The 1,153,433-nt window shown below is 34.3% G+C and overlaps 4 protein-coding genes and 1 long non-coding RNA gene across 7 annotated transcripts; 2 read left to right on the forward strand and 3 right to left on the reverse strand.

The window, feature by feature from the left end:
• Nucleotides 1-20,637: 20,637 nt before the first annotated feature.
• Nucleotides 20,638-91,617, forward strand: TARBP1 (TAR (HIV-1) RNA binding protein 1). The gene is made up of 30 exons (XM_051993587.1): nucleotides 20,638-21,770; nucleotides 23,321-23,418; nucleotides 24,935-25,004; nucleotides 26,460-26,608; nucleotides 27,709-27,761; nucleotides 29,365-29,462; nucleotides 32,303-32,438; nucleotides 34,508-34,604; nucleotides 35,761-35,850; nucleotides 42,881-43,016; nucleotides 48,753-48,852; nucleotides 50,153-50,325; nucleotides 53,588-53,685; nucleotides 54,042-54,203; nucleotides 57,062-57,243; nucleotides 57,547-57,808; nucleotides 57,892-58,080; nucleotides 58,552-58,751; nucleotides 58,939-59,010; nucleotides 60,880-61,000; nucleotides 65,407-65,517; nucleotides 69,877-70,026; nucleotides 71,407-71,493; nucleotides 77,914-78,110; nucleotides 81,350-81,431; nucleotides 82,899-83,070; nucleotides 86,235-86,426; nucleotides 90,280-90,404; nucleotides 90,793-90,929; nucleotides 91,284-91,617. The coding sequence occupies exons 1-30, from the start codon at nucleotides 20,726-20,728 to the stop codon at nucleotides 91,447-91,449; spliced, it is 4,950 nt and encodes a 1,649-aa protein (XP_051849547.1). The 5' UTR covers nucleotides 20,638-20,725; the 3' UTR covers nucleotides 91,450-91,617.
• Nucleotides 91,618-93,003: 1,386 nt separating this feature from the next.
• On the reverse strand, nucleotides 93,004-99,188 carry LOC127559647 (cytochrome c oxidase assembly factor 6 homolog). Its single transcript, XM_051993586.1, has 3 exons — nucleotides 98,593-99,188; nucleotides 97,185-97,336; nucleotides 93,004-93,328 (listed from the first exon to the last, which is right to left on the reverse strand). Exons 2-3 carry the CDS (start codon nucleotides 97,326-97,328, stop codon nucleotides 93,233-93,235), a joined length of 240 nt encoding a protein of 79 aa, XP_051849546.1. The 5' UTR covers nucleotides 97,329-97,336; nucleotides 98,593-99,188; the 3' UTR covers nucleotides 93,004-93,232.
• Nucleotides 99,189-156,431: 57,243 nt separating this feature from the next.
• On the reverse strand, nucleotides 156,432-676,740 carry SLC35F3 (solute carrier family 35 member F3). Of its 2 annotated transcripts, XM_051993588.1 has the most exons (8): nucleotides 676,306-676,740; nucleotides 675,524-675,753; nucleotides 291,583-291,907; nucleotides 190,826-191,045; nucleotides 175,110-175,235; nucleotides 170,276-170,468; nucleotides 169,005-169,094; nucleotides 156,432-160,814 (listed from the first exon to the last, which is right to left on the reverse strand). In XM_051993588.1, the coding sequence occupies exons 1-8, from the start codon at nucleotides 676,356-676,358 to the stop codon at nucleotides 160,579-160,581; spliced, it is 1,473 nt and encodes a 490-aa protein (XP_051849548.1). In that variant the 5' UTR covers nucleotides 676,359-676,740; the 3' UTR covers nucleotides 156,432-160,578. The 2 variants fall into 2 exon arrangements, with proteins under 2 accessions (XP_051849548.1, XP_051849549.1); XM_051993589.1 differs by lacking the exons at nucleotides 675,524-675,753; nucleotides 676,306-676,740 and adding an exon at nucleotides 313,874-314,236.
• On the forward strand, nucleotides 389,460-469,938 carry LOC127559650 (uncharacterized). Of its 2 annotated transcripts, none has more exons than XR_007953177.1 (4): nucleotides 389,460-390,173; nucleotides 390,645-390,797; nucleotides 404,161-404,232; nucleotides 469,215-469,938. It is a non-coding gene; the product is annotated as an uncharacterized LOC127559650 (long non-coding RNA). The 2 variants fall into 2 exon arrangements; XR_007953178.1 differs by lacking the exon at nucleotides 389,460-390,173 and adding an exon at nucleotides 390,187-390,518.
• A 242,188-nt stretch (nucleotides 676,741-918,928) lies between the features above and the next one.
• Nucleotides 918,929-989,751, reverse strand: KCNK1 (potassium two pore domain channel subfamily K member 1). The gene is made up of 3 exons (XM_051993592.1): nucleotides 988,150-989,751; nucleotides 926,166-926,561; nucleotides 918,929-922,536 (listed from the first exon to the last, which is right to left on the reverse strand). The coding sequence occupies exons 1-3, from the start codon at nucleotides 988,502-988,504 to the stop codon at nucleotides 922,277-922,279; spliced, it is 1,011 nt and encodes a 336-aa protein (XP_051849552.1). The 5' UTR covers nucleotides 988,505-989,751; the 3' UTR covers nucleotides 918,929-922,276.
• Nucleotides 989,752-1,153,433: the final 163,682 nt, after the last annotated feature.

Genomic DNA, 1,153,433 nt, shown 5'->3' on the forward strand with positions numbered 1-1,153,433 from the left:
CACATATCTAGGTTCTCCTGCCAATCAAATTACAAAGCCACCATACCTTATCTCCTCTGACTCTTGTCCATGTCCTCTAGTAAATCATCTTCAAAGGGATCCATCCAACATATTGAGCATATCTTTTAATATTGGGCAGACATGGGGCGGAGCCAAGATGTCAGAGAAGATACACCTTTCTTTCTGACCTTGTCCTACTACCCTCACACTAATTACAAAATCTAGCCTCTGAATTAGCTCTGGACTGGCAGAACCCATAGATATTGGAAGTGCAACAAATTATCAGCAGAAGATAATTTTGAAAATCACCAGAAAAGGTCTGTTTTGGTTGGGCATGGGAGGACGTGACCAGGGGCAGGATGCCAGCACACACTGTGCAGACCCAGAGCGGTGTGTGGTCTCAGCGGAGTGGTGCAGACTCCATGGCAGAGAGACTATGGGGAGGAATCTACCACAATGTTGGCTACTTTGCCCTGGTTACAAGCCAGTAGATCAGCAGAGAAGTTATAGAACATCCAACACAAACACTAAAGGTAAATAGAGAACCCTGAAGCACCAGAGTCTCAAGTAAATGAAGAAAATAATTCACTAAAAATCAGAACTGAACAAATGGAAATGAATGACTTGGTAAGACAGCAAGAATCAGTCAAGCAAAACCACACACACAAAAAAAATGAAAGAATAGAAAAAAATATAAAATTCCTACTTGGAAAAACAACTGACCTGGAAAATAGATCTAGGAGAGACAATGTAAGAATTATTGGACTCCCTGAAAACCATGATGAAAAAAGAGCCTAGACATTATTTTTCAGGAAACCATCAAAGAGAACTGCTCTGATGTCATAGAATCAGAAGGTGAAATAGCCATTGGAAGAATTCACCAAACACCACCTGAAAGAGACCCCAAAATTAAAACTCCAAGGAATGTCATGGCTTAATTTCAGAACTATTGGACCAATGAAAAAATATTACAAGCAGCCAGAAAAAAAAACAAAACAACAATTCAAATACTGAGGAGCCACAATAAGGATTACTCAGGATCTAGCAGCTTCCACTTTAAAGGATCGAAGGGCCTGGAATATGATATTCCAGAAAACAAAGGAACTTGGAATGCAGCCAAGAATAAACTACCCCAATAAAATGAGCATTTTCTTCCAGGGAAGAAGATAGTCATTCAATAAACAGGTGAATTCCATTTATTTCTAATGAAAAGACCAGAGTTAAACAAAAAAAAAATTTAACCTCCAAATATAGGACTCAAGAGAAGCATAAAAGGTAAAAAGAACTCTTGAGAACTGTATTTCTGTTATGGATGAGTATGTGTAAAATTTGGTTTTACTGTTATAATATTAAAAAGGAACTATGGTGGAAAGGGCATTGTACTGGAAAAAGGGGAAAGTGAAAGTAAAATGAAGGAAAATACATCTCAGGAAGAAGCAGAGGAAATCTATTATATTTGAGGGAAAGAAGAGAGGGGGATGAACATTGTGGGAATCTTACTCTCATCAGATTTGGCTCAAAGAGAAAATATTAGACATATTTGATTTACAGTGAAACTTCTTTCACCTTAATGAAAAGTGGGAGGGGAAAGCTGAAAAGAGAAGGGGTAGGTTAACTAGAAGGGAATACAAAAATAGTAGGGGAAAAGTATAAGAAAGCAGGAGGGACTCTAAAGGGGGAGGGATTCTAAATGGGGAGGGCAGCTTGAAGCAAGGGGTGCTCATAAATTAAATACTGGGGAGAGGGGAAAGGGGAAAAGGAAAGAGAAAAGTATAATCTGCGGATAATAAGATGGCAGGAAATACAGAATTAGTAGTTTTAACCCATAAAGCAGAAGTGGTTAGCAGACTGAATTAAAAGCCAGAATCTTACAATATGTTGTTTACAAGAAACACATTTAAAGCAGAGTGATACATAGAGAGTAAAAGTAAAAGGCTGGAGCAGAATCTATTATGCTACAGATGAAGTAAAAAAAAAGTAGGGGTAGCCATCCTGATCATAGATCAAGCAAAAGTAAAAATTGATCTAATTAAAAAAGATAAGGAAGGGAACTATATCTTGCTAAAAGGTACCATAAATAATGAAACAATATCAGTATTAAATATATATATATATATATATATATATATATATATATATATGCACCAAGTGGTATAGCACGGAAATTCCTAAAGGAGAAGTTAAGAGAAGCTGCAAGAAAAAAGAGACAGCAAAACTATAATAGTGGGAGTTCTCAACCTTGCTCTCTCAGAACTAGATAAATCAAACCACAAAAAAAAAAAAAAAGAAGTTAAAGAGGTAAATAGAATACTAGAAAAGTTAGGTATGATAGATCTTTGGAGAAAATTGAATGGAGACAGAAAGGAGTACACTTTCTTCTCGGCAGTCTATGGAACCTATACAAAAAATGACCATATATTAGGACATAAAGACCTCAAAACAAATGCAGAAAGGCAGAAATAGTAAATGTATTTTTTTCAGATCATGATGCAATAAAAATTACATTCAATAAAGAGCCAGGGGAAAATAGACCAAAAAGTAATTGGAAACTAAGTAATCTCATCCTAAAGAATGACTGGGTGAAACAGCAAATCATAGACACAATTAATAATTTCATCCAAGAGAATGACAATAATAAGATAACATACCAAAATGTGTGGGATGCAACCAAAGCGGTAATAAGGGGAAACTTTATATCTCTAAAGGCTTACTTGCATAAAATAGAGAAATAAAAAATCAGTGAATTGGGCTTGCAGCTAAAAAAGCTAGAAAAAGAACAGATTAAAACCCTCCAATCAAATACCAAACTTGAAATTCTAATAATAAAAGGAGAAATTAATAATAATGAAAGTTTAAAAACTATTGAATTAATAAATAAAACTAAGACTTGGCTTTATGAAAAAACCAATAAAATAGATAACTGGTAAATCTGATTAGAAAAAGGAAAGAGGAAAATCAAATTGTTAGTCTTAAAAATGAAAAGGGGGAGATTTCTACCAATGAAGAGGAAATTAGAGCAATAATAAGGAGTTACTTTGTCCAACTTTATGCCAACAAATTTGATAACCTAAGTGAAATGGATGACTACCTCCAAAAATAGGCTTCCCAGATTAACAGAGGAGGAAGTAAATTGCTTAAATAGTCCCATTTCAGAAAAAAGAAATAGAACAAGCTATTAATCAACTCCCTAAGAAAAAATCCCCAGGACCAGATGGATTTATATGTAAATTCTACCAAATATTTAAGGAACAATTAACTCCAATACTATATAAACTATTTGAAAAAATAGGGAATGAAGGACTCCTACAAATTTTTTTTATGACACAGACATAGTATTGATACCTAAACCAGGTAGGACAAAAACAGAGAAAGAAAATTATAGACCAATTTCCCTACTGAATATTGATGCAAAAATCTTAAATAAAATATTAGCAAAAAAGATTACAGAAAATCATCCCGAGGATAATACACCATAACTAAGTAGGATTTATACCAGGAATCCAAGGTTGGTTCAATATTAGGAAAACTATTAGCATAATTGACGATATCAATAATCAAATTAACAAAAACTATAGGATCATCTCAATAGATACAGAAAAAGCATTTGACAAAATCCAACACCCGTTCCTATTAAAAACACTAGTAAGTATAGGAATAAATGGACTTTTCCTAAAATAGTCAGTAGCATCTATTTAAAACCATCAATAAACATCATATATAATGGGGATAAACTGGAATCATTGCCCACTATTACCATTACTATTCAATATTGTATTAGAAATGCTAGCTTTGGTAATTAGAGATGAAAAAGAGATTAAAGGAATTAGAGTAGGTAATGAGGAAATCAAATGATCACTCTTTGCTCATGATATGATGGTATACTTAGAGTACCCCAGAGAATCAACTAAAAAGCTGTTAGAAATAATCCAAAACTATCGATAATATAAAATATTTGGGAATCTATCTGCCAAGGGATAGTCACAGTTATTTTAAATGGAATTTTTTTTGTATTTCTTGCTGATGGATTTTGTTAGTGATGAGAAAAAATGCTAATGATTTATGCAGATTTATTTTGTATCCTGCAACTTTGCTAAAGCTTTGGATGATTTCTAACAGCTTTTTATGAGGGGGGAAGGAGGGGAAAAGTTGGAACAGAAGGTTTTGCAATGGTCAATGCTGAAAAATTGCCCATGCATGGTTTGTAAATAAAAAGCTATAATAATAAAAAAAAATTTGGAACAGAAGGTTTTGCAAGAATAAATGTTGAAAATTATCTATGCATACATTTTGAAAATAAAAAAAAACTTTTTAAAAAATAAATTTCACTTTTGCCAGAAGAAAATTAAAAAAAATAAAGAAAACTATAACAAAAAAAAAATTGTGCAGACACTTGCCATCCACACACTTGCTCTATAACCAGACTTCCTCACTGTCTGTATCTCTTTTTCAATTTCCTTTTCCTATCTTCTGTATGATTGATGAGAATAAATTTGTTTCAACAGCCATGATGGTGGCTGAAGCAGGCTGTGTGTAGCATTTAGAGCTTGGTCAGAAAGCAATGATGCCAAGATCATCCACTATATCCTGAACCATCGCAGATTTTCTTGACTTTTTTCTTACTACTGGACTTTGATGAATTAGGAATACAGTAAGGCTGATGTCTTTGTGTAATTTTGCCTCATCTAAATCCAATTCACTGGTGATGTTATTGGTCCTCTTCAAAAATTAAGAATGAACAACAACAATATTTTGTAAATATTTTCTTAATACTCTCTTTTAAAAAAATCACTATTACTATGTTCCCACTTTTATCCTCCCTTCTCCCCCCAAAAAAATCATATACTATTATAATAAATAGGTATAGTCAAGCAGGGCACCTAGGTGGCATAGTGGTTAATGTTCAGGGTCTAGAATCAGGAATACTCATCTTTCTGAGTTTAAATCTGAACTTAGATTGTTTGATCCTGGGCAAGTCACTTAATGCTATTTGTCTCAGTTTCCTCATCTGTAAAATGAGCTGGAAAAAGAATAGTAATCCATTCCAGTATCTTTGCCAAGAAAACCCCAAAAGGATCATGAATATCACTAGACATAGTTTAAAAATGACTGAATAACAACATAATCAAGCAGAACATAGCTATGCAATGACAATGTAGAAAATGTACTTTCCTCCTCTAGAGCTCTAGATTATTACCTTTTTGTCAAGAGTTGGGAATTATGTATTGGTCTTCTGGAATTTTGGTTGTTCTTTATATTGATCAAAATCATTAATTCTTTCAAAGTTATTTTCCTTTTCAATATTGCAGTTATAATATAAATTGCTTCCCTGATTCTACTTACTATATTTTGCACCACTTCATATGCCTTCCCAGGCTTTTTGGAATGTATCCCTTTGCTAGTTTCCTACAGTGCAAAAAAAGGTTCCATTAGCTTTCTATACCATGATTTATTCAGTTATTTCCTAACTGGCAGGGATCTCCATTCTTTCCATTTCTTTGCTACAGCAAAAACAAAAAAACAAAAAAAAAACAGCTATTGATATTTTTGTATATATAGATTCTTTTCCCCTTTCTTTGATTTCTTTGGTATATAAACCAAGTAGTGATATCACTGGGTCAAAGAGAATAAACAATTTAGTGAATTTTTCCATGTAGTTTTAAGTTGTCCAGAATTGCTACAGTCTAACAACAGTGTGCTAGGACAGCTGTCTTTCTATTGATACTCTAACAATTGTTATCTTCTTTTTTTTGGTCATCTTTGCCAATATAATGTCTTTATTATTTACATGTGTGTATATGTGTGTATACATAGTTGGATCTGGAGAATGTGTATGTATATGTATATATGTACACACACACACACACACATACATACATACACATTATCTAGATTCAGTCATGGCCAAGAAGCCATGTCCCCTGAGAGAAAGAACATATCTGACATGAAGTGTGACACAAATGGCTTGTGGCAGCTATCATCTTTAAGACTCCACCTCCTGATGGGACTGAATGGAGCCTGGATGAACCATCACCATGTGCTGCTGAATGTCTTCCCTCTTTGGCCCCTCACCTAGGACCAACCTCATCTGTCTCTATGGTGGAACATTTAGAGAATCAACATTGGGGAGCTAGGTGACCTGGAGTCAGGAAGACCTGAGTTGAAATCTGGCCTTAAGAAACTGGAAATTGAGTAGATGCCTATCAATTGGAGAATGGCTGAATAAATTGTGGTATAAGAATATTATGGAATATTATTGTTGGGTAAGAAATGACGAGCAGACACCCAGAGAAAGAACACTGGGAAATGAATATAAACTGCTTGCATTTTTGTTTTTCTTCCCGGGTTATTTATACCTTCTGAATTCAATTCTCCCTGTGCAACAAGAGAACTGTTCAGTTCTGCACACATATATTGTATCCAGGATATACTGTAACCTATTCAACATGTAAAGGACTGCTTGCCATCTGGGGGAGGGGGTGGAGGGAGGGAGGGGAAAAATCGGAACAGAAATGAATGCAAGGGATAATGCTGTAAAAAATTACCCTGGCATGCGTTCTATCAATGAAAAGATATTAAAAAAAAAAAAAAGAAGAAATGAAGAGCAGGATGATTTCAGAGAGACTTGGAGAGACTTACATGAACTGAAGCTGAGTGAAATGAGCAGGACCAGAAGATCATTGTATACTTCAACAACAATACTATATGATGATGAATTCTGATGGACGTGGCCATCTCCAGCAATGAGATGAACCAAATCAGTTCCAATAGAGCAATAATGAATTGAACCAGCTACACCCAACGAAAGAACTCTGGGAAATGAGTGTGAACCACTACATAAAATTCCCAATTCCTCTATTTTTATCTGCCTGCATTTTTTATTTCCTTCACAGGTTAATTGTACATTATTTCAAAGTCCGATTCTTCTTGTGCAGCAAAATAACTGTATGGACATGTATATTTATTTTGTATTTAATATATACTTTAACATATTTAACATGTATTGGTCATCCTGCCATCTGGGGGTGGGGGTGGGGGGAAGGAGAGGGAAAATTGGAACAAAAGGTTTTGCAATTGTCAATGCTGAAAAATTACTCATGCATATATCTTGTAAATAAAAAAAGCTATAATAAAAAAATTTTAAAAAGAATTCTGGTCTTAGATAGTTACTTATTGATGTGATTCAGTCCTGTTTACCTGAATTTCCTTGTCTGTAAAATGAGCTGGAGAAGGAATTGACAAACTACTTTAATGCCAAGAAAAGCCAAAATGGGGTCATGAAGAGTTAGACATGACTAAAAATGACACAACAGCAAAAAATAAGTCCTATAGTCCATTTCCCAACTCTGTACTTTTAGAAAGATCACCCTGCCTGCCTGAAATACATGTCCTCTTTACTTACCTCCTTACCATACCTCTAAGATTTCCTAGTTTCTTTCAAAGTTTAGCTCATTCCAACTTCTGCATGAAGCCTTTACTACATTTTCCCCTCCTCAGATGCTTGTATCTTCTTTGTCCATTACTTCATATTCATTTTATAAAGATTTCTACATGTCCATGTCTCCTCCTGGGGAGCTAACTCTGCATAAACTCTTGGAAAGCTGGGACTGTTTTGCTTCTGTCTTTGTATGATCAATTCCTGGCAGAGTGTCTGTTAAATAAATATGTCTTGATTGATTCCTGATTCCAAGGCAGGTAATAATGAAACCCTGTGTGGTTTAAACAAGAATGAGATTGAGCACTGCCCCTTTGTGCTGAAACTTCTAAATAAAATGGTTGGTACTATTTAATACCTCCATAAAGATATGGTCTCATTGATGTGGGTCCTTCCCTCAATGATGCTACTATAACATCTAGCCTGCTGAAAATCTTAAGGGCAAATGTACACTATGGCAACTAGGCATCTTGAGAATGTAATATTCTTTCCCCTCCTCTCCCTCCTGCCTCCCCAATTCTCCAGCCCAAGAGAAGAAATGCTACCACTACTTGGTTTATACATCAAAGAAATCAAAGAAAGGAGAAAAGAATCCATATGTACAAAAATATCATTAGCTGTGCCTTTTGCTGTAGCAAAGAAATGGGGACGATGGACATTCCCATCAGTTAGGAAACACTGAACACATCATGTTATAGAAACTTAATGGAATATATTTACACTGTATTACTAGATTTGGGAATTAAGGATGAGAGAGGGAGTTTGAGCAGAAGAGGGGGTGAGACTGGGGCTGCAAGAAACGAAGAAAGTAATAGGAACTGAGTTATAGAGTTAGAGAAGCAGAGTAGAGTTTGTCCAGTGGGAATATAGAATAATCAAAGTCACCCTGGGATGGCTAATTATCATCCATGTCAAAAGCAATGTAATTGGAGAAAGGGTTTGAGTGGTAATGATTTTCCCATCCCTAACCCCTCTTTAGTTGTAAAAGAACACTGCTAAGGGATTATCTATCTCCTTTTCCCTTCCCTGAATCTTGTCTCTATCTATTTAGACAGAAATGAAAAACAAAACAAAACACTGAACCTTTGTGTCCTAATTTTTTGTTTCCTCCACAGCTGATGATAATTAATAAATTTGAGTCTCTTTAAAAATGGGTTTGTTTCCTTTGTCTGGGAGTACGTTGTTACTTTGGGTTAGAAAGTGCATAGAGGAATAGCACTAGGGGGTTTACATTTTATAGACTAGAACTCTGTAGTTCTGGCATGGAAAATTAAAAGATTCCTGGGGACAATCAAATCATAGTTTAGTTTTATAAATGACCCTATAACTCTCTCAAACAGAGCTCTTAAATCTTGGACTCCAGACTCACTTAAATTTCTCCAAAATAACAAACACATTGGAATTATGGTATTTCTGAGGGTGTGGTGTTCAATCTGTAGAGTGTACAACTTTATACAAATAGAGGAGAAGCTTGGAGAGAATTGGTTAGAAAGTCCTGCCTCTTAGCTAGCCCAGTAGCATTGGTTTAAGAGAATTACAACTCCACCCCTTTCTGGTTGGAAAGGGAAAATGAAGGGGACCCAGACTCCTCTGGACACCTAGGGTTACCAGACAGCCTCTTCATGATATCTCTTACACCATGGGAAATGTTGTTTTAAAATATTAAACTAGGCAAGTTTAATATTTAAGATATCCATCATCATGGTACCAGGGAATTTCTTTGGTTTGGATTTCCTTTATGGTACCCAATGAAAACCTATTGGCTAAGCTGTTAAAACAGTCCCTGTGGAATATGGTTAGAGGGCTCTAAGTAGAAGAATGTGCTACTTTTCAGATTTTGCTTAGCAAGCTGCTTCTGAAGTATATTCTTAGCCCCTTAGAGGTTTCATGTTAAGGACCTCAGCTATGTATTTGCTATATATAAAACCTTTTTGCCAGCGGTTCCAATGGCATTAATGGGCCAGGTTACCTTTGGGCCTGTCATATTTTACAACTGTTTTGAGCCCCAGTCCTAGACATTTGGAAAAGTCTTCTAATTAGATGTTCTATCTTCCACCTACCTGACAGTGTGATGGTCATAATATATCAATAAATAAATCATTAAACATTTATTAGGCACCCACTATGTGTAAAATGCTGTGCCAGGTACTAGGGATGCAAACACAAAAGCAAGACAAGGGATGGTAGGAGATGGGTGAGGATGGGGAGAAAGAAGTCACTAACAGCTGCTGGATCAGAATATAAGGAGTAGGCAGAAAAGCCTCAGGGTGAAGGTGTCCCTTGAGCTGAATATTGAAGGAAATCAGGAATTCCAAAGGCAGAAACTCCTCACCCCTAGTTGTGGGTGACAGGCAGTACAAAGGCATGGTGACAAGAGATGATGGTTCACACATGAGGAAAAGCAAGAAAGTTAGTATGACTGGACCCAATAACGTGTGCAAAAAAGTTTGAAAGGTAGATGACAGCCTGATTATGCAGAACTTCAAATTGAAAATGTAGGCATTTGTCTTTAATTTAAATGGCTATAGAGAACCACTGGTGACAAGAAAAAGTAGTAGAACATATAATTTAGGAATATTATTTTGAAATATGGTTGCAAATGGGGAGACAGTTAAGGAAGGAGAGCAGTTAGAGTCTATTGCAGAGGTTCAGGAATTATGGGTCTGGACTATAGTGGAAGCTGCTTGAGTGGAGACAGAGAAATTCTGTGGAACTAGAAATGATAAGATTTGGCAACTGATTTGACATATGAAATGAATAAAAATGAGAAGCTAAGGATGATGTCAAGGTTGCAAATCTAGATAAATGGAAGGATGGTGGTATCCTCAACAGAAATAGGAAAACTTGGAAGAAAGGTAATGTATGGAGGAGGATGGTTCAATGGTGAAAAAATGACTTCTGAGATGCCTATAGGATATTCATTTCAAATGTCCAAAATGCAGTCGGTGGAACTCAGGAGAAATCCTATTATCTCTGTGCTTTGTTTGTACTTAATCAAAACTGAAGGTTGGAAGGAGCAAAGACAATGGAATCTAAATGTAACGTTGAAACGTAAAGGGGAAAGCATAGGAAGATGTCCAATGAACTGCATAAAACTCAAATATTATATGGGAAATGTTAACTTGGGTGATCATCATAAATAAAAATAAAAGTCCAAAACTGAGGGAGGTCACCCCTGAACCAGCAATGATTACTGAATAGGAGAAGCTAGACTACTCCCATCTCCTACTCAGAGATGACAACCTCATACCTAAGGGTTTCAGAAAATCAAAGGCTTCTGCCAGTCCAAAGCTAATGGTCATTTCCTTAGTTGAAAAAGAGCATTGTAATCTTCTAGCTGACAAATAAAAATTCAGTAACACTTAGCCAAACCAGTGGCTGAAAGTGGTAATGAACAACCTTACCCATCAAAGAGCAAGGACAGAATGTCCATTGAACCATTTGTCAAAGATGCTGTATGCTATGCAGAGCCCAATGACTGAGCAAATTTCATAAAAGCCACTTATATTTTCATTCAAGGTCACTGAAACCTTATTTCTATCTCCATGTCCTTTGTTACTTTATAATGTCAGTTTGGTATTTCTTCCCCAGGTCCTCCTCAATACTGGCCTGAAAGCTAAAAATCTCCTTTAATTGTTTTCCACTTCACCCTTCCTATGTGAGTAGGACTATTTAATTCACATTGCAAGCTGTGTCTGCCTCTGACAAGTAGGTATGTAGGCCCTTGTGGGCCAGCCTCCAGCTCTCTCAAGTCAGCCTGAGGGACCTGTCCAGAGACTGAATTGGCCTACATATTTAATTGCTTTCTCTTTTGGAAAAAGCATTGGATTTAAAGTCTGGAAACCTTGGTTGAAATCCCTGCTATGATACTTCATGAGCTGTGTGACCATGGGCATGTCTTTTTATTTCTTTGAGTTTTAGTTTCCTCTCTAAAATGGGAATAACGATCCTTATATTATTTACTTTATAGAACTATTGTAAAGAGGGTCCTTAAATCAGTAATTGTTATTTCTAAATCACTAATTATTATTATTATTATTATTATTATTATTATTATTATTACACATCAAGCAAATTTAGGGCAGTTTGAGTGAATTCTGTGCCATAAGCACTAGAGTGGCCAGAATGGTTTATGGATACTCACACAGCCAAATGTAATGTAAGAAGTTATAGAGTGATGATTAGCAAATCATTCAGGAAGAGAGTTACGGGTATCTTCCACCACCTTTATCATTCCATGGGATGACATCCAAGTTGGTAGATAAGCAGTGGAACTTACATTTCAATGGAAGGTAAGAACATACTGGTGGGGCTAGCTTTAATAGTTTTCCGTAAGACAATGGGTCCAAAAAACATGAACCAGTAACTACAGTGGGGTTTCTGAGAATTAACTAGCAAGAACTATTTAGGATGAGCAAGGTGCAATTACTGTGCCACGTCAGCAAGCTTGTGGGAGCTTTTCACCAGCCAAATCTAATTAGAACTGGGTATGGTTAAGCCTTAAGCATATCAGCATTGTGTAACCCGAGGCAGACCTGAGAGAAAGGGTATTCAGGCTACTTAATGGGGTCAGCTTTCACTTTCTTTCCTGACTGTGATTTTACATAGAAGGCAGAAAATATGGAAAAGCTAATTGATTTAACAATATTTTCATCTTCTGCCCAGAGACATAATAAGTAATGTTAGATATAGTCTCAGTCTTTATTTTAGTAATATTTAGTTATATGATTAATAAGGGAACAGGTTCTCAGCCTTCTGCATACATCTTCCATTAGCAGTCTTTTTGTAGTGTAATTCTCCATCTGTTTTGTAACACACCTAGAAGAAAAGAAAAAAACAACAAAGGAGTGATTTTTGTCCTTGTGAAATGAGGGGATTGACCAATAAGAGCTTGGTCCTTAGAGCATTATTAGATTTGCTTTTATTAATGAATTTTATAGAATATGCACATATATTTATTCCCCTGTTCCATTCCAATATGTGGAAATTTGGGGGAGCTACTGTCTGGCCATGAGAGAGTGAGAGGTTGATACTGAGGGATGATGAGTTTTTTGGTTGCTGAAGAACAGATAATTCTTAAGTTGCAGAAGTGGAAAAGAGTGTATATACAAAAGGATTAATTTACTTCTCTAAGTGTCCTTTTTTTCTTATTTTTCTTCCTGGAAGCAAGTAAAGTAGAATTGCTATGAGTTGTTGGTAGGGAGATTGAGTAGCAGCCCTTCTGCCACTGGTCATCATTAGTGCATGAGCACGAATTGCCTGTTTTTCTTGTGTTTATTCTTCTGTGATCTTAGATGAATGAGCATTTAAAAAGAAGTGTCCAGGAGACTAGAAGAACCATCAAATTTATCACACCATCTCACCATCCCACGAGCAACAGGAATGGTAGCAGAACCAGCTGCTAAAGCAATGTTGGCCAATGATAAAAGTGTGTCTGTCGATGGAGATGGAAAAAGATCTCCTTCTCTCTGTCTCTTGGCTCCCTTGAATTCTTTAAACTCTCAGCTAAAGACCATATTCTACAAAAAGCCTTTCCTGTTCTTAATGCTGACTTCCCTCTGAAGCAATCTCCAATTTCTCCCACACATTTGTGCACAGTTGTCTGCACATTGTCTTCCCCATTAGATTATGAGAACCTTGAGAGTAATTTTGGGTTTTTTGCCCTCATTTGTGTCAGCAGCCCTTAGCATAGAACCTGGTATGTAGAAAGCACTAAATAAATGCTTGTTGACTTAAGTTGCTTTCCTCCTACTTTTCACTAGAGATGTATGTGACACAATAAAATAGATACCTACTGGGCATATGCAGCAGAATTGTTTTTTGGTCACTTTTGTGCATTTATTTGTTTGAAAATAAAATTTCCCTTCTGTGATGTTCTTAAATAGAAATCTGCTATAAAGAAGCTTGGTGACATCATTAGTGCATAGTGGCAGGTCTGGAGTAACCAAGATTCATCTTCCTGAGTTTAAATCTGGCTTCAGACACTTACTAGCTCTGTGACCTGGGCAAGTCAAAACCTCCCAACTAATGTGGGGAGGATTAACGAGATAATATTTGTAAAGTCCCCGGAATATAGTAGGTGCTTTGTTAATGTTAGCTCTAATAATGATGAGGATGTCACTTTGGCTTTTTTTTGTAAGGATGGACAAATAATTTCACCTCTTGTTTCCTTTCCTGGATAGTGAAGGGATTGCACTAGATGAGCTCTAATGTCCCTTCAAGCTCTTAAGAGGCAGCAAGTTGAAAATAGAGCCATCCATTTATAGCTGAAAGAGATCTTAGAGGTTATCATGAGTTCCCTCCCCTCCTCCCCACATATGCTTTTCATTATATTATGTTAGAATAAACACTTAATTTGTAAGTGTGCTACTTCTAATCTATGTGATTTTGGCCAAACCACAACCTCTCTGGATCTTTCCTCATCTATAAAGTGATGAGTTTGGACAAGATGATTTCAGTCACCTTGGATCTGAAAGCTTAAATCAGTTTGTCTATTTTTTTCTTATGTGATCCTCTCTGTTGCTTGTTTAGTCATAAATTCTTTCTCTATCCATAGGTATAAATGGCAATTTCTTCCTTAGTGTTCTATTTTGCTTTATGATGTAAATGAATCTCGATGTGTTATATCTAGATCATGTATCTATTTGGAACTTATCTTGGTATATGGTGTCAAATGCTAGTCTAAATCTGATTTCTTCCAAATAGCTGTCTAGTTTGTTTTCATCAGTGGTCTGTCAAATAGTCTTTCTCAGAGAAACTAGGGTCTTTGGGTTTATCAAACACTATGCTACAGTGTTTAGTTGCTTTTGAAAAGTATGTACTTCATCTATTTTACTGATCAACTTTTTAAAAAATCAGTACCAAATCATTTTAATGATTATTGCTTTGGAATACAGTTTGAGACTTGTACTGATAAAATCCTTTCTTTTCCATTAAAAAAAAAAGACTACACTTGAGATTCTTGATTTTTTGTTCCTTTATATGAAATTCTTTATTATTTTTTCTGACTATGAACTATTGCTTTGATGATTTTATTGATAGAACACTGAAAGGGTAAATAAATTTATACAGTATTATCATTTTGGATCAACTGGCAAAAAACAATTGAGAGTTCTATAATGACTATATTTTTGCAGAATATACTATAGTTGGCTTGAAATAGTTCATAGTGAATCTTGGTAGATATACTCTTCAATATATTATAGTTTCTGTAGTTATTTTGATGAATTTCTCTTTCTTCCTTCTGTGTTTTGTTGCTAATACTCAGAAATGTTGATGATTTATGTAGATTTACTTTATCTCCTGCAGATTTGTTAAAGTTATTACTTCAATTAATTTTACCTGACTTTCTAGAATTCTCTAAATGTTCCATCACAAATTAATAATTTCATTTCTTCTTGATTTATGCCTATCCTCTCAATTTATTTTTCCTATCTTATTGCTAAAGATAGTATATCTAATATTAAATAGTGGTGTTGATATGGACACCCATATTTTACTCCTGATATTATTGGAAAGGCATCTATCTTCTCCACTATATATATGTTTTTTTGGATGAATATTATTTACTACATTAAGAAAAAGATCATTTATTCCAAAGATTTCTAGAGCTTTAATCAAAATGAGTGTTGGATTTTGGATCTTGTCAAAAGTCTTTTTGACATCTATTGACATCTTATGTTTTTGTTACTTATGTAATTAATATGGTTTATTACATTATAGTTTTAGGTTGAAGCAACCATGAATTACTAATGTAAACCAAATCTGGACATAATGTACAATCTTTCAAATAAATTATTGTTTTATTTTAAGGGTTTGCATCAATATTTATTAGGATATTATTCTAGACTTCTTTCCCACTTTGATTATTCCTGGCTCTGCTATTAAAGACTGTATTTATATCCCAGAAAGTATAGAAGATACCTTCTTTTCTTATTAGTGTAAATAGTTTTTGTAGTATTGGAATTAATTGTTCTTTGATATATGATAGAATTTGTTTGCCAATCCTGGTCCTAGAAAACAGATGAAGAGATAGATAAGAATTATAGATCTATATGAAAACCATGAATTAAAAAAAAGTCTGGATACCATATTTCAAGCAGCAGCTATACAGTGATTGTGAGTGGGAGAGGAATAGTGGCAAAGAAAGAATTACTATCAATAAGAAAATAAGGTCACTGGAAACAATATCCTATTCAATGTTTTCACATATTGTACTTAGTAGAAGTAAAATGTGAAATGGTTAATTAGCAACCTTGCAAAGACACTATTTGGGTTCCATTGAGGCATGAATATTTGCCTTTCAATTGATTGTATTAGTAGTGAGTAGTAAGTTACTGGATTCTTTTCTAATGATTCTTTATGGTGCAACATTCCTTTTTTGTGGGTAGTTTTTTTTTTAACGTATATGGAAATAAACTGACTTCTGTATATTAAACCCCCCGAAAATTCCTGGTTTTTGTCTGCATACCCTCCTCAATTTGTAATTTATTTCATGAGAACCCATATGGCAAAAATTTCAACTTTTAAGTCTTAATATTTCAAAGAGATAATTTTTCCTTAATTTTTAAATGATTTCATTTCTCATATTAGTTTTATACATAAGTCAATTATCTTGAGAAATGTTTGCCCTATCATGAAGCATGTCTATTAGAGGATACAAAGATCCTGCTCTCATGTCTTGCATTCTCAAAGATTTTATCACTAAAATGCAAACTCTGCTAGGTTTCCCAGCAGATTTTCAGAGAAAGATTTTAAATATTGTTCCACCAATTTGCTGCTCCCAGGGACACAGGTATAGGAAATGAGTAAAGTCCTTTGGAAAATACAGACTACTGTCCAGGCTATTATGAACTTCAGCATCAGTAGATTGATTGCAGTTGATGAATTATTTGATCATGGAAATCCATTTGTATAATATAGTGCTTTAAAACCTTTTTTTGGATATGTGAAGTCCTTTTGAATGGGTTTTCATGTCCGGAACACAAGCCTTCCATTAATCTCCTATAGGATTTCCTAATTAATCTTCCTTCTACATCAGTCTGATCATTTCCTTTTTTATTAGCTCTCTAGACTTTATGGAATAAAGTGCAAAATTCATTTAAAATCTGCCATAATTTGATAATTCCCTGACTTTCTAAAATTATTCCACAATGTATATTCTATGCTTCAGCCAAACAGAACAATTCTGTCCTAAAAGCCTACTTTGTGCTTTCCTATTTCTGTGCCTTGGCTCACACGTTTTCTAGAATATTTTTCTTCACCCTATCCACACCTGTTGAATTATTACTCTACTAAAACTCAACTCAAAAAAAAAATCATTCTCCACAAACTTTCTTAATCATATTGTTGGTAATTACCTCTTGGTATTTGAAAATCAAGAAGTCTTTTGTTTTATACTTCTTTAAAGTACTTAGCTTGCATTGCAGATTTTTGGGGGCATCATGTAAAAATCTACTTGACCTAAGACTCAGGGATATCCCTTCCCACTCAAATGAGTGTCCCAGTTCCAGATTCAGACCAGCTTACCACAATCCCAGAGTAGAATTCTGGAGACTATCATTACAAAGTTCAAGTTTAATTCATGTTGAGGGTCTTTCCCTAAAGGGATTAACAGAGATCTCTTTTAGAAAGTTACTCCATGTACAGAATTTACAAAGTATAGGAAAGCTATTTATTTTTTCTCCAACAAAAATAATGTTTAAAACACAAGAGACTAATCTATGTATACTGACAATGACTTAAAGCATGACATAAGTATTAAAAGTATGTAAAGAAATATCATTTTCAATTTCTGAGTAGTTCATTCAGTATCCAGATGTGTTGGTCTCTTCCTCCTCATCTTTGCCTTTTGGTTCCTTAGTTTTCAGTTCCCTAGGTGAGCTACTAAGTAGTCTCTATATCTGTAGGGGTTTTTATCACCTCCACGCCAACGTGGAGTGTCCAAAAAGGAGAGACTCAAAGGGTTCCCAACATTGAACACACACAGTTACTTGTGCTGCAAAATGGCCAATTCTCTTTCAGTCAGTCTCTAATTGAGAATCAAGAGTATACAAAGGAGCCAATTAGAAGTTTCTGGTTATGTCTTTTGTTTACCAGAAAGTAACAGGGTACATGTGTCACTAGAAAGGGTCTCAGATCTAAGACGGCACACATCCAGAGGAAATACAGGAGCCATACGTACAGGGTCCCTGGCTTCTGAGGAAGGATTGCTATACTCAGATTGCTCAGTAAGACTGTTAGTTCCCTAAGGCTCAGTATAATCTCATCTAAGCTTTGTCTTACTCTCAACACCTAGCAAAACTGAAAAGATTTCTGTCACAGGTTCTTTCAATGATGAATCAGGCACAAATTATACCTACACAAATACTGTAATTTCTTTTTAAGAAACTCTATAGCTTGAAGAAAATCTATCTGTTTAGAAATAATAGCTGGAAGGGAAATGGACCTTAAAGGGAATAATTTAACTCTCTCATTTTTAACTACTAATATTCAACCAGGGGTTTCTAAGAATGTCTAGACTTATTCATTGAGGTGGATGATAGTGAATTATCAGGCCACAGGGACCTAGCAATATCCACCACATATGGAGGCTCTTGGTCCCTGGCTCAGAGGACCAAGCATATTATTTAGAGATTCCAGATTTTAGTCTGAAAAATGGAATTAGAAGTAGGGGTGGAATGTTTTCTGAAGTAGCTGGCTGGACATTTTGTTTTTGCATTTACCATAAAGCTTATGTACTGTCAAAGGTCTTTTACACATTTATTTATTTTTATTTTATTCACTCTGAACTTAATGCCAAAACTTCCTTTACTTCCCATACAAAAAGTGGAACCGAAAAAAAGAATTTGTGTTTTACATATTTTAGATAGATAAAGCATTTATTAAGTGCTTATTAGGTGCCAGGTTCTGTGCTAAGCACAGAGAAAACAAATACAGGCTATTCTGCCATAACAAGACATATGGGTTTCCTAAAAGCACTTCGATATGAAAAATTGTGCAATAAAAGCCAGAAGGCTTATGGGAATATAATAATAGCTAATATTTATATAGTGCTTGCTATGTGCCAGGCACTGTGCTCAGCACTTTGCAGTTATTATCTCATTTGATCCTCATAACAACTCTGGCAGGGAGGTGCTATTATTATTTCTACTTTACAGATGAGGAAAGTAAGGTTAAATAACTAGCTCAGAGTCATAAAGTAATGTTTGATACCATATTTGAACTGCAGAATTTCTTGTCTTTAAATAAAAGATAGAAATTGGCCAAAAACTGAGAGCACCAATTTAAATGTTAAATGATTAAGAAATATATAAATGTTCCTCTGGATGCTGCCAGGTCTGTGCCTCAGAACTGTGTGAGCAAGTTGGGCAAGTCACAAGGTGGAGTCTCAGGAGGCTATGGAAGCAAGGAGGTGAGGGTAGTGCAGAAACCCACAGCCCCACTGCACCAGAAGATGACAAAATATAGTGCTTTACCATGACAACTATCTGAAATTTGCTGGTGGAAGTGGAAATTAGAAAGATTGTTACCTGTGATAATAATGATAATAACAATAACTAACATTTGTGTAACTTACAAGTGGACCAGGCACTGTGCTAAGCACTTTAAATTATCTCATTTGATCCCTATAATCCTGGGAGATAGATCCATTATAACTCCATTTTTCATTGAGAAAACTGAGGGAAACAGAGTTGTTAAAGACTTGCCCAGAGAAATACAGCTAGTCAGCATCTGAGGTCAAATTTGAATTAGGGTGATTCTTGGTGCTGCGCGCTATCCACTGAACCACCTAGTTGCCCAAATTATTATGAAGTGGTACATTTTTCTGCATTCTCAATATTCTCTTATAAGAAATTGTACAGAAGGAAACTCGAAATTCAAGTTATGCTTAAAATGTTCCCTAACATAATTGTGTTGGAACAAATTTTTATCTTTGAAAAATACCATAGCAGAACTTACTGTACAAGCTTAAAAAGAAAATTCCCTACTCTTGAGGAATTCTAACAGGGCACACACATAAAAGGAAGCTGAGAGAGAGGGGGCAATGGTCCTCACTGAGGCAAGGCAGCAAAATCCATATAGATATATACACATAGCTCTACATGTTGATAGGTAACTATCCAATTCTGCCTCTTAGACAAGTACGGAGTATTCAAACTCTACCAATATAGAGTCTTATAGAAATGATATTTGAACCAATAGTTGCATATATTTTAATATTCTTAGACTTTCAATAGTGTAGCAATTTATGTAGAACCAATATTGAATTGTGACAGGGAAATCTGGGAAGTTATTCTTGCCACTAACTTGTGCCTTCTTCAGCAATCACAAGATCATGGAATGACAGATGTAGAGTTGGGTGTTCAGAGAAGGGATTTGAACTCAGACCCTATCTCCCACACCACTGCTGCTGCTTCTTTCTGTAAGTTTATTAAACAGAAAGAACACAGTGCCTGGTACACTTGTAAGTTATACAAATGTTAATTATTGTTATTATTTTCTATTATTATTATCTTCTATTATTATCTATTATCACAGGTTACCACCTTTCTAATTTCCACTTCCACCAGCAAATTTCAGATAGTTGTCATGGTAAAGCATTATGTTTTGTCATCTTTCTGGATACCACCAGCTAGGTGGTATCTCGAAGGGAGATCTTGGGTAATTACTTGTTTTACTCAGTTTCCTCAACTGTAAAATAGGACCAGAATACCTCTCCGTCAAAAGATTAGAAGGGACTAATGAGATATTTGTAACGATGTTAACAGACAAGAGGCACTTAATAAATGCTTATTCTCTTCCTTTTCGTCTTCGCCAAACTAACTTCGCCATTCATAATATTGCAGTTTACAGAGTTAAGCAGTACAAATCTTTCTTTTAGAAAAGTTAATTTAAAAGTGATTAAATGACTGTATTTATTACTTATCCATTTGAAACTGGTATGTAACTTTCTAATTCAAGACTAGGACTCATAACCTGTGATCAAACGTGTTTCCTTGTAGCGCTAATATTTTGAGATTCTGTTTCAAAGTTCGAGTTTAGGTGGGGATTCTGAATCCTGATTTAGTTTTTTGGTTGGAGAAAAGGGCACAAAATGCATGCAAAGGGTCCTGGCAAAAGCAACCGCACGCCCAAGGTCAGGAGGAGCAAGGCCCCTCCCTCTTTGGGTCCCAGGCGCGTGCCCTGACCTAGGACCCCTGGGAGCGCGCGCGCACGTACGCACGCGGCGCTGAGGAGACCTAGGGAAGTAGAGCGGTCGCGGCGGCTGCGAGCCGGGAACGCGCGTTTCCAATGGAGGGTGTCTTAGCCGAAGCGCTGCTCTCCCAGAGCCAGGACCCCCGCGCCCTGCTCCGGGCGCTCTGTGTCTGGGACACACCGACCCCGGCGGAGCGAGTTGAAACGTTACGGTTTCTTCTCCAGCGTCTAGAAGAGGAGCAGGAGGACAGTGGCGGCGCGAGCGCACGTCCCGCGTCTCTGTTGATGCAGGAGGCGGTGCGAGAGGTCGCAGAGGAGCACCTTGTGCCTCTGCTTCGGGGCCTGCGGGCCGGCCGGGCGGGGACGCCGGATGGGGAATCCTCGGCGCCTCGCGACCGCCGACGCCGCGTGGTGAGGGCCGCATGCGGGGCCCTGCGCGCGTGCACCAGCCTGTCCGGGGGCCCCCATCTGGCCGTCGGACTTGTGTACGAGGCGCTCGGTGACCTGCTCGCCCTAAGACCCACGTCGGGCCCAGAGGAGGAGGAAAAGGAGGAGGAGGAGGCCCGAGCAGTTCTGGGGGAGCGCGGCGGGCTGGGTGCCGAGGAGGCCGTGGAGGTGCTGGTGGCCGTGGGCCCCTGCCTGAGGCCTATCGAGGACAGAGCATTGCTGGAACGCGTGGCCCGGACGGCCTTGGCGGTGGCGCTGGGGGACGAAGACGATGAGGACTCCGGTGCCCAGGAAGGGGCGGCGGCGCTGGTGGCCGGGAGGTTACTGCCGGCACTGGGTCGAAGCAGTGCTGTCGCACTCCGAGCGTTGTGGGAGGGGCTCCTGCCCCGGGAGGAGGAGGAGCCGGAGCCAAGGGGGTTGGGCCCGGCGCCCCGCGTCGCCAGGCTGCTGCTAGTACTAAGTGCCCTGGCGGACAGGCTGCTGCCCACCCCGGGTGTGGGCGGAGTTCGGGGCGCCCCCGAGGAGGTGGTGCCCGATCCTCGGCGCAGCCCTAGCTTCTGGAGGGTGGTGCAGGCTGGCCTAGTGCACCCTGACGGGCTGAGCCGCAAGAGAGCCCGTTATCTGCTGCAGAGGGCGCTGGAGACTTCCGCGGGGCTGGGGGCCGAGTGCTGCAGTGGGGCCCGCGATGCAAACGGTACTTGCCTCACCGCACAAACAGACCCCAAACTGGGGGGTGGGGGGGTGGGACATGGGGGCTCCTCGATTTCCCCACTCTCCCTGCCTCTTTCTTTTTGGATTCCTACCCAATTTTCTCCTCCCGATGCAGATCATCAATTAAATATCTTAAGCAGCTGTTGGGGAAGGAGCATGGTGAAGTGACTTGCCTAGGATCACACAGTTTATATGTCAGAAACAGACCATACTGCCGCTTTATAAATTTAAAGATGCATTAATAGGCTGCATATCAATTTAATGGAATATTTCCATTTGAAATGGCTAGCATGTGTTAGAAGTGGTTCTCTACATTAAGCTACCCAGCATTAACTGAGATTTCATCACCTCTTATCCTCCCTTCACAAGATCTGAACTCTTAGGCCATTTTTCCCTTCTGAATATGACCTAATAGATCGATGACTTTACTTTTGGGAACACCCAATGTGTTTTCAAATTTGCTGTAAACAGTGGAATTCGTAGGATTCTTTTTCTGTGCGAAATGAAGGGCAACAAAGGTGTGTATAATAAAAATCTGCAGAATATAACACAATAGAACTTTTATTGCAATGATGAAGCCAAATTTAAAGATATTAAATCTGATGGACTATTTTCTTTTTTAGTCTTTTTTGGGATCTCCATCACATTAAAGGACTTTTTCCTTGTTTAATTTCTTTTGAGATAGAAGTATCCTTAACCTCATTTCATGATACTCCAAGTTACCAATGGAATTATTTCTGGTGATTCTCTTGGGAGCATTATTGCCCAGAGATTTAGAGGATGTAAGAGGCTGCTAGATAATATCACTAACAAACATATCAAAGGAAACAGTTTAATAACAGAGTCAATGAGAATGATTCAGTAGATTTTATTTATTATTAATTTGCATCAGAATTTCTACTTTCTAGGTAGTATTTGGCATATGATTGTGAGCAATGTGCTCTCCTGTTTGAAAGGAGTAAATGCAAGCAGTAGGAGAAATATTCTTTCCAAAGAGTAATAACTTCCCAGATTTTGTTACAGCTAGTGGTAGTCAGGAAAAGCTTGCTTGGTCATAAATGTACTATAAATTGCAAACAGGGTTTTTGAGAAATAAATAATGGGCATTTGGAGGGGACCTTTGGTGCAGTTGTAAATGTAGTATATCAGTTATCAATTGCTGTTAGGATTAAAAAACTTCCTTACAAAACTTTTTTTTTTTTTTTAATCAGATCACATTATTTTTTACTAACTGTCCACATACTTAGCTGACAAGATTACTAATCAAACTTATAGTTATAAGCTGTTGAGAAAATTGTTAGAATGATGTAGGTCTTGACTTAATTTATTAATTATTCTTAATTGCTTCATAAATTCTTTTTAGACAAGTCTTCCTCTGTTATTGAACTTTTGAATATGGGTTTGCATTAGATTTTCACACACTGGAAAGCATTATTTTCATAATGCTAATGATATTGTTATATGAAGTACCATCATTAACAAATATTTTGAAGTTAGTAATAGATGAAAATGACTGTCTTTTTATTATATTAGAACCAAGTCTGTTTTGGTGGTTGGATAAGAAAAAAGAAGAACTCTTGAAGTTTTGGGAAAATTATATTTTAATAATGGAAACTCTGGAAGGAAATCAGGTAAATAATTTAATGATTTTTATCACTATTGGGTTTTTGGAACCAGTTCCATAATATAGCGAAATGAATTCTTAAGGTTTTCAACATTCAAGATTGAAAGTGCAAAATTTGGCTTTGGTTTAGCATGATAAAGTACAGATAGGTATATCTCACTTCTTGATAGAAACATGTCCCTAAAAAGCTAATATTTTAAAAGATGAAATTATCTTTCTTTGACTTAACATTTTAATTATGAAAATGTGTATCTCTCCTTCCTCTTGCCTTTTCTCTTTTCCCTCCCTGAACACTTTCCTTGTTTTTTTTTTTTCTTTTTGTAATTGAACATCAGTTTCCACTGGTTCCTAAAAATTTAATTGTTAGATTCTTGGCCTCTCCAAATGAATAATCTATACACAAATAATTGAATGTACCAGGGGAATACTTAGTTCAAAGAAACCAGCCATAGCTTAAATTATTAAATGAATCATTTATCCATTTTGTTATTTTGATTTTTTTTTTAATACCAATATTTCTTAGAAGTCACAGTATATCTAATAGCATTATTTTACATGCATTCAGGTAATTTGTTAAGTGCTGATGAAAGCATCAGTTCTATGGACTATCTAAAAAACCGTAAGTTAAAATAGTTTATAGTTGGCTTTGGAAATGCATTTCACATACACATATTTAAATAGTATTAGGAAATGCTATAGTGGAAAGAACACTGAATTGAAATCTGGGTTCCTTTCCTAGTTTTCCAACTCAATGTCCATGATCTCTGGGTTATGTAGTTTAACTTTGGGGCCTTAGTTTCCTCAAATGTAAAATGAATTAGATTCTCTAGTTTTTACATTGTATGATTTTAGGAATTCCCAGCAGTGTAAAATAGTGATTTAGGGAGCTTGATTCTCCTGTGTTCATGAGTCAGAGGTTGTGAAGATAAAATTACACAGAAAGAAGACTGCACTAAAATTTAGGAGTTTGGGATGTTAGGCCTGATTTTGTTGCTCATGGTGATCCTGGGAAAATATAGGAATCTGCCTCAGTTTTCTCACCTTTAAAATGGGTGTAAGGCCTATTCTGCCTTTCGCTAGCCAGATGAGCTTGAACATATCACTTGATCTTTCTGATTGCCTATCAATAAAATGAGGGTCTTAGACTAGATGACTAACTTTGAGGGCTCTTCCAGTTGTAAATCTGAATCTATTATGTCTATCTACATCACAGTGCTATTGGCAATCAGAGATCAAATTGAGAATGAAGGTAGTTTATGTAAAAGCTCATTAACACAGAATAGCATATAAAATCTGTATGTTGTTTTTATTCTAAAGCACACATCAGATTTGGTCTTCATAATTATATTTTTCTGATTGAACCTGTATGCTACATAAAAGAAGCTACATGTTTATAACATTTAAATTCTTAAGTTTTCCAATATGATGCCAAGATGTAATATTGTTGTTATGAGACTATACCTAAATCAGTTTTTGGATGTGATTTTTCCTCAATTACAAAACTTTTTGTCTTTATATTTCAGATACATGTTATAAAACCTGTCTTACCAAAGCTAAACAGTTTATTTGACTATGCAATTTCAGAGGAAAAAGGTAATGGTTTCCCTTTTCAAGAAGGTGATTTATTCCTAAGTTTTAAAAAAATTTAAAAAATTACTTTTGTTACATCCCTTCATTATTCCTTTAAAACATCTGGTTTTGCCTCAGTAATTGTGAGTTAGTTTTTAGGATCTTTAGAAACATTTTACTTGAACAAATATATAAAAAGTATGTTAGTACACTATAGTTAGAGGGGTGCACATAAGAATGAGTCAGGGTCCCTGCTTCTATTGCGCTGACAATAACAGAAGATAGATAATTATTCCTGATTACCACATAGCTGGGATTTCTTAGTCAGGAATAGAGAATTCCAAGGTAAATCTAAAGTAGAAATGTTGGGCCTTAACTATTGCCAGCCAGTATTGTAGGATGGTTTTTTAATGAAGAATGTATAGAAATATGCTTAAGTTATTCTTACTGAAGTCTTATGAGACATTTTTACAAAATTGGAGTTCACATCAATGTAATAAGCAAACATAAGTTAACAGTATTTTGTATTCATATGAATGATTAAGTACTATATTATAGTGTTTACATATGAGAATTAACTTGGGTTAGATGGGTTTTAGTACCTGTCTCAGATAATTACAATTTTAATAGGTTGACCCTTTAGGAATTGAGTCTTATTCAGCTTATTGCAGTAATTTTCTGATGCATTGGGATTTTCACAGACCATAAGAATCTATGGTCCCACCTGGGGCTAGAATTTAATTGAATCCTGGTGTGACTTCACTTAGCTATCTAGTATTAAAATGGTACGCTTAGTATTATGTTTTGCCCACAGCTCTTGGAATATGAAATCAAATGGCTTTGAATGATTTTTAAAAATTATTGCTGCCAAATTATTTTAAAAGCTTCCTCATGTAGATTGCAGATAATGAACTAATTTACTTATAATATGGTGTGAATTGATGTTGAAAAATTGGTTTTATAAAAGAATTAAAGGATAAAAATATTCATTTCTGAAGAACCAGAAATGTGTGTGTGTGTGTGTATAAAACAGATTGTCAAGACAAATTCTCATTCAGATTTCCTCATCTGTAAAATGGGGGTAATAATTTTAATATATCTATTTCACAAGGTTGTTATTTGGTTGGCATGTACTTTATAAAATATAAAACATTCTATAGATATGAGATACTGAATTTTGAAAATGTTTACTGTTAATTCTAAACTTACACTTCTTCAAAGCAGTGAAATTCTTTGGTAGGCATTCCCCAAGTATTATATAGTTATGTCTGCAATGTAAGACTGGCTGCCTTCAGTTAATAATGAAAATTTGAGGGTACTTGATAATTAAACTTTATCAAATGGCATTCAATAACTGACTCACTTCCTATGGTATTCTACCCTTTAGTGATCAGTGTAATAATGTTAAAATTTTTGTGTATTTTAACTTAATATCTGATAATTTGTACCAAAGGCAAAATTGGGCTTTTGTTTTGACAGTATGTTGGCTTCTTCATCCATCCTGGCATATGTGCATTTATAAAAGAATGTTTGAAAGTGAAAACAAAAGCTTGACCAAAGAAGGCATTATACACTTTTTGGAGCTTTGTGAAACAAAGGGCCTTCCTGGTGCACCAGGATTTTCTGAGGTAATGTATTCTGTCCCCACTACTTGAAGACCAAAACACATCTATTGTACTTTTTTATCCTTAAAGAATTACTAGAACACCATTATTGCATGACTTGTTTCATGATTTTAGGGAAAACAAATTACGCCCTTCTAAACATAGCTACTACCTATAGGAAAAGACAATTGATAGCAAGATAGCTTCTAAAATAGATGTTAGTCTTATCTACCATTATAAAAAGGTTTTATTGTATTAATAATATAGAGGATATACATATATCCTAATATACATCATTTTATGACAATAAGTTTTATTAGTAATATTATACCTATGATTCAAAACAACTAATAGCTATTACTTTTTCCTTAAATGTAGCCATTTTAAGTGTTTTGGGCCATAATCATCCTAAATAATAATTACATTTTTTAGTAATTACATGTAACAAATTATGCAAATAGAGACTTTGACACAAAACTGAGTTTATAAGTGTTAAAGATACATTTGTAAACTTTCTCGTTTTAGAAAACTTATTGCTTATGGAAAGTACTGATGTTTTGCTTTACCATAAGTTTGCTCCACCCTTTCATTTATCTAACATGATATTTTTAGAAATGCTGTGTTACTAATCTCATTAAATCTATGATCTGTTTGTGAATTTACCACCTTAACCAATGTCCAGCAAAATTTCAGAGATGTAATTTAACATTTTTTTCCTTTAACTTCCAGGTAAGGGGCTTGAATCTCCTCTTGAGCACCTTATTCTCTTTTTCTGTCACTGCCTTTATTCCAGCATGTTACTACTTCAGGTTCCTTTCCTGCTTCTTGAACGAGCATATGAACCCTCTTCTCAGTATCCCAAACTATTATATCAGGTGGGCAAATAGCTCTACTGACTATCATTCTGGCAGAATTTATCTGCTTAAAAAGCACATCATTGTGTTCCAGCTTCTGTTAACCATGGAGTCAAACTTTAGTGTGAGAGAGATCTGTTTTGTTTATGGCAATTCTTCCTTCTTCCTGTGTAGCATGAATACTTATCAAAGTGAGCCTAGTTATTTACTGGATTTCAAAATTATAACTACAAATTAATATCAACATATGTCTCTTTTTTTTCTTTTCAGTTTATTATTGGACCATTAATGGAAGCCCTTTCAGAAAGTTCTTTGTATGGCAGGTAAATCTTCTAATACTTAATTATGATGTATAATAATAAAGCCAAGAATGTATTTGTCATAGTTTGGTACAATGCCAGATATCTTGTGGGGTGCCTGACTTTAAATTGATGTTTAGTTTTAATATGGACATAAATCTTCCCTTACTTTCTTTTCTTGATCTAATTCTTTTATTAATTTTCCCCCTTTTAATTAAAAATAAATAAGACCCAAATTTTTCTCTCTGTTATTTCTTTTTTCCTTTTTTTGCCATTCTTCTCCCTTTTTTAGTATGTGTCTCCCTCCATCTTTATTTACCCCACCCTATATCCCCATCACTTTTTTGGTTTTTAGAAGTTACATCATCATCAGCCCCCCACATATCAATGATTTTGGCTCTCACTTGGGTCTGGCTTTGTTGAAGGTGAAGGCTCTGGTCAGCCTCCCACTATCAGGGAGAAATACTCCTGATCTGGAATAAGAGGAGATTGTGAGTAGTTTCTAAATTTTTTGTATTCCTGAATTCTGTTTTCAACTTTTAAAAGTAATTTTCTTTGTAAATATTGATAATTTTTTTAATAATTAGGTTAAATGAATGTTATTTCAGGATTTTATGTGCTAAATTATTTTAATATTTAGCCTAATGTAATGACTATATAAAGAGTATAGCAGTCTTAATGTGTCAATTATTTTGTAGTTTTCAAATAACTCATTACTCTTGAATAGTTTGCTGTAGCAATTAGACAGCTGGAGAGCAGTAAAACCAATGAAGATACTTAATGTTTTCTATAAGGTTTGGAAAACATTTATTATGGCATGCTTTTAGATTCTAGTGGTCTAATGTGTTCAATTAACAGATAATGTTGATGGGAGAATCAAATAGTAGGAAAAATGACTAGTAAATATTAACAACTAAGTGTTTTAGCAGAAATAATTTATTGTTGATATCTGTCATGGCCATAAATATTATTCTATTCTCTCTAGCAAGACAGAAATTTTTGATGATGATATTTTGGCAACAAATGTACTTCCCTACTTGTTTGCATTGTCATCCACAGCTTAGTATAGTGCCTAGCACATAATAGGTGCTTAATAAATGTTTATTAGATTGGATTGCTCTAATTGGTGTGGATATCTTTCTAATTTTGCAAGTAATAATTTGTCCATACCTTTTCATACTGTGACCTTTTTTCCATTTGTTCTCTGCTTTCTTCCTTGGGTCTTTTACTGTTCTTTGTAGAGTATTGTACCTGGATTGCCTACATTTCATAAATCATTCTGCTATACAGATCTGCCTCCTTTTCCATTCTTACATCTGGAAGATATCTTCTATATGTTGAACATTTATATATATTCTTAATTAAGAAGTTATTTAAGATAGTATATCATTGGCCATAATTATGTAATATCTTAGGCCATATCCAGTGTCAAAAGGTAGAGTATAAGATCCTGAGTCTATAATTAAGAAATCTTGATCCACCTCTAAGTGGATATGTAATCAAGAAAACAAACTTTAATTTTATTTAATCCATGAAAGATGTGTACCACAGTGCATTTAGATGAACTGCAGTATTGTGTTTTATGAAGAAATCATTTTAACATCTTTTTTTTCCCCTTCTATTGTAGGTCCCCAGGCCACAAGATAGGAAGCTGTTCCCCTTTGGGAATGAAATTACAGACATTTTTAGCTACTTACCTTTCCCTCCTTTCAGAAGATGTAAAGAGTACGTTTTAACAGAGTGTTTTATTCTATCAACATAATATTTTTCCTAATTTTTTTAACATGTGAATTATTCTCATTTCTAATAATTCAAGCATTTATTAGATCTATTTACAAGGCATTCTAGACTAGCTCTTGGATATATGCTATTGAATATATGCTAGCTGTTGGGGAGGTGGAAGGGAAAGGAAACAGTGACAGTATTAGTAAATACAACTTAGTTTGAGGACCAGTCAAGTAGTAGGCTCAGTAAAGCTTTTATGCATGAAATAGTACCTGAACTCAGCCTTGAAAAAAATTGAGGATGTGAAGTGCTGTAGATGAGTAGAGAGTACATTTTAGGTATGTGGGACAAATTGCATAACAGATGAGGAGATGTGAAAGAAAGACTGAATTTTGAGAATTAGCTACTAGTTATTTGGCTGAAACATGGCTTATGTGAAGGGAATATGAAATAAGGCTAGAAAGTCAGGCTGGAGCCAGATTGTGGAGGTTTTTTAAATGCTAGGCTAAAGAATTTATATTTTATTTTTGGGACATGAAACTACCAAAGATTTTTGCCAAGACGTAACATGGTCAAACCCATATTTTAGGAATGTTAATTTGAAAATTCTATGAAGGATGGATTGGGGTGGGGAAAGGCTTGCTAGGAGGCTAGTTTAATGTTCCATCTTAGAGATTGTAAGGACTTGTATGTAATAGGATTGTGGCTATTTGAATTGAGAGAAGGATGTGATATAGAGGTATGATTGACAAGATAGGGATCTAATTCAGTATACAGTGTGAGAGCAATAAAGGGTTAAGAGATGTCTATGTAGATAACTGAAAAAAAAATGATTCCCTCAAATTTTGGAGGATAGCTAATTTTAGTAGGAAAACAATGAAATAATATTGTTTCAGGAGTGAAAAATTGCTCTCTTGCTCTTTAGGGATATCCTTTTTCTGTCAAAATTATAGAGGTATCTTATATTGTAATTCACTAAGAATGACTGCAGTTATGTACAATACTTCCATGTATTAATGAAAGACTTCTAAAGCTAGCTAACTTTTCAGGCCATGTGCCATTTAATTTTTAGAATGAAGGAGGTTAAGGAAAGAATCTGGGCTGAGGAATTTTTTGAAACTAAAATGTTTAAGTTGGCTTAGCACAAGAACCCTTTGTATTCTATCTTTCATATTGACATATGAGGCATCCTTTAATTTTTATTTCTAATAAAATTAATCATTGGTACAGTAGTCTCTTTCTAGAACCAAATTTAGATAGAGATATTAGACTTACTATATGTAACAGCTAATGAATTGGAAATGTCCAAGGTGATTTTCAGTCCAAGAGGTTAGGAAGATAAAGTTTACAGAGTTGACAGGGAGGTGATATCCTGTTAAAAGAAGCCAAGGCTTGACATTAGGATTCTTTGGCTTTATTTTCACTTTATTCTTTATAATTAGTATGAGAATTAAATGAGATAATATTTGTAAAGCTATTTGCAAAAATTAAAGCACTGCATAAAAGCAAGCACTTAGTTGAATGGCTCTGGTCATGTCATATATAGAACTTGCCAGGAAAATGGAGCAGAAAGAACAGTGAGGAGAAATTGAGTTCCCTAGTGTTGAGGTGCGATGTTGATATTGTAATGTAGTGTAGCACTTTGTGGCATGAACTTTTGATTTAAATAACTTTTGATCCTGGTTTTCTAAGAAAATCATAATAGGATAGCTTTGGAGGGAAAAGTTGCCAAAGGTAAAATCAATGAGTAAGTTGTATTAACTGAAACAAATACAAATACTTAAAAGTATAGGTGGGTAAAATATATTCAGTATCTATGTCCAGATGGATGAGAAGGAGACTTTAAATAATATTTGTTTCTGTGCCATTTTCAGTGGCTTTTTTACATAAATATAATTTGTGTCTTTATGAAATCATGAATTAAATAGTAATTTGACACCTATTTACTAAGTGCCATATATATCAAAGCTATGTGCTAAGCAGTGGGATTTACAAAATTTAAATTTTTGCTCTCATGACGTTTTATAGCTTAGCAGGGAGGGGAGTGGTGGTGGGGGGAATAACTAGTATAAAATAATATACAACAACTTAAGAGAAGCATAAAATACTTGCTATGTGAGATTAATAGGGGAAAATATCATTATTACTTAGGGGGAACAGGTATAAGTATAAGGTGAATTTTAATGAATGAATAGGAATTCAACAGACTGAGAAGAAATATGTTCTCCTTTTCCCCATAAGATTGATGAATAATTGAAATGTAAAACTATGAATATTAGATGTTGTCAGTATTTGGTAATTATACAATACTGTGTGTGTGTGTGTATGTGTGTGTGTGAAGACATATATATGATTATATACAGATACTTTTCTAATTTATTTTAATATATGTAATATTTTCATTTCTTCAATTTCTGGAATGAAAAGTTCTCAGTTTACTTCATCAAAGAAAGTATTGTTTTTCCCAGTTGATTTTTTGATTTGTTTATTCATGAACCTTTGGAGAAGGATATAGGCTGGATCATTTTTCTCAACTTTTTCTATCTTTTGGTATTGAACTTTGTAACATTTATAGAGGTTAATATGATATGTAACTACATTTTTTTCTATATGGTTATTGGGTATACAGAGTACTTAAACATGGTTACTGGATTTGCCTTTGTAAAGTAATAATATGAGAAATATAATTTGAATTACTTTAAAATTTTGTAATTTTGACATAAATCCCAAATTAGTTTTATTCTGGAATTAACTTTAATAAAGCAGAATACTAAATTTTGCTAGTGAATGGGAAAAATAAATTAGAAATCTTATTTTCTATTAATTTTTTTTCCTTTTAGGTAGTTTTCTATTGAAATTCATTAAGAAGATGACAAGTAGGCACTGGTGTGCTGTTCCCATTTTATTCCTGTCTAGGGCTCTAGCACATATCCCACGCTGTAAAGTACTCGGGATAGAAGGCCTTCTTGCTCTCAGGTAATCAATTATATTCAGTGAACATATATCATATGTACTGGGACATTGTGAAGATTTCCTTCAATTTGTTGAGCTTTCTTCACAAATTAAATGTTTCAATTTTCTGTTGGAAAATTGGATCCTATGGGACCATTACCATTTGTTTTCACATCTGTATTTTATTTGGCCCCGAAGAAAACAAAACAAAACAAAAAACTGTAATGTAAAGCTGAGTATTCTGGATATGCTTTTTTCCATGTATGACTAATATAAATAATGTAGTAAAGATCTTTAGATTTCTAAAGAACTTTAAAAAGAACTAGTGACTTTTGCATATTAGTATTTGAGTAAAATAGTACATAGTATAATAAAAGGTTTGCAAAATGCCCTCCATGAATTGTTTCATTTTGCCCTCACAATACTCCTCTGACGTACATATCATATTTTATAGATGAGGAATGTGAAACTTAAGAAATGTTAAGTGGTTAGACTTCCTTTCCCATCCCTTCCATCTTCTGGTCCTGTAATCTGGATCCCTCCAGATGATAACATTCTGTTGTTACACTTTCCAATACTGAATATACTTTGTCTCATACTGCCCAGCTGACGGGGTAGCAAAGGAGGAGGGGAATTATAATACCGCTTGCTCTCTGTTGCTGCTTTCAGACTTTCCCTCTACCTTTTTCACTAAGCAATCTCTCCTTTGAGTTTCACACTCAACACATTTATTGCCCTAATCAGATCCTAGTGGCTATTATTGTAGTGACAGTATTCTCCCTTCTTTCTTAGTGAATTCAGTCTTTTTAAGAAAGTGTTTCTGCCTTCATAACGTCCTGCCATAATCCATATCTCAAATACTCAACACTTCCTAATTCATCAAACTACTTAGTTCCTATGACCTTTTCCTCTATTCCATCCAAGCTACACATAGTCATGCACCCACAAATATTCTTCTTCCTTATTCATAAACTCTGAAATTCCTTCATCTGATCTTATTTTTTATTATTCTATCATTCCCTTTTTTTATAATTCTATCCTATTCTCTATTATTACATTTCCCTTCCACACCTCTTTTTCCCAGGCCATCACTCCTGGATTAGCTATCTCTTCCCTTTCTTGTCTCAACTCTTTAGTGAACCATCCCAATTTTACATTGTTATTCATTCTCAAATTCCCTGCCCTGTCCTTTTTTTTAAAAAAGAACTTTCCTGATGTCATGGTCTTTAAGAATGAAGGACAAACCACTGCGTGTCTCCTAAAGCTCTTTTCTGGCCTGGCGCCCTTCTTTTATCTGAATGTTATCTCTCTTCAGATAATTCCCATATCCATGTATCTAGCTTCAGTCTTTCTTTGATTCCAGTCCATCTTAAATTTGATGTCCCATAGACATTTCAAACAAACCAAGTCTAAAACAGGACTCATTTATCTTTCTTCCCAACTTCTCTATTAACATCATCTTTCTAGTCACCCTGGCCCACTAATTTGGAGATGGGATTTAGACTTAACTCTTTGTTTCAAGGCCAGTATACCTTTTACTGTATCTTACTGAAATTCTGGGTCAAACAGTTAATTATAAAATTTTAATTTAAATATGAAAATAAGAAAGATAACAGTCAACCTAATTCTGTGGAGTAAATGCTGCCTCCAGGTCAGTCAGGGAAATTGTAGTCAAGAGGATCTGATTTCAAATCCTGTCTCTTTTGTTTAGCATTTGATCTTGGACAAGTTGCTTAACTATCCCAGACCTGAATTTCCTCATCTATAAAATTAAAGAATTGGTTTAGATTGGCCATTTATATAACTATATATATAAAACTAACTATAATGTAACTAACTCCATAAAATCTGTGATCTATGAAATTACTTGATAATTTTGCTTATGTAAATATCAGTTTCTAGGTAATAAAGAATAAGTTTTTAGTTTGGAAGTAAGCTTTGGTGGTAGAAATCGTCATTAAAAATCATAGGGATAAAACAGTCTTACTGATGGCTTCAGCATAAGAAATGAGAGATGAAATATACATTTTTTTAAAAGATTGTTTTATATAGTTATGTAAATGTGGATACTTTAAGAGACTGTTTGGTTGTAGGGATATTCTTCAGTGTACTATGATCACACATCAGATTCTGTTAAGGGGAGCAGCTCAGTGCTATCTTCTTCAGACAGCTATGAATTTGATAGATGTGGTAAGTTCTTTACTCATTCAGTATTTCAGTTAAAAAGCCTTTTAAAATCCAGTTGTTACTATATGAATGAATAAATTTAAAAAACAAACTCATATTTTTAGATCTCTTGTTCTGTTTGAATTTTTCTCAAAATTTTTTTTTAATATCCCTGAAGAAGAAATATGGTTGCCTTTGTTGCAATGGAAAGATCCAGAGAGAAGGACTTACAGTATCTGGCTCCCCTGCATTTGGTTAAATTAAAAATGGAAGCAGAACTACTTTAATAAGAGTGGTATTTTTTATCACCTTTCTCTGTCATTTAAAGGAATATAATTTCACCCCGAAGGAATAGAAAGACCTAGAAGAATACTTTTTTAAATCATTTAACATTAGAATGAACAAAGTAAATAGAAAAGAACAGTACCTTTGTGATTAAAAATGATGGTTGTAGAAACAGTATCATTAGTTAGAACTTTGGGTATGATGTTTTACAAGTGGTAACTACATTTTTAAGGGAAATAAGTTAATAGAATAAACCCTTCTAATCTATTTGCAAATATATTGGCTTTTCCTCCTAATAATATGTAAAAATTATTTATTGTTTAGATTGAAATGGGAAATCTAATTTTAAAGAAGTTGTTTCCTATTTTTAGACTTAAGAGTAGTGCTGTATTTTAAATTCTAGTGTACTTGAATTTTTAAAAAATTTATTCATTCATTTATTTATTTTTAATATACATTGCTTTATGAATCATGTTGGGAAAGGAAAATCAAAACAAAAGGGAAAAACTGTGAGAGAAAAAACAAAACAAAACAAAAAATAAGTGAACATAGCATGTGTTAATTTACATTAGATCTCCATAGTTCTTTTTCTGGATGCAGTTGGCATTTTCTATTCAAAGTCTATTGGAATTGCCTTGGATATACTTGATTTTTTTTAATACAGCTTTTTATTTACAAGATATATGCATGGGTAATTTTTTTCAACATTGACAATTGCCAAACCTTTTGTTCAAAATTTTTCCCTCCTTCCCCCCCATTCTCTCCCCCAGATGGCAGGTAGACCAATACATGTTAAATATGTTAAAGCATATACTTGATTTTTAAAAAAGAGTAATTTTCTTATTAACACTATTTCAATCTTTTTGGTTAAAGATTTTCTTTCATATTTCTCCAGGAAAAGGTCTCATTTTCAGATGTCTCAAATTTTCTTATGTCTTTGAGGCAAGAGGAGTCCTTAGGCAGAGGTACTATATTGTGGACAGAGGTAAGACTTGAAAATAATTGATTTGGTCTTTGGGATTATACAAGAATTGATATGTAATAATTTCTTTCTACCCAGTTGTACAAAATGTAATGATTGTTTTGGTAGGTATAATTAGAATAGAACTCTGTTCTATTATTCATAGTCTTCCCTAAGTAGTTAAAGCTACAGATTCTTACAGAGGAACAGAGGAGAATATTTGGCATAGAGGCATATTTACAAGAAGAGGCAGTAGTTGTGAGCAATTCTCTGGTTACTTGATTATGTATAACCTAGATATGATGGAAAATGTTAGATTCAAAGGAAGATGGAAATTGCAGAGAAAAAACTCCAGATAGGAATACTCAGAGGGGACATATATTTCCTTAGATTAAAGGAAAGTCATCCATGATTGTTAATTATAGTTGTGGATTTGGGAAAATATCTTGGGGGTAGAGGAAAAGGAAAGGAGCAATCTATAAGGTTGCTTAGGATCTATAGGCTTAGAAATGGAATTAAGTTGTCTTGAGCTATTTAGTAGCTCTTTTATTCTGAATTTTCTTTTTGCTATTTTAATTCAATTAAATAAATATTTAAGTGCCTACTATATACTAAGTATACAAAGTTAAACAAAACATAGATAGCAGTTTCAAGGAGTTTGCTTATCATTTAATTAGAAGTTTATAAACTAGTTACATGTTTCAAAGAAATTTTGTAACATATTTTGAACTTGTTGAATGTAACTTGTGCCAAGTAATCATTTGGGAGAAAATGAGAGATCCATGGAACTGAAAAGAAAACAAACAGTAGAATAAATTTATTCATATAAAAGTCAGCTTTTGAAGACCTTAAAAAAAGAAGTTTGGCACCTACTTCACTCTCAAATTCAAAGAACAGTGGAACTTATTTGAAGACTTGAATCTCCCAGGAGGAGAGAGAATAAATTTCACATTTATTTCCAGATATAAACTCTTTGTTAAGTTCCTATTCTGTGTTCTGTTTTTTAAATATGGAGGTTACAAAAGAAGTATTGAGGATACTAAAATTGAATTGGGGAAACAACCTAAGTCTTGAAACAATTATGGAGCATGGTAGATAGTACTCAAATGGATAAATGGCAAAATGTAGACTATAAGTGGAATAGGAATTAAGAGAAGAAAGGCCATTGATTTTAGGTTAGCAAACATTCTGGAGAAAATTGGGACTTGTTTGGGATTATCCTTGAAAAATAAGGGGAATTTAGATATATGGAAAGGATGAGGGAAGTTATTAGACTTAATACCACAGTAGAATGAACAAAGGTGACAGCAGGAAGGAATGAGCAGGATCTAAAAATTGATTGAACTGGTTTCTCTTTGAGCACTTCCATTAAGGGCATTTCAGATCCTGTCTTAGACACTTAGTAGCCTTGTGACAGTGAGCAAGTAATTCTCAGCTTCAGTTTTTATAAAAGGGGGGATAATAGTACCTAACAGAGTTGCTGTGAGGATCAAATGAGGTAACATGAAAAGCACTTTGCAAACCTGAAAGTGCTATGTAAATGCTATTGCTGAGCATATTGATAAGAGGAGACCAGAATATTGAAAGACTTAAAAGCCTGAACTTGAAGCTTAGACTTGTTAAGATAGCCAGTGGACAGACACTGATTAGTGTGTGGTGGTGTGCAGCAGAGGGGTCAGACATGAGGCCTGTGAACTATGTTTCCTATAATACTCCCAAGTGTGACCTAAACCACTAAAGCTTTATTGAGATATTAAATAAGATAAAAATATAATAAAACATAGATGATATGTGGTTTTCCACATCACTACGCAGCTTGCAGGGATACTTAGGTGTGGCTTAGTGACCTGCGTTTGTGTTTGAGTTTGAAACCAGTGGTATACAGACTGATTTAAATAGTGAAGAGATGAAATTTAGAGAAAACAGCCAGTTCAAGGACATGAAATAATGATATGCCATTGAAGCATGGATTGTTATAAGTGGTATATCAGAGCTTGCCTGTGGAAAAGAGATAAAGACCTGCATAAACAATAATATGAAAGCTACAGGATAATTAGTTTGTTAGTTTGGCTAGTTTGGAAAAAAGTGTGAATACAGAAAGACTCAGCTTTTGGTTGATTCCATCATGTCATCTGCTGCTCAAAATGTGTTGCTTGTAGCTTTATATGCTTTTCCTCAGAAGCTTCCCCAAACAGAATCGAGACATTCTGGATTTTCACTGCTGCAGATTTTGCTGATTAGTTCATTCTACAGTGCCTCAAAAGCATTTCAGTTTTATCAGCTCATTTGCTCATTCATCAGTAGTAACATCTGAATCATCAGTTGTAGCCTTTTGCTGTACTAGTTCTTTATTGCCATCTAGTGATAAAAGCACACCATTGCCTTTTATGCTCTGGCTTCCTACTAGTGAGGAAAGAAAAGAAAAGAAATGCTATTGTTATTATTGGATTTTCAAATGTAATTTTTTTAGGCATGTAAAATCCCTCAAAATCTACCTAAGGGAATTTTTCAAATAGTTAAAATTTAGTTATTAGAGGGCTAATTAAAACTTTCTATAATGGATGGAAATATTTCTAAAATAGTCCTTAAATGCTTCTCTATTATAAGAGTAGATTATTGATTCATGATCATTATTAAATAATTCTTATTTTTTTCTTTATTGTATTGTTATATAGTTCTTTAATGTTGTGATGACCTGGAGTTTAGAAGAGTTAATTTTACATTAAATGGCTTAGATTGTCATTTTCTTTTCTTTTCTTTTTTTTTTTTTTTACTTCCTAGGACTTTAAAATTATTTTTCTGTTTCTTCCTTCAGTGTCAAACTGTCCTAATGCCTGCTTATAATATTATTCTCCATTCCTTTGTTCACTTTAATCTTTTTGATCTGTTAGTGATTTACTGTGTATGACAGCAGATATCAAATTTATTAAAACTGCTTTTAAAGATAAAAACTTTGAATGAGTGCCAGAAACTCTCTCTCAGTTCAAGAGAAAGATAACTCTTTTGAGTTATCTGTTTTAGTTCTTTTTTGTTTTCTTTTTGTTTTTTTTTTGTTTTTTTTTTTTTTGCTGAGGTAATCGGGGTTAAGTGACTTGCCAGGGTCATACAACTAGGAAGTGTTGTGTCTGAGATCAGATTTGAACTCAGGTCCTTTTTGACTTCAGGGCTGGTGCTCTATCCACTGCGCCACCTAGCTGCCCCAATTTCTTTTATATATATATATTTAATATAACTTTTTTAAAGTTTCTATTTATAACCCAGAGATTTAAGGCTATGGAATAAGTAACCTTTAGATAAATGAGGGATTATCGTATATGAATGAAGCTAATTATTGGTATGTATTTTAAAAAGGAAATCACTTTTAAATTGTATTTATATTATCTATGACAAACTTTATTCTTCAAAATGCAGTTTAAAAAAATCCCAAACAGTTCATTTTTAATCTTGTTTTAGTAAGGCTTAAATCAGAAGAGTAGCCCTAACATGAAATTTTGGCTTATAGTGGGTACAAAATTAGCATTATTTTGAAAAGATCTACTTTGTACTTATTTCTTTTATATATAAGTATCTTTCCTTTGAAATAGTGGTTATCAAAAATTGTTTTAACATATTATCTGAAACTTGGAAAAGGTGATTTGTAGTAGATGCTGCTAAATCTTCTTATTTGTAGGTGAACTCTGCTTGAAATTGAAGAAACTCATTCACTGCCTCTTATCCCACCCTGAAGTCTACAGTGTTCTTGAGGAAGCAAAGGAAAAAAGGAAGAAGGAAATCTGAAAGAACTTAGAGAAAGTTAAAAAGCCAGGAAAATGTAGGGTTGATTCTAGAGGAAAAAATGTAGAAGGCCTGAGAATACTAACAGAAATGACTGAAGAAACCCTTGAAATCTCATGAAATTTTTCTTTTTTTGTATTATTTTTTTCTCTATCTGTATTTCCTTATAGGATCTTTGTATGAAAATTCACACATTAGGAATTTTATATTATATCAAGGGAATAGAAGAAAGGCAGGAAAAGAAAGGAAATTACATTTTCTTCCCTCAGGAGAACTAGATATTGGGAGTTTAGGAAAAGGGGAAGGGTGATAAAAAAACAATTGAGGATACCAGTACCTTCTTATTGGGAAAATGAGTATGGGGGTGTTATATTATTGATAATATATAAATATATTGTCAAAAGCAAATAATAAAAATTGATATTAGATTAGTATTCATTCCCACAAGTGTCCTAAAAGATATTAAATAAGAACTACAAATTTAAAAAAGTAAATGTATTAGAATATATTTGACAAGGAGAAATGGTGGCCAAAGGCAACACTAGTTTATGACATAAACTTGTTCATAAATCTTATGAAGGCTGATCTCATCTCAGAAAGAAAAGAGATAGTGAACAGTGGAACCATTTTAAAGAAAGTTTACCAAGAAATCCAACTAAGTATTCATTCCAGGGGCACTTAAAGATGAAAATGGTAAGAGGATAACAAATAGAAAAAAAAAATAGAAAAGATCTCTAAAGATTATTATAATAAAACGTTTAATCATCGAGGACAATAGCTCTATCATGTTTGGACCCTGGGATTACACTCTTCCATTTGCCTATAGGAGAGTTCGAAATGGCATTGAAGAGAACAACGATGGTGGTTTAGCAGACAGATTGAACAAAGTGTTCTTAGAAGAGAATTGTGCTGGAGAAGAAAAGGTTGTGAAAGTAGTAGCAATGGTCCACATTTTTGTCATTTTTCAAATGATTGAAAGGGAATGAATGATCCTCATCTATGTCTTATACAATTCTAAAGAGACAAATGTGACAAAGTGGGAAAAACAGTGAGTTTAGAGTTAGAAGACTTGTGTTCAAATCCTTCTACATGACAAATTACTTCTGGACTTCCTAAAAATTTGCACATATGGACATTTTTAGGGTTTGCAATTATTATCTAATTTGATCCTTACAATTACCTGGGAAGTAGGTGCTATTATCATCATGCCCGTTTTATAGATGAGGAAACTGATGCATGGGAATAATTTGCCCAGCATAATACAGCTAGTGACACAACTATCTGAGGCAGGATTTGAACTCAGTTCTTCCTGAATCCAAGCCCGGATACTCTGTTCATTGTTCTAACTCTTTGTGCCTCAATTTCTTCATCCATAAAATGAAAGATTTAGTGAACTAGACCCCTTGTGATCTTATTGTGTTTTATTATATATATATTTTTATATATATATATATATATATATTTTTTTTTTAATTATGAAAAAGCAATTGATTCAGTGGAGCAAAATACTCCTCTAAAAGCCCTTTTGTAACAGAATCATTTATAATTACTTGAAAGGCACAGCAACAGTTATAACTGGTTCAGTGATGCTCTTATTATAAAAATGAGTTGGTCACCCCACCATGATGAAGTTCCAGTTGCAGAAGATTTCTCAAGGGGTGAAAACATCTTCCAAATATACCTGTTGGTAGATAACTACTAGTTGCATGAAACTGTGTTGCAGAGACTTCTGGAAGAGATCTGTAACTACTAAAAAGACTTTAATATGGTCATGCTCATGGGAAAAACCAAATAGGTGAAGAATGTCTATTGTCCAGATTTTGACATGCATTGGATGTCCACAGACAGTAGCATATAGATCTTGTCTTTTATTTATATATATATATCTGGAATAGATGCAGCAGATGGAAAAGATGGAGTTATTTCATAATATTTAACTATTTTGTACATATATAGTTAATAAATAACTTTATGTTGTGTATATTTTTATGTGTACTTGTCTCCTTTAGGATGTAAACTAATTTCAAGTATGAATCATTTGCTTCTTTGTACATGAATCTCTAGTTCTTGCTTAGCACATTATCACACATTAACAGTACTTAATAAATACATAGTGATTGCTTGATGGTTAAGATGGTTAAGAAGCAAAGCTTCTTAAACTGGATCGGGACCCTATGTAGGATCTCAATAACTGAATGTGGGAGACATGCAATTATGATTTATTATCAGCAAATGTTTGATTTGTATATCTATTTTATATAAATATTCAGTGTTTATGTTTGTGCAACCTAGGGTTGCATTTAAAAGGAACCTTATAAAGATTGGGGGTGGAAAAAATAGAATACTTTAGATAGAGTATTGTAGTGAAAGTCCTAGACGAGAGTCTCTGGAGGGTTCCTTTGTAGATTTGGCTAAGATTTTTCCCTCTAGTCTTATTTGTGAAAGATACCTGCTTCTCTTTTAATTGTTTTATTGTATGGCATTTACTATTTGAGCTATGTATTTCTTTTTCATATTGTAGTATAGTATCTGTTAGACTCCATTCTTAGTAAATATTCTTTAAAATTATATTTAGTAAATTAGTGTGCATTTGTCATGTTTCTTAAATATGTAATTTTTGAAATTTAGATTTTCCTTATTTAATGAAAATCATGAGAAGCAGTCTTACAATCAGACCTGAGTTCAGTTCTCATCTGGGACTCAATCTGACGGAGTGACCCAGGGTGAATTAACTATCTTCTGAATACCTCGCTAAAATTATAAACTGCAGAAAAGGAGATGATCTGCATTTGCAGAGAGAGTTTCTTTATTGGGAGTTTTCTGTACCAATGAAGTCACAGGTCTAGATTATAAAAATTTTTTTCATCCCAGACTGAATTCTTCTGATTCTCTTTTGAATTCATCTGAGTATAGAGGTTACTGAAAGCTATCTAGTGGAGTATAAGTTCTGGCAGGCCCTGCCAATCTGGGAAGGCTTTGGTTATGAACTATTGAAGAGGAACTGTTTGTCATTTGACAAGCTGAGTTTAGTTCTGAGCATCTCATCTCATCCCTGAGAAGCCTGCCATGATGTTTGATAAATATTTTTGGGCATTGCAACAATATAAGAAGGCTAGCTAAAGTATTTAGAGGTTATGATTTGCATTAATGGTCCCATGTAGTGAAACTCCTGATTCTAAGAGGTATTAAAGCCATTATTTTCTTGATAGAGATTAGAGGGCATATTTTATCTATCTGTTTATATATATATGAAATAATTAAAATTTTTTCCATATCTTAGCTCTGTGACTGGTTACGGGTTAATGAGAACTACTTTGGAGAAATCTCCAGCTGCATTGGTTTTTCTGGCAGGTGTTCCTTAAATATATATGTACAGAACCTGGTGCAAGATTATATTAAGTCACCTTCCTTGGAAGGTAAGTTGGACATAATTTTTTGTAGATGAGTATAATGAAAATATTTTCAGAAGACATTAAACCATCTCTGCAAGTGAAATTTGGACTTAACATAGTTGCTAACTCATTGGTAGCAGTTACTTATTTCAGTTCAATATGGAAGTCAAATGTCAGTATTTGATTGATCTATGGTTGATTGCATAATGGTTCCCATCACTGCTAGACTCTTCATTTTCAGAAGGGCATTTTCTGAGAACTAGACAGCACTATATTATATGTCTGTTTACCACTCTGGCCATTTTTCTATATTCCTTAAATGTCTGAAAGAGAAAGGTATTTGTTAAAAGGAGCTCTCCTTTGCTTCCCATTGTGCATGTGAATGATTTTAAAATGACATATATTTGATTGCAAAAATAGATTTGAGAATTAACTACTTTGGGGAATATAAGCTTTTTTATTTGTACAGATGATCCCTTGTATATCAAAGTGTTAACAGTTTTGTTTATAAACTTAAAAGGCAGCATTATTTCTCTTTAATCTCTCTTGAGCTAATATCCAGAAAAGAATAATTAGCAGATTCATTAATTAGGATTAAATAGGGTTGGTTAGCTTAAAGAAGAGAAGGAAGTTTCCTAATTTCACATAATTAGAGGACTGTTGTTATTTGTAAGAAGTATTTGGCTTATTGGTATGTCTTCAGAAGTCCTGACTAGGACCAGTATGATGGAAGCTACTAGGAAGAGGAAGTACATTTTGGCTGAGGGATAAAGAACTTCCTAATAGTCAGAACTGTTAAAAAATGATATGAGCTACCTCATGAGATCATCTTTCATTACTGAGGGATTAAAATATAGCCAGAATTCTCACTTGCCAGGGATGTTGTAGAGCAGGAAGTCCTTCATCTTTTTTGTGTCATTGACTCCTTGGAAATCTGGTAAAAAGTCTGTGCATTCCTTCTTCTCAGAATCATGTTTTTTAAATGAATAGAATAAAATATATAAGATTACAAAGGAAACCAAATTTTAGTGAAAATAATTTTTTATCCCACTCAAGTTTACAGACCTTCTGAAATCTATCCACACATCCGTGGATCTCGGGTTAAGAGAATAGAAGGAATTCATGCACAACGTGAGGAGTAGATTTTTAAAGTGGTTTTTAGGATTCCTTCCGTCTTTCAAGATTCTATGCATTCTGTTTGCTTTTCTGTTTTCAAGGCTATTTTATTTGTTTTAAATAAGGTATTCTTTCATTAAGAGAATTACTTCATTACTATCAAGAATAAGTTATAATTTGCATGAATTTTACATTTTGATTTCTCACCTCTTGTATTTGCCTGCACTGTCACAGATCATACTATAGTTTCATATATTGATATTGCCAATTAAAGGGTTTCTGCTAACATGATTATCCTTTATGAATAGTATCATGCTTTCTTTCTTGCTGGAATAGTTGTACAATATTCTGGGTGTTAGTAAGTTCTGTGCATCTGTTAGATTATTTTCCTTACACTTAAAATAAATGGATTTTAGTATATGTTCTATTTAACATAGCTTAAATAGCTTAAATTTATAGTGTGCTTGTAATGTGTACCATACACTTTCAAATCTAATTAAATATGTAAACTTAATATATAAGATTATTTTTAGAAACAAAATTTGTTCCTTAAAAATTTTAGGAGTTGATATCTTGATGTATGAATAGTGACTGATGGAAATCAGCTTTAATAATTTAAACTCTTGCTAGTTTGAAAGAAAAGAGAACAAATGCCATGTGTAAGAACTGAGAGGCAGTGTGGGATGATAAATTGAGAGCTGGACTTACAGCCAAGAAGACCTAGCATCAAGTCTCAACTTGACAGAGTCCTGATTGTGTTAACATAGGCACCTGATCTCTCCTAAGTTGTCTAAGCTTTAATTAACACTGTTAAGTTGTTGGAAAGATGTTGACTTGCATTTGTAGGGGGAATTTTTTCATTTGTTAATTCCCCATACAAATGAAATCACAGCCCCAGTCCCCTGTATTGACAATTATACATGAACCAGAACTTGAATGGTTTTGACCAAAAATTCTTGCAAAACTTGGGAATACAAAAATTAAATGTAGGTTATACAGCCCAGAGCAGAGTTAGATTGAGGTTTTGAGAATGAAAAGATATACTATTCTAAAGTTGATTTTGGATTGATAAATTCATCAAGCTAAAGCATCACCATGCTAATTGCTGCATCTAAAATAACTTTTGTTCTGATTTCTCAAAGCGGCCATTGCAGAGAAACTGTAAGTTAAGACCGTGTCTGTGTCAGCAGTAAGTAACAGACCTTTTTTTTTTTAAACACCAGATGCTTGATATCTCTTATTTTTCTATTATGAATTATTGAACACCCCCCTAAAAAATGTAAATTGTATCACATGTAACTCTGTTTGAAAAAGTTCATAACAAATTCAGTATGAGGAACATATCTTTTTCCAAAATTGTTCTTGAAGTTAGTTAATCACAATAACTTTAGAAAACTTATGTGGGGGTTCCTGCTACATAGATCAAAATAGATGCTATTTTTGAAGATCCTTTTCTTGGATTCTACAAATAAAGTCAAAGAATGCCTTCGACATCTGCCTTTAATCATACAAAAAATACTCTGGAAATGAATAGATATAAAGTTTTATCTGAGCTTGGATTAATTAAGTATAATTACTTTTGAGTAGCCTATTTTGTACAAAACGTAGTCAGCATATTAGACAAAATATTTTGATCAAAGATTACACTGTACCTACTTGAAAAAGGATTATTAATCCAAAGAAATCAATTAACATTGAAGTATATCTTATGACAGCTATAAACCCAGTTATTAGGATTCTGTAATTAGATATTATACATTTTTGAATAATGTCTCTCATTGTTAAAATCCTTTTTAGAGTGTTTTGGAACTTCTATTTATTCCATACCTCTTCCCTTTTTCTCCCCCCCAAAAAGTTTTAGAATTTGAATTGTTGGTTTAACAGGCCCAGTTATTCTTTATTATTCTTTATCTTTGCGAACATTATCAAGTGTTTAATAATTTTGTATTTCTGCAGTCTGTTTAAAAAACTACCAAAATATTGATTTTTAGACTTGTTTAGTCTCTAAAATAATTGGAACCACTCATGTTTTTAAGGGATGTGACTAACAACTGTTCTTCCTCCTTCATGAATTTCCTTTATTCATGATCTAAAGTGGAGAAATAGGATTCAGAACTTTAGGGGAACTTTGCTACCTAGTTTTGACTCCTATGTTTTGTAGATGAAGAAACAGATTGGAATATTAAATGCTTACATAAAGTTAGAACTTAAATCCAGTGAATGATTGAAAAAAGTGGAAAAAAAATTGAAAAGTTATAGTGTTCTAAATATTGGAGATACATAAAGAAAAGTGAGATGACCTTTACCTGTTAGGATTTGTCTTAATAGGGAGAGGCACTACATAGAGGAGGATTCATCTGTAGGAAAGATAGAGGGAAAAGTCCAATGGTTCTAGCAAGGCAGATGGTAATGCCTTTTATTTAATATTATTTCCATTAATGAAATCATATCTGCTTCTGATATTGAACCATTTGATGTGCTAAAGACCTATACTTTGAACTAATACGATATATTTTGTACCCCTTTTATCATTTTTATTAGTCCCTCTTATGCCATAATTTATATACATTATTAAATTACACATAAATGGATAGTAAAGTAAATCCTGGAGCTAAGACTCATCCAGATTTGACTTCCAAATCTAGTATTCTTTTTCCTAAACCATGCCACCTCTTTCATATATTTCTTTTCCAGACTACTCCATTATTTGCTGAACATGTTTTATATTTCTTCTCTCCATACTTAAGTCATTTCTTGCTTATCAGGCTTTATTTAAGTCTTACCTATCCATTATCAGCTCAAATGCTACCTTCTCCATGAAAACTTCTTTGATGTCTGCCCTCTCCAGAAGGGATCTGAGAAATGACAATGAAATTGCTGTTTGATTAAATGCTTACTATATGCAATGTACTGTATTTGGTTATTCACCTACTTTTTTACTGTAAGCTAGAATGTAAGTGTCTTGAGGTTTAGTATTATGTCTTAAAACTCTTTGATTTTTTTTAGCTCAGTATCTTGAAAACAGTAGATTCTTAGAAAATATACTGGTGTGGTGCAGCCCTTGAGAGTGCTGTAGCAGAGACCCCGGTACTTTTCAAGAAGCCACAGGCCACTTATCACCTTAGAAAGATAGCTTTTGGGGGTGTGGCATAACCTTGGAGAATGGGTGGGAAAGAAAGGGACTTGAGCCTAATAACTTCATTCTGCTAAGTTACCCTCCCAGATGTCTGGAGCTGCTCTCTTGTACCTGGACCCAAACAATGAATACTCTTTAGTATCAAGAACCCTGTGGTTGAGCGACTCTCCCTTCTCCTGAGCAGAAACCACATAATGCGGATTCGAGTTCCTGCTCCTCTAAGACCCTCAATAACTTCTTAATTCTCTAGACTCTGCCCTTGCTATCTCACTACCTTCCTGCCTCTGACTTTTAAGTAGTGTTTTTTCACCCTCAGCCCCTGCAAGGTCTTTGGTTAGCCTGTGGTGTCTTTCACAAAATAAAGTACTTCTTTTCCTTTTGAGAACACCTTTGTGAGTTTTTCATATTCAGAACCATTCTCCCAACCTAATGTTTCATCATTACCAAATTTTTAAAATCAGTTTTTATTGATATTTGTTTTTATATCATCTAGATTTTTCCATGTATCTTCTCTCTTCTATTCCCAGGGAGCCATTCCTTATAACAAATGATTTTTTTTTTAAAAGAAAAAAGAGGAAAAGAGACATAGGAGGAAAAAATCAATACATCAAAAATAAAATCTGACACTATATTCAACGTTCTATATTTATAGACCCATAAAGTTTTACAAAGAGTGAAGGAATTATCTTCTCATCTCTCTTTTGGGGTCATAATTGTTCTTTATTTTCAAAATATTTTTAGTTGTTTTCTAATGATTCTTTTCATTTACATTATTGTCATGCATATTATTTTTCTGGCTTTGCTTACTTCACTTTATGTTAATTCATGTACTTCTTTCCTTGCTTCCTTTTATTCAGTATGCTCATCATTTCTTATAATCAAATAGCATTTATTGTGTTTCTGCCATGTGTCAGGCATCGTTTTAAGTTCTGGAAGTACAAAGAAAAGTCTGTCCTTTCTTTCTCTTCACCCTCAAAGAACTCCTCCCTCAAAAAAAAAAACAAAAAACAAAACTCCAACAACAAAAAACCCAGTTCCTGGCCTTAAGGAATTCACAATCTAATGGAAGAGACTGCATGCAGACAACTACAGTTAATTCCAAATTACTTCCCAGAATTGTTGTACTAATTATATAATGTTTAATTAACTCTGAGGGCAGGGGCTTTCTTGTACTTAGACTAAGTGCTGTGCATAACTGGAGTAAGTGGTATGAAATTTTTATAATTGAATTATACGCTGACCATTTTTAGTCTTAAATGTATTTGGTATATTTAGGGAATAATTTATTCAGATTCTTTTAAAAAATGGAAATTCTGCTATGTTTAATTTCAATTACCTTTAATTCTTTTCTAGTTTCACTTTAGTATTACCTAGGACTATGATATTTACTGTTTATGAAAAATGGTCATATTTCATGTCAGTAAGTTAGCCAAAGAACTGAATAATAATTAAATGATTCACATATGAACTTGATTCTAAGGCCTTACAAGTTCTAAATATTGTTTAAGCAGGAGGAAATTGCTTTATGCCTGATTGGCATGAAGCTAAACTTGTTGCTGTGATGATCCTGCTTGCTGCAGATGTGGAGGAAATGAAAAATAAATATAGGTAAGTGTGTTGCTTTAAAAAGAAAGCTAATCAGATCTGTGGTTCCATTCAGATGATTGGGTGCAGAGGTTTACTCATTAGGTTTACTGATGGCATCATGAGTGGGATGACTAGCATCTTGGTCTGCCTATTAAGAAAATGTTCAAAAATAATCAAAGTGATTTTGAAGATTAGCAAATTAGTCAATTTATGGAAGAAGAAAAGCTGGGTACCAAAACAACAGATTTTAATCTGTTTAATAAGGGCTTAAAAACTCATACTTTGTATACATGCAAATCCCCAAAATTAACTAATAACACGGCTAAAATTTTCCCCTCCTGAAAATTTTGTGTTTTTACAATTTTTTGACCCTTACACAAATAGAAGGGATTATCTTATACTTTATATGTGTTGTAGAAAATATGAACAGATCAAACTATATTGCTCTGAAATTGCAAAGTGTTTTTTCTTGGTGACTTTATAAATCAGGAACTGGGAAATTGTGGCCTGTGGGCCATACCAGGCCATGAGTTAAAAAATGCTTTTTTTTTTTTTTTTTTTTTTTTTTTTACATTTAAAAAAAGAAAAATAAGGTTGTGTTTTAAAATGTAAAAATCATTGTTAGCATATTGATTATACAGAAGCAAGTAGCAGATTGAATCTGATAGTCTGTGATATAGAACTCTATATTAGCTAAGTTTTTTGTTTTTTTTGGCTAAAAGTAGTTTAAGTTAAAAAAAAATAAACATTTAATATATTTATTATTCCTGATCCATGGTGTCATTTTGACTAAAGTGTTTTGTAAACTTTGAAATGCAATGTAAATTAAAATTTTTATGATTATTATATTATTGGTCATAGGCATATTTGAGAAATAAATAAAGAAGTATATGTTTTTGAGCTGCTCTGTTCTCAGATTTTGTTTAATATATATGATTTATCAACATTCTATCTCACAAAAGTTTTCTTTATAGGAAAAAAATAACAAATTTGAAACTATTTTCCAAAGAAAATTAACTTCAGGTTTCTTTTGTATTTTGTACTTATTTGGAAGTGAGTATAATATATACTTAACTATGCTTTTCTTCTAAAGTGAATATTATTAAACTCATGGGAGAAAATATGATTAAAATGGGCAAGTAGAAAGACCAAAGTATGCTAAGGTATGAAGAACACACTCATAAACTAAATTCTGAGGCTAATTTATAACATAGATTAATATTTAGCAATTTTAGGGAAGTAGTTCCCTAAGTCATAGACTGAATGGAATTTGTCTTAGCTTGAAACATTTGTTTTGTGATTTTTTTTAAAAAATGTATAGTGAGAAGAAGAAAACACAGAATGAATTAAAGGCTTTCTTGCATCCTTTTATGGATGTCCTCATGAAGCTTGGCACAAATGCTTACATACCCTTGCTGAAAACTGACAAATGCTTACAGTTGTTACTGAAGTTATTACAGACTTGTTCATCGAAAGGTTCCCTAACACAAGATGGTAAGTGATATATTGTTAGTTTTATACTTGGGCTGTTTATCATTTGGATTTAAGGAATAAAAGGAAATAAAAAATGTTATCTTTAAGTATTTTAGTATTTGAGTGGGGACAATATATCTGTATTACATTATGTGTTACAGCATAGGGAAAAACATCTGTAACTAAAGAGTTAAGTTCTAAATGCGTAAATGGGGAAAACAGAGAAACAAACAAAGGAAAGAAGCATTTGTGAAGCATTTGCTGTGTTGTGCACTCTGCTAAGTGTGTGTGGTTCAGAAACAAATTGAATAGCTCTGCCCTCCCAGAGTTTACATTCTGATGGGGGAAGATGCCCATAAAGTAGAGTCAAGATTGAGAATAGCCAGGAATGGTAAGCTGACTAAGATAAGAGGAGAGTTCCGTTATCAGGGTCCCTCATCCCACTGACAGAGTTGCGATCAGGTGAAGAGAGCAAGAGGAAGCCCAGAATGTAAATGGCATTTTTGGGAAAATGAGTTACAAAGTTGTTTCAGGGTCACACAGTTTCAGGGTCAGTTACTAGGTGTCTGAGGTACAATTTGAATCCAGATTTTCTGCCACATTGCATTTTTTAGCTAGTGAAAAAAAATTAGCTAGTAAAAAACTTTAGAGAACTGTAATTTCTTTTCCAAATAATTGAATTATCATTATCATTTACAAAATTGTTAAACAATATCAATTTTTTTAATGAGATAGTATTTGTTTTGGTATTTGTTGACAGATACCCAAATTCTTTTCATCATTTTCCCTCTCCTCTTTTCTGTATCTATATCTTTCTTAATAGGCTATGCTGGGTACTTTCCACCTCTGCCACTTTTACCTGTCTCATTCTTTTGAATAAGGTTTATACTTATTAGAGCCATATTTCTTTCACCAAGTCATAATATAATTAACTGAGGTAAAATCTGTTTCCTTGTATTAGAATCTCTGTTTTACTTACTGCCTATTCTTGCATATTTGTATATAGTTACTTAAGGTCAGTTATTTTATTGGCGACTTGTCTCTTGGATTTGGAACAGGTATAATATACCTCTTTATAAAGCTAGTGTTTTTGGTAAAAACACCTATATCCATGTTAAATGAAGCTTATTTTTGCCATATACAATATATTTTAGGACTTGATTAGACCTGATTTGTATATCCAATTCTGTGTAATGAGAAACCTTGTTAAATATTTATAGCAGTACTTGTAGAAGTAAAGAGCTCAGGAAAATGGGTGCTCATTGGGGAATGGCTGAACAAATGACATATGAGTAGACTGGAATGTTATTGTTCCATAAGAAATGATGAATGTGAATAATTCAGAGAAATTTGGAAAGCATAGTGAAGTAAATAGAACAAGAAAGCAGTTTGCCTGATAGACACAGTAATGTGAAGAAAAATAACAACAGAAAGGTTTAGAATTCTGATCAGTGCAGTGACTAGGGCCTTCAGCATATTGAAGCAGCTCCCCTGCCTCATCAGACAAGTTGTGGAATAGAGCTATGGGTCATATGCTGTTACACATGGCCAATGGGTTGATTGATTTTGCTTAATTAAACTTCATTAGAAGGCATGGTTATGTTCTTGTTGTAAGGAAGGCATCATTGAGAAGTCTAGTGATGTAAGAAGAGAATATCAGTGAGGCAAATTCAACAAAAACACTTTTGTCAGAGTTTTTTCTATTAGAAAATACCCCAATTTTTAGACAACATGTTTACTGTTTTGAGAGAAAGCATTACAACTCCTCTAATTCTCTCAATGCTAACGTGAAAGTAACATGGCATCCTCTAGTTGAAGTAATGGTTTCACTACTTGGAACCACTGTACCTCACTAATCTCCTCAGTCTGTTGTTGAATCTGGCAGAATGAATTTGTTTTATGCATCTTTTTTTTTTTTGCATGTTTTATGCTAAGAATTTGTTGTATACATCTCTTTGCTTTCTTGGATTATTCTTACTTATGTTCTCAGTTTCAGTATTACCTCTTTTGGTCATCTGACATTGGAACCTGACCCAAACAATTATCTTGCATTTAATTTAAGAAGGGAATTACATGCTTTTTTGTATTCACTAATAGTATAAAGATTTGACTGCTGCTATTACAGAACAGTTTTTTAGGTATATAACATGACTATTAAAGACTGAGATTGAGCCCATAAGCCTACCACAAAATTCACATTCCTTGTTTTATGCTGTCTGTGTATACTTTATTTAAATGGTTTCTTTTTCCTTGTTATTCTCTTGTGCACTGTGGGGAATATGACAATCCTTGTCCCTAACTTTTTTTGTTAAAGAAATCTAAGTTGTCATGTATAAATGAAGGAAAATAACGTTACTCAGCTCTTCTAAAAGAATTAAGAGTGTCATGCCAAATTTGTATTTGTATTCCAAATCTTTCAGTTTTTCTAACTGTAAAGCAGTTACTTGCTAAATAGTTAAATAAATCATTTTTATTAAATTCTTAATGTAGGAAAGTTAACACATCAAAGGTTATGTAGTATAGGTAACATGTCCGTAAGTAACTTTCTATTGCAGTGTTACAGTAAAAGAGAGCTTGTGTAAGGAAAGGGGTGGTAATGGTGGAAAGAACGAGAGCAACTATGTTCTCTCTGTCTTGCATCTCTCATAATAAATTAGACCAGTCCTATGTGATTAGAAATACCTAAGTAACTGAGAGTATTTATACATATGACAATTAACATGCATAGAATATTTAAAAATTTAATGTCATATAGACAAGAAAATGAAGAAGAAATTAATGTCATATTTCCTGTCAATATTTGAGTGATGAGTAGGGACCTTAAATTAATATTCTTTTATTAAAGAAATTGTTTCCCTCTATCTATTAGCTTGTGACTTTTTCACACTGAAGGTTCATTATGAACTATTATTGTTTTTATACAAAACGATGTGCCCAGTATTAGTTTTTGTAAATTTTGAGATCACATCTAAAGTCCTGCCTTCTGCAGAAGGTCTTTCTCACTCCTCCTTTTACTTAGCGCTCTCTAATGCTTTTTCCAATTTATCCTGTATATATCTTGTTTGTATATAGTTTTGTTGTGTATTGTCTCTCCACTATTAGACTGTGAACATCCTGAGAGCTTGGCCTTTTTTTTTTTTTTTTTTTTTTAAATCCCTAGTACTTTAGTACAGTACCTGGTCCATGGTAGATGCTTGATAAATGCTTTTTTTGTCTTGCTTGTAATATTTTTGAGTTGTATTTCTGATATTTCTGAAATAATGCACTTTTTCTTTTGGTACAGATGGCGTACTAATTCTTCTTCAGAATTCTGTCGTATCCGCTACAGAAAGTATTTTTGAGTTTATTGTTAGAAGGTTAACTTCCAGTGAATTAAGTACTGTAAGTATTTAATGGAATAGCTTAACAGTTGAGTTGTTAAATTCAAATATTATGTATCATTTTTTCTCTTGAATAAATCTGCTTAAAAGGAGTCTTTTTACACATAAGAACTTGTGTGATGCTGGCTATCCAACTCTTTTGCTAGATGATTATTGGCTCTTTCATGCTTCCCCAATTATCCATTTGTGAGTATATTTTCTGTGTTTGTAAAAAATGAAAAATTTCATCTTTGGTTATGATTCCTGATTTTTGATATATAATCCATTTGTGAAGGATCATTGAATCTTGATTTTTAAATGTAATTTTTTCTTAGAGATATTTTAATAACAATTATACATATTTTTTATTTGTCTTAGGTTTCAGATCTAGAACGTTGTCACTTATACTTAACAACATTATCTGCACTTGTGAATTTACATGGGAAAACTGGGTGGAAAAATAATAACTCCATTTGGAGATTCATTTCTGTTTTAAAAAATGCTTCCATTCTGCACCTGCAAGACATGAGTAGTGAAAAGGTAATTTTTCTAACAGTGTAATTTTTTTTGGTGAATCTATTGTAGCTAACAAAGAATATTATTTGATCTAACTTTAGTAATCAATTCATCAGTAAACATTTATTAAGCAACACCTATGTTTGAGGCAATGTGCTAACTACTAAAGATATAAAAATAAAAATGAAAGTCTCTGATCTTCTTCCTTTGAAGAATACATGTATGTAAATAAGCAAAAAAAAATATATTAAATACAATGTAAATTTTCTTTTGTGAAAAAGGGCAGTAGAACTAGGAAGAAAGTGGTATGTCAGATGAATTTTTAAAGACACAAGGAATTTTAGGAAGTGGTAGTCAGTCCATTCCAGGCATGGAGAACAGCTTAATTAAAAGACACCAAAATGTAAGCTATAGTCTCATGTGAGAAGAACAACAAAAAAATCCATTTGGATGAAATATAAATAAAGTATGTTAGCTTTGGAAAGGTGGGTTGGAGATACCTTTGTGAAAGACTCTTAAGAGCTTGCTTTTGATCTTAGAGGAAATAGGGAGCCCAATGAAGGTTATTAAGTAGGGTAGTGATGTAATCTGACGTGCTTTAAGAAAATCATTTTGCAAACTGAGGTGTGACTGCAAAATGGTAAGATTGAAATTACAGATCACTTGTAATGGACTGATTCCATTTTGATAGGCATCAGTTTCTCCAACTGTATAAAAGGAAGATTGGACTATTTGACTTTGAAAGTCTCTTCTATCTCTAAATCTATAATCCTGTGACCCTACCTTATAATAACACAAGAATGTAGTCTTGTGAAAAAGAGCATGACTGAGTTAAAAGGAGAACGAAGATATGTAGTAATTTCTAGGTTCAGATCTAGGTAGAATAAGCTAAGTATCATAAGAAATAAAACTTGGAATAAGGAAGTCTGGAATTCAAAGCCTGCCTAGGACTAGCTATGTGACCTGGGCAAGTCACTTAATCTTTATATGCCTCAGTTTCCTCATCTGTAAAATGGGAAAAGTAACACTTTTCCCAGAGTTGTTGTGATGATCAACTGATAAAATAATTGTAAAGTGCTTTACAAACCTTAAATTGCTATATAAATGCTACTTGCTGCTATTATTATCATTAGTAGGAACAAAACTTCATTGTATTTATTTTTTACATGTCAAATGAGGACAGTGCTTTTAGCCTGACTTCCCAGGGCTGTAGTAATGATGAAATGACAGCAGATGGAAAAGTCCTGTGAACAACTCCAAGACTGTAATAAAGACATTGTTCTAATTTATCCAGAATTTTCACTCAGGAACAGTGGCACCAAGACCTTGTGTATGTTTTGCTTCAAGCATCTTCTTTGAATCCTCAGTTACTTGTTTGGATCCATTCATCCTTGGACTTCTGAAGACCACTAAGATCAAAGAATCATAGGAAGAGATTGAGAAAGGACCTTTAATGTCATTTTATCTAAACCCTCTCATTTTATAGATGATAAAACTGAGATTCAGAGAAATCTTTAAGTGACTTAAGATAGGTACTAAGTGGCAGAACCTGGGAATTGAACCTGGATTTTGTGTCTCCAAATGTGGCATTCTTTCCAGTATTCCATATATTTTGATGATATGGGAAAACATGTTAATTTAAAAAATTATATTGTTTCAAAAAAAATTTTTTTATATATCTAATAGGTGTAAATATAAAGCAAAGTTCCCATAATTATGTAATAAAATAACTACTACTTGAAAATTATTGTAATTTTATAGTGGTATACAATATCAAAATAGTCTATATAGATGCCAGTTATTTTGTATTCCCCCTTTGGGGTAGAGGAAATTTGAAAAACATTTCCTTCAGATGGTATCATAGACATGACCAATTGGCAACTTATGAGACATTTGAGTCTTCCTAGTAATATTTCCTTCTGCCTCTCTTTTCAGGGCTGTCACATGCTTCCATGACCAATGCTTCTTAAAATGAATGTGTGGTCACCCAAACTTCTAGATTACAGATTATAATTCATAATGATATATACAAGTCAGTCAGCAAGCATTTATTAAATGCTTACTTAAATAATTACCTATTAAACACCAGGCATTGTATAATGCACTGAGAGTAACAAGAAAGAAACATTATCCCTTCCCTTAAGGAGCTTACTTTATAATGTAGGAGAAAACATTTAAGACACTGTACACAATAAAAATAACTAGGAACATAGAATAGAAACACACACACACATATAGCACACAATATGCAGTTAGCTAGAAAATAATTTTAGAGGGAAAGTACAAGAATCACAATTGACAGAGAATATGGATAAGAGTGGACAGAAGTAAAAGAGTTTCTTGTAAACATGTTGGAAGCTTAAGAGTGTTAGACAGCAGGTGCATATATTTGGATATAGTGTAGAGATGTGAAATGGGCAGCATTAGAGGCAGAGTACCAGATCTTATTTCAGATCCTTAATAGCTGTATAACCGTGAGCAAGTCATTTAACATAATAGCTTGTGAGAATCTTGATGTGGATTAAATAAGACAATATTTTTAAAGTGTTTTGCAAACCTTTAGACACTATATATATGTTAGCTAATACTATTAAATAATATTGACTTAAATTACTCATGGCAGAGAATAGGATTTTATTCCTAATTGTAATACTTGTTAAATGATTTGGGGCAATGTGGTTAAGGCACTATGCATTGTTTTATACAATACAGGGCACATTTATCAGAGTTGTTTTCTGTAGTCAAGAAAAGTGACACATATCTTTTGCTTTTCTCCAGAGAGTACAAGTAGAAGTGGATAAAAATTAAAGAGAAATTGATTAATTATTGACTTAAAGATAAAATGGATTGTGTTACAATATATATGTATTTTTCTTTGTCAGGAACCAAAACTTAATGAACAGATTCAGAAAGTGGTTAGTATGGAGTGTTTGGCAGTGATTTGTGGTATGCTTGCTCAAAAGTCAGATCTTGATTTCTTAGATGTTGGAAGTTTGGAAAAATATATTTCATCTTTTCACCTCAATCAGATAGTAAGAAAGCCACTTACTGAAGAACAAAACAGGTTTGTACATCCTTTCTATCTTAAGATCTTATTCTTGTGTTTCAGTAATTGAATTAGATACTTATTTTACCCAGTCCTGCTTATGTCATTTTGGTTTGACTATGTGTAGTTGTATTTATTTTAGACAGCAATGATATTAGCAGATTTTCTTTCTGTTAATTGATAATAAATGAGTTTCTTCAATTTTGATAATTCTCTTATAGTGAGGGGAAATTGATGGTATTGATGTTCTGTATATGCAAAGAAAATAAATTTTGTCATAAATAAGTATAGCTAATAATAGTATTTTTTTTTTGGTTACAGTTTATTTGAAGAATCATCCTCTTCCCAGGGATGGGGGAGAGTAGTTGCCCAGTATATTCATGATCAGTGGCTCTGCCTCTCTTTCCTATTAAATAAATATTATATTCTTATGCCAACCACAAAGGATGAGATGCTGGAACCCATTCTGCAAGTTGTTCCAAAGCCAGTAGTCATTTTGCAATCTGCATTAGAAGCTCTTAATATTCTTCCTTCTGATCAGGTTTTACCAGTATTTCATTGCATGAAAATATTGGTTCCTAAGGTAAGTGATAAGACATGTGAATTTAATAGGAATAATTATAAAAAATATGAAATTAAGTGATCTCTCTCTCTCTCTCTCTCTAGCTTCTTTGTTCCTCTGAATCACTATGCATTGAGTCTTTTGATACGGCTTGGAAAATTATATATTCTTTGAGCAACACGCAACTGATATTCTGGTCTAATTTAAAAGCTTTTGTCCAATTTGTCTTTGATATCAGAGTTCTAACTGTTGCTGCCAGAATCAAGGGCCAATCATACTCAAAAATAAAGGAGGTAAATTTTTTCTTAAAGCATTTATTATATTATCTTCAAAGGTGTGAATGTAAGAAAGATAACTAACCAGCATAGTATAATGGGCTTTATATGATTAAAAATGAAATCTAAACCTGAGTAAGCCATGGCATTTTCTATTTATGAGATTATTCATTTTTTTTCCTTTTTTGGGGAGGGAATTTTTCTTTGGTGATTTCTAGGTGATTATCACTACTTTAAAAAAAAAAAAACACACCCCAAAATTAAGGAATCGAAGTGATTTTGTTAGTACTGTGATTTTTTGATGGTTTTTTTTGGAATTGTCTTTAGGCATTGAGTAGATTTATTTATAGACTTAATATTGGTTATATTGCAATTTATACTAAAGAGTTTAGTTAGAAGTTGTTCATGTAATAGTTTATAGAATGACTGATTTCTCTGAAAGTAAAAATGCAAGTAAGTAAATTGACTTCCATTTTCTTTTCATTCTAGATCATATATAAGATAATTGAAATGTCCACAACAAAGACTGGGGTCTTCAATGTATTAATAAGTTATTGCTGTCAGTCTTGGATAGTTCCTACATCCAATGATTTGACTCTGTCCCAGGATCCATTCTCAAGTGCTAGAGATTATATTGAACTTATTATTGAGGGCTGCATCTTTGGAACTGTATTTAGGCGAGATCAGAGGTAAAAAGGCACATGTTTTTATACTATCATATTTACATTAAATATTTAAGTGGGTGGGATTATATGTGCCAACTACTTTACATTACTTTTCTTTGTTTTGAAGCTACTAAGAAAAATAAAAGCTGTTAGATTTGGAATTATTTTGTACTTTAATGTTTTGTCTTTTTTTTTTTTTTTTTTTGTTAAGGCTTATACAGGATGTACAAGCCTTCATAGAAAATCTTGGATGTGAATGTGCAGCAAATATTGTCACAGAAAAGTAAGTATGTTTAACATTTTTCCTTGTGTTTACATAAATGGGAAATTGTTTCTTTATTATTATAAAAAGATAAACTTTGTTAAATAGGGGAGTACTTACTAGTTAGAAAGCAGTTAGATTATATTCAATTTACATTTATTAAGCATTGGCTACCTGTAAAGAACAATGTTGTTTAAACTAGCTTTCAAAAAACACATTTTAATATGCTATTTTTGAAAACTTTTTCTTGGTGCTATTATGTAAAAATTCAATAATATAACCTTTGCACTAAAAGAACCAAAGGAAAAAACAAAAAAGATACAGATTTTTGAGCCCTGTAGAATATACTAAAATGATATATCCTTTAGATTTTCTTTGTAACAAAAATTTACAGATGTCATAGCTAACTAATTATCATATCAAATAAAACAATTACTGTGAAACATTTTAAAAGTTTTTATTTTGATTTTACCCGATTTCTCTTATCTATTCTGTAAATTCAGGCTTGTGAAAATTTTCATTATAGTGTTTTTCACATTTTATGACTAATTAGTCTCTTAAATTTCTGACCTGTGCTTTTTTACATGATTTTTTCAAATTTATTTTGTTCCCTAAAAGAGAGTAGTAATATTGTTATTATTCACTTTGATTTCTGTTTGTGATAATTCATAATGGATTTCACCATTATTCCTTTTTTTAGTAAAAGCCAAAGTTATAGTCATTAAAACATATTATTTTGAAAATTTTCCCAGGTGCATTATAAGAGTATCTGTCATTCATGGAGTTAAATTTATCCACTTTCTTTTTTTAAGAGTTTGTGCTTTAAATGAGAGAGAGTCTAACAGGGATTCTTAACCTTCTAGGAGTCTGTGGATAGATTTAAGGGAGCCCATGAACTTGCATGGGGGAACAAATTTCATCTTTATTTTAATAACCTCTAACTTAATTTTAGAATTTCCGTCAATTAGAAATTAAAAACTAAAACCGAGCAGCTTTTTTTCTGAGAAAGATTCTATAGGTTTTACTTGACTGCTAGATCCATGACTTAAAAAAAAAGTTAAGAGCCCTTGTGGTTTCTACTGTAGCATGTGTAAAAATATCCAGTTAACTTAAAATGATATTCTCATTCATATTAGAACAGTAAGAAATGTGGAAATTCATTAAATTAATTGCTGATCATTTTTGGTTTATATTTAGCTCTGCTTTTCCTAGTTTTTCAAATAGAAAGGAGTCCAAGAATAGAGACTCCCTTTTTCAGATGTACCTTGTATTTTTTAATATAGAAAAACTCCAGTCATTCTGATACTTTATATTTATTTATTCTAATTGTTAGCACTCCAGTCATTCTGATACTTTATATTTATTTATTCTAATTGTTACTTGAAAAAAGAAATATTTGTAATTTTACATACATACATTCTGCTTTTATAAGATTTTATTATTTGGCTATGGTATCAGATGTGCTTTCCTTATTATATGAAGAACAATAGAGTATGAATGTTGAATAAGAACAAGTGTCAAGGTAGATTTGTGGTGATCCATTCATATTTTCTGAAGAGTTTCTCCAATTGAAAAAAAATTTGATTTTTAAAAAAAATCTTCAATGTTAAGTAATAATCTAATAATAAGTAATTCATTTAATTAAATATGAGACTTTTAATAAAGTTTGTTTCATGAGAGTTTTTGATCTTTTTATTATTTTATTATTGATTTAAAGATATAGTAAACTTGAATTGACTTTATATTATATTTTTTTATCCTTATCCTTATCAGAAGCTAAAACTTTGTTTTGTTTTGGTTTGGTTTTAAAGTGATTTTGATAAAATGGTTTCATTTGTTTATTGGACTTTCAAGATATATTGAGTATTCTCCAATATATATGTTTTCCAGTACTAACAGAGATGACCATTATGTGAGAGTTTGCGCTATCAAATTCCTTTGTTTATTGGATGGATCAAATATTTCCCACAAGATGTTTATAGAAGATCTTGCAATCAAGCTACTAGATAAAGTAAAAGTTTTACTTCATTTTACATTTTAGATTAGTTTAAAAAATTGTTTTTATTAAAGATCTAGCAATATAATGGTATATTAACCTAACAGGTTCAGTCAGCAAGTACATTATTCTTTTATACGAGCAGAAAATATGTTTTGGTAATTCCAGAAGAAATTTAAGTTTGGCAAAATTGTTTTACTGAACCTAACTTTATATTTAAAAAAACAAACAGAATAAATATAAAAATATTGTTATAAGCCCCTGGATTGTGAATTTTCAAAATAACTGTCAGGATTTGCTTCTGCATAAATTCTTTCTGATATCTTACATGTTGGAAATTTCCCATTTCCATTAAAATAAAAAGTGTAGTAAAGTAGGAAAACTTCTTGAAACTGCTCAGCTCAGGGTGCTTTGAGAATAAGTAGAAGATTTTTGTGAGGAATCACCAAGCTGGCTTCCATTTTCACCGTTTAAGGATTATTGGACAGAGATGAGGTTTTTGGGTCCTGTGGTTTTGAATTCTCCATTGCTCAGTGAGGTAAATTCTACTAATGATCTAGTATTGACTTGTTTTTATGAAGAGAGAGTAATTTAATATTCTATAATTCTGACAGCATAGGAAATCTGAAATGTCTAAGAAACTCCTAATTTGGTTCTCTTTTGGTAGGAATTCAGAAAGAACTAAAAGTAGTAGTTCAGCTTAGTAGGATTAAATCCTTGCTATGTGTCAGTCATTGGACTAGATGTTGAGGATGAATGTACAAAAATGTCTCTGGCCTCAACAAATATATACTAATGGGGGAGAAGGGAAAATGTTCAGTGCATAGATAAATAAATAGAAAGAAGAAAAAAGCAAAGTAAGTTTGAGATGTGGGGATGATAGGGGTTTTATGAAAGGAACCATGTATGAGATGGCTTTTGATCTATACTTGGAAAGGGGGAACTACCAAGGGATCTTAATAGGTGGAGATTAGGAAAAAGAGAATTCCCAGATATAGGAATAATCTGTAAAGGCAAGAATTAGAATATTATCTTTGGGCAAAAAATTGGTAGACCAGGTTGTACAGAACATGGTACGAATGTAAAGGGAGTACCTCCTTTGCATCTTATGTGTCCATCATTATTTTTTTTTATTACTAAAATAGCCATTGCCATAATGTAGTTCCTTCTCTTGCAATGGTCTCTGCCTTGGTCTCTTCACCTCAAGTCACATTTAGGCTTGAAGTCGGGAAAAACTTCCTGACTGCTGTGCACAAGAGGAACTGGCAATTTTGAGAGAGAGAGCGGAAGGTGTTAAAACATATCCTGGACAGTAACTTGTTGGAGAGATTGTAGTGGGCATTTTTGAATAGCTGCAATAGTATAAAGGTCCTGTTTAGCTCTTAGATTCTGTGAAGTATCTATCTACTCCAATCTGTTTTCCACAGAGTTGCCAAAGTTATTTTTGTGAAGTATAGATCTTTACTTAATTACTTTATTACGAAGTTAACTACAGTGGCTTTTTCCCAAGATAAAATAGGAATTCCTCTGTTTGGCTTTTTTTAAGCCTGCACTGTGTGGTTCTACTAGGTTTTCCCATATTCGTTATGTATTACTCTCTTTCCCATACTTTTTGGTACAGCTAAATTGTTTTTTTTCTTTTCTTTGCAATTAGCATTCTCTCTTCTGTCTTGTTTCTTTTGCATGGGTTATCCCCAATGCTAGAATGTACTCCTTCACCCAGAGAATCCATTTCCTTCAAAACTCAGGCTAAGTGCCACCTTCTACATGAAGCTTATCCTGATCTTCCAGCAACAAGTACCCTTTCTTAAAGCATTTTGTGGGGCTTCACTGTTAAAAGTAAAGCATTTTATTTTTGTCTTTGTATTTGTAGTGCCAATGTGTGACATATAGTAGGTACTTAATAAATACTAGTTTAATGATTGTATAATATGAATTTAACTGGAATGATAGGCAAGAATGAGAAGGACTTTAAGTGTCAAAGGAATTTGCTCCTGATGCTTCTAGGATTCATTTTCTTGATCCAGGAAGTAACATGGTCAGAACTATTCTAGGATTATCAGTTTGGCAGTATGTCAGAATGAATTGAAGAATGGAAATATTGAAAGAAAAGAGATCGATTAGTTGGCTTTTACAGTATTTTAATTTAGAGATATTAAGTGGTAGCCATATAGATAGAAAAGAAAGGATAACACAGAAGTAGAACAGGATTTAGTGAGGGAGAAGGAAGAATTGAGGATAATTTCAAGATTGCTAACCTGTGTGACTGCAAAAATAGTAATACTTGAACAAATATAGGAAGTTACATTGCATAATAACCCAGATTATCAGAAATACTGTATTGTACATTTGGGTTTTAGTTTTCATAAAATAAACTAAAAAACAAGACAAAAAACTGAAAGCACATCAAAGTATTTTTTTTTGGTAGCCATTGGCTTGATGGATAAATTTGAGTGTGATAGTGGAGAGGGGGATTGTGTGTCTATCCCTCCTTTCCTTCTTCTGTTTTTCTTTTGACACCCAACTTCTCTGTATTTCTAAGTAAAAAGGGCATGCATGGTTCTTTATAATGTGCCTGTTCTAAATTTGTGGAGGAAGATAGCTAGTTCCCCAAAACTATTGTGTCCATTTCTTTTGAAAACACAAGGAAATCTTCAACATCTATATGTAGAACACCTGATGGGGAAGTATAAAATATGGTTTTTTGCTCTTAAGTAATTTTTATCAAACAAGCATATATTAAGAACTTGATATGATTAGATTACTTGTCATCTAAGGGAGGGGGTGGGAGGAAGGAGGGTAAAATTTGGAACACAAGGTTTTGTAAGGGTCATTGTCAAAAAATTATCCATGCATATGTTTTGAAAATAAAAGGCTTTAATTTAAAAAAAAAAAAAAGACTAGGCATTGTATTAAGCAGCAGTTTAAACATTTGACATAGTTGACAGAATGCTAGGCCTGGAATCAGGAAAACCTGAGTTCAAATATACCCTTATATACTTCACAGCTGGGTGACTCCGGGTGAATCACTTAACCCTGTTTTCTTCAGTTTCTCATCTATAAAATGATCTGGAGAAGAAAATGGCAAACCACTCCAGTATCTTTGCCAAGAAAACCCTAAATGGTGCCATGAAGAATTAGACATGTCCAAAAAACAATAGAGCAATATCATTATCCTAAACATTGGCAAAGAAAGGCAAAATCACAATTCTTGACATCAAGGAACTCACTTTCTATTAGAGGAGACAATATGTAAATAGTTAAGCACATAAGATATGTCCAGTATAAGTAGGAGAAAATCTCAGGAGTTCACTAGCAGTGAGAGAAAAAGAGGTTTCAGGCATGGAAAAGCAAAGGCCTCTTTCTGATGGCAAATATTTGTACTGATTCTTGAAAGAAGAGAAGTATTTAACAAGATTTGAAAAGAGCATTACAAACTGGTGACAATAAGAATAGTCAGTATTCTTGAGTTAAAAACTCAAGTGAAACAGCCATATGTGATAAGAGTTTTGAGTTCAGACTGAGTCTCTTCCCATTTCTATTTCTATCTATATATATCTATATGTGTATCTCCTTTCCTTGTGTCCTTTCCATGCATATTACATCTTTCTTTTCATCTCATTAAAAATTTTTATTATTATTTTTTATTTTTATACCACTCCATATATTTTGTCCTTCTGTTTTTCTCTCTTTTTAATCTTTTTCCCCATCTGTGATATGTGTGTGTTTTTCCTTTACTACCTCTTTTCCCTTTGCACACCTTACATCATTTGTGCCTGGATCTAGAGTAGTAGTTTTAAAAAAAAAATCACTAGACAGAAAGAGTAGTTGGGAATTTGCCCCAAATTTGTTTTGTGATCTTGACAGAGGTTTTTTTAATTAAACTTTTCTGAACTTGATTTTCATCTAAAATGAAGTTTGATTAAATGATCCTAAAAGTTTTTTTTCATTATGTTCTCATTCTTTTCCCTTTAATTATCTAAAATATGGAATTCTTTAAAGACGTGACTTGAAAGTAATTTATTCATATTCAACAAAAGAAATTTCATTTCTTTGTTTATTCCTTCAAAAATTCAGAAGCAGTTTACTTTTTGAAAAATGAAAAAAAAGAAAGTCCTAGTTAGTTGCTTTTTTTGTTTTTTTGTTTTGGGTTTTTTTTTTTTATTTTATTCTCATTTGATTTTTTTTTTTTTTTTAATATCTTCTTACTCCTTCCCCTCAACTCCCCTCTTTCCTTTTTGGGGTAGTTGTATATGAATTTATTTTCAAGATGTGGTGATAGACTTGTGGGTTTAGGGTTTCACTGTTACCAATTTATGCTGTACAAAATTGCATTTGTAACTTCTTTTAGCTTTGATCATAAACCATATAAGTGCTTTTAAAATTTAGTGTTATAACATGAAAACTGAATTTCTTTTCAGGATGAACTGGTATCCAAGTCTAGAACACGCTATTATATAAATTCTTTGCAACACAGAGTAAAAAATAGAATGTGGCAGACTCTCCTTGTACTCTTCCCCAAATTCGACCAGGTATAACTTTCATCATATATATCATAATTTACATTTTTAATTAAGAGGTTGTTCTGTTAAAAATGATTTATACTTTTAAGTGAGATTAAGTTTAGGCATTTAAATCAAGTTTCATAATTAAAATTAAGTAGAAGATTGATTTTATGAAGTTACTGACCTAATCACTTTGTTCCTATGGTAAGTTTCATAGAATTAGCTTGATAAATGGACTAAATATCACAACCAGAATCCCATTTATAGTTTATTATCTGGTAATAACATCCTTCAATAAAATACAAATGTAAGCACAGAGAAAAATAAAAATAAAAATATATATATATATATTAGAAATTAGGTTTGAAACACAAAAAGAAAAAAAACTATATCTAGATTGCTTGATACTTTATTTCAGAAAGAGAATGACATGGGACATGTGGACAAGATAAATATTGAATTAAATTATTCTATACCATGCCTCTCCATTAATATTTCTTAACACACAGGAAATCCAGTTATTAATAATGAGAGTCATTTCAAAATTAGTATCTTTGCCTATTAGCTTTTGTAGTTAAAGCAAAGATAAAATACAATTTCAAATTAGATGAAAGAATAATGAGAAGTTAGTAAACATTTGCAATAGGTTGATGCTGACATTTTGAAAACACTTGTCAATGTTAGAAGGGGAGGAAAATGGAAAAAGCCATTAATAATGACTTTAATTTATCATTCTTTCCTGTAAAAATATAGCTGATATAAAGCAGTCACCTCAAAAGAGAAAGCAAAAGAAACTAGACACTATTTGAGTCAGTATAAACTCTATCTTTTTGCCAAGCAGAATTATCAAACAGGATACAGACTTATTTGTATAATACCTAGTATTATACTCCTTCCTAGAAGGAGGGTTGATTATCATGTGAGAGCCATTTAGACCCAGAGAGAATATTGGGAACTGAGTGTGGATTCCAATATAGCATTTTCATTTTTTTTTTTTTTTGTTGTGGTTTGCTTAAATTTCATTTTTGTTCTTATTTTTTCTTGTCTTTGATCTGATTCTTCTTGTGCAGCAAGATAATTGTATAAATACATATACCTATATTGGATTTACATATATTTTTACCATGTTCAAGATAATATTGTATTATTTGCCTATTCCAATGCGGGGGGGAGAGGGGGGAGCGAGAATTGGAACACAAGGTTTTGGAAGGATCATGCATATGTTTTGAAAATAAAAAGCTTCAATTTAAAAAAAAAAAAGATTATACTGTTATGGATAGCATTTTTGCCTCATCAAACTAGAAAGCTGTCAAAACAAAAACATCTATAGAAAGCTTGGTATGAAACTTAACTCAGCCACATTTTTTCAGAAATACTTTGTTTGGAAAGCACAAATAGGAAGTGTAACATTTTTTGTGTTTCTGTAACTAATATCAGTAAAGGTTCCAAATATGATAATTCCATTAAGCTTTTGAGTCCTCTGTGTTATTTTATGGATTTTAAAATGACAATTAAAAAGAAATTTGTAAGAGCAGCTAGTTTAGACACAGTAAGGCAGCCTTCTGGAAGCAATGTAATCTTGAAGGTATTGAGGGGTTATTTTATAAACTCACTTAGGAGAGAGAAAATCACAGACAAAAGATTTTACAAGATGATGTTGGAAGGAAAAATCAGACAAAACAATGAATAAGATCATAGGCAAGTATATTGTCAACAATATACCCATTTGCTTTTTAGAAATAAAATCTTTATGATAATAATATAAAATATATTGAGGGTATTATATATTAAAGTATAAGAAAGAAATAATCAGACTTTCAGAATCAATTTTCTATAGCAAGCCACAAGTTATTAGTCACAAAAATCCCTGAAAGGTAAAGCGAATGTGTGATTCCACTATATTTGTTAATGAGCAAAAATGCATTTGATTTGAGAGTTCAAAATGCTATCTCATCCTCCAACAAATAGCTTCTCATGCATTAGTCAAATGAACCAGAGAAATTACTCCGTTCAAGGATTTTTTTAGCATCAGCTATAAGAGGTGAACAGGCTCTCTTGAGGTGTTCACTTTTTCAATGGAATATATCTTAGGCAAGGTCCAAAGGAAAAAGGGATTACCTATACATGGCAAGATAACCCAGATGTACTTTGTGGACAATACTGTGTTTGTCAAATCAAGCCCCCAAACATTACAGCTTCTTCTTAGTGGGATACATATTTACTCAAGAGATTAGTCTAATTCATCAAGACGAACTTAAGTGAATATGGATAAAAAATGTCTTGTTCAGACTACAAAGTGGATGACTAGTCTATTGAGTCCCAGATATATCAGTATCTGTAACTGTCACTTGCATCTGAATAGTTAATTGGGTCCAGAACACAAGTCCAGAATAAGGCGTATTTAATTTGGGAAATTGTGTATGACTTTCAACAATCCCAAACTGTTCCTTGGCACAAAAAGCCAACTTATTCCCTCCCCCCAAAAAAGTTTTATTAATGATTCTAGAGCCAGTGTCCCAAAGTTCAACTTAACTTGTACCTATTGGGCACAGGCAAGTTTACCAAAAATATACACACACACACACACACACACACACACACATATGTACGTTTGTATATATATTCTTATTTATTTCTGTTGGGGAAATCTATATAAGAAGTAAAATCATGGTGTAAGTGCTGTAGACAAGAGATGGGTAACCTGAATTCTATACTTAATATCCACAAAATGTAAAGATACTTAGAGTGCAGCTTCTAGTATTTTGTAGAGGAGTTCTGGGAGAAAATAGAAAAAAGTCATAAACGATGTAGGTATAGATGAGTTGTTATCTGAATAGATGGAGAAGATAGCTACATTGGTAAGAACATAGATTCATTTAAGTAGTAAAATATTCATGTATTCCTTGCATAAAAATTCGTTTGAGCAAATATTTAATGAACTGAAATATTGTGAAGTAGACTTCTAGGTCATGTAACCACCAAAATAGAGTATTAGATACTTTCACGGATCCTTTTGACCTCTCAAATTTGGAATTATATTTAAGAGATAAAGCAGTTTTAGCTTTCTCTAAGACATCAAGAGTTCTAACTAGGTCATAATCTTTGTTTACTCAAAGGATGTATTGAGCTTTTTTTAAACCTTAACATTCTCACTCACTAACTCCTTCCCCTACCAGCCTCATAGGGCTATACAAGCTGATGATGGTCTTGCAAAAAATTAAACTCTGCGCTCCCTCTTTCCCCCTTCCTATCCTTGATACAGAAAATTAAAAGGCAGTCTTGCTTTAGGAGGTTTGCAGTATGGCAGTGGTCTGTGCTGCTGCAAAGCTCAGCCAGAGAACTGAAAAAGAAAGAGAACTAGGTCAGGATGCCAATTTGTATGTGGCTTATCACTTAAACAGAGGGAAAGGACTCAATATCCAGCTGGGGCCATCTCTGTCCTCTTGGAAGTCACATGGAGAGTGAATTATAAATTACCCAGTGAGGGAGGATATTAGAATAGATTTAAGGGTGTTTGGGGGTAATAATTATCAAAGAAGAAGCATCAGAAAGTGAAATAAGAAAAAAAGTATAAAACTCAAAGACCTTGAATATAGACAGATGGAACAAAGAGGAGGATGAGAATATCAGAATGGAATATGACCTCCAGATCAGTTAAACAAACTTCTTTGCATAAATATTGCAAGTCAGAGGAAAATAAGTCAATACCTTATAAAGTAGAGAAAAGGCAAGAGAACATTGAACTTATGTGCCCAAGCATGTTCCCAAATGGTTTAAAAGAGAAGTAAGAATTGTGAAAGAAGAATTGATGGCCCACAAAACAGAAATAATTGACAAAAAAACTTGAATATATTTTTTTACAAAAGAAATGAGAGAACAGTTGAATGGGAAAGACATAGAAGTGAAGAATGATTTGGGAACAGAAAAGCAAAATATCAATAACCTTATAACAAAGGTTGCAAGAAAGATGAACAAACACAAGGTGCTCTGACATCAAGTACTGTTCAGTTGGGAATAATGTAAGTCACCTTTTGAACTTGATTACATTGGAAAAATCAGCTTTTAGTGTGTAGTTGATTTTAGTAATTCTGTGACTTCTAAAATTAATGACATTAAAACAAAGGGGCTGAGACAGTTATATAAAAACGAGCTAAAACAAAGAAAAAATACATAATTATAATATTTAGGATTGATGGCTATTTGGATTGGTGAGTTTCTTTATCCATTGTTTAGTTTTTGGGTTTATTTTTGCTAAATATTTTAGAAAAATTCATGAAAAGTTAATAAAATTAAGATTTTAAAAAGATTTGCTTAAATGTTTAATGTGCAAAAAATTATTTTTCCTTGGGAAAATAACTGATACTAAATTTTTTTTTTTTTACTTAGAACTTCCTGGATCAGATTATTGACAGGATATTTGAAGCAGGATTTGTCAATAACCAAGCATCTATAAAATATTTTATAGAATGGATTATTATATTGATTCTTCATAAATTTCCTCAGTTTCTTCCAAAGTTCTGGAATTGCTTTTGCTATGTAAGTCAATGAAAGTTTTCATATTTTCTTTAGAAAAGTTTCACTCACCTAGTGGATTTATGTTTCATATTTCATAATAAAATATTTGATGAACTCAGCTTTGAATTTGATGTACTACTTAATGAATAAATGAATGGAAATTGTGAAAAAGAGAATAATAAGAGAGTTAGCCTACTGTTACCATTTAGTTAAAACAAAACAAAAATTTGAAACAGCTTTTATAAATATTAACTAGTAATCAGAGTAGTTTAGGTACTGTTTCTATATCTGCATCTGTATATCTGCATAGACACAAATAATTTATATATGCACATATCAAGCAATTGTTATTGTTATTATGTTATTGTGATTTGTTATTATGACATATTTAAATCATGGAATCCATTTCTATAAAGATGAGAGAGAGTCAGTGTCCCAGCCCTTCTTACAGTCATGAAATCTAACTCCCAGTCCCACCTCTGACATATGCTAGTGCTACGATGATGGAAACTTTTCACATTGGTATAGCTACTTTCTAGGTCTCTGAGTTGTATACTTAGTGATTTGCACTGTTATAATTAGTTTTCACATTGGGAATGACTTGTATTTAATAACTTGTAGAGTTAGACTCCCTCATGTACAAAGATGAATTTTAGAATTTGTGATTGAAGAATTCCTAGGAAAATAGTGAAAAGTTTTCCCAAAATATCTGCCTTATGCTTATCATGACTTTTTTTTTGTGTTGATAAGAGTATCAACTGGAGTCCCTCCAGTCTATAATTATGCCAAAATAGAGCAACTTTCTAATGTTAGCTTATTTGTAGTCATCCCCTTTCAATCCATACTACAAACTATCACCATAGTCTTCTTCATCTTTTAAAAATACATTTTTATATCTCTTTACTGTCTTCAGGTATTTAATAACTACCTCCTCCACTATGTCCCATAAAGGTCATTTGACATTGTAGAGCAATCAAGTCATTCTGTAGTCTCAATCAAATAGAACTTTACATTTTCCTCCACTGGAATCTGCTTTTTGCGGTTATTCTTTAAGAGTAGACAACTCTGCACCTTTGCCACCAAGCCAAACTCTATCTTTGTTTCATTGTCTAATTTAAGTAACTTTTCTTTTGTGAAATTTTCTCAAGTCCACTCTAGTCCATAGTGATTTAGCATTCTCTTGTTGACTTTATTTGACAGCATTCCTTTGTACACTACTTATATTGTGACTTTTGTATTATTATTTTTAAATTTTCATGATCTTATAATCTTGTCTCCTTGATAAATATGAATTTCTTAAGGTTAGGGATCATGTCATAAATTTAATTATTTTTATACTTCACAATACCTTGTATTGAACAAACACTGTTCAATGCTAATTGGTCGATTCCTTTTTTCTAGGGGGAAGAAAAACTCAAAATGAGTATTTGTACATTTTTATCAGTTTTATCACATTTGGATATCATTATTCAGAATATATCTGAGATGGTAAGTTTAAAATGTTTAAGGTTAAAAATAGAGATTTTTTATGTGGAGATTATTTTTTGAACAATTATAATTTCTTTGAAGTATAGAATAGTTAATATTTTAATTTTAACACTTTCTTTACTTTTTTTTATTATAGCTTTTTATTTACAGGTTATATGCATGGGTAATTTTATAGCATTGACAATTGCCATATCTTTTGTTCTAATTTTCTCCCTCCTTTCCCCCACCCCTTCCCTTACTTGGCAGGTTGACCAATACATGTTAAATATGTTAAAGTATAAATTAAATACAATATAACTATACATATCCAAATAGTTATTTTGCTGTACAAAAAGAATTGGACTTTGAAATAGTGTACAATTAGCCTGTGAAAGAAATCAAAAATGCAGGCGTACAAAAATAGAAGGATTGGGAATTCTATGTAGTGGTTCATAGTCATCTCCCAGAGTTCTTTCACTGGGTATAGCTGGTTCAATTCATTACTGCTGTATTGGAACTGATTTGGTTCATTTCATTGCTGAAGAAGGCCACGTCCTTCAGAATTGATCATCATATAGTATATAATGATCTCCTGGTCCTGCTCATTTCGCTCAGCATCAGTTCATGTATGTCTCTCCAGGCCTTTCTGAAATCATCCTAACACCTTCTTTACTACAAAAAATTGATTATTACTTCCCACTTCTCAAGAAAAAGATAAAAATCTGAATTTGTAGATAAAGGAAGTTACTTGTAGATTACAGACCATTTAAAGTTGTTTTTATTTTCAATCCAAATTTTGCCTCTTACTGCTCTCTGTCATCCATTGAGAAGGCAGGAAATATACTATATATGTAAAGTGATATAAAACCTATGTACACATTAGTCATGCAAGAAAAAAAAGAAAAGAGGAAAAAATGTACTTTGGTATACATGCTGAGTCCATCATTTATCTAGCTGAAGATGAATAGCTTCCTTAATTTCATCCTAAGTTCTTGGAGTTTTAGGGAATCATTACACTGATCAGAGTTACTAAGTCTGTCATAGTTATTATCTTTTACTGTTACTGTATGTATTGTCCTGGTTCTGTTCATCTTTCTTTGCTTGTGTTCATGTAAGTCTTCCCAGATTCTTTTGCATTCATCCCCTTTGTCATTTGTTATAGCACAATAATATTGTATCACATTCATATATGACAAGTTGTTCAGCCAATCCCCTACTTATGAGTGTCTCTTCAGTTTCTAATTCTTTGCTACCACAAAAGACCCACTATAAATATTTTTGTTTATATGGGTTCTTTTCATTTTTAAAAAAATCTCTTTGAGAAATAAATCTAGTAGCTGTTTTGATTTGTCAAAAGGTATGCATAGTTTTATAGCTTTTTGGGCATAGTTACAGATTGTATAGACTAGTTTACAACTCCACTAACAGTGCTTTAGTGTACCTATTTTGCCATTTTTCCTTCTAGTATTTGACATTTTTCTTTTCTGTCCTGTTAGTCAAACTGATGAGTATGAAGTGGTACCTCAGGATTGTTTTAATTGTCATTTCTCTAATTATTGGTTTAGAGCATTTTTTCAGATGACTACTGATAGCTTTCTTCTTTAGAAAACTGCCTGTTCATATCCTTTGACCATTTATCAATTGAGGAATGGCTCCTATTTTTATTAATTTGACTTAGTTCTCTGCATAGTTGAAAAATGATACCTCTATCAGAGAAACTTGCTGTAAATTTCCCTTCTCAGTTCCTCCCTTTATTCCCCATTTTCTGCTTTTCTTCTTATTTTGGTTGCATTGATTTTCATTTGTGTAAAACTTTTAAAATTTTATATAATCAAAATTATCTATTTCCCCTCCTGTGAACCTCTCTATCTCTTGTTTGTTCATGAATGCTTCTCCTATCTTTAGGTCTAATAATTTCCTACAGCTTCCCCTAATTTACTTTTATGAGATCACTTTTATGTTGGAATACTGTATCTAATTTGAACTTATTTTGGTAAAGTGAGAGGTTATCTAGGCCTAGTTTCTTCCAGTCTATTTTCCACTTATCCCAACAGTTTTTGTTAGTGAGTTCTTGCTAGCTGGGATCTTTGGGTTTATAAAATACTAGACTACTGTGGGCACTACTGAGGGCAGCTAGATGGCAGAGTGGTGATCACTGGGCTTGGAATCAGGAACACTCATCTTCCTGAATTCAAATTTGCCAGAGATGGAGAGAGAAGGTGGGGGAAGGAGAAGAGCTGCAATTTAGGCTGAATTTCTAAGTAGTAGCAAACTATTAAGGTTTTAGAATAATATTGGGATGAAAATAGTGTTTTACAATGTTCATTTTGTTAGGAACGATTAGAGGCAGGGAGATCCAACTACAAGTCAATTGAGACACAAAACATATAAATATAGATTAGTAGTGGTGAGAACATTAAGGGCATAATGAATCTGAGAGTGTGGAACAAGGGAAAGCCCATTGACCCTGGAATCAGAGGGCCTATATTCCAGTCCTTACTGGTTTTTGTTTTTTTGTCTGACCTTAGTTAGGTTGCTTACTTCTTTAGGCTTTCATGACTTCATTTATGAGAACAAATGTCTATCTGGAAAGGCTGGAGGCCCATCTTAACTCCTTTGTATTATGCATGGGTAATAAGGTCTTGGGTGGCTAATTGGCATAGTTAATTCTCAGGCAGAAGAATTTGTTGTAGCTCTAAAGCAAATGCTCTTAGATCTTGTTATCCTCTTTCATTTTCCAGATGAGGAAACAAGCCCCAAATATGAATTGACTTGCTCACAAATATATAGGTAATGCATAGCAGATTAAGGATTTGAATTTCATTCCTTTGATTCCAAGTCTAAGGGTTCTTTCCATTAAAAATCAAATATTCCTTTTTTACATGCCTTTCATATATTTGAAAGGTGTTCTTTTTTAAGGGGGTTTTGAATATTTATCTTAAATATCTTTTAGGATGGTATCTTGGGATCCAAAGAAGGCAAAAATATGCAGTATTTTAAGATTTACGTATATTTTGATACTCTTCATTGCAGAAGCATTTTCTTTCTTTCTTTTGAGAACAGAGAAATGTGCTTAATGGTAATCATTTTCTTTTCAAAAATGTTTCATACATGCCTACTAAAATCAACCAAATATTTTTGCACTCAGATAGAAAAAAAATTTTTTTAATTAGTTCCAGAAATTGAGAGTAATGTTATTTTAATTTTCAAGGAATGCGGACAAAATTTAATCATTCTATTATTTAAAAATTACGAAATTGGTATTGTAGTAGACTGATTTTCATTGTTACTTGTTGCAATAAATGACTTTAATTACTATCAGCCAATATAAGAACAACTCCTAGATCTACATTATCACCTTAAAATGAACACATCAGAGAGTTGACTATCTTTTTCTTTTAATCTTATCCTTTTCTCTTTAATTTCTGTCTTGCGCAATTTGTCCTATCGATTCTTCCACTATTAAAAAAAAATTCTCAATTTTGCTAATTTGTTTTTCTTCCTATTGACCCATTCCAAATCCCTTTTTTATTGTTTGTGTCTAGACCACTGTCATTCCTTTTGCTGCCTACTTGGACTCTGTGTAGCAGGTATCACCTCCAAAATTAGACCATACCCTAAACAAATAATCATCTTCCTCTAAAGTCACTTTGTTCCATCAGAACTTTTTCTTCTATCCTATCCTATCTCTTAGTTTTCAAAACTAACCTCATTTAACTACTAAGTATTTTAGTTGTTCTTTCCATTCTTTGTCTTATGGTCTTCCTTTTAGCCAAGCAATTATACTTATCATTTCCCTTTCTCATTTTGTTGTTTCCCATGTATATTATACATAATTGATCATGGTATCATTAATTTCTTACTTTTTATTCTTATAAATTTGAATTCTTGTATTCTTTGCTCTTTTGGTAGTTCATATATATCTTATTTATCCTAAAGATAGATATCCTATCTTTTATCCTTTGCTTTCCTTCTTATATCTGTCATTTTCCCATGATCTCTGTAAATTTTCAGCTATTCTCCAAGTCTCATTGCAACTAGTTGGTTTTTTTTTTTTGTTGTTTATACATATCAAATCATTTTAAGGAATGCGGACAAAGTATATTGCTAATTGTTTTGGTATATGTCTGATAGTGAGGATACAGTGATTCTTGATAAATATTGATGACTGGCTCAATAAAGGAACCTCATGCCATTTTAAAGGTGCCACAACCTTGCTGACCAAATGATTTAAGTCCTTTACTATGACAATCTTGTCTATAGATTCTCCCAAATTTAATTATTAAGCAACTTAACTTTGACCCTAAGGATAGATCTGTCTATATGCCAATTAAGATTTCCACCTGCCAGGAATATTTGAATAGCCAATTTAGTAAGTAACAATAACAACTACACACACACACTCATTTAAAAATTTGGGCTTTTGTGGTTTTCGCATGTACATAAAGCAAGCTACCTCTGTCTAACATTCTTTTTAATATTCTGAAATAATAATCCTTGTGATTTGAGAATAAGGAAAACCCAATTAGTATCTTAATGGGGATTTTTGGTTTTATATAGGAAAGTGAGTATGACCTAGTGAATAGGATACCTCATCTGACATGCAGAACTTAGTGGATAAGATACTTATCCACTCCTTCCTTAAGATCTATGATCTGTGTCTGACATCTCCTTCTTTAAAATCTGTGGTCCAAATTGGTCTTCTCTATATTTTTCATTATGATATTCTTACCTCCCATTTTTAATTGTGTACTGCTTATCTTCTCCATTATAATGGAAATTCCTTTTGTGACTAGGTGTTTAATTCTTTGTATTTTTATTCCTAATGTTTATTGCAGTGCTTGGTATAAAATAGGCATTTATAAATGCATATGATCGATCAAGATTCTGATTGTTCAGTATCATTTTTACTATGGAGTCATTGAGTCATCAATAAAAGACAGTTAGCTTTTTACATTTCAGTTCCCTTGCCAGACCTGCTACTGTCCTCATAGGGATGTTGAAATATAAATACAAAATATTGAGCAGTTGATGTAGGAAAATACTGTACCAGATACTAAGAAAGAGACATAATTTAGACAAAACTGTCCCTTCCTTCAAGCATTCTATTATTTAAATGCTTTTAATTTATCTGGCATAAGATCTTTATAAAGCCTGTTACTGTGATATTTTTGTAGTGGAAAGATAGATCCCCTTGTCTAGAATAGTGTTAAAGATACATAGTAAAAATTTGTTTTTTAATTTAATTTTCCAAGTGGCCATTTTGCTTTTTCTTACAAACTGGAATTTTTTTTTTTTTTACAAGGTTAATAGCAATAGTATCAGTTTCTGTAAAGGGGAAATAATCTTTGAGTTTCCTGAAAAAGAATTAAAAAAAGCTAAACTGCCTTGCTATTTTCTTTATACATCTTAATTTCCTACCACTTTCTTAGTGCTGAGTCCTAGTTGATTAAAGAAGAAACAATAGCTAAAAAAATCTATAATGAGGAAAACAGTAGCTCTTTAAGTGGAGTCTGACTTTGTAAATACTTGCAATTTTTGTAAACACTTGGATAGCTCTTAAAGGATATTTCAACTTGTAGATAGAGAAAAGGTGATAGGAATATTTGGAGCTAAACTTTAACATATACTTTATTTTCTATTTTAATGTCAAGCCTGTGCTACTAATTCATTTTGTGACCTTTGACAAATCATCATAATTCTTTGGGCTTTATCTGTAGAATGAAGGGACCTTACTTTATTAGGTGAACTTTTAAGATTGTGTTCATGATTTTAAGGTATATCAGTTAATCATTAAGCATTTATTAAGCTCCTAAAATGTGCCAGAACTTGTGATAAGTTCTGGGGATACAAAGAAAGGAAAATACAATCCTTGCCCTAGAGGAGCTCATAGTCATTATGCAGGAGACAGCAGGTAAACAACTATGAATAGGCATACTGTATCCATGATAAAGAGGAAATAATCAAGAATGAAGGCCATAGAATTTAATTTAAATTAACCTTAATACTAAAATGTTTTTTTTTAAAGTATTAAATAGCCATGGAGTTGTTGATTTTTTTTTTCTCTGAAGATGCAAATGTAAAAATACATAATCTAAAAAATAATGGTTGCATAGATTTGTCAAATTTTCTGGGTACTTATACAAAATATATTATGATAATGATTACTATTTATATTTACCTAACTCGTATTCATTGTAGACTTTTGAGATAGGTGGTGTGTTATTCCCATTTTAATGATAAGGAAACAGAGGCATTGAAAGGTTAAGTGACTTGACTTTCATTCAGCCGCTAAACACTAAACCCAGATCCTCTTATTCCAAGTCTTGTTCCCCTTTTACTAATATGGAATCTCCACCATTTATTAACTTTTTTTGCTCAGGTGATAACAGATAATGATTTGTGTCTAAATTTGAAGATTCTCTTTGTCCTTTCTTTTAGAAACCTGTTCTGAAACAAGCTCTTACTATCATACTTCAGTGGTGTTTCAACCATAATTTTAGTGTTCGACTCTATGCCTTATTAGCTCTTAAGAAAATCTGGGCTATGTGTAAAACTTTGCATATAGAAGAGTTTGATGCTTTGACTGCTGTTATAGAATCCAGTCTTCATCAAGTAGAAAACATGCATGGAGCAGGGTATGTAAAATTTTATAATTAGTACTTTTGTTTATGTCTCTTGTGATTGAGATATATGTGTGTGTGTGTATATATATATATATATACACACACGATGATAATATTGGTTCTCTAATATGTTTGACAAATTGCAGCCATTTCTGTTTTCTTTATCTTTGTGTTTGATGGACTATGGAGATATTACAACAACTTAGTAAATTCTAATTCATCCAGTTTAACTGTCATTTTATTTATATTGAGCCTGATTTTTAAACTTTTGTTAATTTTATATTTCTAAACCTTTTATCCTTTGTATCGCTTTTTCTATATTTTCAGAAAGAATTACTGTGGAATTTATACAAAAATAATAACCAATTTCAACTTTTTTCACAAAATACCATTAAGTAGGTCTAGAACTTTAGGAGTTAGACTAAGAAACTGTTAGTAACTTTGGAGAGATCAGTTTTAACTCAAGAATGAAATCAGAGAACAGACTCCAGAGAAGAATAAAAGGAAGGAAGTACCTCTCAAAGGCATCTTACACAAGGGATTTAGCCACAAAAGAGAAAAGAGAGCTGGGGACAATAGCCATTAGCTATTGGGAAGTTTGGACTGAATGAGGATGAGGAAAACAAAGGCATATTTATAGACAGTTAGGAAGTATTTAGTAGACAGATCAAAAATAATTAAGAGAAGAGTAAATCTGCTTAAGATGGTTGGCATAGTATGTTTTTACTTTTGCACGTGGAAAGGTTGGGCTTGGCACTGAGAAGAGCCAGCTTTCACATGTCACAATGAATATGTGACAGAAGACAATTGAGTGATATCTGAAATAAGGAAAAGGGGAGAAGATAATACTTTTTTTTTTTTTGTAAAGGAACATCTTTATCTTTTCCTCAACAAGAAAAATGTGAATGTGTTCAATTTTTGAATAAAATATGAATTAAGTTTCTTAACTGAGTCAGGGATGGGAGAGTTCTGAGAGGTTTGTGGAGAATTGAAAAAGTTTGGAAGAACTCTTGTGATGGAAGGAATAGTAAATTAAGGCAGTATAAAAGGACTTCCTTGCTGCAGTGAGGGCCTAATTTTTATAACATAAATTTGTAATGGACTTTTTCAGCATGGTTTAATCTTTTTCCAGCTTCATGCAGCAGCACATGCACAGGAGCAAATGAGCAGGTGATGAGAATTCAAGGAGTCAATCAGTGGTACTGAACTCATTGTACTTTGACCATATTATCTTAGCATTCTATAGAAATGCTTTCACTAATTTTGTTTTTAAAAAAAAGGCATTTGAACACTATTTCTGCCTTTTATAAAATTTTGCTTGAAACAATAACCATTATCAGTCCCCAGTTTCCCTTTTGTCACTTCATAACGCATTTAATTTAGTACCACAAAACATTTGTCCTTTAAGACAAACTTCTTAGCTCACCTTATCACCCAAGACTTGATAAATTAAATTATTTCCCTTTAGCTACTGGGAAATAGTAAATTTAGTAATAATTGCAATAATTTATCATTTATATTACCTGCCAAAATCTATTTCTTTGAACTCTTCATTTGCGTTTATTTAATTTTTCTTTTAATTGATTTGTTTATATTTTGTTAAGCTTTCTTAAATTTTTTGAGGGGAAGTGAGCCTATAAATCTTAAATAAATAATTTGCTTAAAATCCCCCTAACAAGCAAATCAGAGATCTTAGAAAATGGTCTCTTGCAAATAGTCTTCATTATTTCAGCATTTTTTTTTATTTCATCAACTAGTCCATATTTAGAACTCAAAAGAAACAAATAATTGCTCCATATAATTTCAATTTTCTTTAATAAGAAACTTATAGCGGACAATTAGTCATCTTTATGTACACAAAAGACAGTACAAATATCTAAAATTCTTGGTTTTCCAAGTATAATCAACTAATCTAAGTACTAATAAAGTAGGATCTTTGCAATGTTTTGGTGTTTTTTTTTTTTAATATGTAATTATTAGTTGTTTGTTTTTAAACTATCTGATATGATGCAAAGAAGAGTACTAATTTAGAGTCAAAGGATCCAGGTACCAAATTTGTTTCTGTCCCTTAAGTTATCTGCATGGCTTTGAAAAGTTACTTCATAACAATTCTTCTCATTTGTGAAATGAAGATTTGGCTAATTGACCCCTAAATCCTTTCCTGCTTAAAAATCTGTGATCCATTCGTTTTCTCTCACTCTTACTTAAAATGTATTTTGTGGAAACTGTTGAACTTATTTTCATGTAGATTTAGAGAAACTTTATGTAATAAGGTCAATTAGGTCTGAGATAAGTAGATTAATCTAAAAGTTGACTTGTACAAATTCTATTTGTCCAAAATTTCCATAATTTTTCTTTCTCATTGGTGGTGAGGATAGGATTTGAAGATAAGTGAGAGCATTTGAGGTAGCTGGACTTTTCCATCTTGAATCACAGGGGGGAAAAAAAAAGTTGAGCATTAGTGATAAAACAGCATTTTAATTTTGTGTTTATTTTCCAGTTTGCAAGAATATAAGACATATTCAAATTATTAGTCATATTACTAATAATCATAGTAAGTATGTAGTAAAGTATATAGTAAGTAAAGATCATAGTAAGTATGCAGCTATCTTGACTTCTCAAAACTGCCATTTTTATTCTCATTCTTGAGACCTATTCACCTGACAATTAAATGGAATAAATGTTCCTTGATTCTCTTCAAACATGTGACATTGAGTGCCCAGTAAAATTATTCAGTTTATCACTTCCAGATATATCAGCTAGAACCTCTCCTGCTCTTTTAAAATGTTGCCTTCCCTATTCTTGTGAAATTGTTTCTTCTAATAGTAGGTGTTTGTTTTTTTTTTTTTAACCCTTTTTTGACTCTTGCTCATTTTAATTGGAGATAGGCCCGAGGATTGTTAAAGAAGGTGACTCATTTTTGAATTTGAAAATGGAATTTCATTTTATTGTTCTTATTTTCTTTTCAGTGGTATAAGATTGAGTAAAATATATTTAAAGGGTTTTTTTTAATTGTCTTGAAGAAATATTCTTACTCAAAAGTTAGAATGGCAAAGTTTCAGTTCCCTTCTAAAATATGTAGTAGTTCTTGAAGGTTTATCTATTTGATTTTTTTTCTCCTAGAATTGTAAAACTCAACTATCTCTCACAGTATCATACACACACACACACACACACACACACACACACACACACACACTCTTTTTTAATTCTCAGGATATATACTTTTTTTTTTTTTTTTTAATTCTCAGGAATGCTAAAAAAAATTGGCAAAGAATTCAAGAGCATTTCTTTTTTGCAACATTTCATCCACTTAAGGATTATAGTCTAGAGGTAAGTATAAAATATTTTAAGTTTTATTTGCTATGCTTTTAACATTAACACTTTCTTTTGTTATAATTATGGAAGGGAAATAATTAGGTTAAAATGTTTTTTACAAGCATCATTTTTTGATTTTTAAATTTCTGTTAATTTTATTTCTTGTCATTTTGTAGATGACTTGCTTGTACTTCACTCTTTGGTAGTGAAAATTGGCTAGTCATTTTTCAATTTTTGTTTCTTAGTATTTGGCTTGTAAACATTGGAAGAGAATATTCAACTCTAAACAGAAATCTGTTCTTGAAAACTACTTCTCTGTTTCTGTTTGGCTGAAATTCTGTAGCAATTTCTAGAGTAAAAATTCTGTAGCAAATTATTTGTTAGCAGTGGAATTTTATTTATACTATTTAAAAACAGAAAACAAAAATCCCAGCATTTTTCTTGAAAACAAACAAATGACAACACAGTACAAACACCAGAAAATGATATAAATTACATGACTTTTCTCATTTTAAGAACTATAATACTTCAGTTTTGAATTTTAAACCTTTGATTTTTCCTTTAAATAATTTAGAAGAATCTATAACATTAAATATCTTAACTTTTAGGTATTTAATAAATTTGTTAATGTACATTATATATTGTTTGTCCGTATTCTAAAATTCACTAATATGTGCTGTGTATGGTATGTACTTTGGATTTTAATTACTGTAAATATTGGCCCAGTGTTAATTGTAATAAAAATAGAAAGCATTTGTTAAAAACAAAAACAAACCAACAACATTCCCTGCTCTATGTTCTTTCATTCACAGTGCTTTGACATATTTTTGAAGGATGTGCATTATGGTCTTTTGTTAACATTCTTCTGGCCTGATTGGATTAACACCTTGTTTATCTTCTTTGATCCTTTTCTTCTACGATCTCATGTTTGTTTGTTTTTTTCCTTTCCATTCCTTAAATAAATTATGTGAGTTAAATATCTGTATGATTAGTACTATTAGATTTCAAGCTATAAAAATGATTCTCTTCCTCAATGTCCTGCCTACCCCCACCCCTACCCCCCAAAAAAGAGAGAGAAGGATGTGATGGATGAGAAAATGAATTATGGTATAAGACTTGGTGAAGAAAGAGCTTGAAACTAATTGCTTAATTGTAGCTTTTATATTTACTTGCATTAGGCACTTTAGAAATTAAGAAGGAAGTTTATGGTATGGTCCTTATCTTCAAGTAATTTATGATCTATTTACAGAGCACAAGACAAATACAGAAAACAATTAGAGAATTAATAAGGCTAAGACAGTATATGCCTTGTGAGTGTGTTTGGGAACCTACACTTATAGCTTGAAGTTAATTAGAGCTAATTAAATTAGAATTAGATTAGAATTTAAATTGACTATGTAGAAATTCGCAGAACTCTTGTTATACCTTCCATTTGTTTGCTTAAAGAATGGAATTAAAATTTGTGAACAATTGTCTTTTCAGACCATATTTTATACCCTTCCACGCCTTTCAGAACTTGTTGAAGATGAGTGGATCTCCATTGGTAAATTCATAAAATTCACTGATATTCCAATAGATTCAGCATATCAATGGTATCTTTCTGAAACTGAACTTGGTGAACTAAAACCAGGTGACTGGTCTCAGCAAGATATAGGTAAATGTAATTATTTTGATCTTTTTGCTGTTATTTTGACTCCATGTTACTGATTTATTAATAAATGTACCTAAGTTGTTTTTTAACCTCACTATATCAATCAATTTTGGTCTTCTATTTAGAGAAAAGTTATTTAAAGTCTATATGAATTTTAGTAAATAGGGAATCTATAATGTCACAACCTGTAAGTAGAATTCCTCAATGTTCATTCAGTTAAATCCATTGACTTTTCTTTGAAAAATTGTTATAATTTGACATTCATTAAGGGCGTATAACATGATACAGTATTTAAGATAGGTTTGGGCACAATTCCTACAATACTATTCAAATTACATAGACAGTGAAACAGAACAAAAAGTTCACAGGAATGTGCAAAAGGAAAAAGATACTAGAATGTATTATAAAACATATATGTGTGTATACATATATATGTACATAGGTATATAACATACTCACATGTATGTGTGTAAGGTATATATGTGTGTGTGTAAACTTTGTAATTATGAAAATGCTATATAAAGGTAATTTAAAATTCATTTCTGTGGGCTGCTGTCTAAAAGAAGGAGCAAACTAAATGAATTACCTCCTGAAGACTTTTCTAGCTTTACTTCTTTATTCTAACCTTGCAGTGGCTAGAATATTATTATAGGACAAATTAAAGACAATATATAAGTTTTGCTTTAATAAAATCTACGCATAAAAATTTGATTTTAACATATGCAGTTGATTATTTCTATTTCAAAGGATTCTTTACTCATCAAACAGATTAACTAAGTATGTGTAAAATAATAATTTATGAGAATTTTTTATAGGACATATTAATTAAAGTACACTTATACTTAGAAACATATTAAATTAGTGTTAAAAATACAATTCTGATAGACTTTGTTGTTACCTTTTGGTTTAATATCATCTATATCTCCCATTGTGCCTTCTCTTTCCCTTCTCAGCGTCCTGTCCCTTATAATGAAAAATTTTAAAAAGAGGGGAAATTTTAACTTAAAAATGAAAGAACAAAACACATTTTAAAATATATTTTTATTTTATTAAATATTTTTCAATGTATAAAAAATTTTAACAGAATTCAGCTGTACTTTTTCTGGAGAGTCCTTTGAAATTGTCTTGTATCATTGTCCTGACCTGGGTAGCTAAGTCACAGTTGGTGACTTCTTATTATTAATATTATATATGCTCTTATTTTGTACAGTGTTTTGCAGGTTCTTCTGTTCACTTATCTTTGCAGTCAGTTTATATATAAGTCTGGCCAGGTTTTTCTGAAACCACCTTGACCATAATTTCTTACCAGCACAGTGGTATTCATACCATCACAGTCATATGCCACAACTTGTTCATCCATTCCTCAATTGATGAACATCTCCTTGATTTCCATTTCTTTGTAAGCTGCTATGTTTTGTAAAAATGGGTCTTTTTTTTTCTCTCTCTCTCTTTTTTAATCTCATTGCAATACAGATGTAGTTGTGGTATTGCAGATCAAAGGATATACACAATTTGATACACCTTTGGACGTAGTTCCAAATTGTTCTCCAGGATGCTTTGACCAGTTTAAAACTCCAGCAATTAACAAAAGACATTGAAGAAGTTTGACATTATTGTTAGTGTTCCATACCCATGTTCCCTCCCTTCTTTGCCAAGAACAGATAAAGTTGGCTTCTTCATTCTTTTGAGCTAAGCTTGATCATTATAATTTCACAGCTTTCTATTTCATTTATCTTGTTATTATTTCCTATTTTTGTTGTGATTATTGTGTATGGTTTTTCTGCTTATTTTACTTGTCTCAATTCATACGATATATACTCTTGTTTCTCTGCATTTCTCATTTCATTTTTTTTTAAATAACATAGTAGTATTTCATTGTATATATCTTACTTATCTTGTTTAGTCATTCCCCTTAGAGTACCTACTCTGTTTCCAATTCCTTGCTTTTGCATTAGTTTCTATTTTGGTATGTATAACTAACTCTGGGTCAAAGGGTATGAATTTTTTAATTGTTTTCTGTACATAAAGTTTTCCAGACCATTTTCTAGTTTCCCAGAAATTCTTGTCAATTAGAAAGGTCCTTCTTAGGTAATTTGTTTTCTAGCTTATCACATACTGAGATATTAAGTTAAATTATTTTTTATTCTTAATTTTTATTATTAATCCTTTTTAAAAAGCAGTACCAAATATGTTATTGATTACTGATTAATAAAATAGTTTGAGGTCTGGAAGTGATATTACCCCTTCATTTCTCCTTTTAAAGATTATTTTCTTTTATCTTCTTATTCCTCCAAATATTTTGTTATTATTTTATCTAATTATGGAGTATACCTATGTTAATTTTACTGGCATAGCACTAAATATATAGATCAATTTAGGAAGTGATATCATTGATTACCTCCAATAACCTCCAGTTATTTAAGTGAATTTCTTTAAGGAATAAGTTGTGATTGTATTCATACAAGTATTGAATGTAGTCTATTAAATTAACTCACATTTTGTGGTTTTCATATTTTTCGAATGGAACTTTTCAGTTATTCCCTTTTGTTGATATATAGAAATGTTCATTTTTGTGGATTTATTTTTATTACGTTAATGAAGCTATTGTTTTAGTTAGTTTCTTTCCTAATTCCCTGGGATTTCCTAAGTAAACCATAATATAATTAGAAATCTCTAGACCTTTTATTTCTCTTGTAATTTTTTGATATCATTCATAATTCTAGAACGGTATCAAGGTAATGGGGAAAAAAGCATTCTTGCTTTATTTCTATATTTATTGAGAAAGCTTTTAGTATTTTTCCAATGCATATAAGATAAAGCCTTCTGTTTTAGATACTTTTTATCATATTAAAATATATCTTCCCATGAGTATGCATTGTAGGTTTTTTAGTATAAATGTATCTTGTTAAAGGCTTTTTCAAATGCATTGTGTTGATCTAATCATGTAGTTTTTGTATTTCTCAAAATATAATTGTATTGTTTCTCTCATTTTGAACCTTCCTTGCATCCCCAATATAAATCTATCTTGATCAGATCTAGTGAATGATTTTCAAAAAATAAATTGCTGCAACTTTTTTGGCCAGGATTTTATTTCAAAATTTTCAATTAGTATTAATAATATTAGTTCAGACAATTATTTTGGATCACCTTGATTTTTTTTCTCCCAGGTTCCAACTCAGTTGAAGGAGACAGCCAATTAGAATGGATTGATGTTCAAAAGAAGGTAATCCCTTGGAAAAATAATGTTCCTGATTTAGAACTTGATTTGGTATTTCAAGATCGTGCTGCCAAACTTGGAAAATCCATTAGCAGATTAATTGTAGTCGCTTCACTCATTGATAAGCCAACCAATTTAGGAGGTAATATCATAGTTTTATCATTGGTTTCTTGACTCTCATCCTTGACTTTTTTTTTACTAACTTATAAAATTTTTACTGGCTTTTGTTACACTTACCAATATTATAAGATGATACATTTGATGTCTTTATGCTATACTTAATATTATATTGATGATATCTGCCCTTTGAAAGAAAGGAAAAGATCCAGAGTAATCCCTTAATTCATTAATTCTTGTATATTTTTGTTTTGTCTATATTAAAATGTTTATCCTTGTCTGTTAAAAACATTTTCAAGTCACACGTATAAGTGATTGTAAAAGTAAAAAGACCATGTGGCATGGTTGAACCTAAACAAGGAAATGTTTGTGGCTTAAGGTGAAAACACAGAAGCTATCAATCAATTATAGGGCGAGGAGGTAAAGATACAGAGTGGTGCTGGATGTATGCAGTTCACAGCAGGGAGAAGGAAGGGAAGTTATTATTATTCCCTTATATCCCTTTTTAGCTATTTTGGTACAACATGGCAAATATAGAAATATGTTTAACATATTTGCATATATAAGGCAATAAATGCCACTTCCTGCTCTTTGCCTTTATCCTCGTCATCCTCCTCCAAAACAATTACTGTTGCTTCTACAACAGTCAATATCTCCATAACTAGTGCAACAGGTTGACACACTCGTGCTAGAAGTCAGCATATTCAAAACAGCAGTCATATGCTGACACATGACATGCACATTAGGATAGCCTGCACACTAGGGTGACTACTGACATAATAGTGAAACAAAAAAGGTCATAGTTTTATGGTCATTAGCATGGGAAAGGCCTTAGGTACTGCTTGTTTTTCCCCATTATGCCTCAGATGTGAAAGTCAGGAAGGTGTCACTTATTAAAAGTTGCATGGTAGAAGGAAGTTATCACATGCAAATTTTAGAAAAGAGAATTTTATTTAAAACAGAAAGCTTGTTAGTACAAAGACTAGTTCTAAGGACGATAAAGCATACTCAATATATCTAAAAGAGAATTCATTACCTTTTCCCCTATACCACCCTCCTTTTAATTTTCCTATTTCTGTTGAATATACCACCATCCTTCCAGTCACATAAATTCAGAATTTACAAGTCATTTTTGAATCTCCATTCACTCACTTTTATATTTTTATTTAATTTACATATATACATATATATATGTTATATTTATATTCATCAAGTCAGTAGTCTTTTCTCTTCACTATTACAGCATCTCCTATCCAAGACACCAGAACTACTCTAGTCTAGGCCTTTACCATCTCTCACCTGGATTCATGCAAAAGTTTCCTGATTGATCTAGCTGCTTCAAATCTGCTCTCTCTACAATCCTCCATTCATTTGTTAAATTGATATATTTTAGAGAACAAGTCCCACCTTGTGACTCCTCTGTTCAGCAAACTTCAGTGGCTCCCCATTTCTTTTTTTGTTTAAAATGGAATCTCTTGTTTGGCACATAAAACCCTTCATAATCCACTTCTTTTCCCCAGACTGATTACACAATACTTGCCCACACACACTTCTGTTGAGTCACAATATCCTGTTGATCATTTCCAATATATATATGAGATCTCATGTTCTGGCTTTGAGGTGCTTTTACATGAGTTTTTCATGCCTAAAATGTTGTTCCTCCTCAACTCTGCATTTGGGGGTCATAGATTTTCTTTTAGGCTTATTCCATGTGCATCTCCATCTTTCGTGATTCTTTATGTTGTTATAGTCTTTCCTCTCCCTAGCACAGGATGTTTATTTTGTCTCTGTACTTACTCCTTCCCCCTTTACCTCCCCAATTGAATGTTAGCTCCCATAAGGGTAGGGGCAGTTTTGCTTTTCTGTTTGTATCCTAGTATTTTGCATAGTACCTGGCATTATAGTAGACACTAAAAACATGATGATTGAAAAATTGGTAGGGTTATGGTGATTTTTTTGAGGCCACCATAATATAACACATAGTATTTCTCAATTTATCTTTCCCTGCTAATTATAAATAGTATCTTCAGTCTCTGAAAATCAGTAAAAGGAATATTGTAATTTCATTTCCTTCTTGTGATAGTATAATTTAATTAGAAACTTTTTCTTCCCCATTTGAATCCTTGTTTTTCACAAGTCACAGCTTTAAAAATATTCATCAATCTAACTTCTCCACTAAAGTTCTCGTCCTGCTATAAAAATACTACAACATTCTCAAGTACTATGCTAGTAGAATGATGGTCCCACTAAGCTTGAAAGACTTCAGACAAGCAGCTAGTGATCAATCAGTTGATCTGCCAAGATCTGTGTTAGGCACTAGAGATCTGAATGAAAAGAATGAAACTCCTATTAACAGTGAGTGGAGCTGAGTTCATATTAAATATATCCAGCAAAAATAAAGTTAAAGTACTTAAAAATAAAGCAGTTTGGGAGGGAGGAAACTACCATTTTTCTTCCTCCTTTTCTTAACAGTTCCCTTCAAAAGACAGCAAGCAATACAATATAGATTAGATACATGCAAATATTTTAAACATATTTCTATATTTGCCATGTTGTACCAAAATAGCTAAAAAGGGAATAAAACTACGAGAAAGAAATCAATATAAATGGACTTTTTTTTTCTTGAGGCAATTGGGGTTAAGTGACTTGCCCAGAGTCACACAGCTAGGAAGTATTAAGTATAGATTGACTACTGACATAATAGTGAAACAAAAAAGGTGATAGTTTTATGGTCATTAGCAAGGGAAAGGCCTTAGGTACTGCTTGTTTAAAAATATTCATCAATCTAACTTCAGTGTTACTGAACTTCAGGCTGGTCCTCCTGACTTCAGGGCTGGTGCTCTAATCAGTGTGCCACCTAGCTGCCCCTACCTGAAAAAGAAGACATCTTATATCTTAAAAGAAGACAGTAACTCGGTGAGGTTGGAAGGCAGACAGTGCAAAGGCAAGGTGAGAGTTTGTGTGTATTTAGTGAGGAGAAGAAAGAAGGCTGGTTTTACTGTATTGCAGAGTGTCTAGAAAGTAATGTCCAGTAAGGGTGGAGAAAGAAAAAGAAGTTAACATTTCATTCTAGTGGCATAGAAAGCCCTTGGAGTTGACTAAGAAGGGCATCATCTTGTCAGATCTGTGGTTAAGAAAAATCACTGACAGCAATGGATAGGATGAATTGGAAAGATGAAAGACTTAAGATATGGAGATCAATTAGACTTTAGATGAGAGATGAGGATGACCTATACTCAGGGTAGCTGTAGGAATAGAGAAGAGTTTGGATGTAAGAAAATGTTATGAAGGTAGAAATAAGAACTGGCAAGTCATTGGTCATGAAAGGTGCTGGAGAGTGAGAAGTCCTAATTAATGCTGAGATCCAGAAGCTGATACATTAGGTGATGTGATAGAAATAGTCAAGTTTAGAAGAAGAGATGGTTTAAAGGGAAAGATAGTGTCCAGTTTTTAGACATGTTAACTTGAATTGTATTTGCTAAGATTAGAGGCTCATCACCAACTTGCCTGTGGGGTGACATTTCTTTGGGCCACAGCAAATTTCAGAGGCTACCTTCTAATATAGTTATGATTGAGTAGCCATCTGTATTATTAAGAGGCATTATCCATATAGGCAAATTACAAATTAATAAAAGTTTTGAAGTAAGCCATTTTGTGTAAACTTAGTATTATAAAAATACATAATTTTTAACATTTTTTTTTACTTTTTTTAAATTAATGAATGCTTTTTATTTTCAAAACATGCATGGATAATTTTCCAACATTGACCCTTGCAAAACCTTGTGTTCCAAATTTCACCCCCACCCTCTTTCCCTCACCCATTCCCCTAGTTGGCAAGTAATCCAATATATAACATTATTTTTAATTTGATTTTATAGGTTTGTGCCGGACCTGTGAAATATTTGGGGCCTCAGCTCTAGTAGTAGGTAGCCTTCATTGTATCAATGATAAGCAGTTTCAATATCTCAGTGTCTCTGCAGAACAGTGGCTTCCTCTGGTGGAGGTGAGTAAAAAAGTAATTTACTATGTAATTATCTTATTTGGAAATGTTCTGTAGAGTTCTTGTCTTTTTAAAATAGCATTTCTGTGGCAATTTTACAGTAAGCCATTTGTAAAATACTCTATAACAGGTAGTCACTACCTCTTCCCTCATTTGTGGTTGTTATTAGCATAATGTGGCTTTATTGAAGTGAACCAGTTATCTCAATTTAAGTCAATCTTAATGTAGAGCTATTCATTTTTACATATTCTTCCAGTGTGTGGTAGCCTTTTTGTCTTGAGAATTTTATATATTAAAACTTGTTTCTTGAAATTTTTCTGTTACTAATTTTTGAGATGAGCTGTGGTAAAATTTTCTAATATCTGAATTCATCTAAAAAAATTTTTTTTAGGTAAAACCACTTCAGCTTGTTGATTATTTACAGAAGAAGAAAACAGAAGGCTATACTACCATAGGTGTGGAACAAACTGCTAGAAGTTCAGATTTAACAGAATATTGTTTTCCTGAGAAATCTTTGCTTTTACTGGGGTAATTTCCTTTTGTTAAAAACTTACTTTTTTTCAAAAAGTTGAATAAATTAATATATACCTTAAGGACAATGCTTTTCTGTGATGCCATATGGCATTCACTTTTAGATCTATTCTAGAGAGGAAGTCTTCCTCATCGACTAATGCTTATATGCTTGTAGAAAGGGTTTTCCCTCCTAATTATTTCACAAATTGTTTACTTTGTGTGGAATGTGACTTTGGGATCACCTACATTTTATATAAGCATTTGTATCCTTTTATTACTTTCCTTGAATGCCCATATTAAAATCTAGTATTATCCTAATTTCATTTTGACCAAATGAAAAGCTGTCTTTGTTCCTTTTCTCCTCATCAGAAATGAACGTGAGGGAATCCCAGCAAACCTGATTCAGCATTTGGATGTGTGTGTGGAAATTCCTCAACATGGCATCATACGCTCCCTTAATGTTCATGTGAGTGGAGCTTTACTAATTTGGGAGTATACTAGGCAACAGATGATCAAACAAAGAGATATAAAGTAATTATAAAAAGCGAAGTTTTGTGCCTTATCTGAATTTTATGGTGCTACTGAGATATATTTTTAAACTCTATATGCACTTACGGAATAGGCTAAATAAGGAAATTTTGTATTTTTTGTGATATATTTATTTTAATGATTTAAAATATTAAATATAACTTGTAATAAGCAATTTTGGGTCCTATGTTTATTCTTTAATAAAAATCGTAGATCTATCATTCATATTTCAAGAAAGCTCAGACATGTTCAGAGCCCTGTTCTAGGAAAGTGGGTGATTGACAGAGCACTATTACACTGATGTCATTTATAGAGATAGCAAAAATATAAAACACATAATTACCTCTATCAGAGGGATTGGAAAACATCTCTATAAAGTCTCAAGAGTAGTAGTCAGTGATCAGGATTGATAGGAAGTTTTATTCCTTAAATCAAAATTCAATGAGAATATATGGAGAGGTAGAGTTGAATTGCAACATAGTTGATGGGAAGCTTTGATTTTTTTTTTTTAAACAAGGCAGTTGGGGTTAAGGGTCACACAGCTAATAAATGTTAATTGTCTAATTTGAACTCACATTTGAACTTAGGTCCTCCTCCTGACTCCAAGGCCAATACTCTATCCACTGTGCCATCTAGTTGCCCATTACATAGAAAGCTTTGTGGAATCTTTATAGCTTGTTTCTTCACATAAATTAGCTAATGTGATTGAGTCAGAGAACCTGGGTTCAAATTCGAACAATTCTGGACCTCTTTTCCTTCATTTGTGAAATGAAAGATTTGGACTAGATTACTTAAAGTCCCTTTAACTTCTAGTTCTCTAATCATTTGATTTTATAATAGCCCTGAAAGATTTTCTAGATAAAGAAACATGGCTTCAGAGAAGATAGCCTTCTGATGCCTAGTGTTTTCTGTTATGCTTAAAAAAAAAGTTTTAAAAAATGAATGTTAAAAATTATTTTTACATGTAATTGGGAAAAAATTAAAATTCTATTTTTAAAAGGGATTATGGAAAAAAGGTATAATTTCATTTATAAAATATAGTGTCCAGTTATTCTTTTATAAGTGCTTCTGAAAACAAAGAGTAAGAAGTACATAAATCAAGAGAGTAAGTTTGTTGATAATCTTTTCCCTTAAGCTTATCGTGACAATCATTAAACATTTGTTTCAAAAATACATAAATATAGCAGTCATGAAACTAGAAATAAAAACAATGTGAACCCAGGCTAAGATCTCTTAATTTACATTTTCTTAAAAGAGAGACTATATTATTTATAAATTAACTGTTTATCAACTGTCAAATAGCAAAATACTTAAATTTTACTCTGACATAAACCGTCCCCTTGAAATTTTACATTGTATCATATCTTAGAATGTCTGCTTTCAAGTTTTTTCATCATTCAAGTAAAATATTGATGCCATATGTAAACTTAAAAGCAATAATTCTAAAAATACTTATTTCATCAAAATCCAAATATAGTTGACATCTAAAAGAAAAAAAAAACTTCTGTTTATTTACTTTGTATTATGAAAATGAACAATAAAACACACATCACAATATAAATTAAGTGTTCTATGTCACTTTATTCAAGTTATTCCCTGGATAAATTAAATATTCTAACCCAACAAGATTCTTGATCATTTCCAGTAATGTTGAGAGCGGGAGAACTGTGTTGACAATGAGTCTGAGCAAATGCCGTACTTCATAATTCAGGCAATCTGGTATTCAAAGAAATATTTATCAATGTCCACAAAGAAGTCTTGTAAGTTTGTTTGTTAGTTTTAACAAAGAACTATGATGTTGCTGTTCTTTCTGAAGGTTCAAATTGTCCAGCCTCAAATTTTTCTTTGAACTTTAAGTAATCTCTTCTTTTATCAAAATGTTTAATCTATTAAAGAGAAAACAAAATTAAGGGAGTCAAAGTAAAAAGGACACTGCATCATGGCAAAGTGAGCAAAGGTTTAAAAGCAGTCAATAAATTAAATCATTATCTGAACAGCATGTCATAGAATCAAGATTTAGAGCTAAAACAAGCTTAGTAATGCTAAATCGGTATAAGTTGATGGAAAAGTTTTCCTAAAAATATTAAGATTTCATTAGAAAGGATAAAAATGTTTAAGCTTAAGCCAGCCCACAACAAGGAAGAGTTATTTATAAATAAGTATAACTTTAAAAAGTTAATAAGGGGCAATAGATGGCACAGTAGATAGATCGCCAGCCCTGAAGTCAAGAGCACCTGAGTTCAAATTCGACCTCAGACACTTAAATGCTTCTCAGCTATGTGACTCTAGGCAAGTCACTTAACCTCCATTGCCTCCACCAAAAAAAAAAAAAGTAGTACAGTAGGGTTGGTAACCAAGAGTCTTTCTAGAAGGTGCTTGAATACCTTAAGAATATGTTTCTACTCTTAAAAAACAATATAAGAAAACCTTAATGAATATGATTATAATGATTTTAATAATCAATTCAAAGTTACTATATCCAAATAAAATCTAATTTTATATACACGATCTACTAACAAAATGAAGCACAAATGTCATCTTTACAACTTTATGCTTACTATTGCTAATAAAATTATTAATTTAAAAATGATTTTTGAGTTGCCTTTTACAAACTAAAATGACTATGTCAAATCATTAGTATGAATACATTAAATAAATTATTTTATACAAAAAGTACTTCATTTTGTAGAAGCTTCGTCATGATGTAGATGTGACTTTGGGCTCCTGAAGATTATATAACAGTGAAAATTTGGCAAGACTTTCCAAGTTATAAAAAGCTACCAGTGGAAAAAAGCTGTGGCAGGCCTTCCCATTGTATGAAAGGCTTTAAACGTGAGTGTAGGGAAGGGACTTAAAAAGCTATAAATTTATTTACATCTGAGATACCATTTGTTCAGTAATATAATAATCCTACTAAGCCACTAAGAAATGAGAAATTGGAATTCTGAGAACTATAACAACTAGAATAAACACAATGGCTACACTGATATAAACAAAACCCAAAGGAAGCCAAACTGATAACTAATGACCAGCCTTGATCCCAGAGAACAGGTGATGAAGTACATGTAATTCTACCTCAGTAAAGAAAAGAGACCACAGTTACAGAATGTTGTATATATCATAATTTGTCAATTAGTTTTGTTTTAACAAATGCCTTTGATTACATAGGAGGGTATATTGGGAAATTATTTGGATGATGATAATACTATTTATATAGTGCTTTAAAGTTTGTAAAACATTTGGCGCTTATTTTAAAATATCCTTACAACAGGCCTGGGAGGTATAGAAGCTATGATTATTCCCATATTACAGATCAGGAAAGTGAGCCAGAGAGGTTAAATGACTTATCTAGGTTGACACAGCTAATACGTGTCTGAGGCCAGATTTGAATTCAGGTTTATCTACTGGGCCATCTAGCTACTTATAAAAAAAACCAAAGGGCATCAAAACTTTTTTTTTTAATTTTACATTTTTTTAAATTAACACTTTTTACTTTCAAAACATATGCATTCACCCTTGCAAAACCTTGTGTTTCAAATTCCCCCACCTCTCTTCCCATCCCCTCCTTTCGATGGCAAGTAATCTAATATCTGTTAAACATGTGTAATTCTTCTATAAGTATTTCCACAAATATGCTGCACAAGAAAAATCACATCAAAAAGGGAAAAAATGAAGAAGAAAACAATGCAAGCAAACAACAAAAAGAATGAAAATGCTATGTTGTGATCCACACTCAATTCCCACAATCCTCTCTCTGGGTGCAGATGGCTCTCTTCATCAGAAGATTATTGGAACTGGCCTGAATCATGTTGTTATCAACAATTTCTAAAAAAAGTATTACAAAAAGCCATAACATAAGTTAGCTTTATAATGGAAAAATCACTGGACTGAGAACCCAGGAGTATCTGGGATTATCACAAAGTTAATGAGTGACTTTGGACAAGCTCTTGAGCCTTCTGAGCTTGAGCTTCTGTATTAAAGTAAGGAGCCTGCACTGATGACATCTTGCTAACTTCTCCCAGAGTAAAATACTAGATGGCTTTAATAGGCATTGGGGCTGGATGAAGAAACTTTTATGGAATAATGCAGATTGGTACTTTTTCTAGACTTAAGAGCTGCTTATGGTACTGTGACTTTTTAAGATTAATACAGCCTAGTCTAGGTCAAAGGTAGGACTTGAAATAAGGATATCCTGGCTCTAAAAACTATGTTTTACAAATTAGGCAAATACTTATATACTGACTTTCATTGCTGCATTTTTACACTCTCTTCCTGAAATGTCCCTTTATTTTTTAGGTTTCATGCAAAATGCATTTATTTACAATTTGATCTTTAAAATCTTACTCAGTTCTAACATGAGGTAAAGTGAGCAAAGTACAAATAAAGCTAATTGTGCTTATCCTATTCAACACAATAAAACCAAGAGTAAATAACACAACAAAAAGGCAGCCAAAAAGCATTTACTGAATTCCTATTACCCAGGAGTAAAAGGTAAAAACTGAAATAGCTCTTGCCACAAGGAAGATTACTCTCTGTTCAAGGAAGACAACATGGAAACACATGAGTATCTCTAAAATATAAAATAAAAAATAAATACAAACTAATTTTGGGAAGATAGGTATTAAGAGTTGGGGTATAGGGAGGGTCAGGAACGGGTCTCAGGTAGTATTTGAGCTCAGCACTGAAAAAATTTGAGCTTTTAAGGAGCTTTTTACATTCTAAGGGGAAGAGAATAATGTGTGCAAATGAACAGCAAAAATGTCAGGAAACAGGACCAAAGATTGAGAAAAGAATACGATTAGGAAGGTTCATTGGAACCAGCCTGTAAAGGGCTTTAAATGTCAGAGGAATTTATTTGTTTCCAAGATAATAGAGAACTAATGAAATTAGGAAGAGAAGAGTGATTAGGTCAGACCTAGGCTTTAGGAATAATACTTTGGTGATTGTATGGAACCAAGACTGGGAAAGCGAGATCAATTAATTAGGAGATTATAGCAATAGTTCAAGTGAGAAGTGATGAAGGTCTGGAGCAGAGGTGGAGACAGATGAGGAGGTTTTATCTTAGATAACACAGAGATAACATTTCCCAGCATCAAGTACCTCTTGTTATTTTTGTCTACTTCCAGAGTTCTCTCTCTTAACCTTTTCCCTCTGCCTCACGTGGGCAAGCAAGAATAATTTTACAATTGGCTTCAATAGTAATACTTAAAAATTTTATGTTTTTCTGACATAGACTATATAACCTTGAAGAAAATTATGGAGAAGACTGCTGATTTATAAAAAATAAAACACCTGGCTTATTCATTAGATAATCACGGCATATGCTTAAGTGTGGTTCTAGTTTGGAATTATGCTCAAATAAAAATGTTTGAAATGTATTTTGTAAAATTCTAAGTACTATATAAATGTCAGCTATTGTTAAGTGGTAATCAAGAACTATGAAGAACTTATCAACCTATTAATAGAATCACAAATTTAGAGCTGAATTTCCATTCAGAAGTGATATAATCCATTCTCAGAAGTGATATAATTCAATCTCATTTTATGGATGAGGTAATTAAGGCTGAGAAGTAGATTTGTCTAGAGTCACAAAGTAACAAAACTTGAGATGTGAATCATGATCTTTTGAATAGACACTGCGCTAAGCTTTTCCCTCTACCACAAAATGCTTTATTTCAGGAACATGAACAACAATATATTCAGACATTTTTAAAAAGATAAGTAAATGCTAGCATTACTTACCCACTGCTGGGGGCAGCTTGATTCGAAAATGCTTCTTAATTTTTTACACTTAGAGGCATCATCGGTATTTTCATCCAAGCACTTCCAGTAGTCATCGCGAGCTCCCCAACAAACTTGCCTTTCTTTCATGGATGGCGCTGACATTTTTACTTCTATCATAGAAAAAAAGGACCATTGCTTGAAGAGACCATCTCCTCCTTTATTGTTTAAAAAAAGGCAGATTCCTAATAGAATCTTACTGCCTAAAGAGGTAACAAGGAGCCAGAGTGCACTGAACTGGCTTTAAGTCCAATCTGTAGTTTCACCAATCGTATATTAGTGTCTTTTTTCATGACTTTTTCAGAATTGACTATTTCCTTCTTTTGTTATCTTTGAAAATTTGCTGGCTATAAGGTGAAACATCAGTGTTATTTTGATTTGCATGTTTCTTATTACTAATCTGAAGCAATTTTTCATGCATTTGCTAATAGTTTGTAGTTTGGGAGTTTTAGGGGAGAATTTCTTGTTCATATCCTGTGGCCATTTATCCTTGAAAGAAATACTTTATCCTATAAATTTGTATTAAGGAGTGTGAACTTGAACTTGGTTAAATTTATACATTTTATCTCATTTAATATAACCCTCTGATATAGGGGATATGACTTCTCATTTTATAGATGAGGAAGAAAGATAAGTAAATTATTAGGGTGGAAGGATTAGAGATAATAATAAAGGCAAAGTACAGGTGAAGTATGAGGTATAAGGAGCTAAAATAAGGCACTTTACAATTACTATCTCATTTAATCCCCTCAACAATCCCTATGGAGGCAATAGGAGATAATGTGATTTGCCCAGGGTCATAATGCTAAAGTGTCCGAGGCCCCCCCTTCCTTCCTCTGAGTAACCAGCCCACCCCGATAATAACGAGCATTTTCATAGTGCTTTACACATTTTATCTCATTGGATACAACCCTCTGACGCAGGGACTATGGTTATTCCCATTTTATAGATGGGGAAAAAGAGAGTATGAGTGTATGAAAATTAGGATCTGAACTTGGGTTTGCCAGACTCAAGTCCAACCTTCTAAGGGGAGATGTATCCTTAACGGTTTAAAGTGTGTACAACTTTTGACATCTCTCGTGACCCCAGAGTTCACGAGGATACAGGAAGAAACCCGCCACTTCCTACACCTCCTGCTTCCGCCCGCTGACTCCGCCCCCAGCAGCGAGAGTGCAGTCGGTGCCCGGGAAGCGGCTTTCCCTACGTGATAACACGACTGTGAGGACGGCCCGACACTCCGCTGGCCGAAAAGCGGTTACAACTCCGCCGTTTCCCTCGGGGAGAGAAGCCTTCTCTCTAAAAACAGAGTCTGTACACGCCTGGGGACTATCACCACAATCAGGAAATCCTTACAAGAACAGTGCCTTACCTGCTTGGAGGCGAACACCTGCTTCTCACGGCGTGACTCCTTTGAGCCACCGTCTCGCTAGGCGGAGAGGGCGGGATTTCTATGTGTACTCCCCTTCTCTTTTTGCGAATGATTTCCGTCTGTGGCCGGAAGCTGCTGGTCTGGAGGCTGAGTTGGTAGACCTCAGCCCGGATGTTACGGAGAAAAATAGCCTTAGTGTTTACAATTCGTGACGTGTCTGATGGTCTTAACGTAGTGACCCCTCCCCCCTCATCTTCACCTACTCCCGGCTGTGATTTCCCTTCTGTTTTCTACTTCCGCCCGAGACAGGATATCTTAACTGACTTTGTTTTCTCGGTTCTTTCCATGCCTCTGAGCTAAGATTGTGGCCCCCATACGGGGTTGGGGATGTGGTAGGGGCAGGCTTTAGGGAGGAATTTTGTGTAAGGTGAAAGTGTTTTAGGAAACTAAATAAAATCGTCTGGGAAAGGATTGTGCTTTTAGCAAGTGACCTTATGAATTAATCACAAAGTCATAGCATTTAGAAATTTTGGTTAATGTATCTGATTTCTAATATCACAAATAGGCTAACCATGACATAGTCACTTGTGAACTGTCCTTTATTCATGTGTAAAATGGGGGAGGGGGAGCTTAATCCCCCTTTCAGAAACAAGTTTACCAACCTTAAAAAGAAGCAGCATGAGGGCTGGACCTTTTTATTTTCTTTGTATAGCAAACTCCCTCTACTAATCAGCTTCCTTTAAAAAAAATTAATAGTATTTTACTTTTCCAATTTCATGTAAAGATTCATTTTTGTAGAACTTTGACTTCCAAATATTTTTCCTCCCTTTCTCTCTTGCCTCCTTTCTTTCCAAGACAGCATGTAATCCAATATAGGTTATGCATGCACTATCAATTTAAGTATATTTCCATATTGATCATTTTGTGAAAGAAAAAAGAAAATAGAATACTTCCATCTACATTTAGTCTCCATAGTAAGTAATCTCTTTGGATGTGGATGGCATTTTCCATCCCAAATCTGTTGGAATTGTCTTGGATCACTATTGCTGAGAAGAACTATGTCTATCATAGTTGATCATCACAGTCTTGTTATTTTGTAAATGTTCTTCTGGTTCTGCTCATTTCACTCATGTCTTTCCAAGCTTTTCTAAAATCAGCCAGCTCATCATTTCTTATAGAACAATAGTATTCTATTACTTTCATATATCACAACTTATTCAGCCATTCCCCAATTCATGGATATCCGCTCAATTTCCAATTCCTTGCCATCACAAAGAGTTGCTATAAACATTTTTGCACATTTGGGTTCTTTTCTTTTATCGTTTCCTTAGGCATTGTTTCAAATTATAAAGCCCAGCTTCTTAAATTGTGATTCATGAACCTATAAGGGCTGTAATAACTGAATGTGGGGATTGTAAAATTATGATTTGTTATCAGTAAATATTTGTGTACCTCTTTTTTATTCTTATATATCTACATAACAGACACACATTTTACCAAGAACTCTATAGACTCACTGATAAAGTCAGGAAAAATTTTATTCACTATATTGCAAGAATTGATATCTGTCCTGTCCTGAACACCCCTATAAAAGTGCCAAGATATACATTTTTGTATTCTATGCCAAAATGCAAGTCCCTTCCCCGACTCCTTATTGACTGGAGACTAGAGAGGTTATAACCTATCTTGAGTGCCTAATTCCTCTGCTTGAGCATGAGTCCACACTCCAGATCTTTTGGCATTTACCTTAATTAATTATTTCCCTGTAAATGATAATATTGGCAGTCACTCTTTACTTTAATTCCCCACTTTCATTGAGTCATTCACTTCCATTTGTTTAATTCTAATTTTTAGTGAATTATTTTCTTCAGTTAGCTTTTTTTTTTTTTTAAACCTCTTTTTGCATTTGACCAATTGAACCTTTAAATGAGTTGTTTTGTTCCTTTTTTCCCCCCATTTCACCAATTCTGTTTTTTAGGGAGTTGTTTTCTTTTTCCATTTTGCCAAATCTATTTTTTAAGGAGCTGTATTTTTCCATTTTGGCAAATCTATCTTTTAAGGAGTTTTCTTCAGACAATTTCTGTGTTTCCTTTTCCAAACTCTCCAACAAAGCTCTCATTTCCTTTCTCCATTTTTCTTTTCTCTTAAGGTATCTGAAGCACATAAACATTATTCAATTTAGTTCTTTAGGGCTTATTTGTAATTTTTTATATTAAACACTGGCAGATTTTCAGGGTTTTTAATGTGATGCTAGCCACCACCACACTTATATTCTTCAGTATAGGAAATGTCATCAATTCAGTTTATTAACACAGATGGACTTTTGACTTTATAGTGTTATTAGAACCACTTGCTAAGTGTGGTTCTATAAGAACCACTTTTATACCATGTCCAAAGGTGGCAATTTATTAAGCATCAGTGTGTTGTAAATATAACTGCTATTTTGAATGTTTTTCTTTCTGTGTTTGCTAAGAAGATAAAATGTAGTTTAACTATGTTGGATATTTTTATGGACTGAATTAAACAACAAACACTAGGTATGTACTATGTTGAAAAGGCATTGTACTAGATTAGACAAAAAATACAACAATGAAAAAAAGATTGTTTGCCGTAATGGATCTCACATTCTTCTGATGTTGGAGGAGGTACAGAATTTATATGGATGAATGAATATTAAGTTACTTGAAGATAATAATGCCTTGGCATTATTTTCTACTCTTTATTCTTCTTTCCCTAACATGGCCAAATCTTGCTATTTCTACATCCACAACATCTCTCATATCTGATTCCTTCTCCCTGCTCACAAAACAATCACTTTAGTGCAGGTCCTCAGCACCTTTCACCTAGATTATTGAAATGGATTGGTTTCTTTGTTTCAAATATTTTACAATTTTAATCCATTTTAGATATTGCTGCCAAAGTGATTCTCCCTAAGTGATGATCTAACTATGTCACTAGTTAATGTAAATGCCAGTAAATGCCACTTGCTTTCTGCTGCCTTTAGGATAAAATATAAACTCTTTAGTTTTTAGATTCCTGTACAACCTGGCCCCAACTGATTCTTACCAGCCTCATTGGACACTATTTTCCCTTCTTGTACTCTTTGATACAGAAAAATTGGCCTTCTCTCTGATCTTCACTCATGATAGTCCATCTCCCATCTCCATGTGTTTAAGATGTAACTCAGAAACCATCTTCTACATGAAGCTTTTCCTTCTTGCTATAACTGCTGGAGTCAGCCCTCTCACAAACTACCTTAATTTTATGACTACTTTTATTAAATTTTTGGTTTTATTATATAATATTAAATATATATATAATACATATATAATATTTTATTATATAATATTTAGATGTATTGAAATTCTCTCTGTTCTCTCTGTTAGAATATAAGTTCATTATGAATAGAGCTTATTTCATAATGCTGTTCCATCCTATTTTTCCATCTTCATTACTCCTCCTCATTTGCTCTTTGATCCAACCAAACTACTTTTCTCTCTTTTTTTCGAATAAGACATTCCAACTTGAGATTTCAGTGTCTTTTTACTGTTGGTTCCCATGGTGAAATCCACTCCCTCCTCATTTCTTCCTCATTTTTTTTTTTTTTTGTTCTTTTTGTTCTTTCAAGATGTTGCACATTACCTTATACATGAAGTCTTTCCTGATCTCCTCAAATGCTAGTGACCTTCTCAATCAGTCTTGTATTTATTCTTTCTCTTTATTCAGCATATACATGCATAAGTCTTAGTTATCCCTTTCTCCTTAAAATGTAAGTCCCCTGACAATAAGGATTGCTCCATTTATTGTAATTGTTTGCTTAGTGCCTAGTGTGTGACACATACTTAATAAATACTTAATACTTAATAAATATTTAATAAATGTTTTTTGGTTGATTGGAAAAGTGAAAGAGTAGGGAAAATTGGGGAATTTGGGAAGACCTTCCTGAACCTTGAATTCACCTGAGTTGAACTTTGAAGGAGGATAAAGATTTTGAGAGCTATAAAAGAGGAGTCAGAGTATAAATCAGGCATGGAAGATGGTTTGTATAAGTACTCAGAAGTCCTAGATGGAATGTTGTGTAATCCACTAGCCACATTGTTGGCTAGAATGTAGACTGTATGAAAGAAATACAGGCATAAAGGAAGATTGATGCCAGATTATTAAGGGCCTTAAATGTCAAGGAAAATAATCTTTTTTTATTAATTAAAGGCAATAGGGAAACACTGAAGAATTTTTAGCCAGGGAGTGAATTGGTCAGAAAAATAAGCAGATTATTTTTGCACCACTGTGAAGATGTTTTCTGTGGACTAATGGTATCAACTCCTAAATTTCTGCAGATCTATTAAATGAAATGTATAATCACTCAAAACATTTTGTCCCCCAACCAAATGAGTGAAGCATCCCTGTTGTCTATACTACATCATACAATTGGTTGGTTGACAGCCCATAAAGTCATTCAATTAATGAATATATTTTTGAAGCCAATGTAGGTGATTAATGGATTAGCTTTAGAATTGAAAGGAAAAAGCAGGTTAGATTGTATAGTATTGGGGGAACTATGTAGTGTTTTTAATAACACCAGGTTTTTTTTTTACTATAACAACCTTATTTTTAACAATATTTTTGGGGAGAGCCTTTGTGGATGTGAATCATTGAATACTTTAATCTCCAAAGAATCAAAATCATTTTTCATCCAAAAGACAATAGTGGTTATAAATAGCTGCATCACATTTCCAGGAAATAATTATGCATAAGAAGTAGAGTGAAAGATTAACAAAGACTTGTATGACCAGAAAAGTAAAAAGGCTGGTCATTTGCCAAAGGTGGGAGTTGACAAATGGCTCAATTTTGTACTCAATTTGGTAGCCACATAATGCAAAGATGTAGAGGAAGGCTCCCGGAATATTGTGTACCATCTTTAAAAGATTTATAGGAGGATATGGATAAAAGTCACAGAGTATAAGAAGACATATTGAAAGAAATATCGATGAAATCACAAATTTTTCTAAATAGAAAAGTATTGGAGATGGAATAAACTGGGAATAAGAAGACCAATTATGTTATTATAATGGTAATGAGAGATGATGGGAGAGATGAAGTGAAAATAGATGCAAGATATAATGCTAACGTGGAATTAATTAGTCTTGATAAGCAACTGGATTGAAACACTGGGACCACCAAAACTTGGAAAAAAAATACATTATAAAAAAGTCCTTATGATTGGGGATATTATGATGTACATTGAAAAATATAAGGAATAGATAAAGAATGTTAGCAAAACTTTTCAGAAGCTCTTTCAAGCATAGTCAATGACTCCTGAACCTGAAATCTCCTAAACCTGAAATCTTTTAGCTTTGGTAAAAGCATCTCTTCGTAAATTGTACTCAACAACTTATAATCTTATGGGTCTTTATTTAAAAGTAAAAAGCATAAATGTGGGTGACCTAATGAATAAAGAACTTTGCTTGTAATCAGGAAGATTAGAGTTAAAATCTAGCATCAGACACTTACCTGTATGTCATTTATCTTCTTTCAACTTCATTTTTTTATATTTGGAAAGTAAGAATAATAATAGTCCCTACATTACAGAGTTATGAGAATCAAATGAGATAACCTAAAAACCACTCTGCAAAACTTAAAACACAATATAAATATTAACTATTAAACATTATAGAAGTAGGACATATAAATCATATTGTGGTACATTTTTACTCAAAATATGCAAATCATTTTTCATCAGAATAAGAACTGGTTTAAATTAAGATCACTTTTGCAAAAAGAACATCTTTTTTTGATACTTTTTGTTTTGATAGCACATTCATTTTTGAACATATTCTGTCCTTCCTTGATCATTCCTTGTAAAAGATTTAAAATAAAGAGGACAGAGGGGAGTAGGAGAAGAAGTTGAGCAAAAATACCCAATATATCAAAGGAGAACAATATTATAGTAATTCTCCATACCTGTATTCTCCCCACTTCTGCAAAGAATGGGGAGGTATCTGCTTTGCTCTTTTCTGGGGGCAAAACTTAGTCATTAATAGTACGCAGAACACAGTTTCTTTTTGAGTATTTTCAGTTTATGATGCTATAGAAATTATGTACCTTGTACTTCCAGTTCTATGTCACTCTGTGTCAATTCATATCAATTCCTATGTTTTTGAAATGATTAAAACTGATTTTGTATCATTTTCTTACTGGTCCTATTTATAATTAATTGATTTTGTTTTGTAACTCATTAAGTTATGGTTCTCTGTCTCTGAACTTGGTTCAGAGTTTCAGTTGGCCTATAAAGGATTGATTGGAGAAGATATTGATTTGGTATTTTATGTTGTTTTTTAATTCTAGTCTGTATTTTACTTCCTTTACTTATTTTATTCCTTTGGTAAGTGATTCTATTCTGTAACTATATGTCATATTCTGTGTGGTAGACTCAATCCTTTTTTTTTTGTCTCTATGTTAAGCAGCTTATAAATTCGAAAGTTCAGCCTCTTTCTCTATAGATGGATATATAAGCTAGCTTTCCCATGAACATGGCTAATTAAGAAACTGAGCATGCGAACAGTCATCTCAGTAACACCTGTAAATTGGGCCGGTCAGGAGAGGTTTGTTGCTTCATATAATTTCAGACTCTGAGAAGCTTAACGATATCTGTGTACCATGCTTAAGAACCAAACCAAGTTGACCTTGCCTATTCTAAGTACCATCCTTATAAATTCAAGTGACTTTATCTTATGCACAAGTGCCTTTAAGTCTGGTGCTCCTGCCCAGTTTATACCTTCAGATGCAGCCGGTCCATAAACTCACAGAAACATTTTTTAGAGAAAGCGGAATAGGTCTGATGCTCACGTGTGTTATATTTCCTTTCCTTAATGTAACCATAATTTCCTAAATTCATGATAACCAGTCTCATAACCAGTGATGTGATTTTTTTGTTCTGTTCTGTGTTCTATGATTATTCCATCCTCAAATGAAGTATTACATCCTCAAATTGAGGTCTCTTTGGCTACTCAAGGGGCCAAGAGATTTATTTTATTGTTAGGCAGGGTTTCCATTAATAACTTTTCTCAGAGAAAACCTGTTTTGATTTATTCTTTTACAACAATTTTTTTATATTCATCTTTTTTTAAATCTTTGTCAAAATATATGCAAAATTAGTTTTCAACATCTATCCTTGCAAAACTTTGTGTTCCAGTTTTTTTTCCCCAACCTTCTCTCTTCCTCCTTCCCTAGACAGCATATAATCCAATATAGGTTATACATGTACAATTCTTCTAAACATATTTCCACATATGTCATGCTGTGTAAGAAAAATCAGATCAAAAAGGAAAAAAAGAGAGAAAGAAAAAAACAAGCAAACAACAACAATAAAGGAAAAAATACTATTTTGATGGTTATTGGAAATCAGGTATAAAATATCTGATTTCCTTGGGAGTATATGTCTAGCAATGGGACTCTGCAACAAAGAGTACGGGAATTTTGTTTTGAGATGATTTTTGTTGCTTTCTTTTTAAGATTAAAAATTCATATATATGAATATGTATATTCATAATATAAATGTTTGTAAATATAAAATAAAATTATTAATAATAAATAAATATTAGAATTAAAATTTCAATTTTATATTAAAACTTGTATTAAAATTTTATATCAATTTTTTTCTAGCCCCCTCTCCAAGAGCCAACCTATATAACAATATTTTTAAAGAAGAGAAAGAAGTCAACAAAACTAAAAAAAAATCAAAAAAGTCTAGAAATATGTACAATCTGTCATATCAGTGGATGACTCACCTCTACAGAACAGTAGGGTGGAGCTATTTTTTTTTTAATAGACAAGTAAATTCTTTGTAATCTTGCAACTTTGCAACTTTGTTTTATGGTTTCTCTTTCCATTTATATTGTTGCAATTATTGTGTATATATTTTTTCCGGGGGGGGGGGTCTATTTACTCTGTATATTAAGTTGTATAAATATTTCCATGCTTCTCTGTACATCATATTCATCATTTTTTTTTAACACAGTAAGTTCCATTATACTCAAGTGCCACAATTTGTTTACCATTCTCTCAGTTTCTATACATCTGTTTTGATTCTAATTCTTTGCTGTCATAAAAGATGCTGCTATTAACGTTTTGATATATATGAAGACTTCTGGTCAACAATATCCTTGGGCTATAATCAGAATAGTGGAACTCTGGATTAAAGAGTATGTACATTTTAGTAATTTTTTTGTTTGTTTGAGCATCATTTCAGATTGCTTTCCAGAATAGATTGAACAATTCATAGCTCAACCCAATAGTGTATTGGTAAGTCTTTTTCTACAACTCTATCAAAATTATTTTTTTCTTTTGTCATTTTTGATAGTTTGCTGAGTGTGTTTGTTGATTTGTGTTTTTCTTATTAGTAATTTGTACAAACTTGCATGCATTTGCTAATGGTTCTTTTGAGAATTGCTTTTTAATATACTTTGATCACATGCATTAGAGTTTGACTATCTTATAAATTTGTATCTATAATTTATTTTGAATATCAGATCCTTTTAGAGATACTTGATACCAAGATTTTCTCCAGTTAATAGTCATGTTAGCTGTGTATTCACTGTTTGAGAAATTCAAATATGTTGAAGAACAGTGCCACTGGATCACAGTGTAGAAGTACAAGAGAGTAAAGTATATAAAAAGACTGGAACAATAGGAAAGGACCAGGTTATGAAGGGCTTTAAAAGCCAAACAGGATTTTATATTTGATCAATTAGATTAGAAGCCACTGAAATTTGTTAAGAAGGGGATAACATGACTAAATATATATCTAGTAATCTATTCATAAGGATTTCTCTTTCACTTTCTCTTCCTTCCTTCTCTTCCCCATATCACATGTAGTGTCCTTACTCCTAAGACAGGCTAAACTCTCTACTTATTCATGTGATCCCAGCTATCTCATCTTGAAAAGCTTGCCATGTGATCTTCACTCCTTTACTTATTTTTAATACCTCTCTCTACTGACTCACTTCCCACTGCTTACAAACATGTCTATGTCTTTCTCGTGAAAAACACAAAACAAAATAACACCAACCTTCACGTGATTCTTTTATCCCCACTATTATTGTAGTTAAATCCTTGAAAAGGGTTTCCATAAGAGACGCTCCCACTTTGTCTCTTTATTTTGTTCTTTAACCTTTATAATCTGACTTCTCTTAGTTGCCAGATCCAATGGCATGATCCTCATTTTCATAATCCTCAATTTTTTTTGACAACCTTTTATCACTGTTGATAACTCTCTCCTTAATACTTCATTCTGACTAGGTTTTCAGGGCATCACTCTTGGTTTTCATCTTACCTAGTTGACATTTCCTTTTCTCTCAGTCTCCTTTGTTGGATCCTCTTCCAGATCACACTCTCTAGGTGTCCTTCAGAGTTCTTAATAATAATAATAATAATAATCTGGCATTTATATAGTACTTCAAGCTTTTTAAAGCATATTGCAAATATTATCTCATTTTATCCTCACAACAACCCTGGAAAAAAGGTGCTACCATTATCTTCACTTTGTAAAGTAAGAAACTGAGACAGAAAGAAATTAAATAACTTGCCTAGGATCATGTAAATAGGAAGTGTCTGAGACTAGATTTGAACTCAGCTCTTTCTGCCTCAAGTTCCAGTGGTTTATCCACTATATCACCTACTATGTTTATAATAGGTCATTTTATAGAACATTTTTACCACTTCATATTCTCCAGTGATTTTTGATAGTATTTCCCCCCCATAGATACAGTGTGTCCTATATGTGTTAGTGCAGTTTTAATCTTAAACTTCACTAAGATTTTTGGGATATCCCCTACTTAAGAGCATTATAAGATAACCAAAAATCTCATGAAATAATGTTTCTTATTGCCTTTGTCTTTTATGCACAATATAACCAATTTCATTATGAAATCGCGTTCTTAATTTCACTATAATTTGTTTTGTTTCATTTATAAAGAGAATGTAAAAATTGATGATACAATTGTTCCTGTTGTCTGTCCACTTGGTTATTGGATGAGGATTTTACATTTAGATTTTCAAGAGCCGAGTTAAAATTTATAAATGGTTCAACAATATAGTTTTTAATATCCTGGTATATTTGTAGTAATTTCTTTTATATCTTGGATAGTAGATATTGATCTTTTCATTTTCATTTTATATAGTTATTTGTTCGTACAAAAATTATCACTATGAATAACATGATAAAAGGAAACCATCCTGTCTTAAACCTCCTTGTAATATATGCCTAGCAATTGAATTTTTCTAAGTGGACTGGTGATAGGAGTTTTCATCTATATTTTATGTGGTAGTTTTTTTTTTTTTTAATTTGTTTGGAGTAGGGTTGATAAAGATCTTATGTGATAAACCAATCTCTTTGAGAAACACATATCCCTCTTACTATACATTTTTACCTCATCCCTTTTTTATTTGGAAAGCTTTTATGCTAAAAATTCAGCTTCATGATTTATTCAATTGATCTTCATTGGTTAATCTGGCATCTTCCTATGTGTGATATCAGAGATTTAGCAGATTTTTCTGCTAGAGTCCCCACCCTCTCTCTGTAAATCCTATGGCCTTCAACTGCTTTACTAAGTGGATGTTGCAAAGAGGACAGAACCTATATGTTGTCACATAAAAAAACTAGGACATGTAGGTGGCCTCTCATAACTCTATCAGTATCTTTCTTCCTGTTATAGTCTGAATGCTGCTGCTGTAATGAGAGGATTGATAGTCAGATATATCCTTTGCCCTGAAACTCTCTGTCTTTGTTCCTCTTCTCTTATACCATAGAAGTATCTAGTTAGGACTTATGTTTTCTTGCAGGAGTTAAAATATACCTGTAATAAAGGCTTATTCTTAGTGTAACCTAGGGTTAACTATTTGCCTAAAACTCAAGCTATTGCCTAAGGTGAGGCGAAGAGGTGACATGAGAGAGCTTTGGAGAAATTTTTTTTTTCCTTCTCCTTTCTTGCCTAGAGATAGAGGGAAAGACAAAGAGAAAGAGAAAGAGAGATTCAATCAAACTCAAGAATAAATTCTCTGATTTCTCTAGAAAATTAGGCCTACTGGAAATCAGGGACAAGTAGAAGTACCAACTCTTTTACATGTCTACTTCCCAAACTATTTTACAACTGAAGAGAAACAAAATAATCTCTCTCTTCTCCCAAGCTATTGTAACCAATTCCACTCTTCAAGCAAGGATGTTGTAATGAATCAGTATCCTCTTCACCAATGAAAATAATCTTCTACAAATGATCCAGTCCCTGGGAACCTACACAAACATGCATCAGTATGCACACATAAACACACAAACACAAGTATTTATTTTTTAATTTTTTTCTTTTTAAATTTTGAGCCCCAAATTCTCTTCCTTTCTCTACTCTTCTCTGAACAATAAGCTAGCAAGTAATATATCAATTATTCATGTGAAATCATGTAAAACATGTTTTCACTTTGGTCATATTGCAAAAGAAAAAAAAGCAAAAAAAAAGTGAGAAATTATGCTTCAATTTGTGCTCAGAATTTATCAGTTTTTCTCTGGAGATGAATAGCATTTTTTTTTTTAAATCTTGAGTCCTTTGGAATTGTCTTAGATCATTATATTGCTCAGAATAGCCTAGTCTTTCGCAGTTGATCATCATTACAACATTGCTGTTATTGTGCATAATTATTTCTCAGTTCTCACTTCACTTTGCATTGTTCAAAAAGGTTTTGCCATGTTTTCTTGAAATCATGCCCTTCCTCATTTCCTTTAAAACTGTAGTACTCCATCACAATTGCATGCTACACTTTGTTCAATCATTCCCAGATTGTTGTTTCCCCTCAATTTCCAATCCTTTGCCACCATAAAAAGAACTAACACAAATATTTTTATACATAAACATCCTTCTCCTTTGACCTCTTTGGAATCTGGTAGTGCTGTTAGTGGGTCAAAATATAACCACAATTTTATAGTCTTTTTTGCCTAATTATTTATTATTCTCCAGCATGGGCTGGACTAGTTTACTACTCCAAAAACATTTTTTTCCCTCATCTTCTCTAGTATTTGTTATTTCTGCAAGTGTGAATTGGTACTTCAGAGTTATTTTGAGTTTGCATTTCTCTAATCAATAGTGATTTAGAACATTATTTTTACATGATTACAGATAATTTTGATTTTTTCTTCTGAAAAACTACCTATTTATATCTTTTGACCATTTAACAATTGGAGAAGAGCTGTTATTTTGAAAAATTTGACTCTGTTTTTTATATAATTGGGACATGGGACTTTTATCAGAGAAATTGCTATAATTTTTTTATATTTATTGCCTATAGTATTTTTTAACAATGTCATTTCCTTGATTCTTTCTTTTAATTAGTTCCATTTTCATTTTTCCCTTTTTTTACTTCAGCTGAAGCATATTAGATTCTTTTCTATTCCTGTATTTTAATTTTGTATTTATCTTTCTGTTTCAATTTTGTCTTTTTTAAGTAATATATTGTTGGAAACTAGTTTCTAATCCATTCGGCTGTCTACTTCCATTTTATGGATGAGCTCATCCCATTCCCATTCATAGTTATGATTACTGACTCCATTCTATTTTCTTCTATTTATTCCTTTTATGATGTCCTTTCTCAAAAGTCTATTTTGATTCTAACCACTGCTTCCTTTTAACCCTTTCTTTTATTCTCCCTTCCCCATTCCTTTCTTATTTTCTTATTGAGGAAGATAGATTGCTACATATAACTCTCTCTCCCCCTTTCTTTATCTCCCTCTCTTTATGTGTATGTGTGTGTCTATATATGTTTCCCCTTCTTTGAAGCAATTCCAGTGAATGATGTTCAAGCATAATATCCCCCCCATTTCCCTCTTCACTGTAAAAGTTCTTCCCTCTTTTATGTAAGAAAATTTCTTTTCTTCTACCTCTTCCTTATCCCTTCTTCCAGTGCATTCCTCTTTTTCACCTTCATTTTTTTCTTTTTTGACCATCATTCCTACATAATTGACTCACAGCTGTCCTTTTTCTATGTAAATTACTTTTTTGTTTTGACATTTGGGGTTAAGTGACTTGCCTAAGACCACACAGCTAGGAAGTATTAAGTGTCTGAGGTCAGATTTGAACTCAGGTCCTCCTGACTTCAGGGCTGGAACTCCATCCACTGTGCCACTTATCTGCCTCGATGTAAATTATTTTTAACTGTCCTAGTTATAATGAAGTTTTTAGGAGTTATGATTTCTCTTCATATTTACCTTTTTCATTCTTCTTTTCAATTTTGTGTTTGAATATCAGATTTTCTGTTCACCTCTGGTCTTTTCATCAGGAGTGCTTGAAAATCATTCTTTATTTAAATTTCCATTTTTCCCCCGAAAAATTATACTGAGTTGTGTTGGATAGATTATTTTGGGGTTGAATTTTTAGCTCCTTTTTATTCTGGAATATCATATTCTAAGCCCTTTGCTCCTTTAATACACAAGCCCCTAAATTTTGTGTGATCTTGAATGTGGCTCTATAATATTGAATTATAGCTTTCTGGATGTTTACATTATTTTCTCCTTGACCTGGAAGCTCTGGAATTTAGTTGTAATATTCCATGGAGTTTTCATTTTAGTATTTCTTTTAAGAGGTGATCACTATATACTGCAACATATCCAACATATAAAGGACTGCTTGCCATCTAGGGGAGGGGGTGGAGGGAGGGAGGGAAAAAAAAATCGGAACAGAAACGAGTGTCAATATAAAGTAATTATTAAATAAAAATTAAAAAAAAAGAAAAAAAGAAAAAGAAAAAAAGATGATGAAAGACCAGACAGTGCTGAACTAGAAAAAAAAAAAAAAAGAGGTGATCACTAGATTCATTCAATGTCTGTTTTTTCTTCTGGATCTAAGCTATCTGGGTAGTTTTTGTTTATACTTTCTTGAAATATGTCTAGACTTTTTTTTTTAACCATGGTAGTCTAATATTTCTGAAGTCATCTCTCCTTGGTCTATTGTCCAAGTCATTTGTTTTTCTGTTGAAATATTTCACATTTTCTTCTATTTTTTCAGCCTTTTAACTTTGATTTTTTTGTTTCTTGATGTCTCATGGAGTCATTAACTTCTTGCCCAATTCTAATTTTTAAGTAATTATTTTCTTCAGTGAACTTTTGTTCTTTTTCTTCATTTGGCTTATTCTCCTTTTTAAGGAGTTATTTTATTGTTTGAATTTTTGTGCCATTAGGTCAATTTTTTTTTTCAAAGTGTTATTTTCTTCAGCATTTTTTTTGAGTCTCTCTTACCAAGCAATTGTCTCTTTTCATAATTTTCTTGTATTGCTCTTATTTCTTTTCTTAATTTTTCCTCAACTGCTCTTACCTACAAAACAAAACTTTTCCAGGAATTCTTGTTAGGCTTGAGTTCAATTAGCATTTGTCTTTGAGGCTTTGCTTCTAGATATTATAATATTATTCTGTTTTTTTGAGTCTCATTCTTGATTTTTCCTTCCATTGTAGTAGTTTTCATGGTCAAATTCTTTTTAGTCATTTGCTCATTTTTTTTTTAACCAAACCTATTGACTTTCAGCTTCATATTAAAGTAGAGCTCTACTCACATGGGGATAGAGTATAATTGTTCCAAGCTTCAGGCTTTTTTTGGTGCTGTTTTCTGAGCTAGTTCTGGGGGTCTGAAAGTTTCTAGTGTTTCAAAAAATGATGTGACCTGGGAAAAGGTGTGGTCACTACTTTTCTGGAAGGGTGATTTTATTCCTGTAGCCACATCATCAGCACACCTCTTGGCCCTAGAACTGTGACCAGATCTTCTGCTCTCCTATAGCCATAAATCCTAGCATTTTTTTTTTCTGCCTTGGAACTGAGATCAGAGCCCCTGCTCCCTAGTGACTGACAAGATGACAGGATCTTTTATCTACTTTGGAAGTAGGATACAGTACTACATATAGGAAATCTCTACCCATTGGGTAGCAGTGGGTCATCTGTAATCTCTTTTTGACCAGTTGTCTAATTCCCTTATTACCTATGGGCTGGGAGGTCCCAAATTTGCTATTGCTATCCTATACTGCCTCTGCATGTATATACTCTGGAGAGACCTCCATCTCTGTATCACAGACTTCTCCTGACCTCTTAAGTTTTCTTAGGATGGGAAAAATGTCTTCCCTCTGATCTTTTTTGGCCTTTGCTGCTCCAAGATTTATTTGAAGCTTTATTTTAAAGTTTGGAGGAGAATGTTGAGAGAATTCAGTTGCCATCTTGGCTCTGCCCCTAAGTTTCTTTGGCTCTAGGTTATATTTGTCTCACTATTTGATCGGCATTTTTTTGTCAAAGCAGTTGTAACAAACCAGAATGATCTATTTCCTCAAATGTGCTTCTTTTGTCATTCTTCTTTATTTAGTATTCCCCAAGTCCCAATAGTCATATACTTTACTATAATGAAAACACAATTTCTGTCCTCAGAAAACTTGAATTTTCTAAGGACAAGAATGAAAACAGATATATCTTTAACCAAACTTCTTTATTGTCTAAGTATTTGGTAGTATTTCAACCCTGACAATATGCCTGGGCCAAGGATTAGCAACTTTTCAGAGGTGATGCACTACATTTCTTTTTTCCTCTCAAGATTGGGCATAGCCTTTACTAGAAAACTCATTTCTCTTCTCCAGAAGCTGTTTTGGAGTTCCTGGTCCAGTCTGTCAGCATGGTTGGTAATAACATAATTGATAGAGCCATCAAATTAATGGTAGCCACAATGATTGAAAGTGGGTAAAAGAAGTGAGTGGGACCTCTTGGCAATGTGTACTACAGGGAATCACACCTTAATCAGTTAACATGTTAGGAACAAAGATTAAATATGTACAAACCGGGCAATTAGATGGTGCAGTGGATAGAGCATTGGCTTTGGAGTCAGGAAGACTTGAGTTCAAATGTAGCCTCAGATACTTAATACTTCTTAGCTGTGTGTCAAGTCACTTAACTTCAATTGGCTCACCAAAAAAATGTGTATAACTATTTGAGAGCAAGAGAGTACTACCTAGGAAAGAGGTAGAACACAGGAATAAAGAAGCATTTAAAAAAAAAACGTGAGTGAACCACAAAGGAAAAAAAAATCTATTACAATGTTTAATGTTTGCTGAATCAATGCAGAATTTAAAAAAATATATAACTAGGTGTCTATGTTCTCCTTATGAGATCCTGCAGAAGATGGGCAAATAAAAAAATGTGGGTCCTCTAAGGTAATTAAAAACATACTGTGTTTTTATACAAAGAAGATGTAAATCTCCTTCCCAGACTATGTTTGGAGAAGAGAGGAGGTGAGGATAAGTCAATGTGAAGAATAGAAAACATTCTGTACTGGGTGTTGTTATCCAAAGGAGGTATACTGTGGGGGTGTTCTCTGGACTGAACTATGCAGCTCTAAGAACTGTGGTAGTGGGTTGGGCCAGACACCCATTAGCAATTAAAACTGATGTGTTGTTGTTTTTCTGTTGCTGCCCACAGACTGTGCTATTTATAATATGTGCAATATTACAAGGCAGTTGTCATAGACACCTACATAGAAACTCAAATAGGAAAAAAGACTCCTTTGACTTGCATTACATAGCATTTTCCTGGCTTTTCTCATATCTCTGAGTATTCCTTTTCTGTCAACATTTCTAGATTACAGAATAATAAAATTGAAAAGGATTTCAAAGGTCATCTAATGTGAAACTTCTTAAGTTGTGGGACATGACCCCATGTGGAGTCATGTAAGTGAATGTAGAGGTTGTGAAATTATCATTGATTATCAGTAAATGTTTGATTTGTATACCTATTATATATACCTATATACCTGGGGTCAAATAAAAATTTCTCAGCCAAAAAGGACTCATGAATGGAAAAGTTTTAAGAAGGTGAACAGGAATCCCTTCTGCGATATTTCTAAGAAGTCATCATCCAACTGTATTTGCCAGAAACCTTTTCCTTATACCAAATATTTCATTATGCTTGCTTTGCTTTTGGTACCTGTTGCTCTCAATTTTTTATCCCCTGGGCCAATCAGAACAATCTAAACACTTCCAAGAATGCTTTTAGAAGCATCTAAGTGATGTAGTGGATAGAGCTCTGGGGCTAGAACACAGGAAGAACTGAGTTCCAATCTGGGTCAAGGCACTTAATAGGTATATGAACCTTGACAAGTCCTTCAGCCTGTGTTTGCCTCAGTTTTCTCATCTGCAAAATGGAGATAACCATCACTACCACCCCCGAGTTGTTGTGAGTAGCAAATGTGTAGTGTTTATGCCATAGCCTGGCACATAGTAGGTGTTGTATAAATGTTTATTCTCTTCCCAAGTAATGTGGCAAGGTCATCAGATTTGCAGATGATAAAAAACCTTATAGGGGTAACTAACAATTTAAATGATGCAATTAAGATTCAAAAAGATCTTTGCAATCTAAAATATTAAACTAAATCTAGTAAGATGAAGTGTCGTAGGGATAAATTTTTATACTTGGGTTCCCCACATCAATTTCATAAGTATAGGAACTGAAGAGAACTGTGGTCTACAAGATCTGACAATGAAGGTTAGGAGAGAGATGGGATGATAATTTGAGGAAGTGTTTTTTGTTGTTTTTTTAGTATAGAGGAGACCTGAGCATGCTTGCTGGCTGAGATAAAGGAGTTACCAGAGTGTGAGTGAAGAAAGAGAGATACAAATAGAAATATGGAAAATATGTTAGAGTATATATGGGAGGAATAAAATGATACTCTGGCTTTCATGTGACCAGTGCAGAATCATGTGGGACTGTTATTTACCCTGGGCAGCTAAATAGTGCAGCAACTAGAACTCCAGGTGTGGGGTCAGTAATTCTTGAGTTCAAATACGGTCTCAGATACTTATTAGCTATTTGACCTTGGGTAAATCACTTCCCTCTGTTCACCTCAGTTCGTTCATTTGCAAAATGAGTTGGAGAAAGAAATGGCAAAACATTTTAGTATCTCTGCTAAGAAAACCTCAAATGGTCACAAGGAGACAAGACTGAAATGACTGAAAAGCTAAATTATTTTTCCTGATATGGACACATTAATACAGGATAAGATGTTTAAATCTTTTCTTTTGTAGTCCCCAATATTAGCTTATTTTTAGCTTTTAGGGCAACTCAGGCTTCTTGTGACCTGTTTTTTAGTTGTCATCCTCCCCAGGCCTCCTAACTGATTTCCTAATGCATAGGTCTGATCATGTCACTGCCCTACTTGATAAATAACAATTCAAATATAAATTCTTCAATTTAGCTTTTAGCTAAAAAATCTATCCTGATCATACTTTTACATCCTTATTTTGCATTATTATGATGCATGAACTCTTTAATTCAATCAAACTGGTCATCTTGTTTTTCCCTTGAATGTTTTCTCTATATCTGTCTGTCTCCCATGCCTGGCATTATATTCCCTCCTTCTATCTACTTCCCCGTTTAGAATATAAGTGCTTTCATTTGGGGGTCTATTTCACCATTGGTTTTTTTGCTTTGGAGTCTAATGGTGGCCTGGCAATGGGCAGTCAATAAAAGCTTGGAAAGAAAAATGCTTGCAAGTGGAAAACTTTTCTAAAGACTTTTTTGTTTTAAGTACATTGTTGTAAATAACTGAAACTTTCTTGGTTGATAGGATCTTTTACTGCTTCCAAGTAATTCAGGTGACTAATTATCATAGTAAAATACTATAATTGTTAAAAAAAAAAAAAACTCAGAAAAACAAAAAAACAAACTTTATATTGATTCTAGGCTATAACTTGAAAGTTATCTTTTATTAATTTTAGATTATCTTCATAATCTAAATACAGAATTAATGTTTATTCCTGTTAGATTTTGAATTATTTGTATTGCCCCATTGTTTATTGAATTTTATTTTGTTTTTTCTATTTTGATTCTGTTATCTAACACATAGTTAAACCTAAAAAACTAACATCACACTATGGAGATATTCAGTTTAAGTCAAGTTTCATTTAATATTAAACTTCAAATGAAAGGAATCTTTGTTCCTGATGAATTAGTCCATTGAACTTTTCTTTGGGGCTTCTACATCTTTGTCCCTCTTTACCATGACTGTATTTAGAGAAATAATTTTCAAAAATTTGGGAAAACTATTTTAGCAAACTATTTGACTATAAGATGCCCTAGGTCAGTATAAACTATCTTAATCCTTGATTATAGTAATGATCTGAAGGATTCATACATGAAAAAATTGTGTTTATTAGATTTTTAAAAAATTAGAAGGAATAAAGGATTAAGTACTTAAGTATCATGACTTTTTTCTGAAGAGACTTCAACTTGAAAAAAAATCTCATATTTTGTAATCTAATGGTGCCAGCATGAGCCCTCAGTTGCCTAGGCAATAGAGCTGGTTTCCATAGAAACCCATAGGGATGTAGCACTGAAGAACCTCAAATTTTAATGGTATAAAGAGAGTCATTTAAGAGATGCTGAAGCTTGATATAAAATGAACATTCCCTGGTGTGATATTTGGCCTTTTATAGTCATATTTGTATGTCTCTTTACCTCTTCTTTCATCCATGCAAAAAAGGCCAGAACACTAAATGTTGCATTAAATCATCAGTCTGTCTAATGTTCTTTGTACTGTGTAGAATTCCAATGTCTTTCATAGTGACTGTCTATTCCTTACTACACAAAAAAGAAAGCTGATTAAAAAAAAATAATCATTCTTTAATAAATCCAATTATATTTAATACTTTTTCAACTTCTTATCAAATATGGTAGGATTACATCCTAGTGTGGAGATGATTAATATTATCATGTTTCCCAGCACTTGTGATTGACAATGTAATTAGGAACCTGGGTCTCACTTTTAGTATATACTTTGTAGTTTTTTTTTTCCTTTCCTTTCCTTTCCTTTTTTTTTTTTTTTTAAGTAAGAATTCCCCATATCTCTATGAAAGCTTAGAATAGTATTAAATGCCCTCTAGGTACTTAAAAATATTTGTTGATTAAATTATTTGTGAATTGTACCTTGTATTGATAATTATTCCAATATGATGCAATTCAATTCATTTCCAATTGATAAGTATTTATTGAGTACTTATATGTATCAGATACTATGGATAAACAAAGACAAAGAAGTGAGGGAGGAGGAAAAAGGGTCCTTGGCTCAAGAGACTGATATTCCATTATTGTATTTCACTAGTTAGTGAAAATAAAGGTAAATTTTTTTCCATGCAGTTTCATGGACCCCACTGAAATCTATTTATGGACCTTTTGGAGGGAAGTTATCTCTGGTTTAATACTAATTGAGAGCAATTTAGATACATTCTCTCATTTGAGGCTTTTAAAAGTTTTCAATATGTTTATTTTTATGTTACAAAAATTTGTAAACTACCACTGTTTAAAAATTAAAACAAGTAAAACCAAAAATATCAACATGCAACTGAAAGTGCTTGCAATATTCTACATATGTAAAATCCTCCTTTATCTTTCTATTAGAAAAAATCAAACCAAATCAAATTTTTTGTTAAGAAAAATTTTCCCTCCCTCTCCTTTCATCTTATTAAAAAAAAAAAAAAGAAAGAAACCAAATTCCTTGTAACATATACATAAATTAATACAAACTTCCTCTGTGTCTGTATATAATATGTATGTATAAGCCTATTATCTCTAGCCTGTTATCTCTAGATAAGGTTAAAAAGAGATCTAGGCCTATGATTTTATCACTTTAGGAAACTCTCAGTGTATTCTACTTATGCAGATCAGGAACCTGGCACTTGTCTGTGGTCATATAGCTATTATTACCAGAAGTACTTGAACTCAGACCTTCCTGATAGCTATCCATCTATCCATTACTGTGTGCTGCTCCTCATTTTAAAATATAGTATAACTGAAAGATGTAATAATTGAAAATGAGGAATTTAAAACAATAGCATGATTGTCTACCAAGGAAATCTTAGATCAGTACTGACAAATTTAACTGAAATAATGAATTATTTTAGTGAAAAAGCAGCATCCATGTTAAAACCACAAAAATCACTTATCTTTCTATATACTCAAAGAAACCATTAGAGAAACATCACTCATAAAAATGATAAATTATATTAAATATTTTGGCATTTACTTATCAAAATATTCAAAAGAATAATACAAAGATAACTTCAAAATAATCTCAATAGAAATCATGAAATAAATAAATGGAAGGATATTTTCCTACTTCTACTAAGGTTAAGGAAAATATGGTAAAAATGCCAATATTTTACAAGCTAATTTACAAATTCAGTACAATAGCAATCAAAACATCAGTGGATTACTTCATAGAATTATCAAATGTTATAATAAAATTAATATAGGAAATTAAAATATGAAAAATTATGAAAAAGAAAACTGCCAAAGGACATAAAAGTACTATTTCTTATAATGTACTTTAAATAAATAAATATAAAAACTGGTTCTGGAAAAAGAATAGAAAAATTGATCAACAGAAGAATGGAAGACACATAAATAGAATTCAATATATTTAAAAGGTTAGTATTTGATAAAAATATACTTCAAAAACAATGAATTGTAGAATTGATATTCTATAAAAACTACTAACAAAACTGAACATTTGTATTGCAAAAATTTGTTTGGAACCCATACAGTACTTTCTGATGGGACTAGTGATGTAACATTTTAAAAGATCATTAAAAACTAAGACACAGAAACAATACATTTATTTCATCTATAAATAGGGAAAGCTTTTAAAATAAATTGGTTGAAAACAAAAATCAGTCAAGATAATTATATTCTTGCCAAAGGAAAAATTAGTTTAAAATATAATTCCATAGTAGAAGATTCTGATCAATATCACCACATAAAACAGGAAGGGAATTTGGAAGGATAAACAAAGCAATATGCATAATACTTAATGACAAAAAGGAGCAACAAACTGATGAGAAAAGGAAATAATTTGTAAACTCTTTTCACCATCAAGGTTAGCGGAGAAACCACATTTGAAATCTACCTCATCTATAAAAAGATGTATAGGGCAAGAAGCAAGACTTGAAAAAAAAAATGACTTTTTACCACCAAAAAAAAAAATGATTCAGAGAATACCAATAACTACAGACCCATATATTTCTCCCCTCTTTCTTTTTTCCTTTTAATTACAAAATTTTTATGAGAATTATGTACATATGCATTAAGAAAATTATTGATAAAAATTTGAAAAGGGAATAAGGTTTTTGGCAAATAATGTTCCACAACAGATCTTATTTCTACAATTGTCTATGAGCTATAGAAAATGCAAGATTCCATTGTGTTGACTATTTGTTGATCATAGGACACTGTGAGAATCAAATAAAATAATATTTGTAAAGCATCTGGCCCTTAATAAGTGCATATTTAATTTTTTTTTACTTAGTTGAGCAAAACACTGCCTTAAAAGGCTTCCCCTTCAACAAGGTGTCTCTGCTATACATGTCAAAAATCATGCAAGATCCTTTGAAGTTTGTAATGACAAATAACTTTGTTTGATGACCCTCTTATTGTTAATATCAAATAGCATAAAACAATATATATATGCATGCCAAAGGTATTGTCTGATATGGAAAATGTCCAACACAGTCCTAGTCAAAGACATTATTTATTAATGGGGAAGCAAATTCCACATACTATTTTGATTGCATCGAGCCTAGAGCAATGAACTCCTTAACGAGTCCCATTTATTGCTTTTCAATTGATTTTCAGTTGTATCTAACTCCTTGTGATCTCATTTGTTTTTGGGTTATTTTTTTGACAAAAATACTAGAATGATTCAATTAATTTTACAATTGAGAAAATTGAAGCAAACAGAGGTAAAGGACTTATTCAAAGTCATACAGCTAATAAGTATCTTTTGACTTAGCAATACTTTTGCTAGGACTCCCCAAAATAGTATTAAAAAGAAAAAAGTCTCAGGCCTTACAAATATATTCAAAGCTACTCTATTCATAGTAGCAAAAAATTAAAAATTAGATCTATGTCCAACAACTGAAGAATATTTAAATTATAGTATATTAATGTAATGGAACATAATGATGCATGTAAAAATGATAACTATAGTACCTAAAAAATATGGAAAGAATCATGTGATGTAATAGATAATTAAATCAGTAGACTCAGAATAATATATGTGCTGATTATAATGATATCTCATAGCAAATAACAAAAGCTCCTCAATGGCAGGAATTATTTCATTTTTATCTTTGTATTTTTGGTACAATATTCAATACTGGAATATAGTATATATGTAAAAATATGTGCTGATTGGTCTTTTAAAGAGAAAGAAGGTGAAAAAAGGAGAGACATGAGTCAAACATAACAAAATTCGGGACTGGCCGAGAATGTAAGAGAATGTACAACAAAAGTTGCTTTCTGTTTCTGCATGTTAGTTGATTATTAACTTAATATGCCTGGGATTTCATGTAAAATTTTGCTTCTTGTTTTTATGCTTTTCTGATTACTGTTTTGGCAGTTATTAATATGTATGATAAAAAATGTAAAGATAGCATTGTTCAAATGTAGTAATGGTTCATTTTCCTTTATGCTTGACCTATTTTAATACAGAGCTTTATTTTTGATAAATGTAGCAGAGAAGGCATGGCTAAAAATCTGTAATAGCTTGAGAAAGAGGTCCACATAGTTTGGACCATATAATCAAGGTACTACCATCTGATGGCAGCCTATTCAAATTGTTCAGGTTTTGTAAGAAATAAAACTATAAATGTAAAGATATAATGTACTAACAAATGTTATATTCTTGTTCCTTCATTAATAAGACAAAGATTATTATTCTTTGCTAATTAACTTTAAAAAATTAATTTTGCTTTGGCAGCAAATGTTTGCAATATGAAGTCCATAATAACATTTTAAAACTGTCAAATAGTTTCAAAATTGTGACAGATTTTAATTTCACATACTTGTTGCAGAAACATTTGTAGTTTTTTAATCAAATAATTTCATAACAATAATCCAATCCTTTTAAAACATTTCCAACTATAACTTCTTATCTGCCAGTCAGTGAAAGTTGCCATGGAGATACAGAATGCAGAAAGCACCTAGGGCAAATGAATAGACTTTTACTCAGAGGTCACAGAAACTGTGGCTCTGAAATGTGATATTGAGAACCCTGGGAAAGCAATACAGATACACACAGGCTACTTATTGAAGCAAATGAAAAGTAAATTGTTAAAGTTGTAGTGTTGGGTACATCATTGTTATTATTTTTTCCAAAACCAACTGCCTTCCTAGCTAATATTTTTGTGTACTGGGACTCCAAGATTGCTGTTGTAGCCTGGGGTGATGGAAAGCTGTGAACAGTACGATTGGAAGCAGTTATGAAATGGGTCAGCAAATCTCACATATGCGTGCACACACACACACATGCTCACATACAGAGACTACACAACTCAGCCAAATCCTCTAAGTATGGCAAAAATATTAATTTGCTGCATGCCATAGACATGTCAGCTTGTTTAGAATTAGTTGATCTTCATGTGGCCTCTGTAAAAGAAAAATAAATAGTGCTTATCTTTCTTTCTCTTTCCAGAGAACCCAATAGGTTCTGTACTGTCTGAGGCTGGAGAACTGTTAAATGGTATAGGTTTACAGTATCATAGTGAGTTAGAAATTATCACAGGACTATTTAAAGTTAGAAGAAACCTAGAGGTTTTTATTATCAGATTCAATCCTGTCATTTTTTAAACAGAAAAATTGAAGTCCAACATGAACTGATTTACTTGGGGGTCACATAGCTAGTTAGTGGTGCAGCCAAAAATCAAAACTAAGTAATCAGTTTCAAATCCAGTGTTCTTTCCTATTTATAAGAACCAAAAGGTAAAAGAACTTTTTGGGAAATGTTGCATGCAAAGCATAACTTGGAATCTATATAATTGATAGAGATATTTTGATTATTTTAAAAGACATTAAAAAACCTATAGTTATCTGCCTTTAGGAGGCTCAATGTGGTATTATTGTTCAGCCTTTTTTGGTCCATTTCAGTTCCTGTAGTTTGTATGCTTCAATACTTTAAGGTGGCGTTAATGTTTTCATAGTAATAAAGAATTATTTTTAAAGCCTATTGGTTGCTGTTGTTGTTTTTGCTGCTTTCTAGTATTATGGATCATCATGAAAAATAATTGTGGACTACATATGTGTGCTCTAGAGCTTCAGCTTTCCAACTTATACTCTTAAAGAGAAATTGAGTTTCTAGAACTTGGCTTCATCTTTGCTTCAGAATTCTAGGAGTATCTCTTAAGGAGTCAGGAGCCAATTCTCTAATGCCTGTGGCTCTTGGGTGCTTCCCCAAGATTATAATTTGAGAATAATTTAGTCATCCAATCTATGTGATCAATATAAATCAATGTAAAAAAAGCTTTTAGAAAGGAGTGTTCATTAAGGAGGTACAGTAAGAATTGTTTTTATAAAATATTCCTGCAAAAGTCTGTGATGCTTTCTCTCATAATTATATATTTACATAAATAGGCCAGGTAAAACTGGACTTAATCTTGAAGAGCACACATGTCCAAGGGGTAACTAACATTTTCCTTTTTTTTTTTTTTCTTTTTCTTTCTTTCTTTCTTTCTTTCTTTCTTTCTTTCTTTCTTTCTTTCTTTCTTTCTTTCTTTCTTTTTTTTTTTGCTGAGGCAATTGGAGTTAAGTGACTTGCCCAGGGTCATACAGATTGGAAGTTGTAAGAGTCTGAAGCCAGATTTGAACTCAGGTTCTCCTAACTTCAGGGCTAGTACACTATCCACTGCACCACCTACCTGCCCAGTAACTAACAATTTCTAGTTGTTACAAGTTTTTTTTCTTCCATCTGCAAAGTATTCAAAAAGTTCTTTACCCATATTGTATTCTCCCAAAAGAAGCAAATAACTTAAAACCCACCTATAATTAGAACCTCCAAGAAATAAAAAATAACAACCTTAGTTTCTCTACAAAAGTAAATAGTATTCTTTGAAGAAATGATTCCAGAGTTAAAAGATAAAAGAAATGAGCATCATGGAGGAAAACTTAGAAAGGGATCAACAGCCTAATAGAAGTCTAAAACCTTATCCTAATAATAAATGGCCTATAAATTAAAATGAAGCAAATAGAAACAACTAGGAGAAAATAAGAATTCTTAAAGAATGAGAAAATAAAGGAAAATATAAGATATTTCATTTAAAAATATAACTAAGCTAGAAAAAAGATCAAAAAAAATTTAAAAATATAAGATTATCTGAAATCTATGACCAAAAAAATATTGTGGCTAGATATCATATTTCAATAAACCATCAAAATAAATTGTTGAGATATACTAAAACAAGAGGACATTATGAAAAATAAAAGAATACAATTTCCTGAAAGAAATTCCTAAAATAAATGTCATTGTCAAAATCCAGACCTTCCCACCCATGCTATAAACAACTAAAAAAGATTTTAAATATTGATGAATCATAGTCAGGATCAAACGGGTAGACAACATGTAAACAGGTAAATTACAACCAAACACAGAAGAGCAGGCTTCATTTTACTGTCACTTTAACTCATAAAAAGAGAGCAGATGTACACACAGAATTTAGTATAGGAAAACATTCAAATTAATAAATTAATACAATATGTATATGAAAGAGAGAGAGAGAGAGAGAGAGAGAGAGAGAGAGAGAGAGAGAGAAAGAAGAGGAGAGGAGAAAGAAAAAAAGAGAAAGGAGAGGAGAGAGAGAGAAAAAAGAGAGAGAAAGAGAAAAGTACATTCTTGGAGAGATTAGTCATAATTGCAGCTAAAGCAGCTAGAATTTATAGAGCTTTCAAGTTTTTCATAATACTTTTCATGTTATCTCATAAACAAAGTAAACCTTAACTTCCATAAGTAATAGTGAAGAAAAGCTTAAAGAAAAATGGAAAAGGTAACAACTTGAAATAAACAAGAAGTAAGGAGTATGATGAAAAAAATTATAGGAAAACAGGATGGAATGAAGCAAAAATTAATTATTAAAACTGCAAATGTCAATGGGATGAACATACCCACAAAATAGAACATGTTAGAAAAGGAGTAGGAAGCAAAATCTAATGATTTGTTATTTATAAGAAATGTATTTGAAACATAGCACTTATATAGAGTTTAAGTAAGAATGTGGAATAATATCTATTGTGTCTTTGCTAAAAACAACAAAAAAGGGGTGGGATGAAACTTCCTTTATTTCACAATATTCCCTCTGACATGCTCTATATTCTAGTCCATCTGACCTAAATAAGTTCCATAATCTCTCACAAGAGCTTGCCCTAACCATCTGCCCAAGCAAAACAGAATGGATGAAAAATGCTTATTGTCTAGACTATTATGTACAGTAGAGTAGACAATCTATAGAGTTCATATTTCAGGGCAGATGTTGCAAATGGACAGTGAATCAAGTCCAAACTAAATAAGAAGAGGAAAGTGGGAGGAATAACATTTGGGAAATTGTGGAAGGCTTTTATCTCAAGCTTTTCATTGAAACAAAAGTCTACCTCTTTTTTAAAAACATCTATTTTTCCAGTAATACTATATGGGCTGCAATTTATGGAAAACAGAGTCTCTGAAAAATTAATATTGTGAGACAGCCAAAGGGCAATGGTGACTGTGAATATGCTTCAACATATTGTTAATGAAAATTAATCAAGAAATAATATAAAGTATTTCATCAGAGAGGTGTACGCTTACTTGGAAAAGGAAGTGAGATAGTCAGGTATAGAGGATGAGGGATAAACAATTTCATCCTCCAAGAGATCTAGAGGAAAGTACCATTATAATGGGTAAATATCCATGGGGGATTTGAGGGAAGACATGGACAGGATAAAGGTAGAAAATGCATGGATGGGTTGTGATATACATTATTGAAGAAAGTGCCTATAGTGATGAGATTAAAGATCAGAGTATAAAAATGTGTATAAGTCTGTGTGTTTGTCTGTATTTAAACTAGCTCACTTTTATCTAGTACTGTAAAATTTATACATCTCTAGGATCTTGGACTCTGGGACTTATTGTCATCTTCTGTAAAATGATGGATCGAGGATAATTTCAATATTCTCTTCTAATGCAAAATCCTATGATTCTATCTGCAAGTAGAGTTAACACAGATTTACTTTATATTTAACTGGCTCTTAAGCCATATGTAAGTATTCATTGGCCCTCGGCAGCTCCCTTGAGAAAGAAACAGTATTTAGTTTAGCTTAAGTTAAATATCTGTCCTGGATGGATATGATCTGGGCTGCAGTTATACTGAACATATTGTCCATCAGGGGGCATACACAGACTGGTAACAAACTCAGGATCCTAAGCTTTAGAGGAATGATTCTGATATCACTGCTTCTTTAATGGGTAAATCCTTTCTAAGATCTTATTCCTGTTATTACAAATAGGTTTCCTTTTGTATTGTACTATAGTGCCTCTGTAAGCTGGCTTCTCCAGATTAGGTAAGTTCGTTTTTGCACACATGATTATAACCAGTTGGAACTAATTACTATTTGATGTTTTCCAAGAAAAAAATTTTGTATAAGGTCTAGTGGAAAAATGCTTTAGACTACTATTGAGGAAATCCAGTATGTGCCACTATGTAGTCTTGGGACAAAATATTTCACCTTCTTTCATGTACAAAAGGGGTCCAGTGAGATTAGGAGGTTTTAGCCTTTTTATTTTTTCTGTCATAGCAGAATAGTGAAACCTATGGCCCTCTTTTCAGAATAACATCATTAAATAATTGAAGAAAATGCAAAATTTTAGATAGCAGTAGTGAAAAGAAGTAATTTTCACAGATCCTCTGAAATCAATCCATAGACTTTCCTTGTATACTCAGAACTTAGGTTAAGAAGTCTTGGACTAGATTTTCTCCAAAGTTCCTTCTGGATTTGAATCTATTATTCTAGAGGGACTTTGTTTAAATTAACAAGTGTTCCTTCAGTTCAGGCTGAGACTGAAGCTGGGCTGTATTGAGAGCCAGAGAAACTTTGGTCCACACCCCTCATATTGATTGTTCACTCACTAAAGCTTGAACCTGCATCTTAGCACAGAGGCAAATGAAACTGCATGTACCAATATTATTGATCATTGTAATTTTCTTGTTGCTATCTTTAGAATTTCAGTCTTCATTGCATGATTTCATTTAATTAAAGATAGTCAAAATTGATTATGTCCAACAAGATAAGGAAAGGATCATCTTTGCTGAAGTCTGTTTGAAAAAATTCCTAAAGACATTCTTAGGAAGAACAGGAAAATGCCAAGGGAATTTTATGGGATAAAGTCTTTTATGCTGATATTATTCTTCTCTGCTAAGTCTTCCTTAATATGCACTGGAATTTTCAGAATTAGTTTCTTGACATCATTGAAGTAAAAAAGAAACTGGTGACAATCATTATAATCCTCCCTTTGGAGCATGGTTTTGGAATATAAAATATTTACAGCCAACATCCATTATTAATTCTCATCTTCATAGAGGTATCAATACAATAAATAATTCTGCTAGTTTCCTCAAAGGGTCAGAAAGGTCCTATTTTGGGTTTTGATTTCTCCACTCCACCATGCCCCTAACTTTTCATCAAAAATCCACACTGTACTCTTGCTATCAGGTGCTGAACTATGAACAGAGGTGACCTCTTAATTGATCTTTCTGTGTTTGTTCTGCCTGTTATTTGCCTGATCGATGTGATAACATTTCCAAATTTAAAACAGCTCTGTTTGAATTCCATTAGCTAATTGTGCATCTATGTTGGAGTCCATGTACAGATCTTAAGGGACTATTACTAAAAAGGGCTTTCTGGTTTGTAAAGGATCATAGATTAAGAGTAAAAAACTACCTTAGAGGTTAATTAGTTAATTAACCCCTTCATTTTATCATTTTACAAATGAAACTTAAGGTTCAGAAAGGTTAAGGAATTTTTGCTTAGTCACTTGGTTAGTGAGAGTTACAGAGGGGATTTAAACTATGTTTTCTTAACTTTAGGTTCAGAATTCAAACCACTGTAACAAATTGCCAAGAATTCAGATCTTTGCTCACTCTCTCTACTCTTCCATTAAAGTGTCACCTTCTTTAAGTGTTTATATTACAAACACTGTTTATGGTCTATTGGCCTTCTGGAAAGGCCTTATTGTTGTCTATTATGTAGATTCATTGTTAAGGATTTTTTAATATTCACTTTGAATATTTACATACATATTATGTATATATTATGGATATGTACACACATGGAATATATGTGTATACACACATGTATTATTTGTGGTAAAAAGTCATTGTTTAAGAAGATGCTAAACAAGTGAAAAGATAACCTTAAAGGATCATAATTATTCCAATTAGAACTGGAAAGGAACCTTAGAGATTATCCAGTATTAACCGCCTCATTTTGCAGATGAAAAAAAAACTGAACCCAAGAAAAGTGAAGTAATTATCTAAGAGAACTTATTAGTAACTTCTACTAGACTAGAAAAATAAAGTTGAACCTGGTATCTAGAAAGATGAGAAAATAATCAATAACAAGAAAAACTAAGCAGAATGAATGGGAGAGAAGAAGAGTATGGGGATAAGACAATCAAACCCAAAAATGGTGGCGTTCAGACAGAGTTGACTAAATACAGTTAGCTGTTTCCTCATTGGTAAGAGCTTGCTAAGGAGCTACACTTATTTAGTTCATATTTCCACAGTTCTCTGTGGTTCATAAAACACTTGCTTTTCAATTTCCCTATAAGGGAAGTAGCAGAAATGTTACCAAGGCAGGGTAACTGGGCCTTTCCCTCAGTGTTCAAAATTTAGAGGACAGCATTTGTATTCCCTTAGCAGAGTAGAAACAATAGAACATCATGCTTCATTAGCAAGAATAATTGATTAAAATGAGAAGTTCTTAGATGGTGATCTAGGGTATGTTTCTCTCTCATATGTACTGCTCTTTTCCCCAGCTTTCAAACAATTGCTTCCTTAGCAGTGAGCCACAAGTCTTTTGATGTCATCTTTTCTGACAAAATGTGTTGTCCCATGTCCTAAGTGTTCCCTCAGATGACAAAACTCAGACCCAATGTCAGTTGATTTGCCCAAGTTCATATAGTTAAGAATTCTGTTGTCTGTCTGACTACTTCTTAGTCTCCTTTGCATTTCTAGACCTCTAAGCATGAGTTTTTTTTGAGGTCATCTTCTCTTCTTTCTCTATATTCTCTCTTTAGTGATTTTATCTCATAAACTCTAAAAGAAGAGATTGTTTTCATTTAAAACACTACTCTCCGGTTTCTTTTGAGGACACAGCATGATCCATTCAATCACTAGTTTGTCATCTTATAACCATCCTTAACCCTTCCCTTTTACTTTCTTCTTAGAACCATTCAATTATCAAGTCATGGAATTTCTACCTATATTGCATCTAGGAATATACCACCTTCTCTTTGCTAACATTGCCATCATCTTAGTTCAAGCTCTTCACTGCTTTTCCTGATTCTACGTAGCCTATTTCATTAATCACACAAATGCCAAAATCACACAAACCCCACTTCCTAAGGCACAACTCTGAGTGTGTTATTTCCCTGTCATTTAAAACAGCTCAGTTCAAATTCCATTAGCTAATTGTGCATCTATAATGGAGTCCATGTACAGATCTTGAGGGATTATTACTAAAAAGGACGTTCTGGTTTGTAAAGGATCATAGATTAAGAGTAAAAAAAATACATTACAAGCTCCAGTGGCTCCCTACTGCATCTAGATTAAAATACAAATTATTTGGTTTGCAGTGCAAAGCTCTTTATAACGTGGGTCCCAGCTAAATTGTCAGCATCATATCACATTACTCCTCTTCATGTATTTCTGTTTCAGACAAGGTGGACTATTACTTGCACCTGTAACATAACATTCTATTTCCTACCTTTATGTATTTACTTAAATCATACTCAAGATCCTTTTATTCCTTCAAGGTTCAACAAAAGAACCAACACTTTTGTTGCCTTTCTTGACTTTTTTGTGCTAATGATGTCTCTTTCCCCAACTTACTTTTTATTTACTTATATGTATATATGCTATATCCTCCCAGTAAAACATAGACTTCTAGGAAAGGAAATAGTTTAGTTTTTGTCTTTGTACCTTGAAAATACTAGATGTTTTGTAAATGTTTGGGAAATTGACTTAAAGTGAGAGATCTAGAACTCGAATTCCAAGTTTAGTGGTTTTTCCATTTAAACAACATTAGGGGAAGAGTTAAATGATGCAGTGAATAGAGCTGTTGCCTCTGGAGGCAGGAAAATCCAACCTCAGATACTTACTAGCTGTGTGATCCTGGACAAATCACACAATCCGCATTGTCTTTAACCTCACCCCCTCACAAAACAAAAACCAATGCTAAGTAGAGATAGAGAACTCCCAGGACTGCTTAAGTTTGGGATACTGGGCAATGAAATCTCTTATGAAATATAATTTGGGCAGGGCTGAAGTTTGTAGCTATATTTTGTACCTATATTTTGTTTATGTCTATAACTTGGACAAATTCTTTAAACTATAATAGTTTCTTATATTTTAAATAAAAACTGTCCAGAATTTATTATAGATAACTGACTGATTCTCTATTGCTTTGCTTTTCCTATCATACCATTCTGTGAGAGTATTGTGGCACCTGCTGTTTGTAATCCCAACCACATTAACTCTCATCATCATTTGCATTGGAAAACATTTCATTCCTTTGTAGTGAGCTAAAGCATACGTGTGTGTTTACATGAGTGAACATGTTCTGGTTACCACTCCAAAATGAAGACATAATAGAGCTAGAGAAGTTACAGACATGGGCAACTAAAATGATACAGGGGATTAAAGTGTTGTCATAAGACAACAAAAAGAGAAGAAATGCTTTATTTGAAAAGATACTTGGAAGATGGATTTTCAGTTGATAGATTCATTAAGGGGATGGAAGATGTGAAGAAAAAGTTCAATATTGTTGTCTGACCTGTCAAATACAACTTATATTAACATGTTTCTCAATCTTTGAATATCCACTGGCCTCACTGCTTCTTTTCATTCAGGTGAGGGACATCAGATTTAGTAGAGAGTTTTTTCTTCATAGGTAAAATGATGATAATAATATTGAGGCTATGTACCACATAGGGGATGTTGTGAGGAAGTACACACTTCAAAGTGCTATGAGTGTGAGTTGTTTTTTAGGCCATGCAAGATACTATGTTCCATGCTGTTGGTATAAAAAAAGATAATCATGGTCTTTTCTCTCAAGAATCCAGCTGAGGAAACAAGATATAATAATGTTCAAAATTTTTAAAAATATCATGAAGTAAATAGTGATTCAAGATGACAAACTAAAAGCTATATTTGGTTGTGTCAAATGCATAAGAGATGTTATAAAAGACCTTCCATGGGGGACAGTTACAAGATCTCAACCAACAACATGTTAACAAAGATTCTAATAAATGTCTGAGTCACTCATATTTGTTTTCAAAGATAGATTTATGATAATAATTTAGAATCAAGTCATTGCCAATAGAAATTACAAAATGATTGTCTTTAAGAAACCTGAAGTTATTGATTAATGAAGATTTAGCAGGAAAATGGTAGAATTTGTGCAGCATGTCACTACTAGTTGCAAAAATTTAGCATCTACAATTACGTAGAAAGACATAACTGGATAGCCAAAATTATAGGCTCACAGTGCTTCAAAAGCTAACAACTGACACATAACTAAAGTTTCAAGTGTGTTTTTCTTGTTCCCTCAGTGAGATGATAACTCTTTGAGAACAGGCTTCCCTTATTCTTTCTTTAGACCTTCTACACTTAACATTCCATAGATTAAAAAAATAAAATTTAATTTTAATTTTCAGTGAAGAAACATTTATTCTCTCTTCTTCCCATAATCCCCTTTGAGGGGAGGGGAAAAAAAGAAAAAAAAAAGATGGCTCTATGTGTATATCTATCTATATTCTTTAATTTGAAGTTTTAGGAAGAGTCACATGAAGATTCAATCATTTAAAATATGTGCTATTTTTGATGAGGTGACTTTTATTTCCAGTAACTAATATTCCAAGGCATTAAATGATCACAAATATTTTAAGAAGGTCTGTTTCCTAGACCTTTTCTTTTTCAATTTAAAACTAATTAAAAAGAAAAAGATAGTGCAGCTGTTGATTAGAATTCCACTAAGAAATCAGAACTGTCACAATTGGGAGAGAGAACACTTCTGACCAAAAAACCAATAAAATTCAGTACAGTACAAATTACCTTCTTCCCTCATTTCAGATTCTAGCTTCCTGATAAAAACTCATGGACTCATCAGTTCAAAGAATTTGGCTGGGTAATATATAAAGCAAATTTAATAAAGAACAGCCTCTTATTATAGAAGAAACTTACAAAGTAAAATAGCATAGACTCATATAATTAATGAGGATACAGTATAGAGGTAGATAGAAGGGAGAAATATGTAGAATAGAAATCAAAAGATGAATCAAATATGGAGTTGAAATAAAAACAATAAATGTTTATTAAATGACTACTGCATTCAAGGCAGTGTTGTGGGATATTAATGTACTTTGATTCTGCTGCTCTGCTTGATTTCAGTTCTATGGAATAGATAAGGATAAGTTAATCACTTCTAAACTCACCACCTTGCTGCTAACTCAAATTCTGTTTGACTCCACCTTTTTCAGTCCTCTCCCTTCTGATTGGAGGGCTGGAGGTGAGAGTAACAAACTTCTCCCAATATCTTCCTTTACACAGGATAGAAATTGGAATCAGCTCACTCCATTTTGCTCCTGCTGCTCTGCCTGGTTTCAAGTTCTGAGAACAAAATGCTTTTTCCAGAATAAGCTCATCATATACTGTGACATATTTAACGTGTATAGGACTACTTGCCATCTGGGGGAGGGGGTAGAGGGAGGGAGGGGAAAAATCGGAACAGAAGTGAGTCAAGGGATAATGTTGTAAAAAATTACCCTGGCATGGGTTCTGTCAATAAAGTTATTAAAACAAAACAAAACAAAAAAAACAGAATAAGCTCATCACTCGAAAACTTATTGTCATGCTGCTAACTAAACCCCAGATTGACACCATGTACTTTAATTTTCTCTCCCTTCTGACTGGAGAACTGGAAGGTAGAATACTAAATTTCTCCCAATTCCTTTCTTTATAGAAGGCAATAACTGAATTCTCAATTCACTCTATTTTGCATCTACTACTCCACTTGGTTTCAGCTTCTCAGAATAATTTGCACCTGCACTGGGTAGTTCCTGGTGTCCTATTCCCCATTCCCATTCATCACTTTCCTGCCTCTTTTTGTGTGTTGTCTCCCTCTTCAGACTGAAGTTCTTTGAGGACAGGGACTGTCTTTTTTTTTTTTTTTTAAATTAATTGTATCCCCAGTACTTAGCACAGTTCCTGGCACACAGTAGGCATTTAATACATATTAATTCTTTGGATTGGAAAATGACCCTTCTTTTTTATTGGCAATGGGAATGGTCTATTATTACTTTGAGTGTGAAGTGTTTTGGTTTTTTTTTTTCCCCATTGTGAAAAAGTATTATAAAATGTCTTAAATGGGGAAGAATTTCAGGAAGGAAAAAGGATCATCTGGATGAGAAGTTTGGGAGGACATGAAATAATTTAAATGTGTTCTACTACTACTATGCTGGCAAATATTAAAATAATGCAGCTTGGCCATTCCTACTCATTAACATTCCCCATTCATAGGTCAAGGTGTTTGCTATAAAAGGACATTACACAAACATGGGAGAAACTTTCAATAAATGAGTAAAGTATAGTGTTGGACAAGTTCACTGGATATTATTTAAAGAGTCTATTTGGGAATTGCTGTGCCTCCCAAGAGGACTGTAAGAACTCACTTCCTCAATGACCCAGTAAAGTCATTTGGTCTGTGTAGTCTATGAAGTACCTGGCTTTGAGATCTAATAGATTCAAAACCAATACTTCTTTGGAAGGGGGCAAACTGGAGTCCAGGAGAACTATGCAAGGATTTTAATTGAATCCTTTCTGTGTGAGGAGACCAGCCTGGACTCATGAGCATCTACTTCTCAATGTCACACAAGCTATAAACTCCTTGTTTAATGCTTAGGTTTTCCTGCAAGCCTGTTCTTTTGTTTTGGTAGCTTTCCAACATCACTCAAGCAATTTCATGAGATAAGCACACATGCACATATTTTTCCTTTCTGAGTTTCTAAAAATGTTTTTAGGGTTTATGGAGAAGTCTTCTGGCTATTCTGGAAATCAGAAACCTGTAAGAATCAGTAAGAATCAACTAAAACAATGAGTCATGCTAGAAAGAGGAAAATAAAGAATTGAGAGAAATGAAGACAATTTTTCTTTGTATCCCCAACACTTAAAAATTTGTTGACTCAACTTTCCTGCCATAATCATTCTTTGGACTCAAGTCTAGTCAATTATCTTAGCTTTATGGGAAGCTGGAGGAATTTCTCAAATAGAAATTTAGTGAAAGGTCTAAATAATCAAGAAGAAATTGCTAAGAGCTCTCTCTGTGCCAAGCACTGTGGAGCAAGCCTACCAAAAATGAATGGAATTTTGTAAGTATAATGAACATTTAAAAAGGAAGAGAAGTTTGATTTTATGGGTGCCATTATCGAGAATAAATATGGGATTCCCTTATTTTGTGCTTTTATAATGCATTGCAGCTATACTTTCATATGTTCATTAAAAAGTATCATATTGTATACGCAAATATGGCATATTGAATAGGGGTGCTGGGCTTTGAGAGTGGACACCTGGGTTTGAATTCTGTCTTTGATATAGTGATATGCACATAAACAAAATCATTTAATCTCTCTTATCCTCAGTTACCTTATCCATAAAAGGGAAATAATAATATCTAGCATTCATATAACAGTACAACATGACAGGTACTATCATAAGCACTTTACAAATATTATTTCACTTGATCCTCACATTTGGGTAGTAGGTACTATTATTAACTCCCTCTTTCAGCTGAGGAAACTGAGACACAGGTTATGAGATTTATCCAAGGTCATACAGCTAGTTAAGTATTTGAGTCTGGAACTCAAGTCTAGCAGTCAATCTTCGGTGACACCTAGCTGACCCTAAATTATGATACGACAATCAACAAAATAATACCATCAAGCCCTGATTTAAAGTTTGCCAATTTCTCAGGTTCACATTGAAAATTTGACAATTGACTTTCCTCAATCAATTCCAGGTGGCCTTGTTTTGCATTTGGGACTCTATGATCAGCTCTCTTAAGATTACTTTGTATACTTATATATATACAATATACATATATTGTACATATATTATATATAATATACATATATACATATCTACTTAAATGTATATATGTTGTATACTTCTCTGATGTCTATAATCTCCTTAAATTTAAGAAATGTTTCAATTTTTATCTTTAGCACTTAGAAGGGAGGAAACAATTAGGGTGGGTGTACAATAGTGAGAATCTTGACACATAGTAGATATTTGCTTAATTGAACTGAAATGAATCAAGAAATATTCCAGGAAGGATAGATGAGGGAAGGAGGTAGTAGTATGAGTATTAAGGCAGAATTGAGTGCTTTGTCAGCACTTAAGACTGTGTAACTTTTATTTTGCTATTTTGTACACTTTTATATTTTTCTCTGGTGATTAACAATAAAAAAAAAAAACTTAGTCAAAGTAAAAGCAATAAAAAGTGAAAAAAGGATTGTGTGTTTTTAGTTCAGAGAGAAAGCATAGAATTTAAGGAGTAGCTAGAAGAGGGGAGTCCAGAACTAAAAGAAATTACAGTGAAATAAAACCATAGAAATGTCAGTGAGTCCAATGCTAGATCTTAAAGGAGTATGAAAAGAATGAGGCAGGAAGGAAATAATCAGGGAATATGTACAGCAGTGAGAGAATGAGTTGTAGAGGTGTAAGGAGAGTGGGAAATTGTTGCAGCTATTAATTGCTCTTTGATCTGAGACAGACTGGTTTGCAAGCAGTGTGAGTGTTCATCCTGCTCACAGTGATATTGTCAAGAAGGACAAAGCAGGAATGGGAGATTTAATCAAGTTTGTTTTGTTTGTTTGTTTGTTTTGTTATTACATCTAGCTTATTTCTTTTTGTAAAGAGATCTCCTGGAGGTAGATGGGAGGTGTACTTTTAGAGACCCAAGAGATGAAGCTCCTAAATGGGAGATACAGTTTTGTGAGGGAGGAGAAAACTGGTAAATGTATCCCTGAGGATACAGAATGCTAAAATTCTGGAAGAGCTAAGTAGCAACTAGACACATTGTTACTGCTTTGTAGTAATTTGCTACTTTTATATTTTATTTTGTTGTTCAGTTGTTTCTGACTGTGACTTCATTTGAAGTTTTTGATTTGTTTTTGTTTTTGTTTTTTGGCGAAGATACTGGGATTTGCTATTTCCTTATACCAGCACGTTTTTCCAATGAGGAAACTGAGGCAAAGAGGATTAAAAGACTTGCCCAGGGTCTGGGACTGGATTTGAACTCAGGTCTTTCTGACTCCAAGCCTAACACTCTAGGGAAATGATGTCTTATCTAGAGGAATTTTATTTAGGCAAATCTCATCCAGAGAATTACAATTCAAGTTCTTAGTGTGTAATGAGAAAGATATACATCTTAAATTTTTAGAATCAACATGGTGATAAAAGTTTTAAGCTTTTGCCCACTTCTAAATGGAGAAAGTAAAGGTGGGAAATATTGGCCTCATTATAGAATATTTCTTTGTAGGATGCATTGAAAGAAAATTACCCAAAGAAATATAGTAAAATTTCCATTAAATGGGTCTTCACTAATTCAAAACTACACTTGTTTTGAACCAGGGTTGGACTATTTTGTCTTTGAAAATAGGTTTACAAAGCAAACAAAATGTGTAAATAAAGATGGAAAAGAGGATTATTTATTTTGCTGAAAGAACAAGCCATTTCCAAGCTCTTAGCAAAGATCATTTACATTCAAATGATAATTGCATAGTGAAGAGATGGTGTCTAGATTTATTACTCCTGACCCACAGCTTCTTGGCCCAGGGACTCTGGAATCATAAATGGTTGGTTTCTCTCTTTCTGGCTTATTGTCCCAATGAGGAGTTCTTCAAGAAAATATATAAAATAAAGCTCATGTATACCTTATGCTAAGGTTTCCTCAAATGTACATGTCATGATTCCCAATTCCCACAAATGTACAACACTGGTACTGGGGATGCAGCAGTCTTTCACCAAATGAAATTTCTAAATTTGTTTCAGTTTCTTCAACTGAAAAATGGAGGATGACAACACCTACCTCACAGGGTTGTGATGAGGATCAAATGAGATAATGTTTATAAAAAGTGCTAAGCATAGTATATTTTTACATGGGATCATAGATTTAGATAAGGATGGAATTTCAGAAGTCATCAAGGTCACTTCCTTCATTTTACAGATAATGAAAATAAGGGCCAGGGAGACTGACTTGCCCAGTATCACCCAGCCAGTTAAGAATCTGAGGTAGGATTTGAATCTAGGGCTTACTGACTCCAAGCCCAGTGTCTTATCCATGATGTCCTACTGCTGGGGTATTGAGAAAGATAAGGTTGGAAAACTAGGTTAGGTATAGATTATGGACAGTTTTGAAGGACAGGCTAAATAGACTGAACTTCATTTAGTAGAAAGTGAGGAATCATGGAATGGTTTAGAAGAGGCAAGGGATATTATTAGATTAATTGATCACAGAGTTTTAGAACTGGGAGAGTTCTAGTAATCATTAAATCCAATCTCTAGGTGATCTTCAAAATCCTTTCTGTAATCCCAACAACAACAACAACAAATAGCACTTCACAATCTAGTGTCTTCACACTTCCCCATCATCTCTAATTAGACTATAGTCAACTCGGGCAATCTTTTTAAAAGGATCTATTCAGTACTCAGTGGACAATGAACAATGGTGCCTAAAGGATTAGGGCAATCTCATCTAATGCAAGGATTTGCTGAATGACTACAGGGATTTATTTCTAAAAGAAGAAAAGAAGAAAAATGAAGAATGAAATTTCTAAATGAAGAAATAAAAAGGGAAAATTTTTAAACTAAATTAGTAATGGTTTTTAACATAGGAGATATAATATTTTCTTTCACAATATACATATGTTAAAAATAAAATAGAAAGTAAATATAAAGAAACTTGGGAGAGAGAAAAGGGATAAAAAGTATCTTAGGAAGTGGTACCTGAGTTTAGTCTTAAAGTATGCTAAGAAATTTAAAAAGGAAGGTGGGAGAAAACATTTCAACTATAGGGGAGCAGCCTGAGCAAAGGCATGGAATTGTGATTTATATAGGGAGTGTCAGGGAAACCAGTTTGCCTAGAATTCAAGGGCACATGAAATATTTCCAAAAAGATAATCCTAAGTTTTTTGTTTTGTTTTGTTTTGTTTTTGTTTTTGTTTTGCTTTTTGCTGAGGCAATTGGGGTTAAGTGACTTGCCCACGGTCATACAGCTAGGAAGTGTTAGGTGGCTGAGGCCAGATTTGAACTCAGCTCCTCCTGATTTCAGGACTGGTACTCTATCCATTGCACCAACTAGCTGCTCCCTGAGCAAGAATTTGAACTTTCAATGCCAGGCAAATGAATTTGTATCTTATTGTAGGAACAATGGGAGGGGGCGTGTTTGCTTCTTTAACAGAATTAAAAAAAAAAAAAACTATGATTTAGGGTGATTATTCTAGATATTTTGTAAAGGATGGATTGGCAAGAAGAGGAACTAGTTATAGTCTAATTAGCTGGCTATGGCTATATTCAAGGTCTGATATGATAAAGATTATGAGAGTGAAGAAAAGAGGACAGGTGTTAGATATATGGAGGTTTAGACAGGAAGATTTGGTAACTGATTATATATGTGAGTTGGGTGAGGGTGATTGAAGATGAGTATAAATGTGAGTTATAAATTTATAAATTGTATTCTCTCAAACCTGGGAGAATGGAAGAATTTTGAGATTTTCAGTAGAAATCTGGATATTTTAGGAGAGTTTGGGGTAGATTTAAGGAAAGGTTAAGAAAAGGGAGGAGAAGAGGGAAACAGAGGGACAGGAAAAGAAGAAAAGGGAGGGAGAGGGAAACAGAGAGGGAAAGAGAAGGACAGGAGAGGAGGAGAGAGAGTGAGGAGAAGGAAAGGCAGAGGAAGAAAAAATGTAGAGAAAGAAGAAGGCACATGACAAAGTCTTAAGAGCACAACCATATTTAAGAATCAGGACTTTGATAATGATACTGTATTAGTAACAAAGGAGTCAGGCAAGTAGTAGGAAAACTAGGGGAACAGTAACAGAAAATCAAAGGAGGAGAGGATATCCAAGAAAAAAAAAAAGTTTGTCAACATTGTCAAAAACTACAGAGAGGACAAGAAGATTGAGGACCAAGAAAAGACCATTGGAACTAGCAGCAAAGAGATAACCACTTTAGTGAGAGCAGTTTCAGCTCAGTGGTAGGACCTGATGGTATCTTGCAAGGGATTGAGAAGTAAGTGGAAGGAATGAAGGTAGAATACTTTTTCTAGATGTTAGGCAAGATCAAATGAAAAATTTTCTCAGGATAGGGGAGATTTGGAAATGTTTGTTTAGGTAGTAGATAAGGAGTTATATTTATGGAGGACACAGAGATCAAGAACTACTAAGGGAAAAAAATTCTTTTTTACAAAGTTCTAAGAAAACTCACAAGTTATAGGTTATATGGAATTTTTTTTTCCTTTTTGTGTAGGGGTTAGAGCTTATAGACTGTGTAACACATTACTAAGGACTATTAGCTTTGGTATATTATAGAATATGTCAATCTTACCTCTGGTCTTCCAAGTAGTGACAAGCCCACCTTGGGCTACCAAGGAAGGCCCATACAGAAGCAAGTCAATTTAGAATAAAGTAACAAAAAAGATTGAAATAATAATAATAGCCAGCATTTATATAATAATTTAAGGTTTGCAAAGTATGTGTATATATATACTCATTAGATTTAGAAGGGATAGAAGTAATTTCCCTTGGAAGGAATCTATCATAATGACAAGTTGGAATTGTCCTGGATAGAGGTGGCATCTGGTTGGAAGGTTTTATAACAAAAAGAACAAACAAGAAATTCTTTTAATGGGGAAGGAAATAAAGACCTAGTAGAATAGAAAAAGCATTGGACTGGCATTCAGAAAACTTAAGAGTAGAGCTCCAACTCTACTATGATTGTGTGCCTCCATTAGAAGGAAAATATATGTGTCTTTTTATTGGTTCCATCAATGTCTCAGAGCCAAGCATGCCTGAATTGATTCCATGTATTTTTATATCAACATTGAAAACAACTTTTGCTTTGAATTATAGTAGCTAAAAATACCTCATGGAATCTAGGCTTGTTGGGCCAGTTGGAAAAGATCCATTGCAGAAGATCTTGAGGGACTCCTAGATTTCGGGAGCTAGAAGAAATTTCAGAGACAATTTACTTCAAACTTCTTAAATTTTATAAAGAATGAGAAATTGGCATCTTTACCTAGCAGTGACTTCTAACAGTTAAACTTTCTTCTTGTTTCTTACCCTTTTAGTCAAATAATTAATTTAATCATCTAAAAGGAAGCATTTCAATTCCGCAGGGAATTTAGTAGCTAAAGAAATTTGGAAGAGAATCTTTTGAAAATTGCACAATTCTCTTTATCTGCTTTGTTTTGTAAATTTCCATATTAATGGATTGAGTTTCCTTAACTAAGGCCCCAAATTTTTTTAAGCTTGTCCTAGAAATTTGTGTTTTAGGAAGCTGCTCATATTCTTCTTGGCCACCCTTCTTAATATATTTCACCCTTCTAGTTCATGAGTTCTTGAGAAAAGAAATATTTTTAAAAGTGCTTTTCTGGCATCTAAATTTCATCTAAACCCTGGAATCAAAGGGTTGATAGAAGGCAAAAATATATTCTTAAACTTCTGGAAACATCCAGCAAGATCCCTTGCTTTAAGTAATGCCTAGAATTCACCAGATCACAATCTTATGGAATGGAGGCAATTAGAAAATTGAACTGTATGGTCTGTGATATTTTAGACAATGCTGAAATGCTTAGCTTTAACTGAGAGCACAGAGGTATAGGCATGACTAGGACTATGCAGCATAATCATATGACACAGAGGGAATCCTTCGTATACATTTCAAATATTTATAGGCATGTGGGGAAACCACTGTATTACCTATGCTCCAGAGATACATTCACTTTGGATGTTTTTTGAAAATGAAGTGGGGAATTATAAGAGTTGAGAAAAGGAAAATTCCTTTAAAAGTAGGTTGTGTTAGGAATTAATTTTTAAAATTATTTAGATCAGGAAAAAAATCTTGGTGATGATTTTGTATGAAGAACTTGGGTGATGGAGAAACTAGCTGCCAAGAGAAACTATTGGGGAAGAGTCTTCAAAATAATACCATGTAAGATACAAAATTCTTGACCTTCTGAGGTATATGGGTAAGAATTTCAGTGCTTAAAGGTTTGGCAATTGTCAGTGCTGTAAAACTACCCATACATATAACTTGTAAATAAAAAGCTATTAAAATAAATAAATAAATAAATGAAAGAATTTCAGTGCTTGTATAATTTGTTTTCCTAATATGCTTCTTTTTTTTAAAAAAAAATAAGTTAAATTAATTTGGAGGGTTGTATTAAAATCATTTCTGGATACCTACCTACCCCAAACAAAATAAAATATATTGTAACAAAGAAAAGAAGTTAGGTAAAGCCAATTGACCTTTGATAAATGCCCAATTCTCTTCATTAATGATTAGGCTCTTCTTTGCAGGATATTTTTTGGGGGGGTTTACAATGTGATTTCCTTTGACTTTTGAACTGATATTCTAAATGTTTCTTTGATTTCTTACAAATAAGGAACAATTCTACATTATTTTAATGAGTTTTCTTTGGAATTTGAAAAGCTATTTTCATAGATGACTAAAGAGTTTCTTGTTTGATGTAAATTGGAAGTTTGTTCATTAAGTTTCTTAGGAAAACTTAAGGTTTCTCTTAAGATCTCATTTCCACGGTGAGTTCTCACCTTAAGAATAACTTAAGGTGTTTTATGTTTGCTTTCAGTTTCACTATATTGCCTTTCCCTATTTTTTTTTTCTGGGCAATTTTCATGTATAATTTCTTGAATTATTTTGGTCAACATTTTCCCCCCACATGGAATTAGAAAAAGGGTTCAGAAGAGCAATAAAGGAAATAAAGAAATAAAAAAAGAAGAAAAAAAGAACATCACATTAGTGATGTCAAGGAAATTGCTTGGTTAAATCTAACAAATAGAGAATTTAGAAAAAAAAATTAAGGAACTCCTAAAAAGAGTTGATTATTTGGCACTAGTTTTAGAGCATCAGCCCTGAAGTCAGGAGGACCTAAGTACAAATCTGGTCTCAGACACTTAACACTTCCTAGCTGTGTGATCCTAGACAAGTCACTTAGCCGCAATTGTCTTACCACCTGTAATGTAGCTCTGTACCTGATACAAGAATTCTTATAAGGTGTTGACTCAGTGGAATTGATAAGACAATGGTTATCTAGTTTAGCATGGTGATTAATAGTTCTCTAATTCAGTATGATTGATTTAATCTTACAACAAATAATGGTTCCTTAGTGATATGATGATTGGTTTATACTCAGTATAGTGCATATAAACTGGGACAAATTCAGACAGACACAGACTCAGAAGGGGACTGGAATAGACTGGGGGAAGACAGTGGCTGGAGGCTGTGCATAAGATCTGGGACTGAGACTGTTGTGCCACATTCCCCTTTTGATATCCTTGTTGGAATCCTTACTAACTGCTAAGTAATTAGAGTTGATCTAATCTTACAAGAAGTTGTTTTGGCCAGAACCTGAAACAAGGTACTAAGTAGAACTAATCAAGACAAGGCTTGTGTTCCCACCTTTACTCATTGGACTCCACAAGTATGCTAGCTTCACAAAGTACACTTTCTAACTTCAAGAGAGTTCACACCTCCCTTAAAGTCATTGGGCCAGAGAGCACTATGGGAGAAAACCCATAATCCCATTCTCTCAGAAGAGGCAGATAAAAAGCCAGCGATGAAGGATCTATGGCAGAATACATTTTTTCCTCTTGGCTGGCTGATCGCGCTAGACTCGAGAGAAACGACTCTGCTGCAGAGAACACTTTTGACGGACTTCAGTGGAGCTACGCCAGAAGCCCTCTCTCCGCGGCAAATTGGTGCCTGGGCCCCCCAGAAGGAGATAAGAGAGATCTTCCATCTCTGTTGGAGGCAGAAGAAGGCAGAGGCAGAGGCTGAAGGACAGAACCTTTGGATTTGGAGACATCCGAAGGGTTCTAAGCCTCTAAACCGGCTGTCCTCTGAGAACAAACTCCAACATTTGAACTCTAACATTTGGCGCCCAAGCGTGGGAACCAAGGACCCTACTTTCACAAGAAGTCTCCAGTGACCAGGAACTGAGTGAGTACAACCTTTTTTGGCTGAAATGGGACAGATCCTAGGTAAAGATTCTCCATCCCCCACCCCAACCCCCCCAACCCCAGACCCACCCAGGAGTGGTGCTATAGAAAGCCTGCTTAAGCTGATAGAAGATCAAGGGCTACTTGTAACTTGGGGACAAGCAGCTAGACTTCTGGCTACATTAAAACGCACCTCCCCTTGGCTCTTAGAGGAAGAGAAAATCTCTCTAAAAAACTGGGCATTGGTTGGTCAACAGCTCTCCGCATATTACAATGAAAATGGTCCTCGTTCAGTTTCCATTGAAGTATTCTTTTTATATAATACGATACAGATGGCCTTAAAATACCGTACTTGTTCTAGGAAAAAAGGAAAAAACTCTAGGAATAGCCAAAAGGGGAAGCCTGAGATAAAGGAGGAAGACAAAGAACAGATTAATGGCCATATCCCCACAGGGCAGGGAGACTTAAGTGAGGCTCAAGGGTGGGGTGAATCTGAGGCAGCCTCAGCCCCACCTGAGGAGCAGGTAATTGACTTTCCTTCATCAACTCCACCCTCCTGGATGGAAGGAGGAGGGGTAGTGGGGGGGGCAGTGACAGCAACAGCACCTCCCCCCCAGCATCCAGCACCTCCCCCCCAGTATCCAGCACCTCCCCCCCAGTATCCAGCACCTCCTCCCCAGCATCCAGCACCTCCCCCCCGGCATCCAGCACCTCCCCCCCAGCATCCAGCTGCTCCTTTGACTAGATTGCAAAAGGGACTAATTAAGGCCAGAGAAGAAGGGAAAAATGTAGCAGAATTTCAACACCACATTTTTCCTGTAATTCAACAGTTTAATTCTTCAGGTCAAGAAAGTAGAAGATACTCACCTTTTGATATAGAAATCCTCAAAGACCTGAAAAAAGCTTGCACTCTTTATGGGGCTACATCAGCTTATGTTAAGATGCTATTGCAAAATTTGTCTTTTGAAATCTTGACCCCTAATGACTGGAAATCGATAGCAAAAATATGCCTAGAACCTGGACAGAACTACTTGTGGCTTTCTGAATATAGTGAGCTCTGTAGGATACAAGCCCAACAAAATATTCAAAGTGGAGTTCATACTGCAATCACCTGTGACCTACTAACAGGTACAGGTCCTTATGCAGATGTCACAGCACAAATTAGTTATTCTGTAGCAGCATATCAGCAAATTGCTGATAATGCTATCAAAGCGTGGGCTTCCCTCCACAATAAAGACGACAAAGGGGGGCCTTCACAAAAATAACACAAGGGCCAAATGAACCCTTCGCTGACTTTGTGGGACGCTTACAGACAGCTATCATAAGAACAAATGGAGAAAATGCAATAACAGACATTTTGATAAGGCAACTTGCTAAGGAAAATGCTAATGAGGTTTGCAGAAGAATTATACTAGGACTGCGCAAGGATGCTCCTTTAGAGGAACTCATAAGACGCTGTGCCACAGTGGGCACAGGTGCCTTTTATAGCCAGGCTATGATGCAGACTTCCCAAAATCCAAACATGAGAAGACAGAGTCCCTCTTGGCAAGGGACTTCCAGAGAGACTCGTAGATGCTTTCAGTGTGGAAAAGTAGGACATCTGAAAGCTCAATGTTGGTATAGAGATAGAATGGGAAGACAAGGTGGGAGAACAAGACCCCAAACCCCATGTCCAAAATGCAACAGAGGCTTCCATTGGGCCTCAGAATGCAGACAGATTCAGGGAAACGGGATGAGGGGCCCAGCCCCAGGGCCCAAGGCAAAAAACACTTGGGGCATGATGGCAGCCAATGGTGCACCCAGAGAGTGCCTAGAAGTCCAGTACCCAGACATGACCAATCAACCAGAAAGCCATATGATGGGAGAAGGGGATTACACAGTCAACCAGCCAGGAAGCAACCTGATGGCAGAAGGGAATTACAATTGGGGAGAATAGAGCTGTATGCAGCTGGGACAACTGAGATACCCCCTGGAGAGGTGAAATCTGTTCCTCTCCAGCCTATGGATCCCTTACCTCCAGGCACAGTAGGCTTGACCATTTCACCTTCTTGTATGTACAAAACAGTGTCCATCCACACACTGATGTGGGAAACTGGGGAATGTGTAGATAATATCCCAGTCACTAATACAGGTAGTCAATGTGTGACTTATCACCCAGGAGACGTAGTAGCATCAGGGTTACTCATACAGAATCCTAATAAGCAGCCTCGTGATAGTCACCCAGGTTCTGACTCCAGACCACAAAAACCAGAAATATATTGGACAGCAGCAGTAACGGCTGACCGACCTATGCTCACTATCTATATAAATGGCCGACCATTGGAAGGATTGGTAGACACAGGTGCGGATCGTACAGTTATTAGAGGTGCCAGTTGGCCCAGTCACTGGCCAAAGATTAAAGCAGATACCTATATGTCTGGAGTAGGAGGATCAATAGCAGCTGAAGTTAGTGCTGCCCCTATGAGATGGACTTTTGAAGGCAAAACAGGAGTTTTTACTCCTTTTATAGTTGAAAAAATCCCCATCAATCTGTGGGGAAGAGACGTTTTACAACAATTGGGGTTAAAAATGAGTACTTCGGTTTTTTAAGCAGGGCTGCTGTTGAAGGCCTGCCAACACTTTCACCTATTCCTATCCAATGGAAAACTGATACACCAGTGTGGATAGAACAGTGGCCCTTAAGTAGCGATAAAATTCAGGCCTTATTAGATATAGTACAGGAGCAGCTTGAACAAGGGCATTTACAACCTTCTCTAAGTCCTTGGAATTCCCCAGTGTTCGTTGTAAAAAAGAAATCAGGAAAATGGAGGCTGCTCACTGACTTAAGAAAAGTGAACGAACAGATGGAAACTATGGGAACTCTTCAGCCTGGACTTCCATCTCCTACTCAGCTTCCTAGAGAATGGCCTCTTTGGGTTATAGACATCAAGGATTGTTTCTATTCCATTCCTCTGGATAAGGAGGATATGAAGAGATTTGCCTTTTCGGTGCCCAGTGTCAATTTAGCTGAGCCTTATAAAAGATATGAATGGACGGTTTTGCCACAGGGTATGAAGAACAGCCCCACTATGTGTCAAATGTATGTTGCTGCTGCTCTTGCTCCAATAAGAAAAGCATTTCCAAAAGTTATGCTATTACACTATATGGATGATATATTGGGATGTGCATCGGAGGAACAAATTCTAGAAGCATGTCTACAAAAAACCATAGAAACACTAAGATACTACAAACTTCATATCGCTACAGAAAAAATTCAAAGACATGCTCCTTTTCAATATTTAGGATATGAAATATATCCTAAGGCACTTACACTACAAAAACTGTCTTTAAGAACAGAGAGGTTGAACACCTTAAATGATTTCCAAAAATTAATAGGAGATATCCAATGGATGCGTCCAGTATTAGGTTTAACTACCAATAAATTGCAACCCCTATATGACATTTTAAGGGGAGACACTGCTTTAAATTCACCACGCCGGCTTACAAAAGAAGCTCAAGAGACCTTGAGAGAAGTTGAACTGGCTTTATCCAATGTAGTTGAGAGAGTAACTCAAAAACCCTTGGAAATATCGGTTTTTGCTACGAAAGAAGCACCCACAGCAGTCCTTCATCAAGGAGACAATGTGATAGAGTGGGTGAACCTCCCAGCACAACCAGAACAAAGCCTTACGCCTTACCCAGTGCTTGTGGCTAGAATTCTATTAAAGGCCATTAAGCGAGCAGTACAATTATCTGGGACAAGACCTGACAAGATATATACCTTCTACACAAATGCACAAATTAATGTATGCTGTGAAACCATCCCAGAGTGGCAGATTTTATTGGCCATGGCTCCAAATTTTGCACATGGATCTCCATTAAAGATAACCAGACTACTGCATAATTGGCAATGGATTTTTGAGGAGAAGGTTTCTAAGGTTCCTCTTGAAGGACCAACCATTTTTACAGACGCAGCCAAACAAAATATTTGTGCTGTATACTCTCATGATCTAACTGTAAAAAGAGTAGTCAGAACTCCTTTTCAGTCCACTCAGCAGAACGAATTATATGCGATCATGCTAGCTCTCACTTATTACCCAGGCGACATAAATATAATATCTGATTCAGCCTATTCAGTAGGTGTGGTACAAAGAATTGCCACAGCCCAAATAAAATTTGCAGCTTCTAATATATATCAGCTCTTTAAGGAACTTCAAGAGCAAGTGAGAAAGCATCCAGGAAAGATTTATATCCTGCATGTCCATTCACATAGTGGACTTCCAGGTCCTATTTTTGATGGAAATTCAAAGGCAGATAGCCTTTTAACTATGTTGGCCAGTACGCCTTTATTTCAGGAGGCCCAGGAATCCCATTCTAAATACCATCAGGCTGCTCGAGCTTTGCGTTTACAGTTTGGGATTACAAAAGAAGAAGCTAGGAGCATAGTGAAAAGCTGTACAGCTTGCCTTCCCTTCCACGCTCCTACACTGCCTCCAGGGAAGAACCCTCGTGGTTTGAGACCCAATGAAATCTGGCAAATGGATGTGACTCATTATAAATCTTTTGGTCGTCTGTCTTTTATCCACGTTGTGGTAGACACCTTTTCAGGATTCACTTTTGCCATACCAGCAGCAAAAGAGACAGCCCGAGTGGTCACTGAATTCCTCATTCAAGCATTCGCAATTATGGGTGTGCCACAAGAAATAAAAACAGATAATGGACCGGCATATACCTCCAAACATTTTGAACACTTTTGTGCACAGTATAAGATTCTACACACTACTGGCATACCCTTCAATCCTCAAGGTCAAGCAATAGTAGAAAGAAGAAACAGAGACATTAAGACACTCCTCCAAAAACAAAAGAAAGGAGGAGCCACGGGTAACCCTAGAGAACTTCTAAATTTAGTTCTCTATACCATTAATTTTTTAATCTTTGATAAAGATGCACTGGCTCCAGCAGACAGGTTTTATAACCCACCAGAAGAGCAGTGTCCAGTGCGAGCAGCTCCACTATCTTTAGATAATCGCCAGGTGATGTGGAGAGACCCAGAAAGTGGTGAATGGAAGGGACCAGATAGACTAACTGCTTGGGGGAGAGGATTTGCTTGCATCTCTACAGGTGGAGAAGGAATCAGATGGGTGCCTACGAGCCGCATTCGCCTTGTCCATCGCAGAAAGATGGAGCAGACCCTTGAAACAAAGGAGAAGACCCAAGAAATATCGGGTGGTTCTGTTGCTGATTGTGCTCATAAGAATTATTAGATTCCTGGCACATGAACTAATGGACAATGGAATCCTATTGGACTGTTTCTAGGACTTATGGACATGTGTAAATTTTCAGATTGATTCTTGTTATTTGTTACATTACTACTAGCCTGTGTTATATTGCTATGTGCTCATGTAAATTATGTATAATGCCTCCCATATTGATGGATTTATGTATACCATGTATATCTGTTACAAAGTTCTGGCCCATATTGATGGATTTATGTGTACCCCCTCAGAAACCCCCTATGTTTTAAAACAAAAGAAAGGGGGAGATGTTGGAATCCTTACTAACTGCTAAGTAATTAGAGTTGATCTAATCTTACAAGAAATTGTTTTGGCCAGAACCTGAAACAAGGTACTAAGTAGAACTAATCAAGACAAGGCTTGTGTTCCCACCTTTACTCATTGGACTCCACAAGTATGCTAGCTTCACAAAGTACACTTTCTAACTTCAAGAGAGTTCACACCTCCCTTAAAGTCATTGGGCCAGAGAGCACTATGGGAGAAAACCCATAATCCCATTCTCTCAGAAGAGGCAGATAAAAAGCCAGCGATGAAGGATCTATGGCAGAATACATTTTTTCCTCTTGGCTGGCTGATCGCGCTAGACTCGAGAGAAACGACTCTGCTGCAGAGAACACTTTTGACGGACTTCAGTGGAGCTACGCCAGAAGCCCTCTCTCCGCGGCAAATTGGTGCCTGGGCCCCCCAGAAGGAGATAAGAGAGATCTTCCATCTCTGTTGGAGGCAGAAGAAGGCAGAGGCAGAGGCTGAAGGACAGAACCTTTGGATTTGGAGACATCCGAAGGGTTCTAAGCCTCTAAACCGGCTGTCCTCTGAGAACAAACTCCAACATTTGAACTCTAACAATCCTGACCTACTTTTCCCATTGTCCTATTTAGTTACTCTATCTCAGGTTATAACCTTTCCCTCTTAATGTTTGATGAGATAAAGGTCTACCTCAGTTGCTCTACCCCCTGTTATGCCACAGTTCTCTTTAACTGTCCTGACTCAGTTTCCCTGCACTAGTTTCCAAGATATTTCACTGACATCTTTATCTCTGTGTATTCAGACATCCTGTTTCTGGTTTTTTTGGGGGGGTTTACAATGTGATTTCCTTTGACTTTTGAACTGATATTCTAAATGTTTCTTTGATTTCTTACAAATAAGGAACAATTCTACATTATTTTAATGAGTTTTCTTTGGAATTTGAAAAGCTATTTTCATAGATGACTAAAGAGTTTCTTGTTTGATGTAAATTGGAAGTTTGTTCATTAAGTTTCTTAGGAAAACTTAAGGTTTCTCTTAAGATCTCATTTCCACGGTGAGTTCTCACCTTAAGAATAACTTAAGGTGTTTTATGTTTGCTTTCAGTTTCACTATATTGCCTTTCCCTATTTTTTTTTTCTGGGCAATTTTCATGTATAATTTCTTGAATTATTTTGGTCAACATTTTCCCCCCACATGGAATTAGAAAAAGGGTTCAGAAGAGCAATAAAGGAAATAAAGAAATAAAAAAAGAAGAAAAAAAGAACATCACATTAGTGATGTCAAGGAAATTGCTTGGTTAAATCTAACAAATAGAGAATTTAGAAAAAAAAATTAAGGAACTCCTAAAAAGAGTTGATTATTTGGCACTAGTTTTAGAGCATCAGCCCTGAAGTCAGGAGGACCTAAGTACAAATCTGGTCTCAGACACTTAACACTTCCTAGCTGTGTGATCCTAGACAAGTCACTTAGCCGCAATTGTCTTACCACCTGTAATGTAGCTCTGTACCTGATACAAGAATTCTTATAAGGTGTTGACTCAGTGGAATTGATAAGACAATGGTTATCTAGTTTAGCATGGTGATTAATAGTTCTCTAATTCAGTATGATTGATTTAATCTTACAACAAATAATGGTTCCTTAGTGATATGATGATTGGTTTATACTCAGTATAGTGCATATAAACTGGGACAAATTCAGACAGACACAGACTCAGAAGGGGACTGGAATAGACTGGGGGAAGACAGTGGCTGGAGGCTGTGCATAAGATCTGGGACTGAGACTGTTGTGCCACATTCCCCTTTTGATATCCTGACCTAGTTTTCCCATTGTCCTATTTAGTTACTCTATCTCAGGTTATAACCTTTCCCTCTTAATGTTTGATGAGATAAAGGTCTACCTCAGTTGCTCTACCCCCTGTTATGCCACAGTTCTCTTTAACTGTCCTGACTCAGTTTCCCTGCACTAGTTTCCCTTGTCTCAGTTTCTATTATCTGTTCTGTGTCAATCCCCTAAGCTGTAAATCCCCTTCTGGTCCATTAAGACTGAGGACCAATTATTCTAAGGTTATAAATTGTTAGTACAAGCAAGATAAACAAGAGAGTAGACCTCCTGACTCTTTTCTGTCCTCAATAATTTACAATATCCCTCTAAAATATTTCCAAGATATTTCACTGACATCTTTATCTCTGTGTATTCAGACATCCTGTTTCTGGTTTTTTTGGGGGGGTTTATTGCCTCCCCCATCCTGGCAGAAGTTTTTCCCACTCTTCTCACCTCTTCCTTTGTTCAGAGAAAAGGTACTTAAAGGTTTGAGATTCTCCATTCATTGCTGGAGGCTGGAGGCTGGCGGCTGGCAGCTGTATGCTGGATGCTGGATTCTTTGGTATGACAGTCTCCTCCAGCCTTGGGACCAACATGGATTCCTTGGTCCCAGTATATCTTTATACTCTCAGTATATCTCTGTCTGATTGGATAATTTGAGATGAGAGTCCTGTCCAGTCAATTTTAGTCTCCCATTAATAAAATATTAAAAACTCTCTAATCTCTCTCCTGCCTCAGTTTCTCCAGCATTACACCCCAAACCCCAGACTATAATCATTCCCTCTTAAATGGTTGATGAGATAAAGGTTTTATATCTTTAGGTTATGGGCATTCCTTCTTAATGTTTGACAGGATAAGGGTTTATCCATTTTAGATGTCATTAGAATATCAGTCACCTTTCCAGTACCTCCCTCCATTGTGTCATCCTGGGTGCCTCCCCCAATAGGTTGCCCCTATCCAGATATCTTCCCCATTATGTCATTGTTCTTGTTATCCTATAAAAAAGCTTGCCCTTTGATACTTAGGGCTGGACTCCTTGAGATGATAGTCTCATCCAGCCCAGTAAATCTCTTTCCATTTAATAAACTATTGAGTTGGTCTCCTAATCTCTGTCTTGCTCAGTTTCTCCAGCATTACAAGTCAGACTTCAAGATAGAGATCATTGTGGTGGTCCTCCTGCCTCTCCCACAGAAACCAAGACATATTCCAGAGGACCTCAAGAAAGCTAGCCGAGCCCCAGGCAAAGAGACAAGACTTTAAAGGAGATAATAAAGAATTTGGACTTTATCCCTGGCTATTCTTGTGGTGATTACTCAGCTGAAGTGAAGGCTGGTCTAGAGACCTTCAGAAAATCAACCAAGACACTCCAGCCACCACCACCAAAAAACCATGAAGAAGTAAAAATAATTGAATAAAATCCAAAGCTATGACTAGAGATAAAGGTAAAAGCTCCATGAAGCAAGAATGCTGAATTAAAAGATATATTTTTGAGATAATGTAAATATTATAAGGCTTTCAGGAAAAAAAAGATGAAAAAATTCTAACTACAGTAATTCAAGAAATTATGTAAGACAATTACCCAGAAATATTAGACATAGACACTATAGTGGTTTGCTTGTCCTTCTTTCTCAACGAGGAGCAAAATGACATCGCTATGTTAGAGTCAAGTTACAGTGTGTCCAACTCCAACTGCAGACCAATGAGTTCCGAATGCTTTACCACACACAAATAGTCCCTATGAACATTTGGGGTGGATTCTCTAACTGTGCATATCATGTTTCTTATGAGGTAATTCAATTCTGCTTTGCTCATAAAGCACAGCGTCTTTGCTGATGATGGCATACCATGCTGGGCAGTGCTGTGCTAGTGTATTCCATGTCATACAATCGGTTCTAAAGTTCTTAAGAGAGATGTTGATAGTGTCTTTGCTTTTTCTGACCACCTTGTGAGTGCTTGTCCTGTGTGGGTTCTTCATAAAATAATCCTTTTTGGCAAGTGTACATTTGGCATCTGAACAATGTGGCCAGCTCAAAAGAGTTGTGGGAATCCTTGGTAGTTTAATTCAAGAAAGAACTTTAGGGTCTGGTATCTTATGCCAGGTAATCCTCAGAATCTTCCTAAAATAATTCAAATGGAAGCAATTTGGTTTGCTAGCACGGTGCTCATATACTATCCAGATTTCCTTGGAATACCACGAGGTCAACACAACTCTGTAGACCTTCAGTTTGGTAGTCAGTCTAATACATCTCCTCTCCCACACTTTCCTTCAAAGTCTTCCAAACACTGAGCTATAGTTAAATGATGGAATACTCCAATCTACAATCAAAATTAGATTTGTAGATGACAAACATCAAAATAGGATTGACATTCTGCAAATTACCCACTGTAATTTTATGCCAGTCATATAGGAAACACAAAGATAGCAGACAACACATATGAGTGTTGTCCTGTTACCCACAAAATATTTAAAGGCCTACTTATTTACAATGTTTTGGGTGGATTTTCTATCAAAAGATTTGAGAGTGTGAAAAGACACCGAAAAGTTATGCTCCGCATAGATGGAGGCAATATTCATAACAATGAGATATCAGACTGAAAAGAACTTTTTTTCAAAGGTTGGTATAGCTGTGTCCCCCAAATAATATTTTGTCTACCAGTGCTTCTACCTTAATTACTACCTTCTTTCAGATCCTAGTGGAAACAGCCCAGGTTTCAGAGCCTGAGAACTGGGAACTGAGGTGCCTCTGAGACCACTAGTCCTATTTCCAGCATACCCCACATAGACAGTTTTGACAGCAGCAGCCTCTGTGGAGATCTGACCTGTCAGTTAGCTCTGCAGCAGAAATGGTAGCTTCTGCCTCCTTAGTAACTACAACTACTGGATCTCCCCCCCCCCCCCAATCCCTCCCGACCAAAAGTTTTAGCTACAAAAATCCTTAGCATAAGAAATTGATCAATATAAATTTTGTCAACTAGAATCATATAAACAAAGATGCATTATGATGTGCTTTAGCCCTGAACTCTGAGGAACACTATGCCTTTCCATCTGATTTGTAGCTGATACCATCTATATGTGTTGTCTCCCTCTTTAAGATTGTGAGTTCATTGAGATTAGGGATAGGAGGATCCAAAGTGGCAGGAACTCAGCTGAGCTTCCCTAACATTCCTCTCCAAACAAGTTTAAAATAATACCTCCAACAGAATTCTGGGTTGTTGGAGCCCACAAAAAGTTGAGATGAGACATTTTTCTAGCCTAAGGCAACTTAGGAGATTGGTAGGAGAGCTCTGTGACTATATGACAAGTCTTAGAGACAGCTGTCACTGCGGAGCTTTAGGAGCCCACAGATGGTAATGGGTGACACCATTGATCAGAAAGAGGTTACAATGGACCATTTACTGGTCTTGGATACACGACCCTAGTGAATTGTCCATATGCAACTCCAGATTGAACTCCATACTTCTAGTGGAGAGTATAGTGTATGTAGTCACTCACAAAGGAGTAGGGGCCCTGGTCTCATTTCCAAGGCTGAAGGAGAAAATAGAACAATAGTTACAGGGCCAAAAGAAGTATTTGTGGACAACCTGAAAGCCATGATCAAAGAAAGAGGCTGGAAATCATATTTCAAGAAATTATCAAAGAAAACTGCCTTGATATCCTAGAACCATAGAGTAAAATAGAAATTGAAAGAATCCATCCACTGAGTACCTCCTAAAAGAGACCCCCACAAATGAAAATTCCCAAGGAATATTATAGCCAAATTCTAGAGTTCCCATGTTAAGGAGAAAATATTGCAAGCAACTAGAAAGAAATAATTCAAATATCATGGATACAAACAAAATAAGCGTCATACAAGCTTCATGATCCCCTTTGGGGTTTTCTCAGCAAAGATACAAGAGTGGTTTTCCATTTCCTTATCCATAACATTTTATAGATGAGGAAACTGAGGCAAATAGCATTAATTGAATTGGTCAGGGTCACACAGCTAGCAAATATTTGAGATCAGCGTTGAACTCAGGTCTTCCTGACTCCTGGACTGGCACTTAGTTGCCCCTAAAACATGACTTATTGGTTCTTAAGGAGAAGAACTTCTTCACGCAGTTTCTGAAGGAATCAATGAGGATAAAGAGCCATCATATTAAAGTGATTAAATGCTAATTTCTCTTATCTCAGGTACTCACTTTGCAAGAAATGGAAAGGCCCATCAACATATTCTGAAGACGTCAATCTGGGTTAAAACCCCAGGATCTCTCCAGGTTCTTCCTAAGTGGAAAGAAGAGTTATTTGCTTACTTTACACAAGGAGAGGAAATTTTAAAAAAAATTGGATTTTGTATTAAAAAACCCAGGCTTGAGACTTGGCTCTTCTTGCCAGCTACAAGGCTTTCAGGGACAATCACTTAGTTTCTTGAGCTTTAGATTCCTGTATGACATAGGGGTAATGCTCCTTATACTACCTTTCTGGAAGAGGAAAGTGACTTGGAATGAATATTTTTAAAAATTCATGGACTTCAGGGTAAGAATCCTATTCTAGTACACTGTGAATATGAGATTATAAGTATCTTAAAGGAAGTGACAGGCATGAAAGAGTTCCATAAATGATATTTAATATAAATTACTTCACAACTTCTTTCTTACCATACCATGATTTAATGATACATCAAGATTTATCTACAGTTATCTGTACAGTTTATCTACAGTTAGTACAACCACTAGGTGTCACTGTGAAACATAAGGTCTCTGCTTACCTCCCTACCATCTCCAATCAGAAAGAATTGGAGCAAAAAGTTCTCCATCTCTACCTCATTGTTCCAGAAAACAAACCAAAACAAAACACCCAAATTCCCAGGCCCCCCAGATGTTGGACAGAAGAGGCATGGTGAACTACTCAGAAGACTAAGTGATTAGTCCTCAAAATTTGCCCAGGGAACCTTACACAATGGTAATTTATGCCTTACTCTATCATGGTTTCAAGACACTTGAATTCTGCTTTTAAAATGTGGTGTCTGTATTTATGTTAGTAAACATATGCTCATATCTGACATTTGGATTTATTCTTGGGTTCCTGATTTCACTGAAAATGAAGCATTCATTCTTTGAAGGTGTCTCCTTTTGCAATGAGTATGAATTCTGAACCATATTTCTGGAAAACATTGAAATTTATTTTATTAGGTGAAGGATACAAGAAAGTCTACTTTGAATTAGAGAAAAAATCCCACATAAACCATTCCGAATCACTGTGGTTCTAAAATCACCTTGGTTTGAATTAAAGGGCAGAATATAGATAACTATAATTAAAAAATAAAACTTAGGAATTTAGATTTTTTATAACTTGGACAGGTACCATTATGAAGAAAGAGTCTGAGGCATAAAATGAATAATAAATCTTTGCTGAGAGAATGACAAAGAGATAATGTTAGTCTTTAAAATTACTTAAAAGAATCTGCTTTTTTGGCCCCTTACAATGCTTACTATACTTTTTCTTTAGCAAGAATTAATTTTTCTAATTATAAACCCCTTTCCCAAGGAACTCTGCCAATGTGATATTATTTGGATTTTATTACTTGTGAGTCATAAAACATCATTTATTTTTAAAAAATATTCTAGTGGAGCAGCTAGGTGGTGTAGTGAATAGAGCACTACTAGCCCTGAAGTTAGGAGGACCTGAGTTCAAATATGAGCTCAGGAATTTAATACTTCATAGCTGCTTGACCCTGGGCAAGTCACTTAACCCCAATTACCTCAGGGGAAAAAAGTATTCTATAGTCTGGACTTTTTCTACTTGATATAGGCTCTTCTTCTATGTAGTTCCAATGCAGGTAAATAGCCATCACATTTCTCAGTTGAACATTAGGAATTTCAATGGATGAAGACACTAAGAGTGAGATTTAATAACTTGTCAAGTTGGTGGCTATGGTGAATCTCAGATTAGTTTTCTATTCTGTTTTCTGGTTTTTCAATTCTTCCTAAAAAACCAAAAACTTCAGCAGTGAACAAGTTGAGGTTCCAGCTGTCAAAGAAGATCCTTGAAGATAGTAGTAAATCAGGATAGTGGAACCAGTCATCAATAATCATTGTCTGTATCATCATTAACAACAATAAACATTTATTAGGAGATTACTAACTATACTAGGCATGGGTGATACAAAACCAAAATGAAACTGTCCTTGCTCTGTAAAGGCTCACATTCTATTGAGGAAATGACATAAGCACAAATAAGTCTGTATGAAATAAATACAAGTTAATTTTGGTGGGAAGGCACTAGCAGTAGAGGACATCAGGCAAGGCTCTTGTAGAAGTAATATTTAAATGGAATTTTGAAGAAAACCAGGGATTCTCAAAGGCAGTGCTGAGAAGAAAGGGCATTCCAAGTCTAGGGTCAGCTTTTGCAAAGGCTTAATGATGAAAGATGGAGTGTGATGTGTGAGAAACAGCAAGAAGGCTAAAATGGCTCAGTTTTATAATGAAAGAGTAATGTACAATTAAATTAAGTAAATTGGGCAGGAATAGAAGGCTGAAGCCAGATTGTGCTGGGCTTCAACTTCCATAAAGAGTAGTCTGTCTTTTATTACAGGGGTAAGAAGGAGCCATTGCATATTGAACCAGGGATTCACAGAATTAAATCTACACTATTGACATTCATTTTAGCAGTTGTGTGGAAAATGAATTGGAGAAGGGAGATATTGAAAGCAGGGATCTGTTAAGAAGTCACTATAGTATTCTACATGATGTGGAATGATAGAAAAGGAATTTTTACTCCCAATAAATGGATCATTCACATCAATCCCCTCCATATCCAACTGACCTGATCCTATCACGTAGGAGAGAGAGAAAGGGAATTTCCAAATAAGTTGGAAATTGCATTCTACATGGAGAAAAATTTATTTTATTATAATGGGCATATGCATGCTATGTAACATAAATTAGAACTTCACTGTTGCTTGATAGTCCTTTTACTCCATAGTGAATTTCTCATAAGGATTATTTCAAATCTTTCTGATTCTCATAATAGAGAATTTTAATTTCTTTTTGTCTGAAGGAAATGCCCTTTGAAACATTTAAAGTCTGAATTTCTTACCTATTCTCCTCCCTTCATAGTCAGAAAAAGACTTTGTATCATTCTTTACTAAAATTTTGGGGGCTAGAAGATGTGAATATCCTCAATATCTCTACTCTAGTCTTTAAAACATCTCTTTATAATGCTCTCCTTTGCTCTTGTCTCAGCAGTGTTCAGGGGCCTCATTGAATGCTCATGTACCTAGAAGTTATTTTGATTTTTAAAGGAAATTGAGATTGCCTCAAACCAAATCTTTCTTTTCTTTTTTTTTTTGTCAGCTATCTTCCCAAGCATCTGAAGAATATAAACATTTCTTCAGATATAAAGAAATTGAAACTCATTATTTTATAACAAACATTTATCCCATGCCTTGGTGGAGAAGTGATCAAAGGTTGGCAGTTCCTATTGGTTTTCTCTTGTTTTAGATTACAATGAGTCCTGGAGATTAAATGAGTTATAATTTGAAGAAACAAGATACATTTAACTTGTCTATGTCCTCTTTATAGAGGACACCAGAGTTCTTATGACAAGCACAGATTCATTATGTCATGAAAAAGAATTTAGAGAGTTTTACCCATTTAAAATTCTCATCTTTCATAATCTCATGTTTTAAAGCAAGCATAAAAATTCAAAGCTATAGTCTAGAAGTCTTGAATGATCTGGTTTAAGAGAATTGGATTTTACAGTTTTTTAAAAATCAGACAGAGCTGACAGATATGTAGTATATTTGACTCATGGGATGTCTTTTTGATCCCCAATGCAGTGAAAGAGAGGGAATTTTCTGGGGGAGAGGTATGAATATGTATTTGTGTACATGAAATTATGAGAGAAAGAGAGCTATAGAAAATATTTAATCTAGGACCATAAAAAAGAAACTTTACAAATGGAATGACGAATAAAAAGAGTGGGTCACTAACTTTTTCCAATTTTTTCTTTTATTCATCTGTTTAACCAAACAGGTAATGGACTCTGAGTATTAATTTGCTAAAAAGTTCAATTCATGAATGCCCCTTTTCCCATGAAACAAAGAACTCCATGGTTACAGAATGCACCATTGGGTTATGACAACATTTCAAAATAATGTTTCCATTTCATATGTAACAATGTAAACTTCAAAAATAGTAAACTATAACCCCACCCCTTTTCTTCTTTACAGATCTATCACGGATAGAATTTTCTGGTAGACCTAAATTATATAAGTAAACAGCCTGTTGCTTAAAAGTTTCATAAAAAGGTTTACATTTTCAGTAAATCATTTTTAAAATATCTGACCATGAAGTCAAAGCAACCAGCAATTCACCTTCTCTTAGTCTACCTTTTAATCATATTATACATCACAAACAGTGTTCCTATATTTATATATATATATATGTACATATATAACTGGTCATCAGCTTTGTGGTTTTATATATTTATATGTGTATTTATAATAGAATTTATTTTTAAAGATCCCTACATCTACATTATAAGATGGTGCCTGGTGACTTATAATGTCACGTGGCTGCACAAAGGTAAAGATGAAAATTCTTTAGAAGGCACTGTAAGTTCTTTTGCATGATCTTAAATGGACACATGCAGAAAAAGACCAGCTGAGGCTCTGATAGCTTTCTTTCACAATTTCCCTCATGCAGAGCCTTTCTTTTCTAAACTGACTTCTCTTTCCAGACCAGACACAGCTGATAGTCCAACTCATATCATCCTTCCTATTTTCTCTTCCCCACATCCTATATTCCAACCAAAACAAACTTTCAATTTTCTTTTGGTTCATTGAAACTCCATAAAATTAAGAGTAGAGCTCTGGTATAAAACAAAGTATGACTTATTCTAGCTTAAAAAAAAAGTCACAGTGTGTAATGTAATATATTCAGTTGCTAAGATTCAAAATGGCTGTCCCGGCTTGTCGTGAAAACCAGTTGCTCAAACAATCGATACAAAGATAATCTTAATGTTACATTCATTTTAAAAGAGCTGAGAGGTTCTTGTTTTTTTTTTTTTTTTTTTCCCTTTTTCTTTTTTCCTCCATATGCAAGTGGTATTCTTAAGTGAAAGGTCTGATGTGAAAAAAAGTGCAAGCAAATTGGACATGCCCTTAAATACCGGGTGACTTACTTTAAGATACCAAAACTGTACACTTATGTACACCACATTGGACATATGTGCCCTTTTGCAAGATAAGACCTTTGAACCTTAAATAAGATGTTTGTTACCACTACCTCATGAGCGAGTGACATTAACGCGCAAAGGATGGGCGGGTTCTTCTATGTTTGGTCTGCAGTCCAGAACCTATGTCTCCATTGCCTTCGGCTGTCTCCTCCTTCTTCCTTACTTTGAGGCGCATGAGCAATTTGATCAACCATACATCCCATTCTTCTGGTAATAGCAGTAGGAGAAAGCCCAGGCCAATGATAACGATGGCGATGACCCGAACTCCATTGAAGACAATTTGGCTTGTGTAGTGATCTACCACTGCATGAAATAATGAACTCTGGTTAGTTATTAAGTGATATTAACAACAAAGGCACCACATGGGGTAGAGTAAGATACCCTTTCCCATTTAATTTGGCAAAGATGATAATGGAGGTGGATTCTTACCTTTTTTGACAGTCTTGAGCCTATGTCCTCTTTTTGCCTAATTAATGTCTACCAAAGGCTATCAGAACAGTGGTTTTCAAATGCTTCTGCTTCGGGACACATTTATATTCACAAAACTTACTGAAGATCCCAAAGAGCTTTTGTTTATAATGGCTATATCTGTTGATATTTGCTATATTAGAAATTAAAATTGAGATAGTAAACTATTTATTAATCCATTTAAAACAATAATAAACCGAAAACATGCTAACATAAATAACATTTTGTTTTTGTGAAAAGCAAACATATTTTCCAAAACAAAAGAAAACAAGATAATGAAAAAAGTTGTATGGCTTTACATTAAAAACAAAAAATCTCTTTAATGTTTGGCTAGGTAGCAGATGGTTGGATTCCTATATCTGTCTCTGTATTCAATCTGCTGTAATATATTCTCTTTGCAGAAGTATATGAAGAAAATCCAGCCTCATACAAATTTGTAGCTGGAAAAGGGAAGAGTATTTTACTAAGTAAATAATGCTTAAGTTTTACTTTGAAAACAGTTTGATTTCATGAACCCCCAAAGGAGCTTGGAGACTCTTAGAAAGCCACATTTAGAGAATCATTATTTGAGAGGATTTTTTCAGTATGTATTTTGTTAGTGTTGATTAAGGCAACCTCTACTAAACTTTGTTTAAAATAGCAAGATCTTTTTTTTGTCACAAACCCTTACATTTATGTGTTTACAATTTTACTCACAAAAATTATACCTGAACCTAAGGCTAAATAGTTATTTTTGTGGAAAAGATGAAGCAAGGCCCAGGAAGTTTAGATTTAGTCAATTTAATACTGGAAGAACTGGAAGAGAATTTTAAAATCCCTTTTAAAAATAAATAAAATAGGTTCATTTTTGGCCCAAAGGCACTGGCTAACTATCATGTCCTAAGGGTCATTATCATTGATTAACTTTTTTGTAAGCCATGGGGAGTAAGGCCCTTTGAAGGCTTACATTGAAGATGGATAGTACAAAATGAGGAACTAGTTTTAACAGCCTATAAAATTCAAGATCCACATTTTTTCAATAAGCCAATGATTAGATCTCTATGATGCACTGTCCCCATTCCCACCCCTTGAGTATTTTTTATTCCATATAACCTTAGGAATATACTGTTCTAGCTGAGCAATTTTAGTTTTCTCATCTGTAAAATGAGGATAATAATAGCATCTACCTCTCTGGGTTGTTGTGAGGATCAAATGAAATAATATTTGTAAAGCTGTTAGCATAGTATTTGGCATATAATAGTTGTTATGCTTATATTAGCTATATTATTATTATTATTATTATTATTCTATGCAATCTTATTGTTTTTTTTTTCAAAAAATTATAAGCTCCTTGAAGGCAGAGACTGTGCAACCTTTTATTTTTGTATTCCTAGGCCTTAGCATAGAGTAAGTACTTTACAAATGTTTATTGGATTAGATAAAAGATGATGCAAGTGAATATTGCACTGGACAGGAAGTCAGGAAGACCTGAGTTCAAATACAGTCTCACACACTTTCTAGTTGAGTAACCATGGCCATATCATTTAACTTCTAATTGTCTCAGTTTTCTTATCTGTAAAATTGGAATAATAATAGCACTTTTATCTCAGGGTTGTTGTGAAAATCAAATTAGACAATATTTAAAAAAGAATTAGAGCAGTAACTAGCATGGAGTAAGTCCTTCAGTCAAAGAGTTTGTTATCTTTGTTATCACATCTGAGATTTTCTTGGCAAAAATACTGGGTTGATTTGCCATGTCCTTCTTCAGATCATTTTACAGATGAGGAGATTGAGGCAATCAGGGTAAAGTGACTTGCTCAGGGTCACACAGTAAATGTCTGAAGTCAGATTTGAACTAAAGAAGATGAGTCTTCTTGACTCTAGGCCCAGCACTTTATCCACTGTGCCACCTAGCTGCCCCCACATTAAGTACTATCTAATTGTATTGTATTGCATTGTGTTGTATTGTATGTACTTGTTATTACTTCACAGTCTTTTTACTTGATCAACTCTCATTAATTCTCTATCAAATGTTCCCCCATAACTATTGTTAATGTCTTCCATTTTGCAAAAACTTTTAACCTTTCCTACAATCCTCACCTATTTTATTATGATTTTTGAGGCCACAGTAGACAAATTTCCTCATTTCCAATCCTATAGACTTAACTACTTTTTGGTATCTTGACTCTCTTCTCTTCTTTTTTACTGTATCAAAAGGTGACTCCATGCTCTGTTTCCTCTAGCATATTCCCATAATGCATTCTCTATTCTAGCCAAAATGGCCTATTTGATGTTTTCTATCCACAATATTAACTGTCCCCATGCTTGGAATCATCTTCCTCATTTCCTCTTCCTCTTAGAATTCCTAGCTTCCTTCACTCATGCCATTTCCTACAATTGCCTTTCCTGGTTCCTCAGTTCTTAAGACATTCCCTTACAATTACTTTACATTTTTATGCATGTTTTTAAAAACTTCTCTCTGTATTTGTTATTTTATATATTTATATTTGTAATAGGATCATATTTATATATGTATATTTTATTTATAATAAATATTTATAAAATAAGTAAATTTATGGCAGGGGCTGTTTTATTTTGGTTTTTGTAAACTTAGTGCCTAGCACAGTGCATGGCACAAAAGAAAGTTTGTTGGATTGAATGGGCTGGCCTCAGTCTAGCATGTTTTATTTTTAGTTGTTGCTGTTCATTCTTCATTCTCTCCCTTCACTTGATCCTTCCTTTCTGTCAACAAAAATAATTAGGTCTTCATTATCCTAAAAACAATCACAGACATAAAGGTATACATACTCCAAAACCAACATGTCCTTTAACTTGATATCTTACTGAATTACCATTTTTTCTCTTTTTTTCCCCAATTTGATGAAGTTTAGAATACACTTGATTTTTCCATTTCCTGACCACCTACTTATTCCTCATTCCCTTTTTAGCTATCATCTTCTTTCATAATTCTACCAAAATCATGCTCTGCCAGCCCATCCAGTATGCTAAAGATATTTTACTGCCAAATAAAATAGCTTTTTGTGAGTCTTCACTCTCCCACAGTCCCTTGCAGTATCTGACTGTTGACCTCAATTTCCTCCTCAATATCCTCCCTCTTCTTCTCATTGACACTTTAAAATTTCCCTCTATATTTTTGCTCCCTCTCTGTGTCAGTACTTTTCAGACTGCACTCCTGAGTCTCTATACTTTCTACTATACCCCAGAAGCTTCTGTACCTGGAAGCTTCACTTCATTCAAGGATTTCTCATATTAAGAGTGCCTTCAGCTCCTTGTGACTTCTCTCTTCTAGTTGTTTGGTTCTTTCTAGAACTTTATTTTCAGGAGGACTTGCAGGTCAGCAATATCTTCAATTCTCTCTAGGTTCCTTTTCCATAATCCTAAAATGGGTACTTTCATTTCCCCATTTTTTCCCCTACCTACATTTTCAATTTTTTTTTATGTGTTGTCTACCCTATTTGAATATAAGCTTCTTGAGAGTTTCTCTGAGTTACATTTTCCTCACCACTGACTTATGAGCTAGATAATCTCAATATTCCTTTTTATCACTATAGTCTCATGCCAATAAATATTATATATTTAATATAATATAATGGTTCTCTCTGGGAGCAGGTTTCTCAGGGAGGTTTCTGGAGGCAGCCTTAGTATCAGTTCAGATCAATAACCACCCCAAATGCAGCCAGGAGTTAAAAGTTCAGATCTTTTATTGCTTCTTCCAAAATAGCCTGGTTAGTTTTCTTAGAGGCCTATCTCTCTCCTTGGTTCTAAGAGCTCCCTCTGAATGTCTCTAAATCCAAAGGTTTTTCCTTCAGCCTCCAGCCAGCACAAAGGTGGAAAATGGAATGAATCTGACTCCACCTCATAGAGTGGGGTTGTGGGCTTCCTCCCAGAGTGCTCCTTGCTGACTCCTGGCAATTTTCCGAACTAACTAACTTGAAGCTCTAAGAGATTCTTTATATATGATCTCCCAAAGGTTGATTCCTCCTCTGAGGGAGTGGGATTATGGGGTCTGAGAGTGGGATTATGGGGTCTGAGAGTGGGATTATGGGTTTCTGACTTGTGAATCTCATACTGAATACTAATTTGTGAATCTCCCAAAAGTGTGAACTCCAGTGAGTACTTAAATATATTAGTGAGCTAGAGAATTTGCTAAGTACCATACTAAATTAGGCAACTGACTTATCACTTTGTAAGGATTTTAATAGGTATAATGTGTAGATGAAGGTTCAAAAATATAGATGTTGAAAGCAATTTTAAAATTAATCTCAGGAGCAGCTAGGTGGCGCAGTGAATAGAGCACCAGCCCTGAAGTCAGGAGGATCTGAGTTCAAAATCAGGTTTCAAATGCTTAACACTTTCTAGCTGTGTGACCCTGGGCAAGTCACTTACCCCCAATTGCCTCAGCAGGGGAAAAAAATTCATCTCAGCAGAGAATCTTGTCTCCTACTTGCATGATAGAGTTGAGCTAATACATCCTGGATTCTTTGTTCTCCCTTTCTCCATATTTCAAACCGTTTCTATGCTATCCCCATTCTTTTCTACCTTTGCTATAGACTGAGAATAAAATGATGTTTTTCTTTTCTAAAACAAATCCTTTTACTTATTTGCAGGATCCTACCCCCTTATACTTCCTCTGCAAAATTTCCTCCTTTCTTGCTCTCATTCTTAATCTCTTCTTTCCACTGGCTCCTTTCTCAGAGTTTATAAACATGTCCACATATCCTTCAAAGATGAAAAAAGTTGCTTTTTTGACTTTGTCATACTTCCAAGTTATTTTCCTATATATCTTCTTCTTTTCACATCCAAATTCTTGGAAGGGGTTGCTTATGTTCATTTAATTCATTTATTTCCTTCCTTTCCTACTCCTCAGTTTCTTACAATCAAGCTTCTAAACTCACCACTCAACTTGGACTGTTCTCTAGGGTTACCAGTGATCTATTAACTGTTAAATCTCATGGCCTTTACTCAGTCAATTCTCATTCTACTTGATTTCTGTATTGCTTTTTAAACCATTGGCCAATACTTGTTCCTGGATATCTTATTCTTCCTTGCCAAAATGACACTGTTCTCCTGCATGTCCGATTTCATCTTTGGCATGAGCTGTTAAACCCAGATGTTCTCCAAAACTAAATTCAATACATTTCCTCCTTCCCATTTCATCTCAAGTTATCTCTTCTTTAAACTTAGCCCCCTCTCCTTTTCTGTTGTTGAAGGCACCAATGATTTCACCATTCAGGTGGCATATTTTATGAGACACTTGATGGGATAAGAACTTGTTAACCCTAGGGTGATAAATTTTTTAATGATACCAGAGAGTTGGAGAAAATCCACGGCTGATTGAGAAGTTCCAGGTGCCTTGCCTGGGCAGAAGAAGAGCTTTTTATTGCTGGGAGGTAGGGAGGGTAAGTGAATCAAAGAAAACTGGGGAAAAACCCAGCTCTGAATCATACTGATGCAAGTGCTGACGTGATCAGCCTCACCCTGTATGCACTTCTCTGTAGATCCTTAAAGTCTGGGAATAGGCAAGATAGCAGGTAATACAGGGAACTCATATGTGAGGCTGGAATGAGCATAGAAACCCTCAAATTGGGAATAAAAGAGCAGCTAGGAGATGAAAAAATCCTTCTCAAAGGAGAAAGCAAATCGTCATTTGTGTTTGAATCAAAAGTCAGTGTGGAAAAAGGCCAAGTGGTATAGGGGATTGAGAGCTCACTTCTGAGTCAGGAAAACCTGGAATCAAACCCTGTCTCTGATGCATAACATATAATATCTATATGCCTCTGGGAAAAGTCACCTCTAAGTGGCCCAGGAAATTATCTAAGACTATAAATTGCAGAGAAAGTGCCAGCGATAGTTTTTCATTGGTTTAGGCCAAAAAAAAAAAAAAAAGCCATTATGAGATAGTGATTTTTAAATTCAAGAGAGAACTAGATTTATTTTTCCAGTTGTGTTATTTGCTAGTTATATGATCATGGACAAATTATTTCTGATCTCTGAACTTCAGTTACTTCAAAATGGAGATTTGTGCAGACATTTTCACTACCTATCACACAAAACTGTTATAAGGAAACACATTGTAAATTATGACAAGATAAAAAAATATGAACTAATATCTCTTTGCACATGTGTTAGCAGGAAGGATCATGTTGGGGTGATGGGAAATAAGACTTCATATGTAATTATAGCAAATAGGTATATAGATATAGATGTATCTATTTGATTGAGAGACATAAAATGAGAAAAATATTTTGATTAGAGCTGATTTCTTCTTGAATTTACATTGTATATGTTTGCATTTATTTCACTATATAAGGTTTTATCTCTTTCTTCAGGAACTTTCCTCCTCCCCCTGAAATATAATTTATTTGAGGGCAGGAACTATTTTTCCTTCTGATCTTTAGAGCTCTATGCTTAGCACATAGTCGGTAATAACTAAATATTTGTTAAATTAAATTGTAATGTGAAATTTGTAAGCACCTTGAGGGCAGGAACTGGGCCTTTTTTTAGTTTTATATCCCCATTATCTAATATAGTATCTGGAGAATAATCATTATTGTACTGTACACAGCCAGTAAGTGTTAAAGTGTCTGAGGTTGAATTTGAAGTCAGATTCTCCTGACTTTAGAGATGGTACTCAATCCACTGTGCCATCTAGTTGCCTCATTTATTAAAGTTTTTAAAATTGCTTTTGATTTGAACTACAGTTAGAAATGAAAAGGGGTTTTTAAAAAAGTACTCTAGTTTGTTAATTATATTTCTTTCATAAGTATATACCATATTTTCTTTTATTATTCTACTGCTTCCTTCCCTCACCTTAAGAAAAACATCAGTCCACCTAGAGAAGTTAAAAAAAATTAGTAATGGCATTTCTTCTAGGTTTGCAATGAAAGATTTGAGATTAGATTCCATCCTGGATCATCAAATCATGAACCTTTTTGAGATTTAGTTTCTCTTTTTTAATATAAGGAATACATTATTTTTCCTGACTGACTCAAGAATCAGAAGGAAAGGAAAAAAGGGAAGGAAATAAGCAATTATTAAGCACCTTCTGTTAGCTAAGTTTCTGAATTCTATCTAATCTGATCTCAGAAACTTCCTAACTATGTGACCCTGGGTAAGTCACTTATTCTCATTTCCCTCAGTTTTCTCCATCTATAAAATAAGCTCAAGAAAGAAATGGTGAACCATTCCAGTTTCTCTGCCAAGAAAACTCCAAATGAGGTCATGAAGAGTCAAACAATTGAACAGCAACAAAGTACCTTCTTTGTGCTAGATACCATACTGGGTATTTTATTATTATTATCTCATTTGATCCTCAGAATAGTCTTAGAAGGCAGGTGATATTATTATACCTATTTTTACTGGAAGACACTGAGGCAGACAGAAGTTAAAGGATTTGTCCAGGATCACACCCTTAGTAAGTTTCTAAGGCCAGAAGTGAACTCAAGTCTTCCTGATTTGAGGTTCAGAATTCCAGACATTGTGCCATCTAATTTTACCAGTATTATATAAGCTTCTTCAGTGCAGAGACTGTCTTAGCACATAGTAAGTGCTTAATGAATGTTTATTAAGCTCAATTTCATTTTATTGTCATTAATTAATTAAGTTTATTGAACTCAATTTTAAGCTCAAATTTAGCTTTAATTTTAAATTCAAATTTAATTTCTAGTTTAAAGAATAGTGAGAATTCCAGATTTGATATAAAGGCTTTGTTATTTTAGAAAGATGCATGACTTTAACTGTTGGTTTGCATAGCACAAATCATAGTTATTAGAAACCTCTTTATAAAAAGCTTTCTAGTTGCCAGGTGCCTCAAGCTTCATTCCTACTTTGGGAAATCAAGCAAAATAAATGACAGAAGTGAAAACTTTCCAATCTAATTAAAGTATTAAATGCGTAACAAACATAGATTTAACAAAAACTCCAAATATCCCTACTATTCCATGGACAAAAATTACAATCTATTACCAGATGTAATAGTGTTTTTTTTTTTAAATGAGAGATGTATAGAAAACTTTGTAATCTTACCTGCATTCACAGGTACACTTAGTACAACTCCAAGTGACATCAAAGTGGGATATGTAACAGCAATTCCAAAATTTAATACAATATTGAATGCTACAAAAAGAACAGAAAGCTATTCAGTCGCATATATTGACAGCATTTGGACAATAATAATGATGACAAGACCATATTTCACTGGTGCTTCTTCCAACCTTATTGGTAATAGTAGCATGGCAGTTGGGGGAAGGTTGGGCCTTTTTCTTCTGATCTACAGAATAGGAGCAGAGAGAATCTGGTGTTTAGATCTCTATGACTACAGTTGTATTGCTTAACTGCTGCTATTTTATTCTAAATAAGTGACTAGATTAATAAAATTAGAACCTTCCTTAACAGGAGTTACAAATTTTGGGACAAATCAATGATATGAGTATATCATATATCTTCTTCTATTCCTTATAATCCTTCTTTTCTCCTCCTTCCCCTCTCTCTCAATTTCCATTTTATATAGATAAGTCAGATTAAATAATTAGTTTACAAACTGTAATCACTATTAAGGGTAATCTTGAAGGAGAAAATAAATCACAAAAGGACAGTCTCAGGGATAGTTTCATTTACTACTTTGTAGTGATATGAGATTATGATGACTCAAGGCTTTTTTATATTTTAGCATCAGCTGATGAAGCTACATCTTTCTTCTCTAGTGTCTGCCTGAGTCATTGCCAAGACCCTAATTATTGTAGGGTCTCCCATGTGGTAGTCCCCTAAATTGGGGACATAGGATAATTGTCTTGATTTTTCATATGCTAGAAATGGCTCTGAGTTATCTAATTGTTGGATATTTACATTCAAAGAGAGTGGCAGATATGAGCCTTGTTGTAGTGGCTATATTTTTCTTTAGAATCCCTAGCTGCTCACAGCTGCTTGGTTATAAGAAGAGATCAGAGTTCAAGATGATCTAAGCAGATATTTTCTTTTGATCTACACAGTTTTCCTTAAATACTGTGAGAAATTGTGAGGGTATCTATAAAGAGTATTTGCTTTCTTTCTTTCTTTTTTTGAGAGGCAATTGGAATTAAGTGACTTGCCCAAGTTCACACAACTAGGAAGTGTTAAGTGTCTGAGGCCACATTTGAACTCAGGTCCTCTTGACTCCAGGGCTGGTGTGTTACCAGCTGTCTTCTAGCATATTTTTTCTAATGAGGCTACAGTATTTTAAAAAGACTTATATGTGTGGTAGGTATAGATATTGTCTATCATTGTTTTCAAGGGCTCTTAGTATGACTATAGTCACTTACTCAATAAGAGAACTGAGAATCCACAAAGGTTTCCCCATGGAATGTCATCGAAAGAGTTCCAATATTCCACTTTGGTGAAGTAAAGAATGATAGGAATACAGGTGATGAAAAGGATATTGAATACACCCAATATGGACAAAAAAAGGGCCGCTTCTCCAAATTTAGCACTGCCTAGGAGAAGTTTGAACAAAACCTGCAAGACAGAAAAGCAATGAGCAAAAGATGGCTATATTTTCCCCAAATTAGAATTTGTTTATAATGAGCAGAGTCCCTGTAAGCCAGCTATGAAGGTAAAACTCCTTCCTAGGACCCATCAGGAAAAAGGCACTACGCCCCACCATCAACACCCAAAGCCGATATTCTATTTAAACTACTTCCTGCATGTGTCAAAAATTTTCTTTTTTTTTTTTAATTTTCAATTTGTATGCTATCCCAGTATTAAATTTTTTTGTAAAATGAAAAAATTTTTCTAAAAATATATTACATTATATTAATGTTACTAGACACACTTATATATAGAACAAAAACTATATATATATATATATATATATATATATATATATATATATATAGAGAGAGAGAGAGAGAGAGAGAGAGAGAGAGAGAGAGAGAACATTTGTGAAGCTCAATAAATGATATATAAAATGATAGGACTGATCCCCATCGTAAAAACTTACCATTTCACTAGGTTTTTGCTATGACAGATGTTTTAGAGGCCATGACTTGACCCATGGTATTTAAATTCACTTAGGTCTCTGATAAGTTTCATTGTAAAAGAGTGCTACTGCCATTGTCACCTCTATCTACTGACTTCCTTTGAAACTCAGTTCAAATCCCACTTTTTAAGATTTTTTCTAATTTTCTCACTTGTCAGTGCCTTCTGGTTGAGATTACTATCTATCTGCTCTGTATTTAATTTGCATATACAAAATTATTTCCATATGGTTTTCCCCACTAGAATCTGAGCTCCTTAAGGGTAAAGATCATGTTTTTGCTTTTCTTTGTATCCCCAGCTCTTAGAAAAGTACTTGGCATATATTAAATGCTTCAGAAATACTTCTTCATGAACTCTTTGTATGTGTTTGTGTATTATAGTTCCTAAAAACAAATGGCTTTTAGTGTTTGAAATTGTGGGATGAGGGTCCTTTTGAGTTATTTTTTCATAGCTTAGCGATCCAACCTTGAGGATCTCAAGAAATGATAGAACTGACATAGATAAAAACAAGTATATGAATCAAATCTCCCTTATTTCAAGGGATCCCTTATAGACAGTTACAGTTTGAAAATAAGTGCTATGGCTTTAACATCCTTTAACAAAGTAGTGTCATTCATTTCTGTATAATGGCTTTGAGAGCTCATTTTTCTTGCTCCCCACCCCAACTGAATATCCTTGTGGTATTTTGAAGAAAGGCATAATCATCCAGTCTCTTATAACTATTCATTTCCCTGTCCTTTTCTTCCCCTATCCTCCCACCATTTATGTTATCGAAAGGTCAGCATTGACCATTCTAGAACAATTTGAGTGCTTATTTTGGGGAGAGGGGCTCTTGTTTTCTCCTCATCCTGTTGTCCTCTCATTTCAGGTTATTGCACTATTCTTTTATGTCTTTTGTATTCAGGGAAAAGATAGGCGTGAAAGTGACATTCACACATTAAAATTTTTTCTCCTCTTAGCCATTCCGGTCAAAGAAATGGTTAGAGAGATGGCATATACTGGAGATCAAAGCCAAATTTGTAGCTTCACTATGGATTCCATTTCTCAGTATTTTGGGTTGATGATTTTTATTAATGCATAGAGACAATGGAGAGATAGAGCCTTTCTGATTTTTCTTCATCTTGCCAATGATTCTAAAGCAGTTGTATACATTTTGAAGAATTTTAAGGTGTGTGTGTGTGTGTGTGTGTGTGTATTGGGGATGTGAGGGATTGGAGATTGAGGTGACAGAAAGGAAGGAATGAGATCCAGCCTCATTTCTCCAATTACTTGCTAGACATCTCCATCTGGATTGTCTCACTAGCACCTTAAACTCAGCATGTATAATATTGAACTCATCATGAATGGATGAACTTTTTTTTTTAATAATTATAACTTTTTATTGATAGAATCATGCCAGGGTAATTTTTTACAACATTATCCCTTGCACTCACTTCTGTTTTGATTTTTCCTCTCCCCCCTTCACCCCCTCCCCCAGATGGCAAGCAGTCCTATACATGTTAAATATGCCACAGTATATCCTAGATACAATATATGTGTGCAGACCCGAACAGTTCTCTTGTTGCACAGGAAGAATTAGATTCAGAAGGTAAAAATAACCCGGGAAGAAAAACAAAAATGCAAACAGTTTACATGAATGGATGAATTGAAAAGCATTTATTAATCACTTACTATACCAATCAATTCCATCCCAACATGGCCTTTCTGCCAACTTTTCTTCTTCTCTTCATGGTACCTTATTGCCTTCCTAGTCCCTCGTCTTGAAACCTAAAAATGATCTTTAATTCTTTTTCCATCACTGTCCCCTCCCCCCCCCCCATTCAACCATTTGCTAACTTTGTGGATCTTTTCAAAATTTCTCTCATATTAATCTCCTACTCTCTTCACTTATAGAGTTGCTACTTTTGTTTAGATTCTCGTCACTTCTTGCTGGAACTAGTATAATCATTTCTTAACACTCTACTTGACAAGGATCTGTCCTCCTTTCCAGTCTATTCTTCAGTCTACTGATAAAATGTTATTCTTACTGCATAAATCTGATCTTGTTACTACTCTGTTCAGAGAAGGTCAATCTCTCCCTGTTCCTCAGAGAATAAAATGCAAATCCCTTAACTTTCCCTAATTTTACGCAAACTTACCTTTCCAGGTCCATTTCATATTGTTTTCCCTCACAAGCTCTATAATCCATCTCAGTTGAACTACTGTTCTCTAATTTTGCCTTGTACATTCCCATTTGTGTACATTTGCCCTCTCTTCGCATCTCTACCTCAGTCTCAGAGAAAAAAAAATGGCTTTCTTTGTCAAGGCAGACTTCTCCATTTGTGCCCAAGAGCCAGTCACTTCCTGTCTCTTCTGGCACCTCCTCCCATTTATAATTCCTTTTTTCTTTCCATATTCAAGCTTTCCTTATTGTTTAATTATTCCTTCATGCTGCCTAAAAACATGATCAGTTAAATCTTCTCCTTAAAAAAAACCCTAACCTTTATTTGACCCTGTTATTCCCCTAACTTGCATTCTATAACTGTTCTCTTTCACTGCCAAACTTAGAATGAATCATTTATGCTCACTCATTTGATGTCTTCAAAACCCACCTTGTTGTTGTTCATATGTTTCAGTCGTGTCTGACTCTTCATGACTGTTTTGTTTCTCTCATTGTATTCTTAGCATTCAGCACAGTGCCTCATATGTAGCAAGAACTTAAATAACCATTGAATTAAGTGTCTGTTGAATTGAAATCCTTTTCTTTTTGCAAGGTCTAGATCTATCTGCATGGTACTGTGCTAAATCCTGGGAATACAGTGAAGGCCAAATTTTCAGTTCCCGTCCTTAAGGAGCTCACATTTTAATATGGAAGACAGCATGTAAACATAATCATGTATAATGAAGATATATAAAGAGTAGATGCAAAGTAATCCTAGAGGAAAAATACTGGGGAGAGATGGGGGATACAGGGAAAAATCTCCTGTCAAGGACAGGATTTATAGTTGTCTTGAAGAAAATCAGAGAAGCCAGTGGGAGAAGGTTAAAAATACCTCTGTGACTCCTTCTCTAAATACTATCCCCTCCCAATCCCAGGTAAAAGAACTATCTCCTTTCTCACAGAGCATACTTTGTATCTCCTATGCTCTTATAATATCCTGCCTTACATTAATTTTTTTTTACGTGGGTCTATTGAATCCTCCAAATTCCAACATGCCACAAAAAGACTATTATTGGTCTTCCTTTAAAGCAGGGGCAATACAAATTATTTTTCTTTTTATCTTTAGTACTTAATTCATTCCTTTGTATATAAAACATATAGTTAATAATAATTAATGAATTTAAACAAATTAAATTATCTTTAGTACTGATAAGGCAAACTATTGCAGACCTGATATTTAAATGCAGTTTTCTTCCTTTGAAGAAGGAACAATTTTAATCTACCAAGGATCAAAAAGTCTTAATTCTGAAGCCAATTTCCTCCTTCTACCCTGCCCCTCACTGTAACCTGTAGTCAATAAACCTTTGCCACAAAGATGAGTAAAAGCTGGGAATAAGAGTTATAAAATGTGTTGAATACCAATGGTAACAAACATCATGGAAGAAAGAGTTTAAATGGTATTGCACCACTCATTTTTACTAGAATTAGAATGGAGAAATCCAGTGTAATCATATACTAAGTTCAGTGTGATCATAAACTGAATCCCTTTAGTCTCTGTGTCTTCTTTCAGTTTCTTGACAAACCATTGGACAAGCTAATCTGATTTAGCTACTTCTGGGTCCCAAACATTTTTGTCCTTTGCTACACATAAAATGCTTCATTTGAAAAAAAAAATGAGAGGAAAAGCAAACAATGACTACGTGTACCCTGGTGTTGTCCACAGTGAGAGCATATCTTTGCGTGGAATTTACAAGCAACTCTCATGCTCATCTCCAGGACTATCAAAAGCAAAGTCATATTCCTTTGTGGTCTACTTTCAAGAGGAATAGATGCCATGCAAGGTTCCTTCCACTAGTAAGAACTAGGGAGGATAAAATTTGAGGTGAAACTAAGGCCTTATCTTTATCACCTAGGCCACAACTATTCTTGTCAAGGACTGCTGGGATAAATCCAAGAGACTATGCTCTACATGTATTTACCTTATAAAGAGCAGACATTGAAGCTGACCCCACCACCAATGCTATTCCTATCACAGAGTGGTTATGGAATCCATCTGCATAAGTCATCATCACGATCCCGGCAATTGCAAGAATGGCAGCCACAATCTGGACAGGAGAAAGTAAATTAGTGGTCAGAGAGGCACTGTGGAATCACATGGGTCAATTCAGGATTGACAATGGTAGTAGTGAATGTGTATATTATAGTGGAAAGGGCACCAAAATTAAGAGTTAAGAGTTCTGAGTTCTAGTCCTTATCCTACCAATTACCAGACATAATCTTGCTCAGAATACTTAACATCTCTGGGATTCAATTTCTTCATCTGTAAAAGGAGGGTAATGATATTTATATTATTTACTTCACAGGGTATAGGATCCTACACAAAATGGTTGATCAAATGATAGATATTAAATAATTTGAAAAATTAAAACAATAAACAAATGAAAGAAATTATTGTTGCTGTGGTGGTTGTTATTATTCTTTAAATAGTAAAGGAGAAATTTGAACTTCAATTCTAGACTTACTAGGTGGAGGAAATACCCAAAAAGTCCATTTCATTGATTATCAAATTAAAAACCAAGTTTCAATGAGTGTTTACTATCCAAGAAAAAACAAAGATTGATCTTTAATAGTGTGGCTTTTGAGAATGGAGCAGTAGGTATGTGATATTGACGGTAAATTTACAGACCATGATAATTTTGTCATGATAAAATCTGCCTAATAATTATAGCATTTTGCAATTATCTACATATTTCTCCTAAAGGATTCAGCAGACCTTAGGATACCTCATTTATCTTCTTCATATTACAGGGATGAGATGAAGAAGAAGGAGACATATGTATGGTTTCCATTTTATAGGACCTTGGGGCACAAAGCATAGGGTTGCTTTGTTGTTCCAAACTAATCAGTGGTGCATCCAGGGCTATGGTTCTGGATGAAGTGCTTTCTGCTTTTCCCTTCTGTTATTATATGATTTTATAGGCATCCCAGAATGAGTGATATTTTGGAGAAGAAAGTCATCTTGCTAAAACCCAAGAAGGTCAACCAGTTGATAAGAACATTTTCCAACCTGACAGAAGGTATCCAAAGCTTGTAATGATAAAAACAAACAAACAAACAAACAAAAAAACAAATGACAGAGAATAATCTGTGGCTATGTATATGAAGAACTATGCAGATTTAATTTAGTCAGTGTGGTACCAAAAATGCATTTAATAGGTATGAGATTTTTTTTTTTTTGGTGTTTGCATTTCTTACTAGTTTTTTCCTTTTATAGATTTTTTTTTTTAGCTAACAAAATTGTGAAAAAAATCAGAACTAAATGATTTAGAGTCTCTTGTTACACTTTCTATTGTCAACCATAATCATTTGTGTAGACTGATTTACTTTAGAGGAATAGTGAATGTCATTAATCTTTGTCAGAATTTGTGAATTACACATTCTTGTCCAAAAGGAAGTCAGTCACTCAATATTTTAACATAATCATAGTTTCCATGGAAAGATAGAACCTACCTTAAGTCTACAAATGGTTCCCAATTAATGGTTATTCTAATTAAGATATTCTAATTGTCATTCCTAGATTAGGACTACTTTCTTTAGTTAGGGATAATACTTCACATATATTGCAGATTCAATGGCTAATTATTTTCTGTCTATTCATTTATTTTCTATATACTTATAATCTATTTAATCTATCTAAAATCTATCATCTATCTAACTATCTATCTATCTATCTATCCACACAGAGAAAAACAGAAACAATATGGCAGCAAGACAAGAAAATAGCATGTATGCTTAATAGGCACTGAGTTTTGCAAATGGTTAGTGAACAGAGTGGAGCAGAGGATGTTTTGGCTATTTGGTGGTTCCTTCTTTAGAGAATATAAGATACTGCTTAGGCTTCATTGATTAGATTAGGAATCAGTGATGGAAAATCACCAGAAAGGCCATATCGAAAAATACCACTACTGCTAATAAAAGAAAATTTAAAATGTCCCATTTTAGGTAGTTTGGTTTATGTCAAATATTTTTCTAGATCTTTTCAAACATGTGTCAGAAGTTAGAATAAATGAGACAATTCCATTGTGTGAGAGCTTCATTTAAAGATTGTTGAGGACTATGAAGTCAACTGAGCCTAAATTAACTTTGCCAGAACCAATGTCCTTCTCTAGTACTTCATCATGAAACAGAAGTAGATTTAGGTTCTTGAGATTCCTTCAGTTCTTCCCAAGCTAGAAAGGCTGCAAGTTTGGGCCCCAGTGATTTGCTGTCTGATCTCTCAGAATCACTCTATATAAGTTTGGGAGGCTCATCACCAGACTGATCAAAACAAAGTGATTAATATTTTTAGTTGTGACCATTCAGAGAGAACATATCCTGAACCTCAGAGAGAGGGGCTGCAATCTAAAAGTGTTGGGAGTATGCACATGTTGGTAAAATAGCAGATTCTTGAAGTATAGATTTTAAGCAAAGACTTTCCAGGCTGATTTCCAGTAGCTGTCTTTCCCCATATTTAAAAAAAAATCAATTAAATATTAAAATTTTAAAAGTCTATGTGTGTTCAGGGTAGTGAGATGAGTTCTAGTGAAAGGTGTTAGATGGATTGCTCTGGAGGTTGTTGTTCTTTTTGCGAGCCAAGGAAAAGCAGCTCCATAAAACAACTTTACAATACCCTTTTAACTCAGGCCCTTTGGGTACAGGCTGGCAAGACATTCCCCCAGGAGAGAGATGGTAATTCACTTATTGAACACTTCAGGTTTTCCCACCAGTTGCAAAAGAACATCAACCATGGGCCAAAGAAACAATTGATTGGGACATAAGCCATTTGCTGAGTATTCCATCTCCTCCTGTCTGTAGTTCAAGTTAGCCTATTTGGAACATTGTGACTCTCCAGGCAACAATGTAGTGTTTACACATAAATTAAATAATTCAACTCATTAAATGAAATGGAAACTTTAGGAGATAATGTAACCTAGCTCAATGGAAACCTCAATTCTCTTCTGTTTTTTTCTTTTCTTTTATTATGGTATCTTTTTTTTTAAGCCTCCTCCCTCACCCCCCACTTTAGCATTTTTTAACCAATATGGGCAGGACATTTGTAAGCACAGCCATCTAACTTTTAACCTTGCCTCCTCCCCTTCCCTCCTTTCCCCACCACCCCAACTCCATTACCCTCATTGTACATCACTGAACTATTCCAAAGCAAGGTTTTCGGGAGATGTGGTGATTTAGCTTGCCAGCTCCACGCTTCCATGTAACAATGGCACCTAGATCAAGAGAGATGAGAGCTGTCATCTGTACTCTGACTATGAAAGAATTAACTTGCAACAGGAAGAAAGACCAAGGAGTGAGGCCAGTCAGCAGTCAGGGGAAGGTGGCAATCTTTTCCTGTTATCTCACTTAATAGCAGTGACCTGCTGTTTGATTTGGCAAAAACTTCAAGCTCCTAGCACTAGCTCTCTATAATTCTAATCATGTAAGAAACGTAATCCGTGTAAGGAAACTCTTAAAGGGGTTTGAGAGAGGAAGTAGTCTGTCACAAAATTTAATTGTTCAAAGTCTTGCTAAAAGAGTTTTGAACTTGTAATCTGAAAATTTAGGATGAACTAACTCTGCCACTTAGGGCTTGTAGCAGATTGCTTAATGCCATTGAGGATCAGTTTTTTCACTTATAAAATAGGGATAAATATATTTGTTCTAGGGATAGTTCGGTGGTGCAATTACCAGGCCTAAAGTCAGGAAGACATCTTTCTGAGTTAAAATCTGACTTTAGATACTAACTAGTTATGTGACTGTGGGTAATACACTTAACTCTGTTTGCTTCAGTTTCCTCATCTATAAAATGATCTTGAAAAGGAAATGGCAAATCACTCCAGTATCTTTACCAAAAAATTCCAAATGGGGTGCTCAATTTTAAAATTCTTTAAACTTCCAACATTAGTTCGACATGACCAAATAACAACAAATACTTGTACTGCCTTTCTCATAAGATTATTGTGTCAAGGGACTTCCGGGTAAGATGGCGGAGAGGAGGCTCACAGTTGCATAAGCTCCGCGCTTTCTCTCACTATCCACTTCATTACAAGCCTCTGAATCAATGCTTGACTGAAAAAAACCCACAAATAGTTACCAAGAGAAGCCATCCTTGAGATCCGCCAAGAAAGGTCTGTCTTTACTGGAGGGCTGGGGCGGTTTTAGATCGGGCACAGGCTGAGGGCAGCGGCAGTGAGAGCACGGGAGCAGACTGGAGAGGGGGTGGAGAGTGATCGTAGCCGTTTCTGCGGGGAGAGCTTCGCTACAGGTTTGGATAATTTCCTCCGGCAGCAAGTCAACAGCCCAGCAGAAAAGCTAAAAACACCGGGGCTGAAGAATACAACCGCAAACAGCTGAAGTCTCTCAGGACCTGGCCCCCCCCCCTTCCCCCCCTCAGTGACTCAGCACGCTCTGGGATCTCAGAGCGCAGGCGCAGCACAGTCCTGCTAGTGCCTCACTGCTGCCACCTGCAGTCTGTAGAGGAAGCTCGATAACACACCCAGCCCCTCCCCCAAAGAAAGACTCCAGTTTTTTTCTGTTTTTCTTTGGTAGTTTATCTCTGATTAATAGACAGAATGAGCAAGAAGCTGAAGAGGACTTTAACCCTTGACAGCTTCTATACAGATAGAGAGCAGACTCTAAATCCTGAGGAGACTAAAAACAGGCAGTCCCCAGGTGATTCCCCAAAGGAGGAGATCGGCTGTTCCTCAGCACAGATGAACCTCATAGAAGTGATTAAAAAGGCTCTCACAAGGGAGCTAGAAGAAAAATGGGAAAAGAGTCTGGAGAAAGTTAAAGAGAGAGTGGATAAAGAAGTAAAATCCTTGAAAAATAGGATTAGTGAACTGGAAACAGAAAACAGCTCTCTAAAAAACAAAATTGGCGAAATGGAAAAAAATTCCACAGAACAAAAGAACTCAATTGGACAATTAGAAAAAGATTTTAAAAAAGTGAGTGAAGAGAATACTTCACTGAAAATCAGAATTGAACAAGTGGAATTGAATGACTCGAGGAGACAAGAAGAATCAGTCAAGCAAATCCAAAAAAATCAAACAATGGAGAAAAATGTGAAATACCTTCTGGGGAAGACAACAGACCTGGAAAACAGATCCAGGAGAGACAATCTGAGAATCATTGGACTCCCAGAAAAACATGATGAAAAAAAAGCCTGGACACTGTCTTCCAGGAAATTATCAAAGAGAACTGCCCAGAAGTCATAGGAACAGAGGAAAAAATAAACATTGAAAGGATTCATCGATCACCCACTGAAAGGGATCCTAAAATCAAAACACCAAGGAATATAGTGGCCAAATGCCAGAACCCTCAGGTGAAAGAAAAAATATTGCAAGCGGCTAGAAAAACCCAATTCAAGTATCAAGGAGCCACAATAAGGATCACCCAGGATCTGGCAGCATCCACATTAAAAGATCGAAGGGCCTGGAATATGATATTCCGAAAGGCTAAGGAACTTGGTATGCAACCAAAAATAACTTACCCAGCGAGAATGAGCATCTTTTTCCAGGGAAGAAGATGGACATTCAACGAAGTAAGCGAATTTCATCTATTTCTGATGAAAAAACCAGAACTTAACAAAAAGTTTGATCTACAAATATAGAACTCAAGAGAAATCTAAAAAGGTAAAGATTAATCTTGGGAACTATATTTTGACTATATAGATGTATAAAGAATACATGTATACCTTGTTCTAGAAATTGATGTGGAAAGGACATTGTACCAGAAAAAGGGTAAAGTGGGGGTAGTACATCTCATGAAGAGGCATAGGAAACCTATTATATCTGAGAGAAAGAATGGAGGGGGATGAATATAGTGGGTATCTTACTGCCTTCAGAATTGGCTTTAAGTGAAAAATCTTAAGACATATTCAATCTATGGTGAAACTTCTCCCATCTCATTGAAAAGTGAGAAGGGAAAAGTGGAAAGGGAAGGAATAAGCTAAGGGGAAGGGAATACGGGAACTGGGAGGGAAAGGGGTAAGATAGGGGGAGGAACTCTAAGGAGGGGGGAGGGATACTAAAAAGGGAGGGCTGTGAGAAGCAAGGGGTGCTCACAAGCTTAATACTTGGAAGGGGGGGAAAGGGGAAAGAAGGGAGGAAAGCATAAACCGGGGTTAACAAGATGGCAAGTAATACAGAATTGGTCATTCTAACCATAAACGTGAACGGGGTAAACTCCCCCATAAAGAGAAAGCGGTTAGCAGAATGGATTAAAAGCCAGAATCCTACAATATGTTGTTTACAGGAAACACACCTGAAGCGGGGAGATACATGCAGGTTAAAGGTAAAAGGTTGGAGCAAAATCTACTATGCTTCAGGTGAAGTCAAAAAAGCAGGGGTAGCCATCCTGATCTCAGATCAAGCTAAAGCAAAAATTGACCTAATTAAAAGAGATAAGGAAGGACACTATATCTTGCTAAAGGGTAGCATGGATAATGAAGCACTATCTATATTAAACATATATGCACCAAGTGGGGTAGCATCTAAATTCTTAAAAGAGAAACTAAGAGAGCTGCAAGAAGAAATAGACAGTAAAACTATAATAGTGGGAGATCTTAACCTTGCACTCTCAGAATTAGATAAATCAAACCAGAAAATAAATAAGAAAGAAGTCAAAGAGGTAAACAGAATACTAGAAAAGCTAGATATGATAGATCTCTGGAGAAAATGTAATGGAGACAGAAAGGAATACACTTTCTTTTCAGCAGTTCATGGAACCTATACAAAAATTGACCATATATTAGGACATAAAAACCTCAAACTCAAATGTAGTAAGGCAGAAATAGTAAATGCATCCTTTTCAGACCACGATGCAATGAAAATTACATTCAACAAAAAAGCAGGGGGAAGTAGACCAAAAAATAATTGGAAACTAAATAATCTCATACTAAAGAATGATTGGGTAAAACAGCAAATCATAGACATAATTAATAACTTCACCCAAGAAAACGATAATAATGAGACATCATACCAAAATGTATGGGATGCAGCCAAAGCGGTAATAAGGGGAAATTTCATATCTCTAGAGGCCTATTTGTATAAAATAGAGAAAGAGAAGGTCAATGAATTGGGTTTGCAATTAAAAATGCTAGAAAAGGAACAAATTAAAAACCCCCAGTCAAACACTAAACTTGAAATTCTAAAAGTAAAAGGTGAGATCAATAAAATTGAAAGTAAAAAAACTATTGAATTGATTAATAAAACTAAGAGTTGGTTCTATGAAAAAACCAACAAAATAGACAAACCCTTAGTAAATCTGATTAAAAAAAGGAAAGAGGAAAATCAAATTGTTAGTCTTAAAAATGAAAAGGGAGAACTCACCACTAACGAAGAGGAAATTAGAGCAATAATTAGGAGTTACTTTGCCCAACTTTATGCCAATAAATTCGACAACTTAAATGAAATAGAAAAATACCTCCAAAAATACAGCTTGCCCAAACTAACAGAGGAAGAAGTAAATATCCTAAACAGTCCCATCTCAGAAAAAGAAATAGAACAAACTATCAATCAACTCCCTAAGAAAAAATCCCCAGGACCAGATGGATTTACATGTGAATTCTACCAAACATTTAAAGAACAATTAACTCCAATGTTATATAAACTATTTGAAAAAATAGGGATTGAAGGAGTCCTACCAAACTCCTTTTATGACACAGATATGGTACTGATACCTAAACCAGGTAGGCTGAAAACAGAGAAAGAAAATTATAGACCAATCTCCCTAATGAATATTGATGCTAAAATCTTAAATAAAATATTAGCAAAAAGATTACAGAAAATTGTCACCAGGATAATACACTATGACCAAGTAGGATTTATACCAGGAATGCAGGGCTGGTTCAATATTAGGAAAACTATTAACATAATTGACTATATCAATAACCAAACAAACAAAAACCACATGATCATCTCAATAGATGCAGAAAAAGCATTTGATAAAATCCAACATCCATTCCTAATAAAAACACTTGAGAGCATAGGAATAAATGGACTTTTCCTTAAAATAGTCAGGAGCATATATTTAAAACCATCAGTAAGCATCATATGCAATGGGGAAAAACTGGAACCTTTCCCAGTAAGATCTGGAGTGAAGCAAGGTTGCCCACTATCACCATTATTATTTAATATCGTATTAGAAACACTAGCCTCGGCAATAAGAGTCGAGAAAGATATAAAAGGAATTAGAGTAGGCAATGAGGAAACCAAACTATCACTCTTTGCAGATGATATGATGGTATACCTAGAGAACCCCAGAGATTCTACCAAAAAGCTATTGGAAATAATTCATAATTTTAGCAAAGTAGCTGGCTACAAAATAAATCCCCATAAATCCTCAGCATTTTTATACATCACCAACAAAACCCAACAGCAAGAGATACAAAGAGAAATTCCATTCAGAATAACTGTTGATACCATAAAATATTTGGGAATCTATCTACCAAAGGAAAGTCAGGAATTATATGAGCAAAATTATAAAAAAGTCTCCACACAAATAAAGTCAGACTTAAATAATTGGAAAAAATATTAAGTGCTCTTGGATCGGCCGAGCGAACATAATAAAGATGACAATACTCCCTAAACTAATCTATTTATTTAGTGCTATACCAATCAGACTTCCAAGAAAATATTTTATTGATCTAGAAAAAATAACAACAAAATTCATATGGAACAATAAAAAGTCGAGAATCTCAAGGGAATTAATGAAAAAAAAATCAAATGAAGGTGGCCTAGCTGTACCTGATCTAAAATTATATTATAAAGCAGCAGTCACCAAAACCATTTGGTATTGGCTAAGAAATAGATTAGTGGATCAGTGGAAAAGGCTAGGCTCACAAGACAGAATAGTCAACTATAGCAATCTAGTGTTTGACAAACCCAAAGCCCCTAACTTCTGGGAAAAGAATTCATTATTTGATAAAAACTGCTGGGATAATTGGAAATTAGTATGGCAGAAATTAGGCATGGACCCACACTTAACACCATATACCAAGATAAGATCAAAATGGGTCTATGACCTAGGCATAAAGAACGAGACTATAAATAAATTAGAGGAACATAGAATAGTTTATCTCTCAGACTTGTGGAGGAGAAAGAAATTTGTGACCAAAGATGAACTAGAGACCATTACTGATCACAGAATAGAAAATTTCGATTACATCAAATTAAAAAGCCTTTGTACAAATAAAACTAATGCAAACAAGATTAGAAGGGAAGCGACAAACTGGGAAAACATTTTCACAGTTAAAGGTTCTGATAAAGGCCTCATTTCCAAAATATATAGAGAACTGACTCAAATTTATAAGAAATCAAGCCATTCTCCAATTGATAAATGGTCAAAGGATATGAACAGACAATTTTCAGAGGATGAGATTGAAACTATTACCACTCATATGAAAGAGTGTTCCAAATCATTATTGATCAGAGAAATGCAAATTAAGACAACTCTGAGATACCACTACACACCTGTCAGATTGGCTAAGATGACAGGAAAAAATAATGATGAATGTTGGAGGGGATGCGGGAAAACTGGGACACTAATGCATTGTTGGTGGAGTTGTGAACGAATCCAACCATTCTGGAGAGCAATCTGGAATTATGCCCAAAAAATTATCAAAATGTGCATATCCTTTGATCCAGCAGTGTTTCTATTGGGCTTATATCCCAAAGAAATACTAAAGAAGGGAAAGGGACCTGTATGTGCCAAAATGTTTGTAGCAGCCCTGTTTGTAGTGGCTAGAAACTGGAAAATGAATGGATGCCCATCAATTGGAGAATGGCTGGGTAAATTGTGGTATATGAATGTTATGGAATATTATTGTTCTGTAAGAAATGACCAGCAGGATGAATACAGAGAGGCTTGGAGAGACCTACATGAACTGATGCTAAGTGAAATGAGCAGAACCAGGAAATCATTATACACTTCGACAACGATATTGTATGAGGACATATTTTGATGGAAGTGGATTTCTTTGACAAAGAGACCTGAGTTTCAATTGATAAATGACGGACAAAAGCAGCTACACCCAAAGAAAGAACACTGGGAAACGAATGTGAACTATCTGCATTTTTGTTTCTCTTCCCGGATTATTTATACTTCTGAATCCAATTCTCCCTATGCAACAAGAGAACTGTTCGGTTCTGCAAACATATATTGTATCTAGGATATACTGCAACATATCCAACATATAAAGGACTGCTTGCCATCTAGGGGAGGGGGTGGAGGGAGGGAGGGGAAAAAAAATCGGAACAGAAATGAGTGTGAATATAATGTAATTATTAAAAAAAAAAAAAAAAAAAAAAAAAAGATTATTGTGTCAATAAAAGAATGTGCATTGACATTATTTTGTAAAATCTTTGACAACTAAATTTATTAAATAATTTTTTGGTTAAGGCTCTAAACTTCTCACCCTTCATAGATCATAGGATCAGTGATGTTGGAGCTGGAAGGAAACTTAGAGGTGGTCATCAAATGGAATCTCCTCATTGTATGGATGACCTAACCAAGTCCTAGATAATTAGGTTACCTGTCCAAGTGCAAATATACACATTTTGTGAGTGAGAGTTGCCATTTAAATCTAGGTCCTTTGCTGCTAAATCAATTGGGTGGTTTTTTATTCTGATCCATATTTTCAAAATATTTAGATTTCTCTTTCAAGCCATATGTTTTTATTTTTATTATCATTTACCAGTAGCAAGTTATTTTGAATGAGGATGAGATCAATTTGTCTTTAAAATTCTACTTTATCTCTGAATTTTAGTTTTTTCCCTGAGGAAAAAAAAATTTTTTTTTATAGAATTAACTTTTTAGAGCCAGGTGTTATATTGTAATGGAAAGGGAACTGAATGTGGAGTAAGAAGTCCTGAGTACAATTTCTTGCTCTGCCATTAACTATCTTTGTGATCTTGAACCAACCACTTCATTTCTTGGAACCCCATTTTCCTCCTCTATAAATTGAAGATAATAATATTTATGCTTTGGTTATTAAGCAGTTTCAGTGACTTTGTGATTCAATTTTGGGGTTTTTCTTGGCAGAGATACTGGAGTGGTTTGCCATTTCCTTCTCTAGCTTAATTTATAGGTGAGGAAACTGAGGCAGACAAGGTTAAGTGATTTGCCCAGCTAGTAAGTGTCTGAGACTAGATTTGAACTCATTAAAATGAATCTTCTTGATTCTAAGCCCAGTATTCTATTTCCTATGCCATCTAGATGGCCTAGTACCTGTGCTGCCTATCTTGAAAGATACTTGTGAATCTAAGCTTGTTGAAGAGAAGGGCTATTTCTTTTTTTTTTTTTTTTCTCATTATAGCTACAGTGCCTAGCAAAGGGCCTGGAATATGGTAGGTTTTCAAAAGAAGTATACTGAACTGAATTAAAGAATAAATGGAACAATATATACAAAGCACTTCATAAACTGTAAAGGCCACATATTTCTATGACATTTACTATTATGATTTAATTTAATTCCTCATTTTGTAGCTGAAGAAAATGAAGTCCAGAGAAATTAGATAAATTATTTGAAGTCAATTAAGTGGCAAGACTGGGAATGGAACCCAGATCTTCTTGATTCCTGTCTTACCAGTATATCATGATACTGTCCATATTTAGCTTTAAATTTCCAACATTAGCAACTCTCTGACTCATCAATTTCTTCTAGGCAAAAGGAGCTCTCAATGAACCTAAAAGGTCCAAATTAACACATACCGAGAGCTGGAAGCCAAAATGACAACAAAACTGAAGATTCAAATGCTAAAAGGAAGAGAGAGGGATTCAGGTTTTTTTGTTTTGTTTGTTTTTTTGACTTGGATTGTTCTAGAAAGATACCCTTGCAACCTGTCTTACTCTGATGCCATAAGTAACTGGGACTTCTCAAATATTTTAAGATAAATTCGCTGCTTTTTGTGGCTTGGGAGGAAATATTATGGAAAGCACAATGGAGTCAGAAGAACTGGGTTAAAAATTTTAGCTCTGTTATTTAATATTTGAGTGACCTTGGAAAACTCAGTCTTTCTGCATCACAGAGTCCTCTTATACAAAATCAAGGAGTTGGATAAAGTAATCTCAGGGGTCTCTTGCAGCTCTCTATCTAATGATTTTTCTCCTTTCTGGAATAAAAAATTCTTAAGATGCCTTGACATTTAGTATGGGGATGGAGTTTTATAATTGTTTTAATAATGCAGAAGCAAGAATATTATTGATAATCTATCCCCTAATCACTCTCCCATTTGATTGTGAGCAAAAGCAAAAAGAAAAAAGAGAAAATACTATGTTGAGCCAGACAATTGTATATATGTGTATATGTGTGTATTTTTTCCTTTTCTCCCCTCCTACTATCCTTCTACTCCCAACAATTCTAGAAGATCACCCTCTCATTTTTATATATAGAAGCAGCTTTTGTTTTCTTTATAATAAGAAAATAGGCACTGTAGTATCTTGGGAGGACTACTGGATGTGGCATTAGGAGACTAGGAATTCTAGCTCAGCCAAAACTAGTGTAGTAAGTACAGTAAGAACTAGTATAATGTTGGATAAATTACTTCAAAGACCCACATATATATATATATATATATATATATATATATATATATATATATATATATATATATATACATATATATATGTTATACCTTGGATTTGGAGTCTAGCTGACTTTGAATTTTAGTGGGATCTTTATTAAGGCAGACAATATGGGGTAACATGGAAAGAGACTTGGATTTAGGAAGACCTTCCTCAGACACAAACTAGCTATGAGAACACTTAATTTTCTATGCCTCAGTTTCCTTACTTCTTAAATTCATGGGATAGGAATCGATAGCCTCTAAGAAACCTTCTAGTCCTCAATCTATAATTCCAGGATCTTCCTCAAACTTGGTCTCTTCCTTTGAAAATGAGAGATAACACTCTTATTTCTTGTTCTAAGACTGCAAAAGAAGACATTCAGATTCAGAAGCATTATGGATTGTTTTGGGCCCCTGAGGTCAGCACTTAAATAATGGTGCAGTGTTTTAGTAGACATCTAAGACAATCCTGACAACAACCACAGCTTATGAGACTTCAGTGCCAAGTTATGCAGCTAGATAGATTACATACTTTTAAGTGTACACATCTCTTGCTGGTATATCTTGCATATGAACACGTTTTCAACAAGCTTTTCTGTTTAGAGGCACTGGGGGTAAATTTAAATTCCCAAATTAACACCAAGTCTCTCCACATACTGTGGATTAAAAACAAATCCTCCCCCCATATCCCACTGAAGACTAAAAATAAAACCCAGTGGTTGACTCATGTCCCCACTGCGGTTAACATAACCAGGTGGGTGTGAATCACTGATTAGGATGATGTAACTTGCTTTAGTGTACTAAGAGAGAAGGACAGCACAAAGTTTGCAGTTGGCCCTTCCCAGTGTTATTTGCTTGGGGAGTTACTTCAAGGTCACTCAGTACCCATTAGTAATCTCTTAACTCCCTAGAATGCCAACTGGGTAAGTGGGAGTTCTGCAATAATTTTGCAGAACGGATTCAATGGAGAAATACTTAAATGACAAGCTTGAAAGTTCAGTCAGCAGCTGATAGGTACTAAATAGTGTAGTTAAGTTAGATTTCTAGAAAATGGAACTTAATTTAAATTATATATACATATACATGTATATATAGAGATATATAGATATTTGTGTATATATAATTTATGTCTATTTATATCTTTTTGTTTTGCATGGCGTGAGACAGTGATCTTTCCAGCCAGATTACTAGAGCATGTAGAGGTCTAACTAATTTTCCCTTCCACCAGAAAGTCTGTGGTGCTATTTTCTACAATTGAGGCAAAGTTTAAAAGCTTTTCAAGGTTAAAATCTTGGTTTAAGTTTGGAAAAGATCTCTGAGCTTACTCAGTTCAATTCCTGTTCTTATTCAGGATTCCCCTCTATGTCATCTCTGATGGTTGGTTATCTAGCCTCTGCTTGAAGACCTAATGTCTCAGGAAACTCACTACCTTATGAGATTGTTGGTTCTATTTTTGGATGGCTCTAATTGTTAATAGATCTGTTTCTCTATCATTTCTATCCATTGATCTTAGTTTAGGGGTTCTTAATCTGGATCTGTGAATTAAAAAAAAAATATTTTGATCATTTTATTTCAATGTAACTGTTTTCCTTTGTAATCAATGTATTTTATTTTATACATTTAAAAATTTAAGGATCTAGATGTCGGCTAAGGTAGGCAAGAGCATTGGACTTAGTCAACATAACTAAGTTCAAGTTCTGCTTCAGATATTTACCAGAATATGGTAATATTTTTTGTGGTTTTGTGTAATTTCTCAATTATAAAATGGAAATAATAAAAACACCTCCCTCTTAGCATTATTGTGAGGATCAAATGAAATATGTACAGTACTTTGTAAACCTTAAAATGCTATATAAACGCTTATTATTACTATGACTATTTTAATGAAGAGTTTGCAGGCTTTACTACACTGACATAAAATGTCTAAGATACAAAAAAAAAAAAACTTTAAGAATTCTTTCCTAGTTCTAACTCTTGGGGATAAGCATAATATCTAATCACCATTCTGCATCTCAATCCTTCAAATGTGTAAAGAAAGCTGTCATGTCTTTCTTCTTTTCCCCAAGTCTTTCTCTTTTTCAGATTCTACATTCATATCAGTCAATGTGGATATGACATTTTCTTTCAAGTCTCCTCATTGCCACAATCAGCTTTGGATGTGTTCTAGCTTGCTAATGTTGCTCCTGATTGAACAAAATATTCCCGATGTCATCTAATACAGAACAGTTGGGGTACAATATATCTATCAATGCACTCTCAGCTTGCATTAGATTTTTGTTGTTTTGGCTATTACAACACATTGCTAACTCATATCAAACTTGTATTCCATGAAAATCCCTGGTCTTTTTTCAGTGAAAAAAAGATGTCTATTCATATATGCTAATATTTAATTATACACTAGATATATTTCTCATAACTATTTATTATAAAATTGTTTTTTCAATAAACTGGTTTGTAATTAATTTTTAGAGTCCTGGCTTTTAGAATATATATAATCATTTTTGGGACTTTATATCTCTTAACTGGGTTTGGTGGAGTGGAGAGAGAAAGTGGAACATCAGAATCAGACTTCCATTAAGGTGATCACTTTTGTAGGACCTGTAAATACAACTCAGGTTGGAACAACATGGAATATGAGCTAACAAGGTCTCAATTTCGTTGAAAAAAGGATTGTTTTTCAGGGAGCCAGAGTCCAGTGATTCCTAATCAAAAATGAATAAGCAAATGTTGATCAATAGTCTTGCAAGGCACAGAGAAGCAAGTTATTGATCTTGTTACACACTAGGCCAGCCAGCTGCTTGTGAAGCAGGTAAATAAGCAATGATGGTGGGTGACTGTTCCCTTGCCTGGTATTGGTGCAGTGCTGGATACAGTCACAATTCAATGGTTGAGATGCTTGAAATGAAATGCTTGTCTATATGGTTTGCAAGCGAGGAGATTTTCAAGGTGCACCAGGCATTTGAATTCTTTGCCCTTTCTTCATAAGAGAAAAAATGGTTAGTAGTCCCACTTGTGGTCCAGCCATGGGAGCTAAGCAAGACAGTGGGCAGACTTTTGGCTGATGCTGTCAAATGAGGGAAGGAAACAGAACTTACCCTCACTCCCATGAACCTGTCTCTGAGAACGATCCACGAGAGCAAGAACACAAAGGCTTTGTTGCAGCAGAACAACACGGAGACATCTGTAGTATTTATTTTCTTTATTGCATGTAAGTATAGGTAGTTTGTGAGTGTCCAAAGAACGCCAAAGGGAGCTGCCTTGGTAAAAAACACCTTCACTGTCAAGCCATTATCTCCAAAAAATCGACAGCATTCTCTAAAACAATGGGAGAGAGGCAGAAAGTTATTACATGTCTGGATTGGAAACCAACACTCCTCTATCCCCACTCTCATTTTCTTCTTTTCCATAGATGATACCTTCTTCTTTAAGCTGGTTGACCTACTATGTCAGTCCTTGGCAAATTACTGTCACATTAACATGCTTGAGTCAATGGTTATTATTTTTTTCTATTCACAGAGAGCCTTGAATATATAGTTTAAATAGAAGTAAATCATATAATGTTGTGGCTGCAGAGGGGTGCCCTTAGGGATCATTAAGCTCAACTCCTCATTTACCCATGAAGAAACTGAGAGTGACTTTGATCAGGGCATATAGCTAGTATGTGGCAAAATTAAAACCCAAAGCTGGATTTTCTTACCATCCAGTGCACCTTCCAATGTATTACTTTAAATGCTGGAATTATCTGAACAGATTGCCCAAGTCATAACAACATCATCATCAATAATAACAGTAATGGTAATAAGAAATATTAACATTGTGCCTCAAAGTTTACAAACTGGTTTACATATATATTTTACATTGTATTTACATATTATATTATACATTACATATATGTTTTTGATAGGCTATAGTGAATAGAATACTGAATCTGAAGTTAGGAAGACCTGAGTTTAAATATGACTTTAGATACTTACTAGCTATGTCTTCCTTGGCAAGTCACAACCTCTGACTACCTCAGTTTCCTTATCTGTGAAATGGTAATGATAAATCTATCATCCAGGGTTGTTGTGAGAATCAAATGAGATAACATATATAAAGTCCTTGCAAACTTTAATGAGCTATGTAAATGCTATTATTAATTATTATTAATTTCTTACTTGAATCTTATAACCCTATGATGAAGATACTATTATTATTCACGTTTTACAGAAGAAGAAACTGAAGCACATAGAGCTCAAATAATATACCCAAGGTCATACAAGAAATACGTGCCTGAGGCTGATAGAGATGTCAGATACAAGTTCAGTATGTAATCAATTATTTTATTTTGTTTCTAATGAAAGAGGTAATGTGGCCAGAAATGGTAGTGCTTGAGTAGTTAGCAAAATGCTTTTCTTTTCATGAGGGATTTTTGCATCTGATTCCTTTTTGAAACCATATCTCTCTGGAGTGTTTATCTTATAGAAACTTGCCTTGTGACTATGTGAGGGTGTGTCTCATGGAATTCTGTTATATTTGGTGAAATTTACATATAAGTTTTGTTGCAATGTGGCTGCTCCCATGTCCATGGGCCATTAGCAAGAAGACAGATATCTCAGAGGATGTCTTTCCATACCTTCATCACCATCATAACAAATGTTTGAAGAGCAAGGTTTAGAAATAAATGTTATGAAAACAGAATGGAAGAAGAGAGTGATATAAGTGGGTGTTAGAGTTCCATTTTATAGAGAAGAATTATTTAAGTTTGGGAAAACGAAAACTCATGATGTTAGAAAGCAAACTTCCATGGCCAGGAGGAGCACTTTTGCAACAGAGCATGATGATATTAGCTATAATAAAAACATAGTAGGGAAAGGCATGACCAGGAGAAAATAGCTATTTTGATTTGCCTTTGGGGAAATTAGGATTATGGGTTTTTAATTTTTTAGTTTTTTGGGTTTTTTGATGGGAAGAGGAAGGAACACAGGAGTATGTTAGAATGTTCATTTACCAGGATAATGGTACAGGCTCACAAATGGTCAGAAGTTTAGCTATATGTTGCTGATTGACTGAGGGATAGCAAAAGATAGCAGTTTAAGAGCTTTTCGGGACATTTAATTTAATTGCTATATTGCAGAAGAACAGATAAATGAAGAGGGCACAGGAAGAACCATTCCTAGAGCAGAACAAACATACTCAGGAGCTGAGTGTGGCTCAAGATATTATGTAAGAATGTGGTAAAGTGGAACATGGAAACATGAGTCAAAACCAAAGCCTTTGGGAACTCAGTTGGTGTCAAACAAATCTTTGTAGCTGCTGTCAATCTAAAATGCCATCTGCCTCCCTGCGTTACTAAACTATGGGTAACTGAGAGCAGAAACACAAAATGCACTAAACTAACACGAGGAAGAGTCTAAGGTTTTATTAAGCTACACATTGTGTGATATATTTTAATCAATATTTCCAAATTATTCCAAATTACTAGATTCCACCTGATCACTCACATGTTCAAGGTCCTTCATTACTGGACAAAAAGCACTTTAACCACTGTTAACTCATTTGATGCTTACAATGAGATACAGCAGCATAGGTGTCATCCTCATTTTGCAGATGGAAAAAATAACTTTGAGAGACTAAATGACTCTTGGAAGCTAGTAAATGACAGATTCATCTAGTTCAGGGATATTTCCACTATACTGTGCTCAAATTATTTGCCATGACCTCCTAACTGGTCTTTTTGCATCAAATCTTTCCCTAATTGTGGAACATAGGATAGAATTCTATGTTTGGCGTTGGGAAGTTCTAAGTTCAAATTTGGCTTCAGATATTTTTAGCTATGTCACCATGGACAAGTTATTTAACCTATCTGGCTCATTTTCCTCAAGTACAAAATGGGAATAAAATAGCACCTATCTCCTAAAATTGTTGTGAAGGTTAAATGAGAAAATATTTTTACTGTGCCTGATACAGAGAAGTTGCTTAATAAATGTTTATTTCATTTGTTCCTTCTTTCCTATTCTAGTTCATCTTCAAATCAATCAATAAGCATTTATTTGGACCTACTATGTGCCAGGAAGGGCACATAGATGGTGAAGTAGATAAGAGTGTTGGTCCTGAAACCAGAAGACTAGTTGTCCTGAGTTCAAATCTAGTCTTTGATATTTGTTACTGTGTGAGCTTGGGCAAGTCAGTTAACCCTATTTGCCTTAGTTTTCTCATCTATAAAATGACCTGGAGAAGGACATGGAAAACTAATCCAATATCTTTGCCATGAAAACCCATATGGGGTCACAAAGAATTGGACACAACTGAAATGGCTTAACAACAAAACAACAATGTGCCAGGCACATTGGGCATACAAAAGGAGGAAGAAGACAGTCCTTTCCCTCAAGGAGTTCACAATCTTTTTAAAATGTATATTTATTCATTTTTTTGAACTTAAATACTAAGACACAAAAAAGGGGAACATTTCCATGGATATAGAAAAAAAAAAAGAATTCAATATAGAGCCATATATTTCCATTTCACACTGTTTATTTATTTATTTTGGAAAAACGATGTAATAAATACTAGAAATCATTTTCAAAACTATGCTGCTTTTCTGTGCTTCCTTCCAAGTTTTCTTTTGTTCTCTGTGTACTTTTTTTCTCCCTCCCTCCTTACCCTACCCTAAAGAAAGGTTACCATTAGACAATAATGTGTGTGTGTGTGTGTGTGTGTGTGTGTGTGTGTGTGTGTTTCTACTGATTTATCGTTCTTTCTCTGGACATGAATAGTATTTTCCTTCATAGGTTCTTTGTAATTTGAATATGTATAATACTCAAAATAACTTAGCTGTCCAAAGTTGTTCTTAGAACAATATTGCTGTTACTGTGCACAAGATTCACTTGGTTCTGCTTATTTCACTCCTCATTATTTTATATAAGGCTTTCTATGTTTTTTCCTAAAATCAACCCGCTCATCATTTCTTATAGCACAATAATATTCCATCACAACACAATCTAATGTAATCAATCTTTCATACTTCTGCCAAAGTGATTTTTCTTAAGGGTAGATCTTGACAGTGATCATGATACTTTCCAATTCAGTAAATTCCTTTCTTAACTTGCCCCTAACTTCATTTTCTAGCCTTGATGTGCTTTACACTTTGCTTTGTTTTTCCATCTAGCCAAACTGGGCTTCTTTTGGTTCCTCATCCATAATGTTCCATTTCCTGTTTCATGTCACATGCCTGCAATGCAGTCCTTTCTTGCTCCTCTGTTTTTACTTTTTTAAAGATATGCCTCAAGAACTATCTTCTCCATGAAGTCCATCAGTCTCATGTCCTAGCCTATCTCAGTGATACTCATGAGGTCTAATTAACTTCCTTGCATTAAGAACTATATAGTCAATTTAGCTTAATATCAAGTTCATTTGTATATGGTCATCAAAGGCTTTATATATTTTGATTGCCTTCTTTCTTGGATCTTACATCTTATGAATTATTGGGTTCCTACACTGCTCTTCTTCCTGTATTATATCTTAAGCTGGTATATCTGACTTAATGGTCATTTCTGATTTGATTGGAAACTTACATATTGTTGTTTCAAATAATAGTTTTTCATTTTTCCAAATACATGCAAAGATAGTTCTCAACATTTATCTTTGCAAAACCTTGTGTTCCAAATTTTTCTTCCTCCCTTCCTCCTTCCCCTTCCCCTAGACAGCAAGCAATCCAATACAGATTAAACATGTGCAATTTTTCTAAACATTTTCCATATTCATGCTATGTAAAAAAAAATCAGATCAAAAGGGAAAAAAGAAAACACGAGAAAGAAAAAAACAAACAAGAAAACAAACAACAACAATAAATAATTTCGAGAGATGAATTGTGGAAATTAATAAGTGACAGAGTAAGAACTTAAACTCATCCAGTTCAGGTATATTTCTGTAGTTCTCTCTCTGGATGTGGATGGCGCTTTTCATTACAAATCAATTGGAATTGCCTTGAATCACCCCATTGTTGAAAAGTCAAGTCCATCACAGTTGATTATCATATAATCTTGTTGTTGCTATGTACAATGTTCTCTTAATTCTACTCACTTCACTTAGAATCAGTTCATATAAGCCTTTTCAGGTTTTTCTAAAATAAGCCTGCTTGTCATTTCACAAAGAACAATGATATTCGCATACCATAACTTATTCAGCCATTGCCCAACTGATGGACATCTACATCTATTTCCTTGCCATTAAAAAAGGGGCTGTTACAAATATTTTGCACATGTGGGTCCTTTTCCCTTTTTTATGACCTTTTTGGGATACAGACCCAATAGAGACACTGCTGGATCAAAGGGTATCCACAGTTCATCAAACTTTTGAGCATAGTTTCAACTTGCTCTCCAGAATTGTTGGTTCAGTTCACAAATCTACCAACAACGTATAAATGTCCCAGTTTTCCTATATCCTCTCTAGTATTTATTATTATCTTTTGTTGTCATCTTAGCCAATCTGAGAGGTATGAAGTGGTACTTCAGAGTTTATACACTGGTTCAATGCACTTTATCTGTAGTCCAGATATATCCACAGATCTGGTTTTGAAATCCAAATCTTATTCTAAGATACAATCTTTTCTTTCTTTTTTTCTTTAAGTTGTGTTTGCCTAATAACTGCTAGATGGCACAGTGGATAAAGTTCTGGGTCTGGAATAAAGAAAGATCCACGTTCAAATCTGGACTCATATACTTATTAACTATGTGATCTAAGGAAGTCACTTAACCTTCTTAAGTTTCCTCATCTGTAAAATGAGCTGGAGAAAAAAAATGGCAAACCATTTTAGTATCTTTGTCAAGAAAACCCCAAATGTTATCATGGAGAATTGAATGCAACTGAATGACAATAACAACCATAGGAAAAATTATTCCATATCTCTAGTGATAAAAGAAATGTAAATGAAGACAACTCTGTAGTTTTATCTCACACTCTGCAGAGTGGCAAACTTGACAAAAGATGGGAGTGTCAATATTTAAAGAACGGTAGAAAGGCAGGTACACTTCTGGTGAAACTATAAATCATTTTCAAATTCGGATTCCTATTCCTTTACTCCCAATACTGTTACTAGCCATATTTCTTTAGTTCAAAGAAAGAAAAGAAAAGTACAATATATATCAAAATCTTTAGAGCAGCACTTTTTTAATAGTAGAAAAGAATTGGAGACAAAGTTGATGTTCATCAATTGGTGCTAAAGAATGCTAAAGAAATTGTGGTACCTGAATATAATGGAATATTAATAAGTTGTAAAGAAATGTCAGATATGAAGAATATAGGAGTATGGGAAGACAGATGAACTTGTGTACAGTGAAATGGGAAGATCCAAAAAAGCTACCTATATGTATGTACATATATATGAACAAATGCACACATATACACAAAACATATATATGTATAATGACTAAAATCATATAAATGGAAAAGAACAGCAATGAAAACAATAAAACTTTAAATTGTAGTTTGGCCCCCAAAGGAAAAAAAAAACCCATGAGAATGCTCCTCTCTTTTTTCTCTGCAGATCTGGGGACTATGGAAGTGGGACATAGTATACATTGGCAGAGAACCTATGATATATCTGTTAGCTTTACCAGTTTGGCTCCCCACCTCCCTTATTTTTATTTTTTATTCTTTATTATAAGGGATGACTCTTTTGATGTATATGTCTATGAGTTTATGAAGATATATTGGTAAGTGAAATTGGCAAATGAATTGGTAAATATGAAGGTAAATATTGGTAATTGGTAAAAGATGATGGAAAAACAAAAGATTTCAATTTATTTTTTTTAAATCCAGCAGACAGCAGTTTTCTTCTAGTATGGCATTGTGAGAATGCTACTAAGGTTCAGAGACAGAAGATCCAAGTTTAAGTTCTCATTCTAAAACCTTCCTAGTTGTGTGATTCCTAGGAAGAGAGTTAATTATTTAGTTTCCTTCTCTATATAGTAAACTAAGAAGAGCTAAGAATCAGGGTTCATATCCTGTCTCTAATTCATATTTCCTGCATCACTTTTTAGGTCAGTATAGAATAAATAATTTGCTAGTTTCCTAATCTCTCAAGTGATAAGATTAGATCAGATGACTTCTGAGGTCTTTTCTAGATCTAAATTTATGATATAATCTTTTGATTCTACTTGCATTTATTACTTTGCATTTACAACCTAGAGTAGTTGGAAAGAAAGGAATTTATTAAATTTCAAGTACTATGTAAATAAATTATTATTATTCATTGTTGTTGTTCAGTTGTTTCAATCATGTCCAATTATTTGTGACCCATTTGGGATTTTCTTGGCAGAGATATTGGAGTAGTTTGCTATTTCCTTTTCCGACTCATTTTACAAATGAAGAAACAGAGGCAAATAGAGTTAAATGACTTGCCCAGGATCACAAAGCTAGTAAGTGTCTGAGACCAGATTTGACCTCAGGAAGAGGAGTCTTCCTGATTCCAAGTCCAATGTTCTATCTACCTAGCTGCATTTTTTTATTATTATCATTCCAAATCTTCCTTTTTCTTCTGAAAACTTTTTCACATAAATTTCTAGTAGGAAAGAAAATATCACTGGCTTATATAAGGACTTCCATTTTGTATCCTTGATTCTGTAATCCCTAGAGAGGTTTTCTCAGCCCTCCTAGAAGTAGCATTTGTTCCTAGACATTAGTCACCAGAAGTAAATACTGTTTGTCAGTCTTGGAGGCTGTCATATCCTGATATAGAGCTTGGGAAGATAGCCTATTTCTTGATTATTCTGATTTGAATGACATATGGTTGTTTTGCTTCTCTCAGCAGTGAGCTGCCTTCCCATAGATTTGTCTCTCTCTCCCTCTCTCTGTCTCTCTCTCTGTCTCTCTCTCTCTCTCTCTCTCTCTCTCTCTCTCTCTCTCTCTCTCTCTCTTTTTGAGATTAGCATTCTGCTGACAGATTATCATCATCCTTCATATGGCATCATCAAATCCCTTTTGGCCACTGAGTCAGCTAAGAAGATGACTAAAGATAAGATTACCTAGCTTTTCATTGGAACCACTAAGGATAACAAACATCAGATCAAATAGTCTGACATAAAAGTCGTATAAAACTTCTGTGACCAAGGTTAACATACCAATGTTTCCTCAAAAAGAGAAGAAAGCCTGCATTGACTTGTACCAGACTTTAGTGCTTTAGATGGTTCAAAAAATGGAATTATCAAATCTCTGTTCATATAGCCCATTTCACAAACATATATTTCCTGCTTCATATTAGGGGCAGGAATGGGAATAGGGTGCAAGCTTCAATATGTCTACTGCTTTATCATTGGATTTTAGTCAACATCCTCTGTCACCATAGGGCCCATGGTATTTTTGAGAAACCTTTGCTTCCAAGGGACTCAGAAGGTAGCTGATCGAGGAAAAGCTAATTTACAAAGTTTTGAAAAATTGAAAAACTTGTCTGTCTAATAATTATCCCCAGATAATAGAGGGGGATCTGCAAAAACTATTTACTATAATTACCTTTTGTCCATAGGAAAATTGATTGTATTTTCTAAGGAGGAGGTATGAAGAAATGATAGACACTTACCTAAGTAAACATGGAGCAAAAGTTCAAGTGTTGTATATTTTCTGAATCAATTACAGGCACTGAACAGAGTTAACTCTCCTTTCCCCCTAAAACTTCTAGAGAGATTTCTGATAAACAGATTCAATCCATGGAGATGATAAACTGATTTTTTTTTTTGCCAGCTTGAATAGAGAAAACAAGTATATAATTATCTCAATGGTCAGTCCATTTCACCTACTAGTTCAGGTATAGGAGCAGAGAGAGTTCCATAGTCAAGGAAACTATGGAATTGGAGTGATTTAAATGATAAAGTGGATAGAGTGTTAGACCAAAAGTCAGGATTCTAAATGCAGTCTCAGACACTTGATAACTATGTTAATATTGGGCAGATTTTTTATTCTTTTGCCTGCCTCAGTAGTTTCTTCATCTGAAACATGGCAATAATCAAAGCAACTACTTCCTAGGGTTGTTGTGAGGATCAATTAAGAAATTTTAAAGTGCTTTGCATACCTTTGAGTATTACATAATACTATTTTTTATTGCTATTTTGTTCTTTTGTGTCTGACTCTTTGTGATCCCATTTGGCCTTTTTTTTTTTTTTTTTTTTTTTGCAAAGATACTAGGGTGGTTTGCCTTTTCCAGGTCATTTTATAGATGAGGAATTGAGGCAAACAGGGTAAAGTAACTTGCCCTAGGGTCAGATTTGAACTCATGAAGATGAATCTTCCTGATTTCAAGCCCAGTACTCTATCCATTGTACTACTTGGCTGTTGTCATCGTTGTCGTCATCTTCTTCTTTATTATTGTTATTATTATTATTATTATTGTTATTGTTATTATTATTGTTATTGTTAGTTATATCAGACCAATCACTAGTATAAGGTAAACATGAAGGTATAGTTAACTACATGTGTGGGAGACAATATCAGAGTCTGTTTAAGTATTCTTTGTTTCTCATTATATGTTCATTATAGTACATGATGATGATTGCATGCATATAGGAGGATGCTCATTAATTATTTGACTATGTTTTGTGTGTATACCCTAGTGATGTCTGATTGTTAATTACCTTATATATTCACTAATGCTTATAGTTAAGCTATTGTTTTTATATAGATCTATTAATAGTGTTGTTTTGCCTTGTTAGTTATTCATGATTTACTTTGTAAAATTATGGTTGTCATATCTTATAGATATACACATATTTTTGATTGATGTATGTATTAGATCTGTATGTATTTAATCATGCTATCACTGAGGTATCTTATCAAATGATTTTCAGTGTAGTGTCATGTCAATTGTGTGCAATCTTAATGGGTATTTTTTTTTTTTTTTTGGTTTCAGCAGAACCATAAGTGGTTACCTGGGATTCCAGAAAATCACCTTGTTGTTTTAAAGTACTGATTTTTGTATGTAGACACTACAGCTATGGATTTTAAGCTTATCCTGGCTGATTTTAATAAAGATTTGCAAAATTACAGTCCAGGAAAGGAATGTAACCTAGATTTCCAGTCAAATCTGTAGTATTTTTCATGGAGGCTATCCTAATTGATAGAAAGAATACTTATTTGACACTGTGTGTGAGAGGTAGAATTGGTAAGAGAATTTTGGAGAGAAGAGACATTCTTTATTTCTCCTTTAAGAGAGGACATTCATTGTAATAGATTTTATGTATGATCAACTCAAGGGAGGAGAAAGAGAAAGATTTTCTTGCAAATATTTAAGAAAAAACCATCATCTCAATATATTTCTTTTACTTAAGCTTATTTCCCTAGAAACTTTGAAGAATTTCCCCTTAGATAAGATCTCAACTCTTCCACTTAAAGAGCTCACTTACTCTTGGTTGTATTTTCTGGTATATTATAATCTATAGAACTTTTATAAATTCTTCTTGATACCTTGTTATTCATTATTTGTGATAATCTTTTGCATTTGGTAGGAAGGAATCAAGGCAGATATCTAAGTGAAATAGATGGAATGCTGGCCTAGAATCTGGAAGAACTTATTCAAATCTAGTCTCAAACAATTACTGGTTGTGTGATTCTGGGCAAATCACTTAACTGTTGTTTGTTTCAGTTTCTTCTATTATAAAATGAGAATAAAAAAAAGAACCTATTTTGCAAGATTAATAAGAAAATCAAATGAGATATTTGTTTTAAAACTATTTTATAGCAACAAAAGACTTTATTGACACAAAAGTGGACAGATCATATTTTGAGAGAGTTCGGCAATTAGAAAGTTTGAGAGAGCTTTATATTTGAAAATCTGAGACTTTGGTCAGCTGGCTATGTGTAGAGAACAAGGTACAGATAAGGGAAGAGTCAGGATGTCTTTTCATTCTGGTAAGGAGATGGAATGTTTTAGCAAGGTATTATGAGATCAGAAGGGTATTTGCAGGAGACAAATAAGGAGAAACAATTGAGAGGTTTTATTACTCCATATTCCTTAGATAAATGTAGTTTTGAGTAGACCCTGGGCTCTGACTCATCATCTTCCCCCTTTCTGTCTCTTGGGGAGAGGAAATTCTGGGGACATTATGCCTATGTAGACATAATTCCTACATATAAATAGAGAAATCATATATATACACACATATGTATGTATGAACACAGACACATATCTAGATATATGTACATAAATGATGTCCCCAAAGTCTTAGTACAGCTTTAAGCTTTAAAATTGCACCAAGACTTTTGTGATAGTATATCAGGGGAATATAGCCTATGCAACCATCCTAAATTGTTGACCACCTATATTAACCAGGGACAGATATCAAATGAGATATTTGTAAAGCCCTTAGAATAGAGACTGGCACATATTCGATACTTAATAAATAATAATTTTCTTCCCTATCCCTCCCTCCCACCATTTAAGAAATATTGGCCAGAGAAGTGGTGTTATGAACCTAAGATTCACACTCTTAGACCAACAATATCAAGAGAGGTAGATGGTTATAATTCTAGTTTAGTACCATCCATTCTTAAAAGAGAACAGAGTAACCAAATTCATAGCCCCTTCTCATGCTTTTCTCTACAAAAATTAGCCTTATTTAGAAAAGGATGAGCAATATTCCAAAGACATCTATGTCTATCTATGCTTTCTCTTGACCTACCTATCTATCTAGTGTCCTCCTTGGAGATATACCCCCTTGGAGGCACACATCTTATGTGGTCAATGCACATCTTAGCTTTATCAACTCTTTACATAATCACAGTGACAACACTCCTGAAATGCAAACTCATTTCTCCTATCATTTCCCACACTGAACCTCCTCACAATCTAGTTTGGGGAGACAGCTTTGGTGAAAGCATGACTTAAAATGCACTTATTTGGGGTAGAGTGATGTTTTGCTAGAATGATAGGTTTTAATATAATCAATGGACTAGAAAAAGATAATATCTTGTGAGCCAAGATTTTGGAGTGGAAATAGCCATTCCTCTCCCAACAGCCCCCTCTAAAGAACTTTAAAATACTACTTCAAATTGAATTCTGGAGTGACAAAACCAACAAAAGGTCAAGGCAAAACATTTTTTCCAGCTCTAGATAACTTAGGAAATTAGCAGGAGAGGTCTGAAACACTGGGACCTAACCTGGAATACACACTATTGTAGCACCAATGGTGGAGGCAGGTGCAGTAGCAGCAGCATTCAAAACTCAAGCCAGAGATGAATAGGGGGTTGGAAAACTGGTAAGAAAGAAATTACAGGGAACCCTTTGCTGGTACTAAATTGACTACTAAGTTCTGTTTGTAACTCTATTGCTCATATGCAGTTTTTGGGTTGCAATTCCAGAGTCAAAAGAATGCTAGCTCTAGTGTCTTCAGGACAGCAGCTGCCTTTCCTGGGTAAAGATCAGAGCACAGATCAGGAGAGCAGTAACTATATCTCTCCTTACAATTCTGAAACAAAACAAACTTTTGAGAAGATACAGGGTAAAAAAAGAAAGAAGAGAATAAACAGAAAAAAATAGAAGGAAATTCAGTTAGTAATCATAACTGTGAATATGAATGGGATAAATTCACCCATAAACCAGAAGATAGCAAAATGGATTAGAAACCAGAATTTAACAATATGTTGTTCATAAGACAATACTTGAAACATAAAGATACATATACAGATGTAGAATTAGGGGCTGATGCAGAATCTGTTATGCTTCAGGTGAAGTAAAAAAAAAAGCAGAGGTAGCAAAGATAATCTAAACACAATGAAAACAAAAATTGACCTAATTAAAAAAGAATAGGGACATTACACTTTGTTAAAATGTATTATAGACAATGAAGTAATATCAAAAATTTTTATAGCAAGTTTCTTTGAAAAAGACATCATTTCTCAAATATAAAAGAAACTGAATCAGATATATGAAAATTAGCTCCATTCTCCACTTGATAAATGGTCAAAGAATATGAACAGACACTTCAGAAAAATCCATCTCTATCTAATCAAAGCTAACTATAGTCATATGAAAAAATTCTCTGAATCACTAAGAGAATAATGCAAATTAAAACCACTCTGAGGTACCATGTTACATCTATTAGAAATGACTAATGCTAGAGAAAATGTAGGGGGAAAGGTACATAAGTGAACTGTTGGAGTTGTGAATTGGTACAATTTTTCTGAAAAACAATTTAGAATAATTCCCCAAAGACTATAAAACTGTGCATACCCTTTGACTCAGCAATACCACCACTAGATCTGTAGCCCATAGAGATCAAAGAAAAAGGAAAAGGACTTGTATGTAAAAAAAAAAAAAAAATTATAGCAGCTCTTTTTATGGTAATAAAGAATTGGAAATCTGGGGGGAGTCCATCAGCTGGGGAATAATTGAATAAATTCTGGCATATAATTTCAGTGCAATACTATTATCATTATGACTAAGGTGAATTTATACCAAGGATGCAAGGATGGTTCAACATTAGGAAAATAATTAAAACAATTTGTATTAAAGACAAGTGCAGTCATCTATAATGCAGTATGCTGGGAATGGATATCAAAAAGGATATTTCTCAAATTAATTTTTATAAATATACCTGTTTCAAATGACAGAAAATTCAGGAGATTTAGGTTTAAGAGTAAGGCATGGACCACCCAAGACCTTATATGAGATAAATTAAGCCCTATCAACTAACCTAGGAAAGGATAAAGCATAAAAGTAGAACTATAAATCAATGTAATTAATACATTTCAGTTCCAAAATTTGAAATAAAATCATGTCAAACAGACTACTGTCAAACAATTTTTTCATAGTACTTAGGTATCTATTTTGTTTTGCAATGAAGATGACTAAGCCTCCTGCAGATAATAACACATAAGGTCATAGATCTAGAGCTGAAAAAGACCTTGAAACACAGCTTAGTCCAGCTTTTTCATTTATTGAGGAAATAGAGGCCCATGTGCCTTCCCTAGGTGACACAGATAATAAATATTAAAATCAGGATTTCAGTAGTAAGTCTTTTGCATCCAGAGGTGAGACAGGACATAATTTTTAAGCCTTGACTAGGGAGGACTAAGTTTACTTGCTTTGGAAAGAAAACAAAGTCTTTGCTCCTTTTTCTTTGCTCTGAGTTTTGTGCTCTGATGCTAGACTTTTTTTTTTTGTGGGTGTGTGTGGTGCCTATGGCTTAAATGTCTCATATAGTTATATCTAAACACAATTAAAGGAATACAAATCTTTAGATTAGTGGATCAATAAATAGATATTTATAGATTAATTATGTACAAAGCACATTGTAGATGCTTTAATCCCTCTCCACAGGGAGTATTTAATCTAATAATACTAATGTGCAGAGATGGCAATAGACACTACAAAATTCTTCATCGGGAATGGGCTGGACTAAATGGTCTCTGAGGTCCATGCCAACTTCTGAATGAAATTCTGTGGTTTACATTCTTATAAATGGATATTAGTTGAGTGATATATAAAGAAAGTAGTAAAATGAATTTAGAAGAATAAATTTTAGATTAGGCTTTCCCTTGGGGACAAACTTAAATTGCATTTATAAAAAAAAAAAACAACAAAATTATGACCTAGAAACATCAGTATAATCACAATAATAATTCATATGAATATAGTACTTTAGAATATACAAGCTTTTTTTCCTCTAAACAACTCTTGAGGTAGGCAGTACATATATTATTTTTATCAGCATAAGATATAAAATTAAAGACATAAATTATGCTTATACTTTCTTTTGATTTTTTTAAGGACTAGAGGTACTTACTATAAAATATAGCAGATGTCTATATTTTGATATGCAAAAGAATGAAATGGAATTTGTAGTTTCTTGGCTCAAAAGCAATTAAGAGGAATGAGGAAATGGAAAAAGTCATAAAATGAGTATTTAAAGACAAATAAATCAGCTAGAAGCTGTGATAAGAAAGAAATGGAAATTAGGATCTGAATAATCAAAACAGCAAGAACTATTATCTAGAAGTAGAGAAAGGAAATCAGGATATCTACCAGCAGTGATAGTAAGCAGCATACACTCTAGTATTCTTTCAGATCCAATGAGGAGGCAGAATCTTATTTACAAGCCTGATTGAACATCCTAAGAAAAATAGATTTTCTGGGAGAGGCAGAATGGATTTGGCAGACAACACAATCATGAGTCAAGAATGGAAATAGATATTATTTACAAGGACAATTCATCATCATCATCATCATCACCTTCAATCAATCAATCACTCCATCAATTACCAAGTATTTTATTAGATATTTAATATTAAACACTTTGTGCTAGGTATTGTGCTTAATGCAAAGGAATACAAAGAAAGGCAAAAACCAATTCCCGTCCTCAAATAGTTTATGTTCAAAAGAGAGAGATGCTACATGTAAAAAAGTAATCTATATAAAAGACCAGCATTAAATTACTGTAGAGGGAAAGACTTCTAAACTAATTTTAAAACAATTTTTAAAATATAATCTGCATATATATATATTTTTTCCTCTCTTTCCTTTTCCTTCTTTAAAGCAAAGCAAAAATAAAAGCAAAACCTTATAATAAATATGCATAGACAAGAAAAACAAATTCATCAATTGGCTGTATCTAAAACAAATTTCATTTTGAATGCTGGGTCTGTCACTTTGGTCAGGAGTTTTGGATGTTCTGGAATTGATCAGCATTCTCAAGTTTTTCAAAATTGTTTAGCTTTATAATGTTGTCATTATTATATAAATTGTTGTCCTCGTACTGCTAACTTAATTCTGCAGACAAGTTTTCCCAAGATTTTCTGAACCAATCCCTTTTATAATTTCTTATAAAGTTACATTTTCCTTAATTCAAATGCCATGAGTTGTTTAATTATTTCTTAATTGATGGGCTGATGGCTCCTTAGTTTCCAGGATTTTTTTTTGCCACCACAAAAAGTTGGTATAAATATTTTGGTGCATATATTTTTTTTTTGGGTGATATAAACCTCATGACTCAGAGAATATGTAAAATTTTGTGATTTGAGGCATAGTTCTAAATAGCTTTACAGAATGACTGAACAAATTCACAGTTCTATCAACAATGCATTAGTTCTTCCATTTAGTTTTACATGGATCCATGTATCCAAGGATATTCTGCAAAATCAGAGGATTGTTAAGGATTTAGAATTATAAAGGACTTCACAAGTTATCTAATATGATCTACTGACTTAATAGATAATAAAAATGAGTTCAGATGAAGTAAAATGACTTGCCCAAATTCACACAGGTAGAGAGGAGACAAAGTCCAGATTTAATCTAGGTTTTTCTTATTCCAAATCAGTGTTATTTCTATTGTATCATATTTGCTTTAAATATTGGTCTTAGCTCTGAGCCTTAGTAAGTTATTTAGAAATGCATCAAGAATGGACTTACATGAACCTTATCCCGTGTTTTAGCATGAGGCACAGAAGAGGCTTAACAAATGGATATTGGTCTTTATTCAATATCTTTAAATGTAAATAATCCATGTATATATGTTACAGGAGTTTGTCAAATATGGGGGGAAATGGCTAGGTTTTGATTGTGGTAAATGCCTATGGAAGCCCAGAAGCCAAATCTCATAGCTGTAACAAATGTGTTTGTATGTTGTTGCTTAGAAACCAACCATTTCCCCAATAGATTGTTGTTTTTTTTTTTTATAATCACACAAATAATGTATGTGGAAGACAGCTTTCTAATTCCAAATTGAGCTTTTCTACCAAGTCATATTGCATTATAATAAAATTTGATAAGCACAAAGACAAATTCAGAAAAATAGAGAATAAATTCCTACTGCTGTTATCCTATTGACATTTATATCTTATAAATGGTCAAAGGATATAAACAGGCAATTTTCAGATGAAGAAATTAAAACCATTTCTAGTCATAAGAAAAGGTGCTCTAAATCATTATTGATCAAAGAAATGCAAATTAAGATAACTCTGAGGTACTACTACATACTTCTCAGACTGGCTAAAATGACAGGAAAATATAATGGCGAATGTTAGAGGGGATGTGGGAAAACTGGGACACTTGTACATTGTTGGTGGAGTTGTGAACTGATTCAACCATTCTGGAAAGCAATTTGGAACTATGTCCAAAGGGCTATCAAACTGTGCATACCCTTTGATGCAGCAGTGCTTCTATTGGTCTTATATCCTAAAGAGATCATAAAGGAGGAAAAAGGACCCACATGTGCAAAAATGTTTGTGGCAGCCCTTTTAAAAATTTTTTATTTTTTTTTTTGTAGTGGCAAAAAACTGAAAACTGAAAGGATGCTCATTAGTTGGAGAATGGCTGAACAAGTTATGGTATATGAATGTTATGGAATATTATTGTTCTATAAGAAATGATAAGCAGGATGATATCAGAATGATCTGGAGAGACTTACATGAACTAATGCTAAGTGAAATGAGCAGAACCAGGAGATCATTATACACAGGAACAGCAAGATTATACGATGATCAATTCTGATGGACATGGTTCTCTCCAACAGTGAGGTGATTCAGACCAATTCCAATAGTCTTGTGATGAAGAAAGCCATCTGCATCCAGAGAGAGGATAGTGGAAACTGAATGTGGTTCACAACATAATATTTTCATTCTTTTTGTTGTTGTGTTTGCTTGCATTTTGTTTTCTTTCTTATTTTTTTTTTCCTTTTTGATCTGATTTTTCTTGTGCAGCATGATATTTGTGGAAATATGTATAGAGGAATTGTACATGTTTAACATATATTGGATCACTTGCCAACTGAGGAAGGGGGTAGGGAAAGGGAAAGAAAAATTGGAGCACAGGGTTTTGTAGGGGTGAATGTCAAAAATTATTTATCTATATATATAGTGAAATAAAAAGCCATAATTAAAAAAAAAGAAATTTATATCTTATTGTTATTTCTCCAAATATAAAAAATAAATAGCTTAGATATAAAGGTTTTGTTGGGAGATTTTCATAAAATCACAGAATCAGTGAATTTTCAAGCTAAAAAGTGCCTATCTAATTCTCTCCACATCTCCACTATATTTGAAAGAGGCCATACACCCTTTTCTAGAAAAAAGACCAGATGAGAAAAGATTGAGGTGACATACTGATTAGAGAAACTGGGTTTACAAGATATCCCATTTGCTTAATTTGGGTACCTAGAATGAAGGGGAGAATCAAAATAAGACAATTTCAGGTGAAAACTAAGGAGAAATATTTTAAGAATCATTGGAATTAACAAAAAATATATCTAGACACTATATTTTAAGAAATCTTAAATGAAAACTGCCCAGATCTATTAGAACTGGGACAAAATAAATGAACTCTACTCTTAATTGGGATAAACAAAGGCGCATTAAACACAGGTAGCAACACAAGTTGGTGTAGAAATACATCAAAGTTAAAAGGAAAATAGGAGGAACTAAAGAATATTAGGAGGATAATTATAGAAAGAGAATGGTAGGGAATTGAGAGAATAGTCAAAGGCAAAACAGATTCCTCATCTTAAAGAGGAAATTAAAAGGTGAGAAAAAAAAGGAAAGAATTATAATATAAGAAGAATAAGGGGTGCCATATTTCTTATTAGACAATTGGGGAGTGGATGAACAACTCACATGTATATATGATTGTAATGTAATGCTATTAACTAAATCAGAAAAAGTATTAAAGAGACAGTTTTGAAGAATCATGGGCAGGAGCACAATTAAGTGAACAAAACCAAAAGAACAAATTATTAAAAAAAAAAAAAAAAAAGAACAAATTATCCAAGGACAGCAACACTCTAAAGAAAAACAATTTTGAAAGATGTAATAAATCTCATCAAAATTGTGGCCAGCTAAAGCAAATGACAAACCATGTTGCCAGGGAGCTAAGATAACACATAGAAGATGGCTAATGAGAAAGGTGATGGATACAAGTTATTGAGACGCATATTTTTGAATCTGGTCACTATATGGATTCATTTTGTTTGACTATGGCAATTTGTTATGATGGTAGCTTTCTCTTTTTTCTTTAGGTTAATTGTAAGGGGAATAAAGGAAATTGGAGGAGGGTTGGTGATAGTGATTCTAAAACAAAAAAAAGTGGGCCAATGAAATAATTTTTAAAATTCACAAAACAGGAAAGAAGGAAGTTCGAAAGGAAGAACAGACTTGCATTTTTGAAAGTAATATGCAGAATTTATTATATACTTTTAAAAAAGGAATTGATGTAAAATGGAGATTCTGTTTATATAGATAGAAACATCTCTTTGTGTTCTCTGTGTGCAGAGATTCTCTTTTTTGATGAATCTAAAAATCTAAAATTAATTATACCTTTTAGTCAGAGATACTGCATTTATGTTGTGAAGTTATAGAAGCCAGAGTTTTGGTTACATATAAGAATGTTCTCACAATGGAATAGGTTGTCCCCCAAGCTAGTGAAAGTGCTTTCATTGAGAGAGTTCAGACAGAGAATGGGTTTGCTGGGGACATTATACATATGATATGTTTACTGGATGGCTGACTAGACTAGGTTATTTCTAAGACTCCTTATAAACTGAAGATTCTATGAGATTTTATGAATGGAAGGGAAAACTGCCAATGGCTAGGATCTGAGACCAACTCTAGATGGTTTTCCTTAGCAATGTTTGGAAAATTATTTTAACTTTTTGTCCAAAACTGTTTCTCATCTGTGTAATGAAGTTGGTACTTCTAATCCTTTGATCTTCTATTGATTTGATTATGGGAGTAACTTGAAAGTAATAAATGCTAACATTTATATAGGCTTTAATATTTACAAAGCACTTTACACAGATCTCATTTCATTCTCACAACAATCTTAAGTGAGTTAATAAGATATTTATTATGTGCTTATTATGGGTCTGGCATTATGCTAAGTGCTGGGGGAACAAAGAAAAGCAAAAATGGACACTGACCTCTAGGAACTTACATTCTAATGTGAGGACAGTATGTAAGCTATGAAATATAAATATAATATAATATAACATGTTATAGATAGACATAGATATACATATATATCTACATATAGATATATATCTTAAATGGAGGAAATCTGAAAAGGGGAATAGCATTAGCTGTTGGGAGACTAGAAAAGATCTATAGAAGGTAGTATTTTAGTTGAATCTTGAAAGAAGCTAGGGAAACTCAGAGGTATAACTGAGGAAGCAACTCATTCTAGGTACCTGAGACAGCCAGAATAAAGGCAATAATGAGTAGATGGAAGGTACTAGAATTAAGAGGAATCATGCAAGGCTTCTTGAAGAAGATGGGATTTTAGTGGAGACTTGAAGGAAGTCAGAGAAAGTAGGAGATGGAGATGAGGAGGAAAAGAATGTGGAAATGAGGAGGGACTTCCCAGGTGTGGGGGATAACCCCACCCTTTATACATGAGAAAATGAGACCCAGAGAAGTTAAATAACTTGTCCAGCAATAAACACTTAATAAGTGAGATGGGATTTGAAATTAGGTTTTTCAGATTCCAAGCATTTTGCTATATTGAGCTCTTTGATGGTTAACTTTTTCTTGAAGGAAAATTCTATTAACTAAGTTTATTTTAAGTTGATGTGTTCATTTTGTATATATTAAGATCTATAGACAGAAAGCCCATCTGCAAATTGTCAGGCAGGACTTACCCACAGACAAAGAAAGGCTCAATTTATGAGTTAATTAAGAACAAACAAGCTAGTGTGTTTTTATTAACTTGAAAAACTATAGTTATTTGGTTTCTGTTATTAGTACTGAAAGTGTCTGGGGTTTAATTTCTTTCTTTTTAAAAACCTCTATAAATCAATAAAAGAGATTTTTATAAACTAACTTCATTAATCAAGTTTTCCTCTGGAAGTTGACAGGTTTTCATCTGATTGGAAGAAAAAATGCTTAATATTAATGCTCAATCTGGTTAAGTGGAAAATTTTTACCATACTCAGAGTAAGCAAGCTTCAGTTCTGCAGACCGAAATAAAGCTGAGAAATTCAGAAGCAATCAGATTGGTTTAGGGTCACTGATTTATCAAAGGTGCATCCACAGAAAAAATGAGTATACAGATAAGCCTCCTAGACTGAAATGATGCTTGTAAGGGAAGACCATCTTTATTTAAGGGAGATACCTTAAAACTATCACTAGAAGCAGTGTGAAAAGGTAGATAGAGCCAATCTTACAGCTATAAAGACTTGTACTTCAGCTAAATTGTACAACCCCTGGCACAAACTTGCTGGGAGATCCTAGAAAAATCACTTCATCTCTAAATGTTCTAAGCAGCTCTTTGAGACTATAAGGTATTGAGAAGGTGCCAACATGTATTGGTAGAAGGAGTTTCTTTACCAGAAAATTCCCCATACTAATGAAATAACACATCTAGTCCTTATCCTGTTCCTGGTACTAGTCATACAGATGTATGCATAGGACTTTTTAGTACAAGAAGGTAGTGTCATGATTGCAGAAAGACAAGAACTTAGAAAGTTGTATCCAGCTATTTCTCTTCCTTAGCTGTAACAATACTACTAATGTTACTGATACCAATAGCTGGCATTTATGTAGCACTTTAAGAGTTACAAAACACTCTAAATATCTCATCTTATCCTTCCAACAATCCAGGGAAGTAAGTGCTATTATTATCTCCATTTTACTGGTGACGTATTATTACTTCCTTTTACTTGGGAAACTGAGACAGACACATTAAGTGACTTGAGATATTAAGTGTTTGAGGCTGGATTTGAATACAGGCCTGCCTGACTCCAAATTCAATACTTAATACATTGAATGTCTAGATGCCTGAGATCTAAGGATGTATGTATTTTCATTTGTCTATATTGGGGATTAGTTTGTTTGCAGGTATTTTACCAGACTTCATTTAATTTAGTCCCTTCAGTTGTAAGAGATCTCTTCTTACCTCTTTGTCAAGCTCTGTGCCAGGCAATGGAAATACAAATATAAAAGTGAAATAATCTTTACTTCCAAATAGCTTTTGTTCTTTTTTTAAATTCAATTTTATTTAAAATTATTTTTATGATTAAAATTATATGATCATATATAATTAATTTTTTTAATTTAATAAATATATTCTATTCCTCTCTTCTCATTCATCTACTTGCTCCTTTTTCAAAAGAAAAGCCTTATAACAAATAGCATAATCAAGAAAAACAAATTCCTATTTTGACCATGTCATATATATGTGTGTATATATACACATCATACACATATATAAATAAGTCTATACCCTAAGTCCATTTCATTTCTATTAGGAGATAGGTTTGTTTTTTGGAAATGGTTTGCTATTTTGTTGATTAGCATTTTCAAGCCTTTCAAAATTGATTACCTTTATAATATTATTGTATAAATTTTTAATCTCTGCATCAGTTCATAAAAGTCTTCCAAGATTTCTCTGAAACCCTTTTTAAAAAAAATCATTTCTTACAACATGATAGTATTACATCGTATTTCTATGCTATAATTTGTTTGCCATTTCCCATTTGATAGACTTCCCTATAATTTCTAGTTCTTTGTCACTACAAAGAATTATTGTAAAAGTATAGTTCTACAAGTAGTATCACTAGGTCAAAAAGTATACACAGAAAAAAAAAGTATACATGATTCATTAACTTTTGGGACATAGATCCAGACTGGCTTCCAGAACATCTGGATCAAGTTTCAGCATGAAACTTACATCCTAATGTCTGTAAGATATTTGGTCTTGAGATAGAAGCCTGAGACCCTCTATTCTGGCTAAAGCATTTCTATTTTCACCTTGAATCACTACATCTAGCCACTGCAATACTTTTCTCTCATTCTTTAGCTGCATTCTACATCTCAATTCTCCCAGCTTTCAATGTTTGTGGTTCATGTCCTGGCCTCTTTTTGAGACTCTCCTTCATCTGTTCAATGTTTCTGATACTTTTGGCTACATACAAAGTGCTATAGACAACTCCTGCTGTGAGACAATGGCATAAATTATATAATTCTATGTAACTTTATCAAGGCAAGAAATTATTTTCATCTGTATGAGCTGGGTGGTGAGATAGCCGACATACCCTCTGAAAGACTCCCATCTTTATGGAGAATCTAGGACTTGAAGCGTTATTATAGTCAATGTGTATGATTTATTTTGCTAAATAATCATTAACACTTGTAATGGTTGAGAAGTCAGTATCAGGCACAAGAAAAACATTTCCTTAAGGTATCCTTGCCCTTGTTGGAGATACATTATCTACATTTGGTCTTTCTTTGATTGATGGAGTAATTTGGAAGAAAAGACAGATATGGGCTGGCAATGCAATCAAGTATTGTACTTTAGAAATATAATGACCATCCCAAGTAGAATCAAACACTTCATCCAAATGTACTGAGAGCATTGGACACTGGAGCTACTTAATGGATGTCGGCTGTCCCACTCTATCACACATTAGAAGCTATCAGCACTTTCTTATTTTTAGTAGGCCCTTTCACTCTAGATGTAGGAGACAGGACCTTTGCATTATCACATCAGTCCATAAAGACTTGTTTTATGGGAGGAAGACATTGTGTTTTGGATATTTATTTTCATTTTAACATACTTTCTCTCTTTGACTTAAAAAGCATCAAAATTGTTTGTTTCCCATGAGAAAGGTTGGAGAATGAAAGCTTCCTTGTCTTTGTTCTATATATATCTCCAACAACAAGATATAACAGGGACTCCCAAATAGGTCAGCAGAGATCTCCAGTATAGAAGTTTTTGAGTTTTGAAAGTGACCTTAGCCACATTTTGGAAGAATAATGTCCTTTTTTTTTTGTTTTTAAGTTATGGAACAAAGTTAGCATTTCCATAATATAGTATGATAAAAAAAAATGAAGCAATAGAAAGCATAATAGAAAGGGGCATTTGATGTGAGGCAGAGAATCTAGTTTTAGTCTCTGTTTTGCTAATTATTAACTATCTGACTTTGGGCTCAGTTTCCTCATCTGTGAAAGATTTGATCTAAATCACTTGCAACTCAACTTAACAAACATTTATTATGTATCTTCTGTGTATAAGAGAGGCAGTATGGTGTAGTGGATAGAGAGCTGGACTTTGGCTCAAAAACTGGGTTCATATCCTGCCTCTGATTCATCCTGATTATGTGACCTGGGCAAGTTCCTTAAATTCTAAGCTGATTGTTCTCAGAAGAGGTGCCAATATTCATTGGTAGAGGGAGTTTAATAATGAGGGTTCCCTATATTGCTGGAATAAAAAAATCAAACATAGCGATACCACAAACAAACCCATCCTTGCTTTCAAGGAGCTCATATCACATAAGTAAGGATAAAATATGCACACATAATATAGACAAAACTATTTAAAGGATGAGAAAATGCTAATAACTGTAAGAATTTGGGAAATTATTGTGTAGATGATGACACCCAGTTATATTTTGAAGGAAGTGAGCCTAGAAAGGAATATTTTCTAGTCATGCCAGACCACTCATAATAAAGCATGGGGGTGGGAGATGGAATGTAGAGGGAACAATTTGTAGGGCAGTTTCACTGGAATGGAGGGTGTGTATAAAGGAATCACTAGCAATGTAATACACTGGCAAGATAGACAGAAACCAGATTGTGATGGGTTTTTATTTTCTGGTTAAGTATTATATATTTTACTCTAGTGGTAGCTGGAAGCAACCAGTGATTTTTGAATGGGGAGGAAGTGTTATGGTCAGTTTTTTGTTTTAGGAATATTAATTTGGCAGATATGAATGGGGGCTGTTTAATTTAAACAGCCTGAAGGCAGAGTGACTCATTAGGAATCTCTAGCAATAATCCATATGAGCAATGGTAAAGTCATGAGTTAGGGAAGGAGGTAAATGTACAAAGAAGAGGGGTTGCTAGAGTTGTGAAGAAAAGATGGACAAAACTTGACAGTTGATCGACTATAAGAGTTGAACAAAAGGGTAGAATGGAAGATAATTTAAAATTTGAAAACCTTGGTGTCTAGAAGAATGGTAATACTAATAGTACACAATGAAAAAGGTTTGGAAGAGGGATGTTTTGTGGAAAACATGAGTTCCCATTAGACCAAGTTGAATTTTATACAGAGAAATCCAATAGGAAATTGGTACAATTTCAAGATCACAAGAGAGATTAAGACTAGATATATAGATTTGAAAGATAGAGGTAGTTATTGAACCCACTGGAGCTGATAAGATCACCAAGTGGTATAGTGAGGAGATGCATAGATTTTTTTTCTAATTATCTTCTTCTGGACCAATGAGAGATTAAGATTTAGCATTTATATAAAATTCTTTTAGTAGTTCTTTCCTACTTTACCAGTTATAAGACACATTAAATGTTATTTATGCTTTCAAATTTAATATGGGCCACTGCTTCCCCCATCCCTGACTTGCAATGAGGAATGAAGATTTTGATGGAAAGAAAAGAATTTAAGACCCAAACAGTTTCTCTATGTTGCCAGTGGATACAAAATTAAACTTCATTTACAATTTTACACTGAAGTACTCTAAGCATAGCTTATAGACTTATGACAATTTGGCAACTTTTATTAATAGTCTTTAAACCGCAAAAGTCATAAAGGGTTTTTAAGAAGAACTAAATACATAATGATTTATGTCTGGAACACTTAATTAAGCTCTACAAAATTCTAGACTTTATGTAGCAATCTCAATTTCTTAATAACTGTAATTTTCTAATGGAGATTAATCCTCTTTGAAACTGTATGTTTCTTTACTTTATTCTACATTTTACTTAAGGCAACTTTATAAATGTGAGGGGGCAGTCTACATTGTCATTCGCAATTGGGATCCAAGAGTCAGGATAATAGTAACTAGAAGGGATCTCAGAAATCACTTGATTCAGCTTCCTCATTAGCCACCAAGGAACCAGAGACCCAAGAGGTAAAATAAGTTATACAAAGATACCTAACTAATAAATAACAAAATTGGGGTCAAATTTGAATTTTTTCCTCTAAAGTCAAGGTCCTTTTCCCTAAATCACACTGCTACCCATTTATGAAGCACAAAAGACCTGCCATAATCATCAGGCCAAGTAGGTAAACCATTTTTTCAGTAAATAAAGTTTTTAATTTAGATTAATCCTCTACTTTTATTCTTCCTACATCCTGATCCCTAAAATTCATTTGGTTGTAGTCTTGTTTATCCTATTTCTTTATTTCTTTCATTCAGTATTTTCTCTAAGCTCAGGTCCTTTAAACTTGGATTGTTGCAATAGTCTCCTAATTAATTTCCCTACCTCCTAATTATTTTCCTTACCTGCTCAATGCACTTCATTTATTTGTGTTATTAGTCAGAGAAGGCAGAAAAACATACAGTCGAGGTATTAGGGGCTACTGATAGCTAATTAGATGAGAAGAGAAGGTAGCTAGGAAATTTCATTTGAATTGTAGCATATAGAACTGGGAGGAGCCTCAGAGATCATCTTGTCATCAGATAATGACTTTGAGATCCAGAAAGATAAGGTCACATGTCTTACATCACAAAAGTGCTAAATGCCAAGGTTCTAATTTAATCCCAGGTTCTCTGACTCCAAATCTAGAGTTCTTCAGACTTTCAAAGGAAAAAACAGGATCTACTTGTCTAAAATTATGAACGGTTATAGGTAGTTCTACTGAAAAAAACATAAATAAGGAAACTCCTTTGGAGTTAATTTGTATTTGAGCCTACATTTTATTTAAGGCAATCATTGTTAATGGATTAACATGAATTAATCTAATAAATTTCCCACTCCTTTAGCTACCCAATTAATAGTTTTGGCTCTTATCATCTCCATAGACCAATCTGGGGGCTCCCAAGAACTCTGGTCAGGAGCTACTGGGGAGATGATGGTAAGTTTAAAAATACATTGTGTCTTTTCCATGTCTTTATACAAGGGTCTGCATACTTTTCCTCAGACTGTTGGAGGGCCGGACTATAGTAAAAACAAAAATTTTGTTTTGTGGGCCTTTAAATAAAGAAACTTCTAGCCCTGGATGAGGGGGATAATCATCCTCAGCTGCCGCATCTAGCCTGCGGGCCATAGTTTGAGGACCCCTGCAGTGCATTCTATTTTCTATTATAACATTTGGGGCAGTGTGGTATAGTGTCTATCTCTTCTAAAACTATATTTTGCAACCCCATATGGGGTCTCATGATCTAATGTGAAATTATGAAATATGAAATCATGATTTAACAGTAAATATTTGATTTATATAATTTTATGTATTTATGTACTCAGAGTCATGTAAAAATTTCTTGGCAAAAAGGGATCATGAGTGGAAAAGATTTAAGAAGCCCTAGAGAAAGTTTCTCAGTCAGAAGGAATTGGCTTTAAATCCCAAGTCTGTCTTTTATTTCTGGGTGGCTCTGGGCAAATCTCAACTTTTCAGTGCCACAGGCAACTCTCTAAGATTATAAATTGCAGAGAGTTGATGACTTGCTCTCGTAGAGGAAATTTCATCATCAAGCATTCACTAGTAAAATTTTAAGCCCAGCTCAAAATAGTTTATTTCTTCTACGTAATTAAAAAGTTCCTTGAGGACAGGGAAGACACTGATTAAACTAAAGAACATCAGTAGTGGGTGAACAAGATGGGCTATGATGGCCATGGTGAAGATCAGCTGAAGATGCTGGTCCAACTGAAATCTTTTAGGATTAAAAATCTAAAGATTCAAGGGACCTTAGTCCCTTGGATATTGAAACAGCTTCTTCATTTTACAAATAAGGAGGCCTGGGGAAGTTAAATACTTTGCTCAAGATCTTGTCAGAAGAAAAAATAGGACAATACAAACAAAAAAATCAGGCCATGATTTCATACTCAATCCTCTTTCCATTGAGCTACAGTGCTACTCATTAGTAGTATCTCTGCTTGTATATTGCAGAAGAGATTCTTGATTAGGAACTGTTGTTGCTTAGGTTTTTTTCAGTCATGTCTGACTCTATGTGACCCAATTTGAGGCTTTCTTAGCAAAGATACTAGAGTGAATTGTCATTTCCTTTTCCAACTCATTTTACAAATAGGGAAACTGAAGCAAACAGTATTAAGCTGGTAAGTATCTGAGACCAGATTTGAATTCAGGAAGATGACTTGACTCTAGGCCTGATACTCTATTGCGCTACCCCATGGTCAAGGATGGATTGTAACAGATGACCTGTTAAGTCCCTTTCAAATGAAAAATTCTATGATTTTGTGAATATCATATATGAGGATGTTTAATTTCCTTACCTAAAGATTTACAAACTACTTGAAGCCAGGTGTGTACATTTAAATATCCTCCAGGACAGGCGCTCGCGGGCTCTCTCTCTCTCTCTCTCTCTCTCTCTCTCTCTCTTTCTCTCTTTCTATATATATATATATTATATATATATATATATATATATATAATATATATATATATATATATATATATATATATATATATATAAATTAATGAATGACGTGTATGATTTTAGGAAGGTTGTAAATTGTTCTGAATATAAGCTGATTACTGAAAATATATTCTACTCTTGTAAGTCAGATTCTGGTTACCCTGAAGACTATTGCCTTTCAAATGTTTTGCTGTTATTTTGTTACTTTGAGTTACACAATCTATCTAAGCTCACTGTGGTTAACATTATTTAGAACAAAAGGATCAATTAAACTTACTTTTAAACCCTAAATGCTACATTACAGTCCTCTGTGTCCTCTAGACAGTGACAGATATACCTTAAATATACTAATTAGCAAGTTAGCAATGGGATGTGTTACTATTTTTTTAAATTATTCATGGAAAAATCCATTAGATGGACATAAAAACACCATTTCTTTGTGCTTTTAAATGACTTCTCATGGCTATATTAGGAGAAATGTAATTTGAGAAGCATGACTTGTTTAAATCAGGCATCACTGAATTTGGGATGTGTTTGTTTGTAGAGACTTATTCAAAACTATACAATAATTATATTCCTCTGAAGGAGATTTAGATGGCTGGTTGACATAGTGATCTCACTCCTTTGAGAACTGTGCATTTAGGAATATCAATTAAATATTGAAGTACTGCTACTCAATATGTCTTCAGGCCTGAAAATGGAGGTAGCAAGATGAAAATCAATGAATTAGGATGCAGCCTAAAAGCCTGCAAAAAAAAAAAAGCTAAATAGTATTTTTGATTGGCAGAAAGCCTATTCTTCACCTTTAATTCTTTTGAAGAAGCACTGGATATGGTTTTGAATGGACTTTAAAAGACACTCAATGCCATCCTATACCTGGTAATCTATTCTAGACAAAAAGATGTCCATTATTTTCTCCTAGAGCCCTAGAGGAGGGTTTCTCCCACACTGGATATAATTTGGGAAAGTGAATTTCAAAGAATGATTTAAAAAATAGCTCAGAGAAAGGATCAGGAGAGCAAAAATTTGATCAATGGAAGTCAGCTCAAAAGGCATGGGATGATCTCAAGTATTAAATTCTGATGAATAAACCAAATGAAAAGCATAAAAATAGTTGTCTAAGAAGATAAATATGATTGCACAAAGTATTCATCAATTATCCTAGATTTTAAAATGACATGTAGAGAAGATAGAAATATTAAAGAGAAACTTAAGTATGGTATGATCTTATAAAAAAAAAACATTGTCATTAATTCTTAAATTTAGAAAGAAATGATTATGGTGATGCTTTTCCTTCTCAAATTTTATTTTAATTTATTGATACTTTTTGTTTTTATATAGGGGGAGGGAGAAGGGAATAAACATGAACATATAGTGCCTAGTATGTTCCAGATACTATGCTAAGAACTTTACAAATATCTCATTTGATCCTCACAACAACCTTGCGATATGGGTACTGTTATTATTCCCATTTTACAATTGAAGAAACTGTTGCAAATAGGGGTTAAGTGACTTGCCAATAATCACACAGCCAGTCAATTTTTGTGCCCATTTTTGAATTGAAGTCTTCTTGACTCCAGGTTCACTGCACCAACTAGTTCAGACTTTGTAACAAAGATTTTTTAAAAAGAGAATCCAAATTGTTTAAAACAAAACAAAACAAAAACTAACAATATTTCTGAGAGTGCATAGATATAGCATATCTATAGTTCTCCCATCTCAACAATGAAATGAGGAAATATTTTCTCAACTCTGTTCTGGCATGTATTATAATTATCCAACATCTTGTTTTTTCTTTCTCTTTCTATCTCCATGGTTGGGTGATGGATTTTAAGGACAAAACAAACAAATAAACAAAAAACCTTTGAAAAAATCAATGCTGTAATAAGGGTAAGATCAAAGGAGAGATAAAATTACAACTTGAGGGGGTGGATGGACCAATGACAATGAATAGAGGAGAAGCAGAGTCATACAACCCTCATTTATATTTTACCTTTTTTTCTCTATCAAAGATAATGATCTTTGGACTGGAAACAATAAAACCAAAATGTGTAACAAGAAATAAATAACTGAGTTGGTTTAAGGACACAAAGCTACCCTCAGTAAGTTGACATTATTAGGCTCTGACAGACTTGTAGGTCACCTTAAGGTATTTAAAGAATCTGTAGCTGAGCATGGATATGGATCTCACTGCCATGTGCTTCTGCTATAAGGTATCATTACTTCTGGAAGTAAGGAATGAGAACTCTCCTCTCCAACCTTGCTATAAATTACAAGTAAGGGAAAGTAAGCATGAGATGAGAGAGAAGAATCTTAAAGGGGGCGGATGGAACAAAGACAATATTTGGGGTGACTTTTATGAATGAATCTATCCCATGGGTCTCCATCAATATCCATTATCTGAAGGTAACCCAAGTTATTAGAGGTCAACCAAAGAAGTTAATTGAGTTTTGAAGAGAGGTTCATATCCCTCAGCAATTTGCCAGTATGTCTTGCTCAAAGGTGACTTTCTGACAAAGATCCACATTCTGTAATCTCTTCTTTGGCACCCATAAAATTGATCAGGTGTTCTTCTGATCATTCCTGCTATAAAAAAGAGCACTTTCATTTGAAAGAGCAAAAATTTGAATTTTCATCAGCAGGCCTTTTCCATTACTGTACTAAGCATGCAATATTTGAACTTAATTCTATTTGCTCTAAAAACCAATCTATCCATGAGGAACTTAACAAATTGTAATACCAGGATGAGTATATTCATTGAACAGTTCTCAAAGTTTCAGTAACTTGAGAGTAAAGCTGACTCTCCAGCTTTACCTCTCCACTGTAATTGTCAGACAATCAAAAATATCCTTAATCTAATTATACCGTAACCATTATCTGGTTCTATTCCATCTCTTCCCTTTTTCAGGAGTGTTCCTTTAGTTCAGAGAACTATGATTTTCAGATTTCTAGAGCATTATTTGCTATTCTTCTCTCTGCAGACTTCCTAATAAGAATACTGGCACATTGGGTACATTCATTTAATGACTCCATAGAAAGGCTAAAAGGGAGCAATTTGTTACTTTAATTATAGTCCCTTATCTACATTGCTAATGTGCTTAGGCATCAAAAACTGAAGAGAGAAAGGATAATGTGGAGATGAAGTTATGCTGGTCTGCAAAAAAGAAGTCCATTTGCTATTTAATGTGGCGGTGAGCATCCCTATAATTGAAAATGAAAGATTCAATAGAGAGGAGCTTTTGCAATTGAAATTCAATGAATTCTGTTTAGGAAATGAAACTATAAATGGTAGCTATAGATGGGCATTTGAAGAAAGGTAAATTCATTCTCTCTCTCTCTCTCTCTCTCTCTCTCTCTCTCTCTCTTCTCTCTCTCTCTCTCTCTCTCTCTCTCTCTCTCTTTGTGTGTGTGTGTGTGTGTGTGTGTGTGTGTGTGTGTGTGTTTCTGTGTCTCTGTTTCTGTGTCTGTGTTTCTGTGTTTGTCTGTCTCCTTCCCTCCCTCTCTGTCTCTTTCTCTCCTTGTGAAGGAAGACTGAAAATCAAACGGTATAAGAGGCATGGAAAAGATAATTGGAGAAGTACTGATTTAAGGTCTTAGTGAGTTCTTTGAAAAAGACTATTTGTTAATTAAAGGAAGATGAGAATAAAGGTGCAATTTTCCCCCCTACCCAAGTACATGGATTCTCACAAATCTCTCCACAGACCATTTGAGAATTCGTGTACTTAAGATTTAAGACTCTCTCATTTAGAGTAATATATTAATGTGGTCTGGATTCCTCAGGTCATAGACACATGAATTTGAGGCAACTACTAATTATTGCCTAAGGTAAGATTTGAATTCCAAATCCAATGTCCTATTAATTATATCATTCTGCCACCTATTTTACTTTAATAAACTGGCCTCTGTTTGTGGAAAGAAGAACCCAGTACCATTTTGATTCAGTCATTCATTTAAAGACACATTTCCTGAACATTTATTACATAAAAGGAACTGTAGGGAGTTGTTCGTAATTGTGCTCTTCCTAGGGATTAATATTTTAGGTCTCCCTGGTACTGGCTGGTTGAAACTGTTATTGTTTGAGATAATATCAAATATGAAGCAAACTGAACAACAACTCACTTACTGTGTGCATCAGATTATAATGCACTTTTTTCATGACTCATGAGATAGATAATTTAATTGGTTGTCCTTAGAGGAATTGAGGTACAATGATGTTTGGTGTATTGGGAAGACTACTTGCTAAGTACATCACTTTATTTAATAAAGAAAAGTTATTTTGGCCTCATTATTTGAGATAAAATGAAATGATCAACTTCAGCATCAAACTATTCATCATTTGATAGAAAACAACTGCTTAATTGTTCTAGAAATACACAAAGGTTTTCAGCCTGAGAGACAAAAAATTGAAGTTCCACTACATAATTTAATGGTGTTTTTCTATACTGCAGAGAATCAAATCATCACATTAACAATTTTAACTGTGAAAATTGAGTAAATTGTTCACTTTAGCCCACCTAAGCGACAAGGTTATAAACCCCAAATTAAAGCAATACAACATGTAAAAGTGTATGTGGAATCAGAAATTGGTACTCAAGTACGGTTAGTGAGGGATTTTAGTGTAAAGGCCTTAAGTAAACCTGATATAAAACTAGGAACTAAGAAAAAAATACTTATTTACTTTTTCATGTAGATTTGTAAAGCTGAAAGGAACTTTAGAATCCTCATTATACAGAAGAAGAAAGTAAAGCTCAGAAAGTTTGATGATTTGCCCAAAGTCACAGAGAAGATAAACAACAAACTTAAATCCAAGTCTTTTGATTTCAAGTTCAATTGAAATCTTTTATAAAGCAACTTCCCTAGTGTATTTAAAATGATTTAGCTCCAGAAAATTAATTTTCACTAAATTAAAAAAAAAAAAAAAAGAAACGTGTTACATAAAATGGAGTATACCTGTAATGGTCTTTTGTTGTGGAGATAGAGAGGCTGTCTTTTGTCAAATCTTCTCATTCCAAATGAAGGGTTTATTCTCCCCTGGTTTGTGCTACTAAGAGCTAAGTCCATGAGATATCTCATTCAGGTGAGAAAAAAGGTTGTTGTACTATGGGAAGATTGCGATGGATGTGCCCAGGTATTGATTATTGTCTTATGATCATTTATATTATATTTTGTAGCATAAAAAGTAGTGGGCTCCATCAAGAAGGTCTGAGTTCAAATCCAGCCATAAACACTAATTAAATGGGATATGACCCAGGGATGTTAATTCACTTAACCTTTCTGTGCCTCAGTTTTTTTTTTCCCTCAAATATAAAATGGGGGAAATAACTAATTTATCTAACTTTTAAGGTTGTGAAAATCAAAGTGCTTTGTAAACCTTAGCTATGTATGAATTGATTCTTATTGTTATGGAACTTAGCTTTATTTATACCTAACAGATATAATTTTTCTTTACACACTGGAGGAAAGATCCACTAAGGAACTGTCATAGAGCTGCAAGAACCAGCAAAGTGAAGATGGGAAAATTGTAATTAATGGGCTGTGGAGAGCAGAATGTTCCTCCTCTTCTTCTGAGGGATCATTGTAGAAAGAAATAGTGGATCACAGAAGGAATAGAAAACACCACCAACAAAATCAAAAACAAGAAAGCATATAATTCTAAATAAAGGGGTAGCTAGGTGGTACAGTGGATGGAGCACTGGATTTGGAATCAAGAAGACTCATTCTCATGAGTTCAAATCTATTCTCGGATATTTACTACATTTACTAGTATCTCTGGGCAAATCACTTAACCCTCTCTATCTCAGTTTCCCCCACTGTAAAATTAGCTGGAGAAGGAAATGGCAAATCATTTTAGTATTTATAACACTGTAGCATGCTGTTCTTAGGAAGAGTTAAGGGATTTCCCCAACATTGTGCTATAGTCAGTAAATAAGGGAAGAAACTCTGACACTTAACTGAATTCTTCCCACTCCTTACTCTTAAACTAACATATATCTATATCTCTATTACTCTATCTCTGTATCTAAACCATCTCTATTTACATCTATATCTGTCTTTATATATGCTTTTGTCCAAGCTAATGAAATAACAAATATCAGACTTGAGAATTATCTTTGAGATGCTGTTTTTGAATTTCAGTTTCATAAATTTCAGAGCCATTGCGTCTTTCCCTAATATTAAGAATGAAACAAAGACCTAGTTAGTTTCACCTAACAGAAATTGCATTTACCTAACTTGTTTGGCTCAAAATTAGCCCCAAATAATTTCTTCCTTTTTCTCCTCCACTTTAGACATTTTCTGAGTGTCTTCTGTGAATATCACATTATTCGAGGTGCTACAGTAATGCCCTCTTTAATTTCTCACATCTCCATCAGCTCCAGCTGCTACATTTCTTTTTCTGGCATTTATTTGAATATCCTGTCAAGGGTTTCTTAGAGAGCTAAATGGAGTGACCCAGATCTTTTTCTTCTAATCTGTCAGAGATAGAATATCTTGTCCCCAAAGATGAGTGAGAAATCCTTTTCATTACAATGAACTCCCAAAACAACAATGACAAAAAGCATTTTCCCTTGTCTTACTCAATAAGTGAAAAATTACTCTATTCAATAATAATAAATATTCAGCTTGGACTGGGAGGTGAGTTGAGGAGTAAGCTGAATCCCCTAAAGCCTTGTGGCATCAACATTTACAGATTACTCTGCTGGGGAAGCTAGATGGAGCAGGCACTAGTGTAGTGGCATAAAGTCATAAAGACCTGAGTTCAGATCTGATTCCAGAGACTTTTTAACTGTGATCCTGGAAAAGTCCTATTTGCCTCAGCTTCCCCAATTGTAAAATAGGATAATAATAGTACCAACCGGATTCAGGATTCTTGTGAGAATTAAAGACACAATATTTGTAAATCATGAAATAAAATTTATGGTGTATTTACCATGTGGAAGTCATTGTCTTTATCACAAATATTATTTTGTTTTATTTTATTCATTATTCATTATTTCATTCTCATACTAACCATAGGAGGTAAGTGATATTTTTATCATCCCTATTTTATAGATGAGGAAATTGAAGCAGACAGAGGTTGTGATTGCCCAAGTAAGTGTTTGAGGCCAAGTTTAAATTTGGGTCTTCCTGACCCCAGGCTCAGTGCTCTATCTACTAAGCCACCTACCTGATACAGATAGTTCACCTGGTCAGCAGATTTATGCAATTTAGTGGGTAGATTTCTCTGGCATTTAAGATAATTTTAAACTTTTAATTTAACTAAAATTACTTGCTAATACTTCTGTTAAGACTGCCCTTAATATCTTCCTTCCCACTTAAATAACAGAATTACAATAGCTCAGAAAATGTCAAATAATTACTACCTAACTTGAAACAAAAAGAATGTGCATTTTGGTATTCTTCTCATTGTTAAATGTAGCACATAAGATCACTGAAGAAAATACTGGTGAAAACTTGGTATCCTACTTTACTGTTCTCTGAACTCTTTGTGGCACACTTTGGAGGTATCATAACAAATATTCATACAGTGTCCCTGAGACCAGTGATATACCGGTGAAATGCTTAACAACTGACTCCAAAATGTACACCCTTGACACATTTTTAAGTTTAAAAGTTTAAATATATTATTAAAGTTTTCTCCATCATTTATTTAAGTCCATAAATCAACAAAATAATAAAACAAGTTCTGATTTGTACCTTGGATTTATGAGATCTAAATACTCATACTGAAAATTTGACAATCAACTTAAGAGTAAGTTCCACTATACTCTTGCCTGGGGAGTGTATGTATGTATGTATGTATGTGTGCGTGTGTTTGTATCTATCCAGAATTTTCTTTCCAAAATATAAAACTGAAGCATAGAATAGTTAAACAATGTTTCTATTAGACTGAAGGTTCCTAAGTGATAAGGACTGTGACTAATTTCTTTTTTTAACTCCAGTGCCTAGCACAGGACCCTGTCCATAGCAGGTCTCTAATCAATTACTTATTTGAATTTCTAAGCTTAGCAAACTTCATGAAAGATTGATAGTTCAGATTAGCAGGCATCTTGAAGTTAATTTAATCCAATCCCCTCATTTTACATATTATATAATTGAGGTTCAGGGATGGATTGTTCAAGTCATACAATAAATAAGATGATAGAATTAGAAATTACAAGGAAATTTGATTCCTTATAATTTCTCTCAATCCTCCCCCCCCCCATATAATTGTTGAAAAGAAACAACATTGTTCTAAATACTCATTAGAAAACAGTGAATAAATATAATAAGGGTATTGAATGTAATTTTTAAAATATGGAGTAAGATTAATCAATTCAAGCTAAAACTTCAAGAAAATCGAGTAAAATGTTAAAAGAAAGACATATTGAAGTAGTAGCTAAGAAACATTAGTATCAAGTTAAGAAGATAAGAAAGTCCAAGAAATACAATCAAATTTATAATGCCAGAATTCAGAGATAAACCAACATCTAAACAAAACCCTGAAGGGTAAGAAAAAGAACTGGATGTTGCTCAAAAATCCCTCAAGAGTTAAAAGAAGAACAAAATGTAGTTTAAAAAATGCCAGGAAGAAATGATGACAAAGCCGAACAAAAAAGAAAATTGAAGAGAATTTGAAAATATTCATGGAAAATCTAAAAGTGTAATTTAGAAGATGAGAGGCAGAAAGCATGTGAAATAGAAAAAGTGGCTAGACAATTACTCAGTAAAATTATTGAGAAGCCATCGAGATAAAAGTGATGAATCTTCAGGACAGATCAAAGAGAAGATACTTTAGAATCACTGGGTTCCTGGAAAGTACTGAAGAATAAAATAACTTTGTCACCATATTTCAGGAAATTGTACAAGAAAATTTCCCAGATCTAAGTCAATCCAAGCAATCTTCTGAAAATAGAAACAGGTTATAAAAGCTCACAAAGAGAAACTAAATATTCAAGTCACTGAAGCATCACATCCTTAGATTTCAAAACTATAATGATAAAGGGGAAAAAAAACACAAGGAAAAATCAACTGCTATAAAGAAAATGTTATGTAGTATGTATATATATATGTGTGTACATGAATATATACATATGTGAGTGCACACACACACACACAGAACAACCAGACTCACAAAATTTTTCTGTAAAATCAGAAATGACCAAAGAATAAGGGATGTGATATATATTAAATTTAAAAACATGGAAACTGGATCTAAGAAACGGTTTCTGATCAAATCTAAGCATTCTGTTTGAGAACAAAAGATGGACATTTAAAAACCCCTAAGAACTGAGAAGGGTATCTAGATGATGCAGTGAGTGCCGGAACCAGAATCAGAAAGATTCATCTTCTGAGCTCAATCTGGCATCAGACACTTAGTAGCTGTGTGATCCTGGGCAAGTTACTTAACCATATTTGTCTCAATTTCCTCATATGTAAAATGAGCAGGAGAAGCAAATAGCAAATCACTCTAGTATCTTTACCAAGAAAACCCCAAATAGATTGGTGAAGAACAGAAACAACTAAATAAGACTTTAGAGAATGAATAGAAGGGGGAAAAAAAATTACTTCAAAAAGAATTCTAGGAACTGAGCTAGATACATCTCTAGTGATTAAAGTTTAGAAACACATACACACATATAGATAGATGCAAATATATAGATATAGGTGTGTATCTATATGTATTTCTATCAACTCATGATTAGTTGTTGTTTTAGTGTATATCATCCTTCTAGATGAGGAAACTGAGAATCAGAAAAATTAAAAGACTTGCCCAAAGTCATTAACTAATGAATTCTGGAGATGAAATTCAAATCTAGGATCATAAGTTTATAGAGTTAGAGCTAAAATGGAACTTAGGAATTATCCACACTAACTTTCTTTTTAAAGATGAGGAAACTGAGGCTCAGAGAAGCTAAGTAATTTGTTTAAAGTTACACAGTACTAGAGCAAGGATTAGAAATGATTGTCACTGATTTCAAACCCAGCACTTTCTACTCTACTGCATTGTTTTCGATGAATAGACTGGCTGTGGTGAGCTTTTTCTTCTCAAAACGCAGCCAGGTGATAAAAGTTCAGTTCTTTTATTATTTCCAATATAGCCCGGTTAGCTTAGAGGCCTATCTCTCTGCTTGGTTCCAAGAGCTCTCTCCAAATGTCTTTAAATCCAAAGGTCTGGTCCTTCAGCCTCTGCCTCTGCTTTCTTCAGCCTCCAGCCAGCTCCAGTCTTCATGTCATTCCGGTGAAATCTCGACTTGTAGCGTCTTCCTCTCTAGAACCTCTTCGACTGGCCCATTGGCCTATTTATGCTCCTTCCAGAGAGAGGGATTATGGGTTTTCTCCCATAGTGCTCTCTGGCCCAAAGAGCTTCAAGGGAGGTATGAACTCATTGAACTCCAATGAGTAAAGGTGTGAACACAAGCCTTGTATTGATTAGTTCTACTTAGTACCTAGTTTCAGGTTCTGGCCAAAACATCTTCTTGTAAGATTAGATCAACTCTAATTACTTAGCAGTTAGTAAGGATTCCAACAACTGGCTGGGTAAGAATTTAGATTAAGTGTAGTTTCAAATATTTAATGTTTCATAAATAAATTTATCATTTTAATGCAATATAGACTGAAATACCAGTGAGTTATTGTACAGAAAGAGAAAAAAACCTGTTAAAAGTACATACAAAATCAAATGAACAAGAAACTGGAAAAAAAATGAAATGGAACTTTCCCTTTCAATTTTCTAAATATGTTTTATTCAACATATGTTACTTGGTAATTGTTAAAACTTGTCTAGTGCAGGATTTAAGAAAAATAAGAGAAAGCATAATGTAACAGAACAGAGAACACAGAATCAGAAACAAAATATATCAGAAACTAGCACTTGATAAACCCAATTTTGTAAAATATTGAATGAAGAAATCACTATCTAATACAATTTGTCAGAAAAACTAGATAATGGCATGAATCAAATGAATTTAGATCCACGCTTCATACCCTATAGTACAATAAACCTTAATTAGATTAATGATTAACCATTAAACAAATCATTAAATATTTCAAGAATAAGAATAATGTATTTATTTTAATTGTGGACCAAAAGAAAAAAAATGATCTAGCAAGAAATTATTGGGTTTTAAAAATTTAGTTATTTTTAATACATGTTGCTTTATGAATTATTTTGGGAGAGAAAAATCAGAGCAAAAAGGAAAAACCATGGGAGAGATAAAAAAAAAAACAGAAAAAAGAAGTGAACATAGTATGTATTGATTTACATTTATTTTCTTTAGTTCTTTTTCTGGATATAGATGGCATTTTCTGTCCAAAGTTTACTGGGATTTCTTTAGATCACTGAACCACTGAGAAGAACCAAGACTTTCATAGTTAATCATTGCACAAGCAAGAAATTATTGTTAACAAATAGATTTGATTAGAAATGATTTTTTAAACAACAAAAGCCAATGTATTCAAAATAAGAAAAAATAAATCTATTGGGGAAACCAAGTAGTAAATTTATCTGACAACAGTATGACATCTAAAATATGTAGGGAATATTTATAAGAATATTATTAATTTCCCAATGTATAGTTTAATATAATTTGATTTTTTGAAGAAGATGCAAATTAAAATATTTTGAAGGTGCTATATAATGCCTATCAAGTAGAAAACAATTAAAAATAATAGACTTTTATGTTGGGTATGTTGTGAAAAAACTGACAGTATTACATAAATCATGTTGCTATAGTGGTGCAGGTAATACCTTGTACTCTTTCTAGATTGCATTATAAAATAAGAATTTAAAAAATTAATCATAATTTTTGATTCAGTGATTTTAGTATCAAGACTATTTGCTAGTATCCTAAGGATTACAAGGGTAATAAAAAAGATCTCTATAAAATCATCAAAGGCTATTTTATTTGTAATAACAAAATACCTGGAAAAACTTAGATGTGCAAAGATTGGAAAATGATTGAATATATTATGTCATAGCAATATGATAAAATTGTTTTCCATAAGAAATGAATAATATGAAAAATACAAGAAAATATAGAAATATCCATATAAAATAATAATGATAATAATAACTGTTAATTTATAGTACTTTTAAGGTTTACAAAGTGTTTTACCTATAGTATCTCATATAAACCTGATAACAACACTGTGAGATAGATAATACCAATACCATTATCTCCAGTTTACAGATGAGGAAACTGAGACTCACATAGATTAGGTAAAAGCTGAATTCGAATAAAATACACACTGATTATAACTATGTAAATATATAAACAGCAACATAAATTTATAAGAATATAAATAGAAAAAATCATGCTGGGAACTTCAGGCAAATAAATTAGCAACCATATTTACTTAATTTTAAGTTTTTTCTTTAAACAAAATTGAAATAGCTTAGAGTTTATGGCATTATTTGAGATTGTTTTTCTTTTTCTTAGAGATAGTGTGGAATACCATCTGAAGAACTTGTGTCAATTAATTTCTTAGGGCATCAGGTGGCTCTTAATAGAGCTATAAGTTATTATAACTCTAAGTTATCGGGAACATGCTCTTATATTGGTAGGTTAAGCTCCTCCATAATCTACAACCTCTTTCCCCCCCCACTCACTGGTGAAATCTTCTTCAGGAGTAAACACAGTATTTAAAAATTTCCACCATCACCCTTCATCTAAACTTAATACTGTTTGGTGTAGCTTGCCCCAGGCACAAAATTAACTATTATTATACCCTATCAGGAATATAATGTGAAACAGTAGCACTAGGTACTCTTCTTTATTTAAGATTTTGAATTTTTAAAAATTTTGTATATATAATCAAGATTTACTACTAGTGTTTTTCATCTTTAGATTAGGAAATAGAAATATATATACAGAAATTACACTAGTTGCTAAAGAATTAAAATCTTAGAATGCTGCTTTTTCAAATGCAGAGGAAAAATTTTCTCTAAAATATAAAGAACCTTAAAGGTCCAAAAATCAGACTGGATGAGAGACAATAAGTGATATGAAGAAATAAGCTGAATGAAAAAGTCTCAAGGACATTTTTCTATTAACCAGTTTACACAATGAAATTGTCCTAGGATTAGATGATTTTGTTTGAATTACTGAAATGTCCACTACTCTCATTAGTATACATATGTGTGTATACATGCACACACACACACACACACATACACACACACACATATATACTCAACATATATTATATTTGATATATACTATTATATATAGTTCTTTCTTTTAAAAATTTTAATAGTGTTTTATTTTTCTAAATACATGTAAAGATAGTTTTCAACATACATTTTTGTAAAACTTTGTGTTCTAAATTTTTCTCCCTCAATATGATGCTATTTGAGTGGTCTAGATTCCTGGTGGTCTAGAGGTTAGTGGCTATAAGATAGTTGTTAAGAATGCCCTTTAAATAGGCCACAGGTTCTAGAAGTGAAAGAACTTACTCATTCCTGAATTATTAATTGCAAAATGAAAGTTTATTGTTAGACAGAAATCAGTTTACCAAGAGACTGACTTCTAGAGTGGCAGATCTATTGGAAAACGAAGTTTTACACTGAGAGAATGCAGTTCTCAGTGGACATAAAGTCCTGGCAGCTAAGGGAGCCAAGAAGATTCATCTGCAAAAGACCTTCATTGAAGGAAGCTATTATATTGGATCTTAGTGGGGGCTGGGACAGCCCAAGCAGGTCAGACCCAGTGGGGCTGGGACAGCCAGGATCTCCTATTTGAATTAACAACACTTCAAAGGAGTGCTTTTTGACCAGGATTTCTAATTGAATCAAAGGCCCTGGCATCCTGGAAAGATAACTTATCTGGGGAGAATATGGCTTCCCCAGGAATGGATGAGATTCTGAAAGGGATTACAGATCAATAGAAAATACAGTTTCTTAAAGGGACCACAACCTGCTTCACTTCCTTTACTTCCTCCCTTCCCAAGACAGCAAACAATCTAATATATATTAAATATGTGCAATCCTTTTGAACATGTTTTCACATTTCTCATGTTGTGTAAGAAAAATCAGACCAAAAGGAAAAAGAAACATGAGAAAGAAAAAAAAGAAACAAAGAAAAAGGTGAAAATACTAAAATTTTATCCGCATTCAATTTCCATAGTTTTCTTTCTGGATTCGATTGGCAAGTCTATAGGAATTGCCTTGAATCACTCCATTATTGAAAAGAGCCAAGTCCATTACAATTGATCATCACATAATTTTATTGTTACTATGTACAATGGTCTCTTGGTTCTGCTCACTTAGTGAATATATGTGTCAAATATTATTGTACACTTCAGCTCCCTATGGTATCTCCCCTTTCTGAAGTCAGAGACTCTATTGTCTAACCATTCTTTCAGCAATTGAACAGATGCTACCTTGTGACATTTTGGATAGTTTTCTAATTTGTATACTTCACTTAGTTTTGCATAGATGTATGTTTTGTCCCTCTAGTTCACTTTTAAGTTTCCTTAAATCAAAGACCTAGTCATTTGTTGTTGTTACCAGCACACCTAGGATGATGGAATAGAATCACAAAGACAGAGATGAGAAAATTTGCAGGAGGAGAGAAAGGTTAATCATGACAAATGCAACAAGAAGTTGGAAAAGAATGAGGTTGAGAAAAGACCATTAGATTTGACAACTAAGAGATTGACACTAATTTTGGAGAGAGCAATTTCAGTTTAGTGATGAAGTACTAAGCCAAACTGTGAAGGGTTGAGGAGTGAATAAAAATAGGAAAAACACAAGGTAGTAAATAGAGACTCCCTCCCCCTCTTTCCTTTATTCTTTCCTTCTAGTTAGGAGAGACTTGAAAACTAGAAAAGTAACTAGTAGGGAGAAGTTAAAGATTATAGAGTAAGTATATGACTGATATAGTCTGTTGGAGAAGATGAGAAAGGGTGGTCTTGGAAAGGAGAATTGCTACATTATTGCCAGAAGCTGGCATAAAGGAAAGGGATTGGGAAATTATTTCTAGGAACTTTGAGATGAAGAAAATAGAAGAGGGAATCTTCTTTTATTTGACCTCCATTTCCCAAGTAAAACAAAAGGCAAGGGGCTCAACTGAGTGGGAGATGGACGGGAATGGGTGTGGGACTCGGAGAGGAGAATATTCTCCCTCACTTGAAGAGCCAAGTAAAAGGATTACTCCCCTTCCCCCAAAAAACAACACAAAAAAACCTAACTGAATGTAATGAATAATAGGTAATTATCCATTAATCCAATAATCATTTAAGAAATAGCAGCTATCAAAAAGCCTTATGGTAGGCCTTAAGGGAAGATAACTAAGACATGATCCCTAATCTTATTTTTTTTTCCTACAGTATAAAAGTTGCCAGGGGATTATGTCTGTAAAAGAATAATTACCTATTAAAGTTGTTAATCTTGCCAAGAACCTTATTTTAATATTCAAATGAATTTCATTAAAAGAAACAAAAAGATAGACTGCATGGCGAACAAGATATAAATGCATTATTGATGTATCTTTTAATCATTTAAACTCAATAGTGTCCTGCAGTTTCCTTTATTATTATTGGGATGTTAAGCATTTGGTTCTATTAAGCATCTTTGGGAAAGAGAACATAGCATAAAAGAGAGAGAATTGTCCATGACAGGACATGAAGAACTGCTTAGTTTCAAGACCTATCTCTAAAAGATATTCACTATTTGGTCTTGGGGAAGATATAATTTCTTAGTATCTCATCCAACTCTCTATGATAGATTTTTTTTTTTTTTAAACTAGAGTCCAAGAGATCTGTGGGTTGATTTGTGAGGGTTCATAAATTTGAATGGCAAAAAATTACATCTTCATTTTTCACTAACTTCTAAATGAAATTTATTATTTCCTTTAATTTTGAATGAAAGCAATAAACATTGTAATAAGAATGAGTCAGTAGACTCATTGTCAGAGGGATTCAGGACATACAAAAAATGTAATGAGTCTCTGGCCTAAGAGTATACTTTAGAGCAAATATTGGCTGGCATTGATTGAGTATATTGGGGGTTTTCTGTGCCAGTCAAATTATAGTTCTGATTTAAAAAAAAGACTATTTAGACATTATTTGCTCAGAAATCATCCTGATATAGCTACTTCCCCAGAATCATTTATGGGATGGAGTGGGGCACTACAAGTTATTATATTTTCCCTCTCCAGAACCTAAAGAGATTTGGGAAGGAGAAATGCTACCTTAATGCCAGAAATTGGCATAAAGGAAAGAGAATACATTACATGTAATAATACATGACAAATATAACATTATGCAAGATAAATACAGAGCAATGTTAAATGGGAGGCATTACTGAGAGGGGGAAAGGGAAGGATCATTTCAGAAAAGCCTACCTCTGAAAATAGATACTTAACAAAAACATCAACAAAAAAATTCCCACTACTCTCTGGGATTATAAAACATAAGGAATCTTAGGAAGCTATGATAATCTATTTCTTTCAAATATGTTCCATTCAAATAAATAAAACTCATATCTAATCTTTAGCCATTCATTGCCTCATCATTCTTAGTTCTTCTGGGATACACTCATGACTGAGCCACTCTTTTTATTTTATTTTTTTTAGTTTGAGAACTCTTGCTCCATTTGCTATCCTGTGATAGCCAATTGAATCTAATAATTCACAAGAGACAGTATGGCAACAAGAAGGAAAATAACAGTACATATGGTCTCAAGTATTTATGGAGAATATGAACAATATGTTGAATATAGGTAATGAAAAAAAATGAGGTCAAAATGATCCCATTGAGAATTAATGGGAGGTGACAAAACTGTTGGAAAACAATTATGGAATGTTGTGTCTTGTTCAGAGTGAATGGGTACATTAAAAAGGTGATAGAAGAGCATTTATGTAAAGAAGATAAATTTCTATGTGGAAATCCAAGAATATGATGAGGGTAGGGGGAAGCATGGCAAAGGGAATTTGGATGGAGATCGAAGGATCAAGAAAGAGAAGCAGTGTAATGAAAGGGCTTGGGTTATTTAGCCTAGAGAAGACAAGATTTGGGGATGGTCATGATTGCCAAAGAGGCAGATTGACCTAGAGAGCCTGTAATAGAGTTTGGACAACCTGAGTTGAAGTTTCAACACAAACTAACTCTATGACTTCGAGTGAGCCACTTAAGAGGCCCTAGACACTTCTCTAAGACTATAAATGGAAGAAAAAAATGCCAATCTACATTGGTAAAGGAAATTTCTTTTGGGGGACTCTATGTCAGTGGAAATACATGTTGGAATCCTTACTAACTGCTAAGTAATTAGAGTTGATCTAATCTTACAAGAAGATGTTTTGGGCAGAACCTGAAACAAGGTACTAAGTAGAACTACCCATAATCCCTCTCTCTGGAAGGAGCATAAATAGGCCAATGGGCCAGTCGGAGAGTGCTCTAGAGAGTGAAGACGCTACAAGTCGAGATTTCAGCGGCGGAATGACATGAAGAGTTGGAGCTGGCTGGAGGCTGAAGAAAGCAGAAGCAGAGGCTGAAGGACCAGACCTTTGGATTTGGTGACATTCGGAGAGAGCTCTTGGAACCAAGCAGAGAGATAGGCCTCTAAGCTAACCGGGCTATATTGGAAATAATAAAAGATCTGAACTTTTATCACCTGGCTGCGTTTTGAGAAGAAAAAGCTCACCACATTTTGGCGCCCTGAACGTGGGACAAACAGACCCCTCAGTGGATTTCAGTGGAAAAGCTCAGATCCTGATTCAAGTGGAAAAGCCTCTGATCCTGATCCAGTGGAAAAAACTTCAACCCAGAAATTAGGGTGAGTGCAACAAAGAAATTTTGTTAGAAGAGTTAAAGTAGAATTTCAGCTAAGATGGGACAGATATTTAGAAAACAGCCTGTTTATGTTCAAGGAAAATGTTAGAGAGCATTGTCAAAGTTATGGAAAGCCAAGGTTTAATTATAAGTTTACAGCAAATCACTGAACTTTTACAAACTGTAAAGGACATATGTCCTTGTTTCTCTCTTGATAAGGAATTAGATCTAAATGAATGGAAATTGGTTGGAGAGGATCTTTGTCAATTCTATGATAAAAATGGGCCTAACTCAATAATTAATACATATAATGTAATACAATTGGCTATAAGAAGTTATTTAAGTGATAGAATGATGAAAAGGAAAGTACAGGAGGAAGTGCCAACTTTACTAGGTGAAAAGGAGGACAAATCAGATGAGAATGGAGTTAATTACAATTCTGAGTATGATACTTCACAGAAGGAGGAATTAGGTGATTCCACATCTCATGACCCTCCCCCCGCAATTAACCCTTCATGGGTAGAACAAGGGGGAGGGAGAGAGACAGAAACACAGTCAGCTTCTCCTGTAAAGCAGAATTTGACAAGATTAGAAAAAGGGTTGGACTTCCGGTTAAGATGGCGGAGAGGAGGCTCACAGCTGCATAAGCTCCACGCTTTCTCTCACTATCCATTTCATTACAAGCCTCTGAATCAATGCTTGACTGAAAAAAACCCACAAATAGTTACCAAGAGAAGCCATCCTTGAGATCCGCCAAGAAAGGTCTGTCTTTACTGGAGGGCTGGGGCGGTTTTAGATCGGGCGCAGGCGGCGGGCAGCGGCAGTGAGGGCACAGGAGCAGACTGGAGAGGGGGTGGAGAGTGATCGTAGCCGTCTCTGCGGGGAGAGCTTCGCTACAGGTTTGGATACTTTCCTCCGGCAGCAAGTCAACAGCCCAGCAGAGAAGCTAAAAACACCGGGGCTGAAGAATACAACCCCAAACAGCTGGAGTCTCTCAGGACCTGGCCGCCTCCCCCTTCCCCTCCCTCAGTGACTCAGCACGCTTTGGGATCTCAGAGCGCAGGCACAGCACAGTCCTGCTAGTGCCTCACTGCTGCCCCCTGCAGTCTGTAGAGGAAGCTCGATAACACACCCAGCCCCCCCCCCCCCCCCAAAGAAAGACTCCAGTTTTTTCTGTTTTTCTTTGGTAGTTTGTCTCTGATTAATAGACAGAATGAGCAAGAAGCTGAAGAGGACTTTAACCCTTGACAGCTTCTACACAGATAGAGAGCAGACTCTAAATCCTGAGGAGACTAAAAACAGGCAGTCCCCAGGTGAATCCCCAAAGGAGGAGATTGTCTGTTCCTCAGCACAGATGAACCTCATAGAAGTGATTAAAAAGGCTCTCACAAGGGAGCTAGAAGAAAAATGGGGAAAGCAGAGTGAGGCTTGGGAAAAGGAGAGGGAGGCTTGGCAAAAGAGCCTGGAGAAAGTTAAAGAGAGAGTGGATAAAGAAGTAAAATCCTTGAAAAATAGGATTAGTGAACTGGAAACAGAAAACAGCTCTCTAAAAAACAAAATTGGCGAAATGGAAAAAAATTCCACAGAACAAAAGAACTCAATTGGACAATTAGAGAAAGATTTTAAAAAAGTGAGTGAAGAGACTACTTCACTGAAAATCAGAATTGAACAAGTGGAATTGAATGACTCGAGGAGACAAGAAGAATCAGTCAAGCAAATCCAAAAAAATCAAACAATGGAGAAAAATGTGAAATACCTTCTGGGGAAGACAACAGACCTGGAAAACAGATCCAGGAGAGACAATCTGAGAATCATTGGACTCCCAGAAAAACATGATGAAAAAAAGAGCCTGGACACTGTCTTCCAGGAAATTATCAAAGAGAACTGCCCAGAAGTCATAGGAACAGAGGAAAAAATAAACATTGAAAGGATTCATCGATCACCCACTGAAAGGGATCCTAAACTCAAAACACCAAGGAATATAGTGGCCAAATGCCAGAACCCTCAGATGAAAGAAAAAATATTGCAAGCGGCTAGAAAAACCCAATTCAAGTATCAAGGAGCCACAATAAGGATCACCCAGGATCTGGCAGCATCCACATTAAAAGATCGAAGGGCCTGGAATATGATATTCTGAAAGGCTAAGGAAATTGGTATGCAACCAAAAATAACTTACCCAGCGAGAATGAGCATCTTTTTCCAGGGAAGAAGATGGACATTCAACGAAGTAAGCGAATTTCATCTTTTTCTGATGAAAAAACCAGAACTTAACAAAAAGTTTGATCTACAAATATAGAACTCAAGAGAAATCTAAAAAGGTAAAGATTAATCTTGGGAACTATATTTTGACTATATAGATGTATAAAGAATACATGTATACCTTGTTCTAGAAATTGATGTGGAAAGGACATTGTACCAGAAAAAGGGTAAAGTGGGGGTAGTACATCTCATGAAGAGGCATAGGAAACCTATTATATCTGAGAGAAAGAATGGAGGGGGATGAATATAGTGGATATCTTACTGCCTTCAGAATTGGCTTTAAGTGAAAAATCTTAAGACATATTCAATCTATGGTGAAACTTCTCCCATCTCATTGAAAAGTGAGAAGGGAAAAGTGGAAAGGGAAGGAATAAGCTAAGCGGAAGGGAATACGGGAACTGGGAGGGAAAGGGGTAAGATAGGGGGAGGAACTCTAAGGCGGGGGGAGGGACACTAAAAAGGGAGGGCTGTGAGAAGCAAGGGGTGCTCACAAGCTTAATACTTGGAAGGGGGGGAAAGGGGAAAGAAGGGAGGAAAGCATAAACCAGGGTTAACAAGATGGCAAGTAATACAGAATTGGTCATTCTAACCATAAACGTGAACGGGGTAAACTCCCCCATAAAGAGGAAGCGGTTAGCAGAATGGATTAAAAGCCAGAATCCTACAATATGTTGTTTACAGAAACACACCTGAAGCGGGGAGATACATGCAGGTTAAAGGTAAAAGGTTGGAGCAAAATCTATTATGCTTCAGGTGAAGTCAAAAAAGCAGGGGTAGCCATCCTGATCTCAGATCAAGCTAAAGCAAAAATTGACCTAATTAAAAGAGATAAGGAAGGACACTATATCTTGCTAAAGGGTAGCATGGATAATGAAGCACTATCTATATTAAACATATATGCACCAAGTGGGGTAGCATCTAAATTCTTAAAAGAGAAACTAAGAGAGCTGCAAAAAGAAATAGACAGTAAAACTATAATAGTGGGAGATCTTAACCTTGCACTCTCAGAATTAGATAAATCAAACCACAAAATAAATAAGAAAGAAGTCAAAGAGGTAAATAGAATACTAGAAAAGTTAGATATGATAGATCTCTGGAGAAAATGTAATGGAGACAGAAAGGAATACACTTTCTTTTCAGCAGTTCATGGAACCTATACAAAAATTGACCATATATTAGGACATAAAAACCTCAAACTCAAATGTAGTAAGGCAGAAATAGTAAATGCATCCTTTTCAGACCACGATGCAATGAAAATTATATTCAACAAAAAAGCAGGGGGAAGTAGACCAAAAAATAATTGGAAACTAAATAATCTCATACTAAAGAATGATTGGGTGAAACAGCAAATCATAGACATAATTAATAACTTCACCCAAGAAAATGATAATAATGAGACATCATACCAAAATGTATGGGATGCAGCCAAAGCGGTAATAAGGGGAAATTTCATATCTCTAGAGGCCTATTTGTATAAAATAGAGAAAGAGAAGGTCAATGAATTGGGTTTGCAATTAAAAATGCTAGAAAAGGAACAAATTAAAAACCCCCAGTCAAACACTAAACTTGAAATTCTAAAAGTAAAAGGTGAGATCAATAAAATTGAAAGTAAAAAAAACTATTGAATTGATTAATAAAACTAAGAGTTGGTTCTATGAAAAAACCAACAAAATAGACAAACCCTTAGTAAATCTGATTAAAAAAAGGAAAGAGGAAAATCAAATTGTTAGTCTTAAAAATGAAAAGGGAGAACTCACCACTAATGAAGAGGAAATTAGAGCAATAATTAGGAGTTACTTTGCCCAACTTTATGCCAATAAATTCGACAACTTAAATGAAATAGAAGAATACCTCCAAAAATACAGCTTGCCCAAACTAACAGAGGAAGAAGTAAATATCCTAAACAGTCCCATCTCAGAAAAAGAAATAGAACAAACTATCAATCAACTCTCTAAGAAAAAAACCCCAGGACCAGATGGATTTACATGTGAATTCTATCAAACATTTAAAGAACAATTAACTCCAATGCTAAATAAACTATTTGAAAAAATAGGGATTGAAGGAGTCCTACGAAACTCCTTTTATGGCACAGACGTGGTACTGATACCTAAACCAGGTAAGCTGAAAACAGAGAAAGAAAATTATAGACCAATCTCCCTAATGAATATTGATGCTAAAATCTTAAATAAAATATTAGCAAAAAGATTACAGAAAATTGTCACCAGGATAATACACTATGACCAAGTAGGATTTATACCAGGAATGCAGGGCTGGTTCAATATTAGGAAAACTATTAGCATAATTGACTATATCAATAACCAAACAAACAAAAACCACATGATCATCTCAATAGATGCAGAAAAAGCATTTGATAAAATCCAACATCCATTCCTAATAAAAACACTTGAGAGCATAGGAATAAATGGACTTTTCCTTAAAATAGTCAGGAGCATATATTTAAAACCATCAGTAAGCATCATATGCAATGGGGAAAAACTGGAACCTTTCCCAGTAAGATCTGGAGTGAAGCAAGGTTGCCCACTATCACCATTATTATTTAATATCGTATTAGAAACACTAGCCTCGGCAATAAGAGTCGAGAAAGATATAAAAGGAATTAGAGTAGGCAATGAGGAAACCAAACTATCACTCTTTGCAGATGATATGATGGTATACCTAGAGAACCCCAGAGATTCTACCAAAAAGCTATTGGAAATAATTCATAATTTTAGCAAAGTAGCTGGCTACAAAATAAATCCCCATAAATCCTCAGCATTTTTATACATCACCAACAAAACCCAACAGCAAGAGATACAAAGAGAAATTCCATTCAGAATAACTGTTGATACCATAAAATATTTGGGAATCTATCTACCAAAGGAAAGTCAGAAATTATATGAGCAAAATTATAAAAAAGTCTCCACACAAATAAAGTCAGACTTAAATAATTGGAAAAATATTAAGTGCTCTTGGATCGGCCGAGCGAACATAATAAAGATGACAATACTCCCTAAACTAATCTATTTATTTAGTGCTATACCAATCAGACTTCCAAGAAAATATTTTATTGATCTAGAAAAAATAACAACAAAATTCATATGGAACAATAAAAAGTCGAGAATCTCAAGGGAATTAATGAAAAAAAAATCAAATGAAGGTGGCCTAGCTGTACCTGATCTAAAATTATATTATAAAGCAGCAGTCACCAAAACCATTTGGTATTGGCTAAGAAATAGATTAGTGGATCAGTGGAAAAGGCTAGGCTCACAAGACAGAATAGTCAATTATAGCAATCTAGTGTTTGACAAACCCAAAGCCCCTAACTTCTGGGAAAAGAATTCATTATTTGATAAAAACTGCTGGGATAATTGGAAATTAGTATGGCAGAAATTAGGCACGGACCCACACTTAACACCATATACCAAGATAAGATCAAAATGGGTCTATGACCTAGGCATAAAGAACGAGACTATAAATAAATTAGAGGAACATAGAATAGTTTATCTCTCAGACTTGTGGAGGAGAAAGAAATTTGTGACCAAAGATGAACTAGAGACCATTACTGATCACAGAATAGAAAATTTCGATTACATCAAATTAAAAAGCTTTTGTACTAATAAAACTAATGCAAACAAGATTAGAAGGGAAGCAACAAACTGGGAAAACATTTTCACAGTTAAAGGTTCTGATAAAGGCCTCATTTCCAAAATATATAGAGAACTGACTCAAATTTATAAGAAATCAAGCCATTCTCCAATTGATAAATGGTCAAAGGATATGAACAGACAATTTTCAGAGGATGAGATTGAAACTATTACCACTCATATGAAAGAGTGTTCCAAATCATTATTGATCAGAGAAATGCAAATTAAGACAACTCTGAGATACCACTACACACCTGTCAGATTGGCTAAGATGACAGGAAAAAATAATGATGAATGTTGGAGGGGATGCGGGAAAACTGGGACACTAATGCATTGTTGGTGGAGTTGTGAACGAATCCAACCATTCTGGAGAGCAATCTGGAATTATGCCCAAAAAATTATCAAATTGTGCATACCCTTTGATCCAGCTGTGTTTCTATTGGGCTTATATCCCAAAGAAATACTAAAGAAGGGAAAGGGACCTGTATGTGCCAAAATGTTTGTAGCAGCCCTGTTTGTAGTGGCTAGAAACTGGAAAATGAATGGATGCCCATCAATTGGAGAATGGCTGGGTAAATTGTGGTATATGAATGTTATGGAATATTATTGTTCTGTAAGAAATGACCAGCAGGATGAATACAGAGAGGACTGGCGAGACTTACATGAACTGATGCTAAGTGAAATGAGCAGAACCAGGAGATCATTATACACTTCGACAACGATATTGTATGAGGACATATTTTGATGGAAGTGGATTTCTTTGACAAAGAGACCTGAGTTTCAATTGATAAATGACGGACAAAAGCAGCTACACCCAAAGAAAGAACACTGGGAAACGAATGTAAACTATCTGCATTTTTGTTTTTCTTCCCGGATTATTTATACCTTCTGAATCCAATTCTCCCTACGCAACAAGAGAAATGTTCGGTTCTGCAAACATATATTGTATCTAGGATATACTGCAACATATCCAACATATAAAGGACTGCTTGCCATCTAGGGGAGGGGGTGGAGGGAGGGAGGGGGAAAAAATCGGAACAGAAACGAGTATCAATATAATGTAATTATTAAATAAAAAATTTAAATAAAAAAAAAGATGTAAAAAAAAAAAGATTAGAAAAAGCATTAATTAAAGCAAAAAATGAAGGAGAAGATATATCTGATTTTATAAATGCATATCCTGTGATTGAAGAGCTCAACTCCTCAGGTCAAAAAGAGATAAAATACACTCCTTTTAATTTGGGAAAAATTAAAGATTTGAAAAAGGGTTGCACTCTTTATGGGGCTACATCATCTTATGTGAAGATGTTTCTGGATAATTTGTCTTATGAAATCTTAACCCCGAATGACTGGAAATCCATCACTAAAACTTGTCTAGAACCGGGACAAAATTTATTGTGGCTTTCGGAGTTTCGTGAATTATGTAGGATTCAAGCCCAACACAATAGGCAAACAGGAGCTATTGTACAAGTTGCTTTTGACCAACTAACTGGAGAAGGTCAGTATGCAGAGAGTTCAGAACAGATTTATTATCCCATAACAGTGTATGAGCAAATTTCTAAGGCTGCAATAAAAGCTTGGAATTCTCTCCCTGGACAGAAAGATGGAAATAATGTTTTCACAAAAATAGAGCAAGGTCCCAATGAACCTTTTGCAGATTTTGTGGGACGTCTGCAAACAGCTGTAATAAGAACCATTGGAGATAATGCTGCCACAGAAATAATGACTAGACATTTGGCTAAGGAAAATGCCAATGAGGTTTGCAAGAGAATTATATGGGGGCTAGACAAAAATGCTTCTTTAGAGGAAATCATAAGACGCTGTGCCACAGTGGGCACAAATGCTTATTATGCCCAGACTATGATGAACATGGAAAGACAAGGTCCTTCTTGGCAGAGGAATTCTAGAGAAACTCGTCGATGTTTTCATTGCGGAAAAGTTGGACATTTGAGAGCTCATTGTAGATATGGAGATAGAGTGAGAAGACAGGGTGAGAGAAAACCCCAAACCCCATGTACAAAATGTAACCGAGGCTTTCATTGGGCCTCTAAATGTATATTGACCCAGAGGAATGAGAGGCAGGGCCCAGCTCTAAAGTATCAATCAAAGGACAGATGGGGCATGATAGCAGCTGAGGTTACACCCAGAAAGACTTTAGAAATTCAGAACTCTGATGTCATCAACCAACAGAAAAGCAATCAGGATTACAGTTGGGAAGAATACAGGCCTTTTAAGACAACAAGACAATATCCAATGCAAACAACTCCAATATAATTACCAGATGATGAGGAGAAATCCCAAACTTGGTAAATAGAAGGGAATTAGATTAACTGCTTGGGGAAGAGGATCTGCTTATATTTCCACAGATGGAGAAAGAATCAAATGGCTGACAAGGAGACTGTTAAAAAAGACTTTTAAAATCTTCAGGAATCTTTGAATTTCCTAACACAAGATGAAACTGTTTTAGTTCTTGAAAAACCAGCAAGAATCATTGGGTTCCCTGAGATGAAAAATTGTTGATGAGACTTTTTGCAGTACTTCAGAGCTTACAGGAATTATTAGATTCCTGGCACATGAACTAATGGACAATGGATTGCTTATGGACTATTTCTAGGACTTATGGACATGTGTAAATTTTCAGGTTGATTTATGTTGTTACATTACTACTAGCCTGTGTTATATTGCTATGTGCTTATGTAAATTATGTATAATGCCTCCCATATTGATGGATTTATGTATACCATGTATATCGGTTACAAAGTTCTGGCCCATATTGATGGATTTATGTGTACCCCCTCAGAAACCCCCTATGTTTTAAAACAAAAGAAAGGGGGAGATGTTGGAATCCTTACTAACTGCTAAGTAATTAGAGTTGATCTAATCTTACAAGAAGATGTTTTGGGCAGAACCTGAAACAAGGTACTAAGTAGAACTACCCATAATCCCTCTCTCTGGAAGGAGCATAAATAGGCCAATGGGCCAGTCGGAGAGTGCTCTAGAGAGTGAAGACGCTACAAGTCGAGATTTCAGCGGCGGAATGACATGAAGAGTTGGAGCTGGCTGGAGGCTGAAGAAAGCAGAAGCAGAGGCTGAAGGACCAGACCTTTGGATTTGGTGACATTCGGAGAGAGCTCTTGGAACCAAGCAGAGAGATAGGCCTCTAAGCTAACCGGGCTATATTGGAAATAATAAAAGATCTGAACTTTTATCACCTGGCTGCATTTTGAGAAGAAAAAGCTCACCACAAATACAGACCTAGATCCCCTCAAAATGATAATCATCCTCCAATATTTGAAAGTCTGTCACATCAAGATATAAGACTTATTTCAATTGGCCCTAAAAGTAGAACTAGAGTCCATAGGTGTTTAAATCCACTTAGCCACTGAGATCCCTTCCAAGTCTAAATTCTTTGAATCTATGGGTTTCTATAGCATCGATGAATAGAATTCACTAGGAGGAATATTTGTGCTTAAAATAAGGAAGAATATCCAAAAAATTAGAGAAGGGTAAAAGTGGACTGGGCTACCTTGAGTTCATGAACTTTACAGCACTAGAATTCTTCAAGAGAACGACCATTTTAATGGGATGTTTTAGAAAGGATTCTTGATTCAGACATGGGTTGGACCAAATGATCATGGTGCTGCTTTCCAACTCTGAGACAATATGATTTTATAATAGAAAAACCAGACATATGTTAAAAAGAAAAATTGCTCTCCTCCTTTTTCCCTCCCATTACTTAAGGATCAACTTCATCAAAAAAAAAAAAAAATCCCTTAGAATTATAGAATACAGAATACTGTTTTAGAAGAAAGATATAAGCAAAGGAGTACGCTGACACTTCCTGAAAAATGCTGAACCTTTTTAGGCTCTTGCCTCTTCTTAGACAAGTCAGGCTTTTTGGAAACCAGCCAGGGCTCATGTGATGGATAAGATGGATGCTGCTCAGCCTGCAGGATGTGGAGCAACATTTTAGTGCTAAGGACAGCTGCCATATTCTTCCACTTCAATGTAAGCTATTAGAGGAAGTCAATAGTAATGAATGCTTCAAAGGAAATTGATTATTGGGTTTCAGAAGGTGCTGTACTCATTTAAGAAAAGCATAACATGCTTTAATCCAAATGAAAAGCTACAGAAATAAAATGAGTGAAGTTCACTTAAAGGAAAACTGGCAAGGAATAACAAGATGATCAGATGTTTATGTTCTGTTTAGCTATAAGTCATTGATAGTGTTGACCAAATTATTCATTGTGACAAATTAGGAAAATAGAGATAAATGGCAAAGGAACAGTGGATAGGATATTGGATTGTAAAGAGGAGGAAACCCAGGTCCTAGTTCAGTCTTGATAATAGCCTTGGAACAATAGGCAAATTTATTCAATTTTCTGTGTCCCAGTGTTTTCAGTAGTTAAATGGGCAGATTTGGACCATGATTTCTAAGATCTCTCTCAGTAATAAAAATTTATTTCCACAAAAAACTTGTGATAAAGACCAGAGTATGAACTCTAGGTGCCAATATGGGTCCCCTCAGCATAAGGATTTGCAAAGAATACTTTAAACTCACAAAACCTCAGAGCAGAAATGAATCTTAGAGATTGTGTATTCTAACACTCTCCTATAATAGCAGCAGCAGCAGCAGCAGCAGCAGCAGAATTTTACAGTTGAGTACAGAGATTTTAAAAATTGCAAAGCAGGTCACAGGATTCTAGTAAAATGGAGTAAGGCAAGAAATTACTTGGCTTTCTGAAATTCTCCCATAAATAATTTAAAATAATGCTCAAGGTGAACTTTAGAGTTGTGGAAATAATTAAAAGTTCACATAAATCCTAAGGCAACTTGTCCAGCTTAAGGCAATTAGAATAGAAGTGACTCCTCCCTTCCAGCCAGCTTGTGCTGGACTGGAGATTTGGCCAAAGACGAATACAGTTACTTGGGGCAGATACAGTCTAGAATCAATAAAGCTTGGAGCAGCTGTGTTAACAGCAGCCTTAGCTTCAGGAACTTTCACTCCACTGATGCTATAGGGATTAGATGGCTGATCAGGAGAAGATTGTAGGGTCCTCTGCTGGTACTAGATGTCACTCAGGAGCACTGACCAGATGCAGTCCTAGACTGTGGCTTTAGGTGAGGAGGAATGGGTACATACAAGTCTATGTGAGGAGTGGAGGCTCTGATGGCTATGCTCACTTGCAGGAGCAAGAAGTTCCTGGTTTCATTTTCAGGACAGAGGAGTGAGTTGAAGCTTGCAACTATGGGAAGGATTATAGGGAGTGGATGCCTTTTGAGATTAGCCCCACCTCCCCCAGTAGTGTTCAGAAAACCACAGTAGGGAAAACATGAAATTTGAGATATTATAACCCATTACTTGAGATGAAAACTCAACTAACACAAAGTTAATAGCCAAAAAATAAACTGCCAAAAAAAAAAAAAAGTAAGAGAGAAGTCAAGGAGATGAATAGAATCATAGATATCTAGAGATAATTAAATGAGAATAGAAATGGCAAATGGTATCTTTATAAAAATTGACCATACATTAAAAGCATAAAACTTTATAGTTAAATGCAGAAAAGTTGAAATATTAAATGCATCCTTTTCAGATCACAATGCAATAAAATTATATTTTAAAAGAGACATGATGAAGATTAATTGGAGACTAAATAATACAATCTTAATGAATGAGTGGGTTAATAATGAACAAGTCATAGAAACAATAAATAATTTTATTAAAGTGAATGATAATAATGAAAAAATATACTAAAACCTGTAGGATTTAGCAAAAAACAGTTATCAAGTGAAAATGTATATCTCTATATGTTTACATCAATAAAAGAGAAAGAGCAGATCAATGGATTGAGTCTGGAGTCAGAAAATTGAGTTCAGATCTGGCACCAGATATTTACTAGCTGTGTTATCTGGGCAAGTCATTTAACATCTATTTACCTCAGCTTCCTCATTTGTTAAATGGGGATAATAATAACATCTACTAGAGCTGTTTTGTGGACCAAATAAGGTAATAATTATTAAGTTATTAGCAGAGTATCCGGCATATTGTAAATGCTATATAAGTGATAGCTATTATTATTGTAATTGTTATAGAATAATTAATCACAAGACCATAGGTTTATGGCTAAAAAGGACCTTACAGCACAGGAACTTGACCCCCTTCATTTTATATATAAGGAAACTGAGAAAAAGTGAAGTAGGATGACTAAGGCAGAATTTGAACTTGGGTTTACATTACTACAGGTCTAGTGTTCTAGTCACTTTCATAAGATGCTCTCATTGAGGACTATGGGAACTAAATGGGAATCACAACATAATATTCTTTATCTTTGTTGCTGTTATTGTTTGCTTGCTTTTTGTTTTCTTTCTCATTTAAAAATTTTTTTTGATCTGATTTTTCTTGTGCAGCATGATAAATGTGGAAATATTTAGAAAAATTGCCCATGTTTAACCTATATTTACTGCTCTCTAGGGGAGGGGGAAAGGGAAGAGAGAAGGAGAAAAATTAGGAACACACGATTTTGTGAGGCTGAATGTTGAAAACTATTTTTGCATATATTTTGAAAAATAAAAAGCTATTATTATTACTATAAAATGCTTCACATTCACCATTGTGTTCTGGACTGTAAAAGAGAATCTTCATTTTAAGCTTGGCTTTTGCCCTTTTTGTTCTTTCTTGCTTGCTTGGAGAACAGACCAGACAGGAGGAAAACTAAAGAGTAGATTTGTACCCCTAGATTCCTTCCCATCCTAGATGTTGCTGATGACTGTTTAAGGGCATAAGCTACACATACTGCCATCTGCACATGAGAGTTCTTAGGCTCTGAATCCTGGGACCTAGCTCTGGAGAAGCAGTTAAGAAGCATACATATTCCAGGACACACAGCCTGAGAAGAGAGGAATCATATAATCTGTAGCAAGAATTCTTGATTTTAGTGTCAGGGAGAGAAAATTTCTAAGATCCAGTATCATCCTCTGAGAAAGAGAAGACCCCAGCAAATAGATTTCTAAAGAAATAATGGGACTTCCTGAATAATTCTAGCCTTGGAGTTAACTCATGAGAATACTATATGAGGTTTTCAGGATCTAGCCTTTTAGCAGTATAATATTGAAGGGAAGTCCTACCATTTAACCCTGGTCTATGCAATAACTCAGTCACAAGTGACACATAAAATATTATGTCTTGAGTTTCATCACACTTTTGTGCCACAGGTAATATAAACATTTCTTCATCTTACAAAGGAAGAACAGGCTTGTTGAGAGCTATTTACTTTGCCCAGGTAGCTGACTGTGTTAGAATGTTAGAAGCAAGAATTCAGAATGTTAGAAGAATGTTACAATGTTAGAAGCAAGATTTGATACCAGGGCCTCCAGATGTCAAGCCAAATCTTTAGTATTCCTTGTCATCTTGTCTCTTCTGAGAGAGACTTTCGAGAATCATTTAATAGTTGAAGAAACTGGATGGTAGTCATGGATCTATGCTGATCTTATGCTAGTGACTCAGCTCTCAGAAAGGTCCCTAGGAACTCCTGCTGCTTAAAATGAGGCAAGATTGGAAGGGAAAGAAATATAGACTTTTGAAAAGAGGAGCAGGGAATGTGAGAAGAACAGCTAGAATTACCATGTAAATCAAAGCTGGTATATTTTTCTGTTGCAAAACAAATTAAAATGGCAATGTCTTAGTCCCATCAGTGAGGCAGCTAGGTGGTACAGTGAATAGAGTGCTGGGCCTGAAGTTAGAGAGACTCATCTTCTTGAGTAAGTCACTTGACCCTGTTTGCCTTGAAATGGACAGGACAAATCCCTTCTTCCCGCCTCGGGCCAGCAGAAGAAAGTTTGCTTAGTTAGATTGGGGATTTGTTTTGTATTTCAAAAGACCGGGTCAACAATACCCTTAAGGTTATCTGTTCCAGGTGGGTGGTGCTCAGGCGGTGTTCAAGATTGATCTAATACTTGCTCCCACCCTCCTGTTGTAAAATGCTAATCACAGATTCCAATGTAACAGAAAAACGTTTATAAAAGCTGTCCTTAGTGCTGTGAAGTGATGGAATTTTGACCATTCCGTCCCGAGCTCGGTACCAAATAAATCCTAAATCTTCCTCATTGCAGCTGTCTTGAATTTTATTGCCTGGGCCATTTCAGCCTCAGTTTTCTGTTATGATAGATGTGTATGCAAGGACCATTTTTTTTTTTTTCATTAATGAAGGGAAAATTGAGGATGAGAAAAGATCAATGACTTTTTAAAGTCCTTCAGCTAGCTAGGCAACTGTGGGCCAGATTTCATTAATCAATGGATCTATACTTCTGATTTCTAGTCGTTAGCTCTTCTGGAAAAAAATATTGCATAAAGTAGGCAGTTAATAAATGTTTATGCAATCTATATTGAATAAATGGATACTGTACAAACTCTAATTCTAGTTTTATAGGTCTGATTTTTTAGGTCTCTATTATAACAAGATAATAACAATCAGAAGATAAAATACCAGAGATAGTAAAAAAAAATATAGCATAGTACAGTGGAAAGAATATTAGATTTGAAGGCCTAAGACCCATGCTGAAAATATGAGAAATCTATATTAGAATTGTCCCTTTTGAACTTCAGCTAAATTGAAGGCTGTTAGGGGCAAGGACAAACTTGAAGAGATGTAACCTTGAGTTCCTTTCAGGTATGATTCAATTGTGCACCTCATTAAAAATGTAAGACTTTGTAAAACTCATTTGCATGCGAAAAGTCAAGAGGAAAACCTAGCAGGGCTACCATAGGGCACAGAGTAAGGCCCATCATTCTCCTATCCCAGTATCCCCCACCGTCCCTCAGCCATTTATTTGCATACACCAAAGGAGAACATCAGAATTTGAAAAACTGAGAAATCATGAACTCCAGAGCTTGCTGCTGATTGGGCAAATGATAACTACCTGATAGCTAGATCTAAAACTTTAGGAAATGGGGAATATAGCTTTCCATTGAGCAGGAAGAGCAGGGAATTCAGTAAATTAACTTATCCAATAAAAACACTACTCTGTGAGAAGCAAGTTTAATTGAATGACAGAACCATTCAGGCTAGGAGCAATATAATCTAGGAACTAAGCAATTTATCACAGCATGAGCATGCTCAGTAATGGATTTCTTAAGGACTTAAGAGGACTTAAGATTTTGAATGCTATATTTCTAGAGAGAGGAAAGGAATTCTAGATCTAATAGTAGCAGAGGATATGAACTATTCTTTGTCACATATAAAACCTTCATATTTGTCTTACTTCTAATGTACTTCAAGTCTGTACTCACTTTCTCCATGGATGCTATGTGTATTTATAGGATAGAGTACCCCAGATGTATGGGGAACAATGTTTGGTAAATATATTTTTTTGCCATGCCATTTGAGTGAATGCTTTTGAGGAAAGTTAACACTAATCTACAGGTGTTTGTTAATGGCATGTACATTGGTGAGGGCTCATATATTAGAGTAGTGGGGTTACAGAAGAAACAAAATTTGCAAGTGTGAACACAGTTTTGGGGAAAAGCCCAGAAAGATTATGACTTAAATTACATCAATTCACCTTTTTAGTTTCTTCATTGATAAAATGAGGTGATTGGCCAAATGATTTTTATAATCCCTTCCAACTCTAAATCTATAATTCTATTTTCTAATGCCACTGGGTCAGGGAATAGAACAACCTGGAGAAATAAAATCTAGGATTTCATTTATTAACTGTGTCTGTCAGAAATCTGAGCTGATCTTATTCTCTATTAGTCACCCAAAGAAAAGGTTAACAACATCAACCACATCAAAATGACTAATAAAATCATTTTATGATCTAGTTTTCACCTGGTTGGCAACCAACCTGAATTCAACCTTTCAACAACTAAAACACCCACACCTGGCTGAGATATTCATTATAACTATTAACAACTCAATGTTTAAGTGTTATCTAAAGCTTTTGTGGTACTATAAAAATCAGTCCTGGAAAAGTATTTTAAATATTTTACAGCCTTTGACATCTTCTTTTAATAATGACTAAATAATTTCAGTGAATGATATTTCATATTGGAATATTCATTATCTAAAAAAAAGAAAAAAAAAAACTTATGTTTTTGGGTCTGTTAGATCAGTTACCTTTTTATCCCAACCAAGAACACACATCAACAAGGTAAAAATAAGGTTATCACTAGGAATTGCAATATTAAGAATGCTTTAGATGGTACATTGTGAGGCCAATCAGTAGATTATTACTCTATATTCTCTTCTCTTTTTTTCTATCCATAAAATCCATTGCCCTCTGTTTTTAGGAGGATTAGGATTATTGTATTTTTTCTATTTTTCCAAAATAATAAAAATTAAAAAAAAACAGATTTTATATAGTGCTTTTAAAGTTTGCTATTTTACAGATGTGATCTCATTTGATACTCACAAAAACCCTGGGATGAATAAACTGAGGCACTGAGAGATTAAGTGACTTGCCTAGCACTTAACTAGCAGCTAGCATCTGAAACAGTATTTGAATTTAGGTCTTCCAAACTCTAAGCCCAGCACTCTATGTATTGTGCCACCTTGATGCCTTCAAAATTTTTTTCAACTAAAATATAAAAGACTCAGAAGGAGTAAAAATATATGTCATTGTTCATGATGAATCTTGTTTGTGGCCTTCAATAATTGAAGTATTGGAGAAAAGAAAATCCTTTGCTTGGATTTAAAGCATACACTGTCAGTTTTCAGGACTGCTTGGAATTGCCAGGCAGACAAGCAATGAATATGGAAGCACTGTAAATCAACGTATGGCTGGCTTCATTTGTATGGGATCCATCTAGCTCATGATCTGCTTACAAATACAAACCCAGAGTAGATTGTATGTATTATTGTTTTATTGCATAAGTTTCTAAATGAAAATCAGAAGCCATCCCTTTATTCTTCTGCCCAGATATTTTTTCTTTTTTACCTCAGTTTGAAAAGGGCATCAATCATGATTAGAATGCCTTGGCACTGTTCACTTGATCAGAATGTTCAATGAGCTTTGTAGGCTATATTACTAGTTTCTCCATGAGTTCTGCAGGTTAAGGGTGAAATGAATGTCATTCACACAGGAGGCATTTAGAATTTGAAAGTATTTTGCTTCCACAGAGCATTACCATGAAACATTTGAGTAAACAAATACTTATTTATTTTTATTAGTGAGTCACATTGTGCCCAAAGTCATTATGCACAAAGTAAACCACCTGAAAAGGTAATTAATCAAGTGCCTGAAAGGTAAATTTGCCCAGGACAATCTGTACAAAGAATAAGCAGCTTGAATACTTTTTCTAGGAGTGATAATGTAAAGGGAAGGATACCCAAATCCTCACTGACCACAAATACTGTCTTCCCAAGCTAGAGTATCTGAAATTCACAGTATTATCAGAAACTTCTTTAAGTATTAAAAAGCATAGAATCACATACTACAAGTGATGGAAAAGAATTTAGGGATAATTTAGTTCAACTCCTTTATTTTACAAGTTATGAAACTAACGCTCAAAGCGGTTATAAGTCTTGGCAGCTAACTATTGGTATTGTTAAATAGTAAATAATATACCTTTGTCTTTATATCTAAATCTATCTATCTCCCCCCCCCCCCTTCTCATCACAAAAATGTTCTATAGATTATTTGCTTCATCCACTAGATCCCATTGCTAGTAATGTAGTGGTTGCTAGTTTTGTTATGTTCATTGTAATGTGAGAAGAACATTGATTGGTAAGGGAAGAGGAAAGTTCAAAACCAAGACCTCCAATAAGCAGTGTCAAATGGTGGATGTTGGTTAGGCAAAGAGCTTAGGAAGCCAGTAGGTGTCCTTATTGGAAGCTTTGTAACTAGGGAAAAGACAGAAAGTGTTGGGACTATAGTGGTACCAAAGAAAGACTTTTTCTCTTTCAAAAGAGGATATTTTTATATATTCTTTTGCTCAGCACATAATTTAGCCTGCTGGCCTCTATGATCCCAGCACCTTGTATTCCTTCCCTCCATTTATCCTTACTTTGCACATCACCTTTTGGGAAGAAACCTAATGTTCACATTCAAAGAGCCAAAGACCCAGAAGAGACTCAAATTCAAATTGGGGATAATTTTGATGGACAGAAATGATTATCTTCTAAAGCTTCTGCCAAATTAAATCTGGAAATATTTATAAATCTAGTAGTCCCAACTTTTTAAAGCAGAAATTTCAGAGGAAAAAGACAGAAAATAAGATTCTTTATAATATTGCTTGGAAAGCAGTAAAATAAGTGCAGTGGATCAAGGGAATATTGCTATCAGGAACCATAATGTTTACTAAGCTATAATTGCAACATGTTCTCCCTGTGTACTACATATTGGTGTTGTCATTAATCTAAAAAGTGTGTCAGATGTTTCTCTAAACTAGAAGCTTATCGAGTGGTACACAATACTGTGGTCTTATGCAGAGATTCTTACCTGAAAACTCCTATATTTTTGTCCAGTGACATGGGAGAGCATTGAGCCTCTAACTTCTTGTTTTGATGGGAGCATAGGTACTATCTCCCTGCAGATCTGCTCTTTACTGAGTTAATCAGTATGTTCAGTTACTATCCATAAAGTACAATAAGAATACATCTAGTATAAGTGTTATTTTTTTCTTCATTTTTGAAAAGGACCATTGATATCATGGATAATGTCTTCACTTGTGCATGAGTTGGTTTTCATTGTGGCAGAACTATACAAAGACATTAGCATTTTTTTTTTATTCTAGAGACATTAAAGTCCAGTGACAAGACAAAAGTCTGGGTGATGGTCCAGAATGTGGATGACCTTGATATCCTCAAAATCGGATCTTGCTCTAAACTCTTCCTAGTCCCTGCTTCCTTTTTAGCCATTGGAATGAATTGTTCTCATCTGCCCCTGGCACCAGGGGAAATCATTACTTTGATGTAGACATCCTCATAATTTGCCTATTGGTTTGAAAGTTGTCAGTTACCCTCAATCTACTGACCTAGTTTGATACATGTCATATATATATATGGATTTACAGAATCTGATTTTTCCTGATTCTTGTGTCTAACTAGTAATAGATTCAGCATTTATAGAAGTAGATAAATTGCCAATAGCAGTGAGAATTCCCAGCTAATGAATACAAAGCGGTGGTTAAATGTTTAATAGTATTCATGAATACCCAGGGGTGTTATGAGATGCAAATGAGAAAATGGATGTAAAACACTTTGTAAACTTTAAAGTATTATATAAATGCTTATTATTATTATTAGCCTGCAGTCCTCAGGCTTCCATTGTGGTGGTGACTTCATTTCTTGAGTTTTTTATTGCACTCATATTGAGTTCAAACAATGTTGATAAAAATAATACAGGAGTGTGCTTATTTAACAACAGGAGTCTCAAAAAAAAAAAAACTAAAACAAAACAAAAGGAGTATTATCATCTATATAAAACCAAGAGCAAGCATTTTGTATAGGGAGGATAAACTAGTAGCCTTCCCAATAAGATTAGGGGTGAAGAAAGGATATCCATTATCCTATTTTTTAATATTGTATTAGAAATGCTAGTTATTGGAATGAGACATGAAAAAAAAATTGAAAGAACAAAAATAAGCAATGAGGAAACTAAACTATTAGTCTTTGCAGATGATATGATGGTAGATTTAAAGAATTATAAAGAATCAACTGAAAAAACTACTTTAAACAATAATTTTATCAAATTTGCAGGATATAAAATACACCTATTAAAATCATCAGCATTTCTATATATTACCAACAAAACTTAATAGGAAGAAATATTTAAAACATTTAAATTTAATTTTAATTTAAAACATTTAAAACAACTGTGGACAATATAAAATATTTGCAAGTGTTCTTGCCAAAGCAAATCCAGGGACTATACAATCACAATTATAAAATACTTTTCACATAAATAAAAACATCTAACAAAATCAATTACTCATGGGTAGGTCAAGACAGCATAATAAAAATGACAATTCTACCAAAATTAATATACTTATTCAGTGACATGACAGTCAAATTACCAAATAATTATTATTGTAGTGCTGGAAAAATTCATAAAATTTGGTTGGAAGAACAAAAACTCAAGAATATCAAAGGTATCAATGAAAAATACATGGAGGAAGGTGAACTAGCAGTACTTGATCTCAGATTGTATTATAAAGTGGAAAAGTCCCTGATGTTGGGAGAAATTGAAGGCAAAAGGATGTAGAGGATGACATAGTGTTATGGAAATAGCAAACATGAGATTAGACAGACTATAGGAGACAGAACAGCCTGACATGATATGATCCATGAGATCATGATGAGTCAGACATGACAAAGTGAATAACAACATACCATGAAAACAAACAGGTACTGGTAGAGTGGTAGATCAATGGAATACATTAGGTACATAATACATAGTAATAAGTAGAAATCTGTTGATTGGTAAACCCAAAGATCTAAATTATGGGGACAAGAATTCATCATTTAACAAAAATTGCTGGAAAAACTAGAAATAGTTTGGCAGAAAATCTTTATAGACCAGGGTAGCTAGGATACACAATGAACAGAACACTGGATCTGGGATCAGGAAAACCTGGCTTCACACACTTATTAGCTGTGTGACTCTGGGCAAGTTTGCCTCTGACCCTGTTTGCCTCAGTTTCTTCATCTGTAAGATAAGCTGGAGAAGAAAATGGTAAACCATTCAAGGTTCTTTGCTAAGAAAATCCCAAATGAGGTCTCAAAGAGTAGGACATAACTGAAAAATGTCTAAACAAAAAGAAAGCAGCACCTCACACTGTATGCCAAGATAAGATAATTTATTTAGACATAAAGGGAGATATCATAAGTAAGGTAGGAGAACTTGGGAAAATGTACTTGTTAGATCTATGGACAAGGGAAGAATTTATGATCAAACAAGAGATAGAGAAGATTATGGGCAGTAAAGTGGATAGTTTTGATTCCATGACATCAAAGAAGTTTTGCACAAAGAAAATAATCTAATAAAAATTGACAGAAAAACAGGAAACTGAGAAAAGCAAGTTTCTCATCTATAATATAAATATTCACATATATATATACACTTGTATATATGTATATGTACAACCTATTATAGTATATACATATTTTATATGTACATATATAATGTGTGTTTATATCTTTATACATATCTATATACAAATATATATGCATATACCTATGTACAAATATACATACATATATGTATCTATAACTGCAAAAAGATAGCAAGATGTGACAAGAATTAAACAAAAGATAATAGATTGTTTTTGGAAAACTACCCATTTCTAGTTATCCTTAAATTATTGAAACAAAACACCATTATTTTAATGTTGCTGTTTAGCTTCAAGTTATGAAATAACATAGTCAATGAAGAAATGAAATGAAAATGAGCATCAGCCAGGGGGCTTTATAGCCATATAGCCAGGTCCCAGTCTTCATACTGTATACTCTTTTCTTTCCAGTTTCTCTTAATTCTAAAAGTTCAGAGCTGAGTCGCATAGGAAGCAGTTGTAGCTGCTCTTGTGTTGCCATGATTTGTTTGTCAAGATGGGGTAGAATACATAAAAGCAGTCTCAATATTCTCAGACATTCAGAGATAATGCATCTCTTGGTTTTCTCACTATCTGGAACAAAACCACAGTATGTATCCTTCTAGAAATTCTCTTTTCTTCTAAATAATTATAATTCCCCCTCCCCACTTGACATCATGTTCTTATTAATGTTTTTTAATTTCATTTATTATTTCACTTATTCCAACTTGTATTGTTTTCCTCTCTCTTTTTATATCAGTATTCCCTTCCAGCTCTCCACTTACCAGGCTTCCTTTCAAAGAACCCTAGTGGGTGTATCATTATCATCATTATTATTACCACTAATAATAAATTGCACCTGTGAATTTTTTCTGTAGGGGACACTCATTGGTGTCTATCAATGAAGAGCAACCTGATCTGAAGTTTATAATTGCAGTGAATTGCTTGGGGCACTGAGAGGTTAAGTTACCTGCTCAGGGTCACTCTGATGAAATGTCAGAGGCAAGATTCCCAGGAACCAGATTTTTTTGACCCTGAGTTGAACCTGATCTTCCTGATTTTAAAACTGACTTTCTATTTGCTATTCTCTGGATTTCTCACTGAGTCTTTATAGAAGAAAATGTTGGGATTTATAACAACTTTCACCTCTAGAAGGAATGCACTTACCGTCATAGGTCACAATGTAAGAAGGAAAAATGAAATGGTCTGCCCTGATTGTATCAATCAATTAAAAAGCATTTATTAGGGATCTCTATGTTACAGATGCTAAGGATACAAATACAAAGAGAGGAGAGAGGGGGGGAGATTGAGGGGAGAAAGAGAGAGGGGGGGAGGGAGAGAAAGAGAGAGAGAGAGAGAGAGAGAGAGAGAGAGAGAGAGACAGAGAGAGACAGAGAGAGAGAGAGAGAGAGAGAGAGAGAGAGAGAAAGAGAGAGAGAGAGAGAGAAGAGAGAGAGAGAGAGAGAGAGAGACAGAAAGAGAGAGAGAGAGAGACAGAAAGAGAGAGAGAGACAGAGAGACACAGAGAGACACAGAGAGAGAGAGAGAGAGAGAGAGAGACACACACACACACACACAGAGAGAGAGAGAGAGACAGAGAGAGAGAGAGAGAGACAGAGAGAGAGAGAGAAAGAAAGGCACAGAGAAGAACAGCTTGCAGAATAGTATCAATAGAAAATGACTATGGCTGATGACATTTTGATACTGTACTTAGCTAAGTTAAATGTTTATCAGAATGGACTGAATAAATACTCACTTCTGTTCTCTCTCATTAAAGTTGAATTCAATTAGTTGATGGTAGTTGGGAAGTAATTAGCTCATTATAAAACTGTACAGGGAAATGCTGTTGTTTAAGGCTTAATATACTACATTGGGGGAAAGAAGGTCATGTATCTCTCTTTGTTTTACTTATTTATTTTTTTAAATTGTATTTATTTTATTTTGAACTTAAGAAATATAATAAACATTTCAATAATATAATAGAGTAGAAAAAGATGACTTGCACATGAGAGTATAAGGAAATGATGAGCTAAATGAGTTTAGAAAAACATAGACTTGCATGAAAAAATGAAGAGTAAAATGAGTCGAATCAAGATAATGTTGCATACAGTATCTTTCTATCCATGGAATGAATGGATAGAGTACCAGCCCTGAAGTCAGGAGGACCTGAGTTCAAATCTGTCCTCAGACACTTAACAATTCCTAGCTGTGTGATCCTGGGCAAGTCACTTAACCCCAATTGCCTCAGCAAAAAAAAAAAAGGAATGAAAACTGCAATGAGAACTGAATTTACAACTAAAAAGGAACACACAAATCAATTTCTTACCCAATGTGGAATCTTGTATATAATATCAAGCAATCAATAAGCATTTATTAAGCACCTAATGTGCGCCAAGCACTATGCTAGAGTCTGGAGGATACACAGAAAAGATAAAAGTATCATTGCTTCCAAGAATATAGGGCAGCTATAGTAGGGAACACTGGGCCTGGAGTCAAGAAAACTTGAGTCTGAACCTGGCCTGAGACACTCACTATCTGATCCTAGGCAAATCATTTAATCCTGTTTGCCTTAGTTTCCTCATCTATCAAATAAGCTGGAGAAGGGAATGGTAGATCATTCTTGTATATTTGCCAAGAAAACCCAAACAAAAAGTTGGACATAACTAAAAAATGACTGAATACCATCTTCAATAAATTTATCCTTGACAGAAATTTATTCAATCTCTGCTCTTACACTTTAAATGACAGAGAGCTTGTTACTTGAGGAGGAAGCTTGTCATATTGTCAGTTCTAATTGCTGGATAGCTTTTCCACATATTGAGCCAAAATCTTTTGACCTATATTTTCTTTCTTCTACATAAAATCCCTTCAGATATTTGTAACATCTGTCATGTCTTCAAGTTTCTTTTTTCTTTGAAGTAAAATAAATCTCCTTAGTTCTTGCAAATAGAGCCATGTAGGCTATGGTTTTTAAGACCCTCACCATTCTCAATATTTTCTTCTGGATACTTTCTATTGTGCCAATTTCCTCTTAAAATATAGTACCCATAAGTGGACCTGGTTTTTCATATTTGGTCTGACAAATGTAGAGTATTATTGTAATCCGTAGATTCTAGATACATAGGTTTTTTAAACAGTTGAACTCATTAAAGCGCTCCTTGCAAAATTACATTGGTTTCTTTAGCTGTCTCTCCTTTCAATTCAATGCAATTTTTAGTTATTCTTCAGTAGTTTTCAGTTATGTTTGGCTCTTCGTGACCCCATTTGGAATTTCTCTTGGCAAAAATACTGGAGAAGTTTGCCATTTCCTTCTCCAGCTCATTTAACAAATGAGGAAACTGAGGCAAATGGGGTTAAATGATTTGTTCAAGATCACACAGCTTATGAATATCTGAGGCTAGATCTGAATTTAGGAAGAGGAGCCTTCCTGATTCCAGGCCCAGCAATTTATCCACTGAGTCAACTAGCTATCTCCAATACATTTTTACAAACATTTATGAAACGCTTCCAATAAGCTAGGTATTAGGGATAGGAAGAAAAGGACCTTTACCTTGAAAGAAGAAACAATATGCATAGATTATTTATAATTTGCTATTAAGACTTCTCTCATTTTAGAGCTCTCTATCTCTCTTATGCCAAATTCTGTTCTCTATAAAAAAATCTGCTTTTGGAAAGGCTCAGCAATATATTTATGTTAAACATCCCCTTCACTCATAAGTTATAAGGGTAACAAAGAAAAGATGGACAGTCATGAACACAATATCTTCTGTTATTATATATACTTTCTTGAAATGGAAATTTATTGTTATATATTTTGAATCCTTCCTGATGTTCTGCTGGGCACATGACAATTTTTTTTTCTTTCTTTTTCTATTTTGTTTTTTCTTATTTTGCACTGAAGTTTTAAATAAATAAACACATTTAAAAATAAGAATTTACAAGGGAATACTGAAATGTTCTCCTAAGGTTTTCTTGTCACATCTCCATCACTAACCAGTTCTTTGTTGGTCACAATTTGTTTTGGAGTAGCAGCTTCCCTCATTCTTCCTCCCCTTTATGATGAAATAGTCAAGAAAGCAAGTCATGACATTATTATATGCACTTACTTTCTACAGAATGAGAATCTGAGTCAATATCAGGTTAGGTCACTGATTGCTATTGTATTTTAACCTATGTTTTAAAAAGCATGAGGAAAGCATCTAAGTCTTCATCTGAATAGTTGTACAGTTGGTAGATTATTTCTACATTATTGTCATTTTTGTTTCTTTTCACTCATTATGAAAATTTTCATTACCATGCATGTATCCTTAGCTTCATGGATTGCCACACAGACATAGATTTTTAAAATATATAACCGTATTATATCTGTTCCCCTTTTATACTATGTTTATTTTGAATAGGGAAACTCTTCCACTATTTTATTTGAGATATGTATTTCTTTCTACACATTCTTAATTATCTCTATGGAATTAGATATTTTCTTTTATGTTAAAATGCCAAATCCATTTTGCTTATTAACTATTATCTATATACACATATATACCAATACATATTTCTAATATCTATATAGCTATATGTGGCAGTAATATATGGAATATAATCAACTCTAAAAGAATTAAGAATAAAATTACAAAGAGGATGAAAAGAGACGTATTTGGGATTGGTGTGTAAATAGCTTGCAATTTATAAGTAATGAGAAGCTCTGAAGAAGAGCAGGACTCAAAGATATCACCAAGGAAATACATGAGGGAAAGAGAAGATGGACTAGACTTGTAGTGAGGGCAAGGGATGACAAATGGACAACTAAATTGCTCCATTGATATCTTGGCAATGCCTTAAGAAAGTGAAGAATAGCCTTATGATGAATAGACACCTAGTTGTGAACTTCTGAGAGGACAAGGATAAGAATCACAGACTGGGCAAACTTGGATGAATGGTGATCAGTTTTGTTGGGGAAAGAAAAAGAGGAAGAGAAGAGAAGGAAAGAAGTAGGAAAGAAGGAAGAAAGAAGGAAAGAGACAGAGACAGATAGAAACAGACATGAAAAGGTTGTGGGGGAGGGAGGAAGAGAGGGAAAGAGAGAGACAGAGAGAGAGAGAGAAAGAGAAAGAGAGGGAAAGAGAGAGAGAAAGAGAGAGAGAGAAACAAAGAGGGAGAGAGAAAGAGAGAGAGAGGGAGAGAGACACACAGAAACAGAAAGAGAGAGAGAGAGAGAGGGAGGGAGGGAGAGAGAGAAAGATTATGGGAAGGAAAGAGGGAAGAACAGAGAGAAAGAGACAGAAACAGAGAGACACACACACACAGAGACAGAGAAAGGAAACAGAGAAAGGTTGTGGAGGGGGGGGGGGGAGGAGGAAGAGGGGAAAGAGACCGAGGAATTGAGAGACAGAGATCGAGAGACACAGAGACACAGAGTCACTGACACATACACAAAGAGATAAGAAAGACAGAATGTCTACATACTGGCATTTATACAACTGAGACCATCTGGTCTAGTACAATAATCAGGATAATACAATTGATTCTTAAGGGCAAAAAACCAGTAACTTCAGCCAATAGTTCTGAGAGATGTACCTATATTTCTCTTCTGTCATGATTTCCTGCAACCGTAACATTACATAGAGAAGGAGAAAGAGACCTGGCATGCCTTTTTACAAGAGAGCAGGGTTATTGGGTGAAAGGGATTATTGGGATGAGATTTTCCTCCATAATTTTCCCTTTGTACTTATGTTTCCCATATGTTGTATTGTTAGGGTTCCTCTTGAGTCATTCACATTAGGTAATGTTTGTGTTATCAGTCAGTCAGCCAATAAGAATTTATTAAACACTTACTTTGTATGAGAGATATTATGCAAAGTACTGTCTATACAAAAACCCCCAACAAATATAAGCCCTGCCCTCAAGGAGCTATTATTGAAATGAATATTCAATATGCAATATGCAAGTAACTATATAGTGCTTACCGTGTGCCAGTCACTGTGCTAAAGGATTTACAATTATTTTCTTACTTGATCCTCACAGCAACCCTAGGAGGAAAGTGCTGTTTTTTACAGATAAGGAAACTGAGGCAAACAGAAATTAAGTGACTTAACAGGATCATATAGCTAGGAAATATCTGAAGTCAAAATCTGAATTCAGGTCTTCTTTATTGCAAACAATATGCATTCAAAATGTATACAGGATAAATTGGAGACAAAGAAAGATGGACATCTTTCACTACTGCTGACCACTCTTCTTTTACTACATATTCTCTCTTTTTATCAGAGAGCTCCCATTCTCTTGATTCTTGACCCTACTTTCCAAGATCCCTTCCTTATCTTTTTTAAAGATTTCTTATCCTCTTCCTGATTCTGTGGGCTTTCCAGGAGAATCTATTCTTTGGTCTTCTTATCTTTTCTCTTAATGTTGTTTTCCTTGGTGATCTTATTTACTATCATTGCTTAAATTCTGACCTCGACAGATAACTTTCAGATTCATATTTCCAATCCTTGTTTCCATTCTGAGCTCTAGACTGGCATCTCTAACTGTCTTCAATTATCCAGGCACTCACTGAAGTCCTTTCTGCCAAAAGCTGATAAATTATTGACTTGCCTTAATAATTTCATGGTTGAAAAGGTTCAATGAAGGGACAATGAAATCTGTTATTCTGAAACTAATTCTCAATCACCAAAGAGGAATATATTGTCAAAATAAAAAAAAAATTATAGCAATTTGGGGGGCAAGTGACCATTACAGCAATCATCATAAAAAAAAAGGGGAAAATTGAGCATAGTCTGATGTATGCTATGGATTTGGGGAGGAACACCTGCAAAAGGTTCAGGACCTTCAGTTGCTGAAAAAGAAGAGGAAGCTCTCAAGAATGGGTAGACACAAATGCAGATGACTGATAAGAAGGGAAAAGGGAATTTTCCTTAATGATTAATACAACTATGCACTGAAAATCATGAACGAAGTTGATTTTAAAGACTTAGAAAATGGAAATGAGGATGAAGAACCAAGACAAAAGAACATGCTTGATAATGTTTGGGGTAAGAAGCTCAGGGAAAGAATGGGACCACTACTTAGTCTAGATAGGATCAAATAATGGTGTATACTGAGAAGGAAAAAAAAAATTGTTCTACTCTTAATTTACTTCTTTTTCTTCTATGAAATAGGATTAGCTTTTGACTTGGAAGGATAGAATAACAAAAGCTTAATAGAAAATTGAAAGTCAAGACAAGTCGGAGGTGATACAAGTGGATTTAGCATCCTTCAAGGATTTCAAGACAGGAAGTCTAGATTAAGTGCATCTCAGGATATTCAAAGAACTGGGAGATGTGATTAGTGGGCTAATATTGGTGGTTTTTAAAAGGCTATAGAGATGAGAGGTGGGCAAACTTTGAGATCATGTGACTAGCAAAATGGTGGATGAATCAATTCCTCTAAACCACTTCAGACTTCCACAAAAAGGAATTATGTACTAGATGTAACGTAATTATAGTTAAATCCACAGAAAGAAGCCAGAACCCTGACAAAGTAAAATCTTTATGAAGTAACAATAAAGAACTCCAGTTGTTAAGCACTAACTCAGCAATCTCTTCCCAGGAGCCTCTGCCTCCTATAATAGGACAAGAAGCTTACTTCCAGGTTTGTTCAGGGACTCATTATAGGATCCTCTGATACTGCAGAACTCAAATAGAAATTCCTCCCCTCCCCTAATCCTGAAAAAAGCTTCAGACACTCACTCTGCCAGTCACAAGATAAGATAGAGGAGGAAGAAGGCACTGAAAATAGTACATTTTGACTTGAGTCTAGCCTTGGGTAAGGCCTCTAAGACTACAGAGACTCTGCTTTGAATCCTTCCTCTACTCTAAAAATGTTGATTTTATTTAAAACAACAGAAGAAAAGAAGAAGGGAGGAAGAGTTCAGGATGTGATATCAATGTTGGTGGCTTTGTACCCTTAGGAAACACTCAGAGAAGGGAGCAAGTTCATGAACCTAATAGCTTCCAAACTGAGGAGGCTGAGGAAACTTTACAGCCCAGTCCTGGGTGTCTTTGCATTGGAAAAGAGTGAGGGGTTGGAATGTAAATGACAAAAGAATACAAACAACATTGAAACATCAAAAATTATTTCAAGAATAAAAAAATCTGCATATAAGCCTAGGATACATGCTAATAAATATAAAAGATTTTAAAACCAGGAAGGATGAGTAAATCACAGCAAATAAGATGGTAGATTAATATTTCCCCTCCTCCAACCACTTCAACTTTCCACAAAGAAATTATATGTTAGAGAGAGTAAATCCTTAGAGAAAATACAAATTCTTTTAACAAATAATACAGCAGAAATACAAGTGAATCAATTCCTGATGAAACCCAGAATCTTGTAGACTTTGAATGTAGTATGTAAAAATTATAAGAAGCCCTTGAGAAAAGCAAAATCCAAATAAAGACGGAATTAGGAATGAACCCAGCTCAGAGTTTAGAGGTCTCAGTGTAAAAATTTTAAAACTCAGTTATCAGACTAGGAAAAATTGAACAGATGATGGGATTATTCTCTCTAAAAAAGTAAAAAGGGATGAAAAGATTTGGGACATAAAATGAATGAAGTGGAGAAAAATCTCTCTATTCATTATACTACATAGCCTCTTCCAGAGAACATCTGGTATTTCAGCAAGCATCTGACAAAACCATTGATGCTATTCTTAAGAACAAGTTGAAGAGACAGGCTTGATAGTAGCATTATGCAGTCACTATGTCACTTTGGAACTGGTTAATAACTGGGAGCAAAAAGAAGTCATTAATGAATCAATGTCAATGTCAACCTAGGAAGAGGAATACTCCAGAAATCCATCTTTAGCCTTATGTTATTTAATATTTTTTCCAATAACTTTGTTGTTTTTGTTGTTCAGTTTTGAAGTTGTATCCAACTCTGTCACTTTCATTTAGAATTTTCTTGGCAAAGGTACTGAGATTTGTTTACTATTTCCTTCTCCAACTCATTTTGCATATGAGAAAATTGAGACAGAGGATTATTAAGTAATTTGCCCTAGCTAGTAAATGTCAGAAAATGGATTTGAATTCTGGTCTTCCCTGATTCCAGGCCCAGTGTTTTATTGATTGCACTACTTAGCTGCTTTGTATCTGGGACTTAAATGAAGGCATAGATGGTAGATTACATGAAATAAAGAGATAATTAGGATCCACAAAAATCTCTCAACAGTATGCATTGATGGGCCAAATCCAATAAAATAAAATTGAATTGGAATAAATGTAAAATTATATACTTATATTCAAAAAATTGACTCAACAAATTGACAAGAAGTGTCGGTGGGGAAAGCATGCCCAGGAAGCAGTTCAATCTGACAAAAATTATTGGGCATAGATTCTTAATCTAGGCTCCATGGACTTTAAGAAAATATTTTAATTAATGTATTTTAATATAATTGATTTTTTTTTGTCACCCTATGCATTTTATCTTAGGCATTTAAAACATTATTCTGAAAAGGAAGCTATAGCATTCAAAGGAATCCATGACACACATGACAACATAAAGTTAAGAACTCTGACCTGGGAATTTTTATAAACTGCCAATTTAGGGAACCCCAATCTCCATTGCTAATTCTTTTTTTTTTTTTAATTTTTTATTTAATAATTACTTTATATTGACACTCGTTTCTGTTCCGATTTTTTTTCCCCTCCCTCCCTCCACCCCCTCCCCTAGATGGCAAGCAGTCCTTTATATGTTGGATATGTTGCAGTATATCCTAGATACAATATATGTTTGCAGAACCGAACAGTTCTCTTGTTGCTTAGGGAGAATTGGATTCAGAAGGTATAAATAACCCGGGAAGAAAAACAAAAATGCAGATAGTTTACATTTGTTTCCCAGTGTTCTTTCTTTGGGTGTAGCTGCTTTTGTCCGTCATTTATCAATTGAAACTCAGGTCTCTTTGTCAAAGAAATCCACTTCCATCAAAATATGTCCTCATACAACATCGTTGTCGAAGTGTATAATGATCTCCTGGTTCTGCTCATTTCACTTAGCATCAGTTCATGTAAGTCTCGCCAGTCCTCTCTGTATTCATCCTGCTGGTCATTTCTTACAGAACAATAATATTCCATAACATTCATATACCACAATTTACCCAGCCATTCTCCAATTGATGGGCATCCATTCATTTTCCAGTTTCTAGCCACTACAAACAGGGCTGCTACAAACATTTTGGCACATACAGGTCCCTTTCCCTTCTTTAGTATTTCTTTGGGATATAAGCCCAATAGAAACACTGCTGGATCAAAGGGTATGCACAATTTGATAATTTTTTGGGCATAATTCCAGATTGCTCTCCAGAATGGTTGGATTCGTTCACAACTCCACCAACATCTCCATTGCTAATTCAAGCTACATTGAGAGAAGTAGAATATACAGTGAAAGAAAGGTGATGGTTTATGAGTCATAGAATATGGAATAATTTCATTCAATTCTTTGTTACTGTATTTTAGGAACTACATTGACAAGATACGTTATATTCAGCTTTTCAGCAATGAGATGATTCAAGCCAATTCTAAAAGAATTATGATGAAGAGAGCCATTTACATCCAGAGAAAGGATTATGGGGGTTGAATGTGTATCATGACAGAGTATTTTTGCCTTTGTTGTTGCTGTTGTTTGCTTAGTTGTTTTTTCTTAATCTTTTTTTTTCCTTTTTGATCTGATTTTTCTTGTGCAGCATGATAAATGTGGAAATATGTTTAAAAGAATTGTACATGTTTAACCTATATTGGATTGCTTGCTATCTGGGGGAGGAGGGAAGTGGGAAAGGAGGGAGAAAAATTTGGAACACAGAGTTTTGCAAGGATGAATGTTAAAAACTATCTTTGTATGTATATTGAAAAATAAAAAGCTATAATATAAAAAGAGTATATCCAGAGAAAAGCAATCAAGTTAGAGAAAGCCTCAGCAATCATAACATTTGAGGAATGATTGAAGATTTGAGGAGTATTGAGAAGAAAAATCTTGGGAGGGCATGATCACGGTCTTCAGGAATTTAAAGAACTATTACATGGAAGAGGGATTTTTGTTTATTTTTCTTTGTTCTCCTTGACTCCAAGAGCAATGGGAATGCAATGGGAATTAACCAAGGACATATTTTAATTTAACAAAAGGAAAAACAATTAGAATTGTCCCAGAGTGTAATAGATTGTGTGCATCAGTAGGATGAAGAGTTCCTTCTCACCAGAGGCTCTCAAATGGAAACTATATAGTCATAGAAATGATTTTTTTTTCAGGTCCAAGATAGACCAGGTGACTTCTTAGATACTGTGATTCTGATAACACCACACACTTTCTTCAATTAATCTTCACACAACATGATTTCATATCCTCTCATCTGGGTTGTAGTACCATAGAGAGCTGGAACAGAACTCAGATACTACCTAATTTAACTCATTTTACAGATGAGGAACATAAGATCCAGAAAGGTCAAGTAATTTGCCTAAGATGGAATAGGGAGTAAGAGTCACAGGTAAGATTTGAAATAAAGACCAATTTCTTTCCATTGTATTGAAGTCTCTGTTGAAGTCTACTCTAAGGTAGTGGTGTCAAGCTCAAATTCAACCCGGAGCCACTAAACCACCCATAAGGATCCTTGCAGCACATATAGTGACTTTGAAAACTATGTAGTAACATTTCCTATTACATAATTTTAATAGCTGCAACAAAATAAATGAAAATACAATAGAACATTGAAAATATAATAGATATTATACAATCTATTATACAATCATACAATGTTACTAATGTTACTAAATCAGAAAGCCATTTTCAACATTCCATTGTATTTTCATTTATTTTATTGCATCTTTTACAATTATGTAACAGTATAATTACATAAGTTTTTTTACATCTATTATCCATTATATAACAACAATATTATTTTATAGCAATGAAGTTGTGTTTTTGTCACTTCTGCTTGGGAGTGTCCACATCATCTTTAAAATAAGCATCCCCACAGAAGTATGTCTCAAGCCTTTTTATCTTCTCTTCTAGCAAGAAGGATCTTGTGTTTGTACTGCATATAACTGAGTCTTAGAGAGCAGCTAGGTGGTGCAGTGGATAGAGCTGGACCTAGAGTCAGAAGGACCAGTGTTCAAATCTGGCCTCAAACACTAGCTCTGTGATCACATAATCCTGTTTACCTCAGTTTCTCATTTGTAAAATGAATTGGAGAAGGAAGTGGTAAACCACTTCAGTACCTTTGCCAAGAAGAACTGAATGGGATCAGGGATAATTGAAATAACAACAGCTGAGTCTCAGACATATAGGACACATAGGAAAGTCTGAACTCAAATCTCCCTGTGTGATCTTGGGAAAAATCACCTAATTCCTGATTCTCTTAAATTTCTCAACCATAAAATGGGTATATCAATAGCAACTACCTCAAGGGGTAATTATGAGCATTAAAAGAGATAATATTTGTAAAGGACTTAGCACACTGCCTAGCACATAGTTGGTACTATATAAGTGGTACCTATTCTTATTCTTATCTGTTCTACAACCATTAAGCACTCAAAAGAACCTGTCAAAAGAATTTCTTTTCTTTTCTTTTCTTTTTTCTTTTCTTTTTTTGCTTGTGAAGAATTTTAGTATAAATTGTAAGACTTGGAAGATGCTAGCACAAAGCCACCCAGCATGATGTTCTTACATCAAAGAATGCACTGTGTGGTATGAGCAAAGCAGAATTATAATCATAGAAAGAAAACATTAAATGTGCAAATCTAGAGACATCTCAATTGCAAATATTCAAATAAACTATTTCTGCCCAATTTGTGGAAGAACTTTCCAAGCTTATATAGGACTGATCATCCACAGTGGAACATACCATACTTTGACCTCAACATCATAATGTCATTGGTCCTCTGCAAGTCTGAAAGACCAACAATATTCATTGCTTAAATTATTTCCAATATTCTCTTTTCCATTATCCAGGTTTTTTAGAGTAATGGTGATTTCCTGGCTTTCTTTCTTCCCCTTTTCCACTGGCTTTCAAATTGTTTACACATTCCCCATGTTAAAACAGCTAGTTTTGTACCCATTAGTGCTTCTTTTAGTTTACAAAAGAATTTCTTAGTAGAATCTCTCAGAATGTCTCTGCTTTTCTGGTCTAATTTGATAAATAGTATCTTGCTGATCAACCTTTTCATTTATCATCCATTTTGCCACTTCTGGAAGTATTTTGCTATTTGTAACTTACATGATTACTTATGTCTGTCTTTTATAAATGATGGATTTCATAGTTCTTGAGTGCATGAAAGTACATGGCCATCAATCACCAGGGGGCTAGTAATCTCAAATATCAATGTGTTCAGGAGCCATTGAATGATAATAATTAATATATATATATATATATATATATATATATATATATATATATATATATATACACACACACACACACACACACACACACACACACACACACTAATCAGCAGGAGGAAAGATTTTAAGACATTAAGTAAATAGCTTGACTATTTTTTCTTAATTGTAGGTATTTACAATAGTTATTTTTTTTCCTTTAGTGCTCAATGATTTATTATCAGTTTTATTATGTATTTCTCCTAAACCAGGTGAAAATTTTATCCTCTGTATTTCAGATATGGAAAATAGAACAGAGAGAAAGCTTGACTTGCCTGTACCACACCCAGAGTTAGTTGCAGATTTAGGAACAATACAATGTATTACACTGAAAATTTAGCTGGCTCCTTACTTCCTTCCCTGTGACAAGCTGCCAATGCCAGAAACCATTTAAGTCAGAAAAATTTCATCCTCATAGAAGGCAACTCATGACAAAGTTCTCTTGTATATGCAGCTGCAAGGAATGTTTTCAACTTATGCAATTTCTCTCTTTGAGATGGAATGAAAAAGAAAAGAATAGCTTTCTATGGGTATTCAGGACTCCATGGCAGCCTAGAATGCATGCAAGACTTTAATGATTTGAAATCCACAAGTCAAACCAAAACAAACTCTTCCTTTCTCATGGCAGATATGTGATGCAGTTCTAGAATCTGATGGCTAACCAATTTAAAACTCGAATGGACATTTCTTGAGGTTTTTCCTTGAAATTCCCTTTCAGTTGGCTGCTTCCTTACCACTGAGCCTTTCCAATGGTGGATGAAACTGTCCACTTCAGTACCAAAAAGACAAAGACCAAACAATTGTAAAATAATTTTCATAATTAAATTCACTTGCTAGAAAAAAAAGTTTTACAATTCTAAACCATTTAAAGAGTCTTCAAAAAATTTCCCTTGCATATGGTCAAAACATCCCTCCTCTCAGCACACTGGACAACTCTGTAAGGCCAGAAATGATAGATGAGTTGTCAATCTGCCCTTCTGATCATTAAAAAATAGACTTTTAATTATCTGGAATGATTTAGGAATACTTTTATTTCTATGTTGGCATTTCTGACTCTAGATTTAGTGCCCTACTGATGATGCTACTTTCTGGTGATAGCATCTTGACATCTGATAGATGATAGTTTAATGTTTTACAGTTTACATAATACTGTTTTCAAAGAGGGTCCTAGAACTGTCTTTAATGCAGATTGGAAATCACAATTTCAGATTACAAAGATCTAGGGAAGACGAAAAAGGAACAATACCCTTTTTGTCATACCCTAGGAATAGTTTTTTCCCTGTCTTATGCTTACATGCATATTCTCTAGGATAGTCATATTGTAAGATCTAACCTTTGCCCATATTGCACAGGAGAAAGACCTTTTCAGGTCCCTCAAGCAGGTATCTACAGTCAGTCATTTTCCTTGAAAACTTTTATCAGACCTTAAAAAGCAGTGACTTAAAAAATAACCAATCAGCATTATTCTTAATAATGAAATATTAGTAGCATCTTTCCCACCCATTCTGAATCTGGCATGTTTAAACTAATTCTTTCATCAATTTACTTCTATCGTCTCCCTGGAGAAACTTGGAACAAAATAATACAGCTCTAATTGTACTTTTCCTGCAATGAGGGAGCTTTAATTTCCAGGGCTTTTAATTTATTTTAGTTTCCAAATTAATAATATGTGCATGATTGAGAGTAACTCATTAAATTTAAGTGTCATGTAGTAGCCTCTTAGAGGAAAAAGTACGAAGTGATCCTGATGTACTCCTAAATGTTACATTAGGCTCATAAATCATATTTGTTATCTCTCTGCTTATAGCAGAAAATAGCTGAGGAGGTAAACTTAATTACTATAATTCTATTTCAACAAAGGCCACTCTCCTCCAGGAAGCCCAAGAATAGAATGTTCCACAAACAGATCAGACCTGACAGTTTTTCTGACCAATCAGAACCTTTTGTGTGGTTCTACTGGAAAACACAGGGTTTAGCCTTAGAATCAATAATTTTTATATATAACCAAGTTGCTTCCAAAGCAATTATGCAGGTTCTGAGTCTCAGAAACCCATCAACATAGTCTGATTCATTTTCAGAGGATAATCACCTAGATTAACGGGAACACTCCTGAGATCCGCAGAGAGCCTGATCTGGAGACTCACTAATGCTTACTAGGATAAGCACCATATCCCTGCTGGAATCAGAGGTGGTTATCCTGGAGGGCATTGCAGGATTAATGGGAAGAAGGACTTCAGTTATACTTTAATAATAAAAAAGTATGTTATAAAATACAAAGAATTATGGAAATGTTCAGTATTGTTTCTCTGGTAACATGTCTATGGGTGATCTTTGACAACAGACTAGTCAATTAGTAAACATTGATTAAAAACTGATTATGTGTTGGGCACAGCACCAGAGATAAAAATATAAAAATCAAACAGTCTCCCCCTTCAAGAAATTTACAGTTCTGTGGGAGAAATGATATGTCTACATATTATAGTACAAATAAGAAAATACAAAGTAATTTTGGTTGGGGTTGAGAGATACATGAGAATTTACATTTGAAGGAAGCCAAGGATTCCACAGTGTCCAAATGAGAAGGGAAGGCATTCCAAGAAGAGAGGATCAACTGCACAAAGGTACAGAGACCAGAGAGGTAGTGCCACGTATGAAGAATAGCAAGGTTGGTCTGGCTGAATTCTAGTTTATACAAGGGAATAAAATAAAATGCATTTGGTAATGTAAGGTGGAGCAAGATTGTGAAAGGCTTTAAAATCTTTGCCTCAAGTGACTATGGATATGAAGGGCATTTGTCCTAGTTTTGTTTTAAAAATAAGGTATCTATACAGTAAAACATAATGATGAATGTTGGAGGGGATGTGGGAAAACTGGGACACTGATGCATTGTTGGTGGAGTTGTGAACAGATCCAATCATTCTGGAGAGCAATCTGGAATTATGCCCCAAAAGTTATCAAATTGTACATACCCTTTGATCCAGCAGTGTTACTTCTGGGCTTACATCCCAAAGAGATCTTAAAGGAGGACAAGGGACCCATATGAGCAAAAATGTTTGTGGCAGCCCTGTTTGTAGTAGCAAGAAAATGGAAACTGAGTGGATGCCCATCCAATGGAGAATGGTTGAATAAGTTATGGTATATGAATATTATGGAATATTTTGTTCTGTAAGTGAAATGAGCAGAACCAGGAGATCATTGTATGCAGAAATAACAAGAATATATGATGATCAGTTCTAATGGATGTGGCTCTCTTCCACAATGAGATGATTCAAACCAAAGTGATGAAAAGAGCCATCTATACCCAAAGAGAGGACTGTGGGAGGTGAGTGTGGTTCATAATATAGCACACTCACTCTTTCTGTTGTTGTTTGCTTGCATTTTATTTTCTTTCTCAGTTTTTTTCCTTCTTGATCTGATTTTCCTTGTGCAGCAAGATAACTGTATAAATATGTACACATATATTGGATTTAACATATATTTTAAACATATTTAACATGTATTGGACTATCTGTCATCTAGAGGAAGGGGTGGGGAAAAGGAGGGGATAATTGGAAAAGAAGGCTTTGCAAGAGTCAGTGTTGAAAAATTACCCATGCATATGTTTTGTAAATAAAAAGCTTTAATAAAAAATAAAATAAAATAAAAATGAATGAAAATGAAATAAAATAAAATAAGGTATCTGTCAACTATCAACCAACTATCCAGAAGATAAATGATAAACTCTGCTACCCATATCTTGTTGGAGAGCTGGTGAAATTCAAGATGTACAATAAGACATACATTTTTAGAAATGCTCAATTTATGAATTTGTGGACAATGTATTTTTGTTATAAAGTTTTTTTTTTCCTTTTTAATGGGGGGAGGGGACTGGAAGGGAAAGAAAATAAATGTTCATTAATTGAAAAATAAAATTAAATTGAGAAAACATAAATGAATTGTTATAAAGCTTCCTGGAATATCTGTAGCTCACAGAATTACAAATCTTATTGAAGAAGCAGTAGTTCAACACATAGCTGAATGGAAATCCCCTACACATTGAGCTTGTGGTTCACTAATAATCATAGTTCTTTTTCAGACCAACTGCTGTTAATAATTTTCTTAACTACACTACTGTATAGGGCTTTATATTTATTCCTATAAAGCTTATTCTTGTTAGATGTAGACCCCATATGGGGCTGTGACCCACAGGTAGATTCTCATCCAACAGCTTCATTTTATAAATTAAAAAATTGAAGCCCAGATAGACTGTGTCCTTTCCATGTTATCATACAGGCATAAACCGAATACTCCTAACTTTGAAGAAATGGATTATGCTGATTTAACTATTGCTGTTGTTTAGTTGTGTTCCACTCTCTATGACTTCATTTAGAGTTTTCTTGGCAAAGATTCTGGAGTGGTTTGCCATATACTTCTCCAGCTCATTTCACAGATGAGGAAACGGAGGCAAGCAGGCTGCCCAGGGTCATACAAATGTGAAGAAAGATTTGAATCAAGTCTTTGCTGACTTCAGGTCTAGTGTTCTATCTATTTCACTATCTAGCTGCCTCTGACTTAATCATGGTAAAGTTAAAGTCATATTAATATTAAATTAACAACATTAAAGCTTGAAGTGATATTAGAGGCCATCTAAGACAACACTTTCATTAGAAAGAGAAAGAAACTGAAGTTCAAAAAGGTACAAATTCAGAATTAATGCATTACTGAGCTAAAATGAGACCCTATTTGGACTCTTAGAACTTCTCACTACATCGTCCTTTTTCAAGTGCTTTCCAATATGAGAAAAGTCATTATAATGCATAGTAGAAAGAAGAGAAGCCCAGTTACATATAAGTGTTCTATGAAACAAATGCAAAGAAGAAAACATAGTTGCTTGGGAAGCATGTCCTGACCTTCTAGAAAGATCAACTTTTGAAAACTGTTTTAATTTTCAAAAACAAACATTAAGAAGATTTGACAACATTTTGCTTTCAAGATAAATGAGTCATCTCATGTTCCTGTCTAGCTTTCAGCTTAACTTCTAGAATAAAGTGACAGTGGTATGTACCACACAAGCTCCCTACTCTCCTGCCCTCTGCCAAAACTTGCCTTAATTCTCTCCCCTTCCAAGAAATATAACATGATTAGTAGTTATGGAAAGAATGCCTGATATTCATTATAAGGATTTTGCTTCTATTTTATTTGAGGGGAGCAGAAAAGTGGGGTGAGATAAAGAAAAAAAATAAATGCTTGATAATTGAAAAAATAAATACAATAAAAAAAAAAGAATGCCTTCTCAACCTAACATTAGCACCACCCTAATTACACATCTCATTTCCAGGAAAACAAAAAAAACTAAAGGAATAAGTTTCTTGGGGTATGACTTGTCTACTTTTGCTAAGAACCAAAAAAAATAAAATAAAATCAAACAACAAACCTTATTCTCCTTAGAGAGCAGGAATCATTGCTTTTTGTGTTCTTAATAGAAAGCCTATCACACTACAGATACTTATATTCTGGGTCCAATAAACATGTTCAAGAAACTCTTTCTACTATTCTTATACTCCATGCTTTTATTCTGGCTCCTCTTATTCAAGTTTAGGCTAGCTCACATCCTTAGCAAAGATTCAGTAACCACTTTTGGGGAATCAGAGTGCCATAGAATTTGAGATTTAGAAGGAACCTAAATGATCACCTTGTCTAACCTGTATCCAAAGGCAATTTCTACCTCTCAAGTGAAAATTTCCTAATAGAAGGAAGCCATCCCATTTCAATGTAACCCATTCTACTTTTGGTTATTTCTTAACTATTATAAAAATTTTCTAGATATCACCCATTGCTCCTGATTGTATTAGAATAAGACTAATATTTCTTATATATAGTCAAGTCTTTTTTGTGGGGCTTTGGCTCTAGAAAATAATGCAAAAGTAAAAAATGAGAATTTTGATACATTGAATCTAAGGGAAATAGGAGGTTAGGTTCCCATGACCACCAAAAAATTGAAATCTTTCACTTGATATTGCTGAAAACATGTTTTTCTATATACAATTCTTTATACAAAACATGAATTCTGATAATACACACTTTTTCTAACACAGTGACCATGAAACAACCCATAAAATGCAGTTCATAAAATGAAATTAGTAACATTTCCCCACTAATAATTCCCTAGAATTCTATGACCTTTTGTGCTAACATCTCAATAAAAAACATTGATTCCAGACAATATTCACTTTTCATATCATGTGAAATCTATAGTACTATTTATTTCAATAAGTTGTATAATTTTTATAATTGTCTATTATATAACTGTGTATTTTTATAATTGTATATTGTTGTATATAGTTGAATAAATTTACAATTTATAATTGCATATTGTCAATGCTTTTAAAACTGTATCTTACTTTCTACTATATCAGATGGTAGTGTGAAGGTATTATATTGTACATTATATTGCTAGGAAATCTTTACCTTGGTTGCCTTCTAAAAATCAAAGGAGAAATTGTTGGTACTTCAGTAACTGCTATTGGAAGACCCTGAGATTGGAGACATCTTAATATTGCCTCTAACACTTTGTCTTTCATGGCTGGGAAATGGCATGGAGATCCTGAAGTGTCTCATCGTGTGACATCACAGTGAAAGTGAGCTGATATTTAATCTTGAGGTTGCAAACCAGGATGGGATCAGTAGCTTCAAAGTTTCTAGTTAGATGGTCAAAGAGACCTACAGTGGCTGCAGACTTTCTGGCACTAAGTTTATCTTTTCTCACTGAGACTTTGTACTTGGATTTAGAGTCTGAAAATCTTACACTTTCCATATTGCAACACAAATCTTGAGTTTTAAAGTCAAACAATGAAAATTTGCAATGTATGCATGGAGAATGCTTAACAATTGTAGAGTGAACAAGATCAGTAAAATGCCTAGTAGGATACCAGCTACTCTACAAACCTGCATGAATCATAACCTCTTATTTTTTCTCTACTGTGTATAGCTGCAGAAATGCCTGGTTGCCAGTGTGAAAAATGAATATCTAGGTACTTATAAAATCATGCAAATGCTTGAAGTCAAGAAAGTTAAATGCCTAAATGTTGAGAACTGAATATATTTAAGACTTTATAACTGTATCTAAAGACTTAAGATACTTGAAGATAGCAATCAGGTCCCTGTATCTTCTCTTCTCCAGACTAGACATCCTCAGTTCCTTCAAATAGTCCTCACATATCAGAGACTCAATCCCACTCACCATACTGGTTGCCTTGCTGGGTGAGAAAAAGAAGAGGAGGTTCTCCATTTTATCAATACTCTCTTTAAACCATTGGTTCCAAATTGAATATAACACCCTTTTTTAAATTCTTGCAAGGGCAGAAGACAGAAGCATTACTATCTCTTTATTCCTAGATGCTATATTTCTTTTAACATAGCCCTGAAAACTGCTTTAAAATATATATATATATTTGTGTGTATATATATCTATATCTATATCTATCTATCTATCTATCTATCTATCTATCTATCTATCTATCTATATATATATATATACATACATACACATATCTCAATGGCACTAAATGGCTGCTGAGATCCCTTCCAACTTCGAAACTATCTAATTTATGTACTTCTATGACTTTGGCAATATATGTCATTCTATTTATTTTAGTTTTCTCATCTGATTGAAACTTGGCACACTTTCTTCATTGGATATTTTATTTATTGAAATAAACAAAAACAATGATAGCTGTGAGAAAACTAAGAAAGGCAGTCCTTACCATGGACACCTTAGAATCAGCCAGAGTCAGGAAAAGCAAAAGTCCTTAGTCTTTATTCTTGGTCTTTAGAGGTAGGATTGAATTGAATGGAAGCAGAATCGCCTCAACCTTCCTTCTTTGTCTCCTGCCCAGAGTGACCCTGGCTAGTCTTACTCCATCCCCTAATCCCTTCTACAATTCTCTGTATACATCAATTATCGAGCCAGCACAGGATTGTGGGAAGGGCCATTTTCCAAGTATATGCTTATACAGTATTGTCCAATCGGTAATTAGCCTTAAGTGCTCAGTTGTCTGGACCTCAGTGCGTGAATTCTAGAGTTTCAGCCCTCTACAGAGATGGATGATTTACATAGGACTATACAGGAATTTAAAGATTTTGAGGTTGATAGCTGGCAAATACTAATAACTTTTTGACATCTAAAACATTTGTATTTTGCCTATCTTGGCTGTTTCTGACAGAAATATGAATTTTGTTTCACAGAGGTGAGTCATTTCACATAAAGAAACTCTGCTTTGAGGCAGGAGTCAGTCAGAAACTGAAGACAGAAGATTGAAAAGGCAGAGGAAGAGAGAAGAAATTGGATTTTTTTTGATTGAAAGGAGATAAGCCCAGCTAAGTCCATCCTAATAACTGGTTCATAGAAAAAACAGCTAATTGGAGAGCTAAGAAAAAAGTTTAGAAGTCACATTACTTCCCTATTCAGCTGATTGGAAGAAAAACTGCTGCTGAGAGCTGATTGGATGAAGACTCATCAGCTGCCAAGCAGGTTGAGAAAAAAGGAGGCTTTTCAGCCTTTTTTTTTTTTTTAAACACATAAGACTTTTTGTTTATTTCTTTATGTTGGCAATCACATGGTATACTTGAATGGATCTGTGATTTGATTAATTTCCAGATTTCCATCAGAGATGTAACCCATCATGCCTAACCAGCCTGTATAATTCTTTTTATCCCATAGTAAATCCCAGTGAATACTAATGCTATCTGCCTATCATTCCTCACTAAGGGAACAAAGCCCATCTCTTCCTGTCCTATTTTCTGATGACACTTTTTACTCTTGTAATTTTTCAGATTTCATATTGTCTATATATTACAGTTTCCTTTTTGTATCTTACTTGCTATTGCCCTCTGTGTGATGCTTATGTTTAATTTTTCAAATGCAGTGATATTCCAAGTTGTAGTTGTCCTTCATTTTTGAAAGTCTAAAGACATAATGGATGATTCCAAATATTACTGTCTTAATCTACCTTTTTTTTGTTGTTGTTGTTATTTGTTTGTTGCTTTTTTTTTTTTTTTGCTAATGAAAGAGGAACAAACCATCAAGAATTTGTCTGTTTTTATTGCCACCTCTAGTTTAAGAGCATGCTTGAATAGCTTTGCAAATCTCTAACTTAGAGGAACTGCTTTTGACTAAAATAACATAATTCTGTATACCAAAGGATCTGTTCGAATATACAAATCAGTAGGGAAGATGTGGTTTTTTTTAATGCCATCCAGCAGGTGACTTTTAGTGCCAGCTATTCTCTAAGAAGACCAAGGACATGGTATAGACCAGAGTTGTCCCTATACACAGAGGTTTCCTTATTCATATGTCTCTGTTACATTTCTGTAAGTTTGTGAGTGTCCTTTTGGTGAGAGAGAATGACCCATATTTATGGGTGGACTATAATGTTGTGATTAGTTTTTACATTATATTTAATATGATTAAGACTAAGTGGTGCCATCATGGCTGATTCATTCAAGTGGAAATCATACCTTTAGGGGGTTGGAAACTGCAGTTGTAAGTAATAAATATATAGTTTTCTTTACCACATTTACAAGTAGGACACTAAAACTAAGTGGTGTGTTAGTGAGTGGCCACTCTTATCTAGGAAAACTCCAACTTGCCAGCAAATTGATGCTATTCTTAAGGAAAGTTAGATAAGAGAAAGAGAGAGAGAAAAGTCACCCTAAAAAGAACAGATACCTGTTCATGTTCAACCTGCATTCAACATAAGACATTTATAGTAAGCATCTTCAGACTCTGTGATTCTAGGATTCTATTGATTGATTTAAAGGTAGTATTTGAATGAGGTACTCATATCATTATGCTGTGGAGAAAGTAATGGATTTGAAATTGGACTGCTTGTTACCTCTGAGAATTTAGGTAAATTATTCAGCCTCTCAGTTACCTCATCTGTAAAGTGAAGGAAACCCTGGGTATGGTGTCACATGCCTATCTATAATCTCTGCTACTGTAGAGAGAGACTGAAATGGTTGGATTTCTTGATCTTGGGAGTTCTGAGCTACAGTGGGGGAGGCTGTTTAAGTGCCCACACTAAGTCTAGCAGCTGTGTGGTGAATTTCCCAGAGAAAAAGTGTGGGTATGTAGAGGAGTTGGGCAGAAATAAGACCAGGCTAAGGAGGGACAAATTAGACCAGGTTAGAAATGGAGTAAGTCAAAGCTTCCATGACGATTAATATCTGTGGCATATTTAGCCCGGGCAAGATAGGAAGACCTAGTCTTTAAAATAAAATTAAATGAAAGCATCAGAGTAGGTGGCTTCTAAAGTCCCTCCCAGCTCCAAAGATACAATGGTATAAAAAGGTGATTTTTGAAATTTCATTGCAAACTGGATGATATGACTGAATTATTTTTAACTCTCTGGGAGTTGTGTAAAACCTCAAGCAACGAACTCTAATAGCTAGGGATTCAGGAGTGGGGAGTATTGTTTATTTCCTTTATCCTTACTTTACACCACCCCTCTTTTTCTCTGTCCCTCAATATATACTCCGTTTTTTATAATCCCAACATGTCCATTTTCTTTGATCGTATCATTCTTTGATCACTCTGTCTTCTACTGCCTATCTAAAACTGATGCATTTTTTTAAGGCTAAACTTACATCTGTTTTAGGCTTCACGAACAAGTCTATTTTACAATCACCATTTCTTCCACTAGACTCATCTTGCTGTTGTTGCTGTTTGTCTTTTGTTCTCCAAGAGGACCATGACATCAAGAGGAGATGCCATGATATGCAAATGAATTGGATTTAAATGAATGAGGGAGGGCTGTGCAATGTCATCTGCCTCATTTTCCCCTTCAGTGACCAGATATAGTTCAGGATGACTGGAGATGTCCCTGGAAGAAATAGGAGATCTCAGCTTTTTTAAGCTAAGATCTTCCAATGGGCCTCAAGTTTGACTGAGATCACACCCATTCAATGATTAAGACTAGGTAGCAATTGAGGCAAAGAAGCCCTTCTTTGACCTAATTTTAAAAAATTTGCTGCATGACTTGCCATCTTGTTTTGGATGTTGAAAATATTCAAAGAAGTGCTGGAGCTTTTATCTATATATGTGACTAGCTTTCTTGGTTGAAGTCAAAACCAGGGCACTCAGCAACAAAGCAAACTGTATTGATACTAATTATCATTAGCTGAATAGCTGTCACTGTTACAACACCATTAATGTACTAAAATTCAAAGAAATGGCAATATAAACAATATAACAGTGCTAGAACAGAAGCTTTACATAGACTGAAAATTGTAAGATTAAAAATGATGATTCATCTCCGCTTTTCCTATGGGGTGGAACATCAGCATTAGAATTATCTGAGGATGGAATTTAGAAAGATTCCAAACAACTTGCTGCCCTATAGAGTTGGTCCAAATAAACAATCACTGAAGTTGAGACTATGCAACGATGAATAATTCTGCCTCATTTTGGAGAAAGTCTAAACTTAGTTACTTGGGGAGTATTTTGGGGGTGTCTGTGGGGGTGTGCAGTCTTTTATTCTATTTTACTGTATCAAATCAGCAGCTGTCTACTGGTTTTGAGGAAAAACACAAGTTATATTTACTATTAATATCAACACAGGCCAATGGCACTAAAGACAGAGCCAAGCAAGCAGCATCTGGGGGCCATTTGATAAATGTATACTGATAAAAGCATCTCGAAGTAAATAAATAATGCTCTGTGTTTGATTTTTTAAACTGAAATATCAGTTTATGTTTCTAACTGAATCTTAAGCGGGACTGGAATTTCCAAAGGAATTATCAAAATAATCTTCTACTCTCCTACATATCACACATATCTCATTTCTCTCCCATATCTTTTATTGGAGATGCTGAACACCATTGTAATTTTCTTCATTTCAGACTCAGGGCATTAACTGAATGTTGTACTGTCTTCATACCATTTGTTTGCTTCTTATATATGGATGACTTTTCTCTGGTTATAGAATTCCTTGAGAGCAGTGATTTCTTTTGTTTTCTTTTTTATCCATTCATTTGTTTGTTTCTATGAGACATTTGGGGTTAGGTGACTTGCCCTGGGTCATACAGATAATAAATATTAAATGTCTGAGGTCAAATTTGAATTCACATTCTTTGGACTCCAGGGCCAATGCTCTGTTTCTTTATTTTTAACTCCTCAGTGAATAAAAGACCTGACCTCAGAGTCAGGAAGATGTGGGTTCAAATCCTTTCTTTACACATACTGCCTGTGTGACCTTGGATAAGTTACTTGATTTAGTCCTTTCTAGGATTATAAATTGTAAAGAAGATACTAACCTACATCATAGAGAGGTTACTCTGTACTAGAAATCAAAGCTATCATCATATTTCACATATAGTAAAAAGTGGTTGTTGATTGGTTGATTGAAGGGGTCAGGGCATATATGTCTATCCTTTTCTTAGCCCTGAATATGATAAAATACTTCTGGCTTAAGACTATTTCTGTATTACCATCATTATTTACCATCATGTAGGAAACCTTAAGGAAACATTTAAGAGATCCTTTAAAACTTCAGCACCTAAATATAAACTGTGACTGTCTTCCTAAGTTGTCCATTATAGAGAATCATAACAATCAACATGACCTAAAGACCTAATGAGAGATGAAGATATGACAACTGGCAAGTAGTTTTGCTTGTTGGCTTGGAAGTTGCTTAAAATTAAGTCAACTTGAACCCCCCAAATCTAGACTTGGTTCTCTTAAGCCAAAAATAAACTTGAAAATAAAAGATGAACTGAACATTAGAAATTCTCCAGATATGCCTGAACTCAACAGTTTCAGTGCAGTGGAAACCATAGTCAATTATGGTGGTTCTATGAAGTGAGTTCAGTAACCTGGGCATTGATCTAGCCTCATCCCCAGATTCAAAGTCCCCTTGGGTCATCTCAGTGGTTTGGAGAAGAACCATGGGTTAGAGGAAGTATCAATGGATCCACAATAAGAAGACAGGATTTTAATTCCAATTTTTTAAAATGACTATCTTTGCAATCATTTGATCATAGTTTCCACATTGATAAAAACAATAGGGTTGGAGTAGACAATTTCCAATTTACATTAATTCTCTAAAGTCTAAGTTTCTCTGTTTGATGTTGGAGAATATCTGAGGGGGTAGAGAGCCTAGAGAGCCAGGAAGATTCACAGTCTGAAAGAATCTGTTGGACTCAAAATGAATGGATGGCATGACTCATTTTACCAAGGTAACCTCTTAATTTCTGGAGTAGTTCTGTATAGAAAGTAGACTTTTGAGTAATATTCTAGAGTAATTTACAGGAAATTACCTGATGAAATTATGTATTGTAGGGTTCAGAAATAAGGGTTTGAAATGGATTTATTACCCCTAGTTCCAAACCAGTTTGAGGTTTTTATGACAGGAAGACTGGTACGTCTTAAGGGAGGCAAAAGGAAATGAAATGTCACATTTCCACTTGTTTGGGCTGATTGAGTTGTGATTTGCCATTTGTCATAGTACCTGGACTAAAATGCACCAAAATTTTCCCAGCAGATTTTCTCATGTTTTGGAGACAGAGGGAAAAGAAATGGAAATGTTTCACTGATATAAAGGTTTGCTGCAGGCTGGGAATCCTCTATGTTGACAGTTTAAAGCAAGAAACTTGACATTAGTAATATTTCACATTTTTGCTCCACAACTTGCTGGCTTTTGTTGATGAACTAAAAAACTATCAAGAGTTTTAGAAATTAGGAATAGTTACTCCTACTCTTACCATCATCACCACCACCACCACCACCACCACTATAACAACAACAACAACAACTACTACTACTACTACTACTACTACTACTACTACTACTACTACTACTACTACTACTACTACTTATTCAGGATCACAGAGAATCTGAAGCAGATTTTTTTGATTAGAAATCCAGTGCTCTCTCTATTACACTGCTAATAGGAATTATACAATGAGCAGGATCTAGAACTTCATAGTGGGAGGAGACTGGCTTAGATTATAATTTGGAAATGCTTTAATGTTCTCTATTATTCCAAACCTTTTGCTATCAACAAGAGCATTTAAAAAATACAAATACCTCTTTAAAGAGGATATATGGAGATAAATAATGGAACATGCTGATCTTAGAGAATGAAAATTACAAACAATCCCAAAAGCAATAAAAAGTTACAGGAATGAGCATAGATTGCACCATGATGCCAAAGGATATGCTTTTGCAGCCAAGACCAGAAAAAAAAAATTGGTTAGGCATTGTTGGAATCCTTACAAAGTGTTACTCATTAGAGTTGATAGAGATAATAATTATCTAATTTAGCATGGTTCAGTATGATTGATCTGATCCTCTGAGGAGATGTTATGGGCCAAGGTATTAAGTGGAACTGATGAGACAATGTTTAAATTTAGTTTAGCATTGATTTAATCATACAACAAATAATGGTTTCCCAGTGATATAAGGATCGGTGTGTACTCAGTGAACAGCATATAAGGAAGAAGCTCTCAGGGCCAAAGAGCACTCTGGGAGCTACAGAAGTCCACTCTCGGAGGTGGAGTCAGATTTATTCCATCTTCCACCTTTGTGCTGGCAGGAGGCTGAAGAAAGTAGAGGCAAAGGACAAGCTGCAAGAGCTCTTAGAACCAAGGAGAGAGATAGGTTTCTATTAAAGCTAACCTGGCCCAAGGAAAGAGACAAGACTTGGAAGGAGAAAGTAAACGTTTGGATTTTATCAGCTGGCTGCATTTGGAGTAATTATTACTTGGGACTGAAACTAAGGCTGCCTCTAGAAAACCTCCCCAAGAAACCTGCTCCCAGAGAACCATTATATTAAAGAAGAGAACACCACAAGGCGTGTTGCAAGAGAGGCAGCAGATGGATAATACAAGTGGCATGTGGTGTCCCTGAGATATTAAAAGAAGGAAGAGTGGTCTTCGACTAGTAGATCAATTTGATATTAATGAAAAGCATGGACACATGTCACATGGATTAGGAAGGGTTACAATATCCATCAGCTGAAAAGATAGTTTCTCGGGCCAGCTAGATGATGCAAAGGATAGAGCACCAGCCCTGAAATCAGGAGGACCTGAATTCAAATCTGGTCTCAGATACTTAACATTGGGAAAGTCACTTAGTCCCAATTGCCACAACAACAACAACAACAACAAAAACAAAAGTTGGTTTTCCTAATGAAATCACAGCTCTGCTAAAGTAACAAAACATTTTTTTGCAAGTAATTTTGCAAGTAGATGGTACTTAATAAATGATTGATCAACTGAATTATGTGTCAGACATAAATAATCTATAAATCTCCTTATTAATATTTTAGGGACATTAAAATGCATAAGAACTTCTGAATCCCAACTTATAAAGCAACCTACCATATGTATTTTGTTTCTATTGTCACTCAGAGCAATTAAATAGATCTTTGTTAAAGATCTACAAGGAGCAAAGTACTTAAATACAAAAGCAAAATAAGTCTCCAATTAAAAGTAGTTTACAAAATTTTGAAGAGGCAAAATATAATGATGATGATGATGATGATAATTATAATTAACATTTACATAGTGTTTTGAGGTTTGCAAAATGTTTTCACAAATTTGATCCTCACAACAATATTATGAAGAAGGCTCTATTATTAGCCCTATTTTACAGATGAGGCAATTGAGGCAGAGAAAAATTAAGTGACTTACCCAGGGTCACACTGCTAGTGTATGAGACTGGATTTGGATTCAGATACTGACTAAAAATCCATCCTTCTATTTATTGTACTATCTACCTGCCTCAAAACACATACAGAATAATACAGAACAATTTTAAGAGGGGCTGAGCTCTGACAATGGGGGTATCAGTAAGGAACTAGTGTGGGAGGTGGATCTGAACTAGGTTCTGAAAGAAACTTGGGAAATATTTACTTAAGTTTAAAATAAGAACTATTTAAAAAAAACAGCAGTGATCCAGGTGTTGACAATAGTCATTATTAGAAACACTTTCACTTTTACCTCTTTTGTTCAGGGCCAGTGCTAAATGGGGCAGTTAGATAGCTCCCTGGGCTTAGAATCAGAAAGAACTAAGTTCAAATCTAGCCTCAGGAACAGCACAACTAACTTACCCTCTCTTTGCCTCAGTTTATTCAAATTGAAAAATGGGGACATACATGATTTTCAGGGAGTCCCAAAGAGAAGTAACATTGGTAGCAGCATTATCTGCTCCATTCAGGAATCTCAAAACATTTTAAAAAATTAAAAAGGAGTTTCTCTTTCTGAGATAATTTGGGGAATACATCTTAGAATTGAATTCAGGGAAGTAAAAGCATTTCATGTACAACCTCAATTTTTTTCCTCCCAAAACATCTCTTTCAGCAATATCAATATGATCTTTTAAAATATTACTAATCACAATAATGCCTAATGAATGTGAAACACCAAATTATGGAATCCTAAGTATCTCTGTATACTGTGGTATCATACATGTCACAAAGCTAGCATAAAAATCTGTGATAAAGATAGGGAACAAAGAGGGCTGATAGTCCTGGAATCTACTGTCATTGGGAATGTGTTAAAGATGGAACAATACATACATATATACATAATACATAAAAGGAATGGGATAAAGGGAAATAATGATAAGAAAGCAAAAGGATAGAGTGGGGAGGGGGGAAGATAAGAAAGGGATACCTTCATTTGGTGGGTTAAATAATAGAATGGCAAGGGAATGGGGAGAAGTAAAGTAGATGTGTCAGGAGGACAGGAATGGGGTGAGGGGTAGAAGCAAAGGAGAAGAGTGAGGAAGAATAAGAATAGGGTGAGAAGGATAATGAGGAAATTAAGAAAGAGGAAAATAAACAAGTAATTATAGCTTAAAATGTGAATTGGGTGAATTCATCCATGAAATGGAAACAGATAATGGATTAAAAATTTGAACTCAAGAATATGTTGCTTTCAGGAAATGCTATAAAAATAAGAGATACACACAAACATTAAAAAAAAATCAGGAGTAGAATTTGGTATGTAAAAAAAAGGCAGGGTTATTGATCATGATCTCAGACAAAATTAAAGCTAAACAGACTCAATCAAGGGAGAAAACTAGAGAAACTACACCAAATGCCAGCCATATTAATCAATATTGTTTTAGATGATTTAAAATTACTAGACAGTATGAGGTTGGAATGGAATGATAAGTAGAATTTAGAAACATAAGGAAAGACTTGGACTTATGAAGGAAGATGTTATCCATCTTCAAAGAAACAGAAAACAGTGTGGAAATGTTTAGAAAGGTCTTACATATATGCGTATGATAATTATCAATATCTATATATCTATGTATAATATATGTATGATGTGTATATATATGTGTGTGTGGGTATAAATGTGTATGTATATGTATACATACAAATATATCCTCACTTAATTGTAATCTTCTTTGATGGGGATGATGATGAGGAAAAAGTAAAGTAAAAAATACATAACTGAGAACAAAAGTAAACCCACAAAGAAAAAGAAAATGGACTCTGAACACAAGGTGTAGTTTTATTATATTTACTTTCTTGAAATGAAAATTTATTGCTTTGTATTTTGAATCCTTTCATGTGCTGCTGTATACATGGCAATGTTTTTTTCTTTTCTTATTTTGTATTTATGATTTAAATAAAATAAAAATCCCCAATGCAACACTAAACAGGAATTATTTATAAAATTAAAAATAAGATTCTTGAGTGTAAGAAAACCATTGAAGTAATAAATAAAACAGAGATGATTTTATATAAAAATCCAATAAAATAGATGAACCATTGGTTAATATTATTTAAAAAAGAGAGAAGACCAAGTCACTAATATTAAAAATTGTTAAGGACCATGCCTAAGTGAAGGGGCAGGTCAATTCTCTGAGAGCCTTCAGAGCTGTGAATCATAACATCTGAAGGAGTTGCAAAGCAGCCTTTACTAACAGAAATTCCTTGTGGATTTGGAATAAAATAAATTGGAGGCAAGAGGGAAGAGGAGAGAGGTCAGAGAATAGCAACTGTCTCTCAGTCTCTTTGTATCATCATCATCCTCTCACATGAAGAGATCCATTCTACAGATCTGAGTTAGACCTCCAGCAGCCACTGGCAGGTGGCTTCCATATCACAACAAAAAATGAAAAGGTTGAATATACAACTAATGAAAATGAAATCAAAGCAATTACAAGGAGTTATTTTGTCTAGTTATATGCAGCTAAATTTAACAATTTAAATGAAATGGAATGATAGGGATGAAATACTACTAACTACCAGAAATGATGAGCTAGTTGATTTTAGAAAAATAAGGAAAGACTTGAATGAAGACTTGAATTTCAAAGAATGAAATGAACAGAATCGAGAGAACACTGTACACAGGAAAAACAAAATACTTTTAAGAACTACTTTGAATGGCTAAGTCAATTTAAGTATAATATATACTCAAATCACCTACCTATGAAGATGCTATCTACATACAGAGAAAGAACTGACAAATAGCTGCATAACAAGTTTTTGTTTCCTACCTACCTACCTATCTATCTAGAGACACAGATATCCATACACACACACACACACACACACACACACACACACACATGCATGTTTGAGTTTAATGGTACCCTTCTCTAGGGTAGGATGAGGAGGGAAGGGAAAAAAAGTACATAGCAGAGAACATAAGAAAATTTGGAAGCATAGAAAAACAGGATAGTTTTGAAAATGATGTATAGTTTTTATTGTATAGTTTTTTCAAGTAAAAAAAGTGTGAAAGGAAAATTAATAGTTTCCTGTTGAATCCTTTCTTCATATTGTTTTTATGAAATTTATACAATTTATATAACAGTAACACTGTAGAAACAACTTTGTAAAATCGAAGAACTCTGATCAATGCAAATAGTTTAAATAACTAAACAAAACAAAACATATTTAAACAAGGTAATGCAAGCTAATGCAAGCCACTTTGTACTTTAAATACATATCCTGAAAGGAGTTGATGCTTGTAAGTAGTCAAATGAGAATTACTATTTTGTTTTGTACTTTTTACTCAAATCGAATCTTTGATTCAGTTTTTATATGGAGGGGAAGAAGTGCTTCTGGTCTCTGATGTCTGGTTTCTTTAGATTATATGCTTTTGATAAACTGTTTCAATGAAATCAAAAGGAGAAAACATCAAAGAAGTTTAGAAGCTGTTTAGTTTTCACAGCACCAGAACAATTAAATATAATATGATTTGGAGAGAAAAAATAATTCCATTTCCATTTTCAAGAAAATCTCATGAAAACTTTATGGAAAGAAAACATTACTGCCATAGTGTGTATATAGCCCCAGACACCAAAGGCCAACAATGATCCAACCATGACATTTTTTTTTCACCTTTCCTGGGTTCTTTGTGGGATTCAGCCAAGATGAAGTGTGGAAGAACCTTTGAGGCTGATTTCAGAGCTTGAAGCAAAGGAGAGCAAGAATGTCTTATGGGAAGATGATAATTCTGATTCTCCACAGCCTAGGTTCTTTTCATTCCACCATTTCAAACCAGTGTGATGCTCTTTTCTTGCCTCTCCGTGATCCATCCCAAAAAAGGTATTGGAGAATGTCCAAGAGAACTTGGATAAAGGTCAAATTATGGCAAATTTGTCTTACAAGGGAATTTTGAAGTTATGTTCCTATGACTTCACAGGATTATAGCTATAGTACCACAGGAAGCCTCACAGGCCATTCAATCTGCCTTTCCTCCCCCAATTTACTAAGAGGGAAACTAAGGCACAGTGAATTTACATGATTTGCCCAGGACCACAGAAGTTGTAAGTATCAAAGATAGAATTTGAATCCAGGTCCTCTGTCTCCAGAGCAGGTATTCTGAAAAAAACCAACTCTGTACTCAGGGTAATAAAGTCCTAAGTTTGAATCCTGACTGGAGTCAAAATAAGCTACTTATATTTATTGTATTTATTCATTATTATAAATTATATTACATAACTGTATATATTATATGTAATATATTATAAATATTGTATTTTTATATATTTATAACTGTGATCTTGGACAAAGCACATAATCTATCTTAACCTTTTCAAGGTGGGGATAATGATAGTGCCAATTCACAATGTCTTTGTGAAGATCAAATCAGATTGTAAATATTTATGTGTCAATATATTTTGCTATATATCACTTTGCAAATCTTAATGGGCTATATAAGTGATAGTTTTTACTATTTTTAATAGTCAGCTAGCTTCTGATGCAATCCTTGTGAGAAGATCAAGTGAGCTAGGATATAATAAGCCCTTTGCAAACCTTAGACTATATATAAATATTATCATCATTAGCATAATTTTCATTTTTATTATTTACCATTAATGAACCCAAACCTTTCCCTCTTACAGAGAGTAAGCAGCAAATTCAGATGTAACACCAAGGAGAAAATAGTTCTCCCATCATCAGCTCTTAAAGATGAGTACCAGTTCTTATTCAGTCCCCTAAAAGCGCAAGATCGTGAAAAGGGTTAGATCATGAAGTCCTTCTTACCTGTATCTTTGTTTTAAAGACTGTTTCTCTGCAGATTTGCAAACATGCCCGATGTAGTATAAAGGAAAGAATAAAAAGTTCCAGTTGGTGGCAAACCATGTCAGGGTAAAAGGGGCATCAAATTTCTTGAAGGTCAGCTTAGCGAGTTGTGTGGAACCTGCCCATGAAGAACAGATGCACAAAACCACTGCCACACCCCAGAAAAACTTCTTGAGCTGCTCTCTAGAGCATTTCCAACAGCAATGGCTGGCTCTCCCTCCAGTCTCCACTCCAGCTGGCATTTGAGTCTCTGTTGGGGCTGGAGAGTCCCGAGGGCGCTCATCCCCTGGAGAGAGGTGAAAAAATGAAGTGAAGGTTAATAGGGATCTGTGGATAGCACCTGGGTCACTCTTCTCTCAAGACTTTCTATCTCCATAAAGTTGGGAATGGAATAGGCTGGGGGTTGAGCAAGTGCCTATAAGCTAGAATTCATTTGCAAAAGGGTGCTGGTGATGGATGCTATGAGAACAGAAATGCTTGACCAATGTCATGTTCCCTTGTATTCAGAACACACACACATTAACTATCAATTATTGATCCATGTATCTTCATATATGTTATTTAAGGAAGCTGCAATAAAGATCCACATTTTGCCTAAATATACCTAATTAGCAAAAAATCACACTTTTCAACTGATCTAACAAGTCTCCTATACAAACAGACCCCCCAGAAGTTCCCTTCATTGTATTTCTTCTTTAAAAACACAGTATTATAAACCTAATCAGTTTGTTTTTAGAGCAAAAGTTTCTAACCTTTTTTGGATCATGGATCCCTTTGGTAATCTGAGGAAGACTATGGATTCTTTTTTTTAAAGAATAATGTTTTTGAATTGATAAATAATATATTTTGCTCTTGTTCAGTTGTTTTCAGTTATCTGACTTTGTAAACCCGATTGGAGTTTTCTTGGCTAAGATGCTAGAATGGTTTGCCACTCTTCCAGTTCATTTTACAAATAAGAAAACTGAGACAAACAGGGTTAGGGACTTTCCCAAAGTTATATCGTTAATAAGTGTCTGAGCGGAGATCATTATATACCTCAACAACGATACTGTTTAAGGATGTATTCTGATGGAAGTGGATCTCTTCAATAAAGAGAGTTTTAATTGATCAAAGATGGACAGAAGCAGCTACACCCAAAGAAAGAACACTGGGAAATGAATATAAACTGCTTGCATTTTTGTTTTTCTTCCCGGGTTATTTATGCCTTCTGAATTCAATTCTCCTTGTGCAACAAGAAAACTGTTTGGTTCTGCACACATATATTGTATCTAGGATATACTGTAACCTATTCAACATGTAAAGGACTGCTTGCCATCTGGGGGAGAGGGTAGAGGGAGGGAGGGGAAAAATCGGAACAGAAGTGAATGCAAGGGATAATGCTGTAAAAAATTACCCTGGCCTGGGTTCTATCAATAAAAAGTTATTAAAAAAATAAGTGTCTGAGCTCAGACTTAAACTCAGGGAGATGAATCTTCCTGACTCTAGATCTGACACTCTGTCCCCTGTGTTATTTAGGTATCCCAAATGAAATACGTACAATTAGAATAAAATCTATTATTTTGAAATAAAGATGCAGTTTCCCTCCCATTCAAGTTCAAAATCTCTCTGAAATCTATTCATGAAACACTTGAATTAAGAACTTTTGTTTAAAGGGGTTCTTGTCTCTAGGAAAGAAGATAAACATTAATCCATGGTACCAATCTGGCTCTCAAAATTTGGCATTGATTCACGTGCTATTCAATCAGGTTACAGGAAGGTGAAAATTGAACAATTTCTCTATTACTACTTTTCATTCATGCTGAAGATTTAAATAGCATTATTGCTTTATTCATGGCAATTTTTTAAAAATTCATTTATCATCTTTACAACTGTCCCAGGTTCGCCACCTAAGCATTGTCCTGGAACTGCTGGAAAATAACTAAAAAAAGTTCCATATGTATCTGATTTCTTTGTATGGAATTGGTAATAGTTATATTGGCAGTAGTTATATTCATACAAATACAACCTTCTACTTCTAGTAAAGCATTAAGTGAAAAACATAGTATCAAAATTCAGTTTTGCAAATCCTGTTTTCTGGATTACTTGCATTACTCAAAGACTTTTTATTATTATTGCTGTTGAGGGTTTATCGATTTCTTTGCTTGTAGCTTAAATATTCTTCCAAGTCTACCTATTTAATCAGCCTTAGGGAAGGGCTGATATAGAGCAGTATTTTGAACAATTCAGGTTGGTGTTTGGAGTGGATTAAAAAAACAACAAATTGCATTTTAGGTCCTCTTAAGTCATACCTTCACTGTATGGGATTTGTTCATTGCCTTGGAACAAAAGACCAGATTCTAAGGCAGAGCTACTTTCAGGTATAAACTCAAAATACTGCATAATTTGTTTATAGATTACCTATACTTTGGATTATCCAGTCTCCACTTCTCTCAGCATATATAAATAAAAGTATGGTGATTTAGTTGGGTAAAAACACCCTTTGCTATATTGTTTTACATAGGGATAAATGGGCATTTTTATGATGCCAGTTTTGTTGTTAAAAATCTATATATGAGCCATAATTGGAGGGAGCAAAAATCAATGTATAAATAAAAGACTATTTTATGGTACAAACATGAATAAGAATGCATTTTTGCTGAACTTGAAAAAAATCTACGGCTAGAGTAAGTGTGTTTCTTGGTTTAGCTGCCTTATATTTTTAGAAGTAAAATGTATGGACAATTTCTATTATGATCTAATAAATTTATAACAACAAAAGTGATTGATTCTGTGGAGGCATCTAAATGAAGACAGTGGGCATTAAATAATTTAATTTGCTGTTATTAAAATGTTTAGCTTATAGAAGTTATTCTCTAGTGGGCATTTTTCTAGTCATTTTACCAAAAGAAATATTAAAAACACACAAATGCTAACTGTAAAGAAATTCATAGCTAAAATGAACACTCTATCCTTTTAAAATAATAATAAGTAAGTAGATTAGATTCTCATGAAAAGAGTCAAAGGAAAACAAGCAAATACAGCCCACCCCAACCATTCTCCAGGGATAGAACTTAACTCCAGTCCTAAGTACTTATTATCAGATTTATAGATGACAGGAAGCTGGAAGCAGTGACCCAAATTCTGGATGTGAAAATAGGAATTGTGTTCATTTGTGGATAACACATCTTTGGAACGATAATAACAAGCTGGACTGTGTCCACAGGAGGATAACCTTAATAGTAAAGAGAATGAAGATAATTTCATAGGAGGAACAGTCAAAAGAAAGAAAAGGAAGAAAGGATGCTTATCCTGGAGAGCATGACTTTTGGGTCAATTAGAAAGACTATAGTTATCTTCAAGCAACTTATGGAAGAGAGGTTAGCCCCAGATGCAAATAAGTGGATGTTAAAAAGAAATTAAAGAGGATGCTAAAGATATTTGAACTCAGATCTACATATTAAGTACTCTATAATAATATATTACAGATATTTATATATAATATATAATACTATATTATTTATATGTGATATTATAAATCACATAAAAGTATATATATGATATATTATAGAAGATACAAACTATATTATAAATTATAAATCCTAACAATTAGACCAAATCTAAAATGGAAAGAGCTGCTGTAGGAAGTTGAGGAGTCTTTCTCATTACAGTTTTTAAAAAAATTAATTTATGAAATAACACTAGCTTTTCCATTAAACAGTAGAAAAGAAAAAGAAGATTGCACATAAAACTTGACATTTCTTAAAAATATATAGCTGTTATTGTCTAACTTTTTTTTTCTTTTCCTTTTTTTTTCTGTTCCCCCCCACACCCCATTACCACTGGACAGATGAAGGATGAATGGCTACTTATTGGATATCTCACAGAAATACTCTTGTTTTAGATACAGAGTAGATTAGATGGCCTCCAGTTTCTTCCTCTGGGACACAAGTTTCCATGAATCAAAAAAAAAAAAATTTAAGCAAGTTGCAATGATGGACAACTCTAAGGACACAAAATTTAATCATCCTACAATTAGGTTCAAATAACTAACTACAATTACATAATGGAGAACAGGGTACAGGTCCTTGATCAGTGTCTTTCATGTAGATGAATATCTATGAATAAAGTCCCTGACTTCAAAGGAATATAATCAGATCCTACATTCAACTTTATCTTATCTACTCAAGAAGGTGCCCAAAGTTCATTGACCTTAGCGTGAAGTTTCTAGCTCCCTTTGTCCATGTGAGTATCAGATCCCATGATTCTAATACTTTGGTGTTAGAACTGATGAGTTAACTGAGCCTAGTTGGTTGCCTGGAATTCAATTATAATGAATTCACTTGCCTAGATACAGGCAATCAGGGAAGGAGATGGTATAAGTCTTATTCCTTCCTTATGAGTGTTTATCTATGCATATCACATAAAATTCAATTAACTTTGTAATTATCTTAAAATGGGATGAGGATTTTCTTTTCCTTTTTTCCCTTTGAAATACCAAACCTAACCAACAAAAAAGGTATGCATGGTTAGATAATAGTTTATATTAGATAATAGTCCATGTGAAAAGAGCCATTTAGCAGATTTCAAGTTTAAAGGTTAGCTGTGATATGGCAGGGGAAAAAAAAAAAAAAAAACCTAATGTGATCTTAGGTTTCCTGAAATGTTTTCTTTCCTTTTTGTTTCCTTTTTGATCTGATTTTTCTTGTGCTGCAAGATAATTTTACAAATATGAATATATATATATAGGATTTAACATATATTTTTAATATGTTTAATATATACTGGATTACTTGTCATCTAGAGGAGAGGGTGGGGGGGGGGAAATTTGGAACACAAGGTTTTGCAAGGGTCAATATTGAAAAATTATCCATGCATCTATTTTGAAAATAAAAAGATTTAATAATAATACAAAAGAAAGTGCAGGAAGAGGGAAGGATTAGATCCTGCTATATCCAACTTTTCTTAAGCTGCATTTTGGATACTGTATTTAGTATTGGAGACAATATTTTATGAAGGATCATGGCAAATTGGAATATATCCAGGAGAGGGAAAAAAGGATGGGTGGGCCAAGTGAAAAATCTGCAGACTGAAAATTCAAGAAAGAGGGGTAAAGGAGGGAGAAGGAAACATTTAATGGAGTGGGGGAGTTGGAGGGAAAAGGAGGGGAAATGGGAAATGATACATTTGCCAGACAGTCATTTGCAAGTTTTTGAAGGATTGTCATATGAAGTGGAACTGGAATTCATGTTTTTGGCGGCATAAGACTCACCTAGGAATAAGAGGTAGAGGTTACAGAGAAGCAAATTTGACCTTGGTGGCAGGGGAAAAAGCCTGACAATTACAATTATTTGAAAGTGGGATAGATATGTGGAATTCCACATCTCTGGATGTCTATAAGCAAAAGTTGATGACCACTTTTTATGAATGTTGTGGAGGAGATTGCTGTTTCAGGTATAGTATGGAATAGATCAGAGATAACAAATTCAAATAAAAATGAGGGCCCCTAAATGGCACATTTGTATTTGTATTTACGTTGTTAACTATTACCCAATTACATTTTAATGTGATTAGAGCTCAAGATGGTTGCATGTTTGATACCTCTGTCCTACATAATTTTGTAAGGTCTTTCTGAAGATTTTACAAGATTTTATGAACTCTCAGATTTTACAAAATTATGTCTCCTCTCCTCACCAGATTATAAGTTTCTTGAGAGCAGGGTGTTAATTTCATTATCTAAGATATGAACATGACATAAACTAATAATTTATCACAAATTATTAGTTCATATTTTGTTATATACTAAATTACATAATATATTTTATATATTACATATAATTTAAATATAGTATAGCTATATAAATTAGGGGAAAAAAAGAAATTGAAGGAAGTAAAACAGGTAATGAGAAAACAAAGCTCCCTCTTTGTAGATGATATGATGGCATACTCAGAGAACAGGTAACTTGAAATAATAATCTATGTTAGCAAAGATACAGGATGCATAATAAACTCGTATAATCAACATTTCTATACCTATATTACCAACAAAGCCCAGCAGCAAGAGATGGAAAGAGAAACTCCATTTAAAATAAATGTAGAAAATATAAAATACTTGGGAGTTTAAATGCCAAAACAAATTTAGGAACTATATGAATGCAATTACAAAACACTTTTTGTACAAATAAAGTCAGACCTAAACAATTGGAAAAATATTAATTGCTCATAGGTAGGCAAATAACAATTCTATTAAATACATTTATTTATTCAGTACATGACAATTAAGCTATTAAAATTATTTCATAGAGTTAGAACAAATAATATTGGAGAACAAATAAAAATGGAGTTAAAACAAATAATAAATACAATTTATCTGGAAGGACAAAAGAACAAGAATTTTTAAGGAATTAATGAAAATAAATGTGAAAAAGATGGCTTAGCCATCCGAGATATCAAACCATATATCAAAACTCTTTGCCATTGATGAAGAAATAAGAGTGTTGGGGCAGTTAGGTGGTGCAGTGGATAGACTACCATTCCTGAAGTCAGGAAGACCTGAGTTCAAATCTGGTTTTAAATACTTAACACTTCCTAGCTTTGTGACTTTAGCAAGTCACTTAACCCCAATTGCCTCAGCCAAAAAAAAAAAAAAAGTGTTGAATCAGTGGAATACATTGAATATAGAGGACACAGAAAACAATGACTGCAGTAATCTATTGGAGGGATAAATCTCCAAACCCTAGTTTTGGGGATAAGAACTAACTATTTCACAAAAATGCTGGCAAAACTCAAAAAGAGTATGACAGAAACTAGGGATAGACCAACATTTTATACCATATACCAAGATAAGGTCAAAATGGTCACATGATTTAGATATAAAGGCTGATACCATAAACAAATTAGAAAAGAATAGTATACCTGTCAGATCTATGGAGAAGGTAAAGATGAATAATTCTGATTATATTAAATTAAAAAGTTTTTGCACAAACAGAACCAAGATGCAACCAAGATGAGAAGGAAAGCAGAAAGGTGGGAAATAATTTTCATAGCAAGCATCTCCAATAAAGGATTGATTTCTCAAATATGTAGAGAAATTGGTAAAATGTATGAGTCATTCCCCAATTGATAAGTGGTCAAAGAATCTGAACAGGCAATTTTCAGATTAGAAAATAAAAAAATGGTCATATGAATAAAATGTTCTAAGCTGCTATTAAGTAGGGAAATAAAATTAAAACAATTCTGAGGCATGGCCTCATATTTATCAGATTGGTTAAGGTGGCAGGAAAAGAAAATGATAAATATTGGAAGGGATGTGAGAAAATTGGGACACTAATGCATTGTTGATGGAGTTGTAAACTGATCCAACCTCTCTGGAGAGCATTTTGGAACTATGCTCAAAGTTGTATGTGCATACTCTTTGATCCAGCTATACTACTACTAAGACTGTATTCCAAAGACATTCAAAAAAAAGGGGGAAAGGATCTATTTTCACAAAAATAAATCTATGGCAGTTCTTTTTGTAATGGCAAAGAATTAGAAACTGAAGTTGTCCAACAATGGGGACATTGGCTAAACAAGTTGTGGTATATGACATTGATGGGAGGCTATTGCTTTAAGAAATCATGGGCAGAATGATTTCAGGGAAATCTGAAGACTTACATGAACTGATAGTGAGGTGAACAGAACTAGGAGAACATTGTACATAGCAACATAAAAATTGTAGCATAATAAACTAAGAATGACTTAGCTCTTTTCAGAAATACAGTGATCCAAGATAATTTCAAAGAATTCACATCCAGAGAAAGAATAAATGGAAGGCAGATTTAAGTATACTATTTTATTTTCTTTATTTTTTCGTGGTTTTTCCCCCTTTGGGCCTGTGTCTCCTTTTAAAATAGATTAATATGGAAATATGTTTTGCATAATTACATATGATGTATAACATATCATTGCTTACTGTCTCAGAAAAGGGAGAGGGGAGTGGAGAAGGGAGAAAATTTGAAACTCAAAATTCCAAAAAAGTAAATGTTAAAAATTATCTGTATATATCATTGTGAAAAATAAAATATTTAAAATAAAAAAAAAAGTGGAATGAGTCCCAATGCAGAAGTACCTGTGAGCTATCATCTCAAAAATTTTTCATCACTTCGATAATAAATGTGGTTCCAGAGCTTCTCCTGCTTGACCATTAGAAAGATTTAGAAATGAGACATTTTTCCCCCCACTCTTTTCCCTCTTCCTCCATTTTCACCCATCTGTCAGGAACTGCCAAATAGATTGATATTTTCTTTGTTACTGTTGCAGAGCTTGACAATCTAGCCTGATTCCTCAGTATTTCTGTATTTTTGAGCTATAGTTTGATGAGGTCATAATTTTCTTCCTACACTCTTACTCTAAGATACCTCATATGCATCCCAATCAACCCCATTGGACTAATGTTCCTATTCCTCTATTTCCTTCCCTGACATTGTGCCCATTGGACCTCTTGTTCTATCTTTAACACATTATCCTTCATGTTAGACATGTATTCTGGAAATTACTTTGCATATATATTATACTTTTTTATATTTTTATGTGTTGTTTCCCCCATGAGAATGTAAGCTTTATGAAGGCCTCGACTGCTTCATTTCATGTTGGCATTGCCAGTACCTAGAATGGTGCCTGGGACATAGGAGGTATTTCATGCCCATGGAATGGAGGTGGATTCAGCAAAAATCTATTTAAGTATTTATTTTGCACTAGGCACTGAATTTTTTTTTTATTTGTTTGGGGGGGGGGGGGAAGAAGAACTGATTTCAACATCATAGGTATCTCCCAGTATTGAAACTTTCCTCCACCAAAGCAGATAAACAACTTGCTTGTTACTTGTAGTTTTAGAGAGTTTCTTGGGAACATCAATATATTAAGTGACCTGCCAGTGGTCATTTGTTTGTATGAGAAGTAGAACTTGACTCTGATCTTCCCCAATTTAAGGCTGATCCTTGATTTAGTATACTATGCTGCTTCTCAGTATGAAGATTCAAAAAATGAACACAAGATACTTGTTTTCAAGCACTTTATGTTATATTGGGAAGAGCAAAATTAAAAAGGTGAATAAAAAAGCAAAACTAACATAATTTGAGAAGGAAAAGGAAAGACTTTTTAGAGACTGTGGCATTTCAGATGAGCCTTGAAGGAAGCTAAGATTTTTAATCAATCAACAAACATTTATTAAACACTTACTATATATTATGCACTGTATTAGTGCTGGAGATCCAAAAATAGGACAAAAGACAATCCTTGTCCTCAAGGAGATTATGATCTAATGGGGGAGACAATGTACAAACAAAGCAAGCCATATACAGACTAAAAAGAAGATGATCAATAAAAAGTAAGTATGGAATTAAGAGGGATTGAGAATTGCTTCCTACAGAAGATAGAACTTTTAATGGAACTTGAATGTGGGGAAGTCAGTATTTATATTAGAGAAGGAAAGTGTTCTAGGCATGAAGTATAGCCAGAGAATGAGAACCAGAGAATCTCTAAGCCCCAAGCTGAAAGATGGAAACAACCAAGAGGTTACTGTTAATGGATGTAAGAGTACATATGTTAGAGTAAGGTACAAAAAATCCTGGAAAGATATAGGAAAATAGTTTATGAGGGTTTTGAATGCCAAAGAGAACATGTTGTATTTGTTCTTAAAGGCAATAGGGAGCCAGTGAAGTGTATTGATTAGTAACTTATTAAAAGGTAGAGATGAGGCATTATTTTATTATAGGCATGGAACTTGGCTATGAGTACAAGAAAACAGAGAAGAAAATAGACATGTGTGCACTAGACTCAGGAAATCCCCATAACCTCTTCTTGCCTCCCTACCTCTGAATATTGACATTGGGTAAGAAGGGTATCTTTTAAGAAGACTGAATCAAGGAGAAGAGGCAATACCCTGATTCTTTTGTTTCCAGAGGCTGGTTTCTGTTGGAGGATTTCCATGTATCTGGGATGTGGCCCCAAAAAAACCTTTTAGTCTGAAACTCCAATTGCGAAAGAGAATGAAAAGTGGCATTTCGATTTGAATGGAATTTGACTCCTTTTTTTAATTTGGAAAAGAGTTTTCAAAAGTGAATCTTGGCTATGAGAAAGAAATGAGACGTCATGGTTTGCTTTGAAAACATGTATTTTGGTGCTTAGTAAGGTGACAATAGTTGAATTTACTACACTGGATATATCACTGATTTTGTTCATCTAATTCTTTTGAACCTTAGTTTCTTCATTGTTAAAGGATTAGATGAGCTCTATATTTCTTTCTAGGAGTCTGACTTGAATAAAGTTGCATAAATTAGAATTGCTTTTGTTGTAAAGCAAGTCTATAAGGTCTCAAGTAGAGCTAGGAAGAAAAAGGGAAGCTGTTTTTATCACATTACATGATATTACATTAGTATATTACATGATAAAAGCACTTCTTATTTATGAAGTTCTCTGGTGAGTTCTCTCTCAGCCAGAACAGTTCTTCAAAGCCTGAGAAAGATACTTGACTTCCTTTTACATGAAGTCCACTAAGGCTTGCCTGAGGTTCCCCAGTGAACCAAGATTAAAGCTAGAATTAGAATTCAAAATTCTGATCCTAGAAGCCTTGGTTAAATCTGCTGGATATACTGAATCAGCAAAAAGCCACTTTTGTATTGTTCTTTCTTTCTTTTTTAATCTCCCAAGGGATACCTGAACGACTTTCAAATGTTCAAATAGCATGCTTTCATTCATCAATATTAAGACAACTTTATGTGTAGCATGTGCTGAAAGATATGGATTATTGGCCCATGAAAAACTGAATGGATGTGGATTAAACTTTAAATTATGCTGAAAGAGTCAGGGGACCATATCTTGAGGGAAAAAAATTGATTACTGTATCTTGATGGCTAGACTGAATAATAATTTTAGCTTTAAATTAAAGGAATTAAAAAAAAAAAAACTCTGCTTGCTATTCACATAGTAGGTATTCATTAAATTTTGCCTGCTGTTATAGGAACTAAAACACATACACAGACACACATACACACGTACACACGCACACAGAGGTGTGTGTGTGGTGGAGTACCCAATCTTCAAGTTAAATTTCAAAGCTGGAATTAGCCTGAAGATTTGACCTACAAATCATAGTCTGGGCTCTTCGAAACCTAAAAGCGTTTGAGTATTTTGGGATGCATTTACAAAAATGGGAATTGAGATGAAAGTCTACATGGACTTCCTATATGGAGAGCAGATTTCTGGCAGCTGCTTCATTCCTGCAATCAACAAGTTGCTAAGGGGTTGCATGCCCAGTCAATCTTCTTGGAATAGATGTGCTTCAATCAAGACCTTTTCAGAAAGCAGAAGGGATCATACCCCACAGGAACATCACAGCTGCTAGCTACTGCTCAGTGGTTTTCTGTTCAAACTGAGTAGGCACACCAGTTAGAACTAGAACAAAGATCTGAGATAAACAAGCTAAGAAGAGAATAAGACAGAATGATAACTGATTGAAGGAGATTTGCAATGTATCCTTGATTTCAAATCCTATTTCAGAAAGTTAGTAGCTGTGTGAGTCTGTAAGTCACTCAACATGTCTAAATTTGTTTTCTCAAATGTAAAATAATGGAATTGGACTCAATGACCTCTAAGTTATAACTGAATTCACGATCTATGGAGGTGCAGTAGGGGATACACTCCTGACTTTCAAGTCAGGAGACCTAAAATCAAAATTTCTCTCAGATGTGTATTAGTTCTGTTGTTATGCCATAGTTCTCTTTTATTGTCCTGACTCAGTTTCTCTAATTATCCTGACCCAGTCCTGATTCAGTTTCTCTGCTTCACTTTATAATAATCAGCTCAAAGCTCAGTCCTACAAAACCTCCCTTCCCTCTTTATCAGAATATTTGATAAGGATAAAAGATCTTGTTTTAGAATATCAGAATGCCTCTCCCCATCCCAAGCTACCAGAATGTCAGATAACATCTTATCAAGATGCTTCTCCCCATGTCAGGGATGCCTACCTCTATTATATCATCCCTCTCCAAAGGCTCATCCCACCCTGTCAGAGTCCCATTCCCGCTCTCAATATCCTGACTCCTCCCCTGCCTTGGTATACCCCCTGAGTATGAGCCATGTGTATATAGGTCATTGAGAACTCACATTGTTTGCTGGATTCTTGGAGACGATAGTCTTATTCAGCCCTGGGACAAATCATGATTCCATTTGGTCACAATGAATCTCTCCCATTTAATAAATTATTAAATACTCTCTAATCTCTATCTTGCCTCAGTTTCTCTGGCACTACATTGTGAATAGCAATTGGTTTTGGTTCTGGCCAGAAACTTTGAAGATCTTGTCCTTTTAGCATGATATTTTGTGATGGTAAATTAGGTTATTTTTTTCCCTCAATTCTTATCAAGCATTTACTCATTGAATGGGCATTGACTCAGACAGACTGAGACTTGGGAAAGGCCTTAATATAGTAAGCCATGGTCACCCACTGCATCCTGGGCCATCACCTCTTATCTTGACTTTGATGACTCTGAAGGAGGAAGTGAGGCTGATGACTTTGTGCAACTCTGCCTCTCTTAAATCCAATCAATGAGTAAATCAAGACATTATCCTTGTGATGTCATTGGTTCTCTTTGAGAATGAAGGATGAACAGCAATGATCCTGGATGAAACATTTCACATCTACTTGCCTCATTTTCCTCATTTGTAAACTGAAGACAATATTAGAACCTTCCTCCCAGGATTTTTGTGATAAGAAAAATGCTGACTTCAAAAGCATTCTTCCTTCCCCAAATCTCTTGCCTCCAATTGATACAGGAACTGAGCATCCATAAGGATGTGTTGAGCTTTTTTTCTTAAAAGGGGATTGGCTTTTATATCTTATGACAAACATCATTTCATAAACTGCTAACTAGCACTTAAGAATGAGTATTTCTTACAGAGTTGGTGGTACTATAAACCATTCATAATTAGTGCAAGTCACAAACAAAACTGGTTAGGAGGAAAAAGTTTTTGCTAGTACCTTTCTTGTACCCAGGCTTTTTTCTATGAAGTCATTTCAATCAATCAAGAAATATTTAGTAAGTCCCTCCCATGCTTTGAGCTAGGAGTTGAGAATACAAAGACAAAAAGAAAGAAACAGTCCTTATATTCAAGTAATTTACATTTTGTGGTGAGAGACAACATGTTCTTACTTAAGGATAAAAAATAAATACATAAATATGATTTTTGACAAGGAGTGGTTAGGAGCAAAAATGGTCATCAGGGAAGTCCTCATGAAGAAGCTGGCACTTGAGTTGAGCTTGAAAGGAAATTAGATATTGTAAGAGGAAAAGGAGGTGAGGAGGGCAGAGGGGCATCCTTTTCCAAAAGAGGATGAGAGAAGTGTCAGTTTGGTTAGATTGCAGAATACAGGAAGGGACATAGCATATAACAAAGTTGGAAAGGTAGGTTGGGATGGATCTGGTTGTGAAAGGGCTTAAATGTCAAATATTTCAGGTGTTCACTGTTCTTATTCTCTCCCATCACTGACTCCTGGTGTGGACCTAACATAGTAATGGCCATGTGTTTGAATAGTACTCCATATTCTTGATCTTGCCCAATTCTAATTCCTTTTCTCTAATTATGGGCAGTTAGCTGACATAATAGATAGAGTGCAGGGTCTGTGGTCAGGAATTAAAATACAGCTTTAGATACATACTAGTTGTGTGACCCTGAACAAGCTACTTAACCTCTGCTTGCCTCAGTTTCCTGAACCATTAAAATGGGGACAAAAATAGTATCTATGCGTCAAGATTGTTGTGAATGAAATAATAGTTGAAATGAAATTTGTAATATAATGAAAATTATAATGAAATAAAATAATCGTAAAAAGCTTAACATAATGCCTGGCAATAGTAAGCAGTATATGAATGTTAACTATTGTTATTCTAAGAACTTTTCTGAACTGTATCCCTTTACCTCACCAGCTTGCTCTCAGATGTAAGACAAAAAGCATTAATTAGGCAAACCAATCTTGACAAAGATACAAAGAAAAAAAATAATCTTTTTATTCCTAATCTTGGATAGGGTCTTCCCTTTGAGGATAGGGTCTTTTCATATGTCAATATGAAAAGGATTTCAAATTTAAGATGTTATAAAATCTTCAACTTCATAAGCTCAATACTCATGGGGATTTTTCTGTTCTCTGCTTCTTTTCCTGGCATTTTTTTTATTAACTAGATATTACTATATTCCAATTGAGGTAGCTAAAGAATGAATCTAATGGTAGAAACTCCAAGTTTGGCAAGAAGTCAGAGGAGGAGATATTTTGAGCCCAAGGTGCCTATAAGTGGTGTTTCTAACATTATTGCAAGAGGTATCATAGAGCAGTGACTAAATGATGGTGAATAGTGTTCCTCAGGGCTGGGTCCAAATCCTGTCTCTTACATATACTTGCTATTTGCCTTTGGATAAGCCATGCTGCAGGCAACTTTTTAAGACTAAGTTGCAATGAAGGCATCTGTTTTATTGGAAGAGAAAGTCTTTATACTCAGATATTCTCAATGAAATTTATGTGTCCAGGTCTTATGCTTATTTACAATCATACCACACAGAAGATTGCCAATTAAGATGACAGAAGTAGGGCTGACTCTGCTAATACCACAGGAAGGAAAAGTAGCCAATATTATCAAGATAGGATACATCCATGAGAGTAACAATAACAGACATGCTGCCCTCCCTTGGAACTGAGATGTAACAATCTTACTGGGGCAAAAACTTCGGGAAGAGTTTGAAAAACAGTCGTAAATAGTAATAGATCCTGCAAAAGTGTATACAACTTCAAACCAAAGGTCAACCCTTCCTTGAGAATGTTTGGTGTCATAACTAATTTAATTATGAACAATTATTGCTTCTTAATACAGGAATGGATGCTTAGTGGGAGTTTTGGGGGAGAAGTATCAGATTTGGAATCTCATTGGTAGAAAGGCAGCTAGCATTATGGAGAGAGTGATACCACTGGAGTCAGGAAGACTTGAATTCAAATCTAGCCTCAGACACTTATGAGTTGTATGGCAGTGGGCGAGTCACTTAAATCAGTTTTCTCAAATATAAAATGGGTATAATAATAGTGTAGACTTTGCTGGGTTATTGTGAGCTCAAACAAGTTATTTGTAAAAAATACTTAGCACAATGCCTGGAACAGAGTAGAAGCTATATAAATGTTTATTCTCTTCCCTTAGGCAGGGAACTCCCAATGTAGATTGGTTCCTGTAATTTATAGCTTTTGAGAGTTGTCTCTAATGGCAACTTGCCCAGAGTTAAATAGCCAGTGTATGTGAGTGATGGGATCGAGTCTAGTATTCCTGATTAGGAGGCCAGTTCCCTATTCACTACACCATATTACCTCATTATTTATATTTTTTAAACTTAATGTAAATGAGAGATTTTAAATATTGATGATCTAGGTATCTACTGGTTTTGTAAAAACCTTTCTCTCCCACTCTCAGGATCACAGAACATCCAAGACTTGGAAGCCAAGAGTGAGAAATGGCAACAATCACCTCATCTATTCTCTTTTGAGTCATTCATATCTTTATTCTGATCACCCACTTAGAAATGAAGATTTCATTTCTAAATTTGTTTCCTATGGTCCACACAATGGTGCCTTCATGATGCATATTGGGAGACTCATTACACAGTCTAATAAATAGTCCTTGTAAGTTGAATTCTCTCTCTGTAGCCTTGTCTCTCATCCAAACAGAAACACCACAATATGGGAACTACCTAGCATCAAGCATCCAAGGCAAAACAAAATGATTCACTGCTTCCAAAACAAGCACACAAAATGCAAATTATTAAAAAATAGAACTAAAGCCAAACTCAACATGAAATGCTAAAAAGAGAGACTCATAAATAAAGAATGTATGTGGGTAATGAGTTTATTATAGAGAAGAATATGTAGGATCTTTTTTTTTTCCTTTTTCTTCTAATAGGCTTAAGACATTGAGAAATGGGTCCTGATCTGCTAAGAGGAAAGGGATTAGATCTCTTTTCTTTCATGTTAAAGGGAAGGAAAGAAGGAAATATTTAAGTTTTTATTAAGCACCCATCTTATCTCACTTGATCTTCACAACAACCCTGGGAAATAGATGCAGTTATCATTCCCATTTTACCTTTGAGTAAATTGAGGCTGGGAAATGTTAAGACTTTCCCAGTGTCACACAATAAGCATTTAAAACCATATTCAAGCTCTTGTCTTCTTGACTTCAGGCCCAATGTTCTATCTACTGCAGCTGTCTCTATGTAGCACTCTGTGCACAGAAAGTATATTTAATCCAAAATAATACCTTACTTATTTTATCTCAGTACATCAAGCAGAATTTGGTAAAAACAGCTACTATATTGAAATATGATTCAAGAAATCAGTTCACATGTGGGGATTCTTGCTGGGCTATAAGTTTATCAATTACAATGGGAGACATTATAGAAATCTAAATAGTACCATGTAAAGATTACTTAAAAACAAATATATTAGTGATAAAGAAAACCCATGGAGCATGAGCAATGCTGAATTGATACCCCTCTTCACTTTCAGGAACATGTGTACTTAGAATTAATGAATTTCAGAATGATGAAGCAGTCCCTTAGTCCCCATGACTGGCCATAGGGGAAGAGGGGTCTTCATCATTAAAGAAGATTCACCATTTAACCAAGAAGAGCCACCTAGTCATAGGCTTAAAAGGAAGAAATGATTTCTACTTTTTCTTTCTTCTATATTCTGAATATGTTGCTTGGAATTCTCTCTGAAGCTTCTTGTCCTAGAGTAAAGAGCGTCTCTTCTGAACCCTTGTAGCAATGACAATTGCTTTCACGTGGCATTGAGCACATGTATAGCTTAACTGAGCATAAGCCTGAATAGCAAGGCTCTGTATGTTCCTTCTGTCTTATATTTCTTTTCCTCATTATAGGCAAGAGGATGGGTTCAAGCCATGAAATGGTTTGCACAAAGACAAAAGCCTTAAGGGAGTTTTTTAGAGAATGCAGGGTTATGGGGAACGTGAAATATCAGTTCAGCTGGACACATTTTTGTTTTAAGCATTGACTTCTCAGAAGAGTATAATAGGAGTTATGAGTTACTACTTCCTATTTTAAGTCTTTGTTGTTTTGAAACTTTTTGGTTTTAAACATTTTGGTTGTAGAGAGAATAAAGAGCAGTCCCATATCGAACCTTTGTGTAATGATAATGGTTACCTTTCTAATACCTTTTGGAGAGACCCTAGGCATGAACCAATCCTAAGCTTTGTTTAATTAATTGTCTTCATGGTTCTGCTCTGGGGTTGGGGTATGATGAGCCAGAAACAATAAGAAAGAATCTGACTCCTTTCTTTATGAGATTACTTTATCTCAAGATAAAATGCATGGTCTGCATGTAAACTCAGAGATGGGACATGTTAGTGGAAGAAAGTTCCTAGTCTCCTGAACAATCAGCAGGTCTGTTAAATAAACATTTTAATTCATTAACACTTGAAGGACTAGGCACATCAATTGACACTCAAATTTCATCATAATTTTCCTTTAAAAATAATAATTTTGAATCTATACATTTTTTTTGCCTTATTGATTAAAAAATGCTCTGTGTCAATTTATACAGCTTGATCTTTCAAGATATTCTTACATTTCAATCCTTCTAGTAAGGAAAAGCTTGAGGGTGTTCCCCAATGGGAACAACTCCACTGTTGGTACCTCACTCACCACTCAAGTGTTTGTTGCACAGCGCATCTACAGCCATACTGCTCAGCTCAGGCCTGTTTAATAACTCCATGTCCAGCCTCATTCCCAGCTTGTCTCAGGATTTGAAGTACCTGTTCACAAAGTGGGGGAGAGGAGGCCACATTTCATAACCTCAGGCCTTATATGGATCTAAGCATTAGAGCAGGTGAATAATATCAATAGTTGACATTTATAGAATATCCTAAGATTTGGAAAGAATGATACATACACTATCTCATTTGAACATTGCAACAACCTTGTAAGGTAGAACATCCAGGTGGTATTATTCCAATTTTACAAATTAATAAACTGAGGCTAGGAAGAGATCAAGTCAATTGCCAATAGTCACTCTGCTAAGTGTCAAAAGTGAGATTCGAGATCAGGTTTTTCTGACTCTAAGGCCAGTACTTTACCTGTTAGGGTAGGTGTTCTTAACCTTGTATAGATCATAGACTCCTTTGATGGCAGTCAGGTGAAGGTGATGAACCCCTTCTCTAAATCATGCTTTTAAATACAGGCATGACATACATGGGATTATAAATCAAAACAATTCTATTGAAATACAGTTTATATATATATATAAAATATATGTATATACATACATATATTTTATATATATATATAAAACTATTGCATTTACATGTATACATATATACATACTATGTGCATATATATATATATATATATATAGATATTTCAACATAATTGTTTCAAACATACTATGTGGGATATATATTTTATATTATTTATATATACAATATAGTCATGTTATTTATACACACGTATATCTATATGACATAGCATCATGGATTTTGATTTATGGACCACTGTATTAAACTATGTCATTTCACCAAGGTGTAATTAAAAGAACAGTAGAGCTAGTCCTACATATGGGGCAAAAGTAGAAGGTTCTTTACAGGATATAATTTCAGGAGTTTGGGAAGCCTTTCTCTTCCAATATTTCCCTTATTTATTCACTGATAACTCAAAATTACGTTAAAAAAGCTACCTATAAGAGATAATAAACGAATTAATTTACACTAAGGTCTAAATCACTGACAACAGATTCTGAGGACAGATTTTATAGAGACAGATGGTAACAGATTTAAAAAAAAAAGCTTTGGGTACCTGAGTATGTTGGAGGTGGTGGGGTGGGGAATAGGAAAAGGGTCATAAAAGGCAAACTTCATTTACTTCATAATTTTACATAGTGCTGGGCTAGCAGAATAAACATGATAGATATTCTTTACGTGGGGCAAAGAAAAGGTTGGCTATCTATGTCAGACAGTACTAAGCTCTTTCACTTAGACCAGGATCACTGCCACATAGAATTTTAATTCAGTTCAATTAAATAAACATTTATCAAGCACTACTGTTGTCAGAGCAATTTCTGTCTTTGCCATCTTATCATGTGTTCTTTCACCACCTACAAACCTTCTGCTTTTCTACCTCTTGCTCTGGGAATGGTCATCAAATTGATGCTACCATCAATTATTTCTAAAATGGACTTGATAATTAACTGATTTATGGTTTTGTTCACCAACTCTACTCCCCAGAGCCAAAGTCCATTCTCTAGCTATAATCTCCATTTAATTTTAGCCTTCCATCACTACAAGAATGTAAGATTCTTGGGGGTTTATACTGTATTTTATATATGTATCCTAAGCATTAAGTATAATGTTTGACACGATAGTAATTAATAGAGACTTATTTAATTAAATGGAGTCTCTGCTATCATGAAGCTTACAGCCTAGTAGAGTGGACTCAAATTAAAATATACTGCTCCACACAAGATAATACCTGCATTGCATGGGCACATGGACCTTTGTTTCAGACAAAGCAGTTCTATCCTTTCCTTATTCCTGTGTGACTAGAGGTTAGTCACTTGTTCTTTATGTAGGCAGGAAAAATCAATTTTTCAAGGACATAAAATTACCAGAAATAGGAAGGAGGCTTTCATTGCACTTGAGCAATACTCTGAGTATTTGGTGTCACAGGTAAGCTAATGGGGAGCATTATATTTTCCACTGAGAATCATCTGTAAAAAATTCATTGAATATATATTAAGCAGTTTTAGGAGTTCTTGGAAGTGGCAGTTCTATAAGTGGTAGACAGAAGAGAGACTACTGAAGCATATGGTAATGAGGATTAGGAGCATGTAGGCACCCTTCTTGGCTGAGTGGTATATCTACTCTGGTTATGTAATTTCATTGCTCAACATCTTCCAGAGAGGGGACTCCCTACTTTCCTGCCATGAAACAGAAATACTTTGGAAATAAAATTGTTTGTTCTCATCAGTGGCAATGATTCATAGAGATATGAAGACTGGGGCAGGGCAGCCTAAGAGTTGGATTAATTAGAATTTACGGTTACCTCACATAATTTTAATGAGTTAATTTTGGATCTTGGATGGAAACAGAAAGAGAGCATTGACAATCTGGAACCAGGATAGTGAGAGAACTATAGACATGTTACATTCAACTTATTTCAATAAGCATGCCTTGATATGAGGATCATTTGGAGGAAGTAGAGCTATTTAGACTGAAGATGAGAAAAATCAGTAGATCATGATAGCCTTTTTGAAAAAAAAAAGAAAAGAAAAGCATTCTAAGTGCTTTCATGATCAAGAGAAATCAGATTGGTTCTATTTGGCTCCAGAGAGCAGAATTAACAGTAAATGGATAAAACCTACAGAAAAGTATTCTTAGATTTAATTAAGGAATAAACTTTCTAACAATTAGAGCTGTCAAAAAGTGGATTAGTATGCCTTGGAAAGTGCCCAATACCCTTCAATGGAATTATTTAAACACAGATTGGATGATGACTTGTCAGGGATATTGTAGAGCAGAATTTCTGTTCAGGTAGATATTGAATTAGATCACTTCCAATGTCCCTTTCATCTCCAAGACTATGATTCTTTCTGACTGGTCTTGTGCCAAGTGTTTTTCGGGGGCTTGTAGCAACTTTATATCTATTATATCTGAAACTGACTGAGAAAGCATCTTTTTTTTTTTTTTTTTTTAACTGCTTTTATGAGGCTCCTTGGAGGAAATTGGAGGTCGGGGGAAACAATTTACTAGCTTCTTGGCTAGTGGTTTGCAATATCATGAATACTAAAGTTTCTAAATGGAAGTTTCCTCTCTAGGCCTGCCTACACGATGCAGAGTAGATTGCAAAGAATAAGGGAAATCTCTGTGAAATTGGTGCTGGTGATTGGTGTCAGTATGGGAATAAAAATTGAATTGTTGCTTATGGGAGAGAGAAAGAAGAGGATATCTGTCAACCTTCCCATGTGAAGGAGTTCTGATTCATGAAGAGTTAATTATAGTTGTATCTTGTAGGAGACAGCCCATTTCCTTGTAAGATCAAAAAGTGGAAGGAGTTAAAGAAACCAAACTGGTATTTGACTACATTTAGTCCTGTCCTTCTCCACATGAAGGCAATTCTTTCCCCTCACTTTAGCAAAATTAGAGAGGAATCTGAATGAGACACATCTCTTCAGGGATTCAGAGGACGCTTTCCTTGCTGTTCCTCCCTCTCCTCCTTCATATACACATGCCCAGTGCTGTGAAGAACTGCTGCATTTCATACGTGAAGGCCAATACTGTGACAGTGTCATGTAACAAAGGATCTCCCGTTAGCCTGATGCACATAGAGGATGCTGAGGAATTCAGGAGCAGGGGGAAGATTTTTTGAGAATTCATCCCTGTGGCTTCAGAGAAAGAGGCCACGAAAGCAGAGCAGCCTCTGAGATAGCATAGAAAATTCAACTTGGAGAGAAGCCAGTTACACTCATTGCCTTGCCCATTCCTGCAGAGTTTAGCATCTGTTGGGAATGACACCAGTGTAGACAAAATTTCCCAACCATCTGATTTCACTGCAGTATCTCTGTCATCCCAACCCCCAATACCGTCCTGGTCTGCCACAGCGTGGATGCTTAAAACTTCATGGCAACTTAAGGGGGAAAGTTCTCTCAGGGATTACCTGCCATCTGGTAGGCAGCTGTCCCAAGGCAGGTAGGGGCAGGTCAGCTTGCTAGAGGGGTGCAAGAACTAGGGGGACAACAAGACAGAGCCAGATGGGCTAGGTCTGAACCAAGGATTTCCCTTCCTGTAATCCCAGTAGAAAGTCAAGTATCTGCAGTTTAGCCTGCACTCCAGAGGCCAACACTCCTCCAAAATCACTGCAGCAAATCGGCTGCTCCTGAAGTCTGAGTGCGGGGGAGCCTTGGGGCGGCAGCAGCAACAGCAGCAGCTGGTGCCAACTGATCCACCCCACACAGTCCCACGCATTGCACTGCAGACTCAGGTCTCCGTCAATGGAGCAGATTTTTACATTCCCACCTGCTCCCAGGGAACCTAAGGGAGGCATGGCTCAGGCCACAGTGGGCCAGGTCTGGCTGAATGAGATATAGCATCTCCTCACTGAAGACTCCCCGAATGTCTGCGGACGACTTAAGAGCTTCCATCTCCCTGAACTCTTCCCTTCTCCCCTCCCCCCCCACAGGGCAGTGGGATACATGCATTACCTTCCACTTTGGTTAGAGTAAGGACCGGACTGTTGCAAGCGCTGAGAGGGGCTACCCTGGCTGAATGTTTCTTCATGATGAGCCCGTCTGCCTGCAGGAGCTCTTCAGCTGATTGCCTACATCCTGGAGCCGGCTGCAGCAGGAGTCCCTCTCCTTTCCCTATTTTCAACACAACCACTCCTTCTTATAGAAGTGTGAGTGTGGGAGCTTCTTGCGTGTTTCGTGTTTCTATCTCTTCTCTCTCCCTTTCTTTTCTCTCCTCTTTTCTCCTCTTCTCTCTCTGTCTTTCTCTTTCTCCCTTTCTCTCTCTCCTTTCTTTTCTTCTTTTTCTCTTCTCTTTTCTCCCTTCTCTCTCTCTCTCTCTCTCTCTCTCTCTCTCTCTCTCTCTCTCTCTCTCTCTCTCTCTCTCTCTCTCCCTCTCCCTCTCCCTCTCCCTCTCCCTCTCCCTCTCTCCCCTCTTCTCTCTCCCCCTTTGTTTCTCTCTCCCCCTCTCCCTCCCTCTTCTCCCTCTCTTCTCTTTCGTCCCTCTGCTGCCTGTTTTGGATACCCTGACTATTCTCGCTGCAGCAACAGCACAGCAGCTCCTCCTTGGGCTCTCACACACGTACACACTCACACATACCACACACACTCACACAATATCCTACTTTGAGGTTGCCATAAACCACAACGTCACAGGCAAATTCTCTCTTCACTTCAACCCCACAGCCTCACCTGCTCCACCCTAGGCATTTAGGAGTAAAGATATATCCAATGACCCTGAAGCTCTGGGTTCTGCAGATGGAGGAGGAAGCCACCTTACAGGGGCGGGAGCATTCCCCACCCCACCCCTGCCTCCATCTGTACAACAGAGTGGCAGCTTCTTAAGAGCTCCCAGAACAATTTTCAAAGGGGATCAGCTCACCAATGGGATGGTGGTGGACACCTACTATTTATAATATTTAAACCAAATGATTTTGCTGTTGCTGTTCATAGATAGTAGCTAGATTAGTTAGACAGACAGACAGACAGATAGATAGATAGATAGGGATTCAACTTGGAATTGATAGAATTAACAATATTTCAGGCAAATTCCTGAAATAATATCTCACAGGGGAACACAAAGGAAATGAAGCAGTAGGTCCACAGGACTTTCTTTAGTACCAAGAGTTTATATTATCATTTTTTATTCTATAGAAAGTTGTCTTCCAGAAATTCAAGGGCAAAAAGAAATTAGAGAACCAAGAAGCAGAAATGCGCATTGCTCCCTAAAGTCCTTCCTATCCAAGGAGTCTCACTTCCTTTGTGAAGCTTACTCAGGATAGAGTTTCCTATTATAATTACTTGCCAAGGGGCTTGTGGATAAGAAAGATGTTGGGCTTTTGTGGGACAGACATTGTGACCAATAGCATCCATTCAGAAGTCTTCAAGCTGCTAGCCAATGAAGATTTACAAACTGCTAGAAGCTGTAATGGATAGACCACAGGACTTGGAATCAAAATGTCTCATCTCAGACATTTATTAGCTGAGTGACTCTCAGTAAGTGACTTAACTAACTTCCTGAGTCTCAGTTTCCTTCTCTGTAAAATAAGGCTAGAAAGAATCTATCTCACAGAATTATTATGAGGACCAAATAAGTTAATATGTGTAAGACTTTATAAGACTTAAGGAGCTATATAAATGCTAGCCATTTTTAGATGGCAATGATTTTATTATTACATCAACATCATAGATAAGTATTGAGGGCCCAGATTATACATGAATTCAGGAAGTTCCAAAAGTTCTAGTAAGTTGAAAGCTCTTAAAGCTTAAAGTTGAAAAAAATCCAACTATTCTCATCACCTTGTTTCACTTTTAACCTGTTAAAGCTTAAAACTTCATTAAGACTCCCAAGGCAGCCAGTACAGTGGTCACAAAGTGTTTAACTTTCATCCCAGCATTCTAGGAGGTGAGTAAGAGATGCTATTGCTTCCCAAGTTCTTCAAATGTTGTTTCATTAATTCTCACGTCTAGGGAGGTGGAAGGCTCAGGTATTTAGGAACCTATTATAGAGATGTAATCACTAAGTATAGATTGGCCATGGGATTTGGACAAGGTCAAGCAGTGTGGCCTGTGGCAGCAGAAGGAATAATAATGATGTCCTCCCTAACCCCTTTCAGGTTCCCAGAAGCTTTGTTGTTTCTTTGAGCCTTTTTATCAGGACCTAAAGGAAGCAATCTTTTACCAAAAAAGGATGCTTTTCAGACCTTTCTTCTACCTAGAGCCCCTGAACTATTCCTTTTTGAAACCCAGTATATATATTACCCATAATTCTTCTGAGGATTTGTTTTGCTTTACAATTTCCATAGCTACACCAACTTAGCATGTGCCAATATTTCCATTAAAATCAGAATTTTTAATTTAGTTATCACCCTGAAGTGCATTTCAACTCAATTCTAACCCAAATCACTAATAGGTGTGTGTGAAAACATTGAAATGAAAAATCATTTTTTCTAAAAAGGAATAATATTTTCAGGTTGGCCATGGGAGTCTTTTTTAAATTCCAGAAATGTAAGAAAACAGCTTTTAATTTTCATTCAATATAATTGTCAAGTTTATTTTCTTGTCCTTAAAAAATTAAAGACAAAGTAAAATTAAATAAAAATTAATTTATATCAAACATATGGAAACTGATTTCCTCTATGGGAGCATTTGGTTTCCAATAATATTCAATGAAGTATTTTTTAAATAGTTTTTTTTTATTGATATCTTCTTTGGTTCCATAGACTAAAGTTCTTCTTATATATGTCCTTCCCCCACTTCTTCTTGGAATATGTCATTTCTAATTTTACCTTTACCAATAATTATTATGTAAGGTGTGTAGGATATTCCATTAAATAATAGGTAAGCAGTTCTACCTTTCTACTATGATGGATACAAGAGCTCTTCAGTATTAATACTTCTAACTGATCAGGTACAAATTCTCCATACCTTCCATTATATATGACTCTTACCCTCTTCTTTTTGTAAAATCTCTATAAAGTATTTACCAAATGCACTGATCCTTTTTACTTAGGGTGGGCACTAGTATACAATAAGGCCTATCTCTTAATCTCCATTTCTGTTATATAAGCAGTTGACATTTTCTGTTCATACATATCTTTGATTACATGTATTGACTTATAATAAACATTTTTATGTTTCTCCATTTTATGATATTTAGGTGTCCTTTCTTTGCTTCTGGTGCTGTGAAAAGAAAATTAACTGCATTTGGAATTCAGAGGCTACCGTTCAAATACTGGCTTTATCATCGCTGCAACTTTATGGAGGTCACTTGACCTGTGTATGGCCTTGGCCACTATGAAGCTTGGCTTTTTCATATGCGAGATGAGGACTGGAAGAAATGGTTGCTAAGGTTCTTTCCAGTTTTAAATGAGGCAATTACATGGCACAATACATAGAGCTCTGGACTTTGAGTAAGGAAGTTCAGCATTCAAAGTCATCCTCAGAAAGTAACTAGTTGTGTGATTGTGGATAAGTTATTTCAACTATAAATGGGGATAATAATAGCACCTGGTTCTTAGAGTTGTTGGGATAATGATGATATGATAATAATGATGAGATAATTTTCATAAAGCACTTAGCAAAGTGCTTGGTACATAGTAGGTATTTAATGCTTGTTTCATTCCTTAAAATTTATGATCCATTGAATACAGAGAGGACTGGCGAGACTTACATGAACTGATGCTGAGTGAAATGAGCAGAACCAGGAGATCATTATATACCTCAACAACGATACTGTTTGAGGATGTATTCTGATGGAAGTGGATCTCTTCGATAAAGAGAGCTAATTCAGTTTCAATTGATCAAAGATGGGCAGAAGCAGCTACACCCAAAGAAAGAACACTGGGAAATGAATGTAAACTGCTTGCATTTTTGTTTTTCTTCCCGGATTATTTATGCCTTCTGAATCCAATTCTCCCTGTGCAACAAGAAAACTGTTTGGTTCTGCACACATATATTGTATCCAGAATATATTGTAACCTATTCAACATGCAAAGGATTGCTTGCCATCTAGGGGAGGGGGTGGAGGGAGGGAGGGAGGGGAAAAATCGGAACAGAAGTGAATGCAAGGGATAATGCTGTAAAAAATTACCCTGGCATGGGTTCTGTCAATAAAAAGTTATTTAAAAAATTATGATCCATTATATTGACAAAGAAACTACTACTGATCTAATGCTATCTCCCCAAATTTGAGTATTTTTTTTATCATTGTATATATTGATGATAACAAGCCATACACACCCTCACATCTGGGTCCTATTGTGACAGGCTCAACAAGCATCTGTACTTAATAGATAATTAAGCAGGGTAAGGAATGAAGCCAGAGGCCATGGAACATTTTTTTTTTTCCTGGAGGAAACTAACTTATCCTTTTAGAGTTTGAACTCATAATCTTGACCACAATAGAACAGTTCACCAACCAACTGAGCCAATCAACTGCAAAGTCTTGGAAAACTGCCAGGCTAGCAGCATTGTAGCAAAGCATGCTCCTCCAGGAACACTGTTGGACTGAAAATGAATAGAGAATAAAAGACAGCAGGGTATCCAAAGAGATGGGAAACTGAAACATAGCAGCTACAGGGAAGGTGGATTGTAGGAATGCTGTCAAATACCTTGTGACACAGTTTCAACTGCTGTCAGACAAGGCGGGACAGAGGAGAAATTGTACTAGGCTGAGACACCACATTTGTTTTTAGTAGTTCCAGATAGGATAGATCTTTTCAAGTCAGTCTCTTAAGGACTTGATACAACATTGTGTTGTATCACACAATGTTTAACAATTCTGCCTGCTTAATACAGTTTCTTATATATCACAGACAATATCACACTTCACAAATAGTTAACACGAACAGGAAACAAAAGGTGGCTTCATAGAGATACTTTATTAAGCAAGACTGATGATTGTGCTATTCAACTATAATTTCACACCAGTATGGCAACCATTAGATTTAGTTTTTATGCTCATAAGCTAACAACAATCTATCATCTACATAGAGTTATCCAGAAAAAACATTATTGTGAATCAGATTTTACAGATGGTAATAATATAATTAGCATAGCAATTTCCCCCAAAAACAAGTTAAATACATGAACTAAGAGGAACATATATTGTATAGTCAAATAAAAGTATCATACCTCATCCCTGTTGGAATGAAATAAACACGAAAACTTCTTATTTCAACACTTTTATAGGAAGAAGAATAACTATTTTGTTGATAATGATTCAAAAGCTAAAATAGAAGAAATTAAGTAACAAGTTAAGGAAAAACAATGATAAAATAGGAAAAAAGGATGCTTATTTCCAGTTCTTCATTACCTTCCAACTGTTGGCCCATGTCTTATAAGCTTCTCTCCATCAGTTTGCCTTTAAATTACCCTAAAACATGGAGCCCTTAAGTTGACAAAGCTGTTATGATTTTCATAATGAGGGGATGAGATCTTCACTTCAAGCCATTTGTTTCACAGAATTCTTCAAGCTAATGATAATAGGGGATGCCTCTGGACTACAGTAGAAAGACCTCAGTACTGGGAGGGAAAAGGTCCAATTCTAATCTTGGCTCTATTACTCATTAGCAAAGTGACTTTGGGGAAATCACTCAAACTCTGTGCTTGTTTTATCACATGGATAAATTTTTTAAAAATTAAGTACTTATAATGTGTCCAGCACTGTGTAAATTCTTGAGAATACAAATGAATGCTTGCTGATTGAATAGTTGATCGATCTATAAAATAATAGCATTACACATCCAGAGACAGAACTATAGTGTTGGAACACAGATCAAAACATTATTGTTACAATTTTTCTTTTACATACTTTTTCCTCTTTTGTTATGATTCTTCTTTCACACGAAGATTAAAGTGGAAATATGCTTAATATGCTATATCAGATTGCTTGGTCTTTTGGGGAGAGAGGAGGAGAGGGCAAGAGGGAGAAAAATAATGGGAATCAAAATCTTATAAAAGTAAATGTTGAAAACTATCTTTACATGTAATTAGAAAAAATATTAAATGGAGGAAAAATGAGGGGGTTAGATGAAAAAATTTCAATGCTTTCAGCTCTGATATTCAGTAGTTTTGTGAATCTGATTGTATAAATGGTAATATGCAATGATCATAAAGAAAAACTGACCACATATAATGTTTGGATGTTCTTTATTTCCTTGGCTATCTCTTGGTTCTCTTACTACACATCTCTGACTGTTCCTTTTCTCTTTGCTAGATCATTATCCCTTAATTATGGGTGTTTTCTAAGGCTCTGTTCTGAATCCTCTTTTCTACTTTGTCTTTATATCCTTCTCTCTCATTAAACTCTTAACGATTCAATTATCTTTCCTATACAGGTAACTCCAAAATCCATATATTCAGCTTTAATATCTCTCCTAAGTGAGCCAGTTCCAAATGAACCGAGGGGTTCTTAGAGGTAGAAGTGAAGAGAGAAAGAGAAAAGAGAGTGAAAGAGACAGAGACAGACAAAAAGAAAAAGAGAGACAGAGACACAGACAGGCAGACAATCAGAGAGAAAGGAGAGACAGAGAGACAGAGAGGCAGACAGAAAGACAGAGAAAGAGAGACAGACAGAGAAAGTGATAGAGGGAGAGACAAACACAGAGAAAGAAAACAACAGACCGAGAGAAGTGTATGAATGGATGTTAGAGGTTTAAAGGTTGAATGTGGTGACAATGCCTTATCAAAATGGTCTCTTTTTCTATTTTTTCCTCATTTTTTTTTTGGGGGGGGGATGACAAAGCAATAAGGACTTGCCTAAGATTACACAGCTAGTAAATGTTAAGTGTCTGAGGTCACATTTGAACTCAGGTCCTCTTGACTTCAGGGCCAGTACTTCTGCGCCATCTAGCTGCCCCTTCTCACAGCTGTTGAATTCTGAGTAACATAATTCCTAGAATATCAGTTTTTATAGATTCCTCATTTTTGCAACTAGTAGATCTAGACCTTGTCATCTTATCAATATACTCATAGTCCTAAGTTCCTGACCATTTTATATTTTAATATCTTAAAGCTAGAGCTATTCTTTTAGACAGTCAAAATATTGCAAAATGGTTCAAGATGATAAACCTAAGAATCCTTTAGAAACTTATTTCACAATAGTGAATTTAATTGAATTGAAATGGTCACAATTTACACAAACCATGAAACCAAAAGTCATGCTACTTTTTCAATTCTATTCAGCTCACCAAAATATATGTCATATAAATATATAGATATGGCTCACAGACAGTCCTGGATAGATGTTCCTGAAGTTTGACTTACCTCTAAAAGAGACCGATATTTCTGATCTGAAGGGAACAGGAGATATAAGTCCTGGTCCTTCATTTGAAAGCCATTTGACCTCTCTGAGCCTGTTTCCTCGTTTGTGAATGAGTGTGTGTAAACTAAGTTATTTCTATGGACTCTCCTAGTTTTTAAAGATTTCAGTTTCAGTTGAGAAGAAGGGGTAGAATTGGGATTTAAGCAATAGACATACTTCAGACCTGGATAACTAAGAGAAGTAGGAATATGAATTATGATCTAGTATCAATGAAATTTTCACAAAAAAGAAAATGATTTAGACAATCAACGGCAGCAGCATCAAAACAATTGACATTTATAAAGTGTTTTAAGATTTGCAATGTGTTTTGCATACATTATTTTATACTCTCTTCCCTGAGGGAAGTGAGAATACCTGGGTTGAAATATTGCCTTGGTTGCCAAGATGTGTGTGGGTGATGAGACCCCTAATTAGATTTCATTTTCCTCATCTGTAAAATGTGGGGGTTGGATCTCTATGTTGTCTTCCAGCTCTAAATTTGTGATCATTGTTAGATCTACAACCATAATCCTCTTGCTTTAATAGAAATTTCCCCTGAAGGCATCGTGTGACATTTCCCTCTTCCAGGAACCTTCTTCCCTTCCCTGTCACCCCTCTTCATCAATGATCACTCGTTTCCTCTTTAAATTTCCTTTTAAAATTCCAATTCTGAACCCTCTGTTCAACTGAAATTGTTGACTCATTAAGTGTCATGAGGGATTTCCTAATTGTCAAAGTCAATGTTTTATTTCCCTGTCTTTATTATTTTTTTTCTTTCTCTGAATCATTTGAAATATGACTTCCTTCACTTTCTTGAGATTCTCTTTTCTTTTACATTCCAGTTTGGCATGGTATCCTAATTTTGAACTTCTACTCTCTCACCTTTGACAGCTAATGTTCCTTCTTCAACTTAAATGTAGAAGTTCCCTAAGATTTAACTTCAAAAAAAAAAAAGAGAGAAGGATTTCTCTTCTAAAGATTTCTCCTTGTTTTGTCTATTTAGATTTTTTTTAATTGTTGTTTTTAAGAGAGGCAACCATCTTTAAGAAATTTAGTGGAAAGAAGCAACCTATGCGGTTGAATAGAGATAAAACTCCTGGATGTAAATCTCAAAGTCAACTTTTATTTCCATTTGAGATGTTTTTGAATGATTCATAAAGAAGTTACCAGGCAAAAGGTAATAAAGGTGAGAGCTTTAACAGGTAGGCCTTTGTTGAAAGAAATTAAAAGCAATCTCTTTTTAACTTGAGTTGGGAGACTTCTCTGAGATTAGAAAAGAATATTGAGATGGCAGGTATCACATTTTTAAAGTAGTCAAGAAGAAGCTTGAAGAAATGATAATCAGCTAATAACTAAAGCTAATTCAGGGGCAGCCTCACAGGTGAGTCAAAATTTTAGTTAAGTTTCGTTTGATAACAGCATGGTTTTGACAATTAATTCTATGTGATTTTCTCTCAATTCCACTTTTCAAGCTGTGATTTTTTTTGAAGTTTCAAAATGTGTGTTAATTACTTCCACTTATATTTACTACCATTACTTGGAAATCAGCATGTTTAAAAGTGAACTGTTTATCTTTCTTTGTCTCACAAATAAACTCTTTTGATAGTCCCTTTTTTTCCCCATTGTTAATAGCATCAATATTTCCTAAGTTTACTAGTCATGAAACTTTGGTGATTTCTGAATTAGAATTCTTTTTCAACTCCCATATTGAAGTAGTCACTATATATTGTCAAATTTTCTTTTATGAAATTATCTATATTCATCCTTTCTTTTTGGTCCCATAGTGTTAAGGATCTTATCATGAAAAGCTTACACCAATAACTGATTTCTCTACTTCTGTGCTTTTTTCATTTTGATTCATCCTTCACATTTTTGCCAGCTAAGCTTTCCTGAAACATTGTTGGAGTTGTCATTACTTTGTTGAAAACCTTCAGCTGCTCTATAACATCTATAAAATAAAATCCAAACCTGTTATGTCTCCAGTCCTATCTTCTACTAACTAGGAGAACCTCCTTTGTGCCAGACAGACATTGTGCTAGGTACTTTAAAAATATAGTCTTGAATCTCACAATAATTCTAGGATGTAGGGATTATAATTATCCCATTTTGTAGCTCAGGAGACTGAGACAGGCAAATCATGACTACATTTGAACTCAGGTCTTCTTGGCTTAAGGCCCAACACTCTATCAACTACACACATATCTGCCATTATTTTAATACTTTTAAGATTTATAGAACATTTCCTTTACAAAGATTTTATTTCTCTAAAACACAGTTTAACTAAAGAAACTAAAGGTTCCTAAATAGGTTAAGTGACTAGTCTCCGGTATTGCATATCAGATAAGTGTCAGACAGATTTGAATTTCCCATGTCTGGAGTATTTTTTTTTAATTCTTTTTTTGTTTTTAAACTGCATTACACTGTCTTCCATTCTGTTTTTCTTAATACCAAGATTATATTATAGACAACTGACCTAATCACTTTCCTTTGAATGTATCATTTACCTTCCCATATCTGAGAAGGAAAAAAAAAGTTTATTGATTTAAAAAAAATTTAACCCTCCATTTCTACTCATTAATAATAGTGTACACATGATGGAGGAAAGTTAAAAATAACAGATCAGAGCTTATGTTACTAAACATTGCTGTTATCAAACGAATTTTAACTAAATTTTTGACTCACCTTTGAGTATGCCTCAGAAATTAGCCATGATTAATGGCTGATTATCATTTCTCCAAACTTCTTTCAGAATGTTTTAAAAAATGAACGGCATAGTTACCACCTCAATATTCTTTTCTTATCTTAGAGATGTCTTCTAATTCTGGAGTCAAAAAGAGGTTGCTTTTAATTTCTTTCAATAAAAGCCTACCTGTTAGAGCTTTCCCCCTTTCTTATCTTCTGCTTGCTAACTTCTTTATGGCTCATTCAAAAGACACCTTAAATAGAAATAAAAATTGACTTTGAGATTTACATACCAAAAGTTTTAGTTCTATTTTACATTCTAGCCCCTACCTATTATTATGTTGTTTCTTTCCACTAAATTTCTTAAAGGTAGTTGCTTCTTTTAAAAACAAACAAAATCAGAAAAATTTAAATAGGGAAAACAATGAGAAAGGTTTTTGATGTTGTTCAGCTGTTTTTCTGCTGTGTCCAACTCTTTGTAACGCATTTTGGGATTTTCTTGGCAAAGATACTAGAATGATTTGCTATTTCCTTCTCTAGCTCATTTGACAGATGAAGAAACTGAGGCAAACAGGGTTAAGTGACTTGGCCAGGGTCACACAGTTAGTAAATGTCTCAAGCCATATTTGAACTCTGATAAATGTTCCAGATTCTAAGCCCTTCTTTCTATCTACTGGGCCACTTTTTTTTTTTTTAATCACATATTGGATATTTTGGTTTCAAAGTACAGTCTGTAAACTGAAAAAAGTTTTCAGAAATGTTTCCTTTCTCCATAATACAATTGTTCTTCAGAATTAAAAGAAGGAAGGGGTCTTAAGGCTTATCTGACCAAACTTCTCATTTTACTAATGAGAAAAATGAGTCTTAGACACATGGAAAGATTTGCCCAATTACATCATAAATAGTGAGTGGAACAGGATTCAAACTCAGTTCTTCTGTCAGCAAATGCAGCATTGTTTCCACTATACAACCTTGTCTTTCCATGTCCCACTTACCAAAAAGTCAGAGAATTGTTTCAGAATAAATTCTCATCTTCCTGTCTCAAACAGCTATGTTACCATCGACCTGCTATTTCCTACATACCAGACCTGAACCTTTTCACCATGGACATGCAGATTCATGTCTGAGGAAGTTAATTCACTCATCACTGGTGATCCTCTCCTAGAGCCCCAACCCATCTGATTGGGGACTGAGTCTAAACTAGACTGATTAAGACACTTATCAACTATTGCTCCTAGAACCAAACCCATGCTTAATCTTTTCATCCTATTTGGCTATTTAGCCACACATCTTTTATTTGTCTACTACTCTGCTTCTCCCTGTCTAGATTAGTATCCTTAATACCAGATTTTGACCATCTCTTGCTATGGGCACAGTAATCAAATCTGAAATGTTATTTCTGGAAAGAGTACATTAAATGACGACCTTATGCATCAACTTATCATCTCTGTGACCTCTAGGACAAGATGTTCTTCCTTGACCTTTATATGTGTTCTCCTACCCTATAAGAATATAAGCTCTTTGAGAGTAGGGGCTGTCTCTTAAAATTTGTAGGATTAGCACTTAACAAAGTCTGGTCTGTAAAAAGTGGTTACATATATTTTTCATTCATTCACAAGGGCAGACTTTACCTGAAAGCATTAATGTTAATACTTTCCTGTCAAAAGGATCACTGTGAAAGAATTTCATTTAATGTTTCTCTTTATAGGGGAATAGGTTAAGGATCATTTGGTGCCATCTCAAATATGCCATTAGGCTCATAGCCTTCAAAGAAACTATTAAAATAATTCATGTCAAAAGAGGATTGAGGTGATGGGTTCATAGTCACCAAATCAATTTTTCATGTTTTCTATAAATTATCGTGCAACTTTTATAAGGTGACCCAAAGCCAAGAAGCTTAGAAATTTTATGTTGGCATCAATTCCTCTGAAATGCTTTATTCCTCATTACTAATTCCTCTTAATTTCTGCCTTTGTGGATTAATTGTGGTTGGGGAATGGACAGGGATGTTTAATTACTACTCTTTGTAATATACATTAGATGATGATGAATGGGTGGGTTTTGTAATTTTAGCATTATATTCTGCAAAAACAAAATAAGACTAAGTTAAGAAAATAAATAGCAGAAAGCACACAATGCATTTTTTGAGTAAAGTTAAGGGAAGAAGAGCTGGGGATCTTAAAGAATTGCAAGTTGAATACAAGTCAATGATGGCAGCCCCAAATAATAATGCTATCTTATTCTGCATTAAGAGAGGCAAAGTACCAAGGTCTACAGTTATGATAGTCTTGCTTGATCAGGTCATATCAAGGTTATTGGGTTCAATTCTGAATACCACATTTTGGGGATAATAAACAACTGGAGAATTCAAAGTTGGAGGGAGTAAGAACATACCATTTAAAGAATGGCTGAAAGAACTAGGGATGTTTAATGTGAAGAAGAGAATACTTAGGAGGCACATGATAACCATCCTCCAGTATGTAGAGGAGGATTTAATTTTATTACTTGGCCCCTGAGGGCAAGAACTAGGAGATATGTGTGGCAGACAGGTGAACTCTAGGCTCTGTGTGCAGAAAAACTTCTTAAGCATTAAAACTACTCCAAAGTGGGATGGGCTGTAGCTTCCAAGTTCAATGAGTCAAGTTTTCTGCTCTGATTATGACAAACCAGCCTCAATTGATAAATAGATGATAGATTGGTAGAGCGATAATAGACAATGATAGATAATAGATAGAATATTTGTTAAGCACCTATGTGCCTGGCACTGTACTAAGTGCTGCTTCATTTCTTCCAAATAAAGTCAGTGCTCTCTCACATCCCCACAACCCCAGTGACTAGATTTCCTAACCACAAACCCCAGAAGCTGGGTTCTTGCTGCTAAAACTTATTTCTTTGTTTCCCAACTAGCTGTCCATCATTTGTCTCTTTCTCCATCAATTGTTGTGTCCCTCCCTACATCAACATCCTTAGTGTCGTTCTTGCATTGTGCTTGGTACTTACTTGGCTTATGTGATTCATCTTGTTCATTGCCTTTGAATTGATCTCTCAGAATCAGATTCATATTTTGGACTCCTGTATACCAGATTAGGCAAAGTCTTCTGGCTTTTCTTCTCTGTTTAGAACTCTAGCCTCTGCTCTACCCTCTGGGACTGACTAGAATTAAATTTTTGATCTTTCTCCCTTAGGTGCCACCTGAGCCATAGCTATGATAGGACATCATGACTAGGTTATAGAAAAACATGAGTTCAAGAGATTGATACACAAATAGAGATAGGATTTTGTTGTCATAGACAAGTGGTCAGCTTTAATAGAAGTCTTGGGGAAACAAAATAGTAGCTCCCAGTGACTGAATATTAATTGAATTATTTGGCAAACTGAGCTTCTCAGAAATTTCTCTTCTCTAGCTATTATTCCTCCATCTGTAAAATGAAAATTAGATTAAATTTGATAAAGAACTTACCAAATGCTTATTATGTAATAAGTATTGTTTTAAATTTTGGGTATACAAATATAAACAAAAAAGAAAGACCTTGCTTGGAGAACTTACATTTAGAGAAAATAATAATTTTTAAAAGGAACTCAGAAAATCAGGAGTTGAAGCTGTCTAGAAGAAAGAATGGATGGCATGGATACTTCCTCAAATGGAGATTCCAGAGAGGAACTAACCAATTGGAGGACAAAGCTTCAGGAGTGGAGGTATCTCCATTTGGCTGTATGTGGCAAAGCAGTATGGTCAATCAGGAACTGAGCTGGGTTAGAAGGGGAAAAGATTAGAGTAGATATTTTCTAAGTCTTAGTTCAGCTTTAATGTTCTATTTTATGAAATTTTTAAGCCTATATATGAGTATTGCAACTGACTCACAGAAGATTCTGTAAGAACTTAACCTTTCACGAATATCTTCTACTCAAATTCCTGGCAAGATCCTACTTTAATTTAAGGCACAATCAGAGCAAAAACACATAAAAACCTTTACTGAATCCATTTAACTAAAAGACAAAATACCCGAAATGAACCCAAGGTTTTCAATATTCAAAGCACAGACAACTTCGGTTTATTTACTGTTCTGCAATATCAACATAGTCCCACAGTTCTTTACAGTAATAAATAGTACAATGATGACTACTACTACAACAACCCCCCAAGACAAAAATCAAAGAAACAAGCAAAAATCCAAACCCAACATATTGTTTTGATGGTTAGCAAGGTATGAAAAGACCACAAATCACTCGAACAACTAACAAATGGATTTTTAAAGCAACAAACAAATTTTTACCACCTAGAAGCTTTTACCATCATACAGCATTTGTATTTTCAATAGGAGAGAAAATGTTCCAAAATGAACATAATGATCTCAAAGAAATTGGTCCTCAGGCTCTGGACAGCTCACTTTCTACATCTGGAAGGAATAATTCATTAAGTCTTCACATGCTTTCAAGTACAAATAACTGCACAAGATAACAAACCAAATTTTTCAGTCTTTCCCAAGTGTTGAATGATTAGATTATTCTTTCATCATGCTACACATAAAACTTCTGTTTTCCAGATGTGTCTACTCATAGTCTCTTTTCTGTTTCTTCCCCCTCTCTCTTTCTCTCTCTCCTTCTGCTTTCTTTAGGAGAGGGTTATATCTGGAATAAATGTAAATTATTCAGGACAGGAGAGTGTTAAGGTGGGTGGGTTCGGAATGCCTAAAAGCAAATAACCACTTGGATATTAGTTGATTGAACTCCAGGAGATATGTTTGTCTCTTTCTCATGGGACCTTCATAGACCCTAAGCCACAGGACCTGGCCAGCTGCTAGAAACTGCATTCTATTAGAACACAGAATCACATCTGTTCAAAGTGAAGTGTTGCCAAGAACACAGAAGCTGAGGGTGGGGATGCTGCCTTCAACATTCCTGTCTGTGTAGCAGGGGATGCCAAACATGTCCAGGCTGCTAACTTTTTTCATCCTGAGCCAACTGGTCCATTCTTGTGCTTAGCAACCAACAAAATGGGGGTGAGTTGTGGAAACAGCTATCAAGACAAGTGCCAATTGCATTTAGGTAGCTCTGTGAGATCAGGGAGTCAGGATTGACTTAGTATTTAATTGGTTGAGAAGGGAAAAAGGCATTTGGAGTTTTCTTGACAAAGATCATTTTCTTTTCCAACTCATTTTGCAAATGAGGAAACTGAGGCAAACAGGGTTAAATGTCTTGCCCAGTGTTACACAGTAAGTGTCTGAGGCCAGATTTGAATCAGTAAGATGAGGTTTTTTTTCTTTCTATTGACTCGAAACCATCCAGCTTCTCAAAAATTTTCCTAAAATGTGGCTTGCCCAGAACTATATGAAGTATTGTGGTCTGATGAGGGAAGAATATAATATGTCTATTTTATCACTTCTTTTGTATATTGTTTCTATTCACTGGAGTATGATTTTAGAATGTCATGTATTTTTGGAATACTAATCAGGAAGATTCATTTTCCTGAGGTCAAATCTGGCTTCAAACACTTACTAGCTGTGTGATCCTGGTTCAGCCATTTAATCCTATTTGTCTTAATTTCCTCATCTGTAAAATGAGTAGGAAAAGGAAATAATAAATCATTCTAGTATCTTTGCCAAGAAAACCCCAATTGGGGTCATAAAGAATGGGACATGATTGGAATGAATGAACAACAAAGATTGTAGATCCATTGACATAAAATGCTTACAATTTGATATATGAACAATCTTCAAACCTGTTCCAGTCTCAAATAGATTATCTAACAAATGGTCATATCGAGACTGGCTTTACCATTACTATTCATTACTATTGACTGACTGAAGTAAAAAAAAAAAAGTCCAAATTTAGAGCCTGACTAGCATGATAGAGCCATGTCTGTCTCTGGACCATTGACCCTTTTCCAAGGTGGTTTTGGGGAACAAAAACAGCTACCATAAAAGACCCAAAGTAGATGGAAACTAGTTAAATGAGGAATATGCTCAGTATCTCCAATATTTCTCATTTCTTAACTTTTGATTCAATACTGATCATCAACCTTGAAACTCTGTTCCTGCTAATTATTTTCCTCATTATCTCAGCCATTTTGATTTTATCCCTTTGAAGAAACTTTGATACTGATCTATCCTTTGATTTATTCTTGCAGAGGTTCCAATTTCAACTCTGCTCGCTACTTCTAGGCACACACTACCTATTTCCCAGATGGATTTTTAACCTACTCACTCTTCCTGGGCTATTTTGGGAATCATCTAATATACTGATCCCCTTTACCTCCAGATTATCATTTGTGTTAAGTAGAATAATGAGAACATGTAAAGGATCTCTGATTTTGTTGGTGTAGAGAGTGATCTTGATATGTGAATCAAAAGTACCTCAAAAGTAGGTTACAGTCTTGTTTCATTTATTTTTCATTCTCCAAGAGAAGCATGACATCAGGAAGGTGATTCCATCAAAAAGAGCCTTCTGTTTCCAGTGGCAAAACATCGATCAAGATAATTGGAGATAAACCAATTTACAAATTGGTAGATAAATCCTGGGGAGTTTGCTTGAGGCAATCAGTGATTATATTTGTCTTGCCCAAGGTCACATAGGAAATGTAAGGGACAAGATCTGAAGCCAGGACTCCCAGACTCCAAATCCCACAATCTATCTTCCTTTGTTACTAGAGTAATAAATTTACTTTCCATTGGCAACTTCCTTTTTTCCCTCTTGCTCCTTTCTTTGCAGTCTTGGTCAAAGTTTGTTGAGAACAGGATTTTGGATCCAAAGTAAGAGAACAGAATCATTGCTATGTGATTTGGAAAATGTTACCTATTGATGTTCTGCATGATTCATTTTTTTATTTTTAAAACTATTTATTTAATTTTCACTTTTTAAAGCTTTTTTTTTAAAGCTTATTAGCTTTTTGAGTTCCAAGTCTCTCTTAGTTCCTCTTCCATTCACTAAAGAGGCAAGCAATTTATTATCAATTATACATATGAAATCATGCATAATGTTTCCATGTCAGCCATTTTGCCAAAAAAGCAAGAAAAATAAAGTGAGAAAATTATACTTCAATTTGCACTCAAGAGTTCATCAATTCCTTCAGATGAAAGACAACATTTTTCATTAAAGAATATCAGAATCGTCTTAGATCTCTTTTGATTAGAATAGCCAAGTTTTTCATAATTGATCATCATTACAATATTGCTGTTTGAAACCAAAAGATTTTACTCACTTCACCCTTCATAAGTTCATATAGGTCTTTCTAGGTTTTTCTGAAACCATCTCCCTTATTCATTTCTTATAGCACAATACTGTTCCATCACAATCATAATACTACATCTTGTTTGTACATTCTCCAATCAATCAGCATTTCCTCAGTTCCCAATTCTTTGCCATCACAAAAGATCTAATATCATTTTTTAACATGTAGATCTTTTTTTCTTTTTCCTTGATCTGTTTGATATATAGAGCTTGTAGTGGTATTGCAAGATCAGAGAGTATTCAGTTTTATAGCCTTATGGGCACAGTTCTAAATTGTTTGCAACACTTCACAACTCTACCAACAATGCATTAGTGTCCCAATTTTCACACATATTTTCTAACATTTATCATTTTCATTTTCTGCTATAATAACCCTTTTTAAAAAATAAATTTTACAGTGACATTTTCCTTTATTCTCTCTGTCTCTCTGTCTCCCTCTCTCTCTCTCTTTCTGTTTCTGCCTCTCTTTTTTCAACCTCCTCCTCCTTCAAAATCCATTTTGCTTCTGAGTACTATCTATCCTTCCTTTTAAAATTTCCTTACCTTTTTGTTATCAATTTCTCCTCCTACTATTAGGTAAAATATATTTCTATATTTCTATACCCAAATGAGAGATGAGAGAGAGAGAAAGAGAGAGAGAGAAAGAGAGAGAGAGAAGAGAGAGAGAGAGAGAGAGAGAGAGAGAGAATTTTTCTTTCTTTGAACCAAATTTGATAAGAGTGAGATTCAAGTGTTTTCCATCACCCCTCCCATTTCCTCCACCACTCTTTCTTGCACACCTAAAAGCTCTTTCTTGCACACCTCTTTTATTCGAGAGGTGTTTTCTTCATTTTTCTTCTCCCTTACTCCTTTTCTTAGCACATCCCTCTTTCTCCTTAAATTTTTGTTGAGATCATCTCCAAACAGTCAACTCACACCCATGCACTCTGTCTTTATATGTATCCCTTCTAACTGCCTTAAAAATGATAAAATCTTAGGAGATACATATATTATCTTCCCATACATGGATGTAAAGAGTTTAACCTTATTGAATGTTATGTGATTTCTTTTTCTTGTTTACCTTTTTAATGCTTCTCTTGAGTCTTGTATTTGAATGTCAAATTTTCTATTGAGCTCACAATTTTTCATCAGAAATACTTGAAAGTCCTCAATTTCATTACATATCCATATTTCCCCCCTGAAGAATTATACACAGTTTTTTGGATAGGTTCTTGGTTGTAATCATAGCTTCTTTGCCTTCTGGAGTATTATATGTCAAGTTCTCTGCTCCTTTAACATGAAAGCTGCTAAATCTTTTGTGATCTTGACTATTCATTGTGTTTGAATTGTTTCTTTCTGGATACTTGCAATATTTCCTCCTTGACTTGAGAGATCTATAATATGGCTATAATATTCCTGAGAGTTTTCATTTTGGGATCCTTTTCAGGAAATGATCAGTAATTCTTTCAAATTCTAATTTTTCTCTCTAGTTTTAGGATGCCAAGGAAATTTTCCTTGATCATTTCTTCAAAAATGATATCTAGCCTCTTTTTTTGATCCTGGTTTTCAGATAGTTCAATAATTCTTATTTTTTTTTCTCCTGGATCTATTTTCCAGTCAGTTATTTTTATAATGAGAAATTTTACTTTTTCTTTTTTCTTTTTGGTTTTTTTCTTCTTTTGACTTTGTTTTATTATTTCTTAATGTCTTAGAAAAGTCATTAACTTCCATTTGTCCCATTGAAAAAAGCCCAGAACTGTAACCAGGACTCTCATTCTCCTACAGTCCCAGGTGCTAATGCTCTTTTCTGCCTTAGAACTGAGACCAGGGTCCCTAACCCATAGTGACTGACCACAAGTACACCTCTCTGTCCTAGAATTGTGACTCAGAGAATTACACTAGAATTGCCTAACAATTCCTAGTCCTGCTCCCTGTGTCAATTTAGGGTCCCCTATAATATCTTTTTGACTAGGTGTCTGATCCCCTTCCATCTCTGAAAGCTTGTGAAGCTGCATTACCTCCCAGGCATGCTACTGGTACTGCTTCCATTCTCTGCCCTGCAATGACAATTTTCTTTTTCTGGCCTCTTAAGTTCTCTTAGATTAGAAAAATGTCTGGCTTTGGAACTCCAGAATTCAATTCCAATTGTTATTTTAAAATAATTTGGATGGAAATGTCAAGAAAATTTGACTGGATTGTTGCCATCATCATCTTGCCTCCACCCTCTTCTGTATTATTTGCTAACCATAGTTAGCCTAAAGTAAAATTTTTTCTACCCTTTTGGTTCAATGCATATACAATGCAATACCCAAATACAAATATACTCCCCTATATCTATATCTATCTCAGTGATACTTATGAAATCAACAATAGAATGTTCTGACACTACATTGATTTTTGGCCACAACTCAACTTCATGCTATAACCAACTCTTGATTGGATAACATTAATGGCCTCCTAATTAGCCACCCTGATTCAACTATCTACCTGTTGTAATTCATCCTTCCCACTGATGCCAAGTAATATTCCTAACATAGAGGTCTACTCAGCTGGATACAACTGAGAGCTGATTGTTAAATTTTTAGTGTGAGAATTTATAACTCATAAACTAGCAAATGCTACTGATTGATTGGTTTTTTATTGTTTGGACTTAAGAAAGTGATGGAGAAAATTAGGGAGCACTATGCCCACAACTATTCATAATAGACAAAAATAAACCAGAGACTTGCATGTAGATCTTGACTGATTACCACATGAAGTTTGTGACCGAGGATTGTTGGATGATCCTGACATAAGGTTTTCAGAATATTATGTATGTCCAAAGTTACTTAAGCATTTATTCAATAATATGAGAGGTTAGGCAAATGTACAACCATAGATTTGTTGGTACTTGTAATCAAAGGTTTAGGCATATAGACTCTCTTTTGCTCCACTGTATCATCCTAGTGTAGCAGAATTATTGACTGGTGAATGCCATGACTATTCCCCAACAAAAAGAAACCAATGTGCCATGAATGTGGAGTTAGCAGAGTGCATAACTAAGTGAAGTGCTACAAAAGAATGAAAGAGCTAGTGAATTCCCAAAGTGTCTGTCAACAAAATCTGAAGAGTGTTCAGTGCCCATATTCTTAGAATCAAAGACTTTCAAACTGCAATGGAGTTTAGAGATCATCTAGACAAACTTCCTTATCATTCAGTTCCCATTTTAATTTTCAAATTTCACAATCTTTGGATTCAATGTATTAAAAGTCAAGAATATTTTAAACTGTTGAAGACATGCAAAAATATGATTTAATTTTCTTTTAGGATTTGCTCTTTGAGAAACATTTCTATATTTAGAACAGGGATTCTTAATTTGGGGTCCATAAACTTTATTTTTCAGATTTGCTATGTAGATGTCAATATGGGCAACTAAGTGACAGAATTGATAGAATGCTGGGCCTGGAGTTATGAAGAAGTACCATCTTTTGACATGTAGCTTTTCTTGAATCTTCCTCATCTGCAGTTGCTAGTGAATTTTCCACAAAATGGCTGTGCATTCATTTTGCATATATCTATATGTGCATATGTTATCTCTTTGTTAAAATATAAACTTTCTGAAGGAAGATAAATTTTGTCTTTGAAAACATAAAAAACAAAGTGTTACATATTTAATTTTTTTCTTTCATTTACCATCTCGTAGCCTTTAAAAATTAAAAAAAAATTTAAGTGTTTACTATGTGCTTCTAATAATTCATTCCCATAAACAGAAATATCAACATTTGAACATTTTCTAAAATACTTTTTATTAGATATAATAAAAAGAATAGAAGTCATATACTTCATACTAATTCATGCTTGAATTTGTTTGGTTTGAGCATGAATGTAATGAATTGGGATTACTACTTGCTTTCCATCTTTGTGAAAAGCAAGTAGAAAACTTTTCATTAATTCTTGTTTTAGATGAAAAGATAGATCAGATTGCTATGGTTTGGATTGAGCTGGGCCTGGGGTGGCTCACTAAGGACAAGAGCCAAGTTTAGCATTTGTCACTTGTAGCACTCTAATTCACTCCAAACATCTGGCTGTTAGGCCAATCAATTAAAATCCCAGTTGCCAATGAGAACTTAATATGGGCTGACATAGAATATTCATCAGTAGAAAGATTCTGATTTTGTATTTTTGTATCCTGAGACACAAAAATGACCATACCTTTAAAAAACTGTGTCAATAACTTCATATCTGATATTTACAAAACTTTTTACCTCACTCACAAATTCAGAAGCATTATTTCAATCAGTAATAAATTGAAAAAAGTAATCCATAGAGGAATCAAATGAACAGGCCTCGTAATTGCTTGGTGATAGTTGAAAAAGAATCACCTATGGGTTGGAGCTAAGATGGCAAAGAAAAGGTAGGGATTCATTGGACTTCTTTCCTAAATCTCTCCAAAAACCTTTATATAATGCCTCAAAAATTCTGGATAAAAGGATAGGGCAAAAAATTTTCCAGTCCAAGACAATCTAGAAGGTTGACAGGAAAGGTTTTGGGGTGCCAGGATGAAAGTGGAGCTCAATCTAGCACAGGATATGCCCAGAAAACTAATAGTCCTTGGAAGCAATTAATCAGTGGTGGCATTGGTGGTTTCTGGACCTTTGAGCTAGCATATGGTAAAAGGTCAGACAACTGATCAAAAAAGAACCTTCCTGGTTCTATTGTTTCAGGGCCTTCTTGAAGTGCTATTTTTGGTTGCCTAAAGATGAACATGGAACAGTTAGTCACTACCCTCAGTACATGCCAGATCCCACCACTAGAATCCCAACTCAGCACCAGGTAAACTACCAGATTCCTATAGCCTCCAGCACTACCAGCTACCTTCCAACTTATTCTCTCAGCATAGTAGCAGACATGAGGGTAAGAATTAATCAAACAAACCAAAAAGAATAAAAAATGGAAGGAAATGTAAAATACCTAATGGGAAAATTAACTTTGAAAATATATTTAGTAGAGACAATATCAGAATTGTTGGACAATCTGTACAGCATCTTTTAAGAAATTATCAAGGAAAATTGTACTAATGTCCTAGAACACAAGGCAAAATAGGCATTGAAAGAATCTACTGATCACCTCAGGAAAGAGATCCCAAAATAAAAACTCCAAGAAACATTATGACCAGATTCTAGAGCTCTCAGGTCAAGGAAAAAATACTCCAAGAAACCATTTAAATATTGAGGAGGCACAATCAGGATGATATAGGATTTGGCACCTGCAACAAAAAAGGATTGGAGGTCATGGAATATGATATTTTGGAAGACAAATGAAATAGGGCTGCAACCAAGAATCACTTGCCTGGCAATATTAAACATAATATATCAAGGTAAAAACAATCCTTTGATGAAATAGAAGGATTTCAACTTTTCATAAGAAGAGCAGAACTAAACCTATAATATGACCTACAATATCAAGACCCACAAGAACCATAAACCATGTTTGCATTCCTACAGAGTAAGATGATACTTGTAATTAAAAAAAATGTATCACTAATAGAACTAGAAAGAATATACATAGACAGAAAGGTATAAAGTGAATTTGAAAAAATGAGAAAGATGTGTATAAAAGGAAGGGAGAGGCATAATGGGGAAAATTGTTCCATATAAAAAGGCCCTAAAGACCTGGTATAATAGCGAGGAATATGGGAGGGTGGGAAATGAGCGTTGCTTGAAACATTTTCTCATTAAAAATATTATTTTTTTTAATATTAACTCAAAGAGAGAATATTATGTAAAATCAATTGAATATGAAAACCTATCTTTCCCAAAAGGAAAGTAGGAAAGGAGGAGATTAAGTAAAGGGATGGAGGAGAAATGAGGAGTTAGAGAAAGAGGGAAGATCAGAGAGGTGACAGAAGCAAAACATTGGTGAAGAGAGAAGGAAGAAAGGGGACAAAAGGGAGTAAAAATAAGATGGAGTGAAACATACAGGGAGTAGTCATAACTGTGAATGTAAAAATTAGAAGAGCCAGGAATAGTCTATCTATCAGATTTATGAGGAGAGGAAGAATTCATGATTGAAGAAGAGATAGAGAGCATTACAAAATACAAAATAAATAATTTTTATTGTATTAAATCAAAAAAAGGTTTTGTTTGTACAAAAATGCAACCAAGATTAGAAGGAAAGCAGAAAGATGGCAAATGATATCTATAATGTGTCTCTGATAAAGGTCCTGATTCTCAAATATATAGAGAATTGAATCAAATTTATAAGAATATAAACCATTTCCCAATTGATAAGTGGTCAAAGGATATGAATTGACAGTTTTCAAAAAAGAAATCAAAGCTATCTATAGGTACATCAAATGTTGTAAACGACTTTTGATCAAAGAAATGCAAATTAAAATAACTCTGTGATATCACCTCATGCCTATCAGATTGGCTCATGTGACAAAAATGATAAAAGAGGATTAGGGAAAATTGAAGTATGAATGCATTATTGGTGGAGAATAAAATAATCATTCTAAAGAGGAATTTGAAATTATGTCCAAAGGGTAACCAAACTATGCATATTCTTTGATCCATCAATACCATTACTAGGTCTATGTCCTAGAGAGATCATTAAAAAGGGAGAAGGACCTACATGTGCAAAAATATTTATATTATAGCCCTTTTTGAAATAGCAAAATGTAGAAAACAGAAGGGATGCCCATCAATTAGGAAATGGCTGAACAAGCTGTGGCATATGAATGTAACAGAATACCATTGTGCAATAAGAAATGACAAACAGGCAGATTTCAAAAAAAAACTGTAAAGGCTTGTACTAATTGATGCAAAGGGAAATGAGCCGAACCCAGGAAAACATTGTGCATGATAACAGCAACATTGTCTAATGATCAACTTCAAATGAGTCAACTTTTTTCAGCAACACAATGATACAAAGTATAAAGGACTGATGAAGAAAAATACTATCCATAATCATATAAAGAAGTGATGGACTCTGAATGCAGATCAAAGCATACCTTTTCACTTATTTTATTATTTCTCATGGTTTCTCCCCCTTTTGATCTTTTTTTGTGACTAACATGGAAATATGTTTTATATGATAGCATATTTATAAACTATGTTCATTGCCTATCATCTTCAGAAGATTGGGAAAGAAGGGAGGATTGAAGACAAATTTGTAACTCAAAAAAGTTTTTTAAAATTAATGCTAAAATATGTAAGAGGGGAAAATATAAAATACTATTAACCTAGAACAAAATAATATACCATTCTAGACTGGCCTGGTCAGTCCTGGGCTAATGGGAAAAAATAATATAATGGGACAATCAATTTATTTATTTATTTTTAATTGTCTCAGTTTAAAATTTTTTTTAATGTCTTTTATTTCCAAGTACATGCAAAGATAGTTTTCAACATTCACCTTCGCAAAACCTTGTGTTCCAAATTTTTCTTCCTCTCTTCCTTTTTACTTCCTTCTCTAACAGCAAGTAATCCAATATAGGTTAAATATGTGTAATTCAATTTCCATATATATCATGCTTCACAAGTAAAATCAGATCAAAAAGGAAAAAAAAATGAGAAAAGAAAAAAACAAGCAAGCAACAAAAAAGTGAAATACTATGTTGTGATCCACATTTAGTCCATATAGTTCTCTCTTTGGATGCAAATGGCTCTCTCCATCAAAAGTCTATTGGAATTGGTCTGAATCACCTCATTGTTGAAAAGAACTAAGTCCATTGCAGTTGATCATCACATAATTTTGTTGAGGTATACAATATTCTTTTGGTTCTACTTATTTCACTTAGCATCAGTTCATGAAAGTCTCTTCAGGTCTTTCTGAAATCAGCTTGCTGATCATTTATTATAGAATAGCAATATTCCATATGCCATAAATTATTCAACCATTCCCCAATTTGGGCATTCATGCAGTTTCCAGTTCCTTGCTACTAGAAAAAGAGGCTACTACAAACATTTTTACACATGTGAGTCCTTTTCCCTTTTTATGATCTCATTAGGATACAGACTCAGTAGAGACACTGCTGGATGAAATGATATGCACAGTTTGATAGCTCTTTGGGTGGAATAATTATTTAAAAAATAAGATTAAGGAGTGAGAAAGAGGAACGCACTGGGGAAAGGGAGAAATAGAATGGAATAAATTATCTGACATAAATGAGGCACAAAAGAATTTTTATAATGAAGGCAGAGATGGTAGAGAGAGAGCATGAGAGAAAGTGAGCAAGAGAAAAAAACAGAGTGAGAGACAGAAAGAGACACACACAGAGACAAATATAGAGAAAGAAAAAAATAGGGGGGGAGAGAAAGAGAGAGAGAGAGAGAGAGAGAGAGAGAGAGAGAGAGAGAGAGAGAGAGAGAGAGAGAGAGTTATTTAGTTATATTATAGATTCAAGTGCTCCTTAAGTGAATTTTCCTAACTTTATGCATTTAGATTCTATTCCTAGAAATTCAATTACAATCTGGTAAGCATTTACTAAGTGCCTATTAGAAGCTAAACAAAGACATGGAATCCCAAATGAACACATTCACTGCTCTCAAGGAACTTACATTCTACTAGAAAGACAGGCTATAAAACATTTAGCAGTTCTTATATACTGTGATATTTGTCCTCATGACATTCTATATATGACCCCACATAATCAGAATTTTCTGAAAATGGGTCTATTCTTCAAAGAGGGCACATGTACATGCTAATAATTAATGTAATGATTGCCCAAAATCCTTCATGTATTTAATTTTCCTCTTTTGAGCAAAAAGGCTGGAGGAACCAGCCTGGATATGTAAATGACTAATGTCAAGCAACACATAGACACACAGCTTGTGGCAGACATGAGAAAATTGTCTTCTTCCTTCTCAGAATGCACCCAGGCATCTCGAATTGGGATTCATCAGTTAAACCATCTGGCAAAAATCTCACATTGCGCCCCTGGGTATGTCACTTAGCTTCTCATCTGCAAATATATCCTTCCCGTGTGCATATTTACAGTAGACACAGGTGAGGAAGGTTAAAGGTTGGAAGAAGTTCCAGCAGTTAGATGATGATTACATCTGTATTTTATATAGCTTGTCAAAAGAGTAAATCTATACAATCACTGTCAAGAACTAAAAAACAAGAAAAAAATTTACACACAACACAGCTGCTCCTATTTTCCTATTCCATCTTTCAACAGGGCAGATGGATTATTGCTGTAAACATCCTCACCTTACAACCTGAAACATTTCTTTTCAAATTTGTTTTTCCTTGAACAAGTGATATTGACTCAAGGTCAAAGAATCCTTTGATTTTCACTGTTAAAATCAGTGATAAGAGTCTGAATCAGTCAGGAGAAAACACTTATTCTGTGCTTTTGTGGAGAAGGGATTCTATGAAGTATTCAACAATTATTGATTGCTTCTATGATTTATTGTTTCATCCATTCATTCTTTAGAATTACATTATTTAGTTTCAATTAATTTTTGGTCTGTTTTCCCTGGCCCTTTATTACATGTAATTTTTATGATGTAATGATCTGAAAAAGATGCATTTATTATTTCTGACTTTGTGCATTTGATTTTTGAGGGTTTTATGCCCTAATACACGGTGAATTTTTGTGTAGGTTCCATGTACTGTCAAGAAAAATGCATATTCCTTTCTGTCCCCAGTTAGTTTTTTCCAAAGGTCTATCATACCTAACTTTTCTAAAATTAGATTTACCTCTGCTTTAAATGTGTTTCTTGTACACAACATATTGCAGGATTCTGGCTTTTCCAGCATTCTTTCTACTACTTGAATAACATGAAGAAGATTATTAAATCAGTGAAGAGAAACTTTCTTTGTATTCACTTGTGGGTAATCGTTGCCTTCTCCTTTTCTCCTTTTCCCCTATATAAAAGTAGCTGGAGGATGGATTTTTTTCCCTTTCTTAGCTTGTTTCTTTTACAGACTTAAATCAATTACATGTAGGACTTGTTTTTTTTTGAGAGGTAATTGGAATTGAGTAACTAGCTGAGTATCACACAGCCAGCATTTTGAAATGTCTGAGGTTGGATTTGAACTCCGATTTTCCTAACTCCAGTTCAATATTCTAGTTATTGTGCTGCCTAGCTGCCCTTCTTTCTTAGTTTCTACTTCAGTGTTGTGCCCTATGGAACTAATGGAAAAACATCAGCATGAATAAAGAATATTTGGAACCAATAGTAATGAAGGGTCCAAACAGAATTATACAGGGAGAAGAAGTCAATGAGATGGGGTAGGAATCATTCTGTAGCTGAGGGGCCTAGAAAGAGAGGAAGGGAAGAAGGAAAGGGAATGGTAATTTATATAACCAAGGAATTTTACAGTGCCTTACAAATATTAATTCATTTGATCTTTACAACAACCCTATGGGATTAGTGCTGATACCCTTAGATTATAGCTGAAGAAACTGAGGCAAGCAAGATCACATAGCTAGTATGTGTTTCAGACTGAATTGGAACTCAAGTCTCTCTGACTTCAGGGCCTGCCTTCTATCCACTCTATCACCTTACTGCCTTAGGAGTCAATGGGATGATTTATAAATAGAGTGATGATGAAATCTTATGTCTGTGAGATTTTTGAAATTTTATTTAGGATGTTTTGTAGAAATCAGAAAGGAAAAACAGTCAAGAGGGAAGAGTAGATAATGTTTGTGGCAAATTCATACTCAGGTCATTACATTTCATTTGCTTAACTTCCCTTAATAGTTCAACTGATCTCCCTCTTCTCTATTTCATAGATTTAGTATAATGATTAAGTATCTTCATTCTTGTTCTCTTTCTTTCCCTTTTTGCCATCCTTAGTAGCTTGTGAGACCAGTTATTCCATGGCATTTTGTATGGCCTTATTTTTGGGGTCCACACCTGGCAAATTCTCTAGAATATTCTGTAGGAACTCAGGGTCTCGTATTACATTGTAATCATCCTCCTCTTTGCCAAGTTCAGATGTATCCATGGCTGAGCTGACATTATGGTGCCAAAGTCAGGAAGCCACTCCAACCATACTCTTGTTGACTCATGGTCATCAATTTTATGTAAATTATAGTAAAATTTATATAAATTCTTATTAATATATTTTGTTTTTATTTCACATTATTTCCCATTTTAGCACTCTCCCTTTCTTCTTCAAGAAATAAATACATTATAACAATGAATAAGACAGGAAAAATTAAAGTTTTCAGTAATATTTTAGGAAGATTAACCACTATATATATAAAAATGGACATTGCCTTTAGTGTTCTACACCCATAGTCTTCTATGTCTGCAAACAAGTGAGATGAGGAGATAATAACATATCCTTCACATGGTTGTTGTGAAGTTCAAATTAGATAACATTTGTAAAGTCTTAGCAGAGTGTTTGGTACAGAGTAGGAACTGAATGTTTGTCTACTCCCATTCCCTTCTACTATAATTTTACTCTAAGGTTTCATCATGACATCAAGATATTCCTAGATTCTGCTGGTAGACTTCAAACTCTGACAGTTTTTGCCTTGATTTGAGGACCAACTGAAGTAAACTCTGTTATTCAGCTGGGTCTGATTCTTTGCAACCCCATTTTGGCTTTTTTTGGCAAAGACACTGGAGTACTTTGACATTTTCTTCTCCGACTCATTTTATAGATGAGGAACTGAGGCAAATAGGTTAATTCATTTGTCCAGCTTCACACATCTAGAAAGTGTCTGAAACTCAATTTGAACTCATGTACACAAGCTTTCCTTATTTCAAGCCCAGTCCTCAATCCTATGCACCATCTAGATGCCCCATGAACTAAGCTCAGATAGACTCATTACCAGGCTTATTAGTGGGTCAAAAGTTGATGAAATTTCCTGCACAATACCATCCAAGACCATTTAGTACAATGTAGAAGGGTCATAATCTTGGTACATGGATGCAGTAGTCATACTGATAAAAATCAGAGAGGTCTAGATAGACTATAATAGGTAATATCTGGCCTGTGAGTTGTATAAGGCCTTCTAAATCATTTGGTCTGACTCTGCCAAGGTAACCATGAGTGATGAGGAGCTGCTTGAGTTTTTAAGTTTATAATTTTGTATGGGCTCATGAATGATGTTATAAGTATCCAAATGGCCCTTAGCAAAAAATAAGTTTCACCACCCCTAGACTATAAGACAGGTTAAGGATGGTCCTATTTTTCCTTATTGTATTCTCTATATGTAGTAAAGTACTTTTCACATAATAGATACATCATAAATATTTGTCAATTAGAATACCAAACTCAATCTGGAGCTCCTAATAGGTAGAATATATATAATGCATTCCTCCCTGGATCCCCATTCACAATTTAAAAAGAAGACAGCTTGAAGAAAAGGGCAAATTTAAGACTGACACAGACTGTAATCTTATCTTCTAGCTATTCCACTCTTTGACTAGGAGCTAACATATCAGGAAAGAAATGGGGCAATAACTGAAAACTCATTATAATGACAGGAACTAGGAATGTTGGAACATGTGGAGGCCAGGATGTGCTGAAGCAAAAAGATGAATCACTTACCCTAAAGCAAAGAAAGAACTGCAGGTGCTGGAGAAGTGGTCAAAGATTCTTTTTTTTGGCTCCCATTCCTTTTCCTTAGGAAAAAGGGGTTGGGCCCCCTAAGGGAGACATGTGGGCACTTGTATCAAGAGCACTACTTTGCTCTACTGAATTTTTTTTTTACCACTGCTCCCCTGTCAAGTCCTTTCTTGACAACCCTTACACAATGGTGGGGCCAGATTAGGATCTTTGCTGCTTTATGGGGTGATGGAAAACTTTAGACCAAGGATTTAATTCAATATGTTAAAATTTTTTATTTTAGACTTTTAAATCTCCAGTTCCTAGAATAGTGCCACACACAAAGAGGATGATTAATTGAATACTTGTTGATAGATTCACCACCAGATAATTGATGGAATTCTGGAAGGGACCTAAAAGGCTATGTCATCTAACCCCTTTATTGTACATGTAAGGAATTTGGAGCCTAGTGAGATTAGGTGACGTGCCTAAAATAATAGTAATAATGATCAGATATGGAATTTGAATGTAGATCCTTTGACTCCCGAGACAGTACTCTTTGCACTATACCATGCTGCTTTATTGGAGTCCTGCCAATCCTTTATTGCTTATCAGGTCATTAGAACTTTCTATTTAGGTCCCAAGAAGTGACTGGAAAACTAGAAATCATCAAATCCTACCTCTGACTTTCTGGATTGCATTAATAATCCATAAGGAAAACTTAAAAAAAAGAAAAAAGCAACATACACATTCCTTTGCTCTCAGATTATCTTATGATAGAGATGGAAAAATATGGAGATCTACTTTTAATTAAAATATTTTCTTTCCTCCAGTATAATGCAATCTCCTTGAGGACAGATGCTGATATATTTTTTGTCTTTGTATACCCAGGACATAACAGCATGTTTTAGATATTGTTGGTATTTAATAAATGTTTCTTGAATTTAATATTCTCTCTATTTTCTTGTGGGTTACTTACTGGCCTTGTAACTTGTTAAGGAGGGCAGCTAGGTGATATAATAGATAGAGTGATGGGCTTGGTGTCACGATTACTCATCTTTGTGTTCAAATCTGGCCTCAAACACTTACTATGCTATTCTGGGCAAATCATTTAACCTTGTTTGCCTCAGTTTCCTCCTCTGTAAAATAAAATGAGAAAAGAAATGACAAGTCACCAGTATCTTTGCCAAAAAAATACAAAATGGGCCTAGAAAGAATCTTATATGTCTTAAATAACTGAACAACTTGTTAAGAATGCCTTTCCCAATTGACTGTGAACTTCTGGAAGGCAGGAATTGTTTTTACCCTTCTTTATTTCTCTGTCACTTAGCATAAAGTCTGGCACATAATAAGTACTTAATAAATGCTTGTTTTACTGACTGACAGAGTCCAGGGATTTTTGAAGGCACCAACATGAATAACCGATATGAACATCTGTGTCATAATGTCATGGCAGAAATTAGATTCCAGCACAGAATGGTTTCCAGGAAGTTGATCAGTTGATAGAAAAGATTCATGCTACAATTAGTCTAGTCTAGTCTAAGTTCACAAGTATCACTGGAGGGTAGGTATGACTGATAGAAGAGACAAGGAAGCTCTGTATTCCATTGTTAAAAGTAAGAAATTATAGTTGAATAGATTTGTTTGCAGAATGTCTTAAGTGTTTAATTTCAGTTTTATACTTAACAAAAGTACTATATGGGCGAATGAAGTACAATTTCTCATTTAGACTATGCTAATTTTATTATATATATATTAGATATTGGGACTTGTTTTTATACCCTGAAGATCAGGAGCAGGTCAGGCTGTACTAGCCTGTTGAAAGCTTTCCATTGGAAATTAATGGTAAAATAGCAGAATTATTATTTCCCTTCTAGGGAACATAAATACATACTTCCATAGCTAAAAACTGTCTGGCTATGCATTTGGCTAGGAGGCAGTTTAGGAGTGGGATGGAAGAAAGTAGATAATGTTGAACATACCCAGAGACCATCCTGAAAAGTTGCTGCTGCCATTATGTTCCCTTCTACCTTGCCCTTTCTCCATCCCAATATTGGTTTGAGGAAAGAATTCTTTTCTTAATCTGGGAATCATCTTTTCTTGAAGATCCAAAAGTGCATGTGATTAAATAATATTTTATGAAGCTTTACTATATAGGGTGGGCTGATTTTTTTCTAAGGTTCTATCTCATAAAGGTTAGTAGATTAGTTCTTTTCCTAAAGTGGTATTGAGATTGTCTTCAAAAGCTGATTTGCTAAAGGAATTGGCTCAAGTTGTTGATGTGACTTCTTGTTCAGCTTAGTAGAAAAGTCCACTCAGATATTCAGAACTCTGAAGCCAAGGAATGACTAACATTGAAAGGGATATGCAGCTGAATCAATATGGTATTTTCACCAAATATCCTTATTGAATGTCCTTTCTAGGTTATGGTGAAATAAACTTCCTTTTGTTAATTACTGAATGACCTACAAGTGCATAATTTTGTTCCAGAATAAGATCTAAACTACCAGGGGTGATACTGAGTCAGACTCAGTCTATAATGACATGGGGAATAGCATAAAAGCTACACACTGCTTGTACCATTCTAAAAGTAGAAGGAAATATTAAGACTATTTTGCCATACTAAGTAACAAGGAGCACTTGGCACCAACACCAAAGCCTTGGGGTTTTTTGTTTTGTTTTGCTTTGTTTTTTATTTTTGAGGCCAAGAACAGAATTCAGAAAACAACATATGCAATGATTACCAAGGTAAATAAAATAATGGTAAAAGGCAATAAAACTCAGATTTTAATGATCTTTGTGAGTTGCAGAGTTAATGATATATAACACACTTTTCTTCTCTCAGTAGGGAGGTGAGAGATTACAGATGTGGAACATGGTATATGCTGTCCAACATGAGCATCTTTGTTAAAATTTTTAAAAATTTCTTTGAGACAATTCAGTCCAGGAGTGTAAGAGAAAGTGAGTTTGGTATAAAAACAAAGACATCAATAAAACAAACAAATAACGGAAACAATAATTATTTATATCCATACAACCAGAATGTTGGTGTGCTTTCAAAAATACTTGGACTCTGTCAAACAATTGTAGAACTAGTATGCAAGAGTTGGGCCAATATTATTTAAGATAACCATTTTAAAGAACGTATTACTGACATGAAAAATAGTCTAAAGCAAGTCATAACAAAAGAACTCTGACCACAAACAATTAACTGGTTGGTTTGCTTGCCATCTCTGTGAAGCATTCATTGAGCAGCTGCAGAGGAGAGCATTAGCAATGATCAGTGGCACTATAGAACAGCTTGCTAAGGGCATCCCTGCTGTGCTTCTTTTAATCTCTTCTTCTGTGGTGACCTCCTATCAAGTGCTACCCTCTGTGGAACAGCACCCAATCCTTGTGAAAAATACATCAATTTGTTAAAAATCCACTATCCTCTAGCTGTGGAAATCAAAATCAGCAAGGATTCTATGTGTTCCACAAAATGCCAAAATGGGGTTGAAAAAAATAATTATGGGTTTAAATAGAACAAACTCACCTTAATATGTTAATAATATGGCAAACACATTTTAAGAGCTTATGCAGTATTCCAGTATTGCTGAAATTCAATAGTCACTCAAAAATAGTGGTGACTAATGGCTATTTTATCAGTAAACTTCGTTTATAATAATGCTGGCAATAAATTTGATACATCTTTCTATGCTCTTAAACTGTTTCCACCCAAGCTCCTACCAGGGCAAATTACAAGGCATATTTTTGTCTTTTTTAAAGGCTCCAAGAGAGGTTAAGACTCCAGCAACAAAAACAGATTTTATACTATGTTTGTGGATAAAATGAAAATATATAGTTTGGTAAGGGTACTACTAGATATATTTAAAACTGGCTAAATGATAATACAACATGAAGGGATTAATATTAACTGGGAGGAAAGTTTCTAGTATAGTGTTCCCAGAATCTGTGTTTGGTCCAATTTATTCCAGAGGCAGTTAGGTGCCTTTATTTTCACTGTTTGCATTAATTTTATCATCTATGAAATGGAAAGGATATTAATAACACCTATTTCAGGTTACTATGTAGTTCAAATGAGATAGATGGGAGGTACTTTTCAAATCTTAAAGAGCAATGTTAATGTTATATACATGTGTATATCATACGTGGCTACACATGCTATTATCATTCAACCTTTTGTGAGGAATGTAGAAGACCCTTATTCTACACACTTTTAAAATATTAACTTGGAGACATTAAATATGTATGTATGTATATGTCTTATACTCATAAAATCTGTAGCTATGATAGAAATGTTAAGAATAGCAAAAGCACTATAACAGAATTAGAACCCCCAAAAGATTTGCACATCCTTTTCCATCAGGCTGCTTTCCTAGTTTTTATGAATCTCATTATTCTACAAGATCATATAAACTCTGAAGCTCATACCCTCTTAATATGCCCTAAAATACCAAGATCCCTCCCTTCTTCTCTCTGATGGGAGACAGTGGAGGAGATTTATAAAAAATCATGATCCCACCATGGTGCAATACCAGTCAGCTAGAAGCTTTGGCATTAACATTCCATCCTGTGTTCTCAGAGCAACAATAACTGCCAAAAGTCATCTTTTCACTTCCTGGAACATCAAGTTGCCTTTGGTCTGGTAAGACCTGTGTTTGATAGATGTGCTGAAATCCATGAATCTATTGGGAATCATATATACTGTCTTTTAAAAAAGCATCAGAGAAGACCATCATTTAGACTTGTTCTTAAGCATTTTCAGACCAAAATAGTCTCCGTTATGGTTTATTGAGTAAAGATTCAGCTTAAAAAGCATTTATCAAACACCTTTAAGCTCTAGCCCTCAAATAAGGTCTTAAAAAGCATCTGTCCAAGTGTGTGAATAGAGTAAAAGACATTTTTTTTTTGAGAAAAAATATTGGTCCTATCTGTAGTCACCCTTAGTGCTTGATTTTATGTAAGAAGGGTTTCTAAGTATGAGCAGAAATTAGTTTATACTTTTTAAAAAAAATACCATAATCTTAACTCTACCTCTCCTAGAGAGAACTGTGGTTCTCAAAAACTATGGTTTTTGGCTAGATGAGCCATGAGACTTGCACAGGCCATGCCCTCTGCTGCAGTTTGCTGTGGCTTGGCATCAGAAATGTCACAAAAGCAGTGCTATTATTTAGACTCACTGCAGGGGTCCTCAAACTTTTAAAATAGGGGGCCAGTTCACTGTCCCTCAGACTGTTGGAGGGCCGGACTATAGTAAAAACAAAAACTTTGTTTTGTGGGCCTTTAAATAAAGAAACTTCATAGCCCTGGGTGAGGGGGATAAACATCCTTAGCTGCTGCATCTAGCCGGCAGGCCATAGTTTGAGGACCCCTGATAGAGACTCTTGGAGAAATTAAAAAAAGAGTAACATAAGGAAGTCAATGTAAGAAACAACCTTCAAGGTTTTATTGAAGGCCTGAGTAACAAAACGTTCCTTTGAAGAATACTTTCATGTTCTCTATAAAATTATGGTTGAAGACACTGCCCTTCATCTTGCCAAAACGTCCCCTGTATAATTTCATAGTATATTTCTCTTAGAATTTGGTAGCAAAAAGTTTTTCACTCTACATGAACAAGCATGCTTTGTCATTTTAGATTAGAGACTATATAACCTGATGTTCCCCTTTGCCTATGCTACCAGGAAGCTCACATCTCATATGCAGTAGTGTATTTACTTTTGCTAAATATAGAATTTTTAAAAGCACTGGTTTCGAAGCCAAAAGACAAGGACACGAGCTCTGAGCTATTTACTGTGTAACTTTTATTTACTGTCTTTGAGGCTCAATTTCTTCATCTGTCAAATGAACATGATAATACTTACCTAAATGCTATTTTTTTTTGATAAGAATCAAATGAGATGTATGTGACAATTCTTATGGTGGTTAAAGAATAATAAAAAACTGATTAAAAACTAATGACAAGAAAAGGACTAATCCAATGTTAGAATAGATGGGAAGGGCAAAGGCGCTTCAATTAAATGTACACTTAGGTAGCTATATGTTCAGATTGTATAATTTTAGAATGGGCCATATTTGGGCAATGAGGAGAATTGAGATGAGAAGAAAAATTGGGGTCTTTTATCTTAGAAATAAAAAAAAATGAATTCCACCAGACACCTTAAATGTGTCTAGATATTAAGAGGCACATGATCATGTGAAGAATCAGTGGAATCCAAAATATGATGAGCCAAAGAATGAACTGAGTCAATGCCTTATAGGCACAGAGAGAAAATTAACAGAACTGAGGTAAATTTCAATAGGGATGTATAAATTGCAGTAAACAACACTTGTGAAGTTTATAGCATTTGGGAAAGAATGTAGAATGAGTACCTCATGGACATGAAAGAATAAGGGAAGTAGGTTTAATACACAAAAGATAGCTAAAGCAGCTATTGGCTCAGAAGAAAGAGGGGGGACCTAGAGTTAGAAGGTGAGTTCAAATCCAGCATTAGACATAGATGTGTCTATGTGTGACAGAGGGCAAGACATTGGACCTAAATTTCTTTAATTAAAAAATGGGGAAAACAATAGCCATTGTGAGGATCAAGTGAGATAATACTTATAAAATGTTTTGCATAGAGTCTGGCACATAGTAGGTGCCAAATAAGTGTTTTTATTTTTCGTCCCTATTCCCTTGTTAGGAGTGAGAAAAGATTTAGACTATCCATTTCTAACAAGCCTATCCCCAATTTCTTTTACTTAGTTCATTAAAGCATTTAGATACATCCCAGTTTGTTCTAATTTTTGCTGTAATCTATGCCAGCTTGGGGTGGGAAAGGGAGTTGGGAATAAACAAAGTAATTTGTACATAAAGTACTACGTAAGTATAAAACTCTATTTTTTATTCTAGTTACTCAGTATAGCCCTTGCACTAGATTATATCTATTTTTTAATGGCCAGTCTTAGCTGAACATAGAAAAACTCATCATAAAATGAATAAGACTAAAGGAGTCAAACCCTTGTGGCTATAACACTTCAGAGTGGCTTGAATCTATTAAAATGTAATTGGGAAATATTTACCATAATTAAAAAATACAGTAGAACATAGATAATATTAATAAACATTTTTCTAAATCTACTATGGGCCTATAGAGATTCTCACAAATAGTTTAATGATCCTGTTTCTAGTTGAGTTTGACAGACTTGAGTAAGACAACAGGAAGCGTTTATTAAACTTCTACTTTAAGCTGGGCACAAGTAAGTAGACTCATAATTATTGCCCCGAAGGGACTTATATTCTAAAAGAGGAAGACAACATAAAAGGAAGCTCGAGGAAGTAGGGAAAGTATTTTATAGAAAATCTGCAAAGTCAAGGAATAGAGCCTGGAGAGAAATGAGACATGGCTGATCTGGGTGGTCTCTTTGAATAGAAGTTCTGGGGAGAACCATCTAATTAGAGAAAGAAGTCATAGGAATGGATGGTACTTCCACTATGAATTGTACTTTCAGATTGGAAGGAGATTAAAGAAAAAGAGACTTCTGGAGAAAGACAGAAAAATTCAGTTGTGTACCCTGAAGAAAAATGAGTCATCAGTGGGTTGGAAATCAGGTGATAAATTTTTTAGCCATGTAAACCAATGAACAATGAAAAATATAAAAAATGGTCACCAGTCCTTTGAGGTTCCTTTCAATTCCACAGTGGGAAAGTAGCAAAGAAGGTGGAGAAGTCTAAGAATCAAACTGTTTTGAGATACAACAAAAATGTTAATTTAGTAGTTGGATCTCTAAATGTGAAATCATTGTCCAGCATTCAATGAGTGGGCATGTTACTGATGGAGTTGAATCATATAAAATTTGACATTTTTGCTATAAATGAGATCTGAAGATATAAGGAAACTAGCTAAATGGATGCATGACTCACAGGTACTCCTTGGAGAGACATACAAAGGATTTGGCAGAGTTGGTTTGTTATCATGTGTCTAAAAAACATCAAGAAACATTTCACAGAAGGTTTTGCCATTCAGTGCTATGGTGCTTATCATGAGCAATTGCAAAAAAAAAAAAAAAAAAAAAAGATCACCATGAAGATAATTACAACTTATGTACCAATATTTACTTCAGAGGATGAACAGATAAATTCCAAAAAGAACTGAATAATACTCTCCAAATTCAACTAACATGTACTTTTACAAGCTCATTGTGAAAATATACATAAAGATGATAAAAATAATAAAAACATATTTCATGTTTAAGAAAATGAGAAGCCAAGAGCTTATAAATTATCAATAATTCTTATGTTTACATACTAAGAAGACTTTCTTCAATAAGAGAATCAGGAAATATTATCCATAGTGAGGGCCAAATAACATCACAGAGATTGAAACTGGTTTTATTTTTGTAGGAAATGACTAGTTACCAACATGGGAATCATTCCTGAATCAGCTGATTTTAATCAGACTACTAACTTTTTCGGATTCAGATAAAAAGTAGTAACAGCTTAACATAAAAAGTGAAGACATGCTGTATAATTGAGGAAACTCCAACTGGACCTATTTTCAAAAGCTTGGAAATGATAAGAGGAGAAATATATTCACACAGATTATTATCATTTCATAAGGTGGCAAAACCAATGTATTCTGCCAGAATAAGGAGTCCAAAAGAGGCAAGAAAATATTCCATCAGCAGATATTTGTCAAAGAGAGATATAGCACCAGAGTTCAATACCAGCTTAAATAAAATAAACTTGTTGACAAGATTATAAGGAGAATGATGATATCAGATAAAGATTAGTGGAGGAAAAGCAAATTTACAGAAAACTTATCAAGATCAAAAATCATTACAAGGGCATTTAAGGGAGAAACTATGGTGGTTTAATGCCTTGATGAGAAGAGGAAATTATTCTTCAAGATTTCTATTTTTCTCAACTTGGAAAGACTTAAATTAACTGATACAAAGTAAACTTCACCAGAAGAAGCAGTATGTTTACACAGTAACAGCAATATTGTAATGATGATCAACTGTGAAAAACTTAGCTACTTTGATCATTGCAATTAATGATCCAAGACAATCTCAAGGGTATTCTGATGGGGGAAAAAATGCTATTCAGTTCTATAGAGAGAACTGATTAACTCAGTATGAACTGAAATAGATTTTTTTTCCACTTTATTTTTCTTGTAACATGGCTAATATGGAAATATATTTTGAATGATTTCATATATATACATATATATATAATTTATATTATATTGCTTGTCTTCTCAATAGGTAGGAAGAGAGCTATAGGGAGGAAGAGAATTTAAAATTCAAATTTTAAAAAAATAATAAAATAAACAAGTAATAATTTTTTTAAAAAATTCTATTTTTTCTTGATTAATAAGAGTGGAACTACTACGTGTGATGAATTAGAAAGTTAAAATATCAATAACAAAAACAAATAGGAAGAACAGCTAAACTAGTTAAAGGTAATTCATGCTGGAGATGATGCAATTTTGGGGTCATTGAAGGATTGATTCTCAAGATATCTAAAAGAGGAGAGGATAAAAAATTCTTGAGAAAAGTCATGGACTTTATTTTTTACTCAAGTCAATCAAATAACATTGCATTCCATAAATTTTTTAATAAAAATAAAACATACTATTATCATCTCTGTTGAAGATAAAAAAAAGGCAAATTTTAGCAAATGATATGCTATAGTAGACTACATGTAGAAGATAGTATGATTGACTGAAAAGTATAAAGAATATACTATGCTTATTATTTGTTGAGTTGAAAAACCATCTGATTTGGTAGACCAAAGGGCCACCATAAGTGCTGTCCTCAAAAATAGTTTCTCCTATGTATATGGTAAATGATACAAGATTCCTTGAAAGATGAACTATAGCAACACTTTTATTTGAAAATCTTCTGATTATTAATATCAAGTAAAGTATAAAATAGGGACATAGGTAGGAAAGTCAGATATTTAACATAAAGGATGTCTGACACCAAGTACAAAAGGAAGAAGAATTTACTAAAGATGGATTTTTCTATGCTAAGGATATTGTAGAAGAGATCCACAATCATTCAAAATTATTCTGCTTATCTATCTCCCTGAAAACTAGTAGACTGAGTATCCTTACTGTCCAGAAGACAATATGTATGTGAATGAACAAACAATGGAACTGGTTCATCAGTATGCTTAGCTAGGATAGAAACTGAAAATAGACAATGAACTGTATCTATAATTTACAGGAAGAAAGCAAACCAGTTTGACTTTTAAAATTTGCTGAGAATTTTTAATAACACTAATTTTCTCCTAGATAAAAATATATGTCTATACATATTTTTTTTAAAAAAATGGCATTCTTCCAGTGAATGATGAAATTATTCAGTATCCAAAGAATTAAAGGGTAGGTCATCCAAAGGGAAATGGAGAGGCACATGTTGAATAAGGGTGCTGAAACAACCCACAAAAGTAAGATGATATGACATAAATAACATCATCAGAGAAAGGAATGACTGAAAAAAGAGATTGCCTATAAAAATGAGAAATAATTAGTGGAAAGGCTATGTCCAAGATAATTGTGTGAGTGGATACATACAGCCCCATTCCCCCTCACCTACTCCAGCCAACATCTGAAATTTACACTAGTCTCAATAATGGTCAAGAAACCCAATGAAAAATTTGAGAAAGGGACTTCTTCCATCACAATCACACACACCACACACACACACACACACACACACACACACACACACACACAAACACACAGTCAGTAGCCTACCGACAAAAAAGAACACCAAAGAAGTCAGGAATAGAATAAGTATGTTTAGCCATAGCCTTTAAGACTGATGAGAGAAAAGCTAGAAATATCTGTGGACTGTAGGTAGCAAGAGCTCCCTGAGAAAGCTCCAGTATGGTGGTAAAATAATAGTAAGGCCTTTGGAATACTAGGAAAGCAGCAACCACCAGTGCACTTGCAGAGCTCAGCTTGGTACATTTCAGGAGCTTACCCCCCTGTTTTTATTCTATTTTGCTATTACTTTTTTCTATTTTATCTCTGTAAATTAGCTCAAATATTTTAAACAAGCAAGGATCATATAAAGCACAATAAAAAGTTGAAAGTTGAAGCAAATAAAACAGCAAGATTGAGTGGCCATTTTCAGTTAGGATGGATTCAATACTCTGTTCATCAACTACCGGTAATAAAAGACTAAATAATTATATCTTCAATTTTTTAATTTCCTTTGTATAATTTGGAAGATGGAAAGTTATCATAGACTAAATGTTTTTTAAAATTACTATTTATAGTTTCTAAAATTTTCTCATTCTATAATATTGGAGTTAACAAATTAAATATCACAGGCTATCTGATGGCAGAGAGAGATAGTAATTTAAAAAAAATCTAATCTCTGAAAAATATATCTTAGAATATAGGCATCTAGGTGACCTGGTATGGGCAATTAAGTGGTGCATTGATTAGAGCATTGGATAGACTTATCCTCATGAGTTCAAGTCTGGCCTCAAACATTTGGCTATGTGATCTTGGGCAAGTAATTTTAAAAAACAGCTTTTCATTTTCAAAATACATGCAAAGATAGTTTTTAGCATTCACTCTTGTAAAACCTGGTGTCATAGATTTCTTTCCCTTCCTTCCTTCCACCCCCACTTCTAGATAGCAAGGGAGGGGAAAAGTCGGAACAGAAGTGAGTGCAAGGGATAATGTTGTAAAAAACTACCCTGGCATGGGTTCTGTAAATAAAAAGTTATTTAAAAAAAAGTTATCATGGGGGGATGGAGAAATTAAGCAACTTGACTAATCATACAGTATACATCAGAGGTAGCATTTGAACTCAGGTTTTGCTGACTTCACAGCTAATCCTTTATCTATTTTTCAATATTTCCCTTTTATACAGAATAATCCAACAATCATTTAGCATATATTAAGTGCCTAATAATAATAAAGACAATAACAATAGGTAGCTTTTATATAATAGTTTAGTGTTTGCAAAGTGCTTTAAATTAGGGGAGGGAGAAGGCAATAATTTCACAAAATAATTAGAGCATTTGAATAATTTGTATAAGGTTGAGTCAAAGACATGATGGAAGAAATCAAAGATTCCCATCTCTTTTGGGTTTGACCTAATTAGAATGTATTTGGGACTTTCCAACAGTGGGAAGGAATTCTCTAGGCAAAGTATGAGAATCCCACCCAGGGACTTTGGCTTTAATTTGATGACTGTAAAGTTGTTTGCTGAGCCCTGCTCTCTCTTCCAACTCTCAGCCTCAATCAACAAGGGAAGAATATAAATCTAGAATATTTATGTCAGTTACTATGATCATAATTAATAATAGAGTGGAGAAAAGCAGAGAAATAGGGAATAGAATTCTCCAATGACATTATGTGTAGTCCAAGATGCAGGCAAGCTGGTATTTTTTTTTTAATCAAAATTGGTTTTGTTTGCTTTTTATTTATTTATGTTAACCCATAGAAAATCAATGCAACCACAAGTCCTCAATATTTTAGATTTCAGTGGTGTCAATAAAATGAAAGGAATCTTTGCTCTTTTTTTGGTTGTTTTTGTTTATTAAAAGTCATTAATCTCTAAAAAACCATGAGTTTCTTTATTGTCATGAAGAATTGTATTCTACTACTTCAATTGGCCTTATTTACTGGATGTGCCATGGTATTAATAATTTCTATTCTAGAGCATTTATCTCAGAAAAATTTCCATTAATTTTATGGAGGTCAGATCCACCCTCACAGTGTCCATCTTCAGTTCTGCTGTTCAATTGTGTCCCATTTTTTGTGACTCCATGGACCATACACAGCAGAATTTTCTATCTGCCACTAAATCTTCAGATCTGTCCAAGTTCATGTTCATTGTTTTCATGACACTATCAATAGGTAATACTTACATTTCTTAAGACACACAATGCATCTGGGGACCAGTTATGTATATATGAGATATCTTTTCAATTTTATATTCTTCTCTTCTACTACTAGCTAAAGTAGGGGGAAAACACTGGCAGATTAGTATCTAAAAGTCCTGAATTAGCAGTAAGGAAGATAAGTGGATTATGAAAATAAGATTATATAATGTATATGAAATTAATCTCTTCAGGCAATATATTGACTCAGAAAATCACAAATTAATATTATCTGTATTTAATTTAATTTGTTAAATATATCCCAATTACATTTTAATCTGGTCAGGGCTGTTCTCTAGAATAGGTGTTGCTGGTTGCTTATAGGAAGTTTAGAGTTTGACACTTCTGTCCTAGACAACTCTTTGAGTAGATAAATGCAGATCAATTATCTGTATTGAATTTACTCATGTAGAACTCCAGAGGTCCATCTCTCTCTCCTTTTTTCCACTCCTCTTAAAAAAAAACACAAAACTGCCAAATACTACCTCCATACAAGTTATTAGTAATGATAATTAATACTAGTTTATGGACATGTACCTGAAAAATGGTAGGTATGCTTGGATTTATAAACATTTGATACATAGTAATCAAATTAAAACAAACTACAAATACTCATTTTACAAAAAAAGAATGTTGCAGGCTAGGTTTGATTCCGACTGGTTCAGAATTAGAACACAATAACACAATCATTCACATCTAAGAGTTAACTAAAAGAGAAAGGAAAGGATATTCAGTAAGCAAACAGCATTGATTCAATTGAATGCTTCCTCTGCCTCTTTGATGGCCTTGTTGGTGTGCTAGTCAACCCGGAGGCAGGTAAGTCCTGTCTCCTCCTGAGTGTTTGAGGTGTTTTCCAGAGATCTAGGTTAATAATCCTAGACTTAGTTCCCTAAACCAAGTAAGATTCAAGAACAATCTCAACATTTTTAAAGATAAAACTACTCTGCACTCAATTAGATACTGTTCGAATCTCAAGAAGGTACCATGGGTAAAATGGAATGACTGGCCTGGCCAGTTATTGTCAATATGTCCCTAGACAAGTCATTTAAACTCTCCAGGTCTCAGGTAGAAAATCATAAAATTTCTGTAAAATTGAAAAATTAGAATAGGTGATTTCTAAGTGCCTTTCCATATTCAAGTCATATTGCTATATTTCTTGGATTTCAGAATCCCATGTCCTAGCCTAAGTACAGTCTTTTTATAGGTAAAATGGACTGCCCAGACCACCTCACTGATTACATCAATAATACTGGACTTTCATTTAAAATGCCTCCACATTCTACAGAAAAAAAAAGATATACCTTCACTTTTACAGTATATGGCAAGAATCACCCCAAGTTTAAGGAAGAGAAAATGAAACAGATAATAGTCATATGACTTATTCCAGGTTATATTTTATATTCCAGTTAATATTAGTCCTCGGAATAAACTATTTAGTACAAAATCTCTTGAGAACATTAACTCTCTAAAGATTCTAGGAGAGATCAAGATTGGTGTTACTGATGACCTAATTAATTTTTACTTCTATACTCGGACTAATTGAAATGATCAAGGTCACAAGGCTCATGGTAGACAGATCAGAAGCAAAGATGAGAAACTATATACATCTTGGTTTGTGAGGGTATATTCTCATTTCACTTTAAGGGAATGTCATTAATTGTGTGATTAACATCAAAAAGAAAGTCCCAATCAACTTTACCTAATGAGTGCCGAATGTTTACTACAGGAAACCTTATTATCTCTCTTGTACAGATGAAAGAAGCAAGTTTCAGAGAGGTGAAATAAAGCCCTACATACAATCTAGGAAGTTTATGAATCAAGATAGGAAACTTGAGATAGTAAATGTAAATTACTTTGTAAATCTTAAAATGTTAGCTAGAAGGAGCTCTTATTTTTGCTTTTCTCATCTTACATTTAATGGAGTTCAGAAAGAAATAGTTCTGAGACAAATCACTGTCTTATCTTCAGAGCCTTAAGTTTAATATTTGGTAGACTATTGTGTGGATGGATCAAATTATTGCTTTTTGTAATTGAATAAAAGTATAGAGATATAATTCTTTTATTTCCCCTTGCTCTTTCAGCTTTTTTTTTATGTGTTGTCTACCCCTTTAGAATATAAACTCTTTGAAGGCAAAGATTATCTTTTTGCTTGTATTAGTATTCTGAGGGCTTAGTACAACTTTTGGAACACAGTATGTGCTTGATAAAGTGATTGATTGAATAAAGGTCACTGAATTTCCAGAAGAGTTCTAGGAACAGATAGGAATGATAGGTTCCTGATTCTGTTTTTATGTTATTTTGATTTCTTAATAGTTCTTTACATTTTGAGAATTCTTTATACCAGGTAGATTAGAGGTTATGAGCATTTGACATTGTGACATATATTAAAGATACTGCCAAATTTTTATTTATTTGAAACAAGATATAGCACTCAGGACTATATCTGAGTGATCAATTTTGTTTGTAATAATGCTCTGGTTCAAGTATAGCTAAATAGTTGAATTTTTAAGACTATTTTGTAGTGTGTATTTGTAGTATAGGGGGATATATATGTATATATATTATATATATACATATACATATATGTATATATGTATATGTATATATGGATTGCTTCTAAAACCCATAGCATTGTATTTTGACTATTACCAGTGGAGGGAAAGTTTCATTGTTAGATGTTGATTTGAATATGACTATAAAGTAATAGAAAGGCAGCATGAAGAGCATATATAGACAACTTCAGAATTAGAACTATATGGGTTTTAATTTTACCTCTTGCATGTTCTGCCTATAGCCATGGGGAAAATCACTAAATTTCTCAATGCTTCATGTAATTTCTTAGAATTTGAGTTATAGAGAAGGTCTTGATCTCTAATGAAAAAGAAAATTTCCTTGTTGAAAGTACATTATACCACTAAAATCAGATTTGTTCTACAAAACAAAATAAAATGATAAAGTAATTATTTTTCTGAGGACCTCATAATCTACTTTCTCTCAATTTCAGTAACCTGGTCCTTTCCCTTATACCTTCTCTCCTTATGTCATGTTCAGTGGCCTCACCCACATTTCATTCCTGTAGATGTTTGCTCCCAAATAGCTATTATACTTCCCAAAGAGGTGCTCAGTTGATTAAATTGAAGTGTTTTCAACTTCTAATAGTACTGTATATTGTAAAAAGTGGCCCTGGAAAGTTAGAGTAGGGTGGAAAGCCCACCAAAATGTACCCCTTTCCTAAAATAATAATAATGTACATTTCTATGTTAAAACAATAGCTCTGAAATTTGCAAAATGCTTCCCTTGCCTTCCTTGAAAATCTTCTGAGGGAGGTAGTACAAGTATTACTATCACTATTTTTTCAGAAAGAAAACTCAAACTGTGAGATAGTCAATGACTTTCCCTAAATATCTGAAGTAGGATTTTAAACCTGTTTTTTCTGATTCCAAGTATTGTGCTGTCTCTACTAATGCTATACTATCTTTGGGTCTTCAAAATCCCAAAGAATCTTTAGAATTTTAGGCATTGTGACAGGTGATGAGGAAGGTATTTGAGGATGGAAATTTTTTTTAATGTGATCTGGAAATTATATCCTGTAGGAAATATGAGGCTACTTTAAATCCCTATTTGTTAACCATCTAATATGTAGGCATATCAATCTTTAATGAAGTATTGAGATATGATTTTAAAATCCTAAACCCATTTCAAATAAACTACTTGCCAAAAAATAAACAAACCAAAACACAAAGAATCTAATTTTTCAATAGGACTTTTTTAGACAGAAGGATATAAATTCTATTTCTTCATTCTATTATCAAAAATTTGGATTTCTTTGGTTTTTACATGAAAATGGGAGGAATCAAACACATTTATCTCTTAAGTAGAAAGGTCATTAATGAGTATTAGTAATAAAAATTATTTTATTCATTTTTGGCCCTAAAAATAACTTTAAGACATTTGAATTGTCTCAAGATCATCATCTAGTATCAAGTTCTTTGCTCTTGATAAGAACCAGTTTGCCACTTCAAAAGAAATGTGTACATTAGTTCTTCCAATGCTGATTGTAGTCAGCAAAATTTTGTCATGCAGAACTGCAACATATGGCACCAAGTCACTAATAACTTTAAAAAAAGTCTTTGCCTTTGAGCTCTTTACAACCTATTTGATGAGATGTGAAAGAAAGTTCTGGGATGCTTGAAGAAAAATGGTTTCTAACAAGTTGAAATGAATAAGTTAGCTAGAAAATATATAAGGAAACGGTGACCAGATTTACAATTACTTGATATCCAGGGTAGTATCAATGTTTGTAAGGGAAAAAATGACTAATGCAAACCAAGCAGAAATTTTTTCCTATTGGTTAACAAAGTATAGCATATTGTTGATTACTGTAAAATTTTTAGAGACACCAAGAGTTAATAACAGAAATCTGTGTGGAGGTAGAAGAGCAGTTGTTCACTTATGGTACTGATATTATGTTTCCCTGATAAAGTACCATTCCCATAAAGTTCTGCCTCCTTTTGGCTTCTAGTTTATCTACCCATATTAAATAAAAAATATGAAATCAGGACAAAGGAGAAATAGCCTTTGCCCCTCAACCCACTACCGTAGTGCTGCTGATTTTTCTGTCTACCCTGTTTAAATTGTACTCATGTAATCCAGGCCTTGCAGTCTAGAATCCTGACTGCAGTAGGTTAGCCTATATGAATATGGCTTCTGAACCCTACTACCTAAACTCTGTGTTTCTATACGTATATGTGTTTCTTAGATACTTTGCATGAAATACATTTCTTTATCTCCTAATCTCTTTGTCTTTCTTGCTACCATCATCACTTTAAATTGCTTGCTTTCATTTTATCTAGTCTTAAATGAAAGATGTTTAGTGGAAAGGAACCAGTAAAGATCAAGGAATGCTAATTTGCTTTTGAACAGCTCAAACTATTAGAGGGTTTTTTACTTAAACTGCAAAATTACCAATAGACTACATTCAACTTATCAGTCACACCAGCTTGAAACTTATTTAGCACTGTATTAATTCTCATCTTCTAAATTCCAAGTTAAACTTGATGATGTGTTAGATATTTCCTCACTGCTTAATAAAATTGCAACTTCTCATCAATCAATTAATTAATTGCTTATTATATAGTTTATTATATATTCTTTTTAAAAAAGGAGAAAGCTTTTTCCCCATAAAAACTTGCTAATATTTTACACCAAAATCTCTCATCTTCTAGGATTAACTCAATATTAAAGTTACAAACTGTAATTTATTATCAGTAACAACAAAGTTATAAATAATTTATAACACTCTAGTTAGGAGAAAGATCATAGCCAGAGGCTTCTCTAACCATCACAGCAATTGTAGATGGCTGAGTAACTGATAGCTCTTTGCTTCTGAAAACAGTTTCCTACCATTTAATTCTCTTAAACTATGAAACAAAATCTCTTTTCAAGACTTTCATTATTCTTCTTATAAAATAAAGATTTACAGTTCTATAAAGAAAGGCCTCTGCATCTTAGTTCTTTTTTTTTTCTCCAGCTTCTCTCCAAGCCTGTGAACAAAACAGTTTTTAGTTTCTTTCATCATTTTCACTGTCAGTTTGGAGAGCCTATTGATAATTGTTATTTCTACAACATTCCTGTTATCTCTTAAAGCTATAATAACAATAACTGTAGTCTCTTCAGGAGGGGCTTTTAAACCAGATGTGATACTTATATTGAACCTAATTCTATCTATACTTTTTTTGTTTTTTGCTCCTAGTTCTAGCTTCTGGGGCTAAGCATAACAAATCTTCATCATTATTCAAAATATTATAAGACAGTTATGTTCCTCCTGTTTCCTCATTTCCACACTAACCATTTCCGGTTACCTCAAATCATTCCTAAATGGAATAGATTCCAATTTCCCTGATTACCTTGACTACTTTTCTCTGGGAACTACATCTATAAGTACCTTTCCTTGTCTTGTTGCCACCCAAATGCAACATAACATGAAAAGGTTGGAAAGTGTGCCTGTGAATTCTAATTGGAACACTTTTCATTCTCCATTTTTTCCCCATGTTGAAAGCTGGTGTGTGGGTCAAGAAAGAATTATCCTCCTAGCCTGTGCACTCACAAAGGACAGTTTTTCTCCTTGTTTATGTTATTGATACTCAAGCAATAATTTATGATGATAGAATTTTGGAAAATGATGAAACTTAATTGCTGTATCTCTTCCAGAGGAGGGAAAAACTGGTTTAAAAATTGATCAAATCTGACAAAAATGAATATTTTTTCTTAAAGCATATTGCTATGATAACCTTGATTAAATAGGGATTTGGAAAAAAATTGATAAGGGGGGACACGAAATGTGAAAGTTTGTAACCAATTGTAACCATGGTGACCACTCCACATAAGGATCTATTTTTGTGGCTGAGAAAATTCTGTCATTCTAGTGAGATTTTTTAAAAAAACTTTTTATTGACAGAACCCATGCCAGGGTAACTTTTTACAGCATTATTCCTTGCATTCACTTCTGTTCTGATTTTCCCCCTCTCTCCCTCCACCCCCTCCTTGAGATGGCAAGCAGTCCTTTACATGTTAAATAGGTTACAGTATATCCTAGATACTATATATGTGTGCAGAACTGAACAGTTCTCTTGTTGCACAGGGAGATTTGGATTCAGAAGGTATAAATAACCGGGGAAGAAAAACAAAAATGCAAGCAGTTTATATTCATTTCCCCGTGTTCTTTCTTTGGGTGTAGCTGTTTCTGTCTATCCTTGATCAATTGAAACTGAATTAGCTCTCTTTATCAAAGAGATCCACTTCCATCAGAATACATCCTCCTACAGTATCGATGTTGAGGTATATAATGATCTCCTGGTTCTGCTCATTTCACTCAGCATCAGATCATGTAAGTCTCGCCAGTCCTCTCTGTATTCATCCTGCTGATCATTCCTTACAGAACAATAATATTCCATAATGTTCATATAACACAATTTACTCAACCATTCTCCAATTGATGGGCATCCGTTCATTTTCCAGCTTCTAGCCACTACAAACAGGGCTGCCACAAACATTTTGGCACATACGGGTCCCTTTCCCTTCTTTAGTATCTCTTTGGGGTATAAGCCCAGTAGAAACACTGCTGGATCAAAGGGTATGCACAGTTTGATAACTTTTTGAGTATCATTTAAATTGCTCTCCAGAATGGCTGGATGTGTTCAGAATTCCACCAACAATGTATCAGTGTCCCTGTTTTCCCACATCCCCTCCAACATTCCACATTGTCTTTCCCTGTCATTCTAGCCAATCTGACAGGTGTGTAGTGGTATCTCAGAGTTGTCTTAATTTGCATTTCTCTGATTAATAATGATTTGGAACATATTCTCATATGGCTATAAATAGTTTTAATTTCTTCATCTGAGAATTGTCTGTTCATATGCTTTGTCCATTTATCAATTGGAGAATGGCTTGATTTCTTATAAATTAGAGTCAGTTCTCTATATATTTTGGAAATGAGGCCTTTATCAGAACCTTTGAATGTAGAAATGTTTTCCCAGTTTATTGTTTCCCTTCTAATCTTGTCTGCATTTGTTTTGTTTGTACAAAAACTTTTCAATTTGATATAATCAAAATTTTTTATTTTGTAGTCAATAGTGATCTCTAGTTCTTCTTTGGTCATAAATTCTTCCCTCTTCCACAGGTCTGAGAGGTAAACTATCCTATGCTCTTCCAATTTATTTATAATCTCATTCTTTATGCCTAAGTCATGAACCCATTTTGACCTTATCTTGGTGTACGATGTTAAGTGTGGGTCAATGCCTAGTTTCTGCCATACTAATTTCCAATTTTCCCAGCAATTTTTGTCAAATACTGTGTTCTTATCCCCAAAACTGGGGTCTTTGGGTTTGTCAAACACTAGATTGTTAAAGTTATTGGCTGTTTTGTCCTTTGAACCTAACCTAGTCTATTTCTTAGCCAATACCAGATGGTTTTAGTAACTGCTGCTTTATAATATAATTTTAGATCTGGTACAGCTAGGCCACCTTCATTTAATTTTTTTTCATTAATTCCCTTGAAATTCTTGACCTTTTGTTTTTCCATATGAACTTTGTTGTTATTTTTTCTAGGTCATCGAAATAGTTTTTTGGGAGTCTGATTGGTATAGTGCTAAATAAATAGATTAGTTTAGGTAGTATGGTCATCTTTATTATATTTGCTCACCCAATCCAAGAGCATTTAATATTTTTCCAGTTGGTTAGATCAGACTTAATTTGTGTGGAAAGTGTTTTGTAGTTTTGCTCATAAAGTTTCTGATTTTCCCTTGGCAGATAGATTCCTAAATATTTTATACAATCAGTAGTTACTTTAAATGGAATTTCTTTTTGTAACTCTAACTGTTGGGTTTTGTTAGTGATATATAAAAATGTTGATGACTTATGTGGGTTTATTTTGTATCCTGCAACTTTGCCTAGTGAGACTTTTGAACAAAAGTAGGTAAACTAAAGACAAAGCTTTCTTATTTATTTATTTTAGGGGTTTAAGGTAGCAGGATATAGGGGGTGGATTTCATTGGTGGAGGAGATTCAAGATCAAGGAATTTTCTTAGTATAGATAATCACTTGTGCTATTACTTGCATCTTATTGAATTTGCTAGAGAAGGAGTAATAAGATGTTAAGCGACTTGCTGAGAATTACAAGACCAACATAAATCAGAAATAAAATTTTAACTCATCTTTTCCTGGCTGACAGGTCAGTTCATTATTTACTATGCCATACTACTAACTAGGGAGTGCTGTGAATAAAGTCCTGGACTTGGAATCAGAAATGCTTGAGTTCAAATGTGGCCATACTAATTAGCTATTGCTATTTGTTCTCAAAGAGAAATATGACATCAAAGAGGTGATGCCAAGACATGCAAGTGAGGGAGGGCTGTGCAAGATCACCTGCCTCACTGTTTCCTCCAGAATTGTTCACAACAACCCATCAAAGTAACATTATATTTAGTATGAATATTAGATGTATTGTTATCTTCATTTTACTGGTGAACAAGAGACTTGGAAATTTGGGTCATGAGAAAAGTTTAATTTGTAGCAGAGAAGTGATAATTTTCTAGTTCATTTAACTTTAGTGCCGCATTGTCAATTTTTTTGCAGACTATATGATGATGTATTTAGAGTACTCTGCTTTGTTGTTTAGACATTTCAGTCATGTTCAATCCTTTGTGATCCCATTTGGAATTTCTTAGCAAAGATACTGGAGTGCCTCGCCATTTCTTTTTCCAAAGTGATCCATTTTATCTTTCATAATGTTCTCTAGTTCTTTTTTGGTCATAAATTCTTCCCTTTTCCAAAGATGTGATAGGCAAATTATCCCTTGTTCTCCTAATTTGTTTATGGTATCATCTTTTATGCCCAAATTATGTATCCATTTTGACCTTACTTTGGTATAGGGTGTGAGATGTAGCCCTATGAAGAGTTTCTGGCATATTAACAAATCTTTTTTGTTTGCTTTATGGTTTTTTTTAAGGCAATTGGAGTTAAATTACTTGCCAAGGTCATACAGCTAGTTAGTACTAAAAGTCTGAGGCTGAATTTCAATTTAGGTTCTCCTGACTTCATGGCTAGTGCTAGATGTGCCATCTAGTTGCCATACCATTTCTTTTTCCAGAGGATCCATTTTGTTAGAAAAGCCTGGTCTAAGTAACTTGTACACAGTGCATACAAATAGAAAGATATAGCAAAAAGACGTAGAAAGAGAAATTCCCTTTAAAAATAGCTACCTAATATATAAAATATTTGGTAATCTATATGTATCCATATATGTATTTATACATAGTACACATACTTGTATACATAGTATACAAGTAGAAAAAAAATTAACTGTTTGTGGATAGGTTGAGCCAACAGAACAAAAATGACAATATTATCTAAATTAGCCTACTTATTCAGGACTATATCAAACAAACCATAAAAATAACTTTTATCTAGATAAAACAATAACAATAAAATTTGTGTGGAGAAAAGAAAAAAATCAGAGATGTTGGAAATGAAGGAAGTCTATTAGTACCTTGGTACTGGAGAAAAGAAGAGAAAGAGTGGAAAAGAAGAGAAAGAGTGTGTGTGTGACAGAGGAGGTGGGGGGGGGGAGAGAGAGAGAGAGAGAGAGAGAGAGAGAGAGAGAGAGAGAGAGAGAAAGAGAAAGAGAAAGAGAATAGATTAGGTACCAGTATCAAACAGGTACATGGCTCAGATATAAAAAGTCCCATCAAAAACAAATTAGATGAATAAGTATAAGGAAAGAATACAAAGATCATTTGATTTATTTGTTGTATGAATAATAGAAGAGTTCATAATTAAACAAATGATAGGATCACACAAGATCATTTCATCAACTTTTTTATATAAAATTTAAATGTTTTTGTACAAATACATCTAATGTAGTAAATATTAATATAGAAGTAACCATGAAAATGTTTTTCCAAAACTTTTCCAAAAATTTCTTTGATAAAGATCTCATTTCTGACATATATGCATACTTATATATGTATACATACATAAATATTTGTATATATATAATAATTTAAATGCATAAGATACATTGTCAAAAGATATGAACAAGTAGTTTTCAAAGAAAGAAATACATTATTGACAATCATATGGAAAAAATGTTCCAAATCACTATTAGAAAAATGTAAATTAAATCAATTTTGAGGTTTCATCTCATACCTGTCAGTCTAACAAAGATACAAAAGCAGAATTGACAGATTTTGGAGAAGCTATGGGGTAGACAGGTATTGTGTTGTTGGTGAAGATGCTTTTTATTCTGGAAAGCAGTTTGAAACTAGATTGGGAAACAATTCATAGCAAAAGGGAAAGGATCTGTATGCATACAAATATTTTTAGTAATTGTTTTTTTTGGGGGATAGCAAAACTGGAAAAGAAGAGGCTTGTAGGAATAACTAAAGAAATTGTGGTATATGAATATAATGGAATATCCCTGTTATATAAGAAAAGATGAAATAGATAAGTTCTAAGGAAGCTGAAAAGGTCTCTATGAATCAATGCAGAATAAAATAAGCAGAATTTGGAGAGATAACTAACAATATTTAATGACTGAACAGTTGAAAGAATTGGCTTTGATGATCGATAATATGCCTTTTTATCATGAGAAATCAGCCAATTTCTCTGGTTCTGATTTTTAGCTCATGTTGTAGTTTTCTCATTTGCATTTTATTTTCCAAAGTGCCTTGATATTAAAAAGATGGTACTATTAACAGCAGAAATTAATATCTAATCAATGGAGAGGTAAGTATTTACCACTATAAAATTAGTATACTGGCTTTCTGATTTACAAATCAGTCTCCTGTGTTTAGTGTGAACCAGTTCACCAGGCTCTGGGTAAATGATAATATAGAGTTTCAGAATCTTCAAAACTCCAGAGCAGAGCCTGGACTGTGCTATTCTTCCACAAAGGAACCTTCATCCTGTGAGACCAAATCTGAAACACTTCTCTGGCCTTATCTATTTTTTCACTTTTATACTAGAGAATGGATGGTTACACTTGTGGCAACCCATAATACTTGATAAAGGTTGAATAGTTCTTCTAAAGGGATTCCTTATTTCAGAGGTATTGAATATAAATAAAATCCAATTATTTTAAGCTTCTGGCAATGTTGTATAGGGTGATGGTCATGATGGAGGGAAAACTGCTTAGGGCTAGTAGTCCTTAAATCTGTTATTTTTTTTTATAATAAATAATAACAATATTAGTTACCATTTTATAGCACCCATTCTTGAATAGATACTATGTCACGCACTTTACGAATATTATATCATCCCATCCTCACAATAACTTTGGGAATAACAGTTGAGAAAACTAAAGCAAAAAGAGAGTAAGTGACTGCTAATTCCTTCTAAAATGGGAATGTTCCCTACAGGACTCTAATAAACCCTTATGTAGTATGTACAATGTCAAAAGAATGAGAGGAAGGACCATTTTTCCTCGAGCGCATGTGGGCATCCTAAGGGAATTTTGAGGAAGACATTGATAATAGTTGCAAAGCATGGGTAGGCACAGATGGGTTATGATCTATGGGTTACATGCATTCCTGGAGGTGCTTTACACAGTAATTGCTTTGGGGTGCTATGTGCAGAGGAAAATGTTTGGGGGTGGGGAAGATAACGAAAAGTTTGCCAAAGATTTGGAAGGTTCTTACCTTATAGAGGTACACTGATGGGGGTGTATAATACACTATATGTATGTATGTATATATGTGTGTGTGTGTGTGTGTGTGTGTGTGTGTGTGTATTTATTTATACAAACACTGTATGCAATTGTGATAAAAGAAGATACATGATTAGAACTAAAATCTATTTGAAATGCTTTGTCTGCTTGGGCTATTGGCCAACCTGACATACTGTTCTGTCTCCTTACATCATCTCCTATGAAGTCACTGGGCACGCTTAATGTCTGAACAATAGATACCTCTGCAAAGCAAGAAGATAGAATCAAATGGACATCTTCTTTGACCTATGTCTTGAAATACTATACCAAGGCACTTTTGTCTCTCATTTAATTTCATTTGGCTATGAAGGCCACAAATTAATTCTCTGAAGAGTTTGGATGGTATTTGGACAGTTTCCCAACAGCTTTGCCTTCTGAAGGTCACATTGGATAAGGCTTATCCCTCTTTCTGGTCTTGAAGAACATATATAATATCTTTAAATATGGTCATAGGGCTTTCTACTGGGGGATCTCAAAAACTGATAAATACCCCTCTACAATGGAGTAGTCTTAGTAGACCTAAAGTCTTGACAAGGAAAAGAGGATTTAGTGCTTTTCTGCATGGAGCTGAGGTTTAATTAAATCAATGTGTACTAATTTAAATTTAACAGACCAAGTGTATTTTTCCTCTGGAAATTCCTATGGCAGCAAAGTCTTTAACAATTCATTAAGCATTTATTAAACACCTACTACGATGCCAGGTACTATACAAAGGAAGACAAATACCAATTTTTGTTCTCAAAGAATTCATGGTCTAATGGAGCAGGCAAATACATAAACAACTATATACAAACAAGATGTGTACAAGCTAAATGGGGGATGACCAACAGGGAAAGCATTAGAATCAAGAAAGCTTAGAAAAGATTTCTCATTCTCTTCTATTTACTCTTCAGGATTAAAAGAATGGGTCGTTGCAGAATCTTAAAGTTTAAAGGTATTTCAGAAGTCAACTAGCTTAATTTCTTAGCATCAATCTCCTTTAGGAATCTTCCACAAATGACTATTAAACATTTGAACACCTAGAGTGATAAGAATTCATTCTCTCATAGGTGCAGATCCTTGTAATGGGCCGAGGCTTGAGTTGATGCACTGAGGTCCCAAGCACATGAGGCTAAATAGTAATTGGACCATACTCTATTAATATATAAGCTTGGAGAAAGAATGGCCCCCGCCCGCTCTTTGTGCAAGTCCTGATGTGTTGTATAGGAAATGACGATTTTGGTGGGTGGAGGCAGGGGAGTGGAAAAGCTCCTTTTCCTTCTGGCCAGTTCAAATTGTTAGGCTATTCTTATAAGACTCAGAGGAATCTCTGTTAAGACAGCCAAAGAATGAATTTACAAATTACATTAAAGTCCCTCATTGTGCTCTTGGTCAACAAGGACCATTTTAATTTGCCCAGACATCCAGAGTGGAAATCTCCTCCAGAGTAAGCCACATGAAAATAATTTGATATGACAGAGGTGATAGAAAATAGCTACTTAGTATAATCCCTGCACAAACACTTGCTGTAATGGCTTTGTGGAAGGAAGTACATGTTTCCCTTAATGTTTTCTGAATACACAGCTGTGCCCATTCAGGTGATCTAGAGCCCTGATCTACTATGTGCAGAATCTGCTTTTGTTTTAGTTAATATGCCATTGGAGAGACTATGTTGTTGTATATTTTGGACTTGATCAAATGAAGTTCCAAGGAAAATGATCAGGGCTTGTGAGATGACCAGGATTTAGGAAATGCACAAAAAGGGAGGCAAGAATCCATTGAAATCTCAGGTAGTAGTTGGAAGAATGCTTGAATGGTCCAAAAAGTATTGATTGACATATTTTCTCCAATTGGAAGTGAGTAAAAAGTTATTCTATGTTACGTAGAGATAGCTGGGCAATCTTAAATTCTAGGGTGGGACTTCTCCTTAAAGAATGGAATAGATTACTACAAGCAAATTCCTGGCATGGGTTGCAAATTGCCAAGAAACCTCATAAAGAGGCATGAACCAAAGTTGTCTTTTAAACATTTTCAGAAGGGAAAGAAATAAGGGTTCAAGTAGATATTAGGAGAGGAAGATTCTAAGAGAAAATATCTAAGGGTAGATTAGTGTGCAGGTTTAATTATGGTTATATTAAAAGAAGATATTTGAAGAATTTTGGAGAAATATAAGGGTCTAAGTCTCTGTTTTCACTGGAGTGTTTATCTGCTTAATTTCTTCAGTGTGAATGTCAACAGTGATTCAGACAGAGTTCCTGTTAGGACAGATATTCAAGCAGCTGTCCTAGGGTGAAGTTATAGGAAGGGGATGTGTCTATCATTGTCTGGATAAGGTTGGACAACAGGGCAGCATCCCCTTTCAGTTCACTATAGCACCATATAATGTTAGGACTGAAAGACTTTTAGGGAAGAATGTTTAGCATTGTATCTAATCTCCTTAAGCCTTAGTTCTCTCATCAGGAAAATGGGGAGTATGATAATATTTGCAGGACTTATTTCAATGGTCTGTTTAGAAAGTGCTTTATGAACCTTAGAATGATAAAGAGGAAGGAAACAAACATTTATAAAGCACCTACTATATGTAAGGTGCTGTGCTAAGTGCTTTATTTCATTTTATCCTAATAACAACTCTGGGAGGTAGGTGGTCTTATTATTCTTACTTTATAATTGAGGAATTCAATGCAGACAAAGATTATATAACTTACTCTGGGTCACAGAGCTCCTTAGTGTTGGAGGTCACATTTGAACTCAGGTCTGCCTGATTTCAGGGCAAACTCTTTATACACTATGCCACCTTATTGTTTGCCTTCATTTTCGAAGAAGACCAGTGACATCATGAGATGATTTCTTGACTTATATGCATAAATTGGTTTTCAGTAAGTCAGAGTTGCACAGAGCCATAAAACTCAATCTCCCTTCCAGAGTCATCAAATGGCAAAACAAAAGTCACAACAATTGGTGATGGCCTTGGATGCAGTTAATGTCTCTGGTTCTTCAATGTCTGACCAGGTTTTAAACACTCCAGCTTACCTGTTTCAACCACCTTCATGGCATTGGAAAAAAAAAAAAAAGTTTTCATCTAGTCATTCCTCTAGGGGAAGTCTTCACATGCTCCCTTCTCTTTCTCCCAATGGGTCTGAGACTCTTTGGTTATTCCCCAAAGGGGTTTAGCCCATCTGCTGAGACAATTTACTGGTGGTTTAGCTTCTGTGCATGCTAAAGCTTCTTGGAGACACAGGTGAGGGAAAAATGCCAGGTAGACCCCAAAAGTGGAAGAAAAACCCTGAAAAGGACTTGGCAAGCCCTCATACCAATGGTAGTAGTTTTCTCTGAACACTCCATACATTCTCCTATGTCACTTATATGTAGCGTAGATATGTATGAATATCTATCTATATCTATCTATCTATCTATCTATCTCTCTGTTTCTGTTTCCGTCTCTGAGTTTCCCTGTATTTCTCTTCTTAGACTTAAGATTCTATCAATTTCGGGAGTTTTCACTGAAAAACTTCCTTGACAATTTCAGACTTATTATGCCTATTTTGCAGTATGCAATCTTAGAGAATTGCTATGGCCACTGGACAGTTGTGACTTGTTCCAGGTCATATAACTAGTGGCTACTAATAAATGCTATATGCCAGGCACTGTGCTAAGTGCTGGGGATACAAAGAAAAAGCAAAAACAGTCCCTGATTTCAGGAAATTCACATTCTAATGGAGGAGATGCCATGTAGAAAAATAGGCACAATCAAGATCTATATGAGTGGCTGAAAAGGCATAGCACTAGCAACTTGAGGTGGTAGGGTGATGGGGTGGTAGGGAGCTTCCCTTTCAGTCAGGATGGGACTTGACCTCAGTTCTCCATATCTCTAGGCCAGTTCTTTATCCACTATGCCATCTCATTTCTCTGAGTGCTCTATGTTGGACATTACTATTATTATTAGACTATTGCCCTTTTTGCATCATTACACAGATGAAGAAAAAGACCTAGAGAGGTTAAATGATTGGCCCAGATTCACTTAGTGGGTGATAGACCTGCCCAGATCCAAGTCTTCTGATTTCTGGTTCAGTCCTCTTTCCATTTACTGGCTAGAATGATAAGCAGAGATGGTGGGGAAGAAGTATTTATTCCACATCTGTGTGTTTGCTTTGGTTTCAAAGGAGCTAGGCTGTGTCAAATCCTTTTAGAGGTTTTCTTATCAAGGTAGCTCATTTTCCTTCAAATAAATAGACCTGGAGCCTTCAGAACTATAAACAGGATGGTGTGCAGCTGAACTCTCAGCCCTAAGACTGTGGCTGTTAAAAGGATGCTGTACGTGCTTGCTCCTTTTCACCCCTCCCATTCCAGTCATGATTACTGGCAGTCAGTCAGCGGACAGTTCAATGGTATTTGTGTCCACTATGCCAACAGCCATTAACAGTGTCTGCTGTAAATAACTCTGACTTCTCTGGCAAGGAAGTCCTGTCCCGCTCGGAACACCTACTTAGAGAAGGGCCACTGCTGCATTAGGGCTGCAACAGTCACAGCATATTTAATGGGAGGGTTTGAGCCTGGGCCCCACTCTACCCTCACATTAATAATCCCTGGGAAACAGGAGGAAGGGCTCCAGAGGATAATGGAGAGATCACTGTCTCCATATACTACTGCATGTTGTGACCTGCCTTGGTCAGCACAGAGCTGAAGGGCGCATCTATTATCATTGCAACCCACTGGATAAATGACTACTGGACAGTCACGAGAACTCTATGAACAGGATAAGTATGGTTTAGAGAGATTGGGAAGAAATGAACCAAATCCTAAATCCTTACCCCATAGAACTAGTAGAGAGAGGTGACAGTCACTTTTCATTATTGAGAAGTGGTTTGTGGGTGCTATCATTGATTTATATACAGTATGAGTCAAGCAAATGAAATTTTCACTTATGGAAATGAAAATCTGGCCTTGGACAAACTATATTCTAGTTTGATGGGCAGAAAAGAGAATTAAGTTTTGCCATATCTCTGATATGGACTAGCTTTACGACCATAGAGAAATTGGCCTGATCTCTTTGTCTTACTTTTTTAATCTACAAAGTGGGGCTAGTAAATATGTCCTCATGGGGTTGTTAAGAGGATTTTGAAAAATGAGAAAATAAATATAAAAAGTAATTGATCTAATTGATTCTTCTTCTTTGAACTTTATTTAAATTTGTCATGTTTCAAGTAAGATTCTAGTAGTAGTTATTTAGGTAGACCCTAAGTAATTTTAGCACAGTGCTTGGAACCTGGTAAACACTATATAAAATGCTAGCTTTTGTTATTGTTACCACTCCTTTTCTCAAGGTGTTCTGTATGTGGCTTAGAATCTTCCTCTCTTTATTATTTCCTGTCCTTATACTAAAAGACTTCCATAACATGATTATGTCTTCTCAAACACTGGATCTACTTAATTTCTAAGCTCCTCAGTCTCATGGTCCTGTCCTTTATCCTATCTCAGCAAGACATAGGAGGCTCCAAGATCTGATTTCATATTACTCTCAAGTGTTCCATTTCAATGATCAAAACTCTGAAGTACCTTTATCTGATCATTACATCTTATTACTCCATTTCTTCCCATCCCGCAACTTTCCGAAACTTATTTTTTTCAAGGGTATTTCAATACTACTATGCTTCAGTATTCTCCCAGGCTATCTCCTCTATTCTAACCTTTTCTTCCTTCCCATTCTTGAACAAATAGTTAAATAATTTAACTCTATACTGTCTTCTGTTCCAAAATACCTTGTTTTCTTGTCCTAGAATTTTCATCTCTTGCCAAATCCTTTGCTTGGGATTACTTCCACCATCTACCTCCTTTGTCCCTATTACTGAATAGAACTAGAAAAAATCATGCAAACAAGCCAACTTGGTTCACTAGAAATGTGTCAATTAGTCTTAACTGAAAGCTCATCCTTACTTTTATGCTTTTCTAATTAAGATTCTAATGAATTATCCAAAGATTGTATTTCAAACTTTTTTTTCTTTCCAAGATTTTTATATTTTCTCATCTTTCTGTCCAATAACTTTTCCCCCTACCTATCCCCAGCAAAGGATCTCACTTCATTCTTTACCTAGAAAACAGGAACATTTATTGTGATTGCTCCCTTGTTTCCCTACAAGTCAAAGTCCCTTGATATAATCCCATTTTCTCTCTTTCTTTATTCCAGTTTTTAATGAAAAGAGGATACTTCTCTTTACCAAGAGCAACCTTTGATCCTATCCCTGCTTGAATTCTCTAGCAGATTGCTCTTACTATCATTTTCACCACATTCTAAGCCTTTCAAAATTTCCCTTTCAACCTGGCTCCTTTTCTACAGATTGCAGACATTCCCATGTCTTTCCCATCCTGAGAAATCTAACTAGATTCTACTATGTCTTCCAAGTATCGTTCTATATCTTCCCTCAGTTTCTTAGGCAAACCCCCTGACAAAACCATTTACCTCTATCCTCTCTACCTTCTCTAGATTCCTAAATTTTGGCAATCTGACTTTCAATATCATCATTAACTATGCTCTCTACAAAAAAGTTCTTTTGAAAGTAAAAAATGTCAAATCAGAGGGCCTTTTCTTAATAAATGTAGGTGATACAATGGATAGAATGCTGGATCTGGAATCAGGAAAGCTAAGTTCCAGAAGTTTCTCTTCATGGATTCTCTCTCTTCTGGATTTTTGTGGCATCATTATCTTTTGGTTGCTTTCCTGTCTGACTGCTCCTTCTTAGTCTCATTATCTATATCATTCTGCCTCACCAGAGGTGAATCCCAAGACTCTGAAATGAGATTTCTTCTGTTCTTTTTACATTCTTTTACTTGGTGACTTTATCAGTTTTCATATGTCTAATAGCAGTCTTAGTCATACAGATAACTCCCAAATCTATATATTCAGTTATACACACACACATACATGTATATATATATATAGATATATCCACATATCCATATATATCCAACATATCCAAAATAGAACTCTATATTTCTCCCCAAGTACCCAAACTTATTCAGTAAGCCCAATAGAGTGTAAAACTTCACGAGGGCATGGACCTTTTTGACTTTTGTCTATGTATTCTCAGCACATAACACATGATAGCATTCAATGATTCCTCATTGAATGATTATTAATTGTAATAATATGTAGAATCTTAAGGTTTTCATAATTACATATTCCACTTTTATCATTACAACAGCTTTGAAATAAGGTATCATCTCCATTTCTGAAATGAGAAAACTGAAATTGACAGAGACAAAGTAAATTATCCAGAATCAGATGGTTAATAAGTGTTGGAAGTGGGATTTGAACTTTTGTCTTCCTGACTTCAATATTATTAGTATCCACTATACAATGCTGACTCTCAATAATAATGGACAAATACAGAAAGCTGAGTATGGGTTACAAAGAAAGAAAGATGCAACTGGATACCATTTTCTTTTATAAAATCCCTTTCTTATTACCTTGACATCTATAACTTAGTGGCATAAATTTTTATAATTTTAACTCAATATTAATTCGTATTTCTTGCTCATATGGACATTACATAGTGGACATTCTATCTTGGCAGCAGAAAAAGATCAATATAAAACATAGGCCTGATATGGCCTGAAAGAGGCTGAGAAAGCCTCTTTCTATAGGGATAAGAAACTGGGAAGTATCCAATTATTTACAAAATAGATAAACAACCCAGATTGAATTTGATCAGAATTCTTATCACTGCTTATCTCTCCCATTCTAAGTAGACAACTTTATAATAACAATCATAATTACTAGCATTTAATAGGGAAGCTAGATGGCATAGCAGAAAGAGCACCAGATCTGGTGTCAGAAAGACTCATCTTCCTGAGTTCAAATCTGGCCTCAGATATGTGTTAACTGTGTGGCTGTGGGTAAGTCACTTTACTCTGTTTCCTCATCTGTAAAATGAGTTGGAGAAGGAAATGGCCAATCACTCAGTATTTTTGCCAGGAAAATTCTTAATGGGATCACGAAGAGTCAGACTGGAAAATGGATGAACACACACACACTCAGCATTTATTAGCACCTATTACATTCCTGGAATTGTGCAAAGTATTTTACAAATATTATCTTGTTGCTTTTTCACAATAACTCTACAATTGATAATATTATTTTCCCTTAATTTATACATGAAGAAATTAAGGCAAATCGAAGTTTGTAAGTACCTGAGCTGGAATTCACATCTTCCTGACTCAAGACCTAGCACTTTATCTAGTGTATCACCTAGTTGCTACCTTACTTAAATATAGTCAATCCTCAACATTCATGAATTTAACTTTCCAGACTTAAGCATTTTCATGATTTTGTTAGAAAATTCATTTTCACTTATGTGTTGGCAGTTGTACACATTAAGGGTTATGTGCTGTAGGGAAAAAAGTACTATGTAGAAAAGTTTGCAGAGAAGCTGGTATCCTACTAGATACTTCACTGCTCTTATTCATTCTGTGGTAGCAAAGAGCTTACTGGATATTCATTGCATATTTTCAGTACCTTTAAAATTAAAATTCAAGTTTTGTGGTGCAATTATGTCCACAAAAGTACAGAGTAGGTCCCTTGAGTTCTAAAACCAAACTTGCAAAGTCAGTGATTCAGCTTGGTGAAAAAATAAAGGTATTAAAAACAACAACAACAACAAAAAAAAACCTTCCTGCTGAAATGTCTGCAGCTACTGTTGGCCACAAGTTTAGTATTAATAAATCAATAAATTGTATTCACATAAAGAAGGAAAGTATTTATAGTACCATAGATTTTATATGCTATGAAAAGTGAATGTCATCTGAAATCAATGTGGTTTTTTTTTCCATTGAGGAATTAACACAAAAGGTTAAAGAATTCTAGGAAATTACTAGTGAGAAAATGTTTTGTATCTTATTAATTTTACTTTGTGTACTGCATTTGATGAGTTATTTCATGGTTACTGTGTTAAGAGTAAGGTTACATTTTATCAGAATAATTTTTTTTTAAAATAAAGAATTACATGAAAAAAGTATAATTTCAGAAATCTTTAACAAAAGATTGCTATTTTTTTGGTGCTTGCATACCTAATTTCATATTTCCCATGGGTTCAATGTATCAACATTCACATTTTTTACTTTTGGGCTATTTTCTAGGAAAATTATGGTCTAGAAAGTTGATGATTGACTGTATTATGTTTAAGCTGCTGCTCTTCAAAGACCTTTCTAACTTTGTTACCATAGTATATGGTGCTTCATAATCTCTTTCTCATTTTTTTTCTTGGTAGTTACCAATACCAGTGACAGAGAATAACTAATAAATATCTATTCTTTCATGGTGTAACCTTTAATTCTAGTGCTTTTATAATCAATTCTTGATTATAAGTTATCAACTGTGTACTAAATTTTTTGTGTTGTTTTTAATTCTCAGTGGCTTTCCCTTGATGCCTAGCAGACCCAAAAGTTTTCCAGTCTGTAATTACTTAATGAATGTCAAACTATTTTTAACAGTAACTATGCAAACTAGTATGTAGTATGTAATGTAACTATGAAATGTATTTTCCTTCTATCTATGAGATTTTTGACTCTTAAGAAAATTCTCTTGAAAAACTGAAACTTTTTCTGTTAATTATTTAATCAATTAATCAACAAATATTTCTCAAGTGGCTACTATGTACCAAACATTGTATTAGGAGTTATGAAGGCAGAATTTAAAACAATTCTTGCTCTCTAGAAGGTTGCTAGCAGCAAAAGGAACAACATTTACATATTTAGTAGAATAACAAAAATACTTGTTATTTTATGGAACTTCCTTATGAGAAAGTTCTCTCCACCACTGTAGGTCAGTATATTATCTGCAATTTGTAATCTTATGGTTGTTTAAAATTTAATCCCTAAGTAGAAGTTATAATAGTTTCCTGGGGCAATGAAGCCAATAGGTGTCAGAGGTAGTACCTGCATATATTCTTCTGGTTCTAAGACCCACTAACCATATGCTTTTCAGCCTCTAATCCATAATTTGTAAAGGGAAGAAATTAGCAGTGAGAAGATTCAAGAAGAGTATAGCCTCATGTAGAAGGCAATATTTGAGCTGAGATCTGAAGGAAATTAGGATTTTTAAAGTTGGGGGGTATATTCTAGACATAGGAGACAACTTGTGAGTATTTGAAGGAAGACAGGGGATGAAATGCCATGTGTGAAGAACAAAAGATGGCAGGTACGGTTTGGATTAAAGTATGCATGAAGGGAGTGATAAATGTGTGTGTATGTCTATATATGTATTATATCTGCATTTTATATATATGTGTATATATATATAATATAGGTTATATATTTACATAATATTCAAAGAGTCTTTTTGAAACTTTTTTATGCACATGAAGACTTTATGAACACCCTATTCTATTCAATCAACATTTATTTAGCTCTTTTTGATACACCATAAGGAAATTCCATGAAAAAACAAGAACAGACCTTATTTTCTCCTACATATATAAATGTTGTCTACATTCCACCAAAAAGCTGAAAGGTAGGTTGGAGTCAAGTGTGAAAGGGTTTAAATGATAAATAAGTTTGGTTTTAATCTGAGAAGCAATAGGGAGCCATTTGAGTTTATAGAGCAGGGGACTAACATGGTCAGAACAATATTAGTTTTATCATATTAGTAGCCCCGATAAGAAAGACCAGAGAGGAGAGACTTGAAGCAGAGAGAATGTCTGAACTAGAGCTATAGTTCATTGTATTCACAAACATATAAGAATAAAGTTACTTCTCTATAGGGTGAGTCAGCATGGTATTTAGCTGGGGCTCCTAATATATTTCCATGTATTGAATCCCTTGATGGTCTGGTGAAACCCATGGACCTCTTCTCAGAAAAGTATTTTTATATAAAGTAAAATACATAGGATAACAAAGGAAATCAATTAAATTTAATACAATCATGAAAATATTTTAAAAAAATAAATTAAAAAAATTCTGGGTTCAGGACCTCTGGATCTATGGGCTGGATATTCTGGATTATATTCTTGCCCTAGACATACATTGTCTGTAAAACCCTGGATAAGTGTGACCTGGAGCAACTACTTTAATCTTCTTAGTACTCAGTTGCCTCTTCTGTAAAATGAGAGGGATTGGTGCTACAATTCTACATATATGAAACTAAGTCACTGAACCTTTCATTGCTTCCAGGAAACACTATAAACTTAAAAGTTTCCAAAGAGAATTTCTAGTCTGCGTTGGTGGAGGGAGTTTATATACTAGGTAGTCCTATGAACTCAAAGTCCTCCCTTCTCTTCTCATAAAATGGTGAAATTTTAAGGCTGACTATAAGAACTTCAATTTATTGTTTATTCTTTAGGGACGTTGATGAATATTTAAGCTCAGCTTTCCAAAAACAATTTTTGTTTTGAGCTTAATCTCATAAAAAAGCATAATACATATGATCCTTAATTACAATACTTGCTTAGTAGATTGTTAATGCTCTAAAGAAGTTGAGTAATGAGAGATTATGTCCCTATAAGTTAGCTTATCTCTATATATAGTTCGTATATATTTTCAAAGTATCAAAACATATCATTTGCACTCTTGAGATTCTTCAGAATGCATTGAACAGAAATTTACAAATAAGTACAATTGAAAACATATCCATCTGATTCAGGGCTTTTTAAAACAATAGCGTTTCACTTTAAAAACACATGCAGAGATAGTCCTCAATACCCACCCCTGCAAAAACCTGTGCCCCAAACTCCAATCCATCTCCTCCCCACCCCAAGACATCAAGCAATCCAATATATTTCAAATATGTGCAGTTCTTCTACACCTCCCCACATCCATCATGCTGCACAAGAAAAAAAACAGACCAAAAAGGAAAAAAAAATGAGAAAGAAAAAAAAGCAAGCAAACAACATCAAAAAGGTGAAAACACCATGCTGTGATTCACATTCTGTCCCCACAATCTTCTTCCTGGATACAGATGGCTCTCCCCACCACAAATCCACTAGAACTGGCCTGAATCACCTCATTGCTAAAAAGAGCCATGTCCATCAGAGCTGACCATTATATACTGATTTAAAAATCTATAAACATTTTTGAGACTAGTTCAACCTCTTCCCATATCTCCACCTCTTCTCCACAAATACTCTATATCTAAATATTTTGGTATATGGAGCTATATCCAGAAGCTAGATATATAGAGGAGAGACTAAAGCACTGAAGTGAAATTGTGTAGCAGAAGGGCAATTTTTTCATTTGAGATGAAAATAATCCTGCTGATAGAGTGCTGGATAAAAAAGAATTGCCTTAGAGTTAAGAAGAGAGGGATATCCGGGCTTCAGTCCTCTATTCCTTTGACACACACTAGCTTTGTGACTTTGGAGGAGCCATCTAATTTTGCATTGTTCTCAAGCAACTGTCTGAGCCTACAAGTACCAGAGGAGCTGGCAATCTGCATTGATGAAGTTCATTTCCTTAATGAGAGTTCTGTGCAACCATCAAATGTGTAGTCTAGACCAAAAAATCAAACTAAACCAAAAAATCTACATAGTTATGAAGGCTAGAGTTATCAATCCCAAAGAGAAAAGTGTTGTAATTCTTGATGAGAAGTCAAAAATACAGAGCTATCTGGGTGGATATTGCTCTCTAAGGTGCTTAGGGGCTAAATAAGAAGAAGCTTTTTGATGATCTGTAAATTTATGGATGCAGAGAGAAGATTAAAGAGATCTGGAGGGGAGAAATTAGGAAGACTGGCTTGAGATTGTAGGTTCAGCAAAGGGGAGTTTAGGCATAGCACTTAAAATATTTAAAAGAATGGGATTTTAGAGGGCTATGTCCAGAGGTTATCATATTTGCTTGGCTTCAGGTAACTGTTTGAAGAAAACCTAACTTGAAAACAAATCAAGTACATCTGAGCTCTAATGACACTTTGGCTTTGTCATATACACTCTCACTATACCTTTAGGATTTCTGGGCCTTCCCATCAATCTTAAAGTCAAATATTTCTTTATGGGATATCTCTCCTAATTAGAGCATCAACTCCTTAAGAGCAAAGATCATGTCAAATTTCCTATTTGTATTCTAAGCATGTAACACATTGCTCAGCACAGAGTTGTTCTCTTTATTTTAAAGAGAACGAATGATATCCTGGGTGATGCACTGGATTTAAGTAAGACAGAGTTGTATGAAGTCATCAGCCTCATTTGCTCTTCTGGAGTCATCAAAGTCCAATGGCAGGTAAAATTGGGATGCAGTGAATGACCTTTGATATCTGAACTTCTCAGCCATTTTCAATCACTTTTATGGCTATTGGAACAAATTGTTTTCATTTATGTGTTGAGAGAAGTTTTTGCTCTTGGGGTAGACAGCTTTCTGACTAACAGATTTGAGGTCTATCTACCCTCAAAGTGTTTTAGCCTGTCTTCTGAGATGGTTTTACTGAGGTATGGCTGCTGTCCATTCTACAGCTTCTTGGAACCACAGGTGAGAGTAGAGTGATGTTGACACCAAAAGTGGAGAAGCAGTTCTCATACCAGAAGTGCTGATCCTCCCTGAACACCCCATATAGGCACATATTAATTGTGTAATAAGTGTTCTTTTTTAATTCTTAGGAATTAAGAGAAAGAGAGAGAGAAAACTCAGATATGGGGATAGAGGCAGAGCTAAAAGCAAAAAGGGACAGGGATACCATAGGTCAGGTCTGAAGTCTCTTTGAGAAAGCCTGCTGACTTCAAAAGTTAGAAGAGAGACTGTTAGTGCTCTAAATTAGTGTAACATGAGAGATTATGTCCCTGTAAATTACCTTATCTCTATATAGTTTCTATATGCTTTCAAAATATCAAAACATATTATTTATACTCTGATATTTCTTCACACTAGAGCAAAAATAGTCATGTACTTGAATGGACTTTGCATGTGCAATAAAAATAGTGGGGAAAGGATATAGCTTGAGAACAAAGAGAGGGAAAGAATGGCTATGAATTTTTTGGGCTCTTTCTGTGGAGAAGAAATACATTCCTTCCCCCAGTCTGCTTGGAGGTTCTAGATTGTAGTAGTAGAAAATTACCTGATCCAGCTTGTCATACAAACCTTTTGGGGTTGCCTTCTGTTTGGGGGCTTCCCAAGAGGTGTCAATTTCATTTTAGAGACTTTCAGTTTCCCTTATCAATCAAGTGAGAAAATAATGTTAGACATTCTGAAAACTCTCAAGTGCTACATAGTAATAATGATGGTGATGATGATCATGATTATGATCATATATTAGCTCCATCGTAGAGTTGAGCCAAATAAATCACTTAGAGTTTAAATAATTTTTTTTTCAAAAATCTGAATAACAGAATTGGCGTTGGAACATTCTCCCCATATGGTTCAATTCAGACACACTCAAAGGAATCATATTTTGTTCTGGAGCTGTCCTGGATAACTGTTTCCAGAATGGAAAGAGTCTATATTTGGTACAATCTTGCTAGAAGACATTGAAGGGCAGCCAAGAGCTAGGGCCAGGTGGGTGGCAGTTAATGCTGGGCTTGGGTGAGTCTGTCTAGGGCCATTTTGGAAGTGTGGGGAGGAGTTCTGATAAGGACAACTAAGTGGTTCAGTGGATAGAATGTTGGACATGAAGTCTGGAATATTTGGGCATAAATTCTAGCTCAGACACAGTAGTTTTCTGATCCTCATCACTTCATTTTTCTCAGTCTCATGTTTCTCATCAGCAAAATGGGAATAACAGCACCTACCTCCCATGATTGTTGTGAAGATCAAATGAGATAATATATGGAGGGCTATATAAATGATAGCTATGATGATGATAATGACTGATGATGATGATGATGATTGATGATGATATTGTCCCCAAGAGCCAAAGAATGGAATAGAGAGATAACCTAAAAGGACAAAGCAAGAATTTAAACTGGACAGGAGCTGGCTAGAAATGCTATTGAGTGTCTTATTTTATCTTGGCTATAGTCTTTTTCTCTATTACTCCATCATTCATAATGACCTAATTATGTAGTCTTATTGATGTACAAGTCATTTTTCTGATCACAAACCTTTAGTGGTAGTTTCTCATGACCTACCAAATAAAATACAAAGTGTTTAGGTTGACATTAAAAGCTTTTACATGATCTCCAAACTAAATTTTTTTGTTTTATTTTTCTCTATTCTCCTTCATATACTCACAATATAATCATATTGAACCACCCCATGGTTCCTCCAATTTCATTCTGTGCCTTTTTTTGGCTCTATATATTTGAAGTCCCAGTACTCAAGATCTTCATCTGCATTTCTGCCCATTTAAACCCATCACTTCCTTCAAGGCCCAGCTCATGTGGAAATTTCTGTAAAGCCTTCCCTGAACCCTCTAAATAGAAATGACACCTACTATGTAAAAATCTCTTATGCCATTTTCCCATATTCCTCAGAGTGTTTTATCTAGATTTCGCTTTTGCCCTTATCTTCTTATGTATATTATAATCATGAGTACATAGCTTTCTCCATTTTAGATAATATGCTCTTTGGGATTACTGCTTTTGAATTCCTTGCACTCACTATAATTGCTATTTATTGCTAATAATGATTGCTATTAACACCTATTATATTAATTAATCAAGAAATATTAAGTTCATACTGTGCACCAGGCACAACTAAGTGCTGGAGATATAAGAAAGTGGGAAAAGACAGTCCTTGCCTTCAAGGATCTTACAGTCTAATGGGGGAGATAGCATGCAAACAAGTATATACAGGATAAGCAAGGGATGATTAACATAGAAAGACACTAGAATTAAGAGGGGTTGAGTTGTTCAAAAATTTGAATATCATACTTTACTTTTGCATTATATGAATTTGTGTCCATATCTCTTCCTTTATTTAGTCAACCAAGTAATAAGCATTTATTAAGGGCACTTTAGATTATTTGGAGAGTGTTAGCTACTTTAAGATAAAGATTATGTCATTTTTTATCTTTGTATTCCCAATACATTCAGCAGCATGTTGTACATGGCAGGTGCTTCATAATTGTTTGAGCTAGATTGAATCAGCTTAAAAAGCCCAAGATGCGTGACAGGAAGAGAAGAATAGAAAATTAGTGTTAGTGATAGATAATATCAGCTGAGGTCTAAGTTCCAACCAAGGGTGAACATGGCCAATATTCCTCTCATGTTATAGAAAACAGAGGGGAAATTATCCATGGTAAATTGCATATACACTACATATAACCAAAGTGAGTGGCTAAATGATTGTGCCTCTAATACATAGAGTCTGGGGAATATCTCATTGATTCTTTCATTACCCATGCTCTATGAATGCTGGATCAGTAATGGTATCTGCCATTCTCTTGCTCCTTATCTTTCCTTGTCTAGGAAAGACAAGAATCTATCATGGGATCCCTGGGGTGTATGTCAGGAAACCATCCCCCCTCCCGAATCTGTGCCTTCTGCTGCTGTGATGTTATACCTGACAGGAAAAAAAAAATGTGAGACCTGACAGAAAAACTACACAGAGCATCCTGAAACAGATTTCCCCCCTTCCCTCTCTTTATCCAAAGCATTGGAAAATGCTTTCAGTTTATGTTCCTGATGCCCACCCGTTAGATAAAGACATGTCAATTTCTGTGGGAGGTAGTTTTTTTCCCTCCTTTGTCAGATATTACTGTTGGTTTACCAGAGTGCTTTGCTAATGTGCAGATCTGAACATGCACATACTCTTCAGTCTGAAGGAGGAAGGGAAAGGTTCAGATAGTGGGTGTCATGTTGAGATTAGGGCTGCTGGAGCAGTGCAGGTTGATGGGGGCTGGAATTGGAGTCTGTCTAGACTGAAGAGACTTGACAGATAATTCAGGTAAGTACAGAGGGAACAGATTGGTATGATGGATGGTGGCAAATAAGATATAAGCTCTAAGACAGACAGTGAAAGTATCAATCAGAGTTAAACAGCAGAGATCAGGGATTTAGATTAAGAGACTAGAAAAGGCATGTACTGGGGGCCCAGCAACATGGTTTCATAATAATCAACCAGTCAGTCAATAAACATTTATTGAGTTTCTACTAGGTATTATTCACTGTTCTGAGTTCTGAAAATACCCCCCCCCCAAAAAAAAAGAGGTAAAAGACAAACCTTGTCCTCAAAGAGCTCACAATCTAATGGAATAAAGATAAAGGAAGTTAGACTGTTGATTTTGAGCAAAAAGTACTATCTTTTGGCTTTCAGATTTTCTTATCAAGCTTAGAATTGGTCTCAGAGTGTAAGAAACTCTGTGATCACACATGGGAGCAAGTAGATAGACTTGGCTAGAATAGAGAAGTAGTAGCCCAGGAAATCAGGCAATTTGTAATTGATTCTGCTGAAAACAGAAAACAAATCTGCTGCTAGATAATCGATAAGCCATTTACAGAACATTTATCTTCCTACCACTATAATAGCTGCTACAAGAGATACAGGAGAAAAAAAAGCAAGACAATGTCCCTGCCTTTAAGAAGCTTACCATCAGTTTGAGGAGACTGATATACTTGTGAAATAATTAGAAAAACAATCACTTACTTCACTATGTGACAAAAGCTTTGCAACAAAATGATTATTAGCTTTAGGCAAAACATCACTACATCTATGATCAAATTTGCCTGCAGAAATAATATCTATTGAACCAAATTCACTTTTAATGCCCAAACATTAAGTGCTTACTTATGTATGAGAGTAGAGCAATATGGTATAGTGAATAGTGAACCAACCTTTGGAACTCTCCACTGACTCGTACTGGTTATGTGACCCTGGGAAAAATACTTAACCCTTTAGTCCTCCCAGAGAACTGACTAATACTGTAATTTGCAGAAGAGCTGCAGAGCTGCATTGATAGAGATGAGTTTACAACACTGGGTCTGGTGTCAGGAAGATCTGAGTTCAAATCTTGCCTCAGACACTAGCTGATTGATCTTGAGCAAGTCTCTTTAATTTCTGTTTGTCTTAGTTTCCTTATCTGTAAAATAGGGCTAATAATATTAGCATCCTCCTTCCAGGATTGTTATGAGGAGCAAATGAGATAAGATCTGTCAATTTACTTGGTAGTGCCTGGCACAAAATAGATGCTACATAAATGTTTATTCCCTTTCCCAATGAAATCATAGGACTGGACATCTCCCTTCAATAATCCTTTCTTCCCTCTTTTTCCTCCTTACCCCTCCTCCTGGCTGCAAAGTACACTACACAAGTCAGGAACTAGGGAAAAAGAAGGCAAAAATGAAATAATCTCTGTTCTCAAGGAGCTTACATTTTATAAGAAAAAAAACAAGAAATTTGTTTCTTTCTTCTTACAGCCTTCTTCTCTATAATAATAAAGGAAATAAATCAACTCTATGAGTGTAGGGATTGACATCTCTGAATCCTAATACTTAACTCTTCGTAAGTAAAAGTTAAGAATGGAAAGGATGCTGGGCTGGGAACCAGAAGATCTGTGTTCTAACCAGTCAGGCAGTCAATAAATCTCTACTGTAAAGTACCTGTCATGTAGGTACTGACATACACTAGGTGCTAAGGATAAAAAGAAAGGCAAAAACCAAAACAAAAACATGCCCAGTTTCTTGTTTTCAAGGAATTCCTAGGCTAATGGAAAAGATATTATGTAAACATGTGAATGATACTGAGGTCCCTTCTTGCTCAAAAAGTCTCTTAATTTACAAAAATCTCTAAGAATGTATATGGTCCCAGTTTTAATGTAGTTTAGTTATATTATTCTCTAATGACAATGTACTTCATGTCTGTAGCATTCTCTAAAGATAACGTAATTCATTTCTTGAGGAAGTCATGGCATTTCCTCTCCCCACCCCCCCCAAGCTGGTTCAAAATGATTTCCATTCAAATAACCAACTACTCTAGGCTATCCATGCTTATCTGTCCTTGGTGACTCTTGTGTAATGACTATTTAAAAGTTCCGATGTATGACTGCAAAAATGACCTAAGTTTCATTTAGTTTTTGTCTTTAGAATTAGAAAGGGACCTCTGTTTCTAATTTCAAAAGGACTACTTTAGGTGATATGAAGATGAATTTTGCTCAGAGCCTCCCCAAAAGAGCAAATCTCTATCAGAGAGAGGCTCCATGAAATGCTGGAGCTTCCTCCCCACCTATGCATGGTGAGCACTCATTTTGCTGTGTGGGCACAGAAATATCATCCTAGGTCCCTTTTCCCAGCTGGAACAGATGAGGAAGTCTAAACTACCAGTTAACCTATCTAACAATACCAAGTATGGCCGAATTGATCTAACATTCTCATCCAATGCGTCCTGGCATGGAGATAAGCTGTCTTTCTAGATCACATTGCTTTCCAATTTGGTTTTGCTAAAAAATAACATCTGTGTCTCAGTGTTCAGGTCCACCTCGGTAGGTGCTGAAATCTAGAGTACAAAATGATTACTCCATATTTCACTTCATCAAAGTTTTGATGGAAGAAACCTTATGAGTAGTAGTCAGTTCAGAAGCCTGAGGAACCAAAATGATGGACCAGGTATTTTTAAAAACAAAATAAACAAAAAACAATTAGTATCTGACATAAATGCAATCTCCCTAATGCATTTGCCTTTCATCTCTCTGAGTTTAGGATGTTTTGTTCTAAAAAAAAAAAAACCTCAACAAATAAACAAACAAAAAAACAAAGCAAAAAGTTAGACCTTTGGACTTCTAAAGAAGGAATTCTTCATCAATACACTAAAATTTATAAACTTAGAGAATTCCTTGTTACACAGAATGGTTAAATGACTTGTCCAAGGTCACACAGGCAATCTTTCTCAGGGCAATTCCCATCTTGCCCTTCATAATCTGAGGGCCAGGTCTCCCTCCATTATACCATAATGTATAACATGATGAAAACACTGCTTCCTCTCTATTGTATTTACATCCTTTGAATTGATTTAAAGAATAAATAATAACTTTGAAATCCCTAGATATCCTTTTGGCTTTGCATAAATGGGAAAAAGAGACTAAGCAGAGATCAGTTTCTACAGCAGGTTTTGTAATTTTCTTTTTCCATTTACCATCGAAATGCAAGAGCATTTGTATCTGAAAATTCACAGAATGATGAAGTTAAATCAACTTTGAAGGCATGGGGGAGGGGAAATATTGAAAAGACTTAAGAGTTTTTACTTAAATTGGCTTACTTGTCTCTAACTTAATGCTTGCTGGAGTGACCCACAAGTCAATTCTTCTCCCTGCTTTCGCAAGCTCAGTCTTTCTAATGAATTTAGAAGAGAAACAGACTTCCTAGCATTTGAGAGATTTGGTCTATTCCTTTTGATTTTCCTTTTACCAGTCATGATCCTGGAACTACATGGTATGCTAGGCAGGAATAGCTAGTATTTGCAGTGGGGTGAAAACCTCTCAATTGCTAACTCCCTTTACTTTAGGTAGACACACAGTATGAAATATACATAACAGCAGTGTCTCTTATCTACATGAGGAAAAGACTATTTCAGATGAAATTTGATTTTCAAAAATAATTCTTGGGATTTTTTTTTATGCCTAAACTCTGGATAACTAGCACTGCAAACCCAAACGAGTGTCTCTCCAAGCAACCAATTAGAATAACCCCCAATCAAAGGCAGAACAAACTAGTACATTTTCGGACTCTGTTCTTTAATGACAAAAACTTGATTAATAGCTGTGTCCTTGTCTGGTGTTACAATTAATATGACTGAGTAGGATTTATCATCATCATTATCATTATCATTATCATCATCATCATCATCATTATTATCTTTTTTTTCAGAAACCCAGTTCAGCCATTGTTACTTCTGCAGTTAATTTCTGGAAAAAAGAAGATGAAATCTATAAATCTAAATTACAATATCTTCTCACAGCTTGTCAGGGGGAAAATGTTTCCCCTGTTGTGTACAATTACAAATGTCCTTGGCCGTGACAGAAGTATGAACAATAACCTGAGACAATATTTTTTAGAGAGCAATGATAAACCTCCCTACCTGATGCTCCATTCAGATTGGAGAGTTCTTTCTTCATTCCTGCTAACTGTGATTTGTCAGCAATAGTTAGGCAACCCTGTACTCTTTCTGTACTCTGCCAAACAAGAAAGAAAAAAAACAACAACAACAACAAAAAGCCTTGACATCTATATTTAAGGATTGCGCTCTGCAGAAGCAGCGGAGCTTCTGATTCTAATTACTACGCCTGGGATGACTACAAGGTGGAAAATAGCATACTGCTTGGCTGCAGCTCGCCAAAGTAGCACACCGGGAGTACATTTCTATGGTTGGGATCCCTTTCCCACAATCTCTACTGCAGGGCAAATTCTTCTGGCGTGCATGGCTGCATTCTAATTAGCTTATACATTGGGGGAAGGGGGGACGCATATCGTCATTTTAAAAGTGGAAAATATTACTCTTATTCTTGGGATTGGGAGAAGAAAGCTGGCAGAGTTTCCGAAAGAGCCCTTTCCTCCCGAGAATGGCACAGACGGAGGGGAGCGAGTGGCAACCGACTTAATCATTCTCAGGGAAAGGTGGTGAGTGGTGCTGCAAAAGGGAAATTCACTGGCGTGGGGGAAGGTAGCGACGAGCTGGCAGGAAATCAAAGTTTAGTTTGAGGGGTTGTTCGGGGGAGGCAGGGAGAACCCTGTCCAATTCTGATGATGAAGTTAAAAATAAGCTCACTTGGTAGAGAAGGGGCTACAGGAAAAGAGTGGGAGGGAGAGAGAGATCGGGCTGGATCGCATTTGGAAAATTATGCAGTACTTTCAATGATCCTGAGCTACTTGCTACTGCAAAAGTGCATTACTTTAACACCAGCATCTCCACAATGATGCTTATGGCTGTGAATCTCAGAAGAATTGAAATGACAAGATTCCGAGGTGAGACGAAAAGAAATACAGTGGGAATGAGTCTTGGTTATTGTTCATTTGGGTTGGATTCTTCGTGACCCCATTTGGGGTTTCCTTGGTGAAGAAACTGGAGTAATTTGTCATTTCCTTCTCCAGCGCATTGTACAGATGAGGAAACTGCGGCAATAAGGGTTAAATGACTTGCTCAGAATCACACAGTAGTAAGTGTATGAGGCCAGATTTGAAATCACCAAGCTGAATCTTCCTGACTCCAGGAACTCCATCCACTGTGTCACCTAGTTGCTCAAGGTATGAGCAGGGGGCTGCATGTTGCCAAGAATGACTTGCAAATGAGCAGTGATTTAATAAAAAGAAAACGAGATCAGTCAGAACATATGTGGACTGAAGTAATGTATCATATCATGCATCCAGTCGGTTATTTAGACAGAAAAACCAAAGTAGTAAAGTATTACCCTTTTCTCTGCCTCCCACAAAAGTATATAAAGAATAAGAGGAAACTTTTCAGTCCATTTGGTAGAACCTCCAGGTAGGGTTTAGGGGAAAGCATAGACAAGAAATCTGTATGTTTAAAGTTATGCTTTAAGCTATACTTAAAGTTATACTAGATTTCTAAATTCTTAATTAGATCAATGTATCACCTTCCCTTGATGCCTCATTAATCCTTTCCATCTTGGTGTGTGTGTGTATGTGTGTGTGTGTGTGTGTGTGTGTGTGTGTATTTGGTTTTCTTTTTAGTTCTCCTTCCTTCCTTCCTTCCTTTCTTCCTTCCTTCCTTTTTTAAAAGTGTTTTTCCCCATTCCTATCTTTGCATCTTCTTCTGCCTTTGGAGCTTCCTCTTATTTGCCATGCCTTCCTATCCCAAAGCCGTAATTCCTCATTATCACAGAATGATATGGTTGGGATGAGATACAATTCTGTTGGTAAAAAAAACAGTTGGGATATGATTCTGAAATAGCAATATTCCTTTTTAAAAAATACTCAGCAGCCTAGGAAATGGATTATAGTTATAAAGTGTAAATAGTAGTTAAAATTGGAAACCAAAAGACATCTTCAGATTTGTACAATATAGAATGAAGTGATGGTCAGCAGTCAACACTTTCTGACTTGGCACTGGGTTTGGCACTGTGGAGAGTCAGAGACAGAAGCAGAAAACTTTCAGTATTCACAATTTGTCGTTTGCAATTTTGCAAATTCATGGTATTCAGAACCAACTCACAATCTCTTTTTCTACAGGGCAATGATGCTTTGACATTGAATTTTCATGATGATATTTTCATGATTTTAATTATTTATTAATTTCATTAATTTATTATTTCACTAATAGAAAAATAAATGATAGGGCCACAAATATGTGAGAGGTTAAGAAAGAGAAAAAAAAGTCTTTGTTTATATTATGAAAAGCTGCATGGAACAGTGAATAGAGACTTGCCTTCAGATAAGGAAGATTTGGATTCAGGTTTCATCTTAGCACATGCTGGCTATGACTTTGGGCAAGCCACTTAATTTTGCTTTAGAAAACTAAGACTATAAGTACGGAAAAGTAGCCAACCTACTTTAGTAGAGAGAGCTTCCACATTTAGGAGTTCCTTAATACAAAGAAATCACAGGACTGATTCCTATCACTCATTCAATTGGAAGCTCCTTGAAGGCCAAAATTATCTTTTTGCTTGAATTTCTATTCCTAAAGTTCAGTAAGTGCTTAATAACTGTCTGTTGTTTTGCCTTGCAATATTTATATTTTTTATATTTTATCTGTTTGTAAATATAGCTATAAATATCAATATGGATATAGATATAAATACATACATATGCATACTCTATAGAATTCATGAATTTTCTTAAGGAAAGGATAGCAAAGGCAATACTACAAGACTGATATAGTCTCTGGCCTTTAAGGGCATATATATATAAATGTGATGACTATATATATATTATATATATATATATACATATACATATATATAATATATACACACACACACACACACACACACACACACATACATATATATAAATGTGATGACTGCGTTAGTACTCTGGATACCTTAGAATCAGCTGGAGTCAGGATAAGCAAAAATCCTTGGTCTTTATTCTTGGTCTTTAGAGGTAGGATTGAATTGGATGGACACAGAATTTCCACCACCTCCTTCTTCCTGGTCTACCACCAAAGTGACCCTGGCTCATCTTACTCCACCCCCTAGTCCCTCCTACAATTCTCTGTATACACCAATTATGGAGCCAGCACAGGATAGTGGGAAGGGCCATTTTCCAAGCATATGCTTATAGAATATTGTCCAATCAGTAATTATCCTTAAGTGCTCAGTTATCTGGACCTCAGTGCATAAACTCAAGAGTTTCAGCGCTCTCTCTCTCTCTCTCTCTCTCTCTCTCTCTCTCTCTCTCTCTCTCTATATATATATATATATATATGGATAATTTGTCAACAACAATGACAAACCTGATAATAACTTTATGCCTATGGATATAGCTATAGAAGGGAATCTAAAACCAATTAAGTGATCAGAAATTGGGTGTATTTAATCAAGGAAAACTTCAAGGAGGAAGTATATTTTAAGTAGTCATGAGAAAAATTAAGGCTGTCTTTTGTGAACAAGGAAGAGACAATTGAGAGAAATGAAGAGAAACATTTAAGGCATATGTAAAAAAATAGGTTGCTGGATATTTCATCCTGAATGTAGACATCTTAAATTCTTCTTCGCTGAGGCAATTGGAGGTGTCTTGCTCAGGGTCACATAGCTAGGAAATGTTAAGTGTCTGAGATCAGATTTGAACTCAGGTCCTCCTGATTTCAGGGCTGGTGCTCTATCTACTGTACCACCTAGCTGCTTCAGCATCTTAAAATCAATTTGACCAAAACTGAACTCATTTTCTCCTCAATCCTTCCTCTTTTGTAAACTTTTCTACAACTATTGAAGGTACTACCATCCTTCTACTCATTTAGGTATTCAAGCTCAGTTCATACATTCTTTCTCTCACTCTACATATCCAATTAGTTGCCAAATCTTGTAATTTCTTTCTGCACAATATCTTATGCATATATCCCTTATCTCCATTTATACCACTATTACTATTATTTAATCCTTATCACCTCTTGCCTGGATTACTTCAATAACCACCTAATTGATCCTTGCCAGAAGTCTCTCCCCACTCTAATCCATTTTCCACATAATTTTCAAACTGATTTTTGTAAAGCCTGTGTCTGGACGTACTTTCCATCTATTCTGTATTTATATAATATGTTTTGATTTATAGGCATCATCATCAACTCTTCCATTAAACTGTAAATTCTTTGAGGGCAGTCACTGCTTCCCCTTTACCTTTTATTCCCAGGACTTAGCACTGTGCTTGAGATAAATACTTATCGACTGACTAACCAACTATGAGCAACAGATATAAGGAAGTTATATAGAGGGAGAGGACATCAGGTTTACTTATGAAGAGCACTGATATTCAATCAAAAAAGACAGCAGGACAGAGTGGGGAAAAGTTGGTTTCCTTTCTTGTATTTGTACACTCCCTACCCAAATTTGCATTTATTTTGCAGATATTCTGCTTTTATTTATGGTTCTATATTTTGTCTTCATTGTTAGAATATAGTCTCTTTATTTTTGGCTCTATAACTCCAGACTTTATCATAGTGTCTGATACACAGAAGGTACCTAGTAAATACTTATTGATCCATCAATTGATCTGTAGTCAGAGATTTTAGGTTTCAAATTCTTACTTGAAGTCACATCTACTTTCTGAGTCTGTTTGCTCATCTGTAAAGTGAAGAGGCTAGATCTGAGGATCCCTCAATCTCTTTTCAGCTACATATAAGGGGCAAGGAGAAGAGAAAGAAAGGGAACAAACTTACTATATGCATAGCATTGTGGTAAGCAATTTACAAATGTGCTCTCATTTGATACTCACCACAACATTGCGAATTCACCATGTTTATTTTTGTTGTAGTTGATATTTTTTATTAATATTATTATTGTCATCTTATAGTTGAGGAAACTGAGACAGAGGTCAAGTGATTTGTCCTGAGTCACAGCTAGTAAGATCAAATTTGAACTCAGATCTTCCTAACCTTAGATCCAGCTCTCTCCCCACTGGCCCATCCAGTTTTCTCTAATGAGATAGGAATCAGTGAAAATTTTTATGAGTGGATTAACATTAATTCAGTTCAAACAGCATTTATTAAACATCTCTCAAAGTGCATAAAGGGATAAAAGATGAAAAGCCACATTTTCTGAAGGTGCTTAGGCAATTTAGAAATCAGTCAGTCAGTCAATTAACATTTATAATGTGTTTACTATTTGTAGAAATTATGTTAATTGCTTGGTATGCAAAGAGAGGCAAAAGTATGATCCTTGCTCTCAAAGAGATCACATTCTATTTGGAGAGACAATATGTAAAGAACTATAGCTATATAAGAGAGTTTGTGTGTGTATGTGTGTGTGTTAGTGGAAAATAATCTCACAGGAAAAGTATGCAGAGGGACATTGAAATGCCTCCTGTAGAAAATAGGAGTTGAACTGAGTCTTGAAGGAAGATAGAGAAGCCAGGAGGCAGAGATGAGAACATGAGATATAAATATATGGTAGCATGAGATAAGGGCAAGTTAGAAATGTAATAAAGATCTATATAAATATTTGAGGAAGGCTAGCTTCATAGAGGGGTCAAGACCTTCTAGCACCTTTTTTCAAAGGAAGACAATGACTTCAGCGGCTGGAAATAAGAATGAAGGCCATTCCAGGCAAGCAGGACATGTAGGGGAAAGTACAGGATGAAATTAGGAACAAGTCAGTGGTCCAGCTTGACAGGAACATGGAATATGTAGAGGAAAATAATGTGAAAAAGGCAGATCTGAGCCAAATTGCATAGGGCCATAAATACTAGGAATAAGGAATCTGTGTTTTATTCTATCAACTATAACAAACTCCTAGAGAATTGTTTTATACATCAAGTCTTCAAAAATATATTGATTTTGTATATGACCCTATGCTCTCTGCATCTTGTCCCAGAGCACTCTTATGAACTCCCCAGAAATTCAAGACATGGTTCTAACTACTTGCAAAGGGAGAAAATAATAGGCAACCCGTTGAGTTGGTCCATCAAAACATCTCTTGGAAACTAACTACTTATTGGATATTTCCAAATGACTGTCTTGGAGATATATAAGGAATATGTCTAATGTCAAACTTATTATCTATCTGTCTAAACCATCTCCTTTTCAAAACTTCCCCATTTTTGACCAAGGCACCCTCATCCTTCCCATCTCCTGGGTTTGTAAACAACTTCCTTGGATTCCTCACTCTCCTTCACTCCACACATTTAAGAAATTTTCAGATTTTGCTTTTTCTTTATTCACAACATCCTTTGTTATTCAAACTCTTCTCTATTCACACAGTTATCACTCTCACCTTATTCAGGCCCTCTTCACCTCTTACCTGGATTATTTCAACATGCTCCTAATTATTCTCTCCCGCTCAAATCTCTCCCTGTTCTAATTGATCCTAAAAACAAACAAACAAACAAATCCATTTAGGTGTTTCTATTTTGCCTAAAGTAGAAGAGCAGCAGCCTTTTATTGGGTCACCTTTATTGTTGCTGCTGATTTTAGAAGCCTTTATTTCATATGTGAACTGGTTTGCCCTTCCTTAGCAGCCTGGTAACTCCCTCATTCCCAGACTCTTTGGGGCTCACAGTATTAGTGCTGGCTCACACATCTCTGAGATAGGTTTTAGCTCTCCTATAGCTCAGAACTCCCAAAATCAAGCAATTCATCAGCCCCAACCTCTCTACTAGCTGGTACTATAGGAATGCATCACCATGCTAGCCATTCTACTCCATTTTACACACTGCTGCCAAAGTAATTTTCCTTAAGGACAGATCTGACCACGTGACTCATGCACTCAATCAACACCACTGGTTTCCTGTTGCTCCTAAAATAAAAAAATAAACTCTGCACTTTAGCTTTCGAAGCCCTATACAACCGGGTCTCAAGCTAATTTTCTAGTTCATTGGATATTACTCCTTTATCCATATTCTAGGATCCAAACAAACAAGCCTCTTTTCTTACTTTAATATGTTGCTCATACATGATGTTCTTTATGAAGCCTTTTCTGCTCTCTCCCACCAACTTCTAATGCTCTTCCACACCCACTACCTTTTATTTAACTACCTTGCATATATTTCTGTTTATTCACTTTGTATTTATCCTGTAAATATTTTTATTTGAACTTTTAGTATCTCTTATTTAAATAAACTCACAAACAGGGATTGTTACATATTTTATATTTGTATCTACAGTTCCTAGTGGAGTGCCTGGCACACAGTAGGTACTTAATAAATACTCGTTGATTGATTGGTTGACTGATATTGCAGGTAGAAAATAAGCTAGGTCCATGATTGATTAGAAAGAGATTTAGCCAGATCACATTTGAGGAACTGCAATATTGATAATAGTTGTTTATAGATCTAAAAAGTTGGCTGGCATAAACCATTTCTTTCAATATTGATATTTCTCAGTGATGGTACATGAATACAAATTGTAGAATATGCCATTTCAGAAGACTTAAAACTAAAAGTAAAGCAAATGAAAATGGGAAAATATGTCATAAGAATAAATACTTTGTAATATTTTCCTAATTATGATATGTAAACAACAACAGTAACTAGCATATATATATAGCAACTACTATGTTAGAAATATATATATATATGTAATTATATTTTAATACAACTGTTCAGAGAGGTAGGTGCTATTATTATTTTTCAGTTGCATCTGACTTGTCAAAATGCTATTGGGGTTTTCTTGGCAAAGATACTGCAGTGAAGCTTCCTTACCATGAGTTCTCTTCAACAGAAAAATTACAGGTTCTAAATACCATTAACAATCACAAAAGCAAACAACAATGTCAAGCAGTAGCAAATTCTGATGTATTTTGATTTTAGTCCTGGAGAACCGATAAGGAAACATAGATTTATTTATGCATTAGAGAAGCAGTGATTACTGACATGGCATATGATATATACGTAATTGATATAATAACTGGCTTTGTTTAAATGTTTTCCTTTTTTACAAGGAAGAGATCAATGGATAGGAATGAGTGATATTAAACAAAAGTGATGGACATCTGAAAACAAGAGGCAACAATAAGGTGTTTTTTTTTTTAAATTAATCATTACTCTAAGCAGCTTTTTTCTTTTCAATAAGAAAACAACAACAACAACCCAACAACAGCTTTCAGAGGACATCAATCATAAAATGGCCCAAACATTTCATCATATCTATTATTTCTAATTTATTCAAGATAAAATTCCTGGACTTGAATAAGAATAAGGAATACATTCCTTATTTAGCATTCAAAATCAAATAAAAATCATTCAAAATACAGTGAAAAGTTTGGAATGCTTTATTATCTTTATTTTGGTGTTTATAATAGTCTCTCTTTGGACTTATCCTGAATTTGACTTTGAACACAATCTAGTACATTGTAAATTTGTGAATATTGCCAAAACTTACAAATGGAAGAAGGGAAATAAGCATCTGTTAAATAACTATTATGTTTCAGGCACTGTGATAAGTACTTTACCAATATTATCTTAATTGATCCTCACATAAACATTGGGAGGTAATAGCTATTAATATTTTTGAGTGATTATATCTATATACACATATAAATATACACATAAATAGTTATATTATTTGTATATGTTTATATAATATTTTATTTCACTGCTGAGGAAACAAGCAGACAGTGGTTGTATCTTGTCGAGGAGCACACAGCTAGTAAGTGTCTGAGTTTATATTTGAATTCAAGTCTTCTTGACTCCAGGACCAGTTCTCTCTCTACTGCATCACCTAGCAGGCCTCTAATATGTCCAGGGTTAACACACTCTTTTAAAAGCATTCTCTGCCTTCCTGGAAAGTACCTTAATAATTCTAGGATACATATCATTAGCTTTTTAAATGCTTCCTTACTACTTATCCCTATCTGACCCTTTTTATCATTCTGACTTAATTTTTGAATTTTATTAAAAGTAGCTAACTGAACTCTCTTTCCCCTTCAACCTTAGGAAAAGAAGCAGCCAAGAGTAAGTTAAGGAAGATTAGGTATCTTCTTTTCCCCACTCTCTTGATGAAGGATAGGGAGGAAGAAATTCCTTGAATTGTACTGAGATGAAATGACTTTTTCTTGGAAATTATAAGATAGAGAAACAGGTTCATTTCCCTGATGTGACCCAAGAACTATGGGCCAACAAAGATTTTAAAGCAGGGGAATACGGTATGCATTAATAAGATGATTTCCCTCCAGATATATGGAAGATGGATTGGAGAAGGAAGAGAATAGAATCAGGGAGGTCAATTAGTTATTAGAACAATCTAGGTGAGAGCTGATGTGGTCCTAATCAAATATACAATAAGATGATTCTTACTGTTGTGTGTAAAATATAATGAACAAAGTAGAGCTTAGACTAACAGTGGTTGGATTGTTGAGCCTGAAATTGAGAAATTCATCTTCCTGATGAATCTAGCCTCAAAAACTTACTAGATTTGTCACTTAACAAGCCACTTAAGCCTATTTTCTTCAGTTCCTCACCTGTAAATGAGCTGGAGAATGAAATGGAACACCATTTTAATCTCAAGAAAACATCAAAAGGGGTCACAAATAGTTGGACTCACTGAAACCATTGGACAACAAGAAAAGAGTTTAGAAGGGCTCTAAGCAGTTCCATTGTGTTTCTTACAGCTGTCAAGATGAAGAGCAAGGGACAAATCCAAGAGCTGTGGAAGAACATAGCTATTAAACATTTGGCACCCTTGTGTAATTGACTGAGTCAGGAGTAGGCTTCACTTCAAGAACAGCCTAGATAGCCACTTGTTACCTACGTTGCAGAAGTAATTGTTGCTTAGTTATGTGTTGGGTGTAATACCTTTTGGAGTTCCTTCCAAATCTTAATTTCCATAATTCTGTAAATAATCATGATATAGAATCAATCTCTGTGTAGATCTAAAGGCCAGATTTTAGTCCAACCACACGCCCAATGGAAAAATTTTTTTTTACAACATTCCTTGAAGGTTCTGCTCCAAGGTGTATGTTCATCAGTAGATAGCTAATATTTAAATATCTCTTTAAGATTAACAAAGGGCTTTCCATAAATTATTTCATTTGAATATAATAACAACTCTGTAAGTACTATAATTAAAGGATAATTTCCATTTCACAGATAAGGGAACTGAGGCTAAGTGATTGCCAAGAGCCACAAAGCCAGTTCACAAGTAGGATTTGAACTCCAGGTCCATTGCTTTTTGTGTTATACAAAGGAATACAGTTTTAGGTAGGAAGTTAACTTGAATGACCTCTAAGATCTTTTGAAGTTTTAAAAATTCTATGATTCTTTTTCACAAGGTGATAGATAGCTAGATCACATATGGCATTATGCAGTCAAGTGTTAGTTTTTTAAAATACATTTTCCTAGGAAACTATTAACACAACTGACAAAGGTGATGGATGATACATACCATACATATCATGTGTGTATGAATTTATGAAAGATAGCATAGCTTAGTGATTAATTTAGCTTAGAATAAGGAAGGCTTGGGTTCTATATAAGATACATTTGGCTTTGGGAACCTGGGCAAGTCACTGAAAATCTCACTGGTCTCAAAAACCACTATAAGACTAGTTGAAAAGGAGTACCAATCTGCACAGGGAGAGAGAATTTTCTCTATACTATTGAAATCTCAGGTCTGGACCAAAATGGATCAATACATATTGATGAATTATATATTGATTAGAGAGCTTTCACAAAAGAAGTGTGTGATTCTTTAAACCTGTAACTATCATAATATATGCATATACATTAAGTGTATGACATGTGAGTTTGTATGTACATTATGGCATTCTTAATTATGATGAGAATTATGAGGAAATTTTGGGAAGATGAAAGAGAAAGTTAGAAATTTACAGGCTCTCCAAATTTTCTCCACAGAAAGAAAAACACCATACAATGAACATAGAACATCAAAAAAAAAATAGCAAAGTAGTTGTCCTCCTAAAACAACTTGAAAAGATCTCAGAAAAGACAGCACCTTCAGGGGCCAAGGTTTGATCTGAATGAAGTATAGATACCTTTAGGCCAATTCTGTTGAATTAACAAATAGCAGCAGGCTCGTTGGGAAGGAGACTAAATTTCAAGAAATTCACCTCAGCTTTCACTTCACTCTCTATCTCAAGAATTTTCTCCTCAAGAACTTTTATTTCACAAACACAAACACAAACTCTAAGGAAGACCAGAAAGTTAAGTGTAGGAAGATGGAAGGACCCCCTGCTGTTTCTGGAAGCCAGGCCTACTTTTACTGATTGGAAATGATCCCAGGCTGCAGCTGTGGGCGGGGAGAAGTGAAAATACACCAGGTGAGTGCTGTATCACAGGGATCAAAAACATATTCTGAACAAGGAAGAGTATTAGGGCAAAAAAAATTAGCTTTATATGCTAACTGGATAAGAATTAAAATAAGGGCTGTGTCTTCAGGCATTGTAGGTGGAGGGAAGGTGGTTTGATGGATTTTGTGTAATTTCTTTGACTAAATTATGGACTAACTGAAATTCTGGTTTGGTGGAGTCCAAAGAGAAGTGATGCAGACTAGAGTTCCTCTATCTGTCCCTTATATAAAATGTTTATTGATTTCTGCTCTAAGGATAGTGCATTGTGCTTTATGGCTTAGGGGAGTCTGTGGGGCAAAAAAGGGCCAGCTCCTTATCAGTAAAGCTACCCAGCCATAACCCTCCTTTAGTTCTTCACTAATTGCTCTAGAACATATCAATTTGTTTCCCAAATAGCATCTTTTCTGATTTAACTTGTATTGACACTCATCAGAATTAAGATTAATTTTTTTTTTTAACTTCAGGAGTGAAGGGAGGATGAAGAATGGAATTTATCTGACATCCCCTTTTATAGCCATTAATTTAGGAATAGTTTATAGTTCTATCATGAAAGATAATGTTTTACTAGCTCAAATAAAATCTTGATTTATCATGAGAAATATCACAAAAATACTGAGTATAGCTTATGTCTTGCTGAGAAATAAAAAGGACATTTAAATTTCTTGTCTAGGATTATAATTAATATTGACTCATTATTATTGTTCAGTCATTTTCAATCATGTATGACTCTTTGTAGCCCCATATGGGCTTTTTTATTTTCCTTATTTCTTTTTTTTTTTTGCAAAAATAGTAGGTGGTTTGCCATTTCCTTTTCCAGTTCATTTTATAGATGAGGAAAGAGGCAAACTGGGTTAAGTGACTTACCTAGGATCACACAATCTAGGAAGTGTCTGAGGTGAAATTTGAATGTAGGATGAGTCTCCTTGATTTCAGGCCCAGCTCTCTATTTACTGGGCCACCTAATTGCCCTGAACTCTTATTATTATGTAGTAATAATTAAAAAAAATAAGGAAATATCTATTCAAAATAAAAACCAATTATGATTGACAATAAAAAAATGTAAATAATAACCTGAGGGATTTATTTATGCTTCTTTTTTATTTGTAATGGTAATATATTTCAAGTGTAATTCACATTGTATTAATTACCAAAGTTAAAACTTTAGCTGTGACATTTCCATATTCATAACCACAGTGGACATTTAGACAAATTCAGGATGAATATATACTAATTTTCCATTTGGAAAAATATTGGGACTGAAGAAAGAATTTGACTGGGAGATGAAAAGGAGAATAACAATTCTGAAATTCTACATGGGAAAAAGTGGTGAGATAACTCAGGAAATTATAGGATTAATACACGTAAAAGGCATGGAACTGAAAAAAAGTACAATAGTCATCATTTAGGTCTTTCATACTCAAAATATTTTCATCTGTGTTATGACCTACTTAAAAAAAGATTGACTTCACCACTTTCTTTCTTTTTTTCTAGTCAAGCTAGGTTTGTCCAGAGATGAGAAAGCTCCCAGATGAGCAGTTTTTATTCATGTATTATTCAGTATATGACCATATTTTCTCACTGGGATCCCTGTTCTTCCCATTATTTTAGCTTTACATTTGAATTTTGAGATAAGGATAACATTACTAAAGCATTTCAATCCATGAGGGCAGTGTTCTTTAGACAGTCATTGTTTCCACAACTATACCTAATGCTGATGTGATAGGTGCTCAATAAATATTTGTGGAATTGAATTGAAGAGATATAACATTCTTGTTATATAATTAAACATGATATAACATTCTAATGTTATCTAGAGACCTAATCTTGAGGTATCCCTTTGTAACACTCTGGAGTGAAAATTGATATTGGAAAGATTTAAAAAGCAATAAAATAAACCTAGATCTCCCTAAAAAAATGTAGTGAAATAGTCCAATAGTTCCAATGAGGAAAAATTTACCATACCGTTTCCTTTAAAAGAAAATGGATTTTAAAAAGAAGATAAAATATACTTTTAAGTTCAAGTCACTTCTTTTCTTGTCTTTAGTTTCCTTTTTGTAAAATGAATAAGCTATACTGGATGATCACTAATAACATCTCTCTTTATTCTTCCCTCTCTCCTTTCCTCCCTCTTTCCATTCCTCTCTCTCTTTCTTTCCCCTGTCTCCCCGTCTGTCTGCCTATCTTTGTCTCTCTGTTGGTGTGTATGTCTCTGTCTGTTTCTTCTCTGTATCTCTCTCTCTCTGCTTATCTATCTCTCTGTTTATCCTATCTATCCATCCATCCATCTACCTACCTATTTACCTACCTACCTACCCATCTACTCATCATCTAAAGAATCAGTGTAGTATAATGGATAGAGAGCTGAGTTTGGAAATAGCAAGACCCAGATTCAAGTTTTGTCTCTGATACACTTTAGATTTGTGACCCTGGGAAATTGTTTAACCTCATGTTGTTAATCCATGCAACTCTCTAAGACTTAAATTGTTAAGTTTCCTCACTGAGAGTGCCTTATATCAACAAAATCATAGATTTGGGACCAAATGGGGGAAGAGATTAAGTTATTACCTTTGTTCATTATTTTAAAAAATTTTATCAGTGGTAAACATGGAATGAAAGAAAGAAAAGTAATAGTATTAAAAAAAAAAAAAAACCCTTCCTTACCCTTAACCTGCTTACTTAAAAGAAAAATCAGATTTTATGAAGATTAAGTTATTTCTTCTTCCAGTATAATTTCATGTTGGCTTAGATATAATACTTAAATGGTGACTATTAGTTGAAATTAAGAACCATTATTTCCCATGTCACTCAATAAAGGAAGAGAAACCAAGGAGTTCAAATATCTGATTTATGGAAGATGAGTTCCATGTAACAATGCCAAACAAGTTAAACTATGTTGCCCCATAAATAACTTTAAAGCTAACAAGTTGCAACAAGGAAGGAAAAGTTGAAAAAGTCATTTCATTGTATTGTGGGGCTGCAAGTCATAAAATAATGGGGAGTGAACCAAAAAATGTCAACAAAATATGTCCATTGAAAGGTAATTACATTTTGGTTTGGGGTTGGATGAGTGACTTAGTTTTGTATTGTTTTGTAACAGCAGTGTTGCTTTCTATGCTGAAATCTAATGAAAATAACTCTACATGTCTAAAACACAAAAATAATCAGAGTTTACTGTTCCATCATGATGACAGGTCCTGGTATGGGGATTTCCCAGAGGTGAATTCTGGAGGAGGACTTGTCCTGAAGGAAGAAGAATTATGAAGGTAATTGGGAGGTTTTTAGAATAGGAAAGAACAGAGGGAAAATTTGGAAGGATTTACAGAAGTTGAAGGAAAATCAATTTTCAGAGATGGATTCAGGAAGGAAGAGAAGGGCTATAAGAATAGGAACAGAAAGAAGGAAAAGCAGAGGAAATGGAGTTGAAAATTAAAAAAAAAACAGGATAAGCTTATAGGAAGAAAAGGAAGTTAAGTGTGTTTCTTATATTGCAAAAAAAGTGAGGAAGTACTGTCTAAGGGAGTAGACCACAAATAACAAAAACAACAATGAACCAAAGCTCTTGCTTCCAGAAAACATGGGAAAGAAAGAAGAACTCTCCAGTTTTAAGTAGAATGTTCAATCTTCCATCATCTTTTGGCTTTATTTTTGCCAAAATTCAGAACAAATATTTCTTCTTCTAGGTAGAGGGCCTCAGAGAATATTTCCCCACCCTTCAGGTCATTTGGCAACAAAGTGAGGAAGAGAAACTGAGATAGCTATTTATCAACTTGATAAAAACAAAGGGAAGATGAAAAAGAACATTCCAAGATTTATCAGACCACAAGCTACAATCCATTTCTGGTGATGCACTTAGATGCCAAATAATAGTACAAGAAAGAACTTAGAAAATGTTGCTAAAGGCTGCCATGTTCATTTTTGGAAGAAACTGAAAAACTTAGGAGCTTTAATGGTATTTTTACTGATATCAGTCAAAGGCAGGAGATCTAGGAAAAGCAAGAATTTGAAGAAGCAAGTAGGTGGTTAAGAAAGTGGTATCTGAGAATGAAGAGGGGACCGCAAAACTCTGAAAATCCTTAAAGGAGAAAATCTCCTTCAGCTCTGTCTCAGTGAGGGACTCCACCCTAAGGACAAACAGTTTCATTTTTGTTATCTGGGTGGGGTTGGCTCAGTCCTGAAACTCATTGAATTCAATTCAAATTCTAGCCCTAGCTGAAACCCAGTGAGGAGCCAATTTGGGACTCCACCCATGGGCACCCTTTAGCTAAATCTCTCATTATATAAAAGAGCCTAACTAAAATCCTCTTTTTGCAGAGGTTCCAAATATGCCATACTATGCTATACTTGGCATACCAAAGGCTTCTGCCCACTGAAATACTGTTTCCAGTGCTACCCTCTCTTTACCTTCATCTATTTCCCTAACTAGACTTTAATTTTACTTCCAATCCCCATAATAAATCTCTTTTATCCATCTAGGTTTTCGGGTCTGTAAATTCCTTTATAGAGAACTTCTGTGCCACTGAAGGGAGTCCCCAAAACTCTCTACCCTTGTGCCAAATCCAAAGGGGTTGCATAGGGAGCTCCATTTGACTTCCTGAACCCCACACCTGCCACTAGACCTCATTTAACTCCCTAACCACCAGAAACCCTAATTTCATTTGGGTTCCCCAAATCTAAACCTCATCAAGAATGGGATTTGGATTTCTGAATCATGACTTAAAATAAAGAAGTTATGGGCAACTGACCAGGGATGAAATATAGTTAGAGAGAGCTGTTTTAGTCTATAATCTTACAATTCTAATAAAAGCATCATTGTGAGGTAGGGGAAAAAAAAACTTTTTATGCATATCCAATATCTTAGATACCATAAAAAGTAGCAATAAAATAGAAAGGAGAAGAACAGTAATGTAGAAAGGAGAATAGCAGAAGAGATGCAGATCTGCAGGAGAGATGAATTTCAAAGAAAGAGATAGCAATAAAATTCATGGCTTCAGCAATCTATGCAGTAGTGAAGAAAGCGTATGTAATATGTAATGACAAGTAGAGATATAATGAACTTGGAAACTTTTTTGGGAATGACAGCTCTATTTTAGTATTGATAATACTAAATTTGTACTAAATAATGGGGAGGGCAGATCTGCACTTTGGGAAGATCAATTTGACAGTTGATTCAAGAATGGACTGCAATGGGGACAGACTTTAGACAGGGGGACCAAACAATAGACTGTTGAAATAGTATAGGAATGAGGTGATGAGGCCTTGAACCAGAGTGGTAAGAGTGTTTGAGGAGACATATTTCACATGTGAGTGAGATTGCAAAGGTAAAAGTGAAGAGGTTTTAGCAACAGATTGGATGTAAGAGATTGAGAGAAAGTGAAGAGTCAAAGATGATATTTAGGTTGCAAACGTGAGTGAAGAGGAAGTTGGTAATATTCTTGGCAATGGGAGGGAAATTAAGAAAGAAGAGTTTGAGGAGAAAAGTAATGAGTTCCTTTTTAGACAGGTTGAGAAAATAGAGGCCATCTTCTCAAATATTCCATACTTCATATCTACTCTATTCAATATCCACAACACTCCATGAACTGGATTTCTTGTTTCTGTTCCTTTTTTTCCTATGTAGGCTTGTTTTCATATCTTCAATTAGTACCTTTATGTAAATAATATCCAAATTTATCTATCTGTCCAATCTTTTATGTTTCTTTCCAAAATTCATCCTACCCTCTATCCTCCTAAATTTATTCTTTTTTTTTTTTTTGGCCCAAGATACAATTATCTTTTAAGTTACATATGTTCATGAACTCAGGGTTATATTATGTTCTTTATTCTTTATTATCTCTCAAATCCGATCAGTTGCCAAACCTTGTCAATTTTACTTCCACAACATATCTTGCATTCATTCTCTTATAAAGAAATCCCCTTTATCACCTCTCCCCTGGGCTATTGCAATAGCTTCTTAATTCATCTGGTCTCCCTATTCACAGGCCCTCCTATCTCTAATTCATCTCTTACACATATGTCAAATTAACAACCTCCCAAGATATAGGTCTGACCACAACTCTTCTAGATGAAGATGAGGTCTGCCCTGGACAGGCCATAGCTAGAACATTTTGTACAATTCCTGCTTTCTGAAAAATATTGATCATCTTGGAAACATTCAGGAAAGGATAACAAGTCTTTTTATTCATCAGTTACAAACAATACACATGCCTTTCAACTACAGGAAAAATTCTAATCATTCATTTATGATTACTTGGATGAATATTTGTTTATAATTTTAAAAGAAGGGAAAAAAAGAAGGATGAGCACTAGGCTCATCCCCAAATGGAATAATTTCCTCAGGAAGTAGTATGTCCTATCTAATTGGGGGTCTTTGAGTAAAAGATGACCACCTGTTGGGTATATTGTAGATGATATTTTTATCTGATTGAGTGAGATGATCATTTAGATCCTCCCAACCCTGAGATTTATGTGATTGAATAAATAAGAAGTTGTAGCAATGTGGAAACAATGTTTGGTAGAATTCAGGAAGTCTGACCCAGAATTAACCCAACTAAGGAGTTTTTCCTTAGTTGACATTTTGAACTTTGAAGCTACAAAACTTTGGCAATTCTAGGCAGATAGCAACAATCCTGTTTCCAATAAACTATTCTCAGAAGAAAAAATTTCAAGCTTCCTCTGGAGTTATTAGATCCACCCTTCTAAGAGGATTTAGGTCAGACTTCAATTGCCATTAGATTCAAGATTTAACTTTCATTTATGTCCTTTACAGCTTGCAATTAAAACCAATACTGGCAACTATGAAGGATTGTACTCCCAAGGGAAAGGATTTTTTTGTATTACTTTCAAGGTCTTTCCAGTCTTGTGTTTCTCTAAAGTAATAAGGACCATTGGGAAGAGCTAAAGCCAAGGGCTAAATGCACCCCAGAGAAATTAATTCAGAAGACTCTTAGAACTTTAAACTATTGGCTTCTGTAAAAAGAGAAGCTATCTGTGTGAAGTTTGAGGAGGTGGTGGTTATTTCCATCAAAAAGGCAGCTGGAAGCACAGTAAATAAAGCTTTGATCATAGAGTCAGGAAAACCTGATTTCAAATCCAGACTCAGATATTTGGACAGGTGTGATCTTAGGTAAGTCATTTAACTTTTCTCAGTATCAATTTCCTCAATTATAAAATGGATATAACAACAGCACCTAATTTGCAGGAATGTGTAGCTACGTGGTGCCATGGATAAGGTGCTAGACCTGGAATTAGGAAGATTCACCTCAGTGGGACACTGAGCAAGTTACTTAACTCTATTAGTCTTAGTTTCCTTATTTGTAAAATGAACTGGAGAAAGGAAATGGAAAATTACTCTTAAGTCTTTGCTAAGAAAACCCCCAATGATATCACAAAGAACTGAACACTACTGAAATGAATGAAACAACAGAAAACAAGGGCAAATTACTCTACTATCTTTGCCAAGAAAGTGACAAAGCAAATGTGTTCACAAAGACTTGGATATGATTAAAAATTACTGAATAACCTTGCAGTAAGCCTAAAATGAGATATTTATAAAAATTGCATAGCATAATGGCTGGTACATAATAGGTACTACATAAATACTTATTCCCATTCATCTCTGCTTCTTCCATCAAGGGGAAATCAGGAAGCAATTTGTTAAGTAAAAGCATATTAGTACACAAATTTGAAGTAGAAATCAGGTAGTGAAGCATTAGTATTATTATAAGTCATGGCAGGGAGAAATTGACTGACAGCTTTTTTCTGTCAGTAAATGAACTCCGAATACAAATAATCTCCTACTTAAAATATAGCATAGGCAACAGATCAAAGTGAAGGATAGGTAGTTAGTATATTCAGATTACTTTGAAAGTAGGGAAAAGGCTTGCTAAGTTATGGTTGGTCTGGGAGATGGGAAGAGAATGACATTTTCCCTCTGTGGTTAATGTAATAGGGGAATGGAAAATATCAAAAACAAGAACATGATGTGGAGTGTGTGATCATTGTACTCTGAAATAGAGACTGAGTTAAAGATGGAACTCTTTGTTCCAAGAGAAAAAAATGCAAAACTCTCTAACTGCTATCCAGCTTCATAAAGGACATGCAATTAAACCATGTACAGACTAGTCTTAATAAGTGGTTAGTCAAGAAATTTATCAATTTTTCAAAGTGAGCAGAGAAATGTGAAATTGAGGTTCTTCCTTGTGTATACTCAGTGATTCCACTGAGTATAAAGCCTTGCTAGCAGCAAGCTGACTAATCTAAGATGAATGATTGTATCTGGAAAGATACCCTATCATTCCTCCTTATTTGTCACTCTGTCCAATGAGAATTGAGTATTTGGGATGACATATAGCCTTTATTAATTAGAAGCATATGTCCATTGTATGTCTAATTGGAATTTTAATGGGTATGATACAATAAAAAGCAAGTTTCTTGCTGTTAGCTGTAGTAGCTGTAAGTGGCCAATCTCTGATGCAGGAAAAAAGAAGTGTCAAAACTGTTAGAGATGTTATGCCTTCTCGTTGTTGAGGACTCTATATTATTATCATTTAAGACAGGGGCATTACTTTAGAAATGAACATAAAGCTGGATAAAACATCTCAGACCACCTGATTGAAAAATATCCAGAGGATGTTATCCTGCAGATTGTCCAGGAATTATGAAAGAAACAAGCAGAATCTTTCTATGAGAATGATAAGATAGTAACTTAGAGTGGAATTCTTGACTTTGGGCATGGAGCATCATGGACAGTGGAAAACTGATTATACATCAGGGAAGTGATGGGATTCCTCTGATTGTCTCTAAAGTCAGATGAACTAGGTATGGATTCTGTCTCATATGACATATATGACCTGGGACAAGGCACCTTACTTCTCTGAGTCTCAATTTCCTTATCTACATAATGAGGTATTTGGACTATATGGTCTTTGGGGTACCTTCCAGTTTTATATTTACAATCTTTTGGTGTTAAGACAGGAATTCTAAGACACATTTTTAGGTGTAGGGGAAATCCTATATGACTACCTGCATCCTACCTAAGACCAGGTTAATCTAAAAAGAGAATTCCAGTCTTTCTGCTACAAACAGTACACTTGCCTTTCAACTACATGAAAAACAAATTTTAATCATTCACTTGTGACTACTTAACGAATGTTTGTTTATAATATGTAAAAAAAAAAGGTCAATCAAGCATTTGATTTCAACAGAAGGAAACAACAATCAGGAAAACAAAAAGGACAGAAACACATTATTGCTCTCTTTCATAATAGAATGAAAAGGAATTGGTCCTAAGAAAAACTGTTAATTCCCCTATCTCACAGTTACACTGATATCTTGCATCCCATTTGACATTGAAACCATCTTTAGGTTTAAAATAAATTGATCATTTTTATTTTCCAAAGTGAATCCTGCCTTTATTTGTATGTTTCTTCCCTTGTGGGCCACTTTAGTTGTTAACAACAACAGAACACGTTTTAAAATGATGTCAGAATAATTAAAGAGATATGAGGTAAAGAGTTAGAATATCCTAATTTCATGAAGAGTGTCTAAAGACATTTTAATTTTTGTTAAGTGCTTTGACCAGTCTTTGAGAAGGACTAGAAAGGAGGAAATTAGTTGTCTGGCTAGAGCAGTTTCAGTCTTTGGGTTCTGTCCCATAATTTAGAAGTAAAATTCCTGCTAAAGAAGATGAAGATACAGTGGAAGGGGAAAGAGAGGGAAGAAACAATTATCCTTTAAACATCTATTATGTGCTAATCATTTTACAAATATTATCTCATTTGATTGTCACAACCACCACATGAGGTAGATGCTATTACTTTCCCCATTTTACAGATGAGGAAAAAGACAGACAGAAGTTAATTGAATTGCAGGGTCACACAGGTAGTAAGTGGGTGAAAGTAGAGTTGAATTTAGGTCTTCCTTATTCCAAATCCACTCTCCATCCTTTAGTCACCTAGCTTGCCTCTTCCTTGGGGAAGAGAAAAATTATATATGTAAATATGATATTAAAATTAGAGCAATTGAAAGCAACTAAAATGTTACAAAATTTTCAGAAGTGGGTGGGGAGAACATAGGTATTTCTACTTTACCAGCATTATTCTTAGTATACTTTCCCCTGCTAAAACTTAAAAAAAAAATTCCAGTAACTCATAGGTCATTTGCTGAAAGTGAACACAAATCAATGGGGTACAGTAGATGAATATTTTGTTCAACAGTTTGTTGTTGTTATTAATTATTAAGTTATTTTAGTTGTGTCTTACTCTTTGTGAACCCATTTGGGGTTTTCTTGGTAAAGATACTGAAATGATTTGCCATTTTTCCAGCTCATTTTACAGATGAGGAAACTGAGGCAATTAGGGTTAAATGAATTGATCAGAGTCACAGAGCTAGTAAGTATCTGAGGCTATTATTAATAATGGTATTTTTAAAAGTTTATAAATAGCACAATCTATTTGTTCTTTTTCCTACAAGAAGTTCATTTTGTAGAAAAGAAAACTAAGAGATTTGTAAACAGTCACCCTCCTTTTACAGATGTCTTTGCCTCCTACTTGACTGAGAATTTGAAGCCAGATCACAATAAATTCCTTCTTTATCCCCATTTCACATTTCAGAATCCCTCACTATGGTTCCTCATTCACTTTTCTTTGAAGAACTGGCATTTCTTGCCAAGATCAATTTCTCTACTTGTCCCTTTGATCTGTCTCCTTGCCATGTCTTTTGAGAGACTGTCCCTTTGATCATAGTCATGGTCTTAAACTCTTTCTGTTTCTCTCTCTTCTACTCCACCCAAATCCCTTCCTCCCACACCTCCATATTCATATTGAATCTCTTCCTATCATTTCCTTTTCTTCTGATGGCAAGTACTTCCAAGTCCCTCCCAAGATAAAAAAGTCCTTATCTTTTTTAGGGGGAACAGCCATTATATATACTTGGCATCTCTACTATCCCATAACTGTTGGGTTCTAAGCCTACCCTTGACTTGGACTAATCACCTTAAGGTTTCAAGTAACCTTTTAAGTATTAAGCCCAATATCCTTTTCTCAGTTTTCATAATCCTTGTTCTTTCTGTATTTTTTGGATAATCTCTTACATAATCTCTCCTCTTTTGATTTTTCTGACACTACATTCTGTGTATCACCTCCTTCTTGTCTGATGGTACCTTTTTTGTTTTTTGTCTTTTATTGTATCATCAACACATATTTTAGTACAGTGCCTGACATAGTAGATGCTTAATACTGATTGATTAATCATCATGTATTTCATTCTCTGTAAGCACAAATCCTTCTTCAAGGTTTGTTCTATCTTCTCTTTTCTCTATATTGTCCCTTTTGGTACTGTCATTCATTTTCATGAGTTTAGTAATTATCTTTTTACAAATGACTACCACCTCTTTATTAAAGGAAGTGATATAGCAGATAAATGGCCAGCTTCTGGATCAGGAAGACTTGGATTCCTATGTTCATGGTACTCAGATTGGTCATGTGGCTTTAGAATCTACCTTAGAGGGAACCTAGCTATCTTGCATAGATAGATTCTAAGTCATCTATGGATGAAAACATTAGACAGATTAGGAATTTATTAAATGGCCTGATTGAATATTGTTGTCTCTTCTCAACCTCATAGTCTGTGAAAACTTAAGACAATTATCATGTTTCCCTTTTTTTTCTTTTATAGGATATACTGAATAAACTGCTTTAAATATGATTGAAACAGGACAGAATATAGCAGAACTTTCACCATCTTATTCCTGGAAGCTCTTAGTACAGGGCAAGATTTCAGTATTTCTTTGGTCTTTCAAATCATTCTGCTGACTCATATTAAGTTCACAAACCATGAAAACTTCTGAGATCATAAGATCAAAACTTTAAAGACAGAAATAATCTCAGAGAACTTTGAGTACAACTCTCATTTTACAAATGAAAGAATAGGTACAGAAAGAGAAAGTGAGTTCCCCATAGTCACACAACCAGTGATTGAGACAAGATTTCAATTTGGGTCCTCTCAACAGCATTTATAGGTAAACTTCTATCCTTCCCCAAAAGTGGTACCCAGGACTAGACCCAATTTTCCAGATATGGTCTGACCAGAGCAGAGGATCTATTTCAATGATACTTTCTAGGGCAGAAGGATGACATATTGGACATAATGAGGTCAGGAAGATTCATTTTCCTGAGCTTAATTCTGACCTGAGACACTTACTAGCTATGTGAACTTGGGCAAATCAGTTAATCCTGTTGGCCTTAGTTTCTTAATTTGTAAAATGAACTGGAGAAGAAAATAACAAAGCACTCTAGTATCTTTACTTGTCAGGCATAATTGTCCTATCCACTCTGAGCAGTGTTCATAACTCTTGTTTATTTTCTTTTCTAAAACAGCACACATCTCTTTTACCCAACACACATTTGTAGTAGACACTTGAAATCAAGACAGTGTATAGAAACATGCAACATGTTTTAATATGAATTTATATATTTATAGAATTATATTTATATTTATTTATAGAAGCTAAGTAGGTAGCTTTGGGTTGAAGAATATAAAAAGAAAAATAAAACATAGTGCCTATTCTTAAGGAGGGTAAGACAGAATATATTCACTAGGAAAGATTTATAGGATTAGAATTCAATTTAATTAAGCAAATGTTTATTCACTGCCTAAGACATATAAGGCATTGTGCCAGAAGTGTTTTGTTGTTGCTGTTGTTGTTTTGTTTTTGGACAATTCCCTCTGATTTAATTGATGTGAAGAAAACTTGATATGCAAAAATTTAAGTGTACAAATTCCTTCTACTGATGCAGATTGGTGACCTCTCTTATGCTTAAAATCTCTGTGTTCTGAAACCTTCAGAGATTAAATGATTTGTCCATAATCACACAACCAGAATGGGTCAGAAGCAGGTCTTGAACCCAGTTATTCCTTCCTAACTCCAAGGTCAGCTTTCTTATCTGTTTCTTCTCATTCTTAAAGTGAGAACTAGAATATTAGAGCTAATTATATCTGGCCATGGAACAATATTTAGATTGCTTATTAGCTTGTCATCAGAGGAAAATTCCTAGGCTTGCTATTTAAATTTGCATTTCTCTGGACTTTGTCCTTTTAAGTTGTAACTTTTTTTTTTTTTTTTTTTTTTGGTGATTATGAAAGTCCAGTGGAACAGTTTAATTTACAAATCATATCAACCTTAATTACAACTCAAACAGATCAAAGACAGAACATAAATTAACCTGTGGTACCCAGATGTTTTAATGGGAAAAGCCCTTTTTCCTCCCTGGATGAATCAGCCCTGGGATTCTTTCTGTTTTTTTTTTTTTTTTTTTTTTTTTATCCTTCATTCTTGAAGAGGATCATGACATCAGGAAGATGTCATGACTTGAAAGTGAGTTTGATTTAAATGAAGAAGGATTGTGCAAAGTTACCAGCTTCACTTTCTCCTCTGGAGCCATCTGGGTCCAATGGCAAGATATAGATCATGATTACTGGAGATGGCTTCCGGAATTCTCTCTGAAATGGCATAAAGCTATATTTGAGATATGGAAGAATAGTTGAAATGCTTAGAGGCACTGGCTTTTACTTATCATTCTGTCTATTTGGATGAGGACATTTTTGTTTCTTATTTGAGTTCTTCTGAGTATGTAATACACCAATGAAAAAGGGAAAAAAAGATTTACTTATGTTTAGTTATATAGGTCTCTGTCTGACTCCCTTATAAATGAATCTTCAACATGTAGATGAAGGATGCTATTAATTGTTAGGCAATTGGAAAAATGAAGCATTCGTAAGATAATTTTTTGAGTATTCAGCCATATACAACTTTATGATATAGGCCACAGTTAGGCTGAGGGAGAGGAAAGAACAAATATTATTCTGTGACCCAGAATAGCCTAAACTTCTTGGAATAATTAATAGAACATTTTTATTCTAAAGAAAAAGTCATCTAAGGATGATCTGATAGATGGGCGTGCAAAGGTTTGGATATTCTTGGGACCAAATTACTGTGTTTTACACTGTTAATCCAAATGTCACAGTTATGCCATCATAGTCACTTGAAATATCCTCAAACAGCAGGGAGGCACACTACCATGCTCTGATGCTATTTATAATCTGTAATGTCCCATAGGAATGAAAATGCCAGTGTTGTAAAGATACAACGTGCATATTGGACCTTAGAGGAGTGTAGTTTCAATTCAATAAATATTTATTAAGTCCAAGTGTTCTGTGCTGTACTTTCCTCCCTTTCATCTCCTTTCCTCCCTCTCCCTTCCCTTTTTCTCTTTTCTTCTTCTCCCCTTCTTTCCCTTCTCCTTCTTTTTTCCTTTTCTCCTCTCTTCTCTAATCCCCTCTCTTTTCTTTGTATATAGCTTACTTTGTATATAACTACTTACATGTCTTCTCCATTGGACCATAAGTTCCCTGAAGACAAGACTGTCTTTTGCCTATTTTTTATATCCTTAGTATTTAATTGTTCTTGACACATAGTAGGCACTTAGTAAGTATTTATTGATTGATTGGTAAGCTAGTATGGATAATTAGCCACACAAGTTAAGACAATAGAAGGCAACTTTGAACTTCATTTCATTTAGACCCTTGATAACTACTTTGATTTCCTGGAAAAAAAAAAGTAGGGTACCCAAAATTAGAAGCATCTTTAAGTTAAAAAAAAACAACTTATTAACTATAATACCCAATCCTGAGTAATACACAAATCCCTACAAGGCTTGACAAAATTCAAATTAACCCACATCAGAGGAGCCTTGAAGTGAAGATGAGTCAATAACACCCAATCACAGCCACAGAACCTAAAAGTACCTTTAATAATTTTGGCAAACCACTAGAATGACAATGATGAGAAAATTAGGTGGGAGATACTTTGAGTCAAGAAGGGTTGGGGTTCAAATCCCATTCAGAAATTTCCTAGGTGTTTAACTCTGGGCAAATAACTTAACCTCTTTCCTCAGTTTTCTCATCTGTAAAATAGAAATAACAATAGTATCTATGTCACAGAGTAACAAGATAACAAGTAACTTGATATATATAAAGTTCTTTGCAAATTTTCAAGTTATATATAAATATTTTTTATTAATGTGGATGAGAATTGCCATTTAAGGGAATGGTATTACAGCATCATATGATCTGAGAGTTGGAAGGGACCCCAGAGGCTATCTAGTTTAACTCTTATTTGAATAAGACTCCCTTCTTCTTTGTCTTTCCAAAGTGATCACTAAGCAGCACAAGCTTGAAGATGTCCACTAGTGTAATCACACATACTTGTTTAGTGATTTCTTCATAAAAATTCCATGAGATAGGTAGTCCAAATGTTATTATTCTTGTTTTACAGAGAAGGAAAAGAAGCTGAAGGTTATGTGACTTGTCCAGTGTCATTTAGATATTAAGTGGATAAGGCAGGGTTTGAAACTAGTTCTTCTGACTCCCAGGCCAATACTCTATTTATTATGCAACACTGCCTTCTATTAGGACACAAGGAAGTCATTCCACTTTTAGACATTTCTAATTATAAGTCTGTGAGAGGCAATATGGAATAGTGAATAGATGGGTGGTACAAGAATCTAATTCTGATTCTAACCTCATCCTATTTGTGTGATTAATGGACAAATATTTTGGTGTCTTTGTGTTCTAGGTCATTTTCTAATACTACACTTATAGGTAGTGATCAATTTGCATCAATGCAGGGAATTTTTATATATATAGGAGTTTGATACAAAGGCAAAATCATAGATTCTGACCAAATGAATTTTTAAAAATTTCTTTTTCTTAACTTTAATTGTAGTCTGTCTCCCTAAAACTTACATTCATTTAGCTCTGTCTTGAAGGACTAGTTAGAACAAGTCGAATTGTCCTCTTCTATATGGAACTGTCCAAATGCTTCAGAAGAGGTACAGCCTATGATCTCCCTAAGTCTTTTCTTCTCTAGGCTAAACATTTCTAGTTGCTTTGACAGTTCCTCATAATGTTTTATTTGCAACATTTTCATCATCCTTTTTGTTCTCTTCAGCATGCTACAGTTTGTTATTTTTTCCTTTAAATATTAACCTTAGCCTTCTCTTAGTTTTCCTTTAAATGCTGTGCCCAAAGCAGTGGGACTATCTAATACTTTCCTTATTTTGGATCACATCTTTCTATTACTGAAGCCTAAAACCTTGCTAGCTTTTTGTCTCCTTTTTTTCCCTAACATTGACATATTCTGAGCTTCCAACACACTAAATCCTCTGGTTTATTCTCCACTCCACCTCCCACCCAGGAATATTTATTTAACTATGCTTCTTCTGTCCTACTCTTTATTTAGGCAGTTGATTTTTAAACCCAAGCAGAAGAATTCAGTTTTGTTTAATTTGATTCACTTCCTTGTTCTAGCCTGCCCATTTTTGTTTGTTTTTGTATCTTGATTCCATTACCTATAATATAATAATTCCATTATTCATTTGCCTAGTTTAGTGCCAGATATCAGGGAAGCTAAGTGATGTAGTAAATAGGGTGCTGAGCCTAGAGTCAGGAAGATTCCTCTTCTTCCTGAGTTTGAATCTAGCCATAGATTTTTCTTTTATTAGCTTGCTTGACCGTGGTCAAGCCATTGAATCCTATTTGTCTCAGTTTTCTCATCTGTAAAATGATCTGGAGAGAAAAAATGGCAAATCACTCCAGCGTCTTTGCCAATCCCAAATGGGATCATGAAGAGTCAGATATGACTGAAAAAATAATTGAATAACCACAGCTCCATAACACCTGAAAATTTGCAATGATTGTTTACCAATTGCTGGTGACACTCCAAGACTGCATAAAAATACCTAAGTGACATTTTAAAACATGATCTAAAAAAAAGAAAAAAATCCCTTTAACTTGTAATTTTTGTGTTTTGGGTAAATTAATTGAGCTAGATTAAGTGTGTTGAGGAAGGAGAGGGAAAGCATGATACAGAAGACAGTACAGCCATGGCTGCACTCAAAACAGTCAGTTAGTAAATCAAAAAACATATATATGTTTATAATTGCATATATTTCACCTATATTGGAATACTTGCTGTCTAGAGGAAGGGTGTGGGGAGAAGGAAGGGAGAAAAATTTGAAACACAAGGTTTTGCAAGGATGAATGTTGAAAACTATCTTTGCATGTATTTTGAAAACAAAAAGCTATTTTTAAAATAAAAAAAAACATATTAAGCACTCATTATATGTTAGGAATTACTCTAAAGTCTGGGGGGAAATAAACAAAAGAGGGGAAAAGCAGCAAAATTCTTGACTTTAGGAAGTTCACATTCTAATGGGAGAGACAATGCAAATAATTATGAATAGGTCAGATATAATATGTATAAATGGAAGGTATTCCATTTATTTTCTATTCTGTTGTGTTCCATTCTATTAGCAGCTAGTGTTATCAGGAGAGTTCTTTTGCAAGAGGTGAGATTTAATGAAAACTTGAAGGAAGGCAGAGAAGCTAGGAGGTAGAAATAAAAAAGGAGAGCACTTCAGGTGTGGGGGAAAAACACAAAGGAAATAATGTCAAGTTCGAGGAACAGCAAATAGGCCAAGTTAGCTGGATCATAGAGAGGGTGAAGGGGTGGGGGAGTAAAGTAATAGATTAGAAAGATAGGAAGAACATAAGTAATGAAGGAGTTTTAAAATGTGTGAGTATTTCTTGGAGACAAAAGGGAGCCACTGGAATTTATTGAGTAGAGATGGGACAAGATTCACTCTTTCATTCCTCTTTAAACTCTCCTGAATTTACAGACTTCATTCTCCATTATGATCCAGTATCCTTTACACTTTGGAAGATCATCTCGCCCCTGTGGCCCTTTCCCCTTGACTGGTTATTTTAAAAATTTCTATTTTGAAGAATTTAGCTAGACTAGACTTGTTCATTCCTTTGTTCCTTTGTGCCTTTGGATTACTGTGCCATTTGGGTGAACTATGATTCCTTCAAAGTTATGATAATCCATAATTCATAGCCATATGGTATTGCTGGAAAAAATATTGGTGTTAAAAGATGGATTTTTGTTTCAGAGAGGAGTTTGAAATCATTAAATAATTCCCAAGTAAAATTGGATCCACTCTCTCTTTTGCCCAGGCCTTTGTACAGTTGATTGACAAAAGTCTATGAGATGCCCAACTGCACATCTATCTATTCAGTAGGCATTTTGCATTGACTTGACTTTTTCTGTACAGATCACAGATTAATAGGTATTTTTATGTAAAAAATACAGTATTATTCATATATAGGGGCATTAAGAAGACTTCATTATTTAAAGAGAATCTCTCTTTCATTTGGACTTAACATAAGAAATCTTCTACATCTATAGAAAATACATTTGATGAGCATATACTTTCTTGTTTTATTAAATGCTTTCCATTTATGGGCAGAGGGTTGTAAAACAAAGTTATTTCTCTGGCTGAATCTTTCAAGTACTAGTGTATGATCTTAATATATGCAAAGGATAGTCTTGGAGGAGAACTGTTACAGTAATATTTTGCTTTACCAAATCAAATCTTTTTTTATAGTCAACAAATAATAAGCACAGTAGAATCTTGTTTTATTTGCACATTTTAGTAAATCATATGCATGTAAAGATGTGGGCTACAGAGATTGTCCTTTTTTTTTGTAGAAACTTAACTGTTCACTTGAGAAGGAAGATACATATACATTATTTTTATAAAGATTTTATAGAGATGAAAAAGTAGACACATGGCAGTTTTTAATGTCATCTCATTTTTTTTCACAAGTAAATCTGTAATTTTCCCTAATAGTTCAGTATCTTCTCTTTCAGATAAATTGAGAATATACCTTTATATCCTAAAAAAGATATTATTTCCTTTATAGGTCTCATCATAATAAATCTGTTTTGGTCCAGCTTTGTTTTTATAAAAATCAAGTCTATTTCTTTATGCAACAGATCAAGTACTGAATCCAAATAAGGTGGCTCCATTAGAGTGGTAGATTAAGCAGTTTATTGTAGAAATCTTAACAGATCCTTTCCATATTTTGCCTGTTGTTCTCCCTCCAATTTTATGCTTAAATAAATCATGTTAATTGGTTTTCATGTCAAGTTTTCTTAAATTTATTTTCTCTCCATCATTTTTGCTATTTTATGAGGTAATTATTTCATAATCTTCTATTATTCTCTTCTATAATATCTTTCAAATAAATCTCCATTTAAAATGAATGTTGTCCTTGGCTATTATATCTCTGTTAGTCAAGGAGAGCAAATGTCTATTAGTTGCGGTGTTTTCTAAGATCTTTTGGTTTCCTTATTGTACATAAAACAATATAAACTATCACTATTGTGCTGTAGATTTCCATGAACAATAGTTATTGTCCATGATAACAAATATTCCTTCATACATTTCTCATTTTTCCTCAACATCAATACCTCATTTAAATAGGTAATTATGGAATTAATAATTCATTCTTTCATTTCTTCATTTCACATCTTCTTATTTCTTCCCTCTGAGTTTGATTGATTATTTTTCCTTTAACAAATCAATGGTCTGTCTCTACACAGACAGTTGATATGAAAATTCCTCCTACATAGGTAAGCATTTATTTCCTATCTATTGAGTCAATTTTAATTTATTTTGAGTAAAAACATTTTGTGTTTCTTATGTCTAGTTTCTGTTGACTCTTTTTAAAAGAAAGATTTCTCAACATATAGAGTTAGTCTGTAAGTATTCAGTAATTTTTAAATTTTATTTTCTAAATCACATCTCTTATGATAGTTTTCACTGTCATCTCTATGTCAACCTTTGCATGAAATTAATAAGTATTAAAATAAAAATGCTTTGGTTTAATTTAGAAGGTGCTACTGAGTTTTTCTTCTTATTTCTTTGCCTACTCACCCTTAACAACATATCCTGGGGTAGAATTTGTAGTTTTAATAATGCTAAATTTGGAATAGGAGGATTTATATTAGAATTTCAACTGTTACTTACTATTTATGTAACTTTGACCAAAAAAAAGTTACACATCTAGGGACCTCAATTTTCTCATCTATAAATGGTCATTAAAGTTCATGGGAAAGTTCATTAAAGAAAGGGTTGTCAAGGGTCTAGAAAAGAAAGAGATTGTTTTAAAAAGCTAGTAGAAGACAAGTAGAATGACCACCAAACTTGCAAGTGATACAAAAATGAGGGCAATAGATGACAATAGATGAGTGAGCCAGGATCTACAAAATTCTCTACAGGATTGAAATTGGGCTAATTTAGTAGCAGAAAATGTAAAGTCATGCTTGGCTACAAAAATACCAACTTCATAACTATAACATAGAAGATAACATGATTAGAAAGTAGTTTGAAAAAGATTGTGGTGTTTTGGTATGTTGGGAACTTAATATGACTCAGTTGTATATTGTGGCAGCCAAAAAAAATCTAATTAAATCTTAGGCTATACATTAAGAGGAATAATTTCCAGGAAGAAAAGAAGGGGTAGTTCCAATATACTTTCATCAGACCTCATTTAGAACACTGTGGTTAATTCTGGGTGCCATAGTTTAAGAAGGTTATTGATAAGAGTATGTATAAAGGAAGGAAACCAGGTAACAGGGCCTTGAGTTCCTATTACATGAGAATCATACTAAACAACTGGACACTTGTTTAACTGAACAACTGGAAGATATGATAGTTATATTGTTAGATTTGATACATTTTATTCTAGAGGGTAGAATCCTGACTGATGGGTAGAAATATTAAAGAGCCAAATTTAGGCTTGATTTCAGAAGAAACTTTCTAATCTTTAGAGCAATTCAAAGTGGAATGAGCTATTTGAAAATATAAACCGCTCTCCTTTTGTGGGAGTGTTCTAGGACAAGCCAGATGACTATTTGCAGAATATGTTTACAATGGAGATTTCTTTTGTATATGGGTAAGACCAGATGGTTGCTGAGCTCTCATACTCAAATGCTCAGAATTTGTGATTCTACCTCTTCCAGTTCCGGATCTATGATGTTTATCTTTCTCTCTACCCATGTGCATCATGAACAAAGCAATATTGAGTTTGTCTTAAGAGAATGATCTTTCTTCATGCTTTTGAGTATATGATGAAATTAAGTCTATAGGATTCCTTTATTTCTAGTTCCAAGGAGAAACCATTGTTTCTTTTAGTTATCACTTCTGTATTGTCTTTTGGTTTTATAGTAGAACAGTCATATTGATATAATTTAATTAAATTAGACATATATTCCTTTACTGATCACCCAATAAGTTTAGATAATGTTGATAACTGGCACCAACATTGTGATTCTTATTACCCTCTACTTTCTTTCCAACAATTTACCATCTTCATTGGGGAAGAAGAAAGGTATCAGTCACACAGGGCTGACTCATTTGACAATTTTGTTGTTGTTTATTAGATGAATTGCATTGGTGAGATAATTAATTAACCATCAGCCAGTCTACTGGTAATGAGTCTCATTGTACTTGTGTTTAGACCTGGACAAGACACATCTTTCGCTGGGACTATACTCAATCCTTTCCATAATGGTAGGGCTGCTAAGAGCTTATTCTCCACTTGCATAACATTAGAGAAGTCAGATTCAACTCTACACTATGATGGGCCCTTGAAACAGGATCTTTGTGGAGGTAGGCATTAAAATTGTTATTTGACAGATGAAGAAATTGAAGCTCAGAGGGCAGGATCCTTGAGTCAGTGATTGTTTCATTTTTGTCTTTGTATTTCTAGTGCCTAAAACATGACCTTTTATATAATAGATTTTAAAAAAAAATTTGTTGAATTGAATTTGTGAGATTAAGTACTTTATACACTATCACATACATGGTAAATACTAGAGGCAAGATTTAAACTTTGATTCCAAGTTCCAGCTGTCTAACAAATATTCTGAAACTGTTCACTTCAATCCACCACTGCCACTCAGACCTACCGTTGTATGTAACACTTTTCTGGAGATCTTGTATTGTTGCCATTCATATCCCTGACAGCATCATTTAATTAAAAACACAATCACATGTATATACCTATCTGTATATATACACACACATATATACATACATATGTGTGTGTCTATATGTGCATATTGAGTGCCAGTTTATGCTCTGCTCTATGGTGCTCTGATCTGCACCATAGAGGATAGGATAGTAGTATAAAATAACTTCCTCCTGAATCACTGCCAAAATTATGGTTACTAGTATTAAGAATCTTAGATATGGAGATGATACCACTCTGATGGAAGAGACTGAAGAAGAATTAAGAAGTCTCTTCATGCACATGAAAGAAGAGAGTCTAAAAGATGGCTTGAAGTTTAACATTAAAAAACAAAAAAAAAGCTACTATCATGGCAACTGGGTCCCATCATTTCTTAGCAAATGGAGGGAAAAGAAATGAAAGAAATGTCAAATTTTATATTCTGGGGCTCAAAGATCACTAAGATAGATATCAGCAACCATGAAATTAAAACAAGTTTGCTCCTTGGAAGGAAAGCTAAGGTAAGTCTGTTAATACACTGAAAGGCAGACACATCACCTTGTTGACAAAGTTCCATATAGTCAAAGCTATATGTTTTTTGTTTAGTCATGATATATGATTGTAAGAGTTGTACAAGAAGAAAAGCTGAGTATTGAAGAACCATTACTTTTGAATTATGGTGCTGTAGAAGACCTTTAGTTAGTTTAGTTTAGTTCTTTAGATATCAAGGAAATCAGCTTAATTAATACTTGAAGACATTAATCCAGAAATTAATTAATTGACCCAGGACAAATACTGAAACTGAAGTTTAAACACTTTGGCCACATAATGAAAAAAAAAACAATAGAATTCACTGAAGAAGACCCTGATTTTGGGAAAGAGTGAAGGCTGGAGAAGGAGATAACAAAGGATGAGATGGATAGATAGTGTCATGGAATCAATGAAAAGGATCTTGGAACAGATTTAGGGATCATGAAAAGGGCCTTACATACTAAGATTCATGGAAAATGAAGAGTGAGACACAATTTAATGACTGAACAACAATGTAAGAAATAGTCTTTGCTTTCAAGTACCTTGCACTCTTGTAACAGGTGGCAGGACAGCAAACTCATCTAGGCAAGATAGGACCACATCTTTTACCTGCCATGTTTTCTCATAGCTTGAATCTATACTCTACCTTGCTACCTTGGTTGGTATTCACTTGGCTGCTTCATCCCTAGTTATAGCATTGTTAACCCATCCCACCCCACCATCCTACCAATGGCAGGGCAATTCTTTTGGGGAGGGGAATACAAGTCTTTAATTTCATAGTAATGTGTCTATCATATTTATCTTTTTACCCTATCTATTCTTCTAAAATGATAAGCACTTATGTGGGTTGTGATACTTAGAACCAGTCCTTATGGCAACAATTATTCCAGTGTTTTCTGGGAATGTGTTCCCATACGTAATGATCTAGAAAAGAAATATTTATACTTCTACTGGATTCCACTGACTTTCTTTCACATACAATTTTTCTTATGTAAATGAAAGATTTACTCGATTGTTTGTTTGGGGTTTCAAATACCAGATAAGATGTTTTTCTTGTTCATGGCCAGATAGCTACAAATCTTTTCACATTTATCCCTGGAAAGCTCATTTGCACTATTCCCCTGGAATACCTTTGGACATAGAAGCCCTTTTCTCAAATACCACATAGCTTTCACTTGTCAAGCCTGTGTTAGAGGATCAAAGATCTCAATGTCTACCCATTTAAGATTGCCTCAGGCTCCCCAGCCTTGAGGGAATAAGTTCTTTTCTTATAGTGTATTTTCAGGCTGGAAAATTTGAGTTTAAGATTTGTAATTCCCTACAAAGTTTGGATATTGCTAATGGGTTCCAACTGCTTCTATTTTGTTGGATTTCTTGGTTTAACTTTTTTTCTTTTTTATGCCCTCTGGTAGCTTATGCCCTACTTCCCTAGATAATATTCCAAGAACAAAACTGATAAGTTGATGTGAGGCTATGATGTCAATTTTATTGCTTTTTTTTTTCTGGTCCAGAAGAGGAATAACACATTTTACTTAGTGCAATACCCCTTCTTTGTAAAGATATCTTTCTTTCATTACTGATCACCATGTCTTTTTTTCTTTCGTGGGAAACATGAAGTGACCCAGTAAATAGAGTAGGTAGAAATCTAGATGTGGAGTTCAAAAAACCCTGAAAATCAGATACTTACTGGTGCTGTGATGTTTGGCAAGTCAAGTGAACCCTGTTAATTTCAGTGTTCTCATCTATACAATGGGAATATGTTGTGAGTTCAAATGTTGGGTTCTTGTTCTTCTCAAAATATTATAAAAGTTCTCTCTGGGTGCCTTCCCTGGAATCAGGATTTTGTCGGTCCCTGTTCGGGTGCCAAAATGTGGTGATCTTCTTTCCAAATGCAGCCAGGTGATAAAAGTTCAGATCTTTTATCATCTCCAATATAGCCCGGTTAGCTTAGAGCCCTTTGAATATCTCCAAATCCAAAGGTTCTGTCCTTCAGCCTCTGCCTCTGCTTTCTTCTGCCTCCAATCAGCACAGAGATAGAATGAATCTCTTGTTTCCTTCACTTGGGGCTCGGCTAGCTTTCTGGTGAGTCTTTCAGACCAGCTTGGTCTCAGTGGGGGGCGTGCAGGAGCCCAGCCACCTACCACAATGGTGTGAGATGAAGATGAATCTGGTTGTCCACTGAACTCTCGACTCATAGCTTCTTCCTCTGAAAACTTCTTTGACTGGCCCATTGAAGCTCTATTTATGCTCCTTCAAGAGAGGGATTGTGGGTTTTCTCCCATAGTGCTCTCTGGCCCAAAGAGCTTCAAGGGAGGTGTGAACTCATAAAGTTACAAAGTTTACTTTGTGAAACTCCCATACTTGTTAACTCCAATGAGTAAAGGTGTGAACACAAGCCTTGTATTAATTAGTTCTACTTAGTACCTTGTTTCAGGTTCTGGCCCAAAACATCTTCTTGTAAGATTAGATCAACTCTAATTAGTTAGCAGTTTGTAAGGATTCCAACAGGAATAATAATAGTACCTACATCACAGGGTTGCTGTAAGGATTAAATGGAATTAATATATGTAAAACATTTTTAAGCTTAAAGTGCTATGTAAATACTATCTATAATTATTATTAGTATAATCCCATTCATTATTTTTCTCAGATATAACAAGTGGGAATTATTGAGTTTTTCATGGATTAATAGAATTTTATAGGTGTAAGGCACCTTTAAAAATTATCAATAACAGGATTCTAAATTTGATCTGTGGATAGATTTCAGAAAATCTGTGACTTGAGAATGGGAAAAAAATCACATCTTTGTTTTCACTAATTTTAAACTTAATATTTACTTCACTTTCACTTATTTACATATATTATTTTGAAAAGAAGCCCATAGACTAAACTAGTTAATCAACTAAGACAAAGAATAATTAAGAAACTCTGATCTAATCCAACCCCCAAAAAAGTAACAGATGAAGAAAGTGAGGGTCTGAGAAGTTAAATACCTTGTCTAAGGTAACATGGATAGTGAAAAGAGAAATCTAGGTATATTCCCCAGGAATATGGCTCCCATGTCAGTGAACTTCTCACTCTGTTTAATTTGGTGATAAGCTTGATAATGTGATGATGTCTCCTAAATGAGGAGAATTGGTTTGTCTCCTGTCCAGCCATAGAGATGTACCAGATCTATAGAATATGACTAAATAATTAAAATATGATGGATAACAGGAAAAAGTAAAGCCTTTTTTGCCACAGAAAGTTGTGATAATCAAGCCAAACTATTTGTTTTCAATCTGAACAAAATGGAATTGGTTAATTAAAGGAAGAGATTTAGTTTTAAAATTCAGTTTAGTTTTTCCCAGTACAGAGAAATTAAATAGCAACTATGAACCTGGCACTTTGTGAAGTACTGGAGATATCAGAACAAAATATGCGATAGTTTCTTATGTCAAGAAGCTTACATTTGATATGAGAAGATTATATATACACACAAAGCCAATCTCAAGGTCATCTGTTGCCTCCACGTTGTTATCTTTGTTTGCTTCCATATTGGTGGGAGAACCAAAATACCATATTATTCCCATTGCTTCGTCCGGTGTCTGGCACATAATAGGTTTTGATTGGTTAATTGAGCCATGCAGAAGCTAAATGTGGCTGCAATGTAGAATGCACTCAGAACTTATGTTGTGGAATAAATGGTGTCCAAATATTTGACTCTTAGATAAATATATATTCAATAGATTCAAATAAAAATAAAGAAATATTACATTAGAAAACTAATCACTCAATTTATATTATTTGTAATTTCAGATGTAAGAGTAAAATTAAGATTGTGGGATTAGAACATAAGCAACTAAATTTCCAGTTCATTTGTTTTAGAGTATTGCATAGATGATTTAATCAAGAAGCTAGATCCTCCCCTATTTCTGTTATCCAGGTCAGTAGGGTTGTCATGGCAGGACACTGAAAATGAGGGAACATTATTCCAAACTACTCTGGATCCCCTTCATTCTGCCACTGCTGAAATTCTCTCCAGAGGCATTGATTACATCGACTACTATAGTTCTTTCTAGAAGAATGAATTTAATCCTTTAAAATGAGAGCAAATGGGGGACATAGATCCAACTTTTGAAGAATAAATAAATTGCATTTATATAAGAAAAACAAAAATACCTCTTTGCATTTATAGTGTTTTATATTTTTTAAATCACTTCTACACTGTAGTGAGCTCCCTGAAAGAAGTGACTTTTTTTTTGGCCTTTCTTAATGTTTAATACTGTCTCATACATAGTAGCTATTTAACATTTGCTTTTTGTCTTCATTTGTTCTGTATCTCTTTTGATCCTCATGATCAAAAGATCATTAAGTAGATCAAACAGTTATTATTCTCATTTCATAAATGAGGAACAGAGACACAGAGGCAAAATGAGGAAAGTAGTCTGGACTCAAGTCTAAAGTTCTGGATTCAAATCTTATTACTTAGTCTTTAATTGAGTTTTTCCTCATCTGTAAAATGGGGAGGTTGGCTTAGATGATCTTTAGGATTCCTTCTAACCCTTAACCCAGTGATTCTCTAATCCTCTGGTTTGTCCAAGATCCCCCAACTATTGAGTGACAGAACTGGTTCAAGGAATTAATGCTGACTCCTAAATCAAATTTTTTGGTCATACTTTTTGTTTCCTTCTATCAAGGTAAAGCTGAAGTATCTCAGAGGGAACATACCTGCTCCCATACCATGTTTTAATTTTTTTTTTAAATTTAGCTTTTCAATATTTCACAGATCTGATTTTGATAATACATAACTCAAATGAAAAAAAAAGTTTCAGAAAAAACTGCCAACATTCAAACTAAGAAGCTGCTGACGCTTCTTTTTCAGACAGGAATGAAAAATTACCCTTTTCAATAGCCCAAATGGAAGAAATGTAATTAAACCAATGCCTCTTGGAAGTTATATATTTAATCTATTTCAGCTAACAAAAAGGGACATCAGTTGCTGTTCTGGACCTTCTTATCAAAGATTCCGGTAGTGCTTATCATGTTGTGGTATAACCTCTTGGCATGTTGGCATCTTGGCATAGGTGACTTTATGTGGAAGTCATCATTTGTGTGGATTTGCTATAAAATATCATCACCAAAGCCTGTCAGTTCCCATCTTATACAAGTATTATGGATTTAGATTATTTTCTTGAGAATTTTGTAGAGATAGGCAAGTAGATTTATGTTTTGTAGGCAATAATGTTTTCTTGATGCTCCCTCCCCCCTTTTTGGTGGTAAGGGAGAACCTGGATTTGTTTCAGTAATGCAGGAACTCATCTCAGGAACAATGAAGGATCAAATGACTTGGCCATGATCACTCAGCTAATACATGTCAAGGACAGATTTTCCCGAAGTCCGTACTAGGGCCCTAACCATTGTGTTATAAGCCTATGGATTTTTTAAAGGTTAAATAACTTTAATTACTTTAAAATTTAAATTTTGAGCTTCCTGTTAATAGCAAATTTGAGACATTCAGTGATATTTGCTAAGTACCTACTGTAATGAGCTAGATACTGGAGTAATTTTTTAAAAGTTCCTACCCTTGAGGAGATTGTATACTTGATTTTCTGTGCTACAGTGGAAACCACTGGTATTGCTAATGCAGAAACAGATCATTTATTCTGTAGCACTAACCCACCATCAGATTTTCCCATAATTCTAAGGAACATCTCAAACTGTACTACACCTTTTTTGGGATGAAGAAAGAATATCACCTCATCCGCATAAAGTCAATAAATGAGATCACAGATTTAGCACTAAACCTTAGAGACCACTGAGTTTGAATTCCTTGTTTTTGCTTGTTATTCAGTTATATCTCACTTTTTTGACCCTATTTGAGGCTTTCTTGGCAGAGATAAGGGAATGATTTGTCATGTCCTTCTCCAATTCATTTTTAGACAAGGAAACTTAGTTATACAAGTTTAAGTACCTTGGCCAGAGTCACAAAAATAGTAAGAGTCTGAGGCCAAATTTGAACTCACAAAGGTGAGTCTTCCTGATTCCAGGTCCAGCCCTGTATCATTTCTATCATCCACCCCTCCCTTCCTTATCTTACAAATAGAGAAACTGTGGTACAGAGAAGTTAAGTAATATATCCAGGGTCACATATATAATAAATGTTTAAGATAACATTTGAATTTATGTCTTTTCAACTTCAAGTGTAATGACTATAGCAGGAACATTCTCAATATTTATAATCAGTGACTGGATACTGGGATTCTTAATAATAAAGGAAAAGAAAGTAACCTTAGAAGTCTAGATGAAATCTTATTTTTGTGGGTTCCTAAAAACATATATTATTCAAATGCAGTTGTGGAATTTTTCTCCCTTTTAACAAGATTTTTGGGTCTTATTTGTGCCTGAAAGAAATCTCACATGCTTTGGTGGATTTCAAATAAGTGAACAAGCAAATTAATAGGCTCCATTCCCTGAAAATCCAACCAAGGGAACTAAATCTGAGTACATGTGAGATTCAATCTTATTTGCACAAATAGAATTTTTATGAGAAGCATGCTTTCTGCATTTTACTCACCTCCCCCCCCCCACTTTCCTTACCTGCAATCTAATTTCTTTTTTACCTATTGTATTGATAGACAGTATACTTGTAAATTTTTTGGTTCTCAGCTGCTACTAGGGAGAACTGTACATCCTCCCCTCTCATCCTACTCCCCCAATCCATTTTATGCATAGTCTAGAATAAACATACATTCTGTTTTCACAAGAGAACCTTATTATTATTACTTATTATTTGTTGAGCATCAACAGTACACTTATAAAAAGGAACAAGGGCCTAGTTCTAATTTGGGCTGACTAATAAGTGCCTGGCTCCCAGGAACCCACAGGCATCTGCCAAATGCCTTCTAGCTTTGCATCTATTAAAAGCCATTATCTCCCCCACCTTCTCCACCCCAGACTCCTCTCCAAAATGAGAAAGAGACGAAGGGGATGATGTCATAGCATTTCGCAGGACTATAGAATCATAGATTAGAGCTGGAGAGGAAACTTAAGAAGTCTTCTAGTCCAATCCTCCCATTTAACAGATGAGGAAACTGAAGCCCAGATAGATGAATTATTTGCTCAGACTTGTAGTGGTAATAAATTGCAAACTTGGGATTTGAGCCCTAATCTTCTGACTTAAATTCTAGCATTTTTTAGGATGCTTTTTGTATGTGTATAATGTGTGTGTGTGACATATGCAGAATTCACAAATGTCTTGTTCAGTTCAGTTATTTTTCTGTCATGTCTGACTCTGTGTGAAGCCTTTGGAGTTTTCTTGCCAGAGATACTGCAATTGTTTATCATTTCCTTCTCCAATTCATTTTATAGATAAGGAAACTGAGGCAAACAGGATAAAATGACTTGCCAAGGCTCACACAGGTAGTAAATATCTGAGGCTAGATTTGAATTAAATAAGATGAGTTTTCATAACTCCAGGCATGTTACCCATGCATGTTACTCTATCCATTTCACCACTTATCTATTCTGCATATTTAGGTATGCATGTTTATATGTAGATATGTGTGTTTATAGATGTGTGGATAAATTCTTATAATTAGTTGCAAAATCTTATCATTTTTATTTCCCTATCTCTAGTTAAGTCCTCATTATTTCTTGCCTGGATTATTGCTACAGTCTCCTATTTTTCCTGCTTCTTCAAGCCTCACCTCACTTCTACCCACCCTCCACACAGCTGCCAATGTGATTGTATTAAAACACAGATCTGCCTATGTAATTTCCTAATGCCATGAACTCAAGTACTTCTCTCTTGTCTCTAAGAAAAAGAAAATACCTCTGTTTGGCATTTAAAGCTGATCACAGTCTGTCCCCTTTCTACCTTTTCAGTCTTTTTACATATTACCCCTCCCTCCTGTCCACCCCCACACCCTTTCTGTACTGCCATATTAGCCCATTTTCTGTTCTGCATGTAAGAACTCCATCTCTTTTTTTATATCCTTACGCTAGCTGTGCTCTGGAATTCCACCCCCCCCATCTTTGTCGCCCAGAATTCTTGAATTCTTTTAAGATAACTAAGGCACACTTTCTATAAAAAGCATTTCTTAATGCTTCCATCCATTAGGGTACTTCATTCCAATACTATTTTTTGTTATATGTTACTTGGAATAGTATAGGCCCTTATTATCTGTTGATTGAGTGAATTGGCCAGAGGGCAAAACTAATAATAATGGATGGAAATTGAAAAAAAGTAAACTTAGGTTTAATAAAAGGAAAAAGTCCTTGACAATTAAAGCTAGCCAAAAGTTGAATAGTGTTTCTTAGAAGGTGATGGATTCCCTTGTATCATAAGTCTGTAAGAATAGTGGATGATCACTTGCTGAAAATGTTATTAAGAGGATTCTTATTCAATGGAGGTTGGACTTTATGTTCCTTTCAATTTTAAAATTCTGTGGTTCTTTAATTTTGTTTTCCAATAAATATATTCCTATGTTATAGAGAACTCAAATAGGGCAAGCACACATGTGGTGGTCAGAAAAAAAATGATACAAGGACATTCCCTAAAGTTGTCAAGAATTTTAGAATTAATTGCATGGCATGAGAGATACTAGTACAGGCCCATCCAGTCTGGTGTGCCCTCATCAGAGAAGTTGCTGTACTCTTTGGGAAAAGCTGAATAGAAGTAGATCAAAAGAAACATGAGATATACAAAGTTATAGAATCCATCCCAAATGTTCATATGGACTATTTGTGACACACCTGTGGTAGAGCATTTTGAACTCGTATTAGTCTGATTAGCCACAGTTGAATACATTATAACTTGACTCTAACATAGTTATGTCATTTTGGTCCTCTTTGAGAACAAAGAACAATCACCAACCAACCAACCAATCATTAAGGGGATTCTTGTTTAATACAGGTTGGATTATATGACCTTTAATGTTCTTTTCAATTTGGAGATCCAATGATTCTTTAATTCTGCTTTTCAATAATTTTTCCTATGTATATAAACATTTCATCTTCTAAATGACCAGCAGGATGATTTCAGAAAGGCCTGGAGAGACTTACATGAACTGATACTGAGTGAAATGAGCAGGACCAGGAGATCATTATATCCTTCAACAACAATACTACATGATGATCAATTCTGATGGACATGGCCATCTGCAGCAATGAGATGAACCAAATCAGTTCCAATAGAGCAGTAATGAATTGAACTAGCTATACCCAGCGAAAGAATTCTGGGAGATGACTATGAACCATTACATAGAATTCCCAATCCCTATATTTTTGTTTGCCTGCATTTTTGATTTCCTTCACAGGCTAATAGCACACTATTTTGAAGTCTGATTCTTCTTGTACAGCAAAATAACTGTTAGGACATGTATACTTATATTGTATTTACTTTATACTTTAACATATTTAACAGGTCAACCTGCCAACATGGGGAGGAGATAGGGAGAAGTAGGGGAAAAATTGGAACAAAAAGTTTGGCAATTGTCAATGCTGTAAAATCATCCATGCATATAACTTGTAAATAAAAAGCTATAATAAAAATAAATAAATAAAACATTTCATCTTCTTTATTTTGCATATTTTAATTTCAGAAAAAATAAACATACAGCCCACAATAAAAATATGCTACTCCCCAGATTAAGAAAGGGAAAACAGCTTCCCTACATATATATCCAAATTGTTCTCCAGAATTGTGGAGATTCAGAAGGAAGAAAATAATCCCTTGAAAAGTAGAATTGGGTAAGGGGAAGCCAGTAAAGTTACAAGAGGCCAAGAAATAATAAAACAAATATAAGAATGAAAAATAGAAGAGAATGTGACATCTCATAAGAAAAATAACTTATTGAGAGAACTGATTAAGAAAAGAGAACATGAAAATAATCAGATTACCTGAAAGCTACAATCAAAAAAAGAATGTTGATACAATAATGTAAGAAATATCGAAAGAATATTATCCTGAACTGTTAGAACAAGAAGAAAAGTAGAAACAGAAAAAACCCACCAACTCTTTCAGGAAGGAAACCTTACAGGAATATCATATCCAAATTCTGAAACTCCTGGATCAAGGAAAAAATATTATGAGCAACAAGAAAAACAATAATTTAAATATGATGGGGCCACAATTATAATCACATAAAACATAGGAATGGCCACATTAAAGACCACAGATCTTGGAACACTATATTTCAAAAAGCAAAAGAGCTGAGTGGGAGGCTAAAAACAACATACTCGACAAAGTTGAACATAATCCTGAATTTTTTTTAAAAAAAGGCTATTTAATGACTTGCCAGAATATCAGACTTTTGTTTCAAAAATACCTGAACTTAATAGAAAATTTGACATACAAGATCCAAGAAATATATAAACACTGAAGACTAATTACAAGAAGCTTGAGGACAAACTGTTTATATTTTATATGTGGAAATATAAACAGTATGTCCAAGACTGTCATTAGTAATTGAGTAGTTTAATAGAAAGATTGTGGTAGATCTGAACATGATGTCATTCTAAAAAGTAAAACAATGTAAGAAAAGGTAAATAGGATATTTATTTTATTCAAAGGAGGTGAGAGAGGAAGAACTGACATAGAGGGATTAAATGGGAGAGGAAGGCTGGTAGCTCTGGAATCCCACTCTCCTCTGGAGAGTATTAAAGAGGAAATAATACATATACACATTCCCTTCCTACCTTCTTTTCTTCTTCCTTCCCTCTTTGTCTCTCCCTCCCTCTCTGTCTCTGTCTTATAAATTTAGAAAGAAATAAGAGGATGAGAGAATAGGATAAAAGGGATGGGGTAAGAGGATAAGGAGAGGGATCCTTGGGGGGATAGTTTAAGTTATAAGAGTACAAGATAGCAGATAAAAGTAAATTTATTGTTCTATATTTTTAATCCTGTCTCATGTTCTGTTAATGCACCTGGCAATTTTTTTCCTTTCCTGTTTTCTATTTAAGTTTAAAATACATTTTACAAAAGGAATTCAAAGGATAGGATGCATAAGAATGTTTTGAAAAAACCTCAACACTTTCAATTGGGGAGTAGCCAAACAAGTTGTGGTATATAATTGTAATGGGATACTATTGTGTTATAAGTATTGAGGAGAGGATGATCTCAGAAAAACTTGGAAAGACTTATGTGAACTGATATAGCGTGAAATGAGTAGAACCAGAAAAACACTGCACACGGTTATGGTGATACTGTACAATGAACAACTGTGAATGACTAAGCTTTTCTCAGCAATATGATGATCTAAGACAATTCCAAAAGGCTCATGATGAAAAATGGTACTCACATCCAGAGAAAGGACCAATGGAGTATGAATGCAAATAGAAGCATACTAATTTTTTTTTACATTTTTGTATTTAAAAACATTTTTAGCCTGTGTTTTCTTTTATAACATGACTAATACTTACATATGTTTTCATAATTGTACATATATAACCTGTATCAAACTGCTTACTGTCTCAGAGAGGTGGAAGGACAGGACGAGAGGGAGACAATTTGGAAGTGAAAATTTAAAATGTTAAACCAAATGTCAAAATTTAATTTTACATGTAATTGGGGGAAATAAGCTATTTATTAAAAACAAACAAAAATAAAAATACTTAGTATATGGATCTAGATAATATTATAAAAGTAAATTATACTAATTTTCAAAAATCTTACAGTGAACACTTAAATTCTTCCACCTTTTAAATATTCTCTTTTGGGACTTGAGACCCCAAAAGATTTGCATTTACAGGCAATTTTATACAAATCACTAAATTACCTTAAATCTAAGTTTCTTGATCTATAAATGGGATGCTCACATATAAATTTCTTACATCTCAGGGTAGCTATGTAAATTAACAAAAATAATGAATGTGAAAGTTCTTTTTAAACACAAATTACTATTTGAGTGAAGGGCAAAGAGGTTCTAATCCATTACTGAAAAAAGGAGTTTGGTGGAGTTGTTTTTGTTTATGCCTGAAGCTGTTATTAGCCAGAATATTTATAAAGAAAAAGTAGTGTGGAAAATTTGGTAGCATGAACATATCCCCTTATAATTCTATGAGCATAGGACAATTGCTTATCAAAAAAGAGAGGCAAATAGGTCTCTGAATGTAGTAAAGAAGTTGTGGTTACAGTTCCTAGGTGGTCTTCCCTTCTTTTTCTTTCCAAGTGTGTTCTATTAGTATGGCAGCCGTTGTGAACAGATTCAGGAAAATAGAGTGTTTTCTTCCCAGGTATCTTGTCTGCCTGGGGTCAGTTTAGTACACTGACTCAGAATCTTGGCACAAGTAACATAATTGAGGAGAAGTCTGCAGTGAATAGATCCTGTCAGATTGAATAGATGATGAATACTTATTAAGCCCTGACTGAGGGCTTCTTGCCATCAGGTTATCCTTGGCAGGGGCTCATAGACTATGACATATCTTTAAATAGATGTAAACAGAATTTTAATTCATGCAATTGTTCCTTATTCTTTTCTTTTTACATACATCATAAAACTAGAATTCACTAATTAACTGCATTATGTTGATTTAACCTAAACAATTTCTTAAGGTGCAAAACAGTGAAAAAGTTTATCTTATACATTGAGGAGTTTCAACATTAATAAACTGACTTATTCGATATCAAAGAATTAGATAGGAAATTGCCAACTTCCTGAGTACATATCTAACATCTGTTTATATATTTGTCTAATATAATGTTAGAGAGCTAATGATTTGGATTTTAGCCATCAATCATACATGTAAGTGACTTTTAAGAAGTATTTTTTGGTTAAATAGTTATTGCATTTTAGATAAGAGTATAATTTCTTTGTATCTGTGAGCTACATGTTTTCTTTATAAAATAATCTTCAAAAATCCACTCTGTATTAAAATGACCTCTTAAATAAATTCAAACACCTCAATATTTTCAATGTTAACTTTTTATTATGGTAGTAATTTTGTGCCAGAATATATGTGAATAGCCCTATTTAAATAGTCTTCTTGTATCCATTTTATTCCTGTGGTTTTATTCTTTTTATCTCTTTGAAAAATGGACTAGTACCATTATAAGAAATGGTTTTATTTACAATGTATCAGTGTAATGTATCAGTGAAATGATCAAGGATTAGAAAAACTACAACAATAACTAAGGAATAAGGCCTTGTGTTTGTGTTGCAGAAAAAATACTTACAAAAGAAACACAGTGTCAGTCTATGTTCAGGGATTGTATAACTCAGTGGGATCCAGACTGAAATCATACCTCTCTTAAACAGTTTTCAGTGTGCTATAGTTTGTGGCTTTAAATTTTGAAACTATAAAATCAAGATGTAAAACTAAGGAACTAGCTCATGTAATCTATATTTTAAAAATGCATTTATTGCTCTTCTTTCTTTTTATATCTCCCATAGTTCTCTAAGGATCTCTTAGCTGTATTTTCTCTCAAAAAGCCATCCCACACAACAAAGAATATCTTAAAAGAAGAAAAAGAAAAAAAAAAAAGGAAAAAAAATCCCAGCAAAACCAGTGGATATACTGACTATACCAATGGTTACAAAATACAATGTATATACCAAAGGATATACTGTTTGAGAATATGTGCAGTGTCCCTACCCAAGAAACTCTCGTTTTTGTAAAAGGGGAAGATGTGTCTTTTCAGAAATGCCTTTTCTTCAGGACTACACTTCTCTGTGATTCTGCAAAATTCACCTTTGTGATTGTTCTTTTCATTTACATTCTTGTAATTATCATATACCCATGTTTACTTCATTGTGTATCAGTTCATGTAAGTTTTTAAAATACCTCTTTAGATTGTCTATTCATCGTTTCTTACAGCACAGGAATATTCTATTACATCTATATACCATAATTGTTTTTACTATTTTCCTCTCTTCCTCCTTCCCTCTCTTCCTCTCTCCCTCCCTCCCTCCTTTTCTCTCCTTCCTCCCTTCCTCTCTCCTTTTCTCCCCTCCCTCCCTTCTTTCCTCCTTCCTTCTCTCCTTTCCTTCCTTTCCTTCCCTCCTTTCTCTCTCCCTCCCTCCCTTCTTTCCTCCTTCCTTCTCTCCTTTCCTTCCTTTCCTTCCCTCCTTTCTCTCTCCCTCCCTTCCTTCCTTCCTTCTTCCTTCCTTCCTTCCTTCCTTCCTTCCTTCCTTCCTTCCTTCTTTATTTCCTTCTTTCCTTCCTTCTTTATTTCCTTCCTCTCTCCTTCCCTCCCTTCTTCCTTTCCTTCCTTCTTTCTTTCCTTTTTACAAAGCACTTTAAATATTTTTGTCATTTGACCCTAATCAGGATCCTATGAAGAATGTGATATTATTTCTAGTTTACAGATGTACTTGAGGATGATGAATGGTGATTTATCCAGAGTCACATAGCTAGCAAGTATTTGAGGCAGTCTTTAAATACAGGTATTCCTGATTCCATGACTTTATCCAAAAACAGATGATGAAAGAATGGCCTAATTGTATAAGTTTAAGTTGTGGTGATTTTGTGATCTGGGGCTTTCTGGGAACACAGGCCAAACTTATGCTAGAAGGAGAAAAACAGGAAGGGGACATCCTGAAGAAGCACTACAGTGGAGGGGAACTTGCTGGCCCCGATACTGATCCCAGCTACTACCCAACGGCCATACACTAGGAGTTGTCAGTCCAGTGTCTCAACCCAGCTTAGCAGGGAGCCAATAATATTGGGGTAGAAATAGAGGGGCTGAATTTCCTCTACTGCTTTTCCCCAAGTGTAGTCCCATGTAATCAACTTCCCCTAGAACAAGCAGCAAAGGCCAGTGAACAAAGTGCTGAGCTCAAGCATATGTGATCCTAGCCAAATGATGCCATCTCCGGGTGTCAGTTTCTTCATCTATAAAATGGGCAGAAATGGGGTCTCCTCTCCAATCTCCTAAGTTTTATAGAAATTTTCTTCTTATCTTCAAGAAAGTTTCTCCTTTTGAAAAGGAATTATAGATCCTTTTAACTCTGGCAGAAAGTGACTGTATTCCCCCACCCCCCTTTTGCCTTTCAAAAATACCTGAACTTAATAGAAAATTTGACATACAAGATCCAAGAAATATATAAACACTGAAGACTAATTACAAGAAGCTTGAGGACAAACTGTTTATATTTTATATGTGGAAATATAAACAGTATGTCCAAGACTGTCATTAGTAATTGAGTAGTTTAATAGAAAGATTGTGGTAGATCTGAACATGATGTCATTCTAAAAAGTAAAACAATGTAAGAAAAGGTAAATAGGATATTTATTTTATTCAAAGGAGGTGAGAGAGGAAGAACTGACATAGAGGGATTAAATGGGAGAGGAAGGCTGGTAGCTCTGGAATCCCACTCTCCTCTGGAGAGTATTAAAGAGGAAATAATACATATACACATTCCCTTCCTCCCTTCTTTTCTTCTTCCTTCCCTCTTTGTCTCTCCCTCCCTCTCTGTCTCTGTCTTATAAATTTAGAAAGAAATAAGAGGATGAGAGAATAGGATAAAAGGGATGGGGTAAGAGGATAAGGAGAGGGATCCGTGGGGGGATAGTTTAAGTTATAAGAGTACAAGATAGCAGATAAAAGTAAATTTATTGTTCTATATTTTTAATCCTGTCTCATGCACCTGGCAATTTTTTTCCTTTCCTGTTTTCTATTTAAGTTTAAAATACATTTTACAAAAGGAATTCAAAGGATAGGATGCATAAGAATGTTTTGAAAAAACCTCAACACTTTCAATTGGGGAGTAGCCAAACAAGTTGTGGTATATAATTGTAATAGGGATACTATTGTGTTATAAGTATTGAGGAGAGGATGATCTCAGAAAAACTTGGAAAGACTTATGTGAACTGATATAGCGTGAAATGAGTAGAACCAGAAAAACACTGCACACAGTTATGGTGATACTGTACAATGAACAACTGTGAATGACTAAGCTTTTCTCAGCAATATAATGATCTAAGACAATTCCAAAAGGCCCATGATGAAAAATGGTACTCACATCCAGAGAAAGGACCAATGGAGTATGAATGCAAATAGAAGCATACTAATTTTTTTTTTACATTTTTGTATTTAAAAACATTTTTAGCCTGTGTTTTCTTTTATAACATGACTAATACTTACATATGTTTTCATAATTTTACATATATAACCTGTATCAAACTGCTTACTGTCTCAGAGAGGTGGAAGGACAGGACGAGAGGGAGACAATTTGGAAGTGAAAATTTAAAATGTTAAACCAAATGTCAAAATTTAATTTTACATGTAATTGGGGGAAATAAGCTATTTATTAAAAACAAACAAAAATAAAAATACTTAGTATATGGATCTAGATAATATTATAAAAGTAAATTATACTAATTTTCAAAAATCTTACAGTGAACACTTAAATTCTTCCACCTTTTAAATATTCTCTTTTGGGACTTGAGACCCCAAAAGATTTGCATTTACAGGCAATTTTATACAAATCACTAAATTACCTTAAATCTAAGTTTCTTGATCTATAAATGGGATGCTCACATATAAATTTCTTACATCTCAGGGTAGCTATGTAAATTAACAAAAATAATGAATGTGAAAGTTCTTTTTAAACACAAATTACTATTTGAGTGAAGGGCAAAGAGGTTCTAATCCATTACTGAAAAAAGGAGTTTGGTGGAGTTGTTTTTGTTTATGCCTGAAGCTGTTATTAGCCAGAATATTTATAAAGAAAAAGTAGTGTGGAAAATTTGGTAGCATGAACATATCCCCTTATAATTCTATGAGCATAGGACAATTGCTTATCAAAAAAGAGAGGCAAATAGGTCTCTGAATGTAGTAAAGAAGTTGTGGTTACAGTTCCTAGGTGGTCTTCCCTTCTTTTTCTTTCCAAGTGTCTTCTATTAGTATGGCAGCCATTGTGAACAGATTCAGGAAAATAGAGTGTTTTCTTCCCAGGTATCTTGTCTGCCTGGGGTCAGTTTAGTACACTGACTCAGAATCTTGGCACAAGTAACATAATTGAGGAGAAGTCTGCAGTGAATAGATCCTGTCAGATTGAATAGATGATGAATACTTATTAAGCCCTGACTGAGGGCTTCTTGCCATCAGGTTATCCTTGGCAGGGGCTCATAGACTATGACATATCTTTAAATAGATGTAAACAGAATTTTAATTCATGCAATTGTTCCTTATTCTTTTCTTTTTACATACATCATAAAACTAGAATTCACTAATTAACTGCATTATGTTGATTTAACCTAAACAATTTCTTAAGGTGCAAAACAGTGAAAAAGTTTATCTTATACATTGAGGAGTTTCAACATTAATAAACTGACTTATTCGATATCAAATAATTAGATAGGAAATTGCCAACTTCCTGAGTACATATCTAACATCTGTTTATATATTTGTCTAATATAATGTTAGAGAGCTAATGATTTGGATTTTAGCCATCAATCATACATGTAAGTGACTTTTAAGAAGTATTTTTTGGTAAAATAGTTATTGCATTTTAGATAAGAGTATAATTTCTTTGTATCTGTGAGCTACATGTTTTCTTTATAAAATAATCTTCAAAAATCCACTCTCTATTAAAATGACCTCTTAAATAAATTCAAACACCTCAATATTTTCAATGTTAACTTTTTATTATGGTAGTAATTTTGTGCCAGAATATATGTGAATAGCCCTATTTAAATAGTCTTCTTGTATCCATTTTATTCCTGTGGTTTTATTCTTTTTATCTCTTTGAAAAATGGACTAGTACCATTATAAGAAATGGTTTTATTTACAATGTATCAGTGTAATGTATCAGTGAAATGATCAAGGATTAGAAAAACTACAACAATAACTAAGGAATAAGGCCTTGTGCTTGTGTTGCAGAAAAAATACTTACAAAAGAAACACAGTGTCAGTCTATGTTCAGGGATTGTATAACTCAGTGGGATCCAGACTGAAATCATACCTCTCTTAAACAGTTTTCAGTGTGCTATAGTTTGTGGCTTTAAATTTTGAAACTATAAAATCAAGATGTAAAACTAAGGAACTGGCTCATGTAATCTATATTTTAAAAATGCATTTATTGCTCTTCTTTCTTTTTATATCTCCCATAGTTCTCTAAGGATCTCTTAGCTGTATTTTCTCTCAAAAAGCCATCCCACACAACAAAGAATATCTTAAAAGAAGAAAAAGAAAAAAAAAAAAGGAAAAAAAATCCCCAGCAAAACCAGTGGATATACTGACTATACCAATGGTTACAAAATACAATGTATATACCAAAGGATATACTGTTTGAGAATATGTGCAGTGTCCCTACCCAAGAAACTCTCGTTTTTGTAAAAGGGGAAGATGTGTCTTTTCAGAAATGCCTTTTCTTCAGGACTACACTTCTCTGTGATTCTGCAAAATTCACCTTTGTGATTGTTCTTTTCATTTACATTCTTGTAATTATCATATACCCATGTTTACTTCATTGTGTATCAGTTCATGTAAGTTTTTAAAATACCTCTTTAGATTGTCTATTCATCGTTTCTTACAGCACAGGAATATTCTATTACATCTATATACCATAATTGTTTTTACCATTTTCCTCTCTTCCTCTTTCCCTCTCTTCCTCTCTCCCTCCCTCCCTCCCTCCTTTTCTCCCCTTCCTCCCTTCCTCTTTCCTTTTCTCCCCTCCCTCCCTTCTTTCCTCCTTCCTTCTCTCCTTTCCTTCCTTCCTTCCCTCCCTTTCTCTCTCCCTCCCTTCCTTCCTTTCCTCTCTCCCTTCCTTCCTTCCTTCCTTCCTTCTTTCCTTCCTTCCTTCCTTCCTTCCTTCCTTCCTTCCTTCCTTCCTTCTTTCCTTCCTTCCTTCCTTCCTTCCTCCTTCCTTCCTTCCTTCCTTCCTTCCTTCCTTCCTTCTTTATTTCCTTCTTTATTTCCTTCCTCTCTCCTTCCCTCCCTTCTTCCTTTCCTTCCTTCTTTCTTTCCTTTTTACAAAGCACTTTAAATATTTTTGTCATTTGACCCTAATCAGGATCCTATGAAGAATGTGATATTATTTCTAGTTTACAGATGTACTTGAGGATGATGAATGGTGATTTATCCAGAGTCACATAGCTAGCAAGTATTTGAGGCAGTCTTTAAATACAGGTATTCCTGATTCCATGACTTTATCCAAAAACAGATGATGAAAGAATGGCCTAATTGTATAAGTTTAAGTTGTGGTGATTTTGTGATCTGGGGCTTTCTGGGAACACAGGCCAAACTTATGCTAGAAGGAGAAAAACAGGAAGGGGACATCCTGAAGAAGCACTACAGTGGAGGGGAACTTGCTGGCCCCGATACTGATCCCAGCTACTACCCAACGGCCATACACTAGGAGTTGTCAGTCCAGTGTCTCAACCCAGCTTAGCAGGGAGCCAATAATATTGGGGTAGAAATAGAGGGGCTGAATTTCCTCTACTGCTTTTCCCCAGGTGTAGTCCCATGTAATCAACTTCCCCTAGAACAAGCAGCAAAGGCCAGTGAACAAAGTGCTGAGCTCAAGCATATGTGATCCTAGCCAAATGATGCCATCTCCGGGTGTCAGTTTCTTCATCTATAAAATGGGCAGAAATGGGGTCTCCTCTCCAATCTCCTAAGTTTTATAGAAATTTTCTTCTTATCTTCAAGAAAGTTTCTCCTTTTGAAAAGGAATTATAGATCCTTTTAACTCTGGCAGAAAGTGACTGTATTCCCCCACCCCCCTTTTGCCTTTTAGAAGTAGTTGATGGCACAGTGGATGGAAAATAGGGCCTTGAGTCATCAGTCACTTCCTAGCTGTATGATCCTAGGTAAGTCATTCTGATTTCTGCCTGCCTCAGAATTCTCAAACATAAAAATGGGATAATAACAGCACTGACCTCTTGGGGGTTTTTTGTGAGGATCAAATGGAATATTTGTACAAACACTTAGTACAATGCCTGGCAGGCACTAGAGAAATGTTCATTTCTTTCCCTTTGCAGGATGGTGAAGGATAGAGGTGGAGAAGACCTGTGACCTTATTCAATAGAAGGAACAAGGCCATATAAAATATAATGTCTTCTACTTCCTAAACACCCCATTTCTCACTGTCTCACTAAAACCTTGACTGGTTTCTAGAGAATTAGAAGAGGCTCCAGAAATGAAGCTACAGGCTACTCTAAGGATGCTTCTGTTATTAAAACCACCCACTCACTTTCCACCTCCCCCAACTACCCTACTCTCCCAAACATTATCAGGGAAGTTCAGTATAAAGAAAAACAGAGGACTTATCTCCCCTATGTCCACGAAAACTACTTCTATAAATATTTTGTTATATATGGATTGAAACATCTAGGAGTTAACTCTTTACATTAAAGGAAATAGACATTTTAGCACTTCATTTGCATAATACCAAATTGCTTTTTTCTAAAATGTTTGTGCTGATTCATAGCTTGAACAATAATGTCATCCACATCCTACCAACAATGACCATTTTTGGGGGTCATCTTTGCCAATTTGCTGAGTATGAAATAAAACTTATGGATTTTTATTTTTATTTATTTTAATCATGTGAAGTCTGCTTTCATATGAATTCTTCTTTTGAGAATTGTTTGTTGATATTCTTTGACCACTCATCTATTTTGTCATTCATTTGTATTATGCACACACATACATATATGTATGTATATATGCATATCTCTCTCTGTGCATATTATTTATATATCTTAGATACCATTTTTCCCTCAGGAATATGATATTAAGTATTTCCCTATTCAATTGCTTTCTTTATTATCCTAGATGAATTAGTTTTGTTTGTGCAGAAATTATTTAATTTCATATAATTAAAATTATCTGTGACATCTTTTGTGATTGCCTCTATCTTTGTTTGGTTAATAATACACCTCTTAACAGGTAGTAAAGTGGTATAGTGGATAGAATGCTGAGCCTATTATTAGGAAGAAATAAGTTCAAATTTGGCCTCAGATATTAATTGTGTGATACTGAGCAAATCACTAAACATTTTCCTTCAGTTTGCTCATCTTTGAAATGTACTAGGTAAGGAAATGGCAAATCATTTCTGTTCTTTGCCAAGAAAACTCCAAATGACTGAAATGACTGAACCCTAACAACAAATATCTCTTAATCATAGTTGTGAAAGCTATATGAGTTACTTCTTTTCTAATTTTGAGTTAAGCCAACATTTATTTTTAATTTATTGTGGGATATGACATGAAATATTAGTGTGATCCTGATTTTTTCCAAACCAGTTTTCTAAGAATCTTCTGAAATGCAGTTTTTCCTAAGCAATTTCTGTTTTGGTGTTTACTTTATACTGCATTGAGAGGCACAATTTCCAGAATAGCCTCAGATATTGTCAGGAGAAACTCATCAGTTTAATCTATGTGTATGTATACAGTTTGTATGAATCTAGGCTGTATGTATATTGTATGAAAACAATGCACACACACAATTTGAGTCTCACATCAGCTCATTGAGATTCAGTTCAAGGGCTCATTCTCTGTGCATTCTTCCTTGATCCCATTAGCTGCTAGTGATCTTTTCTTCCTCAAATTATCTTCATATGCCATTACCTACAGATGAAATTTATATCTTTGAAAACAGAATGCTTACATTATTGTTTTCCTTGTCCATAATATTTAGCATAATATCTTGTATTAAGTAATATGTACAAAATAAATGTTGACTTGAACTCAAATGAATTATATTATTAGACACTTTTCTATGTGAATGTTAAATCTTTCTTAATAAATCAAAATTTCAAGGATAGACACTATATTTTATGCCTCTTGGCATTATGCCTTATGGTATTTAGGAAAATTCTTTATGCATAATAGACAACGTTCCTCTTTTTTTTAAATTTTGAGGTTATAACTATGATATATAATAAATTCAAAATACACAGAGAATATACATATACCCCCTATACATAGTAATATGTACATAAGTACATATATATGTGTGTGTGTAAATATATATTTATAAATAATATTTTTTAAATAAATAAATAAATTATATATATATAAAACCAATTCAGAACACATGAAGGGAATACATATATGTACATATGTATGTATGTACATATATACACATTTGTACACATACAAAATAGATATATTTGTGTGTATGGTTTCATGCACACACATATAATACATATATAGTATACATGTATACACATATGCATATACATGTACAAATAAGATTGTGGAACCTGCAGGAAAGGAGACCCTTTACCTTAGCCATGATCTTGCTGTTGTTAGGTTATTTTCCAATCATGCCCAACTCTTTATGATCCCATTTGAGGTTTTCTTGGTAAAGACACTGGAGTGGTTCAACATTTCCTTCTTATTTTACAGTGAGAAAACTAGGACAAGCAGGGCAAGAGACTTGCCCAAAGTCATATGAGGTTCTCTTGACTCTTTTCTTCATTGAACCATCAACTGTCCCACAATACTAGTCATATAATCATTAGCAAATCACAACCTCAGTTTCCTAACCTGCAAATGAGGAAAATAACACCTGTCTCACATATATAAAATGTTTTGTAAACCTTAAAACATTATATAAACTGTAACTATTACTATCACTATCTGTCTTTTCCTAAAAATCTAATTTTTAGTCTTAAGAGAATTGCCTGGGATGCTGAGTTTAATAATCACTTAGTTAGTATGTGTCAGTGGTGGGACTTGAAACCATACTTCAAGGTCACTCAGCCTTTTATCTATTGAATCAGGCTACCTCTCTCTTAATGATATGCATAGTCATGATTCTGCATCAACTACAAATGGTTAAGTGTTTCTCATAAATGACTATAATTAGGGCTAATTTTACTCAGTAAAACTAAGCTTTTAGTTTTCTCTCTTTTCTTTGTTAGTTCTATGATACCCCAAAACAGCAATTTCTTCTGATACCACATTCAGTTGAGATATAATCATGAAAACTGAAACATAAATTCATTAAAAGATGAGAATTCTTAAATTTAGCTGCATCTGTGATAACCAGGACTCCATTTGTCTTCCTTTCAGGACAATTAGCACTTCTCCAATAGAATATCTTTAAAACTTTCTATATATGTTTCAGTGGGTTTGAATCTAAATACAAAAATATTTCTTTCTGTCATCAGAGATATATTTATTTTGTGGCTCTACAGTGTCTATATTACATTATATAATTATATAATTTTTCACTCTGAGTGCTTTACTACCCTGGCAAGAGGTGACTGTCATGTGTCACCATAGGTCATCTGGAATCGTGATTGGTCATTGCACTAGGCAGAGTTTTTAGTCTTTCAAAGCTCTATTGTTATTATATAAATATCTCATTCTGGTTCTACCTCATTTCACTCTTTCAGTTCATATGAGTTTCCCTAGGTTTCTCTGAAACTACATATTTCTTAATTTTTTATATTTGATTTATTTAACATTTTCCTCCAGTTACATTAAAAATAAATTTGATTACATTTGTTTTTAAATTTTAGAGTCCTAGTTTCTCTCTTATCCACACCCACAATTAAGAAACTACATGTGAAATTATGTAAACATTTCTATAAAAGTCAAATGGTGAAAGAAAACATAAACCTCTCACCCTAATGAAAATTAAAAAAAAAAAACCTCAAGAAAAATTAAGTTTAAAATAGAGGGAAAAAAGAGAGAATGCTTCAATTTCTACTCAGACAAAATCAGTTCCTTCTCTGGGTATGGATAGGATTTTTATCCTGAGTCCTTTAGAGTCATTGATGATTGTTATTACTGAAAATAGCAAAGTCATTTATAGGTGGTTATCCCAGAACATTGCTATTGCTTTGTATGAAATACATTTCTCTTTGCTTGAGTTCATGGAGTTGTTTTTTTTTTTTCCAGTTGTTTTTTTTTTTTTCCTGAAACCATCCTGCTCATCATAGAATAATAATATTCCATCTTAAACACACACCACATTTTATTGAACATTCCCCAATTGATGGGTATCTCTGCAATTTCCTTTTTTTTTTTTTTGCTGAGAAAAGAGCTGTTAAGAATATATTTTTTTTTGTATATAGAGGTCATTTGCTTTTTTTTTTTTAAATCTCTTTTGGTATTCATGGCTAGTAGTGGTATTGCTAAGTCAAAGGATATACATGAATTGATATGCCTTTAGGCACAGATCATATCTTTTGATCATTTAGCTATTGGGGCATGGCTCTTTTTATTGACAGTCCATATACATGGGTATTTTTTTTTTTTTTTTTTACAACATTATCCCTTGCACTCACTTCTGTTCCAACTTTTCCCTTCCCTCCCTCCATACCCTCCCCTAGATGGCAGGAAGTCTTATACATGTTAAATATGTTATAGTATATCCTAGATACAATATGTGTGTGTAGAACCAAACAGTTCTCTTGTTGCACGGGAACAATTGGCTTCAGAAGGTAAAAATAACCTGAGAAGAAAAATAAAAATGCAAACAGTTCACACTCATTTCCTAATATTCCTTCTCTGGGTGTAGCTGGTTCTGTCTATCATTGATGAATTGGAACTGAATTAGATCTTCTCTTTGTTGAAGATATCCCCTTCCATCAGAGTACATCCTCATACAGTGTATAATGATCTCTTGGTTCTGCTCATTTCACTCAGCATCAGTTCATGTAAGTCTCTCCAAGCCTTTCTGTATTCATCCTGCTGGTCATTTCTTACAGAACAATAATATTCCATAACATTCATATACCACAATTTACCCAACCATTCCCTTCTTTAGTATCTCTTTGGGATATAAGCCCAGTAGTAACACTGCTAGATCAAAGAGTATTATACACAGATTGATAACTTTTGGGGCATAATTCCAGATTGCTCTCCAGGATGGCCGGATTTGTTCATAACTCTTCCAACAATGCATCAGTGTCCCAGTTTTCCCACATCCTCTCCAATATTCATCATTATTTTTTCCTGTCATCTTAGCCAATCTGACAGGTGTACACTCATATTTCAGAGTTGTCTTTATTTGCATTTCTCTGATCAATAGTGATTTGGAACACTCATATGAGTGGAAATAGTTTCAATTTTATCATCTGAAAATTGTCTGTTCAAATCCTTTGACCATTTATTAATTGGAGAATGGCTTGATTTCTTATAGAGTCAATTCTCTATATATTTTGGAAATGAGGCCTTTATCAGAACCTTTAACTATAAAAATGGTTTCCCAGTTTGTTGCTTCCTTTCTAATTGTGTCTGCATTAGTTTTGTTTGTACAAAGGCCTTTTAATTTGATATAATCAAAATTTTCTATTTTGTGATCAGTAATGATGTCTAGTTCATCTTTGGTCACGAATTCCTTCTTCCTCCATAAGTATGAGAGGTAAACTATCCTATGTTCTTCTAATTTATTTATCATCTCGTTCATTATGCCTAAATGATGGACCCATTTTGATCTTATCTTAGTGTACAGTGTTAAGTGTGGGTCCATGCCTAATTTCTGCCATACTTATTTCCAGTTTTCCCAGCAGTTTTTGTCAACTAATGAATTCTTATCCCAAAAGTTGGGCTCTTTGGGTTTGTCAAACACTAGATTGCTTTAATTATTGACTATTTTGTCCTGTGAACCTAACCTATTCCACTGATCAACTAGTCTATTTCTTAGCCAATACCAAATGGTTTTGGTAACTGCTGCTTTATAATATAGTTTTAGATCAGATACAGCTAGGCCACCTTCATTTGATTTCTTTTCATTAATTCCCTTGAAATTCTCTACCTTTTGTTCTTCCATGTAAATTTTGTTGTTATTTTTTCTAGGTCATTAAAATAGTTTCTTCGGAGTCTGATTGGTATAGTACTAAATAAATAGATTAGTTTAGGGAGTACTGTCATCTTTATTATATTCTTTTGGCCTATCCAAGAGCACTTAATATTTTTCCAATTATTTAAGTCTGACTTTATTTGTGTGCAAAGTGTTTTGTAATTTTGCTCATATAATTCCTAACTTTCCTTTGGTAGATAGATTCCCAAATGTTTTATGCTGTCGACAGTTATTTTGAACAGAACTTCTCTTTGTATCTCTTGCTGTTGGATTTTGTTGATAATATATAAAAATGCTGAGAATTTATGGGGATTTATTTTGTATCCTGCAACTTTGCTAAAGTTATGAACGATTTCTAATAGCTTTTTAGTAGAATCTCTGGGGTTCTCTAAGTATACCATCATATCATCTGCAAAGAGTGATAGTTTGATTTCCTCATTGTCTACTCAAATTCCTTTAATATCTTTCTCGACTCTTATTGCTGAGGCTAGCGTTTCTAATACAATATTGAATAATAATGGTGATAGTGGGCAACCTTGCTTCACTTCAGATCTTACTGGGAAAGGTTCCAGTTTATCCCCATTACATATGATGCTTACTGATGGTTTTAAATATATGCTCCTGACTATTTTAAGGAAAAGTCCACTTATTCGTATACTCTCAAGTGTTTTTATTAGGAATGAATGTTGGATTTTATCAAATGCTTTTTCTGCATCTATTGAGATGATCATATGGTTTTTGTTTGGTTGGTTATTGATATAGTTGGTTATGCTAATAGTTTTCCTAATGTTGAATCAGCCCTACATTCCTAGTATAAATCCTACTTGGTCATAGTGTATTATTCTGAGAATCATTTTCTGTAATCTTTTTGCTAATATTTTATATAAGATTTTAGCATCAATATTCATTAGGGAGATGGGTCTATAATTTTCTTTCTCTGTTTTCAATAAACTACCTGGTTTAGGTATCAGTACCATGTTTGTGTCATAAAAGGAATTTGGTAGGACTCCTTCAATCCCTATTTTTTGAAATTGTTTATATAACATTGGAGTTAATTATTCTTTAAATGTTTGGTAGAATTCACATGTAAATCCATCTGGTCCTGGGGATTTTTTCTTAGGGAGTTGATTAATAGCTTGTTCCATTTCTTTTTCTAAGATGGGACTGTTTAACCAATTTACTTCTTCCTCTGTTAATCTGGGCAAGCTATATTTTTGGAGGTATTCTTCCATTTCATTTAAGTTATCGAATTTATTGGCATAAAGCTGGGCAAAGAACTTCCTAATTATTGCTCTAATTTCCTCTTCATTAGTGGTGAGTTCTCCCTTTTCATTTTTAAGACTAACAATTTGATTTTCCTCTTTCCTTTCTTTAATTAGATTTACTTAAGAGTTTATATATTTTGTTAGTTTTATTAATTATTGGAATTATTAATTAATTCAATAGTTTTTTTATTTTCAATTTTATTAATCTCTCCTTTTGTTTTTAGAATTTCAAGTTTAATGTTTGACTGGTTTTTTTTTTTTAATTTGTTCCTTTTCTAGCATTTGTAGTTGCAAGCCCAATTCATTGACCTTCTCTTTCTCTATTTTATGCAAGTAGGCCTGTAGAGGTATAAAATTTCCCTTTTTACTGCTTTGGCTGCATCCCACACATTTTGGTATGATGTCTCATTATTGTCATTTTTTGGGTGAAGTTATTAATTATATCTATGATTTGCTGTAGGTTCTGCTCCAGCCTTTTACTTTTACTCTGAATGTATTGCCCTGCTTCAAGTGTTTCCTGTAAACAACATATTGTAGCATTCTGGCTTTTAATTTAGTCTATTAACCGCTTCCTGTTTATGGGGGTGTTTACCCCATTCACATTTATGATTAAAATGACCAATTCTGTATAACTTGCCATCTTGTTAACCCCTGCTTAGGCTTTTCTCCTTTCCTTCCACCTTACCCCCCTCCCTAATATTAAACTTGTGAGTACCACTTGCTTCTTATAGCCCTCATTTTTAGAATCCCTCCCCCCACCTTAGAGTTCCTCTCCCTATCTTACCCCCTTTCCTCACAATTTCTGTATTCCCTTCTGCTTAGCTTACTCTTTTCCTTTTCACTTTTCCCCTCCCACTTTTCAATGAGGTGGGAGAAGTTTCACCATAAATCAAATATGTCTAATATTTTTCTCTTTAAGCCAATTCTGATGGCAATAAGATACCCACTATATTCATCCCTCTCCATTCTTTCTCTCAGATATAATAGGTTTCCTTTGCCTCTTCATGAGATGTAGTATCCCCACTTTACCCTTTTCTGTGTACAATTTCCTTTCCACTCTCTAGTTTCTAGAACAAAGTATATATGTGTTGTTTATATATCTTTATAACATAAATATAGTTCCCAAGATTTCATTTTATCTTTTTTAGGTTTCTCTTGAGTTCTATATTTGTAGATCAAACATTTTGTTTAGTTGTGGTTTTTCATCAAAAATAGATGAAATTCACTTATTTCATTGAATGTCTATCTTCTTCCCTGGAAAAAAAAATGCTCATTTTGGCTGGATAAGTTATTTTTGGCTGCATACCAAGTTCCTTAGCCTTTTGGAATATCATATTCCAGGCCCTTTGATCCTTTAATGTGGATGCTGCTAGATCCTGAGTAATCCTTATTGTGGCTCCTCTACATTTGAATTGATTCTTTTCTAGTAGCTTGCAATATTTTTTCCTTCATCTGATAGTGCTGGAATTTGGCCATCATATTTCTTGGAGTTTTGATTGTAGGATCCCTTTTAATAGGTGATCAATGAATTTTTTCATGTCTATTTTACCCTCTATTTCTATTACATCTGGGCAGTTGATAATTTCCTGGAAAATAGTGTACAGGCTCTTTTTTTAATCATATTTTTCAGGAAGTAGATGAAGTATCTAGTATGGAATCAAGAATACCTGAGTTCAAATTTGATTTCAGACACTTGCTAGCTGTGTGATCTTGGGCAAGTCACTTAATTATGTGTGCCTCAGAGCATCTGAAAAATGAGCTGAAGAAGGAAATGACAAACTACTCCAGGACCTTTGCCAAAAAATTTTCAAGTGGAACAATGTCTACTGTGTGCCAGGTTCTGTGCGAATCCTTTTTTAACCTCACAAAAGCCCTGGAGAGTAGGTTCTATTATTATTCCCATTTTACAGTTAAGGAAACTGAGTCAAAGTTTAAATACTTGCCCAGGATAACAGGGCTATTAATTATCTGAGACTAGCTTTGAACTCAGGTCTTCATAAATCTAGACCTTGCATACTATGCATTCAGTAACATTCTACATTTTACACATTTTTAAAAATTATGAAGACAAGGTGACCAACAAGCCAGATTAAAATTGGTCTATTATTTCATGAGGCCAGTATTCTTTGACCTAAGTTAGCAATGATTCCAGTTATTACTTTCATGCCATGAAACCAAAATTTCCTTATTTTGGTAGAATCACACATAGTTAACTATCACAGAATCTCAGAGTACAGAAAACAGAAGTCATGTAGTCCAATCAATATATGAACCCTTTTTGACAACAGCTCTAGCATCATATAGTTTTTGTTTTAAGATCTCTTTTAAGACAGTTCATTTCCTCCTAAGGAATCCCTTTCCACTTTTGGACAGTCTATTAGTTAGGGCAACTAAGCAGTGTCTTGGATAGTGTTGGGCCTGGAGTCAGAAAGACCTAGATTTAAATATGATCTCAGATACTAGTTTTGTAATACTGGGCAAGTCACTCAATCCTATTTGCTTCAGTTTCCTCATTTGTAAAATGGGTATAACTCTTGCCTCCTAGAGTTGCCATGAGGAAAAAATGAGTAGGTCAAAGAACCAATCATAGAAACAATCAGAATTATAATCAAAGATAATGACAACATTGAGATAACACACTAAAATTTGTGGGATGCAGACAAAGAAAAGCTTAATTGAAAAAGCATATCTCTAAATGCTTACATCAATAAAAGAGAGAAAGAATCGATCCATGAAATGGATATGCAATTAAAAAAAAACTAGAAAAAGAACAACAAAAAAACTAGAAAAAGAACACCAAAATAGAAATCCTGAAAATCAAAAGAGAGATGAATAAAACTGGAAGTTAAAAAAACCCCATATTACACTAATAAATAAAACTAAGAACTGTTTATGGGGGGGGGGGTGAACCTACTATAAAGCAGCGATCTATTGGTTAATCTGATAAAAAATAGAAATACAAATTATTAATATCAAAATGATAAAAAATGATAAAAGATACCACAAATGAAAATGAAATTAAAACAATTATTAGGACATGTTATATCAAAATATATGCCAATATACCTGACAATATTAGTGAAATTAATAAATATTTAGAAAAAATAAAAGCTACCAGATTAACAAAATATTTATAATAATAATAAATAACCTTGTATGAGAAAAAAAGAAATTGAACAAGCTATAACATTATTCTCCATGAAAAAATCTCCAGGATTATTTAAGTGAATTTCTTTAAACTATCTGAAAAAAAATAGATTAATAAGAAGTCCTACCAAATTCATTTTATCAAAATATTGTTTTCATCTTTAAACTAGATTGAGCAAAAAGAGAGAGAAAAATCTATAGACCAATTTCTTTAATGAGTATTGATGAAATAAATTGTAAAGAAAATACTAGTAAGAAGATTATAGTTATATATTACAAAGATCATACACTGATACAAAGTAAAATTAGCAGAACTATGAGAATATTGCACATAACAACAGCAATATTATTATGCTGAGCAACTGTGAAAAACTTAGCTATATTGTTCAATACAATGATCCAAGACAATCCTAAAGAAATCATGATAAAAAATGAGATTCATCTCTAAAGAGAGAAATGATGAATTCTTAGTGCAAATTGAAGCATAATTTAAAAAATCTTTTTACTTGCTTTTTTTGGGGGAAAATGATAATAGGGAAATATATCATGATAATAGGGAAACATGTATAATAGATATATTGCTTGTCTTCCAAATGAGGGAGGATATGGAGGGAAGAACAAGAATTTGAAACTCAAAATGTTAAAAAGTAATAATTTCAATAAAAATCTAGTTCAGTGTTCTAGTTTATCAATGTCTTAGATCCCCACTATCATCCAGAGTGATAGTTATCCTTTACAACTTTATTCTAGTCAAAATATTTTTGGATCCTGAATATAGATTATGTGTGATAGACACAATCTATACCCTTCCCCCTCTATTTTTATGTTACCTGTAATTTGGATAAGGATAACTATCGTTTTATTCAAATCATTGAAAAAGATGTTAAATAGTAAAGGAATCAAACACAGACCATTAGAACTCCTTATAAATTGATGATAAATGTGGTATAATGGCTAGAGTGCCAAACCTGCAATAGAGAAGTTCAAGTCTATCCCTCAGACAGTCTGGAATGTATGACTCTGGGCACCCTTAACCTTTTTCTTAGCTTCCTAATTTGTAAAAATGATAATAACAGCACCTACCTTCCTATAATTGTGAGAATCAAATGAAATGTGTAATTTTAAAGTACATTGCACAGTGGCTGACATATGATAAGGTCTATATAAATGTTAGCTATTAGTAATGTCTATTTGAATCTGAGCATTCAACTGTCTCCCAATCATCTTATTGTACTATCATTTAACCCACATTTCCCCAAATTTTCCATAAAAATGGCAGAAGGACTTTATCAACTACATTGTTAAAATCTAGATACAGTATATCTATTAGATCTATTACATAAGTGGTGTGTCAAAAAAGGAATTAAGGTTAATATAGCAAAATCTGTTCTTGATGGAGCCATTTGGATTCCATTATGATCACCACTTCCTTTTCTATAACTTCCTTAATCATTTCTTTAATATTTTATTCTGGAATTTTGACAAGAATTGAAGCCATGCTTATTCAGTTACATAATTAGCCGAATTCATTCTCTTCTCCTTTTTGAAAATCAGGATAATATATGTCATTTTCTTCTGGGCTATTTCTTCTATTCTTTATAAACTTTCAAAGGTAACTGATAGTAACTTAGCAGTCATGGTTGTCAGTATTCTCAGTACTCAGGGATATAGGTGAATTGAATCATCAAGATCAAGTAGATGATCTATTATGCACATATTTATCTTGGATATCAACACATATTAAATAGTTGTATTTTGTCCTTTCTAGTCTAAATGTTATTATTCTCTGCAGAAAAAAATAGGAGAAATAAAATTTAATCTACTCTACCTTCTCTTTTTGATGCGTATTCTTCATTAGATTCATCATAAATAAAAGTCTTATCCCATTTTCAATTCTCCCTCTTTTCCCCAATACATTTAAAATGCCACCGAATTTTATTTGTTGCCATTACCTATCCTCATAAAACTTAGCTCACTCTGAACTTTATTTATTATCATATTATTATGCCAATCTACTGAATGCATTCCCTATCTTACTTCTATCTTTATGAATATTTTTCAAACTTAAGTTGGTGAATGAGCTCCTAATATATTCATATAAGTCTCACTCATTTTTTCTCCTTTATTTTGCTATTGAGAGCTTTGTATCTCTTTTGGATTAAAGTTTTAGGTATGGGGAATCTTTTTTTTTGTCATGGGTTATTTGGAGATTTATAACATTATATATGGGACATACAAAATTATCAACTTATAGAACTCAAGCAATGGGCAGTTATTGTACCTAGTTTTCAGCTCATTATTCTCTGTAGTTACTTTAGCAAGTGATTTCATGGCTCTTATAAGACCTGCGGGCTGACAATCCCCACCCCTGGGCTTCAGGATCCTTCCTCCAAATCTTCAGAAATCTCTTCTTTCAAAAGCTTATATTCACAAACACTAAGATGAAACGATTATTTCTTTCCCTATTTGCCTAAGACAAGAGTCTCATCATTTCCAATAAAGAAGCAAGTTTCTCTGTTGGTGAAAAACAAATTGAGATAGACTTTTCACATCATTGATTATTCCACTAATGATGAAATTATCATTAAGGCAAGTAAAACAACAATGATAACATGTTTCTCTGCTCTTGGCAGAAGGAGCATTAGATATAGGGATAACTAAAGTCATTCACTGCAACATAGCTCTGTGCTCATTTTTTATTTGTTTCTTAAATTTTCACCTGATATCTAGCATATTTCACTTACAATATCATTTTTATTTTAGCTTACATTGATCTCAACCCAAATAATTTTCTAACACATTCCTTGCATGCAAATTCTGGACTTACTCATATTTAGATATTTTCCTATTACACAATCATGCTAAATACATCCTCTTCCTTTTATCCAGTCTGTGTCATTTCAAAAAAGTTTACTTTAAATGTCATATTCCCACCATGGATTTCATAATAACAAGTTTGAGTAACACCTATGTAGTCATGTTTGCTTTCTTATATTGATATTTTTAACTGATAATATTTTTTGTATATATTCACAGATATTTAAAGCCATAAGTCTTACTAATGATTCCTTTCTTGAACTTTATGCTTTGTGAAATTCTGTTTGTCATTATTGTACTACTTCTGATAGTTTTGCTATTTTTTATGGTATTTAACTTAGTGATATACTATATCTAGATAGTTTCTTTTTTCTTCTCCCCTTTCAGTTTAGAACATTTCAATAGGCACACTCTATTGTCACATATGTGTTCTGAACTTGACCTCCAGACATTTCCCAGGACATAAAACTTCAAGAAATAATCACTGGGCCTAGAAATACTGCTGCTATAAGTACCAATGTCTGCAATTTTAGATTCTAGGAATCTCTGCCTTAATCCTGAATCTTTATGTCCTACCTAAGCCACATATATTTTCCTACAAGGGAGCCTCAATATATTAGATCCAGATATTGGGATGACATGGACATGGACAGGCTGAAAACCTGTTAAAAAGTGTCTATAAACTTGATAGCTAGGTGGCTTAGCTATTGAGTGTTAGGCCTGGAGTCAGGAAGATCCAACTTCCCATCCAGCCTCAGACACTTACTAATTGTGTGATTCTGTTTAAGTTACTTAACCCTTTTTATCTCAGTTTCTTCATCTAGAAAATGAACTAGAGAAGAAAATGGTAAGAAGTTATAGGATCTTTGCCAAGAAAACCCCAAATGGGGTCAAAAAGTATTGGACATGACCAACAAGTAAACACCAACAGATTTAAAGGGGAAGCTTGGAGTATCTGTAAACTTGAAATAGAAGCAACTGTAGTATAAGAGATAAGAGCCTGCCCCAGGGTTAGGAAGACCCAGAACATAAGTTTATTGAGTGAGTTTTGCCAACCCACCTATTCTCTTAGTTCTCTAGGAAATTTCAAAGTGATGAATTGTAGAGAAAATGTTAGCACTTTCCTCATCCAGGAGTTCCACTAATGAACTCACAGGTCTGTTTTTTTCCTAAAATTAAGGAAATTGAGGGAGGTCAGGAGTGTTGACAGTATGGCATAAATTGGGCATAGAATACATTCTTCAGTTCTCATATTGAGACTTTTCTACTCTTTCTAACTGCCCATTTGACATCCTAACACTTATTCTTGCTATATTTTGCTCTTTTTTGTAAACAACAGACCAAGTAGATCAGGCTTTTGAGACACAATAAGGAATAGAGGATTCTAGAAGAAGAGTCTGGAATAGGATTGTCTCTGCTGTAGTGAAAGATAAGGGATTATTCATTTAATAGTCATAAATTCCAATTAAGCATGACTGGGGCTAAGATTGTGTAGCTTAACAGGATGAATAAATTTGCTGCCTCCACAAATTGAATTCAATAAATATTTATTAATCATCTAATTGTGTAGAATTTTTTTTTCTAAATGCTGGAGAAGATACAAAACTTTAGATGAGACTTGGTCCCTGAACCTTGAGTGATTTGGTACAAATATCATTCAAGATAATATATAAGTACATTAGAGAGATAAAAATAGTGTTGGGAAGAAGAAAGCATCATTATTTAGGAAAGCCTTCCTGGGTAAGTAAAATGAGAGCTGAATTTTGGGGATGAGTAGGAATTCAACAGTTGAAAATGACATTGAAAAATAGGATATTCCAGATATAAGAATAAATAAAGTAACGGAGGTAGGAAAAATCACAGGGTGTACTTGAAGAGAAGTAAGCAAGTAGTAGTAGTAAGTAAGAAGAGTAGTTTTTTGGAACATAGTGTATAAGGAGGGGAACACAGGAAACAAGGCTAGAAAAGTAACATAATACTATGCTGCTATCCAACTTTCATATACAAAGCAATTGGTACTTTATTGGAAGATTTTCAGGAGTCATTGTTTTTGAGTAGAGAAAATGAATGAAGGCAGATTGATTTAGTGTTTGCACAAAGTATTGATTAGTAGAAAGGGAGAAAATGGAGGCAGGGAGATCTATTAGAAGAGTACTGCAAAAACCCAAATTTTCCTATTTTCAATCCAATTGTCATCCAATGATGTATTCTTATGTCACCATGAACCAATTTCATTGTCTTTTTTGTTTTATGTACAAGTTTGATTTCCCATACTCATAATAATGGTAGATATTTATGTACAATTTATACATATTTTCTTATTTGGTCCTCACAACATGAGAATTAGGTTTTGCAAATATTCTTGTCCCCATTTTACAAAAGAGGAAAGTAAGATTTGATCATAATCACAGGTCTCATAAGGGTGAGTGTTAAATCTGGAATCCTGTTCTTCTGCGTTCTGTTTTGAAGCCCAGTACTTTTTCCAATATATTTTACCTCAATTCACTTCATGAGATTGAAAAGTCTTTTTTTCTTATACAATTATGCAATTATAATTTTATCTGTAATCTCATAAATGTAAGTATTCTTTCCATTAGATACAATCCATCCAAACTTTGTGTACAATCCTCGTCCACATTCTTTGATAGATCCTACACAAAGGAGTTTTCATTGAATAGTTAGATTGGTTGGTGGTGTTTCTTTAGATATTTTTAAATTTTGTGGATATTAACACAGCACTCAGGCTATCCATCTGTTGCTCATGCCACACAACAATGAGCTAATATGTGAGCAGCATGCACAACAACATTTCGAAGTAAATGGGGAAGCTATTATTGTTCTCATTGTTTCAGATGAAGAGACTGAGACTTGAGGAGATTAAATATTGTGGCCAGGATCATATAGCTAATAAGTATCTTAAGCAGAATTCAAAATAAGTTGCCACTTTTAAAGAGACTATATCATTTTCTAAAAACAATCCAGCCTCCTTTCTTCTAATTAGATTCTAGACTCAAACCAGTATCGATCTGAGATTGGTATACATTGACAATGGCTCAATGGAATTGACACTAAATGGTATATCATAATCTGGATTTGGAAATTTTTCATCATTTTGTTGATTCCATCAGCACAATATTATCTGTTAACAAGAACACCTGGAGGAGTTCACAAATTATAGGGAATCCCTGTTCTACCTTGATTTGATGTAGGGGAATTTCTATGACAAGAGCATACACCTCTGTTGAGTGTATGTATTGATATTCTGGGTCTAGGCTGATTTGTCATTCAGTTGCGTTTGATATTATATGACTTCAGGGACTTTGTTTATGATGGAATGATTTGCTATTTTCCTTCTCTAGCATGTTCTTATTTTACAGATTAGGAACTAAGACACATAGAGCTTAAGTTGAAGGCCACATAGCTAATAAGTATCTTAAGTGGATTTGAATCCAGATTTTCTTGATTCCAGACCTAGTGTTTTATCACCTGTACCATTTAGTTGCTCAAACCTGATAAGTAAGGGTTAATAAGTATGATAGACTAAGATTAGTAATTATTTCAAGGGACTGAATAATGTTATTTCTGTTGTTGCAGTTATACATATGACCTTAACAGGCTCAAGCCTCTCCCATGTCCAGTAAATCCTCCAATTAGCTGTTAAAGTAATTATCCAAAAATAGTGTATGATTTTGTTACATGTTTGCTCAGTACTATTCAGGCTCCCTATTACCTCCTGAATCAATATGAAATTCCCCTTTTGGCTTTTAAAGACCTTCATGGCCTAGTCTCTCCTACCTTTGTGATTTTCGGACACCTTGCTCCTTTCCGGGTACTCTATGATGAATTGGTATTCTCTATGAAGAATACCGGTATTCTTGATATTTCTTGCACATGACACTTCATCTCTTCTTCTATACATTTTCACTGGCTGTATCCTATGCTGGGGATATGTTCCCTCCTCATCTCCACCTCTACCTCTTGGCTCTGTTGGCTTATTTTATGTCTCACCCAAAATCTCACCTTCTGTAAGAAGCCCTTAACAGTCCCTTTAAAACGTCCCTTGCCTTTAAGATTACCACCAAGTTATTCTGTCTACAGTGTCCCAAAAGTCTTAGTGTAGTTTCAGTAACAATAGCTGAAAACTACAGTAACAAGAATAATTAAAATAACTAACAATTATCTTCTAGCACTTATATGTGCTATGTGCTAGGCTCTGTAATAAGCACTATACAAATAGGATTTCATTTCATCCTCATAACCAACTTGGGTGGTAGATGCTATTATAACCATTTCACAGATGAGGAAAATGAGGCAAAGTTAAGTGACATGCTTAAGGTTGCACAGTTAGTTAATAAGTGTCTAAGACCAGATTTGAGAGTCTTTCTGACCCTATATGCAGCATTCTATCTACTGTGCCACCTAAGACTTTAGAGATACCCTGTATATTTTGCAGGTATATATTGGTTTGAAGATTATCTCCCCCATTAGAATGTGAGCTCCCTGAGGACAGAGATTATTTTTCCTTTCTTTTATCCCCAGTGCTTAGCTCAATGCCTGGCATATAGCACTTAATATAACACTATAATATAGCATATGTATTACTTAAGCATGTATAATATAGCATATATGTGAGATTTAGTGCAGAGACTTCTCTGGTTGTAATGATTACAACAGGAAGTGCAATATAGAAATGAATGAACTAAGAAGCATTTATCAAGTAATTAAACTAGGTATAAGGAAAGCTTTATATTAAGCTTTACTTATACAAGGTATACAAGGAGAAGAAAAAAAAACAATCTTTACTTTCAAGGAGTCCATGTTTTAATAGGGGAAGATAAAACATCTAGGAGGATTCACAAGTCAGTTGGGAAATATTAGTGGTCATTATGGTATAGCAGTTAAACTGCATAGTGATGCATCTTTTTAAATGTCATTTCCATTGATAAGCCCACATAAAGTCTGACGTTAAGTCACACGACAGTACCAAAAACTTTAGTGTTGAGAATTTTCTTATTTTTTGTTTTCAAAAGCTATGGCTACTGAGGAGGCAAGGATTGTAGCACCTGTAGAGTTATGGTTGACAATTCATACAGGAATTGGGCTGGTGGTTGGGAGTGAGTGTGTATCTCTAGATTGGCAGACATTGGTTGTTGGTGGCAGACATTGGTTGTTGGTGGTGTTGGTGGGGATGTTGACCCCTTCTCTATAAGCATTATCTGTTTGTAAGGGCTCAGCCTGGATGCCAGGCTGGTAGTCTGGAGAGAATCACTATTTCTGGGACTTTAACACATAGAATTCTTATTATGTCTGTGAGAGTCTGGGGGAAGGTGATTATGCTTTATTCCACATAGTGCCTGCCACCTCCCTGCATTTCCCTAGGAATACCTTGATGTTCCCTCTGAGCTGGCTTACTTACCTTATTGATGGCACCTGGTGTTAGTGATAGAAAGATTGGTGGGCCTTTTCTCTCCAAAAGTTGACCTTCTTAATGAATGTTGACAAATTTTTCTTTTATTAAATGTATCTTTGTTATTCCCCTGCCAGTTTTATCTATGATTTCTCTTGGGATGATGTGGCTCATTTGGCTCTTATAGCACATTGTGTAAACTTATTTACATTTCCCCCACTCTCCACTATTTAATGAGCTAATATTACTTGTAATCTTCCCTGTAAATGTTTTAGAAATGAGTTTGTATTCAACTCATGTTGCCCTTAAATATCATGTCTTTCTGCTTTGCAGAAAGAACAAGTATTTGCTTGTTAAGGTAATTTCTGGACATATTTGGCCCCTTTATTTGTAGAACTATTTACATTAGCTAAGCTTTTGTATTTTCCAATGTTGGGGCATCAAGAGCCTATTTGAACAGGACAAGCTGGAGCTGTTTCAATTGTTTGCAGTATTTTATTTTTAGACTTTCTTCTAATTTGAGGTGAATTTGACATTGTTGGGCCTAGTCAATAGTTAGATTACATAACAAACAACTGATCCAGGTAGAGTTTCCTTCCACTTAAGTAACAAATCATTTCCTGCCCAATATAATACACTTAATTTCACTTTTATTTGTGATTTTTTCTTTTTTTTTTTAAATAATAGCTTTCTATTTTCAAAATATACGCAAAGCTAGATTTCAATATTCACCCTTGCAAAACTTTGTGTTTTACATTTTTCTCCTTCTCCACACCTCCCCGCCACAGCAAGAAATCCAACTTATGATAAACACCCTCAATTCTTCTATACATATTTCCACATTTATCATGCTGCACAAGAAAAGCCAGATCAAAAAAGAAAAAAAAAAGAAAAAGAAAAAAGCAAGCAAACAAGAAGAAAAATGAAAATGCCATATTGTGATCCCTACTCAGTCCCCACAATCTTCTCTGGAGATCTGATGGTCTCTCCATCACAAAATCATTGGAATTGACCTGAATCACCTTGACGTTGAAAAGAGCCATGTTCATCAGAATTGATCATCGTATACATACGATGTTGCCGTGTACAATGATCAACTGGTTCTGCTCAGTTAACTTCACTTAGTTCATATAAGTCTCTCCAGGCCTCTCTTTAAATCATCTTCCTGATCATTTCTTATAGAATAATAAAATTCCATAACATTTATATACCAAAATTTATTCAGCCATTCCCCAATTGATGGGCATCCATTCAGTTTGTCAATTGTGATACTTTTTGATACTTTATATGCCCAGTGCTTTCTGACTGTCTTCTGGAAATAATATTCACAATACAGAAATAGAAGAAGTAGCTAGGGGACAGTGTAAAGTTGTAATCAGGCAGATCTGAGTTTGAATCTTGCCTACACTAGCAGTGTAAATCTGCTCAAATCATTTAACCATCTATTTGCCCTAGTTTCCTTATCTATAAACTTTCTAGCATTGCTATGAGGATGAGATATTATGTAAAAAGTATCTTGTGAATACTGAAACAACATATGTGAAATTTATTTTTATTATTATTATTATTATTTAAGTGTGTGGTTAGAGTACTGGGCTTAGAGTCAGGAAAATCTAATCCAGTTTCAGACACTTCCTAGATGTGACCATTGGCAAGTCACTTAGCCCTGTTTGCCTTCAGTTTCTTCATTTGAAAAATGAACTAGAGAAGAAAATGACAAACCACTCCAGAATCTTTGCAAAGAAAACCCTGAATGGGGTCATAAAGAGTCAGACACAATTAAAAGACCAGAATATTATAATTATTAGTATTTATGCTTCTAGCTAGATCCAAATTATTATAAATAATTTATCTTATGTAGTCATCACACATTATTTGAATTTTATTGACTTTGCTGACTTTAAGAGCCAAGTAAAATCCCTCTTCTAGAGAAAGCCTCCAGCCCCTCAATTTCAGTGCCTTCCCTCTGTTACTTATTTCCTATTTATCCAACATATAATTCACTTCATATACATTTGTTTGCTTATTGGTCTCCCTTGTTAGATCGTGAGCTCCTTGCATCCAGGAAAGCTCCTTACTTCTTTTTGTGTCCTTAGGATTTAGAGTAGTGGGTGGCAAATAATAGACATTTGATAAGTGTTTTTTTTTTTTAATTTATAGAGTGATGTAAAAATGTGGTGACTTGTTCCTGCCAATAGAAATATATAGTAAAAATTTGAATATGATCCATTATGCACACTAATCTGGACCTAGCTGTAGATTTTAGCCCTTAATTTAATTTATTTTTTTTTATTTTCATCACCTTGATTTTGACACTTCTAAGTTGTCTTTATTTTATAGTTTTTTAATGTAATTTTTGCCATTTTTCCTTGTATTTACCTTTTCTTGACATCACCAAACATCAAAAAATTCTCTGTAATAGATGTTGTAATGTCATCTACAATTATATCAAATTGGCATTTTTGCTTACACTCATATTTTCTTTTCTTTTAAAATAAATGTATTTATTTTCAACATTCATTTTTTAAAGGAATATTTGAGTTTAGAATTATCCTCCTCTGTCCTGTGCCTCCCTTCCCCATTGAGAAGACAATAAATATATTAATTATACATGTAAAATCATAAAAACATATTTCATATTAGTCATGTTGCAAAAAATCAAGAAAAACTTCAAAAATGAAAAATTGTACTTCAGTCAGAGCTTATCAGTTCTTTCTTTTGAGGTGAAAAACATTTTAAATCACGAGTCTTTTGGAATTGTCTTGAATCATTGTATTGATCAGAGTAGCTAACTATTTTATACTTGATCATGTATTATGTACAGTGATTTCCTGCTTCTGCTCACTTTACTTTGCATCAATTCATGTAAATGTTATCAGTTTTTTCTGAAATCATCCTACTCATAATTTCTTATGGTAAAGTATTCCATCAAAATCACATACTTTTTTAGCCATTCCCTAACTAATGTCACCTTCTTTAACTTCCAATTCTTGATTACCACAAAAACATTGTTTTACACACACCCATACACACATACACACACACACACACACATACACAGACACTTTTGTACATATAGGTTCTCTTCCTTTTTTTCTTTGATATTTTTGGAATTTAGACCTACTAGTGATATTTCTGGGTCAAAGGTAAGCACAATTTGATAGTCCTCTGAGCATACTTCCAAATTGTTTTTCTGTTTGGTTCGATCAGTCCATAGCTCCAGCAAAAATGGATTAGTGTTTGTATTTTTCCATATTTCCTCCAGCATTAGTTAACATGATAACAAAGGAAAAAAAACAAATCTATAGGGTACAAGGTGATATTTCAGAGTGGTTTTCATTTGCATTTCTCTAATTCTTTGTGATTTAAGGTATTTTTTCACATGATTTTTTTCATATAGCTTTGATTTGTTCTTTTGAAGACTGCTTGTTCATATTCTTTGACCATTTATTACTTGAAGGAATGACTCTTATTTTTGTTAATTTGATGTGATTTCTCATATATGTGAGAAATAAGGCCTTTATGAAAAAGAAACTCGCTATAAATTCAATCCTCACCCAAATTTCCTGCTTTCCCTACAATTTTCACGCATTGTTTTTTTTTGTGTAAAAATTTTGATTCAATGCAGTTAAAATTATCCACTTTACTTCTCATGATTGGATTCTTCCTTTATCTATAGAACTGACAAGTAACATTTTCCATGCTTCTCTAATTTGCTTGTATTATGTGCCCATTTTGATCTTATCTTAGCATATATGTATATATGTATATATACATATATGCTAAAATACCAACATTTACCACTATATGTATATATAGTGGTAAATGTTGGTCTATACTTAGTTTCTGATAAATTGCTCTTCTGCTTTTCAAGCAATTTTTATGAACTACTGAGATCCTGCCCTCAAAGCTTGGATCTTTTGGTTTATCAAATACCAGATTATTATAGCCATTTACTGCTGGACCTAATCTATTCCACTGATCCATCACTCTCTTTGTAGTTAGTAATAGATTGTTCTGATGATTACCATTTGTAATATAATTTGAAAACTGATACTGCTAGGCTTTTCTTTACTATATTCATGATGTTTATGATGAATATTGCAGTATGATAAGTATCCCAAGAAATGATGCTTCTTGTTGGATACTCAGTCAATCTAACGCGACTAATTTCTTTGCCTCTCCAAGGGAAACCTGTGATAAATCTTTCTATTGAACTTAAACTTGCTTTTGTCTCCTGGTTTTATTCGTATTAAGAATGTCAATATTAATATAAGTTAGTACTAATATTATGTTAACTTGTTCTTTGACATTGAACAAAGATCTCTTTAAAATTTAGCTTATCTTCAGTTGCCAATATTTGTAGATAGTCTAAGAATTATGATTCCTAGCACCTGATTTCTGTTATCCTACTATTGTCACATATTCATGGAAGCAAGAGGGGCTTCAAAAATCAAATAATATTTTAAAATTTGTCAGTTTCATGGATTACCATTGTCAAATAATTCTGGTCTGATGAAGCTAATTTTTTCAATCACAAAATATGATATTATAACAGCCTGGACTGAGAAGCAACCTAATATAATTTCAAAAGAACACTATCTCTGTCAGTAATAACTGGTGTGTCCTAAAGAGAGTTGTCTTAATTTCCTCCTTTGTAAAAACATAAGGAGTTTTAAATCAGAATATTTGATGTGGGAATTATATTAGATATAAGTCAATCTAATTTTTAACAGCTCATATTTGTATTAGTGCTTTAAAGTTTATAAAATACTTTCCTCCCAATAACATTGTGAGTTAAATAGTATAATTATTCTTACATTCATTTACAGAAATTGAGAATCAGGAAATTTCAGTGATTTTCCTCTGATTTCACAGCTGGTAATTATTGGGTCCAGACCAACTGACTCCTACTAACTCTAATTTCTGCATATTTTTCATTATACCATCAATAGTAGTACTATTACACTGGGGAAGATTCAAATTATTATGTACTTTATGATTTTATTCAATGCAGTTGAATTAAAAAATCCATCAGTCATTTATTATTAGCAAAACATTTTATTGTCACTGGAAATACAAAGATGACAAGGAAACAATATTTTCTACTAGGGGGCTTTTGCAGAGAATGCACATACATCCTCAAGCTTTATTAGGTATTAACTGAAATAGACATTGGTCCCATTTAGACACAGCACTAGAAAAACTAGGGCAAGACCCTTTTCAGCTATTTAGTATAAAGGATGTGTTTAGTGACTTTTATCACCAAGAAAATAAGATAATCTACTGGCAACAGCCCCCCCCCCCCAAAAAAAAATCCAAAACTGGTCAGCAATCTCAATATAACATTTCATGCTTTATAGGACTCTTACATTACATCCAATTTAACCATAAAGTAAATATCTATGAAACAAATTCTATTATCCCCTGTCTTCCATTATAAAGCCAGAGCTAAACTCATCCAGAAAATCTGCTAGTAAACCTGTATTGAAAAAACCAATGTAAACAAACAGGCCATAATTGGAGTTGTGTCCAGAGTTCTGTGATCACATCTTTCTTGATATTCTCCTGAATTCTCCTGAACTTCCATGTATTTTTAAATTCTTGCCTTCACTTGGTAAGAGGATTTTTTTCCCCATTGCAACCATGCCCCCCCCCCCCATCCCACAATTCCTCATTTGCAGCTTCTAATATTTAGCTCTCTTTTATTTGGTGAAGGGTTTTAGAGAACTTGGCTATAATATCATGATTTCATCAATACTTGTCCTGATTTCCCCATAGTATCATAGAGACCTGAAGAGCTTTTGAATCTGAGGCTTTGTATTTCACAGAGAAAATTACCTCCTTGCATGATCAGTTCTATTAAGTTTGAAATACTTCCTAGCAGGATGGTGTAATGAAAAGTATCCTATCTTATCTTTTTCTCAACTATATGTATTTGTTAACAAAGGAAGACTGTGTGTGTGTGTGTGTGTGTGTGTGTGTATGTGTATGTATGTGTGTGTGTGTGTGTGTGTGTGCACATGCTGCATGCACAATGGGGAATGGGATTTGTGATGACCAGAAAGGAATTGTAGAGATGTTAAAAAAAAAAAGAAGATAAGAAAGAAAAGAGCTTCAATGAAACATTTTAATAATACACTGAACTTAAAAAGGGGATTATATACAAAAGAGTAAGTATTAGTACTAGTTTCAATTTAACAAATATAAAAACCTATTATATATAAGCCACAATTTCATACACAACAATATTTTTCTCTTTTTTATATGGAAATGCTTGTTTTTGGTAATGATTAACAAGTTCATATTTACACATAGAGAGACATAGATATATGAATGTCTGTGTTTCTATATACATACTTGCACTCATATATATATGTGTGTGTGTGTGTGTGTGTGTGTGTGTATGTGTGTGTATGTGTGCACAAGTGTGTAGTGGGGGCAGGATTTGTGAGAATGACCAGAGAGGAATTGTTGTGATTAGAAAAAAAGAAGAAGAAAAATGAAAAAAGCTTCAATGTAACATTTCAGTAATACGCTGAAGAAACCAGAACTTAAAAGAGGGTAATATACAAAAGAGGAAGTATTAGTACTACTATTTCCAGTTTAATATATACAAAACCTATTATACCTAAGAGTAATAATTTCATATGCAACAAAATTTTTCTCTTTTGTATATAGAAGTGCTTATTTTTGTTGATGATGGACAAGTTCATATTTACAAAAAGATATAGATATATGTTTATATGTCTGTATTTATTTACACACACACACATATATACATGTGTGTATATAGGTCTGTTTGCATATATATGTATGTGTGTGTGCACACAAACGTGCAGTGGGGGAGGCAGAATTTGTGAGGATGCACAGAGAGGAATTATAGTGATGTTAAAAAACGAAGAAAAGAAATAAAAGAGTTCTAATGAAACATTTTGATAATACACTGAAAAGAGACAAACTTAAAAGGGACAATATGCAAAAGAAGTATCAAAACTATTTCCAATTTAATATGTACAAAAACCTATTATATATGTCATAATTTTACATGCAACAATATTTTTCTCTTTTATATAGAAGTACATATTTTTGTTAATAATTAACAAGTTCATATTTACACAGACATAGATACATGTATGTCTAAGTTTATAATACACATATATACTTTATAAATACATACATGTGTTTATATATAGATATGTGTGTATAGATATGTGTATATGCTTAAACAAAGAACATTGTGTTTAGTGTTAGAAGACCTGAGTTTGAATCTGGGCTTTGGTTCTTATTATTTGTTGATCCAGAAAAATTGCTTAGGCTGATTTAGCTTCTCTTTTCTTCATCCAAAGAATGTTGTTAAAGTTCCCGTTTATTTTTAAAATCCTATGACCCTGTAACTTTGCTTTCAATGATGAATATTTGCATGTTCACATAATATTTCCAATGCGTAATTCTTGTCTTTTTTATTTTTAGGTTACTTCATGAATGCTAGATGAAAGACAGCAGCTATTTTACTACAAGCATTATTAAAAACAACAGTTATACGCAGTACAGTGATTCTCCTGAGTGTAGGGATGGTAAGACCAAAAGTGGATGCTATTTCTTCTTCTTCCCCCCTCCCCCACAAAAAAATCCAGAAGTGACATTTTCTTAATAAAATGGAAGAGCTCATCAATTTTAGATCCTGAATTTCACAGATAAGAAGTTCATGGGACCATGGATATGGAATTAAAAATGAATATTTCAAATCACTTATTCTAACTCCCTCATTTTTTGAGGCCCACAGAGGTGGCTAGCTCAAGTTCAAAGAAAAAACCAAACAGCAGATTTGAGATTCATATTCAATTCCATTCAACATTTTTTTCAAGGGAGAAAAAAAAAAAAACAACTGCTTTCTTTCCTTCCTAGAAAAAAGAGGTTAAATAATATATAAAGCGCACTCCAAATTTTAGTTCAATTTTAAGTTACTGCAATAAAACTTTTTAAAAAGCAATGCCTCTTTGTGAAATATATCTCTTTTAATGATTAATTGTTTAAGTTAAAGTACTTTAAGGAAGTAGGGAATATTGGGTATTAACTTGTCTGTGAAGACATTGTATGCTTCTAATAGACTATTTATTGAGAGGAGGGATTGTTTATATCTGTATCCCCAGTGCCTTACATTTGGTGGATGTATAATAAATACTTGTTGATTAATTGATTTCCTTTTGCTTCCAGAATCTGTATTTATTGAAAGTGCTTGTGGAGTTTGGGTGTGTATTTGGGACTTCAAATCTTAAGAGTGAAAGATAGATGATACTCAGAGAATGGGTTTGATCCAGGAGAACAATTGGAAGCCAGTAGCTATAGGAAAGTCAGAGTATCCAGAATATCATGATTCACAAAGCACAAACTAAAAGTCAGAGCAAAACAAGTCAAAACCAGGAAGATAAACTAAAAATTATGAAATAAATATTTTGTTGTTGTTGAATTATATCTGACTGTGACTTCATTGGGGGTTTTTGTGTAAAGATACTGGCATAGTTTGTTATTTTCTTCCCTAGATCATTTTACAGATGAGGAAACTGAGGCAAACAGGGTTAATGATCTGCCCAGGATTATACAGCTAGTATCTGAGAATGAATTTAAACTCAGGCAGATAATAAATCTTCCCGATCCCTAGCCCAGTGCCCTTACCAACTGTGTCACCTAGCTGCCCAGAACACATGTATACTTTGATTTATGATAAGCAGTGGGAGCCCAAGTGCCAGCCAGGCATTGAGGAACCCAGAGTATATAGACAAAGACAGAATGGATCACCAGATATCTGGGTAGATAATTGGTGACCAATACCATAAAAATAAAAGGAGCAAGAGAAAAGGAAACAATGCATTGCATTTAAGGTGGCAGTACCAAGCTGACCTTGATTGAGTTAAGATCTGCCTTAAATAGTACATCTTTATTATAAATGCTTTCTTGGATATTTATGGGATCTGTGACAGATTATAAGTGAGAATAGATAGATGAGTTGATCTGGTGGGAAACAGGGGTGAGGGGAAAGCCTACTTATATATTTAATGTCTCATTCATAATCTTCCTTCACTTTATTTTCCAGATTATATGTAAATATTTAATTGCATACAATATAAAACAGCATTCTCTCTTTTATATAGATACATATGGATGTATATATATACACACATATATATGTATATATATATATATATATATATACATATGCATAATTGTATGTGTATTTGTATATCCATCAGACTAAAGTATACTGTAAAAATTAGATCTCTCTTCAAAGCTTATAACTCTACCTGCTTCAAAAAATTGTCATGAAACAAAGGAGAGTATATTCAGAATGTGTTCCTCTAGCACCATCTTGTGTCTAAAATATTATATAGCACTATCACTACAATCTACAGTAAATTCTTTCTGCCCTTTAATCTTTGTTTCCTTCCTCTTATTCTCCCAAATAAATGCTATTTAGCTGTGATCTTTTCTCTAATATTTTAACATCTTGAGAATTTTCAAACACATTAAAGCTGTTCTATCTACATCCTAGTCAAATAGGCATGCAGACTCTTTTAATTATTTAATATAAATACAAGCAAGGAAATTTATAATCCTCCTCAAATCAAAGTAAGAGAAAAAAATACAACCAGCCATGTAGCTTAAATATGCTATCAAATGACATCTGATTATTCTCCTTAAGCCAGCAGTTCGACTTGCCAGGTGAGCATCTTGCAGAAACACTGATTTTATTAAAGACATATCAGTATCATATGTATTATATAACCCAAATTGCTTCCTTTCCTGACACTTGAAGTGCCAAAGAATCTTTTTTAATATTCTAGGGTTTAAGCTTTCACAGAAGTTCAAATCCATATTTTCAATATTGTTTTCCTTTGAGATTTAAAAAAGATGCTAAATTTATTTCTTTGACTAATGAGTAGGCATTATGGAGCCTTATAAATAATTATAATTAATTATAAATGTCCACTTCAAGTTGGAAGACCTGGATAATACTTCCACATTGCCTAACCTGCTGATAATGAGGAATATACCATTCCTTACTAAATTTACAGAGAATGTCATTTAATGCAAAGCATCTGCCCGAAGGGCTATTAAACTAGGCATATCTTTTGATCCAGCAATAGTGCTATTAGTTCTGCACCCCAAAGACATCAAAAATATGTACAAAAATGTTTATAGCAACTCTTTTTGTGGTAGCAAAGAACTGAAAATTGAGAGGATGTCCATCAATTGGGAAATGGCTGAACAAGCTATAAGAAATGATGAGTGGGATGGTTTCAGAATAAAACCTGGGAATACTTGTATAAACTGATGCAAAGTGAAATGAGCTGAAACATGAGAACACCATGTGTGTAGTAACAGTAATATTATAATAATAGTTATCTGTGAAAGACATATTTTCTCTGAGCAACACAGTAATCCATGATAATTCCAGAGGATTTATAATGAAAAATGAAATCCCTCCAGAGGTAGAACTGATGAACTCTGAGTAAAAATTGAACATTTTTCCTACTTTATTTTTCTTGCTCCCTTTACCTCACAACATGGCTAATGTGGTTCTGTATCACTTCATATGTGAATGAGTATTATATTGCTTGACTTCTCAATGGGACAGGAAGGGGATAAAACAGAAAATAAAAATTGAATAGAAATAAAAATTTGGGGAGAAATAAATTTAGAAATAATTTATTTAAACTGATTTTAGAAAAGAGTAAAAAAGTATACTTTTATTTATTGATGTTGCCTCTTCTCTTTGCTGATCTTTTGAAAATTTCAGTTTTTCCTATGGGCTAAGAGACAATAATACAAAGAATAACTATATTTAGAGTATAATAGAAAGTATAATCAGAGTATAGCCATGTGGTATCATTAAAAACGTCCTGAATTTGGAACCAAGGAACTTGGTTTCATATCTTATATATATTTCTATATTTTAGATGAGATAAATGGAAAAAAGGGAACAGGAAGGTTGATAATGCTGTTTTACTTGGGACAGCTGAGACATTAACAGAAATTTATCCTTGATCATTATAAACTTTGTGTATAATCCTTTCCCAATGGGATTAAAATTGGCAAATATTGTGACTCTTGTTTCCCTACTTCAAATACTTATCATTTCCCATTCATTGTAGTGCTAAAATAAAAATGGATTCTACTGTTCTTTAAACTTGCTTTTTAATGACCTTTTCAGGGTACATGGGCAAAGAACCAGCCACTTCTCTAAAATTGCTATTCGGTAATTTTTCAGTAATGTTCAATTCTTCATGATCCCATTTGGGGTTTTCTATGCAAAGATACTGGAGTCATTTCACATTTCCTTCTTCAAAATCAAAACATTGCTTATCTCCTGAAACTTACTTTTTTCTTTGTTTTTGATAGAATTAAGCCATGTATTATGCTGTTTTCCTAGGATAATTACTAGTATTCCGAATATCTTAGATTTTTTTTAGAATCTTTTGCGTATAAGTTTTCCTGTTGTGTTTCTAATGAACTCCAAACTAACTAAATAAAAAAGTAAAAAAGTATGTTTCTACTCAAATAATAGGTATCTGACCTGCAGTACTGTCTGATGTCAGCAGAGGGAGCACAAATCATTGTTGGTGATCCTGAAATCATTATGAGATTTTATATATTAAATATATACGTATAGATACACACATTATCATTCCTTATGATTACAAATCACATTGATTCATAAAAATTCTCAGCTTTGCAATATAACTTACAATATAGGCACAGAATACATATAAAAACAAAAGAAAATTTTGGTAAAGGACTCCAATAGAGCTGATATTTTCCTAGTGCAAGCTGGTTATCGGCTTCATATTAGAAATTGTATAGAAGATTACTTAACTTGTGGAGGCTTCCTACTTGTGACCATTGTGAAAGTCATTTTCTTGGATGGTTCCATCTCTTCATCGGACTATTTAGAGCTCAAAAGATCTTAGAAATCATATGGAAACCATCCTAATTTTTAGATTAAAAAAAAAAGGTCCAAAGTTTGAAACCAGATCCTTTGATTCCATCTAGTCACTCATTGTACTTTATCTCCTTCCCTCTCCCATTCAGCAGATTGATTATTTTGTGAAGGCAAACTAGGCCATTGTTTTCCTTCAGTTCTTACCTAGCATCTACCTAACTTCTGAGGGTATTGCCTCAGACAAACTGAGACCTGAGAAAGATCTTAATTTCAAAAAAGCCAAGTTCTCCCACTACATCGAAGGCTGTTGCCAGTCATCCTGACCTATGTCTTGTTGCTGGATTCTGATGGCTCTGGAGGAAAAACTGAAGCTGGTACCTTTACATAGCCCTTGCTCACTTATTACTTACAAGTCAAGATACTGCTTTCCTGATGTCATTTGTCCTCTTTGAGAATGAAAGATAAACAACAATTAGGTTTATGAATGTAAACAGGTCACAGTGAGGGGATGGAAGTGAAACAGTATATAAAGACATAGTCACTGACCAGGAGCTTGTCCAGTAATTCCACTGGCATTCTTTTTAATAGGACCAACACATATGTTTTATATCTGTGAAAATAATGATCTTTATAATTATCATATGTAATAAATATACTAATAATTTAGATTTTTTTTAAGTTACAATTTTCCCAGTGGATTGTAATTTGAGGGTCAGAGTTTAAGAATACAGCTTGAAATGATTGATCAGTTCTTGACAACATACTTCTCTGTGTTAAGTGAAGTAAATCAAAAGTTGCAGAACCTGTTCCCATCACAGAACTCTCGTCCTGTCCCCTAACAAGTTATATCCCTAAGATTTGAAATGATCACTGAAGGACTTTTGCCATGGAACAGGAGAATGAATAACCATATTGTCCTGCACTCGTAGGTTTGTCATGGGAAATCACGCAGGTCCTGAAAATGTTTGTATTGTAATCTATCCTCTCCCTCCCTTCCCACTTATGATTTGTGTATAACATCTCTGATTTTACTGTCACAGGGAGCTATTCTGCCCAGGTGAACTTGTAGTTTGCAAATTGAATGTACGTAAAATGGTTGACTGTCTAGTTTGTTTTTTGAAATGCATATTACATTTAATTATTACTAAGTTACTTTGCTATTTTGTGCCTCTTCAATTTCCTTTTGCTTTTTTTTTTGGGGGGGTATCATTTAAATGTTTCATTTATGCTTTTAATTTCTTTTATTTTTTAAAAATCTCTATCACTACCTACTTATTCACTCCCACCAGATATTGTTCAGTCATTTCAGTCATTTCCTGCCTTTCTTGTTTTAATTTGGATTTTCTTGGCAAAGATATTGGAATGATTTTCATTTCTTCCTTCAGTTAATTTTACCATTGTGGAAACTGAGGCAAACAGAATTAAGTGTCTTGCCTAGCATAGCCCAACTAGCAAATATTTGAAACTATATTTATATTCAGATGTTCTTGACTCAGGTCAGGTATTCTATCCATTGTGCCATCTAATTCTCTAAATCATATCTTCCTCCAAAAGACACCTACTATTATATGTCTCATTCACTCTTTATATTTTTCTATATACCTTTAGGGTATATGCAGTAGAGGAATTTCTGGGTAAAACAAATTTAAAAGACACTACTTTAGTGACTTTTTAACCTAGCTACTCTATAGTTATATCTTTAATTTTTATAGTTTCTCTCTCCTACTCTATATTCCAGCCAAAATTAACTGCTTGATTTTCCTCAGAAACATGTTGTATTTTTCCAGCTTCCATGGTTGTTTTTGAACTTTCCTTCCTTGCGTGGCCTGTTGAATTACCACTTAGCCTTTAAACTTCAACACAACACAACCCAACTTCTTCATGAAATCTGTCCCTATATACCCAGTAAGTAATAATTATTTACCTTCACACCATTATCATGTAACTTTTAGGTATTTAATGTGTATTAATTTGCATTATGATTATTTGGATATCATATCCCTTGGTTAGACTACAAGCTGCATGTAAACTTTGTGTTTCTCTCAGTCCTCAGAAGAGTACTCAGCACATAGGAGATAATTAAATTGTATTAAAAATTATTAAGCATTCTCTTAACTATTTATCACAAAATTATGGCACTTTTAAAGCCAGAAGGGGTGTGGGAGATCACTCAAGTCAATCCGTTCATTTTACTATTTCTCCATCTGTAAAAACGAGGGAATTAAATTCACAGATTTAAAAGGTCCTTTCCAGGTCTCAAAATTCTATGATTCTAAACAAGTAGCTCTCTAGCTGAGGGCACTGCTCTACTCTCAAGGGAAGGGAGGCTCTATTCTAGTATTCTATGAGAAATTTAATTTATTTACACCAGAACCAATTTGTGCATAAAGAGAACAGCAGTTTTATATCTATAAAAAGTTGTGCCTAGGTTAATATTACAGTTTTCATATTGTGGACAGAACAGAATTCAATGAAATGAATATTTTTTTCCTCCTCCTGAGATTTCTGACAGACATTTCAAATCCTGACACAAACAATCAGGGGATTGTGAAGCCATCTGCCACTCAACATTAAAAGTCAAAAAAGGACTAGAATAATTTAAGTTTTTATAAGTCTGGCAATCACTAGTAAGAATCACTTCAGGGAGATTTATAACTGGACTTGAAACTAAGCATCTAATTGGAAAAAATCAATGGCTAGAATCTTAAAGGGTGGCTTGGGATTTCACTCCCCTCTTACTTTGTTAAAAAAAAAAAGAATTGATTTTTTTCCCACATAAACATATGGTGTTTTATTAAAGAGGAATCAGATTTTTTAATTAAAGAATAAGGACAGTAGGAAAATAATTTCCAGTAACTTGTTTCAGTAAATAACGGCAATTTAAACCAATTTTCCCCAGTGAGTTTATGCTTATTATACACATAATTTATGTCTAGAAAATAAGAGACAGAGCCACAGAAACCACTGATCACAAATAGTTCAGTCAAGCAGCAACCAAGAAATTAATCAGACTTTCAGAGAAAGAAAAGGAAATGACCTAGTAAATTGGATCGTACTTTATAAGACTCATTTCCAGGCTTTTATCTTATGCTTCATACCTCACAGAGCCATCTCACTGAACATAAAATTTTTGGTGATACAAGGTGATGTGAGAACTCTAGTGGTGTGTCCCAAAGTTATAATAAACATCTTGATAAAAACAAACGGATGGTAGACTTATAAAAGTTTTGCATTAAATAGGCTCATTCTCAATGCCAGAAATGGAATTTTAAAGAAAAAGCTTTTAAAACTAGAATTATGGAATTTAATAGGAATAATTTTAAAATCAAGATGAGGTGACAAAAATGAAGGGGGAAACATTACAAAATAATAGTTCATGGGGAAAAGAACTAGAGATTTTAGTGTCCCACAAGCTCAATATTTTTCAACAGATATAGCTAATACTTCCCCCCTCCATGTGGGATCCACACCTATGATTTCATGTAGGAAGATATTGGTATGAATTCACCCCCTACTAATTAAGATGGGCAAGTCATGTGCAAATTAGAACGGTGTGGAGTTGCTCTGGTAATGTTAATTAATTTCAATGGTTCTATAGGTTTACTGCCACATAATATATATTAGGGGTAGGTCTTCCAGACTCCAAAGACACTTCCCTGTCACTCCGACTCTCCAATATGTTTTAGGCAGTAACAAAAAAAAATATCCAAAGCCAGAGAGGTTCTAAGAGGATTAAATTCTTCCCTGGCAAGAGTATATTTTGAATATTGTCGTAAGTTCTGACTAACCCATTTTAGGAAGTACATTAGGAACTACTATAGAAGTTTCTAGTCAGTCAAGACAGAATATTGGACCTGGAGTCAGGAAGACCAAGTTCAAATCTGCCTTCTGATATTTGCCAGGTGTGTGATTCTAGTTAAGTCTCAAACTTTCAACTGCCTCCTCAGTTTGCTCATTTTTAAAATAGGAAAAATAATAAAAATTGTCCTCCAGGATAAAATGATATGTTAGTTGTAATTTGTTTTATAAACTTTATAAGCTTTAAAGTGTTATATAAATGCTAGCTATTATTATTGTTGTTGCTGTTATTACATGTGAACAGGCAAGTTTGGGCTTGATATAAATAAGGCAAAACTTCCCAAAATGTAGAACTGTCCAAGAGCATGATGGGCTGCTGTGAAAGTTAATAAGTTCCTCATTTCAGGAAGCTAAACAATTACTTGTAAGAAAATCATGAAGGGGACTCAGGTCAAGAACTGGACTAGATGATCATTACAATTTCTACCAACTTGGAGCTGTGAACTGATTCAACTGGTCTGGGGAGCAATTTGGAACTCCCAAAGGGCTATAAAACTGTGCATATTTTTTGATCTAGCAATGTCCCTACTAGGTTTGTATTCCAAAGAGATCCTAAAAATGGGAAAGGGACTCACATGTGCAAAAATATTTGTAGCAGCCTTTTTTATAATGGTAAAGAACTGGAAATTGAGTGAATGCCCATCAGTTAGGAAAGGTTGAATAATATGCTATATGAATATAATGGAATATTATTCTATAAGAAATGATCAGCGGGATGATTTCAGAAAAACCTTCCAAGATTTACATGAACTGATGCTAAGTGAAGTGACTAGAACCAAGAGAACATTGAAAACAGCAGCAAGATTATATGATGATCAACTGCAATGAATTTGCCTCTTTTCAATAATGAGGTAATTCAATTCCAATGGACTTGGGATGGAAAGAACAATCCACATATAATGAGAGAATTTTAAAGACTAAATATGGATCAAAGCATAATATTTTCATCTTATGTTGTTGTTTGTTTGTTCTTTCTCATTTTTTTTAAACCTTTTGACCTGATATTTCTTGCACAGCATGATGAATATGTTAAACACATTTAACTTATAATGGATTGCTTGCTTTCTAAGGGAGAGTGGTGATAAGAAAAGAGAGAGAACAATTGAAACACAAGGTTTTGCAAAGGTGGATGTTGAAAACTATTTTTGCATGTGTTTGGAAAATTAAAAATCTATTTAAAATAAAATTTAATAAAACAATCTCTACCAACGTTAGGATTCTGTGATCTAGGATTATATATATATATATAATATATACTATATATTATAATAAAGAATAAGTAAATATTTGATAATAATAAATAATTTGATAATAAATAATAAATAAATATGAGAATAAAGCATGGATACTGCAAGACTTGGTATATATATATTTATTCTCAAGAAAAAACTATATTCAAATGTTATGGAATATTATTGTTCTATAAGAAATGATCAGCAGGATGATTTTAGAGAGATCTGGATAGACTTACAAGAACTGATGATGAGTGAAATGAGCAGGACCAGAAGATCATTGTATATGGCAACAACAAGATTATATGATGATTAATTCTGATGGATGTGACTTTTTCCAACAATGAAATGATTGAGACTAGTTTCAATGATCTTGTGATTAAGAGAATCATCTACACTTAGAGGAGTGTGGATCACAACATAACATTCTCACTCTTTTTGTTGTTGTTTACTTGCATTTGTTTTCTTACTTTCTTTCCTTTTTGTCTGATTTTTCTCATGCAGCAAGATAATGTATAAATGTTTGCACATATTGGATTTAACATATATTTTAACATGTATAACATATATTGGATTTCTTGCCATCTAGGGGAGTGGGTAGGAAAAGAGGAAAATTTGAAACACAAGGATATGCAAAGATCAATGTTGAAAAATTATCCATGAATATGTTTTGAAAATAAAAAGCTTAAAAAAAAAGAAATAACCATATTCAGAAAATCACGAAACTAAGAACATGATTCCCAAACCTAATATGCCTCAACCCTTATCTTTGGGTTCTACACTTTTACCCTTTGAGGGAAGTCCTTCAAGTTGGATGAAACTGATTGGGATCAAAACTTCAGAAATTACTAAGGCAACATTAAAGGAACAGTATTTTTGAGCTGGGGTGGGAAATTATCAAAGTTAACAGAATGAGATGACATTGCAAAATCCTTTTCATGGGATTTATATCAAGTCACTGCTTTGTTTTCATAGTCATCATCATCATCACTATTAGCATTTAAATAGCCCTTTAAAGTTTGCAAAGTGTTTTATAATTAGTATCTTGTTTGACCCTTGTAAGAACATAGAGAGGTAGATATTATTACTATACCCATTTTATAGATGAGGAAACAGGCTAAGGGCCTTTCCTAAACTCTCACAGTAGAATGTATCTCAGGTACATTTGAATTCAAGTCCTGACTCCATATCAAACATTCTTTTCACTGTATAGCCTAGCTGCATACCCTGAATAAAGTGGTAGGTAAAATTCTGCCTCAGTGCCAAAGTTGTGCTTGTCTTTCACACCCAAATCTAACCTTATTCTGTACTTAATGTTCATGTGTTTTTCATGACTCCCAGATGGTTTCTCATAGTGAGATTTCCCTTTATATTTCCATTGCATAAATTTAATCAGTGGATAGATAATACTGATGATCTATCACAGTTTTCTGTAAGTCTAGTCTATTTATTTGTATTTCTTCTCTATTTCCATACTACTCCTTATCCCCATTTTACCACTTTGTAGCTTTTATTCTAGCCATGAGCAGATCTATTAGCTTGTTTGACCATCTGTGAATGTTTCCTGCCAAATATTTTTTTTCAGTAAACTAGATTTAGCTCTTGTTGTTTTGGAAGTTTTCTAGTAGAAAACCAGTGTGTACTTCAGCTTGACCTCTGTGTTTGTTTAATAGGTCTTTATATAAAGAAGAAGAGACAACAAGAAAGAAACTGTGACATGATTAATGGCAATATGCTGTTGGGATAAGATGACATTCTAGATTGCCAAAGTCTCTCTTTCTCTGGTTTTCTCATCAGCCTTCAAGCAATGTGTGAAAGTGTTCACATTAACATATCTTTCTAAGCCTGGCAGTGAGAATATTATTTCTATTTCACAAATCAAGGAACTATAGGATTGAGGGAGCTAGATGGCACATTGAATAGAGCTCTGGATCTGGAGTCAGAAGGACCCGAGTTCAAATATGGCCCCAGACACTAATTAGTGACCTTTGGCAACTCACTCAAACTCTGCCTCAGATAGTATTATTAATCATGATAACTATTGATGATGTTGTTATTAATATTGCTGTGCTGACAAGGACATTGGAGACCACTTAGTTCAGTCCCCTCATTTTATTTATAAAGAAAATGGAACTCAAACTGGTTGTCTTGTCCCTATATCAGACTGTTATTAAATATATAATCTGGCTATTGTGAACCCTATGCCTTAGACAACTCTAAGTTTTAAATCCTAAAAAGCATTGTTTCTCCAGAAACTCTTTAAGGACAGGTTTCTCATTTCTTTTTTATATAAATGAAAACAAGGTCTCAAGGTAGACTATAGAGCTGATTTTCAACTTAGGTGACTTTCTTGATGCCAAGTAGGAATATGACAGGTGCTGAAGAATGTTATCCAGTTCTCGGCAGAAAAGGGATGCACTTCATGTGTAGAATGAGATATACATCTAATTTCTTTTTGAGTTGTAGGAGTTGGAAAGAGAACAAATCAGTGTTTATTAATAAGAAGAAAAAGAAATTATAGTTATTCTTTTCACATTGTGACTTTCACCATCATGGTTATGAAATATTGTGGGTCAGTATAAGAAATTAAATGGGATTTTGGAGGAAGTTTTGATGAAGCTACAGATGAGATATGAAGGCCAGCAAATGATATACAACCTATGAACAAATATTTAACTTAAATTTTTACCATATCATACTATAAACAACCCATAAAAGAAAAAAAAATTAATTTTAATTTAGACTTCTTTGATATTAAGGAAGGGCCAAAAAACTTTATGCAGATTTTCTAGATTGCAAGAACACTGTGCCCTGTGATGCAGAAAGTATAACTAATAGTCACTATTTAATAGATATTTTAATAATCACTATTTAATAGATATTCTGCTTTCAGAATAAAAAGAAAGATGAAACCCTTGTCCTGATAATATAACCCAGCATAAAGGTGAATAAGAGTTACAAAAATCTTGAAAATGACTACTGGCACTGGTAGAATTTTCTAAGAGGGTGTAGAGAATATCCAAGAATGTTCCCTCCCAACGAAGCATCTTGGAAACCAAATGTGGCTGCTACATGCATCTTTATTTTTCTACCATATAAAGACAAAAATATTCTCACTTGGTCCTAAGCCTTTCCAGAACTGAATTTTAGATATTCTTGAGTGTGAGGCAGAACTCTATTTTATCCATAGACAAAGACTTCTCCCACCTCTACTCCCCATATACTGGACTTTTTGTATTGTTCTGGAACAGACAAGATTAGTCTATAATCAATTCTTAAGAATGAAGAATATTGGTTTTAGCTCCTCTTCTTACTATGGCTTAAGCTATCTATCTTTGTGATGTATTACTTGTTCTGATGGTAAAGAACGTGTGTACATGTGCTCTCAATCACAGCTTGGTTTGTATACTTTTATCCAAAACCACAACTCAGGCTGAGGTCAGTGCTATATCATTTCCCATCCATTAAGCCTATAGATGCTGCCAATTAACATCAATTTTTTTGGGGGGAGGGCATATTCCAATTCTTAGCACAAGTGATCTCCTCTATGTGCCAGTAAGTATCTGTGGATAAATATTTTTTCAATTCTTCCTTTCCTGTCTGAGGCTTCAATTTTACTTCTATTCTTTGGGTAACTAAGATCAAATTATGCGAGTGTTTTTGAGCTGATGGTATGGCAAGTTCTCACAGTTTCTTATCACCTGAAAATATCCACAGTTCTATATACTTCACCCCTCAATCTTCAACCTATTGCATAAATCTTTGGAATCAGCAGAAAACTTAATAAGGGGACCTAGAAATCATTTGAGATCCTTTCTGCAAAGATCTATTTCCATCATTGCTCATTGGACCATTTTTTTTGAGTGAGGTGAGAAGCAATATGTATAAGTGATTAATGCAAAGCAGTTTAAGAATCATTTTATTTATAGTCTCTTTTAACCCCCCCACAACTGCTAGCACCATCCCTCCTAAACCATTTTTGTATATATTATATTGTTCTCTTTATATCTACTCTGTATATACTTCTAAATGTACTTGTCTCTCATTAAAATGTAAGTTTCTTGAGGATAGGGATTCTTTGTTCTTTGTATTTGTATCCCTAACACTTAGCACAGTGACACATACGGTGTAGATATTCATTAAATACTTGTTGAGTTATTGGTGGATGCAAATTAGGGAAATGCATATTCTGTGCTTTGTATATTACATTACTCTGTAGCATAATGATAAGGGTGGTGAGGAGAATCTGAGTTTTCTGATTTTATTTGGGTTTAGATAAGTAGTTTTCACAGTGTAATCCAGATACTCTTTCAGGGGGTCCATGAGATCAAAATTATTTTTGTAATATTACTAAAACATCTTAATTTTTAACATGGTAAATATGGATATAAATTGCTTAAAGAAAAAATCTCAGGGGTTTCTCAATAATCATTGAGTGTAATGGGGTTCTGGTTTCAGAATACAGGTTTCTCTTCACTCTTGCTCCCCTCTAGCAATTTGCTCTGTTTCCTGATCCCTAAGCAACCAGCATGTATTTTATGAATGGCCTATGTTCCAGAAATTTATTTACAAGCCAGCTTGAATCCATAAACAGATTTTTCAAAAGAAGGAATCTAATACATAGCAGGCAGGTCTTTAGGCAAGCTACTGTTGTATCATAAACTCCAAGAGGAGGGGTACCAGGTCTTAATCATGCTTAATTAGCCCATAGCATAGTATTTTATACCATGGTAGGCAATTAAAGATAACTGAATCATTGCTAATGTTTACATATCATCATAGTGTGCAAAACACTTTATATCAGCTATTTCATTTGATCATAATAATCTTCTAAGATAGGTTTGATTAGTATCACCATTTTACAGATGAGGACACTGAGGCTTAGAGAGGTCAAGTGACTTCCATAGGGTTAAAGCACCAAGTAGTTGCTAAAGCAGAAACTGAATTCAGGTTTTACCTTCAAGGTCAGAACTCTATGTTTTCTGCCTACAAAGTCCTCAAAGCCTATTCAATCCTACTTCATTTCTTCCTTTATGGTTTGAGTCATAATGTTATAGCTTTGCTTTGTTATCAGCAGGAGAAATTAAACAGTCCTGGTTTATTTTTCTTCAAGTTTTGATTAGTTATTACTCAAACACAGGGCTACTCCAGCTTTTCAGAGATGTGAAAAGAATCAGTAGTGAAAAGAATTATGAGGTCTCAGAAGTGCCCCATTAATCCTGAAAAATCAGAAGCAGGATATGTACTTACTATGAAAGACCAAAAAAAATTTCCCAGGGTTTGGGTAATGAAAGAATAGAGTTGGTGGAGATAGGAATCCCAGAAGAAATGGACTGGAGTATTGATATTGTGTCAAGCACTTTGTTAAGCTCTGATGATATAAAAAAGGGCAAAACAAAAGAAACAAAAAGAGTCCCTGCTCTAAAAAAACTTTATAGTTTATTGGAAGGAGATAATATATAAACAACTATGAACAAACACAATATAGACAGTATAAATTAGAGAGGATCTTTGGGGGAAGACATCACAATGTTACCATCTAAAATTTTCTAGGCCTTCTCCCTCCCTCTGTTTCAAACATTTTTCTTGCAAAGATTATCTTACATTGATTTTATATGCATCTTGAATGTATTTATATATGCACATGCTGTCCTTTACTCCTCCCTTGTAAACCAAGTTTCTAGAATAATGTGTCTCATATAGCTGGTACTTAATAAACACTTGTTGATTTATGATAGACTGTTCAACAATAGGATATATATGTTTCACAAATAATTAAATAGAGAAACATGTTAGGAAACTGAAGTCACCTGGAAAACCCAAGAAAGATTTGTTTCTATGCTTCTTCATATCACTTCATCTCACTAGATTAAAGTAGTTCTCTGATCGCTGTTAGAGTGTTAGAGAAATAACACTAGACTTTAAAACAATAATGCCATTTGCCATTATAAAACAGTGACATAAAAGACTAAGGGGGGGAGGGATCACTTTTCTTTCTGAGTAGTTTACTTAGCTATTTATGAATAGCACTTATTATGATTTATATTTACTTGATCAAGAACTGTGGTTTTCAAATGTCTGATCATTATGAGTATTTTAGGAGTCAGTGGCCTCTACTTCATTTTTACTAGCAATAATGACCATGCATTACATTGAGTAATTTTTTCCCACATGGATTCCCAAGCACTTTACTTGCCTCTATCTAGAATTTTAATGTTATATATAGAGCTATGCACTTAGCAAACATTACCCTCACTAAGTGGTTTCCACATTTACAATCACTAGCCCATACCAACCTCAAGGCTTCCATTCTACATTTTGTCCCATATTTCTATACTCTGTTCCTTCCTGTGTGAAGGAGATGTTATTTATGAATATAAGCATGACGGAAAAGACTGATGAAATATGGCTACTACACATATGCATTCATCCAGAATTCTCTTTGATTTTCAGCTATAGCTCTTATTGAAGAATATTAGGCAATTTGTGTTTCAGCTTCTCATACTCCTCCATGTTTTTCACCAGTAGAATCACTTCATTGCTGTCTATAATAGTTGCTTCTTGCTCCGATATGATCGCTTCTATGACTGTGCTAGCTTCACTGTGGGAGGATGTAGGTTTATATGTTTCTCCCTGTATTTGCTGTATCAGCTCACCATATAAAAATCTGGTTCTGTTTTAAGGAGTTGTGAATTCACTAGTGTAAACTCTCCCTCTAACTGTGCAAATCATGACCATCAATGACTTGGAAGATAATTTTCAAAAGTAGTTATGGTTATAAAATTCATAACTCTTGCCTCCGCTTAATGATATATATACTATAACTGCATTATGTGCTAATCCCTGCATTGGACTCTTCCCACTAGAAATCTGTAACATTTGAAAGGATGAGTGAGGGTGAGGATTCTGGGAAGACGGTGGAGTAGGTTGGTAAATTTCAAGCTTCCTCACTTGCCCCCACAAATAGAACAAATTTGTGCCTCTGGGGGAACATAGACTGATGAAAAATCAAGAAGACTTGGGGGAGAACAGCGATTCTCCTGATAGAAGAAAGATCCCAGGCTAGGGATTTAGCTGTCTGAAGAGCAAATACCCCTGGGCTAGCTCCCCAGAAACATCATGGGGACCCCATGAGCTAGTTAAGTGTGGCTGAAGTCTCAGCAGGAACCACAGAGACTTTCACCACTGTGACTATTTGTTGAGTTGGGGGGACTTGAGTGAACCTCAGCTGATTAGGAATACCAGGCCCAGTTGTGTTGTTGGGAAGTGACCCTGGACTAGAAGGAACTTGCTGGCACTTGCAGGGGGGTGGAAGTCTTGGTTTGGGATTCCTGGTCAGAGGAGAGAGCTGCAGAAAAGCTTGAGGCACCATTCTCTACCCTATAATTAGAGGTGCTTACACTAATATCTTTCTTTAAATGAACTGGAACAGAAGAAAGAACTCCACCATTGAAATATATTATGGGAACAAGGAAGACTGGGATTCATCTTCTGAGGAGGACACTTTAGTTAAAAAAAAAAAAAAGCTTCTACCCCAAAAAGTAATGTGAAAGTCTCCCTACATAAAAAGAATTTAAAGAACTCAAAAAAGAATTTAAAAATCAAATGATGGATATTGAGGAAAAACTAAAGAAAAAATTAAAACCATCAGAGAAAAACAAGATTATGAAAAAAGTTAACCAATTACAAGGTACAGTCTCAAAGATGAAAATAATACTTTGAAAATTAAAATTGGGCAAGGGGAAGCCAGCAAAGCTATGAGACCGAGAAATAACAAAACAGATTATAAAAATGAGAAAAATAGAACAGAATGTGAAACATCTTATAAGAAAAATGACATATCTAGAGAACAGATCAAGAAGATAAAATGTAATAATAATTGGACTGTCAAAAAGTTGTGACCAAAAAGAGAACCTTGATACAACAATGCAGGAAATAATCCAAGAAAATTATCCTGGAGTAATAGAACTTTAAGGGAAAGTAGAAACAGAAAAATCCATCAATTACCACCTCAAAGAGATCTTTTGTGGAAGCACACAGAAATATTATTGCCAAATTTTGAAACCTGGTGCTCAAAGATCACCATAAAGATAAAAGATCAAAGATCAAATTTTCAATAAATAAGAAAACAATTCTAATACAATGGAGCTACAATTAGAATTATACAAGATACAATACCAACAATCAAAAGAACTAGGTCTGTGCCAAAAATATATAACCAGCAAAATTATTTATAATTTTCAATGAACAAAAAATGGATATTCAATGAACTTGCAGATTTTCTGGACTTTTATCAACCAAACCTGAACTTAACAGAAAATTTAAATTGGAAATGTATACTATATGTTTAAGATTCACATTAACAATAGGATAGCTCAAAAGAAAGAGTGGCAGAGTTAAGGTAAAAATAGTAATCATGTTATACAAATGAGGTGCAAAGGAAAAATAGAGGCATTAAAGAGGGGAGGAAGGGCTTGTAGTTCTGAAAACTTACTCACATTGGAAACCGATTCAATAGGCAACACTACATAAATATCAAGAAGGGTATAACATCCTCCAAAATCTATAAAGAAATAAGGGGAGAGAGATGTGTGGATGGGGAAGCAAAGAATGAGGAAGAAGACAAGGAAGGGAATCCTTAGGTTGGAGGAGGTTAAGTAATATCAAGGCAAGTTAGGAAGCAGAATTTAATTAAAGAGTCATTAGGAATAGGAAAGATGTGTGTGTATGTGTGAGTGTATGTTTGTATCTTTATATGTATGTGTATATATCTATATCTATCTATCTATATTCTTAACTGTAACTTGCTTAGGATGGTGGAGGGGATAAAAGAGGAAAAAAAATAAAGTAAATAAAGTCCGAAGCAGAGAATCAAACAACATTTTTCAAGGAGATAAAGAAAAAATGAACATTCATTAATACACACACACACACACACACACACACACTTTCTTGATCTTGTAATTTGTTGTTACATATTTTGAATCTTCCCTGATGCTCTGTTGGGCACATAACAATGTTCTTTTTGCTTTGTTTTATTTGTTTTGTATTCCTTTTCTGGTTTTATTTTTTTTCTTACTTTGTTTTTTCAAATAAAATAAATAAATAAATAAATACAGCCAAAAAAAGAATGAGTTAAAGTAAGAAATGAAGAACAAATGTGGAGCACCAGGAAAGATATTAGGGTTTGAGCTTGGCCCTTTGTAACTCAGATGTTTAGAGGAAGCATAGCACCTGCCCTCCTCCCTTTTTTCCTTCTCATAGTCCTTTAAATCCCTCCCTTCCTCTTTCCATCCTTCCCTCCCTCCTCCCTTCCTTCCTTCTCTCTATCCCTCCCTCATTTCTTCCTTCTTTTACTCCTTTCTTCCCTCCCCTTCTCTTCCTTCCTTCTTGTCCTTCCTTCCTTTATTCCTTGCTTCTCTTGCTTCCTCTCTCCCTCCTTTCCTTCCTACCTACCTTCCTTCCTATACCTTCCTATCTGTCTTTCTTTCTTCCTCCCTATCTATATATTCATTCATTAAGCATCCCATTTAGTATCTGGTACAAATAGTTATTGATTGATTGATAGGGCTTAAGAGTTAAAATCTACTTCACTCAAAGAGAAGATGAGAAGAAACATCATATGATAAAATGGAAACAATCCCATATCTAGAACCTGGCTTCAAATCTCTTTTTCCAAGCTTACAATCTATGTAACTAGCTATGGGCAAGTTACAGCCTCGCTGACATCAGTTTTCTCACTTTTAAGATGAAGGGGTCCAACAAGATGGCCTCTGAGCTGTCTTCCAGATGTAGATTGATGAAGCTATGGTATGTGTTTCTAAGGCATGTCACACAGAATTCAAATGCTACAATGACTTCCACAAAGGATCAACCTTGAGCTAGAAGGAACCTTAGAGGTCAACTAGTCCAATCCTATCATTTTAGAAATGAAAAAATGTCAACAAAGTTCACACAAGTAGTAATCATCAGAGGGGCAGCTAGGTAGTACAGTGGACGGTGCTGGGCCTAGAGTCAGGAAGACTTGAGTTCAAATTTGGCCTCAGATACCTGACTAGCCATGGGCATCTCATTAATGCTATTTGCCTCAGTTTCCTCATATGTAAAATGAACTGGAGAACTAAATTACAAACTGCTCCAGTATCTTTGTTAAGAAAACTGCAAGTAAAGTCATGAAGAATCAGGCACTACTGAAAAAGCTGATCAACAATCACCATAACAAAGTATCAGGGATAGGATTTGAAGTTGAGCCCAGATTTTCTGATTCCAAAGACAAGGTATTTACAATTACCATTTTGTGTCACCTCTGGCGAATAGAGATGTCTCTGTTTTTAAGTTGAAGATTTAAAAGTTTCAAAGCCTAATTTCAGAAAGGCCTAGAAAAATTTACATGAACTGATGCTCAGTGAAGTGAGCAGAACTGAGATAACAATGCAGACAATAACAACATTATGTGATGGACTTGGCTCTTTTCAACAATGAGGTGATTCAAAGCAATTCCAATAAACTTGGGATGGAAAGAGCCATTCACATCCAGAGAGAGAGAACTACGGACTGAAAGTGGATCAAAGCATGATATTTTCAGGTATTTGTTGCTTGTTTTTTTTTTTTTTCCTTTCTTTCCCACTTTGATCTGATTTTTCTTGTACAACATGATGAATATGGAAAAATGTTTAGGACAATTCTACGCGTTTAATCTATATTGAATTGCTTGCTTTCTGGGGGAGCTGAGGGAGGAGGAGGAAGAGAGAGAACAATTTGGAATACAAGGTTTTGCAAAGATGAATGTTGAAAACCATCTTTCCATGTATTTGGGAAAATAAAATATTATTTAAAAGATTCAAAGTCTAAGTGACAAAGAAACCAGATTAAGCAATGAAATTAGAGAAAGTGCTCTAGGAAGTTCTGTGGTATAACTATAGAATTAAAAAAATTCTTAATAGTAAAAGAAAAAAAAGACTTAATTATTTCCCTTCCTCCTCCCCCTCCTTCTCTCTCTCTCTCTCTCTCTCTCTCTCTCTCTCTCTCTCTCTCTCTCTCTCTCTCTCTGTGTGTGTGTGTGTGTAGATATATTCAGGTATACTTGTTAATATCTTCTGATCCCTCAAGAGACAAATTAGAAGAATGAACTAAAATGGATAGAAGGTAGAATTGGAGAAGAGAAATGTAATATGTATGCAGATTATTTGTGAACAAGATGTAAAAAAAGGTGCTAAAATCTGTTTGCTTAAATGTAAGCCATATGTTATGCCTACAGCAAATAAAATTTTGACTTGAAACAAGTTTCTTCTCTATTCAGACATACAAACATGAGCAAAACAATGAACTTTAGGGGGGAAAAGTGTCTAGTGCTCAGGAAAGAAATGGAAGTGGTATTACATGGATTTCAGTTTAGACTTGAATCAAGGATAAATATTTTTCCCAGAATTGAGAAAAATTTTCAATAAAGTGGCCTTGCTTTTCTAAGAAAGAGTAATAAACAAAATCTTTCTGAACAGCAACTTAGACATATGTAGAAACACTAATTCCTCTAAAGCAAACCAGAATCAGGCTTAGACCAAATCAAGAAACCATTTTGGACTTGTAATAGTTTTTTTTATTTCATACTCAATCTCAAAAATTCAATTTCCTGGAGCAGCTGTTTGAAGGTTAACATTTTAATTCAGTTACACACATTTATCAACCAGTTGGACTCTAAAGTTGATAGAGAAAAATAATCTCATATTCCTTAATTATCTTTAAAAAAATTGCCGTAAGGACAATTTTTACTATATGAAATCCTTAGGTAGTTAGGGATTCTGTACAAAATGCTAGACATACAGTCAGTCATTAAGACCTGAGTTCAAATCGCCTCATACACATGCTAACTGATCTTGGAAAAGTTGTTTAAGTTCTCAATAACTTACTTTCCTTATCTGGAAAATTGGAATAATAAAATAGCTATCTTTTAAAGCTATTGCAAGAATTAAATGAGATAGCATTGTAAAGTGCTGTGTAAATCTTAATAAAGTTCTCTATAAATGCCAGCTATTATTATCACTTGAAATGACAAAATCACATTGAGGATAATGGCAAAACTTCAGAGGCAAAAGCAATCTCCTGTTTGATATTATGAAAATCACATCTGAGACAATGATTTTATTTTGCCCTCTAAGTTACCTTTAACTTTTCTCAACAAACTCAGGTCCTGGTTATAACAATGCTTTCCCCCCTTCACTTTCTAGGTGGTCTGTCTCCCAGTTAGCTCTGGCTAAAAAAGGCTGTCTTTAGCCAATATCTTGAATTTAGCAAAAACATCTTAACAGCTGCATCTCTACTATCTTTTTACCCTATCCTTGGCACTGTTCAAGTTTTATTTTGCTAATTCTAATCCAAAAATTTTTTCTGGAGTATGCAAGAAAGGAGTGCCATATTAGATTCTGGTTTCTAAATCTTGGAAATTTACAAGTAACCCATGAAATCAATATCCCTGTAGCACAATTCTGTAGAGGATTCATCCACAAATAACAATTTATTGAACCCTTATTGATTAATCAACAAGGCATGAGACATTTTGAGGATATAACATGAATATATGGCATGAGACATGCCTTCAGAATTTATTCTCTAGTGGGTGGTGGAAGAGGATACAATATGTATGGGGAGTTAACAAAACATATACAAAGGAAACAATTGAAGAAAAAGTGCCAGAGACTAAGAAGAAAGCATCATGAAACTAGAGAGAGTAAATATAGAAAAATTCTATGCACATGAACTAACAGCAATAAAAGGAAAAGACATGATCAGAGTAGAAGGAAGTCAGCAGTGGAAAAATCAGAGTTAAGTGAATTTTGAGATTAAAGAGGGAAAGTTACCACATACTGCAAATATGTGTAGGCAGTGTCACGTAATCAAAGACTTAGATGTGGAACAGACTTCAGAGTTCTTTCTAGATCAGTCTTCTCATTTTATAAGTAAGGAAACTCAAGCAAAAGGAGAGTAAGGAGACAGCTAGTTGAAATATGATTGAAAAGGGAGAGTATCCCCTTTTCTAGATATCTAGATATCTAGATTTCTAGATAATAATATCTAGATATTATTAAAGCACGTATTTGGTGTCTGAAAAATAGTAAGGATTATATAAAACTAGCTATTACTGTTGCTTGCATTAAGGTTACATAGTCAAGGTGGTGGGACAAAGTTATGATGGTAAAGGCAAGGATTTACCTGAGCTCTATCTCACACCCCTCCAAATACTTTTAAATTACTATGCTAAGCAAATTCTGGAAAGTCAGAGCCTTCAAAGAGATTGAGTGAAAAGATTTTCAAGCCCAGGACAGAATGGAAAGTCATTAGATAAGGTCTGTCAAAAAACACAATGTGGAGTGCAGTCTGGGGAAGGCTGAGCTAGCTCTTGCCCAAGCAAACCAGGAACAGGCATTGGAAGCCTGACTGAATCAGCAGTAGGTTTGGTGGCTTTTAGAGTTCTTGGTCCATGGAAGAAAGGAGATAAAACAACTGGCCAGAAGTAGATTACAGGAGTCCTTTTGCTAGCACTGAGGCAGGACTTTGTTGTTTTGCCCATATTTGGATCCTGGTCACAGTTCTGGGCAGTCCTAGGGCAAGAAGAAACATCAGCACACTCAGAACCTCCTCACAATTTCAAGGCAGAAAAGAGTGGTTGTGGTCACTCACAGACCAGAGCACAGTCCAGAAGGGTAGTAAACACATCTCTCCTTAGATTGTACCACTTTGTGGGAACTGAAACATACAAATCCTTAGAAGTACCTCTGAAAACAGCTACACAAAACCCCTGAAACCCAAGGAAGCACACTTTCACTATGGAAGCAGAACTCTAATAAAGAGTTAAAAGTCAAGTATCAGGGTGGCAAAATGAGCAAAGAACAGAAAAAAATTTTGGCCACAGAAAGTTACTATGGCATCAAGGAAATAAAAACACACACTCAGAAGAAGATAACAAAATCAAAGCTCCTATATCCAAAGCTTCCAAAAAAAAAAAAAAAAGAAAAAGGTCTCAAGTGATGGAAGAGTTAAAAAAGGATTTTGAAAAATCAAATAAGAGAGGTAGAGGAAAAGTTGAAGAGATAATGAAAAGATGGAAAATCATGAAAAACAAGTCAACAGCTTGATAAAGGAGACACACAAAAATACTCAAGAAAATACCAGACCAGGTCAAAAGGTAAAGGAAGCTAATGAGGAGAAGGATATTTTAAAAAGCAAAACTGACCAAATTGGAAAAGAAAATGCACTGAATAAAATAATTACTATAAAAATAGAATTTGATAAATGGAAAAAGAGGAATAAAAGCTCACTGAAAAAAGTAATCCCTTAAAAATAGAATTTAGCAAATGGAAGCTAGTGGCTTTATGAGAAATCAAGAAATGATAAAACAAATTATCTCACTGGAAAGATAACTGTTTGGGAAATACAGAATAAAAAAGAGACTAAATATCATCTTTCAAAAATTATTAAGGAAAAGTATCCTGATAGTCTAGAACCAGAGAGGAAAGTAGAAATTGAAAGAATCTACCAATCACATCCTGAAAGAGATCCTCAGATAAAAACTCCCAGAAATATAAAAGCCAATTTTCAGAGCACCTAGGTTAAGGAGAAAATATTGTAGAAAAAAATTCATATATCTTGCAGCCACAGTCAGATTAACAAAAGACTTAGCATCTTCTATATTAAATAATTTGAGGATTTGGAATATGGTATTCTGGAGGAAAAGAGAGATAGGATTACAGCCAAAAATCATTTATCCAGCAAATTTGAGTATAATTCTTCAGGGGAAAAGGTGGTTATTTAATGAAATAGCGGATTTTCAAGCATTCTTGATGAAAAGACTAGAATTGAATAGAAAATATTTGCCTACAAAGGTAAACAGGAAAAACAAATCATAAGAACTTAGTAAGGTCTAAATGTTTACATTCCTATATGGGAAGATGATATTTGTAACTCATAACAACTTTTTCATTATTAAAGTAGTTAGAAGGAGTATATATAGACAGAGCACACACAAGTTGAATGTGAAGGAATGACATCTGAAAAATAAAATTAAGAGGTGAGAAAATGATGTCTTGGGAGTAAGAGAAAAGAAGAAACAAAATGGCATAAATTATCTACCATAAAAGAGGCAAGATAAATCTTTTGTAGCTTTATAGAGGGGAATAGAAGAGATATAAGAGGGAGTGTGAGTGTACCTTACTCTCATCAGAATTGAGTCAAAGAGGAAATAACAAATATTCCCAATTGAGATAGAAGTCTGTCTTATACTACAGTAGAGTAGAAAGGGAAGGAGAAAAGGATGATGGTGATAGAAGGGAGGGGAGATAGGGAAAGGCCATAATCTGAAGCAAAATACCTTTGAGGGAGGAAGATAGTGAAAGGAAAGAATAAAATGAGAAGTACAATTAACAAGATAATTTTTTAATTGAAATTTCTCTAATAAAACCCTTATTTCTCAAACATATTGAAAACTGAGTCAAATTTATTAAAATTTATTTAAAAAAACATTCCCCAAATGATAAATGATCAAAAGATAAGTACAATTTTCATATTAAGTGATAATAGCTATGTATAATCATATGGAAATATGTTCTAACTCACTATCAATTGGAGAAATGTGAATTAAGACAATTCTAAAGTATTATCACATAGCTATTCGATTGACTAATAGGATAAAAAAGTTAAATGACAATGCTTGGATAAGATGTGGGGAAAATGAGACATTAATGCACTGTTGGTAGAGCTGTGAAGTGATTTGACCATTCTATAGAGCAATTTGGAATCATGCCCAAATGGCAATAAAACCATGCATAACCATTGACCTAACAATATCATTAGTAGATCTATATCCCAAAAGAGATAAAAAGGAAAAGGACCTATATTTATAATTTTTTTTCTGTGAGCAATGAATTGGAAATCGAGGGGATGCCCATCAATTATGGAATGGATGAGTAAATTGTGGCATATAATTATGATGGAATAATTACAGTGCTATATGAAATGATGAAGATGATGCTCTCAGAAAAACCTGGAAAGATTTCCATGAGCTGATACAAAAGGAAATGGATCATGTAACAGCAATAGGGCAAGATGATTAGCTGTGAATGACATGACTATTATCATCAATACAAGACAACTCTGAAGGTCTTTTGATGAAAAATGCTACCTATACTCAGAGAAAGTACTGATGATTTAAAAATATACATTGAAGAATACTTTTCAAAATTTTTCCTTATTTTTCTTGAGGGTTTTTTATGATCTATATTTTCTTTCACAATATGACTATTAGAGAAATGTTTTGCATGACCACACATATATAACCTATATTGAATAGCTTGCATTCTCAATATGGGGTGTGGGAAGGAAGGAAGGGAAAGAATCTGGAACTCAAAGTTTTAAAAATAAATGTTATTTTTTTACATATAATTGAGGGATTAAATATATATATATATATTATGTATATATATAGAGAGAGAGAGAGAGATAGATAGATAGATAGATAGATATAGATGTATATATATATAGTCATTAAGGTTACATAGCCAATAAATACCATAGGCAGTATTGGAAGACCTAGATTATTCCCGTGTCAGTCATTTTTTCTACTGTACTATGTAAGACCTCCCAAGTAACATAGAATGGCCAGGAAACACATAATAAAACAAAAGTATCAGTTATTGTGTTTTGTTATTTCTCCCAGACCACCTTTTTGAGACTAGCCACTTAAGAATATCATATGGTGGTATGTATCTGAATATAACACAAAGAAAATATCTCCACACTGGGCAGTACTATGAGTAAATATCCAAGGAATCTTCTAACACTATTATAATAACTTGATCTTCTCTTAGAGGGATGAGAGTAGGATTAAGAGAATCAAACTCATCTAAATACTCACTGGCTATTTTGACTTCCCTGCCACCATTAAGTCCATTGCCAATAAGTGTGTGTGTGTGTATGTGTGTGTGTGTGTGTGTGTGTGTATGTGTGTTCTTGCCTCAAGTTTCTTTACTGAGTTACAAAAGTCATTTTTCTGTTTATTTTGTTTTTGCTGAGGCATTTGGGGTTAAATGACTTGCTCAGGTTCATGCAGCTAGGGGGTAGTAAGTGTCTGCATCCATATTTGAACTCGGGTCTTCTTGACTTCGAGGCCAATGCTCTATCCATTGTGCCACATAACTGACCTAGAGTAATTTTGTTAAAGTACATTTTGACTATGCTACTTTCCCCTTTCTCCATTTTATAAACACTAGTAATTGTAAGAATATCTCCAGGATCAAATGAAATCCTCTCTTTGACAATGAAAGCCCTTTATAATCTGTCTCCTTCCTACTTTTTCTATCATCTTGCATTTTACTCCCTTCCCCACAGGTTACAATACAGATATACTGGTCTCATTTTTTTTTAAGTTTTCACATAGTTATACACACATATATATATATATATATATAGATAGATAGATAGACAGATATAGATAGATATAGATGTATATATATATAGTCATTAAGGTTACATAGCCAATAAATACCATAGGCAGTATTGGAAGACCTAGATTATTCCCGTGTCAGTCATTTTTTCTACTGTACTATGTAAGACCTCCCAAGTAACATAGAATGGCCAGGAAACACATAATAAAACAAAAGTATCAGTTATTGTGTTTTGTTATTTCTCCCAGACCACCTTTTTGAGACTAGCCACTTAAGAATATCATATGGTGGTATATATCTGAATATAACACGAAGAAAATATCTCCACACTGGGCAGTACTATGAGTAAATATCCAAGGAATCTTCTAACACTATTATAATAACTTGATCTTCTCTTAGAGGGATGGGAGTAGGATTAAGAGAATCAAACTCATCTAAATACTCACTGGCTATTTTGACTTCCCTGCCACCATTAAGTCCATTGCTAATAAGTGTGTGTGTGTGTGTGTGTGTGTGTGTGTGTGTGTGTGTGTGTGTGTTCTTGCCTCAAGTTTCTTTACTGAGTTACAAGAGTCATTTTTCTGTTTATTTTGTTTTTGCTGAGGCATTTGGGGTTAAATGACTTGCTCAGGTTCATGCAGCTAGGGGGTAGTAAGTGTCTGCATCCATATTTGAACTCGGGTCTTCTTGACTTCGAGGCCAATGCTCTATCCATTGTGCCACATAATTGACCTAGAGTAATTTTGTTAAAGTACATTTTGACTATGCTACTTTCCCCTTTCTCCATTTTATAAACACTAGTAATTGTAAGAATATCTCCAGGATCAAATGAAATCCTCTCTTTGACAATGAAAGCCCTTTATAATCTGTCTCCTTCCTACTTTTTCTATCATCTTGCATTTTACTCCCTTCCCCACAGGTTACAATACAGATATACTGGTCTCATTTTTTTTAAGTTTTCACATAGTTATACACACACACATATATAATATACACATATTCATATAGTTATATATTCACACACACAAGCACACACACACACACACACACACATATCCTGACTCTGTACCAACAATTTTATAATTTTTTATCCAGCTTTTATTCACTGATTATTGAAAACAAGCCAAGGTTAAAGGAAAGTCAGGAAGCTCATAACAGTCCTTTTGATTCACTAGCTTTTTGCTGCATGGAAAGGAAATTTCATTTTTTGCCAATATGTTCTTTGGGCTTAAATGTCAGTGAGAAGCTGTACTCTGGACCATTCTTTGCCAAATTCAGGGAAGGCACTGAACCTCCAAGCACCAAATGGGTGAAGGTTCAGCTTCTAGATTTTAATTGCTCCAGTAGCCTGTTACTGCCATGTAAAATTGTAGTATATAACTACTGCATAAGGCAAAAAAAGAAAGCTACTTTTTTATGATTAATGTCTCAGTGAAATCATATTTGGTCATAGTTGCAATGTTAGAAACTCTGATGTTTTTAATGAGAATTAATTATAACTGAAAAAGATACTATATTCTATTCAATACCACATGTTATTTTTTCATTGAACCATTGTTAGATACAATGAAAAGATTATTTACTTAGTAATACTGTATTGGTTCAAATAGAAAGACCAAATTTTAAGCCATCAGACTAACAAGATTCGTGATTAATTTAATAGTTCCTTGGTTTCAAAGCTCATGATTCTGAGTATCATTATAGAAACTGAATTTACAGGAAAGCATATCTTTTAGTAAGAAAGTGTCTGAATCATACAAAACCTCATAGTCACCTTTCACTCATCCTTCTCTTTCATCTTCTTGAAATTAGTTGTCATGCTCATTTGTTGCTGTTCAATAAACCCACACAAATTATCATCATTTCAACATATTACCAATAAAACCAACAAGAAGAGACATAAAGAGAAATTTCAATCAAAATAACTGCAGACAGGTCTGATAATCATTAATTTTAGGCAAAGTCAAACATAAAAATTCAATTAAGAGAGAAATCTATATTACATGTCAGCTATTAACATTGTTTGAGATACATATTTACATAGAGGTAAATGTGTATATACATATATATGTCTGTGTGTTTGAGTATATGTGGATATGTATATATGTAGGTGTGTGTATATATATATATATATTATATATATGTATATGTGTATATGTGTATGTATATATATACACGCATATAAATTAAATATACCTGTGCTTAACTGTAGAATATTTGGGGGAAGTGGGAGCAATAAAAGGGGAAAAATATTTTTTTAGTGCATAGCAGAGAGCAAAAGAATAACCTACAAAGAAGAAAAGATGAATGTAATCTCTTCTAATATTATATATAATTTCTTAAAATGGAAATTTATTGTTATATATTTTGAATCCTCCATGATGTTCTGCTGAGCACATGACAATATTTTGTTTTATTTTTTATTTTCTTTTTTCTATCTTTTTCTGTTCTGTTTTTTTCCTCATTTTTAATTAGTTCAATAAAAAATAACTGGCAAAAAATGAAAAAAAAATAATTGCGAACAGTTTAAAATACTCAGAAATTTACCCATCAAGATAAAACCAGGAATTCTATGAACAAAACTACAAAAATTTTCTCACACAGCTAAAGACAGATATAAACAATTGTAAAAATATTAATGGTTCATGGATAGACTGAATAAATTTAACAAAAATGTTAACATTGCCTAAATTAATTTATTTTTTCACTGCCACATCAGACTACCTTTTGGTATAGAACTTAAAAATGATAGCAAAATTAATTTAGAGGACAGAAAGGTCAAGAACATAAAGGGAATCAACAAAAATAAGTCAAGAAAAGCCAGATTCCAAACTATAGTATAAAATGATAATCATCAAAATGGGGTACTGAGTAAAAAAATAAAATGATCAATCAATGCAATAGATTAGGTGCATACTAAAGTAAATGACCACACTAATTAATGTTTGATACATTTAAAGATCTGAGATTTCAGGGTAAGAACTCATTATTTGCCAAAAAAAAAAAACTTGGAAAACTGGAAAGCTTGGGCATAAACTAAGAATAGACAAGTATTCCATATAATATACCAAGATAGTGTCAAAAATGGTAAATGATTTTTGGGGCAGCTAAGTGGTACAGTGGACAGTCGAGCCTGGAGTCATGAAGATTCATCTTCCTTAGTTCAAAATATAGCCTCACATAATTAGTAGCTGTATGACTTTGGGCAAGGGCTTGCCTTAGCTGTTCATCTGTAAAATAAACTGGAGAAGAAAATGGAAAACCATTCCAGTACCTTTACCTAGAAAACCACAAATGGGATAACAAATAACAAACAACTGAACAATAAAAAACAGAGTGATATCATTTTGTTATGCTTACATATTTATATAATTATCTTGCTACACAAGCAAAATCAAATCAGACCAGAAAAAAAAAGGAAAAAGAAAGCAAAATGCAAGAAAACAGCAAAAAAGAGTGAAAATGTTATGTTGTGAAACACACTCAGTTCCCACAGTCCTCTCTCTGGAGGTGCAGATGGCTCTCTTCATCACAAGATCATTGGAACTGGTCTAAATCATCTCATTGTTGAAGAAAGCCATGTCCATCAGAACTGATCATCATATAACCTTGTTGTTACAGTATACAATGATCTTCTGGTTCTGCCCATTTCACTCAGCATCAGTTCATGTAAGTCTCTCCTAGTCTCTCTGGAAACATCCTGCTGATTATTTCTTGGAGAATTATAATATTCTATAACATTCATAGACCATAACTTACTCATTCTCCAACTGGTAGGTATCCACTCAGTTTCCAGTTTTTTGCAACTACAAAAAGGGCTGTCACAAATACTTTTGCATATGTGGGTCCTTTTCCCTCCTTTAAGATCTCTTTGGGATATAAGACTATTAGAAACACTGCTGAATCAAAAGGTATGTACAGTTTGATGGCTTTTTCAGCATAGTTCCAAAATGCTCTCCAGAATGGTTGGTGAATGCACAGTTCCACCTATAATGTTTCAGTGTCCCAGTTTTCCCACATCCCCTTCAACATTTGTCATTATCTTTTCCTGTCATTTTAGCCAATCTGAGAGTTGTATTGTGGCATCTCAAAGTTGTCTTAATTTGCATTTCTCTGATCAATAGTGATTTGGAGCACCTTTTCACATGATCAGAAATGGTTTCAATTTCTTCATCTGAAAACTGTTCATATCCTCTGATGATTTATCGATTGGAAAATGGCTTGCATTCTTATAAATCTAAGTCAATTTTCTACATAATTTTAGAAATTAGGTTTTTATCAGAACCCTTGAACATAAAAATGTTTTTTTCCAGTTTATTGCTTTCCTTCTACTCTTGTCTGCATTAGTTTTGTTTATACAAAACTTTTAAACTTAATAGAATCAAAATTATCTATTTTGTGATCAATAATGATTTCCAGTTCTTCTTTGGTTACAAATTGCTTCCTCCTACATAGATCTGAGAGCTAAACTATTCTGTTCTAATTTATTTATAATATCACTCTTTATATCTAGATCATGAACCTATTTCGACCTTATCTTGGTATACAGTGTTAGGTGAAGGTCAATGCCTACTTTCTACCATACTAGTTTCCATTTTTTCCAGCAGTTTTTGTCAAATAGTGAGTTCTTATCCCAAAAGCTGGGGTCTTTGGGTTTGTCAAAAACCAGATTACTATAGTCATTGACTATTTTTTCCTGTGAACCTAAATCTATTCCACTGATTGACTGCTCTATTTCTTAGTACTACCATTTCTTACCAAATGGTTTTGATGACTACTGCTTATAATATAGTTTTATATCTGTGGTACAGCTAGTCTATCTTCATTTGCATTTTTTTTCACTAATTCCTTTAAAATTCTTGACCTTTTGTTTTTTCACATGAACTTTGTTATTATTTTTTCTAGATCTGTAAAATTATTTCTTTGGAGTTTAATTGGGATAGCACTACTAATTCTACTAAATAAGTAGATTAATTAGGTAGTATTGTCATTTTTGTTATATTAACTCAGCCTACCCAAGAGCACTTGACATTTTTCCGATTGTTTAGATCTGACATTATTTGTGTGGAAAGTATTTTGTGTTCATATAGTTCCTGACTTTGCTTGTCAGGTAGAATCCCTAATATTTTATAACATCAACAGTTATTTCAAATGGAATTTCTCTTTGTATCTTTTGCTGCTGGATTTTGTTGGTAATATATAAAAATACTGATGATTTCTGTGGGTTTATATTATATCCTGAAACTGCTAGAGTTGTAGATTTTTTGTAGTAGTTTTTAGTTGATACTCTAGGTTTGTCTAAGTATACTGTCATATCTTCTGCAGAGAGTGATAATTTGGTTTCCTCATTACCTAGTTTAATTCCTTTAATCTATTTTTCTCTTATTGCCAAAACTAACATTTCTAATACAATATTGAATAGTAATATGATAGTGGGCAGCCTTGTTTCACTCCTGATGTTATTGGGAATGTTTCTAGTTTATCCTCATTACACATGATGCTTGCTGATGTTTTTAACAGATGCTACTGATAATTTTAAGGAAAAGTTCATTTATTCCTATATTCTCTAGTATTTTTGATAGGAATGGGTGTTGATTTTATCAAATGCTTTTTCTGTTCTATTGAGATAATCATATGATATTTTTTAGTTTGGTTATTTGGTATAGTCAATATTATGTTAATAGTTTTTTTTAATATTGAACCAGACCTGCATTTCTGGTATAACTCCTACTTGCTCATGGTGTATTATCCTGGGGATGATTTTATGTAATCTCTTTGCTAATATTTTATTTAAGATTTTTGCATCAATATTCATTAGGTAAATTGGTCTACAATTTTCTTTCTGTTTTCTTCCTACCTGCTGTAGTTATCAGTACCATGTCTGTGTCATAAAAGTAATTTGGCAGGAGTCCTTCTTTCCCTATTTTTTCAAATATTTTGTAAGGTATTGGAGTTAATTGTTCTTTAAATTTTTGGTAGAATTTGTATGTAGATCCTTCTGGCCCTGGAAATTTTTTTTTAGGAAGTTGATTAATAGCTTGTTCTTATTCTTTTTTTCTAAAATGAGACTAAGTAATTTATTTCCTCTTCTGTTAATCTGGGAAATCTATATTTTTGTAGGTATTCCTCCATTTCACTTAGGTTATCAAATTTATTGACAAAGTTGGGCAAAATAACTCCTAATTTTTGGTATATTTTCCCTGGAATTTTATGGAATGTAATTTTTATTGCATCATGAGCTGAAAAAAATTGATTTAGTACTTCTGCCTTTCTGCTTTTTATTTTGAGGTCTTTATGCCCTAACATATAGTCAATTTTTGCATCGATTCCATGAACCACTGCAAAAAAAGTAAACTCCTTTCTGTCTCCATTCAATTTTTTCCCCAAAGAACTATCACACCTAACTTTTGTATTAGTCTATTTACCTCCTTAATTTCTTTCTTATTTATTTTGTAGTTCTATCTATCTAGTTGTAAGAGAGCGAGGTTGTGATCCTCCACTATTATAGTTTTGCCATCTATTTCTTCTCAAAGCTCTCAACTTCTCCTTTAGGAATTTAGGTGCTATAGTATTTGGTACATGTCTTTAGTATTGATATTACTTCATTATCTATGATAGGTAGCCTTTAGCAAGATATAGTTTCCTTATCTCTTTTAATTAGATCTGTTTTTGCTTTTGCTTGATCTGAGATCAGGATGACTACCCCTGCTTTTTTTTTTTTTTTTTTTTTTTGCTTCACCTGAAGCATAATAGATTCTGCTCCAACCTTTTACCTTTATCCTGTATGTATTGCTCTGCTTTAAATGTGTTTCTTGTAAACAACATATTGTAGGATTCTGGCTTTTAATCCTGTTTGCTATCCACTTCTATTTTATGGGAGAGTTCATCCCAGTCACTTTCACAGTTAAAATGACTAATTCTGTATTTCCCACAATCTTATTTACCCCAAATTATGTTTTTTTTTCCTTTCCCCCTTTTCCTCCTCCCTAGTATTTTGCTCCTGACCACCACTTCTCTCACGCATCCCTCCCCCTTTATAGACCCTCTCCTTTCTTATACTTTTCCCCTATTATTTCTGTTTTCCCTCCTATTAACCTCGCCTTTCTTTTTCCCTTTCCTTTCCTACTTCCCTAAGGTGACCAAGTTTCTCTGTGAAACTAAATATGTTTAGTATTCTCTTTTTGTGCCAAATCTGATGAGAATAATATTCACATAATGTTCATCCCCCCTAAAAGGGTAATATAATAATGGGCATGGAGGAAAAGAGGAGTAGACAATGAGAATATTTTTTAAATGTTTTGATAACTGCATTTCAATATAATTGACTCTTTAGTCTTGAGAATTTTATTTTATATATTTGAAAAATGCTGAAAAGTAGATCATGAGCTTCATCAAACTACTGCCAAAAAAATTGGAATATGAAATCTTGCAAAAATGAGTGTTGGAAATTATCTTTATGTATATTTGAAAAAATAAAATTCTATTGAGGAAGATTTTTTTTAAACCTCTCTTTTCTTAAAAAAAGAGAAAAAAACAATAATATCATGGGGGGTGTTTAAAGAGTAGGTAAAAAAGACATCCTTTTTTTCTACTTGACCACAGAATGTACTAACTTCTTAGATTCAGAGAGGTAGCTGGAAATCTTTAAAACTGGTGAAAGATTTTTCTTCCTTGTTCTGGCATTTGAGAGTGGATGCAAAAATAATGAAATATCTATTCTCTACTTTTGGCACTTTAGCACAGTGCCTGGCACATAACACATGTTTAGTGAAAATATGTTGATTAACTAATTGAAAATCCAGCTAATTATTCTTTATCTTAGATGAGCACTTGTAACCTATACAAGTCCATGGCTATGAATAAATTCAAAATGGTTAAAAATAACCAGTCATCAGGCACTCTGCAATTACCAATCAAATATAATCAAGCTGAAAACTATACTTTGTATATATACACATATATACAAATTAATCCTCCCCTAGGGGCAAAAAAAGTTTCTTTTTTTAAAACCTTGATGTAGTACTAATACTATATTTGTCAACTGGCCCTATATCTTATTTATGTTCTGTTCCTGCTCCTCCTTATTACCTTCCATCCTTCCATTCATCTATCTAGTAGTCAAGCTTCAAAACTGAGAATCAGAATTCTCTCTCTCTCTCTCTCTCTCTCTCTCTCTCTCTCTCTCTCTCTCTCTCTCTCTTTTGCTGAGGCAATTGGGGTTAAATAAGTTGCCTAGAGTCACGCAATTAGAAGTGTTAAATGTCTGAGGCCAGATTTGAACTTGGGTCCTCCTGACTTCAGAACTGGTACTCTATCCACTACGCCATCTAGTTGTCCCCAGAAACAAGTCTTAATAAAAGCTCTTCAGAGATCAAAACTATTCAATAGTTTCTAACCCTTGGAATCTAGAACAATATACGTTTGGTTTCTCCTTCACTCTAGACTCCCAGAACAGTGGAGTATCAACTTGGTACAGTGGAAATGGTTCTGGATAAGAAAACAGTGCATCATGATATGGCATATACTTAATAATTCCTTCTTGAAGTGAATTGAAATAGAAAAGCTGGGTTCTATTCCTCTGTCGCAACTTAACGCTTTTAATACCAGACTACTTATCCAAAATGAACTCAATTCAAATAGGCATAGATGCAGTGCAGAGGCACTTTATTGATAGATTCCACATTTGTCTTTCAATAGCTGAAGAAAGACATGGTACATCCTATTAGTTCAGAACCATAGACAGCTCCGGCTGACTAGTTTTACATATAAGTGACCAAAGAATAGAGAACAAAGAGGTTTGAAGCAAGGCTCCCAATCTAAAGTATGATTGTGCATCCTGAAAGATGAAGTGATAATGTTCAGCTTTCTATTTGATTGTGAAATCTAGATCTAATATTAATAGTACCAAGAACTGACATTTATGGTTTTTAAAGTTTTATAAATAGCTTTACATATATTGCCTCAGTTAATTCTTATATTTAATCTGTGAGACAAGTGCTACAGATATTTGTCTTCCAGATGAAGAAACTGAGGCTCAGTGGAGTTGACTAATTTGTTCAAAGTCACGTAGCTAGTATATTTGAAACAATATTTGAACTTAGATTTTCCTAATTTCCTTTCCTAGGCAATACTATTTTTAAGCTATACATTAGGAAAGCATTGTGAGAATCCTCTGTGAGTCATCATTAACCTTAATTGGCAAGACAGAGTTATCCCTATTGTAATCCTGCTCACCAACACTGATGTTCACAGTTACACAAGACAAGTACGAATAATGAGATTCAGCTCACTTACTGAAGGCATAGTCAAGTTGTAGATACAGATATGCATATGTATTTGCTGCTGCAAAACAACATAGGTGATATTTTTCAAAACTAAAACTGACGTTCAGTTTTGAGCATTACATTTTAAGAAAGATATTGATAAACTGGAGAGTATACATAGAAAGACAGTGAGGATAATGAAAGTCTGAAATTCATGCCATTGAATATTGGATGAATGAATTGTGGATATTTAGTCAGGAAAAGAGATGTGAAAGAGGGGGCATGTATTGTAGCTGCCTTCAAGTTTTTGTTCTGTTTGTCTCTACATGAAAAGTAGTAGTAATATGTATAAGGTTCCAAGAGACAAATTTAGGCTTGAATTAGGGAAAACTTAATAACTAGAGCTACCTGAAAGTAAAATAGGCTACCTAAAGAGGTAGTAAATTTCTTTTCAATAGAAGACTTTGATCAAAAGTCACATGCATTTAGATTATTTCTATATAAACATAGAACAGGTTCTGAACTGGATTGTACTATAGAAAATATGTTCTGTATGTAAATAAGTTCTCTTTTCTAGACAATGAAGCTTATATTTTCCAGGATTCCTAAATTATTATTATTCAATAATTCAGGATTATTATTCAAGTACAAAGCATGTATGATCCTGATCAATTTCTGAGACATCAAACAAATATATTTGAAAGCATAATAAGCACAGGGCAGAAGAAATTTAGCAGAGGATATAATAGGTTATACTGTTATCACAAATGAAGGCATAATCTCTTGGTAGTAGATATTCATTACAACCTTACATAATAGGAAATTCTAGGTAGAACAATACCTTGATTGATTTCATGGATACTATGGTCCTGAGGAATATGACATGGCTTTTGCACATTATGAAGTCAGCATTAGTTTATGTTGCTGTACTTATGTGATTGCATGTAAGACACAGACAATTGCTCTTGGCTGGGCGAGTTGTGAAAAATTAAGCAGACATAACTCAAGTAGGAATGGGTAGAAAATAGATTCTATTGTATACATTTCTGGAGGCAGAATTATCTGAGAGAATGCTGAGATGATAAAAAGTCACTTCTCTCAGCTTCCTCATTAGAAAAATTATACTTTTAATTATAATATTTATTTTCTCATTGTTAACCAGTAAGTGCTGATTTTCACCCTCAGGGGCAACCACATTTTTTCAAAAGTATTTAAACATTCAGCAATCTCTATGTGGGGTCTTCGGTTATCAAGAGAAAGCAATTATCTAAATTTATCGATTATTTGCAAGCATTTCAACCCAAAATCTCCAACCTCCCTTCCCTTATTAATCCCCAGCAATAGCTACATATCCTCAAAACATCTCTATTTTTCCTGAGGGTATCATCATCTTTAAGCTCATTCAGGTTCATAAAAATCAGATTTATTTTTGACCCTCCTCCCTACCTTATGTCTCCACATCCAAATTGTCAAAAATTCAGGTCAATTCTACCTCTAATTTTTATATTCATTACTTTTTCTCCATTTATCATAGCTTTTAGCCTACTTCAGGCTTTTATTCATCTTTGTTGGACTATTTCAATGTCTTTCTGTTTCCTCTCAAATCTGTCCTTCATAAAGCTATTAAAATGATATTAAAGCACAGATATTATCATTCATTCATTTGAACAAATACAAACTTCTAAGTCATATCTAAAACTCTCTACCTTTTAATTCTAACCTACCTTTTAAGATTTATTTCAATATTATTCCCTTTCACATTGACATTGCTGTTCCCTAAACTGAACTTCTCAACTCTAAGATGCAAGTCTTTCTGTGAGTTGCTCCCTCTAATCCCTATACCCTCAATCTAGCATGTACTTCTTTCTAGCCTCAACCTTCAACAGAATATGTTTTCCTTCAAGACTCAATTTGAGTGCTTTCTCTTTTGATGAAATCTTTTTCAGGTTGTTAGGGATCCCCTCTTCAAATTATCTTATATTACATATCCATTTATAGTGTTAAATTCAGAAAGAATAAAAGCTGCATGAGGATAAGTCCTTTTGTTGCTGTTGTTGTTTTTACCCACACATAGTGCCTGGCCCACAATAGATATTTAAATAAACACTGAACTAAATAAATCTCTGTTTCTTTATAATACTTTATTTGGGCATATGCCTGGGTTTGCCAGGTGGTTATCTTTTATAATTCATCTCTTTCAAAGATTTATTTAAAAAAAAAGAAAGGGAAAGAAATAAAAGGAACAACACCTTACCATGTTTCTTAGATTGCAAATGCTAGCCAATTCCAGCAATGTACTTTTGGGATGGTTCCATCCACCTAGAGCTGCAGAGACTGATGCCTAATTGGTAACTTTGGCACAAGTGGCTGATAAGCAGTAGGACAAGGCACATAAGTGCAAACAAACCTTCGAAGACAAAAATTATGTTGTGAATGCTCTGTTCTTTCCTCTGCCTACACACCCCAGTTTCTCCTTTGGAACAATTATGACCAACATTTTTTAAATGGTTTATTATAAACCTAATCATTTATTTCTGAAATGTTAGATACACCTGTTCATAAAGATATTTCAGTTATTTGTTCCATATCCATTGTTTATTCTCTTTCTACTCAAAATTTAATCATAAGCTTTTACTTACCAAGGTCAGTATAGCTAGCTATTTTGACCAAAATGGATAAAAAGAATACAACAGTTGATTTTGGAACAAAAGATAAAATGAGTGCAAGATTCCTGAAATGGATTCCAGTGTTTATTCAGTATTTTATAATACAAATATTTGAATATAGTTATTAGTTCTGCTTCACAATCATCCCTAAGAAGGAAACAATTAATTTCATGCTACAAAAATGGAAGATGAATATCAAGGACATTAAGTTCTAATTGTACAGAACACTTAACATGGTATGTTGAAGGTATAGGTACATATGGTAAATGTCAGGAATACTCTTTTGGAGAATATATAATGTAATGGGAGATTCATGACATGATAAAATTTATAGTTCACTAGAATTGGATTTAGGAAGATTTGAGTTCAAATTCTACTCCAACTGTTTATTGCTATGATCCTGGGCAACTCATTGAATCACTTAATAAATATTTATTAATTTATTGATTTCTTAATTTTCTCATTCAGAAAATGAGGATATTGGACTCAGTCTTCAAGGTATTGAATTAATGATTCTATGAATATAAATCCAAGATCCCATGAAAACAAGGAAATAATTGCTAATATAATGATAAGAAATATATAAAATAAGTAGCTAAGTCCTTGTGACCCATCTGGACTAAAAAGAATATAGCAAAGTCCAAAGATTCTATAAGAAGTCCTGTTTCCTTTTAAATCTTATGGCAATGATTCAGTGATATACTGGAATCATAGAATAGTGAATTAATTGGTCACAAGATAACAATTAGTCTCAGTACTTTATAATTACAAGTTGATCAGCTTGATGTTAATTCCTAGTAAAATTCTTGAGTACATTAAGAAATAACTTTGTTAAACATCCTTTTGATAATACATTGTCCAAAAGGAGATATGATCACTTGAAGCCAAAACATATTCATTAAGAATAGTTCTAGCTAAACTTACGTTTATATTAATCTTCACATTTAAATTAGTATTTAAAAAAGTATTAACTTTTTTGACTGGGTTACTAGAATGGTAGGTTAGGAAAATTCCACAGATATGGATCATCTTACATTTAAAAAGTACTTATTTCTCATGATAGAAAGGTAACATGGCGTAAGAGAATGCTGGATCTGGAGAACAGGGGTTTTAATCCTTCCTCAAAAACATCAGTTGTGTTATCTTCAACAGTCAATTAGCCAAAATGAATCTCACTTTCCTCTTTTGTAAAGATATTAGATTCATTGATTTCTGATGTCCTTTATAACTCCAAATGTGATACTATTATCTTTCTCAAAAAAGTTAAAATATTCAAGTTATAGTATTTATACAGTAGTATAATTAGATTGAGTTGAAATTTAATGAATGACTAATCCCAAAGAATAGGTTTAGAGACAGGGTGAAATTAAATTTTACTGGCTTGGGGAACTTAAACTTTACCAATGTTGTTTGGTATCTTGTTCATAACTTATAGTCTTTGAGAGTTGTCTATAGCAGGGTATCTTAAATTTTTTCCACTAAATCTTTGGTAATGAATCCAAATTGTTCTTGAGAGTGGTTGGATGGTGATCTCTGATCATGGTTTCCAGATTGCTCAAATAATTATTAGTTTATTTCTCCTCAGACTATTTCCTAGATCAGTTGTTTTTCTGATAGAATAGTTCGGTTTTTCTACTTTTTTCCATGCGTTTGACTGTTAATTGCAAATTGATTTTTCCTGGGGTCATTAGCATTCATTTTAAAGCAATGATTTTCTTTAATAATTTTTATTCCCTTTCTATCATTTGGCCAATTTTATTTTTAAGATGTTATTTATATCAATATTTTTTCCTGTGCCTCTTTCATGAGCTGATAATTATATTTTCATATTTTCCTTCCATTGCTCTCATTTTTTTCACAAATTTTTCTCTATGGGATAGCTAGGTGGTACAGTAGATAGAGTACCAGTCCTGAAATCAGGAGGATCCAAGTTAAAATCTGATTTCAGACACTTAACACTTCCTAGCTGTGTGACCCTAGGAAAGTCACTTAACCCAAATGATTCAGCAAAAAAATATTATTTATTTAATTTTTAAAACAAGTGTTCAACTCTTCTATGAACACTTGTTGAGCTTGTGTCCAATGTGCTACCTCGTCCCTCTCTGATGTTTTGTTTATAAATGTTTTGACATTGTCTTCTTCTGAGTTCATTTTCCCTGTCACCATGGTAGCTTATATAATAAGATTCTTTGGGGGTTTTGCTCATTTTTTCAGCTCATTTTTTGACTTTGAACTTTATCTTAAAATTGGGTTCTATTCCCAGAGTGGTTGGGCACTATACCAAACTTTACACTTATTCATGCTGCTGTTTTCTGAGATAGTTCTGGGAGTTTTAAAGTTTTTAGTGCTTCCAAAATGGCGTGATCACAGGAAAAGCTTGGGTCATACTCCAAAAAAAACGAGGAGTCTATGTATATGGATAATCAATGAGAAGCCCACATGTTCTTTTGGTATTATGCAATAACAACGCCTTCCAGAACAAGGAGTAGCTATACCCCCTACACCACAGAGTGAATTTGTAGAAATATGGGGTTATATATTATTCAGGAATGGCTGCAGGGAGGCACAGTGGATAGAGTCCCAGAACTGAAGTCAGACTCATTTTACTGAATTCAAATCTGGCCCTAGACACTAGCTGTATGACTTTAATCAAGTCACTTAATTTTTCTCACCTGAAAATGAGCTGGAGATAGAAATGCTAAGTTACCTCAGTGTCTTTGTGACCTCATTTGTTTTTTGGGTTTTTTTGTCAAAGAGTTGGAACCTATTGGTACAATTAAATAATAATAAAGCAGGCAAGGAGTTGTGATATGAATCATTGGAGGGAATTCAAACATGAGTGAGATCAAGAATCCACTGAAATGCTGGAGGTAGAAATAATGGGAATTTGTGATTCCACTTCAGAATAGGATCATACAGTTTAAAGTTAGTCTTTTTTAAAGTCCCATAGAAACATGACTCTTAAGGTTGACCATTGCTATATACCCTTTAGGATTTCACCTACAACAATCTCAGCTACAAACACAATTAATTTCTCTCAAGCTGGATGATTATAATGCAGGTGAAGAATAAAAATAAAACCAACCAGCCCCCCCAAAATTTTTCAGATCTCAATTCAAGGGCTTAATCTTTTCTATATAGAAAGAAATTCAAGTTGTTATTTGCTCTAAGGATCTGAATCACTTTATAAATAACAGACTTCTTTTTTCTTTCTGCACAGATCTGTGAATTCTCTCTGCAAATACAAATATGCAACCAATCCATATCATAGCTTCTGAATTGCCTAGAACACTGAAAAATTACATAATTTGTGCAGGATCACAAAATTTGTCAGAGTTGAAATTGGAATTTATGCCTTCCTGAATCTGAAGCCAACTATATAATGTCATTCTTAGTCTCCTGTTCATATCACTTCATATAAAATAAAATGATTAATAACTAGCATTTTGAATTTTTAAAGTCCCTTTTAAATTCCATGCAAGCTATATGTAGACATATACATGTGGATACACACATACACAACTTTAAAAAGTCATTGATTTTCATCTTTGCCCTAAGAAAGCAATATTTTATTGTGAGTAGTAAACTTAAGACTATTCATTTTAAGGCATCAATACTTTTGAGAGTTGGGAAATGAAAAAGGAGGCAAAGGAGGTGATAAGATTGAAAGGAGTAAAATATTAGTAAAATTAATATGTGGTCTGGGAAATCATTTACAAATTTTTTTTCAATATACTTTTCCTAACTGCCCATGATTGTAAGGATTTGAAGATGATGAAAAGCAACAGTTACAGGGATAACAGATTCTAAACATGGTAGTATTTAAAATCTAGAAAGGTATTATTGCCTATAAGATTCTTTCTTGACACATTCCTGATTGTAGTCTCTCGCATGTAGCAATCATCCCTTAACATGATGAGATTGTCAAGACTGCATTTTCCATGCTCTCGTTATTTGGCTTTAATATATAATCCAGAGAAATTACTGCTTTGAAAGTTTCCATGGGGGAAAAAAACAAAAAAGCAAAATTGGCAGGTAATGTCTTAGAGGATATAGTTTTTGATCTGCAGTCAGGAAGATATGAGTTCATATCCCACTTCAGACATTTAATAGCTATATGATTCCAGGCTAATCACTTAACCTCTCTCAGTCTCAGTTTTTGCATCTGTAAAATGGGAATACCAATAGCACCTGCCTTAGAGGGTTGCTGTGAGTGTCATGTGAGTCAATATATTTCAATGTTGTTTGTTCTTTGTTTTCAAACAAAACCTTGGGCATGAATTGAGTTTATGTTTTAAATGTTTTGTGAAGTTTAAAGTGTTTTATGTGTGCTAGTTTTTTTTTCCCATTTTCCAAATGGGTTTTTGATTTAGACATAAAGAGTGATACTATAAGCAAATTAGAAGAACAAAGGATATTTTACTTCTCATATCTGAGGAGAAAAAAAGAATTTGTGGTCAAAGAGAATTAGATACATTATGAGATGCAAAATGGATAATTTTAATTACTTTAAGTTAAAAAAAATTGTACAAAGAAAACTAATGCAGACAAGATTAGAAGGGAAGCGGAAAACTGGGAACATTTTTTTTATTACATCCACGGGTTCTAATAAAGGGCTCATTCACTCAATGAGAGAATTTACTCGAATCTATAAAAATACAAGCCATTCAACAATTGATAAATTGTCAAAAGATATGAACAGATAATTTTCAGATGAAGAAATTAAAACCATTTCTAGTCATATGAAAAAATGCTCTAAATCACTATTTATTAGAGAAATGCAAATTAAGACAGCTCTGAAGTACCACTACCCATCTCTCAGATTGGCTAAGATGATAGGAAAAAATAATGATGAATGTTGGAGGGGATGTGGGAAAACTGGGACACATATATTGTTAATGGAGTTGTGAACTAATCAAACAGTTCTAGAGAGCAATATGGAACTATGCACAAAGGGTTATGAAAATGTACATCCAGTAGTATCTTCATTGGGCCTGTATCCCAAAAAGATTACAAAAAAGTGATTATGACCTAGATGAGCAAAAATGTTTGTAGCAACCCTTTTTGTAGTGGCAATGAACTAGAAATTGAGTGGATGCTCATCAATTGGAGAATAGCTGAATAAGTTATGGTCTGTGAATGTTATAGAATATTATTGTTCTATTAAAAAAAAACAATCAGTAGGATGGTTTTAGAGAGGTCTGGAGAGACTTACATGAACTGATGCCGAGTGAAGGAATAGAATCAAGAGAGCATTGTATCCAGGAACAAGAAGATTATGCAAAGATGAATTCTAAAGAACTTGGCTCTTTTTAGCAATGAAGTGATTCAAGCCAATTCCTTTGGACTTGTGATGGAGAAAGCCATCTGCATCCAGAGAGAGGATTGTGTGGGGGGGTAGGAATCACAACATCGTATTTTCACTTTTTTATTGTAATTTGTTTGCTTTTTGTTTTCTTTATTTTTTCTGATTTTTTTTTTTGTACAGCATGATAATTGTACAAATATGTATAGAGGAAATGCACATGTTTAGCATATGGTGGATTATTTGCCCAGAAGGAGGGAAGTGGGGAAGGGAGAAAAAATTAAGTGCAGGGTTTTGCAAGGTTGAAATCTATGCATATTTTGACAATAAAAAAGCTAAAAACAATAACAGAGTGGTTTCTAGGTATTCCTCCACTTTCCCTGTAGACTTTTCTATACAGGTGTGGTTTTGCCTCTTTTCTTTCTCATAGTTCAAAAGTTACCTAAACTTAGAGAATGCCGTTTTGTAAAAGATCATAGGTTTTATATAGTTTAGCTAATTTTAGAGTTGAGGAAACTGAGGTCCAGAGAGGTAGTCACTTGTCCAAGATCATACAGCAGTTCAATGGTCGATCCAATACAATTTGCTATTTGGGTTAGGAGGCCAAAGGGTGGAAGACTGGGGAAAATGAGTAGATCGAACAAGAAAAATTGGCTTTAGGTGAAGTTTTCTTTCCTGGAGAAAGTACAAATGTCTACACAGCATTGAGTTTCCATCACTTGGAAAGAAATTGTCTGAACAAGAGACTAAATACATTGGGCAGATTGTCAGGATCTTTTCTCCTAAAGAAAGGAGAAACACCTTGTTTTAAAGTTGCCTGAGAAAAACCTAACAATACTTGCTCAGTGACAGGATATAGATAGTAACAGTGGATATTTACCTTGTGCTTTGAGGTTCATAAAGTAACTTCACATGCATTAGCTCATCAGAGCTTCACAACAATCCTGGGAAGTATATGTCACAGTATTATTTCCATCTGAGAGATGGTGAAACTGAAGGTCATATAGGTAAAGTGATTTGCTCATGGTCACAGCTAGTAAATATATGGAGTAATGTTGAATCTGTCTTCTTGACTCCAAGTCAAGAAATCTATATATTGCAGTGTTGTCTCCTCTCTGGAGATCATCTTTACTTAAGCTGCAAAGGATGGTTCAGCAAAGAATGGTTTTCTAGAGAAGTTGGGGTAATAGTAAGATGATGTGAAAGAAGACAGGGAATTTGCAGTCAATTAGCTAAATAAAAGAAATTATTAAATATCTACTCTATACCAGGCATAATAGTAGGGAAAGAGAGCATTAGGAAACATAAGAAATATACTATTATCATTCAAAGGTAAATACTTCATAGTGGAACAGTCTGATTTTGCAGTAAATTTTGTTGACTAAAGAAGATGCTTTGCAAAGAAACTTATGCAAATGAAGGATAAGAGACATTTCCAAATACATAGAGGTCAAAGTAGATGGATAGTTAGATTTCAAAATAGGAAAAGTAATTGATTAATCTCCATTGTAATGCTCAATAATAAAATGCTCAATAATAAAGAGTAATTAATAAGAAGTTACAAGAATTCAAATTAATTTTTCTATGAGGTTTCATTCTACTTCAACCAATTGGCAATTATGAGGAAAAAGTGGAAAGTGCCTCTATTGTAGAAGCATGGAAAGACAAGGACATTAATATTTTGTTGTTAAAGTAAAGAACTTGGTCCAGTCATTCTGAAAAACAATTTAAAATTATGTAAGAAGAGTCCCCAAACTGTGATCTTACTTTTTTTTTTAATTATTAAAGCCTTTTAAGTTTCAAAAGATATGCATGGATACTTTTTTAACATTAACCCTTGCAAAATCTTGTGTTCTAATTTTCCCCCTTCCCCCCATGCTCTCCCCAAGATAACAAGTAATCCAATATATGTAAAACATGGTAAAAATATGTTAAAACCAATAGATGCATACATATTTATGTAATTATCTTGCTGCATAAGAAAAATCAAATCAAAAAGAAAAAAGTGAGAAAGAATAAAAAATGCAAGTGAACAATAACATAAAAAGTGAAAATGCTATGTTGTGATCCACATTCAGTTCCTATAGTTCTCTTTTGGGTGTAGATGGCTCTCTTTATCACAAGATCATTGGAACTTGTAAAGTCTGGACTAGTTCTCTGGAGGCCTCAGAATCAGCCAGAGTCAGGATAAGCAAAAGTCCTTGGTCTTTAGGGAGAGAAGTAAAGGAGATGGACAAAACTGGCAGGAGTTTTGCCAAGGATCCTTCCTTTATTCTAGAGTCCAGAATCTCCATACTTTTCTCCTTCTTGTCCTGAGGCCAAGTAAAGTTCTCTTGCCTCTCTCACTCCACCCCCTAATCCTTATCTACAATTTTTTAAATCCCAAGCATTGAGCTAGCATTAACTGTGAAAAGAGAAATCCCAAATATGCTAATAGAGTTATTGTCCAATAGGTAATTAGCCTTAAGTGCTCAGTTGTCTGATTCAAGCACACCTTTTCAGAGTTTCAACCCTTTACAGGAACTGGTCTGAATCATCTCATTGTTGAAAAGAGCCATTCCATCAGAATTGATCATAGTATAAATTTGTTGTTGCTGTGTACAACAATCTCCTGGTTCTGCTCATTTCACTTAATATCAGTTTATGAAAGTCTCTCTAGGTCTCTCTGAAATCATCCTGCTGTTTGTTTCTTATTCAATAATTATATTCAATGACATTCATATACCATAATTTATTCAGCCATTCCCCAACTGATGGGCATACATTCAGTTTCCAGTTTCTTGCCACTACAAAAAGGGCTGCCACAAATATTTTTGCACATGTGGGTCCCTTTTCCCTTTTTTATGATCTCTTTGGGATACAAGCCCAGTAGAGATACTAATGGATCAAAGGGTATGCACAATTTGATAGCCCTTTGGGCATAGTTCCAAATTGCTCTCCAGATTGGTTGGATGTGATCTTACTTTTGTGATTCAGCAATTTTTAAGTTGTCTCTGACTTTTTGTGACCTAATCTGAAGTTTTCTGAACAAACATACTCAAATTATTTGTCATTTCCTTCAACAGTTCATTTTATAGATGAGGAAACTGAGACAAATAAGGGTAAGTGACTTGCCCAGAGTTACATAACTAGTTAATATCTGGAAAGATGAATATTCTTGACTTTCACTTCACCCAATGTGCCACATAGTTGCCCATATAGTCTTACTACTGGGCTCGCATTATATATGAAAATATTTGTAACACTTTTTGTGATATCAAAAAAGCAAAGGGAATATCCATCAATTAAGTTAAGCAGAAATAATACTGTAATAATGGAAGAAACAATAAATACAAGAGATTTAGATCCAAAATCAGGAGAAACCTTGAGACCTTAAACGATTTGATGAATCTCTCCAATTAAATTGATTATATTACAGGACTTGGACTTTTGTTAAAAGAAATCTTTCAAGGAGACAGACATGTGATTTAGCACCTACAGCAATTCTTGTGATTGGTTCCCAGTGATTAGAACTACCTCCAAAATGTTTGGTGGCTGAGATTTGGGAAATGGGCAAGATTCTTATCAAAAAGGTGCCCCTTTCTAGTAAATTTCTAGAAGTGTATTGCAAAAAAAAAATTCCCTTTAAAAATAAATTTCTTGGGCTTTTACTCTCTTAAACCTCTCCTGGGAATTCAAAAAGAGGAAGAAGTGAAAAATGAGAAGCTATGGAACACAAATAGATTAAGAGTAGGAGATCCTGTCCATTTTCTTCCACCTTCTGTTTTTTCCACATAGTTTTTTGTAAATTCCCAAGAGATCAGGAGTTCCTGGAATAAGAACTTGGACACTGGCCTCTTAGATTGAGAAGCTTCCATTAACAACATGTACCTTAGAAAAGAAAGAATACTACTAATGTGACATCCAATATGGAACTGTACCATAAAATTCTTGGAAGATATGGATCTTGCCATCGTTCCTTATTTCTTGAAGTTATTCATATGATGCAAGGGGGGAGATGAATCATCCCTCAAAGTCTCTATACATTTTAGCGGGAATCAAAACGACTCTTTGAGTGCTTTAATTTTTTCTTGGGCTCCTTTGAGTCATTTTTGTTCTATGAATTTTTTGTTGAAAATGAAATAAATTCCATCAATATCCATATTATATATTGAGAACTCATATGGGGTTTGAAGATCCACACTTGAAAGAAACTAGAATAAGCAAACTTTACAAAAGAGAGGAACTGATCTTTCAAATTTAGTCTCTTAAGATTAAGCCTGGTGACAAAGAACTGGACATTGGTGAGATGCCCATCAGTTGGGAAATGGTTAATCAAACTGTGGTATATCTATGTAATGGACTATTATTGTGTTATAAAAATTGATGAGTAGGCAGATTTCTGAAAAGATGTATATGAACTGATGCTGAGTGAAGTAAACAGAACCAGCAGAACATTGTACCCAGCAATAGCAACATTGTGCAGTGATCAACTTTGATAGATTTGGCTCTTCTCAGCAATACAATGATCTAAGGCAATTTGAAAAGACTCATGATGGAAAATGCTATCCACATCCAGAGAAAGATTTAAGGAGTCTGAATGTAAATTGAAATTTTTTTCACTTTTTTGGTTGTTTTTGCTTTTTCCTTTTGTTTTTATTCCTTTCATATAATGACTAATGTGGGAAAATGTTTAAAATTATTTACATGTATAGCCTATATCAGATTGTTAGTCATCTTGGGGAGAAGGAAAAGGAGAGAAGAAAAACATATTTGAAACTCAAAATATTATAAAGTGAGTGTTGAAAACTATTTACAAATAATTGGAAAAAATAAAATATTATTAAGTGGAACAAAAGGAGATTGAACCTAGGTTGTGTCAGCTGTTGGAGGGTGAAAGAGAATTGGGTCACACAAAAAAGGATGGGAAGATTTAAATAAACCAATATAGAATGAAGCAAATTGAGGAGTATGATACACATGATAAGAATAAGTAAAAACAACATCAAATGACATTTGAACTCATATAACAGATGAGCAAACATCTCCGTCCTCTTACTAGATGACAGAGCCTAATGCAGTAGAATTTTGCATAAGATAACATAAGTGGTCATTTTATTGGCTGGTTTGGCTTAACTATTTTTCTCTGTTACAAAGTAGAGTTCCTTGTGGGCTGGAGATAAGCTGGGAAATGATTGCATTATGAGAACCAAAAAGAATAAAATAAAACTTAAAAAAAGAAGTATTGCCCGTGGGAAATGTCATCCCATGAATGCACAGTTATAGCACTGCTTCTCTCTTTATTAAAGGTAGTCCTTCCTAGTAACACTTTTTAAATACTCCACACTACTTTCAATCACTTCATTTTATATCCACAGCAGGATTCATCATGGTTAGCAGCTGCAACCTTTTTAGGCAGCATATGTTGTTAGTGGAAGAAGACTCCTAAACCATTATTATTTTTCCTTAAGTGAGAATTCTCTGAGCCTTTAATGTTCCTGCCAAACTTAATGATTTCATCACCTTGACAATAAATTAAAAGTGCATGAACATAACCAGGGTGCCACTTGGAGATAAATGTCATGTATCACTATGGTTCTTAGCTTTTCATTTTTACTCCAAAACAGAAATCCAACAGGGAATTATTAGAATCGTTACCTTCCTACTCTGCCTCCTACATGCCAAATTCTGCCCACTGGTACACGTTATTAAAAGCAGTCTCTTTTCACTTTACTATCATAGAAGTATGTTTAGTTTTGCAACTCCAAATATGTCCATTAAAGGAAAGTCTGTTGAGAGATTTCAATTATACTTCCTGTTTTATATAGGAGTCTTGATGAGACACTTAAACTCCTGATTATAATGCTCCATCTATTTCCCCAGTGAATTGATGACTAATTAGTACTTTTAAAATTGGGCATTTGGGTGGTACAGTGGATAGAGTTACAGGCCCTAGCCCTCTATAGAGTCAGGGAGATCTGAGTTGAAATCTAGCCTTAGACACTAAGTACCTGTGTGATCCTGGGCAAGTCACTTAACTACGTTTTTCTCAGTTACCTCACCTGTAAAACTTTGAGCTGGAGAATGAAATGACCAACTACTCTAGTATTTTTGCCACAAAACCCCAAAATGGGGTCATACAGAATTAGACATGACTGAAATGTTTCAACAACAACAAATTTTAAGTAACATATATTGATTCTCCTTTATAAGCACTTCATTATATTTTCATGTCTGCTACCAATTATGTACCTAAGCTTGGAAAAGTCATTGCCTTTTGGAGTCTCCCTCATCTAGAAGTGGTGTTGAACCAGGTGACTTTGTAAAGTACATATTCCTTTCCATTTTTTCCAATTTAGCAATTATTAATAGAAAAACAAAATGTGAGGATAATTTTGTTGTGTGATCAGAAGGCAGAATACTAGACATTATATCTGGTCTTAGAAAACTTAAAACTCTCCAAAAATAAAAGTTTTGTGGAAAGTAACCAGTTGTCTTCATAAAATGAAACAATAAAGAGACTAACAAGGTAAAAATCTGATAAATTAATATCCAAGAAAGCTAATCCTACTTCAGCACCATCACACTTCTTCCAAACTTCATCAGCTTTCAATTCTTAGAAAGATGGCACAAATCTGACCCATGGTTCTATGCTCTAAGATCTCCTCTACAATTTTCTCACTACTCCTTCAGGCTCTCCCCAAATGTCCCTGTTCCCATCCCACCACTCTGTTGCAAACAGTAGCAGGTCTCAACTCTGCTTACTTCTTTAGGAAGGGAGGAAGATCTAGGAAAGCAGAAATATAATCTGATATCAGCATCATTTACAACAGCATTCAATCAAAGAATCAAAGAACAACAAAGAACAGCAGGAGTAGAGCAAGGTGGGTGTGTGTGTGTGTGTGTGTGTGTGTGTGTGTGTGTGTGTGTGCTGGGTCCCAAAGAGTCACTTAGGGCAATGCAATGAAAAAGGAATTCCCTAACATGAGAAGAGAATATGAAAGTTTTGAAGTCATCCCTCCAGGAATCCATTATCTAAGTAGAAGATGTCAGAAAATGAACAATAGAAAAATACAATGAAAAATCTAAAATTATCAAAGATTTAAGGAACAAAAAAGATGAAAAACCTTAAGAACAAATAGATAAATAAAGATAGCCACCAAGACATCTAAATTAATCAGTCAGTCAACAGGTATTTATTAACCTGCTTTGTGCTAGGCACTATGTTAAACACTGTTGATAGAAAAAAAGGTGAAACATACCAAAAACAACCCCTCCCCCCAAAAACCAAAAAACAGAAAATCATATCCAACACGTAAACCCAGTTCCTGCTCTTAAGTGATGAGGGAAGAAAATGTGGGGGGAAATTATGCCACAAGCTATATGCAGGATAAATTAGAAATAATACCTGATGGAAGGTATTAATATTAAGAGAGATAAGGAAAGGACTCGAAGAAAGGGGGATTTAAAGAACTGGGATTTAAAGAAATTCATGGAGGGCAGGATACAAATATGAGGAAGGAAAGAGTTCTACACATGGAAGATCGGAAGAGAGAAAATGTTCAGAGTTCAGAAATGGAATATTTTGTGAAAGAACAGCAGAGAGGTCAGTGTCATTGACTCACACAGCACACAAAAGAGGGAATAGGAAGACCCTTAGAAGAGTACAAAAGGGCTTTGATTGCCAAACAGAGGATTTTCTATATGATTCTGGAGGCAATAAGAAGGCAATAAATTTTATTAAATGAATAGTAAATGAGACGCTAAAATCTGAACTTTAAAAAGATCAATTTCTGAGTGGAAGTTAGATTGGAGTAGACAATGAGTTGAAATAGGGAGAACAAGAAACAAGCTTTAGAAATAGTTTAAGTGTAAGGTAATGAGGACTTGTAGTAGGATGGAAGCAGTGTCAGAGGAGGAAAGCAAGGATCATAGGAAAGATGTTTTGGAAGAAAATAGTCAGGATGAGACAAATATTAGATTTGAGTGGGATAAGAGTGAGAATTTAGGGTGAAAATCTGTTTTCAACATGTCAAATTTATAATATTTATGGTACATTTAGTCTGAGATTTCTATTATGTGGTTGGAGATGTGAAATTGGACATCAGCAAAGATTAGAGTTGAAAAAAATATTTGTGGAAGCCATCATCATAGCATTTGAATTCAGGTAAGCTGGATATCAATTACCAAGTGGAATAACATTGAGGGAAAAGAGAAGGTCCAGGACAAATTTGAGGAGAGACATTCATAATGAGCCCAAAACAAAGAAAATTGAGTAAACATCTGATGAGAAAGAAGACCCTGTGTATTCTCAAATGAACATAGAATAAAAAAATCATGTTCTTGAATACATTAGGAGACAGAAAAGAATGATGAAAGCAGAATTTAAAGTCTGTATAGTAGAAATAACTGGAAGGATAGAAAAAGGAACCTTAATTCATAGATGTAAGTCTTTCCAAAGAAGTAAAAGAAAAAAAAACTGATTGGGAATACAAATATATTAAAGGGAAATATAATCTGAAAGAGAGAATGAAAATGCAATTGATTAAAAGAAAATGCCATCTCTATGTAAGGGTTTGACAGTGTCATACAAGGATTGAAGGAAGTGGCAATATTTCAGCCATTTAGTAAAGGCAGCTTGTTCTGTAGGACAACTCAGATAGTTATCTGAGTAATCTGAGAAAATTTGAAGATCTACTATAAGGAAAAATGATTGGCTTTATTCACCTTGGTCCCATGGGGCACTTTTAAACTATGGGATAGTTTTGTGGGCAGATTTAGGCTAGGATTAAAGTACTATAGAAGTAGCAAGTGGCACAATGGGTAGAGCCTTGGACTTAGAATCAAAAGCCTTGAATTCAAATCTGGTCTTAAACACTTATATTTGTGTGACTAAGCAAATTGCTATTCTATTTGCCTTAGTTTTCTCATCTGCAAAGTGGAGATAATAAACATCCCTACTTCTTTGGGTTATTATGAATATAAAATGATACAGATTTGTAAAATGCTTAGTTCAGAGCCAGGCATATAGCATTCACTTAAAAATGCTTGTTAAAAATTTTTAAAACTTCTGATTTTCAATTTTTTAGCAGAAAATACTATTGATGAGGGAGAGAATAAGATTTATGGAGAAGAACTGAGACAAAAGAAGGGAATTAACAAGTATCATATCTCTGCCTCTGACTGTAGCACAGATTTCATAACAGATTTTAGCACTTAACCAAATATTTAAACTGATGTGAATTGAACTGAAGGCTAAGGGAACTGAAGGTTGAAAGGAGTTTGGTGGGAAGGAAGATACTGAGATTTGGTTATACTTTGAAATTATTCTGGCTATAGGAAAAGTGGAAAGCATACTACACAAATCCCTCCAAATTCAGCTAGCAGGTAGGATTCATGAAAATTGTGATAACCAAATTCAAACAGGCAAGCTGTTTATCAGTCTTTATTGAGAAAGAAATTGGAACATTTGGCAATGCTCTAATAAACATTCTTTGTGTCAACTACTACATTGAGCCAGGACAGAGGCCAACCATTCTAGCTAATGATTTCCAACTTTGGAGGAATTGTCAACATTTTATCACCATTTATTGTCTATGAGGAATCGACTTTTCTTCATTTCTACTTGGACCCTCAATAGCACTCAAAACTAAAATAGAAGCATATATTTGCACTATAAATAGAAATGAAGTTTAAGTTTTGGGAACTTTTAAGGAATTCATCAGCACCTCAATTCAATTTAAATAGCACTTATTAAATGTCTATTATATAGAAAGTCCCACGTAAGGCTAAGGGAACTACAAATATAAATAAGGCGTGGTGTTCATATTTCTGATATTTATATTTGGGAGGGGGTAGAGGGTCAAAGACTCCTCTAGATAGAGTTAGAATAATGCAATTAAGTTGGGGTGGCACAATGGATAGACTGCTAGCTGGTCTCCGACCCTTGCTATCTGTGTGACCCATGGCAAACCATTCTGGTATTTTTGCAAGAAAATCCTAAATTGGGTCATATACAAATCAGACATGATTGAAATGGTGAACAATCAAACTATAATTACTTCATGTATGGATTTGGGTAAGTCACTTAAACCTTTGGGACCGCATGTTCCCCAAATAACCTCTGAAGTGCCTCCCTTTGGACATCTGAGCCTATGGATCTTTCTCCATACAAACTTGGGCTGAAATAAACACATGAAAACATAATCTGTCTGTCTCATGACTCCTTGTGGCACAGTTCAACTTGTCCCATTAGTTCAGAATCCTGGGTATCAGCAGCAGCATAAAACTTTAGAAAGAATTGAATTATTTTCATTGGAGTCCTTCACATAAATCAGAGCCTAAAAACAATTATTTCTACTCAGATACATTGTCATAAGCATTCCTATTCATAATTCAAGCAACTGCACTCTCATTAGCTAAGCAATTCTTTTTTGGTGGGGTGCCATAAATTTAGTTTTTCAGAAAATAATGAAACTTTATTGACTAAAGATAGAGGAATCTTTTAATTTCCATAAATTATATGGCTGTTCTAGAATTTTAAAAAGGTAAAAGGATAGTCAAGGCAATTCCTAAAATCTTAATGAGCAATATATGGCAGGGAGGCATGGAATCACGAAGAGACACTTGGAGAGAAAATCAGAAGTTATGCAGTCTCAAGATTCAGTAATATCTTTTATTCAGAAGTCTAAATATTTTAAATCAGCCATCCTTGCTCTCCTCCCCTCCTCTCCTCCCCCTCCCCCCCAAATCTGCTCAGTCAGTAAAAAATTGTTCTAACTCTCCTGGAGATCTGCCCAGCACACAATGACAATTAAATATTCCTACAGTGAATATTTATCATTTATTATCATAATTGGATTCTTGGCATTAGTTCTTTTAGTAAACTGATTACTTAATTTTGTCCCAAGGATACTATATTACCTCCACAGGTAGTAAAAAATAGCAGAAAAAACTGAAAAACTTCAAGTCAAACTTCAGGATCAAATACAAAATGCTCTGGGCTTTCCAAGTCCTTTATAACTTAGACCTCTCTTTCCTTTCCAATCTCCTTATGCCTTACCACACATATGCTCTTTGATGTAGTGACTCTGGCCTCATGGCTGTTCTATAAATTAGACACACTTTCTGGTTCCAGACATTCTCTCTGGCTGTCTCTCTCTTCATCTTTCCCTACTGATCCCTGACTTCCTTTAAACTCCAGGTAAAATTTCATCTTCTATAGGAAACCTTTCCCAAGCATTCTTAATTCTACTGCCTCATGTCTTTAAATTATTTCCTATTTATTCTGTTTGTAGCTTATTTGTATATGTTTGGTTTTTCATGGGATTGCAAAATTCTTGAGAACAGAGATAATTTTTTGACTCTTTTTGTATCCTAGAACTTAGCACAATGACTTTTTTGTGATGAGCACTTGGAATATATTAATTAATTGACATAAAAAAGTTAATAAAGGCTTATTATATACCAGAGATGTGCTAGACATAGGGAATACAAATATGTAAACAAAAAGAAAGATGCTATGAATTTAGTCCCCAGTAGGTTAAAAAGAAAATTGTAAGAGACATAATTTCCATTAAACACTTCTTAAGAATGTAACCCAGGGTCCTAAACATTTCCCTCTCAGAATCAGACAAATCTAACCACAAAATAAGAAAGAAAAACTAGGAAGGTTAATGGATATGATAGACCTCTGGAGAAAATTGAATAGAGACAGAAAGGAAGACACCTTTTTTTTTTCCTCAATGGTACATGACACCTACACAAAAATTGACCATGTATTAGGGCATAAATATCTCACAATTAAATGCAGAAAAGCTAAAATAGTAAATGCTTCCTTTTTAGACCACAATGCAATAAAAATCATATTCAATAAAAGGCCAAGGAAAGATAGACTAACATCCAATTGGAAATTACATAATCTAATTCTAAAGAAAAAGTGGATCAAACAACAAATAGAAACAATCCATAATTTCATCTGAGAACGACAATAATGAGACAATATACCAAAACCTATGGGATGCAGTCAAAGCAGTTCTTAGGGGAAATTTTATATCTCTAAATAGCTACATGAATGAAACAGAGAAAGAAGAGATCAATAAATTGGGCATGTAGGTAAAAAAGCTAGAAAAATAACAAATTAAAAACCCCCAATTAAATACCAAATTAGAAAGTCTGAAACTCAAAGGAGAGTAATAAAGTTGAAACTAAGACAACTATTGAACTAATAAATAAAACTAAGATTTGATTTTTTGGAAAAACAACAAAATAAACAAATCTTTGGTTAATTTGAGTAGAAAAAGAAAAAAAAAAACAAAAAACCAAATCACCAACATCAAAAATGAAAAGGGTGCACTTACCATCAATGAAAAAGAAATCAAAGCAATAATTAGGAAGTAGTCCAACTGTATAGCAGCAAATCCCACAAACTAACCAAAGTGGATGAATATTTACAAAAATATAAACTGGCCAGATTAACAGAAGAGGAAACACATTACCTAAATAGTCCCATTTTAGAAAAAAAAGAAATTGAACAAGCCTTTAATGAACTCCCTAAGAAAAAAATCACCAAGGCCAGATAGATTCACAAGTGAATTCTACCAAACATTTAAAGAACAATTAATTCCAATACTGTGTAAATTATGTGGAAAAACAGGTAAAGAAGGAATCCTGCCAAATTCCTTCTATGACACAAATATCCTACTCATGCCTAAACCAGGAAGAGCCAAAACAGAGAAAGAAAATAACAGATCAATCTCCTAATGAATATTGATGCAAAAAAATTTAAATAAAATATCAGCAAAGAGATTATAGCAACTTATCAGCATGATAATACTTGCAGCTAAGTGGCATTCATACTAGGAGTGCAGAGCTAGTTCAATATCAGGAAAATTATTGCCATAATCTAATATATCCATAACAAAAGTAACAGAAATCATATGATCATCTCAATAAATGCAGAAAAAGTTTGTGACAAAATACAGCATCCATTCCTATTATACTAGGGAGCATAAGGATAAAGGAACCTTTCCTTAAAATAATTAGCAGTATCTATTTAAAAACCAACAGCAAACATTATTTGTAAAGGAGAGAAGTTGTATGCATTCTCAATAAGATCACGGGTAAAAGAAGGAGGCCTATTATTGCTAGTATTATTCAACACCATACTAGAAATGTTGGCTTTAGCAATAGGAAAAGAAAAAGAAATTAAAGGAACTAGAATAGGCAATGAAGAAATAAAATTGTCACTCTTTGAAGATGATATGATGATATATTTAGCAAATCCTAGAAAATCATCCCAAAACCTACTGGAAACAATTTACAATTTTAGCAAAGTTGCAGAATATAAAATAAACCCACACAAATCATCAGCATTTCTGACAAAGCTCATTAGCAAGAGACAGAAAGAGAAATTCCAATTAAAATAACTATAGACAAAATAAAATATCTCATTGTCTACCTGCCAAGACAAACACAAGAACTACATGAACACAATTATTAAAAAAAAAAAAAAAACAAAACAAAACTTCTCACACAAATAATTTCAGATCTAAAAATTGAAAAAATAACAATTGCTTATGGGTAGACTGAGCTAATATAATAAAAATGACAATTCTGCCTAAATTGATCTATTTATTCAGGACTCTACCAATCAAACTGCCAACAATTATTTTATAGACCTAGAAAAAAATAACAAAATTCATCTGGAAGAACAAAAGGTCAAGAATATCAAGGGAATTAATGGAAAATAAAATACAAAGGATGGTGGCTTAGCAGGACCAAACTTAAAACTTAGGAATTTGTACAATTAATATTGCTGCACAAGAAAAAAATCAGAACAGGAAAAAATGAGAAAACAAATAAAATGCAAGCAAACAACAACAAAAAAAGAGTGAAAATGCTAAATTGTGGACCACATTCATTTCCTACCCTCCTCTCTATGGGTGTGGATGACTCTCTTCATCTTCATCATTGGAACAAGATCATTGGAACTGGTCTGAATCATCTCATTGTTGAAGAGAGCAATGTCCATCAGAATTGATCATCATATAATCTCCTAACAATAATCTCCTAATTCTGTTCATTTCACTCAGCATTAGTTCATGCAAGTCTCTCCAGGCCTCTTTGAAATCATCTTGCTCATTGTTTCTTATAGAACAATAATATTCCATAACATTTATATACCACAACTTATTCAACCATTCTCCAATTGATGGGCATCCACTCAGTTTCCAGTTTCTTGCCACTACCATAAGGACTGCCACAAGCATTTTTACACATGTGGATCCTTTTCCCTCCTTTAAGATCTCTTTGGGATATAAGCCCAGTAGAAACATTGCTGGGTCAAAGGGTATGCACAGTTTGATAACTCTTTGGGCATAGTTCTAAATTGCTCTCCAGAATGTTTGGATCCATTTACAATCCCACCAACAATGTATCAGTGTCCCAGTTTTTCCACATCCCCTCCAATATTTGTCATTATCTTTTCCTGTCATCTTGGCCGATTTAAAACCTCCAATTTTAAAGCCATCTGTAGTCATGTAAAAAAAAAATGTTCTATAATACTATTGATTAGAGAAATGCAAATTAAAACAACCCTGAGCAAAATGTTTGTAGCAGCCCTGTTTGTAGTGGCTAGAAACTGGAAAATGAATGGATGCCCATTAATTGGAGAATGGCTGGGTAAATTGTGGTATATGAATGTTATGGAATATTATTGTTCTGTAAGAAATGACCAGCAGGATGAATACAGAGAGGACTGGCGAGACTTACATGAACTGATGCTAAGTGAAATAAGCAGAACCAGGAGATCATTATACACTTCGACAACGATATTGTATGAGGACATATTTTGATGGAAGTGGATTTCTTTGACAAAGAGACCTGAGTTTCAATTGATAAATGACGGACAAAAGCAGCTACACCCAAAGAAAGAACACTGGGAAACGAATGTGAACTATCTGCACTTTTGTTTTTCTTTCCGGGTTATTTATACCTTCTGAATCCAATTCTCCCTATGCAACAAGAGAACTGTTCGGTTCTGCAAACATATATTGTATCTAGGATATACTGCAACATATCCAACATATAAAGGACTGCTTGCCATCTAGGGGAGGGGGTGGAGGGAGGGAAAAAAAATCGGAACAGAAACGAGTGTCAATATAAAGTAATTATTAAATAAAAATTAAAAAAAAAAAACCAACCCTGAGCAACCATCTCACATCCCTGATTGGTTAAGATAACAGAAACAGATAATTAATGTTGGGAGGGATGTGGAAAAACTGGAACACTAATGAATTGTTGGTGGAGTTATGAAATGATCCAACCCATTCTGGAGAGCATCTGGTACTATGCCCAAAGGGCAAATAGTGCATACTCTTTGACCCAGTAGTGCCACTACTGAGTCTGTATCCCAGAAAAGGGAAAATGACCCATATGTTAGGGACTAGGGACCTTCCTCTCTCCACATCAGCTTGGGCAGGGTGGGACCCAGGGAAATAAAAGGAGCATTGCCCTGAGGTGGGAGATTGTACTTTGAAGGAATTATAGGAACTTTTAATAAGTTCCTTGAGGTAGTGAGGGGTATGTCCTCTTGCTAGATCTCCTCCTTGATGCAACATCACTCTACACACCTCCTTCCTCTGGTTCCATCTATGGCAGTGCTGAGTGGGCTGGGCACAGATAATCTGGGAAGAGAGGAACCATAAATAGACAGCTCTGAACAGAACTTGTACTGTTGTTTCCTGCTACCTCCACTGAGAGGATGGTTGAATAAAGACAGTTAGCACCTCCCGATTGGATCATCTCCATTTTTATCTGGGTAGGCTCCGAAGACTGGTATGTATGGCTCTGACAGCCTAGAATAATGTGCCCAGACAGTCCAGCACACTCATATGTGCAAAAATGTTTGTAGCAACTCTTTTTGTAGTAACAAAAATTGGAAAATGAGTAAAGGTCTGGGAATGGCTGAATAAGCGGTGATATATGAAGGGAATGGAATATTATATTTCCACAAAAAATGATGAATAAGCTGATTTTAGAAAGACCTGAAAAGATTTACAAGAACTGATGCTGAGTGAAACAAGCACAATCAGAAATACATTGTATACTTTTACAGCAAGAATATGTGAGGATCAACTATGAAAGTCTCGCTTCTTCTCAATGGTTCAGTGACCCAAAGTAATCCCAATACACTTTGGATAGAAAATGTCATCTGCATCCAGAAAAAGAACTATGGAGATTGAAAGCAAATCAACACATGCTATGTTTATTTCTTTTTTCTGTTTTTTTTTTCTTTCCCATGGTTTTTCCCTTTTGTTCTGATTTTCTCTCCCAGCATGATTCATATTTCATAAGGCAATGTGTCTTAAAATAAATAAATTATTTTTTTTAAAAAAGAATGTAATCCAGGTTGTTATTCATGGTACTGTTTAGACTTGACTCTTACCTGGTAGATAGAATAAAATCTTGCTACCTGGCTTTGGAGAGAAGAGACCTTCTTCATTCCTTCATCAAGAGAGGTATACACAATTTACATAGTCTTTTACGAATCCAAAAAGATCTGACATAAATTCTCTCTTTTTCAAACTTCTCTTACCAGAACCTACTCTCTGATAGGCCATTACCATGGAATCATCACTCTTTCTATGAAATTAGGACTCATGACTAAGGAGCAATTTATAAGATACTCAGGCTCAAAACCTGGTTACACTCATTGTAACGACAATAAATAATAACAATGGTTAATGATGATCTGCAGAGTTAAAGATCACAACAGATTCATGTTCTCTTCACATAATGGCTTATCTTCTTGATACTAACATTTTATTCATATTATCATATTACAATAAGACATAGAACTTCACTGAAAAGCTGAACTTGAGAGAGGGATGGGAAGGAATTATGGTAGTGTCTGTTTAAGTGGAAAGAAGGAGTGGATGAGAGAGATGTTTGAAAATGGAAACAATCAGGACTTGGCTACTGATAGGATGTCGGGGGTGAAAGAAGTGAGGAAAAATTAAGCTAAATTCAAGGCTCTGAACCCAAGTGACTAGAAGAATAGTTTTATCCTTGATAAAGATATGTATGGAAATTAGGGGGAGGTAAGAATAGTTTGGGTTCAGAAATGATGGGATGATAACATGCTTTTACACATGGTGAGCTTGAGATGCTTAAGGGACATTCAGATAGTAGCCCAAAACAATTAATTATGTAAAATTGTACTCAGATAAGAAACGGGGTTATTTGGAACTAGATTTGGGACTCATATTGGTAGAGATGATACTTGAACATATAGGAGCTCATAAGAACACTACAGAAGAATGTGGAAGATAAAAGATAGTTATCCCAAGACATAATGGTATATACCCAATCAAAAGGAGTAAAATGATTCAGCAAAGATTTTGAGAAGGAGACATAGGGCAAATAAGAGGAGAAACAGAAGAGTAGATTGTCATAAAAACCTACACAAGGATGCTTAAGAGAAAGGGGTAGTCAACAGAGTCACAGAGGTGATGGCACATTGAGGGAAACATTGTCAATGGGCTTCTAATTAATGATTAATAATATATTAACATAATATAATATTGTAATAATATAATATAATAATAATTCTCTCCAAAAATCGTGAAGAGAAGAGATTGAGTTGAATTCAGGGATATGAAACTTAATTTCAAGAGGACTGAGAAGTGAATGAGAGAAATAGACAAGGAGACCATGGAAAACAGTTTCATCTAGATGTTGACATGAAATGGAGAACATTGGGAAGGGATATTCCAGTAAAGTAAAAAGTTTGTTTTATTTTTCAAAAAAGGTTGAAAGCTTAAATTTTCCAAAAAGGAAGGAATCAGTGAATAAAGGACATTAAAGATAATTAAAGGAAAGGAGATAAAAGGACAATATAGAAAAGGAGCATATGATATCAAGATTGGCTTTGGCAAAAAGTTACTTTTTTTTTAAAGAATGGATCATAATTGCACATGTTTAACCTATATTAAATTGTTTGTTGTCTGGGGAGGAGGGAGAGAGGAAAAGAGGGAGAGAGGAAGGGACGGAGAAATATCTGGAACACAAGGTTTTGTAAAGGTGCATGTTGAAAACTATCTTTGCATATATTTGGAAAAATAAAAAGCTATTATAAAAAAGATTGGATCATGGATTATTGATTAATGTATCAAGAAATGGAAGAGACTTCTGATACCATCCTAATCCAACACTTTCATTTTATAAAGGAGACTAAATCAAATAAAAAGAAAATTGCAAAGAAGCCATTATTAGTTCCATTTTACAGGTGAGCCAGTTGAGAAGCAAATAAATTTTTTAAATGCAGCAAAGTCAGGACTACAATCTAGGTATCCTATCTTGAGTATGATTTTCTTTCTACTATATGATTTGGAGTCTGTTATACATGTCTTTAATATGGAAGAATCGCTCCCTGAATTACTCTTTTCCTCTTACTATTGTAAATTCCCAGATATATAATAGATATATAAAGATACCTGGGCCAACACTTTTGTTTTACATTGAAAGAAACTAAGGCTTAGAAAAATTAAGTGGTACACCAAAGGGCAACTGATTAGTAAGTGGATTTAATGCCTGATCCAGGATTTTTTCAATAAACTCAGAATTGTTTCCCAACTCATTTTTAAACATATGCAAAAAACACACTTTAAAGTCAAATATACATATATGTACACCAATGGAACTATAGGCTCCATTTTTATTTTATTTTAAATAGTCCATGCTAGGGACTTGTGATTAAAACTTAAAAACTGACTTACTTATAGGTTAGTAAATGAATGAATATGCAAATAAATGCACCCTGTATTTAAGAAACTCAAAATTTAAAAAAATTCAAGTTTATATAACAGATACATTATTTTCTTAAGAATTAAAGACATGGTACAATTCTTTTCCGTAAACACTCCCCCAGTGTGTTCAATTATTTGTTTACAGATTACTGATTTCATGAACCAGGGAAGCTTGAAGACTACATTTTTAAAAGCTACCATAAGGTGAAGTAGAATTAGGAAGGAAAAAAATATCTCTGTGATTACAATTTCTGCCAGTGATAAAGTGATTTGGTCTGTAAAAATATGATTTATCTTTAGTTTTTAGGAATACTTTATGTCATGAAAACCTTCATTTTATCAGTATAGACCAAATTCAAGATAATGATATTTATAATTCTTGTCTTATCTATCTTCAAAGCTCAAAATGTAAAAAATTCATGGTATCACACCACATTATCTACCCTGATTAAAAATGATGCTAAAAAACCTGGAATAACTAATTTCTTCCTACAAGGTTGTAGGAGATGCTGTTCAGAGGATCTGAGATATAAATGTGGAGACAAAAGGGAACCATATGATAGGAAACTTCTGTTTTCTCTTCAAATGATAAAAGAATTGGTGTAGCTTACAAAGATTTGGAATTGATGCTGTAGGAATTGTGACAAGGAGTCACCTAGTTAGGAAAGGGTTAGAAGATTACCACGCGGCAGAGAAGAACCAGTAGAGATTAGACTTGGAATCTATGTGTCCTCTTCTCCATCATTGAATAGATCTCTTTGTTTTAATGCATCTCCTGATATTAATGGTCAGAGAGTTATCAAACAGGATGACATAAAACAAGACGTTTGCTATCATATCATTCTTTCATTGTTCAGTCATTTTTCAGTTATATCTGACTCTTCATGAATCCATTTGGAGTTTTCTTGGTAAAGATATTGAAGTGTCTCACCATTTCCTTCTCCTCAATTTACAGATGAGGAAACTGAGGCAAAGAGAGTTGAGTGAGTTACCTAGAGTCTTGGGTCAGATTTGATTGACTCCAGCCTGATGTTCTATCCCCTGTGCCATCCAATTGTTTTCTCCCCCATATCATTTTATATAATCTCCTAATTGGTCTCCCTGCCCCAAGTCTCTCCCTTCTGTATCTATTCTCTGGAGATGTAGCTTTCAAATTTATATTCTTAACATACAATTCTGGAAACTCCAGGAGATTCTACTTCTTTCTAGGATAAAATATCAAATCCTTTATTTGACATTTAAATCCCTTCACAACCTTGCTGTGGCTTACATTTCTAGGCTTACTGTTTTTCACTATTTCACACATACTATGTTCTATACAGACTAACCTCTTTGCTCTTCCCTGTACGTGACATTTCATCTCCTATTTCTACCTTCACAAAAACTATCTCCTATGCTTAATGTTTATTTCAAGGTTTGCCTCAAAGGACACCTCCTAAATAAAACCTGAGGGACAGTGAGGTCACACCATAGTGTCCCTATCTGGTGGGCTTAGAATCAGGAAGATTCATTTTCTTGAGTTCAAATTTGGCCTCAAAAACTTACTAGGTGTGTGACACTAAGCAAGACACTTAACTCTGCCTCAGTTTCCTCATCTCATAAAATGAGCTGAAGAAGGAAATGGGAAACCAGTCCAGTATCTTTGCCAAATAGATTCCTAATGGGACCAACAAAAAGCCAAACATAACTACAATAGACTGAATAACAAAATAATAAAAAATAATAGCTTGCATTTATATAGGGCTGCAGGTTTGCAAAGCAAAGCACTGAATATATATTATCTCATTTTATCTTCATGACAATCTTGAGGGAGTAGGTGCTACTATTATCGTCCCCATTTTACAGATGAGGAAACTCAGGTACATCAAAATGAAGTGACTTGCCCAGGTTTCACAGTTTTGTCTAAGAAGAGATTTGAACTCACTTCTTCCTAAGTACAGATCTAAAAGTCTAAATATTATGCCTCCAGTATTCATGATATACAATTATATAGATTTATAGGTAGTTAAAAGTATGCCCTGTACATCTTTCTCCAGAACATTTTTTTCATCATATTCCCCTATTTCCACCAGGGCATTCAAGTTATTTGAATATCACAGTATAGTCTGCTTTAATTTGGAGGACCTTACAGAATTATTCATAAAATTCCTTAGATCTTTATTATCCTTTATTATCTACAATAGACATTTATGCATAAATGAAGATTATTTTCATGTTGGTCTTTTTAAATAAATACCTAACCCAAAGATTGCAATATAAAATGAACAAATGTCCCATGAAACAATGTTTCCTGTTGCCTTTAGACAAATGATAAAACTAATGAACTTAACTTATCACTCCAAGGAAAACCTGTGAATTTTCAATTTAGCTACTATTTCCTTTGTCTTTTGTTTGGATTTATGATGAGAATATCAAGATTGATTCACTTCTACTCAGACTCCTTGATCATTCATCTATTTAGATTATTTCCAGCTAAGTTAATATAATCCATATAATATATACAGATATTGGGTCTAATATACCTAGATTTTGTGGCTCAAATATACTCTGGCTCTAGTTTGCAGAAGATCACACAGAAAGAGGGCTAATTTTTCATTTTCCTTTGTTTCATGAAGTCAAGGCTACAAGGGCCAACCAACCTCTCTTTGTTTTTAGCTTGGCTGAGGCTAGTAAAGCAGCTATAGTAGTTAGTCATAGGGATTATATTTGATATCTTTGCTGCATCTTGAAATCAGCTGTAGCCTTCACTCTTCTGGAATAATCTCCACAAACCCAGGGTTACTGCTGTGCCATGCTGAGGCAGCTGATGAGGCTTTTGTTAAAGTTCTCCCTCATTTCTCTGATTCTATCATATTAACCAGATCCTTGATTTGTGCCCCTTGTCTCCAATATGCTCCTACTCAGAGCCCTGGGAAGTTCTTTTAGCAGAGTCCCAGAATATGTCAACATGTGGAATGAGATGACAGGATTCAGAGTGACTAGTTTTTAAAATCATTTCTCAGGCATAAATATGACACTTTGGAAGGCTTATTAACTTTTCCAGACATTAAATAATTCTAAGGTAAGGGCTCAATTTAGAATTCAGAGAGTCCTTGAATCTGAGTGAAATAATTTACCTATTTTCTTTCACTCACCTCTAATTGAAATTTAGCATTTTCTTCAATTATTAAAAACAAAAACAAAAAAAGAATAATATTATTCTTTAAAGGTGCCCACAGATTGCCAGAGAAGTCCATAACACAGAGACAAGATTAAAAATTCTTGCCATATAGTTAATTTGTATACTATTATGATTTTTTTCTTGTTCTAGATCTCTAATTTCATCAAAGTAGGCAGCTTCTTGGTGAGGAAACACCCTCTACCTGGCAGATCAGTGGATGTTCTAGAGCTCGTTGCCATAGATCTGGAATGGGGACTGTCCAGCCCATCAGCTGCATAAGACCCACAAAATCATTTGGCGTGACCCTGCCAAGACAACTGCAGGCAGTGATGAGCTGAAAGCTAGGTACAACAACTTCTCACTGTTTGAGTTCTACAAGCTAATAATTTTGCATTGGCCAGAAATGATCTTATAAATATCCAAATGGCCCTTGGCAGAAAAAAAAAGGTCTCTATTTCTGGCTTATAGCAAAGCTTCTTAAATGGTGGGACATAACTTCATTTGGGTTGATCAATTGGCTGTTAGGTTCATGAAAAATTTGGCAACAGTAAAATGTACCAAATATTCCACCTAGAGTTAATTCTTTATGTAAAATAAACAAGCACAGGCATCTCAGTAAGATCTTTTCATCTTAATGTTTTCAGCTTTAATAAATGATAAAATTATATGCATACTAAAGATTTTTAAAATAAATTTCTTTATGATTTATTATTAGTAAATGTTTAATTTTTATACTTATTTTATATACCTATATACCCAGGGTGGCATAAAAGTTTTTGGGTGAAAAGCAGTCACAAGTGGAAAAAATTTAAGAAACTCTGCTATAGAGAATTAGCCCTGGCACTGAGAGTCAAGTGATTTGTCTAGGGACATACAACCAGCATATGTCAGAAGGGAGATTTGGAATCAGGCCTCCTTGTCATTGGGCCAACTCTTTATCTATTATAGTATGTGGCTTCTCTCCTACTAATACACACTGAGAAATTGCTTTGTAACTTTATTCTTTTGTTTTTATGGGGTTTCAGAGGCAACTGGGAGGAAATGACTTAACTTTTGGTCATGCAGCTAGTAAGTGCCCGAGGCTAGATTTGAACTCTGATCCTTCTGAGAAGGGTCAGTACTCTACCTAGTATCATTTAGCTGTCCCAAGTACATTGTAACTTAAAGGGGATCCTGACTGTTTTTAGTAGAAAGCTAATAAAATTATTTAAAAATTGGTAAGAGAATATTCATTGAATAAAAATAATGGTAGTAATAATATTAATGAAATAATGAATGGCTTTCATATAGTGCTTTAAGATTTGCAAAATACTTTACATATGTTAACTCATTTAATATTTACAGCAATCCTGTAAGGTAGGTACTATTACTAACCCCATTTTATAGATGACTAAACAAGCACAAAAGTAAGTGATGTGTAAAGTCACTCAGTTAAGGAGTGTCTAAAGTAGGGCTGAAGTTCAAGTCTACCTGATTCTAATTTCTGTTCTCTAGTCAGCAAACTACCTCTTTTATAGACATTTCAATATGGAGCAAAAACTAGTTTGATTAGATGACATTAACTGTCAAAAGAACAATTAAATAAAACATTTATTATACCCCTGAAAAGAATATGAAGGTACAATTTTTGATTTTTTATATTTATGGGAGTAGAATCATATGACTTAATGAATTAGTATATCAAAGAAATAAAAATGATAGTTAAGAAAAGGAACATAATTTTCATTTTTAGCAGGGTTCATTTATGTATAAAGATTGATACTGTATGGTATCATAGAAAAACTATTGAGTGTGGAGTCAGAGTTATTGGGCTTTAGACTTTGGCTCTGCGATTTACTATTTTATATAACTTTAAACAAATGACTTGCCCTCTCCAGTCTCACTTTCTTCATCTGTGAAATGAAGAGGTTACCTTAGATCCTAGCTTCTTAAACTGGGATTTCAGACCCCATATAAGTTTTGTAATTAAATAAGGGGATTGCAAAATTATGATTTATTGTCAATAAATGTTTGATTTGTAGAACTATCTACTATATAATTGGCTTACATGAAAATTTCTCAGGTGAAAAGGTTTAAGAAGATGTTTTTAAGTTGACTTTGAATATTCCTTCCAGCTTTAGAGCCGACTTTGTTTTCATTCCCCACCATTACTTTCTTCAACAGCACAGGAGGCATATGAGTAGATAACGAGCAAAGAAAAATGGTGACACACAATAAGAAAATATAAGAAAGGAAGGAAAAGTGAGAAAACATTCTCAATTTTCTTCCTCAGCTCTTTTGGAGTCTAAAATTGCTAAGGAAATGAGCATGTACATAGCAGTAGTTCCCTAATGTCCTTTTAGTGGTTTCTCATTTTACTTTATCCTCCCCTATAATAACTCTTGGATGGATTAGTTCCCCTAATGCCTCACACTTCAGGTGGTTCAAAATAAAATTAGTTACTATCTAAACCAAAAGGTTTCCCAAGCTAATTTATACTTAGGAAAGGAAAGATTCTAAAACAGTAACTTGTTATTTTGTGTCAGAGAACTATGGATACCTTTTCAGAATAATGTTTTTAACTTTAAAATAAAATACAAAGGAGTACAAAGGAAATCAATTATACTGAAATACAGTTATCACATACACACACACACACACACACACACACACATATATATATATATGTATATATACATACACATACACTCATATATATATGTATATATAAATTTTCAGTTCTAGAGTACAGTGGATTGGGTTAAAAGATAGCAAGCCCATCAAAACCCCTCTCATTTCTTTCAGGATAATCTGTACAAAAGCTATACATTTAGGAACACTGTGACTGGTTGAATCTCTGATGAAGTAATAGAAGCTTTAATGATACAGAGAACACATTCCCAAGTATCCAAGTCCCTGTGTATTATTGTGACTGAGATTTGTTTTGGCATGAGCTACCAAAGTAGATAAATCAAATATCATATTTAATTTTATTTGATAGCATACACTAAAGTCCAGTATAATTAATTAGCAAGAAATTAAAGACAGTTATTAAAGCTTATTAAAGAGACAGAAACTGTGTATGAGATTGAGTGAAGCCTAAACTGAGTGGTAAGTCCTTGTGAACCATGGGATATAGGACAGTATTACAGAATTGCCAAAATCTAGATGATGAAAACAATTAGATCGCTGCTTACCTCCTCAAAATCAATACCCATTTTTAAAAATGCTTATTTAGGTATGGAGTATGTGTTGCACATAATGTGCTAAGTGATGAGTGTGAGATATTTTTTAAAAGTTTATCATCTTTCATAGAAAACATAAGAATCTGACTTTTAAAAGCTAGAAGGAACTTTATTGGTTTTCTTGTCAGAAGGTAACAAATTTAGAGCTAAAAGGAATCTTAATCTGTGACCCAGGGAAATTGTGACTTGCCCAAAGTCACACAAGTAGAGAATGTCCAACGCAAGGTCCTTTGACAATTCCTCTGATTCAGAGCTTGTAAATGCCAGTCCACTCCTAGAGTCCACACAACGGAACCTAACTCCACTGGCTTCTCCCCAGTGGACATTGCCACTGTGCCATGGTCTCTCCCCTATTTGCTGGTTCCTCCCAGACCTTCCATTTCAAGAAGGCTTCCTAGGCAGCATGTTTTCATTTCTCTCCATACTGCATTCCTGACTCTTCCTAGATTTTTTTCTACAAGCCCTGCCCCATTCTCCTTTAAGCTTACTTTTGTGTTATGTCTTTTCTCATTACATTTTCTCTTTGTCATAGGAACTGTCTTTCTGCTTGTACTGTATTTGTATTCCCAGCACTAAATAAGGTACCTGACACAAATACTTGTTGATTTGATTTGACTGTATATATGCACTATTTAAGTACTAGACAGCCTAAAAGGGGAGTGAGACAGAAGGAAAAAGTATCAAGATCAGACAATCTGCAGACTCCCCTTTAAATAAAGGATCAATCTAAAAGTTCCTAGCTTGATATTAAAAAGACAATTAGCCCTTTAATTTGACCCAAACTTTTGGATAACTGCATCAAATCTCTAATAGACATTCCTCCACTACCATTTTTAGCTTTTTATACAAGTTCCTTTGTGAAATACTGATTTTTAAAAATCATCAAGCTCACAGAAACTTTCATATTTTAATAAAACAATAGTATGTGAAGTCCTTGACTACTAAAGGTTACTAAGAAGATTAGGAACAAATGGCAGGCCGATGCATTAAAACCATAAAAGCAGCATTCCTATGCCAATCATGAAGAAATTTGACTTTTACTATTTTAAAGGCTGAGATTTTCAGATGCATAATGTGAAATGACAAGAGTTTTAGAGATTAAGACCACTTCTGCAGTAACTGTGGAATTTCAAGTTCTCATAGTTATCAAAAGAATACCTACTCTCCATTTGTTTCAGGGAAGAGAATTAATCTCCTGCCCTGGTACCTCTAGGATCAAGAAAGTTAGGTGATTTGCTTAAGGTTGCATAATAAGTGATGGTATGAGAAATGATTCATTTCAACTCCATACTCTATTCCAATCAGTATTGATCAGTTTTATATTTTACATAAATCATTTGGGGTAGATATGTTCTTATAGTGGGTCTCAAACTATAATGTAACATTCACTACTTGTTTACTGAGTTGTAAGACTCAATTGAGCAACTACAAGAATGCTGACAAAGATATCTCCATCATGTTTTGCTCAGATTCCATGTTCAAAGTCAGCATGGGTAGGATGCTTTCATTCTTTAGGAAACATCCCAACTTACTTTTGGATCTCTGGATCATTCTCTTTTGTCTAAATTGAGCAGGTAACTACTTTATGACTATTTACTCATGGAAATGTCCCATGCTACATCCAACTTGTGACTCCTCCACTGATATTTTTGGCTCTCAAGAACAAAGTCTATCAATTAATGAGATTTTGTATTTAAACACACCTCTTTTGCATAATTGGGTGTCAGTCAAACCCTATGAAAACAAAATTCCAGAATGAAAGTGATATCTCAGATCTTGAGAATAATCTGATGTTCACTTGTCTAAAGAGGACCATGAACCCTTTAATAAAGTGCCATTGGCTCAGAACTCTACCTCAATCTTTTTTCTTTTCTTTCTTTTTTTTTTTTTTTTTTTTAGTAGATTGGACAAATTTAATCTCCACAATGCTTAGGTGGCACTGGGACACAGGTCTCTTGATTGCCATTCCATTATTTTTTCTACTACATTTAATTATGCATGAAATATGCAAAACAAAGTATGTGAAGGGAAATAAGAAAGGGCATAAACCTTTCTTAACTTGGTCTTGATAAGGGAGCAGGTTGCTAGCGCTTTTATCACAGGACAATTTATTTCAAGTTTGTTTAACTTATTAATTTGACAAAGATTCAGTGAATGGTCATGTCTCATGACTATGTGATCAAGATTGTGCCCTTGAGATGGAAACTCAGCTCTCAATTTATAATAATTTCCACTTTAGGTGTGTTATTATGCAATTTTAAAAGTATAAATGAATAATCAAATCCAATTATATTTCTTTCTTTTTACCCTTGTGACTCCCATCCCATAAAAAAAAATAATAAGAGTGAACTGAAATCTTAATCAGGAAGCTTGAGCCAGGAAGTTAATACCCAAGATGGATTGCAAACTGTACCTTTTTATTACCTGAAACTATCAGAGTTGTACCAAATTAGCTTTTTGCAAATCTTCAATTTAAATTTGCAACACTCTAGAGTATGACTTGATAACAGTGTGTGGGAATCTAAAAATAATAAGCAAAGCAATCTGTGGAAATTTTAAAATAAAATATAACACATTGATAGCTAAATTATGTGGCTAAAGCAATGCTATAATATCAAATGAAATAATAGTTTAATCTTGATATTATGCTAAAATAAAAAGGTTAAAAATAAATACAGGTCTTACTGCTATGTTAGACAATCATTTGAGTTATTAAATTATTATTATTAAACTATCATTTAAACAACTGCATTATTATTAAGCCATTATTTTAATTATGATCCAGTATTAAGCTATTGAAGTTAAATGGCACTTTGACTTATGGGACATTGTTTTTAGATGTGTGAATACTATTATGGGAAGAACTTACATATTTTTTGCCATGGGAAATTCAAGCACTGATGAAAATTATGAGCCTTTATATACTTTGCCATCTTAGAGAATTGCATTTCAAAAAGATTAAGTGACTCATTTCATTGATACAGCAAATGAGTCAGTGGTAGGATGTGAACCCAGCTCTTTCTGATTCCAACTCCTGCATTCTTTCATTATATCACATTATATAATATCCATATGTGGACATGTCTCTTCAATATATGGCATATTTACACATAGATCATGTCATATATGTGTATACACACACACACACACATATATATATATATAATACCATTTGAATATAGTATATATTTTTCCACTTATAGATGATACATACTCACTATTATTTAATTTGTTTCTTAGATAATAGATATGGTATTTATTTTATTCCCTATTCCATTGTTAATTAAATATTCAATAACTCTTATTTTATTGTTAAATTTTAAAAAGTAGAAATATCTACCCTATAGTCCATACTATAAAGATAAAAAAACCTCATTGATTGTGACCTATGCACCCAAGTAGAATGGGGCGGTATGGCTAAAACAATAATATTATAACAAATAAAATATTGTTTAATTTCCATTATTTATGTTTCAGCTAATTGTGCTAATATGAAAGAGTTAAATACAGGATATCCCAAAGGTCCTAGACCATAACACAGAGAATGACAGATTGGAAAAATATAATGCTAAATTAGTTTATGGAGTAGTATCTCACAATAACTCGATTTGGTCATTGTCTGGGTCTTCATTGACTCATTAAACATAAATACCAGTCATTTCTGCTTTGGTCTTCCCCTCCCAGATTCATTCATTAAATTATTTATTTATTTATTCAGATTTTTTTTTTTTTTGAACTACACTACAGTAGATTCTTGCCTCAATTGCTACCCAGTCTTTTTTCCTTCTTTCCTTTTCTTTTTTTTTTTAATTCTTATTTTTAATATATATTGCTTTATGAATCATGTTGAAAGAGAAAAAAAATCAGAGCAAAAAGAAAAGAAAAAACATGGGAGAAAGAAAAAGAAAAAAAAAAAAGAATTGAACAGAGCATGTTTTGATTTACATTCAATCTCCATAGTTTTTTTTCTGGATATAGATGTCATTTTCTAACCAAAGTCTATTGAAATTGTTTTGGATTACTGAATCACTGAGAAGAATATAATCTTTCATAATTGATTACAGCACATTCTTGCTATTATTATGTACAATATATTTCTGGTTCTGCTTGTTTTGTTCGGCAATCAGTTCATGTAAATCTTTCTGAGCCTTTCTAAAATGAGCTTGTTGATCATTTTTATAGAACAATAATATTCCATTATCTTCATATGCCACAACTTATTCAGCCATTCCTTAATTGATGGGCCTCTCTTCATTTTCCAATTCTTTGCTACCACAAAAAGAGCTGTTACAAACATTTTTACACATAAGGGTACTTCCCCCTTTTTTCATGATTTCCTTGGGATACAGATCCAGTAGGGTACTGCTAGATCAAAGGGTATTCACAGCTTGATAGTCCTTTGGGCACAGATCTAGATTGCTCTCCAGAATAGTTGGATCATTTCACAACTCCATCAACAATCATTAATATCCCAGTTTTCCCACATCCCCTCCAAAATTTATCATTATCTTTTCTTGTCATTTTGGTCAATCTGAGAGGTGTAAAGTGGTAGCTGAGAATTGTTTTAATTTGCATTTTTCTAATCAATAGTGATTTAGAGCATTTTTTCATATATTATAGATGGCTTTAAAATTGTTCATATCCTTTGACCATTTATCAATTAGGGAATGACTTATATTTTTATAAATTTGACATGATCCTTTATATATTTTAGAAATGAGACCTTAATCAGAAACACTGGCTATAAAGATTTTTCCCAATTTTGTATTTCCCTTTTAATCTTGTTTCTGTTGGGTTTGTTTATGCAAAAACTCTTTAATGTAATAAAAGTTGTTCATTTTGCATTTTATAATGCTCTTGAGTTTTTCTTTGGTTATACATTCCTCCTTTCTTCAAAGATCTGATAGGCAAATTGTAGAGGGCTGGAAATCTGAAAAGATGTACTTGAGTCTAAGTCAGCATGGTGCTTATACTTAAGCACCTACTTAATGTGAGATAATGGTTCTCTATGGTGATTTAATGGATGCATGCTATAGTGATATAATTGTATTGAGGCATTTAAGGGAGTCTCAAAAACAGAAGGCTCTCTCAGCCACAGCTCTCAAAGAATACTTCAAGCTCTAGACTTCAGATGCCAGACTCCATCTTTGATCAGCCTCATGGTAGCTGTCCTGCCTCTTTCACTCCTGATCCTGAGGTCCTCCAGAGAGCTAGCCCAGATATTACAATAAATTATCCCTTGCTCTCCTAATTTGTTTATGATGTCATCCTTTATGCCCAAATCATGTCCTCATTATGACCTTATTTTGGTATGGGATATGAGATGTAGGTCTATGCCATATTTTTGACTTAATAGTTTTCTATTTTCCCTGCGATTTTTGTTAAACAATAAGTTGTTATTCCAAAAGCTAGAGTCTGGGAGCTTATCAAATGCTAGATTATTGTGTCAAGTATATCTAATCTATCCCACCCATCTACCATTCTATTTCTTAAGTACCAAATAGTTCTGATGACTACTGCTTTATAATACAATTTTAAATTTGGTATTGCTAAGCAACCATCCTTTGTATCTTTTTTAAATCAATTCCCTTGATATTCTTGACCTTCTGTTCTTCCAGATGAATTTTGTTATTATTTTTTCTAGTTCTATAAATTTTTGGCAGTTTGATTGGTATGTCACTGAGCAAGTGGATCAATTTAGGCAGAATTATCATTTTTATTAGCTCAGCCTACTCATAAGCAAATGATATATATTTTTTTCAATTGTTTAGATCTGACTTTATGTGTGTGAGAAGCATTTTGTAATTGGGTTCACATAGTTCTTGAATTTGTCTTGGCAGATAGACCTCCAAGTATTTTATTTTGTCTATATTTATTTTAAATGGAATTTCTCTTTCTATCTCTTGCTGATGGGCTTTGTCAGTAATATGCAGAAATGCTGATGATTTGTACAGGTTTATTTTATATTTTTCTAGGATTCTTTAAGAATATTATCGTATCATCTTCAAAGAATGATAATTTTATTTCCTCATTGCCTATTCCAATTCTTTAAATTTATTTTTCTTTTCTTATTGCTAAAGCCATCATTTCTAGTACAATGTTGAATAATAGTGATGATAATGAGCATCTTTATTTCACCTATGAGATTACTGAGAATGCATGCAACTCATATTTTGATTTTTTTTCTTTCCTTTTTCTAATCAAATTACCCAAAGATTTATCTATTTTGTTGTTGTTGTTTTTTTTTATATATATATAAAACTCATAGTTTTCTTTTAGTTTCAATTTTATTAATCTCTCCTTTGCATTTCAGAATTTTTAATTTGGTATTTAATTGGGGGGTTTTAATTTGTTCTTTTTCTAGTTTTTTTATTTTCATGCCCAATTCATTGATATCCTCTTTCTCTATTTTATTCATGTAGCTATTTAGAGATATAAAATTTCACCTAGGAACTGCTTTGACTGCATCCCATAGGATCTGGTATATTGTCTCATAATTGTCATTCTGTCAGAAATTATAGATTCTTTCTGTGTTTTGTTATTTGGACACACTCATTTTTTAGAATTAGATTATTTAATTTCCAAATGGTTTTTAGTCTCTCTTTCCCTGCCCTTTTATTGAATATAATTTTATTGCATTGTGGTCTAAAAAAGAAGCATTTATTATTTCTGCCTTTCTGCTTTTGATTGTGAAGTTTTTATGCCCTAATACATGGTCAATTTTTGTGTAGGTGCAATGTACTGCTGAGAAAAAGTTGTATTCCTTTCTGATCTTATTCAAATTTTTCTAGAGACCTAATCATATTTAGGTTTTCTAAGATTCTACTAATCTCCTTAGTCTCTTTCTGGTTTATTTTGTGGTTAGATTTGTCTGATTCTAAGAGGGGAAGGTTAAAATGCCCCATTGGAATAGTTTTGATGTCTATTTCTTCCTATAATTTGCTTAAAATCTTCTCTAGGCATTTGGTTGCTCTACCATTGGTACATATACATTTAGTATTGTTACTCTTTTGTGGTTTATAGCATCCTTTATCAAGATGTATTTTCCCTTCTTATTTCTTTTAATAAGACCTATTTTTACTTTTGCTTTATCTGAGATCATAATTGCTACCCCTACTTTTTTTCTTTTACTTCAGCTGAAGCATAATAAATTCTGTTCCAGACTTCTTTTGCCTTTCTTCTGTATGTGTTTCTCTATGTCAAATGTGTTTCTTGTAAACAGCTTATTGTAAGATTCTGTTTTTTTTTTTTAATTCACTGTGCTATTTGCTTCTACTTTATGGGAGGGTTCATTCCATTCACATCTACAGTTATGATTACCAGCTTTATATTTCCCTCCATTTTATGTTATCCCTTATATATATGTTTAGTTTTTTTTTTTGCCCACCCTATATACTACCTTATTTTCTATCATCCCTTTCCCCTTCTCTTACCATTTTTCTTAATGTTTCTGCCCTCCCTTCTATCCTGCCTCTCCATTTTATTTCCTCTTTATCCTCCTACTTCTTTATAGGTTCAGATAAATTTCTATGTCCAGCTGAATGATTACCTTATTCCCTCTTAAAGCCAAAACTGATGAGATCAAGTTTCAGGCAATGCTCATCTTCTTCCCTTCTTTCCCTTGATTGTAATAGGTCTTTTGTACCTCTTTATGTGATCTAATTTGTTCCATTATTTCTCCCCTTTCCTCTTGATTTATGTCTTGTCACTAGACCCAGATGACTCTGGAAGGGAAAGTAAGGTAGGTCACCTTGCACAGCCTTCCTTCACTTAAATCCAATTCACTGCATGTCATGGTATCACCTCCCTGATGTCATGGAATGAAGGACAAAAAATAACAAATTCCATCTCAGACACTAGTTGTATTACCTTGAACAAATTACTTTACCCTTATGCACCTTAGTTTCAACATCTGTGAAATGGGGAGTTAGATTCAATGAGCACTAAGATTCCTTTTATCCCTATCTATATCTATAATCATAGGACCATTGGCTAACTCTTTTGCAAGTACCACTTTTTTTCTTAAAAAAACTTTAAAAAAATTTTATTTAGTATTTTATTTTCTCCCATTACACATATGTAAAACAGGTTTTTTTTAAACATTATTTTTAAATTTTGAGTTCCAGATTTTTCCTCTTCTTCTATCCCATACCCATTTTTTTCTGTTTTAGTAACATGGCCTATTCAGGCTTAGTTAGTACTCTTTAGAACCAGAATGAGATGTGTAATACCCCAAGACTAAGAGCTGTCAGACTTGTTCTTCTAAGGAATGTCTAAATCCAACAATGCTCTACTGCTACCCTATCTATGATTTTTTGGGGAACGACAGAAGTCCTAGAAAGCCCATTTGCATTTATATCCAAATCCAACCTCCAGGGGAATTTTCCTAAGCTTGATGCCAACAAGGGAGAAAAGTTGCTCTAGTTATCCTGGGAACTGTGGTGCATCATATAGACTGGTTAGGAAATTCAGTCACCAATGAATTGTTGGTGGAGTTGTGAACTGATCATTCCATACCACAATTTGAAACTTAACTTAAAGGAGTATCAAACTGTGCATATTCATTGATACATATTAATGGCAGTAATACCACTACTAGTTGTATCCCAAAGAGATCAAAGCAATAGGACCTAAATGTACAAAAAAATATTTATAGAAGCTCTTTTTGTTGTGGCAAAGAATTGGAAATTTATGGATTTCTCATTACTTGGGGAATGGATGAGTAAGTGACATCTGATTGTAATGTAATACTATTAATTTATAAAAAATGATTAGCAGGCTAATTAAAAACCAAACCAAACCTGGGAGAGAGGACTTATATGAACTTATACAAAGTAAAGTGAGTAGAACTAGAACAGCATGTACAGTAACAGTAATATTATAATGATGATTAAAGGTCAATGATTTAACTATTCTGATCAATACAGTGACCTAAGATAATTCCAGAAGATTTTTGATGAAAAATTCTACTTCCAGAAAAAGAACTGGTAGAATCTGAGTGCAGATTAAAACATAATTTTTTTTGACTTTCTATATTTTTCTGTATTTTTCCTGGCTTTTTTTTTTTTTTTTTGCTACATGGCTAATATCTAAGTGTTTTGCATTATTTCACACACACACACACACACACACACACACACACACATAATTAATATTATGTTTCTTGCATTCTTAATGGGTATGAGAGGAGGCTTGAGGGCTAAACATAATTCAGAACTTAAAATTTTTTTAAATGTTAAAAATAAATAATAATAATAATAAAAGTTGGGACCATAAGAACCAAGGCAATATTGAGGACAAAAGACATTAGTAGACAGAAAAGTAATGAGTTACTCTTAAAGAGAACCTGGACATTGGTCAAGATGGAGTCAGGGATCAGAGCCAGAGAAATAGCTTTGGGGCACACAACTTTAAAAGATCTAAAAGAGAAAGTAGACAAGTATCCAAAATAATAGACAGGAAGCCCCAAGAATGCTTTGACAGGAAATTATTAGAACACTTTCTATAATGAGAGGAGCCAATTCTAGATTAGGATATCTAGGAGCAACTAGTGGTGGGAATGGGTAACTCACTTGAGCAAACATGTTAAATATGTTATTCTGGCTGAAAGAGAAAATGTGGTATTGGGCATAAGGGCAGATCTTGACAGATTCTCAGTTACCATTAAATCACATTATTCTCCCATAATTGCATGATTCATACCAATGCATTACTGGAACTCATGCCATATTTTTAAAAAATCTTCTCTCAGAACCAGATTTTCATATGTAGAAATCTAAAAGGTACCCCAGAGGCCATCTAGTCCAACTGCTTCATTTTATAGATGAGAAAATTGAAGCCTAGAGAGGAAGACTATTTGAAATGGAATTAGATCCCTGGTTCTCTGACTTCAGAATCGGTCCTCTTTCTACTGTACTCTGAAACTTTGTAAAGGGCAATAGTATATTCTCAGAGGTATTCATGGAAGAGGACATGCAGAATGAGAATAAAGGTTTTGTTCTGTGCTAGAGCTCATCTGGAAGAAGAAATGGGGAGAATTCTAAAGTAGAGACTATGTAGAACAAGAAATGCTTGGTGAGAAAAAGCATCTCTTTTGTGACTTTCCTTGACTTACTGGCACAAATTTGGTACAAAATGTTCAACCACTGAAGGCTTTTCTTTCTTTTCTTTTCTTTTTTCCCCCTTTTCCCCACTTGTCTAAATCAGTGTTAGATGATGATGGTGGTAGAACACTTCCATCAAAGTTATCAATTATCTGAGGAGTGAGACTTATGTTCTCTTCCTTGATTTTTACTGAACTTGGATATATTTTAAGACTGCCATGACACAATTTAAAGCACAAGATGATCCTAACTTTTAAAAAGCAATATAATTGTATAGTTAGTAGCTATTAGACTCCATTCATCTCACTCTTATGTACCTTCTTTAAAAAAAAGAACATTCCAGTATACAAAATGTTTTTTCTTCAAAATTAAAAGACCCATTTGCTATTTCTAGACCTGCATTCTGACCTTCCTATATCTTTCTGTCATTATGATTTAAGAACATTTCCCTCCTTAATTATGCTACATTAATAAAAACAGCCTTTTTCAATTTATTCACTAACTGGACAAATAGTTAAGTGCTTACCACATTAGAGTATTATACTAAATTCTGTGGATTAAAAGATAAAAATAAAACAATATGTTTTCTTGATAACTATTTTACTTAGGGGAGGTTGATACAAATGCTAATATGTAAGGAGGGCTGGTCAAACAGCAGTTCTAGATACAAAGCTTGGTAAAAATTAAAGAGGAAACGAACAGTGTTCTGACTCAAGGGAATCAGGAAGGCACTCCTGAGTGGAGTGATGAATGAATATAGGTATTCTGAAGAGGGAGGATGAGGAAAGAGCAAATACATATTAGGCAGGAAGACAGACCACAAAAGTGCAGAAGAAAGAAATGGCTTGCTCTATTTCAATAGTTCAATTTGAATGAACAGAACATGTGAGGAGTGATGTAAAATAAGACTGGAAACATATGAGAGTTAGATTTTGAAAAATTAAATTACAGAAAGAGGAGTTTGCATTTTACTCTAAAATAGAGGTAGTAGGGAGCTAATGTATATTGACTAGGATAGTGATATGAGCAAATCTGTGACTTAGGAACACTGATGTGTTCATTGGTTCATTGGTGTGAAGCATGAGTCATGGAGGGGAAACAGGAAATAGGGAAAGAAATAAAGATAATTTTGTAACAAGTAAGTAATGATGAGGTCCTGAATTAATATAATAACCATCTGAGTGAAGAGAAGGGGATCATTGCAAAAGATGTTAGAAAGATAGAATTAATAAGAATTGACTACTAATTGATTGGGAGTGCTTGAGACACAATGAAGAGTCAAGAATGACTTCAAGATTTTGACTAAGTGACTGGAAGTGACAGGAAGAATGGGGCTGGTTGCAACAAAAATGGAGATATTTGGAGTAAAGTTTAAGGGGGCAAGATGCTGAGTTCTATTTTGAACATGGTGAGTTAAAGATGCCTATGAGACATCCAGATGGAAATCTTTAGCAGACATCTAGAGATAGTGGGCAGGAGTTCATGAGAGAAGGGCTGAAAGAGGATGAAATAACTAAGATAGCGAGGAGAACAGTCAAGACAGGACTTTGGGGGAGACCAAAGGTTAGAAGAGAAAGGAAGAAGAATGAATTAATAAAAGAAATTGGAATGATCATGAAGCTGAGAGGATAACTCAATAAAGCAGAAGTCAATAGGGAAGAGGAAATTCTGGAAGAGAGACTATATAAAGATATGATGAGGAATGAGACAAAGTCTCTAGATTGAACAATCAAGAGATCATTTGTAATCTCTGAGAAAACCATAGATTGGTGGGATCAGAAGTTAGACTTCAAGGGATTGAGAACTGAGTCAGCAGGTAAAAAGAAAGTAGAGACAAAGCATATTGTTGTTATCAAAAAATCATAGTTTCTATATGCAATAACCTCTTTCTCTGTAAATTGAGAAAAGTGATTGAAAAAATAATCATGTACTAGAGAAGTCTGTGATGGTGGACAGTGGAGCCAGAGTCAGAATGTCCCAGCAGTGATAGATGGTTCTGAAAACATGGTCCTTGTTCTGCCATTTTGCTGCAGGGACAGCTATCTCCAATGACAATAATTGCAGGAATGGTTTTAGCCAACTGCAGATGGGCTTATGTGTTTCCTAATGGGTTTCTGAATTCTGGACCCCAAAGGGCTTGGTAGAAACATTTTTGCAGCTAACAATGGGAGTGAGAAGGAAATGCAAATTTTAGCATTCCAGTTGTACCTATTTAATAGGATCTGTTTCATTTAAAGCAAAGGATGGATATAATTAGAGGCAGTAGTAGTTTCCATGGAAAATGGATTTTTCCTAGCATGGTACTGGGATGAAAGATGCTGTTGATGGCAATTGGTTCAGTCACAGAGAAAGTTGGCTATTATAGCAGAATGGGCATTCTAATTTATCTCAGACTTTTCAAACAAGCAAAATCAGTTTTGATTATTCATCATGAGAGAAGATTTGAACCTCTGTATGAAGATGGATGAGACTGGATAAAGAAAAGTATGCTGTAGAAACTGAATGGAAAGAAGAAAACAACACAGGAGAAGAGTAGAAATTAAAGGAGAAGGTGGGGGACAATTTTTAAGCATTTTTAAAATGACAGTTGGTACTAAAGAACTACTAGTTGGAAACTCCTTGTTAAGTGGTTAAGTTCCTCTTTCACAGTGATAATGAATATGTGAGATTTCAGGATCCCATATTATCCTTGCAACATAGTCAAAAACAATATTGCTTGAGATATGAGTCACACATATCTTCCATAGACATAATCGTATTGAGGAGGAAAAAAAATAAAGCTCTTGAACTTTGAGTGTCACCAGAAATCTTAAATCAATAACATACTATTCTTTACAATGGAGAGTATGGGTAGAATAGAAATCATTTGTAAATTTCAGCATTATAGTCATATTATATCATAATGAAGCATAATGTATGGACATCTAAATTTAGCTCCACACCCATCACACCGCCCAAAAAAATCTTTCATAAAGATTTCTAGCAGTAATATAAGTCCAATCACCTCAATTTATCAATGAGGAAACTGAGGTGCAGGGTGGCTAAGTGACTTGCTAAACAAAACTAAGTAATACAAATAGCTAATGGCAAATTCAGGGCTCCTAATTCTCAATTAATGCATTTTCTCCTATTATATTATAATTTTATGGTACTCCCAAGGTTCCCTTAAATATAGTATAATTCAGTTTAAAATATTGGGTTGAAGATTATTTGAAATGAATTCACTTTTCTTCCTTCTTTCTGAAATACCTTGAAATCATCACTCACTATCTTCTTTCTTTACTCCCAGTAGTGAAGAACATGTAGTCCTTTCCTTGCCAAAGTCACCCTCTCTAATTTGTTTTCTAATCCATTTCTTCTCACCAGCTTCAGCAGATTACACCAACAGGGTGGAGTTGTGAAATGATCCAACCATTCTGGAGAGCAATCTGGAACTATACCCAAAGAGGTAGAAAACTGTACATACCCTTTGACCCAGCAGTGTTATTACTGAGTCTGTATTCCAAGGGAATCATAAAGGAGGGAGAAGGACCCACATCTGTAAAAATGTTTGTAGCAGTTCTTTTTGTGGTAGCATATAATTGGAAAGTGAATAGATGCCCATCAATTGGGGGATGGTTGAACAAATTATAGTATATGAAGATAATAGAATCTTATTTTCTATAAAAAATGATGCACAAGATGTTTAGAAAGATCTGGAAAGATTTACATGAACTGATGCTGAGAGAAATAAGAAGAACCAGGAATACGTTGTACACAATAATAGCAAGAATGTGCTATGATCAACTTTGGAAAACTTGCTTCTTCTCAGTAGTTCAGTGATGCAAAGCAATTCCAATAGACTTTGGGCAGAAAATGCCAACTGCATCCAAAAAAAGAACTAAGGAGACTGAATATCAATCAACACGTGCTATGTTCACCTCTTTCTGTTTTTTTATCTTTCTCTCATGGTTTTTTTCCTTTTGCTATGATGTTTCTCTCCCAACATGATTCATAAAGCAATGTTTGTTTAAAAAAGAAAAAAAAAAAGATTACACCAACAGCCATTTTCCCATTTCTAATCTCTACTGTCTCTGATCTTCTTAATTGCTTTTATACACACCCAAATGTTCTCTATTCTAAACAACAATAACAATGACAACTCAGACTATCTCCTTTAGCTATCCTTCATATTCCTTTCCACAGCCAAACTCCTTGAAATAGTTACTTACATTTGATGTCTTCCCTTTTCTCTTATTTTTTCACTATGCTTGCAATCTAGCTTCCACTTTGATCATCACCTGAAATTGCTCTCTCTAAAATTACTATTGATCTTTTAAAATTGTCTACTCTGATGGCTTCTCCTTCTTGACCTCTGAAGCATATGACAGACAATACTGACTATCCATGATCTCATGGATACCATGTCCTCTTCATATGGGGAGATTATAGTGCTATTTTTCTCCAATGTGTCTGTGCTTCTTCTATTTCCTTTCATCTCCCACATCACAACCCCTTAATTAGTGATATAACTTAAAACTTTTTTGTTGGCCCACTTGTATTATATTTATACAGTCTCATATTTGGTGACCCCATCAGCTCCTATGGACCTAGTTAACATCTTTATGAAGATGACCACCAATTTTACATATCTGGCCTTACTCTCTCTCTTGAGCTCTAATTATCATGAAATACTTTTTGGATATTTAAAACTGGGTGTTCCATAAGCATCTCAAACTTCATATGTGCAAACTAGAACTAAGTATCTTTCTCCTAAGTACTAACCCCTTCTTCAACTTCCCTATTTATGTCAAGAACAACACCTCTTGCTTTCCTCTCCATTGCCCAGATTCAAAACCTTAGTCATCTTTTGATTCCTCACTCAGTTGGTATAAACAATCAGTTGCCTTTCTAGCCCACAACATTTCTCACATTTCCCTCCTTCTCACTTACATAGTTATCACACAAGTTCAATGGCCTTGTTAGCTCACACCTAGACTATTACACCAGTTCCCAATTCCCAAATCTCTCTATTACAATCCGTCCTCCACACAACAGTCAAAATAATTTGTCTACAGGACAAGTCTAACTTTGTTAACCCCCTATTCATCAAACTCCAATAGTTTCCTATTACCACTTGGATCAAATATAAATTCTGTTTGGTTTTTAAAGCACTTCACAATATTTTAAAACACTTGACAACATTTCTTCTAGATTTCTTTAGCCAAAATGGTCATCTTGCAGTTTCTTATATGTACTCCATCTCCTCTCTCTGTATCTTTGAACTAATTGATTGTCACCCATGCTTAGAATCAACTCCCTTCTTACCTTACCTCATGAAATACAAGTACTTGGTTTCCTTCAAGAAAAGTCAAGCACAATTCCTGCATAGGCCTTTTTTACTCTCCCCATCTGTACATACAAAGTATATGTGAGTATGTGGCACATACTCACATGTATGTATTTGACATATTAGAATTAGATCCTTTTATACTATAAGATCCTAGAGGCCAGGGATTGCTTCAACTGTGTTTATATCTCTGCCACTAACAATACCTGTCACATAGTAGGTGCTGTATAGTTGTTTGTTGATTATTAGCTATTGAAAATATTAATTCATATAGAACTTTTCAGGATAGCATCTATTATGTAAAGCAAAGTGTACCTGCAGTTCCATCTATTATTATTATCAATACTAACTACACATATCCTTATTGTTCCAGGAAAATATTTTGGTCCACTAACCCACATTTGTGAAGGGCATACAACTGTCATCTCTCAAAAACATTTCAGTACATCTAAGTTCTTGTGGCTAAGCAAGGATCATTGAGGTCATTCAAACTGTATAATGAAGAATTCATTCTACCAACAGAAATATCTCTAGGAAGCTACAAGTCTGAGACAAGTCATCCTTCTCTGAAGTTTTTATATAGCTAATATCTAGCTAAAATGAATAATCATCAACCATGATTCTGGAAAGCCAATGATTGCTACCACCTTCTGACAGATTAAGGATAGAGTCAATCCATAGAATGTGGCATATGTTTTTGATTATAACTAAAAATATGTTTTCTATAATAAATAAAAAAGTTTAAGAAACAGTTTCTGGTTATTAACCATTTCAGCAATTATCCTAGAATTTCATTAATAAAAGTATCAATGATACTATTGAATACTGAAGACCAGTCATGATAGTGGGCTCACAGTTCATATACACTTGGGAAAGAAGGTTTTCCTGAGGGTGGCCAGCAATTCTGGTTAATAAGTAAGGAGAAAGATGGATTTGTTCAAAATATATGAACAGACAATTTTTAGATGACAAAATTAAAGCCATTTTTAGTCATATAAAAATGTTCTAAATCACTATTGATTAGAGAAATACAAATTAAAACATCTCTCATGTACCAATTCACAGCTCTCAGATTGACTAAAATGACAGGAAAATATAAAGATAAATGCAGGAGGAAATATTGTTGGTGGAGTTATGAATTGATTCAACCATTCTGGAGAACAAATTGGAACTATGCCCAAAGGACTATAAAACTGTGCATACCTTTGATCCAGAAGTGCCATTACTCTAAGAGATCATAAAAAAGGAAAAGGGATCCACATGTTCAAAAATATTTGTGGCAACCCTTTTTGTAGTGACAAGGAATTGGAAAATGAGATGACTATCAATTGGGGAATGGCTGAATAAGTTGTGGTATATGAAGGTAATGGAAAACAAAAATGATGAACAAACTGATTTGAGAAAGTCCTGGAAAGCTTTATATGAACTGATGGTGAGCAAAACAAGTAGAACCAGAAATATATTGTACAGAATAAAAGCAAGATTGTGTAATGACCAAGTATGAAAGACATGGTTCTTCTCAGTGGTTCAGTGATCCAAAGCAATCCCAATAGACTTTGGACAGAAAATACCACCTGCATCCAGAAAAAGAACTAAGGAGACTGAATGTGAATCAACACAGGCTATATTCACTCATTTTTTTCTGTTTATTTTTCTCTTCCATGTTTTTTTTTTTCTTTTGCTCTGATTTCTCTCCCCCAACATGATTCATAAAGCAATATATATTAAAATAAATAATTTTTTTAAAATTAGAGGTTAGAGGATATAAGATTGATCATGTCATTTACTCCCAATCATCCCAACCTCAGGAAAATCTAGGCTAAGAATCCATCCCTGCACTCAAGTCTGAACAGAAGACAGTGGACCAAAAATTTCACCTTAGAATAAATTTCTTATAAGGTTTGGTAGAGTAACAATATCTGGCCTGAGGAGAACGTTAATTCCATTTGCTATCATTATTCCTGTATTCCAGGGGCTGAACATTAAAATGAGGACTTTAGAAAAAAAGAGAAGCTCTGGATCTCCCTGAATCTTTGATTATTAATAAGCATTTCTCTCATTTCTATATAGATTTGCTACTAAAGTTCTGTTCTTCTTTTCCTTCTTAATGGGGTGAGTGAATGAAGTGGGAGAAAGAGAAAAATAAATGTTTAACTGTAAAAAAAATTTAAAAAAAAAAACCATCTGGTAAAATAGGCATTAGGGACAACCTTTAACAGGGGAAAAAAGTGATGAGTCAGCAGTCTGATGGGTTATTTATTAAAAGGGAAAGGTAAGAAGGTGACAGAGCAGAAGCTGGAAGATCACTTAGTTCACCAATCTCATTTTCCAAATGAGGAAACTGAGGCCCAGAGAGGTAAAGTGATTTGACTAAGGTGAACTTTGGGCAGCTAACTGGTACAGTGCATTGAGAACTGAAGCTGGGATCAGGACGCGAGTTAAAATCTGCTCTCAGACACTTATTAGCTATGTGTTACTGGACAATCACAGCTCTGTTTGCTTCAGTTTTCTCATCTGTAAAATGATCTGGAGAATTAAATGGTAAACCACTCTGTTTCCTTTGCCAGGGAAACCCCAAATGGGATCATGGAGAATTGGACATGACTGAAAATGACTAAACAAACAGGTGAGTTTCAAAGCATTTGGGGCCCCAGCTGAAAGCCCTCCTTGGCACCTATATTTTTGATTCATTTCTTAGTCTTAGTATACAAGGTCCAATGAGAAGGATAGCATGACAAACTCAGAGTGAACAATGTTCTCCCTGAGCCCTAAATGGTCCTTCCTCATGGGAAATTTTTATTTCCCAGATCCTCAGATGTCTTTTGATGGCTAAGAGACCACTTGATAAATAGTACCCTGGAAAAGTGAACTACAAAGCCATCCTTTTTACAATACAGTGTAGACTAATGTGGCAGAAGTCTGTGCTCAGCTCATACCTTTAGGCACAGGCTAAACTTGTTTAATTTAAAGGAAAGAAATTATGCCATAAGATAAGATTCTGTGGAGCTGAAAGGATTCATGCTAATTAAAATGTCTTAAAGCTAAAGCACGTATGTGTCCCATGAAAGAGAGATAACCAACTTTTAAAAGAAAATGTCATTGATACTAGCTTTCCTTAACCTAACCCCTGTGCCCTCAGCTCCAGTCATCACAGAAAGCAGCTTTAATAATGTACTGTGCCAAATTTTCCTGGGATGTTTCACTTCCAGAATATTAAGAACTTTAGAAAAAATAACCTACATCTCCCAGGCATTTTATCCAGATAGTTAAATCCAAAGAGAGCATTTTGTTAAGATGAAAACTGAAAGATAATATATTGAAGAACTCTTTTAGAAGTAAAGAAATAACTTTGAGCACAATAAACACTTCAAAGTCAGCAGCCTATAGGAAGCACAACATCATAGGTTAGATAATAAACACCAAAACGCCATGCTATATACCCGGCACTTTGCACCAGATACCATGCACCAAAATGATTTCTCTACAATGCAGGTCAGATCACTTCGATTTCCCATTACCCCAACTCAAAGTCCAGAGCTCTTTGCCTGCAGGATTAAAGACACAAAACTGTTTAGCATTTAAATTGCTTAATAACCTAGCCCCCATCACCTTTCTCACCTTCCTCTTCAATCCAGTGTCACTGACTCTTAATTACTCCATAAACAAGATACTCCACCTCTCAGCTCTGGATATTTTTTCCAGTTCTTCCCTATGCCTGGAATTCTCTCCCTCCTCATATTTGCTTACTGATTTATCTGGTATCCTTAAATCCCAATTAAAAATCTTTCTACAGAAAACTTTTCCCAATCCATCCTAATTCCAATGTTAATTATGTCTTTTTCATTCTCTCTCTATATATTATATAGTTTGCTTATACATATTTGTTTATTGTCTCCCCCATCATATTGGGACCTTCTTGAAGGGATAGTTTTTTAATCTTTTTTTTTTATAACCCTGGCATTTAGTACAGTGCCTGACATAAAATAGGTACTTAATAAATCTTTATTGATTGATGCTGAAATAATTATATAAGAATTTCAAAAATCAAATCTGTTGTTTCAAAGTGTAGAGAACTTTTAATGAGGAAGTGCTCTCTAATAGGACAGATTATCAACTTATGAACATGGTATCAGAGTGTTGTCTGGGATCCTGAAAAATTAAATGTCTTGTCCCCTATTTTCAGGGACTTCAAGTTTGAAAATGTATTCCCATTTTACGTAGAGAAATAAGAAGATGAAGAGCTTCATGTATTGCACTCATGGTTGGGAGAGTCTTGGGGGACTTTCTAACAGGGAAAAAGTCATATTTATCCCATGGATTGTTATGAGGATCAAATCAGAGAATACAAAGGACTCTGTAAATCTTAAAACGCCATATACAAATGTTCACATTTGGACCAGAAAACAATCATACCTGGGTATTCTATAAATTTTTTTCTCGGTGTTATGTTTTTCTTTCTCAATTTGATTGTGAAGAAATTTAGAAGAAAATAACTTATTGAAACTAAAAATCTGACTCTTTGTTCTGCATTCAATTTCTCCACTTGGCATTACATGAAAAAAAAAATGACAATAATTCCCTCAATTCTTTGATTCTTGCTACTACACACAGGAAGAGCAATAAGCAGTTAAATGTGATGAAATGACTAATCTCCCCAAAGACACCATGAAGACCCAATAATAATAAAAATTCACATTTCTATTATGTCTTATAAATATTCTATATTAATTTTTTCATTTTAAGCTCCTGTGAGAAAATATATGGAAAGGAACCCTCAAATCTTTATGTCATATATACATATACATATACGTATATATATATATATATATATATATATACATACATGTGTGTATATATATACACATATATAAGCAAGCAATTATTAATTCTCTAAACAAACCTGTGAGATTGGTAGAATAAGTATTAGGATATCCATTTTATAGAGAGTCACACTAAAATTACCACAGGCCTTATAATCTAAAATCAGTGTTCTTTCTCTTATATTATACTGGACTTCATGATGATAAAAAAGAAGAGAAAACAGTGACCGTTTTGTGAAGTTTAGAGAAAAGTAGGATGCAATTGATTCAAATAACATCTAAAGTGCTTTATAAATCTTAAAGTGACATATAAATGCTACCTGGTGCTATTACTACAATTACTATTCATTAATCTCTTAGAGGAGGTAAAATCCAAAGTCACTTGTAAATGCAGCAAGAACAACTGTCTTTAAGAATAAGTCATATAATCAGAGGTTCTTAGAGCAGGAATATACCCTTCAAGGTTAAGGAGCGAAATGGGGTGCTAGTGAAGGGGATCCTGACTATACCTTTTAATTGGGAAGTAGAAAGCAGAAGAGATTTTCTCATATTTCAATTCACTTATCAGGGTAAGGCATCTTCAAAGCTAGGAGATGAGAGGAAATTATTTAGGCTCTAGGTTTTGGTTAGCTAGGTAGTACAGTAAATAAAGGGACAGGCCAAAAGTCAAGAAGAGTGATTTTTATGAATTCAAATCTGGCCTCAAACACTTATTAGTTATATGGCCCTGGGCAAGTCACTTCACCCTGTCTGTCTCAGTTTCTGTATCTTAAAATAAGCAAAAGAAAATGTCAAATCACATTAGTATTTTTGGCCAGAAAAATCACAAAGGAGCTAATAAAGAATCAGGCTTGGCTGAAAATCAACCAAAAAAATAGAATCTGGAGTCAGAAGAAATGGATCTAAATTTTGGCTATGTAATTTATGGCCTACATGACTTTGAGTAAGACACAAAACTCTGCAAATTGGCTTCCTCATCTGTATAATGAGGAGTTAATGACTAAATGATTTTCAAGTTTCCATTGAGCCCTAGATCCATGGTTCTATGATCCTCCAGTTATAAATAAGAGCTTGAGAACAAGATTCTGAGATAGAGTATCCTGGGCAAATTTATAATCAAATTTATAATTAATGTCAAGGCTACATTCATAGGAGGTAAGAGGTATTATAAAGAGATGGCCTAATACTATATAACTAATTGGTACTTAAGACCATGATTAAAGTATAAGAATCTTTAGATTTGCAAAAAATTTTATCCTAGTCATCTATTATAGTACATCTGTCTCTTTTTTGTGCATTTCTCTAGAGATATTCTGTGGTAACCATTCATTTGAATTATGAAGAAATGGGCATGTTTTCAAAGAGAGATTTCTATAAGAAATGAGTTTCTCTATTGCCTTGAATCAGGAACAAGGACTTTCCCCTTTTCTACTTTTTCATCCAGAAATCAACCAGTATAGAAATCTTTCTTAAAATTGTAGCAAGACCAGGATCTAATTGGATAATAAAAGAAATTCTAAGTTTGGGTTAATGGATGTACTCCTGCTCTTTGTGTTTATTTAGAAAGAGCTGGGGAAGTTTTGATTTCTTTCTTTTACTCCCTTTTGCCAAATTAGATTTATGTGGAAATTGATTTATTTTTGATTAAGATTTGGGTGACTAATGACACATACCCTCCCTTTAATATAGCCTAGCTCTAATTGTATTAATCAGAGCAAGTTCATTGGAACACCTACTCTTTGAAGATCATATAAACTGTGAGCCCATGGCTATTAGGGGTCTTTGGTCTCACAGAAAAAAGCCAAATTGATATTCTTTTACTTATGAACCTTCTGGCCTTATTAATAAAATGATTAAATTATTCAGAAATTATATGTTCCAGGTATTTTTAATTGTCATACTTTCTGCTCTAGAATTCTACCTATGGTAGAAATCCTGAAGTCTTTCCTTTTGCATAAGTGCTGGATCATGGTTATATCAATTAAAAAAAGATACACACAATATAGGAAGCTGACATCAAAGTATGATGTCATGAAGAAGATAGGGAAGCTGGTGAAATATATCATCTAATCTGATATCCCTACCAATGCAGCTTGGTTCAGAATGGCAGAGCAGAGAGAGTGATAGACTGGAACCTGCAAGACTTGGTTTCCAATCTAGTTGTTGCTCCTGTATTATCATCTATAATTGATTTAATTTCTCTGAGTCTCAGTTTCCTCATATATTAAATGGGGAAGATAATTCTGTGGATTTAAATATGAATGCATATAAAGTTCTTCATGAGCCTTAAAATATTATTATAATTTTTATTATAAGAATTCCTTTGAAAATATTCTTGGCAGATGACTACTCTGTTTCTATTTGGAAATGACCAGTTACAGGAAGCTCATTACTTTATGAGATAACTTGGCTCATTTCATATAATTATAGTTGTTAGAAAGCTTCTTCTTAACTTAAACAGAAATCTGCTTTTCCTAGAGCTTCTATGCAATATTATCTTTTAGAACTACACAGAATAAATCTACTTTTTTGTCCCTATGTGACTGGCTTCTAGATTTTTTTGATGGAATTTTTACTTTCTTTTTTTTTTATCTTTAATATTGGTTTTGTTTTTTTATTATAACTTTTTATTGACAGAAAATATGCACAGGTAACTTTTTACATTATTCCTTGCACTCATTTCTGTTCTGACTTTCCCCTTCCCTCCCAGACTTCTAGATCTTTGAAAATGTGCCTCTTAGGTCAACCCTGTCAGTGAGTTAAAGGAATATCTGACACCGCAGGCATGTGAAGCCATATCTTGGCAGAATGGGCAGTTGCAGCAGGTGCTGTGGCACTTTGACCTTAGTCAGAAATTGACAATTCCAAGATCATTCTTGTCACTGGACTTTCATGACTCAGGAATAGTGAAACACAACTCTGTCTCATTTAAATCAATTCACACACAAATTAAAACATCACCCATGATGCCAGTGGTCCTTTTCAAAAATGAAGGGCAAATGACAACTGTACACATTAATCATCCTCAGTTGCTTCAGTCTCTCCTCATATCAGATGGTTTCTGGACCCCTCAATACCTGGTAAGAAATATGATACTACCATCCTTCTCCTTAGGTCAAGGCTCATTGAAATATATAAACAATTCCAAGTTCATACTCTTGACACCTTAGTGATTAATGAAACAAGGAAAAAGTAGATGGAAGAAGCAGGTTTGGATGTGTGAAAACTTAGAGAAAAGTAAGGTAGGAGAAGAGAGGTAAAAAATTATTGTAATACTATTTATAATTATAATTGAACTATTTTCATGAGATTGAATAAGACAGCTATAAAGATGTCTGAAATGATAGATGAGTCATATTTCTAAAATATAATTAATCTGTGCATCAGAATAAGGGAGTGGTAGCTTAGTCTAAAAACTGATCTTTCCATTCTAGGTTATTTTTTTTTTTAAATAAATCTTTTTTCCTCCCATGCTCTGAGGACCACAATCTATTTTAGCATCTGAGTTATAATCAGGGTGCTGCTAATCTCTCAAATATGGCCTGGGGCAAAGGCAAACATGTTTAGTCAAACACTCTCCATTCTTAAACCTGCTCATCCCTGGCCATAGTCTAATTTAAGCCTTTTGGAGGCAGCCATTATCAAACATCTAGTTGTTATCTCTTGAATTATAGATGTAAATGATGAATGTAATTTCTCTCTCTTCATAACAGCATATGATCAATATAGCAAATAAAATATTTTAAGAGAAAAAAGAAGACTAAGACCCATTCTCAAATGACACACAAGTCTGTATGTTGGGAATGCCTGAAGGCAAAAAGAAAAGGGGATGTCAGAGTATGAAATGGATAGATAGTGTCCTGGAAACAATGAACACGAACATAGACTTCAAAAGATAGTGAAATATAGAAGGACATGGTTTGTGGAAAATAGTAGATAAGTATAATATAGGAGAAGAGAAGAGACTGGTTTGCTATGGTCCATTGGGTCATGAAGAGTTGGACATGACTGAATAAAAACAATCAACAAAAATACGGTCAAGATAAACCATATCAATAAGAATTATATGCGTATAATCTTTACAAGAAAATGGATTTCAAATATAGATGCTTAATTTCCCCTTCCAACAAAGTCACATAAGTGAATTTACATGAGTTATTCAGAAGATTTAGTCCTAGAGACATTTTTAACTCCTAAAGCTCTCAGATTGTAATACTCAGGGTACCAAGAAAGGAAACGAGTACTTAGAGTCATATTGGATTTGATGTCAGGATGACCTGGGTTAAAATCCTGCCTCTAATCTAATTAGAATAGAACTTGTACAAGGTTATTTCACTTAACAAAGGCTATTTCCTCATCTATAAAATGACAATATTAACTTTAGTACTTATCACACAAGGGCATAGTGAGAATTAAATGAGAGGAAGGAGGAAAAGTGCCATATAAATGTCAGCTATCATTAAGAATGTCATTGTCTGGAATTGTAATTATTGGCAAACAAGTTTATCTTCCCTGATAGACTGTAAAATTTTTGAGGTGAGGAAGTATATCCCATACATGTCACACATACCTTGTACTATGTCTTGGAACATGGTTCTTCACAAATTAAAAATACTTAAATATTTGTTGTGTTCAGTTTAATATGATCCAAAAAAATATTTATCAAGTACATGCAAGGCATTGTATTAAGGGACTTTTCTTCTCCCATAGAATGTTTCTCATTGTAAGTAGGGATAGTTTCATTCTTTGTACCTTATCTTCAGCATCCAGAAAATACCAGATATCTAGTTGATGTTTAATAAATAATGGCTTATTCATTGACAGATTTATATACAGGCAAAAAATGAAATAGTCCCTGCCCTCATGTAAATTACATTCTACTGGGAGAAACATGTACAGATAAGTAAATCTAAGGCAATCTGAGGAAGAAGGGAGCTCACTATCATATGGGAGGAATTAGGAATAGCCTCATGGAAGCCAATCTTAGCACCTGAGTTGTGCCTCGAAGGAAGCAGCACAGATGAAGTTTGTATACATTCCAGGCATGGGAATAGCAGATATGACTAGACAAATGAGGGAATGAGTGAAAGAATATGCTTTTGAAAGGCATAAATATAGGAAAACTACTCCCTTCCTGTTCTTACCTTATCTTTCTCCTGTTACACTGACTGCAGAGAATTTGTGGTTGGTCTTCCTAGAAAACTAATCAGAAAATGCATGGCATGTCTCTCTGCCTCTCTTTTTCTAAAAGGGAACCTAGGGATGGAATGAATAAACTGGAGAGAGTAGACTGAGAATAAAGTTGGGGAAAATGTCTTTCTGAACTCATCTGATTATTTTAATTAAGATACAAGGGAGTGAAATAACATACATCTGCGTATTCACAATCTGTATACTATTCATTCCAGCCTCTTCTTTGCCAGCATTCTTGTATGCTTTAAGATTTGGTGTTTTATATATATATATATATATATATATATATATATATATATATATATATATATATATATATATATATATATTTGGTGTTTTATATATATATAAATATAAAATATTAGTAATACACACACACAATTAGCTTATTGAGTTGGTATGATATGCTAGAAGTATTGAAAACTGTATGGCAAATCCCTAAATTGGAAGGGAATCCAAAAATCATATCAGTTATTCAAGTAAAAAGAATTTGCCTTGATTTGTGATAGGCTGTGTCTGGGTCTGCCTGCTTCAAGTTTCTCCCAATTCCAATTCATTCTCCTTTCAACCACTAAAATGATTTTCCTAAAATCCAAGTCCAATTACCACTGAATACATTCCAGTGATTTTCTATTGCCTTCAGGATTAAATACAAAATTCTCTATTTGGCATAAGCTAATCCCTTCCTACTTTTTCAGTTCCAACACGTACTTTTTGATCCAGTGACACTGGCCTCTAGGCTGTTTCAAGAACAAAACACTCCATCACTTGGATATGGTGATTTTTATCTGGCCTTCCCTCATATTTGAAATTCTCTCTCTCTTCTCAGTTCTGATTATTGATCTCCCTTGTTTCCTTTAAGTCCTAACTAATATGCCATCTTCTACAGAAAACATTTCCTAAACCCTCTTAATTCCAGTGATTTTCTTTTTTTTTTATCCCCCCTCCTTTCATCCTATATATAGTTTGCTTTGTATATATTTGTTTGTATGTTGTTTCCTTAATTAGATTGTAAGATCCTTAAGGGCAAGGATAATCTTTTTTTTTTCTTTTCTTTTTTTTTATCTTTAGTCCTTAGCACAGTGCTTGGCACATTTTAATCATAATGAAAAAAATTTCTCTAAGAGAAAGGCATGTATTGTTCTTTGTATATGAAGATAGAGCCATTGAACAACTGCTGGTTGAATCTGTTTTATATGTCTCCAGTGATGGTGATGAATTTGACACAGTCTTCTAAGAAGTTTCTCATGCAACTGACTTATAGCATCTTTGTGCCACAGTTAGCTATATTATAGCCTATAGTTGATGAAACACAGAAAAACTAATTTGACATCAATCTGCCTTTCCAAACTTATTTCACCCATCACCCCTTCAAATCCTCTCCATTCTAGCTAAACTAGAATATTAAAAGTTCCCCATTAACATCTTAATTGACTATACTTTATATAGGTTATCCCTATACTTGGAACACCTCTTATTGCCCTCTCCTGAAATTCTTTACTTTATTCAAGACTTAAATTGGTTCCCATCTTTTCCATAAGACTTTTCTTGAGTTCCCCAACAGAAAGTAAACTTTTCCTCCTTGAATCTCCCTAGAGCACTTGCATTCTTCCCCCAAATTTTTGTCATATCCTAATAATATTATGACGATGTAGATGCTAGAATCATAGATTTGGAGTTGGGTGAGAACTCAGAGATCACCTCATCTAACCTTCTAAGGAAACAAAGGCCCACAGAGGTTAATTTATCCAAAATCTTAAGACTAATAACTGTTAGAGTTGAGAATCAGACACAGGTTTCCTGAATACAAATCTAATACTCTTTCTATTAGGCCACAGTTACTGTATACTGCCAATAGAATTCAAGCTTCTTGAAAGCAGGAAGCTATGTCATTTTTCACGAAGCATAATGCTTCATTTATATAACTCAAATGTTCCAATAAATTTATGATCTCATCAATGGGGATTTTCCTCCAGGGATGAAAATCATAAGCTATCTGTCCCCATTTATCCTGTATGATTTGATATATTCTATAAATTTACCATATAAATTCACAATGTTGATCTGTCCAATATACCTCTGGGCTCTTCCTTATTTCTTTTGATATTGAAGAGATATCAATGAAGCATGCAGGCTGGTAATTGGTTTTCCCTTGTTCTCATTATGTGACTGACCTATTTTTATTTTGGGGCATATATTCTCTGATGACATTATTTACAGTACTTTTCCTGCATACTTGTTTGCAATCCTTTGTCACATTCTCAAACCCATTATGAACCCACCTTTTTAATGTCTTGTGAATCCTTTGGAGACTGTGGAATTCCATGTATGACATCCATGTACATCACCATAAGAATATTATTATTATTATTGAAAAGATGGCCTTTTTCCAAAGGGAAGCCTATGCAATTTCCCAAAGACAATCCAGTCTATTCTCCTTCTAATGTTTACTACTGGCTACAATGCTGTCTTGTTGAATTGGTACATATAAGATTGAAACCCAGATATAATGCTTTAAAAACAATAATTATATACTTTCTTCCTCTCTCAGCATATAAGTACTTTTTGTGTATCCACAGAGTAAGCTGACTAGGGGTAGCTGACCATCATAAGAACAAGCAGATCTCCACATGGGTTCAGTTTAAAAGAAATATGAGAAACTATCTGGAATGCTCAACTATACTGTGCTATAGACTGGATACAAAATAGCAAGAGTAAGATCTGGGAGACTTACAGGAAAAAAAGGGAGTGGTTATAACTTCTTCAGCAAAAAATCTGGTAGATTATGGACTTGGAATAATAATTGATTAATACTGGTTAATTTAGTTTCAATTTTTTTCCTTCTATGGTGAGTTATGGAATTATAGATTCAGAAATAAAAGAAATCTCAAAGAACATTTAGTCCAGGTAGTCTTAACCTGATGACCATGAACTTATTTTTTGGGAAACGGGGGAATTGTTATATTATTAATAATGCTGCATTACAATTAGCCAAAGGAGTATATAACCCCCAAAGGGGATACAAGTAAAGGTTAAGAAAACTAAACCCTTCACTTTATATATATGAGGAAACTGAAACTTGAGGAGACCACGTGATTTCCAAAGGTCAAAGAGGCCATCCACACTGGGCAGGATTTTTTTTTTTTTAAGGGGAACTTGCTAAATATAACATAAAGACAATGTGCATTAATAAATCTTATTTATAAATAATAATAAAAGTAGGTGATAGGAAAAGAAATAGAGATAGTTTAATTGAAAAAATTGAGGAATAATACAGAACAGAAATTTGAGGAAAATAAGCAAAGTACAAGTACCAAACTAAATTCTATGAAGCTAACATTACAAAGATCACAAACCATTATTTTGACAAGCAGAGTTGGTAAGTGAGTTTTCTTTCAATCACTAAAACTGACCCAGGCACTAAGCTGTGAAAAAGAATTTCAGACAGGAGCCTTACATGCAGTATCTGCCATAATGACTTGAAGGAGCTGGGGGAAATACTCTTTAAGCCATGAGTCAGATGCTTAATAAATGTGTATCGAGTGATTGATTGAGTTGGAAAGGTTGGAAACCTTACTTGGAAGAAAGGTGCAATGGAAGAGTACACTGAATTTCAAGCAATGAAACCAGCTCTGGAACTTGCCTTGTGATCCAAGGCAAGTCCCTTAACCTGCAGGAGCATTTGTAAAATGATAATGGGAAATATTAGCAGAATGATGCTGATCCTGAATCTTCTAATCTTCTTTGATTTTCCCATACCTGAACACACACACACACACACACACACACACACACACACACAACTTGGGAGGTCAGAGATAAATGCATATTCTGGAAAAGTGGCAGCCATGCTAATAAAAGGCCAATAAAAGGAATTGGAGGGTCTAGACTTGCTGGGGAGTGCTGAATCAGTGAACCCTGTCACAGCATGAATGGCTATGGTTCTACTACCCTCGTTAAGGTAGAAGAAAATAGCTTCAGGATATATCCCAGTACCTAGACCATCCACAGAGTTAATGAGTCATATTTGCAAAATTGTAAGCACTAAAAAGTGTTCCTGAAGCTATCAACCAGCCACAATTAACTTCAATTTTCATGGATAGCTTATCATCTCCATCACTTTAGAGAGATAATAAATTGGACAGGCTTAATATGTGGGGGGAGGGAGAGAGGTAGTAAATATTCTTGGGCCCATAAAAACACCAAGTTAATTTAGACAGTACTAAGTGACATGGACACTTTGTCTATTTCGACTTGGGAAACTGGAGAGTACTCTGTATTCTCAATCTTGCAACCTTCAGCCTCCAATTTTGGTTATTTTTATTACTGACAAAAAGCCTGACAGAGTTGGCATGAGTAGGAAATTACTGGGACATACATTAAATGCTCCCCAGAGGCTGGGGCAGGAAATGAGTTCTGATTTATTTGGAGTGGTCAAAAAGGCAAGCCACAATTTTAGACTGACATAAACAAAATAAAAGAAAATTCTGGTTTATAAGAGGCCAGTGTCACTCAGAATTAACCTACCAGGCAATTTTATAGCAGTCACAAGGAATCACAGGGTTGGCATTTGAATCAATTTGAACATGGAATAAATACCTAACAATTACATAAGAAAATTAAGTCCCACAAGTAATTACAGTTACTTGGAGTAGGTGTTGACAGAACATTGAAGTAGTTCACATGACATAGTTCAAATACAGGGAAAATAAATTGATATTAATTCTCATCTACAGAATTTCCTTTTTCCTTTGTAATAACTGACATTTATGGATCTCACTCCAAACTCATAATAATCCAGTGAAGTACGACAATCCCATTTTACAGATGAGAAAATTTAGTATTCAGAGAAGATAAACTACTTACTTAAGGTCATAAAATATTAAGCAGTAGAAGAAGAATTAAAACTTGAGTTTCTCCTGACTTTAGAACCATCAAACTTCTCATTATATTACACTGTCTGTCTTTGAAATGGTAATTCTATATTCCCATTCATATATTCACATCTAGGTTTAGCATCTAAGTGACACAGATAGATCACTGGACCTGGATCAGAGACATCAGAATTCAAATTCTGCCTTAGATGCTTACTGTGTGACTCTGGGGAGGTGGCTGTCTGATTCAGTTTTCCTCATCTGTAAAATGGGGGTAACCCCTATAGTTGTGAGGATAAACTGGATTAATATTTATAAAGTACTTTGCAAATCTTAAAGCACTACATAAAAACTAGCTATTTTTATTTGGATATAGAAGGGGGATCTTCAGAGCCATTGAATTCAACTGTGGCTTATATAGGTAAGAGTCAGAGGCAGGATCTGAAGCCAAGTTATCCTAAATCCAGATCTCTTTCCATAATGCATGTTGCCTCTGTTAAAAACTACACTAACATTGCTCAATCATTGAATGATCTCACTTAAGCATCTATGAAAGAAGAGACACTGGAGCAGAAATATACAGAATATAATGCCATCATAAAACCAAGAAAACCACATAGAGATCTATGGACAAACAGCTGTGAACAAGCATTTAAAGACTTCAACATTTGTCTCATAATGCATCACAGACCCATACTGTATGTATGTATTGTATGTCCTGTATGTAGATCCCAGACTGAAAGATTGGTTTGTAATTCTGTGCTGAGATTGATGGTCACATGCCACATTTGCTAGCAGAGGATAATCAACAGTGAGACCAATTTATTGCTCTGTTTACAAATGGGGAGCTCCTGGTTTTGAAATGAGTGGTAACTGAGAAATCAAAAGATTGTGTGTATGAATACTCCATAGTCTAAACTCTTTTTTTCACTCTGGATAAACATGTAATTAATTCAAATCTTGGCAATATTAAGCAAAGATAAGGTAAAGGGCAAAGTCTTTTATTTATAGTTTTATTGTAAACATATGCTGCTTGCCATGAATAATGTTGTTGAGTTCTATGGGTGACATTCTTGAACTGATTTTCTCCATAAACTGGAAAAATTAAGATTCAGTCTAAAAGTCTAAAAAAAAATCATCTTGTAGGTCCTCCATTGCAGAGCACTGTCATCTTTTTAATACTGATATTTCTCCAGTGATGCCATATGGCAGAGTATGATGTAAATCATAATCTCTGAAGGGTCAAAATTTCAGGTAAGCCAAAGAAGGACACATGAGAGGTCACATTACATTATCAGTGATCTCACGAGGAAGAAGTGATATAAAAGATATTCTTCATGAAATGTGTGGAAATGAAAGGAGATAGACTGATAATATATTTAAAGCTGAAATAGGCCCTAAAGGCCATCTAATATGAACTGGGGACCAGAAAGATACAGCAATTTTTTCCAAGGCTATACAAACAGAACTGAGATTTGGGTGTTTTTTTACTGTAATTACAGAGTAAGAGATAACAAATGGACCACTCAAATACTTTTGATATCTGTGGAATTTTAAATTACCTGGAAGAATACTTGTTAGAGTTACTATGAAGGTTTTAATGAAGACATGGCTAAGATTGAACATGAGCCAGCATGAGAAGGTGGGCTGAAATCTGTACCATGGTAGGGAATGATGAAGGAATATTAGTATTATGTTGTATCATTTAATAATCAGTATTACTTTACAATCCTATCCCCCATTTTATCACTCCTAGCACCCCCCCCTCCATCTGCCAGCACTAGTTCCATAATCAGTTTTAAGTGGGACCTTTGATTCTGTTTACCTGTAAACAGTGAACCAGGTTGTGCTGTGCCTCTCCTCGGAGGATGATTCTTCTTTCCTCTGTCCTTGTAGCTAATGGGTAATTTAGTCTCTAGCTAAGGGGTTGCAGGGAGAGTAGAGTTGGGAGCCTGAAGGAAGATCTTGATTGGAGTTGTTCTGATTTTCTAGCCAAGTTTACTAGAGGCAGCTGAGTCTCATAAAGCAATTAGCATTCCTTAATTGTCAGAGTGTTATCAACCACACCTGAAAACCAGCCAGATTTTTCCCAGATGCAGTTAATTGTAAGGCCTTAAAAAAAACTTTTATTTATTTATTTATTTTACTACTCCCCCAAGCACACTTGGGAATCTCAACAAATATGGTCTTTTTAATTCCCTTAGGTGGTATCACTGACCCATTGAGGGGGAATCGTATGAGCCATTTTATTAATAGTTATGTGCATCACTATTAAACTATTATTTTGCATGGAAAACTTTCCTCAGTTTATCTTTGTTGAATTTTTACTTTCACAAGTAATTAAAAACAAGATATCATAGATCCACTGTCTTCCCTCCTAAACCTACTCCTTTTCAAATTCATCCATTTCTTTAGAAGTAGAAATTTTAGAAACTTATACTTACTAAAATATTTAGGGTCAATACCACGTTTTGCAATAAGACACTTCTAATTTTTGTAATTGTTAGTGTTCTCTTCCTCTTTATCATTATGGTATATATACTTATCTGCTGTTATTTATATTATCCAGAAGAACTGTCATTTCCTTGAGGGAAAGGGTCATTTTTCTGTTTTTCATTTTATCTATGTATTTCCAGCCTTAATATAATAATAATGCCTTGCATCAAGTAGGTACTTAATAAAAGCTTGGTAGATTGGATTATAAGTAATGTCCATTTACAAAAAGAGGTTTATAAAACTAATAATTCATAGGGATATTTAGGCTTGTATTGGAGTGACAATATAACTTTATTTTGAAGAATAAGGGATAGTAGAAAGGATGTAATCACATTCAAGCTTCATGAAAATAATGGGATAACTAAAGATCTTTGATGAATTGAAAGATGGAGTATTTGGAGAGGCAGCATGGCACAGTGGGAAAAACATTGCACTTGGTATTGAGAGAGCAAAAGGTTCAAATCCCATGTTTCACAAGTATTAGTTATAGAATCAAGGAAAAATTACTGAGATTTTCAGAAATCAATTTCTTAATCCATAAAATGGCAATATGAATACATGTGTAATATCTAGCTCACATAGTTATTGTGAGTAAAATTTGAAATAATATATGCAAAATGCTTCATCAATCTTAAATCCCTACATACAAATCAACTATTAGAAGGGGACATTGGGAGAAATTGTATGGTATATATAAAGAAAGAAAGGAAAAAGATTCTAAACAACTAAATTTCCAAAATGTCTAAGTAGACTCATTAGGTGTACCTGTTGATGGAATCCTAGGATGATGTTTAATATATAAGATGAAGAAAAAAGTTGTTCATTCTTTTTTTTTTTCCTTTCCTTTTCTTTTTAATGCTTTATTTTTAGTTCCAAATTCTCTGCCTCTCTTAGCCCCTTCCCCAAAATTTGAGAAGGAAATAAATATGATATCCATTATACAAATGAGTCACAAAAACATTTACACATTAGCCACATTGTGTGTGTGTGTGTGTGTGTGTGTGTGTGTGTGTGTGTATGTGAAGAACAATTAACTAAAAAGATTATGTTTCAATCTGTACTCAAAGGTGCTCAGTTTTTCTGATGGAGGTAGATAGCATTTTTCATTATCAGTCCTTTGGAAAATCATTCATTGTATTATAGATCAAAGTAACTATATGCTTCACAGTTGACTATTGCTCTAATTACTATATACAATATTCATTTCACTTTGTATCAGTTCATATTAGTCTTCTCAGTTTTTTTCTGAAACTACTCTTTTGTCATTTCGTAATGAATAATTATATTACAATCATACGCCACAATTTGTTCAGCTATTCTCAACTGATATCTAACCCCTCAAACTCCAATTTTTGACAACACAAAAAGAGGTGCTATAAATATTTTTATACCTAAATATCCTTTTCTTTTTCCTTTCATATTGTTAAATTGTAGAGCTAATAGCAGTATTGCTGGGTAAAATTGCATAAGTTTTTAAGGCCTTTTGTCATAGTCCCAAACTGTTCTTCAGAATGGCTGAACCAGTTGATAACTCTACCATCAGTGCATTAATGTACCTATTTTCCACTTCCTCTCCAGTATTACTCATTTCCCTTTTTTGATCATGTTAGCCAATCTGATGCATATAATGTATTCCCTAATTTTTTTTTCATTTAAATTTCTCTGGTAATTAGTAATTTAGAGCATTTTATAGGACTATTGATAGATTTGATCTCTTCATCTGAAAATTGTTCATATCATTTGATCATTTATAAGATGTTTATTCTTAACTTATAGCAATAAAACTGGTGAAATGTTAAACTGCCCAAATGCTAGAGCCATGTAACTTCATTATCTCAGAGAGTAAAAAAGATAGTAGACAACTCAGTGGAAATCATAATCTATGTTTTTCATTCTTGAGCCTGGATAGGAGAGCAGGAAAATCCCACTTTTCCACACCTTCTTGGTCACTAAGGGACACTTTTCAAGGCCCTATAGAAACAAGATCAACAGTGTATTCTTATATTCCTCAAGGAGTCCAGTCCAGGGTTAGGAATAGAGCATCCTCCTCCATAGCTCAGGATTGTGGAGAACCCAAAGCTCAGAGGGCAGATGACTTTGCCTTCTACAGACTTTTGGAAGCTTAGAGAATGTGCAGGCAGAAGTACAACATGGTTAGGAAGTATGACCAAATTCCCTCCAGTCTCTAGGGACAATTTAAAATTACACAATTTTAAATGGATATAGACATGTTTTCATTTCACTTGTACTTAGTTGAGAGAATATAAATCAAAAAGGATATTGGGGAGGAGAGCACAACAAGGGAAAGATACTTAGTGGGTATGAGCAGACAATAGTGTATTACCAATGATGGCTTGCATACAAGCCATGGAGAGTTTATTCAAGTTTCATTTGATTTTATGGAAAGGTAAAGGAGTAAGCATTTATGAAGCACCTACTATGTACTAGATACTATGCTAAGCACTTTGTAAATATTATCAATAAAGGGAGTAACCACAGCAGGGGAGATCACAGACTCATTTAAGTATGGAAGAAATGAGTTTTCAAAGAATTCTGAAAAAAAAGTCACTGAAATTCAGGAAATTGATTGACTACTTATATGGAGTAATATAGATAATGTTCTTGACTTACATGAGAATTTGAGCTAGAGGAGTGCTATGGTCATTTCTACCTTTAAGATTCTAAGTTATGAACAATAGAGGCCCTATAATATAATGCCATGCTTTTCAGCTGCAGTGGCTTATAGGGCAAAATCTGCAGTAGTAAATACATTCACTTTGAAGATTGACTAGTTCCTGACTATTAATGATACTCTGCACCACAAAAGAATATGGCACATAGAAGCTTGGTAAGTAGCCCTTTTAGATATGCTATCATTAATCGGAACTAGAGAACTTGCAACAGCTACAAGAAACTTTTAGGTTAGAAATACTGAAGAACTTATTTCTTCCTTAAGATCTTTAATTAAATTCTGTAATAGACTACTGGGAGAAATATAATTTCAGAGGGCTAGATTAGTTGACTTTTTGAGTTTCTCCCCTCTTCTCTGTCAGCCCTAGGAGCTGAGAATTCTATTGGAAGGTAAAGAGTTTAGGGAAAAATTGACATCAGTTTTTTTTTTTTTTTAATGAAAAGCTTCTAATAGATAAGTAAGAATTTTTTTTCATTTGTTTCTCTTTGCATTTTTCCCTTCCTTCTAATAATATAGTACATAAATACTCTTACATTCCACAAGAGAACCAAAAAAGATTAATTACTTTAGCTAAACATCCCTTAAATAGATTATTGTTTATTTAATGCATGTGATTAATAGGTTTTTTAAGCATATTGAAAATATCTTAAATTAACTACCCATGAAAAGTAAAGAACTTAAAAAGAGAAATAGGTAAAAAAAAAAGGAAAGAAATTGGTGTAGTATAGTCTCATATAGTAAGTGTATAAAACAAGAACACAGTAAAAAATATGTATTTTTAACCAAATGCAAACTTTTCCTTATTACACAAATGACAACCCTTAGGGATCTAGTAAAACCAGTCAGAAAATGTATTTCCCTCTCATAACTAACTCTAGGAATAGAGGGAGAGCTTAAATATGACCTACTTTTTCCCCATTTCCCTATGATCTCTTCATGCAATACACTGACTGGTTTTAAACTGATTCTTTATGGTTACTTTCCTTTAGTTCATAAAACAAAAACATACAAACTTCAAATAACTTCTCACTCTATTTAACTATGTGAATATTTACAAATCCTGCTTATAAAATATAAGGTTCTTCAAGGGACTAAAAAACTACAAAACTACATTCTTTTGGCTTCATAACTGAGGACCTAGAACAATGCTTTGCATATAATAAGTACTTAATGAATATTTGCTGAAGTGATTTAAATTGAATCATTTGGCTAGAGGTGGTTGTTAACGGTCTTGGGAGGGCATGGGGCAGTGAACTAACTAAAGAAGAAAATGTAAAGAAAAAAGGGAGGGTTAAGACCAAAATTTGAAGGACAGATACCTTAGAGAGTAGAGAAAAGAAGCCAGTAAATGAAAAATGAGGAGAGGTTAGAAAATAATAAGATTTCTGAGTCAGGTGACTAACATGATGGAGGCCTAGTCATTTTTTCTGATTCCTATGATCTCCCAAACTTCTCTAAAATCAGGATTATATGTAAGAGATAAGCCAGTTTCAGCTATCTCCCCAATTTAGAGAGTAAAAAAATTGTAAGGAGAATAAAACACGTTCACACACACACACACACACACACATACACGAACTAATGAGAAAGAAGACATACTAATTCTTAATATTGTCACTCAGCACCCTGTGTCCCACTATTTACAGGGCTCTGCCAAGGCTGCACAATCCAGAGGTTTGCAAAAGAACTCAACTCTCCCCATAACTTCCCAATGACCTAGAAAACCAAAAGTCAGATACTTCCTTGGATTGAGACTACAATACTTTCTAATGTGTAATGCCGGAGAAACTGAGGCAAGTAGAGATTAGTTTTTAATTTTAATGTGGAGAGTTTAAGCTAGCTGAATGAATGGGACTAAAGTCCAAATCATTCAGTATAGATAAATAGTGTCAGAGAGCTTATATAGGGTTTTAGTTTATTAGGATTTGCAAAAAGAACACAATGTAATGCCCATAGAAACTGAGGCAAGATAGAAATTAGAGAGTATTTAATATTTTATTTGAGGAGAGATTGTGCTGGGGGCAAAACAGGATCCATGTTGCCCCCAGGACTGAAAATGGACTCTCCTCTCAAAGCATTCAGCAACAAATAAAGAATTCCAGGAATTCTTTATAGGAGTCCAGTGATCGGGAGAGACAAAGACAAAGGAGTAGAACATTGGTGAGTGGACTATAAATTCTGTTCTGACAGATTGGGGGTAAATTCTTTATAACTTGGGAGGATCTAGGAGCCAGGATGTCTGGTTCAGAGGGTCTCACCTAGGTATCTGAGATGAGCCAGGTATATTTTTATGGCTCTTATGGAATGCTAATGGTCAGGGCTCCCAACCCTAATTTGTATCAGTTCTAATGGTCAGGAAGGGGGGTTGAAACCAGGGAGACTGAGGCTGAATAATTCAAGGAACTGAATATAACAATTCAAGGAAACTTGAGGCAGAACAATTCAGGGAAAGTGAGGCAGAACAATTAAAGGAAACTGTGGCATAACATAATAACCTGAGTATACAGTCTTACAGGGGAAACAAAGGCAGATTGGGTCAAGGACACTGGGTGACCAGACAAACCGTAATTCCAGGAAAGGATCATAACTTAATCCTGATAGGATAGGAGGTCAAGATAAGAAGGTAGAGGACAGGAGACAATGAAGCATGGGTCAATACTCAAAAACAGGGGGAATTACCTTAGCAAGGATCGAGATAATGCACTTGGACATCTATGACACAATGATATGTGAAGGGGAGATCGGAGATACAAGGTTTTTCCTGGATTCTTTTTAAAACTCAATTTTCCTAGTCCTAATTGCAAGGAAGGAGTTGGCTATGGCTATCCAGGATTCAACATAAGAAGTAGTACTCAGTAATAATAGAAACAGAATAGTAATAGAGAAAACTGGAGCAGGATGCCAAAGTATGTGTGTATTCTCTAATATTGCCTGAAAGAAATAAAAAGCTAAGCATCCAGTGGGGGCCATTTTGTGCCCCCAGTACAAATTCACATTAAACCAGTTTTCATTTTTATCCCATTGTGGGGTTAAAAACTAAAACTGGTGAAATATGAATTTCCTGAAGGAGGAGGTTGAGATAGTTTTAAGATTTAGCCCTTAGGATTACTACTATGAAATGAACAATCAGAAAATGAGTAATAGGGGAATATGAGAGGAAAAAAGATTGAAATTCAGAGGGAAGACTATTATAAAAGAGATTATGGTCTCCAGATCAATTAAAAGTGTCCAGACTTTTATAAATAAACATTGTAAGATAAAGGTAAGTGAACAAACACCTGATGAGGAAGAAGACTTTATGAATTTCTGAGAGATCATGCACTTACAGTGAGATTTTCCTAATCAATTTAAAACAGGGCTTCTTAAACTTTTTCCACTTTTGAACCTTTTGCCCAAGAAATTTTTACAACTTGAGTATATAGGTATATAAAATACTTATACAAGTCAAACATTTACTGATAATAAATCATAACTTTGTGACCCCTATATTCAGTTATGATACCCCATATAGGGTCAGGAACCATAGTTTAAGAAGTTGGATTTAAAACATAAATAAAAATTATGAAAGAAAAATTTATGGCCTTCACAGAAAAAATAGTTGGCAGAATAGAAAAAACTTGAATCTATAGCTGTAAGGCTAATCAAATAAACAAACAGAAAGCACAACTGATAGGGAATACAAATAAAGGAAAGGAAAGAATAAATTTTGGGGGGATGAATGAAAAAAGATAGCAGTCATGGTTTCCATACAATTAAAACTCCCGGATTGCTAAGGTAGAATTCATAGATCCAATTTAAGAATTATGTCTCCTAGAATAGCTGGATTAGTAAAAAAAAAAAAAAAAAAAAAAGAAGAAGAAGAAGAAGAAGAAGAAGAAGAAGAAGAAGAAAGAGAGAGAGAGAGAAAGAAAGAAAGAAAGAAAGAAAGAAAGAAAGAAAGAAAGAAAGAAAGAAAGAAGGAAGGAAGGAAGGAAGGAAGGAAGGAAGGAAGGAAGGAAGGAAGGAAGGAAGGAAGGAAGGAAGAAAACATAACAGAAGAAATAATACAATAAAACTTCCCAGAACTTCTGAAAAGAGAAAACAAAGTTCCATTAAAAAGGAACACATCAGTTGCCTCTAGAAATAACCATCCAAATAACAACAACAAAAACCCTATGCTGCAAATTCCAAGACACATAGGGTTGAATTTAATAATTACAAGACAAGAAATAACAGAAAAAAGATCTTCCAATATGAAAGTAAGTAATTTCAAATGACATTAGATTACTCTATACCCACCAGAAACTTCAGGATGGAATGGAATAAAATGCTTTAAAGAGAAGCATTGAAAAAAGATTTCAAGATGTAAACCAAGATGATAATTCCTTCAAATCTGAGTCTAATAATTACTGGAAATATATGGCCATTCAATTAATAAAAAAGAATTCTTAGAAAATCTGAACTGAATAAATAATTTTATATATACCCCATGGAATAGAAAAATTTTTTAATTTTTTTTATTTAAAATATTTTATTGAAGTTTTTTTTTAATTTTCAAAACATATGCAAGGATAATTTTTCAACATTGACTCTTGAAAAACCTTGTTATTCCAATTCCTCTCCTTCCCCCACCCCTTTCCTAGATGGCAAGCAGTCCTTTATATGTTGGATATGTTGCAGTATATCCTAGATACAATATATGTTTGCAGAACCGAACAGTTCTCTTGTTGCGTAGGGAGAATTGGATTCAGAAGGTATAAATAATCGGGAAGAGAAACAAAAATGCAGATAGTTCACATTCGTTTCCCAGTGTTCTTTCTTTGGGTGTAGCTGCTTTTGTCCGTCATTTATCAATTGAAACTCAGGTCTCTTTGTCAAAGAAATCCACTTCCATCAAAATATGTCCTCATACAATATCGTTGTCGAAGTGTATAATGATCTCCTGGTTCTGCTCATTTCACTTAGCATCAGTTCATGTAGGTCTCTCCAAGCCTCTCTGTATTCATCCTGCTGGTCATTTCTTACAGAACAATAATATTCCATAACATTCATATACCACAATTTACCCAGCCATTCTCCAATTGATGGGCATCCATTCATTTTCCAGTTTCTAGCCACTACAAACAGGGCTGCTACAAACATTTTGGCACATACAGGTCCCTTTCCCTTCTTTAGTATTTCTTTGGGATATAAGCCCAATAGAAACACTGCTGGATCAAAGGATATGCACATTTTGATAATTTTTTGGGCATAATTCCAGATTGCTCTCCAGAATGGTTGGATTCGTTCACAACTCCACCAACAATGCATTAGTGTCCCAGTTTTCCCGCATCCCCTCCAACATTCATCATTATTTTTTCCTGTCATCTTAGCCAATCTGACAGGTGTGTAGTGGTATCTCAGAGTTGTCTTAATTTGCATTTCTCTGATCAATAATGATTTGGAACACTCTTTCATATGAGTGGTAATAGTTTCAATCTCATCCTCTGAAAATTGTCTGTTCATATCCTTTGACCATTTATCAATTGGAGAATGGCTTGATTTCTTATAAATTTGAGTCAGTTCTCTATATATTTTGGAAATGAGGCCTTTATCAGAACCTTTAACTGTGAAAATGTTTTCCCAGTTTGTTGCTTCCCTTCTAATCTTGTTTGCATTAGTTTTATTTGTACAAAGGCTTTTTAATTTGATGTAATCGAAATTTTCTATTCTGTGATCAGTAATGGTCTCTAGTTCATCTTTGGTCACAAATTTCTTTCTCCTCCACAAGTCTGAGAGATAAACTATTCTATGTTCCTCTAATTTATTTATAGTCTCGTTCTTTATGCCTAGGTCATAGACCCATTTTGATCTTATCTTGGTATATGGTGTTAAGTGTGGGTCCATGCCTAATTTCTGCCATACTAATTTCCAATTATCCCAGCAGTTTTTATCAAATATTGAATTCTTTTCCCAGAAGTTAGGGGCTTTGGGTTTGTCAAACACTAGATTGCTATAGTTGACTATTCTGTCTTGTGAGCCTAGCCTTTTCCACTGATCCACTAATCTATTTCTTAGCCAATACCAAATGGTTTTGGTGACTGCTGCTTTATAATATAATTTTAGATCAGGTACAGCTAGGCCACCTTCATTTGATTTTTTTTTCATTAATTCCCTTGAGATTCTTGACTTTTTATTGTTCCATATGAATTTTGTTGTTATTTTTTCTAGATCAATAAAATATTTTCTTGGAAGTCTGATTGGTATAGCACTAAATAAATAGATTAGTTTAGGGAGTATTGTCATCTTTATTATGTTCGCTCGGCCGATCCAAGAGCACTTAATATTTTTCCAATTATTTAAGTCTGACTTTATTTGTGTGGAGACTTTTTTATAATTTTGCTCATATAATTCCTGACTTTCCTTTGGTAGATAGATTCCCAAATATTTTATGGTATCAACAGTTATTCTGAATGGAATTTCTCTTTGTATCTCTTGCTGTTGGGTTTTGTTGGTGATGTATAAAAATGCTGAGGATTTATGGGGATTTATTTTGTAGCCAGCTACTTTGCTAAAATGATGAATTATTTCCAATAGCTTTTTGGTAGAATCTCTGGGGTTCTCTAGGTATACCATCATATCATCTGCAAAGAGTGATAGTTTGGTTTCCTCATTGCCTACTCTAATTCCTTTTATATCTTTCTCGACTCTATTGCCGAGGCTAGTGTTTCTAATACGATATTAAATAATAATGGTGATAGTGGGCAACCTTGCTTCACTCCAGATCTTACTGGGAAAGGTTCCAGTTTTTCCCCATTGCATATGATGCTTACTGATGGTTTTAAATATATGCTCCTGACTATTTTAAGGAAAAGTCCATTTATTCCTATGCTCTCAAGTGTTTTTATTAGGAATGGATGTTGGATTTTATCAAATGCTTTTTCTGCATCTATTGAGATGATCATGTGGTTTTTGTTTGTTTGGTTATTGATATAGTCAATTATGTTAATAGTTTTCCTAATATTGAACCAGCCCTGCATTCCTGGTATAAATCCTACTTGGTCATAGTGTATTATCCTGGTGACAATTTTCTGTAATCTTTTTGCTAATATTTTATTTAAGATTTTAGCATCAATATTCATTAGGGAGATTGGTCTATAATTTTCTTTCTCTGTTTTCAGCCTACCTGGTTTAGGTATCAGTACCATATCTGTGTCATAAAAGGAGTTTGGTAGGACTCCTTCAATCCCTATTTTTTCAAATAGTTTATATAACATTGGAGTTAATTGTTCTTTAAATGTTTGGTAGAATTCACATGTAAATCCATCTGGTCCTGGGGATTTTTTCTTAGGGAGTTGATTGATAGTTTGTTCTATTTCTTTTTCTGAGATGGGACTGTTTAGGATATTTACTTCTTCCTCTGTTAGTTTGGGCAAGCTGTATTTTTGGAGGTATTTTTCTATTTCATTTAAGTTGTCGAATTTATTGGCATAAAGTTGGGCAAAGTAACTCCTAATTATTGCTCTAATTTCCTCTTCGTTAGTGGTGAGTTCTCCCTTTTCATTTTTAAGACTAACAATTTGATTTTCCTCTTTCCTTTTTTTAATCAGATTTACTAAGGGTTTGTCTATTTTGTTGGTTTTTTCATAGAACCAACTCTTAGTTTTATTAATCAATTCAATAGTTTTTTTACTTTCAATTTTATTGATCTCACCTTTTACTTTTAGAATTTCAAGTTTAGTGTTTGACTGGGGGTTTTTAATTTGTTCCTTTTCTAGCATTTTTAATTGCAAACCCAATTCATTGACCTTCTCTTTCTCTATTTTATACAAATAGGCCTCTAGAGATATGAAATTTCCCCTTATTACCGCTTTGGCTGCATCCCATACATTTTGGTATGATGTCTCATTATTATCGTTTTCTTGGGTGAAGTTATTAATTATGTCTATGATTTGCTGTTTTACCCAATCATTCTTTAGTATGAGATTATTTAGTTTCCAATTATTTTTTGGTCTACTTCCCCCTGCTTTTTTGTTGAATGTAATTTTCATTGCATCGTGGTCTGAAAAGGATGCATTTACTATTTCTGCCTTACTACATTTGAGTTTGAGGTTTTTATGTCCTAATATATGGTCAATTTTTGTATAGGTTCCATGAACTGCTGAAAAGAAAGTGTATTCCCTTCTGTCTCCATTACATTTTCTCCAGAGATCTATCATATCTAGCTTTTCTAGTATTCTGTTTACCTCTTTGACTTCTTTCTTATTTATTTTCTGGTTTGATTTATCTAATTCTGAGAGTGCAAGGTTAAGATCTCCCATTATTATAGTTTTACTGTCTATTTCTTCTTGCAGCTCTCTTAGTTTCTCTTTTAAGAATTTAGATGCTACCCCACTTGGTGCATATATGTTTAATATAGATAGTGCTTCATTATCCATGCTACCCTTTAGCAAGATATAGTGTCCTTCCTTATCTCTTTTAATTAGGTCAATTTTTGCTTTAGCTTGATCTGAGATCAGGATGGCTACCCCTGCTTTTTTGACTTCACCTGAAGCATAGTAGATTTTGCTCCAACCTTTTACCTTTAACCTGCATGTATCTCCCCGCTTCAGGTGTGTTTCCTGTAAACAACATATTGTAGGATTCTGGCTTTTAATCCATTCTGCTAACCGCTTCCTCTTTATGGGGGAGTTTACCCCGTTCACGTTTATGGTTAGAATGACCAATTCTGTATTACTTGCCATCTTGTTAACCCCGGTTTATGCTTTCCTCCCTTCTTTCCCCTTTCCCCCCCTTCCAAGTATTAAGCTTGTGAGCACCCCTTGCTTCTCACAGCCCTCCCTTTTTAGTGTCCCTCCCCCGCCTTAGAGTTCCTCCCCCTATCTTACCCCTTTCCCTCCCAGTTCCCGTATTCCCTTCCGCTTAGCTTATTCCTTCCCTTTCCACTTTTCCCTTCTCACTTTTCAATGAGATGGGAGAAGTTTCACCATAGATTGAATATGTCTTAAGATTTTTCACTTAAAGCCAATTCTGAAGGCAGTAAGATACCCACTATATTCATCCCCCTCCATTCTTTCTCTCAGATATAATAGGTTTCCTATGCCTCTTCATGAGATGTACTACCCCCACTTTACCCTTTTTCTGGTACAATGTCCTTTCCACATCAATTTCTAGAACAAGGTATACATGTATTCTTTATACATCTATATAGTCAAAATATAGTTCCCAAGATTAATCTTTACCTTTTTAGATTTCTCTTGAGTTCTATATTTGTAGATCAAACTTTTTGTTAAGTTCTGGTTTTTTCATCAGAAATAGATGAAATTCGCTTACTTCGTTGAATGTCCATCTTCTTCCCTGGAAAAAGATGCTCATTCTTGCTGGGTAAGTTATTTTTGGTTGCATACCAAGTTCCTTAGCCTTTCGGAATATCATATTCCAGGCCCTTCGATCTTTTAATGTGGATGCTGCCAGATCCTGGGTGATCCTTATTGTGGCTCCTTGATACTTGAATTGGGTTTTTCTAGCCGCTTGCAATATTTTTTCTTTCACCTGAGGGTTCTGGCATTTGGCCACTATATTCCTTGGTGTTTTGATTTTAGGATCCCTTTCAGTGGGTGATCGATGAATCCTTTCAATGTTTATTTTTTCCTCTGTTCCTATGACTTCTGGGCAGTTCTCTTTGATGATTTCCTGGAAGACAGTGTCCAGGCTCTTTTTTTCATCATGTTTTTCTGGGAGTCCAATGATTCTCAGATTGTCTCTCCTGGATCTGTTTTCCAGGTCTGTTGTCTTCCCCAGAAGGTATTTCACATTTTTCTCCATTGTTTGATTTTTTTGGATTTGCTTGACTGATTCTTCTTGTCTCCTCGAGTCATTTAATTCCACTTGTTCAATTCTGATTTTCAGTGAAGTATTCTCTTCACTCACTTTTTTAAAATCTTTCTCTAATTGTCCAATTGAGTTCTTTTGTTCTGTGGAATTTTTTTCCATTTCGCCAATTTTGTTTTTTAGAGAGCTGTTTTCTGTTTCCAGTTCACTAATCCTATTTTTCAAGGATTTTACTTCTTTATCCACTCTCTCTTTAACTGACTTCTCCAGGCTCTTTTCCCATTTTTCTTCTAGCTCCCTTGTGAGAGCCTTTTTAATCACTTCTATGAGGTTCATCTGTGCTGAGGAACAGATGATTTCCTCCTTTGGGGAATCACCTGGGGACTGCCTGTTTTTAGTCTCCTCAGGATTTAGAGTCTGCTCTCTATCTGTATAGAAGCTGTCAAGGGTTAAAGTCCTCTTCAGCTTCTTGCTCATTCTGTCTATTAATCAGAGATAAACTACCAAAGAAAAACAGAAAAAACTGGAGTCTTTCTTTGGGGGAGGGGCTGGGTGTGTTATCGAGCTTCCTCTACAGACTGCAGGGGGCAGCAGTGAGGCACTAGCAGGACTGTGCTGCGCCTGCGCTCTGAGATCCCAAAGCGTGCTGAGTCACTGAGGGGGGGAAGGGGGGGGGCCAGGTCCTGAGAGAGTCCAGCTGTTTGCGGTTGTGTTCTTCAGCCCCGGTGTTTTTAGCTTCTCTGCTGGGCTGCTGACTTGCTGCAGGTTCCAAACCTGTAGCGAAGCTCTCCCCGCAGAGACAGCTACGATCACTCCCCACCCCCTCTCAGCTCTGCTCCCGTGCTCTCACTGCCGCTGCCCTCAGCCTGCGCCCGATCTAAAACCGCCCCAGCCCTCCAGTAAAGACAGACCTTTCTTGGCGGATCTCAAGGATGGCTTCTCTTGGTAACTATTTGTGGGTTTTTTTCAGTCAAGCATTGATTCAGAGGCTTGTAATGAAGTGGATAGTGAGAGAAAGCGCGGAGCTTATGCAACTGTGAGCCTCCTCTCCGCCATCTTAACCGGAAGTCCCCCGAATAGAAAAATTTTTAATTTTTTTTATTTAAAATATTTTATTGAAGTTTTTTTTAATTTTCAAAACATATGCAAGGATAATTTTTCAACATTGACTCTTGAAAAACCTTGTTATTCCAATTCCTCTCCTTCCCCCACCCCTTTCCTAGATGGCATATAATCTGTGTTAAACATAGTAAAAACATGTTAAATCCAATATAGGTATACCTATTTATAGAATTATCTTGCTGTACAAGAAAAAAGCATATCAAAAAATAAAAACAAATAAGAAAAAAAAATTCAAGCAAACCACAACAAAAAGAATGAAAATGCTATTTTGTGATCCACCCTCAGTTCCCAAAATCCTCTCTCTGGATGTAGATGGCTTTCATCATCACAAGACAACTGGAACTGGCCTGAATCATCTCATAAATAATAGAAATACAAAAAAGGTAACAACTATAGCAACCAAGGACAACAACAACCAAAAAATAACAAGAGATCATTAAAAGTTTTCTTTCTAAAAGTACACAAGACAACAGGGGTAAAAATCTAAATCAGATGGGAGTGATGATGGATAAATAAGCCTGAAATGTTATGGTCTAAACCTCAGAACATCCCACCTGTAGTGGACCTAAAGGAGAGAGAGAGAGAGAGAGAGAGAAAGGAATATGTGATATACCCTAATAAAGTCAAAGATTAACAATGAAGGGGAATTAACTTCTATGGCCTTCCAGGAAGTAGGGAATATAAAACAGTGAGCAAGGAGACAAAAAGAAGGACAAAACAAGAAAGGGAGGGGGAAATTTTGATTTCATTTATGAAAGGGCATAAGTCTGATGAGTGTATCCATAAAAGAAGAAACTCTATAAAAAGAGATGAAAACCTTCTAGTGGTTATAATCCACAGGGATTTGTGGTTTAGACAGAAAACTCAAAACTGCTCCAAGAGAAGCAGAACCAGAGATCTTCAGGGGGCAATTGACATGCATGAGAGTGTTAAGGTATGGGCCTCAGGAAGAGACTGCGTGTGTGTTGATCGTTATGGCAATGGTTAACTAAACAATTAGGAATATAGGAAAATCCCTACGGTGGGGCAACATTCTTTCTATTGCCTGTGGAAAGTGATATTTCTAAGAGTGAGATCCAAAAGAATAAGAGATTAGATAAGTTTTACGAGGCAATGTGATAAAAATCATTTAGAAGCATAAATCCAAAATAAGTATTCTTGAAACTTTGATTCCATGAGGTATACGTGTATAGACTAAAGAAGGACTGAACATATATGTCCTGAGTCAAAGAATAAAAAATCAAGACTAGACAGAAAGAAAAAATAAATAATGAATAAAATGAAAGAAAAAAAAATTAGATAAAGTCAACAATCAATAGATATCATATCTACTACTTGCCAAGCACTGTGTTTAGTATCAAGGATACAAATATTTAAAAAAAGGATAGTTCCTGCTGTCAAGATGCTTAGAATCTAATGGAGGAAGACAAAATACAAAAAGTTGTAAAAGTACCTGAGGTAGGGATATGATAGAGAGAGATGTCTCAAAGTAGTGAAACCAAGTGAGAAATAAAATATTTGACCTGAACTCTCCCCTTAAATGGAGTCCATGGCTTCATCTTTCAATTAGAGAGGCAGAAGATAGATAGAGTACCGAGGTTGATGAGATAGGATGATGAGTTTATTCCAGGAATGACCTTTCTGTTGCATGGTGAAAGGTGAAAAAAATGAAATAAAAAAGTTGAAGGAAAGGGAATTTCACATGACTGAAGGGAAGAATTAAATAACTAGATTAAAAATAAGAAAGAAAAAACTACTAGTAAATTAAATAAAACTAGGGGATAGGGTAATTCTTGGGATGTTAGAACTTATAGGTAAAGGGAAGAAAACCAGTGAGAATAAGGTTTCCTTCATGTAGACTAAAATGAAATAAGTGAAGATGCAATGTACTATGTTTATATAAGAAGAGGGAAAAAAATCCCAATTTGGGAGGGAAATGCTATTAGAAATAGAGAAAAATATAAATTTAATTCTCATAACTTTACTTTTAAAATTTAAACTTAAATGCAAAATAGAAAATAGAAAAAAAGAAAAATAGTTGCTATATGTACAGCAGAATGTAAGAAAGAGAAATTTTAAATATAAAACAATACATTTTCATTTCAAAAAAGCCTATATAATAAATATTATACATTGTATTCAATAGATATCCATCTTTTCTTTGCTGCTTTGTGAGTTTTTTTTTTTTTGTTTTGTTTTCTGTTGTGTTTAATTTTTCTGGGCATGATATTTTTGATTACAACGCCAATTCTTTTGCTCTTTGATATATAGTGTTCCAAGACTACACTCTTTTAATGTAGCTGCTATTAGGTCTTGTGTGATTCTAATTGTGACTGCCATAATTAATGTTTTTTCTTATTACTTGTAATATTTTCTTCTTGACCTGGGGGTTTGGGAATTTGGCTATCATGTTCCTGTAGGATTTCCTCATAATGTCCTTTAAGTGGTGATCAGTGGATTTCCTCCTACCACAGCCCCCATTTGTAGTTTTCCCTCATGTTCTAGCACTTTATGACAATTAAAAATATTTCTTGTATTATTGTATCAAGATTCTTTTTTTGATTGTAGCTTTCATGTAGTCTTATTATTCTTATGTTTTTTTCTTGTTGATTTATTCTCCATATCTGTTGTTTTTCTTATGAGATGTCGCACATTCTCTTTTATTTTTTTTTACTTTTTATATTTTGTTTTATTATTTCTTGGTTTCTTATAATTTTACCAGCATCTCCTTGTCCAATGCTAATTTTCTAGGTGTCATTTTCTTCCTTAAGTTTTTGGATCTCCTTTTCTATTTGGTTAATTTTCTTTTCATAGTCTTTTTGTTTTTCTTGGAGGTTCTTATTATTTTTTAAAAATATTTCTTAATCTCTCTCATTTGATTTTCAGTCTTCTTTGAGTTTTGTGAATTCTTTTTGGATAGATAAACATTTGGTGTTACTCTTTTGTGTATGAGACTTTAAAAAAAAATTCTGTATGTTCCTCTGAAGACAATCCCCAGTCATCTCTATCTACATAGCAATTTTCTGTAGTTGAATTATTTGTCCTTTGCCTGCTCATTTCTTTTTTTTTTCTCTTTTTTGTTTTAATAATAGCCTTTTATTTTCAAAATATATGCAAAGATAGTTTTCAACATTCACCCTTGCAAAACTTTATCTTCCATTTTTTTTACCCTCCCTTCCCCTACTCTACTCTATTCTCTAGATAGCAAGTAAATCCAATATATGTCAATCTTTTCTTTAAAATTTATAGTCACTTTTAGTATAATCACCTCTAGTCCTGGGATATAGAGAATGGTGCCTCTAGTCTCAGGTTCTCCTTCAGTTCTCTCCTCTGGATGGCATCCCTTTTTACCTAGGGCCATGGTTTCAGTAGCACATCTGTGCTTATTAGAAAGGGTTCCCAATTTTCCCTGACTCAGATGCCACACTCCTTACACTGTCCAAGGTGTGAAAATTCCTGTGGCTGGGGCTGAGGCTACCTCCAAATTCAGCCAGTCTTTGTGCTTGCTGCTTGTTGTTTTCATATTACTTTAGAAGTGAATGAATTTAAAAATCCAATAAAATAAAAAAGAATGACATTGTATTAAACAAAGCAAAACTCCAGCCCCTCACTATCTATTGTTTATAATATAGACATCTGAAAAATACACACAAAGAATAAAAATAAAGGGTTGAGGAAGAAATTGCTATGCTGAATCAGGGAAATCCAAAAATAAAGCAGGAGTTGCAATCATGCTATCTGACAGAGCAAAACATCCATAATATAAAGGGATAAGAAGGAAAATACGTTATATTGAAAAGAACAATACTCAACAAATTAATATTAACTTAAATGCTTTAAATATCTTAGCATCTAGCCAGTGTATTTTTTTTCTTACACCTTATGGTTCCGGTTCTGGTTAACCATAATTCATCATCACATAAATTTGATCATTCTTTCTGGTTAGAGAGTAACATTCTACTTCCCTATGTCCCATTCAACATCCTTCTAGCTTTCTGAACCAAAGTATTATGCATTGGCCATCACTTCCCTATTTGTGTTTTTACTCTTATTATATATAAAAATTATATATATATGCATATATATATATGCATATATATATATACACACATGTATGTATGTAACTTGAAAGCTGAGATTATCTTTGTTGTGGTTTTTGTATTTCCAATACTTTAAGTTAGTACTCAATAAATACTTTTCAATTTATTCATGCTTTTTCTATCACGGATGAACAAATTCAGTTGAATCCCCTTATAGAAACTGGTATGTTTATTATTATAGTTTTTTATTTACAAAACATATGCATGGGTAATTTTTAAACACTGACCCTTGCCAGTTCTGTTCCAGATTTTCCCTCCTTCTCCTCCCCTCCTCCCCTAGATGGTAGGTAGTCCAATACATGTTAAATATGTTAAATTATATGTCAAATCCAATATATGTATACATATTTATACAGTTATCTTGCTGCACAAGAAAAATTGGATCTAGAAAGAAAGAAAGAAAAACCTGAGAAGGAAAACAAAAATGAAAGTAAATAACAACAGAAAGAGTGGAAATGCTATGTTGTATTCTACCCTCATTTCCCATAGTTCTCTCTTTGGGTATAGCTGATTGTCTTCATTACTGAACAGTTGGAACTGGTTTGAATCATCTCATTGCTGAGGAGAACCACAACCATCAGAATAATCATCATATAGTCTTGGTATTGCCGAGTATAATGATCTCCTGGTTCTGCTCGCTTCACTTAGCATCAGTTCATGTAAGTCTTTCCAAGCCTCTCTGAACTCATCCTGCTGGTCATTTCTTACAGAACAATAATATTCCATAACATTCATATACCACAACTTATTCAGCCATTCCTCAATTAATGGGCATCTATTCAGTTTCCAGTTCCTTGCCACTACAAAAAGGGCTGCCACAAACATTTTTGCACATGTGGGTCCCTTTCCCTTCTTTAAGATCTTTTTGGGATATAAGCTCAATAGTAACACTGCATAGTTCCAACTTGCTCTCCAGAATGGTTGGATTCATTCACAATTCCACCAACTATGTATCAGTGTCCCAGTTTTCCCACATCCCCTCCAACATTCTGCATTATCTTTCCCTGAAATTCTAGCGAATCTGGCAGGTGTGTAGTGGTATCTCAGAGTTGTCTTAATTTGCGTTTCTCTGATATGATTTGGAGCCCCTTTTCATATGACTAGAAATAGTTTCACTTTCTTCATCTGAAAATTGTCTGTTCATGTCCTTTGACCATTTATCATTTGGAGAATAGCTTGAGTTTTTATAAATTTGAGTCAATTCTCTATATATTTTGGAAATGAGGCCTTTATCAGAACCTTTGAATGTAAAAATGTTTTCCCTGTTAATTGCTTCCCTTCTAATCTTGTTTGCATTAGTTCTGTGCAAAAACTTTTAAACTTAATATAATCAAAATTTTTTTTATTTTGTGATCAATAATGATCTCTAATTCTTCTTCGATCACAAATTCCTTCTTCCTCCATAGATTTGAGAGGTAAACTATCCCATGTTCTTCTAATTTATTTATAATCTCAGAAAGTGGAATTGAGGACAGTTTTGAAACATACATTGTAAAATGTTGTCATAAGAAAAGTAAAAGTAACCCATTCTTCATGTTAAATATAGAGGATGTTGTTTGACACCTAACAGAATGAAAGTTGCATAAGAATATTTAGCTAGAATTTATAGTATAGGTTAGTTTCAGCATTGCCATATATAGAATCTAGGAGTTTCTTTAGAAGGAAAATTATTTTATCCCAATGTCTGAAATAATTGGGCCAAATCTTTGGTCCAAGCTTTCATTTTCAGCAAGCTGAGGTATACAGATCACTCTGTTATCATTTTACCACCTCTCTTCCCATTTTAAGTTTATTTTCTCTCCTCTTCCTCTGCTACATTAAAGGATAAGACCTTGTTGAGAATAATTTCACAATCATAGTCACCATCTAGCAGAAACAAGATAGCCGCCATAGATGACAATTACAAGAACAACAGTCTGAGATGATACAAACTGAACCTAAATAAAGGAATTATCTCCCACAAATAACACATTCATTATGCTCTGCCCAGATAACTTCTAAACATGTTTAAGAATTTTGGGTTAATCTATAAATTTGGTAAACAAATAATTCACTTCTCCACACAAAAATTACAATCAACTTGATTTTCTTCCCAAGACTACTATCACTAACTGGGAACTCAAACCATCCCAAGCTTCTGTTTTATCTGCATCATCCAGCATAAAGGTTACCTAACAGTTGCTTTTGCAGTCTAATAAAAAAGCAATGGCATTCACTGTACAAAGCAATGGCTTTTAAAAATAATCTCTCTGACTTGATAAATAGTATCCTAGTTTTCTGATTAATTCTATTCAGTAGTCATTACAGGGTTATGTACCTCAGGGTGCTTAAGAAATAAGGGATTGATTTTTTAAAATTGTTTTGGCCTAAATAGCCAAATATCTCTTACTACCTTCTTACAATTAGAAACAAAGAAAGCTTCAAAGATTATGTTGTTAAGCCTTTCCAAAGGTGGGTTACATTGTTATAAATATCAGAACTAAAAGCAAAGCAGTTATCTACTATATGACATGCATGATGATTTCACAATCAAAATGAGAAATTCTCTTTTTTCTGTCTATTTTCCCCTTGTCAGAATGAAGATGTAGTTGCAGGTCATAGCTAGTGTGGATATTCATTCAAAATAATTTTGATATCTACAGGCTAGGGTCAGTATCTTGAGATTATAAATTAAGAATTGGAGAAGATGTTAGATGTCACCTAGTCTGACCTCATTTTATGGATAATAGAGCAAAGACTCAGAGAGATTTAGTGATTTGTCCAAGATCACATTGCCAAGGTTTAAGATATTTTTATCATGTGGATGAAGAAGAATGGAAGCTTAAAAACCCAATAAACAAACACAATTCAAACATACAAAACAGGTAAATTTAGGGGATTTGGACTTTAAAAAATTATGCATGAGAAAGTGTGATAAAATTTACAAATTGTTTAGTACCTGGCAGAGTAAGTGTTGTATAAATGTGACATATATGTATATACACACACACACACACACACACACATATATATGCTGTGTGTAGGTTTGTATGTATTTATACATATATATGCATAAATGTTACATAGGTATATGCATATGTATAAATGTGTCTCTCTGTGTGATATAACAGAAACTGGTTAATGAGGGCAAGACCCTTGAAATATGTGCTACCTAGCATTAAAACACATGGAGGTTCAGTGAGGCTGATTTTTAAAATGCATAATATGATAAAGAAACCTTTTAAAATTAGAAGCATGCCTTGGTATACTAAAACTTTTCCTGGTTGTGATAAAATGGTCTCTTTCTTCCTTGATGGCCAAGGGAGTTAAGAATTACTCCAGTAGGGAGAGAAGCAGCAGATGCTGTGCTAGGTGACTTGTCTTCCCACTGCACTTCCATGTGGCTGTAAACACATTTCCATTTCTATATCTTTTATCCTTGTGTTCATTATTTCCTAATCTTAAATGACTATGAATTAGAAGGAATAAACAGCCCAGATTATAAACTTGTGAACTTTGAAATATCAGAAAAAGCCATTGGTGGTTCACCAGCTGGAGTTCAGAGTGGAGTTTTCAGATGGTTGCAGCAACTAAAGCTTGGTGAAAAGCCAATCCTGAGGAGTGACCTACTTGTCCCAGACCAGCAGTGAATCAACACAGCAACATATATACTGTATTCTTCAAGCAAAGGAGTGACTCATTTATTGGCTATGGCCCAATGAGGAGTGAACTTGGTGGAGAGGAAAGTTTTGTAACAACTGCTTTTGGTCTTAACCCATTCTCCTGGAGAGTTAGTATGGATATAGGAAAAGTGTACAGGGGGAAATGTTTGAACTTCAGTTCTTATTATATTTCCTCAATACATATTTTGTAAAAATTGTTATTGGTACAATAGTCATTTGTTGGATGTTATTTGGAATATATTCACTAAGAATAATTTGAGGGGAATGGGGCTATGTCAAATGGAGATTCTTAAGATACAATATTAGATAAATAATCCTATACAAGTCCAAGGGATCTGACTCACCTGTTGGAGTGTGAATTGAAAGAATAAGTCCTAAGTTTTATTGTTATGTCCGTTTTTACATCACCTACATTTTCCCATGCATCTTTCTTTTCTCTCCATTCTAGAAAGTCAGTCACTCTTGATAACAAAGAACAAAATAGAAGAAGAAAGAAAATTATAGTATATATTGAAACCATCTGACCTAGAATGCAATGTTCTATATCCATAAAGGCAGCTAGATGGTACAATGGATAGAGTACTTGGCCTGAGTTTAAATAAAGCATTAGATACTTAAAATTGTGTGATTTTAGGCAAGTCATTTAGCTTGTTTGTCTCAGTTTCTACATCTGTAAAATAGGGCTCATAATAGTATCTATCTCCCAGGGTTGTTGTAAGGACCAAATACGATAATAATTGAAAAATTATTAGCACAGTATCTGACCATAGTAAGTATTATATAAACATTAACTATTATTATTATTACTTGTATATACCAGAAATTTTGAGCCATATCCTAATCAAAAGGGATCTATTCGTATCCAGTTCTTTGCTACTTCAAAAATACCATAAAATATTTTGGTGCATATAAGTGTATATAATTCTTTCTCTTTGTCATTGATCTTCCTGAGGAATATAGTTAGCTGTGGGATCTCTGAATATATTTGTTTTAATCACTCCTCTTATTTAATTCTAGAAATTGCATTCCAAAATGATTGGAATAATTTAGAGCTCCACCAGCAATGTAATGTAGACCTATCTTTCTATCCTCCAACATTAACTATCCCCTCCCTTTTTAACAAATAGTAAATTTCCCAATACATACACATTCATGAAGCTCAGAGAGAAATGCTTTTAACTAGGCAACCAGAAACAGATGCTACTGTCCCTGCCTTGAAGGACCTTTGATTGCAGGTTCCAAAAAGAATCCAGAATTACCCCACAGCGTTTATCTGCAGAGCAGCAATAAGACTCATCAGACCTGCTGGGAGCCTGATAACACCAGAGCAGATGGAAAGAGGAAAGGAGGACCTAATGAGATCACAGTTCACAGCAAATGTCACTATAAAAAAGGGGACAAAGAGAGATGATAAAAGGGATTCAATTAGACGGACATAAAATAACAACATTGGTTATTTATTCTAGGATTCTCCCTAACTCCTGTAAAGATTAAATGTTCTGAATGCTTGCAAGACCTTTATTTTCTCTAAATCATAAGTCATCATTCTGAGTACCTAAAGTGAGTGATTAGGAAGTCACCCGGCAGTAAGTACTAAACAGGTACCCTGGTGACTTGAATGAGTGACTATGGCCTCCCTAAAGAGTCAGAAAATGAAAATATGGAGAAGTAAAGTGATTGAACACTATCACCTGCTGATCAGTAGCAAACCAGGCCTAAGAAGAACACTCTATAAGTTAAACTTGAATATCTCCAGAGAAAAGGGAAAAACTGCAGATATAGCTGAGATGATTTTGGAGGGCCAAATCACTGATTGCATTTCACAGGGGAGGGTTTGGTTTTTTGTTTTTTTTTTTTTGACCTAAAAGATTTTTTTTTAGCTTTTTATTTTTAAAATACATGCATAGATAGCTCTCAACATTCATCCCTGCAAAACTATGTTTCAAACTTTAAAACTTTTTTTTTGCTTGAAAAACACATTTCTTTTATTCTTTTTTTTTTTTTAATTTTGTAATAACTTTTTATTGACAGAACCCATGCCAGGGTAATTTTTTTTTTTTTACAACATTATCCCTTGCACTCATGGACCTATTTTGATCTTATCCCTTCTGAATTCAATTCTCCCTGTGCAACAAGAAAACTGTTTGGTTCTGCACACATATATTGTATCTAGGATATACTGTAACCTATTCAACATGTAAAGGACTGCTTGTCATCTGAGGGAGGGGGTGGAGGGAGGGAAGGGAAAAATCGGAACAGAAGTGAATTCAAGGGATAATGCTGTAAAAAATTACCCTGGCATGGATTCTGTCAATAAGTTATTATCTTAGTATACGGTGTTAAGTGTGGGTCCATGCCTAATTTCTGCCATACTAATTTCCATTTATCCCAGCAGTTTTTATCAAATAATGAATTCTTATCCCAATAGTTAGGATCTTTGGGTTTGTCAAACACTAGATTGCTATAAATGACTATTCTGTCCTGTGAACCTAACCTATTCCACTGATCAACTAATCTATTTCTTAGCCAATACCAAATGGTTTTGGTGACTGCTGCTTTATAATATAATTTTAGATCAAGTACAGCTAGGCCACCTTCATTTGACTTTTTTTTTCATTAATTCCCTTGAGATTCTCGACTTTTTATGGTTCCATGTGAATTTTGTTGTTATTTCTTCTACATCATTAAAATATTTTCTTGGAAGTCTGATTGGTATAGCACTAAATAAATAGATAGATAGATTAGTTTAGGGAATATTATCATCTTTATTATATTCAGTTGGCCTATCCAAGAGCACTAAATATTTTTCCAATTATTTAAGTCTGACTTTATTTGTGTGGAAAGATTTTTATAATTTTGCTCATATAATTCCTGACTTTACTTTGGTAGATAGATTCCCAAATATTTTATGCTGTCAACAGTTATTTTGAATAGAATTTCTCTTTGTATCTCTTGCTGTTGGATTTTGTTGGTGATGTATAAAAATGCTAAGGATTTATGGGGATTTATTTTGTATCCTGCTACTTTGCTAAAATTATGAATTATTTCTAATAGCTTTTTAGTAGAACCTCTGGGGTTTTCTAGGTATATCATCATATCATCTGCAAAGAGTTATAGTTTGGTTTCCTCATTGCCTATTCTAATTCCTTTAATCTCTTTCTCGACTCTTATTGCAGAGGCTAGTGTTTCTAATACAATATTGAATAATAATGGTGATAGTGGGCAATCTTGCTTCACTCCAGATCTTACTGGGAAAGGTTCCAGTTTTTCCCCATTGTATATGATGCTTACTGAACTGATGGTTTTAAATATATGCTCCTGACTATTTTAAGGAAAAGTCCATTTATTCCTATGCTCTCAAGTGTTTTTATTAGGGATGGATGTTGGATTTTATCAAATGCTTTTTTTAACATCTATTGAGATGATCATATGGTTTTTGTTTGTTTGGTTATTGATATAGTCGATTATGCCAATAGTTTTCCTAATATTGAATCAGCCCTGCATTCCTGGTATAAATCCTACTTGGTCATGGTGTATTATCCTGGGGATGATTTTCTGTAATCTTTGCTAATATTTTATTTAAGATTTTAGCATCAATATTCATTAGGGAGATTGGTCTATAATTTTCTTTCTCTGTTTTCAACCTATCTGGTTTAGGTATCTACTATGTCTGTGTCGTAAAAGGAGTTTAGTAGGACTCCTTCAATCCCTATTTTTTTTTCAAATAGTTTATTTAGCATTGGAGTTAATTGTTCTTTAAATGTTTGTTAGAATTCACATGTAAATCCATCTGATCCTGGAGATTTTTTTCTTAGGGAGTTGGTTAATAGCTTGTTCTATTTCTTTTTCTGAGATGAGACTGTTTAGGATATTTACTTCTTCCTCTGTTAGTTTGGGCAAGCTATATTTTTGGAGGTATTCTTCTATTTCATTTAACTTGTCAAATTTATTGGCATAAAATTGGGCAAAGTAACTCCTAATTATTGCTCTAATTTCCTCTTCATTAGTGGCGAGTTCTCCCTTTTCATTTTTAAGACTAACAATTTGATTTTCCTCTTTCCTTTTTTTAATCAGATTTACTAAGGGTTTGTCTATTTTGTTGGTTTTTTCATAGAACCAACTCTTAGTTTTATTAATTAATTCAATAGTTTTTTTTTTTACTTTCAATTTTATTGATCTCTCCTTTTATTTTTAGAATTTCAAGTTTAGTGTTTGACTGGGGGTTTTTAATTTGTTCCTTTTCTAGCATTTTTAGTTGCAAACCCATTCATTGACCTTCTCTTTCTCTATTTTATGCAAATAGGCCTCTAGAGATATGGAATTTCCCCTTATTACCGCTTTGGCTGCATCCCATACATTTTGGTATGATGTCTCATTATTATCGTTTTCTTGAGTGAAGTTATTAATTATGTCTATGATTTGCCATTTCACCCAATCATTCTTTAGTATGAGATTATTTAGTTTCCAATTATTTTTTGGTCTACTTTCCCCTGGCTTTTTGTTGAATGTAATTTTCATTGCATCATGGTCTGAAAAGGATGCATTTACTATTTCTGCCTTACTGCATTTGAGTTTGAGGTTTTTATGTCCTAATATATGGGCAATTTTTGTGTAGGTTCCATGAACTGCTGAAAAGAAAGTGTACTCCTTTCTGTTTCCATTACGTTTTCTCCAGAGATCTATCATATCTAATTTTTCTGGTATTCTATTTACTTCTTTGACTTCTTTCTTATTTATTTTGTGGTTTGATTTATCTAATTCTGAGAGTGCAAGGTTGAGATCTCCCACTATTATAGTTTTGCTGTTTATTTCTTCTTGCAGCTCTCTTAATTTCTCTTTTAAGAATTTAGATGCTACACCACTTGGTGCATATTTGTTTAATATTGATATTGCTTCATTATCTATGCTACCCTTTAGCAAGATATAGTGACCTTCCTTATCTCTTTTAATTAGATCAATTTTTGCTTTAGCTTGATCTGAGATCAGGATGGCTACCCCTGCTTTTTTGACTTCACCTGAAGCATAGTAGATTTTGTTCCAACCTTTTACCATTACTTTGCATGTATCTCCCTGCTTCAGGTGTGTTTCCTGTAAACAACATATTATAGGATTCTGGCTTTTAATCCATTTTGCTAACCCCTCCTCTTTATGTGGGAGTTTACCCCATTCACCTTTATGGTTAAAATTACCAATTCTATATTACTTGCCATCTTGTTAACCCTTGTTTATGCTTTTCTCCCTTCTTTCTCCCTTACCCCTCTTCCCAGTATTAAGCTTGTGAGCACCACTTGCTTCTCACAGCCTTCCCTTTTTAGTATCCCTCCCCCCGCCTTAGAGTTCCTCCCCCTATCTTACCCCTTTCCCTCATAGTTTCCGTATTCCCTTCTGCTTAGCTTATTCCTTCCCTTTTCACTTTTCCCTTCTTACTTTTCAATGAATTGGGAGAAGTTTCACCATAAATTGAATATATCTAAAATTTTTCTCTTAAAGCCAATTCTGAAGGCAGTAAGATACCCACTATATTCATCCCCCTCCATTCTTTCTCTCAGATATAATAGGTTTCCTTTGCCTCTTCATGAGATGTAGTACTCCCACTTTACCCTTTTCTGTGTACAATGACCTTTCCACATCTAGTTTCTAGAACAAGGTATACATGTATTTTTTATACATCTTTATAGCAGAAATATAGTTCCCAAGATTTCTTTTTACCTTTTTAGGTTTCTCTTGAGTTCTATATTTGTAGATCAAACTTTTTGTTAAGTTCTGGTTTTTTCATCAAAAATAGGTGAAATTCGCTTATTTCGTTGGATGTTCATCTTCTTCCCTGGAAAAAAGATGCTCATTCTGGCTGGGTAAGTTATTTTTGGTTGCATACCAAGTTCCTTAGCCTTTCGGAATATCATATTCCAGGACCTTTGATCCTTTAATGTGGATGCTGCTAGATCCTGGGTGATCCTTATTGTGGCTCCTCTATATTTGAATTGAGTTTTTCTAGCCACTTGCAGTATTTTTTCCTTCGTCTGAGGGTTCTGGCATTTGGCCACTATATTTCTAGGTGTTTTGATTTTAGGATCCCTTTCAGTAGGTGATCAATGAATTCTTTCAATGTCTATTTTACCCTCTGTTTCTATGACTTCTGGGCAGTTCTCTTTGATAATTTCCTGGAAAATAGTGTCCAGGCTCTTTATTTCATCATGCTTTTCTGGGAGTGCAATGATTCTCAGATTGTCTCTCCTGGATCTATTTTCCAGGTCTGTTGTTTTCCCAAGAAGGTATTTCACATTCTTTTCCATTGTTTGACTTTTTTGGTTTTGCTTGACTGATTCTTGTTGTCTCCTTGAGTCATTCAGTTCCATTTGTTTGATTCTGATTTTCAATGAAGTATTTTCTTCACTCACTTTTTAATATCTTTTTCTAATTGTCCAACTGAGTTCTTTTGTTCTATGGAATTTTTTTCCATTTTGCCAATTTTATTTTTTTAGAGAGCTATTTTCTGTTTTCAGTTCACTAATCCTATTTTCCAAGGATTTGATTTCTTTATCCACTCTGTCTTTAAATGTGTGGGATGACTTCTCCAGACTCTCTTGCCAAGCCTCTCTCTCCTTTTCCCATTTTTCTTCTAGCTCTCTTGTAAGAGCCTTTTTAATTTCTTCTATCAGATTCATCTGTGCTGAGGAATAGATGATCTCCTCCTTTGGGGATTCACCTGGAGACAGTCTGTTTTTAGTCTCCTCAGGGTTTAGAGTCTGCTCTCTATCTGTATACAAGCTGTCAATGGTTAAGGTCCTTTTCAATTTTTTGCTCATTTTGTCAGAGAAGAATCAAAGACAAATTAGCAAAGAAAAAAAGAAAAAAACCCTAAATGGAGTCTGCTTTTTGGGGGGAGGGGCTGGGTGGTTGTTACCAAGCTTCCTCTACAGAGTGCGGGGGCAGCAGCGAGGCACTAGCAGGACTGTGCTGCGCCTGCATTCTGAGACTCCAAGAGTGTGCCAAGATACTGTGGGGTAGGGGTGGCCAGGTCCCGAGAGACTCCAGCTGTTTGGGGTTGTATTCTTCACCCCCCAGTGTTTTTAGCTTCTCTGCTGGGCTACTGACTTGCTGCCAGAGCAAAGGATCCAATCCTGTAGCAAAGCTCCCTCCTCAGAGATAGTGGAGATCACACCCCACCCTGCTCCGGTCTGTTCGGCTATGAGCTGCCTCCCGTGCTCTCCCTGCCACTGCCCTCAGCCTGCGCCCAATCTAAAACCATCCCTGCCCTCGAGCAAAAACAGACCTTTCCTGAGGAATTTCAAGGCTGTCTTCTCTTGGTAACTATTTGTGGGGTTTTTTTCAGTCAAGCATTAATTCAGAGGCTTGTAATGAAATGGATTCTGAGAGAAAACGTGGAACTTACACAGCTGTGTGCCTCCTCTCTGCCATCTTGACCGGAAGTCAAGCTCTTTTGTTTTAAAGCTTCTTACAATCTCACGCTTCAGATTTTCTTCCTTTCTGGCTTTCAAATCTCCATAATGGCCATCTCAGTCTTTGATCAATATCTAGTCAATTTCTTGATATTGATTTTATTATATTTTTTATTATATAGCACATGGGTAATTTTTCAGCATTGACAATTGCAAAATCTTTTGTTCCAATTTTTCTCCTTCCTTCCCTCCCCACTCCCCCGATGACAGGTTGATCAATACATGTTAAATATGTTAAAGTATATGTTAAATACAATATATGTATACATGTTCATAGTTATTTTGCTGCACAAGAAGAATCGGACTTTGAAATTATGTACAATTAACCTGTGAAGGAAATCAAACAGGCAGGTGGACAAAAATAGAGGGACTGGAAATGCTATGTAGTGGTTCACACTCATTTTCAAGAGTTCTTTCACTGGGTGTGGTTGGTTCTGTTCATCATTGAACAAATAGAACTGATTTGGTTCATCTCATTGTGGAAGAGAGCCACATCCATCAGAATTGATCATCATATAGTCTTGGTGTTGAGGTGTGTAATGATATCTTGGTGCTGCCCATTTCACTCAGCATCAGTTCATGTAAGTCTCTGCAGGCCTTTCTGAAATCATCCTGTTGGTAATTTCTTATAGAACAATAATATTCCATAACATTCATATACCACAATTTATTCAGCCATTCTCCAATTGATGGGCATCCACCCAGTTTCCAGTTTCTGGCCACTACAAAGAGGGATACCACAAACATTTTTGCACACACAGGTCCCTTTTCCTTCTTTAAGATCTCTTTAGAATATAAGCCCAGTAGTAACACAGCTGGATCAAAAGATACATATGCACAGTTTGATATCTTTTTGAGCATAGTTCCAAATCGCTCTCCAAAATGGTTGGATGTATTTGCAATTCCACCAACAATGTATCAGTGTCCCAGTTTTCCCATCTCTCCTCCAACATTCACCATTATCTTTTCCTGTCATCCTAGCCAATCTGAGAGGTGTGTAGTGGTATCTCAGAGTTGTCTTAATTTGCATTTCTCTGACTAATAATAATGACTTGGAGCATCTTTTCATATGGATAGAAATAGTTTCAATTTCTTCATCTGAAATTTTTCTATTCATTGATATTGATTTTATATCAATATCATGATCAATATTGATATGGAAAATATCTAGATTGTGGTCTCATCAATTTGTTGTGTGATGTTTAGCAAGTATCTCTGAATCTCAGGTTATTTATCCATAAAATGAAATGATCTCAAGGGCCTCATCTAGGTTTGAACACTCTGAATCTAAGTCTATTACCTTCTTGAACTGTTTTGCCTTCCATTGTGTCTCTTGTTGGACTGATAATGAATAAAGGAAGAATCACTTAGTAAACATATTTAAAACACGTGTGTGTAGGGCACACACACATACAAACTTGATACAGTCCTTGTACTCAAAGAACTTACTTTCTAACAGAAGGAGAAAAACACTCAGTTGGTGTGGAAAGCTACCAGGATAGCAAAGTGGAATCATAAGCAATGTTGTAAATTGATTATGGCTTCAGAATTATAAAAGAAGTGGGGATATGTAGGGAATGCCAGATGTAACAAGGTGACTGGTCAGAATATGGTTAGAGACTAAAGTAAAACATAGCTAAGACTCATCTCGAAATAGGGGCATGTGAGGCCTTTATTGATCAGGTTTCAGGATGGGAACTCCAGGAGTGAAAGTTAAATTTTTCAAGACATGATATTTGATTTTATTGGCAAGGAGTTGGAATGGAGATGGTAGCTAAAACAGTGTTTTTATTTTTTTAAAGACCAATATTTAAACATTACAAACTCTTTCCTGCCAATCAAAATAACCCCAATGCAGATAAGTGAAAGTCTATTGAAAATATCCTTCCCAGTCCAAGGTTGTGTAGTTCAGTGCCTCAAAAACTGCCTGGAAAACAAGAAAGGAAGGCATGTCTTGCAAGAGAATGCAGACAATTGAGTTTAATAAACAAGAAGGATAGAAAGTTACTGCTGGTGAGTTGGGTTTGGTGGTCCTACCTTTATACTGAGAATGGATTAGAGAAGCTTTTAGTGATTCTAAGCCTTGTGTTAGAAGATTGAAAAGGGAAGAGAATGGAGTACAAATCAGTTCTGAGCTAGCTATTTACTATTCTAGAGATACGTAGGGAATGTCTAAGTCATTCTTTTCGTCCAGTGCTGAGAAAATTTTTAAAAGGAAACATCTATTTTCTAGCTATTAGGAGAGCTTTGAAAATATCTCAGAAATGGTGACTATTTGCCTGATTTTGTATTCCATAGATAAAAGCAGATCCCCCAGATCAAAGATCAATCTTAACTCAGATGGAGGCTGGAAGCCTACTTGGTACTTCATGGATAATAAATGGCTCTCAGATGAATATGTAGGAAAGAACAGTGCTCCACCTAAGCAAAAATTTACCAATCACACAAAAAATTTTGCTTACTCCAGTTTCACAGTTTTCACTGATTCCCCATGAGTGAATTTATCCTTCTAGCTTCTTTCCACCAAGCTGGTGTCTTTCTCCTGCATGTACCAGCAAGCATTCCCTCTATGAACTATCCATAAATAAATCCTATTTGAATCCACTTAGCTCAACAATTGTGCAGAACAATAATTTATTAATAAATGCTATATTTGAGAAGCAGCATGTTGCTCTGGGTAGAGAACCCTTTGAGTTTGGGTCTAAATTTCACTTCTGATATATACTGGATAGGTGATACCAGTCAAATTATTTAATCTCTTAGTCCCAGGAAACTTTTGAAGACAAGAGCAGGTGAATATCTGCCTTGGAAAAGAAAGATCTTTATCCTGACTTTCTCATACTGATGAATTTATAAATCTGACCAGAAAAATACTGCTTTGTGTACATTATTATTTCTGTTCTTTTATAAAATGAATCCTAATTATTATGAAATAATCAAAATCTCAATATAAAGAGCTTTGTTCTCCATTGCTCAATAAATTCTGTTGAGGGACTTGGAGAAGACAGGTTTTAGATGGATGGACTAAAGATGAACATTTAGAAAGTTTTGCAAGGCTTGTGATGAAAGATTAGCAAGCTCTTTGTTTTTATTGCTTTATTATAAGGAGGCAGAAGCTGTTCTCATTCTTGTGAAAGATGAAGGACTATTTTATATACAGTTTCTCATTAGAGAAAGAGAAAGGTGACCTTTCTGCATCCTTAGATGCTGTTAACCTACCTGCCTCTTCTTTTTGATTTCTGTCATGGAGAAGTAAGGTAGTGTGGGGAACTTCAAAGAGTACCAGAGCCAGGACATACTAATGAGTTCTAAAGACCTTCCTAGCTGGGAGAAGCTAGCCAAGATTCCTGACTACTCTGACTTTGCATGATCTCATCTGCTCAGTCATACTTTCTATCCATGCAACTCCCCCCCAAACCCTAGCCCTCTGCTTGACTCTCTATCATTCTCATTCTTTTCAAAATATTGTCATCTTAAAGAGAAGCTAACACAAAGCTTTCAAACATTAGATGGTTCCCAATATAAAATGAATCAAGCAAAGGATACATATTTTTGAAGTGCTGAAAAGACCAACTGTGTGAATTGTGAAGGAACATCAGTAGTCTTCTGGTCTAACCTCCAGTTTTACAAATAAGTAGATTGAGGGGTATGGAAGTTTAATGACTTGCTGGTGTTAATACAAATAGTATCAGAAGTCCTTCTATAACAGAACTAGTGTTCTATGCATTGTACTCAGATCTTTCCTTCACATAAAACATATACAAGGCAAGTGCTAGTGTGGAGGTCAGAAAGAGTGATTAAAAAAAGAACCTTTTCAAGATCTCTGTGGAGAACTATGGCATCAAATATGAAACATGGCAGACACTGGCACAATACCATCCAGTATGTCATTACTCCATCAAAGAAAAGTACTGTATTTTATGAGCAAAGCAGAATGGTAGTAGCTCAAAAGAAATATGAAATGAGCAAACTTAGAGATATCTCCTTCTCAAATGATCATATTGATTATTTGTGCTAGACCTGAGGTAGAGACTTTTGAAGTTGTATTGGTTTGATCAGGACACACTGTAAACTGACACCAACATCATGATGCTATTTTGATCCTCTTCAATTCCCAAGTGCAACAACAACAACGGATTTTGCCCTTAAGATTCCTGCAACTCACATGGAATGACAGCATCACGTTCTAGTGGAAACACTAATGGATTTAGAGATAATCTGTAAAAGATAAAGGGCTATCCTATACACAGTTAGAGGAAGAGGGCAGGGCAATCTTTCTGCATCCTCTCTGTTATTTGTTATTCCAACTCTACATTTATGAACTCATGAGGGACAGATCATACAGTGGAGAGAATGGCAGGACTAGAGTCAAAAGACTTGATTCTGACCTTAAACACTTACTAGCTGTGTAACCCTGGAAAAGTTACTTAACATTTATCTATCTCAGTTTAAAATGGATATAATAATAGCTCCTATTTCAAGATGATTGTGAGGATAAATTAGATAATATTTATAAATTGCATAGCACAGTTTTGGGCACATTCTTCCTACCTTCCTTTCATTCTTATTGCACATTAGAAAACTGCATGTAACAGTATATAATGGCACTATAAAAAGATAACTAAAATAGGAATAAATAGATCATTTTGATCATATACAATTTAAAAGTTTTTGCATGAAGAAAATAAATGTGACCAAAAATTATAAAGAAAGCAGAAAACATAGAGGGAGATTGGAATAACTATCTCTGATAAAGCTCTCATTTTTCAAGGATATAGCAAACTGAATCAAATTGATAAAAATATAAGTCATTCTTCAGTTGATATAAGCAGGAAGTTTTCAGGCAAAGAATAAAGCTATCTATAATCATATAAAAATATTATAACTCACTATTTATTCGAGAAATGAAAATTAAAACAACTTGTACTTTTCTGATTGACTAAGATAAAAGAAAAGGAAAAGGTTGGATGTTGAGGAGCTGTAGAAAAGCTGAAACAGCAATACACTGTTGATGGAATTGTAAAATAATTCAACCCTTTTAGAGAGCAATTTAAAACTATGCACAAAAGGTTATACAAATGTGCATGCCACTTTTTTCATTAAAGCTTTTTATTTTCCAAAACATATCTGTAGACAATTCTTCAGCATCAGCCCTTGCAAAACTTTGTGCTCCAATCCCCCCCCATCCTTTCACGCCCTCTCCTAGATGTCAAGTAGTCCAATATATGTTAAACATGGTAGAAATATATGTGAAATACAATATATGCATACATAGTTATACAATTATCATGCTTGTGCATACCCTTTGATACAGCAGTTCCAGTGCTAGATCTATATCCCAAACATATCAAAAAAGGAAAGGAAAGGAAAAGAAAAGGACCTCTATGTACAAAAATATTTATAGATATTCTTTTTGTAATGGCTAAGAATTAGGGATCAAAGGCATGCCCATAAATTGGGGAGTGACTAAAAAAGTTGTGTTCTATGACTGTAATGGAATATTATTATGCTATTAGAAATGACAAGTTGGATAATTTCAGAAAAACCTGTTCAAAATGATGAACAGAAACAGGAGGAATTATGTGCTGTTGTACACAGTAACAGCAATAGTGTTCCATGAAGAACTGTGAATTACTTAACCATTCTCAGCAATATAATTATCCAAAACAATCCCAAAGGACTAATGACGAAGTATACTATCTGTCCCCAGAGAAAGAACTGATGTTTGAATACAGAGTGAAACATGCTATTTTTTACTTACTTTGTTTCATTTTTTCTTTTATTTGAGTCTTTTTATACAAAATGACTTATCTGGAAAATTTTATATAATTGCACATGTATAATCCATATCTGACTGCTGATAGTCTGGGGAGGGGGGATAGAGGGAGGAATAAAAATTGGAATTCAAGACATTAAATAAAAATTTAAAAAAAAAAGGAGTTTAGAGTCCACAAAAAAGGAAATGATCACTATGGATCAGAATTATTTCCTTGAATCTTCACCTTAGACCCACTCACAAGAATCAACATTTCACTTCAGGTGAGGGGCTTAAGCAAAGGAGCAACCTGAATGTCTTTGTCAAAGCTTTATGTGACAATTAAATATTAACAATATCCATCTAGAAGTATCACTGTATTTACTTTCTTGACTGCGGTCACTAGGCAACTAGAAAAATGTCTTAATGATGCAAAGGCTAGGAGTATTTTAGGCTGATTCACTTTGAGGGAGGGACAAGCAGAAAAGCTTAATCATCTTGGGAGGTACAATTAGAGACTGAGTCTGTAGCTCAAACTACTAATTGTTCAACTGGCATCTGGCTGAAATGACAACAGATGCAGTACTAGGAGTGCATATTAACTCCCATATTGGTTTGGCAGGCACAGGTATAGATAGGGAACTGTGGAAGGCAGCCACCTGATCTTTCCAACCTCATCTCACTTTAGTCTCAGATTCTCTGCTTCTCCCAAACAGTATTATTCACCATGCCCCAGGGTTAGCATCTCCAGCTATCTCCTTTCTCCCAGCCTCTACCATTGCTAGTCTTTAGCCTTGGAGTCCTTCATCCCCTTTTTTTCCCTTGTTTATATACTCTTCAAGACCTGGTTCACATCTTCTATGATTTCCCTAGTCCCTGCTCAGTTCTCATAGCGTACTTTGTTTATAAGAACTTGGGCTTTTAGACTGAAAGAGATCTTAGATATTTAGTTCCTTTCATGTCCCCCATAATTTAATATGTAAATGTGGAAACAGGCCATAAAAGTGACATGTCCTAGGTCATACAGGTAATGAATTTTGGAACTAGAGTTCTAGGTCATCTTACTCAAAATCCAATGTTCTTTCCATGGTACCACACTGAATTTATTTTCCAATTTTTTTTAATATTACAGATATTTGTATATACATTCTACTTCCTTAATAAACTGTGAACTCATTGAAGATAGATTTCCCAGGTCTTAGAACAAATGCTTTGCATACAATAAATATAATAATAATAAGCTTGAATTGATTAGGCTGAAAATGTTCCCTTTTAATAATAGCCAGAATTTTGATTTTGTAAAGTATTTTGCATATACTATCTTATTTGATCCTTACAACTAACTCAAGGGATAGAGATTATTATTATCCTAATTTTACAGATAAAAAACCCGAGACAGAATTTAAATTACTAGCTCAAGCTTACATATCTGGTAAGAGGCAGGATTTGAACTCTTCTTCTTCCTCCTCCACCTTCTTTTTTCCTTCTTTTTCTCTTTATTATTTTTTTCTCTTTTTCTTCCTTATCTTTTCCTTCCTCCCTCCCTCTCCTTCTTTTTTCCTTCTTTCCTTGCCCTCAACATGGCAAAGTTTCTCTCAGAGGTGATCACTTAAACAGAGCTAGATTTTGTCACATTGGGTATGGTTACTATGTATCTCCAAAGGATATATCTAGAGATATAAAAGTTTCAAATTTGTTTGTCTCCTGATCACTTTACTCTAATACTAACTCACATTTATAATGCTCTTTAGAGTTCCCTAACAACAACCCAGTGACCTATTATGGAAGAAATGTTGAATGTTTGAGTTCATACAGTAGGTAACTGCTGCCAAAATAAATATACCACAACACAAGAATTATATAGTCAAAAATCTCTTGAAATTTCTGATACCAGGGGAGGTGGAGCCAAGAGTAAAGGCTAAAACTCACTCCCAGGCTGCTCTAAATTCCTTAAATAATAACTCTACACAAATTTTTCAGCTGGAAATAATTTATATGGTCAGCAAGAAAGATTTGTGGCACCAGAATAGGAGGCCAGTTCTCAAAACAACCCTGGCCCCAGCCCCATCCTGGCCCCAATGCCAGCAAAGCAGGAATGGACCTAGGTACCTTTCAATCAGTACCTGTACTGGTGGTTTATAGGTTTGTCACTTTTGAGGAGGGTCAGCTTAAAGGAGAAAGAGAATAGATTAAATGGGGCAGAGAGACATACATTTAGCAATATTAATTGGGAAAAGAATTTTGAAACAAGTTTCTCTAATGAAGGCCTCTTTTCTCAAATATATTAGGGAACTGAGTCAAATTTATATAGAAAAAGAACAATTTCTCAATTGACAAATGATCAAAAGGCATGAACTATGCCCAAAGGAGTATAAAAGCATATCTATCCTTTGACCTATATTTATATAAGTTCTTTTCTCAGAGTGAAGAATTGGAAATTGAGCAGGTGCTTATCAATTGGGGAATAGCTGAATAAATTCTGCTATGTGATACTAATGGAATACTATTGTTTTTATAAGAAATGATGATCAGGATGCTCTCAGAAAAACCTGCAAAGTCCCCCATCATCTCAAGCAAAGTGAAATGTACTGTGTGCAAAGTAAAAGCAATGTTGTGGAGTGATCAAATGTGAATGACTTTTGCTATTCTCAGAAATACAATGATCTACAACTACTGTGAAGGATTTATGATGACAAATCCTATCCATAACAAGAGAAACAACTGATTGTGTCTGAATACAGATTGAAGTATACACTCTCTTTTTGTAACTTTATTTTTCTTGAGGGTGTTTTTTTTGGGGAGTAATGGAAAGGAGCTATGTTTTCTTTTACAACATGACTTTTACGGAAATATTTTTTATAACTTCCCATATGCTTTCTTAATGGGGGATGAGGATGGGAAGAAAGGTAGAGAATCTGGAATTCATGACGTTTTAAAAACAAATGTAAAACAGTTTCAAATGTAAATGGGAAGAAAAAAGAAATAAAAAAGAAATAAGAAAAAAAATTATATCAACATATGAACTTGAAGTGGAAGCATCACTAATAAAAGCACCGTTTATATAGGATTTTACAATTACAATGGGTAAATATATGAAATTCAAATATTCTTAAAAAGATCTTGAAAAAGTTATAGATGGTGGATTTATAAAATGTCTAGTGGATAGAAGGCTGACCTTCCAAACAGGAAAAGTTTCCTTCAAGCCTTATCTCTGACACTGTACTAGTTGTAGGACCATGGGCAAGTCATTAAATCTCTGAGTACCATATGTAACTTTCTAAGACTTTTAAGTTATATCTTTCTACGAGTGGGGAAGGAGGTAGTTTTCATATTTGGAATTCTTTTCCCATGAAGTAATACACAGATCTCGCAAAGAACAAAATTATAAAAGAAAACTAAGTTGAATAGTGGTCCCTAAATAAATAGCATAAAAAAGTTTTAAAATTATAAGTCATGGCATTTATAAATTAATTAAAAATGGGTAATATTCTGTTTTAGAATTTTTTTCTGACCTCTATAGATTACCAGAAAAGTATCTTGCTCTTGAAATATTGGTTCAAATTTTTCCCATAAAAAGAAGTTTCAGAAGTCACAAAATTAGTAAAAGATGGAAGGGACCTCGGACACTATCTAACCTAACCTATACTCAAGCAAGAATTTTGCCACTGACAAGCTGATCCAGAAAAGAGAAACCCAGTGAAGGCAGCTTATTTTATGTTTATACAGCTTTAATGTTTAGAAGTTTGTCCTTTTATCAAATTGAAACCTATTTTCTTACAACTAGATAAGCTCTAACATCTTTTTCAGCTTTATATTCTATAATCTTATGCTATTCTAGGTGCTTTAGAAAACAGAATAATAATAATAATATATATATTTATATATTTTATTCCCTTCCATATATATTTACAATCCAATGACATCGGTCTTTTTGCTACTCCTTATACATGATATGTTATCTCCCAACTCTGAACATTTTTAGAGATTCTGCTCCATGCTTGGAATACGCTCCCTCTTCTCTTCCTTTCACTTTCCTGAGTTCCTTCAAGACAGTCCAAATCCCATCTTCTATTGCATACCTTTGCCTGTTTCATTTTTGGTGCTGATCCCACCTCACCTTCACTGCTAATGGCTTCTTTCTAACACCTGAAATTACTCTCTATTTTATATTATATGGACAGAAAGATAGATTCATAGATAGTTATAGAAATATAAATATATGGACATATAAGTATATATGAAAAGAGATATAGATATAAAAAAGTATGTGGGTAGAGACAGAGACAGAGCAGAAAAAAAAAGAGAAGCATGTCTATGGAAAGCTTTACATACATAGACACACACATACATATATTATATATATATATATATAATACATATCATAGACTTGAGATCTAATATATATATATTATATAATATATATCATAGACTAGAGATCTAGAGATAGACGCATATCTATGTATTGTTGAGTCATTTTTTGAGTTGTGCCCAACTCTTTGTGACTCTATTTGGGTTTTCTTGGCAGAGATACTAGGGTAGTTTTCCATTTTCTCCTTCAGCTCATTTTACAAATGAGGAACTAAAACAAGTGACTTTCTCAAAATCACATATCTAATAAGTGCCTGAAGATCAAACCCAATTCTTGATTCTATAACCAGTGTCTTGTCACCTACACCATGCTAGCTCATCAACTTGAGAGAGAGAGGGTCTCTGTCTCTACCCACACACTTTTTTATATCTATATCTCTTTTCATATATACTTATATGTCCATATATTTATATTTCTATAACTATCTATGAATCTATCTTTCTGTCCATATAATATAAAATAGAGAGTAATTTCAGGTGTTAGAAAGAAGCCATTAGCAGTGAAGGTGAGGTGGGATCAGCACCAAAAATGAAACAGGCAAAGATATGCAATAGAAGATGGGATTTGAACTGTCTTGAAGGAACTCAGGAAAGTGAAAAGAAGAGAAGAGGGAGCGTATTCCAAGCATGGAGCAGAATCTCTAAAAATGTTCAGAGTTGGGAGATAAAATATCATGTATAAGGAGTAGCAAAAAGACCGATGTCATTAGATTGTAAATATATATGGAGGGGAATAAAATATATAAAGATTAGAAAAGCATGAGAGGGGTAAGGTTGTAACCACATTAAAAGCCAAACAAAAATTTATATTCGCTCCTGGAGGTAATTAAGATACATTGGTAGGGAATAACAAAGTCAAACCTACACTCCTAGCACAGTAACTTGTTTATAGAGTTTTTTATTAAATGTTGTCGAATAGAATTAAAATCTACCAATGCCTTCTCGTCTTATGAAATTGTTGTCCAGTTTTTCCCATAAATTCTAAACACTTGAAAGAGACTTAAAATCCATCTAAGCCAATTATTTCATTTTACCAGTAAGGAAACTGAGGCCTAGAATAGTGATATGACTTTCATAACACGTAGGGGCAAAATCTAAACTGAGAGCTTCTGACTCCAAAGCTGATACTCTTTCTATGAAATTCTATTCAAAGAGTTGAAACTTACCCTACAAATTCCATTTCAATGCTTCATCATAGCATTAAGGTGATCATGGTTTCCCAAGATTTGGATCAATGAATTATAAGTCTTACCAAATAGTAAAGGCTTTGAATATAGTCCTGATAACAGACTATCTGCTGTCTGACAGCCTGCCTAAGTTCAGATGAGCTATCAGGTGCTGAAAATAGCATTGCTTGATCCACTTTTGTGATTTTAAAAAAATATATATTTCTGATATTAGAAAGAATTCAATTATCTCTACAGAGAAATGGTTCATTATAGAAATTCAGAAAGAGAATCTTGTTTTCTAAAGTCTCCGTTGGGATAAAAAAGTTATTGTTAATATAAACAAATGGTGTACTTTGAAAGGCTTTAAAAATATTCCTCAGTTTTTCAAGGCCATGATTTGAGACTTTGTTGCCTGAGGACAACCAGCAGTAAAGACAGGGTGGATGAATTGACAGGGATTCTGTGTTGACATTGGTAGAAGCAGGAGAATGCAAACACTAACTTATTTTCATGTAGAGAAGATGATATCAAACAGATTTTTATATTCATAAGTTAAGGGTGAAGTTCAAGCAAGAATACAATTCAGCTTTGATTGCTATGTGATCTTTAGTCCTATTATGTGACAGAAAAGAATTCTGCTCAGCTGGGTAGTTGACTAGAAAATTTTTTAGTTCCCTTCAAATCTCTAAGGATAAAAATCTTTCCTGTGTCTTTTCTGACTGGCATGAGAACAAGATTTAATATTCTAGTAGCATTGAGTAGTATGAGACATGAGACTAAGACACGAGTCTAAAAGCATGTAGTTGCTGGAAAACAGAAAACCTTACCAAGCTATAATATATCTTGGGGGCAAATGCCTGCCAGGTTGACCTTGTCAAGATCATAGCAATAGTAATAGCTAAATTTATATAGTACTTTAAAGGTTGCAAAGTACTTTAAATTTATTCTTTCATTATTTTATCTTCTTGAAACCATTTCATCCAATAGGCTAAATCAGGTTGAGAGTAATTGATAAACCTCAAACTTGTCAGTGAGTTAGGAAGATATCTGTTCCAAGCATGTAAAGACTTCTCTCTGGCAGATTTGGCAGATGAGAATAATTTGTTCCAGTAGACATGAAAGCAGCTAAAAATGGGTGCTGTGGTGTTCTTAGAGTTTGATCAGACATAGAAGACACTATGGTCATCCATTGCATCCTGGGCCATTGCCAGTTGCCTTGACTTTGCCACTGGACTTTGATAGCTGGAGAAAGGGTGAGGCTGATAACTTTGTGCAATTCTGCCTCATGTGAGTCTGATCCATGTGGAAATCAAGACATTGTCTGGTGAGTCATTGGTCTTTTTCAAAAATGAAGGATGAACAATAATTTGATTTTCACAACAATCCAGTGAGACAGATGATATCATTATCTCTATTTTACATAAGGGGAAACTAAAGGTGAGAGAGGTTATGCAACTTTCTCAAAATTACACAGCCAGCAAGCTTCTCCTTCAAATTCAGGTCTTCTAATGCCCATTCCAACATTTATCCACCAAGCTGCCTACCTAGACTACCTCTTTTAGAAGAATAAGTGAGAGAAATAACAAACTAGTGTGTGATGCTCTTAGAAGCAGTTTTCTTCCCTAGGCTCATGTCCTTAGTGGATAAGGATTTGAGTTAAGCAAATGCTGGAGAAGACAGTCACAGGAAGAATTAATGAAACATTAAGAAGAGGTAAGATTTTTCTGGCTCCAAAGAAATAGTATATCCCTTGTGACTAATTCTGCAAAGTCAGGGACAGATTTCTTTTTTAATTTAATATTTTATTTTCCCCTAATTTTCCCCTAACATTCACTTTAAAAAAAATTTGATTTCCAAATTGTCTTCTTTCTTCCCTGCCCTCTCTCACCTTTTTTCATGGAAGAAACCTAAGGGGAAGTAAAAAATGTCCCCAAAGCCAAACAATAAATCATTGATAAAGCTAAGGTGTGTGACCTTGGGAGTCCCCAGATCCTCAATCATTTGCTTGATCCAAAAACATAGCTACAATCTGTTTAAACTGGAAAAATACTTCTTAACTAAATATTCAAGTACATTTGATATTCCAAACAATCTACTGAAATAAAACTGGATTCACAATACTGTTGGATTTTCTCAAGGGCAGCCCTTTAGCCATTTATATATTTCTTAGTTGTTTTACTTCTTTACAAAGACAAGGAGGGATTAGTTTTTGCTAGCATTTCTAATATAAATAGCATTTCCTTTTGATTTACATGAGCCATTCAACAAAATTCTCATCAAAGTGGACCAACAGAATATTTTGCAATAAGCTTTCTTTGAAGTAAAAGAAAATGATAGCCTTTACATTAAGTACTAATAAAACTCCCCTTCCATGGCAAAATTGATACAAGATATGGCATTGTAAATCAAACAAATAGTAGTTGATAAGAATATCAGGATATTAAAAATATTGAGACAGTTAGGTAGTATAGTGAATAGAGCAGCAGGTTTGACAGCCTAAAGAACTGACTTCAAATTTGATCCGATAATTACTAGTTATGTATATTTGAGCAAGTGATTTGTTTTCTACTTGCCTCAACTATAAAATGGAGATCATAACAGCATGCGCATTACAGTGTTGTTGTGAAGATCAAATGAGATAAAATTTATAAAGTGCTTAGCACATAATAGGTGCTATGTAAATACTTACTCTTCCTTCCCCTGCTTCCTAATTCAATTTGTCATCCCCGAATGCCACTACAAAATATCAGCCTCTGCATTGTGAATAAAATGCCAGTTATTAAACTACCACCTACTGCAATGTCAATGCAAATCTCATAATGGTAGCAACCAAATGGACAGTGCTCAATTAGAATACTAGGACAATTGATTTAATTCAATCTACCATAATGAGTATCACCAAAATGGCAGGTCCCTCCCTCATATTCCACCTTCACAGTCATGGAGTTATGACCAGATAGTACATTAGGTATTATCAACACCCTATTTTATAGAGAAGATAACTGAGTAACATAACTATTAAGAAGAGCTGGAATTTGGGGCAGCTAGTGGTACAATGGATAGAGTACCAGTCCTGAAGTCAGAAGGACTTGAGTTCAAAATCTGGCCTCAGGCACTTAACACTTCCTAGCTGTGTGACCCTGGGCAAGTCACTTAACCCCAATTGCCTCAGGGAAAAAAAGAAGAAGAGCTGTAATTTAAATTAGATCCTCTGGCTAAATCTAGAATTCTTTCTTCCATATATACATGGACCTGTCTAGATTCTTCTTTCTTTCAGAAGTCACCAAACACATCTATCTTATTGACATTCTTCATTCTCCTGTACCCTGAATACTTTATTCAAGTTCTAGAAACCTAATTGTATAATTTTTATAACCACATAAAATCACCTGTCTTGGGCCTCAATGATCTTTCTTGTTTGCATGAACTAGGCTGGTCATCCTAAAAGGAAAGCTCATGATCCTTTCTTACCTCTCACCTCTGAGTATAGGACCTATTTCAAACCCATAGTTATCCTTATTTTTCTAGTCCCTGGGGCACCCCAACCCAATGTTCTATCTCTCCAGAGCAAAGGTTCTGCAGATAAAAGAACCCACTAGCCAAAGAAATAACATATCTTAAGTTCTTTTTCTATTTTTTACTTCTTTTAACCAAAGAGGCCAGACATTTGATTAAACTTTGCTATGATACAGCAGCCAAGGAATTAAACTAGTTAAGAACTGGAGAGAGTAAGGCATGAACAGAGCCTACTTCGGCCACTTAATTTTATAAAAGGAAATGTCATTTCCTGCCCTCCCCACAGTGTCATTTAACAACCTTGCCAGTTTTATTTTTAAAATTTATTATTATAAACCTGTTATTTCAAGGATAGAAGAAGGGATATAAAGATAAACAAGGAAATAGGATTCTTTCTCTTTTGAATCAACATTTGGATTCTATCAGGAAGAGGAGATAGCCATAAGAAGTATATAGGAATATCAAATCAGAGAAGACAAGGTGAAGACTGACAGATGATGAGCTAAATCATATGCAAATGCAGCAAGAATGTGATTAGCTGTCAGTGGGAGTTTGGATTTAAAAGCAGCATGAGGTAATGAAGACAACACTGAACTTGGTTCGAATAATGCTATTTCAAACATTATATGACTGAAATTCCATTCTCACTCTAAATACATGATCACATACTAGGACTTTCCTAATTCACATCATTTATGTGAATAAAAAGATAAACAACAGGAGCCACCCACTTAGGAATGATGTCTGAGTTATTAAACTAGTAGAGGAAGGTGAGGAGAAGTTTGTGCTTCAAAGTATCATGGAGAGAAAAGGATTTGGGAATGTAACCTACTCAACTGGTAATGTATCCGAAGGATTTGGGCTACATATGTGCACTAAACTCATTCTTCATTACTTTTAGCAGAATCTGTGTAGCCTCAAAAAATAATTAGATAAACCGAGATGTCCCATGAAAGAAAGGTTCTGGGACACACAATCTGTACCTAAGAATGGGTTTTGAGGTATTATCAAATTGTCAAGGGAGGTGGGAAGGGGGGGTGGTGGCGGGTCTTTAGTTTGCTGCCACCTGGTGGTGATGGAGAGCACTGACGGTCAGAGCAATGTGAGCTACTATGGATAGGACAAAAACAAGTCCACAACCACATTTCTAGAATAAATCAACACAGTTTTGGATTTACAAAGGTATCCAGCAGTATGTTATATATAAACATGTGGCTGATAATACTTTTTGAAATAATATATGCAACGTACTTTGAAAACTTTAGGGTGCCACAGAAATAGTAATTATTATTATTATTATTATCATTTTTTTCCGTTGTATTTGAAGAAATTCAGCTAGAAATAATCTTATAATTCTATTATGTTTAATGTTTAGTGAACTAATTGATTATTTTATTTGATTTTTATTAAAGCTTTTTATTTACAAAACATATGCATGGGTACTTTTTCCAACATTGACCCTTGCTAAACCTTTTGTTCCAAATTTTCCCCTCCTTCCCTCCAGCGCCTCCCTTAGCTGGCAGATAGTCCAATACATGTGAAATATGTTAAATTATATGTTAAATCAATATATGTATACATATTTATACAATTATCTTGCTGCCTAAGAAAAATCATATCAAAAAGGAAGAAAAAGAAAAACTGAGAAAGAAAACAAAATGCAAGCAAATAACTTCCACACCATGTTCCCATGCTTCTCTCTCTGGGTGTAGATGTCTCTCTTTATCACTGAACAAATGGAACTGGTTTGAAACATTGTTGAAGAGAGCCATGACCATCAGAATTAATCACTGTATAGTCTTGGTGTTTCTTTGTATAATGATCTCCTGGCTCTGTTCATTTCACTTAGTATCAGTAAGTAAGTCTCTCCAAACCTCTCTGATATCATCCTGCTGGTCATTTCTTACAGAATAATAATATTTCATTGCATTCATATATTTTAATTTGTTCAGCCATTCTCCCACTAATGGACATCCACTCAGTTTCCAGTTTCTTGTTACTACAAGAAGGGATGCCATAAATATTTTGGCACATATGGCTCCCTTTCCCTCCTTTAAGATCTATCTCTTTGAGATATAAGCTCAGTAGTAACATTGCTAGGTCAAAGGGTATGCAGTTTGATAACTTTTTTAGTATAGCTCCAAACTGTTCTCCAGAATGACTGGGTCTGTTCATTGGTCCACAAACAATGTACCAGTATCCCAGTTTTCCCACATTCCCTCCAACATTAGTCATTACCGACTCCTATCATTCTAGCCAATCTGACAGATATGTAGTGGTATCTCAGAGTTGTCTTAATTTGCATTTCTCTGATCAATAGTGATTTGTAACACCTTTTCCTGTGACTACAAATAGTTTCAATTTCTTCATCTGAAAATTGTCTGTTCATCTCCTTTGATCATTTATCAATTTGAGAATGGCTTGAACTATTATAAATTTGAGTCAATTCTCTATATATTTTAGAAATGAGGCCTTCATCAGATCCTTTGGATGTAAAAATGTTTTCCCAGTTGATTCCCTTCTAATCTTATTTGCATTAGTTCTGTGCAAAAACTTTTTAACTTAATATAATCAAAATGATCTATTTTGTGATCAATAATGATCTCTAATTCTTCTTTGATCACAAATCCTTTCCTCCTCCACAAATCTGAGAGGTAAACTATCCTATGTTCTTCTAATTTGTTTATAATATCATTCTTTATATCTAGATTATGAACCCATTTCCACCTGATCTTGGTATACAGTGTTAGGTGTAGGTCTGTGCCTACTTTCTGCCATACTAATTTCTAATTTTCCCAGAAGTTTTTGTCAAATAGTGAATTCTTATCCCAAAAGCTGTGTTCTTTGGATTTGTCAAATACTAGACTGCTATAGTCATTGACTATTTTGTTCTGTGAACCTAACCTATTCCACTGATCAACTGCTCTGTTTCTTAGCCAGTACTAAATAGTATTGATGACTGCTGCTTTATAATATAGTTTTAGATCTGGTACAGCTAGACCACCTTCATTTGCTTTTCTCTTCATTAATTCCTTTGAAATTCTTGACCTTTTGTTCTTCCAGATGAATTTTGTTGTTATTTTTTCTAGGTCAGTAAAATATTTTCTTGGGAGTTTGAGTGGTATAGTAGTATTAAAGAAATAGATTAGTTTAGGGAGTATTGTCATCTTTATTATATTCACTTGACCTATCCAAGAGCACTTAATATTTTTCCAATTGCTTAGATCTGATTTTACTTGTGTGAAAAGTGTTCTGTAGTTTAGATAACAAGCCAGGTTAAACTTAAATTTAAAGGTTCACAAGGAGTCTTTAAAATTTATTGTTGATTTATAATGTTGATTTATATCAACATGAAACATGGTAGTAATCTTCTGAAAATCTGGCCTCACCTCCACATCACTTCAGTTTTTATTATCTTATGTCCTAGCTAAGTACTTTAGCTGCAAGTATTTACTGCACCAGACATCCAGAGAGAGGAATAGTAAAACTCAGCAACTTGTCCTCAACTTCCATAAAAGTCAGAACCAGAGAAAAGAATTAAAGTTTCTTAACTCTGAGCATTTGACTTTGTGCCATATTAGATATTTATAATTTTAGTAGCTGTAGGTTTTCTGTTGCAGATTTTCCTTGAAAAAATTCAGGGAGCTATCCTGAGAACTTTCTAACCATAAACATTCCTCCTTCGGATAAACAAGAGGAGTAGCACAACATGAGAGAGAAGAGGAGGCACAAAGAGAGTTAGTCAACCACACAATACAGAGTAAACCTGTAAATCAGACTTTCTGTTTAAATAGATTAATGTCACTTACATATGAACTTATCTAGAACTTAGAAATCGAGCACTGCAACTACAAAAAGAAGGAGCAAAAAATAGATCTCTAAACACGATTTTATAAACTTTGTTATTATAGTGTCTTGTTTATGATAACTCCCAAGAAATATTGCATTTAGTAATGGATTGAGATTTTGGCTTAAAATGAATGTTGTTTGATAAGATTTTGTTTTTTAAAGGGCAAGTGGAAAAGACTCATAATGAAATCACTAAATGACAGTCTGTTAAATTATAATTAAACTTTTCTTAAACTTCAGAGTAACATAAGCTTTTCAGTTCTCTACCTGAAAATGTTATAAATTCATTTGGTATTCATCTTCCATTCCTTGCCACTTTAAATTCAATTTTATCTACTTTTTTACACAAGTGACATCACAGTTCTGTACACCTTTGTCATGCCTTACTCCTTCCTCCCCCCAAAAAAAGGAATAAAAAGAACTTATCAAAAATGAAGTCACCCCCACATACAGTTACTATGATAATATTCTATCTGAATTCCATACTTGCTACTTTTTTGTTGTTTAGTTGTTTTTAAGTCATGTCCCACTCTTTATGACCCCATTTATGGATTTCTTGGCAAAAATATTGGAGTGCTCATTTTCTTCTCTCATTTGACAGATTGATAAACTAAGGAAACAGGGCCAGGTGACTGACCCAAGATTGTATAACCAATAAGGGCCTGGGGATCAGATTTGAATTGAGGTTTTCCTGACCCCATGCCTGGCAATTTAACCACTGTGCCATGCAGCTACATCACCATCTAATGTAACATTTCTTAAATGATTTAATTTTAAGAAAATTCATCTTTTCCTTCAAAGTCCAGCTCAGGTTATTACCTCTTTCATCAGCCCTTCCTTATCTTCTCTTCCTTGCCAATTTCTTGTGTCATTCTGTTAAATAATTTAATTCAACCAACATTCATTAAGTGCATACTAATGGCAAAGCACTATATTAATAAGTACCTATGCCATCTTATTAGCTGAATAAATAAAACCAATGGTTAAAAAGTTTTCCATATTCTATTCATATTCAAAAACATATGCACATCCATATCCAAAAATTCAAAATCAACTTGACATTTCTTTTATAACTTTTATTGCTAAGCATCAAAAAACAGATGTTGTAAGATAATCGACTACTCGAATGACTCACCAGATTCCACTAATTTTCACAAAAGATTACTTTGCACTTGCTAAGATCTGGTTTCTTACTTGATTCAGCTTCATAAATACTACATAGCAAGTAACTAAAAATGAATATATAACACAATTGATCACCAAGCATGTATTAAGTACTATGTATCAGGCACTGTTTTATGGACTATGAATACAAAGACAAAAATAGAATAAGTATAAACTATTCAAGGAGCTTATGTACAAGACAGCATGTACACAGATAACATATGGTATTTAGGGAAGAACTAGAGTCTCTACCTCTTACTCTCAGCTAAAAATGTACATACACATACACAGTAAATAAGTAGATAAAAGTAGGTAGCAGAAAGGATAAGAGGGCTGGAACAAGGAGGAAGGAAGAAAGGAAATAATACTGTCCAAAAGAGAATGTCCTTGGCCAGAAAGATACCTTTCTAGAGAAGGCTGTAAATTTCAATTATAAATGCTTGGGAAGGCATGGACAGATAGCTGAGTCACTTGCCTCAGAGTAAAGTTCTACTGATGCAACCTTTTGCTCTAATTCATGGCCAGGCTAGTTGTATTTGAAATAAAGTCTAAAGTTACTTAGTACCTGTTTATTTTTAGTGAAGGGCAATATGATAACATCCAGGGTTAATGCTTTTTTATTGAAAAGGTAAGAAATGGAGTGTAATGATCAATTTTCTTTGGCTCTTCTAATATAAAGAGCAGGTTCCCACCCACTCTGCCCTCATGATATTAATTCTAGAAGTCCCTATCTGACTCTCTAGAGATGTTTATAAAAACGGCCTTAAAAAAGACTGATGAAATTTCAAGATTGTTCTTTGAACTAGTCACTTCTTGGATCAGCTGAGTTTTCTTTGATTGGAATTAACTTCACTCCTTGAAATCAGAGCTTGGTCAATCAGATGCCATTTTTAAGGAATTTACGTCTATAGCAAGTTAAAACACACGACTTGGGGTCTAGTTCAGTCTTTTTTTTTCCCCAACATGTCATATAGTGTTACAATTCTCATAATCCATCTTTCCTACTTCTTTATTTATTTACTTTGGGGATATTTTTTCTCTTCTTATGTTGACATATTTCTCACTTCTTTCCTACAGTCTTTCATTTTCCAATTCCTTTCCTTTTGATGTCTTTTAAAGGTCACTTATGTTTTCTGGCTCCAAAAATGAAAAGATCTCCTTAATTCTTAGAACAAAAAAATTCCATCAATCCATTTACTATGTCTATTTTCTCTTCTCTTTATCACCATTTTTTTTCTATTTTTAATAGATAACTTTTTAATTATATGTTTTTAAAAAATTTTTAATAGTATTTTTTTCAAATATATATATGAAGATAGGTTGCAACATGTATTTCATTTCTTAATAAGACAAGTGGGGTTAAGTTTACTTATCCAGGGTTACACAGCTGGTAATTGTTAAATGTCTGAGGCCAAATTTGAACTGAGATCCTGATTGCAAAGCTGGTGCTCTTTCCACTGTCCCATATAGCTGCCCCTCAAAACTCATTTTTGCAAAACTTTGTCTTCTGAATCTCTCTCTCTCCCTCTCCCTCTTTCCCTTCCCCTACTTCCTCTCCTCCTCCCCTTCCCCTTTCTCCCTCCCCCTGTCTCTTTCTGTGTCTCTGTCTCTGTTTCTCTGTCTCTGTTTCCGTCTCTGTCTTTCTTTTTCTGTATGGGTGTGTGTCTCTGTCTCTCTGTCTCTCTTTCTCTTACCTTCTCCTTTCCCAAGACAGCAAGCAATCTGATATAAGTTAAATATGTGCAGTCTTTTCAATGTATTTCTAAATCTGTCATCTTAGACAAGAAAAATCAGACTAAAAGGAGACAAAAACATAAGAAAGAAAAAACAACCAGACAAAAAGATGAAAATGTTATTCTTCAATACATAACTCTGTCTCCATAGTGCTTTCTCTGAAAGTGATTGACATCTTCCATCCCTAGTGTATTGGAATTTACTTGAATCATCAACATTATTGAGAAGAGCCAGCTGCGTCACAATTGATCATCATGTAATTTTGTTATTATTGGGTACAATGTTCTCCTGCTTCTGCTTACTTCACTCAGCATCAGTTCATACAGATCTTTCCAGGTTTTTTAAAAATCAGCCTGCTCATCATTTCTTTTTTGTTTTAAATTATAGGTCTTTTTATTTACAAAACATATGCATGGATAGTTTTTCAACACTGCCCCTTGCAAAACCTTCTGTTCCAACTTTTCCCCTCCTTCCTTCCACCCCCTCCCCTAGATGGCAGATAGTCCAATACATGTTAAATATGTTAAATACAATATATGTATACAGATCAGATCTGAAAGAAAGTAAAAAAAAAAAAAAAAACCTGAGAAGGGAAAGAAAAATGCAAGCAAACAATAATAGAAAGAGTGGAAATACTACATTGTGGTCCACACTCATTTCCCACAGTTCTCTCTGGATGCAACTAATTCTCTTCATCACTGAACAACTGGAAGTGCTTTGAATCATCTCATTGTTGAAGAGAGCCACGGCAGTCAGAATCAATCATCCTATAGTCTTGTTGTTGCCATGTACAATGATCTCCTGGTGCTGCTCATTTCATTTAGTATCAGTTCATGTAAGACTCTCCAGCCTCTCTGGAATCATCCTCCTGGTCGTTTCTAATACAACAATAATATTCCATAACATTTATATACTACAATTTATTCAGCCGTTCTCCCATTAATGGACATCCATCCAGTTTCCAGTTTCTTGCCACTAAAAGAAGGGTTGTCACAAACATTTTTGCACATGTGGTTCCCTTTCCTTCCTTTAAGATCTCTTTGGGATATAAGCCCAGTAGAAACGTTGCTGGGTCAAAGGGTATGCACAGTGTGATAACTTTTTGCGACTCATCATTTCTTCAAGAACATTAGACACCAATGAAATATTTTTTTTTGGCTTCAATGACACCACATTTTTCTTCCTTCCCTCTTCCTTCCCTATCTCATCTTTATCACATTTTCTGACTATTTTGTTCCCCAGATCCTTAAGATATGTTCTTGTTTTTTTCTTCATTATCTCCCATTGTGTCATATCTTACCCAGGGCAGAGCCATTTCTATGTCAGTCATTGACAAACCCATGAAAGGGTAGAGACAAGGTGGTAAAGAGCAGCAAAATATAATCCTGTGCCCTTGCTTTGGATGAGAAGGAAAGTTAGAATGTAGTAAGAAACTGGGCCAGATGGATGTCAGGATATGTCTAAGCAAAACTGAAATAAGCAGGAAAATCAATTGCTAGTTTAGAGATTTGGGCTGAAAAATTTATACCATTTTTTCAAGGGCTAGAGATGTGATTTCCTTGATAAAGGGAAATCCCAGAAGGGAAATCAATTTCACCAGTTATAGATTGGCTTCTGCTTTTCAACTTATAGCTGTAGACAGTTGTCTGCCAAAACAGAAAATTAAGTGACCTTCCCAGATTCATATGATTGGTACAAATCAGACATGAGACAGAGAGACAGAGGGGATATGGAGAGACAGATTCAGATAAAGAGACAGAGAGAGATACAGAAAAACAGAGACAGAGATAAAGACAGAGACATACAGACAGAGACAGAGAGACAGGCAGAGAAAGAAAAGGAGGGGGAGAGAGTGAGAGTTAGAGTGAGAGAGAGAAAAATCTTTGGACTGAATTGGCCTACAATGAATTGGTGCCCAAGATGAACAGGAAGATGGTAGAAAGCATCCTGCCAACCTAAAAAAGTATAATTCAACAAATCCAATGAACCATATCATAGGGTACTTCCAAGGACTGGCAGATGACTACTGAACCAACAGAAGCTATTTTGGAAATGTCATGGAAAACAGATAGGCTATCATAAGGGTGAAAAGGGATGAATATTCAGATGTCCATAAAAAAGGAAGAAAATGGAACCTATAAACTCTAAAACATTGGGTTTAACTTTGATTCCAGGCTAAATTCAAGAATAATGAAGGGATAGTTAATAGTAATAGCTAATATTTATGTAACACTTTAAGGTTTACAAAGCATTTTTATATGTTATCTCATCTTTACAATAACTCTGTGTGTTGGGTACTATTATTATTCACTTATTACATATGAGGAAACTGAGGCTGAATGAAATTATATTATTTACCCAGGTTGCACAGCTACTAAATAAATTAATCCTAAATTAATTTCCAAATTCATTGATAGATGCAATTTTTTGAGTTATCACAAATGATACACCATAACAACAGAGTTAAAACTATATTTGAGGATCATTTTTTGTCTTCCTCCCTGTTGCTTTTCTTTTTCTATCTCTTTGTCTGTTTGTTTGTCTTTGTCAGTTTCTTTGAGAGAGAGAGAGAGAGATACAGAGCTAGAGAGACAAAGAAACAGAGACAGACACAGATACAGAGAGATAGAGACTAAAGGAGACAGAGAGAGCAATGGAGAGAGAGAGAGAGAGAGAGAGAGAGAGAGAGAGAGAGAGAGAGAGAGAGAGAGAGACAGACAGACAAAGACAGAAGGAGACAGAGCAAAGAGACAGAGAGAGAGAAAGAGAGAGAGAGAAAGAAAGAGACAGACAGACAGACAGACAGACAGAGAGACAGAGAGACAGAGACAGAGGAACACACACACACACACACACACAGAATATGGTATTCTATCAAGTCTGATTTGGAGGATTCACTCTGTACTGTGTGGGTTGACCAGCTCTGTTTGCCTCCTGTTCTTTTCTCCTGTTGCTCTACTCCTCCTGTTTATCTGTAGGAGGAATGTTTATTATTGAGAAGTTCTCAGGGTAGCTCCCTGAGTTTTTGAAGAAAAAGCTGCTATAGAAAACCCAAAACTATTTAAATAATAAATATGTAATATGGCACCAATCCAATGCTCAGAATCAGGAAATTAATTCCTTCTTTTGGCTGTGACTTGCAAGGAAGCTGAGGATAAGTTAATGAGTTCCACTCTTCCTCTCCTTCCATATCTACTGCAGTTATTACTTATCATCAAAGTATTTAGCCAGGATGTGATATGATGAACACTGGAGATGAATTGAGCTTTTCAGAAGAAGACACCATGACTCATGTTGATATCAACATATATATATATATATATTATATATATATATATATATATATATATATATATATACATACATACACACTTTTAAGACTCCATATGAACTTTTACAGCCAAGTTAAGTTTGATTTCTTATCCAAAATTATTATCATCATTGGTAATCTAGAGGTGCTAGAGATTTAAAGAGATAAAATGGAAACAGTATTAAGCTAGGTCTAAAGAGAAATAAATTCTCAGTGCATTTTATTGTCCTACCCACAACATTGTAAGGCTATTATTCCAATTTTGCAGATGAAAAAATAAGTCTAAGAGATATTATGTGATTTGCTTAAGGTCATACAGCTACTGGAGATAGGATTTAAATGCATCTCCCCTACAAGTCTAACACTATTCACCATGTCACCTAATTGTCTTAATTAACATTTAGAAAAGGAAGCAATCCCAAAAAGTAATCTGGCTTTGACCAGAATAGGACATGCATGACTTAGATCATTTTTTAAAAAAGAGCTTTTAAATTGGCTTATTAAGAGAATATTGTGGACATAATTCAGCAACTCATTTGACCAAGGCCTCTACTTCTCTTTTAGTGGCAAAGCTGAAGGTTTGTACAACAGATGAAAATACAATTAAACAAATTTGAATCTAGTTAACCCAAAGAATAATCATTAATAGTTCAATGTTAGCTTGGAAAGAAATATCCAGTGGAATTCGTAAAGTTTCACATCAAGACCAAGTAATATATTTTATGTTAGCTACACAAAGATTAACCTTGTTGGAGATGATAACAAAAATGATAAATATTTTTATGTGCAAAAATTCATAAAGATCATGTACTAAGGTTGGGAGAATATATCAATTAACCTCAGCAAGTGAATAACCACACTGATGAAAATACTGATCCTTGAAATATTGGAGCATTCCTTTGAATGTATTACTCATTGTACATGTTTACAACATACAATATTCACTCAACATAGATTTTTTATATTATTTAATTTTGAGAATGCCATTATTAAGTGAACATCTAACTATTTAAAAACTAGAATATAGGCTTCTTAAGGCTACTGATGTTCCCTTCCATAAAAGGCACCACTACAGTGACAGGGGAAACAGCAAGGGACTAGAGGAAGCTGGCATCAATTTTACTGCCTGATAAAAATCTTGGCAGGCAGATTGATTTATGTTAGTTCTCCTGCAAGGTTGGTTTGCTCTGCCTGACACTGTATTTTCCATAGTTTCGAATGACCTTGAGAAAGAGCAAGAACTTTCTTTCCATGGCTGTCACTAACCCTTGGCTGGGTGAATGAATGGATGAATGAATACAAAAGCATTTATCAAGCACTTATTATATGTTTATGTGGATACAACATAAAAAACAAGATAGTCTATGCTCTCATATTTCAACAAGAGGTAATATACCAAGGAGATTTCAGCTTGAAGTTAGATGGAAAGGTGCTATGGTCTTTATGGAATAGAGAAAAATGAGAAAAATATGCTTCATATAGAGGGCCAGGAGGCAGCACTCAATGAAAGTAGGGCAGTAATCACTAAAAATATACAGGAGACTAGAATCAGTTTGATGAAACAATACAAATGTATTTCCAGGCATATCAAGGGCATTTTAGTACATACAGTAGATCCTGTCACCTAAGTGTTGATTCCTTATAGTTACTCGGTGAGATAATCTTGCTCAATTTATTGAACATTTACTAAGAGCTCAAGGTCCTGAGACAAATACTGATTCTATAAACACAAAATCAAAATGCTTCCTACCCTCAGGAATTTAAAATTCTAGATTGCGGGAGAGGGCATTATAACAACATAGTCTTGAAGCTGAATGAGACTTATAAGCCATCAAGTCCAACCCTCCTATCTTACACACAAGGAAATAAATTATAATGTGTAAAAAATTCAAGAGACATCATTTTTGGATAATTAATAATTTTATTCACTATTGCTAGTAGATAATTAATGAAAAGGATCAGTAGCACTTTTGAATGTCAAAGAGGGATCATGAAAACTTCTTTACACTTATATGTTCTAAGAAGAATGGACCATCCTGACAGCAGTCAATTCTGATTGGTTAACAATGAATTAGAAGACTGAATTTTTACTGAGAGATTGACCTATTCTATTGAGAGACTGGGAGACTTTTAATTATGTTACTCATGGACAAAAAGACACTATCTTAAGCCATACCATATCTGGCCTAGGCAATCCAGGCAAAGAATCTACATTTCACTGAAGCCTGATTAGAGTTCAATGGACTATAATTCACCTTTATAAGGTTCTCTAATTGTGTGAAATCTTCCATCCAGGATGGAAAAGCACATAGCCCAGCAATTTTGGCAATCTTATCCATTGACAATGTCCTTCAGAGACTGAACAATCTAGAGTTTTCTAGTTCCTGAATGAAGAATAGAAAGGGAAAGAATTCTGGTCCTAAATCAATAATTGATCATTAATATGAAAGAAATAATCATTTCTCTCAAAGTTCAGTGACTTCCCAGGGTCAAATAGTTAATATGTTCCTGAAGCCCAACCTGAACACAAACTTTCTTGATTCCAAGTTTAATTCCCTATCCACTATAGCACCTTGTTTCAATTAACATGAATAAGTAAAGATAAAGTCTCTGACATTTAATGGTATAATTTCAAGAGGGAGAGATATCATCAGCAGTTTGTAGGGTTTGGGGAGAGTAAGAAAAGCTGAAACTGTGCTTTGAAGAAGGCATTATATGTGAGTGTATTGTTTTTTATATTATATTTCATTTGCCAAATCTGTTTCTCTCCTGGATGATTAGAAAATTTCCACTTGAAGGTACTAGAACTGTTGTTTTCAACTTTAAAATGATACAAAAATATCAGCATTAATAGTACAATTAAGAAAACCACAAGGAATGGTTTTCTTACAGCTGAACAGCATTGGGGAAAAATCAGATTGGGGGCTGTCTTTGCTTAACATTAATTTCACACTTTATCAATGAAAAGCTTTTTTTGAGAGTACTTTGCCAAACATTTCAATTTCTCCAGTAAAATGACTTCTAAAGAGATCTCCAGCTAATGTTTTTAGCTTGGTCACCAACATAGGTAATTTGAATTACAATTTCAAAGTCTGAGACCAAATAATACCCTGTGACCCTGATACTAAGCAGGTAGATAAAATCTATGTTTTCTCAAGCAATGTTACCAATCTTAAATTAACTATTGTCCATTAACTTCCCAATGTGCTTTTCTTGTTCTCAGGGAATAATTTAGACTATGGAAATTGGGTTGAATTATTTAAAAACAGCATTCCATTGATGCATTCAGTATTTCATGGAATCAGAATATTGAAAATAATCTTAATAATGGGAACACGAACTCAAGGAGCCAAGAGAGAAGTACAAGACATAAAATATCTAAAATGGCCTGACTGATATGGGTGATGTCTACCACCAAGCCCAAATAAGATCACTTAGCAGAAGATCTAGGACAACAACATCATCACTATTTAAAGTATAATCTCATCACTATTTAAAAATACAAATACAAGATCCACTTTTAGGTTTTACAAATGCAAAGCATTTTTGCTGAGCAAGTTACAGCCAATTCCATTAAGAGATCTAATGAGTTTAGGTGAACTCCATCACTGAGGCCAAAAAGCCCCATGCCTATCTTTTGAATTGCCAACTGGGTGATAGAGAAAATCAGATATGGCCTAACCCAGTGGGATCAAACGCAAATAGAATTCACTTTATTGTTATTGCTTTATCATCATTTCAGTCATGTCTCATTATCTATGACCCCATTTGAGTTTTTGTTTGTTTGCTTGTTTGTTTGTTTTTTGGCAAAGATACTAGAGAGTCTAACATTTCTTTCTCAGCTCATTTTACAGATGAGGTGACTGAGAAAAAGCCCAAAATTTACATTATTTATGTTGTATTTTTTTTATTTGTTTTGCTAAACATTTCCCAATTGTAATTTATTCTGATTTGGGGCCACAACAATGATTTTTGAGGATAATCAAGACTGGTTGATTTAAGAATGCTGCAAAATTTTATTAATTTTTGAAAATCTGATGACCAATGGTCCTTGCATCTAATAATCTATAAATTTAAAAACTCTTCCCTCCTTCTCTCTGCATCTTATCAGCCCCAGCTCTGGATCTATTCTTTTTTCAGTTCAAAGTCCCAGGAGCTACAAGGATGTGGATGTAGAAGGCATGGAACTGCCCTAGAGCTTCAATCCATCATATGGCATTTATCTATTTTCCCAGTCCCTAGGAGTTCAGTTTGGAAAACATTGCACTAGAGATTTGGGAACATTGTGCAAACCTAATATTTATCCACCTACCTTTGTGTGCAAGATGTTCACGAGCAGTGATTAATTGCTGGTTTCTTCTATTTAATTATCAAATGCTGTCTCACCACTGAAATGTTTAATGACTTTACCCATTTAAGGTAAGACACATCTAAAGTGCATAAAATAAAAAAGTTACAACATGGACTCCAAGATTGCTCAAGTGACTAAAGAACCTAATTTATCACTTTGCTTAGAGTCAACTCTAAATAAAGTACCTTTGTCAGCCCTCTCCCTTACATAGTATTATGAAGAAGTATCAATAAGTCCCACTTATCCCAAACCAAGACCAAACAGAATTGCTGTTGGCTCAGAAATTTTCACTTTCACCACTTCTTTAGGGTCATATTAGAAAATTATTTTTGGAAGGTTATTTTTAAATTTTAATATGTTATCTGGGAAGTATTAATACAGTAGCACAAATTAATTTATCAAAGGTTAGTTGTAACCTGGAAAAAAACAGTATTCTTAGGGATTGGGACATTGGATGGGTAAATTGGATTCTAGTTGGATCCTTGAATATTCACCATTAAAATGATGGTCCCATGCAATCTATGGAAAACATGAGGGCATTGGGTCCCTAGAGTAGTAGTTCAAGAATGAGAAAGGAGATAACCAAAAAGAAAAAGAGGAAGACTAATGACAAACTTGATCTATTTCACAATTTTGCTTAGAGCCAGCCATTCTCTACCCCATTTCTATGAGAACACTTAATTTACTATAACTGATGTCAGTATAACTTCTCTGACAATTGTCTCATCATATTTATTTTACTTCTTGCCCACTACCAATACCAAGTAATGTTGCTGTAAGACTGCATATTGTAACAAACACCCAGTCTTCAGACAAAAATTGGATTTAAGGTTTCATGAGATGACCTTCTGAATCTTTCAATTCTCATTATAAACATCCCTCTCTCTAGCTTATTGATTTAGTTGATTTGCTCATTCTTAAGGAAATAAGCAATTTTGGACAACTTTTTTTGTGACTGGGGAGACATAAGCTTTCTTCTACACTATTTTATCTTTCCCATTCTCCGTGATATTTCATATACCAGGGACAAAGCCTCTGCAACCACAGCTGTCAATATTGTTTGTTTTTTTTTTTTTTTAAATAACTTCTTATTGACAGAATCCATGCCAGGGTAATTTTTTACAACATTATCCCTTGCACTCTCTTCTGTTCCGATTTTTCCCCTCCCTCCCTCCATCCCCTCCCCCAGATGGCAAGCAATCCTATACATGTTAAATAGGTTACAGTATATCCTAGATACAATATATGTGTGCAGAACTGAACAGTTCTCTTGTTGCACAGGAAGAATTAGATTCAGAAGGTATAAATAACCCAGGAAGAAAAACAAAAATGCAAGCAGTTTACATTCATTTCCCAATATTCTTTCTTTGGGTGTAGCTGCTTCTGTCCATCCTTGATCAATTGAAACTGAGTTAGATCTCTTTGTCGAAGAAATCCACTTCCATCAGAATACATCCTCATACAATATCGTTGTTGAGGTATATAATGATCTCCTGGTTCTGCTCATTTCACTTAGCATCAGTTCATGTAAGTCCGCCAATCCTCTCTGTATTTATCCTGCTGGTCATTTCTTACAGAACAATAATATTTGATAATGTTCATATACCACATTTTACTCAGTCATTCTCCAATTGATGGGCAACCATTCAGTTTCCAGTTTCTAGCCACTACAAACAGAGTTGCCACAAACATTTTGGCACATACAGGTCCCATTCCCTTCTTTAGTATCTCTTTGGGGTATAAGCCCAGGAGAAACACTGCTGGATCAAAGGTATGCACAGTTTGATAACTTTTTGAGCCTAGTTCCAAATTACTTTCCAGAATGGCTGGATTCATTCACAACTCCACCAACAATGTATCAGTGTTCCTCTTTTCCCACATCCCCTCCCACATTCCTCATTATCTTTCCCTGTCATTCTAGCCAATGTGACAGGTGTGTAGTGATATCTCAGAGTTGTCTTAATTTGTATTTCTCTGATTAATAATGATTTGGAGCATATTTTCATATGGCTATAAATAGTTTTAATTTCTTTGAGAATTGTCTGTTCATATCCTTTAACCATTTATCAATTGGAGAATGGCTTGATTTCTTATAAATTATAGTCAATTCTCTATATATTTTGGAAATGAGGTCTTTATCAGAACCTTTGACTGTAAAAATGTTTTCCCAGTTTATTGTTTCCCTTCTAAACTTGTCTGCATTAGTTTTGTTTGTACAAAAACTTTTTAATTTGATATAATCAACATTTTCTATTTTGTGGTCAATAGTGATCTCTAGTTCTTCTTTGGTCATAAATTCCTTCCTCTTCCACAGGTCTGAGAGGTAAACTATCCTATGCTCTTCCAATTTATTCATAATCTCATTCTTTATGCCTAGGTCATGAACCCATTTTGACCTTATCTTAGTGTACCAAGTATCTAAGTGTGGGTCAATGCCTAGTTTCTGCCATACTAATTTCCAATTTTCCCAGCAATTTTTGTCAAATAATGTGTTCTGTTTGTCAAGCACTAGAATATTAAAGTTATTGGCTGTTTTGTCCTTTGAACCTAACCTATTCCATTGATCAACTAGTCTATTTCTTAGCCAATACAAGATGGTTTTAGTAACTGCTGCTTTATAATATAATTTTAGATCTGGTACAGCTAGGCCACCTTCATTCGATTTTGTTTTTCATTAATTCCCTTGAAATTCTTGACCTTTTGTTTTTCCATATGAACTTTGTTGTTACTTTTTCTAGGTCATCAAAATAGTTTTTTGGGAGTCTGATTGGTATAGTGCTAAATAAATAGATTAGTTTAGATAGTATTGTCATCTTTATTATATTTGCTCGCCCAATCCAAGAGCATTTAATATTTTTCCAGTTGGTTAGATCAGTGGAAAGTGTTTTGTAGTTTTGCTCATAAAGTTTCTGATTTTCCCTTGGCAGATAGATTCCTAAATATTTTATACAATCAGTAGTTACTTTAAATGGAATTTCTCTTTGTAACTCTAACTGTTGGGTTTTGTTAGTGATATGTAAGAATGCTGATGACTTATGTGGGTTTATTTTGTATCCTGCAACTTTGCTAAAGGTGTGAATTGTTTCGAATAGCTTTTTAGTAGAATCTCTGGGCTTCTCTAAGTATATTATCATATCATCAGCAAAGAGTGATAATTTGGTTTCCTCATTGCCTATTCTTATTAATCTCTTTCTTTAATCTCTTTCTCAACTCTTATTGCCAAAGCTAGCATTTCAAATACAATATTAAATAGTAACGGTGATAGTAGGCAACCTTGTTTCACTCCTGATCTTACTGGGAGTCAATATTGTTTCAATCCCATAACCATGTAGTTTATCTGGGCTGAGTGACTTGAATTCACCAAAAGGAGTTAGGTGTTACTCTCTGACAGAGAGAAAAGAAGGGAAGAGAAAGAAGGGGAAAAAAGAAAGAAGAGAAAGAAAGGAGGAAAGAAAGACAGAGAGAGAGAGAAAAAAAGAGGGAAGAAGAAAGAGCTGTTGCCCAAATGGCCAGTACAATGGGATCCACAGTGGGGCAGTTCCTGCTACTACTCATAAGGATTGTTGTCTATACTTCCTTTTTGACGAGGACCATGACATTAAGGAGGTAATACCATGAGATATAAATGAATTGGATTTTAGTGAGTGCTCTATACAAAGGAATGTAAATTTTGATCTCTGAAACCTTACAAAATATCTTCGAATTTATAGGCTAGATTTTTTTCTTAAGGACCATGTTTTCAAGCCAAATAACTCCAGCTTTCATTGATTGACCAATAATATGTTCCAGTTCAAGCCCCAGTTGGTCATTTTTTGGGGCCCTGATTGACTCAGAGTGAGCATAAATAGCAGTTGTTTCTGTTTTAACCAGAAACACTGAGGGCCTTTCCCTCACAGACTAATTTTTTTGGCTAGGTAAAAAGGCCGTTTTCTGCCTCATTGTGTACATAGCCTTAATCAATCAATAGATGTTACCTCAGTGAAGCTGAAACCTGGGAAAGACCTTCGCTTAAAAAGGCCATCGTCTCCCACTGTATCTGGAGTCATTTACCATCATTCTGATCTATTGCTTGCTACTGGACCCAGAGGACTCCAAAGGGAAAGAGAGGCAGGTGATTTTGCCCAGCCCTCCCTCACTGAAATTCAAGTCACTTGTACCTCATGGCATGACCTCTTTGATGTCATGGGCCTCTTTGAGAATGAAGGACAAACAACAACAACTCTATTAAAGTATCACCACTAGCCATTTTGTTTTATCTTTTCCTGTCTGTCCCAAGATTCTTAGCAGAGAAAATTGAAATACAATGGCCACTGTTCAGCTCCTCATCTTCTCTGATTTGAGTTGGCACTTTTACCTATTCTGAGCACCAGACTTATCCCTTTTTGACCCTGTTCTTTTTTCCCCAAGACAACTTTAAAGAAATGTTGTGGTTGATCTCAGCTTTCCTTAATAGTATCTGTAACTCTTTTTATACTAAATATTGTGCCATGTGTTGATAGACATCTTGCCCTTATTTTTATTTTCTGTCCATAGTTTTAAAATGGATAAGTTGATGGGTAAGTCCCCAATATATTAATGTTGTTCTCTTTAGTCAACTGCCCTTTTTCTTCATTAGATTCTTTTCTTTTTAATTTTTCTTTAATTTCTGATTTATGGGACAAAACAAGCATTTCCATAATAGTATAAAAAAGATGATTGTACATGAAACTGTAAATCTATTGTATATAACTTGCTATTCTTTTAAAATATATATTAAAGTTATCATATGCATTTGGTTTTTTGCTCTTGCTTTTTATATTCTCTCATCTCTCACCTTAGCAATGTTTACTATTATACATAAATATATATGTGCAAAATTTTCCTATACATACTTCTATTTATCAGTTCTTTCTCTGGAGACAGCCTCTTCCTCATTTGTCCTTTGTAGTTAGTTTGTGTATTTATAATAGTCAAAATGACTATTTACTCAAACATGTTCTTAAAACAATATTGTCATTACTGCATATAACATTATCTTGGTTCTACTCATTTCACTCTTTATTATTTCTTGAAAATCTATCCACATTTCTTCTAAGATCATTGAGCTCATCATCTCTTATAGAATAGTAATATTCTGTCAAAATCATATACCATAACTTATTCAGTCATTCCCCAATTGATGGTCATCCCCACAATTTTCAGTGCTTTGCCACTACAAAAAGAATTGTAATAAATATTTTAGAACACATAAGTTCTTTTTCTTTTCCCTTGATCAACCTTGAAAATAGACTTAGGAGTGGTATTGCTGGATCAAAGGGTATAGGTAGTTTTGAAGCTCTTTGGGCATACAGATTATTTTCCAAAATGATTAGATCAGTTCACAATTCCACCAACAATTTACTAATGTGCTGATTTTTCTACATTACCTTCAAGATTTCTTGCCTTTGTGTATTCAAAGTTAATTCTTGAAAGTGTTCATATTTAATGAGTTGATTTCTCTTGTAGAATTGATGTCAGTGAGACATTTTAAAACTTTGGAATCTATTCTCCCCAAATCTAGGGTGTGTATCAGACTATTTCCATCTTTCTTTTCCCTCTATCACAAACTGTAGAAAGGATTCACATGATTTTCATATGAACAATCAGTAATTTTCCTATTAATGAGAATTAGAAGGAGAGCACAATTTCTCCTTGTGGTTCTTATGAGAGCTCCAAAACAAGATGTAAGTAAACTCAACTTGAGTTTCCTGGATTTATATGTGGAAAGAGGATTAAATTTTAACTTCACCTAACAAAAAGAAAGAAAGAGAGAGAGAGATAGAGAAAGACAGAGAGAAGAAGAAAAAGAAGAGAAGGAAAAAAGGAGAGAGAGAAGAGAAGAGAAGAGAAGAGAAGAGAAGAGAAGAGAAGAGAAGAGAAGAGAAGAGAAGAGAAGAGAAGAGAAGAGAAGAGAAGAGAAGAGAGGAGAGGAGAGGAGAGGAGAGGAGAGAAAAGGAGAGAAATAAACAAGTTCTGTTAATAAAACCCAAATTTTAACTTGACCTCTGGATCTTGAGAAAATGAGCTTCAATCTCAAGCCTTTGTCCCTTTGGTAGCAAAAATAGAAAGAAAAGAGACTTAACTGCTCTTTTTACTACCTGCCTCAGCATGGTATATTATTTCATGAAGGAGTAATAGAGCAGAGAAACAGTGAGGATGAGAAGAATTTGACTTTTATAAAACACATTGGTTTATTAATGGAGTTCTATTATTTAAACTAGAGTGAATATCAAGATCTAAAAGGATATAAAGCTTTATGATGAAAATTTTCAAATTTCATTGCATCATAGAGTTTTTAGCACTGAAAAGAAGATTATGAAGATTTCCTGGAGTAGCAGAAAGAACATGGAGCCCAAAGACCTAACTTGCAATCTCCCTGTAGTGGAAAGCTATTAGATAGAGAACCAAGGTAAATTAAATGCAAGCCCTGCCATTACCACTAAATTCCCATGTAAGATTTTTTTTTAACCTCTTGAGGCCTCAGTTTATCAATCTGTGAAATAAGAAGTTTGGATGAGAAAATCCCTAACCTAATCCTTGCAGCTCTAAAACTCTATAATTCTAGGTCCAAGCTCTGAAATTTACTAAGCATATGTTTTGAGCAGGATACTTTGGTAATTTCTCTGAGCCTCAGTTTCTCCATCAGCAAAATAGGGATGGTAATATCAGCGGTACTTACTCTATAGAACTATTGTAAGAAGAAAATGGGATAATGTTAAAAAATATTTTGAAAACATTAAGCTACTTCATACACATCTGCTACCTATATTTATATCAATCTATTGATTTATCTATCTATTTATAAAACCTATATAACCTATGGCATTGATCTAGCAGTTAAGACTCTACAACATTAGAATGAAACTCATCAATAAGAGTCATTTGTGCTAAAGAAGAGAGTCTTGAGTTTGTAATCAGAAGATATGGATTCAAATTCTACTGCTACTTGCTTTCTGTGTTTATCATTGGGTGGTTGGCCCAATGGATATAACACTAAAGCTAGTATCAGAATAAACCTGAATTCAAATCCTGCCTCAGGTACATTTTTGGCATTTAAGTTCTCTCTGTTTCTTCATCTGTAAAATGAGGATAAGGATAAGATAAAATATAAAATATTTTTTAAAAGTTTTCCATTTTTTGTAAACCTAAAAGTAATATATAAATGGTAAGTATTATTACCTACCATTTTACCTAGTGCCCAGAACTTTGTTGTTTATTGTTGTTGTTCACTTGTGTTAGTCGTATTCAACTCTTCTTGATCCCATTAGCAGTCTTCTTCATAAAAATACTGGAGCTGTCACAATCAGGACCTATTTCCTTGACTATCTCTGTTTCTACTTTATCACACTGAGTTGGGAAATATTTTGAATGATAATTTCAAAATCTTTTTGAAGCTCCACTTTTTCAGGGGATTGACCCGATATATGAAGAAGGTTGTATTTTTTAATGTCAATCAAAATATTCACAGAAGTAAGTAGAGCTCTAGTATGAATCCAACCTCCAATTCACCTTTCTCCACTTAAATGATTTGTAGTGACCTTTTCTCTTCCTTCATCTTTCCCTCCCTCAATGGTGCCCTTAACTATGAAGTAGTTCACCTCATCTATTTCCTTGTCAAGAGATGACAAAATAATAAATGTTCTTTTCAGTTTGTTCAGGAGGTGATTAAACATGTTTTTACTGTATCCATCAATTCAAGTGATCATTTCTACAGAATTAACAACAAATTATTAAAAGTTCTAGCCTTTAAAGTTGCAAGAGACTTTAAAGGTCGTCAGGATATCTTCTAATACATTATTAACTTCTTCTTCTCTTTTTAATAATATTCCTGGAGAGAATGAGTCAAGATGGCATAGTAAAAGCAGAGATTCACCCCTTGTTTGCCCCCCCAAGTCCTTTAAATCCCTTTAAATAATGACTCTAATCAAACTTCAGAGCACCAGAACCCAAAAAAGACAGAGAGGAATAATTTTCCAGGCAAAGATGACTTCGAAGGTCACCCACCAGGGTGGGTGTCCAATGAAATCACAGTACAGATCATGCTAGCACAGCCCTGACACTGGCTTCCGTGCCAGCAAATCAGAAGTAGTCCCCAGGCCAGAAGAAATACTTGAGGTTTTCAGACTTCTTTTCCCAGAGGCACCAAAGATGACTTGGAAAGTCAACAGGAAAGATAGGGTGAGAGAGAGCCTTGAGAAGCCAGTTGGAGATGGTGGGGATGAACAGCTTTCAGAAGCCTCTTTAGTAGTTCTGAGGAAGGAGTTTGTTGCTTTAGCCACTAGAACTTAAAGCCATAATGGAGCAGGGATCCTCTTCATGTTCCAGGGCAAAAAGGAGTGATTATGGTCAACTCAAAAGAAAGATCTCTGAAAACAGTTGCACAAAACCTTTGAAGCTTTGGACATTATCTCCCACCACTAAGGAAGCAGAGACGTGCTTTAACAAAGAGTTAAAAGCCAAGTAATAGATTGGGAAAAATTAGAAAGATTCTAACTATAGGAAGTTACTATGGTGAGAAGGAAGATTAAAACACACACTCAGAAGAAGATAGCAAAATCAAAGCTCCTACATCCAAAGCCTCCAAGAAAAATAGGATTGGACTCAGGTCATGGAAAAGCTCAAAAAGAATTTTGAAATTCAAATAAGAGAGGTAGAAGGAAAATTGAGATGATAGATGAAATTCATTCAAGAGGAAATACAAAAAGCTAATGGGGAGAAGAATGCCTTAAAAAGCAAAATTGGCTAAATGGGAAAGAAATTACAAAAGAACACTGAGGAAAACAATTTCTTAAAAAATAGAATTGATAAAATGGAAGATAATAACTTTAGAAAAATCAAGAAACAATAAAACAAAACCAAATGAATGAAAAAATAGAAAATAATGTGAAATATCTCATTGAAAAAACAACTGACCTGGAAAATAGACTTAGAGAGAATTTAAAAATTATTGGATTACCTAAAAGCAATGATAAAAAAAAAGAGCCTAGACATCATGTTTTTTTTTTTTCATAATTATCTTTTTATTGACAGAACCTATGCCTGGGTAATTTTTTACAACATTATCCCTTGTACTCACTTCTGTTCTGATTTTTCCCCTCTCTCCCTCCATCCCCTCCCCCAGATGGCAAGCAGTCCTATACATGTTAAATATTAGATACCATCTTTCAAGTAACCGAGGATAAAATAGAAATTGAAAGAATCTATTGATTACCTCCAAAAAAGATCCCAAGATGAAAATTTCCAGGAATATTATAACTAAATTCCAGCACTTCCAGGTCAAGGAGAAAATATTGTAAGCATCTAGAAAGAAATAATTCAAGTGTGGTGGAGTCGAGGTCAGAATAACACAAATTTAGCAGCTTCTATCTTAAAGGACTGAAGGGCTTTTAATATGATATTCCAGAGAGCAATAGAGCTAGGATTACAACAAAAATCATCTGCAAAACTGAGTACAAACCTTCAGGTGAAAAGGTGTGGACATACAATGGAATAGAGGAATTTTAAGCATTTGTGATAAAAAAAGAGCAGAGGTGAATAGAAAATTTGATTTTCAAATATAGAACTCAGGAGAAGCATAAGAAGATAATTAGGAAAGGAAAAATATAAGAATTTAACAAAGTTTATCTATTTATATTCTTATATAGAAAAATGATACTAGTAAGTCGTTATTATGACAGTAGGGTGGAGTATTATGGACAGAGGTCACAGGTATGAATTGCATATGAAGAAATAATATGTAAAAGTAAAATTAAAGTTTGAGAGAGAAATGTACTGGGAGAAAATGAAAGAAAGAGGGGAAATGATATAAATTATCTGTCATAAAAGAGGCAAGAAAAAAAGGTTTTTACAATGGAAGGGAGGAGGAGAGTCAACCTTACTGTCATCAGAATTGGCTCATAGAGAAAATAACATACACACTCAATATGAGTGTTCTTCAAGAAAGTAGGAGAGAAAGGGGGTATAGGAAGGGGGAGGATGAGAAAAAGCAGGACATAATGGGAAAGGAAATGGTCAGAAACAAAACACTTTTGAAGAGGGATAGGTGAAAGGAGAGAACAGAATAAATGGAAGAGGGGGAATGCAGTTAATGAGTTTAGTAATTGAGAAAAGAATTTTGAAGCAAGTTTCTTTAATAAAGACCTCTTTTCTTACATTTAGAGAAAATTATTTATAGAAAAAAATTATAAAAAATAAATAAGGCATTCCCCAAATGATAAATTATGAAAAGATATTAAATATACCCAAATATAAACTACATTTGGGTATATATAGATATAGCTGTTATATATTATATTCTCTCTCTTTCTCTCTCTCTCTCTCTCTTTCTATATATATATGTATATATATATACACATATATATAATATATACTATGTATTATATTATTTTATCTATTTATCTACATATAAATACTATACTATAAATATTCCTTAACCTATTAATACCATTACTAGCTATGTATCCCAAAAGAAAATTTTTTTTAAAGAAAGAGACTTCAATAAGTATGACCGATTGAATATCTAGACTCACTTTCTCCTTACTTTAAAATAGAAATCTTAACAAAACCATAAAATATATTTTTCTCTTTATAAAATCCTTACTTTTTAATTGCATATATTTTCCATTTAAAAATATTTTTCTTTAAAGTTTTGAGTACCAAATTCTATCCCTTTATCCTCTTCCCCATCCCTGATATAGTAAACAATCAGATATAGCAAGTAAGTAAACTATTTCCATATTAGTCATTTCATTCAAGAAGACTCGATTAAAAGAAAAAAATGAAAAAGAAAATTACACAAAGATTCAAACCATCTCTTTTCTCAGGCAGAAGAATGGGAAATTGAGGGGATGTCCATTCTTTGGAGATTGGTTGAATAAACTGTGCTAGATGATTATAAATGATGAGCAGGTCATACAAAATGAAATGTACTATGTACAAAGTAAGAGCAATATGATGCTCAGCTGTGAATGACTTTGCTGTTCTCAGTAATATTGATCCAAGACTAATTTGAAGGACTTATAGTGAAAAATGCTATACATACCCAGAGGAAGAATTGATTGTGTCTAAATATAGATTGAAGCATACTTTTTTAACTTAATTTTTCTTGAGATTTTTTTGAGGGACATCTATGTTTTCTTTCAAGATGACTTTTTTTTTGACTTTTTAAATTCTTTTTTTTTTAAATAACCTTTTATTGACAGTACATATGCATGGGTAATTTTTTACAACATTATTCCTTGCACTCACTTATGTTCCAACTTTTCCCTTCCCTCCCTTCACCCCCTCCCCTAGATGGCAAGCAGTCCTATACATGTTAAATATGTTATAGTATATCCTAGATACAATATATGTATGCAGAACCGAACAATTATATTGTTGCACAGGAAGAAATGGATTCAGAAGGTAAAAATAACCTGAGAAGAAAAATAAAAATGCCAACAGTTTACACTCATTTCCCACTGTTCCTTCTCTGGGTATAGTTCATTCTGTCCATCATTGATCAATTGGAACTGAATTAGATTTTCTCTTTGTTGAAGAAATCTACTTCCATCAGAATATATCTTCATACAGATCTTCTGGTTCTGCTCATTTCACTTAGCATCAATTCATGTAAGTATCTCCAAGCCTCTCTGTATTCATCCTGCTGGTCATTTCTTACAGAACAATAATATTCCATAACATTCATATACCACAATTTACCCAACCATTTTCCAATTGATGGGCATCCATTCATTTTCCAGCTTCTAGCCACTACAAACAGGGCTGCCACAAACATTTTGGCACATACAGGTCCCTTTCCCTTCTTTAGTATTTCTTTGGGATATAAGCCCAGTAGTAGCACTGCTGAATCAAAGGGTATGCACAGTTTGATAACTTTTTGGGCATAATTCCAGATTGCGCTTCAGAATGGTTGTATTCATTCATAACTCCACCAATAATGCATCAGTGCATGACATGATTTTTATGGAAATGTTTTGCATAACTTCACATGTGATTCTCAGTCAATAAAGTTGGGAAGGGAGGAAGTAAAAGAATCTGAAACTGAAACTTTAAAAACAAATGTAAAATCCATGAGTAGACTAATTTAAACTTTGTCAACACTAAATAGATTTAGTTTTATTAGGACTTCCCTATCTTCTAGATAGGCTACCAACCATAACTGGAGTGGACCTGTGAATAAAGTGACTATTCTAAATGGATAAACATGATTGGTTGACTATCTCGACTCACTTTCTCCTTACTTTAAAAATAAAAATCTTAACAAAACCATAAAATATACTTTTTACCTTTATAAAATTCTCACTTTTTATTTATATATATTTTTCATTTTAACAATCTTTTTTATTTAAAGTTTTGAGTTCCAAGTTCTATCTCTTTGTCTTCTTCCCCCTGCCTGAGACAGTGACATTCAGATATAGTAATTAAGTAAAACATTTCAATATTAGTCATTTCATTCAAGAAGACTCTAAAGGAAAAAAAAAGTGCAAAAAAAGCAAAAAGAAACAAAAAAATGTAAAAAATTATTTTATGTATAACTGGAATGAATAGACATATAAATATAAATGTGTGTGTGTGTGTGTGTGTGTGTGTGTGTGTGTGTGTGTGTGTGAAAAATCCCTACTCATGAGAGATTTTCTGCTAGAATACCTTTGGTGACTGAGAGCCTGCTTCCTGAAACAACCCATTTCTTTTATTAGAGAATTCTAGTTAGAAAATTAATTCTTTCATTGAGAATTAATCTACTGCTTCCAACCATCAGTTCTGCATGTATTATATGATAGATTGCTGAAAATGAGAAAGATACACTAGAGTTTGGGGAGAGCATCTATTGCCCCATCTTTTTCAATAAAAGGAACAAATGTAAAATCCGTAAACAAGGATTCTTTGTTCCAGCTAGGCTACCCCCACCACACACACTTACCCTTTCAATACTCCCACCTCCATGCTTCTATGCTTAAGCCTATCCAGCCACATGCTCCATGAACATCTTTAAGACTTTTTGTCTATACTATTTTATTTACATTTGTTATATACTATCATATGTTTGTATGCATCTATATATGTATATATATGTATATTTTGTCTCTTTTAAGTTCATTGAGTGCTATAATTATATTTTATATAGTCTTGAATTTCCCATAACAAGATGGAGCATCCATCAAGGTAGAAATTAAAACTATAGAGTCTACAACTAGAGAGATCACATAGAATAAAAACTTTTAAAAAGCTCTTGGATTTAGCAGTTAAGAGAATATTAGTAACCTCTGAAAATTAAGTTTCGGTTGAATAGTGTAGTCAGAAGCCAGAATCCTAAGGGATGATGATGAAAGTGAATGAAAGATAAGGAAATGGGGCCAATGAGGATTTGTATCTTTCACAACATAGCTAATATGGAAATATGTTTTACATGATTGCACATGTATAGCATGTGTCAAATTGCTTACCATCTTAGGGAATGGAGAATGAAGGGAAAGAATATGGAACTCAAAATTTTAAAAATGTAAAAAATGTTTTTACATGTAATTGGGAAAATAAAATATTATTAAAATAACAAAAGAATGAAGGTCATTTAAGGATTTGAAAGACATAAAAGTATTTATATACATCAAAAAAGAAACCATTGAATAAGGAGAGATGGAAAGAAAGAGACAGAGACAAAGATAGAAATACAAGACAGACAGAGAGACACAGAGACAGCAGAGATAGAGATAGAGACAGAAAGGGACAGAAAGACAGAGACATAGAGCAAGACAGAAAGATTAAGTAGAGACATACAGAGAGAGGGACAGACAGAGACAGACCCAGAGAAAGACAGAGGCAAGAGACAAAGAGAAAGCCACAGAGTCAAAGACAGAGAGAGACAGGGAGACAGAGAGATAGAATCAGAGAGCCAGAGACAGAGAGAGACAGAGACAAAAACAGAGAGAAACATACAGAGAGAGAGAGATGCAGAATAAAAATGTAGATCGTGAACACTGGGGAGATTGTTGAACAGTGTGTTTAAGAACATATTAATTTCCATATGAAGTAACAAAAATAAAGGCAAGGGTTGGAGTTAAGAAGAAAACTGAATGATTTGGAAGCTAGTAGATAACTGCAAGAAAGCTGTGGACTGGGTGACATAGACTACCATAAAAAAGTGGCATTCAAAGGAACATAGTTTTTTAAATGACAATAGCAAAGAGAAGGTCTAGAATAATCATCCTTTTCTCATAGTACCTTCTTGCCTAATTCTCTCACCTGAGGACCTCCCCTTACTTGGGGGTCACTGACTTTGAGTTCCCTGCCTTTCCTTCTTCTTATCTTACAATCCTTTGCTTTCTTTAAGCCACTCTCTAATTAAGCAATGATCCTTCTTTTCATTAGTTCTACTCCTTCTCCCCACTCTAACAATAACATGAAATAGAATGAGATGTTGACATAAAGTGCTGAAGTTGGATTCATCAAGACCTAGGTTCAAATTTTATCTCTGACACTTATTCTCTGACTACAAAGAAATGGTCTAACTGCCCTTGATTATCAATTTCTTTATCTGTTTTTAATTCTAAACACTAACGGCCACCAGGTCTTTCCACTTTACCTGCACTTCAAGTGCTCTGTCTTCCATTGGAATGTGAACTTTTTGTGAATAGAGAATGCTGAGATTTCTTTATTTTCTTTTTTGTAAATAGTTTTTTTATTTAAATATAAAAATCATTTTCAACATCCATTTTTATAAGATTTTCAATCCCAAATTTTTTTCTCCCTTCCTCTCTCCCATTAACCATCCCTAGGATGGCAAGCAATCTGACATGTGTAATCATTGTAAACATATTTCCACATTAGTTATGTTGTTTAAAAAGAAACAACAAAAGGAAAAAACCCACAAACAACAACAGATATGAAAACAGTATGCTTTGATCTGCATTCAAACTCCATAGTTGTTTTTCTTTATGTGTATAGCATTTTCCATCATGAATCTTTTGGAATTGTCTTGAATCATTGTATTGCTGAGAAGGCTAAGTCAATTACAGTTGATCATTGAACACTGTTGCTGTACTGTGTACAAAGTTCTCCTGTTTCTACTCATTTCACTCACCACCAGTTCATGAAAGTCTCTCTTATAAAATAATAGTATTCTATTACATCCATATATCGTATCTTATCCAAGTATTCCCCAATTGATTGACATTTTCTCAATTTCTAATTCTTTGCTACAACAAAAAGTTGCTATAAACATTTTTTTTTGCATAAGTAGATCTTTTCTCTCTTTTTATGATATGTTTGGGATACAGACCCAATAGTGGATCAATGGATATGCATGTTGTACTTTTCGATCAGTACTCCTGATACTTATCAGAATGTTCTATACATAGTTGACATAATAAATGCCTTTTCAATCATCTGTAAGATGAGGGAGCTGGACTAAATCACCTCTAATGTCCTTTTCAGGTCTATAATTGAATGATTTCTCACATAATAGATACTTACTAAATGCTTATTGACTGACTGTGATATATATATATATATATATATATATATATATATATATATATATCATGTTTCATTGAGATCTTACTGTCTCTATGTATTAGATATTTCAGGAACATGAGGGTGCATCTCACTTAGCCAGAAAGGTATAGTTAAATGGAGAATGGATGGTGTATCTTATGCATTTCTATTTCACTTAAAGTTCTTATTTGCCTCTACAATGGCATAATGCATTCCTACAATATTTCTTAAGTCAATAAAATGCCTTCCTTTTCCTTTGTGTTTTTCCTCAAGCTGTGCAGAGGCATTGTATGACAGATGTATACTTGCCTGGAGGGAGACTAGAACAGTGTATTATTCCATATGGAATATCCCTGTCATTAAAAAGGATTGTAAATAACTGTTCTGTCACAGAATTCCATACCCCTCCCTCTGGAGGGGAATTGGAATTCCTTTTACTCTTTATTTTCCTAGCTGGAGATTGTTAGTTCAAGACATGGTAAGTTTTTAGAGCTTTCACATAGTACTGTTTTTAATAGATTCGGATCTAACATTTTAGAGCATAATTCCCTGGAAATGCACATATAAAACAGTAAATTTATTGTTGGAAATTCCATTTGTCATTCCTTGCTGGATGACAAAGCAGCATAGTCACAATATAAGAGAGCCCACCAGAGCAATCTCATCTTCTGAACAGAAACCTAGGATGCTAACAGGAACAATTAGATCACCAAACGAAACATTCAATGATGGAAAAACCATAGTCCTGAAGCAAAGGGTCAGCATCTTCTTAAATCTTAACAATTTAAAGGAAATCAAATCAGGTACATGCTAAGAAAAAAAGTTGCCTATTTTTGTTCTGAGTAGCCATTCTAGGGCCAAGGACAACTTGGGATCCTAGCACTTGTGGAAAATGGGGTAAAAATAAAAAGAAATGTAGGAAATTGCCTCCTCACTATTTGAACTTTCAGCTTTTGAGAGTTTTCAGAATATCTATCTTCTTTATTCACTTCCTTCTTACTCAGTAACAATAGTCTAGAAGAGAAAATTCTTTCAATCTCAGGAAATCTTCTGTGAGTACAATTCTTTACATATTGGACTCATGTTGGTTTTTGAAAGTGGTTCTCTAGCAAATGGCTCATACATAAGGACTAGAATCTGTGCAACAACTGTGATTAAAGCACTCTGACAGCTTACAGTGGCAGCATATGACTCCCCTGCAAGCCTTGTGTGACATACAGTCAATTTCTCCACATTAGGAACACATTTTTAATATAAGCCAAGATAAAAACTTATCCCCCTCATTCCATATAATTAACTTACATGGTTCACAACGACATTTAATTATACCAGTGTCTAAAGCAATTAGTCACAAATGAATATTTATTTAACTTGATTGTCTAACAGCTACCATTTTTAGATTTCATTGCTTTAATGAAAATCTAATATCATGGCAGGGAAGAGGAGAAATTGGCTAGTATGCTTGTGACCCAAAACACTATACTGAGCTTTGAGAGTTGTACTGCTTGGTATACTTGTCAGGTGTGGCTAGGTGCTGGATATATTAAGACAATATAGGTATTAATTCCTACTTACAAGAAATTTGAATTCTATGGATTGGATACAATATGTAAACAGATAAATATACAAGGTGGATTCAGGTAACAGATGACTGATTAGTTATTTCCTCCAACCTCACAACATATTAAGAGAATTCAGGAAAAAGGAATTATATACTATATATGTGTTATATATATATATATTACATAACATATATATGTTATATAAACATATATATATATATATATATATATATATATATATATATATATATATATATATATGAAAAATTCTAGCAAAGGTAAAGAGATAGCACAACTAGTTAAGTATTAGGCCTGAAGTAGAGGAAAACTGAATTCAAATCCTTCCTAGGACACTTGAGCAGGACAAGTTACTTACTATCTCAACCTCAGTTTCCCATTGTGAGGATCAAATTAGGTAACATGTAAAATTGTGATTTATAAATGCTACTTATTATATTAAAAACTCCAGGAATTAACATCAAATAATTTTAATACTTATACTTCTCTCTCCTTGCCTGCCTCTTCTCCCCACTTCCCTCTCTTCTTTCTCTTTTCCTCTCTTCTCCCCAAGGTGGGGTTCAAGAAGACGAGAATATAGATTTCTACCAATTAAATAAAAAAGAAGTTTTAGAACACTACCTGACATAGTAAATACTTAATAAATATTTGTTAACAGACTAGAACATAAAAATGAGGACAAAGAAAAAAATGTTATTTTTACTACCTCAAATAAGGAAGAAATAAAGGAAAAAAGGAAGGAAGTAAAGAAGGAAGGAAGAAAGAAAGGAAGGAAAGAAGGAAAGAAGGGAGGAAGGAAGGAAGGAAGGAAGGAAGGAAGGAAGGAAGGAAGGAAGGAAGGAAGGAAGGAAGGAAGGAAGGAAGGAAGGAAGGAAGGAAGGAAAGAAGATGGGTGAAAGATTAGGGATGAATATATAAATTTATATATATTTGGGAGTCATCTTCATATATATGATAACAGTGCATGAGAGCTGATATGATTGAAGAAATTTGAATTACACCAATAATTGGAAAGTAGGATGTAACAGGGAAAAATCATGTTAATGAAATCAATAAATCCATAAACAAAATCCATAACATAATTGAAGAAGGTTACCAGATAGATTTTTAAAAGTAGTTCATTTTTTAAATGCTTTAAATAGAAAGTACAAGGATAAAGATTGCTCATGGAAAATAATATGGGCAGGTAAGGTTTAGGAGTGGAAAAGTATGGGAAATGTGTAATCTAGGGAAGCAAAAAACTGGTTCTGATTCAAGTGACAAGAAAATACAATTTCAGCTATGTACAATTCTGTGAATGAGTTGATTGGTCAGATTGCATATAAAACAATTTTAAACGTATATACATATATATATAGGCAATATAGGTGTTACACACAAATACATGTATACTTATATGTATGTATATGTATATACATATATAAATGTAAATATGTGTTTTAATATGAAATTTTTATGCCAAGCTGAATACATTACGCAGGACAACTGCAATTTGTTTAATTGTATATAACATATCCTAATAATATTTTATCTGCAGTAGAGATTATTTTATCTATAATCTGGTTAAATATGTAATATGCTGATGACTCATATCACAATTGTAAATCAGGAGAGAAGAGGAACCCATGTTAGAGTAATGTGGGACTAAGCTATAATCCCAAGAGTCTAAGGAAAGCTTTCCTTCTTTCTTGGGTGACAATAGCAGAAATTCCCAGAAGAAAACATAAAGAACTTTTGCTATAATGTGCCCTAGGCAGTTTGGTCACAGATTTTTTTTTCTTTATTGGCTGAAGATTATCAGCAGCAAGAAAAATACATGTGGAATGAGGCCAAAAGTCTATTACAAATTATGCACTAAATTTAATTTTTCTCAAGCAAAATGCATATAATTCCATTCTTCTTTGCACTAAGGCTGTATTTCAATGTATGCTAAACAGCTTGGCCCTTCCAATGAAAGGCAGTGGCTTTGTGGCATTTATGAGAATTTCTCAGAGGAACATCTGAGAAAGATGAAGCTAAGGGCTGTAGCTGTATTAGATAAAGTGAAAATTAGTTGTGCAGAGATCTCTTGAAGGGTCAGAAATAAATACTTATTAAATGCTTTATGTTTAAAATGATGTGTTTTTGATCCAAACTGAAAGGCCAAGTTAAAAACATGGGTAATTCATTTCGTTATGCAACATATTTTTCCATTCACTAAATGCTCTACAGTAGACTACTTTATAATTACACAAATGAATGAAAGATATAGAAAACACAAGATATATTTCTTATTTTATGGTGATTTTTAAAAAAATGACTTAGTATAGCAATAAACTTCTTTAAAGGCTTTCTCCCAACACAATACCCATCATGTATATATCAAAATCATACCAGATTTTTTGGAAGATGTAACAATAGAAACAATTTTATAACCCCTAATTATTAAAGTCACTAATATAGCTGTATGTTGAATAAATTTGCTTGCTATTATCTTAGAGTATAGTGTTGAGTCTAAATAGAAGAGAGATCCCCTATATATGATGAGACTCAATCCTTCAAATGGTTCAAATCCATCTCTTCATACTATCTATGTGGTTATAGAAAAATCATTTAACCTTTAGAATCGCAGTTTCCTAATCTGTAAAATTAAGGCAATTATACTTCAAGGGGTTAGTGGGATATCAGCCCTTGAGATTATGTTCTCTTTGTGCTTTTTGAAGCAACATTGAAGAGCTTTGCATTGTCCAAGAATTTTTGTGGTGATTGATTTTTGAGAAATGTTTTGAAGTAAATTTAAACAAAGCTCCTTTTTACACTTGTTGCCATCAACATGATTGACCCGCTCAGAACAGTGCTAATAGAAGTCTTCCCTAGAGAATTATTGCCTGTTAAGTAACTCTATCTATAATTCATGTGCCATAGGGATGAGTGTTATGAACCATGACGCAAAGCTGGAGCAACCATTTGCCAGCATTTATCTAATGTCTCCATATTGAGAAAAAATTAAAAATGAACTCCAGGGGAGGTTGATATCATATTTTAAAATTAAATTAATGTATCATTCAGTTTAAAAGGAAACAGATTTCTTTTTACTAATATCAGGTTAAGAAATCTTGCTTTTTTCTCTGCTTGCAAAGACATTTCTTTATTCAATTGATGCTTATATAGCCATAGCTCAAGTCACAGTCATACCACACTATTATGTTATTGGTACACAGCACTAGCAGAAGAAAATCTAAGCCAGTTTTATTCTGATCAGAGCACTTTCCAACCTTTCTCTGAGAAAGTACATTGATCTCCTACACTTAAGCATGGAGATTTTATGAACTATTTCAAGAACACCCATAGGACTGAAAAAATGCTTTCAGTATGGAATGTAGGATTCTATTCTGAATTCTGCTTCAGAAATATCATACTACTGTCATAGTCAAGATAATTTCAATACTTACAGATTTCTTTCCCTATAAAATTGTCATAAAAGTTCTTTCTAATGCCTAACAAAATACCTCTAGGAATCAATGGGTTAATATTTACAAAGTTCTTTGTGCTCTTTGGATGAAAGATGTGAAAAATCAATTATTATTAAAAAAACCAGTTGAAAACAGAATGTGATTGCTCCTTTAATCCTGTGCCTTCCATTCTGTCTTAATTAGGTCAATGAAAACATCCACTTTATGCTAAAATACGTCATCTATCATTCCCTTACCCCACAGCTTTAACACATTCACTTATTTTTCTTTATTCAATCATGAACTGTTTGAAGATTCAAAATTCCACTTATTGTTTTCTACTTATTACTCCTTTCTCTGACCAGGTGCTTACTTTATTCTGAAATGAATCAATTGCTCCTCCTCTCAGTTTTCTGAATCCTTCATCTCTCATAAACTGCCTCCTTTTCCTCCTCATCTCTTCCACCTTGTATATGGATGGTCTCTACTTTTTAATTCTGAAGAAGTATTTATTCTTCTTTATAATAAAGGAGATATTTTCCATTGTAACATGTAGCCTCTGATTTTTTATTCATATTTTATGGAAGAAACTATTATTCATAGTCTACTACTGAATTACTGTATGATCTTGAAAACACTTGTACTCCATTTTGTTCCTCAGTTTCTATATCTACAAAACAGGAATACTAATGACTTCATAGAAATGCTTTGGGATAAATTCAGCTATAAAGATATGTGAGATTTTAAAAAATAGCCTATAACTTGAAGTAAAGAGTACAGAGATTCTGAAAACCATTATAATTTTTCTACCCATACTTTTTAGTTCCTTTCTTCACTAAGCACTCTTACTAGAGAAATATCTTGACATGACCCTGAGTGTCAATTTGAAAGATCACAGGATGCCCTGCAGATCGATCTATTAAGAAGAAAATTGGACTTTCCTATGAAGTTTAGCCCCGAGGGAGACATCAACAGGGAACTTATTGCATGGGAAAATTTTGGATCAAAATAAGCCAGAATAGGTCAGAAAGTGAGGTGTAAAGTATGGATGGGTGAGAATCACAGGATCTTGGCATAGAAGACTATTTAGTTCAACCTGCCCTTGACCAAGAATCTATTACATCTTAATCCATAGAAATTAATCAAGACAATTATTCAATAATATAATTTGTCATCCAGAAATCTGAAGATCTGTAAAACTGAGATGAGGTAGAAGATATCTCAAGAATCCTTAATCTGGCTCAACAGACTCTATAGGTAAATTTCATGAGGTCTGTAAAATTGGATGAAAAGAATTACATTTTTATTTCTGCTTACTTCTAACTGAAATTTATCATTTTCTTAAATTATTTCAGACTATTATTCTAAGAATGGGTCCATAGGCTTTGCCAAAGGGATCCATGTCATGAAAGTGGTTAACAATCCTGATCAAGTCCAACCAAGTGAGGCCCAGAGAAAATATAACTTTTCCAATATTGTTAAAGAGCAAAGCTGGTTTGGGAGCAGTGATCCTAAATCCAGTGTTCTATTTTGGGGGGTATGTGGGGTATATAGCATTGATTTGGATTAAAGTCTTCTCAAAAACCACTACAAAAACTCAGGAAGCTAAAAAATGTTTAAAGGGGTTACATTTTGCACTAATTCTTTTGTTGTGCTGTGAACACCTTAACTTTACATCCTCCAAACTTAGGGATCTTCCTGACAGAAATCTGAACATTGCATTCAAAGAAGTCACTGGACTTACTTAAGATCCTAGTATATCAAAGAAAGAAGGAGCATGCCCTTGGCTCAGACCTGATTCCTCCCATCAACTTCCAATTTTTCACTGATAGCTACTAAGAAGTTCTTTTCCCAGAATACTTGTCTTTACTTTACCATACCCTCAAATAAAATCAGCAATAGAACTTAAAGTTTTGACATATAGGAGAGTGCATTTAGTGATAAGATGACAATTGTATTTAGAAAATAAAGGTAAAACCCTATCCATTAATATCCCCATTCTCTATATAATCTTTAACTTCTCTCTAGCTATTAGTTCTTCTTAAATTGCTCTAAAAACATTCCCATGTTTCACAAAGCAAAGGAGAACTCTGTTGATTCAGCACCCTAGATCTTACAGCTACAGTGGGGCAGGGACACTTCGAACATGTCCAGGGGAAAAACTATGCTTGTGATCAGATTCCTGAAAGGATCTTTGAAAACAATTGAAGAAAACCCCTGAAACTTGAGATACTGCACCCTCCACCCTGGAAACGGAGCCCTATTTTAATAAAGAATTAAAAGTTTAGTCTAGGAAAGTGAACATACAATTAAAAAAAAGATTCTGACCATGAAAGTTATTACAGTGACAAAGAAGATCAAAATACATTCTGAAAATGATAACAAAGTCAATGTTTCTCCATCCAAGGCTCCAAAAATAAATAAGAATTGTTCTCAGGAAATAGAAGAGCTCAAAAAGGAATCTGATAATTAAGTAAGAGAGAGAGAGGAAAAATTAGGAAAAGAATTGAGAGTGATGCAAAAGGAAATGCAATAAGAATGCCTTAAAAAGCAAAATTGGCCAATTGGGAAAGGAGGTACAAAAGTTCACCAAGGAAAATACTTCATTAAAATATAGAACTGAGCAACTGGAAGCTAATGACTATAAGAAATTAATATAAAATAAAGCAAAACCCCCCAAAATGAAAAAATAGAAAAAAATGAAATATCTCATAGGAAAAACAACTTACCTGGAAAATAGATCCAAGAGAGATAATTGTAAAATACTGTTCTACCTGAAAGTCATGATTAAAGAAAGATCCTGGACATCATCTTTCAAGAAACTATCAAGGAAAACTATACTAATATTCTGAACCATAAAGTAAAATAAAAATTAAAAAAAAATCATTGATCACCTTCTGAGAGATATCCCAAAATGAAAACTCCTAGGAATATTATAGCCAAATTCCAGAACTCCCAGGTCAAGGATAAAATATTACAAACATCCAGAAATAAACAGTTCAAGTATATTGTGGCCACAGTCAGGATAACAAAAGATTTAGCAGCTTCTACATTAAAGGACTGGAGGACCTTGTAATATGATATTCCAGAGAGCAATGGAGCTAGGATTGCAACCAAGTATTACCTATCCAGCAAAACTGAGTATAATCCAGAGGAAAAGGTGGTAATTCAATGAAATAGAGAATTTCTAACATTTGTGATGATAAGACCAAAGCTGAATGGAAAATCTGATTTTCAAATATGGGACTCTAGAGCATAAGGAGGTAATCAGGAAAGTGATAGCAAAAGGAACTAAATAAGGCTTATCTGTTTACATCCCTTCTTTGGAGGATGATATTTGTAACTCATTAGAACTTTCCCATTATTATGGCAGTTAGAAGTAGTATATATAGACAGAGGGCACAGGTGTGAGTTGAATAATGTATTGTGAGAAAGGAAAAGGGAAAAGTATAATGGGGTAAATTATCTGCCATAAAAAAAAATTATCTGCCAAGGAAAAGCCTTTACAGTGGAGGGGAAAAGGGGGAGAGGAGAGTGAGAGAGTGAACCTTACTCTCATCACAATTGGCTCAAAGAGGAAATAATATACATACTCAATAGAGGTATAGAAATCTGTCTTATAAACAATCAGCAGGATGATTTCAGAGAGGCCTGGAAAGACATACATGAACTGATGCTGAGTGAAATGGGCAGAACCAGGGGATTTTTATACATGGCAACAGCAATATTATACAGTGATCAATTCTGATGGACGTGGTTCTTTTTAATAGTGATATGACTAAGGCCAATTCCAATGATATTGTGATGAAGAGAGCCATTTACACCCAGAGGGAGGTCTGTGGGAACTGAGTGTGGATCCCAACATAGCATTTTCACTCTTTTTGTTGTTGTTTGCTTGTGCTTTGTTTTTTTCTCATTTTTTTTCCTTTTTGATCTGATTTTTCTTGTGCAGCAATATAATTGTATAAATATGTATATATATGTATATCTATATATATATATATACATATATATATGTGTATATATACACATATATATATATGTATATATATATATATATATAATAAATCTATCTTACCCTGAAGGAAAATAGAAGGAGAATAGGATATGGAAAGGGGGAGGAAGATAAAAGAACAGGCATATTGGGGGAGGGAGTAGTCAGTACCCAAAACACTTTTGAGAAGGGAAAGAGTAAAAGGAGAGAATAAATGGGGGGAAATATAATTAGACATAGCAATTGTAAAAAAGAATTTCAAAGCAAGTATCTCAGATAAGGCCTCATTTTTCAAACATACAGGGAACTGAGTCAAATTTATAAAAAAATAAGAACCAAGTCCCAATTGACAAATGACCAAATGATACAAGCTGTGCCCAAAAGGCTACAAATTCATACATATCTTTTGACCTAACACCACCACTATTAGGCATGAATACCAAAAGAGATTCAAAAAAGGAGAGAATGACTTGGATGTACAAAAATTATTCATAGCAGCTCTCTTCTCACAGTAAAAATAGTTGAAAATTGAGAGGATGCCCATCAGTTGGGGAATGGCTCAATAACATATGAATTTATGGTGTATGTTAATGATGGAATATTATTTGTCCATGGGAAATAATGAGCAGGATGCTCTCAGGAAAAAAAAAAAACAAACCCTGGAAAGTCCTCTATGAACACAAACAATTTGAAATGTACTGTGTACAAAGTTATACCAATGAGATAAATGACTTCACTGTTCTCAGCAGTACCATCATCCATGACTGCTCTGCAGGACTTGTGATGAAAAAATCCTATACATAACCAGAGAAGGAATACAGACAGAACCACTTGCTCTTTTTCTATTTCTCTTTTTAAAATTTAAGTTGCTTGAGGGTTTTTATTTTCATTAGGATGGGAGATCTATGGTTTTTCCCCCCACCACTTGATTTTTATGGAAATGTTTCACACAACTTCACAAGTGGTTTTTTGATTGTGGGTGAGTTTAAGGAAGAGAAATTAGAACTAAAAATTTTAAAAAAACAAATGTAATTTTTTTGTTTTGAATATAACTTGGGAAAAAATATTAAATAATGGAAAAAAACAATGAGGTGATTCAGGCCAATTCCAATAGACTGTTGATGGAGAGACCTATCTACGTCCAGATGGGGCTGAATGTGGACTACAATATAGTGATTTTACCTTTTTGTTGTTGTTTTCTGGCTTTTTTTCTCCTTTTTGATGTGATTTTTCTTGTGAAGTATGATGAATGTGGAAATATGTATAGAAGAATTGCACATGTTTAACATATATTGAATTACTTGCTGTCCAGGGGAGATGCAGGGAAAAGAGGGAGAAAAATTTGGAAAATAAGATTTTGCAAGGGTAAATGTTGAAGACTGTCTTTGCATATATTTTGCAAATAAAAAGCTATTTTAAAAAATAGAATGTAAGTTCCTTGGGGGAAGGTATAATCCTAAGACAGGGTTTCCTTGTATCCTCAGTGCTTATCCCCTAGTACCTGGGACCTAGTAGGTACAAATACTTGCATATTAATTGATTGATTCATTATCACTGTTATTATTGCCATGGTCCATTGTAAGATATTACCAATTAACTAAATGAAGAAAAAGAAAAAGAATGGTGGGCCATAGAAAGGAAAAAAGAATAATTCATAATCTGAAATGTGTTGAAAAAGGTGGTAGTAGGGGAAAATATTTGAGTGATGTCATTGAAGATGAAGAGAAACAAGGGAATTCTTGGTGAATGGTTTCAATTTCTTCAATAAAGTATGAGGCTAGTTGTTCAGGTCAAAAAAAGATGGAAGAAGCTGAGCCATAGGAAGTCTGAAGAGAGACTGTTTGGAATAATCATTGTAGAGAGTAGGATAGAAAATTGATTAGAGAGGAGCAAGATGATTGCCTCACTGCAGGAAGAGCCCATATAAGATCAAATGAAATAAATTTGTAGTGAATCCAATCAGTATGATTTAATTATTTTCACCAGATATAGTTAAGACATGAAGTAGGTGGGTGATGGTAAAACAGGGTTGGAGTGTGACAAGACATAATTTGGAAAAGAGAGCAAAGAATTAGAAAGTATAGGATGGTGTAAAAATTCACCAACATGTCAAGATAGGGAAGGAAAAACAATACAGCCAATGCAGGGATCACCTGAAGGGTTAAAGAAATAAAAGTCAAAGGGAAGATAAGGAATAGAATAGAAGGATACTATGAAGTATGAGAGCTATCCAGTTCTGTATTGAAAGAAATAGATAGCATTTCTTTTGTTGTTTCTTATAAAGTTTATAAAGGTTTGTTTTCAGTCATTTCAGTAATGTCCAAGATACTGGAGTGATTTGCCATTTTTTTCTCCAGTTCATTTTACTGATAAGGGGAACTGAGGCAAACTCCAGGCCCAGAATTCTATCCACTGTACCATCCATCTTCCCTGTTTATAAATATACTCTTTCTCAATAAATAAAAAATATTCCCACTTAAAGATCAAAATGTCTCAGCCTTGAGACAGGAGAGATGGTGAATGATGTCAATAGGATATGAAATTACTGAACTAGGGACCAGAAAGCATAAGCATAAGCATAAGCATAAGATTGAACTGTGTCCATTGAGGAAGAAAGTTAAAATAAGATATGGCCCAGAACTGATAAGGCCACTGGAGCTAGGCCAATGGCTCCCAACCTGTGCACAATGGAGTCTTAGAGCTTGGAGAATTATTACAAGATATCTACAAATTTATGCACATATCAAGCATTACTCTTTTTAATCTTTCTCTTATTGAGAGGCAGCATGACATAGTGATGAGTGACCTTGGAACCAAAAATCTGCATTCAAAGAGTCTCTTTGACAAATATTGCCTTTGTAATACTGGGCAAAACACTCAATTCCAATTTTTTAGACAACTCTCTAAGGTTACAAATCGCAGGGAAGGTGATGGCCTGCTTGATGGAGTGTGTCTCTCCACCAGGTAGTTACTTATGCCAGTGAAATCATAAGTCCCATCTCTATCCTTATCTCCTAGTTTTAATTCTAAAGAAAATATGCAATATGAATAATGGGATTTTCATTGGCAGCTTTATATGATCTTTCTAAGATATAAGCTCAGATATTAGGTTGAAACTTTCATCAATTCAAGCTGCAAAGCACCAATGGCCATTATCTCAATGACTCAGCATCATAAATAAGCAATCATGTCTTTTATAGATGGAAGAATGACTTTCATATACATTTATTACTTTTGGTAGAATATATGTGGATTCTATTGGGCTCGACAAAATAGAGGTTCATTTAGACATATTATTGCATTTGTCATGACTTAGTGAAAATGGTTGACCCTCCATGTAGATCTGGATATTCTTGAAGTGGCCAATTATTTTGAAATAGTTTTTCTTCCCTACTCCTGTTCCCTCTGATCAAAGTAGTAATATCACAATTACTATCATATCTATATACTTTTTCACATTAAAAATAGTCTTTATATTTAAAATGTTGGAATCATTGACTTAATCTAACTTTCCCTTCATTTTACAAGGGAGGAAACTGAGGCCCAGAGAGGTGAACCTGTCTTTCTCTTACAATATTATCTCTTGTCTCCTCTCTCATTCACAGACAGATGTTCTCTCAGAAATAGTTCTTGATGTATTGCTTCTATTTTCCCATCTCATATTTGCTTCTCAATCCCTTTCAAACTGTCTTCTCTCACATTTCAAGTGAAACTTTAGATAGCCAGCAATCTTTTAATTGTTAAATGCAATGACCTTTACTCAGTCCCTATTCTCCTGAACTCTCTTGGACTTCTGGGACTACCTGGTGTCATTGATCTTCTCCTACATATAGTTCATCCCTGGGCTTCCATGGCATTGTACTTCTGACTCTTCCTACCTGTCTGACTGTTCTTTCTCATTCTTCTTGGCTAGATCGTTTTCCATCTCCTGCCTTTTAACTGTGTGTGTCCCCCAAGTATCTTTCCTGATTCCCCTTCTCTTTTTTCTTACTTATCCATCTTGTTGATTCCCATGAGTTTAATTATTGTTTTTATGTACAAAACTTTCAAGTCTATCAAGCACTAATCTTTCTCCTGCATATCAGACTTACACTGGCAGTTGCTTGATTGGTTACTCCACATGGATGTCCCATACAAAATTCAAATTTAATATGTCTAAAAGAGAATTCCATATTTCTCTCAAAATACATCTCTTTCCATCCTTCCATATTTTGGTTGATAGCCCTATTTCAATTGCCCAAGTTTTCAACCTTGGAGTCCTCCTTGACTTCTTTCCCTTGCCCCTGCATTGCTGGTTGTATTTTTACAAATTCTCTTGTATGCATGCCATGCTTTCCACTTTTACACAGTCTTTAACTTAGTCTAGGCCCTCATTATCTTTCCAATAGACTCCCTCAAAAGTTCCTTAATTGATCTCCCTATCTTCAATTTCTTTCCATGTTCCACAAAGCTTTCAAACTGATCTTCTAAAACAAATCTTTAAACTCCTCAACATGGAATCACATAACTGAATGTGGAGGTCAAGAAATTATGACTTATTATCAATAAATGTTTGACTTGTACACCTATTTTATATACTATATATCCATGGTCAACTGAAAAGAGGTTAGATGGGGGAAAAGTTTAAGAAACCCTATTCTAAAACATAGATTTAACTATATCATTCCCTAACTCAAAAAATGTCAATGGCTCACTAATACCTCTATAATAAAATATAAATAATTCATGCTGGCAGTTAAAGACTTCCATAATCTACCTTGCAACTAACTTTTCAGTCTTATTTTATATCACTTCTTTGCATGTGTCCTTGCATGTGTTTACTGTTTCAGACAAAGCAACTAGTTAACTGTTTTTTTGTGAATGACTTTTCCATCTACTGCCACTGACATTTTGCACAAGTGGACTTCTATAGCTGAAATGCTTCCCTCCTCATCTTTGACTGGCAGATTTTCTTCAAAGTATTGTTTTCATGTCATTTCCTATACGATGCATTTCCTGTTGTTATTCAGCCATTTTAAAGCAGTGGTCAACTCTTTGTGACCCCATTTAAATGTTTTCTTGACAAAGATACTGGAGGAGTGGTGATTTCCTTTTCTAGCTCATTTTTACAAATGGAGAAACTGTCAAAAAGGGTTAAGTGATTTGCCCACAGTCATACAACTAGCAAGTGTTTGAAGTCAAATTTGAACTCAGGTAGATAAGTCTTTTGATACCAGGGCTCACACTTTATTCACTGAGTCTTTCCTGAACTCTCCCCTCCTTCCCTTCATAGAATTCTCTCCCTCTTGAAAATACTTTTTATAATACTTAAGCATATTTGATGGCTTTTATGCATGTTTTGTTCCCTTCATAGAATGGAGCTCCTCAGAGGGAAAAGCACTTTTATTTTTTTTTTCTTTACATCTCAATCTCTTAGCACAGTAGCCTGCACCTTGCAGGCATTTAATAAATGTTTGCTAAATTGAATGGATGTTCCAGGTCTCCTGATAGCAGAGTTGGGATTTATACTTAAGTCCTTTTAATGCCAAATCTAGCAAGTTGGACCAGATGACCTCTAAATTCCCTTCCAGCTATAAATCTATGGTTGTACTCTTCTTTTCCACTACACCATTAACTCCTACGAATCAGACTGGCACATGCTACTCATAGCTTAAGCAATGGAACTTCATTTTACAGTTTCTTCAACTGTAAAATGAAGGAATTGAACAAGCTAATTTCTAAGTTCCCTTGAAATTCTAATTCTCTTTTCCTATGAGATGAATAAATTTGTTTCTTTTTCTACAGCTGCCTCATTACCTCCATTACCCTGGGTAATGTTGAGTAAAGCACCCTTTTCACAATAATCCAGGAAGGAAAGCATTACAAAATGTATTATCCCCATTTTGCAGATGAAACAATTGAGATTCACATAGTCAAAGTGGCACAACAAGAATTTGAATTAAGATCTCTTCTCATGGTAGATCCATAGTTATTTTGTCCAACCTAGTTACTGGACCAGTCTTGGGGTGTTGCTGTTGTGGAGCAGTCCAATTCTTCATGACCCGTTTGGGGATTTATTGGCAGAGATACTACAGTAGTTTGCCATTTCTTTCTCCAACTCATTTTACAGAAAAGACAAACATGATTGAGTTACTTGCCTAGGATCGCACTGCTAGTAAGTGCCCAAGACCACAAAGATGAATCTTTGTGATTCTAAGTCCAACACTCTATTTATTGTTCCAACTAGCTTCCCTGTCTTGAGGGATAGCGGGATTAGATGAATTTTTCTAAGGACTATCATAGTCCTGTGTGATTCTTGTGCCCAGGACAAGTACTGAAAATATGACCTGAGACAAGTAGATGAAGTTGAAGAGCCTAGAATTCTAAACTGGTGAGTGGAAAAGGAGGAAGGAAGAATGGGAAATTTTGTTACTACTAGGAGTGATAACACATTCCCTGCAAGTAGGAAAGAAAAGGAATTTACCGATTTCAATTGCAATAGTTTTCCAATTTTACTATTCATTCTTGCTGACTAAATGTGCTAAACTCTTCATGATAGTATATCAATGACCTCTAAATTTGCTTTCCTTGGGAGAAGTCCCGCCATCTCATGCTGGTTGTGGCTTTGAGGAAGACATGTCATCCATTAGACCAGCCCCACATTTTCCTACATTGGTAGTTTTGCTTTTGCTGTTCCTCATATACTTTCCCACTCCCAGAATATTAAAATTGTAGCCATCTTCTAAAAGCCAGTGAAAATGCTACCTCCTCAGAGAAGCCCATACCCCTGTTGGTAAATCTTTCCCCTCAGACTTTATGTAACACTGTCAATCTCCTGTGCACTTTTTCACATAACAAAGCTACCTGTGAATGCCCTATCTTTAAACCATGCTATAGGCAAAGCTGTCTCATCTCGTTTCTTTTCCTCCAGCCACTATCATAGCACTCTATGCATTTTCACAAATATTTGGTGAAGGAGCAGACCAGATGACTGCAAAAGGCATTCAGAAAGATGCTGCGAGTTTGGAGAGTTCTTAGAAGGTAGAAGTGGACTTAGGCAACAAGGAGGGCTTTGGATAAGTATCATTAACACAGCTGGAAGGAGTTGGCTGAGGCCCAGAAGACTGCAAAGGCAGATTGGGAGAAACTAAAAGAAGGACAAATAATACAGAAGATAAAATCTTGGACTTGTCTGGCCTGGATGTGAAGTCTTCAAGAACCCTAAGAAGAAGGGAATGGGGACAGTATGGTTGCTTAAATTTATATAATTCTTTGTGATTTCCTCACAACAACCTTGAAGATAGATGATTTAATGATTAATATATCCATTTCATAGATGTTAAAACAAAGACTCAGAGATTGCCCAAGCCAGAACATCTCAGGTTTTCTTATTCTGTTTCATATTTTTGTTTTGTTTTTCTTCTGTACTACTCTAAATGTTGGTGGGAAGTGGAATGGGGAAAGAAAGGGGAATTGTTATTTAATAGTTTTTCAGTCATGTAAGATTTTTACAACCTCATTTGGAGTTTTCTTGGCAAAGTTATTGGATTGGTTTACCATCTCCTCCAGATCATCTTACAGATGAGGAAACTGAGGCACACAGGGTTAAGTGGACTTGTCCAGGATCACACAGCTAAGAAGTGTCTGAAGCTACTTTTGAACTCAGAAAAATGAGCCAAAGCTCTATACACTATGCTACCCAGCCCCCCAAGATGGGGAAAGGCAAGCATACTAAAATCCACTGAAACTAAAAAGAGTAGTTCCTGGCTGGGGATTTTAAGTGATTGGATTTTAAATAGGCAGAAATCGAAATAAAAAGGAATATATGAGGGATATTGTTTATCTAAAGATGGTAAATTTTAGTTGTTATTTGAGCATGTGCCAGCTGTAACTCTATCACTATAAGGAGCTGAAGCACAAATTGCTTGATTGACATTGTTGATGTCAGACTTACTGATCACAGATAGAGAGTCAGATATCATTATGAGAAGCCTTCATACTCTTTCTAGCATGGCAGTGACAGCAATGAGTAGAGTATTGTCATTTCATTGACAACAGTCATTTTCTTCTTTTTGTAAATCAAAATAACAAAGTTTATAAGAAGCTGAAATTGGAAAAAAATGTTTTCACTGCTTATGAAATACCAAGTTTTTCAGCATATACACATGGCATATGGTAATAGATGATACATATGAAGGTAGGATTTTATCTTGTTTGATGTAATTCTCCATGCTTCAGGCAGATATTAGACAAGTTGACTTCTAAAATGCCTTCCAATTTTAAAAGTCTATGAAAAGGAACACTTTCTTCTATGTCTCTAATCTTTCCCATGTAAAAATAGGGGCATTGCATCAACTAGTTAAACTAGTTGACTCCATCCCACTTAAAGTAAGAAATTTTTAATGATGTGAGAACTTTTCTCAAGCAAGCAAGGATTTGGGGCTAAGTTTGGAAAGGGTCCTTGATCAGCGAGAGTAACACTGCACAGGAATTCTGTTTGGATTAGCTAAAAAAAAATCAGCTATGTTCTTTGGGTCATCTATAAAATATGAAGCCAGGTGGCTCCCAAGAAATTCAAACAAGTGGAAATGACTCTAGTAAATCTCTAAAATGAAATGAGACAGGAAAGAGAAATATAGAAAATATAGACTTAGTTTTAGTTTGTACCCCTCACTCTTGACCAGAAGAAAATATGAATTTTAGAGATCTGGAAGACCGCCCATCTTCTCATCATGGTATTAAGCAGTCTCCCTGGAATGATTTACAGCAATATCTGCACTGAAAGCCAAGAACAGATTAGATGCAGATCCAAAGCTCAGCAATGAACCCTAAGAAAAGCACTAACAAACTTATTTTGTGAAGCATATTCTCTAAGTTGGAGTTCACTTTCCCCTGGACTCTGAATGATAGTGGAGGAGTGTGTTAATGCCTTTTTGGGGACACTTACATACTATCTATTATTAACAGCACCTTAATACATATTTCTTTCCTAAACTAATTTAGTGTGGCTGACTAATTTGATTTTGACTAGTAATTATGCAAGAAATTACATTGATGGGGGCTTGAGAACTAAAACAGAAGAAAAACCACTTCTCAAACACTGAGGATTAACCCTTGAATCCTGAAGGAAGTGGAATCAGCCTGGCTCCAGGGATCTGACTCATCAGTGCATATGGGAGCTGGGAGAATTGCCTCAGAGAATGTGTCATACCTGGATATGACAGACACCACAAAATGCTATTCCAAATTCTTCTTAATATCTAAACCAAGCCTTAACCAGCAAGCATAATGAAGTACTTTGTGTTTCATCTGTGTTATTTACTTTGTTGTTTTTGTTTAGTCTCATCTGACTCTTGGTGACTGCATTTGGGGTTTTCTTGGCCAAGATACTGGCCAATGGTTTGACATTTCCTTCTCCAGATCATTTTACAGATGAAGAAGCTGAAGTCAACAAGGTTAAGTGACTTGCCCAGGATCACACAGATAGTGTGTATGTGAGGCCAGATTTGAACTTTGATTTTCCTGACATCTTTCTGCTTCCAAACCCAGTGCTCTATCCATTGCCACATCTAGCTGGCCTTGTATGAAAATAGGTTGATCATTTTACTGGTCTGTATCTCATCTCCTCATTATAAAATGTAAATGATAAAGCTAACATTATCTAAATCATATGGTTGTTATGGAATGACTGTAAATTTTAAAGTGTTACATAAATGTGAATTTTTGTGATTAGTGTTATTAATTGATAATCAATATTCAGAAAGCATTTCATTAATGCTTTGGGGATAATCCAAAAGGAAAGTGAACTAGATCCTCCCTTAAAGAGATCACATTTTAAAGTGGGGAACAAATATGAAAGTGACTAAATGCAGACTCTCTCTTTTAGAGAAAAAGATAGACAGAGAGAGATAGGGACATACACAGAGACAAGGAGAGAGAGACAGATAGAGAAACAGTGAGGAGGCAGAGACACACCCAGAGAGAAAGAGAAGACAGAGGCAGACAATCACTGAGAGAGAGAGAGAGAGAGAGAGAGAGAGAGAGAGAAGAAAAGAGAAAAGAAGAGAAGAGAAACAGAGACAGAGGTGTACAGAGACAGAAACAGACAGAGACAGAGATAGAGACAGAGAGAGAGATAGAGAAATACAAGGAGTAGATGAAAGATAATTTCAGAGGGAAAAGCATTAAAAGTTGAGGGAACCTGGAGATGTCTCCTATAGCAGGCAGTTTTTGAAGATCACACATGCAATGAAGCATTGAAAAATAAATGATTTTCATTGACTATCTATCCATCCAGAAAGTTGAATGTTTGATATAAAGCAACAAAGCAGGTTGTAGATCAGGAGCTATTGTGTAGCCACTCCCACTCCCAGTAAAAGACAGAATCTATTTTCCTGAAGTCATTGGGGGGGGGGGTTCTGCCCAGGGAGTTAGGGAATATGGTACAAGTCACATTCATGAACATCTGGCCTAGAATCGCTAGAAAGAAAGCAATGATATTTGCTATGATTAAGTCTGGTATAGATTTTAAGTTCACATACCCATTTACCATACTGTGATGAAATTCTGAGGCATCACAAAAAATGCCAACAAAGTCACAGAGAAATATTCCAGATTCCAAATAAAGTGACTTAAATAAACCCAACAATTTTCATTATTACATTCTGTATAAAATGTCACATAAGCATTTACTGGAAAACTCAAATTTTTAATGGCCCAATATAGGAAAGAGGAGTTAGACACAACTGAGAGGTAATTAACGGTTTTGGAAAAGAGAATTTCTAAATGAATACTAAAGAAACTGTGATTATATCTTATCACAAGGCAGGACCATACTTAAAGTGACTGAGATGAGAAGTATTCTGTCTTTGAACCTGTCCAAAAAATAGTGTTACTAAACTTCTCTCAATAATCCATTCTAAAAATCAGTGATCCTCATGGAAAAGTTTTTTATATCAGTTTTTTTTATCATTTTTGCTGCTTGGGTAGCAATAAAAAGAAGAAAAATAACTTTGAATGTAACAAAAAAGGACTTAGTATAAATACTGTGTAAAGATAGGAAGAATTAGAATGGCTCACATATAATCACAGAACTAGAGATGGATGACAAACTCATAATTTCAAGATGTGCAAACTGAAGTCCAGGGGCTTTACATGACTTGGTCAAAGTGACACAGGTAATTAGCATCAAAAGGATGACACCAGATTCAATATTTTTTTTTTCCATTGTGCTATGACAAATTCCCTTTTAGAGCAATTTTATAAACAAGATGGGAAAGCTTTGGAGAACAGTGGCTACAGCAGCAGATCTGATGTCAGGAAAATCTGAATTCAAATTCAGACCCAGAAACTTACTAGCAGTGTTACCCTGGGTTAGTCACTTAACTCCTATTTGCCTCAGTTTCCTCATCTGCAGAATGGAAATACACACTGGGAGAAGGAAACAGCAAATCAATCTAGCACCTTTGTCTAGAAAATCCCACAAACAGTTTTCTGTAAAGCTGTACATGACTGAACAACAAGTGAATAAAATAGAATGAAACACTTGCCTGAAAGTGGAAAAGTGAACCACCTACATTCTGTGCCATAGATTTGAGAAGAGAAATAAATAGTTTTTGACAAAACTATTTGTTATTTATTGTAAAAATAATGACAGTCATACACACACACACACACACACACACACCACACACACACACACACACACACACACACACACACACACATATATATATATAAATTATTGTAGAAAAGATAGATGGCCACTGAGGTTTCTTCCAATATATTATTATATTGATTTTTGTTGGAAGGGACCTCAGTCACCATCTCTCCTTTCTACAATAATACTATTTGCCTAGTCTTCACTTGAAGTCCTCCAATTAGGAAGTCTATGCCCAGAAAAAAAAATTCCACTTTTGGATATCTAATTGTTAGAAAGCTTTCCCCCTGACATTAACCCTAAATTTGTTTCTAAATTTCAATGAATTTCTTCTGGGAATATTCTCTGGAGACAAACATTTATCTTTATTAAATGCTACTATTTTATATTTGCCTTCATGTTTTTGGATCATATTGGATTCTGTTTCTAACATAAAATATGATATCTGTCCTCCCTAGCTTTGTGTCATCTTTAAATTTGATATTTTGTCATTAGTACCTCTAAGTCAATGTTAATTTTTTTTTCTTTTTCATGTTAAAAATATTAAAGAGTGCCAGACCAAGAACAGATCCCTCATGTAGTGATTCCATTGGAAACTTCTTCCAACTTGAAACTGAATTATTTATGACTCTTTCTTGAGTCCATCCATTCAACCAGTTCCAATCCTACCTAATTATACACTCATTCCAGCCCATATCTTTTTATCCTTCCATTAGAATAGCATGAGAGAATGAACAATTACTTTGCTTAAATATAGGCACATAATGTGTATAGGAAGCTAAGTAATGCAGTGGATAGTACATTGGACTTGGAGTCAGGAAAACCTGAATTTAAATCTGGCCTCAGACACTTACTCTCAGTTTTTTCCACTGTAAAGGAAGGTTGTTTTGAGGATCAAATGAGAGTAAAGCAAGTACTACACTATTTGGTACATAGTAGGTACTATAAAATGCTATTATTATCATTATTATTTATAGCATTGCTTTTAGTTATATAACATTTTCCTATAAAGAATAAAATGTCTCTTCTCAAGGTCTAAAAGGAAGAAGTTTATTTAAGGATAAAACTTTTAAGTTTCTGACATCCTGATATATCAGAAGAAGTTGCTGCTCTCATTTTCTGTTCTCCCCGCCTTCCCTACCCCCTCCACACTTAGCCTCAATTTCTCTCCCTTTTGAAATACTTTAAACCTTACTTCTCACATGACAAGTTTCTTCCTAAAAATAAACTTTTACAACCAAATTGTAAATCTCTTGCAACTAGGTCATCTTTGAATTGCTGACCTGACCTCGACTATTTCAGGAAAATCAAAAAGAAGTTGCTCTCCATGATTTCAATTAAACCATTAGCCACTGATCCAGTCAGGAATGGCATCCACGTCAGAGGCCTATATTCATAGTTTAGTCTGGAATTACACAGAGGGTAAGTAGTAAGATAGATTTCTTCCCCCTAGTTCATCCCCTTCCCAAAATCCTTTATAATATTACAAGAATGATGAAAACTAGAGGCATCTTTAACATTTACTTTATAAGTTACCATTTGTGATATTGAACTTCATATAATTTCTTTCTTGGACTAAAAATATCAGTGCTAGTCAGTTTTTCTTTGTATATTTGCATAGCCTAGTTCAGGTTTACATAATTAATAATAAAATATAATGGTAAGGGATGGAAGTGGAAAGAATATCCAAAATGTGGAATAATGCAGAGTTTGAAGGATCTGAGTTTACATTTTGATTCTACTACTTATATCTCATTGCCTATGTGAAAGATAAATTATTTAATTTCTCTAGGCACTAATTTTTTCAACTGAAGGACTAGTCCAGGTTAGGAGTTAGCAAACTGCAGCCCCAAGGTTAAATCTACTCTGCTGCCTGTTTTTGTAGACCACAAACTAATAATGATTTTGTTTACATTTTAAAATAATACTTAGATGGTGGGTCATACAAAAAATGACAGTGTGGGTAGGTTTGCCTCACTGACCACTGGACAATATTATCACTAAACTTCTTTACCATTTGATAAAAAAGTATATGTGTAAAGCACTCAGACAAATAGTCTGGTGGTCCTATTAGATAAGTCAAATGGTTCTATCAGATGAGATCTATTATCATTGACATTATTACTTTAAGAAATCATGATTTCATTACTATAGATATTCCCTCTACCAGTGCAGGTCAAAAACTCTATCCCATTTTGAAAGTCATTAAGATTAAAAAAAAAAAATTACCAATTCATCAATCCATTGATCCACCTCTCAGACCTTATATAGGTTGGTCTTTGAAAGACAATCTTGCTGCTTCTTACTTAAAGTCCTTTTAGCCTGTTTGGACCTGTTATACTCTGCTGAATAGCCTTTGTCAATTCTGAGTCATCACACATCCTAATAACAAAAACCCTTTCATTCCATTACAAGGAACAAACAAACAAACAAACAAAAGTAGTTGATTTATCTAGCTGTGTAAGCATTTGAATATTAAATATAAATGAATAAGAGAAGGAGAACATCTTGTTGAAGATCTATTTCTCTCTTAGATCTATGTCTCTCATCAGACAAGATGGGAAGAATGTAATAATAATAGAAATAGGGATTAGACTATGTGATTTTGTTGAAAATAATAAATAATTAGCATATATCTTGATCTTCTAAGTGGTAGGCACTGGACACTGGAAATACAAAGAAAAAAATGAAATACCTCTTCACTTAAGGAGTTTTCATTCTAGAAGGACAAGACAAAATGAAGTCTTAATGAATAAATTTAATGGGCTTTTCTCAATCCTCACTATTCTTTACTTCCTTGCAACCTTTACTATGGTCAGTCACTCAGTGGATAGAACTCTGGACTTGGTCATCAAGAAAACTTGAGTTCAAATATTGCTTCAGACATGTATTTAATATGTAATCCTGGGTAAATCACTTAACTTGTATTGCCTCAATTTTCTCACATATAGAATGAAATAATATGTTTTTTTTAATTACTTGGCACAGACTAGCTACTTAGTCAATGCTTGTTCCTATTTCCCCTCTTTTGCTGGATACTCTCTTCTCTGGAGGTTTTTGTGACACTGCTCATTCCTGGTTCTCTCCTCTCCTTTCCAAATGTTCCTTAGTCTCCATTACTAGATTTCCTCCAGATCACTAACTATGAATGTCTCCCAAAGTTCTGTTTGGGAACCTCTTTTCTTTCCTATGTTCTTACTGATCTTATCAGCTGCCTTTTGGGATCAATTAATATTTCATGTAGCTAGCTAGCATTATATGGCACCTTAAAGTGTAAAAGGCCCTTTATAAATATTATCTCACTTGACTCTCACAATAAGCGTACTAGGTGCTATCATTATTCCTGTTTTACAGATGAATAAACTAAGGGAGACAAAAAAATCAATGACTTGCTCAGGATCACACAATTAGGGTGTATCTAGCTTAGATATCCTGTAGATATCTCAAATTGAACCTTTCCAAATCAGAACTCATTTTCTTTTCCTTCAAACCCTCATCTCTTCCCAACTATGCTATTAGACTTAAGAATATTACCATATTCCTAGTTATTCACAATCTAGCTATAATCCTTAGCCCCTTATTCACACTTGTCCTTCATATTCAATCTGTTACTTACCTTCACAGCATTTTCATACACATGCCTTTCTCTCTTCTCCCAGTCATCACCCTGATGCAGTTCTCACCTTTAAACCACAATTTAGACTGTTTCAATAGCCTTCTGGATTGTCTCTCTCCCTCATCTTTTCTCCATTCTGTTCCATCTCCACTCTGCTGTCAAAATGATCTTCCCAAAGAACAGGTCTGATCATGTCACATTCTGTTCCACCTTCAAAAAACTTAAATCCTAAGAATACGTTTATATATGTATGCTTAAAAATTCAAAGTGCTAGGACCATTGAATCATTCCTTCCACCATTTTATGATAATCACCAAAATCAATCAGTGCACTATTAGGAAAAATATTGTCTGCTGGAAATTTTGAGAGTGATTTCTGAGTTGAGTAGGATTGTGAATTTTACTCTTTTATATTTACCTATTTTTCTCCTTGGTTTTCTTTTGAGGGGGAAGAGGAATTTAGATAGAGAAGTGATTATGCAGTTGGAACATTTCAAGTGTGACATGAAATCACAAGGTTTCCTATTGACCTAGAGACTCAGGTTTTAAATTAGAGTTATGGATACTATATAGGTGAACAAAACTCCCAAAATGCTCTGGGCATTCTCTCTGAAAATGCCCTGTGCCTGGAATGCTCTTCCTCCTCAACTTTGCCTATTGACTTCTCTGGAGTTCTTTAAGTTCCAATTAAATTTCATCTTTTTCTGAGAAGCTTTTTCCAACTCCTCTTCTTTCTAGTCTTTTATTCTTTTAATTAGTTTCTATTTATCCTGCACATATTATGTTTATATGTATTTGCTTGCATGTTTTCTCTTTAGTTAGATTGTAAGTTCTCTGAGAGGAGGGGATGTCTTGCTTATTTTTGCATCCCAGAGTTTAGTGCAGTGTCTGACACATAGTTGGTACTTAATACATGTTTATGGATTTACTTATTGAATCTATTTGAAGTGTTCTAGAGGGAAAGGTACCACTTTATCCTGAAGATTCAAGGATGGTAGATTCAATACTATGGGAATCCAAACTGCACTCCTTACTCCCAAGCTTCTTCCAAAAAGGCAGGATAGGATTAGATAATTTTTAAAAATAGGTAAGAAAGTTATAATGCTCCTGAGAATTGGAAAAGGTAAGTTTTTATTTCTATACACTTCTAATTACCTTGTCCTTTAGTATATATAGTATGGAGGGGGTAGACAGAGGAGATATATAGAAAAGAGAGAAGCAGATAATAGGGGCAGACTCCATGATACTATGACAGTAGGAAAATGAGGAAACCATAATTAGGATTTACATGGGCCATATTTTTAAATCCAACGGGTCAAATAGGATCAGAGATCTAGAGAAAATTTTTCAGTTACTTGAATTCAGTTGTCAAGGAAGTTTCAAAGATAGTGAAGGTTAAAAATCCTCTGAAGATAGTCTCTCATCAGTTCAAAGTGAAGAATTTGATGCTTTCAGGAGAATAAACCTGAATCAGGTTGGCTAGCTCTAAGTCCAGACCTTGGTACTCTATACAGATCATTAGTAGGAAATATTTATATACATTATGACACACATATGATTTAACTTACACAGTAAGTTCTTGAAAATTTTTGCATGAATAATATCATACTATAAAATATTTAGTTCATTATTTAATGCATCTCTTCTTCCTCCCTCAGTTTTAAACTTTTAAAATTTTGGAAATCAAAGAGTCATTTATTAAAATAAATATCCACATTCTAATTAACCTGATTAGATATTTAGATTTGGAGATTTTTTTTTAAATAAAGACATATCTACAATAAATGGTTTATCATAGCATTTATAGATAGAAATGTCCTAGATATCTTGATTTTCTAGCTAGGAAAAAAAAAACAGAGAAGTTAAGGAACGGTCTTCAACTGACATACGTAATAAGTCAATAAATATTAAGCACTTGCTATGTGCTGGTGCCCCAAATTAAGCACTGGGGATATAAATACAAGTAAAAAAGGCATAAAATCCCTACCTTCAAACAGCTTAGTCTAATAAATAACAGAGCTGGAATCTAGAGGCAGAATTTCTGATTTCAAATTCAGTGCTCCTTATACTACAACAGTCTATTTCCTATGAGATAATATAATTTTATATTATTTATTCAAATGTAGTTTTATTGGTACCTTTTAATTTTGCATAGTTGTTACCATTCATACAAAGATTAGAAAATATTTAGGTCCCATGAGAAATGATCCAAAGTATCAAACTAGTCAATACTCAGTTTCAGTTTTGTGCCATATGTAAGCATATATTTTAATATATTCATATATACACATTCCAGTATATGCTTTCTCTTTTCCATCTACCTTGTAGAGTCTTTTCACTACCTATTAGCATCCTCACTGGAAGAGAAAGAAGAAAAAAAGGAAAGAAGGAAATCTTAGTCACTATTTTTGTTATTTCCTAGTAGGTCTAGTAAGATAATATTTATACAGTGCCAGGCACTGGGCTAAATGCTTTACAAATATTACCTAATTTGATCTACATAACAACTCTGAAGATGAAGAAATTGAGGCAAACAGGGGTTAAAAGTTAACCCAGAAAACTTAAGTTTCTAAGGTCATATTTGAATTCAGGTCTATCTTGTCTCCATGCTGAGAGTTTTATCCACTGACACTCAGCTTCTCCTAGTAAAAGAAGGAAAATAGGCGCAAGGCAGGAAATTGTTAAAATAGAGGTATACAAACTCAAACATTTCTTGATTTTAAATATTTCATTCTGCAATAAAAGGCAACTATGGCAGGTTAGTTCTCCACCTCCCCCCCCTTTTTTTTAACTTTTAATGTAGCAATTTTTAGCTAAGTTAGGTAATAAGAATAAGGGAGAAGGAAAGAGTCCCAAGTCCCTAAGTCCTCCATTAATTGGCAGAAGATATGAAAGAAAAGAAGTAAATTCAAACTAAGACAGATCAGGACACTCACTGATTCTTAATCCTTCAGAGTTTACAAAGTCTGGTCTTCTGAAGTTTAAGTTCAGTATCCTAGACAGTATATCCTTTAGAATTAAGATCTTCTAGGACTTTTTAATGATATTCTCAAAAAGATATTACTTATTTATATGGACTGATTGAGGAATATTAAAAGAACCTGTTTTTGACCTGTTTGTGAATATTCTATTTAACTATGAGTCACCTAATATAAGAAACTAAATGTACAAGCACACATAATTTCTCATGTAAGTGGTATTTGAGTAATTTTTTTCCTACCAAAAAAAAAACCCCAACAAAAAACCCTTAGCTGATTTGTACCTATCAAATAGAACCTAGAAACTGTTACTTGGCAACTTCTTGATTTGGGACAAAGATAAAAAATCCGAAAGATGAATGTCAGGAAGTCTAAATTATTATTGTATCTTGGAGTGACAAGCTCATTTAAAGGAGAAGGCTTAAAGTATTCTGCAATTTAATCAGGACACTGTAAAATGAACATGTCTTTAACAATCTGTATCTGTGCTTTAAAACATACATATACACACAGACACATACACTAGCAACAACAATTGAATTAGTAGGAAAAAAAGAAATACATAAACCTTTCCACCTACTTAAGTAGAAATAGCAATATGCAAGAATAGTACCCTGAAATTTTTCTGGGCATATTAATAAAATATCATTTCCTGCAACTTTAAACTTAAAAATATCATTAATTCAATCAAAATGTCATGTGTTGCCTAAAGCATTTTTATAAAAAAAATCTTGAAACAAATAATCATTTCCACAGGAGAAGAAATAGTGGAATGAAGTATATTTATTTATAAAGCAACAATCACTACAGCTTAATCCATTAATGACAGGTTTGTCAACTTGGAACAAGACAGTGAAATCACTGTCATAGGAGCTAATAAATCACTTCTCACCATCGTAGATAGTGCTTTTCTGCAGCTTATGGTTTTTGATTCTTGGGATAGGAAGAGGTTAAATGAGTTTTCCAAGGATCTATTTCAACAAAAATATAGCAGGTTTTTTTTTTTAATGGTGGCCAAGAATTGGAAATCAAAGAGATGCCCATCAATTGAAGAATGACTTAAAGAAGCCAAGGTATGTGATTGTACTGGAATATTATTGTGTCATAAGAAATGAAAAGCAGGATGTCTTCAGAAAAATCTGGAAAAGTTTACATGAACTATTGCATAGTGGAGTGCAAAAATCAGGAAATTGTCACAGTAACATCCATTTTGTTCGATGAAGAATTGTGAATGACTTAGTTATTCTCAGCAAAACAATGATCTAAGATAATTCCAAAGGACTAATGATAAAGCATATTATGCAACTCCAGAGAAGGAACTGATATTGATTGAATACAGACTCAAATATACTATTTTAACTTTCTTTTGATAATTTTTTTCTTATATTTGAGTCTTCTTGGACATGCTCTACATAATTACACATATATAACCTATATGTATCTGATTGCTTTTTGTCAGAGAGAGATAAAATTTAAAACTTCAAAATTTTAAATAAAAATGTTAAAATTTGAGGAAAATGAGTTTTGGGGATCACATAATTTTTATATGTCAAATCAGGTGGAATTGGAATCTCAGTCTTCCTGACTCATAAGCCAGCTCTTTATATACTAAGGCAGGCTACATCTATTTGTTAATAATATCTCAAACTAGTAGGGGGATAGAATTCCATTTAATAATAACTTTAATGATACAAGGTAGGAGATTTTTACTGGCATTTTGATGACTTAATTCCTAAGTGTATTTTCACAAAAGCAGTTGTTCCACTTAAAGAAGGAAATTCTTCTATATCTAAACCCAGCGACCTTGGTAATATGATATTCATTTCCCAATGAGCAAACTGTGAGACAGCCACAAGAAGAATAGGAAAAGTAAAGCAACATTATGATTTCAAGGAAAAAAACAGATGTATGCTGAAAGTCTGTAGTCTTATGGAGCTCCCTTCAGTAATTAAGAAAGCAGATAGAGAAGCATTGCCTATGTCTCAAAAGGGGAAAAAAAGAACAACCAACCAACCAGTCAACCAAAAGCCTAATTACAATGTGTCTTAATTTTTCCATGCTGTATGTGAATTTTTAATTAGGAAGGAAATTTGCTTTTTTACCCCCTTCTATACAATATAAAGCTCACATAGCCAGGAAAGTTATTTTAGCACAGGTAGGCAGGAGATATAAGAGGATACAATGCTTATTTTGACCCAGATGCAATCATAATGATTTTTGTTTAAAAAAAGAAAAGAAAAAAACATTCATTCATTGCTCCTTCCTGCAGATGTCTTATTCTTAATCTAGACAACTGCCAGCATACAGGGATATTTGTAATGAAATAAAGATAGAATTTTTTTAGGAGTGATAATGATTAAGAGCAAAAACTTGAGTTTATCCCCTAAGAACCAATAGAATATGTATCCAATCCAAAAAAAATGAAGATGAATAATGCCTTTATAAATTTTCAAATTCTTAGAGATCATCCCAAAACAATGATTGCATACTATTTTTTCAGACAAGGAGACCGAATGCCAATCTTCTTTTTGCTGTATCAAATTGTATTAAGAGGTTATGACCAAATTTACCAATGTTTTCCACTTCTTTTTAGTCATTGTTTCCCATTATGAGTGACAGAGTAATTTTGATTCGGTTAATTAAAATATTAAAAAAACATAACAGGCATGGTATCCACAAAGAAAGTTTCAACTGTTCCAATGTTTAGCACAATGCCTTGTAGAGAGTATGCCCTTAAGAAATGGTAGTTGACTGACTTCCACATTACATTAGCCATCCATCTTGCAGAAACCACATGTCAATAACTAGAACACAGTAAAATATCAATTCAGCAAAATAATGGTTGGGGACAAAGGAAAGCTTAGATATAGATCGTTTTTCTTAAATTCACTTTGCATAAACTTCATGAGAAGAGCTAATATCTGGCTAAATACCGAAAGCTGCCAGACACAGTGAATCAGTATACATTCTGGATGAAGCATTGAGATGTACAATGTCCACCATATTTAAAATTCTGAAGTAACTATTTAGTTCTCCCCCCAAACATTTCCCGTGCCCTCTGGATCGTGGACTATGTGTTTAGGGGAGAGGAAGTATAGCCAGACAAGGAGAAGTTGAGGAATTTAGCATAGTTGGATATAAAAGTTTTTTAAAATAAAATAAAATAATCCCATCACCCTTTCTAAGCTGCTAGACTTGAGCAACTATTTTCAGAAAAAAAGTTAGATAGGGATGCTGAGTCTGCAGTTGCTGCCTGTGGCTGGGAGAGATGAACATGGGAAAGTAGCGTAAAAGGGAGGCAGTAGTCTTACTTTTGTAGCTGGCTGCCCACGGCTGGTAGCCGTAGTAGCCAGTGATGCGCAGGATCCGCTCTTCTATAGATGTGAGCCCCACTGATGCGCTTGTGAGATCCTCCACGGATCGGGACCATTTCAAATCCTCTTTGATCGCTTCGTCTACCACCAAGTACTTGAGTTGTCTGAGCTGGGGGCTGATGTCCGATAGCCTCCGGGGGCTGACATCCGGTGACCTCCTCATGCCACTGAAGCCCGCAGAGATTCCCAAACAAGGGAGTTTAGGGTGAGGGAGGGAAGAGAGGAAGAAAAGAAAGGAAATAAATGAATCCTCTAAGTCGTTATGAAGGAAGAAGGGGAGGGAACCGTCCTCAAAGCTCCAAAATGCAGAGAGAGGCAGAAAGGCCACTCGTTCTTCCTCCCTCCCTTCCCTTCTTCACCCCAGTCACCTTTCTATGTCCACTCCTGCGTCTCCCGCAAGCACCAGGTTCAAGTCCCCTCTGCTTCGCAAGGGGAGCATGAGTTGCATGGGATTATTGAATACTAAGTCTTTAAGCATTGAAATCTCAGAGAAGAAAGGGCCAAATAAAAAATAAAATGCAACTTCTCTAGATACTCTCTCATTCAACCTTCTCCTTTATCTCTTTGTCCCCGACCCACGGGCAGGTGGGAAGGGTGTCACCCTGGGTATAAGGATGGCAAAAAAGAGAGAAACCATTGGTAGCTTTCCGTCCAACCCTACCCCGGGGGCGATTCCCCGTTCCCTACTCCCCAGGCTCCTGTCCACTGGCGCTACTCACATCGAGATGGTTTTGCCCCTGGGTGCGCCGTTTGGAAACTCTCGGATCCCCATAAGGAAGAGCGGCGAGGGGCTGGGCGCTCCCAGACTTCAGGCAGACTGGTGCTGCCGGCGGGGGCTTTCACCGGCCGCTGGGGCAAGGGGGAAAGCGGCGGAGCGCTTCTCTGCGGGGTAAGGCTGTCAGCCAAGAGCCGCAGAAGAGAGCCTTTTGCTGGTCCCTGCGCTTGCTTTGCCCCCTCCCACTAGCCGGTACCCTTTCCTCTCTCCAAAGCCGAGGACTTCCTAGTGTCCGGAGAGATCTAGGCAGCAGGGGACTAAGTCTCCAGCCCGCGGATGTTTCCGGGCAACTGGAAGAGGTTGCGGTCAGCTGCCCTGCTAGGGATGCTGCTGCCCTACTAGGGATGCTGCTGCCCTGCTAGGGATGCTGCTGCCCCAGGCACCAGGGCTCTCTCCCAGCTTCACAGCCCGGTGCAGGCGGCAGGGAGCAGGGGAGGAAAGCTGGCGCTCCAGCAGCACCTGGGGCCGGGCGGAGACTGTACCCTTCGCTGCCGGCAGAGGGAACCAGGCGGGGGCGCTGCTGCCCTCCCCCTCCCATCTGCGTCCTCTACCTTTCAGATGAACCCAGCCCAGCTCAGAGCAACCCAGCCTTACCCAGCCCATCACCCCAACCTTTGCAGGGCACCCATCTCCCGTCCCTCAGTTTGCAACTAGCCAAACCGCACAATATTTGATTTGATAATGTTTGTCATCTTATGGAAAGGATTTAATCTGGCGTGCGGTATAAAAATTACCATCACCACAATTCATTTCTATAGTCATAAAACCAAACTCTGAATGCCCAGTGATTGTCGAATATATAAGGACACTATCAAATCAATGAGGTTGCCTTTGCCTAAATCTCCAGTCTGGTAGTAATCACTAAGCCAGCGTTTGTTCTTAGGAATCTAACCAGATCCCACAAATACTGTTTTCTCTTTTCCTCACTTTTCAGTTTGCACTTATCCTGCTCTTGAAAGAATAATGGCAATATGCTTAAGGAAACATTTATTACGTGTCAACAATCAAAACAAATGAGCATTTATTAAGCCCTTACTACATGCCAGGCATTATACTAAGCACTGGGACTGTACAATACAACCAAGAAGAAAAGCCACTCCATATCCTCGAGGAGCTTACAATCTAATAGAGAAAGCAACACATAAAAAGTGAAGTTGAAAAGGAGGAGGGAGAGTGTAGTGAGTGTATGCAAGATGGGTTCATCTGAAGAATGAGGGATGACTAATCTGAATTCTTCACCAAAAAGGAGGTTTCAGAAAGAACTCATTGATTGGGAGTTGCAATATTCACAGCAAGGTGATGCATACTATTTTCTCTTACATCTTCATCAGCCTTTGCACTTTCTTACAATAAATGTTTTATGATTGCATTGACATTGAACATCATTTTGGCTTTCTGCCTCCCAAGTTCCCCCTTTCACCTCATTTGGTGAATATCAGGAATAAAGACTGGACGTGTGATTTTAATTTGTAGTAAACTCCAAAGGAAGGAAACTTTTTTTGTCCAATGCATGTCAACACCTTTTCTGAAAGTCCTGGAGCACAGAGTGTTTTAGACCACAGGAAATTTAAGTGACTTGCCAAATTTCACTTTTTCAGAATAGCAGGGATAGCAATTGAATTTAGATCTTCTTGGATCTGAGGTCGATTATTTATCCAACAGAGACACTGCTGGTGAATATTATGAGGAATACGTAGATAAATAATAAATATATACAATTGAGTTCTTGATGGCTTATCAAGCGAATCACATAACAATCACTTTGTTCACACACACACACACACATACATACATGATATTCACAAAGACCTTCTAGGTTCCTTCCTAGAATCATTTACACAACAAGAAATTACTACTTCAGATATCACCTAAGCTATAGCCCAGCCAAAGCGTGAATGCCTTTTACCTCCTCAACAAATTAACATCCAGGCTTCTGTGAAGACCCTGCAGGGACAGAACTTTCACTGTCTTATGAGGCAGCACATTCTATTTTTGAATAATTCTGTCAGGAAGTGTTGTTTAAGTGCCAGCAAAATCCCACCTTCTATAGGAAGTCTTCCTTAATACCTCTTAATTCCAGTACCTTCCTTCTGTTAATTATTTCCTATTTATCCTGCATGTAGTTTGCTTTCTATTTATTTCATTGAATGTTATCCACATCACTAGATTGTAAGTTTCTTCAAGGCAGGACTGTCCTTTGCCTCTTTTTGTATCCTCAGTGCTTAGCACAATGTCTATCATAGTAGGTATTTAACAAATGTTTATTGATTGATTTTTTAAATTGTTGTTTTTAATGTTCAGCTAAAACCTGCTTCTTCAGAATTTTCACCTAATTCTAGGAAGGAACCCAGAATATCTCTGTGACTATATTTTTATGTGTGTGAAAACAAATGATTGTAATTATGTGATTCCTCCATGGTAAGCAGACCAAGTTTGTTCTCTCTTCTGTATGACAACTGTTCATATTTGTGAAAATGAAAGCAATTTTCACTCCCTAAATCTCCTCCACTCTAAACCTCAAGGAATCTCCATATAGTATGCGTTCCAGAACAAAGGTAACATGGCCATTTTTTCTGTTGCCAATCAGCTTAATAACATCTCTTCTTAAATATGGTGCCCTGAATTGAACACAATTCTGCCCAGAAAGTCTGACCAAAACAAAGTTCAGGGAAATTATCTTCTCCCTACTCTTAAACACTAGGCATCTCTAAACATAGGCCTTTCCAATGCCATTTTACTCTGTCAACTTATACTGGACTTGCAATCCACTAAAACTTCAAGATCTTCTTTAGACAAACAGTTATATGGCTGTTTCTTCCATCTTAAACTGCTGAAATAGAATTGAAGAATCCCAATATAATACTTTTTTTAAAAATTCTATTATATTTTATTTTATTAGATTCAGCCCAAAGCTGTAGTCTGTCAAAATTTTAAGCATCAAGACTTCCTTATTCCTTTCATCTCTGAGTCATCTGAAAATTTATATACCATCCATACCTTTATCCAAGTCATTAACATAAATTTGGAATGGAAAAGGATTAAAGAAGGACCAGAGGAACTCTCTCCAGCCAGATCTTGATCAATTAATCAGCATTCTTTGAGAATAGTCAGTCATAGACATTTGAAACTACCTCACTCACAATATAGATCTTAATTTGTCCAAAAATATGTCATGAGAAACTTTGTCCAGTGCTTTGCTCTAATCTAAATATGCTAACTAGATCCACAAGACTTTCTAAATCTACTTGCCTGGCAATCCTGTCAGGAAAAAAAAAAGATATTAATTTGGCATGGTTAGTTCTTAATTCAATACATGCTGGTTTATCTTAAGAACTACTTTCATAGCTCACAAAGTAAAGTTTTAGTAATTCTTTCTAGAAATTTACCAGAAATTACCAAGCTAACAATATTATTATTTGAAGTACTCACCATCTTCACCTCTTAGAAAATGGCAATATTTGTCACATCCAGTTCAGTAACATCTTTCTTATTTGCTACAGTTCTTTAGAGATCCCTAATGGCAAAACCTCCAGTTATATGCTAGTTTTTTTGTCTGCCATTCTTCCCAACCAGTTTAGAAAAGAAATGGAACTGGAGAGGAAGAGAAAAAGTCTGAATACAAGTCTTATTTCAAAAATATGACAGAAGGGGACAGTTATATTTTTCACTCTCTTGGCTTATAGGCCAGAAATGGGAATGCTGGGAAACTATGCATGGCTCTCCCCTTTTCTCCCTCCCCATCCTCAATATATTAAAAATTGGCTGAGAGTTAATAGAATGACAGATAAAATAGGGACTATGATTTCATTAGTATAAGAAATTCCTTGAGAAAAAATACCTTCAGATTGTAACCTTCTAGTTGCATTAACACTGCACAGGAGATTTAGGCAATTTACCCAGTGTCACATAACCAGTATGTCTTAGAAGTAAAATTTGAATCTGTATCTTCCCGACTTCAAGATCAGTTCTCTACCAATTGCTCTATATGGTTTTTTGTTTGCTTGTTATTTTAACAAGGAGCAAATATAGCAGAAATCACTGAATGAACCTATGAAAAAATGAAGGTATTTTTCATTAAAGATCTCCCAAAAAGTCATATAGTCTCAGTCATATGGAGGCATCCTAGGCAGGGCTCCCAGCAGGTATGAACTGTGATTCCTCAGTCAGGGGTTATTTTCCATCTTGGCTCCTTTGCAAAAAAAAGAAAAAAGAAAAAAGAAAAAAACAACAACAGCAAACAAGGTCAGGAAGCTGCTGCTTGCATTGATGTTCTTTGCCTCAGTCCTAGCTGGTAGTACTGTTGTCCCCCTAAGGCACTGCAAAAACAATCATAAATACTTCTTGCTCAGGCTAAATCTTTCTCTGTTATTGGACATAGTCTTCAGTCACGAAGGGAGGAAGCTCTGCTAAGTTGGCCCATGTCTACCCCAAGACCTAAGAGATCCTCCTTGTATTCTCATAATGCAATGCTATTATAAGGGCTTGCCTTTCAGGAGACTTTCTCCTTTTTGGCCACTCCTGTTGACCTCTAGACTTACAGAAGTTTACCCAGATCCCAAAGATTCTCCTGGTGGCCTTTGAATAGTATTATTTTGGTTCACAAAGTACTAACCCTCTCTGAACTGATTTTAGTCATATCTAAGTGCAAGGGGGCAGTAGAAAAAACTTTGCATGTATTCCCTTCCTAAGGGGTCCTCAAACTATGGCCTGTGGACCAGATGCACTAGCTGAGGACGTTTATCCCCCTCACCCAGGGCTATGAAGTTTATTTAAAGGCCCACAAAACAAAGTTTTTGTTTTTACTATAGTCTGGTACTCCAACAGTCTGAGGGACAGTGAACTGGCACCCTATTTAAAAAGTTTGAGGACCCCTGAAGATAGGAGGGTGGATTGAGGAATGACAACAGTAAAAAAAAAAAAGAAAAGAAAAAACAATTTGTTGTTCAGTCATTTCTGACTCTGTGAGTCCATTTGGCATTTTCTTGACAAATACTGGAATAGTGTGCCATTTCCTTTTTCAGCTCATTGAAGAAACTGAGGTAAACAGGGTTAAGTGTCTTGCTTAGGGTCACAGGGTTAATATCTGATGTCACATTTGAACTCATGTCTTCCTAGCTTCAGATCTGGTGTTCTATCCACTAAGGCACCTAAATGTAATAATAGCTAGCATTTATGTATAGCGTCTTACAGTTTCCTGCTCAGTGTGTGTGTGTGTGTGTGTGTGTGTGTGTGTGTGTGTGTGTGTGTGTGTGTTTATGTGTGTGTCCTTCTCTCTCTCTCTGTCTCTCTGTCCCTCTGTCTCTCTCTTTCTCTGTGTCTCTGTCTCTGTCTCTCTCTCTGTCTCTCTTGTTCTCTCTCTCTCTCTCTCTCTCTCTCTCTCTCTCTCTCTCTCTCTCTCTCTCTCTTTTCCTCTCTCTCTCTCTTTCTCTCTGTTTGTCTCTCCCTTTCTTCCTCTTCCCCTCTCTCTCTACCTTCCTTTTGCTCTCCTTTTCATTCTTCTATCTCATTTGATCCTTACCATTATTAAGTGAGATAGGTATCATCATTATCTCCACTTTATAGACTGGGGAATTGAAAAGAGAAAAGTTAAGTGAATTGTCTAAGTTACATAGATAAAAATTGTCTGAGGAAGAAATTGAACCCAGTTCTTCCAGATTCAAGATCCTGTATTTTATCAGCTATGTCTCGCAAATGCCTCCAGCAAAGGCCGGTCTCAGTATTGGCTATGTGATTTATTGTATAGCCCATTTTCTTATTTGGTAGATCAAATTACTTTGACTTCATTAGAAAATTATGTGTGAGGCAATTAATAATTCATCATACTTAAGAATTAATAGTAATTGACATTTATAGGTCTGGATCTGTGATTTCATTGGTGCAGGGAATTCCCAGTGAAACAACTCCCTCTATCAACACAGATCAATAACTATTTTGCAATTTATAGTCTTAGAGAATTGCCTGGGAGCACTGAGAGGCAAAGTCATTTGCTTATGGTCACAGTGACAATATGTGCCAGAGACACAGCTGTAGCCAGGTCTTCCTAACTGGTCATATATCCTTTTCCCACTAAGCCAGGGCATCTCTCCAACATTTATATAGCACTTTAAAATTTGTATACTATATCTCATGGAAGCTTCATGACAGTCCTGTGAAATAACCAACAGGTATTATCTTCATTTTATAAATAGGGAAATTTATAATCAGAGAGACTCATTGACTTATCCACAGTCACACAGCTGGTAGTTGTTGAGAACTCTGATTTGATTCTAGGTCTTTAGGGTTCCACGTGTAAAACTTCTTTCCCTATGTTCTATTATCTCTTCCCTGTAGAGTAATAGCAGTCATGTGTGTCCTAAATCTAAAAAGAAACTCTTTATCAAAGAAAACTGCCTATAACTTGAGTTGATCATCCTTGTTCCTTTAAGGCATCTAGGAGCCACAACAAGCCTATTAATGGTACAAGCTGACAAGAATCACAAAATTTGGAGCTGGAGGGGCTTCAATAACCATCTAATCTAAATCAGTTGTTGTTATTGTAGTAGTAGTTCAATCATTTCACTTGTGTCTGATTCTTCATGACCCCATTTAGGATTTTCTTGGCAAAAACTTTGGAATGGTTTGCAATTTCCTTCTTCAGCTCAGTTTACAGATGAGGATACAGGGAAAATAAATAGAATGAAGTGATTTTCCTAGAGTCACATAGCTACTGAGTATCTGAGTCCAGAATTTAATTCAGATCTTCCTGACTTCAGGTCAGGCACTCTATCTACTGTGCCATATAGCTGTCTAAATCATATCTTTCATCAAAAGATGACAAATGACATGTCTAACCAGTCATCCAAACCCTGCTTAAAGATCTCTAATGAGGCAGAACCCACCACCTCCTTAGGTAACCTATTCTGCTTTTGGATAATTGTTGTAAGTTTTCTTCTGATATAAATTCTAAATCTGTCTCGGTAACTTAAACATTGTTATGTGCCAAGACATTTCTTTTCTTGACAAGTTACTCAAGAGAACAGGAATAAATGATAAGATAATGATAATAGCAGAGATCACCTCCTCTATAAAAAGTGTTCAGATAAAGAGAATAAAATCCAAATATGATCAGACATGCTAAACAGAATCTTGAGACTACCTCTTGCAAGCATTTCCATAGAATCTCTGCCTTCCCAGTTCTTCCTCCCTTGTGTCTAATAGGTCACTTTAGTTCATGTCTCGACTCTAACGCTGCGGGGTGAGGGCTACCTTGTCTTTACAAGGCTGGTTTCAACCTTTGGTGTCCAACTGCTACACTTAGTGCCTATCTGTGACTCCAAGAAGCTGTAGCATGCAGATAGACTAAACCAGGTTGAGGTAAACAAGAGATCTCAAACCCTATAGTGAGTTAGGTGGATATCTACTCCAAGCATGAGAAGACTTCCTCTGGTGGAATGAACAGATGAGAACAATTTGTTCCAATGGCCATGAAGGCAGGTGAAGCAGGTGCTCTAGAACACTTAGAGCTTGGTTAGACATCAAGGATCAAGGTCATCCACTGCATTTGAAGTCATCGCCAGATTTTGATTCAGTCCTGTCATTAGACAGTGATGACTCTGGATGAGAGAGTGAAGCTGATGACTTCATGCAATTCTGCTTCACTTTAATCCAATTTATGCATGTATCAAAAAGACATCATTTAGATGTGCCAGTATTTACACAAGAAGACTTGTTACTACTTCAAATAACCAAATTCTACCCCCTATATTCTCCAACTAAATCCTTTTCACTCTGTTTTTTTGAGATATCGCATTCCATTGTTAAGAAATTTTCCTTCATCCTTGATCCCTTCCTCATATTTGCTTCACCCTTTGATCAATTGAAATATGATTTTCCTGCCAAAGGCTCTGAGTCTCCTTATGTCCTCTCCAATACCTTCTGCTACTTTTCCCTTGACCTACATTTTATAAGACTTAGATATAAAGTTCATACATTATTATCTTTTCACAGCCATTTCCAGACCTTTGCTTTGCCACTCTCATTCAGCATTCTCTCCTAGTCATCATGCTATACCACCCCTTCACAATCTTTGTCCCTAGTATTTAATAACCCCCTGGACATTTTCCCATTCTTTTCCGTGATTTTATACACCAAGTCTGTTACTTTCTTAGCCATCATCTTCAGTGGCTTTAATGTTCAGCCTAATAATCCATATAAAAATTTTAAAAATATATTACTAATCCATATTCTTGCAAGTTCTTGAATTCAATTCTTCCAATCTGCATTAGTTGTCATACCACACATCTCATCATCATTTGAAATTGCTTCACCTCCAAGATCTCAAACTCTCAAATTCCTCTCATTGGCCATAATTTCCTGTCCTTCTAACTGTAATCTTGGTCTACTCATGACATTGTGCTCTTGACTTTCATCATGATTTTGAGACTTCCTTATTCTCCCAGCCTATCAAACCAATTTTGATTTCAATATCTTTTCTACAAATTTTAGCTCTGTGACTAGATACTTCAATAGTATATACTCCTTTATTCAAGAATTACTTTCCTATTTGACATTCCTCTGTTTCTACTCTATTAACCTTCAACTCTGGATTTCCACCATCAACTACCTCTTCTTTCTTAGTTGTTGAACTCTGATAAAGAAAATCATCATTATTCTACTACATTTTTCCTTGCTAAATCAAACCCTTGCCACTAATATATATTTTCACAGTATCCTCACTGATATTCTTTCTCTCAGTCTCATGGATCTATCCTTTTCTCTCCTGTCCAAGTAATTTTAGTAATTGCTTTAACTATATTATATTTTTTACTTTGAAAGCTTCAATAGCTCACTACTGAATAATCAATTCAGTCTAAGGACCTTATGCTTATATTCAAGGCTTCATATCATCTTTTTTTTAATTTTTATTTAATAATTACTTTATATTGACAGAATCCATGCCAGGGTAATTTTTTTTTACAACATTATCCTTTGCACTCATTTCTGTTCCATTTTTTCCCCTCCCTCCCTCCACCCCCTCCCCTAGATGGCAAGCAGTCCTTTATATGTTGGATATGTTGCAGTATATCCTAGATACAATATATGTTTGTAGAACTGAACAGTTCTCTTGTTGCATAGGGAGAATTGGATTCAGAAGGTATAAATAACCCGGGAAGAAAAACAAAAATGCAGATAGTTCACATTCGTTTCCCAGTGTTCTTTCTTTGGGTGTAGCTGCTTTTGTCCGTCATTTATCAATTGAAACTGAGTTAGGTCTCTTTGTCAAAGAAATCCACTTCCATCAAAATATGTCCTCATACGGCTTCATATCATCTTGCTCCAACTTATCTTTCTAGCCTGATTGCGAAGGAACAGGAAGGGTGAATAAAATATTGCATATTTTAAAAGATAATCTCCTATGAGAGAATTAAGTGATTCAGTAGAATAGAAAAATGTATTGGCTATTCATATTAAGATTAATGGGTAAGTCTCTGAAAAATCTGGAGAAGTGATTGTGAGACAGGTGTTAAAGTCATGGAGAAAAGTAGCATAATGTGTGGGAGGTCATGGAATGAGGTTAAGAATTGTGAAGAGATAGTATAGGATGATGGAAAGAAAGGAGAGATTTCTGAGTGATGTTAGAGTAAAAAAAAAACTGTAAATCATTTTAAATGGACAATGTGGATGAAGATTAGTGAAGGCTTCCATTAATCTATATTGAACAGATTTTTGAACTTTGAATCAGGAAGACATGAATTCAAATGCTGCCTTAAACACTTACCAGCTGTTATAGCTCTCAATAAGTTACATAATCTTTCTCAGCTTCAGTTTTCTTAGCTACAAACCATGGATTGCACCCCATTTTACAGGACTGTTGTGAGAATCAAATGAAATAACAAATAAAGCTCTTTGTAAAGCTTAGAATACAGTATATGTTAGTTATTAATACTGTGATTATGATTATTTCTATTACTATTATTATTGAAGATTATCTGGACAGAGAGACAAGATAGATGAGATTCTTAGGACACAGAGACATAATACAGAGGTGAAGGAAGACATCAATTATTTGGATATATGCTGGAATGTTCTGTCCTAGGGAAAAAATAATGATTTAATGGTTCATCTTAATTGTAATTTCATCCTTTAAGAGGTACAGAAGCAATGAAAGAAGTAAGGTGGGCTTGTTTTCTGAACCTTATTGGTCCTAACTATAGAAAACAAATTGGTTGCTGGAGTAGAAATAATGGGAACTATGGTGAGAGAAATGAACTCTTTATTTTGGAATTTGTGATAGAGGAGGATACTGCAGCTGAGCACAGTCTAATATGCACTCCACATTTCAGTAGAGTCCAGAGAAAAGATATACAGGATCCCATGGGCTTAAATTTTGCAGGAGGAATTAGCCAAAGTATGGAACATTTTCAACAGAAATTTTGGACACACACACATACACACACACACACACACACACACACAAACACATACACATACACATACACATACACATACACATACGCAAACAAAAAACAACCATAATTCTTATAAGGAAGAAAATGGGAACTGTCTTAAGACACGAATTTAGGTTGCAGAAACCTTACCAAATTGGATTTAAAACAACAACTAAAAAACCCAACATATACAGAAGATAATAGCAAAATCAGAGAATGAATACAAAGCTATGTAATGTTCATATAAGAATAATATATTGATTTTATTATTATTATTAGTGATTATTATATTGTATTTATATATTTTTTTTATTAAGCCTTTTTGTACCTATATATAGTCTCCTCGAAATTTTTGTATTAGTAACTCTGTATTGGGCTCTTCATCATGAGTGTCATGTTCCCTAAAGCTGCTTCCTCTCTTGGGAAGCTATTTTTCTGCATTTCTGTTTGTCAATATTTGTCCTTAGTGTGTCTCTCTTTACTCTGATCTGGAAGTGTTATTTTCTATAATAGAAATTTGCATTTGATGAAGAGATTATACAGTATAAAAAAATCTTTCTGGCAGCAAGGCCTCAAGTCCCAGTGTAAGTCAACAGCAAGCCCCAGTAACGAGGGCCCAAGCTGGCCAAACTAGAAGCAAGACTACAATCCCTGTGCAGCAGGCCATGGATATGCAAGCCAGAAGTAAGTCTTGAGGGCAACTGAACCTGTGTCAATGACTTGCAGAGTTCTCAGGCCACAGAAAGTAAAAGATTCAGACAACTGGTCAGAAGATTACTGCTGACCATTAGTTGGTACTGGGTGCAGGACTCTGTTGCATTGCACAAACAGGGATTCTAGTCACAGTCCCAGAGAAAGAATGAACCTCCGTATGCTACACATAAGGATTCTATCACAAGGGAGTGGGGATCAGGGCCACAGAACCAGGGCAGAAAACAGTGCTTGTGATCACTCACAGACCAGAGTAAAAATCAGAAGAGCAGTGACCCCACGTCTCTATTTAGATCATACCACCTAAAAAAGAATTAAAAACTTATAGGCCCTAAAATTAATTCTGAAAACAATGGAATAAAAAACTTGATGTTTGGGATAGTATCTCTCTATCTCCCAGAGCAGAACCCAACTTCACTTAGGTGTAGAAATCCAACTTATTCTACAGGGAAGTAGGATGGAAAGAGGAAAACAGAAAAGAGAGATCTGAAACAATAGTTGCCAGATTAGGGGAAACAGAGAATAAAAGGAAAACATTTTTTTTGGGGGGGTTATTTTTATTGAAGTTTTTTTTTTAATTTTCAAAACACATGCAAGGATAATTTTTTTCAACATTGACCCTTGAAAAACTTTATGTTCCATTTATTCTCTCCTTTCATCCCATCCCCTCCCTTAGATAGCATGTAATCTAATATATGTTAAACCTGGTAAAAATATATGTTAAATCCAAAATAGGCATACATATTTATACAATTATCTTGATGCACAAGAAAATTCAGATAGAAAAAATGAGAAAGAAAATAAAATTCAAGCAAACCACAACAAAAAGAATGAAATGCTATGTTATAATCCACTCTCAGTTCCCACAGTTCTCTCTCTCTGGGTGTAGATGGCTCTTTTCATCACAAGATCATTGGAACTGGCCTTAGTCATCTCATTTTTGGAAAGAACCATGTCCATCAGAATTGATCGTTGTATTATCTTCTTGTTGCCATGGATAATGACCTCCTGGTTCTGCTCATTTCTCTTCGCATCAGTTCATGTGAGTCTTTCCAGGCCTTTCTAAAATCATCCTCCTGGTTATTTCTTATTTAAAAAACATTCCATAACATTCATATCCCATAATTTATTCACCCATTCTCCAACTGCTGGGCAACCACTTGGTTTCCAGTTTTGTGCCACTAAAAAAGCACTACTACAAACATTTTTCCCCATGTGGGTCCCTTTCGCTCCTTTAAGATTTCTTTGTGATATAGACCCAGTAGAAACATTTCTTGGTCAAATGTATGCACAGTTTGATAGCACTTTGGGTTTAGTTCTAAATTGCTCAAGGAAAACACTTTTGAGGAGAGATAGGGTAAAATAAAAGAGACAGAGACAGAGACAGAGAGAGAGACTCAGATCTGTTTCTTCTCTGAATATGAATAGGATTTTTCATAAGTCCTTCAGAATAGTCATATATCATTGTACTGCTGAGAATAGCAACATTGTTTTCAGCTGGTCATCCCAGAATATTGTTGTTATTTTGTTATATTTTGTATATAGTACATTTCACTTTACTTGAGTTCATGGAAGATTCTCCAGTTTTTGTTTTTTTTTCCTGAGAGCATTTTGCTTATATTTCCAAGAGAACAATACTATTCCATGACAATCATATGCCACAATTTATTCATCCATTACCCAGTTAATGGACAGTCCCTCAATTTCCATTTTTTTTTTACCCTGAGAAGAGAGCAGCTACAAATATTTTGTATATAGAGGTACATATACATATGCCTATTTATGTATACATATTTATATTAATGCCTAATAATGGTATTGTTAGGTGAAAATATACATGCATTTGTAGCTTTTTGGGCATAGATCTTATTTTTTGATCATATATCAATTGGGGCATGTATATTTTTAGATATTTCACATTGTTTTTTGTTTGTTTTTCTTTATTGTGTCTTGATTTCTCTTAAAGTCATCAGCTTCCGTTTGCTTAATTCTATGAAAAAAAAAAAAGTATTTTCTTCAGTAAGCTTTTGTACCTTCTTTCCAACTGGCCAATTTTGCTTTGTAAGATATTCTTGTTCTCATTAGCTTTTTGTATTTTCCTTTGCATCACTCTCAATTCTTTTCCCTAATTTTTCCTCTATCTTTCTTACTTGATTTTCAAAAAAGTTTTTTTAAGAGGCATTATTTAAAGGAATTTGTAGTGATTTGGGGAAGAGATTGGGCAAGTTCCTGCCTTTACTCCAACATCTTGGCTCCACCTTTAAAGAAACTACATCTTGCTAAAAAATATCACTGATAATGAAATGATATCATTTATAAACCTATATTTCCCAAACGATATAGCATACACCTTCTTAAAGGAAAAGATTAATGAATTATAAGTGTAAAAAAAAGTGGGGAAACTTAACCTTTCTCTCTCAGAACTATATAAATCTAAACAAAAGAATTCATCATAAAGAAATTAAAAATAAGTTTTAGAAAAGTTTTGATGAATAGAATTTTAGAAAAATTATATATGAACCTCAGAAGAAAAATTGAATGGGAATAGAAAAGAATTTAACTTTTTCTTAGGGAAATATGATACCCACACAAAATTGATCCAAAATAAAAATCTCACAACCAAATACAGAAAAAAACAGAACTATTAATGCATCATTTTGGGATCATTATTCAATCAAAACAACATTCAGTAAAGTTATAAAAATATGGATTGAAAATTGATTAGAAAATAAATAATCTAATACTAAAGAATTGCATAAATAATAAATAATTTTAATAAAGAGAATGATAACAATGAAACAATATGCCAAAATTTAAGGGACACAGGGAAAGTATTTAGGGAAGAAAGTTATTTTGCAAACATTTATGTCAATAAAATCATGAAATAGCAGATCAGTGAATTGAACATGTAACTAAAAAAAACTAGAAAAAGAATAAATCATAAATTCTTAATTAAATGGCAAGTTTGAAATCCTGAAAAATCAAAGGAAAGATGAATAAAATTGAAAGCAAAAAAAAAAAATCATTAAACTAATAAATAAAACTGGAGCAGGTTTTATGAAACACCAATAAAATAGACAAACCAATGGATAATATGATTTTAAAAGGGTGAATCTGCCAGTAGTGAAGAAAAAATAAAATCATTTATTAGGAGTCATTTTGCCCAATTATGTCCCAATATATCTGACAAGCTAAGTAAAATAGATGAATATTTACAAAATATAAACTTCTCAGATTAACAGACAAGGAACTAGAATATTTTTTTAAAAAACATTATCTTGAAAAATAAATTTGAATAAAGCAGTAATGAACTCTCTAAGAAAAGAAATCTCCAGATGGATAAACAAGTGAATTCTTCTTAACATTTAAAAAACAGTCAATTCCAGTCCTATATAAATCAATATAAACTTTAAAAATAATTAAAGGAGTGCTACCAAATTCCTTCCCTGATATAATTATGGTCATGATACCCAAACCATGAAGAACCAAAATAGGGGGGAAACAACTTCATACCAATTTCTCTAATGTACATTCATGCAATTTAAAAAAAAATACTAGGAAACAAATTGCAGTAATATATCACAAAAATCCATAGGCAAGTAGGATTTATACCAGAAATGCAGGGGTGGCTCAATATTAGGAAGAGTATCAGCATAATTGATTATATCAATAATAAACCAAAAAAATCATATGACTATTTCAATAGATGCAGAAAAATCATTTAACAAAATACCACACTTATTCTTATTAAAATTCTAGAAGGAATAGGAATAAATGAAGTTTTTATCAAAATGTTCAGTAGTATTTATCTAAAATCAATAGCAAGTATTATCTGGGCATAAGATAGAATTCTTCTCAACAAGGTCAGGGGTGAAGCAACAATGTCCATTCAGTATTATATTATAAATATTAGCTATAGTTATAAGAGAAGAAAAATAGGAGGAATTAGAAGAGAGAAAGAATAAACAAAACTATCACTTTGTTGATTATATGATGGCATGTTTTCGGAATCAGTGAATTAAATAAAATTACTTGAAACAACTAACTTTAACAAAGTTATAGGATATAAAATAAATTCATATAAATCATGTCCACATATATTACAAAGGAAGAGATAGAAAGAAAAATTAAATTTAAAATAATGATAGAAAATATAAAATATTTGGGAATCCACCTGCCAAGACCAGCCCAGGAACCATAAGAACATTTGTCACAGAAAGTCAGACCAAAACAATTGGGAAAATATTAATTGGATTAATTAATTAATTGTTCATGGATATCTTCATTTAATATACTTATTTAGCACCAAATAAAATTACCAAAAATTATTTTAAAGAACTAGAAATAATAGCAATATTCATGTGGAAGAAGAGTAAGTCAAAATCTTACAACCAATTACAGAAAAAAAAACAGAACTATTAATGCATCATTTTGGGATCATTATTCAATCAAAACAACATTCAATAAAGTCATAGCAATATGGATTGAAAATTGATTAGAAAATAAATAATCTAATACTAAAGAATGATTGGGTTAAAGGACAAATTACATAAATAATAATTAATTTTATTAAAGAGAATTACAACAATAAAACAACATACTAAAGTTTAAGGGAAACAGAGAACGTAGTACTTAGGGGGGAAAGTTAATATGAAATTAATTAAAGGAATTAATGCGATAAATGTAGAGGAAGATAACTTAGTAGTTCCAGATCATCAAAACAATCTGTTACTGGCTAAAAAATAGAGTGGTGGATTAGTGTAATACATTAGTTATGCAAGATACAATATGAAACACCAATAGTAATCTTGTATATAATAAAAACATAGATCTAAACTTTTAGGACAAAAACTCCCTACCAGGCAAAAACTACAGGGAAAATTGGTAAGCAGTTTATATACAAAATAAGGTCAAAATGGATACATGATTTAAACATAAAGAGTGATACCATAAATAAATTAAAGGAGTGTGAAATAACATTCCTCTGATCTATTTATATTATCACCTTTTATGTTTAAATCTATGATCTGTGGAGAAGGGAATAATGTATTGTTAAACAAGAAATAGAGAACATTATTAGATATAAAATGAATGGCTTTGACTGCATTAAATTTAAAAAGTTTGCACAAATAAAACCAATATAGCCAAGATTAGAAGGAAAGCAGAAAACCAGAAAAATTTTGGCATCAAGTTTTTCTGATAAAGGTCTCATATCTTAAATATGTAGAGAACTGATTCAAATTTATAAGAATACAAATCATTCCCCAACTTATAAATGAACAAAGGATATGAACAGGTAATTTTCAGATTATAAAATCAAAACTGTCTGTAGTCACATGAAAATAATGCTCTAAATCACTTTTGAGTAGAAGAGTGTAAATTAAAATAACTCTGAGGTATCATCTTACACCTATCAGATTGGTTTATATGATTGGTTTGCTGGTTGTCTTCCTTTGTTCTTAAAGATGACTAAAATGATATCATTATGGTCAAGGTATAGTGGGTCCAACCATGGCTGATCAGACCAATAAGAGTTTGTAAGACTACTATATGTCAGCCATGAATATGCCATATGGACATTTGGAATAGAGATGTCTCTAAATGTGCACATCTTACCATTTTTATAATGAATTTTGGAGGGGAGGTAATTCTCTTTTGGGGGAATAGTGAACTTATCATACCCCAAACATAGCATGGGTTGAGTTACAGTCAATCTCCATAGTTCTTTTTTCTGGGAACAGATGTCATTTTCTGTCCAAAATCTATTGGAATTGCTTTGAATCACTCAACCACTAAGAAGAACTAAGCCTTTCATACTTGATCATCATACATTCTTACTACTATTGTGTACAATGTATTTCTGGTTCTGCTTTGTTTCACTCAGCATCGGTTCATGTAAATTTTTTCATGCCTTTCTAAAATCAGCTTGTTCATCTTTTTTTGAACAATAACATTCCATTACCTTCATATGCCACAATTTGAATCCAATTCCCCAACTGATGAGCATCCACTCCTTTTTCCAATTCTTTGCCACCACAAAAAGAGCTGCTACAAACATTTTTTGCATGGATTTTTCTCTTCTTTATGATTTCCTTGGGATACAGACCCAATATGGGAAATTGCAAGGGGTGGGGGCTAGTATATACAATCAGCAGAATTTAATCTCAACATAGTAGGTCATTCTTGAAGTTAAATCTTGAAAATGGCTAAGAATTATAAAAGGTAGAAGAGAGGAGGGAGAAGTGTGAAGGTAAAATCAGTCAGACTGGAGCAGAGTATGAAGAGCTATGAATACCAAACAAGGAAAGTTGTGTTTTATCATAGAGGGAATCAATAAATTTTTTTGAGAAATGGAGTGATATATCCTTAGCTGAGTATTAGGAACAGCATTTTGGAAGTGATCTGAAGGACGGATTAGAAAAGGATGAGATTGGAGACGTGGAAACTAATTAGGAGGGTACTGATATAATTCAGAAAAGAAAGGAAAAGAGCTTGGATTGAGATGGTGGTCTAATGAGTGGCGAGATGGTGAAAAATGAAAAAGATGTGGAAGTTGAATTGACAAAACAAATAATTGATTAGATAGTTTGGGGCATGAAGGAGGGTTGAAAAGGTACTAAAAGAAAGCTATTACCATAATGTAGGTGAGAACTGATGATGTCCATAATGAATGTGGTAACTGTGGTAGTGAAGAGAAAGGGGAATATGTGAGATATTTTGTGGAGATCGAAGTGACAATATTTGGTTACTAGTTAATTATGAATTATGAATGAGAGTATGGTATTTAAGACAACATAAAGATTCTATACCTGAGTCACTAGATAGTGGTATCTTCATCAGCAATGAAAATTTTGGCAGTAAGATGGATTTTGGGGAAATACAATGATTTGGGACTTACTGATTTTGAAATTTCTGGGATGCATCCAGATTGAAATACTTAGTAAGACCTTTGTAATGTGGAACTAGAACTAAAGACTAAGGATATATACACAGATTTGGAAATCATTTGCATAGAGATATTAGTTGAACCCAAGAAAGCTAATGAGGTCACTGAGAGAATTTTGAGAGAAAAGGGAAATTAAGTGGGGGAATAACATGCATAACAATTCAAAAAAAGACATTGAGAAGGAATAAGAACCAAGAGAATGCAGTTTTCTGAAAATCCAAAGAGAAGAAAGAATAACCAGGTAGAGAGAGAAATCAATTATGTTAAAAGTGTCAAAGTTCAAGAAGTATGAAGTTTGAGAAAGGCAATTGTATCCAACTATGGTGAGATCATCAGTGACTTCAAACACAATAGTTTTTTTGAGGTAGTAGAATTAGGAAGAGAAGGATTATGGTACTGATGGCCTCATTTTTTCTATAAAATATGGCACAAAGTCTGGTACTAAGAAATAGGGTAAAAGGTTAGTAAAGGTGGCTGGTTTGAGATAAGAAGAAAATATTTGGAACAGGCCCTGTGGGAAGTGTGATACAGAGTCAATTAGGGAAGGATAAAGGGATTAACATACAGCATTTGAGATTCCATAACATAAATTTATAATGGGCCAACTCAGCACACTTGTGCAATTTCACTGGTAAAGACAATTTCTGATGAGGAAATTCTAATAATGTAGATCAGTTCGTATACTTTAACTTATATAATCCTATAGAGTTGACTGGGGCAAACAGAAGTTAACTGACTTCCCCAGTATCACAGTCAGTATACGATAGTGGTAAGAAGTAAATCCATAGGCTCACTTTATCTATTGTTCCATATTCATTCAATTAGTAAATGCTTGTTGAAAAACTAGCTGGATATAGCTATCATTTCAAATCATTTTGTACCATTTCCTGGAGATGAGGGGTGAGAGTAGTTTCTAAATCGGAGAGGAAGGAAACTAAAAAGGAAAAAGAAAAAAAAAAACATATGTAAGTCTTTGTAATTAAAAAAAAAGAGAAATGATAAATTATTTTGGTGATATTTATTTAATGGCCTCTCCAAAGGCAGCTAATAGTATAGTGGGTATACCCCCTATCCTAGATACAGGATCTAGAATTAGGAATATCTGAGTTCAAATATAGTCTCAAACATTTCCTAGCCCTGGTAACCTTGGTAAGTCACTTAACTTCTGTTTGCCTCAGTTTCCCCAATTGCAAATTGGGGATTAATAATAGTGAGAATCAAATGAGATGAATTGTAAATAAATAAATAAATATTTATAAAATTCCTATAGAGGCCCATCATTTTGAGTCTATGGTTCAATTAACCATAGAATGGAATGTTCCTTTTTTATTTTTATTTAACTCTAGATTAATTGCACATTCCCAGTAAAGGCTCCGATGGTGTTTTCTTCCCTCTGAAAGAATAAACCACTCCATTGTCTTATTCCCATCTCTTAACACTTCCTCTGTATTGTCATGCATGATTTTGTTTTATATTTGCTTTCTACCATTAGAGCTACAATTGTATTTGTAGGGATTGAGGAGGTGAAAATTGCACAAAATTGCCCCACTTCTTCCTGTTTGTTGAAATTATAGGATGTAAGGATCATGCAGCTAAATAGATAAAAAAAAAAGCTGTTAAGATCTTAAAAAATGGTTTAAAGACAAGCTTATACTTTGATACCTTTTTCTATGACAAAAAGTTCTTATATCATCCTTGATGGAATTAAAATGCAGGTAGCTCTTTGCAGGATCACACTGGATAGAATGCTAGATCTGGAATCAGGAGGACCCGAGTTCAGATTTGACTTCAGACTCTTAATAGCTGTCTGACTTGTTACTTAGGTCTGTTTGTTGAGCTGGAGAAGGAAAAGGCAAACCATTTTTGTATATTTGCCAAGAGAATCCCAAATGGAATTACAGAGAGTCAACAAAAGTGACTTTGCAAATGAAAAATAAAACAACTTTCTTTTGAGACAGGACATGGCTCTAAGTAATATGAGTTCTGACAGATAAGGCAGCTATGGAAGAATAAACCAGTTCTTAAGAGGGAATTATATATTGAATGTCAAAGAATGGAGTATTTCTCTTTCTCCTCATTTCCATTGGTCTTGATGTCCTGCAGCAAATATGTTTGCCTAGTAGAAAATGCGGAATCTAATAGGGAGCAGGTCTAGTCATTCATGAGATTTTATAATTTGAGAATAAATAATATCACTGGATATCAGGAACTAAATTATAGAAAGTGTAAGCCCTGAGAGCCCAGCCAAAACAACCTGCCCAGCACAGACACTGCTCCCAGGGTGAGCAGCCTGAGAACAACATAAGAAGGTCAAAAACATCAGAACTTGGAAGTGGTAGAGGTGTGAATTGCCAGTATCACATGTTCTCTACATGTGCACAATATTTTAGCATGTTCTATATGCCTGACAATTTTTTCTACTAACTCTATGTGGTTATGGAACAATATGCCTTAGGTTCATGGAAAAGAATGTGTTTGTAGGCATTTAGCAAAATCCCTTTCCTTGAAACAATTGGATCCACTGACTGATTTGCAAAGGGGAGCTTGTGGATTAGTTTCCAGAGCATGGCATGAAGTATCTTAAATATGTTATCTTCCTTAAAGATCCAACTGGAGAGAACAATTTGTAGGGGAGGGAGATTGGTAAACTCCCAAAGTTGTCTACTAGATTATAAGGTTCTATAAGGTAATGTTAATTTTCTCTGTTCCTTTAACTCTTCAAGCTAGTGTTCAATGAATATTGATTGCTCAATAGCAAGAAGAAATAGAAACTGAATTTTTATTTTTGAGCATAGTCATCTCAATTTTTTCCCATTCAAAATCTTCCAAAAAGGGTTCCTACAAATTATCACCTAGAGAAGACTGAAAAAAATTAATAAACTATTATCTCCCCACATTTTACTTACTCTTCTGCAGCATAATTCAAGTGAATAGGATTTTTTTAAATTATAAAATGCATTGGTAGAAATGGCTAGAAAGATAAATTCAAGAAATGAAAAACTGATGATGCCAAAAAATTTTCAGGGAGAGACTACATCATGAACAGCATGCAAATCTATATGTGACCCTTAGTAGAGAAACATATCCAACTTTACTTCTGAGTATATGAATTATACACTTTGTGAATTATGTGCTGAAGATTTTAGGTTCTAAAACAGTTCTCTTTTTCCATATGATATATTTCTGAGCTGAATTTGCTCAGTGTGATATTTCTTGAAGTGAAGCATCAAGGTGGCACAATACGGAGACTTTTAGATCTGAAGTTAGAAAGACCTGAGTTCAAATTGCAAGTTAACTAATTAGCTAGCTAGTTAGCTGTGGGACCCTGGACAAATCATTCAATCTATATCTGCTTTAGTTTCCTCATTTGTAAAAGGGGGATAGTAAAAGCATCTTTCTCCCAGGATTGTAAGGATCAAATGACACTATAATTTTAAAGTATTTCGCAAACCTTATTTCAGTGTGTGTATGTGTGTGTATGTTAGCTATTATTATGAAATTCAACCTGATTTTTTATATTTACATAAATAAATATAATTAAGCAGCTAAAGATACAAGAAATAGCAAAAACATTAATAAAGTATTTCAAAGTTAATTGTAAATGATTTTTAGATTATCTTCCCCATTGTACTCTGCTGACTTCACAAAGAGCAAAAAAAAAGAAAACAGTGAAAACACTGTTTCAACTTTAATAGAGAGAAAATCTTGGGTCAAATAATCTGGGTTCAAATAATTTATTTGATGATTGTTGCTTATATGACCTTAGGTAAATGACTAAAATTACCTGGATATTCGGTTTTTTTTCTCTATAAAATGAGAGATTTGGATAGAAGACCTCTGAGTAAATGTAGCACTTTATATGACCTTGATATTCTGTGGTCAAAACTACTACTTTGGGGTCTACCTAGGGAGCAGGACTGGATAGCTACTTGGGATGCAATACATGTGATATCAGGTATGATTCCAAGCTTGACTCAATCCAGCTTATTCCTATTGCATCCTATTCCTATTCCATTCCTTTCCCTATAGCATTTATATGGCACAGTGAATAGAGCATCAGGTATGTAGTCAGAATATTAATCCTCATAAGTTCCAATGTACCCGAGACACTTACTAGCTATATGATCCTACTCAAGTCATATAACCCTCCTTGCCTTAGTTTCCACATCTATAAAATGAATTAGAGAAGGAATAACAAACCACTCCGGTATCATTGCCAAGAAAATTCTAAAAGGGGTCATAAAGAGTCAAACATGACTGAAAAGCAATTAAAATTTTAAAAAAATCCTATTGCACATTTGGAAGCAGCTGGTAGTTCACAATCTTTATGAATTTGCTCATTATGAATCGATCATGTTCACATCACCCTCCCTCTTTCTGCTCATGCCCACAAAATTGCTTTTTCCTGCATTTTTGTCTTGGGTTTTCAATCTAATGGTGAAACTTATTCTTGTCATAATTCATAACAATCTTGGCTCTGGAACCCATCCCACTTTGATTCTAATATATCGCTTATCTTCAAATGCTTCAAAAAGATTTTGCATTTATATGTATTTTCAACAAACCCTTTGGTACAATAGAAACAAAATTATCAGCTTTGAGTTTCTGAAGTTATAGTTTGTATACTGTAGGGAGGTCTAGAATATTAACTTTTGCTCTTCATCTTCCCTGTTTGATATTTTTGAGGTATGCCTAAACGTTAATTTATCACATTTGCCTGTACCATCTCTAAACATTTTTATTTTAAAGGTAATTAGGTTGCCTATCTTGGCTCACTAAATTTTGCTGATTGTTGTTCAGTCACGTACGACTCTTAATGACTCTATTTGGAGCTTTCTTGGCAAAACTGTTGGAGTAGTTTGCCATTTCCTTATTCGGTTCATTTTATAAGTAAACTGAAGCAATCAGGGTTAATTACTAATGTCTTAAGTCAGATTTAAACTCAGGAGGAGGAGTCTTCCTGACTCCAGGCCCAGGGCTGCACCCACTGTGTAATTTAGCTACTCACATTGACCACCCCACCATTTAGTTCTACTTACCACCTTCATGGTTATTCAATGTCTTTCTAGTCAGTCATTCAATAAATATTTATAGAGGGATTTCTATGTGCCAGGAATTTAGCCAAGAACTGGGGATCCAAAAAGAGACAAAAGACAAATCTTGTCCTCAAAGAGCTCACAGTTTATTGGAAAAGACAACAAGCAAACAAATTTGCACCAGTAAGTTATATACAGGAAAAATAGGAAATAATAAAACAAAGACTCTAGAATTAAAGGAGGTTAGAAAAGGCTTTCTGTAGAAATTGGGATTTTAGTGGGGATAGACTAAAGGAAAGCCAGAAAAAGAGCAGATAGAGAAGGGAGAACATTCTAGGTATGGGAGACAGAGAAAATGCCCAAAACCAAGAGATGGGATGTCTTGTTTGTAGAACATCTAGGAATGTCACTAGATCAAAGAGGACATATTGAGGATCAAGGCTTAACAAGATCAGAATGGTAGGTGGGGCCAGATAATGATATATAAATCCACCAAATAGAGGATTTGGTAATTGATCCTGGAGATTATAGGGAGCTACTGGAGCTTATTGAGTAGGAAAATGATATTGTTAGACCTATAGTTTAAAACAATCACTGGTGATTGAATGGAGGATAGTTTGGGAAGTGGAGACTTGAGGTAGTTGGACCCTTCAGTAGGTTATTATAATAGTCTAGGAATGGGGATCTGCATCAGAGCAATGGCAATATTCTTCTAAATGTAGCTCGACAAAGTTGATGCTGAATACTCCACAGATAAGATACCAGCGGGGGCAACCTAAAGCACTTTTTGCATTTTCTTTTTCCACACATCTCCGAAGTGTTTCTTAGATATTCTGGTATGTTTTCCTAAAGCACGGGAACTCTCTTTTAAACTATTCCTTTTCCTTGTGAGAAATGATGATGATGATGATGACAATAATTTTATATTTTATAACATTCCATAGCATATATATTTTATATTCTTATAGCACTTAAAGATTTATAATGCAGTTTACATTTTATCCTAGAATGACAGCTTGCTACTCATTTAATGTTAAATGCCAGACAATTCAGTTCTATGCTTTCTGCTTTTCCAGGGAACTTTGAGATTCCTTCTGCCTTTCTACCCCACTCATTTCTGAAAAAAAAAAAACTCAAAAGTAAAAAATACTGGCCAACTAGAGTTTACAATATCAGCTGCCTTTTTCCTTTGAGAATAATAGGATATTGGAATCTTAGTAGGATAGTGTTGAGACTATTGGAAGCTCATTTGCTACACATCAAAAGTTAATGGGGGTCAGAGACTCAGAAAAAGCATTTTTTCTTGTATGGCCTCTTCTAATTCAAAAATTTGAGTAAATCAAAATGCAAGCTTGGAACTATAGTTTCCAGATTCTAGTGCATTATTTCTTACCCTATTTGCTTAGCTCTTCCTTGGCTCTATATCCCTTCCACATGTATTATGGATTCTAGTTTTGATCTATCTTATTACATTAATCAATTTAAAAAAATTGCTTTCATCACTGTTGAATTTCCAGGGTAGGCACCTTCTCCCCCAAATATAGATTGTAACTTATGTATAATTTAGAATTATAAAGAACCATCCTGAGATTAAATAATCTCCTCATGGCTATACAACTAGTCAGTTTTAGAAGTTACAAGTTACTCTATATATTACACCCGTGATATCAAACTCAAAAGGAAAGGAAGGATACTATGTCGTGCATGAGAATTCCTGTGGACCACATATTGACTTAGAAAAACAAATACTGACATTATATTATATTATATTTTTATTTATTTTGTTAAATATTTCCTAATTTCATTTTTACAGCAGTTACCTGGTACCATGGATAGAGCATAAAGCTTGGAGTCCAGGAGTCTTATCTTCATGATTTTATAACTGAAAAACTACTGAACAAGAGCAATAGCAAAGTTGCTGATTTGTTGGTCATGTCATGGAAGGAATTCTTGGTCAGATTCATATCTGGCCAAGTGTAGTTAGATTACTATATTACTTAACCCAGTTTGCCTCACTTTCTCTGTTATAAAATGAACTAGAGAAGAAAATGACAAAATGCTCCAGTATTTTTGGTAAGATATAGTATAATATAGTGCAGAAGTATCAGAATCCACTCCAACTCCCCAAAACCCCAGAATTAAATCCAAACTAGATTAAAATGAAATTGATTTAGTTCACTTGTTTCAGTTATGTCTGCCTCTTTGTAATCTCACTTCTGCACTGTACGAAACTCCCTTGAAGTCTTTGGTTTTCAGAGCTTTTCTTGCTGTGTTAGCTTGTTTTGCTCACTTGTTTTGCAAATCCTGCCCTCCAGTCTTCCGACTAAAATACACCAACCTTATAGCTCTGTTCTTACAGATCAAATCATGCCAGAAGAGATTTTGACCATCTAGTCCCACTTCCCGAAGCAATGAAGAATTTATTTTGCAGAGCCTTTAAAGCTGGTCAAGTATGTTACTTAAGCCCTTGCTGTAAATACCTCCAGGAAATGAGAAGATACTTATTTTCTTGTTGAATGACAATTTCTTACCCTCATCTTCCCAATATTATAAATTTGCTATAAAGTTAAGAAAGAATCATTCTTTCTTTAAAAACTAAATCTTTGCCAGAGCATTAATTTTTCTTTTTTTCTGTTATTCACTACCTTATTGATGCAATTTGCAGTTCTATTGAAAAATATTGTCTTCATAGAAACACAGCTGGGAAGATGGACAAAAAAGGCACAAAACCATCAGAGATTATTCCTCAGCAGGATAATGCATCAGCCCACATCAGACAACTCAGAAATGTGGTCAGACAGATAAGATATCCCCTGAGAACACCCAGAGGACAAAGGAAACACACTAATAGACATAAAAGGGAAGACACCCAGGAATACCCAAGCCCTTCATCCACTCTATTCTAATACAATGATGTTCTTTTTTGTAAGTACTACCTGGATTTCTGAATGTAAAAATTTATAAATATCAAGAGATCATTCCTGTCTCTGCTAAGATAGGTTGATTGAAGGCAGCTTCACAAACAGCAGGAGGCTAGTGTGCTCTGCAGTGATATTGACAGCAACTGTTCCTTTCTTATCTCTGTGGCCCAGATTCTCTGCCTTTCCTGCTGTGCTAACAGTAGGCAAAAAAAAAAAAAAAAAAAAAAAAGAAAAAAAAATAGATCTTTATAATGTGCAAAGGAATTATTGGTTTCTGAATAAGTAATATCTTTTTACAAACAGGCTAGTCTTTTTATATAGATAAGGAAATTGAAACATTGAGAGAAACATAGGGATTTAGTCAGAACTCACTGCTACTAAGTATATTTCTTTACCATATTTAGTGATTGAGTTAATATATGAGTGGGATTTGAATTCACATCCTACTGTAATTTCATTAGTATAGGGAACTCCAACAAAAGGAAACTCCTTTTATCGATGCATAGAGATTAAAGGATTCAAGTAAGTTTCCAGAACAAATATATTCACAAGCCAAGACCTCCCTAACTCTGAGTCAAGAAATATCAGCTTCCTTGGGGCAACTGAGTGGGTGGCTTAGTGGATAGAGCACCAGCCCTGAAGACAGGAGGACCTGAATTCCAATCTGGTCTCAGGCACTTAACACTTCCTAGGTGTGTAACCCTGGGCAAGTCACTTAACCCCAATTGCTTCAGCAAAAAGAAAAAAAAATAAATATCAGCTTCCTTTTAGGATCTAGGCATAATTTTTACCACTTAAAGGCAGGAAAGTAGAAGGTCAGAAATAGATTTACCTATTTAATACAAGTCTGTAGAATATAATAGTTCCATTCTATGTGAGAGTTTGTCTCTTTGACTCGAGATGTATTTCAGTGCTGCAAAGCCAGTGTAATCTATATTTATCTGAAGAGTTTTTCTTATCCAATGAAAGTAACAAAGAGTAGCAAGAGACACTTTTTTGTGCAATGTGTTTCACATTGTTTTCCAATGAGGAAAGTAAGGAGAATGCAGAGGAAAATTTGAAAAATAAGATAAAAGTTTGTAAAGAGGGGATCTCATTGCTCTGCAAAGGAAAGATTAGTTTGAAAGTCATGTGTAGAATGGATTGGGGGGAGTGGGAAACCAGATACAGAGACAGTAACTGACAGTATGCTGTTGATTGTCCTAATGAATGATAATAATGATCTATAGCACACTAGAGTGACAAACAGAAGTGATATTACAGAGGTAGAATTTGTGGGATTCAAAAATTGATTGAAAATGAGAAGTGAAGGGGCAGTTAATTGGTGTAATGGGTAGAGCACCAGTCCTGAATTCAGGAGGATCTGAGTTCAAATTTGACCTCAGATACATAACACTTCCTGGCTGTGGGACTTTGGGCAAATCATTTAACCCCAATTGCCTGGGGGTGGGTGGGTGGAGGGGAATGAGAAGTGAAGAAAGCAAAGATAATACTGAAAGTTGAACCATAAACAACTGTGGATAAACTGTGATTTAACTGAGAGAAATAAGTCCATTTTTAAAATTGTGATATTTGCATACAAAATTTGAGAGCCAGTATTGTTGGACTTTTCAGGTAGAGTGATGTTTGATTTAATATTTATAATAGAAACTTCTTTCATTATCAATTGCACTTTTCTGAGATACATGTCAGTTTGTCTAAACTCTCTTGAAAGAGACAAATAAAAATTAAGTATCATTTAATCTACTCAATGTAGCTTTTATTAAGTATCTACTACATATAAAGAGCTGGATATGCTAATTCAAAATCAAAAATAACTTCTTCCCTTCTGTAGCTTACATTTTACTGGGAAATATGATGCATACATACACGAGCAGATATAGTAATTTGAGGAAGGAGAGAATATCAACAATTGGGGAGACTGGAAAGAATTTTCAATAGGAAGTGATAAATGAACAAAGGCTTGAAGGAAGCTGGAGATGTTAAGAGGCAGATGTTACATGGCTATACAGCCATGAATATTCTATTCAGAATTATTATAATAGCTGGAAAGAGAACAACTAAAAAAAGAATACTTCATTTTGATCTGAAATTAAAAGTCATTGATCCACAAAAACAGAAAACTAGATGAAGATGTTAGCCCTGGCATCTCAAAGTTTTAATAAAAAAGATTAAAAAGAATAATCAAAAAGCTTCTTTTATACAATCTGGAGGAGTGTTATTTATAACTAAAGCAAAACAAAACAAAAGCCAAGTCCTTCATTTTTTTTTCATTTCTCCTAATACATGCACAATCTATGCATAGCTTTTTCTTGTAATATTTCACTACTGGAAAGAAGTTCAGATAACATTTAGTCAAATTCCCATAATTCTTTAAAAGAATTGTTTGTTTTTCCAATAAACTGAAAACTTTTGCTGTTTTTTTTTTTACTATTTGTGCCATTTATTTATTGTAACCTTAAGAAATAGAAATATATATGCATATATACACCTTTTAGAAAAATAAAGTAAATTAATAAATTAATTTCAAGATTCAATGGTCTAATTAAGTACTGTCACACCATGTGAATGTGCCTTGAAAACAACTAGTTGGAAGGCAATGTTTTATTCCTCCAGTGCTGCTGTGGACATTTGTACTCCAATCCAGCCTCATTCCCTTAGTCGAGCTCCTGTTATGAGACACCTATGGAATAGCTCTAGGGCTCATCACACAAGCCAGAGATGTCAATTAGCTGAGCCTTCTTTTGCTGACTACAAAACAGAAGATAATGAAAGCTTTTCAATGTGACCCCCCTTTTCAGGGTTATGATCAGGCAAATTCTTCTATTTTCTCTTTCACATATTAAATTCCTCCTGCTGAGCTTTGTTCTTCCTCCCCCTAATTCCTGACCCTGGAGCTAGACATCTTAGAAATAGATGCTCATGAATTTCTGTTAGGAAACACTGAAATTCTATTGTCCCTATCTTTGGTTGTCTTTGGGATAGCAGCTGACAAAGAAGAGAAAGGCAAAACAGAGCAGATATCATGGGAATTTATGTCAATTTGCTAGAATCCTTATAATATGTATGTGTAATTTTCTATCTTGAATTGTCAGGGGAAAGGTTGAGGAGCAGAGAGTCAGATTCATCTGTTAATTGAAAAGGGAGAGCTGGGGACATTTAGGAAAACATAATTAGCATTTATGAGTCTGAAGAATTATTTTGGAAAATGGGCTTTAACTTGGGGTTTCAAAGATTGGATGTGTGAATGTCATTTAAAAAAAAAAACTTATTTTAAGTCCCATTTTCTGGAGGATGTGAAGGAATGATAGCCATAAGAATCTCTGAGTCTTGATTTCTTCATTATAAAAATAGGACAATATTTTCTCTGTCTATCTGCAAAGGGTCAAGTAAAAATGATTTGACTGTGGAGCAATGGAAAGAGAACTAGCTCTAGCCTAAGTTTGAATCTTACCTCGGTCATAGACTGTGTGACTTTGGCCAAGTCACAATTTCTCTACCATTAAGAGGATGAGGGATTATATGAATTGACTTCCAAATTTCCTTCCAGATTTAAATCCATGATCTTATATATGAGAAGTTACTTTTCTACTCATCACTGGAAGAGGGTTAGAATTGTTGAATAACCTCTGACTTCAGTTTTGTTCTTGTTACCAATACTGGTCTGTTTATTGACAATTTTTCTCTCTATAAAGTTATATATAGTTCCTGAATAGATAATAATTAAGTCCTAATACATGCACAATCTATGCAATAGCTTTTTCTCATAATATTTCACTACTGGAAAGAAGTTCAGATAACATTTAGTCCAATTCCCATAATTCTTTAAAAGAGAGAAACAGGCTCAGGGAATTTTAAGCAATTTTTTTTCAGTCAATTAAGTATTGTTATTTGTGGTCTGCTTCTGTGGAGAACCATTGTGGCTTATTTTATGATCTTTCACACATCTTTTTCCTCAGTAGTGTGTTTTAGTCAACTCAAAATGGGTTAGAGATCTGATTTAAAACATTTTCAGGCTTAAGTTTATCTCAGAAATAAACACTTCAAATCAGAGTTTGATTAATTATTTTGTTGTTTATTAAGAGTCAAGAAAGTGATAGAGAAAATATTAATGATTTGTATTCACTTTGGATAGAGTACTGGCCCTGCAGTCAGGAGGAGCTGAGTTCAAATTTTACTTTGGACATTTACTAGCTGTGATTTTAGTCAAATAACTTAATCTGATTGTCTTACAAAACAAAAGATGTGTAGCTTGTATATTTTTCCTTTTTCAGAAATTGAATTATTCAATAATTGCCATTGCTTTTTTCTGTGAGTCTCAGCTTCCTCCCCTATAACTGGGGCCAGTAATCTCTGCTCACTTATATCACAGAGATGTTGAGGCTCAAATGAGCATTCTTTAAAATTTATAAAACCCCATGCACTTAAGAGTAATTAGCATTATAAATAACTTTAGCATTAAAAAATAAATGTATATGTGAAAATATTGTTCCAAACGGTTTACTTTATGTAAGAAACACCTGCTCTTCTAAATAGTTCTGGAAGAATTTTCTTATAATATCCATTTTACCCAATTTGTGGATTAGTAATCTGCTGCTAGATTTTGGTAAGAAAATTATTTCCTCCTTACAAAGAGTCAAGATTTCATTGTACATGACTATTACCACCACAGATGCATAATTTGTAAATTTTTTTGTAAAAATTCAAATTATAAAGAAGAATAAAAGTGTGACCTTCCAGATAGCTTCTCTGAACTTGGCAAGAAATGGCCACGTTTGCTTTGAAAGTCAAAGAGAGATGGGGAGACAAAAGGTAAAGAGAAAATGATCAATAAAGAACAGAAAATCTATCAATTTGCTATTTAAGTCCAAATAAGTGAAAAACTCAATGGCAGATCTCAAAAGGAAATTGAATAGGAGAATAATATAAGCAAGAATTTACTAAACTCTAAAATCTTATTCTAGCCGAAGGGGCTCTGGCAATAGGCCAGGCTGTGAGTGGTGGGAAGACAAACTTCCCAGAAAACTCTTTATCTAGATAAGCTTGGCTGGAAGGGACAGGAGATTGACTGTTTCTAGTAACTCTAAGTCAAATTGTGAGATAAGAATTTAATTCTATTTGATGTGAATTGAATTTAACTTTATCCTAACCAGAGATGGGAGAAGGAAGAACATCATATTTGGATCAGAATGACCAGAGCGGTGTTAAAAATAATATCCACTTAGGGCAGCTAGATAGGGTAGTAGATAGACTGCTAGGTTTTGACCCAGATAGACCTGAATTCAAATGCATTCTTTAGATATTCCCTTACGCCTGCTTGCCTCAATTTCTTCATCTGGAAAATGCGCTGGAAAAGGAAATGGAAAACCACTCAAATATCTTTGTCAAGAAAAACCCCAAATGGGGCCATGAAAAGTTGGCTATGACTAAAATGACTGAACAACATATCATACTTACAAAATATCATACACTAGAATATAACATGACTATTATTGTTACAATGTTCTTCCCATATCTGAGAGGTTCAGAAGGCTATGTAAAAATAAGATTTTACAATGATTCAGTCACCTTAAAACATATCAGATTTTTCATGACCCTATTTAGGGTCTTTTTGGCAAAGATACTAGGATTGTTTGCCTTTTTTTTTTCTCCAGTTCATTTGACAAATGAGGAAGTGGAGGCAAGTGTGAAAGTGGAGGAAGTGGAGGCAAGTTTGTAGAAATAGGAATTATTATTGGTTTTTCTTTACTTTGCAAAAAAGCAGTAACTTCATCTCCTATTTCAAGTTCAATTTCAAAATCTTACACATAGTGGATACTAAAAAAAATGTTGTTGATAGACAGGGGAGAATGGTCACTAAACAGATCTTCTTGAGTAGAATGCTACATTCCTCAGAGCAGTGAATACCATATATGGGCTAATGGCTCATGACTGGCTCTGGAATTTTCTAAATCTCTCTTACAAGATGTCTGTGTATAGAAAGCTTAAGGGAATGCTCACGTTGTAACCTAGTTAGTGTACACAAGTGATATTGAGAACATATTTATTCAGAAAATCAATTTTGATTGATCTTTTGTGTTCCTTGAGGTCACTGGAATAGTTTTCCATTTCTTCAAATCTTAAATTTACAGATCAGTCAAAAAGTTACCTGTGGTATGTTGCATAGAACTAGTACTCAGGAGGTCAATATAGGATGTATATCAGATTTTGCTGCTTTATTCCCATTTATTGAATGTTATAATTTTTTCTTCTAAGCAGATGCCATTTTTAGCATTTTTTTCTGTCTGAAATGGACCACACTCAACACAAAATTCAAACCTGGGCTACATTGCCTCTGGTATCAACCAAAGCCTGTTCAATCAGCAAAGAAATATTTAACTAATTCAACTGGGAAGATCAAACATAGCCTTGGAATTTTATTTTCTTCGGTGTTTAAATTGCATTAAGCTTTTAGAAGTCTCTCTTCCACTTTCTGAGGATATTCTGTACTGAATATCAACAGAGCTTTACAAAAACACTAGTGAGGATCTTTTAACTTTAGAGGACAAATATTCCTTTCCATCAGATACACCAGTTATTAATATTTCATTGTTTTCCTATTGCTGTCTATAGACATGCTAAGAATTTGGGGATGAGTTGCACATTCCTGCTGTGTTCTGCTAATCTAACTATATGTGTTGGCATTTTGTGTGAACGTTGACTGAGTGGTCAAATAATGAAACCATTTGGAGAAAAAGACTATCTTTATTGGAGTTATCAGAAAATTGGAAAAGCAATCTTGTGGTCTGAAAGCTCTTCTCTTTCAGCCTTTGTATCCAAGTTACAATTTCCCTACTTTTGAGGATTTATTCTCTGCAAGGCACTTTTAGCTATGCTTTGACCAAACCACTGTAGAAAAAAAAATGAATTGAATAATTTTGCCTCAGTACCAGTCCAAGAATTGGCAACAAGATGTTCAATGAACAAGATAAATCAGAATATTGGCTTTGATGGTCTTTATAACTGGCTATAAAATGGGGAAAAGATGAAGAGAAAGATTGTAAAGCATTCTAGTCTGAAGAACCTTTTTAATATGTGCCAGGAACAGCTGTGTTTACATTCATTTCTAGTGTAGTAAATGAAGGGGAAGAAAGAAGTCAAACTTTTTAATTAAAAAAATCACTTACAAAATAAATGTAGAATTTTTAGCCAGCATTTCTAATGCTAGAAGACTGAGAAACAGAGAAAAGGCATCAACTATTAATCTTGTAAAGATAAAAATGGAAAAAAAAAAAAAACAAAACATGTTTCCTACCATGGAGGGATATTCATAGTTTAGCGATTTTTTTCTCTTTCTCAGTTTTAGTCTCAGTCTCATTCTCAGTCTCAATCTCTCTCTTCTCTCCTCTTTTCTTCTCTTTCTCTTTCTCTCTTTCTTTGTCTCTATCTCCTTTCTCCCTTCCTCTCTCTGTCTTTCTGTGTGTCTCTATTTTTTTCCTGTCTGTCGCTGTCTGTCTGTCTCTCTGTGTCTCTGTGTCTCTCTGTCTCTCTCTCTCTCTCTCTCTGTCTCTCTCTCCTCTCCACTCTGTGACTCTCTCCCCTCTTCTCTCTATTTTTCTATCCCTCCGTGTATCTTTATCTTCTTGTTTAACTCTTTCTGTGTCTCTCTGTGTTTCTTTCTGCCTCTTTCTCTGATTCTATCTTCCCTTTTCTTTTATTTTCTGTCTCTCTCTCTCTGATTTTGTCTTTCTGTCTTTCCCTCTCTCCATTTCTCTTTGTCTCCATCTCTCTGTATTTCTGTCTCTGTTTCTCTGCCTGTCTCTGTCTCTCTGTCCATTTCTGTCCCTCTCTCTCTGTCTTTATCTCTCCATCTTTCTCTCTTCTCTGTCTCTGTCTATCTCAGTCTCTGTCTCTCTGTTTCTTTCTCTTCCCCCACTCCCCACTTCACTGGAACTCCATTAAGTTCCTTTCTCACAAAACAGGATATGAATGAAAACAATGCTATTATCACCTTTTAGTGTGCATAGGTCCTAGACGTGGGAGGAAATTTTTCTTATATTGCTATCACTAAAAATATTCACATGGGTAGCATTATTCCACTGAAATTAAATGAGATTTCTTCAGCATATACATAAACAAATCATTTCAAAGCCAATCATCTCACCAAATCCAAATAAAATGAAAGATTTTTAAGATGTAAAAAGCTGCAAGATTTTAGCTTTCAAGAGGCAGCTTTGAACTTCTTTTCTACTTCTTATTCCCTCACTAACAAGGTATGTGAGCAAGTTGATTGGTTGATTGTTGTCCTTTGATCTCAAAGAGGACCAAAATAACATTACTATGTTAGAATGGAGTTATGGTGTGTCTGACTGTAGCAAGCAATTTCATCTTTTTGGTCCTCAGCCTCCTTGAATGTAAAACAAGAAGGTTGTCTTGGATGATATTTAAGGTCCTATTCAAATCAATCAATCAATCAGTATTGATTAAGAGCCTATTATGATATAGGCAGTTTATTATCTTTCTTTAAATTTCTATAAAACATTGTCTAAATGTCTCCTTCCTTCTAATCCCACTAAACTTTATATCTTAAACATCTGAATGAATATAAAAGCATAAATTAGGCACTTACTATTTGTAAAGCATTGTTTTACTCTCCGGGACACAGACAATTAAAACATTCCCTACTCTCAGGAAGCTTCCTTTCTAAAAAGAGAGACATTGAATTTCATTATGAGTCATTTGCAAAAATCCGATGGTCCTTAATAGAGAGTGATAAAGTAGATTTTCATTGATAAATCCATATCTATTTCTGTTGTTAAACAATTTAACAGTGCTGGAGATTTTGGAGGAGAGGGTTTTCTTTGCAATGTACAATGTACAACTTCATAATGCTCCTCGTGGGAAGAGCGCCTAGTCATCCTCATTCTAGGAAGTGTATTTCTCACCCCGTTTCATTATATTATAAACACCTCAGGGAAAAGAATTGTCTCATTTCTCATCTTTCAATGTGTCTAGCATATTGTTTAGCTCTGGACTTTATACATACTAGTTTTTTACAGAGCTGTAACTAACTAGCATTTGTTTAGCATTTTAAATTTTGTAAAGTACTTCATTAATATTATCTCATTTTATCTTCATCAGAGAGTAAAGATATGTTAGTTAGCTACTTGCACTCATAAGATCTGCAGACTATCCTTATAACATTCTCAGAGAACCCTGAATAAGAATTGTTGAGTAGAAGATGCTATTAAGATTTTAGGAAATCACTGCATAGATGAAGGCAGGGGTACATCAAGAGAAATACTTCCTCTCCAGGGTCTATGAACCTCAATTCTTCACTGTATACATATATATATATATATATAATGTATTTATATAAACACACATACACAAATACATATACATATATATTTTTGTTTGTTTTCCTTAACAGTATATGTACATACACATATGTTTATTTTGCTTAATATTTTATTTTCTTAATTACATGTAAAGATAGTTTTCCACATTCATTTTTATAAGATTTTGAGTTCTAAATGTGTTTCTCTCTCCTTCTGTCACTTCCTCTATCCCCAAGACAGCAAGCTATCTGATACAGGTTATACATGTATAAAGAAAAATCACAACAAAAGGGAAAAACCACAAGAAAAAACAAATAGAGAAAAGGGTGAAAATATATGCTTCTATCCATTCTATTCAGTCTCCATAGTTCTTTCTAAGGATGCAAATGATATTTTCCATCCCAAGTGTATTGGAATTTTCTTTTTATCCCTGTATCGATGAGAAGAGCTAAGTTTGTCACAGTTGATCATCACAAAGTCTTGCTGTTACCATGTACAATGTTCTCTGGGTTCTTCTCACTTCACAGCATCATATACTTATTTAACCTGTAACTAGGAGCATGAGAACAGGAATAGACAAAGACAACCTAATCAATTCTTGGCTAAAGTACTTAAGAATTCAGAATAAAAATTGATCTCAAGAAATTAGATGCTTTGTTTCAAGAAAGCATGAAGTCTAAACCAATCTAATAAGTTCAACATTTATTAATCACCTATTATGTTCTGTCCTAGGCAAAAAAAAATGTACAAAGTCATAATTAAATCAGATGGAAGAAATATAAGTTGCTTGTCATTTTCTGCTGTAGTTTATAGCTTTTACTTGCAGGAATAAATCCTTCATATCAACTAACATTTGTTAATCATCTAGAGTCATATGAAAGAATTTTAGGGTTCATAGTAAAGGGTAAACAGCAGAAAGACTTACCTTCAACAAGTAGGACACTTCTATACCATCCAAGAACTGATTACTGATAAATAGGAAAAATGGGAAAGAAATGAGAAACAATGAAGTTGCTATTTTAATTTATAAAAGAAACTATTTCCCCTGCTCTATAATTTATCTAAAATTTAAAATGTATGCATTGTATAGAAAGTGAAGGATAGGAAACTGCTAAATTTGTAGATAAATGGAGTGTTGACACTGTGTGGAGAAAAATGTGTACCTTAGGATGGTCACATTAGAACCCTGGAGAAAAACCTTAACCACCCTTATCTAGATGAAGTGGCTAGGAGGTTCAGTGGTTAGAAGATTAGACCTAGAGTCAGGGAAATCTAAGTTTAAAATCCAGTCTCAGAAACTTATTAATTGCAATATCTTGAGAAAGTCACTTAATTTCTGCTTTTATTTTTGTTCTTTAGTCATTCACTATGACTAAACATAGTATGTTTCTCTGAGTTACAAAGTATTCACTCTTTGTAACTCGGAGAAACATACTATCCATGAGGTTTTCTTGGTAAAGATACCACAGTAATTTGCTATTTCTTTCTCTAGTGGATTAAGGCAAATAGAGGTAAATGAGTTGGCCAAGTTAATAAAGTGTCTGAGGACAATTTGAACAAGTCTTCCTAATTCCAGTCCCAGTTCTGTATCCAACTGTCTCCTTTGCTTTAATTTACTCACATATAAAATATGGATAGCAATAGCACTTACCTCTCAGAGTTGTATGGATCAAATGAGATGCCATATGTAATGTGTCTGCAAATCTTTTTTTCTTATTATTGATGAGTCATTTTTAGTTGTGTCTGACCCTTCAATACTATTTAAGATTTTCTTGGCAACGATACTGGAGTTGTTTGTCATATCCTTCTCCAGCCCATCATCCTGATAGAGAACTAAGGTAAGCAGGGTTAAGTTACTTGGCTAGCTTCACACAGCTAGTGACTGTCTGAGGCCAGATTTGAACTCAGGAAAATGAATCTTTTTAATTCCGGATCTGGCACTCTACCCATTGCATCACCTTATAGTTATATAAATACTGGGCCTTATTCAACTTATAAAATGAAAGTGAAGTTAGACATTCTGGCTTTAAGATCCAGAGATCCCTAGTTCTGACTTTGGCTAGTCAGTATGATTCAGATATGAGTTGGTACGCCTCTCAGTATCTCCATCTACCCAAAGCCATAGATTATTGATTACTTAGATCAGAGGTCAAGGAATGAATTCACCAACTTTGGAGCTGCTGAGGGCTTATCAACATCATTATTTTCTCTACCATCTAATAAACCAGTTCTTTATCTCTCCCCTTGTGTGAAATTAGCCAGCTTGCTAACTAATATCAAGTGCCACCGAGGAACTCTACAGTAAATATAGCAAATGTTCATTGGAGATGGCATCAAGACTATTCAACTGCTTGCTTAATTACTGCAATTGCTTTTGTTTTAATTAAACATTAGTAATGTTTAGAAGACTATAGATATCAGATGTGTCATCTTAAAAGTGAATGCATATGAGTAAGAAACCTTCATGTGCCCAAGGACACGGTCTTTTCTCCCTAATATTCCCCACAGGGTGTTTGGATGGACAGTAGCTTTGGATTCATGCTATGGAGAATAGTATGACTTTGCCTGTGATTGCAAACAGGTCTTCTTCTCTATCAGGAATAAGCTTTGGGTTACTATTGCTGTGGAGGGCAACAGTGCCAGCTGCTGTCTCTGCAGGGGGGAGCTAGCTGGTAGACATCTGCAGTGTCTCATCATGGAGGTCATCACTGGAGGAGGGAGGGACACTTAGGAGGGGGGAGACTCAAATCCAGCTGGGTATCATCCTGATGTGTTCATTAGCTTCTACTGAGATAAGCTGTTAACAGTGACTGTGATGGTGTAAGAGATTTAAAAAACCCAAAATCTGAGCTGCACTTTTCCCTTCTGTTATTTTCCAGGATGACTGCAAGGATTAAGAAATGAAACAGTGGCAAACATTCTGAATTCTTCAAATGAATGGCACCAATATTTACATTTCAAAGAGTAGTCACTGATGTTATTAAAGAACTCTATGGCTACTGGAGGCTCAAAGATGGACTCCTGGTATTTTCCAAGTTGCCAAGGCTCAAAATCTCAGAATCATTATTTATCTTCCGCTTCTTCCTCCTCTGATATAATTGGTCATATTGTTATTGTTTCTTTATTCCTGATGCCAGCATCCTCATCAACTCCCATGTGTATGCTTTAAGAGCTTTCTGAACATTCTATTTTCTTTTAGTCTCTTTCTCCTTGAGGTCATCCCATTCAATGTCCCTGAATCAATCTTGCTAACATTTCACTTTCACTGTATCATTCCCTAAAAAAAAAAAAAAAAAAAAAAAAACAACACACACACACACACAAAACCACTTTCAATGTCTCTTTACTGCCTGCAGCTTAGCCTGACCAAAATTCAGCTCCAATTCAACTTTTAAACTATAACTCCCACAGGAACCCTCCATATAAACTATTATAATCTATTTTCTCCTAAATATTCCATAAATTGCTACCATTTTTAATTTACTTACATTGCTCTTTCTTTTTTTTTTTTATTTTAATGTTTTATTGTAGTAAGTTTGTTTTTAATACACATTGTTTTATGAATCATATTGGGAGAGAAAAATCAGAGCAAAAGAGAAAAACCATGGGAGTGATTAAAAAACAGAAAAAAGTAAACATAGCATGTGTTGATTTACATTGTCTCCTTAGTTCTTTTTCTGGATGCAGATGGCATTTTCTGTTCAAAGTCTATTGGTCTTGCTTTGGATTACTGAGCTACTAAGAAGAGCCAAGCTTTTCATAGTTGACCATCTCATATTCTTACTATTTTTGTGTACAACATATTCCTGGTTCTGTTTTTTACTCATCATCAGCTCATATAAATCTTTCTAGGTCTTTCTAAAATTAACTTCTTCATCATTTTTATAGAAAAATAATATTTCATTATTTTCATATGCCATAGATTGTTCAGCTATTCCCCAATTGATGGCCATTCACACCTTTTCTAATTCTTTGTTACCACAAAAAGAGCAGCTACAAACGTTTTTGTACATGTGGTTCTTTTTTCCTCCTTCATGACTTCCTTGGAATACAGACCCAGTAATGGTACTTCTGGTCAAAAAGTATGCACAGTTTTCTAGCCCTTTGTACATAGTTCCAGATTGTTCTCCAGAATGGTTGGATCATTTTGCAACTCCACCAATAATTACATTGCTCTTTCTACCCAAAATGACTTTCAATCCCTCATGTTTGCCTGTGCAAACCATTCTTTAGTACTTAGTTCAAGCCTTATTTTATTTGCGACATTTCCATTCCAAAGTGGGAGATTTTTAGTCAGAAAATAGTTTCAAAAGCTGATACTGACACTTATCAAATGTATTATAAAATATATGAACCTCAGGTTTTTTCCTTGTCAAAAGGGAAGCCTCAAATCAAGTAATCTTTAAAGTCTGATATAGATTTAAATATTGTGATTCTACAAAGACAGCCCACAGTTCCATGTCTCAATTTCAATAGTGCTCAAAACCTAACTTACTCACTTGGTACATCATATATTGGCCTGTATTGTTAGCTAATATATAGATATATATAAATTTATAACTGTAATAGCTTATAGTTACATATTAAACCTCTATCACGTAAAAGTAGAGAACAATATTATTCCTTAATGCTTCCTTCAATCCCCTGTAGCTTCAGACCTAAGACCATTTACATAGCAAGTGTTCAGTACATATATTTTGATTGATAAATCTCTATATGACTTTGGATATACAGTCTAAAATGTCCTCATTTTGCCAAGATGGGCCTGCCTCTATTGTGTTTTTGTAACAACATGAAGTTGTGATTATCTTCCATACTCTGTTTTCTGCTTCTTCTTAAACTGTAAAGATAAACAATGTCAACATTGTTGAAGAAGAAAAGGGTGAAAGAAGAAAAGGGACATATAGGAAGAAAAATAGGATAGAGGGAAAAACAATGAATATCCATAATTGTAAAAGTGAATAGGATAAATTATTCAATAAAATATAATCATAGTGGATTAAACCCAGAATACTACAATATGTTGTTTACAAGAAACACACGAAACAGAGAGACACAAACAGAAGAAAGATAAGGAAGTAGAGAAGAATATATTATGTGTCAGCTGAAGTTAAAAAAAAAAAGCTGGGATAACAATCCTGATCTCAGACAAAGAAAAAGCAAAAATACACAATGGAATGAGATAAGGAAGGACAGACCTCTTGCTAAAAGGTATCAAAGAGAAGGGTGAACCAATATGGTGGAGTAAAGCCAAGACGATGCTCAAGCTCTTCCATTTTCTCTCAAAAACCACATGAAACCACTCCTCTGAACAGTCTGATGGGATGAAACCACCCTCCAGCTCAAAATAGAATGGAAAAACTTTAAGAAAGGTCAGTCTCACTGGGGTGAAAAGGGTGTTTAGTCCAGTTCAGACAGACTCTGGGAGAGTCAGTGAAAGAGCCTTAAACACCGTAAATCAGTAACTAAGACCCTCAGCCCTGGCTCAGTAGAGGAGCAAATCAGGGTGGGGCAACTTCCAATGCCAGCTCAGAAGGCATTCTCTGGGAACCCAGGCTGTTTCATGAAAAGAGCATGGAAAGTTGCCATCTACAAACCCAAGGGGCCCCTGAGCTGGATGGCAAGGCTCAGAGCTGCCCAGGAAGCTTGGGGCAGTGTCCCATTTACCCCAGGAGCAGAACTTGACTATTTGCAAAAAAGAAGAAATATAAAAAGAAAAGAAAATGAGCAAGAAACAGAAAAGAACCTTGATCATAGAAACAGACTATAGTGACAGGGCAAGATAAAACACAAACTTACACCAGGACAACATGCACATGGCAGAAATCTGATATTGATATGAATTGGTCTTAGGTCCAAAGAGGCTACTTGGAAGACCTCATAAAAAACTTTAAAAGGCAAATAAGATAGGTAGGAAAAATGAGAAAAAATTGAGAAATATGCATGATAGAGTCAACCATTTGGAAATAGAAGGAAAGAATTGTCTGAAAAAAATAACTCCTTAAAAGCTAGAATTAATGAAATGGAAAAAAAAAAGATATAAAAGCTAACTAAAGAAAATCACACATTAAAAATGAGAATAGAGCAAAAGGAAGCTAATGACTCTGGGAGACAGTAAGAATAAGTCAAATAAACTGAAAAGAATGAAAAAAAAAGAAAATATGAAATACCTCATTGGAAAAACAGCTGATCTGGAAAGTAGATCCAGAAGAGACAATGTAAAAATTATTAACCTACCTGAAGGCCATGACCAAAAAGAGAGAGAGAGAGTTTCCTTGGCATGGTATATTAGCTCCTCTCCAAGGATTGTGCCCCAGATTGGCTCTTTTTCTCTACAAGCTGTGTTTCAGCTTGAGCGGAATTGAATAGAAAATCTTCAATTGCATGAGTGTTTCTCCAATTCAGTGGGGTTAGAATCTCCAACTCCTGACTCAACTAATCCCACCTAGATAACAGAATGAAGCTGTTTATCTTGTTTCCCTCAGGTGGAGTCCCACAGATGCAGGATCCAAGAAGAGATTGGAGATCCCTTCAGAGTGGGTAAAAAAAAAACATAGCTAAGAGAAGGGGGAGGGGTGATAGGATATAAGGTAGTAGGTGAGATGGGTAAAAAAAAAAATAACTAAGCATAGCATCGAAAAAGAGAACAAAAGTATTTACAGGAGAGAAAATAGGATGGAGGGAAATACAGAGGTGGTAATTGTAACTCTGAATATGAATGAGATGAATTCTCCCATAAAAAGGAAGCAAATGGCAGAATGGATTAAAAAACAGAATCTTATATGTTGTTTACAAGAAACACATCTGATATAGACAGACACATACGAGTAAAGGTAAAAGCCTGGAAAAGAATTATTTTTATTTATTATGTTTCAGCTGAAGTTAAAAAAGAAAAAAGCAGGAGTATCAAGTCTGGTCTCAGATAAAGCAAAAGTAAAATAGATCTTATTAAAAAACATAAGAAAGGAAAGTACAACTTTATAAAGGATACTATAAACGATGAAGTAATAAAGATGCTAAATGTGTATGCAACAAATGGCAGAGCAGCCAGAATTCTAAAGAGGATTTTAGGCTTATTACAGGAAAAAATAGCAAGACTGTACTAATGGAGGACCTCCAATCTTCCCATCTCATAAAATAGACAAATCTAACCACAAAATAAACAAGAAAGAAACTAGAGTGGTTAATAGAATCTAGAAAACCTAGATATGATAGACCTCTGGAGAAAATAGAATACAAATAGGAAGGAATTCACCTTTTTCTCAGCAGTATATGGCACTTTCACAAAAATTGACCATATATTAGTGCATAAAACCTCAAATGAAGAAAGGCAGAAATAGGAAATGTTCTCTTTTCAGATCACAGTGCAATAAAATTATATTCAATAAATGGACAGGGAAAGATAGACAAAAAACCAATTGGAAATTAAACAATCTAATTCTAAAAAATGATTCTCATGGATGAAATTATAGATTATTCTATGAATCATAGAACAATCTATAATTTCATCCATGAGAATGACAATAATTAGACAACATACCAAAAGCTATGGGATGCAACCAAAACAGTTCTTAGGGGGAATTCATATCTCTAAATAGCTACATGAATAAATGAGAGAAAGAGGAGATCGATGAATTGGGCATGGAACTAAAAATTCTAGAAAAATAACAAATTCAAAACTCCCAATTAAATACCAAATTAGAAATTCTGAAACTCAAAGGATAGATTAATAAATTTAAAATAAAATTTAAAATTTAAAATAAAAAATAAAGAAAACTATTGAACTAATAAGTAAAACTAAGAGTTGGTTTTATGGGAAAAACCAACAAAATAGATAAACTTTTTGTTAATTCTATTAGAAAAAGGAAAGAAAAAACCCCAAATCACCAGCATCTAAAATGAAAAGGGTAAACATACAAACCATTCTCACAGAGATGTAAACAATTGGAAAAATATCAATTGCTCATGGGTTAAGCAAACTAACATAATAAAAATCACAACTCTGCCTAAATTGATCTACTTTCAGAATACCATACCAAATTGCCAAAAAATATTTTGTAGAACCAGAAAAATAATAAGAAAATTTATCTGGAAGAACAAAAGGTCAAGAATACCAAGGTAATTAATGAAAAAAAAAATACAAAGGATGATGGTGTAGCAGTACCAAACCTAAAACTATATTATAAAGCAGCAGTCATCAAAACCATTTGGCTAAGAAATAGAGTGGAAGTAATCTAAGAAATAGATTAGATATGCATGATACAATAATCAAGACCTATAGTAATCTAATATTTGACAAATCCCAAAATTTTGTTTCTGGAATAAGAACTCACTATTTGACAAAAATTGCTGGGAAAACTGGAAAATAATATGTCAGAATCTTGGCATAGAAATACATACACTATACCAAAATGAGATAAAAATGGGTACATGATTTGGGAATAAAGGATGATACCAAAATTCAATTAGGAGAGCAAGGGATTGATCCTTGGAGAAGAGAGGAACTTGGGATTAAAGAATTAGAGAACATTATGAAAGGTAAAATGGACAACTTTGATTACATTAAATTAAAAAGCTTTTGTGCAACAAAACCAACAGGAACAAGATTAAAGGGAAGTACAAAGCTGGGGGGGGGGGGGGAAATCTTTACAGCCAGTGTTTCTGATAAAGAGCTCTTTTCTAAAATATATAAAGAACTGTGTCAAAATTGTAAGAATACAAATCATTCCCTAATTGATAGCCAAAAAGAATATGAACAGATGATTTTCAGATGACAAAATTAAAGCCATCTATATTTACATGAAAAAATGACCCAAATCGCTATTGATTAGAAAAATGCACATTGAAACAACTCAGAGGTACCACATCTAAGATGGCAGGCTAAGATGACAGGCAAAGATAATGATTAAATGTTGGAGAGGATGTGGGAAAACTGGGACACTAATGCCTTGGTGGTGGAATTGTGAAATGATTCAACCATTATGGAGAGTAATTTGGAACTATGCCCAAAGGGCTATTTAACTGGAATTCCCTTTGACCCAGCAGTGCCATTCCTAGATTTATATCACAAGGAAATCATAAAGGAGAGAAAAGAACCACCTATGTAAAAATGTTTGAAACAGCTCTTTTTGTGGTAGCAAAGAATTGGAAAATGAGTAGATAACCATCAATTAGAGAATGACTGAATAAACTGTGGCATATGAAGGTAATGGAATATTATTGTTGTATAAAAAAATAATGAACAAGCTGATTTTAGGAAGGCCTGGAGAGGTTTACACTAACTGATGCTGAGCGAAACAAGCAGAACCAGGAAAATATTGTACACAATAACAACAAGAATGTATGATGATCTGAAATGTATTTCTTTTTTTTTTTTGAAAGACTCTCCCATGTTTTTTTTTCCTTTTGCTCTGGCTTTTCATTCCCAACATGAATCATAAAATAATGTGTATTAAAAACAAATAAAATTATCAGGTACATAAAAGGTACCATAAGCCAGGGCTCTTTAAACTTTTTTTCCTTGTGATTTCTTTTTACCCAAGGAATTTTTATTTGACCCTGGTTATACAGGTATATAAAGTATATGTACAAATCAAACATGTACTGAAAATAAATCATAATTTTTTGACCTCCACATCCAGTTCGAAGACTTCATATGAGATCATGAAACACCATCGAGTTTATCAAGGAGATAATATTAACAGTAAACATATATGCACTGAATGATATGTCATCCAAATTCTTAAATGAGAAGTTAAATGAATTACAGGTTTATGACCAAGCAAAATATAAAGAGCATTATTAAATGTAACAGATAATTCTGATTTTATTAAATTAGAAAGCTTTTCCCAAAATAAAACTAAAACCAAGATCAGAAGGAAAGCAGAAATCTGAGAACCAATCTTTATAACAAGTGTCTCTGATAAGGCTACATTTCTCAAATGCATAGAAAACTGAGTCAAGTTTATAAGAATAGAAACCCTGCTTTAATTGATAAATGGTAAAGGGATGTGAACAATAGTTTTCAGATAAAGAAAACAAAGCTATAGGCAAAGGAAGAAGTACTCTAAATAATTTCTGATTAGAGAAATGGAAATTAATTAATTCTGAGGCACCGCCTCATACCTATCAGATTGGCTAACATGAAAAAAAAAATAATTGAGAATATCTAGAAAAATTGGGAGACTAATGCCCTGTTGGTGTAGTTGTGAACTAACCCAACCATTTTGGAGAACAATTTGAAACTATGCCCAAAGGGCATTCATATTTTTTGTATACTTTTTAATCCAGCAATGCCACTATTATATCTATATCCCAAAGTGATCATAAAAAGATGGAAAGGACCTACATATGCAAAAAAAATTAGTAGCAGTCCTTTTAATGGTAGCAAAATATTGGAAATTGAGGGGATGCCATCAATTGGGTAATGGCTGAACAAGCTGCGGTTTATGAATATAATAGAATACTATTGTACAATAAGAAATAAGTACAGGATTTTAAAAAAAAAACCTGTAGAGACTGAGATAAATTGATGCAAAATGAAATGAGCAGAACCCTGAAAACATTGTACACAGTGTCAGCAATGACTCACCTCCTCTCAGCATCACAATGATTGGATAGTTGTCTTGGGACAAACATAAAGGAAAATGCTATCTACATCAGATAAAGAACTGATGGATTCTGAAGGTAGATGAAAAAGAACTGTTTCACTTTATTCTTTTTCATGCATTTTTCCCCTTTTTGAACTGTTTCTTCTTTTCCACCTATGACTAATTTTTTTATATGATAGCACATGTATAATTGATATTAAATTGCTTACTCTTTTAGGAAAGAGGAGGTAAAAGGGGAGGGAGAAAAAGTTGGAGCTTAAAATCTTGTGAAAAAATAAATGCTCATAATTGTCTTGACATGCAATTGGGAAAAATTAAAATAAAAAAGAGTTGTTTTGAGGATCAAAGCAGATAACATATGAAAACCACTTTGCAAATCTAAAGCATTATGTAAATATGATCTTTTATTCATTTTCCCTTTAGTTCACCCTTTCTCTTTGCCATTTATTTTTACTTCAAGAAATTAAGCTTTTCAATGAATGATGCTTGCAAAACTCAGGGTGAAAAGTCCACAGGCCTAATGCTTTCTCCATTTCCACTATCTGCTGCCAACAAGGAAGGAGTGCAGACTGTAATTAAGATAGATTTTGCTTTATATGTCAAACTCACACAGCTGATAAACTTGGGTAATGATAACATCCCTGAAAACTTGGCACAAGCATTTAATCCTATCCTTTTAGTTTGGAAATCTTTTCTCCTCTTGTCATCTTTCTGACCACAGTCCTGGAACTGACCCCATCAGCTGTTTAATTAAAGTAGGATTCGTGCATTCATATACACACACACCTACACACACACACACACACACAAACACACATTCTAAGCAGAGGACAAAGTTAGGGAAGATGAGACTTGAGGGTCCAAGATCCTCTAGAGATAAGGAACATGCTTTTCTTGGGAGGGTGTGATGTTTCTATAGACTTAGAACAGAGAAAAAGAGAAACGAGAGAGAGAGAGAAGAGAGAGAGAGAGAGAAGAGAGAGAGAGAGAGAGAGAGAGAGAAGAGAGAGAGAGAGAAGAAGAAGAAGAAGAAGAAGAAGAAGAAGAAGAAGAAGAAGAAGAAGAAGAAGAAGAAGAAGAAGAAGAAGAAGAAGAAGAAGAAGAAGAAGAAGAAACAGACATAGAAAGAGAGAGATAGAGAGAGACACACAGAGACAGACAGAGAGAGACACACACAGAGAGAGACAGAGACAGACAGACAGAGACACACACACACAGAAAGAGAGAGAGACAGAGATAGACAAATAGAGAAACAGAGACAGAGAGAAACAGAGAAAGACAGAAAGACAGAGATAGAGAGGAGACAGAGAGACAGAAACAGGGAAAGACAGAGACAAAGAAAGGGAGAGAAAGAGAAAGTCAGAGGGAAGGAGAGAGACAGAAACAAAAGGAGACAGAAAGAGAGACAGACAGACAGAAGGAAAGAAAGATAGAGAGAACTGAAAAGCTCTGAGAGAACTCCCATTTCAGGGAAATTCTAGTAATAGCCCCCCCCCCCCCCGCCCTGCTCCCCAGAGAAAACGACTGCTTTCTAGACAAGAAGTGATATTAGGAACTGCTTCAGAATGATGTTCCTATAGCACCCCATCCCCACCCACATTTATTTATACCAGGAGTGGACTCTTATCTCCTCTCTTTCATCTAATGCTAACCTGTGTTGTCCATTCTTTTGCCCTCTCAGGAGCCCTCATTTTCACTCATGTCCTCAGGCTTCTAGCCAGAGAAAAATCATAAGGGAACAGCAATCTATTGGGTTGCTAAAGAGAAAAAAGTAAACCATACACCCAACTGTAATGAAGCCCCTTCATATGTCAGTTCCTGTGACAAAGTCCTTTATGCCCTAACCTAGTTTGCTCCTAAAGTCTTTTCAGTCACAGTTGAATTCTACAAATTGTTCAGTAAATGAATCAGCATTGAATATACGCTAAATATATAGAATATCATTTTCATAAACCATCTCTGAGATAGACTATTAAATATTAGTAGAACTACACAATGCATTATATAAATACGTATAATATAAAACATATATGTATATATAAATGATTTGTGCATATATACACATAAAATATACAATGGGATAATTGGTCAATACTCATTTAAGTGCTTATCTACATGTTGGATGCTAAAAGTACATACATATGTATACACAGACACATATAATGTACACACACAGATATTTCTATTAAGTATTTGTATTGTCCCCTAAGATAGCTAAAGAACAGAAAAGTCAAAACAAATGCCCAGTATCACACAATGCTAAAGTCAGGACAAAAGTGACCTCTTCTATTTCTTAGGATAGGGATCTTTCTACTTTGTTTTTCTATATATAACTTGTTTTTAAACTTGTTTTTCTACTTAGGATCAACTAGACAGGACAAAAGTGACCTCTTCTATTTCTTAGGATAGGGATCTTTGTACTTTGTTTTTCTATATATAACTTGTTTTTAAACTTGTTTTTCTACTTAGGATCAACTAGATCAAACTGTTGGCATGTAAAGATGTTTTTAGCCTGCTCATGTTTTATTTCCATCTCTGATTATTTTTGGTTTTGTGATTAGAAACAAGTTAGTAACTTATCTATTCCTTTATATTTTCACTCATAAAAGCAATATTAGAACTCTGCATAAGCCTGCAGCAGAGCCGACTGCTTATAATCCTGATAAAATTATTTTAAAACTCTAATGGAAAGTTGCTATAGAGATGAAATATATTTTGTCTATTGTCCTTTATTATCAACAATAAATAATCATTTGTTAGCAAAATAATGAATCCAAATTCTGCTATAAATACTATCACATCTGAATATTCTATGCTCAGTATCTTCAATATGATAAAAGAAAGAAATGGAATTATAGCAATCTTATGAAATGATATAATTCTTATCTTTTCCAGTGACTAAGGAGCTCTTCAATTTTTAAAAAGTGATGCAGAATCATAATCCTTTTCCCATATATTTTTATTCTATAAAGTCTAAAGAGTACTTGATGGATATCATATTGTAAATTTGTAGAACTGAAATCTTAATGAATAGGTCTTTATAAACAATCATTTACAAATAAAACATTCTAGGAAAGTTTTCATGCAATACCTCCCTTGATTGTATGGATTTCCTTTCCTCTTTAATATTTCAGCTCAGAGTTAGAAGAGATGCTGTTTCATCAGCACTGGGCCATTCATCTTTCATTTGGGATAAGTGTAGCTTCATATATAAGGTTTGACAGTCTAACAAAAAGCCAGGTATTAAGAACAAGGAAAAAGATGACCTGATATAATAAAAATTACAATTCTGGCTACAACAAGTTCTTAGTCTACTTATTCAGTGCCATACCAATCAAACTGCCAAACATTATTTTATAGAACTAGAAAAAATAATAACAAAATTCATATGGTCAAGAATATCAAGAGAATTAATGAAAAAATGCAAAGGATAGTGGCTTAGCAGTATCAAACCTAAAACTATGTTATAAAGCAGCAATCATTAAAACCATTTGGTACTGGCTAAGAAATAGGGTGGTAGATCAGTGGAATAGGATACATATGACACAATAATCACAGTCTATAGTGATCTAGTATTTGATAGACCTCCAAATTAAATTCTGGAATAAGAATTCACCATTTCACAAAACTTGCCAAGAAAACTGGGAAATAATGTCAGAATCTTAGCATAGCCTACATCTTACATGCCATATCAAAATAAGGTCAAAATGGGTACATTATTTGAGCATAAAAGATGATATCATAAACAAATTAGGAGAACCAGGGATAATTTACCTATCAGATATTTGGAGAAGAGAAGAATTAATGATCAAAGAAGAACTAGAAAATATTATGAAAGGCAAAATGGACAACATTAAATTAAAAAGCTTTTGTACAAAAGAGCCAACCAGAGACAAGATTAAAAGGGAAGTACAAAGCTGGGGAAAAAATCTTTACAAGCTACTATTTCTGGTAAAGGACTCATTTCTAAACTATATAAAGAATTGTGTCAAATTTATAAGAATACAAGTCATTTCCCAATAATTAATGGTCATAGAATATGAATAGACAATTTTCAGAAGATGAAATTAAAGCCATTCATAGCTGTATGAAAAATGCTCTAAATCAATATTGATTAAAAAGATGCAAATTAAAACAACTCTGAAGTACCACCTCACACCTCTCAAATTGGCTAAAATGATAGGAAACAATAATGATAAATGTTTGAGGAGATATGGGAAAACTGGAACACTAATGCATTGTTTGTAGAGTTGTGAACTGATCCAATTATTCTGGAGAGCAATCTCGAACTATGCCCAAAAGGCTATCAAACTGTGTAGTCCCTTTGACCCAGCAGTGCCATTCCTGGGTCTATATCCCAAGGAAATCATAAAGGAGAGAAAAGAACCCATATGTGTAAAAATGTCTTGGTTTTTTTTTTTTTTTTTTGTGGTAGCAAAGAATTGGAAAATGAGTAGATAACCATCAATTAGAAAATGACTGAATAAGCTGTAGCATATGAAGGTAATGGAATGTTATTGTTGTATAAAAAAATAATGAACAAGCTGATTTTAGAAAGGCCTGGAAGTTTACCCAAACTGATGCTGAGTGAAACAAGTAGAACCAGGAAAATGTTGTACACAATAACAACAAGAATGTATGATGATCAACTATGAAAGGCTTTGTTCTTTTTAGTAGTTCAGTGATCCAAGGCAATCCCAATAGACTTTGGACAGAAAATGCCATCTTCATACAGAAAAAGAACTGTGGAGATTGAATATAAATCAGCACATGCTATGTTCATTTTTTTCTGTTTTTTTTCTCTCCTATCTTTTTCCCTTTTGTTTTGATTTTTCATTTCCAACATGAAGCATAAAGTGATGAGTATTTAAAATAAATAAATTAATTGGAAAAAATAAGGAATTATTGTTCAGTGTCTGCATTGTATCACTCAAGTGCTGCTCAAGGTAGAACAGGATAGTAAAAAATTTTCATGGGTTGTTGACATTTTGGTATTACCTTTCAGGCTTTTAGTAAATACATGTGCTATTAAGGGCAGATAATAATATTTATATGAAAAACATTTTGCATTTCTCACAATTTGAGTTTTCCTAAAGATAATCATCATGTATAGAAATTCTACAGAGTAATTTTAGACAGATATATGACTTTTCTTTTTAAGTGGTCTTCATTTATCAATCCTTGATACACATGGCTCTGATTTACAGAACCTGCTCGTTTCCCTTTTCCTCCAAATATCTTGAAGACTGCATGCAAGCAAGATAACTATTTTCTGAGCGGTTTACAGAGAAGGTAGGACAATATTATCATAGTTGTCATTAAACATTTAATGTACTGTCTGTACTATCAGCATAAAAAAAGTGCTCAGTGAGAAATATTTTTAGTAGAAATTCAAGGTTTTATTGCCTTCAGAACTTCTGGATCATCAAAAACATCCAGGTCTAAACATTTTATTGCTCAGGAATTCTAGCAGAATACACAGACACACAAACATACATATACAGAGAGAATGTTGATAAAATGTGCCCTTTGATTTCAAAATGCCTTTGTATCAGGAATGATTTCCATTTTATGCAAAAGAAAACAAAATAAAACACTCCAAGAAAATAATTAATAGGGTAAACAAAGAGCACTGATTAAGTTCATATTTTGTGTTTGGTGCATTGCCATATACAAAACAAATAGAAATGAATGGATTTCATTCTTGACCCCAAATAATTCAGTGTGCTAGACATCCAGCCTTAGACTCAGAGGGAAAAAAAGCACTATGTACGTGAAGGGAAACATTAAGCAAGTGTATCACATTTACACCAATATGGTTGAAAAAGGGGGAGATAGTTTTTGTTTTCTGTAATGTAATAATGTCCTCCAGCATCTTATGGTGTAAGAATTTGAAAGAAAAAAGAAAAGGCAAAAGAGTCACAGAATTATATAATGGTAAGCTTCATTGGTACTCTAAACTGCATCTACCTTAAAATGCACACAACTAGTAGAAGCCTTTGGAAAGCTGGTGCTTTGGGTGAAGAAGGTCTCTCCCATTTCTTCTGTCCAAGGTCAAAAGATAACAATGTTGAGGGGAAGTATAAGTTTCCTTAAGCATAATGTCAGAATCAATGGACTTCAATCAACAGGAGAAATTCTAGACTCAAAAATTTGAGTGTTGGAAAGATCTCAAAAGCCATATGGGATAATCCATGCATTAACGGAATCCTACTATAACTAAGAGAAGCTCAAAAGAACATCAAATTTGTAGGAGTGTTAAACACCTTAAAAGAGACCCCCCAGATTTGTTTTTATTGCCAGGTCACTAAGATAGTTTCCAAGGGTGAATGGTATTACTTCCCATTCATTCATTAATTTATTTTTTCAATCATTCATTCATTCATTCAACAAGTAACTTCTTAGTGAATAATAATCCCTTCCTCTTCTGCTTATATAAAACAATGGTTTTAAGGTAAATGACCAATTACACTTTGGTGTAATTAAAACCTTAAGTAGTCAACATGCCTTTCATGTGGTGGGAATAATTGGTTTAACCCAACCCTATACCACCAACAAAACTTGCAACTTCCTCTATACCTTCCTCTGTAGCTTACTTTAGTTTGTGTGAAGCTTAAAGGAACTGACCTATTGGAAGAGGACTGACATATTGGAAATTATTTAATACTGAAGTATGACTGCCAAAAACTGTATTTTCTAGAACACCAGAATTGCTAGAATTGTATTATGTTGATAATTTTAGAACAACAGAAAAGCTAGATGGCTTTGTTAAATACACTCATGCCTGCCTGTTCTGAATAAAACAAAATTCTGCATGCTGGGAGAAAATAATGAATCACTAAAATCACAGAATAACAGAAGTTCAGAGTTGAGACGTTCCTCAAAATATCAGTATTTCTACTGGTATCTTAATGAAATTCCAGAAAAGTAATAATAGCTTTCATTTCAAAATTTTCCAGCCTAGAAGCTACCCATTCCACTTTGGGAGAACTCTAAATGGAAAGATGTTTTTCAAAGTAAAATTTATTTCTATGTGACTTCTTCCCATCATTCCTAATTGTTCTTTAGAGTTAAGAAAAGCAAATACAATCATTATTCCACATACTTCAAATACTTGAAAATAACTTCAAATCTCAAATAAGTTTTCTTATTTCCAAACTGAATATTCTATTTTCAATTGATCCCAACATGGCATAGTTTTTAAACTTTATCTCCTTTTGGTATACATTTTTTTCAAAATGTGTTATCCAAAATGACTACAACACTTTAATCATGATTGACCAATGATTTTCCCACTTATTCTGGACAATATGGTTATGTTAATTCAACCTAATATTGAATTGTTTTTAAGTAGCACATCATAGTAACTTAGATGAAGCTTGCACTCAAGAGAATGTTGAATATAGCTCAAATTAGCCCATGAGGACCAATTTTAAAATTTTCAGTGTGACCATTTATGATTGGAAATCGTCAAATGCTATAAATCATGGATTGATTTATTGTTTTGTTGATTTCTAGACTTAAGAAAATGATGGGGAAAGGCTAATAATTAGATTGAACTTGTGTGCCCTGCATACATTTTTGGGTGATAACTGGTTATTAAAAATTTATCGATGTACCACTGCTTACAATCCACTAAAACCCTGAAATTCTTTGAAAATGAATTGTCTCTTCTTTATATTTCCCCAGCCTATGCTTTGGTAGCTAAATTATTTTTAATCTAAGTTTAATATTATACTTTTTGAATAAAGTTCAATTGTAACAGCATTCATCTTGTTAGATTTTGCTTGTGATCCAGATCTTTTTGGAAGTTGACACCATTGTCCAATAAGACAGTTCGCCTTCCTAGCTTTGTATCATCTGAAAATTTGAGATAAACATTCAAGGTTTAACTTCATTTGAATCACTGATAAAAAATGTTGAAGATCACAAAGCCAAAAACAGATCCTTAGGAATTTCTCCAATTTGACATTGATACTTAGATAATTAATTGGGTGGAGCTTTTAATCAATTTCTGAACCCCTCCCCCCCAAACCAGCTTATCAAGTAACTCATTTCTCTAAATTGTCCACAAGGATAGAACAAGAGACTTTATTAAGTGTCTTGCTAATCAGTGATATCTTCACATAGAAAGTGAGTGTGATGATAATTATTTTAATTCCTATGGTAATATTGGCTAACAAAAGGCATAGAACCCAAGTTAGTACCCTGGGTAAGAAAATGAATAGTGCTTGTAAATTGAGAAAAGAGGAATTGCTTCTGCGGGATTTCAGCAGGTAAATGAACAAAGGCATGAAATATTGGAGAGAAAGAACTAGGACAAATTGAATAGATGATCAAGGAAAAGTGCAAATATAGTTGAATAACTGAAAATATTGGACTCAGGCAGAAGATGAAATGAAACGAAGAAGAGCTTTGACTATAATGAGAGATTGAACTAGGAAATAATTCTAGTATAATGTTAATGGGTAAAACAGGTTATTTGGATATAAGGGATATTATAACCTTGATTATGATTAAACAACCTGGGACCTGAAAGTTCAGTTTGTGGTTCTATAGAATATTAAGTAGCTAGAATATAGGATATCAAAGGCTGTGATTGTTGGGGGCAGCAGGGAAGTGGGGAGTGTAGGATTTTTAAAGGACTGATGGAAAGAATAGCTTGCAACTCCAGTTTAGTATTGTGAGTCTGGGGTTGACATAAAATGAGTTGGGTCATGATTAAATGTATGAGGCTATTATAACAACTCAGGGGCCCCTAACCATGATCCTACAAATGTGGATTAGTTTCAGTGGTGAAGTAGTTTGCCTCTAGAGAGTATGTCAGACTCTTTCTGAGCATCTTTGAATTTTTATGCCCTTACCCCAAAATCATGAGAAGAATCACTTTTAAAGTTCAGGTTTGGCTCATATTAAAGTCCTTCTCAAAAGTCAATATAAACCTACTTAATTTACTCTGTAGTTCTGTTATGGGACAATGATTATTTCTTCCATATAAAGAAAGGTTAAGACCATAAAAGATGTACCAGTACATAGGTGAAAAACTTAACCACATAGCTGTAACATAACTAATATGATATTCTTTCTAGAAGGTGATACCTGAAACATCCAAAAGAAAATATTCCATCAGAGTGTTAGGTGAAATTTTCATTTTTCTCTCAGCTCAATACTTTCTGAAGATCTTCTTTGAGTAAACGTTTTCTGGCAAGCTAAGTCAGGACTTGGACTCTTCTTACAGGAAGCTCTCTTCACCAAGAAATATAGAAGGAACTGCGAGCCATTTCTTTTGAATTGTAGCTATCACTGACTGGGAAAGCAAGGAATTTTCAAATTCTGAAATGAATCACTCCTGAATAATCTAACACTCAGCATTAACTTCTGTTCAGGAAAAGAAACAGAATAAACAGGAATCCACAATCTCCATTCAGATTCATCTATACAGCACATATGTTTAAAGTAGCCACAATCACTAGGAATAGATCACTCTCCATGGGAAGTCTCACAAACAGTTTATTATCATAGATTCTGGACAAGAAAAAAAATGCACAAGGACTATTAATACAAAATTGATGCTGCACTGTCCATATTGTTTCTTTTACAGCAGAAACCAATGGACCATTCAGGATTTGTTTTATCATCTCAAAGCATCAAGTTTTTAAGCACTGAGCCATGATATACGCAGAGAACCATAAGTGGCCCAAGGTCCAGCAGATCAATCTGGCTCTCCTATTTTTTCCCATTAATGGTCAGACAATTCTTACCTCATTTTTTCAACAAGAGAAAAGACAGCTTTCTTTTCCTTTTCTTTCCTTAAAAAGTCGATTTATTGAATCACATTCAGTTATTCTTTGAGGGTTTAAAAAATGAATATTAAATTCATTTTTTTCAGGAAGGTATAATTTAAAAAAACTATCCTGTATTTTGGAGCAGTGGTTATGTAGGTGTCATTGATAAAATTTTGTCTACCCCTTCCAAAATGACTTATATATGTATATGTGTTTGTGTGTGTGTGTGTGTACACACACACATATTATGTATATTTACAAAATTAAAATTTTAATGTTCTTTCCTTTTTAGATTTTGAGTTCCAATATTATAAACCAGTGGTCACCAAAACCATTTGGTATAGGCTTAGAAATAGAGTAGTTGATCAGTGGAATAGGTTAGGTTAACAGGACAAAATAGTCAATGACTAGAGTAATCTAATGTTTGACAGAACTAAAGATCACAGTTTTTGGATAAGAATTCACTATTTGAAAAAAAAAACTGCTAGTAAAATTGGAAACTAGTATGGCATAAACTAGGTATTGCACCACATATAATACCATATACCAAGATAAGGTTGAAATAGGTTCAGAAATTAGACATAAAGAGTGATTTTAGAAGCATATTAAAAAAAAAAAAAAAGATCTATGGAGAAGAAAGGAATTTGTGGCCAAAGAAGACCTGGAGTTCATTATTGAACACAAAATACATAATTTTGATTATATTATGTTAAAAAAGTTTTTTGTACAAACAAAACTAATGCAGACAAGATTAGAAGGGAAGCAATAAACTGGGAAACATTTTTGCATTCAAGAGTTCTGATAAATGCTTCTTTTCTAAAATATATAGAAAATTGACTCAGATTTATAACAATTCAAGCCATTCACCTATTGAGTCAAAGGATATGAATAGACAATTTTCAGATGAAGAAATTGAAACTATTTGTAGTCCTGTGAAAAGGTGCTCCAAATCAATACAAATTAAGACAATTCTGAGATACCACCACACACCTCTAAGATTGGCTAAGATGCCAGGAAAAGATAATGATGAATGTTGGGAAGGATGTGGAAAAACTGGGATACTGTGACATTGTAGGTGAAACTGTAAACAGATCCAACCATTCTGGAAAGCTATTTAGAACTATGCCTAAAGGGCCATCAAAATGTGCATACCTTTTGATCTATCAGTGTTCCTATTGGGATTATATTTCAAAGAGATCTTAAAGGAGGGAAAGGGATGCACATATGCAAAAATGTTTGTGGCAGCCCTTTTTGTAGTGGTTAGAAACTGGAAACTGGGTGGATGCCCATCAGTTGGAGAATGGCTGAACAAACCATGGTATATGAATGTTATGGAAGATTATTGTTCTATAAGAAATGATCAGCAGGAGGATTTCAGGAGGCCTGGTGAAACCTACATGAACTGATACTAAGTAAAATGAGCAGAACCAGGATATCATTGTATACAACAGCAAGATTATACAATGATCAATTCTGATGGATGTAAGTCTTCTCAACAATAAAATGATTCAGGACAATTCACAATGATCTTGTGATGATGACACCCAGATAGAGGACTGTGGGAAATGAGGGTAGATAACAACATACTATCTTCACTCTTTTTGTTGTAGTTTGCTTGCATTTTATTTTCTTTTTCATTTTTTCCTTTTTGATCTAGTTTTTCTTGTACAACAGAATAATTATATAAATATGTATTCATATAAGGTAAAATTGCTAGTGATTTAGATATGATAGTGACTTAGAGTATCTTTTCAAATGATCAGAAATAATATCAATTTAATCTGAAAATTGTTCATATCCTTTGAACATTTATTAATTGGAGAATGGCTTGAATTCTTATAAATTTGTGTCAGTTCCCTATATATTTTAGAAATAAGGCCTTTATCAGACCCTTGGATGTAAAAATGTTTTCCCAATTTATTGTTTTCCTTCTAATCTTACCTGTATTAGTTTTGTTTGTACAAAATTTTTTAAACTAAATATAATCAAAATTATCTATTTTGTGTTAAATAATGAGCTACCATTATTCTTTTGTCACAAATTTCTGCCTTCTCCACAGATCTGAGAGGTAAACTATTCTATGTTCTTCTAATTTGCTTATAATATCACTATGTCTAAATCATGAATCCATGTTTCCTTGAATTTTATTTTCTTCTTATATTTTTTCTTTTTGATCAGATTTTTATTGTGCAGCAATATAATTATATAAATATGTAATCATAATGTTGAAAAATTATTCATCCATATGTTTTGAAAATAAAAAGCTTTAATTAAAAATATATTTTTGGGTTCTAAATACTTCCTTCTCTTCTACTCTCTTTCTCTCAATTATTGAGACAAGCAACTATCAATTATACATGTGAAATCATGTAGAACATATTTCCTTATTAGTCATATTGTGGGAAAAAGTAAGAAAATCATGTTTCAATTTGTCCTCAGATTTCATCAGTTTGCTCTTTAGAGGTAGATAGCATTTTTCTTCATGCATCTTTTGGAAGTGTCTTATATCATTGAATTTATCACAGTGGTCAAGTCTTTTATATTTAATCATCATTATGACATTTCTGGGCACAATGATCTTCTAGTTCTTCTCATTTCATTTATCATATATCTTGTCATGTTTTTCTGAAACCATCCTTCTTAGGTCTTCTATTCTCTTCCCTTCCTATTTCCCTATTGTGTAAGATAAATTTTTATACACGACTCTCTTATATATTCATATTCTCTTTTTTTCCCTCCCTCCCTATCTTTCTCCCCACTGTTTCTCTCTCTGTCTCTGTCTCTGTCTCTATCTTTGTCTCTCTATCTCTGTCTGTCTTTCTGTGTCTCTGTGTCTCTGTCTCTAGCTCTCCTCCTCCTCTTCTTCCTCCCCATATCCCTTTCCCTCTTTCTCTCTCTCTCTCTTTTTTAAATCTTCCCAATGTAATCTACTAACATTCATGCCCACTGTTTATGTAGATTCTTAACTGATCTAATAATAATAAAGTTCTTAGGAGTTACATGTATCATCTTTGCATATAGAAATATAAACAATCTAATTTTATTGAATCTTTTATGAATATTCTTTCATGTTTATATGTTTTATGCTTCTCTTGAGTCTTGTCTTGAATATCAGTTTTCTTTTTAACTGGGGTCTTTTCATTAGGAATGCTTGAAAACTCTTTATCTCATAAAATGTACATTTTTCTCATGAAGAAAAAACATTAATTTTTTTGGTTGTAATCATTGTTCTTTTGCCTTCCAGAAAATTATATTCCAAGGTTTCTACTTCTTTAACATAAAAACTTATAAATCTTGTGTGATCCTGACTCCATATTATTTGAATTGCTTCTTTCTGACCTTGCAATATTTTCTCCTTGACCTATAATTTGACTATAATATTTCTGTGAGTTTTCATTTTGGTAGTGCTTTCAAGAGGTTATCAATAGGTTCTACTAATTTTTATTTGATTTTCTGGATCTAAGATACCAGAGCAATTTTGTTCATAATTTCTAGAAATATGATGTATTGGATATTTTTAAATCAGGGATTTTAGGTAGTACGATAATTCCCAAATTATATCTTCTCAATCTATGTTTCAATTCTAGTGTTTTTCTGATGAGATATTTAACATTTTACTCTATTTTTAAAATTATTTTTACTTTGCTTTATTGTTTTCTAATGTCTTGTGGAACCATTAGCTTCCACTTGCCCAATTCTAATTTTTAGGGAATTATTTTCTACAATGAGGTTTTGTACTTCTCTTTCAATTTGGGGAAATTCTGCTTTTTATGGAGTTGTTTCTTCTGTAAATTGTTGTGCTATTTTTTTAACCATTAAGTCGATTTGCTTTTTAATTAATTGTGTTTCTGTGCTTATTTTAAGAAGTTATTAATTTTTCATAACCTTCTTTTATCATTTACTATCCTAAATTTTGCTCCTCTATATTTATCCCTTTAATTCTTCCAGGATTTCTTGATGTTGCTTTGTATTCCCAATTCTTGGAATAGAACCTGAAACACAATAATCATTTAATAAATGTCAGTTGACTGACTAGTCATACAGCCACTAATTTTGTTCTAGCCCTTATTCCCTCTCATCTGGAATATTGCAATAGCACCCTAATTGGTCTGCATTTTTCAAGGCTTCTCTTTCTCAAATCTATCAGCAAAGTGATTTTTCCTAAAGTTCTTATCTGACCATATTATTCCTTCACTCAGTAAATTATTATGGCTCTTTATTGACTATAAGATAACTATTACTTTATCTTAGTCTCATATTTAAAAAAAACATATATTTTGCATAAGATTTATAATGTATATCATTTCCACAATTTTCTACACATGCAAGTACTTAATAAGTAAATTTAGACATATTAGGAATATATCCTGACAAAAGTTAAATGATAGGGATGTATGATCAAAAAATTTTGGAGACCTCTATTTTAAGCACTGAATTTGGAATCAGAATCCATTATATTGAATTCCAATTCTACTGCTTAATGCCTATGTGACTGAGGATTACAATATAATGTATCTAGAGCTAGCAGAGACTTCATAGATCATCTAATCCATGAAATAATGTCATTTTTTTTTCAGATGAAGAAATTTTTATGTGACTAATTCAAAGACACACAGCTCCTTATGCTCATTGCCATATTTATAGAAAGTCATTTGTACTTTTTGTCTATCTCATTTTACTTATGGAGAAACTGAGGACTAGGGATAAAATTATTTTTCCAAGATGACATAATGAGTACCAAATCTGGGCTAGAGCACAGATCTTTTCACTGAAATAATGTGCTTTTAATGCATCATCTCAGTAGTTTAGTTTTAAAATACTTTAAAAGTTTCAGCTCTGAGAATGGCTAAACTGTAGTGCTGCTGCTGGATCTCAATTTTTTTTTCCTCTTCTCTTCTCTCTTCTCTTCTCTCTCTCTTCTCTTCTCTTCTCTTCTCTTCTCTTCTCTTCTCTCTCTCTTCTCTTCTTCTCTTCTCTTCTCTTCTCTTCTCTGTCTTCTCTTCTCTTCTCTTTTCTTCTCTCCCCTCTCTTCTTTTCTCTTCCTTCTCTCTCTTCTCTCCTCTTTTTCCCATTCCTTCTTTCTCTCTCTCCTCCCTTCCTTTCTTCCCTCCTTTCTTTCCTTCCTTCCTTGCTTGTTTGCTTCCTTCTTTGCTTCTGTCCTTCTTTCTTTCTTCCTTCCTTTTTTTTTTTAATACAATTTGGTGTACACCATGTCAAGTTTATACTTAGTGTAGTGTGGTGAAAAAATAGTCAATGGAGAGACATTAGAGTGGAGCAGTTCTAGCTCTGCAATTAACAATACTACCATGCTGAAATGCCTTCATTTTCTTTTTTTCATATCTGTTTCTATTAATTCCTTTAAGGTATAAACTTTTGATCTCTTATCCTCTGCTTATCTTTTAGGGCAGCTAGTTGGCTCAGTGAATAAAGCTCTGGGCTTGAGTCTAGACAGACCTGAGTCAAAAGCTGGCTTCAGATACATACCAGCACAGTGGATAGAGTGCTGGGCATGGAAAATTTATTAACTGTATGACCCTGAGCAAGGCACTTAAACTTGCTTTGCCTCAATTTCCTCAAATGGGATAACTTATAGAATTATTGCTAGAATCAAAAGTAGATAATATTTGTAAGTGCTTACTACAGTACTTGGCACAGAGTATACATGATAAATAATCTTTATTTCCTTTCCCGTTCTCTTTAACTTCTAATATTTTTCTGCTGATTTATTGTGTAGAAGAAAATAATGCCCCAAAGGGAAAAATGACTCACTCAAGATCACTCAATGTGTTATACAATGTTTTTCAAGAAGATCCTGTGCTTCATTTGTTTCCATTCCATCAATCTTATTGGTTAATTGCCTAAAAGTATATTAGATCACTAAAATTTATAATATTTTATTCCCTTGTTCATGGGATAGATATTTCAATATTATACTATTTCACATGTGTTGATAGTTAAATGAAACCATTCATGTTAAAGAACTTTGACAACATTAAAATTACATATATGAGACATATTTCTCATTTTTTAGTTATCATTTAGTCATTTAGTAACAATGGAAGACAGGAGACTCAAGATCATTTGGGATCAGGATGAGATATATCTCATCTGATGTCTGGTCTTCTGTAGGAATTCTTCCAATGATACTTTCATTTCACCTGAACAAGTCAATTTTTATCCCCATTTATTTATTTAGAAAAAAATATTTATCCACCTTGCAATAGTCTGTAGAATGTTAAATATAATAGCAAGAAAGTAACTTGCCCCAAGACTCTTGGTATTTAAATCTTGTTGAAAAAGATAAGAAGAATAGATAATAAGAAGAGAAGAAAAATAGCAATTATATAGTAGTTAATAATTAGCTCATTTGAACCTCACTAAGATCCTACCTATATAGGAATTAATTTCATTTTACATATGAGGAAATTAAATCAAATAGAATCTGAGTGTGTCCAGAGTCACACTGCTAATGAGTGAATTTGAACTGAAGTCTTTTTGACCCCAACTTTATCCACTGTGTCACACACCTACCTAGATTATTAATGCATTCATAACAATAGTAATAATAAAATTAATGTGCCTCAAAGAGCTTGAATTTCTAAAATATGAAAAGGACTGGAAGAAAATATAATGTTATATAGTATATTAAATATAACATCACATTTATGTATTAATATAATAAAAACAACAAATATTATTCTAAGGTCATGTTTTGTGTTTATTTTTTAAACTTCAATTTAATATTTTATTTTTTCCCAATCATATGTAAAAATAATTTTCAACATTTCTTTTTTAAATTGAGTTCCAAATTCTCTTCTCCCTTCCCCATCCCTCTCATTGAGAAGGCAAGAAATTTTATATAGGTTATGTATGTGTATAGTTATACAAAACATATTTCCAGATTAGTCATGTTGTAAAAGAAAATATAGATCAAAACAACAAACCTACCCAATAAAATTAAACATAAATTATTCAATTTGTACATGGATTCCATCAGCTCTTTATCTGGGGATGGACAACATTTTTCTTCAGAAGATCTTCAGAGTTGTCTTGGATCATTTTATTGCTGTGAATAGCTAAATCACTCACAGTTGATTATCCTAAAATATTGCTGTTTCTGTGTACAGTGTTTTCCTGATTCTTCTTATTTCACTTTGCATCAGTTTAGGTAAGTCTTCCCAGTCTTTCCAGCTCATCATTATAGCAAGTCATTTTCCATCACAATCATATGCCACAAATTGATCATTCCCCTCCTCAGTTGATGGGCATTCTCTCATTTCTGAATTCCTTTCCATCAAAAAGGAGCTGCTAAAAATTTTTAGGCAATTCCAAATTACTCTATATATTGGTTGAATCACTTCACAATTTCACCAACAGTGTATTTGCATCTCAATTTTTGCACTTCTCCTCCAATATTTTTTCATTTTCCTTTACTGTTCTATTAGCCAATCTAAGAGGTATAAGGCAGTTCTTTAAAGTTGTTTTAATTCACATTTCTCTAATCAATAGGGAGTTAGAACATTTTTCATATGGCTATAGATAACTTTGATCATTTCATACAAAATCTTACTTTTCATGATTTTTGTTTCATTTTGTTTTTTGGTCATTTGTCAATCAGGAAATGGCTCATTTTTATGGATTTGACTTATCTTTCTATATATTTAAGAGATGAACCTTTTGGTCAGAGAAATTTGGTCTCTTTTTATATTTAAGCTCCCTAACTTTATTTTTCTGCATTCAATTTCCCTCAGTACATTCTACTCTCTCTCTTCTTTCATCTCATTCCCTCCTCAAAAAATGTTTTGCTCCTGACTACTGTCTCTACTTTTATTAAGGACCCTGTTCTTCTCTTATCCCCTTCCCTTCCTTCATTCCTGTACGATAAGATAGATATCTAAACTCAATTGAGAGTATGTGTTTTTTTTTTTTCTCTTTGAGCCAATTTCTATGGGAGTAAAGTTCAAATGTTTCCACCATCTCTCCCATTTTCCTGTCCATTGTAAAAACTCTTTCTTGCCTCTTCTATATGTAAGATAATTTATCCCATTCTACCTCTTCTTTTTCCTTTTTCCTCATACATTCTTCTTTCTCATTCTTTAGTTTTATTTTTATAGATATCATGCAATCATATTCAACTCACACCTGTCTTACTATCTATACATACATCTAATTGTCCTAATAATGAGAACGTTCTTATGTGTTACACAGATCATTTCCCATGTAGGAATGTAAATAACATAACCTTATAAAATCCCTTATGATTTCATTGCCTTGTTTGCCTTTCTATGCTTCTCCAAAGTCTTGTCTTGTATTTGGAATTCAAAAGATTCTATTCAGTTCTTCTGTTAAAATTTTTAAGCCACATTTATATTACAATGTTCCAGTGGATCAATGGCCTCATTGATGTGTGCATTTTCTCTAGCAATATTCTGGTAAATGATTAACATCCAGGCCTCTGAAAGAAAAATGGTACCCATAACAACTTTTATGTTTAATTTCTGTTATTAACATATTTTATATCACTTTCTTTATTCTAAACAATCAAGAAAACAATAAATCAAGTCCTGTTTTGCAGTACTTGCCAATTTCCAAATGCTCACACTTAAATTTTAATAACTGGCTTTCTCACTGGCACAAACTGTTGCAAGTGAACCCCTGAAGTTTTTCCTCCAATTTGGCAGATGAAATTCCACCCATGCCTTTATTTGTGTAGCCCTAATTACAAACCTCCCAGATTCATGGTTCTGGAGACCTTTCTCTAGGTCTTTTATGATTTTTTTTGTGTGTGTTCCAGAGTAGTATTTTTATTATTTCTTATCTATTCCCCAATATTACTATATTACTGGCCAACTTCCTTTTTCAATAATGCATTTTCTGGGTAGTATATTTTATTATACTGCTTGTACATGAGTCATTGTTGGCAAAAGCTAAAGTCCACTTATACCCACAGTATATTTCTTCTTTGACCTTTGGGTCAACTACAATTTCATTTCTTTAGAGATTATAGTGCTTCATGATTTATAATTATATAGCATTACCTAAAGAAAAATGATCTTAAAAAGATGTGGTTTGTGTGAAGAGGCCACTTGGGATCATTGAAAGTACAGTTCATTTTCCCAAATGTAATTAAGGATGTTTTATTCCTTCCAATCAATTTTACTCCCAATTAATTGTCTATCTATAGTAAAAATGAACTAGGCATGGCTTGTCTTAATATATAAATGATCAGTGGACATAGTTTTAAAAATAAAAAATGTAAGTGACAAACAATATAAAAATACTTCAAATCACTGATAAGCAGAGAAATACAAATAAAAACTATGATTTTACATCATTTTCATCAATTGGCAGAAATGACAAAGGATGGGAATATGCAATATTGGAAGGGCCATGGGAAGGCAGGCATATTAAAACACTATTGATAGAACTATGAATTGTTCCAACTACCTTAGAAAACAAGTTGGAATTGTACAAGAAAAATCACTAAACTTTTAATGCCATTTGGTCAAATAATCCTAATACTGAATATATATTAAAGAGAAAAATAAAAGACAAAAGTACATGTCTCTCCTATACTAATATAACTAATAAAGCAGTACTTTGTTGGAGCAAATAACTTGAAACAAAGAAGATAATTGTCATCTGAAGAATAGATGGACAAATTCTGTTATATGAATTTATGGAATTCTGTAATATTCTGAGAATTATGAAGAAATGAGAATTATGAATCATCGAAGAAAAAGTATGAAGATTGGTATGAATTGACATCCAATAAAAAGACAAAGCCTAGAGAACAAACATTCTTTTTTTTTAATTTTTTTGATAATTTTTTATTGATAGAACGCATGCCAGGGTAATTTTTTACAGCATTATCCCTTGCATTCACTTCTGTTCCGATTTTTACCCTCCCTCCCTCCACCCCTTCCCCCATATGGCAAGAGTCCTTTACATGTTGAATAGGTTGCAGTATATCCTAGATACAATATATGTGTGCAGAACCAAACAGTTTTCTTGTTGCACAGGGAGAATTGAATTCAGAAGGTATAAATAACCTGGGAAGAAAAACATAAATGCAAGCAGTTTATATTCATTTCCAGTGTTCTTTCTCTGGGTGTAGCTGCTTCTGTCCATCTTTGATCAATTAAGGCTCTCTTTATCAAAGAGGTCCACTTCCATCAGAATACATCCTCAAACAGTATCGTTGTTGAGGTATATAATAATCTCCTGGTTCTGCTCATTTCACTCAGCATCAGTTCATGTAGGTCTCTCCAAGCCTCTCTGTATTCATCCTGCTGGTCGTTCCTTACAGAACAATAATATTCCATAACGTTCATATACCACAATTTACTCAACTATTCTCCAATTGATGGACATCCTTTCATTTTCCAGCTTCTAGCCACTACAAACAGGGCTGCCACAAACATTTTGGCATATACAGGTCCCTTTCCTTTCTTTAGTATCTCTTTGGGGTATAAGCCCAGTAGAAACACTGCTGGATCAAAGGGTATGCACAGTTTGATAACTTTTTGAGCATAATTCCAAATTGCTCTCCAGAATGGCTGGATGTGTTCACAATTCCACCAACAATGTATCAGTGTCCCTGTTTTCCCACATCCCCTCCAACATTCCCCATTATCTTTCCCTGTCATTCTAGCCAATCTGACAGGTGTGTAGTGGTATCTCAGAGTTGTCTTAATTTGCATTTCTCTGATTAATAATGATTTGGAGCATATTTTCATATATCTATAAATAGTTTCAATTTCTTCGTCTGAGAATTGTCTGTTCATATCCTTTGACCATTTATCAATTGGAGAATGGTTTGATTTCTTATAGATTAGGGTCAATTCTCTATATAATTTGGAAATGAGGCCTTTATCAGAACCTTTGATTGTAAAAATGTTTTCCCAGTTTATTGTTTGGCTTCTAATCTTGTTTGCATTTGTTTTGTTTGTACAAAAACTTTTCAATTTGATATAATCAAAATTTTCTATGTTGTGGTCAATAGTGATCTCTAGTTCTTGTTTGGTCATAAATTCCTCCCTCTTCCACAGGTCTGAGAGGTAAACTATCCTATGCTCTTCCAATTTATTTATCATCTCATTTTTTATGCCTAGATCATGAACCCATTTTGACCTTATCTTGGTGTATGGTGTTAAGTGTGGGTCAATGCCTAGTTTCTGCCATACTGATTTCCAATTTTCCCAGCAATTTTTGTCAAATAATGCATTCTTATCCCAGAAACTGGTGTCTTTGGGTTTGTCAAACACTATATTATTAAAGTTATTGGCTGTTTTGTCCTTTGAACCTAACCTATTCCATTGATCAACTAGTCTATTTCTTAATCAATACCAGATGGTTTTAGTAACTGCTGCTTTATAATATAATTTTAGATCTGGTACAACTAGGCCACCTTCATTTGATTTTTTTTTCATTAATTCCCTTGAAATTCTTGACCTTTTGTTTTTCCATATGAACTTTGTTGTTATTTTTTCTAATTCATCAAAGTAGTTTTTTGGGAGTCTGATTGGTATAGCGCTAAATAAGTAGATTAATTTAGATAGTATTGTCATCTTTATTATATTTGCTCGCCCAATCCAAGAGCATTTAATATTTTTCCAGTTGGTTAGATCAGACTTAATTTGTGTGGAAAGTGTTTTGTAGTTTTGCTCATAAAGTTTCTGATTTTCCCTTGGCAGATAGATTCCTAAATATTTTATATAATCAGTAGTTACTTTAAATGGAATTTCTTTTTGTATCTCTAACTGTTGGGTTTTGTTAGTGATATATAAGAATGCTTTATGACTTATGTGGGTTTATTTTATATCCTGCAACTTTGCTGAAGGTGTAGATTGTTTCTAATAACTTTTTGGTAGAATCTCTGGGGTTTTCTAAGTATACCATCATATCATCAGCAAAGAGTGATAATTTGGTTTCCTCATTGCCTATTCTTATTCCTTTAATCTCTTTCTCAACTCTTATTGCCAAAGCTAGCATTTCTAATACAATATTAAATAGTAACGGTGATAGCGGGAAACCTTGTTTTACTCCTGATCTTATTGGGAATGGTTGCAGTTTGTCCCCGTTACATATAATGCTTACTGCTGGTTTTAAATAGATGCTACTGATTATTTTAAGGAAAAGTCCATTTATTCCTATACTCTCAAAAGTTTTTAATAGGAATGGATGTTGGATTTTATCAAATGCTTTTTCTGCATCTATTGAGATGATCATATGGTTTTTGTTAATTTGATTATTAATATGGCCAATTATATTGATAGTTTTCCTAATATTGAACCAGCCCTGCATTCCTGGTATAAATCCTACTTGATCATGATGTATTATCCTGGGGATGATTTTCTGTAGTCTTTTTGCTAATATCTTATTTAAGATTTTAGCATCAATATTCATTAGGAAGATTGGTCTATAATTTTCTTTCTCTGTTTTCAACCTACCTGGTTTAGGTATCAGTACCATGTCTGTGTCATAAAAGGAGTTTGGTAGGACTCCTTCATTCCCTATTTTTTCAAATAGTTTATAAAGTATTGGGGCTAATTGTTCTTTGAATGTTTGGTAGAATTCACATGTAAATCCATCTGGTCCCGGGGATTTTTTTTAGGGAGTTGATTAATAGCTTGTTCTATTTCTTTTTCTGAAATGGGACTATTTAAGTAATTTACTTCCTCCTCTGATAATCTGGGAAGCCTATATTTTTGGAGGTAGTCATCCATTTCACTTAGGTTATCAAATTTATTGGCATAAAGTTGGGCAAAGTAACCCCTTATTATTTCTTTAATTTCCTCTTCATCAGTGGTAAGTTCTCCTTTTTCATTTTTAAGACTGCCAATTTGATTTCCCTCTCTCCTTTTTCTAATCAGATTTACCAAAGGTTTATCAATTTTATTGGTTTTTTCATAAAACCAACTCTTAGTTTTTTTTATTAGTTCAATAGTTTTTTTTTTTTTTACTTTCTATATTATTAATTTCTCCTTTTAATTTTAGAATTTCAAGTTTAGTAATTGATTGGGGGTTTTTAATTTGGTCTTTTTCTAACTTTTTAAGTTCCAGGCCCAATTCATTGATCTTCTCTTTTTCTATTTTATTCAAGTAACCCTCTAAGGATATAAAATTTCCCCTTATTACTGCTTTGTCTGCATCCCATAAATTTTGATATGATGTCTCATTGTTGTCATTATCTTGAGTGAAATTATTAATTGTGTCTATAATTTGCTGTTTCACCCAATCATTCTTTAAGATGAGATTATTTAGTTTCCAATTACTTTTTGGTCTATTTACACCTAACTTTTTATTAAATGTAGCTTTTATTGCGTTGTGATCTGAAAAAAAAAGCATTTACTATTTCTGCCTTCCTGCATTTAATTTTGAGGTCTTTATGTCCTAATATATGGTCAATTTTTGTGTAGGTTCCATGAACTGCTGAGAAGAAAGTATACTCCTTTCTGTCACCATTCAGTTTTCTCCAGAGATCTATCATACCTAATTTTTCTAATATTTTATTTACCTCTTTAATTTCTTTCTTATTTGTTTTGTGATTTGATTTATCTAAATCTGAGAGTGCAAGATTGAGATCTCCCACTATTATAGTTTTGCTGTCTATTTCTTCTCGCAACTCTCTTAGCTTCTCTTTAAGGAAGTTAGATGCAATACCACTTGGCGCATATATGTTTAATACTGATATTGCTTCATTCTCTATAGTACCCTTAAGCAAGATATAGTTTCCTTCCTTATCTCTTTTAATTAGATCAATCTTTGCTTTTGCTTGATCTGAGATAAGGATGGCTACCCCTGCTTTTTTGACTTCACCTGAAGTATAATAGATTCTGCTCCAGCCTTTTACTTTTAGTCTATATGTATCTCCCTGTTTTAAATGTGTTTCCTGTAAACAACAGATTGTAGGGTTCTGACTTTTGATCCAGTCTGCTATCCGCCTCCTCTTTATGGGAGAGTTCATCCCATTCACATTTGCAGTTAAAATAACCAATTCTGCATTTCCTGCCATCCTAATATCCCCAGATTATACTTTTCTTTTTCTTGCCCTCCTTCCCTTCTTCCCTATTGATCCCACTAACGTCGTACAGCTCTCCCTCTTTAGTATCCCTCCCTCCTCCCTTGGAATCCCTTCCCCTTTCTTGTACTCTTCCCTTATTACTCTTTTTCCTTCTCCCTTTTCCTGTCCCACTTTTTAATGAAGTGAGAGAAGAATCTGTGTAAAACAATATGTCAATTGTTTCCTCTTTGAGCCAACTCTGATGAGAGTAGGATTCACACAATGTTCCTCTCCCTCTCTAAGTTCCCTCATATATGATAGGTTTCCTCTGCCTCATTGTCGCATGTAATTTCCCTCTTTTTATCTCCCTTCTTCCCTTTTTCTGGCACTATCCCCTTTCCATTTCTACTTCCCTTTTTTATGTTATATCGGTAAAATCAAATTATACATATGATTTTTATGTATATTCACAACAGAAATACAGTTCTCAAGAGTTCCTTTTACCTTTTTCTACTTCTCTTGATTCCTGTTGTTGAAGATCAAATTTTTTGTTAAGTCTGTTTTTTTCCTTAGAAACAGATGGAATTCCTCTATTTCATTAAATATCCATCTTCTTCCATGGGAAAAAATACTCAGCTTAGCTGGATAGTTTATTCTTGGCTGCATTCCAAGTTCTTTTGCCTTTCGGAATATCTGATTCCAGGCCCTTCGATCCCTTAATGTTGAGGCAGCCAGATCTTGTGTGACCCTTATTATGGCATCTCGGTATTTGAACTGTTTTTTCCTGGCTGCTTGTAAAATTTTTTCTTTAGTCTGGAAATTCTGAAGTTTGGCCACAATATTCCTTGGAGTCTTTATTTTAGGGTCTTTTTCAGAAGGTGTTCGATGAATTCTTTCAACGCCTATTTTCCCTTCCGGTTCTATTACTTCTGGGCAGTTCTCTTTGATGATTTCCTGTAAAATAGTATCTAGGCTCTTTTTTTTCATCATAATTTTTGGGTAGTCCAATGATCCTCAGGTTCTCTCTCCTAGATCTATTTTCCAGATCTGTTGTTTTTCCCAGTAAATATTTGACATTTTTTTCCAATCTTTCATTTTTTTGGTTTTGCTTGACTGATTCTTGATGTCTCAATGAATCAGTCATTTCTATTTGTTCAGTTCTAATTTTTAGTGAGTTATTTTCTTCATTAGCTTTTTTTACTTCTTTGTGTATATGTCCAATTGAGTTGTTTTGCTCTATGGAATTTTTTTTCCATTTCACTAATTTTTTTTTTTAGTGAGTTATTTTCTTTTTCCAATTCGCAAACTCTGTTTTTTACCTTTTCCAATTCACATTTCAGGAAGTTGTTTTCTTTTTCCACTTTATCAAATTTTTCTTTTAATGAGTTATGTGCCTTTTCTGTACTCTTTTGCATAGCTTCTCTTTCCTTTCCCCATTTCTCTTCTAGCTCTCTTTTAAGGTTTTGAATAGTCTCTTCTAGGAGAGCCTTTTGTATTGGAGACCAACAATCATCTGGAGACTGTCTGCTATTAGTCTCTTCAGGGTTGAAAAGCTGTTCTCTTTCTGTGTAGAAACTATCAATCGTTCTTTTGATTTTTTTACTCATTTTGTTAAAGCCTGTAAGGTCTGCCTTCAGAGCCAGGAGGTTACTAGCTTCCTCTGCAGAGCCGTGAAAGGTATATGGACGGGGTAGCTGTCCTGCCCACCGGCTACAAAAAGCAGAGAGGTACCGGAGTGCTCTGGGAAAGAGTTCCCCACCCGAAAGTAACTCGGGCCTGCAGGGCAGGGCTGGGAAAGTGCCTTTCAAAGAACCTCAGCTGTGTGAGATAATGACTGCCCTGGGGCTAGACACTTAGCAGTGAGAGTTTCACTGCCCCAAGCCAAACTCTGCCCTGGGGCTATGGGTATTAGCAGCTGAGCAGTGAATGGATTTGCAGGGACAGGAAGTGTCTGCCTGGGAAGCACAGTCCGCTGGGGAAGTTCTATTGCCCCAGGCCGAGCCCCCAGCACTGCTGATTAGTGGCTGTCCAGGCTGTGCCCCACTGTCTTGCAGATTAGTAACTGCCCCCGCAAAAGCCCCGAACTGCCGGATGTGGCCACAGGGCTGCAGTAAAGTCTGCCTGAGTCACTTCCGGGTTTAAGGGGTTACAGCCAGATCTCGTTAGGTTCTGGCATTTTTTAGAGGACCCTCTGTTTTAGGCTTTAACTTCTCTGCCAGTTTACTGCTTTGTAATCAAGGCAGAGCAGTTACCCTATAGCAGAGTGGTCCCTATAACTTCTCTAGCCACAGAGATCACCCCCGCCCTGGTCTGCTCAGGACGCTAGCCTCTCGCTGCCTGTGCTAGTCTGTTCCTGGCCCCTCAGGACAAACTTTTCCTGGTGAGTTTCCGGATCGGCTGGTAAGTTGTAGTGCTTCTTATCTTCATGAATTTAAGCAGTGAAGAGCTATTTTTGAGGCTGGATTAAATATTTGGTTATGAGGGTAATGAGAGGAGCTTAGAGAGTCGTGTGTGCCTGCTCCGCCATCTTGGCTGCGCCCCGAGAACAAACATTCTTTACAATGCTATAATAATGTCAATAAAAACAATACTAGATAAAAATTGGAGGTGGAGCCAAGATGGAGTAAAGGCAGGGACTCGCCTGATCTCTCCCTTAAACCCTTCATAATATCTTTAAATATTGTCTCTAAACAAATTCTAGGGTGGAAGAACCCACAAAAAGATTTCCAGCCTAAGATAACTTAGAAGGTTGGAAGGAAATTTTTTCGCACCAGAGTAAGAGAGGAGTGCATGGATTACATAGCAGCACAAAGCAAACCAGAACTTGTGGTGACTGAATTAGTGATAGCAGTGGCAGTTTCCAGATTTGTCAACCCACAGGTGGTAAAGTGATTGGACATTGTATCAGAAAGATGCAGGACTCTGTGGCATCACTTACACTTAGATCTGGGTTACAGTCTTGGGTTTTAGTACCATTGCAAGAAGGAGCACTAACACAGCAAAATTTGTGAAAGCAGAGGAGCAAGGACCCTGATCATAACTCCAAGGTTGAAAACAGTGCTTTCAATAGTAATATGAAAAAAAAATGCTCTAAATCACTATTGATTAGAGAAACTCAAAATTAAAACAATTCTGAAATACTGCCTCAAACCTCTCAGATTGGCTAAAATGACAGGAAACAAAGTAATGATAAATGTTGGAGGGGGTGAGGGAAAACTAGGACACTAATGCATTGTTGATGGAGTTGTGATGTGATTCAATCATTCTGGAAATCAATTTGGAACTATGTTCAAGGGATATCAAACTGTGCATACTCTTTGACCCAGCAGTGCCACTACTGGATCAGTATCCCAAAGAGATCACTAAAAAAGAAAAGGACTCACATCTGTAAGATGTTTGTGGCAGCCCCTTTTTTAGTGGCAGAAACTGGAAACTGAGTGGATGCCCATCAGTTGGAGAATGGCTGACTAAGTTATGGCATATGACTGTAATATATTATTATTATATAAGAAACTGTCATTAGGATGATTTCAGAAAGGTTTGGAAAGATTTATATGAACTGATGCTAAGTGAAGTGAGTAGAACCAAAAGAACATCTTCGTAGCAACATGATCAACTGTGATGGACTTTGTTCTTCTCAGTGGCTCAGTGACCCAAGGCAATCTCAATAAACTTTGGATAGAAAACTCCAGCTACATTTACAGAGAAAACTATAGAAATTGAATGTAAATCAACATGTCCTTTGTTCACTTTTTTTCTGTTTTTTTCTCTTGTGGTTTTCCCTTGTTGTTCCGATTTTATCTCCCAACATATTCATAAAGAAATGTGCATTAAAAATTAACATACATGAATAACTAGAAAAAAAAACCAATTTAAAAAGAAAGAAAAGAAAAGAGTGCTTGTGGCCATTTATAAATTAGTGTACAGTACAGGAGAACAATAAACACACATCTCCTTAGATGATATCACCTTGGAAAAGCTCAAAATTTAGAAGTCTCCAGAATTACCTCTGAAAACAGTTGTACAAAAACCTGAAGCTTGGGACAGTGCCTCCTCCATTTGAGAAGTAGAGCCTCACTTTAGCATAATTAAAAATCAAGAAATAGGCTGCAAAATGAGCAAACAAAATAAAAATCTTGACCATAGAAATATACTATGGTGACATGAAAAATTAAAACAAAAATTCAGAAGAGGACAACAATGTCAAAATTACTGCATCCGAAGCCTTAAAGAAAAATATGGATAATTTCCAGTCAGTGCAAAAACTCAAAAAAGTTTAAAACAGAAAAAATTGAGGAAAGAAATAAATGATGCAAGAAAATCATGAAAAAATGCAAGAATTTGGTTAGGAGGACACAAAAAAACACAAGAAAATAACACCTTAACAAACACAACAGGCCAAATAACAAAAGAAACACAGAGATCAACTGAAGGAAAGAATGCTTTGAAATGTAGAATTGTTCAAATGGAAAAAAAAATACATAGAAAAATTTAGTGAAGGGAAAAACTCCTTAAACATAGACTTGGTTAATTGGAAAAGGAGGTACAAAAGTTCACTGAATACAATTATTCATTTTGTTAGAATTTGGCAAGTGGAAGCTAATGACTTGATCAGACATCAAGAAACAATGAAACAAAATCTAAAGAATGAAAAAAAGAGAAGAAAATGTGGACAACCTCATTTGGAAAACAATTGACAAGAAAAATAGATCCAGGAGAAACAATTTTAAAATTATTGGACTATGAAAAAGTCATGATTTTAAAAAATCTGTAAGTATCGTCTTTCAAGAAATTATCAAGGACAACTGTCCTAGAGGTAAAATATTTTATTTTATCCAATGATAAAATAGAAATTGAAAAATCTACTGGCCACCTCTTAAAACAGAATCCAAAATATAACCTGCCAGAAATATTACAGCCAAATTCTAGAACTCCCAGATTGAGGAAAACATATTGCAAGCAGCCAAAATGAAACAATTCAAATACTGTGGAGCCAGAGAGGATTACACAAGATTTGAGAAGCTTCTACATTAAAGAACAAAAAGATTTAGTATATGATATTTTGAAGGGCAAAAGACTTAGGATTACAGCCAAGAATCATTTTCCCATCAAAACTGATTAAAATCCTTCAGGGAAAAAATATTCAGTGAAATAGAATACTTGACGGCATTCCGAATTAAAAGGTCAGAGCTGAATAGAAAATTTGACTTTCAAATATAAGCTACAAAAGAAACATCAAAAAGTAGACAGGAAAGAGATATCATAAAGGATTTAGCAAGATTAAACTGTTTATATTCCTTCATGGGAAAATGTATATTCTCTAATTATTTCTAAAAAAAAAAACTTTCTCATTATTAGAGCAGGTAGAAAGAATATACATAGACAGAAATCAAAGGTGTAAGTTGAATGTGATAGTATGATTATCTAAAAAAATAAAGTTAAGGGATAAGAAAGAAAGCACTGGGAGAAAAGGAAAGGGAGAGCATTATCTCAGATAACTGGATCCATTATCTGACACAAAAGAGATCTAAAGGAGATTTTACAGTAGAGGTGAAAATGAGGAAAGTGGTGAGTGAAATACATGAGCTTTACTTTCATCATAATTTATTCAACCAGCCATATAAAGGAGGGCAGTTTGGGGGAGGTAAAAGTCAAAAGCAAATAAAATAGAATAAATGGGGGAAATGGGATGTAGGGGAAAACATAGTTGATAATCAATACTGTGAAAAAAAAATTTCAGTGAATTTCTCTGATAAAGACTTCATTTTTCTTTCTTTTTTTTAAACAATAGCCTTTTTTTCCCAAAATATATGCAAAGATAGTTTTGAACATTCACCCTTACCAAATCTTGGGTTCCATATTTTTCTCCCTCCCTCTCCACCACCTTCCTCTTCTAGATATCAATCAATTCAATATGGGTTAAATATTTGCAATTCTTCTAAACATATTTCAACATGTAACATGCTGAAAAAAATCAGATCAAAAAGGAAAAAAAAAGAGAGGGGAAAAAAAGCAAAGAAACAACAGCAACAAGAACAAGAACAAAAGTGAAAATACTATTGTAATTCACATTCAGTCCCCATAATACTTACTCTGGATGTAGATGGCTTTTTTCATCACCAGTCTATTAGAATTGGTCTGAATCACCTCACTGTTGAAAAGAGCCAAGTCTCTCACAATTGAACATCACATAATCTTGTTGTGTACAATGTTCTCTTAGTTCTACTCACTTCATTCTGTATCAGTATATGTAAGTCTCTCCAGGCCTTTCTGAAATCATCCTGCTGATCATTTTTATAGAACAATAATATCCATAACATTCATATACCATAACTTATTTAACCATTCCCCAACTGATGAGCTTCCACTCGCTTTCCAGTTCTTTGCCACTATTAAAAGGACTGCTACAAACACTTTTGCAGATTTGGGTCCTTTCTCCTTTTTTATGTCTCTTCAGGAAACCTGGTAAATCAAAGGGTATCACATTTTGATAGCCCTTTGGGCATAGTTCCAAATTGCTCTCCAGAGTGGTTGGATCAGTTCACAACTTCATCAACAATGTATCAGTGTCCTAGTTTTTCTACATCCCCTCCAACATTTATCATTATCTTTTCCTGTCATCTTAGACAATTGGAGAGTTGTGTAGTGGTACCTCAGAGTTCAGACTTTATTTTTCAAGTGTAGAAAAATGAGTCAAATTTATAGAACTAAAAGCCATTCCTTAACTGATAAATTGTTAGGTTATGAATAGATAGTTTTCAGACAAAATAATCAAAGCTATTTATAGTTATATAAAAAAATACTGTAAATCACTATTGATGAGAGAAATGCAAATTAAAACAACTTTGAGCAGTAGCTCATGCATCACATGTGCCAGTTTGGCTAACTTAATAGAAAAGGAAAATGATAACTGTTGGAGGGGATATGAGAAAATTAAAACATTAATGTGTTATTGGTGAAGTTATATACTGATTCAATAATTCTGGAGAGCAATTTGGAATTTTGCTCAAAAAGCTATAAAGCCATGCATACTTTTAAACCAAGCAATAGCATTATTAAGAATGCATCCGAAAGAGACAATAACAAAAGCAAAAAGGACCGATGTGTAAATATATATATATATATATATATATAGCAGCTCTTTTAATTGTGGCAACAAATTAGAAAGTGAGGAAATGTCTATCAATTGGAGAATGACTGAATAAAGTTGTTATATAGGATTGTGATGGAATACTGTTGTGCTTAAGAAATGTTGAGCAGTATGCTCTCAAAAATATTAAAAGACTTACATGAACTGATGCAAAATGAAATGAGCAGAACTAGAGTACTTTATACAGTAGCAGCAATATTGAATGATGATCTACTATGAATGACTTAGGTATTCTTAGCAATACAATTATCCAAGACATTTCTGTAGGACTTATAATACAAGATGCTGTCCCTCTCCAGAAAAAGAACTGGTAGTGTCTAAATTCAGATTAAAGACACTTTTTTCCACTTTATTTTTCTTGGATATTTTGTTAATGTCTTCTTTCCCAGAATGACTTACATGGATGGAAATGTGTATTGCATGTCTATACATGTGTAACCAATAACAAATTGCTTACCTTCTCAAAGAGGGAGGAAGAGAAGGAGGGAGGAAATTTGGAACTCAAAATTTAAGCAAAAAAGACTGTCAAATTGGTTTTTTATACATAGTTGGAAAAATAGAATATTAAATAAGACAAAATCTACATATTACTTGAGAAATAGTTATTTTGAAGGAAAAGGAAAATTAAACTAAAATGGCACCTTCTGAATTCAACATATTATTTTAATCTTTTAAGTAAAAAAATTCTATAGGTGATAGCATGGAAGTAAAACTACAAAAAAAATTAACAAAAAAATTAAAATGGTTTTAATATGCTGCTTGAAAACACACCAATAAAAAAGACTGCGATACTTAATAGGAACTACATAAGTTATAATATAGTCCTGCCTGAAATAATCCTTTTGAAGATACTTGTTAGTTTTACTTAGTTTTATGAATAAATAATTTAATAGTCAAAATTTTTTTCAAAATACTATTTGGAAAGAACAAAAAGTACCTTGGTTCTATGAATAGAAACAATGAATAAATGAAAAATAAATTCTCTTATCAAAAAATATGAAAAATCAGTGAAAATTAGATTAAGTATATTACTCGTGATCCTAGAGAATGGATGAAATTCACTTCCATTAAGTTGGAAACTATGGATACAGAATGTGGAATACATTGTCATTTGTGATCACCTTATCCAAATGTTCTGTTTAACTGTTTTTGTAGTGATGATATCAGAAATAGCAGTTCAATGTTGAATTGGCAGGGGGGTATCACTAAATGACTATGCTACAAAAAATAAAAAAGTATCAATAAAACTCTTTTTTAAAAAAATGGAAAATAAAAAAAATGAAAAATACAATATACTCACATAAATATAGATAGATATAATAACTTATTAGATTATACATCCAAATCAAAAGTGATGGCAGAGGCAACACCAATTTAGAACAAAAATTCACTTGTAATATAGAGGAATATATGAGGTTATACATACATATATATATATATATATATATATATATATATATATATATATATATATATATATATATATATATTTAAGCAGCCAAAAATAGAGTATAGAGTAAGCCCACAGAAAGCTGAGAATGAACATCAAATGAACCACAACATCCCAAGAGTCTGCCAGAAGAAATTATCAAGAGGACATAAGATGAAACGAATTTTTCAATTTTTAGAGTGATCTGCTTTCAGTGAGAGAGGTACAGCTTCATATGCATTCTAATATTCTCGTCCATTATCTATTTCTACAAAAGAATAGAAATGCAATTTAGAAAGATAATTAAGAAAAAGGGTCTGGACCAGTTCAGGTATGCATAGAAGAAAACGGTTAAAGATGACATAATTTGAAAGTATTAAAGAATACACAAATATTTATAGCAGTTCCTTTGTGGTGGCAAAGAACTGGAATTTAGGGATGTTTATAAAATATAGAGTGACTGAAAAATTATGAAATATGAATATAATAGAATGCTAGAATATAATAAAAAACAAAAAAGGAGTCAGTTTTAGGTAAATCTTGTATGAGCAAAGCCAGTAGAATAATTTATAAATACAATATTTTAAAAACAAATATTTTTTGAAAGACAAGAATTCAAATTAATGCACTCACCAACTATAATATCTAAGCATCAATGGTGAATAGTGACAATTTCCTGACAAAGAAGGGATCGGTTAAATCTGCAGATTAGAATATGTATTTTTGGACATGTTCGATGTGGGAATTTGTTTTGCCTGAGTCTCCTTGTTTGTTAAAATGATTTTGTTTGTCTTTTTTTAACAGTGTGGGGAAAGGAGAGATTGAATTGAAATGATAATTTGAATACAAAAATAAAGTATTTGAGAGATTGATAATACGATATTTATATCAGCATCCTAAAAATAGGCTCATTAAATTAAAGGGTCAAAGTAAGTCTTTACATCATTTTTTAAAAGCATAATTCCATTTTTCCCCATCAGTCTAGAATAATTCAATTGGATCAACACATATCTTCAACAAGAATGTATTTGTAGTAGTAAGTAGAAAAAGGAGATTCTTTATCAATTGCTACCTAACTTTAATCACTGAATGGGTATGGCCTCAGTCAAACTGAAAACTTTTTAAAATCTATTGAAAACTATTGAAATTTTTCAATGCTCTTTACAAATATTATTTCATTTTATCCTCAGAAAACCCTGGAAAGTAGATGCTATTATTTTCCCAATTTTGCAGAGGTAGAAAGTCAGGCAGACAGAGAATAAATGAATTTCCTCATGGCTAGAAAGTGTCTAACACTGGATTTGAACTCAGGTACTACTGAGTGCATATCTATTGTACCACCTAATATACTTGTCTCTTTAACCCTAACTTTTGTAATTTTTGACAATTTGCTATGTATATAATAAATTCCTTGGATTGTTTTTATTTAAATTTATTTAATTGCTATTGATTTGAGCAATATTTTAAATGTCTATTTTATTTGCAATTTGGAGAATTTTTTGTTCATAACCCTCTACCACATTTCTTTGGGGAATATGTTTTATATGTTTGTCTCATGGAAACAAATTTATTAGGCCAATGGTTTTAAAACTAATATTCTGAAGCTGCTATATGACTTTGAGTCATTGTCTCTAAATAAATGAATTTGAAAGATGAAAGATATAGAGAAAGCTTATAACCAGAAAAGGAAGAGGGTTATGACTTTGAATCATATGACTGAGTCACAGTCTTTCAAGATTTGAAATTGAAGGTTAAGGGATATGATGGAAAAATGTATAATCAGAAAAGGAAATGGGTTGGTCCTATGGCAACAGTGAAGAATATTAGATAGGCAGCCTGGTTGCCATGCCCATTAAATGGAGAGGAAGATTTCCAAAACATTTGGTAGACTTTCTATGTGTGAAAGAACATGGATAAGAAACAAATGCTATGGGAAGGTATAGTTGGGTAGAAATTCAAACTGATTGAGAAAAAATTTTCATCGATGATATCACATTATCTACTGAAGTTTTGCATTAAGGAGAGCATGTAGGTATATTTATTAAGGAAGCAAGCATCATTGAGATTGACTTACTAAATGCCTAGTATTGTGCTAAGTGCTTTGCAAATATCATCTGATTTCATCTTCATGTCAACCCTAAAAGATAAGTGTTATGATTCCTATTTTGTGGCTGAGGAAACGGAAGGAGGTAGAGGTTAAAGACCTTTCCTAGGATCATACATCTAGTGCTTGAGGCTAGATTTCATCTCATGTCTTTCTGACTCCAGATCCAGAGTTTGATTCATTTTTCCACTCAGCTGGTACTTACTGAATCCTATTTATCACGGCTTCTTGGTAATAATACCATCTATAATTTTCTTCAATCACTTGATATTTTCTCCTCTTTATGATATTTTAAAAATCTATTCTTTAATGCTTTACAGATTGTGTTTTCTTTAGCACAATTTCTTTTCTGTATACTTGTCCTGGCCCAATTGTTCTTCCCCACTTTATTTCTTCAGGTATAATTTCTACTTCCTCCAAATAGATCATTGGGAACTTGAGTGTTAAAGTTCAACTATAGTGGTTCCTTATCCTGAATGCGTCAATGAACATAGATTTGCAATAGGGACATTTGCAAATTTGTTCCATTTTCCATCTATTTGTTTTTCTTTCAGTTTCATGTATAAATGCTTTAATAGGATCATATTCAGTTGAGTCACACATTCAATTTTCTGCAGATGGTTTCCCCATCCCCACACTCTGCTATTTTGTGAAGCAATTCTGCTATATTTTTCCACAATCTTCATCAATAAAAGTGTGAAGATCAAGTATCCCATGAAAGGAAAATTCATGTTTTTATCTACAGCTCCATTAACTTCCTTTATTTTCTTCTTTGCAGAGAATCCCTCAACCATCTTTGCACTTGGTGTGTGTGTATATGCATGAATGTGTCTATCTGTGTAGTGAATTCTTGTTCTTGTTCCCCAAAACTTCCCTTATTCTATGAAGGGTCTATTATCTTTGCTAGTACAGATTTAACAAGAAAAAAGGTTTGAAGAGGAGACAAAGTGGAGAGAGACTAATCAAATAAGAAGTATTAGAAGCATCTTGGGCAGTAGGTGGTGGTGAGAATGCAACTGAGTCAGGAAGACTCATCTAGTCTACACAGTTTTTAGTTGTGTGACTCTGGGCAAATCACTTAACCATGTTTGCCTCAGTTTACTCCTCTGAAATGAACTAGACAATAAAATAGCAAACCACTCCAGCATTTTTGCAAAAACAAAAACAACAACAACAACAACAACAACCCAAATGGGTTCAGGAAAAGTCAGAAACAGCTGAAAAATGACTGAAAATAAACAACAGAAGAGTTCAAAATAATGGTGATGTGGGCTGAGTGATGTGTGAGCAGAGACAATGGAGATAAATGTTTCAAAGAGAAAATCAATAGCACTCGGCAACTGATTGGAAATATAGGAGTTAAGAGAAAATGAAGAGAAAAGAATGTCTCTGAGACTGAAAATCTGGGTGATTGAATGGATATATGGCTTTTGGGTCATGTGGAAGGATTCAACAACTCTTAGTGATCTAAAGGCTGCTTCATGTTCCCTTTAAAAATAAATCATTATGAATTGAATTTTCAAATCTCTTGCTATAGCAGTTTTATGTATTAGAAAGGCACTCTGACAATGGTCAGAGTTCTTGGATAAGTTACTCTGACTATAGATACTACTATATGTCTGAAATCAGGCCAGGCTTGATTTGAGGATCCTTCTTTACTTTTTTCAACTGTAAAATGAGGGGATTGGACTAAATGACCTCTAGAGTTTTTCTAGCTCTAAATCATTTAAGTGTGCTATGAATTATTCTTCTTAAATAACTCCTTGCTAATGATCCATCATCAGTGTTCATTGATGCATCAATGTGAAGGAATTGCAATATGCTGAAAGCCTTGTAGAAAGGGATAAAATTTGGTGTATCTACTTTTCCCCTTTAATATAACTAAAGTATTTTATGAATTCCAGAGGAATTAGCCAGGAAGATTAGGGAGTCACTGAGTAAAAGGTAAGTTGTTCTTGAATTGCATTTTCATTGTGTCAATTATTTCTGTATTTAAATTTTTAAAAACATTATAATAATATTGTCATGAGTAAGGCATGCAATATGAAGTGTTTTTTTTTCCTGGTTAGGTTAACATATTTATGTAGACCATGGACACTCTCTTGAGAGATATATTTGGAAGATGGCTGGTTGAGGTCAGGAGCAAACTAGATTCAGAGAGCTGTGTCCACCTGATAGAGCAAAGTAATCTGGCCTATATAGGTAAAGGAACTTGTGACCCTGGATTGAATAACAAAGAACATGTGATAACAAGCTGAAGGCCCATCTTTGCCATTGCTTTCTGCCATTAGCATGAGTAGTGAAGAACTGATGTCTAGATCGACACACCTAGTGTCCATCAATATTTATTGAGTTTCTCTTGTCTTCCAGGCACTGAATTAATGGATATTAGATAATGCAAAAGAAATATAACAATTATCTTGCCTGACTTTGAGAACTTTAAAAAGAAGGCTTGGGAATCAATTAGCAAAGAAGAAAATATAAAGTAAAGTGTCAGATTGGGAAATATGTATGAAATAGGATTTTAGAGGAATAAACCCGAGATGAATGCAAGCTAGAATCTAAATTAATGGTTCTTACCCTGCTAATTCTCTGCCTAAGGACCTTCAATGACTCCCTATTATCAAAATAGATGTCCTGTTTAGCATCTAAAGCTTTTCACAAATTGATTCCAGTCCTCCTCTCCAGATTGATTTTATAATATTTCCCATGATATACTTTACATTTTACCTGATTTTGTTCACTAGATGTTTGTTCCCTGTACTTAATATTCTACTAGAAACCTCCATATCTTTAAATATGTTCCCATATGGAATGCTCTTCCTCCTCATTTCCAAACCCTAATTTTCCTGGTCCTTAACTCAAGAACCAAAAACTAGCAGAGGTCTTTTCCATCCTTTCCTATTGTTTGTATTTCCCTTGAAATTACTTTTTATATTATTATTATTATTAAAACTTTTCATTTTCAAAACATATGCATAGATAATTTTCAACATTCACTCTTATAAAACTTCTTTTCCAAATTTTTTCCCTGTGTAACCCCCATCCCCTCCCCTAACTGGCAAGTAATCTAATATATGTTAAACATGTGTAATTCTTCTATACATTTTTCCATAATTATCATGCTGTACAACAAAAACAAATCAAAAAGGAAAAAAAGAAAAAAAAATGCAAACAAACAACAACAAAAGAGTGAAAATATTATGTTGTGATCCACACTCAGCACCCATAGTCCTCTGTCAAGTCTATTGGAACTGATCTGAATCATCTCATTGATTGAAAACCACTTCCATAAGAATTGATCGTCATATAGTATTGTTGTTGATGTGTACAGTGTTCCCTTGGTTCCGCTCATTTCAGTCAGCATCAGTTCATGTAAGTCTCTCCAGGCCTCTCTGAAATCATCCTGCTGATAGTTTCTTACAGAACAATAATATTCCATAACATTCATAGACCATAACTTATTCAGCCATTCTCCAATTGATGGGCACTCACTCAAGTTTCCAGTTTCTGGCCATTACAAACAGGGCTGCCACAAACAGTTTTGCACACGTGGGTCCTTTTCTCTTTTTTAAGATCTCTTTGGGATACAGGTCCAGTAGAAAAACTGCAAGATCAAAGGGTATACACAGTTTGATAGCCCTTTGGGCATAGTTCCAAATTACTCTCCAGTTTTGCTGGATCAGTTCACAACTCCATCAACAATGTATTAGAGTCCCCATTTTTCCATGGGGACAGATCCCTTTTAACATTTATCTTTTCTTGTCATTTTTAGCTAATGTGAGAAGTGTGTACTTTTGAAATTATTTTGTAATACATATATTCCAAAAGCTTTACTGCATTTTTAAACTACTAAAGTTTTAAAATGCAATAAGACTTTTGTGACTTGTCATTTCTATCTGTGTATACACATATGCATCTGCATATACATTTGCATGTGTATATGTAGGTAGGTAGATAGATAGATAGTTGGACAGACAGATGGATGGGTGGACAGAAAGATAAATAGAAAGAAAGACGATTGATTTATGGACAGATGGATGGATGGATGGACAGGCAGGCAGACAGACAGACAGATATAGATACATAGATAAAGTAGACAGATATTTGCTTATTTATATAGGAACTACAGTGGATAGAATGTTGGATCTGGAGTCAGGAAGACCTGAATTCAAAATCGGCTTCAGATATTTATTAGCTGAGTGAACTTGGCAAGTCACTTAACTCCTGTTTGCCTCAGTTTAGTCATCTGTAAGATAGGATAATAATAGGTCCTGTCTTTCAGGGTTACTGTGAGGATCAAATAAGCCAATAATTGTAAAGCTCTTAGATTAATGCCTAGAACATAGTAAGTGTTGTATAAATGTTAGTTATTATTATTACTATATTATCATTATCACTGTTATTATAGCAGTTAGGTGATGCAGTGGATAGTGCTGGGCTTGGAGTTAGAAAGGCTTGAGTTCAGATTTGGCTTCAGATACTTACTAGCTGTGCAACCCTAGGCAAGTTACTTAATCCTGATCCCTACCACCAAAAAAAAAAAAAAAAAGAGAAGCGGGGGAAAAAGTACATCATAGATATTGAGCTAAAAGAAAACATAGGAATTTAGATTATCTTAAAGATGAGAAATCAGGACCATATAGATTTAATACTTTGCCTTATACAAATGGAAGAACTGGAATTCCAAGTCATGTTCTCTGATGGTAAATTCCGCATTCTTTCCAATTTTACCCAGTCTTTTATATTTGTGGTTTCTGTTCATATTTTTCAATAGTGCCCAAATCCATGACCTCATTTTTAGGTTTCTTGATAAAGATACTAGAGTGGTTAACTGTGTTTTTTTTTTTTTCCCAGTTCATTTTACAGATGAGGAACTGAAGCAAAGTGGATTAAGTTTCTTGTCCATGGTCACCCAGCTGGAAAATGTCTGAGGTGGATTTGAACTCAGGAAGGTGAGTCATCCTCGTTCCAGACCCCATCCACTGCACTACTTAACTGCTCTAAGTTTTTATGTGCTTAACAGAATTAGGTATTTGCCTCTGATTTCCTTCAGATTATGATAATTTAAGCATCGAAACTTTTATATCTTTTATTTATATAGTTTATACCTTTTCTTTATAATTCAGTGAAGAGTTCTACACATAGTAGGGACTTCTTAAATGTTACTGAATGATGGAATTCCCCTCTTCTCTCCTCAAATCCCAATCTTCTGTCCAAATTCACATCTCTATGGAGATAGACAGACTTCACAGTCTGTGGTCCTTGGCAGGAAACAGAGGCAGATGGGAAACACTTGGTACATCACTTGAGAGAGGTATTATAGAGACTCTGAATGCTCGTCAAGCAAGGCTGAATGATCTCATCATTTTTGGAATGACTTTTAAAGAATCAGTTTAAAGCTAAGGAGAGAAGAAAACTACATGGAGTGCTGTGGGAAGATTATTTCTGACATGAAATTTACATGCAGATCAGAGATGCACAAATGCATTAGTTTCTTGAAGATATGGATAAGATCAGTCAATCAATCAATAATCAATCAAAACATAATGATTCATCTTCTCTTTCCTTTTGTTTTCTTCTATGTCTTGGAATCTCCCTGATTCCCTCCTCACCTCCACTATTAGAATGCCTATTTTATTTCAAGGATCAGATCAAGCAAAACATTCTACAAGGAATCTTTGTTCATCCAACTGCTAGTAGCTTCTCTCCCCAAATTTGTATTCTTTTTGTTCATATTTTCTATTTACTTCTCTTTGTTGCACAAGTTGTTGCTGTTGATAGAGTGTAAACTCTTTGAGGTTAGGAAGTATTTCACCTTTGTCTTTATATCTCCAATCCCAATATTTAGAATATAATAGATTCTCAATAAGTACTTATTCATTGATTAAGTGCCTACTATGTGCCAGCCACTGGGCTAGACCCTGATTATGTATACACAAAAATCAAATAATCTGTGTCCTGAAGGAGCTTGTTTTATATCTTGAAAGACAGTATGTGTATGGATGTGTGTCTGCCTGGATGCACATATGTACATGTATATACTATATATTTGTACATATATATCTATATCAAGTAATCAAGTATATATATATATTAGATTGAGATAAGTAACAAATATTCAATAGATATAGATACAGATATTGATACGGATATAGAAATAAATCAAGTTTGTATTGGAACTAGCTCTTATCAGCTCAAGAGGGCCAATTGATAAATATCCAGTGTAAGCATTTACTACTCAAAAATCAGCAAATGCTACAATCAGGGGTTGATTTATTGGTTGAATAGACTTAAGAAAGTGAAGGAGAAAAAGTCAATAGTTCAGATCAAGCTTAAAAATATATTGTATTTACAGAGTGTTGATTACTAAGCATTTTACCAGCATACCCCTGTGTATGTATATGCATGCATAAACATACACACATATACATACAGATAACATACACATACACACACACATACACACACACACATACAGAAATATACACTATGATCTCCAGGAATAGGGTTGTTCATTACCTGCTAGAAGGTTCAATAAAGTAATCAGAGTGAGGGCATTTCCCTTTAATACTTCCCCCTGTCTCGTCCCCCCCAATTACTAAAAAATATTAGTTTTTTGTTTTTAACTTAGAAAACAAAAAGGGCAAAAGCTTCATCCTAAAAATAAATGCCTTTCTCAGACATCTGTGCAAGTGACTTCCTACTCATTTTAAAAAGATATATACATGGTGGCAGACAAGAATTAGTTCATGCTTGACAGAGGGCAGGAAGATACATCTGCTCACTTGATTGACTCGTTTTTATTGCAAATGCCATTGAAATCAGTAACATCTGGCTTTGGGGACTTTGATACAATGAGGAGAAATTTATTTTAAATATGAGGAAAAGAGAAAAAATGAAAGCACAAGTTATGCTATATGAGAATTTGGCTTCTTAATAACAGAGACAACCCTCTAAAATAGTGTACCCTGCTCCAAGTATAACCAGTCCTTTCTTTGTCCTACTCTCTTTTGAAAGAAGTAAGAAGGCTATTTATTTAATATAAAAGGACCACTATAGCTTCCATTATCCAAGCTGACTCTGAAGAAACTAACTGTGTCACTTCAAAACACATTAGTTCTCTGGGATTTGGGTAGACAGCATGATCCCAATTGGGCCTACCTTACCGCAGAAGAATTTTCTCCAGTGAGTAATACTCATTTTACTTCCTCCTAAAGAGAACCTTTCCCTCTTACTTACCCATCAAACATATTGTGAAGGAAAATTAATGAATAAGGGCCAAGATCCATTTTCTGAACTACCTTTGAAATCCAAAGCATATCTCTGTTTGAAAGGAGGTGATGGTTTCAATCCTGGATGTCAGTCACCCTATTAATATTTATTCCTTTATTCCAATATGGCAGCACTTTAGACTTGGAGGCCTTTACTATGGAGAGCTAGTCATGCGATATCAAAAACCAACAGGGCTCTGGGCTCATGTGTCATGCTAGAGGGTGACACAAGAATGAACTCAACTTCACCAGAATTCCCCAGAATACTCTTCATCTATTAACAGGAATTTTATCAGACTGTCAGCCAAAATAATATGAGTGAGTAGGATGAAGGAGCTGTTATCATTGATACTGACAACATGCCCTGAGATTTGCTATTGGGAATTTTAGGGAGAAAATCTTTTCTGAAAGCTGGTCTGTGTGAAATGAAAATCCTTAGGAGTAGAACAGGGAAGGTTATAGAGAATGAATTTCCACTCTGCAGGGCAAATGATAATGTATACATTCACCTCATCTAGTAAAGTGCAGTCATCTGCAGATCACCTTAAAAATATGTCCTGATAATAGGAAGAATAAAATCCATTTTGTAAAAACAGTAATTTCTCCAGAATGAGCTGGGAATCTTTTAATAGCACAGATTTTTCTCCCCTAAGTCAAGACATAACCTTGGAACAGGAAGAGAGCAACAGCTTGGTCCATCGTTTGAGCTATGGCACAATCAGTGTGTACCCCGCCACCTTGGATTTAGATACAATGAAAATCACTTATGAAGAAGTGACAAATGAGATCAGCTCTGCTGAAGTCCACTTTAGCTTTAGGACCACTAAATCTTTTATTCTTCCGTTGTCTTGATTTCTGAACTTTTTCAAAAGAAAACTGCCACAGATGTTTACTCTAAATGTGAATTTTTTTCCACTCAAAAAATGGAACACCCAAAATAATAGTATCTCATTTTTTATTGTTAATGTTTAATCTTGTGATTTCATTTTGGGGGAGGGGATGAAGGAGGAATCTCCCAGTGAAGAAATTCTTTTATTAATGCATACTGACAGTTATTCTGCAACACATGGATTTCTTAGAAACATTAAAAGATGGAAGGACTTTTCCAGTGTCACATAGGCAGTTTGTATGAAAGACAGGGCTTAAATCCTTATCTTGGGCAAACTTGGATCAACTCTCTAACCACTACACTGTGTTGCCTCTGCTTCGATGAATAATACAATAGGATTTCTTCCTAGCTCTTTGTGCTAGAAGTTTCCCATCAGCCAAGAGTCATTTTAGTTCATCTAAAAGGATTTTTTCCTCAGATAGAAAGAAACTCATGAATAAAGATTAATATTGTCTTTCCCCATACTCCCTTAGGACTTTATCAAACAACAGAATCGAGAGAAGTACATGTCTTGTTTAGATTGAGAGTACCAAACTCTGGAAAAGATTGTTCTCTTTGCTAGTTATCATTTATATTTTATTAGTCTTTTCCTCCATATAAATTATAGTGCCTGTTCAAATATTAGTGTGTCAGGTTTAAATTGAAACTTTCTTTTGTAGGAGGAAGTATAGAATAATTATTAGATGGCTAGTTTGGGGGTTAGGAAAATGCAGGTTCTAGTTCTTATTCAAACATGTTGCTTATGCTGGCTGCATAATCCCAGGCAAGTCTTAACTTTTGAGGGATTCAAGCAACTCATCAGTACATTGAAGAGTTGCTATTCTGACTTAGTAGAGAGAGTTTGCCACACTCATAAAATTATATGCCCAAAAGAATAAAGCAAAAATCTCACAATTCATAGGTTATTTTGAATATGAAGAAATCAAATTCCACAGTACAGATTGGTAAGGTAACTTGAAACCATAGAATTCTATATTGGTAGAGGTTGTCTAAGACTCTTTGTAGATCATTTAATAAAAGTTAAACAAGAATTTACTTATTCTCCAAGAGTAGCTACAATGAACTATTATCAAAATGCAAAAACTCCTGAATTCCCAAACTGGCTATTCCTGAAAAGTTCATCTTTCAAGATTACTGTTTAGTCACCTACACTCAGGGATTAAATTACATAGCCAAAACAAAGAAAAAAGAAAAGGAAAAGGGCAGCCAGGATCCAAGGCCCAAGCTCAGATTTTCATTGGAGCACATGGACATGCATGAGGGAGGAAGGTCTTAAAAATGAGGGAAGGTCACCATACTTTCTAAATGAAAAAATCATGTTCAGATCTTTTCCCTAAGTTCATAATTAATATATTCTGTCAATATTATTTCCCACTTATCATGAATTTTTGAATAAATCACAGTCATTTAAAAAAACTCTTACCTATTTTGTATTTTTAGACATTTAATAAACATTTACAAAATGCCTATTATTTACCCAGCACTATGTGAAGAATAAAAAGGGAAATAGTTACTGGTTTCAAGGAGGTCACAGACTTTTTGAGATAACCTGTAGACACTATGTACTATCAGGATATATATGGAAAACTTTGAAATGATCAAGAGGAATGAGAAAAATCAAGGCCAGAATCAAGAACAACTTACTCTCTAAGATTATAATCTCATGAGAAAAATGGACTTTTAATAAAAGACTTTAAAACATTTCATATGATAAGACTAGAAGTAAGCAGAAACATTGACATGTAAACAAAGGAGTCAAGAGAAACTAACTATGAATATGTTTGTAAAGTTCAAAAAGACTAACTGATAATGAACTGCTAAAATTCTACTGGAATAGAAGAATGGGTATTCCTTTAGAACCCCATTGTTTTTAAGAATCAGAGAGCAAAGAAAGAAATTTAGAGCCCAGACTTGATCTTGTTTTATTGTAAAGATTTTAAAAGAGGAAATAAAAGGGATGGAAAGGGAATACACAAGGAAAGAAATCAAGAAAAGTGGGGAGCAACTTAAAGTTTCCAATAGTTAGTTTACTTAAGAAAACTGAAAATGTGGAAATAGAAATGGGGGGAACCAGTAATCTCATGAACCTCACTATTATTTGAATCAGAATAGAGTTGGATGCATACTTTGCACACATATTCACACATACAGACAGTCATGAAAACATAAATATTTGGCATAGACATTTATTAAATTCAGTATAAACAGATGGTGAAAAGGAGATAAGGGGTTTGGAGGGAAGGCAAAGTCATAGAAAATCTAAATACAATGAAAATTCAGCTTCAGAGGGCAGAATTACAGATGCAAGGAGAATTTAAAATGCAAGGGAAAAAAATCATATAAGAATTGATATTTGGGCTCTAGGCTAGCTGAAAAAAGGAAGCACAATATTTGTGAAGAGCTTCCTTTTCTTCCCTCTTCATCTCACACCATTCATATACTGTCCTTTACTATCTTTCTTTCCCTCCTGTCTCACATGAAGATGTGACTTTTCTTTTTGCCAAGGAAAGCTCCTTTGCATGAATACACGATGCCATTTTATCCTATTTTCTCTAGTAGATTGCCCTATTATTCTGTTTTGCTTATTTTTAATCTTTTTTTTTTCCCTACTGGCTACTTCACTACTCCCTACAAATATGCTTATGTCTCCTAATATCCCCAAAATGTTATTTGATCCATCCATAACTATTCTTCCTTATCTCATTCATTTTTGGTCTAAATAATTTGAATAAACTGTCAATAGTTGTGTGGAGATACTTCCTTTCTTCCCATTTCATCTTTAATTCTCTGCAGCCTAACTATTGACTTCATCATTCACCTGAAACTCTTCTTCTTAATATTATTAATGATCCTTAATTCCCCAAACCAATGGCCACTTCTCAATTTTTATTTTTGTTGACCACTATGTGACATAGCTATGTCAGATCTAAATCAGGTTCCTAATAATGAAAAAAATAATTAAAAATAATAGCAAAGATAATATGCCCATGATCAAAATATCTAATACTTCAGAGAAATCAAGTAGGATGAAGATTGAGAAAAGGTCCTTAAATTTGGCAATAAGGATAACCTTGGTAATTTTGAAGAAGGCAATTTCTGTCAGTCAGCTAGCAGGGAAAGAAGCCAAATTACTTGTGATTCATAAGGGAGTAAGAAGTAAAAAGGAGAGGTAGGTGGAATAGTAGATAAGATGCCTTGTCTGTAATCAGAAAGATGAGTCTTCCTAAGTTGAAGTCTGGTTTCAGACACTTGCTAGATGTATGATCCTGGGCAATTCACTTAATTCTCTTTGCTTCAGATACCTGTAAGTGAACTGAAGAAAGAAATGGCAAATTCTCTAGTATCTTTACCAAGAAAATCCCAAATTAATTTGCAAAGAGTAGGAGATGATCAAAAATGATTCAGCAACAATGGAGTAAAAAAAAAGTACAGTATTGAAGATAATTTAAAAATACTTGGTATAGGTGACTTGAGTACCCCATTTTCATTTCTCATTAGACATCTTGCCATAAAGCAACATTCTTGACTTTTACATAGAATAAGTATCCGATAGATACTTGTTGGTTTATTGTTGGTAAACTGACTGAAAAAATAAATTTTACTATTGAAAGGTGAACACATTTTACTATTTCTGATTAGAAACATTTAAATTTGACAGCATAATACAAATAGAGCTAAAATAATTTATTCAGAGGTGATTAGGTGGTGCAGTAGATAGAGTACCAGCCCTGAAGTCAGGAGTTCAAATTTGATCTCAGACACTTAACACTTTCCTGGCTGTGTGATCCTGGACAAGTCACTTAACCCCAGTTGCCTCAATCAAAAAAAAAAAAATATATATATATATATAGACACACACACATATATATTATATATATACACATACATATATATATACATACATACACATATATATTCATTATATGTAGGCAGTGTTATAACTTGACACTAATCTATGACATATTTCCATATTTATTTATATAAATAACAATATGAAAGCCAAGCACGTAACATAAAGATGCTCATATATACCCACACACATATATACATACATATATATGTATACATATATATTTTATTGGAACATATTATCTTTACTTATAGAGAATCAGGTTGAGTACCTTATTAATAGTAGATGTGAACTAAAGCTCTTGTGGCTTAATAGCATTTATGTTCTGATGTCTATGTTACTTAAACTGTGTGTCTATGGGCAAATCAGTTAACCTCTCTGGGTCTGTTTCCTCATTAGAAAAATATAGGAGTAGGACTAGACAATCCCTAAGTTCCCTTCCAACTCTAAATCTATGATCTATAAATCTATATATATGAATGTAGATATAGATATCTAAAGATAGAAATATAGCTATATATACACCTTATAATATATATATTCCCACTTTAACATACTGATAAGTGATCATGTAACATCTTCTTGAAGACTTCCAATGAAGAATAATATTCTTCCCAAATCAATTTATCATATAAGATGAGAGGAGTATATATTATTGAAATGGTAATAGGAGAAAAATAATAAACCTTGAGCATAGAGCTGGTAAGGCACAGTTTCTGTTTTTTTCTGGGATTTGTGCCCTCAGTATGATTCACTTTAAGCCTCTCTCATGTCTTTTTTTTAAAGATCCTGGGGCTATGGGCCAATTTCAGCTTTCCTAGCTGTGATAAATCCATCCATAAACATAAATGCTGGTTTAATAGGACCCAAGGTACCTTTTTCCCCCAAAAAACATTCCAAGTACTTTGTAAGCAAGATCCCATTAATACAAAACTATTGAGGGTGAAAAAAGCTAGGAAGCAGGCAATATTATTTCAATTTGTCATTCAGAAAAACAGTAATCCACTTGTTTAGGAAAGAGTTCAATTAAATCAGAGTTATATGCCCTGGTTCATAGGTTTTGTTGAAACTCTTAAACCATATTTTGTCTTCCCAATAGTGTAGGAAAATGTGCCATCAATGTAAATGAGCAATCCCTCTATAACTTAATGATATTAGAGAGTTTCTTGTGGTACCGAGAGGGTGTATAAGACATGCCCAGAGTCACTAAGGTAATCATTATCAAAATAAGGCATAGAACTCAAGTGTTCTTGACTCTTATCTAACTCTATGCTGCTTCACTCTGATTTTTCTTGCTTGAAAGATCTACTGCCTCTTGACAGAAGAATTGGAATGAGTTCTCAAACTTGAAAAGGAAAGAATTTCTTTGAAACAGAAATATAGAGCAGTTAGCAGTTATATGTCCTTTCTGAACACAGTGCTGGCCAGAACTGATAAGAATAAGCAGTGATTCCAATGTGTGGGAGAGAGATTGGAAAGAAAGAACAATTTCAGAAAATCAATCTTTTCTTTGAACAGATAATGAGATATTGAGTACTGGGTTCAAGTAGAGCCAAATCATTGGCTACTGGGACAAAGATGAAATTACAAATATTAGACTGTTCATTCTGGCATCCTGTCCAGCTATGTTTGCTTCATGATGAGTGATGGCAGATTTGAATACGAATAAGTTCAAGTATAGTGTTCCTGAGCCTTTTCAAGCACTACATGATATGCTCGAGGGGCAGAGTGGCCATCCAGAGATCTGAGAAATGTTTTCATCTCCATGGCAACTGAATCCCTGCCCAAACTAGGAGACACACATACCATTCACAAACACAAACTGGAGCTTAATTTGTATGGGCACTCTCAGCAAGTAATGGGACTTCAGAGCTAGGTCAATGAGTATATTGTACATAACAACTAGCTCAGGAAAGCTAACTGCTAGGAATGATTGTATATAGCTTCTGTTTACCTCTGAAATATGCAGACAGCTAAAGATCACCATGGGGGAGTTGAGAATAAGAAAGTGGCTTAGTGTAGGTGCTCAATTACTATAGTTTTCTCTTTCCTGACGCCCTTTCTACTGACTGGAAGTATTCCAGACTGGCAGGCCAATGAGCTGTTTTTATATGCCCTAAGAAGCTTAAAAGTTTTTCTTTAGAGAAAAAAGATTGTATTCTGCATTTTTAAAAAGGCCCCCAGAATCATAATGTATTTTTAAAGTATACTATAGTAAGGACTTGTGCACATAAACGCATAAAAATATCTTTTAGAGGAGACTGTTTATTAGGGTACTTTACAGGGTTATTAGAGGGTAAAGTATTTGAAGAGAAACTGGATTTGTTCTACTTGATCCTAGGAAGGAATAAGGAGCTGTGGGCGGAAATAATTAAGAAGCAGATTTAGGCTTAAAATGAAAGAAAATTTCCTCCATAACCTGGCTTCTTCCTTCTTTTTCCCATTTTTTCCCCTATTTTAAAAAATCATGAATTTGCATTTAATTTTATAAGATTTTGATTTCCATTTTTCTCCCTCCCTTTCTTCCCTCTCCTTCCTTCTTATATCCCTTCCCTAAGATGGCAAGCAAGGAATCTGAAATAGGTTATATATGTATATCATATTACATATATTATAATTAAACATCAAATACATGTCCATATATAAAATATTAAACATATAATGATTAAACATTATATACATGCACACTCATATTAAACATATTTCCCCATGTTAGTCATGTTGTAAAAGAAGAATCAGAACAAAAGGAAAAAACCTTCAAAAAAAAAATCCCAACAATAAATAAAAGTGAAAACAGTATGCTTCAGTTCATAGATCTTATTCTGGATGTGGATGACATTTTCTGTCATAAGTCTTTTGGAACTGTCATTGTCTTAGATGGCTTACCTTACTCTTGCCACTGGATTTTCATGACTCTGGAAGAGAGAATGAAGCTGATGATTTTTAATAACTCAATTTCACTTAAATCCAATTCATAAAGAAGTCAAGGCATCTCCCTACATATCATTGATGCTTTTTGAAAATGAGGAACAACTAGCAATCCCCTTCTTCATGCTCTGTGATCCAGTAACAACTGGTTTCCTTGTAATTCCTTGACTAAAATACTCCCATTCCCTATTCCAGGTATTTTCAATGGCTACCCTCCCCCTCATGCTTAAAATTTTCTCCTTCCTCATTTTCATTTGACTTTTCTGATTTCTTTTAAATTGCTCCTTCTGCAAGAAGCTTTCTTCTGATCTTCCTTATTACAGTTTTCTTCTCACTAATATCACCCTTAAGTAATCCATCTTTGTACATGATTTTTCTCCCCTCCCTGATTGTGAATGAACCTGTATCTTTGTATCTTTAGTATTTAGAACAGTGTCTGGTATATTGTAGGATCTCAATAAACACTTTTTGACATGACATATTGACTAGATCTCTCCTAAGGTGAAATGGGCTGCCTGAGGCAATCTTCTTCATTTGAGTTATTTCAGCAGAGGTTAAGTGCTTTTCACTGCTGGGGACATTGTAGAAAGGTTCTTTTTTATGTTGGTTGGACTAGGTGTTTTTAAAAGTTTATTTCAGCTCTTGGATCCTATAAATCTCAAATTATGGGTTATATAATTCTGAACAAAAAAGGGATTAATAAATGACCTACTGATCAGAATATTAAAGTAAGGAGAAAATATTAGATAATACTGAAAGTAACATATTTCATATTTTTCTCTGGGAACAAGTATTAGTTTGCTTTAGGGGAAAGAGAGATGTACTTTAACCCAACCTATGATTTCATTGTCCTACAGAGCCCAATGAAGAACTTTCTCTACCAATACATGTTGGTACCTTTCACATAATTTATAGTCTTACAGAATTGCCAGGGGCTCTAAGAGGTTCAAGAACTTGTCAAGCCACCCAGTGGGAGTTTACCAAAAGTAATTCAGACACCTTCAAAATCATTGAATGTTCATTAATTATTTTAATATAACAGGAGTTCTATTTCTTTGAACTTTGAATTTCTATTTCTTTTCTAAGAGAGAATGGATAAAGTGCTGAACCTGGCATCAGGAAGATTGAGAACACATCCCACTTCTGATTCTTCTTAGCTTTGTGATAATGGATCAGTCACTTAAATTCACTGAATCGTGCTTTTATTATCTGTAAAGTGATTTTAGTAATATCCATTTCACTCTACCTTTCAGGAATGTCTTGAATCTCCAAAAAAGTTATACATGAAAATTGTTTCACAAATTGTCAATCATTATTAATGGTGAGTGAATTAATTTAAATGACTGAGGAAAGAGGTTCAAGTTTCTTAGTACATAGATTTATTAAGCAATACAAGCTAATTGCATAATACATCAGGATTAGGACTCCTCGGTTTGGCACTGGACTCTAAATACAGGGAGACAGATTTTTATATATTAAAAGAATATAGTAGGATGTAAACCATGATACAGGATTAAGTAATTTTATTTCTAATTGGAGAATTGATTAGAGACTTTCTGAGTTGGGTGGGCAATGAATGCGTTTTGAGAGTTGGGAGGAAGGAGGAAGAGCAAATGCAATTCCCTAAAATGAAAATAAAAATGTATCCCATTCCTTCCATGTGTCTGTATTCAGTCAAAAGAATATGAAAAAAGTAATTAATCTGTATGGAACCAGTTTTCAGATAAGACATATGGGTTCACTGAGATATATAATTTTGAGAAGATTCTTTGCATCCATCTTCAGATGAGTGAATTCTTGGTCAATATAACCTAGATTCTAAAGAGATCCAGCTTTCTGCTCCACATAGGATTAAGTTCAAACAATGCAATAAAGGTTTCTCACAATTACCATGACTGAATAAAGTTTTCTGGTAAGATATAAATTGGATTAGAGATCCATAATCAGAAAGGGAACTGAGCTAGAACCAGAATGGAGTCACAAGATGGAGTCAATGTAGTTCACCCATTCCTACAATTCTCTCAGCATAGAAGGGCAAATCTTTATTATTCAGATCAGTTACTCAACCAGAAGATTAAATAATTGTGTGAAACCAAAGCCTGAGTTGAAATACTGGTTCCATGGCTAACTAGATGACATATCTAATTCCATTAGATGCTGTTAGTAGGGGAAAAGAGAATTAGAATTTATATAATGTTTACTTACTATGTGACAGGCACTGGGCTAAGTGTTTTTATTGTTGTTTGCTTGTTTTTCAAATATTATCTAAGTTGATCCTCACAATAACTCTGCAAACCCAAAGTCATTTATTAATCCCTTACTAATACCAGATACTGTGCTAAATTCTCAGGATACAGTGAAACACAAAAATAGTCCTTACTCTCAAGAGGCTTATCTTCTACCAATCTTTTCCAAGGTAATTTTAAAAAAGAGACTTCCTAATTCAGCTTGAAAATATAAGCACTATATAATGATTTAACTGCATTTTAAATTTTGACACATTTTCTTGTCTTGGGACACCTATATCCTGGTGTTTATCTTCTCTCAGCCTTTAATGCTCAATGGATCCTAGAAATTTCATGACCAGTCACCATAAGGGCCACGGTTCTGGCAATAGACTATGGAATAGGGGAAGATACCTAGCAATATTTTTATTTAAGAAGGTATTACAGAATTAAAGATTTTTTTCTTTTAAATATTACTTATTACTATTGCTGTTACTTAGAACTAATTCTGTCCTGTGCTTCTCATAGTGATTTCAAGTGTGGAAAACAAGAAGAAATATGCTGCATTTAGTCTCAAAAAATCTGGGCTTAATTCTCAACTTTGATATTTATATCTATATGTTATTGAGGATATGACTTCATTTCTCTAGTTTTCAGCTTTCTTATTTTTAAAATGGAAGATAGTTATTAAGGAATCTTGTGACTCTGAAGTCTCTTCTATCTAGATTTTAGGATACCATCTTCTTCTGGTTTTCCTTCTATTTATATAACCTTCCTCTCTTTGTTTTACTGAATCCAACTCTAGCTCACGCCCTCTAAACACTGGAGTATGATCAAGTCTCAGAGACCAGAAAATGTATGGTTTGCTCATAGTACAGAAGCCTTGGCAGATCAGGGATACATAACTGGTCTACCTGTAAGACATGCTATATTTTACCACATGGCAGCTATGGAACACATGAATAGCCATATGTATAGTATATCTCAACACTTACTGAAAACAGACTGATTTCTTCATTTATTTTTCTCAGTGAACAATATGAAGTACTGCTAAATGTCTATCTTGTATGTGTATTTTGTTTCCTATCTATACCATCTCATCAATCTCAGGTAGATACTTGAGAAGGAAGTAAAAAAATAATGAGAATTTTCATTTTTCATAGACATTATTTACCTCTAAAGTATGCAATATTATATGTTCATTTTTATTGTGTCTAACTTAATAATACAATCTGTGAAATATATAGGTGGAAATATTTTTGTTCATGTCTCTGAATAAGAGTTTTACTCCAGTGCCTCATTGTGGCATAGAGAAAACCCTAGTTTCTCAAAGACTATGACAACAGAGCTCAAGATCTAGATTATTGACTCCCTTTCATTCATTCAAAAACCATATATCAAACATCTACCTTGTGGCAGACACTAGGAATACAATGATAAAAATGAAATAGTAATGGAATTCAGGGAATTAATATTCTATTGAGAGAAAGGGAGAGGGGGATACAGATAAGGGGTATGATGAAAAAAGTCTTGCCTATGGAGGCAGGTGTCTTGGTTCAAAACCCAGTTCTGGCACTTTACTTGTCTGACATAAAGCAAGACATTTAACTTCAGTAGGTCTTAGTTTCTGCCTGTTAAATGATTGACCAAATGACCAGTAAGTTCCTTCCAGATCTAGACCTATAACAGTAGGAAATAGTCTCTGCCATTCAGCAGCTTACATTCTATTGGGGGAAAACATTTTTTTAAAAAAAGATAAGTGATATAATGGGAAAAATACCAATTTTGGAGACAGAGGACCTAGGTTTAAATGTCTCCATTGTTATGTGCTACCTGTGTGATTCTTGATGAAGTCATTTAATTTTCTTACACTTTAGTGTACTGATTTTTAAAATGTAGGGATTGGATTCAAGGGCCTCTGAGACACCTTTCTACCCTGATCTGTGATCCTGTGCAATATCCTCCCAACTAGAAAGATTTTGCTCATAGACCAGAGTAAGACTGACTATTTGTTATGGTTATTTTATGAATAGCAGCCAAACTACAGTCAATGAGATGCAATACCAGATTGGCCATATGGTAATGGTATTTTGTCCATAGTTGTTCATAGAGGATATTTACTAAAGGTTTGAGGGCATCTCCATAGGAAGAGGGATGAAATACAGCAATATAATCATAGATTCCTGAAATTCTCAATGATTCTAAAACAAAAGTCTAAAACCTCAAATTCACTTCAGTTATTTACCTCCTCTCAACCAAAAACATCAGAACATTGATAATCAGAAAATCCTGAGACATATGGAAATACAGTTTTAAAATGGATTTATAAAGCACAAATGTACATATTTATTCATATCTCACCAGGCAATTTACTTATAATTTAAAACTGATTTGAATGATTTCTTTTTCTTTTAATAGGACCTATAATTTAATCATTGTAAACAACTTCTGATTAGGGACCTCTCTTTACCAACTCAAAATTATACCTATCTAGTGATTTACAATCTCAGAGCACTGCCTTGGACATGGAGCAATTAAATAACTTGCCCAATGTCATAGAATTATTATTTTTCAGAGATAGAGAAAGAACCAGCCTCTTTCTGATTTGGAAGACAGGTTTCATAAAACTTACCATATTGCCTAAAAGGTTGTTAAGTAGGTGAAATTCAGACTCATTGAGACTTTGACATTGTTTTCAAAGCTGAAATTTCCACAGAAGCACCACTCTCATTTTATTTAATTGGATTTTTTTTTCCAAACAATTTGAATCAAGGGAAGAGAAAATAAACCTACTGTTTATGAACCAGAAAGACCTTTGGGGATATGCACTTGCAGAACCACTAGAGGGAGCACAAGTCAACTAACGAATGAAGTCCCTAAAGTCTTGCCACCATTTATAATATTCCTAATTAAATTTGGGAATACATGACACGCAGCCATCTTGCCATTTGTTACACAAGAATGTGAGGGAATTAAAAAAATAATTATATCAAAGAGATTAAATCAACCCAGTTCAGCTTCAGTTGCAAGGTGTTTGTTGTTGTTGTGTTTTTTGTTTGTTTATTTGTTTTTGTTCTTGGAATTTCTGGGTATACAGATAATCTAGAGGAAGCCATTTTGTACTTCACTTTATTTGCAAAGCTTTGGGGACAAAAAACTCACACCTTCAAACCCTGAAGAAAGAGCAGTGCATTTCCAACTTTCTTTGCCTGATTTGAAATTCAGCAAATTTTTTAGGGGAATGAAAACACAATAAATGGTTGGTTAGTCCAGTTAGACAAGTTTTGTATTAACATATTTCATCAAATCAAAGAACCTGTGTGTTGGTTGAAACTTTTGACAGGCAGGAGATTTTCAATTAAGAGAATAAGGAAGCCTTTTTTTTTTTAATTAGGAAGTTATATAAATTGGTTTATTTACCTCTGTGGCAGATTTGATAGGATCTCTGGGAGAAGGTAAAATGTTTACAGTAATTTTTTGTCATTTCATTTCTTCTCATGTAGAAAGAAACTTTTTGTCTTCATTAAATTAATCTGCAGAACCATCAAAGCTTAGGGATCTCTAAAGAGACACTTCTCCAATGGAAGCCCATAAGGAGCTAGTTTTTGTAGGCAATAAACATAGGTCATTTTGTGTCAAAAAGCTACAAATTTTTTTTTAGCTTAAGAAGGATTTATATAAAGTGATGGGAGAAGCTGGCCCAATAGGTTATTGAAAAAGGGTTAGGCTTAACTCATAAGAAGAAAATCACAAAGTGGAAATACTATGATCTTTTGAAAAATGTCCCTGTATGCTGTTGTCAGAGACTAGACTGTGTAGAAAGCTCATTGATTTCACTGTGATAAGTAGAACAACTAGTTGAGACATATGAAAGCCTTCCATTAGCTGAACACTTCAGACTAAACCTTTTCTGTAATCTAAAAGTCTTAAAATGGAATGTAATTATATACCATTATAATTGATTAATTGTAATTTTTTGCAAATTGTAATATTTTCAAATACTGAAGCCCAAGACATTAAGGAGATAGGACATCCTAGGAATAGAGGAATAAATGAAAATACAGATTAAGTAAATTCCTTGCCGATATAGTTGATAGAATATGCTACTGATGATCTTTGAGAGAGTTTATCTGACCAAATGATTATATGGAAAGTCCAGATGACTGGGGGATGTAGCAGCAAAACAGAGATAAGGCCTGGAGGACCTCAGAATCTAGTTATAGGATAAATGATGAGACTTGCTGGTCCTCCTTGTTCCCAGAAGGGTTGTAGTTAGTGATTTCCAACTCATCCAACAAAATAAAGACACTTTTTCTACTTGGTTGCTTTATCTTGGATTGTGGGTGGGAGTAAAGGGGAATTTTGCTGAACTACTTTTTGCCCTTCCCTCATTCTTTATGTTTTGTTTCAAGATTTGGCTCTCTGTGAAGGAGAAAAAACATATATGGAAATGAAAAATATATAAACAAACAAAATCACTATATTAAAAAGAAATGTACAGATTTATATTTTAGGAATTATATTTGTAGTGAGGCCCCCTACCCAAGCCACAAAATTCAGTTCTTATCGCATGAGTTCAAACTTTTTTTCCCCATAGAAAGAATACTGTTAAAATGGCAGCTGGATGTCATTAGAACAGGGAGATGAGGTGGTAATATTGCTGTGTCTCAGGGAATAGAGAGGTCTGAGAAGGAGAGAAATAAAGGCAACAGTGGTTGGTGGAACAGTCAAAACATATACAACATTTAACTTAACCATCTTGTAGGGAATGGCCCTTGATGTCCTAAAACAATTATAAATAGGAACATCAAAGATCAAAGAAAAACAGAGCTAAAAAGTTAACTAGAAATCAAGCTTACCTGTTCATCTATAAAGGAGAGAACTATCCAAACTATTTTCTAGGATCTACTGATTGTATATAGAAGCAATGAAGTTCTAAGCTGGCTGACTATTAGCAACAATGCTCAAGTTATGGCTTTCCCGATTAGTTCTTCAAAGTGAGAAGAGTTATTTCATGAATTGTACTTGGAAAGGCGAATGTCGAATTTTATTAAGTTGAGAAATGCTTGTTGAGAATATTCTTTATTTGGGATAGGGATTTCCTCTTTATACTCTAATTAATTCATTTTTACTGATTCTGTGAGTTTTGCTTAGGTCATAGAACAATAGATTTAGTGTTGTAAAAGACCTCAGAAGCTATCAAGTCCAATTTCTTTAGTATAAAAATGACAAAATTAAAGAATATTGAGGTTCATTGACTTGCCAAAGCTCAGACAGTTGGCATCTGAGGTAGGATTCAATATCTTTTAGTCCAGTGCTCTATCCACCCCACTACTCTGACTCTAAGATCTTTGTTAGCATGATAGTAACAGTGAAAAGCTTCAGTTTTACTTTGCTAAACCCTAGTTTTACATTGAAGTGAAAGCTTAAGCCTCTTTACTAGAAAAAAATATTCCTGATACACATGAACCTAAATAAATGAAGGGCAAGTATAAGTTAGCACACCAGCAACATATGTTTTTTGTTTTTATATGTATTCATTTATAGGCACTTATTGAATCTACAGAGAGTATATTTTAGGATTTTTATTAAATTAGAGAATTTTTTTAGAATAAAGACCCAACCTCAGCCTCCTCCACAGGAACCATGCTGGACAGGTTGAGTATTTGGGCATGTACAATCATACCTCAGCGATACTACAGGTTCACTTGCAGGCCCCACAATAAAGTAAATCACATGAATTTTATGTTTTCCCAATACATATAAAAGTTATATTTATCTTATACTGTAGTCTGTTAAATGTGCATCAGTTATGATGTCTTAACAGAAACCCACCATTGTGCATACTTTAGTTAAAAAATACTTATTGATTTAAAAAAATGTCACCCATTAAAGAAGCAAGATATTGCAGTGGATAGAACACTGGTAGTGGCGTCAGGAGGACCTAAATTCAGCCTCAGACACTTAACACTTCCTAGCTGTGTGATGCTGGGCAAATCACTTAACCCCAATTGCCTCAGAAAGAAAGAAAATATATTAACCATCATCTGCTCCTTCAGTGTGTCATCACTTTTTTGGTGGTGGAGTGTTTTGGTTCAATGTTAATGGCTCCTTATTGATCAGGATGATAAACATTTGGGTGACTGTGGCAAATTTTAAAGTAAGACAACAAAGAAATTTGCTGCATTGACTGAGTCTTTCTCTCACTTGAATACTTAGATGCCATTGCAGAGTTATTTATTGGCCCAATTTCAATATTGCTGTGTCTCATGGAATAGGGAGGTCTGAGAAGGAGAAAATAAAACAAGAGTGGTTGATGGAGAGTCAAAACACATACAACATTCAAGTTCACTATCTTCTAGGGGATGGTCTTTGATGTCCCAAAATAATTACAAATAGTAACATCAAAGATCACTGATTAAAGATCATCAGAGATAATATTTTTAAGAATATTAGAATATTATGAATAGAATGAACAAATTTGAAAATTTGCAAGAATTACTAAAATGTGACAGAGACACATAATATGCACATAATAGCACTGATGCTTGACACAGGGTTGCCCCAAATCTTTAATTTGTAGAAATTGAGATATCTGTGAAATGCAACAAAATGAGGTATACTTGTAATATATGTGCCTGTAATTCAACTCAGTGGATGGGGGGAGAGGGAGAGTTGAGGTGGGTAGGTAGATAGCCAACTCCTATAGTACTGCAGAGTATATGTCAGTTGTAGAAGCTCAGAAAATATACCGGCTTTATTGCTTGTTTGTTTGTTTGTTTTCATTTACTTCTAAAAGGGAGTAAATAGGTTGTGAATTTATGTGTTCTATTTCAGACCAATGACACAAAAGAAAATTATTATATACATTTCCAAGGGATTCAGGTTTTATTATTGAGTTCTGTCAGTCTATATGTGTTATTAGGAACTGAGGAATCCTGACTGCAAACTTTTGGAGGTCCCTAGTTGGAAGGAGAGTCGATTCACAGACAAAAATTAATTGAGAGGCAATGATCCTTGTAGGACTAGGACAGGAAAGGACCAGGAAGGAAGGCCTGAATTCAAACCTGCCTCAAACATTATGAGGTATGTGACACTGAAAAGTTGTTAATTCAATCTCTCTGGCTTTCACTTTGTTTATGTATAAAATAAGAGGGTTGGACTTGGTCTCCAAGGTTCTTTCCACTTCTAAATCTATGATCATATATGTTTAAGAGGGTCACTGATAAACTGGAACATGTCTAAAAGATGACCTTTCAGCGGATTTGAAAGCCATATCTTATTAAAAAGGGCATATTTAGTTTGGAAAGGAGTATGTATGGTCTGTTGGGATGGGTAGGAAATAGGAGGAAATATATAACATGTGCTAGATGGCTTCTAATATATAAAGGGCTGTTATGTGGAAGCAGGGTAATATTTATTCTGTAGAGTAGCTTTAAAGGACTGAATTATGGGGGGAGCTGGTAAAATTTCTTCACCTCAGTATAAGAAAATCCTTCTTAATGAATAGAACTCCCCCAAAATTAAATGGGCTTTCATCCTCAATTCCTCACTATTTTTCACAACTATTCCCCCACATCCAATCTGTTTCTAAAGCCTATTGATTTCACCTTTGTTGTTGTTAATCATTTTTCAGTCGTGTCCTACTTTTTCTCATTTGGGGTTTTCTTGGCAGAGATATTGAAGTGTTTTACCATTTCCTTCTACAATTCATTTTACAGATGAGGAAACTGAGGAAACAGCATTAAGTGACTTGTCCAAGGTCATACATTTAGTGAGTGTTTGAGGTCAGATTTGAATTTTAAAAGATGTCCTTTACTTTTATAATGTCACTCAAATATGTCTCCTTCTTTCTAACATTACAAATCTCTTGAACATCATCTCATGCTTCGATTACTGTAAAAGTCTGCTGATGGGTCTACCTGCCTCAAGTCTTTCCCCACTAAAACCATCCCATATTCAAATATTAAAGGGATTTTTTTTCTAAAACACAAGACTGATCGGGTTATTCCCATACAGTCTAATGGATGAGACAAGTAAACAATTATGTAAAAATAAGCAAAATACAGAGGAAATAGAAAATAATTAGAAGACAGAAAGCACTGGAATTAAGAGGGGTTGGCAAAGGCTTATATGGGATCAAATACAAAATCTTCTCTTTGACATTCAAAGTCCTTCACAACCTGAGCTTTCCTCTCTTACTTTTTCAGTCTTACATCTCATTCCCTGACACATACTTTTTGATCCAGTGATAGCGGCCTCCTCAGAGTTCTACAAAAAAAAAAAAAAAAAAAAAAAGTTGCTACATCTCTTAGTTCTCTGTATTTTTTCTGTCTATTTTGCATATCTGGAGTTTTCTTTTCTCATTTTTGTCTATTTTCTTTCCTGGCTTACTTCAATCCTTAACCAAAATTCCATCTCTATAGGAAGCCTTTGACAACCCCTCTTAATTCCAGTGCTTTCTGTCTTATAATTATTTTCTATTTCCTCGGTATTTTGCTCATTTTTATATAACTGTTTACTTGTCTCCTCCATTAGACTGTGAGCTCTTTGAGGACTAAATTTTGCCTCTTTTTATATTCCCTGCACTTAGCCTAGTGCCTGACACGCAGAAAGTTTAAAAAAAAATTTTTTTTGACTGACTAGTTGTTTTGTGAGATAGTGAATTTCCTGTCGAGGGATATGAGACCTAAGAGAGCTAAGTGGTACAATGTATAGAATGCTTGGTCTGGAGTCAGGAAAACCTGAATTCAAATCTAGAAACTTACCAACTCTGTGAACCTGTGTCCATCATTTAAACTCTATTTCCTCAGTTTCCTTTGAAAAATATGGTTCATCTTTGTCCAAAGAGCTTTCAAACTTTGTATACCTTTTAATCAGCAGTGTCTCTACTGGGCCTATACCCCAAAGAGATCATAAAGGAGGGAAAGGGATCTGTATGTGCAAAAATGTTTATGGCAGCCCTTCTGGTAGTGGCTAGAAACTGGAAACTGAATGGATGCCCATCAATTGGTGAATGGCTGAATAAATTGTAGTATATGAATGTTATGGAATATTATTGTTCTGTAAGAAATAACCAGCAGGATGAATACAGAGAGGCTTGGAGACACTTATATGAACTGATGCTGAGTGAAGTGAGCAGAACCAGGAGAATATTGTACACGGCAACAATATTGTATGATGATCAACTCTGATGGACATGGCTCTTTTCAACAATGAGATGATTCAGGCCAATTTCAACAGACTTGTGATGGAGAGAGCCATCTGCACCTAGGGGAGAACTGTGGGAACTGAGTGTGGATTACATAGCATTTTCACCATTTTTGTTGTTGTTTGCTTACTTTTTGTTTTATTTCTATTTTTTTCCTTTATTGATCTGATTTTTCTTGGCGCAGCATGATAAAGATAAATGTGGAAATACGTATAGTAGAATTGCACATATTTAACATTTTGTATTACTTGCTGTCTATAAAGGGGATGGGAGAAGAGAGGGAGAAAAATTTGGAACACTAAGTTTTGCAAGGGTAAATTTTAAAAACTATATTTGCATATATTTTGAAAATAAAAGCATATTATTAGAATAACACATGTAATAAACAACTAAAGAACACAAAACCAGACTTCTTGAAAAAAAAGAGAAAAAGAGAAAAACAGGGTTCACAATAGTACTTATTTCCTAGGGTTGTTATGAATACAAAATGACAAAGTACTTTGCAAAATGCCCAGCACACAGTAGGTGCTTAATAAATACTTGTTTCCTTTCTTCCTACAGGAAATCTAAAATCCCTTTTTGCTCCAACATTCTCACAAAAATCACAGAATTTGATATTTGGATGAGAGAGCTCAGCAGCCTTCTAGTCTAACCAGTGCATTAAGGGATTCCCCAAGATTAACATACCTGAGTAGTGGTCATCTTGTGCATCAATTATTTTATTTGTTGATAGACTAAAAATACTTGGGACCCCAAGGAGAGAAGAAATCTTCTGATCTGGATTCTCTGCAGTTAAAAGTTGCTAGGTTTTTGTATTTAAGCAGCATTTACAGTGAAGAAAATAATACATCCATGTAAGACATTAACATTTTCTTTTTTTTTTTCTTTTCTTGATTTTTCTATTGGATCATTTAAAGCCATACTTCATATTAAGCATGGAATTTATAACTGAGATCTTTATGGATCTTTCAGCAATTACAAAATCTTTGAATTTGTGTTTACTAACCTCCAAGTCAGTTCATCAAAATGATGGCTTACGGTGCTGTACCACTTGAAAATACCATCTCTAGCAGCTGCCTTATGGAATATCTTGCCAATTTTAGCTTTTTTTTTTTTTTTAACAGTGGCTTTCTATTGGTCCACCTAGCTTAGGAGTTACACTGCCCTCAATTAAAAGAATGAAATGAAAAAAAAATCTAACCACTCAAACTAAATGGAGCAAAGTCTGAAAATCATTTCATCTTGGAGAAGCAATTAAAAAATAAAGTCACATAACCTCGCTCAGAGGCCTTGGGTAATAAATCACTTAGAAATGAATGTCTTTCACAAAGGGCCTCATTCAATAAAGTTACTATCTAAAAATTGAGCCCCTGCAGAGAAGAAAAAAAGTGTTTTTTTGATTAAACTATTTCCTTTCCCTTTTTAGTTAACTCCAGTCACATAAAAATGTATGCATTATTTTTGAAGTAAAATAAAAGTCACCAATAGTCTAAGGTAGGGGCCAGGAAATTCCAGAGAATCATGCCTGGGACTGAGTAATACTCATAACTACTACTGTCAGGCTTAAAAAATAAAGAGAGGAAAGCAAAAGAAGTAGAAATGAGAAAGGAAAAAAGCAATATAATTTTCAGTTCCCTATATATCTTGCATACTTAACAGAAAGATTAATACTACTCAACTGTTTCTTTTGTTCTAGAATTGGCTTTCTTCTTGCAAAATCTTTTTAATTTTACATACACAAAATAGTGTGTTTTTCTCTTCCAGAATCACACTAATTTTTTTTTTTTTTTTTGGTTTTTGGTTAAGAATTTGCTCCCCTTGCCATGGTTGTAAAAAATATGAGAAAGAGAAAAGGAAATAGCAAACGAGAAAGAGAGAAGTGTGCGTGTGTGTGTGTGTGTGTGTGTGTGTGTGTGTGTGATAGAAAAACATAGTGTTCTATCCAAAGAGTAATAATAACTCAAATTTATACAACACATTAGCATTATTTATGCACAACACCTAAGTTGAGCACAGCAATCCTATGAGGTAAATCATACAAATATTTTTATCTGTATTATTCATAATTATGGGTACAAACATAGAGTCCCCTTTACTACCACACTAACCCACAAATGCTCCTCTTCAATTATCATCTAATGATTTTCATTTATTCTATTGGTTGTCCATGATACTAATTATTATTATTATTATTATTATTATTATTTTTGCTGAGACAATTGGGGTTAAGTGACTTGCCCAGCATCACACAGACAGGAAGTGTTAAATGTCTGAGGCCAGATGTGAATTCAGATCTTCCTGACTTCAGAGCTGGTGCTCTATCCACTACACTAAGCTAGATGTCCCAATACTAATTATTTACTTATCTAATGTATGAGGTGTGACTAGAGCATAAGCAAGCATAATCAGAATTTATACTCTTAAGTTATTGTAGCCCATCAAAAGGTCATCTTGGAAGACTAGAAATTTATTTCAGCTTTGTAGCTTCTCCTTCTAACTTTCCTTCAAGGACAGTTTATTAGTGAAACAAGAAAATTAGTCTTAGTTTATATCCATATTAATTTTATTATTTTAATTATTATTAATATTAGCAGCAATTATTATTATTATTAGTAATAGTATTAATTATTAATAGTAATTGTAATATTAAAATGATAATTTACCAAAAACTTATTTAACCACTTAGCTCCGAAGGACTTTTATCTATTTCCAAAAAATAATCAGATCCACTCTCAAATGATATTTGACATTGCTAATGATATTTGAAAGAATGAGATTTGGTTGCCAAAGGCAATTCCATTAATCATTTTTTTAGCAATGACAGACTGATAAACCTAAATCTATAATGTCCCAATGTAATTTCTTTTGAGACTTTAAACTCATCTAGATGTGGAGTCTGGCATTAGGAGGAATATGCCATAGTAAAAAAAAAGAGATGGAATTGGAGTCAAGGCTTGGGTTTTGGTCCTAATTCTGATATTTACTAGTTAGGTGACTGTCTTTGATTAACTTACAAGTACATGGGGATGGTAATATTCATTTTATTATCTCATAGTGTTGTAGTGAAAAGAGTACTATATACTTGGGAGCTGTAATTATGATGGTTAAAAACCATAATTCCAGAGGATTCTGGGAAGATGGTGGAATAGGTCAGAAAACTTTCAGCTCCCATTTGTCTCCCTTCTATGAGGTTAAGCAACTTACCCGGGATTACACAATTAGGAAGTATGTGTCTGAGGCTAAATTTAATCTCAGGTCCTCCTAACCCCAGAGCAGGTGTTCTATCCACTTCACCATCTAGCTGCTTCTACAAATTTCTTCACAAAATAAAGAGAGGCAGAGATCCTATTGACTGTGGGCACTGGCAGAAGAGCAGAGAACAGTGTTTCCATTCCAGGACAGAGAGAACAGCTAGAGTTTGCAAGCAATGGAGGGACATAGAGAGCAAGATTATTTTGGGGACAGTGAGGCTAGGGGCCCTATCTGTGGCTTAGGAGAAGCTGAGGTAAGTCTCTCAAATCTTAGAATATATTGTAAGAAAGACCTGAAGCTGGGATATCATTTCCCATGCCTCAGGATTACAACTTGATTACACTAATAGTTGTTAAAAAAAAAAAAAAAAGATAAACACAAATAAATTAAAAATGATCTAGAAAAGAAGAAAGAACCCAACTATAGTTACATGAGGAAAGAGATCTGAATTCATATTCAGAGGAAGATAATGGAGCTAAAAAATCATTCCTTCAAAGACGAAAATCAAATGATCTCAAGCACAAAAGAGTACTTGGAAGAACTTTAAAAAGACTTTAAAAATCAAATGAGAGAAATAAAGGAAAAATTAGGGGGAAAAAAGAAAAACAATCCAAGAAAATTATGAGAAAAAGTCACCAAAGAGAGAAGAGAATAAAAGAGAGAATAAAAAACTTAAGAAAGAAAATAATTTCTTGAAAACTAGAATTGGCTAAGGGGAAGATAATGATGTCTTAAGACACCAAAAAGTCATAAAAACAAAATCAAAAGAAGAAAGACAATAGAAGAAAAACATCTCATCAGAAAAATAACCAATATGGAGAATAGGTTGAGAGAAAATAACATAATAGTCAGACTACCTCAAAATTATTATGAAGCAAAAGAAATTTTCATATAATATAACAAGAAATTATCACAGGGAATTGACTTGAAGTTCCTAGAATAAGAAAGCAAGTAGAAATAGAAAAAAATATTACCAATAACTATCTGAAAGAGAATCTGGTAGGAAAACATACTGGAATTCATGGTCAAGTTTCAAAATCCCACGGTTAAGGAGAAAATATTGGAAGCAACAAGAAAAAAGCACACACAGCAATTTAAACATCATGGAACTATAACAGGGATTACATAAAATCTAGGAGGTACCATGTTGAAAAACCATAGGCCTTAAATAATAATTTTATAGAACACAAGAACTTAGGGTTATGATTAAGGATAACTTACCCAGAAAAGTTAAGTATAATCCAGAATGGAAAAAAAAAAAGCATTCATTTAACAAATTCAAAGACTTTCAGACAAAACTCCAGAACTCAAGTGAAAAATTGATATATAACATGCAGAAGAAATATTATGTAAATATTAAAGACCAATTATAAGGAAGCTAATAAGGTCAAAATGTTTAGTTACTATCTGTGAAAATATTAGCAGTAGTCATGATTGTCATCATTATTTGGATAGTTTGAATGAAAAGTGTGGGCTAAGCTGAGTATGATGAAGTGATTCTAAAGAAATAAAACTATGTAAGGAAAATTATAAAGAAGTACTTATCTCATGCAAATGAGGCATAAAAGAAAAAAATATATATATAGAAGAAACTAGTAGGGGAGAAGACAAGGTAGTGCTAGAACCTTAGTCTCATCAGGAATAGAATCAAGTGGGAACAACATTTTCTATGTATCTATCTATCATCTATCCATCTATCTATCTATCTATCTATCTATCTATCTATCTATCTATTTATCTATCTATCTATAAAAATCTTCTAAATTCAGAAAGAAATAAGAGGGTGGGGAGAGAGAATAAGGGGGGGACTTTTAGAGAATTAGGGAGTTTAAGGAATAGGTAGGTTAGCGGGTAGAAGTAAAGTCAGAGGAGTGAGAAGGTAAATAGGGTAAGAAGAATACTGGAAAAAACAAGAAGGAGGAAAATATACAAAATAATTGTAGTTTAAAGTGTGAATTGATGAATTTACTCATAAAATGGAAGTGGATAGCAGATTAAAATTTAAATTCAACAATATTCTGCTTTCAGGAAACATTTAAAAAATTAGAGATATACACAAAGATAAAATAAAGGGCACGGATAGAATTTACTATGTAAAAATACCTGAGCATATTCCTGCTAAAACAGACACAAGAATTATATGAACATAAACATAAAACAATTTTATATAAATAAACTCATATTTGAATTACTATAGTTATATTTATTGTTCATGTGTATGTAAAGCCAATATATAATTTATAAAACAACAGTTTTACCTAACTAATCTGTTTATTCAACATCTTCCCAATTAAATTACTCAAAATTATTTTACTGAGTTAGAAAAAAATAACCAAGTTCATTTCAAAGAACAAAAGACCAGAAACTTCAAAGAAATTAGTAGAAAATATTGTAAAGGAAAAAGCTTAAGCAGTATCAGACTTTAAAGGTGAGAACATTATTGAAGTATAAAAAAGATAATTTCAATTATTTTAAATCAAAATTTTCTTTTAAAAATAAAAGTTACATAGCAAAGAATAGAAGGAAAGCAGAAAATTGTAATAACTTTTTAAGAAAATCTCTCAAACAGGATGTGATTGATTTGGAATATTGCTGTGGTATAGGAAATGATGAGCTGGTTGACTTATAAAAACATGAAACAACTTGGACTTATGAAGGAAGATGCTATACATCTTGAATAAAACAGATAATAGGAGGAAATAAGTAGGACATATATATACACACACATCTGTCTCTGAGTGTCTCTGAATATGTATGTGTATGTTTATAAATATATATGCATATATACATACATTTGTGTGTATACAAATACATATATTTGTATACACATGCATATATATATATACATATATATGTATATATAATTTCCATGCTTAATTGTAGCTTTCTTTTGGGCAGTAGGAAGAAGGAGGGGGGAAGTAAAAATTACACTACATATAGCAAAAGAAAACCCACAAAGAAGCAAAGAAAAGCTGGACAGCTTGGGAAACAATGTGTAATATTTACTACATGTTTTCTTAAAATGGAAATTAATTGTTTTATATTGAATCCTCTTGTCTGCTGTGTACATAACAATGTTTTTTTTCTTGGTTTCTCATTTTATATTTGAATTCAAATAAAACATATTACAACCCCCCCTCCTAAAAATTGACAAAATGCCTCTATCCTTCAGACATTTCAATTGTGTTATATGTAACACAAGGATGTCAAAGACAGAAAAAGACCAGGTATTTTTAACCTGGAATTTGTGAACAGGAACCCTTGATAGAGACCAAAATATACACATCAGTCTTTTGCTTAGTTGCTAAGAACTGGAAAAGAAATAGATGTCTACTGATTGTGAAATGGATTAATAATTGTGGTACTTGAATATAACTGAATATTACAATATAAAAAATAAAAAATATGAAGAAATCAGAAAAGAATAGCAAGACTTACATGAATTAATGCAAAGTGGAGTAAGTAGGAGGACAACAAAACATACAAAGGTTACAATGATATAAATGGAAAGAAGGAAAACATTACATTTGAATACCAGTTAATTCTAATGAGCAGCAGTGGAGAGTAGTGCATTAAGTACTGACCTTGTAGTCCAGAAGACCTGAGTTCAAATTCTATCTTGGGACACTATCTAGTTATGTAACCCTGAATAAGCCACTTAATCTCACCTTTTATCTCCTCATCCACTAAAATGAAAATGACAATAACAGTATTTCATAGAGATGTTATGACTATCAAATGTGATAATTTGCCTAAAGTACTTTCTAAAAATGTTATCTAAATGTTAGTTCTTATTATTGTTATTAATTGTATACTGTAATCTATTTAACATGTAAAGGACTGCTTGCCATCTGGGGGAGGGGGTGGAGGGAGGGAGGGGAAAAATCGGAACAGAAGTGAGTGCAAGGGATAATGCTGTAAAAAATTACCCTGGCATGGGTTCTATCAATAAAAAGTTATTTTAAAAAACAAAAAAATATTGTTATTAATTTTAACCTAGAAGAGAGTTAAGGGAGGAAAAAAAAAGAACATCTCTTCTTTGCAGAGGTAGGAAATTGTAGATTATTGCATATGCTATCAGATTCATATGATATGTGGATTAATTTACAAAACTATTTGCTATCTCTTGTTCTTTCTGTCTCTCTGTCTCTCTCTCCCATCTCTTTTCATTTCACTCTCTTCTCTTCCCCCTCCCTTTTCCTCTCTCCCTTTCTGTTTCTCCATCATTTTTTTCTCTTTCTTTATTACATAGATTGATTCTCCAGGTAGAGGAAGGAGAACTAAATATGTGGAGAAGAGGGGGAGTAAAGAATTTTTTTTAAAAAAGATGTGCCGTTTGTGGGGGTGGTAATTGGGTTGCTGGGAGAAGGTCTTGAGGACTCTGTAAGGATTCTGGTAAGGCTCTACATAATGATACTTCATGTACTAGAGTTTGGTTATCCTGCTTCTGGAAATAATGATGATGATGGGATAAAGGGGTCTGCTTTTCCATTTCAGAGCATGTACAGATACTCTATGACTGTTTATTGTCTGTTTGCTTTGTGGTAAAGACCATGGAACTAGAACTGAGTGTATATCCAAAAGCTATTAAACTTGCTCAAATCATGCTCTCTTTCTAGAAAACCCACAGGATTTATTGCCCTGAACATCACCAGCAGGTAGAATGGCTTGTGCAGGCAGGACACTTATTAGTGAGTTACTTATATAACATAAAGATGTAAATCTTAAAATTAATCACATGACTCTATGCTATTTGGGGTTTATCTGTTCAAAACTGCAGCGTGTAAATTGTCTTCAATGTCTATTAAAACTGCCTAGCATCATACTTGTATGTTATAACTTGTTTTGGAATAATAGCTATGAATTTAAATGTTCCCTCTATCCTGGGAGATAGGTTTGCTATTGCTTTAAGAGGAAAAAATCTTCAATAAAGCTTAAAGAAATTTTACATTAATAAAAATAAGAAAATATTTGGATTAAAAGAAGTTAGGTTAAGGGGGGGATGCTGTAATCTGGTACTACAAAATGACCAAGAAACAAGGTGACTAATTATCTTCTTCTGAGTGAAAATGTACATGACTGTATGGCCCCTGTTGTAAGCAGCATATCTATTTAGCTGAGTAGTAATTAATAGTAATTATTACAGAAAATGATATTCAATTGTTCAGATTGTGCAAAATTTAAGTTCAGTTTAAGCCAGCCATTGCCAAGTGCTTTTTCTATCATTAAGCAAAACTAGGTGTCAGCTAATTCATGCTTTCTTCCTCTTCCTAGCTGTTAGCACTCCTCATACCTCTCTGAGATTACTTATGCCCTTCTGCAGGGGAAAAGTCATAGGACTTTCTTCCTGCAGCCCTCTATCCTAAATCTTTTACTTGCTTCTCAGGTTTTTTAAGGAGGATTCATCAAAAAGGATCACAAGGGAATATACAATGGGATTGTGGGAATGGGAGTGGGGATGGGGAGGTAGAGAGCCATGAGAGCTGGAAGGGATGCAATAACTGATTAAAAGGGTATCATTCCCACAAGTTCATAAAAAATTCTTATAATTTTATTTTGGTTCCGCAAACCAAGTGTGGAATTGTTGGGGTACTTTGTGTTAACTCTCTAGGTGGTGCAGTGGATAGAGTATTAGGCTTACTGCCAAGAAAATTTTAGTGTGAATCAGTTAGTTCCTAGCAATGTGATTCTGAGCAAGATTCTGAACTGAGCTCTCTAAGCTTCAGTTTTTTCATCATAAAATAAAATTGATAACAGTATTTTGAGGTAGCTAGAGAGTATGGTAGACTGTTCTTCATTCTTAAAGAGGACCAATGATTTTAGGAGGGTAATGTATTGAGTTGCAAATGAATCGGATTTAAATATACCAGTCCTGTACAAAGTAAGCAGCTTCACTCTTTCTTTCAGAGCCATCTGGGTCCAGTAGGAAGATATAGATAAGAATGACTGGAGATGGTCTTGGGTACAGTGGGAAACTTCAGCTTTTTAAAAAATTTAATTTGAAGTTTATTTTTTCTCAATACATATGAAAACAATATCAACATTCTTTTCCCCCCAAACTTTGGATCCCAAATTGTCTCCTTTCCTCTCTGTTTCCCCTCATTGAGAAGGCAAGCAATTTGATATAGATTGTACATGTATAGTCATATAAAACACATTTCCATATAAGTCATCCTGTGAAAGAAAACAGACAAAAAACAAGAAAAAGGAAGTAAATAAAAAATATCGTTGATCTTCTCTTAGGCTCTACCATTCTTTTTCTGGAGATGGAGAGAATCTTTCATCATAAATCCTATAGAATTGTCTTGGAGCACTGTATTGCTGAGAATAGCTAAGTAATTCATAGTAGATCATCATACAATATTGTTCTCCTGGTTCTTCTCATTTCCCTTTGCAACAGTTTATGTAAGATGTTCTATGTTTTTCTGAGAGCACCCAGCTCACCATTTCTAAAAGTGCAATAATGTTCCATCCCAATCATATACATTTTGTTCAGCCATTCCCCAATTGGTGGACATCCACTCACTCTGTTGCCACTAATAAAAGAGCTACTATATATATTTGAACACATTGGTCCTTTCCCCTTTTGTTTTTACTTTGGTAGAATATAGTCTTAGTACTCTTTTCGCCCTGGAAATATGACCAGGGTGCCTGCTCCCCTACTGCCACAAGCCCAGCTATATTAAAGCTTCTCACACTGGGATTAAAACTTTGTCTGTGAGCCAGATGCACATGTAGGCAATGCAACAGAGTTCTGTCCCTGGTGCCAGCAAAGGGACTCCAGCAAATCTCGTTCTAACCCATTGTCCAATCCATTTCCATGTGTTGGCAGAGAACTTTGAAAACTGACAGGACTGCCACTGCTTCAGTCCAGAGCCTCAGGGCTTGCTCCTGCTTTGCATTAGCATGACCTGTACAGGATTGCATTCCTATTTCTCCACTCATGCAACAAACTTTCCTGTTGAACTTTTAAGTTTTCTTAGACAGGAAAGTATGTTTCACTCTGTCTTTTTGTGGGTTCTACAGTGCTATAATTTATGTAGTTGTTATTTAAAGTATTTTGAGGGGTTTGGGAGAGGGCTCAGGCTTTACTTTGCCAAGTTGGCTCTACCTTTTATGGAGACCTTTTCCTTTTTAAGCTAAGATCTTTCCTAGGTCTTATTTTGTCTGAGTCAATAATTCATTCAGTCATTTAAGGCTAGGTAAGAATCAAGGCAAAAGATTAATTAATTTGTCTACTCAAGAATTAATTGGAAAAGGAAAAGGAAAATTGTTTCTAGCCAGAACAGAAACAATTGCTATCTATGTTCACTCTGAGCCTTTAAAACCTACCCAATGAGCATGTGACACTTGGGCTGGGACCTATTGTTCACTTGGAGTCAGGAAGGCCTCAGTACAAATCCACTTCAGATACTTCTTAGCTGTGACAATTAATCTTGTTTGCCTCAGTTTCCTAATCTGAAAATGAACTAGAGAAATAAATGGCTATTTTCTTTGATAAGAAAAGCCCAAATGGGGTCATAGTCAGACATGACTCAACAACAATAACATGCCAGTCATTGTTCACAAATATTATCTCATGTAATCTTCACAATCTACATGTCCTATTATTGTCCTAATTTTAGGAGTTGAAGAAACTGGGGCAAGCAGATGTTAAATGACTTGCCCAAGATCACATTGCTAAGAAGTATTAGAGGCCAGATTGGACCCAATGCTCAATCCATCTCACTCAAATATATTTTCACAAGCTGTTATGAGGATCAAATGAGATAATATACATTAAAAAGATGTAGGGCTATATAAATTCTAACAATTATTTTTTATTCTGACTTTGATTTTATGCTGGATATTAGATTTAGAGCTAGAATCTTAGATGTTATCCAGTCCAAATTCCCAATTCTTTTCTTTTTTTTAACAGATGAAATAACAAGAAAAGTTGACTTTCTGAAGATTACATAGAGTGAGAGAGCAGAAGGGAGATTTGTATGCAATATCTCTAGCAATTTGAATCTAAGCAGTTTTATTTCACATCATCATCCTGTGGTGGTATACAAAAATGCTATCAGAGCAAGGAAAATTAAAGTAGGTAAGGGAATATAATTTATGTCTGACAGTATTTTACTAAACTTTTTCCATGATAGCTTCTAGATAATTTTTGTCTCTCAAGAAAGGACTTTGGATCCACCATAGGATCTCAGCTTTAGGCCTCCCTACTGGCATTTGACAAACTCTTTAAGATCTTCCAGAAAGTTGGTTTATTCCTGGTTTCTGATGCCATCCTGAGATCAGTAACTTCATTTGAAATGTATTCTTCATCCCTTGACCAGCCAGGAAGCCCATTAAAGAGTCATACAGGGCTCAATCCAAGAGATGTATATTATCATGTAGTCTGTGTCCTTCCAGATGGGTTCTCTGGTGGGCTAAAAGCTAACTGCCCAGATGGAAAAAATGTCACTTTCATTCCCTTCTTCCTGTTGAACCTTGTCCTCTAGATAGTGGCAGTTCAATACAAGGGCTTTCTTGGTTTCATCCATCATAATCTCCATCACAAAGTTTGGGACTGATATAAATTCAGTCTCTTCTAGCTTTTCTCAACAGTCTTTCCATTGTACCACATTATCTATCATTTTATCTATTTAATTGATCAAGCCTGCTTTATATTGACCATTTGGAATCTATTATTTTAACCCGAATTATGAGATACAGGAGTCTAAGGTGTCATCCATATTCTTTCCAAGAGCAGCCTTCTCACTGAATTATGCCATTCCATCACAAATAGCCAGCATGAGAATGTTTTCCTCTATGAGCTCCCTTAGCTTCCTCACAGAGTATTTAGCGTCCAAAACCCAAAGATAGACCCAGAAACTGCCTGCCTATCCTTCCTCACCGTTCCTAAGGGGTCTCTCCACTCTGGTCCCTTTGCAAACTTACTTTTTCTGTCTGTCTTTAGCTTCTGGCTGTTCACTTAAGGATCTTTTCAGCCAGCTCATTTTTGTGTTAGTACTCTAATTAGGAAAGCCTTACAAAGATGCAGAGATTAGGTTAACTATCTCACAAACCATTGTATGTTGTTCCAGTTGCAGATGGAGATGGCCTCAGCCTAAGCATTAAGGAATAGGAAGAATTTTTTTCCCAATTGTTTGTATAATTAAGTTGACAGTAAACTTATTGCACTGTATGGGGAGATTTGGTGATTTAGTTAGTTGAGGGTTAGAACAAAGTTTCTCAGGACAAGGTATAACTATAAATTTCTTCTTGGAAGCTTCCTCTGACATGGGTATAAAATATTTTTATGTCTTTAATGAACCACTGTCCAGTGCAAAGAAAAGTATCATATTGTGTGTATTTCTTTCACTCAAATCTTTTGTAAGGTATGAATATCCTTGATATCTTGTTGGGGAGAAAAGGGATCCATTATTTATTAATGTCCAATTCATGGGGCATGGGCCAGAAATGCCAGGACATTCTGACACAAGCATTACTGTATGTTTTTCCTCCTTTTTTTTTTTTTTTTTTTTTAGAAAGAATTAGAAATGGATTGTTTTTCTTTTGGGAAAAGGGAACCTCCTTGCTGTGACATTGTTAACAATTGAGGGTGAGTAGTATTCTGACCTTTTTTTTTTTTCCTTCATTATATGTTGTATATAGAGTGAATATATTTTGTACTCTAAAATGGTTTCTGAAATGTATTCATTACATAAGTAGAAACAACAATATTATGTTGAACACCCAACTGGAATTAGGGTTATTTGGATAATTAGTGTATATATAAATATAAGATATACATACTAAAATATGTAAATATACACACACATAAATATATAAATTATCTAAAAAACTGATTGATTCCAGTTGGGTATCCAACATAATATGCTTTTGAAGGAATTCCTGTAGGTTCCTATATCAATTTATTTCATGTTTCTTTTTCACTTTGCCCAGGATTTTTGTCCGTGTTTTAAGGAAATGAACAGTAAACAGCTCAAAAGTGAGGAAAGCTGGGAATCATAGGATTGTGGGTATGTATGAAACTTCAGATGCTAACTAGTAATAAGACATAATATTTTGAGATTTGCAAAATATTTTATATACATTTTCTCATTTGATTTTCCCAATACTCATGTGAAATAGAATGACATGAATGCCCCGCATTTTACCAGTAAGGAAACTGAGTTTGAAAGTTAAGGGTCTCACATAGCCAGTGGGCACTTGCTCTGGTATTTGGATGCAATTCTCTCATTTTAGTATATGAGGAAACGTGAATCCAGAGAATTTTAAGTAGGTCCCTCAAGTTATTTTCTCTTTCCACTGATGCTTCCTTCTTATCTCCAGCTCCTTGTTGAACTTCCAGAAAAGCTCATGAGGTAATTTAACATATGTAAAGTGCTTTGGGAGCTTAGTTGTATCACTGTGTCAATATGGAACTAAATAAGTGCATGTTTGTGATAAGGTCAGAACTCCCTAAAAACAAGAATTAGGATAGAGAAAGGGTTAAGGATTGAATTTGTTTTAATTAATATAGAAAATTTTCAAGGGAAAACTTTCTCTTTACTCTTTTGTTTAAGACCATTTTTGAATAAGTTACTGGTTCAGTAACCACAGCCAGTATGTATTAGAAACAGAAGTTGAATTCAGGGCTTCCTACTTCTCCAGGTGACTCTCTATTCATTATTCATGCCAAGGAGAGCTATGTCAAGGCCCAGTGAAGTTATTTTACTTATTGTAATATCCTAGCATTAACCAAAATGCAATCTTAATCCTTCAGTCAAGTCAAGATCTTATGGATCTGGCTTCCTGAAGTTGAGAAGAATGTGAAATTACTACTTTTTTCTTTTGAAAATGTCAAATGGTACTTTTGGAGTTGTCACTTCAGGAGACTTTATTAATAGCAAAATTTTATCCCTGGCTAAGAATATATGAAATGGACCTCTCTCAGGATCATAGAATAATAGGTGGAAGTGACTTTAGAGGTCAGCCAGTTCAAATTAATTTTATAGGTAGAGTAGTATGGAACTATCAAATTAATCAATCTTTCCTTTCCCCAACTGTCAAGTAGCATCTAACAAGATGCTACACCTTATATTCTGATATCTTTATCAGATTCAATAGAATCAAAGGTATTAAATTAGGTACAAAATACCCCTTAATTAATTTGAAAGGAGTAAAAGCCTCAGAATTAAATTAGCTAAAATGAAATGCTGGTGCTCAGAATGTATCAGGATTGGATAAAGAGAGGTAGTCATGCCCTATGAATCTTATCTAAGAAGCAAACCAGTTAATAGTTCAAGCATTTTCGTGTTTGGCCTAAAAGAGAATGGTCTGGTCAAGTCCCTGAGAGGAGAACTTGGGAAGCAAGAAAAAGAGCCTCTAATTTCTCCCCCATCCTCCACAGGGGTGAACTTTAAAAAGTTCACCAAAAAAAAATCTAATAACCCTGTTAGCTAAAAGACTTCCAGAATCCTTGTTGACCACTTTTTCATATTATGCTCTGATCTTGTACTTACTTTCTCTTGTACTCTGCATAAATTTGTGGGAGAGTGTGTCACTGGATTGGTAGATGCTGTAGACAACCTTTTCTTCATTTTTTGAAATAACTTTTTATTTTCAAAATATTTGCAAAGATAGTTTTCAACATTCACTCTTGCAAAGTCTTGTGATTCAAATTTTTCTCCCTCCCTTCTGCCATCTCCTCCTCTAGACAGCAAGTGATTCAATATATGTTAAACATGCAATTTTTCTATACATATTTCCATATTTATGAGTGCAGAAGAAAATCAGATCAAAAAGGAAAAAAAGCAGAAAGCAAACAACAAAAAGTTAAAATATTATGTTGTGATCCATATTCAATTCCCACACTTCTCTCTCTGGATGCAAATGGCTTTCTCAATCACAAGTTTATTGGAATTGGCCTGAACCATCTCATTATTGAAAAGAGCTAAGTACATCAGAATTGATCATCACATAATCTTGTTGTTGTTATATACAATGTTCTCTTGATCAACCTTTTCTTTCTATAGTAGTCTAGTAAAAGTTGGTTTAAAACACTAATAAATCTGGTAGACTAATTTATATCAAATGATGATCATTGGGGGAAACATCAGTGAGTGGTATGATACTAGGAAATAAATGTCTAATCCCTCAAGGTTAAAGGTTGCTGGTACCTATGAAATAACGGTTTCTAGGTGAAAAAAGTACACAAGACCCTTCTAAGTTTAAACTACATTCCCGTCTGTCACTTTTTAAACTTTAGACAGTCAACAAAAAACTAAATTCTGATTTGTGGCATTTGCCAGTTTTTAAGATGTAAAAATTCTTATAATAAATACTTGTCAGTTCTCAAGAGTTGTTACAAGTTGACTTCCACGCATCATTTAATAGCAGAATACAGTTAGTGTAGTTCGATCTATATCTGAACAGAAGTCACAATTAAAAGTATTCTCTTGAAAATATCCAGGAATGGACTTCCGGCCAAGATGGTGGAGAGGAGGCACACAGCTGTGTAAGCTCCGCATTTTCTCTCAGAATCCATTTCATGGCAAGCCTCTGAATTAATGCTTGACTGAAAAAAAAACCCACAAATAGTTACCAAGAGAAGCCATCCTTGAAAATCCTCAGAAAAGGTCTGTTTTTGCTCGAGGGCGGGGAAGGTTTTAGATCAGGTGCAAGCTGAGGGCAGCAGCAGTGAGAGCACAGGAGCAGCTCACAGCCAAGTAGATGGGAGGGGGGTGGGGTGTGATTCTTCCCCCCTCCACCCCCCCCCAGGCAATCTGTAGAGGAAGCTCAGTAACACCCACCCAACCCCTCCCCCAAAAAAAGCAAATTCCAGTTGGGGTTTTTTCCTTTTTTTTTTTTTTTTTTACTAGTTTGTCTTTGATTCTTCTCTGACAAAATGAGCAAAAAATTGAAAAGGACCTTAACCACTGACAGCTTCTATACGGATAGAGAGCAGACTCTAAACCCTGAGGAGACTAAAAACAGACTGTCTTCAAATGAATCCCAAAGGAGGAGATTATCTGTTCCTTAGCACAAATGAATCTCATAGAAGAAATTTAAAAGGCTCTCACAAGAGAGCTAGAAGAAAAATGGGAAAAGGAGAGGGAGACTTGGCAAGAGAGTCTGGAGAAGTCAACCCACTCATTTAAAGAGAGAGTGGATAAAGAAATCAAATCCTTGAAAAATAGGATTAGTGAACTGGAAACAGAAAATAGCTCTCTAAAAAACACAATTGGCAACATGGAAAAAAATTCCATAGAACAAAAGAACTCAATTGGACAATTATAAAAAAGATATTAAAAAAGTGAGTGAAGAAAATATTTCATTGAAAATCAGAATTGAACAAATGGAATTGAATGACTCGAGGAGACAACAGAATCAGTCAAGCAAAATCAAAAAAATCTTTTGCAAATCTAACTCAGCTCTGTGGAAGTACCATTGAGGTTAATACATCTGTTTTCTATGACTTACCTTATCAGATGCTGCACAAAATAAGCCTGTTTGTTGAAAGAAGACAATGAGGAGCCTGCAATAAGTCAAAGTTCTGTTAACTCCCAGACATCTTTTTTCTGGTATTTACTGACTGATCTTGCTGATCTGTGCCCTACCAAACTGGCCTAAAGTAGCCTTGCAATTAATTGTTCCTGAAAACAACTATTCTATGTTTACCTGTTCCTGGGAAAGACTGCCGATTCTTTGTCCCAACTCCTACTTTAATTTCTCCTGTGTGATTTTTGAGTATAAATCTTCTCTGACTCTCCTAGGTTGGAGATTTCTTTGCATTTTGTAGGGGGAGCTTTGACAAAAGTGACTGAGTTTCCTCCTAATAAGATTTTGCTGCTTTCAACCTACCTTGGACACTTCTGAATTTTGAAGGGTATCACTTGGTTGAAATTTCATATTCATCAACTTTCTATACTTGTGTACCCACATCATTGTCTTTAGATGCTCATCTTTATCTTCCTCAGTTGGAATTATTTCTATTTCTTTAGAGAGCTTTTCAGGTACCTATGTTTGACTTACCTTACAAAGTTTTAAGCCATGAGAACTACTTAACCTTTTCTCAAGTGAACAACAAGTTTTTATTAAGCACTTAACTGAGCTTCTCATTAGGGATACAAATTTAGAAACAAAAAAGTTCTTGCCCTCAGGAAGCTTACATTCTAATAGGTGACACACACACAAAATGGAAACTGAAAAGTGGGGATGAGATGTAGATGAAAGTTCTTACAGCAGGGAAATGGTATACAACACTGCATTTTTGATGGAATTGTGAACTGATGCAATCATTCTAGAGTGCATTTTGGAACTATACTCAAAGAGCAATCAAACTGAGCATATTCTTTCATCTAGTAATATCACTACCAGTCTGTATTCTGAAGAGATCATTAAAAAGGGAAAAGGACCTGCATGTGCAAAAATATTTATAACAACATTTTGTGGTAGTAAAGAATAGGAAATTAAGGGGATACCCACTGGGAAATGGCTGAACAAGTTGTGGTATATGAATATAATGTCATGCTATTATGCTATAAGAATGATGAGCAAACAGATTTCAGAAAAATCCAGAAAAACTTATGTGAACTGATGTTAAGTGAAGTGAGTGAACCAGGAGAACAGTTTACACAGCAACAGTTACACTGCAATGATCAACTATGATAGACTTTAACTCTTCTCAGAAATACAGTGGCCCAAAAGAATCCCCAAAGACTTATGATGGAAAATGCTAATCACATATAAAGAAAGAATTGTGGAGTCTGAATGCAGATCAAAACAATATTTTCATTTTTTTTTTTTTGCTTTTTGCTGAGCATTTTCCCCTTTTGTTCTGTTTCTTCTTTTACAACATAACTAATGTTGAAATATATTCAACTTGTTTGTACAAGTATAATTTATGTCAGATTGATTGTCATTTTGGGAGAAAAAGGATGGAGAGGAAGAAGAGAAGAAAAATTTGTAGCTCAAAATCTTATAAAAAATTAATATTGAAAACTATCTCTATGTGTAACTGGGAGAAATAAAATACTACTTACAAAAAATCTCATCCCACTAAATCTCAGTGATATCTTTGAAATTAAATTCATCAGCTAGTACTGGTTTATTTTATTCATTACTCATACTTTGGGCGTGTTCTATAGGTTTTATAGCTAGTTCTCTTCGCTGTTATTACTTGTGATTTCTAAACTTATCTTTTGCTATTATTCTTCCTATATTATACTTGCTATTTTGGTGTAGCTGATAAATGTGAAATATTTTCTTCCTTTTCTTTCCTTTCTCAGTGTACCATATACCCCTAAGTCAACAAGAACAACAACAAAAACCCATTAAATCCCAACTATATGAAATATATAGTGCTTGGCCCTCTGGGGAATATACAAAGATATATTGGAGAGATCACTCTCTTTAAGGAGCTAATACAATAATAAGGAGAGATTACACACACACACACACACACACACACACACAAACACACACACACACACCATAAATCAGAGTATAGTAAGTATAAGAAAAAACAACAGTATGCTTGAAGTTTAGATGAGGAAGCTGAAAGGTGAAAGAAGCTAACATTTTTTAAAAATATTTTTCCTCAATGTAAACTATTTGCATTTTTGTTTTTCTTCCCGGGTTATTTTTACCTTCTGAATCCAATTCTCCCTGTTCAACAAGAGAACTGTTTGGTTCTGCAAACATATATTGTATCTAGGATATACTGCAACATATCTAACATATATAGGACTGCCTGCCATCTAGGGGAGAGGGTGGAGGGAGGGAGGGGAAAAATCGAAACAGAAGCGAGTGCAAGGGATAATGTTGTAAAAAAAATTACCCTGGTGTCAATAAAAAGTTATTATAAAATAAATTGTAAAAATATTTTTGCAATCCTAGTTGTAATAGGCCTAAAGCCCACTGATGTGATTCCTGCTTCTTCTGAACTTTGTTTGGACCTTTCTCAAAGTGTAATTATTTACATTCTTCCTTGTAGTTATTTACATGTCTTAGCTACTTTTTTTTTTTTACTAGATTATAAGTTCCATAAGGCCAGAAACTATATTTTACAGGAATATAGATTTAGTGCTAGACAAGATCACTGGGATCCTCTGACCTAGGCTTATCACTTGACAGATAAAGAAACTGACGTTCATTGATGATGTTCAGGTATAAGTTATAGTGTCATGATGTGAACCCAGAATCTCTGGCTCCAAATTCTTCCCTCATTTCACTAAAATATCATTCTTCTCACTTATTTTGTTTTGCTCCTATACTGTCTCATGAGTGGTAGGTACTTAATACATCAATTAAATTTGAATTTAATTGTATTTAGTTTAATCAATTAAAATATCAATACAAAGAAAGAAAATCTGCATCAATTTCTGGAAAAATAATGAAGACTGAAGAGAAAATGTGGAAAAAAGAGAAGGATATAGATTGTTTGGAATTTGCTCACCTTGCATTTCTAACACATAATACATCAAGTTCTTGGTGAGCTATATAATTATAGGCTTAATGCAAAAGGAGCACATTGTTTTGAGCTGGCGTTGCTAATGGAAGAATTAGCTAATCTGAGGTTGAAGCAAAGCTCTTGAAGAGCACTTGTGAATAATTTGTGAATTTATTTCTTCCACTTCAATTATTTGGCATTTTCAGCATTTAATCCACAAAGAGTAGAACCACAGTCTCATTTGTAATATGATCCACCTGTGTATTGAGATACTAAAAGTTAAATCTACCTTAGGTCAGAAAACAATTACAAATAATTTCTTTTTTTAATAACTTTTTATTGATAGAACTCATGCCAGGGTAATTTTTTACAACATTATCCCTTGCATTCACTTCTGTTCTGATTTTTCCCCTCCCTCCTTCCACCTCCTCCCCCAGATGGCAAGTAGTCCTTTACATGTTGAATAGGTTACAGTATATCCTGGATACAATATATGTGTGCGGAACTGAACAGTTTTCTTGTTGCACAGGGAGAATTGAATTCAGAAGGTATAAATAACCCGGGAAGAAAAACAAAAATGCCAGCAGTTTATATTCATTTCCCAGTGTTCTTTCTTTGGGTGTAGCTGCTTCTGTCCATCTTTGATCAATTAAAGCTCTCTTTATTGAAGAGATCCACTTCCATCAGAATACATCCTCATACAATATCGTTGTCGAAGTGTATAATGATCTCCTGGTTCTGCTCATTTCACTCAGCATCAGTTCATGTAAGTCTCGCCAGTCCTCTCTGTATTCATCCTGCTGGCTATTCCTTACAGAACAATAATATTCCATAACATTCATATACCACAATTTACTCAACCATTCTCCAATTGATGGACATCCTTTCATTTTCCAGCTTCTAGCCACTACAAACAGCGCTGCCACAAACATTTTGGCACATACAGGTCCCTTTCCCTTCTTTAGTATCTCTTTGGGGTATAAGCCCAGTAGAAACACTGCTGGATCAAAGGGTATGCACAGTTTGATAACTTTTTGAGCACAGTTTCAAATTGCTCTCCAGAATGGCTGGATGTGTTCACAATTCCACCAACAATGTATCAGTGTCCCTGTTTTCCCACATCCCCTCCAACATTCCGCATTGTCTTTCCCTGTCCTTCTAGCCAATCTGGCAGGTGTGTAGTGGTATCTCAGAGTTGTCTTAATTTGCATTTCTCTGATTAATAATGATTTGGAGCATATTTTCATATGTCTATAAATAGTTTCAATTTCTTTGTCTGAGAATTGTCTGTTCATATCCTTTGACCATTTATCAATTGGAGAATGGTTTGATTTCTTATAAATTAGAGTCAATTCTCTATATATTTTGGAAATGAGGCCTTTATCAGAACCTTTGATTGTAAAAATGTTTTCCCAGTTTATTGTTTCCCTTCTAATCTTGTCTGCATTTGTTTTGTTTGTACAAAAACTTTTCAATTTGATATAATCAAAATTTTCTATTTTGTGGTCAGTAGTTATCTCTAGTTCTTCTTTGGTCATAAATTCCTCCCTCTTCCACAGGTCTGCGAGGTAAACTATCCTATGCTCTTCCAATTTATTTATAATCTCATTCTTTATGCCTAGGTCATGAACCCATTTTGACCTTATCTTGGTGTACGGTGTTAAGTGTGGGTCAATGCCTAGTTTCTGCCAAACCAATTTCCAATTTTCCCAGCAATTTTTGTCAACAAATAATTTCTTTTACCTGTCATTATCTACTTGACATTCCCAATGCATTACTTCTACTTCCATGTTTTTGTATAAATGATGGCCTTATAAAAGGAGAAAAAAAAAAACCACCAAAAAAACTATTGATAAAGTAGATCATCTAGCTTCTCCATCACATGAAAACAACTGGGCATAGGGGAAAGATCATAGTCAATTACAAATGGAAAACACATTATCCATTTTCCCTTCTACCTTTTAGAGTCCCTATTCCAAAAGTTAAATTCATGTATCACCTCTTACAGGAATCCTTTTCAGATCTTCCTCTTTATTGACCCCTGCCAATTGTTTATACTCTTTCTAACACCTTTCCTCTGGAATAGTTATTTTGTCTCTACTTGGTTTGAATTTTTGTTGTTGTTGTTGTTAAATTTACCTACCTAATTATGTTCTTCTTAGTGGAATATAAGCTCTTCAACTACAGAGATATTTTTAAATCCCCAATACCTAGCACAATGTGAAATTGTGAAAGCAGAGTAGGTACTTAAATGCTTATTGAATTAAATCCAATTTCATTCAATCTTTTAAAATCGATTGTAAATAACTACACTTAATTGTTACTCAAGTACACAAATATAAAGGGATCCACAAATAGAAAATTTAGCAATAACAGCAATAACTCACATTCATAATATATATTATATATGTTGGCAAAGTATTTTCCTTAGATTAATCCTATGAAATATACAGTTAAATTGTTATTATTCTGATTTCATAAATAAAACTGACACCTGGAAAAATAACTTGCCTAAATTCATGGATCAATATTTGAAACAAAGCCTTTGTTCTCTAAGCTCAGTATTCTTTATATTACAAAATATTAGCTTTCAAAAAAAGTCAATTAACAAGTCATAACTGGACAAATTCATTAGAGGCAGATATGCAAGAAAATGGAAAAGGTGATATCATAAGTAAATAAGGGCAACATGGAAAGTTGAATTTATGGATAAGGGAAGAGTTTATGACCAAATAAGAGTTAGAGAAGATCATGAGAAATAAAATAAATAATTTTGATCACATGAAATTTAAAGTTCTTGCTCAAATAAAATCAGGAAAGCAGGAAAGTAAGGGAAAAAATTCCCATAAAATATTCAAGTTTCTCTAATCAAGACCTCAAATTTCTCAAATATATAGGGAACCAAGTCAAATTCATAAATAAATGAGCCATTCTCCAATTGATAAATAATCAGAGGATATGAACAGACAATTTTCAGAAAAAGACAAAACTTTCAATAATCACATGAAAAAAATGTTTTAAATTACTAATCATTAGAGAAATATAAATTAAAACAACTCTGAGGTACTACCTGCAGGGCAAAAAGGTGCACTATTGTGTGGAGCTGTAGTAGAGCAGGGGGCTTAGTCACAGTTTGAGGGCTAAGAATTTGTGATTGCAAGGACAAAGGTCCTTTCTTAAGCAAAGAACAGAGTACAGATTAGAAGAGCAGTGACTATACCTCTCCTTTAATCATACTCTGTTGGAAGCACCAAAAATATACAGACTCTCAGAACTAACTCTGAAAGCAGCAGCACAAAATTTGAAGCTTGGAACAGTGTTCCCTCCATCTTGAAAGCAGAGTCCAACTTTAACATAAAGTTAAAAAAATTTAAATAAGGAAAAAAGCAAACAACAGCAACAACAAAAGAGCAATGCTATGAAAAGCAAATGTGGTGACAGGGAAGATCAAAACACAAATTCAGAAGAAGACATTTTGTCTAATTCACAAATCCAACAAAAATTCCTGGAAGAGAACAAAAAGGATTTTAAAAATTAAATAAGAGAGGTAGAAGAAAAACTGAGAAAATAGATGTGATGCAAAGAACATTATGAAATTGGAGTAAAAGGCTTGGTAAAAGAAATATAAAAACACACTGAAGAAAAGGACTTTAAAAGCAGAATTGACCAGATATAAAGAGATACAAAATCTCACTGAAGAAAATATTTCTATTTAAAAAATATTTTATCTACCTATATAGTTTTTAACATTCTTTTTAAATAACATTATGAGTTCCAATTTTTTCTCCATCTTTCCTTCCCTCCCTCTTCCCCAAGAGGGTAAGCCTTCTGATATGTTATATATGTATGATTATGTTAATTATATTTCTACTTCAGTTATGTTGTGAAAGAATGAAAGAAAAAAAAATCCATAATAAAAGAAAGGAAAACAAAGTGAAGATAATATATTTCAACCTGCCTTCAGACTCCTTGGTTCTTTCTCTGGATGTGGATAGCATTTTCCTTCATAAGTCTTTTGGAATGGTTTTGGAATATTGTATTGCTGAGAAGTGTTAAGTCATTCATAATGATGAGGTGTGGTCATAAGGTCATAAGAGATCCCCTCTGCTGAGAAATGCAGGTCCAAATGCAAAAGAATTTGCAAACCCCAAAATCTGTGGCAAAAAGGAAATTTTATTGTTCACTAAGAAGCTCTCTTAGTGGGCAAATCCCTAATGAAGAGATTTATAAATAATATGTAAACAGAAACTGAGTTTGTAACCAAATCTTGGCCAGGGGGCTGGGGGCAGTTTGAGCTGATCATTAGACCAACATCTCCAATTGAATGAAATAATTTTAAAGTCTCTGGAATTTCCTAAAGGGGATCTGGGCCACCATAAAAGATTAATGGAGGGTGATTTGACCAAAATCTCCAATTGAATAAAATCATTTTGAAGGCTTTTTCCCAGAGACTGGAATTTGCTGAAAAGGATCAAGGCCACCCCCAAAAGATCAATGGAGGGTGATTTGACCAAGATCTCCAATTGAATGATGCCACTTAACTTGGAAAAGGCTTATCTGGGAAACTATGCTTTTTCCCAGACTTTTCAGAGTCTGAAACCCCAAATCTAGTTTCAGGGTTCACTCCCGTCAATACTTAATCATCATACAACATTGGTATACTATGCACAATGTTCTCCTTGTTCTGGTCACTTCATTCAGGATCATTTTATTTAAGTCTTTTCAGATTTTTACAAACTCCATCTGTTCATGTGTTTTTATAGAACAATAATATTCCATTACATTCATATACCACAATTTGTTCACTCATTCTCCCTTGATAGGCATTCTCCCAATTTCAGATTTTTTGCCATCACAAAAAAGAGCTGCTATTTTTTATACATGTAGGTTCTTTTCACTTTTTATGATCTTTTAGAAAAAGAGACCTACTAGTAGTATTGCTGGATCAGAGTTTATATCTGGTTTTATGGTCCTTTGGGCATAGTTACAAATTGTTCTCCAGAATGTTTGTATCAGTTTATAACTCTACCAACAATGCATTGGTGTCCCAATTTTTCTACATCTTCTATTTATAATTATCCTTTTCTCTCATACTAGCTAATCTGATAGGTGTGCGGTGGTATTTCAGAGTTATTTTAATTTATAGTTCTCTAATCAATAGTGATTTAGATCATTTTTAAATACAATAGATAGATGGCTTTAATTTCATCTGAAAATTGGTATTTATATGCTTTGACTACTTATCAATTGGTGAATGACTTGCACTCATGAATTTGACTCAGGTCTCTCTCTCTCTCTCTCTCTCTCTCTCTGTGTTTGTGTGTGTGTGTGTGTGTGTATATATATATATATATATATATATATATATATATATATATATACACACATATATATATGAGAAGTGAGCCCTTTATCAGAAATTCTGACTATAAAAATTGTTTCCCAATTTTCTGTTTTCCTTAAAGTCTTGGTTGCTTTGGCTTTGTTTGTATAAAACTTTTCTAATTTAATGTAATCAAAATTATCCAACTAGCATTTCATAATGTTTTCTATCTCTTTTTTGGTCATAAACTCTTCCCTTCTCCATAGATTTGACTATGGAGCTAAACTATCCCTAGCTTATAATTTCATTTATGTGTAAATCATATACCCATTTTGACTTTATCTACATACACGGTGTGACATGTTGGTTTATACCTAGCTTCTATTATACTATTGTGCAGTTTTCCAAGTAGTTTTCTTCTCCCAAAAGCTGGAATCTTTGGGCTTATCAAATAGTAAATAACTATAGTCTTTTACTACCATGAATTATATCCCTAGTCTATTCCACTGCTCTTTCACTCTTATTTCTTAGTCAGTACCAAGTAATTTTGATGATTACTGCTTTATAATATGAAAATAATTCCTTAAAATTAGAATCAGAGACTAAAAAATAATGACAACAAGAGACAAAAAGAAACAATAATACAAAATCAAAAGAATGAAAAAATAGCAGAAAAAGTAAAATATCTTTTGGGAAAAATAACTTATCTGGGAAACAGATCAAGAAAAGATAATTTCAGAATTATTGGACTGCTTAAAAGTCATCATTGAAAAAAAGAGCCTAGACATCATATTTCAAGAAATCATCAAGGAAAATTACCCTGATATCTTAGAACCAGAAAGTAAAATAGAAATTGTAAGATCCACCAATCACCTACTGAAAGAGAGCCCAAAATGAAAACTCTCAGGAATGTTATAGCCAAATTCCAGAGTTTCCAGGTCAGAAAAGAAAATGTAGCAAGCATCCCAGAAAGAAATAATTCAAATACTGTGGAGCTATAGTAAAGATCACAAAAGATTTCATTGGTTTCACATTAAAGGAGAAAAAATTTGGAATTTGATATGTCAGAAAGCAAAAGGATTGCAAGCAAGAATAATCTACTTAGCAAAATAAATTTTAAAAAATAATCCTTGAGGGTGGAGATTGATATTTAATGAAATAGAGTACTTTTAAGTAGTCCTGATGAAACAGAGCTGAATAAAATATTTGACCTTCAAAATATCAAACTAATGAGACACATAAAAATTAAACATAAAAGACAAAGCATAAAAGACCTTATAAGGTTAAATTGTTTATATCCCATATTTCTTAGTTCAGATCTTTAGAGAAAAGAAGAATGAACTAATCTCTTTTCCATTTGAGAACCTCCTAAATATTTGAAAACAGCTATTGCTTCCTTCCTAAATCTTTTCTTCTCCAGCTGAAATATGCCTAGTTTTTTTAACATATAATATAACTCTAAACCCCTTCACCATTCTTAATGCTGTTCTGCTAATCAAAGTTTCTACTAATTACAATTCATTCCAAAACTGAATATAATTCTTTAGATATAGTCTGACCTGGGCAGAATATTGAGGGGGAAGATGATCAATTCTACAGTAATTGAGCTTGAATTATTGACAGACACCAGCTTTAGATAGAGTAATCGATGTAATTTGAAAGGCATTAGAGGGTCCTCTGTCTTCAAAACTGGCTGGCAAAGGTATTTGAAATCCTCAACATCTGAATAATTTTTACAAAAGGATGAAAGTTCTACTTATTAGATGTCAAAGAATTGGAATCTTTAAGAGAGTTTTCTAGCAGTCAATGACAGTGCATCCACAAAACTCTAGGGAACAATTTGCATGAGTCAGTTCAGCTGAAGATTGATTAGTAACATACTGTGTCTATAGTAAGTGACTCTCTATCTGTTATGTTGCATTCAGAAATAAATTTGGGTGGTTGAATTCTTTGCAGAAACTTCTTAAAATTTAAGCCTACTCTTCCATGGGACTGAAATGAAGAGGAATGTGTGCCTTCATTTAAGGATGTTGACCATTGCATTACCTTTTCAACAAGTTTTTTTTGTAAAAATATTTGATATTACTCAAGACAGCTAGGTGACACACACAGAATACTGAGTCTGGAGTCAGAAAGACCTGAGTTCAAATTTGGGAGCCCCTTAGGTGTTAAGTGATCCTAGGAAAATCATTTAAGTTCTTTTTAGCTCAGTTTCCTCAATTATAAAATAGGGATAATAATATCCCCCTTTCAGGGATATTATAAAGATCAAATGAGGTAATTGTAAATTACTTAGCATAGTGCCTGGAAAATAGTGGGCACTATATAAAATCTAGCTATTATTATTATCATTAAATGTTACTAGCGTAGGCAAGCTAATTACTGTGTCAATGATATTGGAGAGATACCCATTTAATTTTTCATTAATAATGGGAGATTATTCAAAAATAAGTGCTCAAGAAATAGCAGAAGTAACTCCAATACTTTTTTAGGGGATATCTTTAACCCTGGAAGTGTAAAAGTGTAGCTAGCTGCTTTTTGGAAATCTGACTTGCTATTGTGAATAAGAATTGGTATGAGGATTCTCAGAGTAAATAAGGCTAAAGATTCTCTGATAGTAGGAACTTAATAAAAATTCAATTTAATTCAAGTCAATACAATTGAAGTACAGATAAGAGGGAAGTGTGATGGGAAGAATACACAATATAAGTTATTATCTAGAGAAATTTTCATAAACCTATAAAATCTCAGAGTTTTAGCGAATGTCAGAAGCCTTCTAGTTGCAATTCATATGTGAAGAAAAAACCCCTTCTTAACATGGCCAACAAACAATGATTGGGAGTATGTGACAAAACTGTTATTTGAGTTTAGTTCCTTTGACTATAGCCTCAGAGTCCAGAAAATAAATATTACTTGAAAGAATAGGATGCTGGAAATAGGGTTAGGAGAGGGAAAGAGAATGAGACATGGAAGTCTACAAGACCAATGGTGAGGACTTCCGGTTAAGATGGCGGAGAGGAGGCTCACAGTTGCATAAGCTCCGCGCTTTCTCTCACTATCCACTTCATTACAAGCCTCTGAATCAATGCTTGACTGAAAAAAAACCCACAAATAGTTACCAAGAGAAGCCATCCTTGAGATCCGCCAAGAAAGGTCTGTCTTTACTGGAGGGCTGGGGCGGTTTTAGATCGGACGCAGGCGGCGGGCAGCGGCAGTGAGAGCACGGGAGCAGAGCTGAGAGGGGGTGGGGAGTGATCGTAGCCGTCTCTGCGGGGAGAGCTTCGCTACAGGTTTGGAACCTGCAGCAAGTCAGCAGCCCAGCAGAGAAGCTAAAAACACCGGGGCTGAAGAACACAACCGCAAACAGCTGGAGTCTCTCAGGACCTGGCCGCCCCCCCCCTCTCCCCCCCCTCAGTGACTCAGCACGCTCTGGGATCTCAGAGCGCAGGCGCAGCACAGTCCTGCTAGTGCCTCACTGCTGCCACCTGCAGTCTGTAGAGGAAGCTCGATAACACACCCAGCCCCCCCCCAAAGAAAGACTCCAGTTTTTTCTGTTTTTCTTTGCTAGTTTGTCTCTGATTAATAGACAGAATGAGCAAGAAGCTGAAGAGGACTTTAACCCTTGACAGCTTCTATACAGATAGAGAGCAGACTCTAAATCCTGAGGAGACTAAAAACAGACAGTCCCCAGGTGATTCCCCAAAGGAGGAGATTGTCTGTTCCTCAGCACAGATGAACCTCATAGAAGTGATTAAAAAGGCTCTCACAAGGGAGCTAGAAGAAAAATGGGAAAAGAGTCTGGAGAAAGTTAAAGAGAGAGTGGATAAAGAAGTAAAATCCTTGAAAAATAGGATTAGTGAACTGGAAACAGAAAACAGCTCTCTAAAAAACAAAATTGGCGAAATGGAAAAAAATTCCACAGAACAAAAGAACTCAATTGGACAATTAGAGAAAGATTTTAAAAAAGTGAGTGAAGAGAATACTTCACTGAAAATCAGAATTGAACAAGTGGAATTGAATGACTCGAGGAGACAAGAAGAATCAGTCAAGCAAATCCAAAAAAATCAAACAATGGAGAAAAATGTGAAATACCTTCTGGGGAAGACAACAGACCTGGAAAACAGATCCAGGAGAGACAATCTGAGAATCATTGGACTCCCAGAAAAACATGATGAAAAAAAGAGCCTGGACACTGTCTTCCAGGAAATTATCAAAGAGAACTGCCCAGAAGTCATAGGAACAGAGGAAAAAATAAACATTGAAAGGATTCATCGATCACCCACTGAAAGGGATCCTAAAATCAAAACACCAAGGAATATAGTGGCCAAATGCCAGAACCCTCAGATGAAAGAAAAAATATTGCAAGCGGCTAGAAAAACCCAATTCAAGTATCAAGGAGCCACAATAAGGATCACCCAGGATCTGGCAGCATCCACATTAAAAGATCGAAGGGCCTGGAATATGATATTCCGAAAGGCTAAGGAACTTGGTATGCAACCAAAAATAACTTACCCAGCGAGAATGAGCATCTTTTTCCAGGGAAGAAGATGGACATTCAACGAAGTAAGCGAATTTCATCTATTTCTGATGAAAAAACCAGAACTTAACAAAAAGTTTGATCTACAAATATAGAACTCAAGAGAAATCTAAAAAGGTAAAGATTAATCTTGGGAACTATATTTTGACTATATAGATGTATAAAGAATACATGTATACCTTGTTCTAGAAATTGATGTGGAAAGGACATTGTACCAGAAAAAGGGTAAAGTGGGGGTAGTACATCTCATGAAGAGGCATAGGAAACCTATTATACCTGAGAGAAAGAATGGAGGGGGATGAATATAGTGGGTATCTTACTGCCTTCAGAATTGGCTTTAAGTGAAAAATCTTAAGACATATTCAATCTAAGGTGAAACTTCTCCCATCTCATTGAAAAGTGAGAAGGGAAAAGTGGAAAGGGAAGGAATAAGCTAAGCGGAAGGGAATACGGGAACTGGGAGGGAAAGGGGTAAGATAGGGGGAGGAACTCTAAGGCGGGGGGAGGGACACTAAAAAGGGAGGGCTGTGAGAAGCAAGGGGTGCTCACAAGCTTAATACTTGGAAGGGGGGGAAAGGGGAAAGAAGGGAGGAAAGCATAAACCGGGGTTAACAAGATGGCAAGTAATACAGAATTGGTCATTCTAACCATAAACGTGAACGGGGTAAACTCCCCCATAAAGAGGAAGCGGTTAGCAGAATGGATTAAAAGCCAGAATCCTACAATATGTTGTTTACAGGAAACACACCTGAAGCGGGGAGATGCATGCAGGTTAAAGGTAAAAGGTTGGAGCAAAATCTACTATGCTTCAGGTGAAGTCAAAAAAGCAGGGGTAGCCATCCTGATCTCAGATCAAGCTAAAGCAAAAATTGACCTAATTAAAAGAGATAAGGAAGGACACTATATCTTGCTAAAGGGTAGCATGGATAATGAAGCACTATCTATATTAAACATATATGCACCAAGTGGGGTAGCATCTAAATTCTTAAAAGAGAAACTAAGAGAGCTGCAAGAAGAAATAGACAGTAAAACTATAATAGTGGGAGATCTTAACCTTGCACTCTCAGAATTAGATAAATCAAACCAGAAAATAAATAAGAAAGAAGTCAAAGAGGTAAACAGAATACTAGAAAAGCTAGATATGATAGATCTCTGGAGAAAATGTAATGGAGACAGAAAGGAATACACTTTCTTTTCAGCAGTTCATGGAACCTATACAAAAATTGACCATATATTAGGACATAAAAACCTCAAACTCAAATGTAGTAGTAAAGAAATAGTAAATGCATCCTTTTCAGACCACGATGCAATGAAAATTACATTCAACAAAAAAGCAGGGGGAAGTAGACCAAAAAATAATTGGAAACTAAATAATCTCATACTAAAGAATGATTGGGTAAAACAGCAAATCATAGACATAATTAATAACTTCACCCAAGAAAACGATAATAATGAGACATCATACCAAAATGTATGGGATGCAGCCAAAGCGGTAATAAGGGGAAATTTCATATCTCTAGAGGCCTATTTGTATAAAATAGAGAAAGAGAAGGTCAATGAATTGGGTTTGCAATTAAAAATGCTAGAAAAGGAACAAATTAAAAACCCCCAGTCAAACACTAAACTTGAAATTCTAAAAGTAAAAGGTGAGATCAATAAAATTGAAAGTAAAAAAACTATTGAATTGATTAATAAAACTAAGAGTTGGTTCTATGAAAAAACCAACAAAATAGACAAACCCTTAGTAAATCTGATTAAAAAAAGGAAAGAGGAAAATCAAATTGTTAGTCTTAAAAATGAAAAGGGAGAACTCACCACTAACGAAGAGGAAATTAGAGCAATAATTAGGAGTTACTTTGCCCAACTTTATGCCAATAAATTCGACAACTTAAATGAAATAGAAAAATACCTCCAAAAATATAGCTTGCCCAAACTAACAGAGGAAGAAGTAAATATCCTAAACAGTCCCATCTCAGAAAAAGAAATAGAACAAACTATCAATCAACTCCCTAAGAAAAAATCCCCAGGACCAGATGGATTTACATGTGAATTCTACCAAACATTTAAAGAACAATTAACTCCAATGTTATATAAACTATTTGAAAAAATAGGGATGGAAGGAGTCCTACCAAACTCCTTTTATGACACAGATATGGTACTGATACCTAAACCAGGTAGGCTGAAAACAGAGAAAGAAAATTATAGACCAATCTCCCTAATGAATATTGATGCTAAAATCTTAAATAAAATATTAGCAAAAAGATTACAGAAAATTGTCACCAGGATAATACACTATGACCAAGTAGGATTTATACCAGGAATGCAGGGCTGGTTCAATATTAGGAAAACTATTAGCATAATTGACTATATCAATAACCAAACAAACAAAAACCACATGATCATCTCAATAGATGCAGAAAAAGCATTTGATAAAATCCAACATCCATTCCTAATAAAAACACTTGAGAGCATAGGAATAAATGGACTTTTCCTTAAAATAGTCAGGAGCATATATTTAAAACCATCAGTAAGCATCATATGCAATGGAGAAAAACTGGAACCTTTCCCAGTAAGATCTGGAGTGAAGCAAGGTTGCCCACTATCACCATTATTATTTAATATCGTATTAGAAACACTAGCCTCGGCAATAAGAGTCGAGAAAGATATAAAAGGAATTAGAGTAGGCAATGAGGAAACCAAACTATCACTCTTTGCAGATGATATGATGGTATACCTAGAGAACCCCAGAGATTCTACCAAAAAGCTATTGGAAATAATTCATAATTTTAGCAAAGTAGCTGGCTACAAAATAAATCCCCATAAATCCTCAGCATTTTTATACATCACCAACAAAACCCAACAGCAAGAGATACAAAGAGAAATTCCATTCAGAATAACTGTTGATACCATAAAATATTTGGGAATCTATCTACCAAAGGAAAGTCAGGAATTATATGAGCAAAATTATAAAAAAGTCTCCACACAAATAAAGTCAGACTTAAATAATTGGAAAAATATTAAGTGCTCTTGGATAGGCCGAGCGAACATAATAAAGATGACAATACTCCCTAAACTAATCTATTTATTTAGTGCTATACCAATCAGACTTCCAAGAAAATATTTTATTGATCTAGAAAAAATAACAACAAAATTCATATGGAACAATAAAAAGTCGAGAATCTCAAGGGAATTAATGAAAAAAAAATCAAATGAAGGTGGCCTAGCTGTACCTGATCTAAAATTATATTATAAAGCAGCAGTCACCAAAACCATTTGGTATTGGCTAAGAAATAGATTAGTGGATCAGTGGAAAAGGCTAGGCTCACAAGACAGAATAGTCAATTATAGCAATCTAGTGTTTGACAAACCCAAAGCCCCTAACTTCTGGGAAAAGAATTCATTATTTGATAAAAACTGCTGGGATAATTGGAAATTAGTATGGCAGAAATTAGGCATGGACCCACACTTAACACCATATACCAAGATAAGATCAAAATGGGTCTATGACCTAGGCATAAAGAACGAGATTATAAATAAATTAGAGGAACATAGAATAGTTTATCTCTCAGACTTGTGGAGGAGAAAGAAATTTGTGACCAAAGATGAACTAGAGACCATTACTGATCACAGAATAGAAAATTTCGATTACATCAAATTAAAAAGCCTTTGTACAAATAAAACTAATGCAAACAAGATTAGAAGGGAAGCAACAAACTGGGAAAACATTTTCACAGTTAAAGGTTCTGATAAAGGCCTCATTTCCAAAATATATAGAGAACTGACTCAAATTTATAAGAAATCAAGCCATTCTCCAATTGATAAATGGTCAAAGGATATGAACAGACAATTTTCAGAGGATGAGATTGAAACTATTACCACTCATATGAAAGAGTGTTCCAAATCATTATTGATCAGAGAAATGCAAATTAAGACAACTCTGAGATACCACTACACACCTGTCAGATTGGCTAAGATGACAGGAAAAAATAATGATGAATGTTGGAGGGGATGCGGGAAAACTGGGACACTAATGCATTGTTGGTGGAGTTGTGAACGAATCCAACCATTCTGGAGAGCAATCTGGAATCATGCCCAAAAAATTATCAAATTGTGCATACCCTTTGATCCAGCAGTGTTTCTATTGGGCTTATATCCCAAAGAAATACTAAAGAAGGGAAAGGGACCTGTATGTGCCAAAATGTTTGTAGCAGCCCTGTTTGTAGTGGCTAGAAACTGGAAAATGAATGGATGCCCATCAATTGGAGAATGGCTGGGTAAATTGTGGTATATGAATGTTATGGAATATTATTGTTCTGTAAGAAATGACCAGCAGGATGAATACAGAGAGGCTTGGAGAGACCTACATGAACTGATGCTAAGTGAAATGAGCAGAACCAGGAGATCATTATACACTTCGACAACGATATTGTATGAGGACATATTTTGATGGAAGTGGATTTCTTTGACAAAGAGACCTGAGTTTCAATTGATAAATGACGGACAAAAGCAGCTACACCCAAAGAAAGAACACTGGGAAACGAATGTGAACTATCTGCATTTTTGTTTTTCTTCCCGGATTATTTATACCTTCTGAATCCAATTCTCCCTACGCAACAAGAGAACTGTTCGGTTCTGCAAACATATATTGTATCTAGGATATACTGCAACATATCCAACATATAAAGGACTGCTTGCCATCTAGGGGAGGGGGTGGAGGGAGGGAGGGGAAAAAAAATCGGAACAGAATTGAGTGTCAATATAATGTAATTATTAAAGAAAAAAAAAAAAAAAAGAAACAATAGGTAGAGAAAAAAAAAAAAAAAAAAAAAGACCAATGGTACTAAAAGGTAAGGAATGGGAAGTGACTATTCCTTTTTCCTTCATCAGATCTTTAACCTGGATTTGGCCTAATTGCAAATGTTCGTTCTCTCTCTCTCTCTCTCTCTCTCTCTCTCTCTCTCTCTCTGTCTCTCTGTCTCTCTGTCTCTCTTTCTGTCTCTCTCTCTGTGTCTCTCTGTCTCTCTCCTCCTCTCCCCCTCTCTTTCCCTCTCTCTTCATATATCTATCTGTATCTATCTATCTATCTATCTATACAGAGAGAGACAGAGACAGAGAGAGAGACAGAGAGACAGAGAGAGAGAGAGCCATATCTATATAAAAAAGCACTAGACTTGGAATTAGGAGGACCTGAAATCAATTGCTGCCTCAGAAACTTACTCACTAGGTGACTTTGGGCAAATCCCTTAGCTATTGCCTCTCTCAATTTCCTTATTTGTGAAATGTAAAATAAAATTGTTGTGAGGATCAAATGAGAAAATATGTGTACAGCACTTGAAAAAATCTTAAAGAATTATATAAATGGGAGATATTATAATCTATGCCCATACCTATATCAATTTTTTTATATTTAGTTATACATCTATTTTTATATGTCTGGCATAGTTATTTTTTCTAAAAAATATTTTCATTTCTGTTTTCACATTGCAAAGGTGTGCTTCATATTTTGCATGTCTGAATGATATATAGAGCCTCATATATCTTGAGAAATATTTTTATATGTAGTGTACTTTTGATTGTGTTGTTATTAAACCATAAAATTAAATTTTTCCAGCTAGTTGCTACTGCTCTTTTAAGAGAGAAAGGCTGTGGCAAGAAGAGAAGAAAAATACATTGGGGATTAATGAAAATATCTAGTTGTTACCAAATGAAATTTTAAATTGGTTTATAAGGTTAGGATTTGTTTGCAACTGAAATTAATTCCAAATGTTCTAATTAATATACAAAAATAGAAGACAGTAATGATTAATTCATGAAATATTTTTTGACCATTGACTATGTTGTAAGTATGGAAGTTATACTACATGGAAGATATAATGTCATATAAGACATGATATTGGATCCTGGTTTTCTGTGGAGTAGAACAAAGTAGAGAAAAAAAAGAGGATAAAGACAATATGTACAAGAAGTGAGCAGAAATTGCCAGATAGTATGCATGGGACATTGGTTGTAGGACATGGTCTAAACAAACAGAAACAGCTGTGCTGAGATAAGAGCCAGGAATCAGCAAAGGCAGCCAACCCAAAGAGCTAAGGAGAAAGGTTTGAAATAAATCTGAGAGTAAAAGTAACAAAGCTAGATTAAAGCCAGCAATTATCATGGGGTGATGGGGAGCATAAATTATGAGCAAGTAATAATTTATCTCCCACAAGGAATGAGCATCCTCTTAAACTGGTAGTGGGCTAGCCATATTCTCTGCTCATTCAATTGCAACAATGCATCTAAGGATTCCTATCCTCAAGGATTTTAGATGCTAATGAAGGGAATAGGATCCACGTACCAATATGTGCAATGAAAGGCAGTACTTGAAAAAATCTACACAAATGATACAAGTTAAGTATAACAGGAATGCAGAGGACCATACAATCATAACTGGGATAATCAGGAAAAATATTGTAGAAAAGAAAATATGAGCTATAGTTTAAAAGATGGTTGGGAGTTTGATTGGTGAAGATGGAATGGTGGGATATTCTAAGAAGAAAATAGCATAAGTAAAACTTTGAAGGAAGGAGAGTTTAATGCATAACCATGAAAGAGTGAGTAATTTAAACTGGCTAAAGCAAAAGACTTAGGTTGGAAAGTAGAGGAAGATGATAGAAAATGGAGCAGGGGCCTGATCACAGAACATCTTGAATTCTAGTCTTAGTCTTGGGACTCTGCCATTATTGCTGTAATTGTTTTCTCTGCTCTTACTTCACATGAAGCTTCCCAACCATATGTGAAATGAGTATACTTCAGACTAGCTTGGAGCAAATTTTCATCAAAGTTTATCACTTCTTGATAACTTGATTTAATTCATTTATTTTTCCCCAATTAACAAGCATTGATTTTTTCTCTTTCCTATTTTCTTGCAATACACACACACACACACACACACACACACACACACACACACACACACACAGGAGGGAGGGGGAGAGAGAAAGGGAGAAAGAGAGGAAAACCAAAACTTTTGTAACAAATATGTATTGTCAAGCAAAAATGTATCCCTAATTTTCACCTTGAGTTTAGGATGTGTCTGTTAGGAAGTCGTCAATAATCTTTATCACTGATATTGTAGAATATGATTGGTCACTATACTGATCAGAATTTTAAAATCATTTGAAGTTGTTCATTTTTTGCCATATTAAATTATTGTCCTGTTTCATTCTAACTAAATTATACTCCATATACCCCTTGACCAGTGATAGCATTATTGGCTTTATTGTTCATTCATGTCCAACTCTTGAGGTTTCATTTAGACTTTTTTGGCAGTTACTGGAGTAGTATGCCATTTTCTCCTCCAGTCCATTTTATCTATGAGGAAACTGAATCACATAGGGTTAAGTAACTTGCCTAGGGTCCCATAGCTAGGAAGTATCTGAGCACTGATATGAATCCAGGACTTCCTGATTACAGGTACTCTATTGCATCAGCTACTTGACCTAATTGCTATTCTATCAGGAGCCAGTTCATACCCTTTAGAGACAGCCAATTGTTGGATTTTCAGTATGACATTTGCACCTCAAATATAGGCAAAATGCTACCAATTAAGACTTGATTTATTGTTTTATCGATTGTCTGTACTAAGAAAGTGAACAAGAAAATGTTAATGATGCAGATTAATAGAATTGTGTTGTGTTCATGCCCCCCCCAAGAACTTGTTGTTAAACATTTACCAACATGTCCTGCCTGTACTCCCAAAGAAGTTTTAAAAAAATAAAAGAATCTATATGTCCAAAAAAAATTTGTAGTATCACTTTTTTGGCATCCAAAAACTGGAAGCTAAGATGTCCATCAATTGGGAAATTGTTGAATAAAATATGGCATATGAATGGGGTATTACTGTTTTGTACAAAATTATAAAAGTCATCTTCAGAGAACTCTGGAGAAAACAATTCAGACCCATTCCAGAATCTTATAACATCCATGCACCTACAGATAGATCCAAGTCACCCACCGTATGTTGATACTCTCTAGGAAGAGAGAATAATACTTCTTCCCTCAACCAACACCTAGGATGTCCACCCAATAGAAAACAAAAACAACATATAAGGCAAATTTAAGGCAATGCTTTAAGTTCATTTTTCCTTATCAGAACTGGTCTGTTGTGAACTCAATGTCTTGATCAGAGACACTGCTCTGCAAATTCTCAGGAAATTCATGATGCATTCATTATTGAAGCAATTAATCAACCCTGGGAAGACCATTGTGTTGGGTTTTATTCTTGTGGCAAAATAACCAATTCTGGATGGGGATAGAAAATGCACGACAGTGACTGTTGGGCATGTGTGACTGATTGCATCTCTGAGATCTTTGGGTACTTCTGCTGCTAGGGATAACCCAGAAGCAGCTGCAGCAGCTCTGAGTTGCTGTCAGTATTCAGTAGAAAGCTCTCAAGTGCATAAGAACTGTGCTGTTCGCTCTAGCTGTGAATTTTCTAGGTATTTCTTTCTAAGCTTTTTAATTACCCATCTTTATTGCACAATATTAATAATTACCACTTTAACTAAAGGATAGTGGGTCTCAAAGCAGCACTGGATAATGTCCACAGGACTCATTTTTTATGATTTCTGTCAGAACAGAGATGCAGTCTGTTAAGTGAAGGAGGAAATGACCACAAACCATCCCACTCAGGACAAATAGATGCTGTATCAGAATTGAAGGTGAATCTGTAACAACTACAGTGGAATTGTGGGTACCATACTGGGGCAGGATCTTAACAGTCATTTAGGAGAGGTCCTTGTATTTACTCCTGAAGTTAAAAATGGTCACAATTCTGCTGCTTCTGAGAAATGGTTCATCAGTGAAGCGAGGAGTTGATTCCAGTTAAGTATTTATGCTTAGGAAAGAATGGAGATGGGTAAACGAGTAACTAGCAATCTCCTCTCAGGTGGCCATTTTCTATGTAGTTTGCTGACATCCAAGGAAAGGCATTTGATGGTAGAGGTGTGGAACTAACTATTGTGTATTTTGTCTCCTTCCTTCTGAGATCTTGTGTGTGGCTGTTATGTTTCATACAATTCTTGCCTTTCTGATTCCTTCTTAACATAGAGCAGAGGAATCTAAACACTGTAATGGCAAATCTAGGATGACATAGTAATTTAGAGCTTCTCCAGATTGCTTACATAATAAACAGTTTTCTTCTCACCAACTGTCTTGCCACCCTAGAGAAATCTCAACCTTAAATCCTTGCTCTCTTGATTGGGATAATTAATTGGGATAGCACCAGACTGCTAAGTGATGATGAGGAAGATGATGATGATGATGATGATGATAATTATAATAATAATTATTATAACACTTTAATATTTGTGAAGTATTTAAAATATCATCTCATTTTGTCTTCCAACAATCTCTAATAGGTAGGTCTTATTATTATGCCATTTTGTACAAACTGAGACCAAAAAAACATTGTGACTTTTCTAAGGTCATATATTTCATAAGTACTCAAGGAAGAATTTGAATTCAGCTATTACTGACACTGAGTCAGTATCTTATCCAGTGCACCATCATGACTACTAGCTGCCAGGGGCCTAACAGTGCCCTATGGTCATCATTTAATTTTCAAGATTTCTCTTTCTTCTTCCCAGTTCTCTTTCCTCTGCCATCATGTCTAGCTGCCTTTTATGTGTCAGTTTTCCCCTTTTGAATGTAAGTTTCTTGAGAGCAGGAAATTTCTTTCTTGCTCATATTTATATCTGCAGTATTTAGTAGCCTGGCACAGAATGTTTAATGTTTGATCTATTTCTCTCTCTCTCTCTCTCTCTCTCTCTCTCTCTCTCTCTCTCTCTCTCTCTCTCTCTCTCTTTCTGTTAGCTTGCTCTGAAACATTCTTTTAACCCATTAGGGAAGAAACTTTAAAACTTTTAAATTTCTTGTGCACCTTGGCTTTCAAGCTTGGCTATACACTCAATTTAATATGAAGGGATTTTACCAAATATTCCTTGTACTCCTCGATAAGTTTCTTATTTACTCTGAGGGTATATGTATTCCAGAATGGGCTCTCTTGCCTTAGGAATATGTTTGAAAGTCCCAGTTATTACAGAACCCATCAAAACATCTACTCCGGAAGCTTTGACTACACTAATCCTCTTGGTCTATTCCTTCTTTCCCAGTCTAAAGGACACTTAACTACTGACTATATGCTAGAACTATAGATTCACATATTTGAAATAGGAACTGATCTACAAAATCATTTAGTTCAAATTTCTTCATTTTATAGATGAGATAACTTGGGCCTACATAGATTAAATAAATAATTAGCTCAAAATAACTGCCTTAGATAGCAAGAGGTAAAGACGAGATTCAAATACAGAAGCTTTCATTCCAGACACAATGCTCTTTTCTCTGCCCCACAACCTCTCTTACTACTCTGCACTCAGACTGTCCCTACCTTATAATCACCATATTCTAAATATGACTTCATCTCTCATATTTTATCAAATGTTAGCTAGACACTGTTTATCAGGCTATCTATCCCTTCCAAAGCTGTCTTTCTTACTGGCCTAAAGGGGATCCATTCCATACTGAAAGGATATTCCTCTTTCAGTGGTTCCATGACACTTCTAGGAGAAGATGCAACCAGAGATTTCAGAGATGATAAAGATGTTCCTGCCCCTTTCCTAACCTACTTTCTAAGGACAAAAATGCAAAATTAGTACAAATTCCCTCAAAGGTCATCATGTATATTCCCAGTTCCTTTGGTGGGAGGAGGGTAAGTGGTGGTGGCAGGAATATAGTCAATCATTATATAAGGATAATGGAAGCCTCAAGTCTATTTTCTTTTGTTGTTGTTGTTGTTGTTTGCTATTAAATAAGATTAAAGAGGGGCACCTAGGTGTCGCAGTGGATAGAGCACCAGCCCTGAAGTCAAGAGGACTTGAGTTCAAATATGACCTCAGATACTTAATACTTCCTAGTTGTGTGACCCTTAGGCAAGTCACTTAACCCAAAATTGCCTCAGCAAAAATAAATAAAAGTAAATAAGTAAGATTAAAGATTTAATGAGGACGTAAGAGAACATAATTGCCAAAGTAAGATCTTAGAATCTCTATGGATTTCAATCGTTTGTCCTATTGCTAAGGCAAATAAGGTAATTTTGCTATGCATTTATATATATATATGTATATATATATATATATATTTGTGTGTGTGTATCTACTCTTTTCTTTTTTTAAAAAAGGTCCAATCTTACCATCTTTCAAGAAATTTGTGAATTCCATCAATTTACCATGATAATTCACATTTATATAGTACAGTAGCATAAAGGTTTACAAAAGATTTTCCCTATAACAATTTTGCAAGGTAAGTAGCATAAATGTCTAGCTAAGTAGCACAATGGATAGAATGGCAGGTCTGGAGTCAGGAAGACTCATCTTTCTGAGTTTAAATACTTACTAGCTGTGTGCTCCTAGATAAATCATTTAACCTCTTTTGCCAGTTTCCTCCTCTATAAAATGAACTGAAGAAGCAAAGGGCAAACTACTCCAGGAAAACCTCTAATGGGGTTTCATGCCTATCACAACTTTCCCAGTATAATGTAACCTTAAGCCAAGTGTGTTGTCTTTATATCTACCTAGCCCCTAACATAATGAGTAGGATATAGTAGGTTATTAATCATTTTTAAAAATTTAACTCTTTGGATTCAACTCAATTAATATTGCTTTCTTTATAAGGTTTATAGTATCCTAGAAAAGGCACAGTATCAATTCTTGGTACTTAAACTTTATAGGTCCAAGTGATTTTCTGCATAGAGCATTCCTAAAAGGCTGGCTTGTCTTCTAGATTTCCTCATCTGTCCCTTTGTTTTTTGAAACCATCTGGTCCCTGTCTCTGGCTGTCATGTGTCCTGATATAAACCACAAAAATTGCCTTGAGATTTTCAACTGAAAGCTATTGGGATGACTAGACCTTCTTTCCACAACATTTAGCCTATTATTTTAAATTAGTGCCAGACAACAGATGGACACCCTGAGTGCTACACTGGAACCCTTGAGATATTAAAAGAACCAGAGGAAGCCTCCAGTTTGTTTGGTAAGATTATTCTATAGAGAAATGCATGGACAAAAAAGCCACAGGATGAGGAAGCTTATGGGTGTGGTATGTGGAAGGGAGACTCAGAGATGGAGGTTGTGACCTACATGGGTGAGAAATACCTGCACTGACAGGACTACTGATTGATCCAAGGAAATGATACAATATTCATTGCAAAACACATAGGAAAATATAAGAAAAATAGTGAAGTGGCTCGGAAGTACTACAGGAAAATTACTTAGCAACATATGAATTCTACTGTTCATTCTTTCCTTCCCTCCTTCCTTCCCTCCTTCCTTCCTTCCTTCCTTCCTTCCTTCCTTCCTTCCTTTTTTCCTTCCTTCCTTCCTTCTTTCCTTCCTTCCTTTTTTCCTTCCTTCCTTCCTTCTTTCCTTCCTTCCTTCCTTCCTTCCTTCCTCCTTCCTTCCTTCCTTCCTTCCTTCCTTCCTTCCTTCCTTCCTTCCTTCCTTCCTTCTTTCCTTCCTTCCTTCCTTCCTTCTTCCTTTCCTTCTTTTTTTCCTTTCTTTACTCCCTCTTTTCTTCTTTCTGTCTCTCTCCTGTCTTTCTTCTTTTTCTCTGTCCACCTTATCTTCCTCCCTTCTTTCCTTCCTACTTGCCTTCCTTTCTTTCTCCTATACTCTGCTTTCTATTATTGGTAAATCATGGAAAATGTTGGAAAATCATTCTTGCCAACAACTGCAAAGACTGAGAATCTATGAAGAATTACTTCATTGAGATTGAAACTTGTATATAGTCATTAATGTTAGGTTAGGGAATCAGAATAAAGATTATTCCCTTAAATGAATATAAACTGCTTGCATTTTTATTTTTCTTCCCGGGTTATTTATACCTTCTGAATCTAATTCTCCCTGTGCAACAAGAGAACTGTTCAGTTCTGCACACATATATTATATCTAGGATATACTGTAACCTAGTTAACATGTAAAGGACTGCTTGCCATCTGGGGGAGGGGGCGGAGGGAGGGAGGGAGGGGAAAAATCGGAACAGAAATGAGTGCAATTTTTTTATTATTTTGTATTATTATTATTACAGATAATTCTGCAAAAAATAACCCTGACATGGATTCTGTCAATAGAAAGTTATTTTTTAAAAAATAAATACATTAAAAAAAAAGATTCTTTCCTTCCTGGAAGGCCTTGTTATTGCTCTAGGCTTGGGTGAGGATATTAAAATCCAGGCAGTTTTTAAGTTTAATGTTTTCCACATAGTAATGATATTGGTTAATATATATAGCACATTAAAGTTTGCAAAGTGCTTTAGATATATTAGATAATTTAATCCTCCCAACAATCTTACTAATATTACCCCCAACTCTACCCCATTTTACAAATTAGAGGATGTAAAGTGACTAGTACAGAATTACACAAACTCAGTGCCCAAATCAAGAAGTAAACTTGGGTCTTCCTTACTCTAAATCCAGTACTTTATTCATTGTACATATCTCTGATTTTAAAAATTCATTCATTCATTCCTTCAGTTGGTTTATTCTCTTCAACAATCAACTTAACTTTTTTCAGGATCAAATTGGCCTTCTTTGTGCCTACTATTCTAAAAGAGGACATTAAATACTGCTTAGTGTGCATAACATCTCTATTACATTTATAAAAGAATAAACAATGCATAATGTTAGAATACAGATGAAAGTGGAAGAAACAATATTCCTAGTTCAACAGTTTTATTTGCTTTTCATCTTTTCTTTATGAATCTCAAGTCTCTTTGGTGTTTAACATCAAAGCAAAGATTGCAAGTCAGCAGGGTGAACTCTATATATTCCTAGTCAGAAGTCCTAAATTGACCCTTCAGAATCAGGCTTACTGATTGGGTGACCTTGACTAATTCCTTTAACTTTACTCATCTTTGCAATGAGAATAAGAGTCTTTTCACTCTCAATCTCACAGAGATGTTCCATCTACCTTAAAGAACCATGTTAGAATGAGCTAACATGTCTACAATTAGAGTATCTGAATTCAGCCTTAGCTGAAGTTGATCCAACTAAATACATTTTTGTGAGGATTAGGATTTCTTGATTTATACCTCATTGACAGCTAGATGGGATGGTTCTCCTCTCCATCATACTGAGCCGCAGGCTGAGCTATTTAGATAGCACAAAAAGTTATCAGAATCAAAGATCATCTTTTACTAGCATTCAGCTATTTGTGCTTCCTTCCAACTTACCTACTTGTCCATACTTAGAAGAATTACTCATTTCCTAAAGTTTTCTGAATATTTCTTTGCCCCTTCCTTAGTACCTATGAAAAACTTCTATTTCTTCTGACAACTATTTTATTAATAAATAAATACACAAGCTGGAAAATGCAACTAGATCTTTGACTTTCTTCAAACTTTTTTTTTTTTGGAAGCGACATCAACCATTCTCAATGACAAAGACCTTTCAGATTTCTATGACACTTTTCTTATGTCCTAATTACTTATGTTTTTTTAATTTTAAATTTTCAAATATATTTTATTTTGTCTCTAATCATTTTCTTAAAGTCATTCCCTCCACCATCTCTCTCTCTCTCTCTCTCTCTCTCTCTCTCTCTCTCTCTCTTTCTCTCTCTCTCTCTTTTTCTCTTTCTCTTTCTCTCTCTCATACACACACACAAGTATACATATATGTATGTATGTATGTATGTATGTATTCTCTCTATTCTCTGTATGTGTTGTCTTTCCTAGCAAGCTCTAGATTTATGAAAGCAGGGACTTGTTCATTTTATTTTTTTTTTTAGCCCCAACAATTGGCACATTGCCTGGCACATAGTAAGTATACAGTAAATGCTTGTTGATTGATTGTTGATTACTTCCAGGACAACAAGCAAGAATTTAGTACTAATGGTGTTCCAAAAATAGTTATGAGGCATGTAAAAATGGAGATATTGGGAACCAAATCCATTTATTCCCCACTTTTCCTGTCCATCAGAAGCAACCTAGTCAGCAACAATTTTAATTGATTATTATGTGGATTGGACTGATGCTGATTGTCAGAGTTCTAAGAAATGAAATTTTGCCAATCTCAGCTCTCTGTGCCATAAAATACATTTAAAACATAAACAAAAACTCAGACAAATCTGGTGGTGGCAGTGCTGTGGTTTACTCATGGAAACAGCAGGAACTTGATCAATGATATTTGCTTTGAGATTCTAAAATTGTAAAGGTATCAGAAACACCAATGATATTCAGCTACTGCCTGCCAAATGTTATCCTTGGAAGGTTATAAACCAGACAGATACAATACTAACAAAAACCAGCCCAGTTCAGTTCATTCAGACTTACTTAAAGTTATTAATTTTGCTATTCAAGAAGAAAAAGAGTTGCTGGTAAAGGAGGAAAGCAAAAATTATTTGAGTAATTGACAACCTTACATAAACATTTGAATCAAATAAAATGACATTACTTTTTTTTTTTAGTATCATTTAGCTTTTCATGCATGGATGTATTATTGCATCCTAAAATAACTCTTTTTTCAAGCTTCTGTAGTACCAGGACAATGTGTTATATTTGGGGGCATCTCATCAAACATCTATTATAGCAACTTGTCAACAAAAAACTTTGGTTGATTGGATTATATGATCAAATTAGAATGCCTATTGGATGGATCTCAGAAAGAATCTGGTCCAACCCTTACTGACATAGTCAAAAAAATATTCATCTGTTTATGCTACAACACCAAAGGCATGAATACAGATTTTTCTTGCCACTGCCCTCTTTGACTTATGATTGAGCAAACTCACTTAATAAGGGGTTTAGCACAAAATAGTAGAAAGCCACCTGAACTCAAAGTCAAGAACCTGGCATTGTTTCTATTTCTTCCTCATTTAAACTGTATTTGAGCAACTTTAGTATCTTTTTTGGGCTCCCTTTCGATATCCATGACTATCAGTCTGAAAGAAATCTTTCACGAATGAGGATTGATAAGTAGAAGCAATACTATGTAAGGGAAAGATCATTGCATTTGGAGTCCAGAACTGTCTGAAATTCCTCAAAACAGTTCATCATTTTGAACCTATTATCCCATTTATGAAATAGGGAACCTCATCATATGCACTATTCTTCATGCTTCCAACTTGAGCTCACTGAAATGTTTTTGTCATGATCAAATGAAATAATACATGTAAAGTGCTTTGGAAATCACCAAATATAAACGATTCTGATTATAATTTGGAAAACTTGGTAGGAGAGAATAGATTAAACATTGAAATTCTGACAGTCACAATAACAATAGAAAAAATTTGGCTAAGAATTATAAGTATATCAAAATAATTCTTATTTAGTGATCACAAATGAATAGATATTAGCCTTGATGTTGTTGTAGTTTAAATAGTTTAGTTGTGTTTGACTCTTCATGACCTTATTTGAGATTTCTTTGGCAGAATGGTTTGCCATTTCCTTTTCAGATAATTTTACAGATGGGGAAACTAAGGCAAACAAGGTACCAATATCACATAGTTAGTAAATGTCTGAGATCATATTTAAATTCAGGAATATGAGTGTTCATGACTCTAGACCTGGCACTCTATTCACTACTCAGTTAGTCTTGATATATACATGCATATTTAAAAGATGTAAATTGAACATAATGGCTTCATGCCATATTAATATGGTTTTTCAAAAATCTTTAACTATATTTGAATAATTTTTAATGGCTGACACTAAAGTTTTGAATAAACAAAAGCATTCTTGAGTGCTGGAATTAAAATTAAAATTATTAATGGTACATCTTCTTCACAGTTAAAGAGATCACATTTTTTTCTGCTCAATGAGGATTTGCTCTGCCTAAGGAGAAGCGTTGGACCTGGATAGCTGATGATGATTTCTTTCTAATTTCTGAACCTGTAAGAGCATAATTTACATTTTATTTTTTCAGCCAGGAGTCAGTTGGAATGTTTGCAAAAAGGAAGCAATTTAAAATTCACTTCACACAAAGCTGACCTGAGTAATCCTTCATTCTTAGTTGAGAACCTTGCCCAATATGCAGATAAGAGAGCAAATACAAGAAATCTTGGCTCAGGCCTAGCACCCTATTGGAAATAGATTTCCTGTAGATAGATAAATGATGAGATGAAACAATGATAAGAAAGGGTGCTACAAATGGCATGCAGAACCCAAGGAAATCCTATTTATCTGCTCAGAGTTTCAATTATTTTTTCCTTTGTGAATAGATGACATTGCCATCTTTCATGTCAGAATCTGTTGGTTCCTTTCTACTGAATTCCATCTTTAAAAACCTCAGATAAGTAGGATCATATTACAATATCTGCTGCTTTCCAATACTTAAGACACTTATTTTCTTAGCATTATTGCTACTCAGATATCAAAATAAAACAAAATAAAGATATTCACAGCATTGAGGGGTTTTGTTAAGTCAAATTCTGTTTTCTGAATTAGAGAAGGTCTTAGATATTTGAAAAGCATGGAGAGTGGTTCAAATAGTGTCATTTCTTATAAGAATGCACAATAGAGAATTCCACAAAGAAAATAAAACAATATTACCTTCTTGATGAATTCTTGATGAATTTGAAAAAAAGTTAAAATTATTTTTATAAATAATTTTGAATAAATAAATAAAATCATTTCATATACAAAAGCCAAAGCAATATAAATAGCCCCAATATTAGTCATGTTATTTGCAGTGATATAAGAAAGCAGATTGGTATAAACCTTGTCCTTCTACATTATTTGCATTCATAGTCTTGAAAGAGAGAGAATCTTACTCAATAAAGCTTCCATTTTTAGGATATAGTCCAAACTTACTTAAGCATAATCATGAAGCCCTTCACTTTTCCTTGCTTAACGCTCCTAGACCCACTGTCTTGGTATTCTGTTCAATATCAATATATAAGTCTAAGTGATGAAACTCAGTTTTTGACCTTTTCCATTTCCTGGTGCATCTACCCAGTGCCTTACTGTAGCTCAGTGTCTGTATTTGTCTCCAACTATAAATCCACCTACTCTGAAACATCTCTATACAAAAATAAGGCCAAAATGGGTATATAATTTGGGAATACAGGGTGATATTATAAGTAAATTAGGAGACCAAGGGATAAATTACCTATCAGATCTTTGGAGAAGGGAGGAATTTATGACCAAAGAAGAGCTAGGAAACATAATGAAAGGCAAAATGGACAACTTTGATTACATTAAATTAAAAAGGGTTTTGCACAAACAAAATCAACACAAACAAGATTAAAAGGGAATATAAATCTGGCAGAAAAGCTTTATTGCCAGTGTTTCTGATAAAGGTCTCATTTCTAAAATATATAAAGGATTGTGTCAAATTTATAGGAATGCAAGTCATTTCCCAATTGATAAATGGTCAAAGGATATGAACAGACAATTTTCAGAAGACAAAATTCAAATTTATAGTTATATGAAAAAATGCTCTAAATCACTATTGATTAGAAAAATGCAAATTAAAACAACTCTGAGGTACTACCTCACACTTCTCAGATTGGCTAAGATGACAGGAAAAGATAATGATAAATGTAGGAGGGAATGTAGGAAAACTGGGACACATACATTGCTGGTGGAACTGTGAATTGCTCCAACCATTCTAGAGATCAATTTGATAGCCCAAAGGGGTATCAAACTGCTCATACCCTTTGATCTAACAGTGTCACTACTGGGTCTGTATTCCAAGGAAATCATGGAGGATGAAAAAGGACCTACATGTGCAAAAAAGTTTATAGTAGCTCTTTTTGTGATGGCAAAGAAATGGGAAATGAGGAGATGTTGATCATTTGGGGAATGGCATAATAAATTGTGATATGTGAAGGTAATGGATTATTATTGTTCTATAAAAAATAATGAACAAGCTGATCATAGAAAGGCCTGGAGAGATTTATATTAATTAATGCCGAGTGATATAAGCAGAACCAGGAATACATTGTACACAGTAACAGCAAGAATTGTAGTAATTCAAGACAATTCCAATAGATTTAGGATGGAAATTGCCATCCTCATCCAGAAAGAGAATCAGAGATTGTAAGAGGATCAGAGCAAAATATTTTCACCTTAAAAATAAAATAAAAAGAAATTTATTCATGATGTATAATAAAAATACACCTTTAATAAAGATTTGTTGTTTTTGGTTTAAAAAAGAGAGAGTATGGGATAGGAATATAAAAAGCAATGGCCTTGAATTAAATTAACTCTCTGCTATTTAACTTTCCCAGGGAAGCTATCTAGTTATTTTCTTTCCAGAGGACCGCATGCAAATCTCAGTTGTATGAGACCTCCTGACAGGGAGCCAGGGTAAAGAGAATGAAGCAAAATGGTGGCTAACTTTTTCTGCTTGAGACAGGAGTCTGGGTACCACATTTTGCCTTTGCTACCAGCATTTTTCAGGATTGTTCATTTTCTCAATTATACTTGCTTTTGCAACTAACCAAAACATTCACTTGTATGTTTATCTTTTGGGCTTAAATATAATGAATCACAGTGGTCCTACAGTCACTCTAGTCTCTGCTCTAAATTTCACCTATATGGTACTATTGTAATTTCCCTGAAAATTCTTCTGGCTCATCTTTCCCTACTCTATCCTTTATACCACTTATATCACGTATACTATATTTTGCTATTTTTGCACCAATTTTCCTTACCTATTTCATCATGCCATACTTCTGCACAAAAGTTTCTGAATATCCCCTATTTTCTACTACACTCTTGGCCTGTCCAAATGTTTTGGAGAGTTTAGATCTTCTGTAATCTTAATTATTCTTACTTTTTCAGCCTTCTTTCCTATTCCACACTCGCAGTTTTCTAGGCAATCCTTTTCCTTGTATACATTTGATGTTTTTTTTTTTTTTAATTCCATGCCTTTGCTTCTTTACAATCCTCCATCTTTATCTAAACTTCTGACTTGGTCATCATACCCATCCACAATGACCCTGCTCCAATGTTTTCTTTTACTTAAACACTTCTCTGATCCTCTTATTTCAAAAATTATCTTTTCTTCCTCTGACCTTCAAAAGCCCTTTGTAACTTCTGGAATTTTTATTCCATTGGGCAGTAATTGTTTTATAATATTAAATATTTGTGTATGTGTCTTATATGCAATATTAGATTATTAAAATCATTAAAACTACAATCATATTTTCATTTTGTGTTGCATCTCTACTAGTGTCTAATCTAACACTTTATATCTAAAAAATGGGTTAATAGTTTTGAATGGTATGATTATGCAAATAAAAATACACATAGTGTTATTTTGACAAGTCCTTTAAACCACCAAAACCTACTAATGTCAATATTATAAATGTCAATTTACTAGTCCAAATCAAATACAGGATCCCTCTCCTCTAGTCCATGATTCATTTCATTAATATGTATTAGATTAAGTTTATTTGATTATAATATTAAACTCTGTTAACAACATAGTTATTATGATATAGTGGAAAGAGCCATAGCTCAAGTTTCAGAGGACAAGGTTGAAATTTCACCTGTTATACTGCCTGTGTGACCTCAGCTAAGTAAATAAAATTCCACAAGCCTGTTTTATTACCAGCAAAATGAGGGAGTCAGATCAGATAACCTGTGAAGTTTCTTCCACTTCTAGATGTATTATCCTAATATACATAGTTTTCATGACTTTTTGGCTAAAAAATATGATCACCCACTTATAATTTGAAATCATTATTAATTCTGTACAAAAAGATTATGTGATAATCAACTCTGACAGACTTAGTTCTTCTCAGCAGTTCAGTGATCCAAGGCAACCCCAATAAATTTCAGATGGGAACCTGTGAATTCACACCTCCCTTGAAGCTCAAGAGCTTCAAGGGAGGTGTGAATTCACAAAGTTACACAGTTAACTTTGTGAACTCCCATACTTGTGAATTCCAATGAGTAAAAGTGTAAACACAAGCATTGTATTAATTAGTTCTACTTAGTACCTTGTTTCAGGTTCTGGCCCAGAACCTGATCTTACTTCTTATAAGACCAGATCAATAATCTATCAACTCTAATGAGTTAGCAGTTTGTAAAGATTCCAACAGGAACCAAATATATAGAGAGAACTGTGAAGACTGAATGTAAGTCAACACGTGCTATATTCATTTTTTCTTCTGTTTTTTCTCTCTCTTCCCTTTTGTTCCATTTTTTCTCCCAAAATGATTTGTAATGAAATATGTGAAAAAATGATTGTACATGGATATCCCAAAAAAGTTTCTTCTACATGTAACTGGGGAAAATAAAAATTAAAAAAAGAAAAATCATAGTGTAAATATTAACTGCAAACTACAAATGCCCTTCTGACTTCTTAGTGTTGCTTTTGTCTATGTAGACATCAGCCAGTACCATTAAAGTGGGAAGGGACATCAAAAAGTTATCTTATTAAGCACCATTAAATTAACATTGAGGCAAAATTCAAAGTGGCAAAAAGTAGAGAATGCTTTGGGCAATAATCTCATCCAAAGAGGGCTTGTTCTGAAAAGGTATCAAAGAACTTGAAAGTCTACATGGTAATCTTAAATCTCCTATTGCCTTGTGCATCCCTAGGCAAATTACATTTTGGAATATGAGGGAGAACATGAACTTAAAATTGCAAGGCTTCAAGGTTTATTGGCTTGGTCATGTAGATAGTGATAATATAAACTTATGTATAGAGAAATCCCAAACGTTTACATTTTTTGAGCTTTGCACTTAAAAAAAAAATTCATATCAGTTTTGATTCTACCTCAGAAATTTACTATCTCAGCAGTCCAATGACACTGACTTTCTTCTTGTTTTTCATACATGGTACTCCATCTTCCAACTCAGGGAATTTCCCCAGCTGTAAACCTCATGCTTGTAATTCTCTCCCTTTCATCTTTACCTCTTGGTTTACCTGCCAGGTCACAGATAAAAATCCTACCTTCTGCAAAAAAATTTTTCCTTGATTCCCCAAATATTAGGTGTTTGCCTCTAAGATTATCTCCAATTTATCCTGTATATATTTCATTTGGCTATATTTGTTTACATGCTTTCTCCTTCATTAGACTATGAGTTCCTTAAAAACAGGTAATTTTTTGTTGGTTGGTTGGTTGACTTACCTTTTCTTATATCTGAAAACTGAGTATCGAGTGCCTAGCACACAGTAGGTGCTTTTAATAAATGCTTGTTGATTTGATTATCTATCGAACATAGGCAAGTCATTCAACTTTATTAGATCTCACTTCATAAAATGATGATACTGATCATTCTTTAATGTCCTTACCTGCATTAAATCTATGTTCCCACAACTCTTGCTGGGTGACCCTAACCCTCAAAGTCTGTACCAATGTAAGCCAAGCTGAAGCTGTAGCAATGCCTATCAAGTGGAAAGACTGACCATGGAACCAGAGACCAGGTAAAAGGTGACTGAAGAAGGTACTGCGAAGCATTTAAAATTTGGTCAAACACCAAAGAGACCCATAGTATCCTCTGTATCCCAGGCCATCTCCAGTTGTCCTGATTTTTGTCTTGTGATGTGACTCTGGGAAAAAAGTGAGTTTAATGCAGTTTTATCTTTTAAAACCAGTTCATATCTTATTCAAAACATCATCATAATTCTCTTTAAAAATGAAGAAAAAACCAGCAAGATAATTGTATAGGTATGTATGCATATATTGGATTTAACATATAATGGACTACTTGCCATCTAGAGGAGAAGGTGAGAAAAGGAGGGGAATTGGAACACAGAGTTTTGCAAGGGCTAACTAATGTTGAAGAATTGTCTACACATATGTTTTGAAAAATAAAAAAGCTTTAATAAAAAAATAAAAATAACCAAAAAAAAGAAAAGAAAGCACAAACAACCACTACAGTAGTAGCAGGAACGATATGTATAACATGACTCCATCCAGTAAATCAGACAATGTGCATTTACTAAAAGCTTATATATGGGAAAAAAAAATCTGAAACTTATAGTCAAGATTGCTCTCTGAACAGGAGGCAAACTGATACATATCTCCAACAGCAAAAGCATAAAGTTTTTGACAAGTTTAGTAAAGCTCAAGAAAGAAATTATAATAATTGACTTGTTTCACCCCAGAAATGTACAAGATGTAAGTCAGAAGTCCATGGATTGCACGAGGGGAATGTTGCCTTCTGGCATGACAAGAGAAAGGATAGGACATATAGGGTTCCTAAGTGTCTGTGAGTAGGGGCAGCTGGAGCAGAAAAACCCCAAAGTAGTCAGAAAGCTCCAGCGAGGGTGTCTTAGAAACCCCTGGAGCAGCAACAAGTTGTACCAGTATTACTCCATAATAGAGTGGGTCACCTGAGGCATTTAAGAGGGAAAAGAGAAGAAAGATCAAGAAAAATACGCTCCAGTAGAAAGGAGGAAGAAGGGGAGTGGAATTTGCTATTTCTTATTATTGGGATACATGAGAATAAGACTATAAATATGGAGGAAGGGGTGGGGGGAAATAAGTATTGTAGTAGCCTTATTTATTTAAAATAGACCAAGGAGGGGATAATGAGCACACACATACACATAGAATGCGGTTTAAAACACATCAAATTTGGGGTAGCTTGGTTGCTTAGTGGATAGAACCTCAAGCCCTGAAATTGGAAGAACTTGACTTAAAATCTAGCTTTATAGACACATCTGTGTGACCCTAGAAAAATCAATCCTGACAGCCTGAAAAAAAGAAGAAAAAAAAAAAAAAAAGAAACACATCAGACTCAATAGGGAAACTTCCATCCACAAACTTCCACAAGGATGGAAGTAAATTATCAAACAGATAACACCAAGGAGAGAATAGTCACAAACAAAACAAATTTCCTATTCGAGTCCTAGGAAGACAAAATTGGGGGGGGGGGGTGAGAAAGGAAGCCAAGAAGTATAATATAAATTTAGTGTCTTAGATTATCTCAACTGGAGAATAACTAAATAAAATTTATGGTATATGAATGTAAGATAATTCCATATTTGAAAGGCTTTCCCTTCTATTTTTATTTCCTGGTTTTCCTGGATTTCAAATCCCAGATAAAATATCACTTTTTATAGGAAACTCTCCCAACTATCTTAATTATGTTATTTCCAACTTATCCACTGCATAGCTTGTGTGTTGTATAAAATAGATTTGTCTAGAAATGTATAGAAACCAGTGGGAAATATAGGGTGTCCCAAAATTTGGTGCAAATGTAAACTTTAATAGCTTTTAAAATATTCTGCTGGGGATACTTTATAGTGGTTTGGAAATTATATGCTGGAGAGCATTTGCCAGAAAATTGCTTTTAATCATCTTGACTTTTCATTCAACCAAACACAAGCTAAATGTTCAGAAATATATTTCTCATTGATTATGTTCTATGACACTAGCACATTTTGTGCTTCCCATTGAAGAATTGTTGCGGTTGTTGTTTTTAATCTGACTGACAACTATGTTGGCTCTGGTACTATGTGTGACTGCCAAGATTTATTTCTCCTTTTAGTTAAGACTAAAATGAGGGGAAAAACCTGATGTTAGATAAAATACAAAAAAATCTACTCTGACACTAAATACAGTGAAAAGAATTGCACTTCTGTTCAATAGATGAAACTAACAGTAATAACTGCTGACTCCCTGATCTCTGGTGCCCTGTATGCAAACAGATTTTTAAAGCAGTTCCTTAAAGGATTCAAACACAAATCATTGTGGAGAGAAATTCAACTCAGCATTTTTGCCTTCCATTGAGAAGTAAGCTTTAATATTTCTTTGGGAGAAAATAAAAGAACGTTGGTTAAAAAAATAAAATAAAAAGTATCTCTGCATCATTAACAAGCACTCTTGGCTTGGCCATAGTTGTTTGAGCTGATAGGGACAGATGAAAGAGTTTAATCTATAAATAATCTGAGTTTAGGGACTCTTCCTTTGGATGAGCCCCAGCTTGTCAATGTTCTTTCTAAGATGTGGTGCTCAGAAATAGAAATGATTGTCCAGGTGTGTTCTGACCAGGAATCTGTGGGGATTTTAAAGGCCCTGACTCTGGACACAATGTCTCCATTAATATTTTCCAGAGGGAAGTGGGGGACTATTCTACTAGGCTTGAATATGTACAAAGGACTCAACAAATACCCAAACAAAACAAGATGTTCTTAGATTCATACAATAAGAGGATCAAAAAGAACAGAAGAGACTGTGTGGTCAGAAGTCTCTGCTACAGTTCTAAATGGTCATTCTGCTTTTGCTTAAATACCTTCAATAACAGGAAAATCACTACCTTTTGACTACCTGCCCTTCCTCTCTGATCACCACCTTTTACAGTAACTTATCCCATTTTGATACTACAGTAATTGTTAGGAAGATGTTCCTTCATCAAGGCCCAAAATTTAACTCTCCACAACTCTCTACAACTTTGGTCCTAGTACAGTTCTCTGGAGCTATGCAAATCTAATCTTTTTTACATATGATTATTACTTGAAAGCATTCCCCTTCCCCAAAACCCTATGTATTCTCTGAATGAGACACTGGATGAGTTCCTTCAATATACACTTTAACTACATAATATTGAATCATGTCAGTAACCTAGGGACCCTCTTCTAGATGTGCTCCAGGTTTGTAATAGGATAGAAATTATATTTTAAATTTGCATTTTTAAAAGTATTATTTTTCTAGTTAAGAGGAATGACTGCACATAATAGATGCTTAAGAAATGTTTATTGACTGACTGCCTGGCAATGCAGATCAGTACATTCTCTGCAATTTATAGACTTCAAGAGCTGCCCAGAGCACATATACATATTTTTATATTCACATATATGCACATATGTAAGATATATATGCTTGCATACTCACAATGCATATATAATATATATGTCTTTATGCAATATACATGTATATATTCACAATATGTGTGCATATACAGGCATATAGTCACACACACATATATGCACATACAACATATACATCCATATATTCACACATGTATATATCTGCATATATATACATATACATTTACATGAATGTGTGTGTCTGTATCAGAAATGATGCCTAGAGCAGAACACAATATCTCAGATGTTCTCTGACCACCTGAATTCTGGATTTCATATTTCTCTTTGGTATCTTTTCAATTTCATTTTGAAATGAAAGGACTAATTCATTTTGATTTCACATAGAACCTTTAGGATTTATTTCTTTTTTCACATTAATCACTTCTCCTCTATTCTCTACTCTATTCTTTATTTTTACAAATTATAATCAACCAAATGCTGGATTTTATATTTGTATATGTTATATATCATCTTTTCAGCTTTAACTAACAACCACGACAATCTTTTTGGATTCTGATTCCATTATTCAATGTATTAGATAACCTTCTTGCTTTTGTGTCATTTAGAAATATTATAATCATGCTTACTATGATTTCATAAGGAAGGGGGATGTGATTCCCATGTCAACTCTCCTCCCCTAACTCAGTTGATATCATAGATGATGAAGTTTCAATATATTAATAAGATATAATGCTTTGTAATTTCCTTATGATGTATGAAGTCCTTTCTATTTGAATCAAGAGAATAGATCCATTATCCGAGCAAAGAAATTATCCATACCTATGATGTTTTAGGTAATTAATCCAAGGTGAATTTCAGCAGTTCAAGAAAACTGAGCCAGTATAAAACATTGTACCCAGTAGGAAGCATAAATATATAGATCCATTATTATCTTTATATTCCTTTAAATTTTTGAGTCTTATATCTTCCTTAGTATTCCTCTTATTCATAACATTAAAAAGTGATTTTTATTGATTTGATTATTTGTTGCCAGACTTAGCTCAATGTTCATCTTTCTGATGCTTTTCTTTGCTACTGGCAAGATCATTTCCAAAACTGTGTGGGAGTAGGTGATGAAATTTAATTATTTTTTTACAAAATTGTGTAATAATGTCAATGATCCCAAGCTTTACACTCTCTTCTCCCTCCAAAAAAATAAAAGTAGCTTTTTAACACTAATATTCTCCCAATACTACTATCTGACTATAAATCATAGAACACCATGATTTCAGAAGAATGAAAACTACAAGGTTCCTATGACCAAAGGGCTATGAAACTGGGCATACCCTTTGACCCAGCAATACCACTGCTAGGTATATATCCCAAGGACATCAAAAAGGGGATGGGGAAAGGGACCTATTTGTACAAGAATATATATAGCAGTTCTTTCTGTGGTAGCTAAGAATTAGAAATAAAGAGGATGTACATCGATTGGAGTATAGCTAAATAAGCTATAGTATATGATTATGAAATTGTCCTATAAGAAAGTTCAAGCAGGGAGATTTCAGAAAAACCTGAAAGGACTTACCTGAATTGATGCAAAGTGAAGCAAACAGAACCAAGAAAATATTGTACACAGCAAGAGCAATATAAGATGAAGAACTGAATGAGTTAGCTATTCTCATTAATACAGTGATTCAAGACAATCCCAAAGGACTAATGATAAATCATACTATCTGTCTTCAAAGGAAGAACTGATGTTATCTGAATACACACAGAAGCATGCTATTTTCTTTCTTTCTCTCTCTCTTTTATCTTTTTTCCCTTTCCTTCCTTTCTTCTTTCTTTTTTTCTTCCTTTCTTCTTTCTTTTCTTTCTTTCTTTCTTCCTTCCTTCCTTCCTTCCTTCCTTCCTTCCTTTCTTTCTGCCTTCTTTATTCAAGTTTTCTTGTACAAAATGACTAATGTTGAAATGTTTTATATGATTGCACAAATAAACTATATTGCATTGCATACCATCTCAGGAAAAAAGGAAAGGAGAGAGAGAACAAGAAATGGAAGTTGGAACTCAAAACTTTTTTTAATGTTAAAAATTATTTAATGTGTAATTAAAGGGATAAAATATTATATTAAAATAAAAATAATTAGATCCATGACAAAAAATTATAAGAGTTCCAATAAAAATTGGAAAGAGAATGTCAGATATGTATCTTGCCAATGGTTTGCATGTAAAAAGTCATGGAAAATTAATTAAGATATGTATAAATGAAAAAGAAGGTGGATCAGACATATTAAAAAGAATGAGGAATAATGAATGAATGCTACTTTTGTTTAACAATTTGTTAAATATTAAAAGAGAGAGAGTATAAACATCAAACAAAGCAAAAACCAAGCAGATATTTGCTCACTAAAATTGTTAACTACTTTTAGGGAAGAAACCAAATAGAAGAGGAATTCTCTGTCAGTGATAATATACTCTGGCTATTTCTGTTGGCAGATGGCACTAGGCTGAATTTTTAGAGCTGGAACATTCACTAAAAGATCTTTTCAATGAGATGCAAGGTCACTCAAAATCAGTCTAAATATCTGAATTGAAAAAACACATTAGATAACAAATGCATGTACCCTAGATTATGACATGTATGAGGAACCCATTATGACAACCAGTTCATCTAACTTGGATAAGTATAAGAGATGGATGGATGAGGGATCTGAGATCAGATTTGAATATGCAAAAGAGAATGGGCTGAATCACATTTGAGAAACTCTGTATTTCTTTGTATTATATCACAATTCTACCATAAAGGTTGCAAATCACAGAACACCACAATTAGTAGAGACTCAAAATTACAGTTGATTAAGAAGCAATGTTGGAGGTAGACTGCAGCATGTTATCAAGGATGATTCCTATATGAACTTTATAAAATATGTTTTCAAAGAAACTTCAAAAGGAGAAATCAACTTTTTCACCCAATACCTATAGAGAATGATGGCATCATCTCCCATTTATGCATGCAAGGTTTTAGACAATTGCATTCTTCTAACTCAAGGACCAGAAGCTATAAGACATGGAAGACATTTAAGATAGCCAGAATCCTTCTTTGATGTTCACTATATGCTAGCCTTGTCAAAATTCACAAGTTGCCTATGGAGAGGTTCTGAGTGACTTTCTGTAGCTGCTGCTTCTTATGATCCCATACCAGATCTGGACTTAAGGAAAGTTTCACTAAGGATCCAACCGCAAGTCAAGATAATATACTTTGATGTCTGCACCAGATGATACTTCTCATTCATTTATCCATTTTCTTTGCCAGGAAAGATTCAGACTTCACAGAGGAACTTTGGGACTCATCCTGTGAGAAAAGGATCTCCAAATGTTATAGCATGCTGGTCGTAAAATTAAAAACAAAAAAACCCCAACAACTTGGACTCAAATCCTGGTTCTGATGTGCATTAACTCTGTAGCATGGGCAAATCATTTAATTTCTTTGAAACTCCGTGTTTTCTCATCTGTAAAACTATAATAACAATTTTACAATATGTAACAAAATGTTATAACAATAACAAACTATTTCACAAATTTGCTGTAAATATTAAAACATTATATAAATATGTTGTTCTTTGCGCTCAGTTAATTGAGGAAACATAAAAGGCACAATTACAAAAGAAGCCCTTTTATTTGTTTTAATTTTTTTTGAGACAACTCAATCAAAATAAGCTTGTTTCTTTATGACACAAACAAAGCCTGTTTACACAATAACCCACTAAATAATCTGTATGTGATTTATTGCAATGGCAATATGTACCATTAAGCTTCAGGACATTCATTACTTTAACAATGCAGAGAATTCAAAGTTTTAAGCATCTGAATTTATATACTGCAGTCTTTCTAATCTCAGTGATTTTGGGTTAGTCTGCATCTATAAGAATATTCTAAAGATCTATTACTACCAGGATTATGAAAAAACAGAGACAGCAGGCAGTGGGAGATGTAAGTGAAAAGGGAGGTGAAAAGATGAAGAAATTGGTTGGAGCATAAGAGATGGTTAATGAGATGGAGGTCATGGAGAAGATTAGTAATAACACACTAATTTTGATCTCTCCACAAGATTAAGTAGTATAGGAAGGATGATAAATATTATTCTCCCATAGGAAAAGAGCATGGGACAGAAAGAGCAGCTCATTTCCCCTGATACTTCCTTTCAAAGGAACAAAAACAATTTGGAAAGCATTTGAATAACTTAGGGAACAAAATTCAAATAGAAAGGAAAAGAGCCAGTTTTCAAGACAGTAATAGGTAATAGGCTCACTACTTGGGAGGTGGGAAAGATAAGCTACAAAACTATGAACTCATAAACTGGAAAGAATTGGAAAAAAAGCCAAACCTTTAATTAAGTCGTTCAAGAAGTGACTGGTCCCAAAGTTCCTCAGACAGATAGCTAATATGCATATATTTTAATATGCATATAGTATATTGCAATATGCATATGCAAATAATATGCAAAAATTAATGCTTATTGTCAGAAATTTTCCTAAATGCTGGCTATTCCAAGAAAGGCAATAGCCCTCAGAGAGCTAACAACTTAATGAGTTCTTTGGAGGGTGTGTGTGAGTGAGAGAGAAACAGGGAGAAAGAGTGAGGGAGGGAAGGAAGGAGGGACAGAGAAAAAGGGAAAGAAGGGAGAGAGAGAGAACACAGATCTTGGGAAATTAAGCACATCAGAGAAGATCTCAAAAGGATGGAATCTCTCTTACCTAAGGATATATGTTTGAGCTATCAAAACAATCAGAGAAAGTGGAGGTTCCAAAGAGATAATCCCTCATGGACAAACTGCTTAAATAGTTGATCCTCTGAGGAAAGTGCTAAACATCACTTAGTGGTGAATATCAGAATTGTGAGAGCCAGCAAAGGAAATGGAACTATAGATCTGGATGCTGAGAACTGAGCTATGAAAGATAGTGCACAATTGGGATCCTTCTTGCAGATGAGGGAAACTATATGAGGCAGAAAACAATAGGGGACATTGATTGATGATATCTGGTAATGTCAATTAGCAATGCAATTTGGATAAAGGAGCCCTAGAGGGAGACTCCAACACTGAAGAACAAATCCTGATACCCAATTTAGGAATAGCAGTCCACATTACAAAAATTTTACTGTCAATTCTGGCATCTTGAAATTCACACCCAAGTACTAATATAGTCAAGCCAGGCTCATGGTCTTACAAGTAGCAAATAGCCTAGCCAATTGAAGCAAAGTCTCCTGTCTTCAAAGATAGGGGAGGAAGAAAAAAAGGTAGGAGAGAAAAGTGGAATTAAGGATTCTCACACCTGAAGAACAGAAGTGCTGTCCCTTCACTCTGGACATCTCCAAGAGAGTATCAGAGACTTAATTTCCTCCAGGCCTGGTATATGATCAGAACTCTCTGGATGCCCTGTGCAAAAATTTTTCTGAAATTATTTCTGGCACTTGCTGAGGCCTCCCAGAATAAACATTAGATATTCTTCCCATTCTTGTCTGATGCAATTCTCTTGATGATGGAGTTATTCTAGGTTCCTCAGGAAATAGAAATCAATATCTGCCTGAATCACTGTAACTTTATGTTATGAAGGTGAACTTTTTGAGTACAAAGGGAAAGTGAAAACCATGAATATTTTGTAGCACTGAACATAGAATGGTATTTTTTTAAAAGCAATACTGCATAATGGGGAGGAATGAGAAAATGAATTAAAAATGGTACCATCCCCATCAAAATTACTGTGTCTGTGGTCATCAGGACAATCCTGATTATTTGACTGGATTCCTCTCCATAGAAGCATATTTTCCCTCCTATTTCTTCTTTGGGATTTGGGCCTTGTAGAAATGACATAACAATTCATGGTGGTCCCAGTATTTGGAGGGACAGGGCTTTTTTAAGATGACCCACAAGAGTAAAAATAATGGAATCTTGTCTGCTAAGAAGTACTCTTCTTTTAAAGTATTTTTCTCTCCCTGGGACTACAATGGGGATGAGGGAATTAATTTTTCTTTCTTTTCATTAGAAGCAATGGCACCTTGTAGCAGAAGTATATAAGGATAAGATGAACCCAAAGTACCTAGCTATCTTTCTATTTCACTTACTGAGCAGAAGTCATTGACTAGTGATGCTAAGAAATAGACATTTCTGGCTTTGGTGATTATCATGTGCCCAAAAGAAGATATAGGAAAAAGTAATCCAAATTTGGAGTCAGAAAAACTGGGTTTCCAATAGACTTGGGATGGAAGGAGCCATCTGAATCCAGAAAGAGGAATGTGGGGACTGAGTGCAGATCATAATATAGTATTTTCACTTTTTTGTTGTTGTTTGCTTGCTTTTTGTTTTCTTTCTCAACTTTTCCCTTATTGATCTGATTTTTCTTGTGCAGCATGATAAATGTGTAAATATGTTTAGAAGAATTGCACATGTTTAACCTATATTGAATTACTTGGAGTCTAGGGGAAAGGGTGAAGAGAAGGAAGAAAGAAAAAATTTGGAATACAAGATTTTGCGAGGATGAATGTTGAAAAGTACATATATTCTGAAGATAAAAAGCTATTTAAAATTAAATTAAAAATTTTAAACAAAAACAAGAACTGTCTTCTTTGACAAGTTATTTAACTTCTCTGAGCCTCTATTTTAACTTAATATAATCAAAATGATCTCTTTTGTGTTCAATAATGAACTCCAATCCTTCTTTGGCCATAAATTCCTGTCTTCTCCACAGATATAAGAGGTAAACCATCCTTTGTTCTTCTGGTTTGCTTATAATATCACTCTTTATGTCTAAATCATGAACTCATTTTGTACTTATCTTGGTAGAGGGTATTAGGTGTGGGTCAATGCCTAATTTCTGTCATACTAGTTTCCAATTTTTCCAGCAGTTTTTGTCAAATAGTGAGTTCTTATCCTAAAAGCTGGGGTCTTTGGGTTTGTCAAACAATATCTTACTATAATCATTGATTATTTTGTCCTGTGAACCTAACCTATTGCACTGTTCAACTACTTTCTTTCTTAGCCAGTAACAAATGGTTTTGATGGCCACTGCTTTATAATATAGTTTTAGGTCTGGCACAACTAGGCTATCTTCATTTGCATTTTTTATTAATTCCTTTGAAATTCTTGACCTTTTGTTCTTCCAGATGAACTCTCTTATCATTTTTTCTGGATCTGTAAAATAATTTCTTGGAAGTTTGATTGGTATGGCACAGAATAGGTATACTAATTTAGGTAGCATTGCTATTTTTTTTAATATTCTCACTGCCTATCCATGAGCACTTGATGATATTTTCTAGTTGATTAGATCTGACTTTACTTGAATGGAAATGTTTTGTAGTTATGTTCATATAGTTCCTGATTTTGCTTTGGCAGATAGACACCCATATGTTTTATATTATCAACACATTTTAAATGGAATTTCTCTTTGTATCTCTTGCTACTGGACTTTGTTGGTAATATATTAAAAATGATATATGTGAATTTATTTTGTATCCTGTAACTTGCTAAAATTGTGAATTGTTTCTAGTAGTTTTTTAGTTGATTCTTTAGGGTTCTCTAAGTACACCATCATATCATGTGCCAAGAATGATAATTTGGTTTCCTCATTACCTACATTAATTCCTTTAATCTCTTTTACTTCTCTTATTGCCAAAGCTAGCATTTCTGATACAATATTAAATAATAATGGTGATAGGAGACAATCTTGTTTTACCCCTGATTTTATTGGGAATAGTTCTCGTTCATCCTCATTACATATGATGCTTGATTATTGTTTTAAATAGATGCTACTGATCATTTAAAGAAAAAGTTCACTTATTCCCATATTCTTTAGTGTTTTCAAGAGGAAAGGGTGTTGGATTTCACAAATGCTTTTTCTGCATCTTTTGAAATAATTATATAATCTTTGTTAGTTTGGTTATTAATATAGTCAATTATGCTAATAGTTTCCTTAATATTGAACCAACTCTGTACCTGATATAAATCCTACTTGGTAATGGTGTGTTATCCTGGGGATGACTTTCTGTAATCTCTTTATTAATACTTTATTTAAGATTTTTGCATTAATATTCATTAGGGAAATTGGTTTATAATTTTCTTTTTTTCTGTTTTCACTCTACCTGGTTTAAGTTTCAGCACAATATCTATGTCATAAAAGGAATTTGGTAGGACTCCTTCTTTCTCTATTTTTTCCCAAATAGTTTGTATGATATTGGAATTAATTGTTCTTTAAATGTTTAGTAGAAATCACATGTAAATCCATCTGGTCCTGGAGACTTTTTCTTAGGGAGTTGATTAATAGCTTGTTCTATTTCTTTTTCTAAAATGGAGTTATTTAAATAATTTATTTTCTCTTCTATTAATTTGGGCAAGCTACATTTTTATAAGTATTCCTCCATTTCACTTAGACATATTATTGGGCAATATAATTCCTAATTATTGCTCTAATTTCCTCTTCATTGGTGAAAAGTTCTCTATTTTCATTTTGATTTTCTTCGTTCCTTTTTCTAATCAAATTACCTAAAGGATTATCTATTTTTTTTGGGGGGGGGGGTTTGGTCATAAAACCAGCTCATGATTTTATTTATTAATTTAATAGTTTTCTTATTTTCAGTTTTATTAATCTCCCCTTTTATTTTGAGAATTTCAAATTTGGTATTTAATTGGGGGGGTTAATTTTTTTTTCCCTAGCTTTTTTAGTTGTAAGCCCAATTCATTGATCTTCCTCTATTTTTATGCAAGTAAGCATCTAGAAATATACAATTTCCCCTAATAACCACTTGGCTGCATCCCACAAAGTTTGGTTTGTTGTCTCATTATTGTCATTATCTTGGATGAAATTATTGATTGTGTTTATAATTTGTTGTTTTATCCACTCATTCTTTAGGATTAGATCATTTAGCTTCCAATTAATGTTTAGTCTATTTTCCCCATGTCTTTTATTGCATGTAATTTTATTAGTATTTTACATCTTTCTTCTATTTTTTTTCATTGGGGGGGGGTTTGTTTGACTGATTCTTGAAGTGTCATTGAGTCATTCACTTCCATTTGTTCAATTCTAATTCTTAGTGGATTATTTTCTTTAGTTAGGTTTTTTATCTTTTTTTTTTTTTTTTTTTTTTTTTTTTGCATCTGGCCAATTGAACTTTTAAATGGGGTATTTTGTTCATTGCATTTTTTTCCATTTCCAAGATTTTGTTTTTCAATGAATTGGTTTCTTTTTTATATCTATTTTGTTAAGAGTTATATAGTTAAATAACTGTATGGACATGCATTTAACTTATATTTTAACATATTTAACATGTATTGGTCAACCTGCCATCTAGTAGAAGGGGTGGGAGGAAGGAGAGGAAAAGTTGGAACAAAAGGTTTTGCAATTGTCAATGCTGAAAAATTACCCATGCATATGTCTTGTAAATAAAAAACTTTCCATTTCATCGAGTCTATTTTAAGGAATTTTCTTCAGATAATTTCTTTTTTGTCTTTTTCTATACCCTCTTGCAAAGATTTCATTTCCTTTCTCTATTTTTCTTCAAACTCTCTTTTAAGGTTTTTTTTTTTTTTTGAATTCTTCCAAGAGAGCCTTGTGAAATGGGGACCAATTCATATAACCCTCTGGGACTTCATATGGAGCTGATTTGCCTTTAGGATCCTTAGAGTTTGACATCTATTCTCTTTCTCCATAAAAGGTGTCTATTATCAGAGTTCTTTTTGCTTTTTTGCTCATTTTTTAAAGGTTGAGATATGCTCTTAAGGCAAAGGGGTGACAGCTACTTTAGTTTGCCCTGGTGCCAGTACTGCTGACTGGCTTCAGGTACTGGGTTGGCGTGGCCAGGTCACGTGTTTTTCTGGACCTCAGGGGCTAAAAATGTGTACCTTGTATTTGGTATCTCACAGTAAATCTGCTGAACCTCTGGCTTGTAACCAGGACAGAGTAGCCAAAGAGGCTCACAATAGATTCCTCACTTCTGGGCACTTCAGTGCCTTAGCTTCCTGTCTTGGTTCCTTGTCCCAGGTTCCTGCACTGCTATCTGGGCTCAGCAGCCTCTCTCACTGCCTGATTGAAACAGACCTTCTCTGAAGTTCTTCCCAAGTATCTTCTTCTGGAATTTTGTTGTACTCCAAATATTTGTGAGTTCTGTCACTCCAAAGTCAGTTCAAAGGCTTGATCTGGTGTTGATTTGAGAAAAACTCAGAGGAGTTCAGATAGAGACATGTCTATTCTCCACTCTCTTGGTTCCATCCCCTAAATATTAATTTTTAAAACTCTGAATTCCAAATTATCTCCCTTTTTCCATTCTTCTCTTTCACATAACATTAATAAGGCAAGCAATTCAAGAGAGTATACAGTTTGTAGTCATGCACCTTTTTATAATAGTCATTTTGTGAAAGAAATCATAAACAAAAACAGTCTTTGAGAAAATAAGGAAAATAAAAAAAGGTATGGTTCAATCTTTATTATAAAACTATCAGTTCTTTCTCTGGGTATGGATAGCATCTTTCAGAATAAATCATTCAGAGTTGTCTTGGATCACTGTATTGCAGAAAATAACAAAGTCATTCATAGCTGATTATCTTCCAGTGAGGCTATTATTTTATAAACAGCACATTGCACTTTGCATCAATCTTTCCAGGTTTTTCTGAGTATATCCTGCAGATCATTTTTTATAGCATAATAATATTCCATTATAATCACATACCACAATCTCTTCACTTATTCCCCAGTTAATAGGTTTCCCCTTGATTTCAATTTTTTGCCTCCAGAAAAGAGCTACTTACATAGTTCTGTACATATAGATCCTTTTCTTTTTTTTTTTTTTTTTTTTTTATATCTTTTGGGATAGAAACCTAGGAGCAATATTGCTAAGTCAAAGGAAATGCATAATTTTATATTCTTTTGAGCATAGCTCCAAACTGATTTGTGGAATGGCTAAATCAGTTTATACCTCTACCAACAATACATTAATGTTTCCACATCCCCTCCACTATTTGTCATTTTCCTTTTCTGGCCTATTAGCCAATCTACTAGATATAAGGTAGTATCTCAGAATTGTTTTAATTTGCATTTTTCCAATCAACAATGAGTTAGATTCTTCATATGATTATGATTAGCTTTGATTAGTTTATCTGAAAATTGTCCATATCTTTTGATTACTTGTTAATTAGGGAATGCATTTTTGAAATTTGCTTTGCTTCCTTATATATATATGAAAAAAAAAATAAGGCCTTTATCAGAAAAACTTGCTTCAAATGTTGTTAAAAATTTATTATAGATAACTGTATTTCCCTCCACTTTATACCCCTATTTATTCTATTCTTTCTCTCCTATAATCTTCTTCCTCCTCAAAAGTTTTTTACTTCTGACTACCCCTCCCCCAATCTTCCTTCCCTTCTATCGTCCCCCGCCCCCTTTTTCTTTTATCTCCTTCCCTGCCTACTTTTCTATAGAGTAAGACTGATTTCTATCTGTGTTATTCCCTCTTTGAATCAATTCTAAGGAGCATAAAGTTCACTCACTTCCGCTTCTCTCTCCCTGCTTCCTCTCCACTTAAAAGCATTTTTTGTCTCTTTTTTGTGAGATAATTTATCCTATTTTACCTCTCTTTCTTTCTCCCAATACATTTCTTTCTCACCCTTTAATTTTATTTTTGACTGTCACATTTTATATTCAACTCACATCTGTGCCCTCTGTTTATATATACTCTTTCTGACTTAATAATGAGAAAGTTTTTATGAGTTACAAGTATCATATTCCCATCTATAAATATAAAAAAATTCAACCTCATGAAGTCCCATGATTTCACTTTCCCTTAACTTTTTATGCTTCTCTTATTCTTTGTATTTGAAAGTCAAATTTTCTATTCAGATCTGTTTTTTCCATCAAAATGCTCAAAAGTTTTTTTGTTTTATTGAATATCCATTTTTCTCCTGAAAGATTAGGGTACTGGGTAGGTGATTCTTGATTGTAATCCTAACTTCTTTATCCTCTACAATATCATATTCTGAGGCCTGCTATTCTTTATGTAGAAATTGCTAAATCTTGTTTTATTCTGAGTGAGGCTCCTCCATAATATTTGAGTTGATTCTTTCTATTTGCTTACAATATTTTCTCCTTGATCTAAGAGCTCTGGAATCTGGCTCTAATATTATTAAGAATTTTTACTTTGGAATCTCAGTAGGTGATCAGTGAATACTTCATCTTCTATAATATACTTTGGTTCTAGAATATTAGGGAAATTTTCTTTGATAATTTCTTGAAAGAAAATGGCTAAGTTCTTTTTTGAATCATGGCTTTAAGGCAATCCAATAATTTTTAATTTTTTTCTCCTGGATCTATTTTCCAAGTCAGTTGTTTTTCCACTGAGATATTTCACATTGTTTTCTATTTTTTCATTCTTTTGGTTTTGTTTTAGTGTTTATTGATTTCTCATGAAGTCATGAGCTTCTATTTGCTCAATTCTAATTTTTAAGGAATTATTTTGCTCAGTGATATTTTGTACTTCCTTTTCTATTTGGCCAATTTTGCTTTTCAGGATATTTTTGTCCTCATTGGCTTTTTATACTTCCTTTTGCATTACTCTCATTTCTCTTTTTAATTTTTTTCTCTATGTCTCTTCCATGATTTTCAAAATCCCCTTTTAGCTCTTACATGGCCTCAAGCCAATTCTTATTTTTCTTGGAAGCTTTGGATATAGAAGTTTTGACTTTCTATCTTCTTATGAGTGTGTATTTTGTTCTTCCTTGTCACTATAGTAACTATTTATGATTGGAATCTTTTCTCTGTTGTGTTCTCATTTTGCCAGACTATTGCTTGACTTTTAACTCTTAAAATAGGGCTCTTTTTTTCCAGGGTGGAGGTTGCACTGTCCCAATATTCATGGTTTCTGTGCATCTGTTTTAAGAATTTCTTCAAGAGATGTAAGTTTTTAGTTTTTCCAAAGTGGTATGATCCAAGGAGACATGTATTTACAACTCTCCTGGCCTGTACTCTTGGTCTGTGTATGGCCACAGCACTCATTTCTGCTCTGAAACTATGAGGCAGATTCCCCACTCCACAATGACTCCAAGTTCTGGTGTGCTAGTACTTTTCCTCCCCCTGAGATTATGACCCAAGAATCATCTTGGATCTGAGTATGGGTAAAGAACAAGAGTCCTGCCTTAGGGCTAACAAATAGAACCCTGTAACCTCCTGACCAGTTGTTCAACCCCCCTTACATCCTGTGGGCTGAGAACTCTGGAATATTTAATTGCTGATGATGATTCAGTGGTTTCTAAGACTGGCTCCTAATTTACAAGGAGCTGACACTCTACTAGTACAACCTGCAACAGACTAAGGTCCACTCACACCCAAATGCAACCGCCCTTTTGTTCTGATCTTCTGATTTTGTGGAGATTTTAAGTCATTATTTTAAAGTGTCTGAAGAGGTTTGGGGAAGAGCCCAGGTGAGTTCTTGCTTTGGCTCTACCATCTTGATTCTACCTCTATGATTTCTTTAATGGCATTCTTTCTTAGAGATTAAGAGCAACACTGGCAGTGAGATCCCAGAAGACTAAAGAATGTCTGAATGACTGGGAGACATAGACCTCATGAAGTATTCATACAATTAAATAGCTAGGTAAATTTGAAATCTTATAAGCAGTTTCACAAAGTTGTTTTTACTTTTTTTTATGTGCCAGGGGTTGATGGGAAGGAAGAATTTGATACAATGATTATAATAGGTCATTTAAATTGTTTTGTATTTCCTCTATTTTTACTGTTTCAGATTTTATTTTCTATTATGGAGGGAAACACAAACAAAGAAATAAACCCAACTTTGTACTATTCCTGATACCCATATTACGGATAAAGTGCTTTTCTAGAGAGCAAATTGTTATGTTTTGGGAATATCTTATACATAAAGTATTCCTTTGCTTTCTTTTAAAGTTTTCTGTTGCATTATCTCTGGTGTAACAGTGCAAAAGAGATAGAGAAAATGGTAGACAGACAGAAACACAGGCAGAAACAAACAGAGACAGAGAGATAGATGGAGAGACACAGAGATATGAAGAAATGGAAGGGGAAAGGGGAGGAGGGACACAGAGACAGAAACAAAAGTTGGAGACAGAGAGACAAAGACAAAGACAGAGAGAAAGACACAGAGACAAAATGACAGAGAACATGACAAAAAAGAGACATTGGAGGAGAGAGAAACAGATAGAGACACTCTGAGACAGAGAGAGACAGACATATGAGGGAAGTAGAGAAGAAGAAAGAGATAGGGAGAGAGAGGGAAGGAAAGAGGGAAAATGGAAGGAGACTGAGGAAGGGAGGGAGGGAGGAAGAGATGACACTCTTCCTTACCTTTGGGATGAACTTGACTGAACTTGAAATGATTCATTTCTACCCTAGCCAAAACCATTTGAGAAACATAAGCCCAGAGCCTCTCTTTGTTGCTATGCCAGATTTTACACCTGCAAATAAAAGATAACTTATGTCTTAAAAAGATGGTTTTTCCTTCATAAAAAGGAGATAAACACAGTATGGCACAAACTGAATATTAAAATGACAAAGCAAAGAATGACGATACTTAAAGAATATTTGAATCAGGAGCATAATTATTAAACCCACATGTAGGAACACCAGTAAGAATTTATGAACTAAGAATCAAAATATAATGCAATAGAGAAAAATTAGGGACATACAGAAAGAGGACCTTTCTGGCCTAGTGTCAGAAAATCAGATTCATGATTATGTTCTAGATTAACTTCATGTTATCACTATGTTCTCAAGGTGATGCTGCCGGTTTCTCCTATCCATCCATCTTTCACATACTTGTCAAAATAACCTACCTAATACAGTGATCACTCAGGAAAACAAAAAAAAAAAAATCTATCATAGGAATGTCTTGTCTACATAATAAAATGGAAACAAATAAATAATTCCATAAGCAGAAACCTAGGACTCCTCTAAAACTCTGAATTCATACAATTCAAGTTTAATTGGAGATAATAAATTGGAGATAATCTCAGAGAAAAGGCACTAGGATTAATGAAGAGAGGGGGAAATGTTTTTTTTGTAGAAAGGAAGACTAGCTGAGACTTGAAAGAAGCCAGGGAAGCCAAGAGTCTCAGTTGTGCAGGGAAAGTGTTTCAGGCACGAGGGATACCAGTGAAAACATCAGAATCTAGACATGGAAAATTGTGCTCATATAACAAGAAGAATGCCCAATGTTACGGGATTACTGGATATGTGGAGGGGAGTAAGGTATGAGAAGCATGGGAAGGTAGAAAGAGAATTTAAAAGCCAAACAAACGATTTTATATTCCATCCTGGAGGTAATGAGAAACCACGAGGTTATATGGAACTGGAAGGGGGGGAAGAGGAAGAGCAAGATGAAATGGTGACATCCAGAATTTTATCAAGATAGCACTTGCTAAAAGGTTCTGATAAAGGCCTCATTTCTAAAATATATAGAGAACTGACTCAAATTTATAAGAAATCAAGCCGTTCTCCAATTGATAAATGGTCAAAGGATATGAACAGACAATTTTCAGAGGATGAAATTGAAACTATTACCACTCATATGAAAGAGTGTTCCAAATCATTATTGATCAGAGAAATGCAAATTAAGACAACTCTGAGATACCACTACACACCTGTCAGATTGGCTAAGATGACAGGAAAAAATAATGATGAATGTTGGAGGGGATGCGGGAAAACTGGGACACTAATGCATTGTTGGTGGAGTTGTGAACGAATCCAACCATTCTGGAGAGCAATCTGGAATTATGCCCAAAAAATTATCAAACTGCGCATACCCTTTGATCCAGCAGTGTTTCTATTGGGCTTATATCCCAAAGAAATACTAAAGAAGGGAAAGGGACCTGTATGTGCCAAAATGTTTGTAGCAGCCCTATTTGTAGTGGCTAGAAACTGGAAAATGAATGGATGCCCATCAATTGGAGAATGGCTGGGTAAATTGTGGTATATGAATGTTATGGAATATTATTGTTCTGTAAGAAATGACCAGCAGGATGAATACAGAGAGGACTGGCGAGACTTACATGAACTGATGCTAAGTGAAATGAGCAGAACCAGGAGATCATTATACACTTCGACAACGATATTGTATGAGGACATATTTTGATGGAAGTGGAGTTCTTTGACAAAGAGACCTAACTAAGTCTCAATTGATAAATGACGGACATAAGCAGCTACATCCAAAGAACGAACACTGGGAAACAAATGTGAACTATCTGCATTTTAGTTTTTCTTCCCGGGTTATTTATACCTTCTGAATTCAATTCTCCCTATGCAACAAGAGAACTGTTCGGTTCTGCAAACATATATTGTATCTAGGATATACTGCAACATATCCAACATATAAAGGACTGCTTGCCATCTAGGGGAGGGGGTGGAGGGAGGGAGGGGGAAAAAATCGGAAAAGAAACGAGTGCAAGGAATAATGTTGTCATTATAAAGTAATCATTAAATAAAAAAAAAGACTATCAAAAAAAATAGCACTTGCTATAAAAGCATGAGGAATGCCTAATAAAAATTAATTGGGAAAGAAGTAAATAACTATTTACATAGTTTCTAATATGCACAGACATTGTACCAAGTGTTTTTTTAAAATAAATATAGATCTTCGTGATAATCCTATGAAGTAGATGCTATTATTATAATCTGCCTAATACCGGAGGGGTTGCTGCAAATAGAGCTTAAGTGTTTTGCCCAGGGTCAAGTTTATGAAGCTTCTTTTGAACTCAGATCTTCCTGATTATAGGCCCAGTACTTTCTACTATGCTACCAGCTTATTAACAAAGCATCTATCAAGCAACTGTGCATGCCCATCATTCTATAGAAGTTCACTGATAGTACAGAAGCTGCGTCATACTCAAGGAGTTCTAGGAAATATATATTTAAGTCATTTTTGATTAGGCAAAAGAGTAGAGAAAATATTATATGGTTTAAAATTTGCAGGAGGAATGGGTATAAAGATGTAGGAATTCTGGATCCTGAACTTATGGGACATAGATTTGAGAGAAAACTGACACTCCCATAATTGGTGCTTATCTTGTGCTAGCTATAGTCTCTGCTTTTTATCTCATTATTCATGGAGCAGGATGGGAGAAGTTAATGACTACTTCCAACAAGAAAAGCCTATAACTACTATGCTATCTTGCCATCACTCCTTGAAATGAGCATGACTTCTCTATTCTACAGCTACAAGACTTATCATTTTTTCTCATTTTTTTGCTCCCCTATCAGACCAAAATGGTCTGCTTTATAGTATAGTGGATAGAGACCTGAAGCCAGACATTGAACTCTATTTGCCTCAGTTTCCTCATCTATAAAATGACCTGGAGAAGAAAATGGCAAACAATTCCAGTATCTTTGCCAAGAAAAAGTCATTGAACAATAAGATACAACTCATTTGATTTAATAACATCAGATCAAATTCTCTAACATTGAGAATTGAGTTTGGATAAATAGAGAGAGATGTGGCAAGAAAAATTTATTCACTCAACATGTACTTATTAAGTTCCTATTGTGTGTACAGCAAGTCCTGTTATGAGGTTCCTTTAATCTCTTAACAAGATGAGTCATATAAGTGTCATATAAATTAAGAAATAAGAAATGTGCAGAGGAAATTCAAATGAAACATGACAAGTGATTTAGGAGACAGAGATTGATTCTAGCTGGAGTTAGGAAGAAAGATGAAGACTTTGTTGTATCTGAGTTAGACCTTGAGTCATGGTGGTCTCCAGAGGATTCTGAATCTTGCTTCCAAAGCCTCTCTTTAGAAGAGTTTCAGTGAAAGTCACTAAAGGAGAATTGTCTCCTTTGAGCAGCCCTCCTAACCATCAAACCTCAGTCAGCAGTTTTAAAAGGAAAAAACTAGAAACTGGTGCTGGAGTGCTCTTTTAGCAATCTATAGTGTTTAAAGCCCATCCTGCCAAGCCATTTCCAACACATCAGTCAGCATAAATTGGTTGCTGGGTCAGAATCAAGGTGGCGAGCTCTCTCTGAGGTCTCAGAAGGTCAGGCAGCTGCATTCAGAGATGAGATCCACAGCCAATTATTGGGCACAGTCACACAGCAGCCTATTATCCAATCCTTTTCCCCCTCATCAAGATAAGCAAAACTTACTTATCCTCAGAAAGAATTCATTAAATACCTATCTGCATGTGACCCTGTGGTACTAAAGAATTATGGAAACATGATCTTGCCTTTCAATGCTACAACAGCTCTAAGTCAGATCACATTAATATGCATTACCCTAAAGCTCTTCTTGGTAAATGTTGAAGAAGTAATACTGACAGATGTGCAAACACATGTGTGTGAATGTGTCAGAGGCAAAGACAATGACAGAGACAGGTACAGACACAGAGAGACAAACAGAGTGGCAGGTAGCCATGTACTCATACAGGCAGACAGAGATTCCAGCCACTCATCAGAATACCAGGGACATTTTCAGCAGTCCAGAGAGGTCCTCTCTCTCTAGCACATTCAGATACTAATGTGTTGTCTGTGCTTGGTGAAGCACGTTCATCTTATATTGTACAGAGCCCGTTATCCCATTTACTGACTCATTACCTGCCATTGATCCACTTTTTTCTTGCCTGAGGCACTTTAAAGTCCACCCAAGACACAAACTGGGAGAATTCCAACTTTCCTCTTCTCTTATTCCCATTACGAGATTATTAGTGACTAAATTGTCACCATTATAGGATCCATTCAGGTGCTTGCCAGGTGTCTGGCTATGGACCAAATGAGAAGGCAATTTTGGTAAAAGGATATTTATAAACTGTTCCAAGTTCCAGATTTTCTTAACCCCTTCCCCACTGAGACATCTTAGGATGGCAATAGTGATCTAGTATCCATTAAGTTGATGATGGATGGCCATGCTCAACCTATATTTTTCAACATACTACATAAGATCCATGATACTGAAACAATATGTCTCTGATGCAATATGAATAGTAGGATATTTACCTCCAGCAGGTTGACAAATTGAGTTTGTTTTCTGTTCAAATGCTTTGCAGAAGTAAAGGTACATTAAAAAAGACTCTAATGTTTTGTCTTGGCAGAAGGCAACCTTGTTCATTAAGAAGCACAGTCTGGAAGATAGGATAAGAAGCCTTCAGTTGCTCGGTTCTGAATCGAATTGAAAATTCATGAATTGTTAAGGATATTCATTCATCCATCAGTGATCCTAAAATCAATTCAATCATTCAATTAACCAGCATTTATTGAGTATCAACTAACTATAACACAATATTTAAAGGAAGGAATTTTCTTTGGTGATATAATGACTAGCTTCTGGATCATCATTGTAGGCAAAGTTATCAGCCAATCAGCTCTTTTAATTTAATGCTATCTTTAATTTGCTCATTATAAATCTTACATTAAAATCAAAAGATCTTTCAGTATCAGAATCTCAGGATGAGGCAAATATAAAAATATTTGTACTTAAAATACTTTAATTTTAGCTTTGTCATTTATTAGTTATTTGAACTTGGAATACCAACATACTACCATATTTAAATAACATCATTTTGGACTTAGAAATTGAATGAGCCATCCATGAATTCCCTAAGAAAAAAATCTCCATGGCCAATGGAATTATACAAATTTTTTATTAAAGCTTTTTATTTTGAAACATATGTATAGACAATTTTCAATATTCACCCTTACAAAACCATGTGTTCCAAATATTTTCTCTTCCTTCTCCCTACCTTTCCCCTAGATGTCAAGTAATCCAATATGTTGAACATGTGCAGTTCTTCTATACATATTTCCACAATTATCATGCAGCACAAGAAAAATCAGATAAAAAAGGAAAAAATGAGAAAGAAAACAAAATGCAAGCAAATAACAATGAAAAAGTGAAAATATTATGCTGTGATCCATATTCAGTCTCCATAGTCTTCTTTCTGTACGCAGATAGCTTTCTCCATCACAAGTCTATTGTTAATTATAAGTTCATTGGAACTTGCTTTTGTTGAAAAGAGCCAAGTCCATCAGAACTGATCATCATATATTCTTCTTATTGCTGTGTACAATGTTCTCCTGGTTCTACCCACTTCACTTAGCAACAGTTCATGTAAGTCTCTCCAGACCTTTCTGAATTCAACTGGCTGATTGTTTCTTATCGAACAATAATATTCCATAACATTCATATACTATAATTTATTCAGCCATTCTCCAATTGATGGCTATCTACTCAGTTTCCAGTTTCTTGCCACTACAAAAGGGCTGCCACAAACATTTTTGCACTCATAAGTAGGTACTTTTCCCTTTCCTATGATCTCTTTGTGTTTCAGGCCTAGTAGAGACACTGCTAGATCAAAGAGTATTCACAGTCTGATAGCTTTGTGGTCATAGTTCCAAACTGGTCTCCAAAATGGTTGGATCAGTTCACAACTCCATCAACAATGTATCAGTGTCCCAGTTTTCCTAACATTCATCCCCTCCAACAGTCATCATTATCCTTTCCTGTCATCTTAGTCAATCTGAGAGATGTTCTACCAAACATTTAAAGAACAATTAATTCGAATACTATATAAACTATTTGGAAAATAGTCCTGCTAAATTCCTTTTATGGCACAAATACAGTGCTGATGTTTAAACCACAAAGAGACAAAACAGAGAAAGAAAATTATAGACCAATCTCACTAATGAATATTGATACAAATTTTTAAAATAAAATATTAGAAAAATTATAATAACTTATCAGCAGGGTAATAGATTATGATTAAGTAGAATTTATGCTAGTAATGCAGGACTGGTTTAATATAAGGAAAACATCTGGCATAATTGACTATATCAAACACAAAACTAATATAAAGCTTATGATAATCTTGATAGATGTAGAAAAGGCTTTTGACAAAATACAGCACACATTTCTATTAAAAACAGCATAGATATAAATGGATTCCTTAAAATGATCAATAGTAACTATCTAAAACCATCAGCAAATATTCTACATAATGAGGAGAAGCTAAATGCATACCCAATAAAATCAGAGGTAAAATAAGGATGCCCATAATTGCCACTATTATTCAAAATTGTACTAGAAATGTTGGCTTTAGCAGTAAGAAAAGAAAAAAGAAACTGAGAATCAACTAAATATATTAAAATGTGCACATATAACCTTAAAAGATAAAATTTTTTAAAATAGTTTAAAAAGACATAATTGGGAAACATTACAAAAATAAGTTAACAAAATAAACAAAAATACAGCACACCACAGTTAATGTTAATTTGTGGCTTTCTAAGTCAGTATACTACCACACAGTGATCCATTTCTATATGAATCTGATATCATTGGTCTACAATATACTTGCTTTTTTCACTTCACTTCCTACTCTTCAACCTCTAGCCTATCCACTCTACTGAAATTGCTCTCCTGAAATTGCTCTCTCTAAAGTTGCTGATCTATTAACTGCTCAATCAAGTAGCCTTTTCTAAGCCATTATCTGTCATATTTCTGAAATTCTTGAAACTACTTATCTTCTCATCCTCCTTCATATTTTCTTCTCCTGAGACTTCTGAGATCTTGTTTTCTCTTGATTCTCCTCCTACACATCTGACTACTCCATATTTATGAATACTTTTATTGGATTAATGTTACTGGATGCTGTTACTAAATCAAACCTTCTGCTTAGTGTAATTGATCTTTTCTGAATCTTCCTCTCTTCTCTGTTTCCCTTCTATATCATTAATGGCTTCATCAGTACTCATGATTTCATTTAACATCTCTATGTAGATGACTTCCAATCTATTATATGTAGCAACAACCTCTTTTGTGAACTCTAGTCCTGCATTACCATTTGCATATTAGACTTTTCCTGGCTATCTCATCAACATCTCAAAATTAATATATTTCAAATAGAATATATTAGTTCCTTCTCTTTAAATTCATTTCTTATCTAAATCTCTCTATTTTTATATAGGTCACCACCATTATCTTTCTAGTCATACAGCTTAATAAATTCAGTCACTCCGAATATTGGAGGAGATGTGGGAAAACTGGGACATTAATACATTGTTGGTGGAATTGTGAGCAGATTCAGCCATTCTGATGAGTAGTTTGGAACTATGCTCAAAGGGTTATAAAACTGTGCATACCCTTTGATCTAGCAATCTCTCAACTGGGCTTATATCCCAAAGAGATCTTAAAGGAGGGAAAAGGACCCACATGTGCAAAAATGTTTGTGGCAGCCCTCCTTGTAGTGGCAAGAAACTCGAAATTGAACGGATGTCCATCAATTGGAGAATGGCTGAATAAGTTATGGTATATGATTGTTATGGAATATTATTGTTTGGTAAAAAACGACTAGCAGAATGATTTCAGAGAAGCCTGGAGAGACTTACATGAACTGATGCTAAGTGAAATGAGCAGAACCAGGAGATCATTGTACATAGCAAAAGCAATATTATATAATGATCAATTCTGATGGGTGTGGCTTTTCTCCAAAATGAGGTGATTCAGGCCAGTTCCAATAGTGTTGTGATGATGAAAGCCATCTACACCAGAGAGAGGACTATGGGAACTGAGTCTGGATCACAACATAGCATTTTCACTTCTTTTGTTGCTGTTTGCTTGAATTTTATTTTTTTCTCATTTTTTCCCTTTTAGACCTGATTATTCTTATGTAGCAAGATAATTGAATAAGTACATATGTCCATATTGATTTACATATATTTTACCATGTTTAATATATTTTGGATTACTTGCCATCTAGGAGAAGGAGTGGAGAAAAAGGGAGGGATTGAAACACAAGATTTTGCGAGGGTCAATGGTGAAAAATTATTCTTGCATATGTTTTAAAAATAGAAAGTTTCAATTAAAAAAATGCTTACAAAAATAAATAAATAAATTCAGTCAAGAGACTCTTGCCTGCTTCTCTTGACCCTTTCCTTTTTTCTTAGTTCCTATATCCAATTAGTTTCCATGTTTTATCAGTTCTATTTCTATACAATTTTTGCAGGCAGTCTCTTCTTCTTTGCATTAACATGGCAACCATGGTAGTTCAGGTTTTCCTCTCTTCTTATGTAGACTTTTCCAGTTATTTCCTAATTTATCTTCTTGCTTCTAGTTTCTCTTCAATCCATTCCACCTGTGGACTGCCATGTCAATCTACTGCTCAGAAATTTTCAATGACTTCCCAAAATTTATAAAATAAAATAAAACCTTTTGGTTTGGTATTCAAACCCTTTCATATTCTAGTTCCAACCTGCCTTTCCCTCCTTATTTTATATAATCCAATCTATATTCAAGCCACATTTCTATTAGCTCTTCTCCAAACTTGACATTTCAGCTTCTGACTCCATACATTTTAACAGACTGGTATATCCTCCATCTTCATTCATTCTTCAAATCTTTATATTCCTTCACAGTATCTGAAAATGGAGGAGTAACATTCAAAGGAGTTGTGAGGGATTTCCCCTTTAGTTTACTTTTTTTTTTTTCTTTCTTTTTTTTTTTTTTAATTTTTTATTTAATAATTACATTATATTGACACTCATTTCTGTTCCGATTTTTTTCCCCTCCCTCCCTCCACCCCCTCCCCTAGATGGCAAGCAGTCCTTTATATGTTGGATATGTTGCAGTATATCCTAGATACAATATATGTTTGCAGAACCGAACAGTTCTCTTGTTGCGTAGGGAGAATTGGATTCAGAAGGTATAAATAATCCGGGAAGAAAAACAAAAATGCAGATAGTTCACATTCGTTTCCCAGTGTTCTTTCTTTGGGTGTAGCTGCTTTTGTCCGTCATTTATCAATTGAAACTCAGGTCTCTTTGTCAAAGAAATCCACTTCCATCAAAATATGTCCTCATACAATATCGTTGTCGAAGTGTATAATGATCTCCTGGTTCTGCTCATTTCACTTAGCATCAGTTCATGAAGGTCTCTCCAAGCCTCTCTGTATTCATCCTGCTGGTCATTTCTTACAGAACAATAATATTCCATAACGTTCATATACCACAATTTACCCAGCCATTCTCCAATTGATGGGCATCCATTCATTTTCCAGTTTCTAGCCACTACAAACAGGGCTGCTACAAACATTTTGGCACATACAGGTCCCTTTCCCTTCTTTAGTATTTCTTTGGGATATAAGCCCAATAGAAACACTGCTGGATCAAAGGATATGCACATTTTGATAATTTTTGGGGCATAATTCCAGATTGCTCTCCAGAATGGTTGGATTCATTCACAACTCCACCAACAATGCATTAGTGTCCCAGTTTTCCCGCATCCCCTCCAACATTCATCATTATTTTTTCCTGTCATCTTAGCCAATCTGACAGGTGTGTAGTGGTATCTCAGAGTTGTCTTAATTTGCATTTCTCTGATCAATAATGATTTGGAACACTCTTTCATATGAGTGGTAATAGTTTCAATCTCATCCTCTGAAAATTGTCTGTTCATATCCTTTGACCATTTATCAATTGGAGAATGGCTTGATTTCTTATAAATTTGAGTCAGTTCTCTATATATTTTGGAAATGAGGCCTTTATCAGAACCTTTAACTGTGAAAATGTTTTCCCAGTTTGTTGCTTCCCTTCTAATCTTGTTTGCATTAGTTTTATTTGTACAAAGGCTTTTTAATTTGATGTAATCGAAATTTTCTATTCTGTGATCAGTAATGGTCTCTAGTTCATCTTTGGTCACAAATTTCTTTCTCCTCCACAAGTCTGAGAGATAAACTATTCTATGTTCCTCTAATTTATTTATAGTCTCGTTCTTTATGCCTAGGTCATAGACCCATTTTGATCTTATCTTGGTATATGGTGTTAAGTGTGGGTCCATGCCTAATTTCTGCCATACTAATTTCCAATTATCCCAGCAGTTTTTATCAAATATTGAATTCTTTTCCCAGAAGTTAGGGGCTTTGGGTTTGTCAAACACTAGATTGCTATAATTGACTATTCTGTCTTGTGAGCCTAGCCTTTTCCACTGATCCACTAATCTATTTCTTAGCCAATACCAAATGGTTTTGGTGACTGCTGCTTTATAATATAATTTTAGATCAGGTACAGCTAGGCCACCTTCATTTGATTTTTTTTTCATTAGTTCCCTTGAGATTCTCGACTTTTTATTGTTCCATATGAATTTTGTTGTTATTTTTTCTAGATCAATAAAATATTTTCTTGGAAGTCTGATTGGTATAGCACTAAATAAATAGATTAGTTTAGGGAGTATTGTCATCTTTATTATGTTCGCTCGGCCGATCCAAGAGCACTTAATATTTTTCCAATTATTTAAGTCTGACTTTATTTGTGTGGAGACTTTTTTATAATTTTGCTCATATAATTCCTGACTTTCCTTTGGTAGATAGATTCCCAAATATTTTATGGTATCAACAGTTATTCTGAATGGAATTTCTCTTTGTATCTCTTGCTGTTGGGTTTTGTTGGTGATGTATAAAAATGCTGATGATTTATGGGGATTTATTTTGTAGCCAGCTACTTTGCTAAAATTATGAATTATTTCCAATAGCTTTTTGGTAGAATCTCTGGGGTTCTCTAGGTATACCATCATATCATCTGCAAAGAGTGATAGTTTGGTTTCCTCATTGCCTACTCTAATTCCTTTTATATCTTTCTCGACTCTTATTGCCGAGGCTAGTGTTTCTAATACGATATTAAATAATAATGGTGATAGTGGGCAACCTTGCTTCACTCCAGATCTTACTGGGAAGGGTTCCAGTTTTTCCCCATTGCATATGATGCTTACTGATGGTTTTAAATATATGCTCCTGACTATTTTAAGGAAAAGTCCATTTATTCCTATGCTCTCAAGTGTTTTTATTAGGAATGGATGTTGGATTTTATCAAATGCTTTTTCTGCATCTATTGAGATGATCATGTGGTTTTTGTTTGTTTGGTTATTGATATAGTCAATTATGCTAATAGTTTTCCTAATATTGAACCAGCCCTGCATTCCTGGTATAAATCCTACTTGGTCATAGTGTATTATCCTGGTGACAATTTTCTGTAATCTTTTTGCTAATATTTTATTTAAGATTTTAGCATCAATATTCATTAGGGAGATTGGTCTATAATTTTCTTTCTCTGTTTTCAGCCTACCTGGTTTAGGTATCAGTACCATATCTGTGTCATAAAAGGAGTTTGGTAGGACTCCTTCAATCCCTATTTTTTCAAATAGTTTATATAACATTGGAGTTAATTGTTCTTTAAATGTTTGGTAGAATTCACATGTAAATCCATCTGGTCCTGGGGATTTTTTCTTAGGGAGTTGATTGATAGTTTGTTCTATTTCTTTTTCTGAGATGGGACTGTTTAGGATATTTACTTCTTCCTCTGTTAGTTTGGGCAAGCTGTATTTTTGGAGGTATTTTTCTATTTCATTTAAGTTGTCGAATTTATTGGCATAAAGTTGGGCAAAGTAACTCCTAATTATTGCTCTAATTTCCTCTTCGTTAGTGGTGAGTTCTCCCTTTTCATTTTTAAGACTAACAATTTGATTTTCCTCTTTCCTTTTTTTAATCAGATTTACTAAGGGTTTGTCTATTTTGTTGGTTTTTTCATAGAACCAACTCTTAGTTTTATTAATCAATTCAATAGTTTTTTTACTTTCAATTTTATTGATCTCACCTTTTACTTTTAGAATTTCAAGTTTAGTGTTTGACTGGGGGTTTTTAATTTGTTCCTTTTCTAGCATTTTTAATTGCAAACCCAATTCATTGACCTTCTCTTTCTCTATTTTATACAAATAGGCCTCTAGAGATATGAAATTTCCCCTTATTACCGCTTTGGCTGCATCCCATACATTTTGGTATGATGTCTCATTATTATCGTTTTCTTGGGTGAAGTTATTAATTATGTCTATGATTTGCTGTTTTACCCAATCATTCTTTAGTATGAGATTATTTAGTTTCCAATTATTTTTTGGTCTACTTCCCCCTGCTTTTTTGTTGAATGTAATTTTCATTGCATCGTGGTCTGAAAAGGATGCATTTACTATTTCTGCCTTACTACATTTGAGTTTGAGGTTTTTATGTCCTAATATATGGTCAATTTTTGTATAGGTTCCATGAACTGCTGAAAAGAAAGTGTATTCCTTTCTGTCTCCATTACATTTTCTCCAGAGATCTATCATATCTAGCTTTTCTAGTATTCTGTTTACCTCTTTGACTTCTTTCTTATTTATTTTCTGGTTTGATTTATCTAATTCTGAGAGTGCAAGGTTAAGATCTCCCACTATTATAGTTTTACTGTCTATTTCTTCTTGCAGCTCTCTTAGTTTCTCTTTTAAGAATTTAGATGCTACCCCACTTGGTGCATATATGTTTAATATAGATAGTGCTTCATTATCCATGCTACCCTTTAGCAAGATATAGTGTCCTTCCTTATCTCTTTTAATTAGGTCAATTTTTGCTTTAGCTTGATCTGAGATCAGGATGGCTACCCCTGCTTTTTTGACTTCACCTGAAGCATAGTAGATTTTGCTCCAACCTTTTACCTTTAACCTGCATGTATCTCCCCGCTTCAGGTGTGTTTCCTGTAAACAACATATTGTAGGATTCTGGCTTTTAATCCATTCTGCTAACCGCTTCCTCTTTATGGGGGAGTTTACCCCGTTCACATTTATGGTTAGAATGACCAATTCTGTATTACTTGCCATCTTGTTAACCCCGGTTTATGCTTTCCTCCCTTCTTTCCCCTTTCCCCCCCTTCCAATTATTAAGCTTGTGAGCACCCCTTGTTTCTCACAGCCCTCCCTTTTTAGTGTCCCTCCCCCCGCCTTAGAGTTCCTCCCCCTATCTTACCCCTTTCCCTCCCAGTTCCCGTATTCCCTTCCGCTTAGCTTATTCCTTCCCTTTCCACTTTTCCCTTCTCACTTTTCAATGAGATGGGAGAAGTTTCACCATAGATTGAATATGTCTTAAGATTTTTCACTTAAAGCCAATTCTGAAGGCAGTAAGATACCCACTATATTCATCCCCCTCCATTCTTTCTCTCAGATATAATAGGTTTCCTATGCCTCTTCATGAGATGTACTACCCCCACTTTACCCTTTTTCTGGTACAATGTCCTTTCCACATCAATTTCTAGAACAAGGTATACATGTATTCTTTATGCATCTATATAATCAAAATATAGTTCCCAAGATTAATCTTTACCTTTTTAGATTTCTCTTGAGTTCTATATTTGTAGATCAAACTTTTTGTTAAGTTCTGGTTTTTTCATCAGAAATAGATGAAATTCGCTTACTTCGTTGAATGTCCATCTTCTTCCCTGGAAAAAGATGCTCATTCTCGCTGGGTAAGTTATTTTTGGTTGCATACCAAGTTCCTTAGCCTTTCGGAATATCAGATTCCAGGCCCTTCGATCTTTTAATGTGGATGCTGCCAGATCCTGGGTGATCCTTATTGTGGCTCCTTGATACTTGAATTGGGTTTTTCTAGCCGCTTGCAATATTTTTTCTTTCATCTGAGGGTTCTGGCATTTGGCCACTATATTCCTTGGTGTTTTGATTTTAGGATCCCTTTCAGTGGGTGATCGATGAATCCTTTCAATGTTTATTTTTTCCTCTGTTCCTATGACTTCTGGGCAGTTCTCTTTGATGATTTCCTGGAAGACAGTGTCCAGGCTCTTTTTTTCATCATGTTTTTCTGGGAGTCCAATGATTCTCAGATTGTCTCTCCTGGATCTGTTTTCCAGGTCTGTTGTCTTTCCCAGAAGGTATTTCACATTTTTCTCCATTGTTTGATTTTTTTGGATTTGCTTGACTGATTCTTCTTGTCTCCTCGAGTCATTCAATTCCACTTGTTCAATTCTGATTTTCAGTGAAGTATTCTCTTCACTCACTTTTTTAAAATCTTTCTCTAATTGTCCAATTGAGTTCTTTTGTTCTGTGGAATTTTTTTCCATTTCGCCAATTTTGTTTTCCAGTTCACTAATCCTATTTTTCAAGGATTTTACTTCTTTATCCACTCTCTCTTTAACTGACTTCTCCAGGCTCTTTTGCCAAGCCTCCCTCTCCTTTTCCCAAGCTTCCTTCTCCTTTTGCCAAGCCTCACTCTGCTTTCCCCATTTTTCTTCTAGCTCCCTTGTGAGAGCCTTTTTAATCACTTCTATGAGGTTCATCTGTGCTGAGGAACAGACGATCTCCTCCTTTGGGGAATCACCTGGGGACTGCCTGTTTTTAGTCTCCTCAGGATTTAGCGTCTGCTCTCTATCTGTGTAGAAGCTGTCTAGGGTTAAAGTCCTCTTCAGCTTCTTGCTCATTCTGTCTATTAATCAGAGACAAACTACCAAAGAAAAACAGAAAAAACTGGAGTCTTTCTTTGGGGGGGGGGCTGGGTGTGTTATCGAGCTTCCTCTACAGACTGCAGGTGGCAGCAGTGAGGCACTAGCAGGACTGTGCTGCGCCTGCGCTCTGAGATCCCAAAGCGTGCTGAGTCACTGAGGGGGGGGAAGGGGGGGGCGGCCAGGTCCTGAGAGACTCCAGCTGTTTGCGGTTGTGTTCTTCAGCCCCGGTGTTTTTAGCTTCTCTGCTGGGCTGTTGACTTGCTGCAGGTTCCAAACCTGTAGCGAAGCTCTCCCCGCAGTGACAGCTGCGATCACTCCCCACCCCCTCTCCAGTCTGCTCCCGTGCTCTCACTGCCGCTGCCCGCCGCCTGCACCCGATCTAAAACCGCCCCAGCCCTCCAGTAAAGACAGACCTTTCTTGGCGGATCTCAAGGATGGCTTCTCTTGGTAACTATTTGTGGGTTTTTTTCAGTCAAGCATTGATTCAGAGGCTTGTAATGAAGTGGATAGTGAGAGAAAGCGCGGAGCTTATGCAACTGTGAGCCTCCTCTCCGCCATCTTAACCGGAAGTCGGCTTTTCTTTCACATGGAAAATAGCCCCCTTTAGTTTAAATGAAGCATTTGTTAATGGGTTTTATTTTTGACATGAAAACAGTAAGAATGTCAAAAATTGGAAAATTCTCACTGAGGGGGAGAAAGGGCAATCACTAGGGATGTCAAAAACAAAATTTACTTACTTCACATTTTCCCCCCTAAGGCCAACTATATGACATGGGCTAATGAATATGCACTGAACTAGAACAAAGTCCGCATTAGTCATTCTGTGCCCTTTAAAAACAAACAGTAACAAGCCAGTAATTTAAATATAACCTGGTATTTGGCTTCTAAAAACCTCTCAAAATATAATACTGTTCTTAAACTTCTCCCTGTCAAATATAAACAACATTTTGCTCAGTGACTTATAACTATGGAAGCATAATTTGGTTGTTATATGCAGATGGACATCCTAAGAAGTCATCCTTCCACAGCAAATCCCAGGACCTGTTATATGTTCAGGACGCAGTGTGATACATTATAAGAGAGTAGTGACTTTGGAGAGATGGAATTAAGTCCTATCTTTCTCATTTAGTATTTGTTTAATCTCAGAAAAGTAACATAACATCTTTATAACTCATTGTCCTTCTCTCTAAAGTGAAAGAGCTGGATTAGATGACTTTTATTGACTTTCCCACCTTTAGAGCTCATCCCACTAAACCATTCCTTTCAGTCTCATTCTCTCAGAGCTCTGCTCATGAAATATCAGGGAATCTCATGGTTAGAAGGGGTGCCAAAGGTTACCCAATCCAACCCATATTTTAAAAGGAATCCTTTCTGACACATAACCAACAAGCAGCTATCCAAACATTTCTTGAAGACCTCCAAGGAATGGAGTCTTTCTACTTCCAAAACACTTTTTTCACTCTCAAAAAGCTCTAATTGTTAGGAGGTTTTACTTTATGTTTTGCCAAGATTTGCCTCTTTAAAACTTCCCCAGGAACCAAGTACAAAAAGCTTAATCTCTTTGAAATTCCTCCTGGGTCCAATGGGGGAAATTTTAATCCTTCTTCCACAAGACAAATTTTTAAATACTTTCCTTTTCTTCTTCTTCAGATGAAAAATTCCTAGCTTCTTCAATTTATCCTTATGTGTAATGTTCTCAAGACACCTCAGAACTCTAGTTTCCCTCTTAGGAACACTTACCTAGGAACAACTTGTTAATATATTTCTGTAAAATGTGGGATCTAAAATTAAACACTCTATATAAGGTCTGACTATAGAAGACAGTATCATGTATTATCACCTCTCTTATCCTGAACCCTAAGCTTTTCAATACACCTAAGATGATATTCATTTGTTTTTGGTTTATTATGAGTTGGCAGGCAATTTTTAAAGGTTATAATTATCAAAATAACTAGATGAGAAATTTAAGAATTAGACATCTAAATGACTAAAGGCAATCATAGTACCATCTAAGTATCTGTGAGATTTCTGTCTTCAAAAAGCCAGATAATAGAGACATTTTAAATTTGATTTAATATTTTTTATCTATTTCAGGATAAGGAAGAAGTGAACATATGAAACTATTCTGCTTGAGATAATTCTGAGCACAAAAGGAAGTTATAAAATAGAAACGATAGGATTCTTAAGAGTAAGTGATCACTCTATCAACAAATTCATGATAAAAGAGTAAAAGTACTGGAAGTAGTGTGATATGCAGCTTAAATTCTGGAAGGACTGATTTAAAGAGTTCAGAGAATGGAAAAATTGGATCTAATTTCATCCACCATTTATTTTTATAACCTGGGAAGTAGTTCTTTTAGGACAGTTGACTTGACCTCATCCAGGGCAATTAAAGATTCTCTTACTATCTACTTACTTTCCTTGGGTATCAAATCTTTGTCTGATATTGTCAGCGTAAAAGGTTTGCAAGTTTCAAACTCTACTTTTGTTTTGGTATTCTTCTTGACAGAAAAAGCAAAAAAAAAAAATAATAAGCTAAGTAGTTCTACTTTTTCCATTTTCTAATCTCATCCTTCCATTCATTCTGAGAAATATTTTTGATTTTTTTGTTGGTCCTCTTCTTTTTCACCAATTTGACCCAAAAACCCCCCAACATTTAGTAATACGGTCTTATAAAGAAGACTGACAGGAGAGCTAAAAACAAAATTCAGCTGAGACTGATTGCAAGGTCCGATGCAAAGTAGTGATGAATGCAAAACAGATCTAAATCACATTTTAAATAAGTAAATAAATCATCCCTTTCACCCAGTACTTTGTCTATGTCTAAAAAAGGAATAATTTCAATGTTCTAATCAATCTACAGCAAGGAATTCTTAACCTTTTTGTGTCATGGACCCCTGTGGCAGTCTGATGAAGACTCAGATGAATGTTTTTAAATACATAAAATAAATTACACAAGATTACAAAGGAAATCAATCATATTGAATTTCTTCTATCCAAGTTTGTGTACTCCTTATATAAATCTATCCACAGGATAAGTTAAGAACCTCTGGTTTATAGTATTTATGAAGCACCTCTCATGTGTAGAGTACAGTGCTAGGTGCCAGAATAGATATGATAGTAGACAAGGCTCCTGATTCAAGGAGAAAATGACTATAGCTATATTGCGTGTAAATAATAATTGTGATAATATATTCACGTGGTAGAGATCATTGCATTATGACAAATCCAACAGTGAATTGGAAGCCAGAGGTGAATTTGTTATATAGTAAGCATGAATATGTAATTGTTCATGATATTTTTTCCCCATATCTGCAAATTTCCTATTAGGGTTCCCTTCTTCTCCTTTCAGATGCTTCTGACCCTCTGGATAACAATCTTATTTTTCCTTTCTTCTACTACCTCTAATCTTATATATGTTTATGTTCTGGATTGGACTAGAGGGAGGCAGGTCATTTGAAATTATTGCTGGAAACTATTTCCATCCCCTTTTAACTCTGTTGCCTTCCCTCTGCTACTTAATTCCTATTTATTCTACATACAGCTTGTTTTGTATATTGTTATTTATATATTATCTGCAACTTTTTGTTCCCTATGCTTAGCACAGTGTCTGGCACATAGTAGGCATTTAATAAATGTTTATTGAATTGAACTGCATATTTCAAACTTGATGTTCATAGATCTCTCAGGGAGACAGTCAGTCTTGTATCCGTAGCTCACTGCTCAGACTTACTAGGAAAATGTAATGTTCTCCCCAAATTGCTCAATTAGAGTTTAGAGTGCATTGATATATAGGCCAAAAAATATTTGTACCAAATCATATCAGCTTCAATTTTATCCTCCATAAATCAAGGGTAATTTCTATGGTAATGATGTTAGAGGATATTCAGGTTTTATTGTACCCGTTTAGAATATGAATTACTTATTGAAAGTAGGAGATAGGATTTCTATTGACTCCAGACCATTGCAAATGACACATAGGGAGAAACTTCAGGGAACCAGAGGCTGCAAAGGAACTTGGAGAAAGTAGGGCCTTAATGAACACTGGAGTTAAATATGTAATGAATTCTAAAGAAGCAACCTTCAACACAATTCTGATGCTTTCAGGGAAAAGGTATCTGATGTTTGGCTAAAAGGCATAATTCTGCTAAGAATCTTAATAGTAGTTCATTAAACCCACATTCTGAATTAACCTGAATAAAACACCAATGCTTGTTATTGTTGTTATTGAAAAATAGGGTGCAATAGTGGATAGAAGCCAGCTCTATGAATCAGGATTAAAAATCTGCTTCTGATCCCTGATAGTGATGTGATCCTGGACCAATCATTTATCCTCCTGGGACTTCACAGAAGTCTCTTATATAACAGGGTATAGATGTGCTAAAGTTTGCCATTTCCTTCTCCAGCTCATTTTCCAATTGGAGAAACTGAGTCAAACAGAATTAAGTGACTTGTCCAGGGTCCCACAACTAGTTAATGCCTGAGGCCAGATTTGAACTTAGGTCTTCTGATACCAGGATCATAGCTGAAATCCACTGTACCCCTAGTTGCCTGTACTTTGCACAGAGCTTAATAAATACTTGATTGACTGTTGACCATCTTACCAGTTTGTATGGTATAATAGAAGAAGCATTTAATCTGGGCTCAAGGAATCTGTTTTCAAAGCCCATTTCTATAATTACTAGGGGAGCTTATGGGATTTATGTCTCTGAGCCTCAGTTTCCTCATCTGTAAAATGGGAGCTAGCAATATATACAGAACCTACCTTACTTGATTGTTATTTCTCAGCTAGGCATAAAATGTTGGAGTAAGGAGGTCTGAACTTGAATCTTGCCTCAGTCAAAATTCTATAACCCCAGGCATGTCAATTAACCTCTTTCAACCTCAGTTTATTCATCTTTAAAATGGGGATAATAATAGCACCTATCTCACTAGGTTGGTATGAAAATTAAATGAACTAATACATAGGGCTTTACAAAGTTTTCATAGCTAATTAAACACTAAGTATATTGATATTATTGTGAAGTTCAAACAAAATAATAAAGGCAAAATTGTTTTGTAAAACTTATAAAGTATGTAAGTAATCTGTTGTCACATTATAAGAAATTTATGTGACATGAAGGCTTTGAGAAATTTATTTGGGGTATTTTATGCCAGCATGAAAGATATCTGAGGTGATTCTCATTTAGGCAGGAATTTATTTCTGCATCTTCAAATTGGAGCTAATGATCCTTGTTGTTTTCTATACTAGGGCTTGGCTCATTTGGCCAATTTACAAATAAACACACCAAGTTGGAGCTTTAATACAATTTTAATCCAGCTCAAAATAATATCTATGTCTTGACATCTTTACTTTACTCTATTGCAAAGTGAACTCTTCTTTTGTCCGTACTAGTTAACCTCCCTCGTATCATCTGGCACTATTGTTTTTGGTCCAATGCAGCAAATGTTAATTTTCCAGGCATTGGTGCTACAAAGAAAAAAATATTCCCTTCTACCTACACATGTGCTCAGAACTAAAAAAAAAAAAAATCAGAGACATTTACTTGAACATGCCATTTCCTCAAATTACTGTCCTACTAGCAGGATTTATTTGAAAAATTTCATCAACTCCTTTGCCTCCACATTTCTAACTACTATTCTCCTACTGCTTAAATAGGCAGAGTGGGCTTTCTGAATTGAGATTGTAATACACAGTGACATTTCATCCTTTGATCAAGTCTTTTATAAAAATCTTTCCATAGTCGATGGAAGTACAGACTAAGTTGACCCAAGCAGGGGAGTTCTAATTTCGTAGGACCATTAGCAGTACTTTAGTATGTCATTCATGTGCAAGAAACAGTTCATTCATTCTTGTGCCCTTAAAAGCAGAAGCAGTACAAATGGATAAAGTCTTCAGGGAAGCTGATTTTGCCTAAATTTAAGGAAAACTTCCAAATAATTAAACTTATCCAGAAAAATGGAATTGGCTACCTAAGGCCTTCCAGATCCCTATAAGACATCAAGAGGAGCCTAGATGACTTCTTGTCAGAGATGTAGAAGGGATTTGAATATATTCTTTTCCCTAATTATAAGTTAACACAATTTTTAGCATGCACTTTAAAAAATTTTAATGGCTTTTTATTTTTCTAAGTATATACAAATAGAGTTTTTACCACTCACCTTTGTAAAACCTTGCGTTTCCAATTTTTCTCCCTCTCTTCTCCTTATTCCATATCATAAACAGTAAGAAATCCAAGGTAGGCTAAACATGTGCAATTCTTCTAAATATATTTCCATATCCATCATGGTATGCAAGAAAAACCAGATCAAAAGTCAGGGGGAACATGAGAAAGAAAGAAAAATAAAACAACCAAACAACCAAAGTAAAGGTGAAAATTCTATACTTTGATCCAAATTCAATCTCCATGGTTCTCTCTCTGGATACAGAAGGTTCTTTCCATCACAAATCTCTTGGAATTATCTTGAATCACCACATTAAGTGAATTACTTAACATCAGTTCATGTCTCTCCAGGCATTTCTGAAAACATCCTAATGATTATTTCTTATAAAATAATATTACATTACATTCATATGCCATAACTTATTCAGTCATTCCCCAACTGATATTCATCCATTCAGTTTCCAGTTCCTTACTACTACAAAAAGGGATGCCACAAACATTTTTGCACATGTCCTTTTCCCTCTTTTATGATCTTTTTGTATACAGAGCCAGTAGTGGTACTGCTGGATCAAAGAGTATGCACAGTTTGATAGACCTTTGGGCATAGTTCCAAACTGCTCTCCAGAATCAGTTCACAACTCCACCAACAATGCATTAGTGCCCCAGTTTCCCCGCATCCCCTCCAATATTTATCATTGCCTTTTCCTATCATTTTAGCCAATCTGAGAGGTTATAAAGTAGTACTTCAGAATTGTTTTAATTTTTATTTCTCTAATCAATAGTGATTTAAAGAATTTTTTTTCAGATTGCATGTATTTTTACAAGATTTTGAGTTCCAAATTTTTCTCCACATCATATTCCTTCCCATTTTCCTAGAATGGTTGGCAATTTGATATACATTATACATGTGCTATCATGTAAAGAATATTTCTATATATCAGACATAATTGTGAAAAGAGAAATAGATCAAAAAGAAAAAAAGGCACCAAAAAGAAAAAAAGGAAATGAAAAAAGTATGTTTTAATCTGCATTCAGAATCCATCAGTTCAGTATCTAGATGTGGATAGCATTTTCCTTCATGAATCCTCTGTACTTGTCTTGGATCATTGTGTTGGTGAGAAGAGATAAGTCATTCATAGTTGATCATCACACAATATTATTGAGACTGTGTACAATGTTTTACTGGTTCTGCTCACTTAGCTTTACAGAAGTTTGTCCAAATCTTTCAAGGTTTTATGAAATCTGCCTGTTCATTTATTATTGCACAATAATATTTCTTTACATTCATATACTATATATTTTTTCAGTTTTCTCTAATTGATGGACATAGACTCGATTTTTAATATTGTGAAACCATGGAAAGGGCTACTATAAATATTTTTACACATGTAAGTCCTTTCCCCTTTTTAATGATCTCTTTAAGATATAGACCTATTAGTAGTATAAATATGCACAGTTTGATAGCCCTTTGGCATAGTTCCAAATTGCTCTCCAGAACTGTTGGATCAGTTCACAAATCCAATAATGCATTAGTGTCCTAGTTTTTCCACATACCCTCCACATTTATCATTATCTTTTCCTGTCATCTTAGCCAACATGACAAGTGTGAGTTGGTACTTCAGAGTTGTTTTAACTTTAACTCCTCTAAGCAATAATTATTTAGAGCACTTTTTCATATGTCTATAGATAGCTTTGATTTCTTAGCTGAAAACTGTCTGTTCATATTCTTTGACCATTTATCAATTGAGGAATGACTTGAATTATTAAATTAAAGTCTGTTCTCATGTGTTTGAGGGAGGGAAAAGGCCTTTATTAAGAGATACTTCCTGTAAACATTGTTTTCCTGCTTTCTGCTTTCTTTTTAAACCTGGCTGAATTGGATTTGTTTGTGCAAAAAAAAGGTTTTGACCTTTTTGACTTAAAATAATCACAATTATCTGTTTTACATTTCATAATGCTCTCTGTCTCTTATGTGGTCATGAACCTATAACTCATTTAACTTCTTTAAGAATTTGGATTCTATTTCCACTTGGTTTATATATGTTTAATGTTAATATCACTTCATTTTCTTTGGCATATTTTAGCAAGATGTAGTTTCCTTCCTTATCTCTTTTAATTTGATCTATTTTTGCTTTTGCTTTGTCTGAGAGCAGGATTGCCACCCCTGCTTTTTTTTTTTTTTAACTTCAGCTGAAGCATAATTGATTCTGCTCCTGCCCCTTACCTTAACTCTCTGTGGGTCTCTTTGTTTCAAGTGTGTTCCTTATAAATAACATATTACAGGATTCTGTTTTTCAATCCACTCTGCTATCTGCTTTTATTTTGTGGGAGAGTTCATCCTATTTACTTTCACAGTTATGATTTATAACTGTGCATTTCTCTCCATCATGGTTTCCCTCATATTTGTCTTCTCTCTCCTTTCACACTCTCTCTGCATTACATTGTTTTACTTCTGCCTACTGCCTTACCTAGTCTGCCCTCATCTCCCATTCTCTGTCTCTATCCTCCTTCATCCCCCCAAAAAGCCTTTACTTAATCTTTTCCCCATCTACTTTCCAGTTAGCTAAGAGATTTCTATATTCAACTGACTCTATATATTATTCCATCTTTGAGCCAAGGTTCAAGAAATGACCCATCTTCTAACCTTCCATTTTCCCCTCCATTCTAACAGGATTTTTACACCTCTTCATGTGAAATAATTTACTTCATGTTACCTCTTTCTCCCCAGTGTACTCCTCTTTCTCATTCCTTAACTATTTTTCAATGTAATTCCCTCTAATTCACCTTTTACTATACCCTCCATGTATATTCATTCTAGCTGTACTATTAATGGTACAATTTTTAAAGAATTACAAATATCATCTTCCCATCTAGATTTGTAAATACTTCAGCTCCATTGAATCTTTTATGTGTTCTTTGCTCCTCTTCCCTCTTAGGCTTCTGTTGAATCTTGATGTTGGAATTTTTTGTTCACTTCCAGTCTTCTCCTTATTAAAGCTTGAAATTCCTCTATTTCATGGAATGACCAGTTTTTTCCTCTTGAATATTATGCTTAATTCTTCTGGATAAGTGATTCTCGGTTGTATTCTATGCTTTTTTTGCTTCTAAATCTTTGTTCCATGATCTTTGGTTCTTTTTTATTGTTGCTGCCAAGTCCCTGATATTTGAATTATTTCTTTCTGCATGATTATAGTATTTTTGAATATAATATTCCTTAAAATTTTTATTTTGGGATCACTTTGCTAAGGTGCTTAGCAGTTTTCTCAATGCTTATTTTGCTCTCTGTTTCAAGGATATCAAGACTGTTTTCCCTCATGATTTCTTGCAAAATGCTGTCCAGATCCTCCTTTTGATTATGTTCTTCCTCAATCTATTTTCCCATACTGTTGTTTTTTCAAAGTGGTATTTTATACTTTCCTTCATTTTTTTTCATTCTTTTGAATTTGTTTGATTTATTCTTGATATCTCAAAGAGTCTTTAGCTTCTGCCTGACCAATTCTAATTTTTAAGGAATTGTTTTCTGCAGTTAGCTTTTGTATTCTCTTCTCCATTTGGCCAATTTTACTTTTTAAGTGGTTTTTTTTTTTCCCCCAAGCTGTTGACTCTTTTTTCATAATTCTCTTGCATCACTTTCATTTCATTCCCCACTTTTCTACCTCTCATACGATTTTTAAGCTCCTTTTTGAACTCTTCCATGAGTTCTTTCTGGGCTTGAGACCACCTCTTGTTTTTCTTTTAAATGTTGCCCATAGATATTTTTGAAATTGTCTTCTTTTGAGTTTATGTCTTGATCTTCTCTGTCACCTTAATAACTTTTTATGTTTGTATTCTTTTGTTGTTGTTTTTTACTCATCTTTTTTGGCCATTTTCCTGTCTTTTAAATTTGAAGCTCTGGTCCCAGGATGGAGGGGTCATTATCTCAAGCTTCTTATGCCAGCAGCTGTAGACGCTATCTTGACACTGCATGGGCCTTCAGATCCATGGGAAACCCTCATGTCTGGTGCTGGGTTGGGGTGGAAGAGAATGTGGGGGGTATTTGGTAATACCAGAGGCTGTAGGAGTTGAGCAGGTTATCTATTGCTGAGCCAAGGTTCTAATGCTGTTATCTGGTATGTACCAAAACCAGTGGGATGTTTTTCCATTTTATCAGCTCTACACTAGAGTTTGTGCAAATCTGGCTTGTTAGCTACCTGTTTGCCTGGGGGTATACTCAGCTAAAGCATTTCTTTCTCATTTTTTAAGTTTATATTCATTAAAGTCAAGTGTAACTGTTTTTTTTTTAAACTTTAGTTAAATTTTACTTTGGAGTCAGAGATCTTGGTTTCAAATCCTACCTCTGATGATAACATTCCTAGAATACTTTTCCTTCTTAACTCTGTCTCCTGGCTACCCAGACTTCTATTATTTCTCAGTTAAAATCTCACCTTCTACAAGAACCTTTTCCCATCTTTCTTTATGCCAGGGCCTTCCCTCTGACATTACTTTCAAGTTACGATGTATTTATCTTCTTTGTATATCATTGTTTGCATATTGTTTCCCCTATTAGATTTTGAGATTCCTGAAAGCAGAGACTTGGCAGGGGTAGGAGATGTCCCTGGAAAAATAATACTTCAAATATTGAAGAGTTGACATGTGGAAGAATTAGCTTTGTTCTGCTAACCTCAGAGGATAGGAACAATGGTTAAAACTTTCAGAGAGGCAGATTTCTACAAGATGTAAGTGGATTTTAGCAATTAGAACTGAATTAAATCAACTTGCCTCAGAAAGTTTTCAGTTCACTGTCACTTGAAATTTTCAAGCACAGATTAGATAATTATTTTTTAGAATTATTACAGAAGAGATTCTTATTGAGGTAGAGGTTGGACTGGATGGCTTCTGCTGTCTCTTCCATTTTTGTCATTTAGTGATTTTTATTTCAATCCCACTTATTTTTCTGTCTGTTCTTTCCTGTTGTTATCAAACCATAAAGAGAACTCTAGATTCCTTAAGAGTGTGCCAGTGAGAAATTAGGTATGGACCCACACTTAACACCATATACCAAGATAAGATCAAAATGGGTCCATGACCTAGGCATAAAGAACGAGATTATAAATAAATTAGAGGAACATAGAATAGTTTATCTCTCAGACTTGTGGAGGAGAAAGAAATTTGTGACCAAAGATGAACTAGAGACCATTACCGATCACAAAATAGAAAATTTTGATTACGTCAAATTAAAAAGCCTTTGTACAAACAAAACTAATGCAAACAAGATTAGAAGGGAAGCAACAAACTGGGAAAACATCTTCACAGTTAAAGGTTCTGATAAAGGCCTCATTTCCAAAATATATAGAGAACTGACTCAAATTTATAAGAAATCAAGCCATTCTCCAATTGATAAATGGTCAAAGGATATGAACAGACAATTTTCAGAGGATGAAATTGAAACTATTACCACTCATATGAAAGAGTGTTCCAAATCATTATTGATCAGAGAAATGCAAATTAAGACAACTCTGAGATACCACTACACACCTGTCAGATTGGCTAAGATGACAGGAAAAAATAATGATGAATGTTGGAGGGGATGCGGGAAAACTGGGACACTAATGCATTGTTGGTGGAGTTGTGAACGAATCCAACCATTCTGGAGAGCAATCTGGAATTATGCCCCCAAAATTATCAAATTGTGCATACCCTTTGATCCAGCAGTGTTTCTATTGGGCTTATATCCCAAAGAAATACTAAAGAAGGGAAAGGGACCTGTATGTGCCAAAATGTTTGTAGCAGCCCTATTTGTAGTGGCTAGAAACTGGAAAATGAATGGATGCCCATCAATTGGAGAATGGCTGGGTAAATTGTGGTGTATGAATGTTATGGAATATTATTGTTCTGTAAGACATGACCAGCAGGATGAATACAGAGAGGACTGGCGAGACTTACATGAACTGATGCCAAGTGAAATGAGCAGAACCAGGAGATCATTATACACTTCGACAACGATATTGTATGAGGACATATTTTGATGGAAGTGGATTTCTTTGACAAAAAGACCTAACTGAGTTTCAATTGATAAATGACAGATAAAAGCAGCTACACCCAAAGAAAGAACACTGGGAAACGAATGTGAACTATCCTGCATTTTTGTTTTTCTTCCCGGGATATTTATACCTTCTGAATCCAATTCTCCCTATGCAACAAGAGAACTGTTCGGTTCTGCAAACATATATTGTATCTAGGATATACTGCAACATATCCAACATATAAAGGACTGCTTGCCATCTAGGGGAGGGGGTGAAGGGAGGGAGAGGAAAAAAATTGGAACAGAAACGAGTGCAAAGGATAATATTGTAAAAAAAAAATTACCCTGGCATGGATTCTGTCAATATAAAGTAATTATTAAATAAAAATTAAAAAAAAAAAAAAAGACTGTGCCAGTGGACTACAAGTTCTGGTAAACTCAAGAGGGCCTTTGTATATAGATTCAGAATGTATTTTGTTGTCTGCAACACAAGCTAACTAAATTTTGAGAGGTTAATCATCTGAAGGTGTCCTTCTGGGAAATGAATTTTTTGAAATGAAAATAACTTATTAAATGATCTTCTAAGCATAGGGTATCTACATGGCATATTGCATAGAATTTTGAGCTTAGAGTCAGGAAGACTCATCTTCCTGAATTCAAATCTGGCCTCAGACACTTACAAGCTATGTGATCCTGAGCAAATCACTTCAGCCCATTTTCTTCAGTTACCTCATCTGTAAAATGAGCTGAAGAAAGAAATGACAAACTACTCCAGTATCTTTGCCAAGAAAACCCCAAGTACGGTCACAAAGAGTCCGACATGATTGAAATGACTTAAAAAACACAAACACTGAGCAGGAATATGGACAAATTAACCCATCAAAAATAAGCTTTCATTAATTTTCTCTGTACCAGACATGATGTTAGGTACTAGGTACGTGAAGACAAAAATGAAAAATGAGAGTTTTATTCTCAAGGAGCTTAAATTCTAATGGAGAATACAATAGGTACATATGTACTTGTATATTCATATGTGTGGCACATATAAAGTAGTTTCTTAAGTAGGAACCTGGGGAATCAAAAAGGTCTCATGTAGAAGATTGTAGGGATTTTATTAGAAGAGAAGGAAGTGCATTCTAAGAAAAAGAGAGAGTCAATGCAAAGGCATAAAGATAAAACATGAAATATCAATTATGGGAAATAGAAAAAGAGACAGTTTGAGCAATAATCTTCAGGAAGGATAGTAATATGTAATAAGGTTGAAGTAGTAAGTTAAGGCCAGGTTGTAAGCAGTTTTAAATGCCAAATAGAATTTACCCAAGATCCTAAAGGTGAGAGGGAGCCATTAGATTTTTGATTATTGAGATTTGATTATTGAGAAAGGGGGAAGGATAAGTGACAAGTATTTTTATATAACATCTACTATGTGCAGGCCCTGTGCTGAATGCTTTTGCATTGCAAATATTCAGTACGAGTGACATAGTCGAATCTGTACTTGAAAATCACTTTGGTAGGTGTGTGGAAATTAGATTCAATGAGGAGAGATTTGACAGAAACTAATTAGGAGGCCACTGCACCAGTCCGGAGAGAAGTAGTGAGAGTTTGAACTAAGCTGTATTTTCATAAGTGAACAAAAGGGGATAGACCATGTCTCTGAAGTGACTAGATTTCCACCCTTGTAGATGGTAGGAGGATTGTAATGACTGGGTATTCATTCTCTTACTCTTCTATCTTCAAGAGAAATATTAGACTAGATTTATATTTACATAATAGATATTTGAAGTCTAAGATTTTTTTTTCCTTTGGAGTTCAGAATAATAACCAGCTTTACTATTTTCTCTACCTTATTTTTCTCTCTTGCCAATCTCTGAAATTGGGAGTTAATTTGGGTTGGCAATGGGAGTATGACAGTAGCGTAGGAAGGGAAAGAATGAGTTCTATTCATGTCCTGGAGGGTCAAGTAGCATAATTTCATCTTTACCATTTTAGCTCATTTTCTAACCTTAAGTTTTTGTTTGTTTGATTTTTTTAACCTTAAGTTTTTAAGTAAGATAGTCGCAGATAACAAGCAGATCTTGATCCAGGTAAGTAACTAAAACAGTAATTGAGAACCACACAGATTAGTTTAGTTGATAGAACATTTAAACCTTAGGGGTTCTGTGATGGAAGTGAAATAAAAACTCAGCTCAGCTGGGGAGAGAATGTTATCATTCCTACAATTTCAGAGCTACTACTCACATTTCTGTGGCTGGGATGAGTTCTAATTGTTATTCACCAAAGTCTTGTTTTTGTCCCTTCCTTTCTTCTTTCCCTCCCTCCCTCCTTCCTTCCTTCATTCTTTCCTTTTTTTCTCTCTTCTGCCTGTCACTGTTACAGTCTCTGTCTCTCTATCTTTTTGTCTCTGCCTCTCTGTCTCTGTCTCTGTCTCTCTATCTCTATGTCTTTCTGTGTGTGTGTGTGTGTGTGTGTGTGTGTGTGTGTATGTGTGTGTGTGTGTGTGTTTCTCTCTCTCTCCCCCTCTCTTTCTCCTCTAATCAGGAATCATCTCCCTAAAAGTTGGGATATTCAGAGAAGCTAACTTTTAAGGAACCATCAAACCCACTTGAGTGGGGCGACTGTTGTGCTCCATAAATGCTAATTGACTGACTAATTTAAAACTCCATCTTGAGTTCTATCAAAGAGTCAAAAAGAAAGCAGAAAAGCTACAAATCAGCACTAACAAAGAAGACAGTCTGCAATACCATTCTCTCTTACTATTTTGAAGAATATACAGATGTTGATCAATGTAGTTTTATGTATTTTTAGCTAGCACAGAGTTGTGATTTATGTAAGTTAACAAGACTTATATGTCATGTCCAGTGGGATAAGGTAATTTAATAGCCCCCATCAAGATAGATAGGATTCAGTTTCATAAGTATGTCTAATTAAAGTAAAATTGTATTGAACTTGGAAGAAAGAAGCAAAAATAGCTGTGCTGAATCCAAATAAGCCCGTAAATCTTGCTACTTGATCAATAAAACCCTGTGAATTCAGATTTGTGTTTGCCAATAGAGGCCTTCTGTTTCTATTCTCTCAAGTGGTGTTGTTGAAGAGTGCCTTATTAACTAACACTGTGCTTCAGAATTATGGTGACAATTTTCCTTCATCCTTTGCCCCTGTGCAAAAAGTACAATTCAGTGGAGAAATATCTAATTGTAATTGACTGAGGCCCATAGTGACTTTGTTAAAAAAAAAAAAAAATAGGCCCTCTGAGTAATTAAGTCACAAGTGACCTGGCACTTTTCATAACTTTTATTGGCTTTTGCAGACTTAAAATGCTTATTAGGTCCTGTTTCAGTCACTTTCAGACATTACAATGGAAACTTTAAAGTTAAATTAACTGAAAAGAAAATAATAAAGTCTCTCTGACTGTAAATAATTACAGCAGTGTTCCCAACTCAACTAATGAAGAATAGGATTTATACAAATATGTTTTATACAGAAGGATCAATCTCATTCTCCATATACTACTCTGTCAGGGGTTTCTACATGACCACATAGTTGGGAGGTCAAGGCAGGAGTTCTAAATACAAGGCATACAGAAGATACCTTGTACTTTTAAAAACTGTATTGAGAATCATTGGAGGGGGAAAAAAACTTTCTTGCACCAGAAAAGAGCTGAATCAGGAAATGTGAATCTTTTTTCCCTAGAACAGGGAAAGATGTAAGCAAAATTGTGAAGCTACTAAAGTTTCATGTTGTTACAAAACAATATTTAATAAATTATATTGGGAAATCTTCAGGAATTAATGGAGTTAGATTATAAAACAATCTACATTCTACAAATTTCCCTCAAAAAAAATGACCAAAAAGAAGAAAAATGATCAGAAATCCCCAAAAGAAAATTGTTTAAAATCAACTAGTAAATCGGCACTACTTTGCATCTGCTACTCTGCCTGGTTTCAACTCCATGGAAGAAGATGCCTTCATACATCCTTAGTGTTACCCCCACCTTTTCCAGCTTCCTTTAGTATGTTCTCTTCCCTCATCAGGAGGGCAAAACATGTCTTTCTTTTTTCTTATTTGTATACTTAGCACTTATTACTAAATCTGATACCTATGTTTAATAAATGTTTGTTGAATCGAATTAAATATGTGTGAAGTTATTTAGGACTATCTTTCCAGATATTCTCTTTTGTCTTTCCCTAGCATAATGGGATCCACTCACTCATAACAAACACTACAAAAATCAGTTTGTCTTTATCTGGCAATTAAATCCATTTTAAAGAAAGGGAAGGAAAGAAAGGAAATAAACATTAATATAATACTGTATCCCAGCACTATGTGAAGCACTTTTTTACAAATATCTCATTTGATCCTTACAACAAACCCTACAAGATAGGTGCCATCATTGTCCCTACTTTAAAATTAAGGAAATTGATGCAAACAGGTTAAGTGACTTGCCTAAGGTAACACAGTACAAATCTGAAGCTGGATTTGAATTCAGGTTTTCCTAACTCCAGAGTCAGTGTTCTATCTATTGTATTACCAATCTTCTCTACTATAAAAGTACAGATAGTAAATAAGCAAGATTTAAGAGTAAGCAATTTCATTTTTTTTTCAGGGAGTGGTGACAAAGAAGAGGAAAAAGAAAGGTAATAAAGAAAAATCCAAATCCTAGATATGCATAACCTATGCAGCCAAATCTTTCTAGGCAAATTATTTCTCAAAAAGATCAGTAAAACAGAAAATGTTCCATATCATCATCTTGCCATTGAACTTGGTCTGTGTTCCCATAGTCCTGGCCACATCCTCTCAGGCTTCCCCTTTCCACTATTTCCCTTTCAATGAACTTTCTTTCCAGCTAAGAAAAACTATACTTCCCATCATTCTCTTTGCCAAGAACAATACAAAAAGATTACATCTACCAAGTCAGACAATGTATATATTAATTTACACTCATAGTCACAAATCTTTGCAAAGAAGAGAGAGAACTGAAGCATGTTGTTTTGAAAAGACTATCCTACACTCCAGTAGCACACCCAAATTTAGAAAAGATCCAGGTATCTGGAGTGAAAATGGCTGGGAATTAGTCTTTGGAAAGACTGGATAACTACCTGAGATGATCTCTTAAGTGCTTTTCAGTCCTATATTTCTATACGAATATATATGTGTGTGTGTGTGTGTGTGTGTGTGTGTGTGTTTATCTAATGATTATTTTGAGAACTTAGATAATAAAAATAAAATTATCTTTGAACAGCTTATATCAGTTCAGCTATAGAAGTTCACAGTTTACTATGTGTCAGAAATTATGCTCAGCAACATGATCCCTGACCTCAAAAAATTCATGTTCACATAGGGAAATATCATGAAAACATCTATGTGCACAGGAGATGTATAATACAAATGGGAAATCATCTTAGAGAGAAAGCACCAGGGCATAATAGAGGGCTGGGAGAGACTTTTTAATGGAAAATAAATTATCTAAACTGAATCCTGAAGGAAGTCAGGAGGTAGGGATGGGCAGGCAGAATGCTTCAGGCATAGAGGACAGCCAGAGGAAGAGAAATGGAGTCAGGAGATAAAGTATTTGTGTTCAAGGAATACCAAGGAAGCCCTTGTAGCAGGATCATTGATTACATGAAGGGGAGCAAAGTATAAAACTAGGAAGATAGAAAGAAACCAGACTACAAAGACTTGCAATGCTAAATGAGGATTTTATCTATGATTCTTAGCCTTTGGAATTTATTGAGTAGAAAACTGATTCCATTGTTCCTAATTTTACCTTTTGGAGATTAAATAGTGACAGGTCTGCTTGAAAATAGATATTTTTCAACACCAAATCTTTTTTTTTTTTTTTTGCAGGTGAATATTCTCATCTTATTAAACTAACCCTCATATAGTAAGACTTTAAGGGACTTCATGACATTTTTTAGCTTATATCAATCTCCTTCATAAAATGTGGCGTACAGAATCAAAAACAATATTACAGATATAATCTGCCCAGAATGATGTACATTAGAATTATAGCAATATATATATAGTGTCACTATACTAGCACTATGTATATATATATATATATATATATATATATATATATAGTGGAGATTAAATAGTGACAGGTCTGCTTGAAAATAGGTATTTTTCAACACCAAATCTTTTTTTTTTTTTGCAGATGAATATTCTCATCTTATTAAACTAATCCTCATATAGTAAGACTTTAAGGGACTTCATGACATTTTTGAGCTTATATCAATTTCCTTCATAAAATGTGGCATCCAGAACCAAAAACAATATTACAGATATAATCTGCCCAGAATGATGTACATTAGAATTATAGCAATATATATATATAGTGTCAAACAAACTTGACACTACTTCTTAATGAAGCATAAAATTTATTCATTTGTTTGGCTGGCGTAGTAGACTTTTGCTTTATATTGAGCTTGTAGTCCATTAAAGTCTCTCTATCTTCAACAAATGAAATTAGACCACTTATAGTGTCAGGCTCTGGGGTTCTGATTGGGAAGATTGTCATTTGAAGACCAGCCTACACCCTCAACACTACCCTTCTGGCCCAATTTCATGCTATGCTATCCCACATAACCTTTCCTCTGCCCTGATTTATATCTTAGAGTCCTTAATCCATACTGCCATTTGTAAAAAAAAAAAAAATACGTCAATCAATTGCCCTGTGAATCCCCTCACCATACTTTTGACATTCTTAACCATAACATTTCTTGGCCACCATCCCTGTTTTTGTTATCTTCCCCTATTAGAAGACAAGTTGATTAGACATGAGATTTATATTAGTTCTTTGTATTTGTGTTTTCAGTGCTTAATATAATCCCTTGCATCAAACTAAAGCACTGAGTTCATAGATTCTACTTTCTGCCTTTTTTTAAAAGACAAAACCAATAGTTACCTTTTTTTGGTAATCTTTTTATAATCTTTTTCCATGTTCTGCAAAGATCATTGATAGTGGCTCCACAGTGATATTTGTGGGTTATTTCAGTAATCAAATGTAAAGTATCATGCAAATTAAACATTTGTTTTTGATGATCTAATGGGGTTCTATTCAAACCGCTTGCTCTTGAAATTTCCTGAGGGCCAATAACTGACAACATTTTGATTTCCTTTGTAATAAGAGGGATATTTCAATGCACACTGTAATTCTGTTGTCATTAATCACCATAGAAATAAATTGTGCTCATCTCTATGATCATGGAAAGTGCCAAAGTACAATCAGAAACAAGGGAATAATAATAGATTTTGATTTTCTTGAAGGAAATGAGTATTAAAGGAACATCCACACTATTCCAACCATATATAAAATAATTTGGAATTATTGAAAAGAGACAAAATGACCCATTATCAAGCATTTACTAAGCATCTATTATATGTCAGGCATTATATACCCATTGCTAAGGACATATATCTTGAGGTCAATGATAAAAAGAAAGACTCTATATACACCAAAATACTTATAGAAGTGATTGTTTCAAACAAAGTAGAAGTCTACTAATTGCCAATTGCTAAACAAGTTGTTATACATCAATATAATGAAATATAGTAATATAATCAGAATTTAGAGAATGAACATTAAAGAAGCATAGAAAGGAATGACAGAGTAAATTAGTAGTACATTATTTATGCCAGAAATAGCATACACAATAACTATAAAAACATAAGTGGAAAAAACAATAAAAACAAAATGATGGAAACCAAAATCTGTGAAATTATAATGATCACACCTGATGTCAAAGAAGGCATCTCCTTTCCATTATAGAGGCAGTCATACTTCCTTTAAATTATGTAGAATCTTTTTATAGATTGTTAGATGTATTTGGTTTGTTGTTTAATTTTGCTTGATTCCTTCAATACTAAGGTCAAATCCAGATTTCCCCCAAAGAGCCTCCCCATGACACTTTCTTCCTCTTTCCTCACCTAATTGCAAATACCTTCCCTCTGAGATTACCTTCCAACTACTCTGCATGTGTCTTACATAATTTGTTTACATATTTTAACATATTTGTTGTTGTTTTTTGCATAGTTGTTTACTTATTTTTACCTTCCTTAGAATGTGAGCCTTACTTTGGACACAATAACAGCAACATTACAATGATCAACCATGATATATTTAACTCTTCTCTTCAATACAATGATCCAAGGTAATTCAAAAAGACTCCAGAGGAAAAGACTATCCCATCTGAAGAAAGAACTATGGAGTCTGAATGCAGATAGAAGCATACTATTTTCAAGTGTTTTTGTTTTATTTTTTCTATTTTGGAATAAATTTTTTAAAAGTTATAAAAAAAATTGGATTCCACATCATTTGGTGTATGTGTGTATGTGTTTATATTTGTATGTACATGTGTATATGTGTGTGTGTGTGTGTGTGTATATACATGTTTTACTATTGATATTGCTTCATTGTCTATGGTACATTTTAGCAAGATGTCGTTTCTTTTGAGATCAAAATTGTTAACTTTTTTTTTTAACTTCCATTGGAGCATAATAGATTTTGTTCAAGTACTTATCTTAACTCTACTCTCAAGTGTATTTCTTATTAAAAACAAACAAAAAACAAAAACAATGTAGGAATATGGCTTTCAATCCTCTCTGAAATCTGCAATATTACATTTTTATTCATTTCATTCATATTTAAAGTTATGTTTACCATCTATTTATGTTCTCAATCCTATTCTTCCTCATGTTTGACCTCTCTCTCTCCTTTCAACCTTTCCTTTCTCATCAGTGTTTTACTGTCATTTCCCTTAATCTGTTCTCCCTTCTGTCAGTCCCTATTTCCCTTCCATCTTTACTTAGTCTTCTCCCCTAGTACCCAGTTGGGTATGATAGATTTCTATATTCAAATGAGTGTGTATTCCTTCTTTGAGTCAATCCTGATGAGAATAAGGTTCAAATGACACTTCACCTGCCCATCTTCAATTCCACTGTAAAACAGATAGATAGATAGATAGATAAAAGATATTATACATATATATATAGGTTTTTTGCTCATCTTTTTTTTTACATGGAGAAATGGGGACTTTTATAATGGCACTTGCCCCATTCAGCTCATAGGATTCTCAGAAAATTCTTCCATACAAGATTTAAGAATAGATCTCTGTGTAAATCAATAGATCAATGTAGCTCTCTATTGCCTAGAAAATAAAGTACAATTCATTTGGCTTTCCTTTTGTCATCCTCTTCATTATAATTTCAATTTTCCTTTGCAGCCCTAATTCACCTTTTTCTCTTTACTGTATCCTAGCTTCAGGACAAATTGGACTATTTCCTATTTTCTTATCTCATTCTACTCTCCTCTATCTTTGTGTTAATTGTCCCTCATATCAGGAATTTTCTCCCTCTTCCCCATTTCTATTAATCTAACCATCCTTCTTCAATATTAAGTTCATTTATCCTTTCTTCCCTGAAATCTCTACCTACATTGCCTTAACTAGAAAATTGTTTTTAAAAAAGTAAAAGGATAATCATATTTAGGCCTCTTTATTTGATTTCTCATATATTCAATCATTTTCTAACCTATATTATAGTTATTAGGATATGGATCTCATTGGTCACTTCTAGATTGCATTTTCCTTGTGGGCAGGAATTTTATCATTTTTATTACTATATCTTCAGAATCCAACATAATTCCTTTAATATAGAAGATAATAAATATTTGTTTTATTGCATGTGAAATATAATAATCTAGTTCAATATGAGGTTTAAGTCTACTATATACACTCTGAAAGGAAAATGAGAGGCACTCTGTCAATGACAGATGGAAATGTGAAATGTATATTATTGAAAACAATTTACATCTTTACAGTATTTAACAATAATCAAGAACTTTAACATTCCAACTCTTAATTCTGCCTAACATTTTGGAATGAGAGGTAGAAAGAGTATGACAGAGAAGTAACCTTGGAGTCAGAAAGATGAAGTCAAGAGATGTTTATAGTACATATTGGTTGTGAAACCATGAATCTCAATAAATAAACAAAAACTGCAACCCTGTCAAATATTTAGTGCAAGTGTTATTAATCTTGGTTTTCAGATGAACAACCTAAAGATCAGAGGAGTTATATTGTCCAAGGACACAGAGGTTGACTGAAATTGAATGCAGTAAATTTTATTTCAAATCCAGTGTTTTTACTATAACATGACATTACCAACTCTTATATGCTGAAATATATTTTTTAAAAAAAGAAAAATACAATGATTTGCAGAGAAAACATAGGTCTATATTGTCAATGTTAAATTACTTGTGATAATGTAGAGGAAAATTAGTAGGATGACCCAGATATAAGATTCTGAGAGGTAAAAATGAAAAGAAAATAATGGTGGACTTGTAAGAATAAAAGGAAAAGGGAGAGGGTAATGTGGAGAATATTTTGTAGCACAGTTTAGCTGGAACATAGAATTTCTGAAGGAAGATGAAATCATGCTGGAGAGATATATTTTGGAACAAGATAGCCTGTGAATCATTAAAGGTAACTTTAAGACTAGTATCCCAAACTTTCAACTATGATTAATCTAATTAATAAGCCATTCTTGAAGTGATATCTTTATTAGATGAGAATGTTTCTGAATAACTGAATTGATCAAAGACATAAAATCTAATTGAACAATTCCTAGACACTCAATTAAACCAATCAACCAAAGCCAGTATCCCTCTCATAAATTAGTCATGTTTTCTTGTATAAATACTTTCAAATAAACGATGTAGTTTCATTTAGACTGTAAGCTTCTAGAGGGTTCTGATCATCTGAGAGGGTAAATGGATGTTTTTATTTTTATGAGCCCGGTAGCAATAAAAGCATATAGGAATACAAAGAAAGTTTTTAATATTAGTAAATGCAAACAGGAAGAGAGCTCATTTTGCAATTCAAATAAATTATTTCATATTTGGTGACTATGAAGAACTTTTCAGAAGACTATTATATTACATGAGACAATCCTGTAGCATCATCTTCCATTAATCTGTCTTGATCCTTGAATGCTGATTCACTAGGACTGTGTTTTCTTAACTCTTTATTTGGGTAAACTAAGGCCATTATTTATTGGGGGGGGAGGGAAGCAAAGTAGAAGTGGACTTATAACTTAAGTGACTTGCCTAACATCATACAACCAGAGTATATAAGAGGTGGGACTTGAATTCAGGTCTTCATGACTCCAAGGTCAGCTCTAACTCTGCTATGCCTTATTATTGTCTCTTAGTATGTAAGTATACTTATAGATATATCTTTATGTAAGTCTTCCTACCTATAAATAGGTCTAAACTAAAAACCTTCTGGAGGAAGGAAATGAAAAGAAAAGAAGTAAGGAAGGCAAACTAAGAAAAACAGAGAAAGTCAAAGACAGACAAAGAAAGAATGACAAAGAAAAAGAAAGAAAGAAAGAAAAACAAAGACAAAGATAAACAAAGAAAAAAAATAATCTCTAAATGAGTCATTATTCAATTTAATTCAACATACATTATTAAAGCACTTCCTATACAGCAGGCATTGTGCTAAGCACTAAGGAAAAAAAAAAAAAAGATGATCTCTGTCCTCAAGGAGCTTGCAATCTAATGGAAGAAGACCACACAAAAGGAGGCTGGAAAAATGTGGGTGAGGAGAAATTAAAGAGGGAAGAAAGGAAAATAGACCTTGGGGGAAGGGGATACTCAAAAGGTGTGTCTTGTTCTGTGCAATCCCAGCTAAATTGCAAATAAAATAGGAAGTTGGGAATAGGTCTCCAGTAGGATATGACACTTGATCTTAGTCTTGAAGTCAATAGGGATTCTAAGAGAGGATAGTGAGGAAGGGAATATGGAATGCCTTCTAGGTAGATTTATAAATAGGCCTTTATAGCTAGAATATAGATTATGTGAAGAAAAGCATGTAAATATAGAATGTGTGGCTAGATATAAGACTAAATGTCTCCCACTATATTCAGGACTTCTCCACTGCATTATTAAAGCTCCATTATTAAAGCTATAATGTAAAAATATAAATGTACATATAAGTTATCAAAGCTTAAAACAGCACATAGAATTTTGGGAAACCCTATATTTTATGTTGCTTTACATATATTATTTCAGTTAATCTTCACAATCTTGAGAGATAGTAAAGTTATTATTCCCATTTTATAGATAAAGAAAATAGGTTAAGTCACATGATTATCTTATTAGATAGAACATGGATTTTAGGTTCTATATCCACACACATATATAACAAAAATGTATAAGAACAAGAATCATTCTCTAATGAATATGTAATCAATGGATATTAACAAACAGTTCTCAAAAGAAAATGTCAGTCTATAAATAATCATATGAAAGTTTGTTCTCAATCATTAATAAAATGGAAATAGTTTTTTTAAAAAACCCTGAAATTTGACCTCATATCCCTAAAATTGTCACTGATGACAAAAGATACTACAATTATTCCTTCCATTTCATTGGAGTTAAGGATTTAGTTCTCCCATGCTTTGGAAAATCTCCGTAAATTTTTGACCCTTTCATACTAGAGAATCCTGAATTATTATGGTAATAAAAAATAAAATACATTGATATTGTATTGTACTGTATAGGTGTGTATGTGTAGGTATAATGAATTTTTAATAAACTATAGTACATTTACTGAATAAAATCAGAAATAAGAACATTCAAACTAAGCGGCATTGTAACCAATAAAATTTTGAAAAATTTTGCTATAATGAATTTTTGAGTTTCTAAACTTTTTCTCTTTTGTCTATTGGCCTTCATATGTCATCTACAGCTTCTATAAAAGTCTCAAAAAATTCCATTCATTTTTCCATATGTTTTAATTAATATGATGAAACTGTGATGAGGAAAATTGTAATGTGGAAAGGATGACTGTAATAGTTAATGTGTTCAACTGGTGAGGTTGTGAGTTGCTCCAACTACTCTTGGAGCCAAAATGGAATTATACAAAGAAAGTGATGAAAATTCCTTACCTTTGCCCCCCTTGCTGTTAGGCAAATAATCCAAGGCAATTAAACATACTGTTTTTTTTAAAGGACTGATTTTTTTTCCTTTCTTTGTATTATTGGTGCTTAGCACAGTGCCTACTTAGTGCCTACTCAGCACTTAGGCAATTAATAATACTTGTTGATTTTATATTTGCCCAAATATTTATACTTGCACTTTTTGAAGAGGATAAAAAGAACTGGAAATAAAGTATATGACCACTGAATGTGGAATGATTAAGCAACTTGTAGCACATGTTTGCAATGAAAAATTACTGCTCTACAAGAAACAATGAATATAAAGAACTTTGAAACATATGGAAAGACCTATGAAATGATGCAGAATTGAATAAGAACCAGGAATGTAAATAGAAAAAAAAATCCTAAACATCCTATCATGACTAATAATAGCATTGAGTAAGATGAAAGAATGCACCTCCTTCCCATTTTGTGAAAGTAGTGGACCATCAGAATGGAACATTGCGTTAGATTCAGTTTGCATTGCTTAATTTGCTGAATGTTTCCTCCCTCTCATTCTATTATGTTTTTTTTCTATAAAGAATAGCTCCTTAGGCACTGATGAGTAGAGAGGGATATGTTTGTTTAAAAAAAAAAAGGCAATATAAAAACAAATAAAATTTAAAGTACAGCTCTCCACCAGGAATATGGTTGAATGACCACATTAGAAGAATTCAGATGTTGACCTGTTATGCTGCTAGGTTTTGTACTTGGCCTTCTTCTATTCAATATTTTTAGCAGTGACCCAGAAAAAGACATTGACAGCAAGCTTCAAATAAATTGTGTATAACACAAAACTGGGAGGAGTAGCTAATTTGTGAGATAATAGAAATGGGATTCCCAAAAGATCTGTACAAATTATAAATAGGCTTGAGTTAAGAAGATGAAATGTAATATGGATAATTAAGTTTTGTATTTATATTGGAAAAATAAATTAAAATTGGATGGGGGGGTGATGACAGAAACATTGTAAGTGAACTGCAGGACTACAAGTTCAGAATGAGTCCACAGAATACTATGGTAACCAACAATGTGCCTATGATCCTAGGCAGTATTAATAGAAAGTTGGAATCCAGAAAGAAGGATGTTACAGTTCCACAATACTCTATTTTAGTTTTATCACATTTGTAGCGAGCAGTAAAAATCCTCCCTATCATCTATCCAATAAATGGTATGACCTCAAAAAGTAGTAATCAGATACAAAACTTCTACCGAGTCTGAGAACATAGATTTGTTCTTCAGAGGCCATTCCCTATGGAGTTAACTGTGCCTGCATTGTATTGGATAATTCCTGAAAAGGGGATTAGATGCTTTCAGAAGCTTCAGGGGATACAGCTGTTCACAACTGTCATTTGTGCATCCTTGTATCCTTCATGTTTGTGTTTATAATAATGAAGCAAGAGAAACTTACTCCTTTGTATAGAATCTGCAAGATGAAAGCATGAGTAAGGACTCAATAGTAAGAGAAGTGTTACCTAGAAAGGGCTATCCCATTGATCTGTCCTTCAGTTTTTCATTCAACCATCTTTTAAATATTGCATTCTTTCCATCCAAGATGACAATGAGAAAAAATTCACGAAAGAATCCCCCTAAAGAATACTCCCATTGTTTATCAGTTATGATGGAGGTTATGTCACGTCTGGCAAACAATAGTAATTTAGCCTTAAATTGCTAATAACTCTTTGGGAGGGGAGTTACCAAGGGAATATCTCATTTAGGACATTCCTCCAAATTCACAAAAATATCTATGCTAGCTTGGCTTCTTCTTTAGTATTAACTTTCATGTGTCCCAAAACATTTTCCTCCTTGCTTTGCAAATGGAATGAGAGATTTTGGGAGGTTCTGATTGCAATAAAGCTATTGGACTGGGGGCAGTGGTTGCCACTGCCATATGCACTGAACACTCCTATCATATCATAGATATTATCATCTCCTGTAATTCCCACAGCCACCATATTCAACCCAACCCTTGACCAACTGAACTCATCTTATATTTAGGAAGGGAGAAAGAGAAGAGGTCTCACTCAACTGCTGTTACTGCAAACTGGCAGCTGAGACAGAAAGCCTTGTAAGTAAGTAAGGAAGCAACTCATCTACTGAGCTTGCTCTATGCAGAAGTGAAATATGTGATGGAGATATAAACAGTGATTGCTTTGAGCCCACTTTCCCCAGGGTTTGAGGTAGTTGAGGAGAGATTATGCTTAAGGAGGAGATGATTATACTTTAGTCCTTGCTATGCCTTTTCACTAGATATATTTTTATAAAAGGTAGTAGATATTATCAATGGATTCAATGATATTGGGTAGATAATAAATAATACTAATAACTAATAATAATAATAAATAATAAATAATACTAATAATAGAGTAGAAATCGTTGGTAATTGGTGTTAGATAGAATGCATTGAATTGGGGCTTTAAGCTGATAGTGTTTAAGAGATCCTCTGAGGATGACTTCTAGAATCCTGAGGAAAGGAGACATAGCCAGCTGTCATTTTAATCCTGGAAACTGTATATTTCTTATAGAAAGGTAGAGAGGAGAAAGGGAAGAAGTGTGCTTGAGGGGGCCTTTGGATAGTTGGAGTGAGTGGGTGAAGCAGACTGGAGAATGAGCTGAGAGTGAAGTGTGAACTACATTTGCAGGCAGAAACTCACAACTTATTGATAGGCCTCAGGATGGAATTATTTTTCAGCCTCTAAGACACTCAGTGGGGAGATGGAGCAGACAAGAATCAACTGGAAGTAAAAGGCTTTGACCATTTCATCAGGCTCTGCCCCCTTCTCTTTGCTGACCACATTATACCAAGAAGGCCACATTATATCTCCTCTGTTATGGCCTTCCTTGAACCTTTTCCCCCTAAATCACCATTTTAAGAAGGATGTTAGCCATGTTTCACCTAACTCATGCCTGGAATCTTTCCTCCTGATTTTTTTCCTTTTTTTACTATATTCCTTTCTTCCTTCCTCTTCCCTCTTTCCAATCCTCCTTTATGAACAGAAGCCCCTTGAAAATAGATATTGTCTTGCTTGCTTATATCTATTTCTTCAATGTTTATACAATACAATACAATATGTATTATTATACATATAATACTAATAAGCATTTGATAAATGTTTTTACTAGCTAGCTATTTATTTACATAGTCATATTTTAATTCCTTGGGATAAAATATAATAATTAATTTTTTTGACACAAACCCAAATTTTTACATATTTAAAGCAAAGCTTTAATATTAAAAAGAATTTATTAAGTACTTGTTATGTGCAAAGAAAGCACTATGCTAATCATTAAGGTTACAAATAGAAAAACAAGACAGTCTACTCTCAAAGAACTCATTTTCTGATGTATATAGATTTCAGATAGAAGCCAGATGGAAAGGTCCCAAAGTCCTTAGAGTGCATTGGCAAAGCAAATGGTAATGTATTTTCTTGAATGTAATTTCTACTGATGAAACCTTGTCTATTTCTGGTGTTCAGTCAATCAACAAATTTTTATTAAGTACCTACTATGCATCAGGCACTGTGCTAAACCCGGTAGATACAAAGGCAAAAGATAGTCCTTGTCCTCAAGGAGCTTACAATCTAATGGGAGTAGATAACATAAAAACAAATATATACAAAACAAGCTACATACAGAATAAATAGGAAATAATTGAGAGAATGAAGGCCCATGAATTTAGAAAGGTTAGAAAAGGCTTCCTATAGAAGATAGGAATTTAATTGGGACTTAAAGAAAACTAGGGAGGTCAGTAATTGGAGCAGAAGAAGGAGAGCATGAGAGATAAAGAGAATTCCCAGAGTTCTGATAATTGATCACAAGGTCAGAGTTACTAGATAGACAATGGTCAGAACATTGAAGACGAGAATTTCTGTTCCATCTCACCTCTACCAAGTCTTCAGTTGTTTTGGATGCTCAAATATATATATATATATCCTATATTTCCTATCTATCTATCTATATAATGAGCTCTAGGGATACAAAGAAGGACAAAAAAAAGTAGTTCTGATGCTTAAAAAGAATACAATCCAATGGAGGAGAAAATATAAAATTCTCTAGGTAAAAGTACATATATATATATATATACACATACATATATATTATATGCATATCTATATATATGTATATGTGTGTATAGATATAGATATATATGAAGTGAGGGAAAGAGAGAGAGAGAGAGAGAGAGAGAGAGAGAGAGAGAGAGAATATTAAAGTAATTTAAAAGAAGGAATCATTAATACTGAAAACATTAGCTTTCTCAACAATAAAATCATGGAGTTAGATTGATATCTCAGAATCTTTCCAGATTTAAATTGTATGAGCATAAAAATAAAACTCAGATTATTCTATTTGGTTCCAAAGGGAAGAACTAGAATCAATGAGTATAAGTCATAGTATGACAAATTATACCATAATATAAAGAAGAACTCTCTAATAATTAGTTGAGCCAAAGTGGACTGCCTTGCCATGCTTGATAGGTAGAACATTCCTTCCCATCTGAAGTTTTGAAATGGGATAGAAGACCAGTTAACAGGGATGTTGTAGAGGTAATATACTTCATGGTTTCAGGTAAGGATTGAATTACACAACCTCTGAGATAACTGCCAATTCTAAGATACTACATTAAGATACTGTACACTTAAAGTACAGAAATATGAGTTTCTGAATGACTTAATGGGCTAATAGGAAATGGCCCTTTCTTTAAGACTTGATTTGACATCTTTCCATATAGGAAACTAAAAAATGGGATCCAAAGAAATTTTTATGAAAATCTTGTCATTTTTCCATGAGGATTTTTTAAAATTAATATGATAATAGTTTTAGCAATAAGAAACTTTAAAAATCATTAAGTTCAGTCCCTTATTTTACAAATGAAGAAACGGAGAGTTTCCTTTGTGAATTTTGATGTCACATCCTTCATGTTTATCTTTCTACTTGTGACTGTTTCTTCTCAGTCTCTTTTGATCATCCATAGTATGACCCAATGCATATTCAAGGCCTCTTGTTTTTTCTCACTTATTAAACTCATCAGATCCCAGAAGATTTAAGTATAACTACACAAATGATTTGCAGATCTGCATATCCAGCCCTAGTAACTTCAATTCTGCATTGCTAACTACTTATTACATATTTCAAAAACAAAGTCAGAAATCTTTGGAAAAGAATGCTGCTCCAATTTTACATTAATCTGACAAGGATGAAAAATAAGTCAAGAAACTACTGAAATTAATGGAAACAGGTAACTGGATTTTTTGTAGGCGTCTCAAACTCACCCATCTAACATAAAACTAATTATCTTTTCCATTAAACCTATTCCTTCTCCAAAATTCTCTATTTTTGTCAAAGATAACACTATTCTTCCAGTTTCCCAGGTTTAAAGCTTTAACGACATCCTTCACTCTTTATCTCCCATTATATAGGTATTAGTAAAGAGGCTAGATACTAAATCTTGACATTTCTTCATTTTCACATTTCAACAGCTCTCACATCTACCCCTTTTGACTATTCACATAGCCCACCTTAGTTCATGTGTATCTCAAGTCATTTTCCATTCCAAAGGATCCTTTACCCAGTGGTTCTAATGATTTTCCTTTAAATGCACATCTGACCATGTCACACCCCTACTCTTCTTGCTCACTATTGCCTCTAGCATGATATATAAATTCCTCTTTTGGTTTTTAAAGCTCTTCATGATGCAATCCCAACCAATGGGATTCCCACACTGTGATCTAGCTAATTGCCCTCTCTTCCTCATACGAAGAATTCCATCTCCTGTCTCAGTACTTTTGCCCTGGTATCCCCCATACTAGAATGCACTTCATTTTCAGCTCAGAGCTCAAACACAGCTTTCTACATGAAGCTTTTTCTGATTTGCCAAATGCCGGCGCCTTCCCACTTTACATTGCATTTATTAGGTGACATATGTACATGTTGTTTGCCTCAATGAAATGTATACTCATTGAGAGCAGATAGTTTCATTCTGTGTATTTGTATCATCAGCCTGGAGCCTAATGCATGTTGCTGTCATTTGTGACCCCATGGACCATATTATCTGTAGGGTTTTCTTTGTGTGTGGGATGGGATGCTAGACTCTTTTACGCAAAGTGACTACTCAGAGGTATCTTCAGATACAAACAGGAAGCATTTATTAGGTCTTTGCAAGGAGAGGCCCAAGCATACCAGCTGAGCAGACCCAGAGCCTCTCAGTTCCAATGTCCCACCATGATGCATGGCCCCGGGCTGGAAACAGGGAGTCACTGGATGGACTGAAAACGACAGCAATGCTGACTTTCCTGTGGATCACGTAACTTCCTGAAGCTTAGACCTAGGGTTTGACTTTTCTGCTTTAGAGCCCTTGGAGAATAGGAATCACATGACTTCCTAAAACTAAGGCCTGATCACTATATCTCAGACTTCTTGAGAAATCTTCACCTGGTTCCATTCATTTGTAAAGGTATTGGAATAGCTTGCCATTTCCTTTTCTCTCATTTTATAGGTCAGGAAACTGAAATAAACAGGATTAAGGATTTACTCAGGATCACATAACTACTGGATTTGAATTCAGGTCTTTCTGACTTTGGTGCTAGTACTCAATTCACCAGACTACTTAGCTGTCTCCTAATGAATAATATATATTCAATAAATGATTGTTGTTTGACCGCATATGATTGCACAAATGCTAAGTGTTTGAGTTAGGATTTGAACCCTTGGATTCTTCCTGACTCTAAGAATAATATTCTAATATTGCTTGTATTACCTTCCTAAAAAAGCAAGACTAAGATAAGATACTTCATGAAATGCCATTCCCAGAGACCACAATCCAATCCATGTTGAAATCTTTTAGACAGAATGATCACTAGATTTCTACTCTGAGTCTAATTTTTGCTGGACAGGAAGTCTAAATGTCAAAGAACAGAGGTTGGAATAGGGAGAGAAGCCACTAAGCACAGTAAAAGTGTGATTCAGAATTTTTAGGTTGGAAATAATTATCTCACCCACTAAAAATCATTCTCACCTTTTTCTTAGAATCCACAGGCTTGAATGCATTTTCTTTTCCACCTAGACAGAACAATATTGACATTCTTTTTTGGCTTGTGGTTTTATTAGGAAAATTTCTTAAAGCAGAGACTTTCCTAAAGCCATTCATTCTAGAGAATGAATGGTCAAAACTCTCAGTGCCAACCCAGCTCATTAAGAGAATTATGAACAGAGGATGTGAAAGCTTTTCCTTGAGCCACTGCTCTGTCTGGGGCAGATTTGCTGATCACTTGTCTCACACATTCAAGTTTCCCCACTGCATTTTTCTTCTGAACGTGCAATGTGTTCACATTTCACAGAAGCCAAGGTTGAATCAGAGGAAAATAGATTTCTAGGGAGAAAGAAATACATGAGTCCACCCACTTCTCAAAGCATTCAGCATCTGAGTTTGGAGGAGATGAGCAATTCTTGAAGAGCTGGGGTGCCACCACCTGTACTATCTAGTAAATGGCATCCAAAATTCCATACTTTATAGAAGGCAAAATATAGGGTTGAAATAAAGAAAAGAAAGGTGGAAATCTGGGCCCTAATTGAAATCCAAATTCAAGGAGAGGCCCTTATTGATTTTATTTTTGAGAAAGGGAAAAACTTGATTATACATCCTTGATAGCAAGAATATCCATGGTATCAACCTCTTTTTATTCCTGGCTCACCTGGCCCCATAGGAAATGTTGAGATTTGTTAACAGAGAAATTGATCAAAATTAATCTCTTAGGCAAGCAGGAAGAAGCTCTGTTAATGGAGATCAGTTTAGTTCCTGGGTCCCACCCTCTAAAGTTAATCCAAGTTATCAGAAATCCAAGTCATGTCAATTTTCCCTATAAAATCCACTTATGGGACAGCCATGACTGCAATCTTCTTTTCGGTCAGCCCTGTGTGGGACAGTACTAGATCCTCTTGCTCAAATTAATTAATGAAAGACATCAGGTACAAAGAGAAAGCATTTATTTAGTCCCTGCAGGAAGACATCTCAGCTCCCAACATGTGCTCAACCTGGCAAGTAGGAAGTAGTAAAGCTGATTAAATAGCAAAAGACCCAAGTCTTTTCATTGGCTAGACTAAAATGAAGTAACCATTATTGACCAATGGTCCCCAATGTTATCTACTTCCTGTGGGTCTCATCACGTCCTGTCACTTTTTGAAGCTGACTTAGGGTCTGATATTTAGAGACCACTATGTCTAGAGATCATGTGACTTCCTGCAACCTGGGCCCAAGGCCTGATATTCGGGCCCTGCAGACCTCTGGGATCTCACATGACTTAGGCCTAAGGTCTGACCTACTTTACCTCATAGACTTTTTGAGAAAACTTCACCTGGTCTCTCACTCAGCCCTCCACAGCACTCTGTCTTGTGGTGTCTTTCCTTTCCCCTTCTCCCATGTCCCATGATATTGCCCCTAACTCCACGATGCTTCCCAGCCCCACTTCTCCTCCTTTCAACAAACTAACTCTTTTAGGAAGCTAAATCCTTTTTAGAATTTACCCTACCAGCTAATGGCAAACTCTAACCCCATGGGATGCTCCCTTTCTACTGGGTAATTGTGAGCTTCACTGAGGAACTTGTCTTTCATAAGCTCTCCCAACATTATTTCGTATTTACCATTCCTGGTGTTTATTGTATCCCTTCATTTTGTCCGTAACCCATTCTCCTAAATAAATTTATCTTTTGCCAAAGAGAATGGCCATTGTGAATTCTTCCTATTCTTCCCACATCAGGAAATACATTGGTTAATTAATAAAATATCTTTATTACTGAGAACTGCTCTACCTGCATCTGAGCATATGTGCTCTTTCTGATATTGCCTTCCTTTAAAATTCCCCCATCAGATCTAGTCCTCACCTTCCCTTGGGGAATTTGCTTATTCATCCAGACTCTCTTCTACCTCAGCCCTCCTCATTATTTCCCTTGAAGAAGCTTTTCATTAAATAGCTGCTACAACAGTCTTCCCTTAAGAGACACGAAATTCTTTCACAGTTGTTGATCTTCTCATCCAGATGTGCCACAAGTCTCTAAAGACTGAATCCCAACTTCCTATTGTAGATGCTTCTAATGTCTGCCCCAGCATCAATCAACATCCCCCAAATAAAAATTACTTGGATAAAACTTGTGCTTTCCTCTTTCACATAAAGCCATCCCGGGGAACCTGTAAATCACTACACACCAAAATCACAAAGAGTGATTCTAATGAATTAGATCTTCAGAGCTGTGACCCTTCTACCTCTTCACAGCAGAGCTACTGGGAAGCTCTTTCCAAATAATGTGATTTGTTATGTAACATTCTCCCTAGGGAAATTTAACACTCTCTAGAGCTCACTATTGTGAGTTCCAGAATGAATGTTATTCATTATCATCCTATAACTCCTACTTGGCAGCTGATGGAGACCCTCATTTGTATCAGAACCCTAGAAGGAGAACAAGAAAAGGGATAAGGGCTTTCTCCCAGAGCATTGGGAAAGGGGAGGAAATGGCTTTTTCAATACTACACAAATGGGAATAGATTTCAAAGAGCTTCCCCTGGTCTATTATCAGATATTTCCTTATTGTTTTCAGGACACAATGACTGGCACAAAATAAGCACTTGATAAATGTTTTATCTATTTGACTCAGGGATTCCTAAGCTTTTTGTGTGATGGATTTCATTCAACAATCCAGTGAAACCTATGGACTCTTCTCAGAACAATAATAGAAATGTATCAGATAAAATTAGGATTATAAAAGAAACCAAAGCCATTTATAACTTGCTTTCCATTACCTTTTCAAGGTTCTTTCACCTTGCCACATATTCTGTGTTTCAATGCCACTGGTCTCCTGATGTAATAGGACTCTTTAGTCCCTGATCTTTATTGGGGGTGGGGAGGTGGGGTTGGGTCAGGAAACCCTGAATCTTCTGCCTTTGGAAACTCTCCGAATTCTGATGACTCTAGCTTTTTGCTTCAGGAAACTCTTAGGATAATCACCACCTTTAATTCACCTGAGATTACTCCTTAGCCCACCACCCTCCACACTTAATTCATCTGGAGATCACTCCCTAGTCCAACATCCTAAATTCATCTGGAGATTTCTTTCTACTCTCAGACTATAGAAGATTAAATAAAATTAAACTCTGTCTATCAGCCATTTGTTACTTTCCAATCAGCAATTTAGCTCACTGAGAATTCTCAGTGTCAAAATAAACACTTTTTTGTCAACTTAACTTGAAGAGTAGGACGAATTCTTTCACAAAAGCTGTGACACTAACCTGGGGGACCCAAATGCTGTTAGGGTGTCTCATCTCTCAACATCCTTGCTGTTTTACTGTTGATTCCAGGCATTTTCACTGGCTACTATCATTCCTAGAATGTTCTCTCTTTTATCTTTGCCTCCTGACTTCCTTCAGTTTTCAGCTAACATCTCACCTTCTGCTGAGAGCCTTTCCTGATCCCTCTTAATTCTAATGTCTTTCCACTTTATTTCCAATTTATATTGCATAGTGTTTGTTTGCACCTCGCTATTCTCACTTTGTCTACTCCATTAGATTATGAGCTCCTTGAAAGGAGGGACTGTCCTTGACTTTTTTTGAATTTCCAGTGTTTAGCAGAGTGCCTGGCACATAGTAGGCTTTTTTTTTTCTGGATCAAAGTTTTCAGACTCCTTGAAATCTACAAATGAACACTTTGGAAGATCCATGAATCTAAGATATACTTAGAAGAAGCAGAGCAAAAAGTATGTGGAGGATGGTTTTGAACTTCTGAGCAATTCTTTGCTCCCCTCTGGGCAGAAAACTCAGAGCATTTAGAATCAAGAGAGCTAAGGAAATTTGATTAAAAGTACCTAAATGACTTGTCACTTATAAAACTATTGCTATGTCCTTGCATACCTTGGGGCCAGATTCAGGGAGTTGAAGAACTGCCAATGGATGCTTCAGCAATAGGAAGTGACCCGTCCAGCAGGTCATCAAAGTGTGGGTCCTAAGGTGGACATTTGCCTGTAAGGCTATTGCCTGAAAAGGGATGGGGTTAGAAATGAGGAGGGAGACAAGCTGAGATGGAGCAAAGTCTCAGTTTATTGAATGAAGAGGGTCTAGTTTTATGTGATTTCTGAGTGGGGGGTTGCAAAGAGAAGAATGTCACACCACATATGTGGCAGACATCCTGGGGCATAATCGTTATCTAGTTCCTGGGCTGATAAGGCCAATTTCCTGGGACACACATCATCTTGTCTCAGGAATTTAAGATGTATTGTTTGTTCACGATAAGGTCTTAGCCCGAGTTTACGTGCAGGCAGTCACATTCTTCTTTAGCTCTTTGTTTCCAAGGACATGGTCTCTGGCAAGGAAGCATATGGCATTGACATTTTAACCAGAAGACAAGTTCTGGTACAATCTACACCATTTCATATCCCCAACGTAATATATAGATATATAGATATAGATATAAATATATTGATCTTTCTTGTAATCTTCTTGCTAATATTCTATTTAAATTTTTGTATCAATATTCATTAGAGAAATTGGCCTATAGTTTCTATTTCTCTCTTCCATTGTTTATGAATCAAAACCATATTTATATCATAAAAGAAATATGGCAGGAATCTTTTACCTATTTTTTTCAAATAGTTTATATAGTATGAAAACTAATTGTTCCTTGAATATTTGGTAGAATATGCCTATGAAGCCATCTGGTTTTGGGGATTAATTTCAGGCACCTCATTTATGACTTGTTAAATTTCTTTTTCTGTTAACAAGGTCAATTTATATCTTTGTAAATATCTATCACTTAGATCCATAGTTTTTCTAACATATAATTGCACAAAATAACTCCTACAATTGGTGGTGAATTTCATTGGTGGTGAATTCACCATTTTCACTTTTGACACTAGTAATTTAGTTTTTTTCTTTCTTTTTAAAAATAAAAATAACCAGCATTTCATTTATTTTTTGATAAAGGCAGCTTCTCATTTCATTTATTAGTTTAGTAGTGCCACTGTCACAGCCATCCCCAATGGTGGCATTCCTACAGCATTCACTATGGGTCAGCCTCTATCCCAGTGTCACAGATCTTTTTCTGAAGATTCCTAAGCTGTCTTGGCTGGAAAAAAATCTATCACCTGAACTTTTGAGAAGTCTGACACTCCAGAATTCCATTGATGTGTTAATTTTTCATTTGCCTCTTCTTTTCATTTTAGTTGTATTTTATTTTTTCCCAATTACATGTCAATACAATTTTAAACATTTTTTACAAGATTTTGATTCCAAAATCTCTCCTTCCCTCCAACCTTTCCCTCCTGTCTTTCAAAAATTGTAGGCAATTTGACATGTGCTCTCAAATAAAGCATTATTCAATATTATAGTTGTGAAAGAAGAAATAGATTTAAAAAGCTTCAAGAAAGAATAAAACAAGTGAAACAAGTGTGCTTTGATCTGCATTCAGACTCTATCAGTTTTTTAATCTGGTTATAAATAGCATTTTCCTTTTTGAGTCCTTTTTACTTGTCTTCCGTGCTGAACAGAGCTGAATCAGTCATAGTTGGGCATCACACAATGTTGCTGTTACATAATGTTTTCTTATTTCTGCTCATTTCATTTTGAATCCATTTGCACAAGTCTTTCCTGGTTTTCCTGAAACCTGCCTATTAATTATTTCTTATTGCACAATAGGATTTCATTACATTCATGTACCACAACTTGTTCAGCTATCTCCCAGTTGATAAGCAGGCTCTCATTTTCCAATATTTTACCACACAAAAAGACCTACATAAACATTTCTTTCACATACAGGTCCCAAAAATACAGACCTAGTGAGGATATTGCTAAATCAAAGGTATGAACAATTTGGTTGCCCATTGGGCATGGTTCTAAATTGTTCTCCAGAATAATTGAACCAGTTCACAATTCCATCAGCAATGCATTAGTGTCCCAATTTCTCCATATCCTCTCCAACATTTATCTTTTTTTCCTTTTTGTTAATGTTAGGTACTTTGACAGGTATGAAATGATATTTCAGAGTTTCTTTAATTTGATTTCTCTAATAAAAAGTGATTTAGAGCACTTCTTCAAATGTCTATAGATTCTTTTGATTTCATCTGAAAGTTGCCAATTCATATCCTATGCATATTTTTCACTTAAATTCTTATAAATTTGACTCAGTTCTCTATATATTTGAGAAATAAAACCTCTGATTTCTGCTTTCTTTCTAATCATGATTTGATTGATTTTGTTTATACAAAAGCTTTTTGATTTAATATAATTTAAATTATCTATTTTACACTTCTTAATGATCTCTGTTGTAACTCACATAACTTCTTTTTTTTAAATTTAATTTTTATTTAATAATTACTTTATATTGACACTCGTTTCTGTTCCGATTTTTTTTTCCCTCTCTCCCTCCCTCCGCCCCCTCCCCTAGATGGCAAGCAGTCCTTTATTCACATAACTTCTTTAAGAATATGAATGCTATACCACTTGATGCATATATGCTTAGTATTGGTATTATTTCATTGTCCAAGGTATCTTTTAGTTAGATGTAACTCTCTTATCTTTTTGAATTTGTTCTATTTTTGCTTTTGCTTTGTTTGAGATCAGAATTGTTACCTTTTTTTTTTTTTTTACTTCAGCTGAAGCATGATGTATTCTGCTCTAGCCTTTTACTTTACTCTGCATGTATCACTCTGCTTCAATTATATTTCTTGTAAACAACATATAGAATTCTAGCTCTATCTAATCAATGAGTCTATCAATAAGCATTTATTAAGAACCTACTATGTGCTAAGCAACACAGCTTGGTGACACAGTGGTTAGAACATTGGGTTTGTAATCAGGAAGTCTTATTTTCCTGAGTTCAAATCCAGCCTCAGATAACTGACTAGTGTCTGACTTTGGGCAAGTCAATTAATCCTGTTTGTCTCAATGTTAAATTGTAAAATGATCTCGAAAAGGAAATGGCAAATCATTCCAACATATTTGCCAAGAAAACCCAAATAGGACCATGAAGAATTAGACATGACTGTACAATAACATTGGTGCCAAAAATTGTGTTAAGTTATCCACTGTACCATCTAGTACCTTCTAAGGGAAAGAGAAAGAAGGAAACCTAGGATAGAACCAGAAAAGATAAGGAACTAGTGAAAATTAAAAATGACCAATTTTTCAACTCCTTGTTGGGGATTTCTCTGACTTTTCCACATGCTCCCAGGAAAACTCATTATTCAGAAAAGAGCAGTGGTACAGTGATTAGAGCACCAGTCCTGGAGTCAAGAGGACCTGAGTTTCATTAAAGTCTCAGACATTTCCTAGCTGTGTGACTCTGGGCAAGTCACTAAACATAGTTTGACTAAATTTCCTCATCTCTAAAATGAGCTGGAGAAGGAAAGGGCAAATCACTCCAGTATCTTTGCCAAGAAAATCCCAAATGGAGGTCATTCACAACTGAAATGCTTGAACAATAGTAGAGTTTCTATATATTCCTCACACAAAGGCTGGATTTATTCTAGGGTATGAATTTGTACTAAGATTTTAATTTTAAAAGATTGAAATGGACCAAATAGGCATTAAGGTCTCTTTCAATTCTGAAATTTTCTGGTTCTCTGCAAGATTTGAGAACAAAGATAGATCTCTTATACTTTAATTCCTTCCAAGCACTCTACAATCCAGCTATTTGCAGGCCCTGGATCATAGTATTCTGTCTCTGATCTCTAGACTTTTAAATTGGCCATCTCCCATGCCTGGGATGCTTTGTGTCCTCAACTTCTGGCTCTTAAGTTCACTGGGTTCCTTCAAGAATTAATTGAAATTCCAGCTTCAACTGTAAACCTTACTCTAGAAGAAGCTGCAATTTCCCTGTCAGATTACCATTATATGCTCTGTATATCTCTTGTAGGTACTTAGATGTTCATTTCTTCCCTCCTCCCATTAAAAAAGTATTTTCCTTGGCAACAGGGATTTTCTTGTTCCTTTTACTTTCATCATGTCCCCAGTGCTTACAATACTACTTGGGACATAGTAAACTTAGTAACATTTTTCAAGGGAATTACTAGAGAAGGCTCCTATTCAATGAACTGAAAATATCAGTTTGTATACGAAAGCAGAAAAATAAATTCAGGGTCAAAAGATATAGTATGTGAAGTGGCAAAAATTCTGTTGGGGTAAAGAATACAAAAATATATTTGGATTGAAAAGAATTCATCAAGGGAGCAGCAGTGGATAAAGGGAGAAATATCTAGAAATGAATGCTGTGCTAGTACATAGCAGATGGCAGGGAGGTGGGTAGAGAGGAGAGAAAGAAAATTAGAAACAGTGGGGACAGAGCTTTCACTGGCACCCGAGCAGACACCAAAATTAAAACTGGCACTGAAACAGGATCAGGCTATTATAATGCCAGTTGATCATAGACAGGCCAAAAAACACTGACTTGAGTGCCAATGTAGGCAGCAAATCTGAGAAACAAAACAGGAAGCAACTAACATCACCTTGGCACCTTCAGGAGTAGAAGGAATTTATATCTGTTAGGTGAAAATGCAGTCCAGAGCTAGACTTATAATGGGGAAATAAATAACCCAACATTCAGCCAAGCCATAAGAAAAGTAAAAGGCAAAAGGATCATGAGGCATAAGGCTTTTGGACCATTCTGTAGGGAAAATTTAACTCAATGAATACTTTATTAAATACCTATTATGTGAAAAAGACAATGAATTAGCTGTTGGGAACCTGAAGAAAAAAAGTGAAATAGCTTCTTCCTACAAGTTCACATTTTATTGGACACAAAACATGGGGACCTGTTTTTCTGTCAGTCTTTATTGTTGAGATTTCTATTTCATTTTGCACAAAGTAAGTCTTTTCTGTTAATGTAAGTCTTCCTGTAGAAATCAGGCAGCTGTCTTTCAATGAGGGGTGGAAATGATGGATGCTATCCATCTGGAAAGCCTAATGTCTGAAACACATCTAAAGTGACCTCAATTCCTACAATAGAATACTCTATGGCTATAATACTTCAGAATAAAAGCAACATACAGTGAGGGAAAGAGCAATTTGTCTGGTTCAGATCTCAATTCTACTACTCACTATCTGTGTGAGTGAGAAAATCACTTTATTTGTATCCTTATTTGCAAAATAAAGGGTTTGGATTGAATGTTCTCTCAGGTTTCTTCCAGTTCCAGAATTTTGGCTTGGGATCCTAGGATAATATCTTTGCTAGTAACAGTATGAACCAATCAGTTAATAAGCTGTTCTCAAGCACATAGTATATGTCAGGCACTATCTTAGCCAATGCTTTGGATGAGAAACTTCATTTTCAGAAATTACACACTGTTTAGGTCCTAATATGTATAAAATCATGAAAAGTTAAAGTTATAGGAAATCTGAGATCTTCTGGTTCAATGTGTATATTGTAAAGATCAGGTTTAAAGAGGGTTTAGAGATTTCCTCATAGTTACATATCTAATAAGTTACCCTGACATAGAAGCCCAGGATTCTGTCCATATTACTCCTTCATGATCAATGAATTTATGCAATTATAGAATATCATAATCTTAAAATTTATAGTTATCTCAAAAATGGCATTAACTTTAGTGCAAATTTTCCCCTCAAGAAGAATTAGAAGCATTGATGTCACCATTCTGGCTCAATTTCAAGATATAAAAAATGTAATATGTATTTTGCTGTTTCCTTCTACACAAAATAATTTTATTTTCTATTAATATAACTTTCTCTACAAGTCGAAAGCAGCATTTATTACACCTCCACTGTATAAAGAGTCTGTGGGTACATTTATAAGATAGATGAATCAACTATCCACAGCTCTCAAGGAACTTGGGACAAACAGAAAGAAACTGAACAAAATAGGAAATGCATGTAAATACATCCAAAAGAAATGACAAGAAACAAAATGTCTATGTAATCAATAATAAACATTTCCTGTTTGCCAATCACTATGCTGGATACTAGAAAAAGAAAAATCTAAATGAAACAGACCCTGTCTTCAAGGAACTTATATTCTATGTAGAAAGAGATATTTTTTAATGTATAATGGGAAACATATTTATTGAATCAAATTGGATAGCAAAGTAAGGATCATAAACACTTTATAAAGGAAATGACTCTTAAGCAGAATTGATTAAAAAGATGGAAGCCAGAGTTATATGAAGGAGAAGGTAGCTAAGTTTCCTCCCTAGGGGGATGTTCAGTTTCAGATCTTCTGAAGGTAGTTCAGTAGAACAGAAGTCCAGGGAAGGAAGGAGAACAATCATGAAGAATCCTGCAGCTTCTCAGTTTAAATCTGATTGGAGTAGGAAAGAGGGGTAGGGAGTGAGAATCTATTTTGTGCCAAGTACTGTGCTAAGTGCTTTACGAGTATTGTATATCATAAGATCATGTATCATCATTTGACAGAGAAGAAAGTCAAAATTATTTTAGGGTTCCAAAAAAAGGAACTCTGGAATGCTTTACAGACTTTAGTTGAGGGATTTTTTCTGCTTCATAGGAAAGTTCAAACAAGGAGATTTCTGTTTCATCTGCTTACTAGAAATCTGAGTTCTCAAATCACCAGGTCTTGTAAACAAAACAGTGACCATTTTATTAGTTTCATAAGTTTTCATCACAATTTGTGTCATTATACCTGGAAGCCTGGGATTTTTAAACAATTGGAACAATTCAAAAACAAAGCCATTTATTTGATTTTTAGCTAACCTGTTATTCTCCCCAGCCAGCCTTAAAAAATACTTCAAATTTCAACTAATCTAACCTAACAGAACAGGCTCATTTGCTTTCCAAACTCAAAGCTGGCCCAGTGGATGATTTGAAATAAGTGAGCCAATTTCAACCTCTCACAGAAATACAATAATAGCCCCCAAAGACATCAGGGCAACCATCTGTGTCAGACCAAAAAATTAATTGCATTGTTTATTTGCATTTGAGAGTCCATTCTTTTTCTATTCTTGGCTGAATTGGATATGGTCTCTATAGTGGAAAGAGTTCTGGATTTTGAGTCAGAGAATCTGGGTGTGAATTCTAACTATGACACTTGATGCCTAAATGACCTTAGGTAAGTATTTTGACCTCTCTGAGCCTAAATTTTCTCCTCTTCTTCTTCACTTCTCTTCTTCCTACTCTTTTCTTTTCTCCTCTTCCTCCTCTTTCTCCTCCCATCTTCTCCCTCCTGTTTTTCTATTTCCTCCTATATTGCTGCTATTATGCAATCAATGATGATGATATGATATTTTGAAAGTAGGCAAGAAAGATGAGGAGAATGGATTCCTGACAAGGACAAGGGTAGACTAAAATAGAGAAAATCAGGATGTGTATAATAAGTTCAGATACATCTATAAGCTAAGTCAAATTTCAGGGAATATGACAACAGCCAGGAAATGGTTATTGGAAAGAGGGTTACACAGTAGTAATGAATCTAAAATTCTGGTCTGAAATGGGGAGACCAATCTAGTTGTGTGTGTATGGTGAGTGGGACAGGGATAAAGGAAAAGAATAAATGAAACCAAGCTACTGATGGTCTAATGTTATCCAAGGTACCTATTTGAATATAAGTAGGGCAAGTAACTGACTGGATTTCCAGGAAGCAGATAAGTGATATCAAGAAAATGAAGCAGTAAATGTCAAGCATTATTGGGTGGAAACTTAGTTGATTGGAAAAAAGCGTTAAACTTGCCCTTCTTGGTTCCAGAAGGCAGAATTCCAAGGAATAGATGAAACTTACATGGAAGGAAATTAGGGCACAATTTTAAGGAAAAACCTTCCAATTACAGAGTTTTTGAAAAGTTGAATGGATTTTTTCTTTATACTGGTCTTCAAGGAGAAGTTGGATGAGTATTCATTAGGAATATTATAGATAAAACTTCTTGCTTCAAAGTAGGGGGTGTGATAAGATGGCCTCTCAGGTTCCATTCAATTTTAGAATTCTAAGATTCTGTGATCCTAAATGCACCTTTGAAGTCAGTAAATGATAGGCTGCAGGCACTTTATTTAACATTGGAGAGAATGAAACTCAGAATATTGTCAAAGAACCATATGTTGTTATAGCTGCAAGTAATCTTAGCAGTAGTCTAGTTCAATCAAGTCTTTTTACAAGTGAGAAAACTGAAGCTCACAATAATATCCAAGGGCAACATTTGGTACTCATCAAGACTTGAAGAGCATTAAGGTTCTCTTGGGATTCTAATCCCTAGAAGAGACTATCTGTGTGTTTCATTTCCTATTCTAAATTAAAGTATTATTGTTACTGTGCCTTTTCAATATGTGGTAAAAGTCATTGTCATAAATAAAACTCCAAGAGCTGAAGTTTCCAGACATCAATTTATTTTTTTAACAAGGCAAGACAATAATCAATAAATTGATGGTCATTGGCTTCTTTTGATAACTAAAGATGCTATGGGAGAGTCCAGAATATAAATCCAGATCTGTCTTTCTGACAGCAAATTTCTGGGAACTCCCCTGACAAGAAAAAAGCAACCCCAGATTAGTGGACATTTAATAAGGAGATCTAAGAAGCAGTTGGCCCCTCCCTATTACTTCATCAATGTGGCTAGAGGGAGGGGTGGGAGTGGGGGAGGGGGAGAAATCAGCTGAGGAATGAGGCTGGGTCAAGAGCTTTGAGCCTCCTGTAGTAATCTGAGCACGGCAATTAGGTTCTTTCTGGTTTTATTTCTCCTTTATGACCAGGTTGCCTCACAGTCTAATGAAGGGAGCAAAGACATAAGTTCAACGCCCCTGAGAAGGATTCTAACTCAAGCTGGATCCTGTTTATAAAATAAGCAGAACTCTGGTTCCCAGTTGGATGGAGCCCAGTCCAATTTAGTTTAAAAGTAGATATCTGAAGACACTTCTTAAGGCAATGATATTCCTTAGCTAGAATTATCTGGGAGAGGTGCTATCTTTAAGTTGGTATAAGAGGTGGTTTTTTGACAAAGAAGAGAATATTACAAGTCAATATTAATAATCAAATGAGGTAGCATTAAATTAATTTTTCTCAATTCTAAACCCAAGAAAGAAGAAAGTCACATGAAGAGACTTTAAAGAAGGGAGATATTAAACAGGATCACCCACTTGTAAAAGAATGAATTCCCAGAAAAATAATATGTAATCAGTAGCAAATGCAATGGGGATACAGAATGAAACTTCCAGAAGCTAGAAAACTTATAAAAATGTCTTTTTACTTTCTACTCTGCACTTAATCCTTCAATTTCTGTATTTCCTGAAATTCATGTTTATTGCTTCTTCATGACACAAGGTTTTTGTTTTTGTTTTTGTTTTTGTTTTTTTGACATGCTTTAGTCATTTGTCCTCTAGTCTTATCCCCTTTTAGAATATAAGCTCCTTAAGAAAAAATGTGCCTTATTTATCTTTTTGATGTTTCCCCCAGAGCCTGGCACACTGTTTGATTTGCACATATACCTTCAGAAAATCAGAGAATTATAAATCCGAAGGAGATGTCAGAGATGATTTAGTCCAGCCCTTGCCTTTTATAATCTAGCAAATGGAATCCAAGGAAAGTTAAGTAACTTGGCCATGTTCCCAAAGTTAGCTAGTAGGATGTCAGGACTAACATCCAGAACTCCTAATTTCCTATTGTATGCTCTTTATCCTAAACTTCTACTGACCACTTAGAACTCAATAAATATGCTTGATTAAATATTATCTACATACTCATACATATGGATCATTCATTCATTCACTTATTCAAAAAACATCTATAAACAACTACTCTGTAGAGAACAGAGGCAACAAGTAGCAGTGAATAGACTGCTTGACTGGAAATCAAGAAGAGCTGGGTTCAAGTCCTAAATTCAGTTTAGCAACTATTATCAAATTCTTGATCTCTCAATGCCCAAGGTTATCTCTCAGGTAGTAATTGCAGACAAGTTAGGGACCTGACCTGAGGATTAAATTTCTACATTGACAATTCCCTGCCATGAAACATCAGGCTTTATATCTTTACCATCTTCCTTCTACTTGTACAGCAAATTGAGCTATGGTGAGCCACAAAGAGAAGAAAGTGGTCAATAGTGACAAATAATGCAGAAAAGCCAAGATTAAATAATGAGGTGAGGACTGAGAAAAAGCCATTCAATGTGGCAATTATGAGCTTATTTGTAACATTAAAGAAGCAGTAGTTTTAGTCGACTTACAGGAGCTAGATTTCAGGGGACTTAGAAGACAGTGAGAAGAGAGGAAATAGATTTATGGAGTAGACATAGCTTTGGGGGGCTTAGGAGAGGAAAGAGAGAACAAGAGTTAGCAAGAGTTAGTGAGGGATTTTTATGGATAAGGAAAGCTTTGGCATATTTGGAGGCGACAGAAAATGAACCAGATCAATAGAAAAAGTCAATCAATAAGTATTCATAAGGACCTACTGTGTCCTTGGTGCTAAATGTTTCATGATTCCTTTGAGATTGAAGAAAGGGGAAAGTGTCACCAGAGCAGGGGAGATAGCCTTGGAAGAGGTACTAAGGAATGGAGGTTACCAGCTGAGAAAAGATTTGGGAATAGTAATACTTAGGGAGAAGTGGAAAGATGGAAGATGAGATAAAGTCATTTCAGAATTTGAACACAGAAGTGGGAAATGGAAAGCTCAATGGTAACTGTGTGGAACTGTGGTGGAGTAGAACAGTAGTGTCAAATTAAAATGGTAACTGAGGCCATATACATAAGGATTCCTGCAAACTCGAGCCTTTCAAGTGCCTGAAATAGGAGCCTATACATGTTTCTGCTTTTTCAACCATAGCTATGCCTAGAGTTTAGAATACTGCCTTATATTTGATCCCATGATTATTCTGAGTAGAAAGGAGTAGAAGTAGGAGGTGGGTGGGAGAAAGGTAATTTGGACTGAAGGATGCACCAGCATGCCCTTCTAATTATTGAGATTGTTGAGTCAGCTTTTACCAGAATCAGAGACATAGACGACTGAGAAAAGGATTATGGGTTATGCAACTGGACTAAAGTAAAGTTTAATCTGTAGTTAAAGGGTAAAGGATCCTCTTCATCCTAAACTGGACTATATTTTCAAGAAAAATTGTTGCTGTGGTCAGCCCCCACAAGATGAAGCCAATAAGCAGTTAGTTTGGTTTAACTTAACAATATATAAATTGTAATGTTTTTTTTTTTTTCCAGAGAGAACACCAAACCAGCCAGGAGCTTCTTAAACTTTTCAGTGTAATTATACCTCAGAAATTGGCAAATGCTTCATGATTTTACTCTTATTGTCTATATTTCATAAACTTGTGGAGAAAATATTAACAATACATGTTAAACTTCAAAGCGTGTCATGGGTTCTTTTTTTTTTTTTATTTTCTAGAGAGTCAATTGTTAAACCTTCAGCAGTACAATCCTGTTTCTTTCTCACCCACAGAGAAAACCGAGTGGAATAGCCAAAAGACTTCAGAATAGCCACTTATGCTATTTGTTGTTTTCTTTCATATAAAATCTGATTAGGTTAGACAGAGTGGGAAGTATATAGGGCAACCTCAGGCAGCCACTTCCTCTTTCTCCTGGTAGCTGGCTATCTTTTATTTTAATTGGGGATGTTAAGAAAAGCAGTTATTTTTCCAGTGGTTCTAGTCAGGCCTATAATCCTCACGGGCACTAGATTCAGTGACACCCTTTTCCCCTCTTCCCCTCTTCCTCTGATACCTTTATAACTCAGAATTTCTAGACCTGACATCTAGAATTGGGATTTTAGTGAGAATAAAATTTAGTGTGATTGCATGTATATCTGTACCTTGAGAATGCCAACCATTATATTTACCATCTATAAGTTTTTTTCATAGTTTTTTCTTCTCTTTTCCCACTTCTGGGTGGGCTGGTATGACTTGAAGGGAAAGAAAAATGTTCTTTTCTGAAGGAATATATGGTATTAGATGGGACTACTAACAGACTAAAAAAGAAAAAAGAAAGAGGTGAAGAGAAGGGGAGGTTGGCAAAGGAGGAGATAAAGAACAATGGAAGTTTTTACCTTCAGTTTGCATAGGGGAGTTGGCATTAAAAAATAAGAGAATTCTAAAGATATAGCTTCATTTTGCCTGAGAAACTGATGTGTTGGGTTGCTATGACCAAGGAAGTACCATGTGAAATAAGAGTTAGAGAGAAAAAAAAGAATGCCTCCCACTTCAATGAGCTTGGCAAAATGGTCCAAGATAAGACTGGTGTAAGGAAAGTGCTTTATATTGGCAGGAATGGAAGTTTGAGTGGAATCTGGCTATAACATCTTAACATTGCAAAGTGTTGAAGAGAACATATTTATATTTGGAGCATTATAGAATCATCTAGGAAGGATACAGATGCATGTGTATGATAAGAAGGAAAGTGTTACTGTTGCTTTAAGCAGAAGTATTTTTGCCATAGATAACTGATTTTACACACCCAGCAATGTCATCTATTTACTAGAAAGGTAATGATTCACAGTTATATTTATTTATAGTCATGTCAGAACACTTATTTTGAGTTATTGCTTCTTATAAACTCCTTAAAATTTCTGTTTCCAAGCAAGCTCAAGGTTTCAGGTAAGTAGGATAGCTTAAATTGGATTTTTTAAACCTGTTCTATAAAAATATATTAGCTGTGTAACTTACCCAGCCAGCTTCCTGATCACTACCTCCTAGCCCCTTCTTTTGTGTCTCCCAACTCCAGTACCACAGGGCATCATTTCCACAAATGTAATTTTCAGAATTTACTTTTATCAATATAATTGGTTTGCCGTCATTGAGATTTTAGACACAAACTTCTACAATGTGACGCTCAAGCACAGAGGCAAATATGAGGGATATAAGAATAATTTTATTATATTGCACCTTATATAATAAAGTACTTTACAATCAGTTCAACAATTATTCCACACAATGTCTTTATAAAGTAGTCTCACACTTATTGCCTTCCTTGGATGCAGGTGGTGGAATTGAGAGATTTGGAGTCTTGGCATAAGTTCCACAGATGATAAATTGGTAGAGCAGGGATGCAAAGTGAGAGTTCCCCAATTCTCCTTTATTTTATATTTATTGCCCTGGGTCATTTGATTTTTCCTGGGATGAGGGAGTCATTCTCCAATAATTCATTTTATATTTATATATATATATATATGTGTGCATACATATATACACATACATAGATATATATATATATAATTTGTGTGTATAACTATATAAATATATGTATGTATATATGTTTAATGGCCTCATGAGGGTTATGACCTTGGTTTGTATTCTGTATGTATCAATAAAGCAAAACTAAACTAGATGTTACTCTTTTACTTGTTCCAATATTATCCTGAAGGGGAAACCACAGTAAGGTCATTTTTGTCCTGATGCCCTGGCAATTCCCTCAGTATTTTTTTTTTGTTTTTGTTTAGTCATAGAAACATGGTAAAGGATATTTTAAACAGCCTGAGTAATTTCCTCAGCTTCCCAAATTCTTGAGGGAAGAGATGCATAAATCTATTGCATGGCAGAATTAAATTAAGCATACCATTCTAAAAGCCCACTATGGGCTGTTATTTTCCTTACTAATAGGATTTATCCTGGTTTAGAAGGACCAAGAAGGATTTACGCAATGCACTCAAAGGCAACTGCAGTGACCTTTAAAGTCGACCATGGTCACTGCTGAATTTGTAATAATAATAATAGGCATGGTTCCAGTTTTAAGGTCACAGTGTTCTAAATTGTGATGCATCACACAATGTACCTGTTCTAAATTATAATGCATCACATAATGTACCTGGTTAAAAACAATAGCAAAGGGGATAGATGTCAGATTTTATAATGCAAGTAGGCACATCAATAAGGGTATCCCAAGCATATTTAAGTACTAAGCCAAACATGTTTTGACATCATCTATTTAAGAAAAGGTGAGTAATGAAACAATATAAAAATTCTGGGCAAAATATGCTGATGTCTTGGACAATGAAAACTTTATGGTTAAGGTCAAAATGTCTGGTGCCTGAGGGGTTTGCTATGTTTTTAATACACAATAAATTTTAAGATTTACATTGATACTGTGAGAAAACATTACCCATGTTGTGTATGTTTTATAAGATCACTGAGATAGATGTGACCTCAAGAGATCATCTAATACATTCAATTACATGTAATTCATTCCAGTTTACTTATTAAAATGTTATTAAGCATAGTGTCATTTTTAAAGACAAAGGACAGCATGTTAAGACTGCAACAACTTAACTTGTATCACTTGGGAACTAACTGTTCCATATAACTGGATTTGCCAGATAATTTGTCCCTTTTATAGCCAAACTCCCTCTCAATTTTAAGAATTTTGCATTAAAACCATTCTTTAAAATGTAATACATATTTCCTTTATTAAGCAGAATTTAAACTTTCCTTGATGACTAAGGATCATCACTATGAACATTAATGATTATTTTACTCTAAATTAGTGATGGATGCCTTTAAGAGTTGGAAAGTGAAGAGCTGTTTAGCCATACACTATATGACTCTAGACTTAATACTGTGGATTTCTATGTTTTTGTGTCTTATTTTAAAAAGTTTTTCTGTGGTTTTTCTTGCTCTCCCTCGTCACTTCTTGTTTCTTGTACTCCTTTCTTCTAATCTGCTTCAGTTACATGAATCAGATAACCAAAATCATTAGAGGCTTGCTTAGGATAACAGCAAATAGGCATTAATTGAGTGACCAAAGATCTTCACCTGACTAAAGAACATAAAAGTTCATGCATGGGCTTTGCAGTATTTATTTTGGCTGTTCAGAGTTTTGGTTTATTTGCTTCCTTCCGGGTTCCTGGCTGAGTTTCTGAAAGCTGAGGTTACCAGATTAAAAGAAAAGTGTCATGATACAAGTCATTGATAAGTAAAGAACACCAAAATAACATTGTTTTTTCTTTCAAGCACACAGATTTCATGCGTTCCTCTTCAAATGATAGAGACATATGTATGTGTGTCCATTTTGATAAAATAAAAATCCTTAGGGAAAAATGAACAAATCTCTGCAAGAAAAAAAAAATATTACATAGTAGTTTAGATCCAATCATTATACAGTAGGCCTCTAAGGTCAATGGCAATGCTTTTATTATCTCAGTTTTTAAAATGTAATCAAAAAAATTTTTTTAAACTAAATTCACAGAGGGATGATAGGTTGAACAGAAACAGTTCCTGATGTGACGTGCAAAATGATTATTTCACTTTTTTTATCTAAAGTTGACATCAACATTGACCAAATATTTTCTTAGCCTGGATGCTCTACAGAAAAGAGTGGATCACAACACCAAATGAACATACCACACAAGCAGGAAATAATGTTCACAGAATTCTGAATTATAAACAGTGAACTACTGCTGGCTCTTTAATGTTAATTCCTATTTATATAAGTGTTTTGGGTGATCTGGATGACCAAAGGGGGTAAAAAAAAATTGGAAATTTACATTTGCTGGTTTTCCCTTCACCTCAGGATCTGAAGGTCCATAATATATGTGGTGTGATTTTATTCATTTTCATAAAGGCACATGAGGGTGGCATGTGGAAAGATGACCATGTCTATTTTATAATAAAGAATATAACCTTCCACTGAGTCATATTACCCTCAAGACAACTACTTGATCCTTCTTCTGACTACCCTCTCCTCAGAGAATTTGCCTTAAAACATTCTAGGACAACCTCTTATTCAGAACTCTTCAGATCTACATTCAAAAGGACATTTTCTTTCATTCCCAGAATACTTCCCATAAGACTTTGTCCTTTCTCCTCAGCAGAGGACATTAGTTATACCATACTAGTCAACTTCCCAAACCAATTTTTTTTCATAGTTCTCCTTTCTTTTCCTAAGGACAGCAATCTCTGATATTCTGTTTTAGTAGAAATGCCCCAATTCAAAAACATCTTGTAACAAAACAGCCATCTTTTGTCCTGAGCACACTATCTAGAATGCCCTTCTTCAGAATCTATACTACCCCACAGACTATGAAACATTTTTTTTACTTTTGTTTCCCTTATAAGAGGGCATCAAATGTCAGAAAGTAGGAACAGTTCCAAGGTTTCATCCCTCAGGACCCCATCAAAGCCTATCACCCAGTTCCATTCCTGGCTACATTTTTCCAACATCCCACCTCATTCCACCACTTATATAAAGGCAATAAGAATGCTATTGATGCCTGATGCAGTGAATGATTGCAGAAAAAACTCTTCCCTTAAATTCCCATTTGAAAAAAGTAATAACTTTCTTCCTTTTCCCCTCACTTCCCATACATGTAAAGAAATTACACCATAATTTTGAAAGAATTAATAATGTGTCAAGAATATATGGAACATGAAGTACTCTATTAATGCCATTCTGATACATAGTAACCTTTGCAAGCTCTTCTCCTCCTTCTACTCCTCCTCCTCTTTCATCATATTTATAAACTCCTTTCTCTCACTAAAGCCAGACAGCTGTGGCTAACAAAAGCCATTTGCTACATCTAATAAAATGTCAGCACACCACCCAAGTGTCACTTATCATTACTTTGATTTATATTCTTCATCAGCACTAGCCTTCATTTTGTGCCAATCAACGATGGATTGTCAACTATTTCATCCCTTTTATATCCAAAATATGTTTCTCTACTCTCTCAATTTGTCACTAAGCCAATAATTTCCCCTTGCATGGGGTCGTTTCTCCTCTACAACGGCAAGGTGAATATGTAATGGAACACCAAGAAATATAATAAGTCTGTGGGGTAATGGGATTCAGTTTCAAGGAGATCTGACAAAAGTCTTTGGATTTAAGCCTTGAACAAAAAATTCTGCTGATGAAACTATTTCACCAGGATAGAAATTGGCCACTGGAATTCTATCACAGACTCAACAGAACACCTTGGAATGGATTCTATTTCTATTTGATAAAAACTTTGATTTTCTATAAAATAAAAGTACAATGGGAACTAGAAGACCCCATTTTCAGAGACTGTCTTGAAAGTGATCAATCAAATGAGAAATGGGTTAGCTTGTTGTGGCACATAATGTAATTATGTGTGTGTATATATTATGTGTGTTTTAAATATAGGTTAGCCCTTTCATAAAGAGGCCAAATTGTAACAAATTGGCTTGAAATGAGTCACCTAAAAGTGCTCTTTTTTTTCTAACAGTCAAGTCCACAACCATTCTAATTTCAGCATCCCTAAATGGCATAACATACAAAAAAGATAAGAATTGCTTACCCTGTCACTGAGCATTAGTTAGCACACATGATACTGTTTATTTTTCCTACTTGAAATTTTTATATTTTTCCTCTTAGGGCATCATTTGCTAATTTTATAGTTTCTACACAGGAGTGAAGAGAGCCCATAGAGATTCTGTTAAAGTTTTCCCTGACATAAAAGATACTAAGCGTAGCCACCGGCCATACACTTCTGTTTTTTTCTATCTTATGAATTTTAGACAATTAACTGAATTAGTTTAACCAAACCTTTGTTTTATATTTTTTTGGTTGAAAGTTCTGTGCTTTTAAAAAATTAAATGATTACAAATCACAAAAAACCTTACAAAACTATCTTTAGCAATCAACTTTTGTAACAAATGACACCCTTCATTCCTTGGTCACAAATAAAGAAACTTTTACAAATGATTCAGACATTTCACAAAATACTACTGCAAGACAAAATTATTTCTTGCAGCTCAATACTCTCCGTAGTCAGTCCTAAACATAATTCAATTTCATTCACTTATCAAATGTAGCAATTCTGAGTTATTTCTTATATAAAGGAAGAAGTCAAAATCTATCTACAATTCAGGTGTAGGAAGTTCACTGAATTTAGGGACCTACCATATATACACACACATATATACTTATATATACACAGGATATAAACATATTTATACTTTCTATGTACACATGTTTTAGTTAAACATTCATTATAAATAGTAGGTCTTAACTTAGGTTCTACAAAAATAATCACTTTGAATGGGCTCATGCAAACAGTACACGGGAATGTAATTATAAAACACATTAGCAATCCAAGCTCTCTCTTAAATATAAAGTTTTGCTATGCAGCTGCTAAATGATTCAAAGACAAACCCAAAATTTCTCAATTAAAAGTACAAAACCTGTTTCTTGATAAGTATTATCAACCTCTCCACAGTGTCATTGTTTTGGACTTTTTTCATCTATATATAAAGCCCAGTCTTATTTGTCACAAAACATATTACTGGTGGAGATTCCCTCTCCTCAGATACTACATTTTCCAACTGAACCCAAGCTTGTTTTTTTGTTTGTTTTTAATACCTGGAATAATGGATATCTGCTTAAATGGCATCATCATCTTGGCTTTTACATTTCCATAAAAATGAACAAAGGCTTTTTTTCTATTTCTGATTGTAGGAACATTAGTGTGCTAAGATGATGGGAGGAAGGGACCCTACTTTTAATTGTTTGCTGAGCCATCAGTATAAGTGGATGCCTGAGCTGTCACAAAAGGCTCGTTCTGTTTCTGATCTTCTTTCAGGCCTGCAGCTTGATCTGTGATGGAAGAGAAGGAGAGCTGGTCATGTTCCATGATGTGGACCTGATCTTCGTCCTTATCCTTCTTCACATAGAACATTTTTCTAAACTTTTTGAGCTCGTGGAGTTCACAGAAGGTTTCCAGTACTACTAGCATGGCAATGAGGCCCAATAATAGGTAACCTAGAAGAAAAAGAGAGCATCTTTTAGGGCTATCTGCTGTGGTTTTAAATCATACTTCTGCCTCATTCCTCAAAACACCCAAGTCATATTGAAGACCAAAAGTCATATTGAAGGCTTGAAGAGGTAAACAGCTGGGCATTATTTTCATTATTATAAAAGAAGTTTCATTACAAAATTTTAACAAAACTGAATGGTGTGAAATCTTAATGACTAAGCTTGAGAGATGAGAAAACATGCTTATTATTCTTTTTGCAGAGGTGGGGTAGTCTGTATGTGAAATACTACATGGTGAAGACCAGTTAATGGGTTAGTTTTGCTGAGATTTTTTTTTTTTACTATTATTTTCTGTTACAGGGATAATTCTCTGGGTAGGGATATGGGAGAGAGATATTTTCATAAATGAATAGAATAATAAAAGATATCAATAAAAATTAAAATTTTCTTTAAAACTCCAAGATCCAAAGTTCAAAGAAATACTATTTTGAAAAGATAAAAATGGTGTGCTAAAGTCACAACTTCTGATTTTGACTACTACCAGCTTATCTGATTGCTATTGCCAAAGAAATATATCATTTCAATATTTATTGGATTATATGATATTTAATAGAATGTAAACACTGAGAGGAAGGGCTACTTTTCCTTTTTCTTTGGTCTTCCAAGACTTAGCAAAATGTATATATAATTAGACATACACACATTTATCTATCTATATTTATAATAAAATGTGTGTCTATATATAGTATGTATCTATATAAAACTATATATAACTACTTAATAAATATATGATATTGTTGATATAAAAATTATTCATATAAGACAATGTTGAGGTTCTTCATTTCTAACTTACAAAGAGAAGCATTTCAAAAAACTTTTGAAAAAGCACATTGAAGTTCTTAATCTTTCATGTAGTTGTTCTAAGACAATGTTCTTATAGGGTACTGAATCCTTGATCCATATTTTCCCTATGGACAGAGGATTCATAATAAAAATTATAGTTGAAGTCAATGGAAAATTTCAACAAGAGTTATGCTAGAAACAAAGTAGGTCTTTCTGTAGCTATTTATATTTCTACATAATCTACCAGCAAGCTTAATTTTTTCATGATTTCATGGTAATACTTTTGGCACATCACTGTTCAATTTGGCAATAGAACGATTAACCCTGCTCATTCTACTTAAACTACAGGGCAAAGGAAAGCTCTAAATGAGCACAGCAATGTTCCAAAAAAGGGAGGAGGGCTGGGGAGGTGAGGGAAGGACATAATCTTCAAAAGTTAAAATAAAAATTCATTTTTAATAACGGCAAAATCATTATGTAAGTTAGAAGAATCAGAAGGAAATAAAAATCCCACTCACTCCCCTTTCCCTATAACTATTTCCTTTTATGAACATTTGGGATGGATTCTCCAACTTTGTGCATCTTGCATTTCTTCTGAGCTAATTCAATTTTGTTTTGTTCATAGAACACAGCACCTTCTCTGATGGGTGGTACTGTGCCAGTGTCTCCCATATCATAAAATCAGTTCTAAAATTCTTGAGAGATCTTGAGAATGTCCTTGTATCACTTTTCTGATAACCTTGTGAGTGATGTTATTTTGGTCCTCTTTGAGAATGAAGGACAACTAAATCGAACTTCTTTCTAAAATTCTAAGACTTGAAAATTATTTTCAGACAGGACCTTAGATAGGTGAACTAGTCTTTGTGGTACCCTTGGAACAAAGATAAGTATACTATGAAAACAGGAATGTTACATTTGCCTTTATTTTTTCATTAATGTAATTTTTTTCATTGAAGATTTTTATAGACAGATAATTTCATAACTTGCTCTTCTGGTAACCTAGTTTGGCTGTCTCCACCAAATCTTAATTCTAAATTTTGTTCACAAACTGCAGGAGCTACGTGGGGACTGCTCTACGAAACAACAGTGATACGCACATGTAATCCCAGAGCAAGTAGCTAGAATGTATCTATGGCAAGTTCTACTTAAGACACATCTACACCCAGCTACAGCGCAGTTGAATGCCAGCTGTGTCTCTCTCCCCTTTATTTTTTCCTTTCTTCTTTACCCTTCACAGGCAAATAAACTCTTATTCCAAAGACAATAAAAATATGCTCCTGTCTCTACCTTCTACTCAAACCACCCAGCACACACTTATTTCATGGGAATGATTTTAAAGCACAATACTTCTACTGAGTGTTAAAATGTAACCCCAGATTTAAACACAATAATAATATCTAGTTAACAATTATAGAACATTTACTGTGTCAAATACCATGCACTTTACAAATATTTTATTTGAATCTTCCCAACAACCTTGCAAGGTAAGTGCTATTATTATTCCAATTCTACAGTTAAGGGTCTTGCTCAAGGTCACACAATTAATAAACATCTGAGGCCACATTTGAACTCAGGATGAGTTTTCCTGATTCCAGGCCTGGAGATCTATCCATTGTCCCTTAGCTGCCTCATTTTCCATTCCAGCATTTAATAGATACATGGGGAAATCTGGATGGAATTTAACCTTTAGGAGAAAAACCTCCCAACTGAGAGAGAGAGAGAGAGAGAGAGAGAGAGAGAGAGAGAGAGAGAGAGAGAGAAATAAAGAGAGAGAGAGAGGGGGGTGGGGGGAAGGAGGGAGAGAGAAAAGGAGGAAGGACACTCTTGACTCTGAGTGAAGCTGTTTTAAATTATAAATTTCTGGTCTTTGAAATTTCATTTCCCTAGAGGCAATACTTTGCTGGAGACTTTCTAAATAGCTTTTCAGTCTTTAGGAGTTTCAATACTAGCAAAGCAAGCACAATGATACTTACCCTTTCTCTTGTTCATAAAGAGCTATTCTCTGGATAAATCAGATATACCTGTGGGTGAAGGTATCCTGAATATATTGAAGCATGTTACCAGCATAGATAGACTCTAGTACATGTTATGAATTTGAGATTACTTGGCAAAACATGACATTTCAATGAGCTGTTCAGCTTTTGTTCTAGTCTTTAGATATAATGGAAGGGCATCATATTTGATAATGGTATAACTGAATTTTTCTTAATATCTAGAATTCTTTTCCAACAGTATGGGTATATCAGGTGGGACAGAGGACAGACTCTGGATTCAGGAAAATTTGAACTGAACTCCTGATTCTGTTACTTATTGCTCATGTGACTTTGGGCGAGTTACCTATTTTCTCTGTAACTCAGTTTCCCATCTGGACTAGATGCATTTCTTTCCAGGTTCAGATCTATGATCTTGTCTCTAACACATATTGATTCAGCACTTATTGACCTCTCAGTGCTCCATTAATGAATAACTAATACAAAATATAAATATTTTCAGGATTGTTCTAATTATAAAGGGAGCCTTAGCTTTCAGTAAGTATGACAATATATTTTGGCTTAATGAATTTGTCAGAGATGATGGAAAAGTAGAATAATAGTGAAAATGAATAGAAAAGAAAGAACTGGTCAACTCTGAAAATGATCAAATCTTTGAAACGTAGTCAACCATCAACAGATGGGCTGGAGCTTGGGGTACAAGGGAAAGGAGAGGAAAAGAAATGGAATTAGATCAGGATTCAAGAAACATTTTGGGTTCTACACCCTCTGAAGGCTTTTATAAATGTTCAAGATACTTACATGTGATGCCTATCTTGTACAGTTCCCTGAATTTCTGATTATAGCCTTCTCCAGGAACATAATCTCCCAGGCCAATGGTACTCAAGGAAATGAAGCAAAAATAAAAGGATTCCAAAAAGTTCCAATCATCTTCCAAGATGGAAAACACTGCTGCCGGGATGAAGAAGAAGCAGGATACAGTCACAAACCCAAGCAGGACAGCATGAATTATGGCAACCACCTGCTTAGAGAATCCCCAACGGATGTGGAAATAAAGCACAGGCCTCCGGGTAACATGGACGGTGATACGCTGGACCACTGCTGTCAGGAACAGGAGGGTGAAAGGAATGCCAATGACCGAATAGATGATGCAGAAGGCCTTACCTCCATCTGATAAAGGTACCGTGTGTCCATAACCTGGGTGAATAAAAATGAAACTAAGATAAGAAGAACAAGAAAGAACATAAGACATATTGAGGACATCGATAAGATCACACTATATAGAGAGAAAACATCATGGTACTGGGGACCTGAACCTGCAAAAACAAAATTTAGGAAAAGTTTCCTAGGCTCTTGTAAAGCTCCCTGCTTCCTATGTAGACCTATAAAACACTTCCATTTCTTTAAGGTTATTTGTTTTTGAAATCAAAGGCAATTTGAGACGAAGGTTCTCCAACAAATATGCTCATTTATTACTATCCAGTTCTCTAACAGCTTTCCTGATAGGTCAATAAAATCCACCCTAGGAAGGACTATCTGGGCTGTCTGTTCTGACAGAGAGAATTGCTATCAAAAGGAAAGATCATAGAAATCTGGAAAACCAGCACAGGTTTCCTTCACTAGAATTGACCTTTATATCTGCTCCACACATAAAATAGCTTTTACATAATGACTTAGGTATTTTATTCATTGCCTCATCTAAGCCTTATAAAATCCTATGAATTGTATAAAAATGTTATTCTCATTTTGCATACCAGTAAAGATATACTAAGACATAAAATGATTAAATGATTCTCCAAAAGACAGCTAATAAATGTTGGAGGCAAAAGTCCAATCTGGTTCTCTCCTATTATCAAGGCCAACAATTATTTGCCACTATACCATGTTGCCTAATTCCAAGTGATATCCACAGTTCCCCAAAGTCAAACCATGTATTCAATAGTCCAACTGAATTATATAGTAAATGAAAGTAGACAATACTTAACAGCTCATTGACATACTGTTCCTAAGACACAAATTACTTTACATATACTTTCTCAAAGAGAACTCTTTGAGTTAAAGAACAACCCTCACACTTCAATTGGTCTATGACTTCATTTGTTTGAGTGCTATTCCCTCCACTATTTCAGATGACTATGTTTCTCCAACTCCACCTTACCACTCCCTCCAAAAAAAATTACCTAATAGAGTAGTAGATCACCAGAATAGATTAAGTTCACAAAACATAACAGACAATGACTATAGTAATCTAATGTTTGATTAAATCTAAAGACTCCAGCATCTGGGATAAGAACTCATTATTTTACAAAAATTGCTGTGAAAATTGGAAAATCGAATGGCAGAAACTAGGCAATGACTAACATCTAACACCCTAAAACAAGATCAGGTCAAAAAGAAGAACAAGGGAAAGTCTATCTTTCAAATCTATGGAGAAGGAAGGAATTTATGGCCAAAGAAGAACTAGAGAACATTACAAAATGTAAAATGGATAATTTTGATTATATTAAATTAAAAGGTTTTATACAATGCAAACAATGCAGCCAAGATTAGAAAAAGCAGAAAGCTGGGGGGAGGAATTTTTTACATCCAAGTTTTTTGATAAAAGCCTCATTTCTAAAATACGTAGAGAACTGACTCAATAAGAATACAAGTCATTCCTCCATTGATAAATGGTCAAAGGATATGAATAGACAATTTTCAGATGAAATTAAAGCCATTTCTAAGTTATATGAAAAATGCTGTAAATCACTTTTGATTAGAGAAATGCAAATTAAGACAACTCTGAAGTACCACTTCACACCTCTCAGATTGTCTAAAATGACAAGAAAAGATAATTATGTTAAAGGAGATGTGGGAAAAACAGGCCACTGATACATTGTTGGTGGAGTTGTGAATTGATCCAACTATTTTGGAGAACAATTTGGAACTAACCCCAAAGGGCTATCAAACTCTGCATACCCTTTGATCCAGCAGTGTCTCTACTGGGTCTATATCCCAAAGAGATCATAAAAAAGAGAAAGAATCTATATGTGCAAATATGTTTGTACCATTACTTTTTGTCACGGCAAGGAACTAGAAACTGAGTAGATGGCCATCAGTTGGAGAATGGCTGAATAAGTTATGGCATATGAATGTAATGTAATGTTATTGTTCTATAAGATACGATTAGCAGGATGATTTCAGAAAGACCTGGAGAGACATAAACTAATGTTAAGTGAAGTGAGTAGAATCAAGAGAATAGTATATGCAGTAACAAAAGATTATGTGATGATCAGCTGAGAAAGACTGGCTCTTTTCAACGAGGTGATTCAGGGCAATTCCAATAAACTTGTGATGGAGAAAGCCATCTGCATCTAGAGACAAGACTATAAGAGCTGAATGAGTTTCACAACATAGTACATTGACCTTTTTTTGGTATTTGCTTGTTTTTTAGGTTTTTTTTTTTTTTTTTGGTATTTTTTTCTCTTTTGATTCAATTTTCCTTATGCAACATAATGAATATGAAAATATGTTTAGAAGAACTGCACATGTTTAGCCTGGATTGGATTACTTGCTATTTAGGGGAAGAAGAGGTAGAGTGAGAAGGAGAAAAATTTTAAACAAGGCTTTTGCAAGAATGAATGTTGAAAACTCTCTTTGCATGTTTTCTTTCTACTGATAAGTCCTTCCAAACTTAGTGAAGTTGGTTCCTGGATAATATAGTCCAATCTGTCACAGCAAGCTTGTTAGTCCTGACTAGGATAATATTACTCTGAAAATACTTTTTTTTAAGAACATTTTTAAAGAACATTTACAGCATTAGGAGACATAAAAAAAGAACGTTAGTTGAGGACTGTAAGTATCTTCATCTTGAATTCAAATCCTATTTTAGATAGTAAACATGTAACACTAAACAAAGCCCTCAACCTCTGTCTGCCTCAATTTCCTCAACTGGAAAAAAAGAGATAATTAATAACACCTACCTTCCAGAATTGTGAGTCTAAAATGAAACACTATATATACACACTCTTACCACTGTACTCTCCTGGGACATTTAATCCTCTCCATTCCAGAATTCCAATCCTGGAGACTGTGCCAATCTAATTGAAAAATATCTCCGATAGCTCACTCTATCTAGCCAGCCCCTATCTAGCCCAGTTTTCATATTTCATCTCTTTCACATTACCTACCACCTGATCTGTATACATTTTATTTACATGTTATCTTTCCAAAAGAATACAAGCTGTTTAAAGGCAGGGACTGTTTTTGCCTTTTTTTTTTTTTTAATATTCCTGGAACTTAGCATATTGCCTACTACCTAATAAGTATTTAATAAATGCTTATTGTTTAACTGACCCTAGCTATTTATTTTCTTGTGTTTTCCGGTAAAGGGTACAAATATAATTTTTCCTCAATATGCACTGAAGGAAATCAGGATCAGGGGATGTAAATGAAGGGACAAAGCTATTAAGTGATTGTTCGGGGATTTGAATCTGGACCTTTTAAATCCTACTCCAGGGCACTTTCTACTATTCCATGCTGCCTCCATTCTATGAGCTTATTTTGTTATCCCAAATCACAAATTAAGATTATTTTAACCAAAAGTTATTACATTAATATTTGTTAATATTAAAATAAGTTTAAAAATCAAATTTCAATAAATATTGTACAGTACACATTTCTGTTTCTTACAAAACTATACAACTAGAATTTTTTCCTTAGCAATAATGCATTTAGTTAAAGTTTTAAAATGAATGAATAGATGAAAGCACTTAAGTTCTATGTGCTATCACCCAGGGCAGTTTTATGTGGACCTGGAATCAGGGTTAACAAGGTTGGTATGACAGAGTAGACTTACTAAAGTCCAGGAACCAACTTTACTAAGTATGGAAGGATTTATCAGTGAGTGGAAAGAATGTTGCTCTAGTTATTAGACCTTCCTGAGTTCAAATTTGGCCTCAGGCATTCGCTAGTGTGACTCTGGGCAAGTCACTTAACTGTTTGCCTCAATTTCCTCATCTATAAAATTAGCTAGAAAAGGAAATGGCAAACTACTCCAGTATCTTTGCAAGAAAACCCTAGATGGTGTCACAAGAAGTCAGGCAGAAGTGAAAAATAACTGAGCAACAACAAAAATGTACCTTCATCATGTATACTAACAGTGTTTTCCATCAACAGTTTAAAAAAGAAAACAAGTCTGCAAACCTTAGTGAGAGCCTTTTCCTTCTCCTGAGATCTATATAAACAATTTTAGTTAATGAAAAACAAAATGCAAAATTTACATCTCATTTGAATTTGCTGCAAATTTAAAGTAGAGCATACTGGAAGAATCATCCTATGCAATGAATCTACAGCAATTTCTCCATAGTAGACAACTTAATGCCATCAGATGGAAACCTTCAGGCTTGCTTGAATTTTAATGAAGTAATGAATAATTTATCCAAGTTCAATCAATTGAACCTCTTGATAAATCATGCTGCGGAGTTCTTGTCTTTCTTTTTTAAAATTTATAATCCTGTTGAAAATGATTACCAAGCATGAAGATTTTTAAATAACACAATAAAATGTTATTGGTGACCTTTATCTTTTGATCACAATGTTCACATAATTTTTGGTTTAACAAGTGGGCTATTTTTAAAAATATTCTCTGGGAAATTATTAAAAATATATCCATTTAACCCATCCCATGACTACACTAGATCCTCAGTTGAAAGGTATCTCAAAGATCATCTTATATAGGTATACTTAAAAAAAATTTTTTGTCACAAATCCCTCTTTTGTAGTCTAATAAAGTCTATGTATCATTCTCAGAATAAAGTTTTATTTATGGCATCCATAATTGATGGAAATGCTAAAATTTTAAAGATTAGGGAAAACAAATATTTTTTTATTTCATTTAATTTCACCTGTCCCTCTGAACTTCCTGAAATCCATGAATACCAAGTTAAGAATTCCTGATGTAATCTAACTCATATATGAACAAAAACTCATCCCCTTTGAAACATTCTGAAAAATTTAGTCATTTAGTTTTTGTAGGCAAACCTTTAGTGATGAGGTACATAGCTACTTTTGGCATTCTGATTTTGGACAGTTCTAAGTAAGATATTTCTCTTCATATTCAGTTTCTCTCTACAATCTTTCTCTTTACAACTTGAGCCATTTCTTTTTCTGGTGGGAATTCCCTGATCCTCCTCTACTCTCTCTCTTCCCTTTAAGATTATCTTGCATTTATCTTTTACAAATTCTGTATGTTCTTGGTTATTTTCATGACTCCTACATTAGAATGTAAATTCTTTAAGAATGGGGATCATATTTTTGCCCTTCTTAGTATCCCTCAGCACTTACTGGTACTCATTGGACAGCTGGATCCTAATTCTGGGCCCAAGCAAAACAAAACTAATCTTCTTCCACCTAGGGATCTTAGCCTAGAGAAGAAAAGACTCACAGGAGAATGGCTAAATAGGGGTGTATGGAAGTTGAGAGCAGTCATCAAGTATTTAGAGTCCTGTCATCTGGGAAGGATGAGATTTCTTTTATTTATGCCCAGAGGTCAGAATCAGGAAGAATAGACAGGAATTTCTTTCTTTTTTTGGGGGGGGGGAGGGGGTGGGGTGGGGGGGTGGCAAGCTAATTGGGATTAGGTGACTTGTCCAGGTTTGCACAGCTAGGAAATATTTAAGTGTCTGAGATCAAATTTGAACTCGGGTCCTCCTGATATCAGGGGCAGTGTAGCTGGCCCATAATAGGAATTTCTACAAAGCAAATTTAGGCTTTATCTCAGAAACAATGTCCTAATAATTAGAACTGTTCAAGAATGTTTGCCCTAAGAGGTAGTGGTTTCCTCTTTATTGAAGGCTTTCCAAAAGAGGCCAGATAACTTACTGAATATGAGATAGGAAGAACTTCTGTCAGAGCTAGGCTGCCATTGAAGTCTATTCTAAGTCTCAAATTCTGTTATTCTGAAGACAAGTATCTTCTAAGTTCTTCCCTCTCCTCCTCCCATATCAGTTCCCAACAAACAAACAAACAAGCAAGCAACAACAACAAAAACCACTGCTTTTCCCTTGTCTAAACATCCTTCAATTACTCCTCATGCCGCATGTACATCAGTTTTTCCACCATCCAAGGGACACTCACTCCCTCTAATTTATCAGCTCCCCTTCTAAAATGTGGGAAAGACAAACAGAAAACAACACTCTAGACAAGAGCTAACTTGTTCTAATGTTCTATATTTAGGATATAAAGAAGCAGAAAGGCACATAAAAAATTCCATAAAATGATTTCTTTTCACTGTCAAATAAGTTCTGCAATAGGGTTAATTTAAAAAGTCAGTTGATTACTATTGAATCAATTAACATACATATATTACTTGCTTTGTGACAGTGTCTGTACTAAGTTCTGAGGATAAAAGAGAAAGGTCCTGCCCACCAAGAGCCCTCATTCTAATGGGGGAGACTATAAACAATTAGGCATTCATAAAATACAGATGATATAAATGGTAGGTAATTACAGGGAGAAAGCAGTTCTAGTAGTAGGAGATCTTTGGACAGATGTGAGGAGACTCATCTCATTCAATAAAATTTAATTTAACCAGAATTAAGAAATGAAAGTCAGGATCTAGAAAGGATCTATATGGCTTCCTATTCTACTGAACTAAGCACAACTACATCAGAACCTTCCTAAATTATCCTTGGGAGTCAACATTATAGGTCTATATAATCAGTGAGACCATATGAAAATGCTGTTCTTCCAGTATTTCTGGTAATTAATCTATTTTTGGACACAGTACAAGACATATATTCTAACAAATACTAGATAGGAAAAAGCAGAATTTCTTTATATTGACCCAGGTTTAGCTCAGAGGATTTAAGAAGTTATGAGTAAATAGATAAGAGGCATATGGTCCTTATCTCTTATGAAGTAGCTAAGCAGTTTAGGAGCTGGGCAACAGGAACCTCATATATAGACTAAAATTAAATTCGCCCCAGTTGGATCACATCAGAATTGTACAGAATAAAAGTAACAAAGAACCCTGAACAATTAGAGCTGTGAACTAGGCTCAGATTTAGTGCTTTTCCCAGTTGTTAATGTTCTCTTTTTCCCCATATTATCTCATATTTAATTATGCAAGTACATGTCATATTATCATATTAGAATGTAAGTTCCTTGGTGGTTGAATTTATTTTGTTTTTGCTTTTCCATCTCTAACATCTCCCACAGTGACTTATAAGTAGCAAGTGCTTTTGTTGTTCAGTCTTTTCAGTCATGACATTTCAGAGACCCCATGAGTGTTTTCTTGGCAGAGTGCCACCTGATTGTTAAATTTTATGCTAATTCTGTATAAGGGTCAGAGAGACTAGATTGTAAGGCGTTCTCACTTCATTAGGGTTCCCTACTTTCCTATATGATTTTCAATATATATATAGTACAACACTAGGTTTCTCTTTTTTCTTTTTTTCCTTTGTTTTTTTTTTTTTTGTTTTTTTTGTTTTTTTTGTTATTCTGTATTAAACAGAATTTCATCATGGTTTTACTAACATGGAAAAAAAAACTGACTGTTCCGTTAGTTTCCTTATCTGTAAGCCACACTGGAAAATCACAATCCAAAGTTTAATTAAAATGTTCTAATTCCACCTCTTTACCTCAAAATCAGGGGTGACAGTGATTAGCTAACAACCAGGCAAAGAGTTTGTATGAAAATGGCATAGACCTCATATTTGGGATCACTTTGTCTTACAGGAAAAAATGGAATCCTTTCTAGTAATCAATGAATGATACCATTTTAAACACAAACTGCCAATTAATACATACTTTCTGTCTGATATAATGGGGCTCCACAATCTTCAGGTTTATTTAAGGTGTATAAATTCCTAGACCTATACCTTAAATTCAATTTCTCACTCCTGACATTCCTGTCTCACTGAGAAAGTATTTTTGGCAAATTCTGTCAGTCAAAGGAGACATGTTTATGCCTGGGAGAAAGCTCAAAAATCTAAGAATGGTTTGAGGAGAGCAGGATTGAGCAAATTTACTCCTAAGGAGAAAATATGATTCAAAAAAGGTTTTTCCCTTTGCATTTCACTATTCTATTCATTTAATAATATCTCAGATCCATTTCTACCCCCTCTAATGAGTAAAATTTCTTTTCTGGTTTTTGCTGATGTCCAGAAGACAAACAGAATTTTATTTTATACTTATTCACAATGAAGCAATCTCCAAGAATTCCGCTTCTTAAAAAAGGAAAAAAAAAACTTACATTTTGATGTATTAATTACCTTCAATAAGGTAAAATTATTAATCCCAATTTATGGGCAGATAATTTCAAACATATGAATATAAGTGTCACTGAGCCTTAATTGTAAAGGGGAATGACACTGAAGGGCATCTGAAGAGGAAAAAAAACTTACAATATACAAAAAATAGAAGGCTGGGACTTGGACTAAAAAATCCTGGTATATTGGGTCAAGATTAAGAAATGTCTTCTGAAGATGCTGTAATGATCAAAAAAATGGAGGATATTATTAATCATCCTTTCTTTTCTAAGAGGACCAATGACATTGTGGGTGATATCTTGATTTTCAAATGAATTGGATTAAGTGAGGTAGAGTTGCTCCAAGTCATCTATCTCATTTTTTCTTCTTAAGGCATTAAAACTGAGTAGCAAGACAAAAGCCAAGACAACTTGTGATGGTCCAGGATGCAGTGTATGATAGTGTCTTCAATACTTGACCAATCTCTAAATGTTCCACAGCACTTGCTTCAGCAGCCTTCATGGCCATTAGAACAAACTGTTCATATCCACTAATTCCAAAAATGGAAGTCTTCACATGCTTGGGTTACACATCTTTCTATCTCACTGATGAGTTAGAGGCCTGTTAATTACGCTCAAACTGGTTTTTCCCACCTGCTAAAAAAGTTTTACTGGGGTACAGCCACTGTGTATGCTTTAGCTTCTTGTGACCAAAGATGAGAGTTCAGTGAGAAGTGGACACTAAAGGTGTCCTAAAAAGGCTTCACATCCAGAGGTAATAGTTCTCTCTGAATACCTATACAAAGACAATGAGATGAATTAAAATGAGTCTCAGTCCCCCGGTGCCTGGTGACCACATTGGTACTGCTCATTTTGATGGAAAAACAAGCAGAAGGACACTAAAAAAATGATCAATCTCTTTGCTATATTCGGACTACACTAAGATCTCCATTTGACATAGTATAGGACTGAAATGAATGAGAATGAACATATCCCCAAAATGGGCAAGAAGGATATGAGTCATCTGAACAAAAATGTTATCAAGCCTTAAGAAAGAAACTAGGATTAAGGCCCAACAAGTAATTGTTTCATATGGGATTTTTAAAGAAACTATTGCATCAGTGAGGGGATTGTATGAAGATCAAGTGATGGTTAATAAAACAAGAATAGAGGTGTTGAAAAATTACTAGTGGGAAGCCATCATCTCAATAGAAAATGTAAATAGGATAAAAATAACTGTGGGAAGTGAGGTTTCTAGGGCAATCACTGGCATGACTAAAATGTTGCATTTTAGAACTCAGGGAGGAATAGGACTTTGTAGAACATCTAAAGTGTTAATTGCTGGAATAGTAGAATATTACTCATGTTGCCAGCCTCTTTCCTTATCCCCTTACACATATACACATTGGGGACCTTCAATAAGTTTTATTTTAATGCTCTTTTTTGACATTAACATGATACAAGTTTTCAAAGTAAATGAAGTTTAAGTAAAAAAAAATGATTAATACTGATTCTATGTTTCTTTAAGTCCCTAATAATCAGGGGTAGTCAAAATCTTTTATTGTTCAATCCTTTTTCAGTTGTGTCTGACTCTTTGTGACCTCATTTGGGGTTTTCTTGGCAGGGGTATTGAAGTAGTTTGCCATTTTCTTTTTCAGCTCATTTTATAGAGGAAGAACTGAGGCAAACAAGGTGAAGAGTCTTTCAGAAGGTCACATAGCTAGTAAGTGTCTGAGACTGAATTTGAACTCTTAAAGATGTCATCCTTATTCTAAACCCAATACTCTATCCATTGAATCAAAGAGAAATGAATCAGATGAACAATAAACATATCTTTCATTCCCAAGATGATGAAAAGATGAAAATTTCAGTTCAGTAGAACAAGTAATTAAGACATGTAATGAGATTAATAATTTCACAATCATCTAAAAACTGAAAATGAAAGCCCACAAGTCTTTGAAAACTATATTAGTTCTTCCTACAGCTGCTGATGATTATGTGGAAAAGTCAGTGTTTGGTACAAATCTGAAAGGACCAGTACTTCCCCCAAATCCAGGTTGCTGTTTTTTTTTCTTACTTCCAGTCCCCATGACTTCATTCAGTAACCCCCAGAACAGACCCATCTTTGTGGTTACACTCTCAGGAATGTAAATGATAATCCCTCCATAATTTAGAAGGTAGCCTTTGAGAATTGCAAACAAACAAACCAAAAATCCCTGAAGCTAATCCAATAATGAGTTGGAAAGAACTTTACAGATTGAGTCGCAGTAACAGACCATTTGTCATCAGGCCCAACTAGAAACCTTAACATATCCCTAGGCTGGAGGTTAGTACAATGATGGCATTACCATCAAGAATCCAGGGTCACCTCCACAGTCACGATGAGACATCAGGGGATGTAGAAGATAAAAATAGTACTTATTATAGAAACTATAAAACCACACAACAGCTTCTATAAATGTTGTAATCATCAATTTGATTGGTCAGCAAGAACCCTCCCTAAGACTTAATTCATACAGTACCTATCCAGCAGGTTCTGAATTTTACTGATAATTGACATTAGACTTTTTAAATTGGCTTTTATTTTTACTTAATCACTACCATTTCACCATGTTTCCTGCTTTTTCCCCCCAGTACACAGCTTTCCCTATTGTATAAAATATTATAAAATTTGTATCACCTTTTGTTGCTTTATTAGAAGACTAAGTTTTATAATTTCCTCTGTTTGGTTTATTTAGGACCAAAGCAAAACCTTCTTTCCTATAGCTCTGATTAAGGAAGCAGCATAGTAGAATGAATTTTAAAAACAACAAACAAATATGTGAATGCTCTGGATAACAGCACAGTGGATATATTGTTGAATTTGGAGGCAGGAAACCTTGAGTTTAAATTCTGTTTCAAACTCTTATTAACTGACTAGCTATGTGACCTAGACTAGTTACTTAGCTTCTTTAACCTTCAGTTTTCTCATCTACAAATTGGGGATATTAATAGTATTTGTCTCATTGGGTTTTTGTGAGGATGGAATGAGATAACATGTGAAATGCTGTGTAAATTGTAAGTATAGTATTACAACTTCTTAAAAAGGTGAACAGGATAATATTAATAACTACTCACTTCTATGCTTGCTTTCTCATCTGTGCAATCCGAGAAGCAACACAATCTAAAGGACAAAGGAAGACCTGAATCCAGGTCTTCCCTCTGATATACACTAGCTAAATGGCCCTAAGCAAGTAATTTCAGTCTTCAATGCTCTAGACAACATATGAAGACTAAAGATTGCAAGGAAGTAGTTGGTTTGCATTATTAGAAGGAGTTTCCTTAGTTGGGAATTCTCTAAAGTTGAAACCAAAGCTATAGCCTTTATCTCACTAAAATATAAGAATAAAGATTTTAGTACATATGTCGAGGATATTAGTGTTCAGTACATGAGAAAGGAATAGACAGACTTTACACGACTATAACACTTTAACCCTCATAAAATTGACCAAAAGATACTAGAAATACAGGATTCTACCATGCTTACTGTTCATTTCATTATAAATAACTTGATTCAGTACAGCAAAACACCACCTTAATAGCACCCCTTGAAGAAGCAGCTTCCTATATTATACATATATATATATATATGTATGTATGTATGTATATATGATTCAGGATGCCTTTCAACATTTAAAAATAGATACCTAATGATGTCTCTACTGATAGACTTCTTGTCTTGTAGTCTGTTGGATATCTTCAAAAGGTATTTGTTACTGGCAAAGATTCTCCTATCCGCTGACAATAATGCAACCTAAAAACTTTAAGTTCTAGATTGAGATCCATAGTCACTCCATAATTTGGCCTAACTATCCAAATAAGAGAAAGCAAGTAAACGAAAAATATCAATTATTTAATGATCTTACAATGTGACATATGATTGGAAAGACAGTCCCTACTGCTAGTCCATCACTAGAGACACCTTAAAGAGATCATGATGATAATAAATAACCTTGAACCTAGCATTTGGTTGATGTCCTTTGGAGGATTTAATTTAGGACAGGGACATGGATATATCTCCCTTTGAAGGTTATATCCGTAAAAATGGGATCACATATCAAAATAATGAGAAAGTACAAGGAAAACAACATGAACATAGAATAATATTATCTAGTCTACTTTTCACAGCTCCCAGCTGAAACATTATAAATCCAAAGTGAAGTGATTTGCCAAAGACAATACTTAGAATAATCTGAAGAGTCAGGACTAGAATCCAGATTATCTAGGAAAGGAAGAAGAGAAGGGAGAGAAAGAGAGGGAGAGAAGGAAGGAAGAAAAAAGAAAGAAAAGAAAGAAAACAAAAAATTCCACTGAGCCATGTTATTTTCCTGCTACTTTCTTTAGTATTCATAGAAGTTTTGGGTTTTTTTGACCAGACAGGATTTTATCAGTATAGTGAGATCCTAGTAAGGAATTCCCTCTACAAACATAGAGGTAGCTGTTCTGAAATTTATGATCCGAGATGTTTGGGACAATGAGAGTTAAGTGAGTAGTCCAGTGTCTCAGAGCCAGTATCAGGATGGGACTTGAATTTTGAACTGCAATCTTTCTGATAATCTAGTTCTTGAAAGACTGCTGACCACCCTGCTTCCCTTCCCTTCTCTTCTTTTCGCTTTCTTTTTTTTTCCCCTTCTCTCTCTCAATGCAGCATGTACACATATATACATATGTGTGTATATATAAATATATATGTGTTAGCAGTATATATGTATTTGCATGACTATATTCAATGTGTACACCTATACATGCATATACTTAAATATGTGTATATATGTACAAACATATGCTATCCATACATGCAATGTACTACTCAATTGTCTACACATACACATACATGTGGCTGTCTAATATATAAACCTGTGTACCCATGTGTATGGTACACAAATGTACCTAATACATATGTATTATACAAATATAAGTTTACATGTTTATTAAAATGAAATCTAATTTAGTTTCTTGGCTGACTTATAGGCTGACATAAAATTTTCACAGGATAATAAAATTGGCTCTGCAAGAGACCATGCAACCTGCTGCAACTTCTTCATTCCACAGATGAGAAAATAGACCAATTAGAGTTTTATTGACTTGTCCAAAGTTATATAGGTAGTAACAGAATTGGAATTAGAACCTAAATGCCTAATCTCCAAGTCAGTCAAGTCCTTACCCTCTTCACTCCACTATGTTTCACATCTATCAAGGGTTCCTACTTTCACATTTCCTAAACACACTATATCATAAGAGAGTATGACATTTAATTTCCCAAGTACTTTACCTTCTGGTGCCCGCCTGCCCTAGGGGCACACAATAGACAGATGCTACCTGCTTCTTTCATTTTCTCTCTTCTTCCCAGACCAATGAAAGCCAACCTGGCACCCCAGAAAGAAATACTGATGCCAAGTGCTTTAGGCCACCAACAAAATGAAGGGACAATTTATAGGAAAACAACATTAGACTACAACTTAATTAAATCTGAATACAGCATGAGGCAGCTTGTGATGGGCATCTTTTCCAAAGTTAAATTTTCTATCTATTGTCTAAAGGGAGAATAAGGTTGACAGGACTTTTAAATTGGACCAAAAAATGGTTTGTCCAAATATGAAATCTACTGAAGATCTCCCCTTTTATTCCTGAAAGCTGTTAAAAGGGCTCAAAAGTCCAGGAAAAGGTCAACACCCTTGTTCAACACAAAATGACAAAAGCTAAGTATTTTTATTGTTATTTTTCAATTTTAAGTACTCATATGATTGTAAAAATATTAATATTTCCTCTTGAAATCTGGTAATCATGTCACAATTCCCATAAATATCATTATTGCCAGAGACAGAGTAAGAAGAAACATCCAAAAACAGCTCACCCGAGAAATGTGGCTTTATTTTTTATCAGAAACCTAAACTCACTGGTTGCAAAACCTTCATCCTCTTCAGCCTCATCAATCCAGATGCACACAGATGGGTGCTTCTTATAGCCAATCACATTCTCAGCTAGAGATTCAATTTTAAATTTTGCTTGAGATATGTGCCATGTTATTTAAGGGAGGAAAAAGGCAATAATTTGTTTATTTTTTAAGCTAAGAAAAAAAATTACAGGAAAAGGAAGGTAATAAGAGGCCTAAAAAGTTACATTTTCCAATACTACTTGTCTTGCTCTCTTATTAATCTGGGAACTCTTGAGACAATGCTATGAATCAGTCATCTGAAACTTCATTTGTTGTTGTTTATAAAACTATAATTTTGAAAGCTTCCCTAAGGGCTTTAGCTCAGTGGAATGCTATGAATTAAAAACTTATTAGAGCTGACAGATAATATAAATGTTTACTGGGAAATAAGAGAAACAGAAATTAGCCAGATATTACCAGAAGAGGGGAAAAGAGGTGTAACAACAATGTCAAAGATTAGCATTAACCTAAAACATATCAACATGCATAAATATAAACTTTGACTTAGATAAACATTTGACATGTGGACATTTCTCTACTTTACAAAAATGATAAACATTTAGTATAAAAACATAAAATTGGGGTAATAAATATTCATATTACAATTAAACTTACAGAAAAAATTTTAAATAGTAATATTAATATTATTATAAATATTTTTTAAAAGTGCATTTCTGTAAAAAGCCAAAAATCCAAAAGAATCAATTTTCTTCTAATAAAATAGAAAACTGCTTGACCCATAGTGCTTGGTTCATAGACAGAGTAAAAAAGCACACTGTTAAATATTTACTTTTTCAATCTTAATAGAAATCCAGGGGATGGTAAGCAGACAAGACTTTCTGTGACCTCCTCTGAACTTTATCTCAAACCAACAGAAGATTAAGTCCCTAAATTGGTTTTTAAGCAATAGAACCCACAAATATTTGTAGTACAACACAATTCTAGAAGAAGATACCTTGGAAGAACTTCAAAACAGGTCTATTTCAATTGGGCAGTGGGACAGTCTGTCAACCCCAGACCACAGCACAGAAAGCTGGGACAAGGAGCTGGGTGGGAAGCCAGACCATGGCTATGTCTGTGGGAACCTTCTATGAGTCTCCTTAGACGACTCTGCCCTGGTTGCAGGTGACTTATTAGATTTGCTGCAAGACACCCAAAAGCCAATAAAAAAGACAAATTTAAAGTTGCTGAGCCTCACACAAACTTGCCACCTGACCTCCATTACCCAGCACTGAAAATCAGTCAGAAACACTAGCCCCAGTACAAACTAAAGCAGCTGTGGTTCCTTCGTCATATGAGCAGATCTCAACCCTTTAAAAAAATGATCAAAAAAGTAAAAAGAAGTCTGGCCATAGACAACTTTTATGGAAAGAGAGAGAATAGACCTCAAATCCTGAGGTTCCCAAAGGCACATCAACTCCAGAAGAAACCCCAAAGAAAGATATGAGCTGGTCCCCATTTCACAAGGCCTTCTTGGAAGATCTCAAAAGGATCTTAAAAAGATTTAGAAGAAAAATGGAGAAAGGAAATAAGATCTTTGCAAAAGGGCACAAAAAAAACATAAATTATTTGAAGAAAACTCCTTAAAAATAGAGTTGATGAAATGGGAAAAGCATATATATGCTTACAAAATAGATATGAAAAACATATGAATTCACTAAAAAACAGAATTTGTGAAATGGAAAAAAATGCAATGAACAAAACAATTCAATTGGCCAAATGCAAAAGGAGCTAAAAAAGGTAACTGAAGAAAATAATACACTAAAAATTAGAATTGAACAAATGAAAGTGAATGACTCAACAAGATTTAAAGAATCAATCAAACAGAACCCAAAAAACTGAAAAAAAAATAGACAAAAATATGAACAAGCTAGAAATCCATTATATTTACTAATTAAACTACCTTGAAGTTTTGAAAAAAAACAACTGTCTCCCTTTTTTGGCAGCAGGAGAAAATAGATTATTATATGTAGAAAACACAACAATTTTGTTTTTGAGGATTGGAAAATGAGGAAAAGGAGATAGAGCAAAAAAGAGAAAAAGCAATGATTTACATGAGCTCTCCCATAAACCCCACCAAACATCTTAAATAATGCCATAAAGCAGTTTTGGGAACAGCAGGACCCACAAAAGGATGGGGTGAAATAATTTTCCAGCCAAAGATACCTTAAAAGATCATCAGGAAAGGGCTATCACACAGAGGTGTGTCCATCACAGTCCAGCACAGGTCATATCATTGTGGCTCTGGCCCCAACTAACCAGGACCAGGTCTTCGGAGCCACTGAATCATCAATGAAAGCAGTTAGTTCCAGAGCTTTTAGCACACAGAATGTAAAGGAATTAAACAACTGACCAAAGACTGTATCAAGTATCAAGAAAGAGAATGGACAAATGAACAAACAAAAGAAAAATAATCTGACCATACAAAGTTGCTGCAGTGACAAGGGAGATCATAAGATACATTCAGAAGAATATAACAAAGCCAAAGCTCCAACATCCAAAGGCTCCAAGAAAAATATGAATTGGTCTCAAGCCATGAAAAGGCTCAAAGAAGGATATTGAAAATAAAATAAGAGAGGTGGAAAAGAAAAATTGGAAAGAAAAATGAGTGATGCAAGGAAATCAGGAAAAACAATAGCTCCTAAGTAAAGAACACACACACACACACACACACACACACACACACACACACACACACACTTGAAGACAATAATACCTTTAAAAAAAGAGTAGGCCAACTGGTCAAAAGAAGTATAAAAAGCCAATAAAGAGAAGAATGCCTTGACAACAGAATTGAAAATAGAAAAGAGACAAAAATTCACCAAAGGAAAAAAAAAAAACTCTTTAAAAATAGAATTGGCTAAATGAAAAAGGAGATCCAAAAGATTACTGAAGAAAATAATTCCTTAAAAATTAGATTTGAGCTAATAGAAGCTAATGATTTTGTGGAGAAATCAAGAAACAATGAAACAAACAAAAATAAAAATAGAAAACTATTTGAAATATCTCACTGGAAAACAACTGACCTGGAAAATAGATCCAGAAGAGTTTTAACAATTATTAGACTAAATGAAATCCATGATCAAAAAAAATAGCCTCAGTATCATCTTTCAAGAATATCTAGTATGAAGTCTGTCTTATTTGGCTAATAGGACAGAAAAAAAAATAGAATGTGAGGGGGGAAATGAAACATTAATGCACTTTTGGTGGAGTTGTGAACTAATCCAACTATTCTGTAGTCCATTTTGAACTATGCTCAAATAGCTATACAATCATCCATACCCTTTGACCTAGCAATACCACTACTAGATCTGTATCCTAAAAGAGATTTTAAAAAAAATGAAAAGGAAAAGGACCTATGTTTTCAGAATTACTTATAGCAGCTTTTTTTATGGTGGCACAAAACTGGAAATTGGGAGAATGCCCATCAATTGGGGATGGCTGAACAAATTATGCTAAGTGACTTTGATGGAATACTACTGGGCTATAAGCAATGAGAAGGAAGATGCTATCAGAAAAAAACCTGGAAATTCTTTGACAAGTTGATGCAAAATAAAATGTGCTGTGTACAAGTAACAGTAACATTGAAAGATGATCAACTGTGAATGACTTAGCTCTTCTTATCAATACACTAATCCAAGACAACTCTGAAGAACTTGTGATGAAAAATGTTACCAATCCCCCAAACGACTGATCATATCTGAATACAGATTGAAACATACTTTTTTTAAACTTTTTTTTTCTTGCAGATTTTTCTTTTGTCCTTTTCTTTTTGTTCTATGATTTTTTAAATAACATAACCAATATGGAAATATATTGTGTGTGACTATACATGTATAATCTATATCAGATTGTTTGCCTTCTCAGTGAGAGGGGAAGAAGGAGGGAGAAAAATTAAGAAATTGGAACTCAAAGTTTTTTTTTTAATGAGTGTTAAAATTGTTTTATATGCAATTAAAATATTAAATATATTTTTAAAAGAAAAAAAAGGAAGGGATGTCTGTATAAATAACTCTCTAACAATGAATGCAGAAAATAGATTCAGTTCTACCTTCGGAAGCAAAAAAAAACTAACAGAATCTAATAACTGCACAGAAATCAAAATGATTTTTTTTTACAGCATTCTCAAAAATACAACTTGAAAAACTACATAAAGCCAAAAGTTTGGGGTTGGAGAAAATAATGTTCATTTGACATGCTGGTATCTTAAAAACTTAAGATGAAAAACCAAGAGAACAGAATCTTTTCTTACCTACTCTCACTTCACAGAAATATTTCCGATATTTATGTTCTCAGCTATTTTTAAAATTATCATATTACTATACTATGTTATGTTATTATATATGTTCTAATACATTAATATAATATTAATTTTATCACCATATTATTATCATTACTACTGTAACATAAACAATAATGCTATATTTATAATGCCATTTTAGGTTTATAAGTATTTTCCTCATAATAACATTTTGAGTGAAGTAGTATACTTAGCCCCATTTTACAGATGAGGAGACTGAGGCTTCAAGAGATGAAGCAATTTGCCCATGGTCATAAAAGTAGTGTCAGAGTCAGCAGTTGAACTCATATCCTTTTGACTTATCAAGTTTAATGTTTTTCTACTATAGTATCTGTCTAACATGTGTTAGACATGTGTCAACAGAGTAGGTATTTCTAAGTGCCTGTTGATTATCCTGCTATAAAGGATGATTGTTAAATTTCTTCATGGAAATAGTTATTTCACTACCATCTGTTTGTGCTTTGACATCGGCTTGCTCACCTGGTTTCTGATGCATTATTGTACTATTTCTTGACTTCATTTCTTCCATGGTTCCAGCCCCACATTCACCTGTATGGCTGTGAATCTATATCTAAACCATTAGCTTTCCTGCCACGCCATTCTGCATCCCATCTTAAATCTGATATTAAACTGAAAAAGATATTGAAAGTTCCTCCTTCCTTAATTTCTTGATTACCTATTATTGACATATACAAGAGTGATATTTTAAAACTTCATTTTAATGAAGTCAGCCAATAGAAGCAACTGAGTAGTGCAGAGGACAGTGTATTAGACTTGAACTTAGGAAGATGCATGTGAATCCCTGTCTTGGGCACTTACAAGCAAGTCATTTAATCTGTTTGTCTCTATTTTGTCTTCTGTAAAATGTAGATTAATAATAGCAACTATTTCAAAGGATTATTGTGAGGAACAAGTGAAAAAAAGTATATAAGGAATTTTACAAATCTAAACGCCTACAGAGCCTAAAATTCTGGCTATTTTTCTACTGACTGGAAATGATAGCAATTTGTGTTTGTAGAGCACTTTAAGGGTTACAAAACGCCATAGACATATTATTTCATTTTTTTATTTACAATAATCTGTGGTGTTTCATCATTTTACTTATGAGGAAAGAAGAATGAGGAAGAAGAAACTGAAGCTCAGAGAGATCCCATGATTACATAGCTTATAAATCAGCTCAAAACATGGAGTCTAATTTTCTTTAATAATAATAATAGCTTTTTTATTTTTTCAAAATACATGCAGATAGTTTTCAACATTCACCCTTGCAACAATGTGTTCCAATTTTTTTTCTCTCTTCCCCCTCCCTAGACAGCAAGCAATTCAAAATAGGTCAAACATATACAATTCTTCTAAATTTCTATATTTATCATGCTACACAAGAAAAATCAGATCAAAACAGGAAAAAATGGGAAAGAAAAAAATCAAGTAAACAAACAGCATTAACAAAAAAAGGTAAAAAATATTATGTTGTGATCCACATTTAGTCCTCATAGTCCTCTCTCTGGATACAAATAGCTCTCTTCATCACAAGTCTATTGGAACTGGCCTGTATCACCTCATTGTTGAAAAGAGCTAAGTCAATCAAATTTAATCATCACATAATCTTGTTGTTGCTGTGTGAAATGTTCTCTTGGTTCTACTTACTTCACTTAGCATCAGTTCCTGTAAGTCTCTCCAGGTCTTTCTGAAATCAGCCTGCTATTCATTTCTTATAGAACAATAAAAAGAACTCTAGTTTTCTTATACCAAGTGCAGTGTCTTTGTCATTGCCAAAGATAGCAATCAGATGATTTGTTGCTCAGTGAATTTCTTCCCACCATGATGATGGTAGTGATGATGATGATGATAAAGTATATATATATATTTATTAAACAATAAAGTTTAAAGAGTCCTTCCCTCAGCAACCCTGAAAACTTCAAGTTGTACAGAATGCACAGGCTCAATAAGACCAAATGACTTCAATGTAATTATATAGCATGTTAGAATCAGAATTTATACTTGTGCTAAGCTCAATACACTTTCCACTACAATCAATGTATCGATATTTCTTAAAAAGCCTTATATGTTCCAGGCACTCTCTCTTTCTTTCCATTCTAGTTGGAATGACAAATTTATACACATTATCAACATATGCAAAAGAGATACAAGATAATTTTTGAGGAAGCATGTACTGGTAGCTAGAGGTGGCTATCTGAGCAAAAGGAGTAGATAGAATAGATATAATGTACATAGAATTGACAATATTTGCCTGGACATGCTGAGCTTGAGAAGTCTTAAAGATTACTTAACTCAAATACCTATTGAATAGTACTAATAATTATAACAGCAACAATAGCATTTACATATTAGTATAAGCTTGTAAAGTGATTTGCAATATCATCTCATTTCATTCTCACAATAATAGGTATTGGGTTTGCTTTTCTTTAAATCCCTATTTAGATAGGGGGAAACAGAAGCAAGGAAAGGTTAAGTGAATTGCTCAACATCACATAACTTTTAAGTATCTGAACCAGAATCTGAATTAAGGTCTTTTTGATTCCCAGGGACAGTGTTTTATCCACTATGCCATTTAGCTGCCTAAGTACTTGATGATGTGGGACTGGAGCTCTGGAGACATATAATTCTGGGAGTCATCTGCATAGAGATAACAACTGAATCAACAGGTGATGGTGAAGTCATCAAGTGATAGAGAGTAGAGGGACAAGAGAAGAGGGCTTAGAAGAGACCCTTTGGGTATACCCACAATTACATGGGTACACCCATGATGACAATATATATATATATATATATATATAGTTTGTATATAATTGCTTCCCCCTTTAGACTATGGCTTCTTGAGAGTAGGGATTGGGGGTCTTTTTTGTTATGCCTGAGTTTCCCTGGTGGCAACCCCCCTGCCTGGCCATTAGGACTGAGATAACTGGGGCTGGGAACCCTGGCCACTCTGGCATTCCAAAGAGTCATAAAACTCCAGGTGGCTTATCTCAAACACTTGGTTACTTTCTGGCTCAGACATCCTGGCTCCTAGCTTCTTCACTCCCAACTTATCAGAATTTATGATCCTTTCCTCTATACCTCCAACCTGTCAGAACTGAATTTATGGTCCTTTCCTAGAACTTCAATTCAACCAGTGCTCTAACCCCCACCCTTGCCTTTTTTTCCCTGATCGCTGGAGCCCTATAAGTGTCTCTGGAATCCCTTGCTCATGGCTGGATGCTTTGAGACATGAGTCCCATCCAGCCGACTGGCTGATATGCATTGCCAGTCCAGACTCTCCATTAATAAAATATTAAAAACCCTCTTCAATCTCTATCTTGCCTCAGTTTCTCCAGCACTACATTTTGACTTGCTATCCCAGGGCTTAGCATGGTACTTGGCACATAACTAATATTTAATCCCAAATGACTAATGATGGAGGATACTATATGTCTGCAGGGAAAGAATCATCAACAGGCACCTAGCTTTTTTTAATAAAGCTAGTTTCCTGTTCACATTTCTAACTCCTAGCATAGCAAAAGGAAAAAGCTTCCTGCTTTTCAAAAAACTGCTGACCTAAAAAAAAAGTTCTATCTGGCAGTGCCCAACAAGCCTACAGCATCTTAAAAAGTAGCCACTATCTGAGGCTGAATTATGCATTGGATTTCTAGATGTTAATGCCAATCCATGTCTTACACATCTCAATGTTCAACATAGACTTCCGGTTAAGATGGCGGAGAGGAGGCTCACGGTTGCATAAGCTCTGCACTTTCTCTCACTATCCACTTCATTACAAGCCTCTGAATCAATGCTTGACTGAAAAAAACCCACAAATAGTTACCAAGAGAAGCCATCCTTGAGATCCGCCAAGAAAGGTCTGTCTTTACTGGAGGGCTGGGGCGGTTTTAGATCGGGCGCAGGCGGCGGGCAGCGGCAGTGAGAGCACGGGAGCAGACTGGAGAGGGGGTGGGGAGTGATCGTAGCCGTTTCTGCGGGGAGAGCTTCGCTACAGGTTTGGATAATTTCCTCCGGCAGCAAGTCAACAGCCCAGCAGAAAAGCTAAAAACACCGGGGCTGAAGAATACAACCGCAAACAGCTGGAGTCTCTTAGGACCTGCCCCCCCCCCTTCCCCCCCCTCAGTGACTCAGCACGCTCTGGGATCTCAGAGCGCAGGCGCAGCACAGTCCTGCTAGTGCCTCACTGCTGCCACCTGCAGTCTGTAGAGGAAGCTCGATAACACACCCAGCCCCTCCCCCAAAGAAAGACTCCAGTTTTTTTCTGTTTTTCTTTGGTAGTTTATCTCTGATTAATAGACAGAATGAGCAAGAAGCTGAAGAGGACTTTAACCCTTGACAGCTTCTATACAGATAGAGAGCAGACTCTAAATCCTGAGGAGACTAAAAACAGGCAGTCCCCAGGTGATTCCCCAAAGGAGGAGATCGGCTGTTCCTCAGCACAGATGAACCTCATAGAAGTGATTAAAAAGGCTCTCACAAGGGAGCTAGAAGAAAAATGGGAAAAGAGTCTGGAGAAAGTTAAAGAGAGAGTGGATAAAGAAGTAAAATCCTTGAAAAATAGGATTAGTGAACTGGAAACAGAAAACAGCTCTCTAAAAAACAAAATTGGCGAAATGGAAAAAAATTCCACAGAACAAAAGAACTCAATTGGACAATTAGAGAAAGATTTTAAAAAAGTGAGTGAAGAGAATACTTCACTGAAAATCAGAATTGAACAAGTGGAATTGAATGACTCGAGGAGACAAGAAGAATCAGTCAAGCAAATCCAAAAAAATCAAACAATGGAGAAAAATGTGAAATACCTTCTGGGGAAGACAACAGACCTGGAAAACAGATCCAGGAGAGACAATCTGAGAATCATTGGACTCCCAGAAAAACATGATGAAAAAAAGAGCCTGGACACTGTCTTCCAGGAAATTATCAAAGAGAACTGCCCAGAAGTCATAGGAACAGAGGAAAAAATAAACATTGAAAGGATTCATCGATCACCCACTGAAAGGGATCCTAAAATCAAAACACCAAGGAATATAGTGGCCAAATGCCAGAACCCTCAGGTGAAAGAAAAAATATTGCAAGCGGCTAGAAAAACCCAATTCAAGTATCAAGGAGCCACAATAAGGATCACCCAGGATCTGGCAGCATCCACATTAAAAGATCGAAGGGCCTGGAATATGATATTCCGAAAAGCTAAGGAACTTGGTATGCAACCAAAAATAACTTACCCAGCGAGAATGAGCATCTTTTTCCAGGGAAGAAGATGGACATTCAACGAAGTAAGCGAATTTCATCTATTTCTGATGAAAAAACCAGAACTTAACAAAAAGTTTGATCTACAAATATAGAACTCAAGAGAAATCTAAAAAGGTAAAGATTAATCTTGGGAACTATATTTTGACTATATAGATGTATAAAGAATACATGTATACCTTGTTCTAGAAATTGATGTGGAAAGGACATTGTACCAGAAAAAGGGTAAAGTGGGGGTAGTACATCTCATGAAGAGGCATAGGAAACCTATTATATCTGAGAGAAAGAATGGAGGGGGATGAATATAGTGGGTATCTTACTGCCTTCAGAATTGGCTTTAAGTGAAAAATCTTAAGACATATTCAATCTATGGTGAAACTTCTCCCATCTCATTGAAAAGTGAGAAGGGAAAAGTGGAAAGGGAAGGAATAAGCTAAGGGAAGGGAATACGGGAACTGGGAGGGAAAGGGGTAAGATAGGGGGAGGAACTCTAAGGAGGGGGGAGGGATACTAAAAAGGGAGGGCTGTGAGAAGCAAGGGGTGCTCACAAGCTTAATACTTGGAAGGGGGGGAAAGGGGAAAGAAGGGAGGAAAGCATAAACCGGGGTTAACAAGATGGCAAGTAATACAGAATTGGTCATTCTAACCATAAACGTGAACGGGGTAAACTCCCCCATAAAGAGAAAGCGGTTAGCAGAATGGATTAAAAGCCAGAATCCTACAATATGTTGTTTACAGGAAACACACCTGAAGCGGGGAGATACATGCTGGTTAAAGGTAAAAGGTTGGAGCAAAATCTACTATGCTTCAGGTGAAGTCAAAAAAGCAGGGGTAGCCATCCTGATCTCAGATCAAGCTAAAGCAAAAATTGACCTAATTAAAAGAGATAAGGAAGGACACTATATCTTGCTAAAGGGTAGCATGGATAATGAAGCACTATCTATATTAAACATATATGCACCAAGTGGGGTAGCATCTAAATTCTTAAAAGAGAAACTAAGAGAGCTGCAAGAAGAAATAGACAGTAAAACTATAATAGTGGGAGATCTTAACCTTGCACTCTCAGAATTAGATAAATCAAACCAGAAAATAAATAAGAAAGAAGTCAAAGAGGTAAACAGAATACTAGAAAAGCTAGATATGATAGATCTCTGGAGAAAATGTAATGGAGACAGAAAGGAATACACTTTCTTTTCAGCAGTTCATGGAACCTATACAAAAATTGACCATATATTAGGACATAAAAACCTCAAACTCAAATGTAGTAAGGCAGAAATAGTAAATGCATCCTTTTCAGACCACGATGCAATGAAAATTACATTCAACAAAAAAGCAGGGGGAAGTAGACCAAAAAATAATTGGAAACTAAATAATCTCATACTAAAGAATGATTGGGTAAAACAGCAAATCATAGACATAATTAATAACTTCACCCAAGAAAACGATAATAATGAGACATCATACCAAAATGTATGGGATGCAGCCAAAGCGGTAATAAGGGGAAATTTCATATCTCTAGAGGCCTATTTGTATAAAATAGAGAAAGAGAAGGTCAATGAATTGGGTTTGCAATTAAAAATGCTAGAAAAGGAACAAATTAAAAACCCCCAGTCAAACACTAAACTTGAAATTCTAAAAGTAAAAGGTGAGATCAATAAAATTGAAAGTAAAAAAACTATTGAATTGATTAATAAAACTAAGAGTTGGTTCTATGAAAAAACCAACAAAATAGACAAACCCTTAGTAAATCTGATTAAAAAAAGGAAAGAGGAAAATCAAATTGTTAGTCTTAAAAATGAAAAGGGAGAACTCACCACTAACGAAGAGGAAATTAGAGCAATAATTAGGAGTTACTTTGCCCAACTTTATGCCAATAAATTCGACAACTTAAATGAAATAGAAAAATACCTCCAAAAATACAGCTTGCCCAAACTAACAGAGGAAGAAGTAAATATCCTAAACAGTCCCATCTCAGAAAAAGAAATAGAACAAACTATCAATCAACTCCCTAAGAAAAAATCCCCAGGACCAGATGGATTTACATGTGAATTCTACCAAACATTTAAAGAACAATTAACTCCAATGTTATATAAACTATTTGAAAAAATAGGGATTGAAGGAGTCCTACCAAACTCCTTTTATGACACAGATATGGTACTGATACCTAAACCAGGTAGGCTGAAAACAGAGAAAGAAAATTATAGACCAATCTCCCTAATGAATATTGATGCTAAAATCTTAAATAAAATATTAGCAAAAAGATTACAGAAAATTGTCACCAGGATAATACACTATGACCAAGTAGGATTTATACCAGGAATGCAGGGCTGGTTCAATATTAGGAAAACTATTAGCATAATTGACTATATCAATAACCAAACAAACAAAAACCACATGATCATCTCAATAGATGCAGAAAAAGCATTTGATAAAATCCAACATCCATTCCTAATAAAAACACTTGAGAGCATAGGAATAAATGGACTTTTCCTTAAAATAGTCAGGAGCATATATTTAAAACCATCAGTAAGCATCATATGCAATGGGGAAAAACTGGAACCTTTCCCAGTAAGATCTGGAGTGAAGCAAGGTTGCCCACTATCACCATTATTATTTAATATCGTATTAGAAACACTAGCCTCGGCAATAAGAGTCGAGAAAGATATAAAAGGAATTAGAGTAGGCAATGAGGAAACCAAACTATCACTCTTTGCAGATGATATGATGGTATACCTAGAGAACCCCAGAGATTCTACCAAAAAGCTATTGGAAATAATTCATAATTTTAGCAAAGTAGCTGGCTACAAAATAAATCCCCATAAATCCTCAGCATTTTTATACATCACCAACAAAACCCAACAGCAAGAGATACAAAGAGAAATTCCATTCAGAATAACTGTTGATACCATAAAATATTTGGGAATCTATCTACCAAAGGAAAGTCAGGAATTATATGAGCAAAATTATAAAAAAGTCTCCACACAAATAAAGTCAGACTTAAATAATTGGAAAAATATTAAGTGCTCTTGGATCGGCCGAGCGAACATAATAAAGATGACAATACTCCCTAAACTAATCTATTTATTTAGTGCTATACCAATCAGACTTCCAAGAAAATATTTTATTGATCTAGAAAAAATAACAACAAAATTCATATGGAACAATAAAAAGTCGAGAATCTCAAGGGAATTAATGAAAAAAAAATCAAATGAAGGTGGCCTAGCTGTACCTGATCTAAAATTATATTATAAAGCAGCAGTCACCAAAACCATTTGGTATTGGCTAAGAAATAGATTAGTGGATCAGTGGAAAAGGCTAGGCTCACAAGACAGAATAGTCAACTATAGCAATCTAGTGTTTGACAAACCCAAAGCCCCTAACTTCTGGGAAAAGAATTCATTATTTGATAAAAACTGCTGGGATAATTGGAAATTAGTATGGCAGAAATTAGGCATGGACCCACACTTAACACCATATACCAAGATAAGATCAAAATGGGTCTATGACCTAGGCATAAAGAACGAGACTATAAATAAATTAGAGGAACATAGAATAGTTTATCTCTCAGACTTGTGGAGGAGAAAGAAATTTGTGACCAAAGATGAACTAGAGACCATTACTGATCACAGAATAGAAAATTTCGATTACATCAAATTAAAAAGCCTTTGTACAAATAAAACTAATGCAAACAAGATTAGAAGGGAAGCAACAAACTGGGAAAACATTTTCACAGTTAAAGGTTCTGATAAAGGCCTCATTTCCAAAATATATAGAGAACTGACTCAAATTTATAAGAAATCAAGCCATTCTCCAATTGATAAATGGTCAAAGGATATGAACAGACAATTTTCAGAGGATGAGATTGAAACTATTACCACTCATATGAAAGAGTGTTCCAAATCATTATTGATCAGAGAAATGCAAATTAAGACAACTCTGAGATACCACTACACACCTGTCAGATTGGCTAAGATGACAGGAAAAAATAATGATGAATGTTGGAGGGGATGCGGGAAAACTGGGACACTAATGCATTGTTGGTGGAGTTGTGAACGAATCCAACCATTCTGGAGAGCAATCTGGAATTATGCCCAAAAAATTATCAAAATGTGCATATCCTTTGATCCAGCAGTGTTTCTATTGGGCTTATATCCCAAAGAAATACTAAAGAAGGGAAAGGGACCTGTATGTGCCAAAATGTTTGTAGCAGCCCTGTTTGTAGTGGCTAGAAACTGGAAAATGAATGGATGCCCATCAATTGGAGAATGGCTGGGTAAATTGTGGTATATGAATGTTATGGAATATTATTGTTCTGTAAGAAATGACCAGCAGGATGAATACAGAGAGGCTTGGAGAGACCTACATGAACTGATGCTAAGTGAAATGAGCAGAACCAGGAGATCATTATACACTTCGACAACGATATTGTATGAGGACATATTTTGATGGAAGTGGATTTCTTTGACAAAGAGACCTGAGTTTCAATTGATAAATGACGGACAAAAGCAGCTACACCCAAAGAAAGAACACTGGGAAACGAATGTGAACTATCTGCATTTTTGTTTCTCTTCCCGGATTATTTATACCTTCTGAATCCAATTCTCCCTATGCAACAAGAGAACTGTTCGGTTCTGCAAACATATATTGTATCTAGGATATACTGCAACATATCCAACATATAAAGGACTGCTTGCCATCTAGGGGAGGGGGTGGAGGGAGGGAGGGGAAAAAAAAAAATCGGAACAGAAATGAGTGTAAATATAATGTAATTATTAAATAAAAAAATTAAAAAAAAAAAAAATGTTCAACATACTGAAGGAAGTGAGGTCAGAGTGTCAAGGAAGCATCACCCAAGTAGAACAGCAGATCCTGCCTTCAAGTCCCAATGACTACAAGGCACTGCCTCTACCTCTGACTTCCCTGAGGGACCACTTTAGGTTTGACATCATCATCTGGCAGACATTGTCACAGAGGGTTTAAAGTTGTTATATTTTAAAGGCTTCCTAATAATGTCCTTTTAAAAAAAGGGTTTAAATTCATGCTGTCGGCATTTTACCCCAGGCTTCAATGCTGTGCAGACAACAGAGTACTTAAATTGTCATTCCCCAGGGATAACCTGGAACAATGCCCAGTGGAAAAGACTGCTTTAGTGAGCAAGGATGATGACAAGCAGCAGTTACTCTTTTTTGCAAGAAATCTTCCTCCTAGAGGTGAATACAATTCCCCCTCAGCCTGGACAAATGGAGAGAGACCAGTTGTAGAACCCCCAGGTAAGGAGGCCTGAAGGCTCTGATTTAAACCCAATCCCCAGCCCACTTTCAAGTATATCCTAAATCAATAATTGGTGTCCCAGGGACTGCCCTCAGCCCAGGGGTGTTACCTTACTTTGGATAGGAGAACCAAGAAGAGATATAGCAGAGCAAAACTAATTCATCAGCTTGATCAAGAGTTTAGGAAAGAAACATGAGATAAGTCACAGCCTCAAAGCATCTGAGACTTGAAAAAGACCTCCATAGTCTAAACCATACCTGAATGGAATCCTCAGCAGGACATAACAGCCTCTACTGAAGGATTTCCAAAACAAAAACATAGACAAAAACAAACAAATATAAAAAGGGCCTTATCACCTGTAGAGACAGCCCATGCCACTGTTGCACAGTTCTAATTGTTACTAAGTTTTTCCTGACAGCAAACCTTAATTTGGACTATTTCTTTGTCATTTCCAACCACTACTCTTGCCTCATCTCCCAACTCTACCACATCCTGGAATCAAACAGAACAAGTTATCTCTATTGTACATTACAATCCTTCAAGTATCTGAAGACAGTTACAAAGTTGCCCTTGAATCATTTCTCTTTCGGATTAACAACCTCATTTCCTTCAATCTATTCGATATCCCCATTTTGGAGCTCTGGCAGAGAGAGTTACATAACTCAATGAAACTATAAGCTATGGAATATAGGGTTATCTAAGATGGAAAGATCATGGTGGAATGTTCTGACACAAGGTGATCCAGGAGAAGGAAATGGCTAACCACTTCAGTATCTTTGCCAAGAAAACCCTGTGGACTATAACAAAGTGATAAAAAAATATATATGTGACATCAGAAGATGAACCCCTCAGTTTGGAAGAGGTCCAGTACACTATTGAGGAAAAGCAGAAGACAACTATTGTTATGTCTCAGTTTCCCTGAACTGTTCTGCCTCAGTTTCCCTGGTGACAACCCCTTCCCCCGTCCTGGCCATTAGGACTGAGGTAATTAGGACTGCAGAGCTCTGGCCACTCTGGCATTCCAAAGAGTCATAAAACTCCAGATGGCTTATCTCAAATAATTGGTTATTTTCCTGGGCTTAGACTTCCTGTCTCATAGCTTCTTCATTCCAATTTATCTGAATTTATGATCCTTCTTTCTTTACCTTCAACCTGTCAGAATTAAAAAGTTATGGTCCTTCCTGGAATTACCACTCAATCAGTGCTCTGCTCCTCACCCCCACCTTTATTTCCCTGATAGCTGGAACCCTATAAGAGTCTCTGGAATCCCTTGCTTGTTGTTGCATGCTTTGAGACAAGAGTCCCAGCTGGATGGCTATGGCTATGGCTAGTATGGGCACCAGTCCAAACTCTCCACTATTAAAATATTAAAAACCCTCTAATCTCTGTCTTGTCTCAGTTTCTTCAGCATTACACCATAAATTGTTCCAGTATTAATAAAGTGCTTGGGCCAAAGGTGAAAGAAAGCTCAGGTGCAGATGTATCTGGTGACAAAAGGAAAAGTTAATGCTATAAAGAGCAATAAAAAGTATCATTACTTCTCAAAACCTGTCCAAGTTCATGTGCATTGTTAGAGAGGTAGTAGAAGATAGACGGGCCTGACATCCTATGATCTATGGAACCCTGTAGAGTTGGGTATAATTGAACAACAAATTCTCATATCATAGACATCTAAATGGTGCAATAGATTGTTGGATCTGGAATCAAAAAGATTCATTTTTATGTATTCAAATCTGTCCCCAAATCCTTACTAGCTGTGTGACTCTGCATAGATAAGTTAACCCTCTTTGTTTCAGTTTCTTCATCTCTAATGTGATCTGGATAAGGAAATGGCAAACTGCTCCATTATCTTTGCCAAGAAAACTCCAAATAGGGTCACAAAGGGCTAAACTATGGAAAAACAACAATATTCTCTTGTAATGGACTCAAGATTAAAAATTAGATGACTTCCACTATTTTGGTTGTTCTTCTCTGGATATTTTTGCAATTTATCAGTGTCCTTAAACTGTGGTGCTCAGAAGTAAACACAATACTTAAGATGCAGTTTCATTTGGGTAGAGTACAATGGGACAGTAACCTCCCTATTCCTAGAAGCCTCTCAGAATGCCTTCCAAGGTCTCATTACTTTTTTTTTTTTTTTTTTGGCTGCCACCTCATATTGCCGACTCATTTTGATCTTGAAGTTCTCTAAAATCCCTCAATTTTTCTCTAAAACAGTATTGTGTAATCATGCCTCCTTAACTTTTTTTTTTTTACTTGCGATTGATTTCTTTGGTATTCAAATTTAAATCAGAATCTCCAGAGCGCTATATTAATTCTAGGACTGCTGAGCCTCAGTGAGTCCAGTGTTATAATTCTATACAAAGCAAGAATTAGACTGAACTACAGGGTGGAAATTCATAGCAAAAAGAGTAACTGCTAGTCTTCCCTAATCAGGAAATATTTTTTACATTTATCTTTAGATCTCTATTGAATTTTACCTCATCAATTTCAATCCAGTACTCTCACTTGTTAATCTTTTGGGATCCAGATTTTGTCATTTAGTATGTCAGCACTCTCTTACAGCTTTATGTCTTCAGCCAATCTGATGAATATACATCTATATCTTTATCCAAGTCATTGATAAAAATGTTAAATAGCACTAAAACAACAGATCCCTGAGATCCTTGGATGCCTTTCCATAACTCTTGCTACATTGACATTGAACCATTTTATTACTCACAAGAAAAAAATATGTAATACTCATCCATACTTGTACATGAAAAAGAATAATTAAATTATGTAAAAAATAATAAAATTGTATATTCTTAGACCTGGAAAAGACTCAAGCAGTCATTTATTTCCCTTTGTCATCTGGAGCCTACTACATTTTATCCCTTAGTACTGTTTTAACACTTGTAGAATTGGCTAGCTCAAGAAATCATAAATTCCACTTTCCTGTTTTGTCTTTTTGTGAGAGGGGATAAGACTGAGAATTGGAAAAAACCTTTCTGATACTCGATGCTTCTTCATTGCCAAGAATTTTTTTCTCTATGTTGCACTCCTAAAACCAAGGTAATAAAGAGGCAACCTCTAATAAGTAAATAAAATGACATATAATTTAAATAAAAATCACTTTCATTCCAGTACAATTTAATTGTCTCTGTGGTCAATCTAAATGCTCTGGGGTTAACAATAGTTTGGGTCCAAGTGTTTAGATACTGTTTGTTTAAGTACTGATGATAATATTGCTAGAGTCAATACACACTTTATTACCTTCTATTGGAAGTGGGGAAATTATGTAACCAAAATAATAACTCTTAATAAAATAAGCATTTAAATAAAGGGATGATGAATTACAGAAATAATTATATATCCAAAGATATCCCTCGGTAATCCCTTTTTAGTTTGGACACATGCATGCATACATACAAGCCAACAAAACATTTGTACACAGTAGATGCTTAATAAATATTGTTGAAGGTCATAAGAATTTTACACATATTCTTTTCGGTATTACATATATTACCAATTTTTATAATGGGGGGAGGTTTGGACTTGTGATTTTATTAATATTTAGAATTGATGAGAAAGACAATCCTTTTACTCAATGCAAACTGATATCAGCTCTGGAATTTAGGGTGTCCTCTGAAGGAAGTAAGTGACTTACTCAGGATTATGCTTCCAATATGTATCAAAGGTGGACTTGAACCCATCTTTTTGGATTTTGCACTTTACCCACTATTTTATGTTACCCTTCAGAATCCATAACTACACTGCTTGATTTAGAATAGAAAATCTCTTCTAAGTGAGATTCTTTTCTAAGTCTCTAGAACAGGGGTTCTTAATATGAGGTCTTTAATGGATTAAAAAACAATTGTATGTCTATATAGTTAGTGTCCCTTGTACTATAATTCCATTTATTTTCTCTACCCATTTAAACCCATTAGTCTAACAAGGGAACTCCCAGGCTTCACCAGACTGCCAAAGGAGTTTATGACACAAAAAATGGTCAATAATACTTGCTCTAGAGGCAAAAATTTGGCCATAGTAGATAGTAGAAAACAAAGGAAAACATATTAAATGACTTTTCGTGATATCACAAGCTATCTTAGTAGAAAGGACCAGAATAAACCAAATTGTATATAATCAGAATGAGATTTACCCTGGGGATTTTACATCATACAGCAGCAGAAAGATGTGAATAGACTGTTTTAATTGAAAGCAGATGATATGCTATTTATAAAACTGACCTGTTAATAAGTGGACTTCCATAATGGGTATATATAATTTTTGTTTGTTTAATCATGTCATTTTCCCTCCCAACAGTCTCAATATCTATAGAATTAATGAATTTTAAGAGGAATAATCAACTACTTAATAATTCACAGTTACATAGCATTTCGTGGTTATAAAGCTAGTAAATGTTAGAGCTAGAATTTGAACTAAAGTTTTCTGGCTCTAAGTCCTGTACTCTTTCTACAGAAGAATAGAGTAGTTGATAGAATATTAGATTTGAAGACCGGAAGACCTAGATTCAAATCTTACCTCAAATTTGGCAAGTGAATTAATCTCTTTGCATTAAAGAAAAACTCAAAATAAAATACTTTGAAACACAATCCTTGTGGTCCTTCATTTAATAAGTGTTTATTTATTAAGTGCTTGCTAAAGAAAGACTATTATATAAATAGTGCTTTTTAAGATGTGGCAACAAAATTGTTATTTAATGGGGGAAACTGTGTTTTAGGAGAGAAATAATTTCTAAAATTATGTTTATAACTCCAGTCAATGTTTCAAAGCTAAGATTAAGAAATTGTTCAAGCAAGACCTGAAAAGGATAAGTCAAATTAGAAAGTGCCAATCATGAGATTATAGAATATGTATAACATGGCAGGATTTATATAAGGAATTTGTAGTATAAGATATATTCAGTCTGTTGATTTGCTTGGCTTAATTGCATTTCTCTGTTGCAAAAAAAAGGGGTTTTTTTTTTAGATGCTGGCAGGAAAAGTTGCTGGGAAAAGACAGCAATTAAAAATTTTTTTAAAAAAATAATTGCTCTTTTCTCTGGGATATAAGTTAACAGGTTACAATTGATTAGAAGATTTTCCATTGTAAATATTTATATATTTTCTAAAATCTAATTTCAAATGTCATTAATTAATAATCATTTCATATCCATAAATTATGAACATGTAAAGGAAGAATAACTCATAGAAATCTAGTTTCTTAGTTCCCTTCACTCTAAAAAAGATGAGTAGGTGACGCAAAATATAATCACTCAGCTTTGGAATTTTGAGTGACTCAATCAAATCAAAGCTCTAAAGAACCCCATTGGTTTGTATAGAGAATGGGTCAGCTTCATAGTCATACTTGACCCACACTCTTCACACCTATGAATGTGATTTGAACAAAATGCTTGCTATATATAGAACTATTATAGAGTAGGTTTGAGTTCAATTCTCCAACCGTTGACTATGAAAACTGGTCTAATTTCTGATTTTTTTCTGGTTTCCAGCTATAATCCAGACAATTGGCCAAACTAATGATTATTGGATTGAATGAGGAATCACTATCTATCAAAGAAGTTGTTAGATTACCAATTAATGGGTAAACAGCATTTCTCTGATTCTTAAAGGGTTATTTTTGTTTTTTGTTTTTTTACCTCTAACATTTTCTCACAATTCAGATTCTCTCCTTGAGAATACTTCTTAAATGTGTCTATATAAAAGTTTCAAAGAGAAATGTGTAAAATACCTGTACCATATTTCCTTCATTAGGAGAATATCTGTCATTCTTTCCCAGGACAAAAATATGTCACTTTCTGAGACCTCCTACATTTTTCTGAAGTTATTTTCCTCTATCGTCAGCTTCATCTTTCAATGAAAATCAAGATCCAGAATGAGTCAGCTGAATTCAAACTAAGCACCAGATGTAAGGCAAGGTCAAGGTTCCTACGAGGTGCTTGGAAAATCCAAAAAGAACTTCAAATGTTTCTTTCTTTACCTGCCTGCTAGGCAATAAATGAAATGAATCTTCATTGGAGTGAAACCTTTTCTATTGCAATATATCCTTACTGCTGTTTCCCAAAAGTGCTATAAGAATTACAAATGGGGCAAAATAGAGGGCAGGGGAAAGGGGAAATAGCCGTCAGTTTTATCAATGGATCATTATTTCTATTTGATCTAAACATCACTGAAAAATATTTTCCTTCATGCATTATAGCATCTGCTTTTCTTCCTTTTAATCACGATTTCTCTCCTCTTCTTGGCCTGGGTTTAAATTCCCTCATACCACATGTATAATCTATATCAGATTGCTTGCTCTCTTGAGGTTGGAAGGCAGTAAGGGAAAGAAGAGGAAAAAATTGGAAATCAAAATCATACAAAAATTTAACATTGAAAACTATCTTTACATGTAATTGGAAAAATAAAAATACTACTGAATTCAGGAAAAAAAAATTCTCCCACACCTCTAAAATCAGAATCTCTCTGTAACAGAGAAAAGTTATCATCGTGGCTTCAGGGAGTCAGAAATAACAACTTGGAAAAAGTCCTAAGTTTAAGTCCTTTTATATTAGATTAGTTCCCTCAGGGGCAAGAAAAGAATTCTTTAAATGCTGTGTTCTAGCTATGTCCAATTCCCTACCACAAGGCAACTCACTAAGATAAAAAACTGTGTGGAAGCTGCCACCCTGCACCAATGGAAGGAGTACAAGGAGTACATAAGAAATTGCAATAACACAATATAACAGGCATTCTGTTTATTTAAGTGCACAAAGATGTTCAAAGTTCTTAGTTTCTAGACGGAATAGAACCGGGGGGGCTATGCTCCAAAAGGAAACCAAAAAGCTAAAATGCTTTTGTTTTGTAATTGTATTTTATTTTTCCCAATTACACGTGAAAACAATTTTTAACATTCACTTGAAAAAAATTTTTGATTTCCAAATTTTCTCCCTTACCTCTCTCCTCCCTAAAATGGTAAGAAATAGAATATTTTTGGAAGCCCAATTCTTGTACTCCAATTTAAGACCCTCTGAAAGATAACCAGAGGGAAAAACTTCCTAAAGGAGGCTAACATCTTAACTGAGCCTAAGAGAAAGGAAAGGACTTCAAAAGGCAGAAATGGAAGGAGCAACCATTTCAACTAGAGTAAACTATGCAAAAAGTGAGAGGTAAGAAAAAGCAGTATGAATTCAGAGGGCATTGAACAGTCACAGGGAGAGTGAAGATCAAGACACGAAAAAGATGGAAGGGAAAGATAAGACTGGAAATGAATAGCAAGCAGTGTGGAATAGAGAGTGTATAAAGGGGAGTCATATATGCAAAGGCTGAAAAAGTAGATTGGTGCCAGACTTTGAAGAATTTTGAATGACAGGACAAAAATTAAGATGTTTTAGTCAGTAATGGAAAAATGTCTAAGTGGTTTGTTGTTTGGGGCATTTTTTTTTGTTTGTTTTTCATCAGAGGAGTGATCAGAATAGATCAGGAAGAATTCTCAAATATCAAAGCAAAGGATGGATTATAGAGGAAATAGATAATAAAAAGAAAGGAAACTTGCAATGACACTATGGGGGAAGCCTGTTGCAGCCAGCACAACAAATGAGCTAGTGGCAGTTTGAAAATAAGGAGATGAGGTTGCTGATAATTCAACAGAGCTGTTTATTGAGAGAAATCAAGTTGTTTATATATCTTAAAACAATATGTTACTATGAGAAATACTGTTCTGTAACCAACCCTAGTTTTTGTTTTCTGTGATCTAACTCTCTGAAGCATGTTGTTAGTTTCTAGGGACTCAATCTTAATTAAAGTTCACAATGCCCCAGGAATTGTGGCAGGACTTTATGTTTTCTCATGATTTTAAGCTTAAATGCACTCTTGATTAATCTTAGGAGGAGGGGAACATCCCAGTTACTGAAGTTTCTAGCTTCCTGAGAGTTCTCTACAGTAGCCCAGGTGAGAGATAATAAGGCCTGAAATATGGCAGTAGGAGGAATGGAAAAGAGGAAATCTAAAAGCTTTTGTATCTAATTCTATTTATCTTCTGACATAGAAAATAATATTAATATTCTGTAGAACTTCAAAGTTTATGAAGCACTGTACATATATTTTCTCATTTAAATTTCATAATAACTCAGTGAGGTAGATACCATAAGAGTTATTATACCTGTTTACTACAGAAGAAACAGAGTTAGAAATTAGGTGACTTTTCTTTAGCATAAATATGTGTGTGTGCATAGTATATATATCTATATTGTATGCATGTGTATACATACATATAATATATGCATATAAATAATATAGAGATGCTCTATACTATATATCTGTATTCTATATATGAGTATATAATATATATGTGAGTTACATATATACATATATAGCACACATATAATATACAAGATGTGTGCATATATACATTTATATACATATATATCTTTATATAGTGAGTTTATAGATCTTTCTCATACATATGTGTATCTCAAACATATATATATGTTTATATATACACACATATACACAACAGACACAGATAGTAGTATCTATATAGTGTGGAGATCTATATAGTATGTGTATATATTTACACATACACAGACATATATACTATATGTATATACATATAACATATATAGTATATGTACACATATACATACAAATCTTTACATGCTACTATAGATATTATAACATACAGATTATAAGGCAGATTTTAAATCTATATCTTCCTGATTTCTTGTCCACCACTCTATTATGCCATATGGCTCTTAAAGCCAAAATACAACCAATTTATCATATTTTCACAAAAATATTTGAAAAAGACCAATCTGATAATTTATTAGTACCTTATCGCTCTTTATTTGAAAAAGCCAAAAAAAGCACTTTATAATGAATTATTGTTTTAAAAATAATCTTTCCATTGATTCTGGGAGAAATTCAAGGTCATAAGCTTGGTTCTGTTTCTTCTGGTCTTAAGTGTCATCAATTTACTCCTGGTATCATTACCCAGGTGCCTACATTTATCCATTCTGGGGAGCCAAAAGTTGTAGAGAGACCAAGCTGTTTAGCTGGATCATGTGAATCCTTCCCTTTCTAAAAATATTTTCTGGCTTGGAACACTTTCCAGAGTGAATCTCAATTTAGTCATTTACTCTCATGGAAGAGCTATCGTACATTTCTCCTACCCTGCTGAAGTCACCAGCTGGCACCCCCAAGCTCAGCACCTGTGCAATATGGCAACTCAGCCTGAAAAGGAGCAGGTCAGGTGCTCTTCCTCAAGAGCAAGCAGCCAGCAAGAGGGAGCTGAAGGTCTGCAGCCATACTGTTTGTTAACTCCACAATGTGTTCACCCTTTTCAAGCAGCCGCAGTGCAGGAGCCTGAGGCAGAATTCACTGCAGTGTTTCATCTAACTCCTGCTTCAGAAAGGGATGTTTCCTCCATTTTGCTAAGAACTTCTCTTTTTATTTGTTGGTTTGTTTTCTTTTGTTATTCTTTTAAGAAACCAGAGAACTTATCAAGCTGCAAGGAAGATGAAAATAGTCATGACATCTTTCTTGCTCTAAAAACCTCAAAAACAATTCAGTGTGACCACAAAAATATATAAGTGAGTTCACAGGATGAGGCCTCCTGTATGGGTAGCAAGAAGAGAGGTGACAGGGAACTTTCTTTTGCCATCTCAGTTCCTACACAGGCTCATAAATCATAGCACATCAGAGCCATGTGATATCTTACAAGTCATATAGTCTAACACTCTCATATTTCAGACAAAGAAATGGAAGTTCAGAGAGATTGAATATGATCAGAGATTTAAATTGAATATGATCATGACCTTAAACAGGGTCATGTTGAAATCAGCTTGAACCTGATTTGATTGCTAAATTTTCAGTAAATTGACAAAATATTAAACATCTAGACTTGATTTGTTGTTTTGTTGATTGTTTGGATTACAAAAAAGATAGAACAATGTTAGGGAGAGGTGATTTTTAAGCAGCATACCCTTTCAATTTACACATGAAGAAAATGAAGCAGAGAAATGTCAAATAATTTGACCAATGCCATCTAGGTGGCAAGAAGCTGAGTCAAGACACAGAACCAGGTATCTTGCTCCTAAATTCACAGCTCTTTCCACTACATTCCACACTTTTTCCTTAACTTGTGAAAGGTCACATAATTAATTAATATAGCAAAATCTAGGACCAAAACCCAAGTCTCCAGGGAAACGAACTCAGTAGTCTTTTCATTACTGGTTTTGTTTACCATTGAAGGCCTTTTAAAAGGAAAAACTGGATGCCTAAAAGCTTTTGAAAACTGTTTTCTGTGGTCTCAAAATCCTATGCCTTTCCTATAAAACAGATTGATGGGGAAAAAAAGAGGTTAAGATTTTCATTTCTAATGTGAATCACAGTGATCACAGACAGTATGCCTATGTAAAATGCCATTTGCTATGACGTCCCTTGCTCTACTATAGTGGCACAGTCCATTCAAATGAAATAAATGGGATTCTTGGTCTAGCTTCTACAGGAACTCTATGGTAGAAGTGCCTTGGCTTTATAGAAAAAGAATCAAAATGCAATGTTGACCCTTGTCTCTTATTATCTATGTGACCTTGGTCAAGTTATTTTACCTGTTAAAGAAGAAAGAATAGCCTTGAGAACCTGTCTTCTAAATCTCAATATGACTCTATGATTTCTTCCCCTTCTGAACCTTGAATCTAATTGTAAATTTCAGAATATCTGATCACTGCTTAATCAATCAATATTTATTAAAAGCCTACTACGTGCCAGACATTGGTCACTAATCTTGAACTATAAAGCAGCCCAAGGGGGAAATGCTCTACAAAGAACCAAATAATTCTTTCTTCAAAAAAAAAGTGAACTACTCAGATTTTTCCTGGTTCTAGATCTGAAGAAACCAGAAAGCCTGGCTTGAAAGGAATGAAGAAGAAATTGATAGAGGAGAAGAAAATCGTGCAGACCCATAAGTAAAGATAATTTGCAAAAAGAATATTTTTAAAGGATTCTTTCTTCCTATCCTTTCTTAACATCAAACCAATAGTCTGAACTATTCTCATTATTCACATGTTATATCAGCTTGACTCACAAACTCAGTCTACCCATAAATTTATTTGACAAAGTTAATCAAGTGATCAGTTAATACCTACTTTTCTTGTTGTTATAAACAAAAATAACCCTTAAAATAATAAGACTTATTTCCATAGACTATAAATTCCTATTGACAGAATGTAGCCAATGAAAAAAGAGTGCTTGTTGAAGAAGCAAAATCATTATAACAACAAAATAATTGTGATTACACAACTTCTATTCAGTCATTTTTCAGTCATGTTGGTCTCTTGGTAACCCCATTTGGAGTTTTCTTGGCAAAAATATTGGTGTGTTTTGCCATTTTCTTCCCCAGGTCATTTTACAAATGAGAAAACTGAGGCAAATAGGGTTAAGTGACTTGCCCAGGGTCACAGAGATAGTGATCTAGCTAAGTATCTGAGGACAAATTTGTACTTGGGTTTTCCTGACTCTAGGCTTGGTGCATACAGTACCTGCCTTGAGTCTCTTCTACAACAGGAATTAAATTTTTTGTGTGTGTGAGATGGAGTTCCTTTTGTCAGTTTAATTAGCCCACTGGCTACTGGAAAATCAATCCATGAACTTTATCTCAAAATAATGTTTTAAAAGGAATACAATAAAATATATAGGATTACAAAGAAAAACAGTTAAATCACAATGCAATTATATATGTGTGCTTGCATATAATATGTATTGAAATATATTATAAGTATACTTAAAATAATTATTATAACACTATATACATACACACTTATAGATACATACACAAATATACACAAATACAAATTTCCAGACTTCCAGATAAAGAAGCTATACTCTAAAGAAATTGTCTGCCAGTGCTTTACATGTATTCATTTACCAAAATGAATTCTTCTCTATGAAACTGGGCCAGATGGCAGAAGCCTGGAGCACAGTCAGTGTTACAATAGATCATTTTAACTTTAAAGAAATCAGTCACTTCTTTGATGAACTGATTCATTTGGACAAAATGACAACCTCTTCCCAGTCCTACCTATTTATAAATATGCTTCAATAGTGTAAGCCAGATAGTCTGACATACTGAAAAACATGATCAGACTAAATTTCTAGGAGTTCCCCTGAATTCAACCTTCAGCTTTCCACTGTTAATTCATTTAAGGGAATTTGAAGACCAGAAATTCCCAGCTATCAATAGCAGGTATTCAGCTGAGGTCATCTCTATTAAAAGTGACCAGGTATTCAAGGCTTTCTCATAACCCAATTTTCTTTCCAAAAGAAAAACCCAAACTCTTAATAAGTTAAGCTTAAATAATTTGTGGTTGAAACAGTAATGCAAAACCATATTTGCCAGGTTTCCAGTCCATTAATTCACACTACTTCTCCGAGAGAAATGTGAACTTGACAGAGTCCCTACTTTATACTGTGCAAGGCCTTCAGCTTCATTTTTCCCAAGTTGCCTGCTCTATAAAAAAGTGATAAGAATATCTCTAGCACAAGATGGAAAAATTAGAGCCTGAGTTTTGCCTTAGATATCTGTTATTTAACATAATTTATAAAGTCATCTCATAAAGGCCTGCCTACTTGGCTAAGAGAACATAAATGCAAAGTACAAGAAAACATGGGCAAAATTCTACCAGAAAACACAATGAATACACAAATTTGATGAGGTCACTCTCCTGTTCAGAAAACCCAAAGCTCCCTACTATCTGTGAAACAAATGAGAATTACTGTGTTCCACAATTTAAGCATTCCTTAATCTGGCTCTCCCCAATTTTAATTTTTTCTCCCACATTGTTTCCCTTCATTCAACTCTGCAATCTAGTTTGCAATCTAAACGTATCTGGAATTCCTCTTAAATTGTACGATATAACATCTCCAATCTTGTTTGTTCAGAGCTGATTTGATGATTTTCCATCATTAGATTGTGAGTTCTTTGTGTTTAGCACAGAGTCTGGCCCATAGCAATCAAGGTCTTAATAAAAAGTTTGTTCTTCAGTTGTTCCAGTTATGTCCAATGCTTTGTGACTCCTTTTGGAGTTTTTTTTTTTTTTATTTTTTGGCAAATATGCTGGAGTGGTTTGCAATTTCTTTCTCCAGCTTGTTTTACAGATGAGGCAATTAAAATAAACTGAGTTAAGTGACTTTCCCAAGATCCCTCAGCTAGTACTAGTAAGTGTCTGAAGCCAGATTTGAACTCAGGATAAGTCTTCCTGACTCCAGGCCTTGCACTCTACTATGTCTTTCAATAAATAAAAATTTTCTAAATGAAAATAAAGCTACTCTCATATTAATAATAATAGATAACATTTATATAGTCCTTTAAGTCTTGCATATTTTATTTAATTTGGCAAATAACCATAATTTTTAAAATTATTTAACTTATTGGCATAAATTTATACATATTTTATACCCATTTTGTCTTCATATTAATCCTGGAAGTAGGTACTATTATTACCCCCATATTACAGATGAAGAAACTGAGGAGACAGATTAAGTGATTTGTTCAGAGTAAAACACAGCTAGTTATATATCTTAGGAATTGAATTCAAATCTTCCTGATTTCAGGTCTTAGTGTCCTGACAATTCACTATGCCATCCTATTGCATGTAGAATGTAGCATACTTTAAGAAAAAATGAATCAAAGAATTCTAATTGAAACTAGCTTAAACAACTGTATTCCTTTAAAGTATCTTAATCATGATTTCCATTTTAAATTTGTACTTGTAAAAATTTAATTGAATAATCACTAGCTAAAATTTTTCTTTATTGACAATATTTGAGGAAAAATTAAATCTCACTTGTTATTGGTTACAGAATTATAATCTATTGGCATTTAACAATAATTTTAAGAATAGGGCTTTATTTCATATCTTGAATTAAAATTAATTTAGCAATGATTTTAGTAGAATATTTGTTCATTGTTACCATATTAGGCCCAAATATCTGAACAGTAAAACATTAAATAAAAGTAAAATATCATTTTAAACTCATTTTTATGTAAACAAATATATTTAAATATCTTTCATGAGCAGAGTATTAAGAGAAGATAAAATTCTTAGTTTAGATATAATTTGTTCAGAAGTCTCCAGTTTGGTAGATTTTAGTATTCAGGTTTTTCTTTTGCCTTCAGGTTTATTTTTGACTTACAAATGGTTTTCAAAAGCCAAGAAAAGGAAACAGGGCAACTATGTTCAGCTAAAAGTGAGAAAATACTGTAAATATATTATGACAAAGTCATTAGATTAGGCAGCAAGTTCAGGAAAGTAAAATACTTTTTCTGCCACAGTTTTTATTCAACAGTAAAATGAAAAACCAAAATGCTACACTCCACATCAGCCAGACTTCAGAATAGGGTTTTTTTTTTAATTATTATTATTTTTTTTTTTGGTAGGAGGTCAGGAGTAAAAGCTAGCAAAAAGATGCCTATTCACAACTTTGGAGATTTATGGTGACAAGATTATGCAAAGTACTAGAACTTGAGAGGGACAGTTCTTGAAACATCCTACTACAGAACCTGTTATTCCTCTATAATGCTAAGGGCTAGTACCCTTGGGATTTCATATGCAGATTGCCTGGTGAGCTGAACCTCATCAAATGAACATACACTTTCAGTTAAGGAAGAGGGAAGCCATATGGACTATCAAGAGAAAATTCTTAGCTAAGTACAAACACATTTATCAAAAATGTTTCCTACAAAGTGGGAATTTTTCTTCTTTTTTGTCTCTCATAGATATAGGAAAACCACACTGAAAGAACTCCCTTTAGGCACCCAATTATCTTGGAAGAAGAAGGAGGAGGAGGAGGAGGAGAAGGAGGAAGAGGAGGATGACAGAAAAAAAGATTTTTTTCTACAAATATAGATCTGCAACTCAGTCTTTGAACCTTCTCATTCTTCTAAACTTCACTTTTCCAAGTGGGTACCACCATATTTCTAGGCAACCAATTTCTCAACTTTAGTGTCATTCTTAATGCTTCAATTCCCAAGCACTAAAATTACTTATTTAGTTGTCTAAACTAGTCATTTTTACCACTATCACATCTCTGAAATGTGTTTCCTTCTTTCAACTCACATAACCATAAGCCCAGTTCACACTCCTAAAATGTTTTTATAAATGAAATGAGAGTACTAGGTTTTTCTTTAGTGACTTGCCCAGGGTCACACAACTAGGAAGTGTTAAATGTCTGAGGCCAGATTTGAACTCAGGTTCTCCTGACTTCAGGACTGGTGCTCTACCCAGTATGACTACCTAGCTGCCCTCGAGAGTATTAGATTAAAAAAAAAAAGTGGCAAAGAAATTAGAGCTTTGGAAGAGTTGAAAAGAGAATCAAAAGCTTAGCACTAAAAATATAAAATCTAACCCAAGAAACACTCCTTGAAAGTAAGGAGCCAAAGAAGCCAATGACTCTATGAAACAACAAGAAAAAAATAAAACAAAAAACAAATTGTAGAAAAAAAATTTGATATCATAGGGAAAAAGTGACCTGAAAGACAAATCGAAAAGAAACAATTTTTTTCAAAACTTGACCACCTAAAAATAAAGATGAAAAAAGAACCGAAAAATCATATTTCAAGAAATATTTAAAACCACAATAATTGTGCAGGCTTAGAACTAGAGGGCAAAGGAGAATTTATCAGTCTTCTCCTAAAAAAGGGAGAAAAAAACTTAAGAACATTATAGTTAAATCCTAAACTTGCAGGTCAAAGAAAAATACTTTGAGCAGCCAGAAGGAAAAAAAAATCTAGTAATCAAGATCACATGTGATTTAACAGTCAATGCTATGAAGGAATAAAGAAGACAAAGGATATAGACTTCCCTGCAAGAATAATCTGCATGGAAAAACTGAATATAACTCTATTGGGAGAAAAATGGACTTTTAATGAGAAGGAACACTTCCAAGCATATTTGATGACCAAATCTGTGTAGAGTGTCTGAAGTTCAAACACAGGAATTAAGTGAAATGTAAGGTAAACAAAAATAAACAATTATAAGGGATTAAAGAACATGGAACATAATATCAGACTTGGGGATAGGAGAACAATTTATGAATAAACAAGAGGTAAGGTCACAAAGTTAGGTGTCAAATAGATCATTGTGGATATATTAAATTAAAAAGATTTTGTACAAATAAAACAAATGTAAATAATTAGTGATTTATTTTTATGATAGAAAACTGTTATAAGAAATGATGAGCTGGCTGATTTTAGAAAAAACAAAGAAAGATTTGTATGAAATATGAAGAACAAAATAAGCAGAATCAAGAGAACATTGTATATAGTAATAGCTATGTTTTATGAATAAATTTGAGATAATAAGTTTTGACTATTATTAATACACAAATAAAATATAAAGAACACAGTAAGGTTGCACAGTGGATAGAGCACTGGCCCTGGAGGCAGGAGAACTTGTGTTCAAATCCAGACAGACATTTGACATTAAGAGTGTGATCATGGGGTGTAGTGGAGGAGGGGAGAGGGTGAAGAAAAAAGGAGGAGGAGAAGGAAGAAAAAGAGGAGGAAGAGGAGGAAAGGGGAAAGAATGAGGGAGAGGATAAAAGAGGAAGAAGAGAAGGAAGAGGAGCACAGAATTTTTGAGTACAAAAATACATTTCTCTCAACAGGGAAATGAGAAAGGGGAGATGGAAGAGGGAAAAACTAGAAGAGTGGGTAGATTAAAAGAGAGAGAAGTTCTAAACAAAACAAACTAATGATGCACAAAAATATTTATAAGTCTTTGAGGTAACAAAGATGGGAATCTGCGGTGGGGGAGTATCAAATGGGGAAGACTAAAAAAAGTTATGCTATATAAATGTGATGGAACATTGTTGTGATGTAAGAAATAACAAAAGGGACAGTGTCAAAAAAAATTGGGAAAATCTAAATGAACTGGTACAGAATAAAGTTAACAGAACTAGGGGAACAGTTTATAAAATGACAACAATATTATAGAAATAAATAACTAAGAAATTCTTAGGAATTTTGATTAGTATAAAAATCAAATATGATCATGAGAACAAAGAACTAATGAGGAAGCATGCTATCCACGTATTGATAGAGAACTGAAGGACAGATTATAGAATTAAATCTACATATATACATTTGGATATATATATACACATACATACATGTATGTGTACATATACACATACTTTTTTCCCCTTTCATACATGGCCAATGCATAAATTTAATTTGCTTAACTCCACATTTAATAAAAGGGGTTTTCTTCTATTCTCAATGGAGGTAGAGATAGAGAACAGCAGGGTTTTTTTTAATTAGAAAAGCTGGATACTAGAAAAAGATAAATATGTTGACTAAAGCAATGGGCTATCTATTTCATGTTACAATCTTGTCAATATACATATACTAATTGGCTGATTCATGGGATTCTATAGTCAATAACGAATAAAAGCTGTAAATAATCGAAAAGAGAATAGAAATACATAGTGGGAACAAATAAGGTGCAACAAATTATCAATAGAAAATTATCTGGGAGATGCAACATAAAAGATGATAACCAACCAGAAAAGGAAGTGGGTATATCATGTATAGAAAGTGAAAGAAAACAATAGGTTGTATTTTTCTAGTGTAATGTCAAGAGAGCTTAAAAAAAAAAAAAAGGAGGGAAGAAAAAGGGGATGTGATGAGAGCACATGTTAGACCCCCAAGAATGGACAAGAATCTCTCTCTCTCTCTCTCTCTCTCTCTCTCTCTCTCTCTCTCTCTCTCTCTCACACACACACACACACACACACACACACACACACACACACAAAGAATCGAAGACCCTCATGAATAGTATACCCTCATGAAGAAGCTGAGATACATGAAGATTTGGAAAGTGATTATTGAGGAATGTTAAGATGATTATTATTTTCGGGAAAGGTAGTTCTGTTTGGATAGTTGTGTAGGAAGAGTAGGTAAAAGTGAGATGCCTATGTCATTACTTCATGTTGAAATGAAGTGGGGGTTGAGGAAGCTCAAGAAGGGTGGGAAGTGAAGTAAAACCAAAACAAAGTATAGCTGGGTTGCCTCAGTGACAAAGAGATTAAAAACTAGAGGGGAGGGAGAACAGATTTTGAGCAAGGAAATCGGACTTCTTACAAGGAAAAAAAGGCACTAAAGTTAACAGAACTTGAGAATAACGTCCAATAATGTTCCTGCAGAGATTAACCTCTTAAGAGGCTCCAACAGTTCTTTGGTTGCTGGTTTTTATCTGTTGGGTTCTGTTTCGTTTTTAAACACCAGGTGTGAAGGACAAAGGAACACCAATGCATGACCACCCCAGCATACAACAATTTCAACACTAAAAGAATAGGGAGAAAGTAATACCAGTAGTATCTTTCCATGAAGTGAGAGCTGCATCTGTTTAATTTTATCTGTGGGTGAGTTGCTATTTTTTTTTAAAGTGGCTACTGTCAGAACATAGGGTGGTGGGTGGGGAATGAAGTGGGCTTCATTTTCTTGCCTAACATTTTAACAAAACAGTGCAAATGTTATCATCTTCCCCAGATGAAAGTGACTCAGTTTGAAATGTAGGCAGCTGTAGAACAGTCTCTCAAAGTTCTTTAATTAACTTAATCCACTTAAACATGATCCCTAAATAATTGAGTGCCTTGGAAACTAAACAGGAAAACTGTTGTTGTTAAAAATGTTTTAACCTTTATCATTTTCAGTTAGCAGTATAGATATAGGTTGAGTGGGAAAAAAAAAAACAGATCCAATCAGGGATAACCATATCAAATCACATCTCTTACTATCTGTGCGATGTTGGGCAAGTCACTTAACTGGTCTCAGTTTCCTCATCTGTAAAATGAGGTTTATACATGAGAGGTTTGTACCAATGACTTGTAATTTAATCTCACCAATCAACTTTAACTGCTCTCTCCAAAGTTACCAATGCTCTTTTAATCCCCAAATCTAATGGTCTTTTCACAAACCTCATCTTTCTTGACTTCTCTTTATCCTTAAACACTTTTAGATCACATTTTTCTTTTTTATATTTTCTTCCGACTCACTCCTTCATTTAACACTTGCCCAGTTCATGAAACAGTCAGGAGACCCCTGTCTTTGGCTATATGTTAGGAAGTAAGATGTGAGACTTGAAAGGGAGGAGGAGTTATAGGTTATGATTTTTGAATGTCAATCAGCATTTTGTATTTCATCCTAGAAGTAATAACAAACCACTGAAGTTTATTGAGTAGGCAACTGATAACATCAGATCTGATATTCCTTTGAGAAAATTACTTTAATGGCTGAATGGAAAGATGAAAATCTTGAGAGAAGAGATGATTCAGGAATGATCAATACTATCAAAGAATGCAGAGATCTAGGAGAATGAAGTTTGAGAAAAGGCTTTGAACCTGGCAGCTAAGCGACCATGAATAACTTTGGAGGGACCAGTTTTGGTAGAAGGATAAAGTAAGAAGTGAGACTGTAAACAAGGGATTAAGAAGAAAGTGGGGAGAAAAAGTAGAGACATCTACTGTGGAACATCTTTTCAAGAAATTTAGCTACAAAGAGTAGAAGAGATATAGGATAAGAGAGGACTTTTCTTAAAGATAGAGAAGACATGAGCATTTTTGTGGACAGTAGAAAATAAGTCAATAAAAAGGGAAAGATTGAAAAAGAGAATGACATACATGGAATTCCCAATCCCTATATTTTTGCCCACCTGCATTTTTGATTTTGATTGTACAATATTTCAGAGTCCGATTCTCTTTGTACAGCAAAATAATGGTTTGGACATGTATACTTATTTCGTATTTAATTTATACTTTAACATATTTAACATGTATTGGTCATCTTGCCATCTAGAGGAGGGGATGGGAGAAAGGAGGGGAAAAATTGGAACAAAAGGTTTGGCAATTGTCAATGCTGTAAAATTACCCATGCATATAACGTGTAAATAAAAAGCTATTAAATTTTTTTTTTAAAAGGGGAATGACAGAGGGGACAATCTATTGGAGGAGACAGGATGGAATGGGATCATTTAAATAAGTAGAGGGGCTAACCTTAGTAAGGAGGTAATGAGTGATGGAAGAAAAAGTTGCAGAAGAGAGCTGAGTGATAAGAGATGAAGAAGAGGGGAGAAGAGAGTTAATGGCCAATGGTGTCGATTATTTTTTTTTAAATGAGGGAAAGACCTCTGAGGGAGTGGGTGGGGTGGTGAAGAGGAACCATGGAAATTTGAAAGGAAGTTAGTGAAAAATTAAACTCCAATCCCTATTCAGGAGGTAAAATGAGAAAGAGTATAGTACTGATGGTCTAGTTGAAATTATGGAGTGGCTCAAAAAATGAGTATATTGGGTCTGTGATCCTGGAATCAGGAAAATTTGAGTTCAAATCCAATACTCAAATCCAATACCAAGCCCTGGTAATCCAGGGCTATTTAATTAAATTGTTTGTCTTAATTTCCTCATCTGTAAAATGAGGATATTAAGCACTTATCTACCTCCCAGGATTATTATGAAGATAAAATGAGACTTAATAAATTTTTGACCTTCCATTCTTTCTTCCTTCACAGCGACTGCCATTATTATATTAGGCCTTGATAGAATTTAACAACGTCAGAGGAAATCTATTTCAAAAACCATTAGCAATCTATACATATATAGATTTTTTTTTTTTAGTAATCAGTAGGTTAGCAAATTTGGAAAAACTCAAATTACTTTTTTCCCCTTTTGAAAGTTACACCAATATTTAAAATTGTAAGGAAACACCGCAAACTGCTCAAATGTTCAGGCCTCCAGGGCAGAAAATCTGTGTCAGTCTTACTTTGCTCTCTAAATATGGAAAGTTGTATCTATTCCTCAGTAACTGGAAAACATTCAGCATTATGACACCATCTTTAGCATATTTTTTGGTATTGCCATTTTTAATTTTAAAAATTTCAGTTGATCTTTTTATCCAAATAGATTTTATTTGATGATAAATAGTCACATTACACTGAAGTCAAATCAGGATGTACTTAGCAATCACTGACTATATGCCAAGTAGTGTTCAACTGAAAAGTGAAGATACAATGTTAGCAAAAGAGAAAGACAGTGCCTGACCTCAAGTATCTTATATTTTAATGGGGAGGGAATAAAAGGTAGACAAGTCTGAAAAATGAAGGATGTTGGTCTGGGCTCTTCCCTAAAATGGAGATTCTCAAAACAGCTCATTACTAGAAGTCATTAGTCAACTATTATTTATTAAATGTCTTTTATGTAGGCATGTACCTACTGTGTACTAAGTACTATGCAAAGCTGGCCATATAAAGAAAGGCAAAAATAAATGGATAAACCACAAAAAAACAAAAATAGTTCCTACCTTCTAGGAGTTCAAAATCTAATAGGGAAAAAACATGTAAATAATTATGTACAAACAAAATACATCCAGGATAAATTGGAAGTGATCTCACAGGGACACATTAAGATGAAGGAAGACTGAGAAAGGCTTCCTGCAGAATGTGGGACTTTAGCTGAAACTTTAAGCCAGCCAAGGGAGCCAGGGGACTGAGATGTGGAAGGAGAGCATCCCAAGACATGGCTGACAGCCAGTGAAAGTGCTCAGAGATGGGAGAGGAACTGTCCCTTTCAAGGAACAGCAAGCGGTTTTCAGCCAATGAGTTTTGTCCCTTTGACAGAATATCCCAAAGGTAGATGATTACAAACTGCCTCATCCCTATTTTATGCATAACTCATGTTTTTGTTTTTATTTTGTTTTGTTTTTTTTTTCCTTTTTTAGACTGAAGATCACCAATTGAAATAAGTTATTCCTTGCTTTAGTTTGGAACTAGTTTTTTGAGGGAGGAAGAAACTACACATAAGAAAATTGGAGAAAAGGGAAATATTGTCCCTTCTAAATCACTTATTTATAAAATGATCTTAAGCAAATGAAAAAGAAGTTAAAGGATACAAAAGTATTTCCCTCCAATAGAAAATGTGCTTCTTATTAAACTGAAATCCTTACTTTCTTCAAAGAAGTCAATATGAGTCAGAGTGAGTAGTTAGCAGAAACTAGAATTAGAACATATTCTGTGATCAAGCAGATATTTGTGAATTGGAAAACAAAGCCTATGCCTAACAATAATCTTAATTAATCTCTTCATTATACAATCAACTCACTTTCTAACAAATTAGGAAGGAAAGCATTAACATAGATAATAGAAAACATCAGTCACTGATGGATCAGTTATCCATTCAGAAATACAGCACAGTGTCTCATACATAAGTACTTAATATAATGCTTTTTTTCATAAATTTATTCATTCATTCCTCCCTCCATTCACTCGGGAAAGGAGAACTGTTGCTAATTTCTTTACGTCTGTTCTGTCTGTCTTTCCAGCTCCTCCACTTTGCCTTCATCTGAGCAGTTAGGTTAAGTACCTTGTCTTCCAATAGCAGGCTGCCACATTCAAAAATTCAGTTCAACAGTAAGTATAAACATGCAAGTCAGTCAATAAATATTTATTAACTACCTACTATGTACCAGATATTGGGTTAAGTAATGGGGATACAAAAAAAGGTAAAATTCCTGTCCTTGAAGAGATATTTTAATTAAGAAGATATTAAAGAAGCAAATATATATAAATTATATACAGGATGAATTGAAAATAATCAACAGAAAAATATTAATAATGATAAAAATGGCTAGCATTTTCATATCTTTCATGTACCATTACTATGCTAAATACTTTACAAATATTTTATCTTCAGATCTTCAAAACAATCTTGGGAGGTAATTATTATCCCCACTTTGCATTTCAAGAAACAGAGGCAAACAGGTTCAAGTGATTTCCCCAAGGTCAAACAACTAGTAGGTTCTGAGGCTGGATTTTAACTCAGATCTTCCTGACTGAAGGTGTAGTGTTCTAAACATTGAGCCACCTAGCTGCCTAATTAGAATTAAAAGGGATAAAGAAAAAATTCCTGCAGACAAAGGTGTCAAAAGCATACCTGAACCAGATTAAAGTGAAATTGGGAAAAAAATAACAAAAATAAATCAAGTACAATAAAACATAAGATTATATTTTAAAAGTGTCGATGGTGTGGCCTGCCTGCATTCTTATCAATAACTTAGTGTTTCTATTTAAGTATGATATAAGATGAGATTTTAGCTGGGATTTGAAGGAAGTCAGGGAAGTCATTGAGCAGAAATGAGAAGGGATTCCAAGGATGGTGGATAATCAAAGAAAAAAGGGTCTCATTGATACAAGACATATAGTTATGGTTTTGTTGTTCAACTATTTCAGTCATGGCCAACTCTTCATGACCCTATTTGGAGTTTTCTTGGCAACAACGCTGGAACAATTTGCTATGTCCTTCTCCAACTTAATGTAGAGATGAGGAAACTGAGGCAAACGTTAAATAACTTGCTCAGGGTCACACAACTAATAAGTATGTGAGTCTAGTTTTGAGCTCAAGAAAATGAGTCCCCCTTGGGCCTGGCACCTTATCCACTCTGCCATCTAGTTGTCCTAGCATAAAGTAAGGTGATTAATAAATGCCTTTAATTGCATAGTGACATAGTCACTACAAGTCATGAGCTTACATCAAATAGGAAAAACTAGGTAACTCTGAGGATCAAGAATGTATTTACAATAGAAAAAAATTGACTTCAAAGTCAGAGGATTTGAGTTGAAATTATATCTCTATTCTTAATGCCTGTATAACCTTGTTATTTAATTCTTCAGAATCCCAGTTTGCTTATAAAATAAAGGAATTGAACTGGAACCTCTGTGAAGCCCCATCCATCGCTATATGTAAGATCTGATGACAAGGGTTTTTGAAGAGAGTACATGAACTTTAAAAAATTTGAATTGCAATGCTGTATTTTTCCCCTCTGTAATCTTATATATTTTATTTTGTACATTTAATCTGCAAAAGAGTCTGTGAACCTCCCTAGAATGTCAATGAAGTACATCATATTAAAAAAAAAAAGTTTAAAAATCCTGAGCATATGACATAATGTTACTAAGCAAGAACAAGGCAAAATCAGTGTAACATGGGGACAGAAATGAAAGAGGGAGATATTAGGAAATCAGAGAAAGAATACCTAAAAGACTACTCTCAACTTTTGATTGGGTAGTAAGCCTATGTCTCATGCAGCCCCATAAAGGATCTATTAAGTTTTTAATAGGTCGACACAACACCTCATAAAAGTTAATTTTCAAGGTGTATGAAAGAGAGTTGATTGTATAATGATTTTGCAATGAGCAAAATAAGGGGAAAGAATAATGGAAAAACCTTTGTCTGATAAAGTGCCAGAGAATCAATAACTTTTTGGGTCAAACTTTGCTTCCTGAATACATGATGCAATATTTCTCAGTAAAAATAGGGAAACCATATAATGTGATTGCTATTCATGCTATTTGAAATCAGTCTTACGTACATCATTTTTCTACTATATTTTTACCTACTGCATTATTGCAAACTATTTCAGACTGTAAGGTAGATTGCATTTTCTCATAAGATCATGGTCATTTTAGGGTTTGCATTCATGATAACTTCATAAACTAAATGAATGACAGGTTTTGTCTTTGAGGATTTTCTTTTCTTTCTATTCTCTTTCTCTCTCTCTCTCTTTCTCACATACACACACACACACACACACACACACACAGGAATGTCCCCAAAATACAGATCTTAAAAACACTAAAGCCAGCACATAAATATTTCAAACATCCATGATTTCATTAATGTGAATTTTCCTCCCACCTATGCAGATGGTAATAATTCCTCTATAACTTAGATTATGTTAAAAATTCATCATTCAGGGGCAGCTAAGTGTTGCAGTGGATAGAGCACCAGCCCTGAAGTCAGGAGGACCTGAGTTAGACACTCCTCCTCCTGTTAGACACTTAACACTCCCTAGTTGTGTGACCCTGGACAAGCCACTTAACCCCAATTGCCTCAGGAGAAAAAAAATCATCATTTTGCTGCCAGTTTGGTGGTGTGTCTTTCTGAATTGAGATAAACTGATTAGCTCCTATGGCTTCCATTTATTGGGCAGTGGAAGAATTCAGTCCCAATCTGATCTCAGACAACTAATTACTATGTAATCTTGGGCAAGTCACTTAACTTCTTTTTACTTCAGTTTACTCATCTATAAAACAATTTCTCAGTGTTGCTATGAAAAATAAGATACTTGCAAAATGTTTTGCAAATTTTCAAACTCTATCTAAATGGTAATTATTAGTAAGATACAAAAGTGAGGAAAAAACAATTATAAGAACTTAACATTTTAAGCAGTAAAAGTATACACCAAGTTCTATAAAGTAAGGATAAATGTTCAGTAAAATTATGACTGAGACCTTTTAAGGATAAGATGTTTTGGTTAGCAGTTACTTTCCAAAACTTTAAGCAACAATTTAAAAATACTTAAATAACTGAAAACAGGCAATACCTTTTCTACAATGTATTGCAGCTTTTCTTGAATTTTTAAACTGAATATCCTAAATATAATGTTCATGGCCATTATTATGAAATCAATTCATAAACTATATACTAATACTATGCTGCCTTCAGAGCTTGGTGACTTACAAAGAATCATAGGATCACAGACTAGTAATAGTCAGAAGTACAATTAGAGATCATTTAGTCCTTTATTCTTCAAATAAAGAAAGTGAAGCTTAGAAAAGTGACTTGTTCAAAATTATAAAGATAACTTGCCCAGTTGTAGCAATCCCACTTCTTCCTCATTTAAGTTATTTTCTATTTTTAAAAATGATCAACTAGGAAACCAAATAATTAGGCTTGTTATAATTATATTACATAAAAGTACTTAGAATATGAACGAGAATCTGTAGAATCTATTGTGGGTAAAAGATCTCTGTGGGTATGTGGAGGGTGTTTTTTTCTTTATTATTTATGTAAATATAGCATTTATATTTTTATGGCATATGTGTATGTACACACATAAGCATGATGTTGAACAAAAAAAAAATCCAGCCTTGAAACTAATCATACAAAACCACTCCCACTTTGAAATGACCTTAATTTATACTGTACAATTCTTTTCCATATATAATTATTTGTATATAATCTCCCCAAATAGAAGGCAAACTCCTTGAAGACAGAAACCATTTGGTTTTTCTCCTTTTTATGTATTCATATTATACAGCATTAATGGCACTAGTAAGTACTTAATAAATATTTGTTGGTGACTAATTTAAAGTCATCTAAATATCAGGCCAAATAAAGACTATCAGGAAACTAGTGGTGTTGAGTTATTTTACTTAATGTTTTCTTGACAGTGATCACTATCTTTCATTAGGAAGGCAAAAAAATTAGCAATTCATTAATTTGGAATTTGATAAAGGAACTTAGAATAACTCAGAATTGCTATGACAAGTATTAACAGTATTTTTGATAACAAGTACTACTTCCTTCTGGTGAGAAAAAAGAATGATTAAAGAAGTTAAAATGAAGGTGTTATAATGAATTGTCTACTAAGTACTTAATGTTGATTGAATTAAATTGAATTTCATAGCTTTTAGATTTAGAGCTGAAAGACATTTTAGAGATTTTATTTATAGAGGAAAAGAGACTCTGAAACAATCCTAGTCATACCCATTAAGTAATAAGAGACAGGAATTGAATCCAGTTCCTCTCATCCTATATTGGAGGGTTCTTTCCATTAAGTCATATAATTGTGTAGTAGGAAATGAATGGAACAAGAGGGATTGCTTGTATTTGGATTTTAAATACATATTTAATTGTAATGATTCATTCATTCCCAGAAAGTTGGCTCTGCTTTGGAAAGATAATGACAACATCAAATCTATTATAAAATTATTTCAGTTTCTATTTATAGCTAAGAAACATACTGTTTAAAGATTTACAATGCACTTAAAAGTATAAATTGGAGAGGGAGGGTACAGTAATCTCCTCATGTATTACCTCAGCATGATTTTCTTAATTTTTGAGAAACCACTGTATAAAATATATTTGGAAAACTTCATTTACAGCATCTTTTTCAAGTGTGCCAAGTAATTTTACCCTATTCTCCTTCACATAGTTCCTTAGTTGGGAGTCCAAATGTTATTCCAACTCTTCTGATTACAAATCCATGGTTCTTTTCCTATAGAACAGCTTCATTTAAAAACTACAATTACATCCCTGACCTTTCAACGAAAAGTTTATTCCAAGTAAACCACATGATCTTTCAAGTTCCTTCCTGAAATCCAACCTTGTTCTTTTAAAGGTAAACACTTTATGACAAATGGGTTTAGGTGTTGGTCTTGAAAATGATAAATGCCAACAATATTATTTTTTAATTATTATATAGTTGGTATTTGATATGACCCAGCAACTAATTTGATATGACCCAGTAACAATGAGCCTATCTAAATCATCCAGGATAGATTGTACTGTTATAAATACTGAAACTCTTGAGAGTTGATCCTTATTAGGAAAGGGGAATGGGAGTCAGTCTGAAATACTTTATATCACCCAGAAAGGGAATTCTAAATCCATATTCCAAATCCCTTTTGGATTTTTTGCTTGTATTCTTAAGGAATGTAACATCAGCCTAGACAGAATTTCCTCAAAGAATGAACTGATTTCTTTTGTCCCAAAATTCTAGCTTAGAAAGCATATCAAGTATTCAATGATATTCATATAATAAAAATAGAATATAGTATTTTTGTAGGTACCATGGTATAAGGTAAAATGAATTGGACTAGGATTATGGAGACCACCATATTCTTGATCTTTCATTCAGTGGCTATGTATTTATTTAATCTCTAATATTTTAATCTAAATTCAGTATTTTCATTTAAACCCATCTTCAGTATTTGTATCTATACCTAGCTCAAATGTTAAATTTTCCATGAAGTTTTCTCTAATTTTCCATTGTTAGCATTTTCTCTCAACCCCATATTTCATTTTTACTTAAAAAAACTTTGATTCATTCATATCTTACTACTTTGTATCACAATTATTTCTGTATATATGAATGAAAAGGTATTTATTAGAACTTAGAATAGAAATACAAATACAATTTAAAAAACGAAACAAGATAGTATCTCCTTTAAAGAAACTCACTTCTGAAAAGGGGATAACACATACAGCTTCAGGATATAAAGTATGTGAGTGTGTGTGTGTGTGTGTGTGTGTGTGTGTGTGTGTGTTGTGTGTTTGTGTGTGAGAGAGAGAGAGAGAGTGAGTATATGAGAGAGAGAGAGAGAGAGAGAGAGAGAGAGAGTGTATATATCAGAGATAGAGAGAGACAGAGAGAGACAGAGAGAGTGTGTGTATGTATGTGTGTGCACATGCATGTTTAGGTCCCTCTGCTTAAACCAGAAATAAATTCTATTAAGAACAGAAACTCTTCCCAGCTCCACTCCAGCACCTAACAGAGTATTCTGCTCCCAGCTGGTATTTAACAATGTTTGATTAATTAGATCCCTTAAAGTCTTTTCTATTGATAAATATTTTATGATTCTATAGTAGTTATATTCATGGAAGAAGAGTTAATTGACCAAAGGCTTGGTGGAAATAAAGTAGTATTATAATGGTGAGGCCGATGTTAAATTTAAACTTTAACAAAAGTTACATTCTAAAAAGTTACTATCTAAAGCAGATATTAACTTTGGGTACATGGATCCTCTCCTCGCAAGATTCCATGGATCATTTTGGGGATGGGAGGAGGGGGTTAACTCTGGATGGGAAATTTGTTTTAAGACATTATTTTGAAAAAGTGATGCACAGGCTTCACCGGACAAGGGGGAAGAACAGGAGAAGAAGGAGACAGAAGAGGAGGAGAGAAGTTAAAAACTCTAATCTTAAAGATTACAAATAAACAATAACAAAAATTTCAATAATAAAGTTTCCTTTTTAATGAAACACAAAGTAAGAGTGTGGCTAAGAATCACGCAGTACTTAGATTATCATAAGCCATCTAGAAATGGCTTTAGATTCCAACTTTAAATTGTGGGTTGCCAGCCCGTATGGGATCCTGTAATTAAATGTGGAAGTTGCAAAATTATGATTTGTTATCAGTAAATGTTTGATTTACATATCTATTTTTATACCTATATACCTGGAGTAGCATAAAAATTTCTCAGGCAAAAAGAGGCTGTGAGTGGAAAAAGTTTAAGAAGCCCTGCCTTAGACAAAGTTTTATATTGCAATTAATATCAGCTGTTCTGACTCCTTAAAATCTAGGGGAACAAAAAACAAAAGATATCTCTAATCAATTATTACTCTCAGTCATTTAATAATAATCAAAGTGCCCCTTTTTTTCTAGATTGGAAACTTCAGAACATTAGCATTTCTATAGTGGAAAGGCTTTGGTGCACTATTCTGGGCCTAGCAATTATCCTATGGGAGCATTGGTATCAAAATATGGAAGTTACTCTCTATGCTGTTAGTCCAGGAAGTTAAGGATATAGCCCAACTATCCTTAAATCCCCTTTAATCATATTATTGATCTTTCCATATTTAATTTACCAAAATCATTCTTGGAATTCTATGAAAAATGTTTTCCCAAATTAAAATCTAAGGACAATTTCAAGAGCAGAATGGCTGATTTTAATTGCAAAACGTCATTTAAATAAAATGTAATTCTAGGAGAGAGACAATGATCTGTATCTCCTAGACATATTTCAAAATTCCATTATTCATGATATACTTTGACCCTATCTGTTTGGCTTTGGATAAAAGGATGCTCTCAACAGAGGTTCTTAATCTGTTATCCATAACTTTAAATACATATGTACACATATGTATTTAGATATACATACATATAAACATATATTACATATAATGTTCAAAATAATTGATTTTCTTTGTAATCCTATTTGCTTTATTTATTTTATGTATTTAAACCTTATTTTGAAAAGGCTCTATAATCTTTACCAGATTACCAAAGCAGTCCATGATATATACATACACAAAGATTAAGAATTCTTGTTCCAGTATATTGTCTCTTCTGGCTAGGAGGGATTCAGCATTACTTAATCATGCAATCCTTTTCATTACCCAAGAAATTTCTGCCAGCCTGATTCCCTGGGCTAGTCTCTATGACCTTTCCTCCTTTCTTTTCACTAGAAGGTTTTTTTCACTTTTAAGCAATGTCCTTCCAGTAATCAAAAAATATCAGAATTAACTATGTATAGATAATATTTTTTTTGATTTTTAAAAATTGTACAGTTTCATTTTAACATTAAAAAAAGTCCTAACTATCTAAAAAGCTGTGTAACAAGTTTTTAAAAGAAATTTGCTCCTCAGTTCAATCCTGCATTGGTGATGTTACAAGCCAAGAAACTGTTCTTCTAGTTAACTTATCCTTAAGTGCTCCCTATAACTATTTCAGCAATGATTTTTTTTTGTACTGGAAAACACACTTAATCCAATCTGAATTCTTACAAAAGGGAATTTCTTTTTAAAGAGAGAGAGAGAGAGAGAGAGAGAGAGAGAGAGAGAGAGAGAGAGAGAGAGAGAGAGAGAGAGAGAGAATTAGATACAAAATTGGCAATTTTTACTCAGTATTTCCAAGTTTAGGAAAAGTATCTCCAAGTTCTGGAAAATATTACTCTATTAATCTTCAGATTGTAACTTTTTTGGTATCTAACCAAGTATAGAAAAGTGTAGAAAAATGCATGAAAGTAGTATACCAGTCATATAAAACCCCATGTTTATAAAGTGAAACTGTTTGCAAACTGACAAAAGGAGCTTCTAAACTAAGGCAGGAAGAGAAATGTTTCAAGTATTGTAAACTGAAAATCTTTTTTTTTTTTTTTAATTAGCCACACTTGAAATGCTAATGATACTATGAAAGTGCTGGAAATAATAATTGCCAGCATTGTTTCTTTATAAACTAGCTTTACTAAAACATTCTGATTCATTTATAAAGCTCCATAAAAGCCACTAAAACAAACATTTTTTTACACAGGGAAGTTTTCATTGATAACTCAGAATGAATGTATCCAAATGGAAAAGGATAGTATTTCTCAAGGGGACAACAGAGTAGGGTGGGATAAGGTCAAGAGCATCATCAAGTTATCTAAATCAAAGGGGGCAGAGGAGAGAAAGTGATGCAGGGAAAATGAATTAATAACTTTCTTAGATAACAAATCTATCTTGCTTTGGATTAGATTTGTTTATTTTTAAAGATTATCATCTGAGAAAAAATTCTGTCTCTACTTGCTTGATGATAACACTATATACTCGTCTGGTAAGTCATTCTGGTACTCTTGTATTTTTTTTTCAACTTATATTTTAAAAGTTATTCATTAATACATAAAAAAAATCTAAGATTTGTATTTCTTAAATGTCCTGATTTGAGTTGGACTAGGTGACCTCTGACACTCCTTCTAACCTTGCAATTTCAATTCTCTTTTAATTCAAAGCTTCTGAGGACAGAGATTTGGGTCAGGAGGCAATGAGTGTTAAGGGAGAGATCAATATTAATTAAGTTATCAAGTACTGGACTTAGTGATTCAACACTCTGCTGGGATTCAGTAGACCCAAGTTCTGAAGCTAATCATTAAGTAGCTTCCTGACCTTGGCCATGTCACAGTCCTTCAGTTACTTCATCAGCAAAGGGAAGAGATTAGAGGAGATGTCCTCTAAAATCCTTAGCAACTCTGGCATTCTCATTCTATACTTGCATAGAACACCAATGTTATTTCCTTAGTAAACTCTGTCCCTTTGAAAATACAGCATTTTTTCTTTCATTCAACAACTCTAAGAGTCATGGCTGGTCCACATCTTTCACCCAAAGAAGCATCTCCAGTTATGAGCCACTGGCCTAGTTGTGCAGTGCAGGGGATGGTTCAGAGTTTAAGGATAACCCAGAATATCCAATAGTAAAAACTGCTGAATCAGTTATATGTCCTCATTTTGAGAGATCACGAGCAATTAGATGCTCCCTCCCCTGTCTCTAACTTAGAAAAAAAAAATCTTTCCAGTCCTCTCAGAGGTCAACTGTAAAGGCAGTCTCCGGGAGAAAAGCCTCTGTCAGCCAAGAATGCTGTCTAACCCACTACTGAAATAATTCTAGACTTTACGCAAAATCAAAACATTTTTTTAAAATAGAATCATCAAGGATCACTAAATACTGCACTTCGTGATAGATAGGCCTTTTGCTTTTCTAGGTTGGGATAGAAAAGATGGTGAGATCACTCCCACTTCTAAAATCAATGAGTCTATGATTCTGCTTCTAGCCTTCCTGGGTTCAGGAAGCTGGAGGTTTTTTTTTGTTTGTTTGTTTGTTTGTTTTTTCACTCAACTGTCTGGCGTATGCAACCTTAAAAGAATGCAGCAGGAAGAAGCCCCAGCAAGCATCCAGCCAAAACATTTGTCTACAGTTTTCTCCATAGTAGTGAGGCAGTCACATCAAACTCCTGCTAATAAGAATCTTGGACAGAGCCCACAGATACCAAGCTTTCCTATGGTCTTTCTCAGCCCCACTCTGATACCCAGAACTCATTAAAGCTGAGATCGGTGTCCTGCCACGAGCAGGAGGTGAAGGAGGGAAGATGCGGGAAAGAGTAGAGGGCTAGGGCCAGGAGGAGGAATGGGGAGAGGAGGCAGGATGCTCACAAAGTGGGAGACTGTCAGAAAAGATGAGGGAATGGATGGAGGGATGTGTTTGTGTGTGTGTGTGTGTGTGTGTGTGTGAGAGAGAGAGAGAGAGAGAGAGAGAGAGAGAGAGAGAGAGAGAGAGAGGCCCCAGGGCCTCTTGGCAAAGGTACCAGTGCTTGAGGCTCACCCGCTGGGAAGGCGATAGGTGGCCCCGGCCTTCCTACCTGTGGTGGAGAGTACGGTGCTAGCGAAGAAGAGAGCGGAGGTGAAGTCCCAATTCCAATTTCCCGAGGCGTTGCTGAGCACCGAAACGCCGTAGTTGCTGGCCTCCAGCACCCGCACCAGGAACTGCTCCAGCTGCTGCTCCGACAGACACTTGTGTTCCTCCAGGAAGCGCTGCTTCAGCTTGCGCAGCTCCTGGCGCAGCAGGTCCTCGTAGGGCAACTCCACGGAGGAGAAGACCACTGCGCCGAACACCAGGTAGAGCAGGTAGCCCAGCACCAAGAAGGCGAAGCACCAGGCGGAGCGGTGTCTCTCTACCAGCCGCACGCAAGAGCTGCCGGCCAGGGACTGCAGCATCTTCCCCAGCGTGCCGCCGCCGCCGCCGCCGCTGCCGCGGCAGACCCCAAGAGAGCGCGAGCTTGACTGCCGGGAGCCCAGCGCACCAGCCCAAATACACACACACACACACACACACACACACACACACTCCCTCACGCGTGCACAACCACAAACATTCACGCACGCAAGCCCAGAGGATCTGCAGTGGGAGGCAGTGAATCCCTCAATGAACTCTGGGGTAGCCCTGGAGCTCACCCCGGACGCTTGTGGTCCCCCCTCAAGCGGCCCCTCTCCAGCTGCCACCCACACAGCCCGCCTCCCCTCGCCCCCGTCGCCCGTTTGCCAAGGCAGCGCCCAAAGTTTGAGAGGCTTAGATAAAGGTTCCCTCTCTCCTCGCCCCGCTTTCTTCGCCCTCCCCCTTCCACTCCCGGCTCCGGCTCCTTTGTGCACTTGGGTTCTCCTTGTGATTGGCTGGCTGGTATTTCTTTTTTTCCCCCTCCTCTCACTCGCTTGCTCGTTCGCTCTCCCTTTCCTGTTTCCTTTCAGTATAAAAAGCCCCAGATGATGTGGCGCTGACGTGGTTCCCCGGCTCAGGTAACCAGCAAGTCCAATGAGTCTGTAGGTCTGGAATTGAACTTCGCCAAAGCTGTAGCTATTTACTGGAAAGGGAAAGAGACAAGCTCTGACAATCCGCCTTACTTCCACCCTGTAAGATACACATACCCAACATCCCTGCCTTAAAGGTGTATAATGCTAGCCTACCTTTTTCGGGTTCTCTACCCAGCTTGTGGGATAATTAAATGAAACTGTATTTGATTAAACAATAGATAAGGACGGGGCTTTGTACCAAAGAATAGAGTGAGTTTATAAAAGTTGGGGGAAATATAACTTCTATGATACATCATCATCCTATTGTCTGTAACAACTCATTTCTAAATTAATTTTCTCTAAAATATGAATTGATCTATACACAGAAATTGTTTCTGCTGCTTGGGGGCGGGGAGAGAGATCTGTGATATTTTAACCTAGTACATTAGAACTGGACTGAAACTAAAACTAGAACTAGACATCATCTGAGTCCTGCCCTGTTACAAATCCTTTTACAGGTAAAGAATTCAGTACAAAAAGGAAAGTTTTTTCAAGTTCACCTTTCTAATTTCTCACCCTTTAAAAACTTTTTACATTTAATTATAATATAAGCTCCTTGGGAGCAGGGACGTTTTTTGCCCTTTCTTTCTGGCATTTCAGTACACCTCAGCAGTGCTTAGATATAAGTTGAAAGTCTGGCCTGAAAGAAGAGATATGAGAAGATATCTCCCCTAACTCTTTTGCAGAAATGGGAGATAGTTGTGAAACATTACATTTTTTTAGATTGTTTTTCAATTTTTTTATTAATTACATTGATTTGCTTCTTTTCTTCCTCTTTTTCTTTTAAAATATATTTGTTCTATGTGATGACTCTTGGGATGAGGAAGGGGGATTTAGGCCATATTAAAATAAAAGACATCAATCACATATTTTAAAAATTAATGATTGTTGACTGTATGACTGACAAAAAACACAGCAGATTTACATTGAACAAAAATCACAGTGTTTGAAAGAGAAATGTTTTAAATTTGAAGGCAAAGAGTAACCATTTAATTCCACACGTTAGAAAATAACTTTTTGGCAGACCTTGCTGACATGGAAGTTATAGTATTTTTTTTTTCTGTTTATACTGAGTCCTCTTGTGAGAGGGCATAATGTAGTTTTCAATTATTTGTCATCTCATTCTGACAAGGTTTTGGCAATTGGCAGCTGTTGGTCACAGGAATGTCTTTATAGGAGAATTAAAAAAATTTTTTTTAATTAAAAAACACTGAAAGATCGAAACTGCATTGAAATTTCACAGTGATTATGATTACATCTTTATCCAGATTAAATTCCCTGTGTTGTACTTTGTCTTCTAACTTAAGTAATTATCTTTGTGCAAGAGATCAAAGCTTTGTTCTCAGCACCTAGAAAATGAACAATATTCATATTGTTATAAAGCATATGTCATATGCATGAGGCAAGAGGAAGTTCTGCAACTTTCATTAGTAGAGAAGCCAGTTTGTCTAGTTGTACAAACACTTGCCACACTGTAGTCCTTTTTATTACTAAAGCTGTAATTATGTATTTAAAATCTAGAGTAGAATGCATTTCTGTCCAATGTTGCCTCTCTTTCCAATCTTGCACTACAGAGTCAGAAGCCAACCTGGGGATGTTTTCTGTGGTGGTTTTCTGTACAGATATAAATATCATTCTTGAAGCTAGGTCCATCTATTTCCCAATTATCAAAGAATAAATGGGTCTTTGTAAAACTTCTTAATAAGGGCCCAGAATTTCTACATATACCACTGACTCCCAGATTTTGCCTGAACCAATAGACTAAAGTCAAGTTGTCTCTACTCTTCTTAATCTCGACAGTTCTCCAAAGATTCACCTAACTTCAGGATTTGGAAATCAGAAAAATTGTAGTTTTTATTCCTGGAATGAAACTTGTACCCCACCTCTGTTTTCTACTTTGTTCCAATATCTCACCAAGTCCTGACCCTCCAAGACCCATACAAATCAATGTAAAGGATGATATAGCCTGTGGCAAGGCTGGAACTGATTCTCCTCATCTCTCAGCTCTATCTGTTATGCTACAGTTCTCTTTAACTGTCCTGACTCAGTTTCCTTGTACAAGTTTCCCTTGTCTCAGTCTTCCTAATTACTCCCCTAAGCTGTAAATCTCCCTCTGGTCTATGAAGGCTGAGGACCAATTGGTCTAAGGTTATAAATTGTTAGCCCAAGCAAGATAAACAAGAGAGTAGACCTCCTGATTATCTTCTGTCCTTGAGAATTTACAACATCCCTCTAAAATATTCCAAGATAGTTCACTAACATCTTTATCTCGGGGTATTCAGACATCCTGTCTCTGGGTTCCTTTTTGATTGCCAGCTGGGCTTTCCCGCTCTTTCCTACTCTTTCCCTCTTCTTTGTTTCTAAAAGGTATATAAAGGTTAGAGATTCTCCATTCATTGCTGGAGAATGGCGGCTGGCGGTGGATGCTGGACGCCGGATTCGTTGAGATGATAGTCTCCTCCAGACCTGGGACCAACATGAATTCCTTGGTCCCAGTATATCTTTATCTCTGTCTGACTGGATAATTTGAGACGAGAGTCCTGTCCAGTCAATCTTACTCTCCCATTAATAAAATATTAAAAACTCTCTAATCTCTCTCCTGCCTCAGTTTCTCTGGCATTACATATCAATTCCATAGCACTAATAAAAACAGGAAGAGAAAAACAGCAATGTTTAGAGAAGAGTGCCTAAGGTGCATAGTAAGGAAGAGAAGGGAAAGGTAACTAGGTTAGAGAAGACACAGATTAAAAGCTTTAGAGGAAAAAATATTTATGAATTGACCCCTTACATAGAAGATGAGAAAATAATTAAAGTCTAATAATCCAATTTATCCTTTACACTAATATAATTGGGAGTTGAATAGGCCTTTGATTCCGTCTGACTGTGTGCATATGCTTGCTTGGTGCCTAAGCACTTTGGGGTTAATAAATTCTTTAGTTGCATTTGGCTGGTGACTAAATGCTGAAAGGCATTTGGCATATGAGGAAACAATCCCTAGAACCACTGGCCCTGCAGACAGTACCAAATTGAAGTGAAATACCTATTCGACAATCTCACAATGAACTTTATGTTCTAATTAGATTTTAAGTATTGACCTCCACAGAAAAGTATAACAATAATTACAAGTTAAGTTAAATTTAATTCTTTCTCTTAATTATGTACTTAAAGTATTTTTGCATTTAGCATTCTTTTTATACATGGAGGAAATAAATATCTATTACCTGATTCATACTGTACACTGAGTACTTTTTTACTATCCATTTCAAGAGACAACCTATATATGAGCCAAAACATAAGGTTTAAACCAGTTATTCCCAGAGCATTTAGATGGGGATGAGCTAAAGAGATAGTGTGATAAAGAAACTGAGTCAGAGATGTTAATGGTCTTGTTCACACTTGCAAAGTGAGTCATTGTCAGAGTTTTTCCACCATTCCAGGCAAGCATTCTTTCCATTGTAACACCCCACCTTCCACCACTTAAATGTCCTTTCAGCAGATTTGTTTATTCCTTGAAGCATAGACATTTGGGTCTTTGCCTGAAGGTAAAGAAGTTGTACTTTCTCTTGTTAAAGTTGAGTCACTTCATTATTTCAAAACAACAACAAAAGAATTGAAAAGATATGTTGGGCAGTTTCCAAACAGAAAGCTGATAGGAAAAGGAAAAGAAGAGTGTTAAGAACCATCTTCCTTCATCAGGGAAAGATCCCTGATGTCCCCCTCTCTTATCCCTTAACTTTCCTATTGCCATACAGAAGGTATAATAAAGGTAGATTTCTGGTTGTGTGTCTCCTTCTTCAAAGATTCATTAATTTAAAAAAAATCAAAAAATGTTATTCTCTCTCATTTTTAGATTCCCAAAAGTCACTTTGTATTTCTACTTTAGACGCATAAACTTCTGGGTAATCTGAGTTGTGATAAGAAATTGAAACAAAAGGAACTGGTTAGCTGGGCTCATCTTTGCTTCTGTTGCTTCTTACTCCTTTTGAATATCAGATTGTTCATGTTAGTGGCTTGGAAAGATTTGCTGGTAATTCCAGGAAAGAAGCCAGGATGATTACTATGATGTCAAATGATTCATTTAATTCAATTCAACAAACATTTATTAAATGTAGAAATAATATCTACCAAGATTCTTGCCATTCAGATTATACTAGATTTTTTGTTCCTCCCCCCCCAAAAAGACAAATGAGCAATCCTTGACACTTGATTGATTCAGGGGCATAAAGCTATTGAGGCAGCTTCCCACTGATCTAAGCTTAAAAAGAGACCAACCCACTATGAACCTCTCAAGACTTGGTGGATGTCTCCCTGCCTTGTGAAAAACCAACTCTTACTGACCAGACTTTTTCTATATGGAGAAGATAAAGAGGGCTAGGTCTACCAGAACCAGTGCTGTATTCTAGTTAAGTGTCCTCCTTTCCAAGTTATAGTTAACCAAACTTTTCTAAGTAGTCTATGAGTGCCTCATTTCGTTCTAATTTCAAACCTGAACTGTCAAATCAACCCTGATTGAGGCCAGATCTACAAGTGTCTAATATATACAGAGCACTACTAAGTAAGAGATGCTTTCCTATATTACATAGAATCATTAGATTGTGAGCATCTTGAAAGAAGGGATAATTTTTTGGATTTTTAAAAATATCCCCAGAAGTTAGGACAGTGTCTGACACATATTGGACATTTAATAAATGCTTATTGACCAAGTGAGGATGTGATGGGGGTGAGGAGGGAAAGGAATTGAGGAGAGGTTTATGAAACAAATATAATTAACTATAATATATAAAAATATATTTTGGATGAATTAAAGAAGAGCCTAGCAATATACCATATGGTATCTGAAGGGGAAGATCAATAATGACTTGGAAAATGAAGGAAGATTTGGGGAAGACATTGTGTTTGAGATAGATGTGAAGAAGGAGTAGGAATTCAATAGGTGAAAAGGGTGAGAAAATAGAAAAAATTAATAGGGATCTCTGATTTGAGCTGTTATCAGCCCTGCCCTTTCAAATCTGGGGAAAGGGCAGACAGGCCTTAGAGGCACTCATGCATTGACTTTCTCAGTTTTACCCATCCATATAGAAAACCATCCTTTGAGTGAAAGGCTATTTGTTTACAAAACAGAATATTTAATAAACTACTGGATATGTATGTTACACACAGCAGCAGAAAAGACAAAAGGATGCAGTGTTTTGCTCATGATCTTTGCCACAGCAAACTGAATTCATTTGGGATTACAATTCCTGTTCTAAGCTAAAGACAATGCTTTTGCCCCATAGGAAATCTGATTAATTTTTCAAGGGTAGTGATTTCTAGTTTTTTTTAAATGGTTAGATGAACTCTGACCAAGAAAGATAAAGTTCTCAAAGCCTACTTTTTTTTTCCCTGTAAAGCAATTTTAAATTGATTCATCATTTCATTTTTGTTTCAATTTACTTCAGACTCAATTTGACTCTTATATTTGTATCAGTATTACTCCAGAAGGATGGCTGATGAACAAATTTTCTAGAGCATGGATATCAAAATCAAATTGAATGGAGGTCATTAAAATGTACATAAGAATTCTTGTGGATCACATATTAATTTAGAAAATTTTTTGTTTTATTATATTTTTATTTTAAAAATATTTTCCAATTATGTTTCAATCAAGTTTGGACTGCATTTGGGGGAGTGTTGAGTATCTCATGTAGCCCATTGACTGTGTATTTGGTCCAGAGAGAATAAAAGACAATACATGGAGGAGGTAGAGATGGTGAGAACATATTACAACTTCTCTTAATATTTATTTTCACCTAAATAAAAAAGAGAAAAATTAAAATTTAATATAGGGATTGACACTGGTACTCTCATTAAGTTGCATGTCACACTAACTCTCTATTTCTTCAGAATCTGTGAGAACTCAGAAAAATAAATCTGTGCTAATACTATGATAATTACCATAAAGACTAAATATGTTCAGAAGACAGGACAGGTTTGAACCTTCTGCACTTCCTGAAAGTTTTATCCATCTGAAAAGTCAGCTCCTTGAGATAGTTCACTTAATTCAGTTTTGCTTTCACAGTTCCTTAATAAACAATAATAGACCCTATTCTTATCCATCCCTTATTAGCACTTATTTTGAGCCCTATACTCAGAATTCTTCTTTTTGTTCCCAATTTTATCTCTCCAATACTATGCTCCAGGATGAGGAATTGGTCTTCTATGGTTCATGAGTCAGGATTGAACTGCATAGGATCAGCTTCATCAGCCCTACATGCAACCTCCTTATCTCTGAGGTATGTGGAGTTACTAAAACAGAGAACAGTATGTTCTTTTATTTGGATGTATTGACACCAAACAGCAGAAAAGTTGTGAATCATTTGGCTGTGGGAGATGAGGATTAGTGGAACTTCGGGATATGAATTAAAGTATGACACTGTTTTTCCTTGACTGACCTGCATTCTTCTTGGTCCTTAAAGAAACTGCTTAGAAAGTAAGCTCTGATGTTTCTTCAGTGACTGCACAATGAATTGTCTTTTGTGGTAACTGAAAGGATGGTAAGGGATTTAGAATGATAATTGTAATTGTCATTAAAAATAGTGTTCTGAAAGGTGTAATATTCAGAAATAGTAACTGCATGCAATTCATATATATTATATTCATATTTATAGTTCACAGTAAATTATATTTCTGCTTATTCACTTCTGTTAGTATAACTTCTCACAGGATTATCTTTAAATAAAAAGGATGGAAATAAATCATTCTTTGGGGTTCACCGTCACTTGTTTCCCCTATATATGTATATGTGCATGACAGGACAGGTTTGTATAGACATATAAGAGGTAAGTGTGAAATATACAAAAAATTTCAGAATTTAAATATTTTAACTATTTAAAAATTAAATTATTTTTAAAAGGAAAGGAAGATTGGAGGAAAATAATATTAACTAAACCAGAGTATTTAACCTCAAATCTATGACTATTTTTAAAAAAAATATTTTATATTTCAGTATAGTTAATTCCTTTGTGTATACTTACAAAGTACTACTTACTTTCATTTATGCATTTAAAAATATACAATTTTTAAAAAGGAGAGTCCATAGGTTTTACCTTACTGCTAAAGTGGTCTGTTAAGATTCAAAATAAAATGAAGATCTCCTGAACTAGAAGAATCCAGTATGGTTGTCTTCTTAGAGAAGGTCACACTTCTAGGAACTAAGAAGATGTTTTTAAGTTGCAAGTTAATTTTTTTCAAGATTAGAGTGAGATTATCTGTTTGAGAGTCAGGCATACAGACAGGCTTTCTTTCTTGGACTTTTTTTAGTTTCTTAGTCTTTTTTTAAAAAATGCCCAGTAGCATATCTCTGACTTTCCCCCTCACTATTTGGCTTTCCATTTTTCTGTGTTGTGATATATACCCTTTCTCCTGCATAGACCATTGATGCTAGGCAGATTTAGCTTCCTTATTTTGGAAAGCATAGGATTCCCCAACTGGATCCTGTCCAAGAGTAAATTTCACAGGGGAAATGATGAATTACAGCTAGATTTTTGAAATCATGTAAGAAATTTCTCTGGTTAATGCAATGATTCTTTGATTACCTTTCACTACTCTCCACCCCAGTTGCATCCCCTTCTTTCATGTCATCTTGTGCTGTGTGATTGGAGGGGGAGGCAGGCTGTGATGAAGTGAGTCACTGCTCTGTGAGTTGGGACAGGAACCATTAAAGTTATATCATGAATACACAATCCAGTGAGAATGTTGCTCTTGACCATATTTGGCAGAGCATGGGGAGGAAATGAGGGTGAAGAGGATGACTGGGAACTTGAAGTATTTGAGTTTTGTGATGTTATTTCATATGATATTTACTTTCTTTTTGTACCGTTTCTTCCTTAGTATTTTAGCCTGAAGAATTATGTTGAAAACATTCTAGTCCATGATCTTGCTGATCCTTTGACTCAAACAAGGCAATTTGATTGCAATCTTAATAAAAATACTATACACACACACACAAAAAAAAAAAACCCTGCATGTAATCATTTACAATCATTTTGTGAAGATTTTTTTTGTTTTAATTTATTCATTTGAACATATATTTTTCACATGATAACATTTCTTAATTGGGAAAAAAGAATTTATGGATGAAATACCATAGGTGAAAACAGAATAATTGCCCATATTTATAAAACCCCAAATCCTTTACAATATCAAAGTAAATTTATATAGAATGATAATAACATTTATATAGTACTTACTGTGTGTCAGGCATTATGCTAAGTGCTTCCTCACAACAATCCTGAGAGGTAGATGGTATTATTATCTCCATTTTACAGATGAGGAAATTGAAGTTAAGTGATTATCCAAAGTATATGAGGCCAGATTTGAATGCAGGTCTTCCTGACTCTAGGTTCAATGCTATCCAAGACATCATCTAGTTGTGCCATATATAAGGAAACTGATACTTGAAAAGTTTTAGTGCTTTTTTTCCTAAGGTGAAACAGCTAGTCAGAAGACCTGTTTGAATTTGGTTTCCCATCTCTTGTGTTTTGACAGACTCTGATAAGAGGGGAAGGGTGAGATAAACAAGCTTAGAGTACTTGTGGGCAACCTATCCCATTTTAACATATCCTTACTATTTCCCTAGTTAGCTTATCTTTTCCCTCACTGTTGAAAATTTCTGGTGTGTGACTTTAGGCCTGTGATAATTCATGAACGTAAGAACAGATTAACGTTAAATGAAGAAATGTACAATTTATCAGAAAGGATACACACCCCAAAATGTTATACATAATATATGTATGTATATGCACACACACATATGTAGACACACTTTAACTTATTAAGTAAAAACTAACATATTGCATTATCTAGGAATTCCAAAACCACATGCTAATTCCAGTTAAATACACTTAACATTATACTTCTAGAGATGCTTCCTTCATAGAAGAGACCATTTAGTCCAAAACCTTCATTTTATAAATAGGAAAACTGAAGTCCAGATCGCTTCTGTAAGGTGCCCAGTCACTTAGGCATTAAGTCTCAGAAGTGGATGCGAACGTAGTTCCTTTATTTCTATAATGAGCATTCTTTCTACTCTACCATGCTGCCTCCACTTGTGGCCCTATTTCATATAGCTGGATATATGAGATATTATGGGATAAAAGATTGAAATGGAATCACTGGATTCAAGTAGACGTAAATTGATAGATTTAAGACTGCAAGTTCATTTTTTGGTAGCCCCTATTCTACCTGAATCCTTTGTGATGATGGAGGCTGAAAATTCTGTTTTCTCAGATAAAACATGGCAATTGAATCATAGTGGAGTAGATTCCACCTAACTCCATGGCAGCAGTTATCTGGATGAGGCAACCCTTTGAGACATGTAGTGCAAAGATTATTATCCTCATTTTACAGACTCAGAGAAGTTACAGGGCTTGCCTAAAGCTAGCGTCAGAGGTTAAACTTAAACCCAGTCCTCATGACACTCAATCAACTATTCTTTCTCCCATAAAACTTTTGTCTCACTTTGAACAAAGGGTGAGAGCTACAGGAAGAGCAACTAAATAAAGAAAAATAGGCTAAGAATAGAAAGATCAATTGTAGGAATCCAATAAAAAAATTAACCTGAATCACTGAAGAATACTAGAGGAGACATGTCAAAGTAATATTGTTCAATTGTGTAGTCATATTATGTTTCATAATATTTACTGATAACTTGAAAAAAAAGCATCCTTTATAAATAATTACTTATTCAGTCTGCTACTTTTACTTGTACTTTATATCTTTGTACACATTAAATTCTTTTATCATAATGTTCAGATCAAATCATAGGTATATGATAGATCAATAAGAGGACTTAGTGGTCATCAAATCCTTCTAGAATAGATCAAATAAGTCACTTGTTCTCTGAACCTCTAATCATCAAAGTCAATTGGCTCCTCTGCAACTTATACTAAGAGAAAATTATCTAGGGCTCTTAAAGTAACTTGCCCAGAGTCATATTAGTTAAAGATGGGATATGAACTCAGGCTTTCCAGATTCCAAGGACAGGTCTCTATTATATACTGACTCTTCTCTTTTTTAAAGTAGATGATGTCCAAGACCCCTTCCAGCTCTAAATTAAAAATTTCCCCATTAGTTGGGAATAACTAATTGACATCAGGGAAGAGGGTCATTTATTAGCCAAATATCTTTATATAATTGGTGGAGGAAGTGAAAAATCAGTGTCATGATTTAGAAAATATAGGTAATGATGCACATTTTCTATTTGGATTTCTATGTATATACCTTAATGAAATATATCTTTCAGCTATGGTAATCATTAAAACCAAGTATCAAGACTAATTGAACTTAGAACCTGAAATTCAAATATCTATGACATAAAGTTTTAAAGAAACATTTTCAAAAAATAATGAAACATATTCAACCATATTGAACTCACTAACACATCATTATTAATATTTTACCAAGATCAAAACTTTTTTGTATCATTAAGAAATAAAATATTATTTAAAAAAATATTTCATCTGGAAAAAAAAGAAGAAAGGAAGAATATTTTGGAGAGTCTTTTTACCAGTGACTAAGAATTGGAAACTGAGGGGAAGCCTATCAATGGCTAAACAATTTATGATTATATGATTATGATTATAATGGAATGTTTTTGTGCCATGAGAAATGATGGGAAGGATTATTTCAGAAAAACCTGGAAAGACTTATATAAACTGACACAAAGTGAAGTGAGCAGAACCAATAGAACATTATACACAGTAACAATAATATTTTTTGATGTAGAATATGAGTAACTTGACTATTCTCAATAATACATGACCTAAGACATTTCCAAAAGATTCATGATGAAAAATACTATCCACCTCCAGAAAAAAATACTATTTTTCTCTTCCTTCCTTCCTTCCTTCTTTCCTTCCTCCCTTCCTTCTTTTCTTCTTTCCTTGCTTCTTTCCTTCCTTCCTTCCTTCCTTCGTTCATTCTTTCCTTCCTTCCTTTCTGTGTATTTTTGCACAAAATGACTAATATGGAAATGTTTTATTCAATTTCACATACATAACATATAAAATTGTTTACAATTTCAGGATAGAGAGAAGGGAAAGAAGAAGGGATAGAATTTGAAAATCAAAACTTAGGGAAAAAACCCAGTGAATGTTAAAAATTGTAATTTAGGGGGGAAATAAAATATTATTTTAAAATATTTCATGTGTTATGGCTTTTAAAATTTCCATTGCTATATTAACATTATAGGGAATAGGGACTCGACTTCTGATATCTTTATTATAGGGAACTATTGATAAATTTTCACTATTAATACTCTCTTGAAGACATAGAACCAATATATGTTAAAGATAGGAATTAAACTCATGCCTTGCAGGATTTAATGTCAACTCCCCAGCCATTATTTCAGACTGCTTATTTTGTTCAGCTTTTTTTTTATAATTGTTTGTACAGTAGTCAGTCAACGATTTTTTATTAAGCTCTGCTAAATGCTGAAGATGTAAAGAAAAACAAATACAAATCTTTCAGGGAGCTTACATTCTAATAAGAAAGAAACATTCAAATAAGTAGATACAGGCAAGCTCTATATGAAGTATATTGGAAGGTAATCTCAGAGAATGTGGCATTAGCAGCTGAAGAAATTCTTTTGTAGAAGGTGGAATTTGAGCTGAAACTTGGAAAAAGTCAGGGAAAAATCAGAAATTAGGGAGGAGAGGATTTTAGGGGGGTAACTGGTGGAAAGGTACAGAGATTAAAGAGGGATTGTTATGTCATAAGATCAAGTAGGTCAGTACCACTGAATTGTGGAATACAAGGATCCATATAGAGTTATAACACAGGAGGATGTTTTGTGAATGTCTCTTGCTAGGCTGCCTTAATAGTGTTTTAAAGTTTCAAGTCCATTACTTAGAGCCTTTATCAATAATTCAATCAAGTAAATATAGCTTCAAATCCCAGAGTAAAGTGTAAGACTGAGAATGTAAAAGGAGGGATAGCTTATAAAGAGCATTAAATGTCAAACACATGAGTTTTTATTTGATTTTGGAAGTACACAAAAGTAGGGAATGACATAGCTTTGTAGTAAAAGATTTGGCTTGAATTTTTAACTTTCTTATTTAGTCTCACTAAAAAGCCAAAGTTGTTTTTTTTTAAGTGAATTTATACTAAAGTAGATTTTTCTATTATTAATTGAATTGCTTGACTGCATATACAAGATAATGATCATGAGTATAAAGATCAGGTGATATGCAGAACTTTACTAAGATGATTAGAGTTTCATTTAAAACCTAGTTTGAGATATCACCACTTTTATTCATTAATGAAAAAAAGCAACAGCAATCATATTTATTTCACCACAGGAAGTGAAAAGAAATTAGTGAAAATGTTAACCTTAATTTTAAGGAAATTAAACTATTAATTGGTCACCATCAGTAGATCACATGCCTTTTTTTTTCTAGTAATAATTAATGTTTATATAACTTTTTCCAGTTTATTCAGTTCATAATATTTATTCAAAACCTGCTATGTGCAAGAGGGAGATAGGTAGATCAGAGGATAGAGTGCTAAATATGGAGTCAGTCTTCCTGAATTCAAAGCTGGTCTCGGACACTTAATAGCTGTATTATCTTGGGCAAATTACTTAACTCTGTGTGCCTGAATTTTGTTATTTATAAAATGAGTTACAGAAAGAAATGGCAAACCACTCCAATATCTTTGCCAAGAAAAGCCCAAATGGGGTCTCAAAGAGTAAGACACAACTTAAAACAACCAAACAATTACACTTTGTCATGTATAAGACTTGTCTCTCAATTGGGTTACAAGGGCAACTTAACAGGGCAACTAGGAGGTATGATGGCTAGAGTACCAGCCTGGAGTCAGATAGATCTGAGTTTAATCTAGACTCAAACACTAACTAACTGTGTGTCTCTGGGTAAGTCACAACTTCTGTTTGCCTCAACTTCCTTATCTGTAAAGTGAGTTAGAGAAAGAAATGGCAAAATAGTATTTTTAAGGGGCAGCTAAGTAGTACAGTAGATAGAGCACTGGGCTTGGAATCAGAACTCATTTTCCTGAGTTTAAATATGACTTCAGATACTTTCCATCTGTGTGACCCTAAGCAAGTCACTTAATCCTATTTGCCTCAATCTTCTCATCTGTAAAATGAATTGGAGAAGGAAATGGCAAACTTCTCCCAATAATTTTGAGAAGAAAACCCCAAATGATGTCATGAACAGACACTACTGACCAACAACAAAAATGTGTAAGACTTTGCTAGAGAAAAATGAAACTTTTTCTATCCCTAAATTTATATCCTATTAGGAGACAGAACATATACACAAATAATTTTAGAATGGAAAGAGCATTATCAATTGAGGATAACAAAGAAGAATTGATGGAGAAGATGATATAAGAACTGAGCTTTCAAAAATGGAGCAGAAATAAAATGTTTTGGGATTGAATTATGACTTGGGCAAGTGCATGAGGATGAGAAAGTATTATGATTTTGGTGATAAAAATAACAATGACTAAAAATAGGAAAAGAACAAAAGAGTAGTGATAAAAGAAAGAAAACATTAAGGGAAGAAGTGGTAAAAAGAAAAATAGACACTTGAGGAGTCAGGATAAAAAAGAAAGAGAAGGATACACAGAAGGAAAAAGGATAGAGGGAAATGCACAGTTAATAATCATAACTGTGAATGTGAATGGGATGAAATCACCCACAAAACAGAAATAGATAGCAGAATGTATTAGAAACCAGAATCCAACAATACATTGTTTACAAGAGACACTTGAAACAGACTCACTGAGTCAAATTAAGAGGGTGGAGTAGACTCTATTATGATTCATCTAAAGTAAAAAAGGTAGTGGAACAATCAAGCAGATTAAAAATAAAGAAATAAAGAAAAATAAAGAAAAAAAATAAATCTAATTAAAAGAACCAATCAGGAAAATTATATCTTTTTTTTTAATAAAAGGCACAATAAACAATGAATTATATAAAAATTATAATAACTTTCTCTGATAAGGGCTTCATTTTTCAAATATATGAGGAACTAAATCAAATTTATAAAATAAGAGCTATTTCCCAATTGAAAAATGGATATGACAAGGATATTTTTCAGAAGAAGAAATCAAAGCTATCTATGGTCATATAGAAATATTCTAAATCACTATTGATTAGAGAAATGAAAATTAAAATCACTTTAATTTATTACCTCATACATCACAAATAACAAATATTGAATGGGATATGAAAAAATAGGTACACTAATTAATTATTGGTGGAATTTGGAACTGGCCCAATCATTCTGAAGAATACTTTGGAACTATGTGCACAGGGCTAAAAAACTATGCATGTTCTTTAACCCACATTACCACTACAAAGTCTATATCCCAGAGATAAAAAAAGGACAAGAATCCACATGTACAATAATATTTTATAATAGCTCTTTTTGTGTGGCATAGATTTAGAAGTAGAATTAAAAATTGAGATACCCATCAACTGGCAAATAGCTGAACAACTTATAGTATATGATTATGATTAAACACTATTGTACTACAGGAAATGTTGAAGGGATTCAGAAAAACCTGGGAAAATCTATTTAACTTAATGAAGAGTGAAGTGCATAAAAATAGAAGATCAATATACACAATAACAACAATCTGTGATGATGCTCAACTAGCAACTCTGATGACTATAATAATCTAAGACAATTTGGAATAATTTTTCCAATTTCATTTTTCATAATGAAAATTGCTATCCACCTCCAGAGGTGATACAGAGGAAACAATGAACTCTGAGTACAAATTGAAGTGTAATTTTCTCACCTTCTTTATTTTTCTTGGATTATTTTTGGAAATGGTTTATATGATTTCACATGTATGATGAGTATCATAATGCTTCTGTTCTTAATGGGTACAGAAGAGGTGGAATGGAGGAAGAGAACTTGGAACTCATTTTAAAAAACTTAAATATAAAAACAAAAAATAACTTTTTTCCAAAAAGAAATGCTTTAATGGCTTTAAAAATATATGGGGAAAGAGGATATTCAAAGTCTAAAACCAATTGTTTATGATGTGTCAGGTTTAGAAATGAATTATTTTTGTTTGTTAATTATAGTTGTTTCTATATTGCTTCAGCTAGAAAAAAAAGTTAGCTAAAGTACTAGAAACATTTTTAAAAGAAAGGAATACTTATTAAATGCCTACTATGTGTGAGACACTATACAAACAGATCTCATTTTATCTTCACAACAACCCTGTAAGATAGGTACAATTGTTATTATTTTTACAACTAAGAAACCTGAGGCAGAGAGAAACTAAATAGTTAAATGTCCAAGACCAGATTTAAACTTGTACCTTCCTGACTCCAGATCTTGCATTCTATTCACTGTGCTAAATCATTGACATAGCACAAAAGACAACAGAAAGAGGGCCATTAAGCAAACATTGATAAGTAGGAAAGCTTTAAAAGTTACACTGTATTTCTCATATGCCTAAAAGGAAAATCAAATTATATGTAATAGATCCATAATTTCATGTATGAGTCTTTTTTGTTCTTTTGTATATTCAATTCTCATTTTATCTGGTGTTTAAATTTATTTGGTGTTAAAATTAATTTAAACTTTTAAAAGAGGTGGCAGTGACTGCTATTTACTAAAAGCCTGAGCTGGAGAGCAATTAGATGAATCTGGAATGTAGTCAAACTGGCTACAAAAATTTCATCTGGTTCCTCTGAGTTCTCCATTCCAGTCTGATTAAATATTTCACTGATTCCTATTATTAAGAAGTAAGTCATACTGATAATTTTCTTTTTTATATACAACCTTCTCACCATCCTTCTATTTTCATGTAACCTTATAATTCATCTACTCTGACCCTTTCATTTTACAAATTAGGAAACTGAGGCAGAGGGAGACTATCCATTGGTTATGACATGCTATTGCTATCTGACTAGCCCCTAATTTTCCCTTTTCTACCTCTATAGGTATAGACATTATTCATGTTTAACCAAGATCTGCAATGTTTGAATTCGACAAAGAGTAAAGGGAAGAATTGTTTCTAAGGTTTTCTTATTGAGCAGTGGTCATGAACTTTATCTGAGCTTCAGAGTCCTTGTAACAAGGTAGCAGAAAAATGTTTTGAGGAGAAGGAGGAAAGATCTCTCTGCACCTTGGTTCTAAAAATGGCTTGAGACTCATGCATAGCAGCAGCCCATACATTTCCCTTAAGTCACTGAATAGGATCATACACCCACATTCCACATATACCTTTCTCTCCACTTTCCATCTCATACTCAGGTTGCATATTTTGCTGCTTTTTTCTTTATTTGAAACTAGTTTCATTACTTGCATAAAAATATTTGTTGAGACAGTGATGGCCCAGTGTGATTTGTCCTGACTATACAAATTCTTGTATTTGTTTCATGCTTCTAAAATTGTAAAATAAAGCTTAATTTTTCATGTGGAACCATTAAATTTTAAGATATGGGAAATAATTATAAAGTTTTACAATCAGATATGCAAATTCACAAAATGCACCAGAATTATTCAAATTAAAATTTCAAGAAGGCTGATTATAATAAAGTTCAAAATTTAAAAGGTCAAAAACAAAACCCGGATAAGGCAGTTATTTAGAGAATAAATAGACAATACAAAGAAGCATAAATGTATTGTATTAAACTTTGAGGGGTTCACAGACTTGCTCTGGATGTGACACATACATAAAGAGGTTAAATAAATACAGTAGGTGGTCAAGTGACAAAATCTTAGGCTGCTCTGAGAGAGACATAGGTTCTGGAAATGGGAAATTGATAGTCCCACAGCACTCTACACTGGTCAGACTACATCTAAAGTACCATGGTCAGTTCTGGGCACCTCAGTGGAGGAGGAATTTTGATAAGCTGGAGAACTCCTAGAAGAGATCAATCAGGATGGTCAGAGGTCTCAAGTTCTTAGCATATGAGAATTGGTCAAAGGAAATGGGATGTTTAGCTTGGAGAGAATAACACTAAGGGCTGTCATATAGAAGAAGACCTAAGTTGTTTTGGACAAAGCCAGGAATCATAAATGCAAAATGCAAAGAAGCAATGAGGTATTGGGTCCTTCCCATTGTAGGCTAGTAAGAGGAAAGAGAAAACTACAAGACTACAGTGATTGGTAAGTTTAACTCAATAAACATTAATTCAGTGTTATCATGAGGGATGCATGATATTAAGTAACTGATTTCTGAAAGATTTGTTGTTTTAGGGACATTAATACATTGTTGGTGGAATTGTGAATACATACATACAACCATTCTGGAGAACTATGCTCAAAAAGTTATCAAACTGTGAATACTCTTTGATCCAGCAATGTTACTACTGGGCTTATATCCCAAAGAGATCTTAAAGAAGGAAAGGGATCTGTATGTGCAAGAATGTTTGTGGCAGCCCTCTTTGTAGTGGCCAGAAATTGGAAACTGAGTAGATGCCCATAAATTGGAAAATGGCTGAATAAATTGTGATATATGAATATTATGGAATATTATTGTTCGGTAAGAAATGACCAACAGGATGATTTCAGAAAGGTCTGGAGAGACTTACATGAACTGATGTTGAGTGAAACGAGCAGGGCCAGGAGATCATTATATACTTCAACAACAATACTATATGATCATCAGTTCTGATAGACCTGGCCATCTTCAGCAATGAGATAAACTAAATCAGTTCCAATGGAGCAGTAATGAACTGAAGCAGCTACACCCAGTGAAAGAACTGTGGGAGATGACTAAGAACCATTACATTGAATTCTCAATCCCTATATTTCTGCCTGCCTGCATTTTTGATTTCCTTCATAGGCTAATTGTACAATATTTCAGAGTCCGATTCTTTTTGTACAGCAAAATAACAGTTTAGTTATGTATACTTATTTTGTATTTAATTTATATTTTAATATATTTAACATGTATTGGTCATCCTGCCATCTAGTGGAGAGGGTGCGGGGAAGGAAGAGAAAAATTGGAACAAAAGGTTTGGCAATTGTCAATGCTGTAAAATTACCCATGCATATAACTTGTAAATAAAAAGTTGTTTAAAACAAAGATTTCTTGTTTTGTGGTTAGTTGTTGTCCTTCCTTCTTGAAGAGGACCAAATCTTTATCCTTACTGTGTTGGATAAAGACCATACTCTGACAAGAAAAAATTCTCCTTATCTTGCCTGGAATCAGTCCTTTCAGCTACTTTTTTGATACCTCCATCCTCTGAGGCTACCCATCGCCTTTAAATGCCTAGTCCCATTCATATCTTTTCTTTATGTGTTGTCTTTCTCTACTAGACTGTACATTTATTGGGGACAGGGACAGTCTTACTTATTTGTATTTCTATCCCCAGCACTTAGGAAAATGCCTCACCTATTTATAATACTACCATTTAAATCTTGGTGTTTTTTTTTTTTTTTCTTTAATTCATTATGTTTGCCTGACTAAGGAGAAAGAGGACTGCATAGTAGACCATGAAGTAGTTTTAAAATAGCTTTCATATGCCTTATAGGTTGGATTTGACATCCTTGAAGGATAGATGATTCCTATAAAACAGTATTTTGTCTGTTGCATTTGTCTGTACTGTGTTAGTCCCTTTCTTGTGCAAGTCCTGATGTGTTGTATAGGAAATGACGATTCTGGTGGGTGGAGGCAGGGGAGTGAAAAAGGAAGGGGAGGAGAGCTCAGCCCTCACTTGCTCTGTTAGTTGATTTCCTGTCGGACTTCCGGTTAAGATGGCGGAGAGGAGGCTCACAGCTGCATAAGCTCCACGCTTTCTCTCACTATCCATTTCATTACAAGCCTCTGAATCAATGCTTGACTGAAAAAAACCCACAAATAGTTACCAAGAGAAGCCATCCTTGAGATCCGCCAAGAAAGGTCTGTCTTTACTGGAGGGCTGGGGCGGTTTTAGATCGGGCGCAGGCGGCGGGCAGCGGCAGTTAGGGCACGGGAGCAGACTGGAGAGGGGGTGGAGAGTGATCGTAGCCGTCTCTGCGGGGAGAGCTTTGCTACAGGTGTGGATACTTTCCTCTGGCAGCAAGTCAACAGCCCAGCAGAGAAGCTAAAAACACCGGGGCTGAAGAATACAACCCCAAACAGCTGGAGTCTCTCAGGACCTGGCCGCCCCCCCCTTCCCCCCCTCAGTGACTCAGCACGCTGTGGGATCTCAGAGCGCAGGCGCAGCACAGTCCTGCTAGTGCCTCACTGCTGCCCCCTGCAGTCTGTAGAGGAAGCTCGATAACACACCCAGCCCCCCCCCCCAAAGAAAGACTCCAGTTTTTTCTGTTTTTCTTTGGTAGTTTGTCTCTGATTAATAGACAGAATGAGCAAGAAGCTGAAGAGGACTTTAACCCTTGACAGCTTCTATACAGATAGAGAGCAGACTCTAAATCCTGAGGAGACTAAAAACAGGCAGTCCCCAGGTGATTCCCCAAAGGAGGAGATCGTCTGTTCCTCAGCACAGATGAACCTCATAGAAGTGATTAAAAAGGCTCTCACAAGGGAGCTAGAAGAAAAATGGGGAAAGCAGAGTGAGGCTTGGGAAAAGGAGAGGGAGGCTTGGCAAAAGAGCCTGGAGAAAGTTAAAGAGAGAGTGGATAAAGAAGTAAAATCCTTGAAAAATAGGATTAGTGAACTGGAAACAGAAAACAGCTCTCTAAAAAACAAAATTGGCGAAATGGAAAAAAATTGCACAGAACAAAAGAACTCAATTGGACAATTAGAGAAAGATTTTTAAAAAGTGAGTGAAGAGAATACTTCACTGAAAATCAGAATTGAACAAGTGGAATTGAATGACTCGAGGAGCCAAGAAGAATCAGTCAAGCAAATCCAAAAAAATCAAACAATGGAGAAAAATGTGAAATACCTTCTGGGGAAGACAACAGACCTGGAAAACAGATCCAGGAGAGACAATCTGAGAATCATTGGACTCCCAGAAAAACATGATGAAAAAAAGAGCCTGGACACTGTCTTCCAGGAAATTATCAAAGAGAACTGCCCAGAAGTCATAGGAACAGAGGAAAAAATAAACATTGAAAGGATTCATCGATCACCCACTGAAAGGGATCCTAAAATCAAAACACCAAGGAATATAGTGGCCAAATGCCAGAACCCTCAGATGAAAGAAAAAATATTGCAAGCGGCTAGAAAAACCCAATTCAAGTATCAAGGAGCCACAATAAGGATCTCCCAGGATCTGGCAGCATCCACATTAAAAGATCGAAGGGCCTGGAATATGATATTCCGAAAGGCTAAGGAACTTGGTATGCAACCAAAAATAACTTACCCAGCGAGAATGAGCATCTTTTTCCAGGGAAGAAGATGGACATTCAACGAAGTAAGCGAATTTCATCTATTTCTGATGAAAAAACCAGAACTTAACAAAAAGTTTGATCTACAAATATAGAACTCAAGAGAAATCTAAAAAGGTAAAGATTAATCTTGAGAACTATATTTTGACTATATAGATGTATAAAGAATACATGTATACCTTGTTCTAGAAATTGATGTGGAAAGGACATTGTACCAGAAAAAGGTAAAGTGGGGGTAGTACATCTCATGAAGAGGCATAGGAAACCTATTATATCTGAGAGAAAGAATGGAGGGGGATGAATATAGTGGGTATCTTACTGCCTTCAGAATTGGCTTTAAGTGAAAAATCTTAAGACATATTCAATCTATGGTGAAACTTCTCCCATCTCATTGAAAAGTGAGAAGGGAAAAGTGGAAAGGGAAGGAATAAGCTAAGCGGAAGGGAATACGGGAACTGGGAGGGAAAGGGGTAAGATAGGGGGAGGAACTCTAAGGTGAGGGGAGGGACACTAAAAAGGGAGGGCTGAGAGAAGCAAGGGGTGCTCACAAGCTTAATACTTGGAAGGGGGGGAAAGGGGAAAGAAGGGAGGAAAGCATAAACCGGGGTTAACAAGATGGCAAGTAATACAGAATTGGTCATTCTAACCATAAACGTGAATGGGGTAAACTCCCCCATAAAGAGGAAGCGGTTAGCAGAATGGATTAAAAGCCAGAATCCTACAATATGTTGTTTACAGGAAACACACCTGAAGCGGGGAGATACATGCAGGTTAAAGGTAAAAGGTTGGAGCAAAATCTACTATGCTTCAGGTGAAGTCAAAAAAGCAGGGGTAGCCATCCTGATCTCAGATCAAGCTAAAGCAAAAATTGACCTAATTAAAAGAGATAAGGAAGGACACTATATCTTGCTAAAGGGTAGCATGGATAATGAAGCACTATCTATATTAAACATATATGCACCAAGTGGGATAGCATCTAAATTCTTAAAAGAGAAACTAAGAGAGCTGCAAGAAGAAATAGACAGTAAAACTATAATAGTGGGAGATCTTAACCTTGCACTCTCAGTAATAGTTGATTTCCTGTCGCAGCTGCCCATATTGCTATCGCAATCTTTCTTGCCTATATTTGCTATCGCAATCTTCATTCACCTCTTCACTTGAATAAAGACTGAAGATTTTTTCCCTTAACCTGAGTTCCTGACTCCGGCTGATTTAAAATACACGATCATTACACTTTCTGACAGCTCTTGCTAGGTGTCACCATTGCTATTCTTTGCCATATTCTATATCCTATTAACTCTCCCCTATGTGTGAAGCAGACAATTCTCCTTTTCAGCTTTAATTTTTATGCATTATACCTCGGTCTATAAATTAAGGTCTTTTTCTGACTTCATCTGTGCTGCCCCTTTCCCTAGCAGTTGGTCTATATGAAGAAATCATTCTAGATCTTTTGTATTTTCCAATTGTGCTTATAGTTCAAAACATACTTTTGGACTGGAATAACTCTCTTTTTTAGGAGTCCTTTTTTCTGTGCACATAAAATATAGAAATGTTCCCTTTTTTGCACTGCTCAAAAAATCTGTTTTTAGTACCATGTTGGTTTATGGCAAATCATTTTGATTTGCCTTTTCTCTTCTGGTATCTTGGTCTCAGTATATCTCTTTCACATAAGTCTATCTCTCTTTAAAACATAGGATTTGGAGGAAAGCAGTACTCTTTTTCCTACTTCCTTTTTTTCTCTTCTGTTATATTCCATGGCAGCTAGAACAGATTATTTAAATTATTTCAGAGCTGAAATGATTTCAAATTAGGAAGTTAAGAAGGGCAGAGCTAATTATGATAAATGCTTGTGAAGCTTTTATGTTCTCTAATACAAAATAATATAAAGTGTACTTTACATTACTTAATATAAAGTTTAAGAAAGAGGAAGGAATTAAAATGGATGAGGTTTCAGCTTCATTATTGGGATAATGATGTCATTGACAGAAAGAAGGAAATCAGGAAAGGAAATTATTTGCCAGGGTGTAAAAGGATGACTTTGTTTTTAGACATGTGAAATTGGCTACTTTTACAGATGTTCTTCCAATTATGTTTAATCTAAATCTATGTATTTAAAAGCTCAGGATATCAAAGTGATGTGGCTGATGTAAACATCAGAAGGTGGCAGATACCAGTTGTTAGGATTAGGTCATGTGAGGAATTCACGATGTCTGTCTTCTTTGGCAAAAGATAGGTTTATTTAGGGAAGGGGTTATAGAAAAAATGATGGGATATAATAGATACCAGGAATGGTAAGTATGAACTAGAGTGGAAGAGCATATGAAAAACAAGTTCCTTAATGGGAACTCACAATTACCCAGTAGAAAGAGAGTACCCCATGAGGTTGGGGAATGTCCTTAGCTAGCAGGCTAACTTCTGATAGGGATTTAGCACCTTAAAAGGGTTAGTTAGCTATAAGGGGGAGAAGTTGGACTGAGAAGCATAGTGGAGTTAAGAGACATACTGCTTGGCATGGGGGGGTATAAAGGGAAAGAAGCATGATTTAGAGTGCCAGAGGTAAACTGACCCAAAGGAGGACTGTTGTGAAGGCATGAGCCATAAGTTGTTTCATAGGGAAATTTTTAGTTTTAGGTATTTGTCATAATTTGGATTTGGCACTAATTACCTCCAGAGAGTAGAACCACAGAACTAAACTAATCTTCATTATTAGAGCCTTCCTCATGAAAAGGAATTTATAATACCAGTGAGTCCCATGGCACAACTCCAGTATCAATATTCTCTTCACCTATACTCATTTTTAGTGCTTCTGGATAGGTCTGTGAAATTTGATAATTGAATTTTTGATATTCTTTTTAAGAGAGAAAGAATTCATATATAGAATGATGGCTAGCAGTATAATAATTTCAATTTTACTGCCTATGCTTTTCATTGGTCAGACTTCTGATAATATTACATATCTCTGTTACTAGCCAAAAATGAACCTGAGGAAATTGCTCATCTCAATACCAATTTACTTTAACTTGACATTGTTGTTGTTGGGTTTTTTTTCATATTTTAAAAAAGAAACTCTATGTGGATCACAACTTAGCATTTTCACTCTTTTTGTTGCTGTTTGCTTGCATTTTATTTTCTTTTTAATTTTTTCCTTTTTGATCTATTTTTTCTTGTGCAGCAAAATAATTGTATAAATATGTATGTATATATTAGATTTAACATATTTTTACCATGTTTAACATATATTGGATTACTTGCCATCTAGGGGAGGAGATGGAGGGAAGAGGGGGGAGGGAATTGGAACACAAGGTTTTGTAAGGGTCAATGTTGAAAAATTATCCATGCATATGTTTTCTGAAATTTAGCTACAATGTTCCTTAGGGTTTTCTTTTTGAGGTCTCTTTCAGGAGGTGATTGGTGAATTATTTCAGTGGCTATTTTAACACTTTGGTTTTAGGACATTCAGGCAGTTTTCCTTGATGATGATGATTCCTGAAGGATGATGTCTTTTTTCATCATGGTTTTCAGGAAATCCAATAATCCTTAGATTGTCTCTCCTAGATCTATTTTTCTAGTTGTTTTTCTGATGAAGTATTTTAAATTTCCTTCTATTTTTTCAATTTATTTGGGCTTTGTTTGGCTGATTCTTGAAGTCTCATTAAGTCATTGACTTCCATTTGTTCCATTATAATTTTTAGTGAATTATTTTCTTCAGTTAGCTTTTTTATCTCCTTTTGCATTTTGTTCATTGCAATTTTTTTCCATTTTACAAATTCTATTTTTCAATGAATTGGTTTCTTTTTCATATCTATTTTTTAAGGAGTTATATGCTTTTTCCATTTCATCAAATCTATTTTAAGAAGTTTTTAAAGATAATTTCTATTTTTTTCTTTTCTATACTCTCTTGCAAAGATCTCATTTCCTTTCTCCATGTTTCTTCTAACTCTCTTTTAAGATCCTTTTTGAATTTTTTTGTTTGTTTTTGGTTTTTTGGTTTTTGGTTTTGTTTTATTTGGCTAAGGCAATTGGGTTTAAGTGACTTGCCCAGGGTCATATAGCTAGGAAGTGTTAAGTGTCTAAGACCAGATTTGACCTTAGGTTCTCTTGACTTCAGGGCTGGTGCTCTATCCACTCTGCCACCTAGCTGCCCCCCCCTTTTGAATTCTTCTAAGAGATCCTTGTGAAATGGGGACCAACTCATATCACCCATTGAGACTTCATCTGGAGCAGATTTTCTTTTAGGATCCTCAGGGTATGAAGTCTGTTCTCTTTCTCCATAAAAGCTGTCTTAATCTGCTGCTAATTTGAGGGAAGCTCAGAGGAGGGCAGAAAGATATATGTTTACTCTATACCATCTTGTCTCCATCCCCTTTTTGCATATGTTTTGAAAATTAAAAGCTTTGATAAAAAAATGCTTTGAAAATGAGATAGAGAGAGAAAGAGAGAGAGAGAGAGAGAGAGAGAAAGAGAGAGAGAGAGAGAGAGAGAGAGAAGGAGGGAGGAAGGAAGGAAGCAAGGAAGGAAGGAAGGAAGGAAGGAAGGAAGGAAGGAAGGAAGGAAGGAAGGAAGGAAGGAAGGAAGGAAGGAAGGAAGGAAGGAAGGAAGGAAGGAAGGAAGGAAGGAAGGAAGGAAGGAAAGAAACTCTAGACTGGCTCTATGAATGGTTAATCTGAATAATAAGTACTCTTCTCTTCCCAGGACTGAAGAGCAGATGCCTGTTCAGAAAAGGAAGTCTGCGACTATCATTATCACTTCCTTATTCCTGGAAGACAAATGTCTTTCAATGCAGCCTAATATTCTATTTGATATCTTGGCTGCAATTGTAAATTCTTGCCTCAGCTCATATTGGCATAAGCACAACTTCTCTTAACCTTTTTTTTTTCCCCAAGACCTTATATTTATCTATACTAAAGTTTATCTTCTTAGCTTCCTGAAATTTTCCAAATCTTTTTGGATCTGGATCATGTCATTCAGCTTTCTTTCCCAGGTTTAATATAATTTTAATGTAATGTAATGTAAACATTTAATGTAATATAATGTAACTATCATTTTTGATTTCTGGGTTCATATCTGTTGATGCTTGTCAAATTCATGATTTTTTTTGATTTAGAAGCATGTGATTGTGTTTCTTATCTGAAGAGGCAAAGGAGCTTCTACCACTGAGTCAGAAATAATGGTTGGAAATCAGTCGAATCAAATGATTGGAATATGAGCAGACATAAAAAGCCTATGAATTCCACCATCCCCTGTAGTTTATTAGACCTGCATACTCACTTCATAGCTTATTGTTAATAGTATCTGAATGGGGAAGGCATTGATTAATGGCCTACTGCCAGATCAAAATCAAACATAAAATTACAAAAATCCCTGGCACTAAGGATTAGAAGGAATCTCAACAGATTTCTAGCCTAACCCAAACATTAAAATAATTCAAATATTTAATAAGTAGTCTTTTAGTATCTCATAACATCCAGAGAAGGGAAACTCCCTATCATCTCCTGAGATAAACAATGGTTTTTTTGGCCAGCTCTAAGTGTTAAGTTTTTCCTGACATCAAGCCCAAATTTGCCTCTTTTCAATTTCTCTCCTTGGTTCTTGGCTTTCTTCCTTTGAGAACAAATGGAATAAATCCAATCCCCCTTCCCTATGACATCCTTCAAACACTTCAAAATAATTGTCATGTCCATTTTGAATATTCTTCAGGCTAACTGGAATTCCTCCAACCATTGCAATATGGATTCAAGCTCTTTACCATCCTGGTAGTGCTCTGTTGGATTCTTTCCAGCTTATCAGTAGCCTCCTGTGATGACAGAACACTACACCAGATGCTGGTTGTTCAGAAAAGGAAGCCTGAGACTGTCTCTATCACCTCTTTGTTCTTAGGAGTTAAATGTCTTTCAGTACAGCCCAGCATCCTATTTGATATATTGGCTATACTTTTATATTTTTGCCTCTTGGCTCATATGTGTAAGCACAGCTTCTCTGGACTTTTATTTTTTTTTCAAGACCTTATATTTATCTCTACTAAAGTTTATCTTAGCTTCCTGAAATTTTTCAGACCTTTTTGAATCTGGATCTTATCATTCAGTGTATTAGGTATCTCGCCCAGTTTTCTATGAGTAAAATATTACGTTTAGTTTCTAGGTTCATATTTGTTGATGCTCATTAAATTCATGATAATAAAAAAGAAAAAAAAATTAAAAGAAAATTGTGGTGTTTTTCTTCTTTAAAATAATGGTTCTCTCTGGGAGAAAGCAGGTATCTTGGGGAGGTTTTCTGGAGGCAGCCTTAGTTGTAGTTGAAAGTAATAATCACCCAAATACAGCCAGCTGATAAAAGTTCAAATCTTTTATTGCTTCCTCCAAAATAGTCCGGTTAGTTTTTCTTAGAGGCCTATCTTTCTGCTTGGTTCCAAGAGCTCCTTCTGAATGTCTCCAAATCCAAAGGTTTGTCCTTCAGCCTCCAGCCAGCCAAATGGAAAATGGAATGAATCTCTCTTGCCTCCTTCATTGGGGCTCGGCTAGCTTTCTGGAGAGCCTTTCAGACCAGCTAGGTCTCAGTGGGGGAAATGCAGGAGCCCAGCCACCACAGTGGTGTGAGATGAAGTGAATCTGGTTGCGCCTCGGAGAAAGGGCTTCTCCTGAACTGACTTGATGCTCCCCTGACTGGGCCTCTGTCTGCTTCTTATTTATGATCTCTTCTGAGAGAATGGGATTATGGGTTTCCTCCCAGAGTGCTCTCTGGCCCTAAGAGCTTCAAGGGAGGTGTGAATTCACAAAGTTACAAAGTTTACTTTGTGAATCTCCCATACTTGTGAACTACAATGAGTACTGGTGTGAACACAAGCATTGTATCAATTAGTTCTATTTAGTACCTTGTTTCAGGTTCTGGCCCAAAACATCTCCTTGTAAGATCAGATCAATGATACTGAACCATGCTAAATTAGATAATTATTGCCTCTATCAACTCTAATGGCTTAACAATTTGTAAAGATTCCAACAGAAAATTATAACCTTGCAACCAATACTTTCCAGTAAATACATGAAATTTGTCTAGGTAATCAAAATATTTTCCCTTTAAATAAATTCATGAAATATAAAACATAAATTATTAATGATAAACTATTTGGGGTTTGTTTGTTGTGAAATTGCATTGGCAGATTTGATATTCTAAAATTATGAGCCCCAAGGAATAAATACAAATTATTTGATCAGGCTCAAAAATAGATAAATAGATATAGATACCCTTATGTTTGCCTTTCATTTTTGGTCCATTGTAATTTTTGTCTATACTTAATCTGTGTTTTTACAAAGTAAAGGTCATTAAATTTTCTAGATCCTTTATGATAGTATCTTTCATGTTAGAAAAGGACAGAAATAAGAACTGTTAATAAAAATCTTTGTTATTGACATTTGCTCTTTGTGATCTAGGCCTGTAGTATAATATATTTTCATATTCCATTATTTAAGCTGTTCTAACTTTTGGATTACATTATTAATAATTTTTCCTGGAATAATTTTATAATTAAAAAAAGTTTAACAATTATCAATTGTATAATGTTCTATTAGGCCTAAAGATAATATAAAATTTAGATAAGGAATAAACCTTACCCTCATGGTATTTGATTACTATGTATGTGACATATACATAGATAAATAAAATATATAATCAAATTGCTAATTGCTTCAGAGAGATGCATGGTGATACTGAAATCAAGAGACATTATTACTTATAGTGGTGGGATCATGGAAGGCTTCAAAGAAGATATTATGATAGCCTTAAATCTTAAAGTAAAGGAAATTATTCAGCAGATGAAGCAGAGAGGGAAAACATCGCCTACATACGAAATAGGATGATCAAAGACATAAAAACTGGGAAATGTGGGCCAGAGAATAGTAGAGAGAATAATATAAAATGAGATAGATTATTTTTAAAAAAAGAGTGATGCTAGGTTGTCAATAATCTTGCATTCCATGGAGAGCAGCTTGAACATTAATTAGGAAGCAATAGAGAGTCAGTGAAGTTTTTTTTTCTTTTAATTTTTAAGCATAATACATTTTCTAATCATGTTACTGAATGATATTAATGAAATCTAATTCCATTAGTGATGTTTGTAAAAGCATTCTAAGTCTTTTTTAATGAACAATGAATCACTTGGATACTGACCAACTCATTAAAAAAATAAACAACTTACCTATGATTTCATTAATATAGTAAATTTTCATTCAGGAAATTCTACCGATGTGAATCAGCAACTGTAGCCAACTTTGTAGTCTTTCTAAGAATTTCCTGAGACACTGAGAAATTAAGTGTCTGTGGTCATAGCCAGCAGTATGTGTAAAAAGCAGGTTTGTTGTCATCTCCCTCTCCTAGGCAGGGATAAGTATACCAGTAGGAGCCCCTGGGATGTGTGTGCATGTGTATGGGGAGGAAATGAGAAGGATGCTGAGATCAAAGCTGAATGGAGCATTCCATTCATTGTCATAGAGATGTCATGCAGGAACCATTAGACAGTGACATGTTAGAATTGGATTCCAGGATTCTGGAAAAAGATTGACAGATAATTTTAGAAGAAAGTAAGGAGTAGCAGAATAACAAACAAGTTCAGAAAGGTTTTGGGGTCTGTTTGTTTAGAATTCTCCTTCTTGACATTCTATGGGATGTCCAACATCCATGTGTTTTGTCTCCCCAGATATTTTTATTTGTAGAAACTAGCAGGAGTTGCTGAAATGAGTGACTGATAAAAGTGTTTGAGTACATTAAAGAGGACAATGACTGATGAACTCTATAAGCACTCCTCAGAGACATTATCCTTCTTCCCCTGACTCTTTTCCAAGGTCCTTTTCTTCATTTTTCCCTTGGGAAAAAAGATAAATGGAAAGGATATTTCTGCTCCTATGGACAAAGACATTTGAACATAGCCTCTGTATGCTATATAGAGGTTACATATATAAGCAGATGACTGGAATGGAGTTTAAGATGGTGATGGCTGAGAGGCTTGTTCACTCTATGAACAATCTCACCCCTGGAAAGAGTCTGAAAGGAGAAATAAGAAGAGGACAGTGGCAACACATATAAGCACAAAAGAATCACAAAGACCATTTACTCTCTCTCTCTCTCTCTCTCTCTCTCTCTCTCTCTCTCTCTCTCTCTCTCTCTATATATATATATATATATATATATATATATGCAATATAAAAAGAGAAATCTTTATAGATTTTTCTGTGTTTACATATTAATACAAATCTACTTTGAACTGTCTAATGAAAATATATACAGAATGAACAAAAATGTTTCCCTTCTCCCTAGCAAAAAATAACAACTCTGCAACTTCTCATATCTCTTGCTGGAAATTAGAACTAAAAATGATTAATTCCCCTAACCTCACAAGGATTAGTGGCCATTCATTGATTTTATTTGAAAAGGGAGAACAAAAGTATGGTTAGGCACAGATCACTGAATGCAAAAGAAGCCATGACCAGGAATTTCTGATTCTAGGAGTTAGAGAAGTAGTATATTTCTCTGACTCCCTGGATGAGCAGAAGAATAATGACTCTGAAAGCTGTTTATGTCCTCACAAATAATTGTCCTTAATCAGTAAAATAAACATCTTCACTAGGTTCAGCAGTTAAAATATAGTCATTCATATTATTCACTCTAGAAGGAATAACTTGGGGAAATAAAACTCTAAGTATCTCCTCATGTAGTGGTAAGACAGAGGATGCTATCCCTAAATTTGTTTTTTTGCTCTCTTCTTTCTGGCATCTGCCAACATTCCCTGTGGACCTCTTCCCAGCAATCCTGGTTCCAGTATGCCATTGACTGATGGATGCTGAGTATCATCTCCTTGGCAATCTTGAGGTACTTGGAGAAGTCCTATTGTAAGAATTAGGAGTTTGCCCATACTTTTCATCTGGGTCACAATCATCATCTGCAGACACTTGTTGAGTTCTGCCTACAGGACAACACACATCTACCAGTCACCCATCCACTCATTTCAAAAAAATTCTTTTAATTGCATTGAAAAGTAGAAAGTTTCAGGCTTTGCCTCTAATTCATGCTGCAGTTTTGCTTTCTTCTACTAGATCATGATATTTTGGCTTTGGTCTCTTATATAGGCTTTGTTCTCTGGCTATTCCCTCAGACCAGGTTTGATTCTTTCTTATTTATTCTCAATCTCCTACTCACATTGGCTTATTTACTTAAAACCTATTTTTGGCTTGCTTGCTCTGCTTTTACCTAACTCCCTAGACCTACATGTTAGTTTTGTCTTCTGAATTTCTTATATTTTTGTGACCCTTCTTTCTATAATAATTTATTGCAATTAATTGTGTTCTCTTGGCCATATATCAGAACATCAACTGTGGCCTTTTCTCTGGCTTTCTACTGTTTTCTGTTATCTGCTGGTAAATGAATACACTCATGTTACCATGTGCACATGCACCTGAGTGTACACACACTCAGATCCTATGGTGCAATTCTTTTAGTCTCCCTAGACTCAGTTTCCCTAATCCTTTCGTCTCTTTTAGCATTCTTTTTATTCCTTGTATTCTTCCCTTCATATTCCTGACCTCTATGTAACCTTTTTCCTCCCAGAATGATCAGGGCCCCCAAACCATGGCTCTGTATGAAAGTCTTCTCTTGCATCATAATTTGTCTCCAAGTGGGTTTCTGTAGTTTCCTGCAAACTTGGGGCAAGAATACAGAATAGAGTATCAAAGACAAGGCCCTAAAAATGAGGAGTCAATCAGTGGGCTAGCCAAGCAATACTAAGACCACTAGTGCATATACTTAGAAAGTACCTTAAAGAACATCTAGTGCTACCATCCCATTTTATGAGGAAATTGCAGAGATAAGAGCCTTTGGGCCATTAGTAATTGTTTAAAATGATTGACTAAAAATTCCATTTGGAATCCCTTGTATTTGTACCTTATTGTCCATGTCAAGGAATCATAGACAAGTATAAGAATGTATACAGATTTTGTGAATCTTTTGTGTAAAAATAAATCAGGTTTGTGCCAATATTAGAAACATGATTGCAGGAAAACATGACATAGCCACAAAAATGGGAACTTAGAGAACAAAAGGAATTCATGTCCTTTTTTTCTACATCTTCTTATCTGATTCATCTATCATATCTGAATCCACTTTTCTCACAATACCAATCAATGCTGCTTTATCTTATTAAGATATGGAAGCAACAACAACATCAACAACAAAAAGTTATGTTTTAAAAATCAAAGAATTAAAAAAAAATTCTTCTCCAGCTTTTCTCCCCACCACCAACTCTACTATCTGACTAGACTGCCTGACTACTGTTCCTTGAGCATTAAGTTCCATTTCCCAACTCTATGCTTTTTGTACTGGTTGTACCTCCTGCCTGAAATGCTAAGTCTCCTCATCTCACCTTTCAGTTTCCCTTGCTTCTTTCAAGGTTCATCTTAAATCCTATTTTTTACAGGAGGCTTTTCTCAGTCTTCCCATCTGCTAATGCTTTTCTCTTCCAAACTGTCTTCATTTATTTTGCATATGCCTTGAATTGCTTGATTATTTAAATATATGTGCTAGGTAACAGTAATACAAAGACAAAGATCAAACAGTATCTGCCTTCAGTGAACTTCGGTTTTATTGGGAGAGACAATAAACATTCATACCTTTTTATATGTAGCAATAAATTATATAAAATATGCAATGCAAGGCACATATTGTCTCCCCATCATTTTCCTTTCTTTATATCTTCAGCCCTGACATGTAAGTACTTAATAAGAACTTCTTGATTGACTAATCAAAATGTTTTCTAATTTTTGATATTTGGTAAAAAAATTTATTAAAATCACTTATTTATGAATCTAAGATGATATTTTAAAAAAGTATATATGTCTTACAAAGTACTCTCCTAATCAGATATTGCACTCTCTATGTCTCTGCTCCTTTGAATTCCTTTATTCTTACATTTGAAGAAAACTTTAATAAAGAGACATCTCATTCTTTTCTCCACTATTTTCTCTTATGCATAGAGAAAATTGGTTTTGCATTAATGTCTGTTTATTTTGGGGAAGTTGGAGGAGAATGGACCAGTGATTTTATCAGTGTAGGGAATTCCTGGGATGGGAATTTGCTCTGCAATGCAGGTTAATTATCAACAATCAGTAAATGAGTCTAATATGTACCATTGTAGGACAATGTGGTAGGTACTAGAGATATACAGAAAAACAGATGAAGTCATCTTCATCCTCAAAACCTTAAATTCTGTTGAGAGAGACTGCATGTACATATATATGTGCACATATCTATTTTTTTATGTAATATTTATTTAAAAATATAATACTGTCACTGATTGGTTTATTGGTTGTCCTTCATTCTGTTTTTTTCCTTTTTCTTTTTATCTTTTTTTATCATAGCTTTTTATTTACAAGATATATGCATGGTTAATTTTACAGCATTGACAATTGCAAAACCTTTTGTTCCAACTTTTCCCCTCCTTTCCCCCACTCCTTCCCCCAGATGGCAGGTTGACCAATACATGTTAAAGATGTCAAAGCATAAGTTAATTACAATATATGTATACAGGACCATACATTTTGCTGTACAAAAAGAATTGCTGTACAAAAAAAAAGATTTTTTAAAAAATTTTAATAGCTTTTCATTTACAAGTTATATGCATGGATAATTTTACAGCATTGACAATTGCCAAACCTTTTGTTCCAATTTTTCTGCTCCTTCTCCTCACCCCTTCCTCTAGATGGCAGGATGACCAATACATGTTAAATATATTAAGTATAAATTAAATACAAAATAGGTATACATGTCCAAAACATTATTTTGCTGTACAAAAAGAATTGGGATTGTCCTTCATTCTTGAAGAAGACCAAAGTGACAGCACTATGTTGGACTCAAGGTACAATGTGCCTGATTGTGGTTGATCTGACCAATATAAGTTCAGAAGGCTCTACCACATGTTGGGTACAGATTTTCTATATGAATATTTGAAGTAGAAACACCTCTAAATTTGTACATTAGGAATGAGGTGAATAGGATCATAAAAAAAATCTTAAAGGAGAAAGTTTTTGGACTGAGGATACTAAGGATGCTTAATGCATTCTAAGCATGGTGGAACTCTTGCACAAACATATGAAAATAGGAACTCATATGTTTTACATATCTATAATATGAATTATATGTATTTCAATAAATAAACATTTATTAGGCACCAAATAATGTCCAAGAATTGTAGTGGAAATACAAAATAGCTAATATAAGGTAGAGATCATTTGAAATTAAACATTAAATAACTTGCCCAAACATCAATTAGCAAATATACATTAGAACCAAAATCTGAACCCAATCTTTCTCCTTGCTAATCTTCTGTGTTCCTTTATATGTAAGTATCATGACTGAAAACTGCGTACTAGCTAATGTCCAGAGTAAAGAAAGAAAAATCAGTGATTTGAGGGATGGAGAGTTGTTTCATCTGATTCTGGCAAAACTACCTTTGGATTACAAAGGAGAGATTTGATTACCATGTAACCCCTTATATGTGATGAAGTGTAAAATTCAAACATGGTTGTGAAATCCAGCTCTAGTTATTTACCAAGAAGCTAAGTATAGCTATCACTTTAAATGTTTATGTTTATGTTGAAGTAGAAACTTCTGTTTAAATGATTAGTGTAGTATACAGGAAGACTGGGGAGCCTGAAGATTTGGATTAGGATCAAAGAGCATTAGGATTCTGCTATTTCTTACCTAAAGGATATTGAACAAAGCTTCTGTTATCATCTGAGTCTCGATGCCTTCATCTTTAAAATGTTTTTATTAAGTTGTGTCTCACCCTTTGTGGCATCATTTAAGGGTTTTCTTGGCAAAGGTACTGGAATAGTTCACCATTTCCTTCAATAAATAGGGTTAAATTACTTGTCTGGAGTCATTGAGGTAGTAAATGCCTCAGTCTAGATTTGAATTCAGGTCCTCCTACTTGCAGATAGTCATTATAACATCAAGCTGCCTCTATAAAATGAGGGGATAAACTTATGTAGCAAGGAGCCAAATCATAGAATATTGCTAGATTTGTAGACTAAAAGGTTTGATTAAAGTCTTATCTCAAATCCTTATTAACTGTGTGATACTGGTCAAGTCATTTACCCTCTTTCTGCCTCAATTTCCTTATCCATGAAATGGGAATAATAATAGCACCTACTTCACAGGATTGTTGTAAGGATCAAATGATATAACATAGATATAGCAAACTTTAAAGAACTATATAAATCCTAGTTATTATTAGATAATTTCTGAGATAATTCCTGTCCCAGTTTTAAAGCCCATGAGTTCTATAATATTGATCTGAACATAGGTCTACACTATTGTGAGATACTCTTAGAATAAGATTTCTTTGCAAGATAAAAATAGGCCCTGAAAAAAAATACAGATTTTGGTTCGCCCTCAGGTTTTATAAAAGTTAGTTTTAGAGAGAAAAGTCAGACCTATATTTGTAATGATTTGCTGGATTAGGCAATAGAAGGCTATTTCTGAATTATGATTCATTGGTTGGACTGAAGTTTAACATTTTAATAACTGTAGGGAGAGATTTGCCTAGCAAATAAGTTTGAAGAATATTTAATCTACATAAGAGAACAAATTGTTCAGGTCCTTAGCTATGCCTATTTGCATATATGCCATATGCTAATTACAAGTGAAACTTTTTCAACTAAACAAATCTAACTTTCCATAGTACTTTGAAGAACTTTTTGTTACTAGATATTAAACAAAATTTAAATGTATTGAAAAAATATTCCAAAAGACTTTTCAATAAGTAAAATGGATTTTCACTAAAAATTATTGTAGCTTAATATCCCTTTTGTATAATTGTTTCTTATCTTCAGTGTTGGTCTTGGGGAAAGAGTTTTAAGTAATAACAGCTGCCACTAAAGATTTGAAGCAGATCATTTTTCCTCTTTGAGCCCGTTTTTTCATCTACTGTGTAAAATGTGATATTTGGATTAAATGAGTTGTAAAATTCTTTCCAAATCTATAGTGTTTTTCCCTGGAAAAGGAAGAAGTTGAAGTAGGCATTGAAGACTGAAAAAGGAAAGAGGCAAAAAAGAAGAAAGAATACTCTATTGTAAGGAAAATAAATATCCTCGATTAGATAACAAAAAACTCTAGCAATTTTAAAAAATTGCTCTGAAGAACAACAGCAACAACAACAAAAATCAAATGGATTGGGTACAGGATATTGTCATTTTTGAACTATGCTGTTTGTACTCCAGCCATACTTACCAACCTCTATATCCCCTCTTACTCATATCTTGAATTCTGATTCTAAGATCACTCTCAGCTCTTGTAGGTGAGTCTTTTGTCTTATATTATCCAGAATCAGGTCTCCATGTCACTTTCTGTACATTTTGAAACCATTCTGTCCCCTTCAAACTCTCTTTTAGATATTTACTTCCCCTATTAGAACATAAGTTCTTTGAGGACAGGAACCATCTAATTTACTTATATCTGTATCACTAGGGATTAGCATTGTGCCTAGAATACAATAATAACACTTATTATTAATTCATTCCATGCTCAAATATATAGAATGAAAGGCTAGGGATATGATAAAACTCATTAGATTACGGAAAATACCCCACCAAAACAATCTTTGGGAAAAGTATGCAAATGCCAGATATTAGACCAAGAATTATAACTTGAGCTTTACAATGAAGTCAAGAATTAAAATTGTATTTCTATCTTTTGCATATCTTATCTCATATGTTAAAATAAAATATCATATTAGATAATAATAGCAAATGTACTCTGAATCACTATTTGAGGTCCAGATTATATTATATTTGACTCTCATTGTTCTAGAATACCATAAAGGTTTTTAGAGAGTTTCCTCTCTGCCATTGGCTTGAGACTCTACTAGATGTATTTCTTTATTATTAGGTTTCATTAACTAGTACCCCAGTTCCATTTAACTACTTTTTATTGATTAGCCTTTACAAAAAGATATGTACTTCAAAGATAGAGCAAGAATCAATATGCAAACATTGCCCTTTCAAGCACACATTCTCCTCAAACATCTGTGTTTCTGAGATTTGGCTCTTTCTTAGCACAGTTCTTGTATAGCATTAATTCAGCAAACTTTTACCTCCAGATGTGGCCTAATTCCTAGGTGTATTTTTTCCTCAGCTATTGTTGGTCTGGATCCAAAAAATCACTCCTTGTTTCTAGTGGCATCAATATTGAACTTCCTATACTTGGTTTAGACTTTGACTCCCAGGTTCCTGTGGCTCATTCCTCTGACCTTTTGAAAGTTCCAAGGTTGGCAGACCCACTCCTATTATGTAGAGCATAAAAGAACAAATACAGAGGACTGTATCATTACTTGGGGCCACATGGCCTCAATAAGGGAGAAGCCTTCAATGTTTTTCTCTAGTACTTTTTAAGAGACCTTAAAGCTTGGTCTCTCACTAGATGCTATGAGCAAAGCAATCAAACTATGAATGGAATAGCAGAAAGGATTGGGACAAAAGAGATAGAAACTGACTTACGGATTTTTGAATGCTTCCCCAGGTAAAGATCCTCTCATTTTCCACCACCTGGCTACCTCACTGGAAACAATTCAAGAATGTTCATACATTCTACAGTCTTATAAGGTATATGTATGTGTGTGTGTGTGTGTGTGTGTGTTTGTGTGTGTGTGTATCCTTTATACTGTATCATGACTTTCCCATCTTTCCTGGGAGAGAAATGCTCTCCAAGGTATACTGTACATGTTCTAGATTCCCATTATATAACAATACTAAATTAAGCAAAATCATATTAAATACAATCAAATAAAGGATACTTAGAAGAAAAGGGAAGGTAGTATAAGAAGAAAAGATAGAAGGTCTTCCTAAAGAATTATTGTCATCACGTTTGAATTTCAATTGTTTTCCGTCAATGTTGTTTGTTAACATGTCTTCAACATGTCACTAATATGATTATTTCCTCCAAAGGTACAGATTACACCCTATCCACAACTTCTGCTATGTGCTTTTTATTTGATTCTTACTCTAAATCAGAGGGTACATTGAATTTGCTTTTGCTCCTTCCTTTTATGTGTCCCTATTATTATAGGTCCCCATATATATGGGGAAGCTGGTCAAAAGGAATGGATTAAGCAGAGACTGTCATGGGCAAGTAACAACAAAAAGGCTAATATAGCTAGATTGCAGAGTACATGGAGGAAGGTAGAATGTAAAAAGACTCAAAAGATAAGAAAGAGCCAGGTATGAAGGGCTTTTAAAGACAAAAAGATTTTATATTTGATCCTGGGAGTGATAAGTAACTACTGGAATTTATTGAGCAGGAAAGTAATAAAGTCAAACCACTATGCTTTTTGATAGACTGGAATGGGAAAAATTTTTCGGCAAGGAAATCCATCAGAAAACTGTTCCTATCATCTAGGCTTGAGGTTATAAGCATCTGAAGGAAGGTGGGGATAGTGAGAAAAGAGAGAAGGGACTGGATATGAGTGATGTGAAGGTAGGGATGATAAGAATTGACAACAGAGTAGATTTTTGGAGTGTGAGAGAAGTTAAAGATGATAAAGTTGTATGCCTGTGTAAAGACTGAGTTAGCACCCTAGATGCCTTAGAATCAACTGGAGTCAAGATAACCAAAAGTCCTTGGTCTTTATTCTTGGTCTTTAGGGGTAGAAGTGAAAGGGATGGACACAGGATTTTCATGACCTTTCTTCTCCTCCTCTACCGCCAAACTGACTCTGGCTTGTCTTATTCCACCCCCTAATCCCTCCCACAATTCTCTATATACACCAAAATATCGAATCAGCACAGAATAGTGAGAAGGGCCATTTTCCAAGCATATGCTAATAGAGTATTGTACAATCAGTAATTAGCTTTAAGTGCTTGGTTGACCAACCCCAGTGCATCAACTCAGTTTCAGCCCTTTACTTGCCTGGGTGACTGGGAGGAGGGTGTATCACTGATAGGAATAGGGAAGTTGGGAAGGGAAGATTATTTTTTGGGGGGGAAATAATATTTCTTAAGAGTGTTCTCCATGGGATATAATTGTAATAGAATACTAATGCTCTGTAAGAAATGATGAACTGGTTGCTTTAGGGAGAAAAAGCATGGAAATATGAACAGGACTAAAAGAATAGTGTATATAGTAATAGAATTATTTTTAGAATAATTGAATTATACTCAAATAAGCAGTATTTGAGAACCTATGAAGAAAGATGCTATCCATTTCTAGAGAAAGAATTATAAATAGAAATGTGTATAGTATGGTTTTGTGTATGTATATGAAGGAGAGAGAAAGAGAAAAGAGAGAGACAGAGACACAGACAGAGAGACAGACAAAGACAGAGACAGAGAGAGAGAGACAGAGACAGAGAGAGACAGAGTCAGAGAGAGACAGAGAGAGAGAGAGAACGAAAGAGAGAGAGAGAGCAAAAGAGAGGGAGGAAGGGAGGGAGGAAGGGAAAGAGAGAAACAGAGAAATGGTAATGGTATTCCTTAGTGCCAGAGAAGGAGGGAGGGAGGAAGATTTAAACTTAAAAATGTAACAAAAATAAATAAAATTTAAAAAAAAGTATGTTCCTTTGGTTTCCAGGAGCTCCAGAATGATAAGTACAGAAACAAGGTGAGATAGAGTCTACTGTGTGCCAGATGCTGTGCTAAATGTCTTAGAAATATTAGTTTGATCCTTACAACAATTCTGGTAGGTAAGTTCTATTATTAATCCCATTTTACAAAAGAGGAAACTGAGGCAGGATGAAATTAAACTACTTATCCAGTCACACAAATAGTCAGTAGCTAAGGATAGATTTGAATACCAAGTCTTCCAGACTACACGTCCCTATCTACTCTAGCACTTAGTTATCAATTTATTGAGAGTAAGAATGGTCATGCGATCTGAATGCATTCCTACACAAAATATTATCTATGATCATGGGAGCTTTGAGGCTATTTGCATATAATTAGAAACTCTTGTACAGAGTTATAATCGAGGTATTAGCAGGAGGTTTTATTATTTTGTTTTAGGATAAATGTAAAAGATAACATAAAACAATCTTGTATTCAGGAGAGTAGTCAGTTAATATGGACATGAACAATACAAAGAAGTTCTATTTCTAAGCTGTCTGACCGCTGCTAGGGAGATAGACTTGAGTTGTTTTAGGTGAGAGACCAAAGGCATTTTGATATAAGTGCTTTCATCTTTTCCCTTACTATTCTACAAAATGCCTATATTCATAAATTTTCTATTAAGTATTATTAATTCATATAATTAATTCAAAGTTTTAAGTGAACTCTTTGAGGACGGGAACTGGTTTTGCCTTTATATCTCCAGTGTAGGATAGTGCCTGGCACATAGGAAGAACTTAATAAATGCTTATTGACTGATTGATTTGCATTCTCAGAGAAAGAAAGACCTTTGTAATTAGAAAAAACAGGAAAGAGCATTATATTATATAGAATTATATACATAATAAAAGCCATAACCCCAAATCAAATACTATCCCCCAAAAGAAAAATCACAACAGTCATGTGTAATGGGTACTACAACAGAAATTTACAATCCTGCTGTAGCATTGGAAGAACTTTAGTGTATAAGAAGATCAAATTTTGTTTCAGGAAAAGCTTGGAATTATTGATAGCTCCCAAAGGCAATCAATCCAGTCAACTCTTTTCCTTTTGTTAGGTACTGGACCCTTTTATTTGCACATGTATGAATGCATGTATGTATATGTATATAAACATATATATATATTTATATTTACATATAGGCATATTACATATATGTATACATGTAATATGGAACAAATGTTCAAAGTTATCCACCAGACATATATAACAATATTGACAAAAGAAAATTTTTCATCCACTTAGCTTTCATTGTGTGATTTCTTAAATCATACTTGAGTGTGTCAAATTTGTTAAAAGATTCTAGCATAACCCCCAGGCTTAACACACTCAGCATAGTGCTATACACAAATAAGAGGATCAAAAGGAATTTCCTACAAGAAATTTCTGTTTAAACTCTGTATTGCATTGCTTAGTGTTGCCTATTTTAAATCACAAAGTACACCCTCAAACATCCTCAGCAACCAAACAAGTTATATAAGACTTCATTTTATCTCATTGTACCATATGACTATTTCAGATTATTTCTGGTCAAAGTGAGGTTCCTGTAATTTATGGGAAACCTATTCATTATGCCCTCATACATCTGAATAAATACAAGCAAAATACTTTTGTTTATGATGTGTGTTATACAAGAGTCAATGAAGTACAAATAATTGCTAAAAGATAAATTTCATTTCTGGAATCTGGATTATAGCACATTTACTTGAAATTCATGAAACTGTAATGATACTAAAGGATGAACTGTCTTAGTGTCTTTCTTTTAGTAGCCAAGTATTAATGTTGAGCAAAAGGTAAGATTTTGAGAATTTAAAAATCAGAAGAAACTCATTGCCAATTTCAAGATTATATGTTAGTGATATATCCTTTCTCTTCATATGTTGGTGGCAAACAACTTACTCACTTCAGAAAAAATGATACATCAAGACTTCCTGACTGAATTGTCTGTTTAGTCTTCTGATTTTATTGAGTCTTTAAGTTTTTCATTTTCTTTCCATTAACAATACATGGAAATGTTCTTAAGTCCTCCACCTATATCAATTACTTGGTAATGTAGTTTATTGAGACTACATTGCTGTGTCATTATTTTAAACTGGGCTGTTTATTGATGAACCATTTTTTTATTGTTATGAATATTGTAAACATCAAAAGGATTTTTTCTATAGGTAACTTTAGGTTAAATTATAATATGGTGCAGTTGTAGAAGTATCTTCTTAGGCTGCAGGTAATTTAAACTAAAGGAGCAAATATAATAAATCTCAAATAATAATAATAACTCACTTTTATATATCATGTTTTACAGAACCTCAAAAACAAACAAACAATAATCTTGTGTTGTAAGTAATTCTGGTATTATTAATCCTGCCCATTTCACAGAGCTGTCGTAAGGATCAAATAAGGTAATATTTGTAAAGCACTTAGCAGAGTAAATGGAAGGAATGAAAAACCCCCAAAACAGTAAAAAATGAATATTGTGACATTATAAAGAAAAAACTTATCTTAAGAGAAGAAATATGGAAAAAATACTTCTTTGCACTCCTTTGTAGGGGTAGGGATGGAAGGGAGGGGGTGCAGTTTCCATGGATGTAAAAGATTTTACATGGTGTTGATCTATTTCTGGTATGTTGATCAGTTGATCTGGTTAGTTTTTTTATTTCTTACTATTTTTTTTCTTTTTTAAAGTATTTGCCATAGATGACCATTTTCTAGAAGGAGGGCAAGAATAAATATAAAGGAAAATATAAGTGATATTTCCAAAAGCAAAATGAAATGAATCAAAAAGAAGTTGCTAATTTTTTTTTACTCTGACCTCTTCTGTCACCCTAATTGCCTTTGAATTCCCAGACCTCAACATGATCTCTAAGATTTTCCTAGGCATTAGACTTGACAGTCACTAGGTTTCTTCTGGGTTTTAGGAAAGTGGAACTGACTTTTAATAGTTAATATGTTCCATGCAGTGTAGACACTAAACTGGCTTTTGAAAGGTGGTATTGAAGATCCTGTCCCATAGAGTAATAGGAGTGAGAACTGATGTATGGTGTTTTGTTATATATCCTGTTGATAGGATATTGAATCTACTGAAGATGAAAGAACAGAGTCTATTCTCTTTTTTATTGAAGTTTTTTTTTTATTATTTTCAAAACATATGTAAGGATAATTTTTTTCAGCATTGACTCTTGAAAAACCTTGTGTTCCAATTTTCCCTCTTTCATCCCCACCCCCTCTCCAAGATGGCAAATAATCCAAAATATGTTAAACATGATAAAAATATATGTTAAATCCAATATAGGCATATATATGTATACAATTATCTTGCTGCACAAGAAAAATCAGATCAAAAAGTTAAAAAAAATAGAAAGAAATCACAAGTTCATTGAAACAGGCCTGAATCATGTCATTGTTAAAAGGAGCCATGTCCATCAGAACTGATCATTGTATAATCTTCTTGTTGCTGTGTACAATGATCTGATTCTGCTCATTTCACTCAACATCAGTTCATATTAGTCTCTCCAGGCCTTTCTGAAGTCATCCTCATGCTCATTTATTTGTTTGTTTGTTTACTGATTAATTGATTGATTTTTGTCTGGGGCAATTGGGGTTAAATGACTTGCCCAGAGTCACATAGCTAGAAAGTGTCAAATGTCTGAGACCAGATTTGAAGTCAGGTCCTCCTGACTTCAGGGCTGGTGCTCTATCCACTACACCACCTTGCATATAAGAAATGCTAATCATTTCTTATGGAACAGTAATATTATATAACATTCACATACCATAACTTGTTCAGCCATTCTCCAACTGACGGGCATTCACTCAATTTCCAATTTCTTGCCACTACAAAAAGGGCTGCCATAAATATTTTTGCACACGTGGGTCCTTTCCCTCCTTTAAGATCTTTTTGGGATACAGGCCCAATAGAAATACTGCTGTGTCAAAGGGTATGCACAGTTTGATAATATTTTGGGCATGGGAACTGAGTCTATTTTCAAAACTTTTTTCAGATGACAAGATAGGCTAAAGCTTCTGCTCTACTGGTATAGATTACAAGAACCCACTGTCACCTCTATAATTTCAGGAGGTATCAGGATAGGGCTTAATGGAGGTGTGAGGTAAGAAGCTTCAAAAACTATAATTCTATTCTATTTCTTTTTCTTAACAATGGAGTCACTGAGTGGAATATACTGATTATAGAGTAAATTATGTTAGACTTATAAAGTCCAGTACTTGTCATAGAACTTTATAAAGAAAATGTGTCCTTGGACCTTTAATTATGAATAAATTTGATTTCCCCACTAGCTATTGAAATGGAATATGAAGAAGACTAAAAAAGAAAAATACTAATTCTAATTATCTATCATCCCCTATGATGATACAAAAATTTATTTTAAAATGCTGCCATTTTTCAGATAAAGCAGACTTTCTTGGTGAATCCAAATCTCCTTATTCTAAGTGACAGAAATGAAAAAGAGAAGAGTATTTTCCTTAATAGGATGTTAATGAATAGTACCTTTATTTTCTCATGTTCATTTGCTAAAATAATTTGCATATTGGCTAGAGCCAAGAGATCTGGAACAAGGATCAGAGGGCTTTCTTCTATCTTTTGCTCAACTGTTCCCAAATTAGAGAATAAAGGAGGGAGGTATGTAATGAGAATTTCCCCCTCCCTTTTTTTTTTAGAGACACAATCAGGAAAAGGAATATATTTGAAGGCTGTATTGGCTAGGTCAACTTTGGAAAATTGTAAGTTATTAATTGCCAGCTCATTGCTTTCTAGTTGTTTGAAACGGGGAACAAAATTTTAATACCATTATTATGCCAACCTGACTAGGTGATGAGGCAGTAGAAAGAATGTTGAATTTGAAGTCACAAAACTCAAGTTCAATTCTAGATTGTTACTATGTATAGCATATGATCTATCAGCTACAATTTCCTCCTTTGTAAAATGTGGGGGCTGAACTAAATACCATGAAGTGCTCCTCTTGAGTCCAGATCTATAATTTTTCTTTAATAATAAGGTGGAATTCCCTTGGAAAGCAATTGTATTATACAGCAGATAGAGCGTTGGGCTTAGAGTCAGGAAAATTTATCTTTCTGAGTTCAAATCTACCTTCAAAAACTTATTAGATGTGTTACCCTGAGTAAGTCACTTAATCCTTTTTGCCTCTGTTTCCTTATCTATAAAATGAGCTGGAAATGGCAAACCCTTCAGTATCTTTCCCAAGAAAATCCCAAGGGAGGCTATGAAAAGTTAGATATTACTGAAAAATGACTGAACTGTGGGATCCCCTTAATTAAAAATCAGGCTGTCCCTCAAAAGAGGAAGATACCTCCACTGATCTCCAGTTCTGGCTAAACTTGTAATGCTAAAAATGTTGTCTCCCATTCTAAGGAATGAAGCGTTAAAGGATAAAAACAGAGTTCTCAATAGAAGAATTGCAAGCTACAAATGATAGAATGCTCCACATCACTAATAATAAGAAAATGAACATTAAAATAATCATAAAGTTATATGCATATCTAGAAAATTGGCAGTTAGCACAAAAGATGAAAATAATATCAAAAGAAATGTAGAAAATCGCACTAATGCATTGCTAGTAATGCTCATTTTGGAAGGCAATTTAGGATTAGATAAATAAAATGATTAAAGTGCACATGCTCTTTGACTGAGAGAAAACACTACTAGGGCATTGATACAAAATAAGGATGTCATCTATATGAAGAAAACCCCCATATATACCAAAATGTTTCTCTCATTTTTTTTTGTATTGACAAAGAACTAGAAACAAAGTAGGTACCTGTAATGGGCTGAGGCTTGAGTTCATGCACTAAGGTCCCAAGCACGTGAGGCTAAATAGTAATTGGACCATACTCTATTAATATATATGCTTGGAGAAAGAATGGCCCCCACCCACTCTTTGTGCAAGTCTTTGTGTTGTATAGGAAATGATGTTTTTGGTGGGTGGAGGCAGGGGAGTGGAAAAGGAAGCAGAAGGAGAGATTGCTGGCTGGTGTCTTGACACAGCTGCCCGAATTGCTATCGCGATGGCCCTTCATCTCCAATCCCCCTTTTCTAGCTGGCTTCCTGTCGCAGCTGCCCATATTGCTATCGCAATCCTTCTTGCCCATATTGCTATCGCAATCCTTCTTGCCCATATTGCTATCGCAATCCCCCCTCACCTCTACTGAGAATAAAGATTGAAGATTTTTCCCTTAACCTGAATTCCTGACTCCCAGCTGATTTTAAATATGCAGTCATCACAGGTACCCATAAATTGGGAATGACTAAACAAATTGGAACATGCATATAACAGGATATTACTCTTTTCTAAAAAAAATAATAATAATAATGACAAATACAATAAAAAGAAGCATTAAAAGAATTATATGAATTGATACATATTTAGATATGTTAAAAGAAGTTTTATATTTCTTCCATCTGACATGCTTCAATATATAAACACAGTTAACAAACCCCTCTTTCCAGAGAAACACGTTCTTATGTAGTGTGAACACCCCCATTTCCTTTTTTGATCTCTGAAAATAAATGACCAAAGAACCACAGAGGTTATATAACAACTGTTAATTCTGAAAATATCAAAGAGTTCACACAGAGTTGTAAACCAAATATTAATTTAGAAAAATAAAAATAAATAAATCAAGGAGCCATAGAGGTTATACATCAATTGTTAATAATGACAAATAAAATAAAATAAAACTAAACAATGCACAAAAAGCAAAAAAAAAAAAAAAGACAACTTTATTCTTTTGAAAGAAGAAAGTTAGACACATGTGCCAGAGTATCCTCTAAGACTAAGGAGATCCAAAGCAGTGAAGTTAAGCTTTTATGTAGTTATGACTAGAAAAACAAGCAGGTAGTGAGGCATAACAGCAACAATGAGACAAGTTTGTCTAGTGACAAAAAGTCTATTCATAAATATGCCAAAAGGGCTAAAAAAAATTGTGCACATCATTTGATTGTGTGTGTGTGTGTATATATATATATATATATCAAAGAGATCTTTAAAATGGGAGAAGGACCTATAAGGGCAAAAAATAGTTGTAGCAATTCTTTTTATTATGATGAAGAATTGGAAATAGAGGGGATCCCCATCAGTTGGAGAAGAGTGAACAAACTGTGGTATATTGCTCTACGAGAAATAATGAGTAGATATTTCCCAAAATCCTGGAAAGACATATAAGAACTGATGTTGAGTAAAATGAAGAGAACCAGGAAGGATCCTGTATACATTAACAGGATGGATGTTTAATAGATTTTGCTCTTTTCAACAACACAATGATCTAATACAGTTCCAAAAGACCCATAATGAGAAATGCTATCCATATCCACAGAAAGAACTATGGAATCTGAATGCAGATCTAAGTATACTAATTTTACTTTTTTTTTTCTTTCTTGTGGATTTTCCTTTTTGCTTTGATTTTTCCTTCAAAATATGACTAATGTGGAAATATGTTTACTATGATTGTAATTGTATTACTATATTAGTTTGATTGCCATTTTAGGATGGGGAAAGGACAGGGAGGGACGGTGGAAAAACAGAAATCAAAATCTTACAAAAATAAAGGTTGAATATTATACATACATGTAATTAAAAAAAACATTATTAAATGGGAGTGGGGAGACTCTATTCATATCAGGGCTTCATGACTAGAACATGATTCTTTTGGGTACTTGTTCAAGCTTAGGGAAAACCTGGGACTAGTTTGAGCTAACTTTGTGATTTAACTGCAGCAGAGTTTATTCAGAGAGTCAGTGCAAAAGATTGTTATGCTATTCTCTGGGCACAGTTTGCTTGCTGGGCCAAAGAAAGACAGAGAGACAGAGACAGAGACAGAAAGAAAGAGAGACAGAGACAGAGAGATAGAGACAGAGAGAAAGAGAGAGAGACAAAGAAAGAGACAGAGAAACAGAGGTACTAATTCTGACCTTGCCTCTCCTGCATCTATTTTCCAGGTCAGTTGTTTTTCCTTTGAGATACTTTATATTTTCTTCCATTTTCCTCATTCTTTTGAATTTGTTTCATTCTTGATGTCTCATAGAAACACTAGTTTTCTCTTGCCCAATTCTAACTTTTATTTTTAAGGTGTAGTTTTCCCCAGTTAGATTTTGTAATTTCTTTCCCATTTGGCCAATTATATTCTGTAAGGAGTGTTTTCTTCATTGGAATTTTTTATCTTCTTTTTCATCTGGCCAGTACTACTCTTTAAGCAATTTTCCAATTTGTTGATTCTTTGTTTTTCATAATTATTTTGTATCATTCCATTTCTTTGCACAATATTTCTTCTGCCTCTCTTATGTGATTTTTTTAAACTCCTTTTTGAGCTCTTCCATTAGTTTCTTTCTGAACTTGAATCTATTTCTCATTTTTCTTTGTAGTTTTGCTTATGGTTGTTTTCACATTGTTTTCCTCTTCTGTTTGTGTCTTGGTCTTTCTTGTCACCCTAATAACTCTCTTGGATCATATTTTTTCTGCTTTTTTTTATCTTCCTTTCCATCTTTTTCCTTTTCCTTTAAGTTTGAGCTCTGCTCCCTGGGTGGAAGAAGTACCATATCAGGCTTCTTGTGCTAGTTGCTGAAGGCTCTAGTTGTTTGCCTTGTGCTACACTGATGTTTTCCAAGGGCCCATAGGTGAATACTCAGGTCTGATTCTGCCCTGAGAAGATAGGATGGGGGTTGCTGGTGCTGCAGGAGTTTGAAAAGTTCTGGTTTGTTACCGGGTGCTGATCTGGGGTAATTGGTGTGTGCGTAGGCCTATTGAGGTACTTCTGTATTTCTCTAGGGCTACCCTGAAATACACGGTGGTCTAGGACTTGGAAGAAACCTGACTCCAATAAGGCTTGTTATGTAATCCATAGTGGTATAGTTTCTGGAGGATGTCTACCATCCCTCTAACTGAACTGAACATATACTGGCATAAGATAAATTTGATGGAATAACATAAAAACAAGGGAATGAGAAAAAGGAGTACACTGAGTGCAGAAAGAAGAAAGACATAGAATGGTATAAATTATTTCACATGAAGAGGTGCAAAAAACCTATTATATTGGAATGGAAGTTGGGAGGACGAGTAACAATCATTGTCTGACACATACTTTCATCAGCATTGGCTCAAAGAGGGAATAATATATAATATACACATAATATGATAATATAAAATAATAACAATCAGTTGAATATGGAAGTCTCTCTTACCTGACAGGGAAGCAGGAGGGGAGATTAAATAAAGAGGTGAGAACTGATAGAAGGAAAGTCAGACCAGGGGAAACAGCAGACAGCAGCAAATCCCTGATGAGGAGGGAAAGGATGGCCAGAGAACGGAGAAACAGAAGGGAGAATAGGATGAAGGTAAATACACACGTAGCGATCATAACTTGGGATATAAGTGAAATGAACTTTCCCATAAAACAGTAGCAAATAGCAGAGTGGATCAAAAATCAGAATCCTACAATATGATGTTTATAAGAAATACACTTCAATTAGAGAGACATACACAGAGTAAAGGTAAGAGGCTGGAGTAGACTATATTATGCCTCAGCTGGAGTAAAAAAAAAAAAAAGCAGGAATAGTAATTCTGATCATATACAAAACAAAAACAAAAAATAGATCTAATGAAATGAGTTAAGGAAGGGAACTACATTTTGCTAAAAGGTACCATAGACAAAGAAGCAATTTTAATATTAAACTTATATGCACCGTGTGATATAGCATCCAAATTCTTTTTTTTTTTTTTTTGGCTGAGGCAATTGGGGTTGAGTGACTTGCCCAGGATCACAAAGCTAGGAAATATTAAGTTTCTGAAGTCAGATTTAATCTCAGGTCTTCCTGAGCATCCAAATTCTTAAATGAGAAGTTAAATGAGTTACAAGAAGGAAAAAAAAACAGCAAAACTATACTTGGAAGGACTTCAACTGTCCCCTTTATGATCTTGATAAACCCAATTAAAAATAAACAAGAAAAACTAAGAAGGTTAAGAAAGCAAATTACAAGAGCAAGGAGTAGTACACCTGTCAGATCTGTGGGAAGGAAAAAAATCATCATGGCCAAACTAAATATAGAGAGCATTACAGAAAGCAAAATGTATACTTTTTATTAGATTAAATTAAAAAGTTTTGTGCAAACAAAACCAATGCAATTAAGATTATAAAGAAAACTGAAAGCTGGTAAACAATCTTTACAGTAAGTTTTCATTTCTCAAATATATATAGAACTTTGTCAAATTTATAAGAATACAAGCCATTCCCCAACTGATAAATGCCTAAAGGATATGAACAAGTAGTTTTTAGATGAAGACATAAAAGCTACTTCTAGGTATATGAGGAAGTGCTCTATATCACCTTTGATGAGATAAATGAAACTTAAAACTCAAACTTATCACTTCATACCTGTTAGCTTGATCAATGTGACAAAAAAAAGGAAAGCAATAAATATTTGAAAGGATATGGGGAAATTGGGATACTAATGCACTAGAGTTGTGCATTACAATCGTAAAGTGATCCAACCATTCTGGAGTACAATTTGGAACTATGTCCCATAGGTGATCAAACTGTGCATACCCTTTGATCTAGCAATATCACTAGTAGGTCTTGCATCCTAAAGAAATTATCCAAAGAGAAAAGGACCTACATATGAAAAAAATATTTGTAGAAGGTCTTTTTGTGGTGGCAAAATATTGGAAATTGAAGGGATGCTCATTAATTGTGTAATGGCTGAAAAAGCTGTGATATATAGACTAGAATGGAATATTATTGTACCATATGAAATGATGAACAGGAAGATTTCAGAAAAACCTTGAAAGACTTGGGTGAACTGCTGTAAAGTGAAGTGAGCAGAATCAGGGAAATATTGTACACAGTATCACCAACATTGTGAGATGATTAACTGTGACTGATTCCACTCTTCTCTTGATCCAAGAGAAGTACAAAGAATTCAGGAAAGCAAATGCTAGGTGGACTTCAGAAAATCCTGGAGAGATTAACATGAACTGATGTTGAGTGAAAAGAGCCCGAATATTATACACAGCAATGGCAACATTGTATGATGATCAATTCTGATGGATGTAGTTCTTTTCAACAGGAAGGTGATTCAGGCCAGTTCCAATGATCTTGTGGTGAAGAGACTCATCTGAACCCAGAGAGAAGACTATAGGGACTGAACACGGATCATAACATAGTATTTTCACTTTTTGTTGTAGGTTGCTTGCATTTTGTTTTCTTTCTCATTTTTTCCTTTTTTGATCTGATTTTTCTTTATGTAACATGATATTTGTGGAAATGTATATAAAAGAATTACACATGTTTAACATATATTGGATTACTTGCCTTCTAGGGGAAGGGATGGGAGAGAAAGAAAGGGAGAAAAAAATTGGAACATAAGATTTTGCAAGTATGAATGTTGAAAATTATTTATGCATTTGTTTTGAAAATTAAAATCATTAATAAAAAAACAAAAGAAAGAAAATGCTATCCATAATTACAAAGAACTGATGCACTCTGAATGGAGATCAAAGCACAATTTTTTTTCTGTTTTGTTTTTCCTTTTGATCCATTTCTTCTTTCACAACTTTGATTAATAATGAAATGTTTCACATAACAGTATATGTATAAACTATATTAAACCGCCTACCTAAATCAGAAGAAGGAAGGAGAGGAAGAGAAAAAAATAAAACTCAATAGCTTGTAAATGAGAATGCTAAAATTTTTTCTTGACATGTAACTGGGGGAAAAATACTATTTAAAAAAAAATTCTCCCACTGCATCCAGGGCCATCTCCAGTTATCCTGATCTACATCTTCTCATTGGACCTAGATAGCTCCAGAGGAGAGAGTAAGGCTGGTGACTTTGTATAGCCCTCCCTCCCTTAAATTTAATTAACTTATCAGTAATGGCATCACTTCTCCAATATTATGGTCTCCTTAGAGGTCCTTTAAAAATAATAATAATGTCTCTTGTAACCCCACCTTAATAGATAGGACTGTCTTTGCTGTTTCCACAATAAGCGAAGTGAGAGTAAGTGGGTGGTGGGGATGGACAGCAATACAAATAGGGTCAGGGAAAGGTGGAGGAACTACAGACAAATTGCTACCCATACTGCTACATAATATATGAGCTATCCCTGGTAGTTTGTGTCATTTATAAATTTATAAGCAGAACAGCTAGCAACTTAGACAAATAACTGATTTTTAAAATGTTAAATACAGTGAAGTCAAATATGGATCTCAGGAACATTCTACTACAGCTTTCCTTCCATGTCATCATTGAGTCATTAATTGAGCCTAAGCATTCAACCAATTTCAAAATAATAATAACTGTACTGTCAAGTAGACCACATCTCTTCATCTTATTTATAGTAATACAATGAGATAGTTTTCTTTTTTAAATTTTACTTTATTTTCACTTCCAATTGTGGTTGATCAGAGTTCCTAAGTCTTTTCAGAGCTGATAGTGTTACAATTTTGTTTTGTCGTAGAAATTTTCTCCTGGTTCTGTTCACATCATTCTTCATCAATTCAAACAAGTCTTCCCCAATGTTTTCTGAGTGTGTATGTTATTTCCTCTTTCAACCAATTCTGATGAGAGTAAGGTTCACACACTCCCTTTCTCTTCCCTTTCATCCCCTCTTTTATAAGAGCTTTTTCTTGCTATTTTGGCAGATAATTTATAGCATTCCACTACTCCTTTTCCCTTTCTCTCAGTACATTTCTCTCTCATTCCTTAAGAAGAAGGAAGAAGAAGAAGAAGAAGAAGAAGAAGAAGAAGAAGAAGAAGAAGAAGAAGAAGAAGAAGAAGAAGAAGGAGAAGAAGGAGAAGGAGAAGGAGAAGGAGAAGGAGAAGGAGAAGGAGAAGGAGAAGGAGAAGGAGAAGGAGAAGGAGAAGGAGAAGGAGAAGGAGAAGGAGAAGGAGAAGGAGAAGGAGAGAAGGAGAAGGAGAAGGAGAAGGAGAAGGAGAAGGAGAAGGAGAAGGAGAAGGAGAAGGAGAAGGAGGAGGAGAAGGAGGAGGAGAAGGAGGAGGAGAAGGAGAAGGAGGAAGAAAAGGAGGAGGAGGAGGAGGAGGAGGAGAAAGAAGAAAGAAGAATGTGAAATATCTTAAAAGAAAAACAACAGGGGCAGCTAAGTAATGTAGTATGCTTCCTGGCTGTGTGACCCTGGGCAGGTCAAAACTCCAATTGCCTCAGGGGAAAAAAAAAAGAAATTTTTAAAAAGGGAATAAAAACAACTGTAGAGAACACACTAAGAGAAAACATAAGAATAATTGGACTATTTGAAAGCTGGGGCCAAAAAAGAATCCTGACACAATAATGCAAGAATAATTAAAAAAAAAAGACAACTGTCCTAAAATAATAGAAAATGAGGGGAAAGTAGAAATAGGAAAAAAAATCCATCAAACACCACTTCAAAGAGATCCTACATGGAGAATGCTGTAGAACCCAACTTCCTAAACTCTGGTTTATAACATCACATGAGATCTAGTAACTGAATGTGGGGGTCACCAAATTGTGATTTATTTTTTGTAAATGTTTGATTTCATACTTACTCTATAAACCCATATACCCTGGGTCACATAAAAATTTCTCTGATGAAATGGGATCACAAGTGGAAAAAGTTTAAGAAGTCCTGCTATAGCATCTCTAGGGTAGTTATTATCAATATTTTGTCAAATAATAATAACTAACAAAAAACCTTCCTCACAGTAGGAAACTACCAGTGTTAAAACTCTCTATTCAAATTCTAATGAAAACTAAGGGTAACAAGCAGAATTTGATTTGATTTGTAGGTAAATCCTAAGCTATTATCTGAGAAACATAGAATCTAAGTTCTTCTTTTCTCCTGGGGTTTGGTCCTTCCTATCTTATGTCACACTGAACCTTTGATATTCATGGAAAAACTCACTTTATAAATGAGAAACTAAAAGTGGAAAAAGTTCAAATTAATTCAGCTAGTGAGTGAAAGAACCAGAGTCAAACCTCTGGCCTTCTGATTTCAAATTCAGTGTTATTTTTATTAGGTCATGCTCCCTCTATTATTCAGTCATTTCTAACTCTTCATGACCCCACGGGGAGTTTTCTTGGCAAAGATATTGGATTATTTTGTCATTTCTTATTCCAGCTTATTTTTTATTTTTATATTTTACCAACAAAGAACTGATATAGACAACATATGTGATTTGCTCAGAACAACAAATAGTCAGTATCTGAGGCCACATTTGAACTCAAGAAAATGTGTTTTCCTGATTTCAGTCATGGCACAGTATCCTCTATGACAGAACAAAATCTTTGAGTCTCTTCTGATGCCCAGAACAAAAATTTACTTCCCTACCTAAATCCTCAAGATAATTCATGCCTTAATTCAGAAGTGTGAGTCTGATGTATTTTACAACCAAAATACAATTGATCTCATTCCCCATTTCACATTCCAGTATTTGAGAGCTAACAGTACCCTCAAGAAGAGAAGAGATTTAAATCCAAGGAAACTTTTTCAGAATAAGAAATTTGATAAGACAACATCTCTTAGGTTAGTACTTCTCAAAGAAGCCAGCTAGCAGAGCAAGTGGGGCTGAGCTCTCCTCCCCTTCCTTTTTCACTCCCCTGCCTCCACCCACCAGAATCGTCATTTCCTATACAACACATCAGGACTTGCACAAAGAGTAGGCGGGGGCCATTCTTTCTCCAAGCTTATATATTAATAGAGAATGGTCCAATTACTATTTAGCCTCATGTGCTTGGGACCTCAGTGCATCAACTCAAGCCTCAGCCCATTACAAAGACCATATATGAATGCAAACTCATATTTATCTGAGAAAGTTTCCCCCCTTCCAGAAGAAACAGGATATAAGTACATATTGATAACAGTGATAGTCTTTCGTTGTTTATAAAATATTATTGATCCAGTTCCTTCTATCTGAAGAACAAAAAAGAAGAGTAATGAGGAAAGTATGATGAATCTGAGTTTGAATTCTGACACTTCACTTGCTGTTGAAATGACTTAAGACAAAATACTTTACTCCAAGTAAAATGAAGTTTTTCCTCCAAGCCTCTGTGTCAAATGAAGTTAGACTAATGTGGTTTGATGGGACAACCTTTGATATCCCTTCCAATTCTAGATCTCATGGCTTGTGATCCTATTTTATAAAGAATAGATCTGTTTTTTGTAAGGCAGGACTGTTTAAAGAGCTATTGTATAAGTTACTGTTATAAATTTGTCAGAGGTAGCAATAGGACAGGAGTTCTTAACATGTGCTATAAAATTTTATTTTGATAAACTATATTTCCTATATGTTGAAGAAGGAAAAAGAAAACCACTTCAGTATCTTCACCAAGAAAACCCCAAATGGGGTCTTGAAGAGTAGGATACAACTTGAAAAAAAAGAATACAATGATATTTCAATATAATTTGCATCCTTTGTAATTCTATATATCTTATTTTATTCATTTGGTAGCCCTATGTTACAATGATCACTGGGCCTGGAGTCAGGAAGACCTTAATTCAAAACTTCTTAGATGAAAAGATATGGTGTACAATTTAAACAACTTAATACTGAACTATTTAAATAAGAAATAGATCATTTAAATGGGTAACCAGGCAGTAGAAATGTTATTGATACTAATATTAATAAAAAAAATTTTACAAAAGTTTTATTTGATTTAAATAAGTTGCCATACTAGGGCAATTAAAAAACTTATTGATTGATTAAAAAATACTTATTAGATAATGCAATTTATTAGAATGTTTGAATAGATTAGTCTCAGACATAGGCATGGGAACTCTGCTATTTAAAAACATCTGTATATAACCCTCCATGCAATAAAATGAAAAAGTCTTCTCAAAATGCCAAATATTCTTACAAAAACTAAGTCAAGTAAGATCTTCTAGAAGACTAGCTTCTAAAGACAAGAAGATACATCTTCAAATATAAACTAGCCAATAGGACAAAGGAAAAATAGTCACTTTGGGATCTAAAAGAGAAGTAGTATAAACACAGCTAAAGAGCTTAAAAATACCTCATACTTGATTTATTTGACAAGCAAAGAGAGGAGCTAAAACTCATCTTAAAAATATTATAAGGAAGAATGATGAATGATTACAAGCAATATCACTTCATAAAACAGAGAGTAGTAGAAAGTAAAGCTAGCTTAAAAGATTGCTTGGCAAGAAATCCATCTAAGCAAAGTCATCCCAAGGGCATTTAAGGATAAAAAGGATACAATAAAAGAAAGAAAAATGGGAAAAGATATGAAAAGACTTTTTTCATTAAAAAAATGAACCATTATTTTCATCATGAAGGAAAGTAGAACTACCATACTTCAATTCTATTATCACTGTTCCAGATGAGCTCAAAAAAAAAAAAAAAAGATACAAATGTTACTAAAGAGAATAAAGACAGTTATATCAGTCAGCGTGTACACATGGATAATAGTGATAGTGTTTTGTTGTTTATAAAATATTATTGACCCAGTTCCTTTTATCTGAAGAACACGATAGAAGGGTACAGAGGAAAGAACGAAGTATCTGATTTTGAATTCTAACACTTCACTTACTTTTGAAATGAGTTGAGACAAAACATTTTTTTTGTGTAAACAGTAGAGTTCAATGATAAATAGGAGGTAAATAAATATGAATGCATTGAAAAATCAATTTAAAAGGAAAACCTGTTTACATTAACATGCTGAAAAAATTCTTGGACCCTTATTAAAACTGGAAAAGACAACAAAAATCAATAACAAATCTATATATTGTTTCCCACCTATACATTTTTTTTTTGTTGAGGCAATTGGGGTTAAGTAAATTGCCCAAGGTCACAGCCAGATCAGATATGAACTCAGGTCCTCCTAACTTCAGGGCTGGTACTCTATCCACTACATCAACAAACTAACCCTCCTATACAAAATTTTTTTTGGGAATTACTCACACACATTGAGAGCATCTTTCTTGAGGGTCTTTATAGAGAACCGTCAGGCTTTTGAAATCAGTATTCTAGAATGAATCATATCTTTACTATTCAGAGAGATGTAAAGAACACAAGATCTCATGATGCTTATTATTTGTTGATTGGGGGTGGGGGGAAGAATTTTATTCAGTGGAGTAAAATGCTGCTTTTCAGATGCTATTACCAAAGGATATCTCCAACAATGTGTCAAAATCATTAAGAATCACTTGAAAGCTGTAATGCAAATATCTTTCTTCAATAACCTCCTGATTAAAAAAAAATCAGGTGAGGCATAAAAAAGGAATATGTGTGCTTGCCAAATTTGTTCATCATGTGATGGGGATATTCAACAATATTCAAGCTGAAGAATAGCTCCTTAGAATTGATTAAATCCTTAAGATAATTCTATTTGCAAATGACATGTGTATTCATCAAATCTTATAAATATTGCAGAGCCCCTGAAACCACTTAAAAGTATTTGTTCGCAAGAAAAAAAAAGTGTATGAAGAAGGTCTATTGATTTTTTATAGTATTTGGTTTGAGGAACAACCTTCTTTAATGATTCTATATTTCTCCCAATAATAAAGGTCCATGTTTTCATCATCAGTGTTCTATCAATATTGTTATATCACTACAAGATGTAGAATATAATGATCTCAAAGAACTGAAGATAAATATTCCAGAGGGGGGAAAAAAATGTAGAGATAGGTGATGAGTGTGAACAAACTACAACATATAATGATGAAGAATTTTGGAAAAAAAGAGTAAAAGATGTCATAAAGGAAATGTGTGAGGGGGGAAATGGGCTAAATAACATGATGAGTGTAAATGATGGCAGTTGGATGGACTAAGTGTTCTATTGATATCTTCACCAGAGGAAAGTGAGGAGAAATTAGAAGAAATTGAAAACAACTTTCAGCATGTTGAGTTACCTCATTGTGGTGATTTTATAGGATCACCAAAATAAGAGTTGCTCAGGATGGACAGGAATGGATGAGTTGTAGCAGGTATAATTGAAAGGAGTATCTAAATGAATGAAAAATTTAAAATATGCAAAATCTGAGGTTCTGTTAAGAGTAAAAACTGGACAAATGTACAGTGGAAATCTAGGTATTGTTTTTATCATTTGTTACAATTTTACTAGATGCATGAATTTAGTTCATGCAGAGACCTGTGGTATTATCACAATTAAAAACTAAACTTTTTGTTGATAAGAATCACTTACTGAATACACAAAGTAATTAACTGAATAATATGTATTGTTGTCATTCATTCTTTTCAAAGATTGCTCCATGAATTGGATTTAAGTGAGGCAGAATTGAACAAAATTATCAGTCTGACTTTCTCTTCCAGAGTCATTAATATTGAAAATTAAGATGCCTGGCTAGGGCCTATGACATTTCAATAGATGACCTTGGTGTCTTTGATTTCTGATCAAGTTTTTTTAGCTATCTTCATAGCCATTGTAACAAATTGTTCTTATTTGCCCATTCTGCCAAAGAGGGAAAGAAAAAAATTAGGGCAAAAAATTAAAACTTAGGCTTTCCAAATCCAGATTCAGAGAAATGAAACTTTTATTAAGCACTTGCTATATGCCAGGCTTCTTGTTTGTCAAACAAGCTTAGTGAAATAAGATCATGCCATGAGGGATGTGATACCATGACATACAAGCAAACTGGATTTGAGTGGGGGTGACTTTTGTAAGGTCAGCTGCTTCATTGTCTACTTTGGAGCCATCTGGGTTCATCTGGGTTCACTGGCCAAATATAGATCAAGATTACTGGATATAGTGGGAGATCTTGACCTTTTAAAACCAATGTCTTTAAAAGGTCTTATTTTGACTAAGGCAACTACCCATTCAGTGATTAAGGTTAGGAAGAGAGAAATGAGGCAAAGAACGGCCTTTTTTACCTAGTCCAAAAAAAATGTAATTATATCTGAAGGGGAAGACCTTAAGGATTTCTGGCCAAAACAGAAATCACCCTGAGGCAATCAGGACCCAAACAAAGATCAAGTGGGATAGATCCAAGACCTATTGTAAGTCAATCAATTGGAGAGAAAGATAGAGACCTAGACAGACTGAAACAGAGACACAGAGGGAGGGGAAAAAAATGAAAAAAACAAAAAAATACAAAGTTGTATTGCACAATCCTACTCACTAAAGTTGTTGTCCTTTGTTCTGCAAGACCATGACATCAGACTGGCGATGCTATGACATACAAGGCTACTGGATTTGAGTGAGAGAGGGCTGTGCAAGATTGCCAGCCTCACTTTTTCCTCTGGAGACTTCTGAGTCCAGTGATTTGATATGGATGATAAGAGATGACCCACTGTGACAGGCGTTCTACTAAGCACAGGGATATAAAACAAGCATGTAAGATGATGACCCCTGCTCTCAAAGAAAATAAGAATGACAAAAATACAAGACAGGCTACCTGAATTGGAGCATGGTGAGGAGACTTTGGGAAGGTATGTGAAAATCTGGGCCCTGACAAGATAAAACAAAAAAATTCTTCTCTTGGAGCCAGATGAGTCATAGAGTTTTGTTGCTGTTCAGTTGTCTCAATTGTGTCCAAATGATGGGAATTAAATAAGATCCCATATCTTTGGTAGCAGGGAATGCCCTTAGGAACAACCCTGAATTATTATATGTAATCTGGAAGACAAGCTGCTTCCTGAGGTAAGCACGGAAGAGCACTGACAAGGTAATTTTGATTAGGCTTTTTGTTACTTTTAGGTGAACATTTATTACAGTCTCACTACTGGTTGAATTTGTAATGAAATTCACAGCATTGACAAAATCATCATAACTCTACAACTACTGTATCCAATAAGAAAGCCAAATTATGATGTCAACTACCAAAGTTATATTTTTCCTATAAAAGAACTACTGTACTGTACTTTTCCTGCTAACCTATTAGGACCCTAACTCCTTTTTAGGGTTAGCACACCAATCAAAGTCATAACCCCCTACTTACCATGCCTCATGATGTCTTTCTCCTTGTTACAACTAACTCTCTAAACCTTTTTTAGGTTAGCCTGCCTTATGGAGTCTAGGGTTCATTAAAGAACTCGCCATGCTTTAATGGTGTTTCTGATTAATTGTGAATCCTACAATTCCACAATTGTGAATTCTTGTCTTACGGTCCTTGTTAGTTGCTAAAATTCCTTTTCTTTCAAAAAATTCCTTATGGATTTAGTTCACTATTAGAACATAATGAAATCTTTGCTTCTTGATTTGGATAAGGTCTAAGCCTGCATATTCTTTTGGATGCCTTGCAAAATCAGCCTATAATATCAATCAATACCCCCAGACTTCAACATTATTACTTTGTGATCTCATTTTGGGTTTTCTAGACAAAAGTCCTTGAGTGATTTGCTATTTTCTTCTCCAACTCATTTTGTAGAAGAAGAAACTGATACAAATAGGATTAAAGGATTTGTATGGGGTCACACAGCTAATGAGTATCTAAGACCAAAGAGATTTGAACTCAGGCAGGTGAATCTTTCTAACTCCAAGCCTGACATTCTATCTACTGCACCACTTAGCTGACCCACATTTCTGGTAGAATTTGGCAAGGAGAACTAGTTCACTAAAACTTAAAGCCACAGTAGAATGGGGACCTTCTTCACAATTTCATTGCAGAAAAAAAGTGGTTTCAGTCATTCATAGACCAAAGCACAGGCCAGGAGAGTAATAAACACGTATCTCCTTAAGTCATATCATCTTGCAAGAACTGAAAACTTACAGATACCTCATAGAATTTTTGAAAATGCCTGCACAACACTCCTAAAGCTTGTGACATTGCACTCTTTACCCTGGAAACTGAGCCCTACTTTAACAAAGAGTTAAGAGTCAAGGAATAGGCTAGGAAAAAAGTGCAAATAACAGAAAAAGATTCTGACCATAGATTGTTACTATGGTGACAAGAAAGATCAAAACACACATCCAGAAGACGATAAAATCAAAACTTCTATGTTCAAAGCCTCCAAGAAAAAAAAATTGCTCTCAGACCGCAGAAGAGTTCAAAAGGGATTTTGAAAATCAAGTAAGAAAAATAGAGGAAAAATTGGAAAGAGAATTGAAAGTAATGCAAAAGAAAATACAAAAAGCCAATCAGGAGCAGAATGTCTTAAAAAGCAAAACTGGCTATCTGGAAAAGGATGTACAAGAAGTCACTGAGACAAGTAATTCTTTAAAAATTAGAATTGAACAAAAGAAAATTAGAATTGAGGATTGGATTATTTGGAGAATAGGAACAGAGAGAGAAGTCAATCACTCAGTTGATACTTTATTAAGCATTTTATTTGTGCCAAGTGTTAAAGGCACAAAAACAGTTAAAAGAAGATAGATAGGGGAATTGGTGTGTCAGGTGAGCCCAAGATGACTTTTAAAATTGAATTAGAAACAGAACAACAAACAGACAAAAATGGAGGAGACATATTTGCATATCTACATGTATTTTCTATGATAATGATAGTAGAACTGCTTCAGCAAAACTCCAACATCCAAGTTCCCAAAACTCATTTTATAGAGAAGTTTAAATGTCACCAACCAAACCAAAAATACAAAACAGAGCCATACTGGAGCAGCACAATTTTAAGAGAATCGAGGAATCACTTTTCATAAATCAAAAAGACAATAAAAAACCGACAACTTTTTTTGAAAGACAATATTACTATAGGAAAAAAGTGAAAGAGAAAATGGTAATAATTTTCAACTCATGCATTTACATTCCCAAACCAAAAATCTTTGTGAGAATTGGTTTCATCTTTTTTAGGAATATACTTCATGAAAAATAGAAAGAGTTGGGTTTTTACAAATGACATTTTGATGAAATTTTTTTTAAAGAATCACACAATTGACTGAAACATATAAAGAAGAAATAAGTTAAATATGACCTCAGATATTTACTAACTGTGGAACTGTGAGCAAGTCATTTAATCTTTGTTTGTCTCGGTTTCCTCCTCTATAAAATAGTGATAATAATAACATCTACCTCCCAGATCTGTTCTAGCACATTGCCTATAATATAATGAGCACTATATAAATATTAGCTATCATTATTGTTGTTGTCATTGTATTTGTATAATAAAACAAAGCCTTCAATGCTTTCTGTCAGACAAATGACTCCAATGTACACAGATTTTTAAAAATTCTTTTTTATTTACACTTGGGATCTGTCCCTCCCATTGCCATAACAAACTGAACATAAAAAAGAAAGAAAAAGAAAACCTCATCATAAACATGTATAATTATTGGCCATGGCTGAAAAAATATGTCTTTCTGAATTTTAAATTTATCTCTTCTTTGGCAGGAGGTGAGTAGCATGTTTCATCTTTAGTCTTCTGAACATATGGCTTTTCCTCCAGAGTTTATGTCAAGAACATATAAAATTCCTTGGTAGAAGTAGCAACCAAGATAAGTTTGACAATCTTTTTTTTTATAACTCAATGTTAAGTACTATGTTTGATTTAATTAAGTACTTTATCAATGCACATTGATTGAAATTAACTGTTCTCTCATCAGAATCCAAAAAAGTTATAAACCAGGAATAAGTATCTTCTCCATAAGTGTTTGTCACTTTCATGGAGAATGCTGATAGAGAAAAAAATGGAATAGGGATTGTCCAGAGGTATGGGGGTCCTCCAGGTTGTCTTATTTATTGATGATATTGTATCAAGTACCAGAAAATGTAAGTAATAGAGTGTTAAGTTTAACAATTGGCATAGTAAAGACAAATAAAAATGCCTGAGGAGACAAAGAATGCATATTGCCTAACTGTCTAAATATAATCAGAAGGTAATCCCACTGAGTTGGATCACCAGTATATCTATCATGGACAGACTTTACAAATAGATTACATATTGGGCCCAAAACTGAGTAGGAATAAGAGAGCAAGCTATGTTTTATTTATTTATATTATTTATTATATTATGTTCAAAGTTTCCAAGAGGCTTTGTTTTCAATGAGCCCAAACTTCTTGGGAAACAAACGTTTAGATCTTTACTGTAATTTAAAAGATTTAAAGGAAGGCCTCCAGGATATTTGTTAGACATTTTTTGGCATCTATGGAGGTCTTGGGCAAATAAAAAAAATGAAAAAGGTGTAGATGGGTTGCCATCAGCACCTTTGAAGGAAATATCCTTTTGGATTACTAATTCATTGAAATAATACAGTAATTCTGAAGAAAAGATCACTAATCAGACATAAGGAAAGGATTTTGTAGTGACAGAATTCTCACAATCCAAAAATCTGCTGGAATTCTCTTCCTGGCAAAAGCAGAACATCTGAAAAATGTGTGACTTTCTGTAATAAAATTTTATCTTTAAAAATTGGTAGAAGATTCATTGAAAGAAGTGATAAGAGGAATTATTATCCTGAACATGATTCTGATCCATGAAATTTAACACACTAGTGAAGTTGAAATAGCAGGAAGCTCAAGAGTAAGCAACCACTCCGTCATAGACTACTTAATAGAGATGGAGAGGGGAAATTCATGCAGTGTTATATGTATCCTAGATTTGGAGAGGAAAATATTAAGAGTTTGGAGAAAAGATAGCTAGGAAATCCTTGCCTAACATTTTGAAGTAGTTTCAGAATCAGAATTTTTCAATAAAGAATGACACAAGCAGAAATGTGTTTATGGGGGGTAAGGGGAAGGGGAAGAGAAATTCCTAACAAAATCATTGTGGCTACAAGGGAATTTATTGTCAGTACATTCTTAGACCACTATCCTTGCTCTGACTTCCACCCTCCCCAATATCACTCTATAGCAGAGATTTTTAAACTCTCTTATAGAAACTTTTTTTCCATAGCTTTCAATAAGATAGGTCTCTTTTATAATCCTATAATCCTATTTTCCATTTGATGACATTCTGAGATGTTTTATCATGCAGCCAAAGGAATCAATGACACAATAAAAATTCAGAACCCTAGTCCTCTAGTTAGCTTTTTATAGACCAGCATTACTCACTGAATCCACACAATAATTTACTAAATAATGAGGGGCACGTGTCTATGCTTCAACATACATTAAATAGTACTAGGCCTCCCTAAAGAAATTAGAGAGGAAAATAATACATATTTTTATCTACACCTACATCTACATCTATATTTCTACCATCTATCTAGATAATTATTTACCCATCTTCTTATATGGATATTTAAATATAACAGTTCTCTTCATGATAGCAAAGAAATTGAAAACTAAGTGGCTGACCTATTGAGGGATGGCTAATAATTAAATATTATTGTGCCATAAGAAATACTGAAATGGACAATTTTAGGGGAAACTGGGAAGATATTTATGAACACACTCAGAGTGAAGTGAATTTAAGTTGAACACTTTATATGATAATAATGATATTATAAAGAAAAAAATCTTCAAAAGACTGATCAAATGTAACGATAAATCACAATTCTAAAAGAACAAAGATGAAACAAGACATTCACCTTATAAAGATATATGTAGCTTATCTTTATAAAAATATATCGCAATCTATTGATGTGTATACGTATTTATGTTGTAAAATTTGTGCTTGCTTATATTCCTGAACTATATAAAAGGCCTCATTTTTCAAAACTCTGCCCTAAAATAAGGGATGAGTATTTGCACATAGGGATGCCTTTCCCTCCTTTAAAATCTCTTTGGAATATAAGCCCAGTAGAAACATTATTGGATCGAAGAGTATGCACAGTTTGATAGCCCTTTGAGCATAGTTCCAAATTGCTCTTCACAATGGTTGGATCAGTTCACAATTCCATCAACAATGCATTAATGTCTCAGTTTTTCCACATTCCCTCCAACATTTGTCATTATCTTTTCCTGTTGTTTTAGCCAATCTCAAAAATGTGTAGTGGTACCTCACACTTCTCTTAATTTGCATTTCTCTGACCAATAGTGATTTAGAACACCTTTTTATATAATTAGAAATGGTTTCAATTTCTTCATCTGAAAATTGTCAGTTCATATCCTTTGACCATTTATCAATTGGATAATGGCTTGAATTCTTATAAATTTGAGTTAATTCTCAATATATTTTAGAAATGAAGCCTTTATCAGAACCCTTGAATGTAAAAATGTTTTCCCAATTTATTGTTTCTCTTCTAATTTTGTCTGCATTAGTTTTGTTTATATAAAACCTTTTAAATTTAATATAATCATAATTATTTATTTTGTGTTCAATAATGAGCTCCATCTTCTTTGGTCACAAATTCCTGCCTTCTCCACAGATCTGAAAGGTAAACATCCATATTCTTCTAATTTGCTTATAATATCACTCTTTATCTCTAAATCATGAACCCATTTTGACCTTATCACTTGGTATATGGTGTAGGTATGGGTCAATGCCTAGTTTCTGTCATACTAGTTTCCAATTTTCCCTGAAGTTTTTGTCAAATAGTGAATTCTTATCCCAAAAGCTGGGGCCTTTGGGTTTGTCAAACATTAGATTACTATAGTCAATGACTACTTTGTCCTGTGAACCTAACCTATTCCACTGACTGACTACATTGTTTCTTAGCCAGTGTTAAATGGTTTTGATGACTGCTGCTTTATAATATGGTTTTAGATATGGCACAGTTAGGCCACCTTCATTTGCATTTTTCATTAATTCCCTTGAAATTCTTGACCTTTTGTTCTTCCACATGAACTTTGTTATTATGTTTTTTAGAATTGTAAAATAATTTCTTTGATTGGTATGGCATTGAATAAGTAGAATAATTTAGATAATATAGTCATTTTTAAAATATTCGCTTTGTCTATCTATGAGCACTTGATTTTTTCCCAGTTTATTAGATCTGACTTTATTTGTGTGGAAAGTGTTTTGTAGTTGTACTTATATAGTTCCTGACTTTACCTTGGCAAATAGACTCGCAAATGTTTTATATTATTGACAATTATTTTAAATGGAATTTCTCTCTGTATCTCTTGCTGTTGGACTTTGTAATATATAAAAAATGTTGATGATTTATGTGGTTTTATTTTGTATCCTGCAATTTTGCTAAAGTTATTAATTGCTTATAGTAATTTTTTAGTTGATTCTCTAAGGTTCTCTAAGAATACCATCGTATCATCTACAAAGAGTGATAATTTAGTTTCCTCATTACGTACTCTAATTGTTTGAATCTCTTTTTCTTCACTTGTTGCTGAACCTAAAATTTCTTTCTCTTTCTTCCTTTCTTTTTTTTTTTTCTTGAGGCAATTGGAGTTAACTGACTCACTGATCATTTTAAGGAAAAGTCCATTTATTCTATAATCTCTAATGTTTTAAATAGGAATGGGTGTAAGATTTTATCAAATGTTTTTTCTGCATCTATTGAGATAATCACATGAGTTTTGTTAATTTGGTTATTGATATAGTCAATTATGCTAATAGTTTTCCTAATATTGACCCAGCCCTGAATTCCTGGAATAAATCCTACTTGGTCATGGTGTGTTATCTTAAGAATGACTTTTTGTAATATCTTTATTAATACTTTATTTAAGATCAATATTCATTAGGGAACCTGGTCTATAATTTTCTTTCTCTATTTGATTCTATTTGATTTAGGTATCAGCACCATATCTATGTGATAAGAGGAATTTGGTAGGACTCCTTCTTTCCCTATTTTTTTTTTCAAATATTTTGTATAGTACTGGAATCAATTGTTCTTTAAATGTCTGGTAGAATTCACATTTAAATCCATTTGGTCTTAGAGATTTTTTCTTAAGGGAATTGATTAATAGTTTATTCTATTTCTTTTTCTAAAATGGGACTATTTAACTAATTTGCTTCCTCTTCTGATAATCTGAGCAATGTATATTTTTCTAGTTACTCCTTCATTTCACTTAGATTATCATATTTATTATTATTATGATCATGCCCAACATGAATTGGGCAAAATAACTTCTAATTATTGATCTAATTTTCTCTTCAATGGTGGAAAATTCTCCCTTTTCATTTTTGTGATTAACAATTTCATTTGCTTTTTCCCTTTTTCTAATCACATTAACTAAAAGCTTATCTATTTTTGTTGTTTTTTCATAAAACTAATAAAACATTATTAATTCAATAGTTTTCTTGCTTTCAATTTTATTAATCTCTCCTTTTATTTTCAGAGTTTCAAGTGTGGTATTTAATTGGGTGTTTTAAATTTGTTCTTCTTCTAGGTTTTTTAGTTGCAAGCCCAATAAATTAAATTTCTCTTCATTTATTTTATGCAAGGAAGCATCTAGAAATATAAATTTTCCCCTAATAACCACTTTGGCTAAATCCTACAAATTTTGGTATGTTGTCTCATTATTGTCATTCTCTTAGATGAAGTTATTGATTGTGTCTATGATTTCTTTTTTCATCCATTCATTCTTTACGATTAGATTATTTAGTTTCCAACTAATTTTTACTCTATTTTCCCTTGGCCTTTTATTGCATGTAATTTTTATTGCATCATGAACTGAAAAAAAAAATGCATTTACTATTTCTGGCATTCTGCATTTGATTTTGAGGTCTTTTTGCACTAATATATGGTCAATTTTTGTATATCTTCCATGAACTTCCAAGAGAAGAGTGTACTCCTTTCTGTCTCCATTCAATTTTCTCCAAAGATCTATCATACCTAACTTTTCTAAAATTCTATTTACCTCCTTAAGTTTTTTAAATTTATTTTGTGGTTTGATTTATCTAGTTCTGAGAGAGCAAGGTTGAAATACCCCACTAATATAATTTTGTTGTCTATTTCTTCTTGCAGATCTCTTACTTTTCTAGGAATTTGGATATTATAGCACTTGGCTCATATATGTTTAGTATTGATATTGCTTCATTATCTATGGTACCCTTTAGCAAGATAAAGTTTCCTTCCTCATCTCTTTTAATTAGATCTATTTTTGCTTTTGCTTGATCTGAGATCAGAATCACTATCCCTGCTTTTTTAGTGCACTATTTTCTTCAGTTATCTTTTTTAATTCCTTTTATATTTGTTCAATTGAATTTTTAAATGAGTTGTTATGTTCTATGTTTTTTTTTTCCATTTGATAAATTCTGTTTTTCAAGGAGTAGTTTTCTTTTTCCATTTCACTAAATCTATTTTGTAAGGAGTTTTCTTCAGATAATTTCTATGTTTCCTTTTCTAAATACTCTTGCAAAGTTTTCATTTCCTTTCCTCATTTTTTTCTAACTCTCTTTTAAGATTCTTTTTGAATTCTTCTAAGAGAATCTTGTGAGATGGGAACCAGTTCTTATCAACCTCTGGGATTTCATCTGGAGATGATCTGCTTTTCATGTCCTCAGGGTCTGAAATCTGTTCTTCTCTTTCTCCATAAAAACTATCTATAGTCAGAGTTCTTTTTGCTTTTTTGCTCATTCTTTTAAAGGTTGAGGTCTTTTAGGGCATAGGGGAGATTGTCCAAGGTTCCTCTACAGGTGACAGTAGCTGTGCTGAGTCAATGCTGACTAACTTTAGGTGCTGGGTGGGCATGGCCAGGTCCCAATATTCTGGGATTTATGGGATCACTATTTGCCTTTTGTATTTGTGTTGGATGTCTTACAGCTAATCTGCTGACCTACTATCTTGCAACTAGGACAGAGTAGCCAACATTGCTGTAGATTTCTCCTGGTAGATTCTCTGGCTCCTGGAGCCTCTGAGTCTCTGCACTGCCTGCACTTGGTCTGCCTCCTTCTGTGCCTGATTGAAACAGACCCTTTCTGAAGATCTTCCACATTATCTTCTGCTGGAAAATTGTTACACTACAAATATTTGTGGGTTCTGTCACTCTAAAACTAGTCCAGATGCTTAATTTTGCTATTAATTTGTGGGCTATGGGGAGAGCTCAGAAAAAGATGTGTCTCCTCTTCACCATCTTGGCTCCACCCTCTGGAAATATGTTTAATATAATTATAAATGTATAACCTATATCAGATTACTTGCCATCTTGGGGAGATGGGAGGAGATAAAAGTAAGGAGTAAAAAAATTGAAAATCAAAATCTAATAAAAGTAAATGCTGAAAATTATCCTCACATATACTTGGAAAAAATAAAATACCATTACATGAAAAAAGATCCCCAGGTCATTAGTGCTCTTGAAATTATTTTTATATGTCTATGTAATTATGATTTACTTAATTACATGTGTATATAATATATTATCTTAGTAGTATATATAGACTCCCTGAAGACAGAGACTTTTTTGTGTATGCTTGTTTGTGATCTCAGTGCTTTGCGTAATAGTAGGTCCTTAATGAATTGTTTTTTAATGAATAAATGACCATGTGACAATCCCTGAAGCCACCCATAGTCCAGACCAGATCCTTTTGTATTCTCTTCCAAGAGGCCAAGATTGACCAAACCAATGTGTAAATACATGATCAATACTGTAACAAAATGAGATATCTTTAAATTATTAAATGGTTAATAAAAGAAAATTTGTAAAGACATAACATACAGTATTTAGACTAGATAAACAAAGCCTCTCCCATTTCAATACAAAAATGTTTTTGGGTAGCAGAGTAAGTTTTAGTGACTTGTTCAGTTTTGGGAGATCCAGCAGAGTGAAAGGCCTTTTCTCTAGTTGAGTGAACTTTTATGCCCTCAAATGATCAGGAAAACATATTACCTTACCTTGAAAATGCCAGGAAGCTATGTCAATAGTGATACGTCTTGACCCTTACTCCCCAAGTTAATAAAGTCAATAAAGGAATTCTTGCCTTGGGTAAAGACCTAAGCAAATCTATGTGGCAGTTGTTATATGAATACTGGTAGATAGTGATCCCATCACATTCCTCAGCCCATTATAATGCATGTAATCTTTAAATCTTCCTAAAAGAGAAGAGGAAAAGTACCTCAAAATTAGGGACCCCTATACTGAAAAGGTACAGAAATTGGAAAGGGTGTATTGTTTCTACTGAGTAGATACTTTTTGCCTTTTGTCAACTAGGACTACAAAAATCTACTGAAGGGACCTAGATGAGCACAACTTGAAATGTTAATCAACCTCGTTTTCCCAACTCAAGAACCAGCCAGCTATGAAATGGTAATCATTGTGAGTATTGATGAATAAAATAAAATTAAAGCCATTTAAAACTGGTAGTGGTGATGATAGTGAGTGTGTGTGTGTGTGTGTGTGTGCATTCAATATTATTTCTCTAGTCTAGTATTGTCTTTGGAGGTGGGAAGTACTGATATCCATTTTTGCAAAGACTGAGTATCATGACTTCATGTCACTCAGGTTTTGAGATATTAGCTTCTCATCACCCTCAAAAAACGTTTTACATATTTAATGTATTAGACTACTTGCTGTCTAGGGAAGGAGGGGGGAGAAGGAAGGGAAATTTTCGAACAGAAGGTTTTGCAAGGGTCAATATTGAAAAATTATCCATGCATATATTTTTTAAATAAAAAGCTTTAATTTTAAAAAAAACCAATGTTTAGTATCAATTTAGTAGATAAAAGTCTCTTCTCTAGCTACTGAGACAAATGATTATTTAGACTCCTATTTTACTCCAATCAATATTAATCAACTTAGTGTGATTCTATTTGGATAGTGATTGCTAGCAATTATTAGTATTATACTTGTTTATCAATGTAATTTAACTGATCAACTAATAATATTAAAATAAGAATTATATTTCATAGATATAAAGTTAGATAGACCATTTCTTATAATAAGTTCAAAATCTTAAAATACAAACTATAAGTTTATTGGCTTGTTATGAAGTTTACTCGCTTAACCACAGGAAGCTATCTAGAGGTTCTCCACTCTTGTTTTTGTCATGTCATTATGACCAAACCCAGTATAGCAGATATGATTCAGTGATATTCTATCACCCAACATGGGGAGGTTTATGTGAATACTTAATCAATAATTTATTTTGTTTGCCTGCCTATGGCCTGCTTATCTACCACCTTGACAATTCATGTAAATATTTTGAAATCTGTTTATCAATCCAACCCATGGGTTTGTTTGTCTGCTTGGTAGGACCTCCTAGAGAGTCAATGGCAAAGTTGATAAACCAATATGAGACTCTGTATTTTACTTTCCCTCTTCTGTATCATCTGGGTATCAAGTACAATAAAAGTAAGGTCTTGAAGGAAAGCGGCATTTCAGATCATGAGGAAGATCTGAAGTTCCATCCATTAAAGGAAGACAGGTTCTCTTTAATAAGAGATTATTGGCTCAGAGTTCTGCCTCAGTGGCTTTTATGACAGGTTGGACAATTTTGGACCCCATAGTAGAGTGCCTCAAGGATGAAGTTTTTCCTATGGGTTGTTCAGCATTCTTTAATCAGTGATCTAGAAAAAGACATTATCATTGTCAAATTTTCAATTTTATAAAGAGGATAAATTGATAATAATCAGCAGAAGGAAGGGGCTAACATCAAGGAAAATCAGGGAAGATTTATTGTAGAAGGTGGATGATTTTATTTGGAATTTGAAGGAAACGAGGAAGACCAGGAAATGGAAATGAGCAAAGAGATAATTTCAGAGATGGCAGTCAGTCAATGACCCTAGATCCTAAAAAGTCTTTAAAAAGTCTCTGGATATAGTCTCCCACTAATCCAGGGCCAGCTGTAGTCATCCTGATCTATAGCTGACTACTAGAACCAGATAATTCCCAGGGAGAAAGTGAGGCTGGTGACCTTGCACAATCCTCCCTCCATTAAATTGAATTCACTTTCATGTCACAGAACCATGCCCTTGATGTCAAGGTCCTCTTTGAAAAGGCCACATTTATTTATTCTGCTTTTTGTCCAACATTTCTTCCTAGCATTTAATAATACTCAGTGTTGAGATATTCAACTATTTTATAGTACAAAAACTAGCTAGTTTGGAAAGGTAAATTTATGTGTATAAAATTTTGTTTTGTGGAACTTTGGAATCCAATAAAATTTTGTTCTTAGGTCTCTAAACTGGTAAAATAGTTATATATACCCAAAAATTCATGAAAGGATAGAGTTTTCTATCATTTTCTTCTCTTTAGCTTTCTATCTATAATAAATCAATCATTTATCATCTACCTGTCTATTTGTCTGTCTTTCTATTTCTCTATGTCTGTCTGTCTATCTATCTATCCATCTATCTCTGTCTCTTTGTCTGTCTGAAACACTTTCTCTACATACAGGATTGTCCCAGATTATGTTTCAAATCTTTAGTTCTTTTCCTTTGCTATTCCCATTTTTGTCATAGATCTCTTATGTTATATAATACTTCCTCTGAATTAATAAAATACATCAGGAAGATAGCAACACACACAATACTGAAAGCACATTATAAGCAGAAAATTAAATTTAAAACTTCTCATTTTACCTTGAAATCATCTTTCTTGCTCTTAAGTATGAAAAAATAAGGGATCTATTTGAAATATGACCACAGTTAAATGAAGAGGAAATTGTGTTGCCTACTAAGATTTACAAATAAGAACATACTCATATCAAAACATAACATCCTGTCTCCAATCTCTATTGGCTACAAACCTAGAAAAATTCAGACTAATAGAATCTTATGTCAATGTCTTTTTAAGCACAACCCTTTTTTTTTACCTGGGAAGTTATAAAAATAAGCCCAAATCATCATTGATGTTACCATATAAGAATTTTTTTCTTATGTCAACAGCAAAAGTTGTACTATTTTCTGGGCTTATTGTATTTCTACATACTTTAAATTATAGATTAAAAACTAATTTGGGGAAGAAAAGGGTTGGAAAGGATTACATTTAAAGATTGCCCCCTCCAACTCCCATCACAATTTAAACTATTCTTTTCAAGGCTTAAATGGTACAAAAGTTTGAATGGCATGTTTTATTAGGATACATTGAATTTGTTTGTTTTCTCAAAGGTGATATACTATGATCATTCCATTTCAACTGAAAAAAAATTGATGAAAAGTTGTGATCTCTTTAGAAATTCTGAAAGGGGGCTGAGCCAAGATAGCAAAGTACAGACAGCAACTCAACTGAACTCTCTCAAAATAATCCATGCAAACAGCTTTAAAATGATGACTTGAATCAATTAAAGTGGCAGAACTAACAAAATGTCAGGGTGAGACATTTTTCTGTCCAAGACAACAGGAGCTTAGTAGGAAAGATCAAGTTAGAAACCAGCCCAGAGCTCAGCACGTTCAATGGCAATAAAAAGATCAGACATTAGATGGGATTGTCCCAGAAGCAGCTTTGAGAATTTTCAGTCCAGAAATGTTAAGAGTGTCAGAAAAGTGATCAGAATTGGGCTTTTTATGGCACTGGGCACAAGACCTTGTCTCATTGCTTGTATTTTCAGATCACAGTTAAAAAATAGAAAAGCATGCTGTCATTAGTCATAAGGAGGCAGGGCTCCTGGTTATAGTTCTAAGGCAGAAAGAAGAAGTAGCAGTTGAGGCTTGACAAAAAGCAGGTAACCTGATTATAGATTCAGAGCAAAGAGGAGTACTAGCACTTGCCACTCCGTGAAAGCAAGTTCTCTTCCTAAGTAAAGACCAGAACACAAGCCAGGAGAACAGTAATCACATATTTCTTTGGATAATACCACTTTGAAAAAACCAAAAGCTTAAATGTATCCACAACTAGTTCCAAAAACAGCAATACAAAAGCCCTGAAATTTGGAATAGCATCCCATCCACTCTGGCAGAACAGCCCAGCTTTAAAATGAAATGAAAAGTCAATAAATAGGCTGACAAATATAATAAAGATACAAACTTAGAAAAAAGACATTTATAAGCAAAATCTCAAAGAAAAATATAAATAGGACACAAGTCCCACAAAAATTCTTACCTTCAATAAAGGGTGATAGAAACATGGGTTAAAAATTAATTGAGAACTAAATGATATAATCCCAAAGAATAAGTGGGTCAAAAGAATAAATTATAGAAAAAATAAATAATTTTATTAAAGAGAATGATAACAATGAGACAACATATCAGAATTTATGGGATGTAGCCAAAGCACTACTTAGAGGAAAAATTATATCTAAATGCTTACATCAATAAAATAGAGATAGAGCAGATCAATGGATTCAGGGTGGATTTTTTTAAAAACAAGAAGAACAAATTAAAGATCCCCAATTAAATAGTTAAACAGAAACTCTAAAAATCAATTATTAATAACATTAAAAAACTGAACTAGTAAATAAAATTAAGAGCTGGTTTTAAGAAAAAAAAAAAACCACAAGACAGGTAACCATTAGTTAATAAAGAAAAATAAAAGCATATCTAGCAGTATTAGATCTTAAACTGTATAACAAAGCGATAATCATGAAAACAATCTGATACTGGACAAGAAAAACTGATTGATTAGTGGAATATATTAGGTACACAACACATAGTAGAATATGATCAGAGTAATCTAATATTTGATAAACATAAGTATCCAAGCTTTAGGGACAAGAACTCATTATCTGAGAAAATGCTGGAAAAACTAGAAAGCAGTTTGGTAGAAACCAGGTATAGATCAACAGCTCGCAATGTTATACCAAGAAAAGGTCAAAATGGACATAAGATTTAACAAAATTGGTGATATCATAAGAAAATTAGGAAAGTATGGAAAATTATATTTGTTAGATCACTAAATAAGGAAAGTGTTTATAACCTAATAAGAGATAGAGAAGATCACAGGAAATAAAACAGATAATTCTGATTACATGAAGTTAAAAAGATTTTACACTAACAAAACCACTGCAGCCAAAATTAAAAAGAAAGCAAAAAACTGAGGAAACCTTTTATAGTAAGTTTCTTTAATAAAGGTCTCATATCAAGTATGCAGCAAGTTTAGTCAAATTTGTAAAATTATAAATCATTTACTCAAGTGATATATGGCCAAAGGATATGAACAGGTAGTTTTCTAAAGAAGAAATCAATGCTATCTATATAAAATATTCTAAATCACTAGTGATTAGAGAAATGAAAGTTAGAACAACTCTGAGGTACACCTCACACCTATCAGATTGGCTAATATGAAAGAAAAGGAAAATGACAAATGTTAGAAGACATATGAAAAAAAATTGAGATAATAATGTATTGTGGGAGGATTTGTAAACTAGTCAACCATAATTTGTAACTAAACCCAAAGGGCAGCAAAATTGTGCATTCTTTTGATCCAGGAATAGTACTACTACTAAATCTGTAACCCAAAGAGAACAAAGAAAAAGACCTATTTCTTTTTTATGGTAATAAAGAATTGGAAATTGAAAGGATACCCATCAATTGTAGTATATATTTATGATGAAATACTGTTGTGCTATAAGAAATGATAAGGATGGTTGCAGAACATACAGGGAAGACTTAAATGCATTCATGTAAAATAAAGAGAGCAGAACTAGGAGAATATTGTCCTTCGTAAGAGCAATATTGTAAGGATGATCAATTATGAAAGGCTTAGCTACTCTGATTGGTTCAATGATCCAAGACAAACCCAAAGGACTCATGATGAAAAATACTATCCTTCTCCAAAGACAGAACTAATTAATTCAAAATGCAAATTGAAGTAACTTTGTTCACTTTCTTTTTTCATTTTGTCTGTGTTTCTTTTGCAACATGGTTAATATAGACACGTTTTATATTATTTCACAAGTACAATTGATAACAAATTGCTTGTTTTCTCAACAAAGGGGTAAGGGAATGGAATTAAGGAGAAAATTTAAAATTTTAAAAGTTTTTAAATGTCAATTTTTTGCATGAAATTGGGAACTATTTAATGAAATAAATAGAAATATATTTTTAAAAGAAATTCAGTAGATTATACTTGCAGACAATTTAGGATTTCTAGCCTAGCATCTTTCATACATAAATATTAGATTTATACTAAACTACCTTGAAAGAACAGAATGACTACAGTTAATTTACCTCATTTAACTCATTTATCAAAAATTTTGCTGTCTATACAATGAGTACTAGTTAACATGATTTTCTATCTTCAACTTCCTTATCTGTACAATAAAACATTTGGACTAAATGTCTTCTAAGCTCCCTTCAAGCTCTATGTATAGAAATACCTTACTTTTTTTTTTCACTACAAAAGGAAAAACAATTTACCCTCAAAGGATTTTCAATCAAGCTGTGGAATAAGATTAAGAAAAAAATATTTAGAATAAGTCAAAACAACATTAAATATAGTGTGAACCGTTTCTCAAATTCTCTGTGATAATTTTTGATGTTTTCAGATTCATTTCACCTAAAAATAACAATTCTATTTTTTAGCATACTACCTATATCCTAAAAACCACAATAGGAATTTTTAAGCTCACGATTTCCTTTTGCCTCTCTAAGTAACTATTTCCTTACAAAATATTTGCAAATCTTTGGTTAAATTTATTGTTATTTATTATCAGAAAAATCCGGTTTCCTTAGGAAATTGTTACTATAGCTAATCAACACATATTTATTGATCATCTACTATGTTCTAGATATTATTTAAGATACAAAAGCAGGATCAAAAAAATTCAAACCAAATAAAAATAGTCTGTATTCTTAAGAAGAAGATAGTCTAAGGGAGGGAAGAGAGCATATACAAACAAATTACATACAGTCTAAATTGAAGATAATTACAGAAAAATACTAATATTAATAAGGATAAGGAAATTTAGCAGAAACTTGAAGGAAACCAGATAGTGGAAAATGGAGATGATGAGGGGGAACAAAACACAAAAATGAAAAAAAAAAAAACTCCAGTCATGAGGATTCAGGAGATGAAATGTCTTGTGTGAGGAACAGCAAGAAGATCAGTATCACTGGATCACAGAATACAGAAGGGATTGTAGTATCTTTTCTATAATATGTCATTGGCTTAGCCCCCATCAGCTATATTTTCTCCATTGTTAAGCATCAGTTGTGAAGTTTGGGCTAGCTCCTTGGAGATCTCAGGGTCAGCCAGTCAGGATAAACAAAAGTCCTTGGTCTTTAGGGGGAGGAGTGAAGGAGATGGACAAAACTGCTGGGAGATCCTTTGCCAAGGATCTAGAGTTCAGTATCTCCATACTTTTCTCCTCTCCATCCTGCAACCAAGTGAGTCTGCTTGTCTCACTCCACCCTCTAATCCCTCCTACAATTATCTGTATACACCAAAAGATCAAGCCAGCAGGGAATAGTGAGAAGGGCCATTTTTCTAAGCATATGCTAATAGAGTTATTGTAATAGTTAATTAGCTTTAAGTGCTCTGTTGTCTGATTCCAGTGTACTTTTTCAGAGTTTCAGTACTTTACCGTTAGTGACTAGCACCTCAATTCCACAAACTATCACATATAGTTGTCAACATTTATAGAAACTTAAAGTTTTACAAAGAACTTACCAATGTTGATGATCTCACATCAACCTTGAGAAATAGGCACTATTAAATCATATTAAAATAATGTGATTTTCCCAAAGTCACACATTTGGTAAGTGTCTAAAGAAGGGTCTCTATCCAATGCTTCCTATATACTACACCATGAGGTTTCTCTCAAATGGTGGCACCTTAAAGACAGACACAGTATTATTTTCATGTTTTTTTTTTTTTTTGCATCCTTAGCACCTAACAGAAGACCTTGCACAGGTTGTGCTTAACAAGTGTTTATTGAATGACTGAATATAAAAATTAGTTACCATTATCATTATTAGTTATTGTTATTATTCCTTTAGATTGGCATAGGGAAAGTTTCTTTCAAAAAGAGAAGCAAATGGAAGGCAACTAGATAAATCAATATTATTTTTTAATGTTTTGTTTTTCTGTTCTGAGGGGATGGTGAAGAGGGAAGAGAAAAAGGACGATAGTTTCAATACATAACATCTGAAAGATTATTAATAATGAGAAGAGATTTTTGATACATTTTATTATTATAAATGATGGCTAGAAACGTGTTATTGTTCTCAACAGAATTCTGTGTCAAGGTTATAGCTTTGAGGTATTCAGGAGTTGAAGGGGAGGACATCCAGCTTGCAACATTGGCCTTATTTCCTCCCTTTCTTTTCCACTGGAGTTGTACTAGGAGTATTCCCCCACCTTGTGGCCCCATTTTGCTGTCAGTTAGCTCCATGGCCAACTTAGTGAGAGCAGCTAAGTGTGGTAAAATGGTTTGAAATAGAAAAGAAAATTCTCTCAAGCTAACTTTTAACATTCAAAAAGGCCTGATGTGATACAAAAATAAAAGTGGTTAATTTCATGCAGAGCATTCAAACAAACATTTTTTCAAAGGAGGCCATTTATTGAGGAACTCTGGTTTATAGAAGTTGTCTATGTAAATTAATATTTTGCCTAAATTTTGGTGTAAGCTCCATTTCTTCTCTAGTTTGATGCTTACCTCTGCCCAACTTTACCATATACTAATACCTCACTTCTCTGTGTACTTATTGGATTCATCACCAATACCTTCTCATTTTTTAAAATTTATTTTTTATTAAAGCTTTTTATTTTCAAAACATATGTATGGATAATTTTTCAACATTGATCCTTGCAAAACTTTGTGTTCCAAATTTTTCCCATCTTCCCTCCACCCCAACAGATGGCAAGTAATCCAATATATGTTAAATATATATATATATATATATATATATATATTATATATATATATATATATATGGGGGGTGTCTGTGCGTGTATTAAATCCAATATATGTTACATGTTTATATAAATATCTTGCTGCACAAGAAAAATCAGATCAAAAAGGGAAAAAAATGAGAAATAAACAAAATGCAATCAAGTAACAACAAAAAGAATGAAAATGCTACCTTGTGATCCACACTCAATTCCCACAGTCCTCTCTCTCTGTGTAGATGGCTCTCATCATCACAAGGTCATTGGAACTGGCCTCAGTCATCTCATTGTTAAAAAGATTCACGTCCATTTGAATTGATCATTGTATAATCTTGCTCTTTCTGTATACAATAATCTCCTGGTTCTGCTCATTTCACTTAGCATCAGTTCATGTAAGTCTCTCCAGACCTCTCTGGAATCATCCTGCTGCTCATTTCTTATACAACAATAATATTCCATAACATTCATATACCATAACTTAGCCATTCTCCAATTAATGGGCAACCACTCAGTTTCCAGTTTCTTGTCACTACCAGAAGGGCTGCCAGAAACATTTTTGCACATGTGGGTCCCTTTCTCTCCTTTAAGATCTCTTTGGGATTTATATCCAGTAGAAACATTGCTGGGTCAAAGAGTATGAACAGTTTGTTAGCTCTTTGGGCATAGTTCGAAATATTGCTCTCCAAAATGGTTGGATCAGTTCATAATTCCACCACCAATGTATTAGTGTCCCAGTTTTTCCACATCCCCTCCAACATTCGTCATTGTCTTTTCCTGTCACCTTAGCCAATCTCCTAGGTGAGATAGTGATATCTCAGAGTTGTCTTAATTTGCATTTCTCTGATAATACCTTCTGACTTAATGCTTATTATAAGCACTCTTTCCACATTGCCAGGGTGGGAGTTAAGGGAGTGTTAGGGGCACTCCCTCCATAATCTGGAAAATACAAGTAAAATTTTTGGCTTTCCCTTCACATCAAGGAAGAAATCTGAATTATTATGGCATTTTTAAAAGATAAAACTATATTTTATAACACTATACATATATTTTATGCATTTCTGCATTTGTAAAAATTTTTTGTGTTGTCTGCTGACATTGTCATCTATGGCTTCTGTAAAATTCTCCCCAAATTCCTTTCAAAACCAGTCCATTATCATGTTCCTAAATTGCACACTTTCAAGACTGAAAATCCTTGATTCCTTCAAGATATTCATAGCAAATTTTAGTTTAGTGGAGAGATGGATAAAATGGGAGTTCAGAATGTGAGTGCCTTACTCAAATCCAGTTCATAGGCAAGTCAAGACATAACTCTTCTGATGTCATTAGTCCTTTTCCATAATGCAGGATGAATAACAACAATGTGATCTTTTTTAATTCTTTGTCCAAGTAGCTAAGTGGTGTTGGGCAAATTATGTAACTTCTCTGAGACAGATAGAGATTAGATAGATAGTAGACAGATAATAGAGATTCTATATAAATAAATGATAGATGATAAAGAGATAATGCATAAATAAATAATAGAGGGATATTAGGTAGATGATAGAGATAAACAACAACAGAGACAGACAGATGGATAGACACAGATACATAGATACATAGATAAATAGAGATAGAGTCAAAATAAGAGTCTTAGGATCAGTTCGAACAGTCTCAGGATGAGCCAAATATTTGCAGTATGAGTATTTATAAGATACCTTGGAAATTGGCAAATACTACAAAGCACACAGGTTTTTTTCTTGATTGTCTAGACTTAAGAAAGTGATGAAGACAATGATAATAATGCAAATCAAACATAAAAGCGTATCAGGAATATGGATTTTGGGGGAAGAGCAATTTAATAAACAGTGACTAGTACAGTATTAGAAAGAGCATTTATTAATCACTTCTTATGTGCTAAATACTGAGCTAAAAATTGGAAATACCCATACAAACAAGCTAAAAAAAATCCTTGGCTTGCAGAGTTTATATTCTAATGATGAAACATGAAATACAAAAAAGTTCTGTGAAAGGAGGAGGTGGGAGAATCCAGAAGTGAAATCTAAGGTTCCAGTGGAAAAGGGATGAGTGTATTGGCCACAGATTAGTAGCATAGTGAGAAGATGTCTGGAAAGTAATACAGAGGCCTTATTCTTGGCATGATAAGGTAAAAGTTCACCCATTAGGGGCTCAATGTTCTTTTCTACAACATGAGGAGGAAGGAGAGGAATCAAGCTAGATTATTTCTAATGTCCTTTGTATTTTATTATTCTATGATACAATGCAATAGGTTATTACTGGCTAAAAATGAATGACACCAAGTGTAGGGTTTTAGAAAAGGGAGGGATTAGTGTGGGCTGAAGTTGTCATGGTAGGTTGAAGATAGGATTTGGATCTGAACCCTTAAGGACTGGTGGGTTGTGAATAGGTAGGAGGAAGGGAGGGAAGAGGACATTCCAGGCAGAGAAAACTGCATGAGTAAAAGATGATAGAAATAGCAGGGTGCATTTGGGAAACCGTTAAAGCAGGCTGGTTCGAGTAAAAATTTTAATATAGAAAATAAGGGTGGAAAGGAAGGGTACGGCCAGATTACAAATGCTCTTGAATAGTAGTCTTAAGAATTTACACTTAACTTGAAGATAGTGGGGAACCACTAACTCTCTTTGAACATGACATGCTTTAAGTGCTATTTGTTGAATGTGGAAAAGCAGAGAGTCAACTCAAGAACTGCTTGTTCAGTTTCTCTTCTGTGCAGGGGGGCAAAAGTACTGTGAACACTGGGAATTATAAAGCTAATAGAACAATGAGTGGTATCTCCAAAGAGTTTACAATATTGTTGATTGTATGCAGAGGAAGAGTGGCATAGAAATACTGCTACTCAAAACAGAACAATACAAATGAAGAGCAGAGAGAGAAAGAGACAGAGAGACAGAGTGACAGAGACAGAAAGAGAGAGGAATGAAGGGAGGAATGAAAGATGGAGAGATAGAGGGAGAGGAAAAAGAAGGGGGAAATGAAGAGGGAGAGGAAGAAGGAGAAGGAAAGAAAGAGGGACAGAAACACAAAAAGAGACACACAAAGAGAAATGGAGAGAAAGAAGGAGACACAGAGAGAGAAAGAGACAGAGAGTGACAGAGAGAGACAGAGAGAAACAGAATGAGAGAGAAATGGAGGGAGGAATGGAGAGATGGAGAGATGGAGAGAGGGAGAGATGGAGGGAGAGGGAGAAGAAGGGGGAAAGGAAGAGGGAGAGGAAAAAGGAGAAGGAAAGGAAGAAGGAGATGGAAAGGGAAAGGGACAGAAACACGAAAGACACACAAAGAGAAATGGAGTGAGAAAGAGAGACGGAGACAGAGACGGAGACAGAGAGAAATAGATATTTATTAAGTACCTATTTATATATCCAGGCCCTGGAAATGTGCTGAAAATAGAAAAAAGAGGGAAAGGACAATTTGTGCCCTCAAAGATTTTCCAATCTAATGGCAAAAACAACATCCAAGCAAATATATACAAAATAAGCTATAAATAAGATAATGAAAAGATGAAAGACAATGCAATTAAAAATAGTTGAGGAAGGACGAGAGATGATAGGCTGAAAATTCTTAGTTCTAGAGAGAGATCCATACAGAGAAAAACAGAGACAATGACAGAGACAGTCAGAGATAGTGACAGAGAGACAAAGACACACAAATAGACACTGAGACATAGACAAAGACAGAAATACCCACCTTCTAAGGGACTAATGAGAGTTAATATTTCTATGGTACTTTAAATTTTGCAAAGCACTTTATATACTTTACCACATTTAATCCTCACAATAGTTCTGTGAGGTATGGGCTATTATTGTTATTCCACATTTTGAAGTAAGGAAATTGAGTTTCAGGGAAGTTAAGTACATAAGTAATAATTATCCAAGCCAAGATTTGAACCAGGACTTCCTGACTTCAAAACCACCCTATCCACTACATCATTGATGTCAAATTGAAATAGAAACAGGACCCATTGAAACATCCAAAATGATCCCCAATGGCCTCATGTTGACTTAGTTAAAATGTAAGATTATTTGTATTTAATTTTGTTAAATATTTCACAATTGCATTTTAGTCTGGAACTAACTGTTCCTGGAACTGTTGTAGACTATGCATTTTACATCTATGCATTATATCACTTTGCCTCTTGTGAAAGATTCAGTTCTACAAATATATATCAACCCCCCACTATGTATATGATACTATGTTAGGGGCTTTAAATACAAAACTAAAATAAAATGGCCTCTGTGCACAAAAACATTGTACTGGACTTCAGGAAAGAAGTAGAATTTGAGCATTATCTTTTAGGGGGGAAATTATTTCAGCAGAAGAGAAAGGAATAAAAAATATATTTCAAAGGAAAAAAAGGATAGCTCTATTCTTAACCTTAGATATGTCATTTTATCGGAAGAAATCCAGAAATTCCCAGAATTTTGTTTAGAGTCAAAGAATTAATCCAAACCAAATTTGCTAATATATGGAGCAAAATGAAGGTCTTAACAAGAACTTGTTCAGCTTGATTACAATCAATTTTTAAAAGAGATTCGTGACTTCCAGAAGTTTTAGTGGTCGAAGTGTAAAAGCATTAAGCCAGGAGATAAATGCAAAAATGGAAGTACCTGGAGAGAGTAGAGATAAATAAAGGGAAGATTTAATGAGCAAACAGATAGACATAAATGATAAACAGATAGTTAGATAAATAATAGACAGACAGATTGATAGAGCATTTATTAAATGCTTACTATGTTTCAGAAATATAGAATTGCTCTCTAATAGTTGGGGAAAGGAGAGGGGGCAGTACAGGGAATACTGGATTCACAAACTTGATATTGGTTTAGACTCCTTCCACAGTCTTCTGGAAACACTTTTTCTCTTGAATCAACCATTTAGCTGAGTGGGTTCCCAAGCAAAATTTGAAACAAAGATCTGGTGTTTTCCCAGCTTAATTGGAGGGGATTTTATGTGACAACGTATAGAACCCTAGTTCTAATTATGCTTTGAAGTTTCACCCTGGATGTGAGCAAGCAAACAATTCTTTTTTTTTAATAACTTTTTATTGATAGAACTCATGCCAGGATAATTTTTTACAGCATTATCCCTTGCATTCACTTCTGTTCCGATTTTTCCCCTCCCTCCCTCCATCCCCTCCCCTAGATGGCAAGCAATCCTTTACATGTTGAATAGATTACAGTATATCCTAGATACAATATATGTGTGCAGAACCGAACAATTTTCTTGTTGCACAGGGAGAATTGAATTCAGAAAGTATAAATAACCCGGGAAGAAAAACAAAAATGCAAGCAGTTTATATTCATTTCCCAGTGTTCTTTCTTTGGGTGTAGCTGCTTCTGTCCATCCTTGATCAATTGAAACTGAATTAGCTCTCTTTATCAAAGAGATCCACTTCCATCAGAATACATCCTCATACAGTATCGTTGTTGAGGTATATAATGATCTCCTGGTTCTGCTCATTTCACTCAGCATCAGTTCATGTAAGTCTCTCCAAGCCTCTCTGTATTCATCCTGCTGGTCATTTCTTACAGAACAATAATATTCCATAACATTCATATACCACAATTTACTCAACCATTCTCCAATTGATGGGCATCCTTTCATTTTCCAACTTTTAGCCACTACAAACAGGGCTGCCACTACAACAAGCAAACAATTTTTGCCTCAACAATTGTTTTATACAATAAATGAAGACTAGTTTACTAGAAAGAATACTAGATGAGAGAGCAGGAGACCTGGGATTTAAAGATATGTGATGTACTTATTTTTTGTTGTTTAGGCTTAAAACTTTTGGGGGATTTTCTTGGCAAGAATACTAGTTTGCCATTTTCTTCTCCAGCTCATTTTAAAGATGATGAAATTGATGTAAATAGTGTTAAGTAACTAGGCCAGGGTTACAGAGCTAATATGTACCTGAGGCCAGATTTGAAGTCAACCCAACTCCAGGTATGGTGCTCTATCTATTGCCCACCTAGCTGCCCAATGTGTATTATTAGCTAGTTTGGGGCCTCCTGGGTAAGTCACTTAAATTTTTTGTCTATTTCTTTATAAAATGGAGACAATAAATACCTTCACTATCCACAGTCTCTTGTTTTGTGCTGTGGAAAAGAAAGTAGTACATGTACATGTAAAGGACAGTATTAAAACTGCTTGAAGGACACAAAGGTTTTTCTAGAATAAAAAAGAATTACTATACATAAAGAAATTCTCCATGGACTCAGATAGGAAACACTCAACTAACCAAGTTTCCATTCATTTTCATTTATTCATTACATTTCATTTTGTTCATTCATTCATTCATTCATTTCTCATTGAAAGTCACAGCTAGAAAAAAATAACAATAATAATTGAAAGCGATAGACCATGGGGTCCTGAAGACTCACTCACAACTGAACAACAACAAAAAATATTATCCACAATGCAGTATTTAGTGATTGACAAAACATTTTCCTTCTAATAACCCTGTGAGTATGAAAACCAAACCAATAAGATTGGTGGCAGACATCACAAATTGTTGAAGAAACTTGAATAGAATTCCATCTCTCTGTGGAGGATGGAAATAGAGCAAACAGGTTGATCATGTCATTGACAAACATGAATTTCATCTTCATAAAGTTGGACAATTTAAAATATGATTCTTCTTCATCTGGTAACAAAAAAAAAACCAAATGGATAGAGCACTGGGTCTGAAGTCATGAAGACCCGAGTTCAAATTTGGCTTTGGACACTTTCAAACTGTGTGACAATGGGCAATCATTAAACCATCAGTTTTTTTCATATGTAGAATGAGCTGGAGAAGGAAATGACAAATCACTTTAGTTATCTTTGCCAAGAAAACTCCAAATGGAATCATGAAGAGTCAGACAATTGAAATGACTAAATAACAACACTATGGCAACATTATAAGTTAATGTATGTGAATAATAGAATGATAGAATAATCAGTAAGGACTTACTAAATAACACCATGAATTATTTTAGGCTCTCAGGAAATGGACCTCCCCCCCCCAAAAAAAAAGATCAATCCCTTATTTCCCAGGTTTAAATTGAAGAGATAGCATATATAAAAACAATACATGTATAACTTGAATGCAAAGTAATTTTGGGGGTTGGGTAGGGACTTTTGGCAAATTCAGAAAAACTTCAGATAAAAATATTGCTTGTGCAAACTTGAAGGAAATAGGAAGCAAAAAAAATATGTATATATATACATTCCACGCCTAGAAGACAAAAGTAAAACATTAGAAAGGAACTCAGGGACTGTCTGGTCCAACCCTCTTGCTTTACAGATAAAGAACCTGTAGCATTGAGAGATTAGTGATTTGGCCATTGTCACAGAGGTAGCAAGTAGCAGGGATACCATTTGACCCAAGACTCCCTTACCTTATATCCAGTTCTCTTTTTATTTTGTTTTATTTTGTTTTGTTTTCAGTACCATAAGTTGCAAATTGTCCATTCTAGATGACACAAACTCTTTGCAGGAATTAGGTAGCTCTGAATATTCTCATTACTTATTTTGGATTTCTATTCCTTATTTGTGTATTTGGGATCTATCCTTCCCTAAACAGCATTATCCTTGGTAAGGTGAGATGAAAGCAAAATTAGAGTTGAGTAATTCAGCTTTTAGGGCAGCTAGGTGATAAAATAAATAGAACTCTGGGATAACAAGACCTAAATTCAAATGTGATCTCAAACACTTACTAGCTATGTAATCCTAGATGGATTACTTTGCCTCAGTTCCTCATCTGTAAAATGACTTGGAGAAGAAAATACTAAAACACTTCAGTATCTTGGTCAAGAAAACTCCAAATGGGGTCACAAAAAATTGAAGACAATTGAATTAATTGAACAACAATTCTGTTTTTGTTTTGCTTTTATATATCACAAGTAGATGTATGGAGATCAGAAAATCCTTTTATAACTCACTTTATCTTCTTGCTCTCTACATTGTTATAAGATTTTTTAAATTGTTTTTTACCATTTATAAAAAGTTTTCTCCTATGTTAGATTTTTGCCATTTTAATACTATTTTTTTCTAAAAAGAAGCAGATAGATTGTTAGATAGATAGATAGAGAGATGATAAATAGATAGATAGATGTAATATTCTATTCTAAAATATAATGTTATCTGGGAGCAGGTTTCTTGGAGGGGCTTCTGGGAGCAACCTTAGTTTCAATTCAGTGTAATAATCACCTCAAATGCAGCCAGGAGTTAAAATCCAAAACCTTTATTGTCTCTTCCAAAATCTTATCTCCTTCACTTGGGGCTCGGCTAGTTTTCTGGAGGCCTTTTGGATCTTGGTTTCAGTGTTCTCCACAAGACAACCTGCCACTACTTCTCTGTCTTCCTTCGTTCTGCCCAACTGCCATATCTGGTTTGTGAAACTCCTCAGCTGAATCCTGGCTTGTGAATCTCCCGGAGTCAATCCTGGTTGAGGCTCCTAGCTTATATATGCTCTCTTAAAGGTGTGAATCTTGTGGAATTATAGTAAGTACTAAGTACATCTAGAGAACTGTTAAACACCCTGCTAAACAACCATTGTCTCTATGAATTCCACTGACTTAGCCCCTTGTAAGTTTCTAACAGATAGATGATAGAAAGTTTGCAGTTTTTTATTATCACAAAGTATTGTTGCTATGAATATATGTGCAATCATATGTGTATATATATCCCAGTTTTCACATGCAATGTATTGGGAATATGTGTGTGTGTGTGTGTGTGTGTGTATACCTATATATCTATATATCTACATAGATATATAGATATATATAATCACATATAATACAAAAGGGTATATTACTTTTTAATGTATATAGTTACAGTATTAGAACCTTTTAATCAAAGAGTATAACAACTTTATAGCTCTTGTTGAATAATAATAAATCATTTTCCAAAATTGCCCATTTTATAACTCTACTAGTGATGCATCAGCTTTACCATTTTTTATAACCTCTTCAATTTGAAATTTTCTTATTTTTTACTATATTTGTTAGTTTAATAGATAAGAGTTGATATCTCAAGATTGTTTTAATTTGACCTTTTCTTATTTACTCCTGATTTTGGACATTTTTTAAGGTTCTTTTATATTATTTCTTCTTTTGGAAATTCTTGTTTTGCCACTGAGAATTATTTATTTTTTAAAATTTTCAATAGTATTTTACTAATACATGTAAGTACATGTAAATGTATTTCTAAATACATGTAAAAACAATATTCAACATTCTTTTTTCTAATACTTGGTGTTCCAAAATTTTCTCTCTCCTTCTTTTACCTTTTCTCTCACCAAGAATGTAAGTAATCTGATATAGGTAAAATATGTACAATTCTTTCAAATATATTTTCATATTTGTAATGCCTTGCACAAGAAAAATCAGATAGAAAGTAGCAGGGAGCAAAACCACGAGAAACAAACAAACAATAAGTGAAAATAGTATGCTTTAATCTATATTCAGTCTCCATTGTTCTCTCTCTGGATGCAGATGGGATTTGCCATCTCAACTCTATTGGAATTGCCTTGAAGAGAATCATTTCTTTATCTCTTAGATTTATTTCCTGAGCCAACTTTTTAAAAATCTTGTCTTTTTTTTTTTTGCATATCTCCTGTTTTATCTGCTTTTCCTATCATCCCTTCTGATGTTTTATCTCTTCTCTGTTATACACACACACACACACACACACACACACACACACACACACACACACGAGAGAGAGAGAGAGAGAGAGAGAGAGAGAGAGAGAGAGAGAGAGAGAGAGAGAGAGAGAGAGAGAGAGAGAAAGAGAGAATCAGCACCTGGCTGAAGTGAAATAAAAATTAGAAGCGCATTACTCTAAAGTCATTGCTAATCTTCCCTATATAAATATGACATGATAAAAAAACACTATTTATGTGCTTGGATAGATTTTTTTTTAAATTTTGCTACAGCTACCAGACTATACTTGATTTCAATTTACCAATATAAGGGCAGGAGATGAATGCTAAAAACAACACTATTGATATTGATTTACTTTTCCACCCACAACTGCAAGCTACACAAAGGGTTCCAAGCTAATTATAGCTTGTGGCAATCTGACTCAACAGAAATCCCATCAGTTTTGCAAGTTAGCGCCCAACCCACAGAATACCATATTTTGGAGCAGAATATTCGTGTTGGAGAATCAGTCATAAGCATGGGTTGAAATGGGTGGGGAAAAAGTAGTAAAAAATAAATTCTACTGGGAACAAATGAAAGAAAGAATTAGAAGATGAGGACTGTGATCATACTTACCCTTTTCTTTTCTTGATTTTCCTATTATTACTTCCATTATTAATTTGATATATCTCTTCACAGCCCAAAAAGAAAGAATAAAGGGAGACAGGTGACCCAAGAAACAGGAACCAAATATATAGACAGAAAAACAAATATAAGAGTATTTGGCTCTTGTATTTGGCTTTTAAAACTCATAACTTGCCTCTTGTTATGCTTCTACTCTTATTAAACATTCTTCTCTTTCATGTACTCTGCAATTCAGAGATCCTAGGCACCTTACTGTCCCTCATGAAAGACCACTATCTTCCAAATCAGCTTAGTTTTACTGATCTCCCCCATCCCTAGAATTCTCTTTCTTCTTTTCTCTGATTCTTAGATTTTTTTCTTCTGGCCTCCTTCAAGTCCCAGCCAAAGTCTTATCTTCTGCAAGAAGTTATTCCTAGTCTCCCAGTCTTTCCTTCTCTCTTAGAAGAATTCCTATCTAACTTAATTTAATTCTTAAAATGCACACATGTGCATATGCATGTGCATGTTGCCTCCTCTGTTAGACTGTGAACTCATTGACAGGAGTGTAGTGGAGCCAGCTCTTAGCTGCTCAGGAGATCCAGTTATTAAATTTTATGGGAGCTTTAAGACTTTAGAAAGTGGTAAATGTTACAAATCAGAACTTTGTCCATTTTTTTGTTGTTGTTGATTGTATTAATTCAAGAATATTATAGAGAAAATGTTAAAAATAAAGATTCAACTTCAAAGTGAGTTTTTGCAAATTGGTTATTAAATATTACTAGCATGCCTTGGGAAGCAGAGATCTTTTTTCTCCTACTTTATAATTTCAGTACAGTAGGTGCTTAATAAATGCTTGTTGACTTGAAAAGGAATAAGTTAACTTTCAATCTAATTGTGAAGAAGCTATAGATAAAGTAAAAATACACAATTATTTTTACATGTTATATGTACACAAACTCTTCTAAAATTTGGAATATCATATATATATATATATGTACATGCACATATGCGTGTATGTATATTTGTATACTGACATATTTCATATATATCAGTATACATATTACATATTTCATATATCTATATAAAACAATATACATGAATGTTAATAATAATAAAATTAATTAGTTTATAGAGTCCTTATTTTGTGTCAGGTACTGTGCTAAGTGCTTTATAATTATTGTCTCATTTGATCTTCAAAGCAACCTTGGGAAGTAGATACTATTATTTAAGCCACTAAAACAGATAAGAAAAACAGAGATTAAGTGACTTAATTGCCCAGGATGACGAAATTAGTAAATGTCTTAGGTCAGATTTGAATTCAGGTTTTCTGAACTCTAGTCCCAGCTTTATCTACTGAACTACCCAACTGCCATTTAAAACCCTTTACCAAGTCAATCTACACAGAAAAAAAAAAAAAAAAAGGTGAATCTTGTGTTCTCCATTGTTACTTCATCTAATCATTTTGCTAAAATAAAACCGAATTCAACACAGGTTGATAAAGTCTTCTCATGTCCAGACTTTTAATCTAGTTCTGAGGCTTTTTCACACTTCTCAGCTACTACACTATTTTATTTCTGTATCACTAACTTGGTGTTTATTAATAAATGTTCCTTTGGAACATTTAATTCATTTCAATCAAAGAAACATTTATTAAGCATGTGATATCCACCAATATATACCTGTGCTAATGGTGAGATAAAAAGACAAACAGTTCCTATATTGTTGCCTGGCATTGTTATTTAACTCGTTATTGATAACTTTTCAAGTGTTTATATTTTATCCTCCCTCCTAGCTTAACTGTTAGTTAACTAAGGGTAGAAACAATAACATATACTTAACTAAATGGCTGACACATGGTAAGTCCTTAATAAATGCTTGTTGACTTAACTTTACTTTTATGTTTGTATTTCCTACAATGAATGGCAGAATGCTGAATACAAGGTAGATAATCAACTAATATTTGTTTTATGAATGAATCATGAACTAGCAACACTCACAAAGTATATTAGAGACCTAAGTCACATCAATTTTTGAAAAACAACAAAATACTTGGGTTTTATTGTGATGGGTACTAGATATGTGGTCCAGATCGGAGATTTACTCAAGTATTTTATTTTATAATGGCCCCATCTCCCCAATCCATACTTGTTCTCATAATAGATTCCTTTTCTGCTTCTGGAATTCATTATCTATTTCCTCCTTCTGCCTGAGTAGTCTGTTTAATTCTCCTATCAAAATGTTATTATTGTTTCTTGGAATCCTTGAACATGCCTTGAAATTTTTGAGTTTTGGTTTGGTTTGGTTTTTTTTGCTATTACACATTTGTGACTTTCCCTTGGAAATTCTCTCTCCAGCAACCTCCAGGTCAACCTTTCCAAATCTTGACTAAAACATAGCACAAAACTATCTTTGCCATGAAATCTTTCTTAATGAAATCACAGAATTAAAGAATTTCCTCCTCTAAACTACTTTTATATATCACCCACTTAAGCTCCACCTACACACAAATATCATCATCACAGAAACCTCAATACACTGAAAGTCTCATTCCATCTAATCTTTCCAAACTGTCATGATCATTGCAGTCATTTCTTTTAGGTAAAGATTACTTTGATCCAAATGGCAAAGAAAAACTTTAAGATGTAGTCTAAATAAAGAAACTAGAATGGTAGATCAGTGCTTGGAACCTGTAAACTTAAGATTTTGTCATAGATTTAGAGTGATTAATCAATTAAGCAGCAAATCAATATGGAACATAATATGTGCAAGCATTGTGTTAAGCATTTTTTTTTATTAAAGCTATTTATTTCCAAAACTTACACTTGGATAATTTTCAACATTCCCCCTTATCAAAATCTTGTGTTCCAAATTTTTTCCATTCCTTCTCCCCTCATCCCCTAGATGGCACGTAATATGATATATGTTAAACAAGTACAATTCTTCTATACGTATTTCACAATTATCATGCTGCAAAAGGAAAATCAGATCAAAAAGGAAAAAAAATGAGAAAGAAAACAAAATGCAATCAAACAACAACAAAAAGAATGAAAATACTATATTGTGATCCACACTCAGTTTTCACAGTCCTCTCTCTGGGTGCAGATGGCTCTCTTCATCACAAGACCATTGGAACTAGCTTGAATCATCTCCTTAATGAAATGAGCCACATCCATCAGAATTGATCGTCATATAATCTTGCTCTTGCTGTGTACAATAATCTTCTGTTTCTTCTCATTTCCCTTAGCATCAGTTCATGTAAGTCTCTCCAGGCTCCTCTAGAATCATCCTGCTAGTCATTTCTTACACAGCAATAATATTCCATAACAATCATATGCCATAATTTATTCTGCCATTCTCTAGTTGATGGGTATCCACTCAGTTTCCAGTTTCTTGCCACTACAAAAAGGGCTGCCACAAACATTTTAGCACATGTGGGTCCCTTTCCCTCCTTTATGATTTCTTTGGAATACAGGCCTAGTAGAAACCTGCTAGATCAAAGAGTATGCACATTTTCATAGCCCTTTGGATATAATTCCAAATTGCTCTCCAGAATGGTTGAATCAATTTACAACTCCATCAAGAATGTTTATGTTAGTGTCCCAGTTTTCCTGCATCCCTTGCAATATTCATCATTATCTTTTTCTGTCATTTTAGCCAATCTGAGAGGTATGCAGTGGTACCTCAGAGTTATCTTAATTTGCATTTCTCTGATCAATAGTGATTTAGAACACCTTTTCATATGACTAGAAATGGTTTCAATTTCTTCATCTAAAAATTGTCTATAGATATCCTTTGACCATTTATCAAATGGAGAATGCTTGAATTCTTATAAATTTGAATCAATTCTCTATATATTTTAGAAATGGGGCCTTTATGACAATTCTTAAATGTAATTTTTCTCCTATTTCTTTCTTTCTTCTAATCTTTATTTCTTTCTTCTAATCTTGTCTGTATTGGTTTTGTTTGTACAAAAGTTCTTTAACTTAATATAATCAAAAATATCCATTTTGTATTTCATAATGTACTCCAGGTATTCTTTAGCCACAAATTCCCTCCTTCTCCACAGATCTAAGAGATAAATTATCTTTTGTTCTTCTAATTTGCTTATAGCATTACTCTTTATGTCTAAATCATGAACCCATTTTAACCTTATCTTGATATAGGCTATTAGATGTGGGTCAATGTCTAGTTTCTGCCATACTAATTTACAATTTTTCCAGTAATTTTTGTCACATAGTGTATGATCTCAGAAGCTGTGGAAATATTAGTGTATACTATATTTGCTTCCTTTACTTCTCTCTTATTTATTCTGTGAGTCTATGTATCTAGTTCTGAGAGAACAAGGATGAGATCCCTCACTTTTTGTAGCTCTTTTAATTTTTCCTCTAGGAATTTAGATGTTTTATCACTTGGTGCTTATATATTTAGTTTTGATATTACTTCATCATCTACACTACTATTTAGCAAGATGTAGTTTCCGTCCCTATCTCTTTTAATTAGATTTTTGTTTTAATTTGATGTGATATCAGAATTGCTATCCCTACTTTTTCACTTCAGCTGAAGCATAGTTCTGCTCTAGCTTTTTACCTTTACTCTGAATGTATCACTCTGTTTTAAATGTGTTTCTTATAAACAACATATTGTAGGATTCTGGCTTTTAAGTCACTCTGCTATCCATTTTCATTTTTATAGGAAAGTTCATTCCATTCACATTCACAGATAAAATTACTAAATCTGTATTTCTGCCACTTTCTTTTCCCCAGGTTATACTTTTTTCTTTCTTTCCCCCTTTCCCTTCTTGTAATGTTCTTTGGTTTGATTTTCTTGGGGGTCTCTGGGAGCAGCCTTCATTTCAGTTGAGTAAGCACCACAAGGGTAGCCAGGGGTTAAAGTCCAAAAGTCTTTATTGTCTCCTGGCTTGGGGCTGGGCAACTTTCTTAGAGGCCTTCCGGAGTCTTGATTTCAGTGGAGAAAATGCAGGAAGAGAGTCTGCCACCAGGAGCCTGACCAAAGATCAAATATATCTCTCTCCTTGGTTCTGAGAACTTGAGCTCCTGCCCCTAGTCCTTTGTCTTCTTTGCCTCTGCCTCTGAAGGCTTTCTGAGTCCCAAATTAAATGCTCTACACTGAGAATAAACCAATCATTATATCACTAGGAAACCATTATTTGTTGTAAGATTAAATCAATGCTACTGAACTTGGAGAACTATTAAGCACCATGCTAAACTAGATAACCATTATCTCATCAATTCCACTTAGTTATTACCTTCTAAGCATCCTTGTTTCAAGTTCAGAGTTCTGGCCTATAACACCTCCTTTCCAATATTTTGCTTCTGACTACTACCTTCCTCACAGAGCCCTCCCCTTTAACAGCCCTCCCCTTTTCTTATAACTTTTTACTTTCTACTTCTGTTTCCCTTCTGTTAATCTCCCCCTTTCCTTTTCCCTTTCCCCTCCTACTTCCCTATAGAGTGAGACAAGTTTCTCTGTGAAATTAAATATGTCTAATATTTTCTCTTGAAGCCAAATCTAATGGGAATAAGTTTCACACAGTACCAAATAAGACCTTCCTAAGTAATAGAACTCTCATCATTTATAAATGCTAAAGGCAAGTTTGTGAGGGAGAGTTCATTCAATGTCCTCATGCTAACTGATAATTAGCTGCTGGCTGCCTGGCGCTCAGAAGGAAGGGCAGAGCATAACTTTTATCAGCATCAAACTTCACAGTGCTTTTGTTCAAAGTACAACTCCTTTTCTTCTGATTCTACTGCTTGGGGGAAGAGTATCCTGGGTAGTGGGTGGTGCATCCTCTACCTTCCATATGTCTTTGTGTGATTATAGAAGGTGGGCAGGAGATATTTAGAATCCTTCTGCCATCTCTCCCCTAGAGGTGCCAATTGAAATAGAGAAAGTGTGAACATATTGTATTGCCTTTGGATAGCCTGGTATAAAAAGTGAATAGAATTTCCAAAGATAATCTAAAATTAACTACTTCAGGTTGAAAAGAATGTATTTTCCTCTATACATCATATTTCATATTTTGTTGTTTTCTTCCCAGTTTATAATCAGGGAAACCTTTGTTTCTAAATGCCTATTTATATACTGTGGGAATAATTTATGATTATCTTTGAAAAAATCACTATAGTTCCAAGATTCTGCCCCTTTTCTATCTTTCTTATTAGAGTAAATATCACCTTTGTATATTGCCTTTGACATCTACCTTTTCACAGCTGCTACACCTAAGACATTTTCACTAGTCATTGAGAGGAAGAAGAAATATGCTGCTTGATTTTTTTTTATTTTTAAAACAATATCATATCATTCTGTACTTCAAAGGAATGTAAAGCTTGATTATAGAGATAGTGTTTCAGAGTTGAACTATTTCCAACAGCAACTCATACTTCCATAAGAAGTAGAAGAGAAGGACTGTTAGATCTCAGGAAGATATACCTGAAAACTATGAAGACTTCTTTATTTCTGTTAATGGGTGTCAGCTTTTCCAGAAACTTTTCTTGATCCCTTTAGCTGAAAATTATTTCTTCCTCCTAAAATTTTTAATTTTAGAAATATGTTAGACAATATAAATATAAATTGTCTACATCTCTCCTCTGCCTTTATTATAATATTCCTAGTACCATGTACTTACCTTATCCATAAGATAATAACCTCCTTGAGGGCAAGCATTATATTGTCTTTCATCTTACTATCATCAGTACCTTGTATCTAGTTGACAACTTAAAAGTTTGTTGAAATGAATCCTCCCTCAAGAAATATACCTAAAATTATAAGCATTACATCATCCTCACTATTTCTATAGAGACTACTACATCACCTCAGAGGGATGATAATGCTGAATCAACTTCTCTTTTCTTTTCCCTTCTCTTATTTCTTCTCTTTATTTTTTTCTTATTTCTGTATTAAATAGAGAACTTTAGCCTCAAATTACTAGGTGGATATTTACTTTACTTCCAAGAAATTTTATTTTTTTTAGAAGTTATATTGTAACAACACAAAAGAGATATAAAGGTAAAAAGGACTAGGGCACAATTACTTGAAAGAGAATGATATGAAAAAATCAACAACTTTCCTCCTATCATACTGATTAATTAAGGTCAGATTTATCAGCTCTTTTTCATTAGTTACGAATGTGGAATATCATTAATTCAAATCCTGGGAGGCAATGATTATTTTAGAAATGAGACTAGTCAAAAAAAAAAAGAAAAAAAGAAAAAGAAAAAAAAAGAAAAAGAAAGAAATGAGACTAGTCAGAGACATTAATAGGAATAAAAGCAGTATGGGGTAATAGATAGAATATTTGACCTGAGGTCAAGAAGATCTATATTCACATTTTACCAAAGAAGTATATTTTATGCCTGGGTAAACCAATTTACTTTCTAATCTTCATCTACTAAAATGAAAATAATAATATCTATTGTAAAGGGCTAAAACTCTTAAAAGTTGTGCTTGTATCAAACAACAGAGCACTTAAGGCTAATTACCTATTGGACAATGATTCTATTAGCATATGTTTGGAAAAATGGCCCTTCTCACTGTTAGGTGCTGGCTCAATATTTAGTGTATACAGATAATTATAGGTAAGGATAATGGGTGGGTTGAGAGAAGTGAGAGGACTTCTCAGCAGGACCAGGAGAAGGGAGTTTGGCAGGGAGCTTGTGATAGTTTGTCTCCTTCACTTCTCCCCCTGAAGACCAAGGACTTTTGCTTATTCTGATTCTGGCTATTCCTAAGGCCTTCAGGGAACTAGTCCAGACTTTACAATTGCTACCTTATGGAACTATAGAATTTCAGCTAGATGTGATTTCAGTAGCCATTTGGAGCAATTAATAGCCAAAATGTGCTCCTTCCACATCAGTACCTGGAAAATAGTAGGCACTTAATAAATTATTACATGAATGACTGATATGCTCAAGAAGTGCTCATCCAACCTTTGCTTTAAAGACCACCAATGAAGAACCCACCAACTTCCAGAGAATTATTTTCTCCTCCTTCAAACCTATATATATATATATATTTTTTTTTCTAACTTTCAATAATTGTACTTGGTTATGAGTTCTTGAACCAAAGAAGCTCATAATAATAAAATTGGTACATTGAACTAAGAAAATAAAAAAAAAAATGAATCAACAAACCAGAAATAGCATGATTATTGAATTTCATCTATTCTCTTATCACATCAGAAAAAAAATTATATTTTTAATCAATTACAATACAATTCAAATATCATATATCACTAAAGAATAATGGATGGGTTCATTGTGATTCATTAAAAGGTAATTCTTGAGTACTTAACCATTTATCTAACTTGGATGTGAAAAACACATAATCCTAGGAAAAGTGAACACATAACAAAGGAAGCCACCATTCTCTTATATTTATTTGAATCCTTTCTTTGAGGAATAACAATACATCTCCTCTTTCTTTTTATTACCTCAAAGTCAAATAAAACAAGGCCAGTAGATCAATAAATGTCATCTTTTCCTCCTGCTAAAATCACAGAGCAAGAAAACATATTTAGCCTTCCAGATATTTGAATCCAATGCACATTGCCATGTTCTGTTCCCCATTGTACTAAAATCCAAAGAAGGTAAAATTCATAAAATGCCAAGTTCCATATTGAGAAATTATTTTTCCCTGGCTTCCTTTCCCCCCTACTTGTTACTTATTTTTAATGATTTCAGATTTTTATTCACTCAAAAAAAAGTTTAAAACAAAAATTTAAATTCAAGGGAGCATATTTAGTCACTAAAATGATATTATATAAGACTTTTAAATAAAAAAGCTACTATACTTAGTAAAGGGATATGTGGCTAGGTATAAAAAATATAAAGTTCAGGTCCTTTATACATGATATTTAATTCTAAGTCTTTACTATACCTTTGACTTTTTTTCTTCAATTAACATGGATATAGCATTTTAATACTGTTTTGTCTTCCTATCACTGGAAGTAAGCCTTTGATCAATTTATTAACATTAAGTTTCTTGTGTAACATCTATTAGCAATGTTTGTATCAATACATACAATTATATTCACATATGTATATGTACCCCCATGCATTTACATGTACATGTGTGTATACTTATTTTTATACAAATATCTAAACATTATGGAAGCAACTAATGGCTCAGTGGATAGAATATTGGGCCTGGAGTTAGGAAGACCTGAGTTCAAATGAGACCTCAGGCCCTTATTAATTGTTTTACCATGGCAAGTCATTTAATCTGTTTATCTTCTTCCTTTGGAAGAGGAACTGACAAACCACTTTAGTACCCTTCTCAAGAAAACTCCATGGACATTTTAATCCATAAAGTCATGAAGAGTCAAATACAACTGAATGATATGAGATTCACAAATTTAGAAATATTTCTACTCCAAATATTCATGTGGGATATTTGTGCCTGACCTGTAGTAGAGCCTTCCAATCTTATACTGGTCTGATCAGTCAGAGCTGGACATACTGTACCTTGACTATGACATAGTCCTGTCATTTTGGTTACCTTCATACATAAAGGACAACAACCAGCCTCAGACGTATTTCTTTCCTACTACTTCTGCCATTCACCTGTACACCAGGGCTTCTTAAACTTTTTTTTCCAATCATGAATCCTTCTCACTTGAATTTTTACACAATCCCAAGTATATATGTATATAAAATATGTATATCAATCAAATATATAGATATTAAATCATAATTTTGCAACTCCCAGTTCAGTTATGAGACCCCATATGGAGCCACAACCCATAGTTTAAGAAGCTTTGCTGTAGCCCACGACCTTTTATCCTTCTTGTTATAGAAAATAATATAATAATAATCAGAAACTTCTCTTTCTCTAAGTTGGAAAAACCTAACAGAAATACATATAAAAGAGAAAATACAGAATTAAACAATCTGTTGGTTTAGAACTGATTAAGACCTGAAATACTTATGGGGATCTTACAAATGAGAGCTTTAAAGAATCTACACATGACTCAAGATCATTTTTACAAAAAAGACTGTATCCTAGCATCCAGAGAAATTCTAAATTAATATGAAAATCTGAAATACTGAATACATCTTTTAGACTATAGTTTAATAAAAAATTAATATTAATGCAGAGAACATGAGCAAAAGATCAGAACCATGGAGATAATAATTAATAACCATGTGAAAGGCAATAATAATGAATAGGAAATCTACCACTATTTCTGGGACACAGTAAAGCAAGGAAAAATATTTACCTGATAAAATATTTGCACAATAGAAAAAAAGGATTATTAAATTGAATGTATTATTAAAAATCAGAAAAAACAACAAATAAGCACATAGGACTATAGAGAAACAAAGGAACTCTAAAAACAAGGAGAAATAGATAAGTTGGAAAAAAATCCATATTTTGATAAACAAAACTAAAAGATGGTTCTTTTACCAGAGTAACACAATTGATTAACATAGCTCTAGCAATAATAATAGTGTAAGAAAAGGAAATTAAGGGACCAACTAGGCAAATAGGCAATTTAACTGTCCCTATGTGCTATTAGCATGATAGCATACTTACAAAATTTTAGAGTATCAGAAAAAAAAAACTAATTAAAACCATTCATTATCTCTGTTAAATAGTAATGCAGAATAAAATCACAAAAATCAGCAGTATTTCTCGATAGCAATAATAAAATCCAAAAGGGAATAATAGAAAGAGAATTCCCACTCAAAATAAATGTAAAATGCATAAAATGCCCCAGGAGTCAATCTTCTGAGGAACATTAAAAATCTGTATAGATAAAATAACAAAATATACCTTAACGAATTTTTTTTAAATAACTTTAAAAACTAGTGGGATAGTCAGTGCTTCTGCTTGGACCAATGCCAAAGTAATAAACACATTCTAATTAAAATTCAAGGAAATACTTTACAAAAATAGACAAAACAAAGAGATTCATTTGGGATCATAGGAGAATACTAAGAGAAAAAATAAAAAGAAGAAAATACAAAGAGGAATAGTTCTTCTTGACCTAATGTTATATTTTTAAGTAGTTTTCCTAAAAATCTATTAGGTACCAGTTAAAAAGGAACTCAATTACCCAGGATGTGATAAATTTGAAAGCACAGATTGTATGGGGAAGAACTGTGATTTTATAAGAATTGATGGTAATACTAGAAAGCAGTAACACAAAAAATAGATTTAGACCAAGATTTTACACCATGTACATAATTCTGACAATAAGTATAACAATATTTAGAATTTATATAACATTTTATATAGGTAAAGATATCGTCTCATTTTTATTTGATTTTCATAATAATCTTGTGAGATTGATGGTTTTTATTTCTCTGAGGGAAAAAAATGAGCTTGACAAAGGTTAAGTAAAATGTCCAAGATCATAGAGCTAGTAAGGATTTGAGGTAGGATTTAAATTCAGGTCTTCCCAACTCTCCAAAGCAGTACTCTGTCCATTGTATCACATAGTAAAATAAACTTTAAAATGGATTTATTAACTAAACAATAAAGGTCATGCAAATGTAATGACCACGTATTTAAAATCAGCCAGAGTCAGGAATTAGGTTAAGGAAAAAAATCTTCAATCTTTATTGAAGTGAAGAAGTGAAAAAAGATTGCGATAGGAAGCCAGCTAGCAGAGAGAGACCTGAGTTGAAAGGCCGTCGCAATGGCAATGCGAGCAGTCTCTCCTTCCCCTTCCTTTTCCACTCCCCTGCCTCCACCCACCAAAATCATCATTTCCTATACAACACATCAGGACTTGCACAAAGAGTGGGAGGGGGCCATTCTTTCTCCAAGCTTATATATTAATAGAGTATGGTCCAATTACTATTTAGCCTCATGTGCTTGGGACCTTAGTGCATCAACTCGAGCTTCAGCCCATTACATGCAAATTATTTTAATTAAAGAGAAGCAGTTCAGATGACTTTCAAAGTTGTGGCTAGGGTGTGAATTTTTAACCAAAGTTAAATTCTTAAAAGTTAAAAGGCGGGAAGGGGAAGATTCTAGGAAAATGGTGGAGTAGGTTAGTAAATTTCAAACTCTCCTTATTTCTCCCACAAATACAACAAATTTGCGCCTCAGGGTAAATATCGACTTGTAAAAAATCAAGAAGATGTGGGGCATAACCAGGATTCTCCAGTATAACCTGAGATTTGAAGAAGGGCCCCAACCTAGGGATTGACCTTTCTATAGGGCAAACACCTCTAGCCTGGACTCAGCAGAAATGTCGAGTAAACCCCTAGGGCTAGCTAAGTGTGAGTGAAGCCTCAGCAGGAACTATAGAGACTTTCACCTCCTGGACTGTTTGTGGAGTCCAGATTTGAGTCCTAGAAGACTCAGTAAACCTTAACTGATTGGGAATGCCAGGCTCAATTGTGCTGCTGAGAAATAGTCCTGGATGAGAAGGAACCAGCACCTGGTAAGTACAAAAATTGTGGGGCAGGAATACTACTAGCTGTGGGCACTTGCAGAAGAGTAGAGAGCTGAAGGGAAGCTTGAGGCATCATTCCCCCACCCCATGATTAGAGACGCTTACACTAAAACCTTATTAAAAAAAAACAAATGAACCAGCAAAGAAGAAAGAACCCCATCATTGAAACATATTATGGGAACAAGTCAGAGATTTAGCTTCAAAGGACACTTTAATACCAAAAAAAAAATTTCTATCCCAAAGAGTAACATGAAATTGTTCCCTGCCCAGAGAGAATTTATAGAACTCAAAAAAGAATTCAAAAATCAAATGAGAAACATTGAAGAAAAATTAAAGAAAAAAATGAAAACCATCCAAGAAAAACAAGAAGTTTACGGAAAAAAAAAAGTTAACCAACTAGCAAAAGAGGGACAGATTCTCAAAGATGAAAACAATGCTTTGAAAATTAGAATAGAGCAAGAGAAAGCAAAGAGATAGCAAGAGAAGCTATGAGAGACCAAAAATAACCAAACAGATTATAAATAATGAGAAAATAGAAGAGAATGTGAAGAGAAAATATAAAAATAATTGGACTGCCAGAAAGTTCTGACCAAAAAGAGAACTTGATACAATAATGCAGGAAATAATGTTATTGACAAATTTTGAAACTCCCAGATCAAAGAGAAAATTTTGCAAGAAACAATTAAAAAAAAAACAATTCAAAAATGCAGGAGCTAAAATTAGAATTGTTCAAGACTTGTCAGCAGCTACAATAAAAGACTGAAGGTCCTGGAATCATATTTACTGACAATCAAAAAAACTAAGCCTGCAGCAAAAGTATCATATCTAGCTAAATTATCTATAATCCTGAATGAGAAAAAATGGATATTCAACAAATTCGCAGATTTTCAGGACTTTCTATCAATTAAACCTGAACTTAATAGGAAATTTAACATATAAAAGCTAGTGTGAAAGATCAAGTTTAAGAAACTTAATATGGACAAACTTTTTAAACATGGATAAATTATGTCTTTTATGTGTATGTATAAATGTATGTATTTAAGATTCACATCAACAATAAGGTAGCTTAAAAGAAAGATTGGCAGAATTAAGGTATAAATAACAATAATGTTATACAAATGAAGTGCAGAGGAAGAATAGATAAAGAAGCATTAGAAGGGGAGAGGAGGGTTTGTAGTTCTAAAAACTGACTCACATTGGAAATGGGTTCAATAGACAACACTATATATACAAGGTAGAGCATACTCTAAAATCTATAAAGAAATAAGGGAGGGAAAGAATGGGCAGGTGGGGAAGCAAAGAGTGAGGGAAGAAGACAAGGGAGGGATGGGGAGAAGTTAAGTAATAGCAAGTCAAGTTATAGAACAAAATTTAATTAAATTGGCAGAAAGGATTGGAAAGATGTGTGTGTTTGTGGGATGGGTGTGGGTGTGAGTGGATCTATATATCTATCTACATATCTATAAATGTATACTATATCTTTTCTTAAGTGTAGCTTGCTTGGGAATGGGGGGGATGAAAGGAAGGGAAAAGAATAAAGTAAATAAGGTAAGAAACAAAGAACATTTTACAAGGAAGTAAAGAAAAAAAATGGTCATTCATGAATATAATTTCTTCTACTAATATATATTTTCTTGCTCTAGTAATTTGTTGTTATATATTTTGAATTCCCCCTTATGTTCTGCTGGACATATGACAATGTTCTCTTTTGTTTTGCTTTATTTTATTTTGTATTTCTCTTCTGTTTTCTTTTTCTTCTTTCTCTGTTATTTCAAATTTAAAAAAGAAAGGAAAAGGACAGAGAAAAAAGATAAAAGGTAATTCATATTAAATGAAAAAAATTTTAAAAACATTTTACAAATAAGATTAATTGAGCAAAAATATGTAAAAAAAAAGCATTAATATCGAAATATCTGATAAAGGAACAGATATATAACAGTATGCAGCTAGTAGAAATATGTAAGACCAAAACACAATTCTCAGAAGATAAGGGTATGAAAATATAGTTCTCAAAAGTTTTTCTAACTGTGATTTGTAAGTGATTAACTGTGAAACAATGATACAAATCACTAATAATAGGAGAAATGCAAATCAAATCAACTCTTACCTTTTACCTCATCCCAGGCAAATTGAAATAGATGACAAAAGTTTTATATAATAAATTTTGGAGTGATTGTGGAACAATGGGTATAATAATGCACCCTTTGTTGAGTTGTAAATTTGTTCAACCATTTTATAATCCAAATTGGAATTATGCTTAAAAAAAAATGATTACAAGCCCCATGTTCTTGTATCTTGTATCTTGTAAAGGAAAAGCTTGTTACCTAGATTTTCCACATTTAGCCATATAATCCAAGAGGGTCAATAATTAAAAGAAAGGCCTGAAATAAACCAAAATATTTACAACAAATTTTATATAAACAAACAAAAAAATGGAACCAAAATTGATGTCCCTGTATTGAATAGTCATTAAAAAAATACTTTTAGCATGGTTGTGTTGAAACACTATTGTATTGTAAGATACAATGAATATAATAAAGATAAAGAAAGTTGGGAAGATGTACATGAAAACAAAATGAAAAAGAACCTTGAAAACAATATACACAATGAACACAACAAAATGTAGATAGCAGATATCTCAGCAGAGGGCAAAGTATGGCCGAGAAGGCCACTTTTTTTCCTTCCCAAAATAAACAAAAAATAATAATAATACTAGGTACCAAATACCAGACCTCTACTTCCTAAGGGAGATTTAGGTGAACTCTTCCCTTTGGCCTCTGCCTTCTCCTTTCTTTTATCACCTACCTTTTCTCCTGTTAGGAGAACAAGGAAGGTAGAGTTGCTTAGTCTCAAGATGTTGGGTGTCACAGTGAATAGTATCACAAAAGACCCAAGTTCAAATTCAGCCTCAGAAATTTATTAACTGTTTGACCTAGGAATTTTATTACTATCTTTAAGTGTCTAATTTTCAACTTTACCTCTCCTGCCTCAATCTCTCTACTGATTTCTAATATATCCCCAACTGCTTTTCAGATACACAAATTGTATATCAGTAGACATTTTGATTTGGAAGTCTAGTTGACATTGTCATATCTACATATCTAACATATATAAAACTGAATTCATTATCTTTTCCCTTAAACTCTTCCCCACTCCTACTTCCCCTACTCCCCCTATACCAATCTACCAGTCACTCAGACTTAAAACCTAGGAGTCAACCTGGATTCTTCACTATCTCTCATTCTGCCACATACAAACTGTTGCCAAACTTGTCTTTTTTTTTTTTTTAACCTTTGCAGCATCCCTCCCATATGCCCTCATTTGGTCTCTGATACTGTCATCACTGCAGGGGTCCTCAAACTTTTTAACTAGGGGGCCAGTTCACTGTCCCTCAGACTGTTGGAGGGCCAGACTATAGTGAAAACAAAAACTTTGTTTTGTGGGCCTTTAAATAAAGAAACTTCATAGCCCTGGGTGAGAGGGATAATCGTCCTCAGCTACAGTTTGAGGACCCCTGCGAGCAATCCCACATGATTTACATTATTACAATAGTATTATTATTACAATTATTACAATATTAATTACATTATTATTACAATTATTACAATATTAATTACATTATTATTACAATTATTACAATAGCCTGATGGTAAGTTCATCTTCCTCAAGTTTCTCTCCATTTCAATCCATTCTTCATTCAAATGGTTTTCCTGAAATGCAAGTCCAATCATATCATCCCCTCCTACTCAATAAACTCCAATGACATTCAATTGAAAAATACAAAATACTCTGGCATTCAAAGCCCTTCATAACCCAGCCTTCACTTCTCTTTCCAGTCTTGCTCTGAGACTTTTGTTCTTTGATGCAGTGACACTGCCTGATTCTTTTATGAATAAGATAATCTATCTCTTGCCTCCAGAGATTCTCCTCTGGCTCATACCTGAAATGCTCTCCCTTCTCGACTCTGACCACTCTGGCTTCCTTTAAGTCAAAACTAAAAATCTACCACCTACAGGATGCTTTGCTCTGCCCCTCCTATTTCCATTACATTTTTTTTCTCTTCTTATTTCTTGTTAATAACTTGCTTCATGTATATTTGTTTGCATTTTGTTTCCCCATTACATTGCAAGCTCCACAAGGATAGCGACTGTTTTTTTTGCCTCTTTTTGCATCCCCAGCATTTAGCACAGTGCCTAGCATATAGCAGGAGCTTAATAAGGGTTTATTGAATTTATTGTATTTAATTGACCCAGAACAATCCAATTAACTTCTGTTTGCCTCAGTTTTCTCAATTATGAAATCTGGATGAGATGTAAAATACTTCCTAGAGCTGTTGTGAGGAAAAATTAATTAATATTTATAAAGCTATGGAGTATTCCATAGTAAATATTTATTGCTTATTTCCTTCCATCTTTTAGGCAGCCATAATGTGATATGCAGCCCAACCTCCTCTAGACAATTGCTTGCTTAGTGCTGGGGCAAAAACTAAAGAAGATTTCAATTTAAAATCTGACTTTGTGAAGTGTACATAAATGCAAAAAACTTATTGATAAAATTTTTAAAATAGCTATTAGCCCCTAGGCAACCTCTAGCTGCTGTTCTGAAAACTGAGTTGCTGGTTGAATTCTAAATAGTCAAAAGCACAGCAATCTAGTTTTTTATAAATCCCCAAGTCCCAACTAACAAACAAGAAATAGAGATTACAGATGATGAACTAACTTTAATTATATTGAAGTACCCAGGCGAGAGAAAAACAGGGCAGCCAAAATAATGAAGTTTCAACAGCATTTATTACTGGCCAGGACTGATCCCCCAACACCAAGACTGGCAGGGTCAGTAATGAGTGGCCTCAGGGCCATATATTTATAGAAAGAAGAGAGAGAGAGACATCAAAATGTTTCTTGATACTTTTGTCATAATAAAGGAATTTCTATTCTAAACAGGAAGCAAAAAGTTATCACTCTGAGAGGGTCATTCCCATACAGCAATAAGCAGTATTTCTTTAAACTTATCAGGTTGTCAAGGTGTCAGGTTTTTCAGGACAGCACATCTGGGTTGTTAAAAATACCATCTGCATTAGGGAGTGAAGAACTAGTAATAGACTTCTAACTACAAAAATTCAAGATTATGTTTCTCACAGTCCCATTTGGAGTGCTTTTCCACTTCAATATAACATCAAAATACTTTTGGCGTAAAACAATGAAACTAAAATCAGAAAAGCAAAATTTTATTTTCTTTTATTATGAGGCAATTATTGGTAAGTGACTTTCTGAGAGTTGCATAGGTCGTTAAAATCTGAGACCCGATTTAAACTCAGAAAGATGAGTCTTTGTCACTCCAGACCAGGCACTTTATACAATATGCCATCTACCAACCCCTAAATTCATTAATTTAATGAAATTATTTCTCTTCTTCCTATCTCCATCTGAATTGAGGGAGGAAAAAGTAGAACAAACAAACAAAAAATTTGTAACAAGTATGTATCATTGATCAAAACAAATTCTAGCATAGACCATTTTCAAAAATGTACATTTCAATATGGACCCTGAATCCATTATTCCTTTTTTTTTTTTTTTTGTGGCAAGGGGTGTTTTTCATTTTAATCCTCTGAAATCATGATTGGTCATTGTTTGTTTGTAAGTTTCAAAGTTGCCTTTATAATGTTATTGTTACTATATAAATTGTTTCATTTGGTTCTTCTTACTTCACTATGAATCAATACATAAGTATCTTGTCTATCTCTGAAATTATCCCTTTCATCATTTCTTACAACAAAATAGTTTCTTGTTATATTCATATGCTAAAATTTCTTCAGCCACTTCACAGTTGATAGGAACTCCCTATGTTTCCAGTTCATTGCCATCTCTCTCTCTCTCTCTCTCTCTCTCTCTCTCTCTCTCTCTCTCTCTCACACACACACACACACACACACACAAAGTCTGCAAAAAAAATTTGTTTCAATATTGCAATATCTGCAATAAATATTCTTGTACATATAAGTCCTTTTTTGCTTTGGTTTCTTTGGAGTAGAGATATAGTAGGGAGTCAAAGGGATAACATAGTTTGCTATCTTTTAAGGCAAAGTATCAAATTGCTTTCTAGTATAACTAGAACAACTGACATCTATACCAATAGTATATTAAAATGCCTATCTTTTTATACTCTCTTCAAAACTCGTCATTTTGGGATCAACTTCAACAATATGAAGTGTACAAGGATGAACCTTAGAGTTTTTATATCTCTAATTATTAGTGATTTAGATCATTTTTATACAGTTGTTGATAAATGGATTTCTTTCTTGGAAAATTTCTTGTTCATAGCATTTGACTATTAAATTAAGACTCTATTTGAATCAATTCCTTATATAGCTTGGAAATAAGTCCCTTGTCAAAGAAACATGATACAAAAATATTTTTTAAAAAAATTGGGGGGGAGATTAACTAAATGGTACAGTGGATAAAGTGCTAGATGTTGAATCATGAAGACTCATTTTCCTGAGTTTAAATCTGATTTCAGATATTTATTAGTTGTGTGGCCCTGGGAAAATCACTTAACTGTTTGCCTCAGTTTCTTCATCTGTAAAATGAGCTGAAGAAAGAAATGGCAAACCTCTTGAGTATCTTTACCAAGAAAATCCCAAGGGGAGATCATAAAAAGTCAGACATAGATGGTTGATAATTTAAAATTTTTAAAATAATTTGTTTACTTAAAAAATCACTGACTTCCCTCTTCTTTAGCAATAACCAGAAGACAATTAATTTTTTTTTTTAGAGTTTTTTTTTTTCCTTAGAGTTTTGTAGAGGGCTAAAACTCTTGAGTTGATGCACGGAGGTCAGGACAGCCCAGTACTTGAGGCTAACTACTGATTGGACAATAATCTGTGGGCATATGCTTGGAAAAATGGCCCTTCCCACTATCCTGTGCTGACTCTATGATTGGTGTATACAGAGGATTGTAGGAGGTACTAGGAGGTGGAGTAAGACTAGCCAGGGTCACTTTTGCAGTGGATGCGGAAGAAGGCGGTTGCGGAGATTCTGCTTCCATCCCCTTCACTTCTACCCCTAAAGACCAAGAATAAAGACTAAGGACTTTTGCTTACCCTGACTCCTGCTGATTCTGAGGTATCCAGGTGCTAGCATGATCATCACAGAGTTTGATCTAAACAGAAAGAAAAAAACAGATTGTATCTGTGGCTTTATTCCTCTTACATAGACATAGTTAGAACTGAGCTTAGGATAGACAAAGAAAGCAGGAGTTATAAAGTCAAAGATTATAAAGGGGATGGTGTAATTACATAGTGATCAGGTCATCTCTGGGCTGGGCTATTTTTCAGAACTGGAAATTGATATGAATCAGTTTGAGTTGGTTATCTGGCTATGCAGGGGAATTTTTGGTTTCAGTTGTACCAATACTTCAAGGGCTTTTGATGGGCAAATACTGCAAGGAATTTATGATACACCCAATTTAAGGAACATTAGGTTTTATCTGATTCCCAGGTCAGATGATCAAATCCCAGGCTTTTTCTGGACTTTGGAACTCAAGAAAAATCAAGATTATTAGTTAAGTTAACAATCATTCCCTTTTCACAATCCTCATCTCAAGGAAAAATATTGTTGAATACAAAGAGTCAAAAAGAGTCAGCAAAGCACTTAGGAGTGAATAAGTCCAACCATTTTTGAATGACAATAGAGCAGAGATGGAAACAGAGAGGGGAAAACCAGTTCACCTTGGTTATGGCAATTTCTTGAAAGTGGCATTATTTAGCAAGTCCCTGTTACATTTGTCCTACAAGTAGAGGAGCTAGTGAAAGAAATTAAGACTCCTACTGATTTAATATAATAATGATTTTATGTTCCCTGATTTCAGGGGGGCTTCCAATAAGTCAGTAATCCTAAATCTTCTGGCTTTAGAGTCTGACTCAGAAAATTCCCATGTCCAACCTATCTGATTCTGAATAGACCACTCCTCAGTCAGATAGCTTCTGGTCTCAGGATAGTCCCTCAAACTCCTGGAACAATAGTGAATAGACCACTCTCAATTTATTGCTGACTGATTATCATGTCAGTGATAATTAAATTCTGGTGACCACTCCTCATTTCATTGATGACTAATTATCTAGTCAGTGATGTTCTTGTCAGTGATGACCAAATTCTGGGGACTATTCCTCTAGCCATAGAATTAGCATGTCAATGATAGAAACCCAGATAATGGGGTCTCCTCTCTCTTAGGACTTTGCTAATTATTTTTGGAATTCAGACCACTTGTAATGGCATTACAATTACAATAAACTTTGCCCCTTGACTAGGATATGGATTCAATCCTGCAAATTCTTTTGAAACACCCTGTGATATTAGTCTGTGATCTTAAACTTTTGGAGTCCCTTTCCAACATCAACATTGCCATGTCAATGTTGAGGTAAATTCTCATGTTCCATCTCTCTTGCCAAGCGCTTCCAACTTCCAGAGCTAAAACGATCTCGTCAATTCAAATCCACCATGTGCAATGTTATATCTATTCTTGGTCTAGAAAAAAGTTAATAAGTCACAGGACCCTGAGTGAGAATTTAAACCTGTGTAAATGTAAATGGGAGAAAACAACCAACAAACTAATCAAAACCATATATTGTAAAATTATAATGAACAAATTTAACTCCAAAGAAGAAATAGAAGAAAGTATTTGCTTCTCTTTTTGGCAACTGTGCAGGACTATGAGTGTTGAGCATTTCATATAATGCCATACTTGCCAATATGTTGGTTAGTTTTCTTTAAAAGATTTTTTTTCTTTCACACTTTTTAAATGAAACAGGAATGGTTATGTAAAAAAAAAAATCTATAAGATTCATCCAAAAATGACTGAGAAATTTTTAACTTCCTTGATCATCTCATTCCTTATAAGATTAAGGAAGCAATGAAGTAGATTTTTTATTTGAAACACTAATAAAGAGTAACTGAAGGCCAAAGTTGAATTGATGAGAAACTTGCTAGGAATTAGCCATTCACTCCAATCTTTAACTGCACTTTAGGAACTGAAAGGAAATTTCACAAACAGAATCAAACAGACCCCTAATTCACAAGACAATGGGCTTTTTATCAAATCTTATTTGAGTTCAGAGAAAGGAAAGCCCAGCATCTAAACCAAAATAGCCTGGAGTGCCACCATCCTAAGGGAAAGGAGGCAAAAAGGAAATTCTATAACCAGGATACAATTAAGCCCAGAGAAAAGTTTGAGGGCAACAAAAGATGCCAAGGAAGGTCAACAAAAAACACACCTCAAACTATGCTAAGGGCAAGAAAATCAAAGAAAAGCTAGAGCTACTGCTCAGTGTGGTGAAAAAATTATCATGGAAAATAAGGTTAAAACTACTCAAGATGATGGAAAACAAGAGAGGATAGAACTAATCATTTCCTGCAGGCTGTACATTTTATAAATGAAATGTTTACCAGGGAGTTGAAATTGGAGATAATTGAACAACTGGTAAAATATTACCTAGTTGCCCTGAATAAGATTAGTGGGATTAAAGATGACTATGAGAACAGTGTAAGATAATAGCTAAAAAGGACAATTTCCATTTTATGTTGAATCAAAACAATCATAGCATCTGGAATGAAGAATGTTACAGTAGTTTTGCCTTCTGCCCTGGCCAGACAATATTTAAAATGTTATGTTCAGTTCTTTATGCCACAACTTAGGAAATACATTGAAAAAACTGGAATTCTTCCAGAAGGAAGTGACATCTCAATACCACATCAAACTGTTTAAGTCAGAGAAAAGAAGACTTAGTTGAGGCATGATTTCTGTCTTCAAATATGTGACAAATCTATCTTGTGGAAGAGGATTAGACACATTTTAGTTAGTCTTAGCAAAAACTAGAACTCAGCTAAAGAGGTGATGATTTCAGCTTGATATAAGGAAATAATTTGGAAGAAGTAGGGCTCCCATAATACCTTAAGTAGCTAGTTGTTGAGGATTTGGGGTAGGTACTTCTACTGAATATGAGTTGGAAAAAATGATCACTGTCATCCTTTTCAATCCAGAGACTGTCATTCTAATATTCTCCATAGAGTTTTGACTGTGGGTCACAGTGTTGATTAGAGGAGTGGGGAATAAGACTTGGAGGCAAGGACAATGTCAGAATTTCCAAGGTCTCAAATGAAAAAGCCAACGAATTTGGACATTATTCATCAGGCAAGGAGAATACATTGGAGATTTTTGAGAAGGGAAATGATCTATGGAAGATACTCTAGAATAAACTTTTCCTCTAGTTCCTCATATTTTTGTTACCTATTCTGTTTAAATGTAAAGTTGGTCCCTTTTTTAATGAATGAATATCAGACTACAATTATATTTATCTGCTAAATCTCAAATAACTCCAATCTAGAATGTCTGGGTTCATAATAAACCTCTAAGAATTACTTCACTAATTGTTCTCAAAGAGGAAGGTAGTTTTTAATTTACACTTCATAGTTCAGTCACTTCCTATCAAATTTTGGTTATACAAAAGGCTGTCATAAATAGCTAATAGACTTATTTATGAAAGAAAGAATAAATGAAAATTTAAGATGTTATACAGATAGGAATATGCTAAAAAATAAAAAAGGAAATGAACTCTCTATGTTGGATTGAGATAATATTTTTACTCAAATTATGAGATAGGGAATAATTTTATCAAAGGAAGAGTATTCCTGTAATATGTGGGTATATGCATTCAGAAAGTCAAGGGACTTATTGGGGCAGGACTCTTAGATAAGGCATGATTCTAGGACTCCAGTTTACCATTGAAAGCCCATGCCCCAACTCTTTCTCTTGGGGCTCTCTTTCAAAGTGTGTCCCCAGTAAACTAAAATATGTTCCTTCAATTCATGTAACAACATGAATCAGCATTCTCTTAGCCAATCAGGAGTTACCTCCCCTTAAAAAGTAGGAAGCATAGCACCTTTAGGACATCATCTATTGATAGGATGGAGGTGTTAAAAAAACATATGTGTGTGTGTGTGTGTGTGTGTGTGTGTGTGCACATCACCTGATGCAATATAGACTCCTTGAGAGTAAAAAATGTTTTGATTTTGTGTTCGTATGCTCAATGCCTAGCATAGAGGTTGGTATGTAATTGGTGACTAATAAATGCTTTTTAATTTATTGATAGATTTACAGAGATTATTTTGTACCATTTTATCTTAAGAGCAATTTAGAATATGATATGAAGAATTAGAAATATTTATTGAAAATGATTTAGTCACTGCACTGCCTGATTTACTTTTATTTTCTGTAATATACAATAGATCATAGGACAAAATCTGTTTAAAGTTGACATTATTTTATAGTTAATGAGTGAGATGAGGGAGAGGCAGACATTCTTCTAGAGTTTGATCCAGCTATAGTTTCCATGGACTCAGACCCAGTTCATAGAAGAGGAATTTTTAAGGTTATTCTTAAAGAAACTCTGGACTTTAGAATGGAGTTTTGTATCATTTTAGTGACAGGAATAATGGCAAATTATGCTGATTTAAATTTTCCATTTAACCTCAAAACTTGTTGGGAAAAATTATATGGGGAAATCCCAAAGTCTTAGTATAGCTTTATAATAGCTTGGAACTATTAAATTTTAAAATTAATCTTTAATAGCTTAAAATTGTGTTAAAATTTTTGGAACATTCTGCATTTTTAAAAAATAGAGCCTACATTATATTTTGCATGCTTATCATCTTGATCAATTCAATGAACCTACCTCCCCTCTCCCAACTTTGTGAATCAGTGTATGTAAAACATTGTTTGCAAGAGTGTGAAGCTTTATTAGTAATTCTGTCAGGAGGACCTGTGTTCACTAAAATCCAAATACATGTCCCCAAAAGTGAATGTGCATAATTATTTTCATTGACACCCACCATTAATTAGCTTCATTGAGAGCAATAGAATGAGTTTTGAATCCAAACTGCAATATTTAACAGTTGTGTGATGGTAAGCCACTGATTCAACTTTATTGAATCTTGGTTTCTTCATCTCAAAAATGGATAGAGAGATAAATAATATTTCTAAAAACCTACCTTACAGGTTTATCATGAGAAAAGTACTTTGTAAAGCTCTTATGAAAGTATGAGCTTCTAATATTATTTTTTAAAGTTTTGCTGATGTGTTTTATTTTCATATTATATTTATCGATTAGTTTTACTTCCTAAGAAGTCTCTCATGACAAAATAAACATTAAAGTAAAACTAAACATAAAGTAAATTCATGTGAAAGTAAATGCATCTTATACCCCTCTCCTCACTTATCCATTTTTTAATTAACAGAAATTTACTTTTTCTCCCTTCCATTTCCCACCACTATTGGGGGAGAAAAAAGATAATAAAAAGAAATATCTTGTAATAAGTATACATAGCCAAGTAAAATAAATTTCCTCAATGACTGCATTCAGAAATATTGTGTTTTATTCTTACCCTAAACCCATCATGTTTCTGTTATGGATAGTATATCTCATTATTCGTCCTCTGGTATCATAACTTTTAATGTATTGATCTTAATTTTTACAACTTTCAAAGTTGTCTACACAGTGCTGTTACTATTATATAAATTATTCTTCTAATTCTGCTCATTTTATGTTTCATTAACTTATAAAAGCCCTATATTTCTTCATTTTAATAATACTGATGTTGAAGCATAAGTTATTGTTCTGGTTCTGCTTTCTTCAGTTTAAATCACTTGATATTATCTTTCCATGCTTTAAGAAATCATATTTCTTTATTTCTTACTGCACAATAATATTCTATCATACTCACTTTATTCAGCCATACTTTATCAATTGAGCTTTTGCTACTATTAAATAATCTCATGATTAGAAAGATCTATTAGACAGAAGAGATGATACAAAAGTATAGACAAAAACATAATATGCACAACTTTATGAATAAAATTAAATTCAAACTTTAATTCTTTATAAAGAGCAGCAAATCCATTGCTATCAGGAATTTGAAAACAAGAGCATGAAGTCTGAGAAAAGGAAACCAGGATGAGGTTTATACTTTTCAGGTTGTTTAACTAAATTTTGTTTTTCTCCAGTTACATGCAAAAACAATTTTTAACATTAATTTAAAAGAATGTGATTTCCAAATTTTATCTTTCCCTCTCATCTGTCCCCTCCTTGAGATGATAAATATATTGATATAAATTATATACATTCAATTCTGCAAAACATATTGCCATATTAGGCATGTTGTGAAAGAAAACATGGACCTAAAAGGAAAAACAAAGTGAAAAAAACTATAAAAAGTGAAAAATAGTGTGCTTCAATTTGCATTCAGATTCCATTAATTTTTTTTCTCTAGAGTTTGATAGCATTGTTCATTATGAGTCCTTTGGGATTATCTTGGATTATTGTATTGCTGAGAGTAGCTAAATCATTCATAGTTTCTTAGTGTGTACAATGTTCTCCTGGTTCTGCTCAATTCACTTTGCATTCATTGATATAAAAAATTCTAGGTTCTTCTGAAAGAAACCTATTCATTATTTCTCATATCACAGGGATATTCCATGCCAATAATATACCACCTCCTGTTCAGCCATTCCCCAATTGGCAACCATCCCCTCAGTTGCTCCCTGCCTTAACCACTGAATGGTACAGCCTTGGTCAAACTGAGACCTGTTGAATACCTTAACTTAAAAAGTCCCCATTTCATTCACGAGCATGTCCAGTTCTCCTGATCTATATCTGGCCACTGGACCCAAATGGCTCTGGAGGGGAAAGTGAGGTACAGCCCTCCATCACTCAAATCCAATTCACTTGCATGTCATGGCATCCCCTTGCTGATGTCATGGTTCTGTTCGAGAATGAGGGACAAACAACAGCAAAGGTCATCCTCCCAATTTCTAATTCTTTGTCACTACAAAAAAACCTGCTATATATATATATTTGTATACAGTTAAGTCCTTTGTGGCCTGCCCCCACCATCTCCCTTTTAAAAAAATCTCTCTGTGATACTGACTTCGTACAGGTATATTTTTCTGCTGATCAAATGGGGTCATGCATAAATTGATATGTCACGTCATGCTATTGGAGAACTCTTTCAATTCCCAGAGTCTGGTATTCTATATATCTATTATCTATGTCTCTCTGTCTGTCAATTTTCTCTCTGTGTCTCTCTCTCACTCTATCTCCCTTTCTCCCAGCATTCATGCATACACACACACTCATACACACACACACACACACACACACACACACACACACACACACACACACACATCTGCAGTAACCCTTTCTTTTCCTACTTTCCATACTTTGATATGTCCACAAAATATTTCTCTCCATTTCCAACTTGAAAATCAGTACAAATTATTACATAATATAAATAACAGTAAGATCTAGAAATTCACTAGTTATTTGGCAAATTACCTCAGGTATCAAGGAAGAGAGCAGTTATTAAAATTTTCACTTCATATAGATCAAGTTGCTCATTTTACTAAAAACAAACAAACAAAACCCAACCATTCACTTTGGAAATTTACTAAATCTAAAAAGGTTAGCAGTCAAGGAATAGATTCATATTTTTTCAGCATTGTTACTAACTCTTGCTGAGCAAAACAATGATGATTTTTTGAAACTTAACTAATGATCCACAATGTTATACTGTGTACAAAAATTTGGATAAATTATCTTAATCATAAGAACTTTTCTTTTAATGTTTTTGTACCTCTAATATTGTTTCAGTTTTCAACCTACATAATCTATTAATGTAGGATTGGAGAAATTTTTTTTCTCCAACATTTAAGAAATTTAATAAATAAGAATAGGCTGGGTTCTGTGGTCGGAGAGGAAATGAATAGAACTTATATCTAAAATATTGATGCATCCACTGTATGTCATAAATTTTTCTGTAGTACAGAATTTGCAGTCCCAAAATCCAATCAATGAAAATGTTCGTGCACCTTAATACACAGGATACACACACAGAGAGAATGAGAGAGAGAGAGAGAAAGAAAGACAGAGAGAGACAGAGAGAAACAGAGTCAAAAACAGAGACAGACACAGAGAGAGAATGGCTGGGCTATTTTTAGGTATAGAATGTTAGCACTGGAAGGGACCTTAGAAATCATTTAATCCAATTATCTCTTTGGACATGTGAGAAAACAGAATACCTAACTTCTTTGAGCTTTTGTATTATACATATCTTTTCTCTTCAAAAGTTAGATAGTTTGCCCAAAGATACCTTACTAGTTAGTAGCAAAGCTGAGTCAGTAATCCTAGCCTGACTCATGACTTTTCATCTACTGCCATATCTATAGCAAACATATATTCCAAAATATATCTGAACACTCAGCCCATGTGTCCCCTAATGAATTCTCACCTTCCACTACAGTTGGCTTCTCATGTTGGTAATGGCTTTACCCCAGTGATTTTCTCTCATGGTTTTTGCATCCCTAGTGCTCAGTATAGTATCTGACACATGGTGAGTTTTTTTGGTTGTTTATTTTTTGGAATATGGCATTTGAATTTGTTCTTGACAATGTTCAGGAGATTTTACAACAAATATGGAAGCACATTAAAAGTGACCTAAACTTATAATAAGGAGTTTAGAGAGAGAGTGAGCCTGGAGCTCTCTGCTAATTGTGTCTTAAGTGTTTTTGAGGTATTTGCAAAGTGAAATGTTCTGAGGAATGTGGTTAAGTTCTTAGTAAACTTTAGATAGAGAAGAATGAAGAGATAGTGATGACTGATGAAAACAAGAATTGTGCTCCCCAACAAAATAGAGACATTTGGTTAAGGGGTAAGTGTAAAGAAGATAATGAGCTCTATTTTGAACATATTGAATTTGGAATTTGTACAAGACACCCACATGATACAGTCCACAAACAACTGATAATGTGCAACTGCTGCTCAGAAAAAAGATAGGTGATGTGGAACTTTTTGTTGTTGTTCAGTCATTTCAGCCATGTCCAGATCTTCATGACCCCTTTTGGGTTAGTCTTTGTTTGTTTGTTTGTTTGTTTTGTTGAAAAAGATATGGAGTGCTTTACCATTTCCACCTCCAACACATTTTACTGATGAGCAGTAACCAAGGTTAAGTGACTTGGTCAAGATCACCCAACTTGTAAGTATCAAAGACCAGATTTGAACTCAGGAAGATGGAGAAGTCTTCTTGGTCCCAGATCCAAACCCAAACCCAATCAATGAAAATGCTCATGTGCGTGTGTGTGCGCATGCACACACACACACACACACACACACACACACACACATTGAGAGACAGAGACAGAGACAGATGGAGAGAGACAGAAACAGAGACAGAGAGAGACAGAAAGAGAGAAATAAAAAGAGACAGAGATAGAAAGAGAGAGACAGTAAAAGACAGAGAGAAAGAGTGGTCCACTGCACTACCTAGCTGCCAACATGAGACTGGACCAATATAGGAAATTACTAAGTGAGAAAAATTTCTTTGTGAATGCACATCAGTACTTTCTCGATAACTTATAATTTTAGAGAGTTACCTAGAGCACTGACAGGTTGACTTGCCCAGGATGACATAGCTTTCATATGTTGAAGCAGAACTCAAGACCAGGTCTTCCTTGCATCCAGGATAATTCTGCTGTGTCTTCTCTCCTATAGGAAAGTTAAGGTCTGCAAATATATACAAACAATCATCAAACCACTGGGAGCTGATGAAAGCTCTTAGAGAGAGAATGAAGAAGAGAAAAGAGCCATGGGATTGATCCAGTCAGAGATCTTAAATAGATGTCAGACATGTAGGAAGAGAACTAGGAGAAAACTTTGTGTCTATGGCAAAAGAATATATGAGAGGAGACATTGTCAACAATATCAAAAATTATAGGGAAGATTTATCAATGAAGAGCAATAATAACTTTTGGGAAAGAAGTTTTCATTGAGCTGTGAGGTCAGAAACTAGTTACCAAGGATGAAGAAATAAGAGGTGAATAAGTTGAGTCAGAGATTCAGTGACCTTTTCTAATTGGCTTTTGAAGAAGAGAGAAGATATGTATAATACAATAGCTCAAAGTAATAACAGAGCCAAATTTTTTAAGTTTTACCAATGATAATTAACATAGATTTTCCCATTCTACCATTTCTTTTGTAATTCTGTTTCTATTTACTTTATTCAAGTAATCATTTTGAAATTGTAACTAAAATCCATTTATTTAACAGGTATATATACTTAACATAATATAATATAATATAATATATATTTAACAGTATATATATACTCTCCATTTTTTTTCTAAGAAATCTTCCTTTACAATAATTGTGAAAGATGTGATCTTAGTTTCTTTTACATAGAGTGTGTGTGTGTGTGTGTGTGTGTGTGTGTGTGTGTGTGTGTGTATGGGTGAGAGAGAGAGAAGGATGTTGTAAATGCTAGTCTAGGGCCATCACCAGTTATCTAAACTTTTGTCTTCCATTGGATTTCAATGACTTTGGAAGAAAGAGTGAAACAAATGACTGCTCAATTTTGCCTAAATTGAAATCTAGTTCATGTTCACCTGAGATGTCACTGGTCCTCTTTGAAAAAAAAGGATGAACAACAACTTCCACAAGTCACCAAACTATTTCTCTACCCTCAAGGAATTTACAGTATAATAGGGGAGACAACATGCAAATAAGTATATGCAAAGCAAGTTACATGCAAGGAAAATAGGAAATAATTAACAGAAGGAAGGCACTGTAGTTAAGTGGGATTGGGAAAGCTTACCAGGAAGTGGGAGAGGTCAGTAGTCAGAGTGAAGCAGGAGCATTCCAGCCAGAGAGTATGCCTGTAACAAAAAGATGGAGTTTTATTCATAGAACAGGCAGGAGACCAGTATCACTGGCTCAAAGAGTACGTGTTCTGGAGTGACATGTAAGAAAACTGGAAGAGTAGGAGAACTAGGTTTGAAGGGTTTTGAATGTTCAATGAAATATTTTGTCTTTTCTCCTAAAGGAAATGGGAAACTACTGGAGTTTATTGAATCAGTGTAGGAGGGAATGTATGTGACATGATTTGATTGGACTTGCATTTTAGGAAAATCACTTTAATAGCTGAATGGAGAATGGATTTAAGTGGGGAGAGACTTGAGGCTTCTGACCTACCAGCAGGTTATTGCAGTAATCCAGGTATGAGATAATGAGGGTTTGCACCATAGTGGTGAATGTCAGAGAGAAGGCTTATTCAGGAGATGTTACAAAGTTAAAGTTGACAAGCCTTGACAGCATTTTGGTTGTGGGGGATGAGAGAGATTGTTTGGTAGGTTTAATAAATTATTTTCTATCTCCACTTAAAAAAAACAAATTTTGTAGCTTGGTCTTTTAGATGAGGTCTATCCATGGTTCAGGCTCAGAATTGGACTGAAAGAAGGTACTTATGATCATCCAAGATTTAACAAAAATAAGTTTTCCTAATAATCATGTAGAAAAAATATTCAGCAAAGACACAACCTTGATTCACCTGAGTACAGCTTCTCTGTCTTTGCATTTACTATGGTAGTTTATGGATATCTGCCAAACCTAAAGACCCTTGGCCTCCTTTCTTGCTCAATAGCTATATAACAACACTAATGGTGTGAATCTTATTATTAGACCAATTAAGTGTACAGGATAGCTTTATTACCTTCGGAGAAAATACTAGTTTACTCTGTGTTCTCATGACACATATATATAAGGAGTTTATTCTAAAAGTTGTTGACTAAAAATGTTGTGATCATGGAGTGGCAGGATCCCAGCCAGAGATGAGGTGGGAAGTGTTCTTAATTCTATAGTGAATTAGTGAATTCATTTTTTTTTCTTTAAGAACTATATTGTGATAGGTTTTTTCATTTATCCTTTTATTATCACTTGTATTGTTTACATTTATTGTTGTTATTTGTAATTTGGGGCTTGAATTATTTGGTGAAGTGAGGTAGCTACTATATGGGCAGCTAAGATATAGTGGATAGATCACTGGGATTGAAATATTGAAGACTCATCTTCCTAAGTATTAACCCAGCTTTAGACACTAACTATCTGTGTGGCCTTGGGCAAGTCACTTAACCCTATTTGGTTCAGTTCCTCATCTGTAAAATGAGCTGGAAAGGAAATAGCAAAACACCCCAGTATCTTATTAAGAAAATCCCAAATAACGTCATGAAGAATTGGAAATTACTAAAACAATTGAACCACAAAGATATTACGAATGTTAATATCCTTGTTTTATGGTTGAGAAGACAGGTTCCAAAGGAGAGTGTGACTTGTCATTCAGAGTCCCACTGTTACTCTCAGAGATGCTATTTGAATCTAGATTTTTCTGCTCCAAGGAACATGAGCCACTAATAATCCACGAGTGAGGCAAGTAGGACAGAAGTAATGGCAGAGAAGAGGAAAAGAATATGTATCTGCGATTTATTGGCACAATTTGCTTAAGAAGCATGGAAACATTCAACCCAGTTCACATTTATTTAGTAGCTCCCAGTCACTGGACTATTTGTTGGTGATACAAATCAAATTTAGATCAGTCTCTGTCTTAATGAGTGTCCATTCTACTAAGAAGAAATGATAAGTACAAAGTAAATATAAAAGAATGATTTTTTTAATTGAGTCAAGTATTCCATGTTCCAAGCACTTTGCTAATATGCTAAGCATAGTACAAAATAAATTTGTGTGATTAAGTTGAGAAGTGGGGGTGGCTGATGGGAAAATGCTAACAATTCAGGGGAACAGGAAAGTTTCCTAAAGGAGGTAGTAATTGATCTGAGCTTTGAATAGAGCTAGAAGTTCTAAGAGATGGGAGTGAGGAAGGAAAATATTCTTGGCATGGAGGGAGAACAGATTGTGCAAAGATTCCAGTGTGGGTTCATTAAGAAGGGAACAGAAAAAAGGTCAGTTTGACAGGAGTATAGAGAAAATGTGAGATACTTATATGGATAAAGCTCCAAGCCTGGGGTCAGGGACACTTCAGTACATATCTAGTCTCAGCAACTGAAGTGTCCCTAACCCAGGCTTGGGGCTTTATCCCCTGTGCCATATAATTGCAAATTTTTCTTGCATTATTTAACCTTTCTTTCTTCATTACTTAACCTTTATTTGCCTAAATTTCCTCAAATTACAGATGAGGATAATAAAAGACCTATATTCCTGCTCCCAATCAGGGTTATTGTGAGGATAATGAGATAATAATTATAAAGTGCCTGGCACATAGTAAACATTATAAATAAATGTTGATTATCCTTATTTTCAGTTATATCAAACTCTCCTTGATGCCATTTCAGATTTTCCTGGCAGATGTGTTGGAGGTGTTTGCCATTTCCTCTCCAGCTCATTTTACAGTTGAAGAAACTGAGGCAAACTAGGTCCCAGAGCTAGTAAGTGTCTGAGGCTGGATTTGAACTCAGGAAGATGAGTTTTCATTAACTTCAGAACTGGCACTCTATCCATTGTACCACCAAGCTGCTTGCTATTATTATTTTTTTTTCTTTATTTATTTTATTTTTATTTTTTAACTTTTTAATAACTTTTTATTGATAGAACGCATACCAGGGTAATTTTTTACAGCATTATCCCTTGCATTCACTTCTGTTCCGATTTTTCCCCTCCCTCCCTCCACCCCTTCCCCCAGATGGCAAGAGTCCTTTACATGTTGAATGGGTTGCAGTATATCCTAGATACAATATATGTGTGCAGAACCGAACAGTTTTCTTGTTGCACAGGGAGAATTGAATTCAGAAGGTATAAATAACCCGGAAGAAAAACAAAAATGCAAGCAGTTTATATTCATTTCCCAGTGTTCTTTCTCTGGGTGTTTGCTATTATTTTTAGCTATTATTAAATAAGTCTGAAAAGATAAATTGGGAATAGATTTATGGTGGTTTTAAATGTCCAATTTATTATTTTGTACTTTATTTTAAAGGCAGTAGAGAGCCACGAAAGACTTTTTGATCAGGTGAAGTCCATGATCAGATAATAGCTCTGAGGTGAAGAGAAAAGAAAGACAGAGAGATCAGTTGATATTGCAGTAGTCCAGGTTATAGGTTATTAGGGCCTGAACTAGGTGATTGTGTGAGTGGAGAAGAGACAGATGTAAGACATATTGGGGACATAGAATCCAGTGCCTGACCTCCAACACTCCCTGCTTAAAAGAAGGAAATACAGAAGCTACAAATAATCTCCATGTTAACTGCTGTTTGTCTTCCCCTAAAGACTCAAAAACTAACTGGATATGAGAGGTGATCTGTATCTGAATCTGATAGATATGTGAAATTAAGGTGAAGAATGATATCTAAGGGAAGTTAAACTTCAGAGAGAATTGATTAACTTGTAAATGTAAGCCTGAAAAAGGGGTCCCTGTCTATCAGTTTCATTGAGGGATCTGCCTTTGATTAGATGGCCTTATTCTTTCCTACACCTGCAGATTATCCTTCACTCCCCCTAAGCATGCAAACCCTGTGAAGAAATATGCATCTGACAGTTCTGGTTTATTGCTTCATGTCTTTGATTTTGGAGAGTCCTCCCCCACCTCTACCACGGTATCTTTTGCTGTCCTTAACAGTGAGAGATGCCTTGCTATAAATGTGAATAATGATGATGAATCATCATGCTTTGTGGGCTGACAATGAATTCATGCTACCAACCTGACAAATCCCACCCCGTGTTTATGTTTCAGAGGGATGGCAAGAGCTTACAAACACAGTAATTAAGATCCAGGCTGGTGGCAACTTTTAAACTTCCTTCTTCTCACAAAAAAAGGAACTGAGGGAAGAGTATTAGTATAAATTGTTTGTTTTCTTTTTTCTAAAGGGAGAATAGTACAGCATTAAGACAGAAACAAGCATTTATTGAGCCTCTCCTATGTGCCAGTTTCTACTCTAAATACTTTACAAATATTATCTCATTTGACCTTCACAACAAGCCTGATAAATAGGTGCCATTATTATTCCCATTTTATAGATGAACACATTGAGATAGCCAGAAGTTAAGTGACTTGTCTAGAATCACACAGCTAGTAAGTAATTAAAGCCTAAGGACTTAGGCCCATAATCTACCTCTGAAACACACTAGCTGTGTGATCAATGGCAAATTACTTAGCCTCTCTATACTCCAGGAAATTCCTAAAAATTATAAATTAGAGATGCATTGTTAATCCATATCACTTGACAGGATGGAGGAAAGTGTACATTTCCATGGTGGAAGTTTCCTGCATCAGGGAGATCACAGGTCTAAAACACCTTCCCCATTCCCATCCTCAAAATTACTTTTCTAAAATGAGGAAAGACTTAATAATATTTTTTCATAGAGATCCTTGTAGGTTACAGTGATTCTCATTTAGGGTCTCTATAAGCAGTGGTTCTCAAACCTTTGTTCTCAGTATCTTCATGTTGTTAAAAAAAATTATCAAGGATTTTTCAAAGAGTTTTTGTTCACATAGGTTATATTTATAGCTATTTACTGTATTAGAAATAAAAAATAATTTTGAATTTGTAGACCCTCTGAAAGGGTTTCAGAGATCCCAACAATTCTTTGGACTACACTTTGAGGACCACTGTTCTAAAGCTTAGTACAGTAAGCATCAGCATCTACAAACAACTGCTTGCCTTCCAAAGAAATTCCTTTTTGGGGTTCTGATAAACATTATATATTGTTTGATTTTCAGGCAGTAGTTATTATATTATTATTTCACTTTAGAAAGGTTAAATGACTTTCAGAAAGACATATAGATCTTAAATGACTTGTAAGAAGTTGAGCTCAGATTCATATAAGTCCAATAGTTTTTTTTACTGTGCTACATAGAGCTAACAAACCTTTAAAAAAATTATTCTCAGTTTAATAAAGAAACTATGTATGGGGAGGGAAGGATTGGAGATTGAGTATGGGGGTGAGAGGGAATAGTCTAAAAAATCCAGTGTGAGCTCAGTGAGAATTTAGATTTTGAAAATGCTGACATAAGAGAGGAGCAAGAAAAGGTACCAGGATGACTGGTAAGAGTGACATGGAACTATGAGGATAGAGACAAATCTTCTCAAGGTCACCTGAGGCTAGGCTGGTGATGAATGTAAAGGATAACTAATAAGACCTTAAGGGAAAAGAGGAAAAAACTATACTGGAGAAAAGAAAATAAAGAAGAGATTAGACTATTGCTCAGAATAAAAGTTTATAAAAGTAGGTGATAATACATAGTCTAGGACTGTTGTTTTTGTTGTTGTTTGTTATTTATTTTTGAAGAGGACCATGGACATCATGGATAATGTCTTGATGTGGGTGCAAATTGAATTTCACTGTTACAGTGTGTACAAAGTCATCAGTCTCACTCTCTCTTCCAGAGTCATAAAATTTACTGGCAAGACAAAAGTCAGTGGATTACTTTGATGCCTTCAACATTTGACCAAGTTCTAAATGTTCCATAGATCTTTCCAGAATGGGCTGAAGTAAAAGTACTCACTCAACTTTTTTTATTTCTGCCTTCTTTGTCAAAGAGAATGAACTCTAAAACACAGAATAGTAATAGAAAACAAAATGAAATTGAAGATAAAGAGAATATTTATTTGCCCTCCCTGAGTTCAAATCAGGTTCAGAGAACTTATAGAAGTGATTACTGAACTATGGTTAATTATCTTTGAAAAATTATTGCTACGAAAGCAAGTTTTATGGAATAAATAAAAAATAGGTATTCTGATTTAAGTAAAAGGAGGAAAAAAATCTGCAAAATATAGACCGGTAGACTTGACTTCAACTTCTGGCAAATTTCTAGAAAGTGTTAATAAAGGGATGGTTTGAAAGCATTTAGGAAATAAAGCAGCACTCATTAAAAATCAACGCAACTTCATGTCAGATTAACATTTGCCTTTTGGACAGAATATTGAAAAAGAAGATTATACATATACATAATTGGAGTTCCTGTATATTGCCAAAACATTTGACAAAAATCATTCATTCTTGTAGATATCATGAAAAAAAAATGTAGGCTAGAAAACAGTAGAGTTAGGAAAATTCTGAAATAATCAAATAACTGACTGGACCCTGTGAGCTATCATTAAAGTGTTGAGAAAATAAAGAGAAGTCTTTAGAGCAGTCCACTCAGGGAGAAGCCTTGACCATATGCTGTGTCAAGAATGGAAAAGATCCCACCATAGTGAAACATATATATTTATGCATAAACACACATTTCTATATATGTATATTATATTTGTATGTGTATACACATACCCCCACATAAACATGTGTGCATGAATGTATATATATGAATACATATGTATATATGTATGTATACCTTATAGTATCATATCTATACAAATACCAATATGTGTGATAGCTTGTCTAGTCAGTTGTAAGCTCTATGAGAAGAGAGAGAGAGAGAGAGAGAGAGAGAGAGAGAGAGAGAGAGAAAGAGAGAGAGATGAAAAAGAGAGAAGAGAGACAGAGACATAGAAATATAGCTATATGTATATATGTACATACATAGATAGAGGTATGTATATATGTCTATGTGAACACAAGTTCCATTTTCTATTACTGACGTACTATGAGACTTTAGAAAAACATATTCACCTTCTTTATCCTATTTTATTTTCTGACAATTATTAAAAGAGGATCAGAATGATATAATGGAAATAACACTGAATTCAGCGTCAGAAGAGGTAAAAGTCAAAATTTTGCTTTCCTATGAATGTGATTTAGGTAAACCAAGGAGTTTCTCTGGACTTCAGTTTCCTTTCCTCTAACTCTGTAAAATAAAGAGGCTGAAGCAGATGATGTCTAACATGACTTCTAGCTCTAAATTCTATCATTTTATGATTTGAGATGTGTATAGAACCTAATTTATTATATTCGCAAAGTGTTCTGAACTCCTTAGGAGAATTTCATTTCAAATGTCAAGTATTATTATCATATGATATGAACAGAGATCATACTGACTCTAAAGTTGATTCCTAAAAAAGGGAAAAGGATCTATCTGTACAAAAATATTTGTAGAAGCTCCTATTGTGATGGCAAAGAATTGGAAATTGAGATGCCCATCAATTTGGAAATGGCTAAATGTATGATTCTAATAGAATATAATTCTATTCAAATACTTGTGTGCTGTAAGAAATGGTGAGCAGGCTAATTTCACAAAAAAAAAATTGCAAAGACTTACATTTATTGATGCAAAATAAAGTGAGCAGAAACAGAACTTGTGACAACACCAAATAATCAATAAGTAAGCATTTATTTACTATCTACATTCATCAGGCATGAACTAGACTACAGTGTCAAAGAAGAAACAGCCAGAGTCTCAGAAAGCTAACATTCTATTGTCAGCAGGTAACAACCACTAAACTTGCTCTTGATTATATGTGATGCGAAATCAGGAGTTGTGAGGTCTGGGTTCTGATCCTAGCTCTGCTCCTCAAAAATGGAATTCAAGCAAGTCATTTAACCTCTATGTCCCAGAAAAACAAACAAACAAACAAAACCTGGACTAGAGTGTGTCCCAAAAGTCTTAGTGCAGTTTTAAGTGTTAATAATCTCAGAAGAATAAATGCTATAATTTTTAAAAAATCATTTGAAATCTTAGTTAAATTTGTTGTATATTTATTTACTCTTGTGGAGTTTTTAAAACTAAAATTTTAATAAGATTAGGCAAATTGTTTTTGTGTTTTGATGGGCACCAGGTTTGGGGAAGAAACTTTCTTAGACTGTTTAATAGTAAAGGATGTCCTCTTGCTTGACCACCTATGACATCTGATCTATCTCCATTAAACTTTTTCTTCTGGAATCATGTCTTTATGTGCACATACAAACTTTGTTCTTTGGATGCTCTTAAAATTATATTTATAAATGTAATCCTTTCAGTCATTTAGCAACAGTTGATGAAACTTTTTTTAAAAGTTCAAAAATCAACTAGTGATATAAATTATGAGAGTAGTTATATTGAATTACAATAATAAAAATCAACAATAAAATTATAAATGATTAACCCTTTAAATATTGTTTTTGTAGATTTTTAGCATTTATCCTTCTAAAATTATTAAAATTTCACTAAGACTTTGGGACACCCAACATAAATTAAGAATAAATGATTAATACACATTGGAGGAAATTTCCTTACTGAAAATTCTTTTTATGCATGAAGTTACAAGTCTAGGGGTAGGGAGAAAGTCAATCCTTCTGGTTCTGACCAATGATTTAAATACTTTGATCTTTAGTCTCCTCATTTGTGAAGTTAGAGATTGGACAAGATGCCTTTTAGATCTCTTCCAGCTATAAATCAATGATTCTTTGTAGAAGGCACTGAACTATTCTTATATATATTGGTCTTACAATCATGAAAAATGACATTGATTCCTGTCAGCAAATAGTATGCAGTTTAATGAGGGATCCAAAGTGGACATATATAAGTATGATTGACTGTGATAAGTGCAAAGGAGTCATTAATTTGCCCTAAATAGTTTACTTTTCAGTCTAGTCCTGTATAAATAGAATAGCAGAAGTGGGGCCCCTGAAATGTATGATGAAAATGGAGATAAAGAAGCATTAATGAAAGTACCCGAGTAAAAACTTTAAAATTGTGTGTGTTTGTGTGTGTGTGTGTGTGTGTGTGTGTTTATGTGTGTGTAATAAATAAGACTAGGAAAATATGAAAAAAAACAATCTTTGGGGAAATATGTAACAGGTATGTGTCTTTTAATTTATTCAAAAAATCAAAGCGATAAATACCACATTCAAAAGCATCAAACATAAATGCTATAACAAGATATCACCATTTTTAAAGTGATAAAATAGCACTTTGATGAGAATACAACAGGAATAAGGAGAAATACTGGGAGATATGAAAGGGGATCAATATCCTTGTTGATAGAAAAAAAAAATAGATTGCCTAATTCTGGTAAGTTTCTAACCAAGAAGACTGTCCCCCAAATTGAAAAGCATGAAAGAAACAGGTGATTTATTTTCTAAAAATAAGCTGTTAAATCTCGCTAATTCCCAAATGTAATTAGATCGCTTCATGCTCTCTTCTTGCTTGCTATCACTATTTCCTGAGCTGGATTTTGTTGCTTTTTTTAAAAGAAAAAACTACTGTTAGAGAGAAATAAGAATCATTTGTAACTGCATCCTTATTTTCAAGTCAAAAATGTTTTAAAGATACAGATCATGAAGTGGGAGGGGGTAGATGTTAGGTGATGCCAGTTTTTTTTTTTTTTTTAATCCTTAGCTCAACCATTCATTGGCTCATCAACATAAGATCAATATCAGAGAAGTGAAGTAGAGAAATGGGGAACATTTCTGGATAATGAAGGACAAAATAATAATTCAGGCAAAGCTGAAAGAAATGAGCTAGATGTACAGGGGAATTTATTTGAAAGATAAAATGGGGCGTTCAGTTTTGAATATGCTGAGTTTGAAGTGAGCAGGGAACATCAAGTACAGATGTCTCCTAGTAATAAGAATTGACATTTATTAAAATGTTTGATGGTCTATAAAATGCTTTGCATATGTAAGTTTTATTAAATCTCTGGGCTCACTTCATTTGCAGTTTGGGTCCCCAGAACAAAGCTATTTACTGCTCCATATCTTCTCCATATTCAAGATGTACTCCTAAAGGGCTAGGATATTCTACTACTGTTATTCTAGGGCCCTCTTCCAGGATGTTTCCTCTTCCTCAACTAATGTCTCATCATTACCAATGACTAGTGATGTCTGCTCCAATATCATTTGCTAGTACTATTAGTAGCTACAGAGAATTATTGAATCAGTTGAAATTTTTTCAGTATCACTGATAAGCAATCAACATTAATTAGGTTTTATAGGATGTTTACTGAGAAGATACAGCAAAAATAGAAGAATAAACACATTCCCTGAAGTGGGACATACTTTCTTTTCTATCACCCTCACTTCCAGGAAGAATCGGCTCAAACTAAAAGTAGTTGTCATAAATATGCTCTCAAGTTCACTTCTGAATGTAGCACACCCAATGGATGAGTCATTTTCTAGCTGGCAGGACACAATATCTCAGCTACAAGGTTGATTCTTTATTGGCCTGGGTCATACAGGTTTCTCCTCAGAAATGTACTAGCTTCTCACTTGTCTCAGTTATATGGATTATGATCATCTCTGCCATGGTCTTCCCTCCATGAACCTCTGCAGATTTGTCTAATCTTTGAAAGCTTATGTGGCTATTCTATTTGCAATATTTCTTCATTTAAGATAAAGAAAGAATACAGACTTCATAAAAAAAGAAAGAAAGAAAGAAAAAATGACAGTTAAAGTAGTTGCTCCTTTCTCCATCCAGAGGCTTACAGTAATTCGTTTTCCTTTTCCTTACTCAAAAGGAGAGAGAAAAGGAGAGACAGAGAGAGAAAGAGAGAGGGGGGGAGAAAGAGAGAGGGAGAAAAAGAGAAAAAGGAAGAGAGAGGAAGAGAGAGGAAGGGAAGGAGAGGGAGAAAAGGAGAGGGAGAGAGGAAGGAAGAAAGAGAGAGAGAAAAAGAGGGAGAGGGAGAGAGAGAGGGAGATACAAAGACAGGCAGGCAAGCACAGAGAATCAGAGAGACAGAGAAAGAGATAGAGAGAGAGAGAAAATATTGGGTTTCAGTTTGGGGACCAATTAAAAGGCTTTTATTCACCACTTAGAATACAGGCAGGAAACAGTCACAGTACACCTATTCTGCAACAAAGGACAAGGTCTTGCTTTCTATACATATACTGTATATTTTGACAGACAGGGTCCCATTGATCAGTTTCTCCAATATATAATCCCATTGGAATCATTAAGGTAGGTACATGTATTCATGTTACTTTGCAAATAAGGAAACTTTGGCTCAGAGAGATTAAGGTTCTTGCTCCTTACCACAAAGCTAGTGTCAGAGATGGACTTTGACCCCAGGCAATTTTCTAAGGCTCTAAGATTTAAAACAAGTACAATCTGTTTTAGTAGAGGAAGCATTCCCTATCCCAATGAAATAACAAATCCATTTAAAAAATAATCAATCACTCTATTAGAAAATAATTGTAACAAGAATGTGCAATGATCAACTATGAAAGGCTTGGTTCTTTTCAATGGTTCAGTGATCCAAAGCAATTTCAACAGACTTTGGACAGAAAATGCCATCTGCATCCAGAAAGAGAACTAAGGAGACTAGATGTAAATCATCACATGCTATGTTCACTTTTTTTTTCCTATTCTTTTTTTTATATGCCCCATGTTTTTTGGCCTTTGCTCTGATTTTTCTCTCCCAGCATGATCCATAAAGCAATGTATATTAAAACACAAATAAATTTACTAGGAAAAAGGAAAATAATTGTGTAACTGATTTCAGAAAACCAGTCTCACAGTGGTTAGAGCATTGATCTTGGAGGCAATAAGATATTTGAATATGGAAAATCATTTTCTCTCAAAGCTCTAGGCAATTCTAGGACAGTACTTGCAGAATTAAATGCTGCCCTCAATTGGTAGGGAAAATTTCCCTCTGCAGGTGCCCTATAGCAATGAGATCCCGGGCCTAGTCTTTATCTTATGTGGAGTTTTTTTGAATGTCTTTTTGGATAAGTACTCTGTGTCAAAATAAACATCAATTAAGAAAATAATGGTTGTTTTGGAGCAGTGGTTCTCAAAATATGGTCTAGAGAATCCTGGGGATCTCTGAAATTCTTTTAGAAGGTCTACAAATTCAAAAATAGTTTTCATTTCCAATATGGTAAATGTCTATAAATATAATCCAGATAAACAAAAACGCTTTGGAGTGATCCTCAATAATTTTTAATAGGATAAAGACACTGAAAACAAAAGTTTGAGAACCACTGTTTTGGAGGAACAGGAGATCCATAATGTTATGGGAAATAATGGGAAAGATAAGAATAAAGAAGAAATTCTACAGAGCAGCAATCATCAAAACTATCTGGTAGTGTTTAACTTTTTAAAAAATAGATAAATGGAACATAAAAAAACAATGAAGAATCAGAAATAATGGAATTTAATAATCCATTGTTCAAAATTTCTTAGGAAAGAACTATTTTAAATATAATAACTGCTGAGAAAACTAGAAATGATCCAAGAAGAAATTAGGCTTAAACATTTTATATCATATATTCTATAATACATTTTAAAATAAATATATAACCTGAAAGTTAAATATCATATTATAAAAATAAAAAAAGAAACAGAACTTATACTTTTTGCTGCAATGGGCAGGAAATTATTATTATTATTATTATTAGTAGTAGTAGTAGTAGTATTTTTGCTGAGGTAATTGGAGTTAAGTAACTTGCCCAGGATCACACAGCTGATCACACAGCTAGGATATATTAAGTATTTTAGGCTCCTGACTTCAGAGCCAGTACTCTATCCACTGTGCCATCTAACTGCCCCAGGAAATGGATTCTTAATTAAAGAAGGGACAGAGATGATAACAAAACCCAAAATTTATAACTTTAATTAAATAATTTTTAAGCTTTTGCACAAGTCAAACTGAAGCATTTAGAATAAGAAGTCATCATTGACTAGAAAAATGCCTGTGATATCAAATATCTATAACAAGGATTTTTTATCTAAGATATATAGAAAAATGACAGAAAGAAAGCATTATATATTGTGATAACACCAGCAGCAGGCCTAGGAAGCATCAGTGACAGAGGGAGCAGAAACAGCTTTGAGAGTTCTCAACTCAGACACAAAGGGGTTGGACATCTAGTCAGAAAGAGATTATGGGGACCCTTTGCTGGCACTGGCTGCAGAACTCTGTTGCATTGTCCATATGAAGTTTCAGATTGCTGCTCCAAGCCAAAAAAGAGCACTAATGTTCTCCTTGTGCAAGACACAAGAGCAACTTGTCAGACTTTCAGTGTGCAAAAGCATGTTTGTGGCCTGTCAAAGGGAACAGGGATCCTTGCCTCAGTTTTAAGGGGAAAAAAAGCATATGCAGTTAAGGTTACAGAAGAGCAGGGGATCTGATCACAATCCCACAGCTAAGAAAATCCCTAGCATTTGTAGCTTCTGGGCAGCAAGGTCCCTTGCTGGATAAAGAATAGAGCATAGGAAAGGAAAGCACTAACCACACCTCTTCTTGGATCATATCACCTTGAAAGAAGCAAAAACTTATAGAACTCCAGAAATAACTTTAAAAACAGCAACATAAAAAATCTGAACTTTAGGATAATGACCTCTCCATGCTGGGAGCAGAGGCCAACTTTCACATAAAGTTAAAAGTCAAGAAATAGGCTAGAAAAAATGAACAAATAATAAAAAAGAATCAGATTAGAAAAGGCTACTATGGTGACAAGGAATATCAATAAATTCAAACCAAGATGTCTATGTTCAAAATGTTACAAGCAAAGTCGCAAAAAAAAACCTTGTAAATTGGCCATAGACCCAGTAAGAATTCCAAGAAGCACTCAAAAAAGGATGTTTTTTAAAAAATCAAATAACAAAGTCAGAGTGATAATTAAGAAAAGAAAAGAGAGTGTTGTAAGAAAATTATAAAAAGAGTCAACAGCTTGATAAAAGGGGAACAAAATACCGAAAAACAAAATTGGCCAAATGGTGTAAAGAAAGTTAAAACATTCACTGAAGAGAATTCCTTCAAAAGTAGAACTGATCAAATTGGGGGTGGGACTGATGTCATGGGAGCCACCTGCTAGTGACTGCTGGGATTAATTCTGACCAGCAGAATAGATCATGAAAGAACAATAATGATACAAGGAGACTGAGAGGCAATAGCAGTGAAGGTCTCTTGACCTCTTATCTCTAATTTATTTCATCTCTACACAGAATATATATTTTCTAAGCACAGCAAGGTTATTATTGAGAAAAGCATACATTTTTTCTCAATCAACATGTGCGTCAGTAAAAATGACCTACATACAGATATTTCTGACCCTTTGGGTTATGCTGGTGTTTCCTTGGGCCTGTTAGCTCTATTTCAAAGAGTAAAATAAACATAGTACTTACAAAACATTCCTTAAGTCTGTCTAATGTGCTGTGATTCACAGCTGTGGTAGGCTGGAGACCCAACCTACCCTAACTGGCAGTCACTCCTGACCTTATTACAGGCTTTCTGGGTTTCCACACTTAGTATGGTCCTCAACAGGACATAATATAAAAGCTTGTTGAAAAAATAATTCCTTAAAAATTAGAATTGAGCAAGTGCTATCTAATGACTTCATAAGACACCAAGAAACAATAAAACAAAGTAAAAAAAATAGGAAAATAGAGGAAATGTGAAACATTTTATTAGAAAAATAATTGACCTGGAAAACAGATTGAGGAGAGATAATTTTAGAATCATTAAACTATCTGAAAGCCAAAATAAAAAAAAAAGCCTAGACATCATATTTCAAGAAATTATCAAGGAAAAAAATGTCAATGTCATAGAATCAAAGAGTAAAATAGAAATGGAAAGTATCCTCCAAAACCCTCCTAAAAGAGATCTCAAAACAAATATTCCCAGGAATATTATAAACAAATTCCAGAAGTCCTAAGTCAAGGAGAAAATATTGCAAGTAGCCAGAAAGAAACAGCTCAGATATTGTGGAGCCACAGTCATGTTCATACAAAATTTAGTAGCTTCATATTAAAGAAGGAGAAGACTTAGAATATTATAAGCAAGTTAAAATAACTCTGGCATATGACTTCACACCTATCAGTGTAGCTAAAATAACAAAAAAGGAAAATGACAAATTTTGGAGGGGATGTGTTCATGTGGAATTTGAAATTCCTGCTGGAAGTTTAGATAAAAATATCCCATAGACAATTATTGAAATGGAATTATATAGCTCAGGAGAAAGACAGCACAGAATACAAAATGAGTATATAATTTGGGGCATTATCTTCATAAGGATGATAGTTGAAACCATGTAAGTTGATGACATTGTTGAATGAGAGTATACATAGAAAAAATAGCCCAGATTAAATCCTGCTTAGGAGATATGGTATGCATATTAAACAAGCAAAGAAAGCTAAGTCAGATAAGGAGAAGGAAAACAATGAGAGCATTATCTTAAAAGTCCAGGGAAAGGGTATTCTGAGATCTTTAGGTATAATTTAAAGATTCATTTTTTTTAAGTTTGACATTATGTTATAAGGCACAATGACACTCCATTACATTACTATGGTCTTTGTTAAGCACCTACTAAGTGTCAGAAATTGAGCCAAGTACTGGAAATACAAAAAAGGCAAAAATAGTTCCTGCCTCTGAGGAACTTAAAATCGAATGGGAGTGACAACAGGCAAGCAATTATATACAAATAAGATATATAGTGGGTAACTGGAGATAATCTCAGATAGAATATAGTAACATTATAGGAGACCTGGAAAGGCTGCTTTCTAAAGATGAGATTTTAGCTAAAGCTTCAAGACAGTCAAGAGACTTAGAAGCAGGAGATAAAGAGAAAGAGAATTCCAGAATTTTTCTCTATCTACCACTGAGGTGGGATAAATGAAGAATCAGAAAGAAATAACAATCCAGTGTTACTAGACTGTTGAATATATGGGGGGGAGTAAGGTATAAGAAGGCTTGAAAGGTAGGGAATGATTAAGTTATGGATGATTTTTAAAAACCAAACATGAGATTTTATATTTGATCTTGGATAATAGTTTTAGTAAAGGAGGGGTGTGTGAGATAGTCAGACTTGGGTTTTAGGAAAAATAACTTTGGCAGCTGAGTAGAAATAAGATGTGGAAAAATTGAAACCCTAATGCCTTGTTGCTAGAATTGAGAACTAGTCCAAACATTTGGCAAGCATGTCAATATAGTGACTTTGCACTATGATTTTGCACAATTCTGTCTCACCTAATCTAACTCACATCTTAAGACATCCTTGATTTCATTGGTCCTTTCTGGGAACAAAGGAAGAACAATAACACCATAACTAGGTCTATATTCCCAAGAGATTAAAAAATAAAAAAGTAAAGGACCTGTATGTTAAAAAAAATATTTATAAAAGCTTTTTTTGTAGTGACAAAGAACTGGACATTGAGAGGATGCCCATCACTTGGGGAATGGCTAAACAAGTAGTGGTATATGATTGTGATAGAATACTATTGTAAGAATAATGTTTTGAGAAACAATGAACAGGGTGATTTCAGAAAAAATACTGGTATATACTTATTTCAGCAGATGCAGTATGAAGTGAACAGAATGAAGAGATTATTGCACATAGTAACAGCAATATTGTAATAATGATCAATTGTGAAAGATTTAGCTACTCTAATCAATACAATAAATCAAGATAATTCTGAAATATTTATGACAAAAATTCTATCCACCTTCAGAGAAAGACCTGATGGAGTCTGAGTACATATTGAAGCATACTTTTTTCACTTTTTTTTTTTGCTTTTAAAAAATACAGAAATATTTTACATGATTTTACATGTAGAAAGAATTGTAGAAAGTCAATTACATCAAAGCATAGTTGACAGAGGTATGAATGAATAAAACCATTCTGGAAAGCAATTTTGAATTTTGAAAATAAAATGGATAAAATATCCATATGCATTGACCCACAGATTCCATTACTAAGTATATATTCCAAAGAAGATCATTGATCCAAAAAAGGATCAAAACACACTAAAATATTTATAATGGCACAAAGGAAAACAAAGTAGATACCTATCATTGTGGAATGTCTAAACAATCTCCAACTGAGTTTTGGATATCTGAAATTGGATGTACCATAGACATATTAAACTCATCATGTCCAAGGAGAACTCATCTTTCCTTCCTTCCCAAAGATTTCTTATTTTACTAATTTCTCAATTATTATCAAGGATGCTGCTCTCTGGCTTAGAGAGACTTATGGGAATTCATGCTAAGTGAAATGAGCAGAACCAGATCATTACACACTTCAACAACAATACTATATGATGATCCATTCTGATGGACGTGGCCATCTTCAACAATGAGATGAACCAAATCAGTTCCAATAGAGCAGTAATGAATTGAACCAGCTATACCCAGCGAAAGAGCTCTGGGAGATGAGTGTGGACCACAGCATAACATTTCCACTCTTTCTGTTATTGTTTGCCGCATTTTTGTTTCTTCTCAGTTTATTTTTACCTTTTTTTTCGAAATCTGATTTTTCCTGTGTACCAAGACATCCGTAGAAATATGTATACATATACTGTATTTAACATATACTCTAACATATTTAACTTTTTTTTATAGTTCTACCTCCTATTTTATTTTATTTTTTTATTTTATAATAACTTTTTATTGACAGAACCCATGCCAGGGTAATTTTTTACAACATTATCCCTTGGAAAGGGACCTGTATGTGCTAAAATGTTTGTGGCAGCCCTGTTTGTAGTGGCTAGAAACTGGAAATTGAATGGATGCCCATCAATTGGAGAATGGCTGGGTAAATTGTGGTATATGAATGTTATGGAATATTATTGTTCTGTAAAAAATGACCAGCAGGATGAATACAGAGAGGCTTGGAGAGACTTATATGAACTGATGCTAAGTGAAATGAGCAGAACCAGGAGATCACTTTACACTTCGACAACGATACTGTATGAGGATGTATTCTGATGGAAGTGGATTTCTTTGACAAAGACTCAGTTTCAATTGATAAATGATGGACAGAAGCAGCTACACCCAAAGAAAGAACACTGGGAAATGAATGTGAACTATTTGCATTTTTGTTTTTCTTTCCGAGTTGTTTTTACCTTCTGAATCCAATTCTCCCTGTGCAATAAGAGAACTGCTCGGTTCTGCACACATATATTATATCTAGGATATACTGCAACATATTTAACATATAGAGGACTGCTTGCCATCTAGGGGAGGGGGTGGAGGAAGGGAGGGGAAAAATCGGAACAGAAGCGAGTGCAAGGGATAATGTTGTAAAAAAATTACCCTGGCATGGATTCTGTCAATATAAAGTTATTATAAAATAAAATAAAATATTAAAAAAAAAACATTATCCCTTGCACTTACTTCTGTTCCGATTTTTCCCCTCCCTCCCTCCACTCCCTCCCCTAGATGGCAAGCAGTCCTCTATATGTTAAATATGTTGCATTATATCTTAGATACAATATATGTATACAGAAGCGAACAGTTCTCTTGTTGCACAGGAAGAATTGGATTCAGAAGGTAAAAATAACCCGGGAAGAAAAACAAAAATGCAAATAATTTACATTCATTTCGTAGTGTTCTTTCTTTGGATGTAGCTGCTTCTGTCCATCCTTGATTAATTGAAACTGAGTTAGGTCTCTTTGTCAAAGAAATCCACTTCCATCAGAATACATCCTCAAACAGTATCATTGTTTTTTTTTTTTTTAATTTTTATTTAATAATTACTTTATATTGACACTCATTTCTGTTCCGATTTTTTTCCCTCCCTCCCTCCACCCCCTCCCCTAGATGGCAAGCAGTCCTTTATATGTTGGATATGTTGCAGTATATCCTAGATACAATATATGTTTGCAGAACCGAACAGTTCTCTTGTTGCATAGGGAGAATTGGATTCAGAAGGTATAAATAACCCGGGAAGAAAAACAAAAATGCAGATAGTTCACATTCATTTCCCAGTGTTCTTTCTTTGGGTGTAGCTGCTTCTGTCCATCATTTATCAATTGAAACTCAGGTCTCTTTGTCAAAGAAATCCACTTCCATCAAAATATGTCCTCATACAATATCGTTGTCGAAGTGTATAATGATCTCCTGGTTCTGCTCATTTCACTTAGCATCAGTTCATGTAAGTCTCGCCAGTCCTCTCTGTATTCATCCTGCTGGTCATTTCTTACAGAACAATAATATTCCATAACATTCATATACCACAATTTACCCAGCCATTCTCCAATTGATGGGCATCCATTCAATTTCCAGTTTCTAGCCACTACAAACAAGGCTACCACAAACATTTTAGCACATACAGGTTCCTTTCCCTTCTTTAGTATTTCTTTGGGGTATAAGCCCAGTAGTAGCACTGCTGGATCAAAGGGTATGCACAGTTTGATAACTTTGGGGGCATAATTCCAGATTGCTCTCCAGAATGGTTGGATTCGTTCACAACTCCACCAACAATGCATCAGTGTCCCAGTTTTCCCGCATCCCCTCTAACATTCTTCATTATTTTTTCCTGTCACCTTAGCCAATCTGACAGGTGTGTAGTGATATCTCAGAGTTGTCTTAATTTGCATTTCTCTGGACTGGCAAGACTTAAATGAACTGATGCTAAGTGAAATGAGCAGAACCAGGAGATCATTATACACTTCGACAACGATATTGTATGAGGACATATTTTGATGGAAGTGGATTTCTTTGACAAAGAGACCTGAGTTTCAATTGATAAATGATGGACAAAAGCAGCTACACCCAAAGAAAGAACACTGGGAAACGAATGTGAACTATCTGCATTTTTGTTTTTCTTCCCGGGTTATTTATACCTTCTGAATCCAATTTTCCCTATGCAACAAGAGAACTGTTTGGTTCTGCAAACATATATTGTATCTAGGATATACTGCAACATATCCAACATATAAAGGACTGCTTGCCATCTAGGGGAGGGGGGTGGAGGGAGGGAGGGAAAAAAAATCGGAACAGAAACGAGTGTCAATATAAAGTAATTATTAAATAAAAATTTTTTTAAAAATTTGCATTTCTCTGATCAATAATGATTTGGAACATTCTTTCATATGAGTGGTAATAGTTTCAATTTCATCATCTGAAAATTGTCTGTTCATATCCTTTGACCATTTATCAATTAGAGAATGGCTTGATTTCTTATAAATTGAGTCAATTCTCTATATATTTTGGAAATGAGGCCTTTATCAGAACCTTTAACTGTGAAGATGTTTTCCTAGTTTGTTGTTTCCCTTCTAATCTTGTTTGCATTAGTTTTGTTTGTACAAAGGCTTTTTAATTTGATATATTCAAAATGTTCTATTTTGTGATCAGTAATGGTCTCTAGTTAATCTTTGGTCACAAATTTCTTTCTCCTCCACAAGTCTGAGAGATAAACTATCCTATAATATATTTAACTTGTATGGAACTACCTGCCATCTAGAGGAGGGGATGGAGGGAAGGAGGGGAAAAGTTGGAACAGAAGTTTTTGCAAGGGTCAGTGTTGAAAAATTACCCATGCATATGTTTTGTCAATAGAAAGCTATAATAATAAAAAAGGTGCTGTTCTCTGACCCTGGCTTCCATCCTAAGTATCATTCTTAACTCTCTTCTCTTTATCACCACCATCCTCCTTACCCCAAACCCTACCCTATATTTGATTAGTTGTAAGCTTGGTCAGTTTTATTTTTGGAGCATCTTCTATAAATTTCTTCCTTTTCTTTTCTGAGAAGATCACTCTCCTGATACAGGTCTATATCACTTCATACCTGGACTACTGCAATAGTTTTCTGATTGGTCTCCTTTTCTCAAGTCTTTCCCCACTCCAGTGCATCTTCTCTCTACTGAGCTAACAAAGAGATTATCCTAAAACCCAAATTTGATCATGTCACATTCACACACACACACACACACACACCTCCCCTACAATAAACTCTAGTAGTTCTTTATTACTTCCAAGGTCTAACAGAAAATCTTCTCTTTGACTTTGTAAAGTCATGTATAACTCAGTCTCTTTCTCCCTTTCAAGCCTTCTTATACCTTATTCCCCTCTATATATTCAACAATTCAATACCACAGAATTGTTGTTCCTTTCTGTTCTATCCCACCACAGTGAGAGACAGAGAAAAATTCATATCTGGAATTCTTTTCCTCCTTATCTCCAACTTCTAATTTTCCTGGCTTCTGTTAAACTTTAGCTAAAATTTCACTTTCTGAAAGCAGCCTTTCCTGGTCTCCTATAATGCTACTGCATTCTGTTTGAGATTATCTCCAATTTATCCTTTATATATCTGGTTTGTGTATGGTTAGGCTCTTGTCACTCCATTCAACATTTTTTTGCTATTTTTTTTCATTCCTAGTAATTAGGTCAATTCCTGGCAAAGAAGGAGTGCTTAATAAATCTTTGTTAACTGACTTCATGACTACAGTGATGCAATGGAATATCATTATACCTTAAGATATAGTGTCAAATTAAAAGAATTCAGGGCCCTTAAACTGTATCTAAGGATTCCTGAGTACTCTTTCCATGAATTTTTGAGATAATGCTCTCTCATTGCTTTCCTTCTCCTTTTCTGACTTAGCTTCCTTTGCAGACTTATCATACATGCCATGCTTGTATTAAATCGCAAACAGGATTTAATCTGGGCCCTTTTTCCTGTGTATACTGTTTTTCAACACTGTCATCAACTTTCATAGATTCAAGTGTCATCTTTTTTCAGATAATTGCCAAAATTATATATTCCGTGTTAGTGTTTCTCCTGAGCTATATAGTTCCACATCAATAATTGTCTATTTGACATCTTTATCTAAACTTCCAGCAGGCATTTCAAACTCAACATGATCAAAACTGAAGTCATTATCTACACCTACATCCTCCTTCTCCAAACCTACTTTCATCCAAAAATCCTTATTTCTGTTGAGGTATCACCATCATTTATGACACTTAATTTGACATTCTTGGTATTGTCCTTGACTCTTTCTGCTAACTTCTCATAATAAACTGCCAAATCTTATAGAATCTATCTCCATAGAACATTTTACATCCATTATCTTTTCTGCACTTATATGAACCCTAGTTTATTCCTTTTATCACTTCTTGCCAGAACTATTGTTACATCCATTTCATTAAATGCTAAACTTTCAATATCTCTTCCTTTTAGTTGTGTGGGACAGAGCCCCCTACCCAAATTAAAATCAGAGACTCTCAAGATAAAAGGCAAAAAAAGATTTATTACAATCTTACGAAAAAGGGCAACTCCCAACAGACAAGATGTCAGTAGAGCAATGCAAAGTCTGAACTGCAAACACAGAATTATATAGACCTTAACACGGAAGACCCCATCCCATTTCTGACCTTTTCTCCCATTGGCTGGCAAGAGACTAAATATAGATCCTAGAACACACTTTAGGTACTTAAATTCTAATGAAAAGGTGGGGATGGGGGAAGAGACGAAAGGGAAATATTTATCTAAGATAATTCAGCTCACCTTATTAAGGCCACATTATTATGAGAGATCTTCACTTAGTTTACCCCATTCACACTCTTCTTTCTTCTCATCTTCCAGACTAATCTTCTTAAATCTTCCTCTGTTTAAAAACCTCCTGACTCCTTTGTGCCCTTAGGATCAAATGCAAACTTACCTCACAAAATAGTCAGTAATAAATGCTTATTTAGAGTAATTATATCTTTATTTTAGAAAAATCAAAATTTGTGGTTCTCAAACATATTTTTCTTGTGTGTGTGTGTGTGTGTGTGTATAAGCTTTGAGGTTTCACATACAATCTTTTTATGTTCTGCTTTGTATATGGAAATGTTCATTAAAATCAAAATAAGAAAAAGCAATAAAAAATAATACATGATACAATTTTTAAAAATACTTATTGATTATTGAATTGGAAACTACTAGATGAATTATAGAGATGAGCTTCTCTTTTTTTTAAGTATACACAGACTTCTATAAGACAGAGGTTATATTTATGTCTTATATTGTCAGAAAATAATTTCATATATATACATATAGATACATAGATCTACAAAGAAATCTTATTTCATAAGTTTACTAACTATACAGATAGGATTGAGATATGTATAGATGTATTATACACATATATGTGTATATGTATATATATACACACTTTTTTTAGTTTCAATGATTGAGATCAAGTTCCCCAAGAAGTCAAGAGGCCCAAAGCCAGAATAGCAAAAAAGAAAAAACAGTGCTGGGAGGGGGGAGGAGAGGATAGAAATAATAAAAAAGTACTATCCCATATAATGAGACATCAGAGAAGACAAATAGCTGAAGACCTTGTTCAGAGGAAAAAAAAAATAAAAGTAAAACAAAGAAAATTCTTGCCAGGCTACAAAAAAAGAAAAGATTATCTAACTAGTGTCCATTGCTCCTGGGAATTTCCAAAATGAAGAACCTGCATTTAAGGAGGGTGCCTAGGCCAGCTATCTCTTCATTTCCCATCTGTCCATATTCCGCTGGACTTCTTTATCATGTCCCCAAATTGGGTCCTTCACTCACCACCCCCATCCCCTCATCCATCAGCTTTTCAGCTTTCTTTTGTCTTTTGTCTTCTGTTAGATTGTAATTTCCTTGAGGGCATAGACATAGTCTGACTTAATAAATGTTTATTGACTGAATGAGAAGAGAAAGAGAGAAAAAGAGTGAGAGAGAAAAAGAGGAAAAATATATACTCTTCTCCAGCTAGCCATTAAATCAAAATTTAGTTCTACTTCTTCATTCCTTACTACACAAAGACTGTTATAGATTAGAAACACCATAAATCTACAAAAGATTTCAGAACTGGGATTCCCTCAGCTCCAGTAAGAGTATGAACACATCAAAGATGTGTTATCTTCATCTTAAATATGAGATCATTTATTGTTACCCACACTGGACCTTTTTTTTTTTTTTTTTTAAATAACACCTCTCAAAAACAAGACTCAACTGGCACATTCGGCCTTCCAACAATGGGAAAATCACTGCTTTGTGAGTAACTCCTGTTGCATTTTTGGACAGCTCTAATTATTAGCATATGTTATAGAATGATTGTCTCATGCAGCTGATTGCTATCTCAAAGAAGTTTTAATTGTTAAGATGATTAAATAGCAGTAGCCACATATCAAAAACAATATTTGCTTCTATACAAAAAGTACAACTTAAAATTTGTGTTTGAAGCACAGCTTTTCTTATTTTAGTGGTTGCAGTCATTGATTCCATCATAAAAGTCAAGCTATTTTGCAGTATAATATTCAATGTTTATGTGACATGTACTTGCTACATTATGCTGAACTATGCAGTTCTTTGTCCTTTTTTGTAATCATAGCAACAAGACAAACTTACATATATATTTGTAATACCTCACTTTTAATGAGTGTCACAGAAAAATTATGAATAAAGCTTGCTTTCCTTTAATATGTTCATGAAGGCATTCTTTCAGAGAAAATTATCATTATAATATATGAAATTTGACTGTTCACAATTATTTAATCTGTAATGGGGGGGCAGATTTTTCTGGCATTAATGTATGTGAATTTATGTTGGGAAAATGGAATAGCACATAGATAGCCATAAGCTTCTAAAAAGACCTTCACTGCTATAGATAATTTTTTTATAAGGAGTTCCCTGTACTAATAAAATCACAGATATAGTCCATCCTACTCAATTTCTAGACAGTATCCTTCCTTATGGTCACCTGCATAGAACCTGCACCTATAAGTGGTTGTCAACCTTTCCTACTTTAGAACTAATTCTGTTATACATGTTGATAACCCTCACACTCTTTTGATGAAAAATTTCCATCTCAAATTTCATAGACATATGTGAAATGGCAGATGTTACATCCTTCTGCCATTTTGTGATGTTACCAGGATGATCAGGAGGAAAAGAATTATACTTTCCAAGCTATAATCATGAACTTTAGGCTATGGAAAGGGCTGTAGAGATCCAAACTATTAGATACACTGTCCATGCAGGCTCTCAACATTCCAGGTGCAGATAGAATCAGAATAAAATGAAACTGGGAAATTTTAACAAAATAAATAAAAATGACTCCACTTTTCTGTGTCCTAGCTGATCATTATTAAAGCGATTAGACAAGGTGACTTCTAGGATCCCTTCCAGCTCTAAATCTATGGTTCTATGATTATAAAGGAAAACGGGTGTAATTGTTCAGTTGTTTTATTAACATGACTGATTCTTCATGATCCCCTTTGGAGTTTTCTTGGTAAAAATACTAGAGTAATTATTTCCTTCTCCATTCACTTCACAGATGAGGAAACTGAGGTACAAATGGTTAAATTTCTTGCCCAGATTCACATAACTAATAAATATATGAGGCCAGACTCGAACTCACCAAGAGGAGTCTTCCTGACCATAGGTGCAGTGCTCTATCCATTGCACCATCTAGCTGCCCATAAAAGCAGATTCAAACTACAGCTTCATTTTTTTATATTAAATGTGTATTCCAGAGTTCAGTATCTTGTAAATTTTTAAACTGGATTTACAATTTCATAGATATAGGGTACAGTCAAATGTTTGTCATCTATAGGGTTCTTCCAATGAGGAATTCTTTTTACATGATAGATCCCAGCCTATTCTACAATTTAGTGAGATGCCTGGGGCTACTAGGAGGTTAAATGAATTGCCCAGGAACACATACAAATTAGAGACAGTACTTGGACATAGATCTTTCTGTATCATAGCCCAGTTCTTCATTCCTCAGGATATCTCTATAATTCAAATATATATGCAGCTAGATTCATGATATAATTCATGGATAAAGTCATGAGTATCAATTGATTTTGAAAAGCTGCACTGGGGACAGCTAGGTGGTGCAGTGGTGAGAAAGAGAGGGAGAAAGGAAGGAAGGGAGGAAGAAGGAAGGAAGGGAGGGAGGAAAGGAAAGAGGGAAGAAGGGAGGAAGGGAGGGAGGAAAAAAAGGAGGAAGGGAAGGAAAGAGGAAAGGAAGGAGGGAGGGAGGAAGGGAAGGAGGGAAGGAGGGAGGAAAAGAAGGGAGGCAGGGAAGGAGAGAAGGAAGGAAAGAAGAAAGGAGGGAGGAAAGGAGGGGGAGGGAGGAAGGGAGGGAGGAAAGGAGGAAGGAAGCTGCCCTGTTTGGAGCATTTTGTCATGGCACACTTCTCCCTGGTGGCAACACTGTGAATTTGCAAGAACAAGTTTTGAGATGTAAATAAACTCAGTAGTGAGCTGTAGTTGGAAATTAGCCATTAGTGGCAGTCTTGTGATCATAGCCTTGAGGAGAAAGAGGACTAACAAGGTCAGGAGAACATGTTATTGATACACCCAAGATCAATGAAGAATATAGCCTTTATTACATTTTTAGGGAATGTTCTAGTATAAGGAAATTATTAGTATTATATGCTAGATATTAGAGTGATGTCATAAAAAAGAACATTGGATTTGAAATCAAAGGATCCAAGTTCAAATCACAAATCTATCACTTGCTACCTATGTGACTTTGGAAATAATTTAGCCTTTATTAGCCTCATTTTCCTCATCTGTAAAATGAGAGCCCTGGTGTACTAAGTCATAGAATCTAAACTCCATAAGCCCTACATGAATAAAAAGCATGAGCTGGTGTATATCCAAATCTGATAAAAATCTAGAAGATAAGAGGTGAATTTTCAAAATAGATCCCCTTCGAAAGAAGAATAAATTATGGACAACAACAAAAGAGTGGAAACAATGGCAAACTAATGGACCCCTTATCACTTGAAAATAAGGCAATTAGATAATCAGTAAGGATGTATTCATTGATTAAATGATGAAGAGAGAAGAAGGTAACAGCACTGCTTTGGGACATGGAAGTAGAGAATTAGTAGAAAAACTTTTGAGAGACTTTGAGGAAAAGTAGCAAAACCAATTCTGAATGTATATGAGGTAATTAGAAAATGTAAAACCAAGATGTGTTGAGAATGAAAGAGCATGTTATATTACATTGCAGTAACCGGGGGAAATATTAAATGAGCTGAGAATGGTGATTTGTGACTTTGGGAATTTAATAAATGTATGAAATTTTATCAGTGAATTTCATCTAGCATCATCAAAGAAGATAGATCTGCCTCAGAATTTATATGAGCAAGGATAATTATTTTTCCAGGGAAATGACTAGATGAATCAGAAGAAAGGCAAAAACAGCAAGAAAAAAATGGCATTCACAATTGCACAAAAAGCAATATTCTAAGAGTTAGGAGGGGTCAATTTTGTTCCTATCCCTGTCTTTCTTACTCTCTGTGTGACCTTAACCTCTCGCTTCCATTTCTTCATCTGTAAAATGGCTCAGTTGGAATAAATGACTTCCAAAGTCCCATTCTAACATTCTAGGGATTTGTGAGACAATGTGAGCTGAAAAATATATTCGGAAATGGATGAGGAATTATTTCAAATTTCTATTTGTAAAAAATATATACATATATATGTGTGTATATATACATATATGTAAAAATATATTGTAAAAATATATCTTGTATTTTTTTTTTTTAGTGATTTACACTTTTTAAAATGCTGTCAAATTCATTTCCCCCCACTGTATGTTAGACTCAATATCATCTTTACTCAGGAAATTGAGATGTGGGGAGGTTAGATAATTTGGTTAGGGTTACACGAGTATTTTATGGCAGAACAAGGACAAGAATAAAACCTAAGTCTCTGGACTCTCAAAACAGCACTGTTCACATAACTGTGTCAGTCATTTTTTTTTTTTTTGCTGTTTCTGTTATTTCCCATTCATCTAGCCATTTCCCTGGCTGAATAATTATCCCTGTTCATTTAAATTCTCAGACAGGGACTATATCCTTTGATTAAACTAGCTGAAATACACTCATGTTTTGGAAAGAGAATTTTTTTTTTTAATTTGGCAATTGAATAGCAGATTAAATCTGGAAAACTTGGCCTATAATTGCAAAATGATAGAAAAAAATTTTAAATTATTACATATACTTATTAGTTGTGTAACTTTGGAGAAATAACAATCTCTGCCTCAGTTTTTTTCAGCTGTAAGATAGAAATGATAATAGTACCATCCCCAAGATTATTATGGAAATCAAATGACATTAGATTTGTAAAAGACTTAGCACAGTGACTATCATGTGGTAGTTGCTATATGAATGCTATTATCATCATTATCATTATTATCTTATTTGGCTAGCTGATTCAAATTTAAATTGGTCAAATGATGGGTCAATTAATCTTCATGGATCCCAAAATTTGGAGAGCAAGCTTTCTACAAAATTTACTTAGTGTATAGCCTAGTTAGCTTTTATAAGTATGTGAATTGAAAGCTGATAGATAATTTATGAATTCTTTTCATTCTTTGAGTTGCTTACTCTATATAATATCTTTTTCAGCTATACTATCTCTTGATTTTCCTGACTTAGATAATTTTATTTTTAATTCAAATTTTTTGACTTAGGCAATTTTTAATTCTACTCAATAAATAGAATGAAGAGAGAGATTTTTTTTAAATCACCCTATAAAACAGAAGCCACACTTGCCCAGGAGTTTGAAAAGAATTAAATCAAGAAAAACAATAATTTATTGCCCATGAGTAATTTATCATAATGTGTTTGTAAGGAAGAATTTCCATTTCAAGTGTCTTTGCCATCATCTTAAATAGTCAAGATGTATATTTCTTTTTCTTTTTCTTTTTTTTTTTTTTGGAGTCTTTGAACTCCAACTCTAGTAGATATTACTATGAAAACATTTGATTCCTGATATCCCTAAAGCTGTATTGATGGAATTTTTTCATTGCTATCAAAAATAGTTTTCCTAGTAAATCTTGCAATAAGAGGATTATCTGACTAATTATTTTCGAGCTGGAAAGGTACCACAGGACCTTGGAATTTAGAGAGGTCATAGGGTAGTCATTTAGCATATATCACTGCTTCCAACATGTGCTGTACATAAATTATTCAACAGAAATAGTTATTTAATTCATTTTTCAAAATTTTCGGGGGAGTGAATTTTCTATCCTTGTAAGAATATTGATATTCTTTTTTGATTGATATTGATTGATTGAAATTGATTTTATTCATGCACCACTAAGTGAAACTTGAAAAATTATCTTAAAGAAAAAAAATTTAAGACAAAAAGGATATGGTAGATTACAATTTAGAGAGTAACAAAATTTCAGTGTTAGAAGGGATCTCTGTGCTCATGCAGCCTAGCTATTGTTTTTTTTAAAAATTTGTTTTCCCCAGTTCCATGTAAAAAAGAAAAAAACATATTTTTCTGTTTGTACATTTGTGTGTGTGTTTACATATTTTCTTATGATTCATATTAGGGGAGAAAAATCAGAATAGAGGGGAAAAACCATGAGAGAAGAAAAACAGAAGAAAAAGGAAAAAAGTGAACATAGAATATATTGATTTGCATTCAGCATTCATAGTTCTCTCTTTTTTTTTTTTCCATTTTCCATCCAAAATTTGTTGGAATTGCCTTGGATCACTGAATCACTGAGAAGAATCAAGTCTGTCATAGCTGATCATCACACAATCTTGATGTTGTTGTATACAGTGTTTTCTTGGTTCTTCTTGCTTTACTCAGTATTAGGTCATGTAACTTTCTAGGCTTTTCTAAAATCAGCCTGTTCATCATTTTTATAGAACAATAATATTTCATTACTTTCATATACCACAACTTATTCAGCTATTCCCCAATTGATGGGCATCTACTCATTGTCTAATTCCTTGCCACCCAAAAAGTGGCTACAAACATTTTTGCACATCTGGGTCCTTTTTCCTTCTTTTATGATTTCTGTGGGATATAGACCTACTGGTTAACCTAGCCATTCTTGAAAAGAAATTTGCTCTACAATATACCTCACAACTTGTTATTCAGCTTCTACTTGAAAATCTCAAGTGGAGGAGTAATGGAACTCACTACTTCCCAAGGCAGCCCCTTCTGTTTCCATGTTGCCCAAATATAATTATTTCTTCTATCAGATCTGTTTTTGCTCCTATTAAACTATTATCAGCAAGTGCTCCTAAATCTATTCCTTGAAGCCAAGTAGAAAAATTTAATATTTTATTCAAATGATAACTATTCAACTATCTGAAGTCAGTACCCCCTGCAGTTTCTCTTTTTCAGGCTAAATACGTCAAGTTCTTTCAAGAAATTCTAATACAGTATAAACTCAAATGTCTTTTCTTTCCTAGTTGTTCTCCTCAACATGTATTTCAGTTTATCAATGGCCTTTGTGAAACATGCCCAGATGAAGAAAAATTCTCCAGACATACTCTGACTAGGAAAGAATTTAATAAATCAATAACCTTCTAATTTCTTGAGGTTGTGCCTTTCAATGTAATACTTCATCATGATCACATACCAGAACTTGTTAAGGCATTCCCCAATTGACAGGCATCCATGCAGTTTCCAGTTCTTTGAGGTAGCTGCTATTTTTATCTTAAAGCATATGATTAAATAGCAAAAAGGGATTTTCCATTAGATTGTAAGCTTCTTGAAAGCAAAGGTTAGCTTTTACTAATTTTTACATCCCCAATCATTAACACATAGTGGCTGGAACATTATAGGCATTTAATAGATGTTTACTGATTTGTTGATGTCAAATTCAATATGAATTTATTGCATAATACTGGCAATCAAAAAATTAGTCTAAGACTAGACTATATTGATCTTTAATTTCCAGCAATTGCCTCAAAAATCTGATCTTAGAAAAACATGAATAAACTTGCGCAAAATAATGAAAAGGGAAAAAAGCAGAAGCAAGAGAACATTGTATGTAGTACTAGGGATATTGTTTTTAAAACAAATTTGAGCAAATAAATCATTTTGTCTATTTCAGATTTGACATCTGAAGGAAGACATGATCTACATCTAGAGAATGAAATAATCAATAGAAGCATGTGTAGAATGGTTTTAAATGTATACATATTTGTGTCCAATAGTAGCCATCTCTAGGAAAAGAGGAAAGGAGAACAAAAAAGGAAAAATAAAGTTCCACAATAACTTCATTATATATTTAAAAGGAAGTTGCACATAATAGATTTGTAATTTCATGTGTAACCATCTTTTTTCCTATTCCACTATGTTATAGAAATGCTTGTTTTGTTTCTTGGCTCATAATAAAATAAATAAAACTTAAAAAAGAAACCTCTGAGGAGTGGCCCTCAAAATCCTCAAGTCTACTCAGCCCCTTGGCACCCTCTTTTCCTAAGATGCAAGTAAAATAAAGACTGTTACCACAAGCCTACTGAGTGAGAGAATTGAGTGGATTAGGACAGTAAGTGGTTAATTGTTGGACTTTAGCAAACACTGACTATCTTTTGACTCAATTCTGGAGCTAATTGCTTTTCTATTCTATTATGAGTCTAGTCCAATTTCTTTTTTGTCAGAAAATGTTATCTAGTTGTGGGAATGGGGGCAGGGATGTTATTGTATTGTTTGAACCTATCCTGTACATTTTAGAAATTACCTCCTCCTGCTAGATTATGCTGAATAGAAACGCAGTCAGTCCACGCAGAGGATCTGATGTGATCTGATGCAAGGAGTTTTCTCCCAATTACCCATAATGTCTTCTCTGAAAATGGGTCTCATATTGATCAGTTATTATTTCCATGTTCCTTCAATTGTTCATAAATACTTGGGGTGAGATAGACACCTCCTTTTCTGATTTCAGGAAATTACACCTGTTCACTCTCCCTCTTCCAAATCTAATCTTTAGAGATAAAGATTACCTAATATATATTTTTCTTTCCAATTAATTGGCCTTATTTGATTATTTTTAATGTACAAAAGTCTGGCTTTCCTGTCTTCACAATCTAGACCAAGCTGAGAATGTCTGGTCCTTGTTTGTTGAATGATTGTTATGCATTACTTAATAAATTGAAATGCTCAGAAATTCAAACTTTTGTTTCCTCAATAATTTCAATTTTTACCTACCACATGACTCATGACCGCAAAGGTTCTTTGCATTAATTTCTCTTAGTTTTCACTCTTAATGTTCATCTAAGCCTGTAAGTCCTGCCTAAATGCCTAATATAAAGAAAAAAAAATCTTCAAACTACCCCCTCCTCTCCCCTGCATTACACTGCATGATTTGGAACAAATCACCTGACTCCTTTGAGAATGAAAGTTCAGATTCTCCAGAAAAATCATATCTCTGACTGTTAAGCCAACTACTTATCATCTCTACTTTTGTCTATACCACTTCTCCAATTTCCCCATTGAACTGTATATAATAGTAATAAGTAATAAAGAACTATAACCACTAAAAGAGATGTGCTGACCTGATGTATTTCTCATACTGGAACAAGTTCTAAATGAGAAATACCCCAGCTTGCCCAGTTTGTATTAGTGAAATTATTTTTTTTCATCCATTTGCAATTTATTGAATTCTACCTTATTTGATTCAGCCCAATGTTCCAGCCTGATAGTATCTATGTGAATCCTGACTGAAAGAGAACAACAGAAACTAATGGATCAGGAATGGCTAGTTATAGTGAACACTTACCAATCAAACACCACTTAGTCAGATATGAGAGATTGGAAGTAGAGGCTGGAGTGCTGGAACATGATATGAGAATGGACAAGACTAAGAATGATTATTCAAGGTAATCTAGATAGAAAGCATCAAAAGCAGAATCTGAACCTAGATATAATGATTTCAAAGTCAATGCATACTTCTGCCTAGAATATTTCAACTCATAATTATCTCTTTTCCCTGGACTTCTGTGACATGAATAGGAATCAATATTGCTTTTTAAAAACTGAAGGCAACATATGGAAATATGTTTAAAAGTATTATACATGTATAACCTATATCAAATTGCTTGTTGTTTTGAGAAGGGTGGAAATAAAGAAGAAAGGGGAAAAATTTGGAACTCAAAGGCTTATAAAAATGAATGTTGAAAACTATCTTTGCATATATTTGGAAAAATATTGTTGAGAAAAAAGTGAAGGCACATTAAAACTTTAACTTTTTGAGTGGTGAAACTAAAATAATAATCAATAATGCATCATTAATAAATAAAATATAGCTCTTATCTCCATGCCTACAGAGGAGCAGACTTGATGTCTATTACTAAATGTCATTAACTAGCTGAGTGACTTGAAAACAAATTCATTTAATTTCTTTGGGATTGTTTTATTTATGCGCTTAAGGAAAAAAATATTCTCAATAAGTCATTATACTACAGTGAGAAAAGACAGAAAATCTGAATTCTAATACTAGTTTTTCCATATTAAAATAGTATTATGTGACTGTCAGTGAATCATTTAACTTCTTGCTATCTCAGTTTCCCCTATTTCTAAAATGATAATAATACTTATGACTCTCTACCACATAGTTATAAAAATCAAATGCAATAATGTTTTATGAAGGGCTTTGACAATATATGTATGATGTAACACAAATGCAAGTTTTTTCATATGGATTTTCCAATATATTATTATTCTTCTTCCTACAAGCTCATTCAACATATGTGCTCTCTGAAATAGTACAGCTCATAATCCACCCATTCTTATCAACTCTTGTTTATATTCTCTTGCAAATCCTGATCAGAAAAGAGCTTCTTCCAGATCTCTTAATATTTCTGTGGCAGTCAGTGTAGTATCTCAGCCGACCATTTGTTATTTCTTGCTCTCATTTCATAACTAAACCATTTCCTTTTCCAATCACATATACATGATTGTACCACTTTGTGTACACATCTCTTCATTCCTAATATATTAGTGCCCCCTACACAACTCTCCATTACCTGTTTTGATTCCTCCAAGATTTGTAAACTTAAAACATCACCAGAACACTGTTATTTTAAAAAAAATTAGGTTTTCATTTTGGGAGTCTTTAAAAACACAGCAAAGAGTTCCCCCCAAAAAAAATCTAGACCAATTTCTTCCTCCTATCTAAGTCCCTTCCAGTTTCCATTTTTCATATCTGTCCAAGATACCACAGACTTAGAACTGAGAGGGACCCTTACAGGCAATCTTGTGTAACTCCCTTGGTTTTTACACAAGGAAACTCAGGCCCATAAATATCAAGTGACTTGCCTAAGATCACACAGCTAGAATGTGACCGGGGTGGAGTTGAACACAGGCCTGGTTCCAAAGTCAATGTTCTTTCCATTACACCATTCTGTTTCATCCCATGATGAATCAACTCTGTGAAGATTAACAAAATATCAGAGCTTTGACCTTTCCTTTTCTCAAATATCTCTTTATTTCCGTTCAGACTCTAATCACTTGGGACCTTTTTGGTTACTCTGTCATGCCTCCTGCCGGCTATCTTTCCCCTCCCCTCCTCACTTTTCAGTACTCTGTGTGTGTGTGTGTGTGTGTGTGTGTGTGTGTGTGTGTTTCTCCATTAGTTTGTAAGCTCCATGAGAACAAGAGCTATTTTTTTCCATGTGTATCCCCTGCACTTAGTATGGTCCATGACAATAGTAAGTGCTTAATAAATGTTTATTAAATATTGGCTATTTCTTAATCCAACTGATTTTTCATTCATGGGTAGACTGGACTCTTTTGAGTTATAGTGGATCTATCAGAGGAGGTTGCTCAATATTCCAGGGCATGAGTCAATCAACAAAATATATTTCACAAATAAGAGCAAACACCATTAATTACAAAATGAAAAAATAAACATGAAAGTCATTTAAAAAATTAAAAACTATATGTGCATATATACATTTTTGTGTAAAATATTAATTTCTTTTGAATGTGGTCTCATCATAGAGCAGGGCTTCTTAAACTTTTTCCACTTATGACTCCTTTTCACCTTAGAAATTTTTACATGACCAAGGCATTCAAATATATAAAATAGGTGAGCAAGTTAAACATTTACTGACAATAAATCATAATTTTATGACTCTCATAATCTATGGGGTCATGACTCATACTTTAAGAAACTTTGCCATAAAGCCAACTGTAATCTCAGTGACTTTGTCTTCATATTCCTATTTGCTTATCCTGTCCTCTGCACCTCTATATGTCTCTCTTTAAACTTTTTCATCTCCATATAGGGAACGATGTTCTTGTACTGAAATGTATAGACAATAATAATTATTGGTGAGGCAGTCAGAGAGTTACTAATTTAGTCAATTATGTTTGTGTTGATATTTCTCAGTATCAACAGATTTGATAACCATTCCCACCAATACTGTGGTTGAGTGCCAGAAACCATGTCCTTGGAAACAAAGAGCTAAAGAAGAATGTGACTACCTGCATGTAAACTCTGAAGCTAAGACCTTATCGTGAACAAACAATACATCCTAAATTCCTGAGACAAGATGATGTGTGTCCCAGGAAATTGGCCTTATCAGCCCAGGAACTAGATAACGATTATGCCCCAGGATGTCTGCCACACATGTGGTGTGACATTCTTCTCTTTGCAACCCCCCACTCAGAAATCACATAAAACTAGACCCTCTTCATTCAATAAACTGAGACTTTGCTCCACCTCAGCTCGTCTCCCTCCTCATTTCTAACCCCATCCTTTTTCAGGCAATAGCCTTACAGGCAAATGTCCACCTCGAGACCCTCACTTTGATGACCTGCTGGACGGGTCAGTTGAGTTATAGTTATCTAATTGGGGGGAAAGCTGGGAGGAGGATAGAGAACAAGGCCTTAAGGATAAAAGACTGAAAGATTACAACACCCTTGATAGATTGAGCCTCAAATAAGGATATATCTGATATATTAGGACTATTGAAATGTCAACATGATCTTTATTAAACTGGAAACATGATGCATTCCTTTTGAATCTTCTGTTTTGTTATCTTGAGTATAAACCTAGGATTGGAGAGAGGAAAAGGTGTCAGGATATAAAAGGGATAAGGAGAGGGAAGATTTCAGGACTCATGAGATGGAGAGCTCCTAATAAGGATAAATTAAATAAATTATACATTTGTAAACAAAAGCATCATCATTGCTGGAAAAGGTACAATTTTCTAATTTGCAAATTGTTGATGAACATTAAGGAAGACATGCAGTACATTCAATAAGCAACCATTTTCCTCTTCTGGAGGTTTTTTTGCTAAATACAAAATTAAATTTTCCTTTGTAAGCATATCACTTAATATTTATGAGAAATTTATGTCTACATAAACAATATGGATTTTTATGAATTAAAAAGACAAGAATTTTACATTTTTGCCAATGTGTAACACTTCATAAGTGGATTTAATTTAAATCGATAAGTAAAAGAAATCAATAAAAGATGTAAGAGAATGTCTAATGATCCTAGACATTTAGATCAGGGATTATGACTGCTCTTCCTATAACATTACAGTGTTTTTAGTTGAGAACAGAGATGAAGTGGCACATCAGTTTAAAATCTATAAAGAACAAATCTGGCAACTTAGTCTATACTTATAGACTAATAAAGGCAAAATATTCTTGTTGATTAGAAGGAGAGTAAATCTCTGAATTTACCATTTGCAGGATGAGATGATTATTGTTTAATAGTTGGGATTACTAAAATAGCCTTGTAGTTGGTTACTACGTGTCACAAATAGTAAATAATCTTCCTGAGGAACAGGTTTGGCTGCCCCATGATCAAAAACCTCTTGTGAGTCCTTCAGTCCTCCAAAATAAAATACAAATTCCTTGGCCTGACATTTAATGTTTTCTATAGTCTGAGGACTATACATAATACAGAATTCTATTCATACTACTTCCTTTCCAAAACCTATGTTCCATCAAAACTAGATTTCTAACCATTCCCTGATTTCAGGACCCAAGTTCATCCCTCTGTTCAATTGTCAACATCTTCATTACTGTTGTATTTCTTGGCAAAAATGGAGACAACAGCATGTTATCTTGACTCACCCATAAAAAATTATAGAACATTTAGAATATAGCTGGGGAAATATTTATACATGAACTCTTCAATGATTAGGAGACAAATGGAATTGACCTGGTTACAGAGAAGATAAAAATTTGCTTTCTAGCCATTTGTAAAGATTGTATCATCTGTCAAGAGGAGGTAGCTACTGAACCAAGAAAAATAGATAAAAGAAAGGGAAAGAAGTGAACAAAATTAAAATTGTGCCAAAGATCATGATTCTTTGGGCAAATTAATTAGTCAATGAGGGGCAGAAGGAGAAAGAGAGGAAGAAGAAAGAGAAGGAAGAGGAAGAGAAGGAAAAGGAAGAGGACAAGAAGGAAGAAGGGAAAAGAAGGAGGAGGAGGGAAAAAAGGAGGAGGAGAAAAAGAAGGAGGAGGAGGAGGAGGAGAAAGAAGAAAGGAAAAGGGAAGAAGAGGTGGAAGAAGAAGAGGAAGAAAGATGACAATGAAGAGGACAAAGATGACAGGAGGTCAAGTTTGAAGGTCAGGACAAGACAATGAGGAGGAGAAATAAAGAAATGTCTTCTGCTTTTCATTATAATGTGCCTTCAGTTATAACTCCCTCCCTTTGGTGAACTAGTGCAACTTTACACTGTTAGACTTAAATCTCTTGCCATTTTATTCTATTGTTGATCATACTGTATATTCTAATTAATTGCTCCCAACATTCTTTCCCTTCATTTTTAATCACATGATAGCTAATGAAGCTAGAAAAAAGCATGTAACTATAACTACTAAATCTACTACATAATCTCAGTTGGTCCTTTACTGCAGTAAGGCAATCCTTTTACAATTCCCTAATCAGTTCATTATTGTATTAACTATAGCATCTTTTCCAAACCTCTTCATTCTTCCTCAAGCCTCTTATAGCTCATTCTCTTTCCATCTTTTTAAACTGATTTCTCATATTTTACTCATATTTCACAGGAGAAGCTTCACTTATGTGCAGAATTCAATCTCTTCTATCCCCCCTTTCATCATCTCACATCACTGAGATGGTTTCCCGGACTCTTTCTCCATCACTATGTTATGTAAAGAAGTTTCCCTTCTTCTTGTCAAGGAAAACCCTACTACATGCATCGTTGATCCCATCCTGTACTATTTTTTTTCCAGCAGATTGTCCTTTTATTATCTTCAAATTTCCTAAGCTTCAATCTCATATCTTCTGACTGACTTCCTGCTCCTTAAAAAAAATATAGCAATGCATTCTCCATTCTAAAAAAAAAAAAAAAAAAAAAAAAAAAGAAAAAAAAGAAAAAGAAAGGAAAACAAGCCTCAGTTGATCCAACCATTTCTGCCAGCTATTTTTTTGTAATTCTGCTGCTCTTTTCTACTAAAATCCTTGGGAAAGCTCCCTAAAAACAATGTTTCCATTTTCTCTTCTTTCCCTTTCTTATAAACCTTCTGCAATCTAGCTTATGACCTCATTAGTCAACCACTCTCTCTAAAGCTGTCAATGACCTCTAAATTGCCAGATATATTGGCTCATTTTCTGTTCTCATCCTTCTTAATGAGTGTGAGAGTGTGTGTGTGTGTGTGTGTGTGTGTGTGTGTGTGTGTGTGTGTTGTGTGTGTATAAACCTTTGATTCTATGGATCTTTGCCTTCTTTTGGATACTCCCTCTTCATTAGGTCATCATGACACTTCTGTTGTTTTCCTCCTTGTGTAACTCCCCCTTAGTATCCTTTGTTAAATCTTTCTCCAGATTATTCCTGCTAATGATGAACATCTCTATGGCTCTATCCTGGGTTTTGTATTCTCCCTATATAATAGCTCTCTTATCAGCTCCTGTGGGTTCAATAATCATATCTATATAATTAATTCTTTCATCTTTTTCTCCAAATAAAACTTAAGGTTATCCTAATCTCAAGTTTTATGTTGGACCAATTATTGGAAATCATAAACAGACAATTCTCAGACGAAGAAATTGAAACTATTTATAGACATATGAAAATATGCTCCAAATCATTATTAATCAGAGAAATGCAAATTAAGACAACTCTGAGATACCACTACACACCTGTCAGATTGACTAGAATGACAGGGAAAGATAACGTGGAATGTTGGAGGGGATGTGGGAAAACAGGGACATTGATACATTGTTGGTGGAATTGTGAACACATCCAGCCATTCTGGAGAGCAATTTGGAACTATGCTCAAAAAGTTATCAAACTGTGCATACTCTTTGATCCAGCAGTGTTTCTACCGGGCTTATACCCCAAAGAGATACTAAAGAAAGGAAAGGGACCTGTATGTGCCAAAATGTTTGTGGCAGCCCTATTTGTAGTGGCTAGAAGCTGGAAAATGAAAGGATGTCCATCAATTGGAGAATGGTTGAGTAAATTGTGGTATATGAATGTTATGGAATATTATTGTTCTGTAAGGAATGACCAGCAGGATGAATACAAAGAGGACTGGCAAGACTTACAGGAACTGATGCTAAATGAAACGAGCAGAATCAGAAGATCATTATATACCTCAACACCGATACTATTTGAGGATATATTCTGATGGAAGTGGATCTCTTCGATAAAGAGAATTAATTCAGATCAAAGATGGACAGAAGCAGCTACACCCAAAGAAAGAACACTGGGAAATGAATATAAACTGCTTGCATTTTTGTTTTTCTTCCCGGGTTATTTCTACCTTCTGAATTCAATTCTCCCTGTGCAACAAGAAAACTGTTCAGTTCTGCACACATATATTGTATCTAGGATATACTGTAACCTATTCAACATGTAAAGGACTGCTTGCCATCTAGGGGAGGGGGTGGAGGGAGAGAGGGGAAAAATGGGAACAGAAGTGAATGCAAGGGATAATGCTGTAAAAAAAAAATTACCCTGGCATGGGTTCTATCGATAAAAAGTTATTTTAAAAAAATTCACAATAAAATAATTAGATATCAATGTAAAAAAAAAAAAAACAACTTGGTTCCTTCCTAACTTTCCAAACTCCCTATATTTTATACCTTTCCATGGATTCTATAATTTTTTTTTCACTTCTCCACTTTTTTTTCTCTTGGTTCAGTAGTTAGATCCTCTCAACAAATGATGATACCAGCTTAAGTAAAAGTAAGAAGTTCTTTCCTCTTTCTAAACAGGAAAATTTATCTGATATTTATAGAACAGTTCTGGTGTCAATTTTTCCCTAGTTGTAGGGAAGTTTCTGAATCATATTGTGTTCTCCATGTGCTCCAGAATTCTACAAGTTTTCATATGCAGATGAGGAATTGATGTCTCAAAAGAATCAGATTTAACTTGGTAAATTCTTCTCTTAGAATTGAGAGAGACCTGTGGCCCCAGACAAGTGAATTGTAAAGGGTCACCCATTTATTTATACCAGCAACTACAAATTGGAGAGTTCTCTGACTCAGCCTTCAGCAGAAGGAAGAAAATACTTGGGCAGAACCAGACTTAGAGAGAGGATTCTGTTTGTGACCCTTAAAGTCAGAATTAATGCAGAAGAATTGCAGCAATGTTATGGGAGAGCAAAAAATCTGTTCCATATCTATTCCAATTACTAATTATTCAGATATTATAGGTCTGATGGGAAGGGAGGATTCCTCTCTAGCAGCTCTAAGAATATCTTATTTTTCTAACAAGTCCTTCAGTAGTACCATAAACATAAATAAACATATAATGGGACTCACGAATAGGTTAGAAGGTACTTGTGTAACTATGCCCCATGCATTTCCTCCTTGGAAAGTAGAAGGATTCTAAACCTTAACATACTGTCATATGATTGAATATATAGGTTTCTGAGGTGGGACTCACTGGAAAGAGGAATATTGTAAATCCTTTATGTTGATTTTATATTTCTTTTGGAGTAGATTAAAGGCTATTCTATACCCAATATATTGCTATATTATGGATTTGTGTGGGATCTAAGAACTTTTTGATACATAACTATGGAGTCCTTAATATAAACTCTAAGAGAAATTTAGCATTTTCCCCAAGTATGTAATTTCTTTTTTAATCTATCATTGTTGGAGGAGTTGATTTCCAAGATCCCTAGCAGCTTTAAAGAGTGCTCTGTTCCCTCCAACTATTTTGTACTAGGGTAATCCTAACAAATTTTAATATTTTAATAATTAATATTTTAATAAGCAAAGCATAAGTTGAGGATTAAATCCATTGCTCCCTAATCAAAAAATTCTTTTCTCGGTCAAATAGAGAAAATTTTAATTTTCCTCAAAACTAAGGCAGCTACATTCATGAATCCCTTAAAATAATCTGTATAAAGTATTTTATATATTTAAAGACTTTATATTGTACATTTAAAGAATTGTTAGTTGTCTCATTGTTAGAAGTACTGCCTTCCACCAAAACAAACACATATACCTTATATTTCTCCTAAGTTGCTCACTTGATTTTTATTTCCATTGTTCTACCATCTTTAGCCAACCAATTATTCAATATAAGCAAGATGAGAATTATCCAACTGCTCTAAATTGTGATTTCCTCTTTCACATAAGACTGACACATATCCATGATTAATCTAATCCTCAAGGTTTGGGTTAGGAAAAGGAGCCCTGTGGAAAAGGTCTTGCCTAGCTGCAGCTGAGGTCAGTCACAGTTTTGCAGAAGAGATCAAGTAAAAAAAGAAAAATTAGGCCAGGTTGGGATTTAGGTATGTTCAGAGAAGTAGAGATTAGACAAATATGATTGAGAAACAGGAAGACAGTGAACAATTAGGAAATCAAAAGGAGGAGAGTTCCAAGGAATGATTATATGACTGAATCTCACAACTCATTGTTTACTTCTTTTGATTGTGACTGAATTTTCTACCCCATTAACGTTTATATATATACATACATACATATATATATAATGTATATATATATATATATATATATATATATATATATATATATATATATATATATAGTCATGAGTAGAGTTTTCCAAGCCTCCTTACATAATTACATTATTAGGCTTCTATAAAAGTAACCAGGTCTCTTCAGTGCTCATTGATGCAGTAAAGAAATGTAAAGACTTTCAGATGAACATAATAATTCTTTGGGGACATAACACCTAGTGTTGTGGGGAAATCACCTTTCTGCCTTTTTATAACTATCACTTTCTCCTCTATACATCTTATTTCTTCCTTTAGAATGCAAATTCTTTGAGGACAGAGACTTGTCTCTTTTTTTATTTGCATTCCCAGATTATAGTTCTCTTCCAGAGGCTCTAAATGTTGTGGGGCTTGATGTAATCAGCACAATGTGATGCACAAATAGGAGAATCATGAGCATCTTATCATGCGTAGGGAGTCCCTTTTCAACTTGGACACTCTGCTTTGGATCTGTGGTCAAAACTTTTGTTAGCATACAGTTACCCATTTTGTGCCCAGAGGGTCAATGAACAAGAATATTTCTATTGTTATATTTGCCAAGGACTCTTGACTGATGGTTTCACATGAAATAAGAGGCATTTTAAAATTGTAAAAGTCAAAAAATCTCACAAAGGAATTGTATGATAGAATGAGAAAATGGATTGGTTATATAGTACAGACATAGAATGACAGGAGGACAGTCAGTATATCACTGCTATTCATTCATATGACATCAGGAGAAAATGGAGGAAGCTTTCAGGATATCTGATGGACTAGTCAACTTATGAGAGATCATAGACAATAGTCTCATAGGATAGGGCAAGTATGAATTACAATCGCATCATTGAAGAGAACTTCTACCTAGCCAAAATCAAGATAAATTTGAGCACTCTCTCACTTAACATAATGCCTTGCAACATAAATGCTTAATAAATGCTTTTTCATTCATCATTTCCTTCTTTTCTACTATGATCCTGAGCAAGTAACAACCTAGACAATTCACTGTTAGACTCAGTTTCCTCAATTGTAAAATGAGAGTTGTAATAGGACCTAGCTCCCTAGGTTGTTATAAGGATAAAATGCAATAAAATCTGTAAAGTATTTAGTACAGTATGTGGCACATAGTGTCAAGGCCCAGAGGCCCTAAATAAATGCCTCTTCTCTTTCCCTTCATTCGTTTTTTTCTTTATTACCAGCCCAATCATTCCTGAAATATGTACTCATGTAGATTCCTCTCTGATTACTGCCTCTCATGGAAACAAGATTGAATGTTTCAAACTACGATTTCTGTTTTTCACACCCCCTAAAGCATACAGTCTCACAGATATCACCCTGAAATTCTTCCCAGATTTTCCTCAAACCTCTTCTATGCCTTTCTTCTCCTCACTGAATTTCTGCAGAATAGAAGAGATTCCCAGATGATTATATATGATGATATATTACTTTCCCTCTTGAGTAATGCCCTATCTTCAATCTTGTTGCCCTTTCTGTTTAGATTAATAACAACTCACATTTATACAGCATTTCAATGTTTTCAGAGTTCTTTATTTATTACTATGGAAAGAGACAAGTAATTTCAACTGGACCAGATACATGAGGAAATCTGTAATGTTCACTACAATATAAAAGATAGTCATGATCCTTTGTCTCTGAAAGAGAAAGATTCCAAAAGAATGGGGGGAAAGTCAGATGCTATTAATACCAAGAAAAGGTGGCTAAGAAGATACCCATAGATATCTTTTACATTATATTGTCTGCATTACAGACACTGTGTACTTCCTGCCAGATGTGGCTCAAATCCTACCTGCTACAGGAGATCTTTCCCAATCTCTGTCCTATTAGTCTGCTCCCCAGCTATTAGTCGCTTCCTTTCTGTCTACTTAATATGTTTTTATGTATCTACTTAATTACCTGTTGTCTCTCCCAATAGAATCTGTGCTTCTCAATGACAGAGACCATATGTCTGTGAATATTCCTTTCTTCATATTCCACTCCATAGAATGTTTAGTGCTGGTAGATAGTAATAATGACTTGTTGCCTGATTTCCTGCCAGGGCTGCTGCTGCTGCTGTTGTGGTTGTTATTGCTGTTGTTATTAAAACTTGACAGCATAGGGGCAGCTAGATAGTATAGTGGATAGAGTATTGGCCCTGAAATCAGAAGAACTTGTGTTCAAATCTGGCCTCAAACACTTAATATTGACTACGCTGTATGACCCTGGGCAAGTCACTTAATCCCAGTTGCCTCAGCAAAAACATAAATAAATAAACTTGACAGCACTTACAATGATTCCAAGCTTCTCTCTGATACTAGTTATATTATTTGATTTTTTTTTAAAGATCAGTGGACTTTCAGATGAATCAAAATTGTAGATAATTTCAAGTAATCATCAAATGGATATATTTTCAAACAATGGGCTATATTCATTTTTCCATATTTTCAGACCTGCCTGCTCTTTGAATTTCTCTGATTCCATATTAAATAAGTGTCCCAATTTTTAAATCATCATCACATTCAGATGCAAATTAGCATAATGATAAATTGTGAAATGTCATGATTAGCCTCCTATTTGGAAACACATGATATTCTATAGTCCTTGGTTTCTTTATGGGAATTTTATTTATACAGATAAACTTATTCACCAATGCACAAATTTATCTAACATTCCCAAAGCTGTAGGATGTTAATTAATTCAGGGAGTCACAAATAAGATTGATAAAGCTTATCAATTAATTATCAATTAATATCCTTTCATCAGGGTTCTTTTCTGCCTCAGTTATTTCTCCCAGATTACCCAGACTCAATTTTTACTACAACTTAAAAAATTTGGCTTTCTTACTAATATGTCCTCCATAAATTTAAGCATAGCTAAATAAGTGAAGTACAATATAGATTTCAAGTCATGATTTAATAAGTTTTTGATTATCCATGCTATTGAAGGAAAGCAGAGATAATTTTTTTAAAGCTCACGTATTAAGAACATTCTATAAACACTGTTCTAGTAGTTAAGGACACCATAATGACAAACATGGTTCCTGCCTAGAGAGAGTTTGCAATCTTGAAGAGATGATACATGCATTCTACCTTACTCAAAGAAAACATATAATATGAATAAGATAATGCATACAAAGAAAAGTCCAAAACACTATAAGAAATTCGAGGAAACAGAAAGAGATCAATTTGACCAGGGGGTGTGACAGCTCATTTCTTGGAAGAGTTTGGGTTGCATTGTGAGTGAAAGAAAAGGAACAATTCAATTTGCAAAGATAATGAAAATGGTAGTCTATTACAAACATAAAATATTAGAATGGGTAAAAATGGATATAAGGAAAAAGCAGGAGAACAGGGGTGGAAGTTGGAGTAATGGGATACTTATAAGGGTGTAGCATGAAATAGTACTTTAAAGACAGGTTAGATCCTAATTAGGGTCTTAAATGCCAGGTGAAAGAATTTAAGCTTTTCTCTCTAAAAACTGGAGGGGCACCGAAGCTTTTTTGGGCACCATTAAATTTTTTTAAAATTATCTCTAAAAATTAACTTTATAAAAGTAGTCAGAAGAAAAACATTCGCAAAACTCAAACACACTTTAGGCACAATCCATTAAATTGTATGCTTCTCAAAGGCAGAGACTATCTTTTACCTCTTTTTCTATCTCCAGCTTTTACCATAGCACCTGGAACATAACAGGTGCTTAATACATGTTTATTAATATTATCAACTGATTGATAATCTTTAATATAATATAATCAAAAGTACTCTGGGTTGAGAGTCAAGAGACACAAGTTTTTGTCCTTGATCTACCAGCAAATAAATTCTATGAGCTTGTATCTGCTCTTCATCTTCCTGTTCTGCAAAATTAGGTCAAATCTTTCTTAGGGTCTTTTCTGTGCCTATTGATCTAAGATTTAGCTTATGGTCCTAATGCCCTCTGCTTTACACGCAGAGGTCCTCAGGCCCAGTTATGTAGGACATAAATGCATAAAAAAAGAAGAGGCTAATAATTCAAGAGATACAACATTTTATATAGCTCCAGAGACAGTCTTAAATGGTAGATATAGAGGCATCCTCAGAGTCTGAGATCCAGGCTTAAATCCTGATTCTCATATATATAAACTATAGTTCTTAGGCAAATCCTTTAACTTTTAATGCCTCTGGACACTCTATTAAACTGTAAGTTGCAGAATAGGTGCTGATCTTAGCACTAAACTTGGAGATGGAAAGGATGGAGAAGTCATTTAGTCCAATGTGCATTTTATAAATCAAGAACCTGAGGTCCAAAGAAGTTATTGGCCCAAGATCACAAAGATTGTAAATGACAATGGCAGAACATGAGTCCAGGTGTTCTAACTTGAGGACTAGGAAGTGTGTTCCTTCTAATTTCTTCACTATTCCAATGAAATTGCAGAGCCATCATTGTCATCGTCATCATGTATGAAATTTGTATAGAGTAGGTTTCATCTCAGTCATCAGTTGAGTTTAAGAACTTTTAAAACAAACAAAAGATGAGAATGTCTGGTGCTGAGAGAACTAAGATGAGCTAAATTTAGGGATCTATAAATAGAATGGGTTTGGTTGGAGATCAACTTACTCCACAAGGAACCTGCCCTCCCTTGAATTCTGATTCTGAATGTTGTGAAATCAGCTGCATAACTTGCTGGAACAAGCTTGATGGCAGACTGCTACAGTGACAATGACCAAATCTGTCATAAGTAGCTCCAGGAAACTGAAGCACTCACTGATTGTCTGGCATACCAGCAGTTTCATCTTGTGCTGGTAAGTAATTCTTGCTTTATTCAACTGGCAAATGGAATTTTGGCATTATATTTCTTCAGCCCTAATCCAAGTCATACTGCTGGTCATAGTCATTCTATCATGCTTCTTTCTTCTGAGTGAGTATTTTTTATCAAATATGATCCTCAGTTTCCTCATCTGAAATCAATATTATGCACTGAACTCATATCACAGATTAGAAACAGCAACAAAATGGTTTAAAACCTAAAGTGTGATGTCATTAAAATAATAAACGTTTAGTTAATAACTGAATCACATGATCATGGGATCATGGAACTCAAAATACCCTGAGACATAGGCTACTACAATCTTGTCATTTTAC

The sequence above is a fragment of the Antechinus flavipes genome, chromosome 4 (genome assembly GCF_016432865.1).
Source record: "Antechinus flavipes isolate AdamAnt ecotype Samford, QLD, Australia chromosome 4, AdamAnt_v2, whole genome shotgun sequence".
Taxonomy (NCBI): domain Eukaryota; kingdom Metazoa; phylum Chordata; class Mammalia; order Dasyuromorphia; family Dasyuridae; genus Antechinus; species Antechinus flavipes.

Bases quoted from the DNA above. Each gene is read 5' to 3' on its own strand.
- TARBP1 (XM_051993587.1), top strand. From the start codon at position 20,726: ATGGAGGGTGTCTTAGCCGAAGCGCTGCTCTCCCAGAGCCAGGACCCC. The intron at 25,005-26,459 runs GTAATGGTTTCC...TTGTTTTGACAG, and splicing joins TGCAATTTCAGAGGAAAAAG to TATGTTGGCTTCTTCATCCA. The intron at 83,071-86,234 runs GTAAATGTAATT...TTTTTCTCCCAG, and splicing joins CTGGTCTCAGCAAGATATAG to GTTCCAACTCAGTTGAAGGA.
- LOC127559647 (XM_051993586.1), bottom strand. From the start codon at position 97,328: ATGTCAGCGCCATCCATGAAAGAAAGGCAAGTTTGTTGGGGAGCTCGC. The intron at 93,329-97,184 runs GTAAGTAATGCT...TCTCTTTAATAG, and splicing joins CAAGCTGCCCCCAGCAGTGG to ATTAAACATTTTGATAAAAG.
- SLC35F3 (XM_051993588.1), bottom strand. From the start codon at position 676,358: ATGGGGATCCGAGAGTTTCCAAACGGCGCACCCAGGGGCAAAACCATC. The intron at 191,046-291,582 runs GTAAGAAGGACT...CCATTGTTTTAG, and splicing joins TCTTTAAAACAAAGATACAG to AGAATGCTGTCGATTTTTTG. The intron at 175,236-190,825 runs GTAAGTTCTGTT...TCTCCTGTCCAG, and splicing joins ACAGGTTCATGGGAGTGAGG to ATTGTGGCTGCCATTCTTGC.
- KCNK1 (XM_051993592.1), bottom strand. From the start codon at position 988,504: ATGCTGCAGTCCCTGGCCGGCAGCTCTTGCGTGCGGCTGGTAGAGAGA. The intron at 926,562-988,149 runs GTAGGAAGGCCG...TTATTCACCCAG, and splicing joins CACCGTACTCTCCACCACAG to GTTATGGACACACGGTACCT. The intron at 922,537-926,165 runs GTAAGTATCTTG...TTTTTCTTCTAG, and splicing joins GTACAAGATAGGCATCACAT to GTTACCTATTATTGGGCCTC.